At 33.4% G+C, this 1090398-nt stretch overlaps 88 protein-coding genes, 5 long non-coding RNA genes and 3 other non-coding genes across 201 annotated transcripts; 49 read left to right on the top strand and 47 right to left on the bottom strand.

Moving 5' to 3' along the window:
* Positions 1-10551: 10551 nt before the first annotated feature.
* LOC114937074 (polypeptide N-acetylgalactosaminyltransferase 3) lies at positions 10552-15061 on the bottom strand. Of its 4 annotated transcripts, none has more exons than XM_029310427.2 (12): positions 14982-15061; positions 14817-14910; positions 13589-13966; positions 13389-13498; positions 13132-13312; positions 12865-13034; positions 12585-12752; positions 12398-12497; positions 11755-12164; positions 11406-11548; positions 11046-11312; positions 10552-10956 (listed from the first exon to the last, which is right to left on the bottom strand). In XM_029310427.2, the coding sequence occupies exons 3-12, from the start codon at positions 13726-13728 to the stop codon at positions 10825-10827; spliced, it is 1821 nt and encodes a 606-aa protein (XP_029166260.1). In that variant the 5' UTR covers positions 13729-13966; positions 14817-14910; positions 14982-15061; the 3' UTR covers positions 10552-10824. The 4 variants fall into 4 exon arrangements, with proteins under 4 accessions (XP_029166260.1, XP_029166259.1, XP_029166261.1 ...); XM_029310426.2 differs by having other exon boundaries at positions 14817-14897; XM_029310428.2 differs by having other exon boundaries at positions 14817-14889.
* A 57-nt stretch (positions 15062-15118) lies between these two features.
* On the top strand, positions 15119-22969 carry Sec31 (COPII coat complex component secretory 31). 2 transcript variants are annotated; one of them, XM_085482204.1, is made up of 15 exons: positions 15119-15276; positions 15571-15773; positions 15868-16184; positions 16286-16389; positions 16485-16730; positions 16807-17088; positions 17200-17577; positions 17661-17775; positions 18058-18363; positions 18457-19664; positions 20244-20339; positions 21392-21460; positions 21644-21895; positions 22086-22157; positions 22254-22969. In XM_085482204.1, exons 2-15 carry the CDS (start codon positions 15571-15573, stop codon positions 22440-22442), a joined length of 3837 nt encoding a protein of 1278 aa, XP_085338330.1. In that variant the 5' UTR covers positions 15119-15276; the 3' UTR covers positions 22443-22969. The 2 variants fall into 2 exon arrangements, with proteins under 2 accessions (XP_085338330.1, XP_029166255.1); XM_029310422.2 differs by lacking the exon at positions 20244-20339.
* A 226-nt stretch (positions 22970-23195) lies between these two features.
* IntS10 (integrator complex subunit 10) lies at positions 23196-26543 on the bottom strand. 2 transcript variants are annotated; one of them, XM_029310421.2, is made up of 9 exons: positions 26468-26543; positions 25976-26222; positions 25750-25817; positions 25429-25672; positions 24755-25262; positions 24363-24679; positions 24067-24231; positions 23741-23999; positions 23196-23489 (listed from the first exon to the last, which is right to left on the bottom strand). In XM_029310421.2, the coding sequence occupies exons 2-9, from the start codon at positions 26126-26128 to the stop codon at positions 23323-23325; spliced, it is 1881 nt and encodes a 626-aa protein (XP_029166254.2). In that variant the 5' UTR covers positions 26129-26222; positions 26468-26543; the 3' UTR covers positions 23196-23322. The 2 variants fall into 2 exon arrangements, with proteins under 2 accessions (XP_029166254.2, XP_029166253.2); XM_029310420.2 differs by lacking the exon at positions 26468-26543 and having other exon boundaries at positions 25976-26461.
* A 30852-nt stretch (positions 26544-57395) lies between these two features.
* On the bottom strand, positions 57396-60892 carry LOC114937098 (uncharacterized). Its single transcript, XM_029310499.2, has 5 exons — positions 60469-60892; positions 59309-59456; positions 59142-59224; positions 58491-58632; positions 57396-58133 (listed from the first exon to the last, which is right to left on the bottom strand). Exons 1-5 carry the CDS (start codon positions 60535-60537, stop codon positions 57916-57918), a joined length of 660 nt encoding a protein of 219 aa, XP_029166332.1. The 5' UTR covers positions 60538-60892; the 3' UTR covers positions 57396-57915.
* Positions 60893-62470: 1578 nt separating this feature from the next.
* Positions 62471-78786, top strand: LOC114937110 (ATP-dependent DNA helicase DDX31). Its single transcript, XM_029310512.2, has 9 exons — positions 62471-62679; positions 62842-63636; positions 63716-63982; positions 64066-64286; positions 64435-65083; positions 65185-65415; positions 70811-71153; positions 75027-75225; positions 78493-78786. Exons 1-9 carry the CDS (start codon positions 62614-62616, stop codon positions 78629-78631), a joined length of 2910 nt encoding a protein of 969 aa, XP_029166345.2. The 5' UTR covers positions 62471-62613; the 3' UTR covers positions 78632-78786.
* Positions 78787-141167: 62381 nt separating this feature from the next.
* On the bottom strand, positions 141168-176231 carry LOC114937149 (uncharacterized). The gene is made up of 3 exons (XM_029310559.2): positions 174290-176231; positions 159986-160208; positions 141168-145187 (listed from the first exon to the last, which is right to left on the bottom strand). The coding sequence occupies exons 1-3, from the start codon at positions 174753-174755 to the stop codon at positions 144299-144301; spliced, it is 1578 nt and encodes a 525-aa protein (XP_029166392.1). The 5' UTR covers positions 174756-176231; the 3' UTR covers positions 141168-144298.
* A 64908-nt stretch (positions 176232-241139) lies between these two features.
* Positions 241140-248490, bottom strand: LOC146723442 (uncharacterized). The gene is made up of 6 exons (XM_085482256.1): positions 248416-248490; positions 247755-247850; positions 244404-244460; positions 243500-243763; positions 242838-243002; positions 241140-242627 (listed from the first exon to the last, which is right to left on the bottom strand). The coding sequence occupies exons 1-6, from the start codon at positions 248488-248490 to the stop codon at positions 241140-241142; spliced, it is 2145 nt and encodes a 714-aa protein (XP_085338382.1).
* Positions 248491-249776: 1286 nt separating this feature from the next.
* Positions 249777-345408, bottom strand: LOC114937165 (14 kDa phosphohistidine phosphatase). Its single transcript, XM_029310592.2, has 4 exons — positions 345328-345408; positions 344954-345124; positions 254687-254814; positions 249777-250041 (listed from the first exon to the last, which is right to left on the bottom strand). Exons 1-4 carry the CDS (start codon positions 345386-345388, stop codon positions 249949-249951), a joined length of 453 nt encoding a protein of 150 aa, XP_029166425.1. The 5' UTR covers positions 345389-345408; the 3' UTR covers positions 249777-249948.
* Positions 271678-342945, top strand: LOC114937164 (phosrestin-2). 3 transcript variants are annotated; one of them, XM_029310590.2, is made up of 11 exons: positions 271678-272017; positions 286370-286758; positions 288009-288199; positions 307930-307983; positions 311877-312012; positions 313825-313974; positions 332100-332247; positions 333839-334039; positions 334411-334574; positions 338894-339175; positions 339884-342945. In XM_029310590.2, the coding sequence occupies exons 2-11, from the start codon at positions 286669-286671 to the stop codon at positions 340169-340171; spliced, it is 1704 nt and encodes a 567-aa protein (XP_029166423.1). In that variant the 5' UTR covers positions 271678-272017; positions 286370-286668; the 3' UTR covers positions 340172-342945. The 3 variants fall into 3 exon arrangements, with proteins under 3 accessions (XP_029166423.1, XP_029166422.1, XP_029166424.1); XM_029310589.2 differs by having other exon boundaries at positions 286316-286758; XM_029310591.2 differs by lacking the exons at positions 271678-272017; positions 286370-286758; positions 288009-288199 and adding an exon at positions 302818-302877.
* A 64-nt stretch (positions 345409-345472) lies between the features above and the next one.
* On the top strand, positions 345473-348487 carry LOC114937163 (putative RNA-binding protein EEED8.10). The gene is made up of 7 exons (XM_029310588.2): positions 345473-345700; positions 346147-346214; positions 346298-346425; positions 346506-346777; positions 346892-347394; positions 347472-347751; positions 347838-348487. Exons 1-7 carry the CDS (start codon positions 345634-345636, stop codon positions 348335-348337), a joined length of 1818 nt encoding a protein of 605 aa, XP_029166421.1. The 5' UTR covers positions 345473-345633; the 3' UTR covers positions 348338-348487.
* Positions 348488-349391: 904 nt separating this feature from the next.
* On the bottom strand, positions 349392-358743 carry Dsor1 (mitogen-activated protein kinase kinase 1). Of its 3 annotated transcripts, none has more exons than XR_014924584.1 (9): positions 358026-358743; positions 357534-357753; positions 357319-357431; positions 357090-357201; positions 352774-352950; positions 352455-352668; positions 352211-352377; positions 351676-352105; positions 349392-351580 (listed from the first exon to the last, which is right to left on the bottom strand). XR_014924584.1 is itself a non-coding variant. In XM_029310538.2 (9 exons), the coding sequence occupies exons 1-8, from the start codon at positions 358145-358147 to the stop codon at positions 351989-351991; spliced, it is 1242 nt and encodes a 413-aa protein (XP_029166371.2). In that variant the 5' UTR covers positions 358148-358743; the 3' UTR covers positions 349392-351580; positions 351983-351988. The 3 variants fall into 3 exon arrangements, 2 of the variants coding, with proteins under 2 accessions (XP_029166371.2, XP_029166370.2); XM_029310538.2 differs by having other exon boundaries at positions 351983-352105; XM_029310537.2 differs by having other exon boundaries at positions 349392-352105.
* On the top strand, positions 353525-356777 carry LOC114937131 (sodium/potassium-transporting ATPase subunit alpha). The gene has a single exon (XM_029310536.2). It carries the CDS (start codon positions 353529-353531, stop codon positions 356613-356615), a length of 3087 nt encoding a protein of 1028 aa, XP_029166369.1. The 5' UTR covers positions 353525-353528; the 3' UTR covers positions 356616-356777.
* A 543-nt stretch (positions 358744-359286) lies between the features above and the next one.
* Positions 359287-365613, top strand: Nprl3 (GATOR complex protein Nprl3). The gene is made up of 7 exons (XM_029310498.2): positions 359287-359847; positions 359939-360210; positions 360279-360374; positions 360457-360675; positions 361123-361456; positions 361638-361805; positions 362071-365613. The coding sequence occupies exons 1-7, from the start codon at positions 359686-359688 to the stop codon at positions 362440-362442; spliced, it is 1623 nt and encodes a 540-aa protein (XP_029166331.1). The 5' UTR covers positions 359287-359685; the 3' UTR covers positions 362443-365613.
* Dcr-1 (Endoribonuclease Dcr-1) lies at positions 362913-375408 on the bottom strand. Of its 2 annotated transcripts, XM_085482202.1 has the most exons (24): positions 374864-375408; positions 374657-374766; positions 374398-374513; positions 373956-374115; positions 373564-373859; positions 373127-373489; positions 372817-372971; positions 372464-372702; positions 372199-372382; positions 371491-371669; positions 371086-371237; positions 370824-370965; positions 370437-370667; positions 370173-370352; positions 369845-370058; positions 369206-369387; positions 368766-368944; positions 368444-368697; positions 367069-368267; positions 366388-366960; positions 366069-366300; positions 365325-365545; positions 364398-364563; positions 362913-364313 (listed from the first exon to the last, which is right to left on the bottom strand). In XM_085482202.1, the coding sequence occupies exons 2-24, from the start codon at positions 374714-374716 to the stop codon at positions 364060-364062; spliced, it is 5931 nt and encodes a 1976-aa protein (XP_085338328.1). In that variant the 5' UTR covers positions 374717-374766; positions 374864-375408; the 3' UTR covers positions 362913-364059. The 2 variants fall into 2 exon arrangements, with proteins under 2 accessions (XP_085338328.1, XP_029166413.2); XM_029310580.2 differs by having other exon boundaries at positions 374657-375408.
* On the top strand, positions 374932-376261 carry LOC114937161 (uncharacterized). The gene is made up of 2 exons (XR_003820839.2): positions 374932-375849; positions 375947-376261. It is a non-coding gene; the product is annotated as an uncharacterized LOC114937161 (long non-coding RNA).
* On the bottom strand, positions 375730-380214 carry MFS18 (major facilitator superfamily transporter 18). The gene is made up of 9 exons (XM_029310581.1): positions 379992-380214; positions 379538-379736; positions 378738-379084; positions 378500-378673; positions 377299-377431; positions 376806-376902; positions 376346-376511; positions 375944-376102; positions 375730-375885 (listed from the first exon to the last, which is right to left on the bottom strand). The coding sequence occupies exons 2-9, from the start codon at positions 379597-379599 to the stop codon at positions 375746-375748; spliced, it is 1278 nt and encodes a 425-aa protein (XP_029166414.1). The 5' UTR covers positions 379600-379736; positions 379992-380214; the 3' UTR covers positions 375730-375745.
* On the top strand, positions 380115-381592 carry LOC114937160 (uncharacterized). 4 transcript variants are annotated; one of them, XM_029310583.2, is made up of 4 exons: positions 380115-380309; positions 380728-380773; positions 380937-381149; positions 381223-381592. In XM_029310583.2, exons 1-4 carry the CDS (start codon positions 380130-380132, stop codon positions 381399-381401), a joined length of 618 nt encoding a protein of 205 aa, XP_029166416.1. In that variant the 5' UTR covers positions 380115-380129; the 3' UTR covers positions 381402-381592. The 4 variants fall into 4 exon arrangements, with proteins under 4 accessions (XP_029166416.1, XP_029166417.1, XP_029166418.1 ...); XM_029310584.2 differs by having other exon boundaries at positions 380253-380562; positions 381223-381577; XM_029310585.2 differs by having other exon boundaries at positions 380254-380562; positions 380699-380773; positions 381223-381574.
* A 259-nt stretch (positions 381593-381851) lies between these two features.
* On the bottom strand, positions 381852-383583 carry LOC114937140 (uncharacterized). The gene is made up of 5 exons (XM_029310550.2): positions 383353-383583; positions 382889-383010; positions 382511-382632; positions 382353-382429; positions 381852-382155 (listed from the first exon to the last, which is right to left on the bottom strand). Exons 1-5 carry the CDS (start codon positions 383552-383554, stop codon positions 382034-382036), a joined length of 645 nt encoding a protein of 214 aa, XP_029166383.1. The 5' UTR covers positions 383555-383583; the 3' UTR covers positions 381852-382033.
* Positions 383584-384092: 509 nt separating this feature from the next.
* mus201 (rad2 superfamily protein mus201) lies at positions 384093-389261 on the bottom strand. The gene is made up of 9 exons (XM_085482201.1): positions 388844-389261; positions 388448-388623; positions 387785-388222; positions 387425-387641; positions 386061-387352; positions 385864-385962; positions 385576-385789; positions 385155-385385; positions 384093-385081 (listed from the first exon to the last, which is right to left on the bottom strand). The coding sequence occupies exons 1-9, from the start codon at positions 388929-388931 to the stop codon at positions 384420-384422; spliced, it is 3417 nt and encodes a 1138-aa protein (XP_085338327.1). The 5' UTR covers positions 388932-389261; the 3' UTR covers positions 384093-384419.
* Positions 389262-390072: 811 nt separating this feature from the next.
* coro (protein coronin) lies at positions 390073-395759 on the top strand. Of its 4 annotated transcripts, none has more exons than XM_085482197.1 (6): positions 390073-390163; positions 391539-391746; positions 391989-392470; positions 394316-394694; positions 394789-395031; positions 395123-395759. In XM_085482197.1, exons 2-6 carry the CDS (start codon positions 391549-391551, stop codon positions 395300-395302), a joined length of 1482 nt encoding a protein of 493 aa, XP_085338323.1. In that variant the 5' UTR covers positions 390073-390163; positions 391539-391548; the 3' UTR covers positions 395303-395759. The 4 variants fall into 4 exon arrangements, with proteins under 4 accessions (XP_085338323.1, XP_085338322.1, XP_085338324.1 ...); XM_085482196.1 differs by having other exon boundaries at positions 390073-390232; XM_085482198.1 differs by lacking the exon at positions 390073-390163 and adding an exon at positions 390932-391444.
* A 418-nt stretch (positions 395760-396177) lies between these two features.
* Gpo1 (glycerophosphate oxidase 1) lies at positions 396178-405213 on the top strand. 7 transcript variants are annotated; one of them, XM_085482190.1, is made up of 14 exons: positions 396178-396420; positions 397927-398051; positions 398246-398399; positions 398474-398696; positions 398782-398945; positions 399039-399151; positions 399219-399412; positions 399567-399955; positions 400063-400313; positions 400447-400794; positions 401044-401145; positions 401507-401664; positions 401742-403247; positions 405030-405213. In XM_085482190.1, the coding sequence occupies exons 2-12, from the start codon at positions 397965-397967 to the stop codon at positions 401639-401641; spliced, it is 2160 nt and encodes a 719-aa protein (XP_085338316.1). In that variant the 5' UTR covers positions 396178-396420; positions 397927-397964; the 3' UTR covers positions 401642-401664; positions 401742-403247; positions 405030-405213. The 7 variants fall into 7 exon arrangements, with proteins under 7 accessions (XP_085338316.1, XP_085338315.1, XP_085338320.1 ...); XM_085482189.1 differs by having other exon boundaries at positions 401507-403247; XM_085482194.1 differs by lacking the exon at positions 401044-401145 and adding an exon at positions 400895-400993 and having other exon boundaries at positions 401507-403247.
* LOC114937113 (uncharacterized) lies at positions 405149-412769 on the top strand. Its single transcript, XM_029310517.2, has 10 exons — positions 405149-405212; positions 405337-405630; positions 405749-406154; positions 406307-406491; positions 406642-406731; positions 406842-407159; positions 407327-407561; positions 407739-408231; positions 408373-408667; positions 408754-412769. The coding sequence occupies exons 1-10, from the start codon at positions 405177-405179 to the stop codon at positions 408916-408918; spliced, it is 2517 nt and encodes an 838-aa protein (XP_029166350.2). The 5' UTR covers positions 405149-405176; the 3' UTR covers positions 408919-412769.
* On the bottom strand, positions 410932-416864 carry Iru (E3 ubiquitin-protein ligase Iruka). Of its 3 annotated transcripts, XM_085482200.1 has the most exons (9): positions 416726-416864; positions 415368-415499; positions 415114-415289; positions 414518-414640; positions 413867-414039; positions 413614-413729; positions 413390-413514; positions 412666-412766; positions 410932-412210 (listed from the first exon to the last, which is right to left on the bottom strand). In XM_085482200.1, the coding sequence occupies exons 1-8, from the start codon at positions 416807-416809 to the stop codon at positions 412688-412690; spliced, it is 1008 nt and encodes a 335-aa protein (XP_085338326.1). In that variant the 5' UTR covers positions 416810-416864; the 3' UTR covers positions 410932-412210; positions 412666-412687. The 3 variants fall into 3 exon arrangements, with proteins under 3 accessions (XP_085338326.1, XP_029166356.1, XP_029166357.1); XM_029310523.2 differs by lacking the exon at positions 410932-412210 and having other exon boundaries at positions 412664-412766; XM_029310524.2 differs by lacking the exon at positions 410932-412210 and having other exon boundaries at positions 412664-412766; positions 413867-414027; positions 416726-416863.
* Positions 416865-417129: 265 nt separating this feature from the next.
* LOC114937115 (ribosomal biogenesis protein LAS1L) lies at positions 417130-419955 on the top strand. Its single transcript, XM_029310519.2, has 6 exons — positions 417130-417434; positions 417522-417614; positions 417707-418040; positions 418111-418304; positions 418458-419455; positions 419537-419955. Exons 1-6 carry the CDS (start codon positions 417382-417384, stop codon positions 419839-419841), a joined length of 1977 nt encoding a protein of 658 aa, XP_029166352.1. The 5' UTR covers positions 417130-417381; the 3' UTR covers positions 419842-419955.
* LOC114937120 (transmembrane protein 135) lies at positions 419387-435740 on the bottom strand. Of its 2 annotated transcripts, XM_085482199.1 has the most exons (10): positions 435695-435740; positions 435554-435583; positions 422356-422486; positions 422124-422250; positions 421908-422062; positions 421555-421804; positions 421301-421468; positions 421024-421164; positions 420760-420926; positions 419387-420629 (listed from the first exon to the last, which is right to left on the bottom strand). In XM_085482199.1, the coding sequence occupies exons 1-10, from the start codon at positions 435695-435697 to the stop codon at positions 420515-420517; spliced, it is 1287 nt and encodes a 428-aa protein (XP_085338325.1). In that variant the 5' UTR covers positions 435698-435740; the 3' UTR covers positions 419387-420514. The 2 variants fall into 2 exon arrangements, with proteins under 2 accessions (XP_085338325.1, XP_029166358.1); XM_029310525.2 differs by lacking the exons at positions 435554-435583; positions 435695-435740 and adding an exon at positions 424323-424540.
* LOC114937121 (Pyrroline-5-carboxylate reductase-like 2) lies at positions 428912-434580 on the top strand. Its single transcript, XM_029310526.2, has 8 exons — positions 428912-429046; positions 429543-429711; positions 430611-430748; positions 431003-431073; positions 431770-431940; positions 432407-432619; positions 433383-433548; positions 433629-434580. Exons 2-8 carry the CDS (start codon positions 429627-429629, stop codon positions 433751-433753), a joined length of 969 nt encoding a protein of 322 aa, XP_029166359.2. The 5' UTR covers positions 428912-429046; positions 429543-429626; the 3' UTR covers positions 433754-434580.
* Positions 435741-436062: 322 nt separating the features above from the next.
* On the top strand, positions 436063-588266 carry PH4alphaEFB (prolyl 4-hydroxylase subunit alpha-1). Of its 3 annotated transcripts, XM_029310522.2 has the most exons (12): positions 436063-436724; positions 476812-477126; positions 528994-529055; positions 566802-567001; positions 582172-582494; positions 583238-583405; positions 583546-583718; positions 584049-584315; positions 584446-584670; positions 584759-584824; positions 584912-585077; positions 585311-588266. In XM_029310522.2, the coding sequence occupies exons 2-12, from the start codon at positions 476907-476909 to the stop codon at positions 585403-585405; spliced, it is 1965 nt and encodes a 654-aa protein (XP_029166355.2). In that variant the 5' UTR covers positions 436063-436724; positions 476812-476906; the 3' UTR covers positions 585406-588266. The 3 variants fall into 3 exon arrangements, with proteins under 3 accessions (XP_029166355.2, XP_085338321.1, XP_029166354.1); XM_085482195.1 differs by lacking the exons at positions 436063-436724; positions 476812-477126 and adding an exon at positions 489256-489992; XM_029310521.2 differs by lacking the exons at positions 436063-436724; positions 476812-477126 and adding an exon at positions 505088-505566.
* Positions 437478-437573, top strand: TRNAY-GUA (transfer RNA tyrosine (anticodon GUA)). The gene is made up of 2 exons: positions 437478-437514; positions 437538-437573. It is a non-coding gene; the product is annotated as a tRNA-Tyr (tRNA).
* Positions 572025-576877, bottom strand: LOC114937112 (Helicase with zinc finger). Of its 2 annotated transcripts, XM_085482188.1 has the most exons (7): positions 576424-576877; positions 575213-575880; positions 574268-574969; positions 573663-574178; positions 573117-573394; positions 572811-573027; positions 572025-572272 (listed from the first exon to the last, which is right to left on the bottom strand). In XM_085482188.1, exons 1-7 carry the CDS (start codon positions 576647-576649, stop codon positions 572126-572128), a joined length of 2754 nt encoding a protein of 917 aa, XP_085338314.1. In that variant the 5' UTR covers positions 576650-576877; the 3' UTR covers positions 572025-572125. The 2 variants fall into 2 exon arrangements, with proteins under 2 accessions (XP_085338314.1, XP_029166349.2); XM_029310516.2 differs by lacking the exon at positions 572025-572272 and having other exon boundaries at positions 572637-573027.
* Positions 588267-588440: 174 nt separating the features above from the next.
* On the top strand, positions 588441-589988 carry LOC114937102 (iron-sulfur cluster assembly factor IBA57, mitochondrial). The gene is made up of 2 exons (XM_029310503.2): positions 588441-588589; positions 588707-589988. The coding sequence occupies exon 2, from the start codon at positions 588734-588736 to the stop codon at positions 589859-589861; it is 1128 nt and encodes a 375-aa protein (XP_029166336.1). The 5' UTR covers positions 588441-588589; positions 588707-588733; the 3' UTR covers positions 589862-589988.
* A 474-nt stretch (positions 589989-590462) lies between these two features.
* Positions 590463-593854, bottom strand: LOC114937101 (uncharacterized). Its single transcript, XM_029310502.2, has 4 exons — positions 593674-593854; positions 591428-593121; positions 591009-591310; positions 590463-590914 (listed from the first exon to the last, which is right to left on the bottom strand). The coding sequence occupies exons 2-4, from the start codon at positions 593106-593108 to the stop codon at positions 590717-590719; spliced, it is 2181 nt and encodes a 726-aa protein (XP_029166335.2). The 5' UTR covers positions 593109-593121; positions 593674-593854; the 3' UTR covers positions 590463-590716.
* A 313-nt stretch (positions 593855-594167) lies between these two features.
* On the top strand, positions 594168-597112 carry Kat60 (katanin p60). The gene is made up of 10 exons (XM_029310418.2): positions 594168-594882; positions 594951-595086; positions 595243-595387; positions 595490-595577; positions 595661-595782; positions 595855-596034; positions 596159-596301; positions 596391-596503; positions 596584-596710; positions 596788-597112. The coding sequence occupies exons 1-10, from the start codon at positions 594618-594620 to the stop codon at positions 596984-596986; spliced, it is 1518 nt and encodes a 505-aa protein (XP_029166251.1). The 5' UTR covers positions 594168-594617; the 3' UTR covers positions 596987-597112.
* LOC114937070 (RNA-binding motif protein, X-linked 2) lies at positions 595859-598677 on the bottom strand. Its single transcript, XM_029310419.2, has 5 exons — positions 598499-598677; positions 598089-598241; positions 597880-598009; positions 597517-597667; positions 595859-596993 (listed from the first exon to the last, which is right to left on the bottom strand). Exons 1-4 carry the CDS (start codon positions 598510-598512, stop codon positions 597545-597547), a joined length of 420 nt encoding a protein of 139 aa, XP_029166252.1. The 5' UTR covers positions 598513-598677; the 3' UTR covers positions 595859-596993; positions 597517-597544.
* An 81-nt stretch (positions 598678-598758) lies between these two features.
* Positions 598759-603191, top strand: Rabex-5 (Rabaptin-5-associated exchange factor for Rab5). Its single transcript, XM_029310415.2, has 10 exons — positions 598759-598927; positions 599040-599259; positions 600059-600168; positions 600284-600541; positions 600623-600752; positions 600836-600933; positions 601023-601279; positions 601385-601516; positions 601594-601839; positions 601938-603191. The coding sequence occupies exons 2-10, from the start codon at positions 599081-599083 to the stop codon at positions 602382-602384; spliced, it is 1857 nt and encodes a 618-aa protein (XP_029166248.2). The 5' UTR covers positions 598759-598927; positions 599040-599080; the 3' UTR covers positions 602385-603191.
* On the bottom strand, positions 602776-605274 carry RabGGTa (Rab geranylgeranyltransferase subunit alpha). The gene is made up of 7 exons (XM_029310417.2): positions 605182-605274; positions 604850-604960; positions 604640-604758; positions 604376-604563; positions 604035-604232; positions 603363-603965; positions 602776-603254 (listed from the first exon to the last, which is right to left on the bottom strand). The coding sequence occupies exons 1-7, from the start codon at positions 605182-605184 to the stop codon at positions 602812-602814; spliced, it is 1665 nt and encodes a 554-aa protein (XP_029166250.2). The 5' UTR covers positions 605185-605274; the 3' UTR covers positions 602776-602811.
* Positions 605275-605511: 237 nt separating this feature from the next.
* MagR (Iron-sulfur cluster assembly 1 homolog MagR) lies at positions 605512-606810 on the top strand. The gene is made up of 3 exons (XM_029310533.1): positions 605512-605621; positions 605995-606048; positions 606235-606810. Exons 1-3 carry the CDS (start codon positions 605538-605540, stop codon positions 606487-606489), a joined length of 393 nt encoding a protein of 130 aa, XP_029166366.1. The 5' UTR covers positions 605512-605537; the 3' UTR covers positions 606490-606810.
* A 748-nt stretch (positions 606811-607558) lies between these two features.
* Positions 607559-627439, top strand: scaf (inactive serine protease scarface). Its single transcript, XM_029310535.2, is given in 13 exon segments — positions 607559-607747; positions 608726-609021; positions 622159-622267; positions 622428-622559; positions 622658-622872; positions 622982-623330; positions 623478-623686; positions 623887-624102; positions 624104-624328; positions 624498-624652; positions 624922-625202; positions 625306-625556; positions 625921-627439. Coding segments are annotated over 11 exon segments (2283 nt in total). The 5' UTR covers positions 607559-607747; positions 608726-609021; positions 622159-622167; the 3' UTR covers positions 626071-627439.
* On the bottom strand, positions 626923-631740 carry LOC146723441 (UDP-glucosyltransferase 2-like). Its single transcript, XM_085482187.1, has 5 exons — positions 630937-631740; positions 628896-629315; positions 628223-628454; positions 627928-628153; positions 626923-627724 (listed from the first exon to the last, which is right to left on the bottom strand). The coding sequence occupies exons 1-5, from the start codon at positions 631339-631341 to the stop codon at positions 627445-627447; spliced, it is 1563 nt and encodes a 520-aa protein (XP_085338313.1). The 5' UTR covers positions 631342-631740; the 3' UTR covers positions 626923-627444.
* Positions 631741-632609: 869 nt separating this feature from the next.
* LOC114937080 (UDP-glycosyltransferase UGT5-like) lies at positions 632610-636937 on the bottom strand. The gene is made up of 5 exons (XM_029310437.2): positions 636278-636937; positions 634468-634890; positions 633507-633738; positions 633212-633437; positions 632610-633030 (listed from the first exon to the last, which is right to left on the bottom strand). The coding sequence occupies exons 1-5, from the start codon at positions 636683-636685 to the stop codon at positions 632745-632747; spliced, it is 1575 nt and encodes a 524-aa protein (XP_029166270.2). The 5' UTR covers positions 636686-636937; the 3' UTR covers positions 632610-632744.
* Positions 636938-639480: 2543 nt separating this feature from the next.
* On the top strand, positions 639481-669256 carry eIF5B (eukaryotic translation initiation factor 5B). The gene is made up of 16 exons (XM_085482186.1): positions 639481-639888; positions 640762-641111; positions 641232-641427; positions 641560-641892; positions 641994-642203; positions 642295-642728; positions 642817-643034; positions 643123-643325; positions 643407-643672; positions 643798-643879; positions 644023-644204; positions 653115-653191; positions 653363-653570; positions 653681-653776; positions 664315-664476; positions 667799-669256. Exons 1-16 carry the CDS (start codon positions 639855-639857, stop codon positions 667904-667906), a joined length of 3159 nt encoding a protein of 1052 aa, XP_085338312.1. The 5' UTR covers positions 639481-639854; the 3' UTR covers positions 667907-669256.
* A 4636-nt stretch (positions 669257-673892) lies between these two features.
* sty (sprouty signaling antagonist) lies at positions 673893-698407 on the top strand. 3 transcript variants are annotated; one of them, XM_029310506.2, is made up of 2 exons: positions 673893-676435; positions 693623-698407. In XM_029310506.2, the coding sequence occupies exon 2, from the start codon at positions 694123-694125 to the stop codon at positions 695539-695541; it is 1419 nt and encodes a 472-aa protein (XP_029166339.2). In that variant the 5' UTR covers positions 673893-676435; positions 693623-694122; the 3' UTR covers positions 695542-698407. The 3 variants fall into 3 exon arrangements, with proteins under 3 accessions (XP_029166339.2, XP_029166340.2, XP_029166341.2); XM_029310507.2 differs by lacking the exon at positions 673893-676435 and adding an exon at positions 688607-689339; XM_029310508.2 differs by lacking the exon at positions 673893-676435 and adding an exon at positions 692067-693376.
* LOC114937105 (TIP41-like protein) lies at positions 695856-704088 on the bottom strand. The gene is made up of 6 exons (XM_029310509.2): positions 703810-704088; positions 703398-703579; positions 703127-703306; positions 702819-703041; positions 702587-702745; positions 695856-702286 (listed from the first exon to the last, which is right to left on the bottom strand). The coding sequence occupies exons 2-6, from the start codon at positions 703574-703576 to the stop codon at positions 702086-702088; spliced, it is 942 nt and encodes a 313-aa protein (XP_029166342.1). The 5' UTR covers positions 703577-703579; positions 703810-704088; the 3' UTR covers positions 695856-702085.
* A 173-nt stretch (positions 704089-704261) lies between these two features.
* LOC114937089 (TWiK family of potassium channels protein 7) lies at positions 704262-709023 on the top strand. Of its 2 annotated transcripts, none has more exons than XM_085482184.1 (8): positions 704262-704322; positions 704879-705191; positions 706874-707005; positions 707079-707268; positions 707738-707953; positions 708015-708164; positions 708474-708675; positions 708796-709023. In XM_085482184.1, the coding sequence occupies exons 2-8, from the start codon at positions 705021-705023 to the stop codon at positions 708983-708985; spliced, it is 1251 nt and encodes a 416-aa protein (XP_085338310.1). In that variant the 5' UTR covers positions 704262-704322; positions 704879-705020; the 3' UTR covers positions 708986-709023. The 2 variants fall into 2 exon arrangements, with proteins under 2 accessions (XP_085338310.1, XP_029166318.2); XM_029310485.2 differs by having other exon boundaries at positions 704304-704444.
* A 115-nt stretch (positions 709024-709138) lies between these two features.
* Positions 709139-711298, top strand: LOC114937090 (perilipin-1-like). Its single transcript, XM_029310486.2, has 3 exons — positions 709139-709404; positions 709795-710192; positions 710830-711298. Exons 1-3 carry the CDS (start codon positions 709348-709350, stop codon positions 710951-710953), a joined length of 579 nt encoding a protein of 192 aa, XP_029166319.1. The 5' UTR covers positions 709139-709347; the 3' UTR covers positions 710954-711298.
* A 299-nt stretch (positions 711299-711597) lies between these two features.
* LOC114937088 (uncharacterized) lies at positions 711598-718910 on the top strand. Its single transcript, XM_029310484.2, has 4 exons — positions 711598-711981; positions 712977-713225; positions 713351-713500; positions 713616-718910. Exons 1-4 carry the CDS (start codon positions 711868-711870, stop codon positions 716271-716273), a joined length of 3171 nt encoding a protein of 1056 aa, XP_029166317.2. The 5' UTR covers positions 711598-711867; the 3' UTR covers positions 716274-718910.
* Positions 718911-721529: 2619 nt separating this feature from the next.
* Cyp4g15 (Cytochrome P450 4g15) lies at positions 721530-729524 on the bottom strand. The gene is made up of 8 exons (XM_029310487.2): positions 729442-729524; positions 728713-728946; positions 726809-727006; positions 723668-723920; positions 722953-723190; positions 722651-722839; positions 722335-722572; positions 721530-722217 (listed from the first exon to the last, which is right to left on the bottom strand). The coding sequence occupies exons 2-8, from the start codon at positions 728939-728941 to the stop codon at positions 721850-721852; spliced, it is 1713 nt and encodes a 570-aa protein (XP_029166320.2). The 5' UTR covers positions 728942-728946; positions 729442-729524; the 3' UTR covers positions 721530-721849.
* Positions 729525-735994: 6470 nt separating this feature from the next.
* Nadsyn (NAD synthetase) lies at positions 735995-752936 on the top strand. Of its 2 annotated transcripts, none has more exons than XM_029310403.2 (13): positions 735995-736229; positions 748274-748474; positions 748695-748950; positions 749032-749224; positions 749656-749896; positions 750079-750318; positions 750570-750685; positions 750749-751053; positions 751138-751346; positions 751455-751680; positions 751748-751924; positions 752371-752461; positions 752689-752936. In XM_029310403.2, exons 2-13 carry the CDS (start codon positions 748329-748331, stop codon positions 752715-752717), a joined length of 2229 nt encoding a protein of 742 aa, XP_029166236.1. In that variant the 5' UTR covers positions 735995-736229; positions 748274-748328; the 3' UTR covers positions 752718-752936. The 2 variants fall into 2 exon arrangements, with proteins under 2 accessions (XP_029166236.1, XP_029166237.1); XM_029310404.2 differs by lacking the exon at positions 735995-736229 and adding an exon at positions 744471-744528.
* Positions 737134-746241, bottom strand: LOC114937061 (cytosolic carboxypeptidase 3). The gene is made up of 15 exons (XM_029310401.2): positions 745831-746241; positions 744623-744849; positions 744099-744251; positions 743571-743881; positions 743211-743360; positions 743039-743150; positions 742444-742689; positions 741801-742133; positions 741083-741310; positions 740598-740689; positions 740265-740493; positions 739792-739903; positions 739246-739444; positions 738760-738972; positions 737134-738660 (listed from the first exon to the last, which is right to left on the bottom strand). Exons 1-15 carry the CDS (start codon positions 745907-745909, stop codon positions 738069-738071), a joined length of 3276 nt encoding a protein of 1091 aa, XP_029166234.2. The 5' UTR covers positions 745910-746241; the 3' UTR covers positions 737134-738068.
* A 319-nt stretch (positions 752937-753255) lies between the features above and the next one.
* On the bottom strand, positions 753256-780625 carry LOC114937060 (uncharacterized). The gene is made up of 10 exons (XM_085482182.1): positions 779758-780625; positions 764540-764973; positions 762415-762898; positions 760957-761518; positions 760535-760794; positions 760117-760316; positions 759646-759783; positions 759190-759489; positions 758805-758963; positions 753256-758627 (listed from the first exon to the last, which is right to left on the bottom strand). Exons 1-10 carry the CDS (start codon positions 779912-779914, stop codon positions 758511-758513), a joined length of 2811 nt encoding a protein of 936 aa, XP_085338308.1. The 5' UTR covers positions 779915-780625; the 3' UTR covers positions 753256-758510.
* Positions 780626-793550: 12925 nt separating this feature from the next.
* Positions 793551-796382, top strand: LOC146723440 (uncharacterized). The gene is made up of 3 exons (XR_014924578.1): positions 793551-793636; positions 794438-794585; positions 794673-796382. It is a non-coding gene; the product is annotated as an uncharacterized LOC146723440 (long non-coding RNA).
* Positions 796383-812498: 16116 nt separating this feature from the next.
* Positions 812499-836392, bottom strand: LOC114937128 (uncharacterized). Its single transcript, XM_085482183.1, has 3 exons — positions 835579-836392; positions 824030-824227; positions 812499-812686 (listed from the first exon to the last, which is right to left on the bottom strand). The coding sequence occupies exons 1-3, from the start codon at positions 835634-835636 to the stop codon at positions 812550-812552; spliced, it is 393 nt and encodes a 130-aa protein (XP_085338309.1). The 5' UTR covers positions 835637-836392; the 3' UTR covers positions 812499-812549.
* LOC114937127 (uncharacterized) lies at positions 835992-838002 on the top strand. The gene is made up of 2 exons (XM_029310532.2): positions 835992-836375; positions 837022-838002. The coding sequence occupies exons 1-2, from the start codon at positions 836109-836111 to the stop codon at positions 837922-837924; spliced, it is 1170 nt and encodes a 389-aa protein (XP_029166365.1). The 5' UTR covers positions 835992-836108; the 3' UTR covers positions 837925-838002.
* Positions 838003-838694: 692 nt separating this feature from the next.
* Positions 838695-842787, bottom strand: LOC114937146 (uncharacterized). Its single transcript, XR_003820835.1, has 4 exons — positions 842711-842787; positions 842516-842612; positions 840399-840558; positions 838695-839278 (listed from the first exon to the last, which is right to left on the bottom strand). It is a non-coding gene; the product is annotated as an uncharacterized LOC114937146 (long non-coding RNA).
* A 271-nt stretch (positions 842788-843058) lies between these two features.
* On the top strand, positions 843059-845106 carry ppan (Brix domain-containing protein peter pan). The gene is made up of 6 exons (XM_029310511.2): positions 843059-843189; positions 843378-843658; positions 843823-844033; positions 844096-844422; positions 844510-844840; positions 844933-845106. The coding sequence occupies exons 1-6, from the start codon at positions 843172-843174 to the stop codon at positions 845019-845021; spliced, it is 1257 nt and encodes a 418-aa protein (XP_029166344.2). The 5' UTR covers positions 843059-843171; the 3' UTR covers positions 845022-845106.
* Positions 844572-855264, bottom strand: LOC114937122 (uncharacterized). 2 transcript variants are annotated; one of them, XM_029310527.2, is made up of 10 exons: positions 854941-855264; positions 854430-854664; positions 853858-854095; positions 853401-853732; positions 853186-853303; positions 852730-853027; positions 852281-852524; positions 846170-852197; positions 845893-846063; positions 844572-845722 (listed from the first exon to the last, which is right to left on the bottom strand). In XM_029310527.2, exons 1-10 carry the CDS (start codon positions 855092-855094, stop codon positions 845570-845572), a joined length of 7971 nt encoding a protein of 2656 aa, XP_029166360.2. In that variant the 5' UTR covers positions 855095-855264; the 3' UTR covers positions 844572-845569. The 2 variants fall into 2 exon arrangements, with proteins under 2 accessions (XP_029166360.2, XP_029166361.2); XM_029310528.2 differs by having other exon boundaries at positions 852281-852521.
* Positions 855265-855512: 248 nt separating this feature from the next.
* LOC114937126 (uncharacterized) lies at positions 855513-887545 on the top strand. The gene is made up of 10 exons (XM_085482180.1): positions 855513-855578; positions 861876-861973; positions 863713-863879; positions 864000-864291; positions 871808-871956; positions 872429-872597; positions 873715-874059; positions 877445-877573; positions 878244-882489; positions 882562-887545. The coding sequence occupies exons 7-9, from the start codon at positions 874054-874056 to the stop codon at positions 878475-878477; spliced, it is 369 nt and encodes a 122-aa protein (XP_085338306.1). The 5' UTR covers positions 855513-855578; positions 861876-861973; positions 863713-863879; positions 864000-864291; positions 871808-871956; positions 872429-872597; positions 873715-874053; the 3' UTR covers positions 878478-882489; positions 882562-887545.
* Root (ciliary rootlet coiled-coil, rootletin) lies at positions 855833-874386 on the bottom strand. 4 transcript variants are annotated; one of them, XM_029310529.2, is made up of 27 exons: positions 873694-874386; positions 866578-866670; positions 865446-865667; positions 865146-865348; positions 864630-865014; positions 864352-864525; positions 863964-864269; positions 863657-863893; positions 863439-863575; positions 863176-863336; positions 862973-863103; positions 862527-862889; positions 862096-862455; positions 861767-861959; positions 861293-861652; positions 861036-861221; positions 860724-860968; positions 860434-860649; positions 860144-860345; positions 859917-860029; positions 859651-859827; positions 859477-859584; positions 859225-859404; positions 858756-858968; positions 858371-858676; positions 857825-858208; positions 855833-857723 (listed from the first exon to the last, which is right to left on the bottom strand). In XM_029310529.2, exons 1-27 carry the CDS (start codon positions 873700-873702, stop codon positions 857442-857444), a joined length of 5946 nt encoding a protein of 1981 aa, XP_029166362.2. In that variant the 5' UTR covers positions 873703-874386; the 3' UTR covers positions 855833-857441. The 4 variants fall into 4 exon arrangements, with proteins under 4 accessions (XP_029166362.2, XP_085338301.1, XP_085338302.1 ...); XM_085482175.1 differs by lacking the exon at positions 873694-874386 and having other exon boundaries at positions 866578-866733; XM_085482176.1 differs by lacking the exons at positions 866578-866670; positions 873694-874386 and adding an exon at positions 865954-866168.
* Positions 875585-877305, bottom strand: LOC114937125 (uncharacterized). 2 transcript variants are annotated; one of them, XM_085482181.1, is made up of 3 exons: positions 876658-877304; positions 876360-876526; positions 875585-876180 (listed from the first exon to the last, which is right to left on the bottom strand). In XM_085482181.1, the coding sequence occupies exons 2-3, from the start codon at positions 876504-876506 to the stop codon at positions 875962-875964; spliced, it is 366 nt and encodes a 121-aa protein (XP_085338307.1). In that variant the 5' UTR covers positions 876507-876526; positions 876658-877304; the 3' UTR covers positions 875585-875961. The 2 variants fall into 2 exon arrangements, with proteins under 2 accessions (XP_085338307.1, XP_029166364.1); XM_029310531.2 differs by having other exon boundaries at positions 876360-877305.
* On the bottom strand, positions 880429-883874 carry LOC114937124 (uncharacterized). The gene has a single exon (XM_029310530.2). The coding sequence runs from the start codon at positions 883271-883273 to the stop codon at positions 881543-881545; it is 1731 nt and encodes a 576-aa protein (XP_029166363.1). The 5' UTR covers positions 883274-883874; the 3' UTR covers positions 880429-881542.
* On the bottom strand, positions 884303-905429 carry bchs (WD repeat and FYVE domain containing 3 bchs). 6 transcript variants are annotated; one of them, XM_029310561.2, is made up of 47 exons: positions 905303-905429; positions 903738-903974; positions 903335-903580; positions 903083-903241; positions 902804-902996; positions 902508-902694; positions 902223-902404; positions 901792-902143; positions 901586-901707; positions 901216-901499; positions 900867-901133; positions 900492-900782; positions 900042-900415; positions 899644-899933; positions 899282-899497; positions 899034-899206; positions 898718-898946; positions 898496-898632; positions 898206-898389; positions 897847-898118; positions 897475-897704; positions 897230-897397; positions 896927-897135; positions 896631-896806; positions 896383-896531; positions 896080-896278; positions 895599-895956; positions 895313-895517; positions 894775-895195; positions 894470-894679; positions 894169-894357; positions 893780-894073; positions 893466-893701; positions 893127-893382; positions 892833-893044; positions 892608-892740; positions 892361-892514; positions 892041-892275; positions 891701-891924; positions 891368-891621; positions 890865-891092; positions 890550-890741; positions 890233-890407; positions 889903-890149; positions 889579-889833; positions 888954-889151; positions 884303-888832 (listed from the first exon to the last, which is right to left on the bottom strand). In XM_029310561.2, the coding sequence occupies exons 2-47, from the start codon at positions 903960-903962 to the stop codon at positions 888715-888717; spliced, it is 10308 nt and encodes a 3435-aa protein (XP_029166394.1). In that variant the 5' UTR covers positions 903963-903974; positions 905303-905429; the 3' UTR covers positions 884303-888714. The 6 variants fall into 6 exon arrangements, with proteins under 6 accessions (XP_029166394.1, XP_029166397.1, XP_085338299.1 ...); XM_029310564.2 differs by lacking the exon at positions 905303-905429 and adding an exon at positions 904858-905153; XM_085482173.1 differs by lacking the exon at positions 905303-905429 and adding an exon at positions 904858-905153 and having other exon boundaries at positions 895599-895953.
* Positions 890881-893948, top strand: LOC146723439 (uncharacterized). The gene is made up of 4 exons (XR_014924583.1): positions 890881-892747; positions 892850-893017; positions 893119-893407; positions 893512-893948. It is a non-coding gene; the product is annotated as an uncharacterized LOC146723439 (long non-coding RNA).
* A 429-nt stretch (positions 905430-905858) lies between the features above and the next one.
* Positions 905859-910222, bottom strand: LOC114937153 (poly(ADP-ribose) glycohydrolase). Of its 5 annotated transcripts, XM_029310566.1 has the most exons (13): positions 910141-910222; positions 909934-910074; positions 909739-909859; positions 909502-909662; positions 909308-909424; positions 908908-908995; positions 908651-908826; positions 908295-908548; positions 908075-908181; positions 907789-907948; positions 907315-907633; positions 906925-907159; positions 905859-906838 (listed from the first exon to the last, which is right to left on the bottom strand). In XM_029310566.1, exons 3-13 carry the CDS (start codon positions 909851-909853, stop codon positions 905988-905990), a joined length of 2583 nt encoding a protein of 860 aa, XP_029166399.1. In that variant the 5' UTR covers positions 909854-909859; positions 909934-910074; positions 910141-910222; the 3' UTR covers positions 905859-905987. The 5 variants fall into 5 exon arrangements, with proteins under 5 accessions (XP_029166399.1, XP_029166398.1, XP_029166400.1 ...); XM_029310565.1 differs by lacking the exon at positions 910141-910222 and having other exon boundaries at positions 909934-910132; XM_029310567.1 differs by lacking the exon at positions 910141-910222 and having other exon boundaries at positions 909502-909659; positions 909934-910132.
* A 29-nt stretch (positions 910223-910251) lies between these two features.
* Tom20 (translocase of outer membrane 20) lies at positions 910252-912481 on the top strand. The gene is made up of 4 exons (XM_029310571.2): positions 910252-910510; positions 910865-910956; positions 911074-911247; positions 911324-912481. The coding sequence occupies exons 1-4, from the start codon at positions 910384-910386 to the stop codon at positions 911366-911368; spliced, it is 438 nt and encodes a 145-aa protein (XP_029166404.1). The 5' UTR covers positions 910252-910383; the 3' UTR covers positions 911369-912481.
* Positions 912482-913502: 1021 nt separating this feature from the next.
* l(3)02640 (porphobilinogen deaminase-like protein l(3)02640) lies at positions 913503-917569 on the bottom strand. The gene is made up of 6 exons (XM_029310555.2): positions 917087-917569; positions 916403-916475; positions 915842-916025; positions 914968-915238; positions 914571-914887; positions 913503-914464 (listed from the first exon to the last, which is right to left on the bottom strand). Exons 1-6 carry the CDS (start codon positions 917150-917152, stop codon positions 914290-914292), a joined length of 1086 nt encoding a protein of 361 aa, XP_029166388.1. The 5' UTR covers positions 917153-917569; the 3' UTR covers positions 913503-914289.
* A 256-nt stretch (positions 917570-917825) lies between these two features.
* On the top strand, positions 917826-920348 carry Dbp45A (putative ATP-dependent RNA helicase Dbp45A). 3 transcript variants are annotated; one of them, XM_029310575.2, is made up of 7 exons: positions 917826-918058; positions 918211-918441; positions 918572-918765; positions 918902-919246; positions 919324-919496; positions 919590-919945; positions 920023-920348. In XM_029310575.2, exons 2-7 carry the CDS (start codon positions 918372-918374, stop codon positions 920250-920252), a joined length of 1368 nt encoding a protein of 455 aa, XP_029166408.1. In that variant the 5' UTR covers positions 917826-918058; positions 918211-918371; the 3' UTR covers positions 920253-920348. The 3 variants fall into 3 exon arrangements, with proteins under 3 accessions (XP_029166408.1, XP_029166407.1, XP_085338305.1); XM_029310574.2 differs by having other exon boundaries at positions 918189-918441; XM_085482179.1 differs by lacking the exon at positions 917826-918058 and having other exon boundaries at positions 918067-918441.
* Positions 920349-920407: 59 nt separating this feature from the next.
* Positions 920408-922947, bottom strand: l(2)k09913 (transmembrane protein 53-like lethal (2) k09913). Of its 3 annotated transcripts, none has more exons than XM_029310578.2 (7): positions 922886-922947; positions 922269-922442; positions 922033-922156; positions 921631-921903; positions 921294-921562; positions 921028-921205; positions 920408-920954 (listed from the first exon to the last, which is right to left on the bottom strand). In XM_029310578.2, exons 3-7 carry the CDS (start codon positions 922120-922122, stop codon positions 920814-920816), a joined length of 951 nt encoding a protein of 316 aa, XP_029166411.1. In that variant the 5' UTR covers positions 922123-922156; positions 922269-922442; positions 922886-922947; the 3' UTR covers positions 920408-920813. The 3 variants fall into 3 exon arrangements, with proteins under 3 accessions (XP_029166411.1, XP_029166409.1, XP_029166412.1); XM_029310576.2 differs by lacking the exon at positions 922886-922947 and adding an exon at positions 922819-922879; XM_029310579.2 differs by lacking the exon at positions 922886-922947 and adding an exon at positions 922516-922798.
* A 1484-nt stretch (positions 922948-924431) lies between these two features.
* Positions 924432-937188, bottom strand: POSH (SH3 domain containing ring finger posh). 3 transcript variants are annotated; one of them, XM_029310572.2, is made up of 13 exons: positions 935948-937185; positions 935633-935747; positions 935458-935556; positions 935230-935366; positions 935031-935157; positions 934623-934946; positions 934162-934457; positions 933492-933844; positions 932637-932842; positions 932405-932547; positions 931763-931930; positions 930840-930953; positions 924432-930675 (listed from the first exon to the last, which is right to left on the bottom strand). In XM_029310572.2, exons 1-13 carry the CDS (start codon positions 936424-936426, stop codon positions 930492-930494), a joined length of 2745 nt encoding a protein of 914 aa, XP_029166405.2. In that variant the 5' UTR covers positions 936427-937185; the 3' UTR covers positions 924432-930491. The 3 variants fall into 3 exon arrangements, with proteins under 3 accessions (XP_029166405.2, XP_085338304.1, XP_029166406.1); XM_029310573.2 differs by lacking the exon at positions 924432-930675 and adding an exon at positions 931383-931424 and having other exon boundaries at positions 930853-930953; positions 935948-937188; XM_085482178.1 differs by lacking the exon at positions 931763-931930 and having other exon boundaries at positions 924754-930675; positions 935948-937186.
* Positions 937189-937896: 708 nt separating this feature from the next.
* sstn (stepping stone) lies at positions 937897-942721 on the top strand. 2 transcript variants are annotated; one of them, XM_029310489.2, is made up of 5 exons: positions 937897-937970; positions 938431-938652; positions 938734-939008; positions 939090-939393; positions 939542-942721. In XM_029310489.2, the coding sequence occupies exons 2-5, from the start codon at positions 938649-938651 to the stop codon at positions 941323-941325; spliced, it is 2367 nt and encodes a 788-aa protein (XP_029166322.2). In that variant the 5' UTR covers positions 937897-937970; positions 938431-938648; the 3' UTR covers positions 941326-942721. The 2 variants fall into 2 exon arrangements, with proteins under 2 accessions (XP_029166322.2, XP_029166321.2); XM_029310488.2 differs by having other exon boundaries at positions 937916-938215.
* Positions 942722-942787: 66 nt separating this feature from the next.
* LOC114937133 (uncharacterized) lies at positions 942788-943392 on the top strand. The gene is made up of 2 exons (XM_029310539.2): positions 942788-943067; positions 943158-943392. Exons 1-2 carry the CDS (start codon positions 942859-942861, stop codon positions 943390-943392), a joined length of 444 nt encoding a protein of 147 aa, XP_029166372.2. The 5' UTR covers positions 942788-942858.
* A 198-nt stretch (positions 943393-943590) lies between these two features.
* LOC114937095 (uncharacterized) lies at positions 943591-952311 on the bottom strand. The gene is given in 7 exon segments (XM_029310495.2): positions 943591-944607; positions 944724-945464; positions 945674-945952; positions 946043-947124; positions 947293-949731; positions 949733-950898; positions 951599-952311. Coding segments are annotated over 7 exon segments (6042 nt in total). The 5' UTR covers positions 951834-952311; the 3' UTR covers positions 943591-944507.
* A 1167-nt stretch (positions 952312-953478) lies between these two features.
* Positions 953479-954967, bottom strand: MED21 (mediator complex subunit 21). The gene is made up of 3 exons (XM_029310515.2): positions 954634-954967; positions 954436-954547; positions 953479-954358 (listed from the first exon to the last, which is right to left on the bottom strand). Exons 1-3 carry the CDS (start codon positions 954673-954675, stop codon positions 953982-953984), a joined length of 531 nt encoding a protein of 176 aa, XP_029166348.1. The 5' UTR covers positions 954676-954967; the 3' UTR covers positions 953479-953981.
* Positions 954968-955443: 476 nt separating this feature from the next.
* Set1 (SET domain containing 1) lies at positions 955444-963050 on the bottom strand. Of its 3 annotated transcripts, none has more exons than XM_085482168.1 (10): positions 961892-963050; positions 959465-961251; positions 959120-959383; positions 958684-958995; positions 958343-958612; positions 957595-958250; positions 956833-957469; positions 956469-956693; positions 956112-956369; positions 955444-955842 (listed from the first exon to the last, which is right to left on the bottom strand). In XM_085482168.1, exons 2-10 carry the CDS (start codon positions 961217-961219, stop codon positions 955669-955671), a joined length of 4551 nt encoding a protein of 1516 aa, XP_085338294.1. In that variant the 5' UTR covers positions 961220-961251; positions 961892-963050; the 3' UTR covers positions 955444-955668. The 3 variants fall into 3 exon arrangements, with proteins under 3 accessions (XP_085338294.1, XP_085338296.1, XP_085338295.1); XM_085482170.1 differs by having other exon boundaries at positions 959465-961248; XM_085482169.1 differs by having other exon boundaries at positions 959465-963050.
* Positions 963051-963547: 497 nt separating this feature from the next.
* UQCR-11 (Ubiquinol-cytochrome c reductase 11 kDa subunit) lies at positions 963548-964417 on the top strand. Its single transcript, XM_029310554.2, has 2 exons — positions 963548-963753; positions 964132-964417. Exons 1-2 carry the CDS (start codon positions 963664-963666, stop codon positions 964303-964305), a joined length of 264 nt encoding a protein of 87 aa, XP_029166387.1. The 5' UTR covers positions 963548-963663; the 3' UTR covers positions 964306-964417.
* LOC114937078 (ankyrin repeat and FYVE domain-containing protein 1) lies at positions 964412-973255 on the bottom strand. 3 transcript variants are annotated; one of them, XM_085482165.1, is made up of 14 exons: positions 972952-973255; positions 972713-972806; positions 972461-972650; positions 972246-972355; positions 971867-972126; positions 971635-971784; positions 967783-968186; positions 966906-967619; positions 966543-966815; positions 965894-966335; positions 965616-965813; positions 965263-965503; positions 964873-965128; positions 964412-964789 (listed from the first exon to the last, which is right to left on the bottom strand). In XM_085482165.1, exons 2-14 carry the CDS (start codon positions 972714-972716, stop codon positions 964648-964650), a joined length of 3384 nt encoding a protein of 1127 aa, XP_085338291.1. In that variant the 5' UTR covers positions 972717-972806; positions 972952-973255; the 3' UTR covers positions 964412-964647. The 3 variants fall into 3 exon arrangements, with proteins under 3 accessions (XP_085338291.1, XP_029166268.2, XP_085338292.1); XM_029310435.2 differs by having other exon boundaries at positions 972713-973255; XM_085482166.1 differs by having other exon boundaries at positions 972461-972647; positions 972713-973255.
* Positions 968847-971187, top strand: LOC114937144 (uncharacterized). The gene is made up of 4 exons (XM_029310553.2): positions 968847-969441; positions 969720-969872; positions 969957-970130; positions 970206-971187. Exons 2-4 carry the CDS (start codon positions 969815-969817, stop codon positions 970481-970483), a joined length of 510 nt encoding a protein of 169 aa, XP_029166386.1. The 5' UTR covers positions 968847-969441; positions 969720-969814; the 3' UTR covers positions 970484-971187.
* Positions 973256-973691: 436 nt separating the features above from the next.
* senju (UDP-galactose transporter senju) lies at positions 973692-975976 on the top strand. The gene is made up of 7 exons (XM_029310552.2): positions 973692-973821; positions 973902-974227; positions 974375-974489; positions 974565-974611; positions 974717-974856; positions 974950-975093; positions 975167-975976. Exons 2-7 carry the CDS (start codon positions 974140-974142, stop codon positions 975644-975646), a joined length of 1014 nt encoding a protein of 337 aa, XP_029166385.2. The 5' UTR covers positions 973692-973821; positions 973902-974139; the 3' UTR covers positions 975647-975976.
* Positions 975977-976405: 429 nt separating this feature from the next.
* Positions 976406-981546, bottom strand: TBC1D23 (TBC1 domain family member 23). 2 transcript variants are annotated; one of them, XM_085482167.1, is made up of 9 exons: positions 981287-981546; positions 980587-980807; positions 980295-980499; positions 979966-980217; positions 979517-979892; positions 979107-979320; positions 978694-979029; positions 978469-978601; positions 976406-978384 (listed from the first exon to the last, which is right to left on the bottom strand). In XM_085482167.1, exons 1-9 carry the CDS (start codon positions 981313-981315, stop codon positions 978111-978113), a joined length of 2040 nt encoding a protein of 679 aa, XP_085338293.1. In that variant the 5' UTR covers positions 981316-981546; the 3' UTR covers positions 976406-978110. The 2 variants fall into 2 exon arrangements, with proteins under 2 accessions (XP_085338293.1, XP_029166384.2); XM_029310551.2 differs by having other exon boundaries at positions 979966-980202.
* Positions 981547-982193: 647 nt separating this feature from the next.
* Positions 982194-986506, top strand: Tom70 (translocase of outer membrane 70). The gene is made up of 9 exons (XM_029310480.2): positions 982194-982771; positions 983370-983543; positions 983660-983867; positions 983970-984105; positions 984187-984541; positions 984642-984866; positions 984995-985215; positions 985304-985434; positions 986112-986506. The coding sequence occupies exons 1-9, from the start codon at positions 982505-982507 to the stop codon at positions 986168-986170; spliced, it is 1776 nt and encodes a 591-aa protein (XP_029166313.1). The 5' UTR covers positions 982194-982504; the 3' UTR covers positions 986171-986506.
* On the bottom strand, positions 986504-992031 carry Alg7 (Alg7 dolichyl-phosphate N-acetylglucosaminephosphotransferase). 2 transcript variants are annotated; one of them, XM_029310482.2, is made up of 7 exons: positions 991598-992031; positions 991353-991467; positions 990679-991124; positions 987245-987433; positions 987081-987151; positions 986793-986956; positions 986504-986710 (listed from the first exon to the last, which is right to left on the bottom strand). In XM_029310482.2, exons 1-7 carry the CDS (start codon positions 991765-991767, stop codon positions 986645-986647), a joined length of 1221 nt encoding a protein of 406 aa, XP_029166315.2. In that variant the 5' UTR covers positions 991768-992031; the 3' UTR covers positions 986504-986644. The 2 variants fall into 2 exon arrangements, with proteins under 2 accessions (XP_029166315.2, XP_029166316.2); XM_029310483.2 differs by having other exon boundaries at positions 991353-991484; positions 991598-991661.
* Mgat3 (beta-1,4-mannosyl-glycoprotein 4-beta-N-acetylglucosaminyltransferase) lies at positions 987740-990467 on the top strand. Its single transcript, XM_029310481.2, has 3 exons — positions 987740-988415; positions 988870-989137; positions 989221-990467. Exons 2-3 carry the CDS (start codon positions 988979-988981, stop codon positions 990349-990351), a joined length of 1290 nt encoding a protein of 429 aa, XP_029166314.1. The 5' UTR covers positions 987740-988415; positions 988870-988978; the 3' UTR covers positions 990352-990467.
* A 413-nt stretch (positions 992032-992444) lies between the features above and the next one.
* Positions 992445-995127, top strand: LOC114937076 (E3 ubiquitin-protein ligase RNF14). 2 transcript variants are annotated; one of them, XM_029310432.2, is made up of 5 exons: positions 992445-992874; positions 992949-993821; positions 993899-994127; positions 994266-994438; positions 994523-995127. In XM_029310432.2, exons 2-5 carry the CDS (start codon positions 992967-992969, stop codon positions 994790-994792), a joined length of 1527 nt encoding a protein of 508 aa, XP_029166265.1. In that variant the 5' UTR covers positions 992445-992874; positions 992949-992966; the 3' UTR covers positions 994793-995127. The 2 variants fall into 2 exon arrangements, with proteins under 2 accessions (XP_029166265.1, XP_029166264.1); XM_029310431.2 differs by having other exon boundaries at positions 992446-992874; positions 992964-993821.
* A 227-nt stretch (positions 995128-995354) lies between these two features.
* On the bottom strand, positions 995355-997745 carry LOC114937077 (tubulin alpha-1 chain). The gene is made up of 3 exons (XM_029310433.2): positions 997588-997745; positions 996748-996970; positions 995355-996642 (listed from the first exon to the last, which is right to left on the bottom strand). The coding sequence occupies exons 1-3, from the start codon at positions 997588-997590 to the stop codon at positions 995513-995515; spliced, it is 1356 nt and encodes a 451-aa protein (XP_029166266.1). The 5' UTR covers positions 997591-997745; the 3' UTR covers positions 995355-995512.
* A 1518-nt stretch (positions 997746-999263) lies between these two features.
* LOC114937075 (protein arginine N-methyltransferase 9) lies at positions 999264-1002769 on the top strand. The gene is made up of 7 exons (XM_029310430.2): positions 999264-1000021; positions 1000101-1000227; positions 1000317-1000718; positions 1000824-1001816; positions 1001930-1002080; positions 1002202-1002297; positions 1002379-1002769. Exons 1-7 carry the CDS (start codon positions 999859-999861, stop codon positions 1002724-1002726), a joined length of 2280 nt encoding a protein of 759 aa, XP_029166263.1. The 5' UTR covers positions 999264-999858; the 3' UTR covers positions 1002727-1002769.
* Positions 1002325-1006080, bottom strand: LOC114937094 (serine hydrolase-like protein). Its single transcript, XM_085482164.1, has 3 exons — positions 1006007-1006080; positions 1005283-1005518; positions 1002325-1004348 (listed from the first exon to the last, which is right to left on the bottom strand). Exon 3 carries the CDS (start codon positions 1004287-1004289, stop codon positions 1003396-1003398), a length of 894 nt encoding a protein of 297 aa, XP_085338290.1. The 5' UTR covers positions 1004290-1004348; positions 1005283-1005518; positions 1006007-1006080; the 3' UTR covers positions 1002325-1003395.
* A 781-nt stretch (positions 1006081-1006861) lies between these two features.
* On the bottom strand, positions 1006862-1014854 carry Dnmt1a (DNA methyltransferase 1a). Of its 4 annotated transcripts, XM_029310491.2 has the most exons (17): positions 1014647-1014854; positions 1014328-1014565; positions 1013252-1013824; positions 1012757-1013120; positions 1012364-1012687; positions 1012103-1012255; positions 1011493-1011946; positions 1011208-1011401; positions 1010696-1011116; positions 1010172-1010495; positions 1009925-1010076; positions 1009379-1009713; positions 1009194-1009305; positions 1008936-1009085; positions 1008704-1008870; positions 1008112-1008352; positions 1006862-1007790 (listed from the first exon to the last, which is right to left on the bottom strand). In XM_029310491.2, exons 3-17 carry the CDS (start codon positions 1013818-1013820, stop codon positions 1007398-1007400), a joined length of 4353 nt encoding a protein of 1450 aa, XP_029166324.2. In that variant the 5' UTR covers positions 1013821-1013824; positions 1014328-1014565; positions 1014647-1014854; the 3' UTR covers positions 1006862-1007397. The 4 variants fall into 4 exon arrangements, with proteins under 4 accessions (XP_029166324.2, XP_029166323.2, XP_029166325.2 ...); XM_029310490.2 differs by having other exon boundaries at positions 1014328-1014854; XM_029310492.2 differs by lacking the exon at positions 1014328-1014565 and having other exon boundaries at positions 1014724-1014854.
* Positions 1014855-1015211: 357 nt separating this feature from the next.
* Lrr47 (Leucine-rich repeat 47) lies at positions 1015212-1017546 on the top strand. Its single transcript, XM_029310500.2, has 4 exons — positions 1015212-1015974; positions 1016154-1016708; positions 1016823-1017124; positions 1017216-1017546. Exons 1-4 carry the CDS (start codon positions 1015825-1015827, stop codon positions 1017463-1017465), a joined length of 1257 nt encoding a protein of 418 aa, XP_029166333.1. The 5' UTR covers positions 1015212-1015824; the 3' UTR covers positions 1017466-1017546.
* Positions 1017547-1019164: 1618 nt separating this feature from the next.
* LOC114937137 (uncharacterized) lies at positions 1019165-1021494 on the bottom strand. 4 transcript variants are annotated; one of them, XM_029310546.2, is made up of 6 exons: positions 1020963-1021494; positions 1020684-1020889; positions 1020271-1020423; positions 1020072-1020176; positions 1019565-1019861; positions 1019165-1019464 (listed from the first exon to the last, which is right to left on the bottom strand). In XM_029310546.2, exons 3-6 carry the CDS (start codon positions 1020415-1020417, stop codon positions 1019216-1019218), a joined length of 798 nt encoding a protein of 265 aa, XP_029166379.1. In that variant the 5' UTR covers positions 1020418-1020423; positions 1020684-1020889; positions 1020963-1021494; the 3' UTR covers positions 1019165-1019215. The 4 variants fall into 4 exon arrangements, with proteins under 4 accessions (XP_029166379.1, XP_085338289.1, XP_029166375.1 ...); XM_085482163.1 differs by having other exon boundaries at positions 1020271-1020425; positions 1020735-1020889; XM_029310542.2 differs by having other exon boundaries at positions 1020719-1020889; positions 1020963-1021493.
* Positions 1021495-1021668: 174 nt separating this feature from the next.
* Positions 1021669-1024039, top strand: prtp (thioredoxin domain-containing protein pretaporter). 2 transcript variants are annotated; one of them, XM_029310541.2, is made up of 6 exons: positions 1021669-1021754; positions 1021862-1022176; positions 1022330-1022476; positions 1022734-1022842; positions 1022926-1023216; positions 1023339-1024039. In XM_029310541.2, exons 2-6 carry the CDS (start codon positions 1021998-1022000, stop codon positions 1023801-1023803), a joined length of 1191 nt encoding a protein of 396 aa, XP_029166374.2. In that variant the 5' UTR covers positions 1021669-1021754; positions 1021862-1021997; the 3' UTR covers positions 1023804-1024039. The 2 variants fall into 2 exon arrangements, with proteins under 2 accessions (XP_029166374.2, XP_085338288.1); XM_085482162.1 differs by having other exon boundaries at positions 1021678-1021754; positions 1021850-1022176.
* A 336-nt stretch (positions 1024040-1024375) lies between these two features.
* On the bottom strand, positions 1024376-1029738 carry LOC114937106 (uncharacterized). Its single transcript, XM_029310510.2, has 7 exons — positions 1029313-1029738; positions 1028275-1028538; positions 1026422-1026563; positions 1025917-1026228; positions 1025595-1025745; positions 1025250-1025524; positions 1024376-1025054 (listed from the first exon to the last, which is right to left on the bottom strand). Exons 2-7 carry the CDS (start codon positions 1028481-1028483, stop codon positions 1024842-1024844), a joined length of 1302 nt encoding a protein of 433 aa, XP_029166343.2. The 5' UTR covers positions 1028484-1028538; positions 1029313-1029738; the 3' UTR covers positions 1024376-1024841.
* LOC114937108 (uncharacterized) lies at positions 1029184-1030512 on the top strand. Its single transcript, XR_014924582.1, has 2 exons — positions 1029184-1029934; positions 1030229-1030512. It is a non-coding gene; the product is annotated as an uncharacterized LOC114937108 (long non-coding RNA).
* Positions 1030513-1035342: 4830 nt separating this feature from the next.
* On the top strand, positions 1035343-1038768 carry NaPi-T (Na[+]-dependent inorganic phosphate cotransporter). Its single transcript, XM_029310411.2, has 8 exons — positions 1035343-1035760; positions 1036172-1036416; positions 1036549-1036782; positions 1036882-1036966; positions 1037050-1037155; positions 1037232-1037496; positions 1037576-1037950; positions 1038032-1038768. The coding sequence occupies exons 1-8, from the start codon at positions 1035751-1035753 to the stop codon at positions 1038263-1038265; spliced, it is 1554 nt and encodes a 517-aa protein (XP_029166244.1). The 5' UTR covers positions 1035343-1035750; the 3' UTR covers positions 1038266-1038768.
* Positions 1038423-1048453, bottom strand: LOC114937063 (uncharacterized). Of its 5 annotated transcripts, none has more exons than XM_029310405.2 (13): positions 1048076-1048453; positions 1047606-1047770; positions 1047342-1047539; positions 1046849-1046968; positions 1046380-1046436; positions 1044891-1045002; positions 1044650-1044773; positions 1044424-1044559; positions 1043943-1043999; positions 1042996-1043121; positions 1042660-1042913; positions 1042398-1042588; positions 1038423-1042252 (listed from the first exon to the last, which is right to left on the bottom strand). In XM_029310405.2, the coding sequence occupies exons 1-13, from the start codon at positions 1048089-1048091 to the stop codon at positions 1041952-1041954; spliced, it is 1857 nt and encodes a 618-aa protein (XP_029166238.2). In that variant the 5' UTR covers positions 1048092-1048453; the 3' UTR covers positions 1038423-1041951. The 5 variants fall into 5 exon arrangements, with proteins under 5 accessions (XP_029166238.2, XP_029166239.2, XP_029166241.2 ...); XM_029310406.2 differs by having other exon boundaries at positions 1047606-1047767; positions 1048076-1048451; XM_029310408.2 differs by lacking the exon at positions 1043943-1043999 and having other exon boundaries at positions 1048076-1048451.
* An 808-nt stretch (positions 1048454-1049261) lies between these two features.
* On the bottom strand, positions 1049262-1060131 carry sw (cytoplasmic dynein 1 intermediate chain short wing). 33 transcript variants are annotated; one of them, XM_029310439.2, is made up of 14 exons: positions 1059973-1060131; positions 1059413-1059533; positions 1059197-1059293; positions 1059014-1059119; positions 1058803-1058933; positions 1056974-1057111; positions 1055452-1055472; positions 1053030-1053077; positions 1051215-1051394; positions 1050962-1051118; positions 1050453-1050825; positions 1050153-1050384; positions 1049641-1050068; positions 1049262-1049519 (listed from the first exon to the last, which is right to left on the bottom strand). In XM_029310439.2, the coding sequence occupies exons 2-14, from the start codon at positions 1059512-1059514 to the stop codon at positions 1049358-1049360; spliced, it is 2175 nt and encodes a 724-aa protein (XP_029166272.1). In that variant the 5' UTR covers positions 1059515-1059533; positions 1059973-1060131; the 3' UTR covers positions 1049262-1049357. The 33 variants fall into 33 exon arrangements, with proteins under 33 accessions (XP_029166272.1, XP_029166286.1, XP_085338277.1 ...); XM_029310453.2 differs by having other exon boundaries at positions 1056974-1057033; XM_085482151.1 differs by having other exon boundaries at positions 1051215-1051370; positions 1056974-1057033.
* Positions 1060132-1071998: 11867 nt separating this feature from the next.
* LOC114937148 (uncharacterized) lies at positions 1071999-1073768 on the top strand. Of its 3 annotated transcripts, none has more exons than XR_003820837.2 (4): positions 1071999-1072109; positions 1072296-1072607; positions 1073086-1073226; positions 1073315-1073768. XR_003820837.2 is itself a non-coding variant. In XM_029310557.2 (3 exons), the coding sequence occupies exons 1-3, from the start codon at positions 1072079-1072081 to the stop codon at positions 1073115-1073117; spliced, it is 375 nt and encodes a 124-aa protein (XP_029166390.1). In that variant the 5' UTR covers positions 1071999-1072078; the 3' UTR covers positions 1073118-1073768. The 3 variants fall into 3 exon arrangements, 1 of the variants encoding a protein (XP_029166390.1); XR_003820836.2 differs by having other exon boundaries at positions 1073086-1073239; XM_029310557.2 differs by having other exon boundaries at positions 1073086-1073768.
* LOC114937167 (U1 spliceosomal RNA) lies at positions 1073601-1073764 on the top strand. Its single transcript, XR_003820841.1, has one exon. It is a non-coding gene; the product is annotated as a U1 spliceosomal RNA (small nuclear RNA).
* Positions 1073769-1082799: 9031 nt separating the features above from the next.
* LOC114937166 (U1 spliceosomal RNA) lies at positions 1082800-1082963 on the top strand. Its single transcript, XR_003820840.1, has one exon. It is a non-coding gene; the product is annotated as a U1 spliceosomal RNA (small nuclear RNA).
* The last annotated feature ends 7435 nt before the right edge of the window (positions 1082964-1090398 follow it).

Genomic DNA, 1090398 nt, shown 5'->3' with positions numbered 1-1090398 from the left:
TTGTGGTTCCGGACATTCGCTTGCAAAAGGTTACATCGATGTGCAAAGCAGAATTCAAAAATCTTAAAATTTGAAAAAATTCATCTTTGACAGTTTTCTTTAAACTGCTGTATTTTTTAAACTGTGCAACTACAAGCGAAACGAAATTCACTTCACACATCTATAAACGATTCTTAATAAGACTGCTGACTTGGATTTGCGTTATTTTCAATTTGGGGAAAAACTTGAATTTCGATTTTTTTACTGACGACGCGAGCGATCGACGTACTATCATTTTTGGTATTAAAAAAATAAATTCCTTATAGTCAGCTGTCAGATTAACATTAATATATATTAAAAACACATTTTCAAGTGCGTTCAAAGTCTTTAAGCGAAGATAGATCGATTTCGATGTTGAAGCGAAAAATTTAAAAAGTGACAAGCTTTAAGATATGTCAAATATACATGCTCAGTCGTGTTTAGAATCGTTTCTTGTGGTTCGGGACATTCGCCTGCGAATGTTACATCGATGTACAAAGCAGAATTTAAAAATCTTGAAATTTGAAAAAATTCATCTCTGACAGTTTTGTTTAAACTGCTGTATTTTTTAAAGTGTGCGACTACAAGCGAAACGAAATTCACTTCACACATCTATAAACGATTCTTAATAAGACTGCTGATTTGGATTTGCGTTATTTTCAATTTGGGGAAAAACTTGAACTTTTGATTTTTCGACTGACGACGCGAGCGATCGACGTACTATCATTTTCGGTATTAAAAAAATTAATTCCTTATAGTCAGCTGTCAGATTAACATTAATATATATTAAAAACACATTTTCAAGTGCGTTCAAAGTCTTTAAGCGAAGATAGATCGATTTCGATGTTGAAGCGAAAAATTTAAAAAGTGACAAGCTTTAAGATATGTCAAATATACATGCTCAGTCGTGTTTAGAATCGTCTTTTGTGGTTCGGGATATTCGCCTACGAATGTTACATCGATGTACAAAGCAGAATTTAAAAATCTTGAAATTTGAAAATTTTATCTTTGACAGTTTTGTTTAAACTGCTGTATTTTTTAAAGTGTTCAACTACAAGCGAAACGAAATTCACTTCACACATCTATAAACGATTCTTAATAAGACTGCTGATTTGGATTTGCGTTATTTTCAATTTGGGGAAAAACTTGAATTTCGATTTTTTTACTGACGACGCGAGCGATCGACGTACTATCATTTTCGGTATTAAAAAAATTAATTCCTTATAGTCAGCTGTCAGATTAACATTATTATATATTATAAACACATTTTCAAGTGCGTTCAAAGTCTTTAAGCGAAGATAGATCGATTTCGATGTCGAAGCGAAAAATTTAAAAAGTGACAAGCTTTAAAATATACATGCTCAGTCGTGTTTAGAATTTCTTTTTGTGATTCGGGACATTCGCTTACGAATGTTACATCGATGTGCAAAGCAGAATTTAAAAATCTTGAAATTTTAAAATTTCACCTTTGACAGTTTTGTTTAAACTGCTGTATTTTTTAAAGTGTGCAACTACAAGCGAAACGAAATTCACTTCACACATCTATAAACGATTCTTAATAAGACTGCTGATTTGGATTTGCGTTATTTTCAATTTGGGGAAAAACTTGAATTTCGATTTTTCTACTGACGACGCGAGCGATCGACGTACTATCATTTTCGGTATTAAAAAAATTAATTCCTTATAGTCAGCTGTCAGATTAACATTATTATATGTTAAAAACACATTTTCAAGTGCGTTCAAAGTCTTTAAGCGAAGATAGATCGATTTCGATGTCGAAGCGAAAAATTTAAAAAGTGACAAGCTTTAAGATATTATAAATATACATGCTCAATCGTGTTTAGAATCATTTCTTGTGGGTCGGAACATTCGCTTGCGAATGTTACATTGATGTGCAAGGCAAGATTTAAAAATTTTGAAATTTGAAAAAATTTATCTTTGACAGTTTTGTTTGAACTGCTGTATTTTTTAAAGTGTGCAACTACAAGCGAAACGAAATTCACTTCACACATCTATAAACGATTCTTAATAAGACTGCTGATTTGGATTTGCGTTATTTTCAATTTGGGGAAAAACTTGAATTTCGATTTTTTTACTGACGACGCGAGCGATCGACGTACTATCATTTTCGGTATTAAAAAAATAAATTCCTTATAGCCACCTGTCAGATTAACATTAATGTATATTATAAACACATTTTCAAGTGCGTTCAAAGTCTTTAAGCGAAGATAGATCGATTTCGATGTCGAAGCGAAAAATTTAAAAAGTGACAAGCTTTAAAATATACATGCTCAGTCGTGTTTAGAATTTCTTTTTGTGGTTCGGGACATTCGCTTGCGAATGTTACATCGATGTGCAAAGCAGAATTAAAAAATCTTAAAATTTGAAAAAATTCATCTTTGACAGTTTTCTTTAAATTGCTGTATTTTTTAAAGTGTGCAACTACAAGCGAAACGAAATTCACTTCACACATCTATAAACGATTCTTAATAAGACTGCTGATTTGGATTTGCGTTATTTTCAATTTGGGGAAAAACTTGAATTTTGATTTTCTTACTGACGATGCGAACGATCGACGTACTATCATTTTCGGTATTAAAAAAATTAATTCCTTATAACCACCTGTCAGATTAACATTAATGTATATTATAAACACATTTTCAAGTGCGTTCAAAGTCTTTAAGCGAAGATAGATCGATTTCGATGTCGAAGCGAAAAATTTAAAAAGTGACAAGCTTTAAAATATACATGCTCAGTCGTGTTTAGAATTTCTTTTTGTGGTTCGGGACATTCGCTTGCGAATGTTACATCGATGTGCAAAGCAGAATTCAAAAATCTTAAAATTTGAAAAAATTCATCTTTGACAGTTTTCTTTAAATTGCTGTATTTTCTAAAGTGTGCAACTACAAGCGAAACGAAATTCACTTCACACATCTATAAACGTTTCTTAATAAGACTGCTGATTTGGATTTGCGTTATTTTCAATTTGGGGAAAAACTTGAATTTTGATTTTCTTACTGACAATGCGAACGATCGACGTACTATCATTTTCGGTATTAAAAAAATTAATTCCTTATAGTCAGCTGTCAGATTAACATTATTATATATTAAAAACACATTTTCAAGTGCGTTCAAAGTCTTTAAGCGAAGATAGATCGATTTCGATGTCGAAGCGAAAAATTTAAAAAGTGACAAGCTTTAAAATATACATGCTCAGTCGTGTTTAGAATTTCTTTTTGTGGTTCGGGACATTCGCTTGCGAATGTTACATCGATGTGCAAAGCAGAATTCAAAAATCTTAAAATTTGAAAAAATTCATCTTTGACAGTTTTCTTTAAACTGCTGTATTTTTTAAAGTGTTCAACTACAAGCGAAACGAAATTCACTTCACACATCTATAAACGATTCTTAATAAGACTGCTGATTTGGATTTGCGTTATTTTCAATTTGGGGAAAAACTTGAATTTTGATTTTCTTACTGACGATGCGAACGATCGACGTACTATCATTTTCGGTATTAAAAAAATTAATTTCTTATAGCCAGCTGTCAGATTAACATTAATATATATTATAAACACATTTTCAAGTGCGTTCAAAGTTTTTAAGCGAAGATAGATCGATTTCGATGTCGAAGCGAAAAATTTAAAAAGTGACAAGCTTTAAAATATACATGCTCAGTCGTGTTTAGAATTGTTTTTTGTAGTTCGGGACATTCGCTTACGAATGTTACATCGATGTGCAAAGCAGAATTTAAAAATCTTGAAATTTTAAAAATTTCACCTTTGACAGTTTTGTTTAAACTGCTGTATTTTTTAAAGTGTGCAACTACAAGCGAAACGAAATTCACTTCACACATCTATAAACGATTCTTAATAAGACTGCTGATTTGGATTTGCGTTATTTTCAATTTGGGGAAAAACTTGAATTTTGATTTTCTTACTGACAATGCGAACGATCGACGTACTATCATTTTCGGTATTAAAAAAATTAATTCCTTATAGTCAGCTGTCAGATTAACATTATTATATATTAAAAACACATTTTCAAGTGCGTTCAAAGTCTTTAAGCGAAGATAGATCGATTTCGATGTCGAAACGAAAAATTTAAAAAGTGACAAGCTTTAAAATATACATGCTCAGTCGTGTTTAAAATCATTATTTGTGGTTCGGGACATTCGCCTGCGAATGTTACATCGATGTGCAAAGCAGAAATTAAAAATCTTAAAATTTGTAAAAATTCATCTTTGACAGTTTTGTTTAAACTGCTGTATTTTTTAAAGTTTTCAACTACAAGCGAAACGAAATTCACTTCACACATCTATAAACGATTCTTAATAAGACTGCTGATTTGGATTTGCGTTATTTTCAATTTGGGGAAAAACTTGAATTTTTTATTTTTCTACGGACGACGCGAGCGATCGACATACTATCATTTTCGGTATTAAAAAAATTAATTCCTTATAGTCAGCTGTCAGATTAACATTATTATATATTAAAAACACATTTTCATGTGCGTCCAAAGTCTTTAAGCGAAGATAGATCGATTTCGATGTCGAAACGAAAAATTAAAAAAATGACAAGCTTTAAAATATACATGCTCAGTCGTGTTTAAAATCATTATTTGTGGTTCGGGACATTCGCCTGCGAATGTTACATCGATGTGCAAAGCAGAAATTAAAAATCTTAAAATTTGTAAAAATTCATCTTTGACAGTTTTGTTTAAACTGCTGTATTTTTTAAAGTTTTCAACTACAAGCGAAACGAAATTCACTTCACACATCTATAAACGATTCTTAATAAGACTGCTGATTTGGATTTGCGTTATTTTCAATTTGGGGAAAAACTTGAATTTTTTATTTTTCTACGGACGACGCGAGCGATCGACATACTATCATTTTCGGTATTAAAAAAATTAATTCCTTATAGTCAGCTGTCAGATTAACATTATTATATATTAAAAACACATTTTCAAGTGCGTTCAAAGTCTTTAAGCGAAGATAGATCGATTTCGATGTCGAAACGAAAAATTTAAAAAGTGACAAGCTTTAAAATATACATGCTCAGTCGTGTTTAAAATCATTATTTGTGGTTCGGGACATTCGCCTGCGAATGTTACATCGATGTGCAAAGCAGAATTAAAAAATCTTAAAATTTGAAAAAATTCATCTTTGACAGTTTTGTTTAAACTGCTGTATTTTTTAAAGTTTTCAACTACAAGCGAAACGAAATTCACTTCACACATCTATAAACGATTCTTAATAAGACTGCTGATTTGGATTTGCGTTATTTTCAATTTGGGGAAAAACTTGAATTTCGATTTTTTTACTGACGACGCGAGCGATCGACGTACTATCATTTTCGGTATTAAAAAAATTAATTCCTTATAGTCAGCTGTCAGATTAACATTATTATATATTAAAAACACATTTTCAAGTGCGTTCAGAGTCTTTAAGCGAAGATGATCGATTTCGATGTCGAAGCGTAAAATTTAAAAAGTGACAAGCTTTAAAATATACATGCTCAGTCGTGTTTAAAATCATTATTTGTGGTTCGGGACATTCGCCTGATAATGTTACATCGATGTGCAAAGCAGAATTAAAAAATCTTAAAATTTGAAAAAATTCATCTTTGACAGTTTTGTTTAAACTGCTGTATTTTTTAAAGTTTTCAACTACAAGCGAAACGAAATTCACTTCACACATCTATAAACGATTCTTAATAAGACTGCTGATTTGGATTTGCGTTATTTTCAATTTGGGGAAAAACTTGAATTTTTTATTTTTCTACGGACGACGCGAGCGATCGACATACTATCATTTTCGGTATTAAAAAAATTAATTCCTTATAGTCAGCTGTCAGATTAACATTATTATATATTAAAAACACATTTTCAAGTGCGTTCAAAGTCTTTAAGCGAAGATAGATCGATTTCGATGTCGAAACGAAAAATTTAAAAAGTGACAAGCTTTAAAATATACATGCTCAGTCGTGTTTAAAATCATTATTTGTGGTTCGGGACATTCGCCTGCGAATGTTACATCGATGTGCAAAGCAGAAATTAAAAATCTTAAAATTTGTAAAAATTCATCTTTGACAGTTTTGTTTAAACTGCTGTATTTTTTAAAGTTTTCAACTACAAGCGAAACGAAATTCACTTCACACATCTATAAACGATTCTTAATAAGACTGCTGATTTGGATTTGCGTTATTTTCAATTTGGGGAAAAACTTGAATTTTTGATTTTTCTACGGACGACGCGAGCGATCGACGTACTATCATTTTCGGTATTAAAAAAATTAATTCCTTATAGCCAGCTGTCAGATTAACATTAATATATATTATAAACACATTTTCAAGTGCGTTCAAAGTTTTTAAGCGAAGATAGATCGATTTCGATGTCAAAGCGAAAAATTTAAAAAGTGACAAGCTTTAAAATATACATGCTCAGTCGTGTTTAGAATTGTTTTTTGTAGTTCGGGACATTCGCTTACGAATGTTACATCGATGTGCAAAGCACAATTTAAAAATCTTGAAATTTTTAAAATTTCATTTTTGACAGTTTTGTTTAAACTGCTGTATTTTTTAAAGTGTTCAACTACAAGCGAAACGAAATTCACTTCACACATCTATAAACGATTCTTAATAAGACTGCTGATTTGGATTTGCGTTATTTTCAATTTGGGGAAAAACTTGAATTTCGATTTTTTTACTGACGACGCGAGCGATCGACGTACTATCATTTTCGGTATTAAAAAAATAAATTCCTTATAGCCACCTGTCAGATTAACATTATATATATTAAAAACACATTTTCAAGTGCGTTCAAAGTCTTTAAGCGAAGATAGATCGATTTCGATGTCGAAGCGAAAAATTTAAAAAGTGACAAGCTTTAAAATATACATGCTCAGTCGTGTTTAAAATCATTATTTGTGGTTCGGGACATTCGCCTGCGAATGTTACATCGATGTGCAAAGCAGAATTAAAAATCTTAAAATTAAAAAAATTCATCTTTGACAGTTTTGTTTAAACTGCTGTATTTTTTAAAGTTTTCAACTACAAGCGAAACGAAATTCACTTCACACATCTATAAACGATTCTTAATAAGACTGCTGATTTGGATTTGCGTTATTTTCAATTTGGGGAAAAACTTGAATTTTTTATTTTTCTACGGACGACGCGAGCGATCGACATACTATCATTTTCGGTATTAAAAAAATTAATTCCTTATAGTCAGCTGTCAGATTAACATTATTATATATTAAAAACACATTTTCAAGTGCGTTCAAAGTCTTTAAGCGAAGATAGATCGATTTCGATGTCGAAACGAAAAATTTAAAAAGTGACAAGCTTTAAAATATACATGCTCAGTCGTGTTTAAAATCATTATTTGTGGTTCGGGACATTCGCCTGCGAATGTTACATCGATGTGCAAAGCAGAAATTAAAAATCTTAAAATTTGTAAAAATTCATCTTTGACAGTTTTGTTTAAACTGCTGTATTTTTTAAAGTTTTCAACTACAAGCGAAACGAAATTCACTTCACACATCTATAAACGATTCTTAATAAGACTGCTGATTTGGATTTGCGTTATTTTCAATTTGGGGAAAAACTTGAATTTTTATTTTTCTACGGACGACGCGAGCGATCGACATACTTCATTTTCGGTATTAAAAAAATTATTTCCTTATAGCCAGCTGTCAGGTTCACATTAATATATATTTAAAACACATTTTCAAGTGCGTTCAAAGTCTTTAAGCGGAGATAGATCGATTTTTATGTCGAAGCGAAAAATTTAAAAAGTGACAATCTTTAAAATATACATGCTCAGTTGTGTTTAGAGTTTATTTTTGTGGTTCGGGACATTCGCCTGCGAATGTTACATTGATGTACTTAGCAGAATTTAAAAATCTTGAAATTTTTAAAAATTCATCTTTGACAGTTTTGTTTAAACTGCTGTATTTTTTAAAGTTTGCAACTACAAGCAAAACGAAATTTATTTTACACATTTATAAACGATTCTTAATAAGACTGTTGATTTGGATTTGCGTTATTTTCAATTTGGGGAAAATTTGAACTTTTGATTCTTCTACTGTCGACGCGAGCGATCGGCGTACTATCATTTTCGGTATTAAAAAGATTAATTTGATATAGTCAGCTGTCAGATTAACATTAATATATATTAAAAACACATTTACAAATGCGTTCAAAGATCTTTAGCGAAGATACATCGATTTCGATGTTGAAGCGAAAAATTTAAATAGTTACAAGCTTTAAGATATGTTAAATATACGTGCTCAGTCGTGTTTAGAATCATTTTTTGTGGTTCGGGACATTTGCCTGCGAATGTTACATCGATTTACAAAGCAGAATTTAAAAATCTTGAAATTGGAAAAAATTTATTTTTGACATCTTTGTTTAAACTGTTGTATATTCTTCTAGTGTGCAACTACAAGCGAAACGAAATTCACTTCACACATCTGTAAACAATTCTTTATAAATTTGCATTCGGATATGCGTTATCTTAAAGTTGGTTTATAATTTTGAACTTTTGATTTTTACATTGAAGGCGCTTACGATCGAAGTATTATCATTTTTTGTATTAAAAATTTATGTTTTATGAAGTCATGTATTAGCTTAACGAAAATAATGCATTACATTTTTAATTTGTTTGTATAACACTTACAGCGATGGTATTGTTGTTTCAAAGTAATTTGCAAATTTATAAACACAGACTCACTCATTTTTTAGTTCAAATTTGGTATGGAGGCGATCAGATTCGAAGCGCAGGCAGGAATAGTGCGCCTTCGGGCTAAGTGCCTTTTTAGCCTCGCTGAGGACGTGACTTTGACCTAGATATGAGTGAACTGTGCCAAGTAGCCTGCGGACACGTTCATTTGTATCGTCTGGATCAAGATCATGCCGAAAAACTTAACAAAGATTGATCTTTTACTTTTCCATCGTGCATCATTCAACTTTAATGAACGTTATTCTTTTCTAATTAATTGACTTAATTTAATAATAATTTTGCGTTTTTTAAGAATTTGTTTTAAATGCGTGTTAAGTACACCATACATACACACATGCACGCATATTTTTATATATAACGAATACGAGAATTCAGTTATTGCATATAAATAAATCGAAATAAAAACTGTTTGCATTTATGTTTTAAAACTTGTGAAAAGTTACATCTCATCAATTTTTAAGTTATTGTCTTGTGTGGTTTCGATTAAGTATGTTTTTATATAACGGTTTCTTTAAATTTTTTTTTTTTTTTTTTTTTTTGTAATCATGTCGGTTGCTGTTAATTTACATTCTCACTTATATTCTGCAACTATGCAGCGGCCGTGAATTAATGTAATGTAAAAAGTATTAATTGTATGAGATAAAAGAATTCAACTATGGTCCAAAGATACATTTTGAACTATACATTTTGAATTAAAATACAATTATTTATTATTCTATTAAAGAATTGCATAAACTGCAGAAAAAGGAAGATATAAATTAACAAATGATTAAACCAGCATTTGAAACTTTATAAAAAAATGAATATTTGGGCAGTTCAAATAATTTGTTTGTCAATAACTGATACAATAATTAACTTTTTAAGATTAACTGGCCATATAAAATATGTATACTGTTAAATGTTAAACAGTAACAAAGCCACTACTGAATTCATAAAGAATATTGGGTAGATTGTTTGATAATAAATTTTCGTAATGCATTTGATACTGGTTTTAAAAATGCGATGAGGTTACATAATATGCCAAACCATTTTTGCAGAAGCGAACAATTGAGTATTAGAACTGCAGATAACTATATATAGCAGTATTTTAAATTTTAAATTACCGTAGAAAAACATTTGCATTAGTTTATTTGAACTGACTGATTAACATATAAAGTTTTTTTTTTAATTTAGCTTTAGTCAAGTAATTTTATCCTTTTTTGATCACACGGACAAAAAATATTGCAATTAAATTGAGTCATTCTATCGCACTTATTAACAAATTCACCAGACATTTTGTTTCTTTGGAATACTACTTTCGATTCTTGCAAAACTTCTTTAATAGCAAGAGATGTTCACTTCTTTGGAGGACTGTAAAAATCATCTTCAGCAGTTCTTAGTTGAGAAAACGCCCGAGTTTTTTACGCACGAGAAATTATACCGCTGCTCAAAAGATATAGCAAAAAGTTATAGAAAACGACGGCCATTACATTACTGATTGAAGTTGTTTTTATGAATAAGAATAAATTTACTCCCCAATTTTGAGTTAAAAATACGACATTACTTTTTATCCAATCCAGTTAGCTTTTATCTTTTTATACATATTTTTATATATCAGAAGATATTTCTTTTTGAATTTTATGGTTTATTAAATCATATATGAGGAAGGATTTAACCCTAAAACCTACCTTTAAAATCCGCCAATGGAAATATAGAATATAGGTATAATAAAAAAACAATCAAAATTGTAATATAAAAAGATTCACACTTAAAGGCTATAGGAAAAGAAAAATTGAAACAAATGATAAATAATATCTCATTATTAATATTTTTATTGCACATTTCAAATGTTGTTATGGAACAAAAATACTTGTCTGTAAATTCATCAAAAAATATAAAAGTACAAAAATATTAATGTTTCATCAAAATTACAACCATATATGTATACTGTCGTGCAGAATGCAAATCTAGGTGTCACAATAAAAGTGCACATTAAAAGTATGTCGCTGACATACTGATAGTGCATTAACGCACTATCTTCTCCTATCATCTTTCTTAATAACATAGTAACACTATTAATTATTATTTCCAAAGAACTGGTTCCAAAATCCATTGTTGATCAGGATTCTTAGTACAAGCCGCTATTACGAGCGTATCATCCTCCGCTGTTGCCTGAAGGCACATCTCAGAAGGCACGTGTAAAAATACTTTCGTCTAAAAAAATAAGCATACATTGGTAATACATAATCCCCGTTAAAGGAAGATGTTGCTATAGTTAATAATTCATCTGAAAGATACTCTACTTGTTCATTGTATTGCCATTTTTGCCTTTCCCGACCGCTGCACGCCATTATTTTCACTTTCGGCGTTTTCTGCTGTGTATCTCGTTCTGGTGCATCCAGACACACACTTTCGTCCGTCATTATCACTCCGTTTTTGGTCATCACAAACATCTGGCCAAGTATCGGTCGCGGTATGCACGAGTGCAGAATCGCATTCCCCGAAGGTTGCGTATATGTACCTTTCGCAGTCGGTCGCATAATGCACTTCTTTGTTGCAGCGTGCACTATCTAACACAAATAAAATAATTATACATGAGTAACCAAATAGTACTTTCGATATATAAAGAGGGAAGGCTGTATTTGAAAAAATATTAGCATTACCTTGCCAAAGAATCGATCATTCGTAGGAAAGAAGTGTTCGGGCCACACATTCTCCAAGTACCATTCGAAACTTTTGCACTGCAGTCTCTCGCGTAGAGCTAATCTTGAACGAATCTGCTGCTTGTATCTCAATCTGGCTGCCTCTAAATAAAAACGTGTGATATAAGAATTTATTAAAATGAAAGGTAACTATCTCTCAATCAATAGAAGATAAAAACAGTAAAAATTTCAAGATAAAAAAATCCCTGACAATCCCCGATTTTTTTCAGAAAATATAAGACTACCATATATCTGTTTTATCCTAAAACTTTATATCCAAATCGTGTATTACCAGAATAATTTTATTTACCCGGATTGAACTTGAAGTAAAACTCCGCCCATTGATCCATCCATACTAAAGCGACTCTGGCGAGGTTACCGTATAAAATATCGCCGACCCCGCCCGGGAAAGTATAAGGGGAAGACTTTCGAAAGAGATGCCCAACATGGGAGCAGGGAGCGATCTCGATGCTGCCACCGCATTGCCAAGTTCGAAAGGACAATTCCAAATTCTCGCCGCCCCAGATTCGCATCTCGTCGTCGTAACTGCCCAATTTGAAGAAGTAATCCTTGTTCATAGAAAATAATCCACCCGCCATTGCGGGCGTTCGAAAAGGTTCGACTATGTTGTCGCGTCTTTCTTTCAACAGACGGCCGTTCAATGTTAGCCAACGAAAATGTAAATCCCAGTTGAACGCACCCCAATGAAGCTCAAACGATCTAAAAATTATTAATTAAAAAAATTATTAATTAGAATATATTTTATTAAAAATATATAAATAAAAAACTAGTAAAAAAATAGTAGTTTATCAGTTTCAAGAAAGAATTAATTGTTCGTTTAAACTTATTCGTTGTGTAAAAGGCATTAACTTTCCTTGGTGTGATACCAAGAAATTAAATAAATATCGACACAAAATTTCATTTTTAACTGTTGGCTTCTATAAATAATTTACCTTGTATAACTGAAAGTATCATCATTTATTATGTCAATTACTGGAGAAACGACTCTTGTTGCGTTTTTACCAACTGCTTCGAGCAACGGTTCCAACCATCCTAAAAAATATTATAATATCGATACTGTATATAGTATCGCGAAAATTTTGTTTCTGATATTGGTATAATATAATGAAGCTTACCTACCAACCGTACATTCACAGTGAGCATCGAGAAAAGTAAGAACTTCGCCTTTAGCATTGTTTGCGCCCAAAAGTCTCGCTTTAATTAATCCCACCCGTTCATTGGATCGCAAAACTCTTGTAGGAACACTTAAAGTTTTTATGTAATCATCCAAGGCATTTTTCAAGAATTCTAGCAATAAATAATATATAATAATATAAAAAAATGTTTAATATAAATAATTAAATAAAATTAATAATAAATATATATTAGTTTTATGATATAATAAAATTATTACACTTGCCTCTTTCACTGTTATCATCAACAAGAATAATTTCTTCTAACAATTCTCTTGGCGATCTGTTAATGACGCTATGTACTGTCCGTAATAAAGTACTCCAAGCTTCATTATGAAATACTATAATAATCGATGTTTTTGGCAGATCGCCTAAGTTTGCATATCTTGAAATGCATCTACAAATTTTTAAAATAAACTACTTGAAACATCTTATTGATTAAATATCGAAAATAGAGATAAAAAAAAGTTTTATAAGCAAAGCAGAACTCTTACTTTTTTTTTCTAACGTCTGGCAGAGATCGATTTAATGGTATCCTATCACTAGCCATTAAATTAAAGCGATTAATCTGGTATAATTGCTGCATCTTATAAAAATCCTTCGGATGTATTATTACAGGTTCTCCATTTTTACCTTCAAATGGTTTTGGATCAAATAAATTTTTATTTACAATTTCTGTAAAAATAAAGAATAATATATACTATTTCTCTCTCTGATCATACAATATTTATAATATAATTGCATCCCTTACCTTTCGTAATGTTCGGAGTTTTCAAGGAATCTATAGAATCTCCTATGTAATGACCGACTACTACATGAATTCCTCGACGATCTATGTAATCTTTTTGATTTTCATGTGATCTGTAATAATAATTTTTTAATCATTGCAAATTTAATTAACAGCATTCTTGTAAATCGAGTTAAATACTATAATTAAATAAAAATTTATACCGTAATAAGATGAAGTCATCTTGTCCGTCGGTTCTGCTTCTGCCTTGACTTATGGACCAAATAAAAAATACGCTCACGAATATAACAATCGTGAAAATAATCGTCGACAGACGACGAGGTCTCAATCTGAGCCACATCATGTTACTCTTCAATCCATGCTATCAATTATAGTTCGTTTCCTCGATGTGCGTTGGCATAGAGTCCATTCGTACACTGAGATCAAAGCTTTGGGAAGTCTCACTTCACATTTTACTTCATTTAATCTATTTCAAATTATCGCACGTATCTGGCCTCTGTTATCGCGCGAGTTTCTCGAAATCAGCAGGTCGGGTCATTGCGACAAAAAGAAAGATTCCAAGACTTTTTCATAAATAAACTCTGAAAGAAAGATTGATTGTTATTATTTTGACTATAATAGATATTTTATAATTTTTTTCAAAATTAATTTTCTAGTCATATTTGTTAAACATTTTCTATATTAAATGTATAATTTGATATATCTTATATTAATGCAATACAAATAATAAAAAGTTTTTTTAGGTGAATATAATTACTAAAAAACTACAAAATAATTAAACTGTGATATTTACTTCTAAACATAAATTGAATATAATTTGGATAATAAATTTTAATATAAATTAAATGTAATGAAAATATTATAATATTGTGTTATATAATTATATATATATATATATATATATATATATAAAATTACTTTCTAGAATCATAACAAATAATTCAGCAGATTTTAAATTAAAAAAAAAGCAATATACATTAATTTAATAATTTTCACACACACATATAAATCTATAAATAGAAAAATATAAAAATTTTAAAAATTATAAAATGTTCTACAATATGAATGTAATATTGCAAACTTACATATCAATTATTGGATATTTAAACAAACAATATAAAAACAAGATATTGTAACACACTTTTAAATAAAAGTATATGTTAAATTCCACTAGTTTTACATATAATCTTATGAAAATTTATTACTATGATCGATTACGTTACCGTTATGTTATAGATATATAAAAAAAATACATATATTATGTATTTCAAATTTTTTACATATATAATTAAAAGAGACAATGTTGCAAAATTACATTCACTAAACCATTTAGGAAAAAAAAAATTTGTTGAAATTGTGACTTTTTTTCGATTAATGAGCATTCGCTTGTGTCAACGCTAAAACTGCTGAAAGTTAAGAAATTAAACTTACCGATTTTCTATATAAGATGCACAATTTTCTATAAGATTAATAACATTGGTGTTTTGGTCTCCGATTGTATCTCCTATACATCTTTCAATAAACACTTTATTAACAAAACGACAAAATCGCAACATTTAGCAAAATCACGTACGCGAATAATTACGGAATAATTACCTCCGCTAGTCTTGGAAATAATGCTCTGTCAGATCAGAAGGAAAGACGCAGGAAGCTCCTGACGCCATTTGTGGCGACAGCTGACAGCCGACGCAACAAAAAAAAAAGGATGACATAATACGTCACGGCACCGAGAGAGGACGACAGCATCGTCTGTTCGTTCGCGTACGCTCATCGCCACGTTGGAAGACTTGACACAGGCCGTTATAAACCGAAAGAGAGACGTGTATAAGTCTCTGTGTTTTATTTTAAAGTCTCTCTCTATTTACAGCCGCCCAAAAATAATACTGTCAAGGTGAGACACCGACTTCCTTATCACCGCGTGGAATACATTTGCAAGAAAACGCGATAAATCATTCTCTTCCCGATTTATTTCATTCTTCATCCGATGACGGCTAACATTTTTTGACATAATTCGCCGAATTATGCGATCGACGCCTATTATTTAAGTCTCAGTATACCTTATTTTTTTATCAATAACTATTGAATGACATTTTCTTCTCGCCTTATATGATAAGACATTTCGCAAATTAATGCAAGATTGTACACTATAATGGCAGATTTTAAAGTCTCATTTTTGTGTGTACAGATGAAAGTCAAGGAACTACTGAAGACCGTGAATGTAGCATGGTCTCCGCCAGCCCAGCATCCCATCATGCTGGCAGCTGGCACAGCAGCACAGCAGCTAGATGCAAGTTTCAGTACATCTGCCAGCTTAGATTTGTATTCGCTGAATTTACAACAACCTGGATACGAAATGGAACTCCAAGTCAGTGTACCCAGTGATCACAGGTCAGTAACGATCATAGATTACAGTTGTATCATTAAATTAATTCTGTTATTTTATTAGTTGTTGCATATATTCTCCTATTTATTATTGATCCAGGTTTCATAAAATCACTTGGGGTCCTTTTGGTAATAATCCAGGCGTAATTGTTGGAGGTTGCGAGGATGGCACTATAAAAATTTATTCTGCTGCTAAGTTATTAGCCAGAGAAAGTAATTGCCTGATAAATAGTCCTCATCGACATTCTGGTCCTGTTAGAGCGATGGATTTTAATCCTTTTCGAGATGAAAATCAATTAGCTACAGGTGCGACGGAAAGTGAGATTTATATCTGGGATATTAACACAAACACATCTACAACTCTGTCCAGAAGTCAGCAATCAGAGGAAGTCCAACACATTGCTTGGAACAAGCAAGGTTCTTCTATTAGATTATTATAAAAGAAATTGCACGTTGATACCAAGAATATGTATTTCAATTGCAAATCTTGATAATTATATTCTTATTTCATGTTATAGTACATTTAAAAGATATTCTTGCCTCCACATTTTCACAATATTGCATTATATGGAATGTGAAAGAAAAGAAACCGATATTTAAATTGACAGATACGAATTCGAGGGTATACAATTTGTTCTATCTTAATACGATACATGAATGTTTTCTTTTTTAAAGGAAAAATTTTTAAATAACTGTTAATGTTTTTTGCTGCTACAGGTACGTTGGAAAGTTGCTCAGTGGCATCCAGATATTGGAACACAATTATGCTTAGCATCCCAGGATGATCAAACACCTATTATTGAATTATGGGACGTGAGGTTTCCAACGTCACCTTTGAAAACACTGCAAAGTCATCAGCGTGGTGTTCTTTCAATTGCATGGAATCTGCATGATTCAGACTTACTTTTGAGTTGTGCCAAAGATAACAGAATTCTGTGCTGGAATCCCAATTCAAACGCACCGGTATTGTGCATGCATTGTCTTTTTTAATATTTAAAGAAAAATTTGTCGAACTCATTAATATATTTTGTAATGATAGAACGGTGAGGTGATATGTGAAGTAGCCCAAACACCGCAGTGGAACTTTGATGTATCTTGGTGTCCAAGAAATCCAGGATTAATTGTTGGCAGTAGCTTTGACGGTCATGTCATTGTCTACTCTTTACTAGGTGGACAACAACAAGAAACTGAATCTAACAAGATAATGGATTCATTCCCAGGAATGGATCCCTTCACCCAATCTACAGCACAAGCAAGAACGACAGCAGTATTAATAAAAGCTCCCAAATGGTTAAAAAGGCCGATTGGAGCATCGTTTGGAGTGAGTTTTTAACTTTGCTTTATTATATATATTTATTGTCTTATCTGTTACATTAAAAACATTTATGTGGAATAAAAGAATTATCTGATAAAAGTTAAATATAATTTTTAGTTTGGTGGTAAATTGATAATCTTTGAAAATCGACCTGCCGATCCAAATTTAGCAAACAGAAAGGAAGATTTAAACAGAAAAGTTATTATATCACAAGTAATCACACAGCCAAGTCTTATTCAACGTTCCAACAAATTGAAAGCAACGCTGGAGACTGAACAGTACAGCGATTTCTGCAAGGAAAAGATGGAAAAATCTCTGGATGAGCACACCAAGAAAATCTGGAGTTGTGTGCGTGCTTACTTCGATGACAATGTGACAAAGAGTATATTGGAATTATTAGGCTACAATATTGATACAATGAACAATAAACTAAATCAGTTTGTACCTCAGGACGATATAAGCAATATTGTAGAAGGTGTCTCTAATCTTAATAATGTAAGACCTGATTGATATTTATGTCATGTATATGCTTTTATTATTATTCTAATATTAATTATGCATTATTCATTTTGATTTAGATACTGAATGGAAATGTTATAGCCGATAGTGCTGTATTTGATGCCATTCCGCAGGAACAAGGCAAAAAACAAGCATTAAACAAATCTGCAGATTACACTATAAATACTTCTGATGGTAAGCAACATACTAATAGCCTTATACAGGGTATCTACTTAAATCTTGTAAAAAATTCTTCTGATCTTCAAGTGTTTTTTGTTTAAAATTCTAAAAAATTAGAAAATTGCAACATTTTAAAATAGTTTCTTTATTCTATACACATTAATGTTATATAATGTTTTTTATTTTTACAATTACAAAGAATTTGTTATCAAGAATGTAGTTTTTTTGAATTAGGCATCCTGTTAGAGTAAAAAAATTGTTTAATGATTGATTTGATTGGGTTTTTTTGTTTTTTAGATGAGGATGGTCTTATCACTCAAGCTATCCTCTTAGGAAATATTGAGGCCGCCGTATCTTTGTGCTTTTCTAGTAAAAGGTACGCCGACGCTGTAATTCTTTCGATGGCCGCTGGTCCTGAGCTACTAGCGCGTACCCAGTTCAGATACTTTTCGGAGCATTCCAGTGCATTAAATTCTCTCATCAATTCATTAGTTAGCGAGAATTGGGGAGAAGTTGTCAAGAATTGTGACATAAAGTGCTGGAAAGAGGCGTTAGTCGGTATATTTACAAATTCCAGTATGCAGGAACGATCTGCTCTATGTGGTAAGCATATAAATAAAATCTTATATATTATGAAATATAATTTAACGCATTATTTTTATCATATTTCTTACAACGTGAACTTATACCTAACAGATACGCTCGGCGATCGTTTGATGTCCTCCGAGAATCCCGCTCTTAAGAAGCAAGCGCAGATCTGTTACATTTGCTCCGGCAATTTGAACAAGTTGGTTGAAGTGTCCAACGCCGACACCCAAGACGTGGTAGAACTGGTCGTGATAATGCAGAAAGCTTTGGAGCTTCAGGGTATCAGGGAAATTCATATAGAGGATAAAATCGCCTCCGTGCTATCTCAGTACGCTGAAATGTTGGCGACGGAGGGCGATCTGGAAGCTGCCTTGAATTATCTCGGAAACAGTCAAGAGCAGAGAGTTGCGATGTTGAGGGATCGTTTGTGCAAGGCGCTGAGTTACACGCAGGAGCAGAGGAGCGTCGCAAGACCCGCCGGTCAAAACTATTACTACGAACAGACCATTCCGGGAAGAACCATTCCGTCGCAGAACCCGCAAAACGCGTACAATCCTCTGCAACAGCCGTTCCAACAAGCAACACCCGCGCAGACTTTGCAAAACGCTTACAATCCGCTGCAACAGCCGTTACAGCAGACGTCAACACCTGTTCAGAACTGGAACACGACTCCGCTGAAGCAAACTTACGGAGCCCCTGCAAATCAGACGCTTCAGAACCCTCAGCTATATGGAATGCCGCCACCAGGAGGTCCTCAGCCTATTCAGACGCAACCTGCGATCTACGATCAGTATTCCACGTCGTCGCATTCGTATAACCAGGCTCCAATTGTTCAGCCACCTCCACCGCCACCTCCGTCGGGTTCCAATTTGAGCGGCTCGAGACCGTCCAGCGTCGGTCCGCAGTCGAGATCGAAGTATCTGATTGATCCATCTGTAAAATCCACCCCTGCGTACAGCCAGGGCGGCTTTCCGTCGTCAAATCCGATGTACAATTCCCAACAGATCACTCCCGTTCCCGGTTATCCTATGCAGAACGCGTATCAACCTCAAGGTTCTATGCCCGCTAACACGTATGTCAGTCAGCCGTCGAGTTTCATGAACAATCCTAAGGAAGCCGAACCATACAAGCCGCTTCAACCCAATATCATTCAGCCTCCGTTGCAAAACGCGCCTCAGGCTCAAATGTACGACCCCACCAGAGCTGCTCAGCCACCTTCACAAATGCAGACGGGGAACGGAAATTTATATCAGTTCTCTCAGCCGCCACAGTCTGGATGGAATGACCCGCCGATCGGGAAAAGTTCCAAAGCACAGGTAAAGTTTCATTTATCCAACTGCATTCAGTTTTACAGGATGTCTACTCCCTGGAAAAAATAGGGAAAACCAGGGATTGTCAGAGAGATTTGTTATCTTCAAAAATCCGAGAATTCTCAATGGAATTTTATCGACTCGGAGAATTTTTTACAGGATTCGAGTAGACACCCTTTTATGTAATCTTTATTAATAGCTCCTATTATTTTTCGTTCTTAAGGATCCTAGCTCGCCGATCATGCTGGAATTATGACGTCAGAGGCGAGAAAACATACGCTAAAAATTTTTAGATGCTATTTTGAAATAAAAAGATATTTTGATGAATATGGCTGTTAATTGATTGTCAAGGAAAAACAGTGGTTTTCGAGGTATTTTAAAAGTGTGTTAAAACGGTTTGAAATAATGTTTCCATTAAAATATTTTTTTATTTAAAAATAGCATCTAAGAATTTTTAGCGTGTGCGATCTCGCCTCTGACGTTACAATCTAACATGGCCGCGGTAGTGACAGAAGCCTTAAGTTACATATATTACTGGTAAAAATATTGTACATATACATATATACGCATTACAATTATATATAGCCAGTACTGGCACTATGCAACGCAAAAGAAATGTCCGCGGAACATGCAGGTACCAGAAAATGGAAGGCAAAGCATTCGAAGGGTGTAGATGTTAAGGTAGCACTGGTTTCGCACTTTGAGAATGTTACAGTGTCTCATAATTATAGAATATCACATCTCCTTGTTGTGATTTTGTCATCCATGTGTTTCTATGGTTTATTAATAGAATTAATCTAATCGAATTTTATAATGTGAAATTTTTATATGCAAGGTGTCTTATTTTAAAAGATATATTTAAATGTATAAAAATAATTGCATTTTAGAAAACGATATTTCGAATTAAAAGTTGTTTGGTTTTGAAAAGGATAGAAGTTGATAATCTTGAGTTTCGACTATTCAGTTATTTGAAAGTCAACCTAATAATTTTTTTAAATGGTCACTAATTTCTTTATATAAATCAATTTTTCGCAAAAATCAACATAAAAAGCTGTAAGGATAGGGGATGGCCAAAAATAAATAATTTACAAAGAGAAAAATTAATTGGTGCAAAGAAAGCATAGTTGTTTTTAAGAAAAATTATGCAATTTGCAATTAATAGCTACATATTTTTTCTCAAAAATAACTATGTGGATTTTACATCAATCGATTCCTTTCATTATTTTGCTCATAAAAATATTGAAATAAGGTGATGAAAAAATGAATATTTTACGAGATATTTTATATGTACGTAGTTTATGCGAAATGATTGAAACATTATTTTCTAAAATGCATTTTTTAAAAATATATTTAAGCATATTTTTTACAATGAGACGTCTTGTATACGTGTGATATAAAAAACTAATAAATGTGTTGTGCAAAGAGTTCAAACTGCTTTGCGAATTTTGAAATTTTAGTGTCACAGATATCAATTTTTATTTATTCATACACACAATTTACCTAAATTTTATCATAAATTAAATAAGAGTAAACCATTTTTTTCGTACATTTTTTATTGATATCATCGTTTTAAGTCATCAAAATATATTTTGATGAATTGAAAGCTTTCGTTTGTTTTTACGATGCCATAGACGCGTCAATCACCACTGTAAAGTGGCTGAAAGATATGAGAAAGAATTTTCAAAAATGATCAATATTTTTTGTATATATATATATATATATATTTTTTTTAGTCGAAATCTGAATATCAACCACAAAATCCAATTTTGCAACCATTGCGAAGTAATCAACTGGAACCGAGTGTAAGTTTGTATATATATTTATACACACACACACACACATATATATAATATACATATATATTTTACTGTATATATTGTTATATAATATAATTACATATTTTTTATACGTACGTATATATTTATATATAATATTTTTATAATATATTTGTATGGGAATATATTTTTTTGACTCAACTACTTTAGCCATTACCACAAGATCATTTCTATCAAGAGCATCGCACATCTTATAATACACAACAATATGGACAAGGCATATCGAATACTGCACCAATTAACAAACCAGTTGAACCATTATTACAACCTGCGATGCCTGTTGCTCCTGCAAAAGTGGTGGAACCAGAAAAACCTAAAGCACCTATTCCCGAGCAACATATACATCTGAAGACGATATTGGATGAATTGAAAAATCAGTGTTACGAAGATGCGAAGAATCCAGTAAGAATAATTGACACATTATATAATAATTAATACATTATATTAGATATGCAAATAATATTTATGTAACAAGAAAGTAATTATATTAGTTTACTTACATTTCTTTACTTTATTATTTTATATATATATATATATATATATATATTTACTGTTTAATGTCGGATATTTAAATTTACAATACTTTTTTTAGCAAATCAAAAGGAAGATAGAAGATGTATCGAGAAAATTAGAAGTGTTGTACGATTGCCTTAGAGAGAATAAGGTAAAAAAATTTTACATTATATTTATTTTCACATTATATTATACATTATATATTATATATACATTATATGCAAATTTATTATTGTATTTTTTTCAGTTGTCTCAAAATACTTTACAAGGATTACATCAAATATCACAAATGATACAAAATGGCAATTATACAGGAGGATTAGATTTGCATACGCAATTAGTATCAGGACCAGATTTTAGTCAAATTGCTTCCTTTATGCCTGGGATTAAAGTATTACTTCTAAGTGCCCTTCAATTAGGCGTTTATATTAGATAGAATCATTTAATTGCATATTACATATTATATTCATGAATTTTTATAATTCTAAATATCCTTAACAAAATAATTATTTGCATTAACTTTATATAACAATTAGTATACACCATTGTAGCATAATGGTATTCAAACGTTGAATTACGTATCATTTATCTATCATATTTTACATATTTTCCTTTAAAAATTGTATATTTTATTAGAATTCAGAGTAATTTTATATAATTTCGTTAATTGTCAATTATCTTTTATTGTTATATAAATACATATATATATGTAAGGAGTTAACGAAATATATTTACAGACGATACCTACATAAAAGATTTTCAAAGCAAGATATGAAGAAAAGCGTTTTAATAATGATATGTATATAATTATATTAAAATCTGTTATGAGAGAAATTATAATTAAACACTTGTTTTTTTATAAATCTCAAAATTTGTATTTTCATTTGATGTTTAATACATGTAAATTATACGTAAATTAGGATTTTTGTGCGATAAATAAAAGCAATGTTCTTTTAATTTTATAAAAATCTGTACATTGTTTCATAAAAAATCTGCAATAAATTATTTGCAAAAATGTTACATTTATTAATATATAAATAAAACAATTGTTTTAAAATATCTCATCCAAATTTTATCTCACTTATAAGTTATATATTTATAAATTATATGGTTTTATGCGATAAACAAAAACATGTTCTTTTAACTTTGTAAATCTTTGTACATCATTCTATAAAAAAATCTTCATAAATAGTTTGCAAAAATTCACATTTATTGTTACTGAATAAAACAATTGTTTTATATACAAAATATTTCATATACAAACTTTCTCTCACTGTATGTCACGAGTAACGATACAAATAGTAAAAATCCAAAGTTTACGAGATAATTAAACTATGTGAAATGGCGGCTTTTTCGTTTACTATGAATTTTTGCAACAATTCGTCTAATGGATCAATGCCATCCCGCGCGGCTTGTCGACGCATAGCTTGTTTCACCTCCTCGCGAACTCCTTTATCAGCACCGCGAGTAGTGATACGGCGATCTGAAATTATAATTATTTGTAATAACAATTTGTATAATTATAATTTATTATCGATTTGACGTAATATCTGCACGTGTAGTAAAATTATATCGCAAAGGAAAATATGTGCAATTAGGAAATTTTTTACATAAAATAACATTTTTTTGTCACGTACATGTATGTATATGTGTATGTATGTATGTATGTGTATATGCACATATGTATTTTTCCCCCGCAAAAACAATTTCCTCTACGAGAAAGCAAAAATGTACTTTGTAAAACTCCAACGCCTGTAGTTATGTCCAATGACACTCCTCCACCATGTTCGGTCCATAAGTATGTTAATTCTTCTAAAATATCCACACATATTATATACGTTTGGAATAATGGATAAGCAAAACTTTCGCGATTAAGAATTCTCTCTGTTATTGCAGTCAGCGTACTAGCTTCTTGTGGCCAATCTATCTGTATTAAGACCAATGCGTGTCCAATAGCCAAGTCTCCGACACTTCCGAGTAAAGAAAAGTTTTCCTAAAAGCATAATCAGTTGTATACTATCGCTGATCATCAGCAATCATATATATTAAGAAGTTTTTACCTTTATAGCTAAAAGAAGCAATTTGCAACAGTATTGTAAAATAGGAAAACGTGCGAGAGTCAGATAATGTAAATGCCTTATGCTTGAAACTGTCAAATTGTGAGATACCTTGCCTGGTACAGTGGGTAACAAACTCGCAACTAGAACAATATGTTCCAGCATTCCCTAAAAGAGAGATTATTTTATTATTTAAAGAGATATTTATTTTCAATAGCTTTGAAGAGAGAAAGAAAGAGAAGACATATATGGAAACAAAAATATATCATATGTGACTGTAAGTTTATAAGATATCGCACCTTATAATCTCTCAAAAAGAAACATGTGCTGGCTAAACGAAGATTAACAGATAGATTACCGCCTTCTTGCGATAATCTGGCTAATACTTCATGATGTAAACCTTTGTACATTGCCAAATCCGTTAAAAATGGATTCAACCAGTTATCTAGTCGTAACTGTTGACTCAATTTGCCAATTTCTCTTTGAAGATAGTCACTGCTATGCAATAGATCCCATAATTTTACCGCCAATGCTAAACCGTTGCCATTATAATCGCTATCACTGGTCACTATTATAGCTGTATTATCCTCTCGTTTTCGTTTCTTCAATTTCGGCTCTGGAATTTGCGGAGTTTAATAAGAAATAAGCTTAAAAAATAAAAAATAATTCTCGAGTGTGAAATATTTTTTACCTGCGGAAGAATGCATTCCTTCTCCAAATGCCTCCACTAGACAATACATTGTCTCGTCATTATTAATAAGAGTAGCATGTTCGTTCAGTATTCTCAATAATATTACAATTGTAGACATCAGTAATTGTCTGACTATAAGCTCGTCGCATAGGCCCGTATTATGCGCAATGGCATACTGTTGCAGTCTGTCGCTGTACGTTTCGCGATTCCAAGGTACAGAAAATAGACTGCTCAACTCCCATCCTAATTTCTGACCTATCAATTCCACAATTTGGAAAAGTCTGTCCCATGGATTTTGAATTTGCGCATCCTGCGGTTGTTGTATATACGCCAAGTAAAATTCCACGGCCTTACAAAGTAATCTTAAACTAAGACGAGGATTTAATTCCACCGGAGCAGCACCAAGCAATGGCAATGCATCGCATGCCAATAATCTTCTGAAACCATTCACCGCACGACCTGGATGGCTATGTTTCTCCGCTGTTAAGAGAGTTTCCACCAAACGTGGCTAAAAAATAATAAATTAAATAAAATATCTGAAAAAAATACATACATATTTTAATTAAATAAAACTATTCTTTTATATTTTAAATAATAAATCGTTTGTTTTAATTAATTAAAATAAACATATTTATTATGATTAAATAAAATAATTTATATTTAAAGGTACATACTCCATGAGTCGCTATGGTTTGAGGAAACCTGCGTAGCAATAAAAGTAATAATTTGCAATGCTCCATTGTGTCTTCACTATGATCAGCTGTCATCACAAGTAATCTATGTTGCAAATCCTGTGGAATATGTTGAAACATTTGGCACAAAAAGTCCGCTTCACTATCACACTGTTCCAAGCGAAGACATGTTGTCACTGTTTCTATCTCTTTCCATATATCACGATCGTCCGGAAAATTTTGGAATCTATATTTATATAGTTAAGATTATGAAAGAAATCGTATATATATATAAATTTCCCATAGTGTAATCATGATACTTACATTTCGCTGAAGCATTTTGCTGCTTCTTTTACATTTTTTGACAATTTCTCAATTCGATATGCCTCAAACTAAAAACAATATAAAAAATTAAATATTACTGTACATAAATTAGATATATTTATTATTAATTAAATATTAATATATTTAGTTTGTGGAAAATAAAAGGAGGAAAGAATTGATAAAATGATCAAATTTAGAAAGAAATTAATAAATATTTTTCTCTGACCTGGACTTTTGCACTATGCGGAAATAAAGATTTTGCAGTAATTAGCCACGATTTAGCAGCATAAATATCGATCGGTAACGCTTCTTTAGCTCTCATTATTAAATATTCTTCCTTGGATAATTGATTATCCGGGCCAGATGGTTTATCCAACATAATGTATTATATATAAAACGTGTAATCTCTCTCAAAACGTTAGAATATACATATATCTTATACGACAAATCTTACGTTCGTTTCCCTTCTATTGCTACAAATATTTATATTAAATTATTTTTTATTTACATTTAGACACTATTTGTAAATAATAAATGATTTATCAACATAAATAAAATATCTGATATATATATTTATCACACGTATTTCAATAGCAAGTGTTTAATTATATTATAGGCCCAATAAATTTATTTATCGCTATTGATTCTTAATTTTAATTTATATTTATTTTTTTTTTATGTTTTATAAGAACTCGACCACCTAATTCCGGTAACTTACAAGATTTATTTAGGTTATGTAACTTGTAAACGCCAGCGAAAGTTGTGCCCCCTTCACACAGAGTATCAAATATATAGGACCAGAGAGAAACAATTCCTGTAGTCGAAGAAATAGGATTCTGAATTATCACCATTCCATAATACAGTTACAATTTTACAAATTCTTTTTATAAATGCCCTATTTACACCTATCCAGGTAGCAAATTGACGTCATTAAATGTCAAAATGACGTCATTAGACAGTCATTAGACGTCACAGTCTATATATGAATTTTTGATTGTTTATATATATATTATACTTATATTAGAATATAAGCCACAAGTAAATAATGTTGGCTGTTATCTAAATAAAATTATATAGCGATAATTATCTAGATAAAATTTTGTCGACATTTTATCTTATTTATATAGATAATAAATATATATATATATATATATATATATTATCTCTATTACAATTAGATGAAAAAAGTATATTAGCTTTACATTTAGACACTATTTGTAAATAATAAATGATTTATCAACATAAATAAAATATGATATATATATTTCAATAGCAAGTGTTTACTAAATTATCTAGAAAAATTTTCAAATAATTTTGGTTTAGAATGATAGCACATAAAAATATACTTAATAAATAGTCGAACTTAAACATGGTAAGCAATAAAATTTATAAATAAAAATATAAATACATATATTTTTTACATCCCTTTTATAATTTACATTTTTTTTATAACTGCGTTTACATAAGCAGTCTTAAAAATTATTATTTAGACAATTATCTAGATAAATTGCCATATAATTTTATTTTTTATCTATAGATATATTTAAAACAAAATCATCTTTATCTTATCTAAGATGAATTTTACATATTTTTATCTAAAGGATAATCCAATCACGCGAACGCATTTTTTACTTTATCTTTATATTTTACTAAATCACTATACTATATATTTTGTTATCGATATAAAGATATATGTATGCTAATTTTTTCAGTCTTCCTATATATTATAATAAGAATAAATGTTTTATAATATCGCGTTGCATATGTTTTATTTAGAAAATAAATATAAATATCTTAAATGTAATAATATTACAAGAATATATATTAGAAATATACATATATAAGATATAGAAAATACCTAAATAGCAAACTGATGTCATTATTAGACATAAAAAATAACATCATTTTGACATTTAACAATGACGTCATTCAACGTTAAAATGACATACACTTGCTACCTGGTGTAAAGACATAGAAGAAGATATGTAAAAGATATTGAAGCAAATATTGAAGATATATGGTAGATGATATTGAAGATATCAATTTCTAAAAAAGTCGATACTCGCATATCTCGAACTTTATTGTTATCGCTTTTCCACAATGCTAATATAAGTTCTCGATTTGCATTATATTAGTATTGAGCGGCTATCATTGTGAGGGTTAATAATTTGACAGTTGTTCAAAATAAAATTATAATAAATAAAATCAATAAACGAAATCAGACAATGTCGCGCGCTTATGTTGTCTAGTATTATAATACAAGAAATAATTTGTTTTTCAATCACACTTAGGTGAACAAACTGGATGCATTTTTTAAACCTTTATGCACGTTAATTAACTTTATTAATTATTGCGCAATTAGAGTATCTCAATGGCATCCCATCGTTGCAGTTATACACCAACATCATCAATCGTCAAGCAATCCGCGATCTACGCGTCGATCTGGCGGCTCAAAGGCCGACGATTTTTCTCGAGATTTTTCTTTGGAAGCGCGACGCGGATAACAAAGACGTAATTTTGCAAATCCCCTGAGCGATATGGAGCACGGCGCCGACGTTTCCACGCGCGAGCCCGAGTAGTTCCATTTATAAAGATATAACGGAGCGTCTTAAATCCGCTTATATGCTACACTATACTCCACGAGACGCAGATTCTATCCCATGAGCCTCCCTTAAGCGAAAGCTCCCTTAAGTGGTTATGGCGCTTTGGCTTTGTATCCGACGGCTTTTCGCGGGCTCGACTTAAGTATCGGAAATAAAGCACCATCGACCCGATCTCGATTTACGCGCGAAAATGGAGTCGCCATCGAATCATCCCCTTCTTGTAGCCTGCGCGGAAAAGTTGCAAAAATTTCAATGATCTAGATATCATCGAGATTGTTTCATCTTTCTTTTCTTGATATAATGTTTCGGAATTGAATGTTCTTGAAAATATTAATAATTAAATTAGCCAAGAAATATATTAAGTATAGTTTTAAAAAATAAAAATATATAAAGCTCTTTAATTTTTAAGTAACACTGATCTTATTGTTCGATTTTCTTTTATGTGGGTCGTCAGGATCACGTTGGAGATAATAATAACAATGTTAAAGAACAAAAAAACAGACTAAATCTTATGCATATATTAGCAGACATATTGGGGTAAAATATCGTAATTTGAGATTTTATCCGAATTTCTCTCCAAAACTAGAGTCAATTTGGCAAAATAGAAATATCTAGTTTTGGAGAGAAATTCGGATAAAGTCTCAAATTACGATATTTTACCCCAATATGTCTGCTAATATATGCATAAGGTTTAGTAATTTAATTTGGCAAAATTGGCTCTGTAGTTATTTTTGGATTTAGCATACCCTAAATTTATTCAAACATGTTGGATAACTAAACAAAAGTTTTGTTTTATCGATCAGTGTAATATATCTGTACAATTAGAGAAAATTGGAACGTATTACAATCAAATTAAAGAAAAGATGTAATAAAGAATTATATAACTTGTATATCAACAAGAGCTTTTTTCTTTTGTGCACTCTTTCATCTTCCAAGAGAGGAATGTCAAATGGGACCATGTATAATTACTTCAAGCCGAGATCTATGTACACAGGAGGAATGAAGAGGGTGGCAATGGTGTCATGTTTCGTCTGCAACTAAATTTCGCATCTACGAAGCGGTTAGGAATGCACAGCTGGTGGCTGTATATTAGTTTCTCCTCTGTGTTGTAGCTTCTTCCCCTCCACGATGGTCTACAATGGCATTAAAATTACCGAGGAAATTCAATTCTCAATTGGATATATACCTATCGTGCTCGTATAACTCATACTTGTGCAGTCGTCTGTTCATGAGGAGTGCCGAAAAAAATCATGACACATAGGGATAACTTTAATATTTAATCTGGCTCAACATTCAACGCGCCAGATGAGATAAACAAAATAAATACTTATTAGAAGTGTTTTTCTCTCAACAAATTCCGTTCTTCCTAATTCTTTAGACAATTTTCAGAAGAATGTAATTTAATTGTAAAAATTTGTTGAAGAAAAATCTCTCAAATTCTGTCAATTTTTTTTTTATTCTCTAGAAACAAACTCTAAACCCCGTTGAAGAGTTTCTCTTTCAGTCGAGAGCTCACATTTGATGAAAAACACCCTGTATATGTCGCGCACAGCCACGTACCGGCAACCACTATGGATAGCTTAGGTTGGTTAGTTAGCGTGCAAGTACACGTATCAAAGGCACTCAGAATCCGAGCTTAACAAAGGCAGCTTCTGGTTTACCAACCGTGTCACGTAGTACGTGTATACCTTACCTGCCTGCCCGCGCGCGAGCTTGCTTTCGCAAAACCTAAACCTGCTCCTGGCGGGCCGTATAACTTTGGCCTTAATACGTCAATGGGGAGCGGGATAAGTTTCAGGCGGGTCAATTAAAACTAATTATTCCCGTCGGCGTAATCGGAGCTCCCGCGGGCGATCGCGACTAATTGTATACGCAAGGGCTGTGTTTAAAGGAGGGATTCGTACACTGATAGAAAACAATATTGAAAGTTTCTGGGACGAACTCGTGGGATGCTATATATATATATATATATATACATATATCCCGTAATTAACTTCAAAGAATCAAGAACTCAGTATTATTGGACATGAAAATTCGATATTAAATCCTTTGAATTCGAATGTTTTATTGATTGATATTATATTGCCTATTCGAGGCAATCACCACTTAAACAATATTTCACATATTGTGATAAAAACAATTGAAAAATAAAATATGAAAAAATCTTTTGTAAAGTTTATTTTTGTAGATATTGTGTACATGCATTGAAAATATTAGTTGTTTATCGTGCTTTAAGACAATTTCAAAATAATTGGCCCACGAATACAAAAGATTAAGCTTTAATGTTATTAATGCTATCGGAAATTTAATAAAAACGTACGTAATACATATGTATATGTAAATATCTTTTTAAATTAATTTTTTTAATTTAATAATATACATTAAATAATATCCCTTTCTAAAAAAGGCATGCAAAATCGATTATCGCAAATATTATTACTACTTTTCCGCAATTGGTTGTCTCGATTAATATTGTGTGTTATATTAATTGCTTTCTTATATTAATTAATTATGTAACGCAAAAAATACAATATTTAAATCTTTAACAGAAAATACGAACAAAGAAATAAAATTTTCTACAAAAATCTTTTGTGATCAAATATCTACGCTTTAATTAAATTCGGGCAAAACTCTACACCCTATATATCCATCACGCTGCGCAGTTCGCGCGTAACTGATTCTCGTTCGAGGTATCGCAAGCGCGGGCCCGATGGTCACATGACCAGTGGTCATGTGACCAGCGGTCATGTGATCAGTGGTCACATGACCATCGGTCCCGCGCTCGCGATATTCCGCATAGAATCAGTCGCGCGTGAACCGCGCACCCTAATAGATGTGGGGGGTGTACTAATCTGATCACGTGATCAGTTTCGCGCGAACCGTGCAGCGTAGCGGACGCGTACAAACGCGTGAATTTAATAGAAGCGCAGGTATTTTAATCGAAAGATTCTTATAGAAAATATGTTGTAATTATATATACTATATTGAATTACAATTTATAAGTTGTGGCATTTATTTATTTAGATGTGTTATATATTTTTAAAAATGAAAACTCCAAATTTATACATATAAATTTCCTCTTTTTGGGCAGATAATTTATAAATACTAATAACAAAATTTTTCGCCCTAAATATATTTCTGTCATATTGTTATAAATGTTGTTATAAATTTTATACATGTTATAAATTTTGAATTATCTTTCTAATATTGATATTAAATTATTTTTTATTTTTTTATAAAATAATATATAGCTCGACTCTGATATTTATTACATCAAGGCAAAAATGCAAAAAAAAAACGAAAGAAACGGGTAACGTTTTAGTAAACGTAAGAATAACAAAAGATTGAAGTATATATTATAGCGTGATGGCGGTCAGGCGGTCGCTTGGATCACAGAAAAGTGCCGATAAGCATCGCAAATTCGGTCTCGTACACGCGTGCACGATGCTTCACCATGATAGGGATACTATCACAAATTTTAAGCCAAATGTGCAACTAAGTACCTACTTAGGCCCCCGTTTGACGCAAGGGATTGAGCCGCTCGTCCATTTGAATGGAAGATTTAGCTGACGGATTTTCCCGTCCCGAATTGAGCCATTGTCCTCTTTTAAAACGACCACCTGACGGCCCTTGACACGTTACCGTTTGCCTTTCTGCATTTTAAATGCGTTTGCTCGTCCTCTCCGTCAGTCGAAATTCGACTGACAAAGACGTAATCTCATAAGCCTGTCACTTTTTTTCGTACGAATATCACGTAATAGTTTGATCTCGGTTGCACGATCGCGTTTATGAAAAATTAATATAAAGAAATATAATTTTCGACAATTTGAATGAAATATGATAATATGTATTATTAAAATTAAGTGTTGATTTTCAATTTTAATATATTTCAGCATATACAATTTTTAAAGGAATTATATATTTTTTATTGAAAAAGGACTTGGCTATTTCACCGAAAAGAATATTTTTGAGTCAAAGAACTGTATAAAATATGCCTTAAGTAATATTCTTAAGCACCTTAAAAACATTCTCTAAAAATATTATTCTCTGTTAATAATAAACAGTCATGTTTTTTTATGCAAATCGTTCGTTGGTGGCGTAAAATAGTCATATATTGTTGCAACAACATGGTTTCACTGAATGACACTAAGATTTTAGTTTATTAGATTAGAAGAATGAATAAAGTTAATGAATAAAACTTTTTTAATGTAAAAATAAATCTCGTTTTGTATACATTTTTATAAATTAGAAATATCTAATACTAATCTTTAGAAGATTCTCCTCTTAAGGTAAGAGGTTCCTTTAAGCGCTTATTCTACGATATTTTAAAATAAGTGGGGAAATTCTTAAAACAGGAATACAATTTTTTTAGTGTTGTGAGAAATAATAATATACGACATCAGTATCAGACAATATAAATTGTTGTGCGAGTATTATCGCTTCAATTTTGGCAGCTGCATTATTAACACCGCTTTTTCCAAGCCACGGCGCCAATCTGCCCTAGAGCATAACATGAAAATCTAATAGACGCGTCCACGCCCAAAAAATTAGCTCAAATGAATAAATACGAACGCGCTCGATATGAAAAGAATTGACCCTAGTGATCTTGTATATATTTTTCTCCAATAATTTAAATAATATTTTATCTCAATTTCGTTAAAATTCAAATTGTTTCTAAAATCGTGACGTCGTTATGATATAAAGTACGAACGAAACTCTAACGAGATATATTTTTGATGAACGAAAATATAAAGGACGGTAATCGCTTTCGTGACAATACTTTTCCGAATATCACGAGATGTTTTGGCACCCCAACGCGCAGAAATGGTCGTCCCTCTTGTAATACGCGCCACCCCATCTATCGAATTATTTTGATTCTGCGATAATTCACCCTTAATACATCGTTCTCTCGCTAAGCGTAAAGCGAGAGGAAGAGAAAAATGGTAATTTGATCTTTTTGATGAAAATTTCGAAAACATCACGCGCTTTCTACGCTTTCGCTTTCTTCCTTTCTGAAAAAAATTTGGCACGAGGAAAAGATTAGCGGTATTTATCGGAATGCTATATGGCAATCCTAAATTTCGAAATTATAATATGTATATTATACATACATATTACATTTTTTCTTATATGTATATACATATATTTTTTATATTAGTATTTTATTTTTATTTTATTCTTATATAAATACATATATAAAAATATCTATATTAAATTTAGTTTATTAAATATAAATTTATACGTACAATCTATTTATTATATATAGGGGAAAATATGCTATAAATCCTCCTAATGAAAATATTAAAATTGCAAAATACTATCAAAGAAATGGCAAAATTTTTTTATTTATTTAATTCTATAGTTCACGGATCGTTTGGGAAGGAAATATTGTGGCATGTGAAGCTAGCAGCGATATATATATAACAGCATTATAATATCTTAAAATATTTTAATTTTGTTTAAGAAATATAATAGAGGTATGATTTAATGAACAATACGATTTAGCAGGTTTTTCTCTATATAAATTATTTATAAAATTTTGTAAAATGGTATCAATTATACAAATTGATACGTTAGTATAAAAGTGTTTGATGTAACAGTGTATGTATTGTAAATTGAAAAAATATTCTGTTATAAATTCCAACAAATAATGCATATATCTAAATAAAACAACCCTCAATTGATGTGTTTCTTTTTATAGCAATTTCCAAGTAAAAAACAGCTCTTTTATGTATGTTTGCACGATTATCGAGAGCAAAAGAGAGGGAGAGCTCTCTAAAGTTTGTCGAACAGCTTAATACGTGTCGCCACGTGGCCTCTCTCCCGATGAAAGAACAATCATTAGCGCGATTCGGCGAATCCTTTGGCCGTGTCGAATCGCGTCTTTGGGAGAAACGGAAGGGAATTTCATCGAAGCCGATTTCGGCTTCGTAATTTTTGGAAAAGTACAACCGGGCGCGCGCGCGCGCGATAATCCGTCGCGGCGGACTATTGTCGACGTGAAATTGAATTTCGTCAATTAGATTTTCGGCATTTACAGTTGGTTAATCCCGCGCACCGGGTCGACAATAATGGACACAGCTGTACATACGTCGCGATACATATATACGCTCTCTCGCTCTCTCGTGTGTCGGATCACCACCCTCTGGGGACTTTATCCGTTTCCTCGCATTATTATAATGTGGCCTCGGGCCGAATTTTACCAGATCACGAGCCCGTGTCTAATTCATTGTTCGTATTCGGGAGTGCGAGATGGCGCGTTTTGATCATTGGATCTGGATAATTGGCAGAGATTCCACTCTGAGCTCTCTAATTTGCGACGATTGAAACGTAGAATTGCTTAAATATTTATCCAATTTTGTTAGATTCGACGAGAATTTTAGTATAATCTTTACTATTCTATGTGCGATATGTTAGATACATTTCTTGAAAAAGTGTATTTTTCTTTGATAAGAATTTTCTTATTTTTAGAATGCTCTGTTTTAAAATAGGTGCCAAAGGATTTTATAACGTTAAGAATATTTCTTAGGATTGTTTTTAAGATTAGAGAATAAGGAATTTTCTAAAGGATCGGATTAGAGTCAGATTTTTTAGTTTATAAAAATGTATATTATATAAAATGGGGAATTTACTTTTTCTTTTGCATTAACAAAAAATAGTACGTTATTTTATACACTCCTTTTTTACTCTGAGAATATAATTTTTTACGACAAATAAAGCGATATTAGATATACTTTTTTCGCGCTGAATAAAAAATACCATAAAAACTTTTCTCGAGAGATATGCAATTTCATTATTTACTCATCCGTCTTATTTGCAATTCGTTATAAAAGTATTTAACACGATTTCAGATCAAGATCTTAAACATTCGGGGCAGTGGTCGAATAAATAACATTCTTTTTCTTCTTCGAGAGAAAGATAGAATCATGTTCGAGAGCAATAAAAGAAAAGCGATATTTCTTCTTTTCTCGCGATATTTCGCTCTTAATTGAGATGCTTCGAAGATCGTCGCTCGAACGGACTCTCGGATTTGAATATTCCTTCGGCTAATTCTCAACCGAACACAAAAGATGTTATTCTCTCTCTCTCTCCTTCCCTTATCTTAAACTCGCGAACATCTTCCTCGCTCTTTCGTCCCGCGTTCCCCAGAGAGTCCAAGTTTGCGTCGAGCGTCTTGGTTAATCACTATAATTGATATTCCGCTGATATCACCGTGGCGAGTAACGGAGTAACACGGTAACGAAGTAACCCGATTAAAGGGGGCCTCTTATTGGCTCGCTCGCTCATTCTCCCAGATTGAATTATATTATTACGGCTGGTGGAAGGAGGAGAAAACGGAAGACAGTCTCTCCTCTCGTAAGCAAACAACGATCTTCGAATCGAGCAAACACCCCGACGGGGGTCAATCTGGAATTCTTATCGACGTTTCTTGTTGTCAATTATTGCAGGCAAAGTGATTCATTCGAGAAAATCGAGTCGATTTTCTATTGCGCGTATACAAGTTTAATTATATTTGAAATAATACAATTTATAAGTCTTTCTTTTTCTTCTTACAAACTTATTAATTCATTAATTAGGATTACATAAGGCTTTATTTACGAGCGATAATATAAATATATTTATGTATACTTTTGTATGATTTGAGACAGTTTCCATGATTTGATCGGGTAAAAGAACGCTTGACCATTACATTTTTTTGCATTTGTTCTGTTTTTATGTTTTTCATGAGGTAGTATCTCTTATCTTATAAAAATTAGAGTCAATTTAGGAAAACCAATGTCATTCGGAATCAACGACACCAAGTTATCTTAATAATCGATCTAATATATAATTGGTAATAAAATAAGTGTTATAGATCAAAAATTATACGAGCTAAAACAGAACTCATATGTTACTTATATTTAAAAAATATATTATATTTTTTTAAATAACTTTATAATTATCATAATTCCAAACACACAAAGATATTTTAAATGAGGCATAATGATATTTTTTCTCTTTTTAGCAAGATACATCAAATACCTAAATGGAGCAAACTGACATCATTTTAACGTCTAATGACGTCATTCGATGTCAAATAATGTATGCTTGCTATCTATGTAGTATATTATAAATTAAAAATTATACAGTGAGCTAAAACTACAGAAGTGACACGACATTTTCCAATAAAACTCATCGTATTATATGTTTACGTCGTTTCCAACGTTCAATTAACTAACGTCACGGTATGTAACGATATCTTGACTCGCTAATGCTAAACGATCGATATAACGCGCGACGCAATTTATCGTAACGACGTTCATCATTCTTGATAACGTAACGCGCACAACGCCATTATTCTCGGAGAAATATAGATCGCATTTTTTTTTTTTACATGACCGAAGATGACCATAAAAGGGACAAAGGTGTCGTGACACTCCCCTTCCTTCTCCCCCCGCGTTCCTTTCCGGCAACAGTGATTCGTTTAGCGGAGGAACAATGACGTATCGGCGACTTCCGGCACGCGGAGCCGGGAATTCTCCGCGCGCAGGACTCCATCGCAAAAGCGGATCCTGGAGAACCGCATCACGCAAGGGCAGTTACGGAGTACGGACCGCTGATTTCCGACGTTAATGACATATTTGCGACAATAATGTTCTGTGTAAACGAGTATATTATATAATGGCGAAATGTGCTCCGTCGCGCGGGAAACCGGGAGATGTGCTCAGACTCGGGCAGAGCGAAAAAAGATATATTATAATTTTTTATTAGAAGAAACATCAAAAAGATATATAGGTATCTTTTCGAAATTTTTGTTGAGAAAAATAAAAAGAAATATATTTTTTTTTCTTTATACAATTATCTAAATATCGCAATATGTGATAAAAATTACTGCAATCTATTATAATAAGAATGTGACATTTTATATATTTGGGGAATCGAATTAAATGTTAACTTTTATATTGATTTTTTATGTAATGTTATATATAAATACAAAAAACATAATCCAACATCTAAGAATTTTAATTTTATTAAAAATCATCTAATCCGAACTTTATAATTTCTGAAATATATACATATTATATCTTCATTTAATAATTTTTATTTAATTTCTAAAACAATTAGTGAACATTATAATTAGTGGACATGATGTAAATGAAAAACTAAAATCTATTATAAAATTTATAATAAAATAAATAATAGTATTATTTAATGAATTTAATTCTAATAATATCAATATTTTTTTATCAGAATAATATAATTATTATTATATATAATATTATATTATTATTATATTATAACGTGTGGTATCTATTTCTACTATATATTATATAATTATATTTATTATTATTATTGTAATCGCATAATCTAATTAAAATCTAATCTGCGTAAATCTACGAAATGAAAAAGGAATACAAACGCGAATTATATCGTGTTTTTTCTGAGAAATTTTATAGTCACTTAGCCTGTCCAGTCCGACCCTGGAATGCGTTTATGAAATGTACTACGCGTGTGCAGGTCGTTACGTACCTACCGCGCGTACATACGCGATGTATCACTCGTACGTGTACACGCACGGACCGACGAGACGACACGCGTGCATTTTCCTTGCAGTGTGGGTGGAAGGTACTCACGGCCGCAGGAAACAGCGCATCATGGTAATAACCGTCATCAAACGACAACCACTTAGAACCAGGCCGGGTTCCACGTGGAAAATTCGTTGTTTTACATTCGAATGCGGAGGCGCATCATACACATATGTACATATACACGCGAATAGCTGAACGACGATGTGGAGCAACGCGGGAAAGCACTGTCGCGTTCCTTACCTTAAGTTTTACCAACGTTTTAATTAAGAGACAAGGAACGCGATTTTTGTCATATACTTACATATATGTAAAATTCTAAAAATGGCTTTTAGCATTTAAAAAATATGAACAATCAGAAAATCTAATTGTCGCTGATATAAATAGATTTAAAATGTAGTAAGAATACAATAATGCGTCAATTGAAATAAAATGTGTAAGAAATTGTAATGTTTTATGTGTCTTCTTCCCACAAAACTATATTGATCAAATTCTTAGAATTGTTACATTAAATCTATATTCATCTAAAAAAGATATTAACTTTTTGGATAATTTGAGAAAAAAATCTCATTATCGAGAATGTGATTAAAGAGCATTTTTCTTTCGAAACTAATAAGCGAGTGGACGGCAATAAGTCATATGTGTGTTGAGTTTGGGTTTCGGAATTTTGGGCAAAAAGGTGGTAATTTAATGACACATTTTGATTTGACGTTTACTGGCTTTTTGCGAGAATATCTGTAATTCGAGACACGGAATGCCGTGTTGATTTTGTACCAGACATGCTCGTTCACGGACGCAGGAAACGGCGCATCATAGTAATAACCGTCATCACACGGCGACCAGTTAGAGCCGGGATGGAAGATATTCGCGGAAAATTTACCATAGCCGTACGGTTGTTAGGTGTATTTTATTTTAAAATAATTCAATAGAGAGATGTATGTTCAATTGAAATAAGACGGAAAATAGAGATCAATAAATTTTTATATATAATTACAAAATCCTTATATAATTTTTCTTTTACTAGAAATATATACTCTAATTTATGCATTTTTACACAATATGTTAGCAAATTAGAGAACGTAAATTTACAATTGCATATTTATTTTATTTTATTTTTTAATACAGTTAAAAAAACGTTTTTATGTATATTTTCGAATATGCTTTATATAATTTTATATATATGATATCACAATTTTTCGTATCTTCCTGTCACGTGCAAAAAAAGTTTATAATAAAATTAATTAAATTTTATTCTTCTTATATCTTGCAATTAGCTATAAAATAATATATAAATAATTATAAAATATAAAATATAAATTAAAAGTGACTTGAAATATAAATTGCAAAAGTAATAAATAAATCATCGTATTATAGTCGTAAGACATAAAAAATCGCATTGGGAAATCTTCGAGGACAGTCGGAACTGATAAGTCCATCGGCTAGCCGATGACACGAAATTCACGTGGTGGATCGAAACAGAAACATCGCTCGCTAACAAGCGGTCGTGATACACTGGCGCGGCATTAAACTGTCCGCAATATCCGCCATTTCAGTAGACGTACCGCGAAATGGGGAAGCAGAAAAATAAAATGAGAACGCGTTATATAGAGATCGCGGTGGAGATAAAGAGAGAAAAGCAACCGGAGTCTCGCGCGAGACGGACAGACAGAGAAATTACAGCCGCATGCTGCATTCAGGAAACGGCACATTCTATTGTGCTTTATTGTCATAGTTAAACTGTCAGGCCGATTCTGCGTCAAGCCAATTTATGCTCACGTGTGTCCCGATTCATCCCGCGGTGCTGTGCGTACTGTATACGTATATCTAACCGACGCACGTTATGCTGCCCTGCATAATTCCGCGGAATTTTTTTCCGCGGCCGCATACGAGACGTAACGCGAAAAAAGAAACGGCGAACAACGGTGCTTGACACTAGGAAACAATTTGCGTGGGTGCCAAATGTCTCGTTTGCGCCGATATTACACGCGGGATTGCAAATATTCTCGTGTTTGTTTCATTAAATTTTTGTTAACTCGAAAGTGCAATTAAATCGACAAAATATTAGATTAGATTATCTCAATTTCCAAACAGCACAAATGACGTTTTAAAAACGTATTAAAAATAATAAACATATTGGATATACATTTTGTACGTATTTATGTAAAATATCCAGATTAGAGTCTTAGACATCTTTAGAACATGAGACAGAGATATCTAGAAGTAGTGCTATATTTTTCTGAACAATTGAAAAATATTCATTTTGAAGAACTATTCAGATTAAAGTTGGTCTTTTGTCGAACATTATAAACGCTTTTTTTGCAAGCTTTATATATAATTCTCATATATATTAAATACGAGATAAATAGCACATTGGACAGCAGTAAAAGAATTAACAATTACTGAATACCTACTGTTTTTATATTTTTGGAATGTTGCTATAACATTTCTCCTAAAATATTACAGTTACATCTTATAATGTCTCTCCAATAATACGTTGCATCTTGTAAGATTACAACATTGCTGCAATGTATATAATTGAAATGTTCTGTGTTGTATGAATTTTTCAAATATTCCTGAAAGTCTTATATGATAAAAACATGACCAAAAAAAGATATTGAAATGACATTTAGAAAAAAAGGATTATTGTATAACAAACGAGAAAATAATAAAAAAATTGTGATTTGCATAATGTCGATTAAATTAATTTTGCTCCCTCTAGCGATGATGATCACATTTGAGCGAGAGCTCCAGATATTCGTTTGGATCCCACAAAGTTTATTTCAGCTTAACGATCGCCGTTCCACGGACGGCTCGTAAATCGCAAGAGGCCGGGACTCGACTGCGGGCAATTAGCGTAATTAAATAATAATTGAAAGGAGAGAACGGTTGGTCGAGAGAGCTAGTAATCGAGCCACGCCCCGAACGTTCGTGATATGCCGACCAATCGGGCAGGACGACGATTTCCTCCCGACTTGTCTTGATCGAAACTCCATAAAGAGCGTGCACTTCCCCAACGAACGTACTCTGTGAATCCAATAAGCTTCATTCTCTTCAAGTTCGCTAACAAGTTGAGCTGAACTCTTTTAATTATTCGTAATGGTGATTATATAGCTTCATAACTGCGTCATCGCATATCTATTACGAATACAAAAATTTAACCATTTTGAGAAATGATAATTACACTTGATTGTATTGATTAATTAGTTAAAGTCAAAATGTCTTAACTTTGCAAACAATTCAGTTTTATTCTTCAGTGAATTATTATACGTAAAACTTGAAATTTTCAGTTACCAAAATTTACTTAATGTTACAAACAAAATCGTGATTATTGAGCAAAAATTTTTTTAGAGAGAATTTTCTTCGTAATAAAAACGTATGTTAAATCATTTGTAAGCACTTTTTACTGAATTTATTTGCAGTTATTAAAAATAAATACGCATTGTTATTCAGATTTTTACTCGTCCTGTTTCTATAAAAATATTCCATGTTATGCTCAAAAAATAAATTACAGAACCGTGAATCTCACGTGATATAATCGGAAATGCAAAATGATCAGCAGCCATGGAGGCTTTCCATTCGCGGCACGTAACCAAGCAATTAGTCGAGGTGATAAAATATTCTATGGTTTCAAGGAAAAGTGGTTTATGCACTTAAACACGGACGATTCCGCTCAACCGACACTTTCGATGAACGGTATGCATGAATTAAACATTATCCTAAGATTTCAAGGAACAGACACACTTTAGAGCGTTGTAGATACTTAAAAAAACAGTTCGTGTGAGCATAATAATCTATTAAAATCTTTCAGATATATGTTCTACAGAAAAATATTTGAAATAAATTTCGTATTTATTTATTTCGTGTAAACTTATCATATATAAAAATTTTAACTTTTAATATTATATAAATGATATTATATATATATATATATATATATTATATTGACCTCAAACTGTCATTTCTTTGATGTAACGCTTAATATTTCTGTGAATAAAATATTTTGTACATCATACATCATATTGATAAATGATATCGCTTAAAGCAGAACAATTAAAATTTGAGTAGTCTTCAATGACCTCGAAATGTGTAACGAAATAAATAGTGACGGTCGCATCCGTGAAGGGTGAGCTTTGACACCTAGATACACTGCTTCAGGAAATTACGTTATACCAGCGGGATACCTGTGATTGTAGTCGATGACGTCAGCAACATCGAATCGTATAATGGAATATTTCAGTGTATGACGTGCATCAACGATTTAGTGAAAGAGCTCATCGAAGAGTTTATCTTCGTATAAAGCACGCGAATATAACGATTCTTGAAAAATTATAATCGTTACTTTTTCTTTTTGGCAAAATAACTTTTAGTTTATGTATGTTTTTAACTTTTAAGTTATATATATTTTATGTTATTTGTTTTAATCTTTTAATCTCCTTAACCATATATACTTTAGGATAGGTTATAACTTTTAAGTTATATTTATTTTAATCTCATAACTTTTTGCATATTTTAGATTACAACTTGTAGGATACTTTTGTATTAGTCCTTTAGATTATAAATATATATATATATATATATATATATATATATATACATTCTTCAAAATAATTAAGGGATGAAAAAAAATTGTCCAAAAATAGGCAAATTTTAAATAGTTGTAACTTTGTTCCCAAAAATGATAATTTAAATTTTAAAAAAGGCTTTTAAAGCTTGAAATCTCTATTTTCGAAAGATTATATAGCTTTTTCATTTTCTTTAATTCTGATATGTTTTACATAGAAAAAACGACGAACATAGCAAAATGGAAAATTTTTCTCACTTTGTTGACATGTTACATACACAAAAAGATTTTTGAAAACATTTTTTGATATTTTTATGTTAAAGCCTGAAGTTTTCCCTACAAAATCGTTTTTTAAAATTTAAATTTCGATCTTTCATTATCAAGTTATCGTAAATTAAAGAGAAAATGTCATTTTCACCTTAATCATTCATAACTCTGTTAAAAATCATCGTACAGCAATTTTAAGAATGGATTCTTAAAGCTAAATCTTTGCTCTATAGTACGATATCGTGACTAAATGTTTTTTAACTCGTGAACTTTTTACAAATAGTTGAAAATAACGAAGAAATTCGCGAGTTTTCTCCCTTTTATTTAAACTTTGAAAAAAAGTAACGTAAAGTGATTAAAAAAATGTTATCGAGTGAAATTTTTGTGCCTTCTAGTACCCCAAACTTGGCAAAAAATCACAGACTTGCTGTGATAATTTCTTTCCAGTGATCTGTATGTTTAAAATAATCAAAGTGTACAATATGTTAAAAAAATCTTGATTTGCTTTGATAAAAAATTTAAAAAAAGTAAAATTTGTGGCAGAACAATTCTCCTACTTTCTAACATAATTTTTTAACTGCCTCAACATAAAATTTAGAAAAATCCTGTCTTAGAATTCCACGAGGATTTCACGGGCTAGGAGTCCAGACTCGCTTTTCTCGCGAGAAAAACGGAACAATAAAGTGTCTTCATGACCATTTTGGTGGCGCACAGGCAGTAAAGTATATATACGCTTTCTCTTTTCTAGGGGTGACTATCAAGGATGTCGAAGTACCCCAGACGACGACGACGACGACAGGCGGTGTGGGTGGGTGGTTTCGTATGCGAAGCCGTGTGGCTCTTCAAGCACACAGAGACCAGGATCTTCCAATGAAATCGCGACACACACACACACATATATATATACATATAATATTGTATATACCGGGTGGTACGATCCGGCGCAGACGCGTTAAACGGACCGAGGGAGGGTGCACGCTTCCACCCTCTCGACTTGGTGTGGCGGTGCCGTCGCCGCCGCGGCCGGGGTGTGAAAATCAGGAGCGCGAGCTGCGAGAGCCGGAGGAACGAGATGAGGGCGGCGGGTGAGCGAGAAGCTGAAACACCCTCGGGGGGTCCAGCGCGAATTGTGGGTGGCCCGGGGTGAGGCTAGGGGACGAGGGAGACGTGTTTGGCGGCCGCTCGAGTGAGAGGGAGAGATTGCCGCCATTTTACAGTGGCGCGGATCTGCATAACGATCAGAGACTGTCGTGTTTATCAAAGCTTTTCTCCGCCATCTGCATAATTTTCTGCCGCGCCGAAAGCGGCGCGTGGGGGAGAATGGGGGTGAGGCAGCAACGGGATGAAGTGTGCTGACGATGAGGGAGGAAAGGGAGGGAGGGGTGGACACACTCTTACTCTCCATTCTCGAGTGCATTTTATGTGCACGACTTATGAAACTTTAACGCCCTTACGAATAAATTACGCGGGTAAGCGCCAGCCGCGCGACTGCAAGTCTTCTTCCGAACGGCGTGATCGAGACATTTGCATTCGAACCGAAAAAGTGGAGTTGATAAAAAAAAGGACAAGAATGTATATATTCTTCTCTCGCTGAGATCGTAAATACATCAACTATTCTTATTTCGAGCTTTGACTCGCTTCCTTTAAAACACGTTGAAACAGGAATATGAGGAATATGAAATTATCCTTTGTCACATGTGTTGTCTAAAAAAAATTGCAGTTATCAATCTTATTCATCTTCCTCAACAATCGAGTATTATATCCTCCAAGTATTATATTCTTAATATAAATAGATGGTAACTAATTATATATTAATCAATACATTGTTGGTTTCAACACATATTTTTGGTCGAAACTAGCCAGAATCTCTGAGTTAGGGCTTTTTTGTCAAACATTAGCAATACAAAAATTGATCTTTGCCGAAATTAAGCCACCGATATAGAACATATGCGTCACAGCATCACGGACAAACTCCCAGAGCAACCGTTGAGGAAGAAAAATATTTAGTGACAGTCCCCACAACTATCGAAGGGGTGTGGGATGCCCGTTATTAGGGCTCTTATTAGCCCAGCATATGGAGCAGAAGGGCGACTTGAGATAGCGATCGACGCCAGTTTGGCCCTCGAAACGATCGCAGATACATCGCGGCAGTTTACACAGTAACAGGTCCTATTTCAAGGGATTACAGATAATCCTAATCTGCATCTACCATCTTCCGCTTTTCGATCCGTTGACAGAGATGCAAATTGCGCGCTTCTTTCCCGACCGCAAGGGATGAAGAAAAAAAATAGAATAAAGAGTAAGCCGCGACGAGAGCGTAATATTACACTTCATCCCTTGCGGTGTATCGTTTCGTACATTTCGAGATCCGTCGATCGCGATGATAAAACATATTTGATATTTCGTAACGTCGTCGAAGTAATGCAAAGTGTATTTTGCTTGCTGAAACTGATGCGTCACATTTGAGATGAATTCATCTAACTACAATAGCTTCCGTCATTTTTATTGTAATAGTTAAAGGAATCCTAAACGCTGTTCTGTTTTGTCAATAAAATATAATTTTTGTAATTGCAACAGAAATAAACAAATCTTTAATTAAAACAAAATTGATAGGTTCGCGCGTTGCTTCTATACGTACTTTAATCGTGGAAAAGCATTTATTATTCTATTCAATAAAAAGAAAAGAGCGCGCAAAAAAATGGTGTTCATCTAACTACAATAGCTTCCATCATTTTTATTGTAATAGTTAAAGGAATCCTAAACGCTGTCCTGTTTTGTCAATAAAATATAATTTTTGTAATTGCAACAGAAATAAACAAATCCTTAATTAAAACAAAATTGATAGGTTCGCGCGTTGCTTCTATATGTGCTTTAATCATGGAAAAGCATTTATTATTCTATTCAATAAAAAGAAAAGGGCGCGCAAAAAAAATGGTGTTTATCGATCAAATATGACGGCATTTAGAATCCCCACAAAAATATATAACTATAAAACTATATGTAATTATATACAACTAGTTTTGTTAGGTATATCGACAAAAATAGTTGGAAGATCAAAGGTCAACTAGCCACGGAATGAAAGTATCATGAAATATTTAATGTTCGCACACAGTGGCGTGAACGAATTCAAATTATAGCACTATTTGGGTGTTTATCGACGAACGAACGGAACGGTCGAACGGTTACCGCGTTAGTTCACCTGATTTGGAGGCTTAATGAGCCCGTTGACACTTTGATGCAGGGCGTAGCGCGCGCGTGTCGCCGGGGAATTGCCAGCTCAATAATTCAGAGCCCGGCCGTAATGGAACTTGTCCGCGGGACTCGATCTATCATAGGAAATTGCACGGAGCCCTTTTACTGGCGCTCATAAGAAACATACATATTAGAGGAATAACGGCTGGCTCGCTCGCCTCGTAACCCGCTCGTCGTTCTGTCGTTTCGCCTTCCGAGAATTGATTAGATCCCGGAAATCAAACGGACAAGCGTGCGTGTGTATGTGTGTATATATATATATATATATATATTTATATGTGTGTGTGGGAGCGCGCGCTCGACTGTGCGTGCTCTATGGAAAAACGTAATATCCGCAAAAAGTATCCGCAACGATATCGTTCAGGCACGCGCTACAGTTACGTATATGGTAAACTCCCACAATGTGGGATATCTAAAAAAAAATATTTAGCTTCACTGACGTAAAGTTTACTCAACACTAAATAAAGAATAAGAAAGTTATGTACAGGGTGAGGCAAAAGTGTTTTCAAACTTTGTAAGCGGCTTCATTCTGGATAAAAAGTATGAAGAAATGTTTCTACATTTTCTACCCACATATTAGGCCCCAAAAATGTTTTGTTATCAAAATAATGGGCACAAATACATAGATTTCGAATGACTGAGTTTTAGAGCAGAACAGCTATTATGCTATCTATTCGCAACTGTTTCCAATATGTTCACAATAATTTTGTTTTTCGTCATTTTTCTATTATGGCCCTATTATGATTTTCCTATTATTTCCTATATTAGCAATTTATCTGAATGTTCATAATAGGAAAATAAAATTGAAAACGAATACGAAATTTGATACGAAAAACAAAATTATTCCGATCGGAAACATTTTCGAATAGATACATAATAGCTGTCGCGATTCTTTTTTTACGATATATTGTATCTCTATTATTTTGATTCTAGGATAATGTTTGTTTAACACATGTTACAATAATTCACTGAAAGAATGAAGAATAAGGTTTTAATGTAAGCTTCTGTATTTAAATACAATAAGAGAAACAACGTATCATAAATATCGAAACACGTCCATAAATATAATGTTAACATTTTAAGAATATCCAATATTGGACATTCAAAGAAATGTACAGCAACATTCCAAAAATATAAAAAAAACAATATTCAGTAATCGTTACATAATTCCTTTATTTAGAGCGCTATGCAAAGCGCGATGAGTTATCTCGTATTTAAGATTTGTTATGAGAATTTTATAGCCGATTATTACGGATGTAAACAGAATGAATTTAGACAGTTCCAACGAATTTTTTCTTATCTCTCTTGGAGAGATGTCTGCATTATTTCTGCAATCTTTTGACGTTGTATGAGGTTACTATTAAGTATATACAATACTTTGCTTACATCTACTTTAAAAAATACGTTCAAAGGTTCGAAACAGGGCTAATTTTGATTTGTTTAGTTCTGAAAATGAACATTTTTTAGATTGTTTAGAAAAACTCATACTTTTAATCAATAAGAGCACGTTCATTAAAACATATAATTTTGGCTCATTTGGTGTATTCATATCTATTCCTTGGATGAGTTTATTTTTGAATAAAAACACAGAAAAAACAGTATTCTTGAAAGAATGCAAATATGCCTTGATTCAAGTATATTTTATCCTTATAATAGCGCCGAATATAAATAATTTTGGATAAAGGATAATTTATCCTTAAAACAAAGTATAAAACGATTTTTAAAACAAGAATATATCTTAAGGATAAAATATACTTTACACGAACTTATTTATTATTAAGACAAATAAAAATTTGTGATTACAAGAGCATTCTATGCTTAAATCAATCAAATAGCGTTCAAGAATAAAAATATACTTGAATCAAGGATTCCTTTTTTTCTGTGTATTTATTTCAATCATTGATTTGGAACTCCTTCTTAAAACAATAAATGATTCATTAGCAAGTATTGAAATAAGCATTATATTTTAATAATTTTTGACAGTTTCTTACAACTTTTTGGAATCGACAGACTCTAAAGGCTCGTCGAGCCTCTATTGAATGTGTAATAAAAACAATCCTTGAAAGAATGCAAATATGCCTTGATTCAAGTATATTTTATCCTTATAATAGCGCCAAATATAAATAATTTTGGATAAAGGATAATTTATCCTTAAAACAAAGTACAAAACGATTTTTAAAACAAGAATATATCTTAAGGATAAAATATACTTTACACAAACTTATTTATTATTAAGACAAATAAGAGCATTCTATGCTTAAATCAATCAAATAGCGTTCAAGAATAAAAAATATACTTGAATCAAGGATTCCATTTTTTCTGTGAAAATTTTTCAAAAATGAGAAAGAGAGAGAATGTAACGAAAACAGTGCGTCTCGATATTTGTGTCGAGGAAAAATCGAATTGGTTAAAGTGTCCGTATATGAAAAGAAGCTCGGAGAAGTAAACCCGGGAGTGTATATGTAGTTCCCGTGTAGAAAGAGCGCGCGTTTCCATCTCCTCGCAGAGAAGAGAGTCGACCAGACTTTAGCGATGCGCTTCTCCGCCCGCCGTCGACAGCGCGAAATGCCTCGGCGTCAAAAGCAAAGCTCAGAGGCAATCATGAGCTTTCGAATGCAAAACAGCAGCTTTCGCCTAGCGGCACTCGGCACTTTTACATTTAAATGTAAACTTGCTGAGTGCGCGCCGCAGAGCTGCCTCGCCGTATCCTCCTTCCCCATCTGGGGGTAGCTTCCAACCCCTTTCCGCTCCCTTTCCCTCTCTATCACCCCCTTCTCTCACTCTTTCTCGCTCCCTCTTTCTCTGTTTTCCCTATCTTCCTCCCTGTCGAGAACGTAGGCGATATGGCGGAGGCGCCTGGATTTAATATTTTACACCTCAAATGTTCGGCGCGCGCGCGAGAAATGCAAAACAGCTCGACAACCACCCTTCTATGCCCTTTTCGCTCTTCGTTCCCATCCTCCTCCCCTCCCCACAACCTCCGTCCACAACGACACCCTCTTTCAGCACGGATTGGATTTAAAACACGCTAATTTGTCGAGCACGACACGACCCACGCTTACAGGCTCTTACGTGTGGTCTGTATGAGTTCATACGCGCGCATTCGCTCGTGTAGTGTGTGTATCTGTGTGTGTGTGTGTGTGTGTGTGTGTGTGTGTGGGCCACAGTGGGCCGCATCTAAATTTAAAATCTGTTTTGCATAATGCCCGACCCCGTCGCTGCGCTCGTCGTCGACCCCGGGACCGCCTAATTGCGGGCTCGTTCGAGTTTCGTATCCCTTCGACACCTACAGCAGCCGTTCCCGAAAAACCGGCTCCTTCCGCCGCTTTGAATCGCCAGGCGAGATAACGCGATAAGTCTCTCTCTCTCTCTCTCTTTCTCTTTCGTCAGCGTGATCGATACGCGCCGGGATGATTGCTCATCGCGCCAAGGTTCAACGTCGAATGATCGATGGTCGTTTATTTAAGAGTACTATATCTTGAAACCCGCTGTATTTGTATCAGAAAGGTAAACTTTAATATACTCGCATTATTTGTATCTTTTTGCAGATACTTGAAAAAAGAGCGAACGCTGCTTACTGCCACAACTTGACCTAGATTTTAATTAGGTGCACAGAAAAAAAGGAATCCTTGATTCAAGTATATTTTTATTCTTGAACGCTATTTGATTGATTTAAGCATAGAATGCTCTTTGTAATCACAAATTTTCATTTGCCTTAATAATAAATAAGTTTGTGTGAAGTATATTTTATCCTTAAGATATATTCTTGTTTTAAAAATCGTATATGGTAAAAACAAACTTAGTCACATTTGAACTAAGAATTATTATATTTATTTGAAAGTACCGCTTATATCCGATGCACACTTGTCACTTGTCCTTGCAATATTTATAAGTAAATTTCAGCTTCAACCAAGAATATTTTGCACTTTGTTTTAAGGATAAATTATCCTTTATCCAAAATTATTTATATTTGGTGCTATTATAAGGATAAAATATACTTGAATCAAGGCATATTTGCATTCTCTCAAGGATACTGTTTTTTCTGTGTGATGATGCATGTTCATCGTTGATTTCAGAATTATTGCTTATATCGCGTAATAAAATGCGTGATTGAGAAAAATATATTTACCAATAAAGTTGTATTCTTTTTTGAAGTATTTTACCATTTTTCGGTGCTCTCTAAAACTGGTCCATTCAAATATCCATCGAAAAATTCCCTGGATTATCTACCATTTTTCTTTCTCTCAGTGGGTAGATATTTATTTGAGAATACTTTTCTCAAGGCTTCTTTCGCGAACTACTTATTAATTTCATTTATTCTTCTTCTAATGAATCATTTAGTAACAAATACTGCACTGCACTGTAAATTGCAACGGTATATAATCTCATACGTGGCTGCAACAATATAATTATTTTACAATAACTAAACAATTTTTATACAAAACATACGATTATTTATTATTAACAAAGAATATATTCTTAGTTTTAAAAGATGTTCTAGAAACTTAAGAATATCCTTTAAGAAAGATTTTATAGATTTTATAGTCCTCTTATTCTTCTCTCGAGAATACAATTTGATGTAACAAAATACATTAAAATAGCTCAATAATATAATCAAAGGCTTCAATAAATGAAATAATAATGAAAAGGCAGTAGAAGCCAACAAACTAAATCTCGTCGGTATTAAATTTATCATTTATTATTAAAAGAAAAATATTATATTCTTTTTTTTTAAACCTTTAGTTTGTTGGCTACTGCTTTATTTTCATTATTCTTTTTTGCGATGTAAACTGCAAATTTCTCAAAATTACGACGCGAACCAAGTAATTTGAAAACTTGATCTTACTTGATTCATATTTAGCATATAAAAAAAGCTACAGGAAGTGATTAATATTATTTTTACATATATGTAAAAAAAAACATTTTTTTTGTTGAAACTGTGTAATAGCTGTTGGATCGCACAAATCGAATGTAAAATATATTTCCGGTCGCTATTTTCAGTTCATGCGCGAAAGCCTGCACGGTAGCGATTTTTGCGCTAATTTCGCAGCGCGGCATCGCGCGTAACGGCGATGCGCCATTGAATGGTAATTAAAATTGCCGCTGAATATTCAGAGCGACCGCTTTAAAGGTGAATTTGCCGTCCGGACACGCGGTGTAACGCCGCGCCGCCCCATAATTTACATCCATATAAGTGCGCCATTGGCGCGCGATATTGTGCGGCCAATTGCCAACAATTACCAATTACGTAGCGCGGTAACGAGGCGGAGCGCGAGCAATTGCTCAAACCGCCGCAAACCGACGTACGTGCGAGAACGTCGACTGACTGACTCCTTCGAGGCTGGCAGGAATAAGTCGAAGGGAACTCATTTCGAGCAGTTCTTTCTTGACGAAGGATAACGATTGCGGCAATTTAGTCCGACGTTGCAATGCAATCTAAATCCGATGTGATATCGAGAGAGTATTATATGCCGATACGTAATTTGTGCACTTCGAGATATGTGATACTTCCTTGTATTTGAACAAAGAAAGAAGTCATTTCTTTTATAATGGAATAATACGTGGGTATCGTTCTAAAAAATTTATGGCGAATTGAATCTGAATATTCTTTTAATTCCAACATTTTTTTTTTAAATTCTATATATAATATTTATAATAGATATATTTATAATATTGTATGTTAATGATATAAATGATACTTGAGTATTTTTGTTATATAATAAATATATATAGATATCGTTTTGAAAAATGTATAGCAAATTGCATCTGAATACTTATATATTTATATTTCTTATCTTAATCATAATAATGGTGGAATTCGAAATATCTATTAATTCCTCGACGTGATTAACATGAATTTTTATCTTCTTGCATAATACAGAATAATAGCTACATTAATTATTTTATTTAGCAATGATGATGACTTTTAATAATTTCAGAATTTATTTACTATATTATTAATGAGATTAGCGCTAATAGCGTTTTAAATATTTACTTAAATATAATTTTGACAAATAATTTGTATATTGATGTAAAACATTAATTTAATTTTTATTATTAATAATAACTAAAAATATAATTTGTATTATTGTATTATTGATAAATAAAATTTTGTTAAAGTAAAATTAAAAATAAATGCATGTTATTATCAGCTTTTTGACCTGTAGATTTTTTAAAGAAATACTAAACTAATTTTTTACCATTTATAAAATTAATATATGAAAATTTCACAATTGCTTAGAAAAAAATTATTTATTATTACTGCAAGAAATAAGTAGCCGAAAATATTATACGTGTGTCTGAAATATTGCTGTAAATTCAGTGCAACCTATATATAATTGCGTATACATATATTCCATGTAGATAAATTTTGTGCGTACAAACAAATGGAAATTTCTCTTCAGTTGAGCGAAAATACATGCACTCTTCGACATCGTATATAAATGTAAAATTTCTATCCGGGGATAGATATATCTCGACATGCTCCGCTGTCCAAGGAAAAATTCATCACGCAGCAAGGTCAATCTCCGATATGCTTAATGTACTATTAAACGCAGCCATTGCGTCCATCCATCGCGCTCACAAATTTACTTCCGTTGTCTGCTGCTCTCGTTCATCCCAGATTTGTTCGGCAAAGGGCCAGGACACGTGCCACCCTCGTTTCGAACGAAACCGCCCCCTCTGTTCATCAGGTCTGCTCCGGTCATCGGCATTCGTGTTTTCAAATCTCTATTCCATCGAGGGGAAATAGGAGAAAAAAATCATATATCTATCGTCGGACAGAGGTCATTCATATGCTAAGACGTTCGCCAGAAGACCCCTATTTGCGGACGATCCTTGCGGAGTCAACTTCTTGGCATGCGGGACTTCTTAGATTGAAAATTTTCAATCCCTTTGTAAAACTTATATTTATGGACTATTCTTTAATTTCTATCGACGTCGACCTGTTGTCTTTGTATTTTTCTGATATTATACATCGTCTTTATAACTATTTAAAAAAAAATTCATACAAGGCATTATGTTTGCTCGAATTTTGATCGACCGGAGTTTGTTCGCCGAGTATAGCTGCACTAATTGACTATTTGACAGTAATGTAAGCTTTTTACTACGTTATATACAATACGATAGTGATATCAATATTTCATATCGGCTGCTTATTTATAACATTATATAAACGCAATTGTACGACAATATTTTTATCTTCATGATCATTATATTTGATAATAATTATTTTTGATTAAGTAATGAATAATAAATTAATAAATATTTATATACGTATCAATTTTTATTAAATATCATCAAATTAGTTTAAATATGTCTACACATTTTTGTTACAAATATATATTGCTGATTACTGTATGTTTTTAAACTTTTATTATCAAATTGTTTTATATATTTTTTTATACTGAATGCTAATAAAAGCAGCCTTTGGTAGAAATCTTTTTTAAAACAGTTTAATTTGTTCAATATTACTTATTCTGAAATAACGGCTTAACCAGAATTTTAGCAACTTTCTAATTGTTATATAGGTCAACATGTCGATAACGCGATTCTTTTGAAACGCGTAAGCACTTCAAGTTGACTACAATCGTGTTATCGATTGAGGGCGCAAATATCGTGGCTCTATGAAAATTAATAATCTCAATGTTGAGGCGTATCAATTTAGCGGCAAGCGCGATAAAACTCAAATAAGAGACTGTTGAACGGCGGGAGAGAGAGAGAACAAGCCATACCTCTTGCCGCCGTTACTGGCAGTTTCCTGCGATAACCCCAGCATTATACTCGTCCGCGTCCCCGGCGAACGGGGAGCTCACAATGGTCCACAATGACTGGGCCAACATTACGAATTAGGCTCGGTTACGCGTTTATTGCCAATTCCGGTCCGGGGCAGTGACGTCGGGACAGTGCGCTTTTCCACGTCGACGTCGGGAACGAGTCGACGACCGGGTTGTCGCGCCAGCGACGCCACTGCCGAGACGAGAAGTATTAGCATTGGTTAGCTTTATGGGGCGTTCAGTTCCGCCGTTCTCTCATCTCGTTCTGATTCCCTGGCCTTCGCTATTTCGGCGGAGGGAGATATATAGAAAAAGGGGAAGAGAGAGAGAGAGAGAGGGAGATAGCCGCCACGGTGCAGATCAATAAAATCTGTCTGTCTAGAAAAGTAATGCCAAATCGGCGGCTCCCCAAATATATTCGAATAAATGCCACAAAAGGAGCGGAACAACGAGCGATGGTTTAAACTTTCGTCGATAAGTCGCCGATTTCACCGTAAAGTTGAGGTCGCTTTCGTGGGGGAATTGCGGAAACGATTATCTCGTTCGAAGAAATATTATCCAATGTTCAAGGGGAGAGAAGGAGAGATATATCTATATCGAGATTATATTTTCCTTTCCTCTCGAAAGAGATCTTTTTCAACAAATAGAAGGTGTTCGATTAAATGCACAAACGGAAATACCTTTACTTAATAAACTATAAAAAACAAATAGCAAAAGATTATGAAAATATACCTTTTTTCCTGTTGGATTAATTTTATTACTTTTTATTTGTGTGTCTGTAATAAGGAATATTGTAACTTCTTAATCATTCGGCTCGCAAGTTGGCCTATTATTGTATTGTTTGATTTTAAAATATACCTTCTCAAATAGCACAACTTCTGCACAGACATCTTTAGGACATTTTAAAGATGTCTAGTGTTACTTTTCTGGACCATCGAAAAATATTCATTTTTCTAGAACTAAACAGATTAAAATTGAACCTGTTTCAAACATTGAACATATTTTTTAAAGTAAGTAAAGTTCTACCTATTATTTCGTACAGCGTTAAAAGATGGCAGAAATATCCATGAACGTTTGGACCGAATAAAAAACAAAACTGGACGTCCATTGGACATTCTCTGCTGTCTGGGCTTGAATAATAAAAAATTAATTACAGCTGGATTCACAGATAATGAGCAAATATTGTGTGGAACACTCTCATCGGAATAACCTTGCGTGCGCGTCCTTTTTGCAGAATTATTGATGTACAAGTCCTTTTTTTCTTCCGTTGCTTATATAGTGACTGGCGAGAGTCCGAGGGAGTGTGGAAATTGGGGCGTGGTAATTATTAATCAATTTCCGTATTAATTGTTTTCTAGGCGGCGAGCTTAAGTGGTATGTTGTGTTCTGGTTCTTGGCAAGCTGTACCCCCGTAACCAGCTAAAGTGTCATGTGAGAAGATTAATTACGTTGCCGCTACGTTTTATATGTGTCATACGAGCGGATACTCTCTCTTCTTCGGCCGCTCGATACGAACTCGAAGTAGACGAGGTCACGTAAAATCGGTTTTCAAGAAAATCACCCAGAGAAGAATGTATTGAGACGTGCATAATACGATTATGTTGAAAGATTCGACAGTGTGTATGCACAAAAATTGCATTTCGAATTGAAAGGACCATAAAATCCCACTTAACAGATATTTTTAAGTGTTTCCATCCTTTAAAAGTAAGAAGATATTCTTTGATAATAATAAATAATGTATGTTTCTTTGATGCATGGATCGTTCATAAAACGCTTATAAATGGGAAGCATTTTCGCAGTAAATATTATCCATTATACCAACTTACTTTGAATTCGTTTACATTCTCTTAATACTTATAATCATGGATAATGTTGTTTAAACATTATCCCATCGAAGTACATATTAGCAAAAAATAATGTACAATTTTATACATACTTTTCCAAACGAGAGCGCAAACTGGTTCGTCAAGATAATGGTAAAACGGTGAATCAAGATAATGGTAAAGGGTTGCGATACTTTTGACGACTAAGCATGAATCTTGTAAGACGAAGGTCTCATTAAGGGTCCTTCTCAAGGCAAACTTTATCATTTCTCCGAACAGACGTGACTCGCCGATTGTACTCAACTGTCGGACTCCCTCTTTTGCAGGGGAAAAAGGGGTACATGAAAATAAAAGAGATCCGCGGGAATGAGATTTCGCCAGTACTTCCGAGCCACGCGAAAGAGCCAAGTTAGTTTTATTTTACAATCCATCGGCTCCCGCGACACGCAGGGGTGGGCCTCGTCCTTCGGTGGTGGTACGAAGAGAGACAGAGAAGGGAGAACGAGAGAGATGGAGGAATCCTTTAGGATGGTTGGACGGGCGTCGCGACGGGGGTGGAACGGCTGTCAACTAGTGTTTTAAAAGTTTGCGACAGCCTACAAATTGACTCGCTCAGTTCTTTTTAAAAGCACTGGCAACCAACCACGTCGCACAAGCCCGTCTGTCCCCGGCAACAGGATCGCGTCGACGACTGAAAAATCCAGAAGTATTAGCTCACCGCGCGGTCAGATGATTTTCGTTCACAACGAAAATATTTCTTTTTGCTTTTCTCGACTCTTATTTGCCAATTTCAATATATTTTAATAAGAAAAAATTAATTTTATAGATTTGATGAATTTTGTTGAAAAAAATTGGTTTTGTGATAACTCTGAAACAATTATTTTATATTATATTATGATGTGCAGTAAGACAGAAATTTTATTCTATTTCTTAATATTTTATGATGAAAATATATTTAAATAAAAGTGTACGCTGTATAAATATTTCTAATTAATTTTAAAATTTAATTTCTATTAAGTTAAAAATTTATATTAATTTATTATTAAATAATTTTTAATAAAATTTTAACATTCAATTACGATGGTTTAACATGAATTTCTATATATATTTGGATAAAAAGGGAAAAGAAATTTAAAAGATTCTAGAAATAAACTTTTATTTAAAAATATGTAAAATAAACAGAAAAGAAAATACTTATTTTTGATATAACGAAATATTGAAATGAATAAAGTATTGTCAGTATGTAATAGCACATGTACCATTATTTGATTTTACATCTATGCATAAATATATAATATACGAATATATTATACAAAATCAATACGACAAAACATCCACAATAAATTGAATCGAGAGTCTTCCTCCCCATCATCTATTGTATGCTCGATCACTATTCTCAAGAATATTGTTGAATAGTTGAAGCTATTCTCGGACAAATCGACTTCTCTATCCAAAGAGACGATCTACCCTATATATATAGCGAATATGCTTGCGTGCGATCCGAATCCGAATCCGAAATTTAAAAGTATTTCGACGTAAAACGCGGCCGTTTCTCATATTTTCTATGCAAGCACACTTCGTCGAGGGCGCGTTTGATACACTCTATTAGTCGCATCTTCCGACTGATTTATGTCAAGTTTTACTCTCCGCATTATTATAAATCTCCCTTCCGAAGTAGCGAAGTTTAGTATCTCGAATATTCCATTAGGTAAAGGGAATCAATAAATAGTCTTAACATCTTATAAATTCTCAGAAATACATATTATGTGAAAGCTTACGAATAAATGAGTTAAAATTAATTCGATTAAAAATATTATATTTTTTATACATTAAAAATGTTTCTCTATGCCAATATCTCTCATTGATTTAATTAAATTTGAATTTAATTTCATTTATCTATATGTTTTTATAATAAACTTTTATTTTGTCAATAATCATCATAGCAAACTATCGTAATCACAGCTACTAGATGTCACAAAATAATAAATTTTGTCAAACAACGTAATTTTGCGAAATTCGTAGACAAAAATTTTATTAATTCGAAGCTTGTGTCTATGATGGACATTTATTAATTGTCGACTTTTTCAATTTGTAAGAAAGTTAGTAAGTTTATGTCTAGAAAATGAAGATGCTAAATATAAAAAGCAAACAGTCTTAAGTTGTAGTCAAATAACGATGTCGAATATAACGTGACAAAGGAGACCTCTTCTAGCTTCTAGCTTCTCCATTTCACGGATTTGTTCTTCAAACATCCTCCTATAAGTTCTGACAATTTCTTCGTGCAGTTTTGTCAGAATCCTTTAAGAATTATCCACAGTTCTAACAATAAGACTCTTCTTTAGGCAGAATTGTCGACGGTTCTAATATAAAAAAATTTTGCGAGAGGAAGGACGGCGACTTCAAGTTGCTGCCATTCGTGGATGATGATGGAGGATCCGGATCTGATTCTCTTAGTTCGCACTCCACGTGATTCTGCTGTTCCTCGTACCACTGTTTGCGAGCGACTTGCACAATCGTCCACAAATAGACGTTCCAAACTGAAATGATTGTCAAACGTATTATCTCTCTCTACATAAAATATTGTGTTAATATTCAGAACGCTTTATAAAATCAGAAGTTGGTTTATGAAAGATTCTGTAAATTATAATAATTCTTCGATTTATAATTAGTATAATACTCTTTTTGTTAAATATTTTTATTTTATGTATTTATACGTGATATACATTGTATAAATTAAATAATTTTATCTTAAATTTATTTCAAAAATAAGTCTAGTTAAAAGCGATCTATTTATATATATTTATTTGCAATAAGTATAAAATTTACAAGAATAATTTTGTTTTATCTTGAATCTTTTTACAGTTTGAACAAAGATTAGAAATTGTTGTACTTACTTAAATAGATACTGCACGTCATAGATTTAACTAAAGCAGTGTCCTCTCGATCACGTATTAGATAACCAATTAGCGCTATGGTCTGATCTATTATGTTAATCATTTGCAAATACATCCAAGGCACGGCGCATTTATGTCTTCTCTGTGAACGTACACGGAAGTTAGCGTAGTTGTTAGTGTGTTGAGACCAAGGCTGTTACGTGCTCGAAATATACATCTTGCGGATAAAGAGCGTTTGACGAATTTATATTCGATCAACGAATGTCGCTACTCGTGACCTTTCTCACGAGAGGGAAATAATGAAAATCGTACATGTACACTACATTTGTACAAAAAGTACGTAAAAAATTCTTTACTGTCAAATATTTTTAAAATAAAAAAAAAGAGATTTAAAAAGTCAAAGATTTTTCTGCAGAGAATTATTTACGAATTATATTTATCTAATAATTTATAGAAAATTAATACTTTATAGCGAAATTAAGTTTTATTTCCTAAGTCTTTCTTCTCTCTTTGATTATTTGTTAACTTTGGAGTAATGTCATGTATATGAAATGTTTATGTACTTTCTCATTAAGTTGTAAAAGGTTAATTAGAGATAATTAGAAGTTAATTAAAGTTAATTAGAAATCTATGACATTTCGAGACACTCACCGAAATCGATCCTAAAGCAAGATACGCACTGGCAAATAGATACAGAACGCTATATATCAGGAAGAACACCATGGCTGTTTGGACTGAAACATATACGACGCACGTTACGTTATTGTTCTTTTGAGAAAGAGAGTGATTCAAGCAAGCATTTCTATTTGAGATTTTACCTCTGTTTATCAGTTCCGAGTATCGAAAAGCTTGCATCCAATTTAATCCCAGTATTGCCCAGGTCTTGGCGGTTTCGAAGAATTCTTCATCATCAATCCTCGAGAAGAAGTTGCTTACCAACACGTTTATCATTAGAATTGAGATGGACTAATGGCGAGAGATAAATAAACGAAAAGTGACAATGTAAGATATAAATTTTCAAATTTTAATATGCGCACTGATAAATTTATAAATCGTTGTAAATTTTGTTTATTTCTTAAAGGAGAGGAAGAAGAAGTAATTGATATAACTTATACCTATATAAATTAGATGTACTTAATTTTAAAAAATATTAAAATTGTTTTCATCATAAAATAATATAGTTTAGAAAGTTAATATTCCAAGTAATATATATATATATATATATATATATATATATCACTTGGAATATTAACTTTTATATATATATATATATATATATATATATATATATATATATGTATTGAAGAGTGGCGCGCGATTGTGAATTCTAAATAAATGATTATCAACGCGAAAATATTTTTCGAATGACTTCACTCGTGTACCGTATTTATATGATAAATATAGAATTCGCACGTTCTCCAAGAATACTTATTTTAACACGCCGTCTTCTTACGACTGCATTCAAAATATTATCGCAATGTACAAATTGAATTTAGTGTCCTTAGCCTCAAAAATGAAATAAATATTATGCGCATCTCTATATTCAAATAATCGAACTATAGTACTACTAAAATTCCATAGATTGTGGACTTTATTTATTCCTCAAGAGAGAAATAAGGAAGAGGGAAAGCAATTAATTTAATATGTATAATTAAATATATAATTAATATACTCATCTTAATTTCAAAAAATATCAAAATTTTTTATCGTAAAATAGAACTTTTATGTTTAGAAAATTATACTAGAATACTACGATATTGTAAATTCCGAATATCAAACGAATAATATTGTAAATGTTCGTCAACGTTAAAAATATTTTTCCAATACTTCACTTTACTCACACTGTGTTTATATATGATAAATATAAAATTCAAGAACACTTTTATTTCCCACATTCAATATTAATGCAATGTGCAAATGTCGGACGTGTACTTAGCTCCAAAATGGAAATGCGCCAGATGAAAAATCCTAGACTCACCATCGTATACGCCCCGACTATCCTCGCCGCCAACGACACGCTGATGCAGCAGACTTTGTTAGCGATCATCGCAAAAATGAGAATCTTTTATCTGGACGAGAAGATCAAACGAGATCGCTGTCTCGAAATGCGGACATGAAATGCCCGATTCTATCCAGCGCGACCCAACATTCTTCTCATGATATTACCTTGCCAGACAACACTTGCACGATGATACATCGGAAAAAATGTAAACACACATGACTGGAGATAAACATACACACGCGCGAAGAGCGAACGATCTTCAAAATTGACTCCGCGTAATCGGAATATCCTCGCCGATAGTAATAACTGTCAAACTTGAGAGACGAACATTTGTTTCAGTGTCGAGCAATGTGTTCCGGTGTGACTGCTGCTAAGACGAAGGTCTACGATTCTTTAACGGGGCGACACGCGCGCGTTTACCTTGGCTGTTTCAAAGCGAAGACGCGTTAATGATTCACTACTATCGTATAATAATGATAATCAAGTTTGTCCGCATATTGATGCTTTATCACGCGCGCATGTTTTTTTAACAGAGACATTTCATACATTTGGATAAAAATAAAGTTTAATTATGTACTCACTTTTTGTTATAAAAATTGGATTTTAACCAATTTTATATTTGTAGTTATAAATGGGCAATTTTATCTCTAATAAAAATTCGATGAATTAAAATTATATCTGGGTATAAAAATAATTCCTAATTTTTATTATGTCCCGATATAATTTTAATTTATCGAATTTTTATTATTTCTCGGCATAATTTTAATTCATCGAATTTTTATTATGCCGTGACATAATTTTAATTCATCGAATTTTTATTACGTCTCGACATAATTTTAATTCACCGAATTTGTATTATGTCTTGACATAATTTTAATTCACCGAATTCTTATTATGTCTTCACATAATTTTAATTCATAAATTTTTATTATATCTTGACATAATTTTAATTTATCCAATTTTTATTATGTCTTGACATAATTTTAATTTATCCAATTTTTATTATGTCGAGACATAATAAAAATTGCATGCGAATTTTTATTTAAAAATTCGCTAAATTAAAATTATGTCGAGACGTAATAAAAATTTGATGAATTAAAATTATGTCGAGACATAATAAAAATTTGCATCCAATTTTTATTATGTCTCGACATAATTTTAATTCATCGAATTTTTATTATGTTGAGACATAATTTTATTTCATCGAATTTTCATTATGTCGTGGCATAATTTTAATACATCGAATATTTATTTTGTCGAGACATAATTTTAATTCATCGAATTTTTATCACGTCTTGACATAATTTTAATTAACCGAATTTGTATTGTGTCTCGACATAATTTTAATTTAGCAAATTTTTATTATGTCTCGACATAATTTTAATTGATCCAATTTTTATTATATATCTCGGCATAATAAAAATTCGATGAATTAAAATTATGTCTTGACAAAATAAAAATTCGATGTATTAAAATTATGCCTCGACATAATAAAAATTCGATGAAAAAAATTATGTTGAGACGTAATAAAAATTCGATGAATTAAAATTAATGCGGGACATAATAAAAATTCGATGAATTAAAATTATGTCGAGACATAATAAAAATTCGCATCCAATTTTTATTATGTCTCGCCATAATAAAAATATATTTTTTTATTATGTACCAAGCTTGTACACAATAATATAAAGTATAAATTTTCTAATATTAGAAAAATAATTTAAAAGTTATTTAAAAATTTTTTTTTTTTTAGAAAAAGTAAAATTTAAAAAAATGAGAAATAATAAATATGTTTCATATATATTTTTGTATTACTTTTGTATATATATAGGGAAAATAATAAAAGAAGAAATAATTAAAAAATAATTTAAAGAAAAAAATTTTTCTTTAGTAATATAAAAAAATGTGAAAAAATCACTTGTTTAAACTTATATTGTTATGCCGTGTATGTATAATGTAGAATCTCAGTTAATTCACGCATGCGCACATCCTCGCAGCTTGCCACATGTTCTTCATGTGCTTGCTCTGTAAGTGTGTTTAAATTTACGTGCCGTATTTTTTATTAACCGTTGTGGTGTAAAAAAAGTGTTTTACTAATAAACCAGTTATTTTGTACACATCATGGCAATTCAAGACATGGATATTTCTTTGAATATAACAACGGAGCCAGTTTTCTCAACCAGAAATGTAAGTACTTAGGTTAGGATTATTTTAAGATATTAACACGTGCACATGTGTACGAAATATATGTCAAAATTGTCACAAATTTTACAATTAATACATAGTAATTGAGTAAAGATATATTAAAAATAGAAAGATAAATTAATATCGATAAATGTTTGTGCATAGAATAAAGTGAAGGAAACACAGTTTACGAAAACCTCAATTAAAAGATTGAAAAATCAATCTTTAGCCAAGAAAGATATAGTTGTGATTAATAAGGAATCAAAAAATGTAAATGTGCAAACAGATCCTAAGAAAAGAATTAAACAGAAATCATTATCAGCTATCTTTGCCAAAAAATTGAAAAAAGCCAACGCTGTTACTCCAAATGCTCAGCCTCAGATTTTATCTAGAGTTAAAGACGTAACAGTGAAAAAGGAAGGTGCAGTATCAGAAAAGATTAAACAATCAAATTTGACAGATCAAAAGAATTTGAAATCTAACAAAGCAAATGCTGATAGTACAAATGAACAGACAATATCCTTTGCGAAGGTAACAAAACAAAATATTGGTGAGACACTGTTAGCAAGAAAGAGAGATACTCTGATTGAACAGAAGAAATCACTCTCTGATATATTTGGAAGTCAATTAAAGAATGTGTCTAAAACACACGACATTGATAAAGATAATAAATTAAATAATAAGTCTAAAATAATACCTGAGAAATCTACCTTGGAAACAACAGAAACGATAGAGATCTCAAATAAGAAAAATGAAAAGAAACATAAAAGAAAGAATGTAAATAATTACAGGGAATCAAACAAGATTCCAAAACTAATGCCTAAAACTGGTGGAAAAATCTCTTCCTTATTTGGCAATAACCCCGATGTACCAACCATAGGGCAGAGATCTGTAAAACCTGTAGACGAACCAGTTTTTACAGAGATTACTTTTGCAGATCTTGATGTTCATTCATTTATGGTATAGTGTTTATATTCAGTCAATGTTTCAAATCAAAATGTTCATATTAAATATTACAGTAGTAATTTTTTTCTGACAGATCTCAAATTTAGAACAAAATATGCATATAACAAAAATGACAACGGTTCAGCAAAAAGCAATTCCTGAGATATTTTCAGCTAGGGATGTTTTAATCAGATCTCAGACAGGATCTGGAAAAACGTTAGCATATGCTTTACCTATTGTTGAACTGTTACACAAAATTAGACCAAAATTAAGTAGAAACAGTGGCTTATCGGCTCTTGTAGTTGTACCGACAAGAGAATTGGCTTTGCAAACATATGAATGTTTTATAAAACTGGTTAAAGTGAGTTAGATTTATATAAATATACTTTTTTTTATAATAATACTTGCATGTGTATATTAAAACTATGTTATAAACAATTTTAGCCTTTTACATGGATTGTACCAGGTTATATAATTGGTGGAGAAAAGAGAAAAGCAGAAAAAGCTCGATTACGTAAGGGATGTAATATATTAATAACTACTCCTGGTAGATTATTAGATCATATAAGGCACACAAAGGCATTGAGATTAAATGAAGTTAAATATTTCGTATTAGATGAAGCTGATAGAATGCTTGATATGGGATACGAAAAGGATATTTCTGAGTAGGTTTTTTTTTCAACTAAAAAAAAAATAGATTATCATATTTTAATCTAAATTATTTAATTACTGTTTGATTCATTAACAATAAGAGAATATAATAATAGTATATATAATTAATAATTAATACATGACATATATTATATAATTTAGGATAGTAAGTGCTTTGAAAATATCGAGCTCCGACTTAGGATATGACGCTATGAACATATTAAAACAAAATATTAAAAATATTTCAACTGATAAAGAAGATGATATAAAATCCGACTTAGGATATGACGCTATGAAAATATTAAAACAAAATATTAAAAATATTTCAACTGATAAAGAAGATGATATAAAATCTTTTAATAAAATGGAAGAAAGTCACACTGATAGTGATAAAGTGAAACGTATGTATTTTTCAAGTGATGACAGTGATAATGAAAATCAAGTTACGGAAGAAACAGAAGTTTCATTGAAGAAAAGAAAAAAAGATACAGAATATTTAAATACAAAAGAAGAGTCTGATTCGAAAGCGGAAAATATTCAAAAAGTTGAGCGAGATTGTAATCAACCAAGAAGACAGACAATTTTATTGTCCGCGACTTTGACGCAAGCTGTTGAAAAATTGGCGGGTCTCACGATGCAGAATCCGATTTTCGTCGACGCGGCTAAAGAGAATTTAGTAACGAGCGGGGGAGATACCAGCGAGATCAATGAAGATCTGATAGTTCCACAAAGCGTAATTCAGAGTTACATAGTCACTCCACCTAAATTAAGAATGGTCACTTTGAGCGCTTACATCGTCAGTAGATGTCAGGTAAGGAACTATTTTTGGTTTTTATTTAAAAAAAAAAGTAATGCAATTTCACGATTTATGTAGACTATAACTTTGTATATTTTTTTGGTGTTTTATCTTAGACTCCTGGGCAACATAAAATAGTAATCTTTATGGCCACCCAAGATATGGTGGACTATCATACCGAAATTTTGTCTTCTGTCCTTACGAAACCAGTAGATGACGATGACGAAGACTCTGATCCGCTGGTTGATGTAGAATTCTTTAAACTACACGGTAATATGACGCAGAAGGAAAGGACGGAGGTCTTCAAAACTTTCAGTCAAACGAAGAGTGGCGTACTACTGTGCACGGTGAGTCATATTTTAAAATTACTAAAAATTACTTTGAAAATGTTCACAAAATTTTTGCGAACGTTTTGATTTTCTTTATTCTTTTGAATCGATAAAAAAGACAAATAAGAAGGCAAACGCGAAATATAGGCGCTGGTAAAAAAAAACTCATAAAAAAATTTTATTAATTTATTAATTAATGAATTTATTAGTTTTTAAAATATTTCGTCCTTTGGACTATCTTCAGTAACCGTGTAAACAAAAATAGAAATACAAAAATAAGAATTTAAAAAAATAATATAAAATATAAAAATTTATACAGAGAAAGTAGGAATTTATAAAAACTGAATTAATACATATTAAATTAATATATTAAAAGTGAATAAAAATAAACATTAAGTGTCGTTTAATAAATATCCTGAAATTTCATATTCATGTTTTTGATTGCACTTTTAAATATGTTAATTTATAACTTGTTTACTCTTTTAATAGATATATGTATAGTACACGTCGAAAGATTCTTTATCTGAGATATGTAGATATAAATCTTCCTTATTCCTTTAATTAAAAAAATCTCCATAAATATTTAAAATTCTTTTACTATTAAAATACATATATTGCATATTATTAAAATGCTTTACTTCAGAGGTATCAATATATTAAATAAAATTAAAAACTATATAAAATAAATATAAAACATTAATTTAAATTAATATAAAATAATATAAAAAAAAAAATATATATATATATATAAAATTACATAAAATTATATATAATTTTAAAAGAGCATTAAAAAGTAAGGAGAGAGTATACCATATATTAAAATAAAAGAAAAGTCGAGGATATCTGTCAGCACTCTCTAAGCTGTAAATTACACACACTCTCCATGACTTATTCTTTCGAAAGGAAATTAAATACCTCTGGACCCACGCTGCGTTCAGAGGTTAAAAATTATACCGGTGCATGAGGCTTTAGTAATGAGTATAATTATGATCATCCGTTCTGTGCTTTCTTCGCTTTCTAAAGAAATCGTTTAGCAATTCAAACTTTATAATGTATAACACATTAATTATATATCTATAAGCGGTTGCTAATTTTCTTACGAAACAAATATCGTGCCGTCAACAAAATGTCCACCAGAGTGAAAGGATATTATATACATTTTTTACTCGATTTTTAATACGGTTTAAAATATATTTATAATATATTCATAGAAGCGCTTGTTTCGCTAATTGCATTCTGTGAACGGCATAATTAATCATGACGCTATAATGTTCGCCAAGTAATGGATAACTTTCTTTCCCCGTCTCGCTAATTACATCCGTATTACATCGGCCGAATTAATCTGACGTCGAATAACAGAGCAACTTTCTGATTCGCATTGAACTCTCGGCGACTGCTTTAACTGTCGTAATTACCGGTGAAAGCGATCGATTTCGTATTGTGGGGAGGGACTTCTGTCACGGGGATTGTCGAAAATAAAACGCGATGATCTTATTACTCTTTTCTTATCCACTAATTTAGATTTTACCGTGAAATATACTCTTGTAGTGCTTTTATGTGTTCGAAAGTATCGCGAGTATAGAAGTTCTAGAAAAACGGGAAAATATATTTTGTGAAAAAAATTATGGAAAAAATCGGTTTTTTCCCGAAAAAAAAAAAACACATTTTTGATTGTAGTAACAAATATATGTAATGCATATGTATTTTCAAAATTTGTGACAAGTATTGTTTCTCTCTTATTTATTTTATTTCAAGTAATATTTTTACTATGGTTGAAATTAACTTCTTATTGTTAGTCTGTTCTGTTTTACACATGTTATAATTACGTATTTTTACCTTTAACTAATTATTCTCAGAATAATGATAGTCTCTACAATAATCTAATCCGCTGGACTTAACTACAAAGATAACATCTTGCTAAGACATAATACATTAAACTAAAAATTTATCGGAAAAAACCGAAAAAAAATTTTTTCCAAAATTTTTCTGTTTTTTTTTTCTACCCTGTGGAACTCTAATCGCGAGCGGAACGCATAAAGGAAAAAAAACGATTAAATCTCGATGACAAATTTTGCGAATATTGTCCACATCACGCGAACAAGTAGCAATCTTTACACGCCGTGGAAATTAATTCCTTCTCGTCAGGCGATCTTTTTCAGTAATCAGTTTGACGAAGAAATTGCGTAGATCCTTTTTTTTCTGTTATATTTTATTATCACCCTATACACACGTTAGAATTAATTAACGTTCATTCAAATCGCGTCGAGAAATTCGAGTAGCGCAAAATAAAAAGAAACCAAAATTTATAAAATTGAATATAAAGTTGTTTGCGCCAAACTTTGAACGACTTCTTGCAAGCTATACCTATACTTTTTCAATTTTATTCATTCTTGGGCTTTTTTCGTATCACGTCATAATTTTTATGAACATGTTAAAAACTTAGAATAAAGAAATTATATAGCAAAGTAAGGCAATTAAAAGACGGAAGGATTAATGCTACGGTCGAATATATTTATACTCGCTTATTCTTTAGAAGTGCGTGAATGTAAAGAAAAACATTTGAAAATCCGTGCACCCATTTTATGATGATCTAGACTAGATGTTATATAACACGCTCTGATGCTTATTATCTTAATGAGGAACATCTTTCCTGCTAATTTTATTTTTTATATGCGGCTTTTTTGCACGATTTTCTTTATAATTGCGTTATGCTGATGTTGTAGATTAAACCATCTTCAATGCCGTATGGTTATTCATTCTTATAAAGAACGCTTAAGTATCTTATTTACACATTGTTTCTTTCTCTCTCACTATCATTATTTATTACTATACTTCTTTTCGACTTTGAACCTTATAGAAGGTTCAAAGTCGTCGAATTTAATTAATTATTTAATTAAATATAGTAAGTAGTAGAAAATTAATTCTTTGTTGGAACTGAAAAATTGTGCACGCGGCATGAATTTTGCTTGATACACTGCCGGAATATTGTTCCGAAAGGGACACTTCGAGTTTCCATAGCAGCTCTTTCGCGTACTAGAAATAAATATCAAATCACTATTTTTATTCGAAATATAATTTTCATTTTAGATTTTTAATTTTGATTATCCCCCAAACCAATGAATCCCCTGTTCATAGTAGAACGTATATCGACACTTTCAACATCGGTATATACAAGCAAGAGGAAAACAAGAAGAGAATATTTTATCGCGCACTTAGAGAGTAATGTCGGGCATATTTAACTTAATGTTGAACTCCGCGGAATGCTCGCGATCTGGCAGCCGCCCACGTTTTAGCGGGGTTGCTACCACACGTAGGTTTTACGGCGGCGTTATTAATTTCCACGTTGAAAAGCCACGACGAAGGAGGAGCATCCGCGGCTCTCGGCCGGCGCTGGATCCCGGATCCACCGGTGTGATCTATGGCTCGAGTGAGATGTTTTGAACGGCCGATCAGTTCTCGATCCTGCATCCCGCCGATCCTCGGTCCCTTTCTTTAAACGATCGTTTGTCTTAATCGCCCCGCCATCGATCGCTCTTCGGCGCCGCGTTCTCTCTTTCTCTCTCTTTACGGCGAGACCGGTGGCTTGTATCGTTTTAATGCGCTAAGTGCGCTTGCTACGATTGCGAGCATCGATTACAGGATGATTGGCGTCGAAGAAGGTATGTATCGATGAAATATTCCTTGACGAAGTCCAACTCTACGTAGGAGTTTTTTATTTCATTTTTTGTAGCTGAGTAAAATTATTTGAATGAATTGTATAAATTATTCGATATTTTTTTCTTTGGTATCTAATAAGGTATCCAAGACTCCTCCACACGTCGAATTTTTTTTTCTGCGATATTTTAATGACTTCTTTGATTTTCTTCAACATCTGTGTTTCAATTTTCTTTTGATTTAAATTCATTTTCAAGCTATATTGATTTATAGATTAAAATTGATAATCTTTTATGTAATAGGGTGTGCAATTTTAACCGATTCTCTCCAAAAACTTTTTTATTTTTGACAATGACTATTTTATAACTTTATCAATCCTTATAACTTTTTATGCTGAAAATTACTAGAAATATATATTTATATAAAAAAAATTATAATAGTTCAATTTAACTTTCAAATGAAAAGCGCTCTTCAGAAAAATGTCAGAACCATCATTGCGTCCCCCTTCAAATCAAACAATTTTTGTTTGAAACATTTTATTATGCAATCAAAAATAAAAAAGTTTTCAAAGGTAGTGGATTAAAATTGAACATTTTGTATAAAATCGTTGCCCCTAGATAATTCAAAATTGCGTTTTAGATTAATGTTAAAACATTGAAAAATTATATAAATATATAATAAAATGCACATTTTAATTTTCTAAGAGTATCGATTGTATTTTAGTAGAGTTATTCTACCTTTATTTAAATTTTTTCTTAATCACACAAAATGAATAGCTAAGAATCGTCGACATTTCATCGACGTTCATTAAACGATATAAAGTATAACGGAATCACAGGTCGAGTTAGACGGAATATATCCGTTCTGAGATATTTATTTCGAGAGAAGCCGCGTATATAGAGGCTTCTTTCTTCCTATTCCTTCAAGCTGGCGCCCGGATCGCGCCATCGTCGACGTGTGTTGAATTAATAGCAGGAAAAGATGTAATAAGAATACACGGATATGTCCGTATCGTGCCGCGAAAGAATTCCGGGGTACCGCGACGCCCCCTACTGGGGCCCTACTGATGGTCTGGGTTTAGTCCTCGAGGCCCATCGAGAGAGAAAGAGAGACTCGGTGTAGTACTTTCGCCGTGGTAAATCATCAGCTAGCCGAACGCAGGAAATCAGGGCCGTGCTCAAACGTTCGCCGTTTGGGGTCTCCCAGCGGGCACTCACGCTGTGCATTCACGTCGCCACAAAACGAGAAATCACCGCGGTTTGTAAGACATTTGTACCAGCAGGTCGCGCAAACTCGTCGCTCTTGTTCGTGGAATGAAGCACTTCTCAATATTAAAGCGGGATAAGGTGCCGAGGAGATATTGTTCCGGCAAAATTGTAGCGTCGCAATGACAAGGTTCTCGAATCTTGCTTAAATTATTCAATATCAAGTTTGACACACTCCTCTAATCTAGAAGAGATCCTTGAAGATATTCTTTTATTGTGAAATATAATTTAAGGATGAGTAATATATAAATGGAATTATTAGAAATTGTCACTTTTAAAATCAAATTTAATTCTATTAAAAAAGTAATCTTAAGCTCCGAAATGTCTCTGTTTGGAATAAAGATTGATCATAAAATGTCTTCGAAAATCAAGCAAATTTTATTATTAGGGTTTCGTTTTTTTATCTCGTATAAGTTGAATGAAGATTCTTGGAAGATATTTCGCATGCAATTCATCCAGGATTATGTAAGATATATTTCTTTCCAATTATTCAGGATGTCGCAGCACGAGGATTAGATATGCCGAAGGTAGATTGCGTCGTTCAGTATACGGGGCCAATTTCGGCTAGGGATTATGTTCATCGAATCGGTAGAACAGCGCGCGCAGGATCTTCCGGCGCGGCGACAATCTTTCTGACGCCCTCGGAAATCGAGTTTGTGCGGATGCTTGAGTCAAGGCGCATTAGAATCAAGCAGCAAGATATGAACGATGTCTTGGACAAACTGCTGGGACCTCTTTCCAAGCACAACTCCGTACAAGCGACGGCTGTCGCTCTCCAAAACGATTTTGAAACTTTAGTTATGGAGGATAAGAAACTTGGCGCGAAAGCATGTAAAGGTAAGTGTTACAAAGTGTTTTTGTAATCTTTAATTTTTATAAACTTAAGTTATTATCAGAGGAAACGCGTAAAACTGGATGTAATAAGTCAGATATTGTCAGGTACTACTGTATTTGTACATGAATATATATATATTGTATATATTTTAAGAGGCGTGCGTGTAGTAAAAGCTTAAATCTAACGTGCGAGGCAAAGTGTTGATGAGGAGCTGCGAGACACGAGCGAACATCTACTTTGATGCAGTTGGATTGTAACGAAAGCGAGCTGACTTCAGGGTAGACTAAGTCAATTCCGCCGGGCACCCCACTCGCATATAAAGCAAGCAACCCCTACGCATACACGTTATAGGGCTCTTATTCTGTCTCCCTTCACATTTGCCTCGTTCGCCACTTGGATATTTACATAGTCTATCGACGGGGAGGGATGATCCTGTTTGCTATGCCACGGTTACTCTATTAGGGTCGTTACGGAGAGGAATTTATTTGCTGCAATAATAAATCCATTATACTCGACCTAATACTTGCGGAAGTGAAGGCATTAGCTTTTCATATTCACGATGACTTTTTTCCCCCACATGAATCTTCCTTTTATATAAATATATCGTCAATTAACTTGTTGCTTGGTTTCTTAAAATATTTCTCGAAAATATTTAGCATGTATAGAGCTAAAACAGAAGCTCTATATCATTTATAAATATGAAGGTTCTCTTTATCGCGCGTTTGAAAAATCTTGAGAAAATTAATCTTTTGTTAAGGCGATAACAAAAGCACAAAAGCAATGTGAACAATTCTTGAAGGTTATTTTCGCGGAAGTGCATTAACGACTGTGTTACGTCGATTGCGATAACCGCGCGAACGAGCGACGAGCAATTCCAAAAAGGAAATTCGGGACCATTAATCTTTCTAAGAGGTTTTCGAGCTTCGAAATTGTCCCGCATCAGCCGGGGCTTTACACGAAGGTTAGCCACGGTTTTTGAGCGCTTAGCCATTCCAGATTTGAGTGACGTTACACAGCTAACCACTTGACCGTTCCTCCGCACGTAGCTAGTGATTGATAGATTAATTGCTGCCATCGCTCGTGACCCCGGTATTGCACTTTTCGCATGGGATCGAGGTTAGGAGGGAGGCGAATAAGAGGAAAGTATAGAAAGTGAATAACAAATTAGTCGACACATCTCTCGATACATCTATTGAGATTATTTGTCTTCACAGTTTATCATGCATTTGTTCAGATATATCGACAAAAATAATTATACATTAAAGATTAATTGAAAAGAAGAACACTTCTTTCTAACAAGTAAAAAACGTGACTACATAAATATTTAATGGTACTTTTATGTTTTAAAAAATGTTTCATATATTATTTATTTATTTATTTTTTTTTTTTTAAGAAGATAAAGTAAAGTAAAAATTGCATTTTGTATTTTCTAAGATGCTTTAATTTTTTAAAGAGATATACTTTTTTTTTTTTACAAAATTACTTTTCAGATATTTAACTACATTTTTACTTGCATTTTCTTAATTTTTTGTGTGATCGTGTACTTTATAGGTAGTAACGGGGAAAAAATCAGTTGTACTTAAGTCAGCGATGGTATATAATATTTTATACGAGTCGTAAAATAAAAGATAGACTTTAATATTGGAATTAAGTTCATAAAAACGCTCGTGCAATAGAAATACAGTGAAAAATAACGTGAACACTATCCTTCGCAACAATTCCGAAATTTATATTATTCGTGACCGATGCGGAGACTGGTCGATGCGCGAGCGGAGAAGTGGAAATCTCGCTAATTCGTAACATTATCACCCCAATAGAGCTGAACAGCCTTCAATAGCAAGTATAGCTCTATAGAACGAACCCCCTTTAGCTGCGACCCTCGCCACTAACCTGAGGGATTCATCTACTCCATTCCATATATACGATTTGAGCCTCGTGTCGGTGCTCGACACTATATTCCATTCATCGTAATTCTCTGCAAATATTTTTTTAAATATCGTAGCTTAACTATTGTATTTCAGGTTGTTAGATGTCATTTGATTTGATCAAATTATTTAAGAGATTATTTGTATTAATCGAAATAATGTGTGCATAAAAATTGAGTCAGGTGATACATTTAATCACACGTAATATATCAAGACATTAATACACATTTATGAGTTTGAGACGTTTTAGATTTACTATATATTTAACATTTTTTATTTAATTTCCAATTTCTCAGAAAATAGCGGATTTTTTTGACTAAAAAGAACAGTATTTTACGTAAGTTTTGTTGTCACAATAGTCTTGGTGCTGATCTTCCGTGCTCGTCGCAAGTTAGATCGAATTCAGTGTATATCGCTCGCGCGCCTTTCACAGGGGGAGGTGGCCGACACAATCCAACCACTGAATGTGACTTCCGCCAAAACCACTTACGCTTTGTGGCGAGAGACTCTTAACAATGCGATACAGGATACAAATACAATAAGACGCAGTTACATCACTTAGGAACAATGCTATTCCACTCTTACATCCCTTCCTCCTTCTCTCTTCGTTCTCTCCGTTGCCCCGACTTCTCAGCTAGACACCGCCCCCACGTGTGATTTATGTGTTAAATGGAGAAAAACATTTCTCCCTTTCCAACGCTGACACCAAGCCGTAAGAAAGACTTCAGCAGGGTTTCTTATGTACGAAAGGGAGGAGTTCAGATTGGAAGCAGACGGAAATCAAGACGAGAATCGTCGAGACATAAGACTGAATTATGAAAATTAGAAGCACTTACTTAGTCGATCTGCTGAAGATTTTGGTCCAAAGAAAGGACTGAAACGTTCAAAATAATTAGAGGATATTTGAAAAACAAGTTTGTTAATATGCGCCTAATATCTGCGCCTGGCTTTTATTAAGCCATTTCATATCTAATTTTGTAAATCTATTCAGTCCCTGTCATCAAGTGAAAAATATATGCCACGTTATCTTATAGATATAAAGACAAAGTCCAAGAATATTTAATACTGAAGAAGTAACTGTATAAAAAAAGATTGCTTCTCTTCTCTTTATGTGTCCAGATTCTAATCTACTATCACTCATTATAATAAATTCTTAATTGTATAAAATAACTGGTTTAATATCGGTTCATATTTCATAAAACATTCAGAAATTGGGCGATCTGTATACGCGATAAACAGCCGGGGATCAAATTCGGAATTTGCCCTGCCAGGATCGAGAGATTTTTCGCACGAAACATGGCCGTGTCAGTCGACAGTGCACATGTCGAGTTCTCTCAGGACCAGAGATCCCCCGGGTTTCTCACCCGTGCACACAAGCAAGAGACGTTAAGAAGAGACGCGAGGGTGACTATTAGCTGCAGCACTTGACTCGACCACCCCTCCTTTACCGTTAATGCCCCTTAATAGCCCGCTACGGGGCGCGCACACACCCCAAGGTTGGAATCGGGCGCGGTCCAACCCCCCGTGGAACCACTTAATGGAACTGCGATTAATAAGGGCGCACTACACGTAACTGATCATTACATCCGAGTTGCACGTGTCCTTTTAAACGTAGACGAGACGAGTGTCTCGACTTTTGACACTGAAGCGTTGCATCTCAGTTTTATCATTTTCAGGAAAAAATCAATCATTTAGTTTATAAATAAATTCTATATTATTTAATAGAAATTTACGTATTTTTCAAAATAAATTTATTAGTGCTGACTAATCGGCGACAATCAAAATTAAAATTTGAAACATAACAAGATATATTTATTCGTTTATACTGTAAGTACAATTATTGTGAGATAATTATACTTTAGAATGTCTTTTATTATATCTGCAGCACGAGTGATTGGAAAGATATATAATTGTCTTACTTTACACATTATATAATTTTCTACCGTATAGCGTACACCTCATGGATCCGTTTTTACTCAAGTTATCCACGTGACATGCGTGAGATATTCAATCGAAAAGAGCTTCATTTGGGTCATTATGCCAAGAGTTTCGCATTGAGGGATCCGCCGCAACGAATCGGCGGAATCAACAAGAACCTACGCGAGAAAGAAAGTTCGAAACCTAAACACGACAACCGCTTACACAAGCCGTAAGTATCAAGTTTTCTTTTCTTAAAAAGAAGCTTTCGCTTATTTCCCATATTAAATTATTGCGTAATAAGCGCAAACCCTAGAAGCGACTCATAGTTGCGGCAAACAATGGGTTTGTTCTTTATTGCTGCACTGATGAATTAGTGCAACAAGTTAAAATGAGATAAATATATTTTGTTTCACTCTAACTTACTGCACCAATGTACACTAGTTCATCAGTGCAGCAATAAAGAACAAACCCAATGTTTCCATTTTGGGAGAGACACGTCACAAACAGGTAGGTCTATTGGCGCTCAGCTGATAACGTTTGAACCGCGCGATCGCAAAGCCCATGAGCCCATCGTCTCCGGAGTGACGGTATTAATGACGGATTCACGCGTGGCTTAGCGTGTTAACTATCGCCCTGGTGACTCTGCCTCCTCCCTTCCTCATATCACGTAAAGCACGCACATGATGGCGAGTAGGATGGCTCGTGCGGCTTCTAGAGAGGTTGGCGGACGCATCAAAACTGTCGCTCTGTGTCATCCGTCATGTACAACGAACGGGCGGACGTGTTCTACGGTGGCTGGTGACCATAAGCCATACGGCTCTCGTCGTGCTCGTCGTTGTGTTCTCCGCGCGCGTTTCCCCTGACCGTGTATCCTCCATTTCACTCCAACTAAACTACGCATTGTCTCGCTTGCTCGCGACAAATGTGTCTCATTCACTCTGTTCCCTTCTCTCTCTCTCTCTCTCTCTCTCTCCATCTGTCTCTCTCTTATCTTCAGCGGTGTGCATTTCACATGGCACTCTGCTGGTTTCTGCCCTTCTCTAGGCTTCTCACTCTTTCTCCCTCCGTGTCTCTCTCTCTCTCTCTCCATTGTTCATAATTATACAATACGGCTATTAAACAGACTGATGCGACCGCCACTTCCGGCCGTGGCTACGCCATTTACGGAAACCATGAGACAAGCACAAGCCTCCCTCCTCTCTTTGCCCCCATTTCTCGCTCGCGTTCACGAAATCCTGGAACTGTTATTCACCTGCGCTTGCTTCTTCTCGCTCGTGTGCACCCTCTTGCGCGCCCTGATTTTTTTCAACGAAAACCTCTTTCTCGCCTTCTATTCATTGTTTGAATTTTAAACGCGCAGAAATGTTTCTCGCATTTTTATTTACTTTGTTTCATTTTTTATATTTATTAATAAATATATATAGGAACTATCTATATATCATTTATATACATATCGGTGTTAAAATATGAACTCGCCGAAATTACATCTAAAAAAAAAAAAAACCATCAGTCTTATCGCGTGATTGCGTTAAGGTATTTTGCCGCTCGCCACAAAGTATATGCTACTCTTCCTTTTATCACAACTGCAAACGAGAGAGTCAGGTCTAACTACCACAGCGTCGTACTTATTAATTTCTACACCACAACCCTTTGCTTTCTGCTTCATGTATCACGTCGTCTACATCACACGACTTGCGGACCACCTTCTGCGTTTTTACCGAGCTTTATAATTCCTGTGTTCTCCGACGATCATTTGCCTGCGCACTCCCTGCCATATTCTTCTTCATTTCTGTCCCTCTCTTTCTCTCTCTCTCTCTCGCTTTCTCTGCGTCTCCTCTCTCGAGGCTGCGCTGCCCTTTTTTTCGCGTTACGCGCGGCGAATCTCTTTCCCCCCAAGACCGGCATTACACATTAACGTGTTTAATGCGATTTGAATGGGCGTGCTTTGGGTGAACACGACGGGCAACCGACTGGTGCTCTCCGCACAGGGAGAGAGCGAGTCAGTTTTAATGGGTGAAAGGCGGGCACTGAGCTGACGGTCCAATGGATCGAGAGACGACCGCGGTGTTACGCCTCTATGGATGCGATTACCTATGCGTCTGTGTGCGTATCTTTGCCCAAGTGCGTTCCGCGAATGTGAACCCGCATACCTGTGGGTTCACTTCTTGCAATATCCATTTGCAAGATCATTGCAGAAGCGAAATTTCGAGTCATCAATTTGCGCATCACCACTTTGTACAGTTGGAATAATCAATATCCAATTGAGCTTGCACATGTGTAGTGATGGGATTAAGTAGCTTACAAGATTCGAATTTGTTTTTATGATTTCGAACTCTGTATGATTACTTTGAAGAAAAAGAAGAGTCTACTCTCAAGTAGACTCGAACCTGGACAGGAGAACTCTCTAGGAATCTCTATGAATAGGATTTGTTCTTTATTGCTGCACTGGTGAACTAATGCACATTGGTGCAACACGTTAAAATGAGACGAATATATTTTGGTTTACTTTAACCTGCACTAGTTGATTAATACAGCAATAAAAAAAACAAACCATAGATCGGTATCAAGTTCGAATCTTTTAATATTTATGAGAGATTTGTATAGCAAGTATTGTTTTTATTTTAGCGTTAGAGTATTACCTATAACAAATTAGATTCTTTACGATAGAGAAACAGGGCGAGTATCTAGAATTTTACAAGTGCTCGATCTAAATTTTGAATATAATTGTTCTAGATTCGATTATTTTGCAATTACTTCTTATGAGCATTATTCGAATTTTAGAAAATAAAATTTGATTATTGGATTCTATTTTTAAGTGGATATTGAACTTGATCTCATCTTTATATATATGTGCGAAAAATAGAACAGTACTTTTTTTATTCTATTTAAGATCTGATTGAATATATTTAATTTTCGTACCTCTGTTAAAATCGAAAATAATTTTACTTATCTTAGTGGAACTAAATTATCCAAATTACTTTGAGAATTAATCTATTTTGAACTTAAATTCACTTTATATATTTCTATTTCATTCCGATAGCGATGTAATATTTTTCACTTCTTTTTATTTCTTATATTTTGTACGCACAAATACCTTATACAGTTAAAAAAAACATCATCGATCATTATGAATAATAGAATGTATGTGTGTGAAATACCGATTAAATGAGAGACATCATTGTAAAGCGAGATAAAACGCGCACTTCGTGCGTGACGCGGAGCAATAGACAAAAACGCGAAGCGACGAACACGAAATTTGGTACGGCAGTTGGTGGAGGTCCCCCGGTATATATCGGGTGCATATCGTCGCTTTTTTCTGACGCGTCCGTTTCTTCTTTTTTTCCACAATTTCCGATTATCGCGCTCTGTCCTCACCACATGTCGTTTACGTCGAATTACCGAAAATTGCGGGTTAGTCCTAATGCGAGAGAATTAAAGTACGCGCCGGGTGCGTTTTCTCTCTCTCTCACTTTCTCCCTCTCTCTTTCGCATTTAGATCCGATGGGGTGCCGCAAAAGGAGCGGAGAAAACAGAACGGTGACGGGCAAAGAACGGGGTTGTTGAAGAAAGCGAGGATGCTTAACACCTCCGAGTACGACAGCGGTCTCGGACCCCTGAAGAAGCCAAAGAAGTAATTCCCTGCGTTTCTCTTGTCTCGACATTGTAACGTAAACACAATATTTGCACGTGTTTGCGATCGATTGTAAATAAGCATGTATCTAATGTTGACACGTTAATGACATGTATTAAATGTTTTGTGAAACATCGATTAAACATTTTAAAGCAATTATTTGCAATGTATTTACTTATTTTAATTTATACTTTTAACAATATTTAGGCTTAATTAATTTTTTTTATAATTTTTATTTTTTAAATATTTTTAATGTAAAACAAACTTTGCAGATTTTTCTTTCATTTTCTTTGTCATTTTGTACGAAAATTAAAAAATAATACTCATTTTATATACTATTAAGATAGTTATATGACATTATACCTAATTAAACAATTTCATAAAAAATAAATCCTTATTTTACATTAAACCTGTTTTTATCTGAAATATTATTCTAATTGCAAAATCATCGTTTAACATCGTTCTCGTAATATAGCCTTTCCAGTTTTCCTGCTGCGATTACTAATAACACTAATTGGTAGCAAATACGCTGCGGCAAAGTGCAGTAAGAAATGTCAGGTTTAGGGAAATTAAGTATACGATATCGTGCTTAATCGTACAGTAGGCTTTCGCGGTCACGAGATTACGCGACGTTTAAACTCCATTTTCGCTGTGGCTGCCGGCAACCGCTTATCTCATCCTCCTCACGATAATTAGCAATCGCCTTCTGATATTACGTACTTATAAAACCACCACTTCGCCGGCGTCATAACGATATCACGCTAATTGCGCTTTCGTTTCTACTGCAGTACGCGGTCACGAAATTGCAGATTGCTCGATTATTGTTATATATATATATGTTGTGTATATAGAATCGAATTCAACGGAAACATTTTGTCGCAACATACAACACCGATAATTAAAAGTGCATAAAGAGCAAAAAGTGAGCAAAAACTGTCAGTTTATTATTTTTTATTTTCCGTTTAAATATTTGATAATTTGACACATACATACAAGCGGCATGTTTATATATTGTATTTATTTAAAGAGATCTAATTTATTACTTTTTAATTGTGTCTCAACTTGCAATGGGTTGATCTACACTTATACTAAAATTTAGCCTTAGCACACAAACGTGGACATAATAACATCGAAAAACTGACGTTACATACATTTACGCTTGCGACTACAAATTCCAATAGAATTAAAAATTTCGTCGTCAAGACTGGATTTAGCAAAGGCGCTAAAGAGCTGACGCGTCCTGCAGTGCTTCCTCGGACTCGATTTCAGACAGCGCGAGGCCGCCCGAGAGAAGATCCTCACGCACATCACAAAGGGCTCTCGCACGTGATTGCGCGGTGCTATGCACTGGCAACGAACGGGAACGCATTTTTGCGGACATCGGCGAAGAGGAAAGGGAGGAGACTGCGTCCTCCCTTCCTACCCCTCGAAAGGACCCCTCGCGGAGGAAGAGCCGTCACGAAGACGCAGGAGGGTATGATTAATACGCGAGCATTATTTTCGGATTTTTTGCCGCGCGATCCGCGAGAGCACAAATTGCTTGCAAATAAAGGTAGTGTCGAGCGACTATCGCCGCCGGTAGGCGGCGAGAACGACGGGAAGGAAGTCACGGAAGGAGGCCGAGAGTTCGTCCCGAGCTTAATTTAATTTAATTATGCCCTCTTTCTTCGCTACCAGCGCATCCGAAGATAGATTGCGTGGAATCTCGTCTCGTCCTGGCTCGTCGCGCCGAGAGCCGCCCTGTGCGAGCGTAATCGCGATATTTCCGCGACCTTCATTTGACCTTCGTTTAAATTACGTGAATTGGAAATTAAATTTGTTTTTTCCCTTTGTTTTGCTTCCGCGATTTTTTCCTTCGTCTTTGCACAGATTATGTGATATAATTAAAGATTATATTTTCTCCCTTTTGTTATTAAACTTGGAAACAAAGTTACGTAAAGTGATTAAAAAAATTGTATCGACTGAAATGTCTGATGTGCCTCGTAGTACCTCAAACTTGGCAAAAAATCGTAGACTTGCTGTGATAATTTTTTATAGTAATCCGTACTTATATTAAGAAAAGTAAAATCCGTGGCAGAGAGAACAATTTTTTCTCCACTTTCTAACATAATCTTTTAACTTAACAAATACTATCTTACTATATACATATACTATATTACTGTATATTATAATATACTTTTAATAATTATATTAAAATAATTTGCGTCTTGATTTGAAAATGAATTTATCAGTAAAAGATTCCATCTGCCGATCCATAATCTATATTTATCTTATTTGCTCACAATCTCACCGTGTAAGAGTAACGTATCTTTAGCGCATTGCTTGGTTCCTCGTTGCATTATGTAACAGAATCCGAGCGTGCGCCGCAATTTGGCACGTCCGATTTTGCGTTTCGCGATTTCACACACAGTACGTAATTTCATTCAATCGCGCGGGTTTCCGGTTTACGTTGCGGTGTTCGAGCGCGTAGGATTCAAATCATTGGCGCTAAACACCGCGGGAATTAAGGCGGACGGCGGTGATTGATCGCGGTGATAAATCGATCGTCTTGGGCAACATCACGCCGACATATGTTTATCGCGCAATCTGATGAAAAGCCGCGCGTTCGCCAATTTAATTTAATCGCGCGTTATTTTGTGCCGACCGCCGCCGCGTGCACACATTTTCGAAACCCACCCAAGTGGCGGCCACATCTGCGAGCGGCCGCATTAGACGCGCGAGCGGAGCAAAGAGTGCGATATTTATTCGTAATGCGCATCGCAATTCGTCGTGCCGCGGCATCAGTCATAGTCATCGCGAGCGAGCGTGCGCGGCGCTCATAATGAACCGTACGATTAGGATATCCCGTTCGTTTGTTCGTACGTTCGTTCGCGTTCGGCGAATGCGTTCCAGGGAAGTAAGCACGACTTTATGGTGTGCCATATATAGAAAAACGTGTGAAAATAGAAGCTATAGGGCTTCTTTCAAATAATCATTCAAAATTGTCGAATGATTTCCGTCAATGTGATATTTTAATCGATATTTTTTGGTCAAAATTAAGACAGAGTGCAAGATTTGTTTTACTACGGAATAATCATTCTTTAAGTTTATGCGTGATTTTTACAAGTTTTCTGAAAGCAAAAATAAGCTGCATTTTAATTGAAATTAAGAACCATATACTTTTTCATACAAACAATTATGTGTTTTTCTGTATCAATTGATTCCTTATTTGTACATGTATAATACAGTATAAAAAATTATAAAACATTTCGATTATATCACTAATATATGTGTAAAATGAAATAAAATTTGTTCTATAAGAAAGGAATCAAAAGATAAGATGTAATTTTTCTATGAAAAATTCTAAGTTTTTCGGGATCCGAAAAGTCACTATCCGATCCTGCATGGAAAGAGGATAATCCTCATTACCGCGAGATATGCGCAGCTTGAGTCCGATTAACGCGGCCGAGAAAAAGGTGGGCCTGGGCAGGATGGGCCTGCTGTGGGGACCAACTTTGAGCCACTCTACGCCCGCGTCTTTGAGCACTTTTTACGCGTGAAACACCCGCGGTGAGACGCACGTGTGTGCGCGCGGGCTCTTTCTAATACGGGGCACAAAAACGTAAGCACTTATAAGAGGCGTCGATTATTCCACGTGATTACCGATTTCCGACCAGTTAACGACTTTTTCGAGTCGCTTACGCCGGCCGCGCTCCGTCGCTTATTACGAGTCATTACCGCCGCGTATCCTCGCTCGTTGCTTTTGGATTTCACGCCTCGAATTGGCATTGATCTTTCTCGGCCGCATGTATTTGTACGGAATCGAGATCGAGACGCGCCCGGCTGTGACGAATCTCGACGGCGAAATTTTTACCTCTCGCAGCGTCGCGTAAATTGTTCCGCGACGTTTCATTAACCGACCGGCGGGTATAATTAGCTTCTAATTTTTTACTTCCCAGATAGGCCTCTTATAGCTGCTTTAGTGCGAATGAAAAATATCGACTAATTGGAAAGGAGTGTAATTTAGCAGTTGATTTATTTTTTTTTTTATATTTATCCGAATATATGATGTAACTCTCGTTCTGTTTTTTTGTAATATTTTTTTAGATTTATTGGAGATAAATGATTTGACATAAATCTTCGTATCAACGTGCTTATAGTATTTAAAAAATATATATAACGAAAAGGTTTAATTTAATACACTATTTCCATATTACTTGCCTTAATTACTATCAATTTTTTTTCAAATCAGCATTTTATTCGCATATGTTTGTCCTAAGATACATATATGTACTATTTACTCGAGACAACTGTTTAGACAAAAGATATTGCAAACGTTACGGATGTTAAAATAACATACAGCCTGCGTGACTGTGTTGTTTCTTAAGGCATTCCAGGGTGTAAAGTCTTCATCGTTTTCCGATTTCACGGACAGAATTAACAGCAATTTATAACGAAACTTGCCCACCGTGTTTGACGAGCCTTTCACTTTTCCTGTCTCTGAAAAATACTTCGATATAAGAGTTTTTACAAATTCTAAAAAAAAATCCAATTCTAATTTGCATACCGACGTAGCCGCACAATAACATCTCGCGTCAAATATCTCTTCGGGATAAAGCGCATCCACAATCAATTGGCAAATTAATTATCATCACCTAGCATTGGTTTAGAAAGAAGTTCGTATTTTACGACAGAGTCGTTCAACTTTTCACGCATAAAATACAGCGTGAATGAAGGTTTCCCCAGACGCAATATCCGGTCATTATCTCACGACAGAGGGAAATTCTCTCGTGTCGCGATGGCGGAAGAAGCGCAGCGAGTCGTTTCCGCGAAGTCTCGACTTCTGTCTTAAAAAATGCGCGCGTCAGAAATTGGCGCGATTAGCATTTTACGGAGGACCTCGCGTATCCCGGAAACGTTTTATTGGCATGTATCGTGCGAAGAAGCTATATAGCGCAACCTGCCTTCTCGTCCTTTTCTCATGTATACGACCGGTGATTCCCCAGTTTTAGCCTCCGCGCCAGTTGAATTTTCCCGCCATTCGCCGGCTGCTATTTCAACATTCGCATGTGCTTAAACGTCATTGACGTGTTAATCCGCTAAGATTACGCCGCGAGCAGCGGATTAAATATGAGTGTGTGCGGGGTCCTCTCAATAGCTCCGATATATGATTACTACTTAAGATGTATTATTATACTATTGCGCATGTGATATCTCGAAGATAATGACAAAATTATGAAAAAAAATTAGAATTGTTCTATATAGTGGTTTATACATGTTATCAGAAAGTTCCAATAAGAAATGTACGTTTTTATGGCTTTTATGGAAATATTTTTAGCAAAAAAATCTCAAGTTTTTTAAGTATTAAGAATAAGTTATGTGCAATAATTTTGTTCGATTAATTTTGTTTGGATTTTTTTTGTTATATTGGAGAACAATCAATTTAATTCAAATCTAATTTTTACTTTTAAAAAAATAAATGAATTTCGATTAAGTTAGAATTTTTTTAGGGTGGTGGTGGTAGATTAATAAAATCTCCTTTTTCAAGGGAAGGAAAATTTGTTAATAATAATGTAACATTTATACTGAATACAAGAGAAATAGTGTGCACAAACAAAAAAATGTCGCAATTAAGTATAATCAGAAATAAAAATGCAATATTTTATATATAGTGTCATATATATCAGAAATTGAAAGAGTCCGCAATGTGATACAAATTATATAATTTAGGATTCTATTCACTATAATATATATGTGCATTTCTCCTTTAATTAAATTTACAAATGTTACTTAAATATATATTAAACGCTTTCGAAATTTGGTACTTTATTATAATCCGAGTCAATGCAAAGTATATTTAATAAAACGCACTTGTTTCAAGCTACATGTCATACGTTTACCAGTTCAATCAATCATGTTTACATGCATCTGATAAATGTTTTATACATGCTTTTTGTCATTTATTGCTTTTTCAATCAAATTTTATTTTTTCGTTGTTTTCTGTATTAAATGGCGACGAGAAACAGAGGCCGACATTGCGTTATATCATTATGCACAATTCGTGGTAGATTTGCCAGTCGATAGGATTTCTCGTGCATTAGCGCGTTACTGCGCTCGATCGCGATAAGTAACAAGCTGTAAACTACTTTTCCCGGCGCAGGGACTGCGCGCGATTTTGTTGGACGGTATACATACGATAATGGTCCGCGTATAGCGCGGTTACTTAACGTTCATTATAATTAACACGCTCGATGCGTTAGCTTTCCCAGGAGGAAAGCGAGAATAATGCGAGCTTGTAATCGTCGGCTCGTAGCATTTAGTTTTATCGCTTCCTTGTGCTATTAATCATCGTCAGAAAATTATATAAATCTTGTCGAAGGGAGAATCGACCAAGATGCTTTTAACCTTCGACATACCGCGATATATGCTCTAAATGGGAGATCCCCTGTTGAGATGAGGTACACAATTTAAGGAAGAAAAAATTTTTCCATTTTTCATTATACATATATACTCTTGATAATTAATCTGCGATTTTTTCATTCTGAAAATAACATATTTTCGCAGATATATTCGTCAAATGAGATTTTCCCGGTTAAGACTTTGGAGATTAAAGCCTAAAACTCTTGGTCCTCACCGCGTCCATGTTAAATTGTGAGGTCAGAGGCGAGAAAATACACATTGAAAATTGTTTAATGGTTTTAACACATTTTGAAAATATTCCGAAAACTATTTTTTTCTCTTGAGAGTCAATCAACAACCGTAAAATAACTGAAACATCGGACTTTGTCATGCAGAATGACTGCGCAAAATGTGCAAGACTATATATACGGATCAGATCTCATGCCAGTCATTTTACAGCTGTTGATTGATTATAAAAAAAAGGTTTAGAATATTTTAAAAATATACTTAATTGATCTAAAATTGTGTTTCATCAAAATATCTTTTTATCTAAAAATGAGACACGCAAAACTTTTCAGCGTATATTTTCTCACCTCTGACATCACAATTTAACATGGTTGCAGCGAGAAGCCTTAACTGAAAATAACATTCTTTTCTTTTTCATTATATTCTTGAACGGAGCTGATTTCTTTCGCTCTGAAAATAACATTATATTTTCGCAGAAACCTGCTTGTGAAAAAAGCAACGTTCGCATATCATATTTCTCGACGGTTATGTGTGATAACTCGTGTAAATCCCGCATCGCAAAATATGGTGAACTTCCGGCGGAACGTAACGCACTTAAATACTCCTCGCCCACGTGGCCCCGTTCCACTTGCAAATGTATCTCTGCTATGTGTATTTCCGCTTTAAATATTCATTCGTGAACTCGCGAGATTTAACGCGCCTGTATATATATATGTAACGGAAGCGAGCGGCGAAAGGGATTCCGTCCGACGGATTCTGGGCGTCTTTGATGGCGGCCGCGGCCGGAATCCGCGCATCGCGTTCCAGAACAATTAACCGATGGCAATTAAGACATCTAAATTAATTCGTTATAAGCTGGCCTGAATAAGAGGAGCCCAGTAATTGCCCAGGTTCTCACACGAGTGGGTGTGATGCACCGAAGCGCACTCGTGTGGAACTCGCGCTAACATGCAGGCGACCGTAATAGCGACAATTATTTTATTTCGCCATCTTTTCTTCCCGGTTCCCAAAGCTCCTCGGTATGTGTGTGTGTGTTTGCGTTGAATTCCGCATTTTAAATATCCGCCTCGAGGAAATAGCGGCGACTTTCCTTTCTCTCGCCAAACCGCGCCCGTTCTTCTTCGCCTCGTCTCTTTTTATCCCGCGGATCTCTTTTAGGCGTGCGTCGTATAAGAGCGTGCGCGGCACTTAGCTTCTTATCTCTTATTATCCCGCGGTGGATGGAAATTATTATCCCGAAACAATGCGCCACTTATCCGCGATATCTTCGTCGTTATTTGTGTGTTGCTCATCGCGAGCTAGTTTTTCCTCGAAACTGATTCTTGGCGGTGATGCCACGGGAAATTCGAAACTCGCATCGTGTGCACGAATGCAATTATGTCGAGCATTGAAGAAGTAGCGTGACAGCGGGAGCAGTTGAAATCCGGAGAGATTCTCATAAAACTGGAAAAAAGTTTGCAATTATTTTATACGTTCTTTTTTATGTGTACGTATTTTTTTTTAAAGTTTCACATTCAAATCGATTTGAAATAAGCAATAAATAATGATTATATAACGTGTTTAAGTGTGTTAAAACGCATAATTATTTTTTTAACAAATAATTCTTTCTATAAAAATTGTGTTTTGTTTTCAAAGGTTTATATAAAAATTTAAACAAAAATTTTTCATTATTTTTTCTTGTTAGAATATTTTAATGTCAACTTTATATTTTTTAATAAAACAATATATTTAATTATTTATTATATTTGTCTTAAAATTCTATGTATTTTTTTTTTAATTCTAATAGTTATATAAAAAATTTCTGAATAAAAATTTGTTTTTGGGAAATATTATTTAACTGCTGCACATTCTATATACACAACTTGAAAATTTTTCGAGTTTAATTTCGTAACAAATCTCAGCACAATTGTCAACAATTTCCTGCTATGCAACATTTTGTCACGCGATAATTTAACACTTTTGTGTGCGTCTTTCGTGTCTGTTTGTCAATTTAAAACTTTGTCATCTGCATTAACATGCTATGAAAATACTGAAACCCTCAATGACACATCCTATAAAAATAATAAAAAAAAAAAAAATTATTATTCTTCCTCGATTTGTGTTGAATTCGAGCATTCGCTATTTTGAGTTTACTGTTAGATTAACACGCACTCATTAAGGCCATTAAGTATATTGTTGCAAACATACAAATGCAGGATTTTATGTAACAATTTAATTATTGCGCGGAGCTTACGGCAGTTTCCTGTCACGATAATTCGCGTTAATTGTCGTTTTTTACGTCCGAGTTTTTCTCATTTTGAACCGTCCGATCTATACGTCAAGCGACATTTTAACACCAGCTTTAACACCCTATACCGGGGAAACATCGTTAAACTATTGCTAGTTGGTGTTAAAATGTCGCTTGACGTATTTTTATAGCATATTCATTGCTGACTGGTCGGTTTATCGTTTCAGCTTATTCATTCTCTTTGTTCGGAAGTCACCACAAATTCCGACTGTGCAAATTCTTTAGCGAATAATATCTCTCGGTTACGCATCACAAATTCATCACTGAAAAAAATATATTCTCATTTTAAGAATTTCCTACTTATTATTAGAATAGGTGAGAAATTTCAAAATTTTCTAAAATAACAAAGGGATCCTTTTCAAGTAAAAAGAGGAATCCTCTAAAGATTAATATCAGATATTTCTAATTTATAAAAATGTAGACAAAGTGACACAACTGAAAAAAAACGTGTCAATGAATAAGAATCACGCAAAGTATCTCTTATATGCTGACAAGTAAGTACTTTGGCTATATTATAGAGGCACGATAAGAAAAGGAAAATGAAGCTTAAATAAAAGCTTAAAAAAGATAGCCTGTATCTTCGAAGATATTAATTATAGGAACCACGTTAATTAGACTTTTTTTTTGCTTTGATCAATATCTCTATTCTCAAAATATGTAACCCTTTATTTTTAACACTTTATATAAATTGCTGCAATAATACGAGTACAATGTCAAATAAAATTGTCCGCATGAAAAAAAAAATATATGACGTTTGTTATTAACAGAAAATATATTTTTAATTTTAGAGGCTGTTCAAGAAATACTTAAGGATACTTAAGAATATTTCTTAAGAGAAATTGTTATAGTACATAGTTCTTTTATTTCTGGAATATAATTTTTCGATCTATAAAAGATAAATTTGCTTGAGACTGATAATTTGCTTGAATTAAACACCTGAAGATATCTAATCATTAAATAAGAGAGAAAATGTGTGATATACGAAATTTAATTTTGATTATAATTGTAAAAACAAATTTATTAAATTAATCTTATACTCATCTAAATCTGTTTAATACTAATGATAATTACAACGTGTAGATTATATTTTATTTTGTTTTTTTTTTTTAATCCTGCAGACCAGTAGAACGCAAAAAAACCATCATTGACGTCTCTTTCATTCTTGGTAAATACGAAATAGCTAGTCTGTACCGACTCGAGAAACGTTTAACGAGCCGACAGCGCAAGTTTCATCGTAAAAGTGGTCGAGCAAAGTAGAAAAAAGGGATATCGTGGAAAAAAGGAAGAAAGCCCACGCGCACGCCTGATGGAGGGGGCTCGAAAATTATTCCGATATGAAACTCATCGCGCGGCGTATCGCGTCAAAGGAGCCAATTTAAAAAAGCCCCTTCCAAGATTATCAGCGCCTCGTTGCGGCGGGATTAAAATACAAAAAGAAGAGTCGCCGACCCGGGGGTTGGTCGGAACGACACAGAAAAGAAAGGGGTGGAAAGGGAAAAGGGGTAAGGGAGGACGAGGGAGAGTGCGAAAAGGGGAACGACAGAAGTGTATGGGATTGGTAAACTTCCCCGTAATTTGTCCCGCCGTCGCTTTGAGCTTCTTTTAAGCGACCGTGTGCGCCCTCTACCTTCGTATTTTTACCTTTCCTCTTTTTCGTCGCGTTCGAACAAGAAAGAGATTATCGGAGGCGGGAATTCGTGTAAAAATCGATCGACAGAGACGAGGAAAATAGCGTGGGGCGCGTGATTAAAGATATTTTTAGCTTGTTGAATTATTCCGCGAACTACGCGGCTTCATCGTGAAATCTCGTCGCGAAGAATTTCACCGTTCGCTTCACAATTATTGACGAACCTGTGAATTTTCCAAATTTATTGCCAAAGTATATCCCAATTCCAGTTTAACTTGTCACATTTTTTTATTCTAAGCATATTTCCAAGTCCGATTATTTATACGAGACTATATGGATCGATGATGGTTCCCGATGCGACTGTTAATTTTATTGTGATGCCGACAATGCGAGATATCATCCATGATTTTATCACTGTTGCGTGTCATCTATACGTTGGCACTGTTGGCAGCGATTCCAAATATCTTCATTTCTTAATCAATCATCAAATACGAAGTGATCAATTTTACTTAATCTAATCCAAAAATGCGATATAGAAAATAAATTGGACATTGAAGTGGTCTATAAAAGTTATTCTAAAATTTATTTTTAACTACGGTTACACTTTGTTCTTAAAAATATCGATCCTTGAAGAGTTGTGTCAACATTTTTTATGTGTCATTATTTTTTCGTTGAACAGAAAAACGTCAGAGGGAAAGCTCGGTATATGCGGGACACCCTGTATATACTCCGGGTTATTATTGTCAAAGGGCGGGCGAACGCGTCCGACTACCAAATTAACCGCTAATTCGCGTACGCTAAAGTATCGCCGATACCTCGAAGGCACGTTTCGAGAATACCATCCGAAACGTGTGCGATAAACGAATTACGAGAACCATTCATCGAGAGCGGGACTCGTTTACGATACCTTTAGCACAGAATTCACGTTTCTCGAGTTTGCGGAATATTCATGTGGCGAATATACGATAGACTCCTCAAGAACAGTCAAATCCATTTCTTAAAAGGATATGTAAAGTCGATAATCGCATCTCTCGAAGTTTATTGTTGTCGCTTCTCCGCGATGCTAATCGACTGTCTCGGATTCGTAGCATTGAGCAGCTGTCATCGCGGAGGTTAATAGTTTGACAGTTGTTCAAAATAATATTAAATTAAAGCACATAAAATCAATAACCAAGTTAGCACATCATTTCACATTTTCCAAATTTGAACAATGAAATTTTATAGGTTTCGACGCGTTCTATAGTTCTGTAACATAGTTCCGACCATAGGCTGCCACTAAATATATATTTTACATATTAATTAATTGGTAATAAAGCATTTTAATAATTATTTAATTTATGAATTATTTAATTATCTAATTTTAAGGTTTAATATATTATTTAAAGAATCATATTTTTTGACAGTTATTAGCTGATTTCTGTCAAAAGATTAATGGAGTCCAATTTTTATTAATTTTTTTAATATCAATCTTTTTAATATAAAATTGAAGAATGGCGCGCGCTTGTGTTGTTCTAGTATTATAAACTATTCTATTTCCTCAAAAAAATTAATTCATTAATATTAGATGTCAACTATATCTCAATTATAGAATTGTTAATTCGAAAACCAAAAATTTTCCATTCTTAATTTCTTGATATTTTTACTGTTATTTGCATAATCTATAATTCGCAATTTTTTTATTAAAATCTGAATATTTTTACTGGAAGGATCAAGAACTCTTATGTCCGCATACATTACATATATACGGTGTACATATCGAAATATGATCGCCTGGTATTATTTAAGGTTTCACGGCCTTCGTGATCGGCGGATCGCCGTTGAGATTTACATTCAATCATGCATAATCGTGACACACAAGAAGATATAATATACGTAGTTTACTGAGACACAAGAATTCCCTCTAAATTATGAACAAATTGTTAGAGTTCAATCAATTTCACATAAAGAAATTTAATTTATACGCAATGTATACACTCACAATCAGTATGGAATTTTCCAAGATCCTCCTAGATATAGCATAAATTAGAATGTTCAAATTCCAAATAGGTGTATTACAATAGTAATTAGAAATCTGATTTTTATCCCGCGAATGAGTATTTATTCAACTATGAGTTTTTGAGGTAGAATTGAAAAAGAGAAAGCCCCACTCTTTTTAAACAGATTTAATTAAATTATTTAAATAAAATTGGTATACTTTTATTAAATTAGATAAAAGATCACATTTTTTATATCAATTTTAAATTGTTGAATTCTCTGAATAAAATAAAATTGTATATTAACAATTTTTTCTTAAATACGAGTAATTGAAATAAAAGATTTCATAAACTTATATACTATTTTATATTTATTTTTAAACTATTGAGGTTTCTCAATAAACTAAAAAAGAAATAAAAATGTTAAAATGTTTTCTAAATCTTTATAGATTTCCCACCCAGAATCTCCTATCTTAAACTAATTAAAGCAGTGTCATTTCCACTGATTCGGTTTAAGAAAGTGGGTTTCGAGTGGAAACTCTTAAGTCTAAAGATTTAGATTAAAGGTATAATATTTTGGACACGCGATTCTACGATTAGTAAATATTTTATTGATATTTTAGTGAAAACACACTTTACTCCTCTGTCTTATATACCTCTGTTTCGCTAATTATATGGCAGTAAGATTTCACTGAAAAATCAAATACTAACTGATTTTCTTTTCAATGAGATTTCACTGTCTGCAACATTGTGCTTCTAATTAAATCCGCTATGTTTATCAGTGATAATACATCGCTTCCATTTAAGAGAAAAACAATTTAGCATAGAAATTCTAGGATGTATTATCTCCTCTCCGTGCGCCATAATAATATATCTTTGCACTCTATAAGTATACAATAAGCCGAGCGAGCGGTCGGAATTACATACATATACGAGCGCTCGGGCGTTCGTTTCTTTTTGTTGCCGCGTTATGGATCCCGCGAATCGTTAATTAGAGCGGTGACAAGCAGAGGTGCGCGTAGCTTAAGCACTCGCTGGAATCGACTTGATTAATTGATCAATGCGAGGTGGATGATCGCGGCCGTGATTAAAGCGCCGCGTATATATCGAGTCGAAATGCTTGCTACCGGTCATAACGCATTGCCGACGTTAATTGCATCTGCACTGCAAAAATTCTCAAAGAGGATTTTACACTATGGAATCCTCCACAGATATTTTTAAGTGTTTCTTCAAATAACGTTCTTAAATGTTTCCAGAATATTTTTTTAAAAAGAAGATATTCTTGGTAATAACAACCCAAGGAGCGAACTGTCATTAAACGTTAAAAGTTAAAATGACATTATGAGACGTCAAAATGACGTCAGTTTGCTACTCGGAAAATGGTCGTACGTTCTTCTTTATGACGTTTATTTGGCATCATATATGATTATATTTTACAGCAATATATGATTACATAATGCTGCAATTTTTACCGTATAGTGCAGTTTAATTTTAGTTTATTAAAATCATGGATAAAATATTAATTTTATAAAATTAATTTTATACATGGATAAAATATTAATTGGCTTGAAAAAAAAGACCTGTGCGACTTATAGAAGAGTATTCACGTATACCCTAATTTATGATCTCTCGTTGTCTTTGTGCTGTCAAATAATGTATACTTTTTGTTAATGTAAAAATAAATCCAATTTTTATGAATTATAGGGATATCTAATACTAATCTTTAGAGTATTCCTTTCTTAAGGTATAAGAGAGAATCCTTTTAGTATCTTTTTTAAAGCAGAGTTCTAAAAATAATTGTTAAAAAAAGCTTAAATAAAAAACATGAAAAAATAAAAAATCAATGTATTTCCTAAAAATAAGTAGAAAATTTTTATAATAAAATACAATTTTTTCAGTTGCACAAGAGCACACCTCTCGAAACGACGATAGAAAATGCGAGCAATCGTATTTTGGATTTTTAATTGGAATTTTTAATTTTCTGAAAGGCCGATTTCTTCCTTCTCGCGTTGCGTCGATCTCCGCAGCTGCGTGTGAAAATTGCGCGTCATATACTATTATAATTAACAGAGTCCGTCTTTCATGGCGCGCATTACACACAGAGAGGCGGCTTTCTTGAAATGATTTCCTGCTTCCGCTTTCACCCGCCGCCGCAGGGAACTGCGGAACCGCAGTAATTAATTTCGTAATGAAGATTCATATCTCTAAACGTAAATTACATTTCTTTCTATATACGTACAATGTACGCGTCCCTTCGCATCTGTATATGTGTACTATGTTTTTCTTTTTTTTTTTTAATCAAATCAACAAATACTGCATTCCAATTTCTTTTTTTATCGAAAAAAAAAAAGATTTCTCCGAGTTTTCTTATAATCGCGTCTCAACGCCTTTTTATGAAGCTTCCTTTAAGTTCCCATGGAGGTAAAATCTATCCCAATTTCGTCGAAGAATGCGGCCATTAAAATTGAATGCGTATAGTACGATACTCCGTACGTACACCATGGTACGTGGCAGCGTTAGACGTTTGATTAATAGCGTCGGCGCTCATTGGTCACGCTACTAATAAAGGAGCGTTCACACGTATTAAAACCTCGCGCCGCCGCTTGCGAGCGGCCACGTCGTTCTTCGCGCGAGCTGCGGTCGAGAACGACGCAATATAACGAGGGAATGGCGTGCCTCGCTCATAATTGAGGCAAGCACCTACAATCCAATCGCTCTTAATCATTCAAATTCATCTCACCTAGCGAACCGCGGCAGCCATTACCGACCACAACGCCACGACTTGCGGAAACCAATCTTTATGTATAGCGCGATGGAGAGAAGGAGGAAACCGAAACTCATTGATATCATTTTTATGAGCTTAACTAAATAAATATAAATATATGTATAATATTGGAATTTTATTTTTTCTTGCCTTCGAAATATGTGTCTATTAATTTGGAAATTGGAATAGTGTGAAATATCAAAAAGTGTGATTTTTGAAAACAAATTTCAAAAAATAATTTTAAACAATTGAAAATATTTGAATTCTTCGTTAATGGCTCAAAAATCTTGGTCTCAAGTCTAAAATGTTATAAATTGTTTGGAAAAAAATCAAAGATTTATCGGGGAAAAAACAATTTCGGTTAAAATACACTGTAAAAAAATTTGGTAAAATTACATTAAAAATATGTAAAATTACATAAATAATAAATGTAAAATTACATGATAAATAATGAAAAGGTAATCATTTCCATTATTTATCGTGTAATTTTGCACTTATTATTTATGTAATTTTACATATTTTTGTGTAATATATTACATATTTTTTGACAGTGTATATCCTCTTTTACTTTCGTCAATTTTTTTGAAAAATACATTCAAAGATAAAAAATCATTACCTTTCCAGTGACAATATTTTTATTTTTCCTCAAGTTATAAGTATTTTTTTTTTTTTTAATATATAACTCAAAGAAATCAATAGAAATAAAAATCATGGAAGCCACTTTCAATAGGTATATACAAGAACAATGAGAAAATGAAGCAAATAAAAAATGATCGGAGAAAAATGTCATTGATTTTACATATATATATATATAATGTATCTATATATGTGTGTGCGTGTTTGCGTTGAAAAATGATCTCATCGGAATGATATTAACTTCTTATCGTGTGTGTGTGCGATAGTCTCCGCGCGAACGAGACCGCGAGAAAAAGCAATTAATTTTGATATCCATTTTTTATTAGTAATTAACGGCAAGCGTGGTACTCGGCATCAGCGCATCGGGCCGATTAATCTTCCTCTCTCTCTCTCTTGCGGATTTTCCGCTTGCATAAAGCTACCGCCGCTCCTTGGAAGATTCGGTCGTGCGCGCGAACAAGGGAGCGCGTCCGGGAAAAACGCGCGCGACCCCCTCGTAAATTAATTTCGCTCCCGTTTCGCTGTGCGCGCACGGGCGAAAATGGCGGAGATTACGCGAAATTATGTAAATGCGCGGCATTGTAAATGGGGATCCGTTTTTCGTTTTATTGGGGGCCCCGGAGTTGTGCCCTCTCTCCAGGCACAATCCTCGGTCATATAACTGAGACAAAAGCTCACCTAACGCCGAAACAAAGGGTGCAGGGGCGAGTAGAGAGATCTCTTGAGGGCACACATGCAACGAATTTAACTGCTTCCCCAGGCATTATTCTTGCTGAATTTCTTTTATTCGCCCGCGTATCTCTCCCTTGTCTGTCTCCTTTCTTTTTCTCTTTGCTTCTCTCTCTCTCTCTCTCTTTCTCTCGCTTTTTTAATTAATAATATATTTATTGGTCTTTATAGAGGGATGTTGGATCTTAATCTGAAAAAAATGTATCTGTCATAAACTCAAAGTCTCTCCGCGATATTATATACATATATTAATATACATTTTCGATATCAACATTGTACATATTTTTTTGTTGAAAAAAATTTATTGAATTCGAATAAATATTTATTTCAATACTGCCTATAATAAATAATTTATTTTGAAACTAATATATTAGCTCTTTACAATTTTCCCATTTGTCGAAGCAATTTTTTTTTTCGGATATATATATATATATATATATATATATATATATATATTATATATATATATAGAATATACATATAATTGCTCTATTAATAATAAAAAAATGACCCGCATTAAACTTTCTGACAGAAGGCATTGGCATCATTTCGTCCGATTATATGTATATGAATACAATACGCTTTATTGCGACGATTTATGAATCGATGGTGAGCTCTTCGGAAAAAAAGAGCCTCTCTCTTTCTCTCATTCAGGAACATTTATTATTTCCCGGGCAGCAAGTCGCGCTGCCTTTGCAACGGCTTTTAAAAGGTGACAAAATCCCCTTAGAGGGCGCGTTACTCGAGAGAGGGGTGAGCTAAGTTACAATTAATTAATTAACTCGAACCCCTGTAATTCATGCGGTAAGTCAAACTTAATTAATTACCGTCCGGACTCGTGACACGGTGAGTAAAAGACGGAGGAGGCTTATATAAATCGAGATATTTGCGACGCTTTTCGCGTTCGCCGCAAATCGATCGGTCGCGCGGTGGAAAAATGCACGAGTATAAATTATTCTTTTTTTTTTTTTTTTTTTTCCTCGCGATCTCTCTGTGGTCTCTATAGCTTCGATCGACTCGGTTAAAGAAAAAAAGAAAAAAAAATAGTAACAAAGCGACTTTATCGTTTCTCACGACACTCGACGATCGACGAACGCTTTTGAAAGCGTCGAGTTTATTATCGAGGGATTCCCTACTCTTCGCCTACGCCAATGAATAACGTCACCTCTGTGTGTGTGTGTGTGTGGAAAAGGCTATTAATTACAAACCCTTCCTACCATTGTGCCACGTCGCCGATAACTTTTCTATTATCCATCTAAAAGGGATTTACGACGGAACACAGTCCTTGTGTCGTATTATCCTGTCTCGCGACGCCACCTTTTTTCATATTTTCATATTTTTTGCTTTAATAAGGATCTGTTACGTTTTATTAATCTTTTTTGTAATTTTTTATTGTACAATTCCTTTGCGCGTACTAAAATTATTAAGAAAAATGTTATTTCCGGGACCTATTAATTTGATGATTGTTTTATAAATTTGTTGATTTTTTAATTTTGGTTTTTAAAAAAATATAGAAACATTCTTGTCGGATTATTCGTTCCTCGGAAACAAACGTATTATATATCAATGGGCAATTTTTATTTTACTTTCTAAACATTATAATATATTTGTGATATATATATATATATGTGTTTAATATGTTTCCAACTTCCTGAAAAATTCAACGATAATTCTTACACATTCTCTATTCCGCGCTACTTCCTGGTTTATAATTAATTAATTATTATCGTCCAGAATTAATCACATCGCGGACTATTGTTACCATTTAGTACCACTTTCTCTTTTTCTGTTTATAACGAGAGATCGGTAACGATTACAACTTTAATTGCATGTTACAACGAACCTATGTTTTTTTCCTACGAGTTTGTGTGTATTAGCAAAAGATCTTATCGGTCTAATTTTGCCAATAATTTTCTTCGCAAACCGTTCCGATTCCTTGGCAACTAATTTCCTTTATATAATACTTTCTATATACAACGTTATATTTTATGCAAAGATAATCAGGTAGCATTATGAGTTGATGATTACTTCCTAGACTTTTTTTGTGTAACTTGATTAACTGCTAATTTTCTATAGCATAATTTGAGGGAAAAAATATAACTTTATTTAATTGCCATATTATAAGACTATTATTCGATTAATCTAATAAAAGTGATCAAATTAATGACAATTTAATCAAAAATAGTCGTTCAACATATTGACCGTGAATTGAAAATTATTAAATTTTGTGCACCATTTTATGAGACAATAAGACCTTCCGAATAAGCGCATAATGGATGCAACTTATTAAAATTAATAGAAACATTTCTCATAAAATTAAATCAATAATAAAATAACATTAGTATCAACATCTACATAACTTCATAATAATATCACAATAATATTCATTTTAATAAGTTGCATCCATTATGCGCTTATTCGGAAGGTCTTATTGTCTCATAAAATGGTGCACAAAATTTAATAATTTTCAATTCACGGACAATATGATAATGTTATCAGAATGTTAAAACAACATTAATGTAATATTACTTATAAATATGACATAGAAAATATTATTTCAACATTACTGAAACTTCTAAATCTGAAAGTTTGTTCCTAATAATATTGCATACAATGTTAAAAACTGCATACTTGACAACATATTACTAAGTTGAGTGAAAATCATTATAATAACGTTACAACAATGATTTTGTGCTTATACACTCATAAGTAATATCTGCACCAAGACTAAAAAAATTAGACACTGAAGACTATTTTCAAACCAGACAAAATGTCTCCAATTTTTTCGTCTTTGACGGATGACAATGAAACGAATAGCTCACAACGGGCTGTCCCAAGTTAGAAACGGATAATTATCGATGATCGGAAAAGATGGTTATTAACCCTTTTGGTTTCATCGTTCGGACGTCCATTGTCCACGAGCTTCATTACGGGACTCGGTCGGCGAGTTCTGTTGAGCGGGGATAAAAGGAAAAAAGAGCAGAAAGTGGTCGAAGAAAAATAAGAAAAGTGTCGGGGTCAGAATGCGACTACCGTGAAGGAACTGTTCCGTTCTCCCGGGGGCTGCCGATCGTCGAAGGGCCTCACTCAAAAGGGCCGCTTCACCGAAGCGGCTGTCCGGAACTCATTTGTTTCGGCGCGAGGAAAGATCGATCGTCCGGTGTCTTAACCCCGGACTCCTACGAAATCGTCCGGTTTCGATAAGAAAAATTCTAGGACATTAATTGGACGGCCGGTAATTGAGTCGTGATGGAAAACTGATAGTTTCGTACCTCGAGAGCTCGACTCGAGTAATTTACTGGTCCGTCGCGACGGAAAGCGTCGTCCCGTCTCTTCATTCTCAATGGCTGTCACGTTGAAGATTGGCCCGACGGCAATTAAGTCGCGTTGAAGATAAGGGAGTCATTAAACAGAGATTAACTCAACCTGTCCTTTCTTCTTACCGAGATCAGAGCGCGAGGTACTTTATAACGACGAAATGCTATAACGCAAAGGAGAATATAATAAAATTATGATGGATGTGTACGAGAGTGAGAGTATAAGGAGCTAATAAAACATATCGAACAGCTCTCGCGCGATTGCTTTAAATGAAGATGATTAGGGGGATGGGATCGAAAGTATTTCAAAATCCGAATCGAATCCGATAATTAAGTTTCATTTTGTAGACGATTCGAATAATAAGAGATAATATTCCACGCATACATTGTACATAATAATATTAATTTATATAAATATAAAAAAAAAATATATATATATATATATTTAGTCTTTCTTTAAGTTTACACAACAATCACATAAAATTTTTATCGTGTTTTACGCGAATTACAGACGATTTTGGTATGATTTTTTAAATATGTTATTTTTCCACTATACTTCGCTGTTGCCGCCCTTTTATTAGCAATTGTTATAACAATTTGATTAAATAATTTATCAATTTTATATTAGAAAATAGTCAAAGTTTCAACGAAAAAAATTAAAAATTGTAGAAATGGTAAAGAAAACAGACATGGTCCTTCAAGAGTTAAATAAAGAATTCTTACACATGTCCAGGTTCGAGTCTACTTAAAAATCTTGGTTTTTTTAATCTAACTTAACCTGATCTAACCATGCAAACAAATTCTAATCTACTTGTAAGACACTTATTCCCATCGCCGAAGATGATTCTGTGAAGAGAGTCTTCTACAAAAGTTACATAGTTGCATCAATGGCAATAGGATCCAATCAAATACCCGCTTGTAATCTACGATCTTTCATTTTCCGTCTCTTTTCTCCTCGCGGGAGCAGTCGAGGAATGCAGTTTGCCATTTTCGCAAAAATTCCCCGATGGTGGGAGGAATGCGATGCGATACGATGCGGATGGCGGTAGAATTGGTTGGATCTACTACGAGGAGAGCCGCGTATACGGTAGTCGAGAAACGAAGTGAAATTATCGATGCGATTGCCACTGAAGCATCTCCGTTCGACGGGGCCACCGACAAAGGTCGATCAACGATTCTCTCTCATCTCTCTCGTCTTCCCCCATTTTTTTCCGAAAGATAACCCACGATGGCCACCTTTTTGTTTGCTCAGCGAGATTGCTTGCTCGGAAATTGACCGAAGATTGCGGCCGACCGACGTTTGCTCTGCGGCCACGGCCTTAACTTTGCGCCACCGCAAAAATATCATTGGCTTCTCTTTCCTCATCTTCTTCCTCGCCTTCTTCCTGACGCATTGCCTTCTCTTATTCGGTTTCTTCTCCGGAGCTTCTTGGGAACGAGCCCGCGCGAAGAAAGGCCCGGCTCTCCATACGGTAGCCTCGTGAGAGCGCGCCAGAAAATATTTTTTTATGTATCATCATGCGCGTTGGGGGCAGTTTGCAATATTGTGTTACGTGTGTGGAAAAAAACAAATTTATCGCGGAAAAAAGCGCGCACGTTTTATTTCGGTAGACTTTTTTTCCAGAGTTTTGACTCGACGTATGAGAGAACTTTGGCCCAATTTGATACTCTCTGCTTTGATATATTGTGTACTTTGTATCGAAGAATTTTTTTATAGCTTTTACATTAAAACTTTGTTATTTGAATATCGATGAGCGATATCAATTTGTGACGATATTTGATCTAATAAGATGTATTTTCATTTTAATCCAGCGAATCTGACAGGTTTTTTTTAGTCTTCTAGAATTATGTTAAAGTCACTTTAACACGCTAATCGAAACGTTTTCCCTTTAAAGAGATGACGTCCGGGCTTATTATTATTATCAGGTTCTCTCTTTCTCTACGTTTTACTCGTAGGATTTGATCTGATCCGATGGAGCGCACATGAAACTAACCGCCTAAAGGGTATTATATATCGAAAAATATCCGAAGGAATCTCTCTTCTCTCTCCTTATCCCAGAGCAGTCCTTCAAAGAGCAATGACTTTTGTCCGCGGCAATGCTGTCAAATGTCGTCATTCTTAATGGATCGTCATTTTGTAGCTACTCGTGCCACGAACGATAAAGATTAAGAAAAAAGAAAATAGTCCGTACAAACACTTCGATCTTCTATCGAAGCGGAAAAGTAAGTATATGATATACAAGGGGCGCATTTAAAAGAATTTAAATTAATTTAAGAGTAACAAAATTATCCATCTTTACAATTATCATCAATAATAATAGCATCATCTTTTAATGCCACGCATTTGAGAATCTTTTCATACGATCAAAAAAATTGAGAAGAAAGGAGAGATTAATATATTGTAACTATATATAAAATAATACGTAAATTAAATGATAAAAGAATTTTTTAAATAACAGGAGCGAGAATATTTTATTTATTCCCTCTCTCTCTCTCTGCATCCTTATTTCGAAAAAAATCTAATCTAATTTAAACTCATTTCTAATTAAATTAAAATTTGTTATATTAAAAAATATCTATAAAAATGACATCTCGCTAAAAATTTTAAAATATCTCAATATATTTAAAAAAAAAAAAAATTAGCGCATTGTAGTTTACATTCTTTTTCTCGTAAAAAATCTATCAAACACATTTATCAAATTGAAAGGTTCTGGAAATAACATTCTCCCCGAAACGATTATAATCGCGGCAAAAATCGTAAATCAAAGAGATATTGGAATTATATTACACCTTTTTAGATCGACTTTAATTACGAGAGATACATTAATTGAAATCTTGATATTACGAACAAATCGCCAGCACCGTCTTATAAAAGGATTAGCTTGATCACCATGGCATAGTAAGTCGGTCGGGAGCAATGACGACAACCGATCGATCAATCGATCGGGTTACCAGCGCGCACGATTCCCGCTGCATCGCGAATCATATTGACGTTATGGGATCGATTACAGAGCGAAAGACGGCAAGAATCCACGAGGACGGGTTCGAAGAGGGAGAGAGGCGCTATTGAATTACCATAAAACGCCATGATTAATGCAAGGTAAACGAATATAACGCCGCAGATACCGCAGTCTGTCCTATAGCAGTTAACGAGTATCCTGGTATGGTTTCCTGTGTACACTTACACCGCTCCGCCTTTTATCGCGTTGTCACATCTACGTCCATGAGAGCGTGGTATGAATTACAATACCGAGTTTCACGTTAATCATCACCTTGTTTAAAATCCGGAGATTCTCGTGTACACACAAACGCTTTCGAATACACATTTGAAAATCTAATCAAAAATTACGTGCATGAATGAAAAAAATATCCAGAAAATGAAAAGTCATCTTTACAGATATACTGTGTTTTTTCCAAAAAGTTTTGTGTATTCAAAAATAAAATATATTTTATATTTAAAACATTTCCTTTTAAAAGTACGAAAAATCTTCAAATATATAATCGACAAATTTGTTGTAAAATATTTATCTATAGAGGAGTGTGGATTAATGTTGAATATATATGTATACAAATTGTGTATAAAATATGTAATTATTGTAAATAATAATTTATATATTGAATAAATTAATAAAAAATGTTGCGTGTCTGTTAAATTAGCAAGTGTGTCAATCTCTTTTTAACAGAACGACCAGAAGATGTAAGCTGTCAAATATAGTTGTTAAATATAGGATACTGAATGAGTCAGCATACAAATAGAAGTATTTCATGCATAAAAATTGCTATGTAACTTCTCATTTGCCTAATGTGCCATTATACAATTTTTTTTATGTAAAATATGTATTACAAGATTGTATTTATATTAATTTTTTTTAATGATACAAAATAATTTTGTAGAAATAAAATGTTAATCTACATAAATTAATATTTGTTTTACTTTTAACCAATACTTGAGTTTTTTAATAAAGGAATTATTTATAACAGTTTTATAATAATTTATAATAATATATTATATAAATGATAAATTGTATAAACGACAAATACTATTTTTTATATAAAATCTATAGATTGTCAGGTACCTATGTTTTCGCGAGAAAATATTTTTGCGATCGACTTTTAAGCGGATGACGTACGTGCATCCGCCGTGAGAATCAGCGCATGCGTGCTCTTACGTGTCAACGTACCGTAGAATACAACATATGATACATATGGGAATCTTAGGTTCTGTGGTTTGAAGCCTATAACGTGTGGCCGCGATGACGATGTTGACGACCAGAGAGAATAAGAAAAGAAAGAAACACGGGTTATCACACGCGATACAGACTGTCGTTATATTAGCAAATGCAGCATACTACCTCATGCCAATCTCGTTTGGGGCCAATCACTACTATGAAGCAAAGCGGCAGAGTTATTTTTCTTCCACAGGAGCTCTCATAAATCTTTTGAAACAAAAATGATAAAATGATAAATGATCAAATAAGTTGATCAAGATGAAGTTAAGATCCATCCAGATGAGAAGATTTGTTCATTTAAAATTTAAAACATTGTGGCGCGATTCATAAAAAATTGTTCACAAAATGAGATTTTATAAAAATAATAATATACATGCGTAATTTAATACAGACAAGTCAATGCAATATTTTGACAAGATGAATTAATGAATTAATTCCTGATAATTTACTGAATAAATAAATATAGGAATATAAGGAATTATTAATTGTAAACCAAACTTTTTCTTTAAAGAGTCAAACATTTTTAACTAAAATTGTTAATAAATATATTATATATGCGGATAAATTCAAGGAAAAAAGTTGCTAAACCTAAACACATTCTCTTCTTTTTAATTTTTTATCAAAGCAAATCAAGATTTTTTTAACATATTGTACACATTGATTATTTTAAACATACAGATCACTAAAAAGAAATTATCACAGCAAGTCTGTGATTTTTTGCCAAGTTTGGGGTACTAGAAGGCACAAAAATTTCGCTCGATAAAATTGTTTTAGTCACTTTACGCTACTTTTTTTTAAAGTTTAAATAAAAAGAAGAAAACTCGCGAATTTCTTCGTTATTTTCACCTATTTGTAAAAAGTTCACGAGTTAAAAAAAATTCAGTCACTATATCATACTATAGAGCAAAGATTCAGCTTTAAGAATCCATTCTTGAAATTGCTGTACGATGATTTTTAACAGAGTTATGAACGATTAAAGTGAAAATGACATTTTCTCTTTAATTTGCGATAACTTGATAAGGAAAGATCGAAATTTAAATTTAAAAAAATGATTTTGCAGAGAAAACTTCAAGCTTTAACGTGAAAAATGTCAAAATATGTTTTAAAATCTTCTTGTATATGTAACATGTCTACAAAGTGAGACAAAATTTTCCATTTCGTTATGTTCATCGTTTTCTGTATGTAAAAAATATCAGAATTGAAGAAAATGAAAAAAGCTATGATCTCTCGAAAGTAGAGATTTCAAGCTTTAAAATTCTTTTTTAAAATTTAAGTTATCATTTTTCTAACCAAAGTTACAGCTATTTAAAATTTGCTTATTTTTGATCCTTTAATTATTTTGAAGAGTGTAGTTTCAGTAACTTCTCGTGGGACATCCTGCAATATAATTTTAAGCAAATCTTCCAAATCTGCGGTGCACAATTTCAAATACTACGAAACAGAAAAAAATCCCTCAAGCATCTCGTAATTTGCTTCCTTCAATCATTTCCGAGCATTCGATCATTCCTCGAAAACAAGCGCGCAAAGCACGATTCTAATTTTATATATGTATATACGCGTAAGAACAACAGCGTGTACACGAGCGCTAAATTACGTGGTTTGAAGTTCACGATTTGTGGTCAGAGTACGTTGAACGAGAGAGGGCCTGAAAGGGGGCTGGCTTGCATGAATATACGTCGCGCCGAGCTACATATTGCGCAAGCTGGCGGAGAGAGTCGATTGACCGATCGCTTACAAAGTCACTCTCTTGCGGCAAGACCGCATTCCGCCTTTGACCGGTCCCACCACAGCAGAGTCTCGGCTCTCTGCCCGATCTTATTCGATGAATCCGCCGATCCGATAAAACCCGATCGATTTTCATGATCCCTGGAATGTTCGCCTAGGTCAGTGTGACGTGCTGGGCGAATTAAAATATTTCAACCTTACTTAGTTAGCTATAGCACATTATACTAGCATCGTATAAACCATATGCTTAAGGGGATCTTGAACACCGTTCTGTTTTATTGATAAAACATTATTTTTGCGCACCCTTTTCTTTTTATCGATTGAATATTAGAATAATAAATATTGTTTCACACGATTAAAGTACATATCTAGAAACAAAGCGCGAACCTAGCGATTTTATGTTGAGAACAAAAAGAAATGAAAAACTTAACTAGAATGCAAGTAGTTGATAGAAAAGCATCGTGTAAACCGCGCTTAAGATTGAAAAAAATGCGACGCGTGCATGCGCACGAACCGTACGTATTGTCGTTATTTCAATTAATGCCGCATTCCCAGCGTTTCGCGAGTCGCCGCCGCAGGTTGATCCCAGGCATGATTGATAAAATGATAGCGTTCCCGCGTGCCAGCACGCATTCGCGTAGGAACGTAGGATACCTGGTGCCGCACAAGTGCGCACCATACGAGGGCAAGATGGAAATGGATGGAGTTTGCGCACGTAAATACACATCACATATGGGCTTATCTCCTTCCCTTGTTACCGCGCCGTTCCTGCTAATGACGTAATCGTCTCGAACGAGAATTCCAACCCGCAACGATCGTTTTCTCTCTACCGGCTTCCCATCTCGTCGCTCCCTCTCTCAATCTCGGTAATCGTTTTAATCCCTCCCTCCACGGGATGCACCCGGCAAAATTGAGAACTCATTGCCCGTCCGCAGTCACATCGTTCTACGCGTCCAATGTTTTTCCCTTTCCTTCTTTATATACTTTTATCTCTTTTTTGATGATCCTTCGATCCCTCCGACCGGATCGTAATCTTAGAGTTACTGCTTTTGCACATCTCTTCTCCATTACTCCTCTGTGTGCCGAACGATTTGCGTTTTAACACTGATAGAATCAAGTGGGAGGAATGGGCGAAACTGAAAAGATTATAGTCGGATATTATACGATCGAAACACGCAATAATGTGAACTTTATCATTTCTTTATATTTTAAAAGTTAAATAGGGACGTAAGAAACTTATTAGCATCGAAAAAATTGGACTCTTCAAGTAAAAGGATTGTCATAAAAACAAACTCTTAACAGATATTGTTACGTGTTTAACATTTTCTAAAACTAAGAATTTTTTTTCATTGTTGTTAACAATAAATGTGATCAACGACAGGTTTTTTTATACAGATCAATTATTTATGGGGTCATATATGGCTCCAAAAAGAAAATTTGAGCGATTTAAGAAGTGTTCGCGAGTAAGTAACCTGCATCCTAATTTTTAATCGTTCGGGGGATCCAGGTTTCGTGCCTTATATTCTGTTTATATACTATATGTTTAAGCTTTCTTTATGGTCTTTCATTAAATATCTATTCTTTTGTTAATATAAAAAAATCCCTTTCATCTACATTTTTATGAGTATTCTAAAAATAAGAGAAAATTTAAAAATGAGAATCTAATTTTTTTCAATAAAATCTTAAAATGCTAAAAAATATTTATCTAAAACAAATCCTTTTCCCGAGATTTATATCTTTGATGCACAAATATAACGCAGTTTGACATTCACAAGAGACGGTGAAATATTCGCTGTATCATTATAAATCGATTACGTGAGTGTGCGCGACTGTTTTCTCTTTTTACGCAAATAGACTCTCGCGCAGCTTTAAAAGATTTTCGTTCCTCGAGATATCTCTTGACCTTCTCGGTCGACAATCCACGGCACGTCAAACCCTGAAATATTTTCGTATCGTTCTCCTCGCGTGGCCTGTCTGTAATAAATCAAATTAATTCGCGTAATAACGTAACAGGCGCATCGATGCATCGCATCTAAGACAGCGAGATTCAGATCGTTGCCCGAGGAGACGAAACGATGGCGAGACGACGCAAAAACTCGCGCTCTCTCTCTCGAAGGACTAATTTTTCATTCGCCTTCTGCGTGTGCTACCACTTTCGTACGGGATCGGACAAAACATCCATCATGCACGTGGTGGTGGTGGTGGTGGCGACTTTGAGATGCAGAAAAACTTAATTACCTTCATTAAGCGAGGGCCCCGCGTCCGATCGTGGCTGATCAACCGTCCATTTTGTCCGCGGATGCGGTCGCTGACTACTCTCGAGCCGAATTGCCGGTTGCCGAGTGTCAAAACGATGTTAATGGAGCTATGTAATTGCAAAACACGTGGATGATTTTTCTTTTCACGCATGACGTTTCACATATAATTTGCTTGCGATTTGTTTGCGTTTAAAATGTGGAACACAGAAATTAGACAAAAACGATTGCAAAATATTTGGATATTAATAATACACGTAAAAATGTTATTAATTGTAGAAAACATTTTTACAAGTACTTTTTTCATATATTTTTAAAATTTTTAATTAATTATCGCAACGTGTATATATATATATATAAACAGGTTTGAATATAATAAATCTGATCTTTCTCTGCGAATTTTTCGTCGCTCGAAATTTTGCTTTCATAGAAGAGGTAAAAAAAAAACTTGGTTGAAAAATATCCCGACATAATATGCGGAGAGAACTCGCGCAGTAACCATGTACATATATCGCGTATGTACGTCATAAATATTCATCAAACAATTCGCGATATTAGCGAGTGTATTGAGTCCGACTCTGCCGCCTATATATACAGTTCCACCCCCTGTTCTCTCCCGCGCGAAAACAAACACGTAGGACCAGCAATTACGGGCAATTACAGATTTTATTGTCCCGTGTGCCACCGCGACGCGGTTCGTTCGACGCATGGCAGTTCAACGCATGCGAGATATTATACACAATGCCCTCCAACCTCCTCTTACTTTCTCTCCGCCTTCAGTCTTCGTCGGACTCCCTCCCCATCCCTCCTGCTTCACCCCCACGGACTGCTTAATGACTCCGACCGTGGTGCCGCCAAAGGGGCGCGCTTCGTGTCGCTTTATTTTTACTTCCGCGGGCGCTCTATAGGCACCCGCTATTAATTGCCGTCGTTCCGCACCGACTTGGACCGCGAATCCATCTACCATCACCACCACCACTACCACCGTTGCAACAACCACCGCTGTCGTCACTGACGCATCGCCGAAGAAATCTGCTCGCCCGCGGGATTTCCGCGCTTAAACTCGCGGCTTGACCGCGCTAATCTCTCGCTCGCGGCTCGCGCTCGATGCGAAAACACATTCTGGAGGATCTACGGTCGCAGCTAACCCTCGTGCTGAATTCCCGTATGTTTTGAGCGCTGCTGAAAATTGTTTAATTAATAACGTTAATGATGTATTATCTTTGTTTTGCAAGTTGGACAATTTTTCTTGGAGAGATTTCTCGAAATTTTTTCATTCATTCCACAAGATCCGTTCTGCTGTCTTCTGTATAATGTATATATTTTATATTTGCAATAATTTATTTTTTCTTGAATTTTTAATTAGTAGTTTTAATATAGAAAAATCTTGATAGCTTTGGTTTCATTTTTGCATGTTTAGAAAGACATTATATTTTTAAATGTTATTAAATGTTTATATGGCTTTAATAACGTTAATGATGCAGTATTATCTTCGTTTTGCAAGTTGGACAATTTTTCTTGGAGAGATTTCTCGAAACTTTTTCATTCATTCCACAAGATCCGTTCTGCTGTCTTCTGTATAATGTATATATTTTATATTTGCAATAATTTATTTTTTCTTGAATTTTTAGTTAGTAGTTTTAATATAGAAAAATCTTGATAGCTTTGGTTTCATTTTTGCATGTTTAGAAAGAAATTATATTTTTTAATGTTATTAAATGTTTATATACCTCAAAATTTAATAATAGAAAAGAATATTCAAGATTCGTATCTTTGCCAAATTAGTAAAACAAAAAGGTTCTGAATATAAAAAGAGGTAATAAGAGCCAAAAACTCTCTCTCTTCTATATAATGTATATTTTATATTTGCAATAATTTATTTTTTCTTGAACTTTAAGTTAGTGGTTTTAATATAGAAAAATCTTGATAGCTTTGGTTTCATTTTTGCATGTTTAGAAAGAAATTATATTTTTAAATGTTATTAAATGTTTATATGCCTCAAAATTTAATAATAGAAAAGAATATTCAAGATTCTTATCTTTGCCAAATTAGTAAAACAAAAAGGTTCTGAATATACAAAGAGGTATAATAAGAGTCAAAAACTCTCTCGAGTAAAAACTGTTAAATAATTTTAAGAGTTAATATTTATTAGTTTTGAAACCCTCGCATTTTGGAGCGTCTTCAGTAACTGAAGTGTATAAACAGAAATAAAAATATAAAAATAAAAAAATATATAAAAATTCATACCAGAAAAATAAAAGTTCAAAAATCATTCTACCTTTCCGTTTGCTACATCTTCAAATGTTTTAAATTCTCTTTGTATTTTCCTTGATAAAGTAAATCCTGTATATTAATTAACAATTCTACCGTATACTTATAATCGTGCCGCTGTATAATTATATTTTACACTATACCTTCTGAATGTGCAGTTATCGCAATCATCCTTCATTAGTGACGTATTTTCAGCCGTATAAACGATTTCTTTATTCATACGCTCGCAACAATTAAGACCGAGTAACTGTATCGGTTACTGTATTGTGTCGGCGACTGTATTGTGTCGGCCGTAGTTCGCGATTCTTGCAGGAGCAAATGTGTATCTAATCTAACGCACACGCGTAAAGAGTCTTCGCTGAAGATCTGTTGAGGATATACGAAGATGCAGGCGCGCGCGTGTGTGCGGAGGAACACGTCGATTAAGGAGGTGTCTATGGGAATTTATGCTGGCGTTAATTCAGCGGCAGCGCGCGCTTGAGCTCCCGAGAGCTCGTTATTAGTCCTTTGCTCTCGTTTAACGGCGGACAATAACGAGCGGGCTACCCGAGCGACGCAATAATAAAGCGGCGACTATAATGACGGCAAGAAAGAGCTTCATCGAGCTATTACTCTTATCGTCATCTTTGACGCGCGGTCCTATTGTCATATACCCACAAAATTGCCCTATGAAACTTTCGCATATGTCGAACGCGTATAGGTTCCGCCACATTCGTAAGTCTATATAATCTCGATTATTATTATATTTGGAATGTGAAAATTAATATTAAAATATATTACTAAATCTAATCAATCATTAGCTTCACGCCTGACACATATTACGTAAATTACTATGTGAAATTGAAATATGATTGATATATTTATATAGTATATACGCTAGATGCGGATCGCAGCGGAGCGACAAAATCTGGTTGGCACAATATTGTACACACTTTTTGGGTCTCTTATAAATAACACAAATTGCATAAATATTATTATTCAAAATACATTTTAAACATTAAAATCTGATAGATTTTGAAAGATATTTCGAAAGATAACTGACTTATAAAAAGTCATGTATTCAATGTTTCTGAAAATGTTGAATGAACCACTTTATCGAAATAAAATAGATGAGGTAGATATATACATTAGAATTTCAAGATTTTTTATTAAAATGCATAAATATAAATAGCAACACTAAATAGGCCTTAATTTTATTCATGCATGAAGATGGGTCTATTGAAAGCTCTTTCTGTAATTGTAAAGCGGAAAAAACACATTGCAGCAGTTTGAATTTTTTTAAAAATAGTTAACTGGCATATTATCCTATTTTGATGACCCAAGAGTTGCTAAAATATAGCAGTAGATATAACGCTGTCCACAATTGCACTCTGCTCTGATCTGCTAGCGTATAAACAAACTATGTAACCTACGCGCCAACGGATTCGTTCGCGCACATATCTCGACACGAGATCAATCTATATCTAAGTGCAAACACACGCAAAAAGTCGACGCGAAGCTGTCGGGCAGCAAAATCCCCTTCGGGGATTTCGACCTTTGTCGGCGGGAATATTTCAGTAGCAATCATATCGGTAATTCGCCGGCTGATTGTCCCTGACCGCAGCTCGATCCACAAACGGGCAGCGCCCGTTCCTTATTTTGTCCCTTATTTGGGCAATGGAGAAAACTCTAACGGACGTGACGGCCGCTTCGCGTAAGGTGCCTTCGCATCCCTATCCTCCCGAGAATGGGCGCGAGATCAAAGGATCAGCATAAACGATCCAATCAGTCGGATAATTCGATGATGATTGCGCGGAATTTCGTGCCGTCGATCACGATCCAGCTACCGTACTGCTCTGACCATCGCGTGTGATTACCTCCGAAAAACAATCGTCCAACACTTACCAGAAGGCGCCACAGAAGCCGCTCGCACAGCACTTTCACTTTTATAATAGCAGCATTTTTGTCAAGGGAGAATTGATTCGACGAATGTCGATCAGTTTTGTGAAAGTCCTTAAAATTGGATCTGCGTAGCGAAAGGTAAATAGAGCTTGAAAATAAATCACAACTCTTGCCGAACTGACATCGTAGAGACGAACTTTGAAAACAGAAAGAAAGAAGGCGCAAAAGATTATAATAGTTATTCAATAATTATAATGGCAAGAAAAGATGTCGAATATGGCATTACGTTTAAAGATATGTTGGTTTTGTGTCGTGATTTCTCTCTTTCGAAGATTTCCAACAGAGAAAAACATCACACACCTCTCTCTCTCTCTCGAATGATACAGTGTGTATGTTGCGTCTCAGGCGATTACGATCCGATGTTTTTAAAGATCATCGACATGGCCGATGCAGTCAATTAGCCATCGGGATCGTCACTCGGGTCTCACGTATCATATTTCCAACGTGGGAGGTCCAGTGTGTCTCTTCCGAAGGGATGAGCTCGTGGAACTCCATAAGAGGCTTCCATCACGTGCTGTTTTCTGCGCAGCAGAATCTCCGTTCAAAGAGAGAACCAATAAAAAAAGTAATCTGAATTTATCGCAAAACCGATTAGACTCATAAAAGATTCTCTCTGCGTCCACATGATTGCGATTGAAAAATATATAGTAGTTACAGTAATAAAACATAGCTTAAGAAAACAATAAAATAACATAAGAACAATTGGAAAGTAATAAGAGAGTTATAAGATGTTTGTTGTATCTTAAGATTATTAATATATATCGATATTATTAATATTTAGAATCTTAAGACCTTTTAAAGCCTCTTTTATTGTTTTATTAAGTTCTTTTATTGCTTTCTTTTTGCTCTTATTACTCTTTTCAGCTTTTATTAATTATATTAATATATTTTATTAATCTTGTTGAAATAAATAAATTACAACGATTTTGTTGTATGATCATGTCTATCTTGAATTTTCATCACAATTATAAATGAACATCTTAGCATTTATCTCTAAAAAAGCGATATATTGTAAACATTTTTTTTTATTACATTTCTCTTCTTGCAAGGGTATTTACGTCCGCGGACAAATTCGAATGCGATCGCGCAAGAAATCTGCTGAACGAACTGGAAAAGGCATCGTAACACGATCGGCGCAGCACGATCGCTTTGGTGATCCGGACAACACACGTGAAATCGTGACACGAGATCGTCTCAAGAAACCGGCACGCCCGTCCTGCGAGAAACAAGATAAGTGTCGAGCTGTCTCGAACGATTAGCGCATTAACATAATGCGAGATATCGAATCCAAATTATCACTTAGATTTAATAGCCTATACCGGTTATTCGAATTATGAAAGAAATGTCGATTATTTATGTAATAAAAAACAATAATTTATTTTAAAATTACGATAAAAAATTTTTATACTAAATATTGTATATATTTATTAATATAGTTTGTTAAATATATTTTTTAAAGTTTATATTATATGATTATATTTTTATATATTTTATTTTAGCTTTATATTGTTTAAAATTTATATTACATTTATTAATTATTTATTTTTTTAATTTTATAATCTCAAATATTAGTTTAATACGAAGATTGCATGCAATGTTATCAAACGGTCTACACTTAGTACTAAATGTGGGATAAATGCAACCCTTAGATTGCTCGGGTTTGTAATACATGTTCTTTTCTTAGTATTTGTTTTACAAAATTTAATATTATATTGCAATTGTCTTCTGCCAACAATGAAACATAAATTCAAAATGCCATTATTATTGTATATTTTATATATGCTTTTAAGAAAAAAAATACTTTGTAAACATTATCGATACATTCTAAATTAAAAAAAAAATTTTAATAGGTATACAATGAAGCACAAATGTGTGTGATACATAACGCATTAATCAGAATTATTTTTTCTGTAAAACTCATTTGCCTTGTCATCTTAAGCGTTGTATTTCTTGAGGAAAAAGAAACTATTATATATTGTATACTTTCTAAACATTCTACATTCAAAAAAAATAGGTATACAATGAAGTAAATGTGTGTGACGGACGCATAACGCGTTAATCAGGAGAATTTTCTCGGTAAAACTCGCTTGCCTTGTCATCGTAAGCGTTGCAAATGGCTAACAGTCAGTGAAGTTAACCGCAAAAATTTCCTGGGAGTCGAGCCGGCTTGAAGGAGCCCGCTTGGATCTAATGGAGGGTGTTTCACCGACAAAAGAAATAACCGGCTGTCTTTCTCTCCGTCTTGTTGACTAAATAAGGGATTGCAAATTTTCGATCTCAATGACCACACAGGTCCATGCATTTGTCTGACTAACGGTCGCCGATTTGTCACACCGGCTTACAACCGGATCCCGAAACTTTGGTTCGGTTAAACGACTCTAATGCATCCATTTTCACTAGTTATACATCGTCGAGAAGAATATCTTGCATCTTAAATATTATCTTATTGTTAGCACGGCTCTAAAGTATTGATCAAGTTTATAGATATACATGTTTTTCTCGGTATAAATTATTTATATAACAATTTTGTCAAATAAATGTTTTTTTTAGTTATTAATATTTTATTATTAATAATTGTATTTTTAATTTTATGTTAATATTTTATTACAGCAGCGTTCATTTAAAATCATGTATTGCAAAATAAATAGTTTATGATATTAATGTAGAAATACTTAAACGAGCAACACGCAGGTAATTAACCGGCAACATAGGTTTCACTGTTTTCGTTAGCGTTCAGGAAAAGAAAGTTTCTCGACGAGCACGCTCACTTGAAAATTTCAATTCTAAAATCGCGAGGAGATTATGAGGAAATAACTGTACACACACACACGCACACGGATAAGCGCACTGCGCATTTTTTTCTCTGTTCTTTGAATAAGACAAAACAATTATTTCACGATTGTCGAAGGAAATGATTGTTCGATAAAGTTAATGTTCTGTGACACAACGTCGGCAAAATGTCGAGGTTTTCGAATCATCTCTCGTTTGTCAGTTAAATTTGTTATAAAATTATATACAAAGTTTGCAGAAAGTGACTATTAAGGTTAAAATAGCCGGATATCCGAGTATTACAGATATAAACACAATGAACTTACACATTGCAGTTTCAATGATTTTTTTCTTATCTCTCTTAGATGTCTGCAATATATTTCTGTAACTTTTTTATGCTACATGAGATACTAGATATATGCAATACTTTATTTACTTTACTTCAAAAAATACGTTCAATACTAACAACAGGTCCAATTTTAATCTGTTTAGTCCTTAAAATGGACATTTTTCGGTTGTCCAGAAAATACATTTTAAAAATGTCCTAAAGATGTCTAAGAGCCTGAGTTTAAAAATTATGCCGTTTGGGAGAATTGCAGCTGGTATTAATAAGTTGTGTATAAAAAGGTGTATTTATGTTCGAACGATATATTATCGATGAACGAGATACGAACAATGCCAACGGACATCTGTACGCATTGCAATATAACGGTGATAAGATCGAAGGTGCATCTTCTCGCTTCGATTTTACAATTGGTAGAGGTTCGCGATCGGCAGAACGTATTACGTGTTACGATCGGCACGGTGGATAGCAGTTTACAAATCATGCGATACCGAGACCTGTGTCCAAAGTTGAGTGTCGTTGAATTTAAAAATGCAATTTCGAATCCAGATACGGATCGTGTACATGCGATTTCCTCGCATAACGATGATGTCGGACGTTTTCGCATTTGCGACGTAATATTATGACGGAGCGATAAAATCGGAGGTTCCTATCTTCGTGGAAGGCGAATGGATCGTTTGTATTAGATGGAAAAACCCCGATTGTGTGCTGTAAAAATAACATTTCAAATAATTCACGGATACAATGTAACTCATCGCTATACCACGATGGCGAAATGTAATTGATTATTCTATAACATCGAAACCATTATTTTTCTAAATATGTCATCTGCTATTTTAATTCGCGATACATATATACATTATCCATTACACATATATAATATACAGAGTGTCCCAGACCTACCGTATAACACGTTAATGGGAGATTCCTGAGGCGATTTTTCCTCAATGAAAATGTCCAGGCACCAATAATTTTTGAGATAAAAATGATTGAAAATGAAAGCCTTTTTGTAAACTAAGCCTTGTAAAAATAAATTATTAACAAAACTACATTTTTTAGTTAATTTCATGTAAAGTTTACTTTAATAGAATTTTAATTTAAGACTTAGTTACGAAGATACATGATTTCAAAAATTGGGAACATTAAAAAAATGATGACCTTTCTCGACATTTTCGCTGAGGAAAAATCGTCTCCAAATCGCCTCAGGAATCTCCCATTAACGTGTTATACGGTAGGTCTGGGACACCCTGTATAATATTATATGAAATAAATATGTCTCTTTGTTACAAGAATATCGCGTCAAGAATCGCAATAACAATTCATCGATATATCGTTAGTTCGTAATGCCTTATGAATTATTATTATACGGATGGAATTGTCATTTATTAACGATTACGATACTCCGAAATAAATTTGACGACTCTGACCGCAATGATGAGTCGAGAATTGTTATGTCTCGCGAAAATGGCCGCTTGCGATTTATTACGTTCGTGATTAGACGTTTACGTATCTCCAATTTCTCCAATAAGAGATACGTCTGCACGCGTTTCCGCATATGATGTAATATATCGCGTTGATAAGATCAAAAGTTCGCGGCCTACGTGGAGCGACGATCCGGACTAACTTATACATATAATCTGTACATATACTTGTACCTGTATATGTTTGTATGGGTTAGTCCGGATCGTCCGTAATAGATAGAAAGATTACGTTGCGATTGGCACGCGGTATAACATTTTCCTCCGCGCGAGTGGGATTAGCGCGAAATTACAGGGATAGAGAGAGAGAGAGAAAGAAACGTGCTCAGGGAATCGCCTTTTGCGAACGGTTCTCGAAAGCGTATCTTGCCGGATAGATGCGGACAACTTACAATTCAATCAGACATTTCATTATCGCGCAATAAATGCGTGAACGAGAAACTGAAAAAAAAAAGAAAGAGGAAAGATTACCGGTTTTCGAAGCCGATTCGATTATCGTATCCGGGACGCGCGATTGATTAATCAGTTTACAGAAACAATTTGACGCAAAAACACGACATAGTCTTTCCTCAAAAAATCGTGTGTACGAGTATTTTTTTGAATTTCACCCTATCTCGTGTTTCTTTAAAACTGCACTTTATTCTACGTTGGCAATTTATAGCCTGAAGGGGCTATAAAGCCGTTTCAGTACGATGACAGTGTAAACGCGTTTCCATATATACTTGCATGTATGAGAGCCTCTGGGCACAGATGTCCCCGCCTAATTAGGCGGACTCGGAGAGGCGAAATTACACGTTTCGGAGCAACTGAAATGAAACACAATTCATTACCCGGTCCCGTACCTTAAAGCTCGTTGCACGCGCGGGATGCGCGCCCGTGACCAGCTCAACTATATCTTCCACCTTCTACATCGGAATACGGTATAATTGGCCCTTAGAATTTCAGCGCGCAGCTGCCGCAGATATACCTATGTGTGTCAAAGCTACGAGAGCTCGGTGAGCCGTAATCTGTCGACTTCTCTGTAACACAATTTTGTGGAAGCATAATTATCAATTATAAAAGGACAGAGGAAAATCTGCCTGATGTAATTCTCTCTTAAGACAATTTAAGGCAGTTTTATACGAGATTTCAATTTTTCTTACTCGGTCTTACAAGGAAAATTTCACAAAGTCAAGTTGTAGTAATTTTGTTCTAAATCGGATATCAGAAAAGAACCAGGCGCAACCAATTTGTGTTTAAGTTCTTAGCCAATTATTTTGACTTAGGTACATTCCACTTAGCAAACTGATGTCATTGAACGTCAAAATGACGTTCGGTGAGCCGTAATCTGTCGACTTCTCTGTAACACAATTTTGTGGAAGCATAATTATCAATTATAAAAGGACAGAGGAAAATCTGCCTGATGTAATTCTCTCTTAAGACAATTTAAGGCAGTTTTATACGAGATTTCAATTTTTCTTACTCGGTCTTACAAGGAAAATTTCACAAAGTCAAGTTGTAGTAATTTTGTTCTAAATCGGATATCAGAAAAGAACCAGGCGCAACCAATTTGTGTTTAAGTTCTTAGCCAATTATTTTGACTTAGGTACATTCCACTTAGCAAACTGATGTCATTGAACGTCAAAATGACGTTTGGTGAGCCGTAATCTGTCGACTTCTCTGTAACACAATTTTGTGGAAGCATAATTATCAATCATAAAAGGACAGAGGAAAATCTGCCTGATGTAATTCTCTCTTAAGACAATTTAAGGCAGTTTTATACGAGATTTCAATTTTTCTTACTCGGTCTTACAAGGAAAATTTCACAAAGTAAAATTGTAGTAATTTTGTTCTAAATCAGATATCAGGAAAGAACCAGGCGCAACCAATTTGTGTTTAAGTTCTTAGCCAATTATTTTGAGTTAGGTACATCCCACTTAGCAAACTGATGTCATTGAACGTCAAAATGACGTTCGTCATTCGATGTTAAAATGACGTACACTCGCTACCTGGGATGTATCACTAAAGTCAGGACGTAAGTCGATCTGCTGAAGAAGGGATTGGTGTGTTTAAAAGCCTTTTCAATTTGTTATTATAATTTTACTCGGGAAAATGGACCATAAGGTGCAGAAATAAATAAAGAGTCTTGACTCTGTATATTTTTAGTATAATGACATTTATAAGTAATTTATTGTAAAATTTTATGAACCTCTAATTTTAATTGTATACGCTGAAGAAGATTGGAAAAGACAACCGAAACGTTCGAATGAATTTATTTTTGTCTGTTATTTAATATGTTATACATTTTTTCACAAATAAATTACTAATTGATAGAATTTAATTAGCTCTTATTGCCTTTTAATTGTTGATTAATTTATTAAAGAGCTTTTACAAATTATATAAATAAAGAGTTTTTCGTTTTTATATAATTTGCAATCGTTACCCTTGTAAAATTAAGGAGAAAAAGGGGAAAGAGGGAATGTGTGGATGAATGCGGAGAGAGACGATGCACCCCACAGCTGCCCCGCAGTCGCAGAGGGGTGGAAGCCATTAAGAGAGGTTTGCCTGAGAGACCGTTGTTTACGGCGGAAGTGGACTATAATCAGACCGTGGTGCACAAAACCGCAAGGTTACGATATTACTGTCATTTGAACGGACTCGCCCGCGCCCGGACGAGAGTCCTCCCTCGCAGAGCCGGCACCGAGGAAGAGACCTGGAAATTAAATGCTCGAGATCGTTCCGTTATTATCCAGGTAAAAGGGAGAGAGCCACGAGGGTTGAGGCGGGACAATCTCCAGCGATCGGACTCAGATTCGCGAAAAAAGCTCCTTCTGATTGTTGAGGCGATGATGTCGCCGGCGAATCGACCATAGTCGATCGTGACCAATCACGGATCCGGATCCTCCTTTGTGTATATGTGTGTGGCCGTTATTATAACGAGTTCTTATTATCAGCTCCAGACGAAAGATCGCTTACAAATCGTTGCGGTGTGGAATGCGGCGGAGGTGAATCGCTGAGGGAATTAAATGCCCGTTGCGCGAGTTCGTGCCGTTATTATTATGGTGAAATATTAGACTTTTATCAATTATCCTATAATGGAACCGAAAGAAATCGCATTGTTACAGGATGGACGTTGCTCTTGCCGGCTATTTGCGAAATGACCGTCCACACAATAAGCAATTCCTATAACGATCGATTGCAGCGTACACACACATACACACAGAGAGAAATATTCATATAATTTATCATTAAAATGAATCGACTTATTATTATTATTATTACTAAATTATTATTAAAATTGTTGTTATTATTGTTATTATATATTTAAATATTATTTTACTATTTGTCTTTTTTTGTTGATCTTAAAAATAATTTTTCTCATAATTGTCTCTATGCAATTCTCTACTACATTAAATAGCATGGTAATTAATTAACGCTTCTCTCTAATAACTTGCATTAAAAACGCGTTAATTAATAATTCTCTGTAATTTCCTGGTTTGCATAGACTAGTAATCAAGTAATTAAGTTGAATAAGCCAAGGAAAAGTCGTGTAAAAACATCTTACTCTCAATGAATATTGAGTAACTTAAAAAGAAAAGCATAAAAAAAATGTTTTAAATCAAAACTTATACAAACATAGAAATATATGTATGTAGTATGTATACATATAAATAAATATAATAAATAAATATAATACAAGACAAAGAAAGAAAGATCATTATTTAGCGCTTTAAAATAAAATTTTAAACGCAATGACAACAAAAAACAAGAAAAAAATTACATAACAATTTGCATATTTTCCTTTCTTGAAAACATAGATATAGGAATTTACGACTCTGTATAAGATTTTGTTTAGTGGACACATGAAGCAGTAGCCAATATATAAAATTATAAATAGAAGAGAAATTAAAGTTGTGATTTTTTCTGTGAAAAATTCTTTTATATTATATACATAATTGAATCACTTTCAACGTATCAGCAAACATTTAAGAAATCGTTTGGAACCAATATTTGTTCATTCTTACTTTTTAGTTTGATTGATGAGTTTTCTCATTTTGCGGTAGAAATTCCATCATCGGAAGAATAAGTCATTTGTGTGGCCTATGGCTTATCTCGGCGTGATGTCCTCATCAACAATTATGCATTATAAATTGTCACTGAAATTCTCATTGTAGTTCTTTTATGTGTATCATTGTATTTCTTTCGCTTTCTAGTCAGTTTGGAGACAGACGACTCTCAACTCTCCATGACGCTGTTGCAGTTAGATCCCATCGAGTTCGATGGTGGGCACCGAACTGTGGCAGAATGTGCAGACGAAGCGAAAAGAAGAAGAAGAAGAAGAAGAAGAAGAAGAAGAAAGAGAAGGAGAAGAAAGTCGGCCGTCGTGGTAGACCGAAAGAAAGAGGAACCTTCACCCAGCTCGGCAAAGGAAGAAAAGAGAGGAGACGAGCGAGAATGGGACAGCGCGAGGGCGGTATAGGGAAAGACGGGAAGAAAGACAAATGAACCGCGAAACAAAAGGGCACATGCGGACAGCCTGAAGGGGTGGCTGTCCGGCGGTGGGGACAAGCAGCGGAGGAGGGAGGGGGCGTGGCGAACGCGGGTATTAAGCAACCGCGCCACCGCATTGTAAAGGGCAAAGTGTTATTGTTACGACCGCCAGCCGACCCGAGACTCGAGTTAATTGAATTTAAAGGCGAATTGTTCGGGCACCTACAGAGACACGTTCTTCGCGCCGCGCCGGTGAGAGGATCGACGACGCTTGCCTCCCTTTACTATCTGCTGCGTGCCCGGGCTGCGAAAAAGGGGCTTGCGCCTCGAGTTTACCAAGCAATCTTCACTGATAAGCTTCCACACCGCTCGACGAATTTCCTATATTGCGATTGCATCGGGTTATCGAATCAGTCTCAGGAAAAAGGATTCCTCGATTGATTGGTATTAATCTTATCACAGTAGACAAACGCGGGAAGAAATGTTTTCGCTATTCTTTGTGGTAAATTATTTTGTATTACACGTGCAGGCAAAGTGGCACTTTGTGTACGTGTTTTCTGTGCGGAAAGCGGCCGATTTCCCACGCCGTTATGCTAGCGACGCGGTGAGTGAATAAGCCGCCGCAAGATGGCGGCGTGCGATCGGCCACCTCGCGCACAGAAAACGCGCACAAAGCCACTTTGCCTGCACTTGTAATACAAAATAGTATGTGTATCACGTGCGGATTGACAATTGTTCACTCGTGTGGGGTGGTCCATCCCCCGCACTCGTGACCAATTGTCAACTTTCCGCACTTGATACACAATATACTATTCTATATAATAGCATCTTTTGCTTAAGCACGAGTATTGTCCAATCTTGTGATTTTTCAAGATATATTCCAAATTGGAACAATTTGGTGATACAAAACTAATCCTCATGAAACTTGACGCCGACATAGTATGAAGAAATCTAAACAAAATCAAATGGCTAAATGAGTGAATCCCAGATTTGCAAATTGCAGTGTTCGTCCTGTATATATAAGAATTGCATTTCCTAATTTAAAAGAAAATATGCCGTTTATTCTTCTATTATTCGCCGACCACCTGAGCGAAAGTCGGCCCAAGTCTTCGCAAATTTGTCGAGGCTATTCCTTTTCCCTTTGTGACGGTATAAATTATGTATATAGCCACGCATCGGATTCAACCCCATTTTACACCGGATGTAATCTAACCGGAACCTCGCGCGCGACGAAGAAGAATACGCGCGAGAAAGAGAAAGAGAAAGAGACGCGTAGGACGAAGATGAAAACACACACACGGCGGAAGGGAACGAGACGTAACGCGCTCTCTCGCCCGGCTCATTGAAAAAGGTGAGAGGTGTATCGGGATGGTGTATAATTAGAATTATTACCTTAACAAGCCTGTTACCGGAGGAGAAGAGGAACCGCGCACAGACTGAGAAGGCGAAGAAGAGAAGGGATGGGATGGGGTCTGGGAGAAGGGAAGGGTGGAAGCCGCGGTCGATGCATTGTTGCCGGCTAATGCAGACCTTCTTTGCATCATAAAGGCAATGTGCAGTCCCAGCCTTTCATGCAGGCGGCCGTGCACGAGGAGATATGCATACAACGACGCACACGCGCCTACGTCAATTGGTGCGACACCGATGCGCGTGACGAGGACAAGAGCTCTCGGGTGTGGGATGGGATAGGTACCGATTGGATCCGTCTATCTATGTACAAACTTATCGACGCCAATTAATTTCACTTAATCGGCCAGGTGACCGGTCTTCAACGTAATGCTGGGTTGCTTCATATAAGCCGTTTTGTGGCGTGAAAACTATGCTTACACTGGGAAAGGTTGAAGAGTTCCGAGCGGTTGTTCGCTTCATTAAATTTCGAATTCATCTATAATGCTTCAGTACAGTATATGCAAGTAGTGTTTTCTTTGTTCACTCACAAATCCTGAACGTGCGCATGACAATATGTCATTGTATTTTCACAGAAAAGATTCAAAGATTACTTGGAAAAAAAGAGATGCTCTCTCTCGCTGAAAATTCCTCAACTTTTATTTTGTGAGAAATATATGTTTATTACTTGGCAAAAAATTATTAGAGTATTTTTAATATACTGTCTAAAAAATATCATACCTACTTATATAAAATATTACAAAATCTTATATCCTGGGAACTTTTTGTTGCACAATTTCTTTCTTGCTAATTTTCACTGATATTTGGTTTATAATTTACTTTTAATGCAAAATAAAAATAATTATGTTATTTATGCATACACATATCCCTCAAGAACGTAAAGAGACCGAATATGTTATACCAAACAATTAATGAAAAAACTAGAAAAATATACCCCATATATGGAACACTAGCAAAGTGGGTTACACCCTTTTACCTTATCGCACATGTAATCATCGTGCGGTTGTCTAGAAGCGGGACGATGTCCCACGGCGTTTACGCCACCGGAGATAGAGTCGTCACGATCCGCGCGATCGGCACACGTAGGAACTGCAGTCGGATTGCGAGCACGTTTTACGATTCGCCTTGGCGAGAACGCGGATTGCGTTCCCGCGATTTTCCCGAGTTCGCGGGGACGTTTTTGCCGCGGAGACGTTCCGCGCTCGTAAAACGCGCCGAGGGCGCCGTAACGTCCCGTGAAATAAGACCGTTCTCATGGTGAGAGCCTAGTCGGGGTGCAATGGGCCGGATAAATCGTCAACGTGTTTCGCAGAGGAATTTCGTGACGCTTCATTAGGCCGAGCCACGGTCGCGCCGCTGTCTCCTTGACAAGTTTGACAAATTATTCCGTCGCAGGCTGCGTATAGCCTGTGTGACGTCCTCGCGCCGGGAAAGATCCACATGGACAGGATCAGACTATCAGACTTTTGCATTATGCCAAGATGGGCGCAGCGCGCCGGAAAGATGATTTTGCCGCGCAGAATGTCTTGCGAATTGCATGTCATAATTATCGTATAATAAAAATAAAAAAAATGGACACATGTATAAGTCATATATCTTTTTACAGAATGATGTATTGTATATAGGGAAAAAGGAACACGGTAATTTAAGAATGAAGCGTGCAGTATTCAATTTGTCTTTATCTTTCATCATACTGAAGTAATTAAAATTTGCTTTCGATAATTTTGAAAGATGTGTTATTTATAATAAATGTAAAAAGTGGTCGAAGCGTGTTTGTGCGCGTGATGAAAGTGATCTCAAATTTTTTATCATTCTAAACTCATTTTGGACGAGCGACAATTTGAAATATGATTTTATTTATAATTTTGTCGTATAATGGAAATAACATTTAAAAAATAAAATATACGTACAAGATGAATCGAGACATACACTATAGTATAATTAATTTCTTTTATGCAAAAGTCGTAAATGTAAAATAAAATTTTTACGTTATTGATATTTTCTACAAGAAATTATAGATTTCTATTTTGAATTTTGTTCCGAATTATAGATCATCTAAGGTGAGAATAAATTATATAAAAGATTATCTATTTTATTACTTTTCTGAACAAAGAATCAAAAGATCCCTCATTAGAAATTGTCTTTTATTTATCCAGATTAAAGATGAATGTTTGATTTTTTTTATACATGCGACCGTGAAATTTTGTCTTTATATCTGACATAACAAACTTGGTCATACACGCATACGATATCGTACATAGTATTATTTCAAAAAGAAATTCGCGATTCAGCGTTCCATCCATAAGCTCGTTTGTAAGAGAGTGTGCGTCAGTTCGGGCGCACAAAAGTTTTTTTGCCGTATTATTTTTGCAATTAAAATTAACAACCGGCACGCTGCCAAATTAGCCCCCTAATGTACTCACCTCCCGTTTCATCCGCGCGTCATCCGGTTTTCGTCGATCTCTCTTAGCAATGTAGAGCTGAGAGAGGAGGTAGAAGACGAGCGGTAGTTAAAAGACACGGCAGTGCTACCCATCATCAATATGTGTCGCCGACTTATGTGCACGAGCTTCTTTCTCTTCATTTCTGCATTATGTAACAGACACGTGATATTATAGTTATATCGAAACATCACCTTAATGAGAATTCCTTGTAACACTAATTTTAATGATTTTCGTCGTTTTAGCAGTTCTTAAGCAGCGAACATTTATCTTCTTCCGTACAGAATGTTTATAACACCAGCAACTAGCGGAAAGCTTATAATGTTAGTTTCAATATTATAATATTTATAAATGAAAGACATTTTCAATTCAATTATTGGGATGTCTACTCCCTGGAAAAACTGAGGATTGTCAGGAACTTTTTATGTTGAAAAATTCGAGAATTCTCATGGAATTTTTTAAACAATTGTATTTTTATTTTGTTTTTGTAGAATATTTAAAAAAGATGCATTTATTATTAAACTATAAACAAGTTGTGTTTAATTTTTAAATATTTAAGATTAATTTTTTTTTTTTACTAACCGATATTAAATATTTTTAGTAAGACTTATAAGAAATATATATTTAACATTTTTTTATTATTATTTAAATCAATTTTACAATTAATAAATTGATATTAAATACTAAAAAAGCAATATTCTTGGTAACTTTCTTTACAACCGTATAAAAAAATAATATTAGAAAGCACATGCAATAAAGAAACTTATTTAAAAATGCTGGATCTACACATTTTTACCTGAAGTTTTAAACGAAAATACTTGGAAGATTAGAGAATGCTCAGAAATTTTTTTTTACAAGATTTCAATACACATCTTGTTTAATTCTTCATAATAAATAATTTTTTTCAAAATTCAATGGGCTTTACGTGGGTATTAATTGCAAATTTTGCGCATGCCAATTCTTGTCCGCCACTGTACCCGTCGGTAGGAAACAAAGAGAGGCGAGAGAGTATCAGTTAAAAGATGGCACAGTGCTACTATCATCAATATGTGTCACAAAGTTATGTACTCGACTCGATACGCACACAATATGCCACGCATACGCACGCAAAGTCGGCGTTTGCTATGTGTAGCGACCTTAATTATCCTACCATCTTCCCTTTTGGCGCGGCTACTTCGATGTAGGACGCGCTCGAACTCTTCTGATATCTGCCGCGATCGACTTGTTCCTTCTAACGACCTGCCTTTGCCTTCGGGAGTATCGACTTTCCAAGCGAGACGCTTTTTTCGACACGTTCTTTTTCTCTATACCTTCATCTATCCTAATATTCCTCGCCGGAAGAAAATATTTATAGAATATATATTTAATTTTACTAAATTAAATTTTAAAAACCTTCTAAAAAATTCAATTTGCTCGGTACAAAAAATTTATCGAAAAAAATCCACTACAAAAAAGATGTTTGTAAAATGGTAAAAGAACTAGGGTAAAAATTCTAAAAGCTCTCGGCTCTTCTTGAATGACTGCTTGTCGCAATCACATAACCGGTACTGCCGTGTAAAACTAAAGCGTCCGTTCTCAGGTTTTGCACGTTAAGTAGCTGGCGCGTCTTATCGGCGAGCAAATACATCATCCTGCCGATGAATTCACGGTTTTGCGATTCCTCAGCCAGAGTAAGAGAGATAGAGAGAGAGAGAGAAAGAAAGATTACGGTGTATCCGTCAATTAGCGATGAATTAACCATACTAGCTAGTTGTATTTCGAGCGATTGGTAGTCTTGAATTAATTTACCATCATCATCAGCTGCGTTAAATTTCATGTTCGATGCGAAGAGAAGATGTTACATTAATATGAGAAAGATTGCATCAGTAAATGTAATTCCACTCTCATCATAAACGAATATAAAAAATATATCTACACCTATGTACAATAAATATACGAAAACCTCTCTTTACATGAATTCTACATAGATACACCTATTTATATTCAGAAGATTTATCGTGCTCGTTGATTAATTTTCTTTGTGCTGAATAATTTGACGATCAGAGTTTCACATTCCTTTCTTCATTCAAGTATATAAAATTTCTTTTGTAGATGTAATTCTCAATTATAATATCTTGCAGTATACACATACACACGCGTGAACGCTTTTGAATTTCCCTACATCTCCACAAAGTATTAACACAGTTGACTCGCATGTCGCGTTTGATGTGAATAACGCGAATCCAATGAATGAACATCCCGGTGGGAATCTTCCACCTTTCTACGCTATATACGTCTATGAAGAAATCGTTTCATGCGTTGATCGTAAGAAGAGAAGCAGGCCGATCGTTGCACTTACTTAGATTGGGAGCGAGTCGAGAGCGCCGTATTAGCGACGCTGCCTGAAGGACCCCGGCCATCAGCGATCTTCCGTAGACGATCGTTGAAATGATTCCACTTATCCGCTACGGGGAGTCGCCGAAGAATCCGACGCGCCGGATACAAAAGCTGGTGGAAGCGAACTGCGCGATCGCCGCGGGATGCCCGGCTACCGAAGATATTTCATTTACCGGACAAAAACTGTCCTTCTCCCCGATCCACTCCTCCTTCGTCTTCTCTCCTACTCACCTGGTCCGGTCACGGCAGACCAGAGGTAGGAATTCGAATTAATATTCGGCGCTGACGTATGAAATTACAGGCAGTCTTGTCGGTCGCGTTGTTGTTGTTGCTGCTGGCTGCCGCGCGTTGCAGACGCGCCCCGCCAGGAAACAAATGAGCGACGATCATCTTGTCCACTCGGGGCACAATGGAAACGACGACCTGAAACCATCGCCGTCACGGCGTCCTGGATATTGGATAACCGGCCGTTATATTCCGCCCGCGTGTCTCTGTGTATGTGTGTGCACATCCAATTTAGCTACCGAGTTCGGTCGTAATTGACGTAATTGCGCTCGGGGAATTATTGTGCGCCTCCTGAAAATGGCAAGATGCTCCTCCGGAGGAACGCGTAGGTCTCGGTAATCGATTTTCGGAAGCTGAAAAATGTAGTATGAAGAGACTGTTGGCAGACTCATTTTTTTTTTGCCCAGGCAAGTGAGAGACAAAGTGTTCTTTGGGACAAATAACAGTCAGTGAAAGACAGATTTGGACATGTATGATTAAATAAACAGTTATTTGTGTAATTGTACAGAGTAATGTAAATGATGAGTAGCGAACCGATATTCAGGTATCCCAAACAGCATCGTGGCCAAAATTGGGACATAAAACGTCTTTAAGAAATGTAAGACAGCTTTAAGATATCTTATGATACATTAAATATATCTTAAAATATGTCTTATGATCCAATTTTGGAGCTATCTTAACTTTGTTGGAAAACAAACAGGCTGCAACCCGGAGACAAAGTCATATTAGATACATGTTTATGCGAACTCTCTTCTTATTTTTGTCTTTGAATCAACCACTGCAATACTTTTCACTTATTAAGAAATATCCTGTATATAAACGAGAAATTATAAATATCGGAGTTCTTGATATAGCGATCATTTTGAGGAATCGCAGGATCAAATCTGAGAATCCCATCCGCATCCTCCTTCCGCCAGACGGCGCGTCGCGAGATCAACGATCCTCTTCCGGAGCAGAAACACGAAGTAAAAGAAGACTTCTCACCTGTTGGGCCCATTGTCCGCGAGATAATTTGGTTAAAGTAACTAATCGCTCGCTTCTTTTCAGGCCCGCCGCTTATGCGGCCGATGCAAGGAACCGCAGTCCCTTTCGTCATAATTAATAGTTCCTTCCCGCGCGAGAGTCCTTACCACTCTTCCTCCCTAAATGATTCTTCATCCATCATCGTGGGTCCGTAATCTTCGGGTATCTCTGCGGCGCTTCGATTTCCCAGAATTCGCTTCCCATCACCTCGGTACAGTATCACGTTGAGTAAGACGATGGAATCGTCTCATCGTCCCCACCTGGGAATAGTAGCAATTGTTCCGAACGGAAGAGATCATTTTCTCCGACCGGTCCGAAATTTCATGCAATTGTCCTTGCGGGCGCCAATTTCGTCCCGAAACGCTTTTCATCGGCCGTCCTTTTGAAGCGCCGAAACCACTGATCGCATTGATCTCTGAATTCGAAAGTCGTTTCGATGGATAATATAATGCATCCACGATGCGCAGTCATCTCACGAAACGATGGTAATTGTTCGTTAATTCGAATGGTAGCAGAGCAGCGTTTCTCTTTATCTCGCGCATAAAAGTGCGGAAATGGAATGACGTGCTCGTAATAGATTTTGTAGCACGCATCTGTTAAGTTTCAAGATTTCCTTTTTTCACGGATGTGAAAGAACTTTGTTATCTTCACATTAATAAATTAATACGTGTATTGCCTGTAAAGTAATTAATAGCTAATGTACAAAGAGTAAAAAAAGGAAATATATATTGATGTTATCTATTTGCATAGAGTATTTCAAAAAATCATTAGTTGTTCTTTCAACAATAGATTCTTTGATCAATTTGTAGATGCTTTATCCATAGTCCAAATATCTGTTATTACTTTATAATCCTTTCGTGAGAAATAAAATTGTGCACAGATCTTTGGGTTCCATAAAGAGCCAGGTCCAAAGTAATGACTCAGTTTATTATTGTTGAGATTTCTGGTAATAAACTAGAGGGGAAGAAAGGAGGAAGTTAATTGAAATTATAAGAAGAGAGATTACAATGTTCAATTTCTAGACACTTAAAATTTCGCTACTGTTGTGAGACTCCGTCTAATCCGTGCAATCGTTTCCCCATATCTCGCCGGAATTTCCGCTTCTTTTACGCGTGACTCTGGTGATCGAGATTACGATCTGAATTCGTTGAGAACGAACGTAAAGTACATACGGTGAAAGAGAAAGTGCGCGCACTGTTGGCGTCAGGATTAGCGTAAGTTGGCTGCAGAGGAGCGGCTCAGGAATATGGTTAGGTAGACACACAATTTAGAGACTGTACCCAATTGCGACGTCCTAAGGAAGGATGCCAAGTGAAACAATTCACGGTGGTTCTCAGTGGTTCTCACCCAATTTCGACCACGCATATTCTCACACAACGCCCAATTTCTGTTTCCATGGGAACATACACGGTGGCTTGTAAATGTAAAATTTCATTCTTCTTTCTCGCGTCCTCTCTTCGCCGCTTTTCTTTTTCCACGTCTTGAATGGCCGGAAAATGTGCCGCGAAAATAAAGTAACCGTGTTCCATAACGAAAGAAAGCAATTTACAAAAATTGAAGAATTAATTCGATCGCATGGTATATGTATATGGTATGTTTACTCTGTTTTTTTTTTCTTTTTCCGTACAAAAGAACAATACGCGGGCTTTGTTTGTACAATTTCATTCGAGACTAAATCGAGAATCGTACCGCTACAATGGTAAAATTTTAATAATTAAGGCGTTAATTACCTTAGCTTGTCCCAAGCGCAACAAAGTACGATATTTTTTTTTTATTGTCCTGATTCCGCATGCAGCTTCCGGCAATATTGCCCGCAAAATCTGACGTTTTCATCTCTCTCCTTCGCTCTCGATCACTCTTACTCGCTCTTACTCGAGATAGCTCTTCTGAGATTGTCGCGCACACGCGAGAGTGCGACTGCACATGCAACCGCATCTCTCGATGACCGTTCTCGCACAGGTGATTTAACGACTTGTCACCCACTTTATCAATTTACCGCCGTTGGAGACCATAGTTTCACGTGCGCACGCACGTGTATACTGATACGCGGCATATCGAATTAAATCTGTTTTTACGTCGACCGTAAAACCGATTCAGGCAAATCGAATGCGCGCAATCGTCCATTATTTTATCGCATTCACACTTATTTGTCTTGAATAAGAGGATGCCTGCGTGTCTGGAATTATTTCCTAGTCACACAACATTATATACTCACGATATATCGATATTGTTATCGTAAAAAGAATTTCCAGTATCACCAGTATTAAAGAATACCTCCTTTAATTATCAAGACTTCTCGTAAAAATAAGAATAAAAATTTTTTCCTATCTATATATTGGTAAATGTAATATTATCTGTAACCTATTAGATAGTAATAGAAGATTAAACTTTAAAATAGCAGAGTTAGTTATAGTGATATGAAACATTTGTAACAAGACATTCTCAAAAAGCCAAAATCTGGAGAATCTTGCATTTAATGTGTAATATATACAATATGTAAGAAATGAGCTCATGTGTTTTGCAATAGATGCTAACCTGATGTTTTTTATCTGCGATTTCTGTTTATAAAAAATTTCAATGCAATTTCAATTAAGCCAAGTTTTTTAATTTCTAAATATATTTTTAAACATAATTTTTTTTAAAAGAATTCGCAATGAAAAAATTGTTTTAATAATGAAAGATTTATAGTAACATAAAAAGGTCTTCTTTTATTTTACGCACATTTTATATTATTATAATATCTTGTTTTTCAAGATTTACATTTTGTGTAGGGTTAACAAAAATGTTGATACTCTTTCAATAACTTTATTTCTTAATTTCTAATTATACTTGCTGACGTTTAGTGATACAATATATAATAACATAAAATATTTAGTTTAAAATAAAAAGAGCCTTCTTTTATTTTATGCTCATTTTATATTATTATATCTTATTTTTCAAGATTTACATTTTGTATAGGGTTAAAATTTTGATACTCTTTCAATAACTTTATTTCTTAATTTCTAATTATACTTGCTGACGTTTAGTGATACAATATATAATAACATAAAATATTTAGTTTAAAATAAAAAGAGCCTGAACCACCATCTTTCTCCTCACATTACAGGCTTTCATAATTCGACGTAATGCATTAAAATTAAAGTGAAGTTAGCTTTCAGGAAGATACGTTATACATGTAAAGGGCAAGCGCGCAACACAATGTTTCGGGCCCCGAGGAGTTTTTCAACGGACACGGCGCGACCGAAAATGACCGCGGGATCGTGAGCGCAGATAAGCTTGTCGTGCTTGCCCATGTGATCCTTCGTGTTTTCGGAGTTTCGCGCCGGTAATTGACCAGCCATATGCTCGCGCTTCGAGCTCGCCCACCGAAACGCCACGCCGGGAGAATGGAGAGTCTCTCCGTCTCTCATCCCGATCACGCTCCGCGATTACGCTCTCGTTCTAATTACAATATTTAAATTTCGCCCGACATGTGCTCGCGCGGGGCCAATTGGGCCGAGCCGCGCTGAATGGCCGCGTTATCGCCCGTCGACACGCTCGCTTGCGCGCGTGTGCGTGCGTGCGAGTGAACGCGGCGACGCGGTTTACGCACGAAAATTACGACGCGGAAGAGAAGGCTGTTGGCTAAACATTCGATCGGCCGTGCCGATAATTCATTACTCCGGCCGAATCAGATATATATGTATGTGCGTTCGCCAGTTGCGCGAATTATAATGTGCGTCGGTGATCTAGATATCACTCGTGATCGCTATCGCGGATTCATTTGTACTTGAGATGGTGCGTTTTTAACGCCGACAAATTTTATGAGGCTCGAGGGACGAGAACGTACAATCCACTAAATCATTGCGCACCGTTTTACGTCAGTTTATCTCTGCGATCTTTAATCTTTCTGCCACTACACTGGTCAATACTGGTTTGGTTGTCAATTATATTTTCAATTGATTTTGGAGTAATTTTGTGTCATCAATTTCGAATATGGCATTGATTTTCTTAATAGACTAACTCTAATTTTTGAGATAAATAAAAACAGAAAAAATGCAACAAGTCTAATGATTAGGCGTAGCCTATCCCGAAATCATATGGAAACTGTCTCAAATCCTACGAAAGTATGTATATACCTATTGGCGTTGCATTCAGTAAAATAACATAAAAACAAAATAAATTGATTCTGATAATCACAATTAATGCATAGAAAACAAAGGGCTTTTGTATTCAGAAATTTCCTAAAATATAACGGGAAAAAATGTTTGATGCCCAACAGGTGCTATAAAGAAGTTGTTATAGTCTAATGTATAGAAAACATAGTTTGGTACATATAGATTGAATAAAAGGTGAAAAATTATGCGTTGACAGAAAAGTTAATACCCTAAAGATTGTTCAAACATACAAAATAAAAAAAGAGAAAAAAGCAAATTGCGCTAATTGTAAAATTTAAAAGTTAGCACAAGTTATTCTTTTCCAATTGAAAAAAGTTTATATCTCTAGGATGACGGAATGGGTTTTTCTATTCACTTTTATAGATGTTTTTTCATTACTTAATTTTTTTAAATTACTATATATTTTTTTTATTTTAATTATTTTCTATTTTAATTATTTTTTATCAATTACTTTTTTATTAATTTTTATTAATTACTATATGAGCCAGTTTATCGTCTCAGAGATTTAACCGATAAAGGGTACTAGTCGTTCTCCAGATGCCGGCGATAAATTAATCGGTTGGATTCGAGTTAATTGCAATCCGATGAATTAATTCAAAGATCGTTATAGGTTAAAATTATAAGCCATAAACAGTGATCGCGTCAAACACGTGGGCCCGCGTGAAACCTTTTTTTTTTTTAAGGACAACGTCGACCTTGAGAGGAGAGCGAACTCGCACAATATCGAGCGAGTGATCGATGTAAGTTTTACGGGCCAGAAGCGCGCCTGTTAAAATGACGCCATTAGCTAAGCGGCGGCCCGCATTGAAACGATCCGGTCCACGTCGATGATGATTTGTCGCTGCGAGGGGCAACCATGCGAGCGACAAATCTCGCTCGGGTGGCACATTGACGAGCATCGTTAATATATGATACTGGATATAATGACGGAGCACCGTCGCGCGTCTCGACCCCGTTAACGCACCTGCGTAATGTCTCTTCGGAAATTGACGCGCAAATAAGACAGTCGATTATTAACAACAAATTGCGCACGTAATGTCACTTTAATCCTCGTCCTCTTTCTCACGATAAAATTTTCCCCCTTAATTATTCCCTTGACACTATCCGCAGCTTTCAAACATACCATTTCTCTTATATTGAAAAATACGCAGACTGGGTATATCGGACGAATTCAATCTGTCATCTACGTATTTGTCATGTATATCAAACAACAGAGTTTTTTTTTGTAGAAGGAAAATTATTTTAAAAATGCACACAGGTATAAAGAAAATAATAAAACGGGAAAATTCTATTGATATATACACAATAAATAAAAGATATTAATTAAAAATACATTACAAAGACGCGGAAATTTATCAAAAATTAATATGTAAAAAATGAGATATATGATAATATAAAGAAGAAAAGAAAAAGAAATAAGAAAAATTGACCCGCGCGGTTAAAATAATAAAGTTGTGGCCAGTTTCTAGCACGTTTGTCACTGAATAATTGCTTTATCAACTGAACTTTGTGATATATTGCGCGAAGGAAAACGCACGCAGTGAACTTTTGTCGATGTTGAAGGCCACGCACTTTCGCAAGCATTTGCATGTTCGCGCGCTGATTATGCTCCTCGAAAGAAAGAGTGAGAAAGAGAGATCACCCTTTTCCTCCCCCTTCTTCTCCCTTCCACATTCACTTTCCTGTTCCACGAGTCGACAGACTGGTTTCGTCTTAATTTATCTTCTTCGATAAATCTTTCTCTCGCTTTCCTTCTCATCTCTTCTTACAGCAGCGTGAAAGAAATAATTGAGAAAAATAGAAGGAATGTCCGACATATCTCGAGGAATGCTTCTACCGTGCAATTCTTTTACGATATGTGCATAATGTAATTATTATAATACGTCGAACATGTGCGGAATAAAATATTTTTAATCTCATATATAATCTTATGTACTATATTATGCTCTTTTACATTATAATAAGCCAGATAGCAAACGTATGTCAGTTTGACGTCGAGTGACGTCATTAGATGACATTTAATGACAGTTTGCTATTTGAGTAACCTTCTTCTCTTTATTTCTTTCCTGTTTACTGACTTCTTCTTTTCCTCGTTTGTCTCCTCATTATCTTTCTGTACATTACACCCTTTTCTTACTAATTTTAATTTCTTTTATCTATCTTTATTCTCCCTACCCTTTCCTTGCATCGTCCTTTCTAACTTCAAACCTTCGTCCTTAGCTTTCTCTTGTCCTATTTACCTTACTGTCTTACCTTTACTTATATTTTTTATATTATATACTATAAATATATTTATAAATAACAGCTCTCAATCACATTTCCATATGCATTCATGTGCGCATAATCTAATTAAGTCATGTACTCTAATTATATATATGAGATTATGCAAATTAATAAAATTCCTAACATCTAGAAACTTTGAATGTTTTAATAAAAAAAAAAAAAAAAACAGAACTTTATTTGAAAAAGATTTGCTGAATTGAAAAGTGTATAATTTATATGAAAGTTAAATCGATGTTACAAATAATTCTTAATGAGAAATGATAATTATAACACATTGTATCATTCTCTTCCGCTTTACTTACAGAAATTAGAAAGCATAAATAAAAAAAAAAAAGAAACTTCGAATGTTGAGTAAAAAAACAGAATGTTATTTAAAAAAGATTTGCTTAATCAAAAAGTGTATAATTTATAATAAGTTAAATTGATGTTACAAATAATTCTTAACGAGAAAGTGATAATTATAACACATTGTATAATTCTCTTCCGCTTTACTTACAGAAATTAGAAGGCGTAAGTAAAAAAAAAATTAAAAAAATTAAAAAACAAATATTTTAAATATGATTAGACGGTCGATATAATTGAGTTTTTACTTCTCGTTCTCACACTCAACAATAAGATGTGTTGGTTAAAATTAGCAATTTTCTTAGCCGTGCAACGTGACGCGATATTATTATACGCGCTATGATATCTGTTCTCTCTGTTGATTGGACGAACAACGTTTAAAATAGTATACGTACATAATTATGATGTATGATGCGGGCATGTTATCGCCACGCTTGTCATTCATAAAACTCATTTTATATTCTGTCACATGTCATTCGCAAAATTTATGTTAGCGTTCCGCGATATTGTATAATTAGCCGCAATCACATTATTACGCGTAATCCGCCGCATAATGGTATTAATAATATTGCAAAGTTATATTGTTAACATAAATAATATTCCGCGCGTCGCCTAATTATATCTACGCGATATGTCGCCAAATTTTTGTTCCTTGCCATTGATAATACTGATTTTATTGCCAATTATATTACATCGATTTTAGGGTAACTTTATGTAATTGATTTCAAATGTAATATTGATTTTCCTGGATTGACTTTAATTTTGAAATAACGAGTGCTCCATGAAAAATGTAAAAAATGTAATGATCAGGTGTAGTCTATCCCCAAATCATACAAAATATATAAAATACATAATGAGGTTGTTTAGTAAAATAACATAAAAACAAAGTAGGCTAATTCAAATAATTTATGCACAATTAATGCATAAAAAATTACGTTTGTACGATTTGGAGGTTAAAACAATGTTAAGGAATAAAAAGATAGATCAAAATCCTACTGTATACGTAAGTTTGCTACTTGGGTAGCTATAGATTGTATTTGGGATAAAATAAAATTTGAGTATTCATTATCTCCAAAATTAGAACCAAATCGGCAAAACTGTTATCATTTTTGGATTCCCTTTAAATTCATCGAAATATGGCAGCTGAAAAAAAGATTTTTTTTTGTGGCCAGTGTAATAAATTCGCAAAGGGAAGAGGCAATCGGAAGCAATTTTTACGCTTCCTGCGCTAGCAAATTAAATTAAAGACGTCGCGTCCTTCGCCCCTTCGAGAAAGCGCAGCTTGATTGACGTCGACCGTTTAACCACACGATGCGTTTGCTCTCTCTCTCTCTTCCTGGGCTCTCGCGAGCTCGCTTAAAAGGGCATAAAGCTACCGAAGAGCCACGCTCGCGAAACTCGCCCCGAAGCGTAAATGCGTGCTCTTTACACGGGCGCGCGCGCGCGTTGTTCACCGGTACTTACCGCGTGCAAGAAAGAGATGCGTGGTGGGGGGAAGATGAGGAGAGGGGACGGAGAGGGGAAGACGGGCCGGAAGTGGGAGCAATTAACGATATAAGTGGTTCGCTGGTCTCGGCGCGAAGATAAGATCGGTCGGGGCACTAGCTGCTTTTCTTGCGACCGCTCCGCGATGGGAAGATAACAAGCCTCGAAAGAGGCAGGTGCCTTTTCGACACATTATACGTTCTTGCTCATCTCCTCTCTCCCCCTCTTTCTCCCCTCCTCTCCCGTTCGCTTTTCTGCGCGCGCGAGATCCGAGAGAGAGAAAGCGCGCGCTAACTACAAATATAATAACTTTATTTACGGGGCGAGCGCGCTTTAACCGGCTCGTTTGCATTTTATCAAACGGCGTGATAATCATGCCGAGAACCGCGGCCATTTTTCGAACGAACACAGCCGGCTTTTAATATTGAGCGGACATCTCTCCCCATTTCCGTGTAATTGGAATCGCGTGTGGTCGCGTCGACGCGATCGGCACTCGATCGACGCTCGATCCGATCGATTATATTTATTCATGTCGCGAATTTTATATATATACTCGTCCGTGTAATTTATCGGCACGTAACACGGCCGTTTATCGATCGCGTTAACATTGTTAATTTCTTTATTATAAAGGAGCAATGACGAACCTTATCTCTCACGGGGGAATATATTCTATTGATTTTCTTCACCGAAAAAATAGCGCCAAGAGGATCCTCTTAATTTAAGATGATATTCTTCATTTATTCTTTTTTTCAAAAAAAATATACTAAAATTTAGGGAAATTTCTTGAATTAAGAGGATCCTCTTAGCGCTAAGAATATAATTTTTTCAGTGTTCGAAGTCGCTTTACAGAATTTTTTCTTTTTCGTGAAGACTCAATGAAAAATTCGTCGGCCGTACATGACGTACAAAAAGTGTACAATTCTCAAATCACTCAACATTCTTTCGCTATACTCTGAAGCTATGCAAAATATACTTGACACTGTAAGCTTTTCCCAAGAAATAAATTTGGAAGGAGAGTCTCACCGGGATTTGATCCTAGCATCGTTCTATATTGCCAAAAAATATACCAGAAATGTACCAAATTATATCTTTTGTATCACCAACAATACTATATCAATATAAATTTAATATTTAATATAAATTGAGAAAATTAAGGATTTTTATAGTCCGATCTGACATTTAAGAATCTTATATTTATCTTTACGTTTTGTCTTTTTATCTTAAGATACTATTTAGACTATTTCATTAGTTACATAGCATTGTCAGAATTCAAAATTCACTCAGCATCTCTAATGTTGAAGTAAAACAATATAATATCCAATAGAAAATTAAAGAAGAATTATAAGATATTATTTCACATTGTTTAACATTGTTTGATTAATTATTCATTATATATTAGTCGAAACTCGTTTCATGAACCGACAATACAATCTTTGTACGGAAGTAAATAGCTGCTATTTCGAACAGCTGGTATAATTGGGGTTTATTGGCAAAATTGATTTGTTTTGGTATCCTTTGGTATCCTTTAGTACTCTTTATAATCACCTAAAAATGGTCTAACTTTACAGGAACACCCTGTATTATATATTCCCTACAAAAGTTTTCGTACATCCTCTCTGCCGACTTCCTCTCGTGCAGCTTATTGAAGCTTATTGAAGAATCGCGAGTCGGTCGTCGAACAATCGAAAAAACAAAGTTCCAAAGAGCGAATCGATAAAGACCGAATAACAGGAAGAGGATGACGGCACTCTCGGGAACTCGACGCACCGCGCGTGTGTTTCTGTTCTCCGACAATTCCCTTTTGTCGCCGCGCGTTTCAGGATGCGCAGAGAAGCCTGGCAAAAGCTCGATTTGACCGGCAGGTTAACCACATCCTCTTCTCGGCCCTTCTTTCCTTTCTTCTTCGGTTTCGGAAAGCGAACCACCCCACGTGGAACCTTAACGGAAAAAAAGAGGGAATAATAAAACTGTGATTTCCTACCGACTCTTTTCTTGCGACTAATAAGCGCATCCGCTCGTCACTGCAACCTGCAATTATATACAAAGTTGCACGTGTCCTCTCCCTCGTTTATGACGCGTATATCGGGAGAGTACTGTTATAATTTTGCACTTAGCGTCGTGCCGCTAAGCGCGGCTATTTTCGAGTAAAAAATTCTATAGATAAAACAAGGTAATAACTATCATTAGCACAATGCGCAACCGTGGATCGTTTGGGATCTTTTCGTTGTAGAAAAGTTTCTTACACATTACCATATATATATATATACATATACTTACTTAATGCAACATCGTGATTATATCGAAAGATCCTTGCGTGGCGAAGGTTAGCTTACTTTAGATTATTTTAGCAATAGATTAAGTTAGTAATATGCTGCGCGTGTTAATACCCGCAATATTATGTAATTTTAACCTTTGTGTAAATCAATTAAAACTTTTTTCCATAAAAAAAGAAATATTGTTATTAATTATAGTGTTAGAAAATAACGGGATTATATACATTATACGAGAACTTCTTCATTCAATCTTTAGATTGCATCAGTAAAACTGTTCTTGGAAAAACACAGGAAAAATTATACGAAAAGCAATAGTACAAACGCGAAAAAACTTTTAAATCATTAAATGTTTAGATGCGGCGCTATACTTGATCACGATAAATATTAATGATAACGAAAACTAATCAAAAGAAAAAAAAACAATTCAATTTACATTGATCACTAATAATCATCACAAAACTATTTAATATAAAAATACAGCAGCTCGCTAATTGAGAGAAAAGAGTCTGCAAATAAACAGATATTTTTTTTTGTAGTATCATGTTCGAATTTACATGAATCAAAGAGCAAGCGCAATTTATGGCCCCTTAAAGGAAATAATTGCATACTCTCGCATCCTTAATTGCGGCGACGAACCGCAAAAGAGGCAGTAGTAGTAATTTTCGTATATCTCGGTGAAAATCGTATAGCTTAACGACGTCGACGTGCGATTAAGAATTTCCATAAGTTCTTTTCACGCACGACGCGTATTTCGCGGGAAGGAACACTATCGTGGCAAAAGTATGTTGAATATACGTATATCTATATATATATATATATATATATATATATATGTGTGTGTGTATGTGGCACGAGAGGTTGCCTCGTTCGACCGTGTCCGCCGCTGGGGAAAATCGTTAGTGCCCCGGCAGCGACGCGGCCGACCGCTAATGGGGCCCAAATTAATTTCACGTAATTGTGGGTACACGGTAGTGTGCGTCCCGTTCCCGTCCCGGCTACCCGTTTTACCCTAATAGGAATAAAATAAGCCCTTATGCGCGCACAGGGAGGCGCAGAGTGCGCGCTGCCACATAATTGCACCGGCGGAAATAAGCAAACGCGATTAAGCCCCGTGCACACTGTCACGCTTGCCGGATTTCGCCTTCGATGTTAATACGTGTAAGGCTTCGCCAAATTACACATCGCTGAACCGCGCCGAAATTTCGACTTAATGGGAGCCGGAGAATAACGTCTATCCACGCATCCACACGCTCCCGTTCTTCTTTGGTGAAATTTGTCGTCGAGATATATAATATCATCTCAACGGATGTCTTCTTTCTTCTCGGGAAACGATCGGTAAACTATATGTATCGCGAGGTAGCAAATATTTTAGAAAGTTTATTCAGCGGATTATTGCGTGTCGCGAGATAAGATCTAAAATGAGATTGGTGTGTAACACAGCACGGCAATACGCATACACGAGTGAGATAAGAATAATGGAAAATCGTATGTAGGTAATGTGTTCTTTCGCAAGGTTCATCGACATATTTATTATAACGTACAAATATTGTCATCGAAATAATTAAGCAAATATTGCCTCATTTTTTATTATTTCAAATATAATGGAATGCATAATTACATTTGCATGAAAATAAATCTTGATGATTCATAAATCTTGAATTTTATGATACGTATTCTGAGTTTAATATTTGTCCCTTCCGATATGTATATATATAAGCTTTACTATTCTACACATTTATATACTCAGCGGAAATTGTAAAGCGGGAATAATGATGTAGCAAAATGAAACTCACCGAGGCCTAGCAGAGCTACACGTAACGCTGTAGAAAGTAAAGCTTTAATTGCTTCAAAGTTTCTACTTCGTGGCGCAAAATCATCATCATGTTATTAATGAAATTAGCTGTTATTAAGGAATATTTCGAGTAATGACTGTTTTGAGAGTTTTGTTATCATTCAAAAGCATCGGCAAAGATGATGTGAGAAAATACCAATCCGTCTAATTAGCCACATTGTTAATGGATAAGCTCGAAGAGGTGAGCGCGTAAGAGAGTACAAAAACTGATAAACTCTGAAAAAAGTCAAATAAAGGCGTTTAATGTTTTATTAAAGAGAAGACTTTGAATTATTCAATTATTATGCTCGAGGAGCTCGAAAGAAAAGGATATATAAGAGCGAACAAAATTACTTGTATCTGCTAAAGCGCAAGTACAAAATTATCCACGGATACTTTCACCTATTCGAATCTACTAGTTTGTTGATAAAATCGACTTGCCCGAAATAATTTTGCGCAACCTAAGTTTACTCACGTCAATGCAGTTTTATGATAGCAATCACACTTATCACTCTGCATCAAGCGCGATGCTATCACTGCGTCTCGAATACCTACGAGTGTTCACTTGATCGCTGATCGTTAAAATATGCATCATCGCGTGAAAATTTCCCGAATGCGATTCGTCTAAAACGCCAATCTGATCGTCTTATATTATGCACAAGATTGCAAACCGATCGTTAAACGAAGAAGACTGTTCGGTGCTTCCGTGACTAATGTAATTTCGATTTTGGCAATCGAAAACATTTCTAACGCAATGCACTTTGTATCTCTTCTTACATGAATGTCTTCCATTATTTCTTCATAAACCAATTAGAGAGTAAACGTTATACAGGATATTTCTAAAACTATACTAAAGATTTTAAGGGTGTAGTCTAGGAATTAAAATCAGAAAAAAAATCTTTATAAACATCCAATGGATCCAAAAATGTTTTTCCTCCGAGTTGTAGTCCCCTTAAAGATGGATGAAAAAATCGAAAAATATATAGTAGCTTTCGGAAACTCTAAATTCAAGTTAGTAGCTTTTTTATATTATTATAAAAAAAAGAATGTTTTTCAGTCATTATGTTGCAAAAAATCCATAAGAGATTAATATGTTAATCAAAATAAACGCAAGTCGATCGAGTCACGAAAGTGACAACGCAAAGGAAAACGCAGTTCTGGAGTAATGATGACTCTGAAAGAAGGAGACACAGAACACATTTAAATTTAGTATAATATATTTTCCATATAATAATTCTCGCTATACAGACATTATTTTACAAAGCATGATTCACATACTATATAAGTACTTTTTTGCTGCGTTAGTTAACTACTTAGATGCGCCGTGCGATTTCATCGGATTTTCGACGACGCATCTTCTCGTATCTTCTTATACGGCGATATCTCTCTTTTTTCGCGCGTACAACCTAATTTTATACATTTATAATACTGGTATGTTCTTTATCGAACGCGCTGTGTCATCGAAACATCGAACGCGCGCGATTATGTGATGCGACGTCCGACATCTCGAAAACGTCATCTCGCATTCTTTCCGCTACGTTCTATATTGAAATCTGAAAAATACTTTGAAATATCTCGTATCTCTCATTACCTTGGCTCAAAAGTTCCACGGCGGAATCTTTCTATCTCGATTCACTCGGTAGTTTATGTCCACGATTAATTTTTTTTCTTTATATTTACAACTCCCACCGTATTTCTCTTTCACACATGTATAGATCATACTTTCAGTTATATTTACAAAACAGAACGCGACGCAATTCGCTCTCGCGAATACAAAGTTGCGATTTATTTGTGTCAAATGAACTGATCGATATAAAAAAAAAATCGTAACATCTAATAATCTCTGATCAATTTAATTCAATCAACAAAAATTGTCTAAAATGATCTGTTTCTCAGAGATACAAAGTTTCATTTTTAATTTGTTGCATATGCCAGTTGCAATTCATTGTCGGTTTTGACAAATTAGTTTCCTGGAAAATCCTAGCAATTTTCAGTGTGAGATTCGAAATAGATGACCCTAAAGAAGGATGTTATTTTGCGTGCAATTGTTTCACGGAGCGAAACGTGTAATTGTCGTTTGACTCAAACATCGCATCGTCATCGTCGTTTATCGTGCAAACCACTGTGTATCACTGTGACGTTTAACTGACAACAGCGACTTAACGAGGTTTCTTTTGTCCATGTCGTGTGTAAAATATACGTTTCGCTTCTCACAAATCGAGATCGATATGTACTCACTGAAATAAGTATCGATCTATTCTTCCAAGATGCTCCCGTAAAGTGTCTGCCTTAATCTAACCTAACCCTAACTTCATCTTTCGCAAATCACCGGTCGCGGCGCTGTCGTGCAATTTTCGGGACCGTCGCCATCGCTCACATCTCAGCTCGTCTCGTCGATATTAATTAGCCGGGCCTGATTCCCGGGCTTGTTTCTTGAGGAAGAAACGACGGGGCAAAATGCTGGTTTCGCTTCGCCGACACGGGAACACGTCGGTTATTTGAACAGTTAAGACGCCCTCTCGCCGCTCCCTCATTCAATGCCGCCCCCTCCATGTCCCGTTTTTTTTTGTCGTTCACGGCGACCGCGTGTAATTTCGTGTCATTTTAGATTTCTTCCCCCGCGGCCAGGTCCCCTCTAATGTCATATTAATTGTAGATTTGCGTTCGTCCGCGATTGGCTCGTTTCCTGGCGCGACTATAACCGTCCTCGACGCACGAAACCGTCCAACGAAACCCGACCTGGATTCTCTAACCCGATATGGAGTTCTCTGCTATAAATCGTCGCTATATAAACGAATCACGTTAATTCTGTCGCGATAATAACGTTTGATTTGGAATAACCCGGTAGATTGTAAAGTCAAATTTCGTCGTGCGATTGTAAACATCGATCGGTTTTTTTGCAGGTGGATGGGGTCCTTTTTTATTCTCATTATCAGATGAGACTTTGGAATTTAATTAAAAATTATGAAACAAATCAGATAATTATATTTTTAGTACAAGCACAGATTTTTCGCACAGCGAAACAATGTGATTTTGACGATGGTATATATAGTATTTGCTTGTACTAAACTCTGTGCCTTACAATATTTCGCAAGGAAACTTGGAAATAATGGATTGACGTCTAAAACATCGGTATTAATTATGGCGACGGGAATATGTAACCTAATTATGAACATTTTAAAGAGAGAATAACACTTTGCAATAAAATTAATCAATATATATATATATATATATATCTCCGAATTAAATAATAATTATCACAGTATAATCAACGATAATTGTGATCGAAATAAAACGTGTAAACATAAATAATTTCACTTTGTAAAAGTATTGGAAAATAAATACATTTTAAAACCCCGCGATGAGCGTATATTCCATACAAAGGAGCAGAAATAAAATAATGAACAAACATATATAATGAACGAGCATAATGAGTCTCCTCATTTGTCCGAAGGACAACATTTCGGGGGATTTTTACTCTCGTTCGTTCTACACGTTGATCGCGCACATCGACTTTGAATACGTATTGTTTCACAGTAACCCGTCATTCACTAAACGCTCAAATCACGAAGTTCGGTTAACCGCACGATATTTCCTGCTCGTTCTCATTATCTACAAAATCCCGGACGTCCCGTGCCATGTCACTTCCTGTTCTACCTCACAAAATAATCGACCGCTGTGCGTTTTGTTTGCATCTAATTTCGTCGAATTTTGCTTCGCGAATCCAGATCTTCCTCGGATGTAAGTATTGCCTTCTTCCAAATTTTATAATGATGTCGAATAATTTCTACACACATATAGTCTCTCCCTTTAAGCTTTTTTAATACATATATATATATATCGATGTTTTTCTTCAAACAGTCTCGTTATGTTGCATTTGATTGTAAGTCGTAACAGCTGCGCGATTTGGGGATGGCTAGCTGCAAAAATTCTCAAGAATATATACACATGCTTGTGTTGAATTCACCTATCTTCCAGAATCCAGAAATTGATTTGATTATATCTTTTACCTCAATTTTCATTTACCATCTGTTAACTGCTAAAATTTGAGCGATTTCATTCGAGATTCACTGAACGAAATTGACTTTACTTTTTTGTGTTAACTGCCCGTAATAAGTATATGCATCAGTCATTTCTTTCAGACTCTTTAGAGTTCTCATTAGCTGCTCGAGTCACGCAATTTTCAATCACACTCGACTCTTCTCATCTATTCCCAAATGATCCTTTCAGAGTCCTTTGCTTCGTTTCCTAATTCTTCCGCAGAATGCACTCGTCGTTCTTCGTGCAATACTTTCGACGCGTCATCAGCGATATTGGAGATCTCCGTGTCCTAGATATCGTGTATGCTCTCGTCATCGCTATCAGCCCTCACGCTCCGAGGACTATCCTCCCTTTGGACGGGCGATCTGTCCTGGCTCTGGCTTCTGTCTCGTTGCCGCGACCGGTTCATACCTTCTCTCCCATCCATTATCTCCGGGCTGTCTCGGTAATAGTTGTTCAGATTCGATAAATTCGAACCGGCCGCGAGGGAGCCGAGCGGATTGCTAGGACCCGCTTGGATCATAGCGGGAGGATAAGCTCTGGCGTCCTTTCTTAGGGGTGATCTGTCCCTAGAGTCCGGGCTCTTGCTCCTCTCTTGCTTCCTCGACCTATCCACGTTCTCTCTGCCCTCCACCAACTCCTCCGGGCTGCCCCTGTAATAGTTGTTCATGTTGGGGAGATTGGAGGTTGCCGTGAGGGTGCCGAGAGGATTGCTAGGACCTGCCTGCATCATCGACAACGGATACAGTCTTGTCTGCTTCCTGGTCGGCGATCGGTCCCTCGACTCCGGGCTTTTGCTCCTGTCCCTCTTTCTCGTCGACTCTCGGCCGTCGGCCACCTCCGGGCTGTCCCTGTAATAGTTGCTTAAGGACGAGAGGCTGGAACTCGCTGTCAAGGAACCGAGGGGATTGCTAGGCCCGGCCAGAATCATCGTGGGCGGATACAGGCGATAGGGGAGCGGTTTCTGCAGAGTCGCCGCCGCCGACGCTTGCTGATAGAAGAATCCGTTCGCGGGCAAGGTGTGCGCGCTAGGAGCGTACTGCCAGTAACGTCCTGCGGCTGGATGAGTGGGGATGGTCGCGGCGCCGCTGCCGTACAACTGCTGGAAGGCAGCGACGGCAAAATTGTTCTCAGCCATGATCTCGAAGCCGACGATCGTTTGTCGCTTCCATTTCGTCCTGAAAGTACAAAGGAAGTGGATGGATGAATAATAATTTCTTTGCGCGGGAAGGCTTTTTGAGTAAGGGAAAGTCCTTTTAAATAAGGACGCATCATTTCTGTGTGTTAATGTGTATGAGAGAATTTGACCATTTTCATATGTGTGTGTTGTAAAAATTATTATAGTAAGAGATATAATTCTAATTATTTAAAAATAAATTTAAATATTGAATTTGTAATCATATAGCAACATATGTCGATTTTCTCGAAAATGGATTTACATGTTGTCGATTAAAAATATTTACACATTGCTCCAAGCGATCGTTATTTCCATATAATGTATAATATCAGTTAATATGAGAGAATTTGACCATTTTCATATGTGTGTGTTGTAAAAATTATTATAGTAAGAGATATAGTTCTAATTATTTAAAAATAAATTTAAATATTGAATTTGTAATCATATAGCAACATATGTCGATTTTCTCGAAAATGGATTTACATGTTGTCGATTAAAAATATTTACACATTGCTCCAAGCGATCGTTATTTCCATATAATGTATAATATCAATTAATATGAGAGAATTTGACCATTTTCATATGTGTGTGTTGTAAAAATTATTATAGTAAGAGATATAGTTCTAATTATTTAAAAATAAATTTGAATATTGAATTTGTAATCATATAGCAACATATGTCGATTTTCTCGAAAATGGATTTACACGTTGTCGATTAAAAATATTTACACATTGCTCCAAGCGATCGTTATTTCCATATAATGTATAATATCAATTAATATGAGAGAATTTGACCATTTTCATATGTGTGTGTTGTAAAAATTATTATAGTAAGAGATATAGTTCTAATTATTTAAAAATAAATTTGAATATTGAATTTGTAATCATATAGCAACATATGTCGATTTTCTCGAAAATGGATTTACATGTTGACGATTAAAAATATTTACACATTGCTCCAAGCGATCGTTATTTCCATATAATGTATAATATCAGTAAAATAGATCTAAGGCCCGACCAATGTCAAACCCGTGCGAGTCGTGATAGGGGCTTGATCGCCGGAAACACGTGCGAGCATAGCGTAGTTCCACGGTACTTTTCCAGATTCTAACGGTCAACGATAAGATCCGTTCCGAGTATTCGTTCGTATAGCCCGCGAGGTTGGCCGCATATAAGGATCCAACTGGGTTTTCGAGGCCACCACCACCTAAAGCAATCACGGGCTTTCTGCAATTTCTCCCCGGGACCAGGGCTCGCCCTCACTTTGCTCTCCTCCTTCTCCTCCTCCACGTATGTAAATCTCGATCTGGGACAATTACGCTAAAACGGGGTGGCGTGCCGCCAAGTGGTTACGTTGGCCACACTACCGGGAGCTTATTATACTAACAAATAGCCCGTGGAGTTTCAGTGCCTAATCATCGCGTATCATGGCACGCACGCACATAGACACGTTAATACATACATACGTATATATATTTGTGCCGCACCTGCGAACGTAAAATCGCCCTTAGACGCGCGCGAGACAGAGATATATCAACAGGCCGAGGGTTGATACGGGAGGACGAAACGAACGCGATAGAATGCATGAACCAGGGAGAGCAAAATTCCCGAAGGCTGCATTAACTAAACCATTATTGCTCGTAATACTGCGAATCATACTGCGAAAATCACGATACTTTCCGCAAAATCGAGGCGCGAGCTAACAATCGATCGCCTAACACTGTGCAGTGAAAAAGATTATGCCTAACGGAACCTTTGAGTGGCGTGCATGGAACAGAAGCAGTTGAATATTAAGGAAAGAACGTAACGTATGTGAAGAAAATGTGAGACGAAAAGAGAAATATTTCGAATGAGCGTGTACAAAAATAATGCACGAGTGATTGTGAAATTGAGAATATTCTAAATATTTATTTATAAAACATCAAATTTTTAAAAATTAACATTTTTAATAAATTTAGATAAATTTAAAATAAATGAGAATTAACTCTAAATTATAATTGCAAAAATCATGGAGATTATACTTTATTCATATTTCTAATTAGCGATAAAAAACTGTATGTTTTTAAAAATGGGGAGAGAGAGAGAGAGAGACGCATTATATATTTTTTTAAATATTTGAGAATAATTTTTTATGTGACAATTTCATAACGAAATCTTAATTGTCAAACGCATTCTTTAATTCCTTTCGATGTTGTTGAAAATATATTGCAAGAAACGAAGGAGGAAAACGTTGAGATCGAAATAAAAATTAAGTTTCAGATTACATGAATATGTATATTATCAAACTCTTGTAACCTTCGTACAAAATCAAAAACGTTATTAATTTTTTTGATAAACGCGATATGGCGAACGCGTGCTCACGCGATTAGGGGAACAACTTGCCCTTTATAAGAGAGAAATATATTAAAGTGCCGCATTGAGCGGCTTAATACGAAATACGGTGGATAAGACAGAGAAAAATGTACGCAAAAAGAAAACGGCTATGAAGGTCTATTATATTACATGAGCCAACCTATCATAATGTTCATGAATAATATCAAGAAAATTACAACCCTTCCGTGGCAGTGAGGCGTGAATTACATCCGACATTCTTGCTCGATAAGTGCAAGTAGTTTTTGCCTATTTCTCCAACGAAAAAAAATGTGTATGCTCCCCTTGTTGGTTCTCTTAGCTCGACAAATTCAGCCGTAATTATGATACAAATGCGCTATCGCAATAACGTGACTCTTGATGGATGAGACGAGACTCTTTGAATATTCGCAAACAATTTCCTCTGCGCAGTTGTATCTAAATATCTCGATTTGAATTGAAGATGCGAAAAAGCTGTCAATATGAAAATTATCTTGGTATAATTGTTGAGAGAAACTCAATTAAAACAATCAGCATTTTTTCGCAAGAATTGATCGATAAATAATTATTGGAATTTTATTTAATATATTAAAAAAGATCTCCGAATCGAATGTTACAGTCTTCTCTCGTCGACATATCGCTCACGAGATTCCGAGATCCCTCCTCGGGAGTCGCTTTTATTCGTGATAATAAATCAAACCGTCTCCCAATTGTGCCTCGATAAAAATTCGACGATTCGCGCTAACGAAATTCAGGCGATAATTAACGGGCGCCATCGCCGCCGCCGGTATATACATTTGTTTCGCATGTTTTTTTTTTTGTTAAAACCGTGGTCGCAATAAAAAATGAAAAAGGTCGTACCTTCGAAACGCGGTCGCGAATGTTACAGGGTAATAGCAACAGCGAGGAGAGAGAGAGAGAGGAGAAGCATGGGACGCATTTGGGTGGCCGTAGTAATTAATAATCAAGAGATTCGCGCCTGGCAAAGGACAAAGCGGCTCTAACGGATATGCAACTTGCACGGAAAATTCGACAATTAATATATTTCGCGCGAGTCTGCCCTTTTTCCCCTCGGCGATTCTCCGCACTGATGTATAGTTGCCAAATGTGGGCCACACGATCTTTCTCTCTCTCTCTCTCTCTTTCTTTCTTCCCTCCCTCGATATAACCCTGTTCGCCCTTTTGTGACGGGTTGCAGTAAAATCGTTCATGAATTTTAAACAGGCACCTCTGAATCGAGCCACGATCATTTCTCATTTTTCTGCCGGCACGTCGGAGGTGAAAGAAGGACGAGCGTGTCCAAGCGCGAGATTCAGAGAGAGAGAGAGAGAGAGAGAAAGAGAAAGAGGGAGAATGTGTGCAACGATGCAGACAGCACCGAGAACCGCTCGTGCGATTATATGATGAGTAATGTTTTTTAATTCCCCCACTTTCGGCTGGGGTTGTCCGGTGATTTTCAAGTGCAGCCACTCTAAAACACCCTTAATTGCCCGTTGGCTTTTTATGGTTATCTGCTAGAAGCTAGAGGGCCGGAAGTAAGACCGGGGACTCCCAGGGAAGAAAGGAGAGCGAAGAAGAATCATTGATTTATCGTTCCTGAGGTGCTCGAGGGTGCTGTTTGATCTTGCTCTACTAAAATGAAAAAAGGATGAGAAGAGAGTTGTAAATAGGAAAGAAGAGAGTGAGAAAGTATTTGTGAGTGTATTTGTGTGTGTGTGTGAGGCGAAGAAAGTGTAACGATTGCTTCCATCGCGCTCCTATCCCTATATCCTAATGATGGCAACTCTTTGGATCGTGGTGAAAAAAGTTCCCATCCTTCCTTCCAGCGACAAACTCCTGAGAATCGATCACCTCGTCCCAAGTAACGCCTTCCCTCGCTCGTCATCGTCGAGTGTCAAAGTGACATGTTGTTTGGAGATTTTGGGGTTACTTACGCAATACCCTAACGAAAGATATGAGTCCCATCACCAATCGACTCGAAAATTCCTCTCGCGATGATTGAGGCAATTTATTATTATTATTCTTTCTACGAGTCTTCTTTCGTGTACACACGACTACATATTTTAATACTTAATAACGAAAAAACAAAAAGAACTACATATCCTTAACAAGAGCACTGCTTTTTATTAAGCTTGAGTACAACAATAGGACAATTAGCCTATCGAAGAGCGATAAATGTGATTCGGCGAATACGAATATCAGAAACATCCAGCTGGAACAGTCATAGAGGCAAAATCATGTTGTTTGGAGATTTTGGGGTTACTTACGCAAAACCCTAACAAAAGATACGAGTCCCATCACCAATCAACTCGAAAATTCCTCTCGCGATGATTGAGGCAATTTATTATTATTATTCTTTCTACGAGTCTTCTTTCATGTACACACGACTACATATTTTAATACTTAATAACGAAAAAACAAAAAGAACTACATGTCCTTAACAAGAGCACTGCTTTTTATTAAGCTTGAGTACAACAATAGAACAATTAGCCTATCGAAGAGCGATAAATGTGATTCGGCAGATACGAATATCAGAAACATCCAGCTGGAACAGTCATAGAGGCAAAAAAATGGCACGTCGGTAAGAAGAAGAGGGCGAAACTAAGGGGAGAGTTAATGCATTTATAATAGTGGTTGGGTCTGTTCGTTGCTTTTGCGGTTACATGCCCATGCGACACTAATGCGCCGAAGCCGTTGGGTCGCTTTGTAATAATAATGGCGACACGGAGACCGAAAGAAAGAGAGATAGAGAGAAAGGGTAACATATTTTAAAATTATTATTTGCTTCAATGATTACGAGACACATGTTTCACAATTGATAATCATGCGTCACTTTGTCCAAAATCGCAGATGACAGTCAGAATAATTATTGTACAGTTATATACACATAGGATTCTCTTTTTATTTCTCTACGATATTTATATGCAATAATAAATTTCGTAAATTGTATTATTACTGTTCTTTATTCTTGACATGCTTTTTCTATATTCAGCATATTAAGATGAGGTATAAAACACTTCATTAGACGCGATTGAAACTTAATGATGTAATCTTTCTAAATATAGTTTAAAAAGAAGAACGGAATTTATGTTTTAATTGCACGTTTATTATATTTCTCCTCCTTTCTTTGCATAAAATACTTCCTCTGCGTCAAATACTGAGTAAATAAATTGCTGAATTAGTTCGATAAGCCCGTGATAAAAAGCGCAGAGAGTCGCAAATTACCATCCTTGGCGAAATTACCGAAAAACAAACGATCCCCATTTTGAATGAGAACGCGCGCGTTAATTAAACCGCGTCAGTTAAGCATCCCGCGGGATAAAAGAGTTAATCAGGTGATTATATACCCAGGTGGGGGACGTCGGGCGAGAGGGACGTCGACAAAACGTGCATGCAAATACGTCGTTACCAAAGAGGGTGGGTACGGCCTGACCGTTATCGCGTCACCCGATTAGCCCCGTTTTTCTAGCCGATATTTCGTGAAATCTCGCGCGGCACGAAATGCGGCGCGTGACGCAAGAACGCGATCGCGGGATTTATATGCGACAGAAAAGTATCCGCGAAATTAAGGCGATCCGTTATGAAGCGGTTTGCCAGAGGCGTGGGAAGTCCGCTCTTCCGGCGGCGCAGAAGCACAGAAGACTCCCTGGAGAAAGAGAAAGAAAGAGAAGCTAATTCTCTTACGCTCGTGACGTATATGTAACATGAAATGTCATCGCACATTGTGACGACGCAATCCGGTCGTCTCGAACATGAAAGTTTTCATGCCTATCTGAACTTGAGCATTTGGGATGATTAAAGGGGGTCCTAAAGGTTGCCCTGTTTTTTCGATAACACATCCTTTTCCTTTTCTTTTTATTGGTTGAATAGAATAAAGAAACTATTAACTAATGTTTGATGTTAAAAACAAAACAATTTGTTTGTTCTAAAAAGCATTTATTATTTTATTCAACCAATAAAAAGAAAAGGATGAATGATGAATTTTCTCGATGAAACAGAAAGGCATTTAGGATCCCTTTAAGTACATATTAAACTTGATCCCAGCCCTAACCTTGATTACTCTAACCTTGCTTGCCCCAACCTCGCTTGTTCGAGTTAACAAAAATGTGCGTTCGTTTTTGCATCAGATTTATCGCTCATACATTATCATTAATCTTAGGGATTGTCGCCCGAGTGTAAAATGTAAATGACTCTTCTCTTTCATTTTCAGAATTTCAATTTACGTGAGCTCTTATCACGCGGGGATGTGTGTTTCGCTGTCATTAGTCATTCGCGGTGCATTTTGGCACCGTTATCCCGTTAGAGATAATCCTGCATTTGCATTCTTGACGGACGCCAAGTTATCGTTTCTCTCTGTGGCTATAGACGCGTAGGTAAAATACCGCTGTGCGCGTTTACGGTAATACTTGATGGTATATAACGAGCACAAAACCGTGTGAAGGATTCATCCAAGCATCCCTCTTTGTCGAGGCCCAGTGTGTTTTTCGTCCCGGCGTAGTTTCGTTTCGTTTAAATTGCACTTTGAAGATCTTTCACAGCCAAGTAAATCTCTTAGAGGGTATAAGAGAATCGCGTCGCGAACGGCCTAATTTCTTTTACCTTTTCTTTGGAAACGAGCATTAGAGCAATTGCGGTTTCGTATATTCGAGAAACTCATGTTGCTCGACAGATAAATCATCAATTCTTAAACCTACAGTTATAACTATATACCTGCAGTGTAATTTCAAGTTCAAATGAGTTTCTGCCTACCTCTCGTTAGCTTTGGCCACGTTTGGCTATTACATGGTGAAAAGATATCGAATAGCGAATCTATCGTTACAACCTTACAAGCTTACTCGAGAGTAATGTCGTGTTTATTAAATGCGAATTTTCGTCAACGAGAATATTCTGTTATTTTTTCAACGTTCTCTAGTCTTTATATTTTTTTCTCTGCTAATTGCACAAGAGAGTACATCGAATTACGCGACAATGCGGAAAACATGAAAGTCTAGTGGTAAGACTCAACAGCAAAAAGAGCGAGCTATCGTATAATAACGCTTCAAAATTATGAGTCACGTCCCCAGGGTAGGTCTTCATTCTCCTGCGAGACTTGCAAAAGGTGAAACAACGTATATATAGGAGGATCGTAAAAGCGCACATACACGCGCAAAAAGACGAATGGCGACTTTAAAAGCAAACAAGCTACCAACTGAAATTTCGCTATTTTTCTCGACCTTCTGTGTGACTCGTCTTGAAAATGTTGAGTCGGTCAAAAAAGTTGTTTTCTTTGCACGTCATATGCTCGACGCAATCTTAAGTTTTATCTTCAGCATCTCGTTATAATTTTACAAGCGTCAGATTCAGGTCAGACTAAAAACAAATGATTTTACTTTTGTCCCTCTTGAGTAGACAAATAATAAAATTTATTAAATTATAATTTGTTGAGAATAAATTTTGACGGTATCTTATCTTTATATGTATAAATAATAAAAATATGTATTATCTATATCTGCATCTTAGATGAGAAAAAGTGTTATCTTTATTAAATTATCCAGAATAATGTTCAGATAAGTAAGATCTTTATACATAACAAAATTATTAAAATTTACATGTTTTATATCGCATTAAAAAAATAACAAATATTTGAAGAAGTAATGAATGTAAATAATAAAAAATGTAGATAAGAAAAAACAATGCGTTGCTAATTTTCCGCGGAGGAATTAGCATAAATTGTGCGTCCGAGGGAATAAATCTTGACGCGCGTTACGAATGGCACAAGCGCGCCGGGTCTCGTTTGGTATTGCGATTAAAATGCACTTTCCACGAGCCGAGCTAAGCACCCCGATATTAAAGATCGAGAGGCGCACGCTCCGTCAACGTTAGCGTGTACTTACCGCGGCTCACTTATGGCCGAGCGCGTAATTAGCCGATAAGTAGAAGCGATTTGCCGCGAATAACGTAACGAGTCCTAATGACTTCTAAACAACCGTATGTGTGCGCAGCATGCACCGTGGAAAAGCGCAAGAGGAGAGCATATATTGTTGGAAAAGCGCTGTGCGCGCGCGCGAGCGAATCGCCGATTCCCTGCGCGCTTTAGCTTCCCGGCTCAATTTCACGGAAAGTTTCGTGCGGAAAGACATTGCGGTCGATCGTGATTAACGTACGAGCGTGTGTATCTGCGTGCGTATATGTGCAATCGTGCTGAGGTGACTCATTGTTGAGCGCGATTTATATGCGATTTACTCGCGTGCATGTTAGTTGACCACCGCACGATGAATGAGACATCAGCAAATGAAGCAAGCTAAACGTAACGGTTTCTTTTTTTTTTTTTTTTTTAAACTATTCATCGCGTGTCATCTTTCAATAAATACGCAAGATTTTTTTTCAAACCGATCGAATATTTCTAACTCTATTTATAACCGATTTCTTTTTAAAGCTGATCTAATATTCTTGAAGCGGAATGAAAAAATGAAGACATTGCGCGTGAGTCAAAGTAGATGTTTAGATAATTCATTGAGCATAATTAACGTACAATTGATGACGCGCGTACGCTGATGAACGATTAAATAAGGTGATTATAATAAGAATAGAAAAGGATACAGGCAAAAACATTCATATTAGAGATAAATCTATAGATTTCCAAGGAAATTATTGTAATTGCTGTTAATTATGACATTTGTGAATTATTCATCGCAAAACACATTATCTATCTACAACTCATCTCTTTCCCCCCTTCACTCTCCTTCCCCCTCCCCCTACATATATATATAGGAGAAAGAATGCTCAATCCTCCTAAGGTAAATACTAAAACTGAAAAAACTGTCAAAAAAAAAATGACTCTTATACTTAACTCTGTTTAAGAAAAACAGTAGAGGTATGATTTAGCACGTTTTCCCTTATATATATATTTCAATTTATCTTATTTTATAATTTATTTTCTAAAAGATAATATGAAAATTAAAATAAAAATAATTTTGTCACACACGTCTTATAAAATCAAAGCAACACAAATTTTTCCACAGTATAAAATAATTCTGATTGAAAATCCCTCAAACTCACTGATACGAAGCGATATCTTTGAAAACGCAAAAAAATTTGACGTGGCTTTAAAAATCTTGAAAATAATAGCGCGCGTTCGGCTTCTGTTTACAGCAAGCGTTTCGGGAAAAAGGGAGCAGAGTCTCTTTCTCTCTCTTCCGCGTCGTCGTGGCGCCCGAGGTGTGGCCGGCGCCTCCGCGAAGAAACGCCGAGTCACATATCGCATCGGGACGATGCAACGAGCAGCAAAACTTTAAGCGGGCACTTAAGAAGCCGCCTGTCAGTCAGGAGCGTCACTAATTTTCCCGGCTTTTTGCCGCGCGCCTTCTCACCCTCTCTCGCTCGCGTTCTTTCGCGCACGGCAACGATACATGCACACGTGCCCGTTTCGGGTACCATCATTTTCGTCCTAATTAAGCGCGGCTTAAATGTCAACATGGAGAAAATTAATTAGCGCGACGCGTATCCCATCCTCGGACCGATTTCACGGGCTCGAGATGTTGCACGAGAGGCAGGCAGGTACAAAGAGATTGAAACGCGCGTCATGCTGATCTGTAATTTATATCGTTCGCACATTTTATCGTATATTCGCCGAGGCGATTAGTATAAGAGAGTGCGCACCGTGTGTTTAATTATTTTCGGACACGTATTGATTTCGTAAAGATGTGTATGATCTGCATTTTTATTATGTACGATCTTTCCCTCTACAGTTTCCCTTTTATGTATAGCGGAAGTCTGTTATAACAATTTTTTTAATTGTTTGGAACAAAGTAATTTGTTCTAAACCGGTGAAACTGAGCAAAAAAATTATTTCTCATTTTTTTTGCAATAATCAATTAATTATTAACAGTTCGTTGGAGCGTTATATCGTTATTCTAATCTACGCTTGTACAACCAGTGTTTGTTGTTATCTAAATAAAATTATATAGATGATCATCTAGGTGAAATTTTGGCGTCATCTCATTACTTAAAGCAGTAAACCATAAAAACTTATAAATAAAAGTAGATATAAATATATTTCTATATCCCTTTTATAATTTACATTTTTTTATAACTGTTTACATAAGTGGTCTTAAAAATCTTTTCAGCACAACACTGATGTCATCTTATTTTAGGGAAGAAATAACATGGGCTGTTATTTGTTATACGTTTTGAATCTGCAATATTCGGCCAGCGAGCTGTTAATAATTAATTGTTCGATTATTTTGTGTATAGATTAATGAGAAAAATTGGCATGTAATTTGTAACTACAAAATTGTTCTGAATAATAACTGTTTTCTTCCAATTAATTGATTCTTCTCATCATTTTGTGCATAAATACTCTATTTTTATAACTTTCTTATATCGTATTCTTATAACTTTTTATGCCAAATATTGCAACGAATCGATTTCTATAAAAAAAGGATGATTCTATTTAAAAGCTCTAGGTTAATCTTTAAACGATTCTGAAAAATGCCACTCAAAAACAATTCTAAATCACAATATTATGTCCTTCTTGAAATCTTACGATTGTCTGATACATTTTCTCCCGCGATTTCCAGATATTTGCTTGTTAAGATTCAAATGAATCATCGTGCAGATACGTATGTATGTATATAACAGTTAATTTTTGCGTGCTATACAAAGAATTATGAATCAGAAATCATTCTCTTTTTTAGTCGCTGCTGCCCATTACATCGATTCGACGTAATGAGCGAACAAACTGCTGGACTGTAGAAATAAATAGCCGTAACGATTACAGCGTGTACATACAGCCACGTACATATGTGCGAGCCGCGGTCATGATATGGGAAACGAGCAGCGTCTCTGAAAAAAAAAAAAAAAAAAAATTCGTGAATGGCGCACAATTACGCTTAAAAAATTGAACGGCCACCGAAATGCAGGTAGTCTTCTTCACGAAGCGGCGCAACGCTTGGCAGCGCCCGCTGCCTGTCATTACGCCATTCGCTCTCCACCGGTAATTGACAGTCTAATGACACAGTCTAGAGAGTCCGCCGCTCGCTTCGCCCGGTCTTTTCGTATACATCACGATCTCGTACGGGGGATTTCTCATTAATGATTTGCCTTCTTTGTCCACGATCGGCCGCTTGTCTAAACTAAACGGCCGCCTGCGCCGAAAATCGCGGAGTCATGACTTGTGGGTGTTCCCTGCTAATCACCGTACGTACGTTCAGCAAGAGAACAGTTATAATTAGTATATAGCGAAATTAATGAAGCGAAGATTTTGCACATCGAACGTGTAAAATTGAGATTTTTTTTTTAACGAGTCTCAGAATTTTTTTAGTATCGAAAGCTTTAAAATTATATACGCGAGGGAAAAACGCAAAGTTCTAAACTTTTTTGGTTTGTTTATCTAATTTTTTGAATAAAAATTGAAAGGAGTTTACCTTTATTTTTGTGTAAATAAAACAAAAATTTTATGCGTTATAAGAAATTTAAATAATGTATAATAAATAAAATGTATGTCCTAATATTATTATTATTTGTTCTAGAATTTTGTAGAATGGCGATATTGTTCCAGTTGCACTCATTTAATCGTGAGCAAAACGTGTCAAAATAAAGAACTAGGTATTTTGTGCGATTTAATTTTGCTCGATAAATTTACGGCGCGGGATTGGTGTGAATCAACCAACTTGATAATTAGAGTGTAGAAAGAGGTAGATAGAACTCATGAAAAATCAGAAGCACGAAACTACTACAGGCGCCACTGGATGACTTTACGAAATCGCGTTTACAAAGGACGCCGCGAAGGATTTTGAAACCGACTCCAACAGCGTAATCATACTTCCCTAAAGGAACCGACAGCAGATTTAAAAAAGCGCTAGTAACGCGATGAACCAATATAAAATAGCTCCTAATATTTTAAAATCAAAAATTTCTATCTCCTTCCCAATATCAACATATTTTATGAATTTAAATTTAACAAACAATTTCGCACAAATTGGTCCATATTTTTAAATTAATTCCTCATCAGTTATTGCGAAGCTCGCAAAAGGGTAATGACTTTTCTATTTGGTTTAATTCGCTTTATGACTCTCGAGAGTGTTGTATATTTCAGTTTCTATTTCAAAATTTTTTTAAGGGATGATTTTCACGCATTTGTAATACATGTATAAATAATGTAATACATATAACATTTAATTACATACGTAACCTTTCAAAGAAATTTGTTACAATAATAAAAATTATTTTTAACTTACCTATACTAAAGTGTTAAAATGTTAATGTGGGGACAAGGTTTGCATACATTCTTAATTTGGACATTCTCTTAAGTTGAAAAACCGGTAATAGAAGCACGTGACTCTCGAGAGTGTGTATATTTCAGTTTCTATTTCAAAATTTTTTTAAGGGATGATTTTCACGCATTTGTAATACATGTATAAATAATGTAATACATATAACATTTAATTACATACGTAACCTTTCAAAGAAATTTGTTACAATAATAAAAATTATTTTTGACTTACCTATACTAAAGTGTTAAAATGTTAATGTGGGAACGAGGTTTGCATACATTCTTAATTTGGACATTCTCTTAAGTTGAAAAACCGGTAATAGAAGCACATGACTCTCGAGAGTGTGTATATTTCAGTTTTTATTTCAAAATTTTTTTAAGGGATGATTTTCACGCATTTCTAATACATGTATAAATAATGTAATACATATAACATTTAATTACATACGTAACCTTTCAAAGAAATTTGTTACAATAATAAAAATTATTTTCGACTTACCTATACTAAAGTGTTAAAATGTTAATGTGGGGACGAGGTTTGCATACATTCTTAATTTGGACATTCTCTTAAGTTGAAAAACCGGTAATAGAAGCACATGACTCTCGAGAGTGTGTATATTTCAGTTTCTATTTCAAAATTTTTTTAAGGGATCATTTTCACGCATTTGTAATACATGTATAAATAATGTAATACATATAACATTTAATTACGTACGTAACCTTTCAAAGAAATTTGTTACAATAATAAAAATTATTTTTGACTTACCTATACTAAAGTGTTAAAATGTTAATGTGGGGACGAGGTTTGCATACATTCTTAATTTGGACATTCTCTTAAGTTGAAAAACCGGTAATAGAAGCACATGACTCTCGAGAGTTTGCTCGAGTTTTGGCCAACGATTCTCGCGTTTAACCACGTAAACAACGCCTTTGTTGTCCGCCGCGATTTCCATTTACGGATTCGACACGCGCCGGCACAAAGGACCGCGCCGCCATGCTTCCGAGACTGGGGGGATCGTGATGCGGAGCTTTCTATTCGATATTCAACAATGTAACACGAGCATCGAAGGGTCGATCGATCGTCATGCTTCCACCTCTTTGTCTCTTTAAAGTCTCTCGCACTTTTAACGGTTATTCAAACTTTTTACGCATACACAGCCTCGATCTCGCGGAGAAAAGGGGAGAATCTATAATAGTAATTATTTTTCAATGGAAATATATTTTAATGAGAAACTCTTGGAAAAAAGTCAAACTCATCATTGAAAATTATTCGAGTTCTATTGCTCACAAAAGAAATCTTTTGATAAATATTTAAATACGTATAATATATACAGGGTTTCTAAATAGGTGCGAAAAACTTTACCCTGTGTTCTTTTCTCAAGAGTACACTTCTCCAAAAGGGGAGATGACAATTAGGTCTTTAATTTTTTTTTCAAATTTTGTGTAAAACATGTAAAAAGGATATTTATTAATCCTTTTTTAATTTTCCCATATCATTATAAGGAGATGAAACTAACAACCCCTATTCAATTTTTTATTAGAATTCTTTTACCGACCGGAATTTGATTATCTAAAAATACGTGTTAGACAGTTTGATTCCTTTAGAAACTTTTTTATTTCTCTTATTTTTTTCATAAAATCACTCGTTTTCAAGAAAAAAATAAAGACTTAATTTTTACCTTCTCCGCCTTTGAAGAAGTGTAACTTCTTAGGAAGGGTTAATTTTCAACAGTGTCATCTCCTAAAATTTTTACACTTATTTAGAAACACTTTGCAAACATGATAAAATTTTTTTAAATTTAATACAAAATTAAATTAATATATTTTATGTGCAGTTAATTGTGGATTAATCCTAAACGAATTTGTTTGCAAAAGAAAGATTTGTTATATCTTTTTATAAATATAATACACTCTCTCTCTCTCTTAAACACACATAATATATACACGATAAAAATGTTTAAAATTTAATATTGCAAAGTTGAAGATCTTATTAATATATTTCATGCGTGGTTAATTGTAGATGAAGCCTAAACAAATTTTTAGACACAGAAAACCATCATCGCGCGTGCGCGCGTGTCATGTTGCGATCGTTTATGTATATACACGTTTCCAAGCACAAAATTAATTATTGTCCGCATATGTCACGCTGCGTCGCATTTTTTAAAAATTAGTAACGCGCCTTCCACGCTTTTCGCTTACCTTCTGTTTTGGTACCACGTTTTCACTTGCGTGTCCGTCAGCTGCAGCTTCGCCGCCAGCTCCATTCTATCCTGCACGCTTAGGTACTTTTGCCGCTCAAAGCTCTTCTCGAGGGTTTGAAGCTGATGATCCGTGAATGCTGTGCGCGCTTTACGTTGCTTCTTACTTTGTGCGGAGCCCAGGGAACTCGAGGACGAGCTTTTAGGATCATCTTCTTTGCCACCTGAAATTGTGCAAACTGTTGATATTGAATGTTTTCTTGTTTTCTCACCGTCTTGTGTTGCACTTACTTAATTTGAGCTATAAAATTAGAGGAAAAAGTGAAACAATTTTTTAATTATTTCTTTTGTTTGGGCTTCTTTAATATTTTTATCCACGAATTTAAGCTCAAAAGTAGTAATACCGGTAACTCGGTAGAGGGTTATTTGCGAACCTTTTTGCTATGTATATTCTATATACAATTATAAAAATAAAATAATAATTATTTCTTTTTTATTATTTTAAAAACCTACAAAATACATAGCAGATCTTACTTCTCGTTTAATTTTAAGCAAAATTAAAACTAATTTTTTATCCAAGATTTATACCGAAATCCTGAATTTCACGATACTCGCATATATCACGGAGGCGGATTCTGGTACAATCGTTTTGCCAAAAAGATCGCTATAAAGAATCGTCGGTCTATCATTGGGCCTAGGGAAGGGCTGTAAAGGGCCGAGTGTGGCTTTTGTTTTCGCGGAGGGTGGAATCGATGCGCGTGGATTATACGTCGTGGTCGTTTTTGCCGTTGCCTGCATGGCGATTGCAGTTGCCTCTCTAGCGACGAAAGAGAAAGAGAGAGAGATAGAGAGAGAAAGGGGTGAGGGAAGAGAGAGAGAGAGAAAGAGTAATCCTTTTGTTCTCAGTTCAACTCTCTGCGCAGCCGAGAGCTGATTGGCCAGTATCGCGGATTGGACCACGCAGCCGCGTTGAGACGCCACAAATCATCCCTCCAATACATACCCGGAAAGAGAAAGAGAAAGAGAGAGAGAGAGAGAGAGGGGAGTGATTTTCTGAGGAGACCGATCACACTATTTACGAGCCACTTTCACACATGCGATGATACACAATCGCGCACTTATTCTGATTTCATCCCTCTCAAGCATCATCATTCTTGGTTCCATCATAGAAGAATAGTCGGGAACGCGTGATCTTCCACTTTACGCGTTATTTTTTGACGGAGCGGAAAATCAAAGACGATTATTAGGGAAAAATGAATGATCAAGCAATGATGTGGTCAGAAGAACATGATAACGAAACTTCGTTACCTCCCAAAATTGTCGACCCTCAATCGAAGCAACAAATAAATATTCTTGAATGGGGTTGAAATAATAAATATTTTTACGCAGCATTCAATATATCTTCTCTCTAACTGTAATATAACAAATATAATATTCCAAAAGAAAAGTTGACCCTTAATTCTCCGACATGTCTCCACTTGCACAAAAAGTACATATACCATATAATTACTTTTCACGTAACTTCTATAATAATGTTTTATACAATGCATAATTTATGAATTATTCAAGGTGTGCAAGTTAGATGTATTCCCCTATTTTATATACCTTTTTACTGCTTCGGCGTTACTATATATGATCCTGATAGTATTTTAAATGGATATTCAATTCTTGCAAAATTTGTACCATGAACACTTGGGTTCGCACTATCGTCCCATGAAGATAATTTGAAATTGTGACGTAGGCATTTCGAGTAGCCTTTTCTACAATTAGATATAATACGCGTTTCAAACATTTTTTCTCCCTTTAAGTATAAAAGCTCCCCATCATAGAGCTACACCATCCAATCCTTCTCGAATTATCCTGCAGAGAAGGAGGGTGTGTCTTGTCGCGAGTAAATCGAGCAACCTCCTGAGAAGAACCTCCCGATCAGAAAACCAGCGAGACTTAATCTCCCGAGGGAGTGGAGGTCCGTACAGGCTTCTGAAAGTATCTAAAGGCCCGTTGTCGCGAGCTCATCGATTGGAACGGTCGTGGATAGTGCGGGAGAAGCATTCTGCTCGAGGTGGGAGAAAATTGGGGGTGTGGGATACAGCTAGGGAATAATATACAGCCGGAAGAGAGAGACAGAAAGATAAAGAGAGAGAGAGAGAGTAAGAGAGGGAGGTCGGGAAGATAGAAAGCTCGTGGATTGAGTTAACCCGAACGAAAGCGCGGCTCTTAGCCCCCGTTTGATCGGCCAGATTCGCTCGAACGGGTCCAGAGCCTGCTACGCCATGTTGGCTAACACGGCGCGCGCGCACACCCTGGGTGTTCCCGACTTGCATCGGCATCGCAGCAGCTCGATTCGGGCTCGACTCCCGAGACTTGTATCTACGAAAGTGGCGGAAAGGGGGTGGCTTGTGAGGATAGGAGTGGAAAGAGGGTGGAAGGGAGATAAGAGCGGAACGGTGGAAACGGAGGTTGGCAAACTAAATTTACTATGTGATATACTTAGGAGCCCAAGGGGGAGTCTCCCGACCGACGATCGGAGGTTCTACTTTTGAGACACTTCCAAGACGTTAGACGAACAACTTTTCTATCCTATCTCTCCCCTACTACTCTTTCTTCGCCCGATCCTCATCCTGACCCACGCTACGTTTCGCGCAGCAAGCACGAGGGGATAACTCGAGAACCACCACGAGAGAAACATCCATCTTTTCGTTTTCCTTGTTCACCGTTTGTCTGCGTGGCACGTAACCGCGGACGAAGAGGCTTATCTGTGTTTGCTGCCTCATCCTTACGATCCATGTTCACGCGCCACTCTTTATCCCGCGCTTTCACTCTGATACGAAATGGCGACGCCTATATACGATCGGTTTTGTGCAAAAAGTGATTTCCAACTCCGAAAATTCAAGTCAAGCTCTGTGTTTCCGCTTTGCGCATTATACAAGTTTTTTCAAGAAGGAGAATTAAAATGATACGCTTCAGCGATATTTTGGACCTATATTTTTCGCGCCTAATTTGAGTTTTGAGATTAATTTATATATGGAACTTAATGATCTCAAATCAAGAGATATAGTTCCGAATAATTAATTTTTTGTGCTTTGGCTCTGTTGGCCGATTTAAAAAAAAATATCATATTTATATTCTTAATATTGAGAGCCGATAAAAATATTTCTTTCTAAAATGATACTATTATTAACTTTCTGCTCTGATGTCGCGATACTCTCATCGACCTATATCTTAAAACTATTTTATAAAATTGATACAATAAAGAAAAAACAGAAATTATCGTTTATTTTTATTTTTGAATTATTATACACAGACAGAAATTTTTGAAGAAAAAAATTAATTTAAAAGTAAAATATAATTAAAATACAATATAAAAAATTTATTTTGAGATATCTACAAATAAAAATTTTGTTCATCAATATTTATCTAAAGATCATTTATTTAGATATTAAAAAAAAACTCGAGCATTCTTATGTATTTCTTTTTTGACAATTGAAACTGTTTTCTTTAATGTAGCTACTTTTTATCAATAAGACCGAGTAATCACAGATTTATATATATATAGCTTTATCTATGTTATAAAATATGTTATAATTTTTTAACTTTTCTCATCTTTAGTTCATAAAATAAATTTTAAGTTTCACACATTTTATGTATATTTATACATTAATCATGTGTGTTGTAAATAATTATTTTTCTTTTCGCCCTAAATTTTTTGCATCGATTCTAAGAGAGCCATTTCCAAACAGATAATTAATAAGTCGTATGTTTTCGCACACTCATGACTACGAAGAATAAACACATCGAGTATTATAATTAATGGTTACGCTTAATTTTGTAGGTGGGAAATTAATTTCTGTTTCAGACGCATTTTTTTCTCATTATTTTATTTTCGCGCGACCATTGATTCGCACTGAATGAATACCGACTCTCGCAGTGTATCTTCATAAGTCACGATGGTAAACATTCCATTTCCATAGTTAGAGGGGCGAAATGTATTTTAAAGGCGGATTTGCGCAAACATGGCGCTCGTAACGGATGCGCGCCAGTGCGAAAATCATGATGTGTTCTCAAGTCATATTACGCGAAACAGAGAAAGAGCGAGGGAGAAAGACAGAGGAAGAGAGAGAAAATGAACAGGAGGGAAAAGGGAAGAGGATTGCGTGCTGCAAGTATTGCCGCGTTACAATGTGTGGCACATAAAAGTGAGATTAACAGGATGTTTATCGAGCAATTATGCGCCGCTGCAATTAGTGCCAGCATGTTGCCGTCGTCATCTACGTCGCGGTCAAATCGTTTATGTCATTAATGGCAGTGGTCTTCGCAATTGTGTGATTTATTATGTAAACGAAAAATACACAAATTTTAACGGCACGTAATCAAATTAAAATTAAATCAAATCTTGAAGGAATTATTTGAAAAAGTTCGCTGAATTTATTTTTAGTTTGTAAATCTCAAATTAAAATTAATATCTATGTAAGTATGTTATATAATTATTTCAATTTTATTCTATATATTATTTAGATTTGATATTTATAAGATAAATAAAGGCAATAAAATTACACACGTATGATATGAAAAATACACAAATTTTAACGGCACGTAATCAAATTAAAATTAAATCAAATCTTGAAGGAACTTTTATTTCAAAAAGTTCGCTGAATTCGTTTTTAGTTTGTAAATCTCAAATTTAAAATTAATATCTATGTAAGTATGTTATATAATTATTTCAATTTTATTCTATATATTATTTAGATTTGATATTTATAAGATAAATAAAGGCAATCAAATTACACACGTATGATATTTTTGAAATTTAACTATGAAGTAAAATTTATAATTAATTATAATTCATAGTTTTCAAAATTTTTGTAATATCCTTACATTGTTCTCACAATTCTAATGCATATTTTTACCAAGTCTATCGACACATACATATATAACAATGGGTTTTATTCTTGTTAAATATTCAAATGACTGCTAATAATCAATACCTCTCACGTAACAAAATCTTCATAACTCATGTAGATTTTCTTTCATAAGGAAACTATATCATTAAATGTACGAGTAACGACAACAACTTCCCAAGCAATCACGTTCTTCGCTAACGTTACTGGGCCAAGGACTGCATGCAAAACTCACAGATACTGCGACGAAGGATGCAGAGAGTGCAATGTTAGTGGAGCCGCAGCCAGGGAGAAGAAGAATCAGACGGATCGTAAAAATGAGAATAATAAAACTTTCGCGAAACGTTGCTCCCGCACTCTTTATAATCTTGGTGGATAAAAGTGAGAGAAAGACGAAGGAGAATTGCGCTAATGCGAAGAGAATGAGAAAGAGAAGGGACGACGGAAAAGCCGGAATTTCCTCCATTGTGTTGTGCTGTGCAGTCGCGATTTTATTTGCTTATTGCTTTATTTCGCGCTGAATGCGTCGCGTAAGTAATCCACGGAAGAGAGTTAAGGGGCTGTACGTTTCTGCACATTTTTACACGTGAAATCTTTATTAATGCACGAAAAATATAAATGTATATGTTGATGCCTTGATACATAAATTTAGCACGTATTTATTTAAAAAATTACAAAGACAGAAATTATTGAAACAATTATAAAAAAACACGAATTTTCCACTTTTTCATTTATTAATAAAATCTGTAAATAGTTTATTAATTTATATAAAACTAATTTTTATATAAAAATAATTTTTATAAATTCGTTGAAGTCATGTACCTTCATAGACCTATTTGACTTAATCACTGTAGTAATAATGAACACCTTATCTGATGCAAATCATTACTTTTTCTTGAAAATTATTAAATAGGGGTTGTTAGTTTCATCCCCTTATAACGATACGGGTAAATAAAAAAAATATTAACAAATATTCTTTTTACTACTAAAAAAATCTCCACCAAATTTCATTTTTTTAACTTGTCCAACATTTGAGAAAAAAATTAAAAACCTAATTTTCACCTCCTCTGTTGGAGGAGTGAACTATTCAGGGAGTAGTATGTTTATATGAAAAAAAAAAAATTGTCTTATAAATAATTTTCGACAAAGATCATTTCCTAAAGTTGTTCGCGCTTATTTAGAAGCACCCTGTATGTTTGATACGCGAGTGAAAATGAAATTTGTTATCGAAAAATTAGCGATAAAGTGAGGGTATTTTTCCACAGGAGCATTTAGGAAAGCTGTTGTGGAATTTCGCTTACAAATGCGAGTCACACCTTTTCGCTTGGCCTCGTGTCGTACGGGATGTTCTCTTACCATCGCCACCTACAACCCTCGCGTATCGTATACCATACAAAGGCGGTGGCCCTCGACGAGGCAGAATCTGACCCCTCTTCTGTATTGTATTACCGCGTCGCCACCTTTGGGGGAGAAAACACTGGGGATAATGTTATGGGGGCAACGTTTTATTGCCTGCCCACTCTATTTGCAGCGATCCCACGGGGGACAAACTGTCAGCGAGAATTTTAAAAACAAACTAACAGGATTGAGCCAAATTAGTATCCCCATATCGTTGTATAATCGACTTTTGATTGTATTCTTTAAGACTGGGTTATATTTTCAATACTCTTATCAAAGTTCCAATTTTTAAAGTCGCGTCAAATAATATAATGCTTGTTGGTTAATGGAAAAGTAAATTCTGTTCTGTCTACCTTTATATAAATGTATTAGGAATATTTGATACTAATCTTTGAAGGAGTCCCCTCTTAAGGTAAGAGAATTCTTTCTCCGCCTCTTTTAAAACAAGGTATTTTGAAAGTAAGTGGGAAAGGAAGAATGCAATTTTTTTCAATGATATAGTTACTCGTTATAATATTATAAGATGATATTATAAGATCTGAGATCTGCGATCATAACTCTTCGATATTGTTTATAATTTGTATAAGAATATCATAGCAGAATAAATATCGTGAGGTGTTAGTTTACATAAAATCTATTGCAATCTAATTCTATCGTAGTGCGGAAATATTATAGGGAAAAGTGCAATCTTGGGTGTTACTGTCAGATTATGTTACATTTAAGCCTAAAGTTTCCACGGAGTGCGTAACGGCCATGTTTCTCAAATTTCTTGAGCGCATTCCACACATGCAACGAATAGAAATGCAATGATTGCATCAACTCACGGCCACTTGCAAAAATACATATATCCGAGTCTACCATTTTATAAAGATCGATCTGCTAAATATATTAAATTAAGATATAAATTAAGATAATTTTAATTTGGAATAATTTAAAATTATTAACAACTGTAATAATTTAGAAACTAATTATATATGAATATATATATATATATATCTAAATTAAAAAAAAATATATATATATATATAAATTGAATATTAATTTATTTATGTGTAATTAAAATAAATATCATATTTATATTGTTTAACATTAGCATATTTTATCTACTTACAAGTCTTGGTAATAACGATTATAAATTTAAAAAATTAATACGGTTTATTATTGCCAATTATAAATTATATATAAATTGTTCCAAAAAATTTTGAAAAGCGTTGTTATCATTTAAATAATAATAAATGCTCTTCTCGTTTTTTATCCTAACGAGTGAAAATATATTGAAAAATATATTTTTATGTAAAAACTGTAATTGTAAATATAACTTATATGTAATTACTTTATAAAATGTAATCATAAAAGATATATAAAATACTACCAAACTTTTGTTTGAAATATTTTTCTCACATATTGCACGGTTTTCATGTGATATTCAATCAAAATTAAATGTACTGAATTAATTTCGAAAAGATTGTTTCAATCTCTATAAAGGTAATATATAGCCCATATAAAAAATACGTATTTCTTATTAGCAGCTGCTCTACGACATAGGTATCAACCAAAGTCCATCAAAATCCAGTGAGGGACCAATTCCAATCTTTTCCTTTGCCGAAGGACGAAAGAATGTTGCGATTACAGACAACATAACTGAAAGTGAGAGATATAGCTGGAAAGTGTGTTTCAGATCTCTACCGCAGTGTATACATTAGCAATAATTGCCCTGTTATTTTGAGCGAAACACGACTCGAGTCGCTTACGCGTACATTGTACGTACGTGTGCGTCCGGGCTTTACTAAAAACATCCTCGCATATGCCGCCGACAGGTGTTTACCGTCATTGTCGGGATTCGCGTGGCTGTTTTCCAACGCGTTCGTCTAACCCAACCTAACGAGATTCTCAAATCCTCTTAAACACCCCGGTATTGGCAGACTTGACCTCGCTTTTTCGAAATCGATACCGAGATACTACTTCGACCATCCTCTGACAAGCGATTATCGCGAGAGAATTATTACGTACGAAGAGAATAAGCAATTTGATCGATTAGACCGCAATTAATGCGGAACGGAATTTCGAAATGATTACTGCGAAGAATCGGTTCGAATCGTGTAGTTTAAAGGATTGCTTGGGGAGAACAGAATTTGCAGGATCTTCAATTTTATAGGTATACTCATATGTTTCATATATTTTTATAACAAATTAATTTTAGTTTAATCAGAAATGGGTTGAATTAAATTTTTTTCAGAATAAATAAAAGGGTGATACTAAAATTATTCCATTATATATAAATTCTTCGAATGACCTATCATATCGAGGGATCCCAACATTCTTGCCGATTGCTTCGTACGATATATTCGCTAAATTCTTGATCGTCATACAGACAATGCGCTTCTGCGCATTGTTACCTACGTAAACGTTCGCCTCCGACGGAATAATTAATCACTCGAGCGTAATCTAAGATCACCCGCTTTGTAAACACGATATACCTTTCCTACGCGCTGTGAGCTAATCGTGCGATTACTGCCTACGATTAGATTTATCATGATATCCTGCGTAGCGTCAAATCATGACAATTGCCAAATCTTGAACACGTAAAATTAAACATTGATCAATACTTAAATACGTTGTTACGAGACGATTGAGTCTTTTCAATTTTAAAAGTTTCATCAGCATTTTTAAAGGAATGCGTATTTCTATATTTCTATGTTTCTAATACTTTTTAAATAATCATGCTCTTGAATTTTCACTCCTGTAAAACACTTCTGCACACATTACAGGACTCATTCAATATGTATATATACACTTTTTAAATTTGGTTTATGTTTTAGGTTTGTTCTTTATTGCTGTTCTGGCGAACTAGTGCATACTGGTGCAATAAGTGAAACAAAATGTACTTGTCACTTTAACGTATAGCAATAGAGGATCCAAATTTAAATTTAAATTTAATTGGACTCAAATTTTTAAGTACATATTGAACTTGATCCCATATCCCTTTAGCATTTGGTGGCATTTCAGTTCTCGACGTCGTTGAATCTCTCTTTCTCCCTCTCTCGCCCTTTCTCTCCTCGGCTCGATATTCAGATCGCGGGATTAACTCCGTGTAGATTGTGTCGTCAAAAGCCCCGACAGCCGGCTTGTCGGGACGCTCGCAGAAAGGCGTCTTCAAGATCCGAAATTGCCTTCGTCTCGCGAAAGTCTCTCCCTCGGATAGAAACTGGCTAATCCCTGCGCCGGGATCTAAACGGTTGCCAATCATTTCCGGTTCTCGGATTAGTCGCGCGTCGAAAAGTCAGCGAGCTCGCACGTTCGTAAGGGCGTGAAACGGCTTCTGGCAGGACCTTCCGGAGGACCCATGATACGGAGGTGACAACAATGTGATCCCGGGGACGAATGTCGGCTTCGTAAGCGGATTACAAACGACTCGTACACGCGTCCGAGAAATGATATTCCCGCGCAGAAAGAGATTGGCTTTTTTCACGCCTTTCTCCTAACCGGCAGTGCATTGATCCGACGTTAAGATCCGTATATTGAAGAAAGGACTATATGTATAAGAGAAAATAGAACTGGCAAAATATCTATTATATTTTAAACGCGTGTATGTATATACGTTTATACCTTGAATTCAATGCAAACACACATACATACAGAGAGATGTATGTACATATATACATCGATATGTTTTGAGACCTCTTATGATAGAAAAAAATTTATTCATCCAGAAACAAGATCCGGAAAAATCTTTTCAACGTGATATTTCTGCATAGACGCTTAAATACTCGTTTAACAATTTATCACAGTCGTCCCTGTGTTTGGTGCCAAAAAATACGAGTATAATTGCTTACTTTTAGATTATTTACGATAGAAAAAAATTTATTTGTTAATAAACAAGGCCCGGAAGAGTTCCGTTTAACGAGATGTTTATATATATGCGCACAAATTTCTGCGTAGACGCCTAAATACTCGTTTAACAATTTATTACAGTCGTCCCTGTGTTTGGTGCCAAAAAATACGAGTATGGTTGCTTACTTTTAGATTATTTACGATAGAAAAAAAATTATTTGTTAATAAACAAGGCCCGGAAGAGTTCCGTTTAACGAGATGTTTATATATATACGCACAAATTTCTGCGTAGACGCTTAAATACTCGTTTAACAATTTATTACAGTCGTCCCTGTGTTTGATGCCAAAAATTATGAGTATGGTTACTTACTTTTAGATTATTTACGACAGAAAAAAAATTATTTGTTAATATACAAGGCCCGGAAGAGTTCCGTTTAACGAGATGTTTCAACTTCTAAACAAATTCATCCAGAAATAAGACCCGGAAAAATCATTTTATCAAGATATTTCTGCATACACGCCTATATATAGATGTAAACTCATAATTTTATATTTTTCAAAAAAAGATTGAAATTTTTATGTTCTTCTTGGAAACTTATATATAAGATTAAGAAATTTGCTTCTTCTAATTTTATTTTTCTTTGGCTCTTGAAAAAATTTAATTGATATTAAATAATAATATACGGTTATTACATAAGTTTTAAATTATTCACGCAAACTCTAAATATGGTTTGCGAATAAAATAATAATACTGTAGAAAAACAATCAGTTATATACATGATTAAGAATATAGAATATTGTAAACACATGTATAACGATAAATATAAATAAAATTAAATATAAAATATCTAATAAATGTAAATAATCAAATCAATTCAATTAATTTCATCTAATTAATTTAAATATAATTAAATTAAATTAAATAAAAAAATATCATCCTTTATATATATATATGCATATTCCGCTCTGTAATTAGAACATGGCGTCGCTATATTAAATTGCCCTTTTCGCTAATACTTCCTCACTTATTAATGCGGTACGCGTGTAATTGTCGCGTAAAGACATACTCGGGAATACGATAATTAGGGGTTTGCGCGATCCCAGAGATCGAGAGAAGTAAACAGCTAATGAGCGATCAACGGCCTGGCGTACATATGTGATCGATGCGTAAATCCGTCGACAATTACGTCCGACTGTTAGTCCAACGTTAATAATTTTCTAATCAACGCTGCGTGAAAGATCGATCGTATTTGTACCGTGACGAGCAGCCGCAACCGAGTGCTGCTCTTGCTGATGGTACGGAATGTAATAATCTAGACGGGAAATTGGAATAAACGGGACGCACGGGGAGCTTTAACGGGGCAGTTAGTTCGTTCTCGTCCCTCTTGTAAAAAAAAAAAAAAAAAAATGAAAAAATCGCCTGGGCCAATCTACGTGAAAGCGTGCGGCGCGGCAATTACGTTGGCGTTACTCTTCCTAATTGTCCTTCATTAATAATTCTGCGATCTCCTGTGGCATGGATGGCGTACCACGGAAGGTGGATACCATTTACGATTATGATCGCGCGCGTCGGCCGCTGACTGATAACACCAATAACGAACGCATGTTATTAGCTTTAAAAGAAAGAAGAAAAACACTTTTTCTCGTTACAAATTTTTATAAGATCTTTGCCTTGATGTGAACTAAGACTCCACGTTCATATAAAGAATCTTTTCTGTAAGCAATGAAAATGTTTCACAAACATGACTTAAATATCTTTTTATAAATGGATATTTTGTTATTAACTTTTTAATCTATATATTTGTTAGAAGATAAAAATCTCTTATCGATGTTCTTCACATTTGTAAATGTGAATTAAATACATCTTAATAAAATGATGATAAACATTTCGATCATAATACATTAACATGGGCCTTATATAAGAAATATTAATTATTTACATGCATTACAGTATTTAAAAATATAATATTAATATATATAATACTTTATAAAAAAAAAACATTTAGTGCTAAAAGAATATCTATAAACGTAGAATGCTACTTCAAACAAATATATAAATCATGATCCAAAGAAGATTTATAAGGCTTATTTTGGAAAATAAATTTTATAAATAAAATTTTGAAATATTATATATATATTTTTTTTAATTTAACATTTTTCTACAAGTAGATTCGGTATAAGTTTAAAGTTTATAATGAAAATATAAGACAAAATGCACAGGATTGTGTAACACGATTTTAGCTCAATATATTTATATATATCGCACGCGCGGGCACTTTTCCCTATTTCTCGTGTCACCATAGTGAGGCAAGGACGACGATTATCGATTACCATGACGTGACTTTCGAGATTTCCAAACGCAACACCACTACCGCGTCTCGCGCCGGGGCTGGTCATTGGTCTTGTCCGTGAAACACTTAAAGGGGTGTTATAAATAGCGATGCGGTACAAGGTGTGAGCTGTCGCGGTGAGTCAATGCCGTGGAAAAATTAGCGCCTTAATAGCCCCGGATACTTGTTTTCGCATTTCGCAGCGAAGCGGCACCAGATTTAGCGTAGAGAAGCAGTATTAGTGTCGCCGCTTCTCTAATCACGTCGCCATCGTCGTCCGCGTAATTACTGGTAATGCGCTTGTTTGAGGAGATAAACCGATTACACGAATAACAGTCGTTGTAGCGTGCGAACGGCTTCGCGAGTAGTTTAAAAACAATTCATCCCGGGTGAAAAAGAGGACGGATCGGCCAGGCCGGTAAAAGAAGTTGTGAATTAACCAAAATTACGCTTGGTATAGGTCACCTGACCTAGCCAAACCTTAATGATGCTCCTTTGATGAGAGAAAACGATTTCTATGATTTGTAGCGACCCAACACTTTCTTTGTTAGAGCTTGAACTAGAAATCAGCTTGTAATATAAATCAGAGTAACAAGTAATACTTTCTAGGTAACTGCTATATTTATATTTTGTATTTACAGGCTTACCCGTGTCATGAAAGCTAGTAATGTGCATAACTGTGAGTCTTCGAATGTGAAAAAATTGATCAAAAATCAGTTCTATTTATTTTATTGCGTTTTGTGTGTTACGAATTTCTGCGTAATACGAGTGTTCTCGAAATCTTACGAAATTCGGCGTCATCCGATTAAAGAAGTTAACGACGACTTAGCACTTGTTTAGCCGGAGGGATTAAACTCCGGAGGACAGCGGCACAGGTAGAAAAGATGAATGAAACAAATGAGGGTAACATAATTAAAGCTTTCGAATGCCGAGCTCCAATTTAGAACCATTAGAATTCCTAAACGTTGTCGGGCGAATAGACCCAACAACTGGAGATGAGAAAGAAAGAGGAAAAAAAGAAAGGGAGTGAGAAAGATAAACGTTTGTCTCTCTCCGTGGAAAGAAATATATCTAATTCTCGAAAGAGAGGCATTCTATACAATTACAACCAGCGACGGTCGACGTGATCTCACCGATTGGAACATCCGGTCGAGAGGGACCATGTATCCCTATATTCTTGATAGCCTCATGAAAGTCGCAAATGATCAGATAAGTAGATGAAATCTCAAAACGCAATGTTCGCATATCTTTTCTCGAAATAAGCATCGTAACTCATTTAATTGTCTTTGAATTAAATAAAAATTTTAATTATCCAAGCAATCATTTTAGAGATTGAAAAATTATACGTGAAATATTTTTTTATCTATTTGTAAAGTATCACAGTTTCTTTTAAAAATTACTAATGCATTGATAAATTATACGTCTCAAAAGAAAAAGATAAGATCTATCAAACTATCGGATAGTCATTGTTGCAAAATAGTTTTGTGAGAAATATAAAAATTCAGTAAAAACCCAGAATAAAACTGAGAGAATAAATAATATTCTCAATTGATTTTTTAATAGATGTTTCAATGTTTCAATGTTTAAATTTTGTCATCTAAAGTATGACAAAAATATGCAATTGTCAGTTGACTCGTGTATTAAATCCTACTTTTTCCATTGCGTGTTGTTCAAAAATTTAACTAATTTGTAACTTATTTTTGACATGACTGTGTCAAAAATATAATTCTTTATTCCACTAAAAAGAGCCTAATATGTAAATATTGTTAGAAAAGAGTATTATCGCCGCTTCATTATATTATTATAGTGACTAGCAGTTTCGAAAGCGTGTAATAAAATGTGATTTACCATTGGACGTAACGGAAGCGCCGTCGTGGTGGCTGGCGTCACTGTCTTCGTCTAGATTACTGGTGCTCAAGGACGTTCTGGACTGATGCCTGACACTAAGGTCCCGCGGTGTCGAGGGTGGACTTCCGGGTGGCTCCTGGCTAGGTAGACCGGACTGGTGCATCTTGCTGGACGCGCCGCCCAGGATGTCGGTGATCATAAACCTCGATCTCTGTGGCATCGTCGTCGAGGCGTCGCCCCTTTCCAGCCCGTTGTTGTTATTATTATTGTTGTTGCTGTTTAAATTGTTATTGCGCGAGTCCAACCCGTTGGAGAGACGTTCGATGGCGACACCATTTCGATCGACCATATTTTCCAGCCGATGCGCCTCTAGGCCAGACATCCTGCTAAGATTGAGGCCGTTATTTGCCACGGCAACGCCACTAAGAGCGGCCACGTGGTGGTTTTGTTGATGATGGACCGTCATCACGGTAGACACAGGTGATTCCTTCGGGCTACGGGCACCTGCAGGTGTCTCTGTCGCCACCCCAGGACTTGCCCGGTACCTGGGAGACAGAATCTTGCCGACGGTGACGACGTAGCCTACGCCAAGAAGATCGTGGTGCTCACTAATTTAACTTCACTGCACTATAATCCCAGATAGATTCGATCTCTGGATCACTTCTTCCCTTTTACGCGTGCGGCGAGCACGTTATAATCTGACATTCTTGATGTTCACGATCTCAAATACGCTGCAATGCGTTGATGTTTTTTATAATAAAGAAATCAAGAAACCTCTTTTGTTCGTGTCAAGGACATAAATATGCTTGTTGTTTTAATAAACTTCAATGATTTCAGAGATTCAATCAGTCCACAAAAACATTGGATCCTTCAAATCGCACAAATGTTTAAAAACAATTCAGTGAATTGGCTGGCAAAAATCACCTGAAGAAAATTCAGCATAAATGTGAGACCGATATTCGTGTTGGGATGCGTGTGCACCTTGCACTTCCTCCCATTTACTTGGTCGCTCCACCTTCGCCACCACCTTCTTCCCAGGCGCAATTAAGGGGCCGCTCGGCTCGGCTCCCCGGTTAATTGCTAATTGGCCACTTAACATAATTGCCGCGCGTAAGAGCGAAGCTGCCGGCCATTTCCGCTTTCCTTTTTCTCCTTTTCCTTTTGCACGTTTAATTATTAATTATTTTTATATAAGACTACGTTCCTCTCACTTTTGCACAATTATGTGATGGTAAACCGATAAAATATTTGCTCAAATGGGTTTGAGAAATTTTTAGTTTGATTTCTTATTATTCGCTGACTGATTGTCCAAGCATAAAATAGATGCGACAAAACTTTTCAGAAGAATTCCTAAATATTGGCACGTCTCCACTTATATGCTGCCACTATTATGTCTGTTGCATAAATAAACACAAGTGATCACATTTGTCAGTGAGCCTTATCAGTTCAGTAACTGTTCACTCGATTGGTCCATGATTCGTACTTGTTTCAAGAGTTTGTTTAAGTTGCTTATCGCGGTTGTTGTGTCACATGTGCCACAATTGATCACTCTTGCAACTAGACTTTTATTAACATTTTGTCGAACTGTCAATACACCTTGTTACAGCTTATGTTGACACTGTTTTCTTTCTTCAGATCACACTATCACTTGGTTGTCGCGTACTTAGGTCAATTTTGACAAATGCTTCTATTAGCCTGTTCTAAATCTTGAACAATAAACTGTACAAGACTCCTCGAAAGGAAATCTCCAATTGATCAGCGTTTTCCAAATTCGCGCAATAAGACTCACGCGCGTGTATACAATCCCGATGTAGAGGTCAATGATACGCGCAAGATGCACTTTTCGCTGGAAGAAGAACCGCTCCGATCGGTCTGTTTCCAAAACTGGAGTCGTGAGACGCGAGGTATTGCGTACGTGCGTGCGTGTGCATCGAGTTGTCACGACTGGTCTGTCCGTACTGAGAGAACGGCTGATGCCTCTGCTCGTTCCTGGGCGGCCATATCGCGACTTTGACACGCCCTTCGATCTCCCCACCATTGCTTACTTCAGACCAATCCTGCATGTCTACGTTAAGCATCCCGCCAATCCCAACTAAAGCAACTACGGCGCCTCGGCTATGTGGCGCGGCTACGCCCAAGTAATTTGAAATGTGTTTCAGCGGTAATTCGATATAAAATTGTAGTTAATATCTTTCATTATAGTTCGGGCGGGTGAAGCAGGGAGGAGAAGCAGGGGATGCCTAGAGGTTCCTCGCGCGAAAGACGACGATGGTGGGAGGTGTCGGGAAATTGCGAGAGGAAGGATAGAGCAGGAGGGGATGGTGAAGTGGCGGACGATGATACCTGGGCCTCCCACTTCTAGCTTGCTCTCCTTCGAGAGCTCTCTTCGAGATGGAACGGCGATGGATCGTCGCAAAGTGCGGGGCGAAGGAAGGGAAGGTCCAGCAAGACCACCTGGAAGGGGTAAAGTACCATCGAAACGGAGAAGGGTAGTTCCACACAGCTCCGACGAAGTTACTACGCGAATTTACGAATTCACGAGACGGAGCGACGAGCGGAGCTTGGGAGTCTGGGCGAGCAAGCGAGCAAGTTTTTTGCTACGTGAACTTTTTCTCCCCCCTCTCACTCATCCTTCTGTCACCGAGACTCAAGAAGAGGCTCGTTAAGCATATCAAAGAAGCGCGTTGATTAACTTGGCTGTGTTACCAATGTCGTCGCAGAGTGACGTTGAGCGTTAAATTGTGCCATCATAGGATCAATCGGAATAATCATGGAATATTTTTTTGAATGGTGAAACTCCATAATAACAGTTACAACATGATTGGAATGATACTTACTTCTGTAACAAATATCGCAAAATTTTCAAGAGTGACGGCATTTTATATATCGCAATCACTGCAATTGAGGGAATAATTTATAATCGCAATTTCAATAAATTTGCATATGCAATAAGTGCAGCTTTAAATCTTTTACAAAAACATGTTGATGTAAAAAAAAGATATTGCTGTAATTAGAAGAGGAAGTCTATCTTAAAAGATTCGTCCTTAAAATGTTTGCAGTCTTATGTGTGTGGAGTGAATAACATTACAAAGAAGTGTTGAGTGAATAACATTACATTTTTATGCAATAAATAATTATTTTAACATATAAGGTGTCTAGTATCCAGCGATTCTGATATATAGTTGGATTCTCGACATTATTTGGAGACGATTTTTTCTCAGCAAAAATGTCGAGAGAGATAATCATTTTTTACATGTTCCCAATTTTTGTCACCTTTGTAACTAAGCCTTAAATTAAAATTCTATTAAAGTCTACCTAAAATTAAGTAAAGAATGTGATTTTGTTAACATTTTGCAATCTTTTCCACATAGTCTTTTTTAAATTAAATTATCTTAATTAGAAACTAGTAAACTAAAATAAAGAAATTAGTAAACTAAAATAAAGCAAAATTCGGTTCCCGATTCAGCGATTTTTGGATCTATATTTTTCTCTCGCGTTTATCTCCTTATTTCTTTAGGGGGTTATAGGGGTTTATGAAATTAAATCTCAAATATGAGATATTTCATGTTAAGTCTTGGTAGTACACCAAGAATAATATATGCTTTGTACACATTTCGTTTATTTCCAACGAAAAATCAATTTTTGTTGAAAATGTACATGCAAGGAACATCCGCGTATGGCTCTTAGGCCTTTCTTATTTGTATTTAATATTTAATATTACAGAGCCTTGAATATATTTCTTAGTGTAAAATAAAGCAGTTACTTGCTTTACTTTAAATGATTTGAATTCATAATTCTTTAATCCTTCTAAATATTTACCAAACTATATTTATGAAAATATACAAAGTGTTCTAAAAAGGTACGGCCAAAATTTAGGGAGATATTTCTCACACCTAAAGGATGCGAAAATGTTACATGAACATAAGTGCGGAAACGTTTTTTTCAGAAGTTAGAACTTCTTTTCTGAGCATGCGATGTTACGGCTAAAAGAGGTGATCTTACTTGCCAGGCAAAAATTAGAAAAATATTGATCTTTAATGTTATAGTTACTTGTTTATACGTAGTGGTGCTGAATAATAACAATATGAAAAACTAATTCCTAAAAGAAACTAACTCCTGAAAAAAGCGTTTCCGCACTCATGTTCATATAACATTTTTTTGTCCGTTAGGAACATTTCTCTAAATTTTAGCCATACCTTTTCAGAATACCTTGTATATTTGAAATTGCAACACAAAAAAGTTTCCCAAATGTATTAAGTCTAGAGCATCTGTGACGCAATTTATGATGTCACAAGAATACTGAAATGAGCAATTATTTGGACATTAACAGACTCGAATCAAAATAGAGAATTAAGTACTGCGGAGTCGATACGCACGCACAAAAATAATAAAAGTATATAAACATTAAGGGGTAATGACATCATTTAATTATAAAAGACTGTGCTTACATATACGGTCTGTTGCATAATGTAAATACTACATAAAGACAGATATGCGAAAAAATAAATACCCTTAAATATTGTACTATAAGTATTTTTTAATGGGTAAGTTTTTCGGTTAAGTAACAGAATGTAACTTTTATAGAGTATATATGTAACGTATAAAAACGATAATATGATATAGATTATATAAAAGAATATTATATAATATAAATGTATACGCCCACAGGAGAGTTCGCAAACTTATGTAAACGCTTTTTTTCTAAAAGATTCAATTTTTAAAAAATTTATTAAGAATAAAAAATTATTCTTATAGAATCGGTTTGTGAAACAGCTCATTTTTGAGGAAGAAATTAACGGAGCCTATAATGCAATCATCAAAGTGACTCAATACGAAAGTCGGTGACTCGGTAAGAAAGTACGGATAATTTTTTTACCCTTTGTTTTACACGCATCTTTGCAGACATTGCTCTTTCGCGGATATATACCAAACAAGTGTGTTTCGTGTTGCATGAGTGCACCTGAAAAATGATGCATTCGTATACGTACATACACACATCTCATTAATTAAACATGAGAATTAATGATGAATATGTCGCACCCGCGAGGCGAACGAAATGAAAAGTTAGCATCGTTAAAGAACACACTTATCGCTTGGTAATTAGTTTACTGAAATCTTCATAGAAAGTCACGAATACAACTTGAACGTGTGTTAAAAAAAAAATTTGACGCTAATTACTAGGAAACGTCAGTTATATAGCTGTATTCATATCTTAGAACGTCTAAATATTCTCGATGTAAGTTTATGAACAACGTAACATAAAGTAAGGCCAATTTATGATTTTATTGTTTTGTGATCTTGTTTGAAAGAATCACACACAATATAAATATTAACATAAAGTATTAATATTTATGTTCACATAGAATGTATAATCAATGTTAATACGTCGGATATTCCCGACACTAAATTATATATCATGGAATTAGAATGGGCTTGTAATCTTTATTCTTTCGAAAGAAACTTGGCACAAAATCTTTGTAAAATAAAACTTGAAAGCTAGACATATGTCATAAAGAATATTATAGTATTATATGTATTATATGTAATCTCTTACTTATCTAAAATATATATGATATAAATACATAAATATTATATATAAAAATGTATGTGTATGTATATAAAAAAAAATAATTATATGGTCAAGATGATTTAGAATAATAAACAATCTTTTAAAAAATAAAAAGCTAATATTGTTAAAATTTCGTCTATTAGTAAGTGTTGGAAATCTCGAGGAAAATTTAAGCTCTTTGAACTTTTCAGCGCAGAACGTCTGAAAACATAAATATGGATGTATCTTGTGCTAATATCTGGACAAGTAACATCCACGTGTACGTCATTAAATTTACATGAGGATGCGACTTGAGTCTTGCAACCCGGTCAGAAAGACGAAGTGAAAAGTTAAGAGCGTTAAAACTGCTCCCATCAACGTGTCAATTAAGCCTCATAAATCCCAGACGCTCCGGTTGGACGACATTTTTCAGTCACTTTGAAACAATGTATAAACTTATTAAGCTCAACATATTCAGGGAACACTTTCCATAATCTGCACATACATTATCTTATCCTTACACCGTCTTTTTCATTAATTTTTCACAGTGAATTTTTCTCGCTTTTCTCTTTTCTTATAAAAAATATTAATATATTATTTACATTATTTTATTATTTATACATTCCCAAAATTGATATTTATAATTAAATGTTCTTCAGATAGCAACACACATAAAGTATCGATATTATAAAAATTAAGTATATTTAAAATTAAAATTAATTTGTCTCACAAAACATTTGATTTCTTATAAAATATATTGAAAGAAACCATACTGTGTATCTCATCGTTAAAACGGTAATGATATTTCTCTGTTATGACAATTAAATAATCGGAGGCTGACAGATGTTACTTTCAAATGTACATAACATGAATAAATGTATTTATCATTAATCTTTAATTGATCGGTAACTCGAGCGCGCGCTCGTAAGTTTGCTTTGGATGATTTAGAGAGTCGCTAATTTAACGCGGCGGCAAAAACATCGATGCTCAGCTTACGTTACAATCCGCTTTCAAGCAGCTGTCGTTGGGAACGAGCGAGAGGCCCGAAGCGAAAACGATAAAAGTCCTGAAATTAACGATCCTTTAAAACGCTCGTAAAAAATTCACCCAGATAAGGATACCTTCTACTTTCTCGATATCCGTACGTCGTATCGCGTCCACCACTCACAAATTACTCCCACACGCATCCACGAAAGCTGCTCTCGTTCGTTAACCGTCACCGAACAGAGACATTATTTTCACGTACCCGAGTTGCATATTTTTATTCGGATAATATCAGTAATTATTGGTAAAAATAGAACGCGCGGGATTCCGATAGCTTTGGCGAGGCGATTTAACACTTATTCTTACGATTGGTTATTTGTTTAAAGCAAAATACAATGCAACAGGTCCTAGATCCGAGTTAAATAAAAAATAGATTTTAGAAGAATAAAGAAGAAAGAAAATTACTATCAGATATAACATTTATCAACTCTAAACAGCTTTTTTGGATTTTGAGAGAGATTTTAATTTCCGCAAGAATTTAATTTAATATCTTTCACAACAGAGTGAAGACAAAATACAAGAAATTTTTCAACGATTCCTATAAATAAAACAGAGCTGTATGAATAATACCTTGGCAAACTGTCTGATAACGACACCTCAGATAACTCACACAGTGTATATGATTATCGTGCACTAAAAGCTGAATGATAAATGACATTATTGCATATTTGCCTATCTTTCCTCACGCGAGAGAGCTTCTTTCCATAAATACTTTTTTATATAGAATGCCGAAATTATTACGTTGTAGACTATAAAGTCGAAGTAATAATCGCGATGTAAAACGCATATCGAGCTTCTTGCACACTGTGACAGGTGCGCACACGTCGATCAGCAGCAATATCACGCACATATACACACATACACGAGTACATCGCATAAAGCGTATCGTCGCTCATATGTACCAGCAAAGTGAGCGTGGGCAAACACGTCAACGCGGGGCGTACATACATACGCTCGACACCGCACGCGGCAAAGACCTCGTACCGTGTCCAATGCATATTCATACGGCCATACATTATACCGCGCGGTGCACGGCTTGGGCCGCGTAGCTGATCTTAGATTAAGGTAAACGCCGGTTAAGTTAACGGCTAAACTTCCATAAGTCGAGAGGTGCTCGCATGCACATGCGCATATCGCCGCAACTGCTTCTCTCTTTCTCTCTCTCTCTGTGTGCCAACGATCGCTTTCCACATCATTCCGTTTCGGCTATTGCTATTCCGACGGATATATATACAGGGTGTTTGGTAATAATCACGTTCACTTCTCGTGTGCGGGTTAAACCGAGTATATTTCGTTCAATGAGAGAACGTGCATCGGATCGGACAAAAATTCGTCCGCTTCGAGCATGGTTTCGCTCATAATTAGGTTCGGTCTCTTCCTTCACTGTTTATTTAACTTGTCAATGCTTTCAATGCATGGCATCAAGTTCCTGAAGCATTAAACCGCCGATATCTCTTTCTATTTCGCCTATTTATGCATGTTGTTTCATTGAACGGAGTTAGGTTAGTTCGCAAATTATTGGACACCCTTTATTTTTATTTTGTATACATATGGGTGAATCTATTTTTAAGATTTTTATATACGTCGAAAATTGATATACAAATTAGCTGTACGTGAGATAGCATTGTATGTATGTACCACCTGTCTAACAGAACCACATGCGATGAGACCGGTGCATTTACGGGGCTCGAGACGATCGTCTAATTTCCTTCATGCCAGAGTCCACCCGATGCGCTCGCACGCATTCTTGCTCATCGTCGGTGCGTGCGCGGCTCCGCTTAGCAACCCGATCCGATCTTGCGTTTGTTATGCTAAATGCTCATTAAGATCGTAATGCGTTCTCACGGACGCGACGACGGAAATTTGACGCATTTGAGGGAGAAACCGTACGTTCGAAGATTAATCGAAGAATTTTAATAGCGTACACTGGAAATAAAAAGATTACACAATATTTATAATCTCTTCTTATATGCTTTTTACTTAACTAAATAATGTTTAAATATTGTAAGAATAAGTATATGCATACTGCTCTTCTTCTATATAATTGTATATCATTTGATTAATAAGAATTCTTGCATTTAAATTCTTTGATAATAAAAAATGTGTATACACTTAAATTATATTTGTATGTTTTTGTGAATTATTATAATAAGAGAAATAATTAGACAAGAATATATATATATATACAAAAATATAAAAATTTAAATATTATTAATTTGTAACGTAAATTTTTTAGTATATAGCAAAGTTATTGAAGACTTAAAATAAATGACATTTCGTAACTCCGTGATTGTATAACAACGTAATTACCAATTCAACGAATAATGAGCTATTGGATGGAAAGTCAATGGCCAATTAAGAGACTCGTAGCTAGTTGATTTGTTAATATCTTTTGCGTCAACTCATTACGCACGGAATTGCACAAGATAGTCGAGTTTCTATATGAAGGTGTGCATGAGAAATTAATTAAGTCCTATATTAAAAGGATAGGAAGTATATACTTCTAAAGCGGATGTTGCTCAAAGCGCATTTTTAAATCGGTAATTCGCCGCTGTGGTTGATGAAACGGATTTGTTAACGGATTGTACATACATTCAAATACTAATGAAAGTTATGAAATACTATAATGCGTCATAGTCAGTAATTATGAAAATAATATATTTATTGCAGCAAAATTTTTCTATTTGCAGCGAGATTTTTCGATAAACAGTCGCAATTGAATAACTACTTGTAATTTCAATATTCTATATAGATAATTTAATTTATTTTTAATTTAGTATATATTTAATATTGATAATTATATAATAAAAATAAAATTACATTACACATGTTAGAATATTAAAATAGTTTTATAAGAAGTAATACAAATAAAATACAGATATTAAAAAACGTAAAATAAATTTTTTTTATTAAAAAGTGATTAAACTTTTTTTGTTAATTATTTATTAAATTTAAAAGATGTATACATATATATTTGTAAAGTCGAAATTTTTTATTTATCTCTGTTTATTTTCAATATATGGAATATCAATTCTCCAGCTATATAGTCTAAGAATTAAATATTCTCTCAATTCGACGCGATTTGCAATAGTTACCGTGAGCGATGACACTCGCGAATTATCCATTCCAGAGAAGATCGGATTTCATCTAAGAGCCTCCATTATGAACAATTTACATTGATAGCGAGCAAGTGCCTTGAAACCCAGGTAAAGAGCACTTTGCGACATTACGTCTTCAGTTTCACAGACAGCAACTTTATCGCCCTTTGAAGAATTCTAATGTTCGAGTAAGTAAAATGTTTATGGAGATAATATGCGTGTGAAGATAAAAAATTTTATATTAATCTTTTTAAGATATGGAGACTTTTATTTTATTAAAATTTAAAATTTTATTAAAATTTTATTAAAATTACACTTGAAAAAACTTCATTAATATCTGAGAAGTCTTTATGATACATAATTTGACAAGCCTTTAAACACAAGTGAATTATACTTTTTTATTAAATGTAATTATACATATATATGTGATATAGAAAATAGTAATATATATACTATATAAAATAATAATTATATATGAAGACACGAATATTTATTTATAAAAATTATTAATATAAAATTTAATTTTTTTAATTCAATGTTTTCATTCGAACAATCAACCCTTTATGTCCAAATTTATTATTGTTTAAATCACATGTAAATCACATACTGAAAAATTGAGCATGAAATCCTTAAGAATTGCGGGGGTGTTTTTCGCCCCCGCTTCAATCATAATGAACGTCATTGTACTCGTTAGGACGGTAGATGCGGTAGAAAAAAAGTGTTTCCACGCTAGCGTAATGGCGGCAGTTTTCTATAGCAATTAAGATAATATTTGCATTCGAGGGTTGTGATTTCCTGCAGGTGCTTCGATCGCTGAGGGTTGCAGGCCTCGTTAGATATACCGCGTGTCCCGTCCATACGTACTACATATACTACTGTGTTCTTTCGTGTTGATTGTTAAGTCCACATAAGCGTAGATTAAACGAGTATTATTCAATCTTTAAATCTATAAATTTCACGTAAAAGTATCGATTATTTTAATTCAAACATTTTTAAAATAAAAGACATAATGTATGTACATATATATATATATATATTTTTTTTTTTTATATATAATGCAAACATAAATAAAAAATGTATTAAAAATTCAACAAATATATTTGTGACAAACTTTTTATAATAAAAAAAATATATATACACATAGAAAATAATTAACTAAACATTAAACTTTCAAGGGTGTAAAAAAATTTAGAATAATTAGTGAAATGAAATAATATTGTACTTTGTTAAAAAAAAAAAAAAATACATTATTTAAAGTTTTTCGAAGCCTATACGCCAATGCATTTGTTCACACGTCTATACGCCCTCTCTTTCCCCTTAATTCTTCCTTTCTCTTTTTCATCGTGCATTACGAAACGTTCGACACAGAAAGACATTTGAGTACAAGCGGCACGACGACGTATGACACATCGAGGGGGTGCCTATGCATGTACATGCACGAGAAGGGTCCTCCTCCCTCGTGGGGCGAGAATTAGTCTGGGCGAACAAGGGAAGCAGATGATGGTGGGGACGGAGGTGCCGCTATTAGATCTTTCTCATGCTGATAAAACTGTATAATGGACTTAATCGCTTTGCGCCCGGCCTCCGGCTAAATTTTCGTTATTTTTCATGGGTCCTCGACCACACACATCACATCAGAGTCCGGTTATCACCATGGTGGATCTACTCCCATTTTGTGGCCCCGCTCTCTTCCTCTTCGTCTCACATCCGCCACTATTTTCTCCACCTCCCTTCTCATTTTTTTCTCTTTCTCTCTTTCTGCTCTGTCTCATTCGCGGCCCTTTGTTCTTCGCCCGCAAATCCATTGATCCTGCGGGGAACACGCACATCCGGCTGATACCGGTGCCGTAACTCGTCGACAAGTTTGTCGCATTTGCGCACTTTTGTTAGCTTAGCGATTCTCACATCTCTCAGTCTATATTCGAAATTCCATTCGGGTAAAAATTATTATATTATATACGTGTTTCACAATAGTACGTCTAACAATTATTATAAAAATTTGTTTAAAATGCAGAGTTAATAAGGGATGATTTGATAAATATCATGAAATTATTATATTACCAGGAAAGAACAAAACTGTCGATCATATGTTACGTAAATATTGTTAAGTGTTATTATTTCTAATAATTAACAAACGCTTTCTCCTTTCCCCAGAATTTTGTAAAAATCTTGAACATAAAGTTTGAAGCCAGCATCTTGCGCTCGCGCAAGTATGCAGTAATCTGCCACTGACCTTTAATAGCTCCGTTCAACTGAAAGAAACGCTGAAAGAGGAAGGTATGTAGCTTCTTCTTGACATGGCCAGTGATCTTAACCGAGCCGAGCAAGCACGATGTTACTCTCGTGAAAACCTTGATCTGTCCGAAGATGCGCCGGTAGATTCCCTGAATTTGACGATCATTTCCCGGTGCACGATCGTACAATTTCCTATGGTTTCACGGATTGCCTGGGTAACTCCTTCCGCCCCTAGCCCATCGTTCCTCGCCCGGATAAAGTATACGGAACGGCACGGTGTGCTCGAATAGCCAATCGAGGAATCCGAGGGTTTCCCTCCTGGATCGAACAACCGGCAATTTGCATGTTATACCACTCGATGGCGCCCGAGACTGCTTTTTAAGGCGGTTATGACCATTACTGTAATGCTCGAGGTCGTGCGAGTCAATGCCAAGGAATCGGCATACGAATCTGCATTCGAGATCGATCATAAACTCCGATTTGGTTCTCGAATTAGATTGTACAAAGCGAAAGGTATATCGTGCACCGCGTTAAAGTTTGATGAACAAAAGCTAGAATATGCTCGCGTCAAATAGTCGGATAACAATACCGAATGAAAGCAAGATCGATATCTTCTGAACTCTATTTTATATTGTCGATGAAGATTAATTCGTATATCAAGAATCAATTTCATGTTATCCTTATCTAATTCTTAAAATATATTAACCAACATAATCAAGGGGTAATAAAATAAAGCTAAAAGGGAATGAGATTAATCATAAGGATTCCTATTTCCTATCTTAATTTTCATCTAGTTTCTAGAATATATACTAATGATAAATTGAGATATGTGATAAAAATAACATTCCTATTCAGCAAAGAGATCAATATATAGCGATATTATGGATTTGTTCTTTGTTGCTGCATTGGTGAACTAGTGCAATGAGTTAAAGTAAGACAAATATATTTTGTTTCACTCTAACTTACAGCACTAGTGTACACTAGTTCACCAGTGCAGCAATAAAGAACAAACCCTATTCATTATAAATTAAAATGCACTCGATTTATATTTATATCCTAAAAAATGTATTTCATCTAAAGAAGAGCACCGCGAGATTCTCTCTCGTCGAAAATATCGAGTCATTATATCCTTGTACGCGCAATTGCACTTTCAAATGCAACTACTCGTTAACGAATAGTTCAATTCTGAGATACTCATCCAGGGACAAAATGTGAGCTTTGGTGTAACGCGTCGAACTTGGCGAGTATTTCCCAAGGGCTTGTCTTACTAGAAGTTAGCTCACGTAAGCAGCAAGCTGAGTCTCGATACTGGCTTTAGTTACCCGGCATTGCTCCGTCTCGCTCTCGTAGATATTAGATTACTTTATAGGCGTATCACTGCACGCACCTAGGCGGCACATACATCGGTATGCACGAGCAGCGAGCTAGATATGTGTAAACCAGTTACGTGCGCGCATTTCCCAAGCGCTCGTTTTGCTACTAGTTACAACGGATAAGCAGCTTCGCGTCTCTCTCTTTCTCTTCCTCTGCATTAATTTTAGTCATTCAAAATTGCTTGCGTTATTCGCGAACATATACCACAGATAAACGTAATCTGTATTTTGTTAATCTAACAATAAGGGTCGTCACATACAAATTGACATAGCTACATGTGCATAATACAAGACTGTCGTCTGGACCAATGAGCATCGAACATAAAGTCGCCATATTGATTTACACGTACCCATTGATTCAGACAGTCTTACGTCATGCATATACAGTTGTGTCAATTCGTGTATAATAGCCCTAAGTATCATATGTGTGGCATTTTATATATACAGATTGTCCCAAACCTATTGATGGTATAGAATCCTGGGATCATTTATAGAAACAATTTTTCTTCAGTGAAAATGTCGCGGTACCAATAATTTTCGAGTTATAAGCGATTGAAAATAAAGAGTTTTTCGCAAAAAAGCTCTAAGCTTTTTGAAATAAAATATTAACAAAATCATTCTTTAATTAATTTCAGGAATAGTTTACTTTAATAGAATTTTAATTTAAGACTTCGTTACAAAAGATGCATGATGGCAAAAATTGGAAACATGCAAGAAATGATCTCCCTCGAGGATTAATTCGGTAAAAGAAGATATATAAAGCCGCGGTTCTATATTCGAAAAACGAAAAAGAGTGATGAGGGAAGCGACGAGGCGTCAGAGTACATGCAAAGTTCCGACAAACGTTAAACGTATAAAGCACATGCATTTGCCTGAGAGCTCGTTTTGCCAGAAGTTGCTCCGCGTTAATAGGACGAAGTTTCAGTTATTACGTCGAGCCGTTTGAGACTTCAAGAGGGTAGAAAGGGAGAGAAAGGGGGCTTGTTCGCCTTCCTTTCCAAGCCGGAGCGTTCTCGTTCGTCTTCTGGCATCTTATATAGCGTCTTAGCCTCGGCCGGCCTCGGGTCTCATTAGCATAGAAACAGCGGTAAACTCGGTGGGCTAGCTTACCGAGCTAACAGCGTGTAAAATAACCGCTAAGTTGTCAAGACAATGCCCCCTACCATGCTGGTAAACACCCCGCAAGTCTAAACAGCGCCGCGGACTAAGTCCTCCGGCGAATTACTTCCTCCGGCGCGCCATTGTCCGTCGAGGAGCGAAACGTCATCGTGTTTCCGGCGCGCCGCTACGCTGCTTCTTCTCTTCTTCGGTAATCTTCTTCTTCTTCTTCTTCTAAAAGGGAATAAATTAAGACTACGACGCGTGCTAAAACGCGTCTAATCACAACCGATAACGCCCAACGTCGAAATTATATGTTTTACTTTCATGTCAAAATGACGTATTCGCGAAAATTTTAGCTAATTGTACCTTTTCTTTGAAAACTGAAAACCTATCTTGAAGTCAAGTTGATCATGACTCGATTATTTTTATTTCTGATTATCTTTTCATATATTTTTATCGAAATATTCTCCAGTACAATTTTTATTATAAATATATATACTGTATATATATTTTATATATCATTATATAAAATATTATATAAAATATTTGAAAATTGTAGATCCAGCTACATTAATTATGGCGGCTGTTTTTGCATTGAAGTTTTTCTCTTCCAAGCTTATCGAATCACTTGTTAATGGTAGATTATTGGGATTATTTGGAAACAATTTTTCTTCAGTGAAAATGTCGACGCATCAATAATTTTTGAGTCGCAAGCGATTAAAAATAAAAGAGTTTTCGCACTTAGCTTTATGGAAATAAAATATTAACAAAATCACATTCTGCCAGTCAATTTCAGGTCGAGTTTACTTTAAAAGAATTTTAATTTTTAAGGTTTATTATTAAGTTATAAAGATATATGATAGTTGAAAATTGGAAACATACAAAAACCGATGATCTCTCGACATTTTCGTTGAGGAAAAATCATCTCCATAACTTTAGAAGAATAACTTCTATAGGAATCTTAACGGATAATCCTGGGACATTCTGTATAATTAATAATATTTATATTAATCATCGAATTAAATGCAAACAGTAATTATACACGAACTTGATCTTTGTGGATTGTAAAATATAAATGTGATCACAGCAAGATTATCAAGATTTGTATTTCGATAGTTATTAATATTAGAATGATATCGATGCGATGCTGTACGTACACAAAATAAATTCTAAAATTCACCGAGGTATTGTGTTTGAAGACATACAAGGTATATTGTTTCTTTTTCCCGCAAAACACTGTATACATCTACGCACGCACGTTAGTCGCCTTGATCGCCGAGCGACCCTGAAGATACGAGCGTAACACGCGATCTTCTTGTTAAGAGCGTTATACGCCGTTAAAACCGACATAATGTCGGCGTCGCCGGCTCACGATGGGTGTGCCGAAAATATCGGAGGGCAAGAAAAAGGCCGCGGACCGTGATTTATCGCCGGGTGGCGTTAATCGACGGCACGGGACCGTGGAGCTTGAAATTTTGATGGGCGAGCGCTTTATTCGACTCGAAGAACGTGAGGGCTCGCAATAAAGACGATCAACTAAATTGCAGCATCGCTTGGATAAGTATTTTTTGTCAATATAATTTAAGGGGTGTTATATATTGCATATTATATGTTATATATTTTATATATTTTTTATATATATATTTTATACATTTATATATATGTTTTATATTATATATTATATAATTTAACGAATTTATTATATACATATTATATGTTGTATGTTATATATTATATACCATATATATCATATACATATATTATATCTTTAAAATATCTATTATATATTATATATTAAAATATATGAAAACATTAGGTATTATATGTTATATATTAAAATATTTAAAAAATCTTCTCTTACTATTCATAAAAACGAAATCTCTGATTATTATGGATTCTCTGAGTGATTATAAGTTTTAGTTATATAATTCCTAAAGATCGTGAAAATATTAAACTCTAAACTGCTATTCACAGGTATTTTACTTTTATCGCTTTTTTTAACTTCGATCATTATCTGACTTTTATATCTCTATTAAACTAAATACGAGACAAAAAAGCGATTACATTTCAATCATCGCCGTAAGAATGGTAAGAATATATTTTTCCCTTACATTGCAGATTTTTTTACCTCAAATGATTATCATCGGACAGAATCTGCGCGTCACCTCTGCTTATTGTTGCGATTTTTCTGGTGCGCTGCTCTTAAGCGTATATGCTCGTTCTTGGGCCGGTGTTAATGTGAATGAATTACGGAAGTATTATGGTAACTAATGTTAATGCGTACCCATTACACATACATACACATATACACTCGTCTTGAGTTTTCATGCGCAACTAGGTCGCAATGAGATTGTCAAAAGTCCCATGAGCCCGTAAATTGCCGACATATAACGGTAGTGTATAAATATCCGAAATCGGGCGATCGCGCGCGATTGTTATACTCTTCGCGCTCCCGTTGCACAGCGCGATTCAGGATAATGCCAAATGAGCGGAAGCGCGGAATAAAAGATGAGCGAATTAAATTGTACGCGGCAACAAAAAAGACCGGGAGCGCTTCTCGCGTGTGTGTTCTTTGTTATCTTATTTTCCGACGCTATCTGATGCTGTATCAGTTTTCCACCGATTTTATATTACAGGCTTACATATAGTTTTTCTTAAAATTCACATCGTATATATTACGTCTCTCGCGTGTGTCTCTGTACTACTTAAACCATTATAATTAAATTCTCAATGCAAATAATTATCTTTGTTTTTTTTTTTTTTTTTTTCATTAAAATTTTGTTGTGTAATCATTTATTATCTCATTTTAGTTATTATTGTAATTTAAAATCATTTTAGACTTTTATTGATTTATATGATTTTGTTAGTCAACATTTTTTTGTTTTCATTTCTCATTACGGTTTCATTTATTATGATGAATTTTCAAATATTTTTATTCCGACACCTTGATCGTGGTTCTCAGATTCCAATGCAAAGCTTGCGTTTATTTGACTTTATTAACTCGACTATTCGGTAGTTTATTTATGACATTTAAATTGTAAATTGCAAATTTGTAACTATTGTATATTCAAGATGGTCTAAAATAGAACGAAACGTTTATTTTTTTATAATAAATTTTATAATTTTCCAGCACTGACTTCTTGTTGAGGCTCTCTTCCTTTTTATTATTTTTATTTTGATTTTATCGTTTAGAGCCTTTATTTAGTTATTAAATTTAATATACAATGTTTCGAGAAAACATTCTAATTTTAATTTTAATAACAAATTTATTGATAAATATTTGAGCACATTAATTATAAAAATGTAGCGTTGAAAAATAAAATTTTGAAATAACAAACTTGTCTTAGATGACTTATAATTCAAGATAGAAAATTTTATTTTTAATTTTATATGTACTATTATATTCTCTTTAATGTATTGAAAATCACATAACATAAAAATGATGATTTCTCATATAAATGCAAGTTGAAAATGTAAAATAAGATTTTCTTACAAAGCTTTGCTTTCGAGAAAATTGATTTGGAAGATTGTCTTCCCAATTACAAGACAATATTATAAAAGTTTAAATTTTGGAATATATTTTATTGTCAACTCACACTTTATTAATTCACCGAGCAACACATTGCGTGCGATAAAAAGAGCCACATTTGCAGCAATTTATAATTTAATGAAATAAATGCATTATTGTTGTTATTACTAAAACTTGTTGTTATTACTTTGACCTACACCAAATCGTAACATTGTTTACAAATAAGAGCAGAAATAATTGTGTGTAGCGAAATCCGTTGAGCCGATTCTCATTGTTAATCAAGTACACCACGTAGTCGACGAATAATTAGAATTTTCTCGAAAACCAAGCCTTGTATGGAAAAATTTATTTCTGATTTACATTTTTATAAGAAGCCACCTCTATTTCTTTTGTACTACAATTTCTGATACACCACGTGTGTGTATGTCTCCTATCTAATTTACTCTTACAAAAAATATGTAAAGTCGATTAATCGAAAATATCCAAGTTTTCTCATAAGTTATCGTTATTGCTATCTTATTTTTCTATAATTTTTCATCTATTCTATACAATGTAAAATATATTGGTCTTTTTATTGTGGACACTATAATGACACGTTCAATTCAAATAAACCAATAATATAGAAGTAAAATTATATAAAAGAAAAATATAAAATATTTTAAAGTCTATTAATTAAACAAAAATGTAACATTGAAAGATAACACGATCCAAAGATTTCACAATTCAAAAATATCTATTTTTGATCTTTTGAGAAACGTCTCTATCATTATTGACGACGTTGTTTTCTGTATCCTACATTTTAAAACAAAATTGCTTGCAGGCAACTATATACTAGCTTTTGATAGTATCTGATAAGTGGTAAGTTGGTAAGCATTGGCAAGTCAGTATTGAAAGCAGTATTATACAATTTTATATCGTCTTTGCTAATATTACACCCAGAGCAGTTGAAAAATGAGTCGATGAAAGAGTAAACTTACTTACCTCGAAGCAACGGCATGCGGCGCGTGCTTTGAGTCAAGCGAACTGTATCGGACCCAATAACAAGTCAACGACCGGAAAAGGTCGCTCTTACGCTGCTATAGTAGGCCGTTCGATGGTCCCTTTTCGAGAAGACAATTTAATTCTTTCAACACTAGAATTATAATTCTTAATAGTTTCTTGCTATCTCGTGAATTAAGGAAAAGTGAGAAACGAAACTGATCTTTTAGTTTAGATTCTTGGAGTAATATAAATAATTCTTATTAATCCTGTCTATGTGATTTTAATTATTTCAGTCTTTGAAAAATAATATAGACATTTATGATTATTTTTTAGAGGTTGCTTTCTTACGAACTAATCGTGATTTAGGTGTAATATTTTTTGCACAGATTTATCCTTTGAAAAACCCATTCAGACAGTCACGAGTGGTGCGTTTAAAACATAGATTTGTTATGCGCAATCTTGTAAATATTTTACATAAAAATATACTCTTTAAAATTATTATTTTGCTCGTTAAAAAGACACGCAGCTGGAACATGCCATATTGTTTGAGCTTCATACTAAATTAAATATTGTGCAACATTGAGAGGATTTACCACTTTCTCCGTAGAAATTAGTTTTCTTACGAAGAATCCAGTGTGTCTTATTCCGATCATACATATGATTTCATATTAAATAAACTTAAGTTAGTAACATTAGAAAGAGAGAGTAGAACTGTTCATTTAGATTTATAAAGATTAGGTTTCTCTTTAAATTAATTAGTGAGTGTATTATTTACTTTGATTTGTTGGATCGTATAAAATTACATATTCCCATTAGACCTTTTAAAAACAATTTAATTTTTTAAATTACATCGCATTTTCTAGAGTAAATTCAAATTCTTAGTTCGGATATGCTTATATGATTATATGATTGGCGAATAAATTTTCTAATCGCGTGGATCTTAACTCTTTTTAACATCATCATCTTATTATCTGCGTATTAAGTATTTTATAAATGTTTAATGTTATTTATTGTGTGTGTGTGTGTAATTCATAAACGGATCTCTTTTTAGCCGTTTAAACATAAATCAATAAATAACTTATTAAAAAACTAGAAATATCTTGCGAAAATGGCGTAATAGCATTAACAAAACTTTTAAGATCAGATAAGAGATTTCAGATAATTACAGATAAAAAAGAGAAAATGAAGCTAAATTTCGGTGAACTTCTTCATTCGCCGAGACAAAATATAAGGAAGAAATTAAGGAAGCTTGTAAAGTAATTAAGACGAACATTTTGATCGCGATTCGTCGACCTTCTTCCTTTTTTTCGTATCACGCGATTGTTGCGTATCTTAACATTTTTTATTACTTTCGGTCGACGGCGAAACACACTCACGACTTCCTGCGAGATAGTATCGCGTTGAGTTATCATTAAGAGAGTCCTTGGTCGGAAGAATTTTCTGTATCCTCATGTGTGCGACTCATTTAAACGTACTAATCAAGGATCTGCGCAGGGTTTCCATCAGAAATGAGAAATAAAAGTGTTTCTCTGTAAAGTGATTAACACGAATGACCAATTAACTTCAAATGATTATAGAGTGTGACGTCGAAATTATATCCAAAATTAATTCAAACTTAAATTAACGTGAAAGAGATACAAATAAACAGGAGATTATATATAAGTTGATATACATCTTGTACATCTTTAAATATTTAAAAATATAGTTGAATCAAATATATTTAAAGAGAAATTCAATTCTGCAAAATATTAAATATATTATTTTCAATTATTTAATTAAATTATTATTTTCAAATATTATTCCTAATTATCAACAGGGTTGAGTAATGATTTTTTTAACTAACAATAAGTTAAGTTAAAGTTAATTGCTTATAAAATAAATTTAGTTAAATTAAAAATTGCATGAACAAAAAATTAACTCAGTTAAAGTTAAGTTAAGATTAAATTAACTGAGTTCAATCAAAAGTTAATTTTAAAAACATTATTTATATTAAATTAGAATTTTGTTTGTTAATTATTTTAAAATTTATAATAAATAACAAAGAAATTAACTTTTAACTAATTAATTAGTTATTGCCCAACCCTGATTATCAATATTTTTAAAATATCCCAAAAAGAGATTTTCTCTTTCCAAATCCAATTTGAATTAAGTTTAATTTCAGTTTTTATCTTTTTTTACATATGCCCCAAATGAAGTTCAACTTAATTAATTGGAATCGCAAGCAATGACATTTTGCAATCGTAGCGATGTCCCATATGACATAAATACAAGAGATGTTCTTCCTATCTCAAGAGAGTCGCCACCTTCCCGCTTCGAGTCCTCTTCTTCCTTCTTTGTGAAACGTAATTAAACCAATTACCGCGACCGCCGGAGAAATGAACGCGCGGGAATTACGTAAAGTAATTGGACGCCTTCACTATGTGCGCGCGGATTTCCTAAAACGATAATTAATGAGTTATTAAGCGCCGGCTATTCTACCGTCGACGGTACTCGTTTCACACGTTTCACACGAGCTGCTGAGTGAAATCTGCAGCGATCAGCCGAAGATAGGAGAGCGCATATTCGACACAAATACACACATGTTTTGGTGCCATATAAAATACAGGAACGATTTATTTAAAAAACCAATTTTTTATTAAATAATACAAATAATTTTTAGCTAAAAAATGTTAATTTTTTATTAAGTAATAAAAATAATAAGTGACTTCTAAGTTTTAAAATTTCCAATTGTCAAAACACATAATAGTTGTTTTTTGAAAAATTATTTGTCAAAAATAATAAATAATAAAGATTCATGTATTATATTTTTTGCGCAAGATGTAAAAAAAACTTATTTTCGTCTTTAGTGTTTTTTTGCTTAAATTGCGTTCGTTTCAAATTACGCGAGAGGTCATCATCCGTTCCTGCGTAAGCCGCGCATAATGCACTTAATAGTGCGTCAGATAGAGAGTGCGAGAGTGCGTGAGATCCTCTGAAGCGAGCGACTATGTGTGGACGGGCTTTAAAGACAGGATGCAATTACATACGATCTTAAGTGTTATCGTTAAAGTAAAAATATACTTCTTATAAATCGTGGCTCTCATTGTTAGTTAGCCTCAAGCAATATTTTACTTCTCAAATTAGAATATTACGCGCGCGCAGATTCAATCGACTGTATAATTGAAGACTTCTCCTAAATAGAGTGTTATTGTTGTAATTTTGATCATTTTTTACAACAAAACCTGGTATATTGAAGTAAAATTAGTGTGCATTGTTAAAATAATTTAAATTTAATAAGAGTTCGATTTATATAAATTTTATCAACAAGAGAAACGATATCTTTTGGACATGTTATATGTAATTTTAAATTAAAGAATATTTAATTTTTTTAACAATAGAAAATATATGTATAAAAAATGATGTAATGTATAAATATATAATATTTTTATTTGAAAGAGAGCAAATGGAAATTTATTGCGCAAATATTCGGAAAAAAATGTTTCGCTTTTAAAATTCTTTATAAAACCTTATTTACGATTTGCGTTTGATGTAATCATGTGTAGGTACCTACTCACGATATTTTTCTGCGTAATTATAAAGATGCTGATGATGTAGTTTTGTAACACATACATCACAAGTGTGATCCCCCTATGTGGAGCTAGAAATCTTCCTTAACTGTCTGAAAATGCTCAATCAACACCGTTCTGAGGTTGAGAACCCCGAAGCTGATAATTAGCGTTATGAAGCTGCTTACCGGCGATGACTCTCAGATAAGGCACAGTTGTTACATTACGTACGTTCGGCACGCTATTGTGCGAGGCCACAGCACGTGAAAGCGGCCATTATCTAGTTTTACTTTTGCGCAACTACATTACGCCTTCCCAAAATGCCGCTGTTTTCTCCCGTGTGTCTGTCTCTAACGTGACAATTTTATTACAATATTTCGTGTCATATCGGATCTATATAAGAAGCGAATGTGTGATATGAATTATACGAAATAGTAATAATTCAAAATAATGTTCAAAATAATCGTGATTTTATCTTCAACATACTCAAAACGGGATATTATCCTTTAACTTTAAAACCTTAAAGTCATCTAGAATTCGAATTTCTAATAGCTTTTATGGCAAAAGCTTTCGACATCTTGAAAATTTTACTTGTTGCGTGTACCAATAAGTCTCAACTATAATGACAGATAAATTGTTAAACAGCACCATGTTCAAAATTGACGCATTTTCCAGATTCGAATTTCCAATAGCTTTTATGGCAAAAGCTTTCAACATCTTGAAAATTTTGCTTGTTGCGTGTATCAAAAAGTCTCAACTATAATGACAGATAAATTGTTAGATAGCAACATCTTTAATTCCCAGACAGCACCATATTCAAAAGTGACGCATAAGACGCATCTTTAAAATATATTTAAGACATCTATGAAATCTTATGATACGATATCCAAAAGACATCTTAAAGATGTCTTATGCGCCAATTTTGGACATGGTGCTGTCTGGATTGCTACTGGGTTCTAAATTTTACAAAATACGCTAAACAAATTTTAAATACGGCGTTAGTAGTTAATTTGATGAGCGAGAGAGTCAATTTATTAGCAGAAAGCCACATTATCACCTTCTTCTCTCGATTTTGTACTTATAATATCAGAGTTTTTTCATATTGTAAGGAAGTAAGCGTGTGGACCTAAGGAAGTGGAGAGAAGGTTATGAGGAGTTTGGTGGTCCCCTTGAAAACGCTCCAGCAGTCTCAAGGGAAGCTGGAATAAAGTCTATCTATATCAGAGTTTTTTCAATTTATTATATCTAGGAAATTATTTGCCATTAACGCTAGTTCATCAGCCGCGCCCCGAGGAGTAGGATCCTATTACAGGCGCATAGATTTCTTCGCTCGCCATAGACCGATTCTTACAAGTGCAAAGCACTCGAGAGCTGTGTAACTACATACATACGTGCTTGCTGCGAGAGATGAAACCATAGCGTCTCCACGGCAGAGATGCTAAAGAGAACCGCGTGATTGCACGTCTCTGCTGGACCATGATGGCCGCTCTGAGCACGGCTATTGGTCGATGGGTAATCACACGGTCTTCCCCGTTCATCTTTCACCGTCCACGTACCGAGAGAGATACCCGCAGCCACTATTGGGCCCCGGCGCTGTCATTACTCGATCGTTTTTTGTTTTGGCGGCATTTAATTTGAGTCGCTCCCCCGATCTTTCTTTTCCTTGCCATCAGCCAGCGCGCGAGCAGCCTGGTTACTCCTTTCTTCGTGAATACCCCGGTATCTTTCTTTCCCGCCACCTCTCTCCTCGTGATCTTCTTTCTTATTAGTTAGAGAAATTCGCGTCGGCTTTACCGCGAGTTAATTCTGGCTGACTCATTGCATAACTATCCAATATATGATCGACACATTATCGCTTAAGTGTAAGCGTTTTTTGTGGAGTATGACGTATTGGATATTCTCGTGATGTGTCATGTGTAATAATATTATTTGAATATTTCACGTGTAATATTGGATTGTGTGAAGTAATTTTGTTTTTTTCAGCAGCCAACTTTATCCTAAAAAAAGTGAATCATTATATATTGTGACAACTAACATTTCAAGCTTTGTTTAAAACAAATTGTTTTAAAGTCTGTCAAGTCGTTTTTGTTTGGCGTTACATCAAAACTGGAGAACCAACGTGAGCATTGTCGTCACAGGTTGCTTTTTTATTACCGTAAAGGTAAAAATGCGGCGCAAGCAAGAAAAAAATTGTGCACCGTGTGTGGAGAGGATGTGTTGACTGAACGCCAGTGTCAGAATTGGTTTTCGAAATTTCGTTCTGGTCATTTCAATCTTAAAGATGATTCACGTTCTGGAAAACCAGAGGTTGATGAAGACCAAATAAAGACATTGGTAGACGCAAATCGTCATATATTAGCTCAAAGGTGGCAAAAAGTGTTGGAACAAAATGGTGAATACTTAATTGAATAAAACTTTGTATAAAAATATCGTCTTGCATGAAAATGCAAAATAACGAAATCACTTTTCAAACAACTCAATAAAATAAATGTAAGAACGGAATAAAGAACGAAATAAAATATATATCTTGGTGTGTGAATATTTTATTAATTATATCAAACATATGAATTCTGGTTCTCCTCGGCAATAATGTTTTCTAATCTAATTTCGCTAAAACGCATTTCATGTTTTTATTAGGTTTTAAATTGAGCGTTATCGTCCATTTTTCTTATCTTAAAAGCTTGACAGGTTAGGGGAATGGCTGAAGATCGCACCTTGCTCGTTCTTATCTCGGAGAAGCGTGGGCGCGGAAACCAGGCGTTTACGTACCAGCTTGGAGGATCAATTTGTTAACTCAGCCCTAATTCGTATCCCAATTGGCGTCAGGTATATGTTACTTTAACAGCTCGAATGAAAGAGAAAGAGAGAAAGGTGGGACAACGGTAGACAAAAAGAGAGAGAAGAAAATATAAAACATCTTGCACGAAACAAGTTTTATCAGAATTCGTTTCCCATATATTGCACACATTGAAACTTCAACTCTGAATTTAGACATAACTGTGAGTATTTATCGGAAAAGCAAAGAATGTAATATTTAAGTTGTTAACAGAAAAAGTGTGCTCAATCCATAATATACATTTGTAGCAAATTATTAGGTACACTTTGTGGCTTCTATATAAATGGACATTTCATGCATGCAAATGTTGAAAGAGAGATCGATCAGAATTATACGATAAAAATCTGATTGACCATTTTTTTGCTTTGTTATAACCCGTCAAAGATTATTGATCCTCACATACTACGCCTACTCGTTATTCTCATTACGTCACACAAACGATCCCCAAATAAAGGTCCCAATCCCCTAGACAAAGCCGCTTGGCGCCAGGTTAAGGTCTGTCGTCCCACGCAAAGGACGCGGACATCGAAACAGGTACTACATCGAGCTAATTTTTAGCTGCAACATCGAGAACCCATTTCTTCTAGCTCGTCTCCTTCCGACCCATGCCAGCCGTCCTTGTCTTCGTCCTCCTACATTTGAAATTTCAGAGCGACTGAATGAAAGACTTCCCGGGAGCGATGGAATCAACCTGAAAGTAGAGAGAGATATAGCGAGGAGAGATCGAGACGCGGTATTCTTCTCAATGAAGAGTTGAAGGGAAAAAAAGAAAGGACCGGCTAGAATCACTGAATGAGTGTAATCTGATGCCTCGAAGCGAGAGAAGAAGTTATGAGAATAAGGACGGAGGAACGATAGAAGAACAGGTTTGGAAATATAGTACACATTTTAAAGATGTAATCTTCTTTCGTTCTTTACTTTATAAATTAATAAATAATGTATTGAGACACAAATTTTATTAATAAAACAGAGGCATCGGAGAAAATAAAGATATATAATATATCTATTATATATTTTTAGCTATAATAAAGAGATCTCGCAATGGAGATAAATAAATTTAAATAAAAAATTTTTAAAAGTATACACAAACATTACATACATTTTACATAGAGCATTTCAAATCTTTATTATAAAATATATAATAAAATAATAAAACATAATAAATCTGTAATATATATATATATATATATATATGATAAACTTTTTTACATATGTATTATAAAATATAGGTATCTATAAAATTTTGATATTAAAAAAAAGTATTCAAATTCGTTCGTCTAAAATATTTATTTTAACTTATATATTCCTATTTTTCTAATATAAAATTAATACCATTTTCAACTGAGAAAAGAAATATAAAAAGAAATACATATATTTTTTGAATCGCATACGGTCATCGAAGCATCCGCTAGTCGTCTGTAATATAAAAGATAAAACAGAAGTATATATACATCTATGCGCACAAATACACCCATATGAACATATACATGCGCGTGTGGAGAATGGAGAAGCATACGTATGGTATTAATATTCTGCGGCGCGTCGAGTAGGAAATTACAAGAAATGAAATGACACACCCGCCGCGGATTATCTCTCGAAAACGACTTATTAAGGTTCACGAACTCGACGAATGCACACGAATAAAACTTGAATCGTCTCTTCGCACATCGATATACGAATATATATGTATACACAATCGCCATCAAGAGATATATACCTGCGTCTCCTTCTGTATATGTTGTTTTTCACCCCATCCTCATGGACGGGTCGAAAAGAGGAAGAAAGGAAGAAGAAACGTTCCACTGAAACGGCGAGCGCGCTCGAATGATATGTAATTTCAATAATCAATCGCATGAATGTCGTTTAATTTTTATAATGATTGCGCCGCCTCTATGTATCTCTCATGGGAACGCAGCCTTCGAAGTCCCTATACTATAAATCGGTCCCGATGAAACAAAGAAGTTGCATCCGTAGTTTAGGAGCAAAAGGAACGTTACGATTGTGATTGGTATAATTTGTACGACGTATTTGTACTTGTGTTGGTGCGCATTTTGATTCTCTCACGATTTGTCTATACTAGAATTATGTATATACAGTGCATTAAACTATTATTTTGCTCATCTGTAGCAGAGAAAGAACGAAAGCTATGTGCTAGATTTGTCGAAAATTGTTTGATCGACATATGCAATTTGTTGCGTCAGTTTAATCAAAGTTATTTGTATTTGATAAATTAATAATAATATTTTTTTATATTTAATAAATGTACTTATTAGATAGTCCTTTGAATCAAAGAAATTTTTTTGAAAAAAAAATCAATATTTTTAGACAATTAAAAATAAAAAATTTAAATATGAGAATACAATTTAATTAAATTTGAATGGACAAAATATTAAACTGGTGAAATGAAAAGACTCGTGTAAAACTATTTATTATTTACATATATAATTTTGTGTTCTATCATCCGTCTGATGAACATAAAAAAACATACCTATATATTTACTATTATGTGCAGCTGTTACATTTGTGTCATATAAGTAAGTATATAATATTTGTTTCAGAAAATGATATTTACATGCCGTGTCAGTTGAAATAATCGTAGGTGTACATTCTGTCCCCTCTTAACGACCATAAAGATCCCATGGATTCATGAACATTCTGCCAGTTATCTAAACATGAAAATAATGACCACGACTTATCGTCACCACGAAGAAGGTACAACTCCTAATTATGTTCGTAGGTCTTCTACCTTTCCCTTTCTTTATGTTTTAGGACTTATTTTTTTCGAATCCACTTATAACGAATTTAACTATACGGAACAATCTTCTCACATTTGATGTTATTTAACATTAAGAAAGATCAAATCAATTTTTTCATCATAAAGTTGAAATTAAAAAATATATAAATTTTCAGACATTCTATCAAAATCTTTTTTTACAAACTTTAACTGATGTACAAAGTTCAACCGAATCTATTCAGACTTTTGAAATTAGGAGTTTTTAATGTGTTTAAATTTATGAAAAGGAGAATTATTTTAAACTATTATATATATTTTTGTATCAAAAATTAATTATTAATTTCTTAACTAGTATATATAAAAAACTGCGTAAAATGAATCTCATGAAATATACTAATTAATATAAACATTTTGTGCAACATGAAAATTATATATTATAAAATTTAAAGATATTACTATGTATGTCATTATATAGTATGGAATACATTTTTATCGTAATTATATAGTTTCTGTTCAACGTTTTCAGATTATAAAATCGCTCGCGCGACATAATACGAAGGGAATGCTGTGTAATTTCGCCTCTTCTCAGTGTTGCGCTCACGTAATGTGGGATAAAATGATTTCAACAAATTATCTTTATTAAGCATGCGTACATTCAGCACGATAGTGCCATTACACTGTGCTGCAGTGTTCTTCGAGAGAAGCTTATCTCGAGTTGCGTTACTTAGTTGCGGTAATTATTATACACTCCACGCTCCAAGAAGCAAGCTAATTCGGTACAATGGCGTAGACTTGTGGAGATGGAACATCTGTTTCTTATTTCGCAAGATGCAATATCGTACCTTTTTATTCAATATCAATCTTGCGAGTTTACTAATCCAAATTGATTATAGAATTTATTAATCTAAATTTATTTGCTCCTTATTTGTGTTTGCGATAAAAATTATGATAGACTGCAAGGACTGTCAAGAATATAAAAGATAAAGCTGATGAGGGAAATATGACTGTACAAAAAATAAAGAGTTATGATCGCTTTTCTTATCTCTTACATTTTAATTTTTAATTTTATGTTTCGTATAAATAGTGTTTACCGAGCAAAAACAAATGTTTATTTCTCGGTGTTATCATAATCTTTATTAAAATATAATTATATCATCATTATATATCTTCACTGTGTAATATACCTACATATCTTCATAATAAGCTATTTTTTACCATTTTAATTAATTAAAATTGTAGGAAAGAGATTCTTTCTCGATCGACGTAATATACATAGAGGAAAGTATGTTAATAAAAATAAAATAAATCGTACCTCCTAAATGTTGAAATCGCAATAACTATCAAAGAAATTGAAAAAAATACTTTAATAATAGGTTTAATTGCTCATCTTCTCGCCTTAAAATATTTTACTCGGTTTAAAAATACAGTAAAGGTATAATTTAACAAACGATACGATTTAATATACTTTCTCCAAATTATTGTTTTTTTTAATAATTTTATTAAAGAGCGTTTATCAATAAATCCTAAATATATCCATCATAGTATACATATTTAAATATCAATTAAAATTTCTATTCGCTCGTGTATTGTATAAAACAACAAATGTATTCAGAAAAGGCCAACTTATCGAGCAATATTTAATAATTGCTTCAATAATTAATTCAATAATTTACGAGATCCAACATCATAAGATCACATTACGGCGAATGCTTTTATAAATATGACAAATAGTAACACGCATAAATTTCTAATAAATTCTCGACTCGAATTAACGGACTATTAGTAAATTTTAAGAATAGGATAATTTTTTTTTTTTTTGTAAAAATTATAAATTACGTAACACTGTTATACTGAGGAAGACCGCGTGCGGTTGAAACGTTTATATGGAAGGTTTTTTGTAATTTTAATATAATGTTTATGAAATAAATTTTAATTGGATACAACATCTTAAATATTGCTCGATAAGTTGGCCTTTTCTGAATTTGTTGTTTTATACATATTTAGCTATAAAATACCGGTTTGTTATATATTGCATCGATTTAAATCGGCACTGCTTTTTCGTTGGAAAACCGAGCGTCGCAAACGTGACGCACGCAATGGCACTCTGCGTGCGGCTGACTGTACGCGTGTTGGACATTCACATACGCTTAGCGAAACAATTAGACGATTTTATCGCGGTACGCCACCGGCGCATTCTGTCCCCTTTGCAGCGAGCCCCCAAGCAAACCGGAAGCTGCGGCGGGGAAAAAGGCTGCCCGCGTTCTCCCTCCCCTTTCCTCTCCTCCCCCGTGCGGCAACACTTCCGGCGACGCTCATTAACGCCCGCCCGGGGCACGGATTTGTTGCCTGGTAATTGTCCACAATTTTATAATCGAATTTCGTATGATTTATTTATAAACCTTGACGAAGTGTTCCGTTAAAACAAATATTGGCAGAAAAAAAAAATGTCCGCCGTATTTATTACATTCACATTCATGCAGCAAAACTTTGAGGATTGTATAATATATTGCGCGGAAATCCTGCATTTTTGTATATTATATTATTTTATATCAATTATCTTTCTTTCTCGTACAAATTCTTTTTAAATTTCTGTGAAAAACATTTTTAACTGGTATTTTTAAATAAATTTGTAAATAGTTTTTCTAATTATTAAAAATATAAAAAGAATATTTTAATTATTAATCAATGTATTTTTAAGTGGAGATTTTAAATAATATAAAATTTATTAATTGTTTAATTTTTTATTAATTCAAAAAGAGTCGCAATTTTAAGAATGTAAGGTGTCAACGATTAAAAAAAATTCTTTTTCGATTATAAATGAATTAATGATAAATAAAAAATTATCCACAATTTTAATCGAATTTCGTATGGATTATTTATAAACCTTGACGAAGTGTTCCGTTAAAACAAATATTGGCAGAAAAAAAAATGTCCGCCGTATTTATTACATTCACATTCATGCAGCAAAACTTTGAGGATTGTATAATATATTGCGTGGAAATCCTGCATTTTTGTATATTATATTATTTTATATCAATTATCTTTCTTTCTCGTACAAATTCTTTTTAAATTTCTGTGAAAAACATTTTGTTTATAATTAATATCGTTCTCAGTTCAAATAAAGAATATTTTTAAATTTTGTAAATAGTTTTTCTAATTATTAAAAATATAAAAAGAATATTTTAACTATTAATCAATGTATTTTTAAGTGAAGATTTTAAATAATATAAAATTTATTAACTGTTTAATTTTTTACTGATTCAAAAAGAGTCGCAATTTTAAGAATGTAGGGTGTCAACGATTAAAAAAATTTTTTTTTCGATTATAAATGAATTAATGATAAATAGAAAAATTCCTATTATTATGGATTTTTTGAAGAGAGTGCTCGAACCCCGTATTTAACGCTCTAAAAATTTCTAGCAGGTGAGTAGCACCTGTTACAGGCGATTGATAGGCGGCGGATTTCGTTTACAAAGGCGGTTTGCGGGTTATTTCGTCATTATAATTACTATTGTTTCCGGGATTTCTCTTCGAGAAAGGCGAGGAAAGTCGTCCGAGAGAGCCGAGGCAATATAATTCACTGCGCCGACCCGGAACCCTCGAAGGTTAGCCTGTGATAGGCGGTCACTTAAGGGGCTTTTCATGCCGGTAATCGAGAAAATTGGTAAAATACAGCTCGCACACGGAAATCCGCGGTAATCACCGATAGGGACTGACAGAGGGCCATTAATTTATCGACCGAAATCACAGATCCTCGTAACCGCAAATCGATTTTTAAATGCACCGTTTCGCCACCGAGAATTTTCCATTCGATTCCGACATTGTAAGTTTGCGAAATGATCAATTTTAATGTGCCTGGTAAAGGCTGTTATTATGTTTATTCTTTAGTATTTAACTTTCATGAATCATGAATAATTCAGCAATTATAATGTTATAATAATATAATGTTCTTGTTAACAACAAAAAATTTCATTTCCATTCAATTATATTTCTAGCAATTGTATTTTCCATTTTATTATATTTCTATTACAATTTTGTGTACATAAGTTTAAATATATAAATTAATATTTATTATAACATATTAATTTATATTAATATACAATAGGTATACAACATACATATTATATAATGTAATTTTATATATATAGTATAATATATATATTTTTTTTTTAAAAACGTATAACAAAAATTTTTTAAATATTACAGTATTTTTCATCTTTTTCTTATTTACTGAATATTTAAATTTTATTTGTAGTATGATTCATAAAAAATGTATTAAAGTCGATATTTTAAAAATACATTAAAATCATTATAAAAAAATTACGTTTTAGTCTACAAATACAAAAAAAATCCTTTATTATTTATTGATCAAATTTACGAATTGCACGTTTCTAAATATTCGATTTTATTTAGAATTATGAATTTCGACAAAGAAACATGGAATCGACAAACAACATTGTAACTATTAAAAAGAGATCTTGGGACTTTATGCCCAGAGGGCAGGGAGGCTCCCGAGAAGGTATACGTGAATGGAATCGTAATTGGATCTGGAATTATAATTGGATCTCAGACCGAGCAGTTTTTATATATAACCACGAGCATTTCGATAATTTCGTCCAATTTTTGGAAATATCGTTTTTTCTCCGTTTCTTTTTCCATTGATACATATACAATGCAGTTACTTTTTGATGATCCACAGGGTGTAGCTGCCGCTCTCTGTCTGTTTTCAAATCGAGAATACCTATAAAAAGTAGAAGAATGCACTTCTCCGTGATGAGCGAGAACGCATGTTGCAGTCCGCAGTGGTGTGAATGATATTTGGCGCGGAAAATGATATACCGTGTATTGTCGAGAGGGGGCGATGCGAACAGATGGTTGAAGTGTTCATCCGACATGCCGTGTTTTTACAGTCAGCTCGATTAATGATGTTTAGGAGAAATTAGATTAACCTGTCAGATATGAAAAATGCCAATACGTGGACGTCAATTAGGTATATAATTTTGTAACACGTGAAACTGAGAAAAGTGTCATATATTATCTAATAATAACTTTATTATTTGATGATTTATTCTGATTCAAAGTTTCTATTTGAATAGGAATTTTCATATTGTATTTTATCAAATATTGTACTTAGAAATTTAATTGCATTTTTCTTCATATTTTTTTGCGTAGTCGTACATTACATATATTCAGCGAATATTAAAAAATAAATGTTTTCATTTTTAGATACATCGAAAAAATGTTATTCTTGAAGCAAGAGAGAAAACTATACAATTAAGAATAAGTATATCCTTTATTTATAATAATTCTTTTAATAACAAACAGTCGTATGTTTTTTTATGCAGACTGTTTATTTAACGTTTATTATTATAGGTATAATAAGAGGATTCTTCTGGCGTCTATTTTAAATTTAGAATCTTTAGAAATTTAGAATCTAAAAATAAGAAAAATTTTTAGAATAAATATAATTAATATATATTTAGAATAAATATATATATTTTTCAAAAATCAAAATTTAGAACATAAGCATCGAAAACTTGATGATAGCGCATCACAATTTGCGACACTTTTTTCTCGGTAAAAAAATTAAACGCAGCTATCAAATTAAGGAGTCCCGGAAATAACATTTTTCTCTTTATCTTCAAAATGCACTTTAAAAAATGTATACCCGAAACAAGTTGCAATAGTTATACAACAATATTCTACGGTCGAGCGATTCATGATTAAATGTCAATAATTTGAAAGGAAAAGGAAAGCGCAATTGGTATAGCGTCATAAAATCGGGACGCCATCGTTTTCATCGAAACAACACATTAATCGACGTTCGGAAAATTAAATTAACGCATGTCGTTGCCGCGTGTAGCGTGCGACGCAGAATATATAATACCGGCTAACGACTTTCGCCGGTGCGTTAAGCGCTCCCATTGTTCTATCGCGGAAGTGCACGAAGTGAGCCGGAAACGCTTCACTCGGTCCGCGCGGTCATTTTCGCCGTCGTGAATGACAGAGCGTGTTCGTTAACACTAATTACCATGCGCTCGTGCGCGCGCGCCACTATTATATTGAATTATCGGAAAATTCCTCCCAAAAGCAAATCTGCAAAATTTCATTCGCGCTACACAATTTACCCGCGCATGACAATCTCTATATCTATGAAGGTTCGCATCATTCAGTGATATCACGATATCCGGGGATGATGTTTGATATTTTCAAACTTATTTTCAATAGTTTGATTTTGCGTGGAATGCCTGACAATTTTCTTCATTTCGAGAAATGAAAAAAAAATAGATTAGCACTGAACATTAATTTCCAAATAATTGAGATTTAACAAGTAAAAATGGAAAAGTTTGATCAAATATCATGAATGTATTGTTCATCCCCTATAAAATACATTTTTTTATTTCTACAATATCTAATTTTTTAGCCTTGTGGTTCGGGACCGCTTCTTTAAAAAAAAGCGCCTTGTAATCCCCAATTGGAGCAGCAATAAACTCAGCTAATCTAATCTATAGCAACTTATCCAAAATCTGACTAATTTATGCGATGCTGCAAAATGAGAAATCTAAAATTTTGCAATATTTGAGAAAAATAATATCGATGATGTATTTATAATTTTGTATATTTCTATTCTATCTAACGTATCATTTTTTTACCAGCAACTGTGCATCGGCAGAATGGCATTAGACCAGCAGCAAAGAAAGGCCGAATACCGGAAGTTGCGGTTATGATGTGTAGTGCCGTGTTTTCGCGGCCGAACGCTCACTCGACTAATGAATAGTAATAATAACAATCAAGAAAAAAAACAAGGGGAGAAGCGAAACGACAGCTCGTGTAGCCGGAACGCAAAGTGTAACAGAAAGGAAAAAGAATCAAGAAACCTTGATATACAAATCGTTGATTTGTACTTTATACTTTAGCACAATTTTTTTAACGATAATTCAGCAAGAAATTATCGTATGAAAATGAAGTTCAAGTTCAAATTAAAGATTGAACATTTTTCTTAATAACTCAAATTTACTAAAATTGAGTTATAAGAGTGTTTTATAAAATAGTGGATATATTGAAGATAGATTTTGAAAAATGTGTAGAAACACTTTCTTTTTTACTGTTGCATTACTTAAATAAGGAATCGACTCGGTACAAAATATATGAATGTAAGTATATATGTTTCATTTATATTTAATATTTAATTAATTATGTGTACAAAATCTTCTTTTTAATTAATATAATCGAATATTGCAGAAACTATGGCTTTAATGAAAAAAATATTTCATATTTGTTTAGTTACAGTCATAACAATATATTCAATAATATTAATTAAAATAAAATACTCTGTATATCTTCATCAAAATATATATGCATATACATTTATAAAACAAATCTTATATATAATTATTATAAAAAATATTCAACAAGAAATGTCAAAATAAATTTTTGTAGTACCGCGAGTATCTCTTCAATTCGAACGTTCACAGCTGATTTTGTCGATATATCAGTTTGACTGTTTGTCTCTTGTTTGCTTCATAGTTTAAAAACGAGAAAAACTATTAATTAAACTAACCAATAATGGTATAAATCGAGCATTAAATGCACGGAACCATTCGCTGAAACGCAGACGTTCGCGATGGTGCCCAACTGTCCATATCCGTAGAGGAGGTATAGCGTGCTCTCTCTCTTCTGCCAGCCGCACTTGGCTACACGTTCGCCCACCTGAGGTCTAATTGTTACTTAATTATCCGTCCGGCCGCCATGCTGCGGTTTATACGCATTGCCGAGTCAATTATTGCGAGGCGAGCAAGCGTAGCCGTATCCGCAGCTTTTTGATTCCGGCCGGGGCTTGTGCGCACGTAAATACCTGTTAGTGGCAGTTTTTATCCGCGATTATGTGATTGCCCGCGACCGCAACATTGTGGTCTTCGCTCCGATCATTATTCGTAATCATTCTATATTATTCGTGCGTTTGTACGATGCGGCATTACTACGTGAAAACGATTGCACGAATTATAAAAGAGCTGCTTCGATACATGTAAACGATTGTAACAGATGTTATATTAAAAAAAAAAATATATATATATATATATTATACTTTTTCGTTTTTTCTTATAAAAAGAAAAACATGTAAGGAAAAGTATGTTAAATCGTATTGTTTGTTAAATGGTATCTCTACTGTATTTTTTAAAAACATTTAAAATATTTTCAGCTGTTAACAATGTTGTATCGCAACTAGCCTTACTCAAATGCCTCGAATACCTCACTCATACAGCACACAAGTTTGCAGCAATATTGCAACAACATTGCAATATTGCAGAAATATTATACAGGCACGAATTTGCAATACAGTTTAAACAACGTTGCAGCAACTTTTCAGAAATATTATGAAAATAAAATTCACGCAAAAAATATTAGGTACAGACCATTCAGTCCGATTATGTATTCGGCACATTTCTAATAATCCAATAGTAATATTACATATATATTTTATTGCATTATTACTGCAATGTTATAGAACAATATTTCTGAAAACGGACATTTTACCGTTGCTGCAACCTTGCAGCAAGATTACTGCAACATTTCACAATGTTTATGCACTGTAATATTGCAATGAAATGTTGCCACAATGCTGCTGCAATCTTGTACTATATGAGCAATGTTTATTTTTCTTCCTCAAGATTCTTTCTCCATTGAGTGACGTTCATAAATTTATTTTGTGTGATTTTCATGTAAATTGGTTTTTATAAATAAACCCAGTAAAATTATTACTTAAAGAATAACTATATAAAAATGCAATAACTTTAAAAATTAATAAATCAATTTTATAAAACACGTTGTCTTATAATATTTTTTTTCATTATAAAATCAATCATATTTAATATATTCTCATTCGATGAGAAAATATTAAAATCACAATGATAATAATAACACTATATGATACTCAAAGGACACTGCAGCAAACGCTAATAATAACTCAGAGCTTTGTCTGTACGAGCATGCTACTGGTTTGTGTAGGCTGTGCTCAAATTTACATTCGTAAAAACTCGACAAGGACGAGCCGTTACTCGGTAGACTCGACTCGATCAGACTTCTGTTAGGATAAGGGTGAGTCTGTTAGCCATAAAACAGTTCGCAACAGAATTTAGTTTTTATTATAAAGCGAAGATAGTAAAAAGGCTAGAAAGAAAAAGAAAGAGGGGGATGATTGATGCAACTTGGTTATCAGGGACACGGGCTGCAGATAATTGATGTGAGTCTCATTATCATACATGAGCAAAATACGAAATGATCATATTTACTGCATTATTATTATTATTAAACGCCGTTCTTATTTATTACTTATCAGAAAAGGAAATATTTTTCACAATCTTCGATGAAAGGAATTAGTCATGGATTGTTAATGAGAATTAATTCTAGAAAAATTTCTCAAAGAAAGAAATGTTAGAGAAACGACACGATTTTATATATAAAATTGTTCTAATTAAATAATATTTAATAATAATAATAATAATAATAAAATTATTATTTATAATCTTAGAAAATATTCTTTTTCGAAAATAAAGTTTTTCGTATAAATATATATACTCCTCCCTATATCCCTTCTTGAAGAGTACACTTTCAAATTTCAAAGGAGGAAATAAATATTAAGTTTAACTTATTCTTTTCTCCTAATTTGGACAAGTTAAAAAAATGAAATTTAATAAATATTTTTCATTAATAAAAAGATATTTATTAATATTTTTTTAATCTTCTTGCATCGTTGTAAGGGGATAACACTAACTAATAACTTCTTTTTATTAGAACTTTTTAACCGAATTAAAATGTGATCATCTAAAAATATGTTAGAAAAGTTGATTCCTTTAAAAACTTTTGTTTCTTTTTTTTCGTAAAATCACTAATTAAAAAAAATAAAAACCTAATTTTCATCTGCCCTTTCAAAGAAGTACATATACATATAACTCTTTGGATAGGAATATAGAAGTATATGTTTATATGAAAAAAAACTCATAATTTTCGATAAAGAATCATCTTTTAAAATTTCTCGCACTTATTTAGAAATATCTAATATATGTATAAATTGACTTATATGTATAAAATATATGTATATGTATATAACACATTTTATAAGATATATTAATCAATATTCAAGTAATATCCTATATTTTTATTGTGTTTAAAATAATAACATCTATTATCATCTCAAGGATTAGATATACTGTGCTAAAGAAAAAAAAATAAAAAATACTACATTGCTCAGTTAAATGACTGTATTATAAAAAATTCTTTTTCATAGCGACTTAAAGCATATTGCTTAGTAGAGACATATATAACCTCGCGGATAATGCGGATAATTAAAGGCACTCACACCATTATTTTATTAAAGATATTTAAGTGCGCACGTATCCTCGCGCAGATGGAATTCCTATCTCGTCCTCGAAGCGATCACAATAAGTTTTCGATGACAATCGGTGAAGCGTGCGAGGGAAGATAATCACGGTGATTATGTCGTCGGTGATACGTACAGTCGAGCAGCGACATAATGAACGATAATGAGAGAAAGAGACAGAATAGTTAGTTCGGTTATCAGATGTCGGAATGTGAAGAAGTATGTTTTCTCGCGCGCGCTTTGTTTACTTACGTAATATGCTTTGTACGTATAACATATTTCATAGAATTGAGAACATGTCAATTGCTAAACATGACTTCGCAGAGTTAATACACGTAATTCGAGTCGTTTAGATTTTTAGATAAATTAGACGCAGTTTCAAAAAAATCAATTAATATATAATGATGAATTTATTAGTCAATGATTACATTTTTGATGATTAATACTTTTATGGATTAATATAATAATGTAATGTAATAAAAATAATTATAAATATGGAATGTGGAAATAAAAAATAATATTAAAAATAACAGAGAAAAATAACAAACAGTGTAAATGATACAATAAAAGAAATAAATCCAATTAAGTAATTATATTCAGTGACTCCTTGCAATGAAAAATATATAAATTTAATCTTTGCTTCGAAACGATTTAACCTGGTACTCTCGATCACAGATATTTTAATTTTGTGAACACTTATCGCTTCAAAGAAAGTGTCAAACTATGATGCAAATAAAATACACCGAACAACTGCTGCTTTATCTCGCTACATGTTCTTGTAGCTAATTTATAAGCCGACCTAACGAATCGATATACAAAAAGTTGTTCACAAATTAAATGTCTTTATTCTCCGCTTATCTGATACAAGACTCGAAAAGTCTCAAAAATCCATCCAATATTTTTATTCGCTAGCATTATACCTCTCTCTTCTAATTCGAAACACTGTTGAACGAACATTTAAAATTTGATAATATTAATTATTAATATTGAACAACATTAATATTGAATAAAACATTTTACCGTTCCGAGAAAAATTCCAGTTAATTTATATGACATTTTATGATTATTTTTCCAACTCGTTATACATATACACATTATTTTATCAATGCGTAATATATTTTTATGTAATTTTATTATATATTATTATATTATTTTACTATATATACTAACATACTAATTATATAAATAGCTGCAGCGCAAACTATTTTAATATCATGTTACAATATGAAACAACAATCATCTTAAAACAAGAACGTACAACATTTATTAATAATGATGCGTCGAATGGTGCATGAATTTCCCACGCCGCGCGGACGATAGCTCCGTGCGACCGTAGCTTTCGCATTATTCTCCCATCATAATATAGGCCGGCCAATTTATCAAGTGTTTAAGGAGTTTCTAGATAATAATGAAGCAATGCGTACCCATACATGACACTGCGTCAAATTACTGTACGTATGTCTTTATTATCATCTAGGTTTAAGCGTGCATTAAAATAACGTAGGTATCTATTTGCCGCGCTTCTATTTATGTATATAGCTAATTATAATAATAATAATAATAAAGTGCATTGCGTGCGATTAGTGTTAAAAGTGCCGTACAAAGTGCAGTGCAATCGTCGTATTTTGTTAATTAGTGCGTGCGCGATTTTAATTAACCATTGCAGGTTTTTGCATAAGATAAGTGTCGTGTGAATATTATGGAATAACAAAAGATGAATAGACAAAAAAGAAAAAGATCTGAAAAGACGTCGAATGACGACAGCGCAATTGTGGGATAAACATTATTATTATACGTCTTTTAATTTACTATTATACATTATTTTAAATGAACGTAACACTTTATTATTATATTGTTAGACGCGCTTTTGATATCACACAGCTTAAGCTTATTGGTACTTTGTAATAGATTTCTTTCTTTACGACGAGCAAACGGCCAGAAAAGCAGAAGGCCTAAACTGCTTTGTCTTTCGAAGAATGGGACGTAGTTAATATATGGCATTCGTTTTATCTTAACAAGCTACGGGTATTCGTCCGCACGAGAGTTTCTCGCCTTAATCTCGACTAATCATGGCTCTATTTAGATCCGCGCGAGACCGGAGAATTTTTTAAAAGGATATCCGTGTTAAACTTGGTCGCGTTTGGTTTACGGTTTTTTAATCGCTCGAAATTTGTAGCCGGCCAACGCACAAATCTTTTCCCAACATCTTTTCTCACCTCTTTTACACAGCGTGCTTGTAACAGTGATTTTTCAGAGAATAACATAATCACAGCTTATGTTGGATATTTTTAAATCTAAAACCTGTCTTTCTTTCTCTCTCTCTCGTTATTATTGTGTAATAAATAATATATTTTTCAAGTATCAAAAATAAATTTTACACTTGAGGAATTTTGAAATATCTCAACTATTGCAAGGATTTTATTTTCTGAAATATTTTCATTGTTTATTTATAAAAAAAAAATAAGAAAGAAGAAAATAAATAACATGGAACAATAAAAAAGTTAGAAATATATAGATTTAACTATATACATATATGTATTGTTCTAATATTATTTTAGAAGATAACTAGAGAATATATTATAATTGTAAGTTTTATTCCAGAATTAATAATATTAATATTTTGTAATTGCTTAAAGATTTCGTGATTAAATCTTTGTTTTCAAATCTTTACTGATTCACTACGATTTTTTCTTCATCTTATTTCATCCAATAAATTTACTCTAACATCCAACAGATTTAATAAACAGTTGATTATAATCATTTTGTAGTTGACGCAGTTAAAAAAATGATGCTCTCGTTGACTTGTGATCAATCCTACAGAAATTGCAATACTCTCCGTGAGATCCTATATAGCCCCATCGTTAACATCACTATTGATATTTTATGATCATTACGAAAAGGCCAATTACTCATACTATCTTTTGCTACATCTCTTTTTCTTCTTGATGACTATCATCCAAGAAGGCTACGTACGATTCCTGATTCATGTACGTTGCAAAAATATCACTATTATTCTATTTCTAATAAATTCCCAACTTCTCTCTATCTGACTCGTGTGATGCAACTTAAATAATATTTTTGATCACGAAAATTAATAATGTTAATTTCTCTTCGTCGATTTCTCTTCTCAATTTATTTTTTATCTGCACATTAATTTTTTATGGAAGAAATAATATATATAATAATATTTTGCACATGTTTAAATAAATATATTACGATGAAATTAAAATAATAACTATATATAAAAATAGTAAAAAAATTACAATATATTCATCATTATTTCCATTAAGATAAATTATCGAGTTAGAATCAATTTTATTCATTTTTAAACTCGCCACTTGTACTTTGGTACTAAACATAACAATCCATTTTGTCACAAATAATTTCTTTTCTTTTTCGAATTAAGTGTAATAAATAATTACAATGTGCAAGAGAATTCATAAGAATGATAATAGAGTTAAATTTCAATTCCACTCGTACAAAATTCCAGCTTGTTTCCTATAAGTATTAACGGTAACTTGACGACACATATATTCGAGATGTATCAAAAGATCGATTGCAATTCCGTCATCATTTCATCCACAGTTACGCCTGATAAAACTTAATGGCTACTCTTGGAGCTGGTTTTCATCTTCATATCCATCTTTCTACATTCGCCGTGCTACGATATAAGCGAGTCTCTTCCTTAACCACAGTGATCGATTGCCCTATCATTTCGATTGAGGCGTACTTGCACCGGTGAATCAGGCAGCGAAGGAAGCATAGCCTAGCAAGTTGCAATTGATGAACAAAATCATGATTGCGCCGATCGCACCGATTTCCATCGCGGCGAGTCGTCATTAGTGTAGCAATGCGTCGATTGGAAGAGGGAGAGGAAAAAAGAAAGATGAAAAGAGAGACACGTATGTATATATTTAATCAATGAAAAAAAAGAAGCGATCTGAGAGAGAGAGAGAGAGAAAAAATAAAAGTGAAAGAGAGAAGTAGAAGGGGAAACTTATCGAAATCTCGTTAATGATGATCCTGCACAGCCGGTTTTCGATCATGCGATTTCATTCGAGCATTACAATTAATAACATTTCCACGCTGTTATTATTATTATGTATCGTTATTATTATCAGGCAGGTGCTATTGTAGTTTGCTTTTGTAGTTACGGTAATTCGATTTCGCGAGATCATCTGATATTAAACTTGATGTACAATTGCATTTATAAATACAAAAATATATATCCATATGAATAAACATATAAATATATTTTATTTGAATAAATTTTGATTTAATTTAAAGGTGTATTTCTCTAAGAAATTGAATATGCTTTTAAAAATTTTATATTTAATTCATGTAAATTAAAATAATGCAAGTTATGTCATTATCACGTTGAAAAAAATTCAACGTAAAGTAGTTGTTTTCAAACAAAATACTAATATTGATGATAATTGCCATTGCCTTAACTATATAAAAATCAAGTTTATGAAATTCTTATAAAAGCATACACAGTAAAAAGATAAATTTTTGAATAAAAAGAAATTTATTTAATTTTGATCATATTAATTTTTTATCAAACAAAAGCTGCAAATAACTATTTTCAGTCCGTCTAATTTTTTCTTTAAAAAAATTTATCTTAAAATATTTTAAAATAAATCACTATGTTTTAAATTTTTAAATAAAAGCTTTAGAATCTAATTCTAAGGAATTCAGAAATAATGATTAATGTATATTTTATTAATTTAATTTTTTTTTAATTTATTATTAGAAAACGGTTGAGTACTTAAAAGACTTTGTTTGAAAGATTCCAAACTGGTATAATAGATATTAAAATGGACAAAATTAAATTTTCGTACTTGAATAAATAGCTTCGTCCATCTCCAAAAATTCATAGATGAATTAACAGGCCTAATTGTCGATAATATCATGAGAAAGAATCTTCCGCGTTCCCAGGCAATCGTTTCTTCGATAAAATAAATTATAAAAATAGACAAAACGGGATATATGTAAGAGTCCAAGGACGTGTGATTATCGCGATGAAAATCCTGGAGTATAACTGCCTCCATAATCGTCCTCAATGTATAATGCGTTTCCACGAAATGCATCTCGTCCACTCTTTCTCCGTAAGATTATTTTCTACAATTATTCCATTATTATCATTATAATCGAACGTCGTTGTAATTGAGCTGAAATGAAAAATAAATGCTCTGACTAATTCCAGATTCTAAGTGTTCCTATGGCCAGGAATAGCTCTCTAAAGTCCATGTTGATGTGTATTTGGAATCATTGTCATTTTGGAAAATGAAGTTTTTTTCCAATTAACTGGATGCTTGAAAAAACCGTATTATTTTTTTAACCAACTAGAAAGTCAATACATATATTGAAAGTTAGAGTATGGCTCCTGCAATCGTCCGATTTTAATCCTATATAGAGTTACTGTGGAATGAACTAGATGCAGGGTGTCCCATAGGAAATTGCTGAAACTAATCAGCTGTCATTTTTTAATGCACGCAATTATTGAGAAAACAAAAATTGTGTTGGACAGAGGAAAGTCTGCAGTTTTTAATGAATATAAATAAAATATTTGTATAATAGTTTCTTTTATTGATAAAAAGTAATGAAAAAAGTGCTAATAATTACATAAAATCACATAAACTAATGATAAATATTTTGAACAGTGCCAGAGTTAATAGCAGTTATTAAAAGGATCATCAATAACATTAAAAATGACATGTTAGAAAAAGTTTCTACAAGTTTTCGTAAAAGAACAGAATTTTGTACCAATTCAAATGGTGCGCACTTCGAAAATATTTATCATTAGTTTACATATGTGATTATTAACACTTTTTTCATTACTTTTTCAATAAAATAAACTGATATACAAGCATTTTATTTATATCCATTAAAAATTGCAGACTTTCCTTTTTTTAACACAATTTTGATTTTCTCAATAACTGCATACATTAAAAGATGACAGCTGGTCAGTTTCGGCAATTTTCTATGGGACACCCTGTATAAGGCTGGTTTGAAAATGTTGTTCCACATCTCAGAAAGCTCTATGGAGAATACTACAATAAGAGTGACGAATAATATCCAAAAACTGGAATCATTAATACATTAATCGCGAATCTCGGCAACTTTATAACTTGGTATCGGATTAGATGCGAATCTGTAGCCTCGCATTAAATAATCCAAAATCGCAGACTGGAAACAATCGTCTCGGTGCGCTTTGGCGCATTTGAAACAGCCAAGGCTGTTGATATAGGCTTACTTTGAGCAAGCAGCACTCGCTATACGCTGTATGAATTTCAAATAAAGTCCACCCTTCCTTTCGTTGAGTAGACGCATACATATGTACATACCTACACACATATATACCAAGCCAAACAAACGCCGTTTGCCTTCCCTTCTGCAGTTTCCTAGATGCGCGAAAGGGAGACTGTGCGAAGGACCGACGATCATCCTTTGCTTGCTAGAGAAACTTTCCGACACGAAGATCTTATGATCATCAGCGGTGCTCAGAGCACCGCTAGTTATATACAGCGATCGATTTAAACTACGCGTGAATATCTTCAAGGAAGCAAAGAAATATCTGATAATAGCATTCTTAAATAAATGGGTATTTAATGGATATTTTATTACTTGGATATTATATTTATTTATTATAAAAATAGATTATAAAAATGGATATTTTATTATATGGATATTTATTATATAGATAATTATTATTTAGATTTTATTATATGGATATTATTATATGGATATTTATTTATTATAAAAATGGATTATAAAAATGGATATTTTATTTTAATGGATATTTTCTAATCAAATTTTTTAAAAATAGATAATAGATAGTAGATATAATTTTGAGAGATAAAAAATATTAATATGAAATAATTATATTAAATTAATCAAATTTTAAAACATATAGTTCTTTTTATTTGCGTCAAAGAATTTATAGAGAGTAATAATTTTTTGAAATAATTTTGTTATTTGTCGAATATGTAATATAAAAATTGTCAAATCTTGTGCACGAGTAACTTAAATCTCTCGCTTTTAAGTATCGTTATATTGCCATCTACTCTATTTCGAATATGAGTCACGCTTCGAAACAAGCAGATATCGTTTGATGTAGGCATTTCAATATTAAAATTAGCGACTCTCTCTCATATGACATACGAAACACGAAGATGAGATTATATACAATATTAGAAACGTTACTTGTATAAGAGATTGACTTTCCGTTCAAAGAAGTTTGCGAAGTTTTATGGCAACTCTTGTGCAATTAATCAAAGGACGATCCTGAGGCGTTAATTACAGATTTGGAGGCAATAGTCTCAAAAAACAGCAAAATTATTTAAGGATGCTAAATAATTAATTAATGTAATCAATATATTGCAACATGCGAGATATGTTGCTGTCTTATAAGATAGAAAATAGATATCAAGAGATAATGTCAATATAACCATTTTTATAAGAAAAAGTATGCAATTTATAACATATAACTACATACCTTTTTTAAACAATTATGCGTTTTCTTTACATCGATTGATTCGTCTATAATTTTTCTGTGTATAAAAATATTAAGATTATCAAAAACTGAATATTTTATGAGCTATTTTGTATTTTATATCAAAATATATTAGACTAACAATAAGATATAAAATATCTCCTAACTATTCAATTTTTAACTATTTTATCCTTATAATTTTTTATGCAGAATGTTACAAGAAATCTATTTACATTTACATAAAATACTTAATTAATTAATTAATTAATTTTTCGTTTCATTTCCTTGGCTCTATTGCCCGGCTTAGAAGGCAGCATACTTATATAAAATACTTAAGTTAGTTTAATTAAAAAAAATGAAAATGATTTTAATATCTCCGTATCTATCTCATCGTAAAATTTTAATTACACAAATCTCTTTCTCTTCCTCTACATATATGTTATTTTGAAGATTAAATATTAATTATATTAAAAATTAAATATTATACGTAACATAAAACATTGCAAATTTAAAATGATTTAAATTTAGTATACACGTAAAATAGTTTTATATTCTATAAATACATATATTTGAAAAAGAGAAAGATTAAAAACGAGAACTTGAAGAGGCCGATAAATGTTTTTTTCATGCAAGCAAAAGACAAATCCAGAAATAGAAGAATAAAAACTCTCTTGGCATGTGTGTATCTCGATTATACCATAGAAATATGATAATATGAAATTTTGAAAGGATGGAACCCGAGACGCAAACAGCAATTTTGATTCCAAAAACAGGATGAGAGCAGGAGCAGCTAAATTGTTAGCAGCTAAATTCCCTTGTCGTCGAAATATAATGTCTCTCGCGTGATACCGATGTTTAGAATGCGAATAGCACTCAGGAAACCAACTCTGCCAGAAAACCAACAACAATGGCGGCGGGCGCAATTGTTTAACGAATTCAGTCTTTCATCGCGCCGTCAGAAACATCACCGCACCGTTCGTGACGGCGTCACCTAACGAGAGGCAGACCCGAAGACAAAGAAATAATGCCCATGCGAGAACATCAAATTGTTAGCCCAACGTGCACGTGAGGAAGTAGGCGAAGAGAGCCTAAATAGCCGTGTAAAGGGCGCACGACACGGATGCCCTCGGCGAAATCGCGTGACATCGATGTTCACCAAAGAGAGAAGAGCAGCGCTTCTGTTCGTTCTCGAACATTGGACCTGCATTGGCACGCGTTTCATCTAGCTTCACCCATACAGCACAACAAGATTGCAGCAACATTGTGGCAACATTTCATTGCAATATTACAATATTGCATAAACATTGTGAAATGATGCAGCAATCTTGTTGCAAGATTGCAGCAATGGTAAAATGTCCGCTTTGAGAAACATTGTTCTATAACATTGCAGCAATAATGCAAGAATATATATATATATACGTATATAATATTACTATTGGATTATTGGAAATGTGCAAATACATGATCGGACTGAATGGTCTGTGCCTAATATTTTTTGCGTGAATTTTATTTTCATAATATTTCTGAAATGTTGCTGCAACGTTGTTTAAACTATATTGCAAATTCATGCCTGTATAATATTTCTACAATATTGCTATGTAATGTACAATATTGCTGCAAACTTGTGTGCTGTATGGGCAATTAGTTTAATAGAGCTGAGATAAATTTCTCTTTAGAATAGAAAGTAGCAATAGGTAAAGTCCATTGTCTTGCACAATGATGTCTTACAACATTTTATATCTTATTTACTTTAGATTGTAATGTTTATTGTTTTTTATCTTAAGATATAAGAATCTCCTCTAAAGATTATAGTATCAAATATACTACTGAAAAAAATAGGGAACACTTTTCCGATCCTAAAATTATACTATTTTCAAACCGCTAGATCTTAGCGAAAAATCATCGTAAACTAAAAATTGAAAACACATTTTAAAACTTGAAGTTTTAACTTTAATCAGTGGTTTTATAAACTACAATATTTTGCCTACAAAACGCTATTTTTAAAATTTTTTCTACGATTTTTTTTTAACCGAATTCCAGCGGTTTAAAAATAGCATAATTTTTAAGATAGGGAAAGTATTCTCAGGGAAAGTATGAGATTTATTTTTACATTAACAAAAATGTACGTTATTTTATAACACATATGCAAAGACAAAGTATAAAAATAACATAAAAATATATAGATCGAGCACGAGATCTGGGTCCTGAATAATTAAATTAGGTTACCTATTATTTATACTAATGAATACTTCTTTTAAGTTGCTCGAGTCTTCTTTTTCAAGCTACTTATTAATTTCTATTCTTCTAAAAAATCAAAACTGCACTGTACTAAAAAAACGTACAATCGTTTGTTAGTAACAAAAAATCTGTTCTTGGTTTTAAAATGATATATGTTCAAAAAACACTTAAAGAGAAATTTTACAGAATATACAATTCTCTTTTACTTCGAGAATCCAATGTTTCGAGTATAACCACATTTTTTATCTTCACTTTAGATCGTAATGTTAAATGTTTTAATTCGAGTAGGACCTTGTGGCTAAAATATTTTTCAGTCAAAAACGTGACAAAAAAGCAAGCGTTATATCTCTAATTCACGTGTAAATTCTGTCCAATGAATTTTTCCACACGCCCAGACAACGCGTAGACAGCCAGGATCCCGTAATAGCGATCGCGTGCTACCAACGCAAAAAAGGGGTGAACAAAATCGGCGCGAATTAACGGCAGTTGTGACCGGAATCGATCTGCGGTTTCGCCGTCATGTGTTTCGGGTAGAATACGTCGGTGCCTTCTCTCTCTCTCTCTCTCTCTCTTTCTCTCCGGTTGCTTCCATCTCCTTTGCCGCCACTATTGTATTTTTTTGGCGGAAAAGAAGTTCACGTAGTGAACATATGCCTAATCGTCCGCCAAGAAATCTGTTACTCGAACGAAAATCGTCGAATATCAGGCTTGTCAATGGCGGTGGCCGAGAACCGCAGCGTGCATTATGCACCTGCCGCAAGCGCATACAATCGAGATCACGAAATCCTAACCGCACCTAACATGAGCAAAATAGTGCACGCGTGTGCATCCATCGACAATGCAGTTGCGCCATATGGACACGTCGCGCCGGCGATCCTCGCAAGCGTGCAAATCCTCGACTTGATTCAATCAGCCGCGTTTCGTCTGTCACGTAGCGCGAACGCATTCGTGGTTTCACAATTTTGCATGAGATTAGCAGCAGCCGCGCCACGCTCTCTCGACATTAGGGGAAACACAATCAATTTCAACACGAATGATAATTTCAACACACAGCCTCTGCCATTTCGTCGGGAAAAAAATCACGTCTCGTGTGTTTTTTTTTTTTGTTACATCTCTCGAATGAGTAAATTTCGAAGATAAAAGGTATAAAAAAAAATTAATGCATGACAAAAATGTTTTGTGTAATATATTATATACAGGGTTTCCTAAGTAAGTATATAAAAAATTTTAGGGCATCTGAGCATTTTGTTTTATCAAGGAAAAATCATATAATTATGTGCTAAACTGCTTCGTTTTTAAAATACAAAATGTCAAAGTTAAGAAAAAAATTTCTTAGCTGAAATATCTTATATAAATAATCCATAAGTTTTTTAAATACATGTGTTATTAAAATCCAAATTTACGCATGAAAAATTATATTATTATATAAAATGTTAAATATATTTTTGATTACATACAATATACTGAGCAGTTCGCGAATTATTTGATTAATTAACGCGATATTAACATAAAGAAATAAGGAGAGTACGCGTGTATCTATATAAATTTATTTCACTTTTTTTCTTAAAAAACTTTACATACATTCGTGATTAGATACTTTCATTGAGTATCGAAAATGAAGATCGAGGCTTTTTTCCTCCCACATAATTAAGTATATTTATGGGTCAGAACTTTTTGGATAATTAATGTACGTGCCCAGGACTGTACGAGAATTACTTTACAATAAAGAAAATGTTCGAAATACGGCCAATAACATATCATATATACGAAAATGCGAGTTTTTTTTATTAAATATATATTTAGTGGCAGCCTACAGTCGGAACTATGCTACAGAACTATAGAACTCGTCGAAAACTATAAAATTTCATTCTTCAAATTTGAAAAATATTAAATGATGTGCTAACTGTGTTTAAAAGTTAGCATATCATTTCACATTTTCCAAATTTAATTTGTTCATTGTAAAATAATTCTCGTACAGTCCGAGGCACGTACATTAATTATCCAAAGAGTTCTGTCCATCAAAATATAATGGAATTTTTTTAGACAATTATATGTAATCTTTAAAATTCATGGATAAATTAAATCATCGCTTTAAACGACTGCAACTAATTAAAAAATGAAAGATCCTATACCCGTATAGCACAATAAGATTGCAGCAGCATTGTGGCAACATTTCATAGCAATATTATAACATTGCATAAACATTGTGCAAAGTTGCAGCAATGGTAAAATGTCCGCTTTCAGAAACATTGTTCTATAACATTGCAGCAATAATGCAAGAAAAATATATATATATATATAATATTACTATTAGATTATTAAAAATGTGCTAAATACATGATATCGGACTGAATGGTCTGTACCTAATATTTTTTGCGCGATTTTTATTTTCATAATATTTCTGAAATGTTGCTGCAACGTTGTTTAAACTATATTGCAAATTCATGCCTACATAATATTTCTGCAATATTGCTATGCAATGTACAATATTGCAATGTTGTTGCAATATTGCTGCAAACTTGTGTGCTGTATGGGAACGTACATATTTACGTCTCGTGGTCGCGCGCGTTCCGCGTGCGGACAAATAAAATATACATGAAGCTCTTTTTTTCCGAAATATTCAAATCTCTCGTTCTCAGATCAAATAACTCGCAGGATATCGGGTCGCCATACCGGCCCCAAGGAGAAGTCTCAAGCCATGAATATCATGACTGACCGAGCTCGGCTCTCACAGCAGTCACGTTCTGACGATTCTGGTAAGGTGTGGTCGTGCGGAATCGGTCCGAAGATCAGAGTATCGAATTCCCTAGCCGCGATCATCTCCTGCGAAAAAGCTTTCGCGTATATATCTGCACATTAAAATAGAGGGTGTCCATTAAGTGCGCATTTATTTCACCAATCAATACCTTATTAATTTTCATGCAAAAATATATAGGTTTACTATATAGTATATTATAGTATAATAAATTAAATAGAGGAAAGTAGGCTAAATCCCTACCGTTGATTAAATCGTACCTCTACTGTATTTCTTAAACAAAATTAAATTAATTTCATATTAAATGTTAACGATGTTGTATCGCAGCTCACTTGTATCACTCGAATACTGCAGTGTCTTTTGCCTTCTTAATCTGTTGATGAGTAACTTTTATAAATTTATGATGTGTGATTTTCATGTAATATTCGACATCCCGTGCCTTAGCTATCACATTGAGAAAGATAAATAATTAAACTTATTATTGAAGCATTTCGCAAAATATTTGAAGATTATTTTTTTATTCATAAATTTGACAAAGCAATGAAAGTTCGATTGAAAAACGTACTACTAACTCTTTCTTATATCATCCTGATACTGGTTTACTAAATTTATTTTTTTATTTAGACATTAGTTTTTTCTTTATATTTAGATGGACAACCGAAGAATAATTATATTGAGATAATACTTATTTATATTTTTGTGTGATACAAAAGGTATTTTTTAAATTTATTGTTAAAGGTAGGTTAAAGGTACGATTTAAAAACTTACGAATATAATTTAGCAAAGTTGAATATAGTTAATTATATAGTATGATACAATTAATTATATTTTATAGTATAACATAGTTGATTATATATTATTCTTATATATATATATATATATATATATATATATATAATTATACAGAATTGGATATATTTTTTCTCTTTTTTATTTCTTTACGACACTCTATCTAGATTCTAGATGACACCAAACTAAATTATAAACTCTATGGCGTTATTATTGTAGTAAATTTAGTAAGTCGAAACACATTTGACGTATCGGTCAGACCTCCGTTTTCTTTAGAAAGTTTTTGCAACAACGCCTTGATGAATCGTCGCAAAACAGCAAGCGGCAGTATCTTACTGTCCAGTGAAATGATTGATTTCGTTTGACCTCGTATGCCAAAGGCACACCATCGGACTGGCATAGATAACACGGCTTTATGCAAAATACCGCGAGAACGCATGATTGTCAAAGTGGAAACTATTTATTCCAATTTCCATTATTTTTGTTTTCTTTCTCACGTGTATGCGAAGCGCGGTGTTAATGGTAAAGATGAACGATTAGTCATGTAGCATAACACGTTTACGCGATGTACGCATGAAAACACTCGATAACATGTCAAAAGAATTATAACAGCTTTTTACGTCGGCAGCTCATTTTTCACTTTTCTAATTCATGGACGATCGTCCGGACATCAACAACTCCAAGGAAATTGCTTAAACATACGACAAAAAAGTGATAAATTATATATTCACTTCAGGAACTATTGTAGTTAATTTTAAACTCAACCGCTTGTAGTACAAATTTTATAATATTAACCTACTACGTATTTCAGATTTTTTTTATTTCAATTTATTAATTTTAAGAAAAGAGGTCATTCTTAAATTATTAAAACATTTGAAATATAATATAATAATGTAAGAAAATGTATGTAATTTGCAACTAGTAGCTACATACTTTTTTTTATAAAAAACTATATATGTTTCCTGTACACCAATTAATTTCTGTCATTATTTTTATGTATGTACATAAAGAATATTTTATGAGATAGTTCATAGTTTATGTATCTTTAGTGTCAAATTTAGATATACAATATCTCGTGAACTTTTTTTAATTTTTGGCCATCTTATAAATTTTTTATGTCAAAAATTGAAAGGAATCGATTTATATAAAAAATTATACTAATTTGATCTAAAAAACAATAATTTTTAAATGAATTGAGAAGCGCTCTTTAGAAAAAAGTCAGTAGCGTCATCTTTTATCCCCCTTTAAATAAAAAACTCTTGTTTGAATAAATATTTTATTGTGCAATAAAAAATTTAAAAAAATATATGGATGGTTAATTAAAACTTAAAATTAGACATCTTGTATGCAGGGTGTTCCAGAAAGGCTCGAGACGGCAAATATTAAAAAGATTTAGATTAGATATTTTTAATTGTCGTTATTAAAAGACTACAAATGATAAACCATACGTTACACTTTGCCACGTTATTGCATATTTGTAAATCTCATCATCACGCGCGTCGCAGTTTTCTATTCCCAGATTATAGTTTCTCGTAAAATAAAAAGAAATCTTCTCTGCCACGAGTCTCATTCAGTTGCACACAACGTCCGCATTACGCGACGCTCGTAAAAGCGTGGGCGATAAAAAAATCAGACGAGATGACATTTCACGGCGCAATGAACAACGTGTCGTATGATTGCTGGATAGTTAACACGGACGAACAAACGAGCGAGCGTAGACGAACTTGTGTAGATTCTTGAGGCATTCCCCTTTCGAATTATCGGAGTTATTATTTCGCCGTCTGGCGCCATGAAGGCTCTCTATGAGAATTGTGAAAACGTCATATATTCGAGAAAAATCTTGCATACTGCATCGTGATGCAGTAAAGAATGGAACTATAACTTAACACTTCGCTTGTGTACCGCTCCATTTTTATTCTAACGCTACCGAAATATCATGTGGAAACTTTTATTTAATTAAATAAGAAAAAGAAAATATAATCAAGATTTGATATAAATGTTTCATAAAAATATGAAAGCGAAGTACACTTTGAAAAAAACTTCTTAAAAAATATTTTATTATTCTGCCTTGAAAACATTGAAAAAATATTGAATATATTTCGAGTACTCCAGTAAAGTTATAATACATAAAGTTATCAAATTAGTTTTATTTTAATTTCGTGACTATTCAACTGCCATATGTGTAAGGAACTTCATAAAAATGAAATTTAATACATACATATTTATATACAGGGTGAATCCCGTACCTAGTGAATTATTGATTTATAGTAGTATTCTCGATTACGTCTTTTCTTTAGCGAAAATGTCAAGAGAGATCATCAATTTATATGTTCTTAATTTTTGTCATCGCGTATCTTTGTAAGCTTTAAATTAAAATTCTATTAAAATAAACTCTAAAAATAAATGATTATCAACTTTTTTCCTCTCCTAGAAACCTTTGAACTTTTGTATAAAATATTTTCTCGTTGCGCAGCCATTCGGATAGATTAATTAAAACGGGACACCCTGTATATATAAAACTTACTCTTCTCCTCGCACACATATCGCAATTTATTAACGGTATCGCTATACTGTTAACCTCATCAATGCCGTTATTATCGCGCGACGGTCGATTCAACACCAATAATCCAGTAATCCAATATTCGATAGAAACTGAGTGAGTGAGATGTTACAGTAATACACGACCGGGGAGGAATGCCATTCCCTCGATTCTTGATTTATGCATTACAGAATATAGAGACACCGTGACTCGCGGGGATTCGATTTCGACCCGCGAATAATACAACGTGAATATTATTCAAAGTGTTGCTCACTTGGACACGTGAACACATGCCGAAGTAAATCGAGGTTTGACCGTAATCAACGACACGTGACGACACGTGTCGCCGTTCGCCGTGGCAGTGCGTTTATTGCGACCGTATAATGCATAGAAAAAAAAAAAAATTCGCGAATGAACGGGTGAACTTGATAGAGGTATCGCGAATAAAAATGTCGATTTATTGTTGCGTCGCATTCGTGCGATCTTGCAATTTTCTTCGCGACACGTTTGAAAATTGTCCGCCATTTTACCTTTCGGATTGTCAAACAATACTTTAAGCGATTAGTCATGTTATTTCGCTGCCATTTATTTTATTTCTTTATCGTTATCGTTTTCAAGCCATATGTTCATATTCTATTAATATTATATTCGATTAGGATGATAAGTAATGAACTTTATGATGGGGAACGCGGAAGAATTCGCTTCATGGACGTATGTGCGATTTCTCAACCAGGGACTTTTCGTCATCAGTGGGTCACAGCGATAAGAAGTATTTTCCATATTTACTGCATTATGTTAGCAACTAATGTACCGTTATGCAAAAATAGCTTCGCTATTTGTCGCGCTGACAGCATTATGATTTTTTTTCAGAGACAAAATTATTTCCGTTCTTAAATTGAAGCCTATTCTCTATAAATTATAGTTACCTTTCTACATTTTACAAGTTTCTCTTAATGTAATTTTCGTAAAATACAAAAACTATAAATAACTCAACTATAAAACTATATAAATAACTTAACAATTTTTTTTTAAATTATATCTATAATTTAGATATATTTATTCTATGTGGTGTGTGTGTCAAATATAAATTATTGCAAATTGTATAATTTTTAGATAAAAAAAAATCATATTTCAAATATTCATCTTATCTCATATATATTTCCAAGTTCTGCTCTAATTTTTTACTAAAGGGAAAACTAATCTGCTCGTTACATTGTAGAACACAATGAATAAAATCAATACAATACGCTGCTAACATTCAGCCAAACGCGTTTGAAACGTATATACTGAATTTATGGACGGGTGTTGCAGTATTGTTATTTCCATTTCGAGTTGGTTCACCACTAGTCCTTTATGGTCCCGTGGCGAAAACCCTCCAACCGAACAGAACACTAGAGTTTGTGCGGACAAATCGGGGTCGGTACCAATTGCGATTTTCGAGTATCATCAGAAAAGTCAAGTGCACGAGAATAAAGTCGAGATCCACGAATGAAAAGTTTTTCGATAGTGTATTTAACCGTTGAGTACGTGACGATTCAGAAGAGCGTGCGATTTGATTCTATATACCGGGTGATTAGAAAAAATTAAATTAGCATTCATGCACAAAATTTAATTAAGAACAATTTATAATGAGACACACACATTATGATTTTAATATAGCAATTTAATATAGCATTATTCTTGCTAAAAAAATGTAACTATATAGATTCTGCTACCCTTATATTTTTTTATGCAAAACATTGTGAGAAATCAATTTTTATAAAAAAAATATCGTAATTCTCTATTTTAAAATTTTTTAATGTCCTTAATATTAAATCGTTCCGGGACTTTTCGTACACTTTGTATTTTTACATATTTCACAATATCTTAGTAGTTTCTATTACTTGTAAATATTTTTTTTCACATATGCGCAGCACAACAAAAAAATAGTAAGAGTTGCTACAATATACTTAATAAAATTTTTCATGTTCTTATTGCTTCTATATAGTGCTAGCGTCTCTAAAATAAATTTCGAGCCACCCAGTAACGACAGTGAGACTATTGCTCTTTTTTTTATACCACGTTAGCCATTTATGGGTCGACATGCCACTTAACAGAACGCACGGCGTTACGGGGTAATCAAACTGCCATTATCCATGGGAAATTGTAACCCCTCAATCTCTCTTTCTCTTACTCTGCCTTCGCTCTCGAGAAGGGGTGAATATAGTGTATATATATATATATATATATATATTCGTACAGACCACCATTCTTCTTATTTCGTCTCATTCGCACTACTGTATGATAAAGAGGGATGAAAGATGGTCACACATTATATGTAAATCTCCTCCTTACTCGTTACAATGATAGATATATAGTCAACGACACATTGTTAGAACGAAGTCAACTACTGAAAAACGATGGTTGCTTGTCACAGAGAATTCGACATCTACTAATTCTTCTGTATCGAAGTAAAAATAGTTAAAGAATCTTCCCTTAAAAAGGAGTCAAAATAAAAATATAAATATATAGGTATCGAAACATGGACAAAAATAAGTCATCTAATCTATAAGTTTCCTTAATTCTTCTGCGATGTAATAAATAAATATTATTCAGGAACATATTTTTTAATCAATCTTTTACGTAATTATAATAATAAATTTATGTCAAGATAATATTATTTACAATTGTCACGCAATCTTATTTATTTACGCATTTATAATAAATTAGTAAAGGAATGAGGCTCTATATCTATAATCTAATTTAATAAATAAGACCATAATCTAAATAATTAAATAAAAATATCCAAAAATCTACTTATACATTCAAACCTAAAAAATGTAATAGTATAAATATTAATTACACAATTATATACAAAAACAGTTTGAATTTTAATTGATAAAAACTCGAGTTTTGAAAGATAATGTAAATTTATAATAAATTAGTAAAGAAATGAGGCTCTATATCTATAATCTAACTTAATAAATAAGACCATAATCTAAATAACTAAATAAAAATATCCAAAAATCGACTTATACATTCAAACCTAAAAAATTCAATAGTATAAATATTAATTACACAATTATATACAAAAACAGTGTGAATTTTAATTGATAAAAACTCGAGTTTTGAAAGATAATGTAAATTTATAATAAATTAGTAAAGGAATGATGCTCTATATCTATAATCTAATTTAATAAATAAGACCATAATCTAAATAACTAAATAAAAATATCCAAAAATCGACTTATACATTCAAACCTAAAAAATTCAATAGTATAAATATTAATTACACAATTATATACAAAAACAGTGTGAATTTTAATTGACAAAAACTCGAGTTTTGAAAGATAATGTAAATTTAGTCGCTCGCTTTTTCCCGGGGTTGGTTTCGCGACTCTCCACCGATAGCGTAGGAGAAGATTAGGTGGGCTCGGGAGCTGGTACGGTGGGCACGAATCCCAGTCCATGCATACCAATCGAGTGACAACCTAACAACGGTTAACCGCAACCAGTCGACCCGCTTCTAATCAAGAAATCACAGTGCGAAATAAACCCCAACGGAGGGGTTCCGCGCCAGGTCGGACTGGTGTCATAACGCGTCATTCGCTGTCTCCGATCTTTTCACACATCGCCCGTTTTGCCAGAGGGCGCGAAATTTTCTGTGCAAAATTGAGGAATGTAGTAGGTATTCTTATAAATAAAATACTGAAGATCTCTGGGATCTAAACTGAGAGATATCGACGAAGAAAGGAATTATGTTGATGATTATAATAAAAGATGCTGTCAATAAAGAAACGTATATTATTATTTAATCAGTCAATTAACTCTAGAAACATGAAGAAACATAATACAAAATATTTTATTGTAAAATATTATATGATTGCACGTATATTCGTGTTTAGAAAAAAAAAAAAAATACAATGCACGAAAAAAGTGATTACTATTTGTTTGCGCTTGTTCTTTGCGCACATTGAATGCACATGCGTTTACACATGGGATCGCTGTGAAACCACCGTGAAGGCGAAGCTACAGTAATTACGGGGTTAAATATCAAGGGGTTAATAGCGAGCCAATGAAGCGGCAAGCGCGATCGATGCGTTATACGATCTAACGCACGTGTGAAGCGTGAAAGCTTATAACATCACCAATAATCTCAAAAGATAGATGAGCTTGAGAAGGAAATGTCATCATGTTGTCGATGTGATTGCTCCTTTCATTGTCAATTAATTTATTACAAAATATAAATTATTATGTTTACAAAAGAAAGTTAAAAAGTTATTAATTTATAATAATGTTCAATAATAAAAAATGAAATAAATAAAAGAAAATTAATTTAAATAAGAAAGTGATATAAAATGCCCAGATAGTAAAATGTCTAAAATTAAGATATAAGGCCTTATTAAGATGCCTTTTAGACATCATATGTCTTATAACTCGTTTTTAGACGTGACGTTGTTTGAGTGATTTTTAAATACATCGCGTAGTAATAATAAAATAATATATAATTATTTATATAAATTATTATAAATAATTATTATAATATAAATAAATATATTATTATATTATTAATATAATAATATATTATTAATATAATATATTATATATTATATAATATATTATATAATATAATATATAATATAATATAATATATAATATATTATATATATTATATAATATAATATATTATATATTATTATAATATAATATAATATAATATATTATTATAATAATATTAATAAATAAATATATTATTATAATATTAATAATAATTATTATAAATATTTGAAACATGCAGTATATACGCAGTATGTATACAATACATATTTATTTGTATAAATTACAACACAATTTTATATATACATATATCGCAAGTATACTTGCCGGTTTATTGTCAAGAATACCAGTTATTGTTAGCAGCTATTCGTACGATTCTTTTCGGTAACCTCTGTCGACTTCGCTACCAGTCGAGAGTAATTGAGTTCTTAAAATTTTCTTCGCGAGCGCACCCTTTCTTCGTTCCAGACACGTAGCAAAGTCATCGACAACCCGGTCCCACGAACCACGTGAAATCGACACTCTTCTAGCTACGTTTCAAGAGTACTAAACCCTATAGTCGCCATTTCTAGAGAAGCAGACTTTGAAACTCGTGTTCCTCAAAAGTATTATGAACTGTACTTATCGTTTCAATAGAAAATAAATCATTACATTCACGTACCTACTTGAAAAAAAATTAAAAATAAAAGTTACAATCGTAAGTTAAATCATAAAAGTATTATAGTGTTGTAGAGAGATAACTTGATCAAAAAATTAAATTAGAACAAATCTGTAACATGAAATAATTTCTGATGAATGATCAGACGATGTAGAAAAATATTACATAATATAATAAATGTGATAATATAAATAACATATATTAATAATTAAAATTTCACAAATAAAATAATATCTTTGATTTTAGAAGCGTTTTCTTCTTCACCTGTTTTGCGAAACTGTAGAGAAAATACTATAAAGCTAGCAAAGTCTAAGAACAAACAAGTTAGTTCGATTCGACTACAGGACCGCGGGAAATAAATAAAACACAAACGAACAAGAACTATCGAGAGGCATAGAAAAGAAGGATGCTTGTCCCCGCTTACCTCCTCTTTTAAGGTTCTTGCAACGTTCCGGAAGTACAAAATCTAATTTAACCCCCGGTCCTCGATAGCGTGACTTCTTCACTTGAAATTCCCTCCTGTGGATTCTTTCGCGTAAATAGGACCGATGCAAGAACTTTGACAACTTGAATAACTCGAATTTTTACTTGAAAATAGTAGTCGAAGATTATTATCCGAAACGTAAAAAATTAAATTTAGAAAACTTTTTTATATTTTTTATAAATTAATTACTACAAATTAATATTTTTACAATAAACAATATATATAAAAATATTTACATGGCAAATTCTTAAGAAATATTTAATACCATTAAAAATTTTTTATATTTTTAAAAAATACTTAATAATTTTTTAAACGTTTTCCAATTTTACATTAAAAATAAGAAATAAAAGTATAATTAAAATTGTTGAATTAAAAAAAAATTATAATACAATAGATTATATTTCTTAAATATTTTGTATAATTCTTTTAATCAGCATATATCGATTCAAAATTTATAGCGTTCCAGTAAAACTTTACGTTTACATTCTAAATATTTTTGGTACGAGAAAAATGCGTCGTATTCTTGGCGGTCGCGGATTGAAGAAAAAAAAGCGCCAGCGGCATACACCGACAAAAGTTTTCGCCAGTCCGGATACGGGGAAGTTTCACCGTATTTGCGCATCCGGTATCATAAATCTTTTACTCTTCCCGCCTTCTGGTGGCCAAGTCACCAAGTCTGTCCGAAGAATAAATTTAGAAGATTATCGCATTTCTTTTTTCAGATCCCGTTGTTCCCTTTCTTCCCGCTGTCTTATTAATTTTTCTTTAATCAAAAATTACTTAAAAAAATTTCTACAATATCTGACATGAGTAAAATTATCGAAATTATTTGTATTATTAATTAAAAAATTAATTATTCCAAGATGTATTTTTTTATATATATTTTCTATAACATTATATTTTAGTATTGAATAAATTTTATTTTTTCTAAGATTCACAAATTTATAATTACTACAAAGCTTTCACAAATCCCTTTGTTTCTTTCAATATGCAAAAAAATATAATTCGTTACTTTTATTATTATTTCACTCATTAATCTAAGCCTCATTAATCTAAGCCACATTAGGAAATAATCTCCGTGAATTCTCCTTCTATTCGCCAATTCATCGCTAGGTCAATGCTAGGTTTTTATAGATTATTGATGATTAAGGCGTGTTTTCCTGCACAAAAAGTGGCATAATAACGCAATTAGCGGCGCGTTGACAAATTGAATTGATCTTGAAATGTATTCTTTTCATTGTGCCTCGACATATACACAATATCTCACTATGTCCCCTTCCTATAAATATTTCATGCGTCATACATTATCCCCACAACCGTGGAAAATCGTCGAATGTCGAACAATCTTTCTTTATATAGTTTGTTCGGCTATCACCTTCGAAAATTCCAGCGATGAAACCCATGAAAAACCGATAATCTTTCATCAATCAGCATCAGAAACGCACCATCGCCATTTGAAAATTCAAGATATTCTATAAGCTTATGAATTTAAAAAAAAGTCCTTCTTATTCCGATTTGTTTGTCAAAATCAATTACGGTAGACATCCATTTATATAAAATTCGACACAACTTACTGTGCTTCATATAACGGGATTGATTGCATCAAATATTGACCTTTTATATCGAAGTGATCAATTTTATATGTGACATTTTAAAGTATTATATATATTAGGTAAGCAAAAAAATTCGACTCTGTGAAATTTAATGGTGCGGAAATCATATTTAAAATTAATTTATTTTCCCATTATTTTAGCTATGTGTAGCTCTGAAATTGAAGATTATGTGACATATTTTTTAATCATTTAAAAGCATATATATAGAGTGTTCCAAAATTAGATCGACAAACTTCAGGTGATTATAAAGAACAATATAAGTCAATTTTGTCAATAAAACCATCCGCAAATGAGCTGTTATGGCTGTAGAGTGGTTTGTGAAGTGATGTTTATTTTCTTCTTTTTTATTATATCTAACTCCCCCGTAAATCAGATGCATATCGATCAGTTCTTTATAAGAAAACTTGTCCATTTCGAACACACGATTAATTAATAATGAATACTGAATGAATACTCAATTCTGTGATACTGAATTTAGTCAATAATATCTTATTTAAACAATGTTAAACAATGTTCATCACCAAACAACAGTTTAGTCTCTGATTCTCAAAATGGCTCATTTGCAGACATGGGTCTATTGACAAAACTGGTTTGTTCTTTATAACTTGAAGTTCATCGAAGATTCGAAACAAAAACACACTATTGAACAAAGATAAAAATGACGATGTTGTCGATGTGATTGCTCCTTTCATTGTCAATTAATTTGTTACAAAATATAAATTATTATATTTACAAAAGAGAGTTGGAAAGTTATTAATTTATAATAACGTTCAATAATAAAAAATTAAATAAATAAAACAAAATTAATTTAAATAAGAAAGTTATATAATATCCTTTATAATCACTTGAAGTTCATCGGTTCAATTTTATAGGGTACCAAAATAGACCAGTCGAACAAAATTTCGGACTTACATAACGTTCCTCGACATTAAAGATTCGAAACAAAAACACACTATTGAACAAATCAAAATATAAATTATTATGTTTACAAACGAGAGTTGGAAAGTTATTAATTTATAATAACGTTCAATAATAAAAAATTAAATAAATAAAACAAAATTAATTTAAATAAGAAAGTTATATAATATCCTTTATAACCACTTGAAGTTTAATCTTAGGGTACCAAAATAGACCAGTCGAACAAAATTTAGGACTTACATAACGTTCCTCGACATTAAAGATTCGAAACAAAAACACACTATTGAACAAAGATAAAAATGACGATGTTGTCGATGTGATTGCTCCTTTCATTGTCAATTAATTTGTTACAAAATATAAATTATTATAAATAATATATGATATTTTTTAAATCGGCCAATAGAGCCAAAGCGTGAAAAATTAATTCTTCGGAACTGTATCTCTTGGTTTGAGATTACTAAGTTCCATATATAAATTAATCTCGAACTTACATATGGAGAAAATAGGCGAGAAAAATATAGGTCCGAAAAGTCGCTGAAGCGGGAAGAGATACAGTTCCGAAGAATTAATTTTTCGCGCTTTGGCTCTATTGACCGATTTTAAAAAATATCATATATTATTCTTAATATTGAGAGCCGATAAAAATATTTCTCATTTGATAAATTATTATATTTACAAAAGAGAATTGGAAAGTTATTAATTTATAATAACGTTCAATAATAAAAAATTAAATAAATAAAACAAAATTAATTTAAATAAGAAAGTTATATAATATCCTTTATAACCACTTGAAGTTTAATCTTAGGGTACCAAAATAGACTAGTCGAAAATTTCGGACTTACATAACGTTCCTCGACATTAAAGATTCGAAACAAAAACACACTATTGAACAAGGATAAAAATGCCTAACAGAAGTTCGCTTTTAGATGATCTCGTTTCGTTTCATCGCTTGTTACGTCTGTGACACAAACGGCGCCGTGTACCGATAAAGCTGCCGATCGTAATTTGTCCGGCGCGATGTCACAGAACTCTTAACTCTCCGTCCATACCGGAAACGGCGTGAAAACGGCGAACGCTATTAGAGAGGCGATCGTGTGTACACCCGCGGATTGGTCGCGATGCAATTACGCATGGCAGGGTGGGTGGCTCGGCTGGTCGGGCGAAGGTGTTAAATTCACTGGACGTTCGGGGCGAGCGAGCGCGAGACCCATTCTGGGCGGTAGCCGACACAAATCCGATCGTATTTTCATCGACGCCAAATTGGCAATATCCTCGCCGGTGACGATTCCTGAATTATGCATCAACCTCTGGGACAGTCGCTCCAAAGTTTATCCATCCCGCTTGTTTCCACGCGGAGAGTTTTCTCCCCTTCCTGTCTCCACCCTCCTCCACCCCGTCCTTCCCTTCTCTTTCTCCTCACCCTCCTCGACAACCCTCTCAGAACATTGCGCGTCTCTCTCGCCGAATTGCCACCCCCTTTTCGGACTCCCTACCCTCCGCGCCCTTACTCGGTTGGAAACGTCACTTATTGGTCGACCGAGAGGGTGGAAAAAGAGACGATACCCTCGAATCCAACCAATCACGGTGAACACTCGCAATAACGCTTGTGATATCTTGCACCGGTGAAATCTGCTGCGAGGAGAACGCCATGGGAGAAGCTTCCGCGAGCGTAAGATAACTCTCATTGAAAGCGATTTCGCGCGCGCGATCGAAACTGATTCTCTCGCTGATTGATATTATGTATATATATATATATATATATATATATATATATATATAATATTGTGTGCAGAAAAATGTATACTGAATGGTTTATTTGAAGAATCTATTTTTAATATTTTTGATAAATTATCCAAACATTTTTAATTTAGGATATATACATATATATATATATATATATATAATATTGTGTGCAGAAAAATGTATACTGAATGGTTTATTTGAAGAATCTATTTTTAATATTTTTGATAAATTATCCAAACATTTTTAATTTAGGATATATATATATATATATATATATATATATATATATATATATATATAATATTGTGTGCAGAAAAATGTATACTGAATGGTTTATTTGAAGAATCTATTATTAATATTTTTGATAAATTATCCAAACATTTTTAATTTAGGATATATACATATATATATATATATAATATTGTGTGCAGAAAAATGTATACTGAATGGTTTATTTGAAGAATCTATTTTTAATATTTTTGATAAATTATCCAAACATTTTTAATTTAGGATATATATATATATATAATATTGTGTGCAGAAAAATGTATACTGAATAGTTTATTTGAAGAATCTATTTTTAATATTTTTGATAAATTATCCAAACATTTTTAATTTAAGATATATATATATAATATTGTGTGCAGAAAAATGTATACTGAGTGGTTTATTTGAAGAATCTATTTTTAATATTTTTGATAAATTATCCAAACATTTTTAATTTAGGATAAACATTATTAACTTTTAACAATATCATCAAATTACGTCAAAATGGCTACTTTTGCTATCTAGGATCAATATATTAGTATTTTCTCTCCAGTACTTCAACAAGATTAAATGTACACGTGTGGCACAAGTGTAAACGTCAATGTGTGCGTCATTTCTATCTTCATAATCAGACAGGGTGATAAAGAAGCTGGGGGTTAAGTTAATAAGTTAAGTTAGGCTATCCTATTGAACGCTTGGGAACGGCGCTCAAACCTCTAAGAAGGACAGACAATAGGAGATAAAAGTAAAGCGTCGTTCCGAGAAAAAACGCGAGGGTTGCTCGTCCCGATAATAAAATGATATCCATCCCATCGCTCGGTCGAACTTCCTCCGGAACGACCCCTATCGTATATAAATGTCGATATTATTGTAACGAAGCGCGCTTCTGCCGATTTCTTCTCTCGTAGCGCGCGTTCATCCGTATATACGTATACATAGCCGTTTATGCACACACGGTCGAAATTGTTACAGCAAAGGCAGCAGCATCGTGTATAGAGCCACGATTATCATCGCGTACACAGACGGTATGTATCCGTGGAATATATCGAATCAAATGGATGGAACCGATCTTCAGCGGTAGAAATCGATTTCCTATTTACAAGCATCCACTTTCGCCTTTTTCCGCCTTCCTTCCCTTTCCGATCTAGACATCGCAGCGATGGCTACGACCTATCGCTGAACAGAGATAGTCGAAAAAGCAAAAGCTTTCGTTTAAGAGTAAGTATAAATTATTAGTCTATTTAATGCACACGTAATAAAATTTGTTTTTATTTCATCGACAAAAGGTTACTATTTTTTAGTTTGTCATAAATTTAGTTATATTTTATATTAAAATGGTAGAAAAGAAGAAAAAGAGATAGGGAGAGAGAGAGAAATTCTAATCTAAACCTATAGAACTAGCAGTTCACTTTTTTGCAAAAGTATTAAAATGTTTTATAAAATGTGCATAAAAATCGATAACAAATTATATTTTTTTGTATAATTAACTACGAGATCTATCTGAATTTAAGACTTAAACTTCTCTTAAAAAATTAATAAAATGCACATCAAATGTCGCGTGACCAACAACAAGCCTTCTATTCAAATATGTAATATTTCTATTTGTCCTTTCTTCTATTTCCGAGATACATCGGAAATAAACTAACTATTTTTTAGAGATATCACGTAACGCACAAATATCATATATGTATGTACACACATACGTTTAAATATATTACTCATGCCGATTCTATTTTATATACGGTGTGTAATGAATGACGTATAATATGTATGATGTGTACATATTTAATTCAATGTGTTCTGACATTATAAACATATTCATTTAACTTTAGCTAATGTATATAGAAATTTTGCCATATTAATCTAACGTCTACAAATGTTTTAACATTATCAGTATACAATTTTAGAATAGATAACCCGTTAGTCACGCGACAAGCAACATGCACTGGCAGCCGGTTTATTTACCTTGCATTAAGTTCCCACGATCAGTGTTTTATTTTTCAAAACCAAAAGTTCAGACAGAGATGAAATAATATTGTTAAACCAAAAAGTGGATACATATTATCGATCGCAGAATTGACAGAAGGTGAACAAGTCAGCTTTAAATAGTTAACAATTATCGATTCAGGAGACCGAATCTTTAATTACATAAATCTCGCAGAAATCACTATATTTATTTTTTTCATGAACCTTGTACTTTATAATCGTTTCATCTATTCATAAAAATTGATGATTTATTCTTGATCGAAAAACCTTTGATAAAAATTGGCTAATGTATTTTGTTTCTTTTGTTTAATTAATTTTAGAATTTTTTTTTGTTGAGAGAGAGAGAGAGAGAGAGAAAGAAGGGAAGAGAGCAGAAAGATAGAGAGTAATGATTAATATTGTGTGTTTATATGTTACTTGCGCAATATTATAAGGTCGACGTTTTCTTTTTCTTTTTGTGCTCGCAGCCAGAACTCTGTTTTAAACGGCACGGCTTTTTTTGCAAAGGACAATAATGTATCCCAGTAGGACACGGATATTTCTTCTTCAACGGACACGGCTGCATTATAGATGGTTTAGGAACTTCCTTCTTCTCGTAACATGGACACGGGCCAGGATGTATTTTACGCGGCGGAGGACAAGGGCAAAGAGCTGTGGGTTCAAACGGTGGTTTCGGCAATGGTGGTGGAGCACAAACCTGTTTCTTCTGGAAATTGGTTTTCTTAGTTTCTATGAGAGGCCCACCATCCTTTTGGAGGTGTTCTGATTTCGACGGGCACGGATTAGGCTTCGTAAATTTGGGCGGCAAACACGTCACCTTGACATAATCCATCTTTGATGGTGGAACAGTTTGGGGCCATTCGCATTTGCCTCTCGCGAGACAAGATTTTTTACATACAGAATCCACGATCTTTCGCTCAATCTTCGGTTTTGATTTAGCTTCTGCTTTACTTTCGGTTGCTTGTTGGCGTTTGTCGCACTTGACTTTCTTTTGGTGGCAAACGTCACTTTTTTTACTGCAAGATTTGTCACGCTGATTGGTCTTCTTCACTTCGGTTGATTTACAAATTTCATCCATCTTCTTGCAAGCGAAAGGTTTGTCAGAATTTGAATTGGGGGAGAATAAAGAGTTATGAAATCCTCGCCAGTGAACTTTATGCAATGAAATCAAGTGAGGAAGATCGGGATGAGTCAACATGTCCTTGTCTTTCTGTAATTTTAAAGAGTTTTTGCAAATTTCTTGCAAATGCTGTGAAACTGAACGTGAACAGGATGAATAAGATCTAGGATACGACGGAAAATATAATTTGCCAGCTTCTTGAAATAGATATTTCTGTTTTGGGTACTTGAAACGCAATAATGGATGCTTCTTGTAAATTTTCAGAGTTGGCAACTTCTTGGTGGATTTTGGACATAACGGAGAACATGAAGAACTCAACATATTTCGAACACATTTTAAATTACTTGATTCACGATGGCAAGGTAGAGATGGTGTAATATATTTTTCAGTTGGACACGATTTGAAGGATCGCAGACCAAAAGGTGGAGATACTACCATCGTAGAGCAAATTGATCTTGCTGCTGAGGGTTCCTTTAAAGAGAGCTGCTTATATTTTATCATCACTGAATGCTTTGAAAGGTATCTTTTTGATTTTTCGCAAATCCGATCTAACGTTTTACAAATTATACCGATATTTTTTGGTTTGTTCTTGCAAGAACTAAAATCTCTTGTACAAACTATTCCTGAATTAGGCATCTGCATCGAGAATTTAGGATTTAATCTTTCTCTTTGAAAAATAGTCTTCAAGCCGCATCCAATTCTCAAATTAAAATATTTCTCCAGTACTCCAATAGAAATTCTCAATAGGCTTTTCAGGAATGCTTCTTCTTGTTTAAACTTTACCTTCTTGATAGCCTGCAGAGTTCAGAAAAAGATGTAAAGAAAGTGAAATATATATATTTATATAATTTTCTATGTATATAATAATGGTAAAGTTCTCAATATTTCCAATGGATAATTTACGAAATAACATTTAGTCGCTAATGCCTCCACGTACCCTCTGTCTCTTATTGACGCGATTCAGCATGTCTCATCCTTGCACGGTTTCTTGGGCGGACATTTTACACAAAATGGCTTTCTTTTGGGCTTCGGTTTCGAAGGATAGCCCGGTGGCTCAGCAGGCTGACAGGGGCCTTTGGGTGGATCGCATGGATTTCTTTTTGGTTGAGTAGGTAAATCCTCTCCACAATCTGGTTCACCTAACCGCAATTCCTTGCCACCGACTGCTTCCTAGGTTTTATGTATTAAAGTGGATTGTTGTGTGCTTCCTTATTATTCCTGCATTAATCTCGGCCAATTTTTGGCCCACCTCCCTCCTTTGAAGACTTTAGCATTTTAAATAAAAGCTTTTATACATATACATCCTTGTACAAAATACGCGAAAATAATAAGAGAAATGAAGATTCAACGAAGATAAAATACATGACTAGACGAAGCTAGAATTCAATTCAATATTGCTAGTGTAGGGACTTTCTGATTTATAAAACTATGTTGATTTGTTGAGATTTAGTGTCATCATTTTTATTGATAATCCTGTCTTTCTTCTTCTCGATTTCTTCCGATTTTATTGTATTTAGGATGAAAAGCTCTGTTCTTGAATTCTGTTACTTTCTCGATTAAAATTTGTAAATTTTTGACAATATCTTTATTGGAAACTGTCTTCGTTATCAATATTGCTTTCTCAATACCTGTCAACCCAGTACTTAAAAAATGTACATATGTGTAACAAATCTAGTCAACGGTCCCCGGTTGATACTTTTGCTATTTTCTAACATCAACATCGTTGAATCAAAATTGTCGTATTTATTATTAAAATGCAACAATTTCTTGCTAAGAATATTTCTTTCTCCCAGTTGATGATTATCTGTACCGATTTCATCTTCATATTCATCGCCTTGAGGAAAGTAGTCGTCATTGGCCGGTATATCATTATACGATAACTTTGATTCTTCAAAGTCATAGTCGTCACAGCGATGAAAGTTGGTAGCGTACTTATGTGGAGAAGAAAAATTATAAAATGGTTGTTATCATCAATTATTAAATCGGAATCTTGCAGAAAATCTTTGACGAAATTAATTTTCATAAATTCAAAAAGATGTTTGATAAAGAATTTTTATCGTCTCAAATCTCAGTAAAATCTATCAATTTTCCGTTTTCATTACATTGATGAACTTGTGATATATCTCTCTTTTCTAAGGAGAGAGAATCAAATATAAAATTCATATTTATTATTTATGTTTGTGTATCTATTATATATTCATAAGATTTTTGAAGCGGTTTAAAGCGGTTGGTTCGATGAAAAAAGAGGCAGAAGGGAGGTGGAGCCGCAGCGATCAATTTTCTTAATGTATTTCTGTGATTTTCTACATTTTCTTTGTATTCTATAATTTCTTTAATTTAATTGTGCAATTTTATATAGAAAAAACATTAATTAAAGTACTAAATATATCATTTTTTATCCATTTTTTACTTAATTTTTTACTTAACATTTTTTAATTAATTTATATTAATTTTTGTTGTTTTTTTCAATATTCTTTTTTATAATTTGATTATGTAATGGTATACATATAGTGTAAGAAAAAAAATTAAATCATGTGAAAACAAAATAATAAATATTCTGAAAAAACTTACTTTATTTGTTCCAAATTCTCGAAGTTTGCCAGTCATATTTCCTTGTTTCGTTTGTAACTGTAAATGAAGAACAATACGAAATAATATAAACGTTAACTAGAATACTTATATGTATGAAGAGTTATTTCCATATTTAAAATATTTTAATAAAGAAATATATGCAGTTCTGCATATATATCATTTTATTATTATTCACAAAATTTACAAAAGAACGCTGTTAAATATATAAACTATTTTACAGATTTAATTATTACAAAAACAGTATTTTTTTCTTAATTATCATAAAACACAATTTATATCGATCTTTTTCCTAAATAATTTACTTTGAAATACTTTAAAATAGGCTTTAATGTGAAATGATTAACGTTATAAGTATTTTCAATTTGCGATATTCAATGATTTCAAAAGAAATTTTTTTAGAAAACATTTTTTTTATTTCTCATTTTTTCTCATTTTCTGGACAACCTGGAGCCTTTTTTACAGTCGGACAATCTTTCTTCTCATATGGTTTAACTTTCTTAATTTCCGAACAATCAGGTTTCTTGATCTCTTCTTTCTTCTCTTTTTCTTCTTTCTCTTCTTTCTTCTCTTTTTTACATAAATCTTGCTCCTGCTGTTTATAAGAAATTTGCTCTTGCTCCATACGGTCCTGCCTTTTACAAAGATCCATTTTTGTTCTAGAAGTGTCATCATTTTTTTTCTGTTTACATCGATCTGCTTGAGGTTCCACCTTTCGCGTTTTACGGCAATCGCGGCCATTTTTATCGCAAGAACTTTTTCTTCTCTCACAAGAAACTACATTTTGCTTCTTAAATGTTCGTTTTCCCCTCTTCGAGCAATCTATCTCTTTTTCCTCATACATCTTATCTTCTTTCTGACACTTTCTCTCCGACATACAAGATCTCTCTCTTTTCTTACAAATATCATCTTCGTCTATTTTTTTTCTCAGAGATCTTTTCCTTTGCCGCGCGCAAAACTCTTGTATTTTTTTCCGAATGTCAGATTTTGACTTACAGTCTTTTGATGCAAAAAGAATTTTGTTGCTGAAAATTATGTCGGATACCAAAATACTTTCGTTTGACACAAGAGTATTCTCCAAGCAATACGGATCCAATGTAGCTAACAAATACGATCGAATTTTAGCATGCACTTCTGTAAATATAGATTTGATCCTAAAGGATATTTGTTGAATCCAAACTTCAATAATATTTAACGCATCACTCGTCGTCATCTTGCTGTTGCTATTGGATGCAATTACTACTTCATGATTATTTTTACCCTTAGAATTCATAAAATTTAATGGAAACGAAAATTCAATGTGACGATAAATTTCGCATAACAATTTTGATTTATTATTTAATAACATCGCTGGAATCATCCAATAATTGATCGATTTTTCCGCTTTTTCGCATATTTCTATATTTGGAATATTTCGAAATTTTCTCATCGATCTTTCTGACAGTTCTCTATCATAATTCGACAAAGATTTCGGCGGCACTTGATTATTTTCTCTTGCAACATTGCTAAATGAATTATTAATTATTTTCGTTCTCTCGATCGATTGATACATCTTCTTCGGGATTTTCGCTTGCAAAATCAAGTTTACATCGTTCTTGTGAAACAGAGGATACATCAAGTCAAGGAACCAATTGTTATGATCCATCTCATTCGAGATTCTCGCGTAAGGACGCATCCTGCTGCATTCCTGAAGAGAGATGATTTCAAAGTCAGTTGTCCTTCAGTAAGTCTATATATCTTCAGCGTCGATTAATTATATTTGTCGATTAATTAACTTTATTTCACTGTTTATATCATTACAATTCAAAAAAACCGGGAGCCGTATTTTTAAGATTTATCCGTCAATAATTAAACACTTTAATAGCTGTAAAGAGCTGTAATTTTAATGCATATTTAATGTTCAGTTATATTTTCCTTGAGACGAAAAAACTTTTTCAAAATACCGATTGCGATACGTATAAAAAGATATGTTAAAAAGTTTATTTATTATATAATAGAATCTTCACAAATATTGAAATTAAATAAGATACGAAAAATAAATAATTATTTCAATATCTTTATAGAAATATTTCTTTATGAAATCTCATGTGGTATTAAATTTCTGTCAAAGAGAGAATTTTTTATTAGTATTATTTATGTTCAAGTGACATTGTTGCTCATGCAATTATGATTTCAAGATATTATAGACATCTCTTTATATTTTATATCTGATAAAATTGGTATAACAATGTATTTTGGAGAGAAGAATACAATTATATCATATGCTGTTTTCATACTAATACAATTTGTAATTTTGATTATACATATTGATTTTTTTTAAAGAAATATCGATTAATTCAATCTAAGTAAGTGCTACTTTTTAAAAAATCTTACAATTTTTGGAAAATTTCGAAATTAATGTGGAATCGGGATCAAAAATATATTTTTTGTTTTGATAAAATATAAAATTATTTTTATTATATATAATATTCTGAATTTTTTTCATAAGCCTTCTGTAATCGAATTTTATCTACTTTTTTCTTAATAAATATATTAATTCCTTGAAACTTTGTAGGAACATATTTCTCTGAAATATGTTTGCTTATTTTGGTAGGTAATTTTTTCTGTATAGGAAATTTTTTATTTAAAAAATTGAAATATTTAAGAATATGTATAAAGACATGCGTTTTGTCTCGTTACATTATTTCTTTCATTTAATTCAGATAATAATTAATGATTTTCGAGTTTCTAAGTGTCATTCATATTCTCACTTTACCTTACTTTTGGAAATATCGAAAATATTAGACAATACGATATATGAATGCAAACATACAGATTTTGCAATCTTTACTGTTTCCTACATTATTTTCTAAGTAAAGTGGCAATTTATTTAGCAAATTAATATCACGATAATTATTGAAATTATCGTCACTTCTTGAAATGAAGACCGTAATATTGAAAACAGGATAAATATTTTCACCGAAAAGATTTATATTCTTTAAAGGCTATTCTTACTATGATATATTTAAGATTTAAATCAATTTAAATTAAATAAATTTTAGAATTAATCAATAATAAAAATTTAAACATTATTCTGCGCGTGCGTACAAAATATACATATTTTATTACGATTTCAAATTTTTTTAGAATGTAAAAAATAATGTATAAATTAATCAACAGTGTATACATTAATATAATACTAATTATTACTGTCGAATTTTTAGCATATTCTAGCATTTTTATGAAATATTTTTGCAACGAAAAGAAAGAAAAGATATGTATGTATATCTTTTCAAATAATTATATTTTTGAAGTTATTTTGAAATAGATATATTAGAGTTATGTATTTCTTACCTTAGGTATTATTTTCTCGGAAGAATTGTTTAATGTTGAAACATTTTCAGCTATCGGTAAGTGATACAGAGCTTCCACAAGTTTTTTTACTTGATTCTTTAAGAAAACATATATAAACCGTTAATTTATATTATTTCAATATTACATTATATATATTTACTGTATCATTGCATATTTAAATATATGCAACTGTGTAATAAAAAATACGATACTTTTTTAATCAAAATTGTTTTCATTTGTAATTACGTTGTTATAAATTATACAAAATGTTTTCAAGTAAATTGTGTAAATAAGCAACTTACGGCATGCTTAACTGATTGATTATCAAAAGAATTGTACATTCCATTATAATTCAGCAAAGATTTATTGACTGCCGCCACATCATATAACGAAAGAGCATTCAGTTTTGTGTTATTTTTTAACAGTTTTGATAGAATTTGACTGATTTCTCCGGCACCAATCAGAGCAATCTATGGCAACATTAATAATTATGGCAATTCAATTATATAGGAGATTATATATCAAAGAGAAAATAATACTAAATGAAAGATATAATCTATGTAATAATTCAATTATAGATGTGTACAAAAAAGCGTAAAGTAAAACTATTATAATAAAAATCTTTTTCAGCACATAAAATAATAATATAAATTGTAAATACTTTGAAATTTTTTTCATCAATGTGATTCTGGCATGACAGGGATTTCACAATCGATTTTGCGGCTCGGAAAAACATTGTTGAATAATATTAGATTAACTGAAAATTTTTTAACGCCTTTATCGGGCGTCTGATGTGTCAAAATTAATTGAATACACGGCGCTTGTTATGAAACAAACATCGATTCTTTTAGCTTCAACTGTTCGAATATGTAGAGCGAAATCTAAGGTACCAGGCGATTTTATACTCCAAAGCTTTATACAAATGTAAAAACAGATGTATTTAATTTTTAAAAAATATTAGCATTTCAAGGGAATTGAAAAAATAATATTATCTAATAAAAATTATAGTATATGTATAATATATTTGCAATAGATATGTATAAAAACCACTATTTTAAGATTGAAATTTTTATAATTATTATTAAAAATTAATTATTTAATTAAATTTTATATGAAACTTTAATAAATGAAATATATTGCATATTTTTTCTTTGTTATAAGTTTATTCTATTAAACTTATTCAGTTTATTATTAAATATATTATTAAGTTTATTTTTATTATTATTATTTTATTAATTATGTCTTAAATTTATTCAAAATTTAATAAAATACAGAGATACATCTTGTCGTTGCCAGCAGTATCAAATTCAGTCATTATTGTTATCGACTATTGCTCTACTTACCTATTGAAGTATTGATAATATTGATAAATTTTATATATTATCGAGATACTATTTAAAATATTTTATGAGAATTAATGTGATTAATAATAAACTAATCATATATATAATTAATCATATGTAGATATATGTTGATTTCTGCATTGCCGATAATAAAATTGCGATTAAATGATTGTGTTTATTATTTTTCGTGTACTATGAAAATCTGTTCATTTTATAATAAGACAGTAACTGATAGTTTGTAATGCTTTTGTGTAATTCTATTTAAATCATACCTATTAAAATAAACGTGTAAATATCGATATAAGCTAAATGTCAATGCTTTCAAATCTCATATCCGTTCACCAAACTCACTTGATAATCGCCAAAATTTACCTATGGTTGATTACTTTTAATAGTAATCTCGTCGGTGATTTAAAATATTCTATATATTATTGAAAAATTTTATCTATATTTTATGTTATTGAATTTATTATATTTTACATACAGTGGACTAAAATACAATTTACTTTCTTCACAAGTACATTTTTATCAATAGTTGATAACGAAAACTAAATCAATAATATGATGAGAGCCCTAAATTAGATTGAAATAATAGTGGACGATTAAAAACTAAACAGGCCTGTTAAAGAGAGATAGTAGAGGATAGTTTTATTAATTCTTATATATAATTTCGTAAAACTTGACACAAATTAGAGTTTATTTAATTTTATTCAAATACACATATATTTCATAAATGATATATAAAGCCAGGGAGTCAGGGTGTTTTAATTCCTATATTATTACATGTATATTTATTAAATCCAAAAAATGTTTGCAAACGAGAAAAATATACGTCATTATGTATTTCCTGATTAGTAGCCTTCGTCCGACCATGTAATGTCGTAGTCAGGATATTTTTTCTTCAGTAACTCAACCGACACTTGATGATCAGCTTTGCCAAATCCCTGCAAAAAAATTAATAATTAATTAACATAGATATATCTAATCAAAATTAATATAAAAAAATTACTATATTATTCAATCTTCTCACACAAAATTTAAACAATTTTAATTTTATTTATATTCAATAAAGATATTTGCCTAATATAATAAACCGTGTTTATGTTGTTTATGTGTACACACGTAGTGTAGCAATGATTATTACAAAGAATAGACTTACATTAGTTTCAGTTTTAAAATTACATGAAGAATGCTTGTTTATTTATAGAGATAGTTGCAGAAATGCGCAAAAAAAAATTAAAAAAGTAGTAAACTTTTGTATAAACTTGGATAATAAAGCGTACATCATTTCAAAGAAAACAAAATGCAAATAATAGTAAAAAGATTCAGAAGTAAATAAAACTCTAAAAATAAAAAATAATGCATAAAATAATGAAAACGAAATATATCAGTAAATCTATATTTATATAATATTATAATTATATGAACTTATATTAATATTATAAATATATTAATTAAAATATTAATTTATGATGTTATTAAGAATTCTTCTATTTTTATAAGATCAGGAATATTTTTTTAATCCAAACTGAAATACACATTTATTGTTCATAGCTATAAATAATAATATAGAAAACGAAGCAGGATTTCAGGATTAAAATTGCAGTATTAAAATTGCTTTCTCTCGGACGTCACTAAAAGAGAGCCGGCCTTCTTCACAAACTTATAATATTCTCTCACGCTTTTATATACCTTCAGCTTTTATGCACTCAAATCTCTTTTCTGCCTTCTCTTCTTCCTCGTTAAGGTCTAGTTTTAAAAATATTTCTCTATCAATCTTGCGTGCCCTTCATAATACAAATTATTCACTTTCCCGAAAGAAAAACGAATTCCGGTTTAAAATCTCGGATAAATGATTTTAAATGCTTCTACTGTTTTATAAAAAATACATTGACTCGTTGTTCCTTATAACACTGTCCATATAATAGTTAAAATATTTCTTTTAAAATAATACATGAATTTCAACTTCGAGTTTCTTTTCTACAAATAATTTTCGCTTTACATTTAGAAATAGCTTATTTACAATTGAGATTGTTAAAAAAATTATTAACATAAAATAGTATAATCGTCTACTCGTCTTACTTTCATAAGCTGCAATTTAATAACAAAAATTATTTATACAAATTTTTAATAAGCTCAACACATACATATATATTTGTGTTATGTTATATTATATTTAAAAAAATTGCAAAACTTAAGAACATTTATTAAAAATCGATTAAAGAAATTCCATTTTCAGATACAATAATTGTTAATTACATAACATCTATTCTTTCGTCAAATAAATAAAAACCAAATGCTGAAATAAAATATTAAATATCCATCTAAGATTTAATCACTATTAATATTACATTAATGTTAAAAAATAAAAAATTAGTATTAAAAAATAAGAAATAAAAAATATAAAAATTTTGTTGTTACGTAAAAAATTTGCCTCAAGCAAAATTTATTCCAAACGAAAGCGTAAGAAAATTTCTAAGTAAAAGAATAATGCTAGAAAGAAAAAATGTTACGTTTAATACAGCGTAAAGTTGAATAACATATATACAGGTAACAATATAAAAACTTATGGATGTTTTTGTGTGCTCATAATAATTAATTTATATTACTTGCGAGATACTATCGTAAATGAAGCAATAAAATTCAACAACGTTACGGAAGACGACGAACATTTCGGAGTTTACGTAAATGAAATTGCAAGTTTACACTTGAAGGTCGATCAGATCGATCAGCTTCGACGTTTATGGCACTTATATGCTTTGTGAAAAATTTCGCGGCGAATACTACGCAAAATAAATAGCGAAATTTTTGCGACGTATTTTTTTAAATATACACAAGAAAAATATTTCAACATTAAATCATTGATTATTTAGGAATGTTATTTTTTATAAATATATAGTCTTTAAATGTAAAAAATAATAAAGTGCAATGTCATTGATATTCTGTTTAGGGATAATTTCACTCTTATTTTTGTATCGTTTATTTCTTTACTTGCATTTATGTAATATAACAAGAAATATTAAAAATGAGAACGTTAAGGTTTTTCTTTTTTGTTTTTTTAGTCTATACACAACTTGCTGATAAAACGTATATAACTTTTTATTCGATTGCGTGAGATAGGTACGAACTTTTAAACGGACGAATTTAATCTGCTAAAGTTTGATGCTACATGGCGTAAAGCTTCTGATGAGCAACCATATATAAAGATGAAAATATCTGTGACGTTAATCATATGTATTACGAAGTCCGATGCAATGCAATATTTAGCAATATTCATCCTTTGCCTTTAAAGCATCGTTTGACATTCAGTATGGATCTACTTTGTGACATTCACATCAGCAACTCGTCAATCTTATTTATTTCGAGAGATAAAAATATAAGTTCTCGATTAAAAAATATTTTAGCACAGAAATATTTTTTAATTATAAAAATCTAGAGATATATGCATAATTTTCATAAAGGAGAAACATTGATAATATATAAAATGTTCTATTTCAATTTACCTCATCTCCAAAGAAAGCTTTTACATTTTTTATTGTAGAATAAAATGTTTTAGACATTAGAAAGTGTTCGATTTGGAAGGGAGAAGAAAATGGAGCTACTGATTTTTTCCTAAAGATTTTCAAGGTTTATAAATAGAATAAAATAGAAAAAAATTATCTGTTTCAATAAAATTAATCGAATCTAATCGTAATAAAAATATAATTTAATTTGTTCTGTGACACATATAAAGCAAAAATTTTACGACGCCAATATAAATAAAATAAAATAGATTTTCAAAGTCACTTGAAGACTATTTATAATTTTTAATAATCTAAAATAAAATTTATTTTCTTGAGAGAAGATGGAAGGAATAAATTAAAATGGAATACCCTGTATAGGAAACGTCAAGAATGTTATTTTACAAATGCTATATATATATTACTATATATTGTATATGTTATTTTACAACAATGCTTACATATACAATGTAGTCCGTATAACTTTTAACAGTTTGATATTTCGGAAATTATGCCATTGATTTTAAAAGTTAAAGTCTTGAATTATATGGATCTGAAAAGCCTTCAAACCAAATGAATATTAATTCTCCAAACTTTGCGATTGTGTGGGTGGAACGGGAATTAACTATGAAATTTTTAATGAGCCGTCCCCCTATACAAAATTACATTCTATGAAAAAAAAACAACTTAATTTTATCCGAAAAATTTTTTTGTCAGATGTGATGCTATCAAATGTTAAGAATACTTTGTTAATTCGGATAAATACATATTTATACATATTTATAAATCTCCTAATACAAATTTATTTTTTAAAATTAAATTAAATAAGTCAGAGTGTAGAGTTGTGATTTTTATTTCGTGTAATTCTCGAAATGTTTCAAGCTATGAGTCGAAACTTTAAATCGTCATATTTTCTCGCAGTCATTTAAAAATATTTATACAAAAAATGTTTTGAATAAACGATAAGTTGTTTCTTTTTCATAGAATCCAAAAATATATAGTTGGAGATTAATATTTATAAATTTAAAGGCTCTACTTTATTGGCTGTACAGATTGAAAAATCCTTTTCCACAACACACATATTTGTTATTATTAGTACTTTAAAACAAATTGTGAACGCTACATATAGTTTTATGTCAAAAAACCCCGAAAAGTTGGAAAAAGATTGATAAAAAATGTGATTTTCAAACTTTTGTTTTTTCCTGATAGCGCTCCCCCGTTTGTTAATATTAATATTTCAATTGTGAAAAAATATTAACATTAACAAACGGGAGAGAGGGACTAAAAGAATTTCCCAATCTGTCAGCCAAAAAAAGATTTATGGTCAAATCCAATTTCACGTTGTTATCGATAAAACAAAGCTTTAGGATCACTTTAAGAATTACCCAGGTAGCAAGCGTATGTCATTTTGACGTCGAATGTCATTAAACGTCATTTTGACGTCTAATGACGTCAGTTTGCTACTTGGGTATGTTGGCCACCCTGTATAATTTGTAGTATACCCAGGTAGCAAACGTACGTCATTTCGTCGAATGACATCATTAGACGTCAAAGCGATGTCATTTTGACATTTAATGACATCAGTTTGCTACTTGGATATGTGGACCACCTTGTATAATTTGTATAGCGTCCAATATTGCATATTGAAAAATTGTAATCACGCGGAGTGTAAAGTAGAATCTTTCCTTTAAAAGTAGTCCAAGTTCGATTCGTTCGATTGCGTTCTCATCAATATCTCATTATAACTATTTTCGCATATTAAACAAAAATATTTGATGAAATTTTATATTAAATTGAAACAGAGCACGACGGATTGCAAAAAGTTAAAAAAGCATTTGGTGATCATATTTTAGCATATGCTTAAATTTTTCGAATTTTTATCAACGCGCGATTATCTTTAACCGTTTCGCGAGCTTCCAAAAACATTTGTTATCGCCGAAAAACCTGAGCATGTGATAAAACATACTCATTATTTTTCTGACAAACTATGTATATGTAGGTATATATCGTAATTTTTATGTCGATTAAATTAATAATACTTGCGTAAACTGATGAGAAATAAATATTTCAGATAAATTTTCGGACTTACTTGCGAATATCCAAAAACTTTAATAGTTTTGTTATCAGGATCATGTTCAATTCTTCCACCGCCTAAGCAATTTGTCTGCAAACCAGGATGTTTCTTGATTTCCTCGTTAATCTTGTCGAATATATCAGCTGAAACATAAAAAAATATTATTATTATTATTATTTTATTAAAAGTATTATTATAAAATTATAATTATAAGTTTTTATATTACACAGTTCAAGTATCTAATTAATATTCTCTCAAGAAATGCTTCCGTAACGGCGAGGAGATGCATTTAGATGAAAAATTTTCTCCAATCAGATATAATTACAACATAATTACGTTATAAAGAAAAGTTCTTACATCAATATGTCGTTATTTCCTATCGAAAAGAAAGATATCTGCCTTGCGTGATTTTTCCCAAGATACCCCCATCGTACTCGTTCATGATCACGTATAAATAGCCGCGAGTCAGATAACGCATCTCAAATACTAATTACAATCTCCCCTATCTCTTCCCTCTCTTGTCCCGAGGATCTTTATACGATCGATATTATCGCATACAGTATATATCTTGGCAAACGACGCACGAATATTCAAACATTCGGGATACAGATCCGCATCGAAGTCCGCACGCGCGTTATGTATCGGAAATCAATCAAACGCTGCAATTGTATACATCCATCCTGTTCGTTCGAAGCGCAAAAAAAAGATGAGAGAAAAGATTTAATATTGATTTGTTTTGTATATTTGCGCCGGGAAAGAGATATGCGTATATCACGCTTTGTGCATCGCATTAACGCGTTAAAGTGTATATTCGAGCGAAACAGCTGGCAAAGGGAGGATTTTTTCAATGGAAAACCGAAATGCATCACGCGAAATGTGCACTTAGCATGAAAAGCTCTCTCGATGATTTTTTGGTCAGTAAAAATTGTAATTTCATTTCCATTTATATCACAGTTTAACAAAAAATTAACTGAATTAGTCTTTTCTTATAGTTTTTGGACGCTGAACACAAATCCGGTTTCCAAATTGCTCCATCGCGTCACAGTTGTGAAAAAAAGACTATTTTCATGAACTTTTTCATATTGCAGCTACAATATATGTGACGTGTCGGAATATTTTACATAAAAAGTTATAAGGGTAGGATGGCCAAGAAATGAATAGTTTAAGAGAAATTTTAGATTTTAATTTGACATTATCTTATATAAACTATTAAATATCTCACAAAATATTTATATCCGATGATTTTACCTTAATACTTTTATGCAAAATAATGAGAAGAATCAATTAGTTTTTTTAAGTAGCTATCTACATTTTTTCCAAAAATGTCTTATTTTTAAGATAATCGACTGTATCACTTAAAGAGAAACACCCTGTATAATTGATACTAAAAATTTCTTTTGAGGGTTGAAAGTCCTAACAACATACTTTATTTTAGTTACAATAAAACTTTCCCGGCATGTCACATATTGTAGCTACATGACAGTGATAAAATATGACAAAGTTAATAAAAGCCCTTAATTATTGTAACTTTAATAGTAAATTTCTCAAAATTGTGATGTGATGAAGCAATTTAAAAATCGGATTCGTGTTTAGCATCCAAAAAACTGTAAAAAACGACTTGTTTCGTTCCAGTGATTGAAAAAGATCATTTTTTGTTTAACAGTGTATCTACGCTTTTTAGCTTCATTTTCAGCTACGCGGTGGAAAAATGTTGTTTTCTTTTTTTCTCCGTCTCCCTCTCTCTCTCTCTTGATGTGTCTTCCACGGAAACACGAAAGTATTTTCCAAATGTCATTTCTCATTTTAATGTTAAATAACTAAAATAACGCCTGTTAAAAAAATTTAATTCTACTTTATAAGAAGCATCAATAATGCTAAAATATAGATTCGTCAAAAGTGACAAAAGTGTGCAAAATAAAACTTCAGAACTGTTGTGAGTGATCAAAGCAGGAAGTTTGAAAGTTTGACAGGAAATTGCTTTCTAGAAACGATTCGCGAGTTTCGTTTACTGAAAACAATTTCACAGAACTTTGCTCTCAAAGATAGTGATTTAGCATTCATTATTATACTCTTTTTACATGCAAATTATCTAAAGGATCTAACAAAATATATGTATTTCTTATTTTCTTCGTTCCATGAATATTTTCCTTTATTTCCTGGTTACTTTGGTAAACGGAGAATCTCTACTTCTACTCCAATAAGCTTGTTTCGCAACAAGTAACACGAGCACTAAATTGATTATGTTGTCTCAGGAGACATGCGGTATTCCGGATGAAACATTCTGTATAAAATTGTTAAAAAAGAAGTCTATTTCCGTGAAAAAAGCTTTCGATATAAAAACGACTTCTAAGTAAGCAAGATGCATATAAATATAAACACTATACATACATACATACATACATACATATATACATATATATATAATAAGAGAGAGAGAAAGAGGGCATAAAAAATAGTTTTCCTATTTACTATGCATATTGTTTTGGCTTGGAAATCTTTTTTATCGAGAACTTTTTTTATGAAAATAAATTTGACACAAATATAATCAATTCAATACATGCTTGTTGGGAAACAAACCTATTGGAGTAATGGTAAAGATTCTCCATGAGTGTATGTGTGTATGTATAAAAAAATTATTCAAATACCTGTTTCTTTATTGATCTCTATCTCTATAATTATGTATGTGATATATTAATAAAATTTTGTTGCAATCAAAATTAAATTACCAGAATTTTTAACCATCAAAAATTTTTTTATGATGATTAAAGACATTCTTAATTAAATATGGAGTCTATTACAAAAAAATTATAAATTACATCATTAAATCTATCTATCAAATATTTCCCAATATGATCAAAACTTAAGAGTTTTTTTCAGGCCGCTAAAGATGAATCTAATATCAAAATTGACAAATTTGAAAATAGTAAAAAATCAATTAAAAACTCCGATAATATATTAGATTTTGACATATTAATTTCGCCATTTCTATATAGATATATTAAAATTGTATAACAATCTAAAAAAATTAATTTGAAAAAAAACATTTAATTTTGTCAGAATTTCAAACCTAATTCATAATTTACTTTTAATTATTTTCTTGTTATTTAATATAATAAACTTCATTTTATGAGTCAAAAACTTAGCAACATATTTAATATTGATTGCAACACGTATATACATAATTACAATACATTATAAAATATATTAAAATGTCTCTTTTTAATTTAATCACACATTTCTCAATTATAACACAATATAGAACAACATAAAAGCTTAAACGCGTCAGCAAAATAAAAAAATGCAGGAAACAATTATGCTTTTTTTATTTTCCCTTCTTTTTTTTGTTAAATTCTCTGTCAAATATATTAATTAAATTGTTCGAAACGTTTACATAACACATTTGTGTTTTAAATTAATTTAAAAGAAATATTCTAAATAAATCAAAATAAACAATAAAAATAAAATGAATGAATAAATATAATTATAAAATAAATTTATAATAAATTTAAAATAATTTTTTAAAAATTAATTTTTAAAAACTGTATTTATTGGATCTCGTCTAATTATCTAATAAATAATATATCAAAATCATAAATATTTTAGGCTACATTTAATAAATAAGAAATCGCTATCTAAAAGAATATAAATTAAATATTTCTCAAAAAATTAAGTCAAAATGAGCAATTTAAGAGCCTAATGTGGTAATTGATAATTATTACGTAAATATTTCTTTGTAAAAAATTTCTTTTTAATTAACCCATTTTTAATATTCAATTTTTAATATTCAGAGCAATTCATTATTATGTTTTCTTCATTCTGGCTTTTTCTTTAAAAGTACTTATTGTTAATACGTATATTAATTGTGGAATATATAAATAAAAATAATAGGTAAATATATTATTTTCAAACAACATATTCTTTTACTTTTAAGTATAAAATCGCCATAAATTATTATTGGCAGCTTTTTATAACGTTTGTAGAAACAAAAAAGATAAGAATTGTGTTCGTATCTTTCTTGGAATAAACAGAGAACAAAGAAGTCGACAAAGCTTAAGATAAAATAGATCGGACGTTTTCTGTCCGGGGATTCATGAATTTTTAACCATTGCGGAAAAGCGCGTATCTCTCGTCCTTCCGAGTCTATGTATAGTTCTCTATTAAGAATTCACTCTTCGAGGCATGAGAATCAGGAACAAAAGATAAAAGTAAAGAGATATACGCGTGAAAATTCTGCGGAAACGTGAGTAAAGGCGACATAAAAATAATTAATGGAAATATGATTGAAGATCAAAGTGTGGAAATCAGCACAAATATCTTTCAATGTGGATAGCGGACATTATTCTATGTGATATAAATATATCGCTAAAATTGATTTTTGTAAGTTGTAAGTTGAATTTTGTAAGTAAGTGAAATATATTGTTGATTATTGTATCTAAAAAGGATCTCTAAATAGAGAGATGCCATCACTCAGCGAGAGTCTAAATTATTATATATAAAAACAAATAATTCATTTCTTACATCATTTATTATACATGTACTAAAATAGCCAGTATAATAATATAAATGTAATATATATGCTCTAAATATTTATAATATAATATTATAATTCAAAAATTCTTTTAAATAAATTAATTGAAAATTTATTATAGGAATTTTACATAAAATATTTTTAGTTATTGCATAAGATGGATGAAAAGAAACAAGAAAAACTTAATATATTTCTTTTTCGCTCATGTCATAAAAAATTAAATTTTGTGAAAAAAATGCTATGTATCCTTCATACGGAAGATTGAATGTAAAAGTTTATCCATCCAATTTATATAATCTACTTAAAAAATAAAATATGTATGTAAAATGATATTTAGAAATTATATATGCTTACAATTAGTTAACTTTTTACAGCTTTTGCGCACGTCACTTAAATAAAATTCCGCGCAGAAATATTTTCAGGACAAATCTATTTTTTAGAACATTTGAACAGAGCAAGGACACAAGTTCAATAAAAGTATTATAACTAAATAGATTATATTTTCTTCTAACGTCAAAATCACTTATTAATGTTTGATGTTTGTTTTCATTGGCCATTAGTTGCCGACATTATTGAGAAGTTTATAAACTAAACTATAAGTGACCTGTCAGAAGAGAAGAAACTTGATATTGACAAAAACGATCTTGCGGTAACCAATGTCGATATAACATTTCACAATAGCAAACTAATAAAAAATAGGCAGGAGCAGTTTTCCAATGAAATGATATCCTGCAAACGTTCTTGTTCCCAGTATTTCTATCGATATTTTAGAATAAAGTTATAATAATAAGTTATGATAGTGACAAAAAAACTTTTCTCCTAAAAAAAAAAAAAATAATAGATATTAGAAACGAGAACGATTAATTTTAATAATTATTTTTTTAATATTTAATATTAAATAATATAATTTTTTTAAATATATATTAGGAGAGATAATAACAATTGAATAGTCTCTTTTGACCCAACATTAAAAAATCTTGCATGAAATATTAATATTTAAATATATTTATCAACAATAATGATACTAGCAGATCAGAAATTAACAAAATTAATGACGCACACAAGACATACCCCCTTAGTGGACACTAAAAGCAAGAGCCGGTAGTTCACTAAGTGCAAAACATAGTATGACATGAGGTAAACACTATGTGGTTGATTCAACATATGATATATACATATATATATAATATATATATATATATATTTGTAGTTTGTAGGATGTTATTTCACGCGCTTTAAGCGTGCGTTTAATAGTATAATTTATATAATTGGTCAATTAAAACCTTTTTACTTCAAAGACTACAGTTTAGAATAAAAAATAGGAAAAAATTTTTTAATTTATTTTTTCGAAAACTTTCTTGCTACGGTATTTTGATTCGTGAATTTTGGGACACCGTGTATACATGTATGCACATAGGCACAGAGGAAAGGACAGCAGTATATAGACTTCTGATACACGAAAGCAGGAGTTAATCAGTTTGCGTGAGTTTCTGTCGGTGGAAAGCTTTGGAGTCACAGGGAGGAAATTTACTGATTATACTAGCTGCAGAGTGGCGCGTGTAACGATTTGCAGAAATATCTTTGTCATGTTAGGTTGAAAAATGATTAATATATTATGAAGACATTTTTATCTCCTTTGAAAAATAATGTCAGTCAAGAACAAGCATGGACGGAAGAAAAGTTGGATTAACTGTTCCCTTTCCTTCTCTCTTTCTCCATCTTTTTCTCCCTCTTTTTCTTCGATGAAATTTCTTCAATCGTTTTTTTTAACCGCGTTATATAGAAACAGTGATAAGAAGTTATTGAAATAATATATTCCTTGTATAGGGTACATCTTGTACAGGTGGACAAAAAAGATTAAATTAGACACAAAGTGTCGAAAGGGGACATAAAAGTAATCGCCTACGCTGATATCAACAGTTTCGATAATTATATAGTTTAACAAAAAATTGTTCTGAACGAGACTAGTTGTTTCTTTTTTTTTTTTTTTTTTTTTAGATACTGAACACGAATTCGGTTTCCAAATTGCTCCACCACGTGATAATTTTGAAAAATTTGCAACTAGAATACAAAAAAGGTTATTTAATTCCATTAACTTTGTTATATTATATAGCTATAATGTGAGACTGCTAGAGAAATTTTATTACAATCAAAATAAAATATATTATTTCAACTCTTGAAGAAAATTTTTGATAAGATATTTTTACAATAATTGAGTTAGAATAATTCTGCAAAACGCACATTTTTGCTGAAATAGAATTTTATAATTAATTTTGTAACAATTTTATAAAGATTGCTAACAAAAAATTAAATAACTTTAACATTTAAATTTATAACAACACAATATATTATTCGTTTTTATTTTAAAATTAAAATAATGCTAAAACTTTTTACATACTTTTCTATCTAAAAGAATTAATGAATAATGTAAAAATAGGTTATAAAAATAGTGAAATAAAAGATAAAACACCACGTAAAAAAAAAAAAATAAAATGATTATTAAGAAAGTAGTTCGAGAACAATTGAGAAATATTAAATAAGAACTAGGAATTGAAAAAAAATGATGTGAAAGCTTGTGGATCAGGTCAAGAAGAGCGCAAAGAAGCTATAATAAAGCAGTTAAAAAGAAGAAAAAGAAAATATAATTATTTGTCAAATCTAAAGTGCAATAGGAGAATGAAGAGAGTAAAAAATTGATAAAAAAAAGGCAAATAATAAATATATCGCGGAGTAACAAAGTTAAAAAAAGGAAACAAAGGAATAGTAATTCTGGATTATGAGACTGAATAAGAATGGACAAATGAAAAACATTTCCCGAATGTCCGCTATTTAAGGGAGCAATACAGAACTTTCTATATTTTTAGAAATTTTAACTTTTTCCTGGATAATGCATCTGTAATATGTTTTTTGTTCCCACACTGCATCTCTACCTTGAACTTGCTTTTATTTTTTAATCTAATAAATCCGTCTATATATAAATTATAATCTCTAGCACTAAATTCCCTTTATTTTGAGGTTTACTCGCATTCAGCTCAACTTTTAAGCCACATGATCTGTTTAGATTTATAAATCACTTCTACTACATTATTAGCAAAAAGTAAATATATAATTATTTGATTATACATCTATCCTTATAATTAATCAAAAAAATCCCACATGTGAACTTTAAAAAAATAATAAAAGAAGAACCAAGAGTACATAGAAAATAAAGAATATAGATTTTAAAATGTTAGAAAACATTAAAGAATGTAAAAGAATGAATATATCAGATAAATTTAATTTATATTATATATAGAATATATTGATAACATAGTAAAATCTATAAATGCAGGTAAGTCTGGGAGTGCAATAAAAAGAATTATTTATATTATTGAATATGATATTACGGAAAACTTTGAAATGATTATAATGAGAGTATTTGAAAGAAATTATTATTAGACTTTCAAAAAAAGGCATCGAATATTGAAATATTTATTTAAATGCCTATATTTAAAAAATATAAAATAATATGGTAATATATAAAATAAATATAAAAAAATATTCTTTTTCTGTAAAAGTATTTTAAATAATAAATTTATATCAAAATCACTGAAATTTAAATCAGACATTAAGAAAATAATTAATGACAGGTGCAATTTACAGCAATCAAGAGAGACAACTTCATTCTTAGGATTTTAATGCTCCGCTTTTGTAGATTTATAATTTGCGTTCGTTATTACGCAACGAGAGCTCCGAGATACTCGACTCCATACTAGACAAAATAGTAGCAGTAGCAAATTGTAATAAAAACAAGAGGAAGTAATTATATATAATGTAGCATCACGCACTCATGATGTAACCATGAACAAGATAATGTTTATTATCAAAAGTTATTATTTTTTAGATTGACGGTTATATGACGTTTATTTATCAATTTGTTATTTTGTATGATTTATATGTTAATAATCATACATTTTCGAATTGTAAATTAACAGTCAAAGGAGACTTAACGTTAAATTATATAGAATAAAAATTTTATATTTTTACATTTTAGATTTTAATTTTTAGAATGTTTTCAGAACTGATAGCTTAGTATTGACTTACTAGTATCAACAGCTGACAGTTGACAAATAACGATTAACAAGCGAGAGCTGTGACCCGAAAAGCTGAGCTAACAATTTGAGCAGATAAGTTCCATTATACATATTAGATTTTTATTTTTTTTCCTTGCAAACTATTAATTTTATTAAAAAAATGAAAAAAATATACAAATTTCTAGAGGAAGCAAGCTTTCTAACACATATTTTTAGATGACATTCCGCAGTTCTTTAAAAAGTTCTAATAAAAAATTGAAGGATTGTTAGTTTTAATTCCTTATAATAATATCGAAAGATTAAAAAAATAATTTTTTAATTTATCCAAAATTTGAGAAAAGAATTAAAAATCTATAAACTTCTCAGGAATATAGGAGTATATTTGGATGAAAAATCTTCCTTAATTTTCGACAAATATCATCTAAAATTTTTAGAAAAAAGCTTCGTTGGTACAACACGTATTGTGTTTCAAGTAACAATGCGCATTCAGCTGCTCTATGTAAGCTGGATAAATGATTTTGCCAGATCTAATCACCGCGGAGAAATTAAGCCGCATCGTCGCTTGGTGACGTATGTTCTTTCTTTACAAAATATGAAGCGTGATCATTAATCATAGCAAAGCGTGAGTAACGATATGTCGTAATTAGTGCTTTTCATTATATCAAGGATAAAATAAAAATAGCAATTAAGAAACTTGTGAAAAATTATATACTAAATCAAAAACTGTTAATATGTTAGCATGCTGAAGAGAATTTATTTTTGATCACTATTTATAACTCGAGACATATAATATTTAAGGTGTTTTAATGTTGCATACTAATGATGGTCTATAGTTGTCAATTGCTTTTACTACCTTCAAAATTTAACAAAAATAAAAGCTTTCATTTATTGTCATATTATAAGTTATATTTATTATATTATTATTATTAATAATATATATTTAAAAAATGTATAATTTATCTAATTTTCATATACTTTAATAATATTTGGAAATAAACATACATTTAATCTTATAAATTAACGAATTTTTCATATTTTTATTTTAAATATTATTTAAATTAATCGATTTTTCTTGATTTCTGTTAACAAAATGAAAAGGTCAATTATAATAATGTAGATGGTATTTAGAAAACACATTTAATGTGTTGATTTATCTTTGTTGTACTATACGTCATAAATGACAAAGAACTGTTTTACGCACTATTACTTCGACAGAGAACTTCATCATCAAAAAGCAATTTCAGGACGTTGATTGCGCTGATAAAATTCAATTAATCTTGAAAACAAATCCCGGATATTCTATGATTTGTTCATATCTGTGACGCGCTCATTCGTTAGTTTCTGTTAGTGGAGGCGTATAGCTGTTCGTATAGGAATAGAAAAAAAGTTAGCGATTAAAATCACAAGAACAATTTCGTGTATTATATCTCGTACACATATAATAATAAAATTAATTAGTTTCGCACAGCTCAAGTTTAATACCGAAATACAATTTTTCGCATTTACTTTAAGATATTTATTAGATTTAACTTTTTCAAAAAGAAAATGATTAAGAAGAAAAATAGAAAAAAGCTTCGTTGGCACAATACATATTGTGTTTCAAGTAACGAAGAAATAAAATTTTCTACAAGAATCTTTTTGTGATTAAATATCTAAATTTTCATTAGACTCCCGCGAGGCTCTACACCCCATACGTCTGTCACACTGCGCGGCTCGCGCGAAACTGATTTCTGTGCGGAGTATCGCGAGCGCGGGTCCGATGGTCACGTGACTAGTGGTCACATGATCACTGGTCATGTGACCACTAGTCACGTGACCATCGGGCCCGCGCTCGCGATACCCCGTACGGGAATTAGTTTCGCGCGAGCCGCGCAGTGTGATGGATGTGTGGGGTGTATTAATCTGATGGAAAGAATAGAAAGAGAGAGAGTTTCGTCGTGCAGCGTAGCGGACGCGTACAAACATGCGAATCTAATGGAAGCGCAGATATTTTGATGGAAAGATTTTTGTAGAAAATTATATTTTTTGTTTTCTGTAAAAAATGTATATATTGAATTTTTATAAATCACATAATTAATAAATATATTTCTATGCATGCATTGCAATATTAATTTTATACATGCGTTGCAATTTTTAAGGTTTTATTATTAAAGAATAATATAACTTCGCTTTGCGCATGTAATTATATTCAATTAAACTAAACAAAATGAGAAAAAAAGATACATCTATATACAATAGAAATTCGGCAAATTAAATTATGTACATAATATAAATTCAATAAATTAAAATTATATACATAATAAAAATTCGAGAATTAAAATTATGTACATAATAGTAATTCGACGAATTAAAATTATGGTCATAGCATCAAACAACTATCATTGCGAAAATTAACAATTTGACAGTTGTAAAATGAACAATCATGAAGAAATATCAAAGGAGCACGCGCTTGTCTAATAGAATAAAAATTATGCGATATAAAGAATAGTTTAACCATAAAATGTACTCTTATTTATAATATTATATGTGTATCCATTTGAAATTTTTAGAACCTTTCTTAGCATTCGCGTGTATAAAAATACCATTTTTATTAATTAACTTATTCGATCACTTTTGATCAAATTGATTTATCGTCTCTAATTCCTATTAATAAAATTTATTACAAATTAAAAGAAAAAATAAGCTAACAAATTTTCGCCCAATATGGTAAACAAAAATTTCAAAAAGGATTTCTGTATTATTTATATTCGTATGAAAGGAGTACAATTTGTAATTAGTGAAAAACTTTTGTTGACTATGAAGTCGGTATTGTTTATCCCGCTTCAACACTGAACTCTGGAAATTGAAAAAGAAATATCATTGATTGACCTCGTCGCAATCGATTGTAAAGAATACGGGTCATTCAACAAGAGGAACGTTGATATTAATTTTCTAATGGACTGCAGAAATACATAATTTCATAATTAGGAAAAACAAATATTAAATCGACATTAATTCATGAACTAAACTGAATAAAAGAAGCATTGCCGGAAAACCCTGAACTTTTGGTAAGTTTTTTCCGAGGATCTTGAATATTCAATCAAGTTTTGTATACGCAACGCGCACACGCATATCCCCACACTCATTTATACACACGCACACATTGAACTGATTACTGGCCGCTAAGTAAAAGATACATGATATCAAATATTCATGAAGAAATACATAAATAAAAAAGTTTTATTAAGAGAACAATTTTTTAAAAATTATTTAGAATCGCATTTAATCTTTGCGCTTTTAAAAAGAATTAATTTTGACATATTTTTATATAATTAAAAATCTTTTAATAATAACAAAAAAAACTGCGAAGCATCAAACTTCAACGCAATATTCAATCCGAATCTAAATATGCATAATCTAACTATATAAATATTCAATTCAAAATTAAAAAAGTATACATATCTGATAGTTTTTTTACAGTAGAATAAAAATATTCGTTTTCGATTCTACAAGTTTTAAGATATTCGATATGCTTACAATAATATTAAAAAATCAAGGGCTATGAAACAAATCCTAAGTTGCAAAAAGCTAATGCAAACTAGAATCGTGAAACTCTGATAAGATTGATGATATTCTATCGGTCTTCGTCTTTGTTTTCGCATAAGTTTCGTATATGATTGTCAGACAGATAGTAGCTTATTTTCCGAAGAAAACGGAAAACTGTGTTCGTTTATGAAATCATTAACATACGGAAATAGTTCACGATATGTATGTAGAAAATTCTAATTATCAAATGTCTAATTAAAATTTCACTCGCCCTTTATGCACACATCGATTTTCTGAATAACTTTCTTAATAAGTTTTATGTAAATGTTAAAGTCATTAAAAATCCAACGAAAGGATTAGCGTTTCACATTAGTAATTATAACTCAACCAAAAAAGGCATCAAAGTTTTAAAGAACATCGAGTTATTAGAAACTTTCAATGCTTAGCTCATCTATTTTAGAATTGCATTTTGATTCAAGATAAAATAAAAACCAGCTCGATTAAAAGATTTTACGAAGTTTTGTAAATTAAGAAGCAAAACAATTTTAAAATTGTCATAGTACTTAATAATTTCGGAAAAGAATGTTAAATTTAATCTTATATATCAAAAAATAATAATTTATAGCTAAGTAGTCAAAGATTCTCACCTTTTTAAGCCTCAAAAATAATTTTTCCTTGAGCTTAACATTTTTAAAATTATATCCCAAATATTGACGTTTTCGTAATGAGTTACATAATAATAACTTTAAACAATATTTAGTTTTATTAGAGAAGTATTGGTTTAGTAAAAAATAAGAAAATAACTAATATATTATATAATGTATCCTTTATGTTCTTTGCCTGTTTGTTTCACAAATTGTTTCAAGTTATTTCAATTATTAATTAATAGTTCAATATACGCTCCAAGCACTAATATACTGATCGTTCATTTCAATCTCGTAATTCTGTTTGCGTAAACATTATATAATATAGATACTTATACATATTGTATACAGCATAGCAAATCTCCATTGGATCAGAAATTTCTGACTCAAAGAGAAATTGTTAAATTGCAAATATTTTCTTGTTAATACTTTAAGTTAGCAATTTTTATATTTTAATATCTTTTTGTAATAGACCTTTCGCAAAAAGCATCCGAAATATTTATATTTTTGAGTCTTTTCGATATCTGTTACCATATATAGATCATAAATAGAAATAAAAGTTTTTAAGCGTATTATACATACAAATCGTATTTAAATAGAATTCTTTATCGATATAAAATTCTTTATCAATATGTTGTGTGTATGGCGTGCAACGCTACAAATGTATAGCCAATTTTATGCTTTACCTACTTTCATCCTATTTACGCTGAATGCACAAATACATATGCGAATCTGCAGTACACGGTTGCTACACTTGATTACACGATGTACTTTGATTATAATCAAGATATTGAACGGTTTTTCTTTTTATAATTTTTAGTTTTAATGGAGAGTTCATTAAAATAATACGGTTATACATCGAAGCATATAAAAGTGCATGTAAAGAAGAACACAATTTTTTACACCCAATAAAATTGCTACATTTCTATTCGTTAAACATTATACTATACATATATAATTTTTAGTTTTATCGATTTTAACTTGGTAATTAAAATTTATATAGTAATATAAATAATGATTATAGAAATATTAAAATGTATCTTTATTTAATATAATTAACTATTATTAATAAATATTTTTCTATCGTATATATATGTGTTCTTCATATATTTAAATATTATAAACTTTTAGAAATTTGAACATAAAAATGTTTTATATTAAAAATTAAAAATATAAATATGATGGTTTTTTTTTAAATCGGCCAACAGAGCCAAAGCACGAAAAATTAATTATTCGGAACTGTATTTCTTGGTTTGAGATCACTAAGTTCCATATATAAATTAATCTCGAAACTTACATATGGAGAAATAGGCGCGAAAAATGTAATCGCTTCAGCGACTTTTCGGACCTATATTTTTCGCGCCTATTTCTCCATATGTAAGTTTCGAGATTAATTTATATATGGAACTTAGTGATCTCAAACCAAGAGATACAGTTCCGAATAATTAATTTTTCGTGCTTTGGCTCTGTTAGCCGATTTAAAAAAAAAAACATATTTATATTCTTAATATTGAGAGCCGATAAAAATATTTCTTTCTGATTTTAAAAATTAAATATAACTGACAGAACAAATATAAAAATAACTACGTTTTTATAAAAATAACAAATAAGAAATTTTTTTAGAAATGGGATGCATAATTTTTATAGTATGTATATGACAGCATTATATTGATTTTTTATAGAAAACTCAGAAAACCGGAAAATTATACTTGATGTTCTCAATTCACAGATCAATAAATACGTATCTGGAAACAGATTTGTTCTGCTATCAATAGAGACGGGAGTTCGAAAAACCTCGAAAAGCCGATTTACTGATATTCTTCAACTGTGATATTATTGTTCAGCACGCAATTCACTACATGTGACCTTAACTTTACGCACATTAACTTCAGGAACCAAAAATCTCAATTTTTTCCTATCATTATCTCTTAAAATTTCTGTTATGAAATAATTATTAGAAATAGTCTTTAATAATGAGATTTAGATAAAAAAATTCTATTAGCATACATGCAAGTGTTTCTTAACATAATATTATATGTTTGCTTCTTCATCTATTTAAATTACATTTAACATATTTATTAATATAATAAAAATATTAATCATCTTTGACAATACATAATATTAAAATATATGATATAATTTATGATCGTCTTCATCATGCGTAAATCTAATATATTTGTTTTATCATAGATATAAATATAGTTTAAAATTTAATAAAATAATTGAATAATTGAATAAAAAATGAGATTTATACAGTCAAAAATAATTAATATTTTCTGCAAATTAAATTTATTAAGCAGATGACCTAAATAGGGCAGAAATATTTAAAAATAAATAAAGTACCTATAAAACTTGCATATATATATCAAATATAAGATTAAATCTCTATATAATACGATAACGCAAAAATAAATATAAATATATTAAAATTCGTTAATCTTTTTACCTAATATCACACATACATACAAACATACATAAATACATTTATGTATGTATATAATTTTAATGTCCCACCCTAAATATCTTTTTCCTATGTTTTTTATTAAAAATATTTTGCGTAAAAGTTTTTTGACTTTAAGAGAGACGCAAGACAACAATATTGCATAATATTAAATCGCTTTAATAAGATCAAAATGGATTATCCATCGTAAGAGATAATAGATATGATCAAAAGGAGATTCTGGAAATAATTTCAGAGCTGCTGAAAGAGAATATATACTCTTACATCCAGGAAAGTGCTTCTAGAGAGATCTCGCATATGTTTTGTACGCACTTCACAACATCGGGAAATACAAATCCTTTCAAAATTGTATAACTTGCAAAAAAATCGAGAATCCTTGACGAAAAAATATGATTATCTCCACGAGATCTACAACTTTTGTTAGGAAAAAATCAGTTTTATTTTTAAAAAAGTAAACTGCTCGAAAGTGACAGCATCCGTAAACAAATTGTCTCGCTATCTTCTGATTCCCTTATTAGTCAAACAATTTTTATGCAAAACTTTTTTTTTGTAAAAAGTATAGGAAAAGATATTTAGGGTGAGATACTAAAATAAGTATGTAACTTGCAACTAATAGCTATATGTATACATTTTAGAAACAAGTATATAAAAAATGTTAAATATCTCGTAAACTATTTTATTTTTGACTATTCTATCTTCAAAATTTTTTATACCGAATAGTATAGAATCGATGTAAAAAATAGGGTGGTTCCATGTTAAAAAACTAGGTTGACCTTTAAACAAATTCGAAAACGCCACAAGGACAATTCTAGATATTATATATCCCCCTTCGAAACTTTACAACTTTTGCCTGATGCATTTTTTCTAAAACCTCGTGATTTTCAAATTTGCCTGTTAAAATTAAAATAAATCTTCTAATATATGTATATATATATGTTTTTCTTATTTTGTCGATTATATTGCTTACTCGTATGTGCATATATTCGTTGCATATACAGTATATATTCATTGCGTATGTACATGTATGTATGATAAATGAGTGCATCGTATAATGAATGATTATGCACTGTCAATGTATCTCATTCTCAGAAACGTATCCCTCAGGATTTTTTCAATTTTTTAAGGATTATACGTATTGCTGTACGTATTCATTACTTCATACATATAAAACCGATTTTTCCAACTTTTTGGTAAGCTTTACTTGACAGGTGTAGCATATTTTCATTTTTTTTTCAGATAAGTTCTAAAAAAAGAGACAAAAATATGCTACCTGTCGGATAAAATTTACCAAGAGATAAAACAATCAGCCCATAATATTATATATATATATATATATATATATATATATATATATATAAATTATGTGTATGAAGTAATGACTCTGCACAGCAATACATATAACCGATAAAAAATTGCAAAAACCCCTAGGGATACGTTTCTGAGGATGAGATACATTGACAGCGCACAATTAATCACTCACTATACGACGCCACTCATCTCGTTAATGTGATCCTTCCGGCATAGCTACCAGGTTGACGAGAATCATTTGTCTATGATGACGGTTCTCTCTCGCATAGGAGCGTCCGCTCCGGGCATTCCTCGTTATCAGCGATTCGAATGCAATACATTTACGAGGGATTTGCGCGTCGATGTATATACCGCGTCAGATGTGAATTCGAATTTTTCGCGTGCCGCGCGCTGTCAATCGCCACGTCGCGTCGCTCGGAGGAGGAGAGAAAGGTACGCCGCTGATTAGTTCGGAGCAGAGAGGTGCGTCGTACGCGTCGCGACGCCTGGCGTCGAACGCGCCAGTGCCAGTAGACGGCGAGCCGCGTTCTACGACGGACGTAACGTCGAGTCTTACTACTTGCACGGTCTGACAAATGTAGGGACGAATCCCGCGCACGGCTCCGCTTTTACGCTTTAACGCAACATCGCGCGCGCGAAAAATACTATTCGTGTCACAAATACTATTAATTCGTGTGTTCGAACGTGTTTTTCCGCGATTGATTCTTCTCAAAGAGAGAAAGGAGCGTTTGAAAGTTTGTTGCGCAAAAGTTTAAAAAAAAGAAGATAAATCAGAGATATATTGAAAGCAATATATCATATCGCTCGGTGAGCTAAATTTTTGATTTTAAAATACGCTAGAAATATAGACGAGAGAAAGAGTTTATTAGTTTACAAAAAATTTTTCTTTTTTTATTATATCAAACCAGACAAGATGCTTGTTACAGATTTTTTGGACGCTGAACACGATACCGCAAGTCAATTTTCATCAGCACGTCAGGTTTCTGAAATAATTGAAGTTTATATGCAAAAAATGGTTTTTTGCGATATTTGAGATTTTTTTTTTTTGTGAAAAGGTTACGTTATATCTAGAAATTCTGATCAGATGTCAATGTATTGTTCCTCTCCTATAAAATATTTTTTTTTTATTTCGATATCTTACTTTTTAATCATGTTTAATCATGTTAGATATTTAAATATAAAGTTCTGCTGAGATAGCAATAAATATTCCGCGACGTCATATTCATAATTTGTAGTTTAGAATTATCAATACACACATATACATAGTGTAACTTATCGTGATAAATTCTACTAAATGTGTATATTCTTATAGTGTCTCATTTTAATTATTCATTTTGAATTTTTCGAAACAAATGCATTTTCAAAAAATGTTCCAAACAAAAGTTGTATGATTTAAAAGGACAAATGATAAAATCAGATTTAATCTTTTATAATATGGCTAAGAAATAAGATATTGAAATTCAAAAAAATGCATTTTATAGGGGATGCATAATACAATCATGATATGTATTCATATAAGGTTAATTTTTTTACTCCAAAAAATCACAAATATTGCAAAAGGAGTCATAACACATAAATCTCAATTATTTTGGAAATCTGACATACTAGTGAAATTTGATTTACGGCATCGCTTTTAGCACCCAAACATTTATAAAAAACGCTTTGTCTGATTTAAAATAATTTTTGGCTAAACTAATGTTATTATTCTTTATATAATGTCGTGCTTAGATAATTTAAAAATTAGCTGAATAAAGATGAGATAAAAATATGTAAATTTATCTTATATCTAGATAAAAAATAAAATTATATGGCAATTCATCTTGATAATTCCTAAATAATATTATTTTAAGACCGCTTATATAACACAGTTATAAAAAAATGTAAATTATAAAAGGAATATAAAAACATTCATACTTTTATTCATAAGTTTTTATCACTTACTACTTGTTTTACTACTTAAATATTTTTATGTGATATGACTATAAACCAAATTATCTGAACATTCTAGATAATTTACTAAAGATAATACCTTTTTAATCTAAGATGCAGATATAGATAATACATATTTTTATTATCCATATAAAGACAAGAAGATATCAAAATTTTATCTAGATAATCATCTATGTAATTTTAACAGTAAACACTGCCTTTACACATGCAAATTTTTCTCTTAACGAGGTATTTAAAAAATTATGTCGGAGAAGAGTAGAGAGATAAATGAGTCTGTGTGTGCGTGTCAATATAGGCGAGAGGGCGCAGATTTTTTCAAATTTAAATTCTACAGCGTAAGAGAGCGCACGTCGAAAAACAATTCCGTTGAACTGTAGCACACGTTCATGCCGTAGTACGCTAGTAGTAAAAAAAAAAAAATAAGGCGAACGAAGCATTCCTCCTCTTCCGCAGGAAGATCGATGTCGTCGTAAACGGCTTTAGTGTTTATGACCCGACTCGTTCGACTTTAGTATCACGACGTGATCTGCTGAGTTGACGATCGCGGTGTGGCTCGGTGATATCTCGACACCACGTCACGTCACATAAGTAGTAGTATGTGTATGTCATAAGTAAAACAACTGTGCGCCACTATCGAAGCTACGGATAATCCGGATTGACTTGCACATACCTTGCCGTGATGCATACTTTAATTCGTCAATTTTGCTTTCGCGACTGCGGTTCTCTCTTTTTTTCCCGCTACAGTAGTTTTATTCAAATAAAATGACTCTTATTAAGCATTCATATATGCATTTTTAGCGCACACGGTCATGATATTATATTATATTATTAATTAATCTTTAATCACAAATTATATATGTGGATAACCCCGCTTCACATTGGTAATATCAAATAATTTTAAATGGAAATTAAATGAGATTAATTTCCGTTAAATATTTAACGCAAAAACTCTTGAAAGTAATCTCTTTATATAAATAATATTCAAAGCTTTTACGTATTAAAAATCGGGATTAAATTATTATTGATAGTTTTTTTATTCACTCGAAATATTCTATATGAACCCTATAATTTTAATTAGAAATTCTCTCTCTCAAGGTATAATTTATAAAATTTACTCTTATGAAAATCGGAAATAAAAAATAATTTATATTATCGATTATTAAATATATTTTATAAAATAAGATATAAATAACAATTAGAATAACAAATTATGTAAGATTGCATAATTCTCTCTCTCTCTCTCTCTCTCTCTCTCTCTCTCTCTCCTCTCCTCTCTTTCTCTTTTTCAATTAATATATAATTATATCAAAATTAATATAAATAATAACATAAATTGTCAAGAAGTAAATGAATAGAGAATATTAGTTTATTTCCATTTCTTTCCATATAATTTCTTATATAAAAATATTTATGTTATGTTTATTAAATATGAAGATATTTTTTTAACTTAATCTTTACAAATTTTTAACATTTTTGTATTGTTGTGATTAAATTTTTTTCAAGAATAAACAATCAGCATTCAATTAAAACAAAAATATTTATATGTATAATAATACTTATGTGTATATGTAACAAAATTAAATTAAAAACAATCAAACTCTTTTTTATTTTATTTATTCATGATATTCTAAAAAAATATTCCAGATAGAACAATATTCTATTTTTAAACATTGTGTATGTGTATAAATTATGTGCGTATGTGTGTCTTATAAATTATATAATGTCATATAAAGTTACGCGTGTCATTTATTTCCTGCGCTATATATGTATATTATTTTAAAAACTTTAATTTAAAAATCTCACTAAAATTTAAGAAAATGTTTTTATTGATGCATAAAAATATGTACTAATGAATTATATACTGATGAATACAAAAACATGCTATTTAATCTACGGAATTATAATTAAAAATAATTAGTTCACTTAAAACAAGCATGTTACAATTTTTCTCGTGCTTAAAAGACATTTAATATAATTTTATATACCTAATGAATAAAATTACATAAAATCGCTCACTGCTAACAGTATAAATCTCTAACATAAATCTCGAATAACGAATAAGCTGTTAAAATACACAATCTTTGTAATAACAGATATTCAACATGTATTATAAACTCGATAAAAGTATTGTAATTTTCGTTCTTCAATAGTACTTCCACTTAAACTTGCGCGTACGTTTTATTAAACAAATGAAATCATTCACATTGTAATCAACTCTCTTCGAACTGTCAAAATAAGTAACCTTGATGATAATGAACAGCTTACTCACAAGTAAACACGCGAAAGAATCAACATCACGCAAAAGAACCAACAGTAAACATCGGCATCTTCTATTGATCAATTAATCAACTTATTTGTCTTTTTTACGAATGGGACATTCCATTCCAAATCAACATCTTTTTCCTCTAGTCATTTTTTGTTTCATTTTTTTCATATTTTTGTACCTATTGAAAGTATCTTCTATGAATTTTTTTAGATTTTTGTCTATATCAATTTCCGAGTTATATATTGAAAAAGAAGATTTAAAAAATTCCTTTTTAAATGTACTTTTTGAAAAAATATTCAAAAATATTAAAAATTAGAAAATTTAATAGTGTTTTAGTAAACTCTAACCAAAATTATCTTTTTCCTCAATGTGATCCCTTCGATTTGTTTTCATATATTGATTTTATGTTGAATATATAATCAGTCAATTATATTAAATAATCAGCAATGATTGCACAATAAGTCGATAATTTATGATCGTCGTTAGAACAAGTGTTCTTCAATGCTCCATTGTAATATGATTGGATTTTGTGGCTTTTGTGTGTATAATCAAATGTTTTTATTTATTATATGTATAATTTTATGTATGTAATAGTTAAAGTCAATTTCATGTGGTAAAATTTGTTTGTTCCTTAATATATGTAACTAACATAAGACAGGAACTTACATAATCCCAACTTAATTTAATTCACTCCATAAACTTATTTAATTTAACTTACTTTACCGACTTGTTTTGTGTGCTAATAACAGAAAATATTGTTTAACACATGTAAACATGTGCTTTTAAACTTCATTTAATTTTCTAGTTAAATGCAACATTAAAGATTGAAAGATCCAATATCAAACGATCTAATAACTAAAAAGCAATAAATAATTATACATGTGTCGGCATTTGCTTCTCATGAATAACATTTATTACTTCAATCAATAACGTGTAAGCATATTTGATTCTTCCGTTGTTTAGCTATATAAAGTCACCTCCACAGTTTCTATAATTATGCGATGACGAAATCGTAAAGTCAATTCTAAATCGATGATGTGAGGTTGCACAATGCAGTTTACTTTATAAAACAATGCATATTCTAAATGGGGCCAATGTAAACAAAGCTTTAAATTGAGCCCAAGATAAAATATTTACTGTTTTAGATACAAGAGAAGAGAAGATTAGTAACACATTCGTGTGAAGATCTTTTTTTTTTATTTATAATAGATCTTAAGAATTTATAAGGTTTAAATATAGCATATTTGCGATATAAAAATCTATAATATTAGAAAACAAGTTCACGCAAAATTACTACAACTTTTTTGAGTCTTTTAGCCATTATAGTAGTTGAGAAATTATGGCATACTAGACAAACGTTCCGACCAAATTTAAATAAAATTTTCTTCAAGACAATCCTAAGTAAATTTTAGATCAAGTTTCAATTAAAATAAAGTCAAAGTCTCAACTTATGTAAGTGAACGATAAAGATGTTAGTAGTATAAACTTTTATGCATTCCTTGCACGTCATGAAATTCCTTCAAAGAATATTCAATTATCATATTAAATAGCCTATTAAATTATACAACTGAATAAGTGCAAACTAAAATTGCCCCACATACAAATCTGTAATTATACGTATCTATTTTTAAAAAATGCGCTGCAGTTTTATTTAAAAATCAGTTATTAGATAAAAGAAAAATCTGTTATTGTTAAAAAATCCTTTTTTCTGTATATAAATTCAAAATAAGCGTGTAAAATAATGTCAAAATTGCCGCAGAAGAAAATTGTAAAAAATCTGCGCTATATTCGGCGGACACAGAGAGAGAGAGAGAGAAAGAGGGAGATTGCTATCTTAAAGCTGATAGTCTACGAAAGGATAATACGATCGAAGTAGATTACAGCCGGAACGAATTACGTGTAGTATATCTGAGATACGATGTGAAGAGGAACGCGAGTAATGGTTTCGTGCTCTTTGTCTAATCTTCGAATGCTGATTTATTTTCTTTTCTACATCGCCCAATGTCAGCCTTGAAAATGGCTGGCATTTGTTCTGCGCCCTCTTCAACAAAATAACGATCTTTGCTGTGAAAACTTTTTATGTCGCAGTCTCGCGCGCTCTCTCCTTGTAGCTTTATTTTAAAGAAAAAAAAAACTAATTTATCAAATGACAAAGAGAAACTTTGATAAAATTATTATAAAATTGTGTAAATTGTAAAATGACGAGTGTCGTTTAATCTAGGTTAGCTGGAAAGACTTTATTTTCCTCTTAATGATTTCTTTTTCAATTTTTCAAAAAAAAATCATTAAAGAGAAAATTAATTCTTTTCGATTAAACTAGTTTAAACGACACACTTGTCGGGTAGATATAGAATAGCAATTGACCGATCAATATTACCAGGTACCATTCGCAGCCTTCAATTAGATATTTAACACCTTGGCTGGCAACAGGATATTAGTGATGTAATTAGCATTTTATCATCAGGGCCATTATTATTACTGGTGTTCTATCTTTATCATTTTTTATGTTATTTATAATCGACCGACGAGACATTATATGCTCATCCTTACGTATATTAAAATAGTTTCTACAAAACGTAAATAGTAATAAAACATAATAAAAATCTGGCAAATTACATTAACTCCACACGTTTACATATGTAACGATTGTTGTACATTAGTATTGAAAAATATTCGGAGACACTATCGATCGAATCTATTTTTACGTCTGTTTCGGTTTTATCACATTCTTATAGAATACGAATGTAATAAAACTTTGTTGTCAACTTCCGAATTGACTCTGTTACATAAGAACGAGAATAAATAATCTCATTAATTTTAGTGCTCTATTGATTCTATAAGATGTAGAATTATATAATTACACTTGCGATTTAAGAATATTATTTTATATACTTAAGTCAGAAATAAAATCAAATATATAATTTTACATAATTTTAAAATTTTACAATTTACAATTTTATAAACTCTACAATATATAATTGTATATCAATTGTCAATGATATAAATATAAAAATTATAAATAAAATTATGATTGCTTAACAACTGATGAGATGAAATTGTCAAATTTTTGATATTTATTGCATGATTAATTAATTATGCAATAATAAATAATAATAATTAATAATAATAATAATAATATTATTATTATTAATAACAATAATAATAATAATAATTTTGCAGAGTTATATAATGAATTGTTACATATGCTATAGGATATTAAAATTAAAAATTTACGCGTATTAAATATTTATCGCATAAGATTAAACTATTTTCATTTTAGTAAGACAATTTTTGCGCAAATTCATTTTACAATCAATACAAATGCTTCACGATTATATCACGAGACTTAATCATTCATATCGTTTGATCAACGAAGCAAGCTCAACAATCCACTATATAATCTTGATCTATTCTCTCTTTCCTTCTCTCTCACTCATAAATCATTATCTGCAGCATACATTTCTCACATAATATGCTCTTAATATCATCTCGACAAATCTTTCAGGAATTTAAAGAAATAAAAGAACTTAAAAAAATAAAATCCTGTAATATTCCACATTGCATTATACTATTATACGATGAATCATGGTAGTATATTGTCATATCAATAATGCTATATGTATAAATAATATTTTTATTTTAGTCCTTATAAAAAATAATTGCTCAAATCATACTATTTTTGAAGACAAAAATCATTAAAGCAATATTTTAAATGCCGTAGAAGATTTTTTGCATATATTACTAAAGATGAATATTTTTTTTCTTTTTCAATTTTTTGGACAGTTTTTTAAGTTAGATTAGAAAATTATTTTAAAAAAAGAAAATAATTCTATATCTCTGTGTGGGTCTGTAAAAAAGCTATGGGCAAAATATGGAAAATCAAACACAGTATTGTTCTTTAGTTAAGCGGTGTTGCTACCTGCATTTACATATGTTGCTATCGTCTGGTGAGCCAAGGTAAAGGATGGGAGTTAGGAGTTTACTTGAGAAAGCCTTCAAAGTGATTACTTGAAAACTGCAATGAGAACTATAAAAAGCGCAATGAAGGCGCTGGAAGTAGCAGTCCTCTGTATTGGATGATCGGCTCACAACTACAAAGCTTACATATAAACAGAAATGCCAGAGTGAGTGGAAAAATACTTGCTTGAGTTACACTGTGTTCGGATTTCTTTACACAAATATCATTTCACGTGAAAATAGAATAGAATTTCTAGAAAATATCACATTAAGATTTTTACAATCCAGACGCCAACGAAGAAAGACTAGTATGAGATAAAATTGTAATTAATTCCAACGTGGACATTTGGTACACTGGGTAAAAAAAAAATAAATGAATTTTTGGCGTGAAAATCTACGAACCTAACAAGCGCTTGGAAAGTTGGATTAAATTGAACAATGTCACCTTCGTTTGGCTCTCTGGACATCAAGGGATTGACGATAAGGAAGCGCACAAGCTTATCAAACAGAAATTTGGAAATGAATTCGAACGACTGATGTCCTTTTTGTCATTAGCAAAAACGTCAAGGATTATCTAAAGCTAGAAATCATGACCACATACAAAGTCGGCAAAAGCTGTGAAAAGTCCAAATTGATAAAGCAGTCCTTGCCAAAAAGAGCGAATAAATTTCTGATAGTAAAAGATCGGATTGGAATCAATCTTTTCGACTATGTAGTCAAGATATATTTGTACAACGTCAAAATGCAGCAAGAAAACAGCAAGAAAGTTGACTACGTAAAAAGTAAAAAGAGAACAACACACTTTGTACTATTATTTAGAACGGGTTTGTAAAATATACAAATCCTTGGACCGAAAGTTTTTTAAATCCAAGGATCTGGAAAATATAAAAGTGAGCAACTTAAAACGTTAAACTCAGTGAAAGACACCAAATTGAGATTGGTCTTAAAAAAGTACAATTTTAATCTTGGTAATATTAAGATTTATCATATCGCTTGCTTTTATTTGCCACTATTATTTAAATCTACTATTACTGCGCACAAAAACTTCGTGTAAATTGAAATATATTCTTGAAGTTTAGTACAAAATTTAGCAGATTTGTCACATAATTCTTTCTTTTTTCAAATATAACTGACAGCTTTCGCACAACGATTTAACTTCATTTTGAAAGATGATTGTTTTTTCTCTTATTTCTGCTTCAAATAATTATTTTTTTCGATTCATCGTTTTAATAATTTACATACACATATAAGCACTGATATAATTAGTTCGAAACAGTTGTTTATCTAAAAGTTATTGCTCATCGTTGAAAACTGCAATCATTATCGAGTGAAGTCACGTACCCGAACTACCGTAACTGCGTAAAAATATTTCCATATTCTCGTCGCCGCTAGTCTAAACGACAATGGAAAAGTTGTTTGATCGAGTTCGAAACTTTCTCGAATGACAGTGTAGTTGTAAATGCCGCTTGTGGTAAAGCGTGATACACATGTAACTTTGATATCCGCATGCTCATCGAAATTCGACAACTGTCGCTAACAAATAATTAGAGATTACGCAATTACGTTCTATGCGAAGTGGATAACGCGAAATTACAGAATTCGAATACGATCATTTGAATGAGTCCTTGCATGAAAATCTTTGTTGCCCCTTACGCAGTTCCATGCAATTTGAAACAAATAGATTAAGTGATTGTTATCAGTATTGGTTTTCCAATTCTGATATTTGTTTTTCGAATATATCTACTATATTTTTCTATTGTACTTTATTCGAATATCATATGATTTACTAAGAGTGCGGTGAAGTATATGAAAGCATATATTGAATCATTCATGAAATGTGGATAAAAGGTGCTGAAGATTTGCTTTAATATATTTATAAAGAACGTATTATATTATATAGTCGTTATCGATATTTTAACAGGAAACAGAAATAAATACAGAAAAAAAGTATATGAAATAGTGATTTTACCAGTTTCTTTTCTTTAAACTGTAATATAAAATTTCATTCAAAATCTTGACATAATTTAAATAATATTTAACCCATTACTTATTATACAATATCCCAATAAATATATCAATCAAATATTCTATATTTATACGATAGATTATATTATAAAAACTGTTTTAAAAAATGAAAAAAGTAAAATATCAAAATAATACAATAAAGATCAAGCAGGAGTATATACTTTATTATAAACATTAATATTTTATTCTAATCAATCCAAAAGGAAATCAATATTGTGTAAATTTAATTAAACGCAGATTGTTTAATTACTTTATAACAAATTTGAACTAACATAGTTAATGTTTATTATAAAAGATGTACGTTGAAATTTATTTCTCTAAGAATTTATGTATAAATAAAAAGATCTTGAAAATATGATTATAAGAAGAGGATTAATAAAAGAAATTGTTATACATAAGCTATATTAAAATATTCAGCTACTACCGTCTTCGAGACATATCTAGATTAGAATGCTAACATAGAGATATATAAAAAGCCACAATTTCACATCTGTTGAAGCTTATCGAAGTGTGCTAGGCGTAAAATTATAAATTATTCCGCATGATTTTTACACTTTTCAGCCAACCGTTCAAATATTTCTTTTGGCTTCTTACAACGATATGAATCATGAAAGAAAGGAAAATTTGTACAGAACGCACACGACAAAAATGAAAAGTGCATCTGCTACTAAAAAATAGAAATAAAAAATCTCTTTAGTGCAATTCCTGTCAAAATATATTATTTCATCAAATGACGAAAACGGATCGCATTAAAATTCGAAGATATTTTTTCATTATTTATAGTTTTTAACTAAATATTTGAAAACAAAATTATTGCTCTACAGAACAATTAAACATTAAACCAGTTTGGACCTATGACATTCAGTTGTGAGATGCGGCAGCAAAATCGAATATCAATATACTTCAGAAATTACAAGTCCTCCGGATGATTGTTGACGTGACCTGGTATGTAACCAATGAATGATGTCATACATGACGACGTCATACATGAAAACTTGAATATTCCAAAGTGATGAAAGACGAAGTTAAAAAGTACAATGCAGCAAATTAGCAAGATCACCTCAACGTATTAGCTACATCTCATGGGTGATAGATCATTAACCGAACTTTTTTGAAAAAGAGAACATTCCGCAAGACTTAACTCCCAAGATTAACTGATAAAAAACTGATACGAGTGGGCCACTGAACCTGTCTCGTTCAAGTCATCACTACAGCCATATAAATGCTAAGTGTCTCAGAATGCGACAGATGAACAGAAATATAGAAGTCATATAAAAGAAATTATACCTTTACGTCATTTTTAAAAATCTTCACTGCAACGTACTTATAATACAGCTTTATGTACTATATATTTTTTTTCTATATATATTTTTAAATGCAAATTGAACTGGATTCAAATTAATTCTACTCTTATAATAATAGTCTGAATAATTTAATGCTATATATTGAACCTAGTTTGTTAATACGCATATTGTTTATACATCCAATTTCAAAGCGATTTACATAACATATAATGTATCTACCTGAATTTTAACTCTTTCCGTGAATTATCTACCTAACCAGTGTTGTGCTTAGATAATTTCAAAATTAACTAGATAAAAATAAGATGAAAGTATATATAAATTGATCTTAGATAAGATAAAGATAATTTTATTTTAAATATATCTAGATAAAAGATAAAATTATATGACAATTCATCTAAATAACTTTGAGATAATATTATTTTTAAGACCGCTTATGTCAATACAGTTATTAAAAAAATGTTATCAAAGAGTTATAAAAATATATTCATATTTTTATTTATATAAGTTTTTATTATTTACGGCTGACGTCAAAATTTTATCGAGATAATCATCTATGTAATTTTATTTAGATAACTTATTTAGATAACTTATTTAGATAACAAATACTTAACATTTTACTATTTTTTAAATTTTATCAAAAGTTTCTAATAAAATTTTTTATTATTATTAATTAAAATATATATTTTAATATTTTTTTATATAAAATTATTGCAAATATCTTTTATTTAAATTTGTTGCATATTATATTATGTATACATAAAAAATTATTGTGTGTAAATATCATTTTAATGTTATTGAAAAACATCGTGACATTAATTACAATATCAAATATATTACAGAATACTGCACATTATAATCGATATTATATTCTTCATGATTTCTCATTGTTAATCACAATCGCGACATATTGCAATCGTTATCTGACATTATTATCAACCATAGCATGTGTCTTCAATTGTTATCAATGTACAAATTATGGAGATAAAGTCACAAGGGATAGCCAGATAGAAGCTTTATCTAAACAACAGCACGCAGTTCAATTCACTGGAAACCCTTAACTATTCAATTCGTAATTGTATTATCATCATTAGACATCTTCGAGTATGAGCGCCACCAAATACTAATAGATCTCGATCTGAACACGTTCCCGTGTTGGGATGTCTCAAATATCGAATGAGGTCACATATCGCACAAAGATCGTTAATTTTATTGATTCATGACAAAATGCATTAATGTTTTCAATTTCAAAACATTTGTTTCCAACTGATTTTAAATGTCTTGCTATTTTATTATCTTCAAATGTATTTTATTAATATACTCTCTATATATTTTTTTTCTCATTTCGTTTAGTTTAATCGAATATAATTACGTGCGCAAAGCGAAGTTATATTATTCTTTGATAAAACCTTAAAAATTGCAACGCACGTATAAAATTATTATTGCAATACATGCATAAAATATATTTATTAATTACGTGATTCATAAAAATTTTTGTTAAAAATTCAATATATAAATTTTTAACAAAAAACAAAAAAATAAAATTTTCTACAAGAATCTTTCGATCAAAATATCTAAAAAATGTACTTCCATTAGATTCGCGTATCTGCACGCGTCCGTTATACTGCACGGCTCGCGCGAAACTGATCACGTGATCAGAGTAGTACATCCTACATATTCTTTAGGGTGCGCGGCTCGCACGAGACTGATTCTCATGCAGGGTATCGCGAGCGCGGGACCGATGGTCACATGACTACTGGTCACGTGACTACTGGTCATGTGACCAGTGGTCATGTGATCATCGGGCCCGCGCTTGCGATATCTCGCAGAGAATCAGTTTCGCGCGAACCGCGCAGCATGAGGGATATATGGGGTATGGAGTCTCGCCCGAGTTTAATTAAAGATATTTGATCAGCGTATATATTTGATCACACAAGATTTTTGTAGAAAATTTTATTTCTTCGTTCTGTTAAATATTTTCTATTAAAGATTCAAATATTGAATTTTTATGCGTTGCATAATTAATATATTTTTTATGCAGTGATTGCAATAATAATTTTTGCATGCATGTGTCGCAATTTTTGAGATTTTATTATCAAAGAATAATATAACTTCGCTTTGCGTGCGTAATTATATTCTTTAATATTTATAAGCAGATTTGTGTTTTTAATACAATAAAAAATTACAAGTAAAACTAATTGTGTCGACTCATAAATTAACCTCAGTTTTATTATCAAGTTTAATTATAATAGCAAATTGTTATTGGTATAATAAACTGATAATAGAATACTAATACAAATTTCAGAAATACAATTCAATAATTTTCATTAAATAATAATGCAGGTATAAATAATGCTATATGTATATATATATATATATATATATATATATATATATATATATATATAATCAGTGTTATATTAAACAGTTATATTTTTATTTTATATTTTATTGCATATATTTCATATTTTAATTTTAATTCCTGATTGTCTATTATATACATAATTTTAATTTGCCAAATTTTAATTATGTATAATTTTAATTTCTGAATTTTTATTATGTACCAGACACAACCGCGCGCTTCGCTTATTGATATTGTCTGAAAATGTATAATCAATATATACATATGCATATATATATATATATATATATATATATATGTATGTATATATATATATATATGTATATATATATATGTATGTATGTATGTATCATACAAATTGTGTTTATATAGTGTTTAATTTTTATACTAAGACCATTATTTGGTGAAGAAAGTATCATTATCTGATCTCAAATGATAAAGAAAGTTCGCATTAACTTTTATTAATCTTCACAAAAGAAGAAATTTCTTTGTACAACTTTGTTAAACTGAGTTACTTATTACCTAGTTTATTGTTTCGAGTATTATTGCCTCATTTCGTAAAGAGTCCTTTCAAAGTGAACATTCAGCTCGCCATTTGCTTTTAACTTTAACTAAATGTCAGAATATAATTTATCTCGAAATTAGATGCACAAAAATAATATATAGAATTAAAAGTTAAGAATCAAATTTGCATTTAATACTTTTTAATTAATAAAACAGACATATAACAAAAAAAAATATGAAAAATATATTATAACAAAAATATTATGATCAAAAATTTTCTCTCAAGATTCATTAAACAATAATTTGTCAGATAAAATTATAATTTCTGTTTTATAAATTTTCTCTTTATTATCATTATTGTGTATATTAATGCATAAAAATATATTTAAAAAATATATTTTACTTAATATTTTTTCATCTCACTAAAAATGACACGATCTGTGAGGAATAATTAATAACGTTTAAATAATTACATATATAATCAATTAAAATCTATTTTTGCAAAAGTTTTATCCTTTTATTTTTTCAAATTATTTACTTCTTGTCCTTAAAAAGTATTTTGTAAATTTTCTCGAATAAATAAAAAAAAGGAGCAACATGAATTTTTGAAAAGAAAAGACCTTCCATATCTACTATCCTAAATCCAATACGATAGTTTCTATCTAATAATAGAACGCGATCGTAATGATCAATCCCAGCGAGACCTTGACACATGCCCTTTTACTTGAATGTGTGTTCAGGATATTCCTATTTCCTCCTACGTGAAGATCAACGATCATAGTATTTCGCCATAGTCTCCTGATCTAACGAATTTTTCTGTACGAACGATATTTGTAACAAACTTGGTACGAGTCATTGTAAAATGTTTCGTGGAAATAACGAAAAGTGAACGACGGTGAAAATGTAACACGATTGAACGAAACACGAACAGAAAAGACTCCGGTCAAAGTCGCAGAACGTATAGGTGATATACGTGAACGAAATTAAAAGTGTGTGTGTGTGTGTGTGTGTGTGTGTGTGTGTGCGCGTGCGTGTGTGTGTGTATTGCCTGTTGGGCCTTTGTGACCGCGCTCAAACGAGAAAGGACGAAGAGATGGCGGAAAACGACAGCGACATTATACCGAAAACCATTGTGATTCGATCCGAGAACGAGGAGCGGCAAGAGGAACTATATCCCATTACGGTAACTACTAGTGCAATTAATTCTGTAAATTCGAAAATACAGAATACGTAATTACGTGCAAGAAAATTAAAAATTTCAAATAGATCTCTACTCAAAAAAATTGTTATTAAGAAAAGTTACATTAATTGAAATTCATTTTATAGGGGATACACAATACATTCATGACATCTGATCAGAATTTTCAGATAACATTGACTTTAAAAAAAATCTTAAATATAGCAGAAAATTGACTTTTGCATATTAAATCTGAATTATTTCAGAAATATAATGTGCTAGTAAAAATTGGCTTGCGGTCATTTTCAGTATCCAAAAATCTATTTAAAAAAATACCTTCTCTGCTTTAAAATAATAAAAAAAAAACTTTTTTGTTAACTAGTGTTATTATTACGAAAAATTGTAAGAATTATTATATTACAAAACATTGATAAAAACAAGGCAATGATATAAGATATTTTCAGACTAGATATTTTAGACAAACATGTTAAATGCATATAGACTTAAATTTAAAATTGATAATTCACATAAGAAATATAGCTCACGAAATTAAAAGTTTAATATCAAAATCAATAATAGTTATCTGATATTTTTGCTTTCTTTTCTTCTATTTCTTTCTATTTCATTAATATATGTATCTATCAAAATCGTTATAAAAGAAAAATAAAAAATCTAAAAAAAACTAGAAAAATTAAATAATAATTATTGTAAATTAATAGTACAAAAACTTCTAGCGTAATTACTTTTCAGTTCGACTTTTAAATATATATTTCAGGAAAAATGCAAATTTTATTATTTATATTATAATACACACACAGGTGTAAATAATTCTATATAAGAGTGTAATCTAAATAAAATTGATTATTTTGCAATTACGTCATCACTGGAAAAAATGTTTTGTTTTTCGACAAAACAGGATTACTGGTTAAATCGACCATAATTCCTTTTAATGCAACAAGAATCTTAGTTAGCACAAATAACTGATTTGTTGTGTAAACAATAATCTTATTGCATTAAAAGAAATTATGGTCGATTTAACTAATAATTTCTGTTTCATCGATATTCGAACAGAATTTTTGTTAATGTAACAAAATCTTTTTTCCAGTGCATATATTGATATACTATAGAACTAGAAAAAATCATCAAAAATTTAATATTTTTCTCACTTTATATTTATATTAGAAAATTTAATCAATATGTGAGAAGCTTTTTTATATTTTGCTGGATTTACATATTTCTCGGATTTTCTTGCGCAGGTGGATTGTAAGAACGTAACAATGGATAATTGCGATATGAAAGACGAGAAGACGGCAAATGAAGAGCGACAAGAGGAGGAAGAGGAGAAAGAAGGTAAAGAGGAGACCAAAATGGGCCAAGCAAAAGGATTGCAAATACAGATACAGGCGCAAGTCCAGCGAACCGACTATGTCGATATGCAAGCCGACAGGTGAGAACACGATCCTTCCTCTTGCTTTTAGTTAGGTAAAGATTCAAATTCACGAGACTAAATATACATTTTTATAAAATATATTATATATTAATATATATAATATTTTTATAATATATAAACATTACAAATTCACATGTCATATTATGTTCCTGCTTAATAGTGTGACTACTTGACTATATACATATATGTATATGAGAATTTAAATATATAGCAGATTATTTTTACAATATAAAATATAATTATGTGATTTTTCTGGGGTAAAGAATTTCTATTGGAGTTCCTCTAAAGAGGAGTTAAATTCTATTTTGTGAAATTATATGTGTGATTTTTAAGAAGATATATTTTATTGTAGACCGACCGATTCTGAAATATTTATATTTATATAAAATTATATATTTATAAAATGTTATTTCATCATAATTATAACAATTCGAAAACGATAAACAATACAACTTTGTAATTGTAAACTGTAAAAAAAACTTAAAAATTTCTTTTTTCTTAATATCTGAATCCAGACTCATTGTTTTAATCTTTTTTTCCATTTAATAATAACTTGCTAAATCTTTTATGACAAAAACTGATTTTTAATTATTTTGTTAAAAACATTTGTTAAATCAAAATCGGAATAAAAATGTCACGTCTTACATGTTGTAAATATACAATAATTTTGTATCATGTCATGTTTTTATTTTTATTGTATATTATAATATTGATGTTTTTCAATCACGAAACAAATCGATAGAGTCGTGCACAGCTAAAATGTTGTATTCAATGATGTCGTCGTTTTTTACTTCACGAATACTAACATTTTTACATTTAGTATCATTTTCTTTTCTATGGAATGATATTCTGGTAAGAAGTAAACTTTTAAAAAAAACCTTAAAAAACTTAAAACTGAAAAAACTATGTAAAGTGACTGATCTGCACTCTGACAATGAAGTAAAAAAAACTAAGCACTTCCAGCTACAAGTCGATATTATGTTTATATTCTGTTGCTGAAAAATATTCATCATGAATTGACCCTAAATCGACAATAATGGAATGGACAGGCTGTGGAAATGTCTCGATGGCATCTAAGATTTTATCGCACTATGGGGGATAGAATAATATGTAGGTATAACATCAAGCTATAATACAAGAATAAGGGCATATCAAAATTTCTAATTTCTAAAAATTAAAATAATACTAGTTTACCAAAAAATATTTTTTTTCATTATTTTAAAGCAGACAAATGTTATAGATTTTTAAATGCTAAAGACGATGCTGCAAATCAATTTTCATCATCACATCAGGTTTCCGAAATAATTGAGGTTCAATATGCAAAAATGGCTTTTTTGTGATATTTGAATTTTTTATGAAAAAGGTTAACCTTTTTTACAAAAAAATAATTTAAATATCGTAAAAAAGCCATTTTTACATATTAAACCTTAATTATTTTATAAATCTAATGTGTCAGTGAAATTTGATTTGCGCGACATCGTTTTTACTTGAAAATCTAAAAAACACTTTAAAATATTTGCTATAAAATACGTTTTGATTATAAACCAGTGCAATTCAATTAACGAACATAAAATTAATTCACGAACATAAATTTTGTATCATTGACATTGAGTTACTGCAACGATCTGTTTAATGACAGGACGAATTTTCGTTGGAATATGAATTATGATGATTGGTATCATGATGAATAGCACAGACTGAAACGACGGACAAGAACGCTCAGACATCATCGCCTTCTCCTATAAGGGTCTTTTTTACAACAAAACTTTTTTCGGGAAATTACGCATTAGCCAAAGAAGTAATACGGCGTATTATACTATCGGGAATATGACACTAATATCGAGTGGCGCTATATGTCAATGTGATTAATATATATAATCAAGTTACATGCAAATTCGGGGCGTGTTAAGTTTCTAATGCATAACTCATATTAAGAGTGACATAAAAGTATCAATTATAGTATCATAATCATTATTAGATAACATGAATTAATTTCGTAAAAAATCATATATATAATAAATATAATAACGATATCATGGTTGAAACTGTAATTAAAATTGATTTAAAAATAGCATGTATAATGTAATATTATATTAAGCAATAGATATTTGTCTTAATAGATACTTTCTTAATAAATATGCTATGTATTAATAAAAAATTTAATAAGTTAAGTTATTATCACTTTCTAAATTTTTATGAAGATTATTTTTTTATTATTTATTGGATCAGTTTTTTTATCATAAGATTCTACAAACGATTTTATATTGAAATGTTATGTCATAACGATCGCTTAAATAAATTCGAGAAATTAGCAGTATAAAATCTGCAGAGGACCTGAAAATCATTAATTACTTTGCATGTCTACATATATTTGTATCTCACACACACACACACATACGTATGTTATTTATTTAATTACATCTCAATAGTCATAATCGTAAAATTTGCAATTACAGGATATGGTTTCATAATTGGAATAAACAAATTAACATCATATTTCTATATTCATATGTCAATATTGATAAAAAAAATTTTCTTCTTTTAAATAATAAAATAAATTTAATAAAATATAAGACAATATAATGAATGAAATTACTTGATAAATTTTAATTTTTCTGATTTTGAATATTCTTTAAGAACTCTTTTTATACAGTATTTATTATCCAATCGATATCGTATAGAACTTATTCTTCTTTAAAATTTTGAAAAAATGTATAAGAATTTTTTCTTTAATTAAATATTCTTTAATTAGATATCGCAAAAAGAATAAAGGAATAAAAGCAACTTATTATTTTTATTCAATCAATTACAGACTAAACGTATTAAAATAAAAATGTAATAAGAAATATTGAATACAAATACCCAAATTATATGTATATTTATACATATAATCGCATGTGCGGATGTTTATTCAAACCTTTATTTTTTTTCTTAATAATCGCGTTTAACTTTCCTCAACTTCAATCTAAAGTTAAGTGAATATATTTCATTAATAGTAACAATGTGGGAGAATTTATAATTATAATACTCAAAAAAGTCAAATCAATATTTCCTAATGCTGCTTTAATTTCTTTTTTCGTTTATTTAAAAATTCACATAAGGTGGGTCAATCAAATTAAATAAATAATAATTTTCAAACAAAAAATATTAGCCTAGAGATTATAAATCTTCGTTTACGATACATTAATGAAAAATTAATCTTGACTATATTTAATAAATTAATGTATGTATAATATTATATATTAATGAAATTTTTTTATATGTGTAATACTTAAATGTGTATACAAAAAAATAATGTACGCACAAAATATCTTTTCAATGAAAAATTTATATATATATATATTTGTAAAGATGAAATTATTTTAAATTTTCAACTTACAGTCTTTAGTTGAGCACTGATGCGTTTTTCATTGAAATGCAACATAAATTGTTGATTAATTATAACAAGCTAATTAATTCACGTGCGACTATATGAAATTCTATGACCGCAGAGTAAAATGAAACTTGTTGAAATATGCAATACGAAATTGAATGAGTATATATAATTTCATGCGCGCGATGTCATCGACAATTATCCACGTTATATACAAAAAGCCGACTATGTAGATATGCATCCTTGAAATGGATTGTATTTAAAATGATAAATGGATATCCAATAAATGAATTATTAAATATCCAAAATTTCTGAATTCGGAGATAGAGACCTAGAGTTTACGCAATCAATAAAATTTAATACAATTTGAAATGTAACGAACGCCGACGCCATGTCACGTCAAATGAAATTTGATTCTCTCTCATGGCATATTAATAAATCTATAATCCGTCGAATTAAAATTTCAAGATTTTTATTATGCTATATATGTATTACACGGACATTAAAGGTATTTCACAGACAATGTACATACGTAATTATATTGAAAGCAAAAAATGGCAATGAAACGATATAAAAGAAAATAATGTCCGTCAAAATTCATTAATTCATTACGGTTTGCTGAAATTAAGTCAACAACTTGCACTTTATTAATAAAATGTCGGAAATATATTCTCATTAGATCAATATAATATTTATAAATTACAAACGGTATAAACAACAATTAAATATAATTGTAATATGAAAAGTGGTGAATTTTCATGTTCACGCGAACATTATTAACGCGGACATTGATAAATGGAAAATAATTATTCGCAAAATGCAAGTTGGTTATATAATGTCCTTAACACATCATCGTTATTGCCGATAATGAGATATTTATTCAATATCGGCTCATCAATTTCGATACATGTTTAATGTATCTATATCATTGTATTAATCTTATGCGTGATAAGCTGAACGGCGCTTGCAATGGAGCAGCATTAACAAACATCCAAATCTATGCAGATTTATACAATATGGATATATATAATTCAATCCCGATATACCGATAAGTACCTACCTACATGAAGCGCTTTTCAGCAACGGAAACAGTGGTATACTGTGTGACGTAATGTTATACAGCGTCAACTTGTAGCTGGAACGCTGCTTAACTTTTTTACTTCATAGTAGAGTACAGGGCAGTCACTTTATATACTTTTTCAAAGTTTTAAGTATTTTAAGTATTTTTACATTTTTTAAATAGAGTTTTAAAAGTTAGTTAACCCAACCTAACTTTTCTCTGAAATACCACTCCATAGAAAAAAAAATTATATTAAATGTAAAAATGTTGGTAGCTATAGCTATAGAGTAACATAAAACGTCATATAAAAGAAGAACTGTATTTAAATTAAATTACCACAACTATAGTTATACTTAACAACTTAAAATTAAATCTGCTAAATATATGGCATCTTTATTTCTTATTTCTAAATTTGTTTGATATAGATTTTTCTAACCGATAATAAAAAAGTTATACACAGTTAAACAGTGAAATATTATATTAAATTTAATTGAATTAACGTTTAATAATTTTGATTTTTTAAATCGTCATATTAACTCTAAAATTCAGAGAAAACAAATTTCTCTCATACAACAACAAAGCCTATCTTGTGCTCCGGTCTGAAAAAAATATATATTGGAAATTCCTGTAGCAATTCAAGCGTGTATTTGAAGATCAATTCAATTGAAATATTACGATATAACATGTGAAAAGTCTCATGTGTTATTGTCAAAGAATTTGATCACGAAAGAAGCAATCAAATGGAAGGCAAGATTTTCAAGAAGCGAAACGTATTATAAAAGAATAAAACGACTATTGCGCAGTACACACATACACATATTTTCCATCATTTTATTATACTCTATTTTATTTTTTATTTTACTCCGTATATATTTTATTATTAACAAAAAAGTCGTATTAAAAGAAATTTGATAAATATAACAAACTATGTGGACAAAAACAATATTTTATTAAAATAGTGTTAAAAAATAAAATCAAACAATATAAAATAACAATAAACAATGTATTAATCGAACAATGTTTTATGTCAGTAAAACGCGCTATTAAAATTTGATCAGACTTTTTATAAACTACATGCTAAAAACGCGAATAATCTTGAAATCAATATTAGCTAATATGAAAATATCGTAAAGAGAACGTTCAATGCAAATTCCTCATCACTTGTGAAATATAGATAACGGAAGAACCCTCGTAAGGTTCTTTTATCTCTGTATAGCCCGATTTTTCGCTTTTTACGTATTTATACGTCCGATGCTACGTTGATGTTTACGGTGATATGACATACACGCAGCGCACAAGAAAAACATTCAGAAGATTTGTAAGAGTTTAATATGCCGGTAATATCAAAATGCAAAGCAACCCGCAAGAGGCTCGATCCATTTTTTATCTTTGTCAATAAGATCATATATAATATATACACATACAGGGTTTGTCCGGAAAGTAATGCGTCGCATTTTTTTGTGACGCGACTATACATCGCAGAGCGATGGGACCGGTTGGGGAGGAAGGGGGGTACCCTTAGCTTTCCAACGGTAGGTCGCTCAATTGTTTCCATGCGCTTGGAGGGTTAGGACGGCTTATTCTGTGAACCTCTGCTTAGTGGTCGCGTCGAACTTGTGATGGAGAGAACGATAGAGCAACGCTATGCGATAAAGTTTTGCGTGAAGCTGGACAAGACGCCGCTGGAAACTTTTGAAATGCTCAAGAAAGTTTTCGGGGACGATTGCCTTTCCAAATCGCAGTCAAACAGATGGCACAAGATGTTTAGAGAAGGTCGGAAGGAGGTCGCCGACGAGGCCCGCGCAGGACGCCCGTCAACATCGCGAACGGACGACAATGTGACTCGTGTGCGCCAATTATTGAATTCAGACCGTCGAATGAATGTTCGCTTAATGTCGGAATTATTGAACTTGCCGAAAACGATTGTTCACGAGATTGTATCGGAAGACTTGGCCATGCGGAAGATTTGCGCAAAACTTGTGCCCAGAGTGTTGACCGATGCGCAAAAGCAACACCGAGTGGAAGTTTGTGAAGAACTCAAGCAACTCTGTGCAGATAATCCCAATTTCCTGAACAACGTTATCACTGGGGCTGAGTCATGGGTCTTTCAGTACGATCCGGAGTCAAAGAGGCAGAGTGCGGAATGGCACACGACGTCGTCGCCGCGCCAGAAGAAGGCTCGCATGAGCAAGTCCCGGGTGAAGTCAATGCTCATTGTTTTTTTTGATGCAAAGGGGATAGTGCACCATGAATTCGTACCCCCCGGCCAGACTGTCAACGCTCAATTTTACAAGGAAGTGCTTCAGAGACTGAATCACAGGATCGCCCGCGTCCGAAAGGAGATCCGCGCTTCATGGAAACTCCATCACGACAACGCGCCGGCTCACACCGCCTTTGTTATTACGGCCTACCTGACCCGGATCGGTGTGGCAACGGTGCCGCAGCCGCCCTACAGTCCCGACTTGGCCCCGGCGGACTTTTTTTTATTTCCTCGGCTGAAAAGGGAGCTCAAAGGACAACAGCTCGAGTCGGTTGACAACGTACAAGCTACTTCGACGGCCTCCCTGAACAGCATCCCAGTCAAGGAGTTCCAGAAATCTTATGACGCATGGAAATCGCGTTGGCAAAAATGTATTGACGCAGAAGGGTCATACTTCGAACAATTTTAAGTTGTTTTACCTATGCGATCAATAAATTCTTTTTTAAAAAAATGCGACGCATTACTTTCCGGACAAACCCTGTACATATACATATATTGTGATAGTTAACATCAAAAACTATCCCCATAAATCTTTCCAGCAACTTGTTTAAAACAAAAGCGAGACGATAATAAAAATGAATAAGAAAGAATAAAAACGAGTAATTTTTAATAATAAAGCTTGTGTCGCTAGATGTCTAAAATGTCAGTTAAATGTCTCCAGATAGTTATTTTCAGATAAAGAAAAATCTGTTGAATTCGCTTAAGAAACGATGAGAAATGATATAAAGTAAAGTGAAAAATATCATGAAGTAAAAATATTTTTCACGAAATAATATTGTATATGCTTTAAAAAAATTTGTTATTTTTATAAGATTAGACTACACAAGCACACTTCGCACGCGCCTTTGATTATTTTTATTATACAACTGTCAAATTGTTAATCTTCGCGATGACAGTTGCTTGATGCTATGAATATGACCATAATTTTAATTCGCCGAATTTCTATTATGTACATAATTATAATTCACCGAATTTCTATTGAATTGTTTGAAAATTATTTTCTATCTCTATATATTTTATTCTCATTTCGTTTAGTTTAATCGAATATAATTACGTGCTCGAAGCGAAGTTATATTATTCTTTGATAAAACCTTAAAAATTGCAACGCACGTATAAAATTATTATTGCAATACATGCATAGAAATATATTTATTAATTACGTGATTCATAAAAATTTTTGTTAAAAATTCAATATATAAATTTTTAACAAAAAATAAAATTTTGTACAAGAATCTTTGGATCAAAATATCTGCGCTTCCATTAAATTTGCGTATCTGTACGCGTCCGTTATGCTGCACGGGTCGCGCGAAACTGATCACGTGATCAGAGCAGTACATCTCACTACATCCATTAGGGTGCGCGGCTCGCACGAGACTGATTCTTATACAGGGTATCGCGAGCGCGGAACCGATGGTCACGTGACTACTGGTCACATGATCAGTGGTCATGTGACCATCGGGCCCGCGCTTGCAATACCTCGCACGAGAATCAGTTTCGCGCGAACCGCGCAGCGTGAGGGATATATGGGGTATGAAGTCTCGCCCGAGTTTAATTAAAGCATAGATATGCAATCACAAAAGATTCTTGTAGAAAATTTTATTTCTTCGTATTTAATGTTAAAGATTCAAATATTGAATTTTTATGCGTTGCATAATTAATATATTTTTTACACATTGATTACAATAATAATTTTTGCAAGCATAAGTTGCAATTTTTGAGATTTTATTATCAAAGAAAAGCAGTAACAATATTTGTGATAATCAACTTTGCATGCCTTTATTAGAAAGGGACCGTTTAATTTTCAGGAGTTTATTTCTGATTCTTCAAATATGTATTTATATCAACTCAATCACATAGTCTCTTTAACAATAACAAAATTAATTATATGGGAAATTTCAATAATCAATTTAAAAAAAAGCAAAACAAAGATCACAGTTCTAAGGCTATTCTTCTATTTTCATGAAAAATCTCATCAACACGTCGAAATACGATATTGTACCATTTTCAATTATTGGAATTATTCTCTCTAAATTACGTGAGAGAATATCAGTATTACCTTTATAAGTTTTCCGAGACAAAGTTTCCTACGCGAATGGTATCATATTACATACAAGATATAATACAGCGTAATGTATAAAAATATGCAATTATTATATGGACTGTTAATCACAAGTGACGACGCCTTGAAAATTCTAAAAAAGATATACGTTGTTTTCTAAAACAAAATTACAATCAATTGTCAATCAATTGCAGAAATTATTTATATATGATTATGTTTTAACGTGTTTTATTGTTTTTTGTAATATTTCATCCATCGATAATTTAAAAAAAGATAGCATACATCATCACTAAAATAGCGTATAATTACGTATATTATATTATATCAAATATGCGATACAATTTAAAAATCGAGTATAAAACATTTTAACTTACATTTTGTTCTCTTTATAAAAAAGAAATCGCTTGAATTTTAAATTAACATTACTGACATTGATTCGTTGACAATTATTAAAGCTAACGAGATAAGAGATGAGGCGTAAAAAAAGAAAAAATTAGCTTACAATTAAACATATTTAGAATAAAAATGAAATTATTAAACGCAAACGTGCAACATAATCGAGCGTTTTATTGAATATTTTTTGTATGATATATACTATTTAGCTATACATTTAATTTTTATTAATCTTTTGTAAATATAAAAAAGTAAATAAAAAAATATAACTATAAGTATTATGTTAAAATTGGTTTAGACATTGTGTTAGGCTATTTATAAAGACACGTGTTCTCTCATTTTCGTTTATATTAAATGTGTAGAAATTCAATACGCTTAATAAAACTTGATATCAAATAGCTATAAACGCATCGCATGGGGTAAAATGAGAAGTGAAATGAGATTATAGATCTAATCTGTAATAAATAATTAAGCTTATAATAAACACAGAAATCAAAATTTTTATTAATTTTATAAATTTTTTATTAATTTTATTATTATCGTGTAACAATAAGAAAAGTTTCAGTCATTGCATAAATTTTTACGATAATCTAACAATAAGCAAAATTGTGGATTTAATGTAACAATATTCTTTTGTTTAATAATAATTTGATATATTTACATATACATATATGTATGTGAAGTATGGCTGAATATACAAATAAAATTCGTATGAAAACCAATGCAAAAACTATATTGCTTTATACAGTGTTATAGTATTTTATTCATATACATGTATAAATTAATAAATTTTTAAAAGTAAATATAGCTTACTTTTTTAGAATATTTTTTTCGGAATACTTTCTCGGATAATGTAATAACTGTGTTTTTTTCTGTTTTTAAACGGATAATAATAAATAAAATTGAGAGAAAAAATTAATAATACAATTTAAAAAAAAAACTAAAACTTGTGAAGCTACACGTACTCATCATTTTACTGTATTTTGTGTTTGGTCAGCAAGACATTAATATGTATTTGTTATATTGAATACAAGCACACAGATAAACATAAACCAATATTCCAGTTGGATGCCTCTGACAGGTGAGATAAAATTTTACAGAAAAAGAACGATCGGGGCTCTGGAATTATGGGTCTCGTATTTTACGCGATCGCAAAAGTCAATATGAAACAGGGCTGTCCAACGTCAAATGGATAGAGAGAAGCATTTTTTAATACCACTCTTTCTGGCAGAGCAAAAAGCACAAGCAATAAATAAAAATAAAAAATTTATAAAAAGTGTCCTATATAACTTGAATAGACACAAATCACATTTTCTAAATAAAATAAAAATATTATTTTATTTATATACTATTATTCACTCTAAACTATAAATTTTTTTAAATATATATTTTATATATGAAAAAAAACAATTTTGCTTATAAAAATATATCTTTTAAGCAAAAATCAAATATATATAATTGAAACTTTTATATATCTTAATCATTTAATCAATAATAGCATAAAAAATAAATTATATATTCGAGAGGTGCGGTAAAAATATTTTTTAATTACAAAAACTTTTTTACTCATAGTTGTAATAAAAGAAAAAATGACATCTTCCATCGTGTTCAAAAGAAAATTGCTTTAATAGTGCCGTCGCTCTTAATAATATTTCGTAATAATTTTACTAGACATTTTCTCGTATTCATTTTGTCAATGTTATTTTCTCTATAAAGAGTATACAACTTTTTTAATATAGTCGCTATATTTATGATATATTCAATTTTATTAGTATAGATTCAAAATAAATAATGTTGTCACAATAAATAATGATATTACATGAATAAAAAATTAGCAAAAAATGTGAGATAAAAAAGAAAAGAGAAAAAGAAAAAATAAATAAAGAAACAAAAAAAGAATAAAGAAATGAGAAGAGAGAAAAGAAAGTAAGAGAAAGCGAATAAAAAATAAAGAGTGAGAGAAAAGAAATTAATCTAAGGAGGAAGAAAAAATAAAACAAGAAATATACGAGAAGAAAGAGAGAGAATGAGAAAGAAAGGAAAAGAAAAAGAAGTAAAGAAACAAGAGGAGAAAGAGAAAAGAAGAAACAGAAAGAGCGAGAAAGAAAAAGAGAGGAGGCAGAAAACGAAAAAAAATGAAAAAGAGAAAGAATAAAAAATAGAAAGAAAGAAAAAGGGAGAGATAATTAAGAAATAAAAAAGACGAAAAGAAAAGAGAGAAACATATGTGGCATATCAAATCGATATGCATATTTTATATTTGCAGCGGTCACATGACGAGTAATTCGTTTCTCAGGAGACTTTTAAAAAAAATTTTGATTTTATAATTTATAGATTTTATATTATATATATATATATATATATATAAATCAACACTTAAATTTCAAGAAAGCAATTTTTATGTATTAGTTTCATAACATAATACACACAAAATCAATTAATGTTCACTAATTACTAGGTAATATTTAAATAATTACATTTCATTATTAAAACATTTGTGATCATAAATTTATAAATAAATTTATGTATATTAATATATTAATAAAGATAAATATTTATAAAATTTCTTTTTTTCATAAAAAGAGCAATATATTAAATATATATAATGAGAAATAAAATTCGGCTCGTGTAAAATTAAAATAAGTTATAAATTAAAAGGCCAACTTAACGAGCTGATTAATTAGGTGTTAACAATTTATTCTAAGTCATGAAAATAATACAAATGATAATTAGTAAACGTTTCGACTGTACGACAGTCTATCAATACAAATACAAATATCGCTTTGCTAACATATCCATAAATCAAATAATTTGGAAAGACAGAACTTATATCATACATGTAAAATATATAGACTTATAAATTGAAAAACGCAATATAACACATTATAATTGTTGGCTTGAGCAATACATCAATATGTAAACCTTTGAATATAAATTAATTACATGAAAATTCACAATGTTTCGTCGTGATCTGTTTCCATTATCAATATTTATTTTTTACGAAACAATACAATTTTATTTAAAAATCTATTAAAATATTCCAGGAAATATATAAATAAATTTGAGAAGAAAATCCAATAATTAAATAAAATAAAACAAAAATAACCAAATTGCGTTGTTATTATTATCACGTATAATCAGTTTTTCTAGTATGATTTTTATGTCAATCAGTTCCCCTAAGCTACTTTAAACATGATAAAGAGGATTTAATGATTGTAGGATCAAATAGGATAAAAAGGACTGACGAATAACTATCTTCTTATTATTTTTTCCACTAGAAAACCTTGTTTTAAGGGAAAAAAAGCTTTTTTAATAGGATTGAGAGGATAAGACCAAATCCGATTGCGAATCATGTAAAGTGATTTATAATCAAAATCACATAAGCGAGTATGCCTCAACATTTATATTTCTGTTCTGACACTTTTAACAACTAGTTCAAGGCAAATTCACGATACGTTAATTTTATGAGGAACGCGTTGTGAATTTGCCTTAACGATAAATGTAATTAAAGTCGATGAAATCAGAATTTATATTCACATATTAATCGTATTATTTATTACGTTTATCAATAATAATGTTAAATATATTGCATAATAATAATATATTACGTAATAATAATATTAAAATGTAATAAAGCATAATATATGTAAATATAGTATGTAATTTAGTATATAGTAATAATAAAATAGCATGCTTCTTATTATATTTGTTGTAGAATATGTAAAGTCTGAATTTGTCAAATATTTTTTAATTATAAAAAAGTTAATATATAATTTTATTACATAGTTTATTTGCATCTAATTTGATTTATATGTATACTGTTATAGAATGTGCACGCTTTTTAAAGTCACAGAAAAATTTTATACAAGATATATTGTAATCGGATAAAGTGCCCTCGCAAACAATACGAAATGTGGCTAAATAACAACATCGCAATAGAGTTGTATGTAACGCGCATCAAGATATCGAACCTCTCAATGATATGTATTAAAATGTAACATGCATCGTACCCGATCCATTTACCAGAAAGATCTCATACATTCCGGTTCAATATAGCGCGAGTTTATCGATTCACGTTCACGATTGCACGTCATTTGGACGTGAAACAGTAAACTTCCGACAATGCATGGAAATCGATTTCTATGATATTAGCATAGGGCCATTCTCGGAATCATGTCAAAAGTTATAAAAAATGTTGATAATTGAAATATAATAATTTAATTTTATACCCATCGTGTCTATCAAATACGGAAAAGAAAAAAGAAATCGTTGATGGCTGCTTTAAGGATCACCTAAAAAATTTTGCTGTATCTAATTTTCTAGAACTTTAGAAATTCTAAACTATAAAATTCTCATTCATTGCGAAACAAAAAGTATAAAATGTAATATGAATATGAGATAACTTCATTTTTTTTATCATTCTTATTTATTTTTCCAAAAGAATTCCGTTTATAATTTGTATCTTCCTTCATGAATGTAATAACCAATTTATTTAATATCCAATATTGCCTCACAACAAAATATCAGCAATCATGAAAAAGGCGAAATGCAATTTGCATTTCACGGCACGTTTAAAATAACAAGAATATAAGATGGAAATTCACGATAAGAAGCGTCGAAGAAAATTATTTTGCGATAAGCAAAGGTTGTTTCATTATAGTAACAATATAGACGGTCATGTCGCAATGAGCTTGCTAGATCACAATCGACCAATATATTTTAATCGAAAATTTCGTTGATGCCAAGGCTACCTATAATTAAAACTTAACTGTTTCATCACGTTTCACCGCCGCGTCACTTGAATAAACCATAATTCCCCAATAGCGAGTACAAGCAAAAAATATGAAAACAGCGAAGTAAACATGACAAGGGATTTGAGATATCAGTCATTTGACGAGGACACCCACAAACAGACACGGCAGTTTTTTGGTTCTTATAGAATTTATTTCCAATACGCAGCAACCTCAATTCCGCAAATTATACTTTTATTGTGAAACCACTGAACCTTGGCCTTTTAAAGTTATCACTTTGCGCTTGACATGTTGTTATTACGCGTATGTCAATAAAAGGTGATAATTTTTCGAAATATGAATTTACTAGTTCCTAGGGATCTACAAGGTAACAGTGGCATGTTACCACAAGTAATCATTAATGTAGTTTAAATCCCTTCGTCCTTGATACTGGAATGTATTATGATATGTTATACGATATTCCTTTTCTCTACATCTCTACAGCCTTTGTAAAAGACCTTGGCCTATCCCTCTATGTATGTATCTGCGATGTGCGCATTTTTATAGTTTTTCCGCAAACACCTGCAGTTTTATATCTGTTTCGAACGACCAGATTAGACATTTTATGACAAGATACTACTTTCGAGGTTTGCCATTGCCTGCCAAGAGCTGGCGCTCCAATAGACCTAAGATTAAAATCACTAGATAAACAAAGCACCGCAATCCATAAGACTCAGTGTGTGGATTTGAATTTGAAGACAAAATGACATCAAAAAGTGTACATAATGCACTTTTGTAACGTATGTATAAAATGCACTTTTTTAATCTGAAATATTGTGTGGAACTCATGTTCCTACGTCTATGCAAATTAAAAAGCATTCGTGACAAAAAAATAAAATGATATTCAAAAATATGTCAGATTGCTGCATCGAAGCGAAAAATTAATTTTAAAATACAGTTTGTGCAAATATTTTTACAAGATCGTTCTACAAATTTTATTCCATTGTGCCACAGCATTATTTATAAACTTATGAAATTATTTGCTACAGCACGCATCCACTTTTATTTAAAAAAAGAAACTATTAATACTGTAAAAAATACTAATAATAGTAGAAATATTGCTATGAAAGCATATATGAATAATATAGATATATAAAGCGTAAATAAAAATACTGATTTTATATAATTTACGATTTTTCTTTTTATCAACACATACATTTATACAAACATACAATTTGAATAAAAATCCGTGTGTTGAAGCTAAAATGACGGATGATTGCGATATTTTGTATATCTAGTGACTTTATCCAAGATGTGTTTCTGGATGTATTTGAATTTGGATCTTCGAGCATAGAAAGCAAACGCACAACTCTTTGAGCTATGATCGCACACGTTTTATATGATATAGGAAAAAATATTTGTTAAGCTTTTCTCATCACAGATAGGTACGTTATATCTTATTATAAAAAAAAATTCTTGATAAAATGCTATTTAGTTATTATATAAATCTGTGTCATTAGAACAAATATCCAATATAAATGTGTATATAAATATAAATTTATTCATTGAATGTCGTATCATAGTTGATACGTGTATATAAATAGCCTCTCTTGGAATTCGATCGCGCTGCTATATATCGATAGCGTTTTCATCGGTGATAAAGTTTATTTCCTCCGCTCCGCTTTCATTTCGGCCTTCGCAGCATTATATGTAGAAGTATATACGGTATTTGTTTTCATGTTGCACCACAAGCTTGCATCGCTGCGACGCAACGTATTGCTCGTAAAACCGCGTCCGATAATAGGCGCCGGTGCGACACGAGTGACATTAATGTCTCGATGCATGTTAAAATTCGACGGAGAGAGACAGCGATTGCACTCCTATTGCATTCAGTTTGAAACTATATACGATTGATAAAATTAAAACTGCGGTACTCAATGTGCACAATGCAAACGCCAGCGCGTTATGCCGTATATATTTTTTTCTACCACTTTAATATATTAATCTAGACGTATGACACATGGGAATATCACATGTTTATTCACATATATGTTGCAGCAATATGTAGTATTTAAGTATCTAAGCATATTTGCATTTTCATTAGCTACGTCTGACATAATATAAAAGTATATGCCATAATATGTGATCTTGAAGATGTCTCATAAATATTTTTAATATATACCTATATACAGAATGTCCAATTTTAATCGACCACCTCTAAAAACTTTTATTTTTGATTGTACAACAAAATGTTTTAAACAAAAGTTGTTTGATTTGAGAATGGACAGAAGATGACTTTTCTGACTTTTTTCTAAAGAGTGCTTTTTAAGATTATTTGATTTTGTTTTAATGAAACTACTAATTTTTTTATATAAATCGATTTCTCACAGTTTTTGGCATAAAAAATCATAAGAGTAAGATAGCCAAAAAATGAATAGTTTACGAGATATTTTATAAAATAAATTTGAATAAATTTTAAATTTGACACTAAAGTTATATAAACTATGAAATATATCTCGTAAAAAATTTATTTTTCGACGATCTTACCGCAATACTAGTTATAAATTACATATATACCTAAAATTATATATTTTTTTTTAAATATATTATAATAAAGAATAATATATAAAAATAATATAAAGAATAATATATAAAAAACATATGTATTTCTGTTTATTGATTAACAGAAATAGCTCATTTTATTATAAAAACGCGTTTGTGCGCACATACATATCCTTGCGCGTAAAACTTAAAAAAATCTTATATTATAAATATTAATTAAAATATAGAAATATAGAAATAATAATTTAATAAGTTACATTTGCATATTTTAAATGCATTTATGTACATAATTAAGAATGTAAAATCTATCTATTGCATTGAAAAATCGATTTCCTCGTAAAGATTTTATAATTACGATAAAGTACTGATATACATATTTTTATATGATAATTTATAACATATTAATAATGACAAGAGTCTGAAAGTTTGTCAGATTCTGTATAAATTTCATTAAGAATTATTCCGGTAAGCACAATTTCAAATATTCATTAAAATCTCTGTGTTGCGCCCTTTATTTTACATAAAAAAAAGTCAAACATTCGCAAAAGACGCAATCAATCCGTCACATCCATTATGAAAATCTGTAATGCATGAAGAATACATGTTTACGCAATGTGTACCAGTTTCGACGTGCCTTTTAAGCGCTTCTATCCTCCATGAAACGCGCACGATCTTAATATTAGGTGTAACCTTTATTACTCACTGCACACAATATGCGCATTTCAATCACTATTCTTCATTCAGCAGCACTGTGCTATGCACGTTGCTAGAATCCTGAATCAATCCGAATATTTGCATGTCACTAACAGGATCCTGAATATATTAAAATCGGTTATGAACTTTAATATTATATAAAACGTTGAAGTTCTTTTTTTTAACATCCCATTTATGGAGAAAGTTAATATTAAATACTAGCAACTTACATGTATATGTTACTTGAAAGATTCGCGATGAGATATCGAATCTAAAAAAATATTAAAAGTTATTAAATAATTTTTTTAATTGATTAAATTAATGGAATAGTATAAATATGAATACATCTGGCTTGCAGTCATGTGAATAATAGAATTAATAAATAGGTATGTTGAAACAATAATTTCTATTTTTTAATTATTTTCAGTAATTTTTTTCAGAATATATGTAATTCACAGTAAAATTACATACATATATATGTATACAATGTTCTTACTACAATAAAAAAGATGATTACTTTTGCAAATAATTATAATACATAATGGTATATAATAATATGTATATTATTCATTGACAAAAAATATAAAAACTTTACTTTGTTTAAAACATGAAATTCTTAGAACGTTCTCATTTAATTTATATTTAATTAAAAATAACAAAAAATAATACAAAATTTAAATTATTATAAACAAAAAGGTTAATAGAAATATTACAAAGATAGTTAATAGATTATTTATTTTTTCGAAGATTGAACATAAATATATAAACAATATAATACAATGTAATGATCCGTTGTTACAAATTATAATTATATTGAATTATCAATATCACACTCCACTATCTATTTAATTATGACGCGATCAAAGTTGCCTAAACGCGAAGTTATTTAAATATATTTAAGAATGCTTAAATATATTTTTTTTTTGCTCTTAACATCTTAATTAATAAAAAAGGCATTTTATCACTTAAAAAAATATTTTAGTAAAATTTTAATTCATTATAAGTTCTTGACTTTTAATTTTTTACTCTAAATATTTAAATAGCAATTCATCTGTAATGTAAAAATATGTTTTATCTAAATATGTAATTCACGTAATTCATAAAAATATATTTAGATATTACATACAAATTTAAATTACCTATTTGAAATTTATTTCTTATGTTACATTTTCATAATTAAGTGTTCCAATTTTCATTGTTATAATTTAATGAAAATCAGCTATGAATTAAGGAGGTAAGGAATGATAAAATATTTTCTAAAATGCTGTCAAACTGATTGGAAATATTTTAAAATATTTCCACCTATATATTAGATTTAAAACTAAAAGTAAAAGTTAAAAAAACTTATAAATCTCTCGCAAATCTGCGCATATTTATCTTATCTTTCGCAAAATATATAAGACTATCTCATACAATCCGAAATAAATTGTTGCAACCTGTAATTAAAATAATGATAAATAGGAAACCCTATACATATAACTTAATTATCGTACAATTTTAACTTATTAATTAAAGTGGCACCTAATTTTGCACTTTCAATTTTATAGTTTTCATGCGATAATCTATCTAAAAAGTTAGCTCCCTATAATTAAAATTAAAGCGCGTTAGAATATTTAGAGAGATAAAAATATTGAGAAACTATAAAAATAATAGATATATAATATATTTATCAGAAATGTGGTTAAAAAATATAAGGAAAAGGAAAATAAGCCTAAACTATAAAATCAAATTTAAAAAAAATTAAAAACAAGAATTATTCGATTTAAAAGAAAAAAATGACACTTTTCTATAATATTAAAATATTAAATTAAATTTCATAAAATATTAGATTAAATTTTGTCAATAAATTACTTTTTTTAAATTAAAAAAACAAACAGCAGGTACAAATCAAAATGTAAATATTTCCTTGCGAAAGCATAAATCGCACGTGTTGAACTTTTCCTACTTCGAACAATCGAGAAATATAGAAGGAATAAAACAAGTTTGCACGATATACTACTATTGGCAAACGAAATGTCAACAATTGAGATTACTTCTTCGTAATCTCGTGTAGTGAGATTAATCGCAAATATCTGGTTGAATAAAACTTGAAAAAATTAATATTCTCAAATGAACAAATATCGTAAAATATTATATATGTATATACAAAATGTATCTTATGATAGGATATATGTTGTATATATTATAATAAATATATGTATGTATAAAAATATGTATGTGTGTGTGTGTGTCGATAAAACATTTCGGTATTATGATAGCGCAACGCGCAAACTACAACAAACAGTTTTTAAAAGCAATTGTTTATAGTTTTATAGCGAAATACATAATATTTTTATAATTAATAAATTCTATCAATTTTACAATATTTATAATTTCGTCACATTTATTTGAGAATCTTTATTTTTTCGAATTTTGTCCTGCCAATATGTCAATGATGTTGCAATAATAAATATCACCTTCTAAATATGTATTTATGTTTCTTCAAGATATTGTTAGAAAATTGTGAAGTTTAATTTAATTCTCTTATTAAAAAATTTGCGTTAAAAATAAATGCAATCCTACAATAAGTAATACGACTCGTTTCTTCTTTATTTCAGGAAAGTCGATACAAGCCCGGATCGCATGTCGGATTCTGCATTCAGTAGTCAAAGGTAATGTAATTATAGAATGTCGATTACAAATAAGAAATTAATTATTATTTGTAATCATATGTACACATAAATATGTACACATTTTTTTATTTTACACAACTCTTTTATATCCTGATGTTGTTACTAAAGAAAAATTATAAGATATTAAAAAATATTTTAGAATATTATATCATATTTGATAATGTAATGTTAATAATATCATATTTTATATTTTTAATTATAATAATTAATATTTATATATTTTTTATAATAACACATTTTTCTATCTTAAATAAAATAAAAAATATAAACTATTCCATCTCTAACTTACGTAATTTAAATTTAATATAATAATATTATGTGTATTTTATATATCGTGTCTAACAAAAAAATAGCAATTACGAATAACGAAGGACTCAAGCATCCAAATTCATAATGTCGAGATCCATTTAAACCCTCATTATTATAATTTGCGTCGTTTTATAGTTTCAATAACGTTAACAACTCTAGTAAAAAAAAAATTAATGTGACTCGAAATATGTTCATATATCATGTTTATATGATGTCATTAGAAGTTGAGAAATTGAATAATTAAAACCGTGAAAAAACCTTGACCCGATTATTCTGCATGTATCCATAATCAGCTTGAGAGGAGAAAAAAAAAGTATTAATGGATTTTTTTTTCTACAGTTGAAATAAGAAAGAAATTTCCAGAGATATATTTATACAGCAAATTTATACCGTGGCAAATTTTTTTAAAATAATGTTCGTTAATAATGTACTAATAAAATAGCACAAAATTCTATAATGTGTGTGTGAAAAAAGATTAATTTAATTTTAATTATTAATCAGATTATATGTATTGTATATGTATATCAAAATTAAAAAGAAAAGAAAAAGGAAAAATAGAACAATGCAATGTAGTTTTACGTATGTAAAATTTATTAAATATATATGTATATATCTTTATATAACCTATATTATCAAGGATTTTCATATAAAACCACTAAATTCACATTTACGAATATAACGTTTCATCGATATGTCGACCGTGAATGAATACTTTTAAAAATATTTGCTCGAAATACATGAAATATCGAATATGTTGAATTTTTAATCCCAACAAAGATACATCGAATTATATCTGCAATTACGCCTTTTTAATTAGATTATTATTTTAGAATAAATAAATATATTGATGACATATGATACATATATTGATGGCACATAGGAAGCAAATATTTTTATTACAAAATAAATATATCTTTTTATTTTAAATAAAATGAGAACAAAGGATTTTTCCTATAAAAGAAAAAATTCGGTTTTGTATATCACATCGAAAAATTTATTATTATTTTCGATAATATTTAATAGAGACTTTTATTTTAAAAAATTTTTAACATTAATAACATTAATAAATTAAATACGTTAATAAATTAATAATTACGTAATTAATAAATACGTTTATAAATATATATATTAATTATAATAACAATTTTTTTATTATTTTTTAAAGTTTAAAATGTAAGAATGTTTTTTTAAAAAGATAGATTCAATCCTTCCTTTAAAATATATAATGTAACTCCTTTCTTCTCTCCTTCTATTTCTCCCTCCCTCCTCCATTACTCCTTTCTCTTCCTCTCTGATTTATTAATTAAATAATTTATAAATAATTTTATGCTTCGCATGAAGAAAGCAGGAAGAATTTCAAGAGACTAAAGAGATGTAATATTATATAATCGCAAATGAAATGTGATTCGTTTGTTATAAATTCTGCTTAGCGCGTCACACACATACCATATATCTCTTTCAAACATTTCTCCGATATGTACCTATATATCGGGTAAAGTTTGATTAATGCGCGTAGTGTTTCTCAACCTCATTTAATTTAAAAATGCGGCTTCTCTGAAAGAAACGCAACTCAACCGTTGCATAGGGAACTCTGTTAGAGTTTAATTAAAACATTGCTGATACTTTGAGTTGCAGTCTAAGGTACATTTGCATTAATTAACATTTGCATTAAACAACATTTTCATTAAAAAAAAAATACTTGATACAATAATACTTAATAATATATATTTATTATATATAAATGAATCATATAATTTTAAAACAACACATCCATTCAATTTAACTTTTCAAGAGAAAAGAAATAATTAAAAAGAAATATACATTGTTTATAAATAACATATTCCAATGTGTTTTTTAAAATAATACATGTCTTTGATCTTTGATTAAATTTACGCCTAATGAAATATAATATTCATCCATATTACATAGAGTTTATTTTTTATGCCAAAGTTAAAATTTTTTAAAACAATACAAAAGAGATTGGAAATGTTAGAATTTTTAAAATACATATTTTAAAATTTACTTTTAGTACTAAAAGTACACAGATACTTGTATAATTTTTAAGACAAAACAAATTTGTGTAATTAAGAACAAAATTACATTATAAACTTATTTTAAAAAAATAGCTGTTTATTTTAAAATTACATTCATATTACTCAGTGTATATTCCATGTATTAATATCAATCATAACTTCTTAATTTTATCAGTATCTCTATCAATAATTACTGAATAAAATTTAAACAAACTTTAACAATACAAAGTTCTTGATTTTTTAAATTCACCTTTCAAGAGTTTTATTTTCTATGTCAAAAAAATCGTATTGAAAAAAAAATATTAAAAACTAATGATAACAATTTAAGACGCAATACACGCTTCATTATTTATCATTAAACTTTATTTAGACTAAACGACGGGTTAACAGAAACTTATTAAACTAATCATAACTATTTTTAATGCACATTAATGCAATCATGATGGGGTTGAGATTTAATTCTTATCAATTAGTCGTGGCATTCGAGATAAACCTTTTAACTATAATCATTATAAAACTAATAACTAAAATACCAAGTATCCGTATTAAATTCATTAGAATTAGTTTTATTACAAATAATCATCATAGCTTAAATATATCTTAGTACTTTAAATACATGAAATATAATTAACTGTAATGAGTGGATTATGTGTGAAGCATATTATTAAGAACAAATAATTTCAAGAGAATAAAACCATTTATTTCAATTACAGTTTACAAACGATTATTCGAATAAATTGATTTATAATCAACAACTACAGTTAATTATCGCGTATTAAATAATAGAGATAATAAAATAATAGAATTGCTATCGCTTCGTGAAAAAGATCCAAAATCAAATACAAGTATATTTTGATTAGTAATAATAATGCGATCGATCGCGCATTTAATCACATTTTCCCAATGTACGCAAACGTATTGCGGATTTAACGATATGCTATTATAAATAAATGTAGTTAAGCTATCGAGTATAGAACACGCAAACAAAATCGATAACTCGTTTAATAAATAATAAATCAAATACAGAATGAATTTCTCTATGCTGTTTTAAATTCCAATAACAATTCTAAAATCGAAAAATAAAAGAGATGTCACCATAAATAAATTAGCTAATAGATTAGACAAGTATAGACTTCCTACTTTCTTGATTTTCTTAAGTTAAATAATGTTGTCAGAAGTTTTATTAAAATAGAATCATGAGATATTATTGTATCACATAAGTTTTTCATTTATAGTTGAATCTATACTTTAACATGTTATATTTTACAAAATATGTGTATAACGCGTAAATTGTTCAGATATGAAACATTTTATACATAATCAAATTATATTTTTGTCATTAAATATCAAATTCTAAGTCTAATAAATCAATTTGTACTTATAATTCTATTCTCAGGATTATTAAGTTTTTTTATAGATAAATTGCATTCAGTAAAAATTGCAAATTCTATTATTTTACAAAATACCACCCGATTTGATATCTACATATACCTTTTGTTTCTCTAATATTGACTATTTTCTGATCTGCAGAGTATACAAGAAATCATCACCGAATAATAAATTGACACTTTACCTAGCTAGTAGAGATCTTATTGTCAGTGAAGCCAAAATCGACCAACTCCAAGGTGTTCTCTTGGTTGATCCCGACTATTTACAGGAAAAAAGGGTAAGGCAAATATAAAACAATACTAAACGATAATTATTAAATATTTATTTTTAAAAGTGTTATTTGCAATGTTAGAACTAAGAAGGTCATAACAGAGAATACGCCGGATCGATCTCGAAGGATAATAATAGGATTAAGTGATGATCAAGGAAAGCGAATACAATTCAATTTATCTTTATTCAGACTTTTCAGTTCCATCGTGTTTCCAATCGATTGTCGCGTACAAGTGATAACATTTATGCAGAGAAGCATATATATTAGTTTGGCGACGAAACAAAAGAGCGAGCAACCACATCATCGAGAATATAATTCCACGAATCAGGACTGTACATGACTTATTAATTTGATGATGTGATAACTGTAAACAGTATTGTGCTTAGATGATTTTAAAATTAGCTAGATAAAGATAAGATAAAAATATGAAAATTTATCTTGTTATGAGAGATGAGATGAAGATGCTTTTGTTTTAAATATATCTACATAAAAGATAAAAAAGTAACACTCTTCTCTCGACCGTACTGGCAAATATTATTGTACGGTCGAGAGAAGAGTGTTACTTTTTTAAATTCTGCCTGGCGATTCTCAAATATCTACGTTTTTATAAAAGATAAAATTAAATGGCGATCATCTAGATAATTTCCAGATAATATTATTTTTAAAACCGCTTTATGTAAACACAATTATAAAAAAATGTAAATTCTAAAAGGTATATAAAAATATATCCATATTTTTATTTATAAATTTTTATTTTATTACTGCCTAAGTTTTATTACTTAAGTATCGTTATGTGTTATGACTCGAACCCAAATTATCGAAACATTATTCTAGATAATTTAATAAAGATAATACTTTTTTTTATCTAAGATGCAGCTGTAGATAAAACATATTCATTATCTATATAAAGATGACGTGAAAATTTCATCTAGATGATCATCTATATAATTTGATTTACATAACAGCAAACACTGGCTATAAAAGCAATATATAATAGCTAATAGAGAGAATGAGATTAGGATTAAACAACTACAACGTATCCGAATAGACTATATGAAACTGATATCAGTGAAAGATCGCGAATATAGTCGATGACAAGAAAATCCTATGATTACATTAACGAGCTTACAGAGACTAAAGGATTTTCTTAACGGATTAAATGTAAACGGATGTCTAATCGCAATGAACGTTGAAGCAACGAGCGATTCATGAAGGACGGATTTCTTTAGGATAACAGAGTAATACTAGTAGATTACGAATCGGCCACTGTAAATGATGTGATTGAGTCAATTACAGAGTACGCCGCCGTCATATTTTCCAAAATTCCGAGATAACTTCGTTTTGCTAAAAGCCTTCTAGTGCCCTCTGTCAATTACGAATTTGATCTGTCGAGAGATAACGTCATTAATTAATTAATATCGATTGAGATTGATCCGCAACAAATTATATAATGTATATTTCGACAACAAAAATTTATCTTCGAAATTGTAAAACATTCTCATAAGAAATTTCGGTATATTTCTAAAAAGACTTTCCAAATATGTATTCAATTAAAATTTCAGTGATCAAACCCAAGAGTTCTTTGAATTTGTAAAGTCGTGTACTAAATCCTTATTTAGTAGAAAATGTAAAATATCACCTAACTTGACGATCTCGACTAAATCGTACAATATTTACTAAATAAAAAAATTGTTCAAATAAAAATTAGTATAATGTGGAGAAGGACATAAATAAAAATATATTTTTGTATTGAAATAAAATTTGTGTCACTATAGATCATTATATCTTAAATATTAAGTTAAATTCTAATTTTTCCAGGTGTTTGGTCAAGTTACGCTGACTTTCCGATATGGAAGAGAAGACGAAGAAGTAATGGGTCTAAAATTTTGCAACGAAGCAGTCATGTGTTTAGCCCAATTGTATCCGCCATATACAGGCTCTGATCATCAGGAAAGTACACCATTACAGGTTGGTAACCAAAATTTTTAATTATAAATTTTTATTTTTAAATAGATTAATATATCTGCAATATTTCTTGAAAAATTATATTTTCCTTAAATGTTATTTCTAAAATTCAAATAACATATTTCATTAAATTCATCACTTTTTTTAGCAATGCATTCTATAAAATCTCATTCTAAGATTTTATCGAGTAAACATTAAACATTAATAATTTTCTCCAAAAAAATTCTATAAATATTTTAAAATGAGTTTTGAAGAGATTTGAAAAATAATTTTGACGATTAAAAAATAGAAATTTAAATATATAAAGTCTTTTTAACAATTTCGTTATATAAAAATTAGATATAACTATAGAAATAATCATTATAAAATATTTTATATTTAAAAAAACAAATTCATATATTAATTCGATATATATTTAAAGGATTCTATTCGCTATATCCATATAAACGTGTTGAAACTCACGTGATCACTGAGAGTAAATATATACGTAGCATGTCTCAATTGCACGACATGAAATATAGGCTCGATTATTTCAAGGATATATTTCAAGGATTTATTTAGAGTTTACAGTACCTAAGTGCTATCTTCTCCCATTAGGGCATCTTCGTCGTCCTATTTTATCGATAAAATATCATTTTTACGCACCCTATTCTTTTTATTAGTTCAATAGAATAATAAATGCTTGTCCATTAACGTATATGAAACAAAGCGCGAACCTACCGATTTTATTATATGTTAAGAACAAAAAAAAATTTTTTTTAATTTAAGAATTTTTTTCGGTAATTTAAGAAGTTTTTTCGCGCTTTGTTTCTATATGTACTTTAATCGTGGAAAAGCATTTATTATTCTATTGAACTAATAAAAAAAGGATGCGCAAAAATAATGATTTTACGATAACACAGTGCAGCGTTTAGGATTCTTATCGCAATAAGAATACATATTAGAAAATATGAGAAACTTGGTAATTAATTCAATCGTTCTATTTTTAATAGTATAATGATATGATATTGTCATTTGCATATTGAATAGAGAAATAAATATAAATGTTGAATTAGCTTTTACGTCCCGACTTGTGGAAAGAAAAATCAGCGGAGGAGCGCGCTTGTCTCGCGGTAACGCTTGACGATGCCAAGGTCCACAAGAAAATCAACAACCGGAAAGGTTATTTTATGGTCCCTCATTTTCTTCTTTTCCGAGATCACTTTACTTAGGCAGGTAGCTTAGACCTTTTCTGAGAAAAAAAATAAATGTTTATAATATATATAGGTCGCGCGAGATATATAAAATAAAACATTTATTTCTTTTATCAAAAAGGAACCAATAAACGAGTTGAGTGAGATTAATAAATGAATAATAAATTCATATAAAATTAATTTATTTCAACTTTACAAATGTGTTCTTAAATTATGAGAAAACGTGCATTTGACATGGAAATTTGTTTGTTTTCTTAGGTAAATGTGTATGTTTGGTTCGCGGCTGTTATCGACTCGAAAATGTTAATTGATCATCAATCAGAGAGAGGGAGAGTAATGTTAAGCCATGTGAATGATTCCGATATTTTCAAATTATAATCGAATAATTGAATTTTTAAATAAATAATTGTAAGTTATTTGAAAGAATCATGAGAAAATAATTCCGAAAATAAGATAGTAATTTCACACAGATTTTATTCGTAAATAAATCTGAATTACATTTTCAAATAAAACTATGTATAAAAATGATCTATTCTAATTAAAACTTATCGTTCTATAGACATTTGAAATTAATGTGATATAAAAGAAATAAAAAATATATTAATTTTAACTTTTAATAGTAACACATCAAACATCGAAATAAACGATAAAATAGATCTTTTGATTATTCTTTGTCAAGAAAAAGGTACATGCGTCGTTGTATTGACTTCGTGGATAATTTGTAGACGTTTTTGACAAGAGTTGATATGAAAGGATCAAAAGTCTTTGTGAAAATGGAGATGTAATTAATGTCAGAACCATGTGAGAAATTCATGTCACGAGCAAGGCTAAAGGAAATTATAATAGGAATATATGTATAAATTTATGAATATTAAGATATCTCTTTCTAGATTTTTCATTAAAAAATTTTAAAAAACATCTATCGGAAAATCAGAGAAACTAAGATTTCGTCTCATCACATTTAGGCTTTCTTTCTGAGATATTAAATACTAAATCAGAGCAAAGAAAATTAATATATGAATAAAATCAGTACACATGTTAAATATAAATTATAACAAAAAATTTCTTTAATAGTTTATTACCATATAACATATACAAAAACAAAAGCAATATTCAAATAAATTCTAGAAATTGTAACTTTAATAGCAATATTTAAAAAAATGTTCCAACATATATATATGCTAATATGCGAAATTCCTCTTTAAAAGATTAAACCTGATCTTGTTTTACGCAATAAGATAATTACTAGCACGTTCTTTTATTATAAAACATGTAATTAACAAATTAAAAATTAAATTGATATATGAAATTGTTTTAAATAGTATTAGTTGGAAAAACAAAATAGATAATAAGGAATAAATTCATGAATGTACTATAAAAAAAACTCTGCATTTAATAAATTATGTAATTTTTCAAACATGAATATAGATTGTGTCCATTTCTCAGGTATTTTCTGTATAATTTATATTTTATTATATTTTTTAATAATTGTTAATACATTAATAAATAAAGAAAATAATTTAACCAAAATCTGCTTCAACAAATCATGTTATAACTATTATGATATTATACATTAGTATAATGAGAAAATACAAAAGAATAATCTTTTGCGATATAAATATATGAATTAAAAGACAATGGTATTTTGCATTAAATCATGTACAGTTGTACAGCAACAGCGCCTAGTTGCGAGTAATTTAAATTCTCGAATTTTAATAATGACTGAATCGACTGAGTTCTTATCAAGTTTTATCGAGAATAATGTGTTTTCAATAATGTGTCTATTATTATTCTATGCATATATCATAAACGGAGATATGCAAAGTTGCAAATTTGCATGTAAGAATCGTCGAGAAAATTTACAATTAAAAATTGATATAAAATAATAATTAAAACTAGTTAGTTTATTATTACATATTTTCACATATTTTAATTTGCATTTTAATGTTTTTAATAATAATTTACAATAATTGAAAACACATATTAATAATAATTTTTAATTAGGTTTTTAAATATTTCAGAATTAGTCAATCGTTCTTATTTATATATTCATAGCTGTCCCAATTTTTTGCATTAAATTTAATTACTTTTATTTATTATAATTGTAACAGTATATTGACATAAGTATAATACACTATCTAATTGTATTTTATTTATAAAATAATTTTTATATTAAAACAATAACAAAAAAAATTATATATATACTATTAATAAATTTCTATAATATATGTATACACAATCTGTCAGAAAAGTAATGAGACTAAATTTGTAGCGCACAATATGGCAACACTAAAAAATCATAATCATCATATATGTAAAATATAATATTTCCTTTAAAAACAGTTCAAGTTTCGATTCGTTCATACGTCATTATAATATTATGTAATATATATTATATATGTATAATATTATAACGAAACATACGTTATAATGAATGCAACCAAACAAATCAAATTATACTAACGATAAAACAACTTAATTGTACTTTTGAAGAAAGAACTATATTTTACATTCTATATGATTACGGAGTTTCAGTGTTACAAAATTATACGTTACGTATTTACATAATCTTATTACTTTTCTGACAGACTAGTATCTAATTTTTATTCTAAAGTGCGATTTTTTTATATCATTACTTTTGTAGAAAAAAAATTTAGTCAAAATATATGTATATTCAAATAATATTTATATAATAATTTTTTTAACGGACGTGTAAACTTATCACTTTTTCTATTTTTTTTAAATATACGTAACGCGAAGCAAATTGAATTAAAAGTTGCCATTTTCGCAATATAAGTAACTAATAAAATTATTTAATAAAAAATAAAAAACAGAATTGAGAGCGATGAAATTACATATTGTATATACATTTTATAAACTGTCATGTAATAACTTTAAAAACAAAGGAAGCAATTTTTTAATATTTTTGCGGATGAAAAAAATATGAAATAATTTCAAACTAAATTTATTTCTGAAAAAATACATCATAAAGATTATATGTGTGTACATATACATATATATATATATATACTATATACGTAATATCAATATTCTGTTTTTATTTTTGCATAAATTAAAATCAATAATCAAATGTAATCTAAATATCAAATATAAACTTATACAATTATGATGTTATTTAATTAAACAATATAAATTGAAATTTATTAATCATTCTTGTGCGTAGTAAACTAATATAAAACTAATATATTTTATTTACATATATTTGTAATTATTGTAATATATTTCGAAATAGTAAAGCAATATACATATATTGTATTTTCTGCGTTTCTTTTTTTAATTTACGATTATTCTCAAATAAAAATAAATAATGGTAAAATTACATATTATCGATCGATAATATAAAAAAAAAATTAGGATTGACGAAAAGAGAGAGCTTTCAAAAGTGGAAAATATGTTAACCTTGACCAAGGAAAATCTGAAATTCTCTGCAAAGTCTCGAGGACGTAGTGAAACTGTTCTCGAGGAAATACGTCCTTGACCCTGACCTAACCTGAACAACAGAAGGTCTCCGAGGTTTCCAGGTAGCAATTATTTATCGTGTTCCTTTTACGCAAGCGTTTAACAGTGAGAATAATTTCCCGAAAAGCGATACGTGCTTTACGCGTTAATCCAAAATATGAATAAATAATTGTGCAAAACGACTTTCGAAGTTCAATTCGAAAATAAAATCATGCGTGAACTCATGCGAAAAAATGTTCCAGATGCAATTTCGAGATGCATCTCGAGCGATGAATAAAAAAATCGTGTTTCAGAGTGAATGTCAAAAATATACGATCGTGTTCAATATAAATCGAATATGCTATTTATACGCTACATCAAGAGTGCAATAAAATTTTAAAAATTGATCGCATTATTGATTATCGAGATAGAAAATGCAGCATTAAATACACGAAAATGTATAAAATAGTACCGGTGCAAATTGCTTGTTGGCCCATATAAAATTTTAAGGAAATACATTTCGATTTATATAAGCGCCACGTGTAGATTATTATCTCCTCTTCTACAATAGCCAGACCAATTTGCAGACCAAATACATAAATTGTAATTAGCCTTATTCCGAAACAGAACAAAATATTTTTCGAAAATGCAGTGAATGTATCATGGCCATTTCTTTTTTATTTTTTACATCAAATAATTTTTATTTTTATTAATCCGCAAAATAATGGAATTATGTATTATTATATAGCATAATACAATATTACAAATTATTTAATTAATACGATAACTTTTAATGAAGTTATGAACGATCAAAGTGAAAATGACCATTTTCTCTTCAATTCTCGATACCTTGATAAGGAAAAATCGAAATTAAAATTTTCGAAAATGATTTTGCAGAGAAAACTTCAAGCTTTAACGCGAAAAGGTCAAAAAATTTTTTCAAGTTATTTTGTGCATGCAATATATCTACAAAATGAAAAGGAAATTTCTCATTTCGTTAAGTTCATCGCTATCTGCATGTAAAAAATAATTAAGAATAAAAAATAATTTTTTTAGGAATAAAGAAAATAAAAAAATCTGTGACCTTTCGAAAATAGAACTAGAGAAAATAGAGCGAAATTCAAGCTTTAAAACTCTTTTTTAAAATTTAAATTTCAGTTTTTTTTTTAAAAAGTTACAGCTATTTAAAATTTCCTCATTTTTAGACAATTTTTTTATCCCTTAATTATTTTGAGAAATGTGTGCATTTGTAATATTATGTTAAAATATATACAAAATAGTAACTTTATTAATATTTCAATAAAATTATAAATTAATTATGCAAGGAAATTATTTGAAACTTATTTGAAAATGTAAAATTATTTGAAGATACTTCATGGTAAGATCAGAATTTCTCTGCTATATATACAGAGTGTCCCTAAATTAGCGATAAATATTTAATTTCTTTGTATCATTTTAAAACAAAAATTCTCGTACAAAAATGCTGAAGTTATAATAATTTTCAAATGAGAAAAATTTAAAGATAACGAATTATTAGACTAAAATTTCGCACGCTCAGGAATGACAAAATAATCAGTGAAAAAGGTGCTTGGCTTTTTGACAATATTGAAATTATTGTAAAAATATTCAAGAGTTTTATTACGAATCTATTTCTGTTTCTGCAATGAATCGTAAGAACAATTTAAAGTGCACACATTACGACATACATTAATTATGATCGGAAGATCTACGCTCAGGAAAACATCTAGCATATTCTTGCGTAGCAAGAATTGAGCTCTGATTACATTTAAATTCTTACAATTCTGACATACACATGTGCATACATACGTACGTACGTATGTATGCATCTTAAATTATAAATCGGTGAAAAACGTAAGACAATCAATTGTTGCACCTTAAGAGTAGCAAAAAAAATAAAATAAATTATACAGCAAACAAATGTTATGACATGCTTATCATTTATGGAGAATGTAATCAAAGCTCAATTCTTGCTGCGCAAGAATATGCTAGACGTTTCCCTGAGCATAACTCTTACAATCCTAATGTATGCTGTAATGTGTGCATTTTAAATTGTTCTTATGATTCATTCAAAATTTATACGTGGCATATATGGTTCACATGATTTTTAACTGTAATAACTACTACTTTGTTTGGGCGCTTCACTTTGTGACGTTTAAATCAATACATTACTGTCCCTCGAACATCGTTGCATCAGATTTTTAGATTGACATGCGGAATTATATTATTTGTATTATAATCTATTTTTTATCAAGCGTCTCAACTGATATAAAATTTTGTATAACAATTTTTTTCTTGCATCATATGTTCCATTCATGTCTTTATATTTTTATTTTGTATTAGAGCATTTTTGTTAATTTCTCAACTTTCCTGCCTATATCAACTTAGGAACGATATATCGTTAAAGTATCTTTCTTGCTACTTTTATCTATGCTTTGAAAAGCGTGAGAGATTTTTGTTTTATTTTAACGACTATAACTGATGACTACTTGTGATTTTATTAGTGTTGACTTAGTGTAAGCTGAGTTTTTAATTTACATTTAAAGTTACGTTAAAGATAGCCTGAAGAATAAGACCGAAACGTTCGGTAATTCATTTTTTATAATTGTTGAGTACAATATTTTTTTTCGCGCTTTACTTATCGTGCCTGACATTTATTGCTATTTTAATTATACGAAAGCCTTTTAATTATACTTTTATTCTCTATTATTTCATTTTTAGAACAAATGTGCAATCTCTGTCAGAATCCGAATCAATTCTCTCTTCGCAGGCCTATTCCTACTTACTAGTTACAATACTTAGCTCGCAAACTTTGTTTCAAATTTTTCACTAAGAAAACAGTAAATAAAATAACAGTGAAAAAATTTTGAATTGAAAAACAATTCTTGGATTTTTCGTTATTCAATACATCTAATATATGTATGTGTATGTGTGTGAGTGTCCTATTTTAATAATGCATTACTGTTTTATGAACATCAAGGCTTCCATCAAAAATGTTTTATATAAAAGTTGTAGAATTTCTAAAGATCTTGTTATAAGCATAGTTTAATTCTAAATGGAGACCTGAGATTTCGAAGTAGGTAATTATTTTTTTTTTTAATAGAATCATCATAATTTTCTTTCATAAATCGATTCTGCGTAATATTTGATGTAAAAATTGTTAGACTAATCGATAGAATAGTCGAAAAAGTCAAAAAATAAATTTTTAGATATTTTATGTTATAGTCTAACAAAAAAATATAAAATATTTCGTAATGTATTCATTTTTCAATAATCTTGCTTTAATATTTCTTTTGCATAAAATAATGAGATAAATAATTGATGTAAATAAACATATAGTTATTTTTTTTAATTATGCAGTTGCAACATTTACAAATTGCAATTTTTTTTAACCGGAAAAATGTTTTTCTTACAACATTTTTATAAAAATTACGAATCATTGATTTATGTAAAAAAATTACCTCTATCTGGAATAAGACTATATTTATGATAAGATGTCATTCTTGAAATCTTACAATTTTCGTATAAAATATTTTGCAATAAAAACGTTCGTTTTCAAAAAATAGCAATGCATTATTTAAAATGAGACACCCTATATATATATATATACTTTAACGGAAAGAAATAAAAATCAGATGAAATTGGAAAGGAAAAATCACGAACTCAACGCTGCAGATGCTGGAAAATGACTAGCAGAAAAAGGAGGGAAAAATCAGAGCTCTATTCGTATAAGATGAGTTAATGCGGATTAAATTTAGGTAGCAACTTGAAGAGAAGAAATATCTTTGCTTATAGATCTAAAAAATATTTTAAAAAATTAAATTAAAAAAACGATAAGTGTAATTCAGAAATATTCGAATCACTTACTTGCTCAAGGTGTGGTTATTTGTCACTTTCTCGCTTAAGGTGTGGTTATTTGACAAGCCTTAAAATGATCGTTAAACCTGTGTTAATAGACATTACATAATCATTCGATTATCGTCATTCCCACTTTAACAATGCTCTTCACAAAAACCTTGTACACATTGTACTAGAACAAGTACAGAAAAGACTTGCTTTTGTTTGTACTGTACTGTTACTCGTATTGTTAACTTCGAATTTTTATTTAAGTGTTTTTTCGATAAAAAATCCGTCATTCTAAAAATAAATCTTACATTACCACGGCAAAATAGAAAATAAATCTGATATGAATTTGGAACTTTCAAATCCCACAAGTTCAAAATTTTGAACTCGTCATATCCGGTGTAAAAATTTTAATTTTTAAGTGAAGGGGAGGCTGAGTGAACTATCTACTCAGCCCCTTTAAAAATAAAAATATCGAGTTTAGTTGGGCAGCAGAATTAGAAAATATTTAAAAACTTTTAAATTCATAAAATAATAAAGTAAAAATTGACAATATAACATAAATCTTAAATTTATATAGTTTAACAAAATACAATTCAAGTTCTTCGCACTTAATAAAAATTCATCGAGAAATAGTAGTTGCCCCAAATGAAAAATTCAGATTCGATTCGCCGTCCTGTTTTATTGATAAAATATTTTTACGCACTAAAGTATATATAGAAACAAAGCGCGAACCCATCGATTTTATGATAAGAATAAAAAAATTTTAATTTTTTAATTTAAAAAATGGTTTGTCTATAGTCTATATATTTTAATCGTGGAAAAGCATTTATGATTTTATTCAACCAATAAAAAGAAAAGGGTGCGAAAAAATGTTTTATTGTTAAATGGGACGTTTAGAATTTCCTTGACACAATACAAAAGTACGAATAATAGGAACAGAGAATATAGAAGTACGGAACAGAAACCTGTGTAATACTGAAACACTAAAACTGAATCACTGCAATTGATCAGGTAATAATTCCTCGCGTTGTAAATTCTGTTTCTATTTCATAGTCTATTAAACATTAATACACAATTTCCAGCAAGTTAAAATGTGGTTATTTCTGTTGTCTGGCTTATTCTTTGTTCCTATTGCCGATGCTTTTTCTTTTCTATTGTGCGATAGGCTTTATACATGCAGATATATGATCTCAAGATCATAATCCTAAATAATCTTTCAAAGATTTCAGCTTTATGCTGTCGCATATTATTTATTAAAGAGTTATTAACAAATAAAGATATATACAAAACGAGGACCAATAAAATTGAATGTGGCAATAAAAGATTCAATATTGAACATAAGTTTCTAGAATATATATACATATGTATATTACAATATTACGTATACATATTTACACTTAGACAAACATTTGCAGAGCGAAATTCACTTTACATTTCCCGCTTTCAATGCAAAATATCTATAATTATACGATTGCACATAGGTTTGCAACTTGTCGTAAAGCCAAATCCATTCCATATCGCCCACTACTTTCAATACGAAACATCTATAATTATAGACTTTGTTTAGTTCGGCTGATGTAAACTTACTTCGCGCATAAGAAGTTGCAAATCTAGATAGAGCCTCTTTCTGACTGACATATTTATTTTTAAATTTTTGACATTTTGAGTACTCTATATAAAGTTTTGTATTGATTTATCTGTACGTGTGTATGCCTAATATAGCTACATAAATTATGTCAAATATTAAATCTTTTATTATCAATCTGTTTAGCTTTATATTCATTTACACCTTCATTTGTTAATAACTTTCCATAAATAAATATATTCCATAATAAACAATAGTTAAAACCTTTTGAGCATTACTCAAAGTTATGGCAACATCTACAATATATTGCTCACATTTATAGTAAAAATAATCAAAGTGCACACAAAACTATGCGAAGGAAAATATGTAGAGCGATATCTAAATCGTAGGAAATTAAATCGAAGCATATTTCTTCGTTTAATAAATAGAATTCGAACTTCAGGATTTGTAATACCAATAAAAAAAATTTCGTTGGTCGTTATTTTTATGCTTGTAAAGTAGAAAATAAAGAAGTGCTACATAATATAGAAGAAAATTCTTCAGCGAGTATTCGTGTAATTAGTCGTCAACTCGAAATGTCAAAAACAACATTTCACAGAAACTTATAAAAGAAATACATTCTATTACTCAAAAATACAACATTATTTATCTCAAGATTATGCATAGAAAATAAACTTTTGTAGATATTGTAACAAGAATAACAGCTAAGAATTTACAAAACAATATTCATCGACATTTAACACTCATATTTCATCAATTATCATATCTGGTCACAATCTTCACGAATATATGGTCAATAATTTTCAACATTAATTTAAAATTAATTTATGAGATCTAGATGATACATTTTTTCTTTACATTTTGTATTTTTTAAACGTTCTTTTAAAAAAAGTGATAGAAAGATCAACTGTCAGTATTTTATTTTATCCTAAATTGGATCATTTAAATTATCAGGGTAAATAGTGAAAAGCTATTTAAATTTTCTGGAAATAAATTTATTAATATTGCTGGAAAATGTCTCGCTATATTTAAAAAAAATAATTTTTCAATACGATACAGCGACATATGCGTCCAGAAATGTTCGCCGTTTTTCTGAATGCAACCTATAATAGAAAAATAGGACGCGGTGGACCAGAACACACTGATGATGAAGATGAATAGCTTGGATGATTTTACGGAGGACATAACGCATCTTACGGAAATAGCGTCTAATAATTGAAAAGAATGGCTTGAAATTATTGAAACAAATTAGAAACAGAATCAAAAAGCGAAACCGACAAATCAAATGCTTATTGCAACATTCAATTTACCAAAATCTTAAAAAAAGATATTTTACTATTACCATTATGGACAAAATTATTGAGATTAAAATAGATTATGAAAACATGGGAGAATTTACAGCAAGTTGCGAAAAAGAAATAAAATCAATAAAAACATAGTTTTCAAAGATATAAAAAATAAAACTTTAAAAATAGACACTTTTAATCGAAGGCATATCACTGAACATTTATTTGGTAGAATGCTCTTAGCCGATACTAATTCTGAAATAGACCGATATCAATTAGATAAAACTAGTTAATGTGAATTACAGAATCTCCAAGAGAGAGAAAACTAGAAAGGAAAAATTATTAGTAGATTAAATGTTCTAAAAACAGATTCTATTGGTAGCTGCAGTATATTTTTTGATGATGATAAAATATTAAAGAAGAAACATCTGAAATAGATACATTGACAATAATTAAATTTCTAACGAACGAGGAAGATGAAAAAAGTATATTAAAGAATATATATTTAAAATAAATCATCAAAAAACAGTTACCAATTTATTTGGGACACCAGAAAGACTGTGTTTCTCAAAAATTGCAGTTTATTAAATTCATGTCCATTTGATAATTTAGTACAAACATTATTTGTAATGTTGGAACAGACAATGAAAACATAAAGAAAAAGGTAAATAAACAATTTTAAAACAAAAATATAAAAGGACTTCTAAAATTGTTTCTTTTTTATAGATAATTTAATGCTTGAAAAAAATGAGTTTTTTGATATAATAAAATATCTTTTCAAACATGACATTACCAATAAAACCTATAAACGCAAAACCAATTTTATATGACAATCCATAGAAACGTTGTTTCTAATAAAAGATTGGAGCAAATAATATAATAGTTGCGAAAGTAATGTAAAGATGTTTTTAAAATTAATTGATAAGGTTTTACTCCTTAAAATATTGTAAAAAAACAATATATAGTAAAGTAATAAATCATCAATACAAAATGTCATTTATGAAAAAATACAATTAAAAAAAGAAAATATTGATATTAATGAAATAGAAAAAGCATTTCCACAAAAACGGAAATGTGATACCTACGAGAAGCCAAAAATCAAAGAATTCGAAATATAACCAATAAAAAAATAAATAAAAATATAAAAACAAACAGTAACATAATATTTACACTATTATTATTTCTCCATAATGATTTACGTGCTCCACAATATTAATATTGACAAGAAAAATGATTATCAAAATTCGCCTATGTCATATCTGCCTAAACATGCGAACTTTAGACTACCTCATTCGCTATCTCTAAATGCTTCTAATTCAAAAACTGTTATAATCTGAGCAGTTTAGTATAAAGATATTTTTCTTAAAATGATCTCAAAAAAATTATCCTTAAATTGTTACTCTATTGTTAAGGTCTTTGCAAGATATCCTGTATATATCAAGGCTATGAAATTTACAGATGTTATATTACTAGACTACACAAGCGCACTTAGCGCGCCTTTGATTATTACTATTATTTATTTTACAACTGTCAAAATGTTAATCTTCGCGATGACAGTTGCTTGATGCTATGAATATGACTATAATTTGAATTCGAATTTCTATGTCAAATTTCTATTACGTACATAATTTTAATTAGCCGAATTTTTATTGTATTGTTTGAGAACTATTTTGTATCTCTTTATATATTTTTTCTCATTTCGTTTAGTTTAATCGAATATAATTACGTGCGAAATTATTATTCTTTGATAAAATCTTTAAAATTACGACGCATGTATAAAATTATTATTGCAATGCATGCATAAAATGTTTATTAATTACGTAATTTATAAAAATTTTTTTTAAAAATTCAATATCTAAATTTTTAACAGAAAACAAAAAAAATTTTCTACAAAAATCTTTCGATTAAAATATCTGTGCTTCCATTAGATTCGCGTGTCTGTATGCATCCGTTACGTTGCACGGCTCGCGCAAATGACGTGATCAAATTAGTACATCCCACACGTCCATTATAGTGCGCGGCTCGCACGAAACTGATTCTCGTGCGGGGTATCGCGAGCGCGGGACCGATGGTCACGTGACCACTAGTCACATGACTACTGGTCACATGACCACTGGTCATGTGACCATCGGGCCCGCGCTTGCGATACCTCGCACGAAAATCAGTTTCGCGCGAACCGCGCAGCGTGATGGATATATGGGGTATAAAATCTCGCCCGAGTTTAATTAAAGCGTACATATTTGTTCACAAAATATTATAGTATGGCAGAAAAGCAGTAATATTTACGATAATCGACTTTGCATACCTTTTTTAGAAAGGGAATATAAATTTATCAAAATTATATACAGAAAAAAATTTTCAAACATTCTTTATATATTTTTTTATATATTCTTTATATATTCTTTATATATTTTTGATATATTACTCTTTATGTATTATTTCAGGTATCGATGTTATTCGCAAAAATTCAAAATACAGATAAAAAATGTTTAGTGCACAGAAATCTAAAATTAAATTTACACTGTATGTATATTTTATCTTAAGATTTGATAAATGTTAAAATATATTTTTTATTACATTCACAAGTTTATATAGATTAGCTTCATTAATATTATTATTTACTTTTCATTTTATATATATATATATATATATTTGTCTTATTAATTGCAAGTATTAATTAATAATATTTGGTTTTGATATTTTGAAAAGAAAATATTTAGAATAAAATGACGTAGGTGTTTACAAATATAAAAATACAGTTTCTACAAATATTAACTCATCAAAAATCAATAAGAGCAATAAAGCATTTATAATAATACATATGATATTTCGCATAAATTATTTCAAAATACGTACACTTTACTAAAAATATTTGTATATACCTTTCTTTTAATCTCATTTATTTGCGAATATTTTTTTTTAATGCAACAAAATAATTATATTTTACGTAACAGATATACAATTTATATTCCACAGTACAAAAATTTTAGGTTACTGTCAAATTTCTTTAATTATGTTTAATGTAAATATATACATAGATAAAAATTTTGAATAATTTTATTTTTTTTAATTATTAGAATAAAGTAGGTATGTTCAAATAATGTTTCTTAAAATGTTATCAATGATACACATTACATATAAAAATGCATACATGTAGTTGATTCTCCTAAATTGTGATAAAAAATAAAAATATTTTACTCTGTGCTTTTCCTATTTGTTTTTTCTTTCTGAATTGTGACCGATACGGATTCTCGTCCGAATTTTCGACACGTACAAAACTAAAAAATCAATTGCTCTTCGCGTGAGCACTTTTTGCGTGACACATTAACTAGTACACAAATAACTAATTTTCATAATTTATTTGGATATTTTAATTAGTATAATAAATATTGTTAAGTTCATTCGAGTTTATATTATTTAAAGCACGCTCCACGTTATTATCTCGAAATGGTGATCCAAGTAAAAAGAGGTGAACGTGTATGTATGCAAAATAAACATTTCTTTTTAGAAAAAACAAGTATGTGGGTGTTGCAAGAATAACACTCCCTGTGGTTGGAAATATAGCCAACAAGTTAGCTGACACTATTTACAAGAATAAAAAAATTAGTATAGTGAAGCAACATTTATACGCATTTTATAATTGTGGCCACATAAAAGTATGTTGTAATTTAAGCTTTTGAAAACGCAGTTTATGTCTGCCCATATCACGAAAAATGAAATAAAATTCAACGTGAATCTCGGCGAAAAATATATTGAGCAAATATAGGATATCATAACCAACTCGACTATAGGTCGGAGAAATCGTAAAGTTACTTGACGTTTTATTAATAGTAATGAAAACAAAAAGAGCGACCTATATATGTACAATATTGTAATACTTAACACTCTTTAATTATATATCTTTCATACTGGTTTTTCTCTTTGAAAGTTGAATATAAATATTTTTTAATTAGGTTAATAATAAGTCACAAGACGTGAAGAGGGACAAGACGCGTGATCGCCATATATATATAAAATCAAAATAATGCCAAATTTGCGAGAAAAAAAATTTTTTTTAATCCAAAAAAGGAAAAACAGAATCGATTAAAAGTGCCAAATGTGATATATCATTAGAATACTATGACAAAGTGATTATCATGTATTTTTCCTCATATGCGTATGCTACCTAACGCATTATAAAAATGTTAATCGAGATTTACCATAGAAGTGCGTATCGTATCGTATCAAAATTCAATTAGTAAAGTAATACTTCATCGCAATTTTATTCGCAGCAATTTAATCGGATAATATAAATATATTTAAAAAAGGAAATAATAAAAAGGTTCATGGGTTCGATCATTTGTGAGTGCGGAAATTGATGGAAAGCGAGGAAATTGGTGACTAAACGTTTCTCTGAAAAACTTCACAGTTTTTCAGAGATCTAAAAAAGCTTCTGTCAATTCCCGATAATTTTAACACTGTGGAAGAATCATTTACCACTTAAAACACAGTGAGTTTCCACCAGAGATACAAACGTCACAGCCATTATTGAAATAATTCATTGGATTTATGAGGTTCGAGCCGATCAAGGACGAATCGTGACAGTGGGAGAAATAACCAGATTAGTGCACTCAGAACTTAAGCTTGAAAATCAATCGTGAATAATCGACGGCGTTATTTCTCGTACCTGTGTGGACGCAACCAAACTCACAGCACGAAAATAATAATAACGAAAATATGTGGATATCATCAGCGTTTCAAAAAGAATGCAACAAAGTGCCACTCTTTATGCAGTTGGAGTGCAGAAAACGAGAAGCTATCCACAAATGTAAAAAAAAAACTGTGAACGCGACTCCGTTTGGTCTTTTTAAAGCTTTTAAACATAATGTTCAGATAACATAATGTCATTCAAACGTGACAAATTTGTTGATAGAATTATTTTTCTTTATGCTTTTATCGATGATTCTTTTAATAGCGTCCGAGAACGAAACGCAGCATTACGATAAAAACTTTGTTTAAATAGTTAAATAAAAATGGTTTATAATCACTGCTGCGAAATGTATTTTCGGCATTAGCGAAATTACATTTCTCAGTTATACAGTGAACGGGATTAAATCATTAGCGCGTCGAAACTAAAATTTTCCAAATCTATAACTAACATAAAACAGTTCCAGAAATTTCTAAAAGTGATTAATTTTTACCGATGATTCACATCTAGGACCTCTAAAATTTTACAGGTCGTTGAACGACCTGTTGAACAACCTGTTGCGACAACTAACATTAAATTCTGCTGTTTTTCAGTAATGTCTCTGTTTATATAAATATAATTTTTTAATATTTTTTTATTCACATAATAGTGTAGAGTATATTTTGCTTTGCTTAGAAAGTCGAAAAGCTTTACAAAATTATATATTTTAAATCTTATTTTGAAGACCATTCAAATAAAATCGTAATTTTGATAAAGTTAATTGTGTCTAAAGGTTTGATTAAGTCGCAATAATATCGATTAAATTGATTCTGGACTTCTCTTTTAGTTGCAATTAACTATAGTTTATCTCCAAATCCACGTATCTGTTTCAAACAGTTTAGTTATTGCACTATAGAGAAGTATGAGATCGTAGATCACAGAAAGTTGTACGACCGCTCTCCATATCCAAGAATCTCGGGTTCAAATCTCGAGCTAGAAACATGCTTTAGATCTATTCGATCGTCAATCGACAGACAACACAGTAAACCACTGAGAGTATCTTGCCGAGAGAACCTCTCTAATCTAGTCGCTCGCAAATACTTAGATAAAAATTATAGATGTATGTATGCGGAAAAACTATAAAAAGAACGCTGCAGACACATGTAGAAAAATCATCACTCTCTGACAAGAGGTTACGGATAGAGAAGAACTATATTTTTAAATTAAACATTATAATTATGAAACGTAAGGAAATTTGAGATAATAAAGGATCTCGAATGTGAAAGGCAAAAGAATTCGCATAATCAAGCACTCCGAACGTGAGAAGCAAGGAATTCATGATAATTAAACATCAAAGGGAAGATGGAAGGAAAAGGAAAGAAAGAAAGAAAGAGAGAGAAAGAATTATTTTATAAAAATAAATCGTTACAATTACCATTTCTTTTTTTGAAAAATAACTCGTTATTTTTCGTTATTTTTGAAAACTACTAAAAAGACTCTTAATGTGAAAATTATATTTTGCATTTAATGGGCAAGAATGTCAGTGCGTCAATTTTAAGAAATAATTAATTTTTCGTTGAAACCGATACATGCGCATAGAGTATTAATGTTTTCTTGGTACAATATCAAGAAATTAAATAAATCTCAATTCGAGATTTTATTTTAATAAACTTTTCTGTTCCTCTTAAATGATTTAAAATCCAAGCACACAATTTTTCCAATGCCAAAAATTAAGCAAATAACTTTCAAGCTTTATTATCTCGGAAAATACTGAACAAAGAAACTTTATTATAATGTTTTGATAACATTTCACTTACAAGAATGCGCAATAAAAAATGAAAATTTATATTTAAAAAAAAAGATCAAAATAATTTTGACATCAATAATCTTGGAAAAATGTGACGCAAAATTAACATCATAATTCTTGCTTGAAACCGAGAAATTTTTGTTCAAAAATTTTCTAAAAAAAAAAAAGTTTTTTACGATATTCACTTTAAAATATAACTTTTTAAAATATTTGATATAGGAATTTAAAATGAAATATCTTATACATTGAACGTTGTATTTTTTTACAGGAAGCACTTGTCAAAAGATTAGGACCCAATGCTCACGCATTCACAATGGAAATCACACCATTAGCCCCACCATCTGTGCAACTGGTACCAGCTAAAGAATACAATGGTGCACCTATTGGTACCAGCTATGATGTCAAAGCTTATGTCGGTGAGGAAAAGCTGCTATTTTTCTTAAGTTTTATTTTTGTTCTGCTTTCGACTTTGATCAAAGAAGAGAAATTAAATGTGAAAATACGTTAATTCGCTCAACTTCTCCGTTCACTCGTAAAACTTCAATAATAATAGTTGTATTCAATGCTCTCGTCTTTACAATAAGCGTTAAAATGCATAATAAACGCCGCTCCTTTATCAGAAATTAAAAATATTATAATGCGGAAAAATACGTTCTCAAGAGTATAGACTATAGTATTAAATATTTTAATTTCTCTAATAGTTTATCCTTCAAAACAATATTTGTCTCGAATCTTCTCGGGTATAACTCGATATTATTTCTCTTATCTCGTTTCTTTATATTCTCGATCTCTCATGTGTTCTATGTGTTCTCGTCTTTACAATAAACGTTAAAATGCACAATAAACGCCGCTCCTTTATCAGAAATTAAAAATATTATAATGCGGAAAAATACGTTCTCAAGAGTATAGACTGTAGTATTAAATATTTTAATTTCTCTAATAGCAGTCTCTAATAGTTTATCCTTCAAAACAATATTTGTCTCGAATCTTCTCGGGTTTATAACTCGATATTATTTCTCTTATCTCATTTCTTTATATTCTCGATCTCTCATGTGTTCTATGTTTATATCGTCGTTGAAATCAAGTCTATTTCATTCATTATTGCATATCATAATTCATAGAATAGCTCAGCAATTTTTGAAATATTAACGACACTTTCTTTCACTTCAAGGTTGTTTAAAAAAATATGTTCTGATTAGCATCGCGTGTTGTAATACCGCTTTAGGGACTATATGAAATGTTATACCGAAAAAACAACCATCGATACAAACGTTAAAGTATATTTTACGTTATTACACATTTTCACTTGAGCTAACACCGCGAAATTTTATTTTTGCAACTAATGCCGATGCCATCATTTTAACATAAGAACCTGTATACATTAAATTAATATCATTTCCGATATTGATTAAAGCCGATAATTCAATCGTATTTATCATAATGACTTTACAGCATTTTTTCGTCTCGCTTTGCATGACATTAGAATATATAAATACATAATTTTGAGGACATTTCACCGCAATGTCGGTCGTATAAAAATCATTTAACGCCTTTTTTTAACTAGATATGCGACGCTTATATAATCTTTATTGCCGCGATCCGCGATTATAATATCGCTCATCATTCGACTTATTGGTTTCCGCACGCATAAATTTCTTTTTTTATCTTCCATCTTATTGTTAGATTGCTTCGATTAATTTTTCATCATTTCATATACGTTTAATTTACGTTTTAAATCAGAAAAACTATTCTAAATAAGTGCATACAAATATATTACGAAATATGCAGATACAATAAAAAAACCGATAGCACATAACAATAAAAGAAAATGACTATTAAAAGGATCATACTTTGAGATTTGTAACATAGATTCGAGAGCAAATAATTCCAAGATACGCTCAATTATTTCTAAGGAAGAATTTGTGGCTTGACTCGTATTTAGCACCACACAGCTTTCACCTTTATTACATCCCACGCATCATTAATATTTTATGTGTCGGATTTTAGCGGAGCGAGCAGATGAGAGATTGCACCGTAAAACCACGGTCAGAATGGGCATTCGGGTGATCCAGCGTACCGCAAAGCCACCTTTACCCTCAACAACTATGTACAGCGTACTTCCCTCTCAAGTGCCATCAATTGGCTTGAGAATTCAGGGATGCAAAACAAGAGGGGAATCCGCAGAAAATGAAATTATCGACGACGATGGTTGGTTCGCGATCAGCATTTAATACCGTAGATTACTTGGATATCCAAGTTTACACATTTTTTATTTTCTATATAGTATATCTATTTGTCTCTTATTTGTCTTAAAATATGTCACGAGTCTTTAAAATAATGTAACATTGTAATTGCGTAACGTGTTGTAATTATATCCGGAACTTCACAAAATGAAACTTGATTTTTATATAAACTTGAACTTTTTCAAATAATATATATATATATGTCTCAATATATGTCTCAAGTTTTGCGGAAAAATCTGCTAAAATTTTATTGATAAATTTATCTATTCGCATCTATCACAAATGCGAAATACAAATCAAAATGAATGAACCACAATTTCGCTTCTATTTTTGCAGAAAACGTAGGACCACATGCAGCAGTGGAAAAGCCATTTTTATTAAGTGACGGTCGTATCGGATTGGAAGCAAGGCTAGATCGTGCGATTTACGCTCATGGAGACTCAATCACTGTCCACATCAATGTCAACAACAATAGCAGCAAATCCGTAAGAAGAATAAAGGTAAACAATTCATATTTTATGTAACCATATTAATGTTTTAAAATAGAGCTCTTATTCTAACAATAAGTAACAAGAATTAGTAGTATATATAAATAAAATTAAACATTATTTATTTTGATTATTGTGATAAAATAGACATTTCTATTTTGTTTCTTTAAGAACTGCAAATTGTATAAAAAAAGATAAAAAAAATAAAAATTAAGAATTTCTTTTTTTCCATATTTATATTTCATTATATTATAAAAATGCAATGCTTCCATTTTCGAAAATAGTGCAATTTTAAAATGACAAACGTTTAATGCTAATTTTCGTTATATTTTATTTTCTATATTTTTATTATATTTTCCATATTTAAATTCACTTTATAAGTATTTTAAAAATGTTCTGTTCTCTTCTTCTTTCACACATATCGTATTTGTCATTTATAACTGTTAAAATTAGCTGTAAGTGCTACTAAGAAGACAATCTTGTATTGAACTTATAACAAAAATACTGTGAGTAAAAGTAATGCTAGAAAATTGACCATAACAATGATAATAATGAATTTTTTTGCAAAAATTGCAATAAAATTGTGCATAAAATTGATGACATTTCGTGACGAAACCGTAAAGAGAAAATTAACTTAATCGCTTATAAAGGGATCATTCAATTGAATTTTCTATGCGATTGTTTGATGACTAATTGTGAGGAAAATTTCGAAAGAATTATAAAACAGTCTTAGCTGTTCTTTTCAATTTCCAAATTAAAATTTTTATTCGAAAAATCATATATAAAAGCTAACTGTCAAAACACATTTAATCTGCCAAAGCATCTCGAACAAATCAAACTTCCTTTAATTAATTTGTACATAAATGTTTCACTCTGCAAATTTCATTTTAAAATACATTAAAAAATACCACAGGAAAAATGTTTTGAATTCGAAACTACTCATATAAATTGCTTAATATATATAGCTTTGTTTTGTTATTCTTTAATTTTATTAAAATTATAATATATGTTATATAGGTACGCCATTTTAATCTGAATTCTTCACCACCTGCAATATTACTCAAATATAAATTAATTTATACTAAAACGTGATTTTTTTTTAAGTAATTATATTATTTAAAAACTAATAAAATAGACACTGTTTACTTTTATTACGATACTTTCGTCAAATACCCTATCTATTAATTATGCGAGAAATGTTTATTCGTGTCATTCTACCAATTTTCATGTATTAATTATCGTCTTGTTAAACTTCCGTAAATTTAATAAGCTTGTTAGAATGTTCATATCCCATAGGTATACTTGATCTCAATGAGAGAGACTGCCTTAGCATCTTAATAAGAATGTTGTTGCTTATATGACACGTGTTTAAATTTAATGAATAGGGAGATCTTTGACTTTTTGAATAGATAATTTAAAAAATAATCTTTCTAATTTTTAATAAGTAATAAATTAATTTAACCATCTCTTATACATATTATAACTTATGTCTTATTTATAATAACAATAGAGATTAATTATTTAGCTTTCCTTAAAAAAGTACTATAAATATTTACAGAAAATATGTTTATATCATGGAAAAAGTACTATTCCAATAACATTAAATATATTATTGTTAAACTGCTATTTATTTATTTACATTTACGCAATAAGTTTAATTCATCGAATCAAATGCACTAAAGTCGAATAGATTGTTAATTTTTTATTGCCGTTCTTCACTTTCCGTATTTTTTTTACTATTAAATAGCTATTGTTATAACACAAATAATTATCTTCGGAAAATAAAATATAGCAAAATAGAGTAATATAAAGATTAGAGTATAGGTAAAATAAGGTAAAATAAAACAAGGTAAAATAAAATTCCAAATTAAAGCATGTTTTATTATTTTCAAGATCATATCAAACATATATTTATACATTTTTTTAGGAAACACCTATAATAAATCCTGTAATAATATAAATATTAAATTTAATTATTTACAAAATATCTCTTTAATGATGTTGATTTTTGCGTACGATATAGAGATTAAGATTCCTAGATTAGAATTTATGATAATTTTGTGTGAAAAAATCGCTCACATATAAAGCTTAAAATATGACATAATTTAATAATATACCCTCTTTATACTAAAAAAAATCTCTCCCAATAAATTTGATATATCAGAGTGAAAATTTTAAGCTTTGAAAGATTTTAACTGTTCTAAATTATTAATTAAAGAATTATAAAAATTTGACTGTTTGGATATTTTTTTAATCCATAAAAAATAAAAACTAATAGAAACGAGAACAAATTGTATAATTCCATGTAAGTTTATTATTAATTATCTACACAAAACAAAAGTTTCACGTCATCCGGTATTTTCGAAACAAACCTATAATTATACAGTATTCCATATACATATATGTATACGTATGTATGTATATTGCAAATTTTCTTACATATAATTGAGACACAAACTATCTATAAAGAATTCAATCCACTTCAATTCAGTTGTTACTATTGAAATTAGATAATTTGAGATAATTTCTTCTTTGAGAATTTTCTGTCCATTAATGTGATAGTACCACGTTATGTAATTTATATATTTGCAACTGACAGCTACATATTTTTTCTTAAAAGAAAATTGTGTTTTCTTTACACCACTCAATTTCTCGCATTATTTTGTGCATAAAAGTATTGAAATAAGATTATCAAAAAATGAATATTTTATAAGATACTTTATAGTTTATGTAAAATGTCACTAAATTACATAATATCTCGTAAATTATTCACTTTTTGGCCATCCTATTCTTATAACTTTTTATTCTAAATATCGCAAGGAATCGATTATATATGATAAACTTATAGTGATTTCATTTAAAAAAAAAGCGGGAGGATCAACATGTTTTTTATCCATAATTACTCCTTTATTATGTGTTGTAAAAAAATCGTTCAGGACGTCTCGACTTATTTTTTAACAAGGAATAACGCTACATATTTAGTAAACGCGAATTAAGTGACACCCTGTGGAATCGGAAACTCGTCGTTATATCGCTACGACTTATGATGTCCTGTAAGAGAATGTCTCAGAACAGGTGCTCAAAAAATCAGGAATAAAATAATTTATTCCTTCGATAATGATTTCAGTCTATACGTATTGTGATTACAGTTAAGAGCTTGAATCAGTGATATATGGCGTATTCCTTTTACTTACCTACTCTTCTTAGTTTCTTTTCTGTTGTTTTCTGGTCAGAAAGAACTAGGTCAGAAAAAAATGTAAACATCAACAGAAAGGAAAACAAATTGGATAAGTTAATGGACGATGTCACGTGACATCACGTGCATAGAAAGTTGCTTTGCTCAAAGCTTGCTGCTGATGTTTCATAACGATGTAATAAAAGCGTTTCCGCTAGGTATATTTGCAAAAAAATAGTCCTTGGGGTGCTCCGACAATCTCTAAACATTATTTGGCTGAATATCCGAGCACCTTGTACATTATAAAAGAGGAGAAATTAACTCCATGTATGAAATTGGCTGTTCACAAGATATTTCCCTTTCTAAGGCTGGTATTCATAGTCCAATCTTATATTTAAGATCGTTCTAAGTACGGTCTTGAGATGCTATTCGATCATTGGTTGAATGGGATCTTAAGACGATCACACTTAAGACGACCTTAAATATAAGGTCAGAGAGTTCCAATATACGGAAAATTTATAATATACATAACATAAACTTTATATTGAAACATGCCCTAAAAAAGGCCATGTTATTGATATTTGTTGTTGTTTTTCTACGATCTACAATGCTGATTTGTGTTTATTTTATTTTTATAATACAATATATCCTATCAGCAAATTCAGTTGGATGCATTAGTGCGCACTGGTGCACGTTAAAGGTTATTGCACATAAATTTGCAGTAACATTAATAATTAAAAATGTAAAATAATTAATACTAAGAGGTAAATATTATTATTGTACAATACAAATAACGATAATAACTCGTACTATTATAAAAATCTTGCTGTTTTCATTACTTATTCCTATATATTATAAATTTATGCACAAAAACCTTTAATGTGCACCAATGCGCACTAGTGCATCCAACCGAAAATTCGCTATATGATATATCTCGTAAAATATTTATTTTTCGACGATCTTATTTCAATACTTTTATGCATAAAGTAATGAAAGATATATATATATATATATATATATATATAAAACTGTTAGAAATTACGTACTTTTTCTTAGAAACAATTATGTGTTTTCGTTTTATCAATCGATTCTTTTCAGAAATTAATTTAAAAATTATTCCATTATCTATATTATATAACAAAATATTTTCTTTTAGGTATTTGTCGTACAACATGTAGATGTTTGTATGTTCAGCAACGGCAAATTCAAAAATGTTGTGGCCCTTGTGTCTTCACAAGAAGACTGCCCTGTGGGTCCAGGCAATACTTTGAAAAAAAGCTACGCTCTCAGACCTATTAAAGGTTCAACCAAAAATTGGATCGCCTTAGAGGACAGCTACACTAAAACTGGAGCAACTTTGGCATCAACAATCATTTGTCCCGGGAACGGAACTGATGACAGAAATGTCTTTGCGATTTACGTATCTTATTATGTAAAGGTAATTTTTTAATTATAAAAAAATAGGAAATGTAATAAGTATCATTAAGTATATTTATTTTAAGAATGAAGCTCAGACATTGAATTTGCATAGAAGATACATATGTAATAAAAGAAAAATCAATTTAAATTCCCTGAGTCAATAAAATCCAAATACAATAATAATGCGTAAGAGTTTCATAGAAAATTAATTTCTCTTAAAATTGATTGCGCGCAAGACATAAAACTTTCTTGGTGCAATATTAAGTGATTGAAGTGATCTCTCATTGAGATTTATTTTTAATAAACTAATGTTCTCTTCCTCATACTAATGTTCTTTTCCCCACACACCCCCTTCTTCCGATCCGTTCGCATATAAAGGAAAACTCGACAAGGAACAGTTCAGTATCAAGCTGTTCCTTTCTGATAAAGTGAGCTGAAACGTTGAAATCAAACCAAAGGTCTACGTCGGTTATCCGAAAATCAATTCTAATATTTGTGTACGCAAAAACCTCAAATATAAAAAAAAATTTTACCAAATTTATGCATTATTACCGCATATTATTCTTATTCTGGGAAATTAAATTGTAGCTTTCACATTAAAATCATATGAGTTCTTTATTTTATTTTAAAAAAATCAATTATGTCTCTTAATTCATTTAATTCAAAAAAATTAATTCATAAAATCCATAAAGATCCATAACGATCCTAATTTGATTTTTCTTTTAAGGTCAAATTGCTGATTTCGGCAATGGGTGGTGAAGTTTCTTTGAAGTTACCGTTCGCGCTCATGCACAGTAACACAGATCCGGATCTCGTAGGATTCCCGTCTCCCATTCGAGAATCGCCAAAGCAATTAGGAAGAAACATAAATGAGATTACAGAGAGACCAAGCAAACAGGATAGTAATAACCACAGGAATAAGGAAAATAAGCTGGAGGCTATTAAAGAGCAAAAGGAGTCGAGAGTGACTGATGTGGACCTAATAGAACACTGTGAGGAAAGTGACAGTATCTGAGAGCGGGCGCAACGAGACGATGCAACGTCACGGCCGTCTTTTAGGAAAAGCAGCGATACAAAGACCATGAAAAATTCGAATCATAAGACATGCAGACTCAGCGTTACCATTCAGAGAGCTTGGTGCTGCTTCAGAAGAGCCTCTTAGTAAAACGAACGAATATTATTAAATATTCAAATCTCAGAGTATCAAACAGTAATGACTGATGACATCTAATTTACACTGTCATTATAATTCGTTTTATTTTTTTTATCGGGGAAAAATATATACTACTAAAAAAAATAGGAAATACTTTTTATACCCTAAAACTTAAACTATTTTTTAAATCACTGAAACTCGACGAAAAATTATCATAGATAAAAAATTAAAATAGTAATTTGAAGCTTAAAGTTTGAATTTTAATGTGCTATCAATAGTTTAAAAATTTTTTATATCTTTCTTACTCTGTGTTTTCAAAAAAGAACATATTGATTTAGCCCTTAAAATTACATATATTCGATAAAAAATTTTTTCTCGAAAAATTTAATTTACGTTTCATAAACTACAATATTTGACACAAAACGCTTTTTTTACATTTTTTACTGAGTTACACGATTTTAAAACTAATCTGTATGTGTGAGTTACAGAATATAAAAAATATGTAATTTTAAGGAACAAAACAATGTCTTTTTTGTTCACGAAAACAATGTCTTTTTTAAAGCACAGAACAAGAAAGAAAAAGAATGCAAAAGTTCACATAACGCATTGAAGTTAAAACTTCTAAAATACTTTTTTAAATTTTTTCTCTACAATAATTTTTCGTCGAGTTTTAGCAGTTAAAAAAAAGCCCAATTTTTAGGGTGTGAAAAGTGTCCTTTTTTTAAAGTATCTTGTACAGATAGGAATTGCACTGATGGAAAAATGAATAATCCATACCAAATCTTATAAATTCTCACTATTTTTACGGCTACAAAAATAAATGTGAATTTCATGTTTTAGAGAAAATAAAAAGTATAGAGTTCAGGAGTTTGTTAGATTAATCTTAGAAAATAATAAACAACTTATTGCACTTTTCATGAAAAAATAATTTGACAGAAATGCGATTATAATTAAATAATCGTAGGATGCTTTCCAGCAATTAAACACACTCATACATATATGTGACACAGTGTCACTTGTAGCTGGAACGTTGCTTAGTTAGTTTTTTTTACCGCAAAAGTGCAAGACAGTTACTTTATAGATCTTTTTCAAAGTTAGTTTCAAAGTTAGTTTTCAAAATTAGTTTTTAAAGAATTTTTTTTAATTTTTAAGTTTTTTTTATTTTTTAAAAGTTTACTGCCTATCGCTCCGAAAAAAGTAATCAAATATAAAAATGTCGGTATTCATGGAGTGACACAAAACGACTACGCAGTCGAACACAGGATTTTAGCTGTGTCGATTTATGTCCGTAGTTGAAAATCATCGTACACTGTATTACGCTTTATTTGTATGCATCATCTGTATGCATTGCTGAAAAGCACCTACAGTTTATAAACTACTGAATATCAAAAATTGCACCATGTACTGATTTCGAATTATCGTGCAGCTTATGATAAGATTTGATCGCTCTCGATAAAAGAGGAACATTTAAATAATTAAATGTCATTGCTGTAATTAAATGTTTGAAGTTGTAAACTATTAGAAAGTATCATATAGACGTCATGCTTACAACAAGAAAAAAGATAAAAATTGAAAATATCTATTAATGATAATGTTATTTTAAAATTTTTACTGCAAAAAGGAAAAATCTCCCAAAAGATATATTCCTATATATTTACATACACTATTAAAATTAATATTAATGTAATATATATGTAATATATTCTTATAATCTATACTAAAATTATTATAAAAAACGTACAACCTCATAGATGTAAATTGTTTTAAATTTTTTGTGTCTATATCTTCCTACATCTAATATATATATGATACTCTATTATCATTTTAATTTTTCAGATTCTACATTAATTTTAAAAACGTAAAAGAATAAGCAAAACGTGTTTACTTTTATGTATATATAGGATGTTCCTGAATTAAATGGCCAAACTTTAAATATAAATTTTATATATGCGATAAAAGTTAAAAAAAATTTGATGATTATTTCTATCACATGCTCAGATTTTTCAAACAAATGTTTCTAAAAAATCGCAAAACGAATTGAGAATAAACCCGCCTCATAACAAAAATGGTGACGATTTATTAATATATACTTTAAAAAATTATAATACACATAAACGCAATCGAACGAATCGAAAGTTATACTGCTTTTAAAAGCAAGATTATTTTATATTCCACATAATTACAATATTTCACCGTTGCACATTATGCGTTACATATTTAATCGCATTACTTTTCTGTGACAGACTATGTACATACAATTTCAATCATCAAATAAGTAGACATAATTGTGTTAGTTTATTCTATAAAAGCATTCAATGCACTAATAATTATTTACAAAAAGACGAAATTTTGTTTACAGTGCCAAGCCTGTTGTGTTTATACATAAGTTTGTCAATGCTCTTTAATTTTCAAAACAAAAAAAAGATATTTTAATTATTCATTCCTATAATTCTATAACTTCAGAAGTTAATGTCTCTAGAAACGTTTGCGAGTATACTTCCAAAGAAATTTTTTCTGTTTTACGATCCTAAATTCATATTTTAAGTTTGGCCATTTAATCCGGAAATATCATGTAAAAAATTATAAATATACAATTATATCTATAAAAATATCTATATTAAATAATATTAAATTAAAATGATCAATTATATTATACTATATTCTTTCCAAAAATAAGTAAATATATATTTTATATTATAATAATCAATATATAGACTATTTAAATCTTTAATAGCATGTTCTTTAATAATTGTGAATTTAATTTCTTAAGCTCCTGCTTTTATACACCCCTGCAGTTATATTATATTATTTCACCAATTGTAATGTCAAAAAAGAATTTATGTGAATTTTTTCTTTGTACTATACTGTCAAAATAATTTAATTTTTTTGTATATAATTATTTATATAGACTAAACCATAAAAGATACCAATTCTTTTTATTTTGTGAATTTATACTCTCTGAATAAACTATATTTATATATGTACATAACTTATGTAACTCTGGACACAAATTAATAGATACACAATTATAAAAATTATAAATATCTATATATATCCTACAAAGATTTTTAAATTTTATATAAATTTTAAATATTACAATTGATCATATATTAATATTTTATTCAGTAATGATAAAACGTCTTATACAATTATATTTTCTTCTTTTTAAAAACATATTTTGACTGAGTATATAGTCTTATAAAAAATTATAAATTATAATTAATAAAAACCCATCAATTCACAATAATAATTTTCAAAATAAGATAATATTAACATCTATAAAAACAATGTTTCCTCTTTCTTCTTCATTTAAAATAAAAATAGATAAAGATATATAAGAATGTGCAATTTGTATTATCAAAATTGTAAATAATAAATTCATAAATATATTGATTATGTATAATGAATATTGTATAATATAAAACTCTCATACATATTATTTGTAATAAAATATGTATTACATATATTTTTTTCTCAAAAATATGAAAATACATTTGCAAATCATTAACAAAGATATGTCCTATAATTTATACAATTTTGGTAAGTAATGTTTTTGTGTTAATATAAAACTAAAAATTTTTAAGGCATCTTAGTTTAATTCATTAAAATGTTATCGATGTATGATGAAAGTCATTTAAAGCTTCCTTAATTTAAATTCCAATTAATTTAATTGGCAATTAATTCAACTGAGAGATAATCCTACAATCATCTCCAGTAAAATTTCTAAATATACATATGTATATATATATGTATATATAAAATATAAAACATGCATACATAAGTAAAGCAATCATAATCTTTCTATCTTTAGATTACACAACTAAATAATTTTATGTATATTATCAAAATAATATTAACAAAAGATTTGTTCTTTATTGTTGTACTGATCTTTATTGTTGATCACAGTTTACGGCACTAAGCAAGTATAAAAAACATTTTATTACCATTTAGTGCAGCGATCAACATGGCACATCACATGTTAAATAAATTATTAGGTTTTTTAGATAAAGATATAAATCTACTACTATCACTTGCACCTATTTTCAAATTTAATAAAAGTTAACCCTATCACTTGATTTTCCCAAATTCAGATTATACGAATACAATGTCAGTATATAATTTACTTTTAAGAGCATTGTTAATTATTATAATATTAAATAAGTTACTTTAATATTTCATATTAATATTGTAAGTTATTGTAAGATTTAATATTATTTATTATTATTATATTAGTTTTAATATTTTAATAGATTACTTTAATATTTATAATAAGTTATAGTCAGGCTCAGTTATATAGTCTTTACTTTCTATGACTATTTATAAAATTAAATCTCCCACTATTATTCAATTTGTGTGAATTCTTGCACTGCCTATCCTTTCTCAAGACTTAGTGCGAGTACAGGAAACTATTGCACTAAATTTCGATACACTACAATAAAGAACAGGCCAGTGCTATTTGTACTGCAATAAAGAACGGTGTTTAGTTGAGAAAGTTCAGCAATAAAGAACAAACCTAAAATATATATTATTTCATTAATTGCCAATTAAGTTTATTAAAGTTTATTAAGTTCATTAAGATGTCAAATTATTTTATTTTCATAAATTAATATAATTGAGATATAAATATGTATCATGCAAACTTACCATGCCACTGTGATCTTGCATTTCCTCTAACAATTTGCTTACTAGCTTTGCTAGCATCGTCCTGCACGTTGATCAAGATATATTTAAATCTTCCAAAACCATCGATCTCAACATCTAACACTTTGTCCAATAACTGAGACATTGTAACAAACCGGTGTTTATTTATTTCACCTGTAACAAAATAGAGATTTAATAATAAACACAAAATAAATATATCTATAATATAACCTAACAAACAAGCCATTTCTATTTATATCTATCTGCATTTATATTTTTGCTACTATCAAATAAAATACAAAGATTAACATATCTCAAATTTCTATTTCAACGTACGATATAATATTACTCATCATAATTGTTATATCAATTCGTACCTCTCAAAATAAATTGCCGGCCGCTCACCACCACTAATCTAGATTTTAAAAGAAAAGACATGACTTGGAATTTTTAAGTGTCGCCATCTAACGGTGTAGCTTGAATTTTATTTTTCAAGTACCGCAGTACCGCTAAATATACGAAATCCTGCCTGCCTTCTAATATTTATTTACATCATATGGCAAGGTTAAACGTTAAGATGATTATTGCTTTCAGTGAATTTAGTCAGTGCTTTCTCTACAGAACTTTGTGAGCTTCACTAAAGAGAGGAAGATATTAAAATTCGCGTGAGGTGGAAATCAAGGATGATCAACAATATAGAAGCCGATTATACCGAAACGCTTCATAACATATGTAAAATCTCATCAAATAGTAAGTTAAAATTTTATGTCTACGTTTGCATATATTTATAATCTTTGAATCTTCGGTTATTGTCTCATGACGAATTTCTTCAATATACTCTAGCCTGCTGTATATACATTAATCAATATAGATATGAAAGCAAAATACAATAATTCTGCTTTTATACAGCATCTGTCTTTTATCATCAAAATGAACAAATCTGAGCACTAAATGTTATATTATATATATTGCAAGTCATTTCCAATTAGACAACAGAATTAACTTAAAAATATTTAAAACGATCAAATGCTTAATATTCTGTCGTCAAACACAATAAACAGTTAAAGAATATATCCTGTTTATTTACAGACTTCTATTTTTATTTTCATATACACTAATCTTTAATGTATATGGGTGTGTGTGTTTCAATATATATTTGCTATTAGATTTATAATTTATATTTGGTCTTTGTTTAGATGTCTTGTGTGAAACCACAGATGTAGTACCAGTACGAAAATTATTTGTCAATAATTTAGCTGAAAGAGTTTGTGTCATTTTTATTTTTTTTAATTCTTCTGCAATATATTTTAGTGGTGTACTGTTCAAATGTTTAAACTTTGTTTATAGACAACTTTGGAAGATTTACACAACTGCTTCTCTGCATATGGGCATATTGAAAGTTACTACTTAAATAATGATCAAGAGAAAGAAAACTATGCATTTGTTACATTCAGTAAAGTAGAAGATGCAATGAAGTAAATTTGAAAAAAGAGATTATTAGCAAATAATGTTAATGTTTAATTAAAATACAATAATTTTTTGTAACAAATTGTAGAGCTATACAAGAAGGAAGTAAGAAACAAATAAAAATACACAATAGGGAGCTAAGAGTGATGGCTGTGAATTCCTGGCATCAACCGGATAGTATGGACCAAAAATTATATAATATAGGAGGAATATCGAACAAATCTTCTGAGGAAAAGTCTACTAATGAACAATATTTGCAAAATGATACTGAAAATGTGTCCATTTCTAGATTAAATGAAGATTGTTTGAGACATATTTTTTCATTCTTACCAATTATTGACAGAATTCGCATAGAAAGAGGCAAGTATTTTATCATATTAATGCTTTATACATCTAGCATGTTGCATTTATTATTTTTGTTTTTGTAAGATAAACTGATACGTTATTTATACACTGTTATTATTATTTTTACAGTTTGTAAATACTGGAAAGAGATTCTATGTTCTTGGAAGGATATGAAAACACTAGATTTTTCACCTTCTACATGGGGATGTACAAATACTGATATAATTCGTAAAGCTATACTAATTAAAGTATTAAAAAAATGCAACAAAGTTCTAACAGAAATAAATTTATCTCTTATAAATTCTTTTTTAAGTCACGAAAATACATTGACCATTGTTGGAAAACTTTGTCCAAAGCTTACAAATGTCGATATTACTGCACTAACGGTTTCTGCATCAGACATTGGTACATTAGCAAGTAATTGTAAAAATATAACTAAGTTTAGCTTAGGACTTTCAACACGTGATTGTGATGATGAATTAATAAACTTCTTCAAAGTGAATAAAAACTTAAAATATTTTTCCGTAAGTAAAAATTATATTGCAGGCAAATCTTTATTATTTTTGCCAGCACAAACGTTACATACACTTAAATTAGAGAGATGCGAAAATATTAAAGATAATTTTGTCCAAGTAAGTCAAAACTTTTTATTTTATTGAAACTTATTAATAAGTACATATATAAAACACATTGACATTTTCATGTACAGGTATTAAAAAGATTAGAAAATTTGAAACATCTTGCATTATATAACTGTTTTGAAACACCTGTATCCACATTAGAAACTATCGGCACATATTGTAAAGGTCTAGAAAAGTTAGAGATTGGAGAAGGAATGTTTTATGATGCACAAAGATCGGATGTATTTTATTTAACTCAACTTGTCAATCTGAAAGTTTTGAAATTTATACGCAGTCATTTAGTGATAGACGAATTCCTTAATAATTTGGCGAACCATTGTCAACAACTTATCTCTATAGACATTACAGGTAATGCACAATTATAAATTTTTTAAATTAAAAAATTAAAATATATTTTTTGTCAACTTTTTAATAATGTGTTATTTATCCAACAGGTTGTGACAAGGTGACTGATGATGGATTAAGAGCTATCATGACATTATCAAAATTGGAAAAATTAATCATTAATTATTTATATAATATTACTGGTAAAGAATTGAAAAATATTTCTAATAACTTTAAAGAGTTGGAATGTCGAAAATGTATGAAAATTACCGATCAGTACATGTCAATGTTTATCGAAACCACACCTTGCTTACAATTACTGGATATTTCTGGATGTCATAAAATCACCAATGTCACTCTCGATACTGCTAAAAGCGTCTATAACAATCGAACTGATAATATAATGTTAAAGATGATTATTGGAGGAACATCTATACAAGAAGCACAACCGTCTCGGCTTTTGCAAATAGTTAACGAGAATTTATGTGATGGCACTAATACATCAAGAAATTCAGATGAAGATAGATTTAATTTTTCTACTAGATTTTGGATTAATGAAGCTATAGATTACGAATATGATTCTCCGATTGAATCTGACATGGAGGTTTAAAAATTTGGCATGCTTATTTTCTATGTATAATTATATTATCAACTATACTGTTAATAATTTTTAATACATAATGTTGCATAATGATATTTTCTTTTATATTGTAAATGTTATCTTATTATATGAATAAAGAGAAGTATAAAAAATAAAAAAGAGATATTATTAGTTCTACTATGATGTGTGATTTACCCATCCAAAGAATTTTCTGGATACTCCATTGCTGTGAGAAGATATTCCACGCGTGGTATCGCCTGCAACCGACTACTAAAATATAATCGAACAATAAAAAAATCAACGATTTTTATCTTTCAACATTTATAGCGAACATTAAATTATAAAAAGATTTCTAGGAAACTTGAATATAATATACAAAAACTGTATTTGTTAAAAAATAGTGATAAAGCAGTAAATACATATAAGTGCAAAGAAGAATATGCATTATGATTTGAAATTGGAGCGATGACATTTAGTCTACGAAAAATTAAAATTATCTAAATAAATCTTATCATTAATTTCCTTGATAATTTTACCCAGATAGCCACAGTAATTATTATGACATCAAAATGCATCATTTTGATGGCAAATGATGCATTTTGACATCAAAATGATGTCATAATAATTATTGTGGCTATCTGGGTATTTATAGCGTTGAATAATTGTAATTATCTAAATCAATTAATAATATTTTAATAATTTATGAATATTTATATTTTATTATTTTGTATAAATTAACAGTGGAAAAATAAATAATTACTATATATATGCAATATAAATGATAATATAATATAACTAACATGTAAAAAATATAAATTTAAATATAAAAACTGTTTTCAAAATTTCAATAAAATTGCCCGTAAAATTATAAATTTCTTAAAAGACTTGATATTTATTCACGACATTACGCGCGTTAAATATACATAATGGATCATTACTTGAAAGCTGTTCTTTTCATTTGTGTGATATAATTATCTTTTCCTTTTAATTTTAAAATTCTGATAAAGTAAAAGAAAGTATAAAAAAATAGAGAATTTGTTTATATCATTAAATCAATACCATGTATAATCGCGTACATATTTTATTAATAAAAAAAATTGTATATGACTTACATAAAATCATATTACATATAGATACACTGAGTATTAATACATTAAACATAGAGTTACACTTACAATATTGTGATTATTTTATTTATAATTAATATAACGCTTAGACACAGACATAGTGTATCCATACAATTGCAATTATTATGCACATATTTGCAACAAGGAATGTGCACATATTTTAATAAGTGCTATAGGAATAATGAACTTTGCAGAAATGTATGAGTTAAATCGCTTAATAAAATTGCTAAATTATATTGGCATATTAATACATTTTATCACACGATTCTGCTACAACTAAATATATATATTGTCGTCCTATGATAGGTAATAGAGACCACACTTTACAATAAATGGCATATGTCGATCCATATTATTAATATTACCGTTTCTATTAATTGCGATATAAACGTAATAGGAAAGTTTACTTCTTGAGAGCGTTTTACGCTTCTACATATACATGTTTTGAGAAGTATCTCACCTGATTTATAAACATCATGATACATATTGTAATCAACAATCTGATGATTTTTAAGCCAATTCAGATTCCATTACATACAATATGATACTAACTTACAAATTGTATCTACAAAGTATATATTCAACATAAAAAATTTCCTTAAATAATAAATCAATTTCTAAAATTACAATTTAATATATATATACTATTTATTTACGCTTTTATGATAATCTTCTGTACTTGCGATACTTGAGTTACTGATGAATATTTTAATTCTATAAAAGTTTACCAATAATAATGATAATCATTGATTAAATACTAGAAAATTAAATGTGTGCTTACATGCGAATTATATTTAATGTATATAAAGTGAGACAAGTATAAAAGAAAGAATTGATCTCAATATCTAGTTTTTCAAATATTGGTGAATCTCAAATTAATTGTGATTAATATAAAGCGACATTTTTAAAATGCACTTTATACACATTGTACATACAAAAGGATTTTGGACATACAATTAGATGGACAAAAAGTCAATCCTTTTGCTATAGTTTGAGTAAATTCTCTTTTTTATAATAACAATTATTATTCATTAATGGATAGAAATGTGATATTTCAAATGTATTCTATTATTATCACGTCTTTTATTTATATCTTTTGATAAAAGGGCAATAATGTATTAGATCCAGTTCTCATCGCATATTTAGCATATTAATAGAATTAAAAATCTCACCCACTGTGCATACATATACATACTTTGCAGCAAAAGGACTAACATATGTTAATTCTATTTATCTTATAATTCGAATATATATGTAAACAATGGTTCAAATCGTACGTTATGATAAGTATTGTAATCATTCAAAATGTAAGGCCGCAATTATATATGAAAAATCAGTTTGTTTCATCCACTATAAGTCGGTACTGATTATGCGATGATAACAGTTGGCCTTTTATATCAGATGTATGATAATCTATATATAAATCTAGATTTGTATATCAGTATTGATAATTTTTGCAAAAATTTAATCGTGTAAGCAAATAAATATTTAAAGGATTTGAAAGTATAAATTATATATTATCGAAATATTTTTTATATCGCATTTTCTAAAATGATTATTTTATGACGAGAAACATTTCACTATATAAAAAAGTTAAAATTAAACTTGAAAACGTTTTGAATCGCAGCTATATATATTGATATAAAAAAACAATTGCTTATAATATGAAATTTTTAATTGTGTAAATAACGTTCCTATGGATGTGTGTCAGGTACAAATGTTATAGAAGTAATTCGATCTAGTTAATTTTCTCTCAAACGAGATGTTCGTAAGTTCGATGCTCATTTATGTATCCTAATTATATATCACGGGGAACATAATTTGCCCATGAGTTTTCTAATAATAAACTTATATATTGCAATTTTTTTCTTACATACTTTCAACATAAGCATAAAAGACAAAAATATAAAGTAAAAAGAAATTAATATTTGGCACAGTGGCGTGCTATGCGCAAATTGTTTGAACAATGTTTTACATCTTACGCTAAGCGAGCAGATTTCAAATGAAACATGATTCGTCCTCGTTCACGAGAATAGGCAAGAGAGATTTCATCTATATCATAATAATGTTTTAGATATTATCATTGCTCTTATACGTGACCCATGATTAATCATTTCTTTCTCCTCTATAAAAACAAAAAAATTACCAAGATAGATGATTTAAGATTTCTGTTTCCTCACTATATTCATATCGAATTATGAACAGTAAGGAAATAGATACCTTAATGTGATATTAATCAATCAATCAATTTTATATTACTATTTTCATAGATAAATCCTTTGATAAACACTTGAATTAATTTACATAGTGCTCAATAGTAATTAATTCGATAGAGCGTTCACTTTAGCGCATCTTGAAATATTTTATATATAAAAAAATATATAAAATAATATATAAAAAAATCGCTATGAATGAGTATACGCAATGGATATACGCCACCGTTTGATCGAATGAAAACTTAAACAAATTAAGAGATGACTTAGGAATACTGAACGCGAATATACGTAGTCAAGTATGTAAGAGTTACATTTATTCAGGATTGCACACTCGTTAAATGCGTTGGCGTAGTTGGTTTTAAGTCCATCGTACGACACACCCATCCAGCAAAGTCTACCTTTTCTGATTCAGCCTTTTTTATCCATTCGTGACTCTGGAATGTATAAATTCGTGAAATGTAATCTCTCTCCATCAAGCTATCAGTTTTCTTTTTATCAATATTTACTTTTACTATATATATATATAATGAAAAATGTACCATTAACGTCTTTAGATCTGCTCTTTCGGCTGGGTTTTTCTTTAAGCACCGATCGACGAAATCCGTAAAGGCGTCGCTAAATATTCCAGACGGCAGTTTCGGCGGCGGCTCGTTCACTATGTACTCCAACAACTCGAATACTGCCATGGGTCTTGGACTGCTCGCGCCTACAAGATGGAGAATCAACGATATTAACATTTATTTATTTATTGTATTATTTGGCATTTCGCGAGTAAATACTGACTGTGTCCTGGCGATTGCGTAGTCGGGGTAGGTACATTATTCGTCACCGGATTCTCCGCAGGCGATTGTGCCGATGGGGGACCAAATATCGAAGCTAGAGTCTTCTCGTCTGGCGGTGGAATCGGATACATCCCGATCGCCATTTCCACGAGCGACAGTCCGAGTGACCAAACGTCGCTCTGTACAGAGTAATGCGTCCCTTGGAGTCTCTCCGGCTGTAAAAAATATACAATACATTAATCCGGATATTTTGTATGTCATTTTGACGTTTACTACTTGAGTCCATATGATAGAATAGCTACAATTATTCGACAGCTTACCGACATATAGCTTCGTGTCCCGACAAATGAATTGGCCATCGAATCGATCAGTTGACCGGAAACGCCAAAGTCACAGATTTTGATCTCGCCCGCACTATTAACTAAGATATTACTTGGTTTTACATCGCGGTGCATTATGGCATGTTTGTCTCGCAAGTAATTCAAGCCTTTCAAAACCTGTAAAAAAGAATAGCTCGCATTATTTTTTTTTCCAATGCAGAGTAAAAAGATAAACTCTGACCTAGTACAGGGTGTTCCATAGGAAATAGCTGAAACTAATCAGCTGTCGTTTTTTAATGCATGCAGTTATTGAGCAAACAAAAATTGCGTTGAAAAAAGGAAAGTCTACATTTTTAATGGATATAAATAAATTGTTGATTTTATGTGATTATTGACACTTTTTTCATTACTTTTTATCAATAAAATAAATTGGTATACAACCATTTTATTTATATTCATTAAAAACTGCAGACTTTTCAACACAATTTTTGTTTTCTCAATAACTGCTTGTATTACAAAATGACAGCTGATTAGTTTCAGCAATTTCCTATGGGACACCCTGTACAACCAGTTCAGCTGAAAAGAATAAACCTATTATTGTCTGAAACATGAATGAAGAAACAAGTACAACTCAACAAGTTGGCAGTGAGACGATGGTTTCAAATCGTTATTGAACAAAAAAAAAACGAGGAGCGTATATGTATTATATGCGTTGAAGTTGTATCTTTCCCAATATCTTGTATCTCGTTGCAAAAATGCAGGCGAGCACTTCGAAGACGCCGCAACCGAGCCGCATATCCTCTATACTGCATCAACCGAGTCGGATGTCCTCCATACATCTACATAAGAAGAAACTGACCGAGCAGGAAATACAAGAGCTACATCAGGAGTTAGAGACCATTGATCATGTGATAGCTTTGAAGATTCTATGCAAGAAACTAAACACAAACCCGGAAACGGGTTTGACGACGGAAGAGGCGAGCAAAATTTTCGCACGAGACGGACCGAACGCTTTATCACCGCCCAAGGTCACGCCGGAATACATCAAATTCTTAAAGTGCATGTTCCATGGATTCGCCGCGTTGCTCTGGGTCTGCGCGATCCTATGCTTCGTCCTGTACGTTGTCACTTATTTAATGCGAGAGCCCGATGTTGGAATCGTGTGGCTAGGGATCATCATCGTCTCGATATGCATCACTTCAGGAGTATTCGCGTATATACAAGAAAGCAAAAATATCAAGGTGATGGAATCCTTTAAGAAGATGGTGCCCACTTTCGCCACGGTGATACGCGACGGCGTGAAATTGCGTCTGGGCACGGAGGAGCTGGTTTTGGGTGACCTGGTGGAAATACGGATGGGCGACAAAATACCGGCCGACATCAGGATAATCGAGTGCCGCGGACTGAGGGTCGAGAACTCGAGCATCACTGGGGAGAGCGAGCCGGTGACCAGGACGGATTATCCCACTGACAAGAATCCCCTCGAGTCCGCGAACGTCGCCTTCTCCACATCATTCGCCGTGGCCGGTGACGGCAAGGGACTCGTAATCGCCACGGGTGATAACACGATGATAGGCCGATTAGCCGGACTCACGTCGCACCTCGCCAAGATCGAGACGCCGATCGCCAAGGAGATCAGACACTTCGTCGAGATCATCACGATCGTGGCGGTTCTCTGTGGCCTGGCCTTCTTCTCCCTGTCACTGATGCTGGAGTCGAATATTGTGCGAGCATTCACCTATCTGCTCGGGATAATCATCGCCAATGTGCCTGAAGTGTTGCTGGTGACCGTGACGACGGTTTTAACGCTGACGGCACAGAAAATGGCGAGTAAGAACTGCCTGGTAAAGAATTTGGAGGCGGTCGAGACTCTGGGCTCGACGTCGGCGATCTGTTCCGATAAGACCGGCACTCTCACCCAGAACAAGATGTCCGTGTCCAATCTGTGGTTCGGTCACACCAGGTACAACTTTCCACCGGGTGAGAGAATCGGCGTCGAGAGAGACCTGTTGCTGGAGAAGCCGGCCTTCGGCGTCATGTTGAAAGCCTCAACTCTCTGTCTGCGTGCCGAGTTCACCGCCGAGTCCTACAGATTGGCGCCCATCGAGGAACGCGAGATCATCGGCGACGCATCCGAGACTGGTATCCTCAAGTTTTGCGAGCATATACATCCCACGCAACGGTTCCGCGAGACCCATCCGAAGGTGGCCGAGATCCCATTCAGTTCCATGACCAAGTATCAGATGTCGATACACCGGGACGTCGACGGCTACACGATGATACTGAAGGGTGCGCCGGAAGTGATACTGGAAAATTGCACGACAATCCTGACGGCAGATGGGGAGACCAAAGAGATGACCTACCACGATCATTCTATATCTCGCAGAGCCTGCATGGAGCTGGGCTATCTTGGTGAACGCGTACTCGCGTATTGCGATACGCATCTGCCGGCCGATGTATACGGGCCGACCTACAAGTTCAATACCGATTTCTATAATTTTCCCACTAAGGGATATAGATTCGTGGGGCTGATAAGCTTGCAGGATCCACCGAGGCCTGGCGTACCCGAGGCAGTGCAGAAGTGTCGCACCGCCGGGATCAAAGTGATCATGATAACGGGCGATCATCCGGTGACGGCAATGGCGATCGCCAAGAAGGTGGGTATCATAAGCGAGGGTCACGAAACCCGTTACGAGCGGGCGATCCTGCAGAACAAATCTTACTCGCAAGTGAGCGATTTGGTGGACACCTGCGCGACCATCGTCACCGGTGCCGAATTGAGGAATATGGATATGACCGAGTTGGATAACGTAATACGCCATTACGAGGAGATCGTGTTTGCGAGGACGTCGCCGCAGCAGAAACTGCTGATCGTGGAGAGCTGCCAACGGTTGGGAGAGATCGTAGCGGTCACCGGCGATGGTGTTAACGACTCTCCGGCGTTGCGAAAAGCTGATATAGGAGTGGCGATGGGTATCGCCGGTTCCGACGTCGCCAAGAATGCCGCAGATATGATACTCATGGACGACAATTTCGCGTCGATCGTGACTGGCGTCGAGGAAGGCCGCCTGATCTTCGATAATCTAAAGAAATCAATCGCGTACACTTTAACGTCAAGCGTACCAGAAATGTTGCCGATGCTGAGCGGCCTGATACTCGCGATTCCCTTACCGCTGGTCATCGAACTGGTCATCTGCATAGACGTCGGCACGGATGTGGTTCCTGCGATTGCTCTGGCGTACGAGAGAGCCGAATCCGACATAATGCGCCGTGCACCGAGAAACCCTCAGTACGACAAGTTGGTGAACAAGCGTTTGATATCCATTACTTATGGCCAAATTGGAATGACGCAGTCCTTTGCTGGATTCTATACGTACTTCATGGTGCTTATGATGAACGGCTTTATGCCCGATCGTCTTTTAGGTTTACGAATAGAATGGGAGAATCCGTCTATCAACGATCTACAGGATTCCTGGGGTCAAACCTGGACTTACGAGAATAGGATGAATTTATTGATGGAAGCGCAAAGTGGATACTTTCTCTCCATCGTTATAACACAAATGATAGATTTAGTGATGTGCAAGACCAGACGCAACTCCATCTTCCAACAAGGAATGGACAACTGGTTTGTCAATTTCTCTTTCGTTTTCGAAGTTATTCTGACAGGGATGTTACTCTACATTCCAGGCACAGAGTACGTTTTGCACACAATGCCACTAAAAACTTATTGGTATTGGCCTTGTTTACTACTAGGTGCATTTCTTTGGATTTATGATGAATTTAGACGATTATGTATCCGTCTCTTCCCAGGTGGAATTATGGAAAGAGAAACGTATTATTAAAATGTTCTTTTACTGTTATAATTTCATAGAAAAAAAGTAGCTACATATTTTCAATACGTAATTAACATACTCATTTGTTAAAAATCTATCACATGTGCACAATATCTATGTGTATCTCATGTTTTATCTTATTACGTTTAATTAGAAAAATAGTTGTTATTAGATTATATTATTAGTATTAAAAATATATATGCAGGGTGTTCCATAGGAAATTATTGAAACTAATCAGCTGTCATTTTTGAATGCATACAGTTATTGAAAAAGCAAAAATTGTGTTGGGGAAACAGGAAAGTCTGCAACTTTTAATGGATATAAATAAAATGTTTGTATACCACTTATCAGCTGTAAGAGCTGATTAGTTTCAGCAATTTTCTATGGGACATTCTGTATATACTGTTATCATATTTAATAAAACTGTAAAATTCTATTCCTTCTTTTCTCTATAACTGTATTAGTAATAAAAAGTTGACTTACAGCAGATGTGATTGTACCTAAAATAGGTTCTGGAATTCGTCCTGCTTTTTTCAATATTAAGTCTAATGATCCACCATCCATATATTCCATACATATACTAATTTCTCCATCACTGAAATATATATATATATATATGTGTGTGTGTATCATTCAACTCTCATCACAAATATTTTATGTATATAATTTTAATAATTTATGTATGTTTCAAAAGTAGTTTTTAAGAAATTACCTGTAAAAAGCACCATAAAATCCAACTATATGTGCAAAATTACATTCATGAAGTACTTTTAATTCTCTGATTATTTGTTTCTTAATAGCTGGCTTTACTTCCAAATGTATTAACTGCGATAAAAATAAATCATGGATAAAAAATGCATCTTCTGTCTCTAACAAATATTTTGTAAGTATTTAAGAATTTGAAAATATACGACTTAAATTATTTACCTTCCTTGCCATTATAAGATCGTACTTTTTATGCCTGACTTTCATAACAACACCACCATTACCAGCACCCAGTTCACCTAGCTTCTCAAAATCCTCATCGCATAATTCTCCAACTTTTTCTTTCTGTCCTAGAAAGCTCTTTAGTCGTTTTCTCTGCTCCTCATCCATTTCTAATTCCTCTAATCTCTCTTGAATAGTCTCTATGCCACTTATTACACCACTGCAAATAATTTTTAGAATTATGTCTATAATGAAAAATTTTGTATGATTATTTCATAACACATAGTAAAGAAAATTAAAGGAAAAAAAACTTTATATATAAAGACTAAAACTCAAGACTCTCAATTAAAAGTATCCTATAATGGCAGCAATATTCTAAATTTAAACTTAAATTTCCTTGAATAATTAAATCTTGAACATTAAATTACATCGATATTAGTTTCTCAATTAGTAGTTGCACTGGACATGATTAAGCCTTCGTCGTCAACTTACTCTGGTATCACTGGAGGTTCCGAGTAGGTGGGTAAAGGTGGGACCGGTGATGATGGTGATGCTGGTATCTGTTCTATCGAACCAGGTAGTGTCAAATTGAACTTGTTCTTTGGATTTGACATTTGGTAAATTGCTGTTTAAAAAGTGTCAACAATAAACAGTAAATACTACGCGAGATTATTACTTGATGCTAATGTAGACTCGCGAATCATGTAACATTTATCTTTTTTTTGCAAATGTCTCTTATCTCTCTTCCTAATTTAATAATGTGCGAGATATTTGTTATCGAATAATAATTTATTTATATCTATATATATATATATATATATATATATATATATAATTTGCAACTCTCTCTCTCTCTCTCTCTCTCTCTCTCTCGCATAAATCTCAAGTCTGCGTCGCGTGAATCCACAAAATGATGAATCACTCGGTATATATTGCTGATAAGAGCGAGCTGTCAAGCTACCCTCTCGCAGATCCGTTAATTGTCAGGGTCGGAGCATCGATGAATTACTTGGTTCACTGACGATTTTGTCATTCTGTAAGGGACACGTTCCAATGACGTGATAGTCGCTGACAATCGTCGAAAACTATGTACGATGCGGAAAAACACGTCGATGTTTCTGATAAGGACGTAAAACGATCGCAAAAGATCAAGAAGAGAGGTTATACGAATCTTCGCGGGAACCGCGAGAATATAACGCGAAGCACAAGTATATGTTGCAGGGAAACGAGAAAAAGTTCCTAGCATTTATATATATATATATATGTTCCTAGAGACTATTGAGCGAGGAAGTTACCAAATTTTTAGACAAAATTTTTTATATTATATATTTTATATTATATATTATTTTATATTATATATTTTATATTATATATTTTATATTATATATTTTATATGATATATTATTTTATATTATAAATTTTATATTATATATTTTATATTATATATTTTATATTATATATTTTATATGATATATTATTTTATATTATAAATTTTATATTATGTATTATTTTATATTATATATTTTATATTATAATTTGGGAATTGGAAACAATTGGGAATTAGTTATTTTTTTCAAAATGACATTAACCAATCAGCGAATAAATAATATATAATATAAAATATACATATAATATAAAATAATAGGAAATATTCTAATTCCTCTACAACGATAAAAGCAGAAGCCAATCAGAACTCGCGTTGGCAGTAAGTTTACTACCACCGAGTTTACTATCTAATAAGCTTTCTGCTACACACATTAAGTGCAGTTTTCTAACCTGAAGACTGCACTTTCTTTTATTCTCAAAATACATTTATGTAAATTTTACTATTTTACAATTTATTTAGAATCAAACTATATAATATAATCAAAGGACGTAACATATTATAATTATATTATGATCCCGGTCGAAACTTGTAACTTGTGCAGCCGGTACAGCTGAAAAGAATAAACTTATCTTATGAATTAGTGTCCGGAAGATTTCGTACTATTATGTCATATTTTTCATTAAAATAAACAATTTAATTTATTACGGAACAAGATTTTTGTAGTAAATTCTTACTATACACTTACAATTGAAATGTAAGTCTAGCAATGAAAGTGTTTTTGAATCTAATTTAATTTAATTGCATTTCTACTGTTGAATGTAAACCATGGGTATCCATCCATTAAGTATAAATTTGGTAAAAAGCGACAGTAAAGGTGATAGATTGTTATTTCGATATCCACATATGACTAATCATGTGAGAGATTCGAGTCAATGCACTAGACGAAAGAACCCTTATTCGCTAACAAATACAGAAGATTTGTTGCAAGTATGTTCCATTATTTATAACATATAATTGTATTTTTACGATACATATAATTTTTTTAAATAATTTGTCAACATTCTATTTTATTCTACAGTCTTTGCCGTTTCTTACATCAAACATCAATAATGGAAATCTAACTGGTGTAACGGACGAAGTTCTATCTATTTTATTTGCTGTAAAACCAGAATTATGTGAACAGAAATTTGAATTAAAAGTTAATGATGTTCGCTTTGTTGGACATCCGACTTTAGTTCTATCTCGTGGTTTGAAGGAAGTTAATTCTTCTATGCTTTTCAATATTGTCTTTGCACTACAAGCGCAAGCAAGTCATTCGATAGTAAGATGTTATTATGATCTAAGCAAAAGGTAATGTAATTTCTACATATATGCAAATATGTTTACAATATGCAGAACTTATATTTTGACGTTCTTAGATTAGGTATAGCATTGAGACATGAAGAAAGAAGATGTGGCTTTTTAACGGATGAAATAAAAATAATGGTGTCTACGCACGATGAAATTGCTGGAAGGTATATACAATTATTCTTAATTTTTTGCTATAATAACATTGTTGTATAATATATTGTTATATATATGTATGTGTATGTCTAGATCCGAGGGTGAAAGTGATTGTGATGAATCACCATATGAATTAATTCTTCAAAGAAGCTCATTGGCGCGTGGTTTAAAATCTGTCTTTAGTAATCTCAGCACTTCTGGCATTGTCAGTATCATGATTAACAAGTGGATTCAAGTGCGCTTCTGTCTTCCTCAGAAAGTTCACCAGTCACATAAGAAAGGCCTACTCATTGATCCTGAGATTATAGATAGGTTTGTTACATAATGTGTGCTACAAATATTTTTATATGCAACCAGATGAAAGAATATTAACTTATATTATAAGTTATAATAGAATAAAAAGTTTGATCTAAATAAAATAGCAGAAAATAAACAGAAAGAGAAAAAGAAAGAAAATATTTTGAATATTATCGTTTTTCTGTGATAGAAATTTATTGCCACTAATGATTTCGATATATTCCTTAGCATTATCTTTACACATGAAGAGACAAAGAGAGATAAAGTAAAAGATTTAATCTTATTGCATATAAAAAAAATTACCAAGAATATGTACTTACTGATATTTTTTTTAGACTGTTTAAAAGATAAGTTTAATAATTATTTGATTCTATTATACATATAACAATATTATCAAAAAATATACCTTGAAAGAGGAATGTGTATATGCAATTTTAAACATTTAATATTGTATTTTTTCAGATGTTTGAATAGTTTAAGACCTTATCATGGCATACTTTTATTAACAGAGCCTTTAGAGTTGTTAGAATCTTTGCAAGTAGATTGCTCTCCGGCACTTAAACGTTTGATTCAAATGTACAATCCATTGAAAAGTTTACAAACTTTAGCAGCAAATTCGGATCTGACACTCGCACAAGTATTCCAGTTAACTGGCCATTTAGTTTACTGGGCAAAGGCTACGATAATTTACCCACTTTGTGAAAGCAACATCTATGTTATCTCTTCTGATGCCATTTTGTCTAATCAGTTATTAGACTCTTTCTCCGAACATTTCCCAGGAGTTTGTTTACTTCAAGTATATATAAATATGCTATATAATTCTTATTTTATTCTTATGGAATCTATTATATATTTATTTCAAACTTCAAAAATTTCATTGTACAATTATTTAATCTCAGTTCAAATATTTTTAACTCTCTAATTCATCTTTAATTTTAAACTTAATTATTAAAAACTAATAATAATATATGTTTTAGGTCATCAGTGATTTCTCCTTACCAACTTCTATTAGCCAAAAGTTAAATCCTTTAAGCCAACCACATCAACAAACACAATTAGTAAAGATAATTATATGGCTATTAAAGAATCATTTGCTCCTACAATTACATACATACGTGCGGTATATACCAATGATATCATCATTAGTAAGTTATATATCTTATTATAACTTATTTTTTTTTTTTTTTTTTTTTTTTTTATTGCAATATGCTAAATATATATGAAATATATTTGCTTGATTATAATCGATATTTCTAATTTTGCTGGTAAAATGATTCATTGAAATAGCAAAATTAATTTCATAATTTCTGCAACAGAATATAGCATTATTGAGGATGGGCAATTCCATCTTATTTATCATGCACATCTTGACAAGTTTTTTCTAAATTTTTATTTATGCCTTATTATTAGGATACAAAAGATCAAGAAACATGCGACACAGACGTGATAGAAAAAAGCGGAAGTACATGGAGTTTGAACGATACGCCAAAGGGAACGCCTACTGAAATAAAAAAAGAATTGTCACTCGCAAGTAAGGAGGATGCATTATATGATTATCAATCAGAGGATTACGATATTCCTTCCGACGATAGGAAACTACTCGACAGACTATGTCGTCTTGGATATTTAAATGGTGGTTATCACTTGGAGGAGATTATGTATTTAGAAAACATTCGTAGATCCCAGTTGTTACAACTTCTTGATAAATTTCGAGATGTCTTAATGACTTCCGAATCCGAAGACCCTGCTATAGCACTCTTTTACAGCCAATTAGATTCTTAATTTATTTTTTAATTATGTTTATAATATATATATATATATATATATATATATATATATATATATATATATATATATATAATAGGGTTTACATCAAAATGTTATATATACACACACACACACAAATGTATACATACATTTATATATATATATATAAAAAGAAACACTTCTAGACTGAAAGATATGAAAAAGGACATTATAATTATAATTTGTATAATTTTAGAAAGCTTATATAATGTATAATTTTTTCTCAAGATCATAAAGGAATTTATTATAGAAATGTTCATAAAGAACAATTTTTTTAAACGATATATTTTCTTCCCTTCTTACATTTTGTATCTATTACTAGAAATTATGTTCAAACCTATATAGATTTCATAGATATTCATTGTTGCTTGTACATATTTTGTGTGCATGTGCAATTTTGAATTATTCCTCTTAAATGCATAATCTATTAATTTTTGCATTTACTCTTAAATTAAAAATTTTCTGTATTACAAACACACTTTATTCATCTTTTCTCTTACAAAAGTCACAATAAAAGTTATAGGACTCTTCTTAATTAATACATTTCCATGAGCAATAATCTGCATTACGATGAGAAGGAAATCTAAAAAATGCTATTACATATTTTTTTCGCAAATATTGTTTGTTCATGTGCATCATCATTTACTATGATTCAACTTAGTTTTATCGAATTTTGTTACTATATGTACTTATATTTCTTTTTTTATATGTAGTTTTTATCAAGAAAATAATAAATAATTGTGAAATTGCTGATACATTACGCGTGGCATATAGGACGCGATGGTTTTTCGAGTAAAGTCGTTAATTATTATACAGATTATCATACATATATATACATATATGTAAAGAGAGAGGTTTCCTCTCGCAAGAGATTATAAAATAATCAAAAGCACTAGCGTGACTAGAGTTTTCAAATGAAACAATGATAGTTATATAAATTATTTTGGTAAATTGACAAATCCTACTGGAAATACAAACATGGTTTTTTTTTATATTTCTCAAAATTGCAATGTGTATTAAAATAGTGAAAAAACATACCCTTTATTTTAATTTTTTAATACTGTCCGCTGCATCAATGATGGTATTAAAAAATTAAAATAAAGGGTATGTATATATTTAAAATTAAGGGTAAATATATATATATATATATTTCTGGCATCAATAATGGTATTAAAAAATTAAAATAAAAGGTATGTTTTAAATAAAATACTGTGATAATTGATTATAAAAAACGATGAGACACTATTGCATATTCTTGAATTATACACATATACTCTAATTTATCCTATCATTGTCTTATTTGTATTGTATTATCAGTCATATGTTAATAGTTGATTATTTATTCATATATTTAATGTCATTAATTGTTAGAGCGTAATTAATACGATTAGGCTCGAATAAAGTAACTTCTTCAATAAAACTCAATTTGGTTAAATTATCATATCAATGTGGCATTTTATGTGAATGAAAGATTATATTTTTAATATTATATAAGTACGCTCGATAATTTTGCAATGTGTTACATTTGGGCAAGTTTTTTTTAATATATATAAATTTTGTCGTATATTCTTATTCTATTAATTATAAACTTTGTCATACAGTTCTTTGCCTTGGATAATTTTGCACTTTGCTCTTTAATTTCTTCAGAGCACATTTGGCCGCCGTACACTTTGCGATTCTATAATTTCGTCCGATACCTTTAAAGGAACCCTTACCAAATACGTCTACAGTTACTCGAACTCTACGCCCATCAGCTAGTTTCTCAGGCCTACCGAATTTTGCCGTTTCTGGTTCTAATTCCAATAATTCACGGATTGGAGACTTGGGAACATTCGTACTGAATTGTTCTACAATTATATAACATTTTTTTTAAATAAATTGGCTGTTTATCTTAAATATTTGTTTTAATTAACTTATGAAATATATATTACCAATTTCGGACTTCATTATCGTGTAATATACGCTCCATACTGCATCAAGAGACATTCCACTATCCAAGTAAATAGCACCAGCTAATGATTCAAAAACGTCACCCAGTGCTTTTGGTACTTCTACGTCTTCGGCTTCCTCACATTCCTCCTCGCCGATCAAGTAATACTGAAATGCATTAATATTAAATATATAATTTTATGTGTAAACACAAATGTTTTTATCAAAAATAAATTTCCTTCAATATACAAAGCGGACTTGCAAATTTGCAGATTTAACAAACATGTCTTTATTAACTAAGAATGTATTGCTTAGAGCAGCTTTTATATAACTAAATCAACAAAAATTATTCTTAAAAATAAAATTATCTTAATAATTAACCATGTAATTTCACATTCACTATAGAGATGAACAAAATTATAATTTATTTTACAATCTATTAAACAATTATAATTTAACATGTTTTACGTTTATATATTTTCTTGGTTTAATATTTTATATTTTGTCACTTAGAAATTGCTCATAACATCTAGATCATATTTACAATCATACTAAATATCATATTTGTTTTATTAATAAAAAAATATTCGATCTTTATTTTTATATTCTTCCATAAAATAATTAAGTTTTAATTTATATACAATATTATATATATGATTATATGTATGATTATTCTTTATATTTCAAGTCCTGTTTTTACCAAGTTTTTAAGATTGTGACCAAAATACACAATACATGCGTATGCATGAAATTTATACAAACATAAAGTTTGACAAATTAAAACGTTACAAAAAAAGCCATATTGATCTTTTTATCTTTTATAAAATAGCCAAATGTGTGTGTATATGTGTGTGTGTTTGTCCACTTCACTTACTGTTTTTTATATTATATTTTCTATTGCATATTTATAATACTAATTCCTTTTGTACCTCTTCACTAATGGAATGTCCATTTTCTTCCTGTATTCTGACAAAACGATTTATTACTACGCTTAGACCAGGAGAGAGATGGCGGAAATACTTGTGGAAACCGCATCTCACAGCTAGAGAAGCAAATATTGTATTGTTAACTAAAGCAGATCTTAAATCTGTTAGAGCACCTGGTGAATGTTGTCGTGAATCCTCGTATAAATGTCTGGTTATTAAGTAATCTAAAATGTAAAATGATATTCCAATGTATCATTATAGTTTGATGATTAAGCATTATAGCTTCATTCTACATGCACGCATAATTATCATGGAAAATTGTCTCTCGAAATTAATCCAATTATGAGAATTGACAATTATGACTATTTGATTGAAATATTTATACTTCCACATAAGCATGTACGTGTGCTCATGTACGCGATATACAAAAAATTACGAGGTATTACAGCATTACGGAATATTATATCTACCGAGAGAGAAAAAGAGAGTGTGTGTGTGTGTGCGTATGATGCATCATACGCACACACAAAGATATACAAAGATAATCCATGAAATTACTCTCACGCAGATACGAATCCTACAATTTGTGCATTTTTTCATTTGCGATTATTTCGTATTACAGATATAATTAATAACAAAAGTACACCAATTAATTCTTAACATTGAAGAAGACAATATTGATCTATTCTCACAATGTAAGCTAATTTCATCGAGACATTTTCCATGTTAATTAACAAAATCTTTTACCTAGTACAGCATCACCAAGAAATTCCAAACGTTGATAACAATCCGTTAATCTGTTTGGTTGATAAGAGGCGTGCGTAAACGCTTGCAAAAGATAACTTCTATCGCGAAATTTATATCCTATACTTTTTTCCAATTCGTTATATCCGTCGAGCATCATACGTAACTCATTCTCTGGATCAGGAATATATCGAAGCAATGGATTTTGTGGCTCTTCCAACTTCCCATAACAAATCTAAAAAATGTTATATATGAGTATATGAGTATATGAGTATATGTGTATGTATATTTCAACAAGTCGAGGGAAAGTGAGTCTACTCACTTGTGTCCAAGTAGTTTGACAGTCTTCATTAATTTCTTTTACATACGGCGTACTACCGGGTATTCTTTCTTCCGGCTCATTTTCGCTTATCGTAGAAATTTGTTCAGTGGGCAGAACATGAATCCCCAACCAAGTCATGAAGAGAAGCGCTCCACGAGGTCCACATGCAATTAAATATGCTCCTATCAGAGCTTCTACGCAATCCGCGATACTTTTATCCGGGATACTGTGTTGCGTTATTAAATTGTAAGGTATGAAGCATCGTAGATTATCTAAATTGTTGGACAGTCTACTTTCATTTTTATCCAATTCACTTTTCATAATGACAAGTTTTTCCTCTGTTTCTCTAACGAGTTGCGTTATCTCGGTGGGATTTACAGCTTGCAAGGTGGGAATGTCTGCTTGATTCCACAGGGTGGAAGGAACCCCGGATTCTATCAGCGCTTGCTCCAGCTCTTTGGGAACGTAATAACACGGTGGCAGCCAATTGTCATGCGGTTCAAATTTCGTCGCTATCATACTTTCGCCGAGCATTTTCTGCCTTCCAAGTCTATAAAGATTCAAATTGCTGACCTAAAATTGAAAATTCAAAAAATTTTAAGAAAATATTAAAATATAAAGGTCCTTGCACGCATGGGTTTATACATATACATATATATTTCCAAGTCATGGTCGACATACCTGTTTCGATCTTAAATGGCTAAGTTTTCCCTCGTGAATATTATCATACGTGCAATACAAATATGTAGTTATAGCATACTTAAGAAATGAGTCCCCGATTGTCTCTAATCGTTCTAGATTAATACCATCGTTCGCATTGGACATCGTTAAAGCTTGCAAAATTAAACTAGGACTTGGACCCGGATGATTCTTCAATTCCGGTTGATAATCGAAACTAAAGAGATCGTCATTTATATAATTAATTTCATCCGGCTTATCATTAGTTTTTTTTGTTATTTGAGTAGATTTAACGGGCTTCTTGTTTAATACTTCGTCGGTAAATCTTCTTACAACAGTTTCGATATAATCCTTATATTTATAATCGGGTTGTTCTTTATCAATTTGGCAACTCGATGAATTTTTCCTCTTAATCGTAATTTCAGAATTGCAAGATATAAAAGTACCATCCGTCATTATATCGTGCTCTTTTTTCTTAGCAAACTCATAATGCGCCTTCTTATGTTTCGCGAGTAATAATTCTTCGTCCTTTTCCGCGTACATCCAGAAATTATTGTCAAAATTCTTCTCTGTCTCCAAAAGATCCAATATCTTCTTATTAATCTCTTGCTTAGATATTTGTTTTTCATCCTCCACAGCTTCCGCGATATTTTCTCCCATATAAGAAATCTTCAGCCCTCTACTTTCGTCTTCGCTTTCGTCGGACGTATCGGCAAACCCATCGCTATATACGTCGTCCGATTCATCGAAATCGGATTCATATGTCGGTGAACCGTACCGAATGTCGTTCCAACCAAAATCTTGCGGCAAAACTGTTACATTTAAAGGAAATGATTTCAAATTATCCGCGTCATCGTAATCCATAGAATTCATTTCCACATCATTTGACCATGCCATATCATTTGACCATGTACCGATCTCCAATTCGTCATCTTTCTCATCATCGGCAATCTCATCTTCCGCTTCATCAGTTTTTGCATCATCGGATTTTACTTCTCCCTGTTCCTCATTACATATTAGGTTTTCTTTATTATTTATGTCTTGGTTAGATGTATTTTGGCACTTGTTGGAAATCATATTGTTCGAAGGCGAATCGCTTTGAGCATTTTCATTTTTTGTCTGTTTTGCCTTTTCCGTTTCCTTTGATCTTTTCAATACTTCTGCCAAGCTCCATCCAAAATCTAATGCCGGCCATTCGAAATCTAAAATATATTTTTGAAATCCAATTATAAATATTATATATATATATATATATATATATATATATATATATTTCTATATTTTAATATTATCATAATAGTTATTCCCGCGCTGCATAATTGTTATTAATATATCTTCTCGAAATATATGTAGATTTTTTTATTTATGATATGCATACCTGAATTCAAAACTTGTTGCCCCAAGTTTATCATTTGCGCAACTTGACATCGTATTTGATTAGCAAGCAGCAAAGCGTTAATTCTATATAATATACAAGGTAAGCAGACCGCTTGTCTCCACAAGGACGCTGGAAAAGGATGAATAGCGCACAATTCAGCAACGAGAATCTGCTTCTGCTCTAAATTTTCTCTCTTGGCGCGCTTTGTTTCTTCACTACTTGTAGGCAAAGCAACACCTTTGCGATTTACGTATCTAAAAAATAAATTAATTTATTAAATGTTGTCTAAATAAATAAATAACTGTTTCACAGATTCTCTCACCTAGGAGTTAAAAAATTTAACCTAGCTGATGTATGATCCACATCTAACAACGATTGCTCTAAATTCTGTATTTGTATACCATATTTCTTTAAGTAATATTCTTCAAAAGTACTATAATCGTGTCCAGGAAAAGAAGATTTTGGATTCAAGTTTGTGCATATTTCCGCTACATAAAAGTACTAAAGGGAAAAAAAATATATATATATATACATATATAATACACAATGTACACATTCTATGTGATTATATACATACACACATATGTATATATATGTACATACATACATGTATTTGTATATTCGTACTATCTGTATTCGCTCTTTCTTTCTTTCTTTGTGCACGACTGTGCATTGTATGTACAACACATTACAAAAAATAATAAAATATATAAAAGATTCATTAATGCATAATTAATGCATAATTAATGCATTTAAAAATACCTGTGGTTGATCTTGACTTCTATACCATGGCATGATCACTGCATCATAATATTTGGAAGGATCAAATTTGAAATTTTTCCTGTCTTCTTCTGGAACTTTGATTGGTACTGCATTTCGATTCTGATAAATGCACTCTAGAAAATTCCAATCTACGCAAATATCTGATCCTTCATCTGTCGTAACTAAAAAGATAAATTTTACAAGTATTACATTTTCATAAAAACGTTTTAAAAGAATTTTTACATCTGAGAAGGATGAAAAAATAGAGAAATCCAAAAATGCATAAATATAAAATTACTAATGTTAATATACATATTTATATCATCATTTATATTAAGAAGAAAATAAATAGTATAAATTTTACACAAATTAACTACATTGATATTTTTAAATAATTATTTAACAATTAATAACATAATATTAAAAATTTTGATAATGTAACAAAAAATCATAACTATATATTTTGCTATTTATATTCTTTGAAATATAAATTAAATTTTTATTCATATTTTTTATTTTTAACTTAAAAATAAAATGTGTATTATAAGAATTACTCGCATGATTTTGAACTTATTTGTTAAAATAAATTTTCGGATTTACGTTTCTCTAAAAAGAGTATATATTTTTCTAGATACTTACGTATTTTTACTGGTACAATTATATATGAATTCTCTGAAGCATTTGGATCGAATAGCATTAGATATTTCTGCAACCTCAAAACGTTTGTAAAAGTATAGTTAAGGAAAGTATCGACTCTTTCTATCTGAACTTCATCCAAAATTACAGTCTGCTTACTAAGTTTTAATTGCACATGAACTTCACCCGACCTAGTGTAAATAGGAAATGGACACAGCTACGAAGAAAAATAATTCATAATGACATATGTTAAAAACATTTATACATTTTTTTTAAAGTTAATATTTGAAACACACGATTCACGAGAAGAACGAAACTAAAAATGTTTCACCTTAGGTATTTCCTTTAATGTAAGTATGCCAAATCCAATAGCCGATTCTTCAGGGGGATAAATGCGTCTGCCTCGCGTATTTTGTTCTTCGGGTAGAGGACAACTTAATACCATTTTAATATGATATAAATAAGAAGGTACTCCAACTATCGGTCTACAATCTGTTAATGCTTCAGCTGTCTGAAAAGAATGATGCAAATTGATGATAACTATTCACAAAATAATGAAAGAGAAGAAATAACAAATGATATAAATAAGTACAACCTTTTTATAATAATACTGTCTGCGTTTTGTCGTTCCAGGTCTAGCTTCTGAAAAGTCGGCCCTGCTTTCATCCGGTAAAGCAGGTACTTCGGCATCTTCAGGCTTGGCTTTAAAATTTTCTTTTCCAATAGGTAACAAATTATCATCTATCTCGTTTTCTCGATGTAGATCGATACACATTTGCAAAGCAGCCATACGTCTAGCCATAGCTCTATTTGGCATTAAATATGACTAAAACATGATATAAACGAACATAGTATGATAATTTTTAATATTAATGATTTATGTTAAACACAAAAATAATCTTGTAATTTATCGAAAATGCTGAAAAAACTTTGAGTAGTACTGCACGTATTATTTGATAAACATATAACTATCGTAACTCACCGTAACTACATACTTCAATGGTGAATTTATAGGAAGTCGTAATGAGCAGATATACATTGGTGTATCGTGGATATTTACCATTTCGACCAACCATTCTGGTGTTAATCTTGTAAACGTATCGCTAGGTAACTTTGCACAATATCTGCATAATCGAGAGCACTAATATTAGCGCATTAAAATAGCTACTTTAAACACCAGTTCTTTTTTAAAGCAATGATTACATTTCATTAATTGTTAACGATATAAAAATAAATTATGTTACCTATTAACCAACGAGATGGCAGAATTAAAAGTTACTTTGGAAGCATCATCTCCATCAAGTGGTTTGTAATGTGGTATCATCGCGGCATACATATCTGCCTCGTTCTCTTCCTCCTCAGTCAGCTCTTTATTAGAACATTTTAATAATAAAGTCTACAAAATAGATTGATGCTCTTCCGTTACAATTTTCGACCGAGGTTGGCACAGATAATGAACCACATTAAAGGTTGATAATAAAACTGGTATGCACTAAAGTTTATGAATAAATTAAACGGTATGCAATACTATACGATTCGAAAAGATAAGCCGAGTACAAAAAGTAAAATTTAATTGATCAAATAAGCGTCTTAACAAGACACTCAAACTTTAGACGGATTATATTAAAATAAAGTTTTGCAAATTATACCTTTTCTATATATTGATATTGAGCTAATTGCCATATAAAGTCTTTAGATGCTTCTTGTGGTACCAATAGCACATGCAAGGCATCTACAGCTCTTGCTCTGCTCTTACACTGTACATATGACTGATAATTCTTTGGAAAGTCATATCTCATCACAAAATTACATTTTGGAATGTCAATACCTGTGAAAAACATAATGTAAAGATATTGTGTTTAATAAGCTACAATAAATATAATATTAAGAAGAAAAAAAGTATCGCATATAAATAGATCAAAAAAAACCTATAAGACGGCAATGTAAGAAAGAGAAATATACGCATATAGAAATACACCCATACACATGTGTGACAAAAGTAGCGTATAATGTGATAATATTTAATAATTGCGAGACTTGGTGTGCTTTTAGAAGAATTATACTATATATTTTGTGTAATTGGCATTTTTCAATGCTGTCACATTCTGCATTACATATTGAGTCTCATTACTTTTGTGGCAAACCATGTATACATATATATATATATATATATATATATATATATATATATATATGTTTCCTATAAAGATGCATATATTTTGCAATCTAAGAAGAACTTAATTGTACACACCCTCTTCTATCCCTTACATTTTGAATTTATCCTTATAAGGGATCTTATTTTTTTAGAAAGAATATCTAATATAAGTATAATATAATAAAAACAAATTTTTACAAACCTTCTTCCAAGATTGAAGTTGCAATCAATAAATTACATTCATGAATTCTAAATCGCTTCAAAACTTCCTCCTGCTTCCTATGTTCAATTTCTAAATCTCTCGAATAACCAACATCGTCGGTATTTCTTTCAATTGTATAAAGAGGTAATAAAAAATGCAAGTCTTCATCGTGTTTACATATTTCCTACGAGTTATCAATATATAATTTAAATTCATAATTATTTAAACAATATTTTATGATTATTGCAAAAATATTCATACATACGCTTAACAAATAAAATAAAACTTTAGCTGTAAAGCTTTTATCTACAAAAATTACTCCACAGAGTAAATCAGGATCTGTACTATTGCATGGGTAACGTTGTAATTTGGATGTCTTTCTGCAATTGTCATCGTTAAATTTCCAATTAGCTCCAAATCTTTTCAATTGTGCTGGTTTTTCCTGAGTTCTCGAGAAAGAGGTATCTTTCTCATTTCTTGTGACACAATTCTTTGAATTAATATCTGAGAAAGATATATAACATATACTTGAAGATATACATTAAAACACTATTATATATTTTATATATATATATATATATATATGTATATATTTTATACATTAGGAAAGAGTCTTACCAGCGTTCGTCTTTTTTTCTAAAGTGTTTGTCTCTTTAGTGTAAAAAGGAGTATAAATTTTCAAGATTTGTAACAATCGATGAACTTTTGGAGTACTATATTGATATATCCTTTCTTTCTCAGATAAACGTTGAAATTCATTATCGCAAAGAGCACTGTAAGATTCAGTTTTAATATTATATTCCATAATAAATAAAAAAAAGGAAAAAAAACTACGTTTGCATAGGAAAACTCAATTAAAATATAGATATCCATCAAAGTTAATTAACAAATAGGTATCAACAGCATCATTATTATTACCATATCTTACCGAATTTTTATAAAAACTGATGCCATCATATTTAATAGCAGATAATGCCTCTCATAAGGAGTTTTAACCTTCAATTTTTCCGTTAAAAATAACAATGCTAGAGCAGCACGATCTGCGCACCATGGTCCAAGAGTTTCTAATATATGCAAAAAATCTTGCATCATCTCAAAGGGTTTCTGTATAGGATCAGGAATTTTTTGAATATCCTCGTAAAATTCCTCGGTATAAATTTCCATTGGATCATACCGATGATCGCGTAAAAATTCAATAGCGTGTAATACACAACTTTCAAGTGTGTTGTACAAGTCTTTCTTTTCTCCTTTGTCATACTCCACAATGTACTCCCTCGGTTTTGGACTATAACTACAAATAATTCCCAGTTTCTTAGTTTTTTCTACAATAAGAAAATTTTATTATATTATATATATTAAGCTTACCGTATTACTGAAAGAATATCGTTAGCAGTTTCTACACCACACTGAAAAGCAGCCTCGACTTTTTCTATTTCTAGGCCCAATCTTCCAGATTCTTGTGTTAAATTGAACACAGGCACTGCCAATCCAATTATTCTAGGAACATTGTTGCACAATAGAAAAGTTTGAAGCATAAACTTTAAATTGCTATCTTCAATAGATTTATGGCACTCATCCACTATGACTAGATTTATATGAGATGATAAAAGTTTGCTTTCTGATATTAATTGTGCGTAAACTTTTGCTGTTCCGACTAACACCTATATATGAAATAAAATGTATCATGAAAAAGAAATGCTTATAATAAATTTTATCTTAACCAATGATAAAAGTAATAAATATGTATCTTCTCTTACATGAGATCTTTCTAAACTTTCATCAAATTCCTTAAATATATCAGAATTGCATGCTAATACTTTCAGATCTGTCAATTGTTTGATATAAGTTCCTATTATTATACACTTATCCTCGTCATTTAATATATATATTGTCCGTTTTCCACCATCACTTATTGATCTAAAAAAATTGAATAAAATAAAGAAATTTGTATGAATGTATTTAACAAATATTCCATTCATATTCAATCTTGTATTTATATTTCATCTAAAAAATTAGATAAATAAGAAATACTTGTCTGTATAAAGATTTTCAATAGAAATGTACATGTGTATTCAATAGCATAATTTTATTATGAAAAGTTTATTATAAATTCAATACTTTTCACATAAATATCTAACAATAAATCTTAACAATGTTTCAATATATTTGTTGAAATATAAATAGAAACACTACTGTTACCTTCTGTTGTTAGTAGCAAACTCTTGAATCAATTTTATGGCAAGAAATGTTTGCTCGGAATTTTTTCCTAAACAGACAATTATGTTCTTTTCTTTTGCCGTATAAAGAAGCTCTACCTACAAATAATCATAGCATAAAATACCAAAGAACAATTTTTTATCTAATTATCCATAATATAGAATTTGTACATGTAATTTATAATTTATAATATTTTATTTGTAATTTTCTTATCTCTTCAGCCATATAAAAAAAAACTTACCTGATATTCTCTAGGAGTAAAGGATTTTGTATAAACTTGATCATTTAGTGGAAATGCCATGGAATCTGTTGTAACACCTTTATAGTTCTTACTCGCGATAACAATTTTTCCTGATAATCATCAATATTTGCTTATTATTCAGTAAAATGGTAAAAAAATTAACAAAAAACACAGTATTCGTAGTCAAATTGTCTGTTGGATAATTACATTGACAAGTTTGAAACTTAAGCTTAAGCTAGGTTAGACTACTGTGCATAAAACACTTGAATTGATCTTGGGCGCTTTTCAGCAAGCGACAAACGACCAAACATTCCGTTTAAATCCGTTTGCAGAGTGAAACCGGAAGTTGCGACTCTAAACTCTCTGCTCTAATGTGACGTTCGGAAAAACAGAGCTCTCATTGGATATCGCTCATTATTCTGATTGGTTATATTTCAATCCAATCTCAATTCTAATCCTAATCCGCAGGGTGATTATGGCTTTAGGCCATGTTTCCTCTGTACGATAAAGTGAGAAAGAAATAGTGTCAAGTGTCAAATCAACTATCTCACTCGCAACTTCCGGCTTTACTCGCTGCACTAGTTTCTTTTTCCTTCCAATGTAAAGTAAAAAAAAGATAAATTCTGAAATAGTGCAGCTAGTTCAGTTAAAAAAAATAGACTTATATTTTACGTCAGATACAAATGTACTCACAAATGTCAGACCGGTTTTTCGCACATGCACGTTCTTTTTTTTTTTAATATATTTTAGATACTTATCGATATATCGTGTTCGTTAAACATGTGCAAAAAATTCAACTCGCCAGTCAACGCTGTTTATGAATAGTGATGGCAATTAGAACGATTATTATTCAGAAAAAATTGTATAGATGTAATAAATGCATAAAGAAATTAATCAATTAGATTTATAATAATATATAAGATTTACAATTACCATATTGCTACTTATACCATCGTTGATTATGGATTTTTTCACTTTGATATTTGTAACAGGAATCAGTGATTTTTTTCTCTTTCTTTATATACAAAAAAGTATAAATAAAAATTTTGTTAATTCAAAGAAAAATACATTGATTGTACAAGAGGTAATTTATATAATTGCTTGACCTGAGCCAAATAATATATACGTTACACATCCTACAATATCAATAATAGCAATAAGTAAAAAGACTATGGACCAGCTATGTGTCAAATGTAAGATGTATCCGGAAAAATATACACCAAGAAAACCTAAAAAAAAAACATTACATTATTTATTAATAAAATTAATTATATTGATTACACATACCAGGTATCGCACCAACAGTATTCATCAGACCAAATACACTTCCAGCATGTTTTGGTGCAAGATCCGAAGGATTTACAGCAATAGCATTATTATGAAAGCCTGAACCACCAATAATCAGTGCAAGACACAATACTGCACTTTGAAAGCTTTTCACTTTTGCTGCAGAGAGAGAAATAAAAATGAAAATTGATTTGATTTTACTTCTACTGTCAGTTCTCAACCCACTTTTAATAAAACAGCATTGCAATTATAAAAAATTGTGTGTATATAGAATATAAATATTTGTGCAATAGAAATTAAATACTACATAAAGACTTATATTATCCCTCCTCATTCTTGACTTTTCTTGACTTATGATTAATTATTCTCAAGCTTTCATAAATTAGATTAAAATGGACTTACTTAAAAATAAGAGACTTCCAATTTCAGTGATGAAACAGATTGTTTGAATTATTTTACGTGTTAAAGTCACGGAATAACCGGCTTTAATTATCTTTTCTGACAGAACTTTTCCCAAAAATGTACAAGGTAGCATTGATAACCATGGTATGACATTCACAACCCAAATCTATTATTTAAAATGAATTAGTTAACATGAGAGTAATAGAAAAATGATTTAGTTTTTAATTACAAATTTTACTTATTTTTAATTTTATTATGTAACTATTTTTTTGCAAATCTTTCTATAAAATACTACATAGTACACGATACCTTATAAGTTTATCAAAAAATAAAAGTATCAATTAAATGTAATTATTTAAATAAAATTATATTGTATTATATTATTTATTATAAGTTGTAAACATTTGTGGAAAATTATTTTTTGATAAACATTCAAAATGAGAATTAAATAACAGTTTACCTTAACTTCGGGAAATATGTCATGAAAATATGTAGGCATCCATGAAAGTAATACAAAGAAACAATTATTTTGGCAAGCATGTCCAATAACACAAGACCTGAAAGTCATGATTAATAGTCACAAAGCAGACAAGACAATCAATTCGATTGTTATGTTGTACTTACAAAAACTTATAATCACAGTCTTTTGCAATTTTCACAATTAAAAGATTCGGAATTGGACAAGCAACACATTTCTTAAAACTCAAGCATTTCAGCAATTAAACTAAAGCATACATGTATAATTTGCAATATGTGAGCTTTTGTATTTTAGAGTACAATCATAATTCTCTAGGAATTATTTAATGCCTCTCTCTCTTTTTCTTTCTTTCATTACAGCAAATTAACTACGAAGGAAATATATTTCATCTTTTGTCCTCAAATTGAAAAAGAAAAAAATGTAAAAAATGTATATGTATGTATGTATATACATATAGATTTTGCATCATGATTACCAGAAAGGAGGCTTTGATAAAAGCTTGAGCCAAGGCAAAGTGTAGCTAGTGTTTGATCTAGTAGAAATTGTTCTGTCCTTAAATGGCAGGATGTGGTAGCTTAATAAGATTGTCCATGCCAAACTCATGCCTCCTATATGAGTAAATTAGTAAACATCAGAAATGTATCCAAACTTTCACTTGAAAACTAACAAAATAGACAAAAAAATGCAACAATCAACTCTCTATTAAACCATATAACATGTATCCTCATCTCTTATCTATATATAATTTGAAATTAATTTTTTATTTTAACAAAAAAATATATAATAATTACTATTATAAGCGAAATTGAAAGATCTTTCGGAAATACAATAGACAATAAAACCTTAATTATCCTTTTTTTCAAATAACATATGTGTCTTGCTTTAACAGATTCACGAGTTTATTTTGAGAATTAGAAAGATATATGTATAATTAATTTTAGTATTTGAGCAAATAATAAATTCTCTTAATACTTTTTAACTAAGAAAAAAATTGATTCGAAATTAGTTGAAACATTCAAAAATAGCAAGTAATTTATTAAATCTGGATAAAACGCAATTACATTTAACTATATTAAATTGCAAGTGATGCACTGAGATTCATATAAAATTCATTTTATGTAGCATGCATTATTATTATTATCACTAAAATATTTATTCTTGAATACATTTTTCCATTTTTTTAAATTAAAATAGTAAGAAAGTAGAAAACTGGTTAAAATAAGAGTCAGATGCAGAAATTAGATGCAACAAATTTGTTTTTAAATTCTTCATCATTCAGTTTGAATGTTTCAATCCTTCTTTTAGACAAAATGTTCTTCAGCAAATCAATTAATAAAAAAAATTCATGTTTTGCTAATTGATCTGCCAAAGATAGTCTAAAAGGAAAAAAGAAGAAAAAAGAAACGTTAAAATTAAATGGTAAAGAATTTAACAATAAGTTTGTGCTTGTCGTGCTGTGATTCTTATTAACTTATTTCCTATATGAATTTGTATTTATTTACATCAGAGCTTTTTCGTTTTAATGTAATTAAAATAATTTTTAAAGTTAAAATCACGTTTTTATATTTAATAAATTCTTGTCCAAATCCTCTCAATTTGATGTATTTATAGCAATTTACTATAAATTTGTTCTCTCTTTAACATTCTACTTTTATTGTATATGAAGTATATTGTACCTAAGATTCGAAAGACAATCATCCAGTTATAATTCTCCAAAAGGTAGGAGCCTAATGATCCAGTGAGTAATGTACCCAGAGCAGATCCTGATGTTAACAAACCAAAAAAGGAGGCGCGTTCCGCCTCGTGTAAGCGTTGACTAATCAAGCTAATCATGCTAGGAAAGTGCATTCCTGTAAGTGACAAGTGTTATTTTCAATTGCCTTCAGTGTGGCAGCATAATGTAAAAAAAACTACCTTGAAATGCTCCGTTTATCATTCTCACCACTGCAATAAGTAAAACGGAAGTCTGATCATTGGAAAAAGATTGTATGATTTCTGGCATAAAGAAGGTCGTTGTCGACCAACCGAGAGCGGATATCCATAATACTTTCTGCCCTCCGATTCTGTCACTTATATAGCCACTGATCACTTGTGTCAATGTATATCCCCAAAAAAAGCTCGATAGTATAATGCCAGACTCAGGCTTTGACCAATGCCTCTCCTTGCTGATGATTGGTATCAATAAAGGGATAGATGTACGTGTGGCATATACCAAACACGTGCCACACAATAATGACAGGAACCATTTCCGTTTCTCCTTTCTGAACAAAAACAAATGGCACAACTCTTATACTCTGATAATCATTATAAATATCTTAATGTTCTATGCATGATATATAAGTCTAACAATTGAAAGAATATATTAAAATACATTGTATTATGTAACTCATAGACATAGGAATGTAACTATACACACACACAATTTAATATATACATATATATATATATGTATATTGTATATATTATGTGTGTGATGTATGTTTATTAAATGATGTGTATATAAATTTATTGAAAAGTAATTAGTAAGTTATAAACTCATACAAAATTAAAATATTAAGTAAATTCTCAGTAATTAAAAAAAATGCTTCCATAATCATCTTTATATATAAATATATTTTTTTATTATGGATTACAGAATATATTTATACATATACATGTGTGTGTATGTATGTGTGTGCGTGTACATTGATGGATATATCCCTTTTTTTTATTACCTCAGCCACGATGATCCATTTCTGTCATCCGACGAAATACCCAGCGAAATTTGTAATTGCATTATTCACAAATTTGCTAAGCTCAACGCGATCGTATCGGCTTGATGATTTCGTCAAAATATATCATGATATCGTATGCGTATATTTAACAATCGATTAATGTGTAGCTAATCATCGCATAAAATTTATTATTTTCTTTCTAAACATTAAACATTCTTATTTCGACAAAACAGTTTAAAAACTTTCGAAACCAACGAACAAATCAAGTGTTGCAATGGCTATTTAAATTTGATTAATTCTAAGTTATTCATTAAGGAAAATCCACATCCTTTTGATACAGTATATATTGATGCTTTTTTTATATTTCCATTACAGTAAGAATTTCTGTACTCTTCGCGTTTTTATTTTAAAATCACAGAATATGTAAATACTAAAATGTAACTTTAATCTTAACCTATGAAATGGTACGAGCCAAGATCGAATCCAGATCTACTGATTAACAGGTGACAGGTGACAGTGTGGCCGCTTTTCTCACTAATTGTAAGCAATTCAGTTTTTCTGCTATTTACATGTTTACACATTATTTATTATTATGTTAATTCAGACTGCGGCTTGCGACTGTGTAGCATTCCAAGCTCACATCTCACATTTATCGCTAAATATATCGATAAATGTTAACGTTAGGGTGCGATTTCATGGAGCAAAATACCGACCTGTCAGACGTACGTCACGCATCCCAGCAGTGCAGCTAAAACGAACAAACCCTTCAGCTGTGTGTATCATGTAAACTAAACGATTGAACTTGCAAATAAATATCAATTGTTGTTATTTTCCACTTATTTTCTCTCAATTCACATATATTTTCTATATCATGTACATATAAGTAAAAGACAAATATCAATAATCCTTTTTTAATTGTGACTTTTAAATCGCAAATTGTAAAAGTCATGTGTATATGCATAAAATTAATAATAACTAGATTTTAAAAAATTAGCATTTTAAACATCCAGAAAACAATGATAGAGGTAAAATAAACATATAACTGTGTTTGAAAAATAATCATTTTTCTTTTTGTAACGAATGTCCACCTAATATTAAGCAGTGATTTCTACTTTTTTGTCTATTTTATCTTGTTTTTCATTTTCCTATCGTCGATTTAAGACGAATGAGGAAAAATTATTTTATTACAGGCAAAAAAGGCAGACAACATGATATATCATTCAATATTTATGTACTGCAAGTATTTTTATATTATATATATATATATATATATATATATATATACATATATATATATTTATTTAATTATTGTACACTCTTTATTTTTGCAGTATACTTCTTATAATTTTATGAAACTAAAAGATGGATAGAAGTAGGAATTAATAATGTTTATTTTCAGATGAAGAATGTGCCAGAAAATGGCAAATGGTTTTATATCATCCCAGTGTTTGTATGTACATTGTCAAATTTAAGGAGCAGTTTATCCATAATCCATTTCTACAAGTGGCTACCTTTGTTGTGGTAGCATCACTATTAACGCCTATCCTTCTGTTTGTTGTATTTGCCACTATTAGTGCTGTATTTGCATTTATCGGTTTTATGATGATTCAAGGTGAGAAATAATATTTCTTCTTTGTTGCGAGAGATAATTGTTACATATTCTTATAAAGATGTTATATTTTCAGTGACAGTATTGGCTATTGGTGCAAGTATTTTAAGCTGCATTCTTTTCTGTGTTGCAAGTACTTTTATAATGATAGCGTTATGTGTTCTCTTTTCATCTCTTTTTATCTATTACATATTATATTATACAAATCATGCATTTAAGCTCTTAACTATGGAAAAGCTTGATAGAAAATTTTAGTATATAGATTGTTATATTAATGAAATCTTTAAACCATTAAAAAAATTATCTTTACCATAAATTTCAAGTTTATTTCATAAATCCACCATAATAATCATATTCAACACACATATACTCACTTTAATTAATATAGAAACGATTAATATATTCTGAAGTAATTTTGACAAAATTTAAATGTGTGCATATATCCAAACCACACATGTACATATTATATGAACACAAATATATATATATACACATATAGAATTAGTGTCTATTAATCTTATTTTGACTATATTATTTTTATATACACACAAATATATATATATATATATATATATATAAAATAAAGAATTAGTGTCTATTAATCTTATTTTGACCATATCTATTAAACTTTCATTTTAATATTATTTTGAAATAAATGTTTCTTTAATAGAAATTTTAGTTTTACAGTAACAAGAACAATCTCATTTATTATAAATAGAATAAACTGCATTAATTTTACATAACTTATTAATGATTAATTAATACTGATTATTGATATTGTACAAATAAGCTAAATTAAGATGTAACAAATTTAAGAAAAGAAAAACTATAAAATAAAGCATTAAATTAAAAATACCATATTGTACAGTTGTATATGTTTAGAAATTTTAATTTCTAATTTTGCTAGTAGACAAATATATTTCATGCCATAAAGAGTCTACTAATTTGTCATTAGGCTCTTGATTTTCATAACAAAAATGATTAATATAATCACATTTGTTTGAAACATCTATATCAAGAATTAAGGATTGTTATCCACATATATGTTAAAGTATTTAAATGTTTCTAATTTCATTTACAAAAAAAAGGAAGATTAAACCATTAAATATATTTTGAAGCATGTGTTGTGTCCACTTGCATAAAGCATGTTAACAACTGACATGACAAATTGTACCTGTATTAGTTGTAAATATTGAAAAAGGATACAGCCTTTTACGCTATGTTTTGTAGCTTCATAATCCCATTGCACCCTCGTTAACTTTTTGTACAATTTTAATTTTTTTCTATAAAACAAAACAAAACAAGACAAATGAAGACAAATAAAAAATAAAGGAAATATATTGATATAGAATCACAATACATACTTTCCTAGTTCTAGCACTTGTTGATCTTGTAAGTTTGGTTTAAAAGACTTCAAGTTGTTTCGTTTTTCCTCCATTTCTTTAATCTCTTGTAAAAACTTTTTTCTTTCTGCTTCTAGTTTTTCCTATTTAATAAAAAAGTATTTAATAAAATAATATATAATATAATAGTTTCTTTCTATTTACAAAACTCAAATCTCACTTCTGTCTTTCTTTAACATGGATGTTGAGAACAGAAATGAGATTTATCTAAGTTTTGATGTAAATGGAAAGCAACTATTATCTGTAATAATAATATAGTAATACTAAAACATCTGAGAAGATTGAATGGAAAAATATTCAGGCTTGTGTACTTATATATTAATCTCCAATTATACTTACCAAATAAGTATTATGTTTCGTTAACTCGTTATTTTTATGCTCCAAATTTTGAGTTTCTGGACATAACTTTTCTTCCATAACAGTTAATTTTAATGTTAATTCTTTAATCTTAGATTCATCTTCTGTAGAAAATAAAAAAAATTTATTCAATTCTACAACTTGTACTTTGGAGAATCTATATAATTTGTAACAGAATGTTACATATCATGTAACAAAAAAATATTTAAAAAAATATAATATATATATAATATTTATGAGAAATATATACACAAGTTATAACAGAATAATAACAAATATTATGTTAAACAAATTATACATTTTCTAAAGTAAACTTAAAGGCTTCAAAAAAAGCAATAAATAACATAATCATTTCTTGCAATTTCTCCTTTTAACTTTATTATATTTTTTTTCCTTCTTAATCTAAATTAATCTGTTCTGCATATTTGCGAATAATAAAGATTTACCATGAAATCGTTCATGGTCTTGATTTCTTTTAGTTTCATCTACAATTTCAGTTTGCCATAAATTTTTAACCACTAACGTATCTATTTTTACACGCTTTTCTTGTAACTGTATTATTTTTTCCATTGTAATTAGCTCGCCAAAACACAAAATGTTTTCGAACAAGTCTATCAAAATGACGTTAAAATTTAAACTGTACAACATGAATTATGAATTATCTCTGAAGATGAAAACTCATGCAGCGGAGTAGCGTAAAGGACTATCTACAATGAAGTCATAAGAAATTGACCAATTACAATTGATTATTTTTGAAATAATCGACTGTGATTGGTCAATGCAGATAGGCCACATCAAGTAGCGAGCAGCCAATCAATAAGCGAGGCAATATTTTCTACCCCACTACTGACTATCGCTTTGCTTATTCGTTAGCCGCTCCCTCAGTTTTATGAAAGCATACGCTAACTCAATTGCATCTTTGACTAAAATTTGAGCACGTAAAATTGCACCTTTACGGCTTGACGACTCTATTATAGATGAACCTTAAGAATAGAATAGCCACACAGAAAATGAATAGTTTGACATATTTTATACTTTAATCTTTAATTTGATATAATTTTACATATATATAAACCATGAAAAATAAATAAAAAAAAAAAATCTCATAAAATATTCATTTTTCAATAATCTTACTTAAATAACTTTTATGCACAAAATAATGAAGGAATTAATTGTAAAAAATACATATTTTTAAGAAAAAATGTATTTAATTTGAAACTAATACAGTTATACTATATTATTTCGAGCTACATAAAGAAAATTATATAAATGAGACATCCTGTATATATAATTAATGTAATGATATGTAATTATACTCATATTTTACATATATATACTATAAACCATAACAATTATATAAATTTATATCGGAGTTAAAATCTTATACTTATTATTCATACAATATTAAAAAAACTTATAAATATTAAATATATATTAAATTTTACAAATAAATTATTATATGTATAGTCACAATATACAATCTTTTTTTATTTAGATTTACAAATTTACAAATCTAGTTACTATCGCTTTCTGATAGTTCTGCCTCTTTCTTGATCTTTCGTACTATACATTTTACTTTTCTTTTTTTACCTAAGCTTTGTTTTGATTTTTTAAGTACTTCTATAGCATGCAACTTCCTTTCTAATGCACATTTTCTGTCCTTTTCTCGTTGTGGTATATATTCCTTAGTATATTTTCTTTGATTAATGGTTTCAACAGACTTATTGATGGTAGCATTCATATTTGGAGGCGATTTAGTCTCATTAGTTGTCATCTTAAAGTCGACTACATTTTCTTCTCCGTTCAACTTCTGAATGGCATTACTTTTTTTACTTTTTTTAGATTGAGATTTGCCATCTGTATTTTCTACATCCATATCGGCGCTATGTAATCTGTATAGAGCTTTTTGTACTCTCTTACTCAAAGTTGGCTCGATAGATTGCGGCAATATCTTCGTTTTAAAGTACATATCCAACAATTTTTGATTCCTGCTTTCCTCCATTTTTTTCAATATCGGTATCATTGTATCATCGAACTTGTCTTTCGTCCATCCAAATTTCTGTCTAGTATAATCGTAAAGAAGCGTAACGTTCGGTTTACTCCAAGTAAAAATCTCTTTTGACTCATCAACAGTAGGAAAAAGATACGCTTGGACGACTGCTTGACTTGGAAAATCTAAAATTAGTTACACCATTTATTATCGTTTACTCTATTTGTCTCTATCTGTCATATGCAGATTACTGCTTACCCCTATCCAACTTTACGTTTTGCAATTTATTGTGCAAGCCCGGTTTTTCAGAAGGTTTTCCCTCTTTAATCCACGAGCAAAAATTGTATAATCCGTCTAATACGTTATCTCCTTCGGTGGAAAAGGTAGCTAATATTTCTAATGCAGTGACTGGTCCAACACCAGCTACTCCTGTAGTATAATCACTACCAACCAAAAGGGCCAATTGTATCAATTGATTACGACTGAGTTCTGCAAAATATGTATATATTACAGTTCCATATATATATTATTTTAGATGTTATATATTCAATATGTATATTTTTGTTTTATTTTACTATTTTTTTATATTTTACTTTTTTAAATATTTTACTTTAATATTTTACTATTTTTAATATTACAATATTTTTAGAAAATATTAATGGATCTATTTAATGCTTACTAAAATGATGTTGAATATCGCAAGCACAGAACTGCAACACTCTTCTGTTATTGTCAAAAAAGTTTTTGTAAACACATTGACCTCCAAACAACCAAATATCGGAGTCATCCGTAATCGTACCATCAGTGAGTTTAATTTGTTCCAAATATGCACATTGCGCTTCTGCTTCCATAGGAGCTACTATATATGGTATACCAAATAAATGTAACAATTCCTATAAACGAACGTAATGTATGACACACACAAGATAAATTGTATAAAATTGTTTCAATGTATACTAAATTATACCTGTGCCTCAATTTTTATCTGATCAGAAATATTGGTAGCTTGTCTCTCAAATTTACCTATGTCTTTGGTAAGTTCTTCCTGCTCATATTCCAACTGTCCCTGAAAAATTAACAAATTTACACATCACATAATTAGAAAAAATAAATAATTAAAATTTAAACATTAATTTATTTATATAAACAATATTAAAAGTATACCTTCAATTCTATTAAATCTTCTTCATTCGTAGGCAATACTGCTGTCTTCTCTTGCATGTGTTCATTACAAGTATTGTCTTGAGTAACCAAATCTACATTATTATTTTTTATTAGTTTATTGGAATTTTGAGAGTCATGCACTTTGTCTTCATCATTCAATATATTCTCGACTAAGTGAGTATTTTCTCTCTCCAGTGACTTGATTTTTGTTCTCTCTGTGATTAATTCTTCAGATGTAGTATCGAATAAATTAATTTTCAAGTTGTTTTTATCTTCAGAAATTAATAAGTTCGACATTCGATGTTCACTGTTTTCATTAACAGACTGTATTTGTTCCAAACAATTAATTTGTAAATTTTTATTTTTATCATCTTTCTCAAATATATCAGCAAAAATATCATTTTCTAATTTTTCATCAGCCTTGAAAGTTATCTCGACGTTTTCTTTCTTTGTAATATTTTTTTGTAATATTCCCATGTAAGATATTGGAACATCTTGAATTTCGACGAAATCCTCAGAATCGGAATCTGATGTGTCTGTCTGTACTGTTGAAATTAATTTATCAACCATATTATCGTTAGATTTTGTAGGAGAAGAACATTTCTCAGATATCACATTAATATCTAATGCTTCAGTATTATTTTTTAACGGTGTATGATCTTTGATAAAATTATTCGATTCTATATTAGATGAAATTAATTCAACAGTCATATTGTCGTTAGTCGTGCATGCGTTTTGCATATTTTGCGACTCTACAGATTTCAAAACTTTCACAGAATTTTCAGGAAGTTCTAATACCGACTTAGCAATTGTTGAATTTTTGTCTTCAATTAATTCTGAATAAATATTTTTCTCATGTACTTTTACATCTTCGTTTGTAATTTTTATTTTTTTATGATTTTGTTTTTTATTATACTTGATAAGATTCGTAATCTGATTTTGAGTTAAACCACTATACTCTAATAGATATACCAATGCGGGATTCGCTGTATTTTTGTTTAAATATTTTTTATCTGGCGTTAATGATTCGCTTATATCAATTTCAGATTCCCAATCACTGTCAAGTGCATTTTCATTTACATTTCTCGTGATAAATCGAAAATCATCGTGAATCGGTATATCAATGTCATCATCAGAATCATTTAACTCATATTCGTTCATATCTTCTACAATTGCTGTATGATTACTTGGGCCAGCGATAGATTCAACTTTCTCACTCATGTTTTGTGATTTATCATCTTTATCCACTTCTGATTCATTATTGACAAAGTTTTTTGCTAATGTGTTCTTGTCTGCAAAATAATATAGTGTATAATTATTACATGTGTTATAAAAATTACTAATTTGACAATTAGCACACATACCACTGATGTATATCAATCTTGTTGTACTATCTGCAGCTATACGGAAAGCTACATCTTTGCTCTTTGTATCAACCCCTTGTTCAGTCAATAATTTATCTAATTCTTCCAATGTTAGCGTTTTTCCACCCATTTCCTTCTCAGCAGATTCCAACAATTCTTGTACACATCTACGTTTAAGTAAACGTTCCAACTGATAGCCAGAAAATTCTTGTGATTCCTATAATTAGATACAATTTTTGTAGAACAATTTATAATTTAGTTTGTTCACACACACGCATATACACATATAATATATATGTCTGGATATAAAAAATTATATATATGTATAAAGATAATTTTTTAACATTTGTATATACATACTTGGGGTATTTCATGCAAACGACCCCAGGAGTTTTGTTTCCTTGTTTCCTTAAGATCAGTGAGTATATCATAACGAACATCTGCAGGTAATATCTTAAATTCACTGCTGCTTACATCAACACTATGTATGTTTCCCATCCATTTGGATTGTTTCGATGGACTTAACTCAACAGAGGTGTCGGAATCATATTCATTATCACTGATATAAGTCTGTGCATTGCTAGTGCTAGGCATATCAGGTAAAGTAAACATATCTTCCTTGGAATAGTTAGTTTGCATATTTATAATTTTTTGCATTGTTCCATTAGCTTGATCCACCTTGGAATCTTTGTTAAGAACAGTTTTCACAACGCTATGCTTTATCAAGTTGTTTATCAAATCTGTCTTCATCTTCTGTGCCTTACTTGTGGCAATAAATTTCTGCTTCCTGCGCAAGGCCTACAAACAAAAGAATGAGAAAGGTCTTTTCTTACTACCTGATTCTTATGCTACCTGATTCTAATTGCATACAAATCATATTATAATGAAGATAAAAAGTTTTGTTTGTGCATAAATATATAGTGTGTTTAAAATTTATAATATACATTTTTTTTTTGTATGAAATGCACAAAGTTAAGAAAAAAAGATTTGTAAATTGGCAAAAATATAATTCATTGTACTTACAATTGTATTTTTTTTAAGCATAGGTACACCTCCATCAAAGACAAAAACAGGCTTGATCTTATAATATAGGAGTTTACATATTCTAGTGAATAATCGAAGCAAATGAACATTAGGTTTAGGAATACTATGACGATCTTGATATCCTTGCAATATCTGATACATCCATATTGATATATCTGAAAATTTATATAGATATTTATTATATAGATATCATGTAGATCATCTACACATTTTACACGAAATCTATAGAAACTTTTGTTATATTCATTGAACTATAAAAATTTCAATTATATCACAGAAGTTTGACATTTACAAATAGATGTTACATAAAAAATGATATTTTCTATGTATACACAAACTGTTATGATAAAATGAATTGTAAATATCAATGCTTACCAATTGCCAAGACTTTACCCTCGAGACTTTCTAAAGGCACCGGTTTTCCGGATGCTTCGAGCAATTTCCATAGACCGTGTACCCCCATTATTTACAACACTTTGACTCCAAAAATAAGCACATATCGCATAAAGATATGCAACATAAATATTTTACGAATAGATTTATTTGGAAACGTATTCTGCGCACGTAACTTTTAAGGTTACATCAAGATGTGTTACTTTTTAAGAAATATGTGTGTGTGCGATAAAAACTCAAATATCAGTAAATTGATTTCGTACGATATAATTAATATTTAATAATCATAAAAGTGAAGAGTACAAAGATACATTAAAAAACGCGCATTATATCGCTTTTCGCCATTTGACATTCGCAACTCTGTAAATACGAATCGTCCATAAAGGCCTATCCACATGACAATGTACGTGTATATAGAGAGATGGACCAATTGTGTGGTTAATAATAAAAAAGTTATTTATATTAGGTGCGTGATTAATTGATTTCTCTAAACATATGTACATACAGTATTCTCCATAAGTTTGGAAACACCTTACATTTTACAGTTAAACAATCATATGGCAACGATCTGTGATTAGATTTTTTGTATCAATAAATCGTAAAATATTTGAATGCTATTTTTATTTATGACAGATCGTTACCATGCGATTGTTTAACAATAAAATGTAAAGTGTTCCTAAATTTGTGAAGAGTACTACTATATGCAATAAATAACAAATTTCCATTTATGTTTTTTGTTATCACGATTAATAATTTTTCAAATAATATACTGATAAAAAACATTTCATTAAGTTCATATTCTTGCATGTTACGAATATCTAATTAAAGAATTTTTCTTTAGAGAATTTTTCTCTTCAATTAAGATGATCTTCTCTTGACAGATCTGTGCAGATTTTTTGCATAAATAAAACGTAAAATATTTAAATAATATTTTTATTTATAATAGATCGCTGTCATGCAATTCTTTAACTGTAAGAGCTATTCTACAATAAGTTGCGAATATCCTCGTTGCTAGTTGACAATTGCCGATTGACCAATCAGAGCAAAGCAACTTGTCAGCTGATTGGTTAATCCGCAACTATCAACGAGGATATTTGCAACCTATTGTAGAACGGCCCTAAAATATAAGGTGTTTCTAAACTTATGGAGGGTACTGTACATATACTTTGTACATAATAATAGGCCTTAATAAAATTGTAAATGGAAAGGCGCTCATAGTGACGTGAGACGTGCGACGTCAGCGACGTGCACAGTGTGCACGCCCGTGCCCGTCGTTGTCAACGTCGAAGGAGGTTAGTGGCGGTGAGTGGCGGGGAGAAGACTCCTTTTCCAAAACCGTCTATCTTTTGTCACAACGAGAAACATTGCTCCGTAAGTTGCGTCTTAATAAGCATATAACTCGTAGGAGAATACGGTATGCAACGTGTTTATATAAGATATATATATCCGATAACGCTGTCGATCCTTATATTTATTTCGTGACAAACCGATACGATCGATAAGAAAATGTTGACGGTGCATGAAGCAAAATGAATTCGCGAAGAGACGATAAAGGTGCGAATTTCCAAAAAAAAAAAAAAAAAAAAGAGAAAAATAACTGAGTAAGAATAAGAGGATGATCGAGAGGAGGCTATTTGAATTAGCAGGGTGCACATTTCCAAATAAGGTATTCTTTGAAGAGCGAGCCTTCATGTTTCTGGCGCTGCTACGTGGTCGTCTATCGAGTTACATTCTATCTACGATGTAACGGACGATGGCGGGAATACGAATTCAGTTTTGCTGGTCAATTTTTGTCGAGCTTTACATCGTTTTATGAACTATTGTCAACGATTGACTAATGACTCGTTAAAATGTAAGATAACGCTAACCACGATAACAAACGATTGGTTTAATCTAACCGCGATTGTTCTTATCGGTAAACTGCCGGTTTGCATATTTGACAGATCTTTTTCATTTTCAAATTACGAGTATGTATCAAATGAAACTCGAATAATTTCACGACGCGCAATATATATATATATATATATATATATATATATATATATATATATATATGTGTGTGTATATATATCGTCAAGTGGATGCGGATATATCGTTATATGATTTCGAATCATTTTGAATGACGATTTGGCGGTTCTGGCACGAGTCGGGCGCGGCCGCGCGAGCGCGATCCCGTCTATTTCGGTGAATCGAAATCATTTTTCGATGCACCATGTAAGGAGCGCAGGAAACAGTCTCTTGGTTAAGTTGTCTCCCGTTTCGCGATAATCGGTAAAACGTGTCAATGTCGGTGACTGTGTGCGTGTGTGTGTTACCCCATATACAAATACACATCATTTGTAAATATAGTGATCGAAAAGTGACCGAATACACACGTTTCTTGCATATCAGTTATATCCGTTTGATGACGAAGAGACAAAGAGTGGGGAATCTATTTATAAAATAGAGATATGTGTTTCATGTCGCAACACGCCCGCAGCCCCATAACGGACATACGACACTAATTTATTAAAATATTCTTATTGAACGTGCGCGCGCGACATCCCAAGATATCGTGTACTTCTTTACTTTTTGCATATCGAGGTTATATTTAAATTCTCTTCCATCTCTGGCTCTCTTTCTCTCTCTCTCTCTCTCTCTTTTTCTCGGAAAATATCAATTTTGTAATTGAAAATAGGTGTGCAGACATGTCTTTCCGCGTGGTGCGTACCAGCAAGTTCCGCCACGTGTATGGAACTTCACTAAAACGTGAGCAATGTTACGACAACATTAGAGTATCGAAATCATCGTGGGATTCGACATTTTGTGCCGTGAATCCCAAATTTCTTGCCATTATCGTAGAATCTGCGGGTGGCGGTGCCTTTATCGTTTTACCGCACAATAAGGTACGCTTTTTTTTACTTCCTATGTTTCAATTCCTTTGATCGATTAAATTTAGTTGACCAATGTTTTGCGTACGTTACTGTGCATTGGAAAGAATATATACTTTTGTCAATACTTGTCTTGTTTCTCATCCGATCAATAAAGGAATCTTTTACGTAGTATAACATGCAAAGGTATATACTATACCTTTACGAAATAACAATTTATAATTTATAATATATCATTGTACATTCAACATTTATAGGTAGGAAGAATACCAGCGGACTATCCTTTAGTAGGTGGACACAAAGGACCTGTGTTAGATATCGCATGGTGTCCTCATAACGATAATGTCATAGCTTCTGGTTCCGAAGATTGTGTTGTCAAAGTATGGCAAATACCTGATGGAGGTATTTCTAGGACATTGACCGACTCGATAGTAGATTTGCAATTACATCAACGCAGAGTCGGTTTAGTGCTATGGCATCCATCTGCGTTAAATGTGCTGCTGACAGCTGGTTCGGACAATCTTGTTATTATCTGGAATGTTGGTACAGGAGAAGCCTTACTACGCATCGACTCTCATCCAGATGTAGTTTATTCCGCATGTTGGAATTGGGATGGATCTCGATTAGTTACTACATGTAAGGATAAAAAAATTAGAATCTTGGACCCAAGATCGGGTGAAATATTAGAAGAAGCCATAGCGCACGAAGGAAGTAAAGCGACTCGTGCCATCTTTCTCAGGTATGTGCTACATATATTCTTTAGCACTGCACTTTATTCATCTGTTTTTTGTTTTGTTTTCTTTTTTAAATATATTATTTGTACATATTTATATGTATATTATATAATAAGATTGATGCGACTAAAATTAAAAAAAAAAAAAGAAAGCAGTGCAATGTAAATGGCAGCAAATTAACATATTTTGAAAAGTATACATTTGGTTCAAATCTCAAACACTACTTTGCCAAAAATAGAATCATCATTTGTGGAGAAAATGGACTTTTTTTTTTTTAACAAAATATTAGTACTCAATTTTAATTTCTTTTAATTACTTAATTTCACAGATCGATATACAAGTTGTGTATAGACGTCATTCTTATTTTACGAATAAAATATATTGTTCACAATTATAAATATTGTTACTCCATTTTTATATAAAAATTTAAATATTAAATACTTAATAGTCTATATTTTATCAAGAGAGAAATGCTTTATTTGTATAAATGCATAATTAACACACACAGAAGACAAAATTTTTTTTTATATTCACATTAATATACTTACATGATGTAATTCACATTGCCGCATCGCGTATTTTTAAATAACACGTAAAAGAAAGGCATTACATTAATGAGTGAATTTTGCATGAGTGTGGATGTAGAAAATACACAAACACCGAACAAATAAATGTAAATAATATTGCGTTGCACAACTTCTTTACTTTTATTATGGTAGTATATGTAAATTATTCATAAGACAACTATAAAAAAATATTTATAAAACAATCATCAAATGGTATACATCCACCTTTTTACACAGTACATTAGTAGTGATACAATGTAAACAAATTATATCACTGCAAAAAATGCACTTACATCTCATCAAATTATATCACTGCAGAAATTGTTTAGAGATTTTTTTTTAATACAACCGAAAAATATTTCAACTTATTCTTTTCCACATTAAATTTTATATCTCGTCTTTTTTTTCTTTCTTTTCTTTTAGTGATATACTTATATATATTATTTTCGCTTAATGACTTAATTATCGTATTTACGCGCGACATATACATGATATATTTATTTTTCGAATTTTTTTCCGTAAGTATTTTATATAAGAGGAATATATTTACAATTAGACAAAGACGCGTAAAAGATATATTTGTTTTTTTATCATCTTGTATTTCCGGTTTGTGTAGTGCGAGATTCTGTAATTTTTAATGGAAAACTGCCAGACTGAATTTTCGACATGACGAAGATGCCAACTTAATAAATACGAGTGTCAAGATGTGCGCTCTGTAATTCTCCATAAGTATTACAGTAAGTATTGTACATCAATTTGTTAATTCAAATTGCAACTTGTAAATGTTAGAATGCATATGTAAATTAGATTGAGAAATATTAATTTTGATAAACATATCTTTATAAAATAATATCATAATTATCACATTTACATCTGTGAAAGATAGAAAATATATGTAAGTGCAAATTTAAGCAATAGCACTGCATGTAATTATTTGCATTGTAATTATATATTTCTTATGTATATCTGTATGTATGTATATATTGCAAGATACCTATTGGAAGATGTTTTCTTTACATGTGGTAATAAGGTGGATGTAGTAAAATTTTGATGATTAATCTCTATGTAAGAGAATGTGATAATAAGATATTAGTCAAAGTAATACACAAATTACATACGTATATATAATATACACGTGCAAAGTGAATATACAAAATCATTTTTATTGCAATATACACGCCAAGAGATTAACATGTCAAGTAACAAAAAGCCACCGCGTTTTAGATAGTGTTGAATGAAAAATATCCGTGCATTTTGATTAAGTTATTTGCATTATATTTTCAGGGGTGGCTTGATCTTCACGACAGGTTTTAGTAAAATGTCGGAAAGACAATATTCTTTGCGAGCTCCCGACATGTTGGGCGAGCCGATAGTTATGGTAGAATTAGATACAAGCAATGGAGTTATGTTCCCTCTGTATGACCCTGATACAAATTTAGTATATTTATGTGGCAAGGGTGATTCTGTGATCCGATATTTTGAAATTACACCCGAACCGCCCTTTGTTCACTATATCAATACTTTTCAAACTCCTGATCCTCAACGAGGTATAGGAATGATGCCAAAACGGGGCTGTGACGTTAATAGCTGTGAAATAACCAGATTCTATCGATTAAATAATTCGGGCTTTTGCCAAGTGATATCTATGACCGTGCCGAGAAAGGTAAGAAAGAGAGTGTATATAATATTAAAGAAAAAAATGAAAAATACCAAAATCCCTTTTTAACGCTTGTTTTCTATATATAATTTTTTTCCAGTCTGAGCTTTTTCAAGAAGACTTGTATCCTGATACTCCTGGTGACACTGCTGCTATCTCAGCAGAAGAATGGGTATCTGGCACCGATGGAGAGCCTGTATTGATATCCCTCAGAGACGGTTATCAGCCGTCCGCTTCCAAGAACGAACTTAAAGTACAAAAGAAATCTAATATATTGAGTAAAGGAGCCAAGGTTGCGTCCAATGTCGGGCAAAATACTGCGCAAGTTTCGTCAGACGCTTGTGTATGTATATCTAAAATTTTTTTCCTCTTATTTTTTCTCAACTGAGTAACTTGATCAAATAACTTGATAATTATTTGTTATATAATCGTAGGAAGATTTATTGAGAGAATGCAGGGAAGAAATAAGAAAATTAAAAGCCGTAATTGTGAAGCATGAAGGAAGAATACGAGTGCTGGAATCGGCGGTTGCTCTTCAAATGAAAGAGGAAGAAAGAAAAGAAAAGTCGGCTTCTCCGGGTGGCAAAGAAACGCTCGCTTCTGACGAAGTGTAAAGATTTCCAAATTTTGTTTTCAACAAGATTTCGGTGTGATGTTGCATTCTTTAATGTGAAAAAATATGTATTTTTCACTAGAATCACTAATATCCTATAAGAATGGTCGTATATTTTGATATAACAACTTGTGTAAATAGTAGGTTTTAGCAATACCGTGTGTCTTGACTCTCTGCAACAATCTTTGCTATTTATTGTACATCTACATTCATCGTACATTCTTTGCATTTGTATTATGTTTACATATTTTACTATTATATATATATATATATATATATATTTTAAAGGTGTTGCCATACACGATATAATGTCTCTAGAATAAGTTTTTGCTCCATATGATATAGCATACGAGATGTATATGAACCTTTGTACGAATACTGTTTCATGACGTGCGCGAGAGTGCCTAACTTGTACAGATATTTGCTGTTAAATAACAAAGAGTATTATTTTGTTTCGATGCGTGATTTATGTATATTATTGCGCCAATTTAATTTTTTATTCTCAATGAGGATATTACTCGTAGTATTAATCTAAATGTACTCGAAACGCGACAGTTTATCGCCTAATAAGGAATCTGCTATTGCTCTATCGTTTTTATTAGTTTTTGATATAATGCATAGTCGCAGTTTCTCAGGTTTTTCTTCATTTTGCTTTCGGCTATGAAGACTAGAAATAAGAAAGACTCGACTCTCATAAGGGATATTAATTTCTTGAACAGAAAAACGTCAGAGCATCATACCATTGGTCAACGCGTTACGTACGCAAAGATGCGATAGCCAATCGATTTACAGAGCTTGTCGCGTTCTAAAGACACTCTTTAACGTTCTATGTGCAAGCGTCCTAATTGTGTCAGCTATAGTAGCGATGGTTTTTTTTTGCCTACCTACCCCTTCCACGCAAGTCGAGTTTCCTATTTCTAGTCTCTATGTTTTCGGCGGCCGAAAGCCGAAATTCAAGCTTTAGTCAATTAGTCGCCATCGGTCCAAAGTAGTTTATACCGGTGGCGATATCGCGATTACTCCGTTACCAGAAGATAGATATTGAAAGATATGTGCTTCATGACATTTTAGCGTCCCAACGTTCTCTGTGACAAGAAACTCGTCTTTCCTCATCTCGCTGTGAGTATGTGGATATGTATGTTTAATATATATCGCTCATCCAAAGAACCGGCTCCAAAAATGCATGTCCTCAACTGTTTTGCTGTCTGTGATGATATTACTAATTGTGTCATTAATTGTATCTCGATTCTCGAATTTGAAAAATTGGCTTGGCTCAATTGACTAAAGACTGAAAGATAACCGAAAATAAATCGAATAGAATGCATTAAATGATGCAATTAAACACAAACGCATAATTAAAGATATATTTGCATGTTAATGATAAATAATGTTGAATAGAGTAGATTCGATGTATCGAGTAAGTCAAAACGACAAAGATTAAATAACACGTAATAATTAATATGGACTCTATTGTATACGTATGTGCTATTGTGCTGAATAACATTTCAAAGTATTTGGCACGGCTATACGTGCTATTTATAGCGCAATTTTAACTGCAACCTTGCGACACCGAGTCCGGTATTATGTTCTCATGATTTCAAAATTATACTTGAGATTTATCAAATTTTTCCATTAATTAACTTTGGCTCAAATCGGTCGGTAACGCGCCAGTGTTATACTGGTAATTTTTATGCATTTTTTGCCCAAGAACTTGTGTATAAAAATTGACGAGAAATGCTACAATAACCTTTTAATATCCTTATTTAATATAAATCATGTCTTTCAAGTAGGTGCATTTTTAATAATATATATCGTCAAACAGTACTATCGATCTCTACAATGGATTTCGTTGCAAGAATCGATTACATGATCGTGAATCGTGATTGTATCCGCGTGGGTGTGACACTCGACGAATGTCACTTACATAATTACGCGTGTTTCAAGCTCTTATCAAGGTTATTGTCGGATGAAAGTGTTGGCCGCAGTGTTTGCTGTATATTATGTACATGTGTGTGTTGTGTGTGAAACATTTGTATAATACACCGTGATGCGATAATTTTACGATACGTTGAACAATCTTTAAATTATTTATAGTACATGTATAATAAGGTACACATGAGAGATGCACCTTTTCTTGCCTTGAGTTTTGTTGCCTTTTTTAAAAATATTTATTATATTAAATAAATATTAAAAACAATTTGCTATATATACACACACATATTCATATATGTGTCTTTAGTTTTAAAGCTAAATGATACATTTATATTGTATTTTATATACATTGTGTATTATGTACATTATACATACATAATATATATATTATTAATATTCAAAGAAAGAAAATATTTGTAGGATATTTTTCTATTTCTTGTATATACTGATATCTGAAAATATTTATTTCTATAAAAATCATATTTGTCTACTAAATTGCACTTATTCAAATTTTTTAATCTGACCAAACTAGTATTTATTTTCTTTTTTTTTTTGTAATATTAATTCTTGCATATTGTAACAAATATAATCTCTTAACTATATGTAAAAACCTACATGTAGGTATAATGTAGATTTTGTATTACGTGTAATCTGAAAATATGTATATGCATATATCATGTTTTTTTATTTCAGTTTGTCTCGCCATAATCGTAAGAGGTACGTGACGGACGATGGCATCACTTAGATGGTTTGTAGCAGGAGCAAGTGCTGTAGGTGCTGGTACTCTTACCTCACACTTTCTTCTGTCGGATACTACGGTAGGTACATATTCATATAAATACTGTGTAATAATCATAATGCGATCAAAAATTACTCTAAAAACATCAAAAATACGCTCATATATCTTATATTATTATATATTACACATATAATGCGATGCCTCATATTTGAATCGCACCTAGATGCCACTAATCACATACATACTTATTCCTCAAGGCAATGACAATTATAGGTACATGCAGACAAAGGAAAACCAAGACCGCCTCGAAGAACTTTACCGATACGAGAGGATCAAGTAAAGGCTTTAAAATCGCAAGAGTACGATGTACTTATAATTGGAGGTGGTGCCACAGGAGCAGGATGTGCTCTGGATGCTTGCACACGAGGTAAAGCTATGCCTTGTTTTTCGTTTGTATGAGGAAAAAAATAAACCATACAACATTGCTTTACTCTCTTAAAGGTTTAAAAACCGCATTGGTCGAAGCCGATGACTTTGCATCTGGGACCTCTTCTCGAAGCACAAAGTTGATTCACGGTGGTGTACGATATTTACAAAAAGCAATCATGCAAGTGGACATTGAGCAATATAGAATGGTCAAAGAAGCACTTCACGAACGTGCGTCAATGCTGCAGAGCGCACCGCATCTGGCGCATCCATTACCCATTATGTTACCAGTTTATACGTATGTTTATATGCACTTCTACAAGCATAATTTTTTAATGTTGCTTGATTTTTCCCGCACATGTATCTATTTTCTTTTCCATCAGATGGTGGCAGATTCCTTATTACTGGTTTGGCATTAAGATGTACGATCTGGTAGCGGGTAGCAAAACGGTGAAATCGTCGTACTATTTAAGTAAATCGAATGCGTTAGAACTTTTTCCAATGTTGAAAGGTGACAAATTGACGGGAGCGATCGTCTACTACGATGGTATTCGTCCTTGGACGCAATCTCCTTTTACAATTTTTATACAACGTACATCTCTTCTACTTTTTTAAATGTATCATTCGATATGTAATGCAGGTCAGCAAGACGATGCTAGGATGAATTTGGCAGTCGCTCTGACAGCTTCGAGACACGGGGCGACAGTCGTAAATCACGTTAAAGTGGTCAACCTACTGAAAGGTCTCGACAAAGTATGTATTAATAGTACAATTATAAAATGAAGATATTTTTAAAAAAGTATTTTTATTCGAAAAAAAGGATGGCAAACGTGTCCTCGTGGGTGCTCACCTTAAAGACGACCTTACGGGAGAGGAGTGGGATGTAAAAGCTAAGGCGATAATCAACGCAACCGGTCCTTTTACTGATTATATTAGAAAGATGGACGATCAGAACGTTCAGACTATCTGCTCTCCATCTTCTGGAGTTCACATAGTTCTGCCGGGATATTACAGGTAACAAGAAAGCTAATGTATTAATATGCATATACTCGATACATTAACTGACTCAATTCAATGCAATTTATCTTTTGATGTAAATGGTTTATATATATATATATATATATATATATATATATATATATATATATAATATATATTATTATTCTAGTCCTGATCAGATGGGTCTACTCGATCCAGCGACGAGCGATGGCCGTGTAATCTTCTTTTTACCGTGGCAAAAGCAAACTATCGCGGGAACGACCGATCTACCATGCGAGGTAACGCATAATCCTCGGCCCACAGAAGACGAAATCATGTTCATTCTACAGGAAGTAAAAAACTACTTAAATCCGGATGTCGAAGTACGCCGCGGAGACGTTCTCTCCGCTTGGAGCGGTATCAGACCGCTCGTTTCCGATCCGAACAAACCAAATACACAATCACTCGCTAGGAATCATATCGTGCACGTTAGTCCTACGAATCTCATCACGATAGCAGGCGGAAAATGGACAACTTATCGAGCGATGGCTGAAGAAACCATTGACGCGGCCATAAAAGGTATATTAGAGAGAGAATCAATTAAAGGTAGCACAAAGTTTTGTCTTTCACAGACAAAAGTCTGTTTTATTTTTTAAAGATACTCACTCATTGATACTTGTTTAAAGCTTGCGACCTAGAACCAGAAAGATCTTGCCAGACTGATGGTTTCCTTCTGGAAGGTGCACAGGGTTGGAGTCCTACAATGTATATTAGATTGGTGCAGGATTTTGGTTTAGAATGCGAAGTCGCGCAACATTTGTCCAAGAGTTACGGAGATCGTGCGTTTGCCGTAGCTAAAATGGCTTCTCTGACAGGAAAACGATGGCCGATTATTGGAAAAAAGATTCATCCAGAATTCCCGTATATCGATGCTGAAGTAAGTAAACTTGCGCGTTTAAAGTTCAACTGACAAGTAAACCAATTCGAACACAAACACACATGCACACACACACACACACACACACACCGACATGTCATACATTCTTGTCATATACCTGTATACATTTCAGATACGTTACGGTGTACGAGAATACGCTAGAACCGCAATCGATATGATCGCACGTCGATTAAGACTCGCCTTTCTCAATGTGCAAGCGGCTCAAGAAGCATTGCCAGTTATTATAGATATCATGGCCGAGGAGTTGCATTGGTCGGCAGAGGAAAAGAAGAAGCAACATCGTGAGGCCAGCGATTTTCTCGCGCAAGAAATGGGTCAAATGGTGAATCGTGCTTCTCGCGACAAGATTCCAATCAATCTCACCAAAGATGAGATCCAGCTCTATATTAAACGCTTTGGAATTATAGACAAGGACAAAAAGGGATACGTGTCTGTTAATGATATTAGACGAGGATTGAAGGTTTGTATTCACAGAATTTCAATGTTCCATGACACTTTCTATATCACTTTCTATTCTCTTCTATAATTGTTATCGATATCCATTAATCGCCAATGTGCAGGTATTAGGTATAAGAATGAACCAGGACGAGATGCATTGCTTATTGAATGAAATTGATCTTACTTACAATGGTCAAATGGAATTACAAGATTACTTGCAGGTAAATCATCAAGCATATAAATAACATATATTCTTTTTTGCTCTTCGCAGCTCTTTGGAGATAAGGAAGTACCGGGTGATGAACTTCATGAAATTCTACGCGAAATCGACACCAATATGAATGGTCAAGTTGAATTGGATGAATATCTTCAGGTCTGTGACATTGCGCATTGTGCACACAGTCACAGTCAGATTTCTTGTTGTATTACTTTTGCTTTACACATTGCTCACATTTTTTGCTCAAAGCGATAGTTTTGTTTCCTCTTTCGCATGATTGACGAATACTAAACCGATAACAATCTTTCAATAGAGAAATTAGCAATTGATTATTATTCTCCCCTCGTTCTTTCATGTTCTTTTCTACTTATCGCATTTTTGTGGCGCATGTCACTATTATAATAAGTACAGTTATTAGAAATTATATATTTTTGAAAATTATTTTAATATCTGTTTGTATAAACCGTACATTGTTTATATGTGTGTATATATATATATATATTATTTTTACATGTAGATGATGTCAGCTATAAAGTCTGGTCATGTGGCATACTCACGTTTCGCACGGATGGCTGAAATGGAGGAAGCGCAGCACGAAAAGGAAATGCTCAAGAAACAAATAAGCGTCGAGAGATCAGGTGGAGGACTGTGAAGAGAAATTCTTTCCCTTACGCTGTAAAGTTTTTAAATATTTTAATCTATTATATCTTTGTTTTGATTTGATGTGTTTCATCATTGTGTATTTATTACAGAATATCAGTACATTCAATCAAGCACACATATATATATATACTGTCGAAATCAACTAAATCAAATATCTTGCAAAATAAAATTATCATGAATAGAGAGAGTATTTAAAACAATTAAATATTTTAAACTATACAGTTTCATATTAAATAATTTGACACTCAAATTAACTTCTTTATATGCGTATCCATCGCAAGTCAATTTTTATGAATAAGTAAAATTAAAATAATATTGTAAGTATATATACACACATTAATAATTAAAATTATGCATGTGTATGTACACAAGGGGAAAAAGTTTTAAAATTGTTACAAGTTTCCTGCAATTCTACAATCGCGTGTGTGTATTACTTGTATACAAGTGGATTGTGTACAAGTTGCAGAATATTCGCATTCTATTTGTATAATTTATATAACTGACATATTATAGCAAGTACTTATGCATATTGCGTTCTATTCTTGTAACAAGAGTACTCTATTTCTAACATACCAACTCTATCTTGCTAAATTGTTAATACGGTATTTATAATATTTAGTGTTTACAATTGCACCGTGCATATATTTAATTCAGAATAATTGCTCTCTTGTTCACCGATATATAAAATTCTGATTTGAGAGTTGTGAATATAACGCATTGTAAAAAGTATTTCTTAGTATATTCAATTTCTTGAAACTAAACTTATATAATAGTGCAAACTGTTATTTATTGTATATCTATTTATTTCATCATTTACATGTTACATTAAAATTGTACAAATTATGAATATATACTGCAAAAAAGTACTTAATTTATTACCATCACGTAATGATGCAATTGACAAGCGTATTATCTTGTCATAAATTGTTTCATAATCATCGCATCAATAAAGTAGATGGCAAATGAAGGACTTGGAATACTTGATCTTATCATCATGTTTGAAAATATAAATAGTAATATGCTACCAATATTTTATATCTTATAAGCAGTTTATACTTTATACCGTTTACACATGTAGAACAATTTGTAACATCAAGTTTCTTTCCCACTTTTAAGCATATTGCACACTTTTAATCGCAGTTAGAATTGTGAAATGAAGTATCTAGAGAATATAAATTTTTCAGAAGGGAGAGAAATTTGAAACAATTTTATTTTTGTTACGCATATATATATATATATATATATATATATATTTTTAAAAGGACAAACATATTCCATGATATTAAAACGATATTAAAAAACTGAAATAATACGAAACCGATGTGTTTGCGGATAAACATAAATTAGCAAAAAAAAAAAGGTGCTTCTCTCGAATTCGACTCGAGAGCACGCCGACGTATGATAAACGACGACGCGTCACGTCGCGTCGAATGCAAAAAGGTGGGGAGGAAGCGAAAGACTAAAGAAAGTAGGGGGAGGTGCGCGTGGTTTAGCCCTTCGTAAACGGGGTGGGCGTCCAAGAGTGGAGTCCAAGGTGTAGCCGCGTACGCCCCTGTCGAATGACGCCCCAGCCAGCTGCAACAAACTCTAGCCAGGTCGGTTGGCGAACAGCCGCACGAATCGCGAACAACCCACCAATGGGCGAGTCCGTGGCATCGCGACGAACATACGGCGTTGCCATCTCGCGTCATCACCGCCCATTGGCCCTATGAGTATGTACATACGTGCGTCGTCGTAGTCGAGCTAGTCCCATTATCGCGGCATTTGTTAGTATTCGTCGTAACGTTTCCGCAAACGCGAATAAATGACTGAACGGAGAGTGCGAGGTTTGTGTACGTAAGGTACGCGATGCGCGTGTCGGTGTTGGTAAATCGCACGATAGTCGGACGAGCCGCATCGCTACTATTCGACTTGGTCGACTACTCCTGTCGACCAGCACACTTTGTGCGCGTCGTGCAATTTTTACGTACAGCGGGTGTTCGCTGAGCGTGAGCTCTCGGCTGTGATTTTCGCGGAAACTTGGAGCGACTAATTTACTCGATAGACGCACGGCTCCGCTCGATCCATCGCGTATCGATCAACGCAAAATAATGCAGTCGCTACCGCGATAGTCGTGTAGTTGTAGCACAGTGCGCGGGCGCGCAGCGATACCATCCACGGTTACAGTGACGCGCGTCGCGTGCGTGGCACGTGCGCGCGTGTGTGTGTATGATTTTTTTGATATATATGTGACTTTGTGCGCGATACGTACGGGAGTTAACGCATCGAACGAGCTAAAACTCTTACAAATAATGCCTCGCTACTCGCTTGCATGCATGCAAACGCACGCGAAACGTACGAGCACGGCTCCGTTTTTATCGACTCGTGTCGAGTCCGTTCCTTTGTGATCGGCGTGCTTTCGTGCTGGAAAAAAAACGACGCATGTTTTCGCGTAACATTAATCGCGTAACTACATATAACGGGTACAGATCGCCGTAATAGCGACTACGCGGCATTGGAGCAACGTTAACAACGTGAGTATGTATATCTCGCGCGAGGAAACACGTGCTAATTTTCAAGTTAGGTGGAGTTTCGGGTTCAAAGTGGGTGGAGGCTGCATCGCGAGTCAGTCCTTCCCCGTTATCACGGATATCGCGTAAGAGCGCAAACGAGCAGCGAACAGCCGAGTGGGCGGTATGACGACACATATACCACTTTGCCATTGTGTTGAAACTCGTGCGCGTGCTTCGATACGAATACGGGTGGAGCGGTTGAAACAGGGGCGTAAGGAGGCGGTCCTCGAGCAGATTCTCGCCTCGGTTAGGACTTGAGCGCTTCGTGACAGTCTTTGTTCTCTGTTAAATAGCGGCAAAGTGCGATTTGTTTTTAACCCCGCGTGTATTTCGATCACTATACTTTTTTTTTACTATCACGACGATTCAAGAGAACGATAATTCGCGTAACGCATTTTCAAGAAAAACAATTTTTTGATTTTTGAAATAACTATAAATATTCTAATTCCAATTAAATTGATTTAAATTTTAACATTTTCTCGTTAATCAAGATATTTGTAATTTATGCGCGTGAATGCGATTAATTTTGATCATAGATTAATTAAGTTTAAATGATGAAAAACTATAATATTTTTAACGCTAAATAGAAACTCTGCACCCCTTTCTTTTTCTATCTTTTTCTCCCTCGCCCGTTATTTAAAAGACATCTTTTTTTGCCACAATTTTTGGAAGAAAAACTTATATAAAGTAATTGGTTATAGTTTATGCACTATATATTGTTTGTATAGTTGTTACATTATTTATTAGTTATCTTATACACTATAATTAATTAGCTGTGTATCTTTATGGATATAATTTTCTAAAAACTGTATCTGTTTTTAATAGGAACGATTCTCTTTGTGGCTACAAAAAAATTGGCAATATACGCATAGTTGTGTATTTAGTGCATTATGGATTCCTAGCACGACTCGATGAAGTGGCATCTAGACTGTTTTTATAGATTTTGTATAGCACAAAACGCAATTGTTCATCATGAAGCGAAGTATAGATGGAAGAAACATTTCACAAGTGAGATACTATATTCTACATACCATATGTATATTTATAACAATTATAGAATGATTTATATGGATAATCTTTATTGTTTTGTACAAATATATTTATAAAAAGGAATTTAATAATTTATGTATAGGAAGAAATTGAAGAGCATGATTCTTTGCAAACACAATCGCAGCAACAAGACGAAGCGGATCAGCAACAATTAGAGCAGCAACAGCAGCAAACTGCCCAGTCACAAATCCGTTTTTTAAATACAAATGTATTGCAGCAATTGCAACAACAGCCAGATGTTCAAGCTCAGCAGCAGCAGCAACCACAAGTTATTACCCTGCAGAACTTTATGTCTGTACAAGCTCAACAACCACAACATGATCAACAGAGAGCGCAAGCAATATCTGTTCAATCGCTACCTCATCAATTCTTGCAAGTATGTAAAGCGAGAAATAATATAATTTCTTTTTCTATCAAAATAGTTTGTATACATATTATACAAATTTCTCTTTCTTTTATTGTGCTTCAACTTATAAACATATCATGTTTCACAGGGTGCTCAAATTATTAGCGCTCAGACACAAACGGCTCTTCAGCAACAACAACAGCAGCAACAGCAACAGAACCAGCAGCAATCACAGCAACAGCAACAGCAGCAACCGCAACAACAGCTCAGTTATAGTGTAATTCCACAAATGCAGACCGTCAACATAGATGGTCAGGAAGCTTTATTTATTCCATCCTCCGCAATGTCCGCGGCAAGCGGGCATCACCAAACGCAGCCAGCAATGCAATTTGCTACAAATGGTCAACAAATGCAACTGGCGGGTCAGCAGGTGCAATTAGCGAATGGCCAGACAATTATTACGCCACAACCAGTTAGTCTCATAAGGGCACCCAATGTTTTTCCCACTTCGATTATACAAAATATCACAGGACAAACGGTACAATTGCCTACAGGTATGCATAGTATTGTTAGAATTGCTTTTATTTGCACATATATCTCATATTTCTACCTTTTATTTATACATATTTTCGAAATTCAAATTTTCTAACAATGTTTTATTTATGATCATATGCTGAAGAATAATCGAGTAACGCGTATATTGCAGGTCAAAATGTACAAGTAAGGCCACTTCAATTTCCAATGCAGCATGTTCAACAAACAGTCCCTGTGCAAGTACCAGTCACTGCCAACAATGGCCAAACTGTTTATCAAACTGTACACTTTCCTGTTCAAGCTTTGTCTAGTGTTTTAAATATGCCTGCGACACAAATGATACCCCAAATTATGCAAGTAAGTCATCTGATATAACATCAACTGAGTTGATGCAAAACAATTATAATTTATTCCATAAGTTTAGTTTACAATTTTAATGCTAAAATGTTATGAGTGAATTATAATATGAATTATATAAAAACGAAACATATTCTGGTTTAATTTTAGCAAATACCTCAAGTAGCACAGATAATTACGCCAAGTGGTCAGATCCAACAAGTGCAAATTACAAATTTGCCACAGTTACAAAGTCTTCAGGTAAACATACATAAAGTTGTATAAATTGACTTCAACGATAAAGAGATATTTTCTCTATAATTTTACTAAATGTTATATATGAATATGCAAATTTTTAATGTGCTTTTTAGAGTCAACAAGTAACACAAGTAGCGCAGCAAGTTGCGCATCAACAAGCGCAACAGCAAGTTGTCCAACAACAAACTCAACAACAGGTAGTGCAATCTGTTCAACAGCAACAAGTCGCTCAGGCTCAAGTACAACAGCAACAGGTGCAACAACAGCAAGTACAACAAGTAGTACAGCAAGTAATACAACAGCAACCACCACCGCCGCAACAGCAACAACAGCAACAATCGCAGCAGCAGCAACAGATGCAACAATCTTCTGCTCCATCGTCGACAGTAGCGACTTGGAGTACAACAGTTGCCACTCCTAGCAACGTTCAAGTAATGTATTTTTAAATGATGTGTAAATATGTGTGTGTGCGTGCGTGCGTGCGTGCGTGCGTGCGTGTACTATACATCTATTGGGTTACGCACACGCATACACAACACAATTATATTTTAATTACATATTCTTTTTTCTTCTTTTAGTAATGCATAATTTTTTATAGGTACTCGGCATAAGTACATTAGGAAGAAGTATAACGGGAAATAATGTTATTACCACGAAAGATGGTCAAAAAATCGACGTGCAAACGTTATCTACTCTTACAAGACCTCCGGAAACGGTAGAAGGTGATATTAAAGTAACTAATATCGACGCTAGTCATCTAGCTGGTGGACAAGTAATACATATCCCCGCTGCACAGTCAGCCCAACCTACAGTGCAACCTATTACAATTACAGGTGAGTAAATCAGTGCATACACGCATGTAAATTATTAGCACAATTAATACTCTCGAAAGACATAACTTCGATACTATACCTACTCTATTTTTATTTTCCAATATATTGTAATTGTTTTATACATCCTGTTCTATATAATTTATAATTTCATAATAAAATTGATCTTGACTTGTATAGGAACGCAAGGACAACAATTAACGCTTATTCCTGCATCTGCATTAGCAAACTTAACCGCGCAACAAGGTAACATGATGAGGAGCGTAAGCAACGGAAACATAATGCAAATTCAGCCAGCCGCTGGAATAAATACAACCAATGGTTTTCTACAATCAATACCTGTACAAAATATCCCAGGTTTAGGCAATGTACAAGTAATACCAGCGAGCGCGTTGCAACCCGTACCAACCGCTACGGTTCAAACGTTACCCGCTACTGCGACTGCACCTATCGTCGCAGCTGCGCCAACCGTACAACTCGACTCGAGTGATCCTACCAAATGGCAGATTCTCCAAACTCTTCAGTCGAATGGAACTTTGACAACATCTGCTACTCCCATATCTCACCAACATCAGGTATCCAATACGGTCAATTCCAATACCGATACCGATACTAACAAGCAGCACCGTAGGAGAGTCGCGTGTACATGTCCTAATTGCGGTGACGGAGACAGGTAATTTTTGTTATATAAAACTCTGTCTGTTTGTATATAGAATATTACAAACGTTTATAATATTATACTAATACACAATTTCTCGTATTCATATCTAACTCGATATCTAAAATATTTTAATTAATCCATATTTTTCTGTAGAAATAGAGATATGAGCAGAAAGCGGCAACATGTATGTCACATTGCCGGTTGTAATAAAGTATACGGTAAAACGAGTCACTTGCGTGCTCACTTACGTTGGCACACCGGCGAACGACCATTCGTTTGTAGTTGGATATTTTGCGGTAAAAAATTTACCAGATCCGACGAACTTCAAAGGCATCGTAGAACTCACACTGGCGAAAAACGTTTTCAATGTCCAGAATGTACTAAGAAATTTATGCGATCGGATCATCTAACGAAACACATTAAAACACACACGAAGATACGGAGCACAGTGAGTAATTCGTATAAATTATATGCGCTTTATAGATATATAATATTTCATCAAACAAATACAATATAACAAATATTAAATTTTAGGAAGCTGCTACTTCGACACAGGAAGGTTCTTCTGACAGTCAATCTTCCACTGAACAGAAAATTATTATAACATTGCAAAAGGAGACGGAACAATCTGAACTTGTTATCGCGGAACAAATAGAAAGCATGAAAACCGAATCAACGAATCATATAACAAATGAATAAAATTTTATCATATAATCATTTGGATCATGTCGAAATATTTCAGAATACAATACAAACCAATGCTACTACTGATGATGTTAGTGATGATTAGTAGTGACGACGATGATAATGAATGATCCCTAAAATTTTTATTTTTGAGATTCATAATTCAAAAAGCAAAAAGAAGAGGAATCATATTAAGTTGTCATAAATGATATCAAGTGGATTCTAATATATCTGAAAATTTTAGAAAAAAATTGGATTAACATTGTTATGCATGCACAAGTGCATTATATAAATATTATTGAGATTAGTATTATATTGCGGTCAAATCATGGCTTGGATTATATTCCATATAAGATTAACATGGTACTGTAGTAGATTTATAGATATAATGACGATTCGGAATATACAATTTATTTTTTTATTATATATGCTATCGTGTGTATATGTAAATATATATATGTATATATAATGTAAATCAATGTATATATAATTTTGCACGAGAGAATTTCACATTTGTAAACATCTTTTGATATTATATAAAATGCAAATATTTAGCTTTTTTCTTCTTTAATTTATCGAAACACTTTAAACCAGGCAGGTACAACGTAATATTTTGCAAACTATAAATATAGATTTGATCTTAAAAGATTTTTGTCTGAATTCAAATCGATATTCGCTTATATAAATCATAAAAAGTAATGTGACTAAAATAAAGTTATCTATCTTATCATAGTATAGTGCAAACATAAACAATACAATCAGTTAAACTTCAACTGTTAAAATTTAACAGAATACGTAATACTGAATATCGTGTACTAATTACTAACAAGACCTATGAAATTTAAAAAGAAAAAATTATGTCACATTTTAAGTAAATAATGATTACATATTGATATTTTTTTCCTCTCGGACTTTTGTCAGTACAGAATAAAGACAAGAAAATACTTGTAGTCGAATATGCCGATAATTTCTCTAATATGGCCATTGTTTGTTTGCATCTTCTCAGGCTTGCTATCCAAATGGATGCTATGCGCTATCATACATTATATCACATATTCATGGAATCTTTGTTAAAAAATAGATTAGTTGTGGATGTATCAGAAAATTTTAAACTGGGAATATTAGACAATTATTTTCGTGTATACATATATATCGCGCATTTATCGTTTTGTCGATATAATAATAATAATAATAAAAATGTTGGACAAAAATAATATTGTACATTACGTTTTATTAGAGATTTCTTTCTTTATTGACGAATAAATATATTCCATAATATTCTACCGATAAATTTATACAGATTTCACTAGAAAGTATGTATAAACATTGTTAAACTCTATACCTTTATATCATATGTATATAACGAACGAGAAAAATATTCCATTTTTTTATTTTATAAACATATATCGCTGTTTATTGTTGACACATTGAAAAGTATGAGAAACATAAAGAGAATATGTTTAAATAAAAAAAATGTTAAAATACGTTTCTCCATATAAAAATAACTCAATATTATGTCAACACTATTTTAAATGTCGTTATTATTAACAAACGATAGTATTCGTTTTTTTATTAATTACATCCACCAATTTCATATTTATTTTATAATTGAGTCAATTGTTATTCTCAAATATAATATGATATTGTAACAAATAGTTTTCTTTTTTACACGTTTTCCGCATTATACGCTGTGGAACAAAATAAAAAGATTCAACTTTCAAACTCGCGTGAACGACTTTTCATATTTTCGCAATTAATCATTTGTGTCGTAAAAGTTGATATTTAATTTCTAAAAAATTTCTACTTGTTTTGGATCTGTATCGCATTTATGCAAATTTGCGAATCTTATTTAATATAAGGTTTTGCAAGAGTGTAAAGAATCTTTTTCTATTTTAAAACACGAACCTATATAATTAAATTACGTGTGGATAAATTATAATCGCTCCCTATATATATGCATTCCCTATATTGGGGTTCTTGCTTTCTGTTTTATTAAAAGATAAATTATAGCGATAGTAGCCTTGCATATACAAAACTTAACTTTATTTTGGTATCTGAGTTTTTTTTAGTTATTTAAATGTTTTTTTAATAAGCAATAATTTTATATAGAACAGAAAAGGATATAACGTTGTGCAAAGCGTAAAATTTAAATAGACGCTCACTCACATTAGCATAGCGTGATATTTTTGTGTAAATATATATACATACTAACAGAATGCTTGTGTGTGTCGCTTATATATAGATATAGATAATGCGAAGACGCACCGTTTTGGACATAAACGCGATAACGCGTTGACCAAAAGATTTACATATGATATCTAAACGCTATATCCTATCTCTTATCTATTTATACAACATGTAATTTTATGAATCGCTGCAAACTACAATAAATGTAAGAGCTTTTCTCTTCACGAGGGAGAGAAAGAGGGAGTGCACATTTTTTTCAAGTATTTGTAATATAGAAATATGCAGATAAACTACGTATTTTGGCTGCATTTTATTCATGCCGTATCATATGTATTGTAAAAATCATTTTCATAAGAAATTGTGTATCGAGTGGTTTTACGTATTAAGAAAACTGAACGAATTTATTTGTTACACATTCGTATCTTTATTCGTCGAGACTTGGAAACTGTCAAGGTATATATACATATTATGACAATCAAACTTAAAAATGGAGAAGATAATTATGATTGTCAAAGTACTCTTTTTCTCTTATATTTTCCATAATATTTTAAGAGTATTTTTTATATACAGAATAAAGAAAGAAAGAAAGAACAAAATAACTCCATCAATGTTTTATGTTAATTCCAGCAGCTTTTTAAAATATTCTGTTAGACTGTTGATTGTATATTCAGTGTGAATATATAAGTGTATTTCTACAGAGAGGGGGAGAGAGAGATGGGGGGAGGGGGAATTTCTACTTTTTCTCAATAAGCTTCTTTGTTTAAAAAATTCACGATATCTATCGCAATATATATCGGACTGCATTTATCATTTGAATTTATCAGCTTGTTTCTAAATTGCGAATTTTTAAATTCATTTGTACAAGTTATATTATAGGCTATCGATTTTACTGAGCCTTACGCACACATAGCGATGTAAAAATTATATTTTTATATAAGTATCACACACATAACATACATATCTTCTATATAGATCTGTTTTGAGTTCGTTTGAATAGATGCTACTTAAAATGAAACTGCCCATGTATAAGCAATGCCTAATAAATAGAATTACGTAGGTTGCGTCTTCAGTGTTTTGTCAGAATTAGATTATAAAGTGAAAGTTCCTCTTTTCCTTTTACCTGAGACATAATAGCATGTACAATTCATCAATGTCTGGCATATTCCAAAGTTAAGTTATTTACATATACTAAACATACAAATGATTGAATTACTAAAAATTATAAGACAATACAGTACCCAATTTAATTTCAACACAACTGAAATATGTACTAATCTGATCTGTGATTTTGCTATTTTGGCTGATGTCTATTTATTATACAATTTATTGAGTGTAAAACAAGACGGTTTTTAATTTTTTAAACACTTTATAGTGGAACAATATTAATTAATTGTGACATGGTTTAAAATTGGTAATAAATATAGTTAAGAGACATCTATAAAGGGATATATGCCTTGTTATAAAGCAAAAAAATGTCAAAAATATCAGAGTGTGTTGAAAATGATGTGTGGAAATGATCGAAACAAATTACGAAACAGAATAATAAAAAGAAAAATAATCGCTGTCAAATCTCACTTGAACAAGAACTTGGAGCTTTTTACTCTGATGAAGTAGATGATGAAGAAGACGATGTTCGACTGATTGGTTGCCCTGTCCGATTTGCTTCATTTGCTGCCCTGTAATATATACAATATATATGTACAATTACTCTGCAATTATTTTTATAAATAGAAAAGGAAAAAAATAAGAAATTGCACAAATAAATATTGTTTAAGAATCTCCTCAAATAACTGTATTATTTTTATATTTTTGAAAATTAAATATCCAATAAATAAATATGAATCATAGTAGAACCCTGATAATTTTTGCAATATGGAGCAAGAGAGCAAAAAAATTGTAAAAAGAAATAGTTATGAACTATCTACATGTCTGTACTTTCGTTTCAAGCACATAAAGTGCAGCTGAGTGTAGGTCATGTAATCTGTTCATTGTGATACGGAGAGAACACGACATTAATACATATCGATAAAAATGTGTGAAGAAATAAAAAAGTAATCCCAGATAAACTTATCAAAACTCTATTATAAGTAGACAACATGATGACTTGTATTGATTCAGAGTTCTTTATCGATTGTTAATATATAATATAAAATATTATTTTTGCGTCGAGTAATATCTAACTTAAAACAAACAAAAAAAAAAGATAAAACCACTCACAAAATACTAACACTGAGAATTGATATTACATAGATTGCAGAAAATACAAATTTGTAAATATTATATTTATCAAAAAAGTTACCTGAATAAAGCGGCAAAACTGGATCCGGCCAAAGCACTGCCGGCTAAGTTAGGTCCAGTATCTTGATTCGCTTCAACTGAGTTCTGATCTCCCAAATTTTGTCTGCAAATGGGACAAGTTCCATGCTAGAAAATAAAGAAATCAAATCATTAAGATTTATATCTGAGTGTTAACATATATGCGCGCACGCACGCATACATTATTAATAAAATTTGCAATCTTACTAATTCCAACCAAGGTATAATGCATGGTGCATGATAAACATGCTGACAAGGTAGCTGTCTAACCGGTTCCGATAGCTTGAAATCTTCCCAACAAACGGAACATTGTAGCTTACAGTCTGCACAAAGAATAAAAAAAAGATTATTCAATGACTAAAAAATTTATCAAATAATTACGATATAAATATAATAAATGTATTATTGGAAAAAAATTATTAATAAAAAATTAAAAATTAAATATTGATCATATACTAACCAACTTGACTTTGCGATATAGTTGTCGTAGGTATTTCGTCAATCTGCTTGCGCGGTAAAGGTGGAGGTCCGGTACCGTCCATTTGATTCAATAATTGGGTAACAATAGCATCTAATCCATCGCGACCCCAAACATAATCTCCAGGATTTCCCAAGAACAGTCTAACATTGAATCTACATTATTTTGTTTATTTTAGTAACATTAAAAATTAAATAAAATTGGTAATGACTTGTGCTCCCATTGTGGATGAATGAACTTTTTGAATATTTATACTGTCTGGTTGACACTGTTGAACAAGCATATTAACATGACAATTTGTACACATTTTTGAAGATGCACATACATATAATATTATATATGTAAGGGACACGATGTTATAAAATGTTATAAAAATATGAACATTTCTAGAGAAAATTTGAGTTGAAATAAATATGAAATTTTTTATATGAAATAGCTTATTCATTTATAATATATTCAAAAATTAAAATGGAGTACTTATTATACTTATTAGAATAAAATATATTTTTCGAGAGAACATGTAAATTAGAATAATGTGAAAACATTGACCTATCTATTTTTCATGCTCATGAAATATGATGTCTATATCTATATGCTAGTATTAGAATAATTGTCGCAGAAAGAACGGCTTACACAGAGGGTTGTGCTTCTTGTCCTACAGAGTTGCCTAGACTTGCTGCTCCAGAAAGATTGAAGATAAAATCTTGTATGAAATTCTCTATAGGTACCTGTAGGCTCTCTTGTCTTCTGCGATTGCTACCAATAAAAAAAATCAAAATTATTATCTTAATAATTTGTTACAAATTTGTACATATGTAATGCCCCAACAACCAGGCAGGTAGCCTATTTTAAAATTGATTTACAAAACTCATATAAATCAAACACTTATTTCATATGTATATTGTTGCTGAGTTAGAATGAATACTATTTCTTTTTTTTAATTAATAAGCATTAAAGAAAAATATATACATTAATAATAAAAAGAATTACAATAAAATTTTATTCTGGGATCTAAAAAAAATTTTGCAGATTTTGTCATGCTATCATAATGTTCAAAAGTTAAAATTGATTGATAAGTACATCCATATTTTACTAAATAAAAATAAAAATAAAAAAGGAAAAGAAGGTACTCCATTCTCCAAATTTAGTAATATTAAAAAAAAAAAAATTATATCACTAAATATGTAATATCAATACTCTCTGATGGCATGTTAAGAAACATGGCATACCTGCTGGTACGACGCCCATCTTGAGAAGATCGAGACCAATTAGATCTTCTTCTACTTCCAAGCACATAGTTTCTGTTGCCTGTGTTCGATTGTTGATTGGTACTTGATTGTTGATTGGTATATGTATTTGAAAGTCCCATTATCATTTCTATTAGGTCACGTTCGGAGCGCTGTGGCTGTTAAATTAGACAATGTTAATAATAACTAATATTTTTGTATTATAGATAAATAATTTTTGACTCTAAATTACTCACATTGTATCCTAAGATATCGACATCTACATCGCTCAGATCTTCGCTATTCACATCCATGCCTGAACTACCCTCATTGCTGCTACTTTCCAGCTCTTCGATAAATCCACATGCGCATCGTGGACACGTGTAATTCTAATTAAAAATAAAATATTAATCATACAAGTCTATATTTAATATTTTATTTTGAGTTGCAAGATTAATAGACTTATTGTTTGAATACATACATACATACATATGTATGTCCATGTATGCATACAAACACACATTATATGTATTTAAGTTAAACAAAAGACAAATTTAAAATGTAAAATAAATATATTTTTTATCATAATAGTATGTTTTTTGCATAGTAATAGTAATAGTAGTAGCAACATAGTAATAATAATAGTAGTGGCATATTAATAGTAGTAGTAATAATACATAAGAAAATATGAAAAATAGCTATATCTCATTTTATTAGTTAAAAAAAAAATTGAGTAGTGGCATATTAATAGTAGTAGTAATAATACATAAGAAAATATGAAAAATAGCTATATCTCATTTTATTAGTTAAAAAAAAAATTGAGTGAGCTTTGTAAATTTTCCCACTCCTCCCCCCCCTCTCTCTCTCTCTCTCACACACACACACACACACACACACTAAAGCTATAAAGATATAGGTATCATTTTAAATGTAAAAAAATATTAAAAAATGCAGGGCACACAAAAAATATAATTTGTATATATAATATATTAAAATGAAAATCTAGTATACATTTTGTATTAAATCGATATAATATTTTTGCGCCTTAACAATTCTATATATAGAATACACAATTGAATCAATCAGATCATGCAAATATATATTTGGCTGAAACTGAAAGACTCAAATTGCAAACAAATATATACATGTCTGAAGTAATTTAAAGGTTAATCAAAGTATATTATATTTCATTCGAATGCCAAGTTTTGATCGCAAATAACGATCGTGAGAACATTATACATTCTTTAGAAAAGAATCGTTCATAAAAAGATTGTCACGAATGCAATTCGTTCCATACGATTATCACGATAAATAAGATTACAAAATTCGGAATGCTATTAGAAAAAGATAAAAAGAAACAGAAAAACAAAATGGTTACGCAATTGTAACACGCGATGGTATTGATTTGTCGCCTGACATAAAGGCTCGAAAGATAGATCAAAGTATTGTTTTTGATAGGAATACTGGGTGGGAGAGACGAACTTCTCGCACATGACATAGTACAAGTGACAGTTTCTCGGAACATTCTTTTTACGATGCATCTACGCGGATTTACGCGCATCGAAACATCCCAACAAGTAGACAATTGTCACGAAAAACGTTGCATAGTACTTACTGGCAATAAACGCTCAATTTCGACGCTGCATTTATGGCAAAAAAATCGGGACATTGGACTCCCGTCCACAACGGCTTCCGCCATGTTTAACGTGTCCCTTACCTTCTCAGTAGTCGTGTCGTAATTACAGTTGAATTGGCTCGACTGGCATCGACTAGTCTCGGTTCGTTTCGGCTTGCCTCGACTCGACTCGGCTCAGCTCGGCTCGACTCGGCTTCGAATCGACTCTGCTCGAGTTGCGTTCGAAAATTTACTCCTTGGAGTAGCATAGAACTCGATTGACCAATCAAAAGCTTCGAAGCGCAAAATATTTTCGACCTGGTTGGTCCATTAGGCCCTGCGCACAATAGGAAAAATATTAAATATTAAATTTCGAAGCGAAAAAAATTGAACAAACCATTCGACGTCTTTTGACGCAAAAATGAGCGTCGATATGAAAAGGTGCCATAAGAAAGTGTTCTTTCCTTCGAACACAATTCCACTCCATGTGATTCCAAGCTCCAAGAAATAAATTGGAATAAATTTTCCTACCTGTAGAAAAGAAAGCGAGCTATTGTGTCTAATAAATGGATGTGAGTTCTATCGAAGCAACTTTAATAATAGAAGAAAAAGTAGCCAAATTTGTAGATAGGACATAAATATATAGAGCAAAGACAATGGCATTGACTGCGAAACGTTATGATATAAAGCAAGTGCCTTGGTTTTCTCTGTAAGTATTAATTTAAATGATGTAAAACATGATAAATAAAATGATAAAATACGTTAAATAATCAAATTTATTTGTTGCTATTCTAAGAACGGAATGGCATGATGTGTACAGGCAAATTTACTCCAACGACGTAAACGAACAAACGAAAGCATACGAAACGCTTTTAGCATGGAAAACCAGGTATAACGATCGATTGCGCATTATTTAATTTAATGGTGAGACACTTGAAATCTTGATCGTGAGAAACAATTCAAAAGGAAACTTTTTTGCAGAATGCCGAAACTACCAGTGGGTGTGGACTGTACCTTATCGATTTTGCAAGTGTGTCTTCGTGATCGTGAATGGACACCCAAAATTGATAGCGGCGAACTGCCGATGTATTACGAGAATGATTTGAGTTTGATGTACTCGACCACCATCATGAGATTTTTGAATCATTTTTGCAATATAGGACACACGAAACAGACATCTCTATTTCAGATTGCCAAGCAACTCAAAATTCCAGAATGGATAGTTATGTTAAGGCATCAGACTGCTCATGGATATGAATTACCTTCCATTGGAGTACTAAGGATAGCGATTAATATATTGCTTCACTGGTTACATGTATGTTTATCTATTTTGAATATAGCGTTATATATAATATTGTGTGCTTTTAAAATATTATTTTTTAAAGGATGAATATTGGGCAGCTGAGGCATGTGCGATAGAAAAATCTTATATGGAAGAAGCTAATATGTTAGAAGAAGAAAAAGAAGAAACCAAAGAGGTGCAGGCTTTAACAGATTTAATTGAACTTTGGACAGCAGTCAATTTATATATCGATGCTGGTTATAAATTAGTATCAAATTTGCCAGAGGTACAATTACGGTATGTACATATTTTTGTTGTAAAATAAATATGAAATTTATTGTCAGGTTTTTCTTCTTTCTAACACAATAATTCCACATGGAATTCAGTCATGTATAGATAAGATTTTATCTTTGAATTTATTTTAATATTAAATCAGGAAAACTATTTCAGGGAAATATTAGAAGATTTACGCACATACATGTGTTCCCAATATAGCGATAAAATATCAAACAATGATCACAATGAATATATATCCATTCAAGGAAAAACTATAAAGATTGATAAGGAATATGATTTAAAAGCTGCGCGAGCTTTACTTTTATCAGAGATATCTATGCATTTAGTTGAAAATAAATCTTTGATACACAAGAAGGATATAATTTGCAATGTGTTGCTGAAAAACGAAGCTTTTCTACCAAACTCAGATATTGGACAAATTTTTCAACAAAAAGGAAGAAAAAATATTGATTTAAAAAGAAAGATTTTACCACCTGGTATGCTTCAATTTTGGAAAGATATCATTTTCTTGTTGCATAACAAAAAGATATTAGATATACTGATGTTTAAGCTGCTCAATATCGTAAACCAAGAACAAGAAAGTAAGGAAAAAAGAACTCTTGCAACCTTATGGATAAGTTCCATCGTCCATAGTTTTATTCAATTAGATTTGGCCCAAAAGATTTCTCGTAATATGGAATATAAGCTGACAAAGGATGTTACAAAACCGGTTGCAAAGTCGACTCTAAATCAGCATCTTAAAAAGTTGGTACATGATGGTCATCCTTATTTGCGGAATGTTTTGTGGTTAGATATATCGAGCACCATACCGCATTTTCTTATTGATATAAATTTTTTATCAAAACTTTTATTACATGTAAACGAATTTTCTGCAAGATTAATAGAACCAATTTTTAAGTTTGTTTCATCAAGAATAAATGTGCAGGCGAAAAAACATTTGTCAAATTTACTTAAAATTTATACATTCCAAAAGTATAATGATGAAGACAGCAACAATGATATCCAGGAACGGAAAATATGTACTGTCGAAGATTTCAATGCAACAAGAAGTAAAGTAAAAATATACAAGAAAGAACAGACAATTAAAAAGAAAACTGCTTATTTATTAACCGATCAGATAATCCGCAATTTACATTGGAAGCAAGCATCTGGTGCGTTTATATTCAATCAAGTTTTTTTTATAAATTAATGTGAAAGATCAATAATATTAAATATTTTCTTGATTTTACTAGATACTATTTTCTCTGATCAATGGATCGAGTGCCCCATTGGATTATTGCCGTGGCAGATGGATTCGTTAAAGAGTTTGGAACCACTCAAACTAAATCCCTCAAAACATTCAGTTTCAATTTTGGATTCGCAAATAATCGCTGGCATTATAAATCGTAAAAGTTTAAGAATGCAAAGTCGTATCAAATGGGAAAACATATTGCGAAAAAAGAAGAGAATAGAGAGAAAACGCGATAAGAGTATCACGGACGCTATAATGAATAGAGCATTAGAAATAGCAAAAAAAATAGACAATGTGAACGCGTAGACATTTTATAATAGAATATTATATAATTTATCACAAATTACTTGCATTTTCAACAAATAAGTTAATGTATTTATAATAAAATTGATTAAAAAAGAAATCCATCCCTTTCTGGTATATGCTTACATTATAAATGATAAATATCAAGTTTACAATTTAAATGACAAAAAATAATTATTTTATAATATATTGCAGAAATATAGGAGAAAGTTTCTCACTACACATTCGAACACATTTATGTTTAGATACATATGTCACACCCACTCATAAATATATCATTCACTTATTTTCTTGACTTAATTACCACATATACATTTAAATATATTAAGTTGTATAGTTTTTCTCTTCTTATATATAAAGTATTAAGTTCCTTTAGTATCACAACATCCAAGCACCATTATTTATATTAGATTAAAAAAAATATATTATTTAAAAATTGTGCTAAGAGATACATTTCATTTCACAACTTATTGCATCAGAATTAGATTTTTACATTTTTATACGCGCAATTATAGTTGTAAATTCAAATAATACAGTGTGCATATGCTGATTCTGTACCTGTATCTCTTTCTCTCTCTTTCTGTTTTCTTTGGTTCTAGAAAATTATATTTAAAAAAAAAAAAAATAAAAACTAAGATATATATTTATATTGTCATTTGTTGTTGTCCTGAGCACTTTAGAAAGAATAATTAATTTGATCTGTTGTCTTTGTTTTTCTGAGCACTTCTTGTAAATTCTTGCTGGTTTCTAAACCAAACATATTTAAAGGTAGCCGAGACATCGCCGCTATTCTAGAATCAATACACAAAATGAGGACGATAAGTCAAAATAAGATTTCGAATAAAATAATATACATATAATATACACAGTATGACAATATAAAATTATTTCTGTTATGGTACCACACCACAAGAGACTTACCTTCCACCTGACATAGTGTAAAGGAACCTCCAATAAGATGATCTCAAGTTTTGTGGTTCTATTATAGCTGCATGAAAGAGAGTGGCTGTACTAAAGCAATATAAAAAAATCACGAACCATTTTATTTCTGGTAGTTTTTCATTTTCTACCCCATCATTCCATAATAGCTAAAGCAAAACAAGTGGTGGTTACAAATAATCACAAAAAATTTGCACATTATGAATTGATATTAAGGAAAACGATGTATATTAAAAATAATAATACCTGCAATGCTTTCCACATGAAATATAAGGCCACAGTAGTGTTGGGATATGCCATAAATGTTATGCTTGCGACAAGTCCAGCAGGAATAGCAAAAGTGTGTGAATCTTTATGAAAGACTCTTCTCAATAAGCATGACGTTAGCTATCCATAAAAAAAAGAGAAAAGCGAAAATAATTACTCGTGAAAGATATTTATTATTACAAATATCATTTGATATTTTCCATATTTCATATAAAAAAGAGAGAATAAGAGGGAGTATGCAGTGTAAGATATATACCCTGTAAAGACCAGCAAACCCTCCGAGGAATATAGCCAGGTTTAGATTTCCTCTTTGAAAAATGGTGGTTTTTAGTAACTTTGGTTTCTGAAGTAATCTTTTAAATTGGAAGATTAGTTTAAGTGCTATTTGGCCGCAAACACCATAACTGAAAATTCTTGCACTATCCTTTAAATAAGAAAAATACAAAAAATAAATTTTCGACGAATAAATATAAAAATATTGAATATATGCATATATATTGTGAGTCTTACCATTAAAATATAGTGTGCACAGCTATAAGGATGTGGACACGTGGCATGTTTACTCTGCGTTTTCAAGATGTTAATGATATATTTGTATGTCTCAAAAGATTTTCGTAGAATATTAAATATATATTTTTGAGAACTACTTCGTTGTATATTTCTGTCATTCTGTGCGTCGACAGTTTCGGTATTTTTTGAAGATGTTTCAAAATTTTTCTTTGTACAATATTCAGCCTCTTCGTATTGTCCAACAATTATCCTATATTTTAAACACATATATTATAGTATACTATAGAAAAACAATAGATATATAAATATATAAAACAGATGTATAAATAGATAAAATATAAATCTGTGAATACCTAAGTATTTTATATATTTGATCCTGCTTATTTATTTTTGAACGGAAAAAGTACAATAACACAGCTACGCTTACAGCAAATATATAGACCTCTCCTTTTGGAATAGGTGAAAAATATCCTCTCCATACACCCATTCTGAACAGTGTCTCTGTTGCCTGAGGAAAAATAATGTTAAAAACATGCATTTGCTGTTTGATTGTTGTAACATCTACTTACAATATTGGACACATAGAGACACAATAATGTACGCCTAGAAGCTCTTTCTATCACAATACCAGATAAGCTAGACAAAAAGGATGGAAGGAAAGATACAGTCGGCAAGTAGAAACGTCCCAATATTCGCCTGAAATAATTATTAATTATATTAATTATATCATATATATATATATATATATATATATATATATATATATATATAATAAACAGTAATGTGTAATATTTTTCTCACCTTAATAAACAAATAAATAATGAATAAGAAAAACCACTCCATGAAAGAAAGGCTGTAGATTGGAGAATACCTAATATAGTTTGCTGAATATCTCTTTTCGATGGTATCTTTCTTTTCATTAAAAATGCAATCTGAAATTACAGAAAAAAAAGTAGGTATTAATAGAGAGCGAAAATTTAATATTTTAAACTAAAATTATTTATATTTTATCATACAAGTTGCACATTGCAATAAAGAATTGTGAAAAAGATGTGAAATTTGAGAAATGAATTATTCTAATAACATACAAAAATTAAATATAAAAAAAGAAGCGCGATTATATTCGTTCATAGATTTATTATTTGACAAATCTAATCTTCTGTGCTATATTTATTTTTATTTTTCATGAAAATGTTAATTTTAAAAAGCTAACAGATAGCCAAATCTGTCGAGATAATATATTTGACAAAAGTGTACAAATTTTGTAACAGACAACAGTAGAAACACCGGCAAAAAATAAAATTTATTAATATAATATATACTATAGCTATAGTAGAAATCAAATGGGTTTCATCTTTAAATGAAATATACATTATATATTCGCACAAAAAAATTTAGCTCATAGATTAATAAATTATCGCTTATACATTGCATTCGTATAGAGCATATAGACAAAACCATCGTAAACTATTTAATAACAATGTTATAACAATACTGTGGTAAAGATAGATTATAAAAATGAACCTCGACAAAAATACTCGATAAAAAATTTAAAAAATACTCGATAAATGCAAATATCCATTAGTTAATCAACACGAACAAAAACGAGAATTGTAAATTCCTAAAGTATATCATGAATATTTTTAATATCATTAACATGTCAAATATTTGCATCGTTTAAAAGTGTATATTATTGAATAAATTTTATAATATATATAAATAAATCTGATAAATTTCTTTCAGATACGTTTGAAATGAAATATATATGTAAATGTAACACACAATATTCAATTACAGAATATATTGAGAAATAAAATTGTTGAAAAACTGTGTGTATTTTTCTCTTATGTAACGCAATTATATATTCAAAACAATACTTGTTTATACACATTTAAACACTAAACATTTAACCCGTTTATCTATGTGTTCTTTAATACTTATTCTTTTACGAAATTTATATATAAAATAAAATAAATATAAAAGAGAAGGAATTTTTAATTAAAAAAATATAGCCGTACAGAATAGAGTATAACTAATACAAGTGCGTAAGTAAAGATTTTCAAGGCATTACAAAAATTAAATTGAATCAAGTAGGAAAATAAAGAGAATAAGCTAAATCCAACATACTTTATATACATTCGCGAAATATAAAGAAATGAGGACAAAGATTGTTGTTTCGTAATCTGCGATACGTTTAATATTAAAAGTGATTGTGACACTTGAATCTTAGTTCTTTTGTACGACATAAATTAGTATAAAATAATAATAATAAACAATCGCGATTTGAAATGTCATCGGATTATGACACAAACGAGCATAAATGCAGCTTAAATGCGTCGAATGTAGGACGTACGTATTAACGCGAAATTTGTGCACTCCGAGAACATATGCTCTAAACACGTGCACCAAACGCATCGGACATTCCCCCCCATGCTCGGTGCACGCGTACCAATGCAGGTGTACGTGCACCAATGTGAGTGCTAGCGTACTGCCATTGTCTTGTTAATGTACCTGCTTAAAAGTTATGATCTCGCACAACTGGGACAATATTAATTATGAAATATAAATATCTGGCAAATGGGTATTCATATCCATGTGCGTGTACATAATAAAATAATGTATATTTCAAGATACATATATATATGTATGTATGCGAAAATATTCGAACATTGATAGAAAAAACAAAAATTGATAGAATTCTAAATATACATGTGACGTAAAAAAAAAAAAAAAAAAAAAAGAAAACAAGAAGAAATGCGATGACGTACTATGTAAACAGTCGCGTATATCTTGAAGGATTCCTGCAAAGTGTGCAAACCAAGACCAGCGGTCGCGCTAACGCACGAGTCTGTCCATGGGTGTGCGAAATCCATGCAGGCTGCGTCGATCGATAACTTGCTGAGTTGCGCGGGCATTGTCACTGTGATCGACAGTAATGACAACAGAATGACGATGACAAAATGAGATATGTATAACGCTGGCCACGTGATACCACGATTATCGGCGCTGCACCGAGTGGTACATTTAGAAGAAGCGTGACGTCTTATTGCATCCGTATGTTTGTGTTGCAATCGGAAGCTCGAGTGATACGTCGTGCCAGATTCGCGCTAACGATAACAACTCACACGCGGCAAACAAGATCAGATTTGACACGAGTTTCTAAAGCATCTTGTTATACCGTCTTATTTGCCGATGTCGAGTTGTATATCAACAGATATAGATCACGTTGACCGAGAGAGAAACAAGGGAGAGGAGAGGCGAAATGATAGAGCTCAAGATCTCGTTTTCACAATAGTCGGCACGAACTGAAATTCACGGTCAGATATAACGCTGCACGATACAAGGTCACGCGAAATGGAATATTCATGAACGATTACTCATTTTCACGCCGAGTGATCGTCGCCGACTGACGGCCGGTACGTAGCGCGAACGTATTAACTGCGCCTCTCACACTCCTTCAGCCATCAGCTCGCGTATGTGTGTGCACGATACACGATGCGCAATGCACGATGCGCGATGCGCGACTACGCGCGTCGACGCCGTGCACGAGATATACGCACGCATGTACGGGGTGTCCCATAGAAAATTGCTGAAACTGATCAGCTGTCATCTTTTAATGCGTGCGTTATTGAGAAAACCAAAATTGTGTTAAAAAGAGGAAAGTCTGCGATTTTTAATGGATATAAATAAAATGTTTGTATATCAGTTTATTTTATTGAAAAAAAGTAATGAAAAAATGCGAATAATCATATATGTAAAGTAATGATAAATATTTTCGAAGTGCGCATGCACCATTTGAATTGGTACGAAATTCTGTTCTTTTACGAAAACTCGTAAAAACTTTTTCTAACATGTCATTTTTAATGTTATTGATGATCCTTTTTAATAGCTGTTATTAAATCTGGCACTGTTGAAAATATTTATCATTAGTTTATGTGATTTTATTAGCACTTTTTTCATTACTTTTTATCAATAAAATAAACTATTATACAAATATTTTATTTATATCCATTAAAAACTGCAGACTTTCCTCTGTCCAACACAATTTTTGTTTTCTCAATAACTGCATGTATTAAAAAATGACAGCTGATTAGTTTCGGCAATTTCCTATGGGACACCCTGTATATATGAGTCTATTATTATAGTTTCTTGTTTTTTCTCTCATTATTGCGAACTCTCTACTTTTTCCGCAATGTTTCCGCTTTCCTCTTTCCTATTTGTATTAGATATTTAGAAAGTTGTCCGAGTTAATCCTTTGATTATAAATACGTATTATATGCATATAACGATAACAATTCTGAGTGATAACAATTCTTGAAATTTATTTGTAATCATTTATATAATCTTTCACGCGAAATCTATTTTATGTGTGTGTGTGTGTTTGTATAAGGATATAAAAAATTATCGCATAAAAACACACATTACATATATAGGTTCCTCTCTCTCTCTTTCAACAAAGTACTAATTTAATAAATTAATGTTTCCCTCCGAAGTTGTTTCTTTCCTTCTTTTATACTTTTTTGCTTCTTCAATTTTTTTCAATTTGCAATTTTGATTATAATACGATTTTAATGAATTCTTTCAATAAAATTCGCATATAAAAAAACGCGATACTAATAATAATATATATGTTATATTTTACAGCAAACCACTTTAACTCATTTGCGTCATGCAGTTTTTATTTTAAAATTAATTTTCATGCAATTGCATATATACGCGTATACATAAATGTAAACGTTTTTTTTCTAGTAAAAAAATTACATGTAAATCGCATATTTAAATATATGCATATATTATCGCATTTTGAAACAATATAATATAACGCAATATTTTTTAGATATTATAGCCTAATTCACAGTTTCATTATCTTAATATTTTTTATAATCAATACAACATGAATAATGATTTTCGCAAAGATGCAGATACGAAAATATTTATCTTGGTTAAATATTTTTCAGTAAATAATTTTCCATTTGTTACAAAATAAACTTATTAATTGATTTCTTTTTTGATGCAATCAAAGATTATATAAGTTGCTTCTAAGTATATCTACGCAGTGATATAGCAATGTGCATGAATAATATATTTTATAAAAGTCTAAAAAAAGGAGTAAAGTTCAATGACAAAATGATGAAGACATGCATTTAATCCTATAAAAAAGTAGATGTATGTATATATATTCTTGAGTTATGTAAATTTTAAATTATCACATGAATATTACATAAAGCATTCATTAAATACGACTGTCTATCATACAATGTGTTTCGCACGTTGTAATAAATTATAAATGCAAATGTACTAGTAAATTTAGATGCCTTTTTTACAGCGATAATAATTTTTTCCTCTATATTTCTTTCGATAAATATATATTTCACAATCAAATTATGAAATGTTCTATGTATATTGCCAATAATGCAATGATATATTCAGAAATTTCATGAATAAAATTAAAGTTATTTAAACGAAAAAAAAAAACAATTTTGTGGATGCAGCTATATTTAATACAAATTTTTATAGCGTTTGTAACTAAAACATAATTTAAATATTTTATGATTTTCAATTAATAGAAACGATCATCATATATCATAAGTATATAAATTAGACTAAAATATAAACACTTTAATACATACTTTTGTTAGCTTTTTAAAACATTTTAAAGTATGTTATTTTTTAGTCAATTTTTTTATCGTTTGATCAAAAAATTACTTAAATCATAGAAAAATGCTGTATTAGATTATAATAATTATATAAGCAATATAGATAAAAATACTATAATTGTTATTTACAAATTATATTATGCATAATATTTAAATAAAATATATATTGCATCTTATTTTCGTTTATTGACACATTGAAAGTAAAGTTCAGCATGTAAGCAAGTTCCAAGAGCATCGACCAAAGTTCATTTAACCGTAGAGACTTATATAATAGATTAAGCACTGTCGTCGTAGCACTGTATCGCAGCTGACAAGAGCGATATCTTGAGAAAGATGTGCTAGAAGGAAAAAGCTATATATAAAGTAAAACATGTTTCCTCAATTACATGTTGCTTTGAAAAAAAGCAATGTAGAAAAAATAGAAAAGCAAGAGTGTGAATATGAAACAATTGCTTCTCCTCTTTCAAGTATATAGTCAAATCGTGCCTATCTATCCGAAAGAAACTGAATAAGATCACATTCTAAATTCTGATGCATTTTGCTTGCGTTTATCTCCTCCCTCTATATCTCCTCCTACCTATCCTTCTTATCCATATTAACAATTCCAGCCATGTTTTTACTGGAGATCTCTAAGATTATATTAGAGATCTACTAGAGTAACTAGAGAAATCTACATACCTTTAGCGACATCTGTACATTCTATGATCAATGCAAGTTAAATCAGTCTTGTCAATAAATTTAAAAAAATTTTAAATAATAAGAAGGAAAAAAATTTTAAATGAGGGAGGAAAAGAGAAGAGTGAAAAGAAGAATGAAAAAAGGAAAAGAAATAAGTAAAAAGTTTCTTTTTAATTTCCGGAATTCTCTCTTTTGAATTTTTTACACATACACACACACAAAATATGCATGCATCTATACTAATGCAATATATGATTAGTATATAGATGCAATATATGCATCTACTAAAGTTTATATGTATATTATTTAAAATGTATATTTTTTTTAGGCAATTTTTTCTTTTATATCTTTAACAAATTTTATTTTTTACCGTTTACAATAAGTAGTAATAATTGTTAAATATTAATCAGAAAAATTGCAAATGAATAGTAAATGAGTAGTAAAATTGCAACATGTATTAGCAGGTATATTTGAATGTAAAGTCACTCTAAATCTTATAATCAGATCAATTATAGGTATCTTTTCTTTAGATAATGTATACAGAGAGAGAGAGAGAGGGAGAGAAAACAATATATATATATATATATATATATATATATATATATATATATATATATAGAGTGACTTTACATTCAAATATACCTGCTAATACATGTTGCAATTTTACTACTCATATATATATATATATATATATAATTATTTGATTTACACACACACACACACACATATATGTAAATCAAAATATTATATATATAGGGTAAAGATATACATTAAAAAACGTGTATGATGTATAAAATTATATAAATGGAATTTTGTCGTGAATTATTATATAGATTACTTAAAAATACATTAACTCTCTATTCATTAAAATCCACATCGAGGGGTGCGGTGAAAAAAAATCGGTGACCGTATTTGTCAATGAGTTTTAATCGGATACACAAACAAGTAATTTTCCGTAGCAGATAGGCTGTGAGTGAAACATACCTATATAAGAATGACCAAAAGTATAGATAGGTATAGTAATGAGATCATTGTCAACGGAAACGTATCGTCGATGATTACGATCGGAGCAGTAACCTTCTGATTTAGTCAATCAAACCATATCGACATCATCTATACATTTCGTTTATATTTCCTTCTGTATATAACAAAAACATGTGAGTATTTCATATTTCCATTATGGCACATAACATTATGTAATTAACTCGCGAGGAACCTATATGTGTTTGCTTTATTATCATAAGATGCAAGAAGAGAATCTTGCAAATGTCACGCGATGCAACTTGTTGGAAGATGTATTTTAGTCAAACTCTATAATTGAATTATAAAGAGAATTAATACTAGTATCTTGTATTAATATTATATATTATGTTAAATCAGTAATTAATATAATATAAATATTCAGTAATTAATATAATATAAATATTAAAATTAATAAATAGTATTGAAATCTGTGATAATAATAAGTTACATAATAATATATTTCTATATCTCTTATAGAATTATCAATACTATATGGACTAATGTAAATAAATAATGTAATTTCATTGACACATTAATGTACGTATGTACATCGACGTAAAAAACTATTATAGGAGATTTATCATATAAAAAAATTACACTAATTATCTTATGACACTGTATTTTTTTCAGAATCTGCAAGTTTGCAAAAATCAAATCAACAAAGATTTTTTAAACTCATTGAACGCCTATTCACATTAATCGCGAAAAGCAAACATGAAGATGAGCGTTGGTTTGAAAACAATGGCTTTCATGAAATTAAACCGTCGTGTTCGGCGGATTTTAAACGTGCGCAAGTTTGGTAAGTATAAATATAATGTCTATTTTGTGTGCGTGTGTGTGTACATATTGTATAGTGTGATTTTATAAAGTAGAACAAATGTAGAACAAAAATGTATTCTACATTTAAATATGCTTTATATAGGCAAAGTGAACTTTTGTGTATCAAGATTCTAAAATAATGCTGCATGTGGTTCTATTTTGATTGTATGTCATTCTGATTGACAAGGGTAAGACCACAGGCAGTAATAGCAATAACAATCATCCGTTAAAATGACCACAAACTTCTGACTATAGTCGCGGAGAAGTTGATTTAATATTTGTTTATTATTACGCTAGAGACGGACAGAAATATACATGCTTCAGAAACTGTACTACAAATCAATCTAAAGTGCGACCGAATGAGTTTGGCGGTTAAAAGAGAGGTCAACCGCGTTTTCCAGCTGAATGCAACGTACATATATAACGCAGCGAGGTTGTCGTTATCTCTCGTATGAGATTACATAAAAATAAAAAGCCGTAGAAAAGCAACGGGAAATGGTGCGCGGAAGATGTAGAAAGAGATGCGAGATATATAAACATCGCTTTTTTAAATAAGAGACTGATCTTGGCAAGCAGCATAAAACTTGTGAACTTATCTAGCCGTGTTTTATCGCGCGCGTGCACATTCATATCGCGGCATAAAGACTAAATACGAGTGTTGCAACTAGTATGGAAACGAGTAAAAGCAGAGATAGTTAATCATTCGTACAACAAAGTGGATTCAACGTAATTTTTTTTATTGTTGTTATAAAAATAATCCGTGTGATTAATTAAATCGCATCCTTTCTTTTATCATTGTTATTTTGCTCATTGTCGGTTCTTTAGTGTGTTATTGCGGAATATGAGAGTGATAATAATGTTTTCATTTGTATTTCACAGTGAGCGATCAACTTCTCGCGGATGGCGAAGTGAAGAAACAGAGAATACCGTTAAACATCAATACCAACATGTTGAAAATCGGCTTTCTTGGCGGAGGAAAAATGGCTCAGGCCCTCGCCAGAGGTTTCATACGGACAGGTAAATCATATATTTTCATTTCTTTATAAAAATCAATATATTTTAATAACGATAGATAGCTTTTTCTTTTCTTAATGTATTTAATTTCGATATTTTTTAATCATGTAATCGATTATATAAATAAAAATTATATTTACACACATACATATGTATGTTATATAATACATTCAAAATTCATAGATTCATTTAGACCAAAATTTATTAACAATGTTTCAGATCTGTTCGCATCTTTTTACATGTTTTTTATTTTACAGGTTTAAGCAAAGGCGAGATGATGCTGGCCAGTTGCCTTCCAAACGATATTGGAAGCATCGAAACATTTAAAGTGAGATAGTTTTTGCTATCGTTATATAATTTTTAAAGGCCGACAATAAGTTGAAGAACACTTCTTTTGTTTATACTACAGTGTTCGATAAGAAAGTCTCGCAAATGATAAGACTCGTAATTTATGATAAATCGGCGCTGTAAATTCTTTGTGATATATCAAAAACATTTAACAAAGAAAAGGAATATTCGAGTTTTATATTATTGAATGTAAATTCAAAATTTTCCAGATTCGATAAATAACATTGATTAAATATGTATAATATAATGAAGGAAAAAAGATATGTATGTGTGTGCATTTGCATTTTATATATAATCAATATAATGTGATTAAAAATACTTATTATAGAAGCTGCTGAATATTATAGAAAAAAACGAGTCCTTGTTATCATTTTAATTGGATGATTAATAGCGAATTCGATTGGATGCACCAGTGCGCACTGAGTGCATATAAAGGTTTATCACACACAAGTTCACAATGACACAAGTAATTAAAAAAGGAAAATAATTAATAGTAAGTAATAATAATAATAGCTCTTACTATTAATTATTTTCCTTTTTTAATTACTTGTGTCATTGTGAACTTGTGTGTGATAAACCTTTATAGGCACTCAGTGCGCACTGGTGCATCCAATCGAATTCGCTATAAGATAGATACATTTAAACTTCATTGCGAGATAATTAATAATATCTTTAGGAAATGGGATCCAATACTGTTTTCACTAATGCTCCAGTCATAGAGTATGGTGACGTGCTGATCTTATCGGTGAAGCCGCAAGTCGTACCAAAAATTCTGCCAGAGATACGCGACAATAAGAAATTACTGATCTCCATCGCCATGGGTGTCTCTTTGACCTCATTAGAAAAGGTAAAATATCTTTATTGTAATAATTTATTGTTTATACCCTAACAACATAACATGTCTGAAAGACGTTTGGAGGATATTCAAAGGACATCTGAACATCCTCTAAATGTCTTCTAAACATTTTTTGGATATGTGTGTTGTTAGGGTATATGTATATTATTAATTTAGTATTTATTTTTATAATTTATTAATAATTTATTATCACAATAATTAATAGAGAAAATCGAATTGGAAAGTTAAAAATAAGGAAAAAGACGGTCAATATTTTCTTGATATCTTTATATTTCTTATTGCTATCCTTGCGATCAGTTCGTATCATTGGCCTTTTCTTTATTGGATTTAAAAAATTTTTTTTCTTTGAATGAGAATTTATTTTCGCCACATGATAATTTATACGTACAAACTAGTCGTAATGAAAAAAAATATATACATATATGTATAACGACATACTGGAGCAAATGTTTTTCAGGCACTACCAGAAAAAACACCCGTAATAAGAGTAATGCCGAATACACCAGCATTAGTGGGTTGCGGAGCCACGGTGTTTACGCGGGGCAAATACGCGAGTGATAAAGATGCCGAAATCACGGAGAAATTATTTTCCGCCGTAGGAATTTGCGAACAAGTTACTGAAAATCTCATCGATCCTGTCACCGCCTTGGCCAGTTCCGGTCCTGCTTATGTTAGTAAACTTTCCGTGAATTTAATTCGTTCCGTAAACAATCATATAATTCAAGCGTAAGAAAATATCATTTATTATTACAACAGTTAAAATAGAGAAAATTGTATGTTAAAAATTTTTTCCAAATCTCTTTTACAGGGTGTTCCATAGGAAATTGCAGAAACTAATCAGCTGTCATTTTTTAATGCATGCAGTTATTGAGAAAACAAAAATTGTGTTGGACAGAGGAAATAAGTCTGCAGTTTTTAATGGATATAAATAAAATATTTTATATAATAGTTTATTTTATTGATAAAAAGTAATGGAAAAAGTGCTAATAATTACATAAAATCACATAAACTAATGATAAATATTTTCAACAGTGCCAGATTTAATAGTAGCTATTAAAAGGATCATCAATAACATTAAAAATGACATGTTAGAAAAAGTTTTTACGAGTTTTCGTAAAAGAACAGAATTTCGTACCAATTCAAATGGTGCGCACTTCGAAAATATATTTATCATTATATAGTTTACATATGTGATTATTAGCACTTTTTTCATTATTTTTTTTTCAATCAAATAAACTGATATACAAACATTTTATTTATATCCATTAAAAATTGCAGACTTTCCTCTTTTTAACACAATTTTTGTTTTCTTAATAACTGCATGCATTAAAAGATGACAGCTGATCAGTTTCAGCAATTTTCTATGGGACACCCTGTACAATTTTTTTTTACAAAGTTATTGAAATAATTACTAAGAAAAATATATCTTCCAGGTATACATAATGATCGAAGCTATGGCTGATGGTGGAGTAAAAATGGGACTTACCAGACCCATCGCATATAAACTAGCTGCGCAAACTGTTTTAGGCGCTGGTACTATGGTTCGTGAGACAAATATTCATCCAGGACAGCTTAAGGATGATGTAACTTCACCAGCAGGTCAGAATTTGTATAAATATGCAATATAATATGTATTTCTTTTCAATTAATACTTATATGTTTTTTCAATTTTTTTATAGGATCCACTATAACTGGTATTCATCATTTAGAAAAACACGGCTTAAGATCGGCCTTAATCGATGCCATAGAGGCGGCAACACTTCGATGTAAAGAAGTTAGTTTACAGATGGAAAAAGAACAGTAATTACGATAGTTTTTACATAATAATAGTTCTCTTAATGACACATCTTTATAAAGGATTTATATTTTAAAACATTTAAATGTATGATTATTTGTGATACACGTATCAAACGCCGTACTACTGATACCAATTATAGTCATTCTATTCTTTAGAATGGCTGTAATTCGTCAGTAGTACTTAATACGCTTATCAAAATATATCGGTGCAAATTAGGCCACAGACAGTAATATTCAATTGGTTGGATAATTGTACATTTATGTTAATTTTCTATTATAATTATTATACAAGTGGTATTTTGTGATTACTAAAATACCGATAAATATTTTTGCACACATACACTGAAAAAAAACTATTGATTTTAAATAATAATATATCTATTTCAATAGTGTCATTAACACAATTTGTTTAAAACTAATAATACCGATTTGCCATGAAAAAATACCGTGGCTTATTTAATTATAAAAAATCCTTTCTCAAAACAGATAAATATTTATTTGTTTCGATTAAATAGTGTTAATGGCACTATTGAAATACATATTTATTTGAAATCAATAGCTTCTTTTTAGTGTAATTGCGGTATTTTAACAATTATTATTTGCATTAGTAATAGCAGTATAAAAATACTGCATTTTCTCTCTTTGTGTGTGTGTTTATATCTTAAACAATTTGTTTCTTTTACTTAAATGGATAGAAACAATTGTATAAATTATTATCTCATGTGTCAACAGATAGTTTTTTTTACGTTCAGACTAATTTTAATTTTAAATTAATTTTAAGTCAAAATGATAGAGATAAATATATAGATCTGGCATATTAAATATTGTAATAATGTCAAACTTAAATTTAAATATGATAAATATTTAAACTCGACTGCGCTTATATTTTTAAGCAATACAATCTGAAATTTATATATACATGTGTGTGTAACACGTGTACGTTTTATAATCATATTATATCATACAAAATAAATCGATTATTATAAATTTAACAATGTTTAGATTTATTTACTAATATTAACTAATTTTACACTATATATTTAAACAACTTTTTTAAACAAGATGTATCCCAGATAGCACCATGTCCAAAATGCACCCATAAGACATTTTTAAGATGTTTTCAAGATGTCTTTGGGATATCATAAGATTTCTTAAAGATGTCTTAAAGATTTCTTAATGATGACTTATGCATGCATTTTAGACATGGTGCTATCTGGGATAAAAATGATCAAAAGTGTGTGTTTGTATAGATCCTTTATTTGTGTATTTCCTATTAAAAATGTATGTATATTTAATGAAAATAATTTTTATTTGTGTGTTATTTTTATATTTTATAAAAAAAAATTTAGCTTGTAAAAAAAGATTTGACCACATGTGTATATAATTATTGCATTGATTATTTGTATATGATCTCATTATATATATAATTATTTTAATTAAATTTTAATATTAAATAAGTTTTAATGCAAAGTTTATATTAATTCAAAATACGATATTAATATAATTAAATCTGTGAATCTAGATTTGAAAAATATATCTATATATATAAAAATATATCTATATGTATAATTCCACCTCAAGTGGAACTATAATATTTATAGCAGTAATTCCTCTTGGTTAGCTTGTACATACACATATTTAAATCCGAAATTGAGTCTCCCCCCACGGAGGGCAGGACGAATTTTAATTTTCAGAATCATATATTTAACACATAAAAATATATAATGTTGTAAAATTTCGGGTAAAATCGGAGAGAATTTTCACAAAATTATTATCTAAAATTCAAACAAAAATTGATGAGACTCACCGATACGATGCGCAACAGCGGAATTGTAAACTGTAAAAAATAAATAAAATACATACAAATAATTATATATAGTTGAAATTAAAAAGATAATTAATATTAAAAAAAATAACATTATTATTAAATAAGAAATAAATTATTCACCATATACAGTTGCTTCGCCGCTTTTTTGGTTACTTATTGAAAGATTTGATCAAAATCGACGATGGCGACTTCCCCCACGAACAAGTCGAAGGACCAGAGGGCACTGAAGGCAGTCTAGAGTGTGTTCGAAAATATATTCACCTAGGGTGACAAGCTCTCTGTCGACCAATCAGGACAAAGAGATCTTTGCTTTCCGATTGGAAGTGCAGTATTCGACCGACCAATCGGAGTCCAAGAATCTCTTTGTCCTCATTGGTCAACCGAGCATTTCCTAGGTGAATATATTGTATGTTCGAACACAATCTAGAATGCTGCTGCTCTTTGGTCCATCATCAATGTTCGCGCGTTTATCGCCGATCCGCGAAAGTACGAGGATATCTGACGAGAATTGTGCAGACTTTTCGTTATTCAACTGTGTTTGTGAAAATGTGAATCGCGCATACATGTCACTGTGATTGTGTGTTATGTTATAAACTATCAAATTATGGTCAAATGCGTATGACATAATTGATATTATCATACTCAAATATCGAGTCCCGTTTTGAACCGGAATTGATTTCGCGATTCGGTTTCGGAGATTTCTCTGCATATTGTGTGCTATTATTATTATTTTTTGTTAAAATACAGCAAGATCTATTTGATTGTAAAACTTAAAACGTTTAATAAGAAATGCGAATTTCCTATTTAGCACGAGTTTGAAGGCTGGAGAATATTTGTTTGGAGTCGTGATTGCGATGACTGTTAGATGTCGCCACGAGTACGTTTTGATCACGCAAGCACTTCCAGAGTTGGGGGACCTACGTGACCCACCAAGTAGTCCACCATCTTGCGCGTGTGTCTAAAGTTTGTTGTGCGATGCATTCGAGAATTTTCATGTTTCGCGTTATTAATATGAACGTGAACGTGTGAGAGTACAGTGAGTGAGATTTTCGCGGGTGTCCGATCAAAGTGGTTCAACATGACACCTTAGCTGTCATCTCTATCTTTGGCGACGGTGACACGGGGATTGACACTGGGCAGGGCGTCTTCGGTAAGTCGCTTTTCAGATTAGGTTAGAATTATATTTTTCACATTTTTTATTTATATTTGCGAAACGTCATTTTTTTTTACCGCGCTGCTGCGAAAATTACAACATTCTGGATTTCTAGCAATTTCTAGCGGCAATTTTCACGCGATTCATTCGCCTTTTAAACGCGACCAACTTTTATGAGCCACTATTTATATATTTATTACCTAACCGTACCTCTCCTTATCGCGATTCGCGGCAATTATAATATATCTATATAGATGAGATGTGTCGCAGTGTTTTTTTGCGCGAAATTTATTTTAAAATTGTATTGACAGATATTTCCATAAAGCACTAAAGATCCCGATTTATGGTAAGTTCTTGTGGAATTTTTTGCGAAATGTATTGGATAATTATATTACATCTTATAAACGATATTGACGTCACGCACTGCTACGATGATGTACGCGTGCTTGCGTAAGAAACGCTAGAAAAAGACTAATTGCGTACTTTGCGACCAAGAATGTGCGTGTTTAACATAATAGTATTCATATTTGATTAGAGCTTGATGAATACTGAAATATACGTGCATATAACTATTATTACATATAATATATACATATAACGATTCGATATAATATCGCATTCAGATTTAGATTAATCTTGTAATCATAAAATGAGAGTTTTACGATACGCGAAACATCATTCCAGTGAAGAATGATCAAAGATAAATGTAACGATTCTTTCTGAAGGTTAAATTTCACATCACTCGCATAACCTTCGATAGCTCAGTTGGTAGAGCGGTGGACTGTAGTTGATTGTTGAATATTTGGAGCCATCCATAGGTCGCTGGTTCAAATCCGGCTCGAAGGAATTTTTTTTTTCACCCGTGATATTGCTTACACCCTTCATTTTTATTTCGCCTTTCTTTAGGAATAATTAGCGTACTTTTCAATAATACGCGTTTTTGCTAGAAAGAATTTTATTTTAGAATGAACAATTCACTCTGGAAAATATTGTAACAATAATACTTTAACATATACAAACATGCGTGTATGTAGAAAAAAAGATTCTATTTTATTAATCCAGAAACAGTAAGATGAGATGATAATGAAATGTTTTTGCACAATTATATTAATACAACCTGAATGTATATGTTGACATTTTATGAAAAATAATATTTTTTTAACTAACACTTGTTTAAAATCAAAATCGATTTTTTGGACTTTGACTAATGAGTCTACATGAAGAGAATTTTATCTCTTAGAATTTATCCTGAAAATTTTATGGGAATCGTGAGACAATACGGTATTGAAAGAATTTTATATATAAGAATTTCTCTGTGATTAATATTTACTATAATAAAAAATATGTATATAGTAAATTTTACTATATATTTACAAAGTAAAATTAATGGAACATATTTTATATCTTATTGTAGATATTAATATTTTTTATTGTGTTGTAAATATTAATCAGAGAAACTCTTATGAAATTCTTCCAATACTATATTGTTCCACAATTAGCATGATTTTCAAGGTAAATTTTAAAGAGAAAATTCTCTGTGTACAGATAAAAGAAATTCGCGCGAAATTCAGAATATTTTGTATATAATAAAAATAACTACAATAAAATACCTTTTAGATTCACAAGTTAGATAAGGCAAAAAGAGAAATGATATATTATTTTATTGAGGTTCTATCTCTGTCGTTAGCGACGAAATCACTACGGCATAACGAGTAAATATCGTAATCGAGACGAACGAGCTAAAAACGAACACGCGGCTATGAATATTCGTGGCTAAACGGATTAAAGGCCGAAAAATATCCATATTATTGGACACATGGGATGGCCATAAGGCACAGTCGCCATATAGGGTGTGCGACGCGTATTCGCGATATATCCATGATAATTTATAGCTGCATCCTAATCGTCTTTTCCAGCCATAATTTATTACTACTCCATCCATATTTATTGGCGCTTTGGCCACTGTATTCTGCCGGACAGCAGATTGGTTATATTGTTGGTAGCCCGATATATATATATATATATATATATATATATATTGCATAGAGTATATATATATATATATATGTATATACTCTATGCAATAAATTATCTAGCGCGAAGGTGCAGCGACTGACGCGCACTGATAGATTGCGGTAGAGAAGAGAAGAGATTTATTTAAGCAACGCGCTATTTTACACAGTTTATGTTGCAATTTTCGATATATATATACATATGTATATGTGTATGTATGTATAAAACTGTTTCTCAATCTGTGAAAGTTTAAAAACGTAAAAAAAATAAATATAATAGTAAAGAAGTCCTTTTCACTCGCTTTTCACTCATATATGTTTAAATAAAATCTTCACATTTATTCGATTTAAATTATATACGGTAATATTCTTTTATTGACACTTGATTTAGTTTATAGCATTCATTACCGCTACTATCTCATATACCATATATGTTATTATTACGTTGCTGATCTCTTATTGATAATAATGTGATGGTTGATATTTCGTATAGTGATGTAATATGATATCACTGTGCTTGAAAAAATTATCAATATATACTTAAATATTTATAAATTTAAATATCTGTCAGCAAAGAAAAATTATTGATATACTTGCTAATATTATTAATTAGACGAATAATTAGAAAACCTCCAAAACACACATCATCCAAAAGAATTATACATAGATTACGCGGATAATTACGTAATTAAATTCGCAAATTTGCAAATAATTTTCTTTCTTGACGCGACGAAACAAGAGATCGAATTTATGAGTGCCGATGATGATACGATCCGCATGGGTATCTATGCACGAGAGATATATTACGTTCCTGTTCAGTGGCATGACATTGACTGTAATCGGCCGTTAAATTCGTGGGTGCGACCGTTCCTGTGTGAACGACACACAAAACGATTCAATTAATGCGTTCGATTTCCTACGCGGTGCATGCGAAAAAATGTAAAAAAAGATAGTTGTTTCGTAGAAAAAAAAGAATCATTCTCTTTAGCGATGTGTATCTCACACGTGTCAAAGATCGTGTCAATGGTAAATTGTCAAAGATGTCAATAATTGACATACTCGACATTGAAAAAAATTATTAAATTAATAAATATTTATTTCAATACTGCTCTATAAATCATTTATTTGAAATAAATAAATATTTATCTGTTTTGAAAAGGATTTGAAATAAATTTTCTTACAGCAAATAAATAATTTTTTCACATTATTATTATTAATTTCAAATAAATTATTTATAAAGGAATATTAAAATAAATATTTATTTGAATTTAATAAATTTATTGATATATTTTGAACTTTGTTCGAAAGCATTTCTAAAATCATATTCATACGACTTTTCATCCTGATGATGAATAGATTATGCTCTTAAAATGTGACCAAATATTTCAAAAACATGTCTTATGTGCTACGGCCTGCATATTATTTTTTTATAATGGACAATGTGCAATTTACAGTTTTTCTGTTTCATAAAGTCTTGAATAATAATGAATCTTTTTAAAGAATATATATATATAGAAATGATTTTTGATAAATGTCTCGATTACGCGACTATATGTGTGATCATCACCGAAAGATATCATTATACGTGAAAATTCATACTAAGGTTTAGATTGCATTGCCGGGTACATGAATTATTAAACGACAGGCTTGCAATAGGAAATTCCCACGAGGTGGCAAGAGAGCGTGTATCGCCGAAACTTTACGAGTTACTGTGTTATTAGTTTTCGTCATTCAAAGACATGTAGTTCCTTTCATATCCCATCCATTGGATTATTTCGCACGATATCTGTCCGATTGTTAAAAAATATAAAATTGCAGGTACACATAAAATTTATTTATTTTTGAGTCAAGCGATAATTTGATTTTGTTTAGCGCGATGCATTTAAATTATTAAGCTACTATATACATATGTCACTGCTCTATGTAGAGTGTGATTTATTCGGTGAGAAAGTGAAAATATGACTAAATTTATACTTGATCGCATTTTCTTACTTTTCGAGAAAAGTAATTTGTAACATGAAACTCTGGTTTTCTATGTTTTAAAAAACTTTTTTAACAATTTGTGTCAAATGTGTGATTGCTATTATAACATATAAAAATAAACATCATATAATATTGCGATGAAGAAGAGTTTTCTTCAATTTTCAAGAATAAAATGTTAAAATCTGTGATTTGCAAGAATGCGAAATTGAATCGTCTATATACATATACGATGAAGGTTTGGAATTTAATCTAATGACAAGAAATGCGCGATTGTGTTAATGCCTCCGGGCCTCTGGGTACATTGACTTACAACCTACTATCGAGATTAACATATTATCTCTCGTCTCAAAGGGCTTTTCATGTCATTAGGTAAGACGGATCTGCAATAACAATGATTGTTATGCTTGAGGGGTTTGCTGTGGGCTATACGCCTGTTTCTCCATAATTTCGTCTTTGGAAGTGATGCATAATGTATGGATAATTTAATTTAATGTAATACCACAGTGTAATGTCAGCAAACGCGGAATATTATAGTGTATACGTGGTGCATTGGTAAGCAGAGCGCGATAATAATTGCTAATTAATAGCAAAATATTATACAATTTTTATTAAGCATATGTAGCAGCAAGTTTTATACATACACTGAAAAAAAGTTTGTTAAATTAACAAATATTTAGTTCAATACGTTCAAATGAATCATTTATTTGAAAAGAATTTTCTTATATCAAATAAATATTTTTTATATCAAATAAATATTTATTTGTTTCAAATAAATGATTTATTTGAACGTATTGAACTAAATATTTGTTAATTTAACAAACTTTTTTTCAGTATAATAATAATTATTGCAATGCTTGAATAATTTGCAAATTCTTCAGGAATATATATTTAATTATCTCTACATCGTGAAACTCGCACTTTAAAGGAAAAATAACAATAAATATGTAGTGACATATATATAATTTTCACAATTAATTGTTGAAATATAAAGAAAATATACAATAAATGTACTGGTGTATAGAGTTAGCACGTTAGAGAAAAAATGATTTTTGCATTTTGTATTATATATTCGTTTCACTGTTGCCTGACTTATCGAACCAATAATATGTAAATTAGAATCGGGACACATGGGCTTTCGACGGCATTATCGTCTTTGTCGTATGAGACAAAGAACGAGGAATATCGGCTTTATTAGCGAATGCGTGAAAGCATCTTCTCGATCATGCTCCACTTTATTCGCGTGCCAGAAGAGTCGTTTATATGTATATGACGGTGTTGAATTTATAGTTCCCACTTACTAAAGTATGCTCGAATAACATGTAGCAATCACGTATCGCAGACATTATTATCATTCATGATTACATCTAAATATGAGAAAAATTCTGACGTAATCGGGTTACTGACAATAAGAGTTTTAAATAACATATGCCATTTTTTCTTTGACGAAATTGCAAGTTTGAAAAAATGAGGGGAAGGGAGAGAGAGAGAGAGAGAGAGAGAGAGAGAGCACACAATTATGGAATGAGGATTGATATATAATTTTGCCTTAAAATTAATTTATAAAAAAACTTTGAAATGTAAATAAATTTCGACAGAGTTCTGAGTTTTTTTTAGAGAGAGCTGTAAATATACAAAATATCGTTACACTGTGCGCGAATTATAATTTTATTTACCATGTATTACTTTGTGCAATTTATCGCCATCATGATAAGTATATTTCAATCAGTTATTTTCATTAGCGATCAAATTTCGTGTAAATATCGATATAAACAATCTAGCTTCGTTTTATTATGCAATTGCAGAAATTATTACGCGTAAAAGCTCTAAAATCATAAATTCAATTAAATTATTTTAAAATGTTATATTATTTTAAAATGTTTGATGTGTACTTTGCGAGAAAAGTTATTCTTTTTTCAAAAGAAAAGGAAATAAGTACGAAAAAAAAGATATTTAAGATTGTACAAATTAGTATACAGAACCCTTTTCTGGTTGAATATTTCTAGAATTTATTGAGATATATGTACGCGCATTTTAACAAGGTACTTATTAATTACGACGAATTAAAAGTCCCTGAAAGAATGTCAGTATGCGGCTGTAAATTTACTCTGACGATATATTTACGTTAAACTTGTGTCCTCGAGATATTACTCATGAAAAAAATATAATTTTTAAACCGAGCTGCGAAGGTGCAAAATAATGAATGTTGCGTAGACATGCTTTTACGACTGCCAACGCGCAGCAAGTTAATGAGAAAATTAATAATTCGTCAGAGAGAAAGAGCAAGACAAATGTTATTAAGAAAATATAGTTACAATGTAGGTACATATATAAATATTTCGACGTAATGTATGCGCTCGCGTTTGCTTTTCGTTGCAAAAAATGCGCGTCTGATGAATGTTGGAAGATTTATAAATAAGTACATATAGTGCACACACACTCTCTGCCGAAAGAGAGACGTTGCAACGGTGCTGCAACGCAATATCTCGATTGTATCGTAATCTCGAAATGGGTGTTGCGGTTAGATTCATTGTCAGATTTAACATAGAGTAGGCGCATCGCGTTAATGAAACCGCCCAAGTAACGACGGGCTGCGCGTAACGCATCTCTCGACATATAAAGTGTGATCCCCGGGATCTTTACTGTTATGCAAATTGGGAACGACGCAAATGGGAGCCGACCGAGGCGACTCGCGAAAGCGTTACGCGACGGTTTCGGTAACCCCCTAATTTTAATTAAGATCACTATCAATTCCGCCCATTCTAACCGCGACCGGTAGCTTCTCGTTTCCTCGCTCGTTTCACTAACCCACTTTGGCAGTTTCTTTGTTGCGGGGATCGCGTGCGTTTCTCGGCAAAAATATACGAGTGTATATGTACATATATTATTATCACTGAGGTGTTTTGGAGTTGCTTGATTTTCAGCGTAGAAAAATTAATAGCATCACGTTTGCTTAAGCTGATATCGATTCTTCACGATTCTTGATGACAATATTTCCAGCAGATTTGAGAAGAAAATAATATATTATACAAAGCAAAAAAGGCGCAAAGCTAATTAAATTTTTATACGTATATGTTATTTTTTATTTATATGGTCGTATATATGTATAACAATTGGATAAAAATGATGATTGTTGCATTTTGGACGATTAAATAAGCATTTCAAAGATGAAATCTGTGCGTGAGAAAGAGGGAGAGACACTCGCATGTTCACATACTTTAGTTTACGATATTTTCTTCTCGCATTGTGCAATTATTTGCCACTCATTGCACCTTCTTAATGTTTGCAGTTGATGGTCGACCGAAACCGTTTTCGATTAGACGAAAGGATCTTTGTCCCAAATCGATTGAGATTTTGTCCCTTTCATTCTGTTGTCGGGTACAATCCATTTCCCAGTCGCATCCCAAACAAATATCAGGAGCGACCAATATTGATTCTGTCGTTCTTGCTTTTCTGCTTTCGGCGATCCTTCGTCGTCACACATTTCCTGCAACAATGGCTCTGTTCCGAGAGAGAATTTATGTCCGCGTAATAGAATATTTTAAAGGCATGATCCACGTCTTCGGATATCTACGCGCTCGTGCAGTTTCACTTGCCAGATATTCTCCGAGATTTTTATAGCTTTCTACCTTTAGATTTTACGTTTATTGTTTTCACAACTAAAAAAAAGAAGAAGCTTATAAGATTATACGAAGCTATTATTCGATTGCAAAACGTGACTTTTCAGTTTAAAGAGACAAACACATCTTTTTCAATTTTTGCAATTTTAAATTAATTCAATTTAAATTTTTTATTAAAATATCGACAATATATGTACAAGTTACATCTCCATATCTTTTTTTTTATATAATTGTTGCATAATTCATATTTGAATGACTCTCATTATCTTTTGTATACAAGTAAAGTTTCTGTAGAAACATTGCTAAAACACATAAATATTTCATTGTTTTATTGTATCAATGAGGAGAAAAAAAAATGATTATACGGTTATATGCAGAATTATACGAAATGCACGACTTACTGATGTAAGGAACGACGAATTCGCTGATGTCGCGAATATATTCGATCGCGTTTGCGCGGCGATGCGACGGAGGTTCGATTTCAATTTTCCGCCCTTCGGAAGCAGACAGGCTGCAGCTGGTTGCAGTTTGCGCGACTGCGATCGGCACTCGCGTATATACGCTATCCAGACAATATTCCACGAGCTGGTCCTTCCCTAATGGCTAATAAACTAACCCTCGATAAATTTTCTCTCTCTCTCTCTCTTCTCGTTCTCTCTTACTATTCTCCTATTCTAATATCCTTCGCTCGCTTCTACCTTATAGCTTATAGCGTCCGTACCAACACTTGTCTTTAGGGTGGATATTCGGCTGACCTGAATAGGCCAGCAACCAATATCGAAAGCGCTTTCCTGATAGTCGTAATCGTTGTCGTTTAATTTTCGAATACTGTCTTCTGCTACTTTTGTTACTCATTTTTGTTATCATCTTACGAGACAATCATATGACACGATTTTTTATGCACTTAATATTTTTTTTTTATTAGTTACGAATACCAACTTGTATTAGGAAATTATTTGGTATACAAATCTGTTGTGTCGTGTGATATTGTTAGCTTTATAATAGATAAAAATAAAATTTTGCATAATGTAAAATATATGTAAACTATATAGTTCTCTTCTAAAATTGACAAAGAAAAAAAATTCTTCGAACGACCTTAGTGTATTTTATATAACAATATGAATAATTGGAAAATTGCATAGTTGAGAAATTTAGTTAAAAATATATGTTGAAAAATTAAGACATATTTATCTTTCTTGATGATAATTTCATTGTTTTGATGTAATATAACATATATGTGCGAAGAAGGATGTTTTGTAAAACAAAAACGTCGACTGTTGATGATTCTCGGGACGAGACGATGACAGCTGTCGAATACAAATTGACAATCAGACAAACTGACTTTAAGTTGTCCCCAGAAAGCAGCTTTGTTCACGCCAACATTTGTCTCCGTTGGATATCCATGCTCGCTGTCGGAAGCCAATATTGAACTTTCCGATAACTGCATTCTACATCAAGTATGCTTGGCCAGCTAATTGGCCAAAAATGATTCGGACGTTGTTTGAATTCCACCGCGTTTCTCGTTTGTTTAAAAATATTATCGAAACAGAAATATCTTTTATACAGCGTTAATTAATTGCATAATAATGAAAACAAAATCAATTCTAAATTGAAGATAAGTTAAAAGTTTAAGATATCGAAGCATCTTTATAGCAACGTATACATATACGACTTTAATAAAATTTTATTAATTATTCGTTCAATATGTATAACAAAAAAATGTGTTTTCTAGTAATAAGATAATTCAAAACAACTTTAAGAACAATAAAAATTAGTCGAATTATTTGTAGAGACATATAAATATTTACTTCATTGTAAAATATTTACTAGTTATGACATTTTTTTAATTTGATCGATACTTTTCAAGTATGCCACTAAAATTTCAAAATCTTTATTTTTCATTTTATTGACTGCCTGGAATTTATTTTTTATCGAGTACTACTACTTATATCCAGAACATTTGATGATTTCGCGTCCGAATCAACGCCTTTTTTCAATACATCGGTGCTTAAATGAAACTTTGTAACATTACTTCGGTCTTAGTCTCTTCTCCTCTGATTCGAATAAAATTTATATTTGTCATAAAATATTGAGCAAGTTACAAATCAAACTGACAATGAGATAAAAGGGAGCAGTAGTTTCTTAATTTTTAATTTGCCAATAATTTTTCTTGTACATCAAATTATAAATATCAATCAATGATAACGTTTTAGATTTATATATACGTAATATAAAACTTTATATATTTTATGTGTATACATATACTTGTTCTTTTCTTATTGTTAAAGTTAATATTTGAAAATGCATCTCTATTATTTTTTGACATCCTGCTGAGCCCTTGCTAGTTTTGAAATGAAATTCCTAAAAGTCGGTATTGATTCGACTAGTTATATCGAATCGCAAAGTTTCCAGCTACAGAATTTTCTACGAATCCGGCTCACTTTCTCGGACAATTGGTTGGCCTACTTCATTTTTGTATTGCAGATATCGGGAGAAAATCCTCGATATTTCGGGATCGAAATCTCTCGTACATGCCGAGATGCATTTCTATTGGCGACAATTTTCTTTGTTATATCTTTTTTTCTTCCACCTCTTTCTTCTTGTTTCTTCTTTTTTCCGTTCCGCACTCACTGATTTATGTGCTTCTTGTTTGACTGTGACGTACACTCGGATTTGCGTTCTGGAATGGAATTGTTTCCGATCTGAGAAATATTTTTGACGAAGGATCGAAGGATACAGTTTTTCGCCGATGAAACAAGTTGCATCCACATGTCGCACCAAACTGCGAGAACACGTTCTTTTTTCATTCGTGGCACGTTCACGTCGTGCAAAACGTTGTTACATGAGTTTGGCATTATACATTTTCACACAGGGAAGATGAGATTGATTAATCATAATTTTTAGAATTTTGATATATTATATTATTGATAAAGTCATCTTCTTTCAAAGAAAATACAATTTTTAATGTCTATCAACAAACTCTTGACATGTTTTACATTTACATTGTCGCAGAACATAGAGTTCTGACAATTAATAAAATATTTGAAAATATAAAATGAATAAAATGTCACACATACGGATTGAATTTGATCAAATTATCCCATTTAATTAAACTCTTGTAAAAATTTTCTTCTCTCATAGACGATCGTTATAGCATTTTGTCCGGCAACTCTGTTTCGCGTCTATCTCCGGAGGCGATTTACGGAGTAAACTCCGTCGTTCTCGTTCGTGTTGTCGGATTTTCTCCAAAAGTTCTCGCAGCGGTACTCTGGATGAGGGATTCTTAACGATTTTGCCGGATGAAAATAAGACGTCGACGAATTTAATACCAGGATCTTTTGTTCGTAACGCAATGCTACATACGTATCGCATTGCAAAACCAAAGGAAAGCGTTCTTGCGCATCGTTTTGCAACGATTCGTTTGTATTTCATTGTAATTTTATGCAGCCATAGATTAGGCTATCTTTCACCCATTCTTTTTACGAAAGCTTTCTTTGATACCGGATGCAGATTTGTCGAATTAAAATTGATTCGAAAGTAGCTATAATTTGTGTTTCAACATTTTTTTCATTTTGTTTCCATCCGGGACAGCGATCTAATAGATTTCAATATAATATAGATGTACGCGTGACATAAAGTATCTCGCGTGGCGAGAACGAAAATTACGTTCGACAAATAGATATTGGCAATTGTAATAAAATTACAGATGCCAATTACAAGAATAATTTTTTCAATCGGATTGTTGTGTCATTTTTCTTGGCAATTTTAAGTCCAATTAATTAGAATAATGTCGATAATACAATATATTTTCATTAGATATACATATAGTATACGCAAGGTATAAGATAATAGTTTATACGCATATCAAATATATCAAGTTACAAAACAGAATTGTTTAATTTTGATATTTATTAGTGGACTTTACGCGCGACATACACAGATACACACAACATATACAAAATTTCAATTTATTACATATCATTATTAAAACAAATGACTCTGTGAAGATTACCATTAATTTAAAGCAATTGGAATAATTAATTAGAAGTGTAATTTAGATTTGGTGGTTTATACTAGTAATATATACGATAAATTACAAGTAATTATATCATCAAAAATTATAATTATCTCTAATTAAATATTGAACTGGGAATGTGGACGAATGTACACATTTCAGAGTACACATTCACGCGAGACAATAGTTTATTTTTTTGAGTGAATTAAATATTATTACGGCATACACGCTGTTCATACATACATACATATTGTATATATACATATACATTTTGCATTGTTTGATAATATATTTTAAGATACGCGTAACGTGAAATATCACAGTAGATGTCACAAGCTATGGAAAAAAATTTATATTAGCAATTAATTGATACAAAATCGTTAATCCATGAAGTACGCATCTCGTTTAAACTCCCGATCTCCCTAACGAGTTTTTCGTCTGCCTTGCACTATTTGTTTCGATTTGTTTTGATTTCGTCGTTGTTGCAGTCGTGCAATGTCTTCGAATAAGACTTTCTCGCATCTGAAAGAGTGTTATGCTACAATTGTTTCCATCTTGTGTTTCGTTATTATTTTCGTTTTTGCTTTTCCTTTCTCTTCAATCCAGACCCATTTGCATGGAGACGAGTCTCGTCTGCTTTGTGGAATGCTTTTAGAAAAGACGCCGCGGCCAGATGATAAAGAGGATAGCGCAAAAGTATGTGATTTATTCATAAAAATATTTTGTTAAACTTTTAGTCACGTGATTTTTCTCTTTCCGACCGTTTGCGATTGTAAATCAAATGTGCGCCTGCGTGCGTATATTTCTCCAACATTCAGTTCATTCACCACATTTGTATTATTAAAATATAATATTTCAATTGCAATTACTTTTATCATATTATTACAAGTTTTTGTCATGTTGTATGTATCAAATCTGCTTTTTCCAATACTTTCGTAGCCAAAATAATGTCTATAAAGTTTGACGTTTTAATTGATGTTTAAAGAAGTTTAATGTTACACTTTCTATATGAAATAAATTAATTCAATTTTTTAAATATAGTAGCTTATATATTTCGAGTGAATCCATTACCTCTTTTTCTCTCTCTCTATCTATATCTTTTTCTATAGAGATATTTATATATTCAATTATGCATAGAGATAACGCAATCGAAATTAAATTGGAAACAACTGTTGCGAAAATAGTATCAGCAGCTATTTTTAATGTTTCGCGCAATATTTCGTACATTTTGCATACAGATTTTTACGTACATAATTTGAAAGTATATGCACAAGAGATTATTCGCGAGCGATTAATGATGAGACGCAATTTGAGAGCCTTTGTGAAAGATCGATCAGGTGAAGAAGATTGCTAGCGCCGTTATGCGATTTGCATGTTCGAAATATGTCGTATGCATATGCAGCAGGATCAAACGCACTCTTGTTTCCGCGATGTATGTCATGCTGCTCCGCCCTCGCGTTTTCCGCATTTACGATCCAACCTATTAAATTGCATAGACGTGGAGGGAAAAGTATCTATATTCTTTGCTCTTGTATATGCTTTGCTAATATTAGCGCTCTTCGCTTTATTTCTTATAAATATTCAATGCCTGAGCTAAGCTATAATCAACTTTCAAATATAATTTGTGATCTTTTGCATCATTATCAAAATTATGTTATATTAATGATTAATCAAGTGGATATCAAGTAATAAAAATAACATTATATACATACAAATATATATATACGTACATGTTTGAATTTATAAAATTAACTGAAGATTCTAAAAGGAATTTTAATCATTAATGTTAATAAATATTAGAAATAAATAATATAAATATAAATAAATATAAATTATTATTTTATAAAAGCTATTTACATGTAATTCAGAAGGATAAAAGACTTATGCAGAATAAGTGGATGTTTTTATTTTATATTTTAAACTGTGTCTACTTTTACTTGCTTTATAATTTCCTCATTCATATATGTTGTTATACATATTAGTATAGGTCTAATAAAGAAAGTTACACTTCCTATTCACATACCAACATTGATACACGTCGAGAGCAACATAATAGAGACATGTTAAATGCCGATATCTTTTCTGTGTCTTTCTCTGCGATGACAAGAGAAACATAGAAGAAAAAGTAAAGGATGGTAAAGTGCTGAGAGTAATTGAAAGGGGATAAGACGAAGGATGTCCAACCACGAAGAGACGAGCGTAGGAGTTGATTTTCAATACTGTCGATGCTCAAGCTCAACCCCATCTCACGAACATACGATATCGATGCCAACAAAAATAGAGATTTGCGGGATAGGGTTGCAAAAGAGAAAGGGAAAGAAGAAGGGCAATTGATGAGAGATTCGGTAGGGATACTGTAATGGTGTTGACGAGAGGAAAGGTAGAAAAAGTATGGGTGTGTGTGTGATATGTACGCCTACCAACGGTGAAGAGTTGTCGACAACTGAAGAAGAGGTTATGCCAGACACGTTTCCTCTTGGTACCACATCCACGCAGCCTGTTTCTAGATAAATGTACAGAGTGTCGCGATATGAAAGCAGCGGGGTTGTTTTGCTTCACGTAGATTTTTCTTCGGAAACTCAGCGGAAGTGTATATACAGGCCGTGTAGGAAGGAGAGGGTAGAAAAGAAGGAAGAAACTACCGGTGACGCTAAACTAAACTTTCGACTGCGAAATTTGTTGTATAAAAGGATTTTTCTTTAAGGAGTTGAACAACTCTCACAGACACAATTTGAAAGATCCGGTCAATTTTCAATTATTTATATACATATGTATATATAACGATATTATATTTGTGAAATGTTATATATTTTGTGATCCACGCGTACATATAATATACATTATACTACATTATATTAAAGCATTGAAAATTATAGATATTATAATCCTGGTTATTTACCAGTTTTCGATTGTTTTACTGAATTTAATTCGATCTAGCCTGTTTTGTAACATATTATCCAATTTCAAAATTTGTTCCACTCGACAGCTTTCTTTTCATTCTCCAAGTCACCGAATTCGTTATCGCCAAATTATCTGTGTGTTACAATGATCTACTCCAATTTGGTTCGTGGACCAAAAAACGAGAAATATACGAGAGAAAAAGAGAGAGAGAGAGAAAGAGAGAACTTGGTGCTAGCTGAACGATTTGTGTTAGCGTTCTCGTATATTTTCCTGGGATTTCATTACTCGAGCTTCGATTTATCGAAATCGAACAAAATTTCGCTCGCGTGTTCTCCTGATTTGTTATGTCGATTCAAAACTGACAAACGAAAAAATGTTACGTGAAACGTATGAATATATAATGAGAAAAGTATACGCGAAAAAGAGAGACTCATCAACTCTTTGTTTAAATTGTTTATTTACACGATTCGGAAAAGAAGGAGAATAATTTGTTGAGTACGGTGAAAGATTACACTTTGTAATATCAGAGAGCGTTTCAACAAGCAAGCGATCGTTCATCGACGCCTGTCTAATCGTATTTGAACTTGTAAGGCTCTATAAGTCCCCTTTGAAAAGTAATGCAAGTTTCGTCGCGGCATGAGTTTAATTGCGATGCACGGATAGTTATCGGATTACCGTCAACATTTTTCTTTTTTAATTCGGGTTTTTTAATCATTGTTTCCTCAACTTTTTCGACGCGATAAATCCTCTAATATATCTTTCTTACTTCTTCTTTCTTCTCTCTTTTATTTTTTTCAACAATTTTTTTCACAGTTATACGTATATACCGTCACTTATTTTACATTATATAAACTCCGTGGAAAATACAATATTTCCGTTAATCTCTGTGTTTAAATAAAAGGTGCATTGTAGTAATAGAACTCGTGAAGATTAATAGCGAAATAATACGTCATTTTGTCAAATTTTCAGCGGTGTATACATTGCTGATTAATTTCTCTGTAATATATTTAATATCGCATGTGATAAGGACGATCCACGAATCGGAACAAAGTGAATTATGCAACTGCATCGAATTGTACTAAATTATTCGGTGTATTAAATTATTACATGTGTAACGGGGTTGAATTCGGACGTTGCGGCCGTGTAATATCGAAACATCTCTCTATATAATAACGGGGTTGTAGCAGGTTGCGATTCACGATTTTCGATAGTGAGACAAATCAAATTGTTAATATTACAGCATTTGTTATCTACGGGAGGATTTAAACGTGAGAAATAGATAACCACACCGTAATGAGAAAGAGAGAGAGAGCGAGATAAATTGATATGGCGCCGACAATTGCTATCGGGGGTTTAAATCGATTTTAATTGTGCAATCGACGAAAAGTGATTGCGAATTATTAATGCAAACAATAAATTTATTATAAAGAAAAATCTTTCAAACATTATTAATTTAAAATAATTGAGCTACAATACATGTATTTAATCCATTAACATACGCATACGCACGCGCACGTAAACTCCGAGAATAAATTTGTCAATAAATCATATTTTTGTTTTTCATTTTCTGAGAAAAGAAAATAATATTCGTTCTACATATTAAGTTTTATCGTTTCATTATCGATCAAAACAAAATATATATGAGAATACTGCAAGAATTATCTTTGAGTTTATCCTATGAAATTTTTTATATATAAAGAAGACATCATCGATTCGCACAATGACAAAGTAAAATAAACTAAATTGAACGAATAAAAGGGGCAACAGTTTCGTCTAACGATACATCGAAACTCGTCTATAAAATATAATGACGTGTCTATAGTGCTGGTCGGTCAACGACACGTCGGGATGTGTAGCCAACAAGGAAGAAATGTATTACGCGCGCGCATAACAAGCAGGGTCAAGTGAAGAGAGATCTTGGAGTTGGACGATTCCGACCAATCGTATCGGGAATCGCGCGAGCGTGGATATACGTATATGTATATATACATACTACTCCGGTGGAATAAATTCTCGGGAAATATTTGTCGAACTCTCTGCCGTGCTTCGTGAAATATCCGTCTCTCAGAAAGGAAATAAGTCTCCGAGTATACCGAGTATATCTGGGTCCTTGAATAAAGCTTTTCCTTTCGATGCCTATCGTACGAGAGAGGGAAGAAGCAAGAAGCAACGCCAGAGTTGCTCCGACACTTGGCTCCGATAATTGGCGACCGTAATTTTTCTTAACAATTTTACTCATCTATACGACAAACTTGCAATTAATTTCTTATTAATCAAATTAGAGGAAGTATATACACGAAGAGAATTTTCTTTTAAAATTTACCCTGAAAATCATATGGCAATCGTGGAATAATATGGTGTTGGAAGAATTTTATGAGAGTTTCTCTGATTAATATTTAATCACAATAAAAATATTAAAATATGTACATAGTAAAATTAATCGAGTATATTTGATATCTTATTGTGCTAGATATTAATATTTTTATTTGATAAATATTAATCAGAAAAATTCTTATAAAATTCTTCCAATACCATATTGTCCCACGATTTTCAGGGTAAATTCTGAGAGAAAATTTTCTCTGTGTAGGTATTTTATTAAGAGGTAATTTTATTAAGAGTTTTACAAATTATTAAATTTCTCGTAAATAGTCATGCGCCACTATATTATTCTGTTGCGCGAGAGAAGCGAACAGAGGAGATGAAATTCAGGTTGATATATTACCTAAATATATATCTCAATCTTTGATATAGCTAGTATAATTTCCTCGGGGCGATTGCTCTTTGCAATGTCATTTCTTTTTCCCGTTAACGATGCGCGAAAAAAAAGTTTTTGAAGAAAAGCTACATTAAGATATCCAAAGAGAAGTGCTTTATCGCGACAATGATAACGACAGCGAAGCGACGTGTCAAAGGGTACTTGGTACCCTTGGTGGAGAATGATATATATTTCCGGGTGTTTTACGAGAGTGCGCAATCTCGGCAATTATCGACATTATCGATATTATCGAAATTGCAGTAAGCAAATGACGAGGAAACGGCAATACAGTATATATATATATATATATACTCGAATCTGCTTGTGTGTAGAAGGTTGCTACAAATCGTTACCTCATCCTTGCGCGATCCTCCACGTCGCACGCGACAATTACATACATTGGGATACGCGTCGCGTACAAAAGTAGAGTTTCCTTCTACCTGTCGGTATCGATTAGTTGCGCGCGAGCACGTAGTTGCATTTTTCTGCACGGAAAAGCACGAGGCACGGGATATTAAGCTGGCCTTGCGTGTACGTTCGCTTTCTTTATGGGTATCAGGAAGAGAAGGGGCCACACGCTCTCGAGATTGGAAAACATGGAAATTTATTATTCTGATATTTAGAACGCGACAAAAGGGAATTGAATTTTTTCTCTCTCTCCCACTCGCTCGTATACTTCTTTTTTTTACAACGTCAATTTGCATATTTTCAAACGATTATGATGGACGTCTATTTGACCGTGTGTCAGAAACGTCTCCGGGACAGAAAATAATTGAACGTCGACAAAATTTTCTGCCGAATGCGCACTGTACAGTGTACGTGTGACAGTTTTGAAATGAATAAACGTTTCGATTAGAAGATAGATGGAAATAAAGCTGCAGATATATCTCGAATTTGAAAATAAATATACGATTTTACGATTGAAATTCGCATGTCGTTATTTGTTCGATAACTCGCTTATTTCACCGACGATGGTGTTTCGAATATCATCGCGCGAAAACGCGTTATTCTGGTATGGTTCTCGCAACGACGACGCGACGCTCTAAATCGGAAACTCTAATTCAATTACTACAGAATTAATCGATTTACATATCTAATCTCGCGTGGTGTAGCGACGTAAGCAGATCTGGAATTTCGTCGACGACGGATTTGCGAATTGGAACGCGTCGAATTGCATTTACGCGCGTGCATGCACTCACTATTATAATCATTGGATGATCAAAGTCGATTATATTATATTATAAAGAGATAAATTTTCTCGAATATAGTAATATATAAGTATGAAAGTCAGGCTCGTTAAATTAAAAAATAAGTAATATTGAAAAGCTAATACGAGCTACGATGTGTGGATGGAAACCAAATAAATTAAAATTCTTGATTAGAAATTATGTGGGCGTACCGCATAATTTTTAATCAAGAATTTTAATTTATTTGCTTTTCATCCACACATCGTAGCTCGTATTAGCCTTTCAATTATTAGTTATTTTAAAGTAATATATGTATATATATATATAATGGGCGAGAAAAGTTTACGGGCGCGCCAGAAAATTTAATTAGGATCTCAACTTTGCACAATGGTTATTCTTTGCGCATTATAATAATTATTACAACGTAAATGAATCTTTAAAGATGTAATTACTTTTGTTACGCATCGCGTAACCAATCAATCAGCTGCGATAAGGAATAAAACATATAATAATGAAAAGTTAAATATATGATTTTCGACACGCTTCTAATGTCGAAAAACTCACGCGCGTTTTTGAAACCTGTTAAATCTGCATACGAAAAATAAAATTTCTAAATTTCATAACGTTTCGACAAAACAATCTTGATTCGAAATGTCACGTTTTCACAATAGTGATTTTTACGATAGTACAGGATACGATTGCATTGCGCGCGCATGATTGCTATTTTCCGAGTAAAAACACTTTCACTGCGAGATTTAAAATCGCGCCCCTGCTGTTCGCGTGCGAAACTTTGCAATCATAATAATTGCAAATTTCAGTTGCAATCTCCGTTTGTCACGTACGACAAGTATATATGTACGTATGTAGCGGTACAAGACGTCGTCGCGCGTATTTTTGCGCACGAATCAAAGATGAGGGTCAGCGACCCTTTTCTACGAACCCTTCGTAATTTTATCAAAGCTTGTGGGCAAAATAAGTCCGACGATTCTTATTGCGACGATTTTTTAATAACGATATCGATGACTCGATGAAACGACGATTCGATTTAATGACATCCTTCCATCTGAAATTTAGATTACAGTCGTGTCTGCGTAAGCTTTCTTAATTAAAGCGAGATCCCTGAGATAATATTTTGCTTAAAGCCCGGGTCAAGCGCTCCGAAGACAGGCCTGCGGCATTTCGTACGAATGTAATTGGGGAAATTAATTAACAGTCTATAAGCTTGTGCGGGACGATGGGCGTTGCCGCGTGTACGAAATTCACGAGGGACGTTTATACGGAGCTCACCAATGTCCTTTCCGTGGTATCCTCGCGACACATCGACGCAACAAACACGGAGCAGTTGTTACCGCGAATTACGAGACAGGGTGTTCCCAGCGTGATGCCATGTCGTAACGCCACCCACATATTTATTTACGTTAACACGTTCATTACGATCACGAAATTGTTTTAATTGCCAACTTCGGAATCAAGAGCGGAGAAACGGCTTGCGATATAAAAACCAATTATATATCACTCTAATAACGTATGTATTTAATTATTTTAATGATATAATAATAATAATGCTAATTTCCTACATTATCTATAGCTAATGAATCAATTAAATAACTCGGTAATTAAAATTCTGAAAAGATAAATTCGCTCGTGAAACTGTGTTGAATAATATTATTATTCCGTGTCTCGACTTTGTAAAATACACAATTTAATTGAGAATTCGATCACAGAGCTGTTAGAGTTGTATGTATCTGATCGATCTCATGCAGGTTTTCATCAGACATAAAAGAAGATGAAAATAAAAAAAAAAGAGTATAATTTTGTTGTTTTTTCAAACACCTTGTGTACACCCGGATTACATCGCATAAAAGTCCACTGCTGCGGTCTCTCGGATGACCGTAAAACGTCGCGGGACCATATGGCGGGTGCGTCGAGTGCATATGAGCGTTAAATGCACGAGATATAGGGACATGCAGACGACCTTAACGGGGTTCATTCTGCGGCTTTGTCGTGGATTAACTCTTAACTTTAGCGCGGCACAGGAACGTGCATGAAAGAGGAAGGAAGGGAACGCGCGACATTCCCTTTGAGAATTTCTCTGTTAAGCTTGCTCGTTTGTACAAACGAGTCCACTTCCGATGTCTCTCGAAAACCGGTAATGCGACCAAAGTCGCTTTTGTTACATCAAGGGTACCAGTCGTACCCGTTTGCTCTTGATCCTTAACTAATAGCTCCGATTACATTCGTGCGATTAACGCGTAAAGCGATATATTTCACTTTGGTTTTCGCGATCATCTCCGAACAATAATAAATTTGCATGAGTGCGATAAAAAAAAGTCATTCGCGCATAGTTGTCAATTTGTACGCCAAAATTTAAATATTAATAAATAAGATGTACATATATTGTAGTTTTGAATGCGCGAAACCTCGCCAAAAGTTGTTTTGGCTTTTACTAGTTTTGCAATTTTTATTCAAATTTGCCCTAGTTCACAAATGTATCGTCGATAGAAAGTATGCAAAGTATGCATATCTCGTTGCCGAAATATTTTTGGATATTATTTTAAAAATATGTCTGAATATACAGAATTATATAATTTTTAATCTTTTAGGATATTTCACAAATTTTAAATATTATTGAGCTCTCAAATGATTCCCCAAAATCCGGCTTAAAATAAGCTCTTGATAATTTTTAGATGAAACAGAAATTTAATATAATTTATATATATTTTTGCACATATATTTTTGTGAGATGATAAATCTAAATAATAATGACAGATATTTTAAAAAAATTTATATTTTTATAAGCATTAATTAATGAAGATAAAACAAAAATTAACGAAGCAAATCTGTCTCTTATGTTTATATTATTTTGAATTTGTTTCATAAACTCATTCGCAACCGAATTATTATAATTTGTCGCCGGTCTAGATAAAAGTATAGCATCCTATATTCCATTTCGTACCGCGCTGTAGCTATAAATCACGTCCACCGGTGTACAATTTGCACTATATTACCATACAAATTACCATAACGTCGCCGGGATCAACGACGACGGCCAACGCCCACGTAAAATTTCGACCAAGAAAAAATATCTCTTCGACACCCTGCAAATTTTGCACTGAACGATATACTCTATATATTGTGTACAAACGAAAAATATAATATAATTTATATAAGAATGTATCATAAGCATTATCGAAAACTCTATATTTTTCATCGATATTGTTGCAGAAAGATTGTATTACAAAAGAGAATACTCTGTGTTCAAACGTTTAGTTCGTATTCAATATTCCGAATGCAACGCGGCGGAAAGCGTACGAAAACATGCCGTTTCGGGTCCTTTGAGAGTTCGCCTTCGGTAAACCTCTGTTAAAACAACGTAACCGAGCGATGGTTCAACTCGACCAATCAACAGTGTCCCGAACATATATATATATATATATATATATATATATATATATATATATCTCGGAGGAAAAATACGAGCGTCGTATGCATGGAATGTCGTCGCGTGCATGTGCACGCGCGCCCGGAATTCCGGTGAAACAAAAATAAAATGAAAGCGACGCGCGCGCGTGCTCGCTCACTCGTCCTTCGTTGAGATCAAAACTTTAATTTATTGCCCGCGGCACGCAAAGCCTCGCTTTCTAGATCGAAGGGCGGATACACGACTTGAGTGCTTTTATCAAACGCTCTGTATTACAGTGACAGATTGTTCGCGCGACATATATCCGCGCGCGACCGTACACGAGACTGTTTGAATTTTACAAAATGTCACTAGTTTTATATTTTCATAAACATGAAGGGAAACGCATTAAATATAATTGGAAAATGCATCATCGTCCAAATTTACATCAAACGTCTAATTGAGGCGATGTGACATTTGCTGGGATTTGTCGTTTATGTACGTATAACACGTTTTTATAATTTAAAATTTATAAAGCTTGGATCTCTATAAAAAAGCAGCTTCTCTAATTTGTTATCATATACATTTGTTGGCTCTTTTATAAAAAAATATAATTACAAAAAATTTGCACATCTTTTTAAAATATTGTTAATATCTTTTTCCTTTTTTTTTTTTTTTTTTTTTTTTTTGAAAGATGAAAACAGCATAATTTAACTTGTGTGTATAATAATTTTGCATATACACACGAGCCATGCTTTTTTCCTTCATCTTTTTCATTGCAATATAAATTGACATTTTGTTCGAATTCAAAAATGCTTTTAATATTTAATATACACATATACTTTCGGGAATTTGTAATTTACGATTTAAATAGAATCGCAATCTATTTTCTCCATTATATCCTTTGTATGGAAAACATTTCATCTATTTACGTGGATCGTTTTTCCTGCAGCAATGTAACGCGACCATACAACAAAGTTGCACTCTCGCATATAGACGATGCACCACGCATTATTCTCCGCGTTATACGATGCGTTTGTCGTCAAACACGAATGCGATAGAATTAATTCTAGTACGCGAAATACATTTGACAGTCTAGATTTTACCGCGGTGCGAATAAAAGCATTAATATATTTTACGAGAAATATTCGCGCAATAGAATTTGACAAATAATAAATCTCGTTTCGCACCATAATACATCGATGTGAAAAAGTGTGAATGTAACGAATAAATATAAGAGAAATACACGAATGAATATCACTAGTTCCTTAGTCATCTTGTAAAATATATTTTCAACTGATGGATGTTTTACATACTTTCATATACGTTACAACTTTGCATAACTGATTATTTTCTGCGATTAATTTATTTTATTTTTTTTAACACTTATCGAAACTATATTGATAAAAGTCAAACATTTTTTTTATCACCCAAATATTGATCAAACTTGATATTTTTAATAGTAGTTTTAATAAAATATCACATATATTCCTCCATCGTCATCAGATTCATACAATAAGTATAAAGCAATTTGTATAAAATTTCAACCTTTTATATTTTTATACTTTTAAAGAAATTAAAAGTTTGTAGTCTGTTATATCTTTTTACCAAGGGTACCAAAGATTTATAATTTTCCGCAGCGCAATTCTAAATAATTCATAAAGTTTTGTTCTCAATAACGTTTTGCGTTATTGGTTTTCCGAGTGGATGCTGAAGGAGAGTGTCGTATCGACGAAAAATCTCGGGGGTGCAATGCCTGCGTTCGTTACTCTCAATTTTCGAAAAGAAGGAAAGAAAAAAAGGGCAAAGAGATGCGAGCGTCGCAGCTTGATGAGGACTCGTACGCGGTGCAAAACTTGTCTTTTTCGTCTTCCTGTGTTCCTTATCCTTCTCCTCTTCGTCTTCTCTCTGCTCGTTTACACGGGCGCATCGGCGAACAAACATACCGGAAGCCGCGGATATATCTCTGCGGTCATTGGCCGGCCGCAAAACCGCCAACCGTAACTCAATTAATCCGGATTGATCCGTCGGTAACATCTGAGCGTGCGCTGCCAAGAGCGATTGTGTGCGTTTGTGTGTGCGAAAATCGATCAGGAGAGACAGAGAAAGATATATGTAGGTATACGAAATAACGTCATTTTTTTCTCAATGATATTATATCACCGCTTTTCAAAATTTCGCCTCGCCAGAAAGTAATCGTATCTGCGATTTCGAATTAAAAAAAATGAATCTCTCTAATCCCGTTGCGGAAACTTCGAAACTTCTCTCCGACTTGAGAAATTTGGAGGACCTGTCTGATGTCGCGTGAAAAGAATTCTTTTAAATATTCATATATATATGTATACATACAGTAAAGCTTTTTTATCGTAATTCAAATTTATCGACAATTAATTGTTTCCTCTGCTATTGTTCTACTTTGATGTAAAATTCTGTTTCTTTCTTGTATTTTACTGATTATTATCGATTATTGCATTTTTTTATATGTACTATTAACTATATTTAATTAATTACATCTCCACGTGATCTACTGCATTTTTCATAGTATATGTCATTGTCAAATCGTTTGATTATATGTATAGGACATACCTTGATACATAGTTCTTCATTAATAGATTCCATGTATAACTATTCCCAGGTTAATTAAAGATTGCGAAAAAATGTATATAATACATTCATCGCGAAAGAAATGAATTATGTACGTGATAGATGAACTAATGGCATCATTTGTATTAATATCGTAATTTAATAATAATTATTTTATCATTATTATTCGTCCCGTTAATTCGCGGGATTAAACGAAAGCGTGAGTGAGTTATTATACTCGACAATCCACAAACGACTGTTATTCCACGAATGAGCTACATTTACGCGCCCCATGCTAATTTATCTACGCCGGCAATGGAAATATCGCGACACTTTTGCGCAAACGACCTCATTTGATTCCGTAAACATACTAGAGCAGCACGCACTCTAATAAAACTGAACGCCAACACTTTTTATCGCGCAAACACACGAACTCGCGCAAGAGCGTTTCGACCATTTGCGATCTACGCACAGGTTTGCCCTTTTTGCGATATATTAATAAAACGAGAATCTTCGATCTGTACGTGCGCGTATTCAACTTGGACGTATTATTATACCTTTACGTATGCGAGGAAACGTCATCGTGATTATTTGTGAATAGCAAAGTAACTGTGCATGCGCGCAATTTATTATCCAAACATTGACGTAAGAGCGATATAGCATGCGAGCAATTTTAATTTACATTGCCCCGAGGGCACGCATTTTGTTTTCTTCGGGAAATGTAATAATTTTCTCTGACACGAATCTGAAATGAAAACTCATCTCGATATCAACAACTATATAGTGTCTCTTAATTAAAAATTGATACAATTGTGCGCGCGTGCGAAGCAAAACGAATTTATTAATGTGCTTTTGCAATATAGTGGTGAAAATATTCTCATTGCCGGATGCTCACAATTAATTGAATTTATCAATAATTGCTATCCTCGAATTAACGGTGCGAATAAAATGTTGGCGCTCGTTTATAACGTGATGACAGATAATGTGATGTTTTACACACCCAAGTTTCAGCGTGTTATATAAGGCGCGTGATTCGTGCATAGTTGAAAATTTTCATTTCAATCGAAGCGGCAATTCTCGTGCAAGATTTTCACCCAAGTATAAGAACTCTCTCTTTCTCTCTCTCTCTCTCTCTTCAGACGAGTGCATATCGAAAAGTACGAATAAGGAGGAGACTGCGGAAATGAAGATAATAAGCGGAGTGAAGCACTAGGAAATCTCTCTCTCCGACGAGTTTCATCCTAAGAAGAGCCGGGATCGGAGGAGGATCTGACATATATCCGGGTACCCCGTACAAGGAATATTAAATACCAGTTTCTCTCTTCTAGATATTTTCTGTCGCGTGTTTTGGCCATGCCTGTTAAAACTCATCTCGCGCAACTTTTCGCTGTTTTATAAAATCGAAACATAAATGAATATTGTGATATCGCATTCGCGTTGTTACAAAATAACACTGTACGGCTGTTAAATCCAATTAAAGTCGTGCATTTGCCCACGAGCTGCAATTTTGCACGGAAAATTGATCGATCCTGCTATTGGAAAGGACGCTGAGAAATATATGTATCGCGATAAAATAATATTATTATATATAGATATAGATATATGTAATCGCGAATGCACGCACGCATTATTTCGTACCGTCAAATATGTTACAGATATCTGCTCTTATCGTTAGACATACCGTGCTGTATCATTTCTCTATGTGTGTGATTCACATCCCATTTCCAACCCTCAGGAAAGGGACAGAAATATCCGGGAAAAGTAATACCCGGGCATCGCTTTCCGCGCAATAACAATAAGTTTGCGAATTTATCTTGGCCGAATTTCGCCATCCACGGCAACATCTCCGAGTTTCTCGTAGACGGGTCTAAAAAATTGCCAAATTCAGTCACACGCGCTGCTACTCTTAAAAGTGTATGGAGTATGAATATCTCTTTCGTCACCGAATACGAAGACTCTTTGCGAGAAAGCACTCTGCCTCCGTGAGATAAACCGAATTCGAGGAGCGAGGAGGTGCCTTTTCGTAAATCGGCGAAAGGATAATTCGACGATATGTCATGCATTGAGCCTCCATAACGGATAGATGTCATCGCGCGAAACGTTTTAGAGAGCCATACCTATTTCGAACGAGAGAGATATCTATTTCGAAAATGTTTGAAATAAAGAATAAAGTCATCATTTTCGTATCTATTATATACATATAGGTATTTTGCTTATATGAAAAAATGAGTAAACGATACAATGTGGATTTTATTACTCAAATATTGATCGATGAAATATTTCTTAAATATGTTTTCAACAAAACGAGAGAGAATTTTTTTTAATTTCAAACAACGGGAGAGAGAAGCTATAATATTGCAGAAAAAAATAAATTTCTTTATTATTGCGTGCCTTTTGCGAAATATTACACGTTTTTAAAAAGAAATTTAATTTCGTCAAAATGAGTCGTCGTTGTGTTTCGGTGTATTGCCGCGGTTATAAATCTAAAATAACAATAAGAGAATCAAGATTGTTGTAAATGTTAAGAAAAAGAATTTTCAAAGCATCTGCCTACGAAAGACAACCATTGTTGCAGAGCATAACCGGGCGCAAAAGTTTTAAAAATTTAAACAAAATGCGAATGTGAGCGGACTTGTTTTTCCGGTGCGCATTCTCTCTTGCTATTTTACGCCACGAAAATTCCTTTTGCAAAACACGAGAACCGTATCTGACAAAGAAACGTAATTATTTTGAAAGACTGTGACACAGAATTGTGAACTAAGAGAGACACGACGTCACGTTAAAACACCTGTAGACTTGTAGAAATTATGGAGATGATATACGTAAAGGGATTAATTTAGATGTAGGTACGATGAACAAACAAATTTCATTGTTAATATTCCGTTAATGTTTGTACGTACATTTCAGCGAATGTGAACAAAACTGTTTGTTGAACTATGTTGGTACGATTCGCGTTTAATTCGGTTCGCTTATAAAGAATCCTTTATTGTTATAGCTTACGTTTACTGTTTGTTATTTGCTCGGTATATATGGTACCTTAATTGTTTCACGCAATCTCACGGAGTAATGAACATATTTCAAATAATGTATAGAAAGTATTGAAAATAATTAATATTAGAATTTCGTTTAAAAATGAAATTATATATCTTTTGTGTGATATAATGACAAATGCATAAATGCAAATTTAAATTATTATCTGAAATAATAGATTACAAAATGTTTTAAATTATCATAAATTTTTATTGATAAAAAATAGTATTTTAAGTTTTCAAAAAAGAGATTCGCTAACACACTCTTGGAGTAATTTTAAATAGTATTTCTTATTATATTATATCATCTTAAAGAAAAAGCAGCAAAATACAAATGCACACTTATTTCAAAAGTAATCATCATTTATTTAATGCTAATTTATAAAAATATAAGATTTTTAAAAACTTAAGAAAATTAATTTAAAAGACATAAATATACATATAAGTGAAATAGATATATAGATCTGAAAATGATATTCCAGTATGATACATTTTATATAATGAGAGAGAAAAAATAAATTTCAATTAATTATTTAAAGTCTCTAAAGAAGAGAGATACATTTCCTGGACATTTAATTGATTCGTGAAATCAATCAAATATAGGATATTTTAATCAATATAAATAAATTATTAATTTTCATTGAAAACATTTGTAATCCATGTATGTTTATATATACATGTAAATTATTCTTATTGGTATTATTATTCTCTTTTGCATTTCAAATACAATTTTTGCCCATCTCTATATAGCAGTTTGATCAGCTGTGATCGAATATTTTGCTTGTCATACGTGTACAGGCAGGCGGTTCTCTCATTTCTCATTTCCGTCGCACTTTTTATTTTCCGCGGTAAAAACGATAGAAGGGAACGAAAAACTTTTCGGTCATACGGAGTATCTCGACAATTTTTTTCAATTCTCGGTAAGAACCAGCGTCTACCGGCTGCGTATCATTACCGTCTTGGTTGAAAAAAGAAAACCGATATACACGTGGAAATGTAAATGAAAGTGATAATATCGACTCGCCTGGGCATATTACGGCGCCAGCTTTCCGTACGTAAAGTTTCTCAAGTTTTCGAGCTTATACGCGAGTTAAATTGGAGTACAATGTTAATTCATTCCACTTAATATCCTTATCCTGTTACGTCGTTTTACTTAACCAAGGATGCGTTTGGAGATCGAATGCGCGACGGAAGAGCGAAAATTTCTTTTATATTTTTACAAAAATTTTATAATATGTACTATAATTAAATGGATTTGTTTTATTATTATTTTTCGGATGTTATTACGTTTTCTTTGAACGATTCGCTAGTCATTCTTGCTAGAATATTTGTGGAAACACACAGTGCGTGCGGATAGAGTAATGAGCAGTCAATCGACTGAATAAGATAAACTAACATAATTCGATTACGGGACACAAAGTGAGTCTGAGGACACATTCTCTTTATCGCGAACTTTTGACATTTATATATCGCGATCAAAGAGAGATGATAAAACTGGGAACAGCGGGAATAGGGCTGTCGTCGTCGTCGTCGTCGTCGTCGTCGTCGTCGTCGTCGTCGTCGTCGTCGTTGCTATTGCGATGTGAAAGCACAGCAGAGAGAGAGAGAGAAAGAGCACAGGGGAAAATACATTTTCATAATCGAGTCAAGTACTTTGCAGTGCGTCTATTCCAGAAATTTCGCTCAAGCGCTCGCACGGTGTCTCTCTTACGTTGCTATAAAAAAAGGGAAATGTCTTGAGTCGAACGTAGTGAAAAGGATTATTGGATTTGTGCCAGGGATGATGCTTGCGCTCGTGTTAGTACATTTCTTTCGCGATAGGAAGAATTTTTTCTTCTGTATCTTTCCTCGTCTTTCTTTCTTTTCGGTCGGTCTTCAAATTATGACGTGTGAGAACATTTGAAATAATTTCTGCTTCCATCCTTCTCTCTCTCTCTCTCTCTATCTTTGATCACAATTCCAAATTTCACGCGTAATGCAATCGCGATTTCTGTAAGGATCGAATCAAGCTGCTATCAAATCCCTAAAAGGAAATATCTAATAGAGAAATTACGATTTCTAACAAATATTTGCTTGGCGAACATTATTAAACTGAAGTATGTATTTCGTACAATTTCTTGATTTGTACTTTTTGCTTTTAATTTTCAAGCGATATGTCGTCCGTGTTCAGCAAACAATAATAAATAACTCGAATCTTGTGGAAAGTGATAATTTCTAAAGAAACAAGACATTTATTTCAGAGTTATTCCATAGAATTACTAGCCATTATAATGACATTTCGTGCATTTGTTTATAACACTATAGTTTCTATTACGATATTATAGAAAGAATGAGAAACGCATAGCTTTGCGTCGAAGGAAAAAGGTAATAAGAAGCAAAAGTACCCCATTCGATGGAGAGAGCATTTGTTCAACGAGTGGGCTTTGAAGCTTGTCGTGGAGCGGATGATAGAAATAACGGTCGATTTGTCCAAATTCCCGGAAGTCTTCTTTCGTCTTCTTGCGAGAGTAGATCGGCACGGAATAGGATCCCTTTCCGCGAGACGGAAAATAGAGGGTTGCGGCCAAGACGAGCTTGTCTCAAATAACATCTTTTCGTCTTCTATTCATTACGCGGATTTTCTACGTTGTATATGTATGTATAAACCAGCTACCAAGCCGATCTGCTTTCGGATAACGATCGATCCAAGGATTTACGTTAATGTATAAGGGAGCTGAATAGGTTTTCTCTCATCAGATTGTGCGCGTATTTGCGATTCGTCAAGGATATTACAGAAAAAACAGTAACCTTGAAAGAATGCAAATACGCCTTGATTCAAGTACATTTTATCCTTATAATAACGCCGAATATAAATAATCCTGGATAAAGGATAATTTATCCTTAAAACAAAAGTGCAAAATATTCTTGGTTGAAGCTAATACGTATATAAGAGGTACTTTCAAGTATATAATTCTTAGTTCAAATATGACTAACAATAAGTTTGTTTTTACCATATAACAATTTTAAAACAAGAATATATCTTAAGGATAAAATATATTTCACACAAACTTATTTATTATTAAGGCAAGTGAAGATTTGTGATTACAAAGAGCATTCTATGCTTAATTGAATCAAATAGCGTTCAAGAATAAAAATATACTTGACTCAAGGATTCTTTTTTTTCTGCGATAAAGAGAATTGATTGGTCGAGTTTGACAAGTCTTTCGTTCACAATTATTCACAGAAAAAAAGGAATCCTTGATTCAAGTATATTTTTATTCTTGAACACTATTTGATTGATTTAAGCATAGAATGCTCTTTGTAATCACAAATTTTCATTTGCCTTAATAATAAATAAGTTTGTGCGAAGTATATTTTATCCTTAAGATATATTCTTGTTTTAAAAATTGCATATGATAAAAACAAACTTAGTTACATTTGAACTATTAGCATTATTATATATATTTGAAAGTACCGCTTATATCCGATGCACACTTGTCGCTTGTCCTTGCAATATTTATAAGTAAATTTCAGCTTCAACCAAGAATATTTTGCACTCTGTTTTAAGGATAAATTATCCTTTATCCAAAATTATTTATATTTGGCGCTATTATAAGGATAAAATATACTTGAATCAAGGCATATTTGCATTCTTTCAAGGATACTGATTTTTCTGTGTTCACGAATTATAAACTATTGCGAACGTACACGCATAGTCTAGCATTACATATAGTTATGTACATGTATCATCTGTTTTGCGAGAGGAGGAAAATTAATTACGCTATAAAGATGCTGTTTGTGAAGCGGCCAGGAGCAGTTTTACAAAATGGGGCCTTTGCGTTCCGCACAATGTTAGAGCCAAGTTGAACTATTTCAGGATAACAAAAAGAAAGGCTCATTATATACATTACGAGACTTTCTTCGTCTTGTTGCAAGGAGTTTGATAAGCATTGACTTAAAGTTTCGCGCGCGCGAGGTTCTCTTAACTCGGGCAATAAACTAGATTTCGCAGTTTCTATTGAATAATCATAAGTGTAATACTTTGCACTTGCCGCTTAATCCACCGTCTTATGCATCTGAATATGCATGAATCCATTGCCGGTAGCAAACAGGCTGCTACTTGAAATAATTTGACGAATCATTTTGCGGGAGAGATGATAGGATAAGAGTTATTTTCATCCATCCTTTTATCATGTTTTTCAAGTGACTGCAGTTTCAGCACGTTTAAAGTTACGTTCATTAGCTCATTATTTTTTTAAATTCTTTTGAAAAATAATTCTTTATAACGAATAAATAAGTAGTATATTTTTGCAATAATATACGTATATCTGGTAATGAAATAAAATGTAAATCATATAATGTATATTTTATTATTGTGTAACGATGATGAAAAGAAAGCGCAATTTTACGAATGTCTGTATCTATGAAATATAGGGCTCATATTTCTTTCGCCTAATAGTTACATTGATAGTATCAAACTCACATGCAATATAGTACATATACAATATGTATAAAGATGAAATAAGAATTCATCTCGTAGCCACAGTAAAATAGGAAAGGAAATACGATGAGAAAAATGATAAACGAGACAGCTTCGAATCGACGTGTCGAGTAACGCAACTTCGAATCGACATTTTGGGTAACTTTTACTTTCACGGGTCTTCTTGCAATTTTCTTTTCTTCGATGGTGATGATGACGATACGAAGGCTAAAAAAGTTTTGACATTTCCGTTTTTTTTTTGCGGTATAAAAAGAATTTGTCATTTAAAAATTCTATATTATTTTGTGTATTCTATTTTGCGATGTATAATTACAATAGAAAAAATGTACACCTTGAACAAATTTTTTATCTACAAAGAGCCTCAAAGTTCGAAATTAGAAAACTTGTGAGCGAGAAAAAGACATGAATTTATTTTCTCGCACTTTTAAATCGTTCAACTTCTTTTCCTCATAAACTCCGTCCAACGTGGCTTTTATATGATGCATTTTATTTAGTCCGATCTCAAGACCCATCTGCCGCACGTAAACCTCGTTTACATACGACGAGAGTATGCGTGTAGTCTACGTGACTAATTGTGAGCGGCATTAAAAGGGCAAAATTTACGTGTCACGTGAGGCGAGAGGGGACGCGATTACGAAAGCGCGACGACAACTACAACAACAACAACGACGACAACAACAACGACGACGATGTCGGAGAATTTCGCGTTGCACGTGCAAAGCCCGGGGATCACCCTATACTCCTTTTCCGAACTTGCTGCTTGTAATCTTCCCGTGCCTTCCCCTATTTGCCCTCGGGGCTTCGGGTGCAAACATCGCAAGGATTACATGCTGTTTGCCGCGAATTGAAGCCACCGTAAATTCCGCGATATGTCGACTTCGCGAACGCTGCATTCGCGATGTATAGGGCGCTGCGCCGAATCGCGCAGTCTTTAGTTCGCTAAAACGCGCGATAAGAGAGAGCCGCGGAAACTAGAGAACGGAGCGAAAATATGTTCGAGGATTATACATATGCGTTAAAAAAAAGATACACGAGTTTTTCATTTAGAAGTTGAACATTTCCGAGGAAGAATATATATGTATATAGTTTATCTCTCAAAATGTACAATTTTTTTTAAACAAAAACCAGCTTTCTAAAAATTTCATTTTTTTTCTGTTAGAGAGAGGATTAGAGAGAAAAAGAGAGAGAGATGAGTAGACGATATAGTAGGCGACATTTTATTGATAAAACGCCAGCCTTTTTTTTCGCCACAGTGTGACGCAAAAATTTTCTTGTCGCGTATATAGAGATCGTTGATGACTGTTGCGCAATATGCGCGCCATTAACCAACTAGCTTTCTTCTATTTTCATAAACGAAATGGTTTCTCTCTGTGTGAATACGGGTCGCGATTCCGGGTAATTCCGAATACTGATCAAAGTCCTCGCATTTGCTAATAATTGCATTAGTATATCATGCGTGTGATAATTAAATGTCGATGATAAATGCCGCGACAAGTTTATTGATAATTATACATATATATTAGTATCTATATAATTCACAAATAATGCGACATCGTGGAAACTTTGCTGCTTTTGTTTAAATTATATAAATTGTTATAAATGATCCATACGTAAAGATTTGTTTTTAGAAATTAAAAATTAATTAATTAACTATAATCTCCTTTCGTCGTGTCTTTGATATCCGTTAGAACCTTTTTAGGCGATATTTCGCAACCACTGCTTTAATTATGAAAAATATAAAAAATTATTAGTTACATTTTGATTAATATTTTGATATGAAGCAAAGAAGCGCTTTGGTAACTTTGGTAAATGGCTTTATACTGACAAAATTGTATAATAATATTGATTATATATAATAATAATATTTCATGTATAAACACTATCTCTCCTAAAATTCAATAATTAATTATCGTCGTTAAAATTTGATCAAAAAATCTAACGAACGGTTTATACAATAATACTTGTTAGAGAAATGTGTATTTGCGTCAGTTTCCTAGTATTCTTTAATTGCATAAAATAGAAAAGCAAGAAAAAATATGTTTTCGAACGGGGAAAAATGGTGGAGTGAACGACAAAAAAAGCGTATCGTTTGTTTTCATTCTCTTGGAACGTCAACGACCCGTTCTCACATGGGATTCTCATTAGAAAAGTCGGAAGCAGATTCGATCTGTTAATGGAAGCGGTCACCACCTGTCTTTTCCACCGCGAAAATTTGTTTTCCCGGTTTCGAATGCTCGCCGATGTTGAGAGTGCAGTCTCGCTAGGGGTCCATTAAAATATCATTTGATTTGCCGCATGTTTTAGCTTCCCGACGAAAGTGCGAAAAGCCTTTATGTTTATTTACTGTGTGTCGTGCTTTTTCCTTTTTCTCTTTATATTCGTAAAGTGAAATCTATTCCTGTTTTCTTTTTGCAATGCAAAAATGTACATTTTATTCAAAAGGAGGATGAAAATGTACTGTTTAAAAGAACGAAATTAATCAAGAGTTGCGCTGTCATTTTTATATCTAAATAATGAGCAGCAGATTTGTGTGAATATCCATCGGTCGTAATGTGCATGCTCAATTATCCCCATTGTCCTCATGATCAATACCAACATAATCGATATACAATGGGCGTTCTCGTTTGTTTGCTAACCTTTGTGGACGTCTACAAAGCGAGATGCGACTACGTGCTTGAAATTATAATTACGGTAAATCGACACCATAGATCATCATATGTATTTGAAATAAATAAAATTTTAATAAAATTCGTATAATGATAATTAATTAGCGTGAAATGATTTATGAAAATTGCCGGCGCTTTTATGGTAAAGGAACCTTGTCTAGATATATGATATATAGAGATGGACTTTTAACACGTTGCATTTTATATTCAAAACTTGCTCTTTGTCGACGAAACAAACAACGTAAAAGAGATTAATCTTGAATTTGAAAAATAAGCGAAGAAGAGTGTTTCTGTTTTTGTCGAACGAAGATTGAAGGCGAGAGATTGGCGAAATTGTTTTCATTGTGCAATCGATGTGTCGCACACACATACACATATCAAGCTGCTTTGTAATTTCAAGACTAGCTTGGCAGTATTATAATAAAGTATTCGACTTCTCTTGGCTTGCGTCTCGTGGTTTCTGTTTCTCACTGCACGTCTAATTCGACCAAAGTAAATACTTGAGAGACGAAGGCTGCAAACCTCAATATTGCGCTACCTTTTCGCTACAGGCGACTGCGCATACATCTGCCAAGCGAGCGAGTTACGGACCAAGCGAGTTGAAACGAATCGTGTTTGGAATCGTTCTTCTTTTCTCAGTGATCGAGAGAATCACAATATATCCACCACTTTTCTTAACCCCAAAAATCTTAAATATTCGATAAGATACATCTCGAAATAGTCTGACATCAAATTCAAATGCAAATTTTTGAAAGTAATTCCTTAAAGAAGTAATTTTGCTCATTTACGTATATCTATTTTATCAGCAATACGTTTTATATTATTTTTCATCTATTATTGATGTTAAAATAAAGAATTTATAAAAATAAATACGCGTATAATTTAGTTGTCGAAATTTCTTATTTTTTTTAAATTGTGCGTATGTGATTGAAGTTTAGAGCGTTCTTGAAGTAAAAATTAAAAATTTGTTAATAACAATCAGGATTATAAAAAATGCTTTTAATTATATCAAAAATATCAAATTTACGCAAAAAAGCATTACTGATGTACAAATATGATAAAACAAAAAACATCGAAATTATCATACATATGAGTATATATATATATATATACATATGTCAATACTTAACATACTGATACGTAAAAAATTGTCTAAAAAATTTCTTAAATATTTTTATGAACAGAACTTTTTAGATGATTAATGTACGTGCTCAGGACTGTACAAGAATTATTTTATAATAAATTAAATGTTCGAAATACAGCCAGCTTATCATATATTCGAAAATTCGAGTTTTTTGGGTTAAATATATATTTAATAGCAGTCTACGGTCGAAATTATGCTACAGAACTATAGAACTCGTCGAAAACTATAAAATTTCATTGTTTAAATTTGGAAAAATGAGAATAATATGCTAACTTGACTTGAAAGTTAGCATATCATTGCGCATTTTTTCAAATTTGAACAATGAAATTTTATTTATTTATTTTATTTTATGAAGTTTTCGACGTGTTCTGTAGTTCTGTAACATAGGCGCGCTGCCACTAAATATACATATATTTAATCCAAAAAACTCGAATTTTCGAATATATGATAAGCGTTGATGTTTTTTCATATTTTGAAGCCTGCTTAAACATATTCAACATATTAATTAATCATTAATAAAGTATTTTAATAATTATTTAATTTATGAATTATTTAATTATCTAATTTTTTTCAATATCAATCTTTTTAATATAAAAGTGAAGAATGGCGCGCGCTTGTGTTGTTCTAGTATTTTATAAAAGAAATGAGATATTTTTATTGTTCTTTCTGTATACGATAATCGAATTGTCAAACAATCTTGAAGCTTATATCGCTAAATCTTTCATGTTAGTTTGTCAGATGCATGTAGCTTCCGAGTTTGGCAGGATATCTATCAGGCTTACTTTGGTGCCATTATCCCTTCCTTCTAGATTTTCTCACTTTTCTTTCCCTCTCTTTTCACTCTGTACACTAAAAAATTCACAATTTGAATCGCAATAATTTTTTTACTTTTATCATTTTTATTATTTTGCCTTATAATGTTTAATTATTTTGTTAATTAAAAATAAAAATAATTTTAATTATATATATTATTATATATATAATGGATTTAAAAAATATGTAATGTCTGTAAGCTTTTATTAGTTTTTATTTTTATATTGTTGATCAAAACAGAAAATTTATTATAATGTAACGTCTAGTGTAATGCATATCTTGAAATGTAATCATGATTTTGATGACATGGATAATTCTATAAACAATAATATATAAGAATAAATATGATAATGAAAATACGATATCGCATATTGAATTCTGTATGAAATACTCATAAACTGTAATTATCTAGATTTTAGTGCAATTATAAATGATCGTGCAAATCGCGCAAATAACAGTAATCTCAAGTTTGAATTGACTCATAGTATAGGACGTAATTACTACTCAATTCAATTTCCTATCAGTCCTTCCTGAGAGTCTCTAATCTATCAGTACAACCAAGGAAGAGTTAAATGGAGCAAAAAACCACATAATCGACGATAATGCACCTACTTTACTTTCTTACGGTGAAATATATAAAAAAAGAGATGGATTACTGCTCAACGCGCGCGGACGGTTTTAATGCATTGTTAATTGCGAGTTTGAAATGTCGCTACTTTTTACAGTAGAAGCCAATTTTTCGACGGATTTTCCGCAAGTTAATTAAATCGTCACGTAGGCGCTTGCCGTTTATTATCTTTTTTAAAGTTGTAATCGGAGTCTGCTAAAGCGACGACGACTCTGTCCATTTTTTCAGTAAAATATTTTCAAAGGCTAGGTAAAAAAAATGGGAGAAAAAAATCACGCAGGTCACTCGGAACGAGCGAAACCGCGGGAATCGTCACCAAAAATGCGAATTAATGTAACGCCTCGCTCGGTACGTTTTTTTCTCCCTTTTTACGCGGCTTTTATACGGTATGTTTGGCGGTGCAACGTTCGAATTCCAGCACGAACACTATTTTCGCTTTTGAGAGCGTCCTCGGAAAATTTCGCAACGCTGCGCACGGAGGAAATATGCAGAAATATTTCTCCCGGCGGAGTAATTTAGCTGTTACAAAATTTTTGCGGCCGATCCGCGTGTCAGTGATAAAATATAAATTCGACCGATGTCTCGACGAAGAATTTTTCAGTTGTCTTTTATATTCTGGCGCAATGTTTCATGATATATATTATCACAATCATAAGTTAGAAATAAAAAAAGTGTTGATTCTAAATTAATGCAGATAATGCATTTGTCGATTTTAAATTGACATTAAATTATAACTAAACATATCCTATTGTTTTTATCTTTCCGCATCCGCATCTCGAGTATTCGTAATCGGACGAGAATATTCGGAAGTAGTATTCTATAATATTCAGAGTTGAACACATGGACATTTTTAGATATTTTGAGAGGATAAAAGAATCGATAAATTTAAGCTGGTATACCTACATATATAAAATATTTAAGCTTGAAAAAATTTTTTAATCTTTTACTTACATGATAAAACCGAATGAAAGAGGAGCAAGTAATGAACTTTGATACATTTTGAGTATCTTATCTTTTTTATCTAATTAACATTGATTTATAATATTATTTAATTATATACAAAAATTGATTAGCGAAATGAAATAAGACGATTACGTTTATGATATGCAGGCGTAATTTTCGAATTCAGAGGCGGATAAAACTTTCACTGAAACTTTGTATCCCACGAGAAAGAGTCGTCACGATAAATCTCGCAAGATATACGGAATAACTTCTTATATTGCCGGAACTCTACGAACGTAAATCTTGCTCTTTCTGTCATCACTAATTCTGACTGTGACGCGTTCACATTTCGCAGATTTCCCAAAATTGCTAGAATTTGGGAAACTTTCTTTATTGGGACTGAGCTCAGTGTTGTTGAACTTTTCTTTTTCTATAATTAATATCAGTGTCGAAACGTCACATGTCACATAAAATAATAAAACGATGCTGATTTGAAAAATTTCTGAGAAATTGGAGAATCTGGCTGATCAAGCTGATCCAATTAAATCATACCGGCAAATCTCTTTATGACATAATTGGCTAACATTAATGCTTTCAAGATTTTCCTCGATTGATAAAAATGAGATGAAAACGTATAAAATCGCGTATAGAAAAATTTGTGCATAATAAAACGGATAAATTGTATTTTGTCGTTCCTGCCGTTTACCTCTGAAAAAGCCGTAATGGAGTTTCGTTTGTCAACATTGTTTCGCTATTTTGTATAAGCCTATTTCGAAAGCGTGAATTGTTTCTAACGGATTGCTTGCTTTTACGAAACGCCGAAGGGCGAAAATGTGAATTCTAGCAGACGACGGCAGTGTTCGTTTATTGAAAAACGATCTCTCTCTCTCTCTTTCTCTTTCTCTCTTTGTAATCGTCTCTATAAGCTCTTTGAGACTCTTTGAAACTACACTGAAATCGTAAATGCCTCGCTCAATTCTACCCGCTGTGCTTGTCGTCGCAGCTAATCATTCGTATACAATTAATTAGTTCTTGCGCAGTCTAATCGGATTTTACTGGCATTTGTTGTAATTGGATTTTCAATATTATTATTAGGAATTTATTTCTTATTTATTTTCTGCTTATGCGAAGAAATGAGGAGCAAAATATACAATCTGTGATAATTTACGTTAAATATATTAATGAAATTTGTATTTATTCACTTCTTTGCTGTAGAGAATTGGAAGATAATTATTTATTTTCGTCCTATCCGATATACAATATTTGTTATTAATTATTAACTAGTATTTGCAGTAATTGCATAATTAATTTTCTCATACAGTTTGATATAACATATGCATTATTATACTTCTTTGTTTGCAATTAATTTTGTTGGGTGCTCTTTACACATACACGAGTCATTGTTGTGAATATCCCAATCGAATCAAATTGGGCGTGAATTCTTGCGACACATGATCGATTTTCCGCTGTATATTTTCCACCTCTTCCTTTCCTTCTTAAATTTAAAGCGGTGCAACCGTGCTTGATAAATCGATTTTCATAGACAGATTTGTTTACCTGTAGCAAACCAGATTTTTGTGTTTTTTGCATCGTCCCGGAGATCCAAAACTCAATTTCTAAAAAATGTGGAAAGGCAAATCTGAGCTCTAAAAATATTATTGATCATCGATACTTTACTCTTTTTTTAGATCGAGAAATGAAATATGTATAGCAGTTGAGAAGAATTTCATTTAATTAAAATTCTAATTTTTGATATCAAATTGATATTAGTGTACACTTATTTATCAAATAAAAGCTAAGGAAATAGAAATAAGGAAGAATTTGAAATAAAACGATTTATAGATAAAATGGTTTTATTTTTATCATGTTTGAACACACACATAATATATCGTCGCTTAATTAACTCTCTTTCATAATCTTTAATTTCAGTTCTCGAGACGAAGGAAGAAAGAAAGATTAGTAAAGAGACTCTTAATCCGTTACGGAAATAAGAGGAAACGAAAAGGAAACAAATCTCAAAATGGATGAAAATCAACAGCAGGGGCCGATATTCCGATCACTCAACAGTCAGCACGAATCCTTTGTCAGGTTTATTAACACAACGCCTCATTGTGTTACCTTATATTGGATGGATTATCAAGGACAGGCGATTAGTTATGGCGATTTATCAGCTGGAGACTACAGAGAAATTAACACGTTTCACACCCATCCGTGGATCTTCGTCAACAAAGAAACTCGAGTCAGGTAGGTGTCATGCATAATTGTTTTCTTGCCGTGACGTGTCGAGATAATAATCGCTTTATATATTTTTGGCCATGACAATTTTCTAAATGATTCCGATTTTTACAAGTGTCAATAAGCATAAAAGATATCAAGTCGGCACAAAATGACAAAAGCTTTGTCTTTCCGATAATTTAATTCTTAAAATTTTGGGAAGCAAATGTAACGTTTCTCTTGAATTAGTTTAATTTGATAGGCAATTGCATAACTTGCACATTTTTCCACATTAAGCTTTCTGTGATGTTAGAATTTTTTGAAGAGATAAGAAAAAGAATTGATAAAAAATTTGATGGAAAAAATCTCTCTCTCTGCTAAGCTTGACAAATTGCAAAAATAATTCGTTTCTTTGAGAAAGCTTGATTTCCGATGGGCAGATTAATTATGCCTAAGGCAAAACGAAACAGGTATTTGGTGGAGCAGCGGGACGTTTTCTTTCCTGAACCATGGTTCGTCAAATATCGTGGCGTCAGACCGAGCGAGCTGCCGCAAAGAATCGAGAGGACCGACGTGCGCATCGTGCTACCGATGTTGACACTGCAACAATTGTCACTGGGGGTCATCAAAAAGTGTCTGACGTACGATTCACAGGCCTTTCTCCTCGACATTCCACAGACTCTTCAGATAGAGCTCTTTACGATGTTACCAAGAAAACCTCAGTCCTCGTGACATATTTTCGCATAACGTGCCATTGTTTTCGCGCGATTTAAATAATGGCGGAAAATATACATTTGTTAATTTTACAAAGAGAAAAGAAAATATTTTATTATGTTTACATCAAAGAAATATGTTTATATGGATGTGTGTGCGTGTAAATGCACTCACGCGTGTATGTCGCCATATTATGCTAGTTTTTTAATAATGCATTTATTATATTCAAAGCATAAAAATTAATATAAATTAATATATTCACTTTGTTTCGGTGAAGCTGAAATATATTTTTTTCTATGTATATACAAAATGTACATACAATATTATGTTAAAATCGTTTTTTTAAGCTTTAATAAAACTAACTGAGTACACAATTTAACATTATTAAACTTTTAATAATGAATTATAAATTGTACCAAATTGTTTGGAAGAATTGTTTAAAACGTGAGATGCTTACAGAGGGAAAAATTGTGCGATGAATTTGATTATACCGAGTTTTTTTATTAAAAACTTGTTTTTCAAAGAGTCGAGATTAGAAGGAGACTTGTTAGCGCAAAGTTGTCAAGTTTGTTTTATTATGCATACTCTTCTCGCGTGAGTAGATTTACACAATAAATTATTTTGTATTAATATATATTTTATATGCTTGCAGTTTTATTATTAATGAGAGCGTTTAAAAGTTAAATTACACACACACACACACACACACAAATGCACGCACGCTCGGATATCTCTTTGTTTAATGGCGAACAAACTCTAGGACGAATTCTCTCTTGATATTGTATAGCTCCTGATAACGATTTCGATTAGGTGCACCGCTCACAAAGTTTTGGTAGAATGGTCGATGCTCGTTAGTAATCCAAGCTTGTTTCTACAATTTGTTAGTAGAGTTCCAAAGGTATTAACCGGCTCCTCTCTTCTGCACCTCATCCTTTACTCCTTCCTCTCGTTTTTCACGCGAATTCGAGAATCTTGGAAATCGACTTTCATTAATTAACAATTAATCGAGCAAATCGAATAAAAAATCGAGTTTAGAATGTATAGTGACGTTAATCGTCGTCGAAATGTAGTTTTTGTCAAATGTGTTAATTATTGTGAAAGATGGAAACACATATTTCTACAGTTGTATAAAATGCAAAATATTATGTATTATGCTATACATACACACACACGTGCGCAAATATAATCACACGTATTAAAAAGTTGTAGAGAAATATATATTTTTATATATATTATAACTGGACTCTCCATTAATTTACGCACTCAAACCTTTACAAATCTTTACAAACTTTTATTTCAGGAATCTATTTGATTTATGAGTTCATTTTTCGTATCCAGAATAGAATATCCAGACGTGAGTGAAACATGGTAAAACATTTTGCCGACTATTCTAGATACGAAGTGCGAGCGTATAAAAGACACAATTACAATTGCGCTCCTTTAATATTTTTAATTTTTATCATACTTTTATTCATTCCCTTACATGTAATAACGGATCACAAGAAAGGAGAGAAAGAGAGAGCTGTCGGTAAGTCAATTTTCACATCGGCGGTTATTCGAATAGTCAGCAATCGATTAAACACACGCTAAATGGACTCTGGTCACTTTCTCTTAATCTATCCTGATCCTAATGGGTTTTAAACCGTGGCAAAATGTCATCGAACGAGCTGTCTGCGGTTAGACTTATTGCCTATTCTGGATTAATATTTGAATCTGACGTTTCAAATTCCGTTTAAATTTCAAGAAAACATATAATATTGACTTTTAATTAATATTTTCTCATCATGTAATCGAATTGATTAAAAAGAGCTAGGAGAATGAAATTTTACGTATTGAATATAAACGTAAAGTTTTTCCACTGAATGGGAGCACGTCCTCGGTGCGTTTTTCGCGTTGTTTGTAGCACTCGTAAAAAAAACAAAGAAAATAGAGGAAAATAGAAAAATAAAGATTGTTATCTACGCGGTGTACGCGAAGATATCAGAACGAAAAGAAAGAGAGTTATGAAACCGACGAGACAGCTCGTGGGAATGGCTCAAAACTTTTGTCGCATACCACGATACGCCTAATCAGCTCTAGATAATGCCTAATTGTCAATCTCAAATTAGAGAATTAATTAAATGTCAATAATAATTTAGAGACTAGAAACTCAAATGTCTCAATAGTTCCTGGCAAAATGTTGACAATTTCTGAATTTGACACAATTAGTTTATTCTCCGAAAACAACGAAATAAATATCTCTATAAATACAGAGTGTATTGCAAGTGACATATTTTTTTGATAAAAATCAAAAATTCTCTTGTAGCAAAAATTTAGGTGTCTACTATTTATTTTTAAATTAATTTGGCGTTCAACTTTAAATATTTATGCACAATTGCGGAAATCGGCCATCCCAAAAGTTCCGATAACGATTTTATGCCGAGACATGCTTTACATGTGTCCCTCGTAAATTTTGCAGTTTGTATTGCGCTTGGATTTATTACAGGTTGAACCTGTGAGGCTATTTCCGTTAGAGTTGACCCGTCTAATTCGATCGTCGATCGATCGTGATCGATCGCAACGAGCTAAATTCAATGATAAATTCGAGCGTTACAATCTATTGTCACGGAAAAATGTTCTCGACGACAAAGACGATAGTAAATTTTCTCAGCTATTACAGGGTAAATTTTCTCAGCTGTTATAGAGGATATACATATTTAAAACGACCTGTAACTCCTGCAAGCGGGTTGAACGCGACATTTGACATTTGGATATCAATGATAAAAATACTTTCGAAAGGTTACGAACTAAAGCTTTTATTTAACCAATAAATATTTGTAGAGTGCCGAAACTTTAACCGACTTGAATCAGCCAACTTGATTATTTTTCGAAATAAGAGAAAAATGTTCGAAAGTGATTCGACAGTCTCGACACCATTCGATAATAATAGACCAATTCGTTAATAGCGATCGTTGAGGTATCGGAAAGCACTTTGAGAACAATAATCCTGACAGATCGCAAATGCACTTGGTAGGAGAGTTCATAGTCTCTTAGTTTGTTGTTACGCGTACACACTCCGACGTCCTCGCCATACCATATCCCACTTTCCAGAATTCGAGGTTTAATACTGGTTTAATCATGACCGGGTCTAAAGTTCGTCGTCTGTGGTTTTTGGATGCATAATACGCCCCCGCGGAAGATCGTACAAACAGCGCGCGGCGAAAACCGCATGGTTCCCCAAGGCGCAACCATTTCGATTACAACCGTGAAACTGCACGGCACAAACCACCACCGGCGTGGCGGCGATTACACAGTGGTAACTTACAATCTCCGACATGCAAATCGTTGTACTGCGGCAAGCTCTCAATTTTTGAAGACCATTCGTACTATTCCAGCGCGACGCGACGTCTCTATTGGCGAAAGTTTCTCATTTCAATGTACGCGTTATGAATTTCTTCAACAAGCCGGATATTTTTTTTTTTACACTAAATAATATAGCAACTTTTCTTTTTCTATACTCGTGTTGTATAGACTTTTTTATAAATTCAGCATTTTGTACAAAAATAGTCTAGGTTTATTTGTAAAAACTTTATATGTGTATATATATTTGTGTATTTTTGTGTATAAGTTTTGCAATTTTTATGGAGAAAAAAAGGGAAAAAGCGTACTTTTATATTCTTTTTTTAATATATATATTTTTTTAAAGAAAATTGTGAAGATGCAAAGTGAATTACCACAAGCAAAGAATGTTTTACTTTAAAGAGGATAATTGTTTGGCTTTTAACTAAATATGATGATAAAAAGAGTTAAGTAGTATTAAATATAACATCCTTCTCAGATGTTGCGAGCAACATTACGTAAAGTATCATTGTGTGTAGGGAAGCATGCCTCGCGAAATTCGAGAGCTTGCTCATTAGTTGAGAATCTCCAATCGCACAAAGCTGTTTCAGGCATATTAATTAACACAGTTGTGTAACTTCCATTTGCTCTGACGCTTAATAGCATCTGTGGAGATCATATAACGGAAAATGTCAAGGAGCATATTAATAGGTGGATATAGATCCTTAGTCTATTCTGGAAAAATTAAGTTGCATAAAAAACATATATACATAAATATTTGATATATACATATACTTCAATATATATTTAATTAAATGTAACATGTAATAAATAATTATTTGACTATTTGAAAAAATATATTAAAGTACAATATTTGTACAAAAAATTTTTCTCCACACACATCCATTTGCGCTTTCAATCAATAAAAAGTTTCTCTGTAACAGGTTTCTCTTTTCGCTGTCTATATAATAATTAATGAAATCTGTTACGATGGTATAAAATATGTTGGCAAATTAATTTTTCCCGTGCAGACGAAATTTAATGTAGTGATTTTCGTGAAAAAATGTAAAAAATGAATCATTACGTTGTTTGAGCATCACATTTTGTCGCATCACATTCCCTATGCTTTCCTATTTTTGCGTATTCGTTGTTCAAACATCGCAACCGTTGCAAATCGAATATTTGCAATCGCATACATCCGTGAGAGGCTTTCAAGCTGTTAGTTGTTAACAGGAAATCCAGATTATCGAAACAAGCATCGTTATCGCTAGGGGAAAATATGGAATAAATAGAATAACAAAATACGCGTATGTGTGTGTGTGTGTGTGTGTGTGTGTGTGTGTGAGGGGGAAAGGGAGTGAACAGTTTTGTCTTCAAACGTCATTTGCGTTTTGTGGGACTCTTCGGTTCCAAATCGGATGACATTTGATCGACTAGTGGTTTTATCTCTCGATTCATACAACTGATGACATTTGTGCACTCGGGGTTGATAATTATATTCATCTCTTGTTATTCAATTGCTTCGACGTGTGTTTCGCCTTTTTAATAAAACAAAACCAGCGTGATCGTGCGTTTAATCGTATCGAATAAAAATCAATCGTCGAAATCTCTTGCACACTGTTTATCGTACAAGTTTCCCAAGTCTTATTGATAGGTGGGATTATCCATACTCGTAAATTTTCTTAAAATATTCATTTTAATTTGCGAGAGATAAAGAGATGGGAATTAATAGTTATTAAGGCGTTGTAATATGAAACTTCATTTTATTAAATCGCACTGTCGGCGCTTAAGACAAGCGCTACATCGCTGCATCCCTTGCAGATACGGAGAACGGATGGAAGGAGTAACTTCTTTAAGCGGGTTTTCGCTTGATAGCAAGTTCTGAAGATGGTTTCGTTTCTGTCTGTAGTCGAAGCAATTAAACCGTATATACGCGACAACCTCGAAGCAATTAGCTCGTACATCGTTCACTTAAGACGTTATACTTGAACATTTTTAAGTATTATTTATGAACCATCTATCCCGAGAAATTGAGAGAGGAATCCATATTATATAAATATATATATATATATATATATATATATAAATGTGTGCAGAGTTGAGTATATGTATATTTCAAAAGAGAAGTTTTCTTCATTTCGTTTTACGAGATATTTTAAAAGATGTGTGATTAAATTTGCTTGGATTAAAATATCGATAACGTTGTAAAAGCTATCATTAAAGAACATAATTGCGAAACTTGCCACCCTGTAAATGCCGTCAACTACTTTAAAAACTTTAAGTATATGCCCTTTATATAATCCATCGGAATTGGATAAAATTTGCAGAACGCCGCGAAATACCGTCACCGAAATGCGTGGATGCGCATAATGCATCGAGAGAGAGAGTGAGAGAAAGAGAGAGAGAGAGAGAGAAACTGTGGTATTTTCCATGGTGAATGCTGAAGCGAGTGTCCAAGTCACGTCACCGTAATTAGTACGCCAATTAATTAGCAATCGGTGGGAATCGCACGGGGACGAATCGACTTGGTGCCAGAAATGCGACAACGGGCGTTGCGACGCCTGCCCCGATATCTAATTAGAAGAACAACCCGTCGCTACGGACGTGGCGTTTTCTCGTAATTACTCGTAATTAGTCGCTCTGCTTGTAATTGGTAATTACGACGTATTTGCAGAAAACACAGAGGAAGCGAATTTTGTATACCGATTAAGCATCGTAATCTGAAGTTACGTTAAGATCGACGGTAATTGTCTACTTTTAACAGAAGAGCTGAATGTATTCCGACGAATATAGTTGTTGCAAATTTTAGAAAAAATAAGTAACCATTTATGATTATAAATCGTTGGAGATTTATTTATTATTTATGTATTTTTTAAAATTAATTTATGCTTTATCAATTTTACAATAAACAGATCATTAGTTGCAGTTTTTGAAGATAAAACTTTTGGTATATCGATTGCTACAGTAAAATTTTTTTCCCAATAATATGTAATAAAAATTAGAATTTATTTTTGTGTGAAAATAATTGTAAGTGAATTTTATTAAAAAATATAATACACGTATTAAATCGGGACTTTTCTTAATTTTCTGCCCCTTTTTTTCTCTTTTGAACACTTTTTTTTATTCTTGTCAAGACTTTCTCCCGTTGTTAGCCATCTCACATTTAATCGATAATTAATTAATCGCGGCCCTTTTCAAGTTTATAGGAATTGATTCTCGTTAGTACGATGTGTGTGCGAGTAAGAAGATAACGCCGTAACAGATTGGCGTAAAATGGCGAAAATGGGATATCTGCTCTTTGCCTCTTTGCCTAGAGAAATTCCTTTTCACTGGTTACTGAATTCCGCGCCGAAATTCCATGGATTTCCGGCAAGCATCCAACTTTTGTTTCTTTCTTCCTTTCTAAAATTGCAATTTTGCATGAAATTTTTTTCTACACGTCGGCTCTTGAAATGGCACTAAAACTTTATTGCGCTCACTTATTAATTTCATTTCTTAATATTATTATGTTTATTTTGCATGCAATCCTTAAAACCGTGTTTTCTTAGAGTTAAATTTTTAAGAATTGATTAAAAAAATCTAGCAATATAATAACAATTGAAAATTCTCTTTTGTTATGCGACTTTGATCAATCGAAAAATATTTTAGAGACTTTCTTCATTTACACGAGATAAACTATTGTTTCAATCATCGAACTTTAATATTAAATTTTTTTACAATTGCCTCTAACTAAAGGTTTTTGTTTATATATAGACATGAATTGAATTGGCCGAGATAAAATGTACATGATTGTAGATTATAAATGAGAAGATAGAAATGGACTATTCGCGCAGGGATCAATCATCAAACCATCATAACGCTGTTAACTTCGATTAGAGTCCTCAATAATGGATTATACACATGCATTGATTATTATATACTCGATGGACGTGACCCGGTTAAATATATATAAAACATTAAAATTTCGACGAATCTATTTTGAGCATACTTTACATTTACTATACCTTTAATTCACCATACCTATACAATATATTTCTTGAAAATTGTATATAATTCCATTAAAAAAGCATACGCTTGTGAAAAAATAAATATATTGAATATATATATTGCATAAATATATTATATATAATATAAAAAATATAATATATATAATAAATAAATATATTGCATAAATATATTGAAAATTGTATATAATTCCATTAAAAAAAGCATACGCTTGTGAAAAAATAAATATGTTTTGTGGCACGCGAATTTCTGAAAAATTGTGCATCTCTCGAGAAACAAGAACTTGTCGTCATCGATACTGAAAGAAATATCCCAGTTGGAAATGCGTTATTAAGTGGATCTGCCTGTACGTGCACTATATCAGGGAATACTTTATCGCGTATGAATAATGTATTCAGTCGACGCTGATAGCGTAGACCAACATTTAGGTGACCTCGAACAATGTTGATACACGCTTACGTATGCTTTTCCACCTCTCTCTCTCTCTCTCTCTTTATATGCATGCGTGTGTATGTTTATATATATTTAGAATACAGAATATATACGTATCTCATTTATTTAACTCACTTTTATCCTTTTGTATAACACTTCTTGTATTCACACATCATCTCTCCTTTTCCCTTTTCTCATTTTCCTATTTTTTTTTTCCGGTTCACTCGTGAGCACGCATATTTGTCTGTAGAGAGAAAAATGACATGGTGGTTGTTTAAGTGGCTGCTGCGCCAACCTGTACGTAACTAGCTTCTCGCAAACAGTTGTTTCCCGCGACGACTGAGACCAACTGCGGATGCTGTGACGACTTGTAAATATTTATACACATGTTGTCCGTGGGAGAAAATGCTTTTCTTTGTAAGGAAGGTAATGAAAACGGTGCTCGTTGCGATGCTCACTGATTATTATTATGTGAGAAAATGTATTAGCTCGTACCAATTCATGCAGTATCAATTCAAATATTCGTTGATTAGATTCCAATCATAATGAGAAGCATTAATAAGAATTTTTATTTTTATTTTCGGCATTAATTTATTCGATTCTTCAAAATATTATATTCTTGTAAGAATATATTATTATACACACATATACAGAATGAGAGGTAGATGGAGAGAAAAATACAAACACGCGTGCAATGTAATATAGAATTAATATTTTTTAAATAAAAAGATCAAAGTGCATCGATGATTTTGAAGTTAAAGGAGAATGCAGCTTTACGTCACACATTTCAATTAAGTAATAGAAAATAAGATATTTTACGGCGCGATTTACATAACGTTCTTTGCTTCCGCGATGGCTCTAACCAAAACCTGCGAATAAAAGTTTCGAGTGGTGACGCGAAGGGTTTCATTATTTTCTCGTTAAACTTATTTCCTCATCGCCTTCTCTTCGTTCGAGAATGAGGAAAAGAAGAGCGGATGGGATAAGAAGAAGGAACTCTTTTCTAAGACAGCGCATAATCGCGCTGCATTGCATCAGCTGTGTCTTTTTTTTTTCTTTTCTTTGCTCCTCTCTTCTTTCTTATTTACGGTGATTTATCTTGGCAACGGCAGGATAATCACGCGCGTCGGAGACCTTTAATTTGTTGCGTACTCGTACGAAAATAGAAAGCGCGCGTGTAATAGGAGTCGATTGTTGTAACAGACGGGCTTGCGCTCATCTGCCGATTCGTTCGAAAGAGACTTTCTCTCGCGACAACACAACCCGATGTTTTCCTTTGTCTGTCTATCCACGATTGGATAAATAAACTTTAGCAGACTTCGAGGGAAGGACTTGGAAAGCAGCGAACGCGACATTTCTGTCGCGACAGAAGGTTAATTCGTTGCGCGAAAGGTTAAACCAGTACGGGTTCATCGTGTCAATGGTTCGTAAATTATGGATATCGTGCTCGTAAAAAAGAATGAACTTTTTTTAATAATCGGGTTACATCTAGTACAGAAATTTACATTGAAATTTTATTTAATCCGGGTATTTCTGTTGCGACATATAAATAAAATTGACTAAAATTAATGTGTTTAATTATTACGTGTGATGTTATTATTATTATTACATTTTATTATTTTAAATTCCTCGGACGATAATACTGAGGGAAAGTTCTGTTTTCTCCAATTTTGTTGAATTTCTCAATATTGTGTATTTTTATCCGTGAAATATAAATCTGTACATTAAAATTATCGTTCTCAAGCATGAAAAAAGTTACTGTAAAGTTCGCTTTTCCTTTCCCTACAAGGATGGCTCCATTTCCGGAAGATATAACTTAATTCAAATCTATTTTTTATTTAAAACTAAAATTTGGTTTGGATTAAAGTTGAATACATATATATATTTTAAATTCTAATTATAAAAAACATAACAAAAGAAGAGAGCGACCATTTTAATTTACAGGTTCATGTTTTACGCATAAAAATATATAATATTATGGTTTCGGAGAGAGGAGAGGACGAAGACCTTCAGTATTATTCCGAAAACAATACCTTTAGGTAGCAACCCGGAATACGTAATAATTCAGCATCTCAACAAATAAACGCAGCGAGCGATCAATGTGTTTTACATGACTTAATAAAGGAACTAGAAAGAATTCATTTTGTTATTTCAAATAAATAAAAATAATACTTATTCTTTACTAACATTTTTTAATAAAAATTTAATCAAAAAATACCTGCGCTTCTATTATACTCGTACATGCAGCCACCACGCTGCACTTCTTGCGCGAGACTGATTGACAGCTCTGACTCGAGCCGCCGAAAGTTCGGGTGCGTCAGTTTACGTTTACGAGATCGCGAGCCGCGAATGTATGTGGTATTTTGCGAAACGCCAGATTTTCGGAAACGCGTCGAGCTGCACAATTTTTATGTAGTGGCCGATTCGGAAATAACGGCTACTTCTGAGTGCGCCGCATCGTCGTTTGACAAGACCTTCCGATAAATGGATCTTAAAGAAAGCAGCACCGCGAAAACGGAGCATCGCTTTTATTCGCGCGCGAATAAGCTCTCGCGTTTCTCGCGTTTTACCGAAACGCGTCGAAGATTATGATAGCTAAAATCCGGGAAAAAAAGTAACGCGAATTTAAAGTGTTCCGAAGACGAGGACAATTTTCGACGCAAACGTTGATTTGCTATAGGAAAAATGGTGCCGGCGAGGAGTTTCAAATACGCCGAGAGCGGAGAATGGTGAAGTACAGTGATATTAATATTTACTTCTTATATAAAATGATAAAATCTTTTTCTTTAAAAAGACATGTTAATTGTGAGTGAATTTAATTTTAATCCAAGTATTGACGCCTCTTTTTCGCGATGCTGGTTGGTCGTCTCAAAGTTTATTGTTTCGTGACTTGAATCATAACTAAGTCATTTAAATTTAATATTATTTTAATTTGCCGAGTTCCTATTATGCACATAATTTTATGTTTATGTCATCGAATCTCTATTATGTATATAATTTTAATTCATCTAATTACTATTATGTGCATAATTTTAATTTACTGAATTTCTTTTATGTCAATAATAATATTAATTTGCTGAATTTCTATTATGTAATTTTATTGTATACATAATTTAGTCTTGAATTTTCATTGTGTACATAATTTTAATTCTTGAATTTTCATTATGTTTTAAATATTGATTTGCCATTATGTACATAATTTATATTCTTGAATTTCTATTATATATTTGTAATTTTAATTCACTAAATTTCTATTATGTACATAATATTAATTGGCCGAATTTCTATCATGTACAATGTTAATTATATTTACATAATAGAAATACGGCGAATTAAAATTATATGTATAATAGAAATTCAAGAATTAAAATTATGTATATATAATAAAAAAATTAAAAATGAAAATTATCTGCATAATAGAAAATCGACTAATTAAAATTATGTTCATAATAAAAATTCGGCTAATTAAATAAAATATGTACATAATAAAAATTCGGAAATTAAATATTACGTACAAAATTGAAATTCGGCGAATGAACACTTACCGATTATATTATTTACTATTTAATATTTATATTATAACTATTTTGAAAAACTCCCGCGCGAAGTAATACGTGAAATCGGCCGATTCTGACGTAACGTCACGTGGTTCAGCCAGCGCCCCACCACCAGTCAGTGCGAGGCCAGCCGCGGAGGAGCAGGGTGCGTGTCGCGAATGCTCCGCGTGTCGTTTGGATTTCGTGCGCGAGTAACGCGAATAAACGGGAGTGCAGTCCGGGAGTGTCGTGTTTCGACGCGATAACCGAATAATCTTGTCGAAGAGCATCCGGGCGTCGACGGGGACCCGGAAGTCTCGGAGAATCGCGAGTTGATGGGCGAGTGGAAAGGAGAAGGACGTTCCGCCGTGATTCGACGTTTCCGACTGTATTTTGACTATATTTTGACGTATACAATGACTCCCGTGCGATATTTCGGCTTTATCGGCTCGACGAGGAGCTTCCGCGAGTGCTCCAGCATCTCCAGGGCGCCCGAGTATCGGAACAAGTGTCCGAGAAGCGCGAATTCATTTTATGGAGGCGATTCAAATTGTGGAGGAATGGCAACCGTTGTTTGAGATACTGTGATACCGACTACCGCCGAGAGATGCCGCGCAAGGGTCAATTCGCCATGACACTCTTTGTTTACTTCGCGATGTCACGACCGTACATTCGCGAGTGATCCTATTTTTTGCGTATCGTCTGTTCATTTCGAAGTGCACCTGTGTGTAGTGAAGTGTGATAAATAATTATTGTAAATATAAAATAATAGAAAAAACAGTGCAGTGATTAGTGTATGTGCCAAACCATATGGGATTATAGCAGAGTAGCAGTGGATCATTAAAGCGGATATATTAAAGCAGAGAGGTTAGATAATCGACTCAACGCAATGTGAGTTTATTTTTTGTTTATGTTACATTGTTCGGAAAATAATGATTGATTGTTATTTTTAGGAATATAATAAAAAATATATTCCGTTATACATATTTGTTATTTAGAAATTGTATAAAAAAAATGTTTTGACATATTAACAATAAAATTTTAAATTGATATATATTACTATAATATTAATACTAGAATTGAAATTATTTTGTTAATAATAAATTAATTTAAGAAATTATTAATTAATTTAAGAAAATATTAATAAAGTAAAAACAATAATTTTAACTGAATGTAGATAATAAAATTAATATTAATTTGAAACAAGGAAATTTAGGATTAAAATGATAAAAAGTTAGATTAATTTTAGACTGACAATAAATTAATTATGTTCATTATTTTCCGAACAATCAAATTCACGTATCACTTTTAATGAAGTTTTGACTATGTTTAAAATTTGATTAATTTGTCTCTTTTCACGTCTCAGTCGAATTTATACGATACATTTATATATAGCTATTTATTTAAAGAGCGAATGGAAATAAGTGTTTTTTTTTACTCATGTACTGAACAATATTTATACTACTGGTGCACTTGATGTGGCTATTAAAATGTTCTGTGTCTCTCTCTATAATTATATATCATACCTCTTATTCAGCTTCTCAAAATAATTTATTGATGCAGATTACACGTAATCGAAATAATATTTGCAATATAAGATGTACAGCATTGTTGCTGTAAGAATATTTAAATTAGTAAATACTATTCGTTATTTTATAATCCAAATTAAATTTTCAAAATTATTTATATATTATAAAATAGAAAAATTATTTATCTAAAATCTATCTATTTAAAAACAAAATTAAAAAATTTTGAGAGAAAATTTTATATTTAAAATATATTGTTGTAATACTCTTAAAAAAAATAGAGGAGTGAGAGAGAGAGAGAGAGGCATAGTTATATATAGTTTTTTTCGACTAATTATCTACGTAATGTAATATTTCTGCCATTCTCATTCGCAACATTTCATTCTTTCGGTAGAATCGTTGCTCGAATGTTGCATTATTAAAAATTAAAATTTAATCTATATTTACAGAATAAATTATATAGGTATCACAAATTCAAGAGAAATTGAAAAAAGGCAAATTAGGTAAAGAAGTTTTGAATGTGATCTTATTTCATTTTTCTGCGATTGTTTTATAATCGCAAACAACCTTCATATCTAATTTGAATACAATATTGTATAATAATACTTTTGAATAAATATAATCAAACTGAATATATATTATGTAAAAAAAATCTTTATAATTATTTAAATGCTTAAATGCAGAGCACTAAAAATTTTTTTTAATTTTCTGGGAGGGAATTACTACAATGACTTCTCTTTTTTTCAATTAACTAATATTACAAATTAATATTAGGAAAAATAAAACTAACCTGAGGAAAAATAAAATTAACTTTTGTTGATCTAGTTATTATAAAAAAAACATGAAGTAAATAAACAATAGCAAAACTAAAGAAACATTGATAATCTAATGAGATTTCTACGGGAAATCAACGTTATACATATAAAAAATAAGATTACTACAAAGAGAGATAGAGCACGCTATAAAAAAATAAGATTGGTAAACGCATTATTCCTCTTTAGGAATTTTCCCTGCAAGAAAGAATTAATTTAATAACAGAATTTTTTCAAAAGTTTATAACGGGATCTCAATTTTTTCAATTTTGTATTATCGTTTGATGTATCTCAAGCTTTTATCATACATTTATTTTACATGTACATATAGCCATATCAAATTTACTTAGTACTATTAAATATTAAATTTTTATATTAAGAATGCTTAACAAACTTAACGAGGTGCTGTAATGAAACGTTTGAATAATTATAGCATTATGAATTCATTATGTAGTACTTTGATTTCAACTAGAATATAAATTCAATTTCGACAGAGGAAAAAGCATTCGCTTCGATAGAACTTTATTTGTCGCAAGTTACTCGTGATAACGAGACTATAACGGAGGCGAGATAGGAATAAAGTTTCACCGAAGCGGTGAATCGAAAATAAAATAATGACGCATTTCATTAACCCCGCTTCGTGAAACATTTATTAGTTAGAACACAGTAATTTAATATGAATGCCTTCAATATTTATTACATATGTAGGCTGTTACTTTTAACTACACAAAATAAAGGTAAAATTATTTTCGCGGAATATTTGATCCCTATTATATCTGTAAATTGTTTAAACTTTGTGGCGATTTGAGGGCCGTAAATTTGCATGAATATATATATATATAATATCTTCCTTGTAAGCACGTGGTAAAGTGCAGTAGTATTCAACAAAGTACATTATTCGGCATCATGTTTCGAGAGATAAACCAAAGAGGTTTTGAACTCCCGAGATATCAGTATGATTGATAATCCTTGGCAATGCGCGTTTCTAAACATGAAGCAGACGATATGCAAAAGTAGGATGGTAGATAAAGCTGCGATACATGATCTGTTAAGGGGTGTTTCTAGAGTACTCAATTTGCTGATTAAATATAATGTTCTTTGCATTAAAATATTTAATTTACAATCAGCGATTAATTGATAAATATTGAAATTGAATGAACAAAGCGTGCTATTTATTAATCGAGAACGGAAATGGAATATGTGAGAATTTTCGCGTAAAATCTAGGAACGCGGCTTCACGACGCGACGTGTGTGTGTGACGCAGATGCTCTAATTAAAACAGCGTTAAAGATGAATGGAAATCTAATATCGGCATCATTGCATATCGCGCGATGCATTCATCGTCCGGCCGTCCTCTATTATTCGCGTTCGCGGTTGACATGTCAGTAAATATAAATCATAGATAGAACGATCTAAGGAGCTCCCGGATTATTGTTCGTGTTGCGTCGACTGGGTGCTCGGTATCCCAGGAATATACCAAGAGAGTTCTTCCCGATGACAAACGTACATTGTTCGTACCGAGACGCCATTGTTGCGGCCGCAACAATGACACGCTATATATGTATACATATACATATATATGTATATATACGAAGGTGCTGCGGTGTGGAAACTCGGGCTTCAGTGCTAACGGGGTGTTGCTTTTTGTCCCGAAAATGCAAATTACGACTCTCATCGCGACTCACCAACACGACTGACATTAATCAATTTCTTCGTACTCTTGTACAATTTGATGCAATCTCCATGTCTCTCATCTATGTTAAATGCGCGATCTACGTTATTAACTTTCTTATTTATGTTACATTATTTACCACTTTGATCTGCTGATCTCGCAATTAATCGCGCGCGATCACTGTACACACACATATATATTAATCGGCAATGTAATCGTGTTAGTCGAATATGAAATATGAATCTTGCGCAACGAATTACAAATGCGCGTTCGCAATTGTATAATTTTACGCATAAGGCAAATTCTCGCGGCATCGAGAGCAAAATCGAGAGCAAATCGAGAGCAAACGGGAAGAGGCGAACCGTTTATCTTCATCATGCCGGGAACGCGACTGGGCAACTTTGTTAGCGAGAATTAGCTGTTTCATTTCAAGAAGAAAAGTTTCTCTCTCGAGAACGTGTTTTCGCGTGGTATACGACAATTTTAGAGACACCGAAAAATAAAAAATAAATTCAGAGTGTGTTCCGAAACGTATATCAAACTCGTTAAATGTAACACACGCGAAATATATATATAATTATTATTTTTTTCCTTGTAATAAAAAAACAGAATCAAAATTTCATTAGTTGACGAATAGGTATATGTATATACGCGACGTTCGCGTACTCTTAATTTTTCAATAAAAATTTTTTTTACGCGTTATTTTTGTATATTCATTAATTGGTCTATATTTATTCTTCTCTGCAATTACATAGGACGAAATTCCGCGAATAAACAAACGGCACAACCGAAGCGAACTCTTGCCGGATTACGGGAGTGATTGTCGCAAAATTGCAGCTGCGCCACGGTATAATAATTCAAAACTAATTGCCGTGCTTGCGGTAATTATTTTCTCATATGCGCAAAGGTCCCCGTGAGATCGTCGGCTATACTTTTACAAGATAATGACCGTTGTGAAAATTTTATCACGCCTGCTAATTCCACCTGTGCCCGCAACTCGCACTCGCTCTATTAATCCGCACAGGATATAGCTCTTTTTGGATATGATTTATTTTACTCGGTGATGAAATTTACATTCATAAATAAATGCAACGAGATTTTTCTTTTTTCTTTTTCGAATCTTTTAATAATATTTAGTAGTAGGTATTGTAGTATTTAAAATTTAAATTATCTAATCAAATGTGTGTAAAAGTATTTGGAGAATTACAATATTTTTTTCTATTTATAAACAGTTGTAAAATAGTTATTATATTATATATCCACATATTATATTGAAATTGCCTAGTGTTTAGAAATTTTTTAATAGAGAAACAAAGAATATAGAAAGAGAGAGAGAGAGAGAGAGAGAGAGAGAGAGAGAGAGAGAGAGAGAGAGAAATCTAAAACTTTTCGTCAGACAGAGGTATGATAATTTGATGTTACAATCAGAATGACTTTGCTGTAATGACAATCAAAATTTGACTAGTTTACATTCTTGAATTCGCAATTTGATACTAAACCAGGTCCTATTAACAAAACCATTATTCGGAATGTAGATGAGTCGATCAACCATTATCAAATGATCATTGAAAGCTATTTAGCACACAACGCGCATAATTATTCATAGTTGCACTGGCGCTACTATTAGCTTTGTTCTAGTTTGATTTAGAAACGATCAATCACTCTCTGATATAGCATCGATAGCAATGATATACACACACTATTTCAGCCCATAATCAGATTCATTATCTCTCTCAGCATCATTATTAGCACCGAATATTATTGAGATTTTCAAGTAAAATGGTATAATATTGCGTCTTGCATTTGTATAAATTATCGATAACAAAAAGAAAAACACATGTTAGAAATTTTACGAGAATTATGAGGAAATTTATATAGGAATGTTTATAAATTATAACACGTGTTGTTGTAAAAGAATTTGATGAATTAAAATAAATTTGAAATGTGGAATTTTATGTTACGCAATATAAATAATATATATTATTCGTCATGAGAAAAAGAACGAGAGAGAGAGAGAGAGAGAGAGAGAGAGAGAGAGAGAGAGAGAGAGAGAGAGAGAGAGAGAGAGAGAGAGAGAGAGAAAGGAGGAGAGATGTTTAACGATGAATTAAAATTAATTTGTAGAAATTCAATTCTACGACATTGTGCACCTCATTTACGGGATTTAGGGATTTTCACGTTTTCGTGAGGGGATTCTCACCGGGGTTTTCGAGGTATCACGGATCCAGAGACCTCCCGCTTTTCCATCTCTGACGTTGAGCCGCGAATGTTCGGGGAAACGACAAGACCGTCTAATGAGCAGACTAGACACACCGTACACAGCGCGGATCCGTGAATGGGAGATAAGCTTAAGTCGACCGTCACTGGTTGCTCGTCGTCGTCTACGACTATTCGCTATATATCCAACGCTATTCGCGTACACCATACACCGTATATCGCTATGCAACATATATATATATATATATATATATATATATATATATATATATACGCAGAATATAGTAGGTGTTGTAGCATAGCAGTTGCGTTTCCAGACATCTCCTCCAGGCACTCTGGTTTATTGTTGGTTCCTGCTGCGTTTCGCGCTATCTTTCGTTACCTAGCATCTACCGGTCGGTTGATTTTACAGTAATGCAGTTGAGTAAAAACAGTGTTTTGGTAATTTTAATCCCACATTTACAATTAGCTCTAGAATCTTATCTTTATTATTGTACGACAAAGTTTCGAAACGATTTTTAGAAACAAGCAAGGTATAATAGGGTGTTGAGTTTTAATGACAGATTCTTGGACGAATTTAAAGATATAATTTATGATTTTTATTTGTAAAATATGTAGATTAAGACTGCTTGACTGCCCAATAAATTTTGTGTGCCTTACTGTACATTACAGAAATAAATTTTCATTATTTTAAGTATATATAATAATAAAATATTTTATTTTTGATTAGAATATAATATTTTTATTATAATATTAATACTTAATATTAATTAATACAAAATATCAACATTTTACAAAACCGTGACCATTTTATAAAATTAGTATAATAATTTTATTAAAATTATGGCTCTATACATATAGATGTTTTTTAATATTTTATATCAAATATATTTAAATAAACAATTTAAATTAAATATTAATTTTTTGTGAATAAGAATGCTGCAATTTGTCATATTGAAAGTTTAAATATAAAATTTCTACACTAAAAAAAAATTATTTGACTTAACAAAATCTGCGGTCAAATACGTGCAAATAAACGTCAATGTAATAAAAAACTAAATATTTTGTTTAATTGTTTATATTTTGTTTAAAATTATAATTTTGTAACAATTAAATAAAATTTTTATTTCTTATTACATTGACATTTATTTGCATGTATTCGACAGATTTTGTTAAGTCAAATAATTTTCTTTTCAGTGCACCAACGTGGATTCGATGATATGTTTTGTAAATATACGTTGGAGTCTTGAACGTCAGGTATAGGCAGATAGTTTCACAGTGATAGTTCCGTATTTCGTGAGAATGAAAGGGTTAGAACTAGAGAAGCAACTATAGCAACACGCGGTAAACTCAACTGCAACTCGGTTAGACAAACGCCCCGAGCACCATTGACATGAACGACGTGAGATAGAAAGCACAGCAGAATGACGTATATATTCAGAACTCTTTTAAAATCTTTTTTAAACATATCTTTATACATATGTTACATAAAATACATTTTCGGAGAAATCTCTATATTGGGTCATTATATAATATCTATATAACATCACATCACGTTATTGTTTTCAATTGCAAATTGGCTAATGGCTAAATGTGCGGATAGCTGTTTTTTATTACTTTTACTATCTATGATTCAAGATTTTCACTAAAGATAATTGAAAGGTGATGGAAATAATTACAAATCAATTTATATATTTACTTTTAAAATTATGGAAAATACAAAAAATTGTATATATGTATACATATATAATAATATTTTGTTAAATAAAAAAAATAGTAAAAAATTTTGCTTTATAAAACTTGGAGAAAAATAAAGAATTTGACAAAAGATCAGATGAGTATCAAAGAATCGCAGGTCATTTTGACAGCACAAGTCGTTACTCGCGTAAATTATTCGCGATTACTAAATGCCAAAATACAATACATCGAGAGAGTAGCCTCCACAATTTAGTTTCATAATTTTCGAGTTTATAGATAAACGATCACGTACGTCCCACGAGATGACTAACAGCGGCAAGCAAAAGTCAAAACACTCATTTGCGTCGACTATGTGTATATTATCTCACCGTATGGAAAATCGAACGTGTCAAATCACAACATCAGAATATTCTCTATAAATTGTTGCCAGTGGTATCCTGATGCCTCTCCTATATTAATGATATTTGTTTGTGCTAACAAGTTTGTAGAAAAGAAAGCATTGTTTTAATAGAATTAAAATTAATTTGCGCGCGTGCGTCTTATCTTTCTTTCAAAATGTAGAGTCAAATAAAAAATGCATTATCTTACTCAAAGTTTTGCTGAGAAAATTTATTTTTAAGAAATATCTCTTTCATAAAAGGAAAGAGAGAGAGAGAAAGAGAGAGTTTATTTGATAAAGTTCCAACGAAATAACTACAGAGAAACTACAAAGAAATGGAAAAGATTCCACATTTTCTAGTTCAACTTTATTTTAATCATCTGCTATATATAATGTTATATTTTCATTTTTTTTTATTATTTGTATTCTTTATTAAGAAGGATAAAGAATGCTGTACGTTCCAACTAGGAGGCTTGAAAAGTATGATTGATAGCGCGACGCGGATTTTTTTACGCCAGTAAAATATAACGTGATATATTTTCATATTTTCTTTCGCGAATATCATTTATTACGCACGAAAATGGCGCAACGGTTTGATCCTAATGGTTTTATTATCCATCGTTGCTTCTATTCCGTTTTCGCCTCGTACGTTGCATATATATGTCCATTCGAGACATCTGTCTATCTGTTACACGGAATAGCGTGCTTTCTCCGCGTATACCACTCTCCGCTTCATCCATATGCAATCTGTAAAGTAGCCGTAACATTATCCGCCATGGGCGGAAATGGCACATCATAGACGTTGACAGTATGTGCTTATAATCTGCTCAATTTAATTTGCCAATATCCCTTTAAATAGAGACATGCGCGCGTGTATATATCGATTACGTACTATGATTTCGTCTTTTTTCAAATCAATCAATCCGAGTTTTATCTTTATTCTTCTGTTTGTGTTTGTTGTAACAAGAATTTTTAGGAATTTTAATGAGTCATCTTTCTTTAGACTATATAATTAATTCCATTAACGTTTCTAAGTTTAGTCACCGAGTCTTCTGACGATCATTTCAACAATAATTAATTTTTTATCAATATTTTAACCCTTTTGCAATAATAATCATTAATGACAAATATTTAATCACCAGTTTATTTCTATTCTCTGACTTTATAATCGGACTTCTTTATTTCTTCAAAATTCCACTCTGGGTTAATTTCCCTATTTTAGTTATGCGATGAAAAACAGAATTTTTTTCAAGTGATATTTTAGGTCGATTTAAATGTGTGTGTGTGTTTGTACATTTAATATTGTCAGAGTATATATATGCTATATATTTTTATCTTATGCAGAATTAATATAAATTTTTAATTTTTATTTTGATGAAAACTTTGACATTTTTCAAATAAACAATAAAAATTGAAAACTGTAATATATATATATATATTTTTTAAAAATGTAAATATACTTTGAATACATTTTATGCAACACAGATATCGACGTCTATTCTTCTCGTCATCGAAAAACGTTTTTCGTGCTTATTTTTGATTATTTTGGTTTCAAAGGGCGTCATATAATGACGCAACGCGAAAATTAGACACATTGATTAAGCCATGACCCAGCGATTTTTCTAGACACGCAGATCATTAGTCAATTAATGTCGGGTTTGTCCGTTGTAATCGCGTGTTAGCATGACGCCCGTCGTAACAGAAATGCGTGCTAAACAGTCGATCGTGGAATGTTCATTTCCGCGAGCGTCGTAGGACAATGAACGCTAAACGGATCCTGCCGCAGAGGGTAAGCAGGATACGTCCGACGTACATATACATCCGTCAAGTGATATATGTATATACACGTAGTAGCCTGCAAATGGCAACTTCGGGACGGTTTACGCGCATAATCAGATACAGCAACGAGCATTCAGTTAACTCATGTAAATAATTCATTTGATGATAGATGCTCGTTTTGGCTATTCGACAGAAACAGAAAAGATTTAAACATGGAATCATGTTGAAATGAAATGAAATGAAAGACGGGGGAGGGGGGATTATGGAATCATGTTACAGTTTTTAAATAATATAAGTTTTATAGTAGACAGAATAAATGTTTAAAAAAAAAAAAATTATAATCAAGGCTATAAAATGCAATTATCTTATAGTTTTAATTTTTTATGCATAATTTGAATTCTGTGTATTTTTATAATTTAATTATATTGATGTAATATTAAAATTATATACAAGAAGAAAAAGACCCAGACAAATATTTTTTATTATTTTTTTTTCAATTTTTTTGCATGATATATGTATATGAATAACAAGGGCTACATTTGAATTATTGCATAAATTATTGTACATAATGCCGAAAATAAATATTAGGAAAAACATGATTCATAAATAATTTTGTTTAAATTTTGTATAAGATATTTTTTAATATAAATATTAAAAATTAAATATATATTTTTTATGTTCTTGAAAAAGGATAATAGAGATGATGGATATACAATATATGTATTGTATATATAAAATATATTTATTTCGACACATACAACGCAGACACAAATTCTTAATTTATAAGTAATAATAATTCTTAAAGTTTTATTCTTCTTAATGATATAACATTTGAACATTTCAAAATATAATTACCTACACATTAACAATTTCAAATATTACCTGCTTCATGTATTTTATCTCAAATATTATTTTGAATATTTTAAATAACAAGAAAAATAATTACATATAAGTATGTATATATATATATATATATATATATATATATGTACATTTATTTTAAAAGTTATCATCTTTAATTTTTAATTCTAAGAATATAAAAAGTAATTAAACTAATTAATTTTACTTTATTTATTGAAACATAAACAAAATGAATCCAAACGAAACATGTGAATCTAATATAAACTATAAAAAAAGTAAATAGAATAACAGTATAAATTTATGAAGGTAGTATTTTACATATTTTAATTAATTATTTAGGAATCTCTAAAGAGAAAGATAATATTTGAAATATTTATTTTTTATTTGTATAAAATAAATTGAATATTGCACAAAGGATTGTAATTAATATAACACACTGTAATTAACAAGAGGATTATTATTTTATTCATTTATAATTATAAAAGTAAAAAAAGATTTATGTATAATATCTATTCTTGCTTTCTATTTGAAATACTATTTTTTGTCCAAATCTCTGCATAAAAATACATATTTTGTACATATATCATTTTTAAGTTCATTGTCAGACTAAATTAATGAATTATTGAAGAAAAGAACTGATATAGGTATTCAGTCAGTCAGTAATACAAATAACCCATAAAGAAAAATATGATATTAATATCTCTTTTTTTTTCTATTATTTTGACCGACGTGAGCGCTCATCCGACAATGATGCAACGATATCGTTGTGCATTTTTCATGAGCGCACGCTGCCAACAATGTCTTCGAGACAGCCAGAAATTATTCAGTCACTCATCCCGCCGTTCTCGATTTATCCTCGGGGTCGATGCACTCTTCACGTATGTCTATCGCGCCATATCTATGCCACTATAATCGCGAATGATATTTAGCAATGTTCTAATGCGAAGAATATAACTCTTGTTTAAAGATTCACGCGACGTTTATTTATTTCAACATAATATCCTGGGGTATTAATATTTCATTTTGGTAAATGTCAAAGTTGCATCTATTTGCGATCATTATTGCAAACATATCATTTGCGACACACTCACAATTAGACTCTTTGAAAATTGGTAAATTATTGAGAAGTTAACTTATCATTATATCTATATACGTTTCCTGTGTGTTTACCGTATTTGTGTTTGTCCACAAAGTGGTTGTATATATTCTTAATTTTCTTTTGTTTAATATGGTGGATTCTCTGCTCTTTTATCTCGTTTTAAAAACACAAAGCGGCATATAACAGATGCGGTTAAAAAGAGCGCAGATCCAATTTTGCGAACGTCAAGATTTAATTGGTGACAACGCGGAAATTATGAAAAACAGGGAGACCACGTGAAAGAAGCTCGAGCTTAAGTGCCATTTTTCAGTCGGATAAACATCCGGACCAGTCGCTGGTATATAATAAGCGGCTGCTTCCTTGTCGCAAAATTGCGTCTCTCTTTCTCTCACGCGTGCGTTCGTTCGTTAAAGCGTTGCGATATATGGGAGCGAGGGTTGCGATACAAAACGAGGAAAGAGAAAAAGAGAAAAAAAGGGCGGTACTCGCGAATCAACTCTCGCGTCCGACGACTATTTGTCACGCGCCACGGTCGGCCGTTTCTTCATGAGGTGCTCGGTTTACGCATTAATCCAGCTAGATGAGAGAAAAAAAATTGTGCAAACAGCGCTTCTCTCAACATAGGCAGTCGCTACTTTCTCCTCCTCTCGCTTTTTATTGTACACCTTCCTCCAAGCCCTTAACGCATGCCTCCTGCAACGCATTCGCACGACTCGGCATGACACGCAAGCTCGTAATTAAGCCGAGCTTTAATTTATCGCTTGTAATCCGTAATTGTCAGCGACGGGAATCTAGAAAAGCGCGATGGGAAATAATGCAAATTCGAGCAAACACAAGAGAACCGAGAGGGACAGACTTAACGGTGATTAATAAATGCTGGTGGAGGGCCTATCAAATATATACGTAATCGTCAAAGCAAACGAATTCATTTAACAGATTGAAAGATGAGTAAATCTTGACGGCTATTAATTCATCGGATTAGAACAAAACTGTGCAATTACGGTAGATTGAGTCGACTATTGTGCTTTTTTACATATCATATGTATTGTGGCTTTAAATAATAACATAATTTTTTTAGTTTTTAAATTTTATGGTAGAATGATTCCAAGTTTGAATCGTCGTTATTTAATGAATAAATGCGGAGAGAAGAATATAAATGAATGCTTTGATTTAAATGCTCGCTTTAAAATCCATTAGTGTGTTTTCTCTCGCTGTATATTTATTCAATTATTCTATACTGTTCGAAACTTTTTAGTCATTAACAATTTTAGTTAAAAATTATTTTTATACTTTTGCCGCTCCATTATGTTCACATCGAACCCATTTCAATAAAATTTTAACAATAAGCTGATAAATTAAATTCGTTGATGTAAAAATAATCTGTAACTGATTAATCATGCACACACACACGTACACACATATACATATATATGTATATACATGTTACATGTATACCTATTTTATTTAGAATTTAGATGAATATTTGAAAACAATTTATTTTTACTCTTCTCTGTCAATATACTCTTTAACAGACATACAGGAAATATGAATCTGAATCTTAGTCAAGATATTCTGCGTTCTCAAAATCATTTATCATAAACGTAATGTAAACGACTATGCAGATGTCATTGTTACAAAATTTCAATATAGAATTGCACATATTATTCGATCGTAGACATGGCACGGACCAATGAGATTTTCACAAAGTCGTAAGAAATTAAAGCGAAAGAAATTTTCGCGAAAGAACTAGGTATATACGTACCTATAGCTCCCTTTTGTCCGACTCTTTGTTCCTTTAAAGTCTACCAGCCATAGTAAAGATATTGCGATCGCCAAGGGAAATAAATCGCGCGATATAGGTGGCCGCATGCGGATTTTACGATAGACTTTGAGAATGCATTTCGGTCTACAAATCGACTGACGTGACGTGACGTGATCCCATCCAACTTAATCTGCGTGAAATGTTTATTTCCGTTTTCCGAGTGCTAGATCCGCAACTATTATCTTGTTATAGAAAATTTACACGAGTAGTTTCTTGAAGAAAACTTTAGTAGCCGAGTGCCTTTGATCAAATAAAATTTATAGATAGGGTATATAGTCGATCAAAACAATTGATATATCGCCTTTTTGAAAATATTTGCAACAGAAAACATTAATTAATTTGATTATCTTGAAATATAAATTATATATAATAACATACAATAATATTTTAAATTTATATAAAATATACGGCGAATAAATACAATTAACTTAAATTTTAAAAATCTAATTAAACGGGAATGAAAAATATGGTCTGCGTGCAGATTATAGTTACTTTAGAAAAAAAGTTTTAAAACCGTGCGTATATTTATGAGAGAGAGAGAGAGAGAGTTAATTGAAAAAAAAAAAAAAAAACGAAATATAATATAAATATGAAATGCTGTCAAATTTTCAGTTTTAATTATAATTGTACATTTTTGACGATTCTTTCTCCTGGAATATTAATCCCGCTCACGCATATTTTTTTCTCTATGCAATTAGTACGTCCGAGATCAAATGCGTCTATAGGTATTTTATAGTCGCGATGACGCAAACGTCTCGACACGCTCGTATATACGTATATATATATATATGTATACAACGCGAATGCATCATGTATGCGCGCAAACTCGTCTCACTGCATCGTAAGAGATACCGGTCGGTTTGCAGTGAAAAGGATGATGAGGAACGAAACGGAGCAATAGCGAGATTCGTCGAAATGAAAGAATAAACCAGAGCGTAAACATAAATGGGGAACCATCATGGGCCAAATGCAAGGCAGCAGATGCGTGTATTATGAGAAAGAAAGAGAAGTACTAGTATATGTATGTAGTGTCGTCCAAGCTTTCAGTACTGCCGGTCATTTACCTCCGACTTTTGGCCGCCATATAAGCCGATGGGTCTTTGCTCATTTATTTTCGCTGCATTGCACTTTTCTCGATTTAAGACGAAGTGGACGCTCGGATGTTTGGACTTTGCGGAAAGAAAGAAATCATAACGCGAATATATCGCATTGTGTCGACGCTTCAAATTAATTAATGCTATAGGAGTGTTTAATATTTTAGGAAAAATTTGTTTCAATGTTGCGCGTGCGAAAATTATTTATTTATAGTTATTATTTTATAATTACATATTTTAATCGTGTGTTTTTTATTAGACGTATTTAGTATTAAATTGTCGGATTTATAAAAATGAATATAAATATTTATTGAAATGCTGACATAATATAATAATGAATATAATAATAATTACGATATATGACAAAAAAAAAAGTATATTATTAATATAGTTTTCACACGCAGAGTGTTTTATCCTTTATTTAAAATTTTTTAATCGGACACGAAAAGCTCTACGTTATATAAAAAAATATGCATATAAAAACAATCTGAAAAAACTGGTTGCGCGCAAAAACAAACGAACAATACAAAGTGGAAAGTGAAAAACAAAATAGTATAATTAATACACTCCATACTTTCCATTCCAACCCTCTCAATTATCGGCACATCCATTTTGTCAGTGTCGAAGTGTAGTTAATGAAAGCGAACGAGTCGGATCCGTGCATCCCGCGCGTATCATGGCTTGCAAGAGAAAAAGGGAGAAAGAGAGAGATAGGAAAAGAGGGAGAGTGAGACGTACACACACACATACATACATATACATACAGAGAGATCTCCAAACGACAGAGGGAACGAGAGAAACAGTCTCGCGTGAATTTTCTCTCTCTCTCACTCACTTATAGCAACGGACCGAACAAGCACACAAGCGGTAATGCTACTCGCGCCAAGCCAGGAGCAGGACAAGAGCGCGGGAGAGCCGGCGCTTGCGGCGTAGCGATGGGATTGGTGGAGGGGGTTCGAGAGGGGGGTTGGGGGGGGGGGGAGGAAGCGCGCGGCAAGGCAAGGCACATACGCCGGCCGCAGCATCCGTCCCGCTGTCGTTAGTTCACTGTCGGGTTTCGTGGCGCGCGGTCGACGAAGCGAGAGCGAGTCGGAAGCTCGAGTATCCAAGTTCTCGAATTTAATCGTCGGGATATAATTACTAGACGAGTAACCACTTTTACATTTCTTTCTCTCTCTCTCTCTCTCTCACACACTCTTTCTCGAGATCCTAGAACTAATGACAAGACGGTCGACGGACGGTTCTTCCCTATTAACCGACTTTGAGGTTAGAGTCAATTGAATTCAGTCACGTAAGCCGCCGCGTGAGTGTTCGCTCGATGTGCGCCCATCTGTTGTGAACTGTTGTTGTGTGTGTGTCGTGAATACAAAATTATTTAACGCGCGATATTCTCGGGGACTGTCCGCGCGTGTCGACGCAATCCGCATCAATATTTATCGTTTCGCGCGAAGGTCAAAGATTCCCGAAGATTCTCTGCGAGTGATTGTCAGCGTCGTGTCAACACGGGTATGTACATGTAATTTTTTCTCAGACTTATCTACGTAGAATATTTGTTTAATGTAATGATATATCGTGCACCGGTTGACGTAAAACATCTCGCACCTCGAGATACTAAATTCGCGGTTCTACTATATATATGGCTCTTGAATAAAGTTTGAAAGTTTTAAATAACGTTCTCAGGAAATAAATTAATATTGCGTGCAGCGTTTAATTTCGTTAACAATGTCACCGTTAATTAGAAAATCCATATTCCTCGAAATGGATGCTGCTTATGAATAATCATAAAACATAATGTAGGTGGATATTGCTAGCATTACAATTAATATTGTAAATTTCGTTATTAAACGCACTGATTTCACTAACAATGTACAACTTCCAAATAATACGAGCATTAAATTACAGTTGTTGCTACAAGCGATATTATCGCGAAAATATTTCAATATCTCGCGGCTATTCCGAACTCCATGACACGCGTACATTTTCGCTAATATATAGATTGAAACAATTTTGATTAAAAAATTATCATAAAAAGTAGAATGAATATTAAAATATTCATTTCCCATATTCATAATTCTCTCGAAGAATCAATGTATTTCTGCGTGATTATTGAGTGCGTGTAAGATTGATAGATGTGGGATAAAGTTTCTAAAGCAATTCCGAGAAACTAATTTAACAAATGGCAAATCGTTTGTCGCCATAATACTGCATCGAAATGACGTAATGTATCATATCATCATGTTCCTATATATGAACTATACATATGTATACTACATGGATGCCCAACTATAATTTCTTTGATTAATCCAATTAACCCAACGATACAAAAAAACAGAGAGTCGATTCTTTTTTGTTTACTCTCTGTCTCAATTTATTGAGGCCATAGAGAGATCGAAGAACTTTAACTTGCGAGATGGGTTTTGGATTAGCAGTACTTGGAAAAAATATATAAATAATACTATATATATGTATATATATATATAATATAAATATACTATATATAGATAATCTCAAAATCATATCTTCTTTTATTGGAGCAACAAAGGTCGCCGTAAATATGATTTTGAGATTATCTATATATAGTATATTTATATTATATATACATATATATATATACATATATATATATATATATATATATAATATAAATATACTATATATAGATAATCTCAAAATCATATCTTCTTTTATTGGAGCAACAAAGGTCGCCGTGCATTGTTTATCTTTCAATATAGTTTACATGCGCGTATAAGTAGGTCCATTAGATATTTCTGTCATTCAATGAGATACCACTATCTTTTGGTTTAGTTAAACTTAATCTAATAATATATTTCTTGCGCGAATCGCACGACTGTTTTAATATGTTTAGCATTTGTTTTAAAATCTGTATCTATTTCCCGATTTACATCTACACATATTGAATATACATATATACATACATCGAATTTATATATATTTCGAAGAAATGCGACAGCACTTCACGATCGACTGAATGAGGACAAGCTTTTATAAACGCGCCGCGTTTATATTCGCGGTCACGACGTCACGACGTTCATTTCACTAGGTAATTTGCATTGTGTGATAACGCTGTAGTAATTGATGGACGCAAGTATAGACCGCTGTTTCTCTTTCCCGCTCCTTCTCTTCGTTACAGTAACACACTTCACAATGAGTTATCGATACGAATCGCGGGATTATCCGATTAGATAATCGACCTTGAACAAAACTACTCCATACAGTTTATGTACAATTATGTCATGCATTACGTTTCTCTATATAAATAGATTCATACATTGACTATCAAGCTTAAATATAAAATATATAAATGCGTGCAAACACATATGTTTATGTGTATAATTTTTAATTTTAATTGTCGCATTATATTATATATATATATATATATATATATACTTTAATTAGAATATGGAAATCAAGCTTGGGACTTGTTCTTGCTTTACTCGGAGCATATTGCAAATGTGTCTGATGTCTAATATGCTGGAACGCATATAATTTAACTTGCAGATTCTCAGTTCCTCGTTTTATTTAAAAGTTTGAAAGTTGTCTTTTTTCTCTTCGAAAAATTAGTGTTCACATTTGCGTTCAAATTACTTATAGTATCATTAAAGTTATATCTCTATCAAAGTTTAAAAATATAGATTTAATAAAAAGTGATGTTTCAAGTTGACTCAATTTGAAATTTGTTAAGATCAACTTAAATTTTTTTATTTGTTTGATGTTTTATAACATTTTCCTTTTTAAATCTCGTGTGGTTTGAAAAAAAACATCTACAGCGAAATAAAAAATTGAAAAAAAAAACTTTCGGTGCTATAACCCTGTCGTTTTGACGCAACGAGAAAATGTCACTCGCCTCGTAAAATGTCCTAGTTGTAAAAATAACTGAAACAATCCATTTGTAGGAAACAGTTTTGACGTACACGATAGACACCGCTGTCATCGGCCGTTATATCATTTCGAGATGGATGCAAGAATATAAAGAATGTTGCTTTCTCACATACAATTTTTTTCTAACATAAATATATAGGTATATACAAGACACGTAAATGCATATCCGCAACTTTTATTTGATTCACTTTTTGGAGCATCTTTGCGAATAGCGACAGTTACGGATTGTTATGAGATATTTTCATTTTGAACTCATTAATTTTTGATACATTACATGTTATAGTTATTGCGAATAATTTAAATCTAAACTTTGCAAAACATAAGACTACATGTACATCGTTTCATCAAATCTTCAACACATTTTTGTATATTATATTCGTCTTGTTTCTACCTTAATATTTTTCGCGCACCGTTTTTTCCGCGATGCGAGATATATATGTATATGTAGATAATATATGCAGAGATTTCGCAAGGGGATAGACTACTCCCCACAAAAGTCGAGGGTGAAAGAAAGAGAGAAGGACTTCGCGCGCTCGCAGACAGTAAATTATTTCGACGGTGCGGGCAATTCGCCGAGAATTGCGTTTAAAATTTCGTAATACGCTAAAAGTCATTGGATGCAGTTTAAGGTCATTCTCTTTTATGTTTAACTCGATGATAGTCGACGAAACGAGCCACTGAATTCTCCCTACGCGCTTACGACCCTTTATTTCTCGTCCACGCTTACCATTTGCCATTTTATTTCCTTTTCCTCTTTTCTGCGTGTTGCCCATCCACACTCTTTTTCCTTCTTTCCGCACTCGTTGCCTTTCTTCTCACCAGGAACCTACGTTTCCAACACGTGTCGCTCCTCGTTGCTTCCGTTCCCTCGCGTTCGTTACACATTGTCGAGGGTGCGCGTTTGCGAATTTCACGAAATGTTAAAGTCCCGGAAAAGAAGGAGCCCGTCGCTACGATATACAGATAACGGCATTCGGTTTGCATCTCGCGAGCATCTTTTGCTTTCCGCAAACGGTCGTACAATTTTCACAATGGCACATTTCCTTCTTACTTCTCGGGTGTAATCGCGAGTTGTAAAAAGTTCTCTCATTCACCGTAATACCGTTACTTTGTATTTCTTAAGAAATTAAATTTTGGCAAAGTAATATCGCAGCAAAGATAAGCTTATATACCTATCATGAATATACGATTTATGATGGCAAAACTTGTGAAATGTTGATAGAAATCGAAAAATATTATTTTGCGATTAAAATAGTAATTTAAATCAAATCTCGTGACTCTATTATACAATAAAATATAATTGCAAAAATATTTTAAACTCTTTTAAAAAATGATACTTTTCTTTTATACGCGACAAAGTTAAAAATTGTTAAAACGATAATCCACTACTACAATTTTTTTTCGAGCAAATTTGGTCGTGCCTTATAAGTAATTCATGCGAGTATCGATCAGAAGTAAAACGATAGAATTTCCTGTTACGAGCTAATTTTCCCTCCATAAAATCGTTTCTTCGTGACGAATAGCTTGCACACACTTCCCTTGAATGCGGAATTGCACGCCTGACACGCACTCGGTTCTCTTAGTAATTATTCTAATAAAGCTTTGTAATAAACCTTTGATCGCATGAGTTGAAACACGCCCTTTTTTATTCGAACATGGACAATTCAGCATTCTAAACACGCGGTCATACTGATCAGAATTTTTTTTAGTACCATTGCGTATTTAAAATATTTAAATTTTATGAAATTTAAATTAATTATATAAGTACGCATTAATACACTACGATAATTATTAATTTTAAATATAAAATGATTATTCATTTTAAATATTCAATTATTGTCATATGCGTATAAGTTATTAAACTCTACATTATTTTGTTAATAATTTTAAAATTGATAAAGTTATAGTAATAAAATATTTTTGTTAATAAATGATCAAATTAATTGAATGTGTCCGATTATAATAAAGGAGATATATGGATATGCTCTGATATATGAAAATATGTTTTGTTAAAGATTCGTTTCATTCTCATATAAACATCCGCATATTTCTTTCCAAAGTAACACGCGCTGCAACTGAGTTTTTCCAACGGGAAATTTTAAGCACGTCATCATTGTGTTGGTCACTCGTAAATAACGACTGGCATTGGATCCCGGGAGTAGAGGTCGGCTGCGTTTGTCCAAACCACGTGGAAAAAAAGTTTTTTTTTCGTTACGTATCGATCATAGAACGATGAAAAAAAAAGAGTACAGCTGAATGGCAGCGACAATTGAGCTGGCGCAATCGGGGAACAAATCGCAGGTCGGGCGCGATTAGCTGAAAAAAAAAACGTTATACCCTTTCTCCTTTTATTTTATTTCTTTTTTTTTTTATATTTTTTTGTTGCGGTTTTATTGCATTTGCCCATCGACCGGCAATATGTGTTAATTTCTCTACAATTTCGCTTTTCCGTTACGTCAGCGCGGAATGTTATTTGACGCGGACAAACTTTTTGGTGTATTCAACCAATTATTTCTTTCCATAGAGGCGTAGCTATTTTCGTTTTAATCGTTTTCGTGCAACTTGTTTTTAAAGCATTGCATATAACCGTAGTAATACTAACGAATCTCGTGGTGCGAGATCGAATCTTTTTATATTTGGATATATATTTGACCGACTGGCATACAATACGTATTGATAAAGAAATGATATAAATCTTTTATCTAAAATTTTTTTAATAATAAATAATTCAATTTTTATACTAAATAATTAATCAAAGTTTAATTTAAAGTTTTTAATCAAATAATATTATGTATAAATATGTAAAAAAAGTGTCTGTACATCTTACGATTTATACTTAGAGAGGACTCGCACAACTATTGCATAGTTATTTCGTTGTTGTAAACGTGAAACAAAATGTTGTGTTTTCATCTCACTCGCTTCGATTTCAGTTCTTCTTTACTCCAGGTCGTTTGACTTGCAACTTTTGTTTCCGCATTTAAAACGGAAATTAAACGGCGTCCACCGACGAGTGTATACCGTTTGTCTCTCGCCATCCTTGTCTTTTCTTTTGTTTTTAGTTTGCGTAAAATACAATTTAACTCGATCTATGAAAATGCGAAAATCTTGGCGAAACGTCTCGCAATGTCTGGCCAATATTAATCGATACGAAGTAAATTGAGTTTTCATTTTGGTAAGATGAAAAGAATAATAACATATACGTATATATACACATATATATATATATATATATATATATATATATATATTACAACGAAAAATGGAAGGAATATCAGAAACTCGACACGCGAGAAATATAGGCAACGAATTTAATTTACAAAGTGTACGAATTTCGAATTTGATTTCGGAGTCAGATTTTAATTTGAAAATGATTTCAACTCATTTTTAAACGCACACACACACACACACATTCTCTTCTTTTATTAAATAATTTTCACATATCGCCATATGTATTTGCAACGAATTTGAAGAAATACATATACGCAAATGGAGATGATGAGAAGGTCTGACAGACGCAGATGGTCATACACAACGAGATGCATCACATTGCGTTCGGAGCCGCAGAGAGCGATGCACGCTCACAGGCAGATCGTGTAGCGTGACTTGAGACTTTGGGAATTCGGACCGCGAAAGCAATAACCCACCGTCATGGAAATGGTTCGCTACTGTCAGCCGCATACACGACCGTCGCGCGTTATATGCACTTGGCGCGCATTCTACGTTCTACGACGTCTAAAGACGTGCAGTCGCAAATTTCACGTATCGACATCGGAAGCGCACGCGTATGCATACACAGTTTTGATATATGCAGCGCGAAAAATCGATACCTCGCCAACGCGATCCGCAACATTTATACGCAAATAAATGCGATACGTCGCGCGTTCATTCAGTTTGAATAAAAATTGAGAATTCGAATGGTAGCGTCTCTACATTGAGCCACCCTTTCGTGTATGACCCGAATAAAATAGCTGATTTGTTTATTATATCGTGTATCCTCCCCCATCCTTGTTGTGCTTTTATACAAATTTGAAATAAAAATCCAAAGATGCAAACATAAATCATTGCAAGTTTATATGTACATGAAATACAATATTTTTTAAGCCGTAAAATAGCGCTTTCCATGTATTTCAAGAGTAACGCGCGTTCGCAAAAAAAAATAATAATAATACAATTTTTATTCATATTTTCTTTTCACTTTTGAAGAAAAATATACTTTGCAGAAATGGTTATTTTTAAATATTTAACTAATTATGCATATACAAATAATACGTTTGCTATCAATAATAAAGTGTATAAATATAAATATTTTTCTCTTTGTTAATTTTATCTATTTTATTTATTTATTGACGTGAAACGAATGCTTTGATATAAATATAAAATCTACAGCGAATAACATGAATAAAATTGAACGAGATAAATAAATATATATATAGGTACATGTATAAGAACACGTGTTTATAAGAAAGAGCAAAAGTTTGATTTAAATTTATTCTCATATCTAAAATCACGATTTTATTCCGACGTTTATTCACAGCGAATGATAGATAAGATTTTGGCATTTTAATATTGTGGGATAGTTTTGTTAAACGATCCTTTCAGTAAGAGAGAGACGTATATTCACGCATGCAAAGGCGTGAACGCGCAGAGTTAGGGTGACAAGACGAGACGAGATGAAATGAGATAAGACAAGACAAGATACGAGACGAGACGAGACGAGATGAGACGAGACGAGATGCACCACTAGCTTTCGTCGGACGTGGTTTGAAACCTGGCGCTCACCTTCTGCGTCTTTCGATGGAATTCCCAGCATCCTTGATGTTTCGGAGGGTTCTTCAAGAGGGCAAAGATACTCGCGTATCGGGCGGACTAAAGCAGGATGTTTCTAGCTGTCGAGGTGTACTCGACGCGGAATTTGATCCCAGGAAAATCGCGACACATACGCGCCGAGAGTTAGAGCTCTTAGCTCTCCCTCGAACTTTCCACCTTGCCGCGTCTTCGCGTTCGTCTACCGGTTCGTTCCTTCCTGTTTCGGTTCTGTGAAAGCCCCCTCTGTGCATCTTTCCGCTTTTAATATTTCAACGCCACCGCGTGTACAGCGAGGCAACATTATTGCGTGGTTCACCGTCGCGCGCGTCGTGGATATTCTGAGGGGAAATTTTGAATGTTTGTCGACGCGCGTATCTCTCGGGTCTCGACGCGAATTTTAATCACACGAAAGAGAGAAGAGAAACGACCGATTATTGTTGCGGCAGCCAACAAGAATGCTCAATCACGCAAGATTAATACGCGTAATTTTATTTATTTTTTTTTTTTTTTTTGCGCGCGCGCGTTACTCTTGAAATACATGGAAGGCGTTATTTTTGGAGAATTTTGCATCTACTTAGTCTCGATATAGTCTCGCAAGCGTTCTACCCCGGCAATCGGCCTATTCATTCGGCCTTTCCGATCGCAACCGCAATAGGCGGGCTATTACAGCCCCCTATGCTCGACGAAATTAGGGTCGTTTAACTCGGGGATTTCTACATTTACGTGTGCGCGCGTCAATACCTGTGCAACGTCGTTCCGTTAAAGGGCAGAAAGCGCCCCACGTGTGCGCTTATAACTGTCTGCTGGCGGATTATCGACGTGATATCTCGCGGTTTTAGCCCCTTCCGTTCTCCCAGCACTCGAACTCGCGAAGGGACGTTATCGTTAGCCAGCGTATCGTGTGCGAGGGTAATCGCGAGCGAATCGAGAGAGTATCGATATCGTGATATATCGATTGGATATTTATCGGCGGTTACGTTTCGCGCAATGCTTTCGTTACGATGCGCTTTCGCGGATACGCACCGCCTCGTCTTGTTACCTTCGGTAACTGTTGCGGTTGCAAGCTCCGACGGGTGATTCATCATACCTGTGCGCGGCCGCTTCATCAACGTTGATGCGCGAAATTTCGCGGTCGAGAGTGCCGAAAACGTTCTAGGCTCGCCGACAAAATTGCGGCGAAGGTCAATCGAGTCGGTGTCTTGATTATAATAATTATTATTTAACTTGTAATGTCGAGAATCAAATATTAATGATTTATATTATGAGAGATTGACGAGCCATCGATTTAAAAAAAATGAAAAATGCCTGAAATACATATATATATTGGAATAGATCGCTTGTATACTTATTAAACATTGAAACAATTTGGCGAGACAAAATCTTAAATATTGTAAATTCTTTTCTATATAAAGCGTTATAATAATTATTATTTAACTTGTAATGTCGAGAATCAAATATTAATATTATTGATGATTTATATTATGAGAGATTGACGAGCCATCGATTTAAAAAAAATAAAAAATGCCTGAAATACATATATATATTGGAATAGATCGCTTGTATACTTATTAAACATTGAAACAATTTGGCGAGACAAAATCTTAAATATTGTAAATTCTTTTCTATATAAAGCGTTATAATTATTATTATTTAACTTGTAATGTCGAGAATCAAATATTAATATTATTAATGATTTATATTATGAGAGATTGACGAGCCATCGATTTAAAAAAAATGAAAAATGCCTGAAATACATATATATATTGGAATAGATCGCTTGTATACTTATTAAACATTGAAACAATTTGGCGAGACAAAATCTTAAATATTGTAAATTCTTTTCTATATAAAGCGTTATAATAATTATTATTTAACTTGTAATGTCGAGAATCAAATATTAATATTATTGATGATTTATATTATGAGAGATTGACGAGCCATCGATTTAAAAAAATGAAAAATGCCTGAAATACATATATATATTGGAATAGATCGCTTGTATACTTATTAATCATTGAAACAATTTGGCGAGACAAAGTCTTAAATATTGTAAATTCTTTTCTATATAAAGCGTTTTATATTCCCCTTAATACCGCTCGAAATTCTAGAATTCTACATCGCTTAAAGGTTAACGAACGGTAACAGCGATCAGAGTTGGAAACTGACGTGGCGGAACCCGCTTTGGTACGGTCTGAATCGAAAGCCGCGTTGTGGAGTTTCACCTCAGCCTCAGAGCTTCAGCGCTGCTATCCTTTATCGAGAAACCTAAATCGAAATTACTAAGCCACTACGAAATTGTACCGGCGAGTTTCCCAGGGTGCGATGTAAAATCTGCATAGCGAATGTACAAAAGCGATAGGTGAATAAAATTTTCGTGTACGCGGAAAAAACAATCGATGTCATTGTACGAAAAGAATGGAAGGAAATGAGTATTTTTACAGGACAGATATATAATAGACATATCCATATATATGTATTCGTTCATCTATATCCAAGTCGCGCGGAATTACACGACTTGTCCCCTCGTTCCAATCCAATCTAATTCTTCGAGAAACTTAATGCATTACCGTTCGATAAAATAGATATGAATCGCTCTCTTTTAATCTTCGGCGAATTTTATATCCTAAGAGGATCTTAATTGAGTTCTAACTACTACAGATATATATTTAATGTCTATATATATATATATATATATATAAAATTTTTCAACCGTACAAGAATCGCGATAGAGAATAAGAACAAGTGTCAAGATAGAGAAGAATAATTTTAACCCCCTCAAAGAAATAACACATATTCTATTTAAATTTATCTATCGTCTTAATTTTTATTTCAATTATCGCGTTCGCGTTTCAAAGTATTGATAAAGATTAACGAGCATTTCCGACGATCGCGATAAGTGCCACTATATATTATTTATATTATCGGTTAAAACGTCGCGTCAAAGATGATTGAGCGACTATATATATATATATGTGACTAACTATATATATATATACATACATAGAACGCTCGATGCACGCATAAAGCTACCGAAAGTGCGTGACACTATTTGTTTTTTCCTCGAATAAATTATCGGCTCGCACGTGTTCTCGTTTAACCTCGCTTTTGCAATTGCAATGTCGCGCTATATAGGGCCAACCTCGTCTCGTTCCCTTTTTTTCAGATCATATATCAGAGTTGGCGTATTTTTTTTCTGCGTTTGCCAGCGTCAGAGGTGCACACACATGTACGTGTGCTATTCCACTGAATATGCAATGAGAATGTGCTCGGTGAAATAGCACGCTTTTTTTCGACCAGAATTTTTGCATCTCCTCCCACGCGTCTCAATCTCCTTCTCCATCTTTTTCCTTTGAAAAAGTTTCAACTTTGCGAGTAAAAGGTGTAATTTTTGCATATTACAACGTATCTATATCTTGTAAAGAAACGACGGAGTCTGCAGAGATATCTATATGATATTTTTTAAAAATTATTGTAGAAAACGTGTAGTCTCACGCTCTTTTTCATTAGAGGAAAGTAGAGTTGATGTAATGGGTATATGAAAGATTTATAGGTGTGTATTAATAAACTTAATTATGAAAAATAAAACGAGATTTTATGGACGTATAATATTTGTAAGAGACTCTTATTATCGAAACGTTTCGAAATAATATATTTTATTTCAAGATATTGCCATATAAGAAAAACTATAAAATAATTTACGTAATGCGATGTTTATTGACTGATGTCGATACTTTTGTTGTTTATTCTATCTCTCACGCTTTTTTGGGGTTAGCAGTACTGAATATATTTGAAAAATTAAAAATTGCAGACGAGAGAAGAGAGCTAGACATCGCGTATCGACTATTCCGAGTCGTTGAAAAGAATTACACGCGTAAAAGAAAATCAAAGTATTTCTGGAATGCGCGAGCAGTAAAAAGGATCACAAGTCCGATTCTTTTTCGAGCCGGGTTATCGTGGCATAGACGAATAAAGCGCAAACCCCGAGAGAGCAGACAGGCATTTCTACCTCGTTATTTCGCTAATTGTGACGCTGCTCTCGTCAGTGTCTTACCTTGGTTTCCACCACGTCTCACTTTAGAATTAAAACGTCCACCTAACTCGCTTCAGTGGTCAATCTACTCTTCTCACTCTTTATTCATTGATCTTTTTTTCTCGCGCTTTCTTTCGCTTCTCGCGGAAAAAAGGTCTGGGCGAAACTTTGCGAGGGGCGAATTCTCTTACTTCCCGCTCTTCCACCGCAGTTGACTCCGGTAGTTTTAACAGGAAACCGGTCGCCGACGGGCCGGTTGCGGTTTGTTTTACTCTCGAGACGCCTTCTTCGTAAATTGTTCGCATTTAACGGACGTTGCTACATCCGGTAAATTCAAGACTGTCATCCGACTCCACTCGGGCAACAAATCTCGAGTTAATTAACAATAGGGTTTCGTGTCTGCGCGCCGCACGGTGTGCACCTCTGGAATTTGTGGCGCCAGATTTAGAATAATTTCGACCGCGCAACACTATTATTACGACGCAACGCTTGCATGCACGCGCCGCATCGCGCCGTGTAAATGTGTATTACACACGTAGTCGTCCACTAACATGCAATTCTCATTTCTAGCGAACCCGCGGAATTCACCACCGGCAAATAATCTTTTATTTTCATGCGAAATGTATCTCGGATTTTTTTTTCTTTAATTACTTCGCATTGATTTTTTTTTTACAAGAAAACTAGATTTCTTGACAATTTTTTCTTGCTGTTAAAATAGAGAACTCGCGACTCGGAAAATATATACTTGCGCGCGACTTACGAAAAAGAAGAAGGAAAACCAACAATTAAAATTTTCATAAAAATATAATTGATGGACATTGAGTTAATTTAGTCGCTTAGCAGCTTTTTTACCAGTTTGATAAATTGTGGATGAATTTTATCGAATAAATGACGGAAAAATGGAAATATTTAAAAGACATCGCGTCGGGTGCATATTACTCGAATTGAGCCTTATACGTAATTACTATTTTATCATTTTCTATTCCGGATAAATTGTTTGATTGAAAAAAAACTTTCTCGCGAGCAAATGGCAGAAAAATTGTTGAAGATTAGTGGAGATTTGAAATATTCGAGTACACACAAATATGCGTGTGACGCGATCAGGGTGTAAACGAGGATGTAAATTATAATCGGCAGTTTATCCGTCGACTTACAGCAGACTGGATGCGTAAGCCGCACCACTTGATAATCCTCGGCTATCTCGAATAGACTCTCGCTGGGTTTCACAGTTCCGCGGCTGCTGATGCGCGATGGAAACTTGCACGATGCTTGGTGAATCGCGCGAGTATGCTCGGCAGCTGATAGCCAGACCGAATCCTATTGCTCCTCATCCTATTGCTGAGCGTCGAATCGAACGGATCCATATCCCCAACGATTGCGTCCCGAACGTAGTGCCCGATACTAGGGCGTTCAAGCGCGATTGATTTCGTTCGCTCGCGGCCGCGATAGAATACCGCAGAGAACTATGCTACGCCGACTATACGGCGACTATACTCTACATTGGAACCGGCGCGTTCTCGCGTGATTTTCGCCCACGATGTTACATTAAGATCGAGGCGATAGACCGCGGTAATTCGCAATGAGAGCGGTGAGCACAACTTTTGCGCGATTGTTTCTAATTCGTTTCTAATTCGTACACAAGGGATTAAGAATCAACAAATTATATCTATTTTCAAGAATGAGAAAATTTGATGATAATAGAGAACGTGAAATCGGGTTATTATCCGGTATTTTTTCGCGATGGAAAAGGGGACATTTTTTAATTTCGTCGCGTAACATAAAATAATTTACCTGCTTCTCCAAATAATCTATTATTTTGTTTTATGAAATAAAAAATTTGATATGCAATTTTATACCGCACTTTGACAATATATTCATGTACATATATTGTATTATATAGCGGGAATAATAAAACGTTGTTGGTTTAATTAAATTTGATTTAGTTGAATTTTATTTGTTTCGGCAGAATTGGAATAACAAAACGATTTTAATTTTGACAGACCTTGGGATGCTCACAGAGTTTCAGAAATAAATTTATTTCGCGAATTTTTCGGCGAAAATTCTCAGCGAATAGCCAGTGATTTCGTTGTATTTTTTTTTGCTTCCATGCAGACGCCTAGATTTGCAAATTTGGTACTAATTTATTTCTTTCGTAACAAGTCATACGCGATATAAATGTATAGATGCTTGCATATTTATCAATCAAGTTATAAATAAAGTATAAAGCAAACTATAGATAGTAAATCAAAGATTTATTATTATAATTTTATTTGTATCATCTATATTATAGACTTTAATTTAAATATAAATATTTAATATATTAAATTATCGCGCGTGTGCTGCGATATGATACACACACATAGGTATATTTTTGATATATATTATACTTTATTTTTGCTATTATACTTTTTTACGAGTTATTATTTATTTAAGATTTCTGCTGCGAATATATGTTTGTACGTGTTTCTAAACTTTTTTTGAACAAGTACATTTTTGCTATAGTATCCAACTGATATATATTTATGCGTATAAAAGAAACAAAAGAGAAAATAGGTAGGAAACTTGCGGGAAACAAGAGACTTGGAGAAGTAGATAGTAATAAAGATAAGAGAAAACGAGAGAGAAAGAGAAATGAGGAGAAACGAGAAAAATATAATCCGTGTGACGGAAAATGGATAGGAAGCCACTAGTGTAGGATAAGAATACAAAAAAATTAGGATTAAGAAATAGGATAAAGAAATCGTGAATAGTATATGTATAACAATGTACACGAGAAAAGTGCGAAATAACGAATGCAAAGAAAAGAAGTATGCGGAATAACGTGCTAGTAAAATATATGAGACAGCCGACCAGAATTGCCCATCTGTGCATAGTTTACGAATAATTTAAACTTTTCGCGTGAATCACGTTGGATGTGATTCAATATGTATTACTGATTATTGAAATCGGGAGAGTTGTCAATAGTGAACGATAAACTATGCATTTCAATTTTATAATATCCGAGTAATTCTTTAAATTAAAAAAAAACATGTTTCAAACATATATTATTATATAATTTTATATATATTATTTTATTTTTTATATATTATTATATAATGCATTTCAATTTTATAATATCCGAGTAATTCTTTAAATTAAAAAAAGACATGTTTCAAACATATATTATTATATAATTTTATATATATTATTTTATTTTTTATATATTATTATATAATTAATACACAAAGCTGAATAATTTTTGCACATAAAAATTGTAGCTTTTTAAAAATCCGATATCATCATCGCAATCTTGTTTTTTTTTTGTACGATCAAAATATTTATTTAATTTAATAATTCGAACATAAAAAGCACGATATAATTTCACAATGCAGCTTGCAAGGGATTTTTCATCGGTTACACGTACGCATTTTTATAATAATCATTTATTCATTCCTATGAATTAACCGCAAATAATCGCGAGCTGAAGTTAACGGGACATGTACGGGAGAGGAATAAGGGATTGGTAGTGGTAGAAATTTCCATAATTCTCGCAATTCGTTTCTGGCCTAGAACCCTCGGCATGGGGTTGGCGAGAGAGAAAGGGGAAAGAATAGGAAAAGGCCACAGGGGCGGGCCAAGAGTGGCGCAAAATATTCGCCCGTGACTCTCTTTCATCTCCAGTTCCGCGGGAAAATGCAAATGGTCGCATTGTTCTCTGCAAGGGGAAAAAGGCGCCGCGACGCGAGGTTGAAATATCGAAATGGCGTTCTTTATCTAGGTCGCTGATAGTTTCGGGTTTTGTCTCGCGATAACGCAGCTGTCTTTGATGCTGCGAGCGTTTTTATTATTATGCGCGTTAGAGTGGCAGAAGTACAATCTCCGGAGGCAATATGTATTTTATCATTTGAGCTTTGTAGCGTGAACATTTTATATACGCTAAGCTGTTTTACAATAGATACGAGATTGCAAAAAATATCAAATGTTCTTTTTACAATAAATTTATTGATCGACTTTGAATTTATTTTTCTTCAAAGATATTGCGATAAATTTGTCGATTTGATATGAAATTAATTAAAATATCGAAAAAAAGCTTTCAAAATAAATTTGGATTTGTTTGATCAAAATTGCGATAATTACACGTGTAATAAAATTTTGCATTTTTTTTTTTTTTTTTTACGTAAAAGTAATTCGATAATTTTATATTAATTTCCAACAATTTACAAATTGATTACAATGACAATTGTACGAAATCAACGATTCTATTTTTTTTTTAATTGTTCTCTATCCTTTTATTATTTTTACAAAACGTATAATTAAAGTTATCGGCGTATCTCAATTTAATACATTTCTGAATGCATATATGCGTACTTTTACAATTTTGTGCTTACTGTCTATACAACAAAAGAGTTGATAATATAGATTGTCGATCCTAACTTGGTTGTTATATCGACTAGTCACTATATGTGCTTCTATTCACCAACCAGACATTATCACCCTATTCACCTTCTGTTTTACGACTCGGCCAAAGCTTTGATAGCGCTTTTGTGTTGAGCTGCAATAACGCTGGCTGCAATAACGTTCGGCTGCTTTTTTCCCTCGAATTTCGACGATTCTATCGACTATATTGGTATTTTTGCAATTCACGTGGATAAAAAGGGCCAAGGCGCATGACAAACTTTTTTACATAATTTGAAATTTAAATAAATGATGTTCGTGGAGCGAATAAAAAAGTAATTATGCACTCGTCATTAAATTATCCCATTTATAATTCAAAAGCAACTTTAATATAGAGGTACGAATTACAAATTGCAAGAACACGTAAAATATATCGTAAAATCTTAAAGATTACAAAACTTGATATAAGAAGAAATAATTTAAGTTTGGGAACATTAAATGATTGTGGAATCAACTTTCCTGGATAAAGACTTTTTCGTGTTTCTGTTCTCAAAACTTTGTGAGATCAAACACTCGCGCCGTGTCACCTCGAATGAAAAAAACCCATATCTATAAATGGTTCAGTTTTATCGACGATTTTTCGTGAATGAAAAGATCAATAATAACGATAAAAAAGGTGATAAAAATAAGTGAAAAAGTAAAGTAGAAGAATGAAATTTGGAATTTATAATACTTTATTTCAATAATTGTATTATCAGAGTTTTTATTGTATCTTGAATCTCTGAAATGTTAATGATATCATTTCCTCAACATATCACAGAAAAAAAGGAATCCTTGATTCAAGTATATTTTTATTCTTGAACGCTATTTGATTGATTTAAGCATAGAATGCTCTTTGTAATCACAAATTTTCATTTGCCTTAATAATAAATAAATTTGTGCGAAGTATATTTTATCCTTAAGATATATTCTTGTTTTAAAAATTGCATATGGTAAAAACAAACTTAGTCACATTTGAACTAAGAATTATTATATATATTTGAAAGTACCGCTTATATCCTATGCACACTTATCACTTGTCCTTGCAATATTTATAAGTAAATTTCAGCTTCAACCAAGAATATTTTGCACTCTGTTTTAAGGATAAATTATCCTTTATCCAAAATTATTTATATTTGGCGTTATTATAAGGATAAAGTATACTTGAATCAAGGCATATTTGCATTCTCTCAAGGATACTGTTTTTTCTGCGATATATTATTAAAATGTTGGGTGGAATGTTTTTCACTCGTAGCACTTGAAGATGATGTAGGATATTACCGATTTCGTAGAAACGCGACGCTTCGCTGATGAACCGTTTCTCTCGCAAAAGTACGGAAAACAACGGAATAAGTTTCTTCCAAGAAGTTTTCCAATATTTCGTCGGTTCCAGCGGTAATAAGAACGGTGTCCACGTGGACCTTACTCGGAATGAAATATGCGACTCGGGCTCTCGGTATGGGAGGAAGAGAATGTCGTGAGACGTGGAGAACCTCCAGCTGCGGTTTGGGAATGCCCTGCGACGTGCTACTTGTGCACACGGTTCTGTTTTACCTTTATTTTCAAAGTGGCCATCGCAATGTTACCGTGCTTTTCGACAGATTTGCGGGAGAACTTCTTTTTTCGTCGGTTTCCTCGCGATAATTAAGCCCAGAGATGAAGCAGCTCTCCGACCTTGCCGGATAATTACGAGAGCGCTTTAAAGTCTCGCGTTTTACATTCCGTATACACAGACAATCATGCTTATTATGCACTATCCTTACTTTTACGCATTTTATTATCTTTTATCTTGTTTACAGCTCTAAATATAATAACTGATTTTAAGCAGCTTAATTCTTTCTAACGAAGTATCTCTCTTTTTAATAACGCATATTTGTCGTCTTATTTATATTAAAATTTATACACTTTATTTTTATCCATAAGATACAACGTGAATAAGCAGTGACAAAGTTGGACAAAATAATACATTTGTAATAAAAAATAAAATTATTTACGTAAACTATTTTTCTTTTACTGAATTATACCAAAAGTATTTATATAATCATCATTTATGTGTAAAATTCTATTCTGAAATATCTCATTTATTTCACGAACCAAAGATAAATAGGTATTTCTCTCGTTGGAGATTCGAGGTAATCGATTAAAACAATGATTTCTCACAATGTGCGGACAAATAATAAAGTATGTAAATATTATTCTCACGAGGTATTTAAATTAATTCGCAACTCGTTGCGCATTTTACACACGACGGGACACTTACATATTTACCCCACGCATCGTATAATAAACTTTACGCGGATGCGCGTGTACCGAATTAATCATCCGCCCACGTAACTACGATCTTGAGAATTACGAATATTTATAGCGGAGCCGATTCTGATGCAAATAAGGGGACGTCTTCCATCCCGATAAAGTCGTTTGCTCCGTTTACCGGGTGTACCGTACTTTAAATTATCTGATACACTCTCTTCCGCGCGAGGAGCGATAAAATCCCTTCGTACCGTGGCAAGAAATCGGTAATAAAAATACTTTATTAAGTTTTTCATGTTAAAAATTCTTAGCATGCGCGTGAACCATGTTAAGTTGTCGGTCGATAATACTTACATATTTTTATTCTCCATCGCGTGTAACTTGAAAAATTATTAATACTTTGATTTAAAGAAAAAAGAAAACTATTTTAACTCGAATGGTTAAAATAATAATTATTTTTAAAGTCGACGCTTGTGTCGGAATCTAAAATACGTACAGATATACATACATATGCATATATGTGTGTAAATCATTATTATTATTTCATTCGATGCTATAAATTGAAGGAAAGTTTTGTATTTCGACGTATCGAATATTCGCTTGCGTGTTAATTTTGGTTTAATCCAGCAGTTACGCATATGGGAATTCCGATTGAGATACAATTTACCAAGTTACGTATTCATCGTTCGTCGCGTCGTTTTCCTAATTAGACGCGGCCGATGAAATTCGTCGTGCGAGCGACAATAATTTCATTGCTAGCTCGCGAGCTAGTTTCCAGTCACCGGAGACTTTGTTAAATTACACCAGCAACGCGTCTAAAGAGGCACGGCAACTTAATTAATTGCTACGGCGACAGAATAAAACGTTTTACGATCATACGGGAAGAATCACGTTTTTTTTTTCAAAGCAAATAAAGGGCACGCTGAAAAAAGGAATTTTAACGGATAGTAATTACTTGACATTTGTTTCGTATCAAAAATCATCTTTTTGGGTGAAAGAACAGTTTTCGTAAATCATTCCTGTATCCAAAATTTTTTCCATTTTCTGTAGACCTTCTGTGAGTGAAACCGTTGTAAGAAAAGAATGATAAAATCCATAAAGAGAGTAAATAAGTAATTTTACTTCTCGTTTGCGAGCGTCATTTTGCCGTACAATCGTATACGGAATTTATTATGTGAAAATTTATACTTTTTTCATAATTTCTCTATTTCATATATTTTGTTTGTAAATACAAATAAAAATTTAATTTTAAAGTTCCTCTTTCTCCTTTTTTTTATCTCTCTTTGTATCGATCTTTCGCACCGTCGATTCACATTCTTTCTGGGAATATTTATTTTTCCTCGCGTTTACTTGATTCGGGTAGTCATTATTCAACCACCCCAATTTCCAACTACCATTCGCGAACAAATGAAAATATTTGCCCGGGAGATTTGCAGGTTTGATTGCTGAATTTGCTCGCCGTTTTTTTTATTCCCCAGTATCCAACGAAAACGTAACGTCCGCGATTTATTTTTGACGCACGATATTACATGGTTCCGAAAAGGTGAAGTGGATGGATAAAATATTACTACGAACTTTTACGGCGAGAAGAAATTGGGAAGGCAGACATTCCATTTATATATATATATATATATATATATAAAGTAGCTCAATTCGCCACGATCATTTTTTTCTGCCGACATTTTCACTTACAGAAGGCTTACAGAAAATAGAAGAAACTATACTTCTTTTCATGCGAGAGAGATAATTTTCGATATAAATAATTCTTTTATGTTACTCGGTTTAACAAGTAATTTAACGAATCTTAAGTATTAGATTATCTGTTGAAAAGTCAAAAATATTACAACGTTAATGGCTTACAAATGTATACACACTTCACATTTCGGTTTATCGTTATTATTTAAACACGTGAGTCTCAATTTTTGAAAGAAAAATGTACATTTAAAAAAATGATGCGCCAGTTTATTTTTGTAAAAGAAATTTTAGCCATTAATGCTATTATATTTGAATGTGAATCGGAAAGAGCCACGACAAAATGGCGCGAGGATAATCGGCATTGTCCGGCACGATGGTAGGAGTCGAGCGTGTGGATCGAGTTTGGCATCAAACGAGGTTCTGTAATCCTAACTCGCTTCGGTCCGGATCGAAGGATCCCGTGGTAATCCGCAGCTAGGATCGAGCTTAAATCGCTTCTCGTGACACTAGCTGAACAATCCTCGCCTCAGGGCTCAGCGGCATCCTAGAGACAGAGCCTGCTAGCTCGACCGTAAAGGACCACTCGAGCACCGTAAATCCATCGTCGCGCTTGATCCTGATAGCAAAGTCCTCGGCATTATCCTTTCGGAGCACGCGTCTTTTTTTTTTTTTCCCTCGAGAAGATGCCTCACCAGATGATAAAAATCCATCTCATTACTCTGCGTTTTATGCCGAATATGCCGTCGTAACGAATTCCAAATGACGATGGTGGATAATATTGAATTCGACGTTAGTGTTGTTGAGTTTGCATAGCATCGCATTGCATTCGTCAAAAGTTTCTTTTCGTCGAAGAGTCCATCGTAATCAATATCTGTCACCGTAATCAATATTCATATTCGCCGAGGTAGACTCGAACGAGATTGAAAATCCAAGTTTCAAGTAAATAAAGTTGGCTGGTCGCGTCTTGTAAAACGTGTTCGAACTAGTCCGTTCAATTTTCTGCACGCTCTCTCTCTCTCTCTCTCTTTCTCGTTATTCTCTACCTGCTTTCGCCTCCCTGTATAAGTCGGAGTTTCCGAGACTTGACAAAACTCGATCGCATACAATCGATAATTCTAACGTGAAATTGAGCCTCGGGGAAGCAGGGATGGTACGGCATAGAGAAAAGAGGTGGGTCGAACAATTCGTTCGTCTCGAGCTTTTTAAAATTAACCTGGGTTATAGCCGGTCGAAGAAGAAAAGCGGAAATGTGAGGTGAATCGCGGCGGATATGCCGGCGAATTTTCTCCTCTAACTGCATGAATACGCGAAGCACGGATATGCATTATGATATCAAACTTTTCCAGACACGTGTAACCCTAAAAAAAAATTTCGCATATTCATCGAACGTTGATATTGTAAATATGAACACGGTTCTTTTCGTCTCTCTCTCTCCTTTACTATTCTAATATTTTATAAATCATGAAAGCATATTGATACATCTTTGTTGACAATTTATTCAAAATTTATATCTAGGTACAGTTCCTCTTTGACAAATTTAAAGTTAATTTCGTACTCGTAAAGAGAATCTTTATAACATAAAGTTAATTATTACGGTACACTAAGCGCTATAAAAGAAAGCGATAGAAGATATATATATATGCACATGTATAATAAAATGTGTTGCGATAATATATATTTATAAATTTGTAATCACGTGCAGTCTCTGTCTTCTCGAGGTCGAATCGAGTTAGCGATAGCAAAAAATCAATAATCCCCCTGGTCGCGAAACCGAGTGCACGAGCTGGAAACGCGAAACTCTGCTTTCGTTTGGTTTGTCTGGAAGTTTTAAAAATTAACCTGGTGCTTGCTCGTGAACGGGAAGAAACGGACGGCATAAATAGATACGGGGACACTCTCGTCGCGGCGTCACCGTCGATTTTCCAGCAATTCAGACTGGAAAACTCCTTGAAGCTCTCCGCGTTCTCGTTCGTCCTCTCGTCGATACTTGGACGCCGTAAATCTTGCAACGAGAAAATGCCTCCTTTTTCGTGCCGCCTCGACGTCGTCGTTTTCTCGCTCGGGGTAAACGAAAAAAAACGGAGGAAAGAAAGAAAGGAAGGAAGAAGGAAAAGAGCAAAGAGAAAAAAGCTCACGAAATGTGTTCTCACTTGACGACGCGTATTTATACAGTTGTAAAATTCAATCGGCGATCTCAGGGCGCCAAAAGGCACTCGCCGGTTGAAAGGCGTCTCGCGCCGTTGACGTTATCGTTTACAGCAGCAGAGGTTTTCCTAAATCACACGGCAGTTTTCAAACTTTTGCAATGACGAAGCTTTTTTTTTTTTTTTCCCGGAGAGTAAACAAATCTCTTTCTCTCTTTCTTCGAAGCTTCAGCCAATATTAAATACGAGAATTTCGTATTTTTTCAACAATTAAAACTTGATTTGTTCCATTTTCTGATATCAGAGTTTGAAAAATAAATATTTTCACTTCGGTAGTTTCTACTATTTATAAAATCGATCGAGACAACATTTCTACCATACGTATATATTTCAACTAAAATATTGTAAAACTTCGGCATAACTTTGCGCGATGTTGACAACGAGGAGGAGAGAATGGCGAGGTAAATTAGTGATCAAATACCGTTCATTGTTGGTACATGCCCGGATCCGATTTGCACGGTTGGCAGACTAGCCAGTTTAACCGGAAGATATCGACAATGGCCGGAAACAAAAGCTGCCATTGTGGTGTGGAGCCCATGGTGGAGCCCGTGGTCCAGTCACATTGCTTGGCGATAGAACTATAACGCCGCGTCTCTCGGTTGGTGATGGCGACTTGGAAAGATCGGAAAGAAAAAAAAATGGAGAAACGTCGGTTAATTTCCCATGGAAGTAACCGATTGCCGCGGAAAAATAGCGAGAGCGAACCAGACGCGTGGTATATATCACATCCGGTCGACGCAGCCGCTGACTGTTCCCCGGAGGCTGTGCTGCACACGCGATGTTTTGCTCCCTCTCTCTCGAGCCTGAGCTCCAGACTACATTCACTTTCGAGGGTTATCAGGAGGTCCTGCGGGACCGACAGACAGAGAGAAAGAGAGGGAGTCTCGCTTTGTCCAGCGGATCCCATATTTCAAGGGACTTCGTTGAAAAGCCCTGTACCGTACGTAGAGTGCGCGTTCGCATAACGTTCGCGTGTATGTAACAGTCTCGTACGTTTCTTTCTTTCTCCCTTTAGTCTCGGCCAAGGTGAGGGTGCAACATTGACAAATGTTTCACCCAGCCGATTCCACTCTTTGCTCCTTCTTTTTTTTTTTCTCCACTTCCTCACTGACCGGATACGTGGCGGTAGACACGCTTCTATTACCCTGCTTTTAACGACGCATCTTTCCACGTGGATTTTCCACCGCGGTCCGCTGATGAATACGCGCGCAATCTTATCGCGCGAGAATTCTAATTTCCGTACAAATCGTATCTTTTACCGAGAGGATAAAAGAGAAAAGGGAGAAGCTACTTTGCAAAGAGAATCGTGACGGTAAAAAAAAAAGTAATTAAAACCGCATGTGCATCGTTTTTGTCAAAGGGACAAAGATGGCGACAGAGAGATCTATTCTTTTATTTGGCTCACAAAGTGGTGCCAACGGAATGACATTGTTTTTATAAAATTGACCACAAAATTGTATCTCCAACTTTGCTTCCTACTGTTATTTTATTCATTGAGAAATGACGTGAAAAGAAACATTTTAAATTTATAATAATTGTTTGTGCGCGTCACATGTTAATAATCTCGCGAAAAAAACTACGAAGAATAAAAATAATAATTTTATGTAATTTTATTTTTTTATTTTTTTTTTTCAGATTTATCTCTTCCTGATAGCAGCGCAGAAAGAAGAAAAATACTTGGCAGTCGTAAGAGAAAGGTATGTACTTTTATTTGACATATATATGTATAGAGATTTGCTTGATCAATCTCGCGTTATTTTTGTACAATAAACTGTGTCTGAAACCGGATGCTCTTAAATTTTATAAAGCTGTTCTAGTAAATTCGTTTGTAAATAAAATAAAGGATTTTCGCGACTCTTCGGCAGCCAGTCAATCAATCAGAGTTAACACGAATTTATTAAATTAATTCGAATCGTTCGATAAAATTATATTATTTTCCTATATATATGTGCTCCAATATCTAGTACATTGCGAGTTTGGAATTTATATACATATACAAATTTAAATTACATTATACATATATTTTAATGCTAAATATCCAGATAATGCACTCTAAAAATAATGTCCAAAAAAGAGAAAGAATCAACATTGAAAGTCGCGGAATCTCAGTGTCGCGCATATATCGTACGAACGTATTATTAATGAGCGTACTGATTTATCGGGGTGGGAAATGCGCCATTTCGCCAAACGTTTTCCATGCAAGCGGGTAGTTTTGTTTTCACGCAGCCAGCGGATCCGCTCTGAAAATCTCGCGCACCAAAACTCGGTACATTTCATTCCGCAAAACATACAGTCCCTATTTTTCTCCATTGAAGAGCGCGGCTCGTAATTTCGCATTTTAACTGGCGTATAATCGTCGACGATAATAATAACGGTGCCGCGCGAGATAATAAATATCTCTCGCGATTCAAGAGAGAGAGAGAGAAAGCAGGGGATGAAATCTCCGTATCCTCATTGCGCCCGCACGTGCTCTGCCTTTTCCCACGTTTTGGCGTTTTGCTAGAAGGGAGGGATGAAAAAAGAGGGGCATCGATATAGTTATCTCTGTTTGCTCACGCACGTCCGGTTAAACTTGGCACGCCGTTGAGAGCGCTTTAATTTGCAGGAAACTTGCCAATCCCTCCGGCGTCGTCGAAATTTCGACGGCAACCATGTCGACGCCGGCGCGGAATAAAAACTTTTGCGTCCGAGGAAGTAATTAATCGGGAGAAAGACGTAATCGAATAATATATTGCTCGGAAATATTTATGATGGAGATACGATTTGCATCGACAAGTATAAAATTAATTGTCATCAGATTACAGAGATTGGCTCCAGCTCTGAAAGAGCTACATATCTACTATACATATATATATATATACATAAAGATATCGGAAAATTAATCGAGTGATGTATAATGTCATCAATCGTTGGTATTGTGTCGCGACTTGCCATCGGAAATGCTCGATGACGATCTATCTTGCAATGTTTACCAAAACACACACACGCGCATATACGTTGCACACGTATACCATATATGAGACATACAATGCATAGGGAACGCGAAACTAACGCGTCCATCGCGCGTTATATATAACTAATGCAAAATCGATAGTTCATTTCGCGGCCGCCACAAGGCCGGTTTTTGTTGGCTTGCCGGCGAGAGGACACTGAGAGGTGTAAATTAGAGTGCACCCGTAATTGGACGAAATGCGATATCGGATCAAACGTAATATCGGCCAGCAACGGCGGTACCGGGACGTTGTTTACCGCCGTCGATCCGTCACTTTAATATGCGTAATCGAATGATGTAACAGTCGAAAGTCATTCGGCTGTTCGGGCTTCCAATTAAACGAGATGAGTTTGCTAAAATCAATTCGCGATCGCGAAACTTTTCAGTTGGGAATTACATCTAATTTCTCGTAATAATCTGTAATCGTTTTTATAATACGTACCTTTAGGAAATCAATTAGGTAATATGCAATTGCGCGTATAATACGCGATTTCGTGGAACATCAATTACTTTCGGGAAGTGGAGGAAGAAGGGATCTTTATATAATGATTAAAGACAGATATACACGAGCGAAGAATCGTTATAACGAATAACGATGCAACACCGGCAACAAGTCGTAAAATTAATCGCGGTAAGAATGTCGAAACTTGTGAATTGTTTCTTCTGGATTTTTTGAAGCGAAGAAACGCGACGACAATAATGTACGATGTGGAATTTTCAAGCTCGAGAGGAGCATCGAGAGTGTGTAACACCAACGACGACGGAGGCGCGCCTGCTTTCGAATTCTCTCCTTTTTTTTTTCTCTTTTTCTTCTCTCGACTTCGACGTGACCGGAAAAACGAGGCGAAGATTACGTTATGCCAGTAACGCGAGAGAGGGCGACGATACGCTCGGAAAGCAGATTACGATAACGCGTGTTTCTCGCGCACGCACAGTCACGTGAGACACGCGGGATCGCGAAAGAAAGAGAGAGAGAGGAAGAAGCATCTGGAAATGCGAATGACCGAAAAGGCGCGACGCTGAATTTGCAAACGCAATCGGCGACAAGAAGGGAATTTTCTCTCGTACGCGAGGAATTTCAAGCAATCGGAGCGTTTTTTGACGCGATGAATTGTTTGCTCCTGTGAATTAGTATTTCCAGTAGAATCGCGTAAATATTGCAACTGCAATGTTATGCAACCGGAATAAAATCACTTTGAATATGTTTGTTCAAAGATATTTTGAAATATCGATGTGTGTGTTGTACATACATGCATATATTCTTTCTGCCACATTGTTCGAATAGGAAACTGCGAGTCAAAATTACTTCAAATTCTTATGAGCGAACAGAACTATAGTTTTGTATGTGATAGTAAATTGTAGTATTGAAACTATTTTGTATCTATTTATAATCAAGGTGGAAATTTCAATTAATAATAATTTAAATATATTTATTTTCTACATATATTTATATTTATTATATATATTCACACATGCATATGAAGAAAAATGATTTAAACAAAATTTCGAATGACTATTTTTGTTATAATACACAGTCTACATTTGAAAGTTTTGTACGTGATAGTAAATTGTAGTATTGAAACTATTTTGTATCTATTTATAATCAAGGTGGAAATTTCAATTAATAATAATTTAAATATATTTATTTTTTACATATATTTATATTTATATATTTACACGTGCATATGAAGAAAAATGATTTAAACAAAATTTCGAATGACTATTTTTGTTATAATACACAGTCTACATTTGAAACGCGCTCATCAAATTTGCTGGCTCTATATTTAGCAAGGTGGAAACATCGTTGCCTTTTAGGATCTTGGAAGGCTGAATAACGTTGCCGAGCGATAAATTAATCCAATCGTTGCACCCACGCGTGGTTTCCTCCGCGCTTTGAGTTCCATTCACTCGTCGCATCGCTCATCGCTGTTACATTTATGTATACGCAAGCTCTGACAAAGTAAACCAGCACGATAATATTTTGTGAAATATTTGTTCCGCTATCTGCTCTTTTGGAATGTTTACTGAATTTTATACACGACTTTAATTAAAGTACAATTTTTCATAAAATTAAAAATGCTATATTTTCTCTTACATCATTTTTTTTTTTTAGGATTTATTTTTTCAAAGAACATTTTTGTAATTGAAATCCTAAGTCACTGTAGGGAGAAATGATTATTTAAAAAATTGAGAGAAGTGGGAAAATGTAAAGAAATTAATACTTCTTAAAGGCTCAAATTAATTAAATTCTACCGCAATGCTTTTAAAGTTAAAATATGAATATTAGAAATTGTTGAATGCGTTTACTACGTATTAGGATTCGGGGTGGCTCTGTCATAACACAGTCGAATGTTATAATATCCGTGCGAGAGTTTCGTTGTCCGATTATGGGAAATACACGGGATAGAACAAAGGGAGCACCATCTCTCTCTCTCTCTCTCTCTCATCCGAGCTATTTTCCGTCTGAACGTCCATTCGCCGTCGATGTACCGCGCGATTTCCCGGCATATTCATTCGTATTCCGGCACAGTCGCGGAAACTTTGCGATAATTCGATGCCTCGACGACTGCTACAACAGCAGCAACGGCCTCCCGTCATCATTGTCGGACCAAAGCGGCCTACGTGACTTCCATGTCTCGCTTCCCGCTATATTCCGCCTTCGCTTCGTCCCGATTCTTCCCTACTATTCAGTCAGTATCGTAGCGATATTGCATAAAGCCCGAGACCACGGCACATTATACATTTTCCCCGACAATGTCAGGTTTAAAGCGGACGGAATAATATTATCTTGTCCAACTACGTTGAAATATTATTATTATTATTATATTACTGTTATTATTATTTGCGACAGATAAGTGTCTCTGTTACATTTTTATCATAATTTTCATTACGTTACTTTCCAAATTAGATTGCTTGCGATTAAATACGGACGTTTGATTAGAAAAGAAGAGATTGCATCGGTTGGAAATTTATAAAGTGATTGTATAATATTTTTTTTCTTCGCTTCGATTTTTAATTTTCGTAATTGGCAAAATAATTTTAAAAAGCTGTAGATATATGTGCTTTTATAAAGGTTTCCATATTTTTATGAGAGTCCTAAATTTCATGTGTTTGATCTGTCAAGTGTTTAACGTCTTGCAAATTTTTTTAACCAGCGTTGGATAAAATCAGAGTTTACTTTTTTTGTTATAAAATATAAAAAAAAAAATTGATCATGTTGGCATACGCCTGCCTGCGGCAAGTAAATATTAAAAACCTCGTTAATTATCTTCACATGCTCTTTTTTTCCACTCGCTGCTCCGAAAAAATGCCTTGTACGTGACTGTAAAGATTCACCCAACCTTAACGTACAGGTACTTTGCGACAAGAAATTTGGTTATGGTGAAGACAAAATGGCACGCTGAAAGCATGCCTCGGTTTGAAAAACGAGAAGATTTTTTGCGTTATATTTTCGTTCGCGCAACACTGTTATTTTATCCGACACAATATCTAATAGTTTTCTAAAATGAGGGAAATTTCATTATTATTATTATTATACACGCGGTAAAAAAAGAAAAGAAGAGACGGATAACTTTTATTAATTGATACATTAACATCATTATCTCATTATACAGAAATTATAACCGTGTTTTATATTGAATAGCAATGAATATATAGAATTTATCTTTTATCTATTACTGTTGGTTAACACATATATATTTATATATTATATATTATATTTAATGAAATTGTATGTGCGGAAGACAATGAAGAGATAATGCAGATGAAACAATGCTATTCGTATAATAAAGGTATTACATCTACCTGTCCGTTTACCTGTTCGTTTTTCAATGTTACACGGGACGAGGAAAAGCGCATTTCAGCGGAAAATACGGAATATGAAAAGTAATAATTAGATGCTCGGCAATATAGAAAAGTCTATATTTTCTCGTTTTTAAAACTCGGAGTTTTTGTCCGACGAATGACATGTATGAATGTATTAAAAGTATCGAATGAATGAGAAGCGCAATGGAAAAATATCCGCTACATTTAAACGAATATTAAAAACTTTTGGGGCAGAGGCGAGGAGGGAGCTATATATAGTCGAAAAGAGAGAATTAAAATTAATTTTTCGTCGAATGCATGCGCTTTGGTGTGCCCCGATGGATATGAATTTTATGCGGAATCTGTAAAAAAAAAAACTACTCGTGAGTTATAATTTTTATATTTGTGCTCTCTTTAATATGCTTCGATTAACGTTCACGAAATCTGTACATTTGCATTTTACACGATCGAAATATATTAATAAGAGATATAAATTTAAAAAAAAATTGCAAACCACGCGCAAGCAAAAGAAAGGTATACATACTTAAATGCAATCGAGAAATATTTTTTTATCCGTATTAAATCAAGAACACGGATAAAGGGAGATAGGTACGTGTGTAACAATTCCGCAAAGGTTGCCTTCTTTTATTTTCCCTTTAGTATGATAATTTTGAGCGTTGATTTAACGTTTGTACGCCGCGCGCGAGTTTCAGTCACCGAACCGGGAAGGAGGATCCTCGCTCTCGATTTATCGGGGTCACAGATATCGATAAGACGCGATCCGCGACAAGAGTAACAACGCCCCGAGGTCGTGCGAGGCCGCAAAAGTAACGCGATCAGATTCGATTTGACTAACGGCTCCTCGGCGGCATTACCAGAATTTACAGAACACGTGTGTGATATATAAGTGTGCACACGGGAGACACACACGGGATATCATTTCGATTTATGACGGCCAGCCTTCATTCTTGCTCTTGTGTTATCGGATCTTTTTGAAAATTAAACGACAGATAAATGGACGTGATTGCCATGACGAAGAGCGATTGACCAAATTCTCGCCTTATTTAGACGAAATGTTTACAAAGTCGAACCACATATTTTATCCAACTGATTTTATATTTTTATATATATTTTTTTTTTTTTATCGTAATCGATACTAACTTTTGTAACTGTATTTATTTTATGGTTTTTATATAAATATTCATCTATATTGTTTCGCGCACGGTACACGGAAATAATTTATATCAATGTTTTCAAATCACTTGTCATACATTATTTTTATATTTGGAAAATGGAAGAAATACGAATTGCATATATGCGCTCTTTTATTTTAACGTAAATGCGTAAATTTTGTCACATTTCTCGTTATGACACTGCATTATCTCTCACATTAATTGCGTACATAATAGCATTCGTAATATGACGCGAAATATGTATTAAATATTCAAGTCGCGAACAACAATGTATAGTAATTTGATAGGAGAGGGTGACAAACGCGCGCGCATCGTCGAATAATCCTGACTAAGGGCGACTAATTTTTTTTGCTTCACCGTAAACGTCCGTCGAAATTCCGCGATGGACCAATGTATAAAAATTCGTTTCATGAATTTTTATGAACTTTGCCCTCGCTGCGGCGAACGCAAAACAGCCAAAGAGTCTCGTTCGAAACACGGAGCGTGCGGGCAAGATAGTTGTCCGTCTCGTTTCTGTTCTATACGCATCGCAACAATTTCGAGGATCGTCGATGTGGAAAATGAGTTTCCAGTGCTACCGAAAGTGACTCTAGACTCGCATTTGGGGAAAGTCGAAAGAAATACGGATCGCGACGATGCGCTTCGGTTACTTTGTACGTATTATCGTCGAGGATTTGTCCTCCCTTTATCTCTCTCTCGTTCTCTTTTTCGCTCATTTTTTTATTTATCTTGCGCATTCTCTCGTGGCATTTTTCTAGAGAGACAGAAAGCCCCGGAGAGAAAAAAGGAAGGAGAGAGAGAGAGAAGACGAAGGAAGCGCGTATAGGCAGAAGGAGACTGAGCATTAAAACTTTGAAAATAACAGAGTTTCTTTTAGTGTTTCGGGAGCTTTACCAAAGAGCCCGGAAGCGAGATACAAGCTCGCCTACTGTGCGAGGAGATTTGCCGCGGAAGAAAATTCGAGTTTGCAGATATTAACCCGCCGTTTTTACTACTTGGAATGTTGTGGCTCCGTAATCACGCTTCGTAATCGTGTGACTTTGCGATGAAATTCTTGACACGTTTAGGTGATTATTCGTGAACCAAAAAGAGGCCATTTCGGAAAGCAGCAACTTGTAAACAATGTATTTTGTAATCTACACATACATGAAATAAGTTGAAAGCGTCACAAATTGATATTTCTCATTTTTGAGAGTCTTAAAAATTCAGAATCTTTTTTTTAATATTTTTACATCGATTTCTTCGCTCATCGTAATACTTTTAATGCTTTCTTCATTTTCGCAAGTTGGAACGCGGTCGTTTGAAATTAGTCATCGGAGAGTCGTTGAAGATTAAAGTCGGGGATTCGCAAAAAGTTTTGTCTGACAATGAAAAGACAAAAAGCGTCGTGCGTGCCACGGTCGTTGATAAATTTGGCGCGCTTAAAATTCAGCACTTTTTTTCCCCGGTCGTAGATTTCGCGCGATCACATAATGCACGATCAACGCTGGCGCATTGACAAACGATTCCCGGATACCCTATTCCCACCGCCGATAGCGCCGTGGAACACGAGGGAATTCGGGGTGCCGGTCGAGTACACCCTGGGATTATACGCAGGCAGGCAGGCAGCGAGAGAGGATCGAGGGTTTGTGAAAATCTGACCGACGATTGATAGAGAAAGAAGCTTGCCTGCGGTCGAAACTCTTTGGATGGCGACGGATAATAAATTGAACGCGCGAGTGGTGCCAATTCAGCATTTTATGCAGGTTGCCAGCGGAGGATGAAAGAGGGAATTATAGAATCTTCATTTTAAACGAGATGGGTATGCGATCATGCTTATTTCGCCATTTCGCTGCTAATGCCCTTAGTTTGAGAAATTTCTCTGTTTTAGTATTATAATATTGCAAATATAATACCTAGAGTGGTGAATATCAAATCACTGTAGGTCAAATTTTAAGTAAATAAAATACAAGTAGATTTAAAAAACCCAATAATGTATGTTTCGTATTACAAGAATTTATATTAAATTAAATTACAAGTGATTGTGATTTCTATAAATTTGAAAACTTGGTCATTTCAATTTAAAGGAGAGATTCTTTATTAGATTTGTTGAAAGTGTGCAGATGGATTTCATTTACTCAAAAGTTTGGTTGATATTTAAAACATTTGCTGCTAAATGATTGAATGAATGATTGATGATGATGATGAATGAAATAATATTAATGTAATTTTAGTGCACGGAGAAATTTTTAATAAGATATCAAAAGTTATGTCTGTATAATTGATAAGCATAATTTCAATGTTACGTGAGAAGAAGAAAGAATTTGATTTGTGAAACGATCTGATTTGTCAGTCCTTAGTTTTCGCGTCTCAGTCTTGGAGATCTATTAATCAGTCGCAAGAATCGGAAGTTTGAACGAAACTCATCGCGTCTTCGTTCGAATTTAAGACGAACAACGGAAGAACAGACACCGTGCTAAAACTATTCATTCTCTTCCATTCTCTTCCTAGTTATCCAGTTTATCTTCTTATTTGTCTGGATCTTTATTAACATATTCTGTGGTATTATAATACTCGAAAGTTTTCATCTATCGGAAATCGTTACGATATTCATCGTGCCAATTATATACCTATATTATTTCACACTATTATTAGCGTCGATTTACATCGTCGTGAAACATGGATCTATTTGTGAATTTGTTAGTGAATTGTTCTGAAATGAAATATGGATAAGAGAATGTATAATAACATATCTTATATTGTGTGCATGGAAATTGATATGATCCCTCTATAATCCTCGGCGTTGGCGTGCCTGTGCGCGCCAAAGGAACAGCAACTACAACTATCGTTTGATTCAGCAGCGTGTTCGCTTTAATTAACAATATAATCCTCATTGTGTCGGGGAGTTTGAATGGAGCGTGACTCGAGGGTGCAGCGTTGCACTTTGCGCCGGGATCGAGAGACTCGCGGCGCGAATCCGGTCGCCCGTAGATTCGTAACTTAACCGGTATTCTCGGCAACGAGATCGCGACACGAGAATTCGCGATAAATCTTGTTGCACCCGCGCAACCCTGCCTTGAATGCCGGAACACGCACGAGGAGCAGTCATTTCCGCTAAAATCCTCCGGCGCGGCGTGGCTCGGCCTGCGGAATGGTCGATAGGAAGGTATATCGATCCTCGGTGCGCGCGACGTCACGCTAGAAAATCACCTCGTTATCAGCATGCGGAGAAGACGCGGCTTGCTGTCATAATAACGCCGCGGATAACGAATGGACTGAGCAGATTTAAATGGATTCAAATTATTTCGTTGTAAAAATCCACGCTCTTTTTCCTTCAAGTTCTATCAACTCTCGTCGAGTATTAAAAATATTATCATAAAGAAAAACTGAAAAAATAGATTGTATATTTTTTTTTAATTTGACAAGTATATCCTGTGAATGATATTGATATGAATAAGTTTGAATATTTCTGCTCGTAGCTTAAAATATCACATCGTCGTCTGAATTGTATCTCTCAATTAATACCAATGTTTGTTCGATATAATTTCAACGTGGTATATCGATTCCAACACGGAAAGAATTTTCTTGGAATTTACCCTGAAAATCATGGTAATCGTGGACAATATGGTATCGGAGGAATTTTATAAGAGTTTTTCTGATTAATATTTACCACAATAAAAAATATTAATAGGTACATAGTAAAATTATCGAGTGTATCTTATTCCGCTAGATATCAATATTTTTATTGTGGTAAATATTAATCAGAAAAACTCTTATAAAATTCCTCCAATAGCATACCTATTATCCACGATTAGCATGATTTTCAGGGTAAATTCTAAGAGAAAATTCTCTCTGTGAAGAGTGTTACAAAATATTTTCGTATGCACAAAGCGCCTTTCTCTTTCCCATATAACCATCTTTTATAATCCTATCGCATTCTCCAGTCAATGAAGGAGAAGCGTGCTCGAAAAACGCCTCCCTTAACTACCGTTATTATTTATTGACGCACGGAGAGAAATTGAGAGAGGGTCAAGTCTCGTTGAGAGCATTCACGGATTGCGGAACGTCGTCGCGCATTGCTGCAAAAACGGGAGAGAGAGCGAAGGGTGCGGACCCTTCTTCTCCGTTTTTCGCAACCCATCGTCCGCCCTTCGCGCGATCCCTCGTTCGACCGCCGGTCGCATTGTGCGTATCCTATTGTGTTGAATTTACAGGAACGTATATACCCACCCACGCCCTCGCGTTTCCCTTTTTCCTTCTGCACGGCGTTTCCCTCTTTTTCGCATACCGTCGCACGAACGATTATAAGAGTGAGAGGGAGGCTTGAAACGTGCATGGACGAGCAAATCCATATCACGCTTATTCGATTTAGGAGTCTGGTTAATGAAAAAAAAATTTGCGCCGTGTAAACGTTTACAAAATTCTTCTCTCCGCAAAGTACTCGGTGGGAATCTGTTCGATTATTGTTTATATTAGTGGTATACTTGCTTTGGAATCATCCCCCACATATGCAATCTTTTATGCGATTGTGTATTTGAAATAGGAAATTAAATTATTTTTCCTTCAACTTATGCTCTTATTATATGTAATGTTTTAAATAATGTAAAAAGATTATATTTAAAATTGGGAAAATTCTTTAAATATTGCAAATAAGATTTTCTCACAATTCTTTTAACTGATATTTCGATTAATGAAAAGAATAATTTTGTTTAATGCGAATTTAAATCTTAAAATAAAATTTAAAGATTTTTATTATTCTTTTTAAAAAAAAGTTCAATTTAGATGATTAGATTAAATAATTCATTTAAAGTGTGCTTTTTACTGCGCAAATATATATACCAGTATAGTATTTTATAGATTTCATATGTGAATGTTTATTTTATAGACAATATAGATTTAGCTATATATATTTATTGAAATATTTAACACAACCTTTCTTATAATCATATATTTGATATTGGTAGTTTGTATCGCGAGTTCCATCGACTAGTAAATTTATTACAGTATCAATTCAGTATCAACAGTGAATTTATTTGATCGAATGTGAGCAGTTGGAAAACTCTTTTCCGTTTTTCCGGCATCGGCGTTCAGAGTCTGTTCGCTTCATCAGCGCGATAAGCGATCCGCCGATGGCGATTCAGCATTTTATACGTTGCAGCGTAAGAAAACACGAGCCCCATTATACGATTCTAGAGAATCTGCGGCGGTCAGATAACCGAAATTGACGGTAGGATCCAATTGGCCACCAGCGTCGCGTCGTCGCGAATTAAACACCATGTTCGTGGAATCTTTCCTTATCGGGAAACGTTTACCTAGCGAAGCTGATCTCTCGAAAGAATCTTTCGATTACAATTGAGCAATATTATTCAGAGTCTGAAACTCATTAGTTTTACTAATTTTCCGCTATTGCATTTACACGCAATCGTGATTCTCGTATTTTCCGATGAAAGCGCCGCGGAATTCAAACAAAGCTAATTATTCCGGAGATAAGAAGCGTGTCGAAATGGAATTGATAAAAAATAGAAGAATTTACTTTCGTTATATTACACGCAGGGTGCTCTCGGTATATAAATCAGAATAGTTGGAAGATAAATGCGACATAAAATTTCCTTTTGTGTGTTCGCTGTTTTATGGCATCCAATCTTACGCGATAAAAGGACAAATAAATCCGTCCAACATTTATATAATCCATAATCCGTACTTTTTCATCGCGTATTTAAAATATCGGACAATAGAGCGAAGCGACGCGACGAATAAATGGAAAAGCGCGAGGACCGCGCGAAATCGTGTAATTTAATCGGTAAAAGATTTTCCACGGCTAAATCCTGAAACGCACCTTCTTCTCGCTCCGACATATCGCTATTCCGCGCACGTACATACACGCGCGTCGCGTTTATAGTTATTTACAGTTGTTGTTTATAGTTTTGACGAGAGAGCGCGCACTGACCAGGCAGTTTTCCCGGCGAGCGCAATTTAACTTACTCCCTTGGAAACTCCTTACAAAGAAATTGGCCGTAGGACCGCAACGAAGCGCGAGGGTGGAACGAAGGAAAGTTTGTATAAAACTGTCCAATATCATTTATCTCGAGAGACAGACGGCCGGTGTATGACTTGCCTAACTGTAATCGAAACTTTGGACATTCCCGGAACGTTTGATTGACGCACGCGGCGTAATTAATCGCGAGAAAAGCGATATGCTGCCCCATCTAGCGTCCTGAATATCGGACCTAATTTCGCGTCTCGTTGATTACATCTTCATTATATTCGAATTCAACGAAATTGTCTGTGTCTCAATAAGCGTCATTTTTTCGCAATCTTTCAAAAAGATTAGCTTTAGAAAAGAGATGTGAAAATTTCTCTGGCAATTATTCGACATCACGCCGCGAGATAATTCGATTGCATTATACGCTTGACCGACGCGAAATTATACTTTCCTCGCATAATGAGGGGGAAACACGAGCTCTTCGCGTATTATTGATACACTCTTTTTCAAAGGAGAGAGGAAAAATGGTGAGATGGTAAAGGATGCTGGATTGGCTAAGGTAGACTCATTTTCAACGTAATCGTAAGTGCCGCTTCAAAGGCGCGGCGTGGCGACTAATGGAATTCTCTTGTACGCGATGAAGAAGCCGAATGACGGCAAACGAGAGCCTCGGATACGAAATCGCTTAATAGAACAGAAAAACGCTCGGGACAATGAATTTCGCTGCTTTATGGTAATATCGCCTCTCTCGGCGACGACATGGCGGCGACTCGATAACGAGTGGACTTATTGCCGTTAACGATTGCCTCGGAACAGATGGATTCATTTTGCAATAGCAAGAAGTATTATGTAGTCGAGTATCGATTGTGTTTCGCCCTTCGATATCTATAATATTTCTGATTCGTCGTTTAATAAAACGGCGCTTCTCCTTGTCCTCTTGTCATTCTAGAGAGTAGCATATAGTTTTATCTATACGAGAGGAAAAGTTTTTTTTTATTTATAGACTGCTTTCCAGCAGTGTACACAGACGTCACTGTGTAACACAGCGTACGACCCACAGTGCTCTCCAACTGCGACACAATCGTATATACGGTGAATAAAATGCTGTGTGTTCGACTGTGTCGTTTCGTCACTCCGCGGATACCAACATTTTTACATTCGGTATCATTTGTTTATACGGAGTGGTATTCCGCGATAGGAGGTAAACTTAAAAAAAAAAGAAAACTTGAAAAAATTTAAAACTTTGAAAAAAAAAAGCTATGTAAAATGACTGCCTTGCACTCTGGCAAGAGTATAAAAAAGCTTCCAACTATACAAATCGGCACTGTATAACAACACTGTGTCACGCAGTATAAAATTGTGTTCCGTTCCTGGAAAGTTTCTACAAATTTTTCGTTCGTTTTTTACTTTGTTATTAAATTTACCGTAATATAATTCCGTAAATTAATTGTGTAGGTTAGCGATATATGTACATGTAACGATGGAATGGGGAATATCATATTATCGTTGGAGTTAAATATGTAATATCAGTTTTCTATAGATAGGGATCGAGAGAAAAAGAAGATTGGATGTAAAATACGTGTTATTGCGTCACGTTTTGTATGCAAATCTCCGACGAAAAATTCCGTATCGTCCAAGTGTAATCGCAAAACAGCCGTGGGTTTTTTATTGGCTCGGAAAAATAGCAGCCCTCGTAATAGTGTAGCACAACCATCGGCAACCATCGTGCCACGACGGAAATACGGAAATTGAATCTAACCTCCGTTTACCTTCGTTTCGCATCCGTGATTTTTTCCCGTTATTCTGTCCGCAATCCGGAGGCAATTTGCAATCTCGGTTTTAGCGATAGCTGGTATAGCTTATCCCGTAGAAAATTCTTGCGCGCACATCTCTCGTAGTCCGCTTTTAGGAAAGCGGTGCTTTCTTTAACAATCGCGTGCAATGTTGTTGCAGTCGCGCAATTTTTCGCGCACTTTTATCGAGATTGTGAGGTGGGTGGTATACAAGAGAGAGAGACATAGATGGATGAAGGAAAGAATGGCCGTAAAGGCGCGTGAAGAGAGGAAAATCCGGGGGGATAGAGGGAAAAATGGCTCGAGGATAGCTTTTGGCACGCGATAAGTGGCGCGATAAGTTTAGCAAGAAAGCAGATCCGAAACTGCGTGCAGCGAGGAAAATCTATAAGCACTCTCTTCGACAACCGTGAAACGTGTCAGATGCTTCTCTCGTTTTACTCATACATATGAATATAAGCATTAATTTGTCAATTTAAATTTTTCAAACGAGGAATTTTCATGTTTTATATTATATTTTTAAATCAACCTTTAAACTCTTAATTTAGCATTCCAATTTATTTTATCTTACAAAAATCCATCTTTTATTCAAAAATATTTACATTAAACTCGTGAGATAAATATCTAACAGTATTTAATACGTAATTTCTCTGTGCGCTCGCGTTTATGTATGCATGCGCGTATTTGTATGAATTTTACATAGGAAATACATATTTAAGAAATGTGGAATATTTTAAATTAAGATAGATATTTAAAAGATAATAAAATTTATAATTAACTAACGGAAAAATGTTTTAAACAGTGACGGTGTATTATTTCTTTGAATTGTTAATGCTTCATCATTACAAAAATATGTTAAAATGGGTTTTCGAGAAAAAAATGTATGTTATAAAATCTAACTGGAAAGTACATAGTTACATATTCTGCATAATAACGCGGATATTCTGCAAGTTTTATTACACTAGAATGTGAGAGGTGAAGGATTACACGACTACTGCAAAATTCATTTTTTCAGGATGTTAGAAATTCTCATTTTTTCAAAGATAATTATACATGTGTTATTCGCGCGTGCTCTCTATATCCATATTTATTATTTGTCGTGTTTCAAATTTCACGCGCTCTTTTGAAAGATAAAATTCGATATAGAGTTACATGTTTTACAAAGCAGATTTTTAATGTTACAATCAAGAAGCAGAACAAATCGAAGAAGCACAAGTGCGCGAAAGGAATTTGCGATGGCGACGCATGCGAATGCTTTCAGACACGTTTGTTTCAAAAGGGACGCGATTGCGCGAGAACGTTTTCACGCGCTTGCAGGTTGCTTTCCTCGCCGATGCTTCCTCGGCTTCCGAATCAGTAGTCTTCAATATTTGAAAGGCTGCCGGGCTAAAGGAAACTCTCCCGGTTCGCGCAGTGGATATACGACAAATCTATGCGCAGCTCGCTTACACACAGTATCGCGATTTCGCGTTGAGAGGTATCGGCGCGGCATAATGCAATTTTCGATTGAATACAACCGCGAATCGCGAAAGCAAAGTAAATACGAATAACTGAGGTGTACGAATAAGGATATATATTCTACGTGAAAAGGGGTAACGTGAAACCTCTCTTCTCAACAACTATTACGTAAACCGTGTTATATCGACTCGAGTGAAAAACTTGTCCAACTACGAGGAACGTACGAGCTACGTTGGCAACGTATTGTCTTTACGATACTGCTATAATAGGTATTATGGCATGACGCGAACTTGCTTAGCGTGGCTGTAACGCGCCAAGTTTTAGAATAGCCCCGCAGTTTACTTGAAGAGTATAACCGCTATTGTTACCTATTTTATACCATCTATACAATGCACGATGCGTATAATGGAACACGCATATACCCGCATTGTATATATATATGTATACATACATTCATATATGTATATATACATTTATATATGTTCACGTATATGGATGGATTATTATACATACTTGGCTTGTTTGATCAAATAACTATATCACAAACGTGCGTTTTTAAAGAGTATTTTTTAGCGCATTGTTATCTTTCGTCTGTTATATCATCTTATTTTTTCCCATTTGCATGGCTATCGAGAATTTCCATTGGATAACAAGGCCCACCTGGGTTGATGCCAATCTAGGGGTCACGTATCCCTTGGGTGCCGTTCCGAGGAGTGCATATAAACTGCTACCGTTGCTTGATAACCTTTGACTCTGACAAGATTCCTCAACTACGCTGTCGGATAGGGAGAGACAATCTGATTTTTATTTCTCTCAAAGGAGAAACTTATAATATTCAACTTATAGCATTGAATTTGCATAATATTGTACAAACATTAGCATCGATTGTTGTTGCTATTCGCCAATCGTATTTTCTCTTATTTATATATATATGTTATCTTTCTCGCAATCAATTAACAAATTTAATCTTGAAAAAATAATTGTGATGAAAAATTGACGAATATTTCATAATGACATTACTAATACAATCAATGAGTTTATTAATATTTGGTTGTGTTCATTATATATATATATAAAAGACATTGGATACTTTACGTATTTTGGGAATAAAAATTACAATCTCAATTTTTTTTTAAGTTACCAACAAGCATTGTCAAATAGTAACAACTGATTCAGGGAGGTGGTGGAAGTAATCCTTCTAATTGTCATGCACAATTAGAACGCGCGTATTATTGTGATCAGCTACGCTATTGTATCACAATTCCTAATTATGAGCTTTCATGTATATTCCACGTGTAATATTAACATAATGAGAACTGCGTCCATGCGATATCGCCCGATAAACCGGTGGCAAATTATGTTATCTCGCGTTTTCAGAAAAGCTGGAAATAATGGTCTTAAGCTCCTTTTCTATGGACACCCTGTATGCTTCAGGCTAGAGGTTAAGTGCGATTAACCGCCTTTATATTCGCGATGTTAACGAGCAGAGTCTCTCACGCATGTATGTGTATACGTACACACGATACATCGGAAAGTGGGTCTGTCTTCTAAAATTGCGAAGTTATTCAAAATTTATCGTGCGCCAATTACATTACTGCCAATATTGAGATATATTGGAATTCTATCTTCGAATCTATTTAAATTCGTCTAAACATGGCGAATACTCTTAATTCAATAATCGAACAACATTAATTATTTTCGCGAAATATTTATTATTTTTGAGTCTTGCAGATTGCAATATCCATTCGGTGAATCACCTCAAATCCAAAATTAATATACACCTATTACAATTTTTAATCTTACAATCAATATAGCTAAGGAATAATTCAAGTATACAGTTGAAGAAAGTTTTTTTTATGTACACAGAAGATTAACTGCGTTAATTTAACTTTATTTAAATATCCTTATAAGGGAAAACTATTGATTAAAAACAAGCATGTTTACGGCCGCAATAAATATGTCGAATAAATTAATTTCTTGGAAGCTTACTTATTATAACGTAGCTACCGTAACGCGCGAATACTAATTAGCGAATTTGCCGTTGTTGGCAAAGTGCGCACGCTAAATTAGCGGTTTGACAGTAGCAACGTAAGTAATTTCCGTGTTTACGTCAGTGCGACGACGATGACGATATAAAAGTTTCGTCACGAGACGGTAATAATTAGGAAATTGTGCCGCTGGCAAGACGACGTGGCCGCAAATCGAATGAGAGTTCTCATCGAGGACGGGTTTTGGTCTCGCTGTGTATCTGGTGTATGGCGGCATCTCTCTCTCTCTCTCCCTCTTTCTCTTCTTCGTCGTTAATTCCATTAACATAACCGCGAGAGATCAAGCTCGACTCGCGTAACTCTGGAGTTTACACCGAAATTTCTCCGTCCTCTTGGTTTTCTGCCTGTGACGTGTGACGCTCGCCTGCCTCTTGGCATGGCTCTGTCTTTCCGCAAGATTGGAATCCCAGGGACTGACTGACTGGCGGGCTGGCTTGACACAAGAAACGAAACGAGAATGCATTACGCGGACAAAGAGAGACGGAGAAAGGGAGGAAGATTAAGGATGTAGCACGGCGCGTGAAAAACTCGTCGCACGATTGTCACCGACATGACAAACGTCGACGGTGTTTGTTGCTTGTTTGTCGTTAGATAAGGGATAAATAGCAAAATGTTACATTGCAAAAAAAAAAAATGTCAATACGAAAATTCGTTGGAAAATCTGAATTGAATTTTGTGACAAATAAATTATTTTTGTTATTCGTAAGTTATACAACGTGTATAGTCATCGGGAAAAAAATGTATTTTTCCATGTGTCAAGGGTTTTAAATAAAATATTAAATTTGTCAAATTTATATATATTTTGCGTCGGTGGAAAGAAAAATACATTGTTAAATATTGAAAAATCAAATGCACAACTGATGATGACATCTCTTGTTATTGATTAGCTGAAATTTGACAATTTCACGCGCGACATAATTTTAACGACAGCGTTTATTTTTTTCATTTTTTTATTTTTATTTTTATTTTTATTTTTAATTTTTTTTTTCAATCGTGTACAAACTATTTGGGCATTATTAATTTCTGCAATTCATTATTATTTCTGTATACAAATGAGTTTTGAACATTGCGAAATCTCGATCGTTACTGAACCACTCCGAAATTTCGCGCTCTCTTGAATCTTTGCGTACTCTTTGGCGTGAAATCAATGCATTCTCCTTTCGGACATACTATATAGTGGGAATAAAGAATTACGAAGGAAGGAAGGAAAGAAGGAGAGCAAAAAGAACAATAAGAGGGAAACGGAGAGAGTATAGCGTACGTATATCGCGAGTGGGCGGGCAGAGAAGGTACTCGCAATTTCGCGGGTCGATACACAAGCAAGTGGGAGATACTAATCTCAGCGCTCCCGTGTAACTTTTTCACCCTCTCTCCCGCTCCCGAGAAAGCAAGGCGAATGATCCCGCTTGATTATCGGGCGCGAAGGCGCGAAGGCGGTTTTCGTTTCGTGACAACACGGATTGTGGATGGATTAAGCGTACATGACTGCGAGTACAATTTAATTTACATAAAAAATACTCGTGACCGACAGATCGCGAATGAAGATTCTCCAGATATTTGATTAATTTTATATACGAATCTATGTCGAAAATTAATGGAGAATTATGTACCAAAGATTGGCTTTTGACGATGAAATAATATCGATTTTCGCTCTTGCCTCGTAAAAATGATGCTTGCTTATGCCCCGAAATAAACAAGTTTATATCTGTAAAAGTTTCTTAAGGCAGTAACTATATTATTGAGAATAGTTTTCGATATTTATCGCGGCTTGAGTAACGAGGCAACGAGTATCGCGAGTCTTGTCGGTGAATTTTCCTGCTTTATCAAGGGTTTAATCCCAATGCGGCTTCTGCATCTCGTTCTCCTATTTACGCAAACTTAATTTGCAGACAAGGATGGAAAGACGATGCGGTTTATATTATTTTTTGACAAACTGTTTTAGTCGGCATGTTGAGAAACGTCTTCTCACTTTAGTGTTAGTGTGTGTTAATTAAGCATGCATTTCATTTTTGGAATTTTATAAAATAACACAATTACAATTACATCTCTTTTGGATAATATTAATGTTTCCACAGTTTTATCATTTTCTCTTCATTATAAATGAAATCATATATTTCTCATATGAAATACTCTTTCTGCATATAAATCTTAATTACATTTCTCTTGTACCAAAAAATGTCTCTAGCGATATAAATCTGAATCGATACTTAAAGGCTAAATATAAATCCTTTCTCATTCGCTAAATAGGATGAATTGCTTGAAATTTCTTTTTTTTTTTTCTATTTTATTGCTATTTTCCGATGCGTCCATCTTGCACTTTCTTGTCTTGCTTTCTTCCGGAAAGCAATCTTTAATCTTGCCTCCACGTCGGATGATAGGAGCGGATTTACGAACAAAAAGATTTCTGCTGCGAGCGAGCAACGGAAATATACTTCCACGATGCCGCCTGAAACAAATCGTTTATTTGTCCACGTGAAAATATCGCCGTGCCCCTTTCCGGGGCAAATTGCGAGTTTCCGGTCGCTCGTTAAGACGAAGGCCTATCGATTCCCTTTGGACCGGTCCGATACTTAACCCTTGTCATACGGGGGAATGAGTACAATCAGTTTCATGGCGACTCTGTTGAGGATATCCGGAAACGAGTGCAAATAATATTTCGGAAATGAATCGCGTGACGCTTCTTTGGTGGTCTTTTTTTCTTTTTTATCGATTTTAAATACAATTTCTCTACCGCGGCAAATTAAAGCAGTATCTGCATTACGCATTCATTATGTAATCAACCGTTTGCAATTAATTTACCGTTAATTGCAAACGTGCACCATAATCCTGGAATTATCTTGTCAAAGAAAATTATGGAAACTAATAATCACTTAGAGTGGAATAATCCAACTGCGCAAGCAATTTTCCTAATTATTACTATACATCGAATAACATAATATTAATTATTGTATTAAAATTGTGACATAATTTAAGATAAAAGTAAATGAATAAATTATTAGAATACGCGAGATATTATTGGTATTATTTTTACGTCTTGTGATGAAAATGTTTTCAGTATCATACAGAAACAAGAATACTCGGCACCACTTTTCGGGGGAAGAATATCTTTTCCGCGTGTATTCTCTCTTTACCTCTTTTACAATGCTGTTTGCTGTCATTTTCACAAAAGCTTTAATCTCTTTAACGGGACACGACAAAGTAGCGTCGCTTTTCAAATTAACATTATTTTCCTAAAACTCTCTCTTAAACCTCTCTTAACTGGGATTATTATAGTATTTGGACGTCCCGGACATATTTTTTTTTTATACACGCATTATATTACTTGATTTTCATATGCACAAAGAGCTCATAATACGCGTAAACATACATTATCTTGATTGTATAAAAAAAATATAAAAACATTACGTCAAGCAAGTGCATATTTCAAGTTATACATGCACACACATCATATATATAATACAAAAGACATTTAATGATTAAAAAGAAAGAAATATAACAAAAAGAAATATCAAATTATATCTTGTTTTGCACGTGCTAAATAAACGTTTGAAAAAAGTATCATTGGTAAGGGACACGCATGTATATTTGAATTAGTATCGCAATTATTGCGGCTAAAATTATTGTCACGCGTGTGTAGATAATAGTAAACTTGGGATAAACTTGGTTTGGTAAGCGCAATGGACGCGGAATGCCGGGTCGTATATATCGGTTTTGTGTCAGTTCCAGCACGTCGACACACAGGACTTTCGATCTACGATATGTCGCGAAACGATAAATTTTTTCGTTTATACGACCGTGCTCACCGTTCTTTTCAACTTCGTGTAAAACGGATAAAACTCTGCGCGTACGAAAAAACTGAAAACTCTTCCTCCTTTCGTCCACATATAATTTTTATCCAAGTTTTATCAATTGATTCTGGTTACAGTTTCCTATTTTTTTTTTTATTCTTTTCTCGGTAAATTTTTTCAATGTTCTTTTTTTATCTCCAGGATAGTCATACGTGTACAAAACTGTTTTTCTAATAATTAGACAATTATTATTATTTGAGATTATTTTTTCATTGTGTGAGATTGCCAAAAAATTATTTGCTTGCACAAATTTTCTAAACCTACCTTAATAAATATATCAGCAGAAAATGCAATCGTTCTTCTCTTTTTGCGGTAGTTTTGTGAATATTCTCAGCGCGAGAATACATCGCGTAAATTGCAAAGAAATTTGGACGAAAGAAAAAAAAACCATTTTCATTAAAGAGTTATTACACGTTTGTAAAAATATAATGACGCAGATTAGCAACATTGCACTATCTTCAGTTTTATCAATTGATTCCTATTTTTTTTTTTTTTATTCTTTTCTCGGTAAATTTTTTCAATGTTCTTTTTTTATCTCCAGGATAGTCATACGTGTACAAAACTGTTTTTCTAATAATTACACAATTATCATTATTTGAGATTATTATTTTTTCATTGTGTGAGATTGCCAAAAAATTATTTGCTTGCACAAATTTTCTAAACCTACCTTAATAAATACATCAGCAGAAAATGCAATCGTTCTTCTCTTTTTGCGGTATAGTTTTGTGAATATTCTCAGCGCGAGAATACATCGCGTAAATTGCAAAGAAATTTGGACGAAAGAAAAAAAAACAATTTTCATTAAAAAGTTATTACACGTTTGTAAAAATATAATGACGCAGATTAGCAACATTGCACATCTTTCGAAATCCTCTTTGCAAATTGATGCCTCGCGCTTTACGAATGCGCGCGAGAGCGATAATATATATAACCAGCCGTGCTTGCGTTTTACGCGTTTATTCGACATGCTGCAATCTCCGTAAATTAGAATCCACCGACGAGCCGGGCGAATTTTATGGCGTAAATACGCGGGATGTCGGGGGCTACTAACGTTTATCCGCGGATAAAGCACGAACGGGCGCTTCGCGTCGGCGATTCGCGCGCGAGTCCCCTTTTGCATTTATGCGCCGGATAAAAGCACGCGGACTGTATATTTTTCATTATCTTGGGAAAGAAGGAGCTCTCGCTCTTTCGCGCGCTCCCTCTCATCCTACTCCTTTTTTTTCTTCGCTCCTCTTTGAATTATTGCAACAGGCTCCGTGCAATATATTCACGTTAACGGACATTAAAATCCACAAACAAAGTGAATTGCGAGAGATGGGCAAGTTAATTCTATTTCCTGACAATGACTGGTCCAAACTTGTTTATCTCATCAGCGAGAACGGCTATTTCCTTCCTATGCCAAAGTTGCAACGCGGAGATGGAAAAGAGAATTTTAGAATAATGGATTCTGATTCTGTGGCCAACGTGTGTCGCAGGATTTTGCCCAACTTTACACACATATATATATATATATATATTTACATTTAAACAAACTCTTGAACTTTTGAATTTGTTTAGTCTCTTGTGAAATACTCAAGATTAAGATAATGCTTTAAATAAAGATACAATTTTCTCTCTGGAAACTTTTCTTATCAACGACAATCTTATACAAAATTTGTACGAGAGAGAAGAAGAAAATGAGAAAAGATTGACAATCAAATGAAAAGAATTAGGCCGACGAAGCGAGGTTTTAAAAGTATATCGTATACACCACGCAATATCAAGTTGAATGTATGTATTACTTGGCAATTTGAAATGCTGAAATATCAATGGCAAAACATGTCGTTTCTCCGAATCTGGCAAAACTTAGATTAAGGTTTTCGGGTGATGTATGCTGGCTTGATAACATCGTATGTGGTGCATTTTATAAGTCTGCGTTATCGAACTAAACGGTCTCGTTGATGGAAAAGTTGTTTACCTACGTAAACGCAAGTCGCAAGGATGAAACTTTCTTGCTTCTGACGTTGTCATTCAAGCAAGTTATTTCCAAAGAATTTTATTTAAAATATTTCTTATTTTGGACAACATGTCTCAACTGAAATATCGGATGATGAGAAGAGAAAAGGTTACCGAAATATGTCTAAATGTCTGTATTGCTTATTACAGCTTTACAATTATTTAAAAAAATATCTAAGCGTATCCATGAAACGATTTAATATAACATTTCTCGATCTTGCCAACATCCGCAAACCACAAGGAAAATCAGAAACGTCGTTATTACAAAATGTGTTGTCGTCTCGTCGCGATATTACGTCGTCTTCGTGTCGGAGAAAAGGTATACGCCGTTCTCGTCGAATATCGTCGCGGAGGAAAGTCTTTTCGCGCCTTTTTGCGTAAGCAGCCTTGCAAAAAAAAAAAAAAAAAAAAAAAAAGATGCAAATTCTCGCTACGTATTTACACGAAATCATTACGTCGCGAGCGGCTCACGCGTGATATTTTTCTCATATTTTTTATTTTTGCTTTTTATTCGCCTTCATGCGGCCTCAGCCGAGAATGCGTTCTTGCTCGAGGATTCGTCACACGTCGCGTCACCGAACGACTGCAAGCTTTTGAAGAATGCATTTGCACGGTACGTCAAAGCTGCGGAGCAGAGAAAGGTAGAGGAGAGAGGCGGTAAAGGATGGAAACGGAGACGATCGGGATCTGTCCGTCGAGGTTATCGACATTGCGGCGTCGATGGCGAGCCTTGTGAGCGGAGTCTCGTTCTCTCTCTGTGCAATCGTGATATTCTTAAATTATATATACACTCACACATACACATCAACGTCGTATAATACAGTCCGTCCATATCTCTGTAGTCTACAAGATCTGTGAAAAGCACATTTGACATATAAATGCAAATGCGCTCGATTTTAGAACGGATGACAGATTTAGATTTGCCCCGAGGACTTTTTTTCGATAGCTTTTCTTATATTTATAAATACCCGCAAATATACGTATAAATAATGTTGAAATATTCATATAAAAAATAAAAGAGATTTACCTCTCAAAAAGATCAACATCTTGTGTTTTTATGTGTCAAGTATGTAAAAAATAAGAGCGACTTGGAAAAAAAAGGAGTAAGTAAGACGAGAGAAACGAAGTGCATGAACAGTAGCAAAACGCGGACGTTAAAGTTAACGGCGCATTTGAATGCACGAAGATGAGAGAGGGAGTACATAAAAAAGGACACAAGCAGTCGTAGCGATGAATAATACATTTCTCCGGTGGCCGGGCGATACATTATGCCAAATTCTCGCCTTCCCACCCTCTAGCACCGCGACGACAATGGTAATGTCGCTTTAAAGACCGGCAGAAATCATGCCGAGTTTTAAATGGCGCGCGAATTAAGCGGAACGATGCGACGACGAATAAAAGATGCTCGATGCCCAACATCGGAGATTGCAACGAACAGATTCCGCGGAACCTCGTTACAAGCTTTCATGAAATTCGACGCGGCGAAATATTCCCCGTCCGACAAATAATATTCATATTTTACCGAGAAATCCACCTTTTCGCTCCTTCAAAATTCAATTGGTGAACAGCGGAAGCCAGAAATTGAGACACATATCGTTTCTATTTCGATATCGACGTAATACACTTTCAATTATGCACAAATTACGGGAGAGAGAGAGAGAGAGAAAGAGTCCATGTATGTAAAGAATTAAATAAGTCGTTTACGTTTTTATTGGCGAATCTTATAATTTCATTATACGTGCGCGTATAAAAATCGATTTTGCATATCGGAGCAAAAACGTTCTCACGCTTGCGATAAATAAAACGTGGACGCGCAAATATTTCTGTTTCGTGTCAAAAGTCTATATATATTTCAGGATTTATTCGCGAATATTAAAACGATTGCGAATCTCATTTATTTGTACGCGAAATCATTTCGAATCGAAATTTTAACGCGCGTTTTATCAGGTCTTTTGCACCTAAACTAAAAAAAAACAACTCGATTTCGTTAAAAATATCAGAATATAAATAAGTTATTGAAATTAAAAATTTTTTCAATTTTACGGTTTAAATTAATTCGACTATTTTATAAGAAAAAGTTATATTTGTATAACTTTTATTTTATTTTTATTCTCGACTGCTATCAAACGTAGATTGAATCTCAATACCAATATAAAGCGCACACACACACACATTATCTCTACGTAGGTATAAAATTTCAATTCATTACAGGTTATTCAACCGGTAAAATGAAATTAAATATTTTTGGAAAACTCCTATGTATATATATTTTTCATTATTTTAGAAATGTCTCTATATACCACTGCGAACGCTTTCACGCAACGCACTTAAAAAATACGCGAGTATGGGTAAGAGATAATTTTATGCAGCGGCGAGTATGAATTTCTAAGTTATAAATTTCGACGTAATCTCCGAGAGCAGAGTGACGACACAAAAATTGTCGTCGCGCGCATTTGTACGATAAATTGCACACGTTAATTCTGTTTATCTAACCTGCTTTGCGAGAGAAAGAAGGCAGATTACGTGCTTTTACTCAACCTCAACCTTCACCCCATCATAGCACGTGCATTTCCATGTCTTCGAACGCACTTTTATCATTCCGCGTCGGAAAAACTTGTGGAAAAATACTAAGAGGAATTACGAGGTGGGCCTCTGGTAAACCGGAAACGTGCGCTTTCTCGCGGAAACGTATGCGCCCGCGTTTAAAGCTTTTCGCTCCGACATAGAAGGGCGCGATATTTTCCCTCATCTCGCTATTTTGTTTCCTTTGCTTTTGGACCGTCTGCGCTCCTCTCATTTCTTCCTCTCTCGCGTTGTTTTTCTTCTATATTCGATTTTTATTTTACTTTCCCCGGCTTGACATTAACGCCCGCCTGGTGTCCTCTCTGCGACGTTATTCCGCAAAAGTAATCACGGACAAATATCGGAGATATTCGATACGAATGATACAATCGTGCTATGCTCTTTGGAAATCTTTCACAGAATCGATCAAAGTGTTACACGTCGTACAGGTTTTCTTTCGTCTCCTAAATGGAGCGCTAAATCTATTTTTCATTGTCGCGTGTCTTATATATCGAACGCCCGCGCGATATATCGTTTTCTCAATTAATCGAATTCTTGGCGGATATATATCCTCGATCGGATACACTTTATATAGACTACGCGTTCCATAGACAAAATTCCGAAAGAAAAAGTATCAATATGGCGGTAAATGATAAGCGGGCCTCGGAGTGCCCGTATAAAAGTAGTTTGGAAATTTAATAAGCCACGTCGGGGAAGCATTCCAAAGCGGGTAATCAGAATTTCTTAGGGTTAATGTCCCGCGAGCGAAATATCCTAAAGAAACTTCAATATCGGACCGCGCTTTCTTCTTGGTTTTACTGCCGTGTTGCTTACTTAACGAACTCGCTTAGCGAGCTTACGAAGGCATGACAGAATGTCCAAAAATAATCCTCCATATAGAGCTCAGCCTGTGGTATAAACTCGAGTAAGCTACTTTTCTACCGCGACCAACAGCCGATGCTTTCTTTAGCTTCTCAATCTTTCACCAAGCGCGCTCCAATTTTTATCAAAACGAGACCTTTCAGTATCATATACTTTTCAAATATTTAAAACTCATTCGCCAAACGAGCGCTGTATTAATATTTGATTATGTCATTTTGTCAAAAATAATTATAGAGACGAGGGCGACTGTATAAATATTGGTATACAATAGCTCGGAAAGAAGAAGAAGAATAACATTATTCCCGAGTTTATTCAAAGTCCCTTGATTTCTGACGTCGTTTGGCACCGGGATATTTTCCCGCACAACTGGAGCGTGCGCGTTGATCTCTTTTTTCGAAAAGGAAGAGGAAGGCATATATATATATATATATATATATATATATATATATATGCCTTCCTCTTCCTTTTCGAAAAAAGAGATCAACGCACACGTATGTAGATAGCTATTCGCTCCCCCAGTCGCAATGATATGCATCTTCCGCACGTCGCCGTTGCACGTTTGCAGAAATGATAATTGCGGCGCGTGATCACGCATCGGTGCGATTTCTCGTCGCGCTACAAATCGTGGGATTAGCATTTCCCTGGTCCCCTACTCCATGCACGGCGTTTCCGATTTTCGTGCCGACGTGACGCGGTGGCTGGTGCTGATGCTGGTGAGTGATCGTCATTCCGCTGACGATGACGATGCAGGCGTGTGCAATTTGAGCGCAGGAACCCGGAATCGGCGACAAGGATAAATGCGATAACGGTAGTTTGTTTCGACGACGTTGTTTTGAATAAACTGGCGCGCACGATGGATAATTTCGATTTACTGCAAGCGCATGGAGAAAAATTTCTAGAGCGTATCGCTTTCTAGCGAGCCCTAATTAATTAACGCCGTTATAATTGGATGATCGTTAATTACGGGGGCGCTTTGAAATTTCACCATTGTCGGAAGAGTTTGGTATTATAAATAAGATGGAAATGAAAATGACCGAGGAGAGAGATGCTGTGGATATAAGGGCTTACTTGGATTATCGCGATGCTTTTTAATTGGAGTCATAAAGTAATAATTTTATCAGTAGAGAATTCCATTTGCGGAGTAATATAATATATATACGCGCGTCTCGCTTTCTCTATATATACATATGTATGTAGGAAGAAAAATTCTTGATGAGAAGCGTCACGGCGATGCTGCCGTAATAAAATGTCGGGGAAAAACGTATAATATCGTTCACTAACAGCGTCATTTCTATTCCCGAGAGTTCAGAGGTCGTGAAATATAAGCATTTCGCGAATTGAATTTGCATAACGCGCACATACATACATACATATACATACGTACATATACCTACATCTATCCATTCCGCAGTGGCTAATTGTAAAAATGCAAAGAACGCCGAAAAGTGGATGTTAATTAACGGCCGGACATCCGTCCGAATAAAAGGAAGAGAGAAAGAGAGAGAGCGATACGTGCATTTTCTCGGTTTCACATTTATATTAAAAGTTTTGCGCGCTAAATCAAGACTGCGCGCGCGATTTTATTCCCGTGATAAAACGTATATAATATAGAGACAGCTTGGTCTCTCCGCACTACATTACACGGTACGCATAATACGAGAGGTGAGCTCGGAGACAAATGGACGGCGGCGAAGCATAATGGTACAAAGGAAGAACATAATAAACCATCGGACGGAGAGAGAGAGAGAGAGAGAGAGAGAGAGAGAAAGAGAAATGCGCGGGAAGTATACGTTTATACAAACAAAGCCGCGGGGGTGCGCACCAGGGTAAACTCGTACGCGTTGGGAATCATCCACTTATTATTCATTATGACGCTCGAAACGTCGTTTCTGCTCGCATTAGTCAACTGTGAACCGTTGATCGAGTTACTCTTCCTCTCGTACATCAAATAATGCGCGCGTGTAACCGCGAGGAAAAATATATGCAACAAATATATATATCAGATTTTATCGAGCAAAAACGCGAAATATTCTCGATACGTTTACCCCGAGGGCTGCGGCGATGCATTAGTGGGTTAAATTAATTTACCGAACCGTGCCCGGGATCAACCGTACGCCGGAACTTGAAACTCTCTCTGGCGCGCGCTTTGTTTGTTCATTTATTTGCTTATTTATTTAAACGCGTGTATGAGTACCGCAGCGCCGCGGTGCGCTACGTTATAGCGAATTACGAGCGGCGCGGTTTTCGGTGCCTCACCCTCGGAGAGAACACAGCGCAGGTGCAACCGCGGGAATACGCCTCGAACGCGCGCTGTAATCTAAAATTCATTTTCCGAATGAATCCGGAATGAAGCCGATGCATCGAGCATTTCCGCCGGGCGGAAGTATGTTACGCGGCCCGCGAAATTTCGGGGGTGACTATGGATTACATACGTTTGGGGGTGGCGTGACGTAACGCCCGTTGCGTTTCGCCTTGCAGGATTTACGGCGCTCCAAATCTCGCGGATTACTCTCTCTCTCTTTCTCTTCTCTCTCTGTTTTAGTATTATTTTTAATCATATATCCTCTATGGATAATTTTGTATACGTATTACACGCATGACTGCAATGTTTCACGTCATAATATTACGTAATCGTCGTGTAATGTCATATTCTGACATTTTTGGTTTTTGAGGAGAGAAGAGAAAATGCAATGCTTTTAGTCAGCTCTGACTATATAAATTAGAAATGTGTATACGATCGTCGTCGTTGTTGTTATTATACGTTTGTAATTGTATGGCATATGATATCTTATTTAATATTTTGATGCGCGGAGATGAAAAATATAATATTATGATATTTATACAATTTATTTTTCCTCCTTCGTATATTATAAATGATTGTTATAAAATAATTGTTTATTTTTGAGTGAATTAAAATTGTATTTGAAATATATAATTTTATCTTAATGTAACACACGTAGGAAGTATAAAAATAATTATTTTAAATATAAATTTCTCGCTATATAAAGACTTTAAATATGTAAATAATTTAAATAATGATTTCTCTCTCAAATTCCATAGATGATAAAATATTTTGGGTATTATTTTAGGAAATTAATAAAGGTGGTCGTTCCATTTATTTTATAAACAAAGCTATTTAATAAATGATGTCTGTCTTTGAAATGTGCTTATAATCGATGATGAATCTTTCATCCGTGCCATTGGTTCTTTCGCGTGATTTAATTGAAAAGAGAGACGCTAAAAGAAAAATGACATACGTATTCGGCGCACATCCTCTTTAATTTAAAGAGTGCAGGTGGACATAAGAGCGCGATGGTAACAGAGTCGACGGAACAAAAGCGCGCAACAAAACACTGTAAAAACGGATGAAATCAATTACTTTTATGGAAGTACGCTGAAGTACCTACCACGTGCGCGAGTTCTCTTTCATTTAAAGAACGCGAAAAGAGTAACGCGCGCATTGCACGACGTAACGAAAAGAAAACAACGACATTTTTCTACATTTTTCCTATTACACATTATCAACTGTGGTTTTTCCTCGAATCGAATCTTCATTATGTATGGCCACGCAAACGAGAATGTAATTAACGCTTCTTCAACGACGCAGCGTCGTAAATAATGAGCATTGTTATGCAATCTTATAAAACGTTGAGGACCATACGGTAGATTTTAACGAGAGAGGGAGAGAGAGTAAACTCTAGTCGTGAACTCTGCTTGTCGGAAAGTTCTGAACTTCTTGTCACACCGCTGGGGGAATGAGTAACTTGCAGAAATTAAATAGAATCAAAATTAGAACCCGCCGTGCTATAACGATCCGGAATCGGAGGACAACTTTGGTTCGCGTTTTAACTGTGGCATTTTGACAGTTCCATTACACAAATTTTGCTCGGAAACCAATTTTCAGGTGTCCTCAGACTTGTCGCTTTGCCGGATAAAGTGGTCGGATAATTATTATTAACTCTTCTCATTTTACATTTTCAGCATTTGTGTGGAATCTTCGCGATTCTAAAATGTTCCTCCGAATTATTACTTTTTCTTAATTGCCGCGCGATAGATATATGGATCCACATTGGATAAGCGACGATGCCTTTTATCGGAGACGCCTTCGGACATTTGTGTCTAACACGGGAGGGAAAAAAGACGCGTGAAATATTGGTAAGATCTCGTCGTAGAGATGCGAAACGCGCGAGAGAAACGACACGCGTAGTATACGCGGTCGGCGATAAAAATCCGAGAACGAGAACCCCGCCGCGAAATAAAATGGGGAACGTTGCCAGGCGTTCGATAAGCCCATCCCTGGTGGACGTTCCGCATTTCGCCGCGGGTCGGACAGGTTCATGGTTGTCGATAGGGATGGGGAGAAAAAAGAAGGAGGCCGGCTTGGAAACTGATCCGAAACGTTTTCCCGACCCCAACTGTGCACACACACACACGTTTCGGCTCTCTCAACCTTGCCTGGAGAAGCAAACGTTGAAAGCTCGCGAGAAAGACGAGAAACGCGCGTACACCGAAGTCCATCGATTATTGTCTTGTTTCTTTTCCATTATCTGTTTTATTCGTTATTTCAATAATTTTCCCTCGGAGTAATTTTCCCAAGTACAGATGTATTATGTAAAAATGTAATCCCTTGTTTCTGTATAATTATTAAGTTATAGAAATATCACCGCATAATTATATCAAATTAATAATTTAATATAAATTAACTGTGTGATATTGTATAAATTGAATATTTCATTAATATCAATTGTTTATTCTTTTATTTAATATTGTTCAACAACATTTGCGTGATTCCAATTTCAATTTAATTGAATTAATTACTCACATCTGATTTTACTGCTTACTTTGCTCCAATTTTCGATAACATTTTCTTATTTCGTTATCGGATAATAAACTCTTATTAATTTATCGACCTATAACCTGATTAAAGGCGACAAATCTTTTCTCGATAAACGATCGAATTTATGCAGACGAACGAAGAAAAACTACACGTGTAAAAATATCTGACATATCTAGGGTTGTTCGAGCTGGAAAGCTAGATTGCGATAGGAAGGGAAAAGTGGTTGCGAATAATTCATCGTCCACTAGTTCATAGCTCGTATAAACAGCCAGTTTATATTCGCACGACGACTAACATGAGATTCGCTACAGAACATGTGAAATAGACACGTCAAACGATGTCGATACTTTGACGATAATATCGCTACATCGAAACGATTGAATTATTCAGTCGACTTTTGTTATTCGTGCTTATATAATTTGTTACTTTATGAAACTAAAGTCTTCACAGAAAAAAAGGAATCCTCGATTCAAGTATATTTTTATTCTTGAACGCTATTTGATTGATTTAAGCATATAATGCTCTTTGTAATCACAAATTTTCATTTGCCTTAATAATAAATAAGTTTGTGTAAAGTATATTTTATCCTTAAGATATATTCTTGTTTTAAAAATCGCATATGGTAAAAACAAACTTAGTCACATTTGAACTAAGAATTATTATATATATTTGAAAGTACCCCTTATATTCGATGCACACTTGTCACTTGTCCTTGCAATATTTATAAGTAAATTTCAACCAAGAATATTTTGCACTCTGTTTTAAGGCTAAATTATCCTTTATCCAAAATTATTTATATTTGGCGCTATTATAAGAATAAAATATACTTGAATCAGGCATATTTGCATTCTCTCAAGGATACTGTTTTTTCTGTGTTGTGATATATCTGTAGAAATGATATTAATATATGTAACGAATCGACTCAAAGAATATCGCGACATTTTATGGTATGTTTCACATCGAGGAAATAGCAGAGCGTATATAGAGTGCTTAGAACAGGTAACTTGACATGTCTGCCAAGTTCTTGGCGAAACCATTCGACGTCCCGTCGTGATACCCGCCGCACTTGCCTACTTATCAGGAAAATCAACCTCTCTCCATGAACTTGCTAACGAAATACTCTCGGATATACCAGTCGCCTAGATATGTATATAGGTGCGCGCACCCATACCCACATGCACGCTATCGTTTTCCGAGAGAAGTTTAAGTTTAATTACCGAAGGGATATGCAGCTCCCTTCTTCTCCAAACCAAGTTCACCTCTCATTTCACGAGCGCGGCATTTGTAAGTGACCGCGCGATGCATATAGAGACGCGATACTTCCGAGTTTCGAAATTTCACATTACATTAGTCCGGTTTCTCAAACCTCGTTGGCTTTTACACGGGGAAACTCGCTTTGTCATTTTTTTATTTCCTTCAAAAGAGTTTGACAGATGAATCTGAACGAGATTGCAACAACAAAAATCTGATTATTTTTTAAGTAATATTTTTTGCAAGACATCTCGATAATTGACCATTACGTTATTACAAATATTGTGTATTGAGATAAAATATATTTTGATTCCTTTAGATATTTGTACGGAAAAGACAAATCTCATCAATGAGGATACTTTTACATCTTTTAATTGATCGTAAATATAAGAAGACAATATCTGTCGCGCAAAGTGTTTCCTACTCATTTGCTCAATCTGGCTGTGTCGAGTAGAGTAAGTTCAATGAGGTATAGAATCGATGAACTTAGCCGAGGAGAATTTCTCGTCAAAATTCCGAACTGTGAGAATCTTGACGGGATCGGAATAATAAGAGCGCTTCGGTATTAAATTAATTTGAGTTGGAGCAAAATGATGGATATATAACGCGCGGTGGGAGAAATTTAGATAGACATAACTTTGTTCGGTACAATTTTCGCTCGTAAACAATTTTTACGATCAATTTTTTTAACAGCGAATCTCTCTCTCTCTCCATATTGCTATTTGTTAAATATTCCCTTTAATACGCATTTTTCGATATATTTTTCAAATTACACGTATATAAATCAAATAATTTTCCTTTCGTCGTTTGCGCATTAATGGTCGAAAGACTTTAAAGAGTTAATAATCGATTGTAAGATCAGTCAAGTATCAAGATTCAAGAGAACGCTCGATCGCCTCCGATAATGACGATTGGAAAGTTTCGTGTGTTATAAATGCGGATCGATACTAACGAGAAGCAATTTCCATTGAAATAATTCGAGGGAAAGAGAAAAAGGTTTGGAGTGCCATTGGAACGCGAGACAAAAAAAAAGAGGGAAAAGAGATAAAAGAGAGTTGATCGTACAGAGGTGCGAGAGTGAGCCAGCCTCTCTCTCTCTCTCTTGGAGAGAGAGAGAAAAAAAAAAGAAACGAGCGGATAGAGAAGTCGCAAGGTCGCGCCCCGGGTATATAAAACGAGTTCGAACGAGCGGAATCGGATGATATCCCGGGTACCGGGGTAGACAAAGGCAGACGGAGAAAAATAGAGGGACACGGCACAAGTGAGATGGCGCGATCATCCATCCGGAATTAAATTGGCCGCGGGCGAGATGCTCGCGAAGCCGTGAAATTACCATTTTGAAGCTGCGACGCGCTTTCAAAGCCGCGTCTCTTTTGCTCGCGCGAGCTGTCGTAACGGCGATCTTATTAGCGACATTCACGGTCACCCTCTCGCGAACCCAAAAGCGAATAGCACATGCGTCGTGGTCAAACGCGGCCGCGCGGTAAGCCGATTTGGAGAATCAAATTTCAGAGATCAGAGAGAGAGAGAGAGAGAGATGTTGAAAAACTCTTGGCCCTTTCTTTTAGGTTTGACAGCTTGTCGCGTCGCGTCAGCTGTCTACTCGCTGATTAGAGATATATATATATAGAGAGATGTTGTCGAGACTGAGATTAACGTTGTACGCTCGATCAACGAGAATGAAACAAAGAGAGGCAGGCGCCAACAAATTGTATCTATCGCACGGAAGGAGAACCCTGAATGAACTTGGTTAATTGCTAATTAACGCGGAATCTTCGCGGACTATGGGAAAGCAAAGTGGAAGTAATCTTTTTGAATTCCTTCTGTTGGAAAAATTCGGACGAGCTCGCCGTAATCTCGCCGAAGGATCGGCATTAATTAAGCGCTTCCCCGCGAAAGAAAAAGCTCTCTCGTGGAACGAGTTACCGCGAGTTACCGGGCTTAAGTTCTAAAAGGAGCAACGGAGGAATGGGGGAAAAAAGAAGATTATCTGGAGCATATAAAAGGAAAAAAAGTGCCACGCCACTTATGTTACGTTGTCTTCTATGCGTGCTTTTTACTCGGTAAAACCGGAGCGAACGGAACGCATGTGGACGTTTTCGAAAACCTTTCGGCAATTTTCTCTATAAATTTGTTCTGCGTACTTCCGCCTGGTTGAGAAGTAGTGGTTGGGAAACTTTGATTTGATTGGATAACTCGGAGAGCGATTTACAGAGTACTAGAACCATTTACGACAGACGTGTATAATACTAGCCGTATAATGTTATAATAAAGATACTCTTTTATGTAATTTTATCTATCGTAAGTTGTGGAATAGACATTAACCGGAGTAACTTTGCGCAACACAATGAATAAGTATCAATTTTTTCAACACAATTAATATTTTCTTTTATTTTAATTTTTTAAATAATACTTTAATCTTCTTTTTAACTTAATCCCTCTTGTTTTCTTAATTCTCAAATTTTTGACAAAAAGATAAAAGACATCGAAACGAAGCTCTCGAGCTTTCCAAGTGTACTTTAATCCGTTGCTGTAAAGGGAACATTATTTCGAGAAGCCCTGACAAAAAGGGCAAGATAAAACCGAAAGAATCAGGGAAAAGAGCGGACCTAAGTGAAAGCTGTTGATAGAAGGTAAAAAGAAGGATCGCGTGCAGCGAAAATCTGTAAAGGAAGTTTGTCCGTACCAAGATGGAGAAGTCTTTGAGTCACCGAGTATATGTCCAACAACGCGTGCATTTTATAGCACAACCATGCACGTGGTCGTGTTGAATTGACCTCAAAGATGCTTTCAAGCTCGATTATCGAGATAAAAAGAATGAGGCAGCAGGGGCAAGTCAATTTACGGTATGCATATAATTAGGGCCGTTGCAGCGGAGCGAAAAAGAACAGGAAAAAAAAATGGAAAAAAAAATAGCGCTCATTGTTATTTCGCCAACGCATCTTCACTTCTCTAATTTTCTCTCTCAGTTTTGTGTTTGCAGAAAAAATTATCATTTATCGCAAAATCTGTTGTGCATGCTCTTGCTTGCTTAAAGTCAGGTGTAGACTAAGCAAACCAGCGCAGAGAAATGTCAACAAACGAACATCAAAGGGCGTAAATTATTAATTTGAAACAAATTTTTCACAGAAATTTTGAATAAAATTTTCTACAAGAAATGAAAAAGAATTTCATAAAATTATTAATTAAATAACGTTTTTTTTTCCCCTGATTTTACGGATATTTGTGATTCTTCTGGTTCGCTTCCTCCGGATCCGGTTAATACAGCGGATAATAGAGCTCTCGCAATATGGATAACATTTCGAAGGCTTTCATCGAGTAATTAATTATAACTAGTCGGTGGTTGCGCGTGGTCATCAAAATTTATTAATTTATTATTATAGTTATATGCACACTATAAAGTTATTATATTAATTGTTAATTTATTTTATACATCTTCCACTTGATTCGAGAGAAACCATTTGTATAGATTGTACGATGATAAATAATTCAAGTAAATTAATAATTTATTCGCGCGCTTTTATACGAGGGGATAAATCGAAATATTAATACAGAGGCACGATAGCACGAGAACAATTTTGGAGAATCGGTGCTACTGGCGTACAAGTAGGTACACAATGCTGGCACAACGTTTCTAGAGTTTTACGAGGATCGACGTCATAAACTTGAGATAATCGCTCATCGGAATCATTTATTACCTCTGCATAATAGGGTAAACCACGTCGTATCACACCGACAAGCTTAAACGTACAGTATCGACCGCGACCGTATCATTTACGAATGTTTCCGGAGTAGCAGTCCCAATCCCTTAAACCTCTAAGCGCGTAATCTCTTGGCGCTATGGACGAGCATCGAATATCGTAACACCGAGTTATTCGAGTATTGACACACCTCGCACTCTCAATCCTCTCTCGAGAACGGCTCTCGAGCGCGACCGCAGAGGGTGACGAGGGAGAGAAAGTGGAGAAGGGCTGGGTTTGCGGCCGTTGCGGCTTAAAGGGATGCCGAGGATGGAAAAGGTGGGAAAAGTTTACGCCGGCGTGACGGAATAAATCGTCGATCCGACAGGTGTAAGTTGTACGATCAGCGTAAACTCGAATTCGCAACTGTTCCACCGCAACTTTTCCTAACGCAAACATAGTCGCGCGGGAGAAGATTCGTGTACCGTCGTGTGATGTGGTGTGGTGTGGCGACACATTATCACCGTTCTCGTCTTTCGTGGCTTCCGACGAGAGTTTCGTGGCAAAATTTGGACGCCCTCCCTTCGCGTCGCTCTTTTGCGGGCAACAATGGAATCCCGCGGGATGACATCGAGTCAATACGCGTTTGCGAAGCGCAGCTCGGTCTAGTTATATAATATATCGAGTTGAGATGAAACTTTAACGAGAAATAAACGCACGCAACTAACGTACAAATTGTTATTTGAATAATACATGAATAACCGGCTTTATTAATAATTTATTCATCATTTTTGAAGTGAAAAAGCGAGAGAAAACAAGATAATCGAGCATTAATATCGTATATATTAAAAAAATTATTTTTCCCCACAGGCGGACGCTAAGTGAGTTAATCATCGATTTGTCATATATTAGTCAATGTCGGTTTTAACAGCGAAATATTAAACCTTTTGGAGTTTATCATCGTAAATTCTGTCACGTGGAATTTGATTTATATCCATTTATAATTGACACGACCTAACTTTACGGGCAAAGTTTATAAATGGATATATAGGACGAATGTTATTTATGATGTATATGTTCATATAGTGCACGATTCTATAATGTCTATAAATGAGTTGACATTTGTTGATTACAGTATCGGTCGGAGATGAGGAGGAGGCCGACTCTGTTGATCGTCGTAACGATCTTGCTGTCAATAACGGCACGGAATGCCCTCGCGGAACTTTACACCGCTTTAGCGGATATGGAGGAGCTGCTTGAAACGGAAGCCGTGCTGATTGACACGTTAAACGGCTACATCACGGCGCAGGAGCAACGATTGGCGACTCTGAGAAGGTAAGAGCACGTTCCGGATCAATTATCCTTACCTCTCAAATATCGGTGATGAGATTCCTCGCGAGAAGGAACGCGATTCTTACTCGCACATCAACAAAATGTTGCTCCAGTGAGGACATAGCTTCACAAGAGCCACCTCTTTCGCCAACGAGATTCGACGCGTTATCGATCTCGGAATTTAACGTCGCACATAAATACCAAGCGTATGTCTATATTTTCAGAACCCTTGTAAGTTTTCAATATATTTCTACGGCTTATGTGCAACTCGCGCCAAAAGTCATCTTTTGTTTTTACTGTGGGTGGATTGCAATAGATCTCTCTTCTTTCCTTCTCTCTTTGTGGCGCCTATATTGGTGGACAAATACCGATCCTATACCGTGTGTGTATGCTCGCCACGATTCTTTTTTTCTCTCTCTCTTTTTCGCATTTCGCCAAGCATGCAGGGCTCGTTCGGTGCACCGATATTTGATCAGTCGCGTGTAACGCGAATCATTCTGCAGAAATAATTTTCGCTCGTGTTGTCAAATCCTGTTAAATCTCTCTTTTTTTCATCGATGCGTAACTGCGAATAATCGAATTTGGGGAGCTTTCACGATTACTCTGAATATCACCATTTGACTTTATTGTATTATGACATATCGTAAAAAAAATTGTTATCGCTTTACACGATACGGCCAACGTTAATTAAGTGTTGGTCGAGAAAGAACGATACAAATGTGATATAAAAATTGAACTTGATATAAAAATTTGATATCACACGATATCGAGAGGGTGTATTATTATATCGAGGCATTTGTCGGTGCAACGATTTCTTTGTTCTATTCCTCTCAGAAGCGCTGGTAAAACGAAAGATGATTAAGGAAGGAAATCTTACGGAAGGAAAGAGTCTCGCGCGAGAATGGCTTCTTCTTTTCTCGGTTCTTTTCTTAATCTTCTTGCGGGTACGATTTGACATATCGTTTGATTCGATACTAATGCTTCGACTATCTTTGTATATAAGGAAAGAAATGGAGCGAAAAGGAATGAGAAAAGGGAATGAATACATTAAGATATCAGATCGCGATCCTGCTAAAATTGGCAACACTTGTGTTAAAGAGATAATCGTAAAATTGAATCCCATGCAAAACGAATTTGTTCGCGAAAATAATTCCGTGCAAATAATAGTCTAAAATTATTTTCTTACGTAATTGCAATCGAGAATATGAGCTTCATAATTTATCGAATAACGATATAAATTGCTGGATAATTAAATCGATAATTAAAAAAAAGATTAATAACAAGATAATTTTATTTTAATAAAAGATTTATGATCTCGCATAAATTTGTTTTTTAATTAAAGCATTCAAGTACATGCCAGAGAGAGATTTGTGTTAGTTTGCGAAAGCTTTTCAACTTGATCGATCGACTTCACATCCATACTCTGAGAATTATAATTTCTTTTTCTTTCAAAAATCCAACTTTTCGAGCTTACACATTCTTTTCAGCTACAAAATTCATTTCGCAAACACGTTGTAAAGTTAATTCGTGGAAGATAGTTTAAGCATTTCCCTGTCCGGCACAACAGTAGCGGCGGATCAAGTAATACGCGTGGGACAGCGTTGGAAACTTTTCCAACAACATTTACGTACAACGATTCCGCACAAAATTTAACACACCGTTGACGACTGCGCGCGGATGGTCGCTCTCGAGAAAATTCTGTCATGGACACTCGACGGAGTGAGGAGCCTGTCAAGCTCGGAATTTTATTCTTTCTCTCCATTTCTATGGCCATTTAAAACTTGCCGATCAATCAGATGACACGTGGCACACGTTTCACGCACGCATCGAGATCCTCTAGACGAGACCGCGTTAAATTCCTTTCTTTTCCACGCGAATTTCATTCATGAATTCCGGATTAACGGAGAAAACTCGCGGACAGAATTATTTCGATCGATAAGTTGCGCAAGGCATATAAACCTGTGATTATTCTTCATTATTTTTATTTCGCTTGAAAAAAATATAAAGCGACATTTTTTATTGTATAAAGAGTAAAATTGTTAGGCTCTTATTCATTCCGATGTATGTACGACAAAGTTTCTCTTGTAGTATTTCTCACCTGACGAATCGCGTCTTATTATTTATCGAGTTATCATTTATAGGAACAGAGTGTTTGCACCTACTACTACTTGAAATTTCCCAGACTGGCCATAAATCAATTGCAATAGCCGTCTATCATTTTGATCGAGCTATCAAATACGTAGCAAAAATCATTCGCGAAGAATATATCGACGGTTTTTCTTCTACCTGTCAGCACCTGTTCCTCTCTCCTTGTTCTCTCCCTTTTCTCTCACATCCCATCTCTCGTTTTACATGGATATTCAAAGTTCGGCAATTGCAATCCAGTCACGTGATGGCCATTTTATACCAGTGGAATTCGCAAAGGCACACATCCACACGCGCACACGTACACGCGGCCACGTACAAAAGTGAACCTATAATGGACACACGTATGCAAACTGATGGAGATTACGCGTTTGTAGAAATCCCGTTTACACGTTTTACATATTGCACGAAGAATGCATATATGTAGGTACGTGATATCGCGCGTGTCTGTTTACGCGTGTAAATTCATAAGAAAAACATTCAAATATTTGACATACAATTGGCGAGCAACGCGTTCTCGGTTGAATAAACGTTAGTATAATTTGATCAAACAGAGACTGGCATGCGTACAATTTACATTTAGTAAAGATTTATCATTTTAACTAATAATTAATAAAACGAACAGATTGCGGAAAACAATTGTAAATTAATTATCGTGCTTCCGCTTGCGAGAGTCTCTCTCTCTGTGTGTGCTATATGCATCGTCGACGAAAGTATATACTTCCCTATCTCTTGGAGCTCTAAAATTGCACGAGTTTCCTCATTCAATATTCATAGATATTAAACGACTCTTCTTATCTCGTTCGCAAAACGGGCATTATATATCCCGATTCGGAGCAGCGTTCTCAAATTATCAAATATCCGCAAATTAATGGTTTCGAGTGCATTGCGTTTGATAAAATATTTATTATTATACGACTAATTACTCGATATTCGAGGATTCATTATTTTTGATCGAAAAAAATTATAATTTATTCGCCTTTCGATAAAATAATCTATAATATTATTTATACATTTTTCTCTCATTTTATAATTTAAGAAAATGCAAACTCTGCGCGCGATATTTTAACACAAAGGCAAAGAAAACGTTGACGATCATCCAAGTAAATCTGAATTTTAAACCGGGGATTTAAGTAAGGGGGACAAACGAGCCGAGCTGAAACGCGACTATCGGAAGCGCCATTACTGGTATTAATAATCGCGATTACGATGATGATGGTGGTGGTGGTATAGTGATGGTGGTGATGGTGGTGGTGGTGGTGCTTCAGCGTTCCCTCGAGAGGGAGAGAGTGACGTCGGTGTAATTGGCTCCGATAAGATAACAAAGTTCTATCACGAGCGTCCGCGACCTGTAACTGTTTGCTTCTAATTAACTGTCCGCGCCACGATCGATTTGTTTTTATTATCGTCGATTCGTGTAGACGGACGAGTCCTTCTCGGGTATCTCCTCATTTAGCCGATACTCGTTACCTTTAATTAATTACCATATCGATGTTGCAATCGTCGATTTTTATCCAAAGGCACCGCGATGCTATGTAGATATATATATATATATGTGTGTGTGTTTGCGAAACGTGAATATATAAAATGGAGAGGCACTCGTGTTGTGCTTTTTTTTATGCGCGGCTATTTTTCGCGGTGAAAAGAGATGAACATTTTTACGTTAACGAATTTTGCAAACGATGGAACGATTTAAAAATTGAACACAGCCTATATACCATATATATATATTTCCCATGGGTATTTCAATGGCTTTGAATTACAGATGTCCCTTTTTTTAAAGCGTTACAATGGTTTTCGATACAATGATTAATATCGATCCTATCTCGAAATTATTTCCTTTTGATATATATTCGCTTGAACGCCGTGATCGGGGAATAAAAAAATCGTACATTTTCACGCGTGCGTCTATCTATATTTAATTTTCTGGTAATTAGAGGAAACACGATTGGAATTATCGATGGAATTCCGGTAATATTTCTCCTTTTCGAACTATATTCGCCATCGAGAAATCGATCATGCGGTATGCGCCGCGTGAAATTCGATCCCTCGAATGGCTGCGATATTTTCCACGATAATGCTGAATATTTAGCAAGCTCAAGATTTTTTTAGTGAAACTCGTTTTATTTTAATTTTTTTTTAATTTTCGGATGAATCCCGATATAAAACGAATTGTTCAATAAATAAAACGTAAACTTTTTAACAAGAATATTATTCTGTATTACAACTCTCGATTAATTTTATTTATATATATCATCGAGACATTTTCTCAAGTTCTATTGCGCGCCCTGGATTTTAATATAACAAATATAAAACTAAAAAAAAGTAGCTATAACATTTTTCCGTCGAAACTGAGGTATGTAGCGTTCTTTCGGAAAATTTCTGTTCAATTAGCGTCAACCTACGGATTTTCTGCTAGGTAATATTGCCAACAACAGAGCAGAGATTCGATCGAGAGACAAGTCGCAGCATCGAATTACGTATCGAGTACCCGTGGATGTAACGGCATCCACAAAGATGCACAATGCACGGTGTATGTGTTGTTCGCATGTGTACACGCGATCTACGTACTTTGCCTTTAGGCATTAGACAATACCTAATGCGGGTATCTCAACGATGTACTGTTGCCGACGCCGGCGTCGTCGCGTACACCATATCTGCTTATAAACATATAACATCGCATTATTAGTAGGGAAATTAATACGCGAGATATTTTAGACGCTATTATATTAACGGATGGTTGAACACGAATCTTTTGCATAGAGGTCGTACAGATTAGGGATCGTGAAAGATTGAAAGGGAAAAATAACGAGTTTCTTTTTATATGAAATTATGTTTTTATTTTCCTCTTACTTAAATAAGAATAAAATTGTGTAAAATATATATATATATATATTTATATTTTTTTATTAAGAAAAACATCGTCATATATAATTGTGAATGTGTTGGATTCGAAGAAAATTTTTCTCGCTGCTAAATACATCATAGAACTAACTCTCTTTCACTTTGTACATATTTCGCTGTGTATATGAAAAAGTATGCCCATACTGGTTTAAATAAAGGACAAAAATGTCTCAAAACATTGTCAAATGCACACACATCATTCGAGGTATAAAGCACGTATATTTTCTGAAAAATTCATCGAAAATAATAGACTAAATAGACAGCATTCATTCATACAGCAAGATGAAAGGGGATTTACTTTCACGTCTCGATGATTATCTTGATTTATAACTTATTATACACATAAATAAACAAAATATATGTTTTTAGCAAAACTCTCATTCACACCATCAGACAAATAAAAATTTTGAAAAATTAGAAAAATTACGCACATCTTGGTGTACCTATAGTTTATATAGTTTTGCTTGTGCGATCGATACGATCGAAGATAATTGTATGTTATTAATAGAAACGGCAAAATGTAATGTTTCGGTCTTCGACTTATGAAACGTGTACGGATTCGTCGAAACAATCGTCTCGAACTAATCGATTAAATTAATTCTTGAATTTCGCGAGATTTTCATCACATTGGTGGATGCGGAGGAGGACGAAATACTGGATACCAAACCGGAACTTGAATATATTGAACGAAGCATAACGGTTGCCTTCGGGGAAAAAACTCTCTCGCATACGGATTCAGAGGTGATATTTGTAGTTTGGGTACCTTGTTCAGATGGGCCTGTAATTCCTTCCTGTCCATTCCGTGTAAATCGGCCGCTTCCAAGTATTTCTTCCAAAGTTGTTTGCAAGAGCCAATAGTAAGCAGAGCGACTGGATCACCGACAACCACCACCAGACATTTCGCTCTCGTTAAAGCGGTATTTAACAAACGTGGATCCGTCAGGAAACCATAATCCTTAACCTTTGTCTCGGCGGAGGATCTGTAACAATGGAAAACTTGTCGATATCGGATTCCAACGTGTTACCTAAAGTGTGTTGCAACGCCTGTGGCCTATTGTAATAGCGATACCTGTCGGATGTTTTTGTCCGGACTGTACTGATAAAAACCGCGGTGAATTGTTTGCCTTGGACATTTAATACTCTTTCGACGGACACGTCGAAAAGTTGGCGTCTGCGCAACTCGATTCGCAACCGTTGCACTTGCTCGTGATAATACGATAAAACACCAATAGATCCTTCGTTGTACGGGCCCCATTCTTGCGTCGGCCAGGTATTCTTCAATTCCAAGACACGATTTGCTAATTCCTCCGCTTCCCTAACATGCTGGTATCCCGTAGAATTTGGTATCTATCAATCATAAATCGAAATCTTAAAATTTTGCATTTTTTGTTTTTTTAATGCAATCGATACATAAGTTCAAGTCAATCTTTCACAAGTAGGTGAAAGAAAATTTTTTTATCGTTTTCGCGCGTAATCTATAGACTTAGCAACTATATAATAATTTGATAATAAATCGAAATCACAACAAAGATACGCGTACTTTTTTTTTCTTTCTTCATAGACAGATTGCATCGCAAACTCTAGGTTTGCTAACGTTTTTAAACAATCTACATACCTGCTCTTCCTCGCCACAAATAGCGTAGAATGTTAATGGTTTCATAGTCGGATGTTTCAGCAGGTCCGGATTGGCGGGTTTAACTATTCCTTCGTAGAACATTTCGGACGTGTATTTGATTATGTCCGCGTGCGCGCGATAGTTTTGACAAAGGTGTATCCGATACGGATGTTCCGGCGAATAAAATTCGTACATTCTCTCTAGGAGACTAACACCCAATCCTCGTTCGCTCGCTAACACGCTGTAAATCTCGGGTGCGAGTTGCATCTGATCACCTGCCAAAATCAAACGAGTATCTTGGTTCGCCAAGGTCAGAGCTATCAGCGCTTCGCACTCGATAGCTTGGGCCGCTTCGTCGATAACTATATGAGTCAGAGACAGATTCAAACTGATCAAACAGCTGGAGGTTGTTAGAGTAGTCACTATTAAACCATAATCTTCAAGATCCTTCTCGACTGGCTCGCGAAAACGACCGTGTTCGTCCATGAGGCAGTATTGTTGCACAACTTGATGTACCTGAATCGCAAAATATAAACAAATCACCATTGAGACGCAATTCTTCCCTTAATTATCGAGAGCTTAAAAGCAAAGTGTTGTTCACCTACCGTATTCAAAGCTCGCATTTTATAATATATCCTAATAGGTTTAAGTCTGGGATGTTTATCCTCTTTATACCAAACGTGGAAGAATTCCTTGATGTAAAGATCCGCTGCACTGTTGCTATGCGTACATAAAAGTATCCGGTTGTCCGGGTTTTTAACGAGCATACGCAGCACATGCGCTATGGTAAACGTCTTTCCCGTGCCGAAGGGTCCCAGTAAGAGGACCGGAGGCGAGGAAGTCTTGGTCGTGGACAATGCTATCGCGGCGACCGCTTGCTTCTGTTCTTGATTCAGTAGCTTATCCAGAAATAAACTGGAAAGAATACGAAGGTTGCCGGCATCGACTTGCATGAAGCTATGAATAATTTGGTTGTCGATCTCGCGATGCTTGTCCTTGAGGAACACAAAATCCAAATGTTCCAGACCGTCCACCGCCAAATGCCACTCGCAAAAATTGAGACGGCTCAGCACGAATCTTAATTCCACTTCGAGCTCGCTGTGCTCTTCCAATTTCCAATGGGTCACGCAGTCTTTGCTGAGTCTGACGAATATAGACTGTGAGCATTTGTTTTCTATGTGAGCTTCGAAAATCATATGCGAATTTTCGAGATCCTTGTCCCATAGCTTGATTAAAATGGTATTACAGCTACGTTGTAGAAGTCTGCCGCTCTGCGTGTCCTCCAAGATGTCCCGAGCGATTGGGAGCTGCGGTGGCAACAAATTTCACGCGTTGGCTATAATCGAAGGAGAGAAAAACGGCGGATTCTTATTCGATCTTAAAAGGGAGGAAGTGAACGTATGTAATAAGAGGGCATAATAAAAAAAGGGGGGAAGCAAAGATTCTACAGAGACGAAAAATAATCGGGGGAAGTGAAAATTAGGCGAACAATTAATAATTGAGAAACGAACAAAAGTAGTATTTTTAAATAGCAGAAAAAAAAGTCGCACCTGAGCAAAGAGTTCACCCGGCGGTGTATACTTAGCGATGGTAGAGCCGTCGCAATTAGATAATACGTATTGTGACATGAGCCGCAACCACGAGATCTGATTGTATCTCGAGAGCTGTTCGTGTCTGGCGATCTCCTCGACGGTGATCATCTCGTGCATACGACCTCGATAGTTTTGCGGCGTCAGCCGGTTATCCGACAGCGTGTCTTGCGTGAGGAAGAAATTTTGCTTGTCGGGATACGGATATATCTTCGATAATTTGATCTCTCGTAGATCGGCGTGGTTCTGCATGAAAGGCGAGTAGAATGCGTACGGATCGGGCCATCTCGATGGAATCTGCGACAGCTGATAATTCGTGGCCGTTTGTATACGCGCGTAATCCTGAATCGGCAGATAATCCGCGCAGATCCTCTGAAGGAACGTCGAGCAGCACTTGAAGCCGAAGATGACGTTTTGCCGATAAGTGCCGTATTTGCTGGCGGCGAACGCGATCGTTACCGTATAGTGTCTCTTGATCGAACGATCGACGATGTAACTCGCGCGAGGATTGTGCCATTCCTCGCCGTTCGTCACGCCGATTTCACTGCCGTTCTCTTGCACCGACTTCAGGACAAAGTTGCCGCGATAATCGTCCGATATCAAGGCCACGTTCCGCAACTGCTTGTCACCTTTGGGATTGAGAATTCACGAGCCGAGTTAAATCAAATAAATTACATCGTAAACTAAATCATCAAATTACATAATCTCTCATTTGAAAATATAATTCGTATATTAATATGATTAATCGTTCGAAATTATCATTTCGCTTATTTGATGCTCGTCTCGATAGAATAAACGAGAAGAGAAATAGAAAGAATTTCGAGTAGGGTGTCTCGTATAATTGCACGATGCTTGTTTAAATGAAAAAATAAGAAGTTTCGAAAACAAACGATAAACCACTCTACGAAAAAACTAACCTACAAACATGCGCACATTGTACTTGAATTTCCAATTGGAAGACGACGTGTGTATATATATATATATATATATACATATATACATATATATATATATATATATATGTGTGTGTGTGTGTGTGTGTCGCGATCGAATATATCATTCGTCGACTCGAGGAAGGTTTTCCGATACAGGCCGGCGCGTCTGTTTGATCTACCCATAACTGAATCCTTTGACGAAATAACAACAAAGCGAAATGACAAAAGCAAGTTTACCTGTCGCGGTGATCGTGAAACGCCACTCGTAAACGCCTCTCTTACCGACGATTCTACAATTAACCCCACCATTCACATAAACATAGACGTCCGTTAAACTCTCGCACGTAAGAATCGCGTTTGGCTCGACGGCTTTGAACCACCCACGTCGCACGCGCTCGGGAAAATCCGTGAGGTACGTCGCAACTCCGTTAACCACGTCCCGGTTATTCGTCGTATCCGCCATGATGGGCGCTCGCGGTTGTTTCACGGTGAGAGTTCACGTCACGGAATCGAAACCGTCGTCCCGAGACATTCCGCACGGCCTCCAGGATCGCGGGCAACTCGAGGGTGTTTTCGGCCGAGTGTCCTCGTCACGCGAACGAAAGCCGGCACCTCGACGTCGTCCCGGTCATTCCCGTCGCCCGTCCGATCGGAGAGACATTACTCCGACTAACTGCGCTGGCGGGGTGGCGCTACCGCGCCGCCAGCGCGCATGCGCGGCGCGCAACCACACATGTGCCGAGTCCTGCAGACAGCGATGTTATCGATCGCCGCGCCCCTCTTTTCTTCCTTATCGATCGCGGGTAACGGAACTGAGTCGGTACGTCAGGATTTGACTCTTGTTTTTTTTTTATTTCGAATCTCAATAATAAATATATACCTATTTAGGTACTGATTGTGAGTGTTATATCTGTGTAAAAGAGAAGGAATTGTAACGAGTTTAAATAATTGATACAAGTTTTATCATTCCAAGCACGATCATATAAATATGATAATATGATATTATTATTATATTGTGATATTATTATATTATATTATATTATATTATATTATATTATATTATTATTATATTATAATATTATATGATATGATAATATGATATATCATATAAATATGATAATCATACGATCGTGATTCCAAGTGTCATACGCGGAGCTGCTTTTTTTATTTATTTAAAAAAAGAGAATAATCGAGCGGTAAGCGACGAGTTTTCCGCGAAGACATTAAAATTAAAGTTTAGGAATAATTTTCTTTCGCAAAGTTGAAAGTCCTTTTTTTTTATTGCGATACAAAGTCGCATCTGTAGTTTGCGCGAAGTAACTTTGCATAACGATACATTTTCATGCAAATCCTCCGTGGTTCCCGTAGAACCATCGGAAGTGACTAAATGACGATCGCCATTATTCTCGCGAGAGTTTCGCCCGAGAGGAGCTCAAGAGGATCTGAAAAAGGGTGGCAGAGGGATAAGAGCGATAGGTTGATAGCATCCACATTGTCGCGTCGCATCGCATTGAAAGCTTTCCAACCGAGGACCGATTTGCGTCAATGATGAATTTGGCAAATGCAAAACCACGAGTGTGCGCGCACATTCGTTTTTCAATTATTAAATATAATTTAATATTGTCGTACAGGTATGATATAAATAAGTAAAATAAGTAATTAGAAAACAAAGTAGCAGAGGCGTAAAATATAGAAGCGCATGAGAATTTTTTAAAATATGATATTTGCACAGAAATGTGGCTGTAATGTTTTTTTTTTTTTTCAGCGACTCTTGTCATTTTTGCATCAAACGCAGGTTTTAAAACACGCTGCCAGATCCGCGACTGTCTCGCGCATCGCATTGTTCCGTATGCACCGAGAGCTATTCCATTTGCGCGGGTGACGCGGACGGAGAAAAACAGCCGAGAGTATCGTGGAAACTGACCGGAGGCGGCGACGGCGGCAAATACGGCACAAAGCGCACGCCCGCGTCCGTTGTTCATGAAAAATGAGAAAGAAGAGATTAAAGTACCTGCAGGAAGAAAGAAAAAGAGATATCCTTTTCGAAAGAGAGAAATACACAACGCGATCCTTTTGCGAGCGAATTTAACTCTGAGAACGCCGCGTACTCTAATAATAATTACGTTAAAATTTTTATACGACCGACACATATATATATATATATTTCGCCTCGGTTGTCTTCTGGCTGAATTGCGAAATGATATAAATCCAAGTCGGAAAGAGTAAACTCCAGAATAGAGTAAATCTTCAAGCTGGTACATTTAACATCCCTTTATCTTTTGAAACTTTCTCTATTTTCATCCACTTGGAAAAGTGCCGCGGCGTTTACAAAAAAAAAAAAAAAAAACCTTAACTAAAGTTTTGCTAGATAAAAGAATTATCTGTCGTAAAATTAAAAAAAAGCGGGAATTTTCGATGAAGCTGCATATGTCGCACAATGCTCTGGGATGAACACCCGCGCTGTTATGGACATTAAACCGCATCGAAGAGAGTCGAGGGACGAGAGTGCAAAAATACCACGAGGGAGAGAGAGAAAGAAAGAAAGAAAAGCAGTCTGCGGGGATCATCTTTTTCGAGAGACGCGTATCGTTAATTAAAATCTGTCGTCAGCGATGCGCGTCGTACGAAAACGCGCTGACGCGATAGGCCGAGCAAAGCGAGAAGAGGAACGGGATGAAAAATCGCGCTAACGAGGAGGAGAGATGGTGCTTTCGTTATTGGCTCTCGGTGCTGCGATACAAAGAACTATCGTTATTGAGACCGTGCCTGTCCTTCACAGAGAGATGCTGCGCGCGGAGCTTTATTCCGTTTTCAATAAAGCTCTTTTCGAGTCGATTCGACGTGTCGTTTAATCGTTAACGCGTGATAGTCTCTCTATATGATGAACGTTTCAATCGCATGCGTTATGCGAGCGGAATATATATGCGACATGTGCTCCGATAACTCGTTCATCAAACCGAGTTAATCCTATTTTTGTAAAATGGCCCGCACCGTTCGACATGTAGAAAACAATATTTCTTTCATTTCAGTTTATATAAAATTTTTGATATTTTAACGTAATTTAAAATTGTTTTCATTACTTATTTACAATTTATTCGGAAAAATGAAAGATTTGTTTTATTTCGATCATTATTTTTTCATCTCTGATGAAAACTTAATATTTTTAAAAACATTACTGCAATTTTTACAAGAAAATATATATCTATTTTTAATAATAATATATTTATAATCAGGACCACTCTGTACCTATAAATTTCATATACGATGGCATCTCTGATCGCGATGCAGTTAGGCGATTATCTCGGAATCACGGGGATTAAGATCTATGAACAGTAACGCGAATATTGACAGTTGACGTTTATTCTGGCTCGATTGTAACGAGTACCGCGCTCGCGCAATTCGTAACAGCTGCGAATGTCAGATGTGAGGTACACGTCGCCGAGATGAGAGAGAAGCGTTCCAAGTCACGCACACCTGCCGCGTTTAATCCCCGTAATTTATATTGTGTCTCGTTATATACTCTGGTTAACGACCAACCTGTCGATCCATATGGCGAGTGTTTTTTGTTTCATCGATTTATACTCGCAATTGGTTTCGTCGCAAAAATCTCGCATTTGAAAAGCGTAAAGAAGCGCATTCAATATTTATCGGTCCTGATTATATTTATATAATAAATTCCCGTAAATAGAAGAAACTTCTATATGGTAATTAATATTCTTCCAAATAAAAATGATTCAACGTAAAGAATCGATCCATTTAATCTTTGCGGCCTCTTATAAAAATATAAGTATATAGATTAAGTCGCTTTAAAAACTATTTCGCTTTTCAAAAACCACTATAAAATATATTTTTATTTTGTAAATTCCTCCTCCATGTGTGTATATCATTCGATATACTTCTAAGGAAAGAAAATTCGTTTCATTAATTTTCCGGAACTCGTAAGAAAGTTGACGTGTGTCTCTTTTGCGGTGACCGATGCACTTCTGCGGTGACTTCTTCAACGACGTTGGAAATGTCGCGTCGTGTCGTTCAGACAGGTCCTCGTCGTTTGATATTGAGAAAAAGTTTCTCGTCTCGACTATATATATATATATATATACATATATATATACATATACATTAAATGCGAAGAGGAATCGACGGCGTCTGCTTCTCGGAGATTCGCAACTCGAGATAAGTCGTCTCTTTCCTCCCTCTTGAAAGGACATCCCTCGCCGTTATGTGACATCGAGGACAATGGTGTCGCCAGGTGTCGGAAACGTCTCCGTCGTTCGCCACAGAGTTGATATCACGATAGCGTAGCACGCCCCAATTGTAATTGGACGGTGATTTGCGATGGAACGTGGTCTCGTCTCTCTCTCTCCCTTTCTCAGAGATAAGAAGTTACCGTCGTCTTTCACCCTTCACCTCGTCTCTGCGCGCAAATTACTTGAAGAAGCACCTAGAATGAAAAATTGTCTTTAGCATATATTTGCTTTCAACTTTATTTATTTATCATCCAGAGATATTTGTTTTCAGCAAGTTAAAAAATATTAATTAGTCTTTAGATGAGATATGCATATTAAAAATGTGAATATGAATTTCTGGCAAGAATTCTAGACACTTGAAAATATTTTTCATAGCAGTTTAATTCTACTGTTAGATAACTATTACTATTGTGTGTAGTCGTGGTTTTTTGAAACATGATAATTTTTAACAAAATAACTATAGTTAATTGAATTTTTCAAATGAGAAAAGATATTTGAGCTTTTTTTTAAGCGGATTGATAAATGGAAAAATATTTTGACAGTTAGTTCGAAACATGATTGTGAGAAAAACATCTCGAAAACAATAGAATCACGTGAATCCGTATTATAAACTGGAAAACTAAGCGAATTATAGACGACAACTTTCTTTAACTTATTTAATTATGCGAGAGATAAATCTTACTAGCGTTGATTTAGTACAATTTCCCAGAGAACTGTTCATCTAAAACGTAAATTAATTTTATTGTCTTTGCTGTTCTTATTTTCGTTAGATCATATATAGGATATAAATATATATATATTTATCCACGAATTCTTTTTAATCAAATTGAAACTTTACTTTTGTTCGACACGAGTGTCATCAACAGTTTTCAAGTTATTGTATAATCTTGTATAAAATAAGTTTGAAAAACTAAAATAGAAAAGGGGAAGCAATATAAAGTGCAACTTTTTTTAATTTAGAAAATAACATTGATTATTTCTTATTTCCCTGCGTAGAGTATAAAGAGTCACACGAGATTAGTGATTACAACACGAATGTGGAAACTTGTCTGTGTGAGTTTTACGCTATTTAGAGACTGATTCAGCTAAAATTTGCGCGTGGTGGCACTTTACACGTTGCATGTAGTTAGTGTTACGCGAATTGTGCAAAGAGAAATCTGCTGAATAATCTAGAATGGCTTTAACTGCCTAAATAAATTACATATTTCGCGCCATTAGATCCTGCACAAGTTGTTCGATTGAATTTAGACTTAATCCCCTTATGCAGCTGTAAACGATAGTAATATCGGATAATACCGGTAATTTTCGAGCCCCTCGATTGTTTGATTAGCTATGTTAATAATAACCAAATAATTCAGCAAATAATCTGGTCAATGAGGATTCGTGTCAAACGTTTTATCGTGTGCTTTGATTACAAGTTATTACGATAAATTTTAATTTTTAAAATATTAATTGTCTTTATTTTACTTTTAATATAATTAGAAATATTTTTAAATTCTCAACATTTTATATTTATGAATTTAATCATTTGCGATGAAATTTATATGACATATAAATTATATTGAATAATTTTGCCTCTCTTTCGCTTTGTGCTCCTCTGTGCTTTATTGTACAATATTTTATCCGCGAGCTATGTTTTATCTTGAATTTAGAGGAAGCAAAAGAGACAGAGAGAAAGAGGGAGATAAAATCATTGACCGCAACATTTTCAAACTAATTGCACATATTTTCTTTTTAGAAACGTAGAGGATTACGCAAGGGAGCACGAAGAGGCATCCAGGAACATCCAGCAATACCTATCGAATCCCATAAACGCTTATCTGCTGGTCAAACGGCTGACCACCGACTGGAAAAAGGTCGAGGAGCTGATAACCGAAGACGTTGGCAAGTCCTTCGTAGCAAACATCACGAATTCCAGGAGCGATCTAAAATTCCCGACCGATGAAGACCTCAATGGTGCTGCAGTCGCTTTGATGAGGCTACAGGACACATACAAGCTCGAAACCGCACAAGTTGCAAGAGGCGTCCTTAACGGAGTGCAATACAGCACCGGCCTCACCGGTATATATTTTTATAGCATTCTTTTTCATAAATTAAATTATTATTAATTTATGTCAAAAAGTCCATTCCGGGATCTTTTTAACGTCACGTGCTCTTTTTGGTCAGAAACGAATGTATAATGATTTTATGAATATTTTACGAATATATAACGATATTTTTAAAAAATGATTTAACCATTCTATAAGAGTAGTTTGTGCAATGTAATTTTTCTGAATTGTTAAAAACTATTTTCTGTAACTATTTATAAACTGTGAACCGAAATAATCTCAAAAGAATCGTTTATTTTCTTCGATGTAACGATAAACGATAAATATGATGCTGGAAAAGGGAAGGGGATAGTGATTTACGCGACAAGAATCTTATTTAAGATAATCATTCGCATAAGAATAAATTGTATAATGCGTTGCTTTAACGATATAAAAAAAAGTATATAATAGGCGGGAGAGAGTTTTTTGCAATGCAAAGAAAGGTAAAAAAGAGACGCTTTGCGGAAGGAAAATTAATTAACGGACTAACTTTTCCAACATCAGTATGCCGCGTACTTCTTGCTGCGAATAGAAAGAAATCCAATAGAACGCATTTCGAACGTAAAGCCTTGTAAAGGTTTGTGTGTGAAAGACGTTAATAAAATATAAGATAATTAAAATATTTATGAAAATATAGAATATATATATATATATATATATATATATATTCACAGAAATCTTTTTCCTTTTATATGACAATTTGATTCTTTTTTTTAGCGAGCGATTGCTTCGAGCTGGGTCGACAATCCTATCACAATCGCGATTACTATCACACGGTGTTATGGATGCAGGAGGCAATGGATCGTCTACAGGAGGAGCAAAACGCTACCACCACTTCCAAGCCCGACATCTTGGAGTATTTGGCATTTTCGACATACATGCAAGGTTCTGACAGTAAATTATGGATGCATGTCAATGTACTGTATAACACGAAAAAATTTCTAAAGAGACATTCTACTCCGCTTCTACTTTTCATTCTTCACCTTCCTATCACACATGTTATTCCGTCTTTATCATCATTCCAGGTAACGTCGCCCGCGCTTTGAGTATGACGAACGAGCTATTGGAATTGGTCCCGACACACGAGAGAGCCCTAGGAAACCGTGCATATTATCAAAAGGAGATTCAAAGCAAGGCCAGTCAGTCGAAGAAGAAACGAGGTGAGGACGGGCAGGACGACACCGCGATACCTGAACAGGTAAAGTCAACGAAAGATAAAATCTGGATTAAAAAGCCGCTTTATTGAAACACAGAGAAATTAAATATTCAAAATAAACCATTTTTTTAAAATAACGATAAACGTATTTTAATGTTGGATTTATTAATTCTTTTAATCAGAGATTTTTTCGCTCAATTTAATCATGTTGAATTTATTGCAACAAAGTGGCTTATCACGATTAGTGCGAAAGATATCATTAAACAACAGAGAACTTCTCGTCGACCATTAGTTTGAGAGATGCGAAAAGAACATCTAAGAGGTAAATCTCATTTGCGCGAGTGTTCGTAAAGTTGGTTATCGGGCTTGCAGAACTTCACTGTCGCCGAGGAAAGGGTGAAAACGTGGGAGGAAATGACGGAGAGGGAGAGGTACGAGATGCTTTGTCGCGGCGAGGTATCTATTCCACTAGAAGTAGGGAAGAATCTCAAGTGCCGTTATGTCGACCGTGGAATTCCATTTCTGAAAATCGCGCCGTTCAAGGAAGAGGAAGCGTACCTAGATCCGAGGATAGTTGTTTATCACAACGTAATCTACGACGAGGAAATCGAGACGATCAAACGAATGGCTCAACCTAGGGTAAATAACTTGATTACAGAGTAAATTGGAAAATTATTACCGCGCACTCTCTCTTCCGAGATATCATATGTATCATTACTAGTGCCATCAAATTGTAAGAATTTCTTTCGAATAATTACATCTGTTGCAGTTTAAGCGCGCCACGGTGCAAAATTACAAGACTGGTGCCTTAGAGATAGCGAATTACAGAATCAGCAAGAGCGCGTGGCTTCAAGAACACGAGCACAAGCACGTAGCGGCGGTAAGCAAACGCGTAGAACATATGACGAGTATGTCTATCGAGACCGCCGAGGAGCTTCAAGTGGTCAATTATGGCATCGGCGGTCACTACGAACCGCATTTCGATTTTGCCAGGGTAAGTTGATCATTCGGTCTATTTTCCAAGCTCGGTTATTACCGATTTATTAGTTAATAATTCGATTTTCAACTTTGCGCATGTGCAGAAAGAAGAGACGAATGCATTTAAGAGCCTTGGGACGGGCAATAGAATCGCGACAGTCTTATATTACGTAAGTCTAATTCTGGACGACTTATTACGATACTATCGAGTACCAAACGACGTGTAACGTTGTCTTTCTGTTATTTTAACTTAACAGATGAGCGATGTCGAGCAAGGAGGAGGTACCGTATTCACCGCCATCAATATATCGCTTTGGCCGAGGAAGGGTAGCGCGGCGTTTTGGTACAACCTTAAGCCTAACGGCGAGGGAGATTTCAAAACCAGACACGCGGCCTGTCCAGTACTTACGGGATCTAAGTGGGGTACGTCGTTGAAACGTCGTCTCCATCTTTATTATATTATTTATATTATTTTTTTAAATCAGATTCTTCTGATTCTTGTCTCATTCTTTTTTTTTGTCATTTTTAAATTATAATATTATTTTGATATCAATATCTTTTTTATAAATATTTAATAATTTATGAATAGATATATATTACCGAGAGTATAATTAAAGGTGTTACTATTTTCCAACTTATATATTTTTTACTTACAGTGGCAAACAAATGGCTGCACGAAAGAGGTCAAGAATTTCATAGACCTTGCACACTGGAGAATCAAGCGACGGACGAAGTGGACGTCAGGCACTGAAGAGGAAGCGCGTCCTTTGACTGTAACAGAAGATAGATATATAAAAGAAGCGCGTATACTAAGAAATGCTTCAGAATTTCTGCTCCGAATAAAGAGACATTTTACTCTCGAAACAGTTACTCTGTAAGAAAGCACGCGATACGAACTGTCGTTTAAAAACCAACAATACGTGTAAAAAGTGTCAGCGCAACTTTACATAACTAAAATAAATGAAGTCGCTGCTCACGTTTTTATGAGAACGTCGGTTTAGCACAATTTATGTAATTTAACATCTTATACGTCGCAGATGATAATCTTACCTGCTGATTTATCGTGGAACACGATTCCTCGCATTACGACAGCGATTAATGTTTCCTTAATCTTTGATTAATGTGTCTCCAACTGAAAGAAAAAAATCGATGAAAAGCAACGGAGACTATCCAAACAGAATTAATCGCAATCATTTTGTTTCTTGTACGTTTTTTTCCTTTGAAACGGTCCGACGGATGAGCAGAGATTGCTGATGTGCAAAGCGCGAACAAAGTTACTTTTTGCTGCACGGATGCGTTTTGTTTTTTTTTTCTCTTTTTTTTTAGTTTGACTCAGCACCGTCTGTCTACGTCATCTTCAAGTTCGCTTTTACGGCAAACGTATTACATTGTATTTGGAGTTTCTGCTTTGGAGCACCACGGCGAATAGAGAATGAAAGAGCAGACTTCAGCAACTTTTGCTTAAACAACGTGCAAACGAGAGAAAAAAAAGAGCGCACGCACAGTTGTTACATTCGCAGTTTTTGCCATTTTGAATAGGCTTTTCACGGTGAAATTGTTGGGATTTGCTCCGTTGTTTGCTACGCATAACGTTCATTGTTTCTATAAGAATAGCTGATATTCTACACCGAGATATTATTACACGTCGTAGCCAAAGCAATAATAAATTGCGTACGTTCTGGCCAGTCTCCTCTTATTATAGAGATATAGCGAAGAGCGCGATGTAACCATTAGCTCGTAGATTAATTGTAATTTGAACACGATGCTGTTAATGCGACCCTCATAGTCACGTCTCAATAATACTGATATTATCGTGCAATAATGAAGTACTTCCGCCGGGAGGATACTTCGACCGAGAATCTCCTTTCGTGACGGATCGTTGGCTGTAAATAACGATGGCGTGTAATCCCGTATCATCCGATCTTTCTGATCGACCCAGGTTGTATACGAATCCTTTGTATAAAAAAGGGAAGACGATGCCCACGACGATGACGCCGTTAATGACGGTGACTTCCTAATGGCGGTGATGTAGTTATGTAGAAGCATGTGACGCGCTATATTTATAAGGGACTGCTCTCTATTAAAGTAAAGCCATTTAAATTATGGCTCTGAAAAAGAAGAATATTACTGCCTGAGATACATGGCAGAGATGAAAATATATACTATCAGAAATTTCCCTGAATATATGTATGTTTTTAAAAAAAAGCAAGTTTTTAATTGAAAAGTAATCTGGACAAATCATATAAATGCCAAAAGTTTAAGTTTATTCTTTTTTTAGTAATATATATATATAGAGTAAAAAATATTATAATACACATTTATAATATTAATATACATAAATAATGTAATAAATTTTATTTATTTCTTACAAAACTAATATTTGTACCATGTTGCGTTGTAGCACAATACAAAGCGCTTTTATACACACACACACACACATATATATATACGTATATGTTTTCATAAAAAATTTTCAAACTTTTATTTTCAAATAGCGTTACGAATTTGACATTATGAAATAATTCATATGTTAAAAATTTGATAATCATTATTCTGTCTGATAGATGATCATGTAGATAGTTTGAATATCCCAAGAGAGAATCGACTGTTAACATTTAGCACTATAGCACACTGCACAACAAATATAAGAAATATTATTCCTGAATTTGAAGATAAATGACAAATGTGCGCAAAGACTGGCTAATATGTTAATGGATTTAGTACAATATATTATCATGTTTTATTCACTTTTTTAAAGTTATTCCGAATCACATAATAATCTCATTGTTTATTGGAAATTTTATTGTGATAAATTCAAGTTACTTTTGTAATTTTTAGTTTTCAAATTTTAAAATATTGTGTTAAAAATTATGTTTTATATTAAAAAAATATATGTATATTCTTTTTCTCAACTTTTTGAAAATTGTTTTTATAAAATTATCACAATGAACAAATTGATTTTCTGTATTCACTTTTGTATTCAGTATTTACTGCAATCTAATATATTGATTGTGTATACCACCAACCTGTTTATTTGATAAATACTACATATCCTGTACACATATGATACTGTATCAAATATCTGCACATATTGAAATATGTTTTTTCTTTTTGTTATCTCCATGTTTTGTAAATTTTCATGTGATCTTTATAAAATACATTATTTAATTTTAAAAAAATTATGCTTAAAAAATCTGATCTGTTTTTATCTTGAAATTACTTTAAATATAAGTAATAATTTAGATAAGGAATAATAAAATTACAGGACAACTTTAAAACAACTTTTAATTATATGTATGAGAAATATATAAGTATCAAAATAACATTTAAAAAAATCATTAGTATGAGCTGCACGGAATATTACCTAGAAAATTTTTTGTGAAATATTTTCTACTAATTTTTTGTATCACACTTGCGGATAATTATGTCACGCCTAAATATATCACTTATAGTAGAAAGATTATTAAGCATGAGCGGAGAGAATAAAACTAATAGCACTGAAAAATGTAAAACAATCGCCTTTTATTAAGTGCGAGCGACTGATATCTATCTAATTGTGATTACCATTGTTTTGTTAAAACAAAGAAAGTAAATAAAATGAAATAAAGCATTCTCTTCATTCTTTATAATAATTAATAACAAAAATAATATCTAATTATTATTTCAGTTTTAATAAAAAATTTCCAGAAAATTTAAATGAGAAATATTTTTAAAAATATTTAAATTTTTAATATTTTTATTATTATTTTTTTTTTAACAAAAACTGGCTCCTGTCGGTAATATCACCACTCTTATATATATGCCAGGTCCAATCATCATGTGATTGTCGAGTGTTGTCGATCACAGTTTCCTTATTATTAAAAAAAAACGCACACGAATGCAATTGTCAAGCTGTCATATACCCGGAATATACGTGATCGAGTTGCAATATAAATGTAAGCTTCAATATTTTTATATACTTTAGCTGTATTGTTGCACAAACTAATTTCAAGTATTCAGAGGTTAAGGATTTCTCATTACCGGTTCTATTGGATACGTATATTTTTTCGTAGAAAAGTAAAAGATTGATCAAATTGACGATGTCTGCCACGATAAGTGTTCGCGTTAATCGCTTTGCTCTCTACGTGTGCAAACGCAGTAAAGGGATCGGTAGCCACCAGAGGTATGCGATGAGGCACAATTCCAATCAAGCTGATGGGAAGATACTAGAACGTTTGAATGATAGAAGTATATTGCGAGTAAGCGGCGATGAGTCTTCCACCTTTCTGCAGGGATTGATCACGAACGATATGAAGCATCTCACGGAAGGGGCATCTAATATTTATACTTTGTTTTTGAACATTAAGGGCAGAGTAATGTATGACGCTATAGTGTACAAGAGTGAAGAAAGTAACATATTTTACGTAGAATGTGATTCGCAAGTTGTTGAATCTTTGCAGAAGCACTTGCAAATGTATCGTGTAAGACGAAAAGTAGATGTGAAACACATAGGGGATAAAATCAATGTTTGGTCAATGTTTGATTCGACTAAACGCTTTAAGAATGGAATTGCAGTGAACGAAAATGAAAAGCGCAAACTGGAAGGAATAATATTTCCATGTGGCACGCTAAATAATAAAGCCAGTAAATTCATCGATAATGTTAGGATATACGAAGATCCAAGATTGCCTGATTTAGGTCTCAGAATTCTAGCTGAATCGCAGATTGACAAGCACCAGATAATCAAACATTTAGACTCCGATGTATCCTCAGCCTCTGAGAATATTGGGAATTACAAGGCGTTTCGATATAAACTAGGAATAGGAGAAGGCGTACACGATCTACCACCTGGAAAGGCATTGCCTCTAGAGATCAACTGCGATTACTTGCATGGCGTTAGTTTTCACAAAGGTTGTTATGTCGGTCAGGAATTAACTGCGCGAACGTATCATACAGGTGTGGTCAGAAAGCGCTTGATGCCTTTAGTATTTGATAATATCCCGGATAAACCGCTCGCATACGACGAAAAAATTCTCGACGAATCTGACAATGTGGTAGGAAAGTTTCGAGGATATATCGACAAGTATGGATTAGGTTTAATGCGGATTAACGAATCTCTCGGTGCTCGGCGGCTTAATGTATCGGGTATAAATATAAGAGTGATCAAACCCGCGTGGTGGCCTCAAGAATTTCAGAAGGAAACGGTTTCTGTCAAAGATACAAAATAATTCAGCTTGATAACATTATTGTGTAATATATCAACAAATTGATATTGTACAGAAAATCGTGATATACATATGTGATATTGTGTAAAAATTATATGCACTGAAATAAATTTATTATTGTAACATAAAACCGATGATATATTCAATGGATTGTATTCCTTGTTGCTTTATAGGATGGAAGGTCTCACTAGTACGCCAGCGGACGAATCTGATATCTATCAACAGATGCAAGAGAATACTTCTACGAATCAGCAAACGGCGACAAATGCATGCAACATTTTTACATGTTCTTTTTGTAATTTAAAGGAACGTTACGATTACAAAGGTGCAAAACCACCATTCGCTCGCCAATTGGTTTATCTGGAAGAGTGTTATATTATGAAAGATCCATTCAGTTTACCAAACAGAGGTGAAGTTTTAGTCCTAGGTACAGATTGCAGTATGTGCAAACGCAATGTATGTTTAGGATGTAGCATATTTTACACACAGCGTTTCTGTTTAAAGTGTGCATCTGATAATATCCAGAAATTACCATATCAATTACATAGCAAAATTAATAATTTAATGAAACGTGCAGATTCTTCAAAGTAATGCAATGTACCACTTAAAGAAATATGTATTTATTTATTAAATAATGACAACTTAATGATTGTTCTAATAATACAAAGAAAAAGAATATATTTATACATGCCATTATAATTATTTGTGTTAATTGTAATATCTCAATTCCTATCCGAGAACTCTTGTAAAAATGCTAATGTTTATCGTTTAAATGGATACAATAGATCTCTTGTCTTAGAATATAAAGTATCTTAAAACTGCGTCCGAGAAACTAAAATATATCGTAACATTATTGGTTTAAACTTTTACTGGTTTAGTTGATTTAGCTGTAAGTTTTTGTGCCATTCTCTTTTTTTTCTTATCGAATTTATTTGTTTTCTTTTTATTTTTAGAATTGGCTTTTTGACCTTGAAATGAAACTGAGTTTTGTTCTTCGGATTTTCCCTTATTTTTCTTTATTTTTTTATTTTTGTTAATATTTCCTTCGTTTTCAGCCTGTAAAAAAAACGCGATATATGCGATATTAATTTTATCGTTCCAAATTTATTGAAACATTTTCAACAAGATTTTCAAAGATAAAATAACTTACTTTACGTGTTACAGGTTTTTCCAAATTATTCTTGAATTTTTTTGATGGATTACCATCATCGTTATTTGAAGAAGCTCGTTTTCCTCCCATTTGTTCGGATCTTAAACATGGTCTTACTCGTATGCTTCTTTCCATAATACAAAGACCATCTAATTGTAGAGCGATGGCTGCAGCGCTTTCAGATTTGAAATAGACATAACCAAATCCTCTGGACCGACCTGTTACTTTATCATTGACTAAATGTACAGACTCTATCTCTCCACAATGCATAAAGTATCTCCACATGAGGTTCTCATCTATCTCTAGATTTTAACAAAAACATTAACATTTATAATTATACTTGTTAAAACTCCTAATTCATTTTTTTACCACATTGTAATAAAATCAACAACAAATTGACAATAGTTTCTTATACTTACTAAAATTCAAATTTCCAATAAAAACAGCTCTCTTAATATCATATTCTTTTTTTTCAACGTCCTGAACTGTTTGTACTCTTATAATATTCTTTCGAAATACCTTTCCATGCATGCTAAGTGCCTTTTGGGCAGACTCTTGAGACTTGTACTTAATGTACACTACAACTGTACGTACATTTGGATGAATCAGCTTTTTTATATAAGCTACTTTTTTAGACATTATTGGATTTTCAGGAATAATACCTCTAAAACGAAAAGTCTCAATTGGCCCAAATACACCAAATACTTTTTTTATATCTGCTTTTCCTGTGTCTTTCGGAACATTATGAATAACAATAGTTCTTTTGTTAATCTCTTCTTTTTCTTCAGAAGACAATTCTTCTTTCCTTCCTTTTACCTGTTTATGTTCTTTAATATCTTTGTTGTTGGACGCTTTAGCTACTTTCTCTTTTGCTACATTATCATTATCAACTTTTACTACATTATCATTCTCTTCATCATCTTCATCTTCGTCACTAATATCATCATCTTCATCATCCTCATCTTCTTCATTAAAATCTTCATCGTCATCCTCGTCTGCAATACTATTTCCTAAAAGTGCTTTTAAACCTGGCGCTGAATCCTCATTCTCTTCTTCGTCTAGGTCTTCTTCGTCTAGGTCTTCTTCGTCTAGGTCTTCTTCGTCTAAGTCTTCTTCGTCTAAGTCTTCTTTGTCTAAGTCTTCTTCGTCTAAGTCATCTTCGTCTGTGTCTTCGTATGATTTATCTTCATATTTCTTAAATTTATCCATCTCTTTTGCTTCGAAACGTTTTAACAGTTTTAAAAACTGAGCTTCAACTAGCTCATCATCATGAAAACAGTTTTTATTGTCATCCTTATTTTTTTCTTCCTTGTCATCTTCATCTGATTCATTCTCATCTTCATCATCTTCATTATTTTCCTCATCTTCATCATCTTTTATAATTAATTGAGACAATTTCTTTTTATCACTTTTATTTTTATTATCCTTGTCATCATTCTTTTTTGAATGTTTATTTTCAAACGCTCTTACATTTTTTTGTACACTATTTTTTCCAGTCTTCTTATCAAGAAATATAAAATCATCAGAACTATCATCTGAAGAAGCATCATCATCTTTAAATTCAGAATCATCAGAAGAATCCTCGTTTTCCACTATTTCATAAAAGTCCTCATCATCTTCATCCGATTTATCTTGTAAACTTTTTCCAAGGATACTTAGGATATTTGTATCAGACTCTTCTTCAGAATCCTCAAATTTTTCACCCGATTTAATTTGACCAACAGCCTCTTTTGTTATCATTTCTTCATCAATATCAGAATTGGAATCATCAGAATTGGAATCATTGGTTTCTTCCAACTTTTTAAGGTTCAAATTAATTTTCTTATTGGTTGATTTATTTTGTGCATTTGGAAAATTTTGTTTATTCTTTACAATATTCTTAGATAAATTTTGATTATTATTTACACCTGCACCTTTTTGGAAATTTTTCTGAGGTGGTGAATTTTGTTTCTGTGTTTTTGAATTATTAAAAGATGCCTTGCCTCCTGGTGTTATTTTAAATTTAGAGTTTTTGTCCTTTTTTACCAAACCATTTTTTATTATATGCAATTGCTTTGCACTGTTTAAATTTTTATTTTTCTCTGGTTTTGTTTTACCCATTTTCTCCAAATTCCTAAAAGTACAGCATTATAAGAAACATTATTAACAGTACATTACAAGGAACTTGATAAAATATAATAGTACGAGATGCGCGAGAATGATAGAAAAATTAAGTCTCAAATATGTACATTATACATGGTAGAAAAAAAGTACACATGTATTTATATATATATATATTTATATATATATACTCTATTTCTCTTTTTATTACTTTGTTTTAATATTCTCTATTTTAATTTTCTTATACATAATAAAAATTGCTGCGATCGATGTTATACTATGTCGAAATTTCCAGAACTTTTGATAATTATATCAATTTAGTATTAAGTATATTTTTGGAACTTGTGAAATACCGATAAAAGGCTGTGAATGGAAGACTACCATTTTTTTGTAGTAAAAGAGAAAACAGAAAGATACGAATTTAAGATGGAAAACACCAAGTTACGTTAATCCAACTGAAAATTTCCAATTTTTCCACGTGGAAAAAGCAATCGTACAATGAAACGCGTATCAATGTTTCGTTACAGAATATGTCTAAATAAAAATATTGCGCTAAATTGCTTACTCTTTTGCTTCGTCGTCAAACAATTCCTTTCTAATTATTCACGATAAATCACTATCGAATTAACTCAAGCTGTCACCAGTCCAAAGAGAAGCAACGAGATCAAGCTAAAACGAGGGAACACGAGGAAGAAGAAATGCCGACAGGAAGACGTGCGGCAGCCATATCAACGCCATCAAAAGTGCGTTCAAAAAATTGTCACGCAATTGAATTCTGATGAACGATTTACAGTTGGTTCTTAGATCGTCTTAAGACCTCGTTCAACCAATCAAATGGCCGCATAGCATCTCTTGATTGGTTGTTAAACGAGATCTTAAAATGATCTTAAATATAAGGACTATGAATACCGCCCACAGTCGAATAATTATAAAAATAAAAGCATAGCCAGTAAATTTGTAATTTTTTTTCTCTTTTTCCTCTCTCTCTTCAAACTTTTTAAAAAATGAACCCGACTGATGCACATGCGCAAAAAAATCTTCATGTGGATGACCCCTTTGATTACTGAGAAGCTATTTTCATAGCAATTACAAAAATGCTAAATAAACAGAAAATGACAGAAAATTTACATGATAGCTTTCGCGCAATATCTGTAAGAGAAAGCATTTAACTCGTCGACTGAATCTATTAAAAAATAAGCATGAATTTCTTGCTACTTGAATTAATTTATGCACCATCGTACAATTGTTCGATGAGAATTAACCTGCAGCCATGTAACTGTGTAGCTTGATTAAAGCGTAAATTATAGAGCTCAAGAAAATGTACACCAAGAGAGAAAGAGAGAGAGAGATGTACATACAAGCAAATAAATTTTCGCCATTACGAACACTTTGGAAGAATTTAATTTAACGATTTTGCGATCGTCGCTTTCGCCTTCACATCTCTTCGAGAGTGTAACGAATTTTGTACTTCTTCTTTGTATCTTCTCGTGTGTATGCGAAGGTAAAATCATGGCTGTGTCAATAAATGAAATTTGCGAAAATACGAAACTTGCGCGTGAGATGGCATTGATGGGGAATTACGACACGTCTGGCGTTTATTATCAAGGGGTTGTGCAACAAATACATAGATTACTTGCGACCATCGCGGATGCGACTCGGAAAGCAAAGTGGCAAGTTGTACAACATCAAATTGTCGAGGAATTTGAAAAGGTAAAAGCCACATCCAACACGCTGCAACTTTTCAAAGTGGACACACATGGAGAAAGACTACTCGGTAAAGAGAGTACATTATCATTAAGGTAAATAATCTTGTACGGTGGATGACAAATTTTTCAATTTCAGGAACGTCTTGTTTGCCATTTGAGGAACCAACGCGAGATCCTGCTTTGTGGTCTTACACCAACTCTGAACCCTCCTGGAATCAAACACCAGCCAGAGATCCTGATGTATGGCCACCTTTAACTCCAGCGGAACAAAAGTATTAACATAAATCCACAATGTCTTACGGCTTTCTTAATATTACATATCTTTAATTTCTTTTTTTTTAAATATTTCTACTTGTTTTTATTTTATATTGTGCTATATGTTTTGTTATGACAAAATATTTAGTTAATATTTAGTTTATATTTTTCAGAAATTCAAAACAGCAAAAGGTTCAACAGAAACAGCAAAATCGAACAAATACTAGAAAATCTCTTGTTGCAACGAAAAAACCAGATAGTAAAGCTGTCACCAAAAAGGATGACAAGAAAACTGCAAAGAAAGATGATACCAATAAAGTAATATAGTTTGCTAAATGAAAGAAAGAGAAATGCATATTTTTATTTTAAATTTATTAAAAATCATGAATATTAATATAAAACCGATAACTACAATTACAGGACAAGTCAGAGACAGAAAAAGATGTTGAATTAGAAGAACGGAAATTTGAACCATCTACTACTGATAAAGATCTTGTAGAAATATTAGGTAATATTATTATTACTGTTATTTAAAAACATATTGGCAGAAATATAAAAAACAAATGTGAGATATTGATATTAAAATTGTAGAAAGAGATATTGTTCAAAAAAATCCAAATATTCACTGGGATGATATAGCAGATTTACATGAGGCAAAAAGATTGCTGGAGGAAGCAGTTGTGCTTCCAATGTGGATGCCTGATTTTTTCAAAGTATATCTCCTTCCTCATTCTATTATAAATGGTAATGAAATTTCACAATGTTAACATAAATGCCATTTTTAGGGAATTAGGCGACCTTGGAAAGGAGTACTCATGGTTGGGCCACCAGGCACAGGCAAAACTATGCTTGCAAAGGCTGTTGCAACAGAATGTGGTACAACATTTTTTAACGTCTCGTCCTCTACATTAACATCAAAATATAGGGGTGAATCGGAGAAACTCGTTCGACTATTATTTGAAATGGTAAGACAATATTTCAATAAAATGTTATATAATATTTGTATCTAAACAACGTTCTGTTGATTTCTCTAGAGAAATGCAAGATTCTATTCACAATATTAATTTATATTGTATTATATGAACACAGGCTAGATTTTATGCACCCAGCACAATCTTCATTGATGAAATTGATTCTCTGTGCTCTAGAAGAGGATCTGAATCGGAACACGAAGCTTCACGTCGTGTAAAATCTGAGCTTCTTGTTCAAATGGATGGAATAAGTTCCAATAAGTAAAACTTATTTTATTAATTTATATGTTTATTTTATTAATTTAAAGATGTAAAAGCACATATCAAGTATCTTTGTTCTTTTTGTATAGCGAAGATCCAGGTAAAGTGGTAATGGTATTAGCTGCGACAAATTTTCCATGGGATATCGACGAAGCTCTGAGAAGACGTTTAGAAAAACGTATTTACATTCCGCTACCTAATTGTAAGTTTTGATAAATTTTAGTTATATATGTTAATATAATGTAAAATATTTTTATTTTTAAAAATTTTTTCATTACTTAGACGAAGGCAGAGAAGCATTATTAAGAATAAATCTTCGTGAAGTGAAAGTGGATTTATCTGTAAACTTAGCAGACATTGCAAGGAAACTCGAAGGTTATTCCGGAGCGGATATCACAAATGTTTGTAGGTGAGTAGAGTTGTTATAAAATAATAATAATTTGCAAATATTTTGTAACATATTTCACTCGTCATTTTATTATTTAGAGATGCTTCTATGATGCTGATGCGAAAGAAAATCGCAGGTTTAAGACCCGATCAAATCAGGCAATTGCCAAAAGAAGAATTGGACTTGCCTGTATCTGCCGCGGATTTTGATGAAGCTGTTGAGAGATGTAACAAAAGCGTTTCCCAGGAGGACTTGGAAAAATATGAGAAATGGATGAGCGAATTCGGTTCCTCTTGATATCATTCTGTTAAAAAATAATAACATAACTGAATAATTAATAACATAATTGACATAAATTTGTTGCTCGTATATGTGTTGACATTATTAATATTATATTATTATCTTTAATATATATGAAATGAAGAGCTTCTTAATCTTTAATCCTACAAATCCTAATACCATATTCTCTATATTTGAGACTATAAAAAAATCAAGTTGGAAAATAAGACTGCATGGTAGAAATAATAGGTTTGTTTTCTGTTCCTGCACTAATGAACTAGTGCACACTGGTGCAATAAGTTAGAATGAGACAAGTATATTTTGTCTCACTATAACTTATTACCAGTGTGCACTAGTTTATTAGTGCAGGAACAAAAAACAAACCCAATAATAGTTTGTGTGTAGTATCTAATTTCAACTATAATATTATAATTAAGACTTAATTTGCAATAACAAGTAATAAAGTTTTTACGTAATAATATATCGTGTGCATATGTATGAAAATGTTTAAAAGTATAAATCTGTATAATGATATACTTGAAAAATACCTTGATCAATATTTTATATGCACATATCTCAATCTCTTCTTGGTGCACAACCCTCTTTTCTTAATTTTTTTGTTTCCTCATCTATATTTTTGGAGTCTTTTGGTGCTTTGTAATTTGTAACATGATCCACTCGTATTACTCTACCTAAAATCTACAACAGAAAAGGATTTTTTTAAATATTGAGATACTGTTATCATATCTGAGAAAAATAAAAATACACACACATACATACATATATATGTATATATATACACACATGCATACACTCAGGTGGAAAGTTTTTGCTTTTTTTTTAACATTGTTAACAAATACAAACAATAGTTCGCTATATCTTACTATATTTCTACTTGTGTTACAATGTACCTTTATACCATTAAAATTGTCAACTGCTAATATAGTGCTCCTTTGATCTTCATAACACAAGAAACCATATCCTTTTTGTTTTCCAGTATCTTTATCTCTGATTAAGTTTATATTAACTACTTCTCCATATCTAGAACATATATTTATTAGGAAAAAGAGTATGATTGCCTATATAAACAATTGCAATTTATATATAGATTTTAACTTACTGAGAAAAGATAGCAATAACATCACCTTCTGTCAAATCATATGGTAAACCACCAATGAAAATCCAAGCGCTATCTTTATATTGATCGTGCCAAGATGTTTTATTGTTACCTTGTAATTCTTGCTCAGCGAGCTTCTTTATATTTTTGACGTTACTACAAATATAGATTATTCATATTAACATAAATTCAATAAACTTTGAAAATTAAAAAATTTATTATATATATATAATATTATATATATATTATTATATATATATATATATATTAAATAATAACTACACTAAATTCAAAATTTGAAATATATAAATATAAAATATGAGTTATATTTATTAAATAATAAAAAACATTTTTCCCTTCCTTCTAAACTAGTTTCTTAATCTATATATATATATAAATTGAGAAATACATACGTTAAAGGATTCATATTGCAACATGTACACGATAAACTTAAGTTCACATAGATATATCTAAATAGGCTATAAATAAATAATAAATGTTTCTTCTTCTTTAATCCTTTGTGACCCAATCGCAGATACGACTGTCGGCCATCACTCGCGGTGGCCGCTCTCAGGTTTCTCTCTGTTTATATTCATATTTTGTTCGTTTTTCGCGTTGTGGCAGCACTGAGTTAGTAAATTTCTAGTGCTAGTCTGAAAGTCCGAATTATTTTCACTCGATGTACCATCTAGAATTCGTGTAATGTTGCTATTACTGCTTGCAGAATAGTCTGCTTTCTGTTTTGCGTTCTGACAATTTTTTAATCAAAAGTAATAATAAGGAATTCGCAAAGCACTATCGTTCACCATTGCAAGAGTTGCAAAAATGTTTTGACGGAAATTGTAAGATAATAGACACTCTGTTCTCATTTGGAAGTTTATCCACCTCGGAAATTTTTATTTACGTTAAGTTTCTGTACTGTCAAACGTCAAGGATAACTTATTTATTTTTCAGCCGGAAGATTTAAAAAACATTTATTTTGATTGCGCGAAAGCATGTATTCTACGAAGACACCGACTCTTCGGATCGACGAAGCCGATTTGAAATGCAAGAACGGTTGCGGGTTTTACGGCAATGCGGAATGGGAAGGTTACTGCAGCAAATGTCATCGAGAACATTTGCAAAAACGACGCGCTCAAGCTGAACGTGTATCTCATGCGCAAGTTTCGGACACGTAATATTCATTTATCTCCTAGAATGTCATGCTTATAAATATAATAAAGTTTTATGGTCCATAAGCTGATCACATCAGCATAACATAATATTTGATGTGCGTCATTTGTAGAGTATATTTACTATAAGTATCACTTTTAACTGATTTTTTGATCAAATTCTTTTTCACAAAGATCTCATTTAGATACTCATATATTGAATCTATAAAATTAAACCAATTGGCTTTTCTTTTTTGATAATTTCTTAATTTAATAAGAATATTAAATCATATGATGATTTATATATCATTTTAACTTCTGAAAAAGTCAAATAATGCTGCAGGTCTTTTGACATAATGTTAAGTAGTCTTTAATGGACTCTAAAAACATCAACAAATGAGTTATAATCAACGAGACAAATATTTTTTTGTTATTTCTAAGATTAATAAGATTTATAATTGCATTCACCAGTTCCAAAAATTTTATTAACAGTATAAAATATATTTTATTTACATTAACTCGTTTGTTGGTTACTGAACATTGAGTAGAAACTTGTCACTACAATATTATATATAGTGCTCACTAACATTATATAAAAATGCCAATTTTATTTAATTAATCAACATTTGCAACATTGAAGAAAAACTTGCCACAAATTGAAAAATAGTTGCTTATGATGAATACTGTAAACATTCAGAAGTATATACATTCAGAATAGTATGCACTTTATTGCCAGTTTGCAGCTTTAATGTTCCTAAAAATTAATTTATTTTATTTATTTTTACTTCCATATAATTTCATTGTTTTTTTTTTTTTTTTTAGAGACGTTAATCGATCAGTGGGTGCTGGAAGTCATAAGGAGGAGAAAAAGGTACAACAAGAGAAAAAATATAAATTGTTAAACATTTCATTTAGGAAACCTACTGCAAAAGGTATTTTGTAATGATGTTGTATTTTCTCTCTTTTTTTGTTGTAAACAATTATTTATTAAAAATATATACAAGTTTACTTATTTTTCCTATTATGTTTGATGTGTTAAATTTTAAGTTCAAGGTTATCAGGAATTATATCACGAATTATTAAAAGACAATCCAGATATTGAAAAAGTTAAGGCAGAAAATCGAGATTTATTGTTATATATAACCAAGACTCCGATAGAAAAAGATGTACGCAAATGCATACATTCATTTGTAGTAGACATACTCCAGAATAAAGATGTAAAAAGGATAGAAGAATTGTCAGAGATAACACAAAATTTTTATCATGTGTTTGGGAAACGTCTAGAAAATAGCACCAAATATACAGGTTTTAATTTGTAATATATATTATATTTATGTGTCTCTGTAGAGAAACTTGAAAATTTACTTATTATACTTTCTGTTACAGATATACCAGCAGATATTAAAGAGAAGTTGTTAGATTATGTTGAAAGATATGCAATGACTTTGTTATATAGAATTCTTTTCTGCCCTCCATTCACATCGGATGAAGAAAAAGACTTGGCTATACAAAAAAGGTTTATATCCTATGATAAGAAAACAGATTAAATTGTATCTATATTTATAATATAAAAAGTACGAAATAATTTTTGCTTAATAGGATACGGCAATTAAATTGGGTTAGTGGTAAAAATTTGGAATGTAGAATTCACGAAACAAGCTCAGAAGTTAGAGAACTTGTTTATACATCCATTACAGGTTTGTTATACTATTAATTATTATGAATTTATATAGTCGTTTAATCTAGTATTCTATGGGCAATACAATATAATAAAAACTTTTTTTAGATCTTTTAAATATGGATTTTGCCAAAGCGCCTCAAGAGAAATTGGCATGTGTTATTCATTGTTGTAGAAATATATTCTTATTATTGCAACAATCTGTCGATGGACCAGCATCTGCTGATGAATTCCTTCCAGCACTCATATTTATCGTTTTAAAGGCTAATCCCGCACGTCTTAAGAGCAATATAAATTTTATTACGAGATTTTGCAACGCCAGCAGATTAATGACCGGGGAAGGAGGGTATTATTTCACAAATCTGGTATTTCAAATTTGTTAAAGTGCTTCACATTTTGTAAATCTCTTCTAAGCTATATATAAAATCTAAGTCTCAACAATATTTTGAATAATCATTTAAAATTTGTAGTGTTGTGCAGTATCATTTATTGAAAACTTAACTGCAGAATCCTTAAATATGGCTGAGAAAGACTTTAATGCATACATGTCAGGGGAGTGCGTTCCAGCTAATACATGGGAATCGGCTCTTATGATATGCGAAGTAATATTCCTTTTGAGGATTTTTTAATATTACTATTATCTCATATAGATGATAAATAATTTATATTTATAATACAGAGTTTACACTTTATGTGTGAAGATATAACTTTGTTGGATGATTTGCAAGCTAAAAATGCCGATATCATGAAACAAGCGGAAGAATTGAAAAACAAAATGATAGAATTCAAAGAAAAAATTAAAGAGGATGTAGAAAAAGTGATCGAAAGGACACCATTGTTGATATCTCACAGTCAGAGAGTGCCTACCAATTTAGATAGCGAGGATTTTGAAAGCTATCAGCTACCACCACCAATTATTCCACAGGTGAGATTAGCTGCAATTTTTATTCCTCAGAGAGAGTTTTTATAATGCCCAATTTTTATTAATCAAATTTTATATCATTTTAAATTGTGTTATAACAGATATATCCGCATTCTATTGGTGATAATGTGAATAACGGTGTAATGACAGATCTATCGAGTGATTTGATGAAAACATCATTAGTAGAAGATTCCGTGACGCCGTCGCCAACATTCGATTTTCCATCTCTTATAGGCGACGATAGCCTGGAAGTTAGCAAGGGCGAAGACGAAACTAGTCTTATCAGTTTAGATACTCAATCTGATCTTGCGCCTGGCGAGACGCAACTCTTTAAAAAACATATGACAGACAGTTTAATAGATGAATGCTCTACACCTGAAACAAATCTACCATCTGTAAGTTTGAAGCCGATTAGTTCTGAAGATTATCATGGTTTCACAATTCAAGGATCAAATATACCAACAATACCATGCAATACAGGTGATTCATCCATAACTACAGCAGATTTAGATTCGGATAATTATTCCAATTACTATCAGAATATGTAGTATTATAAAGATGTTTAAGTATTATTTATGTAAATATATAATATATATATATATATATATATTAAATATTTAATAAGATTTAAATTATAGTTAAATTTTTATTTAAATAGAAATTTTTAATAATTTGATCTTTATATTTTTATTAATTTGTTAATATTTAAAAAGTGTATTATATATATATATATATGTATAATAAAAGACAGTAACATGCAACAAATGTTTTGAGAAAGGAAAAGTTCATTCAATTCAGAAAAAAGGAGAACGATAATAATACAGGAAATATTTTTGAAGAAATCTTTCATTTGGTTAAATCTGAATCTGAATATTTTCTGTATAAAATAATTTAATAAAAAATAATAACAATATAAGTAATGGATTAAAAATTAATATATTACATATATAAAGTATATATATTTATCTTCCAATGTTATTTTAAACATATTTCCAAGTTACAGTTTAGTTCTTGAATTTGAGTTATATTAATCTTTTCACATACTGGATTATCTCGTAAATCTAATCTTTTTAAATTTTTATGACGTTTTATCAAGTTTAATATCTCTTCTGTGTTTGTTAAGTTATTATTTCTCAAAGAAAAAACTTCGAGATTATGTAAAGTAGGAAGATGTTTCAACGACATTAAGTTATTGCTGGAAAGTGACAGCTTTATACATTGTTGTAATGTGGAAAATTGATGCAAAGAATTCTCCAACTGGTTTGCACCAAGATTCACTTCTTCAAAAAAACCAAAGTAATGATTATTATGTAATTTCGTCAAATCTAATCCCGATAAATCAATTCTGGACTGTATTTCCAAATCATTTTCTCCTTTCCATATTTCGAGCAATTTATATTCCACTAAGAGTTTACTTCCTAAAAATGACAATAAAAGCATGTATTTAAAAAGTAAATGAAAGATGGAATTGATAGATGCTAAAATCAAGATTTTAATATATTATGAATAAATATAAAAATACTTACGCAAATCTTTATAGTAATTTTTACGAAGACTATCGATTTGCGATAGTGCCGTTAAGTTGTTTAATATATCAGTATAAAATTTTTTTAAATCAATCTTCTTCATTAATAATATACCAGTTAATAAGGCCCATTTATTATTTGGTTCCATTTTAGAAAGTTGGTTATAACTTTTTAATTGTTCATTTAATTGTTCGTCGTTGCTATTTTGTTTGTGTAAACTTGAATTATCTTTGTAAATCCATGCACTTTCCAATTTCGAATATGAGAGTTCATATGCAGTTTCTTGCAATTTTATGAAAACTTCCTTGGCATGATCCAAATTTTCCAATGGATTTACAGATCTAGCAATTTGTAACTTTGCAAACTTTTCATCCGGATATAGCTGCCATTGTATATCAACAGCCTTGCCATTTACATATAGTGAAAGCGAAACTGGTTCAATCAGTATATTGTTGTCAATAACAATGATAGCGGTATTTTTGTTAACGCGAGCACGCCACAGCCTACAAGTTGTTATGCACTTATCTAAAAGCCATCTTTGGTAGAACCATGCACTAGAGTCATTGGGATCAGTAAAAGTTGCATTCATGACGAGATCGAGCTCTGAAAAAAATTATGCATTATTATTTCGGAAGATAAAAAGCATTATAAAATAGTTTACAAAGAATTTACCTTCTCTATATTTTTCATCTATGATTGGTATCTCCTCTAATGGAGTACCAAACATTTTGTATAATATTCGACTTCTATAATGCCAAGATGAATAGTTTGAAAAATTATTTAATATCTTTGTGGTGGAAAATTCAAATTCTTCTTCATTAGAAATTCCAGCTTTCTGTACAATAAACTCTCTGTAATCCCAGCAGTGAACTAAAGTAAAAAAAATGTATCTTTAAATATGTCACCTTGTTGAAAGAGCAATATTGTACATCTACTTATATGTATATATTCATTTCAGAATATGTATATATATATTGCTTACACAATAATAAAAGAGGCATGGTATACTTAACAATTTCTTTCATCTAAAGTTAAGCATTTTGCACACAATGCTAATTCCTTTTTCCAATCAGGTTCAGGCATTTGTTCCATCACCCAACATCTTTGGTGCCACACGCTGTATGATTTAGGATTTTCTCTAAGACAGTTTTCAGTTAAACTCATCTCATTTTCAAGTAGTTGCTTATAATCTTCATCGCTCCTATAAATTTTCATTGTTAAATTAATTTCTGCTCACTGTACAATGTCATAAACAAAGTATTTTATTATAATGTTACCATTTGTTATTCTCAAAAGTTTCACGACGAATATTCCATAATGTATAAATATCTGGATTACTTAGTAGGATACGCTTAGTAATTAATAATAATTCGTCATCCCATATTTTATCCTTTCTCTAAAATATCAATAATATGATAATCATGTATGAGAAAAATCTGCATATAATGAGTCACACAGACATACAGATAAGAAATGAGTTTCAAAACCTTTTGAATTACTATAGCCATATCGGCCTTGTATTGAGCAACTTTGGCTGCTCTCTCCCTTTTTTTAATCTCCTCCTGCTCTGCTGTAGTACGCACTTTTACTCGACCATGCTAAAAAATATATATTTATTCTTTATAACATACATATACATATATAGCATGCATAAAAAATAACGAGATATTGACTACAATTACATAGCATAAATTAGTGTATATTTATATAATTTACTAAATTTATTTAATATAATAATCTTATAACGCAGTCTTATAAAGCGTACAATCAATAAATTAATCAGTAAAGCATAATATAATTTTTATAAACATATCTTTACCATTATGAATAATCTTTTTGTATTCACTCAGTAAATTGTGAACAAATTGACGACGACAAGTTTATTTGACTGATGATTACGAATATATTCCATTTGACATTACAAATAATTCAAAGTGTTTGATTGATCGGAAGAAAATTTTCTTATCCAATCTTCTTTTTTTCCAATTGGTCAATTAAAAATTGGATTGGTCGATCGTCGCTAATTTCCCTAGATATCGAACGATATGATTGGCTGTGGTAATTTGCAACGTCCAATGAGACGCTCCTTTTATTTAGTCTCGCAACATACGACATTAGCTTCAAAATTGCACGTGACGTGTGACGTCAAACGTCAGTGAGGTTCGTTCATTAGAAATGGCATCGTCCACGGTAGCAGCCGCCACAATAAGAGCTGTGAAAGGAAGAAAGATTCTTGCAACTCGCGCTGCACTTACTCTGGTTAGTATATCGTCAATTAAAGAGATTATTATTTTTTAATTTTTTCGCAAAAAGTTGCACATTATCTAATTTATATGCTTGTATTTTTCGCGTGTTGCAACGTAAATGTGTAAATTCAAATAAAAAGCGAAGATTAATAAACTTTAAGAAAATAATTGTAATGTAACATTAAACGCGAGTTTTGTTTACTAATCTTTATTATTGCAACGGATTTTGCGACGTATATTACAGTTCTTATTCTTTTTATATATACTTATTTATATTTTTTATTTCGTAATATATCGCAACATATTTACGTCAATGAATTATAACCTTATCATATTTTCATAGATACATTTTAATATAAACTGAAGAAAGGCGTTTTATATTTTAGACACCCAATGCTATCAATAAGATTAAAGAGATTTTAAAAGACAAAAGTGAATTTGTAAGTATTTTTGTATGTATATAATACTTTTAAATTATATAATAGCATTTAAAAAAAAATATATATATAATTTTATAACTAAAATGTTTATAAGATATTTATCACATATTTACAATAAGTTTTTAAAGTAAATGTTTATTAAACTTTTAATATATTAAAATTAAAACTATCTTATTTTATTCATAGATTGGTCTTAAGGTTGGAGTACGGCAACGAGGATGTAATGGTTTAAGCTACACTTTGGACTATGCAAAAGAAAAATCCAAACTTGACGAGGAAGTAATTCAAGATGGTGTTCGTATATTTATCGATAGAAAGGCACAGCTGTCTCTTCTTGGAACAGAAATGGATTACATCGAGAACAAATTAAGCTCTGAGTTTGTATTCAATAATCCCAATATTAAAGGGACATGTGGATGTGGTGAAAGTTTCTCAGTGTAGTGAAATTTATTATCATAGTTGATATATATAATCTATATAGTTAAATTATGAACTTTAAAATATCTTGTAATATATGATGTTATAACTTCAATATCGTTCCTCAAAAGAGGACGTTTTGACAATGCAAAACAGGAATATGTAACAATTGTTATAAGTTATTTTATCATTTATTGCAAATTTTGTATATATGCCACCCATACTTACCATCCACACTTCTCACCTTCATACATAGCTGAAAATATATATTTAATTATATACATGTTTTTATTCCTAATCTTTAGGATTATAATAACATGATTAAACTATTATTTTTTTAATCTATTTAATTGTTATTTTATTTCACATTTATCACATGTACTGCATACTGCTTTGATACACAAACGGGATAAAGATGTACTCATTTAGACTTTCTTTTTAAGAAATTTTGTATAGATTGAGTTTATTTTAAACAATTTATATAAGTGATAAAAACGACTATAGTATGTAGTACTATACTGATAAATATGATGGAGGTTGATATGAAATATATATATTTATATATCAAGATTAAATAAATGAAGAAAAAAAATAGAAAACGCATTGTTTTTCATATTTGCAATGTCTATTTTACATATTTAATCACAGCTAACTTATAGAGCTACTTCAAACGTATAACGCATGGCACTTTTTGTTATACAAAAAAAAGTTTAAATTATTATATATGATATGAAAAAGAAATTTTTTTATAATTTATTTTTTATAATTTTTTTATAATTTATTGATTCTTTGGTGTATATTACGAATTGCAAAAGAAAAATATTGGAAATTTATATATATATATATATATATATATGTTACATTTCTCTTTATCTTTAATTGTTTAAATTGTTTTAAACATTATATTAATCTCTTTCTCAAATATCGTATTTGAAATAAATAAATGTGTGTTTTTGAAACGATTTTTTGTTTGTGGAAAGCGAAGAAATTAAAAATCTCGATATATCGTATATAGATATACGCATCGATATATCGTAGAAAGTGATACACGACCAACTATCGATTAACGCATTAACCGAATTCTTTGCAGGGGCCAGGCCACGTTCTGTCCGCCCACGTGTGTACATATTTAGAGATTTGGTGTTTTATTCTTCTCTCGCACACAACGGGTGTCGAGTGTCGACTCATTCCGGGATACCCGGATCATCCTGTCATGGTCATAAGGCCCATTTCTCCTCCTCGCTCGCCAATCGCTGTCTTTTTCGGGGGCTCCTGACATAGTGTGAGTATTTATGACGCGATATATACGTTGCGACATCGCACGATTTTCACGATGATAATGAATATTATCACGATATGGGAACACGTTTTTTGTCAATTTATTCGGCCCTCGAGAAATATGTTTCTCGTTAAAATCGAAATTGATATATATCTAATCTTTCTCGCATAGATGAGTATGATCCTAGAGACAGGTGGAATTAATAAAGTAAACTTTTCTACGCGCTTTCTTTCATTTGCTTAAATTCTTTGATCAATTCAGTATATATCCAGTCTCTTGATTGAAATATTTTAAATTAATAAAGTTAGACATTTTATTATCATGTAAATAAAGGTTTGTATAATAATATATGTGTGTAGATATATATATATATATCAATGTTGCATAATTATTTTTTCCTTTTTTCCAATTATTATTATATACATTAATATTAAAACATTATATTTATTGAATGTAAACAGTTATTTTGTCCATTATATATATTAAAATTATTATTATTTATCTGTGGCACTACATCTCGCTATATTTACAACAAAAAAAGAGAAAGAATAAGGAACGATTCGCGCAAAGCATCTTGCACTTATAAAATGCACTTTTGGGAGATGCACGCAAGTATAGAGTGTATTAATAAGTAGGCGCCGCGTTTTAGCGCATATATATCTATTATAAATATCCGAGATTGAGAGAAACGATCTTTCCTTCCACAGGAATGTCGACGTAGGAATAATTTTCATCTCTTATTGCTGATTGATGAAAAAAGAAAGTGTTTCTTGATGAAGTGCGTTTCAGGAATTCGCATAGATAACAAGCGCCTCTTATTTTGATTATGAATAATATCCTTAGTCTTTTTATTTTAACAAAATTCTTTCTCTTTTTATTTACCTATGTATTTCTTATTAATTTTATCCTTAAAAAAACTATTATATTTAATAATACAATTTTTGTCTGATAAAAAAAATAATAATACATTTTGAATTTTAGCATTTATGACATCCCGCAAAAAAATGCATTCGGGATGGGTGACTTAATTCGATGCGCGGTCAGGAGGAATAAAAAATTGGCGCGGATGGACGACGAAGGAGTCAATGTAATATGTTGACCAGCGTAGGATACCGAAGGACAGTGGCGATCCGCGTACCAAAATGGTAGGGGGGTACTGGCCAGATCACCGGAGGATGGTATAAGAGAAGAAGGGATACGAAACCAGCGCCAGTTATATTGACTTTCTTTTAAGCGACACGCGCGTTACACACTCCACGCGGGAGGATACATATTAAGTAAGTACACGCACTTGGTTTATTTATCGAGCGCGCGCGCACAATGAATACGAGAGTACGAGTACTCATATTTGCGCGTCACACTTATTCGCGCACCTTTCAAGCTGCACAATCATGGTGATACTCGAAACCAGTAACATTTCGACAAGTTCGATATTGGATGCTGTGTAGATGCCAAGAAATATACGCATATATACATATATATATATATATATATATTGCGATTTTAATTTCTGCGAGTGAATAAAGATCACTCTTTCGTGTGTTTGTTGTGCTCAAATCTGTGATATCTGATCTGCGACAAATATATTTATTTTTTTTTAACTAATTTACAACGCTTCTCAGCACAATATGAAAAATATTTGAAAGATAACAGAGAGAATTTTCTCTTAGATTTTATCCTAAAAATTATGATAATCGCGGGACAATATGGTATTGGAAGAAAATAAAAATATTAATATCTATACTACAAGATGTAAAATATGTCCGATTAATTTTACTATGTGCATATTAATATTTTTTATCGTGGTAAATATTAATCAGAGAAACTTATAAAATTCTTCTAATGTCATATATATTGTTCCATAATTACTATGATTTTCAGTGTAAATTCTAAAAAAAATTCTCTCCTTGTATCGATTATTGAATAAAGTTTTTATATGTTAGATAGATTTATAAATATTTGTCTATATAATCTATATACAAATATCACTTTTATTTTTTTAAAAAGATTGCTAGAGAATCTCTCTTAAAGAAGATTTAAAAGATCAAATCGTAAAAAGTGTATATAATAACTTGAAAAACTTGGCTTTTTTTTATATAATCCGAATTTTTAATTCATGAAATGTTATTCAAAATCTATAAAGTTCTACATTCCTGGGAAATTTGTTTAATATTGCAAGATTAGAGCGACAGAAAAATCGCTCGCTCACGATATTCGTGGACCCTCAAAATTAATGTCAGAATGTAGGACATTAGAGTTGTATAATGCTAAATATTCGCCGCTTCCTTTCTCCGGTCGCATGATGTTTTCGAAAGACGAAAGACAGGAGACCCTTCGTGTAAAAGAGATGAATTACAATTAAACTTATAGCTTACACGCGGTGATTATCCAATTAATCAACAATCTTTTCTCGAATATATTGCATGCAATAATCGTATACTCGGCCGTAAAAAAGGACATCGAGATTAATGCGTTTCATCAATAAAAATTAATAACCACCGTGAGCAACAGAGCAAAAATATCTTTAAAAAAAAAAATAATGCTGTTTCTTTTAAAATTTTTGTAAAATTTGAAAAGAAACGAAAAGAACTAGAATTTTTTTCGGGCGCGCAAATTTTCTTAAATAAATTATTCCAATAAAAATTTTACGAGCTAATAACCGTGTTAATTAATCCGTGTCCAAATTGCCAAAAAGCTCTTACAATTTCATAGATAATTTCGACGAATAATATGAATAATAAAATATCGATAAATTTTCGCGTTTTTCAAACCTTTTGTGATTTATTCGCCGATTTGTTATCTACGATGTAGGAGGGAATTGTTTATTTATGTCGCTTGTCTGTTTTCTTTCTTCCCTCGTGGTAAAAATAATTTAATCTCGATGCAAAAAGCACGCGCCAGATTTATGGGAGAGTATAAGAAAGATCTCTCTCGTAGAGAGGTTGTATACGAAACCCATTTCAAGGGTCTGTTCCTTCTTTCCATTCTCTGCATCTTTTATGCTTCCGTCCGCCTGAATTATTTCAAGATGCTAATCCTGAATATGCTAATGACTAACAATAAAATCTAAAATCCGTTTGTGAACGATTATATCCTCTGTGTGATATAGGTTCTCTAATTTATAAATAAACCCCAAGCAGGCGAATACGTATGCATAAATTAAACGAAATAAACGTAGGGTGGCACTCGCTTGAGGCCTTGAATCCTTAATCCGGGAAACCTTTGAATCATTTGTGCGCGCTACTAATTTCTTGTATTATAGACCATCATCTTTGTCATGTCGTAATTTACCATTTTTTTATTTCGCGTCTGTGGGCCGATTGTTCTCGCAGGCGGATTAGGTAATTCCCGCGATTCTCTCGCGAAGATTCTCTCGCGTGAGCGCGTATACATATAATAAATAATAAACTCGCTGCTCGTCGACAAGTTACGAAAAATCGCTTCTATGTATTTTTGTGTGAAATTTAATTCATTTTAGATCTCTCATATCCTTCTCTTTCCTAAGAATTTAAGAAATGTATACATAATACTTCATGAAATATGAAAAATACATATTGTCTTTAGTTTCAAGCATAAATGTGTATGAGATGGACGATACATATTTAAACAAAATTTTGCATAAAAGAGATCTCGAAATTCTTAAAGATAGCTTGAATATAGTTTAGAAAGTTTATTAATTCGATTAAAGTTTATTTTTATTTTCTTTTATATTCTACATTTTTCAATTAAGTCTCAATTTTTGATGAAAAAAGATCAATTCCAAGTTTAACGAAGAATACTTTCACGATTTAAAATAATTTATTGAATATTATTCTGCATATAAATAAAAATGAGATCTTGTAAAATACTATCTTGTAGAACTGGATCTTTATCTGTAACCTTTAAACGAGTAGAATAATAATATTGATTCACAAAGTACATCGAATCTCGCTGCACGCTAATTTTTAATTAAAAAAAAAGAAGTCGAATAAAAATACGTCGATGATTTTTCGATTAATAAATCTAAATATATAAGATTGTAAAAAAAAACACGAGGTGACCTTGTAAAAATAATTAAACTACAATTTGGAAACGACATTTTTGCACAACGTGGCAATCATAGATTTAATTAAATACACTACGAACATGTTATGACGCAATTATGCGATTTAAGTCAAACAAACAACTACAAATAAAAGAGCAATCCATGTGTTTGTCGAAGATTTTGCAACGTTCATTTTTCTTCATAGTTGAATAAAATTAATAATTTTCTACGTTCTGAAAAGAATTAACATAATCTTTACTGAAGTATCAATTCAAATATCGTGATAAAAAAATGGCATCATTTATTTTGTTATTGAGTAAAATTAATTTTTATTTAAAGATGAAGGAGAGAGAAGATTTGTGACTATTTTATGTTGCATATTTTATAACGTTTCTTTAAATATATATACACATATATACATATTAAACAAATGTATAAACGTATATAGATAATATTCAATTTAAAGAAGTGCAGACAGAAAATCACATTTTTCTAGCTTTTAAATGCAAATACTTAATTCGGAATCATAAAGGTTTTTTGTTCGTCACGATAATAAAAATATTGGTTGCTATAGTGATTGTTAATTTCGCTTTTTTTCTCAAGTCTTGCAATATTTCATAACAGAATCTGAAATGTAGATTTGAAAAATAAATTCTGCGATGCGCGAAAAATATTTTGTGTTGTGATTGCATGCATGATTTATATATTTATTTATTAATATATTTTTTGCATCTCTCTTAATAATGAGTAAATTTAATATTTTACAAAAGATATGCCACTCACAATTCTGGCTATAAATACATCCGCATAACAGATATATGACGTGTCTTATAATAATGATCGAATCGCTTTATACGCTACATTATTTCGTAATAAGACATTATTTCGTAATAAGATGGTATTTTTTTCTCAAAAATTTCAACTTTTTTGTTCAGCTTCCTCGTGTCCATCACGATCGAGAATGTATCTCGCTCGTATTATGGTAATAATGACATATCGTTAATATATATGTCATAAAATTTACATTTTAGACTCGTAGACACGTTGCATGTTGCGATTCGTCTCCTTCCGCATATGGAGAAAGGCGTCGTCTATTTTACGAGATACGAGTTTGACCATTAATATATCAATGTGTTTTGCAATCCGCGAACTTGCGCTACCGGAAATCGAGCGGGATCGTGAAAAAGTCGAGGTTGAGTGATCGGAGGACGTCCAGATGATGTACCTTTGATTCGCCAAGATGCGCAAACTTCTCTACCTTGGAAATTCATTAATTGTAAGCCTAAGTCGTTGCTCGCGCGGTCAGTGGCAACGACTCTTCAAGGTCGAAGTCATTTCTTCCTCGAAGATATCATTAATCGTACTCGTGGGAAAGTACAAACGAGAAAACGAGCCGAGGAACATTCATTCGCGCCCTTCGGCGAGGTCCACAATGTTGCTTTCTCCACTTCGCGTATATGAATCCACACGCGCAATTAGTCAGCTATTACCTCTTGCGTATCTTAGTCGATCTCAAAGCGCCATTCTTACGTCAGCTTACAGACGTCGGGCTATATTTTATACGGATTATCTTTTTATCTCGTCCCAAGAGAGGAAGCGTCTTCGTTGCTGCGATTAGCCGCGTCGCTTCCGAAAAGATCTCTTTTAAGATAGTATCAATTTGACAACTTTGATTTCTCTCCTTTGTATCTTTCATATTTTTATTTATCTTTAACTTCTTTTTTTTTTGTTTGTCGGTACAGAGCCCAGATATCACCATGTTCAAAATTGGTGCATAAGACGTTATTAAGAAATCTTATGATATGATATCCCAAAGACATATATCTTAAAAACATCTATCTGGGAGTCGTCCGTGTGTCATACATAGAAACTAGATCGACAAAATTAATGTGGAATTAAATTTTTTTAGGAAACATATTTCTTATGCAATTTTTATAGCGGGATAATGAAGAAATTTTGTTAGTAAATCTCGAGATTTATGAAAATATGTATACATGATACTTGTATCATTAATAAAAGATTAATCAATTAATTCGCGCGTATCATAAGTAGTATTTGCAAATTCAAAAGGGGTCAATGGCGACTCGATTTCAATAATAAATGCAATTACCGATTTCTTTCGCAAGAGCGACAGGACGAAAACGTTTTCGTTGAAATATTCGCGTGTTTATTTTACGACGCACAGGTCGTCCTACCACGATCTACGCGTCACCTTTGGCCGACACGGACCCCCATTTCTCGCAATGTCGCAATGTCTTCGGATCATGAATAGAATCCATGTCACGGGGATATATATATACGTAAAAGGTTAATGCGTGAAAATACAAGCTGTGGCGAAAACGCGAGAACAGATATTCATATTTAAATTTCCGATGGCGATTTTAAGGTCAAGCCAGTTACAGTTTAGCCGTTCGATCAACGAAAGGAAGAGATACATCTGGAAATATTCTGGATTTTTTGCCTTTCTATTCGCATATGTTGAGAATTTTATCGCATTTCTCCTTCTCTCGGGACTTCCTCAATAATTAAAGGTACTCGAGATTTGATTACAGAATCTCATTCGTATTTTCTACTCGATCAGTTACACGTGTCAAACGTATGTACGTGTCTAGATTGTGTAAAAGTTTCCTGTTAATATTCTCAATTCGTCCATTTATATCGTACACAATTGCAAATAATTATTTGCAAAATTATCAAGAGAAATGCTTGCCAGGAAGATATTAAAAAATATTGAATATAAAAAGTGAGATACTTATTAATTTAAAAAATGCATATTTTATGCATTATATGTTATTACATGTAAATTAATTTTTAAAATTTTTTTATTCCAAAAGTTATATGTGTATTTATATTTTTTCCAAATATTAATATGTCCAACAAAATGGTACACATTTCTTGACAGTTTAATTTTCTAACAAATCGTTCAATAAAATATGCATGAGTAATTTCGTAATAAATCATTATGAAAGATTTCATCTATACAGAGAGAGAGAGAAGCTTAGATAGAATCTTAACTAAATTGATCTTTATTATCACAATCTAGACTAGAGAATCAGATCCCATTGCATCATCATCGCGAGAATACACGTATGAGTACGAGAAGATATTAGCACAACAGTGAAAGTGTCGATTAAAAATAAGATTGATGTCGACTGTTTTTTTTTCGGCATTAATCTATTCAAACAACTCGCAGATTAACTGCTTTTAATTGACATAGCGATAGTCATTTAAAAACTCGTAGACTCTTATATTAACTCACTCATAGTTGAAAAGTGCGTAGTTCTTATTCTTCTTAGAAAAACAATATTTCTAGCCAGAGAAAATTTTCTCTTAGAATTTATCTTTATCTTTAGATTATAAATATTAATATCTAGTACAATAAGATATAAAATATGTTCGATTAATTTTACTATGTACATATTAATATTTTTGATCGTGGTAAATATTAATCGGAGAAACTCTTATAAAAAATTCGTCCAATATCTCCATATTTTCAGGGTAAATTCTAAGAGAAAATTCTCTCCGTGTTTTATAATTCTGGTAATGTCGCGAAAGTTAAAAGTTAAATTGACGCGAGCAGTCGGATATAAAATTACGAACGTTACATCTGTCAAGTACATATCGAGAGTGAAATGAAATGACGAAAGTGTATCTCCTGAAAGTTATGCGAGGTCGACGGGACTGTTAGGCCTCGGTTATTCGCGCTTCTAGAGCGAGGAATCTCGGACCTTTGAACTCTCCGTTTACGGTTTATGTAATCCTGGCAAACTCGGCGTCGTCATCGGACATAGTGTCACGAATGCGTTCGATATTTCATAAGTATCCAGCATATCGTAAAGGAGGAAAGGGAGATTTCTCGCGTCGAAACGTGGGGATATAATTGAGCCGGATGGACGGATCGACGCGGCCATCCTTGATTGCTTTCTCGTTTTACGTTTTGCGGGTGGATCGGGGCCGGTGACGGGGATTGGTCCATAGCCGAATCGTGGAATGCAAATAACTGGCGAAAGTTAACTTAATTACGAGGTCGATTGGCATTTATCGAGTGAAAAGCTAGAAGGTCGATTAAGATATAATCCCACCCGCATTACGATATATTTTTTTTTCAATAAATTATTGTCATTTATTATTCCTAAAATCACACAACTTTAAACCATTTTTTCAAGCTTGCAAACTCCGAGTAGAGTTTTATCAACAAGTGTAATTATATATAATTATATATAATTGAGTTAGAATAATGTATATATTTATTGCTCTCGAGAAAAAATATTCAACTATTCATTTATAGATAGAATTAATCACACAACTTTAAATCATTTTTAAAATCTTGCAAACTCCGACTAGAGTTTTATTAACGAGTGTAATTATATATAATTGAACTAAATTTATTAAATATTAAAAGTTTTGGCTCGTATGGAATTTAACAAATTGATAAAAGATAAACTAAAGGCCAACTTAAACGAGCTACATTCATTCAAAATGTCAAACAAAATTTATTATTACGAATGTTTGATGTGTTTCTATTCGTAATAATAAATTTTATTTGCCATCCTGAATTAATGTAGCTCGTTTAAGTTTATCTTTTATCAATATATATATATAATTGAGTTAGAATAATGTGTATCTTTATTATTGCTCTCCAGATAAAAGTGTTCAACTATTCATTTATAGATAGAATTATTTCAAAATAAATCTTTCACAAAAGAGACATCTTATACAAATATGTGTAAGGTAAATCCGTCGAAATTAATTAAAAACGGAAGTGAAAAATATTGCTTTACATATTTCTATACTCTTTCTACTCTATATAATTTTTATACTTTTTATTGATTAATTTTTAATATAATATATTATTTATAATTTTATAATTTGTTCTCTAATTTTTAATATTAAGAATAGCTGCATTAATATTAAGGCCTCGAAATAAGTAATCTCCTTGGTTGGAGAGAAAAAGGGAAGCATATCTGTTATTACAAGATGGGCTACAATGGGAACGCTATCACGATCCTGATAATCGCCCACGACGCACGCAAAAGCCAGGGAATTTCATAATTCACGCGCACGGCGGATGACATCAGAGAGGAGGCAGTTTATTATTTAGCGACCTTGCTCCTTTCTATGTAGATCGGGTCTGAAAAAATGAAACGGCGCCTTATTGCCGGTCCCACGCGCGTGAGCTCCGGCCCAAAACTTTCCCAAAAGTAAAATGCATACCGCGGTCGGCGAGAGTAATAGGAGGTCAAATTCTCCGGCACGTGAGAGAGAGAGATAGAAAGAGAGGAGAACGTTCGAATTTCCGGGAAGTGTGATGCCTGCCCGACTTTTAATTTCTCTCCTTCGCGGCGATCGGCGATGTCGTCGTCTTTCGACGGACGGATCGGTCTCGTGCACTTATTCCTGCGGATCGTCGTCGATCTCACAAGCGAAGGGAACCGTGAGTTCTTTCGGCGACAGACCTTACGGTGTAATGACGATATCAAAAAATGCTAAATGTACATTACGTAATGGTGCCGTTAAAAAGATCTCATTAAAATCATGCAGTCGTAAAGAGGCATGCAATTATAATCGGATTGAATTATGAATCTAATTAGAATATATTAAATATGTAAGAGTAAGAATTCATAATTAATCCAGTTACAAAAGTTGACTTTCATTTTGATTTCTTCGTTTATTTTCATGTAAAAATATCGGTTTTATATAGCCTTTTAAATCAGCAAAATCTTGACAGTTATCACTCCGATGTGATTATTCGAATGAAAAATTGTATTGGATATCTAAGTATTTCCATAAAAGAGAAGTAAAGAAGATGAAAGTACGTTTAATCACTTTTTTCTTCGCGCATTTTGCATTTTAATCACGCGAATCTGATCGCGTAACTGTCATAAATTTCATCTCTACAAGAGGCTGCGACGTGTGAGATCGAAGGATAACGCCTTTAAAAAACGGCCACCTCGCTATCAGACGTATATTTTGGAAAGTTAGATCGATGAATGCTATAGGATTGCTTCTTTTTTTTTTTTTACAGAAGTATACGTATATGTATGTACGACCTAGAATTCAAGCGACCCAAAAACATCATGTTTGTTAATATCATAGACTAGTCATTGGACAGGGAAATTGAGCAAAAAAAAATACACAATCGATTTCGCTGTAACATTGATTTGAACAAAATACTTGACGTAACGAGGAACTATAGCTTCATTAGACGCTCATTTATTAGTTGCTACAAAAATATCGTTTTATTCGAAAATTGATTGATGAAGCGCTATGTAAGCCAAGTATCAAGTGTGTTACGCTGACATTTCACCGGATAGATCGAAAGGCTCGATATAAGAAAGGTCTTGAATACAGTATTTTCAAAATTATTTTTTCCTCGAGAGAGATTCTAGTTCGAGAGTCTAACAGTATGAATAATTATAAATTCCTTTTTTTTATTTCAACTTTTTTATTTTCTACTAGTGTCAATAAGATTCAGATGTATTTTTTACGGTAAAATAGAAGATGAGGTAACATAATGACATCATATATAATAATTAAATATTCAAAAAATAAATCACAAATAATTTTAATATAGATAATGTTAGAATTGCATGCATAGTATTAAAATTTAGTTACGTAGCAAAAGTTGAAATACATCAGAACTTGTTTAAATTTATTTGTTTATTAAACAAATAAATTCAACGATACATAGATCGAAGAGATAAAAATATTTATTTCTATAATTAAAACTGAAAAAAATTTATATTTCAATATAAAATTGATGTTAATACTTTAAAGTAGAATCGCGCTCTTTAAACGTTTGCATATATATTCTTTTGTGTCGCACTCCTATTTTACAATCTATATTATCAAAATCTTTCATACATCTCAATAGCCGAATTCGGCTGTTAATTATGTGATCGTCTTAATTATGTATAGCGAGATGTCGTATCGGTGAAAGTACTTATTGATTGACAAATCGAAAGTAAGTTTCTACTTGGCAGCTATTCGGCCATCGATTGGAGTTATTAATGAGGACGTGAATATTTAAGTATTTACGATGTATATGCATATTACACCCGCATTACAAAAACGTCCGACAAACTGCGTCAAAATGGACAAATTATTTATGCGTCTTCGTGTCGCAAGAGAAAGAGAGCGTGAGAGCAAGAGGCAGAGAGAAGAAGAAAAGGAAAGAGGCGAATTTTCTATGGTTCGTTTCTGTGTCGTAGTATAAACGAAGACGAGATGATTCGAGAGAGCGCGAACCCGGATCTCAATTTCGATGAATTTCGGCTCCAGATTCGAATTATTAGGATGCGCCGCGCCAAATCACGCGCGAGTTCGATGTATCGAAGTTTGATTTGTGCGCGATACTCGAGTAATCTGCGTAATTCAATGAAGGAGAAAGTAGTAACATTAATGTATAAACGTGAAAGTGTGCGTACGAGCCGGGAGGACACATTTGCAAAATAATATTTTGACGGTCCGACTGGCGCTTATCCGTGGAAATCGAACGCACCGTGAATTTTCGGCGTTTCTCGATACACGTATACTACCTCTCGCACTCGCACTTTCTCCCGCCGCTCGGCGCTGTTAATCCTTCCCTTCGCAATTGCTGTTATTATTTTTATTCGCCGCTTTAACAGCCGCTAAAGTAATATAGTACGCAAACTTCGAAAGTGGAAAGTACAAAATCTTTTACAAAGTTCGTCGCGACTGCGAATGCCTGTATTATTTTTTCGCATGTATGTGCAAAAATAATCAAAATCCTCGTAGACGCTGAAAAAATCTCATATTTTTACATTAACCAAATCAATACAAATATATAATACTTGATATTTCTTCCTCGCTGTAATTTTTATAATATACTTGGTTGATTAAATTATAACCAACACGTTTATGAAAAATGAAATTTATAATTACTAAAATCATATCAATACTGTGTTAATTTACATTAAATAACATTTCTAATAAAAAATTTCATGTTTACGTTTTGTCGTTATGTAGAATATTGTTTAGTCGTTAATATGACTAAACTGCCTCTTGTTTTTTAGAAATATTGGTATATGTAAAATTGATTTTTCTCGTGAAATGTTTTATGCATTATTAAACACTATTACAGTTTAATTGAACAGCTCATTTATTAATAGAAAGTGGAAAAAAATAGTAAATAAAAACTACGATTTAAATTTTTTTTTAAATTAATGTAATTTTGATAGATTAAAAATTTTTTATTTCATTCAAATCAATATTTAGCAATTGTTTCGCGCAGAAAACATATTTATCTCTTACGACTTACGATTGTAGCTCTGGAAGCTGTGTTCTTGAGAATTGATTGCGGATGAAAAATTATCGCGTAAATTTGACAGGCGTATCAAATTGAAGTTTTTACGGTATAATTTTAGACATGAATAGAGCGTGTAATTTGCACGCGCGCTCGTTATTCTTACAAAACATTTACGCTGAATTGCGAAGCAAGTTTTTAGTTAGATCATCGGAGACTAAATACGGGAAATCCGTAATGCGTTCATCACGTTCGTCTCTCTCTTTCTCTTTCTCTCGAGACTCGAATTCCATAAAGATTTTTGCGATGACACGCACGTATGACTCATAAAATTTGACCGCAACAAGATATATGTATTCAATAGTTCAGACATTATTTTATTATGAATATATTAATCGATTGTCATCCATTACACATATTTCGTTATATATTTCTTCGTGTTACGTTTGACATGACAATAATTTTTCATAATTGATTAATTAATATAATTAATTATTAATATTAATTATTATTATTATTATTTATCATTATTATAAATTGATGATTGATTCGATTTATTTAATTTTTTTAACGACTGTATATAGAGTTAATGTATAAAGAGTTAAGAGAATTAAATTTAAATGAATTGTCAATACTGCTGTTATGCTGATTTCGTCTGATTACATAAAAGCTGAATTGATATAGTATATGACACTTGATTTAAATTAGAATAGAAGCGTAATCGCAAATCATCAGCGGTAATGCCAGTGGAATTTCGCAAATATCGGAATACAGTTCTGTCTTTCACGCCCGCGTTTGCCAACGGTGGCCCTGACCTGACCTAATCGAGCGAGATGACATCATTGATAGAAGGATGTGTTAGCACTTACACTGGCGCCCGAACAAATAAGCGTTGATTTTTTTATATAATATATGTATATTCGAGCAGCTGAATAATTTTCATATAAAATGCTCAAACAATAAAAATCACACAATCCTTGAACGCGATTATTCCATCGATAGAGAATAACGAAACGAAACGAAAGTGTTCCCATTTACACGCCTCGCTATCGATATCTGCCATTCCACGCGCTTATGCAATATTGGAGGAAACATATAAGGTGTATCAAAAATCATATCTTATTTTTGAATCACTTAGAACTACCATTTGAATAATCAATTTGAGATGTCGCATTATGTTGCGTCTGAGGTAGGTATGGTCTGCACATATTGCGAGATATTGAGATAACATCAACACGATATTTAGATTATATGTTAAGATTATATATAAGTATGTGTGTAAATTTACATGTCGCAAAATGCTAATCTTACAGCTTATATCAGTTATTAACTATCAATAGAGATATAGAGAGAAAGAAAGAGAGAGAGGTGGTTTTTTGATTTAAAAAAACCTGAAATATCAAATGGTATTCCAAAAAGAAACCATGACATTTAAATGATTTAAATTATTTTTTTTACAAGAACATGTGAGCCCGCAATCTTTTTATATCGAACATTAACCGTGTAATCGCATATGCAAAGGAAAAAAGAAAAGAAAAACGTAACACGTGTATAAATTTTTATCTTATTAGCGTCGCGCCAAAGATGCAGATGCACTATGAATGAATTATATTCCTACGCACAAAAATAATGCAACTCTCAACCTTATTCCACACGTCATCCACGTCATCCACGCGTATGCAATTTTATAACTATAATCCCCCGTCGTTCTGTTCCTCCGCATATCGTATAATAGTTGCTAAAACAGGTAAATAACAGGAGGTGTAATAAAATTATAATAAAATATCCTTTAAACACAATTTTATATCGTCACATTCTTAAAATGATTCACCGAATATACCATGTGTGTTAAAAAAAGCAAGCAAAAGTTTACACAACTTTTATATAGCATTTTATACGATTCGAGATATTTTAGAAAAACCGGTCTGCCGGTCACTGCCGGTATGCAAAAATCTTTTCTTTTTTTTTTCTTCTCGTATAGGTATATTGTGCGATTCGCACAATGACATCAACTGATGTTGATGGAATGGATGGAATCTTATTTATTGGCCATCCAGACATAGAAATCGCGTCATAGAAATCGAAATAATGAATTCGTTTAATGCATTAGTTTTCTTCCTACAGATTTTCACGATGAGGCCACGGCTAGAAATGCTACTATTTATAGTAGCGTTAGCTACGCATACACGTGGACTCCCCTACGGAGCCTTATTGCCACCTGAACTGCAGACACGTCAGTATATACGCAATTGCAGAATTTATGTAACACGTATTTTTTGTCGAGAGAAGGGAGTTTTGCATTCTCTCTATAGAAATTTTGTATTTTAATTTAATGATTTAATTATATTAAATTTTTTATATGTCAGAAATACTTTAGTTAAGCGACATTTCAGAAGATCAAATCGCCTGGTATGACAATGGTGCTTCCCAAATTCAACAAAACAGCGTGTTTCCTAGTTATGTAGAAAACATTGTTCCGCAACAGACTGGTCAAACGCAATTTAATTTGGATCAATCTCAGCAAAGTAAGGCTCTATTTTGAAACATGTTGAATTATTTTACGTAATTTTATAATGAGAAATTAAAACGTATCTTATTATTATATAATGTCGTTGCGAAGCAGACACATTTAAAGGATACGAAGCGCATAGACCATCGGAATCGCAGAAGCAATACAATCCCGAATATGTGTATCAGTCTTCCGATCAATCCTATCCCAATGCTGTAGATGGTTTCACTGTCAGTTGCAGCGGTCAAAATCAAATCTGTGTAGCCAAAAGCTTGTGCATCGACGGATACGTGCATCCCTTGAAACAAGGCTTTATTCGGCCAGGACAAGTGAGACCATTTCATTCATCATTATTCCTTACACGACTGAACTAAAATACAGTTTACACTTCATGATTTAACAATTCATGTATGTAACGTTTTACACGTATGTATGTAGGTGCAAGAGTGCAAGTTGAGCCGTGAAACGTGTTGTACCGTGCGATACGATTTAAATAGCTCGCCGTACGGCAATCAAATTAATACGGTGCTAAAACCTCCTAACCAATATCCAGAACCAAGTCTGGAGAACGATCAGAGATACGTCCCGTACGGAGAAAATAATCAAGCGGATGTTGCTGAATTGAAGCCCGCGGAAAATAATGCGGAATTGCAGACCGCGCAAAACGATAAACACGTGATCGAATCTACTAATCCGATTCATCTCAGCAATACACCGACTGAAGAGGATCCGATTGATTACAATCAAATACCTGCCGATACAAATCAACAGGAACAATACCAAACAGGTATGCAACAATTTATCAGTTATCCTTTATATCATATTATAATTTTCTGTCAAAATTATAAAAATAATGTATATAACAATTCAAAGAACGCGTTATGTATATTTATTTGTATATTAATTATAATTTGTGTATGAATTAATATTGCAGGCGATGCTAGTGCTGGCGAGCCAGTTTTTCCTCCACTCAGGCCAGCTCCTACGAGCTCCAATTCTGCGGTCTTCCAGTTTCCGGTTCAAGCCGGATGCGCGGCTGCCTTACTCTGCGTAGAAGAGCAGTACTGTACGTTGGAAGGAGTAATTAGCCAACAACCAGTCACGCTTACCAGCAAACAACTTTTACGACGTGTTCCATTAAGCGTAAGATATGGATTGCTAAAAGAAAAATATTTTAACTGTCAATGATGATTAAAAGCACTCTTTCGAAATTAATTGTATTCTTTACTGATGATGGAAATTTTGTCCACTGGCGCAATAAAAATATACGAAACAAAGAAAAATAAATAAAAGTTTAAGAAATAAAATTTGTCTCGTAATAAAACAGATCGTTCATTTTGCAGAGCTGCAGAAATTCCGAGACCGGAGTGGTCGGCAAGTGTTGCCGCGACCCGAATTACGTGGATCCGTGGCCGACGGGTAATCTACCAGCCAATTATACCGGTGGCTTCGACGAGCAGGGCTTTCCATCGTTTCTGAACATTGCGAAGGTAACACCAAAGAAGCCGGTTACACCATTACCTATCAAGACTACTCCTAAGCCACCGCCGCCGCCGCCGCCCGATTCACGAGCAACAGCAACCCACGAACGTTGTGCCTCTGGAGCCAGACTTTTCTGACTTGATACCGCAACGTGTGATACCAATTTCTACCCAGGTTCCTATAATCCCGATTAGTACTCCCACGCCCTTCATCAAGAATCCATACGACCCCGTTTCAACCGATCAGCGTATCATTCCCTTCGTGCCGCAATTGCCGAATAATCCATGCGGAGTGAGAAATTATGTAAGTATTCGAAATAATCTGCAAAAGTAATTTTGTTACAAGTATTTGTGGATTATAACATTTGAAAACTGAAGAGTCCAGCGCTACTTATATAAATGCTAATATTACGAAAGGATATATATATATTTATATCAGTAACTTGAGAAATTGTATTTTGATATGCTAAAAGGAGCAACGTCCAGCCGGCTTCAGGATAACCGATGCGGCTTTCGGTGAGATCCCGTGGCAAGCGATGGTTCTGTGGTCGGAAGAACGTAAGATCTTGTGTTCCGGCGCGCTGGTATCTCCGGATGTCGTTCTCACAGCTGCCAGTTGCGTAAATAGGTAAAACTCACTTCTAGACAATTTGCAACAAAGCTCAGAGAATTAAATTTTAATTTATAATTTATCCATATATATTATGCACAGCATTTTTTATACATTAAAGATGTGCATCCTGATTCTTCAAAAGTTATTTTTATTACATGATATATATATATAAAGTTATAAATAAAATCAAGTGTCTCTCTATCTCTTTAAATCCGATGTCGTCAATTAGGTAATATTAAAAAAAAAAGAAAACTTGTGATTAAAAATATTTGAATTACATTCAGATTTGCACCCAACGAATTATCCGTGAAACTCGGAGAATGGAAATTGGGTTACGAACTTGCATACGAGGAACCACTCCCGTTCGAAATTATCCCAGTACGAACGATCAAGTATCATCCTGGATTCGTGCAAGGATTCTCCAGCAATGATACTGCCGTGTTACTCCTGGAACATCCCACGACTTTTAATTTACACATCAATACGTTGTGCCTTCCTGACGATTATCAAGTGCAAGAACCATCGCAATGCATAGTGACGGGATGGGGCAAGTCAATATTACAAGGTACATGTGTTTACGTTTCTATCGTTCGAGAGGATCTCTTTAGAGATTTACTTAGCAGATGAGGAGACAGACAAGTACATATACAAATGCAATATGAATTTAGCGCATTACGCTGGAGCCATCATGCACATGGTTGACGTGGATCTTCTGTCGCGCGATGTTTGTCAAAATCGCGTTTTGGGCGCAGAATCTCACATCAATATCGCGCATAACGTAATCTGTGGTAAAGCACATAACGACAATAACATGTGTCAAGCCGATATCGGAGCTCCGTTAGCTTGCTACGATGGCAAGGGAGCATATCATATTGCCGGAATTTACAGTCAAGACACTGGATGCTTACCTACAAACCAGGTATGTATGATTTATCACTCCCAATTAAGACAATTTTTCTTTTGCCGCGATTACGAGGTAATAATTTCACGTGCAAATTAATTTCAAACTATAATTCGCACACGCATACGCATATATTTATAAATAATTAAATTTCCATTTTTTGAAGATTATTCGAATTATGTTGAATTATAATTTTTTGTTATAATAGAGATAATATAATAGAAGTTAGGAAAAATCATATCACTTTTTACATAGACAATAAAAAAAATCATCGTTTCTTCTTGAACGCATTTATGCATGAACAATTTTATTTCCATTTTTTACATGTTATAATCCTATTATCTTTACGCAGAGTTTTATGAATTTTTTATATATCTCTTAGGTGGCGACATTTTCTCCAATTGACGTTACCTGGCTGAAACAGATAATGTCAGAACCTAATGTAGAAACCGCACCATCCAATATCGATGATGGTTACGACTATCGAAAGAGTAACTTACCAGCGGGAAATGAATATCTGCCGCCAGTATAAAAACTACAAATGCAGTATATATTTATACTGTTATGTAACATATTTTTTTAATACTCATGAATGTTAAAACGGACAACAGACGCATTCATATAATCGAATTAACGTAATGCTGCCGAAAATAATTAGTGGTTTTAATAGATTGTATGCTAAGTCGTGAGAGAGAAAAAAAAGGGCGTTACAATTATCGGAAATAATTAGAAATAATGAATAGCGTTATATTACGTTGCCGATATATTCAAAGTATGCTAAAATATTTTATGCTACATTTTTGGATATTATTATTCGAAATTATTATTATTAATCTTACAAAACTCCTATATAATAATAAATACTTACTGCTAGAATTGTTTCGCATAATAAACTCAATATGAGTAAAATCAAATTATTATTCAGTATCGGAATAAGACAGATCAGAGCAATTGTATGACAATAAAAATAAATACATAAACTCCTAGATTTTAGACGCAAACGTATTTATTTACCTGATGCAATGCAAAAATTTTATACATATATAAGAAAATCGTATAAATGATAAAATTAAGTCATATGAAAATTTGTCGGAAAAATTTATATTACATCAATAAATATTTGTTAAGAAAAATATTAAAAGAATTATTACAATTAATTTATTAATAAATTAATAATTTTATTAATTTATTAATAAAAGATACACACCTTTTTAATTTGTATTCCTGAACAACGTTTCTATTAGTAGTTATATAATTGCTTTTTAAGCGTATAAATTGCCAGTAAATAAAAAAAAACAAATAATTGTTTTTATTTTCGGATTAACATATTTATTTTTCTTTTGAAATGTAATATCAGTGTATTATAATCAAAATAAGACAAATCAATATTACAAGGTATGTGTATTCACATTTTTTCTGTGTCAAAAAATTTTTTTATTTAAAATATCTATAATTAGTAAAATCAAAAATATAAATGTAAATATAATAAATTTGTTATATTATACGCTCTGATACTGTTATGCCTTATCATGACATCATGCTGCCAAAATTATACCATTTGGATACAAAAACCAAGATTCAAATTATTAAACACATTGTACGAGTTAAATCAATGTTAAATTGATTTTTCCACGGAATATGCTATCACATCTACGCTATTGATTGTTAAAATTTAAAGTCAAGATTTTTTGGTGCTTGTTTGTAAATCAAATATATATGATTTATGATTGTTACAGAAAACCAGAGAAGAGAAAAATTATCATAATTTTATAAAAAATAAAATTATTCTTTATTCGTCCTTCATTATTCGACAGTGTATTTATTAAAAATATAACTGTTGTCTTTTAAAATGCATAATATGTATTAAATAAAGAACAATAAATGCGTCTATTTAAACTTAATGTGATTAATTCCTTTTCTTTGAATATAATGAACTGTGATTATTTCCACTCATTTTCAACAATAAACGCACTATGAATATTACTACGATGATAATAATTATTATACAAAATAGAAGAAAGATAAGCACGTCGATGAGATATAATTGAAACCAGGTCAAATCCATTGCGGGCGATCGTAAAGCATCACTGCCATGTTTAATTATATATTCAGTCCAATAAATGGCAGTGTCAAGTGCGTTCATCGGTCGATCGAGGAATTTTTCAGACAGATTTCGAGCAGATTCTCTGAAACAAAGAAATTCCGAAAAATGTACAATTTAATAACAAGTAAAACATTTATAACAACTTAAAAATAATTATGAATTATATATTGCGTGTATACACCTGCAAATGCATAAATATACATATATTCTTTCTCCTCTTCGTCTGTATAAACAATTTATATTGAATTTTATTAAATGAAAAAGATTGGGATAGTATATGCACACCTGTATATAGGATCCCATAAGACTGCGTTTAAGGCCGCGTCCATGTCTTTTTCCGTCATTTTATGAAGATCTAATTTCACGGCACTGTTTCTGGCAACGACTACATCAATATTTATAAATTGATCGGCAAAGAGTGGTATACCGATCATTGGGACGCCGTATGTTATCGCTTCCTGCGTGCCCATGAGTCCGCCATGTGTGATGAAGGCTCTTATCTTAGGATGCTCTATGACAACATGTTGTATTACTTACATGTTGGACAATTTTATATTTTCTACAAAATAATCTCCCTTACTCATTATTGTAATCTGCGGCATCCAAGATGACGTGTAAACATTTTTGGGTAAACCGGGTGGCAATTTCTCCGGTCTCGGTACCTTCATTAAAACGCGCACGGGTGCTATTTTGCCTAAGGAAGCGTACATTATATTCAGAAATTCACGAGGAAACGTCTCGATCATTACCATCGAGCCGAAAGTGAAATAGACGAAACCGTCTTTGCCATCGTTTATCCACTTCTCCAAATCCTGCGAAAAAAATTATTGACGCGAAATTAATTGATGTATGCGTACGTACATATTTGTTCTTTACGCTATACTTTTACATTATTATTTATATCGCATGAATAATAATAAAAATAGAAAAACGAGATAATATTCTCTATCACTTAAGTTTATCTCAACTCATATGTTATCAGTAACTTTTCTTCTTTCGAAACATTGATGACAAGTCAACAGGTTGATCCTTGAAGTTCCATTTTTCGAAATGTACAAATATAAAAACTGTGTGAAAGAATTCACATTTCACTCGTCCTTTAATGCGTTTTTTTAAATGAAATATTAATTGTTTAATATTCCCTTAATATTTCCCTTTAATATTTTCCCGAACGATATCGTGCGATTGTGTGTCACATGGATAAAGTGGAAACGATTCTTCTCTAACGATATAGAGCGAAAGAACCGACTTACAGGTTGCAACGTTAAGCCTTCATCCTGGACATGCAGTCCCCCTACGTCCACGGCGGCAGGTGTCATTGGTTGGATCCCATGTAGAGAGATGTTGGAATTGATGAGGATCAACGCCACCTTGGACTCCAGTTCCCGTACACCCGGCATGTCAGGTCCAAAGTTCTTTCTTATTATCTCATTTTGCGCTCTCGTGAAATAATTGAAGTACAACGTATTATATAGCGTGTGCACCATATTGTATAAACGTTGCCAGAAATTCATGGGACTAGCGAGTCTTACACAATTGTTCGGGACGAAAGCCAAACTTTCTGGTTGAGCGATTATTGATGGTAGCCATGGATATAACGTCGCTGAACTGACTCCGATCAGAGGGATGTTCCACAAGTGCGCGAAGATTCCGAAACAGTGAGCACCAAAGAGCTAATATAAGATACACATCTTAAAAACTTTCTGTCTTAAAACATAAAAACATTTATTATATACAAAATATATAAGGCAACTTGCGATCAAAGATTTAATAATCGATAGTTTTCAATATATTACATAATATTGTCATATCAGTAGTGATCATCTTTATCATATATCAATCGTTTGACATGTAATATAATGATTACAGCAATTGAGAGATAAAATAAAAGAATTCACTTTTTACACCTCGGGAATATGTGATTGACTATTGATTAAGAAAATAATTAGTTTAAACAAAATGATTTCTACGCAGAAACATAACAATTTTTAGAACTATATTTTTATAAATATTGTATATCCACATACATCATCTTCAAAAGAGAAGCGAAGTATCCAAAACTCCTACCTCTTCGCGTAATAGTGCAGTCTCGTAATTTTTTCGAGGTCATACTTGCGAAATTGACAACAAGGGGTAGACGTATGCACATAACATTTAGTTCGCTTTAGTATAGTTAGTCTTTCTTTTTTTCTAACTATCTATCCCGCAGTATCGTGTGGGGCAAATTATTTATTATATATTCGAAACGTTCTCGAGTTTCGTGATTTGAGTTTCGACTCTTCACGATTTGACAGAGATATACGTTCACACGAAGATAGGTTTCTATTATGTACATCATAGAAATTTGATAAATTAAAATGATGTACACAATAAAAATTCGGGAATTAAATTATGTAGCCTATGATAGCTAACATTTTTCTAAAGAATACTTGTGTATGCGTTATTTTATCTTTAAATTTTAGATATTAATATATTTTATTATCCTTTTTTATTTATATCCTATTATAATCAACCATAAAGTAAATTAATTTTTGTCATATTTGATTATATCTTATTATATTGTAAAAAATAAAACTAATTAATACCACCGATGAGATAATAGTATCTTTTCCGATGTTAATACTAAATCTAATCTAATCTAATCATAAAAATATTTTTACTTTTATTAATTGTTATCCAATCTTCGTATTTTTCGTTATTTTTGAACCGATTTCTGTTTACATTATTTCTCATAATAAAAAAGAAACCACAATTACAAATTACAATAAGTAATCGCACATAATAATAGTTTATATCTTATTTAGTTTTAGAAATAATTTTTTTTCAGCAAGCGACACAGACAGTGTTACATAGAGAATCATATTAAAATTAAATCGATGTGTGATTGAAAGAAATTTTTCACTTTTCTGGTTTTTACTGTAGAAAAAGTTACACAATAATTGATATACCCTGTATGTGTACATAAATAAATAACCTATATATACATTTTAGACGCATTTACAATATTACAGATACGTATGAAATACATAATTATCGGTATTAAACATGTATTTAATACATAATTTATATGTGTTACTATGTATCTGCTATATAGCAACATTTCAAATTTTTATGTATCTGAAATCTAAAATACCGTACGGGAATAGAATATAGTACTAAAAAAAATTATATTTTTTGAGAGAAAAAAATTAAAAAGTAGACATTTATATATTCTTTTTGATGTTAATAAAAAGACTTTTACTTATGTATATGAATTGAAGAAAGGAATATATACGGACACTGTATATCACGTACTTCCATAAATACCGCATCATAAGGTGGATCTTTCGGTGGATTACGCGTCAGCTCTTGTATCGCCGGATTTTCTAAATACATGCAAACATCATTGCCTGCCATTATTGAAATAGCATGTACTGGATTCGTGCTCAACACAACTTGCATGACTTCGTACGACACATTGTTTATTAATGTCATAGGCGGTGCAAGCTTCACAATATCGTTGTAATTCGGATAAGGTTTTTTTAATGGAAAGGGACTGATTACGTCGACCTGATGACCCTTCCTAGCCAAACCCTTCATCAATTGTTCGAACATAATAAAGTGGCTTTTACTGTGATAGGGGAAAAGCCCGAGCAAACGATATCCATGACATGTCGATAAGCAGAACAACCAAAGAAATATGACTTTTAACATCTGCATTTTTCACTCACTCACAATTCGGTGTGAACACTTGAAATATCAGAAATAATTGATGGTATGAACTGTTTTCTTGGGAAAAAATTTCTATTGAAATTTGAAATTATTCGGATTCTATTTTATTATATTTTATTTAATTATTTATTTAAACAATAATTTTATAGTTCCGTAATTAAAAATTTAATTATATTTTAAACACTCTTTTAATAAATAAATTGATTATTATTCTATGCAGTATATTTTTAATGTGCAATAATACACATCTACTAACTTGCTGAACACATATTATAAGACTGATATTGAGTTCAAGGAAACGCTATTTAGCGCTGACAGCATCATTATGTCTCTGTTACTCGCTAAAAGTGAAACAAGTGTGGAGCACGCTCATAGCACTAAAAGCGCGCCCCCTGAACCCAGCCATTAAATACGAATAATCATCTATATTTATATAGTGGGGATGAGTTTCGTTTTAATAAGAGGCATTCCTATACTTATCTATATTTACTTGCTTTAGTATGAAATTTATAAATGTTGCATGCGATACGATTATTCTGAATAATCAGTTGTAATGTCATTCTGATTAATGAATCATCTCATACTATCTAGAGAAAGTCTTAAACTTCAATTTTTGTAATGTATTTCATTATTACAATGACAAGGGAAAGAGTTAATGATGCGCTTTCTCTACAGCTTTTTATAAATTTAATATTTTAATTTAAAAATCATAATAAATTTGTGATGTTTGTAAAGGACTAGTTTCTTCCATTTTTTAAAATAGTGGTTGATTAATTTATATGTATAATATGCAGCTAGCAAATTAAATTTATCATAATATTTTTATATTTTTGAAACATTATTTTATTGTTACTAACTTATTAAAGCTCTTTGTAATTCAATGTTTCTCTACATTGTTGTATTTATCATTAGTCTAACAAATTTTTTTATAACTTAATAATTTCAAAAGTACACATTTTTTAAATTTGTATTCTGCAATAGAATATATCTATTAAGAGTAATATATAACGTTGTTTTTATGCATCTTAATTGCCAATGAATAAAAAGAGCAAAATGTTTTTGGTTTCAAATTAATTAACATATTTAATTTGTTTTTTAAGGAAGTATTAGTTTATTATAATCAAAATGAGGCATATAGATTACAGGATATTTATTCACGTTTGCCACCGTTAAAAGATTTATTTAAATAATACTTGTAATAAAATTATTTTTATTAGTAATTAATAAAGTAAAAAAACACAGAAAAAGTATTAGAATTTCATAAAAAATACAATTTTCTCTTTATTTTCCTTAATTATTGAACAATTTATTTATATACTAAAAATATAACTACACTACTTTCTTAAATGTGTAATGTAATAAATAAAAGACAAAATGCGAAATCACTGTGATTAATTAATTTTTTTCTTTGAATGCAACGAACTGTGATTATTTCCATTTATCAATTTTAACAAGAAACGCGCGATGTATATTACAACAATGATAACAATAATTATACAAAGTAGAAGAAAGACAAACACGTCGACGAGAGATAATTGCCACCAGGTCAAATCCATTGCGGGCGATCGCAAAACATTGCTACCGTATTTAATAACATATTCGATCCAATAAATGGCGGTATCAAGTGCGTTCATCGGACGATCGAGGAATTTTTCAGACAGATTTCGAGCAGAGTCTCTGAAAGAAACAAGTTTCGAGAAATCGAGAAAGTGATAAAATATGACTTTTGCTAATCCAAGGTTGAATTTTTACTGCAATTTAAGACTAATTAGCTAATATGAATTACAAATTGCATATGTCACACATCTGCATATGGACGTAGATACATATTGTATATACAAATTGTACGAGTACGTACTTGTATATAGGATCCCATAAGACTGCATGTAAGGCCGCGTCCATATCTTTTTCCGTCATTTTATTAATGTCCAATCTCACGGCAATGTTTCTGGCAACGTATGCATCAATATTCATAAATTGATCGGCAAAGAGTGGTATACCGATCATTGGGACGCCGTATGTTATCGCTTCCTGCGTGCCCATGAGTCCGCCATGTGTGATGAAGGCTCTTATCTTAGGATGCTCTATGACAACATGTTGTATTACTTACATGTTGGACAATTTTATATTTTTTACAAAATAATCTCCCTTACTCATTATTGCAATCTGCGGCATCCAAGGTGACGTGTAAACATTTTCGGGTAAACCGGGTGGCAATTTCTCCGGTTTCGGTACCTTCATTAAAACGCGCACGGGTGCTATTTTGCCTAAGGAAGTGTAAAGTATATTTAAAATCTTGCGTGGAAACGTCTCGATCATTACCATCGAGCCGAAAGTGAAATAGACGAAACCGTCTTTGCCATTGTTTATCCACTTCTCCAAATCCTGCGAAAAATGTTTTGACACAATATTAATTATATATTCACACATTGCTCACGATGTATTTTTATCTCGTATAAATAATAAAGAGATCAGAACAACATTGCTCACGCTGTATTTTTATTTCGTACAAATAATAAAGAAAATAAAACAACGCACGTAGTTACGTGTGTTGTCAGTATATAACTTATGTAGCAAATTTTATCTATTCATAAGTTACTTAAAATATATTTCTTTCCATTTTTAAAAAATAGATTGCAAATATTTCTTAATATATTATTAGATAACATAATTATCATATCCATTACATTTATGTGTGTTATCATTCATCAATGATTCTTTCAATCCAATGTTTCAAAAAAATCCAACAATAAACAATAAAAAAATAACAAAAAATAAATTATAATTAAAGAATATCCATTCTTGACAAATAATGTAAAATAAAAAAATTAGTAACGCTACACAACTACTAAATATATATCCCCATTAAAAATTGTACATCTGTTGAAGTTTGATTCTTGGAGATACGCAAATATATAGAAATTGCGCAAATGAATTTGCATATTGCTAATTGCATGAAGTTTTTATGAATTTTTTAATAAAATATTATCAAGTACATTATTAACGCGACTATTTCAAATTAAGGAGTTTCTCAAATATCGTGTAAATCATTATCGTCTGTCACACTGAAAAAGTGAAAAATAATTGTTAAATAAATCGAAAGAACCGTCTTACAGGTTGCAACGTTAAGCTCTCGTCCTGGACATGCAATCCTGCCACATCTACAAGAGCAGGTGTCCTTGGTTGAATTCCATTTAGAGTGATGTGGGAATTGATGAGGATCAACGCCACCTTGGACTCCAATTCTCGTACACTCGGCATGTCAGGTCCAAAGTTCTTCCATATTATCTCATTTTGCGGTCTCGTGAGATAATAAAAATGTAATTTGCTATAAACCGTGTGTACCGTGTTGTATAAACGTTGCCAAAAATTCATATGACCAAGCTTGAAACTTAGGCAATTGTTCGGCACGAAAGCCAAACTCTCTGGTTGAGCGATTATTGGTGGTAGCCACGGATACAGTGACGTTGTGCTGATTCCGATCAGAGGAACATTCCATAAATGCGCAAAAATTGCGAAACACTGAGCACCAAAGACCTAATATAAAACACATGTCTTAAAACAAACAGCATGAAAGAGATTTCAGTGTAAAAATTAGCGCAATTTTATAAGTATTATTAGCAAGAATAATCTGTGCAAAATATTTACTAAAGTAAAAAACAACATAAAATTTGAAACAATATTTATTAATTAAAATGATTATTATTTGCTTTGATATATAGTTTCGAAAAATAAAACATCCAATTTTTTTTTAATTCTTCGACTTTTTACCGAATTTACAATGAATTGGAAGAAAGCGAGAAGAACGTTTAATATATAATTAATTTGGCTATTGTAATTCTCTTATTGTACAATCACAGATTTACACATTACAAAAACAAGTTAATGATTCAATATTTGTTGTGAAATAAACTTTATGTTTTTAAATGTAATAAAATTCTTGTATTACATATGCAAAATAAGGCTTGTAATTATCAATGACATTAATGCTAATTTTAGCACATTACATGATATTATGTAATATTATATCATATCTGTTCGTATCAACGTTTTAGCACGTAATATCTAACATTATAACAATATTATCCCAATTTAGAAGAGTTCGACAAAAGTCACCTCTTATATTAGAAGCGTGACTGGTTTTATTAAGAACACAATTGGAAGTTTTAGCAGAAAGAGTTATGTGCGCAGATATCATTTATATAAGTTTTCAGAACTATATTAAAAAAAAATATATCACAATATTTATTTATCCTGATTGCTCTTCTATGTTATCAATAACATTGATAACATAGAAGAGCAAACAAAATAAATAAATATTTTATGTGTTTGACGCACGTTATATATTTTTGCTTGCTACTTTTTATTTATATCCTACGATGATAAATCATAAATTAAATTAAGAAAAAGAGAAAGTCAACAGATACTTTGATCATATTTGAAAAATTATTTTATCGTAAAAGATTATATGTTTGACGCACGCTATATATATTTATGCTTGCTACTTTTTATTTATATTCTACGATGATAAATCATAAATTAAATTAAGGAAAAGAGAAAATCGACAGATACTTTTATTATATTTAAAAAATTATTTTATCGTAAAAGATTAAAACTAATTTAAAATAAATTTTAATTTTTTCAGTTGTTACATCTTTAATTGATATTTCCATTTACGTTATCTCTTATATTTAAAAAGAAACTACAATTAAGATAAAAAACAAATAATAATAAATAGTGCATAATACAAAACAGTGTTTGCTCGAAATAATGAAGAAAAGAATATACTTTAATATAATTTTTGTGCGAGTAGCTTTAACGAAGGGATTCTCCTTCTTATGTATAAATAAAAGAAATTAATTCTAGAGTATATATATATATGAATATATATACAGAAATGTATTCTAGATTTTTACTCACGTACTTCTATGAGTATCGCGTCGTAAGGTGGATCTCTCGGTGGATTATGCACCAGTTTTTGTATCTCCGGATTTTCCAAGTTTCCACAAATATCATTGCCTGCTAATGTTGCAACGGCATGTACCGGATTCATGCCCGCTAACAAAATTTGCATAAATTCGTATGACATATTATTAACTAATTTTAGAGGCGGTGTAATGTTTATAATATCATTGTAATTCGGATACGGTTTTTTTAATGGAAAAGAACTGATCACGTCGATCTGATGACCCTTCCTGGCCAAACCCTTCATCAATTGCTCGCACATAACAAAGTGACTCTTGCCATGAAAAGGAAAGAGCCCGAGAAAACGATATCCGTCACAAACCGACAGGTAGAATAGCCAAAGAAACATCACTTTAATCATCTGCATTTTTTCACTCACTTTTTATTTCAGTTTTATTTCAATTTATTTGAATTCTATTATTATATTTTATTTTATTTAAAAATAATTTTACCGTTCTTTAAATTAATTTTATTATATTTACATTTTCTTTCGATGAATTATTAATTATATAATTTAATTATTGTTATATAATATATTATTGCAGAATAATACAGTAAATATTATATAATAATGTTGATGATATGTCAACTGCATTTTTGAACACGTAGTATAAGACTGAGAATTTTAAATATAGATCCTCGCTTAAATCTCATGTTAACATATGGTGGGGATAAGTGCGTGCATTGAAATAGAGAGCGCGTACAGCTGATACTATATCATTTATTTACTCGCTTTTGTAGATTCATAAGTGTAACATATTATAGAATCATTCCAAATGAATCATAATGTCATTCTTAATAATTATAGTCATTTGTCTATCTACCTAGGAAGTTTTATAACTGTCGATTATTACAGGTTTTATCATCGCAATGATGAGCAAAAATATAAATGATATGTTTTCTCGGCAGTTTTCATTTTAATGCTTTAATTTGAAATGCATAATACAATTTTTTATGTTAGCAAAGAGCAAACTTTTTTGTATTTTTTAAAAATGATGGTTTACATATAGTTTATATTTGTGACTAGTAGATTAAATCTAATGTTATACAAATCTATTGTAATTGTATTTTTATAACTATATACTTTACTGTATTGTTGCAAGCTTATTAAAGTCTATAGTTCTTTGTAATTCAATGTTTCTGCATTGTTGTACTATAATTTGCAAGGTTGCAATGTGATTGCAATATAGCGGTAAAATTATGTTCTGTATGTATATTTTTACCGAATATTTTTATCTATTGTAAAAATTTTTATAATAGTATTCTCGATTGTATGGCCTTTGTATATGATACAGAAATATAAAATTTTATATTTAAGTTCGATCATCCATCATGCATAAAATAGATGAAATATATGTACTAATAGAAGGCAAATAATATAAAGATGATTTTTATCTCATCATACTTTATAGAAATCATATACAGTGAATATAGTTATTAAAATTGCAAATAAAAATATTCAAAGTATACATTTTTTATTCTTGCTTAAGTCGAAAAATAAAGCATATACTTTTGCATAACGTACATGCATAGTGCATATAATATAGAAATGAACCAATCGGATTCTTTTATTTTTTATCCTAGGATAAAAATGAAGGATTCCGATTGGCTCATTTCCTTATGTATTATGCATTATCTCTATTATGCATTATGTATTATGATTTCTCACTGGGATGCGTTATGCAAAAATGTGTGCTCCGCGAGATCTATTACTGATTTATCTCTTCCATTTTTATATCTCTTTAAAAATATTATAAGCGTAATATTTAATCGCATTATTACACTACATAAATTAGTTTCTAGAATTTTAACGCTTGTGTTATCTTTGACCTATTTTTCAATGCTCTCTATCAAGCTTTTGTAAATTTATTTAAATTTTCACAAAATACTGATAATCGCGGCTAATTCCCCGACATGTCGAAAATTGTGTTATGGATAAACTTATATATAATGTACAGTGCCGGTCCTGGGTGCTTGGCCGCCCCTGTGCAAACCCATTTTTCGTCGCCTCTTTATTACGTTAAAATTTGGGAAAATTCAAAAATATTCGTACTATATATTATAGAATCAATGTATATATTTTTATTTGAATTACACTATATTCTTTGATATTCTATATATTGATATTCTATTGTTTATATGTCATCGAACGAAAAGATAACGAAAAGACTCTTCATTAGTTTTACTTGGCATTAGATTTTTTTGCAAGATTTTGATTTGCCGTAATTCCATAAACACATAAATTAGAATATTAAGAGAGATGAATTGTATTTATCGATTGATTAATCGTCAGTTTTAACATAAAAGTATTATACTATATTCTATTAATTATTTTTACATATTATTATTCTTTTACAAATTGTGATTTTGTTTTTTAATTTTTGTAAAACATTAAGACTCAGAGCGTTTGCCCTTCGCTAGAACCGGCCCTGATAATGTACGTGATGTAATTGATAATTATAAAAAAATCAATTACGCACTTTTAGTACGAAAAAACGTAACACTATATAGTATTTTTCTTACTAATTAGGGTCAATTTCACCAACTTTGATTAATTTAACCTCCAGTTAAATATATATATATATATATATATATATATATCTTTGTCTCTTTTCAGAGTTCGTGAAGTTGGCTCTTAAACATTTGAATATTTAATTCAGATATCATCGATATATATCGATCATGTGCCTCACGCATGTTTGAAAGGACCGAAAAAGATCGATTTCACCGAAGTTCGTCAAGTTGGCGCTGAGACATTTAAATATTTAATTCAAATACAATCGATATATATCGATTGTGCGGTCGATGACGCACCTCGCATGCGCATGCGCACAAGAGTCCCGGCTTCCGGCGAGAGAAGAAAAGGTATGTCAGCATGTTTCTTGAATTCGCGCAATATTAAATATATCAGATTAAGAAGATTACTTGTTCAGACAAATTTGCATAAATGCATTGTGCGATTTTCTTCGTACTAGACGAATAATGGATTGATTTTTCCGTGCATAGATGCATAAGTTATGGGTAAAGAAATTAACCTAATATATCAGTGCGTTTAAATGTATATATAGGTAATGCTTATATATGATTTTCCTGCGACTCTGCGTATTCATTACGCATCTCTGCAAATTTGTCCAACTTGGCCACTCAATTTCTCGCTTTAGATCGAACGAAACATTCCGGGAGACGATTGGCTGACTACTGTCGCGTGCAACGTGCTGCCGCGATCTGTGTGAAAGGGACTTTACGTTGATTACAATAAAGCCACATGTTTGCAGTTTGTGGTTGCGCGCACCGTCAACTGGTCAACTGCTGTACCGCCCTGCTTTTGAGAGAGAAACCGAGCACGAGAGATTCTGCACGCGCTTTCGATATCGCATGACTTGTTCGCGACAGCGCGCACGATATCTCATCCGTGGAAAAAGCTCCAACGAACGCTTCCGCTTCGGTGAATCCAATCGCCGAGATATTCGGTTGGAACGCGGAGTTAGAGTCGGTCCGAAGCTGAACGGAGCAATCGTTTCCCGCAGCGAGCCAAGATGCAGGAATCTCAGCCGAAAAGGGGCAAAAAAGGTCAGTCGAGTCGGCGAGGTCGTCGAACGATACGAATTTTCTTTCGCGCATATCGTGTCGCCCAATTAAAGTGCATGTCGAATTAACATATGCACGCTCCTCCTCTCCGATGTGGCAAATGTCGTCTGCTACCTAACCTTTAACACGTTCGCGTTGCACAAGGATTTTACTCGTTTTTTTGCTTTCTTTTTCCTCGCTGCGACACGACTACGACGATTTTAATGTGGTATTTAATGTGAACAATATTTACATGATACTAACGAATGCTTGAAGTAAGAAAAATTATAGCACTATTTTTTTGGCAATATTAGTCCTTGACTCATTCTAATAATGTCCGAGAGTTAGGTAACGTTATAAGCTCAAACTATGCACAAGAGTGCAGTGACCAAGTTTTGAAAATTGATTTAAATCTCTGCAATTATAGGTCACTCTCTCGGTTAATTAATCATATCGCGAGTGAAAGTTGTTCATTCTTGGTGCGTAGTGAAAGTTGATGACCTTTGAATTGCATCAGCTTTGTACTTTATTACAACTATACTTTAATACATAATTATATAGTTCTTAATCATTTATTGTCTGCCCTAATATAATAAAACTTTTAAATTCATTATTTCTGTTGAAATTTTTAAGTAATGTATACATATATGTATAAATGGAAAGTTATTTATTAATGGAGCTCTATATTATATTATATAATTGTAAAATTATTTAATATTAATATATTAGACTTAATATCTTCGATAACATATTATTAGCATTTTGTGGTTATTTCACATGGAACAATTTTTATCTTAATTCTTTTTTTTCATTTCTATTATGTTTACACATATAGATCTAGATATAGATGATCATATTTATTATTTATATCAATAGCCAAAAGAAATCGCAATGACAGTGACGATGAAATTGAACAAGTATTGGCGGAGCTGGCACTGGAATATTCTGGAACAAAATCAATTAAAGACAATAAAGTTGAAGACAATTCGGAACCAAGCGAGCAAAAGGTTGACGATGAAGATAAAAAGAAAAAAGGGAAGAAGGATAAGAAGAAGGAAAAGGCTGAAAAAGATGATACTCGAGATGAAACTACAGACAATAATACAATAGCATCGGAATTAAATGATGCAGATATAGACATTGAAGTCAGCACTGTAAAGACAGCAGCGCAAAAGAAAAAGGAAAAGAAAGAAAGAGAGAAGCAGAAAAAGTTGGCTCAAAAAAAAGTAAGTAAACAATATATGTAATTTATTTTACAGATATTTCTTATATAAAACTTTTTATCTAAAGTGTAATATTTTTTCTATATTATTAAAATTTGTATTTATACTATTTTATTACGACAGGAAATGACTAAGGATATTAATAAGAAGACAGAAAATGGTGAAGTAGTCCAAGCTGCAACGTCCGATGAGAAAAAAAAAGATAATGTATCTGAAAAGAAACAGGATAGTATGGAAGCTGATGGTGATGTTGTTGAACCAGAAGATAGTTCAAAGAAGAAAAAGAAAAAAGGTGCCAAGGAAGAAACTAAAGAGAAAGGTAATTTCATTATTAATAATATATATTATATATATTTATATAATAATATTATAATTATTATATAAATATATATAATATTTATATATTTTATATAATTATTCTTCTAACATAGCAGACGGGATTTTGTAATAGGCAAAGGTCCTGGAAAGAAAACTATTGCTGCTATGCAGGAGGCTTTAAGGAAAGTAAAAGAAGAAGAAGAGAGATTGAAACGTGAAGAAGAGGAAAGGATGCGACAAGAGGAAATACGAGAGCAAGCAAGACTGGAACAATTGCGACTTGAACAAGAACGCAAAGAAAAGAAAAAACTAAAAGAGAAGCAGCGGAAAGAAAGATTGAAGGCAGAAGGCAAGCTCTTGACTACAAAACAGAAGCAAGACAGAGCTAGAGCACAAGCGATGATTGAATCGCTTAAAGCTCAGGGTCTTGATTTGCCAGATGTAGGAGAAAAAAAGCCTAGACCAGGTATATTTTACAAAATGCATATATAGGAAATAATCGAAATCTTTTATATATAAAATTTTTATTATATTAATCATTGTATTAATTATATTGAATCGTTTTAGGAACTCGAATCAGGCCGAATAAAATGAAACAACAAAGTAGTGTAGAGAAGAAAGAGGAAGAAAAAGTTGAAGATAATAAGGCTCCAGCACCTCAAGTGGAAGTAGAAATTGTAGATGAACCGGTAAAGGAAATACAGGAGAAGAAGGAAGAAGATGATGTCAAGGATTCATGGGATGCAGACACCACTGAGGATGAGCACGAAGATGAAGGTATTACAATATATACATTACGATCGTCATATGATTATACTTGTATAATAATTAAAATGATCGAATCATAATTAATTAAATTTATTGTTAGATAAATCGGACGATGTTCTCAAGACATCCGAAACAGCGGAAGATGTTCAAAAAATATCAACTGAATCGGAAAAGAAAGAGTCCTCCGAAAGTGAAACAGAAAGCGAAAGTGGGAGTGAATCTGAATCTGAAGAAGATAGTGAACAAGACAGTGAAGTAGAAGACAAAGTGCCAGATGCTGCACGTAAAAAGGAACGTGCGAGGGAACGAATTCAGAATCGTCGTATAGAAGCTGAGAAGAAAAAATCTTTAGATAATCTGCGAGCTGCTGTAGTTTGTGTCTTAGGCCATGTAGATACCGGCAAAACTAAAATTCTAGATAAACTCAGGAGAACGAATGTGCAAGACGGAGAAGCTGGTGGTATAACTCAACAAATTGGTGCTACTAATGTACCAATTGAAGCTATCCAAGATTCAACAAAGCATGTAAAAGGCGTAAGTATTTATTTTAGTATCCAAGTCTTGAAATATTGAAATTTTATGAATATGTTACAGCTATATATCGTTTCTTTTTTGTTTTTAGTTTGCTGACAAGAAATTTAAAATTCCCGGTCTCTTGATCATAGATACGCCTGGTCACGAATCATTTAGTAACCTCAGGAGTAGAGGATCTTCTCTTTGTGATATAGCAATTTTAGTTGTAGATATTATGCATGGATTGGAACCGCAAACTTTAGAGAGCATCAATTTATTAAAAACAAAGAAATGTCCTTTCGTTGTTGCTCTTAATAAAATTGACAGGTACTATCTTATATTAAATAATCGATTTGTAATTGTAATTAAATAATGTGCAATTTATAAATGTAAAGTCACAATTTAATCTTTTCAGGTTATACGATTGGCAAACTATGAGCCGGAAGGATGTCCAAGATATAATAAAAAATCAAGCACCTAATACTCAGCGAGAATTCGAAAAACGATCCAAGGACGTAATTGTACAGTTTGCTGAACAAGGTCTCAACGCGGCATTGTATTATGAGAATCCAGATCCTAGGAATTATGTATCATTAGTTCCTACCAGTGCTATAACGGGTATGTCTTAAGATGAGACATAGATAGTATTTGATGGAAATATCAGAGTGATTATTTACACATTTTTGTATCACAATATAGGCGAAGGCATGGGTAATCTGTTGGCGTTAATAGTCGATGCCTGTCAGGGTCCTCTGGCTAAGAGATTAATGTATAGCGAAGAACTTCAGGCTACTGTATTGGAAGTTAAAGCATTGCCTGGACTCGGCACTACGATAGACTGTATTCTAGTCAATGGAATGTTAAGAGAAGGTGATACAGTCATTATCGCTGGTACGGATGGGCCTATTGTAACGCAAATTCGCTCGCTTCTTATGCCGCAACCGTTGAAGGAATTGAGAGTTAAGGTAATCTGCCAAAGTTATATTTTGCATGTTGAAATGTCATTACAGCTATTATTTCTTTTTTGTTTTTTTTTATCTTTTTGAAATATAATATTTATTGTATTGTACATGTATTTTTTATTCCACAGAGTGCGTACATCGAACATCGTGAAGTTATAGCAGCTCAAGGAGTGAAAATTGCCGCAAAAGATTTGGAGAAAGCCATCGCTGGTACGCAATTTACTTTTAGAGATTGGTATTTTTACTTTTTGATAGTTATAATATAAGAATCATAATACAGATATCATGTATATATGTGTATTTGTTTTTATGTCTGAAAAATTAAATAACACAAAACTAATATTTGTGTACAGGATTAAATTTACAAGTTGCACAGAAATCAGATGAAGTGGATGTATTAAAGGAAGAAATAGCAAAAGAATTGTCGAGTGCTCTTGGAAATATACGCTTAGCTGAACGAGGAGTTTACGTCCAGGCGTCAACTTTGGGAGCTCTTGAAGCATTATTAGATTATTTGAAGAGCAGTAAAATACCGGTGAGTACCCTTAATTGTCTATTTATCTAAGGAAAGTTATCCTTTCATTCTAATGTGCGAGACATATATACACATAATAGTACTAATATTGTACTGTAATGTATTTTTTATACCCTGCTAATCGAAAAAATGAAACAATTGCCATCACTCGTGTCGAACAGTATTAATATTGATAAATGATAAATTCATTGCTGAATTTATATATATAATTTTATATACATATAATCAATTAAAAAAATAAAAGGCAGATTTTTGTGGAAAATATTCTTCATTGATATATAAAGGTCTCTTTTATTAAATATTTAATCACAATCTCTCTTGAATGAATATAAAACTGATAATATTATTATCTTGATTTATAATTTTATCAGAGATTAAGGTGCTTAAGTATTAAACTTATCTATATGTATATAAATGTACAATCTGTATCTCTATAAATTTTGTAGAAACAAAATATTTCTATAGATTTTTCTTTAATTTTCACAATTACATTTAGTTATTATTTTTTTACAATTTATTTATATTATATAAAAATAATGACTCTCTGTGCATTTAGGATTTCAAAATTTCGAGAAAAATTTAGATTTGCAATTATATGTATAAATAAATTATATATATAAAGCGCGTATAGATCTCTGTAGCAGAAAAACGGACGGACACACAGACAGATAGATCAGTAGCTAGATAGATAGATAGACAGATGGAGAGAGAACAGCAGCAACAGCAGCAGCAACGAACCACTTCCTTCTTAACAGTTTAGCAGGATACGGCTCATTGGTCGCATACGGTGCTTGTACTCGTGATCCATCGTGCTATCAGCCGCACTGTTCAACCGTGGGCACGCCTCATAGCCTTTTACAAGATGTCTTATGCATATGCCACGCATCGACAAAAAATTCGCACGCCGTTTTCGAGTCTATTTTTTTTTTTTTTTTTTTTTTTTACAATTTTCTCTAAAGCAGACGTTCTACTTAATATTTATCAAAAGAAATGAAATGTGCGTGCTCGTTTTTCACGATACAATTAGCATTTTTGTTATTTGTCGTGCGTGACAAATTACACGAAACTTAAGTTTTTTTTCGACGATATATGACGAAATAATCTTACTTGCGTAAAAAACTTGCAAATTATTTGGTCGTCAAGTATTAAATTAATACATGCCACGGATAAATAAATATGATTTGATGTGTATATAATTTATGAGAAAACTGTAGAGTCGTTTCTAGCACTGATACGCGGTGAAATCAGCGGACGCATGTTTGTCCTTAATCAGATATAGATATATGTATCTACGGGAGAGAGCGAGAGAGGTATAACAAAAATACGTCCCGTTATATCTCTTGAAACTAAGATATCATTCACAACAAGCTCCGTCTACGATACAATGAACGTAATAGTAGAGACAATTCCGCCAGAAAGTCTGCTACACACATGCGTACGACGTAAGATACGTATACATACACACATGCATAAATGTATATATACGTGTATATTTCGCAAGTCGAGGCTGGCATCAATCGCATGTGCGTCTAAAAGTATTTTTTTGCGGTGCCATATAGAGAAAGACAGAAGAGGAAAAGGAGGGAGAAAAAAAAAGAGAGAGAGTACGGTAAAAACTTCCTGTCATCTTTGAGCTCGCGGAGGTAACACACCGTCCGAAACGGCCTTAAGCCTGTCCTTGCTCAGGTTATGAATGGGTTCTCCCCACCGTATCGTACCATCACGTGGCCACATGACGTCAGTTTTATCGCACGCACACGCGAGAGAGACACGCACGCACGATCGCCTGTCTCTCCCTCCTTTCTCTCTCCTTTATCCCCCTTCGCTTCCTCACGTGCATACAGAACACTTTTCACGGCGCGAAAGGATGACGAGGGACCAAGAGGAAAGGAGAGAGAGAATCGAAGTATCGCGGTTAGATTCATACACACATGCGACAATGGTAATTTTTTTCATCTTCTTTCTATTTACATATATATTTGCCGATTTATACATCTCTACATGTCCATTTATCTATCTAGCTATCTCTTTATCTGTCGGAATGCCTCGCTTTTGCCAATATGGAGGCTCGCGCTCGCGGACGTGTGTAGGCTGGAAAAAAGGAATACGTGATCACATACAACGTGCAGGAAACTGCCCACACTCGGCGCGCGAGCACCGTGGGTGGACGGATCGACGGATGAACGGACCGGACGATTCAGAAATCGTAGCAATTTCAGGCGCCGACACGCCAATAAATACATCAACTCCGCGAAAGCTTGGTAAAATTATCCAGACGCTTTTTTACGTTTTTAAATATGTAGCTTCTAGCCGAGACGGAGACGTCTTTACAACGTTAATCGTTGAAATTCGCGCTTCATTCTTAACTTTATATGCCTCATTTTTATGTTGAATAATCATTTCTTATTCACACGCAGAGAGAATTTTTGTCTATGAATATACCCTGAAAATCATGATAATTGTATGGTATAATATAGTATTCGAAGAATTTTACAAGAGTTTTTTCGATTAATATATTTACCACATTAAAAATATTAATGTGTACATAGTAAAATTAATCGAACATATTTTATATCTTATTGTACATATATTAATATTTTTATTACCATGATTTTCAGTGTAAATTCTAAAAAAATTCTCTGTGTGCATAATTTATTAAAAAAGAATCTGAAAGTACGAATTTTATTACAAGATTTACGAGTTATTCGATATCATCTCCATTTCATAAAATCTAAAGTTTTCCCTGCTGCATCTTGCAAACATGTAAATTAAAGCTAATAATTTTGATCACACACACGCGACAATAGAACGATGTACAACTTTTGAGTTAAATGACTAACCGAAGGAAAGAATCGAATAGTATTCTCGGTTAGCCCTGAAGATGTTTTTCAAGGCGCCGTAATGACTCCAGGCTGTTATTGCAAACGTAAACACTATATATCGGCGCGAATGCGTCACAATAGCGCCGTTGAATCGACGATTCTTATCGGGTGCGTCTTCCTGTCCTCGTCCCGTTTAGACGAGAACGGGATCGGAATATGTAGCTTAATCGGGACGTGTTACGTTCTTCTTGGAACGTGCGCGCGATCGCCGATTGCTTCTTTATAGACACAGAGTGCGCTCTTGCAATAAGAGACAGGTGCGATTGCAATCTGACGATAATCGAAAACAATCGTTCGACCAAACTTTCGCGAGCCAAATACCATCCTTCTTACGACATTTCCCAGTTATTACCCAAATTGTTATGCAACAGCTGATGTTATTGACGCGATTCTCTTTAGCAATATCGATCGCCATTGACAGTTCCGAAAGTGCTCGAATATATATATCTTTGGTTAACAATTTTAGCTATATAATGGCTACTATTTTTTACCTACAAAATTACTAACTGCTATACCTAAAAAATATTAGTTACCACTTATCATAGCTAAAATTTAGCCATACGAAAGGTTGCGCTTGTTGATGTTGTAAAGAATATTTTGAAATAGATTTCATATGAATCGTTATCACTAATCGATACGTATCTGTTAACGCGTGTTCTAAATATGAATCGGTCGAGAGATATGTCGTCTTATCAACGCGTTGATATTAAAATCGAAATATCTTCGAGTTTCTTCGTCTTCTCTCGAAAGCTCTCGTCGGAGTCGAAGAGAGCAGCACGCCGTCACGAGCGGACGGAGCGAACGCCTTTCTCGGCTTCGTTTCGATGCGAGCACACAGCAGGAAAAGATGGTTCGCTTCCTCGCATTGTTTCTGAACGCTCGACAGCACGACAGCGGTCTCTTTACACGTCGGTTAAGAAATGGGTTCCCTCGAAACCGGAGAGAGACTATAATGCATTTTCATATAATCGCGCCTATCGTTCGCCTATCGTTCTAACAAATTAGACAATCCGCTAATTAGGCACTTCCGTTTGCAGACGTGGGCGAGGAATACATTCCTCTTCCATTCGTTTTTATATCGCGCGAGGTGTCTTCTCTTTTTCTATTTCACCTCTTCCTTTATTTTTTCCAAAATGCCCGAGTATTATATTAAGGTAGTTCGATCGTTTTTCACAATTCTTACGAATTTTTAGAAATTTTAATATGTTGTAGACGGAGTTAATATCTATCGATTACGAAATTTTGAAATCGGTTCACCGTTTAGTTTAACAGTTATTCACAATTAAAAATAGCATTTTTTCTATACACCACGTGAAAGGATGGCATTTTCATCACACATTTTAATATATAACAATAGAACGGATCTTACGATTTTAATAAAAAAACCAGTGGGGTATACAATATGAGTGTGGGATTATTAAAAAAAAAAATAATTTTTTCCACTGTTTAAGTTTCAAAGATATTACTTTTTAAAGAAATGAATTTTTTTCCAAACGGAACATGAAGAGAAATTGCAATGATGATGCGTGTATTCATACATGAGCTGTTTCTATACGAAGAGGTTCAGACTGTACAGACTCAACTAAAATTGTTGCTACGGTAACATTGTATAAACGATGAATTTCCTTATCGATTAGAGGCGAAACTTTTTCTTGATATTGTAAGCAATAGAACTACCTTAATACGAAGAGACGAGGATTTCGCAAACGATGAATGACAATGTCTAAACGAAACCTTCCACTTTGGTGGAATTGAAACTCGATTGGCGCGGAAATTTCGCAGCATCTGCGGATTCTCCGCCTGGGTCGTCGAGCGTTCACGAGCGGAAACGCGCGCGGCACTCGCTTCTCTGCAGCAGGAAAAGATGGCTCGTTTCCTCGCATTGTTTCTAACCGCGGCAATAATACGCGGCCCGTATCCGGGGACATGGGAGCGGATGCGCGCACGCTCAACCGCGTTTTGAGCCAAGCGATCGGAGGAAAGCTGCGCATTAACGCGTTAAACGTGAATCTCGATTAACTTCATCAAGCTTTATGACCCAAGATTATATATACGAGCTGCCCCGAGACAACCCGGACGTTGTTTTAATCTCGGCTCGTCTTCGTTATACGGAAAGAGACGAGTTTTCTCTAGTCTATATACATTTTTTTATCGACGAGTTTTTTTTTTTTCTTCCGCGTGTCTCTGCACGATTAACTGACAGTTCTACATCTTTATACGAACTTTAAATTATTCGAAGAATAGATTACTCGAAGCTCTTTTTTTGTCATCATTTTAAATAGTTGCCTCTTGCGGCTGGAGCTCTGCTCACGAGATGCATCTCTCTGGCCGCGTAACCGTGGCAGTTCTCTTGTAGAAAAAAAAAAAAAAAAAAAAAAAAAAAAAAAAGGCACGTCACCGAATTTGCGAGAGGCGCAAAACACGCTTGTCCTTCGGCGGCGACGTTAATCGTACGCGCTTGCTCGCTCGCTCGCGCGGGCAGGATATGCAGGAGGAGCAGAATGGGAGGCGAGTTTAATAAATTAGCGTTTCCTTCTTCGGCGCAGCGTGCCGCAGTTACGACGAGAGGCTAAAGAGGATCCGTGCTCTGACGGCTGGTTTTAAATGCCGGAAGCGCACCCCCTCGCTCCCTCCCCCACCCTCGTCCCTCTCTCCCTCCGTATATACCGAGTCCTCCCCTCGCCTTCCTCGTCCCTCTCTTCCACCTCCGTCTTACTCTTCCTCCCAACTTCCTCCCGCTTGTACCAGCGGCGTTTCTTTCGCCGGCAACATCTGCCATGTCCGCCTTTTTTTTTTCTCGTCGTATTAGGTCTTTCTTCTTCTCTCTCGTTTGCGGCGCTTCTCTTCTCTCTCCTTCTTTCTTCCATTTTTTTTTCCACCACGGCACCTCTCTCGCCTTTTGCCCTCTTCCCCTTTCTTCCCTTTTCCCTTCTCTCTTTGAGAGCATCCGTTCTTCCAAAGCCAAGTATCGTCAATTTGCGACTCGCTACGAATTTTGATAGCGCACGAAGAAGACACGTTTCCATGTGTGATAAACGATTATTGTTTAAAAAAAAAAAAAAAAAATTATACTCGTTTATCGAGTTTGATTTTCGCGACCTCGAGCAAATTGTAAAATAATATAATTAATAAGTAATTGAATAATGTACAACTGTGTATACATTCGTTATTTTATTATCATCTAAAAATGTTGAAATATTGTAGCGTGCAAATTTGTGTGTGCTTTGTCTTTTGCTTTGACATTTCACGAAACTGCATCCCTGCAATGTGCAATAAATAGAACCGACGTAAATTGACGATATACATATATATATATATATCTGGTGTCAGGATCGGAATTCGACGCGCACCGGAAGTTCTAAAACACACTTATCAAGAGACATGGTCTCAAGACACGCACAGCAAGGCGGATCGTGTATATCTATACGCCAAGTTGTGTATGAGAGTACTTAAACTTATCGAATCTTATGGTAATGGCTGGATCAGGTTCTTATATACTCGATCCGCAGCCTGTCTATTTTACGTAACAAAAGTGTACTTTATCCCAATACTAAAATTTCCATTAAGAAATCATTACTGTTTCGATTCGAAATGAGAGCTTCCGGTCTCCTGAATCAGAAAGGCCGATACAATTTTCAGTTTTTACAAAACACTGATAAGTGGTAATAGAACTCACAAAATGTATTCTTCATTGATAAAGGATTTTTCAAACATAATGTATATGAATAAAGATGCATGATGCACTTAAGGTAATGATAAATAAAATAATTTGATGCTCTTATGAAATAATTATCACATTATTTTAATTTTCTAATGTACTATATTGAGATGTTAATACTAATTTTTTATTATTAATCACGATATTATTTTTACGACAGTTTTTTGCATTAATTTTTTTATTTTTAATTTAGGTGCATCATATTTATATACATTTGTTTATCGGAAAATATATTTTGTGTGTGTTGTTCTATAGTTTTAACTGAAGATATGTCACAAATATTTAATTAATATGCACAATTATTGCAAATATATTGTATTTTGTTGCATGAAACCATTTGAATATCGAAACGTGCTAATAGAAAAATTCCATGCGCAAGTATTCGATTTTTAATAATTTTCCGATAGTTCTCGGAAATGTATCATTTTCCACTTATTCGTTCATCCGTTCGTTCGGCTTATCCATACTTGCCATTTCTTTTCGATCGCTTGCCTATCAATCTCCTGATTATACCGGCTCGAGAATTTGCCCGTAAATAGGAGTTGTACCATTTGCACGATCTGTATATGTACCTGCGAGAATAATTATCGTTACAATCGAGGATGCAGTTCGCGAGAGGAAGCGACGAGAAAAACGATCGCGGTATCGTTATAAACTTTAAAATATTAATAAGGAAACAAACTTTAACGGAAGTTTATTATTACGAAAAAAAAAGAAATTGAAACAAGTATTAAGTATTTATAAAAGAAACAAAATGAATGATCCAACATTCTTTAGAATGGTAATTTATATCAGCTTCAATGCACACACATTTTGAAGTTGTTAAATATCATGGCTATTAATAGTTAATATTTAAATGTTATATAGAATGTTTCAGAATAAATTTTAGTGTCCAGCAGGAAAGCTTTTATATAATGATCTTGTTTACGTACTGGAGAGTAGTGAATATAGAGAGAAAGAGAGAAAGTAATAAAAGGAATAAAGGGGAGTTTATATATTATACTTATAGTATATTTAAACTTGATGGCAGTTCTTAACGCGGCAATTAATCCCGTATATCGAGTATCATTTTATAGACATCGACCATATCAGCAACTGATATAAATATCTGTTTCGCAACCGGAAAACAGACGCACGAGTGTAATTATAAAGGAAGATTACAGGAAATTTGCGTCTTATGGCGAATGACTGAGGCTGAGTGTAATATTTGCAGTACATAATCTGGCAGTTATCGGAAATATACTCACATGTACTTTTCATTAATTTCCTTACATTTATTTAACGAGACATACTGAAATTTATTTATGATCGTATATTCATTTTCAACTCGGAAAACATGGTACACTCTCAAGATACTCTGTCGAATTGTGCGAGAAATTGTTTATCGTTGAGATTCTATCATTTATTTATTACTCGCAGAATATTGTTAAATGTCAAATTTAATTTATAGAAGGAACTAGAAATCTATATTTTTGCTACATTTATATATTTTTATTAATTGCGATAACGATTTAAGCTATGGTAATTAAATAGTTTAACGAAGAATTTTATAAATATTAATTCAATCATAGCTTTTAAATTTAATTACGGTAGCTACATTTTTCCGCGTATCTCGCGAGGAGACGGTCGGCTTTAATTCCGAGTCTATCTCGCTCTTCCCCGACCGCGAAGCGGCCTTTTCTCGGTAAAGCCGCGAAACGGCTTGTTTGCGAACTGCATCGCGCGCGCGCGCGCGCGCCTTTATTTCAACGTGTTGCGTCTTTGCATCTTCTCGCTTCTCGCGTGTCGTCCCGTCTCGCTGCGTCCGAATCCGGGCGACGCTGCATGCGTCACTGGTTATTTTTGCCTAGACCCGCGGGATGGATCTCCATGGTGGTTTCTCGATGGATTCCGGTCCCGGTATAAGCAGCGTGGAGCATAGATTCTACCGCAAAACCTTCATCTCTCGGTCGGAAAACTGTTATTCCATACTTCCGGCCAAATGGAGCGCAGCGGGATCCTGTCCCCATCCGCGCGAACCGATCGTCACGTCGATGAAAAGTTGCATTGTCTCGTAAGAGAAGAGTCTGTCGTGGTGGGTCGAAGGTAAAGAGATTCGACCGTTTAGATTCTCACAGTAACGCCCCTTTTTTGCCCTTTCCGTTACGCAACAATGTGCGAAATAACGTAAGAATAACGCGAGAAACTATGTAATAATGTTGCCAAGATGACAGCGGTCGAGCGAAATCGGAGCGACTTGCGTAATGACGAATGTATCACTTAGCAATCTCTTCGATTCGTTAATCGATACTTTTATCTCTTTGTTTACAGTACTCTGGAATTCGTATCGGACCCGTCGTCAAGAAAGATGTCATGAAAGCTTCCATCATGTTGGAACACGATAGCCAGTGAGTACAACTTTGAGTTGTATCAAGACCAGCTTTCCTGGACATTAAAGTATATAAATATTTCTTTTTTTTTTTTTTGTTATAAACGCAAAAGAGAAAATTCCATTTTTTTAGCTAGCTGGTTGGATTGTTGCACGTTTAATTAATAATCGGCGTTTAATTTGTGTTTAGATACGCCACGATTCTCGCGTTTGACGTGAAAATCGAAAAGGACGCGCAGGAACTTGCGGACGCACAGGGCGTGAAAATCTTCCAGGCGGATATCATTTATCATCTATTTGACAAATTCAGCCAGTATAGGGAAGAACTGAAGCAACGTAAGCGGGACGAGAACAAGCACATTGCCGTATTCCCGTGCAAGCTAAAGATTCTTCCGCAGGTGCGTATGCGATTTTTTCTTTTCCTTTTCTTTCTCGGCGAAACATATACGTCGGTAGCCTCTGAAGTCGCCAACCTTTTAACCAAGATCCGATATATTTTGTATTTCAGTATGTATTCAACTCGAGGGACCCGATCGTGATCGGCGTGATGGTCGAGGCTGGAATCGTCAAGGAAGGAACGCCACTCTGCGTCCCGAGCAAAGACGTGAGTCGACTCTTTTTATTCATTCTTCTTTCTCTTTCCGACTCACCAAGCTCGTGAATCGCATCTTTTCGCAGTCGTTCGCATCATTAGAATATGAATATCGCCGAGTAAGCTTTACATGTCGCACATGTGAGAATCAATAACGTTACTACACTTTGACTCTTCGATAAATCTGTACACGTAAGTGATATGTTTTTGATATCCGAAATTTTTTATCATTACATCTACTATTTAGAATCACAACATTCTCAATGAGAGGAAAATATCTCAACGAGATTTATTTAAGAGAGTGAAATATTTTTTGATCATTCTTGAAATATAAAAGAACACCTTTGCGCGCGTGCAAAATCGGTGCGAAATACTCGTGTCTCGGATGTACAAAAATTGGCATCAAGGGCGAAAATTGAATCGGCTTGTCCAGAAGAGTCCGGACAAACGAGAAGGAGAGAAAGAGGTCTCGAGGATCGGGATACGCGTAGGTGAACTCGTTCGGCGATTCGGTTAGCCGATCGATCGCGTCAACTCGCTCCGACATTCTCGCTCTCCCATAGCGAGAGATCCCTCTCCCGTTCTCTCCCGTAGGAGGAACCGGGTGGGTAGGAGCTCTGCTCTCCGGCCTCGCCTTACGCGGTAGCGCGAAACGGTGCAGGTTGCCTAGCCTCGAATTCTCGTAGGCGTTGGCGATGCCATTAGCGGCACGCAAATTCCCGACGGGCAAAAATCCGAAATGTATTCTCCCACCAACGTCGCACCCACGCACCGGCCCTTATTTCTTCCCTCTTGCCTTTTTGTGGACGCTGATTTTTCACATTCCGCGATTCACTCCTTTCTCATTTAGGAAAAAATCATCTTTAGGTAATAAAAATCTTTCTCTCTCTTTCCCATTTGTGTATTTTACAAACTGCACGATACGAGTTTTCCCAACATTTGCATAATATACTATATTTATTGTACACGTCTGGGCGTGCCTCGCCAAAATATCTCTCGGCTATTCTCGAAAATATCTGGTCTCTCGTGAAAGTTGCGAATCGCAAGCGATGTATGTACGGTTTCGCGATTCGTAGGAGTCGCGAAGGGAGACGAGACGAGCATTCCGAGCCCTTGCGCATATAGAAAGCGGTTCCGACCACGTATCCACCTAGCCCACGCGATGTTCTCCGCGGGACATCGAGAGGGACTTCTCTCTCGCCCGCAGCCTCTTAACAAGATTTCTCAACATTTTCTGGCGACGCGACGCGAGGAGTTTATCATTTTTCGCGCAACTTTTCTCCATCCCCCAAAGAAATCATCAAATTAATGCGTCCGACGCGTCAAAGACATGCAAAAGTTACAATGTCGTTTTTGTAGAACATTTTCAACTTTTTTTAGCTTTATGCGAATTTTCTGAAAAATTCGTTTCATTTTTGTTAGCCTATCAAAAGAAGTTCCTTGCTTTTCACAAAGTTGTCAGGGTTCGGAGGAACCGTATTTATTAGTTACAATAGCTATACTGCTGAAGATAATGCTAAAGGAAGTTTGGGTACCTTTAGCTTCTTTCTTAGAATAGGGCGCAAGATACGGTGAAGATTTTTCCTGGAGCGAGGCTTATATACTTTTTAGAATAAATTTAAAATCTTTTTCAACAATGTTTCTCAAGAAACAGGATCAACCGGCCAACCAGGGTTTCCGAAACTTTGGATTACAAAATCTCCGAATCTCGCACAATGTTCGTTTGTATAAGGAGTTCTTTGGCGGAAGAAAAAACCGATTAGGCGAGAAAAACTGGAAATTTAGCGTAAAAGTTATTTCCTCCCGAAAGTGGCACGTTCCCGCAGAGATCGACCTGACGATTATCCCGGGTGTATATCGAGTCTCACGAAACTCGAGTTAACGCAGGTCAGTTTGCGCCTAGTTCTCTCTCTCTCTCTCTCTGGTTTTGTTCGAGACGAGACCGGATGTGCGTCGTCGTTGTCGTCGGCGATGAGGAACGCGTCGATATCGTTCGCGCCGCGAAAGGAAGCGGCTTAATAGCGACGGGGCGGAAGAACGTGAGGACGTGAGCTCGCAAGCGTCGACCGGATTTTCAGCTCGATACATTATTCGGCGAAGAGGGACGCGGCAAAATTTCGCGCATAAATTCACCAACAATTAGATAAGCGAGTCGCTAATAACTATTCGCGACGACTGTCCTTATACATAATTGACTCTTACCATATTTGATTCTTTTCTTCACAGAAAAAAACAGTATCCTTGAGAGAATGCAAATATGCCTTAATTCAAGTATATTTTATCCTTATAATAGCGCCAAATATAAATAATTTTGGATAAAGGATAATTTATCCTTAAAACAAAGTGCAAAATATTCTTGGTTGAAGCTGAAATTTACTTATAAATATTGCAAGGACAAGTGACAAGTGTGCATCGGATATAAGCGGTACTTTCAAATATATATAATAATTCTTAGTTCAAATGTGACTAAGTTTGTTTTTACCATATGCGATTTTTAAAACAAAAATATATCTTAAGGATAAAATATACTTCACACAAACTTATTTATTATCAAGGCAAATGAAAATTTGTGATTACAAAGAGCATTCTATGCTTAAATCAATCAAATAGCGTTCAAGAATAAAAATATACTTGAATCAAGGATTCCTTTTTTTCTGTGTTGCAATTTATTTCTCGCTAGAAGGAAAAGAGTCCCCTGGAGAGTGTAACCTATCTATTAATTTATTCGCTTTCCCTCTCGCGACTTGTATCGTGCGTTATCGGGTATATGCGCACTCTACACACGTAACGTATGCATATAAAAACGCACACATATATAAGAGCGTATATAAGCGTTGCGCAACGCGGCGATTCTCGATAGGCGGTTCTAACGCCGAGCGGAAATCCGGCGGATTCTTTCGGCCTGCCGTTTTCTTGCCGTTTCCTTTTTTCTCCCCTCCTTCCGTTATCCTTAACATTTTTCTCTCTTTCCGCCGATCGATCGATCGATCGATCGATCGATCGTTTGGTTCGTTCTGTGAATCGGGTTCTGCTCGGCCCGATGACCCGAAAGCGTCGAGTCGCGATAGCGCCGCACTTTTGATGCTCTCTCTCTCTCTTTTCCTTTCCTCTCCTCTCTTTCTATTTCTCGCTGCTCGCTCGGAGAATAGATCTCGGCGCTTTTCACGATTGGATGCTTCTGGCGGAAATAACCTCCGCTGAGTAAAGCACATCGTCTCTTCTTCTTCTTCTTCGCGGTCCTCGCTCCGACCGTGTGTATCGCGCAACTTGTTCATTTTCTTTTGCTTCCTCTTTATCAGGCTGTTAAGCGACAACGGGGGACTGCCGTCTCTGCTGACGCATAATAGAGCGTTTATGTGCAACATTTTCGATACCGAGATGACAGAATTTTACGCGATCCCTATAACGACGAAAGATATTAATCACGTGTATACACCCGGAATATCTAATGCTCGTTTAGGAAATCGTGAAATAAAAATAGATGAGACTCGGAGCTGGATATAACGATGGTGTTAAAAATGTTATCCTGTCGTTTGTCAATGTCGTTCCCATAAAGCGAAAGTAAGAAACTCGAGGAAGAACGAGCGATCAGAGCGAGGTGGAAAAAGGAGGGAAAAAGAGAGAGAGAGAGAGGGAGAACGAGGCGGAGGCCCTTTATCGTAGCAAGTTCAACAACACGCTATCGTGAGGCGAGAAACACGATCAACGTTCGTCCGATTCTCCATCTCCAACACGATGTTTCATCACTCCATCTCCGCTTCTCGTGTGCTTCAATCGAATCCCCACGAACGCACAATTTCATTTCAACCATTTTTCCTCTCCGACTTCACTCTTCGTAGCTCGTAGATCCTGGAAAAACGCGACTATTGTTGAGCGTATCCTGCATTTGGGAGGACGAGGAATCAAAAGTGTCAAAAAAGAGGGATATCCTGAGAATTAGAATGATTTTTTTTTTTTATTTGTGGAATTATATCCAGCTCGTGGGTGAGCGACAGGAACTAGAACACGCTTCGGTGAGCACAAGTCCTCTTCCGGCGGAAAGGCGCTGGTAACCATTCTTCCTTTCTCTCCGCTTCCCTCCCTCTTCACGCTTCCTCTTCCTTCTTCTTGGCTTGCATACGCACCGTGAATTCGCGGCAGATAGGAATTTCAAGCCGAGAGGATATCTCTCTATCGAGAGATATTCAGACCGCGACGTTTCACAATTGTCCGCAATGCACGCGGTTGTTGTTCTCTCAAGTATGGGATAGAGAGAGAGAGAGGAGGACTCCTACGCGCGAAAATTATCCTTCCTGACTTTACTTACTCTCCGTCGCGAATCGTCCAAGAGTAGAAAATGTAGCACGCGATTCTATACCGAGATCGTTTGCATCACCTTTTCATTTTATTAGATCTGCAACGAAAGCTGCTTTTTGCTATTTGTAATATTTCATTATTCCTCAGGGAATGAAAATAATCCTACATTTAAATCGGTTTTAATATATACAAGGTAATAATTAAATAAAACAAATAATAAAAAAAGACAAGTACATTACTTTAATTATTTTTCTTTAATTTAAGAACTTTTATTAGAAATAAATTTTGAACGAAGAAAGTGTAGATAAAAGAATTTATTTAAATAGATTTATATTCGCGAAATATGTATTGTATAACAAAAGAAGAAAAAGAGTGTGTAAGAATAAGATTTACAGCTCGCGTACGTGTCTAAAAGATAAAAATACCTCTTCTCGATCCGAAATATTTTCTCTGGTATCTCGTCATTTCGACAGCATCGATCGGAACCGGATGTGTCGAGTTAACCGCGAAAGACCATTTCGGAGCTTAAAAACGGATGGTCGGCACATAGCAAAGGATGCCGTGCGTGCCGCTTATATATATTCTTATATATATATATATATATATCTCGTCTGTACTCTCTCCGTTTACTACCACACAATCGAGGAACCGAGCCGGTATCCTTGTGAAAGGACGAACGTTCCGTGTCCGCATTCGGAGCATCGCGAGGGTCTAGCGAGTGATAAACGGCCGGAAGGAAACCAGAGGCGTTATTCCACGAAAGCTACTGACAGAGACCGGAAGACCGAAAGACGGGATGTGGTCGCCGTGTGTGAATGCGTTTGTGCGTTATCGTTCTACGCACACATCCTCTTTCTCTCTTCTAAATGCCTCTTCCTTTCCAACTTGTTCTAAATATCGCCGAGACTCCATGTTTCGTGTCCAAGTTTTTTTTCTCTCGAGGAAGAATTTTCAATTATTGTCTCTCTAAGAAGTAAACTCTATATCAATATATGTATTTTACATATTTTATTTTTCTTTCATATTTCTTTCTTTTGACAATTTAAAGTTTATTTTTTCAGCCGTGTATAATTTAATTTAGTTTTATAAAAATATATAATTATGTTCGCGAAAATAAAATTACAAAGGTTCCAACAATTTTATAAAAGATTTTTCATGACAAAAATGTATTATTACACAAAAATAGCAATAGTATATATTTTCAAAGTAATACGTATCCAATTTTGAAACACTTGATTAATATCGAGAATCACGTACATGCGCACAAAATGATTTTACAAATAGTGTTTTGTCGACATAAAAATGGTGATATTTGGCCGTCGCTACGAAGGAAAAAGGCTAGAGTAGAGCGGAAGTCGGAACGGGGAGGAAGAGGGAAGTGCCGGCCGGATACAAGGTTTCCAATGTCGGCGGGATCGTTTTACCCGAGCTTGCGATTAATTCCGCCGCGACGATAAAAATATTGCGACGGTAAACAGCTCCGGTATACACGTGGAAGACAACTTGTCTAGCCTCATTCCGGAAAAATCTACAATATAATATATATTATATTTCCAAAATGTACTGATTTCAGTTTGAAAAGCTCTTGTGAGAAATGACGATAAATGCAAATGTCTCTCATCGATCGTTTTCGAGATCGGGTAAAATTCGCAATTTGTCAGGCCTGTCTCTCTCGGAAGACGCGGCGCGAATCTCGATTAGGCGTCCAAAACAGCCCAAAAGCGCCGACGACGCGACGCGCACGGTTAGAGCCGCTAACTCTCGTCGCACACGAACTATAAAGCCTTCTAAATTGGTGCGGGCCACGAAAATAGACTTCCGGTTCCCGTCTCGCGCGCGCTCACTCGCTCGCTCTCGGCGAGACGCGTCTGCTATCTAGTATGCCAAGAACGATTCCTCCTCCCGCTCGTTCCGTCTACATCTTCTCGCACACACGTACATGCGAGAAATATATACGCCGTATATATACATGCATGCCCGCGAAAGCCGCGCGTAAATATTGCACCCGCCAAAATAATTCCGATGCGATTTGCAGGAGCATCATCGCGTACGCGCTAGCTGCATCAACATTTATGACGACGTATAAAACCCACGTGAATTAGATAACGATATCTGTATAGGAGAGAAGAAAAGGATTTGTCACGCTACAACTGCGTATATAATGGAAATATTTAGATTTTTTTTTTTTTACATTTCTGTAATTCCTTTGTCAACTTCTGTGGAATCTTTCATTGCAAATAAATGCGCGGATATACAATCTCTATATTATAGATGACAAAGAAAAAAAAGCTGAAAACAGGAGTCACAAGGGCGTATATATTTTCATATTATAATACATATCGCCCATATTACTATATTTTTTTAAATACGACAATGTTACACACGTACATATTATATACGAAAATAATTATTTTACGCGAACATGAGGAACGAAACGTTTGTGTTTGGAAAATCTTGGATAGCAGTGGCCAAGTTATAATATAATCAAAGTGCAAAAGTTGCAAGTTGCGTTATACACCTGTTGCAGTCAAGAATTGCGACAGCTGTACGTAAATCTCGCGGTACTCGTGAATAAATAATTCCGTCATATTTGTGAATATGCGTATAATATCGCCACGTGGATCTGATCTTTCGCGGTGACGTAACGACGCGCGCGCGCGCGCATACGCAACTTACGTAATCCAAAAAAGTTTTTGCGCGGTCTTTTTCGTTAGAAGGATCCGAGTCCCTTCACAGGCTAGGCGGTGCAGTCGCATCTCTGTGGATTCCGATTTCGCGCGCCGAGAAAGGATCGGCCTTCGGAATAGCGTGCGCACTTTTGTGCCAAGGTCGAGGCGAGCCATACTTCTTTCTAGGAATTCCTTTCTTCTTTCTTTGCTCCGAGTAATTTATAGGCTCTTTTCGAATGACTCTCTCTCTCTCTCTCTATGTGACCATTTTTTGGGGAATTGTTTTCCAGCCCGCTACCTAGCATTCCTAGCTTCCTTTTCGCAACTTTTTAGAAAATTATTGCTTTAAATTGACTTTAATTCGTTTTCACCGTATCCGTATATAAGATCTGATGATGGCCTAGAAAACATAAAAGTGTACAATTTTATATACAATTACGTATATATATTTTACATTAACTATACTCTTGTGAGACAATAGCAAACTAATTTGTTAAGAATTAACTGATATTAGATTGTAGCGCTGCAAAGTGACGACAATATTAAATTAACAATGTTAGAACAATATAATATTGGAAGAATTTACATAGTAAAATTAATCCAACGTATTTTATAGCTCATTGCGATATAGATATTAATTAGAGAAGTTCTTTCAGTACCATACTGTCTCAATATCTGTGCGTATAAAATTATTATATCTCTCAATATTTAATATTTTTTACTGATGAATTTGACGAAAGCTTTGATTTTAAATCGACTTTGCAGCCATGCAGATGCGAAATTGTAAAAGCTGCCAAACGCAACGATTTTATAAGAGTTTCTCCAATTAATATTTACTACACTAAAAATATTAATATCTACCGCAATAAAATATAAAATATGTTTGATTAATTTTACTATACACATAGTAAGATTTACTATTAATATTTTTATCGTGATAAATTTATAAATTCTTCCAATATCGCATTGTCCCACAATGAACATGATTTTCAGGATAAATTCTAAGAGAAAATTCTCTCCGTGTGTCTCAATAAGCATAATGGTACGGCGAAAACTTATCGGAGAAACCGCAGAGAGGACGAGTGGGTGTTCGCACGAACAGTTAGATAGTTTAGCATCGGAAGACGAGCCGGGAGATAAGGCATGTGCACGCTTTTCCGTTTCATCTCTTCGTCGTCGCCATCATCCGCCGCAGGGCTCTTCTTCGCCCACGTGGCGCGAGAGAGAGAGAGAGAGAGATCCTCTCTCGTGTGTCGTCTCTCGAACACTTAGAGACACGAGATAAATCTAAAGTGGACGGTGTGTGTCCGGGCCCACGCGTCGCGTATCCAGGCCCCCTTTGAATTCGAGAAAGAGAGAGAAATGCTCGCTTCCTCTCGCAGTCTATTGAAATGTTTGTCGTAAAAGGTAAAGCGCGCGCGTTGATAACACCTATAATGGCTTCCGTAATTTCAGGAGACGAGGGCCTTGTGTTTGCAACAGTGACCAGATTTTTAAGCCGTAAAGCTGTTAAGCCCCCTTGCTCGGGATAATCCTCTTTTTTTTATGGTATAAGCGTCTAATGCGCCACGGGAGTATCTAAATACCGTAGAGCTAAATCGGCCACCGATTTGTCATTACGATCGATTTTTTCCTTCTTCAATATATATATATATATATATATATATATAACAACTGTAATTTTAACAAAAAAATGATATCTCTTGAACGATGAAAATTCGATATAATCGTCTATGAGAAAGTTCAGTCGACCTCGAGACTTCCAAAATTCCTAGTAATACGGGAACTAAAGAAAGGGACAGTCGTAAAATACGTCGCATAATGTTATACATCCGAGAGACGAAAAACGAGAAGACAGACGGTACGAAATTAGCGGTCGGTTCTTCGACAGACTTTATCTTAAAACCTCGAGCGGTTAAAAGAGCGAGAGCGCACGAGAGGATTGAAGAAAAGTGCGGGATAGGCTGGAAGGGCGGAGAAGGTCGAGACGGAGGACGAACAAGGTTCGTTTGCCCGCCTGCACACGTGCACCTATATGGTAATTCCTTTCGGCCGAGTGTCGAGAATTTGACGACGGGGGTACGCCATAAAAGTACGCCCGGCCAGAAGAGAGTATACACGTCGTGGAGAACACGGGTGAACGGACGATCGTATCCGTTTTTTCGCGTCTGAGCTGATTAACTCTGACACGTGCGTAATATTTCTCCTGCGCGTGTACCTTTTTTTTTTTGGTAATTATTACACTCGATGCAGTTTGCGAGAAAAGATATGCGAGATGATATATCGTGCGATAAAAAATGATTTTATTAATTATTAGAAATACATAATATATAGTTTGATTAATTATTTTAATTCATATATATCTTAAACTTATTGGTGAAATTTCTCAAATGTTTGAATTATATAAATAATTTTATTTAAAATTGGCGGGAAAGATAATGGTTATAAAAGAAGGAATTTTATAGAAGCACATATAGGATTCGGGCTGCATTAAAGTATTTTGCGTGATGATAAAACTTTGAACCGTGATCGCGCGTAAGTCTTCTGAACGCGTTTAGCGCTCCTGCAGGTGTGCAACGTGCTTCGGCTTTTTTCGTCTATATAACACCGTTATACAACATGTCTCGTGAGATATACATAATAAATTCACAGTCCTGACGATGCTCGACAGAAAATCCAAATAAGGGAAATTCAAATTTTCTTCATGATTAACGATGGACCCGCTAGCTTGGTGTTTATTATTTTTAATGCGATGAAAGGATAGGTAAAGTACACACAGCTGGCTCATTCTTGAATGAAATACTCATTCTTCTCTCTCTCTCTCTCTCTCTGTCTTTCTTAAAATAGTTGACGCATTATTACCTTAATGCGGGATAATCTGGATTAAAGTTGAAGCGAAAATCCCGAAATGCGATGGTTGAATCTTAAGCGGGATGTTCGCAAACATCCTGCATCGGCCAACCTACTATACGTCGACCTACGTATATGAAAAGAGAAGGATATCGCCTACCTACTTTGGTTCACCGATTCTCGACGAAAATGCATACCCACGTCTCGGTTGTGCGAGACCAGGCACACGGCACGGCATGGCACGGCAGCTCTACTCAGGTACTCGGGCTGCCCCGACTTCCGGTCGCGATAAAGGTGTGCCTAGGCGTAGAGTTATACCCACGCGACCAGACACCGACGATCGATGGCGAAAAAAAAAAAAAAAACAGAGAAAAAGAAAAAAGTCGCGCTACTATAAGCTTCGTTACGAGAGAGACCTGTTTCGGTAGATCGTGCTGTTAAATCGTGTGTTTGAGCATTCGATACGGGATGCTGAACCGAGCGAACGCACACGAATGAATGAAATAGCGTCGTGTTACCACCTGGATAGGGAGAGAACAAAGTTAGGATCTTCTCGGATCTCCTCGACTTGAATTGTTTCCAATTAGGGACCAGAAATATGAAAATCATTCAGTCTCTGTATTTTTATTTATTTAGGTATTATACGAAATGAAACAATGCCTATATATTTTAAATATATTTGATATACATACAACATATGAATACTTATCGCTGTCGTTCAATTGATTGTTTCAGTTTGTCGAGTTGGGTATGGTAACTAGCATAGAGTACAATCACAAATCTGTGGAATCGGCCAGGAAAGGTCAAGAAGTTTGCATCAAAATCGAGCCTGTACCGGGAGAAGCGCCAAAGATGTTTGGTCGTCATTTTGAAGCGAAAGACTTTCTCGTCAGTAAGGTAAGTGCTTCGACTATCGGTTTATCAATTCCGTATACTTAAAATACAAAGAAAAATATCAAACACGACAATGTCACGAATAATTCAATCTTAATTACAACTAAATCGAGATGAACTTTAAAAGCTCGGCGATTTTAATTGACGCGGTTGCATATTATTTTACTTGCATTGGACGCAAAATTGAGAAAGGCGTTTTTGCCTTGACGCGAATTCGACTTGTTAGTATGCGAGACCTAGATCGAAAAAGGAAGATGAACATCCGGCGGCGATCGCCCGTCCGCTGTCGGCTTCCGGCCTTCGTAGAAGCTCGCTATCTCTCTCCCTCTCAGTCTTTACTTTCTACTCTTTTTCCTTTTCGGTCTTCCTCCTTCAGGCCAGAATATCGACTACAAATCGCTCGCTCAGAAATTTCATTCTAACGCTGCAAGTTGTTTGCTTTGATAAATAAAATTATCACATACACGTGCACATTCATAGCAACGATTGATCGAATCGTACAAAAATAATCGCCTCTGTACAAATAATATCATAGTTTTATCTGATCTCTTTTGATATTTCCGATACGCAGATATCACGTGTGACTCAACTTATAAAAAAGATACAAGAATTTTAATCACTCACGAAAGTTTTTATATTTTATTGTTAATCGCGACGGTCTTTATAGTTTGAAAAAAAGATCACATACAAGTATATATATATATACAGGGTGTCCGGTAATTAACGGACCAATGATTAAGGGCGGATTCTCTGGCCAATTTTGAGACTATTTTTCCTTAGCAAAAATGTTGAGAAGTCAATAATTTTCGAGTTATAAGCGATTGAAAAAAATGGGTTTTTTGAAAACTAAACGTTTTGGAGTTAAAAGTCTAACATAATTACATTCTTCAGTTAATTTTAGATAGAGTTTACTATAATAAAATTTTAATTTGAGGCTTAGTTATAAAGATACATAATGACAAATATTGGAAAGTTGTAAAAAATGATGACCTTTTTCGACATTTTCGCTGAGGAAAAATCGTTCCCAAATTGACCAAAGAATCCATTTGTGTCCGTTAGTTACCGGACACCCTGTATATATATAATATATATATATATATACATATATATATATACATAATGAATGTGATATTTAAAACAAGAAAGAAAGGAAGAGATAGGAGTGAAAATTTGATTCCACAAATGAAAGAAAACGAGCGTGCAAGTTGATAACGATATTACGTGAATTTATACGCGTTACGAGGGTTAATAAAGATCTAAAGCGGGGCTGAATGGATCATGTTTCAATTACTTCACCGCCGTTACATTATCGCATCTCGAGGAAATGTGTGTAAAAACTGTTGCGATCGTTAATTAAGACGGATGTTTCGTAGGCCTCTTCCCCTGTGGGAAACTCCAGCAGCGCCTTTTCTTCGGCGTACAAACCGACCATCTCTCATCTTCATTTTTTCTTCCTCCTTCCTTCTCTCTCCCCCCCCCCTTTTTTCCCCCTGCCATCTTTTCCTCCCCCTTTCCACGAGTCTGTTTCTATCGTCGGGCTTCAAACATCTTCCTGTGCTTTGGTAGGCAAGCGGAAGTCGTCGTTACCGTTTGGTTCGTGGAATCAGTTCCGGAAGTATCTTGTTCCCACGATAATTCCCCCGAAGCCGTTGTTCCGCCGACATGTCGATTCATACTTGAAGCGAAGCGAAAGAGCTTTTGCTTTTGTTCGCTCCAACGAAAATGTCTCGAGCGGAATGAAAAGAAACGCGAAAAGTCAGCAATAAAAGGGAGTTGACATATACATATATTCATTTTTTTATTTCAAAGTACGACGGACGATTATGCAAGTGTTTTCTTTAAAAAGGATTTGCTTCTATATATAAGCAAGATAACCGACCGGAAATGACAAAGTTTTATATAAGTAAAATAAAGATTATATACAAATCAACCTGATTTCAGTTGTCTAGAAAAATGTTTTCCACGTAGAAAATGTTAAGATAAAAATAATCGGTAGTAAAAACTGTAAGGTCAACTTTAGATTATATTTTCACGACAGAATTTATCATTTTACGTGCTATATATATTTTTATGATGCGCTTTTCGATACGCATATATTCTATATATTCTGTGTATTGTGAATAAAAAAATTTTTCAATCACATTACATGACATGAAAAAAAGAATCTTGTCATAAAAATGATGGATCGTCTAAGGTGAGTTTAAAATATGTTTTTGTTTTTTTTGCTTCATACAAGTTCGAAGCACAAATGTTTTCATTCCTGCTTTTAGCCAAGCATCTCTCGGAGATGCGTTTATTTATTCGAACGCGGAAATAGTTCGTTCTTAATCTTGGCGCGAAACATTTTAAATGCAGCTCTGAAAAATTTCATCAGTCGTAAACTTGATAAAGTTTTCAAAGCACCTCTCTCTCTCTCTCTCTCTCTCTCGTCAGTCGATTCGGCCCGATCGCGCGATCTTATCGCGCTTTTTTCGCCACGGAGGCCGAAATTGCATAATAACATCCGATGAGAGACGCGTAATCGCGATCGCGGATTTCGCGCGAAAAACTTAAACTTTCAAATTAGTTGTGCGTACGCCTCGTGCCGTCTGTGAAATTTTTTATGATTACCCCGAACTGTTGTATATTCAACGTTCCGCGTACTTTATGAGCGGTAATACGAACGTAGGTGGGGAAACGTGGAGCGAGGTAGCAGAGAGAGAGAGAGAGAGAGAAAAGGGGCGTGGCGGCCTCAATAGCCGCGTAAAACCACCATTGTGACCGATCCATGAATGAAACGGGACTTCCGGCCGGGAGTGGGGGCGGAAACAGTTGTGAAGCGTTACGTTTCCGAGCGCGCGCGCGCGCGAGCACGCTCTTCTCTCTATTTGCGAAAAGCGTCGCACGTGAAAATTATAGCCGCGTGTTAAAAAGACACGCACGCTTCTCGAAAACACCGCGCGATTCTAGAGCTCTTCGGTTCTGCCTCTTCTCTTCGATCGAGATTTCGCCTTCGACACATAGCCTGCCACGTCACACGAATGACGTTTGTGTTCCCGTTATAGTTGCGTCATTCGATTATGTAACGTGTGACGTTACATTTTTTTCTCCTAAAGCGCTATCGCAGAGAGAAAGAAGGGTTATCTCCGACTCGCGAATTGCACTTGTTACTCCAAAGTTTTCAATACATACGTTTTTATACTCGAGTATTTTTCAAGTGTTGCACAAACATGTGACAGATGAAGTCCTTTTTCAATCAAACAATCAAGAGGTGTAAATCCCCATTTTATTGTTTAATTATAAATGAAAAATTGTACACAGCGATGTATTTTTCAATCTGTTACAGATAAGTAGACAGAGTATAGACGCCTGCAAGGATTACTTTAGAGACGATCTGCTGAAAACCGATTGGCAGCTGATGGTGGAACTGAAGAAGCTCTTCCAGATACTCTAGGACACGATGAGGATCACGACAGCGACGATTATCCAAGGACCTCTCGCTTTTCCGACGACTGCTCGGCAAGATCGAAGAGAGATATCGGGTCGTCGACGAGTTTCGCGACATCGCGAACCCGAAACGGACGTCGAGTCGTCTCGATCGTCAATATCCTCCAGTCCGCAAGAATCGACGCTTCTTCTTCTTCCATTCTTTCACGCTTCCGTGGTCTAAAGTGCCCGCTTAGACTTATCGTCGAGGAGCACGCCGCAAGAAAGGATTAAAGGATGCGGAGAAATCGGTCTTTGAGAGCGCGTAATATGTCCGGTTCGCCGAGTCTCAAAGACGATCGAAGGAGACGAGTCGAAGGAGACGCGATCGAGTTGGGTTCGGCGATTGCATTCAGAGTATTTACAGAGTACCACGAAGCGGTACTCTCATATCCTGTCGACGACGAGAACGAAGAAAAGGTAGAGTCAGTCGCATCGGAGATGGAGCTTCTTGGAAGTGCGCGATCGCGAAAAGGAGAGAGTCATTCCGGATGGAATGTCGTGGGTGGCAACGACGTGGTTGTATAGATACGTGGAAAAGCGACGATAGAGGAGCGGCAGAAAGAGGAGAGAGAGAGAGAGAGGGACATATAGCTCTAATGAATGAAAGAATCGTGCGTGAACCTCATGTGTTTTGTATATGTAATCTCTTTGTACGAGACGAGCAAAGTATATATATACTGCGACTGGAAAATAAAGACTGGGGTTCGCGAGGTTTCGCAGAAAAGGGAAAGACGGAAAAAAAAGTTCTATTCTCTCTTATATGCGCCGATGCTCTCTCATTCATTACTGTGTCATCCTTTGGTCTCTTGGCACTCCCAATCGATCAAGTTCTCATCGTTTCACTCGGGATTCGCATGTCCGATATGTGCTCGCATCTGTTAGTAAGTATCCTCGTCTTTTGAAAATAAATTCTGTACATTTTCGTGACAAACATTTTTTACGATACATTATACTGCAGTTATTGCAATAATTTAGCAAACTTGTCTTTGAACGGCCTTGTCCCAATCTCGATATGCAATCTGAAGAATTTGTAAAAACGAACGAAAATTTTTAAACGAATGAAAAAAAAATGGTTTTGTTGCGTATGTTTGATTATAGAAATGTAGAATGTCAAAAATACGTTTCCTTTTTGTAAAAGGACACAGATTTCTGCAGGAAGAGGAAGTGTTTCTGCAAAAAAAAAAACATCTCGTTTCGATACGCGTGACAACGGAAAAGCATTTCAGAAATAAGCAGATAAATATAATTGAATATAAGCAGTCTTATATAATAAAGATTATATTCTCGTCTCTATTCTTTCACGACGACAACATTAGCCTCTGCGTTTATACTTATTTAAATGACCGCGCCCTCTGTTCTCTATCCATTTAAAAATGATCGAAATCGAATACGTGCGTAAATATAAATTCAAACACACAGAAAATCTTTAGGACAAAAAGAGGCCATAAATTTATGGACCCTTTTTCCGCTTCTTGGATCTTTATTGCATGTTCCTTTATTAAGACATTCGGCGATACACCCCGACCGTGGGAACACGCGTTTTTAATTGGCCGAGAGTGGCAGTAACGCCGGAAAAAGAAACTCGAGAAATAAATCGACGACGATGACGTGTAACGTTACGCAGTGTCGTAGATCGCGTATCGTTCTCGAATTCTTCGGAACTCTCCGTTTTCTCTTCACGCCACCGGAAGTGGCGGAATAATAGGGCGCGGGCGTGCAAGATCGATTGTGCGAAATCGAGAGACGCATATCTTTGTGTACGAATGTCGCCGCGACTCGAAACATTCGTTTACGTAAGTCGTAAGTTTTAATTCGTCGGCGCGGTTTAGCGACACGGGATTCTCCCTCTCTCTCTCTCTCTCTCTTGCACGCATTATCTTACATCGATGCGTGCTCGCCTCTATTTTCCCTTCCCTTTCCCACCAAGGGAACAACCAAGTTATCCGTGTACGATGATTGCGACGAAGGATACAAACCATCGAGCAGTGCGAACAAATGATAATGCGAGATCAATTAACACGTGCTCGCGTTTCCATCATCTCGATTGACGAAGGCTGACTTTTATTATTTCCCTTTCATATACATTTACTCTTTTCTGATTAATAATAAATTGTAAAAATAAATGACAATTTGAACGTCCGATCTTGTCTTTATACAATCGCTAACGTTTGCGTAAAATTGCTCGCGCGTTCTCGAGTGGTTCGAGTCCGTCGCTAGTCAAAGTCGGAAAATATATGTCGTGTCCTTGCTGGGAGCGACCGAGAGCACGCCGCGAATCGGCAGGCCGCGCTCAATAATACGCGCACGTCATTTTTCGAGTCATTCATGCATCTGCAGGTTGTCCTCGCGCCTCTCTCCGACTGTGACGACTGCGCGCGACTGTTTCGCTGTGTTAGTGCGACTGCACGCGCACGCGCGTGCTCGCGCATTGATCGTTCGGATCTGTCAGCGTTTACTCCAAATCGAACGATTGAAATTTTACATTTGCGACCGAGCTTTCGCTGACATTCAATTATTTGTAAATAGACTGTAATGAGGAAAGAGGAGTCGGAGATATCTTGTCCCCGATGATAGAAATATTTTTGGAAATTGTACATTAAATATAGGAGTCTCGATGCGTAAGAAAATGTGTGAGTAGGAAAAATATAATTGTGAAAATGAGGGTAACATTTCGCCACCGCTATTCCGAGTACACTAATGTCTACTTAATTAGAGGCAATTAACCTTGCAATTGCTGAAAGCAATGGCGCAGGAAAATATGGAGAAGGGAAAGAATCTATCTCGAGGACGTTTTTTCTCTTTTATTCAATATACGATTTGATTGTCAAAAACTCTTTATAATTATATATATATATGACTTTGAAAATTGGAGAGAAAAGAAGAAAAACTTGAAAAGGAGGGATTTTTCCGAACGAACGGGCATGACTCGGATTACCGAAAAAGTCCCATCGTGGGCCCCCGTTTGACGTAAAGCGTAAAGTAAAACTTCCGACGTGAATGCGACTGTCGGTCGACTCATTGAGGACGTGCTGTTGAAGACCGTGCTATGAAAGAAGAATGACGTCGAGAGAGGGGGAACAGAGGACGCGATGCGATTCCGTCGAGCGAGACAGAGAGGGAGCGAACGGGAGGGCAAGCGTTTCCACACCGGATATCCTCTCGAGGGAAGCGGTGCACGCGATTCGCATCGCCGCCACGCCCGTGCCGTGCCGTGCCGTGTAGATACTCGTATAAACGTCGTCGCTCCTATTACTAACAGTAGAAATGGCCGAGGAAAGTCGATTGGATCGACGCGAGTTACTAGTTGCTTTCCATTTAGCTCGCTTTGGTCTTTCTTCGACATTAAGCAACTACTGACATCATCTTTCGTTTTCTAGCGCTCCGAAATCATAATTTTGCGACATCGTTCATGTTTACGAATTATTATTATTATTTCGATTAAATCCAACGCCTGCTGTTATCTCTCGCCTGCCTCAATGAATAGATCGATAGATCAGGTTCTTCGTCGAGAGAATCAACGAGTATAAATCGATCGATTGTCAGCTTCCGCCTCGATCTGCGTTTTTCATATTACTCTGACATTTATGTTTCGGAGAAGAGTTTGCGAGCGAGTCTCGTGACGAACATTCCCCGTACTGTCGCGTCGATTTGAATCATGAATCGACCAATGATGAATATCATCGGCGAGGAAGTGCCGCTTCTTGGAACAAAGTACGTCGTATAAACGAATTAATTCATCAATTCTCTCTTTTTTTTTTTCCTACAATATCCGCTGATGACAGCGGATACTATAATTGACGATCCGTATTTCCATTTCGGAGAAGTATTATGAACAATCGTACAAGCGCTTTATCGAGGAATATTACAGATAGTCAGTCTGTCTTTCGCTGACTTTTTTCTCTTGGCGTTTCCGAGAATATCTCGAATAGATTCCGAGCATTCGTCGTGACTCACGGCCAGAATCGTTCGAACTGCTTAACTTCAATCTTAAGCGTTTGACATGTGCGAAAGATTAAACCGTAAGGTTAAAAAAATCAGTGACAGCTGATAGATAGTATAAATTAACGTTAAATATATATACATATATATATATATATTTCGTATTTTTACAAGCAACGTCGTGACGCACGAATATCTAAATGTGACGACTGGAATCGACAAACGTGGCGAACATTAGCGCATCCGAAAAGCCAAGGCGATTCTCAGCGGATACAATTTTCGTTCTCGTACCCTCGTGTATCTTACGGCCACTTTCGGACAGGTGCGCGTTTCGGTGTCAAATTCGCAAAGACCATAGGGCAGGGTAATCCGACCTAACGGGGACCTTGAGGGCCCTTCGACGGGCCCTTCCCCATATACACGTGAACGATACGGCGGCGTTCTTGCGTCTTTACGCGATTTATTACCTTATTAGATTCATTGTTGTTCCGAGAATTGCGATGTATCGGATTATATGGTATATCCGCGGCGTCGACTTGATATTTTTCACATTTTTGTAAATACTCCGATCGAAAGGAGCGAGTCTAGTGCTGTAATTGAAAATCGTGTGTATCACTGTGTGAATTTCTTGGAAAAATTACTAGTAATTTTGCAAGCCGCACATTTTTTTCCTCGTAAAACGCAGATAAAACATCAAGTATTCGCGCGCGTGTTTTTCTTTCTCGCAACAGGATTTTCATAAATCACGATGCAAATTATGAATGAACGCAGTCTTCAATCTCTATACGAGGTGTGTATTACGCTTTACCAGGGGTTATCTCCGACGATCGTCATGGACGATGTGTGCTTCCTCGTTTTATCTCAATATTCTTTTTTTTTTTTTTATTACGATAAAAAATCCGGCAAAGTAAAATTGTCGGTTTATATAATATATAAAACCGAGTGGTTTGCTCGTACGAGGATAAAAATTCATTCTTATATAAAAGTTGAATATATTAGCAATTCGATTAGACCGACGTGACATGTAACTCGTAAGTGTGACTTGTAATTTTATCAACGTATATAAAGTAGAGGAAAATTTTTATTTTCGCGCGCATCGAGATATGTCGCTGAAATTGCGAATTTATGGTTCCAACGGAAAAGGGACGAAAAAAAAAGTACGCGTCTCTCTTTCTCGCGGTCCGCCTAGGCGGATTATGGGTATAGGAGGAGCATCGCGCCTACAAACATATATTTAATATATACACACACGGCATCTCCGTACGACGTACCCGCGAGCAAATGGAACGAACGTAGAGCGTTGCGGCGCGTGAGAGAGAAGAGAATAGCGCGACAGTTTGTAAAGGGCGTGCGACGAGGACGAAAGAGGATGTAGTCGGCAGAAGTTTACGAAGAGAGCCGAGTCGCTCCGACATGTGGGAGAGAGACCCGATCGCAGGATCGGCGTGTTACAACGTTCGATCACCCGGACGGATACCCCCATTCCGCTATCGATCCCCTCGAGCATCCTCCGGAGGACACCCTCGACTACCGTCCTTAAAACAATTAATCATTCATTACCGTGAATCGAATGACGCGTAAGATTGATCAAATGAGCGCGCGACTTTTTTCTTTCGATCATAACGAAAGGCAGGAATAAAGAGACGACAATCTCTGGCAATTTCTATATAATTTTTCTAAAGTGTAATGGAAAAGATATCGCGTGGCCCCGCGATTCCGCGGGTCGGCCCTGGCCGCACAATACGAGCATGAATGAAGTATCGCGTCTGACTCGATGAAGTACGGTATAAGAATACGGCGGGGCTGGGCTGAGGAGAGAGAGAGAGAGGGCGCGCGCGAGCGAGCAACGTGTAAGTGTAAGTACCGCTCTCGCGCATACCCGCCTTTCAATGCGAAAGAGCGCGGCGCATGCGCGTCCGGTTCGCGGAGGAACGAGAGAGAGAGAGAGAGAGAGAAGCGCGTTCGCGTTGTTCGTGCGTGAGTAGAGAGAGTTTACAACGCCGCAGCAGCACCGTGCGCCATCCGGTCGTTCCAGAAAGCTAGGGGCGCGCACTGCTGGACAAAGACAGAAAGAGAGAGAGAGAGAGAGAGAGGGAGAAAAACAGTGTTTGCGTACAGAGCCGTCGTGCCGTGTCGCGGACGATCTCCGAGTAAACGCGTCTCGCGAAAAGACCGTGGACGCGAACGTTGTTGCGCATCTTGGTCCTGTTATCTGGCGTGCGGTAGTCGTGCGGGAGATCCACGTCTCGCCTGGTATACACATCAACAACATCCGCGGAGACAATTTCCACGCGAGTGCGAAGGACAAGTATCGCAAATCTCGCCGGCGGAGGTTAGGAAACGCCACGTCGCGAAGTTCGGTGCGAATTGCGAGGTGACGGGAACCGCGAGCGACATCGAGGAAGTATCAAACGGATCTCGGGGTTGGAAGAATCTCGTCGCGCAGATATAATCCTCCAAGGGGAATCGAGAGGAGAGAAATCTCCCGGTGGCCCGTCGTCGAGTAGTACGCGCCTGGCTCGCACTCGCCACCGATCCGGCATGGTTGCCGAGGCCAGCTGAACTCTCGCCTCTCTCTCTCTCGCTCTCGCAATCATTCGCTCTACGTCCTCTCCTCTCGCCCGACACCGCGGCCAACTCCCCTGACGGCCTCTCCTTTCCGTCTCTTTTTACTTCCTTCCACTCCGCCGTTCTCGTCTACCCTACACGACGCGAGAGAGAAAGAGGACGCGCGCGCGCCATCACGCAAGTATACGTCAGCCGATATTTCAAAGAGAGAGAGAGAGAGAGAGAGAGAGACGAGTGTTTCTTTCGCGTATGGGTGTAATACACATTAGCGCGACTCGGAGGCTCGCCATTCGAGAGAAGCAGCGGAGGCGCAAACTCTTCCTCCCGTTTTTGCCCAAAAGATCGTCCGTGGAGTCGTCATCCAGGACGCGTTTACGATGATATATTCGGAAAGTAGCGGTCGAAGAAGAAACGTGCGCGAAATAAAGGAGCAACAAGTATCGGTGGAGTGAAAGATTCCGGAGTCGTCGTGCACCTGTCATCGTCGTCGTCGAAGCAAAAGTCGTCGAGGAGAGAAAAAGAGAGGGTGGAAGGATGCGCGACTCGAGAGCAACGCGGTTATCCGAGATGCGAGCCGCGTGACACGAATGCGGGAGCGCGAGAGAAAGGAGAGCCAGAAAGCACGGGAGGAGGGAGAGAGAGAGAGAGCGTCGCCGGCCCGTGCGTACAAACGTACGTACGTGCGCGCATGGTGCGTACATACGAGGGCGACGAGGACGGAACGAGGGTGGCTATTTCTGTGGGGCATATAGGGGCCGTCCGTATAAAATAAGCAGTGAATGAAGGAGCCTGTTTACTGGCAGACAGCCTACGCGAGATTCAGAGTCGGCTCTCTCTCTTTCTCTCTCCCCACTTTTTCCCTATCCTCGCGCCGTCTCTGTCCGCGCGAAAGAAGGGAGAGAGAGAGAGAGACGCGTCGCGTCGCGTCGAGCACCGAAAGAGAGCCGCGTCGTATGTGTATTGGCCAGTGCGCGAGAGGACCCCGCGGTGTACCGATCTCTCCTCGTCGCTGTGTCGTGTCACCGCGCGCGTGTCTCTCTCTCTCTCTCTCTCCCTCCCTCCCTCCGCCTCTCTCTCTCTCCCTCCCACCCTCTTTCTCACTCTCCGCTCCGTCTCTCGTTCGTTACATTCGTGGCCGGCTTCTCGCGAGCAGAATCGAGCTCCGGACGCGAGCGGCGTTGTTCGCCGCATTCTCGATCTCGTCGAGACAAGTCTTGTGCGAGCGAGCGCGAGTGCGCGAGCGCGAGCGCGAGTGCGCGCGCGCGTGCGCTCCGCCTCGCCTCTAATGTCGTTTCCGCACTCCCGGATCGCGCTCGCCTTGGGAGCGACGTATACGCTCGCTCGCTCGCGTGCTCTGTGTGACGTTGTGTGACCTGTGCCGGAAGTGCGAGCGGGGAGAAGTAGTAGTAGTAGTAATAGTAGTAGTAGTAGTAGTAGTAGTAGTAGTAGCGGCAGCGGGCAGCACCAGCGGCGGAGTAGCAGTTGAAGAAGGAAGAGAGGAGAAGGAGCAGGAAAAGAGGTGGAATTCGAGTTCACGAACCGCCGAGAGTTCAGTCTCTCTCGGGTGCACCGGAAGTGGCGAACCGTACTCACGCGCCTCTCGTGGTCTCTCGTTGTCGCGCGAGCGCGGATATATCGTCCGAGTGCGCGACCGTCGTCGTGATAAAAGAAAGAAAAGGGGGAAAAAGTGAAGGAAAAGTGCCGAAAAGTGTGGATACCTCGGACAACAACCCGGCCCCGGCGCTGCTCCCGCGGCGGCCGCTCCGCTTCAACGCCGCCGCCGTCGTAAGGTGCGACGCGCCGCGACGTCCGGCGTCGACGGCGGGAAATACGGCAACGACGGCGGCTACGACGGCGCCGCCGCCGAAGACGACGGACGCGATCGCGCCGGCCACGTTGTCCACGTCCCTCCACGGCTCAACGACCTCCTCGCCGCTCTTGACGCCGCCCCAGTATCCTGCGCCTCCACGGCCCCCTAGTCGTACCGGTGAGTGTGATTCTAAAAAAAAAAAAATTAAAAAAAAAAAGTGCGAGATTATTTCCGAGTCACGTGAGTCCAATCCCAATGTGTTGCCAAAGTGCCGAGACTTTTTTTTACCAGTTGCGTTGGGACTAGACTGTATACACAATATTGTGCGCAGGTGAGAATGACGGATGTATGTATCAACGATTTCGTCGGAAAAACATCCGGGATGGACGGGCAAATGACCAACTGGCTCTTTTTTTTTTTTTTTTTTTCATTTCGCTCGTCTCGCTCCGCTTCTCCGTTATTATTTGCCCGGTATATACTCTCGTACAGTCGACGAGAGGAGAACCGCGGGCTTTCGTAATGAGCGCATAACCGAACGATTCACAAGCGCGTTGTTTGTGTGTCGCATTAGTAACGGCATATAGTACGGGGTGACTCGTTGACGACGTTAATCGCCCCGTGTAATTAACTCTGATCAATTTTTCAGAGTCGTCGGAATTTTCACAGTTTTCGTTTAAAAATTCGCGATACTTTGTATACTATTTACACACAGTCGCGGTTCTTGGCGGAACGCAGACGAAACATTTGGAAACGAGACGACGAAAGAGGGAGAGAGGGAAATTCCTCCTTGTTGTTTCCAAGCCGGCGCTAATCATCGGCCGGTCGGGAGTGATAAAGCTCTCCGAAAAAATATCTATACGGCGTTCTCCGACGATCGAATTCTTCGCTCCTTTCTCGATCGAACGAAAATCGAATCGAATAAACTTGGAATCTCTGTGAAGATATATATTTGCCTCCCTCTCGCGTTCGAATATTTTGAGCTGCATATTTTCGTCGCGGAACACAATCGATCTCGTTCGCTGCGTCGTCGCTCTCTCTTGGACGAGGTCGCGCGACTCGGTGCCAACACTGCCAACACTCTATCGACGGTTAGACCAGCGTGACTCGTTGCGCGCATCGCTACGCTTTCATAGAGACCGAACCAACCAGTCACAGGGGCGAAGCGGTGAATGAAACCCACAGGTGTAGAAAGTTTGCGAGAAAGTCGCCGCGTCTCTCCTTTTACGCGCGTAGGCCGACATTTTAAATCTACGACGAACCCAATGGAGTTTGCATAACGTGACATTTCCCGAGCTCGGTTGAATCCTCGCTCGATCCGCTCGATTTTTCCGCGTCACCCGATATAAGGCACTCGCTCGCGCGCTCCCATTGGCACCGCACGCCGTGAATGCTATACGAGTTTCGCGCAACGATACACATCGATTGTTGATGACGTTGTCTCTGACGAGGGAGAAAGAGAGACGCATCGGTGCGCCGCGCAGTGTCGATCCGGCATGAATGAAACCATCATTTCCACGCATGGTGCAAAAGTAGGCGACGAGACCGGCGAATTTTCTCTGTCTCTCTCTCAAACGTCATCGATGATTCTAGACAGGAACTTTTGATCGCGCGCTTTCGTAGATAAAACCTTCAACCTTGTACACGTTGTTCTCTTTGTTTGAACCTTTGTTCGTCGTGTACACACACGAATGCATATCCCGGATAAGGAATGAGTAATAGGAAAAACGAATATCTATCTAGCTGTTACGTGTGTACACGGTGACCGTTGGCCTAGATTATTCTTCGTCTCGTTATTAGGTAAGAGACGATTTCCCAGATATCGAAAGCCGTTCATTCATGTAAGATGTATATATATATTTGTGTTTTTGCCGATTGTATGTCTAAACATTGAGAGAATATTTTTAATGGATAAAATGAAATGTGTCTTCAATGGAAATGAAAGAAGCTGCATATTTATCACGAATCTGACAAAACTGCAATCGATATCTCTCTGCATTCGTCGATCAAACGTACGGCTAATTCAATTGTATTTGAATAACACACAAGTCCAAGTGGGAAACTGGCGACCTTCCGCGGTATATCGATACCTGGATCGTGTTAATCATACGTAAGTTAATTCCACACGCCATGCACACACAGACGTAGTCTCTCGATATCCTAAGGCTAAGCCTATCGAGTTTTCTCGACTCCCAGTAGCGGATCGAACTCGCGCTCGAATCTCGCTATATAATCGCGTATCTCTCCCTCTCTCTCTCTCGCTCTCTCGAATAACACGAGAATACCAGCGCCACGCTATCTTCATGTTTGCCAACTCCGTTATCTCACGTTCCTCCATTTCGATCTTCTCTCTCTTCTCACTCTTCTCTCTTTGCCCGTCTTTCCTCTTCTCCGTCTTGTCTCTCGCCGTCTTCCTCTCTCCCGCGATCTTGCCTCCTCTCGTCTATATCCTGTCGACTCGTTTCTTCCTCTCGTCTGGTTTTGTGCGAGCATCGAATGCAATCTACAAGCGAGTCGTCGTTATGCGTTGTCGCGTCACATCCGGCCTCTCTCCGTCTCTCTCTCTCCCTTCCATCTTCTCCCGCCGCGCCATTCATTTATATACGTGTGGTTCGAGAGAAGTCTCTCTCTCTCTTTCTAACACTTTTCTCTTTATCGATCTCTCCGGAGAATTCACGTTTTCACGGTTTTACACGAGCGACGAAAGCAACGGCACCATTTTTTATGCCAACAATAAATCGTTGACAAATTGCTCGTTTAATTGCGTGTCACATTCATTTCTATTGACATTTATTCGCCGAAACAGATAACTTTGAACCAATAACGATATCTGCTTGAATCACTAATACGTTTGTACAAAATATTTGATTTGGAAGAATATTATCTCTCCGTAACATTGGTCGAGCCCTCTCCTTACATCTGTTTCCTTTTCATTTCGCCCGATTCGACCATTTACTTTTTCAGCGAGATATATAACGAATTAATAACGATCGTTTCAGAGTTCCGAAAATGATCTTCAGAAAATAATCCGCAGAAACGCTAGACACATATATCTCGCAAGCCGATTGAAATTATATATTCGCGCAAAGATATATAGTGTTTTTATCGGATGTAAAGATAAAACATGTATGTATATAGGCGGTCGAGAGGTGGAGATAAACGACGAGATAAACTTATTTCCGGCGAACGGTGAAAAACAAACGTGACGAGAGTAGTACGTTAGAGTTTTATCCCTCTTACGTAACTTACATATTAGGTTATTGCTTCGTGCCGCAAATTTTCCGTATATCGTATAGACGCGTTTAAATTACACCTTTCTCATCGTTTATCGCGATATCGTATATGTATATTTGCGAAAGAAATATACGAGAGATGAGAGTAGCGTGCGTCACGAATTAGGTGCGGTCTAATTGACAATTATATCTCGCTTTTACCCCAACGATATCAACTGGGCTTTCAACTTAAAAGGATTAACCGCGCCTATTTTCCCGCCTATTTATACGTAGATCCGCGATGATATTCCGTAAATGTAAATAAAGGCGACACTTTGGACCGTAATTCGCGGATTCGAAAATTTGACAGGTGCGGTGTGTGAAGGTTGATCTCGGCGGATTAGTACACACGATCGTCGTGGTGACGTAATGCGCGCGATTTCCGCTTCTCATTGTCGGTTCGTCACGACGACGTAACGTAATTAATCGCGTAATCAACATTGCATTTTTATCGTATCGCAATCGCTGAATTAAATATTATCACGTTTGTGATCTCTCGTCGACTCGATTTTTTTTCCTTCGAGTTGATTTATTACATTATAAATATCTACAACTTTACTTTATCGCTCGCCCTCGCTTCTATATATATATATATATTGTATATATATATATATATATACACGCGCAATTATAGGCCGAGATAACGAATCGAGAATCGTGTTTTTCGAAAAATACATCTTCCTCGTCGCGTTGCTGCTCATTCCTCCTTATATATATATATACGCGACTCTTTCCGTCTCCTCCTTCTCTTCCTCCCTCGCCCCCTGCCTCTCCCATCCCCGGTTGTTCTTTAACTTTTCCCTGGCCGTCCTTGGGGGGGAAAGGGAACGTTGACCCCTCGCTGGTTCCTCTCTCGACGCGGTCTCGCTCCAAGTTTCATTCAGAATGCGAGAGCGAGGTCCCTCGTATCGATATATAGTATAAGGAATGATGCGGCGAAAGTGCGCCGCTACTACGGAATATACATTCAATTGTCGATGGAAATTTTGGACACCCTGTCTAGCCACTCGGGATCGGCGCTATCGATCAATGATCGATTGGCGCTTGAGCGCGAAGGCCGACGAGAGTGACGCGCGAGCGAGCGACTTGAATTAAACAGAGGCTTAATGAACCACGTTCGGATGGGAGAGTCGCCGGCTTTAAATAGGACGGCGAGAGCGAGAGCGCAAATTTGAAGAGCACGACGAGCGGCGTGTCGTTGGACGAGGCGCGAGAATGCGAGAGAATCTTTGTGCGGATTCGCTTTATTTTAAGTATAGGCGAGCCTGAAATAAATTGGACACTTGGATCAATGAAAGAGGCAATCTTGCGCGGGGATGCTTTTCGTTTCGATCCCGCGACCACCTGCTTCATCCGGTGCTTTATATACGATTTTTCTTTTCTTTTCTTTTTTTTTGTTTTTCGAGGGAACGAGTTTGATGGATCATGAAATTGTCGCCAAATACGGTATTTATTCTCGGCGATGAGAGTCAAATTTCATCGCGCTGCAAATCTCGTTGCGTAATCCTCGTCGCGTAAACATCTTCCGAGGAGCCGAGTTCCGAAACTTTCCAGATTTTCATGGATTGTCCGCGCGTTCCAAAGATGGAAGTGGCATAAATTCCTGGGTACGGGCCTATAATTCGGCGTTAATGAGTCGATAAACGTATACGTGGACGAACCCCTTCCCCGAGAAGAGAGAGAGAAAAAGGGAAGAGAAGGCAAATCGCGTACGCGTATATTCGTTGGCCGCTATAAATACGTAAGATGCAGTCGAATGCGGGCGTGCGCCCACACATACGTATATACGCGCGTGTAATTCCGACGTTCCAGCATTTCTCTGCGTGTACGCGACGTCGCTTGAATGCCGAAAATAGTTTTTCGCGTGCGAGAACGAGGGAAGAGAGAGAGAGAAAGAGAACGCGCGTGGGTCGACGTGCGTAGGCACCTAGGGTGTGCTCCCATATATACATATATATATACATATATATATATATATTTTTTTTTTCATACGTGCGAACGTGTGTATAGATAAATTGAAACATAAATAGTTGCCCCTTATACGAACTCTTCCGAATAATATCGGAGGAATATCGATTCCTGATGGATTTTGCGCGGGAAATTCGAAATTTCCATGAAATACGAACAATAACAGTTACATTTCTCCGTATGGTTTCCGTGCTTCGCGCACACATTTCCGTATACGTTGTTATTTCCTGTTATAATAAACCCGATAACCTCACGTCGTAATGACTCAAAGGAATCGGCTTATCTGGAGCTACGCTTCCGCTCGCCAGATGGAACGACTCGTATAGCTTGCACCCGGCTTTTCGTCAATCAACTCGCCAATTATGCATTTCATTTTCGATCTCGAGGAAGAAAAGGTTCAATCTCGTGGAAATTCCTTCCAATCCACAGAGATGCGTATATGTAAGGTATAAACTTTCTCGCGAATAACGCGCGTTGTGTGGGTGGTTCGTGTCGATCGGTTGGGCAAAGACCCCGGACCATATGGCATCCACATTCCGGATGGCAGCGATCGCGCGGTTCAACTCTATCGGCCCTAAATTTTTCTCTCGGCGGGGGAAGGACTAGGAATCCGAGAAAAATTTCCCTCCCAGGACCGTGCGAGGTTTTTAACCCCTGGCCCGCGCGTGATTACGTGGAACGGATTCAATAAGCATACGCCAACCGACGAGGAAACTTTGAGCTATAATTACAAAATCATATAGACAAGTGTGTATAGAGCGAGCGGTGTGAATCGAATGATAACCTTTAGAAAGTTGGTCGTTAAATACTTGTATATATTTCAATACTTTTTTCACTAATTCTTCTCTTCAGAAATATGCTTATATATCCAACAGACATTCATTTCATTTCAATTGAACGTTACAAGTTTGATTCGATCAACTATATTTAAAGCCCTCGTTAGAATTTTGTTATCGTATGTATATAAGATTCGGTCGTATATATATATATATATATATATAAATTAAAAATTTAACAAGGCTCTGTAATATAAATATATATATATAAATTGAGTGTTAAACAGGCAATATATATATAAAAGCCACATCGCGGCTGACAGTGCGTTATCCCATACGAATACATATATATATATATATATATATATAGGACTCGAAACGATATATCAATGTCGGTGACTCGAAACGCAGGTACACTCAAGAACAATAACGGCAGGTATCACGCAGAGACTGACGGAAAAAGCCGGAAGAGGAGTACGTTCATTGTCCTCCTCTGATACTTTGCGGAGGCTCGATCTCGCCCTCTTTTTTCTTTCCTCTTCCCTCTTCTCTCCTCCCACGAGGTCACCTTTCTCCAAAAAGTACCTCTTCCCCATGGTCACTTTTACCCGTAATGGCGGATTTCTCAGTTCCCGTCGTATATAATGGCCACGTAATGAGGTGTATCGTAAAGAAGGGACTATTGGTGGGAAGGAATTCTTTTCTCCTTTGCTACCTAGAAAAACGTCCGGAATGACATTGCGGGATTCATTTCCCGCCATTACCGTTTATCGATCGTGCGCGTCATAAAAAAAAATGTACGACGTAGTGAATTATGACGAGGCAAATATTGTATTTCTCTTACTAGAGAATCAACAAAGTTGAATGAATCGATCGAGCAGGGAGCGATTATTTTCTTATTACGACAAGAAGGCTGCGCGACGCTTTTGTCGACGCTGGATACTACGAGCATGCACGCATGCCGCGTAGGCGTCGTCTGGGTGGTATCCGGTGTTGCGTGTCCGTATGTGCTCGCGCCCTTTATTACTTACATCTCTCTCTCTCTCTCTCGTTTCCTATCCCTTTGCGACTCTATCGAAATTTCCATTTTTCCACGCACGAGCATTCTCTTTTTTGTATAAAATGATTTAATTTCAATGTACATACGAAACCGAGATGTATTACGCTTATATCCAATAAGCGACGATGTGGACAAATTTGAACAAGATATTTTTTCGAGATTACAGACGTCTACAGAGGCGTTTTTCAAGCGAGCCCGGTATATACCTGCGTTACGTCACACGTCATACATTCTGCGCGATAAATCGCAGGTAGATTATGCAGGGACCTGGGACGTGCGAGGGAGAGAAGAGAGAAGTCGATCCTCTCTTTCTCTCTCTCTCTCTATCTTTACTCGCAACAGTCGTCCAGTTTCCAGGCTGTTGCGATTTTTTGCGACACCCTCGAGCAAATGCATGCCCCACGCGGCGAGAACAGATGTTTTCGATTCGCCCGTTCGTCGCTCCGTCACACCGTCGCTATAGCTCATAAATTCGCTTGCACAACGCGCATTATCCGCGCAGAATCCCGTAATCCTTGGGTAAACGAAAACAACGTTCGAGATCCGGATGGGCGCGCAATGTCGTTAAACTCGCGAGCCTTCTTCAACCTTGCCTCCTTTTAACGACAACGCGGCACTTTTTTTTTTTTTTTTTTTTTTTGCATCGAAGGCATCCAAATTTAAACACGCAAATTTTCTCTAAACTGCAAAATGTCTTTAAACTTTTACAGACATAAATAAATAAATATATATATATATTTTTTTTCAATAATACAAGTTATCGAGAGAAGATAAGCATGTTTAAGAAATAAAAAATATTTATTCAGACACACTCGTCGAGAGAGAAGAGAAAGAGAGACGAAAGGGTTAAAAGGGCGTCGAAAGTCGAAACGCCCAGGGACGGAGCCCTCCCAAGACCAAGTTCCAAGTGTTGTCGTCAGCGCGGCATTTATCCGGCTGGAGGCTCGTTCGTGTTACGGTCGTCGCGGAATTGCGGCGCGCACAGATTTTATCTGAAACGCGCTCGCTCGCTCGCTCGCTCCAAGTTCGTTCGATTATGCGGCGAACGGCGCGACGTTTTCACGTCGAGTCGTACAGGGTCTTCGTTGATCCGGGGGGTTTCTTGGCAGTGGGATATTACCTGGAAACGCGTCGCTACTCTCGCGGCGCTCTTCTCGACGTCAACTCGCAACGTCTTTTTACCCCGTTCTCGCGTGAAAAGAATCGAGATAAACGAGAGAGGATATATCAGTTCGAAATAAAAAGATATTATACACAACGCGTTGTTCGTCCGGAATTCTCGAGGGCGAGGAGTTTGATTACAATTTTCTAACATATCAACGTCTCGACGCATATAAATGACATTTAAATTCTATTTAAACTTCCCGGACTTGGCGGATTTCGTTTCTAGCTGTTTCAAGCGCTCGCTGTCGAGATGACATAAACAATAAAGGAAATATCGGCAGCGAGGCGTGAAAATGTGTAAAGGCTACGTCGTCATTCTCGATTCGCGTAAACGGAGAAGATCAGTCCAACCGCAGTCGGTCTAAACATTCCAATCAAAATTCGATCTCGTTTTGCATGCTGGAAGAATAAATTAAAAGAAACAAATAATATAATATATATATATACGCGCCACACAAAAAATCACACGTGTACGTGTGCTGCATGCCACAAGTTTGACGTGGCTGATCTACATCCCAGGAAGAGGGTCGCGCTACTCTTTGCCTCGACTTTGCTCGGCAGCCAACTTGCTTCGAGAGAGAAAGAGAGAGAGAGAGAGGACCGGGCTTTCTTCCTCTCGGGACCGAAAATAAGCTGATCCAATTCCAGGCACGGTGGATCCTTGATTTTTCGCCGCCTCTCTCGCTCTCTCGAATTCCGTAAGCGGCGCACGGCACAGCACAGCACAGCACACGGCAGGAGTTTTGCGACGCGACGCGGTCATTGTGTAATTGGCTCAGGCCGCGAGGCACGCGAGCCGAGAGAGTCCACCTCCCTCGCTTTCGCGAAATCGGAAATGCTCGAAATAAACCCGCCGCGCTCCTTCTCGATCTCGACGCGAGCTCTGACGTATGCGAGACCCTCAGACTGCCCGTGTTTCGGCCATGTTTCCCCAAAATCCTTGCGCATCCATATGGTAAACATAACCTTCCGTCGAGTTATTATTTACTTCGGCATTCAAATTATTCATTACCAAAATGGTGGAAATGGTGGCTTCGATTCAACTCGATCATTCGTCTCGTTCGTGCAGCTTTCACACGCGAAATATTATCGCGATCCGTTTATTGCGCTCAATTGAATCTGCCAATTTAACGTTTTACGCCCACTTGCGTTAAAGTTTGCCCGTTTATTCGATTATATCCTTGCCCCCTCGTTCACTTTAATCGTTATGCTATATACCGGTTGCCATTCGCTTCTGAGAAAATTGGGGTATATTTAATTCGTATCGCTATATATCCTCTTTATGTTTGGGGTCTTTATTTGAGACCCCAAACATGTTGATAGACTCGTATATATATATCGCACAGATATACTCTTTATCTCTACCCTATATATAAAATAGCTACCCCTTAAAGTGTCTCGTGACTCGTATTCAAAAATATATACGATATATATAAGCACTACATTTTCAACATTCGTTAATAACATTTAAATATAGGTTTCATCAAAGTATGATACACAGTTCTACATCGGGATTCTCCTTCGTCGGAGGTTTGATAATATCGAGAAAGATCGGGAAATGAGAGAGAGGAAACGTTGATCCCGGAGCGAAGCGCGCACAATAGCGCTTACTCGTTTGCACCTTGCGTGGAGCTGTTTATTACGACGTCGTAATCGGCTGCTCGATACGTTGCTTATGCGAACCTCGACGCGGGCGTGGCCATCTCTTGCCTTTCCTCGCGATAGGACACGACAACCGACACCCGGTCTGAAGAACGAGCGCGCACGCTTAAAATGGCGCGCACGTTGTATCGTTCAATCGTTGATACCGAGTTTGTATCGTCAATTATCGGCGGATAGATGCGTCTCTTTATCCCGCCAATCTCCAAAGTCGTTTGCGTTTTATAGCGCGCGAGACACTCCATCGGTCTCGGCTTGTTCAACGAATTTCTTTACGTTGGATTTTGTGGAAATGAAAAAATTGGGAAAATCCGAGCGAGGGAGGAAACTCTGACCTTTGGAACGTCTTATTACGAGGAAGGAGTTATTTTCGCGAGCGGATTTTTTTGACGGGGCGCGCACCGAGCTACTATAAGCCAAGCCCTCGTCAAAGTTTACGAAGGCTGTTTCGCTCGTTTACTCGTTGCTCGCCCGTGCCTTCTCGCTTCTTTCCCCTGTCCCCTTTTCCACCTCGAATCAACGACGTAGCGACAGATCGGCGAACCCTGTTCCGAGTTTGACGGAAATGCAATTTTTTCTTTTTTTTCCGTTATAGAACCGAGGAGCGATTATCGATAGCAGTCGTTACTCTCGATCGATATATATTGGCGCGAGTAATTTGTCTACACGTAATTCATTCGTATAACGACCCGGACTTGTTTCTCCGAGAAACGAATAATTCGGAAAGGATCGCGCGCGATCCGTTTCTCTAATAATAAAGAACTACGTCATTTTTCGGACGTGTGCGTCGAGACTCGAGCGTCGCGTGTTAATGTGCAACATATGTTGAAAATTGTCGCGAATCGGGGACTACCAGGAAGCGAAAAGTCGAGGAGTTTTGGCCGGTTCGCTCGGATCTCGGAGTCGTTTCACCGGAAAGTTCTCCACCGACGTGGATGACATTAACGTCTAGTGCCAAGCCCGCGCGCAAATACCGAGAATGCCTCGTCTCTTCTTTCTCGCAATTCGCCAATTACAAGAGAGAGAGAGAGAGAGAGTCCTTTTTATTCAAAGGCTAATAAAAGATGCGACTCGTTTGAACAGTCCGAAACAATCGGGCTCTCGCGGAACTCGCGCGTACGTCACTGCGTTCACAGCGCTGCGGATGTGTAGGTCAGATTGGTAGGAGGGGGTGGAAGGGAAAAGATGTCGCGGGGGGTGAGGAAAGGGGGAACGAGTGGGAGCGACGTGCCCGGGACCCGAGCGAGAGACAGAGACGGGATGAATGAACGTGCGTGTTTGCGCGCGCGCGTAAGACAGAGAGAGAGGAGAGGTTAACGCGAGAAAAGAGAGGGAGCGAGAAGTGGGCGCACGAATGAATGAACGGTGCACGACGAGGACGGAATTAATGAGTGGGATAAATATAGAACCGAGTAACGCGCCAGAACGAGACGGCCTGCGTGCCTGCTTCTCTCTCTCTCCCTCTTTCGTTTCCTCTTTCTCTGTTCTTTTCTATCCGCGCCCTCTGTCGGCTCCGGCCCCTGCATACTCGCCTCGTTGCCCGTTGCTCGTGCAGCTTGTCTCGTCGTCCATACTTGCGCGATCGTAAGCCGAGACTGCAGAAGCATCTTCCACGTGTGCTTCCTCTCTCTCCTCGATACTTGGAACCTAGACGAAAAATACAATTTATTTATAGATTAATAATTTCTCTCCAATTTTGGGATCCTAAAATCCGCGCGTCTTCTTTAATCACGCGCGCCACGCCATTCAATTTGTTCGCGTTACATTTACATATTGTAATTTAATTTACTGTTTTAAAATGTAAAACCCAATACGCGCGCGTGCCGCGTTGTTCTCGAGAAAATGGCGACACCGCGCGACGATGAATTCGAGAAATCATATCTCTCTCTCTCTTTTCGATAGCGATCGATAAGGGTCAAGTATTTTCACAAGTTACCGAGGATGGTTGGTCGACAAAAATGTCGGCGAGCGATTGTCATCATCATCATCGTCATCATCATCATCATCATCATCATCATCATCATCATCATCATCATCATGATGATGATCGCGATCGGTCGCTCCATTACCACCACTCCCGATCCGTCAAAGGCGAGAGTAGCAGAGCAGGAGCACGCCAAACGTTGAGCCGCGCCGACGCCGTGTGACGGCGCGTTGCCGCACGGCGGTGACGACGTAGGTAAAATGTTTTCATTCAATCCGAAGCTTCAATGATAGCTTCCGTCCATTCATAAAAAGCTTCGTGTGCGTCGGCCGGCCGGGGAACGGGCGCGCGTTCGCCCGACTCGCCGGCAGATGGCGCCGCCGTCCCGAGAGAGGGTCCTTTCTCCCTCTTAACCCCCTCTTTTCACTCTTTTTCTCCCCCGTCCCCGCGTCCGACACTGTCGCCATTCATGGCTTCCTTCCCACCGTCTCTCTTCCTGTTTCCCCTCCCTCCGCCCACGTTTCGTCCCTCCGCCTCCCTCCTGCCCCCTTTCGGCCGCCGCCTTTCCTACTCGATTCGACCAGCGACGAACCCATTGTCAGTCGTTGGTCGGCGGTTGTCGCGCGCGTTTCGCGCGGATCTATCTGTCTCGCTCTCGCCCCGTTTCCTCGCCGTTCTGTTCTGTTCTATTCTGTTCTGTTGTCCAGCTGTTGCCGCGAATTCTCGTCGACGAATACGGACTACGACGTCATGCGATTAACCGCTTTAAGACACTCGTACTTGGTGCATTCCGAGTAGCGGCAACGTTTTTGCTCGAGACCGATATTTTTCTCCGCCTGTGTGGTATTCGCGAAAACAGAAGGAAAAAAAAAAGAGTGCGACGAGGGTGAGGGAGAAGTGGAATGAACGAGGGACGAAAGTGCGAGTAGCGGATCTCTCTCTCTCTCTCCGTCTTTCGTTCTCGAGAGCGAGACTGAGCGAGACGCCGCGCGCTCGTCTCTCGTTCGATGCCGTGCCAAGTCGGGAGAGAATGCGGATTCGACCGTCCCTACGTAGCGGTAGCCCGAATCCCTCCTGTCGGCGACGAGCGCTCGACGACGTGCTCCACGATCACGGGAACGTTTTTACGCGAGTGCCCACGGGATCCTCGTTTTCGCCAGTTGCACTCGCGCGCGAGAGTGCGTCCCGGCGAACCTAACCTGCTCGGCCACGCCGGAATCCACCTTCTTTTCTGCCCACCCGCTGGTTCTATGAATTTTCAGTAAGTTTTTCCTTTTTTTTATCTTCGCCTCGATATCGCGAACAATTGACATTTCTTTTTGAATTTAATTTTTTTTTTTAATCTCGCGTATAAAAGCACGGTTAGCTTATGTAATTTGGAGATAATTTCTTCTTTTCTATCGCGTTCTTCAACGATTCGAAAATGGCGATTTATTAAAAATTGTTTCGCAGCAATGGGAGAGAGAGAGAGAGGGGGAAAGTCTCTATCTCTACGTTACATAAATTCTTAAAAATATCGCAATGTCAATTACAGTATTCGCACGACAAGTTTTTGTATTGTTGAGTTTCTACTCTAGCGCGACATCCAGTAGATATCGATTCTGTTATCAGATATTGATTTTATTAAAACCTTTTCAACATTTTCGGACTAGAATCGACTACTTTTTTGCTCTCACGATCAAGTCGTTATCGCTATTTGTAGACCGGATGTTGTACATCCGCTAATATCAAAGTTGCAACCGTAAAGTTGTACATGGCACAATTACCGAGCTGTAAAGTCAGTCAAAGTTAGTTAGTAAATTGGCTGACTTTTTTTTTTCTTACGTGTACACGCAGATTAAAAATTTGGCTAATAAGTAACGCCATTATAATTTATCTACTTAAAAATTAATTGTAAATATCACCCTGGGTGATTCTAAATTACAGATTCGATTAGGAAGAAAAAGATTGATATATATATATATATATATAGTTGAAAATTATCAATTAAATAAAGTAGGTTTTGACACTAATTAACGTTGGCGCTCGTTAGTGGAATTTATTACAAATCGCCATAGGGTCTCTCTCAGACACGACGCGATGCCAGAACGAAAAGTTGCCTCGATCCGACGTATCATCGCGCCGAGTACCCTGTCTCGACCCTGATTATAACGCACTAAATAAAAATTGATAATCGGCGAATTTCACGGATTCCAGCCGGAGATATTCGGAGCGCGAGCGAATTTCTTCTTTTTTTTTTTTCCACTCGCGCAATCGTGAGATTGAGCGCAGGAGGAAGAAAGACGTGCGTTATCGTCGCGCGTAAACTCGTTAACGGATCGTGCTACGTATATATATATGAGACGCAACGCGGGCGGGAAATAGATAACGGGAGAGGAAGAACGCGCATCCGGTCTTATCGCGCTCGTTTCCGAACGGAATTAAAGGCCAACTTATATTAAACGTCGGAGATTCACGAGTTTGCGCATCAAAGAAGCTTTATGTTCTAGCATCGGCTAGTCTCGACAGGCTCTTACATCAATTCGTATATAAGATGTTGTAAATAATATTATATCGAGAAATACATACTTGTGTATTCTCCACAGACGGTTTTTCAAACGTGCCATTTTTTCAACTCGACTAAAATCGACATTATTATATTCGAGTCGATATATAATATTTGATTACATATAAAATAGAATCCGGAATAAGAAGCTGAATAAATTTATCGTGCCCCTCTCTCTCTGTCTCTCTTTCGAGAGCAGTATTTGCAAAATTTTTGCGATAATGTTGCTTCGCACGAATTATAATGGTTCACGGTCGAAGACGTTTCGTAAATATTCGAAAATTTTTTCGCGTTATCGGGGTGTATAATCAAAACTTGTTAGTGCGGCGATTTTCGGTTGGTCGTGTACTTATCTAGACCGCAGAGAGGAAACTGATACCGGAGGAAGAACTTATCCGGTTCTTATCGTCGACGTTTCCGACTAGCAGTAAAAACTGTTTATGAGACGGTGCCAACTCGTGCATTCGCCTAGTATCGGGCTTTTTGCTTCGCTCGCTCGATTTAAAATTAGGAAAAGAGAGAAGCTTGCGCGAGCTTCATGAATATACATGTACCAACTATAAATATAACGTTCGAATATAAGTTTCACGTGTCTCTGCGAAATTACTTTCGCATACGCATACGCGTATTAACTTATTTTTTAAACAAGATTGCACAATTATTTATTTACGCGATTAATAAAAATGCAAACATGTAAATTTATATGAGGAAAAATTCTGTGTAAAAAATATCAAATTATAACAAATATTTGCATACTTTTTTCCCGGAAATTTGACAACTGTACAAACAAAAATTTTCGTCTCTTTTCTTTCTGCGCAATAATCCGCATTAATGACTCGCGATAAAGGTGTGTACGCGGATGCGTATATATATATAATATATATAATCATCGCGCCGTCATCGATTCATTTACCAGACATTTTCTGCAAGCTCCTTTCATTTTACGCGCGGCATTTTACGTACGATATTCGCAGTATTCATTTAATCGTTACCAGGAAAATCCGCAAAGACGCGCGATTAAATAAATTCAAACTGTTGACGCGAATCTCGAATCTGATCGGGGCGGGAAAAAATTATACGATCGAAGCGTTCGAGATACGCCGTCTTTTTTTCGACTCGTCGGAATATTTTGTACAGCATTCCCAAATAAAAACGAATATTACAAGATGCGTATTTATCAATTATGCGGTTTAATCGCGCGAATAAAATTGTCATAAATCAAAATTATCTCCGTGTTAAAGAAAGAAACTTGAGAATTTATAAAATTACTCGAAATCGTAATTTACACATCTGGAAAAAAGCACGCGAGCGTTATCGGAATGTTTCGAAATTATGTTTGACTAATATTTATATATTTCCAAACAATCGTTATATAATCGTGTATTTAAAGAATAATATATATATATATATATATTTGCAATTGCAAAATTTAGGTGGACGTATATAATTTGACAAGTCGAATAAAGAGTTTTTCCAGACAAATTTGTCGCGCATAATTTCTGGCTCTTATACATTGTCGTATCCATTTTCGAAATTTCCTGAATTTTTGCATTTGTAAGGTAGAGCTTTTCCGTTTGATTAAAAAATTGTTCGCAGCCGAGGGGAGCGTTCCTCATCCAATTTGCATGGTTGTACGATGGAAGCTCACCGGCTCGCTCGCTCGCGAAACGCTCGTGTTATCTGCTCGGCGCGGACGGCCGGCTAAAAGCTTTGACCTATGGCAGTCGGTCGACGATAGCCGGCCCGCGCATTCCACTCCGAGCGCACCCTTTCTGAATGGCCCGCCTGTTTCTTCGCCGCGAAGATCGCGCGACGACTCTTTGCCACTATACTGCCGTCTTACGTAGCTTATTCTTCGCACGGAGAATCGGCCAACTTTCTTCAAAAGATCATTTATTAATCGAACCGTGCGATCTATTTTTAATCGATTAATTATATATTCTCTCGTTGATCGCGACAATAAAATAAATAAAATTGGTAAATGAAAGATCGATAGTAATGCAGCAGGATGGATATAATCGCATCCAAGTGCGTCGCTGTTGCTTACAGGGAGACAACGAAGCAGAGCGACTGATAACGGACGAGGCGAAGGAAACTCGCATCCGCACGATTAATGATCTCGCGATATACCCGCGATTCTCGGAAGGCGAACTTTAATAACTAACCGACTCGAAAGTTGAACTTCCTCGGCGTAGAAATCTATTCTTCGCCGCTATATTCTTCGATCGTTATTTATATGGCACGCGCTGACGCCGTTCCAGGTGAACGCGCGAAGGTGTACAATCAATGGCAACGACATTTCGAATGCAGCTTCGCGCGCTCCGAAAGTAGGATACTCGGATTTCTTCATCTTTCAACCAAGAGGAATTCATTAATTTAATTTTTTTATTCAACATTAATAAATTACAGCTTTATTTGGCTGAATAACAGGGCGAAAACGCTGACAACTCGCAATTAGTCGGTTAGATCTCGGATTTCGGAGGCACGTCACTGGCATAGAGTCGTCCATCTTTGCAAATTTATGGCTGATTACGTCGCATTTTTCTATTCCGCTCGAGAAGTGTCGGAAAAATGAAATATACTGAATATTTTTCGAGATATGCCGCGTCGCGTCGAGGACGCGATCGAACGAGATGCCGTCGTGGGCGCAACGCGAGTGGGCTGTTGACCACCGAATCGAGAACTTGGCGGCCCACTCGTTCTAGCGCGCGCGTTTCGCCCACGTAGAAGAAACCAAAGCTCTCTTAGCGTAGGTAGGTGCTGACGCCTCGCCGCGTCGTCGTACTTTGTCGTTGTCGAGTCAACCGCACGTTCCACGGATGCGGCACCATTATTCGCGATTAATTTCACACATTTTTCTCGTCTCGGACAAGTGTTCCGTTTGATGGAAAGAGCGTATTTAAAAAAAAAAAAAAAATATATATATATATATATTTAATATAGTTTAAGAAAAATACAGATGACACCAGACATAACGTTCTCGGTTGCAATGGTTTCAGGTGGGGATGAAGCGCGTGTCGCGAGGGCGAGAGGAAGCGGACGCGGAGCATTACCGAGCCCCATCCTCGCTAATGGAACGTCCTCGTCGAGAGTGCCACCACCTCGCGCGGGCTGGGCAGTGCGGATTACCGAGGCGACACTTACTCCAACGACTCCAACGTCAAGTCAGAGTCCATCGGGTACAACACCGTCGACGGCTGTCGAACGATGGGCTAGCGAGCGAACGGCACCGGTTTGGACGGGTCGTGTCACAGCAGCAGCAGCAGCAGCAGCAGCAGCAGCAACGGGATCAAACACACAAGAAGGATCGTTGTTCGATCGAACGGATCCAAGAGCCGAGGGACCAGTTAGCGGGGCTGGTATCCGTCTCGAGCGTCGTTGGATCGAGGAGAGGGAGAAGCTGGAGGCGACGAAGAAGGTGGAGCGACGGCAGCGTCACTTGGAGACCCATAGCCCAGGAGGTGCAGCAGCAGGTCATCTCGAACTGAGCGGTCGGCCGATGTCGCGCAATAATGCGATCCCGCCGTTCTCGCGGCCTCCTTCCTCGCGAACGAACGTTGCGGACGATTGTTTCGTCATCGGTGAGGACGCCACGTCGCGCCTCGTCGTTCCCGCCTCTCCTCGCGTGCACGATCACACTCGACCGTTCCCGCCACCAAGGTTACCGCCCGTGCACGCGGTAACGACGGTCCCGTCCGTGCCACCGCCCCCACCTCCGCCACCTCCACCGGTGTCGGATAACGTCGCGACGACGACAACGCTGTCCTCGTCGTCGTCGTCGGCCCCCGGGACGCCAATATCCCGGATAGCGGCGACGTCCTTTACCATGCCTCTGACCCCGTTATCGAGTTCCTTCCGGAGCAGACCGTCGTCCCTGCGCCGTCCGCAGAACGCCGAGTCGCCGGGCGACGCAAATTCCAGGAGTCTACTGTCGCCGTCGTCCACGGACACGTCGACGACGACGATCGCATTGTCGCCCAGGAGTCCCGTCGGCGAGGTGAGCCTCGCCGCGCCGCGACCAGACGGCGAGAGGACCATCAACGAATACGTCGAGGCGCCGTTCAAGCACTCGCGTTGCAATCAGGAACGACGCCTCGACGCCGATAGCAAGGCCGTCGTTGGCGATTGTCCCAAGAGCGAGAGGAGGCATCACCACCACCACCATCACCACCACCACCATCATCACCATCACCATCATCCGCGGAGTCACGAGGATGCCACCACGGTGGTACCGACTCATCGGACGCGAGGTCGCGCGAGGACGCAGGGTTTGCGTGCCGGCGCTTCCTCGCCCATCGTCGCGTCCAACGCGGCGAACGCCACGGGAGCCAACATCATCACCAAGCAGCCAGTGTCCTTCACTAAGGAGCCGGCGAACGCTCTCGGCGCGAGGACCGCTTACGATTCGGCGAGCCTCTCCATCATTTGCGACTTTTGCGGCAAATGTCGATGCGAGTCGTGCCGGGAGCCACCTCCGTTGCCTAGCAAGTGGCTCTGCGACAACACGTGCCTGTGCTCGGCCGAGACGGTCTTGGACTACGCGTCTTGCCTCTGCTGCGTCAAGGGTCTCTTCTATCATTGCGCGGATGGCGGTAGCGGCGGTGGCGTCGCCAGCGACATGGACGACGAGGTGACGATGAGCTGCGCGGACGAGCCGTGTTCCTGCACCGGTAACCGCGGAGCATCCAGATGGGCCTGCCTGAGCTTCCTCACGCTCTTGATGCCCTGTCTGCTGTGCTACTGGCCCTTGAAAGGTTGCGTCACCCTCTGCGAGTCGTGTTACGCGCGTCACGCTGCGCAAGGCTGCCGGTGTAATCCGAACGCGATCGGCGGTAGGCATCATCCCATCACCAGCGAGATCGGCGACTCGAGGGACCCGGAGAAGAGGCTGCTGGATCCGGTCACGCCGGAGCTCTGAACGGATTATTTCAGAGACGCGTCGTCGCCACGTGTCTCGTACTCGTGTTATCTTTGTGACTGAACGAAGCGATTGGACTAGAAATACAGGACAGGATCCCGCTGACGGACATGTGATGCGAGAGTGTCAGTGGGAGCGAGAGTGAATTGTTGCATCAAGTACAAGAGCTGCATTTAAATATCGAGAGGAGAACGATATCGAATTTTGACGAACTTGTGTACGTTTTAACGCGTCGCGAATGTCTTTATTTATTATTCTTCCATGAACGAGCAGTGCGCGCGTGCACGTGTCGGTATGCTTTTTACATGCGCGAGAAAGAGAGAAAGAGCGCGAAAAAGAGAACGGTGTGTCTGTGTGTGTAAACGAGTGAGCGTCTGTAACGTTTTGTATGCGCGAGTTGTGAACGATAGAGAGAGAGGGAGAGAGAGAGAGAGAGAAACGAGGTATACGCGAACTAGCGTATCGTCCAGACACATACCACTTACGCATAGATAACTCTATAATGTTATGAATTATACGCATTGTACCACGCGCCGAGCAAAATTCTACGACGAACGCTAATTTATCGGGGTTGGGGAAGGGGGGAGATTACAATACACAGAGTAAATAAAAAGTTAAAATATATATAAATATATATATGTATATATATATATATATATATATATATATATATATATATATATATGTATGTATAGATAGAAATGTATATTGTATATTACGTTTGTATAAAGAACAAACTTTTCTACGGTTAATTTATTTGCGGCTGTAACGCTAAGTGTACGGTTCATGAAGAAGGCGATTGATGGAATGAGGGGGAGCGTAAAAGCGTAATTGTACATCGATAACGCATGGACCAATGGCCGCTGACAAGTCCGTTAGTACGACGAAAGTTTTCCGATGATGAGGGAATTACAGACAGAAAGGAGAGAGAAAGAGAGCAGGATGGAAATCGATTTACATTTTTTGGCTATATAATCGGATTTGTAATGTTTACAAACGATGACGTCGAGAATAACGAGGGAAGAGACGGAAAATGGCGAAGGTCTCGCGTTTCCATTTCGTTGAGGTTTTCTCTAGTATTATCTAGTCCTGCGAGCATTCTTTTTCTCAGCGTTCGTTTTTAGGGCACGGGCCACACGTATACACGCGCGCGCGCGGAAATGGAATCGCGAGAAAGAGGAAGTTGCCTCCTTTCGCCCCTTTTCGTCTACCGGTGATTTCGTTCGATATAAATATAGACTCAAGATCGGTAACGTCGCAGGCAAATTCGCGAATTCCATTCTCTCTCTTTGTCCCTCTTTCGTGAGGCACTAGGTAGCGGCAAATGCGTACGATTTAACACTAGAACCGCTACCAAGTTTAAAATTGTCGTTTCACGCGTTTGCAACTTTTGACAACTTCTTACAATTTGCAGGTATACATGATTTTAGTTAAAAGATTTCGACGGTTCTCGAGGTCGTGTCAGGGACATGTGGTTCTAGTGTTGAACACTATTTACGGCGATTTTGCTCCATTAAAATTCATCCCCGCGCTAGATAAGATCGAAAGAACCCGAAGTATGGCCTTTTCTGTTTTTTTCAGAGCGATTCCTCAGAGCAGAGAGTCGCGCGATTTTAGCATTTCAGCGCGAGGCGTGGGCGAATGATGCGTGCGAATGTACGAATAAGTTGATGATCGAGTGTAACTGGGCTGAGATTGCATGGGTAAATAATCGCGAGTGGACGAATCGAGAACGGGTCATGCGACGCTGCAAACGTCGTTGCACGTTCTTCTGGATATTTAGAGCGCGCTCCTTCTTCCTTCGGAAAGGAAATAACTCGGAGTAATCGGAATATCGGCGAAGCTTATATTCCGGAGAAAAAAAATTCATCGATTTATGTTTGCTTTTCACATTTTGTTTCTTATATCAAAAGTTACGGAGCACAGATCTTATAATTTTCGAAGAATGTAGAAGGAATCGCGAGAAAAAGATCGTGCAAAGATGGTTTGCGTCGTCTGGGAAAAATATAAAGATACCGTTGTAGAAAAGAATGACGAGAGTTTGGTACTATGTGCGTGTGTATCGATAGCATTTCTTTTTTTTTCCAACTCTTTCTCTCGACAGCAGGAATAAGAAGCAATCGGGAAGATGAGAGGATAATCGAGAGGAGCGTGTTATAGTCTCGATCGCGAGAACGACTAAACGGCGTGAAGAAGCGTAACGAGGTTTTTTTTCATGAAAGACGAATGATGCGACGTGAAGAGAGAACGCCAAACTATACCGAAGCGAGACGAGTCTTCTGTCCTTTCGCGAGATGATTACATGGTTTTAACTACCGTGCGCGCTTCTCTTGTCAAGGCGTAGGTAGCGAACGATTTTTCTTATACCTAAGCGCAAAAACATCCAAACGAATCTTTGGAATCGAACTTTTCGATCTTGAAATCCGATTCTCTTTCTAGTTCTAATTCGAATCTAGATACTAGAAATGAGATCTCCGCGATACACAGCGACATGGATATATTTTATTTCGTGCGCTTTTGCTTCGAACGCCTATGAAAATCGCGACTCGTTCGCCAAAGACAACAATGCGATTGCACACCGATCGACTGGTGAAGGCGCGAAAGGACACGAAGGCGTGAATGGAACGCGAGTGTATGTATATGTCGCGTGTATGTGCGCGCGCGTGCGTATGTGTGAGTGGGTGTGCGCATGTCTCTGTGTAACGTATGTAGGTGTTTGTATGCGCGCATGCGAGTGCGTCTCAAGCGAGAGAAAACAAGTTTTTATTAATATTAGGTCTATACGATCTGTATATGTCTTGTAAATATATATATATATATACATATATATATATACGTATATATATATACATGCATAGACTATGTATATTACTTGTGCATTTATATATTCAACCAATCTCGCACTTCTCCCGCATATCGATCCTAAAATTTTCTTTCCTCGTACAAGTTGCATTCTCTCTATTTATATTCCAAATTGTATCTCTGCGACATCTTGCAGCTAGCTAGCGATAGCTTCTAAAGAGGAGAATTCCACCAGCTTGACTCTTCGTTGGATTTCGTTTCTAGTTGATTCCGTCCACGGGAGAGTGAATCTTTGCGTTCTTTCGTCGTCGTTTGTTTGCTCTGCAGCGCAACCGATCTCGACAAGGCTCGATCGTTACCGAGAGAGGTCCCGGATCATCATTAGCGGGCAATTGAATGCACCGCGGCGAAGGAAGAGCGAACGGATGTGAGTCCGTTAGCTCGCGGGACGTGCAGCTCTGCCATTCGTTGCAGCCTCGCGAGCTGTTCCTCGATATAAAATAACCGAGGTAGCGGTCTGCGAGTGTTAACGCCGGGAGATTGCGATACTACGCGGTTGTAATTCATTATTAGCCTACATTATCCGCAAGAGACCAAACTATGTGTCGAGAGATTTTCAAAGGTCGAAATAAGAGGAAAACGCATGGGTTCAAAAATGTTGAAGATGGGGGGAAAAATTGAAAAATCGTATCGGAGACTTTTTCAATGATATATTCGAAATTCTGAATCGACCAAGTTTCCTCGGAGTCGAAAAGCAGCAGCCGTCCATCTGTTTCTCTCGTTCGTGACCGATTTACGATGCCTTCGCGTTAATCGAAAAGAGAGAGAAGACGCTGAAGAGGAAGAGGGGAGGGGGCGTGGAGAGGTCCGGACGACGAGCCGAAAATAAGAAGAGAGCAAAGTGGTCCAGCGGTGTCATGTGACCGGAAGTAGCGTTCCTTCCTCGCCTCTCTGCCGCCGTCTTCCACGAAACCTCGAGAGAAGCCAGTACCACGGCTCTCCCTCTTCCATCTTTTCTCCTGGTCCCTCGCCTCGTGCTCTGTTACTTATCCCTTCCTCCACGCTCGAACGAACACGCAGCAACAACGGAAGATTGCCCTCTCTTAGCGACTCGTTAAGCATGTCAAAAGAGACATCGGGGCATCACGAGGGACGTCGACAATGGATTTCCGCGTTTAAAGCGCGATGTCGAGATACCAGTGAAAATCATCTTCCCTTCCCTCTCCTTTCTTCCCTCATATCCTCTAATTGACAAGTCGAAATAAAACGTGGGAGTAGTCGATAGGTCTGCTGTTCCTTTCAGTCGCCCTATATTATGCACTTTCTAAAGAGAAGAAATATACACGTATACTCTGGCGTTGGAGAAAAAATTGTAAAAAGAATGCGCGATATTTCAGATATTCAACAGAACAGAGAAAATATATATCGTAGAATGGAAATATGTCATTCTGTGTGACTTGAAAATATGAATGTTACATCTATACCTACTACATGTACAGGTTTTCTTTAGAGCCGCTAGATTGCAGGATGACATCGATCTGATTTCAAGGTATTGAAATAGGAAGCCAACAAGTGACATAACGTTTCCACTCTTCCGCTTCTAAGCGTCAACATCGATATTAACATCGATATCGAAATAATAAAATCCACGCAAATCGATCTAAAAGTTCGCTTCCTTTAAACTAATTCGAAAGAGAAGAGCGTTTTACACGCTCTCGTATCGGGATAGAATTCGCACAGTTCTATACTCTGGCAGATCGCGGGCTAGGGTGGCCGTTCTTTGATTTCTAAACATCATCGAAAGTGCGATGGCGGATTCTTTTCGAAACCCGAATGAGCAAAGGACAGAAATAGTCGTTCTCATTTCGAAGGACACGAAATCGGCAAACGCGTTGATTCAAAGGTCGCTGTGGCGAGCACATGACCACACCACTGTCACGGACAAAGACCTTCGACGAGTCCGGCTCTCTCCGGCGCGGATGTCATCCGCGGCGTGTCGAGCGAGTGGACACGAGCCTAATTTTAGGGGTCCGTCCGAAGCGAAGGCGAAGACGAAGAGAGGAAGAGAAGGCCGGGAGCTCTGCGGCGGCCAAGCGGAAAGAAGATGTTTTTCTCGCGAGCGAGCGGAGAGAGAGTCGACGTCGACGTCGACGTCAACGCGTCATGTTTTCGCGACCAAGCCGGCCGCGCGAGTGTTCTATATTAAACTCCGGGGCAGACCTATTGCGCGAAACGGACGCCCTGATATTTTCGTTGCATCGCGCGAGTAACTGCTTCCGGTCGAGAGTCCCCTCTTTCTTTCCCTCTCCATCTTTTTTAGCTCTCTTTCTCCACCAACTCGTCGTCCCTCTCCTTCTTCTGACTCTATCCTGGCTCTCTCGACCGTCTTCTTCTGGATCGACGGGCGCAGGCGGCCGTGCTTCTTCAGCCGGCCGGAAACACCTACGCACTCGCTGGTAGCGTGTGAGAGCGCTATAAGGTGGGACGGAGGCAATGGGATAAGCCTACTCACGAGAGATTGCTGTCGTCGACGACCTCCTTGCTTCTTGCTCTTATTGCGTTTCTCCGTCTCCTCTTCGCCCTCGCTCCGTACCTTCTCTCTCCTTCTCTTCCTTTTCTCTCTCTCTCTCTCTCTTCCCTTCCTCCGCCCCGTCCTCTCTGTCGACCCGTACGATGGAATTCATCCAAGTTTTTTTGCGCCCGCGAATAAACACCACCGTGCGGTGGTGGGAAGACGGCCCAACCCGATCGGTTCTCTCCCTCGGTTCTTCTCCTCTTTTCCCTTTGATATTTATTTTTTACTTCTCCGGGAAGAGATGGAGAGAGAAAGAGAGAGATGGAGAAAAAGAGAGGAACGCACGCAATGGTGTTTATGGTGAAATACAGAGGGGCAAAGCTTCTCTCGGCGCGGAATCTAGCCGAAGCATTATTCGAGACCACTCTCTTCAACGTCCAAATTTTATCTACTTCAAAATCGATCCATTGGGAATTATATATATGTATCAACATGTGTCTTTTTCTTTTTATAAAGTTTGTAGAAAAATATATCTGCAAAGAATAGAACAGAGAAGATTTCTGTATATGTTAAGTACAAAAAACATGATCTTTCCAAAATCAAGCCATACAAGGGAACAATGCGAAGATCTTAACTCAATTAGAAGACGTTACTTATTCAGCGAAAATAAGAACGAAAAGGAGAATAATTTTATATCCAATAGTAGCGGATTTGAATTTTGATAGATATAAATAACTACGCATACATTTTGTTGCAAGTTGGTAAAATTAAAATAACAAATATTTAGAGTATACGAAATGATTATGATCATTTCCCATCTTGTAATTTTAATTAAGTATTATGTATTATAATTTCACGATTTTTCTCTGTCCTGACTTAAACATTATACATGTATCATAGTGCATTAAACTTTTCTCGTTGTTTCCCGGTTATTGCGTACAAGTATGTATAATTTTAAAAAAGGAAAAAAAAATATAATAGTTAAATATAACAAAAATTGAAAAACGATAAGATTAAAATTGATCAATTTTAATAAAATCCTCATATTAAATTGATTTCAGATAAAAGTACTATAACGTTTTTACTAGATTTTCATTTCTTATTGATTTATACATTCGTAAGGTTTTAACATGATCAAAATGAGAATTAATAACCTGTACAGCAAATTCTTGATTAATCTTAATCAAGGAAATAATATCACATAATGTAAAAACTTTAGTACAAGCCTTATGTGATGGAATTGTCTGCCGTAGGTTCATCGGATCGTTTTATTTCTTCTTCACTCGTAGTTTCATTCTGCTCAGTTGTATCTTCAGTTAATTTAGGTTCTTCTTCCTTTTCAGATACTATCAATTTGTGATATTGGCTTCCAATTAATGGCAAATGAGGTGCTATTGCACTTGGCTCCAAAAAGAGTGCCGGAGAAACCTTACAAAATAATATTTTTAATTTGTATATATCAAATTCTCATAGTAATATATAAAACATAAAAAGTTTATTATTAATAGTGTACATTGAAAGTTATTTTTATTGATTATTCATTTATTGCAACAATTGAAAACTGTAACCATCAGGTTTAAGTTAAATAAAAAGTTGTGTAACAACATACAAAATGAAAGTTGTAAGTCCTTAGTGTTTTAATTGAATATTTAAAATTTGACACTCTTGATATTCTAATTTCATAATGATTGTATCATTATGGATATATATATATATTATATTACTTACTCGAATATCTTGAACCTTAGCTTCTCGTGATGTATACTCGCGTAATAAGTAATTTTTACCAAATTCGTGGTAAATACGGGTATCGTTTATCCTCAGCATTACATTATCAATTCTTAGAAAATACCGTAATAATATAAAAAAACTACTGGGCATAACTCTCTGTGTATACAATAAAACAGAAATTATTATAATTTGTACGTGTCATTTGAAAGTTATATATGTTATAACTTACAATTTTGACCGAGTTTACTGCAATGCCATTGTCATGAAGTTCATCCTCAAATAATGTTAAATCGTGATAAAACATAATCTTATCTCTCTGCCTTAATTTATCCATATCAATTCTCTCATTTGTTTCTTCAACTTCAAAGCCCGACATTGTACCAGTGTAATTAGTGGTAAATGTCCAATCAAAAGGCTTTATCTTCTCTTCTAAATATTCACTACTTTCCGATCTGTTGATATACATTAAAAAATGGTAAATTATATGCAATAACAATCATGTATAAATTTAAAAAGAAGCAAATAACTTTGATGAACCTGGATTCTTTCCATGCTTCTGCGCAAGCAAGCTGTACATTAATCTTGCCATTGGAAACATATCTTAAGGAATCCAAAGCATTGAATAGCAATGACGCTCCATCCTGATGTGTCAGAGTTAACACGTTATTGGGAAACACCATGTCTGGCATATGTGGCAGTTCTAACGCATTACTATATCTAAAATATTTAAGAATATACTTGTCAGATATATGTATCTCTACATTACAATCTTTTCAAAATAATTTAAATATTTTAGCAATCAACGTACACGCAAAACTGACAGGCGGTCTTGTCATCAGAACCACAGCCACTTTCGCTTTTAGAACACTTAGAATGGAGTATATGGGATTGCGTGTATTTGATACGCCATGGAGGGCAAATATGTTCCTCTTCATTTACCGGTAATCTTAAAATGTCGATACCACCGTGCACTTTTACAGCAGTCATGATCTAAAATTAAAAAAAGATTCTTGTTACATCAAATCAATCTAGCATAGGTTGGAATGAGATGGTCGAGGAATGAGATCCAAACGATATCTCAGATATTTATAATCGTTTTCACTTTTATCTTTTCGTGTCGATAAGATAAAAATTAAGTATATATATGTTATTAATGTCAAATTAATTACCATTACATTATGAAATATATATATATATATATATTTACATTTTTTACTTACTCTATATCAAAAAGGAAGATTCGATTTTACTTTTCTAATCAAATAAAAGTTTTCAAGAAACATTCGCGTCCAATTCGTATATCGATTTTTTATTTACATCATTATATTGACAGTTTATATATTTTTTTGTGAAACGTGATTTCTCTCTTTTCTTATTTCGGTTCAAGATAATAACTGGATGTAAATTTGGACAAAGTTAATGAAAGAGACGACGTAGCGAAATCAAAGCGAGAGTTGGTTAGGACACTTGGCCTTTTTGACTGGCGCGTTTTGATCCGCCATATTTAATACCAGCTGTGTTCGAAAATCTACTCAACTTCGACGACTAGATTCTCCAACGAAATTGTAAAACGCGATTGGTTATCGTTCGGGTGGCAACAATATGGCTTACCTTTTAAACTAGCGCACTGGCTGAATTTGCGATGAATTTATTTGTCTGTAGTTTTACCTTATCAATGACAAACTGCAGAATGCAGCCGGCACGATGGCACACACACACACACACACACACATGTACAGTATTTAACCTATTTAATTTAAATTTAGTTTGTAATCCGTTTATTATGCTTTATTATTATTATAAATATTCGCATTGCATATATTAAATAATGTTAATTTTTATCGTAAAATACGAGGTAAGATTAATTTTTTATTTTTCTTGAAAATTAAATTTTATTATTGATATAAACTTCTTATTCTTTCTCTTGATTTAGTTTATTATTTGTTTTTATAATATATAGTGGTGTTTTATACGTGCGCTCTTTAAATAAATTATTCCAGACGAATTATATATATATATATATATATATTTTTTGTCATAAAGCTTCCGATATATAAAATATGTAAAAATATATACAAAAAAGTTTCAATGACAATTTTATTAATAATCTGTGAAAAGTACCTAACTTTTAGCTGTACCCAAGATTTTAAATATTAGAAATTTATTTCGGTATGAATAGATATAGTATACATCATTTTTCATTGTCTCTTAATTAACGCTCCTTTTTTTTATCGCGCTTTAAATTCTTTTTTGCAAGTATTACTATTGCATATATATTATGCTTTCCAGTGCACGATATATTCTCGACGTTCGTATATGCAGTTCGAAATGCAGAAAAAGACCCTCTACTCGAAGATCGCCGATCAGTCTTCTTCGAGTGTTCGACGTGTCTGCGCCGTTCTTGGAAAAACGTGGGCGCGCGTGACGAATAATGACGAATAACAACAAGTGTAATTCGTCCGTCGAGTTCGGCGCTACGACCGATGGCGAGGATGCTAAGGGAAGATTCTTCGAGGAAAAAACAATGCGGAGGATCAAGTCGATCGCCGGTCACGCGGGTCTGCTAACCGCTCTGATGCTTTACACCGCGATCGGCGGACTGGTGAGTCTTCAAACGCGGATGACAATGCATCGAAAATGCACGATATAAAGTATAAACTTATATCAATTCGACGATGGGAGAAAATAGAAGAGAGAGAAAGAAATTATAATATAAAATTAAAAATTATAATTATAATTCAAAATATATTAAAATATATTAAAAATTATTAAATATATTAAAATATATATATATAAATATATATAAATATATAAATATATATATAAATATATTAAATATATTAAGAATTATAATTATAATTATCCGTAACGTTGACGTCTTTAAAGTTGTTGATCGAGATTTTGAAAATTTTCAAACATTTTTCTTCTTCAGATAAATTTTTAAAAACCTTATTAATAAATTTATATATTTTCTTTTCTACATTTTTTATTCTTATATTTACAATTGCAATCGCAATGTTCAATTTTTGAATATATATATTTTTAAGTAGTGTTATATAAGACACGCGCAATAAAAAAAAAGAGATAAAAAGCGAGATGCAACATTCCGATGATATTCTAAAATAATTATTCGTGCATTCGAATTTTTGTTTTCGGAAACGTCGAGATTTCCAGCGCGAAGTTAAATGTATATATATTCGATGTTCCATAAATATTTACGTTTTATAGAATAACGAACGAACTCTTGTAGCCTACCGAATCGTACACCTTTATTTTTAGCAATGGACCAATCTTGCAGCTCAGTAGGAAGTATATTACCACTGACGCCTTTTCAATGAAGTCTGATAAAAATACCATGCGTTGAAATTCTCGATGGTCATGATTTTTTGAGTGCCTCATAATACACACCGCAAAAATATAGTTACACATGTATTTCAATCGATAAACAAGTCTTAATAAACTTGAGTCACTTGCGTTTATACATTTTTCATGTAAAATGTGTGTAAAACATTAATTACAACACACATACGCACACACATTATTTGTATATTATACAATTAATTATAACGAATATATAAATGTGATAATTTAATTTTACTAGTAAATGCTTTTTTCCAAAATAATTATAATAATAATACAAAATAATATATTCTCACTTTACTGAGCCATCTTTAAATAAACTCTTTATGTGGTATAATTATTTACAAGTCAAATTGATGAAGATTTATTAAAAGTTCAGGATTATTGTAGACAGAAGGATATGTTCGCATAAATATAAAGCATACATTGATTCATTAGCTTAAAGTGCATCTAGCACTTGAGACTCGAGAGTGATATATTTATATATTCTATGATAGATCTGTTGATTTATCATTAGCTTTGATCGTTAAGGCAATCTCGTTGTAAAAGGATATCGATGTACATATATACATACATATACATACATATACATACATACATATATACATATATGTACATCGATATATATCCTTTTACAACGAGATTGCGACATATACAATATATATACCCAGATAGCCACAGTAATTATTATGACATCATTTTGATGTCAAAATGCATCATTTGCCATCAAAATAATGTCACAATAATTACTGTGGCTATCTGGGTATATATATCGTACCTTTTCCTAACATCTTTACATACCTACGCATAAAATTAATTTGATATATTACAAGCAGTTCAAGTTTGCGCGTATCTTCGGATATGACTTGTTGCATAAAATTGTTTTTCTCAAAGTAGATAATTTTAACTGCCACCTTTCTCCAGGTGTTCCGGCAGATTGAACTTCCGGCGGAGCTCAGCCGACTCGAACATTTACGCGCAAAATTACGCACGCAACGATATCGTTTTGTTGAGTCCATTTCCAACAATACGGACGTCTTCAATTTGCGAACCTTGGTGAGAAACGTCAAATGATTAAAAATATACGAGTCTCTTCGTCCATTCGTCATAACATAATCGCCTTTTTCAGGTAAGCGTGAAATTGCGCACCTACGAAGAAGCTGTTCAGGAAGCGGCTGAGGCTGGGCTCTTGGTCAGTTTTGTAACGGATATCATAAATCAGGATGTTCACGCTGAATCGGATCTGGCACCCATCGTAACCGAAAGGTGGAATGTTTTCCAAGCAATTTTTTTTGCCAGCACCGTTCTCACTACAATTGGTAATCCTCGGTCCTGATTACTAGCAAAAAGTTTATTATTTACACAGAGAGCATTTTCTCTTAGAATTTTTACTTTAAAAATCGCATGGTAATCGTGAGACACTATGGTATTGAAAGAATTTTATAAGAATTTCTCTGATTAAATATTTACCACAAAAAATTTTAATTCTATTATAATAGATATAAAATATGTTTGATTAATTTTACTATATGTACATATTAATATTTTTTATTAATCAGAGAAACTTTTATAAAATTTGTCCAATGTCATATTCTTTCACGATTACGTGATTTTCAGGATAAATATATTTTAAGAGAAAATTCTCTCCATGTATCTGAGAAGAAATATAGAAATCAGTATCTTATTCTGAAAAATCCTAAATCAAATGTCATCTCAAAAAACATTAAAGATTTTTGTCATCTATATAGTCTTTTAATTTTCTTTATGACGATTTATATTTGTTTATAGGATACGGTGATGTTGTGCCCTCGACTAATTGGGGGAGGATTTTCTGTATTTTCTTTGCTCTCGTCGGTATACCTTTCACCCTGATCGTGATTGCCGATTTGGGAAAGCTGTTCGCAGAAGGAGTGGTACATATTGCGTTGACGTTAAAATTGAAACTTCCATTTCGCGCGAAACTCTCGTGCGTTCCGACAAATGTAACTGGTCGACGATCGCTCGGTGAGTTTAATTCGGAGATTTCAGTCGATTTTTATATCTGATTCACGATTTTCTTATGTAGGCGCCTGTGCCGCTATTGTGTTACTCTTCCTATATCTCGCTTGCGGGGCTGGTATGTTTATGCTGTGGGAGGACGATTGGGACTTTTTCGATGGATTTTATTTTTGCTTCGTAACGATGACCACCATAGGATTTGGTGATCTTGTGCCGAGTAAGCAAAACTTTTTCCCAAAAAAATCTACAAATATTATTATTATATTTGGTCAATTTTAACGTTTCTATATTCTATAAAAATGTAGAATTTTTTATTTAATTAAAAAATAATTAAAGCTATTAAAGCTATAAAAAGATTCATGTTGATCTGTTAGGTGATAATAATTATAAATCATTGCTATATATATATATATATATACTAAAAACGAAAATTGTTCCGGTAATAATTGATAATTTGTATTTGTATACCATGTAAAATCTACACTACAATTCAAATGCAAATTGTATAATATTTGTTGCGTTTTAGAGAAGCCCAAATACACTTTATTGTGTACTTTATACATCTTGGTCGGCTTGGCGCTGACTGGCACCATCATTGAACTCGTCAGACGACAATATGCTCAATCTTGGAGAAGACTGCAAAAACTAAGTGGTCCATTAGCTGAAACTCTTAGGAAACTCGGCGAACAAGCGGGCGGTGACATGTCCGCGCTACATTCTGATCTAAGGTTTCTATCGTATTCTTTAATTCTTCCAAAAATTAAGTAATATTAAATCAAAATAATTATTATCAAATTATAATTTTTTAAATAAATTGTAATCTCTAATATAACCATTTTAATGACTAGGAAAGTACTAACTGTTATATCTATGCCGCGACTGCGATGGGCTACTTCCATTGATCATGATGTCACGATGAAGGATCAGGATTGGGAGGAAGCTGTGGAAGCGGTATTACGCGACATCGCCGCATCCGCGACAATGCCGCCGCCCAAAAAGCCGATCGTACAAATTGTCGTTTACGAATCTAACGTTTAACGCATTCTCAAGAATAGGATATTTAGAAAGAAATTCATCGCGTTAATTTCCGGACGCATTTCTCGTCCGCAACTACATCTTGTATCGTATATTATCGCTTGTCTACGCGCAATCTAGCTATTGCCGCTTTATATTTCGCGCGCTTTATATTCCACCATCGCGTCAACATAACGCGGTCGATGAAAAGCTCCGTAGGCGTATAAGTTGCGACTCGTGCGTCGATTGTCGTGTCCTCGACGCGACACGCGAGGTAGTCAAGGTGGAAGGAACAGAGTGCGGCGAACTAAATTTAGGAGTCACGAACCTTGACTCTAGCTCGACCGAATCGTCGCGAGTCTCGTCCAAAGTGTCCGGCCGGAACGATGACGGATCCCGAGCTCGACGAGCGAACCTCGAGTATCGTGCGCATCGCGTATCATGTGCGTATAATAATAATGGCAGTGATCCGACTGTTATGTATAGTAACAAAGTATTATTTAAATCGCTTGCAAACTGTCATACCTTCAAATCCGACTTTTCTTCCATTTGATTTTACGTAAAATTTTTATATATAATATCAGTAAAGTATACATACATACATACACACACATATATATATATATATATATATATATATACATATATATGTCTAAGGGAAGAAGGGAATGTAGCTCTAATGTTATGTATGATTAAAAGTGAATTTATAAATTATATATAATTGTCGAGCAACAAGTATTATCTATACATGTACACCGCGTCCGAAAACTGGAGTATTTTAATTTTTTTCGCGCAACGCGTTCTCACGTCTGTTTACGCCGCTTGTTTTGCAGCAATTGAGCATCATGTGTGGCACGTACGATCCCACCAGGTCGACGAGCGTCGATACCGCCGCGAACGCCGACGCGGATGCACGCAACATGATGTGCACGCGTCGATTGTTGGCGCTGCCGGTGTTCGCCTCGGTGTCATTGGCTCTTCGCAACGCTTACGCGATTACGAGGGATTCGCACAAGTCGATCGCGACGATTTTGGACGGTGCGGAGAACGGGGTGCGCAAGGGATTGGAATTTGCGAATCCGATGACCGCCAGGATCGCCGACGTTCTGGAAACGCCGATCGAAGCGATAGACAAGGCGGTATGCGTCGGGCTCGACTTTGTTGAGGAGAAGATGCCCTCTGTAAAATTGCCGCCCGGTCAGATTTATGCGAACATGAAGGACGGTGTCAGGTGATGACCTATCTAGCTACATATCGAGCGATTAATAACATCCAAAAGCACGGATCTTCTATATGAAGATACTCTTTGTATATATACAGAATGTTTTCTATAAAACTACATGTCATTATAAATATTTTCTTTATTAGAAATGTTCAATTTTCAACATTATATTACATTCCCAGATAGCACAAGCTATTGAAAAAGAATTCATTTATATGTCACCAATTTCGAGTCTTTTTTCAAATACATATAGAATTCATTTTGTAAAATGAATTCTATATATATTTAAAAAGGGACTCGAAATTGGTGACATACAAGGTGACATATACAAATGTATTCTTCTCGAATAGCTGTGCTATCTGGGTTTCTTTAAAATTATGAAAAAATTAATAATAAGAAAACTGCGGAGTTTTGTCTAAATGCAACTTTAAATCAATACATTATTGATTATTATAAATTCATAAATATTATTTGTTCTTTTATTAATAGTTTTTAACATTTTTAATATGCTAATTACTCAAAATCTGGCTTTATAATTTCCTTGAGGAAACATCTTGAAATCGGCTAAGAAATCTGTGCTTAAAGGACATTTAATGATTTTGAATCCCTACAATAATAATAATAAATTAATGCTTTTACATTATAGGAATATCTTTACATCGGCGTTAGAAACGCTTAGGCTTTTGTTCGGAAGCACACAAAATCAAATAGAAGATTTATCAATTACGAGCGAGACTGCACAAGGAAAAAATAGAAAAATATCTAGTTGAATTGCGAAAATGCGAAGAATAATTCTTGCACCATCATTGTAATTTCGCTATAAGATATATCATTTGCGATTGGTGTTGAAAATCAATTCATTCGCTATAACAAGTTGTAAGGATTAATATATAAAACATTGAGATTAATCGGCATGCAATAACAAAATGCAACTGTCTTGATGACAAGTAAACATTCGTCATTCATGTGAATGCGAGGTGATATCCTGAAATTAAAAAAAAACAAATCAATAATTGCGAATGGATATCTGACGTTGAGATATATCTTTGTACAATAACATATATATTATTTTAGGTTGTTACTTAAATAAATCCTATTTCTGTTTTTCAATTTAATATCCAGATGATTTACATTATAAGCCGTATATAGAGTCGTGTCATCATTTAAATATATCTTATATTTAAATTCGCGCCAGGCAAATAGTCGTCTCGTCGATTTATCTCGAATCGCAAATGCAACATCATATGTTAATAATCAGCTTGATGACGTCATCGATTCAACATCAGTTTATATAAACGAGTCGATTGAAATAACAAAGAAATGTGAATAACAATTATGATACCGTTTGCGTAAAAAATAATAATAATAATAATAAAAGAAAAGCTATTCAAACGATATATCGATGCTGTCCGACATATCGAGTCGGTCCGCCATATCGAGTCGGTCCGCCATTTTCGCTGTGAATTGCTTACCGCTTACCGCCAATTTTTCCTACGCACAAGCGACGTTACGGTTGTTGCGTGCACCGATATACACTTCGTCGAACATCTGAAACGAACTTTGTTGAACGAGTGAAAAGATCTCGGGGAGTTCCGAGTTCTCCTCGTGCGTAAAGAGAATTTGGCCGATCGAAATCCCAGAAGGAACCTGTCATGCTGTCGTGATCGCATCACTTGATGTCACCATGTCTGGCCGATTTTGCTTGTTATGCGCGAGCGACGAAGGTGTCTTTCTGGACATCTCCACGGACAACCGCGACACATTCGTCGATCAGCTGGAGATATGTTTGTCTGCCAAGGTACTCTCGATATTCTTAGAAATAATTTGGAGGAACGGATGGGTGTTCGCGTTCACGCGGTTTGTCCCAATGAAAGAGGTTTAATGAAATCAGAAAGCATCGAATATGTTTGACAAGAGACGTAAAATAGCTTCCGCAGATGCTGTTCGATCTGGAGTATCTCTAATTCCACTATCTTGTCTAGGTAGGAATAGCACCGGTTTATAGGTTAAAACAAGATGCTCTTTAAACCTTAGTCGGACATAATTCGTCGTATTTTGTACTGTGTTTGACGTTTCGGATGAAAGTGAATTTTGTGGTTTTTTTGGTATATTATATAATATTTACTGTTGAGATATAAATAAATAATCACGCGTGTTATTATGGTTACGTCGAATATGTTGATCTATCATATGCGTCATCTGTCTCCGAAGTGTAGAACTCGAGTGTGAGCAGAATTATTACGTCTTAGATATAAAGAATTTTAATATGGAGGAATACTTTTCTCTTTCTCGTAAGGAATAAACACATGAATTTTTGTGTGATCGTACAATTCCCATCACAGTAATAAAAGTATTATCTCTTTCGACTCGATCAGATGAAGGAGTAATATTTTCTGTAAAAAAAATAACGCGAATTGTATCCATCTTGTATCTCCTTTTACCGACATTTTGTGGTAGGTCTATGCAGACGGTAAATGAAGTATTTAATAAGATCTTATATCATAACACACTCCACTTTTTACATCTTTATTAAAATCTGCTAATTATATTTAAAATATAAATATTTATACATGTACTTAATTATTAGTATTGTGTGTTATTATATTTGTTTACTGTCAAGTTTATGCTTTACTTGTTAATGAAAGTTATCTATGTATCTGTCAATAAAATAATACCATTTTTTTACTATCTAATTAAGATAAAATTATTAAATTAAAAATAATGATTAGAAAATTAAGAAAGAGAGAGAGAGAGAAAGAGTTGAAACGATTCTAATCAGTTCTTTTATCATAGGTAAATGAAAACATCAAATTGTCGAACAAGATATGCTATAAATGTGCGTATGAATTAGGTCAGTGCGCCAAATTTGTGCAAAAGTATAGGAAATCACATGATGCCTCAAAACCGGAAGCTGAAACATCAATGCCATGTTGCTGTTTGTGCTTTGAACATATAGAAAATAACCGCATATTTGATATTACCAAGGACAATCGCGGAATCTTTAATCCTTTACAGAAAATCCGCAAGATCTTTAACGAGGATGTAAGTTTAAATCCTTATTTTTTTTATCTTTTGTATGACAAATAATATGTACTATTATTCTATATTAAGATTAAGTTAACTAATTAAGACATTGACAAATTTATATATTGTTTTTTTACGTACAGCTTAAGAAGAATGACAATTCTAAACTGATATGTCTGACATGTCGATATAACTTGGATGTTTTATATGATTTGAGAAGAGTATACCAGGAAGTAATTATCAATCTGAAGGCCTTGGTTAATAACGAAATAGATTATTCAAATTTTCCAAAGGTAATAAAGACTTGTTATGAATAATATACGTATGCTTCTTGATATTATTTTTACTTTGATCAAACATCTTTTTTAAACAAATTTGTATTACAAAATTACATTTTTTAAATTGCAGATATATACAGATGTTGTAAATCGCAAAACAACTGTTACAACATTTCCGGATATTACATTCTATGATCTAATAAATTCCGATAGCGAAAGTAGTGAGAATATGGGACGTAATAAAACGCGTGCTAAAAATCGCACGGAGCGAAGCAATGCACAAACTAAATCACGAAACAATGTGAAATTAAAAGTTCGGAAGTGTGACAAGTGTCATAATATTGTCCCGAATGGTACTGATATGTATAGATTTCATCGTTCGCGTCTAACAGTATGCAGAAATTGTTGGATAACAATGGATCCAAGTAAAGACAAATTAAAACTGCGATCACGAGAGGTAGAACCCAATTTGACCGAAACAAAATTATGTGCAGTCTTTTTGACGGATGTGCTTGACAAAAAAAGTGAGAAAGAATCTAAGATAGAAAAAAATCAAGATAATAAATCTGATGACAATTCAGAAGACAGATTATCTGGAAGTTCTTTAAATATCACGCCTAAGAGTGAGGATGCTGTTAACGATAACAGAAAACAAGGAAAGAAACGACAAATCAACGCTGAGAAGAACGAGGATGTCGAGAGCACACGAACGAAAGTAACAAAATTAAGCAAAAAACCTGCAAATGCAACTGAAGCAAAGGCATCGTCTGACATGGAGCAACTGGAGTCTACCACTTATTCGACGCGACAACGACGTAAAAGAGCAGCCGCTATTAGTTCTGACTCTGATACTTCTCCATCGAGTTTAAAAGAAAAATCAAAAAGTCAGACAGAGAGTCTGTCACCTTCCTCGAGTAAGCCAGATAAAAAGAAATTGAAAACTATTGTTGAAGGAATATCTACAAATGTACATTCAGAATCTACCAATGAATCATCCCCGGAAGATACAAATTCGAAAAGAATGACGAGAAAAGCTTTAACTGCGCGTGCAAGCAAGGAAAAGAACGTTCGCAAAAGAACAAGATCATCTTCTATCTCTAGTACCGAAACGGTATCATTGGCGGAAAGGCTTAAAAGTCCGAAATCTGTATCATCGCCGGAAGATAAGAAAAAATGCCACACTTGTGACATGTGCGGTAAGAAATTTGATACCAAGCTGGAAAGCGCAGAACACAGACTAACGCATCTCCTTCAAGCTTCGTTAAAATTGGAAAGATTAACTATTTCAAATATTAAGAAACAAGAATTGAAACTTGATTCGGAAGAAGATAAAATATCCGAAGAAGCGAAAAAAACTGTAATTGAAAAATGTACCGATGATGTAACCGACGAGATTAATATCGAAGATACGGACGAAGAAATGTCAAGTGTAACGAGAAAGGAAGATGCAGAAAAGAAAGAAACAAATAGTGAAAGTTGTAATGTGACTGACAAACTAGACACAGAGAATGAATTGTGTGTAGACGAATCTGCGAAATATCAAAGCGATGAAAAGATGATGGAGGAATCTGAACAGTGTGTAGAATCGTCTGTGTCGAATGGAACAGTAACTTCTGTTGAAATAAAACAGAATACAGGAGAAACAAAAGATACAGAAGAAAAAAATACAAATAACAAAAATAGAAAGGCATCAACGGACAGAGACATTGACACATTGAATAGTAAAGACACGGATATACAGAATGATATTGTAGCGAAGGAAACATCTTCCTCTACATCCAAATGTAGTCATTCATTGTTTAACAATTTTGATGAAAAAGAAAATAAAAATGTATCTGCAAAAGATGGTACAAAAGTATCCACTGAAGAAAAAGGAAAGTCTAATAACGACGAAGATCATCTTCACGAAGAAACGGCGCACGATAACGAAACAACTAAATCATCGGTTTCATCGATTAACAACATGACCAAGGATACGATTCGCAGTAAAAGTTGCAAAAATGATTTAAAAAATAGTTGCGAAGATAATGAAAGTGAAGTAGTAAAGGACATAGAAGGGGAACAGTGCGATTCAGTAAATAAATCTCGGAAGAAAAATATAAATGAATCCAAAGAAAAGAAAAAAAATGTGTTAAACATCGTAGAAGAAACAGAAACATTAAAAGACCAAATAGATTTAGATGATGTAGTCGTAGATGAGAACAAAGTCATAGACGAAAATAAACTTGAAGCCTCAGAAAAATCGCAAGGTCCAGCTAATAAAGAGAACATAGAAATTGAGGTGATTGTAAATGTTGACAAGCCTAATAGTGCAAAAGATATCGTTAAATCGGATTTTTTAAATGGTAAAAGTGTTGAGGAAGATGATAAAGACAAGAGCAATGATGTAATCATTTCTGCAGATAGCAATGAGGTAGTACAATGCACGAACGTCACGGAAGAAATAATTACAGTAGACAATTCAAATGAGAAAAAGAAATTAGAGGAGAATAATCTCGAAGAATTGATGGATATTAATACAACGAATAATAAATGCGATGGTCAGGAAAACTTGAATCATAGTTTGAATGATAGTTCCATGGATGCAGCTAGCATGATATTGAATGAAGTATTTGATCTGGCGGCCGCCGAAGTTCAAAAACGAGAGGACATTGCTATGAAAAGTTTACGCGATACTGAAATAGAAAGCTTGGAGAACATAACGCGCGAAATACACAACAGCGCGGATATGCCATCTTTGGACCCAATTATGGATATAGATGATGATAACGATGTCACATTGAACTAATTATGTTATACTGTTATCGTCATCTATTTACGCATAATAATTGTACATTTTATTATACATGTTTAAATGAATGATTGTGTGTGCAATGCATTACTGTTCCAGATGGAAAGAATTACATTGATTTGAAAGAAAGAATGGAATCGCTGAATATTTCTATTCTTTCAGATGATCTATGTTACAAACTTTTTCTCTAATATGCCCAAGTTTTCAAAAGATATAATTCTTACTTTTGTTTTATCTTACATTATATAAGATAAATAGATAATGTTTTATAAATATTAGTAATTCAATTGGAGAAACGTTAATAAAATTGAAGATAGGCTTTTATTATCACATGTTAAATATCTTATTATCTCATTATTTAAGATAAATATTAATTTGTTTGGCATTAAAGATTTAATTAAATATATTGTGATGCGTAACATGCATATTGTTCTTTACATAACATCTCTATATAACATATAGAGTGAAACAAGCTACCAGTGTGACAAAATTTCAACATTAAAAGCAAAAATAATTTGTAAAATTAAGAGATAAAAAATCAAAAATATTAAAAACATGGAAAGTTTCTCATTTATTTGTATCATTAGATGATAATGTAAGATAATTATTATTATAAGATATTATATATAGGTACACATTTTACTGATTCTGTAAAAATGCTTGCACATTTTGTTAGAAATTTATGTAATACATTTCATTTATATGCTACATTATTATGTTTTTATTTACACAAGATTTTAATGTAAGGAGGTAATTATAACGATTCTCATTATAACGAAATAGTGATATTATAAATTAAATTTTTCAAAATTTTTATTTACAAAATTGTAAAAACATTTTAATAGAAACAAATGTTATATGTGCATATCTACCCACTCACATAATAACACACTAATTGATAATAATTGTGTATATAATAAATATATGTTTCCTTCAAATTTAGCGGTAAATTAATAATATGATAACTAATCAATATAATGTAATATTTTAAATAATAGTTTTTTAAATAATACTCTATTATAAATTTTAACATGCAGTAACATCATTGTGTTAACATCATAATTAGTTTGCCTTTATTTTTTCAATATAAAAGTATTAAATTTTCTATGTTGAGTAATATGTATTGCGCTTATCTCTGTATTGTTTCGTAGTCGAAACTTCATAATACATAATCTTACTGTGAAAACAGTATATGTAAAATTGCTCCAGAAAGTTTTGCGTGCCCGCGCGTATAAAGGAATTATATATATATATAAATTATAATAAAGATTATAATATTGAATTATAATGAAATTATAATAAGAATGAAAACAGTTGCATTATAAAAATGAAAATTTCTACGTAAAATACGTAAAATTTTATTTATATACACATTCTAATTCTTAATTTATTTTATATTGATTATGAATTATTTATGCATAATATATCCTAAGATATAGTACATATTTGTTGCTTTCCATTTACATCAAAGCTCAAATAAATCTCACTTTTGTCTTTCTTTAATATGGATGTTGAAGAAAGACAGAAGTGAGATTTATCTGAACTTTGATGTAAATGGAAAGCAACTATTCCAAAAAATTGTTCTCTAGATAATCTTAAAATGTTCTTTGATTTATTATTTTTTGATAATATATAGGCATTTAATTTCCATTAAATTGCGATGTAAACATATACGCATATAACTATACTAGCATGTAAACCAGAATACGTATTATTTATCTGTATCAAAAGTATCAATCTTCGCATTTAATACTATAACATTAAAAGTAAATTTGTAATTATCGAGTTGTCAATCATTGATATATACATTACATAGCACTCGTAAGAAAAACGTCAATATACTACATAAATTAGATTTTACTCTCTATAGTGTACTTGTGATATCGTTTATTATAACGAAAACTTATTTTAAAAAATTATATATTTTTATTATAAATATGTAATCTTTTTTCACAATTATTAGATATCAAATCGAATCTGTTGTATTTCTCTCGACAAGCACGGTATTTGTAAGATTGGATAATAATGAAGAATCTTCTGAAATATTATCGTTGTACCTCTATTATATGATTTATAATTTAAATCGGATGCGATTAATTTACATTTTAAAATTGCACCGTGAGTTAGTTATAAAATATCATTGCAGTTAAAGATTAAAACTGAGAGACGAATTCTTTTACACAATTTTCTAATTAACGATTAATTTTTTATTTATTGCCTTACTAGTGTGTAGCGTTGTCTCATTGTCAGTCCAAAAAACGCTTCTACGATTTTTCCATTCACATAACGTTGTTATAGCTTTCGGGTCACCTGTTCCGCATTGAAGTATCAGATCGATATATTGATCGAAAATTTTTTGTCCTGTTAAATAAGAACAAAATAATTTTTAAGAACATATATATACAATGAATACAAATTTTCTTCATTCACTTTTTATTTCCCATTTTGAAGAAATATATATTACCTTTTGAAACTCCGGCGATGATTCGCGCTTTATTAGCGTTATCGTGCAAACCGAGTTCATTATACAAATTAAAGGATTTTTCCAAATGAGAAGTCGCAATATCTGGCCTTCTCTAGAATGTACATAAATGTATTTTTAATTTAACTAATTAAAAAAATATTAAATTGGAATTATCAATGATTTTGCTCACGAAAGAGATGTAAAAAGAATTTTTGTCTATTCCTATATTTTCTCTCATTGTCAGAATATAATTCTGTGATTTGTTTTTTTACGAGATAATTAATTCGACAATGTATTCGCACCTTACTTAGAAAATGTTCGCCAGTGCAGCAATGTGCCTCCGCGAGTTTTTTCATCAATTTAAACTCGGTTGCATTTTTCCTGGACAGATGTAAATGCTTTTCCGTGTTTAAGTCATCGTTCAATTCCTGTAAATAAAAATTATTTACAAAATTATCTACATGCGAGAAAGAGAAAGAAAGAGCGCCAAAGTCGGATCACTTGAGAGGTAAAATACGAGTCGAATAAAATTCGAAATTGACATTTATTTTTTTTTATGCGTGTAGTGTTTGATGTTCATTATTTTATCGTATATATTTCTTAAAAGAGAAACTTGAGTTAAACATAACTTATATGCAAGTGCCAGCGCCATATGCGCGTTACAGATTCCTTCAGGATCCGGAAGTCTTCTGGTCATCGCTAAAAACTTGGAGAAATTTTGGAAAGCGCGTTTTACATCGCCAGATCGTAATTGATTTTTACCAAGTTCGTACAGAACATTTGCTATATATTCGTAGTGTCCAGCTATATAAAGACGTCAAAAGTATTTTTTTTATTTTACAGAATAAATGAACGAATTTTGAAAACTTTTTAACATTGAATTTTAATTTTCGAAGGTAGAAATTATTTAAATCGAGAAATTTCTCAGAGTTTCTGAATGTTATTAAATCTTTTTATTTTTAGAATTCTGGTAAAATTCCAAAAAAGGGGATCTGCAACAATATGTTATAAATATCTTCCAATGACATTTCTATGGAAATCATGATCTTGATGTTCCATTTATATATCAACAACTTCATTAATAATTCACTTAGGAGAACTTTATGAGAATTTCTAGAGCTTATTATAAATTTTATTGAGATAAACTGACGTGCATAGACACTTTTCAATTGAAATTAATATATAATATTCGGAAGAACGTGATGAAAAATTTCTGAAGAAAAATATCGACTACAGTATTAATTGCATTTTTAAAAAATAAAAAATAACTTACAATCCGTCGCTCGTGCTAGAGCTTCTGTCAACACTTTTACGATAATATCTGGCTGATTGGGATCAATTTGTTGCGCGTGCATTAGCAGCGCTTTGTACAAAAGCACGTTGCATTCTCGAAAAATAGTTTCCTCCTTTCGACCGATTATTTTCGACGCATTCCAATGTTTTTCTTGAGACACTTCACGAGCGATTTTTAGATGATATAATGATTCCGTCGTATTTTGTACTGTGTAATTACGATGTAATGTAACATATTAATATCTAATTATGTTCATTATTAATTTGCATGTATACATATATAATAATGATACGTAGTAAATATTTCATTAATAAATATTTTTATATGAATAATAATACCATAACATTATAATTATATATATAATATATTATCAATATCAAGGAATAAAAGTATAGAAAGTTTTGGTTCAGGCTCGGAGCATTTCTTTCTTTTGCTAATATATAATTCTGTATCATGTCGGTTACTAACTTTGTTCGAATAAAAATCGACCGTATAGGTAGTGCATCAATGTTACGGTTCCTTGTTCATCCTTTTCGATTAATTTCGCATTCGTTAAAGCGCTACGATAAAGTCGTTCCGCCACCCACCACCATTCCCATGTCATCGCTTGAAAGAATAATGCCATAATCAAAAGTGCCATGATCATTGAAGCCGGATCTCCTACATTTACGAAATATTTGACTTTAATCATAACGTTCCATACCTTATTTCATTTTTACAAAATTATTTAGGTATTTTTTATTATATAGGTTTGATTATAATTTTTTTAATAGAATACCTCTCTATTTTACGTGGAGAAATATTATGACGTTACAAATATATTTAAAAAATTGTTCACGCACCAGTGTTTTTGGCTCGTTCGGAAGCGATCAAGCCTTCTTTGAGACATATCATCGCGTCTTTATTATCCTTTAAACGTGGTTTCTTCCACGTCAATGTACCAGGACCAGCCTCTTTTCGCGTTTCTTCATCGAGCTCAAACAATTCCTTCAAATAGCTGATCGACTCCTCGTAACCATTTTCCTCGAGTTCGTGAATAACAGCTTCGTGAAGTGGTAAATAAAATCTATTCGGCGATGTGTCAACGTTAATCAATAAAAAATAATTTTGATAAAATATTTTATATCTTGAAAATAAATAGGAATAAAGCGCAGGAGTATAAATATTGGTGAGAAGTAATAAACCTCTTCACTTCTGAAGGTTTTAATATCGGGAGCATTTCCTTCAATTCGCTTTTAACCTTTTTCATTTTCTCCTGTCGAACTCCAGCAAGAGTTTTAATCGTTTCGCTCGAATCTCGCTCACTTCCTTTGATCTTGAAATCAACTTCTGATAATTTTCCTACCCTGAAATTCTTCCCTCGGATCGCCTTCGTGCGGGCGATCTTTAAATTTAATTTTTGCATGTCTACGGTCTCGCCGTTTCGTTATAATTTTATAACGTAAAATCGGCAAATGTAATGAAGGAAAAGTGGGAAAAATGTCGGATTTCAGAATTCGCAGCGCGTATATCGCATTTTATTGCAAGAGATAAATATCAACTCAAAAGCATTAAATGTCATACAACGAATTAACGACCTCAGTAATATACACTATATGCATGTGCGTCGCAAACATGCATATGCGATCTGCGCGCACAATCTATGCATGCGAGATGCATTCTCTTTTGAAACTCCCTTCGCTCGGATTGAAGTTCTATAAAAAAACAAAACAAAAAAAAAATAAAAATAAAAATCGCAAAGTCCGCTTCTTCTCAATTATACACTACTCTCTACCACCCTGTTACCCTACGCAAGCGGAACTTGAGGACTGCTGTTTAAGCGGTGGCGACCGTCGCCGATTTTCTCGGTTCCAATCTGATTTTGAAGCCCTCGGCTCGCTTGAGGATGATATCGGCCTGGAGTCGGAAGTCGGATTCTTTAATGTCCGACTTGACGCGGAAGTTCCTCATGACCGTGGCCAAGATGATCTTCAGCTTCAGCATAGCGTATTTGCGACCCACGCAAGAACGCGGCCCGGCTGAGAACGGCACAAACGCGTAGTAATGCCGATTGGCGGTCTTTTCGGGCAGGAAGTTGTCGGGATTGAAAACTTCCGGGTTCGGATAGAGGTGCGGCTGTCGATGCATCTTGAAGGTCGTCACCACGACTGTGCATCCGGCTGGGACTGTGTAGTCTCCCGACGCTGAAAATCGTTTCAAAGTATGAACACATTGTCGAACCTTACGATTAATTTTTTAAATGAATTATTTTAGAGTTTGATTTCGAAGCTATTGTGTAATCAACAATTTTTCAAACTGACCAAGTTTCAAATCGGTTTTGATTGTGCGGGCGATGAGTGGCACAGGTGGATACATGCGAAGAGTCTCCATGAGGCATCTTTCCAGATATTTCATTTCCGTCGTGTCCTGGAACGTGACTGGTCTGTCGCTATCGCCGAAGATTTCGTCAAGTTCCTGGATCACTTTTTCTTGAATATCTGGGTGGCAACCCATCACTGACAAAAAGAAGCTGGATGCAGCCGCGGTCGTGTCGTGTCCCTGAGAAAAAGGATGACCCGATTAATGGATTTCCGTCCTCCTGACATCCAGATATCGCACCAATTCTGTGATACTTACTTCAAACATAATAGTGTCGACTTGTTCCTTGACCTCGGTATCCGTGAGAACTGAACCATTCTGACCGGCTTCCATCAGCAGATCGAGGAAAGCTTGTCTCTTCTTCTCGCCGATGTCATTTTCCTCTGTATCAAGATCGTCCTTTAAACCGGCCGACTGTCCGAAAGAAAGTCCTTCCACAGTAGCGTCCTAAAAAATAAATGACGAGTTTCATCGTTCAATGTCGCTTTTGTGCTACAAAATTATCAGGAAATTATTAATTTACCTTAAATTACCTTAATTAAAAGTAAGTAATCAATTACCTTGGTTTTTGCGGTGCCATTTGCGGTGCCATTTGCAGTGCCGTTTTGTGCAGAGACATCGATGATGTTGCGCTTGCCACTTTTGTATTCTTGCTTCTTACGCGCGATGACCTTCTTTGTCAGTCCATGAATAATTTCCAATAAATGAATTTGATCCTTTCCGTATTTCGTGAGATTGAATAGCCAGTCGGGTCTGAGCCAGACTTTCATGTGACGCAAATGCAGAATGTAAGACATTCTAAAAGATAATAAGACGATATTAATTTTTCAGTTTTTGCTTTAATATACCGAAAAACGGCGCCAAGAGGATTCTCTTAATTTAAGATGATTATTCTTGATTTAAGATGATTATTCTTATTTTCAGTAGAGAAAATGCTTAAATTAAGAGGAATTCTTGGCGCCGTTTAATAATAAGAATACAATTTTTTTGGTGATTTGAAAAAATACTCGAGACATGTTGCATAGAAATTTACAATATGTATGATAATGTATGGCATATGTAATTATAAACTTAACATTTTATTCAGGCGATGTACAAGCTTTCATAAACTTAAAATTCTTCTATTAAGAAAAAAGAGAAAACACTCTGAAAAAAAACTATATAATTTAAAATATGCATCTTGCAGTGTGCTGCAATATATTGAATATGTATAAACAATTTTCAATGTCTTTTTTTCGCTTTTTTCGATCGTTAGATTTTTTTTTAGATACTTGCTTCATAACAGCCATAGCGTATTCGAAACCACTTTGATCTTGCGTGGACTTGGAGACTCCCATAGCGGTCTCGAGAAGAATCTCGACGGTGCACTCGGACATGTAGTCGTGGATATCGAATTCATTGTTGCCCTCCTTACGTAATTTTTCCACGACGGCGCGCGAATTGGCATTGAAAAGGTCGATGAAGGTCTTCAGCACGTTCAAGTGGAATGTCGGCGCGATCAGTTTGCGATGAGCACGCCATTTTGGACCTGTAGATAAGAATTTCGATCCATATATTTGCAATAAAAAATGATACAAACGACTCTCGCCGTCTGTCGAAAGTCAAAGGAATTTTACTACGTCGTTCAATAAATATAAATAAAAAGTATAGAAGAGAATGGTAAAAAAAAAATCATTATTATTCCTGTCGTGCGATTAATCGAATTCATTTCTATTTTTTCACAGTCGCGACACGTTCGTCGATTTGACGTAGAACACTTTCTAGCGAACACGCGGAAGTAGGAAGTAGGAAGGCGAAGGAGACAGAGGGAGAGCTAGATAATATATCGCAATATGCGCGCATACGTAAGGAGGGCGACAGGAATCGTGCGGCAATGCATATGTTGCAAGAGATCCCTGGCTAGAGCGAGATGCGCGCATGGAGAACGGAGTTAGATGGAGAAAGCATCGCGCGCAGGTACAAATTTCCTTCCTGTTCTACCTCTTGCGCGAATCACCGCGGACTGATTGCATTTCGCTCACTCTCCCTTTCTCCGCGCTTTTCTCCGCTTCTCGAGAGAGAGAGAGAGAGAGCGAGAGGATCTTTAATGCAGCTGCATCGCGAATACATGTATGCAAACGCATGAAAGCATAGGCGTCGTGTGTTCTTTTCTCGAATAGATCTTTGAAGATTTGTTCAATGTCGCGCTCGTGTAAGAACTCCTCTTCCACTTCTTGGAAATTTCAGTGAAGAAAGAACTCTATAGAGAGTCCTGGAATTTTTACTCCAGTTTTTAATGTGTATATAGTCTTTTAAATTATAATTACACTTTATCAGGTTATATAAATTCTTTCAATTTTATAAAGACCGGTTTTATGGAACAAGTTAACGATCGTGTTTACCTCTGTAATATATTATATCGCAATTTCACTTTTTGCATTATCACGTCACTGTCACGTCGTGTTTGTATTATACTATTACGTTGACGTTTATTATTAAGCGAAGAAAACGAATCTGTCAATATTGGATTTACAATTTGCTAAATTTCGTGTAAATTTTTAAATCTAAAACTATATTATCAAAACAATTATTTCGCGCATTATATTTAAAAGTTTTCAATCGTCGACAAAGTTTATTTTATAAAAAAGAAAGAGCGTGCTCTATCTTTCAACTTCTTCAACAGTAAAATAATAAGAGTCTCGTCGTTCTTTTTATTCTGCCGCTGTCAGTTTAAATTAAATATATTACGCAATAGGTATGTTTGAAAAAGAGCGAGAAATTTATGTCAGGATACTAACTGTTTACTATATATATATTATATATAACGTCATTTCTCTCTCTCTCTCTCTTATTTCGCCGAATTGTGAAACTCGACTGTCCACATACCGCTGAAAGTAATTACTAAAATGACATGCATTACTAAAATGGCGTGCATTAAGCAATCGTTATGCAACGCGGCGTAGCTGATCCGGGAGAAAAAAAGTGGAGCGTTTGGGGTGGAACGGGTCCACCGGCGCCTTTGGCTGTCAAACGACGACAAAACGGCACCGACGACGAAGCACGCGAGTGCTTAACCGAGGAGAGACGTTAACACGCGTCGGACGTTACGTACGCGTTGTAAGTTACGTATATGTCCGCCAAGATTGAGAGAGTTTCGTCAACGAGAAAAAGGACATCCCGGTACAACCGCGAGAAAGTTGCGATAAAAGTCGACGCGCTAATACGTAGGTCGACGATCGTCGCTGCATCTCGTTCCTTTTGTCTAGTTTTCACCCTGTCGGAGTCTCGCATTTCTCTCCGGAACGGAGCAGATCTCTCCGGAGAACGAATATTGTAGATGATGAAAAACGAATTAACCGGGGTCGAATTAACGAGGATGAACAATTTTAGATTTTTGAAATTCTTATGAAATTTTTCGAATAAACGATATATAACCAAATATAATTCTGAAATGTGACATAAATTAAACGGAGAAATGGTGGAGGACAGATTGCGTTCGAATTAGACTCGTTTACCATTCGCCATATTTTTTTTTCTACATGACCTGATCGAAAGGAAAAGTAACATATGTTATTCGACAACCGTAATTAATTATCGCGTCCTACGATCGCGTTACGAGGCCAATTATTTGATTAAAAATTTGAATACTGTATGTAATGTATTTAATCATCAATAATAAGACCAACCCTTTAGATAGAAAAAGAACCAAGAAATAACAGACATTTGTGTAATCTAATTCGATTAAAATAAAAACATTCCCGACTATAATTCGTAATGCAACAAAGTCTAAAGATTGCTGCATTTCCGCGTTGGAGGTAATAATTGACATATTTTCGATGTAATAAAAACATGTTTTTTTCGGCAAGTTATGTAACGCCCTCATAATAAAAGAAAGTATAATAATAACCTTCAGGGAGGAACGGAATGTACTGCCCAGATAGAAATGCCTGATCAGATTTCATCACGTTCTGATATTGATTGAAATGTGTTATAGTCTGCATATAATGAAAAATGTGAGCTCAGATATAAATTTGAGCATATTTATGTACTCATAATGATATTTTGGATTTACTCTACATTAATTGCAGTCGTGCAATGGATAACCATGTGCATACGTTGCATACTCAAAAAAATAAAAATTATCCACTCGTTATCAGAATTTTCCGCTCAATTATAGAGTATTTTCCGATAATTATAAGAGTAATTTTCTAAATTGTGCGTAGTATCGCTAAGTACGCACCGGTGGAGATAAGGATATTTTGGATTTACTCTACATTAATTGCAGTTGTGCAATGGATAACCATGTGCATACGTTGCATACTCAAAAAAATAAAAATTATCCACTCGTTATCAGAATTTTCCGCTCAATTATAGAGTATTTTCCGATAATTATAAGAGTAATTTTCTAAATTGTGCGTAGTATCGCTAAGTACGCACCGGTGGAGATAAGGAGGCCGTTTCCGAGCCAGGGCTCGAAGTATCGATATTCAGCAGATTTGTCGATGTAGACCTGGCTGGACAAGATGATTTCGACGTCGCGAGGGTCCATCAGAAAGACCATCAGCTTCGGGCCGAGCCACAATCTGATCACCTGATCGTATTCGAAGGATTTCCTGTATATCGTACGAAAGACGGCTGCAACAGAAACAGGGTGTGTGATCGGTCGATCGGAACTTATGTAAACACGTGCGTTGCGAGCGCGAAAGTTACTTATTCGTTACAAAGTCGCCCCCTTATCTAATACAGATGATGATAAGCGCCGTAACGGATATGGCATAATCGGTCAAATTATTGGTCTAGTTTCTAGCGAATGTTGAAATTGCTAGGTAGGATGACGTCTCGAAATTAAATAAGAGTCGACCAAGTTTCGCGCCAATCGCGACTACATCTTTGCTGAGAGATAACATATCTCAGTACGAAATTAATATAAAATTAATATATAAATAGGCAATTGCTTGTTCCCACATTTGCATAAAGATTGGCCGTCTCGACTGTCATCACGAGAATTGTTCAAAAATAAAATTATATTCAAAAGAAAATTACAATTACTAAATATTTAAATTGTTACATTAAATCGGATGGCAACGGTAAATAAAAAAAGTGACGTTTGTATTCATTTTTCTTGCGCCGCAATTTTTTATTCTTTGGAATGCATTATATTTAAATAAAGATAATAATAAAAGTAAACGAAACATAAATTGACATATGAAATATTTAAGTAAAAACATAAGAGATAATTATTTTTAAAAGCGGATTGCAGTACAAAAGTACGATATATCTGGCAATTAAATTTATACTAAACAAGACTTCGCGTGTGCCATTTAATTTTTACGTATAAATTTTATGTACTATTTTATTTCGATGAAATGTCAAATTGTTAACGATGGTAGCTATTAGACAATACATACACGCGTTTATAATTTCTAATATATAATCACAGACATCTAATGTTAGATTGCTAACTCCCTTATATACCGCACCAAAAATTGATCCCGAAAAATATATTATTGTGATAAATTAGCTTTTACATGACTTAAGTAAGAAAAAATAGAGTGATAAAAGAGTGCTGAATATTGTAAATATTTATATGCCATATCAATTCATATATATGTAATATTCAGTTAAAAAATGACGTAAGTTGAATATTGTAAAAAAAAGGGGAAAAAAGCTGAATATTATAAATATTTATATGCCATATCAATTCATACATATATAATATTCAGTTAAAAAAATGACGTAAGTTATGAAAATCTAATATTTGCCCCTTATTATAATTTTTATCTTTATCATATCTACGCGACTAATGTTCCTTTCAAAGTATATAATTATATATTATATAAATATTGATAAATAAATAATTATATTTTACACATTTCAGTTTATATTTTTATTTATATTATCTATTATCTTTCGCGTTATTTAAAGCAATAATTTTATTTATGTAAGAATACATTTTCTCCTACTGCAAAAATTATGATCAAAAGATAAATTTTTTTACATATATAAAGATGTATCTATATATTATTAATCTATATTATTTCTGCATATTTTTGTAATAATTTGTAAGCATTTAAAGATATACAATCTCGTTTGTAAAATGCTTCACTTCAACAGATTTCATTATATTATTTCATTATTATTTTATTATAATGTTACTTATTATTTTTTATAATTTAAACACGCAAACGCGAGGAACTTAGCGAAGACTATCGATTCGAGATTTGGCTGAAAGTTCGACTTGATGCCGCTCAAGATTGCATGAACTGATTGAATTCAGATATCAATTATATTTGTTACATACATTTGCTGTATTATTAAATATTTTTCTTTGTAAAACTTACAGTCGGCACTTCCTGTGAACATTAGCGCGTTTCCAATTAAGGGTAAGCCATCGGGACCCGGTAGCTTTTCCGCCAATTCAATCATATGACGGTGTGAAATTCTGAAGTAAATGTAATACAGAATCGGGGCAGGAATCAAGAGTGAGAGGAAAACAGTAGTTGCTGAGAATCCAGCGGCTGCAGCTGCGGCAGCCGTCGCAGTTATCATTTCTGGTTCGGCTGTCGACATGATTTCTAAAAGAAATACAGGTTAAAGTGTGTAGTTTCTTGAATTTAATTTGTGAAAAAAATTGTTCAAAGAAGTAAAAATTCAACGAATTCTTTTTTACAATATTGCTAAATATAATTTCTGATATTATCTTTTATACATAATAAACATATACATTTGACACATTGATATATTATTTTATAAAGATTCTTAGGGTAATTTGGAAACAGATTAAATTAATTACTTTCTTTTCTCTAGAGCTTTATAAAATTTGCACAAATTTCTTGGGGAAATTTTTCAAAGGTTTATTACAATCCCTTATATTTCCCGCGACCCTCAGTTTATTAGCTAATCGTGTTAAAATGAACACTGATGAATACAATATATCATTTCACTGTATCATCACAGGCACGAAAAGAAAAACGAGGGAAATCTTATAGATGTTTTCTTAATCCAATTGTCCAAATAAATTACGAAGAAATTCAAGAGCCGGGGAGAGTTTTCTCGATCGAATCACCCACCTATTATATTTTCACCAATGCACGATTGAGTCTTTTCAATGAACTAGCACTGAACTGATCAGCTTGCCTTTCCGCAGTTCTTTATAAGCGCTTTCGCGACCACCTCCACTATCGACGTTGAATATTGCGATGTTAATTAACAGCTCTCTTTCTTTTTTTTACTACCGATGCCAATAAGTCAATTTCTTGCTTTCCTTGTATTTTTATTTAATCAACAGCGGGACAGTTACCTAATGCTCTTTGTGCCTACATACATAATATATTCTTATCTAATATTCTTTACTCAATTAACAATTTGTTACTTCAAGTTTAAACTTCAAGGTATAAGTTTAAACTTTGATCATGAACTTACGTAAAACAAAAATAAAAACAAGAAAATTTAATTCACTTGGCCACAAAAATGATCTCATTTACGTTATTGTTCCGCATTAATTTTAAATGTGAAATTCTGCATTTAATTTAATAGTATTTTAAAAACAAAATATACATATATGTATAAAATATTAGTAGGTTAATAGATACAACGATACAATATAATAAATAAACAAATGTATTTATGCAACCGCAAAATCTATAGTGGCATTTATTGAATCGTATGTTTATTTGCAATTGCGTGCTATATAACACGTACGTATATTATTGTAAAGTACATTCTGTATCTGTCTTATAATTGCTCGTAAAAAAGTTTTTTCTTCGTAATTTCATAGAAAAAAATGACATGTTTTTCATTAAAAATAGAGTTAATATCGACCAAGGAAAAATTTCTTTTGACGAATTATTAAAGAAAGAGCTCTTTGATAAGATATCAGTAAGCACGAGGATATGGATAAATGCATATAGAGGTATATTTCTAGTTTATTTCCGAAAAATACATTTCTGAAGTACAATACATAGAAGATTGAATTTGGAATTAAATATGCTTTAATTTTGTTAAACAAATTTCAAAATTTTCAAAAATCACGGAGGGAGAGAAAGGACATTTTGAAAAATATGACATTTTCAAAAAATCTAATTGCATTGCTATAAAGTACATTAGAAATTATAAACTTTTAATTGAAACATTTTTTCATATCTTTTACCGTTTCGATGGTATCAGAAATATAAAAATTGATTTTTTTCAACGGGATGTTTCACCCTATGAATGGCAAAATAGGCATAAAAATACATATAAAAAATATGTGTCTCTTAGTTTGACCTAGATTACAACATATATAGCTTATAAAAAGAAAGGAAGGACACTTAATTCCTCTTTCTTCCATGTCATATTAATCTGATTTTTCTTTATATAAATAAGTATAAATGAGAGAAAGAGAGAGAGATAGAGATAAAAAAGAACATTAAATTTTTTTTGTAAGTGGCGTTTGGTTGAATAATTTTTTAAGAAAAAAAATGGAGATGCAATTCTAGAGGAGACTTTTTTCAACTCTACCATTGACGGTTTTAACTTTATGTTTTGCTAAAATTGTGCGCACTTTTTGTTACTTATAATTATATATAATTACGAAATGACTACTTATATTTTAATTATTGTATAAGTTTTCTCATATTCTTCCTACCATTAAGATAAGGCTTGTACATAAATATTAATAAAGATGTTCGATTTAAAGTAGGTTAAAATGTTCGACTTTTATGAAGACTAGCTTAAATAAAAATTTATTTTTTTCAACTTTCATCAAGCTTTTATGCTTTCATCAAGCATGATTTTTAATAGCTTTTTTATATACAGATGCTTAACATCGAACTTGTGTTTTTTTCTTTAAACAGAATGAATTAAAACAAAATATGTGAATGTATTTCTGTGAGAAAAATTATACATCTATTATTAAAAATGAAACGTATAAACTTCAATGTGTGTGTGTGTAAAATTACAGCAATTATGAAGAATATTAATTAATTATACATTCACAAAAAATTTAGAAGCATTGATCTCATAGTTAGATTGTTACAATATAACTATATAATTATATTGCTATATAACTGATATCATATTTAATCATCGTAACACCGAAAATGCAAATTGAAAGAAGAAAAAATTGACAATTTGGTAATAAAAAATTAATAATTTTATTTTTGAACAACTGTCAAAAATCGATATAGTCAATCAATATCGCGGAAAAGCGACAATTACATGTATTTTTAGAAGCGAAAAAGAATTATGCCTTAAAAATTGCAATTGTTTTGATTAACATCAGATTATAATTTTAATCCTTCTTTCATTTTTACTAATTGCTTATAGCTGAACTTTGTAGTTCATAATATTAATTTTTATTCAAAATGTTGTTTAAAACTTTATAATGTTTGATGTGTATGTTGAATATTTAATAATTTTATTAATAATAGTGGTAATGACTCTGCAATATGCATCATGCAAAACAGATGAATTAATGAGAATCAACGTCTTGGATTGGAACGCAAAGTTATTATATTACCTTTGTTTCTTCAATTTTGGCAATTTGTATTGTATTAAAGAATATAAATGTAATATAATAATAATGATAATAATGGGTTTTTGCCTAATGTTGTTTGGTTTATTTTTTTAATTAAGTGCAAAACAAAATTATCGTATCTATTTTAATTTGCAAACTTATTTATTATTAAGGCAAATGAAAATTTGTGATTACAAATAGCACTTTATGCTTAAATCAATCAAATAGCGTTCAAGAATAAAAATATACTTGAATCAAGGATTCCTTTTTTTCTGTGATGAGTTGATTTATTATTGGAAAATTTATATTATAAATACCGCAATATTTATTTATTTCTCAAAATAAAAATTTGCCATGACATATTAGTTACGTTTGATTCCACTGCTCTGTCACATAATCGCTAATACGCAATTAACTTTGCGAAGACATGAAAATATGCACGTCATCAAAAAACAAATAAATATATGTGCTCTTGTAGACTAAAATTTCGGACAAACACATATATTTACAACTTGAATTCTTTCGTGGCAGAGACGAGAATTCATAGTATGGCTCACACAATCGACGGATATCCAGGTCGCTCGCTCGTTGACCTACACAAATGCAATACCTTGCATCGATTATTTTATCAGTTGTATTGCGTGTACATAATGCAAAAGTGACAAACGAAATTTTTACAAGCATCATAAACTAAGTGCAAGGTGCATACGACTTTTCTTATAAGATATAATCGCAGATACGTTGTCGTGAGGGAAAATTTTTTATTTTGCTCATTCACTATTCAAGACTCCATAAAATTAAAATTTTTTCAATATCATGTATAGTAATGTGCAGTCGTGGATACAGAGGTTGCGATACTTTAATGAATTTAATGTTTACATTTATTATCAATTTTTCACGGCATTTAAATATATATTATATACTGCGTAAGTATACGCAAATTTTTATAATCATTTATCGCGCATCCTGAATTTGTGATTGCACATTTATTATTATTATTATTATTATTATTACTATTATTTATAAACTTATATTAAAAAAAGCGTCGCAACCTCTATATAACTGCGTACACACACACATATATATATATATATATATATATATATATATATATATAGATTAATTTTAAAATATTCGGTCATTTAACCTTATGCCAGAGTATATTTTACTAATCAAGAAATTTTAAATACTTTAATATGTATGTAATCTAAAAGTGTTTTCTTGTATTCGATTTCTCATATATATATATGAAACACTTTTAGATTACATACATATTAATGTATTTAAAATTTCTTGATTAGTAAAATATTCTCTGGCATAAGGTTAAATGACCAAATATTTTAAAATTAACCCGCATTATGTACGCTTTGTCTTTTATACGCGCTTTTTTTATAAAAAACTGTGAATAAGCAACACAAGAGGAAGACATCATTCTATGTAAGCATTTAGTTAATTTACAATACCATATGTGAATACTATACTTTTTATTAATGTTTACTGTAGTTTACATACTTTAAATTGTATTTTATATATATATCGGAAAGGTATTAAATACAAAAGCGATCGCACTATTAATAAAATATCAAACAAACTATTTCAATATGTTTTCAATTGTATAGAGGAAAATTGATTAAAATAAAAAAATCGTAATGCAAAAATATCGCCATTATACATAGTTATATATAGTTATATATAGTTTTACAGTTGCGATATAATATTAAGTATCTATAACTATAAATAGTACTAAGTATAAAATAAGTTAAATATAAAATAATGAGTTTGCATATTCAAGGTAATGTAATTATGTGCGCACGTGTATGCATTTCGATTGCTGTATTAAATTTGATCGTATAATTGTTTTTTTTATTTTTATTGTTCAATAATTTTGTTAATTTTGTTTTTTTACGTCATTATATGTGTAGATACCGTATACATATATGTAGCAGGAGTCATTAAAAATTAAAATGAGATTTTAATTATTAATGCGTATTCTCTCGCATATACATGATTGCTTAAAAAAATTTAAGACACTTTAAAAACTATTTATGGACAATTTTAGAGTGAAGATATGCAAAATAAACAATAGTGGAGTATTTGTGTAAAGATAAAAAAACAAATAATCTGATGCACGTTGGCAGAGCCGGATCTAAGGTGTGACGAATGAGGTACCTTGGGCGAGACATAAAAAAAATTTTTTTTTTTTTTTAAATGCGAAAATTTAATTCAAGTAGCAAGCATATGTTATTTTAGCGTGTGTGTGTGTGTGTGTGTGTGTATGCATACATGTGTAAAAAAAGGGATGCCAATTACTAATATTGCTTCGGGTGTCAAGATATCTAGATCCGATTCTGCATGTTGGAGTGTGTTGTGCTATAAAAAATCAATCGATATTAAATTCATTCATTTCTTCGGATAAATAAAAATGATTCACATCACTATTTTAATTCTTAACATTTATTTTTGACATTAAAGTGTCAAAATATATATGATTTCTGCTTAATTATTAAACAATTATATATTTGGCTAGTTTGCAAATTATATAATAGTGACATAAGTTTGATGTGTTAAATGTTTTTCTTTTTGAAGATAACAAAATAAAATAATATCAAATTAAATTATTCATTGCTACTAAGAGTGAATTTTATGAAAAATTAAACGAGCCAATTAACTGGTTTGAATTTTGAAATATAAACTGCACACAAAGTGCACGCGGGCAACTCGTTCTTTCATAAAACTGAATAAATAAAGACATTCTTGTGGCTTTTCTTTCGAAAACAAATAATAAATCAAACATCACATTCTTTTTCCATCGCACATTTTCTATCTTATATTTTTTACAAAGCAAAAAGCTACTCGTGATTATCACATCTACACAGAGCTCGAGGCGAAAGATGAGTCACCGCAAACTTCATAAAATTATTTCTTACAATTATTCATAGCAATAACTCTTACATTCAAATTGTTACAATACATGATCTCCACGATGGCAGTTATTTGTAGTACATAATATAAGTATATAAAACACGAGGAAATCGTTGCGAGAAAAGACAATAATACAATTATATTTAATTTTATTTTTTATGAAAGTAGATTTGAAAAAAAATTATTGTAAATTATAGATCAAATACGTACGTGTCGCGCGTCTACACAGTATGTTCAATAAATAAGGGGACTTTTAAGATATAGAATAAAACACGTATCGTACTATGTTTGAAAGTTATTTTTTATTCGAAATAGTCTCCATTTAACTCAATACAACGTTTAGAACGATCAACCAATTTATGCATAGACTCTTTCATGTCATCTAAAGGAATGTTCTTTAACACCTGTGTCACGGCTGCTTGAATGGCTGGAATATCATCGTAAAACGCTCCTTTCATGGCCGTTTTCAGTTTAGGGAACAGAAAATAGTCGCATGGTGATAGATCGTTTTTAGCTGTTGAAATGATGTCTTTACAATGCTCTACACGAGCGATTTTTTGGTCTTTATTTAATTGATGTGGAACAAAGCGTGCACAGACCTTTCTTTTACCCAAATCGTCAGTTAAAATTGTCCAAATAGTACCAGTAGATGAATTTAATTCTTCAGCCAACATTCTAACAGTGAAATTTCCGTCAACAGCAATGATTTCGCGGACTTTTTCCACCAATTCAGCACGATTACTTCCTTCTGGACGACCAGGTCTTTCATCATCATTCAAATCTTCACGACCATTTTTAAATCGTTTAAACCACTTATGAACTTTTGAACGAGCTAAACAATCATCACCATACACTTTTTGCATCAATTCGTACGTCTCACTAAATGTTTTTCAAAACAAAATTTAATATTTGCTCTTTGTTCCATTGTATTTTTACGACACAAGCACAAAACATACTGTCATTAAAAAGCGCGTAACTTTTTAACCTGTCAACCGATTTACATGAAGTTGGCTGCGTTTGAAAGGTGAGACCTGTACCTTTCTAATGTTATCAACGTTCAATAGATGGCGTTACGTGTTCCATGATTTAAATAAAAAGTCCCCTTATTTATTGAACATACTGTGTAGTTCCAGTCTAGTAAAAGTAAAAAGTCAAATTTCCCGCTTCCCGTGAATATTGTCAGAGAAAATTGCCGCGAGATGGCGCGTACTTTCATTTGCGAGTTGGTCTTCTTTGGTTGCGTACTAGCGCAACTAGATCAGAAAAATCGAAACAAACTGTACGTGTAACCCGGTGCGCGTGTTACAACGTATTACAACGTGTTACGACGATCTCCTGCGTTAATTTTCATCGCGCTTGTGAAGTGATTGATTAGTGAGCACGAGAGAATGCGCCACGTCTCGCTTATTTTCTGACAGACAGTTTTCCAGGTTATCGAAGGTAAGCCTAGTTTTATCTTACAATTAGTTTTGTGATAACCCCTCTCTTTCTCTCTTTTTAAGTAATTACATCCGGCGAATGTCGTTTCGCGGTTTCATCGGAATGACCTTCGAGCCGATCTCGATATAGCGTCAATAACGACGTCATTGGTTCATCTATCGTCTCATTATAATCAGGCCATGTGATGTTACTATTCCATGGCCGCAAATTGTTTATCTCGCGCTCGCTTGTCGCTATGGTGACGCGGCGTAATGTCAAATCGCGCGAACACGTGATGCGATAATTGTGCGGCGTGTCAGATGCAAATGCTGTAATTGCCGTTTCTATTTGTGTATTTTGCTATTTTTAATTCTCGTTTCAGAGTAAAATTCTTCGATTAACGCTTACTGTAGTTTCATTAATTTTACAGTACAATATTTCGTCATTTTTAAATACTCGTCATTTTTTCTTACAAAACAACTTTTAACTGTAAGAGAATACATTCTAATTCGAATTTATGTACGTATTAATATATAACTACATACATACATACGTACATGTAAATATATGTATATTTGATTTTTATTAGAGTTATATTTAATTAAAATAAAAAAAGAAGAGGAAGAAAATAATTTGTCATCGAATGCAATCTTTGGAATTTAACTCGAAGGAAAAGACTTTCTCAATACGTGACAAACAAAAATCAAATACATACACGTATTGAACACGTTCTTTCTTCCGAGATTTAAATTCCAAAGATTCCATTCGATGACGAATTATTTTCTCCTCCTTTTTTAATTTTAATTATACTCATTAGACTATAGTTATAAACTATTTTATTTTGATTTCTAAATTGTTTTATACAAAAAAATAAAGTAAATAATATTTCTAATTGAAAATGATTTTAAAAAAGTCGTGTGTTTGATAAAATCATTCGAAAAGTCTCGGTGATCTATTAAAATTAATTGTATAAAGACAAAAAAAGTGTGTATGTAAATTTTATTTTTTATTCAACTATTCATCGCTTAGATGCTGATATTCGCTCGCTCGAAAGTTAATATGCAGATATCTTCGAAACGAAGGAAGAAATTTTGCACGTAATGAAAAAACATGTAATATAGATCCAAGAAATTTACGTTCCGTAGACTGGCTACGTTTAGCAGAAAAAGCAGCTTTACAACTGTTGTAAAATTCGTGAATCGATGTACTTTTGATCTTAGCTGAATCTAGGAGCATGCACTGATTAAATTCACGAATTTTACAAGTTGTAAAGCAGTTTTATCTGCTGAACACAGCCAATGCCTTTAAAATAAAAGAAATTTCAAGCAGCTTTACAACTGTTGTATAAAATTAGTGAACCTGATAGCTCTTGATCTTATTGTTAGCAGAATTTAAGAGCATGCACCGATTAAATTTACGAATTTTACAACAGTTGTAAAGCAGTTTTATCTGCTGAACACAGTCAATGTCTTTAAAATCAAAGAAATTTCAAACAGCTTTACAACTGTTGTATAAAATTAGTGAACCTGATAGCTCTTGATCTTATTGTTAGCAGAATTTGAGAGCATGCACCGATTAAATTTACGAATTTTCCAACAGTTGTAAAGCAGCTTTATCTGCTGAACGCAGGCAATGTCTTTAAAATCAAAGAAATTTCAAACATTATTATATATATTATATTGTATATATTAACACAAAAAGCAGCTTTACAACTGTTGTAAAATTAGTGAATCTGATGGCTCTGGATCTTGTTAGCAGAATCTAAAAGCATGCACCGATTAAGTTCACGAATTTTCCAACAGTTGTAAAGCAGCTTTATTTGCTGAACGCAGGCAATGTCTTAAAAAAATCAAAGAAATTTCAAACATTATTGCGCGTAGTTTTGGCGCTGGAGGCGCGCTTGATCTCGGTTCCTCTACTCGTCGCCGACTTTCTCAGCTGCTGCTTCTTTTTCTTTTGCTTCTTTTTCGTGACCTTCGTGATCTTACCCGAGTCCGAGGAAACGTCGTCCGACGTCGTGCTCTCGCAGAAGGTGTCACGGCGACACGTGCGCGCCGGTTTCGGTGTCTTCGCGGTAGTCGAGGCCACCGCGCCTCGGAATTTCCGGCGCGGTTCGAGTTTCCGGTGGGGTGGCCTCTGGGGTGACACGGTCGACGTCGCTAGCAGCTTCAACGAATCCGCCTCGATCGTCAGGAAAGAGGATGAGATTTTCGCGCTCCTCGCGTCCTTGATCCTAGAATTCAGGTTCACCGCTCGTTGCCAGTCGAGCTTCGAGTTCTTCTTATTCCTCGACGTCTTCCGCCCCAAGTCCGATCGCGTAGATACCTTCACCTGGGACGTGGTTTGATCAGCGATCCCCTGCTGCCGCTTTCGCCGCGACTTCTTCCGCGTCTTCCTCACGTCGTCCTTGTCTTCGTCGTAAACGAGCAACTGCACTTTTTTCGACTGCGATCTAAAAAAATAATGAAACATCGTATAGGTTATTCGATAGTAGATTTTTCGACACGCTTATTCCACGGACATAGTGTGAATAACTTGAGAATGAACTCACTTTAGCGTGACCTCTCCGTCCGTGGGATAGTGCATCAGAGCGTATCTGGAGACACCCCAACTTAATGGCGTCTTAACGTATTCATCTACGAGACGTCCGGTATCGCTGCCCTCCGCGGTAGACGGTATTCCCGTCCAAATCTGCTGCCTGAATGATGTCAGCTTGATTCTCGCTTCTCGATTCGGTGATATAGGCGATGGAGTCTTAAGCGTCCTGAAAATTTTAATTCATTACATTATTTTGTGAATATTTTTAGAACACAAATTGTGCTGCTTCATTACTATTTTATTAGATTTGATGACCGAGTTATTAATATATTATTTTTATTAATAATGAACATTATAAATAGTATAAGGTGGTATAATGAAAAAGATATAATATTATTATAACTTTCTCAATTTTTATTTTTATTAATAATTTTTAAACATCTTTGGGATGGAAGGGAAACAAAGAAGAAATTAAGAAATTAAAAAAAAATTACTTTACCGAAGACATCGCGGCCTTCGTTGACGAGTTCTCCGATGATCTTTACGCGGCAATAATTCCCCAAAAGATACACTGCGAGGTCTAACGATTTCCGGTAGGATCAGCGTTTTCTCCTGTTGTCTTTCATCTCTTTCGACCGTCTCTCTCTCGGAAAGTTCGACAATTTCTTCACGATTCTCTCGTGTGTTTCTCCATGTAACTGGCAAGATCAGAATATGCATAAACATATATCCGGAGAGAATTTTCTCTTAGAATTTACTCCGAAAATCATGGTAATCGTATATGAAGAATTTTATAAGAATTTCTCTGATTAATATTTACCACAATAAAAAAATATTAATATGTACATACATAGTAAAATTATCGAATATATTTTATATATTATTGTGGTAGATATTAATATTTTTATTGTGGTAAATATTAATCAGAGAAACTCTTCATGATTTTCAGGGTAAATTCTAAGAGAAAATTCTCTGTATGCACATATCATTGTAGAAATAATACAATTATAATTGATGTCGAGATATTAAATTGATAAATGTGTACCGTCGTATTCTCTTCCCTCGCTTCTGACAAAATTTTCATCAGCCGAATCGGTCAGATCGCATAAATCGCTGCCTGGATCCGTGGTCGGCAAATCCATCACTGCGCGCTGCGTCTAAAGCATCGCAAATATTATTTATTATTTCTAAGAATGAGAATTCATCTTTTCATAAAATTCATTTTATAATTTCTGTACATAGAAGAATTAGCGAATTCGATTGGATGCACTAATGCGCATTGGGTGCATATAAAGGTTTGTCACACACAAGTAATTAAAAAAGGAAAATAATTAATAGTAAGAGCTACTATTATTGTTGTTCAATATGAATAATAATAATAATAGCTCTTACTATTAATTCTTTTACTTTTTTAATTACTTATGTCATTGTAAAATTGTGTGCGATAACCTTCATATGCATGCACTCAGTGCACACTAGTGCATTCAACCGAACTCGCTATTAAAGAGAGATGTATACCAGGTTTCTTCTGCGATCCAGATATATTTTCCCTGCGACATCTCTTCTCGCTCTCCTTTTGTAAAGACCGATACTTCTCGGTGGAACAAAAGTCGGCGACGGTGGAGGCGCGCAAAGATACCGACGACGATTATTCGCCAGGAACTCTTCACTGGACCACGCAGCATCCGTGTACTCGATTCTCTCCTCTTCTGATGAGAAGCTTTCCTGCGAGATGTCTCCTTCATCACTAGTCACAAATTCGTCAGATATTAATTTCCGTAAAAATTTTCCAAAAAACGAGAGATATAGAATCGATATTAATGACGGATTATTTTTATAAAACAGTTATACCTTGAATAATCGGTCAAATCGATGTTGGTAGGCTCCTCGGCGCTGGACCCTTCCTTGGTCAATCTGGCTATGATTTTATTCCGAAGTTTTTCCTGTCGAATCGAGCGTTTATTCAGGATTCGTTGCACGGTCCAATCTTTAGACATAATTTTGTAAATTAGATTTCTCGGATGACTCTTTCAAGTGTCTCCAGATTCACAGAGGAATGTGAAGACGCTCTATATATTTGCTACAATAATTTGATATTACTTACGTATAGTATAAATTCCGAGAAAGCACGTGAATCATTTTTATTGAGTAAATTCGTTGTAAAGAGGAAAGTTTGATCGATTTAAATTTTATTGTTACGGTATGACGCCTATATTTCTTGGAAGTTAGCATTTGAAGTCGTACGAATGACGACATTTCCGTTTAATATCCTATTTTAACGTATAACATAATTTCTAAGTAAAGCTGGTCGATATTAATTAAATAGACGACGTTACCTTCATCGGATCCTGATCGGAAAAATCGAGTAGGGTCTCGCAGAAAGCCTTGCCGATCTGTTCGTAGTCTTGAATAGAGAAATGAGTTCCACATCTGGAGCCAATCTTGGAGCCACCCATAGATGCTTCCAAGGTGTAACTATTCTGAACTCCCATCGACCATACAACTACTCTTCCCGTACCTTCCTTTCCTTTCTCAACGTGGAATTTGCAATTTTCGAAAGAAAACTGTGATAGAAAAAATATAATTTAGATGACTGATGAAATAATCAGAGCCAATTAAAGGAGATTATCGTATAAAAAAATTTTCGAATATTGTTTCCTGTCGTAAAATGCTTTATAATTTTTCCAACTCATCAATTGTAATTTAAATTAAATTTAAATCCAAGTATCTGTCATTTAATTAAAAAAATTTTTGAAATACACGGAGAGAATTTTCTCTTAAAATTTACCCTGAAAATCATGGTAATCATGAGACAATATGGTATTGGAAGAATTTTATAAGAGTTTCTTTGATTAATATTTACCACAAAAAATATTAATATGTACATAGTAATTAATCGAACATATTTTATATCTTATTGTGATAGATATTAATCAGAGAGAAACTCTTATAAAATTCTTTCAATACTATATTGTCCTACGATTACCATGATTTTTAGAGTAAATTCTAAGAGAAAATTATGTCTATGTGTGATATTATTGTACTAGATCTTACCTTGTCTGCTGCATTTTTGTGGAGCATCAACGGAAACACTTGTTCCGACAATCTTCCGTTACATCCGGCTCTTTTGCTCTCGCAACCGTAAGCGAATATATTGTGCTTTCTCGAGTGAGCGTGAAGGTCACAGTATATCGCCACCCCGCATTCCTCGAGGAGTCTCCGTATCATCAGCTTCGTGTGCCAAACAGACGGGTAGCTCTCTCGCATCACGGTTCTGTATTGCCGGTTCAAGTCTTTGCCAGATAGCGAGCACCGATTGTTGCCCACTATTACGCCATCCGGATTCAACATCGGTACTAACTTGAAGACGAATCTCTCCCTGAGTTCCTAGAACAATCGCGCGATATTTGTGCCAGTTGTTGAGTTTCTTCAGGCATTCTTCTCAGCGCTCGCAGCTAATTATCGGTGCAACTTTTACCTCGAATATTTATCTATATATAGGGTGTATCTAAATCCTTCCCCGAGGAGTTATACTTTTGTAAAAATTAAATTTTTATTTTTTGAAAAAGTATTAATAAAGATCCTTTTTATTAGGAAAATATCCATCAAGTTTCAGATTTCTAATTTGAGTCTGAAATTTGAGAAGAAAAGAAATAAAAACTTAATTCCACTCTGCATAATTGTAAACGCGTCTTACTCTAGCCCGGTTCGTGTCGCCCGTGAGGAAATCGATGATGCCCTTCATCGTCCAACTCGAGGGTGTTTCCCCAGGGTGCACCCGGGCCGTGATGACGACACCTCTCTTCCTACGCACCTCCTCGTCCTGCGTCGGTGCGGTGATCGTCAAGTAATACACGCCGTTTCCGGCCAGGCTGCGGCACAGCAAGCGCAGCTTGGTGAACCTCGTTTTCGCTGGGTCGGCCACGAGTTTACCGAGATACTCCTGCGACATGTTTACGCGCGTAATTAGAGGTGGAGATTTAATCTACGCAATAAGGTGTACAATCGGTTGCTGGGAATCGTTTAGGATGATAATTGCGAGACGGAGAAACAGGATGCGGATAAATTCCGTGAATAATTTCGCATTTTTAAGAAGCGACGTCGTGGGAAACACATTCCGCGCGATAATTACTGAGAGAATTCTGATTTATCCTCACCACATTTGTGCATTCTTGCGCGCTGTACGAAGAAGATGGAAATCGATCGGAATAATAAGCCCGTGTCGTAATGAGAATGTCGCTTATGATTTATGAACAGTTATTTATAGGGTAGTAAATATGCAATTCTGGTACCTGGAGATCGGTGTACGTGTACGGATAGCAATGTGCCAAGTAAACGATGTCACGATCGTGAGGGAAGGAGATATTGAACGTTAATGTGTGTTTCTCCCTCTCCTCGTCGCTCCTGCAATTATTTGTGCATATTATTTTCCGTTCTAATCCATCGTAATTTTCTAGCACTCACGATGAATCGTTGTTTCGGTAATACGTGATGTTGTCGCCGCACCTTCTCCATCCTACGGATCGAGTGCGAGCGTCTTCCGTAGAGTAGAGAAGAGGCTTGAGACCTTCGTTGTAGAGGCTCTCCTCTTTGCACATATTCACGATCGAGAATCTGTAACATTTATTATATTTTCCAGAGGCCAACTTTGTTGATTATACATAAACTATAATTAATAATAATTCATGTAATATTACAAATTATATAATATTATATAGTGTATCGTTTATATTTCGGCAATTTTGACTTAAAAAAATATTAAAAAGAAATACAAATCTCGATTATATATATTTTTGAATCTGAACCTGAATTCTTCAATTGTACCTGTACGTAATTCTGCTTCTCGTGTTGGATACTTTGAAATAGTACCATTGCGTATGTCTCTGAGTGTAGAGATCTCTTCTTAGGTAGAGCTGATAATACGTGTCAGTGATTTTCACTACCTTGCCGAGATTTCCAGATTCGAATCGCGACTCGAATCGCAGATCCGTGTTATCCTCTTTCGGACGAGACGTCTCGGCGACGAAAAAAATATCATTCTCGTTAGTGTTGTCCTTGGTATCCGTAGTACACGTGGTCGATTCCTCGGTGGAGAACGGTAATACCGTGCTTCCGCCCACGCAAGATCGGCTAAACTATATAGAAATAATGAACCCTTCGTCTTCAGACTCTTATTTTAGTCCTCATTTTATTTCTTATTTTAATATTCTCGCGAATCGATAAAAAAGTACAGATTCGTACTTCTTGAAACTTGTGTCTATTGTACATATATATGGATTATTTATTGACTATTTATGTATTGATCGATCGAGTCCGAATTAGTTGACATACACATGACTCTTAATGACTTACGTAATTAGTAACATTAGTCGGACAGTAACGAAATATCACCGTTCCAAGCTCGTCGCTGATCGGTTTCGGTCTTGGCTCCTTTCCCGTTGGAACATAAAAAGCTTCCGGGGTAGCAGAATTGTGTTCTATGTGGCGAATTCGTTCTGGGATTACCTGAAGAATTATTTTGCCCCGATAAATTAATATACATAATTATATTATACAAATTAGCTTACAGCATCGGCTGTTTTTGTTCCGATTCATTCTCAATAAATCTGCTTGTTTTAGCTGAATTGGCTGCACTAGTTCAGAGTTTATCTCTTAGATCTGTTCTTTTCTGCTGAGTTTATCCTTTTCCCAATGTGGAGTGAAGGAGATAAACTTTGGATTAGTGCAACTAGTTCAGCTGAAAAGAAGAGACCTCTTTTATTCAGACATTGGAAGAAAAAAGGTAAACCCTGAATTAATGCAGCTAGTTCAGCTAGAACGAACAGACCTGATGTCTTGCAAATCGCGCGCGCGAGTGCAAGTGCATCGATTCTCACCTGACACTCGGTCGGCCACCTGGCCGCTTCCTGAATGCTTCCGTCGACGATGCAGCGCGCATCGAGAACCGCTCGGAGAGTTTCCTTCGACGAGTATCGATGCCTAGACAAACTCAAAGGTATCGCGAACAGCGCCGATTCCGCATCCCGTCTCAGAGTCGAGCTATCGTAACGTTCCAGCTGAGATACTTGCAACTCTTGTGGCGCCAGATCAGAAAGCATGCCACCTGCATCGTAAAAAAATTATTTTGTTGTGTATCGCGAAAATAAAATTATATTATTATTTTTATTTATTTCTTAATTTTTTTATTTGTATTATTTTGATAAAATTATTTTTCCTTTTTTATGACTTTGTTTAATTTATTAATAGAGAGATGTTGCAAATAAACAGAGGTAATTACAGTATATTTTACGACTAATGAGATTGTGAATTTTGAGAATTGAGATTATTCTCGAAAAAAAATCGAAAATTTTATTTGCAAAACTTACTTATCTTAACGATGCGCAAATGAAGTAATTACCTTAATAAGAGGAAGGTGTATTGAAATGAATTGAAATAAAAGACTGATTTACAAATTAAAATTTGCAAATTGAATTATTCGCACGAAGTACATATAGGGATTGTAATGATAAGCGTTACATCTGATTGTTGGAGCGTATTAAACGTGCATGTATGAGATCGATTGTTCGTGATTGGGTACAATGTCCGCAGGTTCGCGACCTCTCCCCGACATCTTCATTACCTTATAAATGTATTAATTTTTCACCTGACATTAAATAATGCAACGGAATATATAGAAATTAATTTGTTAGACGTAAACAATAATGCTAATAATCTTATTAGTACACAAAGAGAATTTTCTCGTAAAATTTATCCTGAAAATCATGATAATGGTAGGACAATATGGCATTGGAAGAATTTTATTAGAAGAGTTTCTCTGTGTGATTAATATTTTCACCAAAATAAAAAATATTAAGATCTACCGCAATAAGATATAAAATATGTTCGATTAATTTTACTATATGTAGATATTTTTTTATTGTGGTAAACATTAATCAGAAAAACTCTTATAAAATTCTTTCAATACCTTATTGTCTCACAATAATTTTCAGTGCAAATTTTAAGAGAAAATTCTATTCGTGTAATTTTCAAGCGGTGTACTAATATCGCTCTTGTTTCTTCTCGTTAAATTAAAAGAAGACCTCACCAGGGATGGGTTGGATCGGAAATAGCATGGCCTGAAGATCTCTCACTCTGCTGCTCGATGCCGCCTTCATCATCATCATCTTTCGTTATCTCTCGTCGTTCTCGTCCTCGTCTTGCTCGTCACGATTGTCGACGTCCACTGGGAGTATCGGCGACGTTCTTCCACCTTTAGCATTTTCGTGCCAATCCGTGTAATCTTCCCTCGTCGGTACTTCCTCTCCGAGGAGATACTTGACAATCGGATTCTTCATCTTTATTAAATCACGCTTACGTTCTCATGACTCGTATCTCAAAACTCTTCACTTCTTGTTGCGACTAATTATCGATGTCCTCTTTCACGATTATACAATTAATTATGATAACTTTCGATTTATTACTTGTTTTACCAAGGCAAGTAAATTTGAAAATTAAATTTAAATTAAATTAATTTGAATTAAATTAATTTATTATTATTATTTATTTAAATTATTACTATTATTTTTTAATTTAAATTAAATTAATTTTTTATGAAATTTACTAGAATTTTATTTGACTTGAAACTTCTGCTGCTATATAAATCACCAACACTGTGTTCAAAATAATAATAAATAACGCAGATAATTGTAAGGCGAAAGTGTCAAATTGAGGAAATTTATGTCGAGGCAGGTGAGCGACGAGAGGATACAAGTTGTTAGAAACTATTCTGGAATTTGTGGTAGCTTAGACCTGGCGAACGCTAGAGAGAAACCTGGCCCGCGTTGCTGAAGAGATTGAGCTTGTTCCCTCGTAGATGATTGCCTGACAACCGTCGCGAATCGTGGGCGGAGCCACAACTTCAACGATTGTTCGTTAACTGCTCTCATTCCAGAAAGCCGCCGACGCGGCTCATCGACATAATATCTTCCTCGGGTTCGGGTAATTCGACGTTCCCTATCGACGTTTCCAAAGTATAGGAGAGCTTAAAATCGTCGCAACCGAGAAATACCGTCGCGGAGAATTCGAAACGTGTCTAAAGATAATAAATTACTACTGGGAATTAATTAAGAATGACTTGATACGAAGAGAAGGCTGTCGAGAATATCGTTGATCTGAGGTTTTTCATTTGTGTCTAATTCATAAATAAGTTAAATTTAATTTACGTGACGATATATTTGAATCAAATTATGTTAATTTTTACTACTCGTCGATGTGTCATTTATTTTAGTATCTAACTTGTTGCGCAAGATAGACGTATTTTATATAAAATACTATGAAGGCATTTTTATCAAATATTAGTAATAAGAAAATTATATATATAAATTTCTCTTATTACTGTATACTTGAAAAAATGTATTACTTTATTATTAATTCAGAATAATTTATCATTGAGCAAAGTGTGACTTGTTATTTGAACTAGAAAACTTTCAGATACTTTCATTTTTTATCAATTTATATTCTGTTTTCGCTTATTTTATATATTATCGAAAGTGTTAGCTTTTTAATATTTATTACATATTCTATGTGAATATTATCAACTTATACGGAGAGAATTTCTTCTTAGAATTTACCTTGAAAATCATTGTAATTGTGGGACAATGTGGTATTGGAATTTTACAAGAATTTTTCTGATTTCCCACAATAAAAATATTAATTATGTACAAAGTAAAATTAATCGAACATATTTTATATCTTATTGTTAGAATTAATATTTTTTATTGTGATAAATATTTTAATCGGAGAAACTCTTATACAATTTTTCCAATACCATATTGTCCCACAATTGCCATGATTTTCAGGGCAAATAAAGGAAAATTCTCTCTGTGTAATAGAATAATTGGTAGCGAATTTGGTGAAAAGAAAAACCGTGGTAGACTGTAGGGTTATTATATACAAGAGGGATTAGAGAAGGTGGTCTACCTGGCCGTACCGGGTTTTCCGTCCAGATTATTGATCAATCAACATGCGCCGGACTAAGGAGAACAAAACGTTTCGGTTTATCATCTGGATGGAGCGATCGATAGAATTCAATTGATAGGATTAGTTGGCAAGTTGCCGCCAGAACTTCTATCAAGCGTACACGCAATCGCCGACTTTTAACAGTTCGGTTTAGTCACAATAATATTACCGTTCAATTGCATATCAAACGATATTGGCATTAATGCAATTTTCAAATCCAACTCGCGGACTATTGTATTTCAATTTTGTATATTTATTTGATTAAAATATTTTATCTCATATATCGGCGATATTAATATCTGTATTACGGAGTCTTGGAATAGTTTAAATATTTATTGAAATTTATATTAATCTTTTGAATTATTTTTTAATATTAATATGATCCTCTCTTAATTCAATTTTTTGTTGTTATCGCTCTAAGAATAATTTTGCGTACTATACAGAATTATCTGTATTGTTCTTCACAATATTATATAGAAAAGTTTTTCGACGTAAACGAAATGTCTTGAACATTTGTTTATTTATTTCAGATTACAAGAGTATTTCGGAAATCACATAAGAAATAGCATTGAAAACAAATTCACCATGGGACGTACAGTGACTGTCGCTGTTTGCACGTTAAATCAATGGGCGATGGACTTTGACGGAAATAGTAGGAGGATCCTGCAGAGTATACAAGAGGCAAAAGATGCTGGCGCCACTTATAGAAGCGGTCCAGAGCTCGAAATTTGGTAATTACATTTGAGAAAATTAATTTTGCCGCTTGTCAAAATCTTCAAGGAAATGCTGCTGCCCTCGAGCTTCCATTTTTTAAACAGCATATTTTTATAGCATTATATCTTTCTGCTTACATACTACATTTTTGTTATATTTATTTTATATTTATATAATTATATTTTTATGCGTTATTTGATATTAATAATTATATTTTAAAATATTTTTATTTAACAGCGGTTACAGCTGCGAAGATCACTTTTACGAATCCGACACGTTGCTTCATAGCTGGGAGGTTTTAGCAAACCTTCTAAAGTCCAGTATTTGCGAGGATATATTGATAGACGTAGGCATGCCGGTGATGCACAAGAATGTGACGTATAATTGCAGAGTGGCTTTCTTCAATAAGCGAATTTTACTGATTAGACCGAAAATGCAACTCTGCGAGGACGGCAATTATAGAGAAAGCAGATGGTTTTCTCCTTGGAGGAAGGTAATGGAATATTGTGTACTTTCTTGAACAATCGATCAAAGTGGCGATCATGCACGCGATAATTTCGTTATGTCTTTTTAGGAACGTACGGTCGAGGATTATTGGCTGCCGCGAATGATATCGCGGATCACTGATCAAGTAAAGGTACCATTCGGGGATGCAGTTATCGCGACCAGGGACACGTGCATCGGCTTCGAAATATGCGAGGAACTTTGGCATCCAGCCAGCAATCACATTCCGATGTCACTGGACGGCGTGGAAATTATTGTGAATGGTAAAAGCGCGTTTGATACTGTGTGTGATGTTATTTGGAGGCGATTTTTCTTCTGTGAAAATGTCGAGGCACTAATAAGTTTGCTTTAATAGAATTGTAATTTAAAGCTTAGTTATAAAGATATATGATAGTAAAAATTAGGAATCTGCAAAAAATGATGACCTCCTTCAACATTTTCGCTGAGGAAAAATCGTTTCCAAATAATGTCAGGAATCTAACTGTATATCAGTGATTTGCTGGGTACGGGAGACCCATATATAGACTCGTTATCTTTTTTAATTTCTTTCATTGTGCTTATCTCTTTACACTTTGCGCAACATCTTCACAAAGATCCCTAACAGATGATTTTTATTCAATTCTTTTCATTGCTTCTATAGAATACAATTAAAAGAATTAAATCTAATTTTGACTTGTTTTTTTTTAATCGAAAGGAAGCGGTTCGTACTTCGAACTGCGTAAAGCCTACGTCACCGTAGACCTCGTTAAATCGGCTACTTCCAAGGCTGGCGGCTGCTACATGTTCAGTAATTTACGTGGATGTGATGGCGGCAGAATATATTTCAATGGCGGTTCCAGCATCACCTTCAATGGCAATATATTGAATCGCGGAAGACAATTTGCTCTTGAAGACGTCGAAGTGACCGTCGCTACATTCGATCTTGAGGATATAAGGTTTTGAACTCGACCAACTATTTCAGATAGCGATGCCTAGTATTCGATTACTCGGTAGAATACCGGATATTTCTACATTCATTTTGAAATAATTAGGAAAAAAATTGTAAAAAACTTCGGATACCGAGTTGCTATTTGGAAAAATATGTAGCGCACTATCGTAATATTTCATCTTCTGGCAGGACATATCGAAACAACATCAGATCGCGATCACATACGGCAGCCGCATCGCAAAGTTATCCGCGCGTGGCAGTCGACTTTGAGCTCACGTCGCAGAATCTTATATCGAATCCACCGGATCGACCGATTGATGGAATCCAAGATGTGTATGGTGATGATGACTCACAGTCGAGTATCAAGTATCATTCTCCGGAAGAGGAGATTGCGATGGCACCCGCTTGCTGGCTATGGGATTATCTCAGGTGCGAACTGAATTTTATGCAATCTTTTAATATCTTCTTTTTCCATATGAGATGCTTCTAAAAATATTTATTTGTTGATACGTGTATATATATATATACACGTATCAACACGTTTCTATTATACTGAAGATGGTCCAAAGAAAGAACCGAAACGTTTATACTGAATAAACTTGTTTATAGTATAAGTTATTGTGTTATTTTTGCGCTTCTTCTATCGCGATATATAGTATATATTGTACTATGTGTTTTAGACGATCTTGTCAAGGGGGATTTTTCTTACCATTGAGCGGGGGAGTCGATTCATCATCCTCGGCATGCATCGTATATTCGATGTGCGAAATGATTGTCGAGTCGATCGATAAAGGAGGTAAGATATGCGTTGCCTCCCTTTGACCTATGAACATTTTAAATAATTATTTTTTGCATTTAGATACGCAGGTTTTAGCGGATATTAGAAAAATTGTAGGCGATTGCGAATATGTACCAATTGATCCGAAACAATTGTGCAACACTCTCCTGGTTACGTGTTACATGGGAACGGAAAATTCATCGGCAGATACCAAGGCCAGAGCGGCCGAGTTGGCCAGTCAGATAGGATCCTATCATCACAGTATAGTCATAGATACCGCGATATCCGCGATTTTAGGAATTTTCCAACAGGTTACCAAAATGACGCCGAAATTCAAAGTGCAGGGTGGATCGCCTAGAGAGAACTTGGCCTTACAAAATGTGCAGGTAATCCTTCTCGAATCTTTGACGGGCACTAATATCTCGATTGTTAAATTATCCACTTCTATATCTCTAGTATTTTGCTTTCAGGCCCGATTACGAATGGTGATCGCTTACTTATTCGCTCAATTAATGTTGTGGGTCAGAGGCCGTCCGGGTGGTCTCTTGGTATTAGGAAGCGGTAACGTGGACGAGGCCTTACGCGGTTATCTCACCAAGTACGATTGCAGTAGCGCTGATATTAATCCTATCGGTGGCATCGCGAAAGACGATCTCAAAAAATTCCTCCATTACTTTAGGTACGCATGTATGCAAAATAATTAGTGACATTAGTTATGACAGTCATATTAATTAATGAGTTTAAAAAGTTAAGATGGTAAAAGTCGAACATTATTTTTGAATTTCAGAGAGAAATACGGAATATCTGCTTTAGACGGTATTGTGAAGGCACCACCCACGGCGGAATTGGAACCGCTGCAAGCAGGACAACTCGCACAATTGGACGAAGTAGACATGGGTATGACGTACAAGGAACTGTCAATCTTTGGACGACTGAGAAAACAGTATTGTTCCGGGCCTTTTACAATGTTTTGCAGACTTGTACACATATGGAAGCGTTGTTCTCCGAAAGAAGTGAGTGCATGCGCGCTTCGATAACAAGTTATCTTGGAATCAAACTTTTAATAAATTTCTATTTCAGATTGCCGATAAAGTAAAACACTTTTATAGATGTTACGCTATAAATCGTCACAAGATGACAATATTAACTCCATCCTGCCACGCGGAGACATACAGTCCCGATGATAATCGGTTTGATCATCGTCCCTTCCTCTATAATCACTCGTGGAAGTGGCAGTTTGCGGCGATTGACGAACAGGTGAGAATAATGCAGGAAAAAGTTGATCTTGTCTCGAGTTCTAAAGTATTGGAATGTGAGAGGAAACTCCATACCAGCGAAGTAACATCGCGATTAGGTTGTGAGAATGCAAGTTATGGAAAAAGGTCTCATGTGCAACGTAAAGCCTGGCGTGTCGCGTGCAAGATGATTCGTAAAAGCTGAATTTTCTTATCGATAAGACTTCTTCGTCGAGATTCGTATCAACGGCGAGATCGAGCTAGAAAAATAATTAGTACGTTGGAAAGTTTTCGTTCATTTTTTTCGATGTAAGGGTTAGCAAGCGAATAATTGAATGATAGTAGTATAGAAAAGTAGGTATAGTATAGTAAAAATAAAACGATAGCATAATGCGATGTCTTGCTAACCCCTGGAAATTTCATAACTTTTATGACAATTTCATACTTCATGGATTAAACTATTTTCAGGTCAAACAATTCAGCGAAGAGAAACCGTCCAGATCACGTAAAGCTGCTCCGGAAGTGCTTCCCAGATTAAAATTTTTTGGCGCCGAAATCAGTGAGTAAATAAAACAAAGTGCCCGCATTAACGAAGCACGTCGAGCACAGCGGTCGACAAAATCGTCTTAATCGTTAAAATGCGGTGAAAACCTACTGGAAAACCTACCTCCAGAGCTGCACACAAGATTAACATAATCTGCCTCGAAATGTCAACTAGTGCACACCTATATTCCTCCACCTTGGTTTCTATCGAGGAGTCATCACTGGCATCATTCTCTGTTGCAGATGAGATGCATCCAGGAGTAGTAGTTTAACCGTAGCAGTAGCACTCTTTTATCATTTTGATATTGCAGCATTGCAATAAATGGATAATCCGTATTTCAAGCAGCATGATGGATTGTAATCATTGAACGAGATTAATATTTAAGAAATTTTTATGAACAACGAAATACTGATAAAAATTATTTTGTGAAAGTCTATTTTATCTGACAAAATAAAAATATTAAATAAAAAATATGATGCGTAAATTCTAATTCTGATGTACTTTCTAGAATTATCCGACATCTTTGAAAATCTTGACTAACAAAATTTGACGATTGGTACGATATAGCAGATGTGTCAGATACATATTGTACAGGAATATTTATAAAATGTTTAATTAAAATTAAACTTAATTGAAAATAGAGAATTGTTTGCCTCAACTAAAATTTAAAAACATAAAATGTAAGGAAATATGATATTAAAGTCATACCCGGATATTTTATGGTTGCAATTGCATGCCATCAGCTTGATTCTAAAATATTCTGATATTATATAAAAGCAATGTAAAGCACGCAGTTATTGAACGTATCATGAAAGGCGCAATATCAAATAGTTTTATTTATCGGGTATATATAATATTAATTTTTATTATCTCTCTTCTCTCACAAACATATAAGAGCGCGTAACCACATTTTAACTACGATTTATAAAGATCGCTATTGAGCAGCTGGCTGCTCAATAAATGGAATGATCGCTTAATATCGGATAATCAGTAGACTTGAATTCGATTCTGGCTCATGCTCTACTTTGTAGGTTGAAAATTATATTTGAAATTTATAATAATCCAACTATTGTAAAAAATAATCCTAGAACGAAGGACCATAAATTCCTATTGTAATGACAAGCGTAAAGAAAACATGGTACTACATCCTAGGAATGAAGGTGAATACAACAAAGAATGCTGATCTGACTTGATCTAAGTAGACATCAATGTCCGGATAATGCAGTCGCGCTCTAACGCAAAATTTACAATCTCGTGCGACACATATACAGCATAAACATTCATGTGTTTATTTTATTAGCTGCACTTTCTATGCACTTTCCCTTTGTTCGTTACAAAGTTGTGATAAATCTATTTTGTCTAAGCGCCAAAAGTGGAGCTAAAAGCTGTATTATACATCATACGCGAATTTACACGTATACGCTCATACGAACAATGATATAGCCACACATACGCTCATATAAACAATGATATCCACGCATGCAATCATACGCTCGATTCGCAATTTTACGTTAAAAATATGCCTGACAGGGTGAAATTTGCCCAATCTAACGAGACAAAAATATACCATTCGGTTGTACGTGTGTGTGTGTAAATTATTTTGCACTTATATTTTAAGATAATTTCATTCAAGTAGTATAAACTATTCTGTTGCTCGAATCAATTTCAAACTTGAATATAAATGCATGTTTAAAAAAATATAAATAAAAATATACTTATGAGAATGGAGAAACTTTAGAAGAAAAATATTTCTTCTAAAGAACTCAAATGTATATAGTGTGATTATATAATTAATTGTAGTAAAAAATATATATTTTTATCTTTTAAGATTGGATAAATTTTTCACGCTATGCTATAGCAATTCCTTAACCAGTATCGCTCATTTTTTCTCAAAGAAGTCGCTTCTGCAACCGGACGATTCGATAAATATAGGACTCTATATACTGTATGTGTGTAGAGAATTATCTATAATATTATTAATAAAGTCAATAATTAAAATTATTATTTAGAGCTTTAGTAATAATAATATAATGATAATAATAATATAATATAATAATAATAATATAATAATGACAAATTATAAAGTACTAGGGATGAAAAGAATCGAACGCTCCGAAATGTCATATATATAGCATTTTTTGCAATGTCCGAAGTAACGATAGTAAATTATGATGACAGTGATCAAATTTCAAATCGATGCTGAAGAAATAGCATGCAACTTATTTTGTGGCTGAATACTGAACGTAAATTAAATAATCATGAAAACATATGTATATATATAGCGTTATCGTTTAAAAATATTATGTTAATAATAATAATAATAATAAAATAATGATAATAAGACGACATAATACACGCGCAACTTAATAAACTTGATCAATAATGCGCGACAAGTACCGTTATCCTTGAGTATTTTCTCCAAGGGTGTAAGTGCAAGAAGATATTTTCACAATGCAGTCCTCGCGCGTTTACTATACAAATATTGTATACATTATTGTTTGTAAGCAAAAAACAATCGCGGATTTAATCGGTGCCCGCCTGTGTGCGTGCGTAGTGTTTCTGCCGCCATACAACTATTTACAATAAAATATGCAGAGATGAGCATCTCTCGGCGAAGCGTTTATTAGCACCTACGCCGAAGTAATCGAGCTTAAAAAAAGAATACGATTATATATGTAAGAATTAAATAGCATAGTCTCTCTCTAGTCGTATGTTATTTACAATAACAAAGATTATTAAAATGCTCTCGGCATGTTGTATTCAACCATCGGACGGACGCGTTTTGCGATATTTTAACGGCGACATTTTAGAAATGATAAATCTAAAATTGATAAGACACCTATCTAATTATCAAATGATAAAATGTTATTAAATGATAAAAAAATAAAATAAAACGACTCAAGTGACACAATGATTGCTCGATTTGTAGTGTGAAAATTGCAATGGACAAGTTAGCGTTTGCGCACTCCGATAAGAACGCTTTCAGGAAACACTAATTGAACATTTAAATCAACACACTTCAACACATAAATGTAATACATTAAAACAATAATAATAATGATTTTAGGATAAAAAATCGGAACCGATCGCATAAGTTCTACTCGATATAACATCGTATGTTACAGCGTGAGGTTCTTTCATTTTTCAATTCTTATTCCTATATGTGAGATTAGGTGACGTTTGGTATCCATTATATGGAGCATTGAAGAATGACAATTACACTTCGCGCTCGCCCGAGAGGGTTTAGGAGACTGTGTTTCAAGGTCGTGCTTCAAGGAGTCTTTTTTAACCCTTTGACAAGCGCATTTCAAGTCTTTTACATGCCACGAGGAGGAACAAACAAGTACTGCATATAATTATACATTTATGTATATATATATGTATATGATATAATAAATATATATAAAACAAAATGTATAATCTATATAATACAGATAAATATATTTTCTCGATGTTATTAGTTCGATGTAATGTTAATGAATGTAATGCAGAGATGTGACGCCGTTATGTGTAAAATGTTGCGTAAACAGAAAAATTATGTGCCGTAACACAACTATTGCGTTTCAAAGGGTTAATTTTCCAATCTCGCAATTAGCTCGTCGACCAACACAGTATTGAGAACGCTTTATAGATTTAAAGCTCGCAAATTTATACTTTCACCGCAAAGAGCGAATCTACGACTCGTGTATTTACGATGGAAAGAATCGAGCTGAAATATATTACCGGTTATGCCCGATCCAAGTCCTACCACCTTAAAATTGCACGAAATCCCGTTTTATGTGTTTTTCGTGTGTATACATGTGTGTGTATGTGTGTGTGTGTGTTTAAGTGTGAAATCAGTGTGTATGGGTGCCTCTCCTGTCCCATCCCCAAGCCCAAAGAACCATGGTGCAAGAGCGGAAAAGCTAAGTCGGGTGCGTAAAGGAGCGAGTGAATTGTTCTGTTACTCTTATCATATCACAGATTACCCAAAGTGCGCGTCGGTTGGGGACTTTATTATATGTTATACATACACATACGTACATATATATAAATATATATATATGTGTGTGTACGGATATTTATACTATCAGTGTTTAGAAATATAATCCCTGTAAGGATAACTAAATTAAAATTTTTAATTAAAACTTTTAATTAAAAAAGCAGCGATATTGTATTTCCATTATATAGTGACTGATTTAATTTATCTTCTTTCAGTTGAAAGACGTCTCGACTCAATAATAAAATCATCGATTATATTAAGGACAAAATAAAAATATTAATTTTAATTACAGTCAATTTCCTCTTTTCAAGTGTTTCAAATAATATAGTAGTTTTCTTCTAAACTAGTATTCTATTCTTACTATTCGTATTTGTTATCGTTAGATTTCGGATTATATGCAAATTGCATATTTGTTATTTTTGCGTATTCTACAAGAACATGAATGTGAATAAATTATAATTTTTTCAATTAATAAACATTAATTAGTTGAAACTATTATAATTTTTTCACATTATCACACATGTCGTCGACATGTTGTCGTAAAATGTGCAAAAAGTAACAAATATGTAATTTGCATATAATCCGAAGTCTAGTTAGTGTTAGAGAAAACGAAAAAAAACGAAACACCATTTCATGTGCCATTCAAGTTAAGAGCATGAATCGAGAAAATATTTGAACTATCTCATGTCCCATGAAAATAAAAGAAATTGACTCTCTCTCTGATTATTCTTCTAAACATCGACAGTTGAAATTCTCGATTTTTTCAATAATGGTAAAGTGCAAGGTCAGTCCATCGACTGAGAGTCTTGTTCTGCTTTGCAACGCGTTTAAGCAACTTGAAAATTCTCTCGTATATCCCCAATGCTCCGATCAAAAATAATGGAAAATTCGTGACGTAAATCGCGATCGGAAAACTACATTCCTTCCTAATAATCGCGACGTCAAGAATTCCATTTTTCGCGCGCATGTTCACCCATCGAGTCGAAAAGTAACGTAACTCGCCGTACATCTCTGAGAAAAAAAAATCATCCGTATCGCGCTCTTCTCCCTGTCCTCGGCTCATGCGCCGAGGATGATCCGCATTCCTGAAACGTTCTATCCGAGTCTTTGGGTCTGCTCGGTGTCGCGCCTCCGGCCCACTATTAATATTCCATCTAAAATCTACATATGCAATTGCATTTAACGGTGTGTAATTGTATGTATGTATTTTGCATGCGCACGTGCGCATCCTCGACGCGTGTAAATGAGTATACGTATGTTCTATGCATTTTCTTTGTAATTCAGTATCAGTCGTTATATTCTAAGATTTTATTAAATTAAATGTTAATTAACCGTATAGTTAATCTGAATTAACTAAACAGTTAAAAATACTACAAACTATAAAAAAGAAGATATTCTAAAAAATAATTAAAACATTCAGAACATTGTCCGAAAATGTTGGGTAGAAGCGAGATTTATAATTACAAGTCCGTTTTAAAAATTCTCTGCTCGACGCATAGAAAATAATCGCACTATATATATATATATATTATATATATATATAGATATTATAATTTAAAAACGATGTGTATCATTCATGTGAATCACTTTAATAAATAAAAAAAATGATCTTTTTGCTCAATACGGCGAACGCTATGCGTACTATTCCTTCTCAAATATGAATTTTCCGTGTCTGTTTCATTGGTACCATCTTCTTTAGAGAACTGTCCGAGAAAGAAAGAATAACGTATGAACTTAATCATACAAGTTCCAAGAGAAGTAAAAGAAAAGCTATAATATAACAATTGTTCGATCACACGAAATGTACCATGTAGACAGTATTTCGCGATCGCTTGTTATTACCGCGGCTCTCTTACTCTTTTGTGTGTTATTTTTTCTTCTCGTCCTCTTCTCGCCTTCCTCCTCTACCCATGAATTTGAAGCGGCGGAATCTAATCGATCACACGGATCCTACGCGATGCGATCCTGTCGCCTTCGGACTTGGATGTTGTGTGTTCCAGTGTCACCGCTATGGGAGCCACCTGCAGGTACTTTTTTCGCGCGACGTCACTCGCCCGGGTCGCCAGGTTCAAGGTGATGGATTTAAAAGCTGGTCGTGGTCTGTTGGCGTGTCGCCTCGGTGCTCTTCGAGACCGTCTCTCGTCGCTCCGCGAGGCCGCAGCTGTCCGTATTCCGCGAGTCCCGTTGCAACAGGCCACCCTGAAGAGTTACATCAACAAGAACAATTTCGTGTTCTTGTATATTGCGCTATTTTGTTTTGTTCGTTTGAGTATCGAAGCCTCCCTATATCAGACCGTTGATTTAATCTCAACGTGCAATCTTCTACTTAAAACAAGTTTCAAGAAACTAATATCGTCTCTACGCGTCTGTGCCCACCTGGAGCAACATATTGGCGAAGTTACTATTGGTGAACTTGAAGTGCCGCTTGTCGTAGAACTTTAGTAGCGCCGGACTATAAGGATGCTGCTCCTTCAGATGCAGATAGTGTACTTCTGGCTCATGCGTGGTATGTCCGCATTCCTCGCAAACGTACATCTATTAAACAAAATGCAAATAATTCATATTTAACTTTGCGTTTCAAAGCATATTAAAATGGAGAAAGAGTTTCATAGACTAAGTTAATTTAATAAAAAGAATCGTACGTAATAAAAAATAATACGAACATTACAAGGCATATTGATTTGAAGTCTTAAAGAAAGAGAAAAATCTCAAGAAGAATTAAATATGATAAAAAGAAGAGCTTTCTCAATGAAAAATTTACCTTAGCACGTCGCTCTTTGTAGGCATATTGATGCTGAACGCCATGGACCTTCTGGCCGTGACTTTCCAGGGAGCACCTTTGCGTGAAACTCTTTTCGCAAAGGAAACATTTGTAAGGTCGTACTCCCGTATGCGTTCTCGTATGCCTCTTGAGGTCGAAAGTGTCGTTAAAGCCCTTTCCACAGAATGTGCAAAGATAACGCTTTACGTCGCTGTGACACTTCATGTGACGATTAAGAAGCCGCTGGAGACTAAAGTTTTTGCTACACACACGGCAAGTGAAGCGATTGGGATCGTCATCCTATCGGGCAAAAAATCGAAAAATATTGTAACGGCTTCTTATAATAGCGCAGCAGTATATACGATTCAATACATTACGTCACAACCATGTTTTTAATAACGACGATTGCATACATTTTACATGCGAAATACGGTTCATAAAATATACCTGTGTTACCTTGGCAGGCGGAGTTCGATTCGCTCTCTCTTCATCTCGAGTAGTTGGAGCCTGCCTTTGACCCTCGACGGCTAAAGGATTCTTTATGCCATGACCACCGTTAACAAATTCTAGCTGACAGTCATTCGGTAAACCCAGCTGTAAATTCAAGACACGTTAATTTGAAATAATTCCTCGAAACGACTGAAAGACTGATGACATCGGATGAAGCACTCAAATTGATTGACATTGCATAATATATGAGTAAGAGTGGCAATTAAACGAGCTTATTCCTTTTCACATCATGGTACATACCAAGTTGTACGTTGCATTGGAACGATGATGACAGAATCGATTTTACGAATCGCGAGCAAGCCTGAAGGAGGATCGAATTAATTCGATCCCGCTTTCGGAAACAATAATTTAACGCCAAGATATATGCTTTTGCCTGGATCAATTTAAGTCGCTTACCCTTTGTTGAAGTACACCGACCCGTTGCGAAAGAGGAGGTTCTCCAACTGGTCCAGCGGTTTGCCCTGCGACCGTGGTTGGTGATACGACCGGACTATGCGCGTGTTCCGCTAATGCGCACGACGGTGAAGTGCCCGACGAGGTCCCATCCAAAGAACAGCTAGCAGTGCCAGGACTGGGCAGACTTCCACCCACGCTGCTACTAGAGTCCAACTCTAAACCTTTGAAATTCAAAAATTGAACTTTAAGTTCAAAAGTTCAATTTTTATGTTAGTTAGCATAACATTAGTCCTACATTGACGAATATTTCTAAAAATTTAGTAAACATTTTTCTGCACAACTTTTTTTTTACTTTTTTTTAACCCAAGGGGAAGACATCTCTGAAATCAATGTATTCTCCAATGCTTCTTAGCGGTTAAGCAAAATTACGACGACTCACCACTATTGGCAAAATTCAATCCGGGGCTTAGAAGACCTTGATGTTGCTGTTGCTGGTGCGGCGACGCGGCAGTTTGCTTCTGCTGTTGCAATTGAACTTGAATTTGCAGCTGCTGATCTTGTTGGTGCTGCTGATTTTGATTGACGTGCAACGCGAGTTCCTGGCGTTCCTTCGACAATGGCTGATAATTCGATTCTCCAGTCGCATAATTTAAGCTCGAGAGCTTGGAAGCATTAAAGTGTTGAGGAGTCGTATAGTGTCTGAGAAAGGCGATCGGTTATATTATTTTACAATATACTATTAGAACTCGTGAGATATTCGTTATAGCATTTGATTTTTAAATCGTTGCAAGAACAAAAACAGACATATCTGCAGTTGAAATGCAAGCGAGAGTTAATTCTCACGATAATTGAGACGCTCACCTGGTGTCAAAACCTCTGGTCAAGGCCATGCTATGCTCGGGGAAAGGATCGACGCTGGGCTCGACGGGAGTGGTCATTTGACCGGCATCTTGACCGATTCCGCTGCTGCCAGTCGAGGCGGGCGAGTGCAACGATTCTTCTAAAAGATCGCTGCCTCCGTCCTCGGTCTGCAACCTGGGCAACAAAAGGTCGGCGGCATCGCTGAGGCTCTCCAGTAATGCCGTGTGATCGGAGGGCGAGTTGAAAGTCAGGGTACCGGTAGTGAATTGCAACGGGTCCACCACGGCGCCCGTCACCATGTCCACCATCATGCCCGCGTCGGTGACATCATAGGAAGCATACTGGCTAGACAATAGATCAGGTTGAATCTTGTAAGCTCCCAACTCCTCATCTTCTTCTTTGAACGTCAAGCCGTAGGACGCGCATACATTTGCGCAGACATTTTGAAGGAGAGAATATTGTTTGCCTTCCTGCGCGTTGTACTGTGCGTGCTGAGAATTGTCCTGTTGGCCGGTATCACATTCGATCCCAACTGCCGTTAATGGTGTTAGATATGCATTTCCTGAAATAATAACACGACTGAGTCAGCAAAACTGTTATTTAATTGTGGCAGAGATTGTTTTACAAAATCTTATTTTATCTTATTTTAAAAAATCAGTTGTATGAAATTATATATTTTATCTTAATTTTACCGAAATAAAAACTTCTTTCCATAATGTGATATTGGTCGAAATAGTCTTTGATCAGGTTTCCAAGGATGTTATAATAATTTGATTTTTAAAATAAACGATATACAATATACTTGTAAATATAAAAATAAATATTAATAAAATAGAATAGAAACTAAATAAAAAGGTTAAAAGAAAAAAATAAAATGTACAAGATAAGTCGAAATGCAATACGTCTATAATCTAATGGAGGTCTCTCACTCCGAGAAAACTTTATTAGTACAGGATAAGCCATAAGAAAATAAAAATATATCGCACACTATACGTTCAAAATACAAATGAGACGATCGACTACAATATCACAGTATAAATAAGATTTAAAGATGGAAAAAATGTAAACTCAACACTGTATTGAAACATTAAAGTTGGTTAATTATACTAAAAGATAGACAAAAAATAAATATTGTCGATAAAAGACCGATGACTGAATACAAATAATCAAAACATAAATAAAGCACGACACGAATTTTGCGACAATTGTATATGTATATCAAACCCGTATATACAAGGTGTCCCGTATTATATGTAAATATATAATCTGCATGTATAATCTCTACATATATTATATAAAATGGCTTGTCCAGAACAGGGTCATCGTACCAGGACTACCTAATGAGAGATTCCTCAAAAATTATTTCCAAATCTCAGGAATCTCCCACGAATAGATGCGGCAATCCTAGGATACCATATACATATATAATAGAGAGAGAAAGAGAGGAAAATAGAGCACCTTGGGCGCTGTTGTACTGATTGGCAAAGTTGGCGAGATTATTGCCACCCTTGAGGGACTCGTAGAACGGCGGCAGGGATCCCGTCGGCGGCGAGCTCGGCCCGTAATTACCGCGACCTCCGTTACCCCCAGGAGGCATGCCACCCGCTCCTGCGCCGCCACCCACGGCACCGCCACCCCCGCCGCCACCTCCGCCTCCGCCGCCGATCATCGCTCCGCTTCCGCATCCGCCAATGCCGCTGTTGGACTGCGAGGAAGTGCTGGAACCACCGTTGCCACCGCCGGAGGAGCCGCTGTTGCCCGAGTTCGATGATCTACCATGGCCTGCGGCTGCCTGCACCGCCGCCTGAGAGCCGGACAGTTTAACGGCTAGCAGAGATCTCGCAATGGAGATGCCGGAATTGCGGGATGCCATCGCGCCATCGCGACATTTTTCCTCGTCTTCCTCTTTCCGTTTCGGCACGGCGTAGTCGATAGGTTGTTCCTGAAATAATCATCGATATTTCTATGTAATTTTCGATCTTGCATAAATTATTTTGAACTTATTAAAAAAAGAGAAATTAAAGAGTTTTTCTTTCCTCTTTTTTTGGACTCTTTCGTTTTATTCTCTTCTACTTCTTTATCTCTTAAAAAGATGTAAAGTATAAAATATTTGGAAGAAATTACTTGTATTAAAAAGAACATATAAACTACGAATAACACTAAACCAGCGAAAATAGTACTACAATATTAACATAAGAAAAATATTAATCACTATTATACAGATTGGAATAGACAATTTCATGCTAAAAGAGTATAACATGAGCGGATGGTTAATGCAATAGATATAACTTGTTAGTATTAATGTTATTAAGCGCATAACACATGCAATTAAAGTGGTTAATAAATTGCAATTTTTTCCCATCCATCTCACATATTCTTCCGTTTTTTTTTCATCCTTTTGGAATCCAATCTTCTTTCTTCCTTTCTTATGCTTGTTTTTTTATTTATCATTTTTCTTCCTTTTTTTCATCTTGCTCTCTTTTTCTCATTTTGGCATTAAAGTTTACTTCTATGATCTTTTCTCTCGTCCTTGCCATCATTGTCTCAGCACAACATTCTCAAAAATATTCACTTATTAGTTCTTTTGTACTAATTATAAGCGTTAGTAAGATTTGTCGTTGTTTCCCAGGTGCATCGGATCCTGTGAACCATAATCGCTTTGGACTGGGATAGTGGAACTGTATTGAAATTAGCGGCATCTTCAAGTTAAGATTAAGAGTTAGTATGTTTTAGTATTTATTGGATAAGCTTACTTTTCCAGCTAAAGCGTATCCAGATATACATATAATTTCATAATTATTCTCAATCGGAAGAGGTTCATTTGAACACAGTGCGATTAAACCCAACTCGACTGTGCTTAGGGCAAAGCACGATTGATCAATCAGAGTCTTGTGTTCAAATAACTGTGTCCAAATGAATGACACCCCTCTCAATTTAGTTTCCGGTCTGCAAAATTAAATACGTTTCTAATAGAGACACACGCATACATATTTATATGTATATAAATATACACACAAATTGTTAAATATTTTTATGTTACATGCGCACATGTGTAAATTATTATGTATTATGAGCGTGTATTTTTATATAATTAATTTTGTACTTTAATATAAAAATGTTAGCATGTAAAAAATTGTTCAACGGATTGCAGATTAAATAATGCTAACAAATTAGGTATGTATAATGCAGTGCAATATTTTCTCCGCTCTTCTTTATCTACTTGGTCATTATACATAATGCATGAGAGGCTGCGAAGATTGCGAGTCAAAGTTAACAAAGCGTGACTGCATTAGTCTAATAGCAGAATCTTTTTGTGTTAACATATTCAAATGTCTTAAGCTTTGATCGTACACATATACATTTATGTATATTTTACATTTTATATTAATTTATTTAAGAGATATGTAACCATTCGTAAACACTGACATTGCGCGATCGTATCTTTATTAGTTAAAGTTAAGTAAAGCAGGAACGAAAACGTGTAAATACATGGTTACTTTGGAAACTTGCTTTCCCAAAAGTGCTCTTCCACTGCAAGGTTCATTCATTCAGTGAAGGTGACTCGACGCAATACGTAATTTACCTGCTCTGGTTCGGGAGCTTGCACTGGATCGACTCTCTCGATCTCGATCTTATTCCCTTCTTTTCTAGAAGCGGATTGACCTTGTGACGGCACCCTCTGGATAACTGAAACTCTGGTAGGTGGCTCGATTCGGGGCGCCTTCGGCGGAGTCTGCGGCCTCGGCAGAGCGATTCTTTCCGACTTGGACAGGAACTGGGGTGGATCGTCCGAGGCTATCGGCGGGCTGCTGTACTCCTTCCGTTCCGCCCGGGTGAGCACGTGACGCCTGCTGCCGTACGGCACGTCGCCGCCGAGGATGCTGGAGATGAATCGTCTGGGTGCCGGGTTGCTCGCGTTGCTCGCCGGTTGCTGCGTAGGCGGCGGCGACAGCGCTGGACTGTTACTCCGTAAGGACTCCGGGGTCGTTGCACGGTCATCGTCGGTTTTGTCGCGATCTGGAATCAGAGGAACGTCAATTCTCCTTGAAATATTTTACAAACTTTTTCTTTTAAGACTTTCCTACTTTTCCTTATCCATAAACTTTTGTAGAAATATATACTTGTCGGAAAACTCATATATAATTTATATGTAAGCTTGCATTCTTTGATTAAATTAAATGTTAGCATGTTTGATAAATTAACGATAATTAACATTTTAATATAAATAAATTATCCATTATTTACAAAAAAACAAATTCTGGGGAAGAAAACACTCGGAGAATATTAATGTAGAATATAAAAGAATAGCGTGACTCTGTTACGCTAATTCTTGCTAATTTGACGATGCACGGTGCGCAATAAATGAAGAATGCGGCGAGGCGACCTTTGTGTATCGTTGGTACATCATTAACGCAATTGCGCGCGCGAAGACGCGCAGAAATTGAGCAAACTTTCCAAGGTTCGCCGTTTTGCAGGCTGTCACAGATTTTTACATTCGGGTATGTGTGGGAAAAATTGAACGGCAAGAGCAGAATCTCAATTCGACGCGGAGAGGCTGACGGTCATAACCGATGGCGGTTACCTGGCCCGTTTCGTGGCTGAATTTACGAGCAACCTTGAAGGATTCGCTGGTACCGTATGCCAATAGCTGCTCCTTCTTCAGCGCGTCCTTCGCACGTACGCGTGATCTCCCGCTTCTCTCCTCCAGCAATTTTCAGTACCGCGTATTCTATACATAATCGCCGCTGTAGTAACCGTTTTTAATTAACATACGACACAACCGAGACTACAGTTTCGTCTCTCAACATTGATATTTTTTCTCGGAGTAAATGGCGAGAGAAAGATATACTAACGAACAGTCATCTCCAGTTATGACATCAGAATTGAGAAATAATTTCTATACGTTTGCGCAAGCAACGTTACGTTGACGAAATTATCTTGGCATATTTTGTAATAATTAAAATAAAAAGTGTCTTAAGATTTATCGTCGGATATATGTATGTATGATGAATCCGCTTTTCAAATTAGTTATTCTTCGTTGCAGGAAACCGCATCAACGGTTTTATTATTTTTACGATTTTAATAGGGCGATCTCTGAGGATCGCTGAGGATGCAAAGTGTACGAGTTTCTTGACTTTGACATCGAGTGAGCTCGCTGATGGAGCACGAGGACACTGTATGTCATGCAATCATGTTGTTGGAGTAACAATCAGGAAACCAACTACGAGGACGCGAAACGAGTCTTACTGAGGTCATGTGCATTAGAAAGAATATACATCAAAAGACATTTAGATGTCTTCAAAGATATCGGAATATTTTCTTTCCTTTGTTAATAAGTATCTGAACTACTGAAATGTTATTAATGATTAATATTCCTGATAATTGCATTCGAGAAAAGCAGCGCATAAATGTATTAAAGAAAACATCTTAATGTGTGTGATTAGAGAGAAGGTGAGAAATTATAGATGAAATGAGAATCTAAAGCATCCTCGAATAAGTTGATCAAAATTTGCGCAAGTTCTAACAATGAGAAATAAAACTATGTCCTCACTGGAGCAACAACGAGCAACTTTTTGTCGATGTTCCATGTTTCTGAAAAAAGTTGATAGTTGTTGCTTCAGTAAGAACATAGCTTAATCCCATGGCATTTTCCTTTACTCTTTCGACGAGAGGGGTTTGAATGTTTAGATCGAAAGAGAGGTTCTCGTCCCTGAACTGGAAATCTCAATCTCGGCGACTGAATTTCGACCTCGAAATTACGAGTTAGACGAGGTGCCTAACGATATCTTTACGCAATCGCTTGCGTCACACGCGGCTTGCAAACCCTGAAGGTAACAGCTACGGTAGCGGCGAAACTCCAAAATGGCGATTCCGTTCCGTTGATCGGGTAACCTTCGCGCGAGGAGAGGACCGCGAGGACAGAACCGCGTGCGTGCATGCGTGTTCGCGTGAGTTCCTCTAACCAAAACCCCCTAACAGGTTCGGCCAAGCTATAAATATACCTGCGGCGCGATCGTCGTGACCGGGGTACCGATGTACGCCTTTGCCTATCTTCGACTCTCTCCCACTCGCGGAGGAGTCTTCTCCATCTCTCGCTCGTTCTCCATCTCGGCCTCGTTCCCCATTCGTCCGGTCTATCTCTCTTTCTCATTTTTTTTTCCTTTCGCTTCCCTCTCGAACAGAGAGAAAGAGAGAGAGAGAGAGAGAAAATGAAATGAGAACCGGTACATCGAGTTGGATCGAGAGGAACGGGCTTGCTCCGCGAGCCTGAAGACGAGAGGAGAAAAGATCGATCGAGAGGGTCGGAAAATCCCTCGGTAAATCGAAGCGTAATTTTCTTGCAATTTGAATCAATTTTACAATAATGATAAATCTATTTCTTCTTCCTTATCATTCTCGAAAGATTGTCAAAATTTATTACTTTAACCAAATGAGGTCCCGTTATTATCTATATGTATTTTATTGTTAAAATTCCGAGGAAATCGACTCGATTCTCTTATTACAAAGATCCCAAGTGCGAAACTGTGCGAAAAGGCATTTAAATGAATGCGCGAACGTTCGCGCGGAACAAAAGTGGCCGAGGAAAGAAAAGATCGACGTTCAACTCGACCGAACCTTACAATTCCCACAACGCGAAACCCAGGTGAGTGCGTGAGCGCTGGAACGAGATACACTTCCTGAACACGAAGCGGAGCCTCGCGAAGTCGTTGACCATTATATTGCTAGTCAAATCTATATATCCGCGTGACTTCCGCATTTTCGACCGAATGCGCATCGCTACGCATCGCTACGACGTGTTCAAAAGTCCAGTCTTCAAATTCGTTGGTAGTTAGGGATATAAACATTCCGCCTTTAATTAATCCTATATAATTGCACCTTATCTCTTCTCCGCTCATAAATGTGAAAATTATCCTCGACTGACCGTTATCGCGATTTCAGAATCGCACTCGATGCTACATTTAGCGACGAATACTGGATGCGGACCTGAAAGTCTTCAGCTGTCGAGCTATATCAGCAACGGTTACCAGCGGTTTCTCAAGAACGACGATAAAACACGCCTTATGACGTTTACGGCAACCCATAAATATCTCGCGCACAAAGTTATTTTCTACAGATATATACGTATATGTATATATATATATATATATATAACGCGTCGATTACTTCATCATTCAATACATTGTCTCTGATTTGTATGCAGATAAGCAGGATAAATCTCTGGCGAAGGTGCGCGCGTTGTGCTGTTAATCGCAGTGTTGTTGTAGCCGAAAGGAAAGGAAAAATCTGAAAAAAGGACCCGAGAGAGCAGGGAGCGGTCGGTCGTAAGTAGGTCGGCTAAACCGCGGCGTTTCATTCGCGATCGAGCGGATATTGTGATCCGCGAACGAAGGCATAAAGCCGACGATGCGCGATCGCGCCCCTGCAAGACGACTCGCAACAGGATCTCGTCTGGCCACAATCTTAAGCGTCTTTACATCGTGCAACGAGTTTTTTCTCGAATATATCGCGGCTCGATGATGATGTTTATTAACATGAGCGCTCACATCTCGGTTTATTTTATTTTTCAAGCGTGCGCCAGAGTATTGCGCTACCATATAAATGTACAGAATCTATACAGCGAAAAACACATATTTTTCTCTCATATAAATTTCTTTTTTTTTCGTGAAAATCTGATAATTGAGTATTTAAGTATCATTACATCCTTTTATAGTACAAATAATGTAAATATATTATAAGCGTTTATTTTTGAACATCACGCTCCGATATAATCGATGTTTAATGACGTAAGAGTGCTCACATCTCGATTTATTATTATTTTTTTCAATAAATTCTTGTATCTTAAAGATTACGCTATAATATAACGAATAAAAACACTCTTTTGCATCCTTTAAAATTCTTTCAAAAAAATTCTTTAGCTTCTTTTATAATTACAAAACTTTTCTCTTTTCGTAAACATTGTTAATTGATATTATTACCATTTCATAGTGATAGTGTAAATTATCGAGCGTGGAAAGAAAAATGCGAAGACGAGGATGCCACACAAACAGAATTTTCTCTTAGAATTTATCTTGAAAATCATAGTAATCGCGATACAATATTGCAAGAATTTTATAAGAGTTTCTCTGATTAATATTTATCACAATAAAAAATATTAATAATCTATCACACTAAGATAGAAATTATATGTTCGATTAATTTTACTATGTACATATTAATATTTCTTATTGTGTAAATATTAATCAGAGAGAAACTCATCGAATTTTTCCAATACCGTATTATCCCAGGTTTTCCATAATTTATAGGATAAATTCTAAGAGAAAATTTTTTCCGTGCACGAAAAAAATCGCGACGTAATCTCGGTAATCGCGAGAAAATGCGACGCGGTATCTGCGTATACGTATACGTTTGCGTAGCGGTACCGTGCGTGGGTCGTCGCGCACGGACAGCAAGGTGACACCGGTATATAAACGCGCGACATATACACTCGGTCGCTTTACGTAATTGACAGTACTCTCCTCCAATGTTTTGTCGTTCATCGAAGCATACATTTCCGCGCTTCTATTTTTTAAATCGACAAATTCGGCAAATTGCCCATTTTCTACATCTGCATATTTTGCGCGATCCCTTTTGCAGAAATGATAAGAAAATCGGATGTTTACAAAATTTGTCACGTTTGTTAATTTCTGGAGCAAAGATCGAATTCTATGATGTATAATGCTAATGATGTATAATTGATTAGAGTGTAAACTCTGAAAAAAATCTAGCAAATTGGATAGTTACTTTAATACTATAAGTAAAGAATATATTGATCATATCTCTAGAGTCTAATAAAAAATTTAATGTATATTTAAAATGTAAATTAAATTAAATAATTACAATGCAATTTAAAATAGCGCAAATCTAAAACAATATAGCGGATATATATTTTTTGTTGTATTGGAGAATAAAGTGTATTTTTTCTAGAAGTAGATTGGAGTCTTTTCTTTTTGTCTCGACTCGATATTTCTCATCTACGTAAGATATCAACTTGCGTGACTCGATATTATATGCTATCTGTAAGATCGGAAGTACCCTTTGGCGCGATTCGCAGACTTAATTTTAGAGTAGATTGTCGGCTCGCTTTATCATTCCCAAATTACACGCGTCTCGTTTTTATCATCATCAATAATCATACATGAGAATTTGATCACGCTTCCGTATCAAGTGATCAAAATGCATTGCGTATATACGAGTTCTTCCTAAAAACACCACGAATTGCACACTTAATATTATATACATCTTGCTACGCTTGAGGGAACCCTTTCTACAGCCGAGCGGAAGATCGAGGCGTTAACCGATGGAACCTCGCTTGACCTTGGCACTCGGTGAAAAGTCGAAAAAATAATTTACTTTTTACACCGGATAAGCAGAAACGAGGGGAATGAGAAAAGTGGGGGAGGATCGATGCAGTGGGGGAAGACCGGTATGGGACTCCGACGTGACCAGTCCAGTCTGTCCTTCTAATGGTGAAGATTACACGATATCGAGATATACGATCATCTGATTAGGAAACATTTTAAAGTATGGAAAACTTTGTTTTAAATATTGGCGACACGCGACATCAAAATAAAGTATCGAGAACCGCGATATTTTTGATACACTTACTCCAAAAAAGTGGTACACTTATAAAATTTGGAAAAAATCACCAAATTCTAAATGACAATAACTTCGTAAATAATAAAGATAGAAAGGTTTTTAAAAAACAAAAATAAAGCTTGAAATCTCTACTTTAGAAATCTATTTATTTCAATGTGGCGAAATAAATTTATTAAAAATGGCAGATGATAAAACGAAAACATGCAAAATTAAAAAGTAATGGTCCGAGTTAACCAAGGCATACGACGTGAATCAATTGTTGCAACTTAATGGGATAAAAAGTACATGATAGTACAGAGTCTCCTCTTTAAAATGCTTTTTTATTCATCTCGATACGATTATTTTTCGCAGAGTTATTCGCGTTTAAAGTAAAAGGCTGCCTTTTTATTTAAATACAAATATCTCGGCAAAAAATCATTGTAACGAGATGAATAAAAAAGCATTTTAAAGAGGAGACTCTGTACTATAATATGCTTTTTATCCCATTGAGTTGCGACATTTGACTCATAACATGTGCCTTGGCAAACTCGGACCATTACTTTTCAATTTTACATGTTTTCGTTTTGTTATCCGCCATTTTTAATAAATTTATCTCGCTACATTGAAATGAATAAATTCTTAAAGCAGAGCTTCCAAGCTTTATTTTCATTTTTTAGAAACTTTTTTATCTTCATTATTTACGAAGTTATCGTCTTTTGAAATTTGCTAATTTTTTCCCAAATTTTAAGTGTACCGCTTTTTTGGAATATATAATTCCTTTTTCGTGAAAATTTATAATTATAAAAAAATTAAGAATATATTATAATTAATACATTACACTTAAATCAAATATATTAAAATTAAATTAAAACATTATTTTAATTTAAGAATAATCATGCGTTAATATTAATATTTAGTTGTGATTAATTTTGATGACAAGATTATACTTTAATATCATATAAATAATTTTAAAATGTCTCGCTTCAAGTACTATATTTGTATATTCAAGATATTGGCAATCATTCAATGTGCAATGAACAATTCTTAGCAACGTTGATAAAAATAAAAGTCTAAAATCAGTAATTGTTTCTCCTTGCAAATGTATATGTTCCCGCACAATAGATTGATTGAATTGTTTTACGAATCTCTCATTAATAATTAAAATGTTGCAGAAGCAACGAACGTGGCAATAAATAACGTGAGACACCTTTACTGTACACACGTCATCATTATCTCGCGATGTCAAATGTATACGACTATTCGTCTGGTTTGATGACGATTGTATAACGAGTTTTTACATAATGAGCATAATGAGTCTAAGAAATTATAGATGAATGTGAATCTCATTTGAGTGAACTAAATATTTTTGTTTGCAGAACGATGTAAACAAGCTATAATCAAATGCACATATGTTAATTGTATGTATAATGAGCGATATCAGACATAACAGAATTTATGGAACAAAAAGGAACCGATTAAATCGATCAATAATATTTGTGCAATTGGTGCGTTTTAAAATAATTGTTTAGTTTAGGAAACATGCGCGCGTTATTAGAATAATTTCATTTTTCTCTTTAATTAAAATAATAATAAAAGAATGACAGAGATAAAAAATTTCGGGAATCTCATTTCATGGCACTATAAATAATCAAGATTTTTTTCAACGAGACAGATATAGATGGACCGTGACGTCGTCGCGATTGAGCGGTGTCATTCGATTAATCATTATTCAAAAATGATATTCATGAAACACACCAAGTAAGGAAATGAGCACGCTTTGAATAACAAAATCAAGGAAAAGTATTGCTATGAATAAATACAACTTTTTCCGTTACTAAAGGAAAAGTGGCCGAACATGAATCTCGCGCTTAAAAATAAATTGACAATGCGACGCAACATGTAGAATGTAGAATAATTTGCATAACTCGATGTGAAATACAGCGTCATTATCACACAATCATTACGCTCGCGAGAACTCATTGTCGCGAAATAAAATCTGTACGTAGCGATTCGAATATAAGCGTCTACGGTATATAGTGTAGAGCAAGATTGATCGTGCCGAACGTTCTTTCTTTTCTTCTGAACTTGGCCCCCTTGCTCGGAATTTCGGTCATGGCCCTCTTGCGCCATTAGTCGTCGCCGCGTCGTTCGTGTGCGTACGCAGCCAGAATACATACGTATATGTACATGTGTGGCCGTGTACGTACATAAGAGACCACAATGACGACAATGACGAACGTATATGCATGAATGTACCTGCTCGTGGCACTTTCGACGACGAGAACCTGTTCCTCACGAGGAGAAGTCCAGTGTCGTTGTTTCGAACGAACAGAACCTCGATGTAGAATATCTGTCGAATGTTCCGTAAGATTTGCCTCAGGTTTGTGAAGTTGGTACCCCAAAATGCGAATTTTTATCAAATTGATACTTTGAAGAAAAAAATAAAGGAATATCAAGAAAACCCTTAGATGCGTCTTTGAAAATATTATGTATGTATTTCGATTTCCCGTCATTTGTCCACATTTGACCATAAATATCCCTAAGTGCAATTATTTAAAAATTATAAATGGGAGGTGCATCTAGGGATACTTATAATAAAATTTAATTTATTTTTTATTTTCAATTTTTTGCATGGTGGATAAAAACAATTATCTACGAACAAATGTGGACAATCAAATGCCATATCAATTTTGTAAAAAAAATCACATTTCAGGATGTCATCTTCACAGACCTTCAAACCTCAGGGACGGAATATTGCACGAATAATTTACGATTTTTTTCCTATTGCAAAAGAATAAAAATAGAAATAAAAATTAATCAACTGCGATTCCGAAAAGAACTGTCTAACATTTAGTAATTGTGGTCAAGACATGGGAAATTGGTCGGATATTTAAGTTCATGCCTCCTTTTTCAACGAGCGTCACGGTACCACGAAGACCCGTACCCCTATGTGCACACATACATACACGCAAACGCTATGTGTATAACGATTAGACATGCATGCACGCATCGCGAGGCTTACGGGCGACGCATTGTAATTCGTCGCAATGACTGCACATCCTGGTGTACTAGCCTTTGCAACAGGTGCGCGTCACTGAGCGCGATTACCTACGTGTCAACGACAGTTAAAGCTCGTATATACGTACATATTTATGTACACACACACATATACGCACTGGGAATGTAACAGTATTTATCTATACACTCGCGCGGGAAGAGACATACGCGGGTACGATGCGTTAACGGCGTCTCTTTCAAGTAAACTTTTTTATATTCTTTTTCATAGCTCGCAATGTTGTATCATAGTGCTTTATTCATTTTTTACAAAAATGCCAGGCTGTCTTGTATATAATCCTGATATAAGAGATTTAACTTTTTAGTTTGCCGTTTTAACGCGAGTAACATTTATGTACATGTATATATTCACGCGGAGAGAGAATTTTCTCTTAGAATTTATTCTAAAATCATGGTAAACGTGAGACAATTAAACAAATTTTATAAGAGTTTCTCTGATTAATATTTACCACAATAAAAAATATTAATATTTACATAGTGAAATTAATCGAACATATTTTATGTCTTATTAAGATATAGATATTATTTTTATTGTGGTAAATATATTTAATCAGAGAAACTCTTATAAAATTCTTTCAATACCACATTGTCCCACGATTACTATATAAATTTCAAGGTAAATTCTAAGAGAAAATTCTCTCTGTGCGTGATAAAAAAATGATAAATTATGTTTGTCGTTTCTCGACTTAATCGTTTGAATAATATTTAGAAATAAAAATCCTAATATTTTAAAATAATAAAATTGTACCAATTTTGCTCTCTTCATCGCGTCTAATTTAACACGCATTTCATATACACATACATATATACACGATCCTTCTTTGGTGCGGCTAAGTAGAATGAGCGTGCATCGCACCGCATATAAAACGAAATATATCGCGCTGTTCAGGCTTGATCCAGAATAACGCTGCGATCGAGAAACGCATTAGAATTCTAGTGCCGCAGTTAGTGAGGATTATGCATCGTGCGGACAAAGAATTTAAGAAAAAATTACATGCGCGCTAAAGATAGCGCGAGGGTCAGCGCGTTGTTGGAAAATAAAAATATATATATATATGTAAATCGTAAGTATATCCAGTTATTATTAATAATTATAAATTTGTTTTTACTAAGTAACACATAATTGTTAATACGATCAAGATGGAAAAAAACATCTCGAAAGCACCCAGTTTGTCTGAATTGCCGCGAGTCTTGTCTTGCGCGATAACGATAATAATAATTTAAAAATAGAAGAAACATAATATTACATCCACTTAATATTCTTATAATATCCAGATGTATGCGCACAATATTATGTGTACCAATAATATTTAAAGTTAAGAAATTTTATGATCTGTGATAAATATTATCATTCCTTTCCTTTTATAAATGCAAGTACGAGTTTTATATATAAAGGAATCAAATTACATATTTATTACATATATCATTAAACACTATTATTTTTAACTGTATTAAAATATTTTATTCATATTCTTTTTAGATGGAAAAGGAGTAATGTGTGGAGAGAGAAATTGATTATCATGCCTAAAAGAATTAAATTTCAGATCGTAATATAGAGACAGCTAAAATTGAGCTATGATGGCTCATTTTTTTTCGTGACATTTTAGATTTTATATTATAAATATTTAAAGAAGATGGTTTAAAATTTCAATTGATAAAATCGTAGGAGAATTGCGACAAATTCTGTACTTCTTGTTGAACTTCTAGTCAATGACTACGATTGTGCTTCTGCTATCCTACACCACTCGTTGCTACGTACTACAGCTGTAGAGATTCTAATGCTGGCACAATCGGAGACCTTGGCCGTCGCGGAGACCACGAGAGATCACTGACAGCAGGTTTGTTGCGCAACTTTTATGCGAAACCAAAGGTTCCTGATCTAACGGACGCGACGGGAGAACAAATCCAGTTGCCCAACAGAGACGCGTCAAATATAATCCATCTCATTAGCATTCGCGATAAAAGTCACCTATCGCTGCCATTTTAAGACTACGGCCATGAATCCGTAAAAAAAATACATTTAAGATTGCGCGCTTATAAAACAGTTATGTCGTATAAGTCAGTCTTACAACTGACATAAAAATGTGTGATTTTAAAGAGAGAGAGAGAAATAAGACGAGTTTTTTTGCAATATCTATTTTCAACTTTATATTATATTTGAATTTCTCCGTAGTTATGTTTTCACTCGAGAACTAAAATAGTGCAGCAAATGACATCATTTATATTTTCAGAAAAATAAAACAATTGTTTCAAAAACGATAATATATTATTAATTGAAACATCAATTTCAATAAATATATTATTGAATATCTTTAAAATTCTGTTGAATATTAACTAGAAATGTCCAGATAAAATTCACATTTCAGCTTTTTTAACAGAGGAAGTAAGATCTTTTATGTTTTGCAATTTTTTATCTCGAATTCTATTCTGTCTATTCAAAAAATTCTGTCCCATTGCAACCAGACATTAAAACGCAACAATGCATATCGCTTAGCCGAGCATCGAAGTCCCCGCGGAGTGCAAGTGTGCATCGAAAAGTGTATACTGGCTTGTGTTCGTACACTAAAGAAAATTATTAAATTAATGAATATTTATTTCAATACCGCCTAATAAATCATTTATGCGAAACAAATAAATATTTGTCTTGAAAAGAATTTTCTTATATATATCAAATAAATATGTTTCACATCAAATCAATATTATTAGTTTCAAATCAATGATTTGGCAGTATACTGAAATAAATACTTATTCGAATAAACTTTTTTTCAGTGCATTATTTTATTATAACACGTGTGCATGAATCAATCCGATGGATTCCGTTTGATCGCCAACGCGGAAAATATAAATATATATATATAGGAATATCTGTATATACACACAATCACGAGGAAACTTTTACGTAATACGTTGCAATTTTCCGGTCGGCAACAAATTACGACGCGTGTATATGAATTTCCCTCGTGTCAGGGATAACAATATTTATCGTTGCGATTCTCTCAACAGCCGCCTCGCACGATATATTATATATATATATATATACGCGGAGATAAGAAGTGATTTGCAGTTTAATGGATCGATTTTATACGCAAGTCGTTAAATTCGGGGAGCCGATAAATTACTTAATTGGGTACTGGTTCGTTAATTGAGCGGCTGCGTCAAACGCGTCAAGGAATATCGATAAAATAAAAAAACAGCCGGGAGGACGGCCGGAACGGATATTAAGTTGAGAACGATGCAAAATAATCGTTTCCGCGTTATATATATATAAATATTTAAACAACATATATAATTAGTGATAAAACCGCGCGCACCGGTCAAGAGAGGAAACTAATTCGACGCACCTGCGACAGCAGCAGATAGTGTTCGCCGGAGTAAAAGGCCATCGACACCGCGATTCGCGCATTATTCGTGCTCTCGTGAGCGTAGCAACCTGACGCAAAATGAGAATCGAAGACTCGTCAAGGAGGATCTGAAAGCGAGAAGACGCGAGGGGAGAATAAGTGCGTGAAACAGAAAAGAAAGGAGAAAAAAGAGCAAGAGGAAGTCGCTCTTCTCGATCACTCTTTCCTAAACCAGTTTTTAGGAACTTCACCCCTCACCTCCTACTCAATATACCGTTGTAAATACTTTACACCCTGAAGTCGACCTCGACTAGACAACCGCCCGAGGACTATAATAGCTCGAACGAAAAATCAGCCGTGAATTATGTAACGAAACTCTGTTGAGCAGCGAGACGCTCCATCGCGCACGCAACCATCGTGTCATTTCGACTTATCTTTACGGCAACTGTAAATGAGAAGGAGATAATTACTAAAGTACTCGTACCGATTTACGATAACAGTTTTTCTATACGTTCTTGGAGATATTTCAATGCAACACATCCTCCGAAAATATATAATGTCTTATACTCCAAAATCATCCTTACGCCTTACTGTCACAGAGAGAATTTTCTCTTAGAATTCACCCTGAAAATCATGGTAATCATGGACAATATGGAAGAATTTTATATAAGCACTTCTATGATTAATATTTACCACAATAAAAATAGTAATATCTACTATAATAAAATATAAAATATATTTAATATTAAATATATAATATTAATATTATATTAATATTTTTTATTGTGATAAATATTAATCAGAGAGAAATGCTTATAAAATTCTTCCAATACCATAAGGGTAAATTCTAAGAGAAAATTCTCTCCGTGTACCATTGACAGTAGTACAGTAAATTAAATCCGATGAGCGTCGCGCGCATATTTGCGGCGAATACAAATTTCAATTGTGTTTACGAGCGTTCACTCACTCACTATACCGTTCCTCATCGGTGCGGCCGACGATGCAAGGATGACCGTTGCTTCGGACGCGAAACCGTTCCTGCGACGCGAACGTCATTATGCAATCGCACGCGTGCAAAGCAACGATTCATATAATTAACCGTACACGTGGCATATCCACAGATATATATATATATATATATATATATATGTACCGGACAAGTACGCCGATTGTCAAAGGTCAGTCGTTACTCGACGTCGAGAGCGACAGATCAGCGGCGAGGATCTCTTTTTTTTTTTCCTCGATGTTGTAACTACGTATAATCATTTGCTGATTACGTCAAGCTATACGAACGCCCGGCAAATGAATCATTGGAAGAGTATTACGGTGCAGGAAGAAGATTACGCGGTGACCGACCGAAAGGAGAGTATCATCATATAACATAACGCAAGATTATGCGATTTAAGGTCATTGTATGGTGGTAGCCGTCGAAAGATTGAACATCGCGAGTCCAAAATAGGCACGTGCGAATAATTAGCATAATGGACGCGTTAATGATTCGCTGGAGCAAAAAAAAAAAAAAAAAAAAAAAAGCGCGCAACTGCGCGATAACGTTCCCCGGAACCGGCTATACAAATTGCAATCGCACCTGTACGCCGAAAGACGATTGCACCTGCGGCACAAGTGTAACATTTTAGGGTGCTTCTTTCTGCGCGTTCCTCCCTTTCACTCCCTTATCTCTCCTTTTTTTCCCGCTCGGCAGGTTACGGCCGAACCGTAACGAGAGCATCCGTCGAGAGGGAAGCCGCAAGTTGCATTTGCACCACCCTGATCTTCGAGTCTTATTGATGGGGCTACATTGCGGATTAAACTTGTGTCAAGATCCGTATCTTCATTTTACACGCAACCGGCTCCGCGTACGAATTCTTAATGCTAATAATAATCGGCGAACCAAATTGCCGGTGTACACAACACCGAAAAGATGAAGATAATTTGTCTCATGCATCTAATTAATCCCTCTCCAATAATGACGCGCACTTGAGATACGTCATCTAGATATACGCGAGTCTCTTCACCGCGATTTAATACGTACTCCTCGTATTATGATTATTTGTCTCTTTATCACAGATATATTTGTAATATAAGAACGAAATGTAGCAATTATATATCGACGACGTTATGCGATGTTATAACGATTCGCTAACAACAGTATTTCAACAATTTTCTTTCTATACAGTCCTCCCCTCATAATTAGCGATATTCTCAATATTTTCTTTCCTATTATTCTACTCTAATAATGTCCGTCTCTGTTTTATAATTTTCGTGGTATCCTAGAACTTTAATAATAATTTAATTTGCCAGACCTTTATTACGATCTCTCTGTTACATTTTTAATTTTAATTTTACTTTTAAGTATAATGCAAAGTTGTCAATATGAAGAAGTTTCATCCTATCGATGCAAGCTTACACTTTCATATAAAAGTTTGTCGACAAATTTAGAATCGATTATTGACACGTGCAAACTTTTAACTTTTGAATCTGCAATGTTAAAGAACTGCAAATATTTTCACTAAATGTGTGAAGAAAAAATGTACACTTGAAATTGACGAAAGAATTAGTCAATAATAAAAATGTGAAAAACTTTAAACTAAAGGATTAAAACCGGTGTAATTTTGATGAATTTCTTTTTCTTTCATTTTTCTTTCAAGAGTAAATAAATGTTACATGAATCGATGCAGTTTCCAATATCAATTCTGTTGCTAAAAAATACGCAGAAACCGTGAAAATTACACCAATTTCGATCCGTTTTAATTAAAGAAAATGTCATTACATTGATCCTTGTTGACTATGAGACTTAGAGGCTCCGAGCTACCAAGCGGGCTGTCCTTGCCGCTGCCAAGTGGTGGACTTTTGCTGGGATGTTGCGATTCCAGCAGCCGCAATTGCTGCTGGTGCAATCGATTCTTGATCAAAAAGATCTTTGGCATCGTGACCTGATGGTAGGAGCGATGCACGACGTTTATCACTTACACTACCACTACATCGAAGTGGGGTAAGCGAGCTTCGCCGCTACGAGTACAGTCAAGTTGCTCGCGACACAATAAGTTGCAACCAAAAAAAAAAAAAAAAAAAAAAAAAACAACGTAAAACCGAAACACGCTTGTAACGATCACAAGAGTATCATACTTATAAGAGTACTTGAAAAACGTCGGCCAACAGAAAATTCGAAGGAAAAATTGTGTTAAATCCAACTGTGGTCCCGCAATTGTAAACTCATCATTTACCTTGTCCTTACTCCACGTCGGACAATCATCGAGGATCTACACGAGAGACTTCCAGGTTGAACGTGAATAGAGATCCACACGTATTAAACGCAAATAGATGATTGTGTCGTTTTCACAAATCAAATGACAGGTTGATTGTTCAGCGATACGAAAGCCCAAACAGGGCCCAGTCAAATTGACGTTCGAAAAACCAAAGTGTCACTCGCGAACTGAATTTGCAACCGGTATAGGGTACTTAGGTCCATACACACGCCTGTCACTTCCTGCACACGGTGAATTTACAGTTATCTTCTCAACAGCTCTGTTTCAAACAGACGGCGCGAAACAACCGCAAACTCAACCGTGAGGCTTCTCGTAAGCTACTGAATCTCTGAGTGTTTTGCTCAGTAGTGCTGGGGCCCCCGGCCCCGTACTCTCGGCCTTTTCCTCCCTTCTACAACATCCCAGCCCCTCTTCCATCTCCATCCCTCGCCATCCTACCTGCCTACCCATCGGGCAACGCGCGCGGACCCCGTTGATTTCTTCGTCTCCCACTACTGTGTCAACTGGCCCTCCTCCTCATCCCACCATAAGAACGTAAGCCAGCCAGCGGGACTATTCAGCCTGTAATCCTCTGAGATGAAAACCGCTTCTTGCGCATGCGCGTAACGGAGAATGTTAAGTGTGTGTCCTCCGTTTTCTTTCTCGTTAGGGGACTGCATTGTTCCTCTTTCTTTCTTTTTTTTCTTTTCTTTTCTTCTTCTAGGGAAATATATAGTTGTTCCGTCCCTGGGTAACACCTCTTGATCGAATTCACGTTTTACTGTTGGAGGCGTTTCCGGGTAATCAATTTTTCTCTCTCCCGCAGTTTACATTCTCTCGCAAAAATTCGTGAATTGAGTTATTTTTTTTTTTTTTTTTTCTTATCTTTATATTATTATTCAAGAATAAAATAGATATTGGAAGAGGAAAAGAATTGAAATATGCAATGTATTTTATTGCTAACAAAACTAACACACACAAAGAAGCTAGCAAAGAAAATGTATATAATTTTCGGATGTAAACATCGAGCATCTACAAGAGAAACCAAACATTTTATTTAAACAATTTTAATTTAGAACAAACAGCGACAATGAATTATGTCCACGGGTCCAGCGCGAGTTATCTTCCAATCTTAAAGGTTTAAAAAAAAAATTTCGTGGGCGAGGACGTTTACGACCTTCTTCATGGGGGAGAGATATTCCTAGATTAAATCTAGAAACGCGCGATCGAAACGTGATTTAAACGCATTCCTCTTCGTCATCTCTCACAAAAAGATACATGCATATAAAACATGAGTTCGATCGATATATATATGAACGAAAGAATACGATTTTATAATTAAATGTAACACGCGACATAGTTATGTGTCTATATTATATCATAATCATATAAATATTCTAAGCATCATTTGTATATTAATATATAGAAAAAATTTTATTAATATTTTTCCTTAAGGAATTATTAAATGTAGCGATTAAATCAACTATAATTAGCGATTAAACATTGTGCTGAGTAATACACATCTCGCTTATAATGACACTGCGCATAAATCACTGCGTTCAACTTCGATGGTTTATCTCTCGGCCGAGGAAGAAGGTGCATAAAGGGCAGGTAGAGCAAAGTGAGATGTCCGAAAGAAGAGAGATCGGTGCTTTATTTATCTTTCAGAGATTTCTGTCTGCCGGTCATGCATAAAACATTTCCTTCGCGGCGCGATCGATTAAACCTGCAGTATCTGCACTACCAAGTTGTAAAAACTCCAACGAGAAAACTTGACGAGCCATATAATATAAATATAATCCTTATTCTAACATTTCATTACAAAAAATTCCTTTTAATACTCATCGTTAGCATTTTCAATGTGTCTATTTCTGTTAGAATATCATTCTTTTTAATAATATTTAAATTAAATCCGTTTAATAGATGAAATCGCGAATAATCATCAGATTTTTTTTCCGTAATAGTCAGTATCCTTGACATTGAATAAAGAACTCGTGCAACTATAAACGGTATGATCAGAAACACCGCAGCACATGTAGAATAAATTATGTAATAAGTTTACGTAAGATTGCCTTTATGGATATCTCTTAAGTACCTCATACCACTCGACGCATATTCTCAAACGATCGATTTGCATTTCTCTCGACGTATGTATGTACATATACATCATTATATTATAGAAACGATGCTGCGATAAGATTGTATTACGTATAGAATGCGCGTTCATCTACACATTTTCCGTTGCATGAATTAACAATTATTAATATTCTATTCTTTTTTTTAAATCGGTTCAATCGCGATTGGATGAATAAGATTGCACTAACGAGCAATGTCAAGTTGTTTTTTTTTATCACACGTATTTTACTTTCTCAATTAAGATTTACATCTTACTTAATACATGTTATTGTACGTCCTATCGTTTTCTAAAAGAGTTTATCTTATAATTATTGCATAATATAATTATGTCTTATAGGGTTGAATTATTATATACAAATATATATATATATATATATATTCTCAATTAAGCCTTTAATTGCGCATAAAATTATATATATATACATATGTCCAATTGTTAATGGCAAGTTGTGTATATAAAATTATTATCTCGTGGACAAATCTCACTTGACGATTATCGCAGCTATAAAAAGGATTGAAAAATGAAAGTTTCTAATTGTTTTAAAATTTATTTCATTTAATAATATATATATATAAAACACAATGTTTCCTGCATCTATATAGTTTTAAACGGCATTTTATAGATACCATATATTCTTTGACCAAAGTGATTTAACCAAAAAAAAAACTGAAACTAATTTCTCTTTTTCCTATTTAAAAAAACACACTATTACAAATATGTTTAGTATCTGCAATTTGTAAAACTGACCATATTATACACCGCATCAGTTCTTTTTTGCAAATTTCCTTTCATTTGTCTATTTTTTGCTTATCTTTATAAAAGGCCTACTTTAAGCTTATTTTTTATAATGAAAGGCGGTCCTTTTGCCTTTATACGCATATTGTGCAATTTACTCTAAAAATTATTTGTATTCCGTCAAGTATAAAAAATCCGCGCTGCGAAAAAGTTACATAATTTAGAAACAATATATCTTATCATAATGCAATATTATGTAACAAATAATATTGTCAGATATACCTATAACCAAAAAATTATTCAACCATATAAGCCACATTCATCTATCTCTATTATTTAAACAAATTCTTATACTCGCAAAGAAAGCCTGAAAATTACAGACGGAATTAAAAATGAATATAAACATAATATAATTACTCATATTCTCTTCTTTTCCATTTTTTTTAATTATCAAAATTGAATGGCGTTCTCTCAGGTCTGAATTGTACGCGATTAAAATTGCAATTATAACTGGTTGCGTCTAACACGCGAGGCAGCAGAGTCGCAGTTGCAAGTCGGCGCAAGAACGCAGGTATATCTCGACGAGAGGTGAGGTTTATCCGCCCATACACGCGCTCGGCTTGCGAAACCGCCGCTCGTATGTCGTACGTCGGTGGCGACCGCCGCTACTTGGTCGCGATCGTAATCAAGAGTCAAAGTCAAAGTCAAGGTCGCGATCGAGGAGAGAAGAGCACTTATGCAACGCGCCGCAGCACGCGTGCTCGCTTCTGCTGCAGTCGCGTAAACGTCCGCGGCCTGGTAGGGGAAATTATTGCAGCCCGTTGTGCAAGACGGGCTATGTTACCAAACGAGTATGGAGCAACTGTTAAGTATCTCCAGAGAGAGAGAGTGTGCGTGACAAAGAAAGAGGGAGAAGACACGATTGTAAAACTATATCGTTCCTCCGATCCTTCTTCAGGAAGCTGTATTTTATTTTGCGCGCAATTTCCATAACACGTGAAACATTTGTTCAAAACTGAATCATATGTAATGTATGTGCTTTATTTATTTTTGTAGCACCAAATACATGTTAATAGCATTTTTTTTGTGTAAGAAAATGTTCTAGTTATATCTTTATTTTTTTCTTTTATTAGAAAATGTAAACTGACAGAAACTTCTACGCGCTCTAAAACTTCCTTAAGAGGAAAAATCATAAGAAATCTGAACTGTACCTACCTGCGTAAATTTTCGTCTCGATTTACCTCGAGGCTTTAAAATGACATCGATCCTATTGTTGTCATGAAAGTCTAGAGGCAGAAGAAAATTAATGACGTAGAATCTTTTCTTCGTCTCATAGCACCGCAGCGTGAGATCGAGAACCCGGAAGAAACTGAGGTTGAAATTGAGCCGATTTTGTACAAAACGTTGCACACCAAAAATAATGAATAATTAATTTTTCGTGCTTTGGCTCTGTTGGCCGATTTAAAAAACATCATATTTATAATATTAATAATGAAAAGATTCCTTCTCGTTTGTAAAAGAGGGATTAAATGTTTTGATAACGGCGCGATCGGAAGACTCGACTTGGGTACTATCGGAATTTGCGTTTCTTCTTCGACATCGCAGAATATCTGCGCGCTTTTAATTATCACATCGAACGTAAAATCCAAGCTCGGACGGGATGTAATTTCGTTGCGGCGGTCAATCTCACGTCGAGTTACGTCAGGTAGTTAAGCTACGGGATTATATATAATAATGTTAGATCCTCGTCCTAGCGAAAAAGGAAAGAGAAGGAAAAAAAGAAGACTCTCGGGCGAACTCGACCGAGTCCCGCGCACGAGGCTGGCCATCGTTATTACAATCATTATTATCATTATCGTCATTACACGTATTGCAGCTGATGCTACGAGAACCACGCTAAAATCCAGACTATCATTAGTCTCGGAAGGCAATCTCTTCCCTTGCGACGCGCTTCGACGCCGCGTTTCTCGTCGACGACGGCGTCTTCGTCTTCGTCTTCGTCTACCTCTTCCATCTCTCCTTCAAGTTCAGTGCCACCGTTCCTCGACTAGTTCCGGTCGTTGCTCGTTGCCGGTTAGGTTCCCTCCCGAGCTAGTACACCTTTCTCGTCTTCGACTAGCCATACGTCTTACGTAATCTCTTGCGGATGATTTTTTTCCCGCGCCACTTCCATCTCGGTAGGGGACCACAGTCGGAAGGAAGATGCGGAGGAAAGGTCCCCAGACGATGCTTCTCTCACGAAGGTGAAAGGGGCATCGAACGTTTCCGACCGCGATGCCCCGTACGGTTGCATGCGTGCATCTCGGATCGGATGCATGTCGGATTTTCTTCGACAAATTGCAATTAAGGCTCCTCGTCGATCAAGTTGAAGAATCATGTGACGTCAGAGGTGAGAAAACGTACGATAAAAATTCTTGTAGGGAATTCGGTTGGATGCACTTTTGTGCACGCTGAATGCATATAAGGGTTTATCACACACAAGTTTACAATGACACAAATAATCGAAAAAGGAAAATAATTAATAGTAAGAGCTATTATTATCGTTATTCATATTGAACAACAATAATAATAGCTCTTACTATTAATTATTTTCCTTTTTTAATTACTCGCGTTATTGTAAACTTGCGTGTGATAAACCTTTATATGCCCTCAGTCCGCACTAAATGCATCCAACCGAATTTGCAATTAAATATATACCATTTCGAAATAAAAAGATATTTCGATGAAACAGCACTTCAAATGACTTTAGCACACTTAAAATACCTCGAAAGCTATCCCTTTCCCTTTATAATCAATCAATAGCTGTAAAATAACCGTAATATGAGGTCCATTCCACATGAAAAAGTCTGATTTTACGGTTGTTGATTGACTGTCAGAGGAAAAGAATAGTTTTCGAGGTACTTTAAAAGTGTGCTAAATCCATTTGAAATAGTTTCATCGAAATATCTTTTCACTAAATAATCGTCGTTCTTTTTTTACGTTTATGTAAATTTTAATTAAACAATCTTGTTATCAAGCTATACAAATTGAAAAAAAAAAAAAAAATCTTAATTCATCTCTTACAACCACCTCTAATCGTATCATCAATTTTGTTGCTCCATTCTTCGCCAAATAGAGAATTAACATAAATATTCAAAATCTATCGCAATCTCATAGTAAGAAAACTAATTAGAATCGTGAGGAAATAAATACTGTGAGAATATGCGTATCTTCTCATTACATTGTTTTACACGGCGAGCAAGAAAATCGAAATTCCGCGCTCGCTCTTATGCGAATAATTGGGAGACAATTACGGTCGCTTCGACGGGGGAGAGAAAGATAGGAGGAACGATTTCCAAGTAATATCGTCGCGCACAAGTCGGTATACCGTTAACGTAACTCGCGCGTTGAAAACGTCGGACGCGCTAGACGGAAAGAAGACGTCTACGGCGCGCAACAACAGGTGCGCTCAGCTTTACTTCGAATCACTCAGGCCGACGTGTGTGTTACGGCATTCGTTACATACAATATCGTCGGCGGGAATAATCACAGATATGCGCGCATATGACGCGCGCTATTGTAAGATTGTAACACGCCGCATTGAACTCACCGTATCGCAACGTGCGCGCGCGCAATATGTTTCCTCGACGTTACTATTAACTCGCGATTTATAAATCTTAATGAGATAACAGTTGTTGTAATCGCGTACGAGCGCTTCGCGCTTCATCGTGAGCCACACGCGCGCACAAAGCGCGGAAAAAAATCATTATCCTTTCCTCTCCTCGCGTGCGTTCAATAATAATAATAATAATAATCGATTGTACTTTACGTAAATTGAGAAGGCGTATATCTATATCATTATCATTACCTCGTAGTTGAGGGAATTGTTTCGCCGTAATTGAGCCATTCATTTGTTTTACTCGTGAACAAATCCAAGAATCAATGTATAATTAGCGAAAATTGATAAATCAAAATTAATATAGCAATTTATTGTTTATTACACAGAAAGAATTTTCTCTTAGAGTTTACCATAAAAAATCATGGTAAAGATAAGACAATATAGTATTGGAACAATTTTATAAGAGCTTCGATTAATATTTACTACAATAAAAAATATAATATCTATACCATAATAGGATATAAAACATGTTCGATTAATTTAATTAATCGAACATATTAATATTGGTGTACATATTAATATTTTTTATTGTGGTAAATATTAATCAGAGAAGCTCTTATAAAATTCTTCTAATACTATATTATCTCATGATGATGTTCATGATAAATTCTAAGAGAAAGATTTATCCGTGTAGAAATAATCTCGTATAATTGTAAAAAAAATAACCTGCATTCGAGCTCTTTACGCTTTGAAAATTTTTACGCTTCTGAATTATATGATTGAATGCGTTTTGGCGCGTGCATATGCGTGCGTGCATATTCAACAACTCGGCTCGACATGCTCGCGAGTATATATATGCGTGCATTCGTCGCACGAGTCACGTCTCGAGATCCCGTATACTTCCCGCGCTGGCGTGGCTGCTTGACCAATTAAGGGTTTCTTCCGGAGCGTGAGGGAAGAGAGACTCTTATTGCGTTCGTACTCGCGCAGTTCTCCTTGTAACGACGCAATTTTCCGAAGCACAATTCTTCGCCAGAGTCTATCGTACACATATACTCGACCAATACCCTCTCCTCTGCCTTCTCCCCTCTTTATTTTCCACTCCCTCCGTATTCAATCGCGCCTTTTTTACGCTGACATTAAGTTGTATTCTCACTGAAGCAACAACGAGCAATTTTTTGTTGATGTTCCATGTTTTTTTAAAAAGTTGCTAATTTATTGCAAAAGTTTCCTATTGTTTCTCTCAAAGTTGTCATTAAAGTTGACATATGTCAAACTACTTTAAAACATTTAGCAAAAAGTTGCTTGAGGACATAGTTTTACATTTTAATCGAAGAGTTGCCGATTTTTTGTCCAAAGGAAGAGAGAGATCATCATGTTCCAAAAAAATGAGGAATAATAAATAAAAAAAATACTGCGCTAAAGGGATTGTTGCAAAATAAAAAATAGGAACGATATAACATAATTACAACGTAACACTAGGTTATCTGTTGACAGAGACTCCAGGCAGAAAACAGGAAGCGTCACAATCCTGATGCTAATTATGCGTAACATGCTCCACTACATTGAGTGCATTACGTTGTTCCACGTCAGGCAGGAGAGGGTCCGATTTGATTCTCGCGATCGATCGAAGCGCGAACGCGTGTCGGATCCAGTTTCGGTTTTTACGATAATAAAGCGGATTTCCTGCGAAGCAGGATCGATTATTGGACGTGAATATTCATGAGCCGGTCATTATATGCGTCGTGCTCGTATATACGATAACACCTCTAGTTTGGAGCCGGATATATAAAAATGTTACATACATTCATGCATGCACGCATACATCGACATCAACGTTTGATGATTACATCTTGGGAAGGCAATTGGACACATAATCACATATTGTCGTTTAAACTCTTCCCGGCATCCTTCGCACGCGAGATTTGATAACCTCGTATTGGAAAATATCCGAGAAGAGAGCCTGAGAAATTTAGCCTCGTGTATGTATGTACAGAGAGGATATCGAGATTCTTTGGGCCCTCCATATATTGAATTAAATCCACCCCATTTGTTGTCAAAGTGTTGTTGTGTTTAATTATATCAGCTATAATTATATGTTGTGGGCATTCAAATTACTCTGAAATAATTAAAAAGGCAAGTACTTCCCTCCCGAATATTAAAGTTTCATCTAGAAAATAATGAAAATAAAAATTAAAAAAAGTGTAACACGCAGCAAGTGTAACAGCAAATTAAAAAAAAAATAAACGCGATTAATAATTCAATATATTTCTTTAATTAGTAGATGGGTTCAACCTTCATAATTGACGAATACGCACATTAGACATACTTAATCTAAATAATATTCAGATTTATTTTTTATACGATTACCGTTCAGTAATTTTTTATACGTGATTCATTCATCTAGTCTGAATTTTTTTTCAATTTCCTGCGCTTTTTTTTCTTGATAATTATCATGGATCGCTTCTCGGTCGAAAGAGAGGCCCCCAACGACAGAGTCGGCCCTGCGATTCCCGCGGCGGGAAGAAAAAAGACGAAGAGGAGAAACCACACACGAGAGTCCTCGAGTTCGTGCACGTATGCTGGATCCGCGCCAGACCGTTGTCGGGGCCCTCACTTCACCACCTCCTTCCCTCGTAAGAAGGCGAGTTCTCTCTCGAGTCCTCTCTCTCTCTCTCTCTCTCTCTCCTCCCGCTTCTCCTCTACACTCGCCTCTCGGTTTCTTGAGGTCAGAAGCGTGTGTATATACGCGTCTCACCTTCCTTCCCGTTCATCGTCGTGCACATTCATCGGCCTCGCCTTCTTCGCGAGGTTCTTGAGGTTACGACGTTCTCTCCCGCGCGCGAGATAACGCGCCATCCTCCAAATCGCATTCCCTTTTCCAAAGAATTTCTAGCCGGAAATGGTTCTATCTTGAACGAATATATATTAGTATTTTTCAATCGCAAAGATTCCCTTCATTATATTCTCCAACTTTAAGACTCCTGGCTCCGTTTGTCGATCATGTTACAATTGTGACGTTAGAGGCGAGAAAACATGAGCAGATGGACTGGGCCTTATATTACAGTCATTTTATAGTTGTGGATTAATTATAAAGGGAAAAGGATAGATTTTGAGATATTTTAAGTGTGCTAAAGTCATCTGAAAAGTATTTCATCAAATTATCTTTTCATTGAAAAATGGCATCTAAGAATTTTCAGCGTGTGCACAATCCAATATGGCCGCGGCAAGGATCCAGGAGCCTTAATTATCCAATAAAAGTCGAAAATTCATGGTATAATCTATTGAATTTCGTGTTTCTAGCTACGCTTTCTATGCGAAATTTGCATCCTTCCTTTCCTCGTTAGAAAAGTGTAGGTAAAACGCACGCAGACCCATTATGCGATAACTGTGCCGCTCATCGTCTCTCGAGGAACTTCTGCCTCGGAACATCCTGCGCGAGTGCGCGACGGTATGTGTGCACGTATGTGTGCCGCTTACATTAAATAAATTACCGTGGCGGCCGCGCGTGGACCGGTAACACGGGAACGCTGTTACCTGGTCCCCGTCTACAGCACGACTACATGTGCATATACATGCATATATGTATGCGCGCGTACATACGTGTAGAGTATGTGCGAGTGTGCCCGCCGGCGAACTTGACTCGCTTCTTGCACGCACGGAGGAAGTCGCGGCGCGGCGGCCCTCGCTCTCGTCTCTCTCTCTTCCCATGACCGTGCTTCACCTTCTCTATCTCCGAGGCGATTTCCACGTCGACGGCGAAATTAACCTTGCGACCGTCCGCGCGATTTCGCGATTCATTGTTTCATTCTCCGGCGCAAGAGACGTTTCCACGCGCGTCCCGACTCTTGCTCTCGGTCAAATTATATTTCAAACCAGTCCTCCTTCCTCTCGGACTTGAATAAGAGACTCATTAGAGGTTGAGCGAAATATTTCTATTTTTTTGTTCAAATTTATATTTCAAAAAAACGGAGATTATGTAATGAACAAAATTATATAAAATGTATAATAATATTTAATAGTAGTTTAGAGTTCATGCACTTCAGCCTGAAAGACTTATTGTGCTTTCTTCAATACTTAAATGCTCCAGCACTAGCTCTTTAAAAAAATTGGTGAGCTTTGGCCAGGACAATTTGTATGAAATATATAAGTAATACGTATTTTAGAAGAAAATGTGCAAAGAGAGAAAACTAATATTGTATCTACTTGGGGAATTTGTAACACTCTCTCGATTCGAAAAGCTGCAATGAGGGAAATGGAGTTGGTCGACCCCTTTACTCCGATCATGCTCGACGACGGTTATCGGTTGGCTCCGGCCACCATGTCGAGTCGAGACAAGAGGAATAGGAAGTCGCAGCGGGTACCAGCATGGTGGGTCTGTGTGTTTGGTTTTTACCCAGCTTTGCCCGGCAACGTGCGCGAAAATGTCTGTCATTTTTGTTTTTTTTTTTTTATTTATCTCTTTCCCTTATCTCCTTTCTTTGCACCGTTACACACTTTCCTCTATCCGTGCAAATTCCGCAAATGGTCCTTCTTTCATCCTCTTCTTCTACGGTTTCTCGATCATTCGCGGCGATATCTCGCGAAATTCACAGCAGCAATTTTATTTTACAGCCGGTTTTATCGCCGGAACGTTTTGCTTCCGCGGCTTCCAGATGCTGTTTCGCATTTGTCGCGGAAAATTGCTCGGCGCAAAGTTCGCTCCGATAGACTGCGACTAAAGAACGCAGTTTATACAAGCAGAAACTTCAAGAAGGGAATTTAATGTATGGGTGTGAATATCGCGACATTGATATTGATGTAAAAGTATGCGGGTTCTCGCGAAACTAGTCCGGAACTATCAATTGGTAAATGGTAAAGTGTTCCGTGAAACTTTAAAAAAATATATGTAATGGCATGCATAATTTAAAGCAAAAATTGATGTGTTAAAAATATTAAAATAACAATATGTCGTAAATATGTCGTATTATCATACTTTACCTTTAATTAATATTTTTTGACAGAAATCAGCTGATTTCTGTCAAAAAATATCAATCGCTATTAAAGTATTATAAATGTACACTTTGCCAATTAAATTTTAAAATAATGTGTTAATAATAATATGTCCTAATTAATAAATTATAATGCTTCAGACTCGGTTAATAATTTTGACAGTTATCAGCTGATTTCTGTCAAATAATATTATATTAAAAAATTTAAGCGGCTTAAACAGTATTATTTACATTTTCTGCGTAAATCTCGAACATCGCAAACTTCTTTAAGCATTTCTTAATGTAGGCCATTTATCGAAAGATATGCGATACTTAAAAATGAAAGATGAGGTCTTCTTCTTGAAAAAAAAAAAGAAGACCCGATATCCCCAGTTTCACTCTCAAACGTATTGAAGCGAGGCGAAGTGACGAACGACAAAACCGTACTTCCAAAATCTGATAATTATAAAGCACGGTGTGTGGGTATTCTTCAGGGTCGGCGGTTTGCGTGTAGCGGAAGTGACGGAACGGGCGAACGCGTGACGTTCTGAGGACGCTGGAAAAGGAGGGAGGGGAGAAGCTCGTCGGAGCGAAGAGCTTCGGAACCCTAACCTGACGTAAGTTGACCTCCGCACCTGGATTCGCAATCGCGTTCGGCGTGGGGTATTTAACGGAACACCGCGAAGAAAGTAAAGTAGAAGGCGCGCTCTCGCGCTCGCGCAGGTGGCCTTTGCCTTCGCGGTGGGAAAAATGCGTTCGACGGGACTCGCCCACCTGTTGAAATAATTACCGCGATTCCCTGACTCGAATCGAAATTCGTAATGAAAAATTTAGATTACGTAGAGGTCCCGCAACTTTATCTGGAGAACTTGACGAATATTTCGATTAATTTTAATATTAGAATAAATTATATATAATTTAAGAATTATCGGATTATTCTCTGTGAAGAAAATTGTAGCGGAAGAGCGGACAAAAATAAAGCATTTCAATGATAATTTTAATAATAAAAATACCGATATCTTAATGTAAATATCTTATGATCTCTATCTTTAAATTAGATTTCGCTCGGTACTTATAGATACATTTAAAATACACGCGAATGCTTAGTCAAGACAATGCCAGGGTCAATGATGGTGCTGTGCCGATGGTGAGGAGCAAAAACGCGTAACGAAAGAACCGCTTCGGCTTCTCGTGTGTATCGAATGAGCGCTCTACGAGACAGGATAATTTGCATTCGAGCGTAATTTGCAGCGTACATAGGCCGCTAGGTTTATAGATTGTTTTGTAAGAGTTTATACTGTCCATCAATCTCATAGCTGGTTCCGTATGACGGATGAAAAAATAAGCGGTCGATTAATTCAAATTTATGGGCGTTCCTCGCGATTCTCCCGATATCTCCGCGAATAATATGTCGTGAGAATTCGAGAGATATATGAATATGCATAAATTTGTTCCGCGATATGAGAAAAAATTCGCTTGAAACGTAAGCCTCGTAGGCTTATTCCTCCTTTCTCTCTCTCTCTCTTTCTCTTTTGATTAGGTTTCAATTCGTAATAAAACAAACTATACATTTTATTGAAAAAATTGTGACATATTCTATACTTAAATTACGTGTTTTTTAAAGCAATTTTATATGTAAATAACTCGAATGTATCGTAATAATATCCACACTCGTATGCATCTATGCAATATTTAACGTATGCAGATTCGCATTTATACTTGATGGTCACTTGCCACGTGCTTAGCAGAATCTACCACATTCCTTTCTGTCACATTTATTGTTATTGATAATCACGTGCTTAGCGGAATCCGGCCCCTTCCTATACAATGTATTTAATGCGAATCTGTGTGTGATCATCATCATTCTGAGAACGAATCTTCCGCGTGTGCGTATGTATACAAAGTAACGATCGATTGACGCAGATATACGTGTGACATCACATCTGCGATTTCACAATTAACCGGTTTGTTTCGATTTTTAAGCAAAGTCGAGACTGCCTTTTCTATATATATTATAATTCAATTCGACCGCAAGAAGTCATTTTTAAACCGGAAGAATTTTGTATAACTGTGGTTGCTGCCGTAGCGTTAAAATTCCAAACTCTGTTTCGTCGTTAAAAAAAAATTCATCTACATATTTATATGTGATATAAAAATTTATTGTCTCGATTTATATAAATCTCTAATTTGCAAGTTTTAAAATAGATTAGAAAGAGAGAGAGAGAATAAATTTTACTCCTTTATTCTTGAATAGCTACATGTTAATGAAATTAGATTTCGAATCATTCTCGATTCTGAGAATTCCAAATGACACATGCGCTTATGCATCGACACATAAAGCAAAGAAAATCAATACCTCATTTGAATGATAAAATCGTCATCACGATCGATTTACAATTCGATTAAGAACTTAATGTTTAAACGTCAATTTTTTTTAATAATACTTAAAAGCTATCAATATCTTATAATCTATTTAAAGTCTGCATTCTTTATTTTATTCAAAACAGATCTTGGAATTGAATTTCTTACGTTTATTGTAAAAATTGACAGCCAGTAACGTATATAAAAATAATAGATGATAAATAATTGTTGAACAAGTTGCCGAAAAATTGTGTTCACAAAAATATATCGCGAATTGAATTTCTTTTCCATTCTAAAAATTCCAACGAAAATACGAGCCACGCCCCGTTATATCCATCTTCGCAATTTTCACAGTAGCGCGACGTAATAATCCGGTTGGCGGAATGACTGAATTATCATTTCAGAAAAACGGGCGAGTGAGTTCAACGACTCTGAAAACCAACAAACTTTGAACTTTCTTCGAATGTCATTCTATAAAGTCCCTCTTCCGCTTCTCCTATACTCTGGCGAATCCGCCGCAGGGCTGGAATTCAGTGGGACAGAGAAGAAGAGGTGAGACCGGATCATGTGTTCGTACATGCATACATATACATATATATATGCATATATATATATATGTGTACATATATATATGTGCAGGTCGCGATGCTGAGAGACGGAAAGAGAAAAAGAAGAATAGAGACGAGAGGCGAAAGAAAGAAAGAAAGAAAGAGAGGGGCCTATGGCCGCGCTGGTGTTGTGTGTATGTGGACGGGTCTCCCCGGGTTTCGCCAAGAAGACGTAACGGTAAATCCGCGGCCGCCGGCGTCCGATGAACCCACTCTCAGCCTCGCAAGGCCTGCGCGCCTTCTTCTACGGCTCGTGCGTATGTGTGCACGCCTACACACATGCACGCACGGGCCGGGCACACCTGTAGAAGAACCGGGGCCAGCTCTTAGTCGAATTATTGCCGAATGAATACTTCGTACTTCTAGCGTTTTCGCGATGATAGGCCGAAGAGAGGAAGAGAACGACTCGCTTAATATAATGGCCTCGCTCTTCTCGACCGAAAACCGCCGAGAATGAAGACGAAGATGATGATGACCAAGATGACCAAGATGAGCAAGTCGGGTTTCTCCATCGAGAAGCAGAACACCTCGGTTGCGTCATCGCGTGGCATCATAAGAGGGCGAGGCTCGCAGGAACGAGTGGGAACGGGATGCCCGTTCTTCGGGAATTAGGTCGCTCTCTCGTGTCCTCGGGAATTTCTCGGCTCTCTTCTCAAGTTTCCTTTTAACACGTCGTCTTGAAAACGATACTCCTTTTCATTCCTTTCAATTATGACATTAACCGAATCAAGCCGATTTTTTTACAGCGCGTGAGAAATTTCTTCTCTAACGAGTATTCATATTTATCTCATTTTATTTACTTCTTGTAATACAAATAATATTTAATGTTAGGCATTATTTATAAAACAATTCTCTCAGAGGACGGAATAAATTCCCATTTATCCACGTGATGTCCCTATTTCTCGCTCCTTCTCTCGATTCTCCGCAACGAGTTGGTGTCGTCGCAATTCATCGCGATCGAGACAATGCGATCATTATGGAATCGGCACGCGAGATCGAAAGTACTCGACTTTTGCGGCGACGATGGTGATCGTATCAATGCAGGACGTATGCATCCGTTGACCGAGGTGAAAAGTGAATAACCAGGAGGAAAATCTTCCATTGAAATGGAGAACGATTTTAGAGCGCGCGCTGCATTTCACTTTAATTTTTAATTCGCAATTCGCGTAATTTAATTACAACATCAATCGTAAGCAAGCACGATTACGTCCGATTCAAACACATGACGATTCATGCAACGTTCGAACTCTTAAGCACTTCCACGACAAACATTAAGCATTAAATTGTTTAAAAAATGTCACAAATTATCTACGAGAAGCCTCAATTATAAATTATTTAATTAACATTTAAATTGTTATTGCAAATATTTTATAAAAATAATACAGGGATTCATTTATAAAAGATTAATATTCAGAAACATATAAATAGCTAATGGATAAGACTGAATTTTTTCAAGCGCATATAAGTGAAAGAAAAAATGATGGCATCAAGAGCGAGTTGGAGAACTCGAAAGAATAATGGCGGACACGTAAGAATTGCATCATCGTATATGCACACGCGAGAGGGAACGCGCGTGTACATGGTATCTCAAAATCATCAGATGTTCCTTTAAAAGTTACAACTTCCTCGACCAATTAGAAATTAATTTTTCACCGAAAATGCTCAGAAAATTCAGGCAAAAAAGTTTCAAAAATAAAGGCATAAAAAATTATATTTTTCCCAAAAATTCACGCCAACTCTCCAATACGCAACGTTATAATTTAATAAAACAATAAAATGTTATAAGTTATAATTTAAAGCTTACATCAGTGTTTCTCCTTCTTCCACAGAATTTTTTCTGGAAGAGGGCATAATTAAATTTTTTCTTAATTTTTTTGTCTTGTTATTTTTTCACATTTTTTATATTAAATAAGCAAAAGAATTCCAGTGTTTAATTCAAAAGGAGAGTAAATGCTTGATTTTTTTACCGATTCAAGCCCTCCTCCGCGGATGTTCATGAAAGAGGATCTAAGAACAGGGTGTCTAGTAAAATTTGAAAATAAAATTTAAGGACATTTTCAGGACATTTCAAGGAATTTGCACGATTTTCCAATAGTACAATAAAAATATACAAGAAACTAAAAACTTTGTTTTCTTTATCAAGTCCATATATAATTGCATATTAAAAAATATATTGTATTATTTACAAAGATAAATATTATTACTAGAATAGTCTCAACTGACTTTTAGTCGGATGATTAGAATCAACGAAAAAAATCAAGGATCTACGAAAAATTGAAGTATACACATTTCTATAGAATCTTTAAAGAACAAACAAACTTCCAGAACATTTCAAGGGCTTGAAAGATTTCAAGAACCAGACACCGTGAAGAAGGAATGATCCGGTTTCGAGAGAATATATTAGAAGTCGAAACACCCCGTATGCGTGCCTTTGCGGCGAGATGGGATTCTCTTCGCGAGATCGGAGTCGAGAAGAAGTGCGTGGGGATCTCTCTCTGTTGAGCGCACTCGCGCGCCCCCGTCGACTCGTTGACTCACTGACTCCTGACGGGCTTACCGTTAACCAGCAAAAGTGAACCAAGTAAGCCGTGTCTCTGGTACTTGCGGTACCGATCGTATAAGTGCAGGACAATATAACGACGACCGGGTGTGGGACGCGCGCTTTTAAAAGCGCAGCGCAGCATTGTCCGGATGGGGGCCTCTTTCGATGCACCGACGAAAGCGCAAGCGGCGAAACGCAAGCGAAACGCCGAAACGGGACCATCATCATATCCCGAATGACGAATCCGCGAGTCATCGGCCGCGGTTTCGGTTCTTTAAGCCGTCTCTTTTAGAGTAAATATGTATCTCGTTTCGCGAAGATAGTCGCTAAGTATGTCGCATGTATTATATATATGTATTTACGAAATACGCGCTCCAATTCTTTATTTAGATGTTTATCAAATTCTATATTAAAGCAATTAAATGTATTGCATATTTTCATATAGTACGAAACGTGTTTAAAATATTTTCAACTTATAAATAACATTTTTATGTAATATATGAATTGTGTAAAATATAAATACGTAGTACACTTTGCGAATATTATATAGCAGATTACATGAGATTACGATATAGAAAGTTTGATTAAAAAAAATTGTTATAGTCAACAGAGAATGGATTTCAATAGATATTGGGAAGGGGGAGATCGTCGTATTGAAGGTACGAGGCCTGTCACGAAATTAATTTCAGGATAATCGATCTTTCACGTGCCCGAGTTTTCTTTCAATTTTTTTTGCACCATACAAGACGCGCCATATGGCTATCGAGGAATAGAGAAGTAGCAATCGTGATTTATTCAATCGTTTTTTTTCCCATCTCCAAGGGACCAGTTGTAAGAGTCTCTCGAGTCTCTCTTCATGACTGTCGAGGGAATTAAGCGAAGGTATAGATCTCTCGAGATCTTGATTTCCGGTTTGCGACTCATCTTCCGGAGGCAGTTTCTCGATTGACAGCGACATATGTACGTACGTATATATACACAATCGCGAATAATAAAGAGCAAAAGTCCTCTGATCTGTACATATAATACCACGGTATTACTTCGCTCGTTTAAAATTACAGGCGAAACAACGAAGGCGAAAGAAATTAGCCAAGGAACTCGCGAGTTAATGACGAATCGAAAAATTAACGAGCTCATTCTCGAAAATGATAAACGCGCGTGAATAAATGAGAGACCAGGAGGAAGCAGAGGAAGGGCAGAGGAAAGTCGCGTTGTACGCGTAAGGATATGGAAACGGCGTCCTTCGCGGCGAGGCGTGTCGATTACCGTAGGTAAATTGCGTGACAGCACCGAGACGCCATTGAGGAGAGAACCGGCGGACCTTGACAGTGTATGCTGGACTTGACGTTCTGCCGTGCCGTGGCGAGTGTCAGTGAACCGCAGCCAGCAGGACGACGAACGAGCGGGAGAATGTTCAAGGATACATTCTACGCGGCCGAACATGCGGTACTTCTTGATAACCAGTCCCGCGATCGCCTCGTATATACATATATGTATATCGCGATAAATATTGGAAAATTCGTTCTTTATACGATCATTTAAAAAAATTCCACCTAACGTTACACGGAGATTTTTTTTTTCTTAGAATTTATATCCTGAAAATCTTATTGGTAATCGAGGGATAATATATGGTATTGGAAGAATTTTTATTAAGAGTTTCTCTCATTAATATTTATTGCAATAAAAAATATTAATATCTACCACAATAAGATAAAATATGTTCGATTAATTTTACTATGTACATAAAAAATTTACTATGTACATTATTAGTATTTCTCATTGTGGTAAATATTAATCAGAGAAACTCTTATAAAATTTTTCTAATAAAATATTGTCTCACCAATACCATGGTTTTCAGAATAAATTCTAAAAGAGAATTCTCAAAATTCGTGCATGAAAAAAATCGCGACTGAGTAATCGCGAGACAATGTGGTATTGGAAGAATTTTACAAGAGTTTCTTTGATTAATATTTATCACAATAAACAACATCTACCACAAAATATAAATATGTTCGATTAATTTTATTATGTACATATTAATATTTTTTATTGTAGTGCATTAAACAGAAACTCTTATAAAATTCTTCCAATACCATATTGTTCCACGATTACCATGATTTTCAGGGTAAATTCTAAGAAAAAATTCTTTCCGTGTAGTTGTACATTCAATAATAAAATTATGAAAAAAAGAAACTTGAACTAAATGTGCGAGAAAATAAAAAATAGATGAAAATATAAACTTTCGACATTTGTATAAACAATTATAGTGTACCAAAAATAACGATTATATCATTGTATTTCTTAAAATATGTAAAAGAAAAGAAAATTAATAATAATTGGAATTTAGATGTGTTTAAAATTCGCCTTTGCACACATGTCATATAAAAATATTTGTTAAAGAATTATATTTTATATTCAAATAAGCAAAAATTTGTTAGCTGTGCATGTTTTAAAGTACGTTTATATATATATATATATATATATATATATATATATATATCGATATATTTTTTAATTATTATCTCTTTCATTATCTATCTGATATATAATATTCGCAAAATTTACAACTTTAAAATTAAAATAATTTAGGACTCATCCGATACGATGCAACTGGCAGAGTTACAAAATATGACGTTCATCTGCAAAACAAAAAGAGATTTAAATTGTAAAAGAATACTTATAAAATAAAATTTATAATGATTTATAATAACATACAGTATAAAAATAATTATTATTTCAAAGAATTATTAAATACATCTAAATTTTTATTTATTCTTTAAATATTGATAAATAAATTATATAAAATATATATTATCAATGTGACAGATATTTACAAATTCTTGAAAGACATGTAAAAAAATATGATTCATCAATTCAGTAAATTGACATAATGCATGCCAATACACTTCGGTTAAGCCTATTGAAATAAACCTTTCTCCGATCATTATTCATTATTTTCCATCATCACTTATCAAATAATTCTTGACAATATGAGGAGGCTAGAACTCTGGGCGAGCTATTAAATTAAATCAAAGTCATACTTAACATCAAGCACTGTCATTTAATTTGCATAAGAAAATGTTGCTCTATAAATGCGGAAGTGCTGTCGACTTAGCTAGTCTGTCAAATTTTGAGTTTCGCGGAAGCCTTTGAAGCCCGGCAGCTCTATAAAATATGTCACAGTTTAGGTACCAGCCGAAAAGAAGAGTAGATGGAATTCTTTGCATGCTGTCCTTTCAATCATTTTCAGACCTCTTTTTTATTTTTATTAAAAACGTAAAAAAACTTAACGGACGACGGAGGTCCAAAAAAATTGTAATAAACTTTCTTCCTTTCTTTCTCTTTGAAATTTGAAAGGTTTAACTTTACAAACATAATACACAAAACTCGACTAATATCGCCCTAATAAATAATAAAAGGAAAAAAATTATTCAGTTTGAAAAAAAATGACAAATATTATTTTATTAGGAAAGGTTTTTCCTTTTTTGCTTGCGTACGATATTTTTAAATATTATGCTATTTTTATATATTTCAAATATAGTATATACTTTGAAAATTGTTTTCAATAAGAATGTATTTAAAGTATGACAATAAAAGTGTTATTATGAATCAATGATTTAATGGCTCGACAAATATTTATTCTCGTTCTTTAAAAATTGATTACATTTTATATTTAATCTTATTACGAAAGTCTTCATTCCCTTGCTAACAAAAAATTGGAATAAATGCGCAAAAATGAAATAATCTGCCTATTTTCCAACGTTCACAGATTTGTCAAAGTATATAGAAAATTTATATATGAGAAATATAAAAAATAAGGATATATATTTTTTTATAGTTTTCTAATATTGTATTACTTTTATAATATATATACTTTGTAATTTATATATTATATATTTATATATTTTATATTTTCGGTAAGAAGCGATCGGTAAATGTAATATAAAAAACAAAAATAGAAGTTATTATGAAATATTGTAAAATATTTGCAAAACAGGTAATAGCGGTTTAAAAGGAGATGAAAAGATAGAAAGAAACTGTCAAATGAAAGTAAAAATGTCATTTTAAAAATATATACTCCAACATTTTTTGCTTAAAATATCGTTCGTGATCCATATTTAAGGAAATATAATGTCGTTCTGCCTATTATATAGCAATTTTCTTTGAAACGAAACTGTAGCTTTCATAAAAAAAGAGGTTAGTTTGAAGGTCATGTATGACAAATATTTCAAACATTTTGAAAGCAATATTAAAAAAGGGATCAATACCGTTAGGGGCTAGAGCAAGGGTTAACAAGTTAGTTCGCTACAGCCATTAAAATTTTGATTACCCTAATACAAAAACGTCATTTTCAAATTTTCATACGAGAGCATTTCTTTATATCTATTGAAGAAATTATGAGTTATGAGTCTTTATGACACACGAGTTTCTCATATTTCAGTAAACTCTTTTCCGAGTTTTCCTTATATTCTTCTCAATGTTTTGAAATAGCCTTTAAAAAAATCATAAACATATTTCTATTATACTATTTGGAACAGCGGTATAATTTCACTTACAAAATTCAAACCTTTAATTTCTAAAGGAGTTGTAAATAGTTGTCTTCAAAAGAGATTAATTAACTAAATTTTTTACTGATTTTTCACACATTAAATTTTATCCAGAAATTAAAATTATTTTCATCAAATTTCCACCGCGAAGAATATGACAGATTTTTCGATATTAAATTATTTATATATAAATGTTATAAGAAATAAATTTCATTTTTCTATCACTCGACAGAGCAGTAGCAACAAGTCATTCCAAGTAACACAATATCCTGTTGAAAAGATTCTAATAAACAAATACTTCCTGTACTTCGGCAAATGTTTGCGCGACAAAGATCCAGCAGAGAGAAAAGAGGAAGCCGATTGAAATTCAATCAATTCCGGTCGCGCGAGAGCGCTGAAATGGTTTTCTTTCTACGGAACGCTATTTTTTCTTTGTCCTAAACCGATGAAAGAGAAAGGAAAGCTCTCGCAGGTGGAAGAAGACCCGGGGGTCGAGGACGGTGGATCCATTTTTCGCTCCATCCCTCCATGGATTCTTACATGCTCGTATTAGAGGCCCTCCATCCACCCATCGGTCCGTCATCTCTCAGACTCTCAGGAGCGTGGGAGAAACGGACAGGTGGGTCGATACATCCTCGCGTATCCTGTAGTGGGTTCAGTAGCACCTTACCGTATATTCGATATTTCTTTTTCATATCCCGTCGATACAGCTTGTGGGAAAACTTTCGACAGATCCGGAACACACTTGGGAAAAAGGAAGCGTGCTTTTCGCCTTTTTATTCTTCATATTTCCTTCTTTCGCATTTTAAGCGACGAGATCCGTCACTAATTACCGTATATGTAATGAAACATTTTGTACATTTCATTATATAAATTATAAATATGTGAGAAAAATGTGTAAATGTATAACATTTTTTTATGTAATGCATTTGTGTATAAATAAATAAATAAAATATAATGTAACTAAATCAAATGTCCAGTAGATTATAAATATGTAAATTTTAATCCATTAAAAATGTGTGTCACTAATTACCGTATATGTAATGAAACACTTTGTACATTTCATTATATAAATTATAAATATGTGAGAGAAATGTGTAGATGTATAACATTTTTTTTATGTAATGCATTTGTGTATAAATAAATAAATAAAATATAATGTAACTAAATCAAATGTCCAGTAGATTATAAATATGTAAATTTTAATCCATTAAAAATGTGTATAATACATAAACAGATACGCGAGTGTCAATGTGTAGTTGACTCCTCGTTTCTAATAGGCATCGTGGAATGTTGCGGTTGATTCGAAAGAGCGCTACTGCAAATTAGAAGCGACATTCGCGGGTATCCGTGAAACGATAGAATATATACGTATGTATATACATATAATATTCGCATACAGCGAGATCGCGCTCGCATTTCTAAAAATATACGCGCTGCGCGTCCGCGAACGGCCACGGAATTCCGAATGACGAAATTAAATCCCGTTACAAATTCCTGGAAGGCACCTTGCCTGTACACCGATGCCAGCCGTGACGCAATTTTCGAGAATCACCGACTCACCTCATCGGCTTTACTTCCTTATAATAATAAGGAAAATTTTTAGTCGTCGCGCCGGTCCTCTCCAAAAAGAGGAAAACGGAAATTGATGAGATTCATACAAGATGAGATATCGAGATAAGATGACACATTGCATATTTTTCATGAAATGTATAATGATCGTGTAACGTATATATAATGACAGACCTTTAAATAAATTTAGAAATTATTTAAAAATTTTTTTAAATTTTATTTCACACGCGTGAAAAAAATATTTATCGAATTGCAATCTTGGGATCCTTTTTCTTTTAACAGATGACAAAATTATTTAATAGAATAGTGGAATGTTTTTACACGTGATGATTTCTTGATTTTTATAATTATCACTCATACGATATATTTATTTAATAAGAGGAATCAATATTTTCTATATTTAAATAAAACGAAGTTGAAGGAGAGATAATATACCTATTATCATACAATATTTGTAGATTTTTCATTAATTCGTGCATAGTGGTTAATCGACGCGAAAAAATACTTTGATACTTTTCGAAAGACACGATGTCAAAATAAAAAGATTATCCCCCATGACCTATTTGCCAGATTTCCATATATTCTTCGCCGTTGTTACGGATATTCCGTTCTCACGAGATCGATCTAGTTTCTCTGCTTATACGAATCGCGACCCTCCATATCTATAGAAAACTTAGATCAACGGTTCACAACAGAAAATGAACCCATTCAATATTCACGAACCGATCCAATGGTTTTTCAGCGCCGAAGATACCCCTATCCTGGCGAGACCCCTTTCTTCATCCGGTTTCCGAGTGAAAAGAACCTCATACGGTGGCCGAAATCTCCCTTTCGCGGAATAAAAGATGAAATATTGGTGTGAATTTGCGGCATATCTATTTTATCCCACTCGAGAGGTTGTATTATAAACCAAAATTTATTATCGTGAAAAGGATTATCCCCAATATTATCTAAAAACGTTAATGTGCTCGTTTTAAATAAATATTATCGATAAACTGATATATGTATAAAAACGATTAATGTAATACACTGGAAAAAATTACTAAATTAATATTTAGAATTAATGAATATTTAGACTACTGTTTAATAAAATATTTATGTTTTGAAAAGAATTTTCTTATATGAAATACATATTTTTTTCACATCAAATCAATATTAGTTTCAAATAAATGATTTATTTGGCGGCATTAAAATAAATACTTATTCAAATTCAATAAATTTTTTTAGTGTAATAATACAATTATGAAGATAGTAAGCTTCAAAAAGAGTGAGATTTTTCCGGAATATTGTCAAATGACAGAAAAAATTAATTGAAGATACCCAGTGATAAAATTGTAAAATGACATATATTTTGATCATTCTATAGAAAATATAACGATCGCGCGAGCACATCTGGGATTTGTTCAGACTTAATATACAAAGTGCCATTCCAGTGATCCACATTTTTATTCGGAATGATTAGACCGCGCGTCGATAATTCGCGAAACGGAAATGCGTGCCGCACGAAAGAAGACAACCGCGAAATCCTACAAACCTTTCGCAGCCCGGTCCTTTTCCCATGACCTGGATACATTACGGAGTAGAATGTACAATAGTATACATTTACATGCGTATATACATTTACGCGCAATTTATTTGCGATTCATCCGCAATCTATCCTTGCGTCCAATGTGACTCGAAAACGTAAGAGACATAATTTTGTTTTTTATTATCCCACGAGAAATTCGATGTAGAATTCACACAAATTTACAGTATTTTTTACAGATTTGATTGTTTCGAAAGAAAAAAAAAACATAAGGAATATTTCCTCGCTTTGATAATTCAAGGCTACGGAATTCAGCGCGCGAGCGGCGCCATGCGTGTCAACGTTGTCTGAAGATAGAATCGAGGAAAAAAAAAAAAAAAAAAAACACCCGCATTAGAGTTACTTCTCCCCTAGAATTTGCAAATATAATGAGCGAGGAGAGCGATTCGTCGAGCAGGCATACTACTATACGTTCCGACTAAACGTCGGATAATGAAACGAATCAAGTATTGACGATATATTGGCCGATACTACGTAGGTGAATAAAAGATACCCCTTTTCGATTCGCTGTTAAGACAGATAGCCGAGACGGCGGATTTTAAAAGTAAGCAGAGGGAGAGCCAGGAATGAGACGCGCAGAGGTGGAACAGGAGAAGGAGGCGAGGACAGAGGAGGTGAAAAGGAGAGGGAGGGAGGGGGAGGAAAAAGAAAGAGAGAGAAAGAGACGTCGTGAGCGTCGGAGCGGCTGTCCTTGGATACTCGCAGATCAGCGGCCACCGGCAGTCAATGACCTAAGAACGCTCTTGTATCCAGCGCCGCTTCGCTTCGCCTCGCTTGGCCTCGCGCGCGCGAACGCGGCTCGCCAGGTCCCTCCAGCAGCGACGGCTTTTCTTCGCCGAGTCGATAGCTTTCGAAGAAAGTTATTAGCCGTCGTCTTCCAGGGGAAAAGATCGGACGCGAGAAGGATTGCTTGTTAAGACACTCCCGTCGAATTTTCAATTTTTTTTTTTTTTTTTTTAACTTTCGAACATGGTCCGCAGGAATTTTCTCCAGGGGCATAATTATTGTACATTTTCTTTCTTTCCTATTATATTATTCCTCCGTAATTTTTTTCTCTCAATTTTTTGTCTTTTTATTTTAATATTTTATTATTTTGTTTTCATATTTTAACCCTAACAGCAGACGTATCCCGAAGACATTCAGAGAACATCCTGAGGATGTTGGAATGTCCTCTATATATCCGCTGAATATCTTTCGGATATATTGTGCTATGCTATTAGGGATATTAAATAAAGTTTCACAAGGAGAGTATATGCTTAATTTTTTTACTGATTCCTAGAAGGGAGCAAATGCTTTCTTTTGCCCCGCTGCTTTCGAATATTGAAGTCCTTGTTAATAATTCTTCATTTCGTTGATCCGCGTAATCAGCCGTTGTTCGGATCCTATATTTCAAATTTCAATATCCTTTTAATATGTACGAGCTATTTCCTGAGTCCTCGAACCGTAAAAAAATGTCACATTTGGAGCAAGCATGTTTTTTACGACTGGCCCTGAACCTTTTTTAATAGTTTCGGACATCTTTTTAGAGCAATAAATCTGTTCTATCTTTTCATCCTTATTTAGCTTTCGCGTAATATATATTTGTTAAGTAAAATTTTTTGTCAAAATTCAAAAATATTGGAAAAAAACAACTATTCGTGTATAGTTTTCACAAAAAATCATAATCACTTAATAGATCAGACAATTATTGATAACGTATTTAATTATATACAATTAATATTATAATTGTGTATAATCAATACTGTAATAAATCAACGTTGTATATGTTAAATACGTACATATATGTAATAAGTATATAAAATATATATTATTTATGTAAATTTATAATCTCTCTTCAGATCATATTTTTACTAAGTCGTGTGTATTTTGATGTTCTCTATTATATCCTCGTTAAAGATCTGAGAACAACCGAAAAAAAAAACGGTAAAAAAGTCACATAGAGGTAGTTAATTTTATATATTGGTTCAAAAAACTAACTGTATTCTATAGTATTCGTATATTTATAGGCTCTTTTTTAAAGGCCTCTCTCTGTTTGTTAGAGACAATATGGCCATAAGTAAATCACAGATTAGCGTGACAAAATAAATTCATTGAATATTGAAAGCGTTACACATATCTCACTGATTGTAAGAAAGTGGCTCTACATTTTTTTTAAGTGTTACCAAAATGCAATTTTTTACGGAAAATATTGAATGCGCAATTAACGGTACTGCGACTCTTATTTATCGATATATTTTTAAGTGTTACCAAAATGCAATTTTTTACGGAAAATATTGAATGCGCAATTAACGGTACTGCGACTCTTATTTATCGATATATGGAGAAAGTTTCCTTTTTTAAAGTAGCTGTACTTCGCCATAAATATTTTTTCCTAGCTGCTGTTGCAAGCTCCTGGCATAACAAGTCAAAAATGTTTCTTTCAGACAACACAATAGGAAAAAAATTGCAGAAACTGTCAAGTAATATTTGATTGAATTTTTAGCTCAAATTAAGAAAATTGCAAATTAAGAAAAATTAAATTTAATAAAAAAAAGGAAAAAAGAGTTTGATTAAATTTGTACATTTATTTCACATAATTATATATTTATTATATTAGGAGATTCATTGTATCGTATTTATGAATTAATTTAATCATATTTATTAGTATATACACAGAGAATTTTCTTTTAGAATTTTATAAGAGTTTTTATGTTTAATATTTATCACAATAGATATAAACTATATTTGAATAATTTTACTATTAATATACATATTAATATTTTTTGTTGAGGTAAATATTAACCAGAGAAAATATCTTATAAAATTCTATCATATTGTCCCTTGATTACTATGATTTTCAGGGTAAATTCTAAGAGAAAATTCTCTCCGTGTATATTACACATGAAATTTAATTATCATGTCTAAATTTTAACTATGATAGCTAATATTTGTAGTTATAGAATTCTCCGTGAAATAGCTAAAAATATTAGTTATCATAGTTAAAATTTAGGCATGATAACTAAATTTCAGATTGTAATATAGGGACAGCTAAGTTATCGTGCGACTAATTTTTTTTGTGTATATGTAAAATACTACATACATTAATAAATTATAAATAATAATATTAATTTTTGTATTTTATTCTTACAAAACGTAATGTGTAATGTAATCGATAATTGTCTGATTGATATGAAAATGATTATTCATTCTTATGATTATATAATAATAAAGCAATCTATTCTACGAAACGTGTGACAAAATATAAACTGCGTGAAAAATAAATTCTAAATTATGCAAAGATAAATATAAATATCACGTCATTGTTAAATATAAAGTTTTCGATTGTTAATGGTCTATTGTAAGGTATATACAAAACGTTATAAAAGAGCCGGCGAGAGCACACAGTGCGTCGTGCGGCAAAAAACGCGGGATAGCGCAATAGCAGTAATTTCATTCCCGTTTCTTGGGCCAAGTTCATCGCTGCTTAGAACGTAATTCTAGTTCTGCCATCGGCAGTTGCTCTGCTGGCGTAACTCGGCGAGCCAGGATAGAATCGGCTTAGTCACGACAGCGTCGATCTCTCTCTCTCTCTCTCTCTTTGCTATTTCATCCGCACGCATTTTCTCACGTGGTTCACGCGCGGAGGAAGCGGCCTCCCGACGACTAAGGCTTTAATTCCGCCTTTCATCGCACGATGCGCACGATGATGACTTGGCTTTGTTAGCCCGAAAGCCATCCGACGATAGTAATTAAAACGACAATAGCAATGACGGAGTCACGTCGGCGCTGAATGCGCCGGATTTACCGTAATTTGGCGTGACCCGACTCTCATCGCGACGATTTTGCAAGATTGCGCGCGCGAGAGAAAGAGATGAAAAAGATACTTCTCACTCGCGAGAAATCGCAGCAAATGTCGCTTAATCGCATATATTCAATTATAATTCGAAGAAATGGGATAAAGGTGTTGTGAATGTGGTATTTTTCATTTTGCTGACATTAATCGCGATTAACGTCAACCATAGATGGGAATATAGCTCTATTCATCGGCGAATAGTTTAACAAATCTGCCACGTGTAGTCCGTCCCTTTATTCATCAGTCCTTCGACAGTAAACACGATAAAAGATCGGAGTCTGTAAATCGATCGGAAAATGTCGAAGAACTGCTTTCTCGCGGTTCTCCAGCGAGTGTCGGCGATACAGTGGCCTTGACCGTTCTCCATCTGTGTGTTCGTGTGTCTGTGTGTCTTTGTATGTGTATGCATGTGCGTGAAACTGCACACACACGCGCGATTAGAAGCAGAGTCGCGCGATCGAACAGAGATATCGTTAGAATTTATACGAATCGAGAACGATTGCGCCGATTCGAGTATCAGATAGATAGATACGTCTTCTAAGATTTTTGCGAGAAAGACGAGTTTTTAAAAAATGCGAATCTCGAGTAAACAGGATAATTCTAAAAAACAGTGTTTTTTTTCTATCAATCTCGTAATAAGTGAGAAATTGCAGAATTAAAATCGATTTGTTTTTCTCGTTGTTGTTTCTTATATACGTACAGAATCCTGTCATAACAGAAAAAGATCCTGCGATTTATGATAATACGTATAATGATAACTTGTCATTCGCGATAAACTCGTATTTTATTATTTAGCTTTATGTGAAGTACGATATGATATATAAAACTATATATCTACTATATCTACTAGCTCAAGTAGTCCAAGGCTCTCCTAGAATATTTCTTTAGAATATTTCGTATGCATAATAATATACAAGGCATGAAATTGACATCTAGTATATCCAGTATTCAATGTCGACATATTCATCGTGACATTCGACTTCTTTTAAATACATTTAAAATTATCTAACAAAATCTCGTTAGCTTGTTATATAGAGAAACATATTTTACATCATCTATATATCGGTACAGAGAGAATTTTCTTATAGAATTTACTCTAAAAATCATGATAATCGTAAGACAACATAGTATTGCAAGAATTTTATAAGAGTTTCTCCGATTAAAATTATTAATATCTGCCATCATAAGATATAAAAATATGTTCAATTAATTTTACTATGTATACATATTAATATTTTTTATTGTGATAAATATTTTAATCAGAGAAACTCTTATAAAATTCTTCTAATACCACGATTACTATACTCGTATATACTTTTCAGGATAATAAATTCTAAGAGAAAATTCTCCGTGTTATGTTCTTATTTTGAATTTCTCGACAGGTCTCAAATACTATTTCTACTGAAGAAAAAAAGATTAGAATCTTATAAAATCGACAACAGAAAAAATTTCTTTTAGTTATTTATCCTTACAAATCTTTAATCACGTAACGTACTTATTTGAAGAATTAAGTAAATCCTGAAATTTAAATTTCATCAAGCTAACTCTTATAAAATTCTTCCAATATCATTGTCCCACGATTACCATGATTTCCATGGTAAATTCTCTCCGTGTTATATTCTTATTTTGAATTTATCGGCAGGTTTTAAATACTACTGCTGAAGAAAAGATTAGAATCTTAAAATTAATCTAGATGATAGAAAAAATTCCTTTTAGTTATTCATCCTTACATATATTTAATCACACGACGAAGACTTATTCGAAGAATGAAATAAATCCTGAAATTTTGATATCATCAAACCGCGATCTGTCAAAATGAATCAATCATTCTTATTCATTGTAGTTCATGCGAGGCGCCCCTAATAAGTACAAAATCGGCATAAATCCTGGAACGTGTCGCTTTAGCGCGACACGGAATGCACACAATGCAATACCGGGTGTGGCATGCGGAGCAAATGTCTTACTGACTCACATGACCGGGCTCGATCGACCGGCCGTTCGATCTGGTCGACTGGTATCGGCATTCTGGACTGGTGTGTATAGATGCACGTATATACCATATACACGCGTGCGGAATACACGTATGCAAACGTCACGCGCACCGTTTTCCGTTTCGCCGCGCGTGTGCAGCATTACACGCATGCTCGACGCTAATCCAGATTATTTTCTCATGCGGCAATCATGCTAATATCGCGAGGCCTTGATCTTGGAAGAGAGGGAGATAGAGATAGATATCGCGTTGAATGATCCAGAGATGCATAAAACGGCAACTTGACTAGAACTTGTTTTTCTTTCGTCTGCTTTTCGCGCCGAAGGTTCTATATACTGCGTGCACGAAGACTTTCATTAACCGTATAATGATTCAATTCTGCGGTTCTCTTGACCTTGGCAGAACGAAATCTTGAGACTGTAACGTGTAACGGATTAAGAGATGAATCGAGATTATATTCGTTAAATAGATTTTCTCATATAACAATCTCGGAGTTTTGAAGAGAGAGAAACATCATCTGCGCGTTGAGCAAGTTTGCGCGCTTCTTGTATTGATAAATATAATATTAACGAGATGCCATATGTGAATAGCTTTATAAATAACATAAATTACAGGCAAAAGGTAATTGATATTTTTTTTACTATTGCTTTATATGATGCAATGTTATATAAATAACCACTCGATGTTGTGATTTAAGCTCTTGAATTCATAACAGATGTTAGATGAATCACAAGAGCGATTCTTGCATCCGCGGCCGTTATACTACTCTAGGAAAGCGATGTGATGAGTCATTATACAATATTATATAAAATTCGAATCTCAATCAAAAAGAATTTTATTTCTTCAACAAAGGCGCGAATCTTTTTTTTTCCATTCGATTTAATATTTAATAGGCAAGCGAGTATATGTATACGTTTTTTAAAAAAAGAAGGAAGAGAAACAAAATATAATTTATATGACAAAACGGACGAGAAAACAATTTTCCGCGTTCAAACACAATGGCAGTCTTTGTTGCCGCCAATCTTTTCACGGTTGCGAGCATCGGTTGAGATTTCGTTATATTTCGTATCCGGAGTTGCGAGAGTTGTTCTCTTTTGACAATAAGTAGCTTGCTGCCACTCTTGACACATCCGTTTCACGCCTTGAGAATTTCAACTTCACAACTGACAGCATTCGAAGATATGTATGACGCTAGCATATCATTTCGTGAAGGATTATAAATAGTTGAGTTTAAATAGTTGTTTGTTTAAACTATCAAGAAATGAATTAGAACTATTGAAAATAAAAACCAGAACTCTTAATTATTTATGACTTTCCCTGCACGAAATGAAACGCTTCACGTACCCCCATTACTGCTATAGTAAATGTTATGAACAATTTCTCTCACTCACCGATACGTGCAATAGTATATAGAGTTGTAGTACGCAGCACATTGATCTGGAAAAAAAAAATTATTCAAATTATGTATTTACATGTGTATGCATACATATATTATTTTATTAATATTATGTATTAGTTATTTATTTATTAATATTATTATTTCATATTATTTGTTAAATATTTATTAATAAATAAGTCTGTATAAATAAGCTATATAATTATATTTTTGTAAAAAATGTATATATATGTATATAAATTTTAATTATAACTATTTTTAAGACATGATTTTAAAATATTTTATATGCATAAAAATAGTGTAATGTAATTCCGCGGAGATAAAGTAATTTTGTCAGTAGTAAATTAATAAATTAAATATGTTATAAATTGTATTTATATGCATTACCTCATAGTTGCCCCGCTGTCGCCCGATGCCACCCGGGCCTCCTCCTCTCTTGATCCTTCACATATATAGCACTCCCTCGCGAAAACACGAATAATTACGATCGCCCGACACTTTACACGGCACTCCCGACGCGCGAAACTTTACACGGCACTCCCGACACGACGCGTGAATCGCACTGCGTATCGAAATGCAACCTGTAACAAATAAAATGCATACATATATTAGAACAATCTTATTATAACATACATAATAGAAATAATAGATGCAACCATTCGCGCGCGCGAAAACAGATCAAATTAGGTAGGGTTATGTTGATCGTTGGCAAGAAATTTTGCATCGAATTTCTCGCGAAATATGTTATATGAATAATTATGATTATATATGAACGTTGACATTACGATGTGCGATTGATAAATATTACAATACAAAGGTTAGAAATGATTATGCTTACTAATTAATCACAGTGGAACGCAGCTCGAACTGCCTGGTACTCGCGGCGTTTCGGTAATGACCGAAGTTGTTCGCTACTCTACAAGCAGCGGCAACTTCATTCTAATGGCGCGCGCAATATTTAAACATGACTTAATATTAATAATTAATTAAAACTCGACGGAGGATTCGTTAGAAAAGATTTCGAATAATTATAATTCTCGAAAATCGACTCGAGCATCTCATCTCAATATCTATCCGGTTGTCTTTAATTAATATTTTTATAATAATTAATATTTTTATAATAATTAATTTAGAAATAATAATTAATATTTTAATATTTTTTATAGGTATTCGGTTGTCTTCTTTAATTAATATTTTTTGCTTTTAGAAGACAAAACTCTTTTTAAACTCATGTAAAAGTACAAATTTGTTTAATCCTGATAATTACTGATAAAGAAGATGCCGAAGGTGGTTTATCAATTTGCCCTTATTAGGTATTTTCTTTGGTCGCCAGAATGATTTGTTGAAACTCCAAAGTCAGGAATTATTGAAAATAAAGCCAGAACTGAATCATTTACGATCCTCATGAAATAATATGCTATAGCTTCACACGCATCATCCGGAATGATAACGCGGGTACTTCTGAAAGCGATTACGCGCGTTAAAGGCCACGGCGCGGCGACAGGATTCGCAAGGCAAGAACACAAGAGAGAAGAGGGAGGAAGGTGGAACTGGTCTCTCTCGAGTCCGCGGACAAGACACTTGTTTACTCGAACGATCGTGGCCTCCTTTTCGGTCGTATACCTTCGCTAATTCGCTTCACTTCCTCTGCCCCTTCTCTCTTTCTTCGCTCCTTCGAATCCTATTCCTCTCTGCCGATCGCTTCTCGTCTTCTTCTCCATCTCCTCCTCACTGCTTTCATCTCTTTCTCTCTTCTTGGCCGTTCCTTCTTTACAAACCCCATGTATTCTCTTGTGCGTGACGCCATTCTCCACTTTATAATCCACGATTATTTCTGCCTATTTCCCGCCGACTTATTACTTACTTGTACGATGTTACGTCGATAATATGCTATTCGGATACTTTGGTTACGGTGGTGCAGTTAAATTCGCATTATTGTTACTATCGATCAAATAATCGACGTATCTCCAGCAGTCTGTATCTTTTTTCTACTTACAAAGGGATCCTTTTTTTGCTCGTCGATTTCTTTCCCGTTAAATCTCCATCGCAAATTGCCATATTTTGGGTATACGTATAGCAATTAAAATAATATACAAATAAAATAACGCAATGTTGTGAAGAAAGTTTGTTTGATTGATAAAAATTAGCGACGCTCTTATCTTCAAATTTCGAACGCTGCGCACAGAGAGAATTTTCTCTTAGAATTTATCCTGAAAATCATGGTAATTATGAGACAATACGGTATTGAAAGAATTTTATGAGTTTGATTAAGATTTATCACATATAAAAATATTAATATAAAAAACATAAAAAATATTAATAGGTGCATAATAAATTTTACTGTGTACATAGTAAAATTAATTGAATATATTTGATATCTTATTGTGTGTGTGGTAGATATTAATATTTTTTATTATGGTGAATATTAATTAGAAAAAATTTTATAAAGTTCTTCCTATTGTCCTACGATGATTTTCAGGGTAAATTCTAAGAGAAATTTCTTTCTGTGTGCCATCAACGTTATCGTGTCTCGTTTAATTTATATTCATACGCATATTTATAATGATGTATTGCAGACAGTTTCTTGCATGATGTCCAGCGTTAAGCTGATCATTAAGTTATTTTTGTTGCCATTCGATAATAATTAAAAAGAATGAACTCGAACGTAAAATTTCAATATCATTTGATCGGCAGGACTTTGTAATAGTCCTGTTTTCAAGATGCATTTAAATCAATAAACGTATACAGTCATCGCGTCTGATTTCCGATATGAAAAATATTTAAAATTGACATATGATGATTATAATAATAAACTTATATATCGAAGTATTCACATATATCGAGCGTCTTACACGGAAAGATATACGTATAGTATAAAGATAAAAATCCTAACAACGTTTGATTAATTTTTCATGTATATTTATCTCGCAACGATTTATCTCGCCGAGCTCGTGCTCGTACCAATTAGCCAATTAACGATCTATATATATATATATATATATACATGTATAATACAATTTGAACTGAATCATCATAGAAGTTTTGCGATGCTTTATAACGAGCTGTTTTGGAAGACTCTTAGATTTCTCACCGCAATTATATATCGAATTATGAGGCAAGATCGTCGTGTTTAATATTCCTGCGTTCGAGAAATAGTACACAGAGAGAATTTTCTTTTAAAATTTACCCTGAAAATCATGATGATAGTAGGACAATGTGCTATTGGAAGAATTTTATAAAAGTTTCTCTAATTAATATTTACTGCAATAAAAAATATTAATATGTACATAGTAAAATTAGTCGGACATATTTTATATTTCATTGTAGTAGATATTAATGTTTTTGTGAGAAATATTAATCAGAGAAGCTCTTATAAAATTCGTTCAATACCATATGTCCTATTATCATCATGATTTTATCGAATTATGAGGCAAGATCGTCGTGTTTAATATTCCTGCGTTCGAGAAATAGTACACAGAGAGAATTTTCTTTTAGAATTTATCCTAAAATCATGATGATAGTAGGACAATGTGCTATTGGAAGAATTTTATAAAAGTTTCTCTAATTAATATTTACTGCAATAAAAAATATTAATATGTACATAGTAAAATTAGTCGGACATATTTTATATTTCATTGTAGTAGATATTAATGTTTTTGTGAGAAATATTAATCAGAGAAGCTCTTATAAAATTCGTTCAATACCATATGTCCTATTATCATCGTGATTTTATCGAATTATGAGGCAAGATCGTCGTGTTTAATATTCCTGCGTTCGAGAAATAGTACACAGAGAGAATTTTCTTTTAGAATTTACTCTGAAAATCATGATGATAGTAGGACAATGTGCTATTGGAAGAATTTTATAAAAGTTTCTCTAATTAATATTTACCGCAATAAAAAATATTAATATGTACATAGTAAAATTAGTCGGACATATTTTATATTTCATTGTAGCAGATATTAATGTTTTTGTGAGAAATATTAATCAGAGAAGCTCTTATAAAATTCGTTCAATACCATATGTCCTATTATCATCATGATTTTATCGAATTATGAGGCAAGATCGTCGTGTAATATTCCTGGACAATGTGCTATTGGAAGAATTTTATAAAAGTTTCTCTAATTAATATTTACCGCAATAAAAAATATTAATATGTACATAATAAAATTAGTCGGACATATTTTATATTTCATTGTAGCAGATATTAATGTTTTTGTGAGAAATATTAATCAGAGAAGCTCTTATAAAATTCGTCCAATACCATATGTCCTATTATCATCATGATTTTATCGAATTATGAGGCAAGATCGTCGTGTTTAATATTCCTGCGTTCGAAAAATAGTACACAGAGAGAATTTTCTTTTAGAATTTACTCTGAAAATCATGATGATAGTAGGACAATGTGCTATTGGAAGAATTTTATAAAAGTTTCTCTAATTAATATTTACCGCAATAAAAAATATTAATATGTACATAATAAAATTAGTCGGACATATTTTATATTTTATTGTAGTAGATATTAATGTTTTTGTGAGAAATATTAATCAGAGAAGCTCTTATAAAATTCGTCCAATACCATATGTCCTATTATCATCATGATTTTATCGAATTATGAGGCAAGATCGTCGTGTTTAATATTCCTGCGTTCGAAAAATAGTACACAGAGAGAATTTTCTTTTAGAATTTACTCTGAAAATCATGATGATAGTAGGACAATGTGCTATTGGAAGAATTTTATAAAAGTTTCTCTAATTAATATTTACCGCAATAAAAAATATTAATATGTACATAATAAAATTAGTCGGACATATTTTATATTTCATTGTAGTAGATATTAATGTTTTTGTGAGAAATATTAATCATAGAAGCTCTTATAAAATTCGTCCAATACCATATGTCCCATTATCATCATGATTTTCAGGGTAAATTCTAAGAGAAAATTCTCTCCGCGTACAGATCGATAAAAAAATATCAAAAATTCTCTTTCTCCTCGCTTTCGCGCTTCCACACCTTAATATGAAGATTATGCGAGAAAACAGAAGCCTTCTTGACGTCCGCCGAGCGGTAATGTTCGCCTAAGGACGCGAGAGCAGAGAGGGAAAAAAAAGGATCGGCGAAACGTGATTCACCACGAAATTGCATGGTATTTCGCGCAACGGATGACGGCTAGTCTCCTTTTGTCGCGCTCGCCGCCGACTCGTTTTAATGGATCCGAGAATGATCGGGATCTTCGAGAAGGCGGCGAAGCGATGTCGTGAGAAATCCTTCGCCAACGAGAGCGCGTCTCTTTCTCTCTTTCTCTCGCTCGGCATTCCTTCCCCGCTAACAGGATAGAGGGTAAACGGTGTCCCTGAAGGCAATCGGCATATTTGCCTCGCAACTTTGTAATAAGGCGAATGGTAATTCTATTCTTATTACGATAATATCACGAAGGACGCGAGCGGATACGGGTCACGTGACACATTTTTGCGAAAGAAAAATAGATTTATCCCTGACACGTTCTTGAAACAGGTACAACAGGAAACTTGCTCCGACTCGAAATCGCAATGCCAGCTGAATTCAATTTTTTTTATAATCATGATATATTTAATTATATTTATTATTAATATATTTAGAAATATAATAATATATTTATTATTATTGAAATATTTATATAAAAATATAAATATTAATTATTTGAAAAAGAGTCAAGAAATTTGATTTTGGTATAAAAAAAATATGACAACGTTAATCTCATTTTCCCTCGATTTCGTTAAAATGACAAACTTTTATTCTTCTCGTCAAAAAAATCAAAGAAATGATAATAAAAAATTATTTTTTAAAATAATAAAATATTTATATGTATATAGAGAGATAGATTATTAATTATTAATATATTTAAATATATTATTTATTTAATTATCATTATAAAAATAATTTTTAAAATATTTATTGATTATTGATTATTTATAGTATATATATATATATATATATAAGTATATATCATATTTATTTTTTAATCAATATATAATTAAAATGTTTATTAAATTTAATAATTATTTAAAAGTGGTGTGTATTTATTTTCAATAAATGAATAGCCAGTTTTTGGTCGAAAAAATTGCATCTTATTATTTGTGAAAATTTTATCACTGGCGATCAACAATTAATTGTGAAGATTTGATAATGAATAATTGTCTGAAATATTTCTAAAAGGATAAACTTTATTTCTCTCGTACGAGCAAATCGACGTTCACACACACACCTATACACACATATATATGATATATATACGTATACACGTGCGCATCGAGCCGGAGCAACGCAACGATACGGGACGGGACAGGACGGTGAATGTGAGACGCGATTGTGTGGGCAAGCGGAACGTGTCCTTGACTGCAGGAGTCCGCTATGTCCTACACACCCACCTACCGCATGCCGAGGAGGAGAAGGAACGCACCGCTCGCGCCCGCGGGATTCGCGCGAAAGACGGACCAGGCTCTCCCCGAAGAAGGAAGAGGAGGAGTGCGAGAGAACGAAGGGGATCCGACCCCTCGGGCGATCCTTAACGAGGCGAGCACATCAAGAGGAAACTCTTTGCGCGCTTGTGCTCGGCAGTGACCTTCTGATCCCGTTTCTTTCCCTCGAGAGGATCCGCAGCTTTTTCGCATCCTCGCGAGTCCCACGGGACTCGCTAAATTATATAGTAGTGTATTATATAGTAAAAATTGGCCTGCAAGTGACACGCGGATATGCAACGAGTCTATTTGCATTAGTAATAATCAGGGTTGGGTATAATAACTAGTTCATTAGTTAAAAGTTAAAAATAAATTAAAAAATTAATGACTTTTAACTTATTGTTAGCTTAGTTAATTTAAACTGTATTAATTTTTAACTTCAACTAGTTATTTTTTACCTTAAACTTATAGTTCATTTGTCATCAATTGTAATTACCAACAAATATATTTCTAAATTAAAATTTCTTTGGCATTTATTATTATAAATTTTAAAAGAATTAACAAACGAAATTCTAATTTAATATAAATAATGTTTTCAAAAATTAACTTTTGATTTAACTTTAGTTAATTTAATCTGAACTTAATTTTAATTGAGTTCATTTTTTGCAACTTTTAATTTCACTAAATTAATTTTATAAGCAACTAACTTTAACTTAACTTAGTTTTAAAAAATCATTAATTTACCCAACCCTGGTAATAATTTTCTTAAATAGTTGTAAATTAGTATTCTCTCCTTCCTCATTCTATAACATACTTAAATGATCTAAAATTTTTCTCTTTCTCTTACGAAAATCATGATTTTTAAGTTATAAACAATTAGGCTACACTGGGAAAAAATGTAGCCACCATAGCTAAATTTTAGCTGTTCCTATATTACAATCTGAAACTTAGATGAACTAATATTTTTTAATTATAGTTAAACGGAGAATTCTGTAATTAAAACATATCAACTATCACACCTAAAATTTAAGCATAATAACTAAATTTCATGTGTAATATAGAAACGGCTAAAATTTATTTTTCCCGTGATACATTAAATTCTTTGAGTATATTCTAATTTAAAGTATAATTGATAGAACATTTATATAGGAGTTATGTCAACAAACTACAAATGTAGTTTAAAAAGTTCCACAAGAAAGCAATAATGTATCCTTTACACAAATCTGTATTAATGAGCTCATGAATATTTTTTTAACTGTCTGTTGTAAACTTCACTAATAATTACATCAACTTGTTCATCTCGTTTCTACGTCGTGCTTGTTTGCTGATGAAATCATATGTTTTTTCTTAAATTACATATTAAGATTTCCACACTAAAGCTTTCGTAGAAATATGTAAGAATTAAAAAAATTGCTATGTGATCGAATTACATATTAAGATTTTCATATTTTATAAATATATATTTTTTTCGCAAAGTTATTGAACTCGATAACTTGAGTTAAATTCTACGAGCGATTTCGTCGTCGATTAACCGGAAGGAAGTCAATCGCGGAAATGCACGAGACTCTTCGTCCCTTATCGTTCAACCTGGTACATAATGTACATGAATAATGTACATAATGTCGCTCTCCGAGACAGGATTAACATATCGCGAATGATGACTGTGGCTTTACACGCGTTCCACAGTCTGACATTTCTACTCGTAAATTTGCGCGAGACGTTTTATTTCTCGGCCATAAGGATAATGCGAATATACATATACATGTATACAATATAATATATATGTGTATGTATGTACGCGCATATATCGCGCAAGATGTACAACGTAATCGCGTGAAGAATATGACACAATTTTCATAGCGAGATACGCGCTTTTAAATATGGATGAGGCGATTATTTCATCGAGCTTGCGGTTCACGCATGGCACACTTGTGAGTCACCAAGTCGAGACCAGCGTTCGAATTCTTTTCATACCGAAAACGTCGATACAAAATATCGTTTCTCATCTACGACGCGCTAGAGAGATCGAATTGTCATTGTTATAAAGACAAAAAATTATTAAGCTACACTAAAAAAAGCTTCAATCCTTTAATCACTTTCTGAAATAAACATATACTAATATTTGGAGAAAAGAATCATTTTAAAACTAAATTTTTTTATCAATTAACAATCTAAGTAATTAATACTCAGAGAGAATTTTCTCTTAGAATTTACCCTAAAAAATCATATGGTAATCTTGAGATATATGATATTGGAAGAATTTTATAAGAATTTCTCGATCCAATTAAAATTATTAATATCTATTACAATAAAATATAAAATAACGTTCGATTAATTTTACTACGTACATATTAATATTTTTTATTGCGGCAAATATTCAATCAAAGAAACTCTTATAAAATTCTCAATACCATATTGTCCCCCCATACGATTACCATGATTTTCAGAGTGAATTCTAAGAGAAAATTTTTTTCCGTGTAATATGTTATTTTGTGTATGTGTGTGTAGAATCATGTGTCTTTTCCAATATTTTCATTAATGATGAATATAGAACGAGATGAGAGATTCAGAATGATTTTAAAGGGTGAATCGAGGGTGGTTGTAAATAAATATTTAAAAAAATGATTGATTCTACAAATGAAGTATACAATTAAAATACATCCTACTTCGCGTGTTGAAAATTTCTCACCAGAGATTTTTTTCGGAATGGCTACCGTAGAGCTAGTATAATTAGCGCTTACAATTAGTACAATTTCCTCATGGCAACACGTGACCCGTCCAACGGAAAAGGAGGGCTTGACAACAGAAATAGACGGATGAAGAAAAGACTGGAGAGGAAAAAAAGGGGAACGGAAGAGAGAAGGCCACTGTCACTGCCGCGGCTACGGTGAGGTAATATCAGATTCCATGCCGTGAAACGCACCGGCGCCATTTTGTGCGACGCGCTGTTTTTCATCCTTATACCGAGGCTGATTTTTCCAGCAGTTTCTCGCCGAATGAATTTCAATTACGACGTGACTCGACAAACACCGGTTTTTTCTCCGTCTTTTTTTTTTTAAATCGCTACGTCATTAAACCATTAAACCATTTGCAAAAGACTTTTTTAATTAACAATTGCACGTGTGTATTAAAATAATGCAAATGCATACATCCATTTACGTTTACGATCAATCAAATCTAATTGTAAGACGATTAAACGTTTAAAGAAGGAATGGTCGCGATTTGCATCTTAATAAAAGTGCACTAAATTTGATCGCGGAAAAATCGCGTGATTAATTTTCCTCGGGTCAGACACGTGTAGAGATCAAGTATAAGTTACTACAGCGTAAAGATCAATGTATCTTCTCACGTGCATCGATCGATGATGAAAATAATCACAGTTTAACGTAAGAACCAATGATGCAAATGATGCGAGATTGCATACCTAGATGAGAAGATACGGATTACGACGTAATTGAATATCCCGATGCAGTTGTGATAAAAAGAGGAATAAATAAATATAAGTCTAGATTTTTTATCGTCAATCGTTCTACATCAAACGTACTGGTTTTGCGTTCCGTTATCAAATTTTCACCAAATTTATTATCGCGAAAAATAAAAATATGAAAAAGAGAATAAAATATCGCTATTAAAGGCATTCATTTCGCGGAAGGAAGAACATGTCATTTACGTTGGAGAACACGAATATCATTCCTGCGCACCCGAATTAGATGCAGAGGGGCCGAGGAGGAGCAGGAGAGAAGGGAATCGCGGTAAATGTTGTTTACCTACGAGAGGACGATGACACCTAGCCGAAATGAGGTTCCGCGTCAGTCGGTAGTGCACTTGTTCGCTTCGGCGAGCTTCGTAGCCTTCGCTAGCCCCGGTTAGCATTCGTCGTCGTCCCGTGGTAGCGAGGATAAAGACGAGTCCGCGAAAGAAAAAGAGTGAAGAGGGAGAATGGGGGGTTGTGGAGGGAAGGGGAGAGAGAGGAGACTATGCAGAAGACGAGAGAGGGGCACGAGCCTCGCAGGACATTCACCTCTCTTGTGGGTCTCTCCGCGAGAGACTCGAGCCGCCGCCATTACACAATCGCCGCCGAGGCTGTTCGGCTCGTTCGTTCCTCGGCCATGGTCGCCATCTTGGTACCGGTCTCGCGCCGGCTACGGTTCAAGATCTCTACGGTGAAGGTCTTGAAGCGTATACCGCGCGATATCTCTTTCGTTGGTAGATATTCGTATGAAGCAATCGCCAACCGCGCGTACACAAACGTACGATACAAAGTGCCATCGAAAATGCTATGATGTCGCGAATTTTATTTCAAGGTGACTCTACATCGAATATACAAGATTCGGGATTAAAGAGATGATAATTTCGTCATCTGAATTTTTATGTTTTTTTCAGCATTATTATATATTATTTCTGTCAAATAAAACTCTGACGCGTATCTTTAAATATTTTACCTTAATGTTTCTATAAACTGGACATGCACATATTCAAATTATTTCTTTAAATTGAAAAATTCTTATTAAAAAATGTAATAATTTAATAGGATATCTTTTGTTCCATCGTATAGCTGAGTAGCATAATATAAAATTTAGAAGATGTTCATACGTCCAATCTTTGTATTGGATAAATTTTTCCTGACAATGTAATATTGTAAATTACAAAGGAAAAAAAAATTAATTGAGGTACATTCGATTACGCCGCGTATGGAGAAACCGAAGGCGTAATGGGAGATTCGAATGCCTGGATAGGCAAGAGAGAGAGGCCGGGAGTACACAAGACGTTTAGTCGATCCACGTAGGCCGCGTATATGTATGTAGGACCAAACATTACGAATCACGCGGTGAAATCACGTGATGGTGTTACGAAACGAAAACCTGCCGAGCACCAAAATTCAATGTCGAAGTCGACGAACTTTCGTCCGAAATAGGAGCGAGGCCGCGACAGAGAATGCGCTGTCATATATATATATGAAAGATATGATGGAACGCGATCAAGAGAAATTATAACAAATTTATCTGGCAACTACAAGAGCTTGAGCACGTTTAAAATTTTAAAGAATTTAAGATTCTCATATATTTAACATATATATATATATATATATATAATATTTTAATATATATAAAATCAAAAAATATTCATTCGATATCCGGAAGATTAAGATGACATGATAATCTAAAAGTTTTGCAGGAGAATAAAATAAACAAAATTTTAATCTCAATTACTGTAGAATAAAAAATATGAAGAATTTGTGATCATATCGCGTGCAAAAAAAAAAGAATCGAAAGATATATGTATGCATATCGCTCGTGGAATCCGGTGTTATATCCGGTTGCGTTATAAAATTGAAGCTAATCAATGGTCGCTCTTTTTTGCTTGAAACTTGCGGCTTCGCGACAAGCTGAAATTGGTTTTCAACGAGCCAGCGAGCATCGTAACTTTGCTCTTGTTAGCCGCTATGTTGCCAGTTGAGCAAATTATGAAATTCTTTCGCGTACCTACCTGTTGGCTGGTCTGGATGCTCACCGCGCGATTCCTCAAGAAGCGATTCCCGTCGAATAACTTTATACGTATGTCGATCTTGTAGCGATGCCAAAATGGACAGAAAAATCGATCGAATCAATTTTCTTGTTCCCAGTTTATTTCCCATACTTCTATCCGATTCTTCGGCAAATATCTCGATCTTCTCTATCTTTTTCACTGAAACAAAAATTCAGGTACCTTGTTAGCGCATAAAAAATATTGATAGCTAACATTTTTCAATATAATTTCCTTGTCAAATATAGGTACGAGTCCAATAATTAGTTGCAAATAATTTGTATTATTTAGACATAAACTTTTATACTATTATTCAGTATCGTAATATCGTGTAACAGAAGAAGTAAATTATTTAAAATGTTCACACACTTCTCGTGTGTATACATTTTCTGTATATTAATTAATGATAAGAGAGAACAGTTTTGACCTCGCGAATAGTTCACCACCTCGACGGTGATTGTTTGGTGATTTCGGCTATAAATTGTCGAGATTACGTGCTGCGTGTCACGCTTGCTCACATGAGCCAAGTCTTGGGTCTCGAGGCGATTCGTGGGACTCGGCTCAATGTACGTGAACGTCCGCGCGTAAGTAGGCCGGTCGGTTTGGTTCCTTATCCCGTTACCGCGGAAGAGACACGTGTAATAACAAGCATTACGCATCCTGATGTATGCGTTTTCAATCTTCATTTACGTTGCCTTTTTTTCCTTTTTCTATCCGCGAGTCTCACGAGATTAATATGTAATATTACTCGTACTAGTCACGATAACATATGTAATAAAATTAAATTCCTGATGGATTTTTTCGGTAATCTTAAACGTCTAGTTATATCTTATGAGATGTAATGTTTCAATACTTGGTACACCGATGATTCAATATATTTCAATAGTCATTGTAATAAAGGATGGAATCCATGAGGATTCTCTCCAGGTGAGGGCACAATTAAAATTTTTGTTTTTTATTTTGATTTCTTTCTTAATTTTTTAATTTTTATTTTTTCATATTAAATATGCAAATAAATTCCAGTGTTTATTCGAAAGAAAATCAAATACTTAATTTTTCACTGATTCCAAGGGATAGCAAATGCTCCCTTTTGCCCTCTCCCTTCGGACGCCAATACCTATATATGTTTATTAATTTTTTGACATCCATATGGATATTAAAAATTATTAAATTGAATGTGTAATGAATAACAAGACAAATGCCAAGAAAACACCTGCAATTCTCAACTATGTTTTGTGTATTTAAATGTATTGTACGAAAAGGAGGAAAAATGTCGAATGTAGATGTAACGAGATTTATTTGTAATGCAAATGGAAATATTGACAATCTGTTTTCTTAGCGTGTTTCAGCAATTGACTTACGTAAAGACATGCACGCATACGTAGCATACATACATATTAGGTACGTATATACATATAGATTGTCTGTTAAAAAAATGGATTCGTAGCTAGAAAAAGGCATTCGAGAGTAAAAATCCACTTTTCCACGCGTTTCTTCTCCTCGGGAAGAACGATTCTTCGACGACCGCATTAATTTCTCGCTTCCGCGGACAGCGCGACGATTCGAAAAGAGAAAGAGCCTGCCGGCGTGTTACAGTGTTCAGGTGTAATAGTCGGTTGAGTAAGAAGAAAGCGGCCTTGCGCTACTTTCCATCGTTAGATAATATCGGTAATACAATTTTCACCCGAGTCTCGCAGCTTATCGTCGTCTGTCTGTCTACCTGGCGAAGAGATGCAAATTAATCAAACAACAAACCGTTCATTATATTATATATGTATATGTAATGGAAAAATAAAATGAAAAGATGGCGGTTTAAATGAAACTTCAGTGACAGAACCGGCAAATTACGAGTATTTATAAGTAACGATTTACGAATTACTCTCTTGGAACCGCTGATTTATCTCCAAAGAAGTTCCAAAAAGATCCAGCCGAAGTTTCGTGATAAAGATTTTGTTTCGCGATCCGCACGATTGTCTTGTGCGAAAGAAAAAGATTCGGTGAGATCGAGAATCGCCTGGGTTCAGTGGGTCAAGGCTGTGGGTGAGAGTTCGAGAGTAATCCGTCTCATTCTGTCTCTTTTCGTCTCGCTCTTTGTCGACTCGCTTCGATGACAGAGAGAGAGAGAGACGACACGAGACGAAGAATAAAGACCGAAAAACGAATTACGACGGAGGAGGACGGACACGAGGCATTTATTCCACAGCCGTAACACTTTTACAAATCATGTTGCCGCGTTGCGTAACTTATACATTGCGCAATCAGACGTTAGCTAATCGCCGAATGTTACAATCCGGACACCGTTAGACGGATAGTCACGAATAGGACAAGTATTCGTATATGTGTGTATGTGTATACGTCAAGTCTTTGCACGACAAGCCGCTGATTATTTAGAAGAAATCCCTTTTTTTAATATTGACAAGCATTATGTCTACTTGGGCGAGGCTACTTCTTCCTGTAGAAGAAACAACACCGGTTTCCGCATTTTCCTGGAACTTCTCGAAGAATAATAGATCTTAAAAGGAATATTTTGTACATCATGATACAAATATATTAATATCCAGTCTGTTTCCAATAAATAAATAATAAACAAGGAAAATCTTTCGTGAATATTTAAATCTGCTGTTCATATTCTAATATAGTTTTATCTAGATATGTATATTCATTTTTCTTACATCATATCAAGTTCTAGATATTTCTTGATGAAGCAAATTATAAAATTTAGAAAGACATATATTAAAAGCTGCTACATTACATTATATTTAAAACATGAAAATATACACAACATTTTTTTCAAGAATTTATCTTGAAAATCATATAGTAATCATGAGACAATATGGAATTGGAATAAGTTGCTCTGCTTAATACTTACCACAAAATAAAAAATATCAATATCTAAATATGTTCGCTTAATTTTAGTATGTGCATATTAATATTTTTTGTCATAAATATTAATCAGAGAAAACTCTTGTAAAATTCTTTCAATACCATATTGACTCATGATTACCATAATATTTTCAGGGTAAATTTTAAGAAAAAATTATCTCCGTGTACGAATAAGATAGCAGACTTAGATAAAGTCTTTTTATTTGTAATTTTACTAAATTATATATTTAAATCTTCATATTTAAAAAATGTAAAAAAATTGATATATCGCTTCGTAATTGTATTATTTTTTCATTTTTTTAAATACATGAATTTAAGATGTGTTGGAAATAAATGTATCGTTAAAAATCGCTAAAAGGATAATCGATGAATAAATTTTAGCGGCGATGCAACTGCTCGCCTCGAGCCCTGATTGCACTTGTCGGTTCGGTGCCGGCGAATCGAGTCAGTAGGGTCGTTCTAACGGAACGTATCGTGTCGCGCCGCGCGTTACGCATACGGTAAGGTAATCCCTGGATCGTCAGATGTGCGTTCAACCTTCCCAAGGACATGATGAGCGAAAGTGTTCGCCGTTTAGCGAGGGGCGATTGGCCCTCGGGGGAAAAGAGCGTCGCGAGAAACAAATTAGATTTTTATTCGCGACGACAAAAGTGAGATCTCGCGTTCACCCCATAAAATTAAATTGTCGAATCCAACTGAAACCCGATGTCGGTCGAATATAAATGCAATTTTTAACACACCCTTGTTGTCCTCGAAGCAATTATGTATATAATTGAATTCGCGCTTGATTCGATTCGCGAGTCCTACTCTAGAAAGGAATGATTTATGGTGATTTAAGCCCTAAGTTTTATGATAAAAAGCTCCAAACTGCTGTCTTAAGTTCTAATCTCTATGAGTTTAAAGCTTGTAGGATCGATATAATTTTTCTCTTAAATCTTCTCAAGTCACCTTAAATCACCCTTCGCAGACTAGGACTAATTAAACATATTATTTCGCGTTTTACGCGAAATTACTGAGAAACACAGCAAAGTATGCGCCGATGAAGACGAATATATACGAACTCGATATATTAATCCGTCCTCTGATAAAGTCGTCGCGGCCCAAGGAAGGAGTCAACGAGCACACGGGTTTCAAGTACAGCGGCGCTGAATGCAAGCGAACATAACTGTTTTATTAAACCGTAAGCCGCGTCTTCGCGTTCAACGGCTACTTATGTAATCGAAAACACGGAGAGTGAAAATCGAGCGCGATCCTACTTTCGTCGGCGCGAGAAGATGCGCCTCCCGGCGCTTTTGCCGGAGCTTGTGTATCACCCGGCTAACGGGCAGCCGCCTTCCGTCAAGTGGCAAGATCCGACTTTTCGCTACACGAGGTCGTCAAAGCGGCGTATTTCGAGGTCTGCTCTTTTCAGCCAAACTGGCTGCGCTAGTTCAGAGTTCATCTTTTCTCCACATTGGAAGGAAAGAGATAAACTTTGAACTGTGCAGCCAGTTCAGCTGAAAAAAAAACCGATGGACCGATGACGATCACCGGAAATTAATTAATAAATGTTAAATGATTCATTGACGAAACATTGCATACCATTTTTCGTCTTTAAAATTTAATTGACGTTGATAAGATATTTCAGAAGGATCAAGGATTGTGGTATCAGAAAAATCTGAGGCTCCTCAAGGGTCAAGGTGATAAACAATCTGTTTTATCGCATGATTGATAAGATATTTCAGAAGGGTCAAGGATTGTGGTATCAGAAAAATCTGAGGCTCCTCAAGGGTCAAGGTGATAAACAATCTGTTTTATCGCATGATTCGTCTATCTATTTCGCGATCGAAGCTCGATCGAGTTGTCGCCATTCGCTGTTTACGCACGTGTCAAGGGCGCGCCGTACATTTGAATTGGAATCGTTATATCGACATTGCGATCTATAGCGTGTCCCCGTTAACCGTTTCTTTAACAAGGTCACATTGCGAAGGTTCAACGCACGAACGAGCCGCGACGGAGAATTATTCCGCGTTTCTACGATCGTTATCAGAAACGACCGATCTAACGTAACGTAAGAATTCCTTCGTTCTGTATTTCTCGAACAATTTGCCATCGTCGCAGACATATAATCGTGCGCGCGAAAATAACTCTAAATTTACTCAGAAAATGTATAAATTTAAATGCAACCCGATAATAAATATTATAAGACTGTAATAAATTATTGTCATGCATAAAAGTGTCACATATAATAAAAAGAATCATCCTCCTAAATTTTTATCTTTTATAAATACATATTTATTAAAATTTATACGAATTTAATGAATTCGAAATGATGATTTCTGGAATAAAATAGAAAAAAATCCGAGGAAAACTTATTTCTCGAGCTAGGATTAATCGAATCAGCTGTTGCGTTAGAGAATTGTCAAGCTTTGACAAGTCGAATAATTTTCGTGCTTGTTTGCTTGTCTGACCGCATTCACCCATCCAGGTATTCACTTTCTTACTTTCGATTATCATGACGAAGTTGGAGATACGATGTTAAAACGGCGCGGATAACGTTAGCGTGAACGGTACACCCGTGAACTGTTATCCTTGCGGAGAGAAGAGAAGCAGCAGACGAGGGGACCCACTGGCCCAGCGATCAAACCGCGGCTTCAACTCAGTTCGTTTAACAATGTCGTTTCGTCGACAGTCGTCTCGAAACGAACATTCGATCGATAACTATAAATATTACATCGTTTGGTAGTGAAACTATGTTTAGTGCGAGTATCGTGTGCTTTAATTACATATGTATATATGGTGACCAGATTTTTTCCGAGAGATAATAAAGGATCTGAACATTTTTGAGCTGTGTTTCAACATGTTTCCAAATCGGTTTGCAAAGTGAAGATCGATGAACAAAAAAAATAATTCTGCGACTATCAAAAGTCTATATATTCTTAGAGTTTAAAACTGATTCGACTATATTGAAACAAATCCTTTTGGTTTCTTAAATATATTCCGGATAGGAGGTTCTACAGTTTTCGTACTAATTCTCATGTTAATATTACGACATTAGGACATTTTAAAAATAAAGGATAAAATTGAGTTTTAGAAAAATAAAGAAATCTAAAGGATAGCTATTTGAAATAAAGGATTGTTCTCTAAAATAAAGAACGGATGGTCATCATAATTATATGTATATTCATCTCTTCGCAAGTATTTCGTGAAATGTCTTAATGTTGCGCAAACTCTCTAAGATATCAAAGAACAATTTTTTCAAAATTTAAGTTGGTTTATGAAATATAATTACAAGAAAATAATTGTGAAATTTAATAAAGATTTCTGTCCACGGCTGGTTTTATGAATCAATATACTGACTTGAGAATTAAATTGTTGAAATATATTAATATCTTCATTTAATTGCAGAAATATAGATTGACTCGTTTAAATTCTAACGAATCTATCCGTGCAGATTATCTTATCTTATTAAGCATCGTGTGAATGAAATAATACACTCATTGTGTATGTATGGTATCATTATGTGCGTACTATTGTAGATGTACAAATACAACAACGTCTGTTGCGTAATAAGTTATAAGGTATGTGAAGAAAGATAAATTGTTTTAGCTTTTTCTCTAGAATCTCTCATACAAAATTATAAAAATGTTGTTCTGAAAAAAATATGAATGATCAGGTAGTGAACACTCGCTATCACCTTCTTTTTCATTTACTATAAATAGCCATTACTGTATTGTAATGTAAAAGACTTACATGTTTTAACCGTTTAATGCTTTTCAAGTTTATGAATATAAATTCTAAAATTATAAAAGCTTGAAAAAAATCATGAAAATATCTGTTAACATATTAAATTATGATAAACAAAAAATTCGTCTTCAATGTTAAATTATTTTGCGAGTGGTGGCAAAAAAAAAGATCTAACCACGTGGAATTTATTTTGCATTCTCGTATGAATAATTAATGATGCGAAAAATATATATGAATAAAAACATGGCGCACAAACACATTTTCTGCGGAAAAAGCTTTCATTCTTACATATCTTTCTATTCTTATTAGTGTAAAATAATTAAAAATCAATGTAAAAATATATCGAAATGTGCACTATAATTATATAAAAATATCTTTAAATAGTATTTTAATATGTAAAATTATTTTAGCGATATTTCGATTACAAATTGTATAGATACATCGAGACGAGTTTGAAGAAAAGAAAATTAGCGATATCATTTCTCGAAACATATAGTCCAAATCAATCAGAAGAAACCAGACGAGGAGTCTGGATGTCTTCGTCGAGCAAGATTCCTCGTATAAAATCAAGTACGGGGAATACGGCAAACAGCCGAGGATTAAAGAGTGCAAAACACGCAGATTCTTCGTGGCTGGTGCGCCTTTTTGCAGATGGAGGAAGGTAGTATCAGCCATATTCAGCAACGGAAGGGTCGCGTCCCGAGGAAGTCCGCGGTAGAGAATGAATGCGGGCTTGACCGAGAGGTATAGAAAGAGGAGAGGGACAGGGAAAGAGATAAAAAGAGAGAGAGAGAGAGAGAGAACGCGTCCAACGTGTACAAGAGAAGAGAAATGCGGTGGTAAAAGAGAGAGAGGATGGGGAATAGTAACGCGCAGTGCCCGGACAACGCTCCCGCTGGTGCTGGGGCCAACTAACGGTCCAAACCACCACCATCACCACCATCACCATCACTACCATCAACATCGCCATCGTCACAAGCAACGCGAACCTCACTTCGATAGTCCTCATCATCATCCTTCTCCTCCTTTTGCGCTTCTTCGCGCACATGGCTTTTCTTCCCTTCGTCTTCGTCATCGTCGGCGTCGTTGTTATCGTCATTAAACTGCGTCCTCACTAGAGCAACAACGATCAAATGTTCTATATTTCTTTCAAAAGTTGCTAGCTGTTGCTGAAAGTTTCTTAAGCTGCGGCCTCACCGGAGAACATTAATAAAATGTTCTATGTTTCTTGAAAAAGTTCCCTAACAGCACATATATTCGAAAGATGTTCAGAGGATATTCGGATGTTCTCTGAATATCTTCTGAATGTTCTTCGGCTATATTACGTGCTGTTAGGGTTGCTAGTTGTTGCTGAAAGTTTCTTAAGCTGCGGCCTCACTGGAGCAACAACGAGCAACTTTTTGTTGATGTTCCATGTTGCTTAAAAAAGGTGCCGAAAGTTTCTTAAAGTTTCTCATTATTTTTATTGTCAAAAACAAAATTGTTGTTGCGTGTTCCATTCGAAGCAGCAAAGATAAAAGAAATATGAGCAACAGTACCTTCAATTCTCAGCGACACAGTTGCGATTAAATTGGAAATAGAAACAAAACCCAAATATTTCTGTAATTATGTCGCTTCAGGTATGGACAAAATGTGGTCGTTGACATATATGTCGAAATATTTGGAAACATTTAGCAATAAAAAGTTGCTCGTTGTTGCTCCAGTGAGGACACAACTTTACGGACCTCTTTCTCGTGCGCGTGTTGTTGCACACAGATTCTTTTAAACTATAAATTCCCCGAAGACTGGCGTCTTTTTACCATTTCCTTTTACTACATTTCCTCTCACGACGGATTCCGCGAACGCAGGCATACGTGGCGAAGAGACAACTCAGGCGTAAACGCGCGCGCATGCATGTAGGTATTCGACATGAAGAGGAATTTTTGCGCGGGTTCGAGGATCACTAAGACGGTATATCTTATCGTATCCGGTACTTCTCCGATTCTTTATCACTCTTAAGGAGAATAGAATAAGCAGCCCCGGTATAAGTAAGGCCCGTTTAACTCGTGAATATGAAAGTGGAGTCTATTTTACAAGACGCGCAGTCCTTATTGAAGTAATTTAACGAGAATACGCTACACACTCGACGCTTAAACATACTCGTGCGTATTTTTGCGATATTACTGCAGCATGTAGCTGCTATTTTTAGATACTAACGTATAAGATACCGACCATCCTCCGCGGTCATAAAAGCCGGATGGAACTCGGATATGACCGTTCGAGCAGGAGAGAAGAATGAGGAAACCTCATATCCGCGCGCACTGTATTTGCGCACGATTACAAACGGATCCACGAATAAAGAACTACATCCCTCGCGCTACGATCAAAGGTCCGAGAAATTCTCGAGTTACGAGATGCTCGTGGTAGACCTAACCGTCTATTGATTGTTTTTTTGTGTCGTTTTTTACAGCATACCGCACGCGAGCTCTTCCTCAAAACTTGCACAAATTCATCCTTCTCTTTCTCGCATTTTCTTTCAACAAAAGGATCGGAATAAAGAGCAACGCGTTTGCATATATATAGCTCGAAAAATAGGAAGATTCTTAATTTTCAATATAAAATGTGATTAAAAGTTTTTTAAAGTTTTTATATTAAATATTCTAATATATTTTAATATATCCATTCTCTACACAAATAAAAAAATCTTTAAACAAAATTATACACAGTAATCATGGATTTTCATGAAATAGGGAACAAATTTTTGTGGAGTAATTTACCAATTTTTTACAGTATATTACACGTGAGCTCTTTCTTAAATCTTGCACAGATCCATGTTCCCTTTCTCGCATTTTCTTTCAACAAAAGGATTTAAATAAAGATGCAACGTATTTGCATATAGCTCGAAAAGAGAAAGATTCTTAATTTTCAATATTAAATGTAATTAAAAATATTTTAAAGTTTTTTTATTAAATATTCTAATATATCCATTCTCTTAACATATAAAAAAATTTTTAACATAAAATTTTACACAACAATAATAGATTTTCAAGAAATGGAGTGCAAATTTTTAGACAAATTTATAAATTTATAAAGATTCTCAAAAGACAAAGAGAGAGGATATCAAAAGAAGAAAGAAAGAGAAAGAAGAAGAAGTGAGGTAAACGTTTTATTCAAGAGTAATAGTCTTAGAAAGGAAAGGTCAGCATTGGATTTTTCAGCATCGTATTATTACTTTCTATAGACGAGGTCATAGGTATGGAAAAGCCTAATAATGAAGCGGAAAAGTAGAGCAGTCCGTCATGATTGTAAATCACGATTCGGCCTTTAACATAATCTAAACGAGATTATTTGCGCAAAGGTGCCAAGGATTTTTTTCTAAAGCATATACGTAATTAGCAGCGCAGACTTTTCTTATTTTCATCAACATTGGATATTTTAATTCTCTTTTTAATTCTCATTATGCAAATAAATCGTAGTTAATAAGATCAGATGAAAAAATATTTGAAGTAATATATCTTATTTATTATATATTTTATATAATTAAAAATCATTATTTATTTATTGCTAAAGTTCATTTTTCACATAAAAATTATAAAAGATTATATTTAAAATGACGTAACAATTTTGTAAAAAAATGTATTAAACTGTACAGAGAATAAGAATGCTTATTTTTATTCTCTCTGCACATATTTTAATATATTCTCTTTTGCAAAATTTTTATATTTTGAATATCTTTCAGAATTTCTACGGAACAAATAAATTCTAAGCAAGAAATTATTTTTTTTAATTATAAATATAAGAATAAATAATGCATATGTATAAAGTTATTACGAATAAAAAATGTATAAACCCAAGTAGCAAAAAATATTTAAAACTCATTTTTAAAGATATTAATACGTTAAAATAATTGGTTAAATCCCTTTTTATTCATTAAAAAAACATTTCTTTTATAACGTTAATGTAATACAAAATTTAATGTTTATTAAATATTTATTTTCTTAACATTTTATTAAAATTTTATTAATGAAATATTATTAATAAAATATTTTATCAATAAAACATTACTAAAATAAATACTTAATAAACGTTTTAATAAATATTTATATTACATTAACGTTAAACATACATTTTTAATGAATAAAATGGAACATAATCAATTCTTTTAACATTTTAAAAATATTTTAAAAAATGAGCTTTATACATTTTTTTTACTTGAGAATGTGCAGAAAAAGGACTGCACGTAGTGTCAAATGACCACACAACAGCTGTTGCATACATTCATTGCATATTCTAAACCGATCGAAAATACAGAATTTCAGGAAAAAATGGCTATTGAAAAAAAAGAATATAAAACAAGACGAAAAGCAGATTTTTTAGCGGGATCGCCGAGCGTTCTCCCATATGTACGTCACGAATAATAAACTATGCAGTGCATCGGGATGCACCGACCGTATTGCATTACGCATTCCGCCGACGTTTCTTCCGGAAAAAGATGGATGAAAAAACTCTCAGACGTCCGCGTCTTGGTCAGTCAAGACCTCCTGACCTCTTTTGTCCTTTTCAGATCTCGGCTGTTTGAAACCGCGAGCAGCCTAATGAATTTAGGCAACCAGAAAAAAGGAAGCAATTTTCCTCGTAAAAAAAACTCTCAATCGAGAGTGTAAAATATCTTCCGTATTCCACCAGGCTCCGTTTTCGAAGAGCATGAAGCATCAGTAATATCCTCTTTCGTAACTTTCAATGAATTCCTTTTCCATGAAATATTTTCCAAGCTTTTCTCCGAAAACGAAGCCTGGTACGACAAACATTTTGATATTTTTTATGCAAGTGCAAAACTAACCTAAAATGGCGGCTCCCGCATAAAGCAAGTTCACTTACAATTCTAGCCAATTTGTTTATATGAAAATTACAGAACCTTCTCTTACCTCGAATGCACAGAAGTCTTCTCTTCCTGTTTCGAAGAAAGGATCGCCGTGATTCCATCGTTGGTCGCCTCTTGCATTCACGAAAGACACCCGAGTAAAATTTCGCGACGAACCAATACTTGTTACATCGCGCGCGAATACGAGATCTATTTGAAATTCGGAGGGTGCAATTTCACACGCGCGACAAACTTTTTTACTGCGCGTTGATTGGCTGCAATACAGAAAACTTCTCGAGCTTTGCAGCCAATCAACGCACTAAAGTTTGACGTATAATGCGTGAAATTGGTAATGCGTATTAGATAATTCAAGGGACACTAGAAATTGGCACCCCAGGGTGCCCTCTGTCTGGATCTACGTTGCCGAATCCTTTATCACGTGACCGCGTAATCAGTCTTAACGCATGGTGATACCGCTAGATGTCGATTATCGATGTTTTGGTGCGAATCGACACGTGTGTGTGTGTGTTTATTTTCGTTGCGATTTGCGTTTCGCACAGTGTCGCGTGATTATTCCGCGATTCTCCCGACGTAATGTATTCCGAGTCGACCGATTTCAACAGCGAGGAAAGCGTGGACACCTGGTCGCCGAAGCGAACGATAATCGATGACAATCGCGACGACACGACGTCGTATCTCGTGCACGAATTCGGTGACTTGGTCGATCATCATGGCTGGATTCAATGTCACTCTAAAACCTATCCCGATCGCGTGTATTTTCACAATATGCACAGCAACTGCAATACGTGGTACAGACCCATCTCGCGCTACATCGACATCCCGTCCATCTCCATCAGAAAGGTGAGCTTCTCCGAATTGGTACCTGTGAAAATAAAAATAAACAATATAGAGCTCTGTTTTTTTTTCATATATTTTTCAGAGTTATTGATATATTAAATGTAAAATATGCATTTTTGTATTTCTTTATCAAGATTGAGCTACCTTTGTCTTTGTTTTTAACTTAAAATTAATTAATTAATCATAGAGCAAGTATGCGCGCTCAGGTGTGATTTTGTCTCTTTAATATTTATATATATACTTATATATACAATGGAATGAGAGAAAATATAGTTTAAATTATTTGAGAAATCATCCTATTAAAAAAACAATTCAATTTATTGAATGGATGCATCGTATTCTCAATTTTATATATAATTACAAATGTCAAAAAATTTCTTATTTAATTATATTTAATTAAAATCGTGCGCAGCATTTAATATAAAAAATTGCACTAAATAAATACGTATATAATAATTATTTTAATAATATTAATTAGAAGAGTTTATAAAGATTATGAGATGTATAATAAAGAATATATATATATATATATATATATATATATATATATATATATAAAATATCGGATGGACATAATTTTCTGAAAAAGTAAGAGAAATATTATAATGACAAAAAATGTTGCGTGATTTAAAACAATTTTTTTCTACAGGTGTTTCATAGAGATGACGGGTCGGCAGCGAACAATATAGAATTGTTGTCAGTATCGGACAACGAGAAGGAGTCGGCTGCTTCGGTTGCAGATGACGATAGATCGACAGTAATTCCGGATGTCGTTGCGCGATATTATTACACACCTCAGGTGGATCTGACCTCCGACGTGGATGATTTGAAATCATCTCCGGATAGATCACCATCGGTCGACGCATTTGTCAATGAATATCTTTACGACAAAGAAAAAGACATCAATGGGAACAACGTCGACGAGGGTATCGGAGACGAAAGGAACAGTTCGGAAATGGAATGCGCCACGAATTTTCTCGAAACCGAGTTTTTCGTGGGAGATGGTGAGGTGAACCTCGAAAAGATCAATCGGGTAATCAATTTCTCGATGAACGACGACGAAATCTCTTCCGCGACCACGCTGTCTACTTCCGCGATCGAGCCGTACGTGGTTTACGGCGTTCCTCGCCTGAAGAAGATCAGTCTGGAGGATCAGCTGATCAAGCAACGGAGAACTCGCGTCTCCAATCGCGTCGAGAAGGGACCCAAAAAAATAATTTGCGACATGTACGGCGTGAAGACCATCAATTACGATCTGCCTACGCAGGATCAGGTGCAGGCGCAGGTGGGAGTAAAATCGTCGACGTTGAGCGAGAGCGACAGCGACGTAAGTGAACCACCGCCGTCGAGGAACGTGAAAACGCTGCCGTTGTTCGAGTCCGAGTGGTGCGACATAGAGAAGAACTTGCATCAACCGTTACTGAGCGATCCGAGTTCCAGTCCGTCGTCACGGTCCGATACGAACAACTCTAGTACGTGCTGGAGCACCAGCTCCACCACTTCCTCTACGTGCTCTGTGTGCTCCACGTGCACTGAAAAAAGCATGTCTTGAACAAAATATCATATAGTTATAGTTCTACCTTACATGACATACATTGAAAAAAAATTTGTCAACTTGACTAAACCTTTCAACTAAATATTATTTTGTTAATTGAATATATAAAAATATTTAAATTAAATGTAACATATTTGACTTAAATAGTAATATGTGTTCAATTAACAAAATAATAATTTAGTTGAAAGGTTTAGCCAAGTTAATAATTTTTTTCAGTGACATATAGGATGTTTTACTATCTATTTGACAGTATTCCTTTCGGCAGCTTTAGTTTTAATCACATGACTTATTTTCAGTTCTTTTTTGTTATCTTTTTGTACTATATCTCGTATGTCAAGGTAATTCCTACTTTTATTTTAGTTATTGACTTGAATTTTCTTATTTTTGTTTTATTTATATGCATTAGTTTTTGGAGCAGTTATTTAAGTTTTGTGATATATATTTTCTTGATATATTTTTTATATCACGTTATAATGAAAATGAAAGAATCTTTATTTAGTTTGTTAACTTGCTTACGATATTATTAATATAGTATTCTCTCGTAAAAATTATTTGAAGAGTGCTAGAGTTTATAAAAGATTGGCAATATCATGTTATAATGAAAGTGAAAGAATCTTTATTTAGTTTGTTAACTTGCTTACGATATTATTAATATATAGAATTCTCTCGCAAAAATTATTTGAAGAGTGCTAGAGTTGATAAAAGATTGACGATAAAGTATCTGCAAGATTCAAATAATGTACCTTACCAGTAACATACGAGAGAGATCAGAAATAAAACATTTTACTTTTAGAATACAAAACTGTACATATTACTTATAATTCTATATAATGTATGAAAAAAAATCTGTCGAAAGGCAGAAGAGTGAAGCGGAGCTGCGCTGCGTTATGCGCTCGCGGGCATTCTCGGTATCCCGCGGTAAGGGATCAGTAAGGTAGGAGTGCCAACAAGAGGAGCGCAACGAGGAGATGCAGGTGCAACGGTGCGGTCGTCACCGTGGCATGCCTCTCGTTTCGCTTTAAGCACGAAGGTTGCGTTTTTTGCTCGCGTCGGTCTCTCGCCGCTGGTAACGTCCCACCGCGTCTCAAGCGTGGCAACCGCTCTGATGGAGCGGCGTCAACGGAGCGCGGCGGAGAAAAACGGCCCGGACCCCTCGCGGCGGCGACGGCGACGAAGGAGGAGAGTCGCGCGGTTCAAGAAACGTTCCGCGCTCCGCTGACGACGACGTTCTTCCTCGACTGTATCCGGACAATTAATCATTCTACGAAGAACGACAACTCTTTGCTTTTAATATACATTTTTAATTTATTCCGTTAAAGCTGATCAGGTTCATCAAGTACGCTAATGTATTCTGGCGAAAGAGATTTTTTTTATTAATTTATGTTAATTTTATATTATTGTGTTTTAATATACAGGGTGTCTCTAAATAAGTGCGAAAAATTTTAGGTTTGTCGAAAATTAAAAGGAGTTTACATATAATTATATACTTCTGTATCTCTCCCCGAAGAGTTATACTTCTCTAAATTTTTTTTTAAACTATTAATTTAAAAAATGAAAAAAATAAAAAAAATTTTAAAGAAATTAATCTTTCTAACGCTTATTTTTAGATGATTACATTCCGGTTAAAAAGTTCTAATAAAAAATTGAATAGGAGTTGTTAGTTTCATCCTCTCACGATCCTAACGATACGGAAAGATTTAAAAAATATTAATAAGTATCCTTTTTACTAGTAGAAAATATCCGCCAAATTTTATTTTTCTTATTTGCTCATTAAAACCTAATTTTAATTCCACTTTTGGAAAAGTATAACTTCTCAGAGAGGGATATAAAGAAGAGCATATGTTTGCTCTTCTATTTTATAAAGAACTTCTTATATTTTTCAACAAAAAATGACTTCCTAAAGTTCTTTGTACTTATTTAGCAACATCCAATTTGTCATTATCGCTTTTTTAGTTTATATCTCATTGTCAGAAAATATGAGAAAGAAAATATATCCCGTGAAATTATCTGTTGACAGACTATGTGACATGTATAGTGATTAATTTATAATGATTAATATTATTATTTATGTCTTATTTAAAAATATATTTTTCATATATTGCATTTACCATAGAATAACATGATTTAAAAATTCTATACACAAGCGTATCCAAATATTATATATGTATAACATATGTATTATATAAATATATATATATATACTATACTATATTATGCATATATTATATAATAATATATTTTATTGTACGTATAATCTGATTATAAATCTAATAAACACGAGTCAATTCTCTCGTGATATTTGATCATAAATTTGAAAAAAAGAGCTGTCGCGTTTTTCTCATATTTTCGCTTGAATTTAATGCACAAATGTCCAAGTACCGCGACAAGTATTAAACGCGCGCCAAGCATCAGCGTTTGACCGGCAAAAATCACAGCCGGTTTCTAGCAGGCCGGCATATGGCAAACGTTACCTCGACAGGAGCCGGAGCGTTTTATTCGCGCGTCGTCTCTCGCAGCTATTATTCGTGTCCATCGTCGGCATCCTCGTGGTCGATTCGCAACGTCGGCAATCGAGAATCGGGGAAACAAGTGGAAGCGTAACCAGGCGCAGCCAGCCGCGAAAAACGGAACCTGCGACAGACATACATATATGAGCAGGGGATCATCATCATCCAGCACATGAGAGTCGACGCTTGTCGTCTCGCTGCCACTTCCGGGCTTCTGCCGCGTGCGCGTTCGTAATTTCCTTTCGGCACGCGCGATTCTTGCAATCGCGATTGTGCGGTTCGATTATTATCGCGCGCGATCGCGCTGGCGCCATCTGTCGTCAGCGAACATATGATTGATGAAGGATTCTTATCAAGGGAAATTTTGTAATAAAATTATATAGATAAATAATAAAATAAATAAAATTATATAGATAATAAAAATATATATGTAAAAATAAATAAATATATGTATATGCATATATATAGATATATTTAAAATCTCATCTCTTTATCTAGATAATTTTTAAATCATCTAAGTACAACACTGTCCGCGAGGTAAAGACTTTTTTAAAGGAAATGCAAAGGAATTTATTTACGAAATGGAACGAGACGTGTTTGTATCTTCGCGTTCCATCTTTCCGGAAAAATTGTAAACAACGCATCTCAGTTGGGCGAATAAACAGTTACGCGCGCCTTTCTCGGAGGAAGGAGAGGGATGATAATTCCGGTAGCGATTAATAAAACGCACTTATAAAATTTCAATCAACACTTGATATCGAAGCGTGAGATTTATTCCCCGTCTAATAAGAGCTAATTATCATTATTAATTTTCATTTTATTAAACAAACGCGAATATGTTCCTTGACGCGTTAAGAGTTGCATTATTTTAAATAGTCCTACCTTTTTATATATTCGGGGGAGGATCTTTATATATTCGTCCATCGACACGCAACTGACATTATATATATTTTATATCTTTATTTCTAATTTTTCCACTAAAGAATAAATCGCATTCTTCCACATCAATATAAAAATAATAATAAAGTAATAATAACGAGATAGAATTTCTCTGATGAATGATGATATTTTTTATTTAATTCAGAGCGTTAAATGCATGAGAAATTTTATTATAAAATATAAAAAATTAGAACATATTTGTAATATTTCAGGATTTTTATGGAACAATTAAACACTCTCAAAGTCAAATAGCTATTTATATATATTTAATACTGAATAATGCGTGTACGGGATGCGAATATACAGATTTATGACTCGTTCGCGGTCGCAAGGGGTATAATATTATCGTGATAAAAATCGTGCGAGGGCCCGTGCAGACACGCGTTAGATAGATAAGGATCCCCGTGAAGCAACCGTGAACTTTGCACCGTGAGAGGAGTTCGCTTTGCTTAACGAGCCGCGCTGAAGATTCCCGCGCTTCGAGACAATGAAGTACATTGCGTGCATATTCCCTCCCTCTGTTAGCCCTCCTCCCTCTTCTTCCCCGCCCCTTCCTCGCATGGTATTCATAATGCCAGTGAGAAGGGAAGTCACGTGTTATCGTGATTTATTGTTGCGGTCGCGCTTAATCCCCGGCCCTCAAAGTTTAAGATTAACTTTTTTTTATTAGCTCGCTATATAATTGAAGTTAATTAGTAGTTATTTTTATAATGCTTACGATTCTTTTTCATATGAAAGTATATATTAATATATTTCCAGATGTTTGCTAATTTATCGTTACATCGGTTTAAAAATGTTCTATTGTATATATAATATATTATTTCATCTTTTTTCATTGCTTTACTCTTATTATATTTATGTTATATTAAAAGAATGCATTTTTCCACATCAATATAAAAATAATAATAAAGTAATAATATAATGAGATAGAATTTCTCTGATGATTGATATTTTTTTCATTTAATTCAGAACATTAAATGTATGACAAATTTTATTATAAAATATGAAAAATTAGAATATATTTATTGTAATATTTTAGAATGGTATTTTTTATCAAATTTTATTTTGTAACTTTAAAGTACACGCATCAGAGAAATTATATTGCGTTTTATATTATAATATATAGATATATGTAGACTTACAGATTCAATCATGATAAAATGTATTACTTTTCGATATATATGCCTCGAAAAATCTTGTTAAGGTTATATCAGAATATATTTCGGCAAGAGACGCTGACTGAAATAATAAAGCCAATAAATTTTACGTAATTGTGATACACATGAGGATTATTTAATAAGTGGATTAAGATAAATTTTGAAATACAATTTTTATACCTGTTTTTTCTGCATTTTCCAAAAATAATAGATATGCGAAATAGAAAATCGAGCAGCTGCAGCAAAAATGCAAAGTAATGAGAGGTAAAACGACCTGAAGTAAGTCGAAAGTTAAATTTCCGAGCTCCGGCTCCGATTGGCTGATACGATACAGAAGAGCATGATAGGAAAAAATGGCGCAAATTCAAATTGGCGCGAAATTTCAAAATACATGTGGTCGTTTAATAAACTTAACAGAGTGAAGATTAAAAACATTTTATATTTAGTTACATAAGAAAATGTATTATTGCTTCTTTAATTATAATTTTCATCATAGAATGTTTTTTTCTCAATTGGATTATTAGCATTTTTCAACCACGTGTTAAGAGAAATCTAACCTAATTTGACCCATTGTGCACACATTACGCATCTTCTTCAAGTTGAATTAACGTTCTCTAATTAAAAAAAAAGGAAAGAAAAAAATGGGTCGTAAGAAAAAGGTAATTTTTAATTATTTGCAAGCAATTATAATTAATATAAATTTATAATTTAATAATGTTCAATAGAAAACGTAAACATTTGTATATAGGTTATGTATCAAACAATGTCCACATGCATTCAGAAAATTAATTAATATGTATTAAGGATAGTTTATAATTTTTTTTATTAACATATGATTTTTATATAGGGTCGATGCGTTAAACGAAATAAACAAATAAACGTGGGGGAAAAGGAAGAGTTAGTACGAGCCCCTCATTCTTTTGTGTTTCATCGTGGCTTGCCAGGAGAACACATTGTCGAGCTTACTAAAGATTTTCGCAGAGTTATGGAACCTTTTACAGCTTCATCTTTGAAAATTCGAAAAAAAAATACCATTAAAGATTTCGTCTCCGTTGCGAGTGTTCTTCATGTCAGTCACATATGTATGTTTACAAAGACGGAGTTAGGAATGTACCTCAAGTTATGCAGGTATTGTAGTTTTTATAAATTGTTATTATATATAAATTTACATATGTAAATATATATATATAAATTTATATAGATATATAAATATATATAGATATATAAATTTTGTTTTAATTCTCTAGAACTATGATTATTAGAAATAATGTAACTCTTAATTATTGTTATAGATTACCCAGAGGACCTACTCTTAGTTTTAAAATACATAGCTTTTCTCTGGCACGAGATGTAATATCTAAATTAAAGAAGCAAATGGTATATGAGGAAGCCTTCAAAAATGCTCCACTGGTGATCTTAAATAATTTTAGCGGCGAAGGCATGCAATTGAAACTTATAGCCTCCACATTTCAAAACATGTTTCCAACCATAAATTTAACCACTGTAAGTTTTATAAAACACTAATCGAGAAAACAGTTAATTGATTGAATGAAATATTTTTGCAGATTAATTTGAGTACGATTCGTCGTTGTATATGCTTAAATTATAATACGACATCGAAAACGATTGACTTTAGACATTATGCGATCAAAGTTGTACCTACAGGATTATCAAGAGGTGTTAAAAAATTAGTCCAAGCAAAAGTGCCAAATTTATCTAAATGTCAAGATATTTCGGAATTTTTAACGAAACCGACTGTATCTGAAAGTGAAGCGGAAGATGATGAAACTAGCCATGTTACATTACCACAAAAATTATCTTCAAGAGGAAATCATGCAAATTCTAAGAGCGCAATTCGATTGTACGAATTAGGACCAAGAATGACGTTACAGGTTAAAGAATTAGAGTTAATATTATAATAAATCTTGTAAATGTTTATCTTATGTTTTTAAACATGAACTTTTCTTTTAAATCTATAGTTAATCAAAGTGGAAAATGGACTTCTCGATGGTGAAGTACTATCTCATGAATTTGTACATAAAACGGAAGAAGAGAAACTTGCGATAGAGAAAAAGAGGGAGGCAAAGAAGAAATTGAAGGAAAAAAGAAAGAGAAAACAAGAAGAGAATAAAAAGAAAAAGGAAATACAAAAGCAAGAACACAAAGAGAAATCGCTCAAGGGTATTCAGAAGAAAAAAGAAAGTGACATTCTGTTACAAAAAATTGCAAAGGAATCTGCTGAAAATAAATTGGAAGAAGACGATGATGTACAGTATTATCGTGAAGAAGTAGGAGAAGAACCTGATAAAGGTAAATATATATACATTGCATGTGCTTATATTTTATAGAAAGTTATTAAGAATATTCAATTCAACTGCGATATAACATTCATTCTATTTCAGATCTATTTCAAACAAAAATTGGTACCAAGAGACCACATAAGCACATAATGAGATATAAATCGAAGAAAGCAAAATTTGACAAGTCCTAGGATAAAATTAAATATTTTTAAATTGTAATACTAACTAATAATACTATATTAACTAATAAATTTACTATTTTACGTGTATTACAAATTATATGTGTATATAGATAACAGTTCATGACTCTTATCCTTTCATAATTCCTTAAATTACTAATTATTTTATATCACAGACATCATACTATCTTCGAAAATGTAAAGTGGTAAAAAATATAATATTATTTATATTGTCATAAAGTTAAAACATTATATTGTCATATAAAGTATAAAATAATTAATATAAAGTTCGTATCCGTATTACAAAAATATATCATTATAGTCGAATATTAACAAGATATATTTACATTCTATGCGCCTTTAAAAACTATCTTATGTTACAAACTTCAAATTCTAATTATTGTTTACGTGTGCATAAAATGATATGAATAAACTACATAACATGCTATTTCTAATAGATTTTAATAATACTATTTCCATGAGAGATTTCATCAAATACGATATATGGCAATAATATATAGCATTTGTTCGAGTTGTGTAGTTTATTCATATTGTTGGAGTTAAGGATTTTTTTCATAGCTCTTTTTGAAGCGCAACAATTTTTCATACTCCTCTACTTGTTTTTCAAGCTCTTTTATGGTTTTCGATCGAGAACGACACACATCCTTCATAAACTGTTTTTCCTTTTCCAATTTCGTTATTCTTATTTCATCCTGCATGAAAAAAATTATATTATTATTTGTAAAACACAATATACAACTTATAACAAAACTTGAGAACAACGAAATAAAAACATTCTGCACAATTATGTATATAAATTTGTCTTTATTTCTATTCATGTTATTTGTAATATCGATTATTTTAGCTCTCAAAGAATACTTACTTCGATTATACCACTGCTCGTACCGCAAAATCGCAATATATTATTCGATGTTGTCTGGCATATCTGATCTCTTTTATTTAGAAGTCTCTGTTTGCATACATGGCATTCTCTTGCGCTTGTACGTATCATGGCGGTCTGAAGTCGCTTAATTTCTGCTCTAAGTTCGCTAGTCTGTAAAAAAATAGTATAGAAGATTCATAAAACAAATTACGATCAAATCTAAAATTCATAATATAATCAAAGTGATAAATTATAATTAGTGAAATATATTAAATACCTTATTTTTGTACGCCGACAGATGTTCCTGCAATTCTGTACACTTGGTCTGATAGGGGAAACTTCCATTTCGTATTTGCAGCTCCAGTGTCGCGATTTTTCCGTTTTTCGATATAATTTCCATTTGCAATTCACGTATCTTATTTTTCAACTCGGTACAACTACAGTCATCATTGCGAGATTTAGCTTTCTCTATGTCCTGAGGATCCTGAATTTGATTCTCGAAACCCTTGATCTTGTCTCGTAACTCATCATTCTCGATGCGACACGCCCAGAGTTGATCTTCGATTTTCGCGTTCTCAGCATCGTGCTGACAAATAACTTGGGCCAACTCTTCCGATTCTTGGTCGAGTTCCGCATTTTTTTCCTTCAATCCTTTCACCTCGCTAACGTAATTCTCGATATCTTTACTCTTTTGATCCAATTCAACTTTTATCGCTTCTAATTCCAGAGCAATTTTGTTCTTCTCCTGCAACAAAGCGTCATACTTTTCGCAAAATGCGTGCGTGTCATATTTAGACCTATACGATGACAACATCTCCTTTAATTCTTCATTCTCCTTACACGCAGCATCATATTGACTGTTTAAAGTAATCAATTGCTTCGTCGATTCAGCTTTGGCATCTTGCAGCTCCGTTATCCGATTACTAGCACCGTCCAAATTATTTCGCAAAGATCTATTCAAGTCCTTCAATTCTTCCATTTGTTCCTCCGCTAGAATTCTACTCGTGCTATTTCTGATTCTTTTCTCTAATGTAATACATTTATGTTGTAACGTCGCGTAATTGTCCCTCAAGGTATTCATGTCTTCCGTCAAAGCAGTATTTGTATTATTTAATGCGTCCATTTGTTTTCTCAATTCGATGTTCTTCAATTCTTCGAAATTTAATTCATCTTTAATCGCGTCGATCTCTTTCTTGTTGTCAGTCTTCAATTTCTCTATGTCCAGCTTATATTGTTCTATACTGGTTTTCCGTTCGCCGATTTGCTGCTTCAGGAATGTATTCTCCGACATAATCGTATCCAGTTTAGCTTTATATTCCGTAAGATCGTCGCATTTAGTTTTCAAAAGTTCTGTAATTTCCTCGATACGCAAGTTTCTCTTTTCAAATTCACAATTCAGATCTTGGTAGCCTTCCACAAGCTGCGCCAATTCTATCTTCTTCATCTCCATAATTTGATTGAGTTTCATTAATTCGTTGTTCTTCAAATCGATAATGTTCTGCAAGTGCACCTTATTAGCTTCGAGACCTTCGATGGTACCCGTCAAGTCCATATTTTTCGATTTAAATGCTTCTATCGTACACGCGAGATCTTCTATTCGTTTATTATAGGCTTCTTTTTCCGATTTCATCTTCATCTGAAATTCGGCTTCCTTATTCCTGATGGCTTCCTGCGCCTGTCTCTCCCGTTTTTGAGCGATATTGATGGCTTCTTCACTCACTGTATCCAACTTGGCGCACTTGTTGTACTCGATTTGCATATTATTGAGATCCATCTCGAGCAGACTGATCTTTTCTCTCAACGTATCTTGGTCGCGATTATTTTCTTGTAAAAGCTTCTCCAAACGCCAAACTTCCTTTTGCAATCCGTTGGACGCAGCTTCTCGTTGGGACAGATCAGCTTGAAGTTTGTCTATCTCGCTCTCCAATTCTTTCGCCCATAATGTCGTACGTTTTTCCGCATCCACGCTCTGTCGTTTGTCATCCTCAAGTTTCTGCTTCTCCCTATTAAAGTTATCTGCCATACTCTTCACTATCTCCTGCTCCTTCACCAAGATTGTGTGTAAAAATATCTGAAACAGCTCATCCACAGATTTATCTTGGAATTCCTCAGCACTAACTTTCGGTTTTAGAGACTTGATCTCACTAATGATATTCTTGGAAGTGTTGTTTAATACATTCTTGAGCTTCTTGTTATCATCGGCCAACGTTTTATCTTGTTGAGATTTGTATTGATACTCGTTTCTCATCGTCTCAAACTCATTTTCTATGTCACGTAGCTTAATTAACTCTTGTTTTAAATAATCGTTTTCAGCAGTATACTTGTTTACCTTTTCGTTTAGCTCTGTAAATCTATTTTCCGATTCCTTAGAATAACTGGCGAATTCTTGTGAAATAGTTTCTTTAGAATTGGTCAACTCCTCGTTCATCGATCTCAATGATTCCAGTTTCTTCTCATATTCCTGCTCCAAAAGATTAAGCTGTTCTTTTTCTCTTTTTGTCAAATCCAGCTCGTGTTGTAAATCTGAAAGCTTTTGACATAACTCGTTTATTGTTTCTTCTTTCGCCGCTTTGTCTGTTTTCAGGAATTCCACTTCAGTTTCAACGATGAGCTTCTCATGCTCAATTTCTTTATATCTCACAGAAAACTCTTGTAATTTTTTGGTCATATCTTTTATCTCATTTTCAAGGATATCTGTTTTTTCCAAATACAATAGTTCATTTTCTGACAACTTTTGCAATAACTGTTCATTAGTATTTTTCAAAGATTTAATTTCATCCAGTAGAGTGTTTTCCTTTTCAGTAAATTTACCCATATCTGTTTTGATTCCTTCAGTGACTTCCTTTAATTTATCAAGATCATTTTGCAAATTGCTGGTTGTCTTTTCGACATTATCTAGTCTCAAAGTTTTGTTTGGAGATTTCTTAACACTAGTATTTACATTATGCATTTTATTCGGCGACAAATTCATAACACTGCTATTTTGTAACTCTTCGACTTCATTACATTTTTCTTTATACAAGTCCGATAATTTTTCGTGTTCTTCCTTCAAACTTTGTAATTTGTTAGTTATGAATTGAAGTCTTTCTTCGACACAACTAACATTCATAATTTCCAGAAAACTACCATTAAGAGATGAATTACATACGCTTATATTTACATCTTCCTTAGCTTTTAGAATAAGCGGATCGCTCTTTGCAACCACACAATCAAACTTTCTTTGCAAATCCTCTATTTTGTGAGTGAGAGTCTTCTCTCTGAGTTTTAGCTCTCTTTTATTTTCAATCATTTCCTGCAGATAAGCACATTGAGTACAAGGGCCCAATTTAAGATCGCTGAGCTTTCTATTAAGAAGTGTAACATGATCAACTTCCTCTTGTAGATGTGAAATTATTGCTTCGGCATTGCCATCTTTTGTAGATTTGTCCACTGAATCACTCGTCGTTAAAGTGTTATTAAATAATGTCGATAAGTGGAAGGTATTATTGCAAGAATTTACTTTTCGCACATTATCCAAATCTTCTATGGTCTCAACTAACTGATTAGATATTTGTGAGTTCTCTTTGGTTAAAATTTGTATATTAGTTTTTAACTCCACTTGTTCGCTTCTCAACAAAGTATTTTCCATTCTCAATTGTTCTGCATCATTACTGTTTTCTGCATGTTTCAATAATAATTCTAGTTTATTTTTTAAAATTTCACATTCTTCTTTTAATCCATCATTCTCTTCGATTTTATCCATTAAATCAATGGAAAGTTGATTGTGCTCATTTTTCAAATATTGATATTGCTCTGTAAGATCACAAAGTTTATCCTTATGCATACAATCGTGTTCGTACAAGAGTGCCTTACTTTCTTTAAATATTTCAAGGTCTTTCTTGGAATCTGTGACATTAGATAATAATACTGCATTTTTTGCTGTCAATTCATTGATTTGTTCTTCATACTTGAGAATTATTTCTTCTTCACTTGAGTTCACTTCAGGTATCTTCGAACGTAAAGTTTTCATCTCTTCACTAAGAATTGTTAAATTATTTTTTAATTCGAGATTTTCATCTATTATCTTTGAATTTCGCGCATAAAGTTCGTCAATCGTTTGTTGAAAATGAGCAGCCGATTTTTTAGAATATTCTTTCTCCTCTGACAATTTATCCGTCAATTCACTGTTTTCCATTGTTAATACAGAAATAGTGCTCTCTAAATTTTGTATATCCGTTTTCAAACCTTGCACCATTTCTGATATTTCTTGCTTTTCTTCTGGAGTTTTTGAAAAGAAATCTGTAGATAATTTAGTACTATCGTTTAAAGATATCGACAAATCTATAATTTTTGAAGAATCACCATTGATTAAGTCACATTTGGGATTCAATATCGATCTTGCTGAGGCTTCTTCTTTAAAGTATGTATTTTCTTTTTGCATATCTTGGATACCCTGTAAATCATTTATGTGACTTTTTAAATAATTTATTTCATTATCGTTACTCTGATCCAACGTTGATTTTTTTCCATTCGATTTTCTGTGCAATTTCATAGAGATATCTTCATATTCATCTCTTTCTTCAGTAAATCTTGCGACTTCTTCTGATTCTTGGATGTTTTCTAAACAAAATTGTTCATTCGATTCATCTTTCGTTGAAATACACAACTCAGTATGGGTCAATTTTTCTTGCAACTCGTGTACCACAGACTCGAGTTTTTTTGTTTCCGATGCACGATATTCAATATCCTTTTCGAGATCATGATTCTTTTGTAATTGTAATTCTTGCTCATTTATTCTATTCTTTATTAATTCATTCTGTAACTCCATTCTCTTTAATTTTTGTTGCAGCTCGTAAATTAAATCTTGTAGCTCATTTTTATTGATTATAAGATCTTCGATCAATTTCTTTTGCTCATCAATGGTTTTTTGTGCTTCCACCCGTTGCATGTTTAATTCCTCTTTCATTGAGTTATTATGTAATTCTGTTTCTTTCAATTTTTTTTGCATTTTAGAAATAATATGTTCTTTTTCTGTACTATCAGGATCATACATGTTTGTTTCATATTCATTTAATTTGTGTTTTAATGAACTATTTATTGATTCCTCTTCTTTCAAATTTTCTGTCAATTCAACAATTATTCCTTCAAATTTATTTTTTTCATTTGCAAAATCTTCAACCTGTTTCTGTAAATCGCTTGTATTTTGTACATATATTTCTTGTTGATTTTTTATTGAATTATTTATTAATTCTATTTCTTTCAATTTGTCTCTTAGTTCACCATTAATTCGTTCAGATTCCATTTTTTCTTTTACAACATCCTGAATTTGTTTTTCCAAGTGTAATTTATCTGTATCTATATCTGTATTTTGGTCATTATCTTCTATTGTATTATTTCTTATTTCTGCTTCTATTAATTGCTCTTGCAATTCACTAATGGTATGTTTAAATTCATTATTTTCAGAAACAAGATGTTCAATCTGCTTCTCTTGATTTTCAAATTTCTGAATTTCTATTTGTTGCGCATTTAATTTATTTCGCATTGATATATTGTCTTCTTGCACTTCTTTCAATTTATTTTGTAATTCACAAATGGTATGTTCAAATTCATTATTTTTAGACATAAAATTATCGATGCGTTCCTTTTGATCTTGAAAATTTTGTAAAGTTTGCTGCTGCTCGTCCAGTTGATCTTTCATCAAGTTCTTGCATAACTCTGTTTCTGTTAATTTATTTTGAAGACCCGTTATCATGTGTTGCAATTCATTATTTTGGAATGTAATAGCAGTAATTTGATTTTCCAGTTCTATTTGCTGCACATTTCCTGCATTTTGCGACAAAAATTGTTCAAGTGATACATTCTGTATTGCTAATTTGTCTTCTAACATAATATTGCGTTGTTCAGCTTCGTTAAGCTTCTTTTGTAATTCGGAAGCGACATGTTCGCATCCGTCTTTTTCAGCTGTAAAAACGTTTTGCATCTCTATTTTTTGTGCGGACAATTGTGCAATCTTCTTTTCAAAATCTGGTATCCTTTGTAGTTCTGCTGCTTGCGCATTCAATTTATCTTCTACCAAAGCGTAACGCGATTCAGTAGCAGTTAATTTTTTAAGACGATCAGATGCTATATGTTCGTAACTGTCCCTTTCAGATATTGTATTTTCCAATTGTTTTTCTAACTTTACGAGCTTTCCTTTAATTTCAAAATAATCTTCAACACATAACTGCTTCTCCAAAGTTGTAAATTCTCTAAGCTGTGACAATTCTTTCGATAAATTCTGGATTCTATCCAATAAAATTTTCTCTTGTGTATCAGGGGACTGATCACTATTTACAAATAACAAGAATGATTAAATTAATTAAATTGAATACATATTAAATACAAATTAATTATTTAGTATCATTATTACCTTTCAGTTTGCATAGACTTATCAATTTTTTCAAGTAAGGTGTCATGATTATAATTTATAGATGGTAATTTGTGGATAATTACATCATCTGTAAATTTCACATGATTGTGCTTTCGATATATGAGAAACGTATCTTCATCATTACTTTCCATTTCTTCCTCTTCATTAGTAATAATTTCCTCTTCACAATCCTCTTCATTATTCATAAGTTCCAGCTCAAAATCAGCAAGTGCTATTTGGACTGCTTTAAGAATTATATATATATATATATATATATTATATATATACACACATATATATTTAAATTTAAATTATCAATTAAAAGAAAAAAAAATATATATATATATACACACACATATATATATATATATATTTAAATTTAAATTGTCAATTTTAAAAAAATATTTTAAGTATTTTAAAGTATTTTGTTTGGATTATATAAAACTTACATGTATTCATAATCTCAGTCGATTTTCTATGCGACTTAAAAGGTGACATTTCTTTAATTGGTGATAAATTTCTGCATGTTTGAAATGTATTCAATTTATATCCGGCAGTACCACCCCAAGTCTGTCTCCTTTTTACTTTATTCTTGAATGATTCAGTGTTGTTGCGATTATCACCATGAACTATCCGAGTTTGCAATAATCTAATACGTTCCTCCAAATTTTGATTGATACGATCTTTTTCTTGCATTTTAGATTCCATTTCTTCTAAATCGGTTGATCGAGCTTGTTGTTTCACTCTCTGAAAATAAATTTGTTATATATATATAAATTAATAGATCTTTTATCATTCATATATATTAATTTATATCTAAAATTTGTTGAAAAGTATCAGTATATTTATATACTTTCTATATAATAAAGAATAAAGCAATTTTTTCTATAATAATATACATTTACCTCTAATTCTGCATGTAATATATCTATTTGTTTTGCGTATCGTTTCAAAAGTACACCATCTGACATAACTTCATTTAGTTCAGGTTTATTTTTGATATTTCTAGCTCTAGATGCAAATCTATTCAAAATATATATAAAAATTAAATATATTTGAATTTATTGCATATGTTTACATTACAAATCAATTAAAAAATAAAAACATTAAAAATACTAACGATAATGTGCATTGAGTTTCGTCTAGAGCAGCTGGTGTTACTGCACATATTATCACCGTCATTGCATTGCCGCCCAAAGATGCTTGAAGCAACCTCGTTAATTTGCTATCTCGAAAGTTTATATATTTTTGAGAGTCTGGTGACTCACTCAACTGCTTTATTACTAATGCCAATGTAGAAAGAGACAAATTAATACGACATCCTTCCTTAAAACGTTCTCCAGTGGCTCCTGTTTGCCGTGCTTTCTCCGAACCAGCAAGATCTACCATATTTAATTGTGATACTTGTATTGCACCATCTGAGGCAGCACCAGCTTCTCGACTTTCAATTGTCTACATCATATTATTTTAATATTAATTTTTAAAAAACTAATAACAGATTATATAGATTATGTAGATAGATGTATATAATCTTAAAAAATTTAATATGCAAAGTTAAAGAAAATTGGCATTCTTACAATCCTGAATATTGTATGGCTCCTGCTACTTCGCTCATTCATGTTTGTTTCGCCTATTCTTCTGTGTTTATTACCTTTATGCATTAACGATAGAACATTCTCTGGACAATTTGTGACTTCTTCTTTGCATTTCACAAAAACTTGACCATTTACATCTTCGTGTATTTTTAAATCTAAATCTGAGCTTTTACTTAAGAGATCTCTGACTTTTTCATTATAAATCTCTAAGTAGGATACTCTAAAAAATTAATAAATTAAAAATAAAAAAGTTCTACAATCTTCTCATTAGTGTTACAATTTATACAGATAACAACATTCTTTTTTTAGCTAAAAAGACAGATTTAAAAATATTGTCTTTTATCTTAATAAATATATCAGAGAAGCAGAATAGCTCTATATTGAAACAATTCTCTAGCAAGCTAAAAATCTGGGTTTCTCAGTCCTGCTGTCATTTTGTTGTATGGATAAGAGAAAAATTTGAGTAAAAACTATTTTACTAATATAACCTGTAAAAATTAAAGAGCTATCCCACTTTGAAAAATATAGAAGGAAAAAAGCAAACAAATATGAACCTCAATAAAAATTCACGTCCAGAAGTATTAGCTATAGCATCAAACATATGTTCTACAGCCAGAGGTATTACGCCAGGCTCTTCCGAGGTACCCATCATAGTATACGTTTTACCAGAACTTGTCTGTCCGTAAGCAAACACTGTGCCATTAAATCCATTTACAGCAGCATCAACAATAGGCTTTACGATAGTATCAAACACATTGTTGTTATTGGCGTGTGTATCAAAAATGTGATCTGCAAATGCAAGTTAACGGATCAATCTAAACAAGAAAATTAGTGTCTTACAACAGGATGTTTTCCTTTATTGCAGTCTATTACACTTTCCGTATCTAAAATGAAATAAATACATATTTGGACAGAATGTAAAAGCAAAAAGGACAAAAATTGATACAGAAAGTAAACAACAAAGGAAAAATCCAACCTAACACGTCAAAGCGCGAAGAGAATTTAGAAATTATATCAAGATAAGGATTTCGGACATGTATTTTTCATATCAAAATTTGAATTTACCAAATTGGAATCCACCGTCGCCTCGCTTCCTTAATTCTACGTCGGTGGCCACAATATTATTTTCTTGAACGATCCATTGAATTGGCAAACTCTCCTCCTTCTCTCGCCTGATGAGCGGCCTGACTTTGATGGCCACTTTAATACTGTCCGACATTGCGAATAATACTCTCGTTCTTTAATTTAATCAAAAACGCAGGCCTTATTCGCCTCTCACTCAAACAATGACATATGTATACCCATAAACACGCAGCCACGCACCATTGTTATCGACGATTGACGATCGCGGGAGACAGACACGTTGGCTTGGACGCTCGTTGAACTTTGTTCAAATTCAAATCGTGCCTCGCACATGCGCGCTCGACCGCCGACAGATGGCGACTATCATCGATTCAAATAAGCGCGCCAAATCCTGGCAAGCTGGATGGTCACGTGACGCGCGCGCGACAAATCCCGGCAGGGTTGAATGGTCATGTGACGCGCGCGGGCCAATGAGCGCGAAGATGAGCGACCTGCTTCGACCAATGATGTATCTCGTGTCTCGAAAGTTTGCTGCCTTCACGCAAGTCCGGAGCATCGTCGTGAAGTGTGCAATCCTAGTCCTGATCGTCGTTACAAATTACAATTGAGATTACAATCTCGTAAGTTGCAAAAAGGCAAAAATATATTGTTTTTTAGATATAATATATATAACATATATACATTTCATTATCTCGATATGAAGAAGATCGTGTTATGTATAACAAGAATAACTTTTTAAGATATAACAGAGAAGTGAACGATAAAGTGAGGCTGTGCGAGGAGAGAGAGAGAGAGAGAGAGAGAGAGAGAGAGAGAGAGAGAGAGAGAGAGAGAGAGAGAGAAAGAAAGAGACAATACAATTGAAACATGTTGATGTGTGGTGAGTGATATTTAATTTCAAATATATAACTCAATAACATATGTTATAACAATGATATTTTTAAGATTTACACGTACTATAATATATATATATTTCTAAAAAAATGTAAACGCAATGTGAAATACAGAGAATTTGATGATAGCACACAATACATATAGTACAATTTTCCTAGATCCAGGCCTGAAAAAACTTTTGGCATGAAAAACTGAGTACATCAATACCAATGCTTGATTTATGAACTTGCAATGTTTGATTAAAAATGTAAATTTTTATGAAAATTCACTTTTTTCAATAGAAATTGTCAAACTAACTTAACATTTTTTTTGATAATCAATTATTTTATATAAAAATTTCTTGCTTGATAAAACTTTGCATTACTATGTACGAAGCATAAATAATATTTCTTTAATACTCTCAATCATCCTGTATCAGGCTATATATAGTGCATAGGACTAGATGTCTATATTCTTAATAATAAAGAACAGACACAGTCCACTCTCTGTCATCTATGTCTGTATTTTTTTAATCCTCTGCTGTATTATACAGCATTGCCGTTCTCTACACTTTACGTTAGCAAATGGCTCGGTGACTTTGCATCTCTATCTCATAATCAGAAGCATACCTCTACAATGCTCTTGTTTGCTGATTTTCTTTGGTCTCAAAATGAGACTAAACATAGCATTTTTTTCTTACTGTTGCCATCTACTTTATAAGCACTTCTCATTACAAGAGACTCACAAGCTTTCCTTTTATAATATATCTTTTCAATTATTTGCATTAAAAATAATGCAATATATATATGTTTATTTAAATAAATAAATGTATAAATTAATCACAATATTAATGGACGGATTATGGACTAGTACATACTCAACTTGTATTAAAATTTTTGCTGTAAAATTTTGTTGAATCATTAAATAATTTATATATTAATATATACTTTTGAATATATATCTTATGAGATAATAAAAAGAAATAATTTTTTGTGCATTAATTGTTAATTAATATTAAACTGACTTGCAACTATTTCTTTGGAATCAGATAACTAGACTGACAAGACCTGACATAGCAAAAGAAATTTACAAATATTATTATTTAGTTAAATATTCTTGTAAAATGTATATATGTCTCATATCACAAAAATTTTCGTTTCATGCATTGATAAATTGTATGAGAAATACTATTGATAAACTGCATCTCATATAATCATTTGGAAGCATAAAATTTGTATTAAAAAATTTGATAAAAATTCAATATATCCAATATAAAAATTGCATATCAAATAAATATCATTAAAAAATCTGTAATTGTCTTGAAATGTAAAATATCAAGAAGCATTATTAAATTCATGGTTTATCAAAGTTAAAGATTAATGATCTTATGTGCCTTCATTTAAGTAACGACTTTGATAAGTAATGTTAAAGCGCACTGAATAATATTTTTATATGCACGGATTTTATATGTGTGTGATTGTACTTTATATTCTCAAGAGAAATATAAGTACTACTTATACAGTAGTACTTGTATACTCTTGTATGAATATACAAGTACTATTTGATATACTGGCAGTTTCCAGAGAACGTACAGTCACTTCTCATTGCATTTATTTGAGTTGTGACGGAGTGCCGGATCTGTGAGACGAAGATGGAGCAGGTAAAGCTAATGACGGCGGTAAACTAGTGGTACTCGTCAAGGTGGAGTCTAATTTACGCGCTTCGTGTTCCAATAATACCGCATCCAATGACGGATCTTGCGCCACGGTTCTCAAAGAATCGCCCAATGCTTGTCGCAACTGTTGCATTTCTCTACCGGCTCGTGAACTCCGCAAAACGTACAGCTGTCTGCGCTTTATTTCTTGATTGAGTTGTTCTCGTAGTAACTGTATCTATAAAAAAATATTTTTTTATTTGTATGAATTCAAACAATTATGTGATAGATATTATGTGATAGATATTATGTGATATATATTTTGTCATAAATATGTACCTGATTTTCTAAACGTGATACTTGCTGACGATGACTTTGTTCTCTCGCCTCTAACAATTTCTCGGCCTGCAATTGCGCGGCTCTGATCCGTTCTAATTCTCCACTTCTATCTCGACTTGAGTCTAATAACGAATGAGGGGAATGTATGTAAGTTGACTTGATTCGTATAAGTTCGGCTTCCTTTTCCGCTAATTGGGTCTCCAATTTGCGTATCTTCAATCTTAATTCTCTGTTTTCATGCTCCAAGTTGTCGATGCTGTAACTAGTGCCCAAAAGTTCTATGTGTGCTTTCTCTGGACGTTCATAACTCTTGCTTCGAACGCTCGTTTTGCCCGCAGCAATTTGACGTTCTAAATTACGTTTATCGGCTTCTAACAGCTTCACCTATTAAAATAATATTTATTATATGTAATATATTTTTTATTATTTTTTGATTTTTATTATTTTTTGATTTTTATTATTTTTTGATTTTTATTATTTTTCTTTCTATCTCTCTGCCTTTTCCCCAAAAGATTTTAACACTCGTATAAAATCATTTACATTTACCTTGTCATTAAGAGCATCTACTCTTCCTCTCATTTCACTTCTATCTCTTTGTGCAGTTTGCAGTTGACGTAACAGTTCTTCATCTTTAGTGGCACTGCCTTCGGGTGGCCAGGTAGACAATCTTAATTGTGATTCTAGAGCTGATCGTTGCACTTCGTTATTGGCTAATTCATTCTGTAGTCGCGCATTTTGATCGATCAACGATTGATTCGTATGTTTTAAATCGCTTAGGGTCTGTTGAACCGTTTCCAGGCGTTCGGATAATATTCTACGCTCATTTTCGGTATTCGAGAGCTGTTTCTGCAGCTGAAGAATGAAACAATGTTTAATAATTTGTGTGAAAAAATAATTTTTAAATTAATAAATGTAGAATAGAATTATTTACCTGTTTGAGTTTCTCATTGTTACTTTGAGAGGAAGTACTGATCTCTATTATATTACGCTGTAACAGATTTATCTCACTCTTGAGTTCGCTTTCCGTGGCAGATGCTTTCTCCAGTGCTAGTTTTAATTGCTCTATGGTAGATTTTAAGGAGGCGCAACGCTCTTCCAAATTTGCCATAGTACGGCTTTGCGTGTCAAAGCGATCTTGCAATTTCTAATAAGAAAGAAAAAGAGAAAAATGCATTAACATAAGAATAATATTTAAATTCCAAATTCAAAGAAAAATGTTTCTTTCGAAATACAGAGATTATATTATGAATAATTAAAGCATCAATTACGACAGCAAATATCCTAATTGCCAACTTTGAGTTTGCAGTTTAATTACTATGAATCGTGTTTTGCTATATATCTAAATATATGTTTTATATAAAAAAAAAATTTCATCGATTCCCTAAATATTTTGATCTTACTTGAATGTGCACTTCTTTTTCTTGCAGCATCATTTGTAATCTTTGGAAATCACCATCTAGAGACATTCTGTGTAATTCCATTTCTGTTGCGCGAGAATCGCTGTGGCGAATTTCCTTCTGAAGATTACGCTTTTCCATTTCTAATCTATTCAATTCGTGTTTCATTTTCTCAAATTTATCCTATATAAGTATAAAGTGTTATACACATTTAGAGAGATTATAACAATTATGAATATTTCTTTTAAATAATACCTCGTATTGAGATTTTTCTTCTGATTCAGTACTGATTTTTAGATCTAAGATTGTCAATTTTTCACATAACTGCTCGCATTCTTCTGTTTTTTGTTGCAATGCATCCAACTGAAGATAAATAAAAATTAATGTCTTTTTAGGTGTAGAATGTGTAAGATATATAAAAAGATATACCTGTGCTTGATAGGCAGACTGTTTTTGAGTTAGCTTTGCCTCCAAAGATTTTCTGTCTTCCTGAAGTGTACGAATATTGGCCAGAAGATTATTGACCTTTACATCTGTATTACTTTGATTCTCTTGAGACTCTTTCATCTGTTTCTTCAAGCTACACAATTCCGTTTTGTAATCGTCCTACAATTGATTGAATCATAGATTTTATCACGACACAATTCAACAGTTTAATGTATAAATCGATTTATAATTGTCGAAACTCAACATACTCTCTCGCGTTCGATTTGGGCGACTTGTTGCATAAGTGATCGCACGCCCTTTCTAATAGCTTCGGGATCGACATCCAATATGATATCTCTACCAGAGTCACCGTGATCTTGCACTTAATGTAAAAATACACGTAATATATTAACTGCATGTCATATCATCTTATCGAAATAACACAGTGTCTCGCACGAATTAATATAAACTTGAAATTTTATTTTTCATAAATTACCACGTGCCGGACTCCACCTTCTCGATGGACTCATCAACTTAAATGGCATATTCACGCTCCCGTCCATTTGAATACCGGCGATACGGCGAAGTGTGGAACCTACGCTGCTCAATTTCTGCTCCACTTCCTTTTTCGCGGTTTCCAATTGCGACAATTGAGCATCGAGAGCTCTCACTCTTCCTTCAGATCCTCCAAGACGCGCCTGATGACATAAGCACACTTTGTAATCCACGTATGCGCAAGTTGTATTTTGTCATATCTTTTTATTATCCTTCAGTCTTTGAGAATACCTTCAATTCTTGCAACTGCTGCGTGGCATCGGCCAAGCAAACTTCCAGATTATGCTTCTGATCTTCCAGCTTTCTCTCGCGACAGCGACTGTCCTCAAGACGCACCAACAATTCTTGCTCCCGAGCACGCCATCTCTCATCCTCCTCGTCCGCTCGCGTGCGTAATTTTCCCAGTTCTTGTCGCGTAACTTCCAAACTGTTATCCAGATCGACAACCTATCGGATCAAAAATCTCGCGATATACATTAACCGAATCGAATAAAAAAAAATCGTGTAAAACATGTCTATACCTGTTTCTTCACTTGGTGCAATTGCAATTGTATACGCTCCCTCTCTTCAATCTCGTTAGCTAATCTAGCCTGCAGTTCCTTTTCCTCGTTCTGAGCCTGGGAATTGTTGTCGTGACACTTCTGCAATTCGTCCTGCGTGAAGCGAAGTTGTTGCTGCAGTTGCATCGCGTCGCGTTCCAGATCTCGCACTTGCGCTTGCAAACGAGTTCTTTCAACGTCCATGGTCGCTTTTGCATCCTCCAATGCTAAACACAGATGTTTTAGCATAATGAAATCATTAATAATATTTGTGTAAAAAAATATAATACCTACTTGCTATTTTTTGGTACGATTCTTCCAATATTCTTCCTTGCTCTCTTCTTTCAGTCTCGATTTGTTTAACACGTTCCCGTAATTCTTTGTTACTGTTATTATATTTCTCTTTTTCATACGTCGAGTCTGCCAATTGTCTCCTTGTATCCACTAACTCTTTGCGCAATGTCTCATTAGCATTGTCAGCTGTAATTATATAAATCGTAATTATGACAAATAATTAAAAAATAGACTGAGTGGAAGAAAGAGTCGATTACCATCTTTAAGTTTTCTGATAGTATCATGCAACTGATGTTGCAGTCCGTCTACTTTATCCTCAGTCATGTGTAACTGAACTTGCAGTTCTTCAACTTCTCTTTGCGTGGACTCTCTTTCTTTCCAGAGTTCCTCTATTTTTAAATCGAGTTTCAGCTTTTCTTCGTTAGCCTTCAACTTGGTCTCGTCCAGCTTGGTTTTAAGGCGATTTAATTCGTCGCGCAATTGATTCGTATTATTACGTTCTTGTTCAGCGCGTGCTGCGGCCTCCCTTTTAACACGTTCCAAAGTATTTTTTTCTTCTTCCAATTCACGCATAATAGCATCAATTTTTTCGATTAAAGCCTGTTGATCGTGATGAGCTGCAACAAATTTGTTGTCAAATATTTTAAGATACGAATGTATTAAAAAAATATATATAATACTCTTGTGAAGATTGAATTAAGATTTAATTAAGAATATTTAGTTATACATACCTATAAGAAGTGCCTGTTGTTTATCATTTTCAGCTCCGAGAAGCGCTTCCTCGTGCTGCTTGCATAAATTCTCTATATGTTGTTGCAACTCTTCTATTCTCTGTTGCAGATTATTGATTTCCTCATTTTTCTCTCCCTCTAATTGTGATACGGACTGTTGCAGCCGTTTCTCTAAACTTATTCTTACTTGCTCCTTAAGATCCAAAGGTAAGATGCAGAGAAATAGACAAAAAATGAAAACATGGATAATAACATAATATAGCAATATAATAATTGAACATAATAATGTATTAAACAGCTAAAGAAAAATTCTATAAAATAATAAGAACCTTTTCATCACTAATTTTCTTCATGTTATCCTCAGATTGTCTCTTCATATTCGATATAATTTGTTGAAATTCTGCCATTTGATCACCACTCTGTTGTGTAAGTGACTGTTTCATGTCTTGCGCACGTTTCTCACTATTTTCTAATTCTTTTGTTAATCGCGTCAACTGCCCTTTTAAGCTTTCCTGTTTGATTAATGTTTCTTTTTGCTCTTTCTCCAACTGTGTCTTCTTGACATGTGTAGCTTCCAAATTAGTTTGTGTATCGAATAGTACTCCTTCTAATATTTCTTTTTCAGTGCGCATTGATGCAAGTTGCTCTTGCATTCTTTGAAATTCTTTCTCATTTGTTTCCAGAAGCACCTATAGAAAACAAGAAGAGATTATTTTAATAATAATAGATCAAAAAGATATATAAAATAAATTATTCTGACCTGTTTCTCCTCATTATCTTTTACAAGATCTTTCAAATTTCTATTTATCCGTGCATTCATTTCATTGGACTGTTCTAGTCTTTGTCTAAGTCTCATGAGCTCTTCATTTAATGTTTCTTTCTTTCGCGCTAAAACCGACAATTGATTACTCAAATCACTGCGTTCGCGACTCACTTGACCCAATTCTATTTCCACTTTCTCCTTTTCAATCTCCAAAAATTTAATTTTCTCATTCAACGTAACTTTCTCAGATTCAATGTCAAGTCGAGTTTGTTCAGCTTGCAATAATTCTTTCCTTAATGAATTTAAATCCCCTTGTTGATCGATACATTGACTCGTAAGTTTGTTTTTCTCGTCTGTCATCTATAACAAGTTATAATTAATATATAAGTATAATTATAATTAATATAAAATATACATTGCTACTAAGATTAAATTAGGATTACCTTTCTTAATTCTTCTTGTAATTTCTGTTTATCATGTTCATGATTAGAGCACATTGTTTCCAATTTTATCAAAATCTCCTGGACATCTGATTTTTCTAATAATATTCGTTCCAATTCCAATTCAAGATCACCTGAATTATTCATATAACATTTAAATTATTCATATATTATTTATATATAACTTGTAAGAACATATAAAATACCTTTGTTTTTTTCGATTTGAGAGATTAATCCATCAGTTTCCAATTTTTGTTGTTCCAACATATCCTTGGCAAGATAAGCTTTATTTAAATCTTCTCGTAGTGTCAAAAGTTCTTCTCGCATTTTACTACATCTACTCTCTTCTGATCGTAAACTCAATTCTCTGCAATTTATTTAGTACAAAATTATATTTACTCTCGTATATAAATAATTTAACAAAATTAAAGCGCGATTTATAACAATATATAATTATTAATTTATTTACTTTAAATCAGCATCCTCCGATACTCTGCTAAGCTCGTTTTGCAAATACAATTTTTCATCTTCCAGATTGTCACATAGCTTTTGTAACTTATTATTTGCCTTTTGAAGTTTTTCATAATTACTTTTAAGAGCGTCTAGCTATAATATAAATATCAATTAATGCCTATAATTGTATTAAGGACCGTGTAGAAAAAATTCGATTAATACTCTGAACCTTACCATACTATTGAGCTCCATTTTATTTTTCTCTAATGCATTTTTCTCCAATTTTACAGAATCGAGACTTGTCTGCAGCATCTCTTTTTCCTGACTAAGCTGCGTGCATTGCGAACGACACGTATCCAATTGAGATATAAATTCTGTCATTTTGGTACTTAGCGACTGAGCGTTTGCCTCCGCGGTGTCGCACTGCTTGCGTATTGTTAGAAGCTGTTCCTTATTGGTTTGTAATTTTATCTAAGTTACAGAGAAAACATTTGTAATTGAGGATATGTAGAATGTATATTTTTTCTCTATATAAACATACCTGTAATTCACGTATAGTTAACTGATATTTTTGCAGAGCTGCTCGTACTGCGCTTATAGTACTCTCGGCGAGTGCCGGTATAGCGCTGCTTCTCGCACTTCTTTTCGGCGATCTTTGGGAGATTGGTCCACCGGACGACAAGTGAATATGTGGAAGTGCCTGCTTGACGTCGCTCGCATCCCGACTCTCGGCATCTTGAATCACAGCATGCGCGATATCTCTCAATGCGGATTCCAGCACTTCGATGTCCTCTTGCATACGCGCAGTTTGACTCACTGCCGCTTCAGAAACTCCACATCTTTCCTCCTATATAGACATCGAAAAACGTGTAAGTTTAAGTCAAAATTAATTTATTTATTTATTAGATATGAGATAAATTTATATTTACCAAATTACGAATTTCTCGAATAAGTTGATCTATTCGATCGTCTTTTGTGCGAATTTCATGCTGATAGGCGGCATGTTGTTGCTTAAGTGCTGTAATTTCACTTTTCAAAACCGTAGTTACAGTTTGTTCTTCCTCTTGCTGGTCTCTGGGATTCTCTGAAATTCTATGAGATGGCTGAAAATAGAGTAGACAAGAGATAAGATACACTATAAAAAGTATCAACAGAATTATAGATAGAAATATAGATAATTATTAATATAATTATAAAATGATTTCACTGTTGAGTGCACTGCAGTTGTTTGTAGTTTCATAGTAAAGCTTGTACTGTTGCACGCCGATGTCATTTCATTAGACGATGAAATCATTTCGTTCCTCAATTTGGATAGATCTCGTTCCGTAGCAGATTTCATTTCTGCAAACAATCTCTTAACAGACACGACATCGCGCCACAGGTTCAATAATCTGTTGTGTTCGGAGATGTAATATTCATTGAAGGCCTGTTCCTCTTCCTTCCATTCGTCTTCCTTAATAGCCAATTCCTCGCGCAATACATCCCAATCGTTACTTAATTTTTGCAAATCGGTAGTTAATGCTTCATTTGTTTGATGAGATTCTTCGAGTTGATCTTTCAGAGATGAGTTTAGTTGCAAAAGTTCTTCACATCTGTGATGGCAGAAGAAAGCATCTTTGTAAAATAAAATACAATCTATATGTATATTGAATTTACTAAAAGATATTCATTAAAAAGATAGGAGTTTTGTATGCTAATCTATGGAAGTATTTCCAAAACATACTTTCGTCGTTCTTCTCCAAGTTTTTGCAAGGCAGTGTCCAGATCATGAATTTGCTCCTCACGTATATCCCTGAGAGTCTGATGAGCAGCCTCTAATACAGAAGTAGATGATACTGTGGCAGTTGCTGGTTTGCTAGTATCACATGGAATTGTTTCTGCCATTTGATTTTCCAGTTCTGAACATCTCTGTTTATATTGCAAAACCTAAAATATATGTTCAATTATTTGCTTGTTGCTAACAAAGTTATAAATTATATATCAGCTTGCAATTAAAAACAAAAATAGAATTTGAAATATTTACCTTAGCTTGTAAACGTGAGACAAGAGCAGCTTGATGTTGCTGAGCCTGCCGATAAGTGTCCAAACGTCTCTTGTAACTTGCAGCCTCCTGTTCCAAACGATGACGGAGCTCATAATTTTGTCTAACCAAAGCATCCGGTGACAGATCTTCATCACTACCCTGTTCTTCTATAGCACCCCCACTGCGTGCAGAATCCATCTTTGTTTTACTGCCTCGTTCTGTCTATAAATGCATAATTTTCTGATATATTCCACTGTTATATTATCATCATAATCATATCCCAATGTTTTTTTCAGAAAGTTAAATATTTTATATTTTATTACCACAATAACATTTCTCCAATTTTTCTTAATACGATATCAGTGTAAATGAATGACAGAATGTGCAAAACCTATTAATCATTTTTAATTTTTTTCTTACTAAACGTAAATTTTTATTACGTACTCTTTAAATTACTTATAAAACTTATTCCAAATTATTATTATTAATATGTACAAGAATCACATACACAACACACACACATATATTGATAAAAGGTAGAAAGAGGTACAAATATCTGATAAATATAAAGGATGGTCTGCTATCATCAGAAATAAACATTACAGTCATGTGCATTTTTTTTTATTAAGAAAATGTCTTGAAAAATTATCTAGCATCTCGATATTTAAAAATTGTTTAATATATTTTTCTTGTCTCTTTGCAGTAAAATCATACACCATCACTTTAAACGTTTTTATTTTTTTTTGGTTAGAATTTTGTTTACTATATGTATTCCAGGTTGCCATGACAACCATGTGACATATCATATTCACGTCTGCTTATGACTTATGAATCGCGTATAGGTAAAACACATTTTTTATGCACATTATATCATAAAATAAAAAATTTTTCTGAATCTGTTAAATTAAAAAATATATATAATTAGTAATTAAGAAATATATATAATTAGTTCACAAAATAAATTTTAATTGCACATACAATTTACATTATATATATTATATAGCAAATTAATTTTTTTTAATTAAAAAACTTTACGCATCACTTACATATCGCAAGTTCTTATCTTTCAATCTCTCTTTCCATTTTATTTAAATAATTTTTATAATACAATAATATATATATCTCTTTTTACCTCCTTGGCTTTGCTGGAAGCTCTGAGAAACGGTGGCCGCCGCCTCTCCATCTGTCCCCGTGCCGATAATTGAGATGTTCCCTTCGAAATTGGCTGCAACATGTATAACTTTGATTTGATTATATTATTCGATATTATTTTTTTCTTATAAAAAATTTTTTTAGCAGTGTCACGATATTTAATACATTTATTTGATTTATATCTTATTTTTATATATATCTTTTTGATATATATGTATAAGACTTTGAACGTATATATAATTATAATATTTTCCTTTCCTCCCCAATTTCTAACAAATTATCTCTTTGCGTTTATTCCCAGTGAGAAATTATATAGTTAAAAAGACGTCGAATCAACATCTTTTACATCAAATTTGATGTAAAAGATGTTGATTCGACATCTTTTTAACTATAGTGATTTCTCACTGGGTTTTATCACAATTCTTCTCTGGTTGTGGAAATAAAAATCTGTTTTTTATTCAAGATAAACTTAAAAGCAGATTAAAACTAATTAAACGGTGAAACAACACGATTAATCTATATTCGTCGAGCTTCGTTTTTTGTAGATCCTTGTCGGTGTAATAGTTGAACCCGTGACCCATGCTGAGAGAAAGTCATCTCGGATTTGTTTATAGTTATGATCAGCTTGTTCGTTGATTACGTTGCTGTCTTTTTGCATATGATACCAAAATACTTTGTTATCGCGATATGAAGACGAAACAAATTGGGAAAATAGAACTTCTGAGTGCACTTTGTGTGTTTTGTCTCCACATTTGTTATTTTTAACTTTAACTATTATTTTTTTCTAATATAATCGTTTTCAAGTAAATGAAAACTATCCAAATCACTATTTTTTTGTTTATTTCGAACATTTTAAATATTAATGTTAAATAAATGAAAAAAAAGAAGAATTTGTTATCATTCTACAAATTATTATTAATTATCTACGTTGCATTAATTGATTCAATTTCGTCAAATGATTGCATATAACTATATATATAAAATCAACGAATTATTTAATAATTATTACTATTGTTTTAAATGAATATATTGTTAGCTGATGTTGATGCATATTCACCTAATCGAAAACGCGGTTTATCTCTTGAAGCGATTGTTAGCTCAGGTGTGTGAAATTCTCATATGGGGTGATGATAACTGCGTTTATAATCGCGTGAATTAAACGTGCTGCGAAATCATACACCGGAAATCAACATGTAGAATCGCATTAATTCACCGTTTTATCCTTTGCGCTTCGTACGAATAGTACATCGTTGTAAGGAAATAGTTGGTTATTTAATCCTCGATAAATAACAAAAATAGAATCTAAAAAGATTTATTATCCACAATATTTTATATAAGTTTTAATATAGAGGTGTTTAATTAATTTTACACGCCTATTCCAGATTGTGATCATTAATATAGAAAATTGATTTGTGAAACTTAATGTAGAACTAGTTTTTTGAAAAAATACATTCAGCATATGTCGTTAATTTTGTAATACAAGTAGTAACACGATAAATATAAGACGCTCAATGGATAATCATATATATCCCAAGTAGCAAACTGACGTCATTAAATGTCAAATTACGTCATTTGACGTTGAAATGACATACACTTGCTACCTGGGACGTTATAGATTCTCGAAGAATACTTCCTCTTAATGAAAACTGCGATCTAGAATGAACTCGTGAAATTTATTGAATGGATAGAAAGTGTACTTTTTAGGGATGATCGTTATTCAATGGAGAAACTCTATGGCTTCATCGTAAACGTATAGCTGATTCACTCGGTAAATTTCAAATCATCGTGGCAACTTAAAAGTACAAAGGAAGTATTCGCACTCGCGGAAGTTAAGTCAATTCGTATTCGGCAGTGATATTCTGAGCATATATCGATTGGTGCCATTCAGTGCCTGGTAGTAAACTCGAGCTTCTTCTACTTCCCTTTTAGATGTTTGGAAGTCCTTTTAGTAGAAAAGACAGAAAATAAACGCGGACTCAAAGAAGAAGAGGGAGAATTCAATTTTCTGGAAAGAATCTAATTGTTTGAACTTTTCTTTCCCGATTTATGTAGAAAATTTAATTCTGCAAAACAAAGCAACAGTTCTTGATACAAAATTATTCCAAAACTGATAGAATGTGCAAATATATTTCTTTTTTAGTATTGTATATATACGGAGAATTTTCTCTTAGAATTTACTCTGAAAATTATAGTAATTGTAGGACAATATATGATATTGGAAGAGTTTTGTGAGTTTTTCTGATTAATATTTACCACAAAAAAAATATGAATATGTACATAGTAAAATTAATCGAACATATTTTTTATCTTATTGTAATAGATATTAATATTTTTTATTGTGATAAATATTATTCAGAGAAATTCTTATAAAATTCTTCCAATACCACATTGCCCCACGATTACCATGATTTTCAGGATAAATTCTAAGAGAAAATTCTCTATAGTTGTATTGAAAACGCATGTTTCATCGGTAGTTTCCATTCGTCTGGTTTATTGAAGACGATATACGTATGCTAGGAGATTTTAATGCTTAGCATCGGACTTTGAGATGGACAATAATTTCGCAGATAATTATATTTGTGACAAATGAAGTGCGGAAATCGGTCAGATTCAAAGTACAGAACTTCGTTTCGGTATCAAATGCCGACCCAGACGAGCAGACCAGACTTCATTAAGTTGTCTTCATTTATTTATTACGCATCGCATACGATAGCGTATCGCGTAGGCAATAGCATATGTTTTATAATATATGGATGTATATAAAAAATAATGATTCTTTCGAGTCGTGTCATTCGCGGTTCTCGTGCTAATCGATATAACAGCGTCGGAAGGACGCAAGAATCTCTTTGGAATTGAGAATCAAGTCCCAATTTCGCGGATGATTAGTCGAATATCAGGTCAAATTGAGTTCTGTGTCTGTCTATCTGTCTATAATATGTATGTACACATATCTCAATGAGTTTTTGCAGACTGTGACTTCATGGGTCATTGAGACTACAATCACTTTTCCCCTTGCTTCATCTCGTAACGTCGCGAAAAACCATGGATTTTTCACAGAACGTGGAGCTTTTTTTATTTCCAGAGAGAATGCAATATTTATTTCGAGAAATTTATTTATTTTGAAAAAGACTTACATTTTTCTTATGTAATAAAATTCTCATGATTAATATATAATTGGAAGATTTCGATGATTGAACTCGAAACGATTAATTGCGAAAAAAATGTAACTATATACGTATTAAAAAAATCAATAAAATAATAAAACTCTGAACATGGGGGCTAATAAGAGATGAAAGTGTGACGCAAAAATTCCTAAATAATTTTTTAGACACTATTTATTAATTTGAAATTAAATATTTCGGTCTCACTTTAAGCCATCTTCAATAAATTAAAAGTGGATAAAATAAAATTTTTTTTTTTTTTTAAGAAAAAATAAAAAAGTAATATAATAATATTTAAAATAAAATAAAATTTACTTTTTTTTTTTTTTTTTTTTTTTTTTTTTTTTTTTTTTTTTTTTTTTAATTAATAATTAATGCCTAAAATTATTTAGGAGTTCTTTTTTGCGTTTGGGTCTTATTTGATCTTTTTATATTACTTTTTACTAATTCGTATTAAGATGCCGCGGGATTACTCGCATCTTTAATCGTATGAAGGAATTCGTGTCAAATCATATCCGGATATATTCGCGATCGTGTAGTTTCATAAAGGAATATACACTTATCTTTACCTTGATCGTGTGTGCAGACTGCACCAATTCTCGTTTCGCATTATCATATAAATGTGTCGTGAACTTTAATAAGATTAACCATTATTATCATAAAATTGAAAACCGAAAGAGTTATCTCCCCTGATAACATTTCCCGACATGTTATCACTTGTGACATTCTTAAAAAAGAAGAAAGAAAAAAATTGCAAGAATTTGAGATTAAACGGAAAATCTCTACGTTTGCATTCTATAAATCGAATTAATCGTGCGCGAAACGTGATTTTGTCTCATGCTAACTGTTTTCATAACAACGATGGATTATATATCGATAATGTTTCAAAACACACGTATTAATTCGATTTTTACTCGGCATGTCCTCGTGATAAATTTCGTCCACTTGTAAAAATGTATTATTCACATTGCTTACAGATTTTGATATCGCCGCAACTTCGACCCAGCGATTTCGCAATTTCAAATTTTTGAAATCTGGAGAGGCTGAAGAAAATAAAATAATGATGAAGATTCGAAGTTTAATTGATACATATATATAAATATACCGCACGTTAATCGCGCATTCGAACGCGAGATCGTAAGAAATTGAAAGTAATAGGAAAAAGCTGTTAATTACACAACGATTTACATAAATGTGGAAAATCAAAGATATTTGTTTGACTCGAGTGTCGATCAAAAAGTTGCATCAGCATAGTCGATGCGATTATATAACGATGATGAACATTGCCCGCAACGACTTTATAAATTGCAGTGCTTTCAGAATTATGCAACATATATATATTGCGAGGATGAATTTTACGAGGACATATATATATTTTGCGATCTATTTTAAACGTAAAATGCAATTCTATGTTATTCTTATCTCGTAGAAGAATTTCTGATAATGAGATCAGTCATCGGAATCTTGTGCGAGAGAAAATATCTCTCTCTTCTTTCTTTTCTTCTTTTTTTCTTGATATTATAAAAGAATTTGTATGCATTTTCATTGCGTACATCGTCGTATATCGATCGACTTTAGCGAATAATGTCGGTGCACGCGAATCAAAAATACGCACCCCCGGGAGTTGCATATTTCATGCATTACACGCGTAACATATGTCGCCTATTTTTCTTATCACGTCAGTCAAACATGGTCCGAAATTACTCTTCATTTGTATTTACATTGCGAGTCATGTCGATGTAACGATTTAATCTTGTTGATATGTAAGAGCTTATTATTTATGCTTAATAAGAAAGAAAAATATTTACTGTTGGTACGTGTGGAGCAATTGAACAATTTAACGCCTAATGTGAGATACGAATACAAGTCGAAATTTATTTTAGTATGTCAAGACAGATATGTAGATAAAGTATCGATTTTACGATGTGTGTGAATACGGAATCAATTATATAATTATATATAAATATAATATAAATGTGAATTAATATAATATAAATATAAATTATATTAATATATATTTTCTAAAAGAGTTTTGTTTTATTTCTATAGAAAATACATCTTAAAAAAAGTGGACACTAGACTGCTGGTGAGTGAGGTTGCGACACGTGACAGAATGAACCCTACGTCCGTATGAATAGATTATTATGATTTTATGTCGACACCCCGAATGCGTCATAGCCTGTGAAACTGTCCAGTCTGTAAGTCTATTTTTTCTACAACGTATAAGTTTAGATTTATCGTACATATTGTAATATCGAAATATTTAATTATCAATTAAAATAGACACAATTTTTTCACGAAAAGCAACATATATTTTTTTCTAGAAAAAAATCCTTCATCAAAAGTTTTTAGAAATCTAAAAATTTACTTAAAAACAAGATTTAACAAAAAATGATAGATAGTGATATTTTTCATTCATATTTTTTTAAACGAATAAAGATAAGAATTATTTTAATAATTGTATGACATATTGCGCGATAGATAATTATTCTCTTATATTCGTATATGATAAATAATTTCACGAAATAGAGAAGAAAGATAATATAATATATATAATTATTTTTATTAATTATTTCTATAATTAATTAGTTTTTACATTTATCAATTGCATCCCCAGAGAAAAAATTGACAATGTGTTTGGATCTCTTTTTCATCGAATCAATGTTTCAGGTAATGAAAGGAGTCAATCAACTCTCGCTGGGTGCGAAACTAGTTAGTCGATGCTACTAACGATTTCATTTCTACGCGAGAGTTAGCTAAAACCCCCTTACAGGGAGCCAACCCCTTGTTTGAAGACTTTGTCGATCAATTGTGCGATAAGAGCGTCGTATGCAATTAGGTATCGAGAATTGATGCTTCTATATATAATCGAGAATTTAATCTCTTTCGTTCTTTTCTCTCTCTCTCTCTCTCTCTCTCTCTCTCTCTCTCTCTCTCTTTGTCTAAATTAAAGAATTTTTAATTGATATAATAGATATAGAATTTGAGGGATCATTTGTCGCATGCAATTATAGCATATCTGGGATTGTCATTAATATTTTTAATAATTTAAACAAAATCGTGATCGAAGTTGTGATTATAATACTGATCACTTTGAATATCTTTCTTAAAATATTAAAAAGAATACTGATCTTAGAACATTTTTATTTTATTTTATAGCAGCATTTAATTCCATCAAGATAATATACTGATTTGTCGAAAAAAACATCTTTAGCTATTTTGTTATAATAAATATATAAATAAATAAAAAATTTAATATAAATTGCATATAAAGATAATAAATAATCAAATATCTTCACGATACAAAAGAAGATATAAAATAAATATATATATATATATATATATATATATATATATATATTATAATTATAAACATGATATTAGATTTCGCAGCGTAAAGTTGAGAAAATAAAGTATTATTAGAACAATAGATTAATTATCTCTGTTTCGTGATAAATCCGATTTATTAGGTTATCAAAGAGTTTGATTCTCTTTTTTTCTTCTTTTTGTCATATTTACTTGCGTACATAAAAAGTATATTAAAAATATTTATCGTAAAAGAGATCAGTTTTATATCATTAGACTCTCATTATACTTTTTATTTTTTCTCGTATTGCAAAAATATTCATTTATTTATTTATTATTTATAAAATGCATTTATATTTATTTTTTATTGTATATATTATAAAAAAGTAACTAAAATAGCCAACAAAAGATGTCTTCTTCGACAAGTCAGTATAATATTTATATATTTAATATATCTTGACAGAGTAAATTCTAGTATAAAATAAAAATATTCTGACATTAGTATTCTTTCCATTATCAAATAAATTAAATATTTATTAATTAAGTAAACATTAAATAAATGAATTAATTTCATGTAAACTAAACTAACTATTGATATTAACTATGGATATTAAATAAATATAACTCACCCGCGGCATTTTATCTTCCAGATGTTCGGATTGCGATGATTCTCTGTAAGAGAAACGGGAAGCGGAGCGTTTCTCTTCGGCGATGAAGGAGATAGATAGGTTGGCGGCGATACAGTTTCCTCAGGGCTTCTCGGCCCAAACGGCGGGGGTGCTTGCGTTCGCCACGAACGGTCGGCCTTCACTGAAGCGCCGTTGGCGTCGGTGTCGCGACGCTTCTATTCCTGGGGGATACACCACCCCCGCTCGCAGAGGGTGGAAAGGACGATCGCGTGCCGCGAACGCCTGTCTGAACGCGGTCCCCTTTGCACCATAAGTCGGAGGAACATTGGAGGAGAAGGAGAGAGAGAGAGAGAGGAGAGAATGGGGGTGAGTGTCTTACACGAGGGTATCCTATCACTCCCTATGCGCCGCGTGAATACATTCGCGGCGCCGCGCAGGGTAAAATATCTCCGAACTAGGAGAATCGACGTATATATTTATCATATACGTGGTTGCATGTAAATGTAGACATCATATTTATTTTCGTATGTGAATTTCCATGAACTATTATGCAGTTGTATTATATAGTTTGATGCGCTTTTTGAAAAGAAACGATGGTTTCAGATAACGATATGAGATTTGAAATAAATCGCGCTTAATGAATAATTGACAAATTTAGGAATAATTGCTTCATTGAAGAATTTTTTATTTATATAATACATAATTCTTTTATTTTCTTTGAAAGTATATTATTATAATAATTGCATCTCTGAGAAAAAATTGAAGCAAAATGAAAAAGAAATATCAATATGTATATTTAATTATACATATATAAAGTACGACAATGTTTATACTCATAAAAAATATAACGTAATAACTAGTTGATAGTATAACAATTTATATAAATTTAATTAATTTTATTTAATTTTATTGTCGCTAGATAGAGAATTACGTATTATATCAACACAATTAAAATGATATGCGAGCTTTTATAAGCTTTTATTTCTAAAACGAAGGAATTGAAAGCTTGATAGATATCGATAAATTGTGTTTCCATATCCTGATAAACGACGATGAGCAGGAAATTCCTTCCGCCATCCCGTAAACCGCTCGACACGCTCGAAACCGCTAGCCGATCAAACTTTTTCCGTAATTGCCCGAAGGAACGGCGGATATCGTTTCGCATGTTCGACCACGTAATTATTTCCTGCACGCAGGGAAAATATATATTTCTTTCCTGGTCTCGGTCTCGATGGAGGCAATCCGCGGATGGTACCCCTCCTTGTAACTCCCATCCCGGTTAGTTCATATTATGCTTTTCCAATCTAGAGAGGAAATAGTTCCCGCACACCTTTCCACGTGGAACCCGACGCGAGCTTATCGCTGCGGTCACGTTAGTCTGATTTCGGAATTTGGCCTACAAGCCACGATGGATGTATATACATATATATGTAGGTTACATGGCACTGCGCCTGTTTGAAAACGATAAGCCACCCTCTCTCTCAATCTCCGAACCCCGCATTTTCGAATCATTAATTTTATCTGAATTACGGAATTGATTATACGGAAGATCTTATTTGTGTTTCGATTTTTTAAATTAATTTTTTTCTACATTTTTGTGACTAATTTTTTTGAATCTATCATCTTCTCTCGGTTACGAAAGATTTATTGCATTATCATGCACGAAATATGGCTTAATTAGATAAAACGAATAATTATTGCAAAAAAATTAGAGACCGTTTATTTATGCTTGTATTTTTGTAATTTTTATCAAGAATAATATAGAAGACGGGGTGAAGAGGAGAGAGAGCCGGACAAATTTATTATCGGACTCCTTTATTTCTTGCTACGAGACGTTTCTGTTCGTATATTATTGGAACACGCGAAGGGTTAACGTCCTAAATTACACAACGGTGGTAAATCTCCGGATTTATTCCGACAGCGAATGACAGCGTCAATCGAGGATTCGTATACAGTGGTACAAATTACGATGATTGTATTTAAGACAAATCGAAGCGCGTGCCATATTTAATCTTTCCACTGTGACACGCAAATGTACATATTATCATATTATCTCTGTTAATAATACCTTTTCTTCCTACTAAATAACTATTTTTATTCCAATAAAACTAGTGTTCTATGCTGTTACAAATTTTAAGCTTTTTTTGCAAATGCAACAATGTTAAAAAAATGCACACATTTAAACAGATTAAATATCTATATAATTTATAAAATAGCGAATGAGAGGATTAAATATGGTGAGATTTGCGAAGGTTTCAGAGAATGACGTCATGAGGATAGCGAGCCTCTTCTCGACGTAGGCTGTCCGTAAACGAAGACTCTGTAGTGAAGGCCCCGCGAAAATTTGGATCTGAATTTTAGCTTGACAAAGTCGTGTCCGATTCCGCCGGAAGTAATCCATATCGCCCCGTTATCTTCGTCGGACAACGAGTTGTGTCGTATGCATGTGATTCGCACGTTCGTCGGACCGTAATCCGCTTCTACTTCCTATGGTTACAATGAAGAGAAATGTAATATATACGTTTGTGTGTGTGGGTGTGTGAAGCGGATATCGATAGAACAACTGTTATTAGCAGCTGGACAAGATGATGTCGAGAGAAAAGATACAAGCAAGATTCAACGAGAGACCCACAAGCAAGCAGAATACGATGTGATTGTAAACGCACTTGATAACCACCGATTCGATGCGGTCTTCTGACGTCATACTCCCAGATCAACTCGTCGTCGACACCCTGATGTTGACAGTCCTCGACTTCTTGCGCGATCGCGAGCGAGAGAAGAAGCAGAAGAAGCATCGGCGATCGGAGCCGCATGATTTTTCCTCTCTTAGTTTCTTTGATTTCACCACCAGGGAATAATAGAGTCACGAGAAGAGAAAAGAGGACAATACGACAATTTTATAAATAAATATAGAGATACCGATTAAAATAAGAATATATATGTACGAATAAATATAATCTTTACTCGGTGCGATATTTTTCCAGGGATATTTCCGGGGAGAGACGACGCGTTTTGGGTTTGTCGAGCGACCGGAGACTCCGAATAACACTAACCGGAGCGAACGGTATTAATAGCCGATACATCGACCCACGCCGAAAGTATCCCCTATTGGGAGTACAATATTTACTCGTCGCGTTGCATACGTTTCGCCAGGGAGATTAGATACAAACGGACGGTATCGTGCATTGCAACCGAGGCGAGGCTGAAGCGTGTTGTTTCAAGGCGAAAGATAGAGAGAGGAGCGGATATCGCGACGAGGAAGGCCTATAATCCCTATTACGCAACACACTTCCAAATTGGACGTATCGTGGATTCCGTGACGAGTGCTCAAAATGATTAAGCTCTAAAACCGCGCGAGCACCGCAAATTACGATTAGACGAGTTAGACAACTTCGATTGTGAATGCGTGTTCTGCACGCTCTTTGAAAATTTTCATGTAATTTTTCCCAAAATTAAGTCATGTTCAATTATCGCGTGATTCGGATTGCAATTAGCAAGAAATAAATCGGATAAATTGTATAATTTATAAAAATAATATTGTGGCTTTTAGAAAAGTAACGTAATCTTGCGAGAAAGATTTGTACAAATAATTACCTTAAGAATTTGTAATTGCAATGCTTTTAACACTCTATAAATTTGTAAATTTTGAAGAAAAAAAATCTCATTGATGAATGTACGATGAGACGTTTTTTATAATTTTCATCAAAACATTTTACAATATTTCTAATCGATAATTCCTTTGTATTTCCAGAAATGCGACTGTAAAAATGATACTCTAGTCGCGATCAACATCGCGCAAAATCAACGTTACTGCCTGACCCCGTCGACAAATATCATCTTCTGTAAGCCGTATGGCACCTCTTGGTTATATTTATTCTGTGTATGTAAAACGCAACCTTATCTATTTGACAAAGTAAAACTGTGCAATATATTAGTTTCAAAGAATTAATAGGAGAGAGAAAAAAACAGAGAGAGAGAGAAAGAAAAGAACATTGCAATTTAACACATTAATAATATACAATCAAATTTAAATAAAAAAGATAATAAAAAATAATATACAATTAAAAATTAATTATTAAACTATTATTAGCCTGTGGAGAGATAATAATGTTTAAATTAATTTATTAATATTTTTTATTGTATTTTTTATTGTTAATTCCTCTGTATATTTCTCTTATATATTCATATAAATATATGCAATATGCTTATTCATTTCTCTCAATGATTAATTGTGATAATGTAATCACGAGGACAATTTGAGAGATGTCTGCTGTAGGAAATGAGAAATTACTAACTGCGGAAACTTTTCTGACAAATCGAAGTAAGAGAGGGAAATCTTTATTGCCAATTGCTCATGTTTTCTGTTGTTCTGATAATATAACAATTATATATATAATAACATAATTATATAATTGTTTTATAAATTACTTTAAATAATATCGCATGCTGCATGTTGCAACAAGAGTTGACGAATCTATATTGTATAAAAATGCCGATTATATATCGATATTCTTATTTCTGTAATAGAACTCTGCTTTTTTCGGTTTTAGATAATAATGAAAAGAGGCAAAGCTTCGAACGTGAAGGAAGGACGCGTCGTGCATCGGATTGTAAAATATTATTGCCACCAGCGAATGGCAGCAAGGATGAGTATGCGGCTGGCGGTAACTAGACCATCGCTATCCCACCAGGTGAATCGGTTCCCACAAAATGCCGTGCCTGGAACCACGCGGTTCGCTCATTGCCTAAGGAAACGACTTTACTTCTTGTTCCACGACGCCTAAACTAAGTTAGTGGACTTTCAGGTCCTTTTACGTTTCATTACAGCGAGAGATTCGACTTTGTCGAAATTATCATTTTATTACATCAAAGATAGGGGGGAGAAATCATGTATCATTATGCATAATATTATCGAATAACTCTCATCGTCAGTCTCGAGGAAGTAGAAATAGATACAGAAGCGTTGGCGAACTTCACTGCGTGAATGAATCGCTCATGTAGGTCTGGAGGAGAAAGATAGACGTCTTTATCGCGTGTCTCTCCCGAAGGAGAGTAAGAAAAAAAATTAAGAGAAGGGAACCGGCATGTATATCGATTTATTTTACTAGCCGTCGTCAAGGAACTGCATTTCAATATTATCGCATGATAAGCTTACGTTACACACTATTGCTCCGTTGTTCAAATCTCTCCGTGACTCTCGTCCTTAGAAAAAAAAAGAAACAACTCGTATTTCCGTCACCGCTTGTGTAAGCTTATCAAAAGAGTGAACAGAGATATCGTGTGTCGGAATAAAATATTTGTATTTTGTAAAAGGTAACCATATTGATACTTAAGACTTACAGAAAAACATTAGAGGTCTTGGTGCGACTTCGTCTCGGCTAGTTTGATTTTCGATATGCGGCACGTGGAGGAATCATTCACGATAAAACAATCTCCAGACAGTTTTTGTATCTTTGCGAGTCTTATCAAACCAGAGTTTTCCGTTTACTTTTTATGTTTCTATTCGCAAATTTTTTTACGGCCAAAAAGCGGTCCAATATTTTCTTCCAAGAGTCTTAAATTAAAATTGTTTTAATTGGATTCGTAATAGCTCCGGATATATTAAGTGTAGAAGTTCGAAGAATATATCAAATGAAAAAAAGATACAAAAAATTATATATATAATAATTATTTTTCTCTATCATATGAATATAACGAAGTGAAATGATTTGTTCATTGCTGAAACTAAATCAAATACAAGGAGTCGTAACAAGCGATTATAATTATACTAGCCAAAGTCGAAGATGGCCAATTAATTTGACGACAAAATTGATTGTTGACGCGGATATTTATCTTCTCGAAGAAGAGAAAGCGATTGAGTGCAACACATCTGGAAGAAGAAAGAGAAGGGAGGTGAAAAAGGAGAAGGAAGACAGATAATACCGGCAAACTCTTCGATTTCTGTCTTTCTTCTTTCTCTCTCTCTCTCTCTCTCTCTCTCTCTCTCTCTCTCTCTCTCTCTCTCTCTCTCTCTTCTCATTCTATTTTTCCACGAACCGGCGACCCCGAGTTGTCAAAGTCCGTCAGCATATGTGTTGCCCCCGGGTCATTCTTCCATCTATAAACGAGGCATTATTTACAGCTTTGCGTGTACATTGCGTCGCGAAAAGATTACAAGTTTCACCAACCAACCAGCGAAGCTCTTTCGCGGGACACCCTCGTTGTATGCAAAACGTAGCGTTACGTCGCGCGAGCAAACAATGCGCTTTCCAGCGAGTGATCAAAGTCACGTAATCACTGTTTCCCTTGATAATATATAGATATAGTATATCGGAAGGTTCTCAAAGATTTGACAAGTCTTGAGGATCTCTCTTTGCTTTTAGATTTTTTTTTTATAAGAAAATACCACGAATAGTAAAAAATTATAAATGCTGTTTATGCGAACTTTTTATTTTTAATTTTTGTAACTTTCTTTATATCAAGACTTTAATAATCGATCTATTTTACATTCGATAAATCAACAAAAAATAGAAACATCCATATGTATTAGTTGCAAAATTATTGCGGAGACTATATAATTGACATCACGCAGAATCATATGAGACGACGTACTTTATAGTTTCTTCAAAGGAATCCCAGATAGCAATCGTATGTCATTTTGATGTCGAATGATGTCACTAAACATTAAAATTACGTCAGTTTGCTGCTTGGGTTATTAAAAATATATACATTGCATATGATTTAATTACACATGAATGTTGCTTTAAACATTTATTAACGAAACATGACTGATGATGCTTAATATTATATTAAAATAATCGAAAGTTACATGGTGAAAATAACTTATTCAGGGCGAACCTTGATCGCCTTGTTAAGTCTATCGCTATTTCAATACGTTCAATCCCAAGTTTCCAAAAGAAACATTTGAAAGCTTTTATCGAGAATGAAAAAAATAATAAATAAATATCTATTTTGTCGAATGAACTACTTCGGATACATATATATGCATCAATGATACGAAAGTCATTAAATGTAACTGAACGTAAGGAATTAAAAATGTACCGATACGAGATCTTGTAATTTTTTTTCTTGCGCGGCGCAAAAGTCTCTCGTTTAACGCAATCAGCATTGATAGCACGTGATCTGTACATATGTTTTTTTGTCATCTGTATGCGTGTGTTCGCGTTCCTTCGTACGTCTTCCCCCAATCGAGCAAAGACGACACGGGGAATCGACTTTTTAACCGATACAGCCGAACTTGACCTTTGTATCTTTATTTTTAACTCGCTTTAACTTTCTTGTTTCATTAAAATCTTGGAGCAAACGCGATTACCGATTTTCCATCTTTGAGGAGTCTTTAAAGAGTGTCTTATCGAGTATTTTTTGATTCTCGTGGATCATTCTTCTCTTCTTTCTCTCTCGTTCTCTAGGCAAGATATTAAATATTGTATTATAACATTATTACAATTGTTAATCAATAAGTAAAATGAATACACATACATACACACAAAAACATATAAGCTCTCTCTCTCCCTTTTTTCTCATACTCTATATGCATCGTGTATAATCATTAAAGATCCATATTCATTTATGTTACAGGGTGATGTGTAAAGTAACAAGGGAACATGTAGCTCTTTGCTACCGATGAGTTTCAAGCATGGAAAAGAACGGATATCGCTTCTTCAATAAATAATATATCACACTCTGCACAATCACTCACAAAAAAAGTAAGTACGGAACACCTCGGATCTCTCTTCTTTGGCACATTCATTTATTCTCGGAGATACGATCAAAGATCTGCAGAGATTCAGACGCAATCTTGACAGGGAATCTCTAGTAAGAACTTCTGTCGCGCTTGTTCCAACAAGCTCTATTGCACCACCGCTAGGGGTGGATTATGCTGCGTCCTGATGACTCCGGCGACGCGTCTGAAAGGTAACTGGAGGTGATAATAGGCGCAATATGGTAGAGGATCCCAGTACACGAAGAGAGACTCCCTCTTGTCGAGCACTGTGCCCAGGAGATGGGACGCCGTCTGATCGCCGGTCACCGGTTGCTTGAGGGCGCTGGCCACGGCGTCGGACAGCGATTGCCTGTCCAGGGTGCTGGATGACCTGACCGCCGAGTTCTGCCTGGAAAAGTGCCGGCAGGGTTTCCACACCAGGCGCGGATGTATCCCCGTATGGCAGACGTAGGGCAGACCCACGCCCACGCGACAACCTATGGACACGAGCTCGCCCGTCTCCTCCGAGACCGCCAGCCGGAAGCTCACGTGGCCGTTGGTTCTGCCACCGAAGGAGCGCGCGAAGAAACGTTCAAGCCACCGCGCGATCTCCGGACGTTCCTCGGGGACGAGGCCGCCCCGATCCTCGTCCACGCGACACGTCACGTTCGCCACGATCCGCGACTCCTTCAGCGTGGTGCAGGTAATGAAGTGATCTCCGCCAGGATCGCGGATCACCACCCAGGGTCGCCTGTCGCTGATCTCGTTTTGTCGCTGATTCCTCAACTCTTGGACGGTGGGTGGTAACAGAATCTTGGCTCGGTCGCGCATCCCAGCGGGACCGGCGGCCAGCATCATGTACCTGCCGGTGTGAAAAGCGTTTCGCTCGTAAAGCGCGAACAGGTCTTGCTGCGATCGCAGCAGAAAGTGCTGCGGAATCGGGAGACCTAGTAGGCGACAACGTCGCAGCATTTCCAAGGGATCGTCCAGGGCGGTCACCTCGCTGGCGTCGGGCACGAAGCACTCGCAGCCGGCGATCTCGAGATGCGGCTTCGCCAAGGCGTCGTAGTAAGCCGTACTGGCAGCGCTTACCGGTATGTAGTAAGCCACCTTTTCGCGTTGAACTATGTCCCGCAACGCTTTTATGTACTGAACAACGTTTCTAGGTCCGGGCCGTGGTATCGTGTAAAACTTGGAACAGGCGGTGGAGAATCTGGCCAGGCCAAACAGACCGTCGAACTCGCACACCACTACCCGGGCGCCCGCTTTGTAAAAGTTCCGCGCCAGATGAACCGCTTGCACCGTGCTACCACCGCTGATGAGGACGCACCGCTTATTGCGAGATCTTTCGTACGCCGGGGTGTGCAACACGGTGATGAACCATTTGAGTGCGGTGAGTGGAAGTTGCAGAATCACCCAGAACAGGTAGACCCAGGCCGAAGCCCATAGAGCAGGCGCCCAGACCACGTAACCGATGACGTTGAAGACACCCCGAAATAGGCTCGACAGCAGACCAAAGTACCAGGACAGAATCCACGACAGAAAAAAACCGCGATTTCGCTCGATGTTGCTCCGACCTTGATGGATCGTCTGCTGCTGCTGCTGTTGACGTTGCTGCTGTCGTCTCTGGGAGATTATCACCGTTGGCAAACTCGAGGTCGATGACACCCGGGAGAGGATAGCCGGCGGCGGGTTGGACGTCGTAACGTGTATATGCGACGTTGAACGTTTCAACATGGACACGGGCGACGACATTCGCGGCGGCGACGTGGACACCGGTGAGCCTGGTGCTAATGGTGGCGACACACTGTTGCTTCGCGACATCGGTGGACTGGTTGACCATAATGTTGAGGTATTCTCGCTCGAACAGGCGGGCATCTTCCACTTTTGTTCGATCTCACTTTAAAAACCTTCTTCCTCGAAGAGAAAGAGGTTTTACGAATAAAGTGGCCAAGCCGATTTGTAGAAATCCTTATACCCAGGACTCATACCTCTTGAGATCTTGAACCGGTTGATTATTTCAGGAAAGAATAGGAAGATACGAATGAAACGAGATTGAAGAGATAGTTTTCTGATGACAAATCAATTTTTCTCGCGTACTATCCCGAGTATATTTTTGAACAGATTGTCGCGAATGCGATTCTCGCTACTAGCGAAAGAAACTATTCGGGGTAACATACACAATGCAAGAGCGTCGGTGTCGTGAACAGCAGATCACGCAGAAGAAGTGACTTCGTCCGCTAAATCTGCATACACAGCTTTAACTGCGCCTGGGCCTCGGTCATCCCGGTCTCTTATGAGGTCTGCATCTCGAACGTACTATGAACCGGAGCCTTATCTAATCATCACGCTTCAGACACAGCGACGAAAAGAAAAGAGAGTCGCAAAAATATGCCGTGTCTGTGCTCTCATTTTTTTCTCTTTTTATTTCAATTAATTTTGCGAGAAATTGATCAATTTGTTCAAAAAAATAAATGCTTATTCTCCGATGGTGCATCGATAAGGAATTTGATTTATCTAAAACATCGAGAAGAGATTTTTTGTATTGCGCTATTACAGATTGATGTGTACAAGTGCTATTCATCGAATTTTTATCGATTGTATTTTATTATAATCAGTTAATCCTTAGATCATTATCGTAATATAGCCAGAGTCTAACTATAATCAGTTAATCCTTAAATCATTATCATAATATAGCCAGAGTCTAACTATAATCTTATTAATTCACAGTGAATCGATATCAATATTTTGTTTGAAGAATATTATTTTTTATCTTGATAGGTAGTCCAATCTGCATTAATATTTTGTTTTAGAATATTATTTTCTATTTTAACAATGCCTCTAATCCGCAAGATTTTAAATCCCTTGTTGAACGATTATTATTTCGGTAAAATGTTATAAAAAATAGAAGTAGTCAAATATTATATTCTTTCTCTGGAATAGCGAGACAATCTTGACATTCAATGTGATATTTATGTGCTTTCCAGCACGTACACAGAACACAAACAATTACAGAATACTAGTAAACACCGAAAAAACAACAAACGTCATCTATCGCATATATAATTAGACTTAATATATTAATAACATTGCATCAGTATCGACTAACGATATGGTCGGTTCATTAGACTGATCGAAACGGGATTTCAAAGTTAAACATGACATTTCTATCACATTTCGTGATTCATAACTTGGGGAAGAGAAGGCAATTAATTTTTACTGTGAAATTAAAATAAAAATATCCTACAATTTGAAAAATTCTCAAGAATAGTATGTTCTTTTTTGAATACAACTTTATTTCATACATTTAGAATATACTTATCTCATAAATTATATAATACGTTATGGTCTTATATTTGGCTTAATGAAATACAATAATTTGCTGTCTTTAGAATTTGTTTGTTCTCTCTTTGCTGTGTCGCGGCACTTGAGCCAGTAAGTATAATCCCGACCACTATTCTAGAGATAAACGAAAGTACCAATTCTGTAGAATTTTCATATTTTTATCCAAAATTTCAGTAAAGAGACAGTTACATTTCTCGAGGAAAGTCCGTCGAAAGGCAAGACATTGAATTGACTTTCTTAATGTTAATATATATTTAGTTTTACGTGTCTGTTTTAGTCTCTGTTACTCGCATACGCTGATTTTGTATAACAAAGCAAAGAAGTAAGATGCACGCAAAACAGAGAGAGAAAAATTATTATTATTATTATTATATCTAAAAATATGTAATTCTTTTTTTTTCGATCAACACCAAAGAACGACGCGGCGTTAAAGAAAGTGTGGTCTTGCAATTTAGTTACAATGTCCAAAGTTACGCATCCGACATTTAATAAATTATTATATTTCACTCATTAGTTAAATAAAGACGCGATTTTCTTTTACAACTTTGGCCCATTCAATATAATTTATACCAATCAGAATCTATACTATACAATGTTATATGAATATCAACTAACGGTACACAGTCGGCTCTAGCTACTATATTTATATATGTATAATACGATTGGTATATATATGTATACACATAATTCCTATGCGCACAGGGGTGGCAAATGTATACACACGCATAAACACATTCGTACATACACGCACACACACATCCGTCACATATGTCAGGTATTACAATATATTTTATATATATATACATATACATATATGCGTACATATATATGTATATATAAAACTCTCTTTCTATATGATCTCTCTATTTTATCGTACATTTTTTAAGCAATAAATATCTTTAGAGATGCTTCTCTTTCGTTCTATTTTTATATATACAATTTGCAATCTAACTGTATAATGCACAGTTTTCTTATTATTCTATCAAATCCATTTTAGTGGATAGCAATAATGTAGTATGAATGAAGTTATGTCGCATGTCGTTTTAATGAAAATTTTCTCTGTACGCTATTTAAAAAAATATCGTGAAAATATATAAATTTGCTAATACACATGTTGTATAATGAAACGATTATCGCCATTCTATAAGAGAAATTGTATGGCTGTTATACTACGTATACATATATCGTACACATATATCGTACACATATATCGAAAGAAGTATATCTTTAGAATTCTAATGATAAAAATAACATTTCTTTTGTTAAAATAATCTACATAACAAGTTACTATAAAGTTTTACATACACCAAAGTCATATTGTATTATACGTGGAAATTATTTGCATTGTAGTATAACAACGATACAGTATAGAATGTTCTTTAAGAGCATCGCACTCTTATTCTTCTGGTAAACTATATAATAAACCGTATCCAAAAATCTATGTGGGGTATCCAGCGCATAATATATTCTATTTGTATAATAATTATAAATAATATTCTTCGCCATAATATAATAAAAAGTAAAATCTTTTCAAGTAGAAACAACTTCATCTGATATATGACTAGAAATTATAATTAAACCTAAAATGTAATGCCATTGTATATTTTATGATTTAAACTATACATACTGCGTTATATAATTAATATATTTTTTCACAATTTTTCGCTTAAATATTTAATTTGTTCAAACGTTTATAATCCCTTTGGTATATTTTTTTCAAAAGATAACAAATATTTTTCATAAATATTATTTCAAAAGAATAATAACATATATATTAAACTATTTTTCGGAAAATATACGTCAAAAGTTACACTTTCGTCCAATTTTCTATAAAATCCAGTTATAGAACAACAGATCTTTTACTCGAATGGAAAACAATATATAAATAATTGACGATGTATAAGTTGAACTGACATGCATAGGAACGCAGATATTTTTTATGCATGAAAGAGAATGATTTTGACGCGTGCGTGCAATTCATATATTTGAGTGTCAATATTCTTTCATATATTATCATATCATCTCTCTGTATCGTCTATATTTCAACTTTTTCTCTTGTGTACACTTTCGTTCAAAGAATACCTGACAACATTGTGCTTATATAATATCGATTTGTATTAACGCAATGTTAAAAATAATCTGGTAGAAATACATTTGTCTATAACTTGTGATTGTATCATTCACTTCAACTCATGTTCTTTATAAAATTTGTGCTTTTAAGGAAGTGGAGATGTATCGTTACAGAGAATACGAATGGTGGAATCGATTATTCGAATTTTCGCGATTGAAAATCAGCCTCGGAATTTTTTCTTTTGTAAAACTTTTCAACTGTCTCTCGTTAACATTTGGCTTTTTTTAGTATTTGGTAAGAAACTTAAGCTTTTCGAAGATACCCGTACTATAATACGTCGAATGGCGTGAACTATATAATTTTTTATATAGGGATCTTTAACTCACATCATGAGAAATCAATCCCACAATTACTTCTATACACAAGGATTACGATACATTGATTTATAATCATTTGTATTCCACATTTGTCACTCTGCTAAAGACATTAGCTGGTGTAATTTTTACCTATGGTTTATTTTGCCTATAATTTTGTTTAAATATCCTATAATTAATAATAGATGTTACATAGATACGGTATTGTCTATTATAAAGTTTATGACTTCTATGCCTTTGGATAAAAGGTCAAGAGTACACATTGCAATAATATACCTTTTTTTTTTGTTAATCATGATACAGTCCTTAAATAGTGTTTCTATTATTTATACCGTATGTGGTAGAAAAAGTCAAATGTACTCTGGTTGAAAGAAAAATAATTGTATCAGAAAGAGATACTTTTCAAATCGGCATCCTCTTTGAGGACAATTAGCACAATGGAATAACAAATGTATAAAATAAGACATGGAATTGTCTCACGTATCATTTAAATAAAAAAAGTTTATATCAAGAAAATAATATCTTAACTTTTTTTTGTATCTCAAATAAATGTAAATTTAGTTGTAATCACACTCACACACGCATATATATTCAATTTTAACATATAACGTGAAATGGCGTTATGATATCTTTCATTAATAACTTAATATAATAATTAGGATAACAATACCGATATAATAATATAATCAGTTAATGTCTATAAAGCCATTAATTATTCTGGCTAAATATAAAAAAATAAAAATCACAGAAATTATATACTTAATTTTATAAATAATATTGCATGATTAATGATAATTGGTAACATTATCCAATGGATTGATTAGAAATAGTATAAATTTTGCACGTCATATCATTTTTTTGGCATAATGCATTAGTGTTTCGTGCATTAGTACAATATGCAATATGCAGTACAGATACAAGAGTTTAAGTCGGAAAATTTGGAAAATACATCTTATGTTCCCCTCAATCTTATGTAACACGTGTTTTAATTTCCCTATAATTTGTTTTAAAATATAATGAAAAAAATATATATACATTTTATACAGACCTGTCGAAAATAAAAGTTAAAAAGTATATATTAATTATATAGTATTTTATTACATATTGAAGGAATTTATTTCGCATATAAATTAAATTAGTTTTATGCATGATTTGAATCACAATCGACAGGAATGTATAATCTAACAAATGATCCATATGATAATCATACTTTGTTGTTCACAATCAGTCATCTTAATAACAAAAATGTTATCGAAATAAAAAATGCAACAACCTTTACTTATGCAGATGCAAACGGAGTCATGACTGCCGCTAACTCATCCATAAAAAATGCAGTAAATTGCGCGTAGTTCAGTTTTTGCACATACATACACACACGCCACATATCTTTGTGTTGTTCGTGTACAGAGAAATTCAACTAAAAGGTTATTAGGTACACACAAGTATTTACAATCCGCTAAGAGTTTCCTGTATAATTTAACGATTTATATATATATAAGATAAGACTCCCATGTGTACTGTGTACCATATTAAGTGTTACTCTCGGCGGAGTTACTCTGAGACCGTAATGACGAATAACAGCCCTGACAGACTCTAACGGGTTTTAAGATACCAAGTCTGGATATCTTCGACTCGAATCGGCTGCATCTGTACGTGGAAATAATTAACTCGGCTAAGAATCAACGAATCAGTTTTCTTTTCTCTCTCTTTTTTTTTTTTTTTTTTTTTTTTTTTTTAACATAATCACACTTTATTCTAAGAGACTTACCTCGAGCAGAATACTTGTCCACAGTTGCGGCAATGGTGCCTTCTTTCATATAAATTGAATCGGACGCCGCAACCGACGCAAGAATCCGCTCCCTCGTCCTTCAGCCAATGATCGGCGACCGTGCGTCCGGGTTGCTCGCACACGCTCCATGAAAACACTCTGCCACGTGTGTCACCCACGTACACTGTTCTATGATCCCTATGAATCGAAACACAATGAGACGAACGGTAATCGATAATTTATTCTCATATAATCGCAGATCAACAGATCATAAATATATACTCAAACTGATATAGTTGTATGCTAAATTCAAACGTCGTATTAATTTTAAGTTTATAAATATTTTTTCGAATTTTATGAATAGTTTCTGAATTTATGTATACTTAGAACTGTTCTTTTCAGCTGAACGAGCTAAATTATCCTTCCAATGTGAAGTAAAAAAGATAATTCTGAACTCTATTGAAAAAGATCTATATTAAAAGATAATTTTGAGAGAGACTTCTAGTGCAGTCAGTTCAAGAGAAGAACAAACTTTTATAACAAAGTGATACATAAGAAGGTAATAGAAATCCTTTAGATTCAATTATAAGATTTATCTAATATAAATGTAACACTTTGCAAATACCTTGATACTGCTAAAGCTGTGATAGACGCCGGTTCTGCATTGTCCTTACGATCATAGGCGGTATGCATCGTTAATTTACTGCGAAATACCAATTGTCTTTGCCATTTGAAGCCGTCTCGCAGGATATTTTGCGGATTGATCTTTCGCGGTTTTGTATCAGCCTCGGTAACCATCACGAAGCTGTCGGTCAAGCTGGTGTCGCTCTTGCTAGCTCTCAACGCTCCTTCCGAATCTCCTGGGTTGCTGGTAGACTCGCTGCGAAAAATTTTACAATCACGTAAAATTTATACCAACTTGTATTCACTTATCTTGAGATTCAATTACCTAGTCTGCGTGCCCTCACTATCGGCACGTCCACCGCCTTCGCTCTTTCTAAACATCGGATTTCCACGACTCTTCCGACGCAATACGACTAAAGATGCGTGATTACTCTGAGGCGAGGGTTTATTACTAGAGCCGTTGCTCGATTCGTTATCAGAGCACTCTTCCTTTTCCTCGTGAAGTCTGGAAGCCTCTTTGGCATTTTCCGTCTCGGAGAGACTACTCTCAGAACCGCTCTTCATAAGTATACCTTAATAAAGAAAGTCAAAATTTATTAGAAACAATTTTGTTTAAACAACTTGTAATTTATTATACATATAACGTATCACTTACCGGATCCCTCGGCGGATATACTCATTTGTTTAACCAATTCTTTAACTCTTTTTATTGTTGTTTCAGTTTGGTTTTCCTCGGTACTTTGTTTCTCGTTCTTTTCTTTTTCGGCAGCCGTCACTTCTTCGGGCTTCTCTTCTTCCGCGGGTACTTGCACGTAATCCATCGACCACATCTGCAAAAACACAGGCCTGTCTATTAATACCACAAATATTTTTCATTAAATTTCGCTAAATATGTATATATGCACCTAAAATAATCTACTATTCTATATTCAAATACCTAAAGCATTGTAGAAAAAGACACATCTATCTTACCCGAGCAACACCATCGGTGGAGCCGGTCATAATAACATTCTGTGAATCCCATTCATGGGTTTGACTGAAAGCGACGCATAATATCTGTTGCATCCTGTCGGCGCGACCGACACACGTATTAACGCTCGCCAACTCTTCCCCGTTGATACTCCATACGTGTAACCACGTAGCCGCGCATGTAGCTATGTCTCCCTATTTATGTATAAATATTTTATATGAGAATAGATAAAACATTTAATTCTATTTGACTATTTTTTGTATATATATATCTTATATATAATTTATATACATAAAATGTATATCTTATATAAATACCGTTAATTCATTTATGGCAACTGCAGCGACTGGTCCAGCATGTCCTCGAAGCTGACGCACAAACAAGCATCGGGATAAATCCCATATAATCGCTGTACCATCTCGCGATCCGGACACGATAACGTTGTACGCGGGACTGGACGATAAACACGTGACTGCATCGGTATGTCCGTACAGGCACTGCTTTATAGAAAGTTGTCGCTTGGCATATTCCCAGACAGTTACAACCTAGACAAATATACATGTTTAATATGTCTACTAGAGTTAATAACTAAAGTTTAAAAAAATAAGACAAAAAAAGTTTTGAATAACAAGTTTTTACCCTCTTTTTCCATCTTCTTAATAAAGAATCGCTTTTTTCTAAGTTTTTAAAGAACAACAGCTGATAGACTCTAGTATTATAATTTTGATCCGAAAAACTCGTTATAGATTGTCGCGAGAAAATTGTTATTCAGAGCTATTTTCGTGTTCGCGTAACAATTTCTCTCTTCTGGAAGACTTACAGAACTGGTGCCAGCGGTAACTATTAATTTGGAAGACGGACAAACGCACGCCACTATCTCTCCGCTGCTTTGCATCAGAGCCTCGCCGACAAAGATTGCTTTATCGCTGTCGTAATTCCCTATTCTGAGAGAATGATCAGCGAATCCCCATGCCACATATTTGTTGTAAGAGGGAGGAATAAGTGTCTTGTTTTGTTCCACCGCCAACACGGCTTTATCGACGTGCAATATCTGTCCCACAGGACCCTTTAATTCTGTAAACGATACAAATTTTATTTTTAAAAGACAAAACTTTACACAGCTTTTATTAACGAAAAATTCGGAGATGCGAACCTTTAATGGGCTGCAAAGAAGGCTTCAGATTATCGAGATTATGGAAGAACAATTTGTCAGATGTGGTGATACTTAATCCAGGAGTGATCGGTCCAGGATCGATCACACTAGTTCTTTGCGTCATTTTCTTCGCCGGATGCGGCTTCTTGAATAGCTGCTTAGGTATTTGGCCGAAATTATTGATGAAACCGATAGTCGCGTTCTTCTTCAACGGATCGTCGATGCTACAATTAAAAGATAAGCAATTTTTTTAATTGAAAAGTTTTTACTCCAGATAAATGACACAATAGATAAACGCTATCGATATCTTGAAAATTATAACTGCAAATCATAAATTTACTTGTAAATGTCAACGTTGCCTTCGTAGAACAAGTGATGGAACACATTGACAGCTTCGACGGCCGCAGGACCATTTTGCTTGCATCCGAATATTAAATCGATCCACTGATGAAGATGCTGCGAGACATAATCACATTCTAACGCGAGTCTATGTACACGGATAAATTCGCGAGGATCCTGCTTCGCCCAAGGTGGAAGAACGATATCGCCAAGTTGAACACCGCTTTGTTTAGAGCCTGCGAGAAAATATAACACCATGATATAAATACAATAAAGAAACAAAAATAAGGAACTACGCTCAATAAAACGCTCTTAACTGACCTAAATCAAAGTGATTCGAATTGTTAAGAAATTCCGGGAGATAAAAAAATTCCGGAATAAGTTCCTTCACGTCTGCCATATTATGTTTGGAAGCTGACAACCATGCCTCCTTTACACTATTGAACATTCTATCGGCTAAATCGAAATGCCCACCCTACGAGAACATTTTCAATTATTCATACATGTTAGAACAAGAATATGTTAGAAATAGAGCTATCATATGCTCCTGCAAATCTTCCGTACAAACCTGTAATCTGAGAAAATGTTGTGTGAATGGTTCCATTCTCACCAGATAGGAGCATACTATCATCGCCGATGAATAATGCGTGCCGTAATGATAAGGAGGAGTCTCTCCGTGCGGATCATCCCATTCCTTGTATCTGGGAGGTTGTAAAACAATAATTATCATTTAAACATGATAAATATTCCCATTATGTATATCGTTACATGTAAATATATAATTTTTCTATACCTTTTCTTAAATTGCAGCAATCGTTCGGGACTTTGCGCGCCCATAGGTTTACCAAAATCTCGAAACGTCGATGAATCCGTAAGATCGAGCTCCTCGCTGTCATAATCAGCCAGGATCCACGGAAATATTGGATATTGCATAAGATCGTTGTAACTACGACCCGCCAACGTATTCAGATGCATCAGGTATTGAAAGTTCGATATTTCTCCTCTCTATACGCATGAAAATACATCGATACTTAACAAGAAGTACATATTTTAACATTTTTCTCGCATTTGTTATGCAGATACTAACCACCCATCTTTGAGTGACCGATGTTTCTCCTATAAGATTCGAGAGTAAGCCAGTGGCCTGTTCGACATTCGCCGTTCGCCTTTGGCCGGCTACGGATTGCTGAGCGCTGTCGGCTATCGCGGTAGCGAATGTCATGAATCTTTGATAGACCTTGTTCCTGACCTTTCGTGGGAATGCTAGTAAATAGTTTCTACCATCTCCGCTGAACACTTCCAGCGCCATGGGTTGCAACAGGTATCGTCTCTTGTGTACTTCCCTGTGGATAACGCAAAATTGTTCAGGTACTGATTCAAATGTTATGCAAAAAAAGAGATAAATTTGTATCTTTAATATATATACCTGATATCTTCGTAATTAAACTTAGAACACTGTCTCATCGCTCTAGATCTTCTGGGAGATCCCGGCGATGGCAAAATGGGTTCGTACGCATCTGGCAAACTTTCTATATCCCTTATCTCTCTAGACTTCAGCAACGTAAATCCGTCGATCACATAGAAATGTTCCTTTCCGAATAAGAGAAGACCCTCGGTCGTGTCCAAACCTTGTATTCTTGCGCACCTAAACATGTGGCTTATCTGAAACATGTAAATAAAAGTATGATGAAAAAGAAAGAAATGTGATCGAGCATCATATCGATTGTATGAGACAGAAACCTTTTCATGTTCCTCGAGGAGACGTAACAACGTCTGATTGTCCGGAACAGCTTGATTGTTTTCTTCCTCCTGTTCGTTATCCTCGGGCGCTTCATCCGGTTCACTGGCGTGACGTTCTAGCGTGCACGGAACCATCGGTGGTTCGCTCTCTGTAGAAGCTTCATTAACGTTTAACGGTGTGTCGTCTATAACGGGATCTCGTTCACGTTCAAACATTCCCGATGAATTACCGAGCTGCTTCAGATAGTACTCCTTACTATCCATACTCGATGCTACTTTGTACTTTAGCTGTTTCTAAATGTAGATAATAGAGATCAATGTATTACGGTAAACACGCGCTTATGTTTAAATTTTGTTATATTTCTAATGCATATCTTGTGTAAACTCACATTATCAGGATGCTCTAATTCAGGCCGATATGGATAATGTATGTAAAAGAGTTCATTCTTCATCATCTTCTTTCGCATTCTACACGGTCCTTCCGTCATATCCAACATCCATTTGTCAAGGCTAGTGGGTATCGGAGGTCCCCAAAGACCGCGTTCTCTAGTCAGTTCCGTCTCGGTTTGCAGCCATTCCTACAAAATAAATTAATTTTTTAGAATATTTTTTAATCTCAATTTAAATAAATAACGCTATATATTGCAGTAGAAGAGTAAAATTACTAAACAGAAATAGATAATGTCTTACTTGATACACATAACGCTGAGTGTGCAGATTCGTTTGTTGATGTTGCAAACGCCTCACCGCAGCGAGCTCTCTGACTAAGGCAACATGTTGCTCCGTCCACTGAGCAACCGTGCTTTGATGTAATCTAAGTCTTACGCGCACAGATTCTTCCTTTCGCACCTTTGTCCGGCTCGCCAATCTCGTCAATCCTCCTGTCACCTTTTGAATTTTCTGCAATTTTATATAAATTTCCAAATATATACGTGCAATTCCTTTTTAGAGTAATTAGTATCCACTTATATTTAGCATACTGAATTTTTACATACCGACTGGATCTGATTGTGAAGTTCCCAGGGAGCTCTGTACGTGGCTCTTCTTTCCGAAACTACGTAGTTTAGCCAAAGCTTGGATGCGGCCTCGTGAACTTGTTCTCTCACGACCGACAATTCCGGTGCGCGTTCATTGCTCACAGGTGCCGGTAGAGTCACTTTAAAAACTTCCTCTATGGCTGGTTTCTTACACACGTAAAGTTCCTCCCAAACTCTTGTCGCCGCGACAGCCATCAAGTTATGTCCCTGATGAGACGTCAGTCTATCATCGCTGGATTCCACTTGAGGATTAACATGCCATGTTGTTTTCATGTTAGTGTCCAACATAATCTTTATATCAGCTGTCAGTTGCAACAGACAATATGTCAAACAGCCGATAAATTCTAATTCGTGATTGCCAGCGCCAAACACCAATAATCTGAGAATAAAAGTTTTTACGTGATTATATATATATAACTTTGCTCTATTTTAGAATTTTAAACATACATATATATTATCCAAAATGCAACATCATCGTACAAATGTGTACGCATACCTATGAGTAGTAAGCTTATGCAATGCCTCCAATACAGCCATTTGATCAGCAATGGAATCAGTCGCACGTGACAGTAAGAATAAAATTGTCCTATTCAGGCAGTGATGAAGGCCCTCCATGCTGACTGCGCCAGGACGCCTTTTTGCTTGGCCGATTAGTTTTACAATAAAATCGAATACTTCATGCGGATCTTTTGTCAGAGCACCTTTGAGACACAAATCGAATCATTTTTATTAATCTTAATTAATACACACCGCGCGTCAACAATTAGAGAGACTATATTTACCTTGCCATAATTTGTCAACTATTCTGGCTGCCACGTAACAAACATTGTTAGTTATATTGTTGGCTGATCCTCCAGGAACGACGGGCAACGCGGCCTGTTCCCCGATCAATACATCTGCGGCCAACAGATGTTCCATCAATATCGACAACACCTCTGTCTGATAACGCATTTGCTGTCCCGTTGATGCATGTTCCGGCCACGCTTCCAGGACGAGATCTATCGCCGGTGACTTGGCCGTCACCGGCAGTGAGAGCGAATCGACGACAATAACTTTAAAAAAGTCCATCACGAACTTCTTCGCGGGGTGATTCGTCAGTCCTACGTCTTTCGACGGTGATCTCACTAATACCGGTTCCTGCTACAATAATGTATTTATCAATATTAATATGTTTCGGTCAATTTTAACGTAAAGATTACTTTATGTAATTTTACGTAAAATTGAAAGCATCTTAAAAAAAAAAAAAAAATAAATAATAATTACCTCGTCAGCTGGGGTACTAGCACCGCTGCTATCCTGACTAGAACTGACGGGTTTCGGAAACAAGGTCCCGGCTAAGGCACCCAAAACTTCCGCGGACATAAAGACCTGCATAAAGTCGGTGAAGTTGCGATAAAGGAAGAACAAGAATTGTATTATTGTCACCGGATAATCATTTAACCATGCTGGTAATACTTCCGGGCTGTGAAAAAGATTAATTTATTATAATGTGTGTAATTATATATAAATAAATATATCTATAAATTTTAAAAAATATTCTTCATTATATATAACACATTAACTCACTTGCTCGAGTGACTATTCAACATTGTTCGCACCATAGCTAATAACGTGACCATCGCTTCAGGACAAAGATTAATTCTGCTAGTAAAAGACGATAACGTGTGATTTGCCGGGACTCCGAACATAAAGTTCCAAACATTATCCAAATCGAGCTAATGTGTAATCGTAACAATACATATTATAAAATTGCTGTTCTTCATATATTAACCATTTTAATATAAAAAAGACGCGCAATTAATTCTATTGTTTACCTTGGAATCCGTAGGTAACAATTTCACAGGTTGCCCCATCATAAGAGCAATAAAGAGAAAATAAAGTTCTGGAACAAGATCGATATGTTGTGGAAGTAACCAGCCCAGATGCTGAAATCCTGGTACGTGAAGTCCAGATGGCTTAATCTCACCAGTAGACATTTGTTGGTGACAACCTGTTATAATTAATACAGATTATATAGACACTATAAATATATATTTTTTATAAATAGATTAATACACAAATAATATCTGTAAAATATAACAAAGCACAAAGGAATTGTTAATATATGTACCGAGTGCTAGTGCCATTTTATTGTGATCAGTATGTCGCAGCCAACCACCATTGCTTGTACCCTCTTTGAATTTTTGCAAGATTGATTGCACTGAACATACTGCCACGAGTATACGTAACCCCCAGACAACTGTGGTACTATGAAGATCAGATTGGAGGAACAATAGTACCCAATCTAGGCCCAGAACTTTGGCTACTTCTTCGCACATACTGTAAATTAGTACAATCACAATTATATTTCATATATGTATATATTTTTGACACACGTGTTAACATATATAAATATTCGTATAATTTTACTAACTTTACATTAATTTTGGATCCGTTAAACAACAATGAGTGTAAGAGCTGTAAACAACGATTACGTAAAAGTATACTCTCTCCTTCCCCATCTCTGTTTCCTTCTCCTTCTCTAAGCACTAAGTGTTTTTCAGAACATTGTGGTAAGGTTGCTACAATAAATTGCCCAAACCTGAATAAAAATTAAAATTGAAAATGAATATAAATGTGTGTATTTATAATATTATATAAATAAATGATAAGACTAACCATAGTAGATCAGCCTGTCGTGGTTGACTCAATAATATACTAAGAAGCGCTAAAAGGACTTGTCTGGTGCTGCCTAGTTTCACATCACTCAAAATATGCAATAATTTATGTACTAATTGCAAATCTCTCATTAATCGCAGATTAGTTCGCTTTTCACTGGACTCTGCTATTAATTCGTACAGATGTTCGAGAAGAGATCTCAGTAATTCCCCGGGTGCTTCGTGCCAGACCTATCAAACCAAAGTACAATTTATCATAGTAATTAATTCGTTAAATCAGAGTTGTCTAATTAAAGGTTTCTCTTGTTTACTGATTCGACATAATGACATAAGACAACTCTACATATTAAATAATTAACTTTTCTAGACTTACTTGTAAGTCACATAAGAGATCCTGAAACGCTGTGACATTAGGAATCGCACTAGTTTCTCTACCGCTATCGACCGTACCCACAAGACTAAATGTCAAGTGCAATATATGACTGTTTAAGAGAGGACATTTTCTTCTTAATAACATAGCTAGAGTCTGATATCCTCTTCTACGATCCATTTCTTGTTGGGCCGCTTGATTGGATCTCACTACGCAAACTAATGCCTTTACAGCTGCGTACAAAGATTCTACATCTTGGGCCATAGCTATTAAACCTTTTAAACAGATTTAAAGATATTTTTAGTTCCATCTCTCATTATTACAATACATATAGGCATTGTTAGTTGATTTGCAATTCGTACCTAATAACACTGAACATCCTCCTACATTATCAATCATAGTAGCTACTGGTTTAGGACTAAATACACGAACACCAAGGTAACCAACAACTACACCACCTAATGCTCTAGCTGGACCGCTGAGATGTCCCGCAGAATTATGGAGAACCCTGATAGGTGTGGCGTTCTCATGAGATGACATACCAAGCTGACAAATGCAAAGTAATCAAATTAATATAAAATTATTTAGTTATAAATTTTGCTTTTTCATTCTTTATCATTAATAAAAACAAAAAATTAAGAGATATTCATACTTGTTTGGCGATTGATTTATTATCAGCTCGGCTGTATACTTTTCTAATTTTAGCTAAAGTCAATTGCGACATGGCTTTTGCATTCAACCCAAACACAACCTTTTCCTCAGCCACGAGAGGTGCTAGAGGTTCAGGACCTGTATACACAATAACGTATAATGTTAATATTTATCATTTATAAAATTGTTTTAATAAGAAAAATCGTCATAGCATATTCTGTACCACTCAATTGCGGAGCTTGCAGGCTTCCCATGTAATGCGGTCCTAGTTTAAACAAAGTGGCAATGTTTTGAGAATTAAAAACTTCCTCCACTAAGTGACACGGTCCTTGTTTCCACGTCAATCTGGAATATCTGCGCCAACAGGGCGGCGTACCGATGTAGCCGTAAACCGGAGAAGCCACAGTCAAGTTGGCAGCTCCACCACCAGGAACTTGCGTGATGTAATGAAGCTAAAAATATAGAGATATTACATTATGCGCGAGATTAGAAAATTGTGTGATTAATAGATTTAGAAAATTAATCTCAATGAAATTTACCTTTTGACTATGGATATGCTGACCGTCTAAGTATAATGAAAAACTTGAATTTTTAAGAACCGCGCGATTTAACACAATAGCTATGTGATGCCACTGTCCCTCGTGAAGTAAATCAGGACACCAGACTCGAGCGCCGCATTCACCCGTTCCTTCGGGTTCCCATTCACCTGTATCTAAGAGTGCGCATTATGTCGCTTAATTTTAATAACACTATATGTTTTCAAAGAGTATCACGCTTATACACTTACTTTGCGGAATGGGAGTCTCCTGAGTGGAAACAATAATGGCCTTATCTCTAGCACTAAGAACAGCAGTCAGGCAAATTAAGTCTCTTGCAGATTGTGGGATGCGCACCAAGGTGAGTAATCTCACGCAATGAGGATCGGTTCTAGGATCACTAAATTTGTCAACGCATATCCATGTGCTATACGTTAAGCCGGTCTGTGGTGGGAATAATCTATCGCCTAAAAAATAATTTTTCATAATATAGAAACCGTTATTCGACACTATCGTTACATTTATTATTCTATTCAACTCGCAATATCGACCATTATATAACATTGAAAATAAATTGCAAATATAATAATTATAATTAAAATATGTCGTGTACCTGATCCAATTCCTCCCAATACACTATTGTCCGCAGAGACAACCGTAGGAGGTGTCGTGCTTTGCGGAGCGACACTCGGCAAGTACAAACACGCGAATCCCTCGGCGCTCATATCCAATTCCACGAAAGGCGGCAAAGTGCACGAACCGTGAGCTCTAAAGTCCTTGGGTGTTGTCATCGATACTAATGTCTTGATTCGCGTTAAAGGAACCGGTCCTCCCCTGGGTTTGCTATGATCGATATTGTTCAGTGAAATGCAACATAACGGATCACCCAAACGTAAAAACTCTCTGGAAGAATTAAATTGTGAATTATAAATGGAGACAGTTTAAATATTAAATATCTCCCAGCTTCTTTTTTCTATTTTTTCTTGTAAATAATATTTTCTTTCTTATTACCGTAAATCTCTCGGTTCGAGCGATTGCGCGGCTAGTCTCTCTATGATGTATTGCAGAGGTTGATGAAGCGGATGTGTCTCGTCCTGTAAAGCGATTCTACCCACGGATAACAATTCTCCGGCCATACCAGCTTCGCACATGACCTGCTGATTTCTTTCCGATCGTACCAAACTCTTGATGATCTCCGCCACGTACAATTGTAATGCCAGCGCCATTTGTGGATTAGATGATTCGGATATAGATGGGAGTAAGTGAAGCATTCCCACCACTATACCGGGATGAACTACAATCGGCTCGGGTGTGGGTGGGCTTAGGTTTAAAGAATTTATAATACATCTCTTGCTACTTCCGGGAGAATCAAATGATCTCTGTTGCTGAAAAATGACGCAAGATAGAGTTACCACTTTAATTAATATAACAAAATTAAAATTGATTAATAAAGAATTATACCTCCACGCTATTTTGTTTATGACTCGGAGATCTTATGCCTACATTAGCTAAATTTGGTTTGTCGAAGGAGTCAAGCGCTACGTCATACAGCAAACGTAATAGTAAACACGCGTATCCCAATGTTTTTGGCATATCATCTGGAAATACCGGTTCCAATACACTCCCAGTAAATAACGACACTAGCATGTTATGATAATTCACAGTCGGTATCATATCCATCTCGGTGATTTTCGTTTGAGTCGAAAAACAACCGAGAAGACGTAAAGTATCACACAAACTTGATTGGCAGATCTGCGCAAAATTAATATTATTTAATTGGTAATTTTTATACGATAAATTATACAATTACTAATGATATGCCTTCAATTTATTCACCTCGTGATGGAAAAATTTCGCATTCGCTGGCTCGAATCGCATCGCCGTACTTATAGTATGAAACACTACATGCAACAATGTTAGCAATTGGCTTTCGTCCTGCATAGTCCTCTGCACGATATCGTTGCAGGGTTCACTCTTTTCCGATCTTTGCGAACCTAATTGACCCTCCAGGGATACCAGAACAGACATTACGTAAACGAAGCCTCCGACTTTTCGGAAAACCGTTCTAGTTCTATGCGACTCTCGTAAACAGGCTAGCAATGACTGGAAAACAATATTACAAATCGTTAATAGCTCTTTACGAATTTATAATCAAGTATAGAATATAAATATACGCGAGACTCACTTTTAATATATGCGTCTTTAGAATCAAGGCGTTAGGAGGTGCCGAATGCATAACTCCCAATAGCGTAGCCATGTCGTCGTCACCACCCGCGCTTAGTATCAATTCTCTAACGATACCGAGTGCTTGATATCGGCAATCTACGTAGGGCACTAGATTGTGGGCGCAACGTGCGCCCCCGCATTCTCTAAAGACATTCGCATTTTGAACGTTACTCGCTAATAACGTTGTTAAAGCCTCCATTACTAAGGCACCCAACCGTTCATCCTCGGGACATATCGTGTATTCTAAAACAATTTATCGAATTTTGTCGAAACTTGTACATACAGACTTATGATGTCAATATTTAAACGATCTCTTTGACAAAAATTACCTAATCCTTGATCGATCGCAGCTTGCTTATCCTTGAGTAATGTTGCATATCGATGAAGACAAGTCACAAAAACCTCCAACATACCAACTTCTCTATAAACGTCTTTAAATATAGTATTGTGTCTAAAAAGGGAAGTTATATTTAAAATTATGCAAGTCCTTATACTCATATATTTTGAGATAAGAATAGCGTTTTTCGAGAATTACCTGAGTATATTGAGGAGAGTCTCCATACACATGATACTGCAAGAGATTGAATTGTTCGTTTTCAATAAGATGGATAGGGAGATGAGTTCTTTACACGGAACAAAATTAAGTTGGAAAACTATAAATTCCAATAGCTGAAAGAATTTTTCTTGTATCTCTAGATTCTTCAAATGAATTTTCTCTGCAAACTGAGACAAGGTATTTTGTCCCTCGAGAATAAAATAATTCGCATTGTCGCTATGATATACACTGGATATCGCATCCAATATAGTGCAACATAAAAGTGGCGAATTAGATTTTATAAATACAGATTGTAATACTTGGAACGCTTGAATGTTTCGGACACTTCCTCCTGCAATACAAATGTAAAATATAACTGTTGTATATTTTCTCATTGAGTATATACAGCATTTTATTCTCTATAAAATTACCTCTGTTACTAGGTTGGGGTAAGGTAAAGCCGAGCATTTGAAATAGGGATCCCATACTAGCTTGACTTGGTTTCAGCTCTGTATGACCACACATTGTTAAAGATGCTAACATTAGTACCAAATTTCGGATAGCGTCTTGCGCTTCCGCTCTACTATCTTGCTCTAATCTTGACGGCGCATGTCTATACATGGAAATTTGTTTTTTTTTTTTAAATTATATTAATTATATTACACATTTTTCATTATCATCGATATTTCGTATATCTACTTATGATATTTACTTACTTTAAGAGAAACTCGGATAAAAAGATATAGCCCTGACAAGCACGAAAGTCATCTAGCAATGTTTGAGAAACCTCGCTGGAATCTTTTAGAAAACAGAACACTGTTACAAACATTTCTACAACCTCTAATGGTGCCAGCTCAGGTACACGTTGCATATTATCGATACAAAGTGCTATGCATCCTTTATCTGTAAGATAAATTAATAACAAATTTAAAAAATATCAAACAAATAATCTTTACGTGTTATCAAAAATTTGACAAGTTATTAGTAATTTAAAATAAAATGTTGAACTTACTATGAATATAAGCTACTACATTTTGTGTAAGACCATGTCGAGACAGCGTCATCAAAACTTCGGCGGCACTTTTACGCCACATAATATTGTACTGTGGACACCAACTGGTTATTGCTGAGAACAGTAAGGTAAGATCGTCCTTACGGGCGAGTTCTTCTGCAGGATAGGGGTGACTGCATAATCTCACCAACAACTGTAAGTATGTTTGTGAAAAAGAATCAATTAATCAACAAATAATAAATGATTCAATATACAATTGTTCTAGAATGTGAAAATCACCTGAACAAATATTTTTTGTAATAATATCCTACGTTCTCTAGGAGTAAATTCACTATTTGCATCTGTAATATCAGCATCTTCTTCGTTCATTTCAGGTAGATCAAAGAACAGATATAAACATTTTACCAGAGTTGATGGAACTGAGGCAGCAGTCATGGCCTATAAAATAAATTTAACAATACAAAACAAACTCTTTTATATAAAATATATATTAAATATAAAATATATAATCAACTGAGAAATTCAATTTACTTGTATTAGAGAGGTATCGCCTGCCGCCAACAAATTCAATGCGGACAACAGCATCCAGCCATTACTCGATTCTTCGCTATTCTCAATTTCTAAAAACTTGACAATGGCACAACTTGCTGTCTCAGTGCTCTGGTTGCTTGCTCTTCTCCTGATTTCAGATACCATAAGTCTTGATACTTGTTGCGTGAATGCCAAAATATCCCAGAACTTTTCATTCATATCTCCCGATGGACTAGATCCAAATACCTTAAAGCACACAAATGCTTTTTATAGTTATAATAAAAATAATACAATAAAAAAGAGTAGTAGGTGTAGTAACATTATTTAAGATTAATTTTAATATTGCAAAACAATTCTCACATATTAAAACATTTATTTCTACTTATATATAAATATACTTTACCTTGCAAAATAATGGCAACATATTATACAATTTATCATCACGTTCAGCATCGGAAAGGGGATGTGGTGGATGAGTATATTCGGAAAACAGTTTCTTCAGGTGCATAAGCCCCAGAGCAGTGTGCTGAGGATTTGTGCCTCCAGCGCTATCGTCCAAACCACCAGTACCACTCGAACCCATACCTCCAACGCCGGCACCCCCTCGTAATTTACGCATTATGTTCATTCTTGAAATTTGCTGAAAAAAAAGTTCCTCCTCAGTTTATCTTCCGATAACTCTGTTTGATGTTTCTTATCCTCAACATTTCAGAAGGCGAAATATTTTCTTGGTTCAATTACAACATAAGATAAACTTGTGGCATATATAATTGTAACAAAAAATATACATGTTCTTTTAGCAAGATATTATTTTTAAACAATGTCAAAACTACTGTGCGCCAAGAAAAACAAAAAGAATTATGAAAATAATTAAAAGTAAATCCAATTTCACTTTCTGAAAAAAAGTTCCCCTTCAGTTTATCCTCCAATGACTCTGTCTAATGTTTCTTATCCTCAACATTTCAGGATGTAGAATATTTTCTTGGTCCGATCACAATATAAGATAAATTTGTGGCATATATAATTATAACAAAAAAATATACATGCTCTTTTAGCAAGACGTTATTTTTAAACGATATCAAAGTTACTATGCGCCAAGAAAAACACAAAAAAGAATTATAAAATAATTAAAAATAACTCGTACATATCTGATATATATATATATATATATATATATATATATATATATATATATATATATATATACATATATATATATATATATATATGAGAAAATTTGTAAAGTGACAAAAATAATAATATGAACTTGAAACTCCAGCTGATCAATACAAAGTTCTGATCAATACGAGTAAGCTATTTTAACGAATTGACGAAAAAGTCAATGCGCCCAAAAGGAACGACGCAAAACGAAGCACACATATACACACACAGTTGACGCTTATAAAAAGATATACGTTCGATCCAAATTTAATATTTGGAATTGATAAGAGGTGATACATACAGACAGACAGACAGACACACACAAACACGCAAAAGAGAAATAAAAGTAAAATATGCTTTACATGCGTAAAAAGTAACAACCGTACGACACCGTTCAGCAAATACGCTCGAGCATTCGTCGTGCTGACATCGCGAGTGTTAACATATCGGTGAAAATGGCACGACGGCTTCGCGGAAAAACCGACGACGGCCCCGGCATCGAGTCGGGCGGCATTCGTCGACGACGATCCCGGCTCGGCGGAGTCAGGGCATGCAGATCGATGACATCGCCGAGTATCCGTCGAGCATCCGGCTCAATATTTACGTCCGTCCGTCCGCGAAACGTCAGACCGACGAGATGTCACATACCGCGACGCGGATGTGTATATATACACACGTATACACATGTGTGACACATACGTGACACACACACACACGTCGTGAATCCGCCCACGAATCGCCGTCATCCGAATCACGGGATCATCGTCGGGAGCTTTTGATGAGCGCGACAGCGTGGTCGAAATTTACCTGGCACGCGTCTCCGGCTTGAAAAATTCTACATTTTCTGTCGGCAATTCACGTCGATTCTCACGGCGGGAGAGACTTTAATATTTCAGTGGCGGCAGCCATCTTCGTATATTTGACAGTCGCTCGACCTACACGGCTAACGTGATACGTCGATAAGCGGTCACGTGACTCCTGTTGTGCGATCGGTCCGCAGGAGGGCGGGCTTTTTAAAAGGTCGACTTGATCCCGCGAATAATTGAAGGCGAGATACTGTTAACAGTACCTCGTCAGTGTTGAAGATTAAATAAATTATAAAAGATAAAAAAGATGTGAAGATATTTTCACATAATAATCATTATCATGTGATGATTTACTCATGTATTATGATTTACTCATCATTTTAATCATTGTATAATCCAATATATTTCTCTTAGCTTAAAGAAGCTGTAAAATACTTTCTTCCTCTTATGCATTTTATTTTTTAATATTTTATACAATAATAAATACAATGAAATACTGTTTTTAAAATTATAAAAGATAAGATAAAAAAAGATGTGAAAATGTTTTCACATAATAATCATTTTACACAGAATTTTATTTACATTTTCAAAATTCAGAAATATACAAAGAACGTTGACAATTGTAAATAAAAAAATCTGCAAGAGCAAACTAGTATTCTGTTGAAAAAATGATTGTTCGATATTATTCATGATATTCGTTGAAAAAAGTCCGAGATCTTTGTTTGACCGCTCTTCCTTGGAAGTGATTTTTGTTTTTGCGATTCAGGAACAAAACAGTCTTTTAAGATTTTAATAGATTCGGTGTCGTTTAATTCTGACGATTCCAACGATAATTCGGGTTTAATCTTCTTTGATGTATCTGGATCGTCCGAGATATTTCTTTGACCACTCTTTTTCGCAAATGATTTTTGTTTATGGGATTCCAAAATAAAAGAGGTTTTTAAAATTTCAATAGATTCACTTCCGTTTAATTTTGCCGATTCTAGCTCGGATTTTATATTCCTTGATTTGTCTCGATCGTCGATAGAATGTGGAATATTAGTCTCTTTCAAACTTGAAAAATTCACATCTTTGCTTAATTTATAAAATACTTTATCTTCCTGATTTTTGTTCTCTGCAATAGAATTATCTACAAAATGTTTCTCTACAAAATTTAAATTACTACTTTCATTAACATTGTTCGCTTCTTTCAGATTATTTTTAATTTTCTCATTACACATGTCCTTTGTATCACGTTTAGCATTATCGTCGTTATCGTCATCGCAACTTTCCAACCAATTTATTATCTTTTCCTCTTCTGTCATTTCACAAATATGTTTGTTAACTTCTTTATTCAATGCCACATTTTTGCTTCTTTGAGATAACGTGACTTTCGAATTTTTGGCAAAAATATTGGTCAACGAATTTTTACTCTTTGTCGGAAAGTATTTGCTCAACGGCTTTATCCTGCTTTTGTTGTACAAGAAACAATAAAAATCCGAATGGTCACTTGATGCAGATTCTTGATGATATTCTGATAGCATTGAATAAAGTCGCGCTGAAAAGATGTATAATTTATATACAAATAAATGTATAAAATCTTATCATATATATTAATATTTGAATGAATTTAAAAATTAATACCTATATCAATATCATGCTGAACTAGATGTGCATACATTGCTGCCACATCATCTCTCAACTTTGTATCTCCAAAAGTAAAATAAACCATAGGTCGATCTGCAACTGCAGCAGCCATTAATTGTATCAATACTTTTAATTTCGGATTTCCACGAAATGCTCCGCATCCCCAATTTCCCGTTGCAATAGCTGATAGATTATTCTTATAAATATCAGATCCGACGAATCCAACATAAGCCTATAAGAAATATTTCTTTATAAATAATTTATAAAATTTAATAAATATATTTATAAATTAGTTATACATGTACATATATTTAAAAATTAAATTTTATCAATTTCTACATATTGATAAACTTTTGAATATAAAATGTTCACATTACACTTACGAACCTTATTGAGTTCGCGAGTTATATTGTCGATTTTGAATTGTAACGAAGGTTGCCTAAAATAAAGGGCATCAATGGCAACGATTGACGTCATACGTCTATAACTATCGTCCCTTGGTGTCTCATCAACGAAATCTCCTTTCCATTTAAAGGTATTACTATATCCTTCATATTTACTGTATCGCTCAATACCACTGACGATAAGGGCCTCTGTGTCATCTAATTCTTCCGTAACTAACATAGTGATCATAAGTTCTGGACATATAACAAATCGTATTTCCTCTTGTACGCATCCTAAGCTTAGCACACCTCCGCCTACATATCTATAAGATGATTTAAGATGAAAATAAGTAGTATATCTATTAAAGACAGAATTAATAAATAGTAATTTCGAAAAACAAATTTTGTTTATATATTCTATCATTTTATATTTACATAAACTTGCGAGTTTATAATAGAATATACAGTAAAGACTAACTTGTTTGCAAAGTCCACTTGAAGCAGTCCAGCTCCTTCATTTTCAATAGTTCCTTTACTTGTTATATGCAGTGGTGGCAATTTTTGATCCTGTAAGTTCCATTTCGGACAATTTTCACATGGAATGTAACGCCGTTCGATTGTTATTACACCTTCAGGTGCTGCTCTATGTAAAAAGTGTAACATAATTTAGATTTTGCATCTAAATTACTCTGATTCATTATTTAGCTGTCACATGAAAATGTGTATTTATTATATAAAAGAAATCACAACTATAATGTACTTACCCTTAGTTGTGACTCTCCTAAAATAATGAAGAAGACACTTAATTTTTTCCATCACTGATTGATTATATTTTTCCTCGAAAGCGTTTTCCTTATAAGAGGCAAATAATCTGAAATATGCAACCGAGATATGCATCTAAAATCTACTAATTAAAGAAATCCTATATTCTCTATTATGTATAATAAATGTAATATAAATGATTTATGTTAACCAAAATATTACCTATTAAAATTAATATATGGATACGTTGCATATTCCGATTGTGGATTACTGGAATTGCGTCTAGGAAATGTACAAAAAAATGCATTTGCTAGTAGCGAAGCTACTTGCAATTGGCTTAAACTAATAGAGCCATTAGTGTGACGTTTCAGAAGAGGTATTGCACCAGTTAACAACATAGGAAGTTGCAGAGCAAGCTGAACCATTTTTGGCATTAAAGTTTTAAAGAAAACGGCCGTTTCTTCCGAGTCCAAGACCTTCGTTTAAAAAGATTTTTTAGTCTTTTTAAAAATCTTTTTAATTAGACACTTTTTAAATGACATAATGTTCAAATGTAATACAAGTATTATCCAATATACCTCTGAAAAAAAGTGATGGAGAGCTGTAAAATTCCAACGTTGTGCATATATTTGATTATAAAAAAGTATAGCACTTTCCAATTGCTGACTGGAGAGAATGTTTCTCAGCAAAGCTTCCTGGATCATATCCCATCTATTTCGACAGCTACGATCTCCACTTCTCTGAAATATGCAGTCTAATTATACATATATTAGTAATTATCTGCTCATCTAATTAGATCTGCAATTATAGAATATAACAAGATAGCTATTGTTACCTAAGTATCTTATCATATCTCTTAAGTATCTCATCAATCTAGTATTCTTTCTTTTATACTCCAAAAATCGCGATTTTAATGATAAATTCTAGAAACAAATTTAAAATTAACTTTTCCTTAGCAAAAATATATTGAGATAATAACAATTATAAATAATTTTAGTCTTTTTTATCAATTAAACTTAAGAGACAAATTCTAGAATTACATTCATCATCATCTAATTTAAGATCAACTCTAATATTATATAAACATATTTTGAAGCTTAATTATAAAAATATATATTAACAATTTTACATTTGCAATTAATAATTCTCTTTTCCAATTTTTTTAAGAAAAAATTGTCAAATTTGTTAGAAAATTTATTATCAAAATTGTGAATTGTATAATAATCTATACATACCTGATCTACAGGATAAAAACAATGAGCAGAACATGGCAATCGTACATATCCATGGCTCCACTTGTCTATTTTATGTGTCGGATAAGGCTTGGGTGGTTCATGCATAGACAATGGTAACTAATCAGAACAAAAATATATATATGTAATATAAAAAATTGATAATATCACTGTATATTATTTAAGTAAAATTATACCCTAAACAAAACTGTATGCTTAGCAGCTGGAACAATTGGTGGATGTTCTTGATATTCATATGTGCCAAAACCTTTACGTATATCATTCATGCTCATACCCTTCCATTCAGGTGTGTCATCAGAGAGTTCTGGTTCGTTAATATAAACAGACATAGAATCTGCTGCAATAAAATATTGCGATAACATTAAAAAGGTAACATAAATGAGAATGTAAAGAATATACGAGTAAATCCTTACAATCTGAATTGGCAATGTCAGTACTTAGGTTTGTTGGTGATTTTACATTCGTGAATAAATCTGAAGAATCTTTCTCATCAATTACCATGTCCGAGTCTGACATTTTATTCTCCATAAATGTCTAAAAACGCATAAAACATAAACAAGGGTAGAAAGAAGAAAATTCATAAAGAGATAATAATATATATTCCTTACTTGCAGTGAGAGAATATGAAAACAATACACACTACGATATAGAATAACGAAAGTAATTAACACAGCCACGCGCACAGATTCTTCTTCCTCTTCTTTTGTTGAATTTACATCCACTAATAGAACAAATTATCACGACGTAAGCTATAAGATCAAATTTAGATTATTTAAATAGCCTATTCACAGTAGACCACTAATAATAATACTAACCTGACTTGTGCGTTCCGTTATTCACCGCCAGTACTGGAAATATTTGTTTACCCTAGAAGAAAGTTACTAGAGGAAGGAGTTTTTTTTATCAAACGTCAGATTGGCACATCTGTCTGCGAGCAAACATTTTGCGGGCAAGTTCAGTGCGCGCAGAAAAGCAACCTCTCTTTTCCATGATGGCCGAGAGTGCGATAAGGATTTTGTAAATTTCCTTCACCCTAATATCTGAATTTCTATATTAGAATGACCATGATATCCAAAGCTGCGGTCGGGATTGCTGTCGGCATCGCTGGGATTTTCGTCGGCTACTGCTTTTACTTTGATCAAAAACGCCGCAGCGATCCCGATTTCAAGAAGAAACTGCGCGAACGTAAGTTCAACGATTTCTTTTTTTCTTCCGCTAAATTTGTACGTTCTTTCGTCACGTGCGATATTTTATCTCAGTAATTCACACATTTTTTAAGTAAACTGATGTTTTTCGTAAAGAAAAATATTTTTCCTAATCACAACGTGTAATTCTGATCATTACGATAATTCATTTTACTGATATATTTCCTATATATGGAAAATGTTATTTATGTATAATATACTATAAATTTTATGATTATGTATGATATTGATTGAATGTATTATGCATGTATATACAATATTATGTTATACAATCTTTTTAAATTTTATATCACTGTTTATTCTTAGTGATAAGTTTTAATTTTCATTGTTACAGGAAGAAGAGCTAAGAAACAAGCACAAAAAGCTTCTTCAAAGATCCCAGATTTAAGGGATCATGAATTGGTACAAAAATTCTTTTTGCAAGAGGTAAAAATGTTTTGCTTTTACATTAGATTACTTACATAAGATTATTTTTATAATAAATTTATATGTATATAAATTTAATTTTAAAGTTTACAATGTACCATATTGATTGTGACTTAGGTTCAACTTGGAGAAGAAATGCTTGCTTCTGGTGAGATAGAGGGTGGAATTGAGCATTTAGCTAATGCAGTGGCAGTGTGTGGACAGCCAGCACAACTACTGACAGTTCTTCAAAAGACTCTACCGCCGCCAATTTTCCAGATTCTAGTGCAGCGACTACCTGTAGTCGGCCAGGTACACAAATTTATACAAAAGAAAGAAAGTATCATCATAACATAAAATAATATTTTTTCATTTTGCCTGCTTACAGAAACTAGTATCGCAAACTCAAATGACAGAGGAAGATGTCGAGTAGACGAATATAAAGTTTCGAGTCTTAAAATCTGGATTAGTAAATGGTCTGCTCATTTTTGCACAACACATAAACGCGAACACAGTTTACATCTAGGAAAATTCTACAATTATATAATTTGTCATTCTTTATTGAACTTCCATTTTCTTTGGCAAATATGTATTATATATACATCTGAAATTTTTATGAATATTATGTGTTTTAGTTTAACTAAGCAGAGACAGATATATTTTCATTTTCCTTTGTTCAAATATATTTTAATCAAACAATGATTCTGACAACTTCTAATAAAAGCAAAGCTTACAAAATGATATTCTGATCAAATCAAATCTATCAAATTGAGATCTAGTCCTTTAGTAATGCCAGTGACATTGTTCTTTAAAAAATGAGAAACATTCTAGTTGATACAAGGCTCTACTTATTTGTGTATGGAAAAAATTGCTACAAAATTTTATATGTCATTAAGACATTTATAGCTTTTAATGGATATTATTAAATCCATTAAATGTGATGTTATATCACATGTGCAGTTATTACTCACTTATATTGATTTTAATTGACTACATATTTTGAGAAAAGAAAAAGATAAAATGTAATTTATCCTTGATACATTCATATATTTGCTTTCATTAATAACATTTTTGAAATATAAAAATGTGTTATTGTTTTCGTTATTTCACGATATTGTATATAAATCTATATCGTCTCATTATATACATATATAAAATTTAATATACTAATTATTACATAACAACTTCATCAAAACATGAATTTGAAACAGATTACATGTAGCCATTGCTTTAATCTAATTCAATGCAACATATATAAATATATATATATATATGTTCAAGAGAATTGACATTAATAAAACAAATCAGAAATATTTATTGTGTGCTTCAATTAGCTGTGTTCAATAGAAGAACATACTGTTATCGTCACACTTGCGATGCTGACGAGCGTTGCCTTATCTCGGTGTAGTAAATGTGGAGAATAGCAACTTGTATAATTATTACCTATGGATCTCTGATTGTAATCTTTTAAACTATAATATCTAACTATATAACAATACACTGTACCTTTATTGCAAAAATAATATATGATATGCTCTAAAAAGTATATTATTGTATTCTGTGAGCATTTACAAATACAGATGGAAAGCAATTATTGTAAATTCTATATTATGTGTGTTACTATAAAAATGCACAGAAATATACATATTTTGTAGATAAAATCTAGTGTCAAAAAAATGCATTATTTTAAACATCGGCATTACTTGTAATGCTTCAACTAATATATAACAAGCAGTTTACATATATATATATATACTTTTGGTATAAGATTATATTCTTATAAGGATGCATTAGTCTAAAAAGAAAGAAAATTGATTTTAATTTTTAGTATAACATATATTTGAAACTGTATACGCGAGCACAAACTGAAAAATAAAGTAAATAAAAAAAAACGTTCATCTCTTATAATTCAAAGGTACATTTTTTACAGAACTATAAAAATTGTTATAAACTTACTGATTTGGAACAAGATAGTCGATGATAAAATATAAACTTTTTTTATTAGTATTACAATAGTCTTATGTATAAATGTTCTTCTGTGATAACCTAATATAATTCTACATATATAATTAATTTTATAAATATGTGTATATATATATATATATATATATATACATAAAAACATCTTACAAAATATAACATTTTCATGATTGATACATTATAGAAATAATAGAAGTCAAAAACTCAATAAAAAGTAACAAAATTATATATACATAAGTCTTTTATGATACTTAATAATAATTTTATACATGGCATTCATGATCTCAAGACACAAAAATAATCATAAAAATAAAAAATGTCAATAATCACAAAAATAAAAAATATCAATTTTTATAGCCTGTTAAAATATTCTAGAAGAAAATTTGACACAGAAAATAAAAGATATATGTGATACATATATATATACAGGGTGTCACTTAATTGGCGCCCAATATTTATATAGCGATATTCTTCATGGAAAACTGAGTCGAAAAATCCTGTACCATTTTTTTCAGTAAGGCATAATAAAATAGTGATTATTCAGTAATGTATTAATGTTACTGAATAATTACTACTTACTACGTTAATACGTTACTGAATAATTACTACTTTATTATGCCTTACAGAAAAAAATGGTACAGGACTTTTTGACTCAGTTTTCCACGAGGAATATCGCTATATAAATATTAGGCGCCAATTAAGTGACACCCTGTATATATTCATGAGATGTAATCATGCTTATAAATTCTCTGCAAGTACAGACTCTATCATAATTTGTTTAATGCAAACGGAAATACTGTCACACTATTATTTATTCTATTATGGCTATGCTTTGCAATAGGCTAAATTACATTCAACAATAATAAAATTGTTATATAACATTTTTGTTTCAATAATAACAAATTATATTAATATAACAATAAATTAAATATACATATATAATATTTTTCATACTTCTCTCATGATTATCATACACATTCATCAAAAATATATTAATACAAAAACTTTATATATATGATATTTTACAGCATTTTTCAATATTAATATTAATCAAGAGACATGGCCATATAAATTACGTGTGGTAAAACGGACTGTTACATCCTGCTTTGTACTTTTTCTGATTTATAAACAGGAAATAGATAAAATATACATGATATGAATGTATAAAGCAGAGTGTTCAGAAAAAGTATATATAATACAATTTGTACTCTGATCTATTATAGTTTTTTACCTTCTGTTCTATATAAACAGAACTCTATCATGAATATTTACACAATCATAAAAAATCGGGAAAATAATCGTTGTCAGTTGGCATTAACATATTTCTCGAACTTCAAAAACATCAAATATAACCCAACTAAAAATAAACTATAACTATTTCGAATCCAAGATTTCATTTCTAGCTTGTGACATTACGTCAAGAGCATTTTTCTCTATAAGTTTTTTAGCTAATTCTTTACCAAGCTGCTCTGCACCATAAAGACTTATACTGCTTACTTTGCCAGGAGTAACGCTACAGTAAAGGCGATGTTCTTGATATGGACATTTTCTATATTTCGAAAAGAAAAATATGAAATAATTAAAGAACTGCTCAAAAATATTAATCAATAATATAGTGTAATACTATTAGCACTTGAAAGTTACATTCAACTTACCGTGGAGGCTCGCCATCGTCGTCGGGTAAATATAATGTACTGTTATTAGTATCAGTAACTAAAGTTTGACCATCTAGAGACCATACAGCACCAGTAATTGTTAGCTTATTCTCTTCTAAAGATGAAGATACCGCGACTGGTGCGGAACATCCGCCGCCAAGGGTTTTTAAAAAGGAACGTTCGCATACACATCTCAATGTAGTTTCGACATCGCACAATGTTTCTAAAAGAGAAAGTATTTTCCAATCTGATTCTCGGCATTCAACGCCTAATGCACCTTGACCAATAGCATAGAGAGCTTCTTCAGGTTCCAGAAGCTGAAAGAATACACATATATATTAACATAAATTTTTTATAAAATTTAATATAGAGAAATCTATATGAGCAAGATTCATACTTGACTTATTCTGTCTTCCCAGCCCAATCTCTTTAAACCAGCAGCAGCTAATATTATTGCAGCATAGGAACTATTTTCATCATCTAATTTTTTCAATCTAGTGTTCAAGTTTCCACGAATATTTTGTACTTTTAAATGAGGCATATTCCGAGATAGTTGCGCGGATCTACGTAAAGAACTAGTACCTATGACACTACCCTTTGGCAATGAAGATAATGTTTCACTTTTGTATTTTGTCGACATAACTACTGCATCACGTGGATCTTCACGCCTAAAAGAAATTATTTATTCATATTAATAAATATTAATGTAATTTTTTCTTTTCAATTGACTTTATTCAATCATTGTGTTGTCTAGGACACAAGTACATATTTCATAAAAGAAATAAAATTATTTTTTTATAAGCAAAGTTGTACATGTGTAAAGTTCCATAATTATTATATATTATATTTTAATAGTACATATAAAAATTAATTAGAAGAGAAAGTTATTATGCAAAATATCACAATAATTTGCAGTCATAAATAGTTAAGTCATAAATAATTAAAATTTTCACAATAATTTGCAAGTCATAAATAATTAAAATTGATCATTGCTATTGTATAGAATTTACAGTGTCCTGATTAGAATATTAATGAAGAACTAATAAAGATCTTTCATATAAAAACAAGATGTTTCTTTCATAAGAATAATGCTTGCACATTTAAATTTAAAATATGTATCGCCATCTTGGAGCAACAAGGATATGAGCAAAATAGCAAAGTCAGCTCTTTTGATAAGCAACAAATTAACACAGACAAATATATCATATCAAAATAAAATTTTAATTTAAAATACAAAAAATTTTTTTTAAATTATATTAAAGACAACTTACATTAAGATTGCACCTAGTGCCATTCCTGCTGGCAGTGTTGTTGGTAAGTCTTTTAAGGAATGCACCACAAAATCAACACGACCATTTTCCAAAGCTATTTCTAGCTCTTCTGTGAACAGTGACTTTTCGCCAATCTTTGGTAAAGATTTGTCCAAAATCTTATCTCCCTTGGTATTCATTGTTACTATATATGTAACATTTATACATTTCGATTACAAAATTTGAAATAAAATAAAATTTCTAATTTAGAAAATATACTTTGAGAGATACATCAAAATATTTTCAAAATGATAAATAGACGTAATAATTAATAAAACATTTCATCATACGCAAGGCATGAAATGCAAAATGCAATGACAATTGAAAATACCTGTGATTAAAAGTGTTTCAAGTATATTATGTAATCTCAATAAAGAGCTAAAACTTATCATGTGTATCATTCATAAACCATTTGATAGAGAAAATATTATGTAAACTTAAACTTTTTTAATACAATAAATTAATTATCGATATCTAATAATTAACGTAATAAATATAAGACATAACTCCATATTTGCTTACCTATTTCAAACTCTTTCTTTGGATATTCTTTTTTTAAGCATTGTATCACATGCTTAGTTTGTATCAAAGCCAACTATGGAATCAAAAAATCTTGCATTATTCATCTATGAAGTAACATTTTCGAAGTAATGTTACATCGCAACATAAATTAAACATCTGTTCTATGTATGTAATAATAATTTTAGAGCTAATAAAAAATAACGTTTAAACAACACTTAATACCTCTTAAGTGAAATCAATTAAATATCCGATTGTTATTTGCAAAGATTAAAAAACTGCTGAGTAACTTTGCGTAAAATGATATAGTCCGCACAATGATTAGGCAAAATAAATCTCTCGTGATATAAAATAATTTATACTTGGCAAAATTGATTTCGACGTAACTAGCAATTTATATTCAAAATAATTAATATTCAAGAAGTCAATGAAGGAACAAAACAGATACTAGAGATCCTTAATAATTAATAATTGCATAAAATTATCCGGTTATATAGCGGACAATTTTAAAGTCACGTTAAAGTTAGCGCAAAAAAAACTCGTTATGGAATGATAGAATATTAACAATTTTAATTAAAATATAAGATCATAAAAAAAAAAAATATGTATATATATTCGCGCGAGTCACGAATTCCCCCCGGGGAGGAATTTGCTAATTAAATCTTAAGTAAAGTGAAAGCCGCTCACCTCACTTTTCCGAGAGCCCACTCGGATTACGTCACTTTTCTCCGTATTCTCTCCGTTCATCGCCATGTTCGACGCACCCGGTATATCTCGTTATCACTCTTATATATTGTGATATCTCGATATCACAAATATCAGTGGGAAAGAGAAAATGAATTTTGGAATGTATCAAAGCGTGAACATTCGACGACGAGAACATGAATTGGGTCGAAGGACATGAACACTTTCACCAGATCGCCAAGGACTGCGCCTAACCTTTTAATGACTTTATACACGATATCGCTATTCTCGAGGGAATTACAGAATGAATACAAACACGTTAAGTAGATTATTAATGCGTCGAATTATTCCACAGTCACTGGCACTGCAGCAGAATGTGAAATTAATAATTGAGAAATTTGGAAGAACGGTGACGAACTACAAACCCATTCTGACAACGCGCAACGCGACTGATGAGATATGAGAATGAGAAGAGAAAAATAGCAGCATAGATTATAAAGTAATATTAAGAAAGGCGTCACGCGAGTCGAAAGTTTACTTTAACCATGGTTAAATATTTTCTAGATGCTCTCATGTACGTGAATTCTCGATCGAGACGATTGACGCGTCATCTTTCGGGTATGACGCAGTAGCTGTGGAATGCAGCACGCAGTTCGGTGTGAAAAGGGAGAAGTGGGATGGAGCGAGAGTGGGGAGGAGTGGGAATAGAGCGAGAAGAGGGAGAAGTGGGGGAATGGAATGCGACGCGGTGGTGGGGGAAGGTGACAGCTGACGCGTCAATGGCGCATTATTATTTCATTATTTTGATCATTTTGATTAATTTGATTGTGTGTTTTAATTAAATCCTATTGTAATCTTATTTTATTTTGTGCGTACGATATTCAATAAAAAATCTGTCGTTTAAATCTGGAAAAATTACTAGCTAAAGTTACTAGAAAGCTAGGTCTTTTATTGGATGGATCGAAAATTTCTGAAGTAAGTTCTTGAATAATAAAAGCAGAAAAATAACTTGAATAAAAATTGACGCATATTTGTGTTATGCAAAAGTGTTTTTGCTTTTGCCTTTTATGCAAATTTATAATTAATAAAGTGACTTTATTTAAAGTGATTCTATTAATGAATAATAGAATCTTCGAACGCATTCTACGAGAAATGTCTCAATTTTGAATGAAGTTCAATGTTATCAATGGAAACAGAGACCACGTGTTCAAGCGCATTGAAAGAAAAAGTCTAAATATAAATATATACAAGATAACTCAAAGTTGAGAGCACTTTTAAAAAGAAAAAAATGAGCGAAATTAAAAGTTTCTCGGATTTAAAACTAAATTCTTGGCTACTTACACAATGCGATACGATGGGTAAATAATTTTTTTATATTGCCTAATTTACACGAATTGTTTCCTTCCTTTTAAAAATAAAAATATTCATATTTTTTAGTACTAAGCAATTTTATGACAATATAGCAGCTGTATTTTATATTTGTTTTAGGTTTAAAAAATCCCACTCCAATTCAGCAAAATTCTATTCCCCGAATATTAGCAGGTGAAGATTATATAGGATGTGCCAAGACAGGTAGCGGCAAGACTCTTGCATTTGCTCTGCCCATTTTACAAAAATTGTGCGAAGACCCATATGGCATATTTGCTCTTGTCTTGACACCAACAAGAGAACTAGCTTTCCAGGTGAGATAAATATTTTATTTCTTTCACTCCCTGTATAAATTACCATGCAGTTAACAAAATATATTTACAATGTGCGAGATATACTTGTAATTAATATGAATTTTGTTAAGTCTAATTTAGTTGGTGTTTATTTTAGATAGGTGATCAATTTGCTGCCATCGGCAAAGCTATCAATTTAAAGAAATGCGTAATTGTTGGTGGTATGGATATGAGAGTGCAAGGATCGGAATTATCCAAACGGCCACACATAGTTGTAGCTACACCAGGCAGACTGGCAGATCACTTAGACAGCTGCGATACGTTTTCTCTGCAAAAAATCAAATTTCTAGTGTTGGATGAGGCCGATAGATTGCTAAGTGGTCATTTTGATGAACAACTTAAAACAATATTTGCTGCAGTACCTAAACAGAAACAAGTATTATTATTCAGTGCTACAATGACAGATGCCCTTGATAAGGTGAAGCAAATAGCCTCCAGTAAGGTATGATTGCTTAATAGTACATAACTATAATTGTAATTAAATTACAGAAAAACTAAAAGTTGCAGCTTTTATTCTAGGTTTTCACATATGAAGAAGAGGATGATGATGGTGTCGCCACTGTAAGGGAATTGGATCAACGTTACGTATTATGTCCTAAGGATGTACTTGATTCATTTCTAGTAGAAGTAATTAGAACATTTCGTGCTACAAACAAGAATGGCTCTATTATGATATTCACGGACACTTGCAAGTATGACAATTGTTTTCTTTGTACGCAGCAGATTCCAAAAAGTCATTTGCAAATTTAAACTTAATTATATATATGTAACTCTATCATATTTAGGCATTGTCAACTATTGTCAATGACACTGAATGACGTTGGATTCACAAACGTGGCTCTTCACGCGATGATAAAACAGAAAGAACGTTTAGCAGCGTTGAGTAAATTCAAATCAAATCATGTACAAATTTTAATCGCTACCGATGTCGCAGCGAGAGGTTTGGACATCCCGACAGTAGAATTAGTCGTTAATCATATTATACCGAATGTACCGAAGGAATACATTCATAGAGTCGGCAGAACAGCTCGCGCAGGTAGAGGCGGTATGGCGATTAGCCTGATAACGCCAAACGATATCAAATTATTACACAAGATAGAAGACACCATAGGCACTAAATTAACAGAATACAAAGTAGACGGTGAGTATTTCTATCTCATATTTCTTCTTGATAAAAATTAATCAAAATTTAATCTGATTGCTCTTAATCAATCTTAGATAAGGAAATCGTTACGATCTTGACGCAAATATCAGTGGCGAAACGAGAAGCGGAGATTAAACTAGATGAAACTGATTTTTATGAAAAGAAAATGATTAATAAACGAAAAAAATTAATCTTAGAAGGTAAAGATCCGGACGAAATAGAAGAGCTTTTAGAGGAACAAAAGAAGAAGAAACATAAAAAGCTAAAAAAGAAAGAAAAAGTAGAACAAACAATTTCGACGTGAAATAAAACTAAATGTATATAACATAATGTAAATGAAATTGATACAAAATATATATCATACAATTATGTTAATTTATATGTATGATAGAATGATAAATGAGACGTTATTGTTTTCTCTAAATAATCTAATATATCTCGCTTTATTCACAAAAAAGATAAGATTAAAAAATCGTAATATATATGTTATTTATATAAAATTTACATTTAGAATATTATAATCTATTAAATCTATCTAAATAATTATAAGTAATAATGCATTTTCCCTTATGCGAAAGGCAGTTGTCAACTCAAAAATCTTTTTCAACATTTTTAAAGACCTGATTTTTTGTGTACCAAAAACCTTTTGATTACTTAGATTATATAATTTGATATACAAATAGTTTGTAAAATATAAAAAATTATTTACTATATATGCTATAATATGTGCATTGCATACGGCATACGTGTATCAAACGCTAGATATACTACAAATATTCGATGTAAATTATGTAAAATATCACTGAAAAGACAATTTTATATAAAAAATACAATTGATCCATAATCCGAAGTGCCTTTAAAATAATTACAGACGCGCTTTAATTTTTTCTTCATTTCGTATCAAGTTTAATTTTTGTAAAAAGGTATAGAGTTCGGCAACGTATTCCTTTGGATACTTATAGAAGTGGGCAACGTGCGGCGATGATTCGAATACCTTCACGTAAGTCTGCAAAATAAACGTATACATTTCTCCTGTAATTCTCTCATAAACCAACAAACACATTATACACAAATCTTACCTTTATTCCTGTAGATTCCCAATTGTCGCGTAAACTTAAGTTGCTGGATAGAGTGCCAACAGGATCAGTTTTACTTACAAATAATAATGCTGGTACACGTATACTGGAGGAATGAAATACTTGACTAGATCGAATATAATGTCGCGTTGCTTTTTCATGATTTATCTTCATGTGATATCTGAAGGTAATATTATTTTGTATTAATTATAACAAGTTATTTCTCTATATTGACAATCTTCCTCTCTCTTTCTCTCTTCTTTACTTACTCCAACAATGATCGCACCAGTTTTTGCATTATCTTATTCTTCGGAAATACTGCAATGGGAAAACCTATTGGAATTTCAGTCACATCAGCTATACTGTCCCACACTTGTCCAACAATCCTGTCTGCAATGCCACTATACTTTTCCTTGTTACTTTCCATTATATCCAAGACCTCTCCCCACATGTAACCACCTACTGAAAACCCGTGTAACAAAACTTGTTGATAGCTTTCATTTCGTTTTAAGAAAGTTAACAAATCTGCTGCAACTAACTGAAAATAAGTTTTGAAGATTTTGTAATAAATAAATTAAAATTTAATTCTATCATGTAATTACTTACTCTGGAGCCTGTTTCAGGCCACAAAAGTTGTCTAGGTGTAAGAGATACCACTGCCACATCAAAACCTTGTTCCATATACAAGTTAACAAATTTCATAACATGCTGTCTCTTTGATAACAACCAAGTAAGCACAACTAACAAGGGACGATCGTTTGCCGCATTTACATTCTGTATGATATTTTTAGATGATGTAACTTGATTATCCTGTGTAAGGAATTCAATATTCTTCGAGACATAATGGGATGATAGCAAACGTGCCATTTGTCCGATACCCTAAAAAAAATGGTATAGATTTAATATAATTTTATATTTTATTATAAATAAGAAGTGGGAAATACTTATAACATAGTCATACACCTAAACAATGTTATTATCATGATTACAGATAAAAGAATACACTACCAAGTATTGATTAGACTTCAATAGCTGTGATTGCCCATACAAATTAACTTGTCTTCCTGCAAAAACTTTATGCAAAGTCTTGATAATCATTGTGATAAAAAACTGTCTTTTTCTGTGTATATACCTATATTATAATAGAATTAATTATTTTAAGAAGCAAATAATATCACTTATCCATAATTAATCATTTATTAAAAATCAATAATTAATGTTTATCACACAATTCTGACACTTACTCAAACGTTCTGCCTGACTTTAAGTAATCCAAGACACTGTATGAATTTATTATGATTATAAATGCACTTTAGTGATTCTACCGACTCTGCATAATGCACGACTCAGGATTGGTTTGCCAATTATTTCTCATATAATTAACTCATCCCCTCTTCTGTTATCCCTCTCTTCGAACGCTGCGAAAAGATCAAATTCCATTCAGTCAGCATATATAACATGTGATTTAGAAATTAATGTTTGATTCCTTACTTTCTGTATCAAAATACTTATTGAAATGGAGAAACAAGGATCAAAATATTATGATCAGGTATGAGTAATAAAAGAAGAATGTGAGCGATTATTTTTAAAATCACACATATATACTAATATTCCTATTTGATTATAGGCCAAAAAGAGCGATATATTTTTATTATCAATAAAAAGCCTTAAAGTCCAAGGTCTGATGTCTCTTTGTCATGAAAACATTACGTTAAAACATTATGAGTTCCAGTATGAATTCCTGATAGCGAATATTTAATTATGACAAAATGTCGATGTATCTTGAATATTTACCGAGATCACGATAAATCAACACATATGTTACGCACATTCACACGCATACTGAAGACTAAACTCTTACTTTTTCGGAGGTAATGAACGCTCTTCCGTCAACGTCCGCGACTGCGCGATTAAAGCGACGTATAACAGGAGAGGGAGAAGGAAAGGAGAGGGAGCAACAAATATATATTTACAAAACATTGTGGATCATATATTAAAATGCTATATACTTTTCTAAATTTATTCTTTTAATTTTTTTCAATACTTTTATCTCATTTTTCTTGTCATCTGTACATTAAAGATATATAAAAAGCATATATATATGTCATTTTGATATCGAGTAATGACGTCATAGACATTAAAATGTAATTTTAACTTTTTTCTAAATTAAAATAAAATAAAGATAAGAAATTAATCTAAATAGGAAAGAAAAAAAAGAAATACGAGCCATTTTTAAAAAGATATAGAAAATGTGTAGCAAGAAGATTCTATATATATATATAAATTCCCTCCTTTTCTTTCTTCCTTTAAAAAATATAAATAATATAAAAGTGAGAAATGCAATGTTTTTATATAGAAATATTCTACATTTTGAATCGATCTCTCGTTTAAAAAAATAAATAAAAGAAATAAGAATGTGAAGAATGTCCCATGCAGGAAGCAAAAAATCATTGCTACAACGTTATTATTGTTGAAATTAAAGTTTTAAAAATATTTTATTAATATTTTGAAAGCAATATTAAATATTTTTAAAACATTTATAAAACATCAATTAAAATATTTTCTTAAATATTTTTTAATATAATATTTTAAACGTATTTATAAAACATTATATCATAACGTTTAGAAAATTTATATAAAATCAACATTTTTAAATGTTGATTAAATATTTCTTGCTTACTGGGGTGTTACGACATGAATCAGCTGTTGTATCACCTGTCATGAAGAAGAAGCGAAAATCTGAACTTCTTCGCGTCCTACTACCTTATGGTACTCGCGGATTCGATTATTCTTATTATTAGCAAAATTTGCAAGCGGTTATTCTCCACGGTCTGTTGATTTCCACGATGAGCATAAATTGTACATACGCATAAAAAAGGAAGCGCGCTTACGTTATGTAATGAAGTATAAAAATAAAATCATAATATAATACTCACTCCGGATGTCACCCCGGTCGATACCTCGCAATCTGTTACAGCCAGTCGGTCAGCCTAGCTGGCCAAGCAGGCTTTTGTCTGGCTTGTCTCTCTCTCTGTTCTTGTCGCCGTCCCCTCTAATCGCGTGTCTGGATTATTTAATGCGTGAACGCAGCCATCGCATGCCTTTTACACTTTACGCCTGTCACTTCTCTCCCATGTGCGCATGACATTTCTTCTTTGACCATAAATAAAAAATAAAAAATGATGCTGACTTGCACACACGCATACATATACATATAATATATATATATATATATATATATATATATATATATATATATATATCAATAGCAAAAATTTTTATAAGTATATGATATATAATTTCAACAAGTTTTATAACATGAATAATTTATATTAATAGCGTGTTGGATCTCCTTTGCTATAAAATTATCAGGTATATACATAATTATATAATTAATAAACTGTGTGTGTAAGAGATAAAATTTAATTTTTTTGTTAATGTAAAGTATATCTGGTTTACCTATTTTATATTACCTTTAAAATATATGCGTTACATTTCCAAGTATAGCAAACAATATTAAACGTTAAAATTACGTATACTTGCTACCTGGGTTATCGCTATTGTGTTGTTTCATTAAATAAATTTTTAATTTATATTATTTTAGTACTGACTACTATATAATTTTGATTTCCACTGTATATTTTTCTTGATAAATGCTATGTTAAAAAAATGTTTTCGAGGTATCCCATTTCGAAAATGCTTATGCTATGAAGTATCTTGACGAAATGCTCTATGTTTAAATGCGTAAAAATATCGCATTTATTTATAGTTTTATTTTTTACAGACAATACCTCTAATACATAAATGCAATACTGCGCAATGCTGTTCAATTATCATGTGTAAAGCAACAAAAAAACACGCAAGTTTATCATCGTTTTTCCTTTCAAACCGGTATAAGGTTCAAGGTTTTTCCACAAATCATCATAATCCAATGACCTAAAAGACCTCAACCGATTGAATAGTACTAATAATATGTAAATCATTTTTTTTCAAAACGCTTTAAAGACATCACTATTTCAAAGGAGCACACATAAATCATATTTTAAAAAAATCTAGTCATGTCAAAAAGTAAACATAAATTGTATGGCTGTATACTTCTATATATGGATAAGAATATGCTAATTTAGAAAACAATTCAAATTTTATTACAAGAATAATATAATTATATTATCTATAAAATATTATTCATTTTTGCTAATCTGTTTATGTTATCAATAATAAATATTTATTTTTTAATACGTTCCTTTATTCTGAATTTAAATGCGAAAATCGAAAACAAATAAATATAACATTTCAGAAAATATAGAAATACCGTTTTGTATATAGAGAACTGTAGATTAGTAAAAATCGTCAATAATTTTCATAAAGTCCCGACACACATATAACTGAATTGATAAACTCGAAAACGCACTTCCACGATAAAGATAACGACTAGCTATCGTCTTAGACATAAGTAGAGACATGAGTAACAATCGTATATATATGTATATAGTATATTGTATGTAAATGTAGGTCAAATATCGAGTTTCAAGAAAAGAGCCTTCAGCATTTATTCACTTATGTTTGCTCAGTTTCCGTCCCTGTGCAGTTAACAAACAATTCAAATATATAAAAAAATATTTAAATCATATTTTATATAAAATTACGAATTACATATTCCTCTTAAGAAGCAAGAATTTTGAACGGAAATTAGTCTAAACCTTTAAACATTCGAAGTAATCGTAGAATAAAATGTCAATGCAAAAAAGCGATGTAAACTAATAATAATTATTATTATGAGAAAGATGCCTTTAGTTCTTCGTATATTATCTGCAGCAATTTATCAAGGACTCGATTTCAAGCATCAGATTATTGATCGATTTCATACAATAAGAAACTTACACGAGACAAATGTATATACATATATAACACAGTTCAATTAAGGAATGATGTAAGTTAGTATAAAAATAAAAAAAAAATATATATATATATATATTTGTTTCTTTCATATAACTAACTTACGTAATTCCTCAACACAATTCAGACATTAAAAGCATCACCTAAGTTAATATATAAAGAAAATATGTATTTTTTTCTTCATATATTAACTTATGTAATCTCTTTACCTGAATGATGTTGATATTCTATTGTAACAATTATTCATGTGTGGTTAAATAAAATGTAATTTAATAATAATTAATTTCACATATTAATAAATGATATAAAATTATAAATGAATTATTTGATTTGATAGTGAACAGGAAATAAAATTGTGTTAATATAGATTATATATACTCGCTCTTTGTGGTAGCCACATGAAGGATTTATTACAGATTTTATATGTTATATTAAATATTAAATGATACCTATTTATATATGTGTGTGTGTAAATTATACGCTTGGACACGACATCGACATAGATTTTTTTTGTGTTGGAACATCATTACGTTAGTGACAAAATACCGAATAGCGTAAGTATAGCATGTAAAGGTAGTAATCGGTATATAATGACTATTCTCTAAATTTATCCTTACGAAAGAAGTGCTAGAAACACATTTGGTCTAAACAAAGGCTTTTGACTCTCCATCTTACATTCTCTATGCTACCTATATTATTTGTTCTGCAATCTAGTACAGATTCTGACTTACGAAACGCAAGAGAGCCATTGTCCTTACGTATACGAGGATATAATGTAATTGTATCGTACCGCCGCGGGAATCTCAGATATTTTGCAGTAATAACATATTTACAAGACCTCAGATATTTTGCAGTAATAACATATTTACCACAGAGACGTTTGCACATATGCACACATTGATTTAAGACTATTGCCGAGAGCAACACGATGTCAGTAAACACATTTGCGGACTCTTGTGTACGAAAAAATGAATGCGCCGATGGCAACGATGTGTTAAATCAACGATACAGTATGCGAAGAATGATTTTATACGAATAGTGTTCGATTCTTGCACATGCACAATACACATGTAATGATATAATAAATTTAGTCTCTCGTTACGGTCATACACCCTACCCACAGCAAACAGTATCCTCTCTTTACACGAGCCATTATATTGATAAATTATTTAAGTGTACATTGTATATAAAACACATATGCATATGTCTGTATATAAATAAGTTTCTACATAGTTTTTCCCCCAAATATATGTATAACGTAAGAAATTCAATCGTATAATTTAATCATACAACGAGAGGTCTCAAAGACCGATAAAAGATTTTTTATACCTCAAAGGAGGTTTAAAAAAGCTGTACGAAAATGTATATTCTTACATATACTTATTAGGGATGGATATGCAAAATCGAAATGCAAAACATATGCAATACATTGTGCGTGATGACATTTGACTTGAATAATGCAAATGCGATAGAGTATATAATAATGATTCGAATGATACGCGCGAATGAACACAAATAGATAAGTATTTTTTTTTCATATAAATACGTATATATATTATTATAGTATATTTTATTTTCTATAATTTTTTTCCGATTTTTTCCTAAATATCGCGTTACAAGTTACAATAGACTGCCGACTTTATTACAGCATGCCCAGTGTGGCCCCTCGCGTAAAAGAGTGTAAGAGATATTTTTTCTTCTGACTAAATTCTAACACTCGATTAAATTCGATTCTACCTTCGATCGGTTTTCTCTTTTTTTTCGCGCCAGATTATGTGACTGATACATAAAAAAATATATCCAGCCACCTTTCATCCAGAAGAATCACTATAAAATTACAGCTTTCCGCATGATGTATACAGACATTCAATATTTCTAAGTCACATTTTATTCGTATTCGTAGACTTTATCGATATCAGTAAGTTTCAGTGATCTTGTCGATAATCCTTTCTTTTTCTCTTTATTTTCCCCGATTTAATATAACCGGAGAAATAAATCGTTCATTCACAAGTTTGCAGGCAACACTCCTTTGTCGATCTCAAAGGACAGAAATGGACGCTTTCGTTATCCTTTGTGCGATTGTTGCGCGATGAGAACATAAACGATTGTTCTATTTTGCTTTGCATTTCAATAAAGACAATGAAAATCTTCATATCGTAGAATTCTGCAGATCTTGAAATTATATTTACATCTTATATGTTGCGTGTCAATTAATTAGGGATACAGAACTAATAACGTTAAAGTGTATGTATTTATGTTTGTGTGTGATTTCATTAAATTAATGATAAATAATCTAATTACAGAGATGGAAAGCTGTATATATAAGTAAATAATCTCTGTATATGTACTATTTATATTTTTGCCTTTATAATATGTCGTGCAAATACTATATTTGTGTTTTTATTACATTTTATTACTTCGTTGTACATAAGATTTTGTCTTTATTTTCAAATGACATCTGCAGTCTCCTACAATATCAAGATTATAATAAAATTATAATTATATGTACAAATGTTATTAAATATATCCATAATTAATATAAATATATGTTTATATAAGTGTACATACGCATGCATATACATATCAAATTAAAATTATATCGTGTATGTATGTTTCTTGCTCACGGTTAAATTTGTGCAATATTTCTAAATTCAATCATAATGTATAAATATATATATGAATTATGTATGTGTAAATGTTAATGAATTGAGCATTTTATGTGTATGTATGTGCATTTTTTTGTATATTTATATATTTATGGACTGTATGTACATTAGCTTAATGCAATAAAACATTTAATAATATATTTAAAATTGAAATTCTTTCTGCAATTCAATATAAAATCTAAATAAGTTGCAAAATAAATATAATGATAATTGCAATTAGTAAAATATATTTCTCAACAACGCATGTATAAAGATTTATAAAAATTGATAGTGTAAAATTGTTTAATAATAATAATAATAATAATAATAATAATAGAAAATAGAGAACGTAACAAAACTCATATAAATATTGATCACTAATTAGACAATGGAAGCACTAATTTATTTTGTATTTATGTCAAACTATCAAATAACTAATTCCTCGTCAATGCCATGGATAATTGCGTATAATTTTATAAATTAGAAAACAAGTTATAAATTCAGTTATAAAATGGTGTATATGTATATATGAAGTATATAATACTACACCAACATTGCGCGTATCAAGGCCATTCTCTAAATATCTTAGCTAAATTATCTACAACAATCCAAATTTCTTATTACAATGGAACATTTTTCTTTGCATGGTATATCATAATGGATATACCCGTTAAGAAAAGATTTTTTTAATTTCCATCAGCCATTTCCACACACAAACACACTCCATTTTTAAACAAGACTATCAATAATCAAATGATTGTTTAGAATCAAATGACTGCTCCTAAAAATGTTTGTTTGTTTGCAAGCTTTTGTGTATTTTTCCTTTTCTTATAAAACTAATATAAACGCGAGTCATTAAAAATGTATGAGTTAATGAAAATATAATAATGATCAATTAAATGAGAAAATATTTAAAAGTTTTTATAATAAATTTTCTAATTTTTTAATAAAAATGACTTTAGTTCTTAAATGTTTGAAAAATTAAATAAATATCTTTTTAAACATAATTATTCTGATTAATAAACTGATTAACAATAGCATATTAATGAAGCAAAACAAATCAAAATGTTGAACAACAATATAAAATCTACAATCTTTTAAATAGGACACACAGGCCAATATGAGCCGGTATAAACACAGATATTTATAAAAACGAGCCAATTCGTTTCTCACTTATTCCATAATCCTATTTTTAGTGTCATGAATGGCTTTACGTATGTATACTTATTATACATACATATTACACAACTCATATGTAATCTCTCTTATATATTATGGACATATTGAAGAGATAGTAAGTAGATTTTTAAAAATCAATAGCCTTTAAAACAGGAAACTAATATTTTTCCTTTACCTTCGCAAATGGCAGTAACGTCGCGCATAATAAAGAATTCATCATTTCATTACATCAGCCTACATTACCCAATGGCAGTATAAGTTTTCCGGATAATCTCAACACGCACATATAATATGCGTTCATAGACTACCCATTGTCTCATTTCATTGCATATTTATACATAGAATATGCATATAATTATTTTGCACTAAAATTGTCCATTACATTCACCGCGTTAATACGTTCCTTAACTTGACGTTATATCAATCGCTCACTATCTGACGTATGATAATTCGTCAAGTTCGCGGTGCATAAAGATGATATTGTTTTGTTGCTGATTTTCTCGTCATTGCACAATAATTTCAGCGCGTATTACATTGCACAGTCTGAATTACATGTATAATTGATTTAAAGTCAATAATAATTTCTAAAGTTCAAGAAAATCTGCAACAAATACAATATGGCATGCTATACACGTAAGTTTCGTGTCGGGATGCGATTCCTGTCTTTAAATATATAATATACGGTACTTACGCAGAATGCCGAGTTTATATACAAGTTTCTAATACTAAGCGACTTTGCGTTGGGTCTCAGAAAGCTTCCACAAAACTTGCCGGAAATAGTCCTGTGCGACCGGTGCGTTGCTGTGTACCCTTGTACCATCCGTCATCACGCTTCTTATGCACGTATATTATGTCTCCCACGCGGAGCTCCAGTTCAAATTCGCTATTAGGTGGATACGGTACGATACAACGGAATCTGTACACCCGATCGCTGAAATTAAGTACATTTAATTATCATTAAATATTATATCATTACTCATAAGTAATAAGAATTAAATGTATAATTAACAAACTTTAACAAAACTAACAAATGGAGAAATGGAGTAATAAGTTTTTATAATCGACGACGAATCTGAAAAATAAAATGATTCTTACCGTTCGCGTGATGACTGTTGCTTTGTTTGCTTTCCCATACCAGCGTCCAAAGAGTTACTCTTACGATGATGATTTCCAACAGTGGGACATACCATTGCACTAGATTCACCGGATCTAGATAAGAATAAAGAGCTAATGTAAATAATTACGTTTATTGTTTCAATATACAATAATAGAATATTTTTATATGAATATAATGTGCGTGAAATATTAACATTATACATTAAACACAAATTCAAGACACAAGCACATATATAATACACAAGCACATATATAATATAAATAAAATATATTTAAAATTATGCCATATTCAATATTATCACAATAAATTTACCAAACATGCAACATACATCTATATATGTATGTAATCAATCTTTAATTCTTTCTAAATTTTACTTTACTATTTATACATCTTTATAAAAGCTAAACTTTATCTTGCAAGAATGTTTAAAATTTGTGATATATTATATATTAGTTATATACTATTAATTAGACAATAATATAAAATGCAAAAGTAATCTCTCTAAAAGTTTCTAGGCTTACCTGAAACTGAAATGCAGTTTCTACCACAATCAATTGCAAATGCTAATGTGAAAAATACAAGTCAGATATAGAATTATACAAAATTCTCAAATGTGCACATTGACTTATACACAAAGCATGTTTTTGCCATAAAATTATAAGAATATATAAATTAACATAATAATTTTAACTTTAAAGTTTATCACTTGTTGAAAATAATTGTTATCCTATACAATAGCTTCCATAGAATTATATATATCAAGTATTTATTAACATCATAAAATGTAGACGATATACTGTATTTCTAATTTTGTCAAAAATATGCATATTTTTTTGTATTGTATACTTTATAGTTCATTTATAATTTATCTGCTACTCTTGCATCGACACAAACGACTAACCTCTGAATTACTGACACTGGTAAGGAAGGTCTCTCTTTGTATTTCAATCTCTGTGAAGATGTGGCGTGTCCTTGCACAGAGCCTGGACATAAGCGGTGTTGGCTGTTTGAAGCATTTAATTCCTGTGTAGGTGTCACCTGTAGCAACTGACTTGGACAAGATCCCGATCTGCGATTGTCGCCCCATCCCCCAATACAATTTATTAGAGAAACATTTCAAAGCGTGCAGTTTTTATGTCATGCTGTGCAAAGCATGATGATAAACATTGACATTATTCATGAACGGTTGCTCGCCACTTTTTCTACATATGTGCATAAATATGCATAAATATAATGCCGCAATCATCATGCAACAATTTTAGCAACAAAAAATAGCGTTTTTGCTTGATCAAAACACTTCGATAAAAACATTCGTTATACGCGCACGTACATGTCAAAATTGTGCATTAATGTGAAGACATTATTCTCGTCGTGTACACATAATATATATACATGCGGAAATTAGCGTGGCTTATACACGTAAAATTAAATCAATTGACAGAACGTGCAAATTAAAGATTAACTTTTGTTGATTTCGACCAAATTATAATAGAAAATTATGCATATACGTATCGATAAATTTGCGATAATCGAAATTACTCACCGAACGTGCATTGGATTGACGGAATTACCGTCGTCGAATACAGGATTATCCATCGAATATGTCGCTGGTGGAGGTGATTTGGACTTTTTAATATTGGTCAAGCGCCGCATCAAGGAGACACATTTGTCCTTTTTTTCCTTTGGCTGTAATTTATAGTATACATATATGAGTAATACTGTGTGACATTGGCAGAACGATGCTGACTGTTTCTCAGCAAATAGAAATAAAATACCTTTTCCGTGGTTCTGTACGCAGCTGCAGTTGCATTCGAGGATGCGGTAGCTACTATACGCAGAGTATTGTTCGGACTTCTATTCATATCGCTCGTGGAAGAAGAAGAAGCGGAAATAGTAGCGCTGCTACAGCCATTATTAGCGCTGTTGAGACCCACAGGCGGTTGTAGCGATGAAGAGACCGTAATTTGTTTGCCAGGCGAAGCTAAAAAGATTTATTATAATTTTTATTCGTGACATTATTTACTTAAAATACATACCGATATTTTTTTATTTGTTGGTTGTTTTAATTAAAGTTTAAAATACTTTTATTGATTGCAAATTTATAATTTATAGAATAGTTGTTTTTAAATATATTTAATTAAACGATTAAAAAATTAGGCTCGTGTGGATTTAAAATCAACTAATTAATAATAGGCCATCTTAACAAGCTAGATTAGCTTAGGATGTTAAATAATTTTTTTATTAAACCATAGATTGTATAATGTTAGAACAAATAAATAAACGTATACGTTTCGATTGTACGACAGTCTTTTTCAATACACAGAAATTTTGCGAAACAGACGTATACGTTTATTTACTTGTTCTAACATTATACAAAATCTATGGTTTAATAAAAAATTATTTAACATCCTAAACAATCCAGCTCGTTAAGTTGTCCTATTATTAATTAGTTGGTTATTTTTATTTTGATTAGTTTTCAGCCCTTTAGTTATAGTTTATAAGTGATTAGATAACCAAGAGGACAAGAATAGAAAAATAGAATGTGAATGGATGTGTGAGCTTTTTAAGTTAAGATAAACCAAATCTCTTCCTTGACGATAAGAAATAAATAGATAGATATATATACATACGGATATTTGAGGTCATCACTACGCTGCTATGACTGCGTCCAATCGGATTGGCGGTCGCATTTTGGTCATTGTGTCGCGGCGGACTAGTTTCCTGATTCGATCCTTGACTCGGTTGACCTGCGCTGCCATGCCAGGATGAAGATACTGTCGTCGAAGAGGGACTGATAGCGCGTGGCGGTAATTCAGGCGGCGGCAGTGCACGAGGATTGTACGAGGGTTGCGGCGCGGGACCTTTGCTCTTCGTGTATGTCACGGCCAAGCGTGACTCGGCGTTCGATGCTGCATTTGATAATGGCGAAACTTGATGTTGGCTTGGAGAATTTGGCGATCCGCGACACAATCCGCGTTGACATCTGTAATTAGATATCGAAAGTTTGATACACGGTTATATTAGAATTGATTTTCAGGTTTGAACCGTGTAGATTTATTTCAATGTTTCAGCTTACTTTATTAAAGAGAAACAACCTGATACTTATCAAGTTGTTACAGTATCAGGGTATTGTGCAGAAAGAACCTGATAACAATATGACAAGTTATTCTTCCTGATAAAAAAAGATGAAATGTTCACAAAACACTAGAATCAAACAAAAAGTCTACATGGTTCAAACCCAAAAATCAATATGGTTCTATTATAGATACGTTTGTGATACACAGAAAGAAGTAAACGCACTTGGCAGGTGCAACGTAATTTCCAGGGAAGACTCCGCATTTCTGGGTGCGATTGGACGTTCCTTTGAACCATCCGTCTTGACAACGTTCCGTCACCATATAAATTCCACCCTTCCGCAACTCGAGCTCGTCCGCCTTTTGAGGCTTGTAAGGATAAAGTGCTATGTACGCCGCAGGTAAATGTGTCGCGCCAGATACGCTGGAAGTCTGATTAGCGGGTGCACTTTGCTGGGCAAGAACGAGGTCGCTGCTACCACTTCGTCTGTGTCGAAGATTGTGATCTGTACAACTATTGATCTAGAAAAGAAAGAAATTTCTTTAACATAAAACTCTTATAGATAAAAAAAGAAAAAGAAGGAAGACAATGAAATCCAAAAAGATAATCATAGATTGACCAACATAATTGAATTTATGTATGTAATTATTTATGTATAAATTATCAAAAAATATATATTTTCTTACTTGTAAGGAGGAAAACGATTCATTGCCTCCACCATTATTGGCGTTATTAGGGGCACTGTCTATTGGAGGACTAAGTATCTCAGCGCTGTGTCTGTGATGAGGATGAGAGTGATGACCTGTATTGACGGCAGTGAAACTATGACGTTTAATATTGTGTCTATTCCCAACCGCGGGTGGTGATGTCGCGGGACTGCCAGGACTGCTTGGAGCAGTACTGGAACTGCTGGACGTGGTCGAGCTATTGGGGGTGTTTGGAGTAGTTGTTGTAGAGCTGCCACCAGACGAGACGTTTGAGACAGAATCAGATACTGGTAACGCGGCGTTCTGCACGATACAAAATCCATTTACTGAGATGTACCTCAATCTTAACAATTCAAAATATCGTATTCAAAATACATTTTAACTTACTTGTACCAATTGCGAGCGAGACTGACTGGTTGTTTGTACATTACGCGTATGATCGGTTGGTATTAACGGCGTGGTTTCCTCGTTCGTTGGAGTTGGTGGAGCTAATCTCGACGGTCCTGGCTGTACACTGAGATTAAACGACTATATTTAAATATACAATTCAAAATATAATGCTATATCAATTAATTATTCTACTTACTTAGTGGAAAGTTTCATCAGAGCTCTGGCGACGCTATTCAGCTCTACAAAAGCTAATGGAAAGATGCCAATTCTATCCAAAAGTTTACCTTCTGCCCAATTTTCGTCTACTCTTCTGATAACACTAATGACTTCTCCCTAAAAATATACAACATATTTTTTGTGCACATGTATGTAACAGAAATATGAAAACGGCAAGATATTTAAGAAACAAATGATGCAAAACTACCTTGTTAAAAGTTAAACAACCGTCCTCATCATCATTTGTCATTCTAAAATCATATAGTGCTTTACATTGAGGTACATGCGGCGTCAAAGGTGTCATCACCTGCAAATGTCACGACAGAATAAATCACAATAAATTGAAGTAACAATAGCAAACAGAGAATATTTGCGACTCGTACCTGAACGTAAGAGAGTGGAAAGACACCGTGATTATTGCCGCACTCTCCAAAGTACCAATTCTTGTCAATCTTCTTTCGAAGAATGACTATGTCACCCTTCTTGAAACTCAAATCACTGAAAGAATAAGCAACGCTAGAATATTAAAGTAAATCACAGATATACAGGATATATCTGAATGATTTGTACAAACTTTAAGAACAAGGAAATATTTCCATGTTTGTTTTGGTTTCTGAAATGTATCTGAAAGTTTGTCCTGATCTTTCAGATATCCTCTGTATATGAAACGTATAAAATATCAATAAAATATCACGTACCCTGCCTCCTTAGAAACATAATCGTAGATCGCCCTTCCGTACGCCTGATTGTGCAGGTGCACCTGCTTGGCTGCAGCGTTGGAGTGCCGTATCGCCGGTTCGGAAGCGATGGCGATGGCGGGGGCGAGACTGGCGGTGACTATGGGCGCCGGGGCGACCTGGTGGCCGCCGAAGAGCCGTTGTGGTACGGCGGTGCCGCCGGAAGACCTGGACAAGGCAGACTTGATCTGGTTCTTCGGCGCGGCGTTGCGCATCCCCTCGAGGATCCGCATCAGCAAAACGTTCGGCGGCAGGTCGTCCACCTTCGCGTCCACGAGGACACGGCATTCCGGACAACGCAGCTCGCGATGAGTGCTCACGATCTCCTCCAGACACTTCTTGCAAAACGTGTGCTGACACGGCAGTACCTTGCTCGAGGTGTCAAGTCGCTCCAAACACACCGAACACTCCAACAAGTCGTTCAGCATGCACTCGTCCATGGCGACGACGGAGTACGCCTCCTGGAGTCGACCTCCCCGAGGATGATGCCCGTCCTACCTGTCTACCAGCTCCGGATTCCTCGTCGCGCTCCTTCTATCGAAACGTACTCCCTCCCCCGCATCTAATACTCCAGTTTCCCTCTCTCTCTCTCTCTCCCTCTCTTTTTCTCTGTCTCTCTTTCTCCTTTCTGCTCCACGCCTTCCGGCGATCCGTTGCACTCTCGTTCTCGCGTGGACGGCTTCTTGCAGTTCCGGTGTACCGTGCGAGTGCAAAAATTTAATTCGTTTTTATCCTCCCTTCTCTTTCCTCTCTCCGTCTCTCTCTCCCTCCTCCTTCGTTCGAATGACACGAGGGAAGAAGCGCGCTTATTCGCTCGGTAAACCGATGACTTGATTAACGTCTCGGCGACGCAGCACGACATCGATCAATCGCGCGCCTCGATTATTCTGGCAGAGGTGATGAAGGATGTCGTCATTTTTGTCGAAGCACGATGAAGCCTGCTGACGACGACGACGACGACGGTGACGACGACGTCGTCGTCGACCGTTGTTGTTCCTCCGAGCCTCGATCAACCTCGACTCTTCCGTTCCTCGACCGCGTCGTTTCCACCTCTCGACACGCTTTTAAAAAGTCATCGAGGATGTACATATATCATGAGAAAACACGAGATTGTCACCCGCGCCATTCGATTTTTGACAGCGATATTTTTGGACGTGAACGAAAAAACAAAATAACAAATATTCGTAAAGAAAATTCAATTTAAAAACCGATGAAAATTATTGTAAATGGTTTCGAAGCGATTGAAGCGCCAAGTAGACCCGTATTTGAACACTTGCTGATTCACGTATGATGCGATAGAAAATATATGGGGTGTCCCATTTTAATGTCCCACCCTAAATAACTTATTTTTGATTGTAGAAGAAAATATTTTAGACAAAAGTTATATGGTTCCGGAGTTTTGAAAACTGAATATTTTACAAGATATTTTTTACATTTCATGTCAAGAAATGGATAACATCGAACCTTCATAACTCAAAAAGTACTTGATAAAAAAATACTTTATTATAGGATTTTGAAAAGCTCTTGAGATGAGCTATAAAAATATCCAATAAAAAATAGATGGTTCCATTTAAAAAATCGAAGGTAACCTTCGCGTGACCTTCAAGCTATTCAAGATCAAACTAATAGTACCATCTTATGTCCCCCTCGAAGTCATACAACTTTTGCCTGAAACATTTTCTTCTACGATCAAAAATAAAAAAGTTATTTGGGGTGGGACGACATTAAAATGGGACACACTGTATAATTTACGTCACGTGAACTATAGATTTTCTATGGCGGATCGACCAATCGGGAGAGAGGACTTGAATCCTACCTCCCTTTCTTCACCTATTGGTGACGGTGACAAGAGTGACCAATGTTCCGTATCTATGTATTTTCTACGTCTATGGCACATATTTTTGCGCGCATGCGCACTCCGTTTTGACCGAACGCTCATCAAAGGGGCCGACAGGGTGCAGCTGCAGTTTACGCTGATGAAAAAGTTAGTGGCGTGTGCTTGTGATAAAATAGATAAGTGTTTATATCAGCGATAAAAATTACACAACTTCATAGAATTGAAGTTAAATATATTCTTCGATTGTTCTTTTTTTATGGATATTTATGCTGTCACATCATTGAAGGCTAGATTATATAAATAAGTGTTGTTATTTTTTTAATAAGTAAAGTTAAGAAAGAAGGCTCCAAGAAGGGGAGATAATTCTTGGCGTCAGTTATGTTCAGTTACGGGTAAATGTTTTGTTTGATCTCTTTATACTTAAATTTTGATCGAAATAAATTTGACCTAATTGTTACATGTTGCAAGATTAAAGCTATATTACGCATATCTTATAATCAATCAATCACAAATGACTGATATCTTTACAAACTAATGAAGTAATCAATACATTTACAGACTGCAATGCTTGATCTAAGTGTATTTAATAAATTTTGTTATATTGCAGATATTTCTGATGATTTTTATTGTATTGGCTACTGAGTGTGTTTATGTATGAAGAAAGCATGCTTGATTTTTTTCAAGAATTAAAAATCCTATTTTCATATACTTTAAGCGTTGAATCACAAAATGGCAATTTAGGATATGCTGTTGTCGAAATACATTGATCAAAGAATATGAAGTGATTGTAATAGCTGACCCATTTGTTTTATCTTTTCTAATAATATGGGTGAGTATAACGCAGTATAACTATCTAACATTGCCTTTGGTAACTGAGAACAATTACTGAAATTATTTGAAACATTTTCAGTGATGGCAGGAAACGAAACTGCGTCAAGTGCCTTGGCAGATGACGCATTATCCGCAAGACTACAATGGCTACGTCAACGCCGAGAGGCCCTACAAGAGAAACTTACACAAAAGAATAATGAGTTGAAAAACTTATGTGTGGAAGAGGCAGAAATAACAGGAGTTTTACCTCCAGAAATACCTCTGGAACCTGGAGAAAGTCCTCCAACTTTTCATAAGAAAGTTGCATTTATATATCCACAAAAACCAGTTAATGTACTGAAGACAGCTGATGTTGTAAGATTTTTAAATTTATATATATAACTTGTATAATGATTGATAAATATGTTACATTGGTTATTGTTTGTTCATTCATAGGAAGAGTCAGAGTTGGAATTGGAAAGGCAGGTACAACTCGGAATTGTAGAAACTGCGTTGAGTATTATTCATGATTCTACAGAGAGCAAGGCTACACGACGCAAGCATAGACTTGCTTATCAGCAAAGTCAGCGACGACTTCAAGAATTAGAGACAGAATTGAACTTCATAAGACAGAGTCGTGGAAAAGCACATCGACCGACGCAATTACCGACTCACACGGCAAATTATAATACGCAACCACATTCACACGTTAATGTAAAACACAGGACAAAAAAACCACGACCACCACTCGATAGCACAGGTATTTATTAAACCACTAATTAAATATTTTTAATGTTACTTTTTAAATAACATTATTTGAAATAATGTTAATTAACATTTTTTATTAGTTAAATAATAATAACTAACGAATAGTCTTTTAATATGTTACACATAATTATGTATAACAGGAAATGAAGTAACTACTCCAAAATCTACTGGAAGAGGTGTGCTCCATGAACCTGGTATTAGTCTGAGTCCATTGGCAGCTGAAGACAAACCAAATACATATTCCGGACATGGTTACGAAGAGCAATCGAATATACCAAATATCTGCAATCATCATCATCACAGTAGTACTTATCCTCGTGTAAGCCCTGTGGATCATCCAAATATTAAGATCGTCGAGCATGATCACAATGATAATCACAACATCTATATTTTGCCGGATCAATACCGTGCTCGTACATATTCTCACGGAAGCAGCGGATCTCGGGGTCACTATCCGGACACCGAGAGAACTTATCGACCTTACGTGCCGAATACCTACACTGAGGACGAGCGTCAAATGCGGTATCGGCAATTTCAGCATCTGCAAAAGCAACAGCAGTTGCAGGAGAGCCATAGATCACAATATACGGGTTCTATTGAGTACAAGCACCTGGATAACGCAGATATCGTGCGGAGAACGAGCCAGAGAACTTACGACAGAGACTTTCGTGCGTCACATTATACGCCTATCACTGATTATCAGATGTATTATAAAAATAATACGCAATCTCAGCAGGCTTTACTGAGGCGAGATCGCGATTCGTCTTCGACCGGGGGCAAGAATGTCCCGCGACACACCACTATCAGCAGTGCATCGATGGAAACACAACTGCTGTCTGGCTACTGGGTGCGTCACAACGATGACATTCACTGGGTGAGTGTCGACGAGCCTGACAGATTCGGCAGTCTGGACCGTAGACGACGGAATGCTCATCACAACAGCGTTGGATCACCTTCGGATGTGCAATCGCGTTATCGCACAGTCGCCGTAACGGGTGTTAAAGGCTCGCCTGGCAGCAGCAACGTCGTCGCGTCGTCCATATCCAATCAGCACCACTCTGTTCATCTGTTACCACTAGTCGAGCAACAAATGCCGAACAATCACAACAAGATGCTGCTACGTACACAGTCTTTGGGAAGCGTCGAGACCTGGCAGTCGGGTTATTCTCACGATTCCCACGATAGCAAGGACACGACGGCTGCGGAATACTCCAATAACAATAATAATAATAATAACACCAACAACAATCGTAAGAGTCGTCAGAAGGAATGGTACGAAACATCTGTGGACTCAGGAGCAAGCTTGGATCGCAATTTAATTGCCGCTCATAAGAATACGCTCGTTTATCAATCGAGTCCTCCGCCAATTCGCATCAAGACAGTCAGCAACGAAAACGGGAGGAGTCAAACGAGCGGTGGGTCGCAGCCTAATATGAGTCCGGTGACCCGTCACAAGAGGGACAAACCTGAGGAATGTCGACAACACACAATACAACAACCTCATTACGAACAGCCTGCGACGAGGCCGAAGGTCCTGGAGATACCCGCCGAATCGAAACCTTCTCTGGACGTCTGCGACGACGCGTCGATACGACCGTCAACCTTGGGTTCGCCGCAGAACTGCACGGTTGTGCAACCGGGGAAGTATCAGCCATACAGAGAAGTGACGAAGCCCTTCGAGATGTCGGACTTTTACAAATATTCGACGAAATTCCGCAAGAGGAATGAAGTCGCTGCGCAATCTCAAGCCGGAAATGATTCCCCTCTCCAGGAGAATCGTTCCACGGAAATTGGTTCCAACGATTTGTCCAGGAATCCCAATACCTACAACTTTGCGCAAAACATCGACAACGTTACCGCCAGTCCAGTACAAAGAAGACTCTATCAGCCAGTGCAGCGCATGACTTGCCAGCCTTATCGTTGAGATAATAATTGGCATAGAGCTTATTTGTGCTATCACTATTGTTAGTTATTATTATACACACGTATAAACACACGCCTATGAAATTTAAACGACGATAGGCTGGTCCTATTGATAAATATATCTTTTTTAGTCAATGCACTAATATAATACATATCTACATATATAATAAAAATTTCTAACAATTTGGTAAAATATGTTGACATTATCAATTTTTGACTGCAATTAATTACTGTTGCATTGATAATAATTAAAATTAGTATTGGCATATGTAATATAAATAATACATTTTTAAAAAATATTTATCGAAAAAGAAAATTATGCTACTCGAAAGCTGTTTTAATATATATACATTTTACATATACATCTGTATATATATAATAATGAGTAGAAAAAAGTGAAAAACTATAGATGAATTATGAAAAATCTTAATCAATCCCAATGTCGATTACTAATATTGGAGCTTAAATAGTGCCTTTTATTAATCGAAATGTCAAGTGGATGATAAGTATTTTTCATTAGTATATATCTTGAATTGAAATTGATATTAAAAACTATCTTCCACTTGTCCATTTCTATTATAATTATATTCATAATTATGTTCATAATAAATTATATATATTTTTTCTATAAATAATATAAATGTGGGATGAAATTTTTGAGAAATAATTTTGTCACGAAAGATTACTATTAATAAGTTATTACTATTGGTTGTTAAATGCAGCTCCCTTTTACAACCGCATTCTTAGGGTTTTATAGACTATCGATAGTCTCACTTATGATTGAACACAAAATATGGTTTGAAAGAAATATAACATTTCCAACACTTCTATACAGATAAAAAAATCATAAGAGTGGACATGTGCGTTTAATCTTAGGACAATGACAATAAACAAAGAGATATGTGAATAATCATAAATTGTTCATATGTTATATATACGTACATATTATATTTTATCACTCAGCGTATATTTAAAAAAAATAGCATAAATTTCGCTAGATTTGGTTTGCCACAGTGTGTTCGCTGGAAAGTTTAGTTTTATTTCATACCTAATTAAGCATAAACTTAGTTTAGCTTCACATTGAACATGTTAATTATGCATTATTAGTGCTTATTACATTTGTAATAATATCACAATTATCTTTTTGAAAAAGCGAAAAGTCTTATATATGCTACTGTATATAATTCATAGTTATTTGAAACGATTTACTTGATTCACACATTGAAAAAAGCTTCAACATCACAGATGTAGAAAATAACAAACAGATGTAGCCTTATATTAACTGTGATTAATTATACGTTGCGTATTGTGTATGCTATTTTTATGAAATCTTTTTGTAATGCTTTATACATCAGTTTTTCACGTGTTAATAAAATTGCTAATTTAATTATATGCAATCACGGTATACATATTTTTATTTTATAAAGATTTAAACAATTGAACACAACGAAAGAATATCAAAAAATGACAGGAGCACTCGATTTCAAAAAGAGTGTTTTAAAATATATAAGAAATCGTGTTAAGCTTGTAATATATGATTACATTATTTAAAAAAGAAATGGATGAAAAGGAGGCTGATCCATTTCTGGTACAAAATCCTGAAACAAGCCAGAAAAGTGAAGGAACCTTAAAAAAGAAAATAACTATTATTGTGGATGAGGATGATCCATGTCTTAAACAAGATAAAATATCAGAGGAGAAAATACCGTATGATTTTCGATATAATCCGGGTAACGATCCAAGGTATGCAAATAAATAATTATACAAAATACATGAGAAATTAATTCAAAGATTGAATGTATAAAGTGCCTTCTTAATCATATTTCTAATCAGATTTCAACAGCAAAATCAGACACAACGATGCTTCGTTATGTATACTGATTTTTATCGATGCGAGAGTATCTTAGGCGAAGATTCCGAAGCTTGCACGTGGTTTAAGGATGTTTTTACGTCTATCTGTCCAAATGCTTGGGTGCAACATTGGGATGAACTTAGACTTACAGGCAGATTACCTTGGCATAAATACAAAACACAAGGTGCTTTTCCTGGTAATAAGTATGGCGAATAAAGATCTTTATCTTTGCATAAAAATATTGTAATATTTGAAAAATGGAATAATTAAACGATAACCATTGAAAAAAAATAATTATTACAAATTATTTTAACATAATTATAAAAATTACAATCAAGATAATAATTACACTTTAGAGGAAACTTATACAAAAGAGATAGGAAAATGTGTAATTAAATAAATTTACACTTTAGATACGAAAAAATATTCAACTTTTATTATACAAATACAAGATTAATTATATATTATGAGGTAACTTATATATCAAAGTACGAAGTTAGAGTAACTCGTGCAATTGTTCGATGATGATCTGCAATTGCCGGTCTTCTTTTTCAAATATTAATTCTTCTTAGTATGATAAATAGACTCTTCTTCTGTCTTTATCACACTGTTTGCTCTTGCAGTTTATAACACTTTTCTTATAATTTAAAAAAATATACACTTGTAAAAATTCTCTGAACTTTCAACAAAATATGGCTGCTGCTTCATAGCACAATGAAAAAAAAAGTCTTATGCATAAAATATAGAATTTTTTTATAAAACGATAATTTTTTAGGATTGTGTGCACTAGAGTCTGCCATGGGTGAAGACAACTTACCGATCTTCGGGTGTTGCCTCTGCTTAGCTAATGCAATCTCATCTACATTGATATTTATATTTCCCAGAATAATCGATACCTGCAAATGCAAAAGCAAAGACATTTGTTTGAAGGAGACAATTAAAGCTACTTTTCACATTACGAATATTACTAATCTATCGCAATAAAATGTTCAATGAAAAGTAGAAAAAGAAATCACATTGCAATGGAATCTTTTGCAATTACAAATTTTACACGATTTTACAAAACTATAATTCCATCATGATTCTCACTTGGCTTTATATACGCAGTTTAATGTCCTTTTAATTATATAAGTGTATATTATATATCATTTGTGATTGAAAAAAAAGAATAGCCAAGAAATAAAATTTGTGATTATGCCATTTTCGAATTCGAACATTTTCTATACTTTCGAAGAGCTGTTAATTTAAATGTGCAATTTGCACATTGACGTTGAAAATTTAGAACCACCTTACGTATATCACGTTGAAAAAGTGTATTCAGCAGTGTTATTTCAGGTTTGATTCCTCGACTGATGAATGAATTGACAATCTTCGTCCCTGCAAATGCCCATCATTTCGTACGGACACAGGACTCCATGGGGGTTTGTGTTCCTGATAAGAAAGAGTAACAGAAACCACACAAAATTGATCATAACTTTTAGCACAGTTTACAGAAAATGAACAATCTAATGTTGCAACAACCTTTACATTTAAAGAGAGAGACCCACCTTGGTATCTTTAAATGTGATAAGATCGATTCATAAGGCGCAATCGTTGTCGTTGTCGTGGTCGTGGTCGTCGTCGTCGTCGTCGTCTTCACCATCGTTGTTGCTGTCGTCGTCGTCGTCGTCGGCGGCGGCGATAACGTCGGCGGTAACGTCGGCGGTAACGTCGATGATGACGACGTTTTCTTATTATTTTGTTCATTGTCTTGACATAAAGGATCTGCCGTTAATAATTCTAGCTCTGAACATGTAGTCGAATCAGATATACTACAATTTATTTGTGTAGGTTTCTTATTTTGTTGTACAGGAGTACTTTGGTATAACTTTGGTTCAGAAGCATTTTGATTAGGAGGTGTAACTTGTTCATCGCTTTGAAGCTCTAACACATTTGTTAAAGCTTCTTTTCTCCTCGTCGCAGGCGTCAAATGATTTGGAAGCGTTTGCAAGAGATTTAACGTAGAAGAAGATTCTGATAAATTTTTATCCTCACATTCTTTCAAGCCACAAGCGTCATTCTTTGATCCCGCTACCTCAGCTGCATCGTTCGCTGACTGTTCTTGCGGATTTTTTTCAACGCATGTTTCTTTAAATAATAAGATTTGTCGCAACAAGCTAAAATTATCACCAAAATTTTCAGAGACATTTTCATTAGATGGAACCCGCTTCTTCTTGGTAAATTGACGAGTGTGATTAGCAACTTCCTTAAGCTTATCACTCAAAAGTTGACCTCCTGCCTCTGGTAATCTAAAAGAACAATTTCCTCATAATCAAAATATCTAAAAAAAAAGAACATAATCTATTATTATTAACATAAGAATCTATTATTCTTTGTTTGTATATATACCATATGTAATGTAAAATAATTTAATGTAATGTAGTATATAATCTACATAATGTGTACAAAATAATGTTACGATGTACATGTCATGTTTATCATTTTTATACTTGCTTACTTGTAGGTCTTCCCCATGAGCCGGTTACCTAAAGTCGAACAAATTTTCGACAATTTAAAACATTCACGACGTCCAGCATTGATCTTTTGGCGCGCGGTCGAAACCTTCGGGCCCATACTATTAACACGATCCCGCTGCAATTGCAATCTCTCTTCAGCTATCTTCAATTGCTCCTTGAGTTTCCTCACTTCGCTGGCTAGACTACTCTGCAGATCCTTCTCCATATCCCACTGACGAAGGTTCCCTGACATTTCTGCCAAATGATCCAAGACCGTATACCTACACATCACATATAAGCAATTTTTATCGCGTTTCTATTGTTACCTCTTATTTTCTGTGTTTAAATCACTAACTATGTAGAATAATTACCGTTTCGCAACTAATTTGTGTTCGGTATCTCTCAAATACTGCTCTTGCTCCATTTTTGGAAGATTTGTTATAGTATCTAACTCAATTTTCACATTTTTTTTAAGCGCATCCCAAACATCATCCGTATTACCTTTATTGTCGACGTTTTCAGAATCAGATTTATGGAAAGCATTACTCTTATTTTCCGAAGATAGCGACGTTGAGGAATTACTATTAGATTCTTGTCTTTCTGCCTCATATTGAGCAAGCGGTATTGTAGTTTCCATCATGATGTTTTCATGTTCTTGTTTGTTTGCGCTCGAATTGACGGTGAGGTCTGAAAGCTTCACAGTAGACGCGTTGGAAAACGCGTTAGTGTTATTATTTTCATTGTTTTTATGTTTCTCTTCTAAAATCTCTACAGACACGTCAAGTCCGACTGGCTTCTCGTTTTGGTTGACATTCGTCGTAGCATCGGATCGCACAGCTGATCTATCATTTATAGTAACGACTCGCTCGCTTATGTCAGACTTTAATAAAACTTGAACATAATTGCGATTTATTTCTTCTTTGGTCAGTGTTCTCAGAACAGGTCTACTATTCTGTTGATTATCGCTTGCGGATTGCTTCTCGCTTAAATTCTCGACCGTTCTACTTTCCGCTCCGACGTGATTCGGCGCAATCTCATTGGTAATCCGGATGCTGAGATTGTTCGGTATCGTCTTCTTAGCTCCTTTAGCTGTCGAATTCGCGGAATTGGTATGCTTAACATTCACCGAGGGGTTTTTGTTTGCGGACAAGTGAACATTTGATATTAATATATTTTTCGCCGCATTGACACTTCTCTTTTTGCTCTCCGCTGGTGCTTGAGAAGTTTTTTCCGGTTCTGTTGATTTATCTGGATTCTGTTTAACGTGCATATTTGTCTTTTCAGATAACTTTGCCGCAGAACTCGCCACCACATTAGTATTCAATAATTTATTATTGTTAACGCCATTATTATCTGCTACCTTCCTCTGTAACTTCAGCTTCTCGCGCTCTAAAATCTGCTGCTTCAAACGACGATATTCCTCTTGTTGCGATGCAGGAAGATGTCTCACGGCCTGCAACAAAGTAGAAAAGCCTGTAGAATAAAGTAGACAAGTTTCTGCAAACAGTCAGTTTGCCTTTTAATAATAAAAATACATATATCTAGGTAATGTTAATTTTTTTTTCAAATACACCTTATTCTCGTCTATGTAAATTAATCACTCTAATGTAAAATGCCTTACCAATGGTGTGTGCAAGTTGGATGAATTCTTAGTCAATAGCCCATTTCGTGCTGCCGCAGGTTTGGCCGATTGTTCCTGTTCCTTCCTCACGTCTCGCAGAAACTTGTGCAGACTCTGCTCGAAATCAACACCAATATCCTGCGCTTGAGGCTTTTCCAGGGTAGAAACGAGGACGGAGTCTTCGCGCTTCTCACCGTCGGACTCGCTGTCCGTGTCGGATTCCAAGTTTATCACAAATCGCTGCGTATCGGACACGTGCAGCGACGTCTTGGACGGATTAGCGTTGGACCATACGTTCTCGGTAGACTTGGTCGCGCTATTATCGAGCTTTCGCAGATTCGATCTTCTCTGGATTATCATGTTCTGATACTTCTTGGCGTTGTTCACTACCTTTGTGCTCGCAGGAATAATCGACTTTCTCATGACTTTCTTATGCGGACCTTTCACCGTGTCCATGTTGCTAAGTCTTTTCCTGTTGCCATTTACAAGCAATGAAGTAGGTACGCGATTGATCTTCTCCTCTGATTCTCGCGATTGATCTTCTTCTCCTCTGGTTTCTGATGAACTCAATTTTGTCGACGACGAGACTTTACTGTTCATCACCGTTGCATTAATTCCCGCGGTGTCGGTTAACGTTTTCTCTTTAGATGTTGAAGTGTCTATTGCAGTACTGTTTGTAATAATCGAACTTGTTGAAGAGCTATCATTAATGTCCGTTAATTTCGTTCGCTTCAAAGAGGCTAGTAAAATAGCCCGCAGCTCATTTTCATCCTCGTCGACGCTTTGTCTCCTGTTATCAACGTCTCCCGCTTTGTTGGATACATCAGACTCAAGATTGTCAGATGTGGAATTTATTAACGAACAATGGGATTCGATATTCTTTTCTTGCGGACGTTTAGAGGAAACTGATGATGTAGAAGAAAGATCGCTCTTCTCAGTAGTTTTATTTTCTGCCGTAATATTATCTAAGCTATCTAACTCCCGACTATCAACGTCAATCTGCAATTTCGATTCTCCATTCTTCATTAAACTCTCCTGCGCTTCATTGTCATCGTTAATTTCTCTTAGACCAGATTCAGCAAATTGTCGTTTAACAGACACGATATTTATATCCTTATTTATACTGTCATCCAAGTTGTTTTGTTTCTCCGCTAATTGCGTAGCGCTATCAAGACTCTTGCATCGATCTTTCTTGACACGTTTCCGTTTTTTGCGCGAAGTAATGTCATTATTCGCAGCTGATAACGTACGCACCGTTTTAGCGGTGACTGAACGTTCGATTACCTCGTGATTATCTTTAGAGGGGTCTTTTTGCTCCTCTGAATTCTCGTTTGTAGAATTATCGAATGCGACTGACGTGGTTAAAATAGGCGCGGACTTCCTTGAAACTCGTAATTTTATGGGTTTGAAGCTACAGCCGCCTTTCGCGCTCTGAGCATTCGAGCTAGCGACGATCACCGGCTGCATCTCGGCGCTCTTGAAACTCGGCTCCGAAACCGACAGCGTCTCGCATTTCTTCGTGGTCGGCAACGGCTGCTGAAGCTGCTTGTTCGACTTTAAAATAGGCGCTGGAACCAATGTTTTATTGATTAAGGTGGGTATCTTATTTGCATCCTTGGTGACTTCCGGCACACCCTGCATGTATAGAGGTTCCTGGTGCAACGTTTCTCCCTCGGCAGCTTGGCATGGCGTTACCTCTTTCAAAATTTGATCCGTGGTCGGTAAGTTTTTATCAGCAACAACAGGAGAACCCGATGGATCCGTCTCCATCTCTGAAAGATCATCGATCGTCACCATCGACTCGTTTGGAGACATCGGCTCGACATATCCTGCAGCGAAAGCAGACGAAGAAGACGTCGTAAGAGGACACTCGGGAACCTTCTGCGTCTCGTAAGTACACTTGTCGTCTCTAAACGTCGAGTTTGTTCTCGCAAATTCAACGTTGTTGGTAGATTGCTCTGCAGACTTATCCTGCTGCTGAGTTGCTTTCGAAGAAGTCGGGAGAAGACTGGTTAGAACCGGAATCGGCTGTACATCTGGCGTCGACTCGATGTCCGTCGAAGAATTAACCTGGCAGCAAATACCGTCTATCAAGTCGCACACGACATTACTGCCCTGACAGTTCCTGAGTGGATCGGCTAGTTCTTCCGGTTCGTTGTTCAAGTCCGAACCGAGGAAGATCTCGGTGGACCGCTGCGACGGCGAGTAGGGACAATACTGCGACGCATAATTATGAGACGTTAAGTAAGGATTACCGTAACATGACGAGATGCTCGTGGTCGATACGTTTTCGACCCTCTCGGCTTCAGCGAAAGTCGAAGACTTGTTTGTCTCGTTTACGTTGATAAACGACACGTCGGACGGCTCGAGGCCGAGCAACGAGGTGTCGATAGGCACGTGCGTGGTGATTTTATCGGTAGGTGAATAAGGTAACTCTCCCTTCCTTCTCGCCCTCGACGTCCGAATCTAGTTCCATGTCTTCGATGCGATTGCTGTCACGCAACGGCGTGCACGGCGGGGTCACGAACTTCAGCAGCTCGCCAGGTACAGGTATGTCGTCGAGGAAGCTCTGACTAAACGGACTCTCGCTGCGAGAAGGTTTCTTGTTCGTTCTGATCCCACGGCGAACCCGGTTCTGATGCTTCTTCATCACCGCAGAACGAAGAGCGATCATGCGCAGCTCCAGCGCTTCTTCGTCCTGATCGTCGTTCCTCGAAGCAGGTTTCTTCTCCAATTTCACATCCGTCGATCCATGATCCGATGATCTATTAGACTTCTTCTGTTTCGTCTCCAATGCCTTTTGTCGAAGTAACGCCAAATCTTCCTCGTCGTCGGCGTCGTTAACAGTATCGGGTTCGACATTGATTTTCTCCTTAAAACGCGCCGCACCGTTGTTGCTACTGGAATGTTTCTTCAACATGTTTGACAATTTCTCTTTCAAGGACGGTTGATGATGCTCCTTGTTCCGATCGACGCTCGATTCCGATGTGAGGACACCCATGGAATCCAGATGCCTGACTTTCTTCAGTAACTTTGTTACGTCGCCGTGTCTGTTGACGTATGAACGAACAGAAGGTGATGAAGTTATTCTTGATGTTCTTCTGGGTGTCCTGACAGGCGATGAACGATGCGGTGAGATCCGAGATTTCGGCGATCTAAGCCTTCGCGGAGATTTCCTCAAGATCGGCGACCTGACGCGATTCAACGGAGATCGAGATGAACGAATGGGCGATCGAGCTTTTACGAGTGACCTGTGTCTTCGAATCGGTGATCTCGAGATCACCCTCGATCTGCCGCTTCTGCGAACCGGACTCAATTCTCTGTAATGCGTCTTCAACGTACCAAATTCTGTTATAGGCAAATCGACAGAGCTCGGAGAAATCAAGTCATCGATGGTTATAACGTCGTACTCCTTTTTCTTTCTCTTTTTCTTTTTTATTCTAGCCTTTGACCGGTTGGACGTGTCCGTAAGACCGACGATTTCCATATCACTGTCACTCGAAATAGGTACTAGGTCATCATTCTTCTCTTGCAGGGTTGACGTTATATGTTTCGCAGATCCAACTTCTCTCACATGGTGACGGTTTTCCTTTCCTTTGACTGGATCTTATAAAATAATATCCAACTTCTACTCTTCTACTTGATTACAATAATACATCAATATCAATATATGTATCTAATTATTTTATTTTAATTATTTATATATTTGTCTATTGAGAAACATATCTTTTATCATATTCGAGTCATAATAAGATATTTTAGAATGTTTTAATTTATATCTAATAATTTTAAAAAAATTAAGTATATTTAATTTTATTGCAAGTTGATGACATTCACACAAGAACTATAGACTGTTGTATTAATATCAAAAAAAATTATAACGCAACAAATTTTAGAATTGTCATTTCCTCTTTATTATTTGATATGTATTTAGAAAATATATAAAATTTTAGAATGTTTTTATTTATAATTTTAAAAAATAATTTAATAAAAATTTAAAATGTTTTAATTTATAATTAAAAAAAATTTCTCTCACAAGTATATTTAAGTTTATTGCAATGTTGATAACATTCACACAAAAACTATACTGTATTAATAATAATCAAAGAAAATTATAGCGCAATAAATTTTAGAATTGTCATTGCTTCTTCATTATTTTATACATATCTAGAAAATATATAAAAATGTTTTTCACAAAGATCTCAATAAATAACATTAATAAAATGTAAAGAGGAGAAATAATTTCACAGTGCCTAAATAAAATATACTGTATCTTGAACAAAGGATATAATCTAGCAAATTTTACCTCTCCTGCTCTTAGAATGACACATGATTGTGCACCAGGATGCGCATTCGCCCCATGATTTGCAATTTGGACACGATCCTCGTGTCCTGGTGAAAAGACCGTAATTACTGGTCAGATGGCCTATTCCGCCCTCCTCGGACGAGCTGACGTCCTCCAACGAAATCTCACCCTCCTCCTTCTCATCGTCGAGGATGTCTATTGTCTCCATACAGCCGCTCGAAAGGTCGCTCGCCATTTTTTCTTTTTTTTTTTTAAACTTACCCGGCGACGATTTTACGTTTTCTCGATCTCAAAACGAAGAAGCATGAAAATATTCCAACAATCCGTCACGTGATTCACTTCTTTAAGGACCTGAGGTTAGTTTCGCGAAGCACTATATTAAGAATAAAGGACGGGATAACCTGTCCCGATGGATGGATGAAAGATAATTCACAGCGATGGAGGAAAATCATTTTCTTATCTGACCTTCGCAGGAATCTCGTGTCGCGCAGAAAAAATTGTTTTCGTGTGGGGAGAAAAAAAGAAAACGTCCGACATTCCGGAGGGGTGGGGAAGAGAATGAGGATTTAATAAACGCGTTGATAAGCGCGCGATTAATTACCGTGTCTCAGCATTAAGCAATCGCAGCCTTGATTAAATACCTTCAACCCCCACTGTCGACCGATCAACGTCCAACTGATCGACGATGTTACGGGACAACAGCGGCCATATTGCGTACCAATCATCTTTGTTTATGTATACATAAGAGCAATATCGTATCTGTCATACGTGGCCACTGAGCGTGCGCTGATTGGACCTCGGCTAGGAAATTCCTAGGGTCCCGAAAGTTTCCCGCGATGTCAGCCAATCACTTACTTGCATCTGACAATTGTGACAAGACCCTAAAACCGAAATTGCCGATCAAAATTCCACCAACAGAAACAGAGATCTTTATTCTCCTTTTTATTTGATTTGATATATTATTATTATTATATTATTTCTATTATATAATTGTAATATATTATATTTTAATTATATTATATTATATGATTATTATTAAAGTCACAATTAAATATATATTTCCGTCAGTTTGTGCATGGAATATATTTATAATTATTAATATAATAAAATACATTTTTACACAATAAAATATAGTCTTATTTAATAAAAATAAATCAATAAATTAACTTGAAGGTTCATGAACTGAATTAAGCATTGAGACATTGTTTACAAAATAAATAAAATTAACAATCAAGAGAAAAAAATGCACATAAAATTGAAATTATTAAATATATTTTATATAATATATAATTATTCTACTACATATTATGTAATAAAAGTCTGAATTATTAAATAAAAATAGTAATTAGCTCTGTTAAACTTAATGATTGTAAACAAAAAAGGGGCTATAAGAGCTATTAAACAAAATGCAGTTGTCAGATGATATTAATAAAATTCATTTAAAACGAGAAAATAAATACATAATAAATAAACATTTATGCAAACGTTTCGGCTGGCATTTCAAACCTTCTTCAGCGCAATACAAATATATTTTAATTATAAATTGAATTTCAATATTAAATATTAAAAACGGTAATTAACAAAGTCAAGATAATTACCGTCTTTAATGTTTAATATTGAAATTCAATTTATAATTAAAATATTTGTATTGCGCTGAAGAAGGCTTGAAATGTCAGCCGAAACGTTTGCATAAATATTTATTTATTATGTATTTATTTTCTCGTTTTAAATGAATTTTATTAATATCATCTGACAACTGCATTTTGTTTAATAGATCTTATAGCTCCTTTTTTGTTTACAATCACTGAATTATTAAATTTATGTAATATAAAAATTTGTGAATGAGGAAGCAAGTATATTTAGGTTGAAAATTCGACAACTTTTAAATTTTCAAAGGTCGATAGTGTATTTCATAATTTACTTAAAAGAATATAATTAGAGACAAGATAGCGCATATCAAAACTCGAAGCATTCTAAACGCAAGAACTCTTTTTCGTTCCTTTATATTTGCATAATTGATACACATTGTAAGATACTTAGAATCAGCTCTAAACATATCTATTGATATATCCTAAAATAATTCGATAAAGTTTAATAACAATTGTAATAAAGCTATCATTTTCTCTGCATGAAATTGTTTTTGGTTTGCAGCTTTATAATAATCACGTAAAAAAATTTTATTTGTATCTAGAAAATTATTATCTTCAAATTTATATTCTCATTAAAGTAAATTGTACCAAAATACAGAATATTATGAAATTGTAAACTGTTCCATTTATTGTCTCAATTTTATAACAAAAAAGAAACTAATATCAATTTGATTTTTTATATACTGCAAGAATGTTTCATTACATAAACAAAATTACAATAAATCATAAATATGTCATTGATTTATTGAATTAGGTGAAGGATCCGATAGTTGATGTGTATTATTTGAAGGCACAGTATTGATAGAAGGTTCTTGCTTTACGTTACAACTGTTAAGATTCATGTTGATCACGGTGCTAGATGTGGGATTTTGCATATCTAATTGACTTTGCGCTATATCCTGCAATGCAGCTTGAATTCGCTGAAGGAGTGCTTCTCCTTGTCTCACTACTTCTTCCAATTGCTCACCAGCTTGCTGATTTTCTTGCTCGAGTCGACTAAGACTGGCTACTTGAAGTTCCTGAGACGATTCCTCACTTGGCAAACTCTCTATCAACGTATCTATGTCTTTTGCACATCTTGCAATGAGATTCGCAAATAAAGCAGCATAATCTAAAGCAGATAAAGGAAATATATGTTTAATACTACAATATATATGCATGATCATTATTAATCATCATTATTAGTACCTTCTTGAGGTTGATGCGGTTGTGGAGTGCCAATGCGATCAAACCCAGGGAATTTGCTAGGAGTAGAATACTGTTGTAAGATACCAACACTGTTGCAAAAGTGTTCTGCTTGCTAAAATAACAGACATTAACATTGTCTCCAATCAAATTACAATTCTGGGAGAAATAAACATTCAGTAAAATAAATACAAAATTTACCTGGTTTATAGTATCTTGTAACTGTGTCAGACGATCTGCCATAGTGTCGAATTATTAACTCACACTTGATTTGTATATCGTTTCATATTCAGAATGACTATTAAATGAAAGCTTAATTGTCATCAATAAACACTAATGATTTCGACAGTTTCACAAATATAATACACATCGTTAAAACCTCACTTCTCTTCAGTTTTTCAGACACGTTGTTGCAAAGTATGGAAACTTTTGTTCACACTGATTTATCTTCTGTTTATCAGACGAAAAATTCTGGGGCGAAAGATCTCACAAAACTGTAGGAAATCATAACCTAACTTTCTCTCCCCTCCCTTCTCAAATATTAAGCCTGTATCAGACTTGTGAAAATTAAAAATTGGAATTTGACTAATCAGAACAAATCGAGCTAAAGCTACTTTATTCTGATTGGCCACATTTCAATCTCAATTTTCAATGCAATACGGACTTTATTATGTGAACTCGCATGTTGAGAGGTTGGATTGGTTGTTTGACATAGAACATGTTTTTTGAAAATAAATTTTTCGAAACTCCAAATTCTTATTTCATATTAATTTTATAGAATTGAATTATATAATATCTTATATATGCGATAAAATACAAACATTTTGTTATAATTATATATATACAGGATACACATAATATATACATTATACATAAAATATACATGTAATTGTTAGTATATGATTGCACAACTAAACCCAAATGTTATCCTATTCTTTTTTTTTTCATCATTTTATGTGACCGACAATAAATACAGAAAAATAAAATATTTAAAAATAATTTTAATACGTGATGTGTGTGATGGTTCATATATTTGTTCTCGTATGTTTTCCAAGTATTAAAATTCACACACTGGTTTTCAAAGGGCTCTCATAATAATAAAGTAGGAAGAACGGATCTTAACATAATTTAGTATTTTTTCCATTGCATTTTATAAAATGTTTACATGGGAAAGTATTTACAAAAATATGAGTAGGACGCGATGAAGTGTAGAAGACAGAGAAAAGAATAAACAATTCAGTTGAGGGTACCCCGACACTGAGGAGCTCCACAAAGGCAAGGGATTTTGTCATCCTCCAATGGGAATTTATAATCGTATGTAATTTCTTCATTAACTCCTATTGGCTGCTTACTGTAGATTACAATCTTCTTTTGGCTTTCAATCGTGATCACTTTTGCATAACAATTTGGCTAAAAGAAACAGATTTGATAAATACACCTTTTACCTCTCTCCCACTCTAAGATTAATTATACATAATGATATATATAGATTATATTAATTAATTATATAATTTATTATTTTATATACATATAATAGAGAGATTTTTATTCATTTCTCTACCGATTCATTAAATCAATTTTTAGTTTAGACTATATATCTTTTTTTCATACAGAAAATGTGTTTATTATATAGCACAGTCAATCAATGTTATAAAAATGGATAATCTTAAGTGACTCACATTGCAACTGTGATTTATGAACCTTGCCAAATTGCCACACTTTGTCGCATCGATAATTGTATCTAAATCGATGCGGAAGAGGTAAGAACTACCGATTCCGGTAGCTTCATATTGGGCTTCCCGCAAGTCGGCGACAACTGGTCTAACCATTTGTCCTACATACTCGATAACCATTTCATCGGCCGCGATTGGTTCCATAGCAAACAAGCCCCAATCGTGAATACCAGATTTGGCAAACTTTAATTGTTTTTTGCGGAACTAAAATGTGTATATTGAAATAAATTAGTATATATAAATTGTATACGTAGAATAAATAAATTATATATAAATTTTAGGTACTGAGAATATGCATTTTACCTTTAATTGATTAAATTTAAGAAGATCACTATCCGTATCAATTCCAAAAGCTGTCAGTAATCGTCGTTGATTGCTTCTTGCCTCACGCGACAGTGCCTGCATTTTACCAGTCAATGCTTTCGAATTATTCTTTGGACCGTTCATAACGCTATCTCCTCCAATATAAGAACCGGCGGTACTGTCCTCCACATCATTACTGCGTTGTATGCTTTGAGCATAGTGATGCTGCAAGAACAAGTTTATTACTCACACATAATTCACATAAAAATGCTATAATATAAATTGCAATATTTCTACGAGATATATGTTAAAACTTTAAAATTTCAATTTATTAAAAAATTATATCAAATATCCAATTGTTTACTTTGTGTTTAGCCTTTTCTCTGACATCGACTTTGTAATATCCTTCCGTTCTAGCACTTCCACTCGCATGTAATCGAAGTTCGTCTCGTTTCCTCTTTTTCGCAGGACTCGGTATATCTGTCGGTGGATGATCAACCCAATGCGTATCATTCAACCAGTAACCTTGAGTATCATCCGCTAATAGAGCTTCGTAACTCCTTCTCAAGTATTCTGCATCTTCTGCATCTATACCCCTTGTTAAAAACTCGTACAAAATAGCCATTTCGGATATGAGATCTCGCTCTTTGTACGTGACTTTCGATTCTACAATCGGCTTAGGTAACTTGTCATATATATAATCATTCTGGATATTCTCTTTTTCTCCCTCGTGATTCTGATGACTATTATGCACTTTTGTATATTTCTTGGATTTTTGCTTCTCCACTTTATGAGTCTTGTCCTTTGATTTCGATAATTTGACAATCTTCGGATGTTTCACTTTCACCGAAGTTGACGGTAGACGTATCATCGATTCCAGGGGCTCCGGTTGCGCAGGTGGCAATGAATACGAATGTTCCATATACACTTGCGAAGCCTGAGAACCAGGCGAACTTGGTGTCTGCTGCCCATTTAATCGAAGATCCGCCTCTGCTTGATACCTGTACAGAATATTGGAATATTTCATCGTTATTATAGAGCGATAATTTTACACTACGTATGCATTATATTGTGCACACACAATGAAGAATTATTTAAAAATTTATTAGTTGAACTGATCACTGACCTTAATCTTCTGATTTCTAAGCTTTCTTCTTCTGAATCCGTTGTGGGAATTTCGCTGAACATCTCGATCTTTTCGTTCTCCTTTAAAATAGGTTCGTCATTTATGTATTTCGCCGACATCGTCTGCAGGGCTCTGATAATATTAGGTTGTATAGAACCCGGACTCCTATGACGTATAATATTATCGCGCCCAGCTAAAGTCATCAAGGCTTCTGCAGCCGAGTTCTCCATCTTTTGTATATCTGGTAATGTTTCTTCCTTTACTAGCGTTATCACTGATGCAGGTTTCGATTCAATCTGTATTTCTTTCTCCTCAGTAATCCTTGGCACATCCTTCGATTCCTTGTCCAAAGTTCCACACACATCGACGAATGGCTTTTCTTCCGTGGCAGGCAATTTCTCGGAAATTGTCTCCTCTGCCTTGATGCTCTCGTATCTCACAGGAGAAGATAATGAGCTAATGAGATTGTCATTGTCGATCTGCGGGAATTCGTTGGAATTTTGATCTTTAATTTTGATATCTGGTACTGGCGTTTCTCTACCAGTCGGCGTGGGACAATCCAATGACTTTTGAATTGCGAATTCCATCAATATATCAGGATCCTCACTATTACAAGCCAGTGGTCTGTGATCAGACATGCGGCTATCTGTGTCTTGCTAAAAAAAAGAAAAAAATTAAATCAATTTTAATCCATTTTTATCAATGTGTTAGCTTTTTAAATCTTTGCACTCATCTGCATTATATATACCTCATCCTCAAAGCCAGCTTCTTCATCGGAACTTTCATTTGAACTATCGGAAGATTCACTGGAACTGATTTCTTCACTACTGCTTTCGAGAGACGAGGACGAAGACGATGTCGAAGAAGAGACACTTGGCAAAGAAACCATCGCTTTCTTCGTTTTTTGTGCCGATGATGTATCCAAATCACTGTCGCTTTCGATCGTTTCCATATCAGCATGACCCGATTGTCGGCTATCCTCATCCTGCGGTAATGGACTTGGAGCTTTGATCTTGCGCTACGGGGAAAAAACAAACATGTTATAATTGATGTTATTGAAGAAAATATAAAACAATACAAAATTCTTACCCTGAACGAAGGCATCTTTGGCATACTAGCTCTAATACCCAAACCAAATCCATCGTAATTGAGTCCTAATGGTGTTGCTTGCTCTAATAAAGATGATAATCCTTGAGTTTTTACGTCTTCTTTCGCCGTGTTATTGACAATAGCATTCTCGCTGCCACCGTGAGTTTGACTTTTCTCAGACTTCTTTTCATCCCACCAAACTTCGAATAATTTGAACGCTGTATTTTCTATCATCTTCTTATTAAAGTCCTTTTTTAGAATTTGCTTCAATTCATTCACTACTTTGCTCAGTACACTATTGATAGTAGGACCCTAAACAGAGATATTTTAAATATTTTTCTAACAAAAATGCTTTTACAAATAATATATATATATATATATAAAAAAATGAAATTTACAGATTCAATCTTATATCAATGCAATGCAATTATCTTGCCTGTGGATCTTTTGTGATGTTATAATTTGCCATAGCGTGCAACCGCGACTGAAACGAAGAATAATAATTTGCCCCTTGATGATTTCCGACTGTTGCCGAGAAAGACGCTGTAGTAGGTTGAAAATGGCTTTGCAAGTAAGTTGCTCCATAAGGATAAGGATATTGCGCCGGTCGCGGCCAATTATAAACATCATTAGGATAATGAGTTAAATTTCCTGGATAACCAGTTGGATACAGTTGACTCGAAGGCTCTGTTTGTGCTACCTATATATTAAAGAGATAATTATACATAAAATGCAATGTAAACATATGTATAATTAATGTATAATATATAAGTAAACTCACTTCTTCAATCTTTTCATCTCCTGAACTCAAAGGACTCAGAGACATTCTGTCGTCGTCAGGTGGAGGAGGTGGAGGTGGTTCTTTAGGTGGTTCTGGTTCATTGTCATCAGGTGCTGGACTATAACTTCCTAATAACGCTTCGTCTTCACTGGAACTTATAACACTACCCAAATCTTCGTCCACAGAAAACTGACTAATGCTATTCTCATGAGCTTTTCTTCTTTCCTTATTTCTTTCTACCATTTTTTCAAAACATTGCTTATAAATTTCATGCGACAGAAAGGGACTAGGTGGCTCGGACAACATTTCACCGTCGCCTTGCAAAGACTTCTTGTCATCTTCCGAGTCGCTGCCAAATTGTAAAAACGGAGGTGCCATTCCACCCGCTTTGTCCTTTAATAACATAGCAATTCTTGTATCTAAATCTAATGTCTTGCGAGTTTCGTCGGGAGAATCACGCGGCGCACTTTTCGTCGTAACCTGATTCTCCTTTTCCTTTTTAGGAGTATGATGTAGTTTTGCATTGGAAGTCTTATTACTACTAATCTGCGTTATATTAGAATTAACACTGTCCAAATTGGTCGCGTGCGGTTGAATCGGCCAAACGGGCGCTGAAGGTGTATATCCCGTTGTTCCAGAGTTGTTACTCCACCAGACATTTGAATTTTGTTGAACCGGTATATTCTGCGATGGTACATTTTGCGGTATGCTAGTTAAATAGCTACTTGGAGGTTGATGATGATAACTGCCATAGAAAAAATCATAATTCGCGGCAGGAGTAGAGTTTTGAGAATAATTATTAGAATAATTCAGTTCACTGGGCGCAGTTCCATAACCCAAATCACTGCCTGTACTGCCGCTTGGTGTAGGATAATCCCTGTATTTGTTATACCTCGAATTTTCTACATACGGCTCTCTGTTCTTCTCTACAGGTAGAATAGCTTTTTTACTACTTCTAAAGTCTTCCCTCTCCTCGAGTAAAACCTTCTCCACAGGTGTTTGATGTTTTTCTTGCTCAATCTCAGGCTTTACCACCTCTTTCTCTATCTTCTTCTCCGGTTTCTTTTCCGTAGTCAACTCCTCAAACATCTTCTTGCACTCCTCCCCGAAGGAATCCAGAAAAACCCTCAACACTTTTCCCATCACAGATGTATTATTCAACTTTTCCACACATGCCTTCGACGCCTTGGTTGATTCAAACACTACTCTTGCTATACCAAGGTGTTTATTAGTCATTGGATGATAATAAATAATAAGTTCCTCTATAGATCCAAATTTCTGAACCATGTTTGTCAAAAATGTCTTATCGATATTATCATTTAAATGGCAAAACGTTACTTCTAGCGGGGGCGGCTCTCCGCAGTAATTCGAATCGATTTTAAATCTAGGTACAGGTAGATCGAGTTGTTCAAGCCTGGTCCAGATCCTCGTCAATTGCGATCTGGGATCACGAGGTTGGACCTGCGGATACGTCGGGTCTCCTGGAACAGTTCCATCGTATCTACATAATTTTGTTGCTCCTTTAACTAAGAACGGGTCGACGAGTAACTTGTAATTTCTCTGCTTTGGAGTCACTTGCGGCGCAGCTGTGTCCTTCTGCGAGTGTGTTACGTGACTGCTACCGTGGCTATGCTTCGAGGCAGGCTGACTCGAGTTTTGCGACGTGCTCTGAGAACCGCCATGGGAATGACGATGACGATGCGAGTGCGCGTGTGAATGTCCATGTCCGTGACCATGTCTCTCCATGCCGTTCATCGCCTCCAAGCATCATCCATTCATGTGAACTTCTGTCGCAAACGTTTAAACCAAACTTTAAACAATATCGATAACTAAGATGGATATATAAATTCAAGTTCTATTTCACATCCTTCGAAAGACAGTATTCGAGGATGCGCGATTATCAACATGTAAACAACAAATTATACATGCGTGCGTCCTCGTCAACTGAATTGCGAATCAATGTAACACAATTTTTACACATCACTATCTCTCGCGTGTCACTTAAAATTAATTAACTTTAATTACAAAAATATCGAATATTCGTTGTTAAAGGTACCGAGTGTTCGATATACATTGATTGTATCAATTACATGATCCGAGTGTTCGATAACCACAAAAATTAGCGGCTGGATTAATTTTGACAAGCCGTCAATCAGCGATTTCTCCCTCTTTCTCTCTCTCTCTCCCTTTCTTTCTTTTCTCACTGCGACATTAATTACGGTGTTAAAGAATAAACAAAATCGCGCGGAACAACTTTTGACAGCTTTGTAGATCGTTGCGCGAAAAATGCAGTTTTCTCTCTCTACCGTGGAGAAGATGCAAAGCGAAATTCTTCTTACTTATCGGATCGATACGATCTTTCGAGCGGCCTTATTAATTACAGCATCTTTAATCAGACTCGAAAGCGCGTCCCGATCGCAGACTTACGATGCCAGTTTCCTCCGGTTTCGCTTCGGATCGCTCGGTCTTTCTTCGCGCGAGAGGCGGAAGAGTACGTAGTTTTTCCCTCAACAACACATAACCTCCAATCGCGTTTCGCGATTTTTTTTTTCCCAAAACCGAGTTACCGTTCGCGATAACGATAACCCACGTTGTTGAAAACTATCTCTCTCTCTCTGTCTCTCCCTCTCTCGCGTCTTTAGTTTCAGTATCCTCCGGTTTAAAGCGTCTGTCCCTCCGTTTCTCGTAAGCTACGTCGAACTAGCGAGTTTCACTCTCTCTCGTTGCTCCTCTTTTCCTCTCCGTCTTCCTTTCTCCCTGCCACTCCTCACTCTCGCCCCCTCTCTCTTTCTCTCTCTCTCTCCCACTCGCTCTCTCTCTTTCTGTCTTAACTAGAACCTTTAGACCCTTATTCAGTTACGTTGCGCTTTTTTTCTGGCAGAACGCGAAACTCTTTCGTGACGTTTGAGTGCGCGGGAGACAGCGTCCTTGTCGTTCCTTGGAAAACCGATCCGTCCTCATCGGCGAACCACCGATGACAGATTCGGCGAGGGAAGAAACGTGCCGAGTCTCCCGCGCGCGTGCTCCGCGATGCAGATGCACTCTCTTGCAGTTGCACTCTCCTTACGATGCCCCGGATGCGTCTGCCCCTACGTCCTGGAATATTTTCCTGACGGGACGAATGTGATGGAGAGATTTTACTGATTCTGTCATGTTGAGGATCGCTCTCCTTATTTATTTATTATTACTGTTTTTTTTTTTTTTTTTTTAATAGACCGTATCTCTCTTAACCTCTTTATTCTTTCTTATTATTAATCGAGCGTTTTTCGATTTGTTTAGCCTCTTTCATCGTGTGAATTTTATTTAGGATTTGTATTTTTGTATATCTATGTTCTTGTTGATGTTCTTTTAATCGAATAATATTGACGGAATAAAGGTTTTATTTCCATCGTCAGGGAAGCGAGGAGTCGCGGATTCACGTCTCTCCGTTTTCATTATATTTGACAGATTGCGTTTTTCTGTAATTTTTGTAATGCAATTAATAGAAATGATGTAAAACCGGATAAAGTGTGCATTATTTACATTGGAAAATACATTCGTGATGCGACTGTCACGTTGTGTATCGACTCGAAAGAGTCCGAGAGATAAATAATCACGTTTTCACGTGCACGATTAGCCACGAAAAGTGCAGAAGAAAATAAGTGCATCTGTACTTTTTTCGAAATAGCGCGTGAATTTCAAATAATACGCATCTTTATTTTCATTTTTATATTTTTCCTTTTCTTTACAAACTCGCATTTTATTTTTGAACACATTTGAATAAAATATAAAAATATAAATGATTTTAGGAAAAACAAGAGGTTGATTGACCATTTTACAGAGTGTGTTCAAAATTCTGTCATCAGAATAGGATTTTTGATCCACCAATCAGGATAAAGAAGCAGAGATTTGAAAATTTATCAATAAAAAAAACTCACCATAAATTAAATGTCACACGATTGGCTAACAAATAGGAATTTTTGTGACTTTCTCTATTTTCCAACCAATCGCGTGTCTGCTTGCGCGAAAACTTCCTTGATTCTAATTGGTCAACGTCAACACAGGAGGCACATGATCGATTTTGATAAATCGTGAGATTTGCTTCCTCTTCTTGAAGTTCAGATTTTATGGTTATTGTTAATGGTTAGCTTTTGCGGAGTTTTTTCCGAAGGAAAAATTTTAGGCTAACCGATCTTGAATATCGGAATATCTCTAATAAAATGTCAATCGTACAGAATTTTTTCAAACGTTACTTGCCGGTGGTGAAGGCCGACGATGAAGAATTGGTGGATCCGCAAAAAGTACTTCGTGTAAGTGACACAATCATTACATAATATTGTTTTTTAAATGGGGATGCAAATGCGCATTGTTAATTAATTTATTAATTAATTTGCGGAGTAAAGATGTATTCATTAAAGTTCAAGCATTGCTTGAATTACACTCTGATTAATTTAACAAAATTGCCTAGTGAAATCTAATTTTATAATTCTACATTCACAAAATACTGCAAATTTTATTTCATAAATTAATCACTAATTAATTGGAATTATAAAAATTTTTTCTTTTATACACATGCATATTTTTCTGTAAAAGTTAAAAATGAATCACATTAATCAATAAAAACAGCATGTTTTTAATAACTCAGTATTACTTTACGCGATTATTTTAATCAATAATTTTTCTTACAGGAGGAATGTGCTTTAGAAGCAAAATGTGTCAATTTGCAGGAGAAATTGAACACATGCAATGATCGTGTTAATTCGAGATCCAATACGGAAGAAACTTGTCTAGAGGAACTTCTTGATTATGTGCAATGTGTCGATCATTGCGTCTCAAAGACTCTGTTTAGCAAACTTAAATAATTGTACGATATTCCCATATAAAGACCCAATTGTTGTTCACAATGTTGAAACTTAATTTCTCAATTATTGTATATATAATCTAATGCTAGTAAAATAAAAAATTAAGTTATTAGATATGAAAATTATATTTGACACACAATCTTTCCATCATCTGTATTTCTCTATAATTCTATGAATTAGTTTTAACAAATCTTAATGTGAACAATATACAATAGGATACATAAAATATCAATGATATACGCACAGACTTTCAATTCATATATATATGTATATATATGTATATCTGTTTTCCTTTCATATAAAAAACATTGGAATGATCTATTAATTTTAAAAAATTTTTAACTATGAAGGTTGAAGAGAACCAGTACCCAGCAGTACGTCAAAACATATGTTGCATACACGTACTGGCTTGTTTAAACCAAATTTCAAGATCGGTACATCCTGACCTGAACACTTGCTGCATAAAATTCGTCCACAATGCCGACTAAAAAGAGAAATAAAATATAATGAAAACTGTGCTACCTTGATATATTCATTTAATGTCGTTAGAGTACAAATCATTCATACCAATGATGCTTGCGCATTGTGAGAGAGAATTTTGTTCCGCATTCTAAGCAGCAATCTTTATCAGACCATGGCGCTTCTTGCGTTAGAGAATCTAATAGTCTATATAATAGTTGTTTCGTTGCTACTTGATAATTGAAGATTGTAATTCCATCTTTATTCATCGAACCTAAGCATGCTCCGGCTTTTACTAATGTTCTACAAAGATTGCCATTACCCTTCATGTATGCAATCAACAATGGTGTGTTTCCATCTAAGTCTGTAAATAAAGACTTTGTAAAACATACGCGTTTTGTAGAATAATTAATATAATTAAAACAAATTACAACATTTTTCTTCCAAAACAATTTTAAATTTAATTAATCTTTTTTTAAAAAAGAACATTTCTTGTACCTGCGTTATTGACTGGATATTGTGACATGCATTCTAAAAATAGTTCGCATATCGTTGCAGCATTGTCCCTCGCGCATCTAGCTAACTCGTGTAGAGGATTACGGCCTTTGAGATTCACAGCTTCCGCGTCCAGCGTACACTCGGTCAGTAACGTCCTGACCACTGACACATGACCTTCTCTTACAGCTACGTGCAACGCGTTATCGCCGTCCGCATTTACCGCGTCGAAATTAATATTATTCTATACAACAAATAATCCATTATTTAACAGGATACCTTAAATGCAATAAAATTAGGTACACCGTCAGGTAGGTATTTAGTGGATTCTTTGCATTAAATAGCTTGTCTCTTACTTGCAATAACGCGGAGACAACAGGAGCATGTCCCGCTTTAGCTGCCACATGCAGTGCGGTGTTCCTATTTGCATCGGTATCATTAACACGAGCGCCTGCTAATATCAAACTTCGCACCAACATCTCGTTTCCTGACATCGCGGCAAGATGCAGCGGAGGCGTTTGTGTAACGTCATGTATTCTTGAATTTACGTCTACCTGTGACAAGAAAAATAGAACTACTGTAGTTACAGTTCTTCACAGTGCATTACAATCTATAATAAATTAAATTCAAGTACTTGTATCGATAATAAAAACAGAATGCTCTCCATGTCACCCTTCTGGATAGCAGTATGTAAGAAGTTTCTGCCCTTATTATCGTATTGTTCGGCGGCCTTTGGTAATCTCTCTAATATCGCTTGCGCAGCTTTGTTGTTACGGACAGTCAGAGCGGTCGCGAATGGCGTAAGTCCTCTCTTATCCCTCTTGTTCAGATCTATATTCGGGTGACACAGCAGAAGAGAGATCAGCTGCGAATGCTGATTCTGTATCGCTACGTGTACAGGAGTCTTTCCCTCCGCATCGCGGGCGTTCACGTCGGCTCCGTGTTCGATGAGCGTTTGCACAACTTGCTCCAATCCCCATTGGCAACACAAATGTAACGGCGTACACTCATCTCTCGCCTCATCTCCGCCGGCACCGTCTGGCCCAAGTCGTCTCGGAGCATTCAAATCACATCCACTGCGATATAAATCATCATTTAAAAGAGAGGAATAAAATAATGACAAATTTACAATATTTTACATTGTAATCATATCTATATACCATCACGATATAAATTAAAAATAAAAAAATAAGATAACAATTTTTTAAATATTATTTTCTTATTTCTGACAAATGATTATTACTTAAAAACTTTTTTTAGCAAAAGAATGCGGATATCGCTACCTTCTGATCAGAAATTGTGCTATATCTTCCTTATTATCATCGATCGCTCTGTGTAGCAGCGTTTGCTGACAACCATCGGGTCCAGAACCCCAACAATCAGTATCAGCTCCGTATTTAACCAAGATTGACGCGGTATCTTCCTGATCTGAGTCTAGAGCATCCCATAATGGGCATCCTATTGAAGTGTCTACACCTCGTCTACAAAGAGCTTCCACTACTTCGCCTAGTCTACAATGTACGCACAGTTGTAGCGGCGTATCTCCATTGGCTGTTCTGCACATATTGAAATACGAATATATATTAATAATATTGAACTTGCAATTTTTTATACATATCAATTTTTGTAAATTTTAATAAACTCACTTTGCATTCATGTCAGCACCATTTTCCAGCAGAAATATAGCGGTAGCTGAATCTTCCTTCAATATTGCCTTATGTAACAATGTCAGACCTTCCTTGTTACGCTCATTTACATCAGCCCCAGCTTTTATCAGAGCTAGTACGATATCTTTGCCTTTTTTAAACGGTGCCTTTATAGCTAGGCTCAGAGGCGTCTCGTTCGCTTTATTTTTAATAGTCAATTGCTCATTAGAGTTAGATAAATCTAATAATTCATTGACTATATCTGCATATAGATTCGAGATAGCGAAATGAATCGGTGTGTCACCAGTAGAAAAGGTAACGACATCGGTTGGAAATCCATTTTTTAATAATGCCCGAGACAAATCTTTTAAGCCGACCTTGCACACTTCATGTAATATCGTGAAACCTTCGTTGTTGGTTTTTGTTAAGTTATTCTTACAATATTCCACTAAAAATAGCGCCGCCCCTTCTCTACATTCTCGCGTCAAGACGTGAAGCAACGTATCCCCAGTGGTGTTATAAATTGGATTCGGTATAGCGCCTTTAGTTAATAATTTAGACGCAAAGTATTCGTTGAAGGGATCAGTCTTCATCGCGAAACATAATGGTGTGTCATCTTCGTTGGTGGTTTCATCTATATCTATACATTTTGCCTCGAGTAACAAATCAAACAGCATATCGTTTCTCTCCGAGATACAGCTATGAAGCGCAGTCCTGCAAATATAAATAAATGTGCAAAATTATATTTGATACTTAATTACATAAAAAAGGCTACAAATCCTATTTTGAATTCCACAGATACTTATTTTTAAGCTTTACATTATTCGGAATGTAATGTAAATCTTGAAACAGGATCTTGAAGGAATACAATATTTACCATCCTCTATGATCTTGTAAATTTGGATCAATTCCTGCTTGAAGCAATCTTGATCCAACTGCTAACATGCTTTCTGTATTATGCTTCGCTACTAGATGCAAGGCAGTACAGCCTTCCAGTTGCTTAAGATCGGCTGTATTTTTCGCACTCTCAATAATATTTACAGGCTCACATAACTTTTGCACATTGCCGTTGTTTTCCAGTTGTTCGATTATAAATTCAGATGAGTAAGAATCTCCTTTCAAAATTGCTGAATGAAGGAGAGAAAGACCCCTTGCATCCTTCGCACTCAGATTCGCTCCATGTTCAACCAAAGTACGGGCCAAAGATGGTTGACGACTTTTCAGGGCAACTTCTAGAGCTGTTTCTCCTTTGTGATCTACAGCATTGACTGCTTTTGGAAGCTATAAAACACATGTTATCGTTAAAAAATAAGAAATATTAGAGTATCCTTTTTAAATTATTATAATTAATAATGGCGCACGTTTGAAAATAATTAAAATATTAAAATAAAAAAAATAATTTTTTGAATATTTTTTACTATATAAAATATTTCTTTTTAAATTAAGAACTTACTCAGCAGAAAAATCAAATATAACTTTAAGTATGATAGAGAAACATGAAAAATGATCTAAAGAAAAATTATATATTCAGTGATGTTAAGTTATGTTAATTATTCAAATATGTTAGTGTTGACAGAGAGAAGACATAAGTTTTGCAATATGATTTTGCATATGCAATTGCATATCTATTTTCATTATAATACATTTCATTTTTTCTTATTGTCTTATATACTTTTTATTTCATTTTTTTTATTTAAAAAATATATAATATACATTTAAAAATATATCCAAATTTTTATTTCAAAATTATATATAATATAAATTTTAAAATTTACAAATTATTGTGTGCATATTGATATATCATAACAAATACAAAGTGATTCGCCATAAATAGTCATTTTTTTTATTTTTGAAAGACGGATAAATATATACATATATATAAAATTAAATAACAAACTGAATAAAAAAATATAAAAAAAAAAAACAAATTTGAGAACCACTGTCTATATCAGCGCGTGCACGATGCCGCGATACGTGCGTTAGTGTATGTGTGTATGCGTATATAGGGGGGCTAATGATCAAGTCAGTGGAATGGCACGAATAACATCGAGTTGGTGTGAAAAAGCGTTTACGGAGGAAGTGTATGGAGATTATTTTCTGATATACATGGAAGAGGACGCAGAAGTATTAAAGAACCGCCGAGGCAGATGACGTGGCCCGGCTGTAATCAGCCGTGGAGCAGTCGCTCTCGATGTGTTTCGAGAGCGAGAAAGGCGGAGAGAGATTTTGACGACGAGGATCGCATCATCGTGCCTGTGTATCGCGAAAAATAAATCGTTATGATGCGTTACACGATGCGTGCGAACGTTGTAATACTGTGATAAAAGTGTACCATGACTGTGTCTTACTGTATTTGGTAACGGAATATGTATATATAGAGTATTGACGGAGATTTTGATACGTCAGTTTATCAAGTTCACTTATATTAATTAAGAAAATAATTAGAGCAGAAAATTATAATTTAGAAACTTGGCGATATAAATAAAACAGGACTTTCAATAGTGAAAGCTGACAGTTTTTAATAAATGTCAAAGAGGTATCTAAGAAATATTTATATTCATCTTGATATTAAAAAAAAGTCTTACATAAGATATAAATTTAATTATTTTTTATGAAATTTCTTTGATAATAAAATTGCTTTGTAATGAATATAGATAATTATAATATAAGAATAGAGAAAATTTGGAAAACAGTTTTTAAAAATTTAATTAAAGACAGAATTAAACTTCCTAAATTTGTATAACAAGAATAGAGATAAAATATTTCAATTTCAGTACAATTCTAGTCAAATATTAATTTTGAACATTGTTTCAGATATTACTGCCGAAATAAATTAATCGTACAAATATCTCATTGTTGATTTAATTAAATAATTATTTCTCGATGAGCTAACTATTATTGCAAATAAAATGTACAATTTGAAGTCAAATCTACAGATTATGATATTATATATCAGTATTTTGTCATGTATGTGCATTTCTTTTATACTTTGATTATTGTAATCAGAGAAATCAATAAAACTTAAAGATTAATATAATATAAAATTTATAGACATTTTACAAGCACAAGCAGAAGGCATTTCATGTTTCAAATGTCTCACAGCGTTGACAAGACCAGAAGACACACATTTGCTTTGTTCCCATTTTGATGGGAGTGCCAAATTTCAGACATTCTGTCCAACTTCGACACTTTGTATGAAGAGAACTATTCAATATAAATCTAAAAGTAGGTTGGCAAATGTTGACAGAGTAACCATTAAATGATAATGACCTAACCATTTGTTTGAAAATTTTCTTTTAGCATCTGTAGTTACTACTGTTCAGAGAGACTGCGCCCCACAGAAATATACCTCTCGTGTTTATAATGAAGCCGATCAACAGTGGTATAAAAAGGAAGAGATTGTAGCAACTGCTTATGACGAAGGTTGTTTTATAGGTGAACACAGGGGAGCACCGACCGATCCACCTGAATATTGTTTTTGTAGTTTTCACTTGTGCAATTCATCTCCTTTACAATTTGGGATATTTAACAAAATATATGGAATAATCCTAGCACTGCTGATTGTAAGATTAATATAGAATTTTTCAATTGATGGCACACAATGTGTTACTTAAAAGAAAGTGTTTCATATATAAGATATATAATTCTCTCTGATAATGATGGGAGTACAAATGGAGCCTTTACAACAAATTGCAAGTATTGTATTATATAATACACAAATATTGATGTCTATCCAATAATAATATAAATGGCTATAAATAACTAATTTATTTTTAAAAATTGTTAAGTTATTTAATTTTAATTTTTACAATTAGAGAGAATCTATATATCTATTTAGAAATTAGAATTGAATAAAATAATTGGATATTACACACAAAGATAAAATATCTTTTACTAGTCAATTGTGAATCATCTTGTTACAGATTAGTTCTAAATTATATTTATAATTTATATCAAAAATATCTATTAAAAAATGATCCAGAATGTTTCTACTTGTAAGTTATATTATATTAGGGACCAGCAGTCTTAATCTATATGTAATTGATCAGAAATAAAACTGTCACTGCTGATTACTAAATAAGTTTTAACATATCAATATTTCTAAAGGCTTGGAATTTTCAAGCAATTTGACTTGTTGTCATTGTTTAAACTGCCTTTTCGAATAATCTACTTTGAACTATTCAAATATGTTAATCATACAATTTGTTCTACTCTCTGAGTCTCAACAATTATATTTGTAAACAAATAATTTTTTAACATTAATAAAAGTAACCCAAAGTAACTAAGATAATATTTTTACTAGCAAAAAATATTGTAAATGTTAATGTTTTCAAGTATTATAAAAAAATAAATTAAAAGTATTGAAAAAAATAAGTTACTTATCTTTTAAATTAATTTAGATTTTATGTTTATAATTAAATCATTTTAGTTTATGCAATTACTTAACATTCAAACTTAAGCTGTGAATATGTGTGTAAATTAATTAATATATTAAAATATTAAAAATATATCTTATAATAACAAACACAGAACACATAATAAATCTCCATACATTAATAGCACAATATTTTCATATTATGTTTATATATTGAAATAAAATATATAAATAAATATATGAAATATAAATTGTCATGTATCAAATTAGGTTTAATTTCAATTATTTCAATAAAATTTACTTCAATACATATTACATTACGTTGTCTTTTTATCAAAAAGGAAGAGAACTTACCTCGGCGTTATTTTCCACTAAGTATAGAAACACGACGTCTTCGCGCATCAAGCGTACGGCTGCATGTAAAGGATATTTGCTCTTAGTTTGCAACAACTTATATAACAGAGAACCTGGCATCTCTTTGAAATCTTCGCCCGTTAAATCTTCCTGTAAGTTATATTAATATTTTAGATATAACACATACAGACAATAATGTTGTTATTGTCAAGTGAGATTATTGTAATTTTACCCAATGTGCTGAAATTAAAGAACTGCAATGCTCCTTTAACTTTAAGGTACCCAATTCCTCAGCTGCTGAATATAATCCCACACAATCCTTCAATCCCACTGTCCCAATTAGATATCTTTCGCATTGATCTACCATTTCTGACAAATGAAAGCCAGCTGCTGCTTTCATCAAGTCCAATGTTAGATCTTCTTGAGACACCTTGCCAGTATAAATCCATTTTAACAACACTAATGCAACACTGCTATTTAAATTGCTCCAATCTAAAAATAATTATGCAATAAATATGTAATAAATATAATCACAATCTAAAAATAATTATGCAATAAATATGTAATAAATATAATCACAGATATAAAATAAATAGACATAAATATATTACCTAAAACAGTCTTTTCAACAAGGGCTGCATCATTGAAGAAATCAGTTCTGGCAGACAATACAAATTTATGTGCTGGTATTTCTTGATCAATCAGTTTTATATTTATATCACTAAAAATAAATAAATAAATTTCAGGATAATATTCATTATAAATATTATACAATTTTATATTACATTTTTGTATAAAAAAACATACCAAATTGTATATAAGATACCTGTAACGATGTTGACAATATAAAGATGCTATAGTTGCCAGAAGCCTACTGACAAATCCACCTTCTTGCTTCTCAGCTGTAATGATAGCATACTCCTTTTGCAATTCTATGTTTGCATTGTACAAATTGACATATTGCTCTCGCAACAGGGATAGATGTTGCTGCCACTTTTGCGCTTCTGTAGAATCTTCTGAAAACAAATATACATATAATTATTCTTCATGAAACTGTTCAATGTTATCAAAAACTTACCCATAATTAATAAGAATTATTACGTCGAGAGCGTTTGACAGATTGAAGAAAAATATTATTGCATGATGCAGTACATGTTCATCTATACATGGATCTGTCAAAGTAGAAAAAAAATAGAAGCTACTGCGAATGACACGTATCAGAATCAGTAAGCGGGCGAATCCGGAGAGGATTTATTATTATTTCAAAGGAAGATCGCACGAGCCGGTACTCGGGAGAAAACACAAAATATCACGCACATATATCACATATATACGCCCACGCTATCAAGGAACCATTACGGCATCTGTCATATCCACACGCACATAAACACGCACGCGCACGCAGCGTTTGATAAAAAGTGCCCACAAATATCTCCTCTTCGAGGAATCAAGTCCGAGTTTTTAAATCACCCCTATATTCTACGAATAGATAACGAATAGATAATATATAGCTTATAGCCCTGCCCCTCCGATTTTACCGCTCGATTCCGCAAAGTTGCGGAAAAGAGACGACGAATGGAATGCATTTAGAAGAAAAAAGACAAAGAGAAACATATATATGTGTATGTATGTATGTACGTGTGTAAATAAGGACGAGGAGGGGAGACCGGCGAGATCGCGTGTACTAATTGGTTAATGAGCTTTAAATTCGAAGTCACAAATATCAGATGAATCGTGAATCGGATAATCAGTGAATGAACACGTGTTCTACAAATAGAAATTGTGTTCAATCGTGCAATTGGCTGTTCTAAGCCCTGAAAACTATTTGCATCGAATTAAAGGTCATTCCACGATAGATCGCAAACGCTCCGGTTGACAGTTCGCGGATTGACCAATCGGAGCGAAGCAACTGTCAGCTGATTGGTTAATCCGCGCAGCTCCAAATTGTTCGCTCAGATTTTGTCCACGTCACCCATTGGCCCGATCAGCACGGGAGTTTGCGATTGATCAGTCTAGTGGAAAAACCCTAAACACCGATTAGTGTGAATAGTGTATTTTTGCGTGATGTTTCTGCCTGGACCAAAAAAGAACGAATTGTCACAGCTGAGCGAATTGAAGAATATTTTCTAATAAACATGTATATGGAAAATAATTTATATTTCGTGATACGTTTGAAAAGTGGAACAGGTAAAACTGTCGAAAATATCTCTGACTTGTCAATTTATATACATACTTATATATATAAATGTATATGTTAAATTTGACAGATTTTTTAAAAGCTGTTGAACAAATGTGCTGAACACATAAGCGTAGATGTGTCTTTCGAATTTATATCTAAGTAATAAAAGAAGTTAGAGTATATTCAGCCTTCGGTAGTGTTTGATTAGTAATGATGATTTGGCATTAATATGTGTGTACTGATAATTAAGTACGATAAAAAGGAACTGTTGTCACAATGTTTTGCCAAAATTTTGTACGTTGAGATTGTGTAAGAAAAGCAGAGAAATGGGAGGAATAAGTTGGAGCGAATTATTTCCGGGAAGATGGAGTTCTGTTATATTTATTTCCTATATAGCTCTATTTATAAATCAAGGTACGTTGATTTTACATGATTATATTTTGTCATTATCAATAATAAATGGACAAAAAAATGTTACACATTAAACAAAAATATTAATTATATGTTAGTCATGAAAAAATAATGTCAGAATTCATGACAATATTTTTTTTTTTGCTGTAGGTATTCTTGTGACATGGTCTCAAAGAAGTGGTCGCTATGAGTATAATACTGTGGCAGTTGTGCTGATGACAGAAGTTTTAAAATTGATAATATCTACAGTACTTTATTGCAAAGAGTAAGTAAACAATTTGGAATTTTAATTTGTGCAATTGGTTATCTTAATTTTAGTAATATATTTTTTCATTTACAGCAATAGTATTTTAACTCTTCTTCAGGAGACAAAAAAGAATAAAAAGGGTGAGACCAAAATAACAGATAAAGAATTCTAGAAATTTGTATTATAAACATTTGATGCAATTGAAATTCATAAAAGGCTAAAGAAAATTTCTGTCTATTTTTTAGTGCTTCTACTGTATATGATACCTGCATTTTTATACTGTCTCTACAACAATCTAGCATTTGTCAATTTGGCTAGATTTGATCCTACAACTTACTATATCTTGCTGCAACTTCGTGTTGTGCTTACCGGAATCATATTTCAAGTATACTTAATATTGGCACACTTTTTAACATAATAACAAAATAGCAATAAATGTTGAATGAGTCTTATATGTGAGAATTCTAATTTTTTTCAGGTTATTTTTCGCAAAAAGTTGTCTGCGATACAGTGGTTTTCATTAGTGATCTTGACAGTTGGTTGCATGGTAAAGCACTTTGATATCCATGTCTTTGATGCAGAATTCCATGTAGATATTTCTCTATTTTTAATTCTTGTACAGGTATATTGAATTTTATTACATAATGATATTTATATGACTGTATGGTTATTTTCTAAAAAATTTCTATTTGCAGACAACATGCTCTTGTTTAGCTGGCGTTTATAATGAGTACTTGCTTAAACAGCAAGGTGCTGACATTGACATTTTTGTACAAAATGTATTTATGTATATAGACAGTATTTTCTGCAATATTATAGCAATTATTTTATTAACTACATTCAAGAACAATGTCAGTGATACATTCAGTAATATTGAAATAAGTACAGCTTTGCAACCGAAAATAATATTAATTATGTTAAATAATGCAATTGTTGGAATAATAACAAGTTTCTTTTTGAAAACTTTAAATTCTATATTAAAGACTTTTGCTAGTGCAATGGAACTGATTTTTACGGCAGTGTTATGCTGGATTTTATTTAATATAGTTATTAATACAAACACTGTCATTTCTATAGCTATGGTAAGTTTTGCTATTATTTTATATTCAAGAAATCCTGTACAAAATACTCAATCTAAGGAAACGATAGAAAGCAGAAAACAATTTTTAGTATAGGCACACACAATTAATAACAATATTAAATTGTTTAAATAATAAATGTGTGTCTACAATCAAAATTATGAAACGAAGTGATAGTGTATTAACCAATAATATTGTTACAAGTTTTTTTCTTGTGATAACACGCAAGCTTTACATAATTCTTAATAATTATGTTGTATATTGTGTAAAATTTGATATGTTAAGTTTATAATATTGAAAAATCAAGATGTTATAATTTTTTTTAACAAATTGAATCTAACATTCAGATTATGATAAGATCCGAGTAGAAATATTTAATTCCTTTGGTATTTAAAATTAGTAGAAATTGTCAAATTACAAAATTCAAATAACTTTATATTTTTTACGTTTATCTCTTTAAATATATTCAAAAATATATGAGTAAATTAAGATATACAAAAAATATATATTTATAATATATATTTATACAAACTTGTAAATACATCTTACATACTATAATTTACAATTCAATAAAGGAATATAAGTAATGTGTAAAATAAAGGATTACTTTAAAATCTTTTTTATTTTATGTATGTATGTATATGTATATATATGTGTGTGTGTGTGCAGATATTATTTTTATATTATATATATATACACATAGCCTTTTCATTTATATATTTATACATACACACCTTTTCAATTTATTTATATACACACACAAACCTATAAACAATAAATATCTAGAAATTGTCAAGCTTTATATACACAATTTAAATGTTCAGTTTCTTAAAAATCAATTTTTGAATACTAATATAATTCATATGTAATTTATTTATATTCATAAATTTCCAAATAGTCTGGAAGCTCATACATGGAAAAGTTCTATCACATATACACACAATGTGTACTACTACATATCAAGAAAGATGGAACAAAATTATGTACATATTATATATAGTTACTAGCAAATTTGTGGTAAAACTACCAACAACATATATGTGTATATATACATATACGTATTCTTTAATCCTTTAAAAAATTTTTCTAATTTGTAGATATTCAAATTGCTTTTTATATTTTAATAGGTTTTTAATTAGTTTATATAAATGTTATGAATAAATGTAAAAGTCATTTTTATTATTATTAGATTATATTTAAATATAGCAACTGCAAAAAAACTTATTTATATTTATTAATAAAACATATATGTAAGGAAACATTATTTCACTATGACTGATATCAGAAATTATAATCAGAATTAATATAATTATAAATTATTACAAGTTTTATATATATATATATAAATTACATTTTAAGTGCAAAATTAATGTGTTTCTAAAATAAGTCGCCAGAATGTGAGATTTTATTTACTTAAAATTTGAGGAACACTACGCATATTTTTGCGACTAATGACTTAAAAAATTAAGTACCAATATTCACAATGAAATATATATATATATATATATACACATATATAAGATTTAATCTTTTCTCAAAGCATTCTTTTTTGCTATAGTTTTTTTAATCTTTGAAAAATGCTAGCAATTAAACAAGTGTGAAAGATATTATTTGGTTACAAATATCGCACTTATTATAATAATTTGCATAATTACTTAAATAAATTTGTACAAATAGATTTGCCTTACAAAAACACAATATGGCAATCTACAAAATGCAAATTTTATGTAAAGTACATACTAAATATATTAAAATCGAATTAGGACCAGAATTGCCAATTAGATTAATATTTTAAATTTATTTTTAATATTTATTTACATTATGTGTATCACAACAAAAGAACACTTAACAATGTGCATTAGTTAGGCACATATATGTTAAAAAACAATATTAATTGCTAGTTCTCTTTCCTCTCTCTCTCTCTCTCTCTCTCTTATATATATACATATATTTCTACAAGATTTCAGTCTAATGAAATATGAAGCTTTAACTGTCATTAAGCACTGTAAATTTTATGAAAACAAAAAATTTAAGGCCTTTAATACTTCTAATAAAAATCTGAAATGTATTCTCTCTTATATGATTAATATAACAATTATATATATAAATGTGATTACAAAGTTATGAACGCATTAGTTTTTAGGTCAGTCATTTCACCCTGATATTGAGAAAAATTATAAAAATCTACATGATTGTACATTTGAAATGTACACACAAAATTATGTTAATTAAATAATTAAATATAAGAAATTATATAGAATTCAATTTATCTGTTCACAATATTATAAAAATCATGATTTCTCTATGTAAAACAACCAACTAATCAATATATTTTAACACATTAACAATCAGATATATTAATAATCGATACTTTTATATTAATTTTGATAGCTACAATATATACATAAACAAAAATCTAAATAACTGTACAAATAGTTAAAGTACCTTTGCATATTGTCAAAACTGAATTTGTTAGGAAAATTTTTCATCAAAAATTGGTTTTTATACGATTTCTGTACAGTAACTCGAAATTTTTTTATAAAATATGTATCTATGATATTTAGTCTGATGTTTTTAATTGTTTCATGATTTGTTGCGTAATTAATTTAGTTGCTTCGCTTGCATTGGGTATAAGAAATTTATCCATATCGGAAATAATTGTATCGTTATATTGTGTTGTACCATATTTGAAAGTTATCAGATCGGCATGTCGCTTTCTCGACGTTATTTTAACGATACTCGTTAGGGGACGTTTCACGATTACATGTGCAGCACCTTTTCGCTCCGGGATTTCTCGTAGTACTATAAGATGACTATCAGTAACCAGTAGTTGACTGAAATAGAGGAAATACGTTTGTAAATGTGATTGATTTTATGTCATTTTATGATAAAAAAATTTTGTTATGTTATACATTTACCTATCACAGAGATCACCATTGACTTTCACTTCTTGACATTTAAAGGAATGTAATAATTTAGGATCTTTCATCCATTGCTGTATAGATACTACTTCAATAGGCTCTTCACTTTCATTATTAGTCATAGTCATATCTACAAGAGATTTGTCATATAATTTATAGTCTTTTTCTTATTTTAAACAGTTTATATGAAAACCATTTAAAAATAATTCGAAAAATGCCCACCTATCTCTTGATCATCGTCTATACTAAACACGGGCGCGGTTTTCCTTTGACGTTTAATGTAGTCTAAATCTTTGCCATCTCTCTTTTCTGTATTGCTATTAACATTCGCCGTAGGATTAACAATATAATCAAACAGCTTCCCTTTTACTTCTTGGCTTTTTAATTTCATAGCTAATCCAATTTTCCCTAGGAGATCGGAATTGTTATTTTTCACTTTCACCGGACTCGCTTCGTTTGAATTTTCTTCCGACATGTTAGTATTACACACCAAACAATGCTGCGAATTGTGATCGACGAGACTCGATACTACTTCATCACCAAAATATTCATGAATAGCTGAAAACAAATTATGACATAAATATATGATTTATTATTAATTCTTTAAAATAAAAAATTAAATAAAAACAATTTACCTTGATAGCCAGAAGTGACCATGCTCACATATTGTGTATGCTTTTGTAAAAAGGATGCTACTACCATATGCGTATAACGATCTTCCTCTTGTCTACCACTTCCTAGAAAACAAAGATGTTCTCCACCAGCTTGCGAACCAACAGCTAGCGCTTGACGTTGAGCTTGCAATAAACCTTGCACTGCTGTGGCAAATGCAGCAGGTTCTTGAAGCATCTAAAAACATACAAATATATTTAATCTTTATTTTCAAATCCTAAACATCTTTTTTTTGTTTATTTAAATTTTAAATATATATGAGAAAATTAAAATACATACAAATATATACATCATTCTAGTAAGTTTAAAAATTTTTTTTTAATTGGTTTGATAAATTTAAAGTCATAAAAATATTTGTGTAATTAATATTTACCAAGTTACAATCAAGGTGAAATGCTGTTGGTAAATGACCTGCATTATATTGTTCTGCAGGTCTACAATCTACAAGAAAGAATCTAACAGCCTCAACAGTATTATTAGATATGGATGGAGCCTCAATAGCATTTTCTACTAATTCTTGCGCCGATACTGGTAAGCATAATGCGTGAGATATTGATTTCTCGTCAGAATTTTCTCCGAACATTATAGGATACAAATCCTGTTTAAAAGACGTTGGCGTTTTCATCGCATAGTACTGTGCCAATGAACAGAAATCGGTTACATCCTCTGCTTCTAGAGCACATGGCATTATAGCTATGGCATCTATTATATTTTGCTTATCCTCGTCCTTCATACTTAAAATTTGCTCTCTACAAGATGAAAATTAAGTTATATAATCAGTATCAACAAATATGATAAAATGCCATCTTATTTAAAATTTACCTGGCATTTATAATCATAATAAGTGAGAGGAACAGCATGAAAAATGGGTCAGCTTGCATAAAATATAGATCCCACATAGTACAGATTGCTGGCAATGAACAGACACCAGCAAATAATGTATTCATCCATACTTTTGTATATTGATCAGGTGATATCCTTTTTGTATCCAAAAACGAACACAATTCTGGTTCATGATAGAGTAATAGTAATCTTAAAACTGAACTATATGCTTCACCTCTAAAAAAAGATATACTGTGTGACAAAAATTATAAATTATTTTTACATTAATATAGTTCTCGCAAATAAGAATACTTGCATTATATATATACCTTGGAATATAGACATCTCTTATTGCCTCAAAAAGATTATAAGTTGCAGCACGTGGTAATTTTAAAGCTATTAAAGGGGCCAATAATTCTAACCATCCATTTCCCCTTTCATATTGTTTGCATTTACTTTTACAATAAAATGTTAGTATAGATTCAAGATCAGAAACCACAGAAACTTTATCCTCATCCTCATTGCCAAGTTTTGCTGTAATATTTGAAAATAAAATATTAGTAAAAATATAAATAAAACTATCTATTAAGAAATCTACATAATCCTTTCCCATATACTGACCTACTAATTGTTGACAATCATCACGAATTACATTTTGTTCAGGTAAATCATAAACTTCATTAAACTGGCTCAACTGATCACGTCGATCAGTAACATATAAACAAGCCTGCCAAACATCTGGCCTTAAATTTGTAGGAATTGGTTGGCCTTTACAAATTGCATAAATATCAGATGCAGATGGTGCTTCTGTATCTAGAAGCGCTGCTTCCAATTCTAGTATCCTGAAATAATAAAAAATTAACACAAAGATAAAACTAAATAATAAACATTATTTGTAAGAAAGTATATAAAAAATTAAAATGCATACAAAATATTTGAGTACAACATGTAGGAATGTTGTACAATCTGCATGAACATAACACATTAATTAGCACAATTAGCAAACTGTGAAAAGACGTCATGTCACACTTCTCCGCTACATTTTAGTGCACTCCGTATATAAAAAATTGTATATGTATCTTATTTGTATATGTAACTTTCAAACTTTCAAACTTTTTTATATACAAATATGTTATTAAAAACTACACAACACATATATATATATATATATATATATACATATCACAAAGATATCACAGATCTTGATTTGCATATGAATGATTCATTAATTTTACATTGTATGTTAATAAAACATATGTACGGCAAAAAAATGTCATTCCTCGACGAAATAAAAAAAAAAAAACTGTTTTTATCAGCTTACCAGGTGTTTTCGTCCTCCTGTAGTGCCATCGTAGTAAATGTCGCAGCGAATAGAATTCAGATATGTACGAGAACACGCAAAAATTCGATGTCCGTGAAAATTATCTACGACGAAAAGAACACTTTTGGTCGTTTAGCATGCTTTGAGGCGAAAGCTTTCATATTTTGCGAATTTCTTCGGTCGCAGTGGGTTTAGCAGTTTTGGCATATTTGATAAAACGTAGCTGCTGTTGACAGATCGTCGCCATCTTTCCGGTTAGAGATGCTTATCGCCAGTCGATTTCTCGATTATCGATAATAATAGAAAACTTCCGTTTCTAAATTCCAAAATATTGCTAGTTTAATCACTAGAAAACTAGCTCTTCTATTGGATAAATACCGGACGTATTGTAAATCCTCCATTAGAATTCGTAGAAATGGAAGTGCTAGTAATTTTCCTAGGAGGATGGGGGGATTTCTTGCATCTCGCCACGTGTGTAATATGAGCTTATCACACAAAAATTTCTTATATTTTGTTTCTCAATTTTTACGAACTACATCTCATGAAATTCATAGAAATCTATCTCGTTGTATTAATATATCATTATTTATTTTTTTCAGTATCTGTAACTGCGATTGCAAATAATTCTTTTTAATCAAATAAATCGTTTTATATCACACATCAATTAGTATTTGTATTTTTCATATAGAATTATATATACATCTATATATTTTACTACTAGCCTAAAATAAAATATTAATTAAACATTTTTAAATATAATATATACATATATAAAAATTTATAAAAATATATATAATATATATATAAATCTATATATAAAACATATAAGCTTATATACATATATGTATATATGAACAATATTTTCCCGGGTGTTTCTTCGTGATATTTGCCGAGAGGGCGCGACGAGTGTTTCTATTCTATCTCTCGCGAGCCGTCATGAAATAGCACTGCGTATCCGATAAGATTCACTTCGTCGGTGTTGATTCGTCGAAGACGGTCGAGAAGATCGTGTGCAACGCGACTTCTGGAATAAAGAGTACGCGTTTATCCGCATGATCGTCGCTCGGACCAGGAGGGTTCTCCCTTTGCGCTCTCGCCAATTACGACGGTAGGAGGACTCGTCTTCGTCGCGGTGGTGCGCACCGGGTACGTACGCAAGTGTTTCGCGTCATCGTGATCCTGTCCGGGCACGAACAATAATTTCCGATCGACGGAATTATGACCGCCGCGAGCGGCGTGGCCGGCAGCAGCCCGCTGCCGAAATGGCAGCTCGCCCTGGTGGTCGGGGCGCCGGTCGCCCTCGGCCTCGGCTACATGTACTACAAGAACAAGAACAGCAGCAGCGGCGACAGGACCAGCAAGTCAGGACGTGACGACTTCAGGAGGGACGCGAGAGCGTCCTGGGAGAACGGGGCGACCGCCGACAAGCAGATCTCCATCGACAGCGACTATCCACCGAAAGTGCCTTCCTCGGCCGAGCCCAAGGTTGATCATCCATTTTTCAGTTGCTAAAAAATCCATTTATATCCATTTAATCCATTTAAATTCATAACAATTTATTTAATCCATTTAATTGATTAATTGAGGAGGAAAAAGTGAGAAAGTGTCTTCTACATTTTATTTGTTGGTTTTATTTTGATTGTTGCACAGCGATAACAATACATTTGATATAAGTTTTGATATATTATACCCTGCTAATGATGATGAGTCAGAATTCCATTGAGTTTATGCTGTTGTTATCACAAGTGATAATTTTCAGTAAATAGAAATATCAAATGTGCAAAAGATATAATTTAGTAATTGATAAATGAGAATTTTGCACATCTTATATTTCTATTTACTGAAAATTATCACTTGTGATGACAACAGCATAAACTCAATGGAATTCTGACTCATCATTATTGGCAGAGTATAATATATCAAAACTTATATCAAATGTATTGTTATCGCTGTGCAACAATTAAATTTTATAGTTTATTATAAATCAAAGATATATGTATATATATAAACCATAAAAGATAGAATGATAGAGATAGATAGGTAATATAAGAATATAAGTAATTCATGCAAACTTTTATTCTAGACTCCTTTACAAAAGGCGCAAAAATACAAGAATGAAGGAAATGCACAATTCAAAATGGGAAAATATGATGAAGCCATAGTACTATATAATAAAGCGATTGATGCTTGTCCAAAGGAGAATACAGAGGACCTAGCAACTTTTTATCAAAATAGGGCAGCTGCGTATGAACACTTGGTAAAATTAGTCACAAAAATATATATGGATATAGTATACAAAAGTGTATTTGTTAATTGTCTGAATTAATTATATGTATTATTTAGTTCTTGTACGTTATAATAGTAAACTTGCAGAAAAAATTTAGTGCTGTAAAGGCAGATTCTACAAAAGCATTGGAATTAAATCCAAAATATGCAAAAGCTTTATTGCGTCGGGCACGTGCTTTGGAACAGTTAGAAGATTTGGAAGCTGCCTTGGAAGATGCCACTGCTGCATGTATTTATGAAAGCTTTTGTAATCAGACTTCTCTTGCAATGGCCGATAAAATCTTGGCAAAGCTTGGTCAGTTACATACATGTAAAACATTTTAATATTAAATAGAATCTTGAACAAAAGAAAACTAAAAAATAAAAAGATAGAATATAAAGTAAAAATTATTTTCAGGAAAGCAACATGTTCAGGAAAATTTAGCAAACAAAAAATTTATAATGCCAAGCAAACATTTCCTTAAGACTTATATTATATCTTTTCCTAATGATCCAGTATTTACTAGACTTGAACATCCAGAAGATATTCCAAAGTAAGAATTAGCAGAAGAGTTTCTATGTAATTATGATGTTTAATTAAATTAAATTAATAATATTGTTATTTTATCACACAGATTTTTCAAGAAACCATTAGAGGCGTTGAAGAACGAAGAGTACGATAATATAATACCATTGTGTACAGAAATCATTGAGAGCTTGGAATTTAATACATTACCTTCATCTAAAATGGAAGTACTACTTTTGCGTTCTACATTTCATCTTCTCTTGGGTCAGCATGATGCTTCGATGAAAGATTTCAATAATGTATTGAATAGCGAAGAATCGTCCAAAGATGTAAAAGTAAACGCCCTAATAAAAAGAGCGACGTTATATATGCAACTCGACATGCCACAAATGGCTTTCAACGATTTTGAATTAGCTATTAATACGAATCCAAGTTATGGTGATATTTATCATCATAGAGGACAGGTATTATACATTTTTTCTAGTGCATATTTTTATGTGAGTAGACTAAGATTATATACCATAAAGTAATTTAATAACAATGATATATTTTCTATCAATTTAGGTGTATTTACTTCTGAATAGAATATATGAGGCAAAGAGCGATTATGATAAGGCAATTCAATATAATCCAGACTTTGGTGTTGCATATGTGCAAAAATGTTATACAGATTATCGTTATGCAATTTGCAACAGAGATATGGAATCAGTTGAAGAGGCAATGAAAGATTTTGAGAAAGCTTTCATAAAATTCCCGAATCGTTCTGATTGTTATATGTTGTATGCTCAGGTATGTAGATGCAATTTCTTAATATTAAATGAAATAGTAAATTTACAAAAAAGAGTAAATTATTATTAAAATTTTTACTATTACTATATGTATTCTGATTGCATTGATTAAATTTTTAATGATTATAGATGATGGCTGAAACTGAGCAATACGACAAAGCAGATATGTATTTTACTAAAGCAATAGAAAAAGATCCAAAAAATGCAATTGTCTATGTACATAAAGGCTTATTGCAGATACAATGGAATGGTAATATTGATAAAGCTGTGGAATTCTTTCGTAAAGCGATAGAAATAGATGACAAATGTGAGCAAGCATATGAATCTTTAGGAAGTTTTGAAGTGCAAAGGTATATTTCTTTAATGTATTATTTCTCTGATTAAAACTTGTTTCATGAATATATATTTATTATCAATTATATATATTTTTTCTTATAGAGGAAACATAGAGGAAGCAATAAGGTTATTTGAAAAAGCTTTGGAACTGTCTCGTACAACTATTGAACTCACACATTTATATGGTCTGAGAGATGCTGCAAAAACGCAACTTAGTTTACGGAATAGATTGGGTATGGACATCAGGAATTCGTCCCCCCGATTCCCGCGTCTTGTGTGTTAAATTATCGAAAAATTAAAACAATAAAAGAGTATGCACTGTTACCAAATCCAAAGGATCAAATTTTGTATTACGCGTATCCATCTTCATCACACAGGGTATCAGAAGAACTGATCAGGAATATATAAAAGTAGTTTATTCTATATTATTTTATATTAAAAGACTGTGTGGACCTTATATAACAGCATTTTATTTCTAACTGCATTTAACCTTTTCAGAAATGATTTCTTGAAGTTGGAAAAAAAATTTTTTTTTAATTATATATTTATTCAAAATTTATTTATAAATTATTAAATACAGAAAATTGAAAAATATTTGAAAATATTTAAAAAAAAATAATGTATGCATATGTAATCATTATGTAATAAGTTGATTACTCATGAAAAAATTTCATAAAACTTTAAACCACGGTGCTTTAAACGTACACGTGTGTCAATATCACTGAAGAGGTTAATTTTTTATTTACATAAAAAAAGTTAGTGATATAAAAAATGCGTTTGCATAAATCATCAAAGCTTTAAGGTGTTGATTATAAACTTTTTTGTTTTTGTTTTATAAGTATATTTGTTGTGTTAGTATATGCAAACATTAAAATTTTATATGATACTATATTTAAATTACGATTTTCAGATTTTGAAAGTGTAAAGCACATATTTATTAATCCACTTGCTCAAAGCACTTTAAACTGAAATAATAGAGACAGTAGCCTATTATTAACAACAAGAATTTTTTGTATTATTTCTGGTATATGGAGTCTGGCAATAATGTTTTTAATTGAACTATATACAATGTTTATATAATAAGAAATTTATATAGAAAGCTGTATTTACTTCTTATTTTTTATCCTATAAGAAAATAAAAAAAATACATTACTAAATATTTTTAACATATTTTAGTACAGAAAATGACATCATATAACTTGAAGAAAGACCTACGAAATTCTGTAATAAAAAGATAAAAGAATTATGATCACATACACACATATATGTAAAATAACTTTAATAAATTTGTAATTTACAATATAATTTTTTGAGAAATCTTTATTTGCAATAACTCTCTATTAAAGAGTAATATAATCTTATATAAACTGCTAATTGTATAAATCACTCAAATATGTACATCATATTTTTTATACATAAGAAAATATGTAATTTTACGTTTATTTAAACGTCATAAAATATGGAAGCTAGAGGATATCTAATAATAAATGCCAATATACTGCTAATAATCTGAAAAACAATTAAGTTTGTTATTTTCAAAATGACTTATAAATGTACTTATATATATTCACTAAAAAATATATATTGTTACCTGAATTATTAATAGGATTGTTGTTAGTGTTGACTCTTTTAATGGACCAGTGTTGATCAATATAAAATTAATTAAAGTTAGATTATTGCAAGTTACAAAACCTTTTCTGTTTTCTTGCCACTTTATCAATTTAAATGTTTTTAGTATCCACATTGATAATCTTCCTAGAGTAAAAAGAAAACTGGAATTTAATTAATTGTTATATAATAGTAACATATAAAATATCATAAACACACACAATTTCTTTACTAATATATGAGTGTGTCATATTATAAATTATTATTGTACCAATTGTGTTAAGTTCTGATTTGTAAAATACAGTTATACTAGGCTCCAATTTATCAGTTTCTTTATTATACCTATAAGTAAAAAAGATATGTTTATATTATGTTGTCATCATAAACTCTTTAATAGAATTATTTATAAATAATTCAGCTATCTCTAAAACTTACTTTGGTAATCTGTGTCTAGGACATGGTACATAATGAAAAAGTTGTAACATGCTGTACAGAAAATTAATTATTTGTGGGATGAAAAACAATAAAGTCGTTTTGCTGAAATGACCTACGATACCAACTACAGCAAAAGTCATTCCCGAAAGATAACAAAACGTATCACCCGCAAAAACCTGCGATGGATACCTTAAACACACAAAGTTATTTCTATATATATATATATATTATTTCTATATATATATATATATATATATAATTATTAATTCTATTATTACATATATTAATTTTAAAATAATGATATATATGTATATATATATATATATATATATGTATTACTATTTAAATGCATCCTAATCTGCATCAAAATTGCAATCAAAATATTAATTTTAGTTTTTGCTATTTATAGAAATCTGCTAAATATTCTAAATATGAATATGAAAATTCCTGAATATATGAAATTATACATCATCTGCTGAAGAAGTCAATTCGAGATACGCCATTGCACGACTATAAGAAAGGATGAGAAGAACCACCATGATGACTATACAAGCACGTGAGTGCATTTGAAAAGCATATCCAGCTAACCAAGAAGAGGGAAGCTGTGTAACGTCGAGATTCAGCTAGTTTCGTTTCCTCAACTACATTCTCATCGAAATAATCCGAGCTCTGAGTCATAAACGATTCAGTTGTGCCCGATAACGGGGATGATGTATATACATGCAGACGCAGGCAGTCAACGAGATGCCTCTCTAAGACGCGTGCGCCTCGCGAATAGTCACGATCGCGTTCACGACGAGAGTGTGTGCATGTTGGTCGACGACAGCCGGCTGGCTGGTCTGGTTCGGCACTCGGGCGTGGTTTTTCAGGCGCGGTGTGTCTGTGTGAGCTGCTACCCGGCCTAGGAGAGACGAGGCACCCCCCGAACATCTTCGAGCCCTGATCAACCGGGGGACCGACCAGCCAGCTCAGCGACTGTCGACTAGAGGGACTGGAAGGATCGCGGCGTTCACGCCGGTTGCCGATCGTGTATAGTCTCGAGTCGTGGGATCCATTAAGTTCTAGTCTCGTAGACGACTACTGGCGTAGGACGATCGCGAGGTCACCGCGAGTTAAATGATACATCGCGACGAGGCCCTGGACCATCGAAAATCCGTCGACAGATCGCATTGTGAGGAACGCTTTATTACGTAATATTTATTATCGTAGCGGTGTCGATGACACATGCGTGCGGGGAGGAGCTGCCGGGACGTTTAACTCGAACCACGAACCCGATCGACGAAGCTATCTCGCGACTTTTACCGCAATGCGGTTCATTTGCGCAACGTCCCTTAAATTTCGCCGAAAAATTACAATTTGATTACATATATATACATACATATATACATATATATATATATATATATATATATATATATATATATATATATGAAATATGAAACTGGTGAAATGAGGTCAATGAATTTTCTGTTAGACAGAAGTGCGCGATATATATATATATAAATTGTGTTGTGCATTTAAACTGAAAATTGATTCCAAATAAAAATGTAAATTGAGAAGACATGTTCAAACAATTATATATTATATTAATAATAGTGAAAAACTAATTTGTATTCTGCTTTCAGATGATGCTGATGGGATAAGACTAACGAAAATGTCTTTGACAGCCAGCAAGCTCTTTCTCCAGAAACATAAAATGAGATATTAGACGTTTCGTGCACAGGGATCGGTGCCATGCAGGTCCGCCTAGATGGGAAGCTGGGGTTGCTGTATACTCTATTGGTTTTGCAGGTTCTAATTGTTATGATCTATGTCGCCACAACCCCACCAGCTGAATTGACTGCGTCAACGACCCGTGCATCTGTCAGTTTTGTCAAATTTGAGGCGTCGCAGGTATAATTAATGCAGATTTAATACACAAGTGATTCAAGATATTCTATAATAGAAAAACTAAAACTTGCTTTCCTCTGTTAAAGGAACTGCAAATAAATCAAGGCAATCATAAAAAATCACCAATTTACCAGACAATCAATGGGGAGATAGTATTGAAAGATGTCAAGACTTTTAGGCTGTTTGAAATATATAATCGCACTGTATGCTGGAAATTTGGAGTAGATGAGCATAAAATGAGAAGCAATGAACATCTAGAAAGATGTATTTGCAATCAAGGATGGCACGGCTGGGACTGCGGACAGCCCGAAGTCGTATGGAGGGCGATTATGGCGTCGAAGCAGAACATTAGTCTAAAACGTCGTAAAACAGCTAGACACATTATCCATACCTTCTTTCTGAGCGATTACAATTCAGGCATCGCCGAAGTGATAGTAGAGGAACTCTACAACGTGGTGGATCTTTTTGTGATTTGTGATTTTAACAATGCAGAGGATAATTTCCGACACAAACTGTCCAAGGGACTGTTACAACGGGAGCAAAGAAAGATCTTATACATCAACGTAGCGACTAAGTCTCGCAAACCATCGAGGATAGTATCGAAATACGTCTGGGATAAAATCAAGAGTGTGGTACAGAATTTAAAGGACGATGACATCTATGTAATGACGGAACCCGAACAGATACTGAACTCCAGGGCATTAATGTTCCTTAAAGTGTACGACGGTTGGGCTCAGCCTATCGGATTTAGATTAAGATGGTCGGTATACGGCTTCTTTTGGCAGCATCCCCTCAAAACAACGATAACGCTCGGCGCATACACCGTCGGTCTGATGCGTAACGCCTATCAATCTAACTCACTTGTATTGCGACAGCAATTAGACGGAGACACCAGCGAGAGAGATATTTTAGGATTAGTCATAGGAGATTTAAATCATTACGGCGGATGGTACTGTAATCTGTGCCAAGCGCCTGCAAATATTATTATCGGTCTTCGCAACAAGGTCCGGTCTAAGGAGATTCATATCGAAAAGACTATAGATGTGCCGTTCGTTGAGGATCTAATAGGAAGCGGACTATGGTTAGATGGTAAAACCAGTCTTCTGAGAGCTTCTAAATCTAGAGATTCCTACTTTGCGCCTGAAACGATTCTCAATAACACATGGAAGTACGATTGGCTAATAGAAAATTTTTATGCTAAACTAGATTACTATTGACATACTGGTCGCACCCGACTGTGATATTAATTTATACTCGATACTCAATGTACACTAATGTAATATTATATACACTGAATTTATATACATTAAATATTACGTTGATGAAATATAAACGTTAAATGGTTTATATATACAAAACTCATATCCTTAAAAATTTAGAATCTTCTATGTTTAAAAATATTCCTTTCATATATTTAAATTTATTATTGTAATGTCAAAAAAGAAATTATTATTATTTACATTTTATGTAAAAAATATACTTTTTCTTTCAAAATATATTTTTTCTTTTTATATATACATATATATTATCTAAATATAACTTACCAATTAAATTTGAATAATGCAAGGGAAGTTGCTATGTAAGGCATCATAAAGTATATTGAAAATTGATGCGCCTTCCATTGACTGCCAAATAATTCTATAATGTTGAAGATGAGAATGCTTGTGGCAATGATTAAACTTTGGCCAACCTCCAAACCATTGATTCCAGCTAATATATTTATCGCATTTGTACAGAATACAGCCAACATTCCCATATACACATAGTAAAATATCCACAAATCCAATGAGAAACTAAACCATGGTCTCAATGGTTTTGGTATAATGATTACCGTGGAATTAAAGTTAACATAGTAAACCATCAATAATGGCAAAGATGCTATAGTAGGTAAAAGTAACTTGTGTCGCCAACGTAGGTCCAAGACATCATCGGCAAAACCCAAAAGTAGCATACAACATATGGATAGTAACGCGGCCAGATATTCAACAAACTGTAATACATGGAAAGTTTGTACTTTGTATTATTTACATATTTATGTATTGTATATTCATCTTAAAATTAAATATATAATAATATCATAAACAAATATAAATATATCAAATGAAATAAGTTCTTAAAAATATTAAAAAAATGTCCATCTAAATTGAAAAAATTTGTTGACATTAGTCGAAAGAAACAGAGCATTGATTAAACTACTATTAACGTTTTCTCACCGTACCGTGTCGTATGGAAACTTTTCATTTTTTAGTATATGATTTGTAAATGGCACTGGAATAAATAGGAACATTGTTATAAGAAACACACATCCAGTGACAACGCCTATCGCCTCCGGTCTGCAAGAATAACTCGGCTATGTACACGCGATTCATTGTGGACAGCGAGTTAAAGAATACACGAATAAAATATAAAAATATTATATGCAAAATAACATTAGATTCGAATGATTTTTTGAATCTAACTTACATCTTATCACTGATTCTCTTATTCATGTCAATGCCGTAGAGGTTAGCTTTGACAAACATGGATTTTATCCTCGGAATTACGTGAACAGTCAAGTAGTATGCACTCACAGACATTATTGCATTGATACATATTGGAAATAACAATACCCACGTTTCGTCTTCGATGTTCATCTTAAAACTTGACACGTGTAACTCCAGTTTTAACCACGCACACACATTCACACAACCGAATCAACGTCACCGCACAAGCTACAGAAGCTGGTATCTATTCCGACACGACTCGTTACGTGGACAACGTAATTGCCACATAATTTACATTGATAACATTTGATCGATCAATCAATTTACGATTACTGTAAAATAGATTATTCATTTTTAGGTTCCGCGCGTAGACGCCGCCAGCCGCCATACGGACTGATTATCGAAAATCGACATATCAATATATCGACCTATCGATATCGATTGGCGACCTATCGATGAGTAAAATTTCTGAACGTACCTTATTTGATCAGCACTTGTAGCAGTAGAAGTAATCAAATTATTGAAAAAAATATTTAAAAAATGATTGTATTATATATTATTTAATAAAGCAATATATATATATATATTTATTTATTTGATAAAAATATAAAAGTTTTTCTTTATTTATAGCGTAAACAGAGTTTACTTTGTATATGTTTCATTGTAATTATATATTTATAGTATTTAATATATAAATATATGTATAATAATCACAGTGTAATACACGCACATATAATATGTTAAATAATATATATACATATATATATTTTTTTATCATGTTCACACATATGTCTTATTATCTTATCATATAATATACTATGTTTAATGCAGTGTTGCATTATATTGCTCAATATTTTTAATAATGACTTGTTCATTATATCATCAACTCGAAAAAGTTACGTCTAACGTAAAAGTCAAAGGCTATGCGCATGTGTCATTATTAGCAATAGTTAAACACAGACGCATCTTGATCTTATTTATTTAATAAAATACTACTCGGAATCACGATTTTAATTCTCGTCTAAAAGTCTTTTTTCATGATTATTAAAATTAAATAGTCTATTTAAGTATATTTTCTAATATATTTACTTCGTGACACTTCAACAAATACATTATTTGAAAAACCGACGAGGGCATAACCTCCGTGAGATGTCATCGACCACATGTATTGTTTTTGATAACTAAATCATAAAAAAAGTATCACAATCGATTGCGAGGCTTATATTTAATTCTGTATATATTCAGCTTTCACTTTTGGTAAGTGAAAAAAGTATACATTTGCTAATTTTAATTATCAAATTAAATAAGAAATACATAATCACAGTAATCAGTTTCATCTTTTTCAGTCAATGGACTACGAGAAGCAAAAGGATGAAGTTTCTGCATTGCAAAGTATCTACAATGAAGAGGAATTTTTATATTACGAAGAAAACGGTCAATTTAACTGCACTTTTAAAATATTCGTAAACCTTCCAGAACAATTTCTTTTGACATACAAGGATTTGAGACATGAAGCGGATTCTAAGCAAGAAGTACAGATATCGTATTTGCCACCTTTAACATTAAATGTTACATTGCCAGAGGATTATCCATCCGTGTCTGCTCCTACATTTACATTATGTTCCTCTTGGTTGCGTCCAGTAATGCTGTCAAAGCTATGCAAGAAGCTTGACTTGTTATGGGAGAATAGCAAACAGGAAATTCTGTTTACATGGATGGAGTTCCTTCAAGACAAAACGCTCAAATTCTTGAAAATAAAAGATCATCTGGATATGGATTATATGTATACGTCGTACAAAAAGACATTGGAAAAATTACAGAATTTGCAAGCAAATAAGGAAATAGATGAACAATATAATAAACAGTGCAACAGTGAAGTTAGTAAAGAGAGTGGTGTATCAAAGAAGAATAATGTCATTGATAAGAGAGCCATTTTAGATTGTTTAATTGGTAAAAATCCTATTCAGGTATTGATTGATTACAATGAGAAATGGAAACAAATTGAATTCAAAAAAAGGTTTTATACATGTAACATCTGTTTCACTGATAAATTGGGAGAACATTGCACACAGTTTTTGCCTTGTACTCATACTTTTTGTAAAGATTGTATCAAAGGTTACTTTGAAGTAAAGATTAAAGAAGGAAGTGTACAAAATATCTGTTGTCCTGAAGAAAAGTGTAAATTTGAAGCTACGCCTAATCAGGTAACTATTTCACATTATATATTTTTGTTATTTAATATTGAAGTTTTGTGTAAAACTATTGCTGGATATATTTACAGATAAAAGACTTAGTAAGTTCAGAGTTGTTTTCAAAATATGATTCCCTACTATTAAGTACTACATTAGACACTATGATGGACATAATTTACTGTCCAAGACGACACTGTCAATATCCAGTCACTCGTGATCCCGATGAGTATATGGCAAAATGTCCCGTTTGTCAATATGCATTTTGTGTTCGTTGCAAGATGGTTTATCACGGAATAGAACCCTGTAGGATTAGTTCAGGTACGTATCCTAAATCTTACTTTTAAGACGATTGCATTCTATAATATCAAAACATCTACATTACTTATTTTTTGTGTTTAATCTTAAAAAATTTGCATTAAAAATATATTAGATTTTATAATTTTGATTTGTTAATAGCTGAGAAACAACGATTATTCAATGAATATCAATCAGCCAGCAACGAAAAGAAAGCAGAGATGGAAAAACGGTACGGCAAGAGGCAACTTCAAACAATGATGGAAAATGCTATGTCTGAAAATTGGATCAATGATAATAGTCATAATTGTCCTCACTGCAAGACAGCAATCGAGGTATTTAATTACGAAAAATCAAGCTTGTTGCAATCAATTATACGATACAATCGAATTGTAATCTCGATGTTTTATCATTTACAGAAATCGGATGGCTGCAATAAGATGACCTGTTCACATTGTGGCACATATTTCTGTTGGTTGTGCGGCACGCGGCTCAATCCCGAGACGCCTTACTTACATTTTCGAAATCCGGAATCCAAATGTTTCAATATGTTGTATCGTGGTGTAATACCCGATGAACCGGATGACGATGACGATGACGGTTTCGATTTTCACGCCGAATATTTGGATTATTATTCCGATGATGAAGAATATATCGATGAAGATTTCATCTTGGAGTTCGACGAATAAACTTAAATTAAATCGTGTATATATATATGTACATATGTACACCTTGCTTCTAAAACAGGAGTCGGCTACGCCCTAATTAGGCGCGAGTCATTACCGTGTCTCTTGATATATTATATGATCTTTAAATTTGCGAAACAATCATCGATATGTCTCAGGACACGGTTTTCTTGATTGCTGTTTATCATAGTTAAATTAGATTGTTTTATGCACTGTGTTGTAAATTTTATTTCTATTGAACTTGAGAAATGTTTTTATGAGAGTACGTGAATCTAGTTTTCTCGTAATTGCTATTGTAAAATTAAATCGCAAAATAAAAATTATTTTTTTAATAGTAACTTTATATATATATGAATACTTTGCTCTCCCTTTAAAATAGAAAAAGATTTTGTCACAGTACAAAAAATGATAATAATGTCTTAAATTATTGTATATAATGAACATTGATATCTTCAATTTTTTATATATTTAATTAGAAAAATTAAATTAGACAAAGTTATATCTCATGTAATTGCGTAAAAAAAAACATCCTTAACATAAAAGTGCGTATGTATAAATACACAGATTAATTTTTGCAATAATTTAATTTCTTATTCGAGAAAAAGTATAGGTGTATCAATCAGTCATAAGCTTGCATTGCAAATTGGGTTGCTCTATTTCAAAACGTATGGAGACATTTTAGACAAAGCTGCAACACAGGCAGGCAAATGGTATTCGCGTCTTTTAGTATTCCTCGGCGCCTTCTTCACCCTCGCCTTCCGCGGAGTCCATTCCGACCTCTTCGTAATCCTTCTCCAGTGCGGCAAGATCTTCGCGCGCCTCGGAGAATTCTCCCTCTTCCATTCCTTCGCCGACGTACCAGTGCACGAATGCACGCTTGGCATACATAAGATCGAACTTGTGATCGAGACGAGCCCAAGCCTCCGCGATGGCGGTGGTGTTCGACAACATGCAGACGGCGCGCTGAACCTTTGCAAGATCGCCACCCGGAACGACGGTCGGTGGCTGATAGTTGATGCCGACCTTGAAACCAGTGGGACACCAGTCGACGAATTGGATAGTACGCTTCGTCTTGATAGTGGCAATCGCTGCGTTGACGTCTTTGGGCACGACATCGCCACGATAAAGCATGCAGCAGGCCATATATTTACCATGGCGTGGATCACACTTGACCATTTGATTAGCCGGCTCGAAGCAAGCATTTGTGATCTCAGAGACAGAAAGTTGTTCGTGATAGGCTTTCTCGGCCGAAATGACGGGTGCGTATGTGACCAGAGGGAAATGAATTCTTGGGTAGGGTACCAGATTGGTCTGGAATTCCGTTAGATCGACGTTTAGGGCACCGTCAAATCGCAGAGACGCCGTGATGGAGGACACGATCTGACCGATCAAGCGATTGAGATTCGTATAGGTCGGTCTTTCGATGTCCAAGTTGCGACGACAGATATCGTAGATTGCCTCGTTGTCGACCATAAATGCGCAATCGGAATGTTCAAGAGTGGTGTGCGTTGTCAAGATCGAGTTGTAGGGCTCGACTACAGCCGTGGAGACCTGTGGTGCAGGATAGATAGCAAATTCGAGCTTCGATTTCTTTCCGTAGTCGACAGATAAACGTTCCATCAACAGGGACGTGAAGCCAGAGCCAGTGCCGCCACCGAATGAGTGGAAAATAAGGAAACCTTGCAAACCAGTACATTGATCTGCCAACTTGCGGATGCGATCGAGCACGAGATCGACTATCTCCTTGCCGATCGTATAATGACCGCGAGCGTAGTTGTTTGCAGCATCCTCCTTGCCAGTAATTAATTGTTCCGGATGGAACAATTGACGGTAAGTTCCAGTGCGAACCTCATCTGTGCACAAAGATTCAAAAATTATAGTAAAATTTATTGCACATTTTTTAAATTTTTATCAAATGAGATAAAATTGTTGAAAAATTGCATGGATGAAATACATACCAACTACAGTAGGCTCCAAATCGATGAAGACAGCTCTGGGTACATGTTTACCAGCACCAGTCTCGCTGAAGAAGGTGTTGAAACTGTCGTCTCCACCTCCGATAGTCTTATCAGAGGGCATTTGACCGTCCGGTTGAATGCCATGTTCCAGGCAATACAACTCCCAGCAGGCATTGCCGATTTGTACACCAGCTTGGCCAACGTGGATTGAGATACATTCACGCTAAATAAATATAAATCACAAACATTAATGTAATGTCAAAGTTTTTCATTTTCAGATATAAATAAGTAAAACTAAGGTTGTGTCTCAATGTTAGAAATGCTGAAAACTTTATTGATCAAACAAGATAAAAAAATTTTTGCTTTGATTGCCAAAATATTTCATTTTCAGATATAAATAAGTGAGACTATAAGGCTGCATCTCAATGTTAGAAATGCTGGAAACTATTGATCAATCAAAATGCTTTCATTACTTGCAGCGTCGAGACAGACGCAGCACGAAGCCTGAAATAAATCAATACAATGAACTTTCCAAAATGGCTTATCCAGGTCAATGTCCTGAATATTCGTACATTAAAATATTCAAATAGTCGACAAACTTATGACCCAAATATTAATATAATAATAGTTAACGTAAATTTATTAAGATTAATTACTCGTACAACACGAATTGTCTTCAGACAAAGGGATGACGCTATCTAAATTTAGCCTTAACCGGCCGGCGTTTAACCGTTAACAAAATGGCCGACTTCTTTTCAAGAAAGCCGATGGGCGACGTCAACGAGACAGATTGACGATTCTACGCGAAGGAGCGAACCTGATAAATTATCGACGACTCACCATTTTGTATTGTAATTGATTTCTTGTCTTCTCTTAGAAAAACAGAGCCAAGTAGCCGCCGCAGAAGAACGATAGTTGGCGAAAGCAAGTAATGGAGCTTTTGCTAACAACTACGGTACGTTCGACGTCCGAGCAACTATTGGGTATTGGGCGAGCGACGCCTAACTGCGCCCTATTTATACCCCCTGGAATCGACCGTTCCAGCGCGCGCTGATTGGCGGACGGTGACGTCATGCCGCGCCGCGATTGGTTCACCTGACCGCGGCACTCTTCCCTCCCGATAGCCGTTTCTACGCGCCGACGAAATAGCTCCGCCGAATAATTGACATTCGTTTGATTATTTTCTTCCATAATACGCTTATTTCGCGTCCTACAATTTATGTAAATTGTCGAAACGCGCGGGAATAAATATTTCTGCGATTATTCGATGAGAATGCGACTTTTTGTGAAATTTCACGTTTGACATTTATATATGTATATATGTAGATGTACATGGTGTTGCTAGGCAGGAGCGAATGTATGAGACATTCGTGTCAATTGCACCTTATTTGGGCCGCATCTTTCTTGAGGCATGACCGAATCGTTTTCTCCAGCGTTTCTTTTTTTGGTAAAACGGAAACCCACCGAGGGAAACGCCCATATCATTCTGATTAAGGAAATGATAAAATCGCATTTGACAGCAGATATCTCGTTTGACAAATTAAAATTATACCCTATTTAATCCTGGTAATTTTTTATTAATATCTGAAAAGGATTGACGATTCTGCATTGAACGTTTTATGATTGATTAAATTTTCATTCGAATTCATGTACATAATCATATACTTCAGACGATGATAAGTACAGTTATGTTGCTTGCATGCAACGATGACTCAGGCTCACTTATGAGTCAGTGAAAAGAGTGTACATAGAAAATATGAAAAAATATAACAGAAAATATTATTCTTTTTCTAATACATGCATGAATTTTAAATTTGATAAAATACATAATTTGTAAGCACAAATAAAAAAGAGAAAATTATTGTATTATAGAATATTACATGATATTTCTCTCTTTTCATCTTTTGTTACACGACATATATTTTAATTAATTTTTTTTTATTTTCTTGCAATCTTCTAATTAGAAATCATTTGAAAACATATATTGAAATATAAAATAAAATTAGAAAAATATACAAACTGCTCTGCAAACTACTGCTCTATATATATATAGTTGGAGGTATATTATTATTGTTCGATCTGTTTTTTAAATGGTTTTCGGCATGCAATAACCACTGAAAGTTTCACGTTCAATAATATAATTATACAAAGCATTAAATGTAGATGCAAATTGCCCAAATTGGAGATGCTTATAACCTTCAATCCCCCATAATTATCAGTCTGACAAATTAGCATTTTATTTTCAGAAAGATCATTTTGTGTTTGAAGTACATTAGTAAAAATAATATATGTTATTAGTAAAAAGGAGCAATCTGAATAATATAAAAATAAATATTATTCGTCATACGCACATCCAGATTGATTTTATATATATATATATATACCAAAATGTTAAAATATTTATATCAAAATTATATGGATATGAAAATATATTATACGCATATACAGATATATTACTCGTCTTCTCCAATTAATATAAAAATTAATGATGTTACTTTTTTGTAATTGATAAGAAAAGAGAAATTTATATTTCTATATATAGAAATACATATTGATATATATATGTGTGTGTGTGTGTACTTTTATTGGACGTGATTTGACGTGATTATCTGTGACAGCTATGTTTTGACAACTGTATGTAATTTTATTGTGAGAGACTGAATAACATTACATCTCGTGGATTTTGTTACATTAAAAAAAAAAAATATATATATATATATATTTGTGCAGAGCATCGAATCTGATCAACGTAAATCTAAATTTCTCATCTAATCTAGATTTTTTTATATCAGCTGTGATCTAGGATTCACTGAATATTGCTCAATATATGTACTTTTCAATGCATATGTAAAATAACGTTAAATATTAACCGTTTGTGCCTATATTTTTTATTTTAAACAAATGTGTCAACGATCGAAGTAAATAAATGTTAGGTTAGGTTAATTTCACATTTTATATATTGACAACACACAAGATGATTAAAATTATTTATAATAATTAATAATAACTATACATTTGATGTGACAACGACCAATTTTAAATTTCATAAAAATAAGATAATAAAAAAAAAAAAAACAGTGCGAATGAAATAACAAATTTAATTGATGCAAAATGCAAGCAGAAGTAAACAGCATATTGAAAAAGTCATTGCAAAAAGCTAGAGAACACAACAGAACTGGAAATGTTGGAAAAGCTTATGCATATTACACTATTGTTGTAGAATTATGTCCAGCAAAGAGATCGGAAATTGAAGAAACATTTACAGATGTGCTATGTAAGGCGCAGTATATATATTGTTTAACATTCTTATATAGTTGTAATAGTGATAATATATATAAATGTTTATTTTTCAGGTGAATGGGGAATACAATTAGCAGAAGACAACAGATTTTCAGATGTTATACGCTGTTATAAACATTCTTTGGATATTTATCCAAATAATGCTCGTATGCTCAATAATTTTGCAGCACACTTGTTACGGTAATTTTATATAATATATTAATACTAATTTTTCACTTTATATTTATAATAAATTGTTAAAGTTATTGTTTTTATATATATTGTTAAAGGAATAACAATCCTATAAGAGCACTACAGTATTTAAGAAGAGCTTTGAAAGTTGATCCGAACTTTCTACCGGCAGAACGAAATTTGCAAAATGCATATAGTATGGCAGTGGACAGATGGCACTTTACAATGCTTAATGACAAGTGCAGAAACAATGCTTTTGAGAAAGCTATATGCAAGAGAATTAATCAAGGATATGATACAGTGTTGGATGTTGGAACTGGTACAGGTCTTTTGAGTCTATATGCCAAAGCTGCAGGAGCCACAAAGGTGTATGCATGTGAATGTTCTGAAATAATGGCGCTAATTGCAAAGAATGTATTTGAATCTAATAATGCAACTGATATAAAGTTAATACCAAAACTGTCATTCGATCTCAAAATACCTATAGACATTTCGGAAAGGTATGCAACAATATATATATTATTATATATTATTTTAATATTCTGTATTGATTTAATTATTATATTAAATGCATTGATTAATATGAAAAACACATATTATTCTAGAGTAAAATTAATAGTGACTGAAACATTTGATGCTGGCTTATTTGGAGAACTTGTAGTACCATCTTTGATTAACATACACACGAAGATTTTAGATACGGATGGTATGGTAATACCTATGGGTGCGACAGTTTATATAGCGGCTATTGAATGTGAACATATTAGATACAGATCATCGGTGGTTTTTGATAGGATAAAAGATAAGAGTACTTTAAATTTTAATAAGGTATCTATATTATCAGATGATGAATATTACGATACAGAAAATCTGGAAAAAGTTCAAATTAATTATGTAACAGAACCACAAGTTCTGTTTAATGTAGATTTTAATAATTTGTTACAATTGCAAGAATTCTGCAAAGATGGAATAAAACAAATGTTACAAACAAAATGCAGATACGATGGCATCCTAGATGGTTTAGTTGCTTGGTTCAAGTTATATCTGGATGAGGAAATTACGCTGGATTCTTCGGATGGGAAGACTTGTTGGCAACTTGCTGTTTTTCCGGCAATACCGATTATATGCCATGAAAGCGATATCTTGACGATAAAAGCGGAAACATTGAAGAGTAAATTGAAATGTTCTTATAGCGCGAGCAATGCGCAATCAAGCAAGGATTGTAAATTTTTATATCGCTTGCCAAAAGAAGTAATTGTCTTTCTAAATGACTTTAATTATATCGAATTGCTCACAGAGATCGGTAGATATCAAGAGAATAAAGAGATGAAATATATTTTGGATACTTCGCCTTTTCCAATTTACGGGTTAACACTATTAAAGGAATATAAAGATAGTAAAATTTTATACTACAAAACTGACAACGAAACTCTTCGTTTTCTGATTGAACAAGTAGCTCAAGATAACGGGCTTCGAGAAAAAGTGCATATAATATCAAATTATGATGAAATTCCATATTCTTTAGATTCTATATTAGTTCATAATTTTGACATTAAAGGTGAATTGAAAGACGATCGGGATAATTATTTATTTTTCAGGTATCATACTTACCCATTGTATATAACATTTATATATATATATATTTTTTTTTTTTTTTTACACTTTATTTAACTGTATTCTGATCTGTTATATCATTTACGTTTTGTTCCAGGTACTTACTTAAAAAACCAAATGGTGTGTTATTGCCAGAAAAAAATTTTCTTATGGGACAATTAGTGTACTCAGAAGATTTACCAAACATGGTTTATGTGCAAGATGTAAATCTCCAGAAATCACCCAATAATCCTATTTGTCTTGATATAGTATGTTACTTTTTTATATAATTTAAATTATGTGTATACTATGTATATTCAGTGTGACAAAATATCAGAGATTAAAATAAAATATTTATATGTCAAGTTACAATAAACATATTTTTTTTAGAGTTCAGATAATAAAGACAATCTACAAAATAATACAACCAATAAAGTAAATAAAAGTACAAATTATATAGTTGCAGAACATATTAATAATTATAAGGTAAGTCATTTAGGATTTTATACAAAGTTAAATTATTATTATTATTTATATTTTTCGTTAATTATGTTTATATTATTACAGATTAATCAAATATTTGATTTGAACTCGAGTTTGTATTCATGTGAGATCATGTCTGAGGTACAAACACTAATAGAAATAAATGAAATGGAGACTACCGAGGCAATCGTGAATTTCGGGCAAATAAATAGCATAAAAAAGAAAACTTTACCAAATGCCTTAATATGCTGGTACAGGGTTCAACTTAGTCCACATCATATACATGATACAGAGAAGAATGGTTCTTTTATGAATCATACCGCAATCGTTTTTGAAGATGAACTCAAAAACATTATTTTGAAAGATAAAGAAGTAAAAATTAAAGTCCATCAGATGAAAGGTTTAATAAAAATCACAGTACTAAATTTGTGAAATGTATACAAAAAAGAATAAACTATTTTATAGTTTTGTACAATTTCTTGGAATATGATTTTTACAAAATAATACCTCTTTTATTTCAATACATTTTAAACTATTTTATACACTTTTCTACATAATATATAAATATATATTGCAATAACTTACAATATATATTTATATGTTGAATTTACACATTAAAAGAAAATATTAATATAGTTATGATATATTGTACAAATAAAAAAAACTATTTTTGTCAAGTTGGATAATAGTATTTCAAAGTGTATAAAAAGTGTATAAATGCAGTATGAAACCTTTACAAAAAAATACTGATCATTTTCTTAAGAAGAGTTAATACATACTTATCTCTCATGTAGACTGTCCTATAAATCATTTTGTCGACAACAAAGTTTAACGGATTTGTTTCTTCAATAAATAAGGAAAATAATTTTTTGACTGATATAGAGCCAAAAAATCTATGTAAGGGTTTCACATATATAAACATATAATTACACATTAAGATATATATTATATATTAGATTATATATTGATCAACTTTAGGGTATTTTTTCATGTTTGAATTTTTTATAATTTTTTAAACTATAACTTTTAGAAAACATCGATTGTCTTTTCGTGTTTCAGCCTATTAAAAATTTGTAGACGAGCAATTCATTGATGATATATCTATAATTTACTAGAATTGCTACTAGTCAATATTTTACATACAAATGGTGCAACTTTTTCAGGATAATTATTGTGAACATCATGATTTCCATCTATGTTAATTATTTCAACTTTGGTTTTAGGATTGATTGAGTTCATTGCTATTTCAAACAGATCTTTATATCGACTTAAAACACCACTTGATGGACGAAGGACGTATATTGGAACTGAAAGTCTATTATTTAATTCAATTGCCATGTGTGCAGATAAAAACATAAAAGGTTGATTTTTTAATCTTATATCTCTATTATATATATACTTTTCATTTACTTTTGTAACTGCACGCTCAAATAATTCATCAGCAGCTTCTGAAGTTAAAGAAGCAAATCTCAAATTTTTAAAAGCATATAAAATTTCTTCTTTAGTATAAGATGTTGGTTCTATATTTTTACCCATTTTTATTGAAAGTGCTGATGCAGTCTTAAAATATGTTACACTGTCAAATCCATCATAATCTATAATAAATCCGTCTATAGCAATTAATTTTTTGATTCTATGAGGCTGAAAGATACTAAATATTAAACCAATTTGTACACCCAAACTATGCCCTATGTAAATACAAGTTTTCCATTGTAACGCTTCTAAAATGTAATGTATTATATGTGCATAATCTATACTGTCTATTAGTAGCCAAGATGGAAAACTTGACGACCATCCATGGCCGGGTAAATCTATGCATACATAATAAAAAAAATTTATCGGTAAATAGTTAATTAATTTATTAAAAGTTCCTGCATTATCTTGAACACCATGCACCAGTAAGACAGGTTCTCCATTAGATGGGCCATATGTTTTGGCAGCAACATGACCCCAAGGCACGGTGATCTTTATTTCCTTGTGTTTTATTTCAGTCATTTTTAATGATTGTTCTCACAGTGTATAACTTGTTGGACAATGTACAACAATCTCGTTCACTGAAATTAGGAATTTAAAAAAATGTATTCTATATGTATGCTAATATAAAACAATTGCTAATGTAATACAATGCTAATCTAAAATAATATGCTGAATGTATGCTAATATAAAACAATTTATATGTGGACCAGTTACAAAATTTAGAATTGCTAATTTATAATTAATTTTTTTTACAAATGTGCTTTTTTTAGAAATATCTCGTTATTTAAAAAAATATATTATATTCACATGCTAATTTTTGAATATTTTTTATTCAGTAATAAGATTCAAATTGAAATTACTATCAAGCATTATATTACTATCAAGTATTATATCAAACAGTCAAATTTCTCAAAATAATAATTTTTTCTTATGGAAAAGCTTATTTTTATATAATTACTTGAACTTGAATATCAATTTTAAACAATAGTTATAAATATAAATTTTAAATTTACAATATACATTTTTTACATGCAATATATGCAACATGTCATATCTTATTAATAGATTAACATTCCTTTTCAACTAATCATCTACATAACATTATGTAAAAATACATAAATAACATAAGTATAATAAAAATATCTATTTTATCTTTCTTTTTTCAATATATCACTTTTATTTTTGCAATAAATATATTTTCAAAAAGCATTACAAAATTTTATGCTTAACGTCTTGAAACGCTTTGCCATGTTTTAAACTATCTGAGAAATTATCTTATTTATACAAGTATTTCTAGAAAGTTGTTTCCTTATTAATTTTGTGTAATGTTTTTCTTAAATATTAATTTCTAAAAAAATTTTACATAGCAAAATAAATGATATCATTCTGAAACATATCATAATTAGTTAAAATCTATTCTTTTTTTAACTTATTTTTTTACATTTAAAGCTAAATTTTTTTGACAAAAGTAATAAATAAAAGAGAAAAAAATAAAACATAAATAGAACATACCTTTTTTATGTATCTTTTGCGATATTAATACCGCATATAAGTAAATATATTTACACTTCTGCAATCTACATGATGCAAGTTTCAACTGTCAAGTTATAGACTGACTGTGAAGAAATATAATGAGTATGCATATTTGCAATTCAATTTTTTTTCTTCAATATCATGCTTTTTATCATTCTTCCTCCATCATACTTTGTTATTAGTAACTTATATTTTATTATTCATGAAGGTAATCTCTAAAAACAATCATTTAAATTATACTAGTATAAATGCAAATCTCTCAACATGATTATCAGTTTAATAGAATTTTAAATTAGTTTCTTTTCTTATGTAACAACTCAAATGCAAAAATCTACAAAAAAAAACAACGATCTAATGTTTTTAAACTAGTTTTATTTCATTTGTTAACCTAATACTTGATATTATGGACAAACAACTATGGAATTTGCATAAAAAAATATCGCGGTCAACAAGTTATACCAAAGAGAGAAACAAATTTTCATAAATCCTATGTATATCTGTAAAAGTAATTTTTATTAATATATGTAAATAGGAAGGAAAACAGAAAAATACAGAAAATTAATTAAGTTGCGTAATTAGATATTAATTATATTCTGCTTTTCTTTCTTATATTTATTGTTTATGTATTGTTAATTGATCACAGGAAGATGAATGAGAGAAAAAAGAGAGAGCAATCAGTTTTGACTTTTGACAGTTTTCTCACCTTGCTATTAAAGCATGTGGCGACATCAATCTAGGAGTTTTCAAGATAACATAATCTCTCTGACATAAATAAAATATGATACAAATGGCTATCGAATAGAGAATTTTCAGTCTCGAAAATATTTTTATTTGAACCAATCGTGTAACAGTATTTTTTGGAGTTTGAAAACTATTGGTTGTGTTCCTTTTCAACGGTGAAAGCGTCAAAAGGAACGCAGCCATTGCTTCAATTTAGGAATTAAATTCCTTGTTTCTTATTTCTCTCATTGTGTCTGAGTCTTTATACTTACTTTATTATAATTATAATTTTTATGCTTAGGTCAATTATATCATTTTGCTACATAATATATAAATAAGTAATATAAATAAGCAAATAAAAACAAAATTTTCAAAATTTTTTTTATTTATACAGGATGTTTTATGCATATTATTTTAATATTAAATACATAAATTTTAAAAAATTAAATAAAATGTATCAGAATTATTTTAATACATATTAAGATTATAGAATTAAAATTATATAAATATGTAACAGAGTTTTACATTTCAGTAATTTTTTTCCTTAACATTTACATTTCCGCAAATTCTGTTGATATCTCATCTTATTCAAACTAATTAATTGTATTAAGTTTGCAATTATTTAAGCTATAGTATTAATATACATTAATAATAATAGATAAAGTACATAGAGGTACATTACATTATAGTTAAAATGAAAATAATAGTTCTGAGACATCCTGTATGTATGAAAAAATTGCATATTTTTTAAGAAGCTAAAAACATATCGTTAATTAAAAATTAATAAGCAATTATTTATAAAAATATTATCAAGCAAGTCAAAAAAATCTCTGTGGGATTTGTATACAATATCAAACTCGTATTATTTTTAATGAGAATAAGTTCATCTAGTTACAATACATCCCATTTGTAAATCTATTTCAACAATTTTGCATATATCTGCAATGAAAAATAAACTATAGATTCCCTTTATTCTCTGAAACAGCTTATGTATGTGTATGTATGCAATTTTTTTCTATAAATTAGAATTATTTTCTTAGATTATTTGTTCACTACACATTTGTCACATGAGTATGTGAATATGTTTAATAATAAGAATAGGAAAATGAGTGAAAAATCGTATAACATTTTCATTCTTGCATACACATAATTAGAATAAAAGATCTTAGAATAGAGCAAAATAGAGCTCAGTCTCAAAAGATTTAAGAAAGAGGGGAATCTACAGTATAGAACAATATTTTATTTTTATTAATACGTATTAAATCATATAGAATACATAATCGGAGTTACTTAATACTGAGCACTATTTTAAGAGGTACAGGTGGAACCATAATATCCAAGCGCTTTCAAGCCGAGAATTATTTTCTTCATCTACTATGACGAATATCGTCTTTGTCGATTAGCATTTTTTCCTCTATTAGAACTAGTACTCGCCCCATTATCAGTAATAGCTGGTATATGACTGTCAGATGTACAGTTTGGGCCAATTTTGTCATTTTCATCGAGACTTTTGTTCTTCGTCGTGGCTGTATTTGCACAGCTTTTTGTAAATTCAAATTTCGGGCTCGACAAAATCGTTGTGTCACGTATGCACTTTCTTATCTCGTGTCCAATTGCAACTCCTAGTGGCGGTGGTACCGCATTACCAACCTGTCGATGCTTATCGAGCAGCGTACCATAGAAACGAAATGAATCTGGGAATCCTTGGGATCTCGCACACTCTCTGATACTCACAACTCGATTTTGCGCTGGATGCAAAACACGACCCTGGAAATTAATGTTGTCGTGTTTGTAATTCATCTAACTTTGTTTGTTGAATTAAAATTATAGCAAATATTATGGAAGAAATCGCGCAAAATACAGAAGTGTGTTGTCAACTTGTGTGATTTTAATAAACTTATAGAAATTGTGTAATAATCTCGTTTATTAGTTACTTCGGATTATTATTCTAAAATATATCGTGTAAAATTGCTACTAGTAGTATATATTTTTATCTATAATAATATAAACTTTTTGTAGTTATTGTATATTCCAGATTAAATTATATATCTACACTTTCACTGATTTGTATCAATTTCATCAGCATACCTGTTTACCCATCGGTTCTGGATTAGTAATAGTTGTACTGAAAAATCCATCCCATTCGAGTCTTCCATATAAACCTGACCAATGATTATGTCGATTCCCGGTGTGCGGTAAACACCATGGAATTAAAGTATTAAATTGCCTATCAGTAGGATCACATAGTTTACCAATACTGCAACTACATACTCCACGCAATGCGCCTGTTGAACTTTTTCCAGCTCTTTTATCATGATGTGTGTATTCCCTAGAAAAAAATTTAAATATGCTAATATAATTGACTAAGATTTAGCGAATTAATTATAGTGTATGATCAAAGAAATATATATTAAAATATATATAAATATATTATGTAATATATTATACATATAATAAATATAATATATATATGTCGTAGACAATAGTTATTTTCAGTAAATAGCTTTTGACTAGTCACATGTTATTTGTTGAAAACAACTATTGGCCTATGATTCCCCTCCCCCCACCCACACCCACATATTCATAAATATAATTCATAAATATATTGTATAGTATAAATTTATAAGAATAATTTAGAACATAGCAAAAAAAAAGAAAGAGGTATGTACTTTATACATACAATTTTTTGGAAAAGGTACCATCACTTAATCGAACTGCGATATTCGGTAAATCACGCCAATCCGAACCAGTTGCAGTTGGAATATGAGACATTCGTGCCTCCACAAGTGGAGCCATTTCTTTACATATATGATCTCGCAGTATCGGCGTATATTGCTTTCCTCTCATCTGAAATAAATAAAATTTTAATAATTGTTTTCAAAAACGTATTAAAATGCTTTTTCTTTAATTACCTTTCTCTGGAAATGTGTTAATGGTTCACTACCATAAGACATCTCCTCTTTGTTCCAACCATTTTTAATATCTGGTAAATCACACATGGCATCCTTCACAGTGATAGTTCTAAACGGAGCAGAATCCGTCCAAACACAATTAGAGAAATACTGGAAAAAAGAAAGAAAAACATCTCATTATCAGACAGTATTATATAATATAAAAATTATTTCAATATATATATAACAAGTATAAAAGATATAAATATGAATAAATACCCTTTTATTATCCACCACAACATTTACTGAGCAACATCGTTTATTGAACACATGCATTGGTTCCGGATATTTTGGAAGTATTTCTCCAGGTGCAGCAGCTAAAATTATCATTCTAAAAAAATTGATAAATTATTTTTAATAAAAAAGTCTGATATCGAAAAACATTGTAAGAAAAAGGGACAAACCTTCTTCTTGTTTGTGGTATCCCATAATTACCAGCTTGAAGAATACCAAATGTACATTGATAACCCATACGAACAAGGCACCTTAAAGTCAATTTTAGCACCATATATTTTTTGTAGAACACAAAATGTCGCACATTTTCCATAATAAAAAATTTCGGTCGATAATAGTCACAATAGGATAAACACGAAACGACGAGAGAACTTTTAAATAGTGAGTATTGCCGCGAATTAAAGCGATTCATGCCACTGAAACCCTGACAGGGTGGGCCACCACATAAAATTTCAACTTCTCCTTTCAGGGGAAGTTTTTGACCATTATCATCTGTGGAATCGCCCTAAAAAAGAAAATATATTTTTAAATTTCATAATTCTAAAATTTTTTAAATTTTATTTTTACAAAAAGAGTAATCAAGTAATAGTTTCTACTTCTCTCTTTTTTAATATAAAATCTTTTATAATTGATAAAGAAAAATTATTTTTTTTAAATTTATTAAGAAATATTTTAATACCTTATGCAAGAATTAGAGAATGTAATGTAAAACTTACATTCATCACTTTTCGCAACAGCGTGTTGCAATCCTCTGAGAACACTGTAGTCTTTGGATTATTTAAGCGATATGCATATGCTGCTGGTTCTTCTTTATCAATTGCCCATAAATTTTCGGCTATCCCGGCTTGATGTAATCCTTCCGATAATCCTATTAATGTATAAAGACAGTTATTATTATATTTAATTATATATTTAAATACATAGCTTGTAAGAAATGTTTCTACTTTAACAAAATATATTTACCTCCACAACCAGCAAAAAGATCTAATGTTCTTAATTTTCTTGTCATAACAAGATAATCTACAGGTTTGTCAATAACTGGTTTATTTTCAGTCTCTTCTACCTTCTTTGCTTTTGATTTGCCTTTCCCTTTCCCTTTTCCAGGTTTACCTATATTAATGATATTATAGGGTGGCTCATCAAAGGTTTTTTCTTTAGCATTATATGCTTCAGTAAAATAAAATCTGTTTGGACCACCCATAGACCATTCTTCAACAGATTCACTCAGATTTTCAGAATATGCTAGATAACATTTACCAGCAACTTCGGAGAATTTTATACTGCAAACTGTGACAAACAAAACATAAATTTTAATTATTTTAAAAAGGTATAGAGCTTGTTTAATATAGACGTGTGAATGTTATTATGTATATGTTTTTGTACAATATGATATAATGTAAATACATCGACTTGATCAATAATATTAATATGAAACATGAAATTTAAAATAACACAAGGAAATAATGTCTTAAATTAGTATAACTTACTCTCGTCACTCCAATAAACCATGTTAAGATCTGCTTGTTCCATTAATGTTACATCTCGATGAGTATTTTCTGGTCTGTACATTTTGTTTATTTTAATATAAATGTCTGAAGGCGATACTATTAAATCAGTTGTTCTAGCATAAATTTCGTTTATATAACCAATGTGGAAAGGTTCAGGTGTATCAATATTTGAGAATTTTGCTTTTTCCGATTGAATTTTCCTATAAAACTCTGGATACATATCTTCATTTACAGCTTCTTTCTTTGGTTTTTCAGCTTCTTGAAACACCTGTTTATACTTAAATTTTAAAGCACTTGGGTATAAAAACACTGCACTGCCAACTCTATATTCCTCATCTTTATATTTTATTACTCCATAAATCACTTCCTTACTGCTCTTTTCTTCTAAACGTTCAAATATCTAAGTAAACAAAAATGAGACTCGTTAGAGATTTCTATAATTCAGATTTTCGAGATATTAAGAATATAACTTTTTATTAAACATTTTTTACCTTAGGTGTATTGTACTTTTCTAATGCCCTTAGTCGAGCACAAGCGGGACAAAATCGATGATTGTTTTCTTTCCGCGGGCATTCCGGATCCGGTAATGGAGTTTCAAATCGAGCAGTTTCAGGAGTATATCTCATTTGATAGAAGAATGTTTTACCATCTATATCTTTTATTTCATCATCTATATCCATATTACCTGTATTATAAAATTATATATTTAATTATGAAAATACAACAAAATATTAGAAAAATTAATAAGTAATTTCGTAATTATCTAACATTCTTACCTAATTCAGCCCAATTGTCAGACATTTTTTTGTGGACAACGGTTGCTTTCGATCTAACAGATGTAAATGGTACATCATCACAATCATCACTTAGAAATAATTCTATAGGATCTGAAGTTTCACCAAGTATGGTATCAGTACCTCTACGTAACCAATTTGCATGAAACTTTTTTACTCCGTTCTTATCCCACATAAACATAATTTTATAAATATGTAAAGGAATTGCTGGATTTCTTGGCTCTACCAAGACATAATCATTTACTTGAATCCTTTCATTTCCAACTATGACTGATTTATAATATGTTTTTTGTCCATCAACAATTTTATCTTCTTCTTCCCATACTATATCTTTTTTGAGTTCTTTAAAATCTTTCTTCGGTTTCTTTTCTACTTTTTGATCATCTACTAGATCTTCATCTTGCTCTTCATTTTCTGGATCAGAATCATCTGCTTCCTATATATATAGAAATTTACTTAATTAAATATTATAAAGATATAAAAAAAGATCCATTTTTAAATATATATTGTTTCTATATCACTTTAGTAACAGGTGACTATATTGTAAGATACAAATTTATTGTTAATTGTGTATTAAATTTGATTTATATACTTGAATTGCCATATTTGGACATCTTCTCTTGATACACGCTTGCTTACTTCGTCCAGTGCCTCCAAATTTCGTCATATCTTTACAAGAAATACAAATACCACAGTCAGGTTGTTGACAGTTTTCACAAACACCACATCGATGCCTTTTAGGTCCCTAGCAAAAGAAAAAGATAATTCTCAACTTCTATTTTTTTAATTATATAATTTTAGTAAATTAATAATAATTCTATTTTTTAATTAATAAAAATAGCAATATACATACTGCCGGCAGTTTATCATCATGCTTAGCAAGTTGATCAGTGAAAATGTTTTCAAACATATTGCTAACTAATTTTGTTGTTGTAGCCTTTGTCCAAGCAGGCTTTTTAACTTTTTGATCACGCCTCGTCCGACGAATTGCTCCTCTCTTACCCAATGTGACGCCAGCGAGATTTGCAAGAGCTCGCATACAAGGAGTTGTAATAAGAAGACTATCATCAGTATTGGCAGAATCATCAAATGATGAAACTTGATCACAAACAAATTGTGCATGACGCAATAATGTATCTTCTGTGAATTTTGTCATACCTTTAGGAGGTACCACAGTCTGCAATAATGAAAGAATAATATGAGTATTGAGAAAATAAAATATTAAAATATGAGATAATAAACTCACTTGAAGTTTATTTAACAAGTCTTCATAGGTTGGACTAAGTTCATCCAGTAAAAATTCTATGACTAATTTGCTCATATATATTTTTTCTTTAACAGCATCCATGAACGGTGCATATGCTTCAGACGGCTCCATTAAAATATATTCGGCAAATGCAGTATTAAAACCTATCAATGCTAATTCTCCTCCATCAAATCCAGAAATATACCATTCATTTATTGGCCCCATATCTTTTGTTGGTACACCTCCTTCAGGAGAAGGATCTTCTTCGTAAATAGCTTTCATGTATCCAGAAAAATACAGCATTACATTTTTCTCTATGAGTCCAGTGTCAAAGGCACATAGATGCCCATTCTTATCATAAACACTAAAAAAAATCATCTTTCCATTAGTCTGTATAATATCGAGATGCTGTATATATATATATACACACAGATATATATACATATATATAAATAAAATATGTATAAAATAAATAGTAAAATACACAAAACTCACCTAAAATAAGTTAATTTATTTTGCGGTCTTTCATCACTTTCATGTATAAAAGATTCATCTCCTGTAAATAAACACAATTTAGGATCTGTTAAAGCTATCTGTTCTTCCATTGCACCATTTGGATGTCCCTGATACAATTTTGTTTCGTCATCTAATTTTTGTTTACAATAGTCACATCGTTCAATTACAGGAAGTGTTTTCTTAACTTGAAATTTTAATGGAGATATTTCTTCATGGTTTTCCATTTTTATTCTCTTCTCTGCATTTTCTTCTTGATCTTGGTTTATTTGTGGGTTGTGATTTTCCTTATTAAATTCTACTGTATCATTTTTATTCGTTTCTACATTTGCTTCCTGTTGTTGATCAGACAATTTTGCCTCATGGCTTGTTTCAGTGTTTAGTTTTTTTCTTTTCGCTGATTGTTTAACAAATAAATCCAATACAGATGGAGTTGCATTAGTGGTCGAACCACTTGCTTCAATTGATTCTTCTATATCAACAAATTTCCTGCTACGAGACATTCTTCTATTGTTGGAATCTGGTTCACCCTCTGGCACAGTAGGTGGCATGATTCTAAATTTGTAAAAAAATATATTATTATCATTCCTTGTATTATTAAAATATATATATATATCTTTAAGTAATTTAATAAATATTATAAACAATAATTTTATAGTTTATAAATGATTTGTTGCACAAAAATTATATTAGCAGTACATAATCACATTAAAAAAAATGAGATATGAATAGATATGTATATAAAATTATAAAAAGATAGATCTGGATGTTGAAAATGTAAAGCTTCATTGAATAATTTTTCTTTCTTAGTTAATATATTAATAGTTAATATATTAATAGTTAATGTATTAATAGTTAATATATTAATAAGTTAATATATTATTGCTATATATGTGTATTGTACATATTACTAGATTGGCAAACACAGTAACATCAATAAATATATCTTTGTAATGTCACTTAGAAACACATATTTCTTTGCTTCCTCCATTACATGTAAAAATAAAATATGTTTTTGAAACTGCAATTGTTCTCGCATATGGCATCAATTTACTCACTGCTGTCAGCGATTGTCACTCGGTAGACACAAAAACAAAAAAAAAAAATGCGAGACAAGTGATGAATCGCGTGACCAGCTGTCGGCTCGTGCATCAACGGTTATGAAAAATCTTGATAAATTAGGACGCTCGTCTCGCGGTTGACATCGCGATCGATGGAACGTCGTCCGAGTTTACGGATTACGCGAGGACGTGAGTTTTGTCGCGCGTGAAATTTATGCTGGAACCTGGAAACCACCTGGAACGCGATTTCATTAGCGTCAAGCTCGGCGGCAAAGTTGTATACGCGCGTATACGGCACCGCGTGCCTCGTACGTACGCTGATTCTTAAGGGACAAATATTGCCATCGGTATCACGAGCTTCGACTCGCGCGATGAATGACAAAAGTTGCTCACTTTTCACAAAAATCACGCGTATACACGCATTCGTTCGCTGTTACGCACTTCTACGCCCGTATGTCACACGCCGTGGCGCTCAGTTCTACTCCATTACTCCATTCCCGCCAATGTTCCCAGATAGAAAGGGATCATTTCCCCTTCCTTTTTCCCAAAGCGACACACGCAGTTTTAACGCGCGGGGTTTTATGCGCATGCGCACGCCGGTTTCGCACGCATGCGCAATAGACACGGCATCAATAAAGTACTTAGTGCGAGCAAAAAGAGAGCTTTTCTAAAAATTAAAAAAAAATGTTTCTTTAACCTTACGCTCTTTGTACTAATTTCTTTTGCCACCAAAGAATTCATATTATTTAAATATAAATTGTACAATATTAATTACATATATATAATCTCACTTGAGATTTTTATGTATCTGATCTGTCTATCGAACCCGCCAAAATTTTCGCGCGCATTCGGAAACGGAAATGTGCATCTATCATATGCATATAAATCTATGTGTACACATAATCGATTATATATGTAACATTTTTTATAACGATTATATACGTAACGTTTTTTATAACAAACATACATGCTAGTATAATATTTGTATAAATTTTACTTAAATTTTGCATGTGAATTTTCTATCTTTATTTTACATATACTACTAATGTGTCAGTGATAGGTGACAGGTGACATATGATATGTATCGTAAACAGTGCCATGTAGTTTTGCACGCGATTAATAATAAATAACAGTTTAAAAATTTTAAATAAATAATCGAATTAATTAATAAAATAACTCGATAAAAACGTGATACTCCATTACTTGTAATTATTATTGTGCATGTGTGATGCTATAAAATCTCATTACATCGTTTAACTCCAATGTTTATCAAACTTGTTTGTACATGATATCTGTATAAAATAATATAAACTAGTAAACCATATAATGATACAACATTTGATCCTATGAGGCCTAGGAATCAATTATAACGAACTTGGGGTCTGGGTGGGATTCGAATCTGCGTTAACACTCTTACTCTTCGCCTCAGGCGAGTTTCGGTGACGTAGCGTGCATGGCCACCCGCCGCCCATATAAACTAATAAACAATAAACAATGTTGTTACACTGTAATATTGAGATTTATGATAGAATATTATCGTCACGTAGAAAATCGCAACGTTCTATATTAACGTACGCTAAGGTTAAGAATGATGTATACTTTCGTTTATCGACACGGTCAAACAAGCAAGGAGTTCATTACAAGGTAATATTTTATAGATTTAATTATAAATCATTTATTTAGAATTTTTCTCTAAAAATTATGTAAGCTAAAATAACTGCAATATTTTGTAATTGTTTTTACAACCTCAAAATTGTACGCAGTTTGCTTCATTTTTTAAGAAATGTACAATAGTCAAAATAATCTTTTTTTTACTTTTTCAGATAAAAAACAACATAAGACAAGTGTTTACGAAATTTATAAACAATGGCAAAGCTACAATAAGCTTAATCGGACCCTGTCATGATCTAATAATTCAGAGCGATGCTATTCAGATGAAAAGTTTTCTTAATGTATTAAAACATATATGTAAAAACTGTACAATGGATGGATATTGCAAAGATATAGATAAATATATTAGCTCTTTCACAACTTTCAGTTCAAATCAATTTTTTTCATTGAACAAAGTTGTGGTAAAGAAAAAATCTGAATATCCAATTTTACAAGGATTCCCAAAAACGACTGAACAACTTTTTTTGAGTGGATTGAATAGAAAATCCTTTGATCGACAAATTCTGACATTGCAGAGTTTAAGACTTTTAGATTTATCAAACAATGACATTTCTTTCTTACCAAAGGAGTTGGGCACTTTGCCTCATCTTCAAAGTCTTAATTTGTCGCATAATAAACTTGGAAAATCTGCTCAATCTAAATGGACTTGGCTACAGCAAGTCGCACTTAAAAACAATTTATATATCCTAGATATTAGTGATAATTTGGTAAGTTATGTATGCATATATTATCATAATATCATAAAATTAACTGATAAAATCAGTTTTAGTTATAAAAGATTTAATTTGCTACAACTATTATTAATAGTTTATTATTTACAGTTAACTGAATTACCACTACAAATTGGACAGCTAAAAGTTCTAAGAGAATTGAAAATTCGTAACAACAACTTAATACAATTACCACAAAATATCGGAACTTTGAATAAATTGGAATTCTTGGATGTGGCAGAAAATAATTTAGAATTCTTACCAGCAATGATTCAATATTTGACTTTGTCAACTATAGATCTTTCTGGGAATTTATTCTGTCAGGATTATGCTGTTCAAGTTAATAGGAAGAGCACTTCAGACACATTGCCAAGTCTTGTTGAATTGTCAGCTAAAGAAGTTCTAAAATCCAGGTTTTCTATTTTTTTCTCTTTGTTGTAAATGTATATAATTTGATACTCGAAATTATAATATATATGAATAATAATTTTTATATTTTTGCAGAATAACATATGATGCAAGTTTAATACCATATACATTAGTCCAATATTTAGATAAAGGCAAATATTGCTTCTCCTGTAAAAATGTCTGTTTTTATTATTATTCAAAAATTTATTCAGACTTTCGTCAACATGAGTATACTGTTAAAATGTTATGTCCAAGCAATCGCCTTATCAAATATAAATATTACTTCTGTTCTATAGAATGTTATAATAAACTATATATGTTGTTTTTTGACTTCTTGGGCAGGTAGTCATATAAGTACTCAAATGTATTATTAATAATTTTATACCAATATTGATATTATATAAAAAATAAATATGAGTAAAATTAATATTATTTTTATTTATCTTTTTATATAAAGTAAAATGCAATTTATTTTGTATTTTTTACAACTTTTTAAAATCATTAAAACTATAGAACAAATGTTTAAGAAATTTATTATTGACAAAGTTACAATGTGGTTTACAGAATTTTATCAATCTAATGTTAGTATCAGCTCAATAAATGTGCTTTTATTTATCACATTCTTTGAGCACTAATTTATGTTTGGTCATTAAAATTAAAATCTTATATAAATCCATATTTACAATAAAATTATAATACATATATATATTTCATTATGAACATTTTTTGTCTATAAAAGTATCTATGTATTATATATCTATTTTTAAATAATTACTATATTTTGATATTAGTTTAATTATTGTTCAAGAGCTACAAGATTATCGAATATCAAGTTTGTATCTATTGAAAAAAGTATAAATTATTTCATAATAATCATAAGAAATAAATTTTTTTATCTAAGCATGACGTATATGGTAAAACACTTTGAATAAAATCTCAAAAATATCATTTCAGAACAAAAATAAAACAGTGTAAAATTAAAATAAAAATTACAATATTTTACTTTATTATACTTAACTGATTGTGTTATCATCTGAATATGTTGTGTGCCAAAGTAACATCTTTATAAAACTCAGAAATTAAACAGTTTTCTACTGTTCAATGTAAACCATATATTTGTAAGTCAAATTTTACTAGAATTAAGTACACATAAGAATAATATTCTCTCTGCATTATTCTGTATAAGAACAAATTTTATGTAAATAGAGAATGTCAATGTTTTAAAGAACTAAACTTTAGATTTTAGTTATTCATTTTTAAATTTATTTTAAAATTAATACATTCTCTTAAAATTATCTATACTTGACTAGAATTTTTTCAAATTGTTACATATCTAACTTTCTCAGTACTTTATATTGTACAGAATAAAGGGGATTTAATATTTTTAGAATAAAAGTGTGTTATCTAAAACTAATATAACAATTTATAAACACACTCACATACACAAATATATACATACATAGACAAACATATAATTAATTTCAAAGTATTAACATAAAAAATATAAAATTATAACAGCTTTTTATGTTACTAATATATTTTATTGGTTTTTTTTAAACATTGTATTTTTTATTATAAATGATTTATTTTAACGAGAAAATATATATGTATAGACTTTTTTTCAGAAACAAATTTTATTGCACAAAAAGTTAGGTCCTTTTATTAAGTTATATTGTTTACGTTTACAATATTGTTATACTTCTAAAAGTCATTAATATATTCATTAATGAAACACATATGTAATAAAGCTTGCAGTTTGTAAAATAATGCTGCAAAATATGAGAAATATCGCTCTTATAATTCAATGTTTTTAAAGATTTTGATAATATAATTACACAATTTTTATATTATCTAAATATTATATCGTTAAATTATTTTTATTGATACACATTATTTTAACTTGATAAAATGTTTTTAGGATTATGCACAATTCACAATCTCGCATGCTTATATTCTGAGTCTATATAAATATATATCTCTTAACTTATTATCAGTCCCACTGTCAGTAATTTATTAAATCATATTGAATAAAAAAAAAGAGACAGTATTTTTTATATTATATTTTATACATATTTTTTTCGATAAATATTTTATAATTATTTTGTATTCTTTTCTTTCTTTACAAAGTTAAAAAAGTCATCATCCGTTTCCATAAGAAAATGTTCTTGCGGTATTATTTTTGTTTTCTTACCAATGCGCGATACAGTAAAATCTATGTTTTTAAATTTTTTTTCATCTATTCCCACTTGTAAAGGATGAACAAAGATTTCAGAATCTTCATAAAGAGGAACTGATTCCACTTGACCATTATCATTGTCTGTCATGTATGTGTCGGTCACTTCATGCTGATGTAAATATTGTTTTTTATAATTGTGTTGTAATTATAGAACAATGTCATAAAAATTAGAGAGAAAAAAGAAGAGAGATGTTTATTTATATACTTACTAAAGTTTCCAATTTGTCTTCTTTTCTTGCAGAAATTTCACTGCTTGGATTAAATAGATTTTCTAATGAAAATTGTTTCAACTTTACAAGGCCCATAATTGCAGCATTTCTACGTAGTTTATTATTTTGTTTATTAATTCTATCGGTTAAATTCTCAGGTTGACTTCCAGAATATGTTATATTGTTATGATTAGAGGTTTTCGGAGATATTTCTTTCTCAGAGTTAGTTATATTCTCAAGACGTTTCATATAAACCCTCTCCCAATGTTTATTTGAAAGATCACGACCGCCATTTACCTGTGTGATACATTAATTATTTATATTATTTAACTTTTATGAATTCTTGATACACAATTGCTTGAAAAAATTACATTTTTTTCTACTGTATATCTTTGGCTAAAACTTTTTCACTTTAAAATCCTAATTGAATGCTATTATTGCTAAATATTAAATAACTATTGCTTAATAACTTAATTACGTTTTTAAAAACTGTAAGTATTAACGCACCTCTTTAATAGCGGCAGAAACAGCGTGATGGTCAAAATCATTCTTAATTTTATTTACATAATTCTCAACATCATTATCACTATCATCATTAGAGTCTTCCATTAACTAGAATTAAATAAATAAAATTTTTTTTTTTATAAAAATATGAATATAAAACAAAATTAGATATTTTCTCATATAGCTAACTATATATATTTACATTTAAGTTTCGTGGTTTCTTCACTTTTCTTTCATTCATCTTTCGATCTTTTGCAGCTTGACTTAATCCTGATAGTCGAAAGAACTTGGCATTACTATCTATATAATCAAGTGATGTTGCCTTCTTAATATTCTCACGTAAATTCATTTTAATCTGTAATATAGATAATAAATTTAAATACATATGCATACACAATACCTTCATAAGATTGGATTAAATGATGAATTTTTATTATATTTAAAATCAAAGAGATACTAATTTATTATATGTATATATATAACTTTTATAAATTCTTAAATTTTCAATTTTTTTAACTATATCTATTTTTTTTTAATAAAAAGTTAAACTCAAATTTTTTTTACATAGGTTATAAAAAATGGCATAAAAAAACAATAAAAAGTCCTTATTCATACCGACGAGAAAAAATTGAACTGTTTATCTTTCTCACCTCTCTATATAGAACTCTCTATATAGAACTTGATAAAATACATTCTTATATCATCTTCAAGTTGCGAAATTAGTTTCCTTCGTACTTTCAATATTTTGCTATCTTCATGAATCGACTTCTCCTTCGATTTAGTGGCACTTGATAGAAAAATCAGTTTTATTTATCTTCTATCTATAGGACAGAAAATAAGTTGTTCAAAGTGCTTGGTATTGCGTTTATAGAGGACATTTTTAGGTACACATACCACGTTTGTAAACACGTGGGCTACCGTTCACTGACAACAGACTCGGATTTCCCAATTTGACGAGTCACAGTCACAGTAGTCAAATGACTGATATCGCACATTTGAAATATTTATCGAACGCGCAGAATCAGCATAACTGATGAAGTCACAATTACTGAAACTTGATGTTTCTGCTGTTTTCTACGTGGATATCTCTCGTTATTTATTTAGTTCTTTTTCTTCACTCTTCAAGATACAAACTTATTTGAACTTACAATGCCACGAGTCACGAGAGATAATTGAAGTTTTTTGAATACCAGTAAATGCAAAATGTAGATTTTCTTCTCATCAATTTGGATGAAACAAACAAGCTGTTATTTACTTGTTTTTGTACAAAAAATAGAATATGAAAAAAAAAAAAAAAAAGAATTAAACTCGTTGCTCGTTAGGAAATAAACGATAATCTGTTGAATAGGTGTAAGATAAATTTTACACAAATACGATCAAATAAACGTGCAAAGCAATGGCCTACATCAAAATCAACACGTGTTTACGACAACAAAAAGAAAAAGGAGGATTCCAATGGAAGGATATGTTTTCTAGGGACAAAAAAAATCCATACTTCCTAATGGACGTCAAATTGTCATACATGCAAATTCGCCTTTAGGCTTCCAGCGAAAAATTCTCTACTAGGAACAATTTGATAGTAACATTTCCAGTTTGACAGTTGCTTATTCTGATTGAGATATCATATGGAGGGCGGAATTGGCGATTCGATCCATCCGCGCGAGCCTCGGAGCAACAGGATAAACGGTTTGTGAAAAAAATTCTTTAATTTTACGAAATATATACAAAAATATCTTTCGTTTTCTATATAATATTATGCGATATTCATTTATTTGAAAAAGTATTTCGTTCAGCACGGTGCGACAGGTGCTATTTCGGGATTAAAAAGGCTCCGAATGTGTCGGTGAGGGATTTCGACGATTCTTTTTTGCATTCTTGGAGGTAAAGAGACTTTGCTCGCGGAAGGATCGAGTGTCAAATAGACTTGCAATGGCGATCAATCCTGCAGATTTTATCGCGTCGAAACGACAGATATTGCTCTTTTTATTTATGTTAAGCCAAGTTAGCAACGGCCACGATGAGGATGTATTCACTCTTCAGTATACCAATGAGAATTTCTCTAAAGAGATTGAAAAGAAGAATCACTTTGTTATGTTCTACGCACCATGGTAAATATATAAATGTATATTACAGATATAAATATACAATATATATTATTTATATGATATAAAATTAAAAGCTAGAGAAAGAAAAAATTATTTCTCTATTTGAAGTAATATATTAATTATAATTGAAAAATTTCTTTTTCTCTCTCTTAAAAGGTGTGGACATTGCCAAAGACTTGGTCCTACTTGGGAACAGTTAGCAGAAATGTCCAATGACTTGGATGGTAATATAAGAATCGCCAAAGTTGATTGTACAACTGAAAACACTCTGTGTAGTGAACAAGATGTTACTGGCTATCCCACGTAATTTCATTTGTCTTATTTTACTATCTGTGTTAATGAAATTTCCATGAAAATTATATTCAAATGAATTTTAACTCTTCTTATTTATATCATGCAACTATAGTTTATAATTTCAATATTTCAATGTCTGATAATATATTCCTGTGTTATATGCAATATAAATCATTAAATAATCATGAAATGACAATTATTATAATATCATTACATAATCATTACATAATCATTACATTTGGAAATTTATATATATATAAATGCAGGCTAAAGTTTTATAAAACTGGAGAAACCAGAGGCATCAAATTTAGAGGAACTCGAGATTTACCTTCTTTAACTTCCTTTATTAATGAACAATTAGGTAGTTCCTCTATGGTATGTACTTTTATATATGATTTATTTTGAATTTTATATTATCCTTTACATCAATTGCTTATATTATAACAATTATTTTCTAGACTGAAGATATTGTACCAAGTCCTCCAGAAGCAGTGAATGGATTGTTAGAATTAACAGAAGATACATTTGAAAAACATGTTTCTTCTGGACATCATTTTGTCAAGTTTTATGCACCTTGGTGTGGACATTGTCAAAAATTAGCACCAACTTGGGATGCATTAGCCAACAGTCTTCGTAATGATGATATTGTTAGTATCTCTAAAATAGATTGCACTCAGCATCGTAGTGTTTGTACTCAATTTGAAATTAAAGGATATCCTACTTTATTGTGGATTGAAGATGGAAAAAAGGTATCATCGATTAAATTATTTTTTATTTTCTTTTTCTGAAAAAGAAGGGCAATTATTTGACATACAAGGGTTTTGATGTTCGATTTTCAGAAGGAAAAAATGGAATATAAATTTTTTTTTAGGTAGACAAATATACTGGTCAACGCACTCATGAAGAGCTGAAGGCCTATGTGTCAATGATGTTGGGTAAGAATGCTGACCATTTGAGTCAAAAGAGTGAAAGTAGTGATGGTGTTCCGCATGCTATATTAAGCTTGACAACCGACAGTTTCAAGCATGGTATCGAGAAAGGTTTTTCTTTTGTAAAGTTCTTTGCACCCTGGTGTGGACATTGCAAACGCTTGGCGCCTACATGGGAGGAATTGGGTAAGAAGTTTTTTGGTGATAATAACGTGAATATTGTTAAAGTTGATTGCACGCTCGATGCAAGCAAAAAAGTGTGCAACGAACAAGAGGTGGACGGTTTTCCGACTTTGTACTTGTATCAAGATGGACGTAAAGTCTCCGAGTACAACGGTTCGCGCGAACTTGATGATTTATATGATTTTGTGATGAATTACCTTAAAAAATCACACGACGAATTGTAATCCTTTGTTAAAGGTGTTGTAATATAAGTCATATTATAGTATTTCCAATCAAGTATTTCCAATTAAACTTATGATACTTAGATATGGCATTGTATTTATCATTCATCATCGAAGGAAGATAGGAATTTTTTTCATTTTTATATAATCTATACAAGAGAATAACTAATTAGAATTTTAATATAATGTAACATCAAAGAATTATGTACTTCCGAAATATAACATATATTTATGAGTGATATTTATTGGACATTTTTCCAATATATTTACCAGGTTTTCTCTCATATTTAATTTTATTTTTAGAAAGTTAGATTGAAAATCTGCGCGCATATCATTTTTTATCAGATAAGAGAAAAAAAATAAAACTATAGTTAAATTAAATACTTATACATTTGTCTCTTGTTTTGCTTTTACTCATATTCAAAGTGTATTTAAAATTAATTGCAAAATGTTTTCCTAATATAATATAAACGCGTTGATTGAAATAAAAGTTAATAATAAGAAAAAAGGCTAATAATAAGAAAAATGGTGGATTACAATTCTATTTATAATATAATACATAAAGGTAACAGGTATAAATATAATTCTTGCTCTTTTATTGTAAATATGTAAAGATTTCTGACAATTGATTATTCATGTCCATATATGCATATATGTTACTTTTTTGGTCATATATTGCAAAAATAGTGATAACCTTGTTGGTTCTTTGTTAATTATCTTCTCTTAGCAATCGTTTAGCATGTAATAAGTTATATTACGAGTTGATCTTGCGTAGAAGCACGTCATAATCAATGATAAACTCATTAATGCATCAGTCTAATAAACGGGTTTGGTGCCTTTGTTTGATTCTTATAACAATCCGCTAATTGTTCTTATTGGAACAATATTTGTTTTCGAAGCATAAAGATCTGTTTACAGACTCGTGGTGTTGCAACTGATGGAAGATATAAACAGTTTGTCGGGCTTTTGAACCGTCCAACCATTCTGTGATAAGATTACTGCATTTCACTTTCTGTTTTCTTTTTTTCTTTTAAGTAGATCCTAACAAGGTTTACAATAACATACGCTGAAGTTTTCATTGTCGATGATGCGGTATTGATAATTTTTGTAAGTAGTGAAATTTATATCACGCATATCGCTAACGTGATCGAAGATTTTCCTGATCACTGGTGGAAAACTCGCAATATTGGCAGCGGCCGCGATCTCATTGTAGTAAGCCCACTGCCTTTCCTTGAGTTTACCGATATGTCTCAGCTAATGAAGAGAAAAAATCAATTATTTTAACGTGATATTTTTTTGAGAACAATTTAAGGTATGTGTATGTACATTGTAATGTTTTTTTATTTAAGAAAAACATATCTTTTCACTTTTCTATCACCTCTCCTTAAACTAAATTTTCTCTTTTATTACTAGGACACTTGAGAAATTAATCTAAGACCCTTTAATTACCTGAATTCCTTGATCCAATAGGGCCTTCTTTTCGAGCTTGTATTCCTCGCGCATTCTTTGCGACGATGGCAACTGAATGCGGCCTTCGAGGATTCCGAGGATGTATTGTGCTTGAATGTGGAACATCGGGAATGGTATCACGATGGCGGGTAAACCCATGAAGAACAGATTCGTGTAATCCATGTGCACCAGGTGCTTGTAAATGGGTTCAACGTGGTTATCGTCCGTACGTATCTTAACTTTAGTTGACATAAAGGGATACGTGAACTTGTAACCTGACGAAAATTGATTATGAGAATCAATTAAAATTTCACTAAAATATTCCACATGTATCAATCATTATACCAGTGCAATATATGAAACTGTCCACTTTCGCCGAGGAGCCATCGCAGAAGATGAAGATGTTTCCTTGAACGGACTTGATGCCGGGTTTTTGCTCGACGTTGCTTGACATTTTTGAGTCGATGGGTTTTGTCAAATTATGACTCAAGTATACCTAGATTAACAAGAGGAAGATTACATCAAATACTGATTTGCATATATTGTTATGTCTATGATTAAGATTTTTAATAATTTATAAAACTATTATAATATAAGTCCAATTAGGAATAAAAAGGGTTGTTTTTTTACATCTGGCGAAGATAATTAATGATAGGGATATGCGTACTTTGTCAGCGTATTGCGAGACTTCCAGTGCGATATCGATACCGGACCAGGACGCGCCGAGTATGCAAACATTCTTGTTGGCGTATACTTCTGGCTTTCTATATTGGTGGCTGTGAATACAATCACCGTGGAAGTTTTCGATACCTGGAATATGCGGAACATGACCGACAGTGTAATGACCGTTGCACAACACAACGGCGTCAAAAGTTTTCGTGGTTTCTACTTTAGATTCCAAATCTTCGTACGTCAGCATCCACACCGCCTGGCCGTTTCTCAGAATCTCCGGTTCTATGTGCTTCACCAGAGTATTCAACTGAAATCGAAAAAACGAATATAATTCAAAATCAAAAATATGATGCAAAACTTTGCCCTTCATAGAGTAAGAAATATTTTTTGTTCTTGTTTCATACTTCATATATAAATTCTATACTTCATATATAATTTCTATAGAACAAACAGAGATAATTTATTTTGATTTGATTGTTATAGTTTACTCAAGAACTCACTTTAATGTAAGGATGAAGATTGAAGTGTTCTGCATAGTCCACAAGATATTCCTTTATTACGCTATGATGAACAAAAGATGGACCCTCCTGATTTTTAAAAGGAAAATCAGGTATCTGCATTACTTCCTTCGGTATATTCGTTCTGTACGAGAAATAATAGAAAATCAAATTCTCTTAGATGATTCACTCTCATATTTAGAGGTAATCACACGCGCAATTTTTATTAACGTGCCAAGGTTCAAAAGATACGACGACCCGCGATAAACAAAGTTGCAAGCTGTGTGCATTTAACTCGAAATAAGTGTTACATTATTTTTTACTTTATACTTGACGGAGATAGAGTATATAGATCGGAAGACTTTCTCTTCACGCGCATCTTACATAATTAAATTATATTTTTTCTTATATATAATATATGTAATTATTAATTATCTTATATATAATTATTTATATTAAATTATATTTTATTTAGAGGATAACGAAAAAATATGTTCAATGTTTCAAAACATTCAATATGTTTAGAAAAATATTTTCGAGTTTTCTTGTTTTTATTTTATTATATCTGGCAAATTTCTAATAAAATAAATTTCTCAGTACTAATAAAATAAAAAAATTAATCAGAGAAGCTGAAGATTTACAATTTACAGCATATGTAGTTTAGCAATGCAATATAATATATCACTGAATTCTCGATTATATTAACAAAAAGAGAACACAAAGATACGTAAGAGAAAAAAAGATACATGAGATGAAATAATGCTGTACGAAACATATATAACAGGCATGTGAAGAATTAAATTAATAAGTGCGATTCTTTGCACAAATTGATACATCTGCGTAAATTTTAATTCTAGAGTCTTCCGTATTGTCTTCTGATCTGGTTTTTGATTTGCATCTTTGTTGACACTCGACTTATTGGCGCGTTTATTTTCTTTCCGGAACAGATTGCCAAGAGACGACTGTCTCATTAATGTGTCACAAAGTGTATCGCTTGTCGACAAAGTTTATCGCATTTATACATTAGACCACGTGTTACGCGTTCATATATATTTATTTCATTTCCTGCGACGGGAAATACCGAAACTTCTTATTGTCTTCATCGAGTATCGAAAGAAGGGTAGAGTCCGATACGTCATCTAATGATGTCATTTTATCTATCGAAATATATACTGAGCAACGGAGTATAAAAATATATAAAATCTAGTCTATGACGTTAAATTTAAAAAAAGCTTGATGAGAGAAAATCAATTATAGCTTCAATTATATATACGTATAAAAATTATACAATTTTTTAAAATAAAAGTAATCCGCGCAAGTTACAAAGTGATTTCCAGTGATGCAACTCGGCTCTATTAAAGGAGACATGTTTCACAAAGTCCCCTCTCGTTTTGTGACTGCCACTGATGCAATTCTATTCATTTTTCCATAATTGTTATGTCTAATCGATATATTTTTTTTCAGTTATATATTATATTATTTTAATTTTTTACATTCTAATTAATTCGCTCGAATGTTAAAAGGGTATAACTTGTAAAAATAAATTTTAATTTAATTTAAATCTGCATTTTTTAAAATAAAAGATTTATTTATGATAATATGATGAAAAATACGTTCAAAAAATTATATCAAATGTTAAAAATCTCGTATATTATAATATGTGGAAATGTTTATTTAAAATTTTAAATTTGATCTTATATACAAAATTAATCCCTTGACTCATGGGACATGCTCGATTTAATATTATCACAATCTGTATTTAATTGTGAAAAAGATTCAATTAATTTTTCCTAATTAATGAAAGGGTGATGAAATGGAGGTGTTTCCTATTTATCTTTAATGTCATTTATACGAACCTAAGATTCTTATACATGCTGCTGTGTATAAGAAGTCCGTGTTTATCAACATTCGTTTCGTCAGTGTAGACCCATGTGCCACCGATATGATCGGTTTGTTCGAACAACATTAGACTGTAAATATCTAATCTAGATACCACATGACGGGCTACCACCAAACCAGCCACTCCACCACCAATAATAGCGATTCTCGTTTTACTACTTGGCATTGTTTCCTTTTTAATCTAGAAAGCCTTTTAGTGTCTTATCTCTCTTTTAGTTTCTCTGTATAAAAATTGAAATTTTCTGAAATTATATACTATTTCTTTTGAAAACTCTTGCTTGATATTCAGCAAATATAATATATAATATAATTGAATAAAATTGTAAAATTAATGTAAGAACAGGCCAACTCAAGAGCATAAATTATTAGGATGTTAGTGAATATTATAAATTTTTATTACTTCTTAATTATACCATATTAAAACAATTAAAACATATTAATACAATTAAATCAAACGTTTCGACTGTACACAGTCTTCATCAGTGGTGTCATATAGTATTAGTTAATTACAAAATTTTAAAAAACATTTCGACGATGCGAACGATTGCAATTCATACTATTAATATATGATTATAATTAATAGTATGAATTGCAATCGTTCGCATCGTCGAAATGTTTTTTAAAATTTTTTAACATTTTATAATTGACTAATACTATATGACACCACTGATGAAGACTACGTACAGTCGAAACGTTTGATTTAATTGTATTAATATGTTTTAATTGTTTTAATATGGTATAATTGGGAAGTAATAAAAATTTATAATATTCACTAACATCCTAATAATTTATGCTCTTGAGTTGGCCTGTTCTTACATTAATTTGACAATTTTATTTTAATATATAAAAGCGTTATAATTTTTTACTAATTTATTATATATAATTGAATAAATAATATAACTGAATAAATAAAAAATCAAAGTATATACTAAAAAATAAGTATAAAATAAAAAATATATTTTTATAGAAAATACAGGTGATATAATATTACATACACTTTACGTTATTTTTCCTTCCAGAAAGATTTGATAACGTAATGAAATAACTCTTCAGATAAATATCGAAATGATGAGCGACAAATTTATCACGTGTGATAATTTTGTCCAGCAATTAATTATATAAATAATTAATTATATATAAATAAAAAACTGTTTAACACAGTTTTTTGATATATCTTCACGTTGCGTCCTCTGATTTTCACTCGTCGATGTAAAAGTATATAAAAATTTAAAAACTATGATATATATAAATACTATATGTAAAAATTATAAATAGCCAGATATTTTATATCGTTTTTGATCCGAGTCTAAGAAATAGCACTTATTGTTAGTGCTACACTGGAGACAGTTTCCGGGCACGAGTTTCCTGAACTGGTTCGGCTAAAAGCTGGATTAAGACTGTCGAGACAAAAACAAGTCCAAGTATAACACTCTTGTGTTTATCCGGTCTCCCCACGCTAACTATAAGCTTACATATGGAAAGTGGTTTTTTCTACGACGAGTTACGGTGTGGTTCCCTTCTTCTGATGAAATCGTGACGAAGTCAGCATCAGGATGCCCCGCGGGGCACCTACGAAAGTCTGGTTCACGGTTAAACCTTCATTAATAAAGTAAAAAGGTGTAAGCTTGAAAATCCAGAAAATCAAATTTCAAATTTTAAGTCAACATTTCCACATAAAAAAATTGTTAACTTAACTAAACCTTTCAACTAAATTACTATTTTGTTAATTGAACATATATTAGTATTTAAGTCACGTACATGTTTTGTTAGATTTAATGTTATATATATTTAATTTAAATATTTTTATATGTTTAATTAACAAAATATTATTTATCAGTTAATAATTTTTGTTTCAGTGATTTAACGTAAAAGATTTCTAATGTTAAATAAAATATTTTGAACGTGTTTTAGATAATGGATAATGAGCGGCAAGTTCTGGGATTATCATGTATTAATACGAAAAAAAAGATATGATACATACGCATTGGAAATATAATTTCGGGACTTGTGGCGAGTGAAATTGATACGTGAAAGATGTAAATCTTGCAACTTTGAATGTTAAACAAAAAAAAACAAAAGATACACTCAATTTTTAATAGACTAAGGTACATTATATTAATTATTTAGCACGAATATAAATAATGTAGTTACTATAATTTGCTATCTGTGTAATAAATTAAAAAATGAATGTATAATCGGTTTTAATGTATATAGTAAAACTAAAAACATTATATTTATAAATTGCGGATCTTGCAGTAACTGAAGAATAGCTAGAAAGTTGGTATACTATCGAATAATTAATTTAAAAGCTAACAAAAATTGTGTCGATATTGTAAATTTAAACTTTTTTCCATTCTATGCTGATTTTATGTTTTATTAATACATTCTATTTGATATGTGACAAAATCAAAGGCAACAGAAATTTTGTGCCACAGAACATATTTGAAATTCACAATTAAAATATAAAGAAAAATTATTAATACTATTTTTCTCTCTCTACTAATTTTGCAACGCGCTCGTGTAATCAGTGATACGCGATTAAAGACAGCAAAAATAGAAAAGTAGCATGCTGATACAAGTGCTACGATTTTAATGTGACGAGTGATAACATATAAGATTTCGTCATATCTGTTACAACAGGCGAAATTCACTGTAAAACGGTTAAGACGGTCATTTTTCTCCAGTCGTACGTTAAAATTACTGTAATTAGTTCCTGGTGATTGAGAGATTGCCGGTCGACCATGATTAAAAAAGACCAAACACGAGGAATGCGAAAGGGAAAACGTTCGCTCAATTGCCGATCTCCTCTTAAGTCTGTTTAAAGTGTAATTCTTATTAAAAAGACACCGTGTTACTTGCTTTTTATAAATACTTGTTTTTCCTGTTTTTCTCCCGTTTTTGGAGAAGAGAAGGGAACGATATACATATATAGGAAGTGGCTCCACGTTATGTGTCACAAATGACCGACATGATTGACATTGACTGAAATGTCTGGAGAAAGATTTTATTACGATTGATATAAATTTTGTGTAACATATAAGTTTCTCTTTTAAATTTAAAGTTTATCCTTCAGTTTTAAGATTCATGCGCTTCTAAACACGAGATATATAAGAATCGTCGCATTCTTTAATACTGCTTGTGCGAATATCTCTGTTTATAGGCTTTTAATCTTGCGTTAATATATATCTTATTAATATATTTATTAGTTCAATGTCAACTTTTCTTGAAATAACTGTCCTCATTTAATTAAAGACTTGAATGTGTCAAGTATGCGCATTAATTATATATAAGAAATTTTATCATTTATGTTTGATATTCCAATCACTTATTGCAATCGCAAAGAGACGAAATATTGCATCAACCGATGTTCTCTTTGGTTTCAGATTCGTAATTATAGTTAATGTAAAATAAAATGTATTTTGGAAGAAAAACACACGAAATGCAAAATACATTACAATAAAGTTTATATAGCGAAAGATCGAACATGATATTATATAATATTATATAATATTATGTTTGATTTTTTGCTATATGAACTTTATTGTAATGTATTTTGTTGTAACGATTATATTATATAATATAATAAAATAATAATTTTTTATAGGTATTGATATAATAAAATATTATTATATTTCCATTTGGTTATTATTTCAATATAATTGTAGCGTGTCAATAATATATGAAAGCTAATGCATTCCAGGAGAGCCAAAATGCACTTTATAATACAAACATTTTTCATCTTTCAGTCTTAATTATATATATTTTTTTAAAACTGCGACTAAACGTTTAATAGGTATTGGAAAATTTTAGGATTATTCCATGGAAGACACAATTCTTGCAACAGATATGTTTCTCTGTCTCTTTCTTTCACAGCTAAAAGATAGAAACAGAGGCAGAGAAACATCGAACGTAAGCATTTTTTATCGAAATTAACTCGATGTAAGATTTCATAGACATGTGTATTTAGCATATGCATTAGTGATTTTATCATTTTGTACTATATATGAACGTATTTATTATTAGAAATGTTAAAATGTAGCGTTTATATTTTTTATATATTGCAAATTTTTTAGTTTTTACAAGGCGCGATAAAATATATGACTTTGCACATTTTGTAAATCAAGCAAATCAAATTTATTGATTAGTAAGAGCAAGAGTGAGATTATGTTGACGATGCAAATTGAAAATGTGATTATACAACAACATTATTGTTTAGACAATGTTTAGACATATGACTTTATCACTCAAGAGAACAGCGTAAAATCTTTTTTATAAAGTCAGATAGAATATAGTTATTTTTAATGAATACAAAATATGTGAGGTTCAATTTTTTAAATGTTTACATAATAAATTAATATAATAATTATAAAAAAAGTAATAACGCACAAGCAAATTATATAATTAATTTTTATTTAAATATATTCAAGATTAAAATTATTCAAATATTGTCATCGTAATAATGTGCAATTATATCCAAAATAAATATAAACTTTTATTTCTTGAATATTCATATTTTGCATTCATTTACATATCTTTGAATTCGTCATTCATATATAATCGCGTAGTAAGATGGAAAGAAACCGATTATATATAGATATTGGAAAAGAATAATGAGTTATTTATCTGATTTTTTATTAAAAAATAATTTTACTTAATAAATAAATAATAATCAGAGAAATTTTATACGAGAGAAATTTATTTAAGGAAAATAATTTTCGGCTAATGTGTAACTATATTTCCTATTTCATTAAAGTTAACATTATCTATCTTATCAGTTTATTCGACGCAATATTCTGTTTCAGAAGTTTGCGTAATTTATGACGTTTTAGACTCTTACGCGAGAAAAATTTATTTACAAAGAAATTTTTTGCTATAAGGAAAATAATTTTCGGCTAATGTGTAACTATTTCCTATTTCATTAAAACTAACATTATCTTATCAGTTTATTCGACGCAATATTCTGTTCCAGTTTGCGTTATTTATGACGTTTTAGACTCTTATATATATTTTATTATCTTGCAATATTAGATAAAATTAAATATAATTAATTAGATATTAGATAAAGCTAACTAGTTAATTATTCATAAAGAAATACATGCATATTTTTAAAAGATTACATAAAATTTTTCAATAAAAGTTTGAAATTAGTTGTGAAATTTTATCAATGATGTATAAGTATAAAAGTATAAAATCATCTATAAAGTTATTATTATTTAAAGAATGACTATTATTTTTATTTCATCTGTTGGTCACTAATTTGTTCTAGCAGTTGACTGTGTCGCAGTGTTGGAGTAATGTTAAAATTGAAACATTGAAATTAATTCATTTACGTAATTATCATGACGTGATTGATTATAGCCCGTCGTTCCACATTGCGTTATATAGTTATCGCTTTTATAAAGCAAATAGAAATGCGATTGTATGAGCTCACTAGCGGATCCTGACATCGATTATGGGGAAGGGGGGTTTGCAAAATTATTTAATTAATATAGGATCCGCTAGTGTATGAGATTAAAATTCCAATTAAATCAATTTTATTAGTACAGAGAAATAATATAAGCTTTATTTATCGATAAATTTGAATAAACGATCATCTTTTGCTGTAAACGATGTGATTTCTACACAAATTAAACTTTTATTTTTTAGTTATTTTTTAGTTAATTATTTAATTAATATAGGATCCGCTAGTGTATGAGATTAAAATTCCAATTAAATCAATTTTATTAGTACAGAGAAATAATATAAGCTTTATTTATCGATAAATTTGAATAAACGATCATCTTTTGCCGTAAACGATGTGATTTCTACACAAATTAAACTTTTATTTTTTAGTAAATTTTATAGCTTTATTAAAATTTAATTTTATTATCGATTTTGTTTTATTTAACATTGAGCGATTTAGACATTTATTCTGGTTTGCTGAATCTCATTTTATAGTCAATACTTAAAGAAAGATGCTCAATGTTACTTTGTTATGTTCAATGTTATTTTAATGATTTACTGCAATTTGATGACTCACATCTCAGTAATATTTTTAAGATGTAGCTATGATTACGAATTTTCATTTATTCATAATAGTCTTTTGAAAGAGAAAAAAATATATATATGTTTAAAAATAAATGAAAACTTTCTTTATTAAACGTGAACAAAATCAAAGTTAATAACTATTTCTATCATATATAAATATATTTTTTAAACTTTGAATTTAATAAAGAAATCTTAAGTGAAATCGATAAGATTTTTCTGCATCCTGATTCTTTTTTGAAAACTCATTTATATTAGTATATATAATGAAAATAAATTTAATTGCAATATAATATATATTGTATGCATAACAAATTAACTTGTCCCCATAATCAGAACGAAACAATATATTTGCTCACTTGCATTTATATCTCTACCACAGTTGTGTGTTAATGATTTATGTCTAGATAAATATCGGTTATAGCAGCTTCCATAAATTTTCAACAATCACACGATCTATTTGCAATGCCATTGAAAACGTCATTGTTTTGTGCGCAATTCAAATGTGATAATGAAAAGGATTGCATTTATTTGTTTATGATACATTCAGATGTATAGATCAGATGTCTTAATTATCAATATTTGCAATATAAGATCTCTCATAGATAGACTAGAAAAAATATATGAAACTATTACATATATATATATATATATATATATTATATGATAGAATAAAAATATATTCTTAAATATAATATTATTCAATCAATCATCAATAAATAACAAGGATAATAGATGTATTTTATGCTTATTTAAACTTAATTATTATTCAATTAATTTTTTTAATTGTTAAGAGACAGTGTGAAATAAAAATACACTAGCAAATTAGGGCTGTTATCTTTCAATCATCCAAAATATGCGCGTTATCACATCAAATATACACTAGATAAAGCATAAATAAATTATGTACCTGAATAAGACTTTTCGAACTTATTTAGAAGATGAAAATATCTCGTTAATATTACAAAATTGTCGTGTCATAAGGCTACACAGAATTTGAAAATTTTTCCATGAAACATAGAGTATCACTTGTCATGACTTCTGCGAGGGTAGAGGATCTCTGCATAGATTTTTGCGGTCCACACGATTCTACTCGAGGAACAGTCACGCAGTGTTCGCCGTGACACTAACTGATTAACATATACGTATAAGAGGTCAAGAAGGACTCATATTTGTCATAAAATAAATTAGTGTTATTCAAAATAAGAATTTATTTAAATATTTAATAAGAAAAATTGATATAACACGGAAATAAAATTAATTTCTATTCTTGACATCTCTTGTAACGAATTGCACACCTGAAATATTATTTATTTAATTGTATTGTAAGAAAATATTAAAAGTGATAAATTTTGTAATTTACAAGTGATTATGAATTAAACAGCCAATATTTTTTAAGACTAGAGAAAATGGGAAAAAGTAAGTACATTTAACAAAATTATGTATCTAATATACTTATAGAATATTGTTCGATAGAACTCTTTTACAATATCTTAATATTTAAATCCAATTATTGCAAAAAACTTGTGATATTCTTTTTATTTCGTATTTGAATATTATTATAGAATTCATCGAATATCAATTAAAGAATGTAAAAAATATTGCAAGTAATTTGCGGACATTATATGTATTATATATGTGTCTCTTTCAATTTAATTAATTCGGTAATATAATTAATTACATTCTCATGTACATTTTGTGCATATATAGTGGTTCTTTTGAAACCCGTTTTAAAAGAAAAAATAATATTAAAAATATTAAAGATAAAATAATAAATTGATTAATAAAATTCTCTGAAAAATAAAGATTTTCGTATTTTATTTGTTGCAGGTAAGGAATTGTTAACATGCCGGGATATTTTATGGGTCCTAGTCTTTATTGGCTTCGCCATGAATTATATGGTGCGATTAAACTTAAATCTTACTATAGTCGCAATGGTGGTACCATATCCGAAACCTGCAGCGGCTATACAATGCAATGTAGAAAATAATACATTACTCTGGATCAACGAAACGTCTGAGAATAATAACGTATCTTCCTCTTTCTCGATTACGACGTCGTCCGAAAATGTTACGGTATTTTGTAGATATATCCTTAAATATTATATTTTTTTATAAATAAAATTTACTCAATACATCTCTTTATAATGTCGAATTTTTCGGAGGTTTTTCTTCAATGTTTCGATATATTTCCGTAATTTTTTTTAGTATGAAGATCGATTCGCTTGGACCGAGTACGAACAGGGATTGGTGCTGGGTGCCTATTATTGGTTGCACTGGTTATCACAATTACCTGGTGGTCTCCTAGCTAGGCGATATGGCACGAAACTTGTATTCGGCTTAGCAAATTTATTGACATCTCTCTTAGGATTTCTCATTCCTTACGCCGCGTCGAATCTATATGGCTTGATAATTCTTCGAATGGTGCAAGGATTAATCACGGTAAGCTATACGTTCTGGCAAAAATTAGGAGGCAAATGATCGATTTTCAAAGTCTGCTTGTATATTCAAAAATATTATTAACGTCTGTTTTTATTTCAGGGTGTTACATGGCCCTCGATGCACAATATGACAGCGAAGTGGATTCCACCGAACGAGAGAAGCAGATTCGTTAGTGCTTATCTTGGTAAAGTGTAGACTATTTCCATGATAAGACCGAGGTGCAACAGGAAATAAATATTCACAAGCAAATTTGAAATTAATTTTCAGGAAGTTCCGTGGGAGCTGCAATTACTTATCCTCTGTGTGCAGCTGTCAGCAGTTTCTTCGGTTGGAGTGCAGCTTTCTATGTCACGTCTTTGCTAGGTGTAATGTGGTGAGTGTATCTAGAATATTTCCAACTTTACAAGATGTTTGCGGTTTCTCGCTGATTTATTCGTCATAAATCGCAGGTACTGCTCGTGGCATTATTTCGTATATGATTCACCGCAGCAGCATCCGCGAATCTCTGATGATGAGAAAAATTACATCATGGAAAACATCGCAAAGTCTGTCGACGACGAAGAGAAAAGGCAGATACCTTGGAAATCAATAATTCTGTCAAAGCCGATTTGGATCACCATTGCCGCACATTGGAGCACTGCTTGGGGTTTCTTGACGCTGATGACACAGGCACCGAGTTATTTCAACTTCATTCACGGTTGGAATATTAATGCTGTAAGTTATACGCGTATGAAATTTCATACAAAATTATTTCTTTTCGTATTGTTATATATAATCCTGATTATTTTTTCAGACTGGGATGCTGGCAGGAGCACCGCACTTACTCAGAATGATCTTCTCGTACTTATTTTCCATCATGAGCGATTGGCTGCTACGTACGGAGCGAATGAGCACGACGAATGTCAGAAAATTGGCCACCTTCGTTTGCACCGTTGTTCAAGGTATCCTCATCATGGGCATCGGATTTAGTGGATGTCATCCATTATTCGCGGTCATCTTCATGATGACTGGTACAGGAGTTAATGGTGCCATTTCCGCCTCCACGTTGACAAGCCTAGTCGATCTCAGTCCGAATTATGCCAGCATCCTCCTAGGATTCGCCAACATGATCATCGCATGGGCTGGTTTTATCTCGCCAGCAATCGTTGGTATACTAACGAATAATAACGTAAGTTTAATTTGCACATAGATTGTGTTTGCAAACATTGTATATTAAAATTTTGTTATAATATCGATTATTAATCTATAGCAAAGTGTGGGACAATGGCGTTTGGTCTTCCTGATTGCTGCTGTCAATTCGATAGTAGGTGGTATCATATATATATTGTTTGGAACTTCAAAGGAACAACCATGGAATCAGTACGCCAAATTAAATTTGAAAGAACAGGAAATGCAGCAACTGGCCCCGAAAGCCATAAAATCCGATAATACCACGGAGAATGTAAAAGATACTGAAAAAGCAAATTTTATCGAAGAAAGATAATACATTTGTAAGAAATATTGAAGGAACGGAGATAATTTTAATATATAGGTATATCAAAATTACTTCCATTCATATATATATTGGAACATGCACGGCAAACGATAGTTCAATAATGATAGAGCCGCCAAGGACAATATGTATTGATAAAGAGAATATATAACGATTGATCGTATATTTAATAATTAATATTAATAATAATACACATTCACACACATAACTTATTTTTGGAACATTTTGTCACAAAGAAATAAAGCAATGAAATATAGTGATATTACAATGTAAATAAATGTTAAATTATTTATACGCGCTAATTGTAAGACATATGTTATGACGTAAGTTATGACTTAGATGTGTTTCGACAGAAAACGCAAAATACGTTTTATTTAATTGAACTTATGTATATCGCATTATTCCGTCCCCGCACGTGCACAATATGTAAATTGTGGTGCACAAGTTCTATGTAGTAAAATAAAATCGATGAATAAAATATTAATTATTTTCTATTATGGCCAACACCACATTATTTCCTCTTACACAAAAAAAAGAATACCGGAATTATCACAGCTTCTTTTCTGCTGTGAAGCAGATTAAATACCAAGCCTTATCCTACTTCCTAGACAAACATATCGTGCGGCTCTTATGAAATATATTAGCATCATTCACGGACCTCGGACCATATATTATCATCACTCATGAAAGTATACAATGTTGTTAATTGTTGCGAGTGCACATCTCTCGTAAAAATCATGCAATTCAATATTGATATCTAAATCATTCTTTCGTAAAAATCATTTAATTCAATAGCAATATCTAAATTCTTATAATTGAGATTTTTGCACACTTTATAATTATAATAAATATTGTGAATTTATAATAAAGTACCAATTTTTTTTCATATCACTTTATATGTCGTAATCATATGTAATCATTATATGGGCACTTCCATTTCTTAATATCTAAGCTCGAATACCAAGGTCTTTGTTCCAGATTTTTGATAATAAATCTTCATGCTTATCGGAAGACTAATTTACGTACGTGACTTACAAAGCACACATTTTCTTCCGAAAGTCGCAAGGACTCGACGTTTCGATTTTTAATGACTTCAGTGATTATAATAAATTAAATATATAATTAAGTATTAACATAGCAAAATGCATATTTTGATATCTATAATGATCAATAAAATATATATTTTTTCATATAAAAATGACACAGTAAAATAAAAATTTAGAAACTTTAGAATTATATTAGCTTTTGCTAAATAAAAAAAACCTGAAAAATGTCAACAATTCAATATACGTATTTTAAATGTTTCTAACTCTGTAAATTAAATTATTAAGATGCTATACATTAAAGAAGCTATATGGAAAATTCAAAGTTTATATAAATAATTTAGTAAATCATAAAATATTAACGTTATTCATTAAATAAAGAATAGTTCATTAATAAAAAATAACATTTTCTTAGAAGAGATATGAACTAAGCAGTCACATAATAATTGATATATTATATTAGCTACTTATAATCTATCGTAATCTAATAATAAGTAGTAAATATAAATACATGTAGAAAAAACACAGTTGTACGACTAGTATTGAAAGCACGTATGTAATAATAACGCAAATACGAATGTGCGATTGGAAGCTCGAAGCTTTTAAGCTTCGGTTGACAAGGGAATTTTATCAAACGTACGTAAAATTAACATTAGGCCTAAAATAGGAATCTGTCATCAGATAAGTTAATTAATTTAATATTTTATAATATAAACTTGCGCGCGCATATGTGCGAGTTTATATATATTATATATATTACTTTATTTCTGTATATATATATAAATTCTATACACGTATCTCTCTGTATATGTATATATATCATAATCATTCTCTACATTTGATAGAACTTCAAATGTGTGCTTCTACGCAACAAGTGACTTTTTGTCTCGTTTCGTATTGATTTTAGGTCCTCCTACCACTTATAATACTTGTCAATGTTCTTCTTACATATAAGCAAATAAACCTCTTCGAAATAGATTTTATATATGCTTAAACATTTTTTTAATTTGCACAACGCGGCACATGAAGTATATAGACGGAATATTAAATTATTTTCATAGCAAAAAAATATAAATAAAATAAGTATAAATATTTTACTTGTGCAGTTTAAAGACGTTTTTAGTTGGAATCAATCGTGTTTTTGTAATTTTTATGTTATTCTTGATTTCCACTAAACTTTTAAGGTTTCTTTTATCATTAACAACATTTATACATATATGCTTCATATGTATATTTTTATATTTTTTCTCTTACTCTTTAAGTTCATATCCTCAAATTCGATATTTAGATATTAAATATTTCTATACACTACCCTGTTATTTTTTAAATGCAGAATTTCTTGATTACATGAAAATTGTACGAGAAAATTTGATCTAGTTCAAAAAATTTGTCTCGAAAATGTTCGCGAAGATAGTATTCAAGATTCAGATTTTACAAGGGCAGTGAATTTAATAAGTATGAACACGTTGGCACATTTTAAGAAAAAGTTTTGTTACATGTCCCATCGTAATCTGAGATTTCAGAAAAAAATATTTATGATTCTCGTAGATGTGTACTGTGAATATAGAATGAATATCTGTGTTGTTGAAAACGTCAATATATATATATATATATGTATATACTCTGACAAACATGTAGTATAATTCCAGCAATATTGTAACGATAATTTGATTCTGATTTGATAAATACTGTTAAATATACTTTCAGTTTCCTGTTGCCTCTATCACATCTATTTCTAGAACAGTTTGTTTAATAATTTGTTTAATTAGTATTCTATCTCATTTGGACTTGGTGCAATTGGTTGATGATTTTAATCATAGCAAGTACGAATGCAACATGTAGCTATTCTATACGATTAAGTTAAACTGAATTACTACTAAATTTTTTTAATTGGCTACCTTGAAAATATAAATTAGCATCCTTCATCTCATTTAAACCTATTGAAATTGTTTCATTATTTAAATTATAGCAAATATAAATGTAACTATCTTGCTAAATTAAATTAAATAGAGACACTAAATTCATCATTTATCTAGAAAATGATTTTCTTCAAAGCGTCATTGATTTGGTGTTCAAGTCGAAAATATGGATGTGTTCACATAACACACATCATTTAACATGTATATCTAATATAATTGTACACGTTTATCCTCACTAAGAACCAATATGAAATCATCTCATTTCATAATTCATTATGCGACAACTATAGTAAATAATAATGGCACTATTCTGTTTTTAACATATCAAAAAACGGAAGCAATAAATGACTAATGTGACAGTCGAATATTCTCGATATTCTTGGGAATGCTTGACTAATTTCGTTTATAATATAGTCAATAATGTGACTATAGGAAGATATTAAAAAAATACTGTCAATTAAATATTTGTAAAAATGGTACTAATCTAAAAAAAATCTATAGAAGATTTGAACAGCGCGTGAAGTATTCTACAGAATAATTGTTGCGAAATCTATCTACTTTTACGAGTGATGAATCTATCAAAGTTCACCGACTGCTTATTACTTTTGTGTACTTTGTGCAATACCTATCAGTCGTTTTGATTTTAAACTTTATCATTCATTCTATGAAAAATTATACGTGTTATACTATATAAAATCTATATGAAAGAGTGACATTAATCATTGGTCGGTGGATCCATAGCGCAGATTATAGCTTTCATTACACTGGCTGCCGTTAATGACGCGTAAGGCTGCCATTCTTTGATTCGGGTACCATCTTTGTAGTCGGCAATTCCGCGAATTACGACGAAATTTTCGCGGCAATTACCTAAAATACTCTCCACCACGGCATCCATTTCCGCGTCAAATGCGAGCGCACCGAATCGACTTGCAAACTTTTGCCTAAGTTGATCGTCTCGTGCGATTTGTCGACCAGATGCCACCGGTGCTAGATGAATTCGAGAATATCCGTCAGTTCTGTAATAATAATATTAATATATAGTTATAAATATAAATCTAAATTGTAAGAAGGCGTTAATATATAGTTATATATCAAAATATGTATTTATTTATATGGTTGAAACAAATTAATATTAATAATTAATTAATAATTAACAATTACCTTTTTTTATTCATGGAATCCTGTGGTGCAATTGGATGGGATACTTCGATAACATCCCTTTCCCCAATAACCATATATAATTTATCGGATTCCGGTGGTGGTGCATTAAAGTCATGTTCCGACTGATTGATCAGATTCTCCAAACCTTCCTTCGTATACGTCTGCCACGGCGGAAATGTTTCGTTTTCAGCCTACGGAAAAAAAATATTTTCAACAAACAAGTATATATAAGTAAAATTCATATAAATATCAATTAAATGACCTCTTTTTTAAGAGTCGCCGCGATTTCTTGAAGACCAAGATTTGGCGGGCAATATTCTTTGTTCTCGAAATGATAATTCCCATTTTCGTTCATCTTGGCACTTTCGCAATAAATATACGTATACTTGTTGTTGTACGGTGTTGGATGCGATACCACTACGTCACCTAGTCTTACGTGTTTATTGTAATCCGTGTAATGAGGAACACCACCACCGACTCCGACGAGAAAGACAAAATCCACCTTTTGGAACGTACCTATATATACATGCGAATAAGATTATAACAACATGTGCAATAAAATTGGAAAAAACTTAAGAAAAAGAAATAATATACATACCTAACAATCTAGTAGTAGTATTGCCAGCTGCAGTCATTGCTTCTCTAGTATGGCCCACCGTTGGCAATTTAGTGCATACAATCCTATGTGCACCGATATTGCCCAAAGTATATACGTTTGATTCCCCTATAACAAACATTAGCTATTTATTTTTAATATTCTTATGTATCTTAAAATTTATGTTTTCATATGTTCTTGATTTGCGTATAATACATTGTGCGTTGTGCGGCTATCGACAAAGTAGAACGGAACCTGTGTCATTTGTGATAATAAAATAGATAACAATTCATTCTATATAGACGTATTTTCCAAATAGTAGTGGATATAATAAAAATAATTATAAAAATCTATTCAAAAATCTGTTTAATTCTATTGAAAAGTTAAACTTCCTTGTTGAGATGTCGAATACACTTTAGAATGTATTACACAGTTATTGAGAGAATATGAATATTCTATTAAAATTTTTAAGGGGTGTTTTGAAAAGTACTATTAATAATAATAAAAAAGAAATAAAAAATAAATATTCTTCTTTACTATAATATATGGAATATTTGAAGAAATAAAAAAATTTTTAAATAAAAATATTAACTGTACATATGATAAAATTCACGAGAAAATATAATGTATCCTTTAAAATGAACGTAATAATGAATATAAAATATGAGTAAAAGCTTAACAAAAACACCTGACATAAAACAAACATAAAGCTGTACAAAAACATTTTGTGTTAATAATATTAAATATTCATAATGGAAATTATTATGATAAAAATTAGAAAATGACTAACATAACACGTTAAATGGATTTATAGCATGAAAGAAACACTGTGTTTCAAATGTACATGGTATAGCACCACGGCCCCGCATTGTTCTTCGGTCGCAAGCAATTGGCAAGCTATGAAATGACATTAAAATAACGATAGAGATTTTTGTTATAAACTACGTTACCAAAACGGCATATCACTCGCGGAACTCCATCTGTTGTATCTGGTGTGTTTGCGGTACCTAAAGTTTCATGCATAGTGAAATATACATACATTCCCAATATCGAGAATTTGCCGCCGATTAATAGATCATGTAAATTATTATATTTGGGCATGAGAAGAAGCGAAAGAGAAAAGTATGAGCATATAACCAGAAAGAGAGAAATTCATTAGAAATAATTCAATTAAAATGTTTGAAAAACGATTATATGCAATTAAACACATGTGGAAATAAAAGCAAAAGAGTCAATAAATTATTTTTCTAGTATTTTTTAAAAATTCAATTACCAACTATTTTTGTCTCATAAGAATAGAATAGGAATTAGTTTACACATTTTATAATTATTATTCAGATCTGTCGCAAGTGTTATAGTTTTAGAATTAATTTTTATGTGTAATATAAGATAAATATTAAAATAGAAATGGTAAATAGTAGAAAATCTTACCAACAGTAGTGTAGCGAACAAAAGTTTCTTTGTTTTCAATCATTGAATCCACAGCAAGTTTCTCACAATATTGAGCAGTAATGATAGCTATGGTAGGTTGTTTTGCACTTGCCATTGTTGGCATCTGTTTTACTACCTAAAATTAAATTTTAACAATGTTAAGATGCATGTGAGTTTATGAAAAAAATTGATTAAATAATTATATATCTCATAATAAATAAATTACTTGGACTTGAGTATCTTCATGGACGACACGTGTGTAAGCTCCATGATCCATTGCTTTGATAAGTCCTTTTTCTTGAAGTTCTTTTAATTTAGCCTCTACGTCTGATGATTCCCATCCATGTTCCCTAAAATATTTAAAAAAACTCATTTGTTATACAAGTTTATAATAAAAATAATTACATATAATTCTCTTTAAATATATTACTTTCTTAATCTAAATTCTATTTCATACAAGTACTTACTTTGCTATGTCAACCACAGTCACTGGATTCGGATAGGCAGACTCAATAAGCTCCAGAACTTTTTCTACTGTTAGCTCAATTACTTGACCCATGATGGCTTCGTCGGCAGATACTTTTAATTAAAAAAAAAAGAGAAGAAAAAATTATTTAATCATGTAAATGAATTAATGGGATTGGGTAAGTTTGTCAAATTTTAAAGCTGCATGTATGCCTATTGTAAATAATAATATAGTTAATAGCATCGAGACAAGAATAACAGCACTCCATATGCAAGTTAAATTTTCTGCCATGTAGATGAGAGAGTGTAGATGAGTCTATAAATTTGTATATTAAGTAACTTCTAATTTGTCAATGTAAAAATATATGAGAGTTTCGAAATATGTGTCGTACAGCTATATATAGTGCACAGTTTAACTAAAGTTTTTTTTTCTATAACTAGAGTCGAGCTAGAACCGTTAGTGAAGAATACAGCTAATGTGTATGTGTGTATCTTGAACACATATATGTATATGGTATCTAATGATCATGATTAGAAGGTTCGTGCTCTACATGGATGCATCTCCTTATAGAATGAGAACTAAAGTGGCAATGTTATTGGTACTGTGTAGTACACTAATGGATAATCAATTAGTAGTAATTAGAATTTAGGGAAAATGAAAATAATGTGAGTTTTTAAAATATGTATGTAATGACACGTGCATATATACTTTTGATGCTAGATGAGTATCCTTATTTAAAATCAATAGATGAAACATCACATTGTCCGAGAAATAACATTTTAATTAAAATAATCTATATTCAAACAGCTGATATTTATTGTATAATGTTAAGTTATTTGTGTATGGTAAGTTGTGTATTTTATTTAATGAATAACAGTTTTATATGTCTATAACCATGCGGTGTGATAGGGTACATATGCACCATGTAGGGAAATATGATATTCAGGTCAAGTCAAGTGGTTAAGTGGGATGTTTTTTACACTCTAATTAATGTATTCTCTAGTGATTGATCGTTCAGTTAAACAGATCGGAAAATCTTTTTACATCATCAAAGTATCATTATATAATGTATTATTATATAATGAATACTTTATAAGCTCGTATAACATGTTTTACTTCGATTTTAATCGAGATGATAAAAATGCATCGTTTTATTTTTCTTGAACTGCTGAATGGAATATCATTATATAAAAATCAATATAATGCAAATCACTAGGTGAATTGTGTTAAGCCAATATTGTTATGGTTACCGGATTATATTGTGCCAAGCAATATATATTATATATATATTCATCAGCTATATATGTTCTTTTTACTATAAATTATATTGAAAAAATTCACAACTATTTTGTCTCAAATAATTATTGTGTTATAAGAAACTTTATTATGTGTATCAGTTTTGTTTGGATTATTAGCCTGTGTATGAGAAAAAAAGAGAATAAACATCAATAAAATGTGACAAAAATGCTGAAATTTTTTCTTTCTCGAACCTGATGTCCATATAACTTTCTCAGAGAGAGGAAGTGTGAATAGTAAGTGACCAGTAGCTGTGAATAATAGAAATTATGTATGAAATAGATGTTCACGCTTAATACAATGTAATTGTGAGCACAAAATGCACATGGATAAACTCTGATTTAAATTACATAATGGATATATGTCACTGAGAGTTTTAGTCAAGTGTGCATTTCCTTTTGAGTTCAGCTGCAATGTGCACTTGAGACACGTTGCTCCAATATCTTTCAATAAGGAACCATTAAGCACAATCAAGTTTAATCAAATAACCGTTAACCCTTCTCTCATATAGACTTTTTATTTTATTAGCCAAAAGAAGATTGTACTCGAAAATGAGAATGTACGATGTACGTAAAATGTATAACTAAATCTATTCATATTCCATAATATATGCAGATATCTATGTAATACATATTAAATAAGAAGAAATAATTATTTACTCACATGGTCTGGTTGGAAGTGTGACTGGTTCTTCCAGTTGTCTCAATTCTACTTCCAGTTTTTTAATACTGGGATATTTATGTTGCATCAATTTCATTATCTTTTTTATAAATCCCACATAATCTAGAGAAGAAGAAACAAAGAATGAGGGAGAGATTAGTTAATATCATAGAAATATATAGAGAACAAAGAAAAATAAAATTTAGTTTTTTATTTAATGCAATAAAATTAAAAATATGCAAAAGATTAATTAATATTAGTGATTTTCTAAATGCTAAATTTAATGTTTCTTCTTAAATATCATATAAGAATTGAGATCCAAATTTATTTTCCTGTTCTCAACAATTTAAAATTAGATCTTAGTTCATGTGTTCTTAGAGCAACAGAGAAATATTATTCATTCATATTTCTCAATTGGATTGGATATAGTTGGTTTCAAATAGTTCCAAGAAATGTATATGTGATATCAATCAATGTGTATCATATTACAATTTACCTCTAGGAAACTCTTGCGGAGTGACAAGTTCCCTGAAAAATTCTTGTGCGATGCTTGGCTGTTCTGTTTCGGAGAGTGTATTGGTGAACCAGAATTGAAGAGTTCTTTGTTCTTGTGTGTGCTTTCCAGTTTGTGCACTCACCAGGAACACTCTGAATTGTAGGCAAAGTTGGGCAGGGCATACTTCTCCATTGGTCACTGTAAGTTTGATATTTTATTACAATCTGTCAAATGTCATCAACTGGAGATTAAATAAAGACATACCAGCCGCAGCCTGTTTGTTGATGACAATTCCTTTGTGATCGCCACCAGCAACATGAACATTGCTCTCGTTTCCATTCTCTGCCGGAGGCTCCAAGGTTTGCCTTTCTATTATCAGTGTTGTGGAATTCGAAGTCTTGCATTTTGGTGTCATTACAATGTGCTCTGCTTAAAGGAAATGAAAAAACGTGTCCACAAAATGCTTATCTTATCGCGCACGATAAAATTGGCTCTCATTATAAATATATTGCGATTTCTCCAAAAATTACATTTTTACTAATTCTTTAGCATTTTTAAATAATTCAATTCGGGGTAAAGAATGACAGCTGTTTGCAAGATTGCGTCGAGGAATTTTTCAACGTAAAAATTTTCATTGATTTTAAAACGAAAACAATTTTCTGAATGTTTTTTTTCTATGCATGTTTCCCCCGTCTCCGAGTATACATTAAAAAAAAATCCGTTTCGTGACTTACCAGTTTTTTCACCCATCTTTGCAACGTAATTTCTCTCAGGCTGTTTGTGACACACTGCTATATTGTTCTCTCGCAAAAGTGATAGGACAGGGAGAGGGAAGGCGCAGTGAACTAGAACACTTTGAATAGGTATACAATAAAATTATATTCTCTACCCGCTTAGAACGACGGACAGCCGCTGACTGTCACTACTTCTTACGGTTACTAGTGACGACATCGTGAATCGACGCTGGCGCCTGTGAAGTCAGCAGCCGATGCGTCATCCCTGGCCATCCCTTCCTTTTCTCTTTCGCACGTTGAACGATTTGTGCTGTCTCGCCCTACCCTATTCTAAATTTATCACAATGCAGCTTACTGCGGAATGTCGATAGAAATTAATGAAAAGAGGAATGCACATTAATGGAAAATAATGAGGAAATACTTTGATTATTATTAATCGATAAGGTCTTGGTTTTTACGAGACTGCCGCGTTATCGTATTTAATTATAATATTATCATACGATGCGTCATGAGCAGCAAGATTGACGTCATCTCATCATGGTTCATATAATACAATCTATAATTGTTGAATGTCAATCTATGAATGTTATGCTTTGTTATATATAAAAAATATACGCGATAAAAGAAATATATATTATAATCGTAAAATAAAATGTGTCTTGTGAATATTTTATTTGCAATACTTTACAATGAATGACATACATTTGTATTGACTTAAGTAAAATATTACAAAAGTATTTTAATAAATATACATTTCTTAAAATAGTTGTATTACATGAGATGATCAAATAAAATGAATTATGTGAGCAAATTACTTGAGTTGGAAATTACATAAACATATCAATATAATAGTTTAATTAATATGTAAACAAATATTGTGCATTTTCAGAGAATTTATTTTTATAATTCTCTATCAATGGCTTAATCTCCTGAATCTTTTGAAATACAATCTAAATGTTATTTACAATTCTGCTAATATATATTTAACTAATATATCTTTTTTATCATATTAATTAAAGATATATTTCTATTAGAATTACTATTAATATGTTCAGCACATTTAATATATGTATCTTTAAACATTAGAGATATATTTCTTGATATAAACTAACTTCCATGAACAGCAAAAAACAAAATATTGGCGAGACTATCCACATTTAACATTTAAAATAATCACAAAGCGTAGTAATCAAAATTTTTCAATATTTTATATTGATTGCAAGTATAAATATTTCAATAGAAAATTATTAAATAAAACAAATTAAACAAAATTATTTACTTTTTATCTCAGAGGAACTGATGAAATAGATGTCATAGATGTTAACGAAGACGGTCCAGAACTAAGATTAAGTTTATCCAATTCTTCATCTGCTTTGTTGTTCTTCAGATCCTGTTGCGTATACAAAAACTTGTTCCATTCATCAAGTCTTGGATGAGCTAAATGCTATATGGGAAGAGAAATCAAATATAGTTCTCCTCAAACTTCAAAAATAAAATTTATCATTAGATTTATTACATAAATAAAGAATCAAGAAAAAAATCTTAAAAATAATTAGCATACGTACCTCGGCGACGTCATAAACCCATATTTTACCCGTGTCATCTCCGACAGTAACGTGCAATCCACTCGGTGTCCACGATACTCTATTCAGAGCCGGACACCCGTCGACGACAACGCTAGCAGCAGGTACTTCCGTATCCTGATTTAGATTCCATAAATCCAGCCTGCCTGAATCGTCAACAGAAGCAAACAACGCCGGATGTGTCGGCGACCAGGCGACATCGTAGACGTAATCGCCGTTGTGCTCGAAAGAATAAAGCGGCTTGTTCTCTTTGAGACTCCAGAGTTTAATAGTCCAATCGAGGGAAGATGTCAGGAACAGATGGGAAAAATCTATTCCGCCTTGTACCGCGTGTGCGCTAATGCCGGTCACCGGTCCCTGATGTCCTTCATATGTCTCTGTTAACCCGGCGCGGCTACCGTGTCGGCAAGCTGTTCAACAATACATTTAAATAGTGTTAATAATTTTGCATATATATATATATATATATATATATATATATAAAATGCAGTTACCTGAATAAACGGTTCCGTCCTCACTTCCCATGACGAAATTATTAACATCACCATGCGGAAAAGCCAAGCATGTAGCAGCAATCGCTTTCGATTGCTTTGTATGCAATTCCAATGCCTCCTGCGGTTGCGACAACATATCCAGACTCCACGAACACAATTTACCATCCGTCGAAATACTGATCAGATTGTGCGCATTTTGCGTTCCAACAACGCTTAAGCAGTATACAGGGTGCTGCAGCAAAAAATAACAATTTTCATAAACAATCAGAGCTAACTACCTAGAAATACGAAGTCACTTACAGTGTGTGCGGTAGCGGACAGAGGAGTGCGCTGTATAGGAGTTCTCTTCTGTACTCGATTGTCCCAAAGTACGATCTGACCGGAATAAGTGCCACCCAGAATCAAATTCGGATGGAATCTGGCGAACGTGGTGGACATGACGGGCGACTGACAGTGAAAGATAAATTCCGGGGTTGTTTTCTTGAATTTCGTATTCCAGATTAGGCACACTCCATCAGGATCATTTGGAGTATCGTCGTTGTTATTGTATGAAGCCGCCAAAAGTTCGGGGAACTGCGGCGACCAATCCATACTGGTCACACAGCGATTACGGGACCATCGTTCGCAGATAAATGAGCGATTTAGCCAAAGTCGTTGATGACTCTTCTCGTCCCTGCAAATGCAATTTACAGTTATATATAATTCTGCATAATTAAATTGATAATCAAGAGCAAAACGTATCTACTCTGAAATAATTATAGTTTCTGGAAAATTAAATACATTTTTAAAATGCCATCTTTTATACTTACATTCCATCTTCACCGTCCATAGTACCAGTGTAATCAGTATAAATATCGACCGATTCGCCTAATGCTCTCTCCACAATTCTGCTAGTGCGATCAAGGAATCGTTGGAAATCCTCGGATAGAATAATCATCTGCTTCTCTTCTTCACTAAGCTCTCGTACTTTTAATTAAGGAAAATTGAATTAATAAAAATGTAAAGATTTTTGATCGTTAAATGTAGGACCAAAATGCAAAGAGAATAATGATTTTTACTTACCTTCCTTCTTGGGTTTTTCTTTCTCTTTCTCTTGCTCTACTTGCGTCATGGCAGGCTGGACTTCCTTAACTTGCGGTAATCCGTGAGGGAGAATTCCCGGTGGAAGCTTACTTTGGAAACCGTCCATGTGCGGCAAGCTATTTTCTTCGTCTTCGGCTTGGCCATCATCAAATGTCAAAACTGTGGTGAATAAGCTGGTTCCGCTGTACCCTAACTTGCACGCAACTAACTATCTAGCTACTAATCTATCTATATTTACTTATTGTTAATTTCGACAATACTGAATAATGAATTTATCGAATCTCTTTTTTTTTACTATATTTTTTTTCAAAAAGGAGGAAAATTATTTTGCAACAAATATAAAATAAATTTAAAAAATTTTGTAATGTAGCAATTTGTCATTTTATATACATATCCATGAGAGAAAAACAACACTATGCATTCTACTAATCCGTAAATTCTAATATTTAATTTCTGCAACATCTTTATATCTGTTTCTATATTTCAAGTGCCAAAATTTACATGCCAGCATATCACAAAAAATAAATTTGTGCTCATTTCTTTAAAACAAAGTAATATGTTTTCTAATATAAATTATACAGATATAGCTAACTTGCAACTTTTAATAAAACTTTTTTCAAGGAACATTTAGAAGCATTGATAAATGTCATATCGAATAATATACCATGCTAAAAAACTTAAAATTGTATACATAAAAATCCAAGATTATATATACATATTATATTTATATGTATATATAATATGTATACATACTTATATATATATATGTAAGAATGTGAGCCTAGATGACATTAAAGTTAGACATATATACGAAAGGTGGACTGTTTGTTGGTGGACTCTATCACAAATAAAATTTTATATATATTATATCTAGACATTATTTTATCTCTTCAATAATTTTTAATTTCTCTCCACCCTTTGTGCATGCAATATCAATGAAATGGAACAATATATGGAAAATGTAAAGAAAAATACATGTGAATAATTGTCTAATTAATAAGAAAATATTAATTTCTCATTTACCCGTAATCTCTATTAACTATTATTAATTAAATCGTTATGATATAGAAATCAAGCGTAGTATCAGTAATACAAGTATATATGAAGATCAGTTTCACCATTTCTCTTTTTCAAAGCATTAATATTAATTTTATAAACGATTAATGAATAGAATTTGCGAACAATATAGTCAGAAAAGAAATGACTTACCATCGCGATTATACCTTTTTAAAAAATAATAAAATAAACAAATGCATATAGAATATGGGGTTGAATTAACGCAACTTCCCAGGTCTCATGCAGTGCTGATTAAATTTACAATAACTACGACAATGGCAACGAAAAAAAAAAATAAAATCTACAATTTTATCGTTTTAATTCTTAAAATAATAAAGAATTAATAAATGTGTGAAAACAAAATCTCAAAGTGTTAAATCTTAAATATCGTCAAATAGTGGATATCAATTTGCAGTATAATTCATTGCTTTAAAAAATAACAGTGCTATAAACAGTTCAACTTTTGCATGCGCATAAGCGAATATAAGTAAAGCGAATTTATCTCGGAAAGGGAATTATAAAATAATATAAAATAAAGCATCTTAATAAGCAATTTGTAAACGTCAGCGGCAATTCCCCTTTTTCAGTGCAAAATATAAAGCAAAAACAGCAAATTACAATAGAAAGTTATGTGAAAATTACTTTTAGACATAACTTTGTGAAAGTGCGAAATAGAATTATGGACATGTCCGTGAAATAATTAGGTACAGTGAATCGTCCTTAGAGAGGATTACCTACCTGTAAATTCGTCCTCCCATTCTAAACCAGGATTTAGATTGTACTCGTCTTGAAGGAGGGAAAAGAAAATGTCAATCAATTTGATATCCTATTTGCCGGAATAGCTTGTAGGCTTTTTTAAATATTTTTCTATCAACATTATTGATGCATAATGTACATGTACAAAAATTAAAAGTTACTTGAGTCTTTTGTCTCGCATATTATAATTTAATCGTGAAAAATTTCTACCGTTGGCATCATTCTCGCAATCTAATCTAATCTATATTGCAATATAAGATTCAAATAACTTTATCTGTTCTTTTTTGTCATGCAAAATACATCAACAGCTTTTTAAAAAATTTAAAAGTATAAATTGAAATGATTAAATCATAGAATATATATGTGTGTGTATATACACAAGCGTACAATATTCCCATTAGCGATTGTATGTTTCAAAATATTGATGCACTCTAAGGAGGCGTAATTTAGTCTATTATTATTTCTAATATGCATTTTTACAAGTCTAATGTGTTTTTGTGTCAATATAAAAAAAACTAGGAATCTTTGGTTTTAGAGACTGTTTTACAGATTTTTAATATATTAAAATAGTCTTATTTTTGCATAATGCATCAATTGATGTATAACATGACGAGGTAGGATATTCTTCGGAAATTAAATAATTTGGCGTCAAAACTCAGTATTAATAAATCTCAAAGAAGTTTCGAATAATAATTAAAATGAAGACAATAAGGGATCATGAAATTGAAATGACTTAATTTAATACAACATGCTGACATCTCCGACTACTAAATAAAAACTATATATGTTCTTTCGGGTTTCGATTCAATGACAAAATATTTGAAATAGTAATTTACTTTGTCTTAAAAAGTTAATTGAGAGCGGAAATAAATCTGTCAACATTCATCGCGATAAGAAATTCGCGATAAGAAATTTACGATAAGAAATTCACACGTAATATGCATATTATTTTGAGAATGCTGTACTACGCGATTTCACATAATTGTTTTCTTTTTAAGATGTTAATTTACTAATTACTACGCGCCACCCTCGTGCTGTTAGAAGCAATATTCTGTAATCAAGGAATATTTTATAAAGATTCCTTTGCCACACTAAAAAAGCTCAAGCAATACATCTTCATAAAGTACTAAGATGTGTGTTTTCAGATAGAGTTCATTAAAAGTAAAATTAGTATATTGAGAAAATAACGTGTCTAATAATAGATTATTTTCACAATTTGAATTTAGTTAATAATCCCACAACACTTTAGCTCTATAAAAATTGCTTCCATGTTAGTAAGCGTTGATGATATACATATGTTAGCATTCCCAAAGAGAATTTCAGATAATTAGAGATTAATAAAATCATAACATCGCGCCGAGAACTCTGGAAGGTGCGTTAAGTTGTGACAAGATTTGCCAATGGATATTTTCCTCAAAAGCCATTCTGACATTCTCATTTGAAATCAAGAATATCATTAAAATAATTCAGTCAGGGTTTTTTCTTTTTCATTTTTGTTTCATAATTACTTTGCTCTTTAGCCTTAAATATATATATTCCTTTGCCAATATTAAAATACAAAGAGAATATATATATTTTTTCGGTAACTATGTGTGAAATTAATAATATAGTTTGTAGAGATAGCTTAGGAAATATTGCTAATCGTATTTAAGGAGCCAGGGACGTTGAAACAATCATCTCCAAAATTTATACGTGCTCTTTGAGACTCAAGTATATGCAAATAGATTTGTGTTGTGTGCTCGATAGCAGATTTCTTTATTGTATAGAGTCGGGATGTCAGATAAGTATTTGAAAAATAACAGATACAATAAACAAGAACAAATGCACCAAAAAAAAAAAAAATAGATGAACATAACGAGAGAAAAGGAGTCAGAAGAAATACAAAAGCAGTCCGACAGCGCAAAAACCCGATTAGATTCTGGGTGGAGAGTTGTTTTTTTTACATTCTTGTATTTTTAACATTTCCTATTAAAAATCCCAAATTTGAAAGATAATTTTATAAGATATTTTTATCCGATTTTTAAACTTTGCTATATCTATTCTAAGATAAGGAAAAAAACACTATCTGTTATATTGTATTAAATTATGTATAACAAAAGTTTTGAGAGATTAAGAACAATATATACTATACACTTTACTATACTTTAGCGAGCGAATTTGAAATTCAATTCAATTTTTCTTACCTTAACGCGTTCGTTTTGGTATGAATAATTTTGAATAGCATGTAAAGTTTAATCTAACTGAATATTGCATTAATCTATTGCTAAAAATTAACATCTCTAATTTACAAACTATCTTTTCTTTAAAATGATCATTGCCTCAAGAGAATAATAAACTGAATCCAAGCTAAACCTAACTCTGAACCTAAAAGTCGCTTTCAGAACCAAGAAAAATCATAACTTACCGTAATAGTCGAATGCATGAGCTGAGAAGGGGAGGGAAAAAAATTGTACTTAGTTACGATATATCATAAGAATGCACTACACTAATAATACCTCTCTACACTCAGACTAGTAGTTCCAAATAAATTGATAGTAAAATTGTACAAAAATATAAGAAAAAATTTAATGCCTGTAATATGTTTGATAGTTTAAGATAAGGACATTTATCTTATAGGGAAAATAATAATATAAATTTTCAGATGCTGTACATAATTTGTTCGTGAAAATATCGGAAAAGTAAATAACGATAAATAAAACTAATATTTTATCGTGATATAATTAAAAAATAATATATATCTTGCAAGAGAGATTGCATAATATGCTGAATGTAGTTAGGTGGATATAATTTTGTAAATTCTTATATTGTGCAGTGCTTCTCGATTCCTATGTAGAGGAGGAAACGTACATATTCAGAATATTTACCATTTTTAGGATAATTAATGTTTACCTTTCATGTTCAACACTTTCGTTTACTAGCAATTACAGTGTCAATTAGTTATTGATCAATATTATGGCAAATAACTTTAATTTTTTCAAGTTGTATTTAAAAATAGATGCGCTCTTTCGAATAAACGAGCTGCAATATCGCACTTACATCCCTTGTCACACTTATGCCCACCCTCTAAGTCTCTCTCAAAAAATTTACTTTCTTATTATTCTTCTTATTAATATATGGAGAGTAATTATCAATGAAGCAATTATCTCCATCAATGTTAGAATACATGTTAGCAATTAATACCTATAAAGCATTAAAAATATAACATTAAAAAATATCATAAAAGAAATTATTTGAATATCTTATACGTATTTGTCATTAGGCCATTATAGCTTTTTATATGTGTATGTGTGTGTATTGGAAAAATATTGGTAATCATCATCTTGTGAGCACAAATACCAATTCTCTGCCAGCATGCATGAGTCATGGTATATAAGTTTTGTCAGAATTTTTGTCAGTTTCATTTGCATTCCCAATTCGTATGTTTTCCCCAAAAAACTGAACGTCTAGAGTTAATGTGCTGTGTAACTTTAACTTCTTTCAGTTAATTATTTCATTAAATTATTGAAGCAGGAGTAAGCTTTTTTATAATGCAAGCAAATGATCAGCTGTATGTGGAAGTATAAAACTGTCCTACAGACAGTCAAGATGACATACTTGTTTGTTTAAATAATATTAAAATATATAATATTCTAGTATTTAATTATAAATTTCCACATTCAAAATTCGCAAAATGGATCAAATATAAAATTAATTTTTATAGCAACTCATTGTATGTAATCTTCATGATTCCTCGTTGTCTTCATATTTTGAAATATATGAAGCACGAAAAATCAGCATAAAAAATATGCAGAGCAATGAATTTTAAAAGCGTAAAGCACCCCAAAGATTCTACATTTTTTCACTCGAAGTTTGACGTATCTCTACCTCTATAATATAATGTCGAACAACAATTATGGAAGGGTAGTAAAAAAGTAGACAGAACATACATAGGTAGTTTGGTGCAGACCCACCTTTCCTGGGACGCCACCAGTCAGTCTCAAAGTAGCCTGCGGAGCAAGAGTGAGTTGGTGTTGTTGTTGAACAGGAGGAGTAGATGGTGTATGCAGAGGACGATGTGGACAGTCCTCGTGTCCAACACCGGATGAATCGATCAGATTGTATCGCAAGACAAGGGAATACGCGTATGTTGAATTAACACCGCAAGATCAGTTAGGAAATATATATAAAGAATTTACTATTGTATCCGTATATATCTATTTATATATATATGTATATTTTTAGTATTTCCTTTAGCAGCATGTATTTCCAAATAATGAATTGGATAATATTATCTAATTGTAAAAACGTTTTTCCACCAAAGTTCAAATTTTATCAAAACTAGTGTCATATTTTTTTTACATAGTAAAGTAGGTGGTATAAAAATAAAATATATAAAATTAATAATTGGTTAATCATAATATAAATTGTTTATAATTTTCTTGTCAATTAGCAGAATGTAAGATTATATAAGATTAGTAATCAGTAAAACATATAATATAAACATACATGAGCTAACTGAATTTGCGGTTGTGTGTCATGGAAATGAAAATTATGTAAGAACATTGCCACCACCAAAAGAATCATAACTTAAACCAAACCCAGACTGATTATTATATATAGACGTGTAAACTAACTGTTATATATTGATTAATACATTTGTTATACACATATAATCTAAGGCTCACAATAAGAAGAAATACTATACCTCATTTCCAATTAATGAGAATGTAATAATATATTATAATTGTTTATTCTTCTCTCTTATACTGGTTTAAATACTACGTAGGTAATTAGCTCATATTTAAATATATTAATTAATGTTTTGCATAACATATTTTTTAAAGTAATCAATAACTGATTAAGATATAATCTTAAGTAACAATTAAAGCACTAAAGATAGTACTCAATGTTATTTTTTAATGTAAAATATTGTTTAAATAATAAAATATAAAAAATCATGTAAAAGTGTTGAAAAATATTAATCCCCCATAGATAATATAAATAAAAAAATACAAAATTATAATTGCACTGTACTAGATTATTAAATTTATGTTTTAAGAATATGTAAGTTTCCTCACCACTTGAAAATTAATCATAGAAAACAATTGAAAAGATTAACTCAATCTTAATGTTATTTGTCACACACAAAAAAATTAAAAATTAAAAAACTTGCGCTTGTGTGATTAATAATATTATTAATTTTATTTATAGTTAACACACAAGAAACTATTGTTAAGACTTTAGTACGTGGTTACAGATTTGTAAACACATTGTTGTAATTGAAAAAATGACATATATAATATACTCTCTCTTTTATACACCACCCATTTTACCATAGTCAATCATGAAAATTCTTTGATGTAAAAACTATGTGTAGGTTGATGATATTTCAGTGATTTTAAAAACACGCATTGTGAATGCATAAACTTGTGAACTTATATTAGAGTGAATCAATTGATAATCAATGGAATTATTTAGCATAAAATAGTTTAAATTATTTAGCATAAAATAGAAAAAAGATATTGTTAAAAATTATATCATATATGACATATAATATTTAATACACACCATCTTGTAAATTAATTAATCATATTTTAAGAATCTCCAAAAACAAATCATATTTCATCAATTCCATCAATATTTATGTCTTTAAATGTTGTGAGTTGAATACCAAAACACGTGTTTTCTAATATCTAGATATCTTTTTGCAAGATTACGAGTGAGATGTAACACTTATGTGCAATAAATAAATAATATAAGAGAAATATTGACTCACCGTCGTGGGATGTATGCGTTGTCTGAATGGTCTGTGTTTGCTTGCTGTAGACAACTGGTTCTTTCGGAGGAATGTTTGTATGTGCCACAGAAACGATTGTGAGCTCCCGATTCTTCCTTCGTCCTGCGCTGCTTTATACCAGAATAAAACATTATATAAAAATCCTCTTTGAAAATAAATATATATAAAAGATATAAATCATAATAAATACCTTTGAGCAGAATTTATACTAGAAGGTTGCAAACTAGCATCTGGTGTAGCATTGGCACTTTGTTCAGGAGTTAACGAACTCATACTAGATAAACTAGATAATACATCTAGAAATAAAAAAAAATAAAATGTTAAATAAAATATTTAAACAAATAATATATACATAATCAAATATATAATATACCTGATACCGGTGCTACACCCAAGGAGGACAGCATTGCATCTATCTCTTTCCGCTGGTCTTTGTCAGTACCAGCAGCCCTGACAGTTGCTTCCTCTACCTGTAATTCACAAATCATTTTAATATCATAATAATTGTACATATATTTTCATAAATATGCATATAAATAATATGCAACAAATTGTTTCTAATTAAACATTTATATTATTTATTTCTTACATCTTTCTGTTCTTTTTCTCTCCTGCGCCTTTCTTTTTCTTCTCTGATCGCTTGCAACTTTGCCTTCTTCCTTTCCAACTCAGCTTTCCGATCAGACATCATCTTGTCTATTGATTAATACCTGAGGGATTACATTATAAATTTTTTCATTGTTTAGTCAAGACAAAACAGAGAAAAAAAAGTGCAAATATTTATTTGTGATAAAGTATGCACATTTCAAAAAGATAATACATCTGTAACTAGTAAAGGGAAACATTGCATATAAGCCCAATGCAGTTATTGATCTTTCAATAATGACGTCAACCTCGTCAAAATCGTCGTCAAGACATTATAATCTATGCGAACGATTTTTTTCTCCGTGCTCAATCGTGATTGCCCTTATTGTTCGTAAAGACGTAGGCAAAGTTAATTGACATTTAAAAAAGTTGCGACTTTGAACACTGAACCCACCCTCGATCGAACTTGGGCGATGCCGACATAACAGATAACGGCTACTTGACCTTATACGATTGAGATATCATGAAAATGAAGTAGAGAATGAAAGTTGGATCTTGTCTTACCTTTGCTGTGGACAATGTGTAGATTCACGCGGCGAGAGAATCGATGAAAAAAGTGATTTTATTTACTTAATTCTACATTATTTTAAAGAATGACGTGTAAATCCATGCAATCTTCTTCACGAGAAATCCTGCAACTGCTAGACCTCTACAAGTGTTTGCTGCCAGAAGAACGATTCCAAGAGTCATCCGCTATCTTCGGTATTTATAGAGTGCCATCTATATGCACTTTCATTATTCGGAACCTCGTAGTGATTTGTGACTTAGCACTGTTGGTAAAATATGCACTTTCAATATATTTCTAAATTTAATCAAATCGCATAAATAATAAATATGTTTGTTATGTACAATGCGATAAATAATAAAATGCCGTATTAATAATTGTTTACTTTAGCTGGAAGTTAACATTGCAATTGTAGTTTCAAAATTGATTTTCTTTTTAATTTTTCGATTTTTTGAAATAATAATAAAATGAATAAATAATAAAATCCTTTTTTCACAGAATGTAAAGAATACTTAATTAATAAATAAAATTGTTATGCATGCGCTCTCTATAAATATAAATATGTCGAGATAATTTAATCATTTTAGAACAATGCAAAATTTATTGTTATGTAAAATTATAAATTTATATCGTTCTTTAGAGAGAGATGTCAATATATTTATCTCTTATTTTTATTATATTTTAGATATAATATGCGTTTCAGCATGCATGTGCTTATTATATACATATATTTTTTGTGTTTGTGCTTGCTCTTTCAACGTTAAAAAAAGAAATATTCAACAACACAGTTATTTTTTCGCTTCTCAAAGTTTATAGGTCTCACTTCGATCACGTTTCAGGCTCTTAAAAAGGTCGTCAAAATGCTAATCCCAGGCGGCGTGGAAACCTAGTTTAACACATGCCCAGCAGCGTTTAAAAGTTATGTAGTTTCCGATGTTGTTTCAGCCCCGGTTCTTCAGTAGTTACAATTTCAGTCTACAGTTTCATTCTGAATGAATTCAGATTCTTATTAGCATTAGTTTCACAATGGTCATTTCAATATTAATTTTACAATGATTCATTATTTAGAACATAAGAACAGCCAAGAATATACAAAGCAAATATATATATGCATCGACAAAAAAACTATTTACTTGATAAAACAAAACGCGCGTATTTAATATTTAATTTTATCGAACAATAAATCATAAAATTATTATTGCAAAGAGATTATATTGATCGAGTGATTTGAGATGTATATTATAATTTGGATCGCGACAAAAGTTTTATCAAAAACGCATCGCATCAACATGTAATCTCTCTTGAATAAATTCGATCTTTTTTATTAATGAACATGATCGCCAGTTTTCTTTATTTAAGCAGCTTTTTCAGTTGGTGCGTCGCAAAATTTAATTCAATTTATAAAAGTAATTTTCAATAAAAATCGAAATCTTTGATGTGAATAATGATTATTTATTTAAGCATTTAATATATCCAGTATAAGTTGGATCGCGACAAAAGTTATCAAAAATGCATCGCATCAACATGTAATCTCTCTTGAATAAATTCGATCTTTTTTATTAATGAACATGATCGCTAGTTTTCTTCATTTAAGCAGCTTTTTTCAGATAATACGTCACAAAATTAAATCAATTCATAAATATAATTTTCAATAAAAATCGAAATTTTTGATTAATAATGAAGATTATTTAAATATACTTAAATAATCCGCATAATTATGTTATATCCGTGCATAATATATAATAAAGATGAGCCGTGTACGGGCGCCAATTATATTTTACGAGAGATATGTAACAAACAAAATACTTTACATACTTAACAAACGTTATATAACATACTTTGCCGTTCCCACTCGCTGAATGCTCGTAAATCCGCATTCGTGATCCCATTCGTTACATAGATTCCCAATCGGTGCTACACGGCTCTCTAAATTGGTACGAGGGCTAGAACTCTCGGTGATCGCATGCTTTCTTCTCCCTTTCCACCTGCACAAAACAAAGGAAGATAAAGAAAAACGCGAAAAAATTACTCCTCGGGAAGTTTCGTAATGTACCATGTAATACGGAGCAATTGCTTTTTCGTGGAAGCCATCGAATCGCGGAGGGTTAAGGGCGCGGGAGGAACGAATAAGGGTGGTTTCGGGATGATCGTGGAGAAACGGGCGCATCGAGACACACGATCAAAAGGAAACTTCTAAATTCAGCCGGGCGAAATTAGCTTGACACTAATTCTACGGGGGAAGCATGGGCAAGGCTAAGAAGCCAGCCAGAAAAGATTGGCCTATGCGAGGGTAGGAAGGGATAGGATTAAGGCGACCTCGCGTGATCTCTCATACCGACTTCGCGTGTCGAAGTCTGATTTGCTTTGTTGAATCAAGTGTACACGGGGGTTGTTCGCTCGCAAAGGCGAGGAGAACGAGATAGTGATATAGTTTGCGGAGAGTCAGTCGCTCCTCCCTTTTATATTCAACCCGCTCTATCTCACTCTTTTCCTTCTCACCCCTTTAGCCACGTCGGCTTCGCTTCCATCATTTTCGTCGGCAATTAGATCGCCGATGGAACTCGTCCGACTTGTCAGTCTCTCCATCGCTCTCTTCCGTGGGGGTATTTTAAACTGACGTTATCGCTGTTGCCTGACATATCAGCTGCATCTTTATTTAACTCACTCAGCAGCCGAATCCCCTCGTGGCTTTTAATCGAACGGATATCATTGATATCATTAATTATCTCTGCGTTGGAACGAAATCTGAAAATGGAGCGAAAGTAAAAATGCTAGGTTCGCGATAAGAATTTTTCACGTAGATATTCGAAAATTGTTGGAATTACACCAATTGTTTGAATATTTTCAGTATTTACGGAGTTCATAGTGTGCGATTTTGCAGATAAATTCTAACTCGATCTCACAGTTTTGATAGCTCGTTACATATACATACCATTGTAAGTTTGTAACATGTAGCAAAAAAGATGTTCCATTCTGTGATTCGACGATAAGTTTAATCTTAATGGCTAATATATATTTCGCAGGTGTAATTTTCGCCAACGAGTTTCGCGGTCGATATATAAAGATTTATCGAGCAGTAATAGCCATAGAGACCATGTAGAGACGATAGATTCGAAAATTATCTCGCATTGTGGTTTGTTCAATGGAGCCTCTGAAAATAATAGCTCATGGAAGCAGGTATCTACAATTATTTTTTGAATTAATGTATACCTATAGAGGTGGGGCGATTAATATCGTATCGCGGCTGTCGCGGCTCTCTTTGCGGAAGATAGATGAATTAAAAAATTTTTTTTCCTCTTTCGTCTTGTGTACCTGGTCTATTTGTAACCCGGTCGAAACAACATTTTCGCGTAATGGTAACGTAATTTTTTGTTCAGATTCTATCTTCGGTTGGCAGGAGAGATAGACATCGCCTTCGCATAAATCAGCTGCGGAGAACCGAGTCCACGTGGCAATTAATTATAGAAGTGCCATGCAACCGTCATATCTGGGTTGTCGGTTCAGGGCAGGTACGGCTTCACGGACGTGCGGTTTTGATATCTCTCAAACATTTCGTCAGATGAGTGAGCACGCTGCTTCGCGAATATGTGTGCGCGCAAACGTATACATATGCATGTCTCTCTCTCTCTCTCTTTGTGTATGTGTGTATGCGTATATACGTGTGTTTATACCGTGGCAAGTGGCATCTACACGGATTCCCTTTCGCATTACGCCAGGCATTTCTGTTCATCGTACCGGAAACGGTATAGTCTGGCCACCTCTATCCCGCACAGATCCCGCATTCTCTCTCTCTCTCTCCCTCTCTATCTCGCTCTCTTTCAACAGATAAGTGGAAAGCCAGCAGGACGTTAGGTCGAAGTTTTGGTGGATTTACGGAATCTCAAATTCGTACCGGCGTAAGCGGATCTGGCCTCTCTCTGGTCAAATAGGTAAAGGTCGACCTTGTCGCGGCCGGGCACAGCCAGCTTTTGCGGAATGGGACGGAGACGTTGATAGTCCTTCTTCGCTTCCACCGTAGATGGGAAAATACGGAACGAAAGGATGAAGAGGATGGAAACGAACCCCACATTCGGCGCCGCAGACTACGGCTGATGAACCACCTAGTGGACGTCCGCGCCGCTTCGAAAAGCCAGAGAGCAAAGTTCCAGCGACCGTATATACCTCGCGTCCATTCGTCTCGCTCTTCCTCGAGCCCTTTCTCCGGCCCTTCAGAAGCTTCTCCGAATGCTCTCAGCCGTCTTCGTCCTACGTTTCATCCCTTAATGCTTTTAACGTTGGACCTGGCGCAGTTAACATGTAACGACCCAAATAATGGACTATACGCGCAGATTTGTCATTGTCCGAGTAACTTGGGATACGTGATGCGTTTCGTCTTGTTCGAAATATATCGAATTTAGCCTTCGCATTTTATTTATCTAAATTATCGGTACGTTTTTAATGATATTTCATCAATTATCGCATTTTACAGTTAATATTTTAATATATATATATATATATATATATTTTCTTCGCGCGCGCTTTGATTATGGAATCTAACGACGCGAAAAAATTGTAATTAAAGAGCGTTAAAAAATGTAACGAGATTATAAATCTCCCTGATATCGCACCTCTTTGAATATCGTCACTAATCTCAATTAACCGCGGCAAAAATAAGGACAAACATGATTTCCCGAGCACGTGAGCGGTATAACGAAACAGCGGTCGATTAATCACAGATTCGGCACGCTTCTCGTCTCCTTTCTCCATTAATCTTTGATACCAGGAACAAAAAATAGAACACGATCGCCACATCGTATATATATATCGCGCCGGTATGAAATACTATATTCGCGAATAACACCGCGCGAAAACAAGCGTTTCGTTTATCCGCCGCGGGAGCGGTACATGGCATACAGAATTAGTATTCAAAGCCTCGATAATATCGGGCTTAACGAGACTTCTATATCAGGAAACTCGCGAGGTATTGATTTTACAAAGTCGGCGGTGGCACACAAGACTCGTTCGTTCATCGGCGAATTAACGCCGATGAACTTTTCTGAACCCGGAGCCTCTGAGCACCGAGTTCATCGATTCCCTCTCTTTTTCCCCGGCAACCTTTTCACTCATCCGGATATACACGATCGCTTAAGTAGATGGAACGAATTGCAAATAACTGTCGACAATGGTGGGCATTCCATTCGCGAACGACGTAATTACGGCTTTGCGATCCGCGCAGATCTGCTGGTAATCGCGGATTTTTGCGCGGTGCGTAAAAAGAGATCGAGAACTTTCTCGTTCGGGTAAAGAGGCGCGTCTAGGGTTCGATTGTAAAAGGGGATGGTTGCGCGCGCGCGAGAGAGAGTGTTTCAAGTAATACGATGAGCAGGCGAGTGTGTAGCTGCGGCAACTTTAGGGAACACCGAAGTCCGCTTTGATGTTCTTTGAAGAGTTCAAATCGCTACCTAAGACTCACCGGGGAGCGAACTATAAGATGCGTATCGTAAATGCAAATTTTCCTGAACCATTACAACGGCCGATATATGCGCATGTAATATTTACCTTTTGCACGTATTAATTATGTAGGTTTGCTGAAATACTCATTTCTGAATCATCACTGAATCATCATTTCGTTAAAAATCACGATATCTCAAATAGCAAACTGACGTACGCATCCTATATCTCGGATATAATATCAAATGCATTCGCATATAATTTGATGAAGCGATAATATTGTATTTTTTTATCCTTGGATATAAGAACTTACATTTGCGAAAAAAGAAGGAAAAAATTGAAACATGCGAGCGTCTCTGGGATGATTTTCTACGTCGCATTAGTTTCTTACGTAGTATAGAATACGCGTCCCAGCAGAGAACTTCATATCCCTCATAATCAGTATCGTACGCTAAAGTTATGGCAACTCCGCGCCGCACGCACATAATTTATTTGAGTATTCTCGTTTAGGTGTACTCTATAAACACCGTTTAACGTCACTGCATTTTTCCTTCTACTGTAACAAGTTAATAAGCTTAGCCAAATGACACGTGAGCATTTATCATTATATTTTAAATCAATTTCCGTCGTCTACTCGTATAATTATTTATGACGATTAAAATAAATCGCGCGGCCCGTCGTGTTTTCAAAAGTTCATATATTTCCTAATAAAACTTTCCACATAATTATCCAACTGAATAATGATTGCGAATAGTTAAATTTTATTTTTTTATTTGCGCTATAAATGTTCACTCACGAGTTAATGCGAGCTCGTTCAAAAATTCATAATTGTATAAGTCAAAGATATTTTTAACATTGTGCAGAAAAAAATATCGTTATACCTCAATTCGTTATAAAAGTATATAGGAAAATTATTTTCACAAGAAAAGCTAAAAAAACCATTTAGAGCGTTATTTATCATCAAAAGAGAGCGTTACCAAATTAACATTATTCATTATAACGCTATCGGATTAACCCGATGTTTGATGGACGTTAATATTTAGATAGACTTAATATTTACGAAATTATCTTACATAGCCGGCAGAGAAACGTCGAGTTTGCAAGATTCACCGGTCGTGAATGCACGCAGGATTCTACTTATCAATCTAGGATTAGTCTGCACCCTTGCGCACAGGTTATCCCGAGGTAATGCTCTCGTAATGAACGTTACTCATCAGCATGCAGCGGTATTATCCTGGTAGGGATATCGCGGGCCATTAATATCTGCTTCCCGATACGCGCGGATTATATGAGTTAACTATTAAAACGAGTTTGTGTGCATAATGACGCGGCGTGAAAAACGAGGAGAAACGCGCGATAAACACACGTTTGATGAAAAATATAACGGGCAAGAGAATCATTAATTTTTAATATAGATTACGTAACACACAGCGAGAGTATATAGCGAAACAGCTCGGGCTGTTGACCAGCTGTTGCTCTCTTCAAGCTGTCAGTTTCTCAATTATTCCCAGTTCGTTTAAGGAAGTTTCTATCGGTCTCTAACATCGATCACTTCCCACACAAGTCGAAGTGAATTCATGACTGATGAATCTTGCAAGCTCGATATTTCTCTGCCGCATATGTAAAAATACTGTCATCAATATTAAGCAACGTCTGTCAATTGGGTTAATAATAAATGATGTTAATTTATTTAGAGATAAAAACCAACTAATTTATTTTTATTTCTCTCACACGTAAAAATATTTTTATAGGACACGCGGATTATAAATATTATACATACTGTAGTATAGGTATAGAGCTATATAAATAAACCAATCTTTCCTTTTCTCACACTTAGTGCATCCGAAATATGCTAAGGCGATTTATGAATGGAAATCGAGGGTGCGGCGCGTACGTCAAATTATTTCGCTCGTGTGAATTTTTACTGGTTGAAATCACGAACGTATGTCGCGGTCTTAGCCACAATGCGTTCCACACACGAGAGACCTATGACCAGCTTGGGCAGATGCTATTATTGTTATAGAATAGCGATGAATAGCGACCTTTGTGTGCTATTATTACTTTACTCTCGTTTTTATAAGGCTCCCACTGGAGAAAGAATACTCCATTTAGCCTTTGCTTAATTTAACTTTGAAGGATCCGGTACACTACCCTCGTTACAATTGTTAGAATCCTACATTTCAAAGTTCAATTGAGCTGGAATTTTTTCAACCTAGCATTATCCCAACAGATTTTCTATGCAGAGATAGAAATCGTGTTCACTGTGATGAATCAATTGATCAATTTGAATTTGAGAACAATAAGTTATAATTAACTTCTAGAATTATATAAATTCAATTTTTAGATGATATTTAAAATATAATCGTATCTTATCTTGTTACATATATACACGTATTTGTGTATTATAAATGGAGCGTTTATTTATTACTTAGAATTAAAATAATTAAATTAGCAAAAATACATCGATTTATCACTTTATATACATCTGCCCTCGATTTGTTGATCAACTTTTCGTTGCGTACATAACGATATAACATACATATGTATGCACTGATTCTGATTACATATGGCGCCAATCGGTGTGAATGGAGGGTGGATGGGACTCCTACAAATATATACACATGCATATACATATATGCGTACATATGCGCATAGATATAACCGACTTTCATTCATCTGCCATAAAGTCTTACTGTAGCATAATCGCAAACCGAAATAGTAGACATATATAGATATGATTGTACACGTGAGAGTATTATATCGAGTGGTTGGCTATTATTAACTCGGCTGTTGTGCAGCAGAGAATGATAAAATTGCGTAGGCATTTTCGTTACACGTACACCCCATCCATGTAACTAATCGATCACGCACGGAGTGTTTGCACAACCCGTTTTAAAGTTTTTGCGATTAATAATAATAATAACTCCCTGATCTCTCCCGCTCTTTGTGATAACACAAGCACGTTAAACTGCATCGGTCGTTTATTTTTCCCGGATCATTCGATACGTATTTTGTCAGAAATAAAATTTATCGCAATCGATTTCTAATCTCCAATTCAACGGAAATTTGTTCGGACGTGTAACACTTTAGTGTGCAACACCGTGAAAAGTTATGGCTCTTATCTTCATCGAGGTATGATGTATGGCCAGCCGCGTGTGTATTCGTGTGTGTTACACCCATAATATAGTTTAACCATATTATTTCACCGTGTGGCATCGTGAAAATGTCACGCGCAACAAAGCCGAGGAAACTAGTACAAAACTAATATTACATCGCAACAGGGAAACGTCATCTTTTATCACTATATTCCCTGTCCTTGTTATTGCGTACGTATACGCAAGATATTTGCAGCCGTTTATTGTAGGCATAAAATCTAAATTTCAAATTATAAAAGTTTGTTGTAATATCTTCATTGTGCACTTTCCGCAGTACGAAAAATATGTAGAAATCCTACGAGAGAGCTGCATGCAATTCGTCCTTTAAAATGACACGTTTCGTAGGGAAATTTCATATACTTTATGCACGTTTAAACGCGTACAAACGCGCCCTTTTCGCAGAAATCGCGGTGTGTATTCGCATGAGAGCGCGACATATTGGTTCTGATTGAACCTCGACTCGGTTCAACTGCTTTGGGCTGTGCTGGACAAGCACGAGGCAGATGAAAACGTGAATACAACAAAATGAAGGGAGAATCTAGCTGGCGGCGCGGATTGGATGACAAAAATAACAGCTAGAGCATCACTTTTGACAAATCCACGCGCGCAATATACTGTCTCGCACAATGGAAATGCAATTTCATTTAATATTCAATTTATAATAAGTTAGAATTAAAAAATAAAAAATATTAATAAAGAAGAGAGAGAGAGAGAGAGAGAGAAAAAATGTGCACGCGTTATTATTTTTCCGATGTTTTTTAGAAATAAATTTTCTCGAGAACAAACCCCCTCGTATAAAAAATTTTATTTCACATTTTTGACGTGTTTTTTTTAATGTAAAATCATCATTCTGCCTGGTTGTAGCACCAGTTACGGGATGTCATGTACATCGAGATTGAAATATCCTGAATGTCTGAATTTGCGCTGCGTTCCACTTTTTTTTCATCTGATAGAAGATTGTACACGATAACGCAATTAAAGGAACAGCGCGCGAATAAAACAATAAAAGATTTCGTATGGCGCACGGAGAGACAAAACGACGGGTATTTATAACTCGCGAATAACATAGATTCTCGTAATTACAGTAGAAAAAAATCGGCGATTTTGAGCCTCGGAACTGGCTATATGTATGAGCGCGATTGTAGCAGGGCTGTAATCAAGTCCGGATGGGTCGCACTGATTGACAATTTTCCGCGGTGCTGTACTCTTAGTCGACCCTTTTCATCCCCTTTCCTTTCCCTACGTGTCACTTTAGCATTCTGAATTTACGAATATCTAAAGGAGCCTCCAAACTGATGATCGCACAATCACAATTGTACATTTCTGATGACATCGCGATCGACAAAGTACGTATTTTTTTACACGAAACAATAGAATTTAATATTTAATACTTAAATATCTTTGCTGGTTTAAATTACATTAGACCAACAGTTATTATGTCGAATAAATCTTTTCACTCCGATAAAATGATGGACTGATGATAGCGTAGTTAATTAATGAGTTTGATTTTGCAAGGGAAAATATCCACTGTGTTGTACTGTATTGTATGTCAGATTAAAGTTGAAGTATCAGTGTGAATGATTACCAATTAGCGGATAAGCCGGCAGTCTGGCAAATGGATCTGATCAGAACGCCGAGAGCTCTGCGAGAGAAGAGAGAGAAAAGATTGTCGCGGAAAAAAGATGCGATTGGCAAATCGGGATATATTCTAGAAATATATTTGTAGCGAGCATTGACACTTGGCTTTCCATTCGTTTCAGTCCATGTTATTCCGGAGGAAGCTCAAATACGATCCAAATACTAAATAATTGTCGAGTGTTGACTATGTTCATTTAATATATTGGTTTCTACGGAAAGAGAAGAGGCAGAGATAGAGAGGATGATGCACTTCTTGCTAATTAATTACTATACTACTTCGCAATTAATTTTTGAGTAAACGTTTATATATATAACTGCGCACCAGCAACATTTATCTCGTTTTCTCGCGTTCATTGTTCTACAAATTGACGGTGACCTCGTTTCAATCTCTCGAACTTTGCCATCTTAAAGCACACTATGTGCGCATTCTACCGACAATGGCGAGTAACAATGGGTGGTCGGATTAAAATGCAAATTAGTCCATAAGTCAAGACATTATATAATTGTTAGCTGTGCTGGCTGGCGGTTATTGTCATGGCAATAAACTTTCAAGATTTAAGGTGTCAGCGAGCGGATCCAAACGGTATATATACGCTTGTACTTAAAAGATTACGTACGTATAGATTTTGGTATTGTAAATGCGTTTGCCTCTCTATATCGCGGAGAGCTTACAACTACTTTATTAACTATTTGAATTATATCTATTCCAAAAATTTCAATTCGGACGGAAAAAGTATTGTTAACCGGTTCTGTGAAGATTATAAGAAAAATGTTGCACGCTATTCATCTTTTTAGATAAATGTACCTTTCTTTATATTTAGATATCTTTCTGTTATAGCTTTGCGAAAGAAATTTAATTATAACTCTTAAATATAGTAGAACGATTTAGTCATTAACTCGCGGAAATATGTAGAGTAAAAGGCATTATATATTTATTATTCGTTTTTTCTCAATGTGCTAAAGAGAAGAGCTTAGAACCACCTGTCTCATTCGACTTGCTCGAGTACTACCCTGAGCATTACCTCCCGCGGGTAATTAACATAAAAGCGATAACGCGAGAGTGCTGTGGAAGTACTGACGACAGCCGGCATCTTTGAAAGAGATCGTTTGTATAAAAAAAAAATAAAAAAAAAAAAAAAAAATACGTTTCGAGTAATTTGCGAAAAACTCTCGCGAATAACAGTAAAACGTTTCATTATGCACAAATCCGCTTTGAATACACGTACATATATTCCTTAGATGTTAGTAATATGCACGTAACTTTTTCTCTCTATATATAAAAAACTTTTATAATTTTACAACATACTGTACATATAATTAAAATAATGTACACATATACATAATGGCATTTTTTAATTAATTATATATTCAAATACGTTATATTTGTTGTGCCAGAAAATACGCGGAAGCAGGCGATAATAATAATTTTTTTTTTATGACATCATATCGTAATAATGATGTTAATGTGTATGCGTATTAGATTACTTTCCGAGGAGATCAGAGGTCAGTGTGACGATGTTCCCGACATCGGCAGTTATGTACTCGTCAGTTATGATTCCCCAGTTAATCGTTAAGGCTACAAGCACTTGCGTTCGTCAAGAGATAGAGAGTTTGTACTTAACATGCTATTAATTATGTCGCGACTGCATAATTATACGTCGAGTTTCCACGATGGAAATATAAATGCACTTTTCCATGAAAATGTGTGTATAATTTTATATTAATTATATTATATATAATTTTGTAAGAGACGATACGTTTTCTATACAGCTACAGCACTGTATGCCAAATAGTTTCATCGTATGGCCTTTAACAAGCTTCAGTTTCGATTGCACTTTGCAACTCGACAGACATATTTACGCTTCATCTCATTTCTCAAAATATGCGATCGCTATACATCATCATGGCGTTAGGTAAAAAGTTTACTTCGAAACTCTGAATTTTTATCATTTTTCCATTATTGTCAATTTTGCAATTTCGCACAGTTGTTCCTACTCTGATGTAATTATTGCGCGTGCAAGAGAAGTTAAATAACAGTAATGTAACCTTTAGGATGTAAAAGGCAATTCGTGATTCTGTAATAATTACTGTATGTGCAGTGCCCATTTTCGGATTGTGCTTCGCGACGTCCGATGAGAATGTATCCGCGTGTAATTGCGAGCACTGTAATAACGAGGAAAAAGTAATCGGTTTGGGAGAGGAGACGACTACTCAAGCCTGGCAGGTCATGTACGAGGAGGACAGCGATGATGATGGTAATCGGACAATTTGCGCCAGGAATCGCGATTTTAACGATCGCACTTTTCCAAGTGTCTGTCACATGTTATGTTACAATCATTGCACGAGATATCGAATGGTAGCAGTTACTAAGAATGACGTGAAGAAGTATGTTGTAATTGCTTACAGACCAAGTAAGTGTTTGAAAAATTGATATTTATAGTTTCCTTTTATCTCATATATAGATAGTATTTCATATTTTAAATTTAATCGATTTATTTGTAAGACAATTTATAATTATAGTGTCATAAATAATAATTTTTAATAAAAAAAGGTAAGACTCTTCTCTCGACCGTACTGGCAAATATTATTTATTAAATCACAACGTTTTGACCCTTCTTTGAGTCCTTATCAGAAGGGTCGAAACGTTGTGATTTAATAAATAATATTTGCCAGTACGGTCGAGAGAAGAGTCTTACCTTTTTTTTTTACATTCTGTCTGGCGATTCTCAAATATCTACGTTAATAATTTCTAATTTTAATCATATCAAATTGTAATGTAAAATGTAATATAGCTATAGTATAAAATTAATATTTGTTAAATTAAATATAAGTTATTAAAAACTAGAAATTATTAATTATGTAATTAATGTAATTATAATTTTTGTACAGATTATTATAAATTGAAAGATGGATTGTGCTGAGATGGATTACTAGTTTTTTCGGAGATCATATGGCTGAAAGACTTGATATACATATATAATTATTATACAGAAACTTGAGCAGCAACATTTTTGCAAATTTACATTATATGTAAAAAATTGATGTAAAATATATACATATATATATTTAAATAATTTTATTAGCTGATAGCTCAATGCTTTATTTTGTGACTTTTCAGATACAGGATGCTCTTTGTGTTTGATGTTACGAAAATTTCAAAGCATTCCGTTGACCAGTCGAAATAAAAGAACTTTTGTTCCTTTCGTTCTGATTGATCAATCGAATGATTCGAAAGTTTCGTAGCGCGGCGTCAAAGAAAGGGAGCATCCATCCATATAGACAACTTGAAGCCCCTAAATATAGTTTCGAAAATCGCCGCTATAGTGCGCTGTAAATATATTGTGTTTCCCGCAGTTAAGATTCAGCTGGATAGGCATAAATATGGTGAACTGCGGGAGAAAAGCATACTTACCTGGCGTAGAGGTTACCATGATCAACAAGGTGGTTCCTCCAGAGTGAGGCCTTTACCATTGCACTACGGTTAGGGCTGACCTTTGCGAATGTCCCTAATGTGGATATCTCGGACGTATAATTTTTGTTAGTCGGGACTGCGTTCGCGCTCTCCCGGATAATATATTTTCAAAAATAATATCTTACGATAGAATATCTCTACTTTTATATCTGTAATTAGAATACATTTTTATTTATAATTTTTGTATGTTGTGTAATTTTGATATACATATTTGTATGTATGGTATATGTCAATATATGTATACAGCATTTTTCTGATTTTTCAAATATTTTCTGCATTACATAATATCATCGCAGAGTTGTGTCCCAAGTTTTGGTCACTTTATTTGGTAACTATATTTCGAATAAAATAAAATTAAACAATGTAAGAACAAAAAATTGTATTTATTACGTAAAACATTTTATCGTTTGAAATATTTTTCAGAGTACATGCATGTATATATTACTGACTGAAGTCTTTCAAATAAATTATTGAGCTAATCAGTATATTTGATTTTATATTATCAGGAAGTTATGTAAGAATTAAGTCGCAAATCCGATAAAATATTGATTCAATCGTTATGAATTTACGCTGTACTGCGGTTTCATTATTTTCACCGCGATTTCCGTCATATTTCCTCAATTTTGCCGCGAATTATGTTAAGCAATGAACGCTCGAATTTCCATTTGCACTTTGATTCTCTTTTTTTTTATCGGGCAATCGAGGGCTGGCAATCGAGAAGTCGCGATGCGTAAAAGATCAGGCGTATCGGAGCGCAAATAATACCTTCAATTAAGGGACATCGGGAGCCACGTGAGAGCTTGAAGGAGAGAAAGAGAGGAAATGCCGGACGTTTCCGTATGTTTGACGCTCGAAATGCGCAGGAAGTTAACAGTCCAGCTTCGGTGGCTGATGCGAGAGAAAAGGGGGAGAAACCGCGGGTTGGTTCTCGGGAGGGCGAAGGAAAGGAATTAACTAGACGCTGAGTCCTCTCGCAAATTGAGTTGCACGGAGCCGGAATTTAAACATTCAAATTAACCTATTTAGCAAGTCAAAGAGGCTAATGTGTGCGCACCGGTTTCGCATGGTCCTCCTCCCTATCCCGCAGATCCTAATATTCAATCGATATTGCCTTGTATCTTGACCTGTAGCCCGTCGACCGCAGATTCCCGCGTTTTTTTATTCCCTTTCATATCGGTAGCTGTTTGATTCTCTCGCGACCAGAAAACTCGTCCCTTTCCCGTTTCGGAAGTGGTTACACATCGGGGATGATTTTTTCCGCTTTTTTTTTTTCATTCCTTTTTTTTCATCAAATTGATGCAATATCCATGAGAGTTAGTAAGAAGAGAGACAGAGAGAGAGAGCGCGGATATATAATATTTATTACTCGGTTGCGAGCTGTGCGACTTTGTGACACCAGCTTGTTCCGTGGTGATGTTTTCAAACGTTCCAATTAATTCTTCCCTCGAAACGGGCATTGTTTTGCGCCAGATAAACGCGAAAGATTGTCCACCGAGCGATACGCAACGCGGTGCGGTAACGCGCGTAAACAAAGGGTGTTGCACACGATGCGCGACGCGTGTTGCTTGCATGACATGCATGGCAAAAAAATCGCTCGGCTTTCCCGACGGAAATTGATCCTCTCTGGCACGAGATCCTCCGATTATTCCCTACGTTCCTATACGAGCTACGCTCGTTACGGTAACGTCGACACACAAACTATGCCTCTGAGTGCAATTATAACTTTATACAAATAAACTTTGAAGGGGAATGTTTTATCCTGCTAATAACGTCATTTCCTCGCAAACGACCCTCGGAATATCCGTTCCTCGTCCAGCTTCTTTTCGCGTTCTTTTACTTCTCTATATAGTAAGACTGCCGGCCTCTAGTTTCTAGACGTTCTCGTGAAGTTTAATAGGGATGCGTTTCGCCGCGTGTTATCGAGAAGCCGATTTTGTAGCTTTGTTTTTGTTATCGTTGCACAATCGATAGGCGACCCATTTTTCAAAAAGGATTGACCACAACAAGCGTGAAATAAGCCCTTCAAATGTGCGCACGCACGCATGCATAGTATATATGCACATACATATACATATATGTATATAAAGTGATTTATATTGCGAATAGTTTTAGAATTCATTTTATATAAAATAATTTAACCGAGTATTTAATCATAATCAATTTATCAGCAATAAGACTGGGAGCGTTCTTGGAGCAAGAATTTAAGATGCTTTTATAATTAACTGGTACTTAATTAGTCTCTTACGCAGACGAATAATCATAGAGAATAATATAATCGCTTTAATCGTTTGATGTCTTATGGCACTTCTTACCCTCAACCGCGTTTCGAGAAATAATGCACGGAGTTATTTGCTTCGCTACCTGTTCGCTCGAGCTTTGTCACACGAATGACGACGATCTCGTATAAAGATATGTATATAAACATGTATACGTCACGAAATTCCTGTAGCAAGTACGAGCGTTGAATTTTGTTGTATCGTGACCTTATTATTGTATTCGTGTGGGCTGATCATATTATTCCTCATTCGTGAAAAGTATATCAAAACTAAACATGATATTATTAGTAATTTATTATAGTTAATGATTATATGATTATATTACAGTTAACGACTTGTAAGTGAGGCAACGATTTTATTAAAGACAGTACTTCACGATTTGTATATTTTTGATAGAAATTGAAACGAGGTAAAAGATGGGAACTTAAATTATTATTAGGCTAATGATTTCTTTAATGCATGCTTGGATTAAAATATCTTGCATTGAGCTTTTAAGTTTTTATCAATTTAAATATTATATTTGACTGATATTTCTTTTATATCGAGAACGCGGAGTAATAGAACAAATCATTGAATGTCTCAAGTAATATTATAATATATTATTTGTTAATATTGTTAATTTTTCGCAGAATTGATGTATTCAATATCCTAGTTTCGGCGATCGTGGTTTTTACGTGTTCGCTGTTATTATAATTAAGTATGCGTCGCGTAAAGATTAATGTTGAAAGTGTCATACAAAGTGCAGAGCTATCGCCGTATTGTGTTGATGGTACGAGCGCGCAATCGTAATTAAACATGTTTTTGAAAATAAATGTTATGAAGAAGGGATGAACAAGAGAGAAAGAGCAAACCCGGGAAAGCATTAGGCGATAACGGAGCAATCGTAGAGTAAGCAATTTATATAATAATTAATTTATTATTTATTACTTGCAAAATTAATTACTCGTTTATTACTGCAGTAATTATCGATTTTATATTATTATACAATATAATGCATATAGAAAATGTTTAAATTTTATTTTAAAATATTTAAAATATTTAATCAAATATTTATAATAATTAATAAATTTTTATATTACCTATATATTTTATATATAGTGAATGTATATCTATTTATAAAATTTTTTTTAAGATTTATATACTATATATATATATGTATATAGGTATGTAAATTTATAGTTAATTATTTTACATATGCATTATGTAAAATATTTCATCTCGCGCACAAAAGATTTTCGTTTCTACAGAGATTATAATTTTCGCAATTTACATTTTCCTTAAACATATATTTTATGTGAGAGGGACTTACCCTTTTCAGTCTGCTTGTAAAAGATATTTCAAAGTTCCTCTTTTCGTCGTCGAATTAAACAGCTCAGTAAACCGGACCTGCTCAGCCCCTTAAGATGGGCAGGAAGTCAGATGATTTCGATATATTTATGTGCTCGCATCTCATTCGTATATTTATGCGTGACTATGTATACGCTGGTCCTCAAAGGGGTCGACGTGATCCTTTCGTAGAGAACCAATAAATATTGGTAGAACGGAGTTCAATAAAATCCTTTCTCCGGAATCATACAGATGCTTGCTTCACCTGATTTCGAGTAGCAGCTACAAATTTCCATAGAACATATTCGACGCCTTTGACTCAAAATAAAGAGAAATGTTATGCGAAGTTTACCGGGAACGCAGGAGAGAATACTATTTTATATATATATATATATATATATATATATGTATATGTATATAAATGTACGTTGTAGTAAAATTATTCAAGTTTTATTTAAATTACATCTACGTTCGCATTTGTAACACTCGGAAAATTATTCTTGCATTTTCGTACGAATCCATCAACTCTATTGCCTCTCCGTTTTTTGTCTCGAATCGCACTCGATTTGCAATCTCGTAAGTCTTTGCATCTACTAAAAAAAAAAAAAAAAAGAAAAAAAAATGACAGCCACTTAGAAAAGTGCAGAGAACGACCTAGTTCAACCTGACTGTGACGCGTTGTGTGCAGCAAATTTTACATACGCCAACGCACAACGTCGTTCCTCGCCATCGTATTGTTTGGAAGGATTCGAGAGAACGCGGCCAGCGCCCGACTTGGTTGGCTTCACTTATTCTTACTTACAGTACTCGCACGTCGCATTTCCACGTCTCCCTTTAAAGGGGCGACTGCGCATTTGTCTGGCTTGCCCCGCAACTAACTATGCCGCTACGAGCGAAATCTGCCATGGCGGAATCGTTTCTAACTGATGTCGAATGATTACTCAACCCCCTTTTCTCTCGCCCCATTGTTCCACTATTGTCGCGTTGATACCGATAGTTCGTTCCTAAGACGTCGGTCCGATTCCATTTCTCGCTTCCGGATGAAGAGCTGAGTTTAAATGCGAGGTTGAGACAAAAGATTTTTTTTCTTTACTAATAAGTGTATTACTCTTTGATTACAAAAAATATTTTTTTTAATATATAAATCTTTGAAAATATCATACATTTGAATGCGCCAATTAAATGTGCTCGTTAAAAAAATCTAACGAGATTTTCCACGAAATAAAATCTTCATATCATACTACAACATGTTTACGAAAAGTTTAATTACTTTTTTCGATCGAGGAGAAAAAAAATATCCTTTTTTTTAAGAAATTAAATTTCTGAAGATTTATATTATAGACATATAAATGCATCAATCGTTAAAACACTGGAGAAAAAGCTATTGATTTCAAATAAATATCTATTTCAATAGTGCCATTAACATCATTTGTTTGAAACTAATAACATTGATTTGCCATGAAAAAATATTTATTTGATATATAAGAAAATCCTTTTTTAAAACAGATAAATATTTATTTGTTTCAAATAAATGATGTTAATGACACTATTGAAATACATTTATTTGAAATCAATAGCTTTTTTTCAGTGAAGAATGCGATTTATTTAAGTTCTAAATAAATCTTTATGTATTATATGGTACATGAAGACGATGGAAATTTTAAATAAGCAACAACAAAAAAAGAATAATATAGTAAGATAGAAAGTAAATTATGCGTAGAAAATAAATAACTTTTCAATTAAACTATGTCATTGTCCTACAAAAAGTATCTGAAAATAGCACAGTTGTATCGTATTGCAAAGTGGATCAAATACCGCATTGACAATCGATCTGAAATTCGCGTCCTACATATGTAAAATGTCGTAACGTCGTTGAAATTTTGTGTTACATTTATTATGTCATTATGCAATCAGAAGCAATAAGGACACAACGATCTGTAGTTAGAAAATCGTCAGATTGCCAATCGTTGCTACCAGCAGCAAGCTCGAAGAGCACGACACACTAATGTTTCTTTTCCATGAACCGAACAAACTGTGCTCGTAAAGGCGACTGATTGACGTAGCAACTCGTAGGCACGAGAATTGCTCGTCCCGACGAGCTCGTACGAACCATCATAATGGAAACTTCGCGATCGCGTGCGTCAAAACGACTTTGTGCTACGGCGTTTGTCGTTGGCGACATGGTCACTGACGTTTGCTCGCACGTTCTCGGGGACATTACCGTAAAATATTCGTGCGAAAGCCGATTTGTGGATTTCGATGAACATCATTATTCAACCGTGGCGAGTGAAATTATGAAGAAAAACAATGTTTCGATTTTTTGTTCCCTTTATGGAAGATTATTCTTATATTTTACCATAAGTTCACACGCGAAGAAACAGAAAATAAAGAGTATAAAACTAAGGAGATACTTATTTTAGAAAAAAATATTTTTATTTTCATATAACATGTGATATGTGTCTCATAAAAATTTTTTGTATGACGTATTACACCATTTTATCGCGACATTTATTATCTGTTTTACAGAATAACTCAAGGTATAATTTTATGTCTTTAAAGTCATCGAAGCTTAGTAAGAAAAAGTCCTAAAAGTTTAATAGTTCATAATAAGTCAGCTGACGCGGAAATATCGATAAGCAATGAAAAAAGAGGGGCTGACACGTGATGATTGCTCCGATAATCTTTAATTATTGATCATAAAAAATATAGTGAAGATAAAAGAAATTTGCGGAAGAAATATACTTTATTATAATTTTTAATTCAATTATCAGAAAATGATCAGAAAATCAAAAATATCCTTTTTTATTTTTTTTTGTTTTTACGATTTTAACTAGAACAACGGAAGCATGCGCCATTTCTCAATTTTATATTAACTTTTAATACTTGAGAATTTGTCAAAAACACATTTTTCCTAATATTAGTATTATTTTTCCTAAAATTACTATTATTTTTCCTAATATTAGTTTTATTTTTCAGGTTAGTATTATTTTTCATCAGGTTAGTTTTATTTTTCCTAATATTAGTTTTCAATATTAGTTAATTGAAAAAAGAGAAGTATTTATTCAGCTTAATTAAATTTATTCAAAGTGTTATTATACAATATTGTACTCAAATCAGTTTTTTTGACAATAAAGGTTTAGTTTGCGATTGCAAGACAATCGCAATTTCAAAAAATTGAAATAGGATCAAATTCAAAACTTCTTTAATTTGCCTTTTTTCAATTTCTCTCGAATTTGTGATATATAATTTATTCTGTAAATATATACAGATTAAATTTTAATTTTTAATAATGCAGCATTCGAGCAATGACTCTAACGAAAGAATGAAATGTTGCGAATGAGAATGGCAGAAATGTTACATTACGTGGATAATTAGTCGAAGAAAACTGTATAGCTGCCTCTCTCTCTCCTCTATTTTTTAAAGAATATTACAACAATATATTTTAAATATAAAATTTTCTCTCAAAATTTAAAAAATTTTTTTAATTTCATATTTTTTAAATAGATAAAATAAATAATTTTTCTATTTTATAATGTATAACTAATTTTGAAAATTTAATTCGGATTATAAAATAACGAATAGTATTTTCTAATTTAAATATTCTTATAGCAACAATGCTATATATTTTATATTTCATATATTATTTTGATTACGTGTAATCTGCATCAGTAAATTATTTTAGAAACTCAATAAGAGGTATGATATATAATTATAGAGAGAGAAACACACAGAACATTTTAACAGCCACATCAAGTGCACCAGTAGTATAAATATTGTTAAGTACATGAGTCAAATTTAAAACACTTATTTCCATTCGCTCTTTAAATAAATAGTTATATATAAATGTATCGTGTAAATTTGACAGAGACGTGAAAAGAGACAAATTAATCAAATTTTAAACATAGTCAAAACTTCATTAAAAGTTATACGTGTGAATTTGATTGTTCGGAAAATAATGATCAAAATTAATTTGTCATCTAAAATTAATCTAATTTTTTTTATTATTCATCATAAGATAAGCGTTAAATTTGTAAATTAATATATATTATGCATTGATTAACAAACAAAAAATTTAATATTTTTAATTGTCGCAATAACATCGCGTTTGGCTCTATTGGTCGAGAAGAATGAAGTGTAGATTGTGGTTTTAAAAATTAAAAGAGCTGACTTAAAAAGTATTCTTATTATTAATATTTTTAAATTATAAATATGTAAACGCAATATAATTTTTTATTATATTCCTAACAGTCAATCATTATTTTTCGAACAATGTAACATAAACAGAAAATAAACTCACATTGCGTTGAGTCGATTATCTGAACCTCTCTGCTTTAATATATCCGCTTTAATGTTCCACTGCTGCTCTATCTGCTATAATCCCATATGATTTGGCACTGATCACTGCACTGTTTTTTCTATTATTTTATATTTGCAATAATTAATTATTTATCGCACTTCACTACGCAGATGCACTTATGTACATAATTTTAATTCCCGAATTTCTATTATGTACATTATTTTAATTCGTTGAATTTTTATTATGAACATAATTTTAATTCGCTGACTTTTTATTATGCACATAATTTTTAATTTTCCTTTTTTCATTATATACATAATTTTAATTCTTGAATTGCAAGCGTTTTAATAACGAGAAAAAAGTAATCGGTTTGGGAGAGGAGACGATTATTCAAGCCTGGCAGGTCATGTACGAGAACAGCGATGATGATGAAAATTATGTTACAATCATTGCACGAGATATCGAATGGTAGCAGTTACTAAGAATGACGTGAAGAAGTATGTTGTAATTGCTTACAGACCAAGTAAGTGTTTGAAAAATTGATATTTATAGTCCTTTTATCTCATATATAGATAGTATTTTACATTTTAAATTTAATCGATTTATTTGTAAGACAATTTATAATTATAGTGTCATAAATAATAATTTCTAATTTTAATCATATCAAATTGTAATGTAAAATGTAATATAGCTATAGTATAAAATAATATTTGTTAAATTAAATATAAGTTATTAAAAAATAGAAATGATTAATTATGTAATTAACGTAATTATAATTTTTGTACAGATTATTACAAATTGAAAGATGGATTGTGCTGAGATGGATTATTAGTTTTTTCGGAGATCATATGGCTGAAAGACTTGATATACATATATAATTATTATACAGAAACTTGAGCAGCAACATTTTTGCAAATTTACATTATATGTAAAAAATTGATGTAAAATATATACATATATATATTTAAATAATTTTATTAGCTGATAGCTCAATGCTTTATTTTGTGACTTTTTAGATACATAATGCTCTTTGTGTTTGATGTTACGAAAATTTCAAAGCATTCCGTTGAAGAGTCGAAGCAAAAGAATTCTTGTTTCTTTATATAGACAACTTGAAACTCTTAAATATAGTTTCGAAAATCGCCGCTATAGTGCGCTGTAAATATATTGTGTTTCCCGCAGTTAAGATTCAGTTGGATAGGTATAAATATGGTGAACTGCGGGAGAAAAACATACTTACCTGGCGTAGAGGTTACCATGATCAACAAGGTGGTTCCTCCAGAGTGAGGCCTTTACCATTGCACTACGGTTAGGGCTGACCTTTGCGAATGTCCCTAATGTGGATATCTCGGACGTATAATTTTTGTTAGTCGGGACTGCGTTCGCGCTCTCCCGGATAATATATTTTCAAAAATAATATCTTATGATAAAATATCTCTACTTTTATATCTGTATTTTTATATATTAATTATATATAAATAAATGTATAATTATACATCTAATTGTAAAATTATATGTGTAATATGTCTATTTTTATATATAATTATATAAATTTATATGTAAATTATAAGGGTTCATATATAATCATGTCAAATTATATATGCAACATATAATATTTATATATATATATATATATATATAAATTTATATAACTATATATATAAAAAGCACTTTTATCTTATTATATGTATGGACATATTCCATATATTATTTTACGATTAATTTTATATATTTCTATGTAATTTTATATTGTTATATATAAAAAATTTGTCTATTATTTCTATTATGCGCATAATTTTAATTTCTTTTTCATTATATATATAATTTTTAATTCTTGAATTAGGGGGGAACAATGGATGCATGGAATTAAATCTCTTGTAGAGATTATTCCAATTTTAAATCTTGACCGTGACCAAGTAAAATTTGGTGCCTTGTGCACAGGTATTTAATTCTAACGAAAAAATTTAGTTTCGTTGGGATAACTCACTGTCATCCGCGATTTGGCTCTCATTGCCTGTCTTACACTTTAAAATTTATATTAATTCTTGAAGTTTTATTATGCACATAATAGAAATTCAGCACATTAAAATTATGCATATATTATTAATTCGGTGAATTGAAATTATATACGTAATAAAAATAGCAAGTGTGTTATTATTATAATCTTATTTCAATTACACAGTAATTTATATTTTTTTATTAATGTCTTTTTCAGTGTTCAAATATACCGCTAAGAAACTTTCCCGCGCGCGCGACCACGTGACATATAAGCGCGAACACGTACGTGAATTCAACCGCTTACTTCATGCCATACATCGCAGTTGTCGCATCACGCATACATGGCTCGGATCGTCCTCCCGTCTCCTCGTTCATCTTGAGTGAATTTTGCATACCAGCGAGTGCCAAGGGTGCCGAATCTAATGGTGAGTAATGATTAAACCTTATGTACATATTAATTCGTAAGACTAATTAGCGCGTTTGTCGATATTCGTGACTATCTCTGCATTCCATCGTTTCCGGTGTCCATGGAAATGAGCCGGCTTCCACGCATTAGCCAATGAAAAATGTCGAACAATTCCAACTATTACTTCAATCTCATTATTTCAGCTACATTAATATAGGTCTATATTCTTGTTAATGTTTCTTTCAGTACGATGCACCACGCTGTTAGAAGATATTTTTCCGTGCGCGCGATCGTGTGAAGTTGAGCGCGAAGCCGAAGCTGCTTCTTGTTCGTCGCGTCTCCTCGTTCGTAAATTCTCGAAGTAAATTCGCGTGTCGGGAGTGCCGAATCTAACGATAAGTGATGATTGTTTAGTTATCCTATATAATCGCGATTAGTGCGTGTCTCGTAATCGACGTGTGTCGCTCCGCGCTCCGTTCAATCATCGTCTATTGAAATCGACTTTTAATGCTCGCTTCGCGTAGTTCGCGACATTCGCTCGACCGATAAATGTTTCGAATTCCATCCAACATCCAAAGCATCGAAGAACATTGAGGAGCATCGGGCTATATGTAATAAATGGAGACAAGAGATTGTTACTGCGTCTGTGACGGTGAGTGTTCACATGTACCATTATTTACTATCAAATTATTCTTATCGAATATATTTTCCAAATGTTTTTGTCCTGCATTACAAAATTTGTCCCATAGAAACAAAAATATTCTATATTTTTAACGTCGAATTTTTTTATTAGTTATGACATCAACAAAAAAATAAATTACTTTAAATTGTATTTAAAGCACTATTAAAAAAAAAATCGAAAATATGCAACAGACAATATTCATAATTGTTTTTAGATTTTAATATACATATATATAAATATATAATAATAGCAATTTTAACAACAGATTGTTTTATTAGTTGTGATATCTATCAATAAAAAATAAATTGCTTAAAATTGAGTGAAGCACTATTTATAAAAAAATTCAAAAATATATAAATGCAACAGGCAATAATTATTTTTAGGTTTTAATATACATACAGGGTGTCCCATCAAAAGTGGCCACCCCCTTTTATCTTTGAAACTAAAAGAGATAGACCATAAAAATTATATATGAAATTAAATGGCTTAAACATAGATAGTTTTTGTAAGCAACCACTGTGCTCACAAAAAAGTTCAGTTTGAGCTATTTAATTTCATATATAATTTTTATGGTCTATCTCTTTTAGTTTCAAAGATAAAAGGGAGTGGCCTCCTTTGATGGGACACCCTGTATATATATAAATTTATATTTTTTAACATCGAATTTTTTATTAGCTATGATATTAATAAAAAAATTAATTTTTTTAAATTGTGTGAAACATCATTATAATACTGGTATATGAAAAATATAAATATAAATGCGATAGTCAATATCTATAATTATTTTTAAATTAATTTATATCTATATCTATATTCATATTTACTAATATATAAAGAGATAAAATTTGTTTGTTTCATTTGTTTGGGGTAATCTCAGAAACTACTAAACCGATTTAAAAAAAATTTTCACTAGTGAATAGCTTAGATAAGCTATAAAATTTGGTGTCAATAATAATTTTTTGAAATAATGATTAATTTGAGTGCTGCTATAACTTATATTTTATATTTCTATGTTGCAGACAATGCAAATTCAGGAGTGTCGTTAAAAGTATCGCGCGTGTTAATCAATGGATTTTGACGACCCTGACAACCTGAGAGGAGGAGGAGGCCTTAGGATAGGCATCAGGCATCGACGGAGCAACTCTAAGGTGAATATTATATATCGTTATATATATACATATTAATTACTATAAATTATATTTAGTAAATTCAGTTCATTTGAATAATTTAAAAAGAAACTTAGAGATTGTATAAAGTTTTAAGAGATATATAAATATATTTATATAAAACCTATAAAAGTTTCTACTTAAACATTTTTTTAATTTATAAAATTATGTTATTATATGTATATTTATATGTAGTTTATTATTGTCATGCATGAAATATCAAGTTTGGCGCGTCCAATAATAATGTTTTAAAATAGTAATTAATTTGAATGCTGATATATATTTTAAATTTTACATTTGTGTTACAGACAACGTAAGTTCGAACATCAACTACTTCGCAGTTGTGCATCGCAATGGTGAGTGAGATAAACTTTTATTTGATTTTAAGGTGACGAATTTATAGATCGTAGTTGCAGATTGTAGATAGAGAAATTCGTTGCCTCAAAATGGATAGACTAAAATGAATTAGATCAAAGTTACTTAGAACTATTGATAGATGCTTTTAATATATTTGCATAATTAAAGGATAAATTAAAGAAAGATATAAAGAATTTTAATTCAAATTTCACTCATTTATTTTATTTAAAGAACGCGCTTGTGATTTTATTAATTGTGATTTGATTTATTAATTGCATTAATAATTTATTCTTTTAACAAACATTGATTATCCTAATTTTTTGTTGTAGTCTATTCATCTATGTGTGATATATGAAAATACTTTACTTTGATTGATGTAATTCCAAGTTATCGATCAATTAAATAATGTATTTAACATGAATATTTTAATGAATTTTATTTTATTATAAATTTATTATAAGTAATAACATTATATATAATACATATATAATATATACATATACCTATACATATATTATTAGAAAAATATCACTGAAATTATTTTGATTGATGACTGGGCGTTATGTTAATTAAAGCAAAATTAAAGTTAACGATGTATAACAAACAATCGTGATTTCTTACGATCATATCCGAGCGTAAAATTATACTCATGTATCGGCGATTATAATGTAAGCCAGAATGTGGCCAATAAAGGTAAGTCCACTGGCCAAAAAATAGTTGATTTAATCGTGTAAATAATACTATTATAAAATACGGGTAAATAGCGTCAATACGATATATTCGATTTCTAATATTGGATATTTAACATGCATAATTGAAAATGCATAAATAAATATATACATATACATATATACAATTTTTTGATTGGGTATGTGTGTGCATTATCTAAAATGTACATGTATATACAAATATACATATAATAAGAGAGAATCTGTTAGCCTTGCGTTTTTCGTAAAACATGTTAGGTAGTGTAATATTAAATGATGAAAACGATAGGGGCTGAAGGTTCAAAATTAAAAGTTTGGCGGAATATCGTAATCGACAGGGTCGGTTGCAGTTTCGTGAGTCCTCGTACTTTTAGTCCGAGGGGCACAGAACGGCACGCAATAATCGGGGCGGGTTCTATCGCGTGGCTCGATCGTTTGGAGCTTGCTATCTGGAATCTTGATCGCTTCTGATCGAGCAATTATTCCGTGGCACTTCAATTTTCCACGATAAATTTTTACCGCGATCACCGAACCGGAGGAGGACATGCCAAAGCGCGGCAACATGAGAGGGTAACGGGAAAAATTTGTCGGAAAAATGGATAGCCATTGTCTTCGGCCTGACGGAAGGTAGAGACGAAATTGAGCCATCGATTATCGTCCGCAGGTTTGCATAGAAATTGCTGAAAATGTGAAAACCGATTTTGCAATATTTCGCGACTATAGCGATTAATTCATTGAAATAAACGCCAAGGGTTTTTTTTTCTAACTTGCTCTTTAAGATACTATCTCTCTTATTTCTCTCGTTAATAATTTGAAGCATGCGCGACAGGGAATGTATACGTTTCAATATAGTTTGATAGCTCAATTCTTGCTAAATGGAAATTTCGAAATCGCGACTTGCATACAATAAATGCAAATGCGAATGAAATTAATGCAAATATACGATGCGACCATATGATTGCATATAGGGTGATAAATATAATATAAGTGCGTTATCTCTCTCTCTCTCATTCTCGAGTAGCTGAAAATGTACGTTTCGCAACTCCTTCCCGTACGTTCTCGCGCGCGTGAGAATTTACATAACGGCATTTTATGCACGCTAGATATCATGCGTGCAATAGTCAGGCGTCAGACTTGTTCAGCCGCGCACAGAGTATCACAGACGTACGTATAACATGGGCCAACTTGAGGAGCCTCCAGGCAAATCGACGATGTGTGTAATCGAGCGACAGTGGTTGTGTAGCAGTCAGTAGCTGAGGAGAGGAACCGAGAAGGACTGTATGCGCTGTACACAGCCCTTCTAGCTTGCCGGGAGTTTCGAGGTTGTGTTGAAGGGGATATATCATCGGACTCCCCGTGATACAGTGTCCTTCATGCACATTTCGTTGGATCGTACATCACTCCCGACGTTACCACCCCGTAGCGCGCACAAGCAGGCCTTCCGATAGAATTACGTAATACGCGACGTCTTCGACCTCCTCTTCTGGAGAAGACGCCTAAAGCGTTTCCGTATCAAAGCAAAGTTTCGAAATAGAGAATCTACTTTTTTGACACACGAGAGAGAGAGAGAAAACTGGTTCCTTTATATCGCTATAGCCTTCGAATCTGTGTACAGGAATCGATAGTCTAAAGTTTCGCGTTCGCTGTTTTTTTTTCCAATTACTCCTCGGGTTCCTTTATCGGATGCGCCTGGAGAATAGTTTTCCGTAGTTATACGATGGTTTCCGTTAGGCAATTTAAGTAAAATATACAAGCGTCTGCGATGCAAAGAAAACTAACTTTTGATTTGATATACATTTTCTCTTTTCTCTTCGTCCCTCTGGTTTCTATCTCTTGATATTAACCGAGAAAGAATCGCATCTTCTCGCGAGTAATCGAAACAGTTATCGAACGCATCGCATTTCATCTTCAGGCAATCCTCGGGTGAATCTATAATTTTCATAGTCAAACTAGGATCCGATGCCCGAGGATTGATTGACGAGATTCCCTTTGATGGCGTATTGTCAGAGAGATAACCTGAATAGAATGAGCTTATTGCGTATATTCGAATATACACATACGCACATATGCGTGTGTGTGTGTGTGTGTGTATGTTAAAATTTTCATTTGCACGCGTACAGTCAGTGCACGTTGAATAAAATGAGTAATCTCTTTTCTCTTTTATGTAAAAATATTCGAAACTTTTTTTCTCACATTTTATACTGTCATCTTTAAAGAATTATATTAATATTTGATTAGATTTCATTTATCGATATAGTAAAGTATTAGCCGTAACAACAAAATCATTTAAATATATTTTATTTTTAAGCGTTAAAGACATTCGGCCAAACATTTAATGCAATTCTTATTGTATGTATAATAAACAGAATAATTAGAATCGTGAATAATGTATGCAATGGAACATTATTTTTAATTTTACTTTTAATTTGTAATTAGCTAAACACATTTGATAAATTCAATTCAATGCAATTTTTACATTTAATAAACAGAGTTTAAAATCACAAACAATATGATAGAAAATGTTTAATCTTTTTTGTGCAAATTTTTGATCGTGTTTAAAATAACATGTTAATTGTTATTTCACTGTATAATCGATTTTTTTTGTTAAGTAAAAATAATATAACTCTCTTCAAAGAAAATTCCCTCGAGGTTTTTAGAATGTCCACTTACATGCCATTCTTTGGATACGGACTTCTTTGTTTGTGTTCGCACTGCGTGGCAGAGGAAACTCTTTTCAGATTTGAATGTTTTATCACGTAGAGTGGTATCGATTCTATTTCTATGTGACTGCTAGAGAAGACGTCTAGTGTTGGAGCGCAGAATTTAAATCATTTCGCGCTACATCGCGCTACGCAAATATTCCACACTTATGTCTCTACATGGAGAGGCCGCGCTTCAGCAAAGTAAATATAATTTAACTCGAATTATATAAATCTCATGCTGCGCGTATGCCATGGAGAAGATATCTTTGAACTCGGAATTATAAATCAGATTAATAAGCCAGTCTCAACATTCTGAATCGCCACATTTGTGTGAATCTTTTGGTTGCAATTTTATTTTATCGGATTTATTTTATCTTAATATATTGACATTTTTCGATTGATAAGTTTCTTAAAGTTATTTAATTTATCAATTATCTTTATGGGTGTTATCCTTATTGAGAGAGTTATAATATATATATACGACGAGATAATATACATACACATAATGTGTATATTATAATTATTATTTTATTGTATATTAAAAATCGATTTTATACGGTATTTTTTTATACACGACATATAAGAGAAAAAACTCGATTTTAATGTCAATTTCAGTAAGTCTTATTAGAAGTTAATTCAAGAAATAACAAATTTATACACATATATTTTTTCTTTATTATATTATATTAAAATATTAAAATAAATTTTAGCTGTCCCTATATATACACATGAAATTTAATTATCAGCTGTGATAGCTAATATTTTTTAGCTATAGCATTCTCCGTTAAACTACAACTAAAACCATTAGTTACA

Source organism: Nylanderia fulva, unplaced genomic scaffold (assembly GCF_048542155.1).
Source record: "Nylanderia fulva isolate GAGA-0341 unplaced genomic scaffold, ASM4854215v1 Scaffold2, whole genome shotgun sequence".
Lineage (NCBI taxonomy): Eukaryota > Metazoa > Arthropoda > Insecta > Hymenoptera > Formicidae > Nylanderia > Nylanderia fulva.
The sequence above is the reverse complement of the archived record's forward strand: the minus strand, read 5'-3'. Positions and strand labels throughout refer to the sequence as shown.

Excerpts from the sequence above, each read along its gene's own strand:
- LOC114937113 (XM_029310517.2), top strand. The coding sequence starts at position 405,177 with ATGAAGCGAAGTATAGATGGAAGAAACATTTCACAA. Across the intron at positions 405,631-405,748 it reads TACCTCATCAATTCTTGCAA|GGTGCTCAAATTATTAGCGC; the intron begins GTATGTAAAGCG and ends CATGTTTCACAG. Across the intron at positions 406,732-406,841 it reads CACAGTTACAAAGTCTTCAG|AGTCAACAAGTAACACAAGT; the intron begins GTAAACATACAT and ends TGTGCTTTTTAG.
- LOC114937124 (XM_029310530.2), bottom strand. The coding sequence starts at position 883,273 with ATGCCCGCCTGTTCGAGCGAGAATACCTCAACATTATGGTCAACCAGT.
- Tom20 (XM_029310571.2), top strand. The coding sequence starts at position 910,384 with ATGACCATGATATCCAAAGCTGCGGTCGGGATTGCTGTCGGCATCGCT. Across the intron at positions 910,511-910,864 it reads CAAGAAGAAACTGCGCGAAC|GAAGAAGAGCTAAGAAACAA; the intron begins GTAAGTTCAACG and ends TCATTGTTACAG. Across the intron at positions 910,957-911,073 it reads AAAAATTCTTTTTGCAAGAG|GTTCAACTTGGAGAAGAAAT; the intron begins GTAAAAATGTTT and ends ATTGTGACTTAG.
- Rabex-5 (XM_029310415.2), top strand. The coding sequence starts at position 599,081 with ATGTATTCTACGAAGACACCGACTCTTCGGATCGACGAAGCCGATTTG. Across the intron at positions 600,753-600,835 it reads GACTTGGCTATACAAAAAAG|GATACGGCAATTAAATTGGG; the intron begins GTTTATATCCTA and ends TTTGCTTAATAG. Across the intron at positions 601,517-601,593 it reads CGGCTCTTATGATATGCGAA|AGTTTACACTTTATGTGTGA; the intron begins GTAATATTCCTT and ends TTTATAATACAG.
- LOC114937060 (XM_085482182.1), bottom strand. The coding sequence starts at position 779,914 with ATGCCAAAGATCTTTTTGATCAAGAATCGATTGCACCAGCAGCAATTG. Across the intron at positions 759,784-760,116 it reads AACCTCCTCTTTCGCAACGG|CTGGGTTTACCGAATGACTG; the intron begins GTCGGTGTACTT and ends TTGAATTTACAG. Across the intron at positions 758,964-759,189 it reads ACAAAGAGCGACGTGCTAAG|ATGTACGTTTGCGAGGAATG; the intron begins GTAAATTTTTCA and ends TTTGTTTAATAG.
- LOC114937078 (XM_029310435.2), bottom strand. Across the intron at positions 971,785-971,866 it reads CTTTAATTTCAGCACATTGG|GAAGATTTAACGGGCGAAGA; the intron begins GTAAAATTACAA and ends TATAACTTACAG. Across the intron at positions 966,336-966,542 it reads GCACAATTTCTGATCAGAAG|TGGATGTGATTTGAATGCTC; the intron begins GTAGCGATATCC and ends TTTATATCGCAG.
- LOC114937165 (XM_029310592.2), bottom strand. The coding sequence starts at position 345,388 with ATGTCTTTTCTTTTAAAATCTAGATTAGTGGTGGTGAGCGGCCGGCAA. Across the intron at positions 345,125-345,327 it reads CCGGCAATTTATTTTGAGAG|GTGAAATAAATAAACACCGG; the intron begins GTACGAATTGAT and ends ATTTTGTTACAG. Across the intron at positions 254,815-344,953 it reads TGCAAGATCACAGTGGCATG|CTGATATATTCGACAAGATT; the intron begins GTAAGTTTGCAT and ends TTTATGTTTCAG.
- LOC114937153 (XM_029310566.1), bottom strand. The coding sequence starts at position 909,853 with ATGGAGAATAAAATGTCAGACTCGGACATGGTAATTGATGAGAAAGAT. Across the intron at positions 908,996-909,307 it reads GTTTTTATCCTGTAGATCAG|AATTTATCATTAAAATCGCG; the intron begins GTATGTATAGAT and ends ATTTGTTTCTAG. Across the intron at positions 907,634-907,788 it reads CAAGTGGACTTTGCAAACAA|ATATGTAGGCGGAGGTGTGC; the intron begins GTTAGTCTTTAC and ends ATCATCTTATAG.
- LOC114937080 (XM_029310437.2), bottom strand. The coding sequence starts at position 636,685 with ATGCAGATGATTAAAGTGATGTTTCTTTGGCTATTCTACCTGTCGGTT. Across the intron at positions 633,739-634,467 it reads AGAGCTTAACGTTGCAACCT|GATTTGGAGAAGTGGATAAA; the intron begins GTAAGACGGTTC and ends CATTTTTCGCAG. Across the intron at positions 633,031-633,211 it reads TTATGGGATCCTATATACAA|AGACTCTGCTCGAAATCTGT; the intron begins GTACGTACTCGT and ends TGTTTCTTTCAG.
- LOC114937122 (XM_029310527.2), bottom strand. The coding sequence starts at position 855,094 with ATGTCGGACAGTATTAAAGTGGCCATCAAAGTCAGGCCGCTCATCAGG. Across the intron at positions 852,525-852,729 it reads GACTGAGATTATGAATACAT|CAGTCCAAATAGCACTTGCT; the intron begins GTAAGTTTTATA and ends TAATTCTTAAAG. Across the intron at positions 845,723-845,892 it reads CGAGCAGTGGTATAATCGAA|GATGAAATAAGAATAACGAA; the intron begins GTAAGTATTCTT and ends TTTTTCATGCAG.
- LOC114937148 (XM_029310557.2), top strand. The coding sequence starts at position 1,072,079 with ATGCGATCGCTATACATCATCATGGCGTTAG. Across the intron at positions 1,072,110-1,072,295 it reads ATACATCATCATGGCGTTAG|TGCCCATTTTCGGATTGTGC; the intron begins GTAAAAAGTTTA and ends CTGTATGTGCAG. Across the intron at positions 1,072,608-1,073,085 it reads TGTAATTGCTTACAGACCAA|ATTATTATAAATTGAAAGAT; the intron begins GTAAGTGTTTGA and ends ATTTTTGTACAG.
- LOC114937133 (XM_029310539.2), top strand. The coding sequence starts at position 942,859 with ATGATTACATTATTTAAAAAAGAAATGGATGAAAAGGAGGCTGATCCA. Across the intron at positions 943,068-943,157 it reads AATCCGGGTAACGATCCAAG|ATTTCAACAGCAAAATCAGA; the intron begins GTATGCAAATAA and ends ATTTCTAATCAG.
- Nadsyn (XM_029310403.2), top strand. The coding sequence starts at position 748,329 with ATGGGACGTACAGTGACTGTCGCTGTTTGCACGTTAAATCAATGGGCG. Across the intron at positions 748,475-748,694 it reads GGTCCAGAGCTCGAAATTTG|CGGTTACAGCTGCGAAGATC; the intron begins GTAATTACATTT and ends TTTATTTAACAG. Across the intron at positions 752,462-752,688 it reads ATTTTTTGGCGCCGAAATCA|ATGAGATGCATCCAGGAGTA; the intron begins GTGAGTAAATAA and ends TCTCTGTTGCAG.
- Dnmt1a (XM_029310490.2), bottom strand. The coding sequence starts at position 1,013,820 with ATGCCACCTACTGTGCCAGAGGGTGAACCAGATTCCAACAATAGAAGA. Across the intron at positions 1,010,496-1,010,695 it reads GGTTTATTGGAGTGACGAGA|TTTGCAGTATAAAATTCTCC; the intron begins GTAAGTTATACT and ends TGTTTGTCACAG. Across the intron at positions 1,010,077-1,010,171 it reads TCTTTTTGCTGGTTGTGGAG|GATTATCGGAAGGATTACAT; the intron begins GTAAATATATTT and ends ATACATTAATAG.
- LOC114937163 (XM_029310588.2), top strand. The coding sequence starts at position 345,634 with ATGATCAACAATATAGAAGCCGATTATACCGAAACGCTTCATAACATA. Across the intron at positions 346,426-346,505 it reads AAAGTAGAAGATGCAATGAA|AGCTATACAAGAAGGAAGTA; the intron begins GTAAATTTGAAA and ends AACAAATTGTAG. Across the intron at positions 347,395-347,471 it reads TTAAAGATAATTTTGTCCAA|GTATTAAAAAGATTAGAAAA; the intron begins GTAAGTCAAAAC and ends TTTCATGTACAG.
- UQCR-11 (XM_029310554.2), top strand. The coding sequence starts at position 963,664 with ATGTCAATCGTACAGAATTTTTTCAAACGTTACTTGCCGGTGGTGAAG. Across the intron at positions 963,754-964,131 it reads ATCCGCAAAAAGTACTTCGT|GAGGAATGTGCTTTAGAAGC; the intron begins GTAAGTGACACA and ends TTTTTCTTACAG.
- POSH (XM_029310572.2), bottom strand. The coding sequence starts at position 936,426 with ATGGACGAGTGCATGCTGAACGACTTGTTGGAGTGTTCGGTGTGTTTG. Across the intron at positions 934,458-934,622 it reads AATCGTTTTCCTCCTTACAA|ATCAATAGTTGTACAGATCA; the intron begins GTAAGAAAATAT and ends TTTCTTTTCTAG. Across the intron at positions 930,676-930,839 it reads CAACAGTCATCACGCGAACG|CGATCGGGTGTACAGATTCC; the intron begins GTAAGAATCATT and ends ACTTAATTTCAG.
- LOC114937090 (XM_029310486.2), top strand. The coding sequence starts at position 709,348 with ATGACGGATCCCGAGCTCGACGAGCGAACCTCGAGTATCGTGCGCATC. Across the intron at positions 709,405-709,794 it reads TCGTGCGCATCGCGTATCAT|CAATTGAGCATCATGTGTGG; the intron begins GTGCGTATAATA and ends CTTGTTTTGCAG. Across the intron at positions 710,193-710,829 it reads AACATGAAGGACGGTGTCAG|GAATATCTTTACATCGGCGT; the intron begins GTGATGACCTAT and ends TTTACATTATAG.
- MagR (XM_029310533.1), top strand. The coding sequence starts at position 605,538 with ATGGCATCGTCCACGGTAGCAGCCGCCACAATAAGAGCTGTGAAAGGA. Across the intron at positions 605,622-605,994 it reads CTCGCGCTGCACTTACTCTG|ACACCCAATGCTATCAATAA; the intron begins GTTAGTATATCG and ends TTTATATTTTAG. Across the intron at positions 606,049-606,234 it reads TAAAAGACAAAAGTGAATTT|ATTGGTCTTAAGGTTGGAGT; the intron begins GTAAGTATTTTT and ends TTTTATTCATAG.
- LOC114937125 (XM_029310531.2), bottom strand. The coding sequence starts at position 876,506 with ATGCGGCTCCGATCGCCGATGCTTCTTCTGCTTCTTCTCTCGCTCGCG. Across the intron at positions 876,181-876,359 it reads ATCGAATCGGTGGTTATCAA|GAAGTAGAAGCGGATTACGG; the intron begins GTGCGTTTACAA and ends TTGTAACCATAG.
- Nprl3 (XM_029310498.2), top strand. The coding sequence starts at position 359,686 with ATGGGTATCCATCCATTAAGTATAAATTTGGTAAAAAGCGACAGTAAA. Across the intron at positions 360,211-360,278 it reads TATTATGATCTAAGCAAAAG|ATTAGGTATAGCATTGAGAC; the intron begins GTAATGTAATTT and ends TGACGTTCTTAG. Across the intron at positions 360,676-361,122 it reads GATCCTGAGATTATAGATAG|ATGTTTGAATAGTTTAAGAC; the intron begins GTTTGTTACATA and ends GTATTTTTTCAG.
- mus201 (XM_085482201.1), bottom strand. The coding sequence starts at position 388,931 with ATGGGGGTACACGGTCTATGGAAATTGCTCGAAGCATCCGGAAAACCG. Across the intron at positions 385,790-385,863 it reads AGATAAAAATTGAGGCACAG|GAATTGTTACATTTATTTGG; the intron begins GTATAATTTAGT and ends GTTCGTTTATAG. Across the intron at positions 385,082-385,154 it reads AAACGTAAAGTTGGATAGGG|ATTTTCCAAGTCAAGCAGTC; the intron begins GTAAGCAGTAAT and ends AACTAATTTTAG.
- MED21 (XM_029310515.2), bottom strand. The coding sequence starts at position 954,675 with ATGGCAGATCGTCTGACACAGTTACAAGATACTATAAACCAG. Across the intron at positions 954,548-954,633 it reads TACAAGATACTATAAACCAG|CAAGCAGAACACTTTTGCAA; the intron begins GTAAATTTTGTA and ends CTGTTATTTTAG. Across the intron at positions 954,359-954,435 it reads ACCGCATCAACCTCAAGAAG|ATTATGCTGCTTTATTTGCG; the intron begins GTACTAATAATG and ends TATCTGCTTTAG.
- LOC114937149 (XM_029310559.2), bottom strand. The coding sequence starts at position 174,755 with ATGACGGTCCATCATCAACAAAACCACCACGTGGCCGCTCTTAGTGGC. Across the intron at positions 160,209-174,289 it reads CGCTTCCGTTACGTCCAATG|GTGGCAAAGAAGATGATCCT; the intron begins GTAAATCACATT and ends GCACAATTTCAG. Across the intron at positions 145,188-159,985 it reads ACGTGGTACCAAAACAGAAG|GACGAAATGGAAGCGACAAA; the intron begins GTAAGCGAAAAG and ends TTGTACTTTCAG.
- ppan (XM_029310511.2), top strand. Across the intron at positions 843,659-843,822 it reads ATGTACCTCAAGTTATGCAG|ATTACCCAGAGGACCTACTC; the intron begins GTATTGTAGTTT and ends TTATTGTTATAG. Across the intron at positions 844,841-844,932 it reads AGGAGAAGAACCTGATAAAG|ATCTATTTCAAACAAAAATT; the intron begins GTAAATATATAT and ends ATTCTATTTCAG.
- Tom70 (XM_029310480.2), top strand. The coding sequence starts at position 982,505 with ATGACCGCCGCGAGCGGCGTGGCCGGCAGCAGCCCGCTGCCGAAATGG. Across the intron at positions 984,542-984,641 it reads TTTATCATCATAGAGGACAG|GTGTATTTACTTCTGAATAG; the intron begins GTATTATACATT and ends CTATCAATTTAG. Across the intron at positions 984,867-984,994 it reads GTTATATGTTGTATGCTCAG|ATGATGGCTGAAACTGAGCA; the intron begins GTATGTAGATGC and ends TAATGATTATAG.
- LOC146723441 (XM_085482187.1), bottom strand. The coding sequence starts at position 631,341 with ATGCAGATGTTAAAAGTCATATTTCTTTGGTTGTTCTGCTTATCGACA. Across the intron at positions 628,455-628,895 it reads AAGGCTTAACGTTGCAACCT|GATTTGGAGAAGTGGATAAA; the intron begins GTAAGTCGGTTC and ends TTTTTTTCGCAG. Across the intron at positions 627,725-627,927 it reads TTATGGGATCCTATATACAG|AGAATCTGCTCGAAATCTGT; the intron begins GTGTGCATATAC and ends TCTTTGTTTCAG.
- LOC114937127 (XM_029310532.2), top strand. The coding sequence starts at position 836,109 with ATGTATTCCGAGTCGACCGATTTCAACAGCGAGGAAAGCGTGGACACC. Across the intron at positions 836,376-837,021 it reads CGTCCATCTCCATCAGAAAG|GTGTTTCATAGAGATGACGG; the intron begins GTGAGCTTCTCC and ends TTTTTTCTACAG.
- LOC114937088 (XM_029310484.2), top strand. The coding sequence starts at position 711,868 with ATGTCTGGCCGATTTTGCTTGTTATGCGCGAGCGACGAAGGTGTCTTT. Across the intron at positions 711,982-712,976 it reads AGATATGTTTGTCTGCCAAG|GTAAATGAAAACATCAAATT; the intron begins GTACTCTCGATA and ends CTTTTATCATAG. Across the intron at positions 713,501-713,615 it reads ATTATTCAAATTTTCCAAAG|ATATATACAGATGTTGTAAA; the intron begins GTAATAAAGACT and ends TTTAAATTGCAG.
- Mgat3 (XM_029310481.2), top strand. The coding sequence starts at position 988,979 with ATGCAGGTCCGCCTAGATGGGAAGCTGGGGTTGCTGTATACTCTATTG. Across the intron at positions 989,138-989,220 it reads TCAAATTTGAGGCGTCGCAG|GAACTGCAAATAAATCAAGG; the intron begins GTATAATTAATG and ends CCTCTGTTAAAG.
- Sec31 (XM_085482204.1), top strand. The coding sequence starts at position 15,571 with ATGAAAGTCAAGGAACTACTGAAGACCGTGAATGTAGCATGGTCTCCG. Across the intron at positions 15,774-15,867 it reads AGTGTACCCAGTGATCACAG|GTTTCATAAAATCACTTGGG; the intron begins GTCAGTAACGAT and ends TTATTGATCCAG. Across the intron at positions 18,364-18,456 it reads GGAACGATCTGCTCTATGTG|ATACGCTCGGCGATCGTTTG; the intron begins GTAAGCATATAA and ends TATACCTAACAG.
- TBC1D23 (XM_085482167.1), bottom strand. The coding sequence starts at position 981,315 with ATGGCACTACAGGAGGACGAAAACACCTG. Across the intron at positions 979,030-979,106 it reads GGTCACTTCTGGCTATCAAG|CTATTCATGAATATTTTGGT; the intron begins GTAAATTGTTTT and ends ATTTGTTTTCAG. Across the intron at positions 978,385-978,468 it reads AATGGTGATCTCTGTGATAG|TCAACTACTGGTTACTGATA; the intron begins GTAAATGTATAA and ends CCTCTATTTCAG.
- LOC114937061 (XM_029310401.2), bottom strand. The coding sequence starts at position 745,909 with ATGATGATGATGAAGGCGGCATCGAGCAGCAGAGTGAGAGATCTTCAG. Across the intron at positions 739,904-740,264 it reads TGGATCGCAGAAGAAACCTG|ACGCAGCGCGCAGTGATGGA; the intron begins GTATACATCTCT and ends GCGATGCTTTAG. Across the intron at positions 738,973-739,245 it reads CGAAGGCCGCGATGTCTTCG|GACGCTTAAGACTCCATCGC; the intron begins GTAAAGTAATTT and ends TAAAATTTTCAG.
- prtp (XM_029310541.2), top strand. The coding sequence starts at position 1,021,998 with ATGGCGATCAATCCTGCAGATTTTATCGCGTCGAAACGACAGATATTG. Across the intron at positions 1,022,177-1,022,329 it reads GTTATGTTCTACGCACCATG|GTGTGGACATTGCCAAAGAC; the intron begins GTAAATATATAA and ends CTCTCTTAAAAG. Across the intron at positions 1,022,843-1,022,925 it reads AATTAGGTAGTTCCTCTATG|ACTGAAGATATTGTACCAAG; the intron begins GTATGTACTTTT and ends ATTATTTTCTAG.
- PH4alphaEFB (XM_029310522.2), top strand. The coding sequence starts at position 476,907 with ATGAAAATCAACAGCAGGGGCCGATATTCCGATCACTCAACAGTCAGC. Across the intron at positions 529,056-566,801 it reads TTGGCAGTCGTAAGAGAAAG|TATCGGTCGGAGATGAGGAG; the intron begins GTATGTACTTTT and ends TGTTGATTACAG. Across the intron at positions 567,002-582,171 it reads CGATTGGCGACTCTGAGAAG|AAACGTAGAGGATTACGCAA; the intron begins GTAAGAGCACGT and ends TTTTCTTTTTAG.
- LOC114937160 (XM_029310583.2), top strand. The coding sequence starts at position 380,130 with ATGTTAATTCAGACTGCGGCTTGCGACTGTGTAGCATTCCAAGCTCAC. Across the intron at positions 380,310-380,727 it reads AACGAACAAACCCTTCAGCT|GCAAAAAAGGCAGACAACAT; the intron begins GTGTGTATCATG and ends ATTTTATTACAG. Across the intron at positions 381,150-381,222 it reads CGGTTTTATGATGATTCAAG|TGACAGTATTGGCTATTGGT; the intron begins GTGAGAAATAAT and ends TTATATTTTCAG.
- LOC114937063 (XM_029310405.2), bottom strand. Across the intron at positions 1,042,914-1,042,995 it reads TACTACTACTAGATTGTTAG|GTACGTTCCAAAAGGTGGAT; the intron begins GTATGTATATTA and ends ATGTATATATAG. Across the intron at positions 1,042,589-1,042,659 it reads CGGCGACTCTTAAAAAAGAG|GCTGAAAACGAAACATTTCC; the intron begins GTCATTTAATTG and ends TTTTTTCCGTAG.
- LOC114937131 (XM_029310536.2), top strand. The coding sequence starts at position 353,529 with ATGCAGGCGAGCACTTCGAAGACGCCGCAACCGAGCCGCATATCCTCT.
- eIF5B (XM_085482186.1), top strand. The coding sequence starts at position 639,855 with ATGCAGGAATCTCAGCCGAAAAGGGGCAAAAAAG. Across the intron at positions 653,571-653,680 it reads AGCTAAAGATTCTTCCGCAG|TATGTATTCAACTCGAGGGA; the intron begins GTGCGTATGCGA and ends TTTGTATTTCAG. Across the intron at positions 653,777-664,314 it reads TCTGCGTCCCGAGCAAAGAC|TTTGTCGAGTTGGGTATGGT; the intron begins GTGAGTCGACTC and ends TGATTGTTTCAG.
- LOC114937077 (XM_029310433.2), bottom strand. Across the intron at positions 996,643-996,747 it reads TTTGGAGCCTACTGTAGTTG|ATGAGGTTCGCACTGGAACT; the intron begins GTATGTATTTCA and ends CTTTGTGCACAG.
- Dcr-1 (XM_029310580.2), bottom strand. The coding sequence starts at position 374,716 with ATGGCATTTCCACTAAATGATCAAGTTTATACAAAATCCTTTACTCCT. Across the intron at positions 373,860-373,955 it reads AAAGTTTAGAAAGATCTCAT|GTGTTAGTCGGAACAGCAAA; the intron begins GTAAGAGAAGAT and ends TTTCATATATAG. Across the intron at positions 364,314-364,397 it reads GATAATGAAGTCCGAAATTG|AACAATTCAGTACGAATGTT; the intron begins GTAATATATATT and ends ATATAATTGTAG.
- LOC114937121 (XM_029310526.2), top strand. The coding sequence starts at position 429,627 with ATGAAGATGAGCGTTGGTTTGAAAACAATGGCTTTCATGAAATTAAAC. Across the intron at positions 431,941-432,406 it reads CTTTGACCTCATTAGAAAAG|GCACTACCAGAAAAAACACC; the intron begins GTAAAATATCTT and ends AATGTTTTTCAG. Across the intron at positions 432,620-433,382 it reads CCAGTTCCGGTCCTGCTTAT|GTATACATAATGATCGAAGC; the intron begins GTTAGTAAACTT and ends TATATCTTCCAG.
- Dsor1 (XM_029310537.2), bottom strand. The coding sequence starts at position 358,147 with ATGTCAAATCCAAAGAACAAGTTCAATTTGACACTACCTGGTTCGATA. Across the intron at positions 357,202-357,318 it reads TTTTATGGTGCTTTTTACAG|TGATGGAGAAATTAGTATAT; the intron begins GTAATTTCTTAA and ends TATATATTTCAG. Across the intron at positions 352,106-352,210 it reads CAGATCTAAAGACGTTAATG|AGTCACGAATGGATAAAAAA; the intron begins GTACATTTTTCA and ends TATACATTCCAG.
- LOC114937106 (XM_029310510.2), bottom strand. The coding sequence starts at position 1,028,483 with ATGCCAAGTAGTAAAACGAGAATCGCTATTATTGGTGGTGGAGTGGCT. Across the intron at positions 1,026,564-1,028,274 it reads AGCATGTATAAGAATCTTAG|AACGAATATACCGAAGGAAG; the intron begins GTTCGTATAAAT and ends TTTCTCGTACAG. Across the intron at positions 1,026,229-1,026,421 it reads ATCTTCATCCTTACATTAAA|TTGAATACTCTGGTGAAGCA; the intron begins GTGAGTTCTTGA and ends TTTCGATTTCAG.
- LOC114937126 (XM_085482180.1), top strand. Across the intron at positions 877,574-878,243 it reads CTTGGTTATATTTATTCTGT|ATAATAATGAAAAGAGGCAA; the intron begins GTATGTAAAACG and ends TTTCGGTTTTAG.
- LOC114937144 (XM_029310553.2), top strand. The coding sequence starts at position 969,815 with ATGTACAATTTGAAGTCAAATCTACAGATTATGATATTATATATCAGT. Across the intron at positions 969,873-969,956 it reads ATATATCAGTATTTTGTCAT|ACATTTTACAAGCACAAGCA; the intron begins GTATGTGCATTT and ends TAAAATTTATAG. Across the intron at positions 970,131-970,205 it reads TATTCAATATAAATCTAAAA|CATCTGTAGTTACTACTGTT; the intron begins GTAGGTTGGCAA and ends ATTTTCTTTTAG.
- sstn (XM_029310489.2), top strand. Across the intron at positions 939,009-939,089 it reads TACTGAAGACAGCTGATGTT|GAAGAGTCAGAGTTGGAATT; the intron begins GTAAGATTTTTA and ends GTTCATTCATAG. Across the intron at positions 939,394-939,541 it reads ACCACCACTCGATAGCACAG|GAAATGAAGTAACTACTCCA; the intron begins GTATTTATTAAA and ends TATGTATAACAG.
- Iru (XM_085482200.1), bottom strand. The coding sequence starts at position 416,809 with ATGGCGGAAGCCGTTGTGGACGGGAGTCCAATGTCCCGATTTTTTTGC. Across the intron at positions 415,500-416,725 it reads AAATTGAGCGTTTATTGCCA|AATTACACGTGTCCACGATG; the intron begins GTAAGTACTATG and ends ATTTTTAATTAG. Across the intron at positions 413,515-413,613 it reads TTATACCTTGGTTGGAATTA|CATGGAACTTGTCCCATTTG; the intron begins GTAAGATTGCAA and ends TTTATTTTCTAG.
- bchs (XM_029310561.2), bottom strand. The coding sequence starts at position 903,962 with ATGAACATAATGCGTAAATTACGAGGGGGTGCCGGCGTTGGAGGTATG. Across the intron at positions 899,207-899,281 it reads GGAGACTCCCATTCCGCAAA|ATACAGGTGAATGGGAACCC; the intron begins GTAAGTGTATAA and ends GCGCACTCTTAG. Across the intron at positions 896,807-896,926 it reads TAAAATGGCACTAGCACTCG|GTTGTCACCAACAAATGTCT; the intron begins GTACATATATTA and ends TAATTATAACAG.
- Lrr47 (XM_029310500.2), top strand. The coding sequence starts at position 1,015,825 with ATGTTGTTACACTGTAATATTGAGATTTATGATAGAATATTATCGTCA. Across the intron at positions 1,015,975-1,016,153 it reads AGCAAGGAGTTCATTACAAG|ATAAAAAACAACATAAGACA; the intron begins GTAATATTTTAT and ends TTACTTTTTCAG. Across the intron at positions 1,017,125-1,017,215 it reads AAAGAAGTTCTAAAATCCAG|AATAACATATGATGCAAGTT; the intron begins GTTTTCTATTTT and ends ATATTTTTGCAG.
- MFS18 (XM_029310581.1), bottom strand. The coding sequence starts at position 379,599 with ATGCAATTACAAATTTCGCTGGGTATTTCGTCGGATGACAGAAATGGA. Across the intron at positions 379,085-379,537 it reads AATGGATCATCGTGGCTGAG|AAAGGAGAAACGGAAATGGT; the intron begins GTAATAAAAAAA and ends GTTTTTGTTCAG. Across the intron at positions 375,886-375,943 it reads TACTGTTGGTGCGATACCTG|GTTTTCTTGGTGTATATTTT; the intron begins GTATGTGTAATC and ends TTTTTTTTTTAG.
- LOC114937128 (XM_085482183.1), bottom strand. The coding sequence starts at position 835,636 with ATGGAATCACGGCGATCCTTTCTTCGAAACAGGAAGAGAAGACTTCTG. Across the intron at positions 824,228-835,578 it reads AAGACTTCTGTGCATTCGAG|TGAAAAAGATAGAGAAGATC; the intron begins GTAAGAGAAGGT and ends TTTTTGTTTCAG. Across the intron at positions 812,687-824,029 it reads GCATCCAGACCAGCCAACAG|GTTGCATTTCGATACGCAGT; the intron begins GTAGGTACGCGA and ends TATTTGTTACAG.
- LOC114937102 (XM_029310503.2), top strand. The coding sequence starts at position 588,734 with ATGTCTGCCACGATAAGTGTTCGCGTTAATCGCTTTGCTCTCTACGTG.
- LOC114937115 (XM_029310519.2), top strand. The coding sequence starts at position 417,382 with ATGGCATTGACTGCGAAACGTTATGATATAAAGCAAGTGCCTTGGTTT. Across the intron at positions 417,435-417,521 it reads CAAGTGCCTTGGTTTTCTCT|AACGGAATGGCATGATGTGT; the intron begins GTAAGTATTAAT and ends TGCTATTCTAAG. Across the intron at positions 418,305-418,457 it reads TTGCCAGAGGTACAATTACG|GGAAATATTAGAAGATTTAC; the intron begins GTATGTACATAT and ends AAACTATTTCAG.
- LOC114937094 (XM_085482164.1), bottom strand. The coding sequence starts at position 1,004,289 with ATGACTGAAATAAAACACAAGGAAATAAAGATCACCGTGCCTTGGGGT.
- LOC114937140 (XM_029310550.2), bottom strand. The coding sequence starts at position 383,554 with ATGTTGTACAGTTTAAATTTTAACGTCATTTTGATAGACTTGTTCGAA. Across the intron at positions 383,011-383,352 it reads AGACCATGAACGATTTCATG|AAGATGAATCTAAGATTAAA; the intron begins GTAAATCTTTAT and ends TATTTTCTACAG. Across the intron at positions 382,633-382,888 it reads CGAAACATAATACTTATTTG|GAAAAACTAGAAGCAGAAAG; the intron begins GTAAGTATAATT and ends TTTATTAAATAG.
- coro (XM_085482197.1), top strand. The coding sequence starts at position 391,549 with ATGTCTTTCCGCGTGGTGCGTACCAGCAAGTTCCGCCACGTGTATGGA. Across the intron at positions 392,471-394,315 it reads ACTCGTGCCATCTTTCTCAG|GGGTGGCTTGATCTTCACGA; the intron begins GTATGTGCTACA and ends TTATATTTTCAG. Across the intron at positions 395,032-395,122 it reads AAGTTTCGTCAGACGCTTGT|GAAGATTTATTGAGAGAATG; the intron begins GTATGTATATCT and ends ATATAATCGTAG.
- LOC114937098 (XM_029310499.2), bottom strand. The coding sequence starts at position 60,537 with ATGATCGCTAACAAAGTCTGCTGCATCAGCGTGTCGTTGGCGGCGAGG. Across the intron at positions 58,633-59,141 it reads TTGCTTTAGGATCGATTTCG|AGAAGACATAAATGCGCCGT; the intron begins GTGAGTGTCTCG and ends GTACGTTCACAG. Across the intron at positions 58,134-58,490 it reads GACGTGCAGTATCTATTTAA|TTTGGAACGTCTATTTGTGG; the intron begins GTAAGTACAACA and ends CAATCATTTCAG.
- LOC114937074 (XM_029310425.2), bottom strand. The coding sequence starts at position 13,728 with ATGATGTGGCTCAGATTGAGACCTCGTCGTCTGTCGACGATTATTTTC. Across the intron at positions 13,035-13,131 it reads CCAGACGTTAGAAAAAAAAA|ATGCATTTCAAGATATGCAA; the intron begins GTAAGAGTTCTG and ends AAAAATTTGTAG. Across the intron at positions 12,753-12,864 it reads TGATGATAACAGTGAAAGAG|AATTCTTGAAAAATGCCTTG; the intron begins GCAAGTGTAATA and ends ATTTATTGCTAG.
- LOC114937089 (XM_085482184.1), top strand. The coding sequence starts at position 705,021 with ATGACGAATAACAACAAGTGTAATTCGTCCGTCGAGTTCGGCGCTACG. Across the intron at positions 705,192-706,873 it reads ACACCGCGATCGGCGGACTG|GTGTTCCGGCAGATTGAACT; the intron begins GTGAGTCTTCAA and ends ACCTTTCTCCAG. Across the intron at positions 707,006-707,078 it reads TCTTCAATTTGCGAACCTTG|GTAAGCGTGAAATTGCGCAC; the intron begins GTGAGAAACGTC and ends CGCCTTTTTCAG.
- Cyp4g15 (XM_029310487.2), bottom strand. The coding sequence starts at position 728,941 with ATGTCGACAGCCGAACCAGAAATGATAACTGCGACGGCTGCCGCAGCT. Across the intron at positions 722,573-722,650 it reads TCGACACTATTATGTTTGAA|GGACACGACACGACCGCGGC; the intron begins GTAAGTATCACA and ends CCTTTTTCTCAG. Across the intron at positions 722,218-722,334 it reads CAAAACCGATTTGAAACTTG|CGTCGGGAGACTACACAGTC; the intron begins GTCAGTTTGAAA and ends AACGATTTTCAG.
- Alg7 (XM_029310482.2), bottom strand. The coding sequence starts at position 991,767 with ATGAACATCGAAGACGAAACGTGGGTATTGTTATTTCCAATATGTATC. Across the intron at positions 991,125-991,352 it reads AAAAGTTTCCATACGACACG|TTTGTTGAATATCTGGCCGC; the intron begins GTACGGTGAGAA and ends CATGTATTACAG. Across the intron at positions 986,711-986,792 it reads CAATCCTATTAATAATTCAG|ATTATTAGCAGTATATTGGC; the intron begins GTAACAATATAT and ends ATTGTTTTTCAG.
- LOC114937120 (XM_029310525.2), bottom strand. The coding sequence starts at position 424,469 with ATGCCCGCGCAACTCAGCAAGTTATCGATCGACGCAGCCTGCATGGAT. Across the intron at positions 421,805-421,907 it reads CAAATATATAAAATACTTAG|GATAATTGTTGGACAATACG; the intron begins GTATTCACAGAT and ends TTTAAAATATAG. Across the intron at positions 420,927-421,023 it reads TCATGTGGAAAGCATTGCAG|CTATTATGGAATGATGGGGT; the intron begins GTATTATTATTT and ends GTTTTGCTTTAG.
- LOC114937137 (XM_029310546.2), bottom strand. The coding sequence starts at position 1,020,417 with ATGAATTTACGTGAGAATATTAAGAAGGCAACATCACTTGATTATATA. Across the intron at positions 1,019,862-1,020,071 it reads TTTCTGCCGCTATTAAAGAG|GTAAATGGCGGTCGTGATCT; the intron begins GTGCGTTAATAC and ends TGTATCACACAG. Across the intron at positions 1,019,465-1,019,564 it reads AAGACAAATTGGAAACTTTA|CATGAAGTGACCGACACATA; the intron begins GTAAGTATATAA and ends TATTTACATCAG.
- sty (XM_029310506.2), top strand. The coding sequence starts at position 694,123 with ATGTCGCGCAATAATGCGATCCCGCCGTTCTCGCGGCCTCCTTCCTCG.
- Dbp45A (XM_029310575.2), top strand. The coding sequence starts at position 918,372 with ATGAGCGAAATTAAAAGTTTCTCGGATTTAAAACTAAATTCTTGGCTA. Across the intron at positions 919,247-919,323 it reads AGCAAATAGCCTCCAGTAAG|GTTTTCACATATGAAGAAGA; the intron begins GTATGATTGCTT and ends CTTTTATTCTAG. Across the intron at positions 919,497-919,589 it reads ATATTCACGGACACTTGCAA|GCATTGTCAACTATTGTCAA; the intron begins GTATGACAATTG and ends TATCATATTTAG.
- LOC114937112 (XM_085482188.1), bottom strand. The coding sequence starts at position 576,649 with ATGGCGGATACGACGAATAACCGGGACGTGGTTAACGGAGTTGCGACG. Across the intron at positions 574,970-575,212 it reads CGGGTGAACTCTTTGCTCAG|CTCCCAATCGCTCGGGACAT; the intron begins GTGCGACTTTTT and ends TTGCCACCGCAG. Across the intron at positions 574,179-574,267 it reads AAATGCGAGCTTTGAATACG|GTACATCAAGTTGTGCAACA; the intron begins GTAGGTGAACAA and ends TTTGCGATTCAG.
- LOC114937105 (XM_029310509.2), bottom strand. The coding sequence starts at position 703,576 with ATGACTGCTGTAAAAGTGCACGGTGGTATCGACATTTTAAGATTACCG. Across the intron at positions 703,042-703,126 it reads GAAGCATGGAAAGAATCCAG|ATCGGAAAGTAGTGAATATT; the intron begins GTTCATCAAAGT and ends GTATATCAACAG. Across the intron at positions 702,746-702,818 it reads CAGTAAACTCGGTCAAAATT|AGAGTTATGCCCAGTAGTTT; the intron begins GTAAGTTATAAC and ends TTGTATACACAG.
- Root (XM_029310529.2), bottom strand. Across the intron at positions 863,576-863,656 it reads AAATGGAGCTCAATAGTATG|CTAGACGCTCTTAAAAGTAA; the intron begins GTAAGGTTCAGA and ends TTTATATTATAG. Across the intron at positions 857,724-857,824 it reads TATCACGTTTAGAAAATCAG|ATACAGTTACTACGAGAACA; the intron begins GTACATATTTAT and ends ATTTTTTTATAG.
- Gpo1 (XM_085482190.1), top strand. The coding sequence starts at position 397,965 with ATGGCATCACTTAGATGGTTTGTAGCAGGAGCAAGTGCTGTAGGTGCT. Across the intron at positions 400,314-400,446 it reads TCCCGTATATCGATGCTGAA|ATACGTTACGGTGTACGAGA; the intron begins GTAAGTAAACTT and ends TATACATTTCAG. Across the intron at positions 401,146-401,506 it reads AATTGGATGAATATCTTCAG|ATGATGTCAGCTATAAAGTC; the intron begins GTCTGTGACATT and ends TTTTACATGTAG.
- IntS10 (XM_029310421.2), bottom strand. The coding sequence starts at position 26,128 with ATGTTGGATAAACCATCTGGCCCGGATAATCAATTATCCAAGGAAGAA. Across the intron at positions 25,263-25,428 it reads AAACCATAGCGACTCATGGA|CCACGTTTGGTGGAAACTCT; the intron begins GTATGTACCTTT and ends ATTATTTTTTAG. Across the intron at positions 24,680-24,754 it reads AGGAATGCATTCTTCCGCAG|AGCCGAAATTGAAGAAACGA; the intron begins GTAAAAAATATT and ends CGCAAATTCCAG.
- Set1 (XM_085482169.1), bottom strand. The coding sequence starts at position 961,219 with ATGAACGGCATGGAGAGACATGGTCACGGACATGGACATTCACACGCG. Across the intron at positions 958,996-959,119 it reads ACATCACAAAAGATCCACAG|GGTCCTACTATCAATAGTGT; the intron begins GCAAGATAATTG and ends ATCTCTGTTTAG. Across the intron at positions 957,470-957,594 it reads TTAGAAATCAGAAGATTAAG|GTATCAAGCAGAGGCGGATC; the intron begins GTCAGTGATCAG and ends TATTCTGTACAG.
- RabGGTa (XM_029310417.2), bottom strand. Across the intron at positions 604,759-604,849 it reads TGGCTATAGTAATTCAAAAG|AGAAAGGATAAAATATGGGA; the intron begins GTTTTGAAACTC and ends TTGATATTTTAG. Across the intron at positions 603,966-604,034 it reads AGATGAAAAATATAGAGAAG|AGCTCGATCTCGTCATGAAT; the intron begins GTAAATTCTTTG and ends AATTTTTTTCAG.
- LOC146723442 (XM_085482256.1), bottom strand. The coding sequence starts at position 248,490 with ATGTTTTTCCGAGCCGCAAAATCGATTGTGAAATCCCTGTCATGCCAG. Across the intron at positions 244,461-247,754 it reads CCGAGAAAATAATACCTAAG|TTACAAACGAAACAAGGAAA; the intron begins GTAAGAAATACA and ends CTTCATTTACAG. Across the intron at positions 243,003-243,499 it reads GGGGACCGTTGACTAGATTT|GAAGCAGTCGGTGGCAAGGA; the intron begins GTTACACATATG and ends CATAAAACCTAG.
- LOC114937070 (XM_029310419.2), bottom strand. Across the intron at positions 598,010-598,088 it reads GTTATTGCTATCTTTTCTCA|ATATGGAGAAGTAGTTAATA; the intron begins GTAAGTTAAAAT and ends TATATGTTCTAG. Across the intron at positions 597,668-597,879 it reads ACAATTTTAATGGTATAAAG|ATTTTAGGTAGAGTAATACG; the intron begins GTACATTGTAAC and ends TTTCTGTTGTAG.
- LOC114937164 (XM_029310590.2), top strand. The coding sequence starts at position 286,669 with ATGGCGGAAAACGACAGCGACATTATACCGAAAACCATTGTGATTCGA. Across the intron at positions 307,984-311,876 it reads TCTGCATTCAGTAGTCAAAG|AGTATACAAGAAATCATCAC; the intron begins GTAATGTAATTA and ends TCTGATCTGCAG. Across the intron at positions 332,248-333,838 it reads TGATGTCAAAGCTTATGTCG|CGGAGCGAGCAGATGAGAGA; the intron begins GTGAGGAAAAGC and ends GTCGGATTTTAG.
- LOC114937110 (XM_029310512.2), top strand. The coding sequence starts at position 62,614 with ATGGCAATTCAAGACATGGATATTTCTTTGAATATAACAACGGAGCCA. Across the intron at positions 64,287-64,434 it reads TACGAAAAGGATATTTCTGA|GATAGTAAGTGCTTTGAAAA; the intron begins GTAGGTTTTTTT and ends TATATAATTTAG. Across the intron at positions 75,226-78,492 it reads GACAACCGCTTACACAAGCC|ATCCGATGGGGTGCCGCAAA; the intron begins GTAAGTATCAAG and ends TTTCGCATTTAG.
- LOC114937075 (XM_029310430.2), top strand. The coding sequence starts at position 999,859 with ATGCAAGCAGAAGTAAACAGCATATTGAAAAAGTCATTGCAAAAAGCT. Across the intron at positions 1,000,719-1,000,823 it reads CCTATAGACATTTCGGAAAG|AGTAAAATTAATAGTGACTG; the intron begins GTATGCAACAAT and ends ATATTATTCTAG. Across the intron at positions 1,001,817-1,001,929 it reads GATAATTATTTATTTTTCAG|GTACTTACTTAAAAAACCAA; the intron begins GTATCATACTTA and ends GTTTTGTTCCAG.
- senju (XM_029310552.2), top strand. The coding sequence starts at position 974,140 with ATGGGAGGAATAAGTTGGAGCGAATTATTTCCGGGAAGATGGAGTTCT. Across the intron at positions 974,490-974,564 it reads ACAGTACTTTATTGCAAAGA|CAATAGTATTTTAACTCTTC; the intron begins GTAAGTAAACAA and ends TTTCATTTACAG. Across the intron at positions 975,094-975,166 it reads TATTTTTAATTCTTGTACAG|ACAACATGCTCTTGTTTAGC; the intron begins GTATATTGAATT and ends TTCTATTTGCAG.
- sw (XM_029310439.2), bottom strand. The coding sequence starts at position 1,059,514 with ATGATGTCTGATCGGAAAGCTGAGTTGGAAAGGAAGAAGGCAAAGTTG. Across the intron at positions 1,055,473-1,056,973 it reads GTCTGCACCAAACTACCTAT|CTCATGCATTCGACTATTAC; the intron begins GTATGTTCTGTC and ends TCCCCTTCTCAG. Across the intron at positions 1,051,119-1,051,214 it reads AGAAAAACCCAAGAAGGAAG|TACGAGAGCTTAGTGAAGAA; the intron begins GTAAGTAAAAAT and ends CTTAATTAAAAG.
- LOC114937101 (XM_029310502.2), bottom strand. The coding sequence starts at position 593,108 with ATGGGTAAAACAAAACCAGAGAAAAATAAAAATTTAAACAGTGCAAAG. Across the intron at positions 591,311-591,427 it reads TATTGGAAATTTGAATTTTA|AGATAGATGAGAACCTCATG; the intron begins GTAAGTATAAGA and ends GTTAAAATCTAG. Across the intron at positions 590,915-591,008 it reads AAAAACCTGTAACACGTAAA|GCTGAAAACGAAGGAAATAT; the intron begins GTAAGTTATTTT and ends TTTTTTTTACAG.
- NaPi-T (XM_029310411.2), top strand. Across the intron at positions 1,036,417-1,036,548 it reads CGTCGTCCGAAAATGTTACG|TATGAAGATCGATTCGCTTG; the intron begins GTATTTTGTAGA and ends AATTTTTTTTAG. Across the intron at positions 1,037,156-1,037,231 it reads TCTTTGCTAGGTGTAATGTG|GTACTGCTCGTGGCATTATT; the intron begins GTGAGTGTATCT and ends CATAAATCGCAG.
- Kat60 (XM_029310418.2), top strand. The coding sequence starts at position 594,618 with ATGGCTGTGTCAATAAATGAAATTTGCGAAAATACGAAACTTGCGCGT. Across the intron at positions 595,388-595,489 it reads AGAAAGATGATACCAATAAA|GACAAGTCAGAGACAGAAAA; the intron begins GTAATATAGTTT and ends CTACAATTACAG. Across the intron at positions 595,783-595,854 it reads GGATGCCTGATTTTTTCAAA|GGAATTAGGCGACCTTGGAA; the intron begins GTATATCTCCTT and ends TGCCATTTTTAG.
- LOC114937076 (XM_029310432.2), top strand. The coding sequence starts at position 992,967 with ATGGACTACGAGAAGCAAAAGGATGAAGTTTCTGCATTGCAAAGTATC. Across the intron at positions 994,128-994,265 it reads ACCCTGTAGGATTAGTTCAG|CTGAGAAACAACGATTATTC; the intron begins GTACGTATCCTA and ends ATTTGTTAATAG. Across the intron at positions 994,439-994,522 it reads ACTGCAAGACAGCAATCGAG|AAATCGGATGGCTGCAATAA; the intron begins GTATTTAATTAC and ends TATCATTTACAG.